General features: G+C 51.5%; 28 protein-coding genes and 3 non-coding genes across 53 annotated transcripts in view; 10 read left to right on the top strand and 21 right to left on the bottom strand.

The window, feature by feature from the left end:
- ARRDC1 (arrestin domain containing 1) overlaps nt 1-31,170 on the bottom strand; it is a 43,294-nt gene extending 12,124 nt beyond the window's left edge. The window contains exons 1-2 of the mRNA XM_058038409.1: nt 30,992-31,170; nt 11,117-11,227 (exon numbers count right to left, since the gene is read on the bottom strand). Coding sequence (XP_057894392.1) covers nt 11,117-11,227; nt 30,992-31,109 — 229 coding nt within the window. The 5' untranslated portion in view covers nt 31,110-31,170. The remainder of the gene's footprint in view (nt 1-11,116; nt 11,228-30,991) is intronic.
- A 19,008-nt stretch (nt 31,171-50,178) lies between these two features.
- LOC131091986 (glutamine synthetase) lies at nt 50,179-73,134 on the bottom strand. Of its 3 annotated transcripts, none has more exons than XM_058038406.1 (7): nt 72,915-73,134; nt 56,158-56,333; nt 55,468-55,629; nt 53,718-53,864; nt 52,775-52,902; nt 51,590-51,789; nt 50,179-50,916 (listed from the first exon to the last, which is right to left on the bottom strand). In XM_058038406.1, the coding sequence occupies exons 2-7, from the start codon at nt 56,321-56,323 to the stop codon at nt 50,595-50,597; spliced, it is 1,125 nt and encodes a 374-aa protein (XP_057894389.1). In that variant the 5' UTR covers nt 56,324-56,333; nt 72,915-73,134; the 3' UTR covers nt 50,179-50,594. The 3 variants fall into 3 exon arrangements, with proteins under 3 accessions (XP_057894389.1, XP_057894390.1, XP_057894388.1); XM_058038407.1 differs by lacking the exon at nt 72,915-73,134 and adding an exon at nt 56,484-56,540; XM_058038405.1 differs by lacking the exon at nt 72,915-73,134 and having other exon boundaries at nt 56,158-56,362.
- Nucleotides 73,135-96,760: 23,626 nt separating this feature from the next.
- Nucleotides 96,761-109,328, bottom strand: NELFB (negative elongation factor complex member B). Its single transcript, XM_058038397.1, has 13 exons — nt 109,104-109,328; nt 108,806-108,969; nt 108,583-108,682; nt 106,235-106,465; nt 105,144-105,329; nt 104,049-104,161; nt 103,162-103,264; nt 102,141-102,236; nt 100,763-100,905; nt 99,783-99,889; nt 98,745-98,886; nt 97,910-98,018; nt 96,761-97,664 (listed from the first exon to the last, which is right to left on the bottom strand). The coding sequence occupies exons 1-13, from the start codon at nt 109,203-109,205 to the stop codon at nt 97,527-97,529; spliced, it is 1,734 nt and encodes a 577-aa protein (XP_057894380.1). The 5' UTR covers nt 109,206-109,328; the 3' UTR covers nt 96,761-97,526.
- A 2,281-nt stretch (nt 109,329-111,609) lies between these two features.
- On the top strand, nt 111,610-125,941 carry LOC131091984 (ectonucleoside triphosphate diphosphohydrolase 2-like). The gene is made up of 9 exons (XM_058038403.1): nt 111,610-111,723; nt 113,737-113,854; nt 115,732-115,882; nt 116,630-116,789; nt 118,162-118,389; nt 120,820-121,080; nt 123,261-123,356; nt 124,372-124,503; nt 125,714-125,941. Exons 1-9 carry the CDS (start codon nt 111,610-111,612, stop codon nt 125,939-125,941), a joined length of 1,488 nt encoding a protein of 495 aa, XP_057894386.1.
- Nucleotides 125,942-134,854: 8,913 nt separating this feature from the next.
- TUBB4B (tubulin beta 4B class IVb) lies at nt 134,855-136,989 on the top strand. Its single transcript, XM_058038404.1, has 4 exons — nt 134,855-134,980; nt 135,067-135,175; nt 135,263-135,373; nt 135,781-136,989. Exons 1-4 carry the CDS (start codon nt 134,924-134,926, stop codon nt 136,839-136,841), a joined length of 1,338 nt encoding a protein of 445 aa, XP_057894387.1. The 5' UTR covers nt 134,855-134,923; the 3' UTR covers nt 136,842-136,989.
- Nucleotides 136,979-152,970, bottom strand: CIMIP2A (ciliary microtubule inner protein 2A). Its single transcript, XM_058038502.1, has 8 exons — nt 152,915-152,970; nt 149,206-149,375; nt 145,040-145,138; nt 144,828-144,925; nt 142,893-142,995; nt 141,425-141,519; nt 138,673-138,790; nt 136,979-137,067 (listed from the first exon to the last, which is right to left on the bottom strand). The coding sequence occupies exons 1-8, from the start codon at nt 152,968-152,970 to the stop codon at nt 136,979-136,981; spliced, it is 828 nt and encodes a 275-aa protein (XP_057894485.1).
- A 3,253-nt stretch (nt 152,971-156,223) lies between these two features.
- LOC131091978 (discoidin domain-containing receptor 2-like) lies at nt 156,224-221,956 on the bottom strand. Of its 3 annotated transcripts, XM_058038394.1 has the most exons (18): nt 221,894-221,956; nt 194,315-194,446; nt 188,180-188,282; nt 185,504-185,732; nt 180,980-181,127; nt 180,232-180,337; nt 178,502-178,688; nt 174,562-174,808; nt 173,165-173,257; nt 172,551-172,708; nt 172,117-172,312; nt 169,582-169,826; nt 166,703-166,824; nt 166,163-166,360; nt 162,872-163,106; nt 159,594-159,743; nt 158,628-158,665; nt 158,158-158,297 (listed from the first exon to the last, which is right to left on the bottom strand). In XM_058038394.1, exons 2-18 carry the CDS (start codon nt 194,376-194,378, stop codon nt 158,249-158,251), a joined length of 2,568 nt encoding a protein of 855 aa, XP_057894377.1. In that variant the 5' UTR covers nt 194,379-194,446; nt 221,894-221,956; the 3' UTR covers nt 158,158-158,248. The 3 variants fall into 3 exon arrangements, with proteins under 3 accessions (XP_057894375.1, XP_057894376.1, XP_057894377.1); XM_058038392.1 differs by lacking the exon at nt 158,628-158,665 and having other exon boundaries at nt 156,224-158,297; XM_058038393.1 differs by lacking the exons at nt 158,628-158,665; nt 221,894-221,956 and adding an exon at nt 206,295-206,342 and having other exon boundaries at nt 156,224-158,297.
- A 16,503-nt stretch (nt 221,957-238,459) lies between these two features.
- TOR4A (torsin family 4 member A) lies at nt 238,460-241,081 on the bottom strand. Its single transcript, XM_058038408.1, has one exon. The coding sequence runs from the start codon at nt 240,928-240,930 to the stop codon at nt 239,581-239,583; it is 1,350 nt and encodes a 449-aa protein (XP_057894391.1). The 5' UTR covers nt 240,931-241,081; the 3' UTR covers nt 238,460-239,580.
- A 13,699-nt stretch (nt 241,082-254,780) lies between these two features.
- Nucleotides 254,781-265,716, bottom strand: ANAPC2 (anaphase promoting complex subunit 2). Its single transcript, XM_058038396.1, has 13 exons — nt 265,585-265,716; nt 264,257-264,879; nt 263,147-263,279; nt 260,095-260,269; nt 259,859-259,978; nt 259,269-259,386; nt 259,011-259,192; nt 258,745-258,886; nt 257,795-257,870; nt 256,756-256,959; nt 256,483-256,612; nt 255,968-256,203; nt 254,781-255,261 (listed from the first exon to the last, which is right to left on the bottom strand). The coding sequence occupies exons 1-13, from the start codon at nt 265,648-265,650 to the stop codon at nt 255,049-255,051; spliced, it is 2,418 nt and encodes an 805-aa protein (XP_057894379.1). The 5' UTR covers nt 265,651-265,716; the 3' UTR covers nt 254,781-255,048.
- A 3,990-nt stretch (nt 265,717-269,706) lies between these two features.
- On the bottom strand, nt 269,707-287,786 carry TPRN (taperin). The gene is given in 5 exon segments (XM_058038395.1): nt 269,707-270,797; nt 271,587-271,714; nt 271,922-272,099; nt 285,623-286,897; nt 286,899-287,786. Coding segments are annotated over 5 exon segments (2,532 nt in total). The 3' UTR covers nt 269,707-270,734.
- Nucleotides 287,787-298,687: 10,901 nt separating this feature from the next.
- On the bottom strand, nt 298,688-344,123 carry NSMF (NMDA receptor synaptonuclear signaling and neuronal migration factor). 4 transcript variants are annotated; one of them, XM_058038400.1, is made up of 16 exons: nt 343,983-344,123; nt 335,390-335,451; nt 323,365-323,841; nt 318,282-318,357; nt 316,560-316,565; nt 315,685-315,753; nt 311,747-311,799; nt 309,773-309,862; nt 307,994-308,115; nt 306,264-306,347; nt 305,237-305,270; nt 304,630-304,700; nt 303,528-303,607; nt 301,896-301,998; nt 301,457-301,532; nt 298,688-299,636 (listed from the first exon to the last, which is right to left on the bottom strand). In XM_058038400.1, exons 1-16 carry the CDS (start codon nt 344,087-344,089, stop codon nt 299,539-299,541), a joined length of 1,608 nt encoding a protein of 535 aa, XP_057894383.1. In that variant the 5' UTR covers nt 344,090-344,123; the 3' UTR covers nt 298,688-299,538. The 4 variants fall into 4 exon arrangements, with proteins under 4 accessions (XP_057894383.1, XP_057894385.1, XP_057894381.1 ...); XM_058038402.1 differs by lacking the exon at nt 309,773-309,862; XM_058038398.1 differs by lacking the exons at nt 315,685-315,753; nt 316,560-316,565.
- A 21,931-nt stretch (nt 344,124-366,054) lies between these two features.
- Nucleotides 366,055-502,444, bottom strand: PNPLA7 (patatin like phospholipase domain containing 7). Of its 2 annotated transcripts, none has more exons than XM_058038390.1 (35): nt 502,412-502,444; nt 499,635-499,700; nt 498,876-498,963; nt 498,242-498,324; nt 496,032-496,120; nt 495,551-495,691; nt 494,106-494,265; nt 492,413-492,493; nt 485,415-485,543; nt 484,053-484,133; nt 483,155-483,293; nt 482,146-482,238; nt 477,667-477,767; nt 475,014-475,160; nt 470,094-470,171; nt 469,074-469,279; nt 462,150-462,281; nt 458,873-458,996; nt 445,409-445,522; nt 432,578-432,638; nt 429,543-429,692; nt 418,687-418,750; nt 418,080-418,248; nt 416,824-417,006; nt 415,178-415,296; nt 397,576-397,732; nt 390,497-390,613; nt 386,493-386,562; nt 384,489-384,605; nt 382,411-382,559; nt 379,947-380,099; nt 376,719-376,826; nt 372,701-372,788; nt 367,803-367,906; nt 366,055-366,802 (listed from the first exon to the last, which is right to left on the bottom strand). In XM_058038390.1, the coding sequence occupies exons 1-35, from the start codon at nt 502,442-502,444 to the stop codon at nt 366,725-366,727; spliced, it is 3,972 nt and encodes a 1,323-aa protein (XP_057894373.1). In that variant the 3' UTR covers nt 366,055-366,724. The 2 variants fall into 2 exon arrangements, with proteins under 2 accessions (XP_057894373.1, XP_057894374.1); XM_058038391.1 differs by having other exon boundaries at nt 483,155-483,290; nt 502,412-502,424.
- A 1,219-nt stretch (nt 502,445-503,663) lies between these two features.
- MRPL41 (mitochondrial ribosomal protein L41) lies at nt 503,664-505,867 on the top strand. The gene has a single exon (XM_058038312.1). The coding sequence runs from the start codon at nt 503,972-503,974 to the stop codon at nt 504,377-504,379; it is 408 nt and encodes a 135-aa protein (XP_057894295.1). The 5' UTR covers nt 503,664-503,971; the 3' UTR covers nt 504,380-505,867.
- A 342-nt stretch (nt 505,868-506,209) lies between these two features.
- On the bottom strand, nt 506,210-514,402 carry DPH7 (diphthamide biosynthesis 7). 2 transcript variants are annotated; one of them, XM_058038310.1, is made up of 9 exons: nt 514,243-514,402; nt 513,349-513,485; nt 512,830-512,917; nt 512,058-512,152; nt 510,339-510,505; nt 509,468-509,540; nt 508,609-508,674; nt 508,281-508,453; nt 506,210-507,281 (listed from the first exon to the last, which is right to left on the bottom strand). In XM_058038310.1, the coding sequence occupies exons 1-9, from the start codon at nt 514,378-514,380 to the stop codon at nt 506,671-506,673; spliced, it is 1,548 nt and encodes a 515-aa protein (XP_057894293.1). In that variant the 5' UTR covers nt 514,381-514,402; the 3' UTR covers nt 506,210-506,670. The 2 variants fall into 2 exon arrangements, with proteins under 2 accessions (XP_057894293.1, XP_057894294.1); XM_058038311.1 differs by lacking the exons at nt 513,349-513,485; nt 514,243-514,402 and adding an exon at nt 513,041-513,326.
- A 3,282-nt stretch (nt 514,403-517,684) lies between these two features.
- ZMYND19 (zinc finger MYND-type containing 19) lies at nt 517,685-529,705 on the bottom strand. The gene is made up of 6 exons (XM_058038127.1): nt 529,623-529,705; nt 529,390-529,449; nt 527,834-527,940; nt 523,067-523,207; nt 521,245-521,425; nt 517,685-519,205 (listed from the first exon to the last, which is right to left on the bottom strand). The coding sequence occupies exons 1-6, from the start codon at nt 529,671-529,673 to the stop codon at nt 519,062-519,064; spliced, it is 684 nt and encodes a 227-aa protein (XP_057894110.1). The 5' UTR covers nt 529,674-529,705; the 3' UTR covers nt 517,685-519,061.
- Nucleotides 529,706-532,546: 2,841 nt separating this feature from the next.
- On the bottom strand, nt 532,547-535,751 carry RPL12 (ribosomal protein L12). 2 transcript variants are annotated; one of them, XM_058038021.1, is made up of 7 exons: nt 535,624-535,741; nt 535,465-535,538; nt 535,060-535,158; nt 534,333-534,414; nt 533,666-533,752; nt 532,730-532,842; nt 532,547-532,641 (listed from the first exon to the last, which is right to left on the bottom strand). In XM_058038021.1, the coding sequence occupies exons 1-7, from the start codon at nt 535,658-535,660 to the stop codon at nt 532,636-532,638; spliced, it is 498 nt and encodes a 165-aa protein (XP_057894004.1). In that variant the 5' UTR covers nt 535,661-535,741; the 3' UTR covers nt 532,547-532,635. The 2 variants fall into 2 exon arrangements, with proteins under 2 accessions (XP_057894004.1, XP_057894005.1); XM_058038022.1 differs by having other exon boundaries at nt 532,547-532,842; nt 535,624-535,751.
- Nucleotides 534,552-534,679, bottom strand: LOC131092054 (small nucleolar RNA SNORA65). Its single transcript, XR_009115456.1, has one exon. It is a non-coding gene; the product is annotated as a small nucleolar RNA SNORA65 (small nucleolar RNA).
- A 569-nt stretch (nt 535,752-536,320) lies between the features above and the next one.
- LRSAM1 (leucine rich repeat and sterile alpha motif containing 1) lies at nt 536,321-565,617 on the top strand. 6 transcript variants are annotated; one of them, XM_058038364.1, is made up of 25 exons: nt 536,321-536,381; nt 541,018-541,188; nt 542,994-543,050; nt 544,566-544,610; nt 545,062-545,139; nt 545,730-545,798; nt 546,391-546,475; nt 547,669-547,790; nt 549,398-549,488; nt 551,006-551,136; nt 551,712-551,741; nt 552,330-552,452; nt 552,538-552,677; nt 553,226-553,270; nt 554,244-554,314; nt 555,078-555,177; nt 556,464-556,551; nt 557,164-557,238; nt 558,754-558,834; nt 561,298-561,393; nt 561,895-561,993; nt 563,030-563,161; nt 563,548-563,629; nt 563,792-563,940; nt 564,602-564,820. In XM_058038364.1, exons 2-25 carry the CDS (start codon nt 541,117-541,119, stop codon nt 564,725-564,727), a joined length of 2,187 nt encoding a protein of 728 aa, XP_057894347.1. In that variant the 5' UTR covers nt 536,321-536,381; nt 541,018-541,116; the 3' UTR covers nt 564,728-564,820. The 6 variants fall into 6 exon arrangements, with proteins under 6 accessions (XP_057894347.1, XP_057894344.1, XP_057894348.1 ...); XM_058038361.1 differs by lacking the exon at nt 563,792-563,940 and having other exon boundaries at nt 564,602-565,615; XM_058038365.1 differs by lacking the exon at nt 558,754-558,834.
- A 3,053-nt stretch (nt 565,618-568,670) lies between these two features.
- On the bottom strand, nt 568,671-594,377 carry FKBP15 (FKBP prolyl isomerase family member 15). 3 transcript variants are annotated; one of them, XM_058038292.1, is made up of 30 exons: nt 594,282-594,377; nt 592,945-593,054; nt 592,595-592,670; nt 592,019-592,088; nt 590,525-590,599; nt 589,379-589,477; nt 588,855-589,004; nt 588,088-588,156; nt 587,047-587,190; nt 586,479-586,624; nt 585,442-585,490; nt 584,392-584,511; nt 584,082-584,175; nt 583,308-583,411; nt 582,584-582,677; nt 581,795-581,904; nt 580,881-580,991; nt 580,179-580,273; nt 579,497-579,599; nt 577,773-577,805; nt 576,122-576,293; nt 575,210-575,346; nt 574,509-574,664; nt 573,947-574,099; nt 573,561-573,653; nt 573,035-573,145; nt 572,136-572,243; nt 571,255-571,952; nt 570,786-570,888; nt 568,671-570,144 (listed from the first exon to the last, which is right to left on the bottom strand). In XM_058038292.1, exons 1-30 carry the CDS (start codon nt 594,332-594,334, stop codon nt 569,944-569,946), a joined length of 3,837 nt encoding a protein of 1,278 aa, XP_057894275.1. In that variant the 5' UTR covers nt 594,335-594,377; the 3' UTR covers nt 568,671-569,943. The 3 variants fall into 3 exon arrangements, with proteins under 3 accessions (XP_057894275.1, XP_057894276.1, XP_057894277.1); XM_058038293.1 differs by lacking the exon at nt 577,773-577,805; XM_058038294.1 differs by lacking the exons at nt 572,136-572,243; nt 573,035-573,145.
- Nucleotides 594,378-594,624: 247 nt separating this feature from the next.
- On the top strand, nt 594,625-622,395 carry SLC31A1 (solute carrier family 31 member 1). 3 transcript variants are annotated; one of them, XM_058038437.1, is made up of 5 exons: nt 594,625-594,661; nt 615,338-615,490; nt 617,708-617,780; nt 618,119-618,287; nt 618,857-622,395. In XM_058038437.1, the coding sequence occupies exons 2-5, from the start codon at nt 615,383-615,385 to the stop codon at nt 619,056-619,058; spliced, it is 552 nt and encodes a 183-aa protein (XP_057894420.1). In that variant the 5' UTR covers nt 594,625-594,661; nt 615,338-615,382; the 3' UTR covers nt 619,059-622,395. The 3 variants fall into 3 exon arrangements, with proteins under 3 accessions (XP_057894420.1, XP_057894422.1, XP_057894421.1); XM_058038439.1 differs by lacking the exon at nt 594,625-594,661 and adding an exon at nt 601,868-601,886; XM_058038438.1 differs by lacking the exon at nt 594,625-594,661 and adding an exon at nt 610,755-610,833.
- A 2,348-nt stretch (nt 622,396-624,743) lies between these two features.
- CDC26 (cell division cycle 26) lies at nt 624,744-625,390 on the bottom strand. Its single transcript, XM_058038295.1, has 2 exons — nt 625,249-625,390; nt 624,744-625,181 (listed from the first exon to the last, which is right to left on the bottom strand). The coding sequence occupies exons 1-2, from the start codon at nt 625,327-625,329 to the stop codon at nt 625,002-625,004; spliced, it is 261 nt and encodes an 86-aa protein (XP_057894278.1). The 5' UTR covers nt 625,330-625,390; the 3' UTR covers nt 624,744-625,001.
- Nucleotides 625,391-625,922: 532 nt separating this feature from the next.
- On the top strand, nt 625,923-636,647 carry PRPF4 (pre-mRNA processing factor 4). The gene is made up of 14 exons (XM_058038078.1): nt 625,923-626,089; nt 626,604-626,781; nt 627,648-627,834; nt 628,531-628,618; nt 629,329-629,408; nt 629,651-629,744; nt 630,576-630,670; nt 630,864-630,922; nt 631,532-631,655; nt 632,771-632,860; nt 634,120-634,242; nt 635,209-635,316; nt 635,401-635,519; nt 635,656-636,647. Exons 1-14 carry the CDS (start codon nt 626,039-626,041, stop codon nt 635,847-635,849), a joined length of 1,590 nt encoding a protein of 529 aa, XP_057894061.1. The 5' UTR covers nt 625,923-626,038; the 3' UTR covers nt 635,850-636,647.
- Nucleotides 636,648-637,866: 1,219 nt separating this feature from the next.
- WDR31 (WD repeat domain 31) lies at nt 637,867-644,935 on the bottom strand. The gene is made up of 9 exons (XM_058038333.1): nt 644,889-644,935; nt 644,093-644,222; nt 643,022-643,096; nt 642,007-642,151; nt 641,824-641,924; nt 640,830-640,897; nt 640,332-640,473; nt 639,321-639,483; nt 637,867-638,027 (listed from the first exon to the last, which is right to left on the bottom strand). Exons 1-9 carry the CDS (start codon nt 644,933-644,935, stop codon nt 637,867-637,869), a joined length of 1,032 nt encoding a protein of 343 aa, XP_057894316.1.
- A 2,632-nt stretch (nt 644,936-647,567) lies between these two features.
- Nucleotides 647,568-657,081, top strand: BSPRY (B-box and SPRY domain containing). The gene is made up of 6 exons (XM_058038492.1): nt 647,568-647,591; nt 648,296-648,394; nt 649,317-649,547; nt 651,131-651,156; nt 652,228-652,352; nt 656,549-657,081. Exons 1-6 carry the CDS (start codon nt 647,568-647,570, stop codon nt 657,079-657,081), a joined length of 1,038 nt encoding a protein of 345 aa, XP_057894475.1.
- A 1,025-nt stretch (nt 657,082-658,106) lies between these two features.
- HDHD3 (haloacid dehalogenase like hydrolase domain containing 3) lies at nt 658,107-659,419 on the bottom strand. Its single transcript, XM_058038256.1, has one exon. The coding sequence runs from the start codon at nt 659,320-659,322 to the stop codon at nt 658,606-658,608; it is 717 nt and encodes a 238-aa protein (XP_057894239.1). The 5' UTR covers nt 659,323-659,419; the 3' UTR covers nt 658,107-658,605.
- Nucleotides 659,420-659,936: 517 nt separating this feature from the next.
- ALAD (aminolevulinate dehydratase) lies at nt 659,937-667,936 on the bottom strand. Its single transcript, XM_058038230.1, has 12 exons — nt 667,876-667,936; nt 664,625-664,766; nt 664,411-664,461; nt 663,625-663,721; nt 663,157-663,292; nt 662,676-662,759; nt 662,432-662,520; nt 662,083-662,138; nt 661,359-661,446; nt 660,380-660,466; nt 660,126-660,255; nt 659,937-660,046 (listed from the first exon to the last, which is right to left on the bottom strand). The coding sequence occupies exons 2-12, from the start codon at nt 664,735-664,737 to the stop codon at nt 659,973-659,975; spliced, it is 1,005 nt and encodes a 334-aa protein (XP_057894213.1). The 5' UTR covers nt 664,738-664,766; nt 667,876-667,936; the 3' UTR covers nt 659,937-659,972.
- A 1,694-nt stretch (nt 667,937-669,630) lies between these two features.
- POLE3 (DNA polymerase epsilon 3, accessory subunit) lies at nt 669,631-673,424 on the bottom strand. Its single transcript, XM_058038130.1, has 5 exons — nt 673,400-673,424; nt 673,128-673,203; nt 672,467-672,552; nt 671,680-671,798; nt 669,631-671,210 (listed from the first exon to the last, which is right to left on the bottom strand). Exons 2-5 carry the CDS (start codon nt 673,191-673,193, stop codon nt 671,050-671,052), a joined length of 432 nt encoding a protein of 143 aa, XP_057894113.1. The 5' UTR covers nt 673,194-673,203; nt 673,400-673,424; the 3' UTR covers nt 669,631-671,049.
- A 20,045-nt stretch (nt 673,425-693,469) lies between these two features.
- RGS3 (regulator of G protein signaling 3) lies at nt 693,470-775,032 on the top strand. Of its 4 annotated transcripts, XM_058038003.1 has the most exons (23): nt 693,470-693,548; nt 699,376-699,426; nt 700,980-701,038; nt 701,635-701,729; nt 702,520-702,588; nt 703,214-703,274; nt 704,865-704,955; nt 705,414-705,441; nt 711,246-711,379; nt 712,129-712,234; nt 712,843-713,176; nt 713,778-713,817; nt 717,626-717,813; nt 719,640-719,723; nt 726,477-726,588; nt 733,185-733,225; nt 747,074-747,196; nt 762,947-763,594; nt 768,154-768,227; nt 771,882-771,983; nt 772,826-772,887; nt 773,560-773,726; nt 773,816-775,032. In XM_058038003.1, exons 1-23 carry the CDS (start codon nt 693,470-693,472, stop codon nt 773,999-774,001), a joined length of 2,934 nt encoding a protein of 977 aa, XP_057893986.1. In that variant the 3' UTR covers nt 774,002-775,032. The 4 variants fall into 4 exon arrangements, with proteins under 4 accessions (XP_057893986.1, XP_057893988.1, XP_057893989.1 ...); XM_058038005.1 differs by lacking the exons at nt 693,470-693,548; nt 699,376-699,426; nt 700,980-701,038; ... (3 more) ...; nt 704,865-704,955; nt 705,414-705,441 and adding an exon at nt 707,568-707,631 and having other exon boundaries at nt 711,298-711,379; XM_058038006.1 differs by lacking the exons at nt 693,470-693,548; nt 699,376-699,426; nt 700,980-701,038; ... (14 more) ...; nt 762,947-763,594; nt 768,154-768,227 and adding an exon at nt 769,118-769,337.
- An 87,334-nt stretch (nt 775,033-862,366) lies between these two features.
- Nucleotides 862,367-862,439, bottom strand: TRNAT-AGU (transfer RNA threonine (anticodon AGU)). The gene has a single exon. It is a non-coding gene; the product is annotated as a tRNA-Thr (tRNA).
- A 109,975-nt stretch (nt 862,440-972,414) lies between these two features.
- On the top strand, nt 972,415-1,124,641 carry ZNF618 (zinc finger protein 618). Its single transcript, XM_058038491.1, has 16 exons — nt 972,415-972,591; nt 1,039,949-1,039,992; nt 1,054,638-1,054,894; nt 1,058,914-1,059,009; nt 1,061,975-1,062,052; nt 1,068,736-1,068,774; nt 1,079,191-1,079,274; nt 1,084,249-1,084,338; nt 1,086,445-1,086,522; nt 1,087,513-1,087,602; nt 1,094,673-1,094,861; nt 1,097,499-1,097,582; nt 1,098,666-1,098,722; nt 1,109,624-1,109,701; nt 1,115,077-1,115,181; nt 1,115,944-1,124,641. The coding sequence occupies exons 1-16, from the start codon at nt 972,415-972,417 to the stop codon at nt 1,117,455-1,117,457; spliced, it is 3,060 nt and encodes a 1,019-aa protein (XP_057894474.1). The 3' UTR covers nt 1,117,458-1,124,641.
- Nucleotides 999,679-999,841, top strand: LOC131092053 (U1 spliceosomal RNA). Its single transcript, XR_009115455.1, has one exon. It is a non-coding gene; the product is annotated as a U1 spliceosomal RNA (small nuclear RNA).
- Nucleotides 1,124,642-1,125,062: the final 421 nt, after the last annotated feature.

Here is a 1,125,062-nt window from a genome sequence, read left to right as displayed (position 1 = left end):
AAACCCTGGCACAGGGTGCCCAGAGCAGCTGTGGCTGCCCCTGGATCCCTGGCAGTGCCCAAGGCCAGGCTGGGCAGGGCTGGGAGCAGCCTGGGACAGTGGGAGGTGTCCCTGCCATGGCATGGAGTGGAATAAGGTGATTGATCTTTAAGGTCCCTTCCCACCCAGAGGATCCCCTGCACAGCACAGGGCTGCACCTCTGCATGGCAAAGCTGCCACATCACACCCAGGGGGGCTGAAACGACCCCATGTCTGCATTTACACTGTGAAACAAATGATCCAAGTCCAGTTCACTCCTCCAGAGCTGCTGAAAGTGTCTGAGCTCTGCACTGAGCAGTGACCCCTCCCTGGCTGGTGCTGCCAGGCCCCTGGCAGCCAAAGGAATCCCCAGCCCTCCAAAGCCATCATCCCTCCCTGCCCACACCCTGCCCTGCCTGCAGCTGCCCAAGGGCTGGGAAATGCCCTCCAGCAGCCTCTGCCTGGCACAAGAGCAGGGCTGGGGCTCAGGAGGAGCCAGCCCACAGGAACAAGGACACAGCCCTACCTGCTGTGTCCCACCCACCTGCCCTTCCCAGGGCTGGCTGGCAGCTTTCTGTGCAAACAGCCCGGTCTGACAGCCCTGTGGGGCCAGCTCTGCTGGGCTGCACCTTCCAGCCAGTGCCACTGTGGGGACACTTGCCAAATGCTCCTCCCAGGCTGCTGCCCCAGCCCCAGAGTCCCCATCTGGTGGTCACAGGTGGTGACAGCCACCCCTGCACAAGGGTCACGGCCACCATGACAAAACAGGGGAGCAGAAGGGAGTCAGGAGGTGCCTTGGTCACACAACAGACTCAGGTGAGCTCATTCCCCTCCTGTGAAGGCTCACACAGGTGTGACACACAGCAGGCTGCAGGCCAGGAATCACACATGTGGCACAGCACAGACCTCTGCCTCACCAGGCTCCACTCACAGCTACACACAGCAAAAGAGGTGAATAATGCCATTTATTCTCCCTCCAGCCCCCAAAGAGAAGGATGATATCAGCTCTGTAGCACCTCTAGGAGCCTGGAAAGTGTCCCCACACCCCAGGGGACAGAGAGTGGCTGAAATGGGGCTCCTGCCCCAAGCCCTGTCCCTCCTTGTCACAGACATCTTTTATGAAAAATCCTTTCCTTAGGATTTTTCCTCCTGAGAAGCTGAGAGGCCTCAGGAACAAAATGGAAACATTGATTATCTGCTGCTGTGGAATGCAACAGGTGCATCTGGGATTGGTCTCATGTGGTTGTTTCTAATTAATGGCCAGCCACAGTCAGCTGGCTCAGACAGAAGGCCTGAGCCACAAACCTTTGTGATCTTTCTTTTCTATTCTATTCTTAGCCAGCCTTCTGGTAAAACCTTTTCTTCTATTCTTTTAGTATAGTTTTAATATAATATATATCATAAAATAATAAATCAGCCTTCTGAAACATGGAGTCAGATCCTCATCTCTTCCCTCATCCTCAGACCCCTGTGAACACGGTCACACCTCCCCACCTGCTGCTGGGACAGGAACAGGCTGCACCTTTGGAGCACACAGATTTTTTGGTTCCTCTAGCAGAGGAACAGCAGGCCAGACCATATGGCAGCTTCTCCCTGGCTATTTAACAAGTGATGCATTGACTGTGCTGGCCAATTCAAGGAGCACAGAAAGGTACCTGGTGCCTGCTGGCCCCTGTGCCATCACTTGCAGCAATCTGTCTTTCCTCCTGCTGCCTGAAGTCAGCCCTGGGGAAGGCAAGGTGCTGAGTTAGACTGATTCTGGTGCTGCTGATGCACAGCTTGAGTATTCTCCTGTCCAGGCTCTCCAGGCAGAGAGCAGGAAAGCAGAAGGTTTGTGTTTTCCACTTTGGGGAGGAGAAATGAGCAGCCCTAGCTCTGCAGTGTGCCACAGGAGCCCCAGTCCCCAGCTACAGGCAGAGATGTCAGTGTCACTGCAGTGCCAGTCCCCAGATACAGGCAGAGATGTCAGTGTCACTGCAGTGCCAGTCCCCAGGTACAGGCAGAGATGTCAGTGTCACTGCAGTGCCAGTCCCCAGCCATGGCAGAGATGTCAGTGTCACTGCAGTGCCAGTCCCCAGGTACAGGCAGAGATGTCAGTGTCACTGCAGTGCCAGTCCCCAGCCATGGCAGAGATGTCAGTGTCACTGCAGTGCCAGTCCCCAGCCAGAGGCAGAGATGTCAGTGTCACTGCAGTGCCAGTCCCCAGCCAGAGGCAGAGATGTCAGTGTCACTGCAGTGCCAGACTCCATCCACAGGCAGAGATGTCAGTGTCACTGCAGTGCCAGTCCCCATCCACAGGCAGAGATGTCAGTGTCACTGCAGTGCCAGTCCCCAGATACAGGCAGAGGTGTCAGTGTCACTGCAGTGCCAGTCCCCAATCAGAGTGAGAGATGTCAGTGTCACTGCAGTGCCAGACCCCAGCCACAGGCAGAGATGTCAGTGTCACTGCAGTGCCAGTCCCCATCCACAGGCAGAGATGTCAGTGTCACTGCAGTGCCAGACCCCAGATACAGGCAGAGATGTCAGTGTCACTGCAGTGCCAGTCCCCAGCCATGGCAGAGATGTCAGTGTCACTGCAGTGCCAGTCCCCAGCTACAGAGATGTCAGTGTCACTGCAGTGCCAGACTCCATCCACAGGCAGAGATGTCACTGTCACTGCAGTGCCAGTCCCCAGGTACAGGCAGAGATGTCAGTGTCACTGCAGTGCCAGACCCCAGATACAGACAGAGATGTCAGTGTCACTGCAGTGCCAGACTCCATCCACAGGCAGAGATGTCAGTGTCACTGCAGTGCCAGACTCCATCCACAGGCAGAGATGTCAGTGTCACTGCAGTGCCAGACCCCAGCCACAGGCAGAGATGTCAGTGTCACTGCAGTGCCAGACCCCAGCCACAGGCAGAGATGTCAGTGTCACTGCAGTGCCAGTCCCCATCCACAGGCAGAGATGTCAGTGTCACTGCAGTGCCAGTCCCCAGATACAGGCAGAGATGTCAGTGTCACTGCAGTGCCAGTCCCCAGATACAGAGATGTCAGTGTCACTGCAGTGCCAGTCCCCAGATACAGGCAGAGATGTCAGTGTCACTGCAGTGCCAGTCCCCAGCCACAGGCAGATGTCACTGTCACTGCAGTGCCAGCACCGCCCTCACCCCTGTCCTGCCCTCTCTCCTCATCCACTTTTGCAGCCAGAACACTGAATATTAGATATAAGCAAGGGGCCAGAGCTCTGTAGCTCTCAGGAGGCTCTACCAGCATGAATTCTGTGCCAGGGCACTTGAGGTGGCGCTGAGCCACTGCAGCTTTAGCACAGGACTCAACCCAGCCTCTGGTGAGTGGAGTTAATACAGGGGATTACAAACTGCCACAAAGGAGGGAAATGCACCCATTGGCTTGTGCCACCAGCAGGCACAGGTGCCACAGAGGGAGCAGCCAAGAGCCAGAGGAACAACCTGCCAGCAAGCACAGGCAAAGCCAGGAAAGCCTCGGTGCTGAGCTCCAAGAGAGCTCTGCTGCTCTGTGTGGCAGTGATGGAGCACAGCCCCAGCAGGCTCCACACTCCCTGTCAAGGCAGCAACTCTCTGCTCCAGCTCTGCAAACACACAAACACACAGCAGGAACAACCCCCTCCATGGGTAATGCTGCTGAGATCAACCTTTCTGTACCACAGGAGGCGCAGCAAAGCACTCAGCACTGAGGTGAGGGCTCCACTGCACACAAACCCCTGTGTCAGCAGCTTCCAGAGACATTCTCAATGAATTAGCAGGATCTGGCAGTGTGGCAATGCTGCAAAAACCCCAGAGGATTAACTGCTCTACTGAGGCAAGAAATTGGGAAGTGCTGAGGCAGCTGCTGTGACCCAAGGCAACTGCAGAGCCCTGAGTGTGGCTTTCCTGAGCTGAACCTGCAGTTCCTGCTCTGAACCCAGCAGCACAGCATGGCCAGGAGCTGGCACCAGAACATCCTCAGTGCCTCAGCACTGCCCATGGACACCCTGCTGCTGTCCAGGAGCATCACCTGCTGCTCTGAGACCTCCTGCTCACAAAGAACAAGCTGCACAAGTCTCACAATTCTGTTTAGTCAGGTCACCAAGATTTTTAAATTCAGCTGGGAGCCAGGATTGTTACCCTGTGCCAACTGCTGGCCATGAAGATGTTGTGCCAGGCCGGCAGAGAACCACTCCAGGGAAGAGGTGATGCACAGCTGCCCCTTTTACAGCTCTGTGCAAGAAATGTGCCAGCAGAGGAAGCATGTGGAGCTGCCAGGAAATCCCTGCAGTGCCTTCAAGCTAACTAACAAGCTGCCAAAAGAAAGGTCAGCTGGAAATTACAGCCAGCTCCCTGCATGAGTTCAACTCAGGTACAAGGAGGGAATGAAAAAAACCCAAAAATGTACTTACAACCTACAACCCTTCCACAGGGCAAGAGCTGTGTGTGCAGCTGGAGATGCAGGCAAGGAACAGCCCCATGGGGGTACAGGCACATGATGGACCTGCTCCTGTCTGGCTGAACAAGGGCAGAGGCACAGCAGGGAGGGGGAGAGGAGCAGGAGGCTCTGCAGAGTGAATCACTCCATTATATTGGAGCAAGAGAAGCAGCTCTGTGTCCCAGAGCTGGGTACAAGCAGTGCCATTCTGTGCTCGCTGCCACTCGATCCCTGCACTGCTGACACCTACAGAAACCCCACAGCCCCCACCCCACCCCTCTTGCCTTTCTTTGTAAAAGGAAAAATCAACACCGGCGAGCAATCAAAGTCCAAGTGGGAAAAGTAAATACCCTCTTAGTCTCCCCTCCAGGAGGCAAGTAACAACCCCCCCTGTGACCTCTGTGGCACAGCAGCAAACAGAGCAGTGAGAGGCTCTGCAGCAGCTGGCACACTCCACACTTCCCAGCAGCTTTGAGTTCATTAAACCCTTGGCCTGGGTGTGATTGCCAAGGCTACAGCACAATCCCCTGCTCCTCAGGGCTGCCCGGGCACCGAGGATGCCCTGCTTGGGTGGGGACAAGCCCTGAGGGGAGCAGGGTCCTCTGCAGCAGCACTCGTCACCACCCTGCTCCAGTGGCACAGCCAGGTCCGGCACACCCTGTTCCAAGGTGGGGAGAGAAAGGAAAGCGCCTTAAATAAGTGCCAAAGTGGGCATCTGGGTTATTTCAGGGCCTGCCTCCTTTTACATGCAATGAAAAAACCCCAAAGCAGTGGGTAATACAAAAAGCAGGGTGTAATACAAAAAGCAGTGTGTAATACAAAAAGCTGTGTAATACACAAAGCAGTGTGTAATACAAAAAGCAGTGTGCAATACAAAAAGCAGTGTGTAATACAAAAAGCAGTGTGTAATACAAAAAGCAGTGTGCAATGCAAAAAGCAGGGTGTAATACAAAAAGCAGTGTGTAATACAAAAAGCAGTGTGTAATACAAAAAGCAGTGTGCAATGCAAAAAGCAGGGTGTAATACAAAAAGCAGTGTGCAATACACAAAGCAGTGTGTAATACAAAAAGCAGTGTGTAATACAAAAAGCAATGTGTAATACACAAAGCAGTGTGTAATGCAAAAAGCAGTGTGCAATACAAAAAGCAGTGTGCAATATCAAAAGCAGTGTGTAATACAAAAAGCAGTGGTAATACAAAAAGCAGTGTGCAATACAAAAAGCAGTGTGCAATACAAAAAGCAGGGTGTAATACACAAAGCAGTGGTAATACACAAAGCAGTGTGTAATACACAAAGCAGTGTGTAATGCAAAAAGCAGTGGTAATACACAAAGCAGTGTGTAATACAAAAAGCAGTGTGCAATACAAAAAGCAGTGGGTAATACAAAAAGCAGTGGTAATACAAAAAGCAGTGTGCAATACAAAAAGCAGTGTGCAATGCAAAAAGCAGTGGTAATACAAAAAGCAGTGTGCAATACAAAAAGCAGTGTGTAATACAAAAAGCAGTGTGCAATACAAAAAGCAGTGGTAATACAAAAAGCAGTGTGTAATACAAGCAGCAGCTGATGCCAGAGGACAGGCTGCCCCCTCACTTATTTCAATGCAAAGGTGTGTGGGAGGAGAAGTGTGGAGTCACTCTTGGAGGCTTACAGAGAAATCTGAGCCTCGACAGTTTTGCAAACTCCTCTCCCCTTCCCCCCACGTGTCCTCAAAGAGCACAGATCGGTGTTTTTGGAAGTTCCTGCTCAGGATGTGGGAAGGGATAGAGCAAGGCAGGCTGTTTGTCAGCTGAGCCTGCTCCCTGCACCACCTCCTGTGTGCCAGCACTGGGGCTGAGCCACTCACCAGGATGAGCAAGACAGAGCCCCATTCTCTGTGTGGCCTTGGGGACACCTGGGATCCTTCCTCAGTCCAGGCCAATGCCATCAGACTGGATGAGCCCCTTTGATGAGAGCTGGGGATGGTGTCAGAGGCCAGCCTGGAACCACCCTCTGCCCCAGGGCACAGCCTGGCTGCCAGTTTGCCCCCAGCAGGGACATGCTGCTCCTCCTTACCTTTTTTTCAAGGCACTTGTTCAAAAACAAGAAGTAACAGCATTTCTGTAGTGGGGGCAAGGCAGGAACAGAAGAATCCTCTCAGGCAGAAGCAAATTCCTCCCTTCCCCAACTCATTTTCAGCAGTGACATCCCCAGTGTGGACAAGGCCTCTGGGGGCATGGCAGGCAGGCAGCCCCTCCACCTGGCACCAGGGCCTCCCACAGTCCCACCCTCCCTTTCTGCTGTTTGCTTTGTGGTGGGAGAAGGTGGGCACAGCCAGCCCACACCTGGAGTGACAGGCAGGGATCCACCCTGGGGGGTTTGCATGGATTTTTCTTGGGTTGCTGTTGTTAATTGCTGCTGTTAAGATGTGCAGGATGTCTCTGCTTCAGCCCGTGTGTCTGAAGAATGAGTCAGAGCTCTTCCGTTTTTGGTCTGGAAGCAGTTTATTAATTCTTATCTATAAAGTTTTCTTTCTGCTCAGCAGGGCAGCCACAGGCACTCTGTGCTGTCCTTTTATACTACAAACTACCTATAACACATTTACACTGAATTCCCAATACCTATCACCTGTGTTAGACAGTGCACTTCTACTCTAAACCAATCCCAAAGTGCCAACAGCACTGCAGAAAATGGAGAACAAGAAGAAAAAAAAAGGCTGGGCACGCCCAAGTTCCTCCATCTTGTCTCCATAATCCCCATACCAAAAATCCTAAAATCTACATTTTCACCCTGTGATCATTTTGTTATTATACTATTTAAACTTATGTGACTTTCAGGTCCTCATACAAAGCTGGTAACTTGCTCCAGGGGTCATAATCAAACCCAGAGGTGTTTTGGGCTGTGTGCCAGGGTCTCTGAGTCCCCGGGGGGGTCCTCAGCAACTCTGGACACCTGGAGGGATGCACTGAGCTCTGACAGTTTTTATTCTCCTTCAGGACCACACCAGATGCCACCAGTAACCTTTGCTTGTGGTGCTGTGCCACGGGTGGCTGCTGGTGCTGTGTGCTGGCACTGTGGGCCAGCAGCTCCTGTAGGAGCCCTTGCTTGGAAATGCTTCCAACTCCCCCACCTCACCCTGGGCTCCTGCCACCACCATCAGTGACCTCCCCACCCCACTGCCCAAGAGCCTGCAGGCCAGCCTGCCTCAGTTTCCCCTCCCAGCCGGGTCAGCCCTGCAGGGAGGCACCCAGGGAACACCCACATGGGACACTCCATTTGTCTGGAGCTCCTTCATGCTTTTTCAGGAGAGGCCAGGGCAGCTGAGAGCTATTCCTGGAAAGCCTAAAAATGCCACAGCTGAGTCAGCACCGAGGCTCTGCCTGCACCAGGCCATGGAGGGCTCCCCCCAACAGCCCTGCAGGGCTGAGCTGTGCCAGGACACTGCTGCCAGCAGCCCCTCAGAGGAGGCAGACAGACAGACAGACAGGCAGACACAGAGGCAGGGACATGGAGGAGCGGCCCAGACACACATCAATGTCACAGGGAGGGCTGTGACAGCAGACAGCTCTCTCTCTGTGTCCCTGTGCTGCAGGCTGGAGCAGTGCCAGCCCCCAGGGCTTTTGTTCCACATCCCTGCAAGCCAGCACAGCAAATGCCAGGGTCAGCTTCAAAGCCATCTCTGCTGGGGGACTCGGGTCTAAAGGCAGCATGGACACTGTCTCATCTCCATCCCACTGCTCCCCTCCACCCTCCCAGGGCCCAGCTGTCCTGTCTGGGTGCAGACATGGGACAAACCTGCAAGTCCAGGGCAGTAATTCCTGAGCATGAAGGGCAAATCCCCCATGGCTGCAATCCCACACCACACAGGGACTGCCCACCCTCTCCCCCTCTGCTGGGAATCAGGCTGAGAGCTCTCAGCAGCTGGGTCCACACAACTTTATGGACACAACAAGCTGAAGAGCAGAGTCAGTGACTGTGAGTACCCAGCACACTGCTCCAGACCAGCTGCTGATACCTGGGCTGGGCTTTCCTCATGATCTCACTGCAGCTCTGCAAGGCAGGACAGGAACAGCACCACAACACCTCAGTTTCCAATCCCACAACTCCACAGGGGCAGATTTTCCCTTCAATTCCCTACACCTAAGGTAAACCAGGCACTGCTGTTTCCTCCCTCACTGCCTGCCGCTGTGGCAGCTCTGGAGACATCAGCTGCCCCTTCAGTGCCACTCCCAGCCCAGGCTCTGTGAGCAGCTCCAGGGCAGAGCCAGCAGCCCAGCCCTGCTGCCAGCCCCAGGCTCTGCTCAAGGCTGGCACAGCCTGTGATACCAGTGGGTGACAGAGAGGTGTACAGGAGTCTGGCTCCCAGAAAACCAACAGCCAAAAGATCAGGGTTTCCCAGAAACACTTCAAGAACTGGGACTACCAAATTTTGGCCACATTTGGATGTCAGGCCTTCAAAGGGCACACTTCAGCACAAGGTTTTTCTTTCCATCCTTCCCAGTTCACTCTAGTCCTAGTAATCAAGGGGATGGCTCCCAAGGGCAGCCTCACAAGAACTGACTGCCAAAGCAGCTATCAAAGTTTTCAGAGGCTGCAAGCCCCACAAACAGCACACCCACCTCTTCCCACTCCACCTTCCTGCCCAGCTCGCCCAGCACACAGATCTGACCACAAGATCACAGCTCTCCCTCCAATCATGAAATATTAGAAACAAAAGTTGGAAGGAGCATTTCTCAGTGCAGTTGCAGGTTTAAACCTCTCCACAAGTCCACACTCAGTTGCAGCCTTCATCTCCTAACTCATCTAAGCCTGCCACAGACATCTTTTCATGAAAAATCCTTTCCTTAGAATTTGTTCTCCTGAGAAGCTGGGAGGCCTCAGGAACAAAATGGAAACAATGGTTATCTGCTGCTGTGGAATGCAACAGGTGCATCTGGGATTGGTCTCATGTGGTTGTTTCTAATTAATGGCCAATCACAGCCCAGCTGTCTGGGCTGTCTCAGTCAGACACAAGCTTTTGTTATCATTCTTTCTTTTTCTATTCTTAGCTTGCTTTCTGATGAAATCCTTTCTTCTATTCTTTAGTATAGTTTTAATATAATATATATCATAAAATAATAAATCAAGCCTTCTGAAACATGGAGTCAGATCCTTGTCTCTTCCCTCATCCTGGGACCACCACCACATAAGCCCAATGGTGTGCAGCACCTTACAGACGCCTGGGACTGTGCCCCCACCTTGACACCACAGCTGGGCTCTCTGTGCTCAGCACATCCAGAATCAGGCAGGAATGGTTCCCATTGCCCTCCTAGGCAGTTTATCTCTGACTGCAGCCCCCAGGCTGTGAGCCAAGAGCCAGCCACCCAACTGTCTCCCCTGGCAGGGACCTGAGAGCCAGCAGCCCTCTCAGCAGTTGCTGCAAGAATGAGCTCAGTCTCCCCACGATGCTGAGAGCTCTGCTTGGGAAATTGCTGAGCTAGCAGAAACTGCCATTTCGGTTTTACCCGTTTCCTGTTACTTGACAAAACAGTATCAGAGGGCTGAGCTCCTGCTACCCTGGGCTTTTGCCATGTTCCTGTTACAGCAACTGCCTTCAGCAGGTGAATACTGGCACATCTTGATTTCAACAGGAGGCAGGGCACAGCATGAATTATTTGTGGTAAGGCTGACCTATTTATCAGCAGAAAGACAGCATTCATTCAGGCCCAGATCCTCCAGAGGCTCTGGTGTCACTTTACCCACAGGACAATACAACCCCATCACTATCTCTGTCCATCTCACTGGGAGCAGGGGTAACTGCCCTAGGCTGATCCTGCCACGCTCCCAGAGCTTCTCCTGGAGCACAAGTGACACATCCACACCCCCTTTCACAGCAAACCACTGGCTCTGCTGACCAGCTTTGATCAGTCTTGTGTGAGCACCATAAACACATGTGGGAAGCGGAGCAGGGTGAATGTTGCAGACATGTTTTATGAAAAATCATTTTTTTTTTAGGATTTTTCCTCCTGAGAAGCTGAGAAGCCTCAAGAACAAAATGGAAACATTGATTATCTGCTGCTGTGGAATGCAACAGGTGCATCTGTGATTGGTCCATGTTGGTTGTTTCTAATTAATGGCCAACCACAGTCAGCTGGCTCAGACAGAGAGTCCAAAGAACAAACCTTTGTTATCATTCCTTCCTATTCCATTCTTAGCCAGCCTTCTGATGAAATCCTTTCTTCTATTCTTTTAGTATAGTTTTAATGTAATATATATCATAAAATAATAAATCAAGCCTTCTGAAACATGGAGTCAGATCCTCATCTCTTCCCTCAACCTGAGACCCCTGTGAACACTGTCACAGGTGAATTCACAGAGAATTGAGACAGGGAGTCCCTGTGACAGCTCTGCTTCAAAAAGACCAGGGTGAACCCACAGAGCTTGAGACAGGGAGCAGTCCCTGTGACAGCTCTGCTTCAGGCAGACCAGGCCAGAGGATGCCAGCAGTGTTTGCAGGGTGGCTGCCAAGTTCTGCTCAGGATCCTTCCCTGCACAGCTCCTGCTAAGCTCTTGTAGTGTCTCACCCTGGCTCCCATGCTCTGTGCACAGGCCAAGGCAGCCTGTGAGGGGTTTTTCACATTGAGGGGATGCTGAAATCTTGGTGATGTGTTTCTGTAAAGCTTCTCTGAACTCAGATCTGCACCAGGCCTTTGGGGACCATACCTTTGTCTGCCAGGGACAGCGTGCTGTTGAAGTACTGCTCCTCCACAGTCCAGGCTGTGTCATTGATCTTGTTGGACACCCCACAGGATCCAATGCAGCTCACCTTGATGGCTGTGGAGAGACAGGACACACGTCAGCACTGGGAGAAAGCAAAAGCTCAGGCTCAGACCTGCCTCAGGTACTGCACTGTGCAGGAGCAGTGCTCATGAAAACACACACATGGTGGGAAATTGGAGCAGAGGAATCAGGTCATGCTTTCATTCCAAAAGTGGGTTTTCCAGCACTCCCAGCACAACTGAGCACTCCCTGCTACCCCAGTGCTATTTCTAGGTACTACCACCTTTGAAACCCTCAAGCTGGTTTCCTTGCACTGAGGAAGCCCTTAGCAGCAGTGACTGCAGCTCCCTGACAGACAAACCTCTCTCCCAAATGCAGCAGACAAACCTCTCTCCAAAACGTGCACCAGCCTTGGCACTCTGGCTGAGAGCAGAAGCCTTGGGTGTCACTGTCCAGACAGGGATGAGCAGCCAAGGACTCTGCTGCTGCTGCCACCCCACAAGGAGCCAGGCATCCCATTGAGGGTCTCACCATCCCTGGGAGGAGGGAGCCTGGCATCCCACTGAGGGTCTCACCATCCCTGGGAGGACAGACATGTTTGGCACAAGCCCATTCAGCAGCTGAACAAGGGCTTCAAAGAGCCCTGTCTGAAGCAGCAGCAGAGAGCTGAACCCCCCAGTGCAGCCTGAACAAGCTCTGCTGCTTGAATTGACAGCCCTGTCACCCTCAAAGGGCATTCCCAGCCCCTAGGAGCCTGCTCATGGGTTCAGCTTTAATGTCTTGCAGCAAAAATACTTTGCCATTAACACTTGTCCTGCATCAGGACCTCCAAAATGTCCATGCACACATCACTTCCCAGCCAGCCAGCAGTTCTAAGGGAGTGGCTTCCTCCTCTGTTGGAGACACAGGGCTCAGCAAAGCCACACAGCAAGGTCTGGAAGCACCAGAGGGGCCATCTGACCCTCCCAAAAGCAAGGACAGTCATTTGAGCTATGTTTGTGCCTTGCCTGGAGAAAGTCACCCCAAGAGCTCAGCCTGCAGCTCTCAGAGGAGCTCCCCACAGACATTTTCAGTTAGTCTTGGCCAATACTCAGCAGGTTGAAATTAGATTCTGATGTCGACACTGGACCACAGGGACAGACAAACGTGACAGACTGGCCTTGCTGCACAGCAAGAGATGATCTGCACTGCTGCCCCCACACAGGGAGGACACAGGCAGACCCATCACGGCACAAACAGAGCCCTCAGGGCTGTCCCAGTCTCAACACCTCCCACCTGAATCCCATCAGGTTTTGCAAGAGCTGGAGCCTACACAAGTCCCTTACCCCAGTGGCCAGGTGAATAGTTCTGCTGGCAGAAAGGTGACAGCATCCACCAGACAGACTCTTTGCCTGTTTGACCCATCAGCTCTCCTGTGTTCCAGCTGCATCCACAGGAAGCATCTCCCTGGGAGGCAGGTGGCCAGTTTGTCTTGGCCTGGGAGCTCTCCCCTCCTCAAATGTCCTCAGCCCTGTTGATATCAACACCTCCACCCACCAACCCAAACACTGAGGGCTGGATGTTATTGCTGCTTGCAAGCACCTCAAAAGGCTCTCCAGAGCCCCTGCCTGGCCAAAGGGACTGACCCAGGACAGGGTGAGAAGACCCCAAAACCAGCCCTCTCTGCAGGGGCAGCTCATAGCTCTTACCCCAGTCACAGCCAGGGGGTCATGCAGACAGGTGGAATGAGCTCCTCAGGGCTCAAAGTCTGTAACCCCACAAGGAAGAACAGCTTCCCCCTCAGATCTCCTGCCATACCCCCACAGCTGATGATGACTGTGAGATGAAGAGCCCCTTGCAGTCCAAGTGTTGTTCTACACTCAAGGACAAAGGATAAGCAGCTCCAAATGCCAGCTCTCATCATCCAACATCAATACAGCAGCGAGGCTGACACATCACTGCCTTGTGTCTGGGATGTGCTTCAGCATTTGCAAGGCAGGCAAAGATCAGGATGGCGTGGCCTGGGATGGGAACTCCCCCAGCACAGCACAGAGCACACCTGAGCTGATCCAGGTGCCCTCCTGAGGTGAACCATCACAATGAGCCCTCCCCACATCCCCAGGTGACATCCAATCCTCTCTGTTGGCAGGTGGCAGAGCCAAAGCCACAGAGGGGCCTCAGCATCAGGAGCAGGAAAGGCTTTAGCAGGGTGGTGTCCTGTGTGTCTACACATTGGTGCCAAGCTCGGACCTACTGCCACATCTCTGGGCTCACAACAAGCCTGTCCCACTCTGAATTAGCCCACAGAACACAGATGGATCCAGGCAAACCAAGCCCAGACTCACCCACTCCATTCCCTCATTTTCACACAGGAGATGTCAGCAAGAAAAGCCCAACCAAAAACTGGAGAACGTTCACATCCTCCAGGAGCAACAGCCCCTGAGCAGGCTCCCCCTCAGCCTCCCTGCACAGCAGGAGTTTACAGATCAGCACCATCTGTTCAATGCCCAGATAAGGGGCCCACAGGCTCTGACTGCAGCCTGATCCTGCACTGTGGTGAGGAGGCTCTGCTGCTCCAGGGAGGCAGGTGGGTGGGGATGCTCAGGAACCCAGGCTGTGGCACAGCTCCCTTCCCACAGCACACAGGCTCAGCAGGCAGGGGCAGTGGGTTTGCAGTCTGACACCCAGAGCCAGCCCTGCCTGGGGCCCTGCTGCCACGGTCAAGGGCTAAAGTCAGACCATGTCCAAAATTCCCTCTACAGCTTGCTGAGGGGTTTTCCAGCACAGGAGCTGCCAAGGCTTCCCCATCAACCACTGACATCCCAAACTGCATGGTCACAGCCAGCCCAGAGGGGAGGGACAGTCCCCAGAGGCATTGCTCTGGGGCTCTCAGGGGTTCCAGTCCCTCAGCCCCACCAAACCCTCTCCAGCCACATTCCCTGACCATCACTCACCCTGGGGTTGCCATTCCAACCCCAAGCAACAGAAAGCAGCATTTCAGGCTGAAAAGTTTGAAGGAATTTCACTCTCCCCTTCCCTCTACACCCCCAAAGTCCTCAGTGTCCCCTCACCAGGCACACCAAGTCACCACACTTGGGACAAGCCTTGGAGAAGCTCAGAGGGCAGAGATTTGTTACACAGCATCTTCTCCAACCTGCTCCAGACACATGAACTCCTCATACCTCACAGGGGAAAAATGGGGTGGACAATAGCTCTGAGCTACTGCCCCACAGCTGACAGTGTGGCTGGACACAGGGATTGCACAACCCACCTCATCCCCCAGGCCCCTGCAGGGTGGGTGATGCTGTCCAGGACAGCCACAGAGCCCCCCAGTTTCATGCCCAGAGCAGGAAAGACTGGCAGCTACAGGGCCAGGTTATCTGGGAGGTTTCAGAGCTGCCTGGTTCAACAGATCAAACCATTCATCTCACTCCTAACCAGGTTTTGGAGCAGTGGACCATAAAATCAGCCTCTCCATGAGCATCCCATGAGCAGAGGGAGATACTGGGGACTTGCCTGGCTCGCTCTTGTACAGGCTCCTGCCCACAAGCAGGAGGAGGGACAGGGATGTGTGACAAGCACAGCTCAGGAATGTGGCTCTGGGGGCAGCTGGAACCCAAAAATGGCACTGTCAGGATGGACCTGGCAAAACCAGCACCATCACAGCTGCTGCAATGGAGCCACCTGAGCACAGAGATTGTCAGGCTGCCTGTCAGGAAGCAAAATGCACAGTCTGAGCCTTTCCAAGGAAATCTTGCAAGTGCCAAGCTGCAGACAGAGGAAAAAAGAATAGTTTGTACATCAGAATAGGCCAGTTCCAGTTATTAGAGACCCATTAAAAATGCCTCTGGAATCCAGGGCTACCAGTGGCCCCAGTCACCTCCCTCCTGCTCCCTGTTTACCCAGGCTGATTTGAATAAATACAGGAAAAAAACAAAGTCCAAAAACTGTAAGGGGAGGGGAAGGGGGAGGCAAAGAGAAGAAATGAAGGATGAAGCCATGCAGAAGGCAAGAGCCCTTCACCCCAGAGTCCCTGAGGGACTGAGGGAAGCGGGCAGCTCCACATCCAGCCAGACACATCTTTAGCAACGCGCTGCAGCACGCGCCAAGCGCTGGAAATAAAAGGAGACAGCTCAGCCATATCCATCTCTGCACAAAGTAAAAATAGAGATGCCAGGAGCTGGGCACGTCTGCCTCCTTCCAAGGTGATTTAAGGAGAGCAGGCATAGATTTCAAACTGCTTTTTCTCCTCACCCAGTGAGTTGCCCTCCTCAGGGGAGCTGGTGTGGCACCTTGGGCACGAGGAAAGGACAGCACACACATCCCCTCCTCTGCCAGGGGCATGGGGTGTGTGCACATCCCCCTTCCAAAATGCAGCCATGTGCTGAGCCAGCAGAGGCTCAATGGTCACCCTGCACTCAGCCCCAGTCCCAAGTGAACTGTCAAGTGCCACCTGTGTCACACACCTGCTACAACAGGTATGGGCAGAGGGGGAGGGAAGAGGCTGCTGCATCTTGGTCAGCTTGGATTTTCTAGGTCGGGCAGGGGAAGCAGCAAAACCAGTTTGTAGAATCATTAAATATCCTGAGCTGGAAGGAACCCACAAAGATTATCCAGCCCAGCCCCTGTCCCTGCCCAGCCCCCCCAGCAGCCCCAGCCTGGGCACCCCTGGCAGCGCTGCCCAAAGGCTCCTGGAGCTCTGGCAGCCTCGGGGCCGTGCCCATTCCCTGGGCAGCCTGGGCAGTGCCAGCACCCTCTGGGGGCAGAGCCTTGCCCTGATCTGCCGTGCCCCTGACACAACCTGACACAGCTGGAAGTGGCTGTTGCAGTTGGCAGCAGCTCAGGCAGGACAAACAGACCCTCCTGTCATTCCCTTTCCTCTGCGAGGACAGATGAAGAGCTGGCAACTGAGCTCTGAAATGGCACTGAAATGCCATTTACACACAGCCTGGGGTTTTGCCAGCTGAAGCTCACCCAGGTCACCACGTGGCCTCAGCCATGTCTGCTACACCCAGAGGCTCCAGCTGTCCCTGCTGCAGGGCAGGAGGGGCCCAGCCCTGCACACGTGGGATGAGATGGATGGCAGAGCCACACAGCACAAGGGACCAGGGCACGCTTTAGTGACAGAATCAGAGGGCACCCAGGGACTCAGATACCCTCTGGAAAACTCCTGCATGCCTGGATGCAGCTAACAAGGGAGCAGAGGAGGAGAAAGTGCTGTGGGAGTTGTGGGAGTCAAGTGAGTGTGCATCAGAGAAATCTTCACTTCATGGGAACCAGCCACAGGAAGGCAGAGCCCCCCTCCCTCATCCCTCTCCATCAGAGCCATGGCAGACAGTGATCACCAGATTTTAACAGATTCTCTCAAGCTGCCAGAGACTCTCCAGAGCTGCAGGCACTCAGAGCATCCATGAGCTGGGAATGAACCATTTTCCATCCCAGGGAGCAGGAGCAGCCTTGGGAGAAGGGGGTGAAGGATCCCCCTGAGCCCCAGCCCCTCCCCAGAGCACGGCAGGAGGGACCTGGTTTTGGCAGAAGGATGGGCAGCAGGATGTCACCTCAACACAAATCCCCACTGCTCCACCTTGGAGTGACACCTCTGGGTTCACAGAGATCACAAATTTGGATTCACCCTGAGATCCTCCAACCCTGCATCTGTGTGAAGATGAGGGGTCTGAGGTTCCCCACACTATCAGCCAAGCAGGCCCAGATAGCAGTGGGAAAATGGGAAGCCTGGGAGAGAGCAAGACCCACAGGCAGAGCAAGTTACTCTCAGTTTGTAATCTGTACTATCAGACTGGGTAATTCCTAGAAAAGTTCCATGAGAAGTGGACACCAAGAGGGGCAGGATGAGGTTTTTCTACTGATGGCCTTTACACAGAAGCACACCCAAACAGCTCCAGACAGAAAGGACTGAGCAGGAAGGCTGGGAACTCACGAGATACACACAAGTCCCTCGTGCATGAATATATTGAGACACTACTAATTAAACCAACAGCTCCTAATTAAATCCCAGCTGTCCCCATCCTTCTGGGTCCATCCTGTCAGTTCTTGAGACACAAATAGTCTTGAGCATTTCACAAGCCAGTGAGGCAAGAGCAGAGCTTACAACAAGTGCTGGAGGCAGCAGCAGGTTTGGCACAAGGTTAAGGATTGTCTGGGGAGGTTTTTGTCTTCTTCCTTCACAAGAACCCAGCACAGAGCAGGAAAGGGATCTGACCCCTAACATGGAAGGAGAGGAGTTGTCTAGAAGTGTAGTCTGTGCTTTCCATCTCAAATCAAACCCAAGCCTGCAGCCAGGCCCTGGGAAGTGGCTTGTCTGGAGCTGACACACAGGGAGCAGCATCTCCCACAGCACCAGCAGCTCCTGGAGCATTGGCTGCTGCTCCCCGTGCCCCAGGGGCTCATCCCACCTCCCACAGCCATCACAAGCTCTGCTCAGAGGCTCAGACAGGCTCCCAGTGAAATTCTGAGTGGTTGCTGTGTCTGACCCCTCTCTGTCTCACAAACTTCAGCATCATTTAGCCCCCAGGAGCAAGAGCAACCTCTGCTGTTCAGCCATTCCTTCCCCAGGCTGGCACTTGCCCTCTGCACCTACAAGGTGTTGGACCAGCCAAACCCCTCACAGCAATGCATGAGAATCCATGAACGTCAAATAGAAAAACTATTTCTGACCTCTCTCTTTTAGAACTTTTTTTTTCCATTTCTGAACATGTAGAATTCACATGAACTTTGTATTTTTTGAGTTTTACACCACTTCATTCAAAAACTCTCAGACCAATTAATCCTTTAATTTCCTCGAATATATCTTTTTTCTGTCAACTCAATATTACAAGCAGTTCCTAATGCCTTTTTTGTGCCAAGAAAGTTTCTGAAAATAAATCCTTAACTGTCAAATATCCTGTTTCTTACAAGACACATTTAGACTGATGATTTCTGAAGATCTATCCTCCTTAAGTTGTTCAATTAAATTATTTTTTAGAATTATTATGCTTTATTTTGGGGTTTTTTAGAATTATTATGCTTGGGGTTTTTTTATTATTCTTTGTGCTGTATACTTTTGAGCACAGATCTGTTACTCAGCATCACAAGGTATAATTTTTCTGCTTTATACTTTGCATCTCACATTCTAAGAATCATATTTTTCCTCCCTGACCTTTCAATGTGCTGATTCTCATGGCAGCAGAGGCAGCCCTGCAAATCCAAGCTCAGTAAATGTGACCCCAAGAGCCAGCAGTGCCTGTTGCCCTGGCTGTGGCAATAGGGCACACTCTATTTTTTATTTATTTTTTAGAATTATCATGCTTCATTTATTTTTGGGTTTTTTAGAATTATTATGCTTTATTTTTTGGGGGGGGTTTTAGAATTATTATGCTTTATTTATTTGTGGGTTTTTTAGAATTATTATGCTTTATTTATTTTGGGGTTTTTTAGAAATATTATGCTTTATTTATTTTTGGGGTTTTTTTTATTCTTTGTGCTGTATACTTTTGGGCACAGATTTGTTACTCAGCATCACAAGGTATATTTTTTCTGCTTTATATTTTGCATCTCACATTCTAAGAATCACATTTTTTGCTCCCCACACTTCCCTCCCTGACCTTTCAATGTGCTGATTCTCAGGGCAGCAGAGACACCCTGCAAATCCAAGCTCAGCAGATGTGATGCCAAGCAGTGCCAGTTGCCCTGGCTATGCCCACAGGGCTGTCTGTGTGTGTCCAGTGCCAGGCTGAGGCAGGAGGACACACCTGAGTGTCCCACCCAACCTGCAGGAAGCCCAGAACCCCCTAAAGAACCCCACATTGTAGGAAGGCTGAAAGAACTCCTCAAAACAGCCTGGAAAAACCACCTGTAGCAGCTCCATGGGAGTGACAGCTCTGCCACAGGGGCAAAGTGACCCACAGCCATTATTTCTGCTGTGCATTAATCATTTCAGCCCAGCCTGAGGAGGGGCAGCAGTATGGACACACAAGGATGGCCTCATTCCAGCACTGGGCAGGTGTGGACCTGCAGAAAAGTAGAAAAAATCTTCTAAGTCCTTTCCCAGGTAGGTCAATCCTTCCCCTCATTAGGAGCATTTTCTTCCATCAGGCTGAGAGCAGCAGGAAAACCCACATTTTCCAGCTCCTCCCCAAAACCAAGGGTCAACATAAATCCTGAGACAAAAAAGCCAACTCTTGGGCTCCTGTTTAGAACAAGCTCCTGCTCAAACCAAAGGTTTTTCTCCCTTGTGGAGCAGACAGGTTTATTTATAGCATCACAGTGTTTTATCAGCACACTGGCTGCCCTCAGAGGAAGGGGGTCATCTCGAACATCTGGAATTAAATCCTCAGCTGAGCACACTTAACAAGCCTGGCTGTGCACACACTGGGCTGCAGGGGGAAAACTCAGCAGAGAACAAGGCCACGCAGGCTGTGGCAGGGGGATGAACACGTGCCACCAAGTCTGTGCCTTGGATGTGCCAGAGGCAGCTCCTTAGCAACAGGCATGAAACAGTGTTGTGGTGTGCTGTAATGTCCTGTTTTAGACTTCCAGGTCACCTCCCAGGTGTGCCTATACCTCTCTCCCTTCCCCCTTGCCCCCATGCTGAGTGAGTCCTGTCAATCAGGCTGAACATTCCAGCAAGGCGTCGTGTGCTTGGTCAAGTTCAAAGGATGCCCCTATGCCCAGAGGTCATTGGCCTGTCTGGGTGTCACCTTCCCCTGAGACCCTGCCCCTCTCACCTGGTTGGTGGCTCACCTGTCCCTCCCCTCCCCCTGTCCCTGAGCTTAAAAAGGTGATCAGACCATGCGGCCGAGGTTCTGTTGGAGCAGTTGCTCACGTTCAGACCTCTGTAACCATGGAATAAACCTCTGGACATCAAACCCTCCAGCAGAATCCTCTCCTTTTTCTCTTCACCATCGCCTGAAGCCATTCCTCCTGAGGTAAATGGGGTTCCTAACAAGCCTGGACTTGTTCAGTGCCCAGCTGCAACCACCAGCAAGCCAAGGTATCTCTGGGGTGATACACCGCAGTTGCTGCCTTTGGCCCAGCAGCGAGGGTCAGACTGGCCCAGGCACAATCTAACTGGGAATATTGGGAGCCTTATTCCAATAAAACAGCACAGCACCTGCACTCAGGGCCTGAGTGAGGGAGGGGCTTCACCCCATGCAGCCCCTCAGCCCAACCCCACCGTGCTGCTGCTACAACCCCCTCACTGCTCCCCAAACACGCTCCAGAAGGGGATGCTGGGGTAGCCCTTTCTCCAATACTGCCTCTTGCAAAACCAGGACAAATTTAGGACTTTTTCTAAGCTCCAGACTGATGTAGGCCCCAGTGCTGAGGCAGACTGGGGAACAGGAGGGGAGAAGTGGTATTGCTCTGCTTGAGAGCCCACAGTGGCAGAGGTGGTTGTACCATAAGAGCCAGGCAGGGCAGAGGCTGGACATGTCCTGGCAGTGCCTCAGACCAGTTTTGGGAGCCCAGACTTTGATCCCATCCTAAACAGGTGGCACAGTCCAGCAGAGCTGCTCCACACAGTGCCACATCCAGGGCACAGGTCAGCGATGCCATTCCTTGGGTACTCCTGCAAGGAGAGCAGCTGTGCCCCACCCCAGCATGCTGAGGGACCATCCTCTTCCTCCCAGGCCAGGCTGGCAGCCACAGGCACCCTGACAGGCTGGGAACAGCCAGATCAAACAGCAGTGAGAAACTGCTTGGCACAGAGAGGCAGATCTCACATCTCCCAGGAATATCTCCATGCCAGCCACCCACCTGAGCCACGCTGGCAGCACTCACAGCCTCCTCCTCTCCCATCCATCCCTCCAAGCACTGGAGGGGAAAAGCAGAGAGGTTGCAGAGGAGCAGAAGGCTGGAGGAGAGATGGAGGCAACATTTCATGCGGAGCTTCAACTGCTCCAGGGTGTGAAGCCAACTTTTATCTCAAAAGATTTCTTTCCTTTCTGCTAGCCTGGACAGAAATTCAGAGTGGGAAACTGTGACCTGTTTGGGGACTGCAGAGCCTGCCCTCCTCCTAGAACTGCATTTGAGGCTCACTTGTGTTCAGGCCATCCATGAGGATGCAGCCTCTGTTGCTCTCAGGGATGGACTGGGATGGGACCAAGCTCCAGGCAGCCAGCACAGGAACATCTCATATTTAGGATCTCATTAGGGCCCAGAAAAGTTTTACTCATGCTCCCCTGCACAAGACAGATTGATTTTAATAAATTTAATGTAGATTTAATTTACTCCATCTTTCCCAGGGGACCTAGGTAATAAGCTGGATTTGGTGAGCCCTGAATTTAAGTAAGCTATCCTGTTCAAAGTGAAATAAGGCTGTACATACAAAAGCAGTCAGAGCATCTTAATCTTCAGCACTTGGCCCCTAGAGCAGCCCCGTGGGAAGGGAATGCAAGTCCCACATGCCCAACGTGCAGCCAGACAAGTGGAACAGAATCAGCAGCTCAGCCTGGCTCACAGGAATGCTGATGGATGCCAGGACCTGCCAGCACTCAGCACTTCAGCCAGACAGGGACCACAGCCACCCTTCCTCAGACTGAGCAGTGCTAAAACAGAAGTGAGGAATGTCATTTTTTTATAGCTTGCCCAAAGTGAAATAGGTTTCCACCCAGCACTTAACACTACTTTAGGCCAGAGGAGTTAAGATATTCTGGTACAATTGACTTGGCTGTCTAAAAAAGGAAGAAACTCCACCACAACCTACCACAGAGCCCTGCAGGTTCTGGGGGAATGTGCTGGATGCTGATGTAAAAAAACACTCCTTTAAACTGATGAACAAACTCAATTGTTCTTTCCCAGCAAGTGCAAAGCCTGGCACCTTTTCCCACCTCACTGGCAGAACAACTCCCATGGAAAAGGAGCAGCTGAGCTCTCTGATGTGCTGGGAACACACCTCTGTCCTGGGAACACGCCTCTGTGTGACCCCACAGCCTGAGCAGGTCTGACAGCTCTTTGCCCAGACAGCCCCTCTGCCCCCACCATGGAGCATCTCCCTCCACACTGGTGCAGCAGCCACTGCAGGAGATAAACAGGCACTGATCAGGTTCCCCTGCTCACCACAAAGGGCTTGATTCACCAGAGCCTACTCCCTTTTCAGACTCTTTCTAAATAAATGCTTCAAAGACTTCTGGAAATTCATGCTTAACAGGCTTACTGTAATTCCAGAGCAGCAGGGCTCCTGTGGGCCAGGCTCTGCTGTGGGACTGAGTCACGCTCATTTTCTTCTGACACTCTCAGATACCCTTTCCTAAGAGGTAAGGCAACAAATCCCGTGGGCTGATGCTCATTTTGGAAGACCCTCATTGCCACCCACATCACAGCCAGGCACAGCTCTCCTGGCCTCAGCAGCAGACAGCCCTGCAGATGTAAGGTTCAGCAGAGATGACACTTCTCCAGCCCCTCCTGGGGCTCAGGGGATGCTCCTGGGCACAGATTCCCCATCACCCACTCTCCAGATGAGGAGAACATGCAAAGTCAGCCCAGCACCTGGTGGGCAGCAGGTCTGTCACAGGCTGGGCACCCCTGGGGCTGCAAGGACTCAGCACAGAGCACATTGTCACAACCCAGTGTCCTGAGCAGTCCCCTGCCTCCACAGCAGGGGAAGGATGAAAGCAGCACACTCAGGACTGCTCAGCCATCCTGGGAACAAGAGTTTTGGTGTGAGGGGTTTGAGCCCACTTACAGGGAGATGAGACAGGAGCAAGGAGTCAGGCAACCACATCAGGGTCTGCCCTCCTGCACTCCAGGCACTGAACTCCCAACTCAGCACACAGAACTGCTGAGACACCTCCAAATGATTTAGTGCTGCTGCAGCTCCCAACACGAGCCAGCAGCCAGCTCCCCTCCTCCTAGAAGGGGAGGTTTTTTCCTGAAGAGCCTTATTTACAAGCAGTAAAGCAAGCCTGCATTTAGTGCCTCCTCATCCTGGCTGGATACCAGCACAGGCAGGTTCTTGCTGGGGAGGCAGGAAGGCACAGCATGGGATGAGAGATCCCAGCATGGGATGAGAGATCCCAGCATGGGATGAGAGATCCCAGCTCCACCTGCTCCCTGCTGAAGATCCCAGCCCAGGATGAGAGATCCCAGCCCAGGATGACAGATCCCAGCATGGGATGAGAGATTCCAGGATGGGATGAGAGATCCCAGCATGGGATGAGAGATTCCAGGATGGGATGAGAGATCCCAGCCTTACCTGCTCCCTGCTGAAGATCCCAGCATGGGATGAGAGATCCCAGCCCAGGATGAGAGATCCCAGCCTTACCTGCTCCCTGCTGAAGATCCCAACATGGGATGAGAGATCCAAGCCCAGGATGAGAGATCCCAGCCCAGGATGAGAGATCCCAGCCCAGGATGAGAGATCCCAGCCCCATTTGCTCCCTGCTGAAGATCCCAGCATGGGATGAGAGATCCCAGCACAGGATGAGAGATCCCAGCCCCATCTGCTCCCTGCTGAAGATTCCAGCCCAGGATGAGAGACCCAAGCCCAGGATGAGAGATCCCAGCCCCATCTGCTCCCTGCTGAAGATCCCAGCCCAGGATGACAGATCCCAGCCCAGGATGAGAGATCCCAGCCCCACCTGCTCCCTGCTGAAGGTTCCCCATTGAGCTCTCCTGCACTGCTTTTGCACATCTCAGTTGTCAAGAAATCTCCCAAGCCCAGCATCTTCAGAGAAAACAGCCAGAATCCACTTCACTAAGCAGAAGAGCTGCTCCTATGATTTTCTTTGATGCCATTCAACACAAGCAGCTGGATTCTCTATTTATAGCAAGATCATCAGTTTGGAAAGACGACTTATGTTCTTGTTATCACCAGAGCACCAGATACATAACAAATCCTCGCTGTGCTGGGAGTGCTACAAGTTGGTAAGAGAGCCCTCATGGTCAGGCTGGGCTCCTCAGAGATCCAAGCAGACAGAAAAGGAACATCTGGGACCTGAGCTGCACCTCTGGCACTGACATTCAGACCCCTGCTGATAATGCCCATTGAGGAGGCTCCAATTTCTACCCATACACTGAGCATTCCTCTCCAGAGCTGTTACCTTTCAATCCAGATTTATCCCACTCTTATTGCAGGGAATATTTGGGATTCTGGAGCATGAACAGTGAATTGCTGCAGCATTGTTACCTCTGGTCTGAGCTGCCTGAGCCAGAACTACTGTCAGAGAGCAGAGTGCTGTCAGCAAGAACAAAGGAGGGGAAGTCATGAGCATTGGTGCTCCAGAAATGATTCATGCTTCTTGGAAACAGATTTTGCTACAGATATCTGACAAACTCCGGTTTTTAACAAAGATTAAGGTGCTCAGAGATCAGGGTGGTTTTAAACCATATCTCTAAATAATTCCAGGTTGGCACTAGCTTGCAACCCTCATCTTGTTGAGGGGGGCAAAAGCAGCTCAATACTTACCTTAGGACACCCCATATCCTCTCCACTGCCATCATGCAGCATCTCAAGATCCCAAATACCTGTGACAATTTACTCAAGCCATGGCCATTCCTCTGCACAGAGCAACACCCAGCCATAGGTACCCACATTGGGGTGAAAGGGCTCTACCCACAAACTTAGGGACAGCAAAACACCTCAGTCCCAGCTGACTTGTGCACCCCATCACCTACTTTAATTTGCCATAGAGAGAGTGGGGAATGGGGATTTGCTGTTTAAAAGCCATCACAAGCAGACAGAAGCCTGAACACCTTTGTGGTGTGGATGCATTTCACCTCTGGTTTGGATCCTGAGCACATGCAGGCACAACTGTAGAAATATGCTGACTGCCAACAGTCTGGTCCTTTGCTCATTTTCTCCTCTCCTAAGCACTCTGCATTTCTGCACGAGAGATTTGAAGAGTGACAGATTTTAAGAGCAGCACAAAGAGGCAATTAACTTCCCCAGCAATTCCTGTTGCCAGACTCCAGAGGTCACAGCAGTAGCCTAAAGGCTGCACATTGGATATCTCAGCAATCAGCCCTCAAGAAAAGAGGCACCAAACCAAAGCCAGCCTGTGACAGGTTTGCTAGGCCACTTCAGGAGGAGCTGCCCTGAGCAGGAGAAGGAAAAGACCTTCCCCAGTGCCTGGCAGAGCATCTTTCTCTGTGCTCTGGCACAGGTCTGCAGCACAACCATTTACCATTTAGATGGCACAATGTCATCCCACATTTTGAGAGTTTAGCCATTTTCATTCCCTATGCTTCACACAAAAGGTCTCTACACTTCTAGAGGTTACAGAACAGCTTAAAGGCAGCTTACCACAAACTGGAATTGGAGAATTCTCTAATCAATGAAACACAATATAACGCAGGCACACCTGGAAAACAGATAGACGGTGCTGCCTGCAGTTCAGGCCACCTGCTGTGGCCAGGTTGGATACCTTCATAGCACTGGGCTATGTCAGAGTGCCATGTTTTGAAGGAAGAACAGGAGTGTTTCTAATAAAGAAACATCTAAATGTATCTAAATGACCCCATTCCCTTCATCTCTTGGAAGGGCCTCTCTGGATAGTAGAGGATGATCCACATGTCCATCCTCCTCTTACTGGCCATGAGAGCCTCTAGCAAGACTTCACCAAGCCAAGTGACAGCTCTGTGTCTTCTACACACCTACTTCTTCCCTGGGCATGACTTACAGCACAAAGCATTCCACAATAGCTCCGAGTGGAGCACACCCATCCATGCACCTCCCTGTCGCTTTCTCGGCTGTTTAGGTGGCTGGAAAGGCCCAGGGTGGCCTTGGACAGCCCGCGCTTCAAAGGACGAGGAGAGACTTCAGATCTTTTCTCGGTCATCAGTGTTTATTAATTGTTTATCTAAAAGATTTTCTCTTAGCCCAACAGAGGTCTGCACAGCAGCCAGCCATGAGCACACTGAGAGCCCCCGGGGCGGTCACCTATCTTTATACTTAAAATTACGTATACAATATTTATCAATTTTCCCCAATACCTTTTACCCTTATTGACCAGTGCACTTTTAGTAATAACCAATCCCAAAGTGCCAACATCACCAGAAAAGATGGAGGCCAAGAAGAAGAAGAAGAAGAACAGGACACGCCCCAATTCCTCCATCTTACTTCTTTAGACCCCCCTGTACAGAAATCTTAAACCCTGTGTCTCACACTCTAATTAACTTATCCCTTCACCATTCACCCAGTGAGATCCTCCCATCCTCATACAGGTGTCATCTCCTGTGTAGGATCAAAGTCCAGCCACCAGACACTTCTGGCAACATTCCAGGACTCCCGAGCCCCCCAAGGGTGGTCTTGGTCACTCTGCACCTCAGTCCTGAGGTGCTGAGATCCCACACCTCCCTGGCTGCTCAGGGACAGGGAGCTGCCTTGGGATGAGAGGGATGGAAACCCACAGGCTTCCTCCTCCCAGCCAGGGAGCCTCCCTGCCGCCTACCTGACTCCAGCCCAGAAAGACAAGCTGCATCTCTGACGGCTCTGCGCCGCTCCAGGGAAAGGATAAGCACTCACACCCCGTTTGTCACACTTGGAAGCAAATCAGACAGACAGAACTCCACTCCACTTGTCCTCCCATTTTGTTAAACAAGGGATGGGAGGCCGTGGCACGTCTCCCTGCCAAGGAAAGCAGCAAGCAGTTTTTCAGCTGAGCAGGAGCGGGGAGAGCGGCTCACTGCAGCAACAGAGACACAAACCCAGCTCGTGATTAGTTATTGACTCCAGAGGAGTTGCAGCTCTAGCAGCAAGCCAGCCAGGAGAGCAAAAATCCCTCTTTTGTTCCCCAGCCTCAGACAGACTTGGCCACACAGCTCCCTGCTGTCTCACTTCACACAGTGAGAAAAGAAAATTAATCCAGCTCCCCTCCAGCAGGAGCCATCCAGCCTGGGGGAGTGATGCTGCAGAGCCATCCCTGAGCATTCCTGAGCCTCATCCTGGCACCCACCACTGCTGGTGGATACCAGACAGCTCAAGGACCTCGTGGGACATTGCCAGGATCAGCAGGGACAGTGCCCTTCAAACTCTGAGGCCTAGCTCAGCTCTCCCCACAGTGCCCCCCAAAGCAGGACCAGCCATGGGGTCCCTGCTGCCCCCATGGTGAGTAGGTGACCCAGGGATCCCTGCTGCCCACACAGGGATTTCCAACCCTCCTTTACAGGAGAGAGCCAGACCCCTGTGCAGGGACTGAATCCACCTTTTCCCAAGCCAGAGCCTTCCTGCAGGAACAATGTTTCCCACTGTACCAGAGGTCAAGTGGTAGGAGAATCATGGCCAACAAAGTCCTTTGGTGTCATCCCTTCCCCTCAGGAAGGGCACAGGTCACACACACGTCAGAACCATCAAACCCAAATTTCTCCCTGCTGCCCTTCTAGGGAACAGGAGTTACCTTAGTTTGGACACCTGACCCGGGATTTCAGAGCCCTGCTCTTCATCCCCCTTCCCCACCAGCTTTCTCTGTCCTCCATATGAGAATATTTACTACATTTAAGATCAGAGAAGAAAATTATGATTCATGGGCTCTTCTCTCTGTGGAAATGGGAATTATGTATCTGTATTTCTAGAGTATGAACAAACATGAGTACTTGTGTCTATAGCTTTGTAGATCAAGGAAGTGATTTTAAAGTCAACTCATCCCTGCATAAACCTGGACAGCCAAATAACAGAGTGGGGAATAGCAAAGTGCTGAAATCTGCCCAGGAAAGCACTTGCTGTTTCTTTGCTCTTGGTGACCTGGCAGAGAGGGCTGTTATTTTAACATTATGCTGGTTGAAGCCTCACTGAACGGCAGGCAGGACCAAAATAATCCACATGGCCCCTGGAAGCCACAGAGTTGAGAGGAAAGTGCTCCAGCATCTCCAGGCAGCACAAGCCTTTGTTCCCACATGCTCCTGCCAGCAACCAGGACTGCCTGCCCTGCTCCAAGTGAACTGGCTTCCCTCCTCCTTCCCCACAAATTAACTCCATCTCCAGCTGTCCCTGCACAAGCTTCCTGTAAGATTAATTATTCTTTGTACACACACGTTTGATGATTTACCCAGCAAACCAGGCACAATGATAAGGAATTCTCCATTTCCATCAGCGCTCTCCCCTGAGGCTCAGAAGTTTTCTGGGCAGGTCCTTCACCCTGGCACAGGCACAGGAAGAAGTGTGACTCCTCAGAAGGCCCACGTGGGTCACCAGGACCAGTCAGTGTTTGTGATGCTGCTGCAAGGTCAGTTGAAGAAGATGTGCTCCTGAAGAGCCCTCAGTGCCAGTCAGCAGGGCTGGCACTGACGCCAGTCTGAGTGGGAACATGAATGATCCCAAAAGGTGTGTCCCCAGCCACGCTGCCCCATGACCCAGGATTTCTCCCGTCTTTAGCAAGGCACAACGAGCTGTGTTTGCTTGCACTGTCACCTTTCAGAAGGTGTAATTTACAAGAGCCAGAAGTTACCGTGTGAGGAGTCACCTAGAGGCTGATTCCAGCTATGACCTCACACACCAAGCACCGAGGAGTCACCGCGCCGGGCTCAGGAAATGGAAAGCACCAAATTCAAATTGTGGGGCTGTGGGCCAGACCTACCAGGGGTGAGGACTTTGTGACTTCTCCTGGAAGCAGTTTATTAGCCTGGAAAGTCACAGTTGGCCACAGAAGGTGTGTTGGGGGGTATATGTACAATGTAAGATGAGTTGGTGCCACCCAGCTCTCCCCACAGCCCAGCAGGAAGCCAGAGCCTGTCGGGCTGTCTGAACCCTCCTGTGCTGAGCCCACAGAGCTCAACAGGGCTCACAAGTCCCTTTAAGAGCTCTTACAGCAGATAGTCACCTGCTGGAACACCAAAAGGATGTTTCAGCAGCTACATGAGCCTCTTCCTCTGAGGGTGAGACATTTCCTTCATCCAGAAAGGAGAGGGTGCCCAAGAGATCAAGTGTGGAGGGTTTAAGCACCAGAGACCATGAGATACACAGCAGGAGGGAGAACACACAACAAAGAGTCACTTTGTGCTTGGCAGAAGTTGGTTTCACATCCAAATGTGACTTAACTGGGTGAGTTCTGACACAAGTAATGGAAAGTTTCTACCCCAGCTCATGAAGCCACTGTACAGGAAACAGCCTAGAAGAGCTGCTCAGTGACCTTAGCACAACAAAAGCATCAACCACATGGAGCCCACCTCAGATTTTGGCTGGACGCTTCTGACAGCTTTCCTAGAGCTCAGCTACCCCAGCTCTTACCAAAATCCCTGCACTGACCCCAAACACCAGATCCCACAGCAAAACCCTTCATGAGTTCAGGAACTGCACTTAACAGCAGACCCTGATGCTTCTCAGAATCAAACCAATAAGGAAGCAGAAAGAATGTCTAGAACAACAACACACTTTTCTCCTTCCCTACAACACCACCAGGAAGCAGAGGAGAGCTGGTGTAGAGCAGAACCTGGCAGGTCCTCTCCAAATGGGAGTTGTAGAGGCAGCAGCGAGTAACTTTGGCCAGCACACCAAACCCTGCAAGGCCAAACTCCTGTCCCTCCCGAGAAGCACCTTCAGAAATGGGGGGAAGGCAATGGGATGGGCCGAGGAGGGAAGTCAGCCAGACTTCATTAAAACATCTTTGCTGGAAGTACATCTGGGAGTACTCTCCACTGAGATAAACGCTGGATCTGCAACTGTTTTGCTCTGACAGGAGTTAAACGGGCTACAAGTTTACACATGTCCTAGATACTTTTTTTTTCCACCAGGAGCTTCCAAAAGCTATTGCAGACAACTGGGAGAGGTGCTCTCAAAAGCAAGGCACAGGCAAGCATAGGCACCATCATGCAGGCTGACAGCTCTTGAACAGAGACTTCGCATTTTACATTACTCGGTCTTTTTTTCCCCCTCCAATAATTTGTTACAAAGGAAGCAGCATGCACACACAAGAAGCAAGCAAGACCTCAGGGAAAACAGCAAATTGGTTCACATTTCCACAGCGCTGAGCACAAAGCTGACTTGCAAATGCGAATGACTTCTCCCAGGCGGGGGAGGAAGCTCCCAGTTTGGATGATCCGAGCCCAGCCGCTCATTTCCCTGCAGCCCATCCCCATCCCTGTGCCCTGACGGACGGCACCATGGTCTGAGCCTCGCGTGGAGCAACAACAACAACCCCGCAGCCCAACACGTCCTGCTCCAGACCACTGCTGCCCAGCGGGGACTCTCAGCACCTCGTACACACCGCGGACATCTCCCACACCAGCAGAGCCACAACACCCAAGTTCGTTCGAGATGTTACAGCACGGCTGCTCGCTGCGGACGCTGCCTGCGAGCCTGGGTGGGTGCCGATCCTGCCAGGACACAGCAGCGCCCATGTCCCCTGTCCTGCCGAGGCAGGGGTGCTGCCCACCGGGACACGGCACATCGCCCACCTCCTGCCATCCCCCTGCCCTAACACATTCGGGCTCCGTCCGCCCCAGGGGCACCAAGCTCGGGGTTCGGGCGATGCCGGCAGCCCTGGGAAGCCGCAGGACTCGGGGAAAGCAGAACGAGACGGGCGAGCCCCTCCACCACCTCCCGCTGCCACCCTGGGCACCCGCCAGCTCCGGAGGCTGCTGTGGCTCAGCCCCGCGCTGGGCTGTTTTGGGAAGGGGGCTGGGAGGATGTTTCCTTATTTATGGGATAGGAGCAAAAAGTAAGAGGAGGAAGCGGAGGAGGAAATAATCCAGCAGGTTGCTCCCATCGGCCCCTCCCGGCCGCCGCATGGCAGCGGGGGCAGCAGCGATGGGGCAGCCCCGGAGCCGCCGGTTCCCAGAGCCGGGGAAGGGAGCCCGGCCGCTCCCCGGGGCTCCCGGCGGGCCAGGTCAGCCCGTGAACCCCTCCCTGGGATATCCGCCCCGCCGTGTGGCCCCGCGGGCACAGCAGGGCACGGCAGGCCGCGGGCTCACCTCGGTACTGCAGCGAGCCCGAGAGCCGCACGGTGACGGTGCCGGCCAGCGGCTCGCCGGGGCTGTAGACGACGCGGCTGTCACCCAGGCGGATCTCGAAGAGCTGCACCTTCCCCATGGCCGCGCCGGCCCGGCCGCTCTGCTCCTCTCCGCTCGCTCGTACCTGCGGCCCGCGCTGTGCCTGCCCCGGCTGGCGGGACCGCCCCGCGCCCGCCCCGCCCCGCCCCGGCCGCGCTGAGGGAGCGGGGCGGGCCCGAGGCGGCGGCGGCGGCCGGGCCGGGGGCTGCGGGTGGGTCCCTGGGTGCCGAGGGAAGGGGGCAATTGCGCGGCCAGGCTGAGGGAAAGGAGCAGGCTGTGGGGCTGGGCTGTGAGGGAAAGAGAAGCTGGTGGATCCCTGACTGCTTTGAGGGGGAAAAGCAGTTTGTGAGGGAAGGAATCACTTGTGGGGTCAGGCTGTAAGGGAAGGAGCAGGTTGTGGGGCTGGGCTGTGAGGGAAGGGGTAGCTGATGGATCCCTCACTGCTGTAGGGTCAGGCGATGAAGTAAAGGGAAAGCTGGTGTATCCCTGATTACTATAAGGGAAGGAGCTGTGGAGGAAAGGGCAGCTTCAGGGCTTGGGCAGTGCTGGGAGGGAAGGGATTGCTTGTGGGGTCAGGCTGGGAGGGAAGGAGCTGAGCTAGGAGGGAAAGAGAAGCTGGTGGATCCCTGACTGCTTTGAGGGAAGGAGCAGGTTGTGAGGGAAGGAATCACTTGTGGGGTCAGGCTGTGAGGGAAGGAACCACTTGTGGGCTCAGGTTCTGAGAGAAAGGAGCTGTTGTGGGGTGAGGCTGTGAGGGAAAGGACTGGTTGTGGGGTTGGGCTGCGAGGGAAGGAGCTGACTGCCCAGCATGGGGCCATCTTGCCTGCCAGTGATCCTTGCTCCCTCTAATCTCATTTCCTCTCTGTAATTCTCCAGGCCCAGCTGTCACCTCTCCCTGCTCCTGTTTTTATAACCCCAGTGCTTTAAGTGTCAGTAAGAGGCAAGTACAAGGGACCTGACAGCAACCTGGGACTGAGGAGTCAGTGATGACCCCACGCTCTCTGTGGATCTGTGGGTGAAGGTCAGGGTGTCCCAGGAAGCCAGCAATGACCAGCACACTTCATACCTTTGCCATGTTCCTCCCTCATCTCTGCCTGATTGAATAAAAACCATCTGTAAAACCCACACCAAAGGCAGCGCCGGGAAAAGGCACCTCCGGGCCGCTGGCGAGCAGGCTGTGTACACAGGCAGAATGAATAAGTGTAAAAGGAGCTGTTTATCTGCAGAGCACACCCAGCCCGGACCTGGCTGGACAGACAGACATCCTCCCACGGCCCCGCAGTGACACCACCCTGGGTATGTGGGGCTGTGGCAGCCTGAAATCCCTCACACGGCACCAAAGGAGTTTGTGTGCCCCGGGCGCACAGGGCTCCTGCTGGGAAACCTTTCCAGGCCCTCCCTCCTCCTGTGCTTAGGAGCTACCTCTGTTTCCAGGCTGCTGCGTGTAGTCACAGGCTACAGACACACAACAGCCTTGTGCCAAGGCTTTCTGCAGCTCCTCTCCTCCCGCAGGGCGTACCCTGGGATCTGTCCGCACGCCGCTCTCCTTGTGCTGCCCTTAGCTGCTGTTTTCCCAGGCTAAGCACGCCAATTTGCTACAGCCTTTTTATTTTGTAAGACGAGCCTGCAGCCTCTTTCATCAGTCTCCGCAGCCCCTATTTAGCTCTGCCAGCAAAACCAAACAAATTAGGAGAAGGGAGGAGGGGGGTGTGAAAACACCCCTGAGCTACAGCAGATTTTACTGAACCCTCTTCCCCCATGGAAACCAGCCAAAGGTTCGTGATTTGAGGCACAACTGGGGCCACCCCATCTCTGGGGCAGCACTGGCACCCTTGCCCCAGAGGGATACCACACATGTGACAACTCAGGGTGGAAAAACCCTTCACCAAACCCAAGCCCCTTGTGCCATGCCACAGATTCTCCTGACACGGAGATTTATGTGCCTTGTTTGCAGAGAAGTTAATTTTAAGCACAGCAAAGTTGCTCGCCCAAGGTCACAACGTGAGTAAAAAGGATTCCTGCAGCAAGAGCTGAACAAAAGCAGCCAGGCACAGCTACAGTACTGCAAGGGTTTGTGCTGAGATACACAAGGTCCCTTGTCATGTCATGGCCAGCAGTGATCCCACAGCACTGACCCATCCCCTGGATCACAGCCACACTGGGCAGAGCAGGCTGTAAAATGTAACTGCATGGATATAACTGAAGCATGGAGAAGAGAAGGCTTCAGGGAGACCCCATTACAGCCTTCTAGTACCTTAAGGAGGATTTAAAAATGGAGAGTAACTTTTTTATATGAGTAGATAGTGACAAGACAAGGGGCAGTGGTTTTAAACTGACAGAGAGAAGGGTTAGATTGGATGTTTGGAAGAAAGAGCTTTACTTAGAGGGAGGTGAGGCCCTGGCACAGAGAAACTGTGGCTGCCCCTGGATCCCTGGCAGTGTCCAAGGCCAGGCTGGACAGGGTGGGAGCATCCTAGGAGATAGTGGAAGGTGTCCCTGCCCATGGCAGGAGGTGGAATGAGATGATCTTTAAGTTCCCAAACCAGTCTGTGATTCTATAATTCAATGTATTCAATGCCTGCAGTGCCAGGGCACCCATCATTCCCCCGGTGATGCCAGATTCAGCAGGATTTTACTCATTGCAGTCAAAATGTGTATTTACATTCCTGCCTTCCTGCTCACCCCAAAGTCATTCCACTTATCTACTTGTGTGAGGAGTCACTGGAGTTAAAACTCAGAGCAGTTAAAAAAAAAAAGTAAGCTAAAGATATTTGGTAAACTGCAACAGTTTGCTTTCTGATATTTTTGACTATTGTTTTGGTTTAAAAAAAAATGGTTTGGAGAGTTTTGTTGTTGTGGTGGGAAATCTCACTTCCTCTGCATTCTGTGTGTTCTCCTTCCTCCTTTTCCCTTTATTAAAAGGGAAATTTAAAAAGAGAGAAGGAAAATGTCAAGACACGCTTTAGAATAAAATTTTCCTTTCAGATGTCACCACATTCCCCTAACTTCAAGGAACATGAAATTTTCTGACAAAGAGCATAGTAGTTATTAAAAGGAAAAAATTATCAATAAACCCCCCCTTCAGAAGCACCTGAGCCGTGCTTTGCCAGCAGCACAGGAGCTGGGAGAGCAGCTGTGAGTGGTGTCACATGTGGGAAAAATGTGCCCACGGAGGGCTCAGCTGTGCCTGCAAGTGTGAGACACACAAACCTCCACCACGGAGTCACAGGCATTGCCTTGTGATTGAATTTGTTCCCCTCTTGTCTTTCCAGGAGTTCCCAGCTGTGCCTGCTGACACGGAGGAGGCACAGCCCCACCTGACCGTGCCTCAGTTTCCCCCGCGCTGGGGCTGCTCGGGGAATGAGCAGCGGAAATGCCGGGGCATGGCTGGGCCGTGAGTGATGCTGCGCCAACCACGGGAGCGCGGCGGGGCGAGGCAGCAGCGAGTGCCGGGGGCAGTTCGTGTCTCGGGGTCACCTCCACCTGCCCTGGGCTGCAGGGGAGAGGGCCGAGCCCGGCAGGGGCTGCCCGGGGACACCCAGAGCCTCTCCTGCTCTCTCGTTACATGACCAGGCTATCTCTCCGCCCTCAATTCTCTCGCTCTTGCGTTTCCAGCCTCTCCCCCCGCCCCTACTGGGTTTGGCGAGGGCGTGACTCGCTGATCCCACCGCACCCCATCACGGCAGGCACCGAGCGGCTGGGATGGAGGGGGAAGTAAAGCAGCTGAGCTTTGTGGAAGCTGACCTTTAGGTTTCTTATTTCTTTCCCTTGAACTAAAATACACAGATGTAAACTGCCATGGAGGGCTCCCTGTGCTACCTACACCACTGACAGTATTCCTGTCTACATAAAATCCATTACCCTAATATATTTATATTACACTAAGGTTTATTACCTTTCTCAATAATTTCCCTGCTTCACTCAGTGCCTCACCGCTTCTCAGCTGATTTGCTGGAGGGTAAACTACGTCATCTGATACCAAGAGCAACAACAACAATTACTCATTTGTCTCAGGCTGTCACCTCCCAGCAGTTCAGGCAGAGGTGGTACCGTTCAGCCACACCTCCCTGCACACCGCCTCTCTCCTCGCAGGAGGCCACAGCCAAAGCCCCCTGTCCCCCTTCTGTGGCTTCATCAGGGATCCTGTCCCCTTCTGTGGGTTCATCACGGATACCGTCCCTCTTCTGTGGGTTCATCAGGAGGCCACAGCCAGAGCCCCCTGTCCCCCTTCTCTGGCTTCATCAGGGATCCTGTCCCCCTTCTCTGGGTTCATCAGGAGGCCACAGCCAAAGCCCCCTTCCCCCTTCTGTGGGTTCATCTACAAGGCAACTCCCAGGCAGATTCCCCAAGGATGAAGTTGGATGTCCCACCAGTGCTGTACAAATCTCTGGGCTCAACATGTGATAGAATTATAGACTGGTTTGGGTTGGGAGGGACCTTAAACACCATCTCATTCCTCTCCCCATTCCACATTTTCCTCCACACCAGGGTGCTCCAAACCCTGTTCAACCTGGCCATGGAACTTCCAGGGATAGGGCAGCCACAGCTTCTCTGGGCAACTCCAGCACAATGTCCTGGGACTCTGCAGCAGCTCCCCACTGCTGCTGGAACTCCACCAGCCCCTTGGTCTCACCGAGCCTCCCAGACACAAGGGCCACCAGCCCCGGGAGGATGAGAGGAGAGCAGGAGGCAACCAGAAACCACCCAGAGCACAGAGCCAGGAGGCACCACTGCTCAGGGGCTCTGCAGGGAGGCCAGGCAGCTGCTTTGGGCTCCATCCCACAGAGGCCTCACCAACTGTGCCCCAAGACTGTGCCCCGGGCCTCACCCAGAGTAAGAGACTGAAACGTGAGTGGCTCTAACAGCATAACAAATAACATTGGCTTACCCTCACACTGAGAGCCTGGTGATGCAGTAACTTGGCTGAAACACCACCAGAGGGACTGCCCTTCACCAGGTGAGACAAACCCTGCCATGCCATTCCCCAGCAGTTTGTTTCCAATGTTCATCCCCTTTGTGCCAGCATGCCCACCTGCTCTCCAGGCCAGCTTTGGCAGCTTCATCCCTTGCTTCTTGTTCTGCTGCTCTCTGATGCCAGAGAGTCCTTTGGTGCCACATCCTTTCTCCTTGTGACAGTGTTTACACACCGGAATAAACACTCCTCTCAATGTCTGTGGTAAACAGAGCAATTTGAGCTCTTCAAGCCTCTCTCTGTAGAGCATTTTCTCCAGCCCCCATGTTATTTGCTGGCTTGTGTCTGTGCAAGCCCACAGGCTGGCATTTGTGTGTCGACTGAAACGTGTGTGCAGGAGCAGCCTCCCACACACAGACACGTGCACAGACAGGAGTCAAAGCAGTAGAGCTCATTTGTGTCCCTGCACACACAGAGACACACACAGGCCCTTCAGCTCTCATCACTGGGGCCAGCTGAGCACCCCTGGCTAACACAGAGGGTGCTCCTAACCTGATCTTCTCCCCCATCCATTAACTCTCATCCCTGGGATTCTTAAAGCAGCTCCTCCTAATCTCCCCTCCAAACCATGCAGAAAGATGAGGGCAGGGAGAGCAAGTCCCCAGCTGAGGCACTGAGGTCCCATGGCCCAGCTGGCACCCATCCCCTTCACGTGGGTGCTGAGGCTTTGATCACTTAATGCCCTGCCAGCACCTGGCAAGCCTCACCAGCAAATCCTTCGAGAGAGACAAGGCATTAATTACTATTATTATAATTCTAATTGCACTGCCTGGATTTCTGATCTCCTTTGCTGGAAGAGTTCCCGTTGCTCAGCATGAGCCTGGGGTGAAGGACTGGGTGGTGGGACGCTTGTCCTCCCTTCCCTGGGGGGTTCAGTATCTGCAGGGATGGCAGATTGCTCACACAACTTACAGGGTGTGGGAATAGGAGGATTCACTTGACCTCAGTGATCCCAGTGGGACCTTGCCTGAGAAAAACTGAAACCACGGGCTGAATTCTCATACTGCAGCGCCACTCAGGATTTTGAATTTCTCCCTCACTGCAAAAAGACATTTCACAGATTCATGGAATATCCTGAATTGGAAGGCATCTACAAGGACTATCAAAGTCCAACTCCTGGCCCTGCACAGGACCACACCAAGAATGACACCATGTTTATGAGGGCCAAGGAAAGCAGCAGTTGCTTTTCCAGAACTAGGAGCAGACTGAGGTCAAAGGATCATGGAGTTTCCTCTAGGGAAATGCTGTGGGAGCAGGGCAGCCCCATCCCAAGTTGTCTGCCATCCCAAGAGATGTCCTGGGCAGGCACAGGGTCCAGCAGCATGAGATCACTGATACCACCTGAGGTGCAAGACATTTGGATGCTGTATTTGTCCTGGCTCTCATGCCTTCCTCCCCTTCACTGCCCCATTTTTCTGCTTCCCTTTTCTCCTGTAACAATATCTCAGCATGGCTGCCCAGGGCAGTGATCCACTGCAGCCCCAAAAACAGCTCTTCCCACACTCCTGATGTTTGAGCCCATCTCTCCCAGTGGGGAGCTCACTTCTCCACCACAGACTCATAATCAGGGAAGGGACACCTCAATAGCCACTCCCAGGCAAGGTCCACAATCACACTTCCTGCAGCACTTTCACCTAAATCCACTGAATTCTTCCCAGAAATGTCTGAGGAACACTCCCACATTGTTGGCTCTATCACAGAATCCTGTGACAGAGAGCCAGTGACAACAGTGGTGATGTGAGACCACCACTGCTGCCAGCCAGAGGATTGGATCTCTGTGTGGCTCAGCAGCCCCCTGCTAGGATTAATTCACTCAAGCAGCCTAGCTGTCCCAATTCTAGGTGATAAAAAGCTTTGACATGGCCCCTGACCCACATGCCAGGGACAAAAGTCACGAAGAAATCCCTCAGAAATCCCCAACTCTCCACACAACCCAGGAGGAGGTGTCTGGGGACAGGAGATGGTGCACCAAGGGTCACATCAGTGACACAGCTGGAAACCCCTGGGGTGCAGGGTCCCCACAAACATCCCTCCTCCTCTCCCACACCTATTGCCTGTGACAGCTCATAGACAACCCCACTCCCTCTCTCAGCTCACATCTCCTCACCTCACTGAGAAAAACACTTCATTTTCCTGCTCCTCCCCAGTTACTCCACGTGTCCAGAGCAAAATACAGCAATCTCCAGCATGGAGAAACATGTCCACATGTCCCAGCAGCTGCTCCTGCCGGAATGCAGAGTGCAGCCCTCTTGGCACATCCTGAGCAGGATGTCTGAACCAAAGCATGGCTTGGTGCAGGAGCAGATGCACCCAGAGGAGCAAGGCTCAGGGCTGTCATCTTATTGCAAGGGCTCCATACAGTTGTCTCCTTATCACAGAAGTTTCATATCTTCTTGGTGTTTCTCATGGGTATCTCCTCAGAGCACTGCCCCTGTCTTCCTCACAAAGCAGCCAACTGACTCCAGTTCCCTTCTCAACCAGCCACCCACTCTTTTATAGCACTCTTTTTTTCATTGCTTACAGTGTGGCCTGTTAAAGTCAGGCCTAGTCCCAATCTTTGATAATTGGCCCAGCTGCAACTCCTTAGGGGTAAGATTACTTTCCAGACTATCTTTATTTTCTGATATTCTATCCCACTACACCTGGTGACACAGATCCCCCTCCTCCTGCTGATGTGAGTGGCTCCAGTGGAGTGAACAGCCCAACCAACACCAGGTGACACAGATCCCCCTCCTCCTGCTGATGTGAGTGGCTCCAGTGGAGTGAACAGCCCAACCAGCACCTGGTGACACAGCCAAGAGTCCCCTTCCAAACAAAACCACCTCTTTGTGGCATTAGGCTACATGCAGAGCCCTCCCCATCACCAGGGCCTGGGGAGGGGACAGGATGGCACCCCAGCAGTGCTGACACGAGGACCAGAAAACCACCCCGAGCCGGGCATGCAGGGGAAGGAGTTAATGCCTCAGCCCAAGCTGCTGCTGTGGCTGTGCCCGAGGGCACCATCAGCCACAGCACATTTCTCTTTGTGCAGTAATGCTTTCCAAAGGAGTTTGCTGGCTGGCTGCATCAGGGAGGAATGTTGGGGGAAAAAGCTGGGAGAGCAGAGGTGTTCTCCACACCACACCCTGCTGCTCCTACCCCTGATCATGAGGCTGCCCTGGGATTGTCCCTCACCAGATATTTCCCTTTCCCAAGGCATTATTTGGGTTTCCATGAGCTAATAGCCAGACTCAAAGGTCACTGCTCGGGCCAGCCGGAGCCGTCACGCGGCAGGTGAGTCACACCTGGCCAACCCGCCCTGGCCAGGGCAGGAGCAGCACTGAAACACCCCCAGTGCCAGGACAGGAGCGATGCTTCCCCGTGCACAGCCTGCCACAGAGCTGCTTGCATGAGGTGAGTCCCTGCCTGTGCCAGAACCCCCAGCCTGTGCCATAGCCAGCTGAGCTGGTGGCAGGTAAAGCAGCAGAGCTCTACAGTGTGCTCTCACCCAGTGACCAGGCAGCAGTGGCACCTGTGCAGCAATGGAACCTGTGCAGCCACTTGCTCTGTGGCCCTCGTACACTGGGCCAATTGCCAAAAATCTGTCACAGACATCTTTAATGAAAAATCCTTTCCTTAGGATTTTTCCTCCTGAGAAGCTGAAAGGCCTCAGGAACAAAATGCAAACAATGGTTATCTGCTGCTGTGGAATGCAACAGGGGCATCTGGGATTGGTCTCATGTGGTTGTTTCTAATTAATGGCCAATCACTGGCTCGGACTCTCTGTCCCAGACACAAGCCTTTGTTATCATTCTTTCTTTTTCTATTCTTAGCCAGCCTTCTGATGAAATCCTTTCTTCTATTCTTTTAGTATAGTTTTAATGTAATATATCATAAAATAATAAATCAGCCTTCTAAAACATGGAGTCAGATCCTCATCTCTTCCCTCATCCTAAGACCCCTGCAAACATGGTCACAAAAATCAAACTCACTGTCCCCAGAGGATGGAGCAGCTCTGACAGGTTCTATCAGCAGCCCCTGGACACTGCTCCTGCCAGCAAGCCCCTGCTCTCTGCACAGAGGAAAACTGCTGATCCCACCTCCACAGGTCCATTGGGGCTGCAGGGTGGTGACAGTTGAAGTACAGGTGATTTTGGTGTGGCCCAGGGCTGGCCCTGGGGAGGCAGCCAGCACCTGTCACCAATGGGACAGTGATGGAAAGAGCCACCAGAGCATCCCCAGCACTCTGCCAGCCTCCACTCCTCCCACACGGGTGGGAGCAGAGCAGGGTGAGCTTCTACACATCCCTGTCCACTCCCCCAGCTCTGCCTCTCTGGGGAAACCTGCCAAGGCACCACCACCCAGTTTCCCACTGGAAAGTGGGAGTTGAAGTCACTGTGCTGCCCCAGGGACCTGTCCTGACACAAAATAGCAAAGGAGCACATCAGGGGCAACACAAGACCCCAAAGGAGCACATCAGAGAGCCTCCAGCACCCAGGGGAGGTACAAGGCTGCAGCCTGGCAGAGAAGCACCCAGTGGGTGCAGCCAGGAGGGCAGAGCCTTGCAGACCACATACAGACATCCAAGAGGTCCATCCATCAAACTGGAAGCCAAGAGCAGGTCAGTTTGTTCCAACAGCATGAGTCAGAAAGCAAAGGAGGACAGAGCAGCAGTGAGGGATGTACACGACCCTAACTGCCTCTCCCTTCCCCAGTTTTTGTGGCAGTGAGAAAACACATGCTGAGCACTGAAAGGCTGGTTAATAAACATCGGGACCTTGGTCTGAGGACAAGGAGGGGAAAGAACTTGGTATGCGTGAATTAATACAGCCAGGATCACTGTTAACAGCATGCTTCAGCTCTCTGAGAACACGTGGGTGAGGTGAAAACATCCCTGGCACAGGGTGGGTCCATCTCCATGGAGCTCTCTCCAGGACAAGACAATCACCCCAGCTACATCTCCCCAGACTGACCTCATCCCTCAGGGCTGGAGTTTCCTTATATATCAGCTATTGGAAAAAGGCTCCCAATATTCCCAGTTAGATTGTGCCTGGGCCAGTCTGACCCTCGCTGCCGGGCCAAAGGCAGCAACTGCGGTGTATCACCCCAGAGATACCTTGGCTTGCTGGAAGTTGCAGCTGGGCACTGAACAAGTCCAGGCTTGCTAGGAACCCCGTTTACCTCAGGAGAAATGGCTTCAGGCGATGGTGAAGAGAAAAAGGAGAGGATTCTGCTGGAGGGTTTAATGTCCAGAGGTTCATTCCATGGTTACAGAGGTCTGAACGTGAGCAACTGCTCCAACAGAACCTCGGCCGCATGGTCTGATCACCTTTTTAAGCTCAGGGACAGGGGGAGGGGAGGTACAGGTGAGCCACCAACCAGGTGAGAGGGGCAGGGTCTCAGGGGAAGGTGACACCCAGACAGGCCAATGACCTCTGGGCATAGGGGCATCCTTTGAACTTGACCAAGCACACGATGCCTTGCTGGAATGTTCAGCCTGATTGACAGGACTCACTCAGCATGGGGGCAAGGGGGAAGGGAGAGAGGCATAGGCACACCTGGGGAAGTGACCTGGAAGGCCAAAATGGGACATTACAGCACACCACAACAATCAGCTGCTGCCAAATCTGTCAAACTTTTACTTTCCCTGAACTACAATATCACAGTTCTATTTTCCCACCCTCCCTTCATGTTGGGAGCTGAAGATGGTTTAGAATTAAACCAGTTCTTCTATCAGCAGCTGTTTCCCAACAGCACCCACCACCTTTGCATACTCCTGTCCTGGGAAAATATCTCAATCCCAACCCTCTTACAGCTATTCTTACAGAGTCCTTCTAAAACCTGCCTTGCATTGACATTGCAGCCCCTGAAAACACCTGCCCTGATGGGAGTCAAGGCCAACAAATGCATTCAATTTCTGTTATCACAGTCACCAGGCCAGAGCAGCACCAGGAGAAATAGCTTCATCTATAAATACCAGGAGAAAGCTTCATTTGGGTTTGGATCATCTCTCCACTAGACACCTGCCTGCCTGGCTGCAGCTACAGCCCAGCTGGTGTGGAGCCTCTCCCTCCTTCTCTTGGGCAGCTCTGCTGCTAGAATTTCACTGCTGGCCTCCCTTGCAACCCAAGCACCCGCTGAAGCTGCAAAGAGCTTAAAGGAAAAAGAGAAAGGCATTATGGCACTTGCATCTCATCATCTTCTCACATTCCACCGCTGGCATTGTTCCTCAGCAGCTGCAGGAAGTAAGGATTGAGAAAGAAATTTAATTCCCCACACCCAACACTTGATTTTCTCCTGTAGGCCTTTGTACAACCCCCTCTCCCACCCATCAGGCCACAGCAAGGGCCAGTGGCTCCCAGAGGTCCAGGAAACCAGAAGAGACCCCTCAGCTCCAGGGCAGAGCTCACCAGCAAACCCTATCCCTCTGTTCCCAAGGAACCCATCCAGGAGGGTAGAACTGTTCATCCAAGAGTCCAGATCATCAGGAAAGTGCCCTACAACGAGGCAGGTCTGAAATGAAGCCAGAAGGATGAGGCCAGGTCAGGGTGAGGGCAGCCAGGGTGAGAGCCAGCCTGGGGATCTCCTGGCAGCTCTGCAGTCCATGGGTGAAGGTCTGTGGGGCCAACACAGGAGAGCCACACACCCCAGTTCAACTGGAACAGAGAGTGATGGCTCTGACAGAGCTCAAAAACATCTCAGGGCCCATGGGCTGGCATCCAGGTGAGACAGGGATCCAGGTGGGGCTGGGATCCAGGTGGGGCTGGGATCCAGGTGAGACTGGGATCCAGGTGGGGCTGGGATCACGATGGAGCTGGATCCAGGTGAGACTGGGATCCAGGTGGGGCTGGAATCCAGGTGGGACTGGGATCCAGGTGAGACTGGGATCCAGGTGGGGCTGGCATCCAGGTGAGACTGGGATCCAGGTGGGGCTGGCATCCAGGTGAGACTGGGATCCAGGTGGGGCTGGGATCCAGGTGGGGCTGGGATCCAGGAGGGACTGGGATCCAGGTGAGACTGGGATCCAGGTGGGGCTGGAATCCAGGTGGGGCTGGGATCCAGGAGGGACTGGGATCCAGGTGAGGCTGGGATCTAGGTGAGGCTGGGATCCAGGTAGGGCTGGGATCCAGGTGAGACTGGGATCCAGGAGGGGCTGGGATCCAGGTGAGACTGGGATCCAGGAGGGGCTGGGATCCAGGTGGGGCTGGATCCAGGTGGGGCTGGGATCACGATGGAGCTGGATCCAGGTGGGGCTGGGATCCAGGTGGGGCTGGGATCCAGGAGGGACTGGGATCCAGGTGGGGCTGGGATCCAGGTGAGGCTGCTCACAGCCATCAATGCCTGCTGGTCCTGGCATCCCGTGCAGCTCTCAGCCTGCAGCTGGTGGGTGCTTGTCCTGGATTTCCTGGCCCTGTTCCCCCAGCAGCAGGACTGAGGGCTCAGGAGGGTGCTGGGGTGAGCAGAGGGAGCTGCTGCAGGTCATTAAGGGCTGTAGGAGTGTCGGGGGTAGGATGGTGGGGATGGACGGAAATGAGAGATCTCTGGAGCCAGGTCTGGAACTTGGGGTTTATTGCAAAGGGCCTGGGTGCAGGGCCCTGCTGGGAGCTGCCAAACACAGCTCAGAGCAGGAATGAGAGAAGAGAGGGGAGAGAGGGTGAGAAAGTAAAAGGGGTACGAGAGTAAAAGGGATAAGAGAGTGAGGTTCCCGTTACAATGCAATAAATCTTCTTCTGTATTGAATATTCTAATTCTCACTAACCAATCTAGTACAAGATACAAATCCCATAGCATTTACATACAGCCTATAAGAATCATTACATTACCATACTGTGTTACATTTTAAACCCTACAAACTCCTCTTTGGGCCCCTTCTGCCAAGCTGTAGGGTCTGCTCTGACCCTTGGGCCTGTCTGCAAGCAGAGGCTGTTGTTCCATCAAAAGGGGATCACCTTCAGCTGGCCACACCATTGTTTTCCTGTTGTTCAGTAACTGAGGGATCTCAAAGCTTGCTTTCATTTCAATCTCACTTATAGTTTCCATATTCTCAAAATCTTTTTCCAGGCAATCATATTTATAAGGCTTTCCTGTTTCATCTTCCCCAACAAAGGGCTCCTTAGATGAGGCTGCTCTAGGAACACCTGGGGCAGCTCTGTTCTTAGCAGAACTTTCTCAAACCAACAACCAAGTGCTGCTGTGACCTCACAGGGACTCTGCCCATCCCAGAGTGACTGAGACAAGCAGGGACAGGGCCTGGTGTGCTCTGCACTGTCACAGCCTCTGCTGCCTTCTCTCCCAGGAGCAGGAGGACAGGCCTGGTGGCTCCTCTCACACCCAGGTACAAGCCCCAGCTTAACCCAGGCTGCTCACCCTGAGGCCATTTGTGCCACACAAACATCCCCCAGATGACAGTGAGTGCTGCCCCAGGGCACTGCAGTGCTCCGGATTGCTCAGTTTTGCACCATCTAGATTTATTCCTTTTGCAGCAGCAGCCAGGCCCTGCCATGGTAACAGGCTTTCCTGGAAGGTCTGATTGCTGCATCTTCCCAGCAGTGAGGAAGCAGCAGGTCTCAGGCAGCCTGACCCCTTCCTCAGAGCCCCTGGGACCGAGGGTGTGGAGAGGGATTCAGCAGAAGCAATGCAAGAAAAGCCAGTGTGCATTGCCAGGTCACTGCTGCATCTCAGCAAGACACTGCTGTCACCCGGGGTGTCCCCAAGGACTCCCCAAACAGCCCACCTGCAGCTCAGGTCGGGCTCAGGGGCTCTTTAATCCCACATTTTTGGGGATAAAACCAAGCTGAGAGCAGCTGGCTGCAAACCCAGCACCAGCCTGGGGGCCAGGCTTGGGCCAGGAGAGCCACATGGGGTTAGTGGGGTCTGGGGCCAAGGACCGCCCAGCCAAAGCTCCCCCTGGCTCTCTCTCCATGGTGTTTGTCCCCCTCCACTCACAATTCAACAGCAACAAATTGCTGCTAATGAGCCGTGTCTCTGTGTGAGCTGAGAGCCTTGGAGATCAAAGATGCTCTTACACCAAACCAAAATATCATCAGTGGCCTTTAAAGGCCAGACTGAGCTTCCCAGGAGAAAAAAATTTCAATTTTCTGTAGATCTAATTTGAAACCATTTTAATGCTCATTAAGATAGAGGGACCCAAGCAGATTGTGTGGGCTGGAAGACAGGGAGAGAAAAAAAGGAGTTATTATTGACATTTTAGTTTAGGTCTTTATTCTATCCAGAGCTCCCTGCTTCTCGGCAGCAGCTTTGAGTAATGCTATTGTTAGCACTGGAACTGTAATTCCACTGTCCTTTTTATAACTGGCTTGGAGAAAAAAAAAAATAAATCCTGAAGGCTTTCACTAAACTCAAAGTAATAGAATTTATAGTGGTAAAAAGAGACTTGAAAAGGGAGAGATGTGCAAACCCCTGCATTGTTACTCCAGTCATGGGGTGGCCATGGTGCCCACCCAGCCTGGGCAGCCTCTCTGCAACACCTTCCTGGGGTGCCTGGTGAAGGAAGGGACCCCAGGGAGGCTGGATGAGGGTATGAGGATGTGTCCCAGCTTGGTCACCCAGTAAAGCCACACCTCAGAGTCTCTTATCCACCTGCAGGGTCACAGCCCTGGGGACATCCCTTCCTGAGGGGTGACATGTCCCTCAGCAGCACCAGCTGGGTTCCTGCAGCCCAGGGCTGGCATGGGGAATGGATACAGCCCCATGGGGACTTTATTTGCCACTGTCTGCGTGGAAATAGAAGATTTGTACTTTCCCCATGAGTGAGGGTGGTCCTGGGGGCAGGTGGGCATGGTCAGAGCCCAAACCAAAGGAGCTTGATGTTTTGGTGGTGCTTTTCCCCCCTAAAAGTACTGCCAACAATTCTGCCAACAATTTCTACAATTAGATGCGGGCAAAGGTTTTGTTGCAATCTCCTCCCATCTGACTAACTTGAATTTTGCTTTACAGCAGCAAGAAATTATTTATTAGCAGATTTATTTTCCTTCCCCTCCTAGTATTTCATTGTAGTTCTGCAAGGTGTACAAAAGCCAAATCCAATCTGGGATCAGATTGTCTTTTAGTCATAGTCACTGCTCTTGGCACTGTGGCAGCTGCTGGATTTCTGGCTGTCAAATATCTTTATTAGAGTAGAAATATGTGAAGCAGAGATCCATGTTTTATACAGCGCCTTCTACAGCCTGAGAGGAAGGTCGGGCTCCTCTCCCAGATAACAAGGGTGGCAGGAAACAGCCTCAAGTCGCGACAGGAGAGGTTTAGGTTGGATATTGGGGATAATTCCCTCATCAAAAGGATTGTCCGGCCCTGCCCAGGACAGCGGTGGTGTCACCGTCCCTGGAGGGTTTTAAAGCCGTGTGGATGTGGGGACATGGGGACATGGGGACATGGGGACATGGGGACATGGGGACCTGGGACATGGGACATGGGTCAGGGGTGGCCTCGGCAGTGCTGGGGGACGCTGGGACTCGGTGATCCGGGCGGATTTTCCCAGCACGAACCGGGCGCTGCTCCCTGCCATCCCTGTCCGCGTCTGCAGAGGGCACCAGCCCCTCAAATGTCCCTGTCACCCCCGCGCCGGGCGGGGACACCGCGGGGACAGCCGGGATGCTCCGGAGAATGCTCCGGGTGACATCGCCGGGACAGCCGCGGTGCTGCGGGGAATGCTGCGGGTGACACCGACCCAGGCACCCAGGGATGCTCTGGGGAACGCTCTGGGGACAGTGACACTGACCCAGCCACCCAGGGATGATCCTGGGGAACGCTCTGGGTGACACCGACCCAGCCACCTTGGGATGATCCTGGGGAGCACTCTGGGTGACAGTGACACCGACCCAGCCACCCCGGGATGCTCTGGGGAACGCTCTGGTGACACCGACCCAGCCACCTTGGGATAATCCTGGGGAATACTCTGGTGACAAGGACTCAGTCACCTCGATATGCTCTGAGGCATGCTTCAGGTGACACCAACCCAGCCACCTTGGGATGCTGTGAGGAATGCTCTGGGTAACACCACTGGGATAGTCGACATGCTCTGGGGAATGCTCTGGTGACACTGACCCATCCATCCTGGGATGCTCCGGGGAATCCTCCAGGTGACACCAACCCAGCCACCCAGGGATGATCCTGGGGAATGCTCTGGTGACACCGATCTAGCCACCTTGGGATGTTCCTGGGGAATGCTCTGGGTGACAATAACCTCTCAGCCTCAGGATGCTGCTTCAGGAGAGCCCTGGATAACAGCGACCCATCCATCCAGGACTGTCCCTCAGGAGAGCTCTGGTTAGCAGAGACCCACCCACCCAGGACAATCCCTCAGCAGAGCCCTGGATAGCAGTGACCCATCCACCCAGGACAGACCTTCCTGGAGCCCCGGGTAACAGTGACCCATCCATCCAGGAGAGACCTTCAGGAGAGCCCTGAGGGATAACAGTGACCCATCCATCCAGGACTGTCCCTCAGGGGAGCCCTGCTTAACAGTGACCCACCCACCCAGGACAGTCCCCTGGTTAGCAGTGACCCAGCCATTCAGGACAGTCCCTCATGGAGCCCTGGTTAGCAGTGACCCACCCACCCAGGACAGTCCCCTGGTTAGCAGTGACCCAGCCATTCAGGACAGTCCCTCATGGAGCCCTGGGTAACAGTGACCCACCCACCCAGGGCTGTCCCTTAGTAGAGCCCTGCATAACAGTGACCCAGCCACCCAGGACAGACCTTCATGGAGCCCTGGGTAACAGTGACCCATCTATCCAGGACAGTCCCTCATGGAGCCCTGGGTAACAGTGACCCATCTATCCAGGACAGTCCCTTAGTAGAGCCCTGGATAGCAGTGACCCACCCACCCAGGGCTGTCCCTCAGGAGATCCCTGGATAACAGTGATCCATGCCCCCAGGACAGTCCCCTGGTTAGCAGTGACCCAGCCATTCAGGACTGTCCCTCAGGAGAGCCCTGGTTAGCAGTGACCCATGCCCCCAGGACAGTCCCCTGGTTAGCAGTGACCCAGCCTCAGCAGCCCCATTCCAGGCAGGATCCCAGCTGGGATCCCAGCACTGCTCCCATCATTGCAGTCCAGCACAGAGCACTGGTGATGTTGGCTGCATCTCCTCCCAGCATTGTCCAACCCTTGGATGGGGATGGGGACACCTTAACCCCTGCCACGGCCTCAAGGCTCAGCCCCATGGCTGGCTCCATCCCCAGCACCTCCGTGAACCCAAAAATCCACCACCAACAGTGGCAAACACAACAAAACTATTGGAAAAATTCTTGTGGGAATGTGTTGTTGTCCTTGTTTCCCCAGTGCTATGGGCCCTGTGGGTGGGAATCACTTCTGCTTTAAGAAAAACCAAAACCCTGACATGTGTTTTCTGGCCCAGTCTGACCTCAAAAAAGCACCAGTGAGAAGATCTGTGTTTTGGCAGAGGATAGCATGAATGCCTCCAAGCACACAGTGGCTCCTGGCATGTGGGGACAAGACTGAGAAAAGCCCCAGAAGTGGCTTTGGGAGAGCTCCTGGCCAGCCCTGGAGCCTCACTAGCCCACCCTGGAGAGGATGGTGCTGGCTGCAGGGGAAGGCCAGGGTGAGAGCCAGAGACACAAAAGTTTGGCTGTCCCACAGTGCTGTGTCCAGCCACAGATGTTCCCATGCTGGGAATGTGAACTCACATGATTCCCAAATTTGACACTGTCTGTACAGCAGCATGACGAAAGCTGAAGTGCTTCAGCCACTGGTACAGCCAGGGAAGCAAACAGGAATCTTCCCATTCCAAATTTAGCTCTTTATTGATTTTCCAGCTGCATCCATCAGTCATTGTCCCAGTGCTCAAATTACCCATTAGAGATACCACAGAAATGAGAGGAACACAAGACAGGCTTGTGGTTTTGATGAAAAATGATAAACATCCCAAACAACAACTTCTGGAAGGAAAATCCTTCCTTTTTAGGGCGGGGACTGGGTTGCATTTATTCTTGAACAGCTCAGAGGGCTCCTGGCTGCTTGCAATCTGGGGCTTGACCATCTCCCATGGCCCTTCTTCCCTGTGCCACTGGCAGCACTGTGCCCTGCAGGAGGGACTCAGGGGCCCCCCTCCAGCCCCGCTCGTCACCTGTGTCAGATTCAAAGACAAACATAAATCAAGTTTCAAAATCCACGTGGCTACGCTGGATGTCCTCTGTCCATGCTGCTGCTTCCTCTCACATGTAGTGACTCCCTGCTGGTGACTGCAGCTGGGTCACAGCCTGCAGGTGGCCTGAGCTGTCTGAGATGTCCCTGGGATTAGGGGGATGGCCCCTGTGCTGGTATCCATCACCCCACGGCTGCATTGCAGAGGGACCAAGGGTCTGGGACTGGAGGTTCTGTTAACATCCCATCTAGGTTTAAATGCCCTGCCTGGAGGTTTTACTGCATGAATTTCATAGGGTGTGGGTGAATGGCTTCAAACTGAAGGAGAAGAGGAGGTTTAGGTTACATATTAGGAAGAAATTCTTCCCTGTGAGAGTGGGGAAACCCTGGCACAGGGTGCCCAGAGCAGCCGTGGCTGTCCCTGGATCCCTGGCAGTGCCCAAGGCCAGGCTGGGCAGGGCTGGGAGCAGCCTGGGACAGTGGAAAGTGTCCCTGCCCAGGGCATGGAGTGGAACTGGATGGGCTTTAAGATCCCTTCCAACCCAAACCCTCCTGTGATTCTATCAATAAATCTACAGCCTCCACCTCGTGAAGAGACTCCAAGCCAAGGAGCTGCAGGTGACCCTGTGGCTCACCAAGGCAGCAGGGGGAAGTCCCCAGGGTCCCCTGCTGCACGCAGAGGTGTCCCCAGAGGGGAGGGCTGTGCTGGCTGTGCCCGGGGCAGGCTGGCTGTGCTGACTCAGCAGCACACACCCTGTGTAAACGCCCGCCAGCTGCTGCTCCGGCCGCTGTTTGCTCAGCCTGCACTGCTCTGTTTGCCTTTGGGATCACGATGGAAGGAGATGGCCTTTGGTCCAGAAAATGAGGCAAGGCAGCTCCAGGCACCTGCCTCAAGGATCCTCCAGCATCTCTGCTCCTCCTGCTCCTGTCCAGGCTGCTCAGTAGCTGCAACCCATCAGCACCACCCAAATTAAAACCTCCACGGAGCTCTAGGAGCCACAGGAAAATGCACTCACTACAGCATAACCCAGCTGCCACGCAGCCAGGAAAATTATTTATTATCATTTCCTTGCAACAGAGATATGGGAAAAAAAAAAAAAGCACCCACCCTCCTCAGGTGCAAACAGCAGCAGCTGCAGCATCCACGTTGGAATCTATGTACATCACAGTGTAAAGTCCATCGGGAAAAAAAAAAAATCCAATCCAAGCTTTTTTTAAAAAAAAAACCTCATGACCTAAAACCAGGAACCAGAACAAACAAAGTAGTTGAGAAAACAGCTTGGGCCCCTCCCTCTTGCTATAAAATACATATTTCTAAGGAGAAGTTTCACAAGACCAGAAGCGAGGTTCCTAAGAAGAGTCTGAGCTTGCAGCTGAAGACAGCGCACAGGCACAAATCCCACGTGAGAAGCTGCTGTAGGCACGAGAACCTCCACCCAACCGCGGTGCCTCAGTGCTCAGCGTAGTCCTTGGTCTCCACGCCGGTCTCGTTGAGCACCGTCGTCCTCATGATGGCCTCGGTGACGGCGTAGGGGTCGCAGTTGGCCGCCGGCCGCCGGTCCTCGAAGTAGCCGTAGCCGTCCTGGCCCACCTGGCGCGGGATGCGGATGCTGGCGCCCCGGTTGGCCACGCCGGCCGAGAACTCGAAGATGTTGGAGGTCTCGTGGTGGCCGGTGAGGCGCCGGGAGTTGTCCCTGCCGCCGCGCGGGTCGTACACGCAGATGTGGTAATCGTGCCGCTTGCTCAGCTTCTCGATGGCGGCTTCGATGTGCCTGTGGGAGAGCACGGGGGGTTCAGCAGGTCCATTCACCCCCTCCTCCTGTGCAGGGACCAGGACAGCCCAGGGGATTCCTCATGTAATCAGCTGCTCTTAAAATAACAAGCTTGGATAACCCCAACCCTGCCTGATGCAGCCACACAGGTTCCATATGGCCCATTTGCTTCCATGTGGCCCAGGACACCCCCAAGCTCCCAGGTGTCACAGACATCTTTTATGAAAAATCCTTTCCTTAGGATTTTTCCTCCTGAGAAGCTGAAAGGCCTCAGGAACAAAATGTAAACATTGATTATCTGCTGCCGTGGAATGCAACAGGTGCATCTGGGATTGGTCTCATGTGGTTGTTTCTAATTAATGGCCAATCACAGTCAGCTGGCTCAGACTCTCTGTCCAAGCCACAAACCTTTGTTATCATTCTTTTTCTATTCTTAGCCAGCCTTCTGATGAAATCTTTTCTTCTATTCTTTTAGTATAGTTTTAATATAATATATATCATAAAATAATAAATCAAGCCTTCTGAAACATGGAGTCAGATCCTCGTCTCTTCCCTCATCCTCAGACCGCTGTGAACACGGTCACACCCAGGTACATCCCAGGGAGCCCCCAAGGACTCCTTTGAGACTCCCCTTGAGACGCCCAGGACTCACTTGGGACCCCCCAGGACTCACTTGAGACCCCCCTCTCTGCGCATCTCCTCGGTGCTGTAGTTGGTGTGACACCCGGCGCCGTTCCAGTTGCCGGTCATCGGTTTGGGGTCCAGAGTGGCCACAACCCCAAAGTCCTCGCAGACACGGTGCAGGATGAACCGAGCCATCCACAGGTGATCCCCCATCTCAATGCCTTCACACGGGCCCACCTGGAATTCCCACTGGAAGGGGGAGCAGATGCACAGGTGAGGATGGGCAGGTGGGCGCCTCCCCAGCCACCACATCCCTGCCACTCTCAGCCTAGACTGCTACCCAAACAATCAGCAACAAGGATGGGGAACATTGAGGCAAGCAACAAAACAACTTTGACATGCAAAAAATTGTGAAGAAACTGCTCATTGCTATGTAGAGTAAATCAGAAGGGTTTTAAATCAAAACAGAGGTAGATAAACACATCTGACTGAGGCTGGAGCTGCTGGGAGCAGGACCCCAGCCCACACTGCAAACAGGGCAGAGGATTAACCAGGAGCCTGTTAGTCCTTCCCAGGGCTGCTCCCTGCCTGGCTGGAGCCAGGGTTGCACCACCCACGGTTACTAAGCACAGGGTGACGTCTTTGTGGCTGCTGGCATGGCAGAGCCTGAGCCCAGGATGTGGAAGGCAGCCAAGGAGGACCCTGAAGAATTTGGGGCAAACAGTGGGGTGGGTAAAAGTCCTGCCTCGGCTCCACTGCTGATAAGCCCCTGCTTATCACTGCCACATCAGCAGCAGGACAGTCAGGGATGCAGGTCCCAGTCAGTCTGGCCACCTGCCTAATGCAATCAGGGGCTCCCTGCTGCTCACTCCTAGATAAACCCAAATCCTCCCAACTGCTCCCCAAGGCCATGTCCCACCCCAGCTCCCCAGTTCCAGAACAGGGCTCAGACCCCATCACTCCCATGGTGCTCCTGCAGCCCATCCCAGCTCCCATCCCCACATCCCTGCTCTGCTCCAGCAGCCAGGGCTCAGGCTGAGCTGTGCAAGGAGCTGGGGTGAGTTAGGAGAAAATCAAATGCACATTTCCATTCCAGCAGTGCAACTGCTCCTAACTAAGCAAAACCGATGTGAGGAGTCACTGGATTCAGAGATCCAGAGGAGTTGGGAGTTGCTGGGTCATTCCAGCCCCACAATATCTGATCCATCCCTGGCCTGGGGCCATGCACACCTACCTGGGAGGGCATCACCTCGGCATTGGTGCCACAGATCTTCACCCCCGCATAGAGACAAGCCTTGTAGTGGGACTCCACGATATCACGCCCGTACACCTTATCAGCTCCAACCCCGCAGTAATAGGGGCCTGAAAGAACAGAGTCACCACCCCAGGAAAACATCAAGGAACAACAACAGCACTGTAACATAACCCCACTCTCCCAGGTACTTGCTGCTATGGGCAGGGGATTTATGGGAATTAAAATGATGTTTCTCTCCACAGGACATCAAGCCAGCGACCCCAGCTCCAGGATTAGCAATGTGAGCAGCTCATCTGTGCAACCTCAGCCTTATCTGGGCAGTTCAATAATACTTGTAACACATCAGCTGGGAGGTGGCCTCGAGATAAGCGAAGTTTGGTCTGCCCCGGGGCACCTCCCTCACCCTCCGAGCACATCAAGCTTCTGAGATTGTTCTGACAACAGCTGGCATTGTTCACAGCTAGAAAATCCAATTCGCTGGGCTTTGATATCTTCCTCATTCAGGCAGGTAAGGCAAAGATCTTCTCCCGCCTGGGGGAAGGGAGATGTTGCAAGCAGCCGCTCCACACAAAAATCAGCTTGGGAAACCTCTGGCTCTGTCCCAGGAGGCAGCAGAGGAGGGGGCTCGCTGCTGCAGGAGGGCACAACGCGCCATGCCAAGCCCTTTCCTCAACACCCAAGGGGAGGAGGCTTTTCCAGCCCGGTTCTCCAGCCCTTGCCAAACAAGTCGTGCAGCTGAGCTGTTTGTGCAAGCAGGGTCCGGCTCACGTGAGCCACGGGCACCAGGTGCTCTGGGCAAACAGCCCCTACCTGGGCCATCCCTGACAGCAGAGCTGCACTGGGCTGGGGATGGGCTCACTGCCCCCTCCTGCACCCCACAGCAGCAGGGTGGGCGATTTTGGGCTGGATTTTGGGCTCTTACCCTGCGGGCCGGGGAAGCCGTTGTCGGGCCAGCCGTAGGGGTGCCCGTTGATGCCCAGCAGGGTGTACTCCTGCTCCATCCCGAACCAGGGGTGGCTGTCCTTCACCAGGTCCATCACTTTCTTGCACGTGTGCCTCAGGTTGGTCTCTGGGGGTAGAGATGTCTGGGTTAGAGCCGTGCTGGGAGGCAGCACTCACCACACTCAGCTCCATCCCACCCTGGGACCGAGGCTCCACCACTGCCAAGGGCTTCCCACAGAAGCCTTAAGGAAATCATGATGAATCCCCCTTCCTGCTCACCAAATTCCTCCTCACAGTTACTCCATCACCAGAGCATCAGGCCACAGGTCAAGAGGGTTTAATTATCCTGTTCCCCAAACCACTGCTGATGGTCCATCCTCCTCCTCTTACTCACTGAGAGATGAGGAGCCTTACCCCAGCCCCATACTACAGGCATTCAGCAGACCTGGGAACTTCCATCACTCCTTCACCCCCATCCTCTTCTTAATTATCCTTATCTTCCTGCAGCTCCATGGTTTTGGTCAGCATCCAGACTGGCTGGCCCTGCCTCGGCCTTTCGAGGTGCTCAAGGCAACTGGGGCTTTGCCAGGAAAACACAGATAGCAGAGAACTGTCCAGACATGAACAAGCCAGGCAAGGGGAATGAGAGCTTGGACCAAGACATCAGCGAAAAAGGCTGAAAAACTGCTGTGGCAGGGACAGGCAGGCTCCAGGCTGCACATTCTGCCCTAACTTGCAATAAAAACCCAGAGCAGCAACAACAGAGCCTGCGGCTGGAGGGAAGCAGTGGAAGAAGGGGAGCAAAGCTAAGAGAATTTCTTATCCTGAGCCCACAGAGCCCTTAAAGTCCATGGAAACCATCACGGGGAGGGCTGGAGGGTGCACCCCTCTCACCATCAGCGCTCTGGGCTGAGCTCTGCGCCCCAGGATCCCAGGATCAGGGGCTGTCTTTACAAACTCCTGCAGCGGAGGAGCTGCCGGGCAGGAATCTCAACCAAGACACTTCCCCCACCCTGTCTGGAGGCTGCTGGAGGAGGAATCAGCCCACAGAGGAATCAGCCCCGTCTTTCACCATCGCTGCCCGCCGCTCTCCGGGCAGAGCTGCATCACCCGCAGATGCCCTCTCCCTCCCCCGCACACCCAGCGGGCTCAGCCCTGCTCCAGCGGCAAATATCCGGTTGTTTGCCTGCAAATAACCCCTCCGGGAGCCCCTCGGCGCGTCCCTGCAAACAGGCTCCTTTTCCTGTGTCTGGGGCTTTATCACAGGGACAAGACGGACTGCAGGCTCCTGCGAGCGCAGCCTCGGCGATAAGAGCGAGAGCCGCCCGTTCTGTTTGCTAAAGGTCACTCCGAGCGAGCAGCACACGCCGTCTCAGCATCTTGTCCTTCCTTTTCTGCAGCCTCCCACCAGCCAGAAGAGCCACCACAAGCCGGGCACGGCAGAACCCCGCACTGGCAGCTCCCGCTCCCCCCGGGGCTGGGCGAGCTCGGGCTCAAGAGCCGGGAGACGCCTTCGGTGAGCTCCACGTCTCGCTGCTGCTCTCCTCGCCCCGTGCCACTGAAACGGGTCCCTGCAAGCATCCACCGCCACCAGCGCTTGGATTTCGGAGCCTCGGGCCAAGTGCTCGGTGCTCAGCTGCGCCCCAGGGCCGGCGGTCCCGAGCAGGAGCCCTGGGGAGGTGACACCCTAAATAATAAAGGGGTGACCCTCAGGAGCTGGGGGTGCTCACCTGCGGGTTTCCTGTTGTACTTCAGCACTTCGCAGAGCACCAGCTTGTTGGGGTCCAGGCAAAAAGGGTCCCTGAACATGCAGACAGGCACCAGGAACATGTCACTGTTGGAGCCCTCTGCCTGCGCCGTGCTGGAGCCATCGAAATTCCACTCGGGGACATCTGCGGGGCAAGAGGCGGGAGTGAGCTCGGGAAAAGGCCCTCATTCGGATTGTGCCGAGGGCTGGCGGCTCAGATCCAGGATGGAGCAGCCAAGGGGTGCCGAGTTCCATGGGATGTCAGCCACAAAGGTTTTCCTGCACATCCCCAGAGCCCCTGGGTGCTTCCTGAGCATCAGCGTGCTCTCCCCACCCCAGCACCACCAGGCACGGGCAGGATCAGTCCCAGCCACTCCACCTCCCTCTGCCAAACCCCATCCAGATGCCGACACGTCTCCATGCCTGTTTGCCTGGAGGAAAGGGGCGAGGAGCTCATCCTCCCCTTCCCACCCAGCACTAATAGCAGAGATTAGCGGGTTAAGCAAACCGCAGGGACGCACAGGTTGGATATTCACCCACCAGACCTGCCACACAACCAGGGAGAGAGCCCGTCGCGGCTCCCACCGCCCGAACCACCCCACAACTTTTCCCAGGTGATGCTCAGGGCCCTTCACACACCACCCATCACCCGAGGGACGAGAAGCCGCGTTACCTTCGATGCTCTTGGGCTCCTTATCGAGGGTCCTGCTCTTGCAGCGCACACCCTCGCCGCTGCCGTCGATCCAGACGTAGGTGACCTGCACCCTCCCATCCTGGGGCAGCCTCATGTACTGCTCCCGCACCAGCTTGTTCAGCCTGGAGCTGTGCGACACCGACATGGCGACGGCCCTGCGGGGGCGCACAGGTGAGTGCCACATCACCCCCGGCCCATCATCCCCAGGGGTGTGTTACAAACCAACCCCCCAGCCCACAGCGAGCCACCTCGGCTCCCCCCTCTGCCTCCCCCGGCGGGATTCGAACCCGCGGCCCCTCGCTCACCGGCCCCGGCTCCCCCCTCTGCCTCCCCCGGCGGGACTCGAACCCGCGATCCCGCGCTCACCGGCCCCGGCTCCCCCTCCTTCCTCCCCTGGCAGGACTCGAACCTGCGGCCCTGCGCTCACCGGCCCCAGCGCTGCCCGCGCCCGCTCCGCCCGCGCTTTAAAGGCGCCCGCGGCCCGGGGGCGGCGCGGAGGCGGCTCCGCCCCGGGGCGGCAGCGCCGGGCCCCGGCCCCCACCTCCGGGACACCCACTGAGCACGTTTAGTATCGTTTTCTTTTCTTTTCTTATTAAAAACGACAGCTATCTCACGGCTAAAGCATCGCTTTATTTGTTTAAAGTTGTGAGTTATTGGCCAAATAACTTATTGTTTATTTAAAGAAACAGGTGTTGCTCATTGAAAATTTTATTCACCACCTCCGGTCCCCTCTCTGCGTGTGTCATCCGTTTTGGCCCCTTGTTTGTGCAGGGTTGCCCTCGTACACGCGTGCAGGTGTTTTTCTCCCAGCGCTGCTAAGTCGGTGCCGGGGGGGAAGCTGGGGAGGCTGCTGGATTGTGCTCCCCCAGCACCCCAAAAGCTGGCTGGAACCATGTGGATGTGTGATGGAAGGGATCTGGGTGCCTGGGTGATCCTGGGGACATCAATGGCAACGAGATCCCTGGGACAGGGACAGCCAGATTCCCGGGACAGGGACAGATAGATTCCGGGACAGGGACAGACAGATTCCCCCTACCATTACCTCTCCCCCTATCCTGCCCTGGCCATCCCAGGAACGACCCCTTCTCCCTTCCCACCCGGCTTCAGCCCCACTGTGGCTGCAGGGCTGGGTTTGCCCCGAAGGCTTTCCTTGGAGAGGAAGGGAGGAAGGGCTGAGAGCTGCTGGGAAAACACCGCAATCTCCTACTTCAGCCCTTCCCATCTATAAACCGCCGTGTTAAAGCACAATTTTAAAGCACCAGAGCGTGGTAGAGTCTCTTTAAACCCCCAAACCATCCGCGCTCAGCACAGGCTCTGCCGTGATTTACAGTCAGCTAAAAATCCTCAGCCAACAGGTGCGAATTTGAGTCGATTATTTCAATATAGCAGCAATTTCCAGCTATTGAGCCGAACGCAGATCCAATTAGGTGAATTAAACGCATCGCTGCCTTCCCGGTTTTCCATGGATCCTGCGGGAGAGGCTCCCACGTGTCGGGGCAGACAGACCCCAAACGTGCCAGGGCACAACCAGCACAGCCAGGGCACAGCCAACATGGGCACAACAGCACGGGCACAACCAGAAAGGGCACAGTTAACATGGGCACAGTTAACATGGGCACAGCCAACACGGGCACAGCCAGCATGGGCACAACAGCACAGGCACAACCAGAAAGGGTACAGTTAACATGGGCACAGTTAACATGGGCACAACAGCATGGGCACAACCAGAAAGGGCACAGTTAACATGGGCATAGCTAACGTGGGCACAGCCAACACGGGCACAACCAGAAAGGGCACAGCCAACGTGGGCACAGCCAACATGGGCACAGCTAACACGGGCACAACCAGAAAGGGCACAGCCAACGTGGGCACAGCCAACATGGGCACAGCTAACACGGGCACAGCTAACATGGGCACAGCCCGCGCTGGCGCCTCCGGGGTTATCTCAAACACTCCCGGGTTTTTTTCTGGGAGGAAGGCAAGATTCCAAACAACCCCCCCAAGCAAACCCGGCGGGGTGAGCGCGCCTCGACTCCCCAGCCTCGGGTTTCAAGCAGTTTTCCGACGTTACAAAAGGAAAAACAGGCTTTAAGGCATGACTGGGCTCTAAAGCAGTTGGGTTTTTGCTAATTCCCCCGGTTCTTAAGACAGCCTCGTGTTTGTGGCTGCCTGACTCACCGCCAGGAATGTTTTTTCTGCAAAACACCAAGGCAGCTAAAAAAAAACCTGCTTCACGGCTGGCTGCCCCCCACAGGACATCTCCTCCCCGGGCACTGACCCAAGACATCAGCGCTGTTTTTCTTCTGAAGGTGTTTTGGTCCCGCAGGCAGATAAAGAATCGTGAAGAAACCTGAAAGCCCTTGGGATTGCACAAGAACCAGGAAATGAGATTGGCAGCGGCAGAACTCAGTGAGCGATTCGGGTGACATCAGTGGCAGCGGGCTGCGGGCGGGCCGGACGTCACCCAGCCCTCGGCCCGTGGGTGCTGCCCGGGCAGAGCCCGGGCACGGCATTGGCACACGGGCAGGCGCCCAAGGTCCCGGAGCCACGCAGGCCTGCCCCGTGTCCTTGTCGCCGCCCCGGTGACATTCAGGCTCTCCTGCCACCGCAGCTGGGGGTGCAGCTCGAAAGCAGCCGCCTCCCTCTGCGGGGTATTTTAGGGACACATCCACCAGCTCAGCATTTCCTCATTCTTGTTTGGAAATCTTCCCAGGGCGGGAGGAAATGCACCCCTGGCTGTGCAGCCCTTTCCCGGAGGCGTTGCAACAGCGAGCAGCACCGAGGGGCACCGAGCCGGGGAGGCGCCAGCGGCTCCGGGTCCTCGACTCCCATTCCCATCACCATCTCCATCATCTCCATCATCTCCATCATCTCCATCATCTCCATCCCGCCCGCGGGACCGGCCTCAGGGCTGGAGAAGCAGCGGCTGATGCTGAGCAGAGAGCTCAGAGATGGATCTGCATCCCTTGGGAAGGACACGAACCCCACCGAGGAGAGCGAAGCTGCATCATGCAGAGGCAGCCGGAGCAGCAGGGGTGTGCTCAGTGTGATAGGAGGGTTCTGCCGAGACCCTGCACCTTCCTGACTCAGCTGGGTGGGGAGAGGCTCGTTTTATCCCTCTGGGTTCCCTCCTGGATGTGCCCACCTGTGCACAAACACCCCGGAGCTTGAGGGGGCTCAAACCCAGGGAGAAATGGAACAAAATCCAGGCTGAGTTAACCCAGTAACCTGGGTTGGGAAGCTCCTCTGTGAGCAGCTGGAATCACTGAGCACCAAAACACCCAAAAGGGGAAGGCAGAACAAACACCAATAATCCCTCACCTGGTCAGAGCCCGCCTGCCCCAGGAGGGCAAATATGGTGGGTTTGTGGTGTTTGGGGACAGTGGGGACAGCAACAGCCTGAGAGGGCACAGGGGTGGAATCACAGAATTCCTAAGGCTGGAAAATGTCACTGAGCCCAGCTGTTATCCCAGCACTGCCAAGGCCACCACTGCACCACGTCCCCAAGTGCCACCCCAAGGCAGCTCACCAAATATACACAATGATTTCACACCAAAAAGGATTTTGGCAAGCAGGAAAAAACATTTCTGCCATGTAAGGCTGGGCACCTGCTTAGTCAGATTTTCCTGGGATCAAGCCTCACTTCCCCAAGCCTAATTCCAGCCATTTCCATAGCAACAACCCTGTTACACCAACAACAGCAGCCCCACTCACACCTGGCTCCTGAGGCTCTGCAGTAACATTTCCCCAAACAAGCCCCGGCTCTGCAATCAGCGGGCTCCTGCCTGCTCCCCTCCTCGCCAGGTACAGTAAATATTAACCACCAGCAGCTCCCAGAACCTGCCACCGGCCCAAGGTCGGAGCCAGGGCAGGAAAGGGAGCAGGAGTGTCCTTGGAGAAGGAAAAGGTCATAGATTAAACCTCCTGAGGACTTTGTGAAGCCCGGTCAGAGCTGCAGCAGAGGGGTTTCCCCACATGGAGCACAGCAGGGAGAGGAGCTGCAAATTCTGCTGTGCTGCTCCAGCCCGGACCAAGCATCACCCATGGTGCCACCTGGGATGTCACACCTGTGCCACCTGGGATGTCGCCCCGTGCCCACAGGGATGCAGCAGGGCTGCTCCTCTTCCAGGGTCTTTTCTTGGATCAGTCTGGAGACCCAGCCTAGGGAGACCTGGCCAAGCCCTAAATTCTTCTTCCAGTTTTTTATCTCTCTGACTTCGAGAGATACTTACACTGCATTTATCAAACTGAAAAGAACCTTTCCTCAGGGGTGCGTAAAATCCTTTCTGCTCCTTGCCTTATAATAAACTAGATTTAGCCCTAACCTTCTCTCCTGTATAGCATTTTGCAGACCTACTGCATATATGTAGCTTTTAAACCAAATTTGCAAAGATCCTGCTTTCCAATTTTCTCCAGAAAGCACTCCTAATGCTTTAAGGGAGTCACTTCCTACATTTCCTTCTTTACAGCTTTATCAGCCTGAGCATTTTCCAGCCTTGCCAAAGTGCACCAGAGATATTTCTTGCTTTGATAGGATAGTAAGAAATCATTAAGAAATTTCTCAGATTGAAAATCTGAGTAACACGATATGTTTTACCATAAAGGGGTTAAACACGGAATAATTTACTTCTTGGGGTGAATTTTACACCTTCCCCTGGCGCTGCAGCAGAAGGCTGGACCCAGAGGGCTGGGCCTTGGCTATAAGATCCCTCCATACACTTGCCCAAGAAGATCCCTGGCACAAAGCAGGGATTTTGGGATGGAGAATTCGGGTTTTACTCTAAACCACCCTCCAGGGTTCAGGACGCTGCTCAGAACCGAGGGAGTCCCTCCCTGGTTGTTGAGCCCCCACAGCACCTCCCAGAGCCTCTGCAGAGAGCATTCCCCTCCCCGGGATCGGTGCGACCAACCCGGGCTGGCTTTTGTCCTGCCAAACAGCTCGGGGGAGAGATTAGAGGGAAGGCAAAGAGCAGCATGGGCAGGAGGAGCCCGGCACAAACACCATAAAGGGATTAGAGGGGCTGGGGGGGAATTGTGCTGTGTGCACAGTGCTGGGAGAGAGGGGCATTCCTGCAGCTGGGGGGGACGGTGGTGCCCCAGCAGGGCTGGGATGGGATGGGATGGGAGGGGATGGGATGGGATCCATGGGATGGGATGGGATGGGGTGGGATGGGATCCATGGGATGGGATGGGATGGGGTGGGATGGGATCCATGGGGTGGGATGGGATGGGATGGGATGGGATCCATGAAATGGGATGGGATCCATGGGGTGGGATGGGATGGGATGGGATGGGACAGGGGGTGGCCAAGGTGGGTCAGAGCCACTCTGAGGGGTCCAGCAGAGACCACCCAGTGCCAGGAGGGCTGTGCTGGCACCCCCTGTCCCCAGTACACAGCCACTTCTACACTTTCCTGCAAAACTGCTGAACTGACAGTTTTCCTGTACAATTAAACACATTTAGGCAACAGCAAATCTCCTCAGAGTCGCACCCAAAGCTTTGCCTTCATTCAGATAGTGCTGCCATACCTTTTTCTGGGCACACATATATAAATACATATATATGTGACATTAAATGCATATATATGGCGTATAAATACATATACATGGCATGTAAATACATATACATGGCATATAATTACATATATATGTATGGCATATAATCACATATATATATGAATATAAGTACACATATATATGACATAAATAAATGTAGATGTGACATATAAGGCATATAAGTTAACATATATATGACACATAAATCCATACATATATGACATTTAAATACATATATACGGCACATAAATACATATACATATGACAAATACATATATATGACCTATAAATGCATATATATATGACATTTAAATCCACATATATATGGCATATAAATATATGTACATTGCATATAATTACATATATATGTATGGCATATAATTACATATATATGTATGGCATATAATTACATATATATATGAATATAAGTACACATACATATGCCATAAATACATATATATGACATTTAAATACATATATATGGTATATAAATACATATACATATGACAAATACATATACATTGCATATAAATGCATATATATTATGTATAAATACATATATATGGCGTATAAATACACATATATATGATCTATAAATACATATATATATGCATATACACATCATTATTTATGTTATACTTGAATATGCCTGGGAAAGCCACAGTCCCAAGCCAAGCAGCGCCCAGCACCAACCCTGTAAAGCTGAAACCCTCCCACCCAGGCAGGACTGGGAGCTCTGCTCCCTGCAGGGATTGCCCTGCAGCCTCAGGTCTGTGTGAGCTCCAGAGCAGGCCAGGCTCCCTCCAGCACAGAGCTGCTTTAGGGCTGTTTGCAGAAAGCTCTTATAAATCATTTTCACAGAACCTCAGAACCAGTGAGGTTGGAAAAGGCTCTGAGCCTCCTTTTCTCCAGGCTGAATATTTTGGGGGTTATTTTCAGCTTCAGGGGTGTGTTACATTTGTAAGGGTGAGGCTTTTCTGCTTCAAGGCAGCAGAAAGGGCTCAGCAGAGCTGCCCTGAGCAGCCCACAGACAGAACAAACCCCAAACAGCTTCCCCCTGACAGGCTCCCATGTGAATTTACTCTGTAATCCTGTGACACTCACTTCAGGCTGCAGGAAAATAAACTGGGGGAAAAGCAGGGGGCACATCCCTGATCCCAGGAAACCAAAGTGCCAGGGACAATCTCCAGCCAAAGAGCTGATTGCCAGGGCAGGACGGGCAGCACAGGAGCACAAACCCACTGGGCAGGTGAGCAGGTGGGCTGAATTTCACCCAAACCCCCCCGGGGTCACCCACAGCCAGCAGGACAAGCAGGGCACAAAGCTGGGCACAAAGCTGGGCACAAAGCCGGACACAAAGCCCCAGGGCAGCAGGCAGAGGGACCAGGGCACCCCAGGGCAGCCAAAGGGACCCATTTCCCTGAGATCTCTGCAGAGGAGGCCCCAGCTGGCTCTGACCCATGGGGGAACTCCCTTCTCATCTCTTGTGACACAGAAACCACTGGAGCTCCCCACACTGGAGCAGGAGCTCTGTCCCCCCCAGCTCTGGGCTTCAGGGAGAGGACCAGTGACAGACGGAGAGGAAAGCTGCACCAGGGAAGATTGAGTGTCACAGACATTTTTTATGGAAAATCCTTTCCTCAGGATTTTTCCTCCTGAGAAGCTGGGAGGCCTCAGGAACAAAATGTAAACAATTATTATCTGCTGCTGTGGAATGCAACAGGTGCATCTGGGATTGGTCTCATGTGGTTGTTTCTAATTAATGGCCAATCACAGTCAGCTGGCTCAGAGAGCCCAAGACACAAACCTTTGTTATCATTCTTTCCTTTCTTTTCTCAGATACCCTTCTGATCAAACTTTTCCTTCTATTCTTTTAGTATAGTTTTAATGTAATCTATATCATAAAATAATAAATCAGCCTTCTGAAACATGGAGTCAGATCCTCATCTCTTCCCTCATCCTAAGACCCCAAGACCCCTGTGAACACTGTCACAATTGAAGTTGGATATTAAGGAAAAAAATTCATTTAAAAGCTTGTAAAGCACTGGCACAGGCTGCCCCAGGAGCTGATGGAGTCACCCATCCCTGGCAGTGCCCACAGAAACGTGAGAATCTGCTCTGCAGGCTCAGTGGTGAGCAGTGGTGGTGCTGGGCTCACAGTTGGACTCGATGATCTTAAAGGTCTTTTCCAGCCTGAATGATTCCATAATTCTGTGACTGCTGCCCTGTCACATCCTTCCCCAGCTCCAGCCAGAACCCTGGGGTGCAAACTTCAACCAGCAGCATTCATTTCAGCAAAACTGAATATCAAAAGTCTCAGTGCACCAAAGCTCCCACAGCAGCAGAGTGCTCAGAGCAGAGCCTAAACAAGCAATGAGCCACCAAAAAGATCAACTCCTTTTAAAGTAAATACAATTATCAGCAACTGGTGCACCCGGGCAGCCGCAGACTCCTTGCCCAGCTGGTTTCCCAGCCCGTATCCTGTTTGGCAACCCCATTTTGCAGCCTTACACAAATGCAAAAAAGCTTTTTCACTTCCCTCCCTGCCCTGGCTGCTGCCAGCAGGGCCTCCAAGGCAGCCCCACTGTGTTTGTCCCAGTCAGGAGGGGATTTTTCTGAAGAAAACAGGAGGAGGCTCCTCGCTGGTGGTTTTTGTTTTCTCAGTGCTTACCCAAATCCTGTGCTTTCCTCAGCAATGTCTTCTCCTTGCAATCACATGATTTCAGGAGCTGGGACTTTTAAATGGTCAAAAAGTGAATTAAGCACTTTTAAGGCAACTTTAGAGCTTGCAGGGTTTGGCCTTTGCTACACAGGACAAGGCTGCCCTGAAGAGGGGCCACGTCTGAGGCCTCTGGTGCAGCTGGGTGGGTGTTTTGGGGCAAAAAGGTTTGTTTTCTAGGGAAAACCCCCTTACTGCCAGCTTATTGCAGGCCTCCTCCCAAAGGAAAGGTAAATCCTGGCAGGTTCCTGCAGGGCAAAGCAGCCAGATGTGCTCCAGCACTCAGGGCTTGAACCTCAGAGGCTGTAACTCAATCCAGATCCTATAGGTAGAACCAGAAGTTCCCCTTGGGGGGGGCTCTAATGTGAATTTAAACCAAATCAGAGCCCTAGAAATTCCCTTGTTCTGGATGAAAGAGCTCTCTAAGCGCTTCATTTTGGCCTTGTTTAATTCCTTTTGCTCTCCAGCAGGGCATCCCCATCCATGCTGGTTCCCCTCCCTTTCCCAGCTGAGGTTAAGCTGACCCAGGTTTGGTGGTGTTCACAGGGGTCTCAGGTTGAGAGATGAGGATCTGACTCCATGTTTCAGAAGGCTTGATTTATTATTTTATGATATACATTACATTAAAACAGTACTAAAAGAATAGAAGAAAGGATTTCATCAGAAGGCTGGCTAAGGATAGAATAGGAAAGAATGATAACAAAGGTTTGTGTCTTGGACAGGGAGTCTGAGCCAGCTGACTGTGATTGGCCATTAATTAGAAACAACCACATGAGACCAATCCCAGATGCACCTGTTGCATTCCACAGCAGCAGATAATCAATGTTTTTATTTTGTTCCTGAGGCCTCCCAGCTTCTCAGGAGGAAAAATCCTAAGGAAAGGATTTTTCATAGAAGATGTCTGTGACAGACCCAGGTTTGCTTTCCTGCCACAGCCACTGCAGAGTTATCTCCCCCTGGATGCTCATCCTGAGCCCCCAACACAAATCCCTCTGGACAGCACCGAGCCCCAAATGCAGCTTCTGCCCCTGCCCAAAATCCTGGGGTGCTCTCCCAGCACTGGCTGGGGTGAGCTGCTGCTGCAGCCCCCCATCCTCATCCTCACCTCAGCCTCACCTGCCCCTCCTGTGCTGCCCAGCAAGAGCAGGGACATCACTGACCGTGTGCATTTACCCTGGCACAGTGGCCAGCCCATGGGCACAATGTCACTGTCACCAGCCCATGGGCACAGGTGTCACTGTCACCTCAGGGCACGTGGGGTCTCCCTGCTGGTCCCCAGCCAGTGGCACTGTGGGGACAGCCCTGCCCTGACACAGCCCCAGCTGGCACAGCTGTGTCCCTCTTGGCCTGGGGACGGCTGTGGGGGCTCCAGCATCCCTGGCTCTGGTTCTGCACATGGCAGGGGGGAGGAGAAGGACACAGCTCCTCATTTGACCAGTAAAGAATGCTCAGGGTGTCCTGGCTGCAGTGACCAGGCTGGGTGGTGGCAGTGAGGGGACAGAGGTACCCTGAACAGGGAACAGCCCCATGTGCAGCCCCAGGCCCTCCTCATCCTCCCAGGGCCAGGCAGGAGGAAGAGGAGGCTGCCCCAGGGGAGCCCCCTGGGAGGGCTTGGTCAAAATCTTGGAAGTCGGGAAATTGGCAGCAGGGGCAGCAGGTAGCCCATCACTCCCCTCTGCAGAAAGGCAAAGCAACCCCGAGTTTGGCCCTCACCAGGCAGGTCCCAGTGCTCCCAGCAAGGCTCCAGCAGCACCCTGGGGCTGCCAGGGCTGCTCCCAGCTCAGCTGGGGTCACCTCTGTGCCATGGTCCAGCAGTGGGATGGGATCAGCACCCCCAGCCCTGAGCACAGGAGAAACCCCTGGTGCATTCAGGATGGGGATGAGCTCCAGCAGAGGGCACAGGGACACCCAGGGAAGGTGCAGGAGGAGGTTTGCAGCTGTAATTTCCTGCTGGAACCCTGATCTCCGGCTCTAGGATCTGCTCCTAATTCCCCACCAGCAGTGAGAATCTGCATTAACAAAGAATGGGCTGGTCATGCTCCTTACAAGCACAAATCCATCTCATAAGGAAATCACCTTAAATCCCTGCAAGCTCAAAGCCATTTTCCTCTAAGGAATAGGGACCATATTCCCAAAAACTCCTTTAAACCAAACATGTCTGGAATGGAAGGATTTTCCTGCTCCAACTGAGGAGAAACAACAGGGTTTGGAGGGTGCTTAGGGTGGGTTTGGGGGGAAACTGAGGCACAAGGATGGGCCCTTGCCAGCTGGCTGGAGGAGGTGCAGGAGGAGATAAAGAGTGATAAAGTTCTGGAATGTTCTGCCCAGGGAGGTGGTGGAGTCCCCATCCCTGGGTGTGTTTAACAAAGCCTGGATGTGGCACTGGGTGCCAGGGTTGAGTTGAGGGGCTGGGGCTGGGCTCGATCTTTAAGGTTTGTTCCAACCCAGTGATTCTGTGGGAAAGCAGGAGTTTCTTTGACATCCCCTGGGTTCCAATCTCCCTGGTTTTCTTGGCTCATCATCTTTTAGTTGGCTGGGCTTGGAAAGGCTGGTACCCCCTTGGGGCAGGGAGGTGCTGGGCCAAATGAACGTTGTGACCTTCTGGGGGTCAACTGAGGTGCAAAGCAGCCACTGATCACCCCACTTCCAGCAGAAATGGATTTGGGATGGTTTACGCTGGTTTTGGGGGGACTGACCCCAGCAGGGCCACAAGCCAGCTCAGCATGGAGCTGAGCACAGCCCAGTGGGGCAGATTTCTATGAATATGGAAGGTTTAAACTGAAATTTGTGCCTGGGGCATCCAAGAACACCTTTTCACAGAAACCCATCTGTAAATATTTATCCTGCTCCCAGTTCCATCAGTGAGCTGCCCTGGAGGTGCTGGCAGAGTCCAGAGGCCTCGTGCCAGGACAGGAGCTTTAAGAATTGCTTTTGTTTGTGCTCAGAGCAGGAAAAGCCACCAAGGTCCTGCTTGATGGGTCACAGGGGTTGTGGCCTTTTCAGTTTCCAGCCTCTGCTCCCTGCAGGTCACCAGTGATGATTGACTGAGCTGCAGATTTCCCCATGTCAATTTTCCAGCTGGTCTGGGTGCAAAATGAACCTGAAAATGCAGCTCATCCCCTCCAACACTGCAGAACTGATTTGGTGATTTGGGGTGTGAGCTGTTGGGGCTGGAGGAGCAGGGAATGAGTGGATTGAAAACTGGGGAGTCGTTGGGTGGTGATGGGTGGCACAAAGTTTAGTTGGCAGTGGCTGATTCTGCATCCCAGGGGTCAATCCTGGGAATCACAGCTCCAATCCTAATTAACATTTAGTGGTCTGGCTGAGGGGGCAGAATGCCCCTTTGACAATTTTTGCTGTTGGCACCGAAGTGGGAGGGATGTGCAACGTGCCAGAGGGACCTGGACAGGCTGGGAGGGGGAGGCAGGAATTTTATAAAGCTCAACAGTGAGGAAATAAAAAATTCTGCTTCAGAGAGGGACCAGGAAAAGGCAGGAAAGAGCCTGGGGGCCCTGGAGGACACTGAGCTGAACATGAGCCACCAACAAAGGTGACAATGGCACCCTGAGCTGGCAGGGGCTGCCTGAGGGAGGTGATGTCCCATCCTTGGAGATGCTCAAAAGCCACCTGGATGTGACAATCCTCTCTGGCTGACCCTGCTTGAGCAGGAGTTTGCACTGGGTGGCCTCATGAGGTCCCTTCCACCTCCACAGCTCTGTGGAGCAGGAATAAAACTTTCCCAAGAGCCCCCAGGCAGGGCAGCATAATAAAACAAAACAATAAAAAAATAAAAAAGAAAAAAATAAAAATAAATTAAAAAAAGAAAAAAATTAAAAAACAAAATTAAAAAACCAAAATAATAAAAAAACAACCCAAAATAAAAAACAACCCAAAATAAAAAACAACCCAAAATAAAAAACAACCCAAAATAAAAAACAACCCAAAATAAAAAACAACCCAAAATAAAAAACAACCCAAAATAAAAAAACCAAAACAAAATTTAAATTTTTTAAAAATTGAATAAATTAAATAAGAAATAAAAATAAAAATATTTTTAAAATACAAATAAAAACAAATAAAAACAAATAAAACCAAATAAAAAACAGTCTTTCCCAAGAGCCCCCAGGCAGGGCAGCATCCCGTGTGTGCAGCCAGCCTGGTGTTATATATACATATAATACATACATTATGCTCTTTTCTGACCTAGAGATGGGGCAACTGAGAGGCATTTCTAAACCAGTATTTCTTATCTCAAAGTTTACATTTATACACACCATATAAACCTCCTGTCAAACTTTAAAAATGTTCTGCACATTCATTTCCCAGAGCCCAGGCTGGGTTTTGGGAGGGCACATCCATCCCTGGGTGAGTTCTGGGAGGGCACCTCCATCCCTGGGTGGGTTTTGCCAGGGCACATCCATCCCTGGGTGAGCTTTGGGAGGGCACATCCATCCCTGGGTGGGTTTTGCCATCCCTGGGTGGGTTTTGCCAGGGCACATCCATCCCTGGGTGGGTTTTGCCATCCCTGGGTGGGTTTTGCCATCCCTGCCCTGCTGAGCCTCTGCCAGCTCAGCAACAGGAAGCTCCTCTGCAAGTCACCAGCTAAATATGAGGGCAAAAGGGCACGGTTCCTGCTGGGCAGGAGTGTCTGGGCTGCCCACACGCCCAGGCTGGCACCGCTGGCATCCCACAGCCCGGCCCTGAGCATCCCCAGCCCCAGGGCAGCAGCCTGGAGCCTCCTCCCGCAGTGACCGCGGGTCTGACATCATGAAAGCCCTCCCAGGGCTCATTATCGGTGTTAATATGCAAATTAGCTGATGTTTCTGGGCAGGAGGGGTTGTGGGAAAGCCAGGGAATGTGCACAAGGAAGCATTTGCAGCTGTAATTTCCTGCTGGAACCCTGAACTCCGGCTCTAGGATCTGCTCTGATTCCCCACCGGCAGTGAGAATCTGGATTAACAAGGAATGGGCTGATCAGGCTCCTTACAAACACAAATCCATCTCAGAAAGCCACAAGGAAATCACCTTAAAAGCTCAAAACTATTTTCCTCTAAGGAATAGGGACCATATTCCCAAAAACTCCTTTAAACCAAACATGTCTGGAATGGAAGGATTTTCCTGGAGTTTCTGCCCCAGCTGAGGAAAACAACAGGGTTTGGAGGGTGCTTGGGGTAGGATTTGGGGTTTAAATGTAGCCTGAGCTAGCACTGCTTGCAGGACTGCAGATTTGCTTTAATTCCTTGTTCTTTGCCATGCCTGGGAGCAATTCTGGGTTTCAGAGCTGCCTGTGCCAAGGGAATCCCTAAAGAACAGTTGGTTTAGAGTCACAAGGTGACTGCTGGCCTGCAGAAGTGTTTAGTACCAAAATCATTAGAGTTATGCTCCCTGGTGGAATAAAAAGGGATTATCCAGATTCAGCTCCTCCCCATCTCTTGCTCAGCTGAATGTTGACATTTGAGGTTTCATTTGTTTGCTGCCACTTTGGCAAACGTGGCCACAGGGACGGAAACTTTCCCCACAGATAGGTACAAATGTCCTCTTATTTATTCATCAATCACTAATGCAAAAGTATTTCCTCACCTCAGAAAGGGCCCAGACCCCAGGTGCAGTTTGCTGGGGACAGGATTTATCCAACAGGAGGGTTCTGACAAGGTGCATCAGAGACACAAATTCAGCTTCACAGCAGCCCCAGTGAGGCAGGCAGGTGGGGATTAATCAAGGAATTAATTAGTACAGAGAAGCCACGTTAGAAAACAAATCTGCTATCAGTCACTTCTGCCCTGCCCTCCATAGCAGGATAATCAGGTTTTTTGTGGAGTTACATTAGAGCAGCCCCCAAACCCAAAATGGGGCACTGGTAACAAAAGCCTTGATGAAAATCCCAACATTGCCCAGCTCCTCTTGGGAGATGAGGAATTGCTTCCTCCATCCCCTCACTCACAAGAGCATCCACAGAATCCCAGAGCAAAGCCAGGGCTCTGTGCCCAGCTCTGCTGATGCAAAAAGCAAATCCCAGCTGCTCTGCCAACTGCAGGTTTTCCATTGGCAGAGGCAAGGTGGGAAGGATAATTCAGATTTCAGGGGTGGAGAGGTGAAATGTGGATCCCGTGTCATGCTCACGGGTTGAGTTTAGAGGAAATCCTAAAAATCAACCTCTACTTCCTTGCCCGGGGAGCATTTCCTCTCTCTATCTCCTGTTCTAGCCCTCATTTCATCCCTTCTCTCCCAGTTTGGGTCAGTACAGCCTCAGCTGCTCTGGGTGGCCCAGGGACAGCCAGGGATCTGAACATGGAGATTTTCCCTTGTGTGGGTGCTGGGTTCCCACCTGCACAGACCCTGATCCTGGGGGCAGAGCCTTGCCCTGAGCTCAGCCTGAGCTGCCCTGGCTCCTGTCCCTGGCCCAGAGCAGAGCTCAGTGCCTGCCCCTCCTCTTCCTCTCATGAGGAAATTCCAACTGTGCTGAGTTTCCCCTCAGCTGCTCCTCACAGAGTTCCTCCCAAAACCCTTCCAACTCTTTTGGACACTCTCTGATGTTTCAACATCTTTCTTACAATATTTAAAAAATCTTTCCTCTCCTGTGGTGCCCCAAAGCGCCCCCAGCACTGGAGGTGAGGCTGCCCCAGCCCAGAGCACAATTGTGCCCCAAAGGAAGGAGGGAGGGCAGCACAGGAGCTGCTGCCAGCACTCAGTGCTGAGGGAGGGGATCAAAGAGCTGATCTTGGCTCCAGAAGGGGCTGCACCAGCATCTGGGGGGGCTGGCTGGGGGCACAGCATCCCCCAGGCTCTCCCTGCACTGAGGGCACTCCGGCTGTGCCAGGCTGGCAGCAGGGCACGGGGTGAGGGGTGAGGAGTGAGGCTGGCACTGCCCCTCTTTGGGAGGCAGATTTTCAGCCCAGCTCTGAAACACCTCCTTGGCCTCTCCACAGCCTCAGCCTCACCTGTGGCTGGTCCTGAAATCACATTGTGGTTGTGTTTCAGGACTTGGATTTACACCCTGTGCCCACTGCTGCTCACTGTGGCACATCCCAGCACCTCCCAAAAATGCTCAGGGCCTGTGGGATTGGGACTCTCAGCTTGCCCAGGGATGAGGGACACATTCCCAGCACGGAACAGCCTCAGGGCATCTCACACTGCCCTCAGTGTATTCAGACAGAGGCACCTTTGCTCTCTCCTGGTTTGGGCAGCCAGAGATACCCAAAATGAACCTGCCCCATCCTTGTGCTCCTGGCTGTGGTGACAGAACGTGTCTGGAAGAGCCCAGGAGGTGCTGAGAGCCCCTCTGTCCCCAGCAGAAGGTGACACAAGGTGGCTGGATCAGCCCAGGATGTGCTGAGGGCTCCTCTGTCCCCAGCAGAAGGTGGCAGAACATGGCTGGGGCAGCCCAGGCAGTGCTGAGGGTCCCTCTGTCCCCAGCAGGGCTCCTGCAGCACGGTGGCATTTCCTCAGTGCAGCTTCAACCCCACTTTGGTAAATTTGGGAGCCCAGAGGCTCAGGGAATGCTGATTATTGAAAAGGACAGTGGCTCCTCACACAGGCAGCCTTTAACCCTTTGCTTGCCTCGGTCTCTCACTGCCCTTCCCAAAATGAACCTTTCTAAATCAAGGATTTTTTCACAATGTTTTGTTGCTGTTTCTGGCACCATCATCCACAAAGCTGCAGAATCCCAGCCCACAGCACAGAGCTGGCAACAAGTGGGTCCTTGCTTTTCTACCCAAAACTGTGACAGCAACCAGCTCAGGGTGACAAAAATCCCCAAATAAAGCCCCATGGGCTTTATTTCCCCCCCACAGCCATAGTCTGGCTCCAATGGCTACTCTGTACAAAACAACCTTTAATAGATGCAGTAGTTTATTAATGAAAGGGGCAGAGGATCTGTACCCTGAGTGAGAGGAAGGGTTTTGAGTAGCAAGATGAAAACACCTAGGAATTACCGCAGAATTTGAAATGGGATTTAACTTCACAAGGAAAAGCAGAAAGAAAGTTACTTTTTGTTTAACTTGGAGGGGAATCCCCAAACCATCAGCCACAAACTTGGGAAGCAGTAGCAGAAATGCCCCTGGATCCCTGGCAGTGCCCAAGGCCAGGCTGGACAGGGCTGGGAGCAGCCTGGGACAGTGGGAGGTGTCCCTGCCATGGCAGGGGTGGAACAGGAACTTTAAGGTCCCTTCCAACCCAAACCAGTCAGGAATTCTGTGATTTTATAATCAGAGAATTTATAATCAGAATTTTATAATCAGAGCTGATCTGGATGTGAAGGGCAAGAATCAGGACCCACATCCAGCCCTCCAGCTCTGAGCAGGACAGAGATTTCCCCACCCTTTATGTAAAACCCTTCCCCTATTGCAGCCCTTACAATCCCCAGCAGTGCTGGGGTGACTCCATGGAAATCTTTGCCTTTAGAAATGATTCCTGCTGAGGCAGAATGGGGATAAAGCCCACACAGAGCCCCAGGGGACACTTACCTGTCCTCCACGATGCCAGGCTGAGGCAGAGCAGCAGCAGCTCCTCAGAGTGCCCAGGCAGGAAGGGATGGGCAGGAGGAGCTCTGGGGCTGAGCAGGGGATGGCAGAGCTCAGCACTCAAACTGCAGGCAGGAAAAACAGCAGCTGCATTTTGCTCAAAATGCCCCAAAAGCAGGAGCCTCTGGGCCTGGAGACACCACGAGCTGGGGATGGAGGTGAAGGGGTTGTTTGGTTCTGCTGAGAGCAGGGTCCAGCCACAGAGGAAACATCACAGAGGAGGGAAGCAGAGCTCAGCAGGGCTGGGGTGACATCAGATGTGATATCACTTCCCCAAGTGCAGAATTGCTGCCATCTCATCACAGAGGTTCCATGCTGTTGTCTCCTTATCACAAAAGTTTCGCACTTGGTGTTTCTCATAGGCAATTCCTCAGAGCACTGACTCTTCTTCACAACGCAGCCAACTCACTCCAGCTGCCTTTTCAAGGCCACCCCACTCTTTTATAGCATCTTCTTCTCATTGCTTACAGCTGTGCCCTGTTAAAGTCAGGCCTGCTCCTAATCTCTGATAATTGGCCCAGCTGCAACTCCTTAGGGGTGAGATTTATCTTTAATTTCTTACATTCTCCCCCTACACACCATCAGGTGTGCTGGGCACTCAGGGTTGCCAGGTGCTGCAGACACCAATAAATGTGAGCAGCTGTGCCCTCCAGGGCAGAATTTGACACCCACAGGGGTTTAGAGCCCTCTGGCTCCACCTCAGCTGCAGTGGGTGCAGTTTGCTCAGAGGAAGCTGCAGTGGTGGCACCATGAGCTGTGGGTGCAGGGCTGGGTCTCCAGGTCATGCCAAATGCCCCAAACAGCCCCATGTGGTGGGTCAGAAAATAGGGATTTCTGAAAATGCCTTCCCAGGCCAAAGGAAATCCCAAGAGGGCTTTGCTGAGGTGTTCAGAAGGTGATCTCCAGTGTCTGGACTCCAGCAGATCCAAATCCAACCTGTGAAACTGCTTCACCTTCACTGAGCCCAGCTCTGCTCTGCAAGGCAGGACACATCCACAGCTGAGGGTGAGAGCCCAGAGAGGGAAATCCCAGTGCTCCATCCTGGTGAGCTCTTTGGGTCCTGATGGAAACAGTCCCTGCAGGAAGGGTAATCCATGGATGGCCCAAATTTGATGATTCAAAGCCTCCCTGAGCAGCTCCAGGGCGAGCAGGGCTTTCACTGACTCACTGTGAAAGGGCTGCAAACTGAAATTCAAGCTAAAAAGGAAGTTTCTGACAAAAGTGTGGTTTGGGGTGCGGCTCACAGAGTCTATTTTGAGCAGAGCCAACGGCCCCCACAGCCTCATGCCCCAGCTGAAGGCACAGGAGGTGACTTCCCCTGTCCCTCTCAGGGACAGCTGCACATCATGACCTGCACATCCATGGAATGCTGGCTCTTTGGGTTTTTGGGGTATTTTGGGGCATGTGTCTTCTTTTGGAGCAAATATCCAGATCAGTGCAGTGAGCTGGGGTATTTGGTGCAAAACTGTGCTGGTTTGGGGTCAGAGGCACTGCTGGTTACAGCCCGTGAGGAGGACTTTGGGAATTCCTGTCCAGAGGCATTCCTTGTGTGTTGGGACAGCACAGCACAGCCTCTCCCTGCAGAGGAGGCTCCTGCAGGGGAAATGTGTGCCCAGGGGTGCTGAGGGGTGCAGAGCCAGCCCCAGGCCCTCGGGGGGCTGAGGGGACAGACAGGAGCCCCCTGGGCACCCCTGGTGTGTCCCCTCACCCTGGACCATTGGGCAGCCCCAGTGCCAAGGGGAGGGTGAGTCCCTGCAGGGTCTGGAGCAGTTTTGGGTGTCAGCACTCCCCAGGGCTCTGGGGTCCACACCACTGCAGGCTGGGGGTCCTGAGCTCTCCATCATCACCTGCTCACACCCCAGGGTACATTCCCTGGGCAGGACTCTCTCCAACAGAGCTGCAGAGTGACCTGAATATTAAAAATCCCAAACCAAACCCACAACCACCCAAAACCAGGCTCTGGTTGGCAGTCCTGAGTTCCTCTGCATCAAGGATGAGAACATGAACGTTTGTGCTGTAAATGCAGCTTTTATCCATTCTGGATCACCCCCAGATTCCAGCCAACACCTTCCCTGGGTCCCAGCTGGGAAAGGCAAACCCAGAGAGACCCAAGGGCTGAGTGAGAACAGAGACAGGCTGAATCCTGTGTATGCAAAAGAGTTTATTGGCAGTAAAGAATTTTATATTTACAGGGATAAATCCAGCATGTGATCATCAGGGCAAGGCAGTCCTGGCCCTTCACCCTTCCTAAAGGTGCATCTCTGTCAGTCTGTCTGTCCTGCTGAGGCTGGGAGCCCAGCATGGTCCCTACCCTGCCCCACTGCAGGAATTCATCCAAACCCTTTTTCCACAGCCAGAGCTCCCAAACTCACCCGGGCTCTGGCAGAAGAGCAGGGAGAACATCCCCCAGACACACCCAGCTCCAGGGAAGCAAACTCCCCCAGCACACAGAACATTTCCTGAGCATTTTCCCTCCTGACATCTCCATCTGCTGCTGTCACTGGTACCTGCATGGGTCAGGACAGTGTCCCAGAGCTGAGGCACAATTTCAGTTTTTATGCTGAATTTCACATTTTTTAAATACAATTTCACAGAGTTTATGCTTTGAAATGTGCAGAAACTGTTCACAGCTATTTTTGCCTCCTTTTTCAAAACCATCTCAACACAAGGCATGAACTTCTAGGTGGAAACTTCATCTCCTCTAGGTGAAAGCAGAGATTTACATCCAGGTCACTGATCCAGCCTGCCTGGGGGAGAGGATTGGGAACTCCCAGCCCTGTGTGACTGAACAAACACAGCATCAGCCACCAGGAACCATTTGCAAACAACTGAGCAGCAGACAAATGTGCAAATGTGTCTGGTGGCTACTTTTGGGTAATGAATGCATAATCTATTCTTATTCCCCTTCCTATCTGCTTCTGGATAATGTGTCTGGGAGCCTGAGTCAGGCTCACAAATGGCTGGCAACGAGGAAAACAGGCTGTGTTTGAGCCAAACATTATGTTCAGCAAATAAGGAGCAGTTTTGCCATGGGCAGCTGCTGTTGGAGCCCAGTGTCAGAATCTCAGAATCCTTCCATGCTCCACAATTCCAGCTCTGTGGGCTGCTGACTTTTGCCTCTAAAATCTGATTTTATGCCTGAGCAGCAGAGTCTAAAGAGCAGGATTGTATTCCTTCCCCACCTATCTGCTCATTAGAAAGCAGCTCTCACATTTATTTGCCTCAGCTGCTGGGAAGGCTCCAAAAATGCTAATTACAAGGCCATTGCAGTAAATTGCATTTGATGACATAACTCTGAGTCACTGGCTCAGGACATTTTCCCTCCTCTTCCCTGGAGCAACCCATTTAGCAAAGGTGAGGAAAAGCAGAGAATAACTGGCAGGCTCTTGGTGCATGAGGCTAACAGGGGGCATTCCCAAAGGGCTGTGACTCCTGGGTGTCCCAGGGGAGCCAGCATTCCCAAAGTCACTTCTGGGTGTCCCAGGGGAGGCAGATCCTCCTGGGAGCGGTGACAAACTGGGCACTGAAGGTTTTCCAGCCACTTTGGGAAATGCTGCACAGTCCTGGAGATGGAGAAGAGGAGCCTGGAACCACTGGGAGCCTTCCCAGGGCTGCCCATGCAGGAGCAAATCCCACTTTTCCCCTGGGAAATCTGCTCTCCATCCACTCAGCCCTTGGGGGAGAAGACAGCAAAGTCCCTTGGTGGTGATGGGTGGCAGAACCGCTGTCCCAGCTCAGGCCATCCCCTGCTCCTGGTGGCTCCTCCGCGGGCAGGGATGATTCCCTGAGGAAGGCGCTCCTTGCCCTCAGCAGATCCCTGCAGGATGGATGGATGCTGTCCCTGTGGAGGTGCTGCAGCCCCTGGGGGGGCTGTCTGAGGCTCTGCAGCCTCCCCACGGCCCCCGGATCCCGCTCAGGCTTTGCGGATGATCCTGCCCGGCTTCCTCCAGTCGCGGCAGCGCTCCCGGCGCGCTGAGTGCACCAGGGGCCGGGAGAAACTGCACGGGGCTGTCCTGGGGCTGCTGCTGCTGCTCGGGGACACAGCAAGGAGACATGGTTACTGCTGGGGAACACAGCAACAACACACGGTTACTGCTCGGGAGCACAGCAAAGAACACAGGGTTACTGCCTGGGGCACAGCTGCACCCACTGGGGCTCCTAAAGGACAGGTGTTGGGGAAGATGAAACAGGAAAGCCTTATAAATATGATTGCCTGGCAAAAGATCTTGAGAATATAGAAACTATAAGTGAGATTGAAATGAAAGCAAGCTTTGAGATCCCTCAGTTAGTGAACAACTGGAAAACAATGGTGTGGCCAGCTGAAGGTGATCCCCTTTTGATGGAACAACACCCTCTGCTTGCAGACAGGCCCAAGGGTCAGAGCAGACCCTACAGCTTGGCAGAAGGGCCCAAAGAGGAGTTTTTAGGGTTTAAAATGTAACACAGGATGGTGATGTAATGATTCTTATAGGCTGTATGTAAATGCTATAGGATTTGTATCTTGGACTAGATTGGTTAGTGAGAATCAGAATATTCAACACAGAAGATTTATTGTATTGTAATGAAAACTTCAAGCTCTTACCCCTTTACTCTGTTACGCTTTTGCTCTCACCCTCTCTCCCCCTCTCTTCTCTCATTCCTGCTCTGAGCTGTGTTTGGCAGCTCCCAGCAGGGCCCTGCACCCAGGCCCTTTGCAATAAACCCCAAGTTCCAGACCTGGCTGCAGAGATCTCTCATCTCCATCCATCCCCACTGTCCTACCCCAATGCTCCCACAGACAGGGAATTCTGGTTCAGCACCGCTGCTGCCGAGGGATGCAGAGCTGGATCCTGCCCTGGGGCTCAGGGGGGCAGAGTTGGGGCTGAGCCTGTCCCAGGGCTGTGCCCCTGCTGGCTGAGGGGAACCTGCCCTGTCCCAGCTGCTGGAGGGCTTGGAAAGAGCTGCTGAATACAGGAGCAGCTCAGAACCCCATAAACAGAACCCCAAAAATCCCACAAACAGAATCCCCAAAAACCCCCTAAACAAAACCCCATAAACCCCACCAAACAAAACCCCATAAACCCCAGAGCCCCCAGGACTGTCCCCTCTGCCTGGGGGCCACTGAAACCAACCCCCTTCAAAGCCTGCAGTATCTTTGAGCAGCTTTCCTTAAAACCACTAAACCAAACCATGCACTCCTGGCATTTCTTTGGGATTTCTGCTGTCCCGGGTTCCCTCAGGGGTGATCCTGGGGGTGACCAGCATCCCATGAGCCAAGCACACCCCGTGCAAAGGAGACAGTGCCCCAGAGCTGGCCTGGCTGCAGGAGCAGTGGGGTTGTGTTCCCCTGGAGCCCCTCTGGGACAGCTGAACACTCAGCCCCACCTGCCCAGGACATTTCTCCTCTCCCTGGGCACCGTGTCCAGACTTTGCTCCCCCCTGGATAATTCAGGCTCATTTTCACACTGGATTTGCAAAGCTGCCAAAAGGCTGGCCCAGCAGACATGCACCTTGTGCTGCCAGGGCACAGCAGGCTCTGTAGGAATCTGGGGTGACAGTCACTCAGGGTGAAGCACAGCCCCTCCCCATCCCTGCCAGGAGGGCTGGGATGTCAGAACATGGTTGTCAGAACTCAGCACATCCCTCTGGGTGTCCAGAGTTGCTGAGGACCCCGTCGGGGGGCTCAGAGACCCTGGCACAGAGTCCAGAACACCTGGGGATTTGATTGTGACCCCTGGAGCAAGTTACCAGCTTTGTATGAGGACATGAAAGTCACACAGGTTTGAATGGTGTAATAATAAAATGATCACAGGGTGAAAATGTAGATTTTAGGATTTTTGGTATGGGGGTTATGGGGACAAGATGGAGGAATCTGGGTGTGTCCAGCCTTTCTTCTTCTTCTTCTTCTTGCTCTCCATTTTCTGCAGTGATGTTGGCACTTTGGGATTGGTTTAGAGTAGAAGTGCACTGACTAACACAGGTGATAGGTATTGGGAATTCAGTGTAAATATGTTATATGTAGTTTGTAGTATAAAAGGACAACACAGAGTGCCTGTGGCTGCCCTGCTGAGCAGATCTCAGCTGGGCAGAAAGAAAATTTTGTAGATAAGAATTAATAAACAACCTCAAGACTGAAAAGGGAAGAGTCCAGACTCGTTCCTCAGTTGCGTGGGCTGAAGCAGAGACACCCTACACATCTGGGGCAGCAATTATCAACCAAAAACCTGAGACATGGTGATCCCTGGTGAGCAGAGACCTCTCCCCTTTCTGGACCCCGCTCAGTCACTGTCCTGTGATCCCCAGTGGCTCCATCAACAAACATTGTCCAGAGGAGCCACGGAGCTGCTCCAGGGCTGGAGCCAGGCTGGGAGAGCTGGGGGTGCTCACCTGGAGAGGAGAAGCTCCAGGGAGAGCTCAGAGCCCCTGCCAGGGCCTGAAGGGGCTCCAGGAGAGCTGGGGAGGGACTGGGGACAAGGGATGGAGGGACAGGACACAAGGAATGGCTCCCACTGCCAGAGGGCAGGGCTGGATGGGATATTGGGAATTGGGAATTGTTCCCTGGCAGGGTGGGCAGGCCCTGGCACAGGGTGCCCAGAGCAGCTGCGGCTGCCCCTGGATCCCTGGCAGTGCCCAAGGCCAGGCTGGACACTGGGGCTTGGAGAAACCTGAGTGAGAGGAATGGCAGATTTGTCTTTCCAAACAAGCTGTGGGTCTGCTGGTAGATAAAACCAGCACTGGGAGATAAAAGAAACCTTGGGAAGGATTCCACTGATTGATGAATGGAAAAAGATATTTGCTTTTACAAATAAACTTTGGGTTTGCTGATAAACGAAATTAGACATTGAGAGATGAAAGAAACAATGGGGAAGAAAAACCCCTAAATTCAGTAAGAATTAAAAATTAAAAGGGAGGGTTATATATTACAGGGGAATCTTTGATATCAGGTGTGTCAGCCTGTACCTCTCAGGTACTTCAGCCAATGGGAAAAAAACCCTAAATTCCATAAGAATTAAAAGGGAGGGTTATACATTGGAGGGAAATCTTTGGTATCAGGTGTTTTGGGAAGTCTGTACCTCTCAAGTACCCCAGCCAATGGGGAAAGAGAGAAGGGAAATGTGGCTGGAAATTGAGATAAAAAGGAGGCTGTGACCTCCGAAAATGTGAGAGACCCCAGGGGAATGCCCCATGGCCTCTCCCTTTATTGGAATAAAGCAAAAGGACTCCTCAGTCTCCTTTTTGGACATAAACCTCTGGTGTTAGTGGATTAATTTTCTTAACACGAGTGACCCTGTGGGGACAGTGAAATTGTCTTTGTGGTCCCTCACAGTCCAGGGCTCTGCTGGGCTCCCCCTGCCCGCAGGGCCTGGGGAAAGGGGAGCAGGAGCTTGGGGAAAGGGGAAAGGGGAGCAGGAGCTCAGGGAAAGGGGGAAAGGGGAAAGAAAGGGGAGCAGGGGCTCAGGGAAAGGGGAGCAGGAGCTCAGGGCTCGGGGAAAGGGGAGCAGGAGCTCGGGCCCAGGGAAAGGGGAGCAGGAGCTCAGGGAAAGGGGGAAAGGGGAGCAGGGGCTCAGGGAAAGGGGAGCAGGAGCTCAGGGCTCGGGGGAAAGGGGAGCAGGAGCTCAGGGAAAGGGGAGCAGGAGCTCAGGGCTCGGGGGAAAGGGGAGCAGGAGCTCAGGGAAAGGGGAGCAGGAGCTCAGGGCCCAGGGAAAGGGGAGCAGGGGCTCAGGGAAAGGGGAGCAGGGGCTCAGGGAAAGGGGAGCAGGAGCTCAGGGCTCGGGGAAAGGGGAGCAGGAGCTCAGGGAAAGGGGAGCAGGAGCTCAGGGCCCAGGGAAAGGGGAGCAGGAGCTCAGGGAAAGGGGAGCAGGAGCTCAGGGAAAGGGGAGCAGGAGCTCAGGGAAAGGGGAGCCGGAGCTCAGGGCCCAGGGAAAGGGGAGCAGGAGCTCAGGGATAAGGGGAAAGGGGAGCAGGAGCTCAGGGAAAGGGGAGCAGGAGCTCGGGGCCCCAGGGAAAGGGGAGCCGGAGCTCAGGGCCCAGGGAAAGGGGAGCAGGAGCTCAGGGAAAGGGGAGCAGGGGCTCAGGGAAAGGGGAGCAGGAGCTCAGGGAAAGGGGAGCCGGAGCTCGGGCCCAGGGCTGTGAATGGAGCGGGGCGGGGGAGCCGCCAGCCACGCCGCCGGGAGCGGAGGAGGCCGAGCTGTGGCAAAGCTGTGAATGTGAGAAAAAGCTGCTCACAACAGAGCCTGCTACTATTCAACAGCCACCAAAGGAGGGAGAGCCCTGAAATCTGCCAGGGCTGAGGCTACACTGGAGAGAGAACACCCTCCTGTCCTAATTCCTCATTACCTCGCTGTTTATAACTGAATTTCCTAATTGGTTTGGATATTAATTACCTTTACCAGTGGCAGGAATGGAGGCTCAGCTCCCAGCGCTGGCCCAGCTCCAGGCTGTGCTGGAAGCAGAGCCCTCACACCCTGCTCATCCAGGGAGCTCTGCCCTGCTCTCACCTCAGGGTTCAGCTCCTACAGGAAGGTTTTGGGTGGCTGCATTGGCAGTGTCTGCAAATCCTTCCTAAAATCCTGTAACCCCAGAGCACAGCAACCCCTGGTTGTCCCTCTCCTGGCTGGAGATGGCACCTGCTGTGGGAACCTTTAAAATTAGAGGGTTTTAGGAAAATTGTAAAAGGTAGGCTTTAGAAATAGTAGAAATGTAGAGTTAAGCAGTAGCTATAAGATTTGGTAGTAAAATATTATATGAGAAAGTAAGGACAAATAAAATAATTATTTGTGTATTAACACTTGAGTTAACATTGAGTTCTTTGTCTGCTGCTGGGGACGTGAGCTGATGGAATCTTCCCATTGTCATACCCACGTAATGAGACTGATGCTGGAAAATAAAACAGCTTGAGACACGTCCCACAGTAGCCCCATCCTGTTGGTGATTTGCACACAGACCCCCTCAACAATACACTGCCACTGCCATCAGTCCAGAGCACCTCACATTATTGCAGCAGGAGTGAGCTGCAATGTGAGCCCAAGCTACACCAGAACCAGCAAGGACAGCCTGACACAGGACAATCTTAATTCCTCTAAAAGGATCCCAATTCCTCCTGTGACTCTGCAGTTCTCTGGGCCACAGAGCTTCACCTGCTTGTGGTGCAACCTGTGAATCATCCAGGTGATCCACACAGACCTGCTGGCTCTGCTTTCCAAGCAGAGCCTGGAAAAGCCTGGAAGAGCCTGGAAAACCCCCTCTGCTTGGGGACAGGGCTGTGACAGCAGGGTGGGCTGCACACCCAGCTGGGATGGAGAGGGCTGGGATGGCTCCAGGATGGCTCCAGGATGGGGAGCCTTGCACAGATCATCCAGCTTGGTCCCACATCCCAAAGGTGAAGTGGCAGCTCTTGGGGATTTTTGGTTTTGATAGGGCACCTAATTCTCTTTAAAAACCCCAGTCCTGATACATTATCCTGGCTGCTGGATCCAGGTTGTTTGGTGGCTCTGAGTAACCCAAATTACTCCATTAGGTTTTCTCTCTGGCATCAGGGTGTCCCCAAGCTCAGTGCAAGTTGTGTCCCAGTTCCTCCCTGCACTCTGCCTTGGAGACAGCGAGGAAATCTGCCTCTGACCTCGATCAGAACCCAGCCAGCCCCATCCCTTTCAAGCTATTTCTGTGCTGTCTCCACCCATGGCAGTGCTCCCAGTGCTGATCATTTCACTTGCACAAGGTGCAGATGAGCTCTGCTGGCCTGGAGATCCAGCCAGGGATGGTATTCCTGATCTGTGGGGATCCAGCCAGGGATGGCACTCCTGAGCTCTGGAGATCCAGCCAGGGATGGTGTTCCTGAGCTGTGGATGAAGGGGCTGGGAGCTGCTGATTTCCAGCCAGCCATGGGTGCATCCTCACCCTTTCTTTCTCACCTCATTCTTTCTCTGGGGTTTCATGGATGGAGCCACCTCTGGGGGTGTTTGTGCAGCACAGGCACAGCAGGGCTGGAACTGGGGCTGGGAATGATGCACATCACAGGATTAGGATCAGGACTGAGCTGACAGCTCTGTGCACTCGAGCTGCAGCAGCCAGACCTGGAGCAAACTGGGTCACGGGCTCATTTTTAGATCCAAAGCTCTGAGGGTTCGGTGTGCCATGGCCTGAGATCTGGCAGGAAGTGGATTTGGGGGTGTGATTCCCTAATCCCAGGGCTGAGGGAAGATAAGGAATATCTGTATCCAGATAGTCTTCCTGATAAGACCCCAATGAAGCTGATTGCAACCCCAAACGCTGTTACATGTAAATAACGTTTGCAGGAGCAGATCTGAATTTTAAAAATATGCAGCATTTTTCATTAATCGCCCTTATTTCTCCAGCTCATTTTTGTTGTTGTTGGGCAGAAAACAAGGGATTGGTGTAGTGGGCACAGCCCAGGGAGTGGGAGGAGACAGAGAGATAGTGACATGCACGGTAGTGGTTTAACATGAAATACTCTGATTGCAGTCTCTGGAGCTTTGTGCCTCATTGATGAATATCATGCATGAAGTGTAGCTCCTTGTGCTACCCACATTTTTCTCTTCCAGGTCTGGTGGTTGGGAACCTGAGTCACAGCAAATATGCTGAGTTACAGCACATTTCCAGTGAAAATCTCAAAAAAAAAAAAACAAACCCCAAAACAAAAACAAAAACAAAAAAAAAAAAAACAAAAAAAAAAAAAAAAAAAAAAAAAACCAGGGAAACAGGGAAAGGACAGGCAGGCGTGTTTATCTGTTAAATGCATGGGATGCTCAGACAATGCAGGCTCAGAGGATTAACAGACCTTAATCCCCTTCAGTGCATAATGCCCGGCAGATGAGACAGACACAGACAGACACACAGACACATCTCTCAGGACCGGTGGATGCACGCAAAAACAATCTCCCCATGCAAGCATCCCCTTTGGGGACAGCGGCTCACCTGGAGGACCACACGGGACCCGCCTGCTTCTTGGGCTTGGCCATCTGCTTCTGGTACTCCATCCAGCCGCTCACCAGCTCGTGCAGGATCATCACGTAGAGGAGGAAGATGAGAACCCTGGGATCCATGCGCGGCACCTCGGGGTCTGCTCCATTGGGCACCGGTGGCATCGGCGCGGGGGCAGCCGCTGGCGCTGCGGGGTGCGAGGGAGGCTGCGGGAGCGGCTGGGCTCGGGGCTCGGTGCGGAGCGAGGAAATCCCCGCGGATCAGAGCCCGGCGCTGGGCTGGGTCACAGCCAGCCCCCGGAGCCCCCCTGGCTGCCCGCTGGGGCCGCAGCGCTCCGCTGGAGGAGGAGCAGCAGCAACAGCAACAGCAGGAGAGGAGCAGGAGATGGAGCAGCAGCAGAGCTGGAGCAGGAGCAGCAACAGCAGCAGGAGCAGGAGAGGAGCAGGAGATGGAGCAGGAGCAGAGCTGGAGCAGGAGAATGAGCAGCAGCAGAGCTGGAGCAGGAGCAGCAACAACAGCAGGGGCAGAGCAGGAGCAGCAGGAGAAGGAGCAGAGCAGGGGCAGAGAAGGAGCAGGAGCAGAGCAGGAGAAGGAGCAGCTGCAGGATCAGAACAGGAGCAGCAACAGCAGGAGCGGGAGCTGGAGCAGGAGCTGGAGCAACAGCAGCAGCAGGAGAAGAGCAGGAGCAGCAGGAGAAGGTGAAGCGCAGGAGCAGGAGCAGAGCAGGATCAGAGCAGGGGCAGGAGCAGAGCAGGAGCAGCAGCAGAAGCAGGAGCAGCAGCAGAAGCAGGAGATGGAGCAGAAGCAGCAGCAAGAGAAGCAGCAGCAGGAGCAGGGGCAGCAGCAGAAGGAGCAGAGCAGGAGCAGCTGCCCCTTGGGGCTGCAGGGGAGCCGGGGCTGCCGTGCCCAGCAGCAGCAGGAGCAGGAGTAGGAGCAGAGCAGGAGCAGGAGCACTGTCTGCTGCCAGGAATAAATCAAACCCTGGGCACTGCCTGGGGATGCTCCGAGCTGGCTCTTCCCAGTGCCTCAGGATTTGGGGCTGCACTGAGCTGATATTCAGGAGTGTTACTGAGAATTTTGCAGCTAAGAATTTTTTCTCCTGCTGTTCTCTCACTCTCTTATTTTATTTTCCTTGCTGTTATCCCTTACCTGAACGTTCAGCTGCTGTTTCTCCGGTGTGAGGCTCCTCTGATGTGCAGGAAAGCTGTGGCCACAGCCCCCAGGCTCCCCAAAGCACAGCTCCTCTCCCAGCCCCTTGAGCTCCTTCCCTTGGAGTGGAGGATCCAGCTGAGATCACCAGATCACAGAATCCCAGACTGGTTTGGATTGGAAGAGACCATAAAACTCACCTCATTCCATCCCTCCCACTGTCCCAGGCTGCTCCCAGCCCTGCCCAGCCTGGCCTTGGGCACTGCCAGGGATCCAGGGGCAGCCACAGCTGCTCTGGGCACCCTGTGCCAGGGCCTGCCCACCCTGAGATGCCCCTCAGCATCTCCCTTTTTTCCTCAATGGACACAATGCAATACTTGTGTCATTTCTAGCAGGACAAAAGCACAAAAAAAAAAAAAGCTCTCCCAGGAATTGTTTTTAAAACCACCTTAGTCAAAATTCACCTTCTTCCAGAGCAATACTTCCATAAGTGAAACAATAAACCCTCAATAACTATTCATGGTTATCCAGAACCAGACCTGTGCCAAATGGAGCTGTGGGGCTGCAGAAAAGGGGCCTAGAGGAGGGGCAAACCAAGGGACCCCCAGGATCCCCATCCCACAGCTCCCACACAGACAGGGAGAGCTGGGCAGTGCAGTTCAGGTGTGACAAACACATCACAACCCTCCTGTGACCGTGTTCACACAGGTCTCAGGATGAGGAAGAGATGAGGATCTGACTCCATGTTTCAGAAGGCTTGATTTATTATTTTATGATATATATTACATTAAAACTACACTAAAAGAATAGAAGAAAGGATTTCATCAGAAGGCTGGCTAAGAATAGAAAAAGAATGATAACAAAGGTTTGTGGCTCGGACTCTCTGTCCAAGCCAGCTGACTGTGATTGGCCATTAATTACAAACAACCACATGAGCCCAATCCCAGATGCACCTGTTGCATTCCACAGCAGCAGATAATCATTGTTTACATTTTGTTCCTGAGGCCTTTCAGCTTCTCAGGAGGAAAAATCCTGAGGAAAGGATTTTCCATCAAAGATGTCTATGACACCCTCCCACCATAAACTCACCATGGGGAAGGTGCTGCCCACCCAGCCCAGCTCACCTCCCCCACCTGAGCCAGAGAAACTTTCACCCTTGGGTGTGTAAGCACAGACAAGTGTGCAGCAGCCAGGGCTTTGTTAATTTTCTATTAAATAGCAATTCAACACACATTAGGGAATGATAATTCCATGCTAGATCTGCACATGAAATCAACCCCAGGGTCCCCAGACCCCTCCAGGTGCTGTGGGACTTTCCCTCAGGCAGCTCGTGAGCAGCCCAGAAGTGCTGAGTAAAGGGAGGAGAGGAGCTCCGGGAGGGAGTGAGCAAGTGAATGAAAGCAGCCAGGACTGGAGGTGTTGGAGCAGCTCTGAAAATGGGAATATTTAAGGTTCTCCATGAAGGGATAGTGGAGCTGCTGCCATGGCAACAGAGAGAGCTGCCAGGCTGTGGGTGATGGGTTCCCATGTATGGCAGAGTCAGACGTGGGGAGGGGGGGACACCAAGGACAACACTGATATTTTATACATGTGCAATTTTTGATGAGTAAACCCAACGTGACTCCTTTGTTCCAGGGGAGAGAAGCTTCTCCCACAGGGAGAGACATTACCAGGGCAGGAGCAGCAGAGTAACTCCTAACAACTCACTCAGCTCTGTAAGAGATGCTCCAACAGCTGAACAGAAATAATACTTAATACTACATAAGGCAGAAAAGCCAACCATTCGTGAGCTGAGAGCACAGCAGCTGATTTCCAAACTGTGACTAGCCATGAGCAGTAAGCTCTTGGACAAATGAGTAAAAAAATATTTACATTTTAGAGAGATTAAAGCCCAGTTTGGAAGGGCAGGGTGCTGCTGAGGGACCCCTGTGGTGGCCATGGGCTACAGGGGGTACAGAACACCCCTCACATCAGTGGGGAGCCCTGGCCTGTTGGTGTTTCCTCTCTGCCTGAAGGGGGATTTAGATGAGATATTGGGAAGGAATTGTTCCCTGGCAGGGTGGGCAGGCCCTGGCACAGGTGCCCAGAGCAGCTGTGGCTGCCCCTGGATCCCTGGCAGTGCCCAAGGCCAGGCTGGGCAGGGCTGGGAGCAGCCTGGGACAGTGGGAGGTGTCTCTACCATGGCAGGGGTGGGATGGGATGAGATTAAAGGTTCCTTTTAACCCAAACCAGTCTGGGATTCTGGGATTCCACAAGTTCAGCCCAAGGGCAGAGCCTCGGTGTTCTCCTGAAGTCTGGTGGGAGCAGAAGCCCCTGTGAGGACCCTTCATGTGTCCAACACTGCCAGCAGAGCCCAGCAGGTGTCTGCAGGCTCCCTGTGGATACCTAAGGGTTGGGAGCAATTAACAGCTGGGCTCTTGCCCTGTTTGATAATCATCAGTTCCCAGAGATAAGGCAATAAAATGTATATTCAGCGTTATCACACAACACAGGCACCAAACAGAGCTCACCTGCAGAGCCTGGAGCTGCTTCCCAGCCCTGCAAAGGGCTCTGGTGGAGAGCAGCACTCCTCACCCTGTCCCTGTCCCTGCTGCTCTCACACAGCCCCTCAGCAATGACAACCCCTGGGAGAGACACTGGGACAGGAGAGAACTCCCCAGCTTGAATGAGAGGGAAGCAGGACCAGAGTGAAATAGGAGCTGCTCTGAGCCAAGTCACACAAGCTTTTGGAGGTCTATTTTACACTTCAGATAGTTCAGCTACTTTAGAAGGCATAAAATCAGCAGGATGGCTTCTGTGGCAGTGTTGGAAACACAGAGGTTTTAATAAAAGGCAAAATAACAAACTCTTTATAGGGAAAAACTGATTTAGGTGCAAGAGGCCCTCCTGATAAAACACCTCACAAAAGCCATTGGTTTCTTTGTTCTCTTCTTTTTTTTTAATAAATTGCCCAGGTGGGACTTTTTTGCTCCTGTCCAATTGGCCATCCTTACGTTTGAGGTGAAGCCCCCCAGGTCCTATAAGATGCTTTTTTCACCTAATCCAGGAGAGAAACTTCTGGGCTGTTTTCCTTTTTAAGAGGACAAAGGAAAGTTTTGTCAATCCCTCAACAAGGAGCACATTCCTACATCAGAGGGGCTGGAACTCAGGCAGGTTTGGAGAGCAGGGAATTAAATCAAACTTTGGGAAACAAAAACAAAGCATTGTGCCCCAGCTCTGGTGGGGCACAAAGCCAAGCAGAGAAGGTTGAAGCAGGCACAGCAGGGATGCAGCTGAGCCCTGAGCAATGACAACACCTCATTCCTAAGCAGCAGCAAGGACAGGTTGGAAATTCCTTTGTAAAACCAGGCTGGACAGGAGGCCAAGCTGCTTTGTCCAAGGCTCAGTCCAGCTGGTTGGGCTGGAATTAAACCCCAGAATAATTCACCAGCCCTTGCAAGCCCAGTTGCTGAGCATTCCCACTGCTTGGGCTGAGGGACAGGACTGTGTCCCTGTCTTGGTTTGGAAAGCCAGGAGTCTGCTAAGGAAGGCAGGAGCCTCCCCAGAAATGGAGAATGTAAACCCTCCCCACCCCTCTGAATTGCTATAAATTTTAAATTAAGGGTCTCTCAGGCAAAAATATGGGAGCAGGAAATAACAGTTCTTTCATAGGGAAGGAAAAAAATAAAAGGATAAAATAAACAATGCAGTACACTGAACAACACTGACAGAGTCAGAATCCAACCTGACACCCTGTGGGTCAGGGTGTTGGTGGCAGTGCCATTGGAAATGTGGCTCAGCCCTCCTGCAGTGTCAGGGGTGGTTCTGCTGGAGCAGGGATCCTGTAGAGAAGGATGGATTCTTCCTCTGAAGATCCAGTGGAAGGAGAGGCAGCTGCTGTTCCTCTGGGGAATCCAGTGCAGAAAGCCGTGCTGGTGTCTCAAACCCTCTGGATTATATCTGGGTAGCAATGCTTGGCTCCTCCCCCTGGGCTCACATCTCCCAGTGGGATGTTATAGTTCTTATCAGCCATGCAGTGACATTCAATAGCTGTTATCAGCAATGTCCCCTCCCAGGGAGGTGTGAATGTGGTCACTCAAAGAGAGAGATAAGGCAAACTGCCCCCTTGACAAAGGTAATCTGCCACACAGATGGGAATGGAAAACATCTTGCATTGCAATCTGGAACAGTCCCTCTGCTCCCCAGGGCCCATTTCCCTCAGTTTGGTATCAATCCAAGCCTCTTTACTCCTCAAGAGATTTTAACAACCAGAGGTGGAGGTGCCAGTTAATATTTATATTCACTGCAGCCCCAAGGGCACCTGCAGCACCAACAATCACATTCCTCCAGGCTCCTGGGAAGCATCCAGCATCCCATTGTTCCTCCTGGAATGTGGTGTGGCTGAGTAACAAAGGGCAAACCCACCTTCCTGAAGCTCACCATCGACCCAGAACTCTCACAGCCCCCAAGGTGCATCACAAAAAGCCAGCAACACCTGGTTTGTTACAGTAAATCAGGCTTGACCTAAACCTTGCTGCAATTTTTGGCTTTTTAGAAGGAATTCCTGAGTTTCACTGCAAAGACAATGATCTGCATTTCCCTTTTGAGGCCCAAAGGCTGCAGGATCCCTCCAGCTACCAGGGCAGACAAGATTTGGAAACACCAAACCTCCCATGCAGAGGTCAAACTGAAACATCAGGACAAGGAGCTCTTGCAAGAGACCATGAGGTCATGCCCCAAAATTCCTGTGTCATCCAAAAGGTCCAGTGACCCCCCCAGGCAGAGCCAGGCCACAAACACCAGCAAGTGCAAGTGCCTCTGCTTAGACACAGCCCTGGCCAAGGTGCACTGGGGGTCCTGGTGTCCCCTGGTGTCCCCAAATCCCCCAGCAGGGCCCTGTTGGTTGCAGGTTCTTTCCTGCACCTTCACATCCAAAGCCCATGAATGTTGTCCTGCTGGGTATAGGTGAGGTAGAAAACTGATTCCCTTCCTTGCCCTCTGGCTGCCCTTCAAGGAGCCACCTGTAAAAATCCCTCTGGAATTGTGGGATTATTCAGTGGACTCTGAGCAGAGACCTTGGTGCTGGTTTGGAGAAGGTGGGCTGGGAACAAACCTGTCTGTGACCCATTGGAGCAGATGTTTTGTTGTTTGTGGCACCCAGGCTTGGTTTCACAAGTGCCTGGTGACACCTTGACCAAGGTGTGAGCTCAGGGCAATAAAAGAATAAGGCACTGCAGCCTCAGCTCTGTCTCTGCTCTCTCAGCACACCAGGGACAGAGAGGAGAGTGGACACAACCTGCCAGAGCAGCTCTCAGCCTGCAGAGCAGAGAGGAAAATGGAGTTTCAGAGTTAAAAAGAACAAGGGGCTCTGCAGAATGTGTCAGCTCCTTCCACAGGCTCCCATGAGTCAATAATTAACAGAAGAAAGAACAGATGCTATGAGACACGTTTCTTCTGAGGGTATTTACTTGCTTCTACCTACAACTGTGCCTGAAAAAGTGGTAATATGAAACTGCATTCCTGATCACTGGGTTGTTTTGGATCAGATTGGTAATGATTCATTACCAGGGTTTGGTACACATTTCCCCACTTCTTTGTTCTGTTAACCCTCATCAGGCAAGTCAGCTTTGGCACAGCAAACTGATGCTGGCCTAAGGGGAAAAAATTAATATTAAAACTACAATAACAATTGTCTCCTGAGTCCTGAACTGGTTTTTATGACAATAGCACAAGAACCAGCACGGTTTATTCTGGCTCAAGCTGGAGGGCTGGTTACAGGAATTACAAATATTACAGAAATATCTGAGGGTGGGCAGGCCCTGGCACAGGGTGCCCAGAGCAGCTGTGGCTGCCCCTGGATCCCTGGCAGTGCCCAAGGCCAGGCTGGGCAGGGCTGGGAGCAGCTGGGACAGTGGGAGGTGTCCCTGCCATGGCAGGGGAGGGATGGGATGGGATGGGATGGGATGGGATGGGATGGGATGGGATGGGATGGGATGGGATGGGATGGGATGGGATGGGATGGGATGGGATGGGATGGGCTTTAAGGTCCCTTCCAACCCAAACCTTGCTGATTCTTTCTCCCTTTCCTGCCACAGAACGACATTCACAAAGCTGTTGAAGGACAGACCCCAGTTCTCACTCCTGGGCTGCTCTCTCCAGCACAGCAGATGTGAGGCTGTGAGATGTGAGCATCTCCCAGGGATGATTTTCCCCTTTCCTGGGCCCAGGCCCTGCTGAGGAGGAGAAGCAGAGCTCAGACTCAGCCCAAGGCAGCTCTGGCAGCCCAGCTGAGACACCTTTGCCCCTTGTGCAATTGTTTTACTAGAAAAGGAAGCAGGTTTCACTGCCTCCAGGTGTGTAGCCTCGTCCTTCTCCTCAAACTCCCCTGGCAGGTCCTGCAGGCTGAAATCCACCCACTCAGATGGTTCAGCTGCTTTGGTGAATTCTCCTTCAGCTGCACTGACCTTGTTATCTTTGCTGTGGGCTCCCTGTGCTGCTGGACTCTCCTCAATTTGCTGATGGTCATTTCTGCACCACAGAGGGCAAGAACAGGGAAGGGCTTGGGAAAGAGCAGGGAATGCAGAGGATGCCCATGGACTGTGTGATGTGTCTCAGCACTGAGTGGCCAGGGTGGAGCTGCCCTCAATCCAGGTTTTACACCCACCTGAAGCTCTGAGATGCTGATTTTCCCTTTGTTTTTAATGCTGAGCTTGGCTCTGGTGGAAGGGGAGTGCTGGCAAGGACACCCAGAGCATGCCTGGGGTTCAGAGCCACAGAGAAGGAGCTCAGTCCTTGTTAACAAAACAGCCTGGAGGGGAAATTAAGGTGAGAAAGGCAAGTGGAGAGAGCAGGAGGTCACAGAAGGATCTGCCAGAGCTGCAAGGACAGAAAGTGCAGAAATACTTCTTCCTCCTGCAAAGCTGCTCCAGCAAGATTCTCATCCACAGGCACATCTGGAGGAACAGTGGCATTTGTGTGCCAGGACAGGTCACACTGCTGTACAAAAGGGAACAGAGAGTTCTGACATCTGTGTGCCACCCATCAAAACTGGAATAAAGGCTGAAGAGCCCTGTGTGCTCTGCCTCTGCCCCCAGAGAGACTCAAACACCAGGCCCAGGTGTGGCACAGCCCTGCCCCACACAGCCCTGCTGCTGGGCACCTCCAAACACTCCTGAGACAGCCCCAGCCTGAGGAGAGCTCAAACAGCATTTAGAGCAGATAGAAACATCTGTAATGCACCTACAGGCAAAATCAGGGATGTTCTCTACCCTCAAATGGCTGAATTATACTGAAAAAGTAATTAAATAACTAAGAAACAATTACCTCTCTCCCAGCTGAAACCAGGACAGGAGTTAAGAAGATTTTTCATGTCACTTCATTTTCTGGGCTAGATGCAGTTCTGCCAAAGTTGAAGACAGACATTCATCCAAGGAGCTGGACAAGGGGAACTTCTCCTTTATGGGGGAAGTCACAAACCAAATTCCCCACCATGTACAACTCATCAGAATTAACCTCAAGGAGATTGCAAAGCCTGAATCTTGCAGCAGCACTGCCAGAAAAGTCCCTTGGAGAGAGATCACTGTTTTCACTGGTTTTGGAGCACCTGCACAGCAGAAAAGAGTGATCTCTCTCCAAGGGACTTTTCTGGCAGAGCTGCTGCAAGATTCAGGCTTTGCAGTCTCCTTTATCAGACACTCCTTTCCATGTCCATCTTCCCTCCAGCCACCCAACAAATTCATTGTTCCCAAACATTTTCCAGTGGGTGCAGTGCCCACAGCACCAGGACAGGGTGTTGTGCCCAGGAGCAGATGCTCTGGAGCATTCAGAGGTGTGAGGATACCTGACAATGGTTCAGTTGTTCACCTCTTGTTATCCTGTAAATCACAGCCCAGCTGAGCCTGAAGAGCCTCACTGAGTTCCTCTGATCCCTCAGGAAAACCCACAGATCTGAATTCTTTGTGAAAATTCTCTCTGCAGTCAGGCTCAGTGGGTTTGGAGAGAACTCATGGTTTGTTCGTGCCACAGGGATCCCACCCGTGCTGTAAGGACAAACTGTCCCCTCTGAGTGTGAGCAGGGAGCGATTCCAGCTCCGGGAGGATCTCAGGGCAGGCAAGGCTGCACCACCCTCTAGTGCACACCCACAGCAGTGCCTGTGCTCAAAGGATGGGAAAAATTCCTAATCCAGCCCGGCTGAGCCTCCCGGAGCTGGGCTGGCACCAGACGTGAAACAGCAGCTGGGAGCAAAGGGAGAGAGCTCCTCTGAGAGGGAACCCCAGGGCAGAACCAAGGGCTGGCCTGGCCTTGGCACGGGGAAAAGCCACTGCTCTGCACCCAGCACTGTGCACATGCAGCACCCTGCACCCAGAGCCCTGGCAGCCCAGATCCCTGGCACCTTACACCCTCAGATCCCTGGAATCCCAGACCCCACACCCTCAGATCCCTGGAATCCCAGACCCTGCACATCTAGCAATCTGCAACCCATGTCCCTGTATTCCTTGGAATTCCAGACCTAGCACATCCAGCACTCCATACTCCTGGAACCCTGGTAGCCCAGATCCCTGCACCCCACACCCTCAGATCCCTGGAATCCCAGGCCCTGCACATCCAGCACCTTGCATCCCACACCCCTGGACCCCTGGAACCCCAGACTTTGAATATTCAGCACCCTGCACCTCATCCCCTCTACCCCAGGAATCCCAGACCCTGCACATCTAGCACCCTGCACCCCATACTCTGTATGCTTGGAATCCCAGACTCTGCACATCCAGCAATCTGCATCCCTGGGATCCCTGTAACCTGAATCCCTGACACCCCAGCACCCTGCACCCCACACCCCTAGATGCCTGGCAGCTCAGATCCCTGGAATTCCAGACCCTGTACATCCAGCACCCTGCACCCCACATTCCTGATCCCTGTTGGCCAAGACCCTGGAATCCCAGGCCCTGGACCCCATATCACTGTATCCCCAGAATTCCAGACTCTGCACATCCAGCACCCTGCACCCCATATCCCTGTATCCCTGGGACCCCAGACCCTGCACATCCTGCACCCCAGACTCCAGGATCCCTGGCAGCCCAGATCCCTGGAATCCCAGATCCTGCACCCCATATCCCTGTATCCCCAGAATTCCAGACTCTGCACATCAAGCACCTTGCACCTCATACCTGTATCCCTGCAATTCCAGGCTCTGCACATCCAGCACCCTGCACCCCACATTCCTGGACCCATGGGATGCCAGACCCTGTACCCCACACCCCTGGATCCCTGGCAGCCCAAATCCCTGGAATCCCAGATCCTGCACCCCATATTCCTGTACCCCTGGAATTCCAGACTCTGCACATCCAGCACCCTGCACCCCATATCCCTGTATCCCCAGACCCTGCACATCCTGTACCCCACACTCTTGGACCCCTGGAATCCCAGACCATGAACATCCAGGACCCTGCACCCCATACCCCACACTCCTGGATCCCCAGCAGCCCAGATCCCTGTAATCCCAGGTCCTGCACCCACACTCCTGGATCCCTGGAATCCCAGACCCTGAACCCCATATCCCTGTATCCCTGGAATCCCAGATCCTGCACCCCATATCCCTGTATCCCTGGAATCCCAGACCCTGAACCCCATATCCCTGTATCCCTGGAATCCCAGATCCTGCACCCCATATCCCTGTATCCCTGGAATCCCAGACCCTGCACCCCATATCACTGTATCCCCAGAATTCCAGACTCTGCACATCCAGCACCCTGTACCCCATACCCCATATCCCTGGCAGCCCAGATCCCTGGAATTCCAGACTCTGCACCCCATATCCCTGTATCCCTGGAATCCCAGATCCTGCACCCCACACCCCTGTACCATTGGAATCCCAGACCCTGCACCCCATATCCCTGTATCCCCAGAATTCCAGACTCTGCACATCCAGCATCCTGAACCCCATATCCCTGTATCCCTGGAATTTCAGACCCTGCACCCCACACCCCTGAAACCCTGGAATCACAGCCCCTGCACCCCATATTCCTGTATCCCTGGAATCCAAGACCCTGCACCCTCAGATCCCTAGAATCCCAGACCCCATACCCCCTGTACCCCTGGAATCCCAGTCCCTGCATCCCATATCCCTGGAATCCCAGCCCCTGCACCCCAGATCCCTGCACCCCTGGAATCCCAGCCCCTGCACCCCAGATCCCTGTACCCCTGGAATCCCAGCCCCTGCAGCCAGCTCAGCTCCTGCCATGCAGGGTTCACCTGCACAACAGGGCTCTGTGTCATTCCTGGCACAGGAGTGAAACCTTTCTCATCTCAAAACATGGAAGAGTTTCACTACCAAAACGTGCAAGCAGGAAGAGATGTTCACTACTAACATTGTTTTCTGGAATTGTGTCTCCTTGAGCAGCAGCAGACTGGCAGCCACTCCCTCTCAGCTGCCCAGCTCTCCCCTCCTCAGCCAAACTTGCCACCAGCACTGGGAATGGCCAGTTCATATTCTGGGATTCAGTTCCTTCATGGATGTAAAAAACTGGGAAAAATCACCATTGTGTGTGATAGTTCTGCAGGTACAGGCCTTTGTACCAAGCAGGAAAAAATAATCATCCTGGATGACAAATTCCTGCTGCAGGAGAGCACCACATCAGCCTTGGGATATGGAGAACCTCAAGTGACCAAAAGAATCCCCAAAACAATCCTAAAATTACCTCCAAGTCTGAGCAGAACATGGGCCTGAGCAGGTTCATGGCCAAGGTTTGGCAGCAGTGTGGGATGTTATTTGGTCTAAGTTACCAGGACAGTTTAAACAGTTTGAAACCAAAACTCTGCAGGAAATTGTTACACCAGGTGCTCTTTCCAACAAATCCAGTATCAGAACTGCTGAGAGGCTCCCCAAAGCAGCCCTGACCTGGGAGCTGCAGTGGAAACAAGAGAACACAGGAAATGTGGGGCACAGGACAGTGCCCCTGAGTCAAACACAAACACCTCCCACCTTTCCTGTTCCTGCACCAGAGGAGAAATAAAGCACCAAGGTGGTTAAAGGAGGGTGTCACTGCCCTCACACAGCATTTGTGAGCTCAGGAGGAAGAAACCACACAGAGGGGGAGGGAGCAGCACTGGGGAGGGAGTTCCACCCCTCCACTTAACTACTGTGTTTGTTTGGGTGTTTTGGACACAGTTTCAGGAAACAGAGGAGTCTCCTGAGCGTGACTTGGCACTCAGAGCTCCAGTCCCAGGAAACAAGAGCTGATGGGGGAAAGAAGGAAGGTTTAGGTTGGGTATGAGGATAAGGTTCTTTCCTCAGAGGGTGGCTGGGCACTGAACAGGGCCCTGCACACTCCAGCTGAGGCAGAAACAAAAGCAGAAGTGGAACAGAAACAGTGACACAAGGGAGCCATGAAGGACAGGCCTGCCAGCCTGGAGGAGAGAAGCTCTGGGTGCCCCAAGTGCAACCTGCCAGGGCCTGAAGGGAGCCTTCAAGGAAAGGGGAGAGACTCTGTACAAGGGCCTGGAATGCCAGGACACAGGGAATGGCTCCCACTGCCAGAGGGCAGGGATGGATGGGATATTGGGAACTGGGAATTGTTCCCTGGCAGGGTGGGCAGGCCCTGGCACAGGGTGCCCAGAGCAGCTGTGGCTGCCCCTGGATCCCTGGCAGTGCCCAAGGCCAGGCTGGACAGGGCTGGGAGCAGCCTGGGACAGTGGGAGGTGTCCCTGCCACGGCAGGGGTGGCACTGGATGATCTGAAATGTCCCTTCCAACACAGGAAATTTCTGTGATTCTATTTTTTCACAAACTAAATATCACTGCACCTACACCCAAGCCCTGCTGTTACTGAGGAACATCCCAGCCTTGCTCTTTGTAACTGGCTCCAGGACTCACTTCAAGCTACTCCTTTGGAGAAAAGCTGGGAGGAAAGGGGAGAGACTGGTTCCATTTCTGGCTCTCTTTGTGGAAGCCCATCTGAGAAGAGGCTGCTGACTGCTGCTCAGATTGGTGGCAGCACTGGACACTTATGAGAGTGCAGCACATCTTACCATGTACCACACGAGCTGGAACCTCAGACAGGAACTGATTTCAGTGGAGCTCATCTCCTCTGAGTCTTCCTCCTCTTGAGCATCTTGTCCAGAGAGCCCAAGGGGCAGACCAAGGCCTTGATCAGCCCCAAGAGCCCACAGCACCTGCTCAGCCACACCAGGGCTCCACACTCACTGAGCAGAGCTTAAAGACACAGGATGCTAAGCTTAAAAATATGCATTTTCTTCTTTTTCTTTTAAAAATGTACAGTCAGATTTCAAGTGGATCTACAAGAAGACACTCAGCTATGTTTAAGAAAAGTAAACCTTGCAATGCACTGCATACAGTTTTCTAACCAGCCAGAGCCCGTGAGCTGGGTGAACTGCAGCGAATCCCGAAGGAGGTTCAGTGGCTTTGTTTTTGTCTCCACCCCGTGGGCAGAGCCACTCAGAAGGCAGCAGAGGCTCAGCTCCTCTCCCCTCAGGCCTGCCCTGCAGCCCAGCTCAGCGTGAGGCTGGGGTGGGCACGGTGGGCAGGGGCAGCTCCATGGAGGGAGTCTCAGTCACTTCAGCCGGGCTGGGCTTGCGCAGCTCCAGCTTCTCGCTGAGCTGGTTGTAAAGCTCCTTCACAGCTTCCCCACTCTGCAGGAAAGAAGCAGGGACAGGCAAACAGCACAGTCACACTCCATTCCAGCCAGAGCACCAAGTGTGCTTCAGCCTGTGTGTTTAACACAAACCAACACAGGAGGAGGGAGCCACAAGGTAAATAATTAGGCCACAGCTTGGTAGCCTTGGAAAGCAGAGCTTGTGTTCCATTAAACAGTGTCTGGAAAGGCAGCTGCTTTCACTTGCAATCAGAATTCCCTTTCTCCTGCTTCCCTTCCTACCTGCTTGGTGGGCTCCAAAGCTTTCTGGAGAGACTCCAGCTTGGCTGGGGCCACTTTGTGATGCAGATGCAGCAGCAGCCTGAGCACATGTCTGTGCACGTTCTCCTTCCTGCAAGAGCCAATTGAAAGCACAGTAACCAAGACAAACAAACATCCTGAGAACAAGGAAGCCACAGCAACAGAATAATTCCCCCCACCACAGGCTTTGTTATAATTATCCAAAACCCCTGAGAACTGGAGCTCCTGGAAGGGACTAACTTAGTGTAAGCACTAACACTGCCTTGGACCTTCAAGGATTCAAGGCACTGTTCATCAGTAGTGGATTACCTGCACAACCATGAGGAGGGAGGGGGAGATTTTAAGCACAGAGTGTGTGGAGGAAGCAGCAGAAGCAGCAGCAGATGCTGCTGTGCTCCAGCAGGAATTTCAGCCACTTTTAGGGAAGCTTTTTGGAGGCTGAACTTGTCTGCAGGCCACCAGCTAAACCAGAGTGAGGGACCAGAGGTAACAACAGATTTTTGTGTGCTGCTGATACTGCAAAGAGCTGAAGTTAACTCTACACAGCCAGAGCTACTGCAAAGCCTGAAGGATATTCTCCTTTGCAACTCTACCTTAGGGATAATGAATGAAATAATTCACAGTCAAGACATATCCATTTGGCTGATGAAAACTTCATCCCAAAACATTCACCTTTCCTTAAAGGAAAACAGCATCAGGCTGATATTTCCACTGCTAGTGAAGAATTGGATGAACTATTAAACTATTGCTGAGAGCAGTAAAACTCTGTCAGGCATTCTGTGAACTCCCTCTCTCCAGTGAGAACAATCTGCTTTACCTGGAGCAGGCAGTGAGGAAGAAGCCATCAAAGAGACTGGTGCAAAACTCCTCAAGTGCAAACTCATCACTGAGCAGGGTGAGGTTACCAGTGAGCAGGTGCAGGAAAATGTCACTGAAGGCCAAGTCACTGAATGTCTCAACTATCAAACATGGAAAGGAAAGAGACACAGACTAACAAGGATGTGCCAACACCTGTCCACACAGCTCCTGTTCCTGCTGAAATCCCTGCAGTGAGGTTTCATCATGGAATGGTTTGGGTTGGAAAGGACCTTAAAGCCCACCCAGTGCCACCCCTGCCATGGCAGGGACACCTCCCACTGTGCCAGGTGCTCCCAGCCCTGCCCAGCCTGGCCTTGGGCACTGCCAGGGATCCAGGGGCAGCCACAGCTGCTCTGGGCACCCTGTGCCAGGGCCTGCCCATCCTCACAGGGAACAATTCCTCCCCAATATCTAATGTAAGTCTACTTCCTTTCAGTCATTTTTTCTCATTTCCTTTGCTAACAGGCAGCCCAAGCAGGTGGCTTTGATCCTTCAGACATAAAAGATTAGGAGCAGATTGCTCCAGAGCTCTCCTGCAACTCATCCCAGAGGAGTCAGTGAACAAGATAATACTGGTGGAAAAATTAAGGCTGTGTTCAGCCCTATTTTGTTACTTATTTTGTTACCAATTTTTCCACCACACAAAGTCAAGTCCCAGCAACTTCTGGCCACCTGCAGTCACTGTGGGCAGCAGCAGAATTGGGGCACCTGCTCTGCTATTTTTCAGCTTGATTCCAAATAGCTCTCAACTGATCTCATTGTTAATGGAGGCCTTGATGTAAGGAACCACTGACCTCAGCACTGCCCCCAAACTCTCACATCAGCAGAAAATTGCAGAACCCAAACACTCCTGCAGGGACTCACAACTAAGTCACCAGAAGAGCCAAAGGAAGGCAGAAGAACACCCTGTCCCTGGTGTGACATCCCTGTCACTCCAGGTTCAGTGGCCTCCTGAGTGTCCAGTACAAGGCAAACAGAAGATGAGACAAAAACTTACCTAGTGCTGGCAGGAGCCTCAGAAAAGCATTCTTGTTCCTCTGTTTGGTGATGTGAAGGATGTAATACAGCCCAATCTCACAAGCTATCCTGTTCTCCTGCAGGAACCTGTTATGGCACAAGCAAAGTTTATTCATCAATAAAGCAATTTTTTTTTTTAATTTTTTAGAGGTTTAAAGTACTTGTGGGATGGTTATCAAGCAGGTGCAGCAGTGGCTAATTCCAAACCCACTGAAGAGCAGCTATTCAGTGAGTGAGCAGATGGACCATCCCTGTGTTCACTACCACACTCCAGAAAAACTGAACATTCAGCAAACAGCTGCATTTAACTGTCAACATTTATAATGTCTTCCTGATTAAAGTGCTGCTCAAAATGGCCTTTAGAAGAAGCCCAAATACTCAAAAATTCTACAAAATCCAATAATGTTTCAGTCTCCCAAAAGTCAAACATAACACTGTGATAGAGGAGAGCACAACTACCAGGACCCAGTATCCAGATTCTGGCACACAGACAAGAATTGTGCTAGAAATCAGAAGATCTGAACAGAAAAGAGCAGAGAGAGGTTTTCATTATCCTTCTGATGTCCCTGGAGTGACAGGTTATCAACAGACAGAGTGTGGGTGCCAAAAATGCCAACTTTATGATTTCCAATAGTGCTTTTCAACATGGGCACTCATCCAGCTGCACCCAAATATCACCCCAAACTCAGCATTCAGTGCCTGGGAAGCTGAACAGGAACACCAAAAAGTCTCATATTCAATGAGAGAATAGTCCATTATGGGACCATTATTTATGTAGATAAATTGTATTTGAGGGAGCACAAGGGAAAGCTGTTTTGTTAAAGTTGAAACTCGATGGATTAGCACTGAATCTCACCCCAGGAAGCCCTGCCTTTAGCACAGGCAGTTTTCCCTGCCAGGTCTGGCTGGCTCCTGCTGCCTTGGAGGCAGAGCCTGCAGAGGGTGGGGCCAGGCACGTACTTGGTGAAAGCCTCGGGAATGGCGCTGGGGTAGGGGATTGGTCCCTTCTCCTCCGAGGGCAGCTTCTGATCCACTGTGAAGGTGTGGTCATCCACCACAAAGGACATCAGCAGGGGCAGGAACCTGGTGATCAGCTCGGCTTCCTTGGAGGGAGGCAAGGACAGAGGGAAGAGAGCAAAGCCATTATCAGTCACTTCATGCCACCTGATGGTCCTGAAGCGCTGTGACAAAAGCAAGGCAGTGTGAGGAGCCGCATCCTACAGTGAGGAAAACCAGCTGACAGACATCCAATTCCAGTCAAAATTCCTGAATAATTCACTTCCACACATTCCATGGTAATTAGGAAAACTCTGCTTCATCTCACTACAGAAACACTCCTGCTCAAACCCTTTCTTTGGACAATTGTGTTGCATTTCTCCTGAGAGGCCCCTCCCAGCCCTGCTGCAGGCACGGGATGTGCTCAGGACGACATCAAACTGCTGATATCAACAATCACTGACTCCCAGCATGGCCCAGCTTATTTGAGGTAACAAAAGCACAAATAAATCAGATTTTAAAGACTGATTGAGAGACTCCCTTTGGAAAGAAACGGAGCATTTTCCCTTACAGGTTCATAAGAGAGCACAAATGACAGCACCACCTTCAGAATTACTTGTCCCTCTCGCTGCTAGTCCCAGTGTTATGCACATCCTCCCTGGGTGAATTTAAACATCCTAGCAGCCAGGAGTGGATGCATTTTAGAGACTTCAAATGTGCCCCCAGGTGTTTATGAAACATTTACTGCTTTATAGTTCAGAAGAGAAACAGCAAATTCCTCCAGAGGAACAGCCCTGCTGTGCAACACCAGGGTTGGCCTTCCTGCCCTCAGCTGAGCCACACCAGGGATTCCTGTAACACTGGGAAAGGATTTCCAAAGCATGGAAAGATTACAGCTCAATGGGGCACTACATTAAACTGCTGTAACAGAGAGCTGGGAGGGGAAAAAACCATTTTTCTTGTCAATGAGAAGTTTCTGAACTGCTACCAGAGTTTAAGATAGTCCTGGAAATCCTGCTTTCCTCATGCAAGATGTGTTCCACAAACACATCAGTTGTATGCAAGACTCCAGGAAAAATGAGAAAGCAATGAGAAACCAGTGGAGCATTTAACAGAGGTACAGGCTGATTTTAGAACAGTAAGGACCAGGCACCCATGGAAATAAAAAGGTAATGGAAGCTCCCAGCATGTCCAGAACAGCTGCTCTCTGACCACTGTTTTTGTCCAAGAAAGCTCTGATGAGACATTTGGAGAACAAATGTTTAATCAGGAATGCAATAAAATAATAAACAAGTCTAAATTTGATTAATTGTGTTAAATTCTTAACATCAAAAGGGCTCACCATTTTTGGTTCCTTGAAGACTTGGCTGTCAATCATGTCCCAGGCCCCCTGTCCCAAAGACAGCATCCTAAGGAGCAGCAGCAGATCCGGGCTTTCCTCCAATTTTAAGGGGAGAAGAAAAACAGCTATTTTAATTTTCACATGAGATATTTATTTGGAAGAAGTGGTTTATATTCAAAGCTGTTCTGGATTAGCAGCTTTGTCCAACACTGCTAAAGGCATTCAGTTCAAGTTAATTGAAAACTGATCCTCAAATGGGCATCAAATAACTGCCACACCTCTGGGTTTGGGGAGGGTTTGTAAATTTATAATGCACCAGGAAGTTTGCAGTCATCTGAGAACATCTTTTTAAAATGTGTCCAGCCCAATTAGTGCAATAAAATGTAATGTGTGAGAGCATAAACCAAGTCATCTCAGCAGAAGAAAGGAGGAGAAAGGGTGTGTAAGAATGGATTGTTTGTGTCCTGAAACCCAAACGACTTTCAGTCTTAAACTGTCACAAGGAAGTTGCTCCATGCAAGAACATTTAACAGCTCAGGGATAAAACAGCAAGTGGCTCCCATTGTTCAGACACCTGTCAGGATGCCCTTCTTTAACCCTTCAGCACCTCCTGCAGACTCCACCTGCAGGAGCTGTGTTTTATCTCAGCCACCAGAGCAGAGCTGTGCAAACAAACCCATGGCATTCACCATGGCAGGAGGAAGGTGCTGCTGCCAGACAGACTGATGGAGGGACAAAGCAGGGAGGCACAGATTCTACACATTATTCTGTATTTGCACAGCTGCCAGGCAGAATGAGCCATGCAAAGAATTTGTGGTCAGTCTGGAGAGTGCCAAAATGTCCAAAGAGCTCCTGCAGAGCTCTGCAGCAGGAGCTGCAAATGGACAGGAGTCATGTTTCCCTTGTTCCAACTGCCACATTTGGGAACTTAATGAGCCTTGGATGGTGCCAGTCCTTCCCTGATGGCTGTCAGTCAGCCTGGAGCACAGTCCAGGTTAGCTACACAAGCTGCAATGCTTACCCTGGGTAAGGTGTCCTGCCCAACCAGGTCCTGCAGGTGCCTTATGGTGCTCAAGGCTAAGGTGTTAATGGCAAAGGGATCACACAGGATCATTGATAAGTCCCTGAGAAGAAATAAAAACCAAACACTTATCATACATAGCCAACCACCCTATTGTACAGGTCCAAACCCAGCTGTGTGCACCTGATGAACCTTGTCCTGCCTTGTAAAAAATAACATTCATGGTGGTTTCAATATGAAAGAGCAGAAATAACAACTGCTGAAAGTCTTCTGCACTGAGATCAAGCACAAAATCCCCCACAGCCAGCTGAAGGTCTGCTGGGAGACAGCCCACAGGTACTGGGGCTCTGGTGGCCCCAGCTCTTTGAGCTGGCAGGTTTTAACCATCTCCAGAGTGCTGAGGACAGAAAGGTCTCAGAGGCTTTTGAAAAACAACAAGTAAAAGTGAATTCTTAAGTAGTTTTAAATACAAATGGACAAATCTGAAAGTACCAGCTAAATAAAATACTGAGAGGGCAACCTTCCAGAAATGTAAGTGTACCAGATCACAGCAAGGTTTTCATTTGAAGCTAATGAAATACTTCAACTGACAAACATCACCAGCCCATTTTCTCTGGGTTTAAAGCCAGACAAGTCATTCATATTAAGTCATTCTGACTCCTTAAGAAAGGCTAATGAATTTTGTTATGAGGCCACAGGGGAGACTCAAGGGTGGCAAGTGAAGCAGTGCAAGCTCTGCCACCACGACGTGCTTGGCTGTGACTCTGTGAGTGCACAGAGGGGCTGCTGGAGATTTGCTGGCTTCAGGGAAGAATTAACACCTGTCAGATGCTATGAGTGCCAGGAAGCCAATTTCAGGTTCCCAATGAACAGCCCAAGTGCCTTACCCCAACACTTGTTCTTGTCCTTTCTTCACCCCATCCAGGAATCCTTGCAATTCCCGAGCTCTCTTGTTGTCCACGAACTTCTCCCGAATGCAGGCGTCGAGGCACCAGGTGAACTGCAAAATGGAGGGAGCTTTAGGAACTCATTAAACAGCAACAGAACACATGAGGTCAGAGAAAACAGGCTCAGAAAGACCTCAAAATATCTGCAGTTGAGATGCTTCATTAGTGCACCCAGGCACAGTACCACAGTGGTGACAAACACAGAGGTCAGAAAGGCCAACAGCCCAAAAGCAGGTTGGGAATGCCCAGGGAAGTTAACCTGGGGTCACTTTCTCACTTCCCTGGCAATTAAAGAGCAGGCATTTATTAAATCCACCACTGCCCTGCACACCTGTGGATTTACACAAGGAGGAGACTGAGAAAGAAGCAGCATCACTTAGAAGCAAAAATGTGGTTTATTTTGGCCATTGCAACAGCACTCCCACTCACTAAATAAAGGACTATTCACAGTGGAGGTGTTCCTGCTTTAGAGCTGTATTACTGAACTATTTTTTAAACAGAATACATGTAAAACTTAACAACTACTTCAGAGAAAAGGCCTTGTTCCAGGTCAGAGTGATGCTACCATGAACAAGGGGCCAGTAACAAGATGCTGCTGTGACATTATCACATCTGTCACTTCCCAATATTTGAATAGTTTTTTCATGTTTTCATTCATGGTTCACGTTTTCATTCAATATTCAATGTATTTACTGTTACAAACACAGTTTACTGACAGATAGAGCAAATCCACAACTGGGAGGGAAACCTGGAGTAAGAACCTGGAGCCAGCTGATGTTTTTTAGTTTTGCAGCATCCACATAGAATAGATGTCAGATTAGACATTGCTTTTAACACTGCCAAAGTACCCTAAATTTGAATGATGATGGATTGTGAAATGAAAGCAAAGTGCTGGTTAACCAAGATGAAGTTTTCACCCAAAGGTCTGCAAGATGATGTTCAGGTTCAAGGTCTGAACTCTCTTTACAGAAAGGACTCGTTTTCTCAGGGCTTTTTCCAGCAAATTCTCCACAAATAGCCCCATGTGACAGGTACCTTGTGGCAGGGATCAACAGTGCAGATCTCACTGATCTCCAGGTCGTGCAGGGACATGAGGAGCTCAGCCCTGAGCGTGCAGTAGTGGACGTTCCTGGTGCGCAGGAAGAGCGTCCTGAGGAACTGCAGCACCATGTCATAGAGCTTCACGTTCTTGCCAATCATCTGGGTCAGCTTCTGCACCACCTGAGCTCAGGGGAAACCAGGGCTCAGCACCACGAGGTGCTCTCATTCTACACACACACAAATGTGAATTAATTATCTGGTGTGATTTACCAAGATTGAAACACCAGCAGGGACACGAGGTCCTGAAGAGGAACTGTTTACACCAAGATTTCCAGGAGCATTTGTTCGAGACATTCACCAAATCTTCAACACCCATAACCTGGCTTTGTCTCAACCACTGGTTTCTTTTTTCTATCCTTCTGATTCTCCCCCCATCCCCTCAGGGAGTGACCAAGAGGAGGTGTGGTGCTGAGTGTCCTGCTCTGCAGTGTAAACCTGGAGTAAATTACACCAGGGCACTTACACCAAATGATTTTGAAAACAAAAAAACAGGTCTAAACAACTTCTCATGTAATAAATGTGCTGCCCTCTCTGAAATTAAAGCTTTATCCTGCCTTAATTTAATACAAATTTTCTGGATGCCAATTAACTACAACTTTCTACATATTTTAAAATAAAAAAGCAACTTCAGTTAAGCTATGTCCACTAAAAAAGTTCCCAAGAAAGCAAATTTAACATATCAGCATACTCAAACTGATGTGATAAGACATGTTCAGCCTTAAGAACAGCTGAAGTGAATTAAAACCAGACTGACCAACAGAGAAAAAAATCTGCCCTTTCTTTTTTTGAAGTGCATAATCAGCTTAGAACATTCATCTTTTATTACACAACAACTAAAATAATTCCTGCTGTTTTCATCCAGATGTGTAGGAGAAAATGGCCTGGTGTTTGTTGCAAAGAGTTTGTTCAGCTAAACAACTTCAGCAGTGAAGGTGGGGAGAAGAAAGCAGCCCAGGTTATGTGATGGTTGACTGAAAGCTGATACATTCCCCTCACACACACTGTGAGGGTTTCCTTGTCCTTACCTCTCCCTGGCGTCTCGTTTTGGGAGACGGACTGAAGAAATTTTGCAAGAAGGAAATATCATTGCTGAAGAGAATGTTCTCCTTCTCCAGGATGTATTGCTTCAGCAGGGGTGACACCTCATCCCCAAAGAGAGCCTGGTTGTCCTGCCAGATCTGTCTCTTTACCTCCACAGCACAGGCCTTGTACAGGTCCTTATCAGCCATCACCAGCTTCAGCTTCTTCTCAGGGACCTGCAATGCCCAGAGCAGTTACACAGTGAGCAGCTCCTCACCTGCCTGCCACTGTAACCATCCAAATCATGGAATCACAGAATGTCCTGAGCTGGAGGGACCAGCAGGATCATCCAGTCCAGGCCCTGTCTCCCACAAACCAAAGGAAAAGGAAACTGAGGTTGTTCTGTACTTGAGAAATCCATGTGAGCTCCTTTTTATCCCCCTGGGGTTTGCAAACTGGTTGATTCTGAAAGGCTGCACAGTGAAGCACGAAATGAAAAGCCAGGAGAGCACAGTGCTTCTGATTTGAGGAAATATCCACATTTTCAGCTCAGGTTCCTAGGGAGTGGTTGCCTGCACAATTGGCCTGTGCCACAACCAGTTGCAGCATGGATGATGGATAATTCAGCTCATCCCTGGCTGATCTCATGGAATCACAGAATGTCCTGAGCTGGAACAGGGATCACCTGGAGCTCTGGCAGCCTCGGGGCCGTGCCCATTCCCTGGGCAGCCTGGGCAGTGCCAGCACCCTCTGGGGGCAGAGCCTTGCCCTGAGCTCCAGCCTGAGCTGCCCTGGCCCAGCCCCAGCCGTGCCCTGGCTCCTGTCCCTGGCCCAGAGCAGAGATGGGAGCTGTCCCTCGGGAGGAGCCGCAGCCCCGGGGAGCTCTGCCCTCACTCTGCTCCAGCTGAACAACCCCAGAGCCCTCAGCTGCTCCTCACAGCCCCTCCAGAGCCTTCCCCATCCTTTTAACATTTTCCAACAGCTTTAGATGTTTTTTATCTTGTGCCCAAGCAGCCCCAGCACAGAGCACAGCAGGACAATTCTCTCCATGCCCTGATCCCCACCTCAGGCAGTCCGGGCATACACCCACCTGGTGTAGCAGCAGAGCAGCCCTAAGAGACTTCAACAACCAAATCACAAACAGTAATTCTTTCAAGGAAGAAAAAATATCTACTTTAAATCTCCAGTGCCGACATTTAAGGTGATATTTCCAATCTCAATAAATTACTGAAGTTCCAGCAGTGTTTTGATTCTATTACCTTGAGTGCAACATGATGCTTCTAGAAAGGACACTCCTAGAGATTTTTATTTCACTGATTCTGAGATCTGATTCTCCCTCCTGCCTACTTTTAATTGCACTCTTCAAGTCTTGCCTTCCACTTGTCAGAGATTTGTAAAACAGCTGTGGAAAAACTCACCTATCAGCAAACTTGGCTTTTTAGGAAGATGCATGGATTGAAAGAAATAGGGAAATAGTCTAGTCTGATTATGAAAATGTGAAACACTTTGTGAATTAGTCCACTGAGGTATTAGCAGACACAAGAATGTACTGAATCTTCAGTCAGTCCCTGACAGTGAACTGTGGGATCTCAGCACCTCAGGACTGAGGTGCAGAGTGACCAAGACCACCCTTGGGGGGCTCGGGAGTCCTGGAATGTTGCCAGAACTGTCTGGTGGCTGGACTTTGATCCTGCACAGGAGACGACACCTGTATGAGGATGGGAGGATCTCACTGGGATGAATGGTGAAGGGATAAGTTAATTAGAGTGTAAAACACAGGGTTTAAGATTTCTGTACAGGGGGGTCTAAAGAAGTAAGATGGAGGAATTGGGGCGTGTCCTGTCCTTCTTCTTCTTCTTCTTGGCCTCCATCTTCTGTGGTGATGCTGGCACTTTGGGATTGGTTATTACTAAAAGTGCACTGGTCAATAAGGGTAAAAGGTATTGGGGAAAATAGGTAAATATTGTATACGTAATTTTGAGTATAAAGATAAGTGACCGCCCCGGGGGCTCTCAGTGTGCTCATGGCTGGCTGCTGAGCAGACCTCTGTCGGGCCGAGAGAAAATCTTTTAGATAAACAATTAATAAACACTGAAGACCGAGAAAAAACCTGAAGCTTCTTCTCGTCCTTTGGAGCGCGGGCTGCCTAAGGCCACCCCGGGCCTTTCCAGGCCATAAAACAGCCAAGAAACCAGCAGTGAACAACACACTTGCAGAAGGTGCAGAGGGAGCAGAGCCCACCTGCCAGAGGCACACCAGACATGTGACACCAGGGATATCACACCAGTGACACACCAGTGACACACCAGTGACACACCACATCACACCAGGCCAAGCAGTGCAGTGCTCCCACCTTGGGCAAGTGCTTCATGACACACATGACCACGGGCTGTATCGAGGGCATCTTGACCAGGGAAAAGCTCTTCTCTAGGAGATCCTCCAGCTTCTTGTATCTGAAATCATGGCAAAAACACCACACTAGGTACAATGCAGCAGTAAAGGAACAAAGTGGCCACCTCAAAGCCACTGGAGCTCAGTCCCTGAGGAACCTTTAAGAGAAGTCACTGCTGACAAACCTCTCCTCGACCTTCCCCTCCAAAGCGATGGCCGAGACTCTCTCCAGCAGCTTCTCCCGCAGCTCATCGAACACGGACTGGTGGAACTCGAGCCGGGGGGTGCCGTGCAGGTCCAGGAAGGGCAGGGCATACTGCAGCGAGGGCAGCAGCACCCCGTTCTCCGTCTGCAACACGGCCAGAGGGGCTGACAGCGGCACTCGGGATAACAAACAAAGCCAGGAAAAGCCCGGACAGCACTGCGGACCGTGCCGTGCTCCCTGTCCCCGCTCAGCCCGGCCCCAGACGGCCCCTAACGCACCTGGAACTGCTCGATGGCCTTCAGCGGCTCCGTGCAGTTCGTGAGGGTCTCCTTGAGATCCTCGCCGTTGGCCACTCCCAGCTCCTGCAGCCCCGCGTACATGTCGGCCTGGCCGGGCCCGCGGGGCCGCTCCCGGCTCAGCTCCCGGCTCAGATCCCGCTCCCGCTCCCGCTCCCGGTTCAGGTCCCGGTCCCGGTCCCGGTCCCGGTCCCGCCTCAGCTCCCGCCCCGGCCCCGCGAGGTCCGCCCCAGCCCGGCCCCGCCGCGCGCGGGCCCCGCGCCGCAGCACCAAGGTTCCGCCGCACCAAGGTTCCGCGGGCGCTGCCCTGGCTGTCCCGGGCTGCCCGCGGCCCGACGAGCTCGGTGCGGCTCGGCTGAGCGCCGGGCAGGGCGGACGGAGCTCAGGGAGCCTTTGGACAGCGCTGTCAGGCACATGGAATCGCAGAATGACAGCATGGTTCGGGTTGGAAGGGACCACAGAGGGTCATCCGGGCCCATCCTCCTTTCCAAGCAGGGCCATCCCAGAGCACACAGCACAGGGTCGTGTCCAGAGTGTGGCAAATGAGTGTATTTTATGATTGGCTTTTCACAAATATTGAAATAAATATTATATGTGTTGTGTTAGAAAGTAATGCTGTATTAATTCTCTTAAGTACTGTGTTAAATATAGTTTTAGGTTCTAAAAATTGTTAAAATAGAAACAATGCTATGTAGGATACATTTTTAAAGAAAGGACTTGCAGCAAGATAGCAGCCACAGGACACCTGAATCTTTTAGAGGAAAAGAATTTATTGCCCTCTTATCAGAAGAAACTAATTTCTTCCCGCCTCAAAGGCGCTGTTAGGATTTGAAGGAAGAAGTTGACGATGACCAGACAGAATCCTGTGTTTGAATGGAATATATGCATCATGTATGAAGTGTATGAATATGCAACAGGCTGTTGCTTTTAAGGGTTAATTCTTTGTTAACGTGGGTCCTTTTTTGGGCTCATGCTGCCCAGAAAAAGGTACCCGGACGTCTGTAACTCTGTTTCTATTGTCTCATATTGTCCTAATTCAAATTGTCCAAATTATTATTATTCTGATTGTATTACTATTTTTATAACCATTTTATTACTATTAAACTTTTAAAATTTTAAAAACAAATGATTGGTGTTTTTCACACAGAGGTTCTGGAATATCTCCAGTGAGGGAGACTCCACACACTCTCTGGGCTGTCTGTTCAGTGCTTGGTCACCCACACAGGAAAGAAATTGTTCCCCATGTTTGGGTGGAACTCCCTGGGTGTCAGTGCTGCCTCTTGTCCAGCAGAGGCTGGTCCATGCTCTGGCACTGCCCTTCAGACACTCATACACATCGATATGGTGAGAGATCCCCTCTGGGCTGTCTCTTCTCCAGGCTGAACAGGCCCAGCTCCCTCAGCCTTTCCTCACTAGAGAAATGTTCCAGAGCCTTGACCAACTCAGCAGCTCCCCACAGGACCTGCTCCAGGAGCTCCCACATGGTGGGACTTGTGGAGTGTCCTGTGCAGAGCCAGGGGCCAGACTCAATCCTTGTGGGTCACTTCCAACCCGAGAAATTCTGTGATTCCATGTTCCTATGCAGGGCCAGGGGTTGGACTCGATCCTTGTGGGTCACTTCCAACCCGAGAAATTCTGTGATTCCATGTTCCTCTGCAGGGCCAGGGGTTGGACTTGATCCTTGTGGGTCACTTCCAATCCAGGAGATTCTGTGATTCCATGTTCCTATGCAGCAAAATTCAGGGTTTCTGGGGGTGTCTGAGGCTTCCCTCCTGGCTGATCATGGGCAGACAGGAATGAAAAGAGGAAATGTCACCAAAATAGAGAAGTGGCCTTTTTCCATTCCTGGTTTGATTTTCAGATCCATGACCAGTCTGTGGACATGAGCAATCAGCCAAATGCCTCAGTGTGAGCAGCCACAGAGTTTTGTTCACAATTTCCATTTCGGGGATGAGACTTTGTGGCGCTGTCAGGAGAAAGCAGGCGTGTGTTTCATGAAGCCTGAGCCCTGGTTATTTTCCATAGGGAGGCTGTCAGGAAGGGGGGCTCAAGCCCTCAGAAACAAAGTAAATCCAGTGACACGCAGTTTCCCCAACTTCTAATGTGGAAGCTCACACTGCCAGACGTGGAATACCAAAGGGATGAGTTTTGGCTGCTTTCTGCTCATTACCCAGCTGAGCTAAGCCCACATTTGTGTTTACCTCAGCCCCGGTGCCTGGGGCAGTTTCGAGGTTGCAGCGGTGCCGTTGCACAGGCCGGGCACGGAGCCCTCCTGTTATTTCTGGGCAGCAGGGATGGAAGGGAAAGCAGAGCAGCCTGACACATCCCAGCCAGGCCCACGCTCCCTGCGGTCCCTGTGGCTTGGGGCTGGGCTGAACTCAGAGCCTGGCCCCGGCCACGCCTTTCTGCTCTTTTTAAAGGCTGTACAAGCAGCCGGTTTGGTGCCGCACGGCTTCCTCTGTGGGGACAGGAGAGAGCAGCTCCCTTCATGTCCTGGCGAGAGCTGCTGCCCCCCTGGCTGGTGATCGTGGCAGGGCTGACGGGCATCGTGCTGCTCTGTGTCTCCACCAAAGATGTACCCATGGCCCCACTCCGGACCAAGGTAAGGCTGTCCAGGGGGAGACAGGCAGCTAAGCTGGGCTGATTTGTTGCTTTGGGCATTATTTTATTATTGAGCTGCTTACAAACTGAGGAGGGAACTGGGACAACCGTGTCAGGACAGGTTGGCATCTTTTAACATGCTGTAGGTTTTCAAAGCAGAAACAAGCCCAGCACTTTGGTCAGGAAATACAGGCTGGATATGGTCCATGGATCAGTGGGGATGCTCAGGGCAGGCTGAGGGGAGGCAGCCCATGGCAGGATCTGCCCCAGAGCAACAAACTACCAGTGGTGTCAGTGCAGGGAAGTGCTAGGTCCCTCTCCAAAGTCAGTAGGAATGTGTCCCTGAACTGCTACTTCTGTCCTAAAAACAAATTGGCTTTCATGCCTTCTTCTCTGTGGTCCTGTCTTGATTTCAACCAAAGAGCCAGCGTGCTCCTCACAGCAGGGTCAGGTCTGGGGGGTTTAATGCCCACCTGCTCTGTCTCTTGGTGCTCCATTGCTGAGGTGAGCTCAGTGGCACACATGGTTTAACCCAACAGAAGGAGGCTATCCTGTGTGTTTAGAGATAGCACCCCTCCTCCATGTTCCTCTCAGAAACAAAACTGGGCTAAACTCCCCCTATTTCTCCTTGTTCTGTACCCTTTCCTGCTGTTGAGCTGGACATAAATGTGGTGATGGTGATCCCTCCCCTTCTCCCTTGCACTCCCAGCAGCAACCTCTAATTTTCTGAAGGAGGAAAAAAAAAAAAATCAATCCATATTTCTCCACCAATGCCATTCCTTTCTTCCTCTTCTGCAGCAGCCAACATGTCCCTGCTAGAAAGCCGAGCTGTCACTGGTGTGGGAGGGTGCCAGCAGGCTCGGGCAGGGAGCCCCAGCTCCTTCCCTTCCGCATTGCTGCTCCAGCCCAGCCCCTGCCCCTGGCCTGGGTGCCTGGACTGGTGCAACTGGGAGCTCCAGGAGGGCAGCAGGCAGCCAGCCTCACTGAGAGCCTGCAGCCAGCTCAGTCTGCTGCTGAAACCCTTCTGGTGGCATTAACATCAACCTCTCAGGAGGTTTCTCCTCCCACTCAGTCCCAGCTCTGTTTGTGGGTGAGATCCAACTTCGACCACGCACTGCCATGCAGCTCATGGGTTTCCTTCCTGCCTGGGTAGGAGATATCCCAAACTGGGGTCATGTAATAGGAGCAGAGGAGCCCCAGGCTGGCTCTGGGGCTATTTTGGGGGTGGGGACATGCAGAGGTGTGCTGCAGGGTAGTCCAGTGGCCTCCACTTGCTCATCCTCACATACCGGGAGCAGCAAGGCTGGGTCAGCAGCAAACAGACAAACATTGAGGACAATGACTGGGAGCTGTGAGGGGACAAGGAGCTGAGCTGCTCATGTCCACTGCTGCTGCCCTTCCTGCCAAGACATCATCTCTGTCTCTGAGGGCTGCTGTGCAGTACAGTGTCTGTGCTGGTTGCTGCAGCTCCCACAGCTCTGCACACATCAGGGCAAACCCAGCCTGTGTCACACCATCACTGCAGTGGGACATCGAAGAGACGCAGGGCTCCTTGGGACAAGTGAGCTGCAGCTCTCCAATCCCTGCACAAAAGCCTGAGCAAACCAATCAGCAGCAGTTTGAGTCCCAGAATCCGTGGAGAACTCGTACAGTGCCATCTCCCACTGCTTTAGGACCTGTTTTTCCTGAGCTCCAGGTGGCTCAGCTCTCAGGGGAAGCCCTCTGCCTGGTTTCAGGAGCAGCTCCAGCACATGCCACTGTAGGGCTGATGTATTTCTGGGCGTTTCTCCACTCCTGCTGTTCCTCATATATATTCAGAAATGCAGATGGTTCCCTGCAAATCTTCATCATCTTCTGGCTTTGCCTGCTCTTTGAATGTTAACAAGCAAACTCAAACACTGCAGTGCAGACCCAGGGGCCACCCAGAATACCTGTACATGCTGGGTAACCCTACAATATCAATCAGCATGCATTCAGTAGTGTTTTTCAGTAGAATGTTCTGGGGTTTTTCCAGTATGGCATTGTTCTGGATGCTGGCCCATCCCGCACCATCCTCTTCATCTACCAGTGGACAACCACCAAGGCAAACAAGACCGGCGTGATCAGAGGATGCAGTTCCTGTCCTGTGCAAGGTAAGGTGCCCATTTCCTGCTCAGTGGCCTGTGAGACTGCCATGGAATGGATGCAAAAACAGAGACCTGTGCATGGACCAGTGCCATAAATTCCTTGGCTCCTGCACCACCCAGCTGTGCACAGAAATGGTGCAGCACAAGTTGCTTCTTTTCAGCATGGCTCTCCTCCACTGGGCAGATTTAGCCACACACAGCTGGGCATCAGGCACTTGACAGTAGCAGTGTGAGGATTTGGGGGCTGCTGCAGGCAGGGAAGCATGGAGAGAGGCAGAGGGGATGTGGCTGCTCCTGATGTCCACATGGATCAGTGGTAGAGCCAAGGTTGCTGGAGCTTCTCACCCAGGAGAGGCAGTGAACAGCAATGGAGACAAATCTGACTGCAGGATGACTCCTGGTATCTTCTGCCTCCTCCTGGCTGTGCCCTGGGCAGTGAGTGGGGTAGCTCCAGGACAACAGAGCTGAAAAGACTCCAATCCCCCATATGGCACTTGACAGCACAAGCATGAATTCAGCTTGCCTCCAGGTGTCCCATTTCAGAGAATTTGGGGGTTTTCCTCACAAATTTGGATCAGTTTGGCCCTGCCAGTGCCAGCTGAGAGGGTTTCATGCATTAATGCATGGGGTTTTCCTTCTCTATCTCCTAATCTTGCTTTGATGTTAAAGCCTGGTTGTAGTGGGATGCTGGGAGGGACTGAGCCCTCAGCAGCAGTGTGCTGTGGGAGGGCAGCTGCACAGCAAGCAAGGAGCAGGGTTTGTGCCCTTGCAGGCTGTAAACAACACAAATCACCCTCAGAAGATGCAAGAAGGGCTCCCTGAAGCCTTGTTCATGTCCCTCATTCAGTGGCTGGGTTAAGCAGCAGCTCTGATTGCTGCCAGCAGCAGCACAAGAGGCCCAGGCAGGGCTGGAGCCCAGGTGTGAGTGGCCCTGCCTGCATGGCAGCACAGCCACAGAGAGCAAAGCACCTGCTGAGGGAGTCAGGAGGGTGGGGAAGGGAAACTCTCCTTCAAGACCAACATTTAAGACCCCATTGACTTGCTGGAAAAATGAGTCAAGGCTGGCACACAGTTTCCCTCTGCAGAGCCCTGGCTTCCTCTAGGGCAGGGGTGTCTTGCTTGCCAGCAGGGCTCAGTGGCTGGGGGACAGAGGTGACACATCAGCCTCTGTGTCCTTTGCTTATTTCTATAGCAACTGAAGCCACACTTCTTCTTCTGTGGGCTGAGACAGCCTCAGCTGTTGCAGCAGTCATGTGGCTGGTATAGATGTCTCAGCTGCAGAGCTAGGGTAGTCTTAGTGTAATTTGCTATTTCTATGCACATTTTGGTCTCACTTCCATATTTTAGCAGGATGGATACCTGGAAGACTGTAATGGTGTTCACAGGGGTCCAAGGATGAGGGAAGAGACGAGGATCTGACTCCATGTTTCAGAAGGCTGATTTATTTTATTATATATTTTATTATATATATACATTAAAACTATACTAAAAGAATAGAAGAAAGGATTTCCTCAGAAGGCTAGCTAAGAATAGAATAGGAAAAAATGATAACAAAGGCTCTGTCTCACACTCTCTGTCCAAGCCAGCAGAGTGTGATTGGCCATTAATTAGAAACAACCACATGAGACCAATCACAGAGGCACCTGTTGCATTCCACAGCAGCAGATAATCATTGTTTACATTTTGTTCCTGAGGCTTCTCAGGAGGAAAAATCCTGAGGAAAGGATTTTTCATAAAAGATGTCTATGACAGAAGACCTCCTTCATTCTACCTGTGACAGGTTCTGTCTTAACCATGTCCTAGGACAGCAATCTCTGGGGTAACAGCTCTCACAGTTCTCCCATAACTTCCCTTGAAATTCCATTCTGTTCCATGGTCCTCAGGTCCAGGAATCTCCAGCTACTCAGATTCTCCTCAGAAAGCTGGGAAGAGCTTGGAGCCATGTTTGAACTGGGCCCAGAACGAGATCCCAGCAGAGCAGCACAGCCAAACCCCCCTGTACCTGGGAGCCACTGCCAGCATGAGGCAGCTGAAGTGAGTGAATGTTGCAAATGCACACCCAGAGATCAGCACACATCACAGGATCATCCTGTAACAGCTGCTCTGCAGGCTGAGCCACCCCTAATGTGCTAGCCAGACAAACCTTCCTCAGGCCCTGAGGAGAGGAGCATGGCAGGGCTGTGTCTCCATGTGCTGCCCCAGGCAGCCATGAAGATGACAGTCCTGCAACTCCTGCCAGGCTGGCAGTGTCTCCTTCACAATTACACTTTCACAATTAGTGATTGGGAAAACACCCATCAGTCTGGAAGCTCACGTGGTTTCAGTTTGTGTGACAGCCCACGTGGGCTTGCAGGAGTGTTTCTTGTCAGCACACTGGAAATGGTGGTGGGAAGGTTCCCCTTATCCCACACTCTTGTGCACCCTCTTCTCAGTCACATCACTGGGACATTTATTTCCTTTTAGACACTAGGGAAAAGTGAGGTCTGGATGGGACCAGGCCACTGGGATAGGGCCAAAGGATTTCCTCAGTGACAGAGGGTACTGAGGTCCTAAATTCTTAAATGCTGGCACAATTGTTCAAACCATCCCTCTGCTGCTCTTGCCCCCAGTGCCATGTGAGGGGAGAGGGAAGCAGCAGCAGGAGTGGGATTGTCACTGTGGTTTTGGGGCTACTCCCAAAGTAGGGAACACAGCAGAAGCCCTGCAGTGTGGCCCCACTGCAGGCAGCTCCTGGCAGGGTCCTGTAACATCAAATGTGCTTTCTTTTTCTTTTGTGTTTAGCCTCACCCACCCCATCCTCTCTGCCAGTCTCCTTGCAGCTCTGACTGGCACCCTGAAGTCATCCCCCTTCAGCTTTCAAGGGGCACAAATCCTGTCCAGCCCAGAGGAAGAAGCATTCAATTGGGTTGCTGCTAACTATGTCCTGGAGAACTTCTTCAAGGTAAAGGATGATTCTCCCTGGGGCACACAGAGCTGGGCTGAGCAGAGAGAGCCACAGAGACAAGTGGTGGGATGGGTAAACCCCTGTACTTAAAACAATGCTTCAGCACAACTCCCACTGCCTTTCAGAGGAGGCAGCTTAGATCCAGCACCAGCTGGTTGAGGTGAGGCCCTGGCACAGGGTGCCCAGAGCAGCTGTGGCTGCCCCTGGATCCCTGGCAGTGCCCAAGGCCAGGCTGGACAGGGCTTGGAGCAGCCTGAGACAGTGGGAGGGTGTCCCTGCCATGGCAGGGGGTTGGAATGAGGTGGACTTTAATATTCCTCCCACCCCAAACCATTCTGTGATTCCATGATAATAACTAGGCTGAAGAACCAAATCTCTGCTCTGGCCTTCCATGAACTATCCATGATAGTTGCCCCATCAGACCTGGGGCTTTCTGGCCAGCACATCCAGGATGCTCACATGGATGACCTTACACAGCCTGGCCATGGGACATCACCAAGAATTCCACTGCAGCTGCAGCTCAGTGCCTCTGTCAAACAGGAGCTGCTGTTTGTGCTGTGGGATTCCCACTGGAGTCCAGCTGCCCCATGGGGAGTCTTGTGGATGGTGGAGAAGCAGATTCTGTTGCTGCCAAAGAAAAGCCTCTCTCAGAGTGAGACACCAAAGAGGCTTGCTCTGTATTTAGAAGGCAGTTGCTAAACAAAAAGAAAATAATTTCAGTTTTCTCGTTTCACCCATCACTTCTCAAGCCAAAGGATCTCAAAGAGAACTCAGAGGGTGAGAGAAAGGTGGGTTAGACTGAGTTATTCCTCATCAGGGATATGAAAAGCAGCTCAGGGATATGAAAAGGGATCCCTCATATCAGGGATATGAAAAGCAGCAAGCACACGCTGGTTAGGGGATGGTCAGACCTCCTCCAGCCAGGCACAGAGTGTTTACCCCATTAAACTCTCCTGCCCGTGCTGTGAACTTCAGCATTGCCAAAGTCAGCTCTGCAGGACTGCAGGAGATGATGCCACAGGGTTCCTCTGACAGAAAGATCACTTTAGTAACAGAGCAGCACTTGAAACCCATATCTGCCCTCTTGGAAACGTCCCTGTCACTCCCCACCACCCTCTCCACCTTCTCCTGCCTGCTGGGACCACTGCCAGTGCAGCCAGCCAGCCTGGGCAGCCCTGTTTGTCCCCACAGGCTGTGGGAAGGCTCTGTACACCGGCTCCTCTGTTCCCTCCAAAGCCACTGCCTCAGCATCCTTGGGCTGTGGGCACCATGGAGCTGCTTTCCCTCTGTGTGCAATCATGGTGGCACTTGGCTGTGACTGAGATGCAGGAGTCTCAAGGATTGACCTCTCTTGTTCTTTTTGGGTCAGTATGACTGGCAAGGACAGCTGGTCCCCTCTGGGAAGGGCATGGCAGGAGTCCTGGCCGTGGGAAGAACCTCAGCCCAGCTCACATCCGAGCTGCCAGAGGAGCAGCAGGAGCCAGAGGAGGCGGTGAGGCTGCGGCTGTACGGGCACACGCACAGGGTGCACAGCTGGCACTGCCCCTGCCACGGCTCCGAGCGGCTGCGCAGCGGCCTGGTGAGCGTGCTGCTGCAGGTGAGTGTGAGTGTGAGTGTGAGTGTGAGTGTGAGTGTGAGTGTGAGTGCCTGGTGAGCATGCTGCTGCAGGTGAGTGTGAGTGTGAGTGTGAGTGTGAGAGTGAGTGTGAGTGTGAGTGCCTGGTGAGCGTGCTGCTGCAGGTGAGTGTGAGTGTGAGTGTGAGTGCCTGGTGAGCGTGCTGCTGCAGGTGAGTGTGAGTGTGAGTGTGAGTGTGAGTGTCTGGTGAGCGTGCTGCTGCAGGTGAGTGTGAGTGTGAGTGTGAGTGTGAGTGTGAGTGTGAGTGTGAGTGCCTGGTGAGCGTGCTGCTGCAGGTGAGTGTGAGTGTGAGTGTGAGTGTGAGTGCCTGGTGAGCGTGCTGCTGCAGGTGAGTGTGAGTGTGAGAGTGAGTGTGAGTGTGAGTGTGAGTGTCTGATGAGCGTGCTGCTGCAGGTGAGTGTGAGTGTGAGTGTGAGTGTGAGTGTGAGTGCCTGGTGAGCGTGCTGCTGCAGGTGAGTGTGAGTGTGAGAGTGTGAGTGTGAGTGTCTGGTGAGCGTGCTGCTGCAGGTGAGTGTGAGTGTGAGTGTGAGTGTGAGTGCCTGGTGAGCGTGCTGCTGCAGGTGAGTGTGAGTGTGAGAGTGAGTGTGAGTGTGAGTGTGAGTGTGAGTGTCTGATGAGCGTGCTGCTGCAGGTGAGTGTGAGTGTGAGTGTGAGAGTGAGTGTGAGTGTGCCTGGTGAGCGTGCTGCTGCAGGTGAGTGTGAGTGTGAGAGTGAGTGTGAGTGTGAGAGTGAGTGTGAGTGTGAGAGTGAGTGTGAGTGTGAGTGTGAGTGTCTGGTGAGTGTGAGTGTGAGTGTCTGGTGACCGTGCTGCTGCAGGTGAGTGTGAGTGTGAGAGTGAGAGTGAGTGTGAGAGTGAGTGTGAGAGTGAGTGTGAGTGTGAGTGTGCCTGGTGAGCGTGCTGCTGCAGGTGAGTATGAGTGTGAGTGTGCCTGGTGAGCGTGCTGCTGCAGGTGAGTGTGAGTGTGAGTGTGAGTGTGAGTGTGAGTGCCTGGTGAGCGTGCTGCTGCAGGTGAGTGTGAGTGTGAGTGTGAGAGTGAGTGTGAGTGTGAGAGTGAGTGTGAGTGCCTGGTGAGCGTGCTGCTGCAGGTGAGTGTGAGCGTGAGTGTGAGTGTGAGAGTGAGTGTGTCTGGTGAGCGTGCTGCTGCAGGTGAGTGTGAGTGTGTGTGAGAGTGAGTGTGAGTGTGAGAGTGAGTGTGCCTGGTGAGCGTGCTGCTGCAGGTGAGTGTGAGTGTGAGTGTGAGTGTCTGGTGAGCGTGCTGCTGCAGGTGAGTGTGAGTGTGAGTGTGAGTGCCTGGTGAGCGTGCTGCTGCAGGTGAGTGTGAGTGTGAGTGTGAGAGTGAGTGTGAGTGTGTCTGGTGAGCGTGCTGCTGCAGGTGAGTGTGAGTGTGAGTGTGAGAGTGAGAGTGAGTGCCTGGTGAGCGTGCTGCTGCAGGTGAGTGTGAGTGTGAGAGTGAGTGTGAGTGTGAGTGTGAGTGTCTGGTGAGAGTGAGTGTGAGAGTGAGTGTGAGTGTGAGTGTGAGTGTCTGGTGAGAGTGAGTGTGAGAGTGAGTGTGAGTGTGAGTGTGAGTGCCTGGTGAGCATGCTGCTGCAGGTGAGTGTGAGTGTGAGTGTGAGAGTGAGTGCCTGGTGAGCGTGCTACTGCAGGTGAGTGTGAGTGTGAGTGTGAGTGCCTGGTGAGCATGCTGCTGCAGGTGAGTGTGAGTGTGAGTGTGAGAGTGAGTGCCTGGTGAGCATGCTGCTGCAGGTGAGTGTGAGTGTGAGTGTGAGTGCCTGGTGAGCGTGCTACTGCAGGTGAGTGTGAGTGTGAGTGTGAGTGCCTGGTGAGCATGCTACTGCAGGTGAGTGTGAGTGTGAGTGTGAGTGTGAGTGCCTGGTGACCGTGCTACTGCAGGTGAGTGGGAGTGGGAGTGGGAGTGTGAGACCTGAATATCACACATTGGACACCAATTTCACCACAGTTATAGGGCTAAATTACTAGAGATGAGAACCACTGATTCTTGTGGGGCTGAACCATGCTAGAGATAAGAACCACTGATTCTTGTGGGGCTGAACCATCTGGAAGGCAGATCAGAACAGCCTCCTTCTTGCAACTGGAAAGAGCACAGGATGCATGGAATTGTATTTGTGCTCTAAGGGAGGGTGGTCGGGCTGGGACTCGTCACCTCTCAGCAGCTCCAGTCACTGACCCTGAGCCCAGCTGGGACCTGCCTGGGCCTTGTGCTTGACCCAAGATTTGCCATAAGATTTGGCAAAGCTTTCACAGCCTCCCTGCTTGATCTCAGTGCTGTGGTGCTTGGGGAAGGCTGTTCCTAACCAAGTTACATTCTGTCTTCCTGTGTGAAGACCTGGATGTCAATGTCTTCTCTTGCTCCTTGTTTTATTCTGCCTCCAGGATCAGAGAGGTGCTAAAACCGTGTCCAATCCCTGCTGGCCCCTCTCCTACTCCCAGGAGGTGCAGTGGCAGTCGGTGCATGCTGGGCTTTGTGGTGCCAGTGGTGACACACAGGACATCCCTGGCCCCAAGGAGGTCTTCAACATCACGGGCTCCAGCAACCCCACAGCCTGCATCAACCTCATGCAAAGCCTGCTCAACTCTTCCTTCTCCTGCAGCTTCTTCAGCAGTGGCCTCAAGCCCCTTCACAGCAGGCTTCTGGTGAGTTCTCATTTACACTGGGGTAAGCAACTGGCATGAGGAACCCATGAAATGGGACCAGTTTGACCATTAACAAATACAGTGGGAACATCCAGACCATGACACTTCTACCCTTTCCTCCTCACTGCCACACAGTTGTTCAAACATGGACCACTGGCTTCCCACAGGGACTGGGGGGGAGCTTTTCCCATCTGTGTGTCTTCAATGTCTGCTGCTGAGACCAACTCTAGGGCTCCATGGAGCCAGCAGGGATGGGACAGCCAGGGGCTGAGTGCTGAGCAGGAACCAGCAGGGATGGGACAGCCAGGAGGTCAGGAGTGAGTGCTGAGCAGGAGCCAGCAGGGATGGGACAGTCAGGAGGTCAGGAGTGAGTGCTGAGCAGGAGCCAGCAGGGATGGGACAGTCAGGAGTGAGTGCTGAGCAGAAGCCAGCAGGGATGGGACAGCCAGGAGTGAGTGCTGAGCAGGAACCAGCAGGGATGGGACAGCCAGGAGTGAGTGCTGAGCAGGAGCCAGCAAGGATGGGACAGTCAGGAGTGAGTGCTGAGCAGGAGCCAGCAGGGATGGGACAGCCAGGAGTGAGTGCTGAGCAGGAGCCAGCAGGGATGGGACAGCCAGGAGTGAGTGCTGAGCAGGAGCCAGCAGGGATGGGACAGTCAGGAGTGAGTGCTGAGCAGGAGCCAGCAAGGATGGGACAGCCAGGAGTGAGTGCTGAGCAGGAACCAGCAGGGATGGGACAGCCAGGAGTGAGTGCTGAGCAGGAGCCAGCAGGGATGGGACAGCCAGGGGCTGAGTGCTGAGCAGGAGCCAGCAGGGATGGGACAGTCAGGAGTGAGTGCTGAGCAGGAGCCAGCAGGGATGGGACAGTCAGGAGTGAGTGCTGAGCAGGAGCCAGCAGGGATGGGACAGCCAGGGGCTGAGTGCTGAGCAGGAGCCAGCAGGGATGGGACAGCCAGGAGTGAGTGCTGAGCAGGAGCCAGCAGGGATGGGACAGTCAGGAGGTCAGGAGTGAGTGCTGAGCAGGAACCAGCAGGGATGGGACAGTCAGGAGTGAGTGCTGAGCAGGAACCAGCAGGGATGGGACAGCCAGGAGTGAGTGCTGAGCAGGAACCAGCAGGGATGGGACAGTCAGGAGGTCAGGAGTGAGTGCTGAGCAGCTCTTCCCACACCAGGTCTGTGGTAAAACTGGAGATCTTCTGCCCCTCTCTTACAAACTTCTGGTCATGCTGCACCACAAGCACCTTTCTGCCTGAGAACTTAGACTTAGTGGCCAAAGTCATTGGATTGTTAAGCCAGGAGTAGTTCAAGATCCTAGGACAAGCTGAGGGCATTTCCAGGGAGAGTAACTATGGAAATTTCCCCAGCTTCCTGCTCCTGAGTCTGCCATGGACATGGTGCCAAGGAGCATTGGGATCATCTCCCAGTCCTCAGCACTGGTGAGGTTACACCATGGATATTGTGCTCAGTTTTGGGCCCCTTGCTGCAAGAGGGACATTGAGGGGCTGGAGTGTGTCCAGGGAAAGGTCTGGAGCCCCAGGAGAGGCTGAGGGAGCTGGGAAAGGGCTCAGCCTGGAGCAAAGGAGGCTCAGGGGGCCCTTGTGGCTCTGCACAGCTCCTGACAGGAGGGGACAGCCGGGGGTCGGGCTGTGCTCCAGGGAACAGGGACAGGAGCAGAGGGAACGGCCTCAGGCTGTGCTAGAAGTTTAGATTGGATATTGGGGAAAATTCTTTCACCAAAAGGGTTGTCAAGCCCTGGCATGGACTACCCAGGGCAGTGGTGGAATCACCATCCCTGGAGGGATTTAAAAGCTGTGTAGGATGTGGGACCTGGGGACATTGTTTAGTGGTGGGTTTGGCAGTGCTGGGTTAATGGCTGAACTTGATTTTAGACATCTCCTGCAACCAATGATTTTTTGATTCTATGACCAGTCTACTTATCCAGGCAGGCCCAGGAACGCTGCTGGATGCACACTGGGAACAGAGCTGTCTCCATCTCCAGACAGCACCAGCTCTGCTCATGTCCCTTGAGCCCTTCCAAGGCACTGGAACCAACCCTGCACCCCAAGGGCACCCTGGCAATGCTCAGCCACTGCCCCTCACTTCCCTAGGGGCACTTTCTGGTGTGCAGGGCAAGGACACAGGGCACAGTCCCACTGATTATTATTTCTGCTGCTCTTGTAGGTGGTTTCTGAGGCCATGGACTTCCTGAGAGGAACTGCACCTTCTGCTGACTTGGGCCAGGCTGTCCAGAGGCTGTGTGGGATGTCTGTCAAAGAGGTAACTGTGGAGTAACTCGGTGTGCAGGGAGGGGGGGAAGCAAGGAACAGTTTGCTGCAAAAGCCCTCAGGGCTCAGACTGACAGAGCTGTAACTTACTGGCTCCCTCAGGGAAAAATTTGGATTTGTCTGGATTTTTTGTGTTTTGTTTTTTTTTTTTTTGTTTTTTTTTTTTTTTTTTGTGAAGCTTTTCTTTAGTTTTTTTGTTTGTTTGTTTGTTTTTACTTTGAAGAAACAGTCTCCACTTATTTTCCTTCCTCTCAAATCCCAGCTGCTGCTGGTAACACCTGGACCTCACAAAAGGAAAAGCCACAAATACCTTTTACAGTATTTTAAGGAGTAAACATGAAGGTTGTCTACTCACTCCTGCACATCACCTTGGTCTTTCTGTTATCCTTCTGTCCTTAAGTGCAGGGGACACATCCACTCAGATTCCAGGGTTGCTCCCATTTCACCTGGGCTCATGGAGCCCAAGCCAGAAGGAGTTTGTCACTTCTTTCCCTGAGGTGGTGGTTATGAGGTCACCCTCATTTGCATTTACACTGATGGAGCATCCACAGTAACATTCAAATGGGGCAATTTCTCCAGGGTTTGTTAATGAGCCATAAGCAATCCCCTAAAGCAGTCTCTTCTGGAAGGAGGAGTAAGATCCCAATGTTCCAGTTGGGAGAAAGGCTGCAGCATCAGCTCAGCCTAATTAGAGAGCAGGGAATCAATCCTACCAAGCAATTCACCAGCAGGGCAACCTGGCTGTCAGTCCTGCTGCTCTTGGATCTGGCTTAGTCAGATGGGAACAAAGGAACAGATGACATGGATTTCTACCCTACAGCCCAGTGAGTGCAGGAAATGTGGTTTCAGTCTGTACAGGACACAAACCCCTCCTCCAGTCCCACAGTCAGTTTTAGAACAGGAAAGGAGAGGCTGTAGCAGGCCTGAAATTCAGCTATTGAGTATTTACTTCTTTCATTTTTCTCCCCCATCTTCTTTTTTTTTTGTTGTTCTGGAAATGGCACCAGCTGATTAAGGAGTCCCAAGCAAGCCTGGATACACTTGTTGATTACTGCACTGTGTCTGCCTTCATCCTCCATCTCAGTACAAGAGGATACACACTTGACTTTGAGCATCCTGCCTGGACTGCATTCCAGAAGGTCAGTTCCCACAGCCCAGTGCTCCCAGTGACCAGGAGGCTGCTCCCAGCACAGCCAGCCTGCTCCCACACTGACAGGCCCTAACCAGCTGGGCTTCTCCAGCAGGACAGTTTTGTAAAATGGATTCACAGTTGTGGTAAACCAGTGTCAAAGAACCAGAGATGACACTTCTCCTCTCTGAAAAACACACGGGTCAAAAATCTTCTCTGGATCAGCACCATCTTTAGAAACCTCTGTTGACAGGGAAGGAAGTGTAGCTTGATCTCCACTTAATGCTAAGGACAAGCTGCTGGTAACATTTCCTGAGCCAAAAGGTGCTTCCCAACCTTTTTGCAACCACTTTCATACTCATGAGGGTTGATAAATATCTTATCATCATAGAATCCTAGACTGGTTTTGGACTGGAAGGTAACTTAAAGCTCTTCCCATTCCACCCCCTGCCATGGGCAGGGACACCTTCCACTATCCCAGGTTGCTCCAAGCCCCAATGTCCAACCTGGCCTTGGACACTTTCAGAGATCCACAGCTTCTCTGGGCACCCTGTGCCAGGGCCTCATCACTGTCCCAGAGGACAATTTCTTCCAAATAACAAATAATCTAACCTAATCTCTAATAAGGTCTGAAATTGCTCCATGATCTGGAGGCCCTAAGGACAGTGGGATTTGATTCAGATCATTCCCTTCACAAAAGAAAAGAAAGCTTGTTCCCAGACCTCTTCACAACTGACAGTCACAGCCATGGTCCCTGAGCAGGGCCAAGTAATGGCCATCAGAAAAAGCAAGGTAATGAGGTAGGTCCAGGACCCCCAGGGAGCCCAGCCTGGAAAGACAGACACAAGCAACCTAAACCTCACAGGTGTGAGGTTCAACAGGGCTAGAGAGACAACTATCCACAATGCAGACTTGAGATCCACTAGAACAACCCATCAGTAAGCAGAGAACAGCACTCCTCTACAGCAGAGCTCAGGAGAGAGGGGGCTGCCCAGAGCTGACATGGAGTGCCCCTGCCTGTGGGCAGAGGTGTGGGTGGAAGTGCCATTGAGGCCTGTGGGTGCTCTCAGGGCACTCAGAGTGGGAGAGCTCCTCAGTGCAAGCCAAATCCTTGCATCAGTCTCAGGTAATACATCCAAAGCCTTGGGGCCATGCACACAAACACAGCTGGGGTCCAGGCCACCTCCTTCTCTTCTGACCTCTCCTTTTTATTTCAATAGATGGGTGACAGATCATCTGCCTGGACTCTTGGGTACCTGCTGAGCCTGAGCAGCAGCATCCCCCAGGACAGCCCAAGCTTCCTCAAGGGCATTGAGCCAGGGGTCTGGTCCTTGCTCCTCATCCTCTTTGTGGTGCTGCTCGTGGGCTCCTTCCTGCGCATCTCGTACCGAGTGATGGCCAGGGAGAGCAGCTCCAGCCACAGGAACAGCAGCGTGTTCGATGACTGATGGCTCTCTGTGACTCAGCACTTGTCACAGCACAGTTAACAGGGTCCACACACAAATCACACTGCAGGATGCAAGTGATTTTCCTGTAGGGCTCCCAGCAACTTGCTGGTACTTGCACTGCTGTACTTTGAGACAATGGAGCCTGCTCCACAGGAAGTCTGGGATTCCTGGTGGATGGCAAGCTACTCATTCTCCAAACAAGAACAGCCTGCATGGCTCTTCCTTGGGCTACAGCTGGGATTACTCATGTCAGACCTGAAATGATGCCTCTGAGCAGGCAGGCCCTGAGCTCTTGTGAAGCTAATGCTGTATAATCCTCTCCAATCAGAAGAGGTGATGTCTGAAAAATGTGCTCTGTCCTCTTCTGTGGCCTCTTGAGAGATGATACCTGCAGTGTTGCCATTAGTGAGGACTGGAAGGGCATTAAAACACAGTCAGAATGTAAGAGCCAACTGCTTCCAGGTATTTTCTGCCTGATCTGTCTGTGCTTTCATGTCAGTGATGATGGCCATGTGTCCCTTCCAATGAACACTCCTTGCTGACCAGGAATCCTTCAAAACCAACCCTTCTTAGTCTTGGCCCCTACAAAATGTGCAGAGGATCAAAGGAGAAACAAAGGGCACAGACACAGAGCTGAGGTTTTGTCTCTCAGCTGAGTCATGGCCACACAGGGTTAAATTGCCAATTTAAACTGTTTAGCAAGGACTCAAATGAACACATTTAATTTCACGTTTGCTAAAGCTGGGCTCATGCTGGGCTGAGGCTCACCTGTTTGTTCATTTGCACTGACCTGCTTCTCTTGCTGACTCTGGAAGTGTCTCAGCTGACACTGCCCTTCAGACCAGAGCAGACTCAGGAACAGAAGCTTTCCTAATTGTCACTTTCATATTTCACCATGACCAGAGGTACTTTATGATCTAATAATCAGGATTCCCCTGGGACCTGCAGTCATTCCAGCTCCTCTGGTCTGTTCTGCACGTCTGAAAGATGAGGTGCTGTACAAATTCTGAGTTACTGTGAAGAAAAGGGATCAATTCACAAGCACTGTCCTTTGACTGAGGCGTTTAGAGCTCTCTTCTCAACTGCTTCAGAGCCTTAAAACACACAGACTGTTAAGAGCCTCAGGGATGAGTGTCTCCAAGGCTTTTCAGACCACTTTAAACAGAAATGTAAATGCTCACAGATGCAGTGGTGAGCCTTGCAGGATTTTTAAAGCTACCATGGCACCTAAATCCTTTCAAATCTGATTATTCGTCCCTTGTGCTCCCAACTGATAATATAGGACACACACACCCCATAATATTGGGGTATTCGTGCATTTTCAGACCAATTAATGAAGGTTTGGAACCTGCCAGTCAAGTTTAGAGGGCTGTGGAAACAGACTTGAGCTTCATATTCATTTCTTTGAGTTGCACGTTAGATATTTTTAATTGTATCATGTCATTAAAGATGTTTGAATAGACTGTCTGTGTTATTCTTGGCAAGAGATCAAAGCAGGGGGCTTATTGTGAACACAGAGTGTTTCAGGGAGCAGGATGGGGGTGCTGCTGCTGTTTTTACTCAAGGGCTGTTTTGCTCTGTACTTTTGGGGTACACAATGAGAACCCCTGAAGGCACTTTCCAGTGAAAGAAAAAGATTTCAGATAACCTGACTGCTGGGATTTAGTTGATGAGAGACATGCCTACACCTTTTGATGTGTTCTTTGCTCAAACCATCTGAAGAAGGTAGGAGGCATCCAGGCAAGGTGGCAGAGAAAAAATAAAGAGGTTATCATGGAGTCAGCAATATCAGGGAAATTCCTGAGACTTCATTCATCCTGCACCTGGAAATGCAATCCTTTAACAGTGACCTGACAGCACAGGGGTGAGCTCTGGGATTCCTGGCTCAGATTTGGAACATGCCAAGGAAGAATCCCAGCACTGTCAGAAATGGAAAGAAGGCAGTGAGATGCCAGGAACTCCTGGACTCCAGGTGCTCTGGCCTGTCAGTCACTGCACCTTCTTGAATTGGAAAAGATCACAGGGTCCAAGAGAAAAGGATGTCAGCCAGACCTTCCCCAAGCTCTTGTTTAGAAGCTTTGGGACTTCCACACAGATAATAAGTGAGTAATTAGGCAATGAGCTCAGCGTGGCCTCCTGACACTTCACTTTTGCCTTGCACATGCCACTGAATTAAATCCCTGCCCCTTGAGCCACCCTGACAATGAACACTGCTCTGCCATGAAGAAAACCACAACCACTTCTTTTTCTGACAGATAAAAACATTTATAAATGTTTTTACTAGACGATAAGATAGATTGAGATTTTTAAACTGGTGTTTTGGTAATAAAAAAAGGCATAAAATAACAAAATGGGGACCCATGAGAAGAAAGGAGACAAATCCTGGTAACATATTCCTTCCTCCCAGCTCTCTGTACAGCAGCTTGTTCATGTCAGCCCCACAACACCTTTGCAGAATAAATCTCCAGACTGCCTGGACAGGCAAAATCTACTTAAAAGGAGATTCTAGATGAACTCACTCACTTTGAAACAAAGATGTTTGCAGGTCTTTAGTTACAATTCAACTGTGGAAATGATAAATAATGAGGATTTTCTAACTGTCTGTAAATTCTATATTTTATATACAGGACCCTTGCTTCTCACTCAGGCTGAACCATGGCAGATAATAAAGTCTGCTCATGTGCAACTGCAGTTCTGCTGCTGTCAGCAATTACCAATAGGAAGGAAATAAAAGTATTAACAAATTGACACCAGAAAGGACTTTCTCTATTTTGGCTTCAGACACACAACAGGGTGACTGATCTGCCCCTGGCTATTAGGGCATCCCAAAGCACCATGGATTCTCACCAGTACATCCCATCTGAGTTGTCCCAATGAATTCTCATGAATATCAAGGGATATTTTTTTGTTTGCTGCCTGCAGTTCCCCTCTGCAGCACCCACAGGGCCTGAGTTGTTTCTTTCTTCCCACTCTGACATACCCAGGCTCCCTGTGGTAGGAGAGACCCAAGCTGAGGCCTTGGAATCCACAGCTCCTGTGGAGAAAACCCAGCAGAAGATGAGAGGAATGCCTTTCATGGATGGCTGGATTTAATATATTTTCATCTTTTCTTTTACCTCGCCTCTGATCCTGTATCTGAGTGTCTTTCCAGAGAAGCAGGCAGCCATATGATGTTTATATCCTACCTCATGGACTGTCACTCCTACTTCAAGAGCTAATTCTGAACACACTGAAGAAAAACAGGTCTGAAGGAATACTGGGATCAGAAACCCTGCAATTTTTACCACAGCTTTCTTAATATAAAAGTCCTCTCACAGTGCCATCAAACCCAGGCAAGTCCCAGTGTTTTGGTGTTTTCTAAGTGCAGACATCAGTGCACACTGAGGTGCCCAGGTTCCCCCCATGTGAGACACTCACAGCCCTCCTGCAGGGGGATGCTGTCAGATCCCTGTTCAGGTCACACAAGCACAGAACAGGAATTGCTGCAGTACAAGTGTGCAATGCCAGGGATCAGGCACGAGAGGGAGGCTGGCACAGCACCCCTTAAAGCCTGAGGGAATCTCTGACACAGCCAGCAGCTGCTCCCACCACAAATGACATCACTTAGCAAGGAGGCTTCTCTGGGAACACCTCATGGATGCAGAGGATAGACACTGCAGTATGAAACTCTCTGTGTGGGGTGTGAAAGCCACTCTGACCAGGGATTCAAGAAGCCATGGCACTGGGAGAAGTCCTCTATGCAGGGAGACAGGCACTAGCATGGAGTGTGGAAGAAGGCTCTTTTGGAAACAAGAGAGAGAAAGAATAATTCCTACCAGGAAGAGAAATGCCCTGGGAATGAAGAGGAGGTTTGAGAGAGACAAAAATCAACTTTTGTGTGAAGGAAAGCTTATTTTTGTTCACAGCAGGGGTGTCACCATATGTGCACCTCATGACCAAATTAGTCACCACTTCTTGGTGCAAAGTCTCAGGAGAAACAGATCCTCCACGTGGAAGAAGGTAACAGCTATCAGGCTTATCAGTGGACAAGGAACAGCAGCAGAGCCGTGGAACCTTCATGGGAACAATGTTCAAAGTTCACAGGTTTCAAACATGAAGGAGATGTAAATTGCCAATTAATGCCAAACATCACACAAAGTAAAAGCTGGTTTAGCATTACCTTGTCTCACAGTATGACAGAAAATGTGAAACAGTGCTGGAGTGAAAGTTCTGAAGGGACAGACTCAGAATGGAGTTACTCAGTGGGAATCATCAAACCAAATGGAAGGAGCTCTTCTTCCACACCAATCATAGTTAAACCACTGCACTCACCAGGACAGGAGGCTGTTTATGCCATAAGTTTATATGGCTGCAAAAGGTGATTAGATAAATTCATAATAACCCATTTGGGCTATTAAACAAAAAGTTACTTGCTTGTGGCTAAAGAATTGCCCCAACCACCTGCCACATCCATATCTGTTTGCCCTGTTCCCTTTTGGTAACTGCTGCAGAGCATAAGAGACAAGATACAGGCCTGGGTGGGTCTGTGGCTTGATCCCATTCAGTTATTCTGTTTTCCCTTAGGCACAAATCCCAGAGCTGCACCTCTCACTCACTGGTCTCTGCAAGCAGCCTCTCACCTCCATAACTTCAATAGCACAGGAGCAGTAATTTCTGGAAAACAAGACTGTTTATCCTTAGAAGTAATAATCAGAATAAGAAAACACCTGCACATACCCACGTCTCACTCCGGTGTTACCATAAACCTGGAACAACCCTAACACCAAAACCCCTCTGGTTCTGGAGGCAGTTCCCACCCACACTCATCCTCCAGAGTCCCTCCCTTAACTCAGGGCTTTGGGATTTTACCTACAGGAACAGAATCCGTGATTCCTGTCTGGGCTCCTGCCAGCCCCAGGTAGAGGCTCAGTTCAGATCCTGTTTCACACACAGGCTGCAATCTCACTGGTTAAACACCAAGGGAGGAATGACAGTTGTGTGTGCCTGCCTGCTGAGGGGAGGGATCGGCTCTGTACACACACAAACACTTGCTCAGTAAAAGGGAAGGTAACATGCAAAAGTGAAAAGAAAGTCCCTCCCCACCCTGTCCAAACCAGTTGTGTTTACAGTAAAATCTGTTTCCAAGCAAAAGGCAATACAGGTAGATACAAAACCAAAACAATTGCAATAAAAAGGTTTATTTAAACCCTAATATCTAATTCAGCAAAACAGAAATGCGATTTCCAACTTGTTTTAACTTCTCTGTGTCTCTCTTTGGGTTATACCACTGCCTTGATGTTTTCTAGGACCCCTCTTACAGCATTAATTGATGCAGCACTTACAGATGGGATCTGCCCCTGAATGAGGTGAGACCTCCCTGCTTGTCACTTGCAGCAGAGTTTGAGGAGAGCTTTCAGAGTAATCAAATACCAGCCGAGACAGATGTCTGCAATGGAAACACAACGTGGGAGCCACAAACATCCCACCTCAGTGCTGCTCCTTTCTCTGCCCTCCCAGCTGCCTCCCAGCATTCCCCACTCTGGCAAGCTGCAAACTCTCCACTAAACCAAGAAATTCACTTCAGCACTGGCTCAGGCAGGACCATGGAATTTGCTGCTTTTTTCCCAGAATTTGCCTCACACTCAGTATTCCATGCTCCCACCCTGTGAGGAATGCTCCATGTGAGGCAGGGTTCTGGCACAGACCTGCCCTGGCACTTGCCAGCTCACCCCCTGGCACACAATAATTAATGCCACAGCCTTAGAAACACCAGGGCTGGCATGGTCAGCAGCTCCAGCAGCTCTCCATGGAAATTCCTGAGTGTGCTCCTTCTCAGAGAAAAGGACTGGCATTTTACTTCAATTTAAAAATGGAAAAATATTTAAGATAGAATTGTCCTTTCCCGTGGATGTGCAGGTAGCTAAGAACAGAAATATTCACTGACTGGGCTAAAATTGGCAAAAATTAACGTTGCACAAATAATTTGAAATGCCTCCTCCTTAGATATTCAGGTGGCTGAATCTCCTGGGGAAGCTCAGAGAGCAAAGCTGAGCTGCTCCACTGGGTTCTGCAGACAGGTATGGGAGCCTTAACCGAGCAGAGCATTTCCACTCTCACACTCCCTCTGGGAATGCTGGGGGTGGCAACAATTGCTCACTGCACACATTACAGAGCAGCTTCCCAAACATGAAAGGCAGTGCAGGCTGGACTAGAGGCTGTGGGAAGCACAAAGGCTCAGGATTGCTCACACAGTGAGGACATGGATGGCACTAATGCACAGGCCTTTGCTTTCTGGCCCTGCTTGAAAAAACCCCAAAGCTGTGCCTGCATTAAATACAGCAGCATTAAATACAGCTCGGGATTGCTCACACAGTGAGGACATGGATGGCACTAATGCACAGGCCTTTGCTTTCTGGCCCTGCCTGAAAAAACCCCAAAGCTGTGCCTGCATTAAATACAGCAGCACTTGTGGCAGAACACCTCCCCCAAGCCCTGCAGAGGCTCCCCCACTCCATCTCAGGGCAGGTTTGCCAGGGTTTCCCGAGCACACGTGCCTCTGAACGCTGTGCTGAGCACACCTGAAGAGAATTGATGCTGAATGTGCCTCCCCAGACAGCACCACACAGGCAGCACGCTCCACATTCCCTGGTTTAATCAGAAAGAAGCCTGGATTCTTTTTGTACATTACTCTGAAGAGAGGCATCACATCCTGCAGGAAAAGCTGTCTTGACAGATTAGCACAGCCTTGTGTGAAATCTTGAGCAAGTCTCGTACAGATTCATCCTGGCTGCCTTTAGTACCAAAATGATGCTGCAGTTTTTGGAATTGGTCACCTCAGACACCGTCACAGACAACAGAAAGGTGATGTCAGAGGACTGCTCTGAGCTAGAGTGAGCTGAGCCATCCCTTTCCACTGATTCCAGTGTGAACACTATTTAATCAATGCCTGTAATTAGCAGGATAAATCTGGACCCTAATGGCTCTGCATTACTCAGCTGTCTCAAAGGTTGCTGCATGAACCTCCTGCATTCTGGCTGTGGATGTGAGGGATGAGCTGTGTGTGTCTCACACACACCTCAGAGGCAGACACAGGCCTGTCCCAGGACCCTCTCAGACACTCCTGATGCCCTGGGGCTGCTCCAAGTGTTCCTGGACTCCCCCCAGCACCTGTGCAGGAATATGTTGTTTATATGCCAGAAATATCAACCATCATAATCTTTGTATTAAGCCGACTACCAGAGGCCATTCAGCCTCCAGCCAAAGCCTTCACGGGGCTTCTATATCCTGCCACCTCCTCCTCACCTGACCCAGGCACAGGACTGGATTATTGTTATCCAGGCACAGATTCCAGGATGTGTTCGAGCTGTTTGTGTGTCACACAGAGCTGGCCTGTGTCAGCAGAATCGAGGTCATGGCTGCGTTTGCCTCAGCCCACCCCACAGCAAGGCAGCAGGACCAGACTCCCTGCCTTGGCAGCTCCATTAGGAGCCTCTTTCAACTTTTTGTTCCAGTATGAAACAAGAAGAGATGCTGGGACTTGTAGACCAAGCCGGCATCACAATGAATATATACACAACCATAAAAAGATTCTGCTGAAACAATAATCAAATATGCTTAATAAAACTGTGACCAATGGATGCACTGTCTGGGCAAGAATGTGCTCACAAAGCTGGGAGGTAGAATAAGGGACAAGGAAAGGCGAGGGTGGTATTTATCCAGCACGGGGTGTCTGGCTGCCTCATGACAGAGCTGCAGCACCCACACACAGCCCAGGATGGAGGTGCCCATGTGGGGAAGCCTTGATAAGTAAGCAATGTCCACCTCAGATCCCCTCACAGGCAGGAGGCCTTCTCTGGGGCCTTCCCCTCAGAGCATAGGGGCCTCTACAGAGCTGCCATTGCAGGGCTCAGAGCAGCCCTAAGCCCTCACAGCCCCTCACAGCCCCCAGAACCCCCAAACCTCCACATTCCCCTCACAGCTGCCAGGGCCCCCCTCTGCCCTCACAGCCCTCTCACTGCTCCCCATGCTCCCACAGCCCCTCAAGCCCTCACAATTCCCTCACAGTCCTTACACCGCCCCCAAGCCCTCACAGATCCTCGGGCCCCCACAGTCTTCTCACAGCTGCCAGACCCCCTGAGCCTTTAGGGTCCCCCGAGCCCTCACAGGAGCCAGGCTGAGCCCTCAGAGCCCCTCTCAGCCTCACGCTGCCCTCACACCGCCCGCCCCAGCCCCTTCCCGCCACCCGCGCGCGCTGTCGCCATGACAACGCCGCGCGCGGCCCCGCCACCCTTGGGCCGGGGCCGCGCGCCAGAAAGTGCTGGAATGTCGCTGCAGCCCGCGCGTGCGCACGCGGGGTCCTTCCCCCACCCGCGCTGCGGCGGCGGCTGGAGCGGGACGGGGGGGCGGACGGGGAAGGAAGGAGGGAGACCTGGCTGGAGGGGCGGGGGTGAAGCGCTAGGGACCCGCGGGGAACCCGCCCTGTCCCGCAGTGAGGAGGAGCCGCGCCTCCGCTGCGCAAAGCGCGCACTCGGCTCCGTGAATGAGCGGCTGCGGCGGCCACCGCCCAGAGCCCGCTGCGGAGTCACTGCGACGGTTACCAGGGCACTTCGTTCTCCGCCAATCAAACGGCGTTAGCTCATCCCCCACGGGCGGCAGCCAATCGGCTTCGACATCAATCATTCAATTGAGCCAATCAGAAACGCCGTGAGCGAGCTGAGGCGGGCACTCGCGGCTCCCGGTTGCCTAACTGTAAAGCCAACAGACAGGTGGGCGGGGCGAATAGGAGCCGTCGGTTTGAGTGACAGCGGTGCAGCCAATTAGATTCTCTCATTTGTAGAGCCTCGCTTTAGGCATCCAATCGTTGTTGCGAGTGCCCGCCTGGGCGGGGAGAAGAAGGCTGCGCGCGCATTCCGCTGCTATATAAGGGCTGGCGGTTGCCTCACGCAGCCAGAGTCGGTTGGGGAAAATCTGGGGTTGTGGTGAACGCTCGGAGCTGCCGCCATCATGAGAGAGATTGTGCACCTGCAGGCCGGGCAATGCGGAAACCAGATCGGAGCCAAGGTCCGGGCGGGGAAGGAGGGCGCGGGGGCGGGAGGGGAGCGTGCCCGGTCCGGCGTGGCCGCCGCTGACGCGCTTCTCTTCGGCAGTTCTGGGAGGTGATCAGCGACGAACATGGTATCGACCCCACCGGCACCTACCACGGGGACAGCGACCTGCAGCTGGAGCGCATCAATGTCTACTACAATGAGGCCACAGGTAGGGCCCGGACCCGCCCCACCGTGCTCCCCCCGTGCTCCCCCCGGCCCCCCCGGCGCGGCAGTCATGGCTCTCCCTGTGTTGCAGGCGGCAAGTACGTGCCCCGCGCCGTGCTGGTGGACCTGGAGCCCGGTACCATGGACTCGGTGCGCTCCGGGCCTTTCGGGCAGATATTCAGGCCAGACAACTTCGTGTTCGGTGAGTGCGCGGGGGCGGGAGGAACGGCGGGTGGGGCGGGCAGGGCACTGCGGGGCTGCCCCGCCGCACATGCTCTGAGGGACCGGCCCGGACGGGGCTAATCCTGGCGTGGAATACCGGGATTGCGGCTGGGAGCAGCTCCCAGGTGGCACCAGAGGTCGTTGCTTTTCGGTTTTTCGTTACCGCCTCCGTGCGTGCCACCGGGAGAAATGGAGTGGCTGCTGTATCATTGATAATTAATGTTTGCTTGTGTCTGGCGAGCCACTGCAGAGGTGCCTGTGTGAAACCACAGCCCTGCGCTCGATAAGATGAAAGCTTTCATCGAGCCTGATGCTCTTAGGCTTTGCTTGCAAGCAATAAGCAGGAAGCAGTGACCGTAATCTAATACGAAAATGGCTCTTTTCCAGGTCAGAGCGGAGCAGGAAACAACTGGGCAAAGGGCCATTATACGGAAGGTGCTGAATTAGTCGATTCGGTGTTAGATGTTGTAAGGAAGGAGGCAGAAAGCTGTGATTGTCTCCAGGGCTTTCAGCTTACTCACTCCCTGGGTGGTGGCACAGGCTCTGGCATGGGTACCCTTCTCATCAGCAAAATCCGTGAGGAGTACCCAGACCGAATTATGAATACTTTCAGTGTGGTGCCCTCCCCTAAAGTGTCAGATACTGTAGTAGAGCCCTACAACGCCACGCTGTCGGTGCACCAGCTGGTGGAGAACACGGATGAGACGTACTGTATCGATAACGAGGCGCTGTACGACATTTGCTTCAGAACACTGAAGTTAACGACCCCCACCTACGGTGATCTGAACCACCTCGTGTCAGCCACCATGAGCGGTGTCACCACCTGCCTGCGGTTCCCGGGCCAGCTCAACGCTGACCTGCGGAAGCTGGCGGTGAACATGGTTCCCTTCCCACGTCTGCACTTTTTCATGCCCGGTTTTGCCCCGCTCACCAGCCGTGGCAGCCAGCAGTACCGGGCTCTAACCGTGCCAGAGCTCACCCAGCAGATGTTCGATGCCAAGAACATGATGGCGGCGTGTGACCCTCGTCACGGCCGCTATCTGACGGTGGCCGCTGTCTTTAGGGGCCGCATGTCCATGAAAGAGGTGGATGAGCAGATGCTGAACGTTCAGAACAAAAATAGCAGCTATTTTGTTGAATGGATCCCTAATAACGTTAAGACAGCAGTCTGTGACATTCCACCTCGCGGCCTCAAAATGTCTGCCACCTTCATTGGCAACAGCACGGCCATCCAGGAGCTGTTCAAACGCATTTCTGAGCAGTTCACTGCGATGTTCCGCAGAAAGGCTTTCCTGCACTGGTACACGGGCGAGGGCATGGACGAGATGGAGTTCACAGAGGCTGAGAGCAACATGAACGACCTGGTGTCTGAGTACCAGCAGTACCAGGATGCCACAGCTGAGGAGGAGGGAGAGTTCGAGGAGGAGGCTGAGGAGGAGGCAGAGTAAAGCTATGCAGTTGAACACCTGTAAATTTTGTTTAAAGTTGTATGAACTCTCTCATTCAAAAAGTTCTGTTTGTGTTGTGTTATTATTGCTGTTTCCGAGTCACTCCCAATGCTGTACAGGCACCATTAAAGCAGTTTTCACAGTGCAAGTCCCCGTCTCCTCTGTTCCCAGCGGTACGACTCCCGCGTGCCGTCCCCATAGGTGAGCCCACAGATGTCCTGCAGATCTGGAACACAAAAACAATAAAACATGGGGCTTAGCACTAGCACTGTCACCCTGTCCACGTCCCCCCACTTCTGTCCCTGCCCTCAGCCAGGTGCCTCTGCTGTGTCACTGCCATGGTGTCAGTCTGGTGTGGGGACTAAAGATGTTCCCTGGTGTTCTCTTACACTCAGGTACTGCTGGAGGGGGGCACATTTAGCAGGGAGGGTGGGATTAACTCAGGCTGTGTCTAAATTTAGATACCTGCCTGTGGCCTGGTGCAGCCGGGCCTGGCAGGAGCTGAGCAGGGGTCACAGGAGCTTTGAGCTGCCTGGGCACAAAATGGTGCCCCAGAGCTGGCACCCAGCATTGGGTGTTTGGTGTTCCTGCAGCAGCTGAGCTGCTCCTCTGCAGCTCCTCAACACTGCAACCCCAGCAGGCCTGGCCCAAGGGTGCTGGGTGCACTGTCACAAGTGACACCAAAGCTGTCCTGTGCACACAGCCCTGCTGCAGTGGTTTCAGAAACCACAGCCGAGGTTTGGATAATGAGGTGTTTGTGCAGCCTCTGCTGTTTGGGTGAGCTGAACACCTGACAGGTGTCTGGGACTGTTTGTCTCATGAAAACCCTGTACTAACAGCAGGTTTTCATAATGGAATCAATTCATGTTTGGTGCCATTTCAGCTGACAAAGCTGTCACTGAGAAGCTGGACAGGAGGGAGCAGGCTTCTTCCCTGCTGAAAAAATTCTGTTCAGTGTTCTAAATTATAACTGCTTTTGTTTAAAGGTTTTCTGCCTTAATTAATTTTCTCCACCCAGAGCCGGACTGGTTGGAGCAGTTAAAACTGTGCTGACTGGTGGCTCCAGAGCAGGGCCCAGTGTCACACCTGCACTCAACATTCTCCTCTCTGGGCTCAGCCTCCCCAGCAGCCACAGCCCAGCCCTGCCTGCACAGTTGTTTTCCCACTCTGCTTTCAATCCTGCCACATTTCATATCTTCTCCCATTTTCCCCTCTGCACTGCAGCAAGGACGAGCAGTGAGTCCATTTCTTCCCAGCTGAACATGATTTCCCACCCACATTACTGAGCTGTGACCAAACACAGCAAAGCATTAATTGCTGATTTGTTGAGATTTTTTTTAACCTGGTACATTAATGCTTCCAGGTGCATGGACACACCTTCCCCTTACACACAAAATTCCTCCAGAGCTCTCCTTTCAGGCAGCCCAGGACAGAGCTCAGGCAGGGACCTGTCCTGGTGGCAAAAACCATTTCCCTGCACTTTCTGTGCTTTCTCGACCCCTTCACACCATCTACTTTTTCCTTTTTATCAGACTTCAAGGTTTTTAGAGCAAACCCCTTTCCTGGCACGTGACAGGTGGGCTGTCACTGAGCCCGGGTGGGGAATGGTGGCTGGAAATGTGAAGCCTGGGAGAGGCTGGCAGTGGGAATGCTGGGCTCTCCTGCAGCCAGGGCATGGCAGAGTTCCCAGCAGCTCAGCACAGACCGGAAAAAACCCACGTGGAACACCTCAGTGATTGTTCACTGCTATGAAACCGCAGCCAGTAACAGCACCACTTAACCCAGTAATTAGCATTAGTGACTTTTATTTTCACTCAGCTGATGAACTTACGTGGTACAAAGCCCATGTAGTTGGGGATGAGTCCAGCACGGGTGTAAATTTTGGTGTCTGGCCAGTGTGTCAGAGGGAATCTCCTGCCCAACGTGTAAGGTGGATTTCTCTCTAAAAGCTGGAAAACAAAACAAAAAAGAGCCCACAACAGCATGGAATGGTTTATTTTAAAACACACTATTTTTACCAAAGTCATGTGCTTTGACTCTGCATTATATAAAATATTTAAGCCAACATAAAGCAATTCTCCTTCCAGTCCTGCTTTTTTCTAATTAAGAGCTACATTGCATTGTCCCTTTTTCCACTCCATAAATTTTTCTCCTGGCAGGTGTTGGCAGCAGTCCCTGCCAGCTCGTCCCCCATGGCCACAGCATGGCCCAGGTGCTGTCCTTGGGATCCTGATCCTGATTTATGCCCTTGGGGATCATCCCCAAGTTCCAAAGCTCCTGCTCTGCTGTCCCTGCTGTTCCTGTGCTGTGACTGTGTTTGGGCTTCACCCCCTTTGTGTTTCCATGAGTCCCACCAACAGGAACAGCCCGGGATTCCCAGGCCAGGAGGAACAGGAAGGCTTAGGGAGCATTAACTGAAGGAAGAGTGCAAATCATCTCCCGCCCTTTGAGGCTGGCCAGCGGGATGGGTGTCACAGCTGGGTGTCACAGAAGCCCTAAAGGTGTCCCTGGAGCTGTGTTTGGGGTGTGGAGCAGGGATGTGGGTCACGGACCCAGCACACCGAGCCCTTTGTGCGGGGATGGAGCCCAGGCTGCGGCTCCTCGGGGGTTTCTGCCGTGCCCGCTGCAGGCAGTGAGCAGCGATCCATGGCACATCTGTAACCGAGGACAACGAAGATTGAGGGCAGCAGATTAGTGGCTTGAAGTCAGAAGCCATCTTAGCTGGAATTGTGGTGTGATTCTCCTCCCTTCAGCGCGTCTGCCGAGCCCCGCAGCCCGGAGCGCTGCACCCCGCACGGACGGACGGACGGACGGATGGACAGACGGACCCTCCCCGGCTGATCCAGGGCACGGCAGGCGTGTCCGAGGGCAGCGGGGCAGGAAGGGTGGCACGCAGCACACTCAGGGATAAATGCCCGGGTTTTGTTCCGTTTGCTCCATTTCAATTCCTATTCACGGCAGCAGGGAAGCAGCCAGCAGCAGCGCAGGGAATGCAGCTCATGCAGAGCTCGGCTGCTCTCCCCGCTCAGTTCTGCCCAGATGATTCCTCCGAGCTGGGAACCCTCAGCCCGGGATGCTTTTCCTACATCAGCCCCCTGTGCTCGGGGATGGAGGGGATGGAGGCACGGCCGTGGGGCCCGGGGAGCAGCAGGGGCTTGGGGGGCTCAGCCTGGGGTTAAAGCGCTGATCAGGGCACCTGAGAGGCTGCTGAACCCTGGGAATGACACTGCAGCCCAGGAATGACACTGCATCTAGGGATCCCTCTGCATCCCGGGGATCCCTCTGCACCCTGGGGATCACACTGCACCCCAGGAATGACACTGCATCTAGGGATCCCTCTGCACCCTGGGGATCACACTGCACCCCGGGGATCACACTGCACCCCAGAGATTTTACTGCACCCCAGGGATCACACTGCACCCCAGAGATTTTACTGCACCCCAGGGATCACACTGCATCCCAGAGATTTTAGTGCACCCCAGGAATCACAGTGCATCCCAGGGATCCCTCTGTACCCCGGGAATGACACTGTACCCCGGGGATCACACTGCACCCCAGAGATCCCGCTGCATCCCATAGATCTCACTGCGCCCAGGGAATCCCTCTGCACCCCAGGGATATCACTGCACCCCGGGAATTACACTGCACCACGGGGATCTCTCTGCACCCCAGGAATCTCACTGTATCCCAGGGATCCCTCTGCACCTCAGGGATATCACTGCATCCAAGGATCTCACTGCACCCTGGGAATGACGCTGCACCCTGGGGATCTCACTGCACCCCAGAGATCCTTCTGCACCCCAACAATCATCCTGCACTCCAGCAATCACACTGCATCACAGGAATCACTCTGCACCCCAGGGATCTCACTGCACCCCAGAGATCCCACTGCATCCCAGGTTCTCTCTGCATCCCGGGATGTCACACCATGATGGGGGCAGGGAGGGCTGTGCAGCTCTGAATGCAAACTCAGCTGCTGCAGGAGGGATCTCCCTTTCTGTGCCTGAGGATTGTGTGTCACTGTATGGGAGCTCTTACAGCAAGGGGACAACAGCTTTTCAGGAGGGATATTTCTGCATCCTTCCCAAAAGGAGGAGGAAGAAGGTCAAGATCCCTTTAAGACAAATTGTGCTAGGAAAGGAGAAAGCCTTACAACCAAATAAATGACATATCACAGGAAGTCACCAGCACTGCCAACCAGACAGAGGAGATGTATTTTCTATAAAGGAAGTGCACACAGTTGCATCCTGTATTTCTGCACCCAGAGCAACGTTTTTAACAGCTACTCTTGACCCAGCCCTCACTATATTTCCTTAATCCTTTTATGAACTCATTTACCATCCCTTAATGTCCCAAGGAAACAAGTTACAGAATTTAATTGCTGGTGGTTTTTTTCAATGTTAACTAACAGCATTTGATTTTGCTTGTGCTTGTACCCCAGTTCTAATCCTGCTCCTGAAAATTCAGCACCAGCATTATGCACATCCTCATTTCAATAATCTAGTCCAATAATCCAGTTCTAAAATCCTGAAAATTCAGCACCAGCATTATGCACATCCTCATTTCAATAATCCATAATTTACCTGGCGACGGTCAAATTCCTGCATGGCTTTCTTCACACCCAGCAGGTAGGTCATGCCAACATTGTCCAGGGAGCAGGGGATGTAGCCAGTGTACCCTTTGGGAGGAGGCAAAAGAGAACATTTTCTGCTTGAGAACATACAGAGCTCATTTAAAGATCAAGCACTCTGAGAGTAGAGGAGCCTGGGATGAATATAAAACCTTAAAGTATAGGAAGGAAAAATGAACCTGTTGAAATTGTAAAATTAACTCTCACATGTGAGGTATCTTCTCTGAAAGAGATTTTTTGCCTTATGATTCCCAAGGAGAACACAATGACCTGAATTCATTTTTGTTAGTCTGCACATGGTATGGAAGAAGAATTTCATTTTCTTAGTCCTTTTTTTTTTTTTTTTTTTTTTTTTTTTACATCTACAGCTCTTCCGTGTTTTCTCCCAATTTAATACACACTCAGGGGCTAACAATGGCATGTCCAACCTTTTTTCCTCATCTCCTCTGCCCATCCAACAAATTCCCACAAGAGAAACTTTATAAAGTCTAAAACTACACAAAACCCAGCGAGGTAGAACCTGAAAGCAGCCCAAACTCCCTCTTTCCAAAGGAATGCTTTGGAGAGGGAAATTTGCCTTCTGCACCCTAAAGGCTGGACAGTGTCTCATTTTAACTGGGATATTGTGATCCCTGTAGTGCAGAGTGAAGGATCCCACCTGCTGCAGTGGGATCTGTGAGGGGGATCAGCCCATCACCCATCACAGCTCTCCTGCTGCACAGGAATGTTCTCCCAGAGCAGGGGGGAAGATGTGGAACACCCTTTGTGGGACACATTTTACACCTTTATGGTGGGGCCACATCCCTGTATGTGTGGATTTGGTGGTTCAGGAAAGCATCTGATTTCTAGGAGATGGAAACCACCCCAGCAGGGTGGGGCAGAGCCCAAGGACAGCTCTCCTCACCGCCTGCAGGGAAATGAGTTGGTTCCTGAATCCCTTCCACTGCCCATGGGCAAAGGGTGACAGCATCCCAAGGGGTGACAGCATCCCAAAGGATGACAACATCCTAAAGGGTGACAGAGTATCCTAAAGGGTGACAGCATCCCCAGGGTGACAGCATCCCAAGGGGTGACAGCATCCCAAGGGGTGACAGCAACCCAAAGGGTGACCACATCTACAGAGTGACAACATCCCAAAGAGTGACAACATCCCAAGGGGTGACAGCATCCCAAGGGATGACAGAGCATCCCAAAGGGTGACAGCATCCCCAGGGTGACAGAGTATCCTAAAGGGTGACAGCATCCACAGGGTGACACCATCCCAAAGGAACACCCTTGCAGGGAGAGCAGCAGGGATATTTTTATATTTTCCATCCCAAACAAGTTGGAGCCACTGGGCAATGCCACTGAGGTTTCCCCTGGGTTTCAGAAGGGTCACACCATGTCCCCAGAGAGCTGCAGGTGCCCTGGCTGTGCTTTACCTAAGGTGGCTTTCTGTCGGATGGCATTGGGCACTGGCAGCACTGGCAGGGTGTAATCTGCTGCTGCAACCCCTCCTGGCAGTGCCACACCTCCGGTTTCCAGCTGCTCAAAACAAAGAGAGAAATCAAATCAAACACCAGTAAAACCTGCTTCTGCCCTTGGCTGCACTGCTGGAATCACTGCCAGGGCTGGGAATGGCAGCTCCCATTTCCAGTTCTTCCCAGCTTCACTCCAAGAGCCTCCCCAGCCATTTCTGGGAAAGCCAAATTACGAGAGGAGCAAGTAGCAAACCTAGAAGGGGTTTGCAAAATCCAGGGGGAGCTTTGGCACTGAGCTCCTGTGCAAATCTGTTTCTGAGGGCAAGGAGCAGGAATGCCCCTTCTTGGGATTTACATCCAAGCCAGCTTTTGACTCCATACGTCAAACCTCTAATCTCTGCCTTCAGAGGATTTGCAGAAATCCTGGGATTTCTGCAGGAACGTGACAGAGGCTGCCACTGGCTCCAGAGAAAAGAAATGGTTTATTTAAAAATAATTAATAAAATAAAAATTAAAACAAAAACAAACAAAAAACCCCACCAAAACAGAAAAACCCTCCAATCAAACAAAAAGAGCAGCATGAAACTTGTTGGTCTGGAGGGATATTTGGCTGTGCTGTGCTCAACAGCCCCCAGTTCAACAGGCAAACCCCGGTACTGGTGTTCAAAGGAGAGGCAATGATGGTGGGAAATTCAGGTGGGGGCAGAAACCCAACCAAAGGTGCTGGGACTGCTCGAGGAGGAGGAGGAGGAGGAGGAGGAGGAGGAGGGCAGCATCCAAGGACACCCTAAGGAAGCACAAGCCTGGCTGCCCAGCACAGCATAACACAAGTTTAGGGACTGAGATTAAAACCAAACCCACCCAAAGGAGAAATTAAGCCTTTTTGATTGGGAAGTGTAATTAATGATCAAAACTATTTCCTGAAGATGGAGTAGATTGGCTGCTGCTGGAAATATTTGTGTGTCTGATCTTTTCCTACACAAACTCCTAACTTTTTGTGCCCTTGCCATTTGCTGGATTAACCCATTTTCTGACCCAGAGATGTAGCAACTGAGTGGCATTTTAAAAACTTTTATTCCATTTTCAGTCTCATGTGAAGGGTGAGACAATACAGATGTTATAATGCACACCATCACAATCAGAAGCTTTAAAGCATTCACAGCATAGTGTAAAAAGCTAATTAAAGCTAATATTATTAAAGCTAATAAGCCAAAAAAACACTCATAGTGTATTGTAATTAAGGAATAGTTAGCTTCTAATTGTAATAGCATAAATCAGAAGCTTTAAAGCATTTACAGCATAGTGTGGCTAAAGCTAATAAGCCAAAAAACACTTATAGTGTTTATGTACACTTATATGTACTTTAGTTAAATATTTTAATACACATATACACCTATATGTATTGTAACAAATAGTTAGCTTCTAATTGTAACAGCATCATTTATAACAACCGTATTATCTCACCCTTCACATGAGAATGAAAATAGAATAAAAGCTTTTAAGAGACCTCTGAGTTACCCCATCTCTGGGTCAGAAAAGGGCATAATGTGGGTCAGAAAAGGGGCATAATGTGGGTCAGAAAAGGGCATAATGTGGGTCAGAAAAGAGCATTTTGTGGGTCAGAAAAGAGCATTTTGTGGGTCAGAAAAGGGCATTTTGTGGGTCAGAAAAGGGCATTTTGTGGGTCAGAAAAGAGCATTTTGTGGGTCAGAAAAGAGCATTTTGTGGGTCAGAATAGGGCTTAATCTGGGTCAGAAAAGGGCATAATGTGGGTCAGAAAAGGGCATTTTGTGGGTCAGAAAAAAGCATTATGTGGGTCAGAAAAGGGCATGATCCAACAGGCACTCCCAGCCGTGTGAAATCCCCTCCTCACCCCTCACCCCCAGCCCCACTCACCGTTTTTGTCCCTTCACATTGGCACTGGCAGGACCCTGTCCCTTTGCCCAGCAGCCGTGCCAGGGGTGCCATGGCCAGCTCCCTGTTCAGCTGCTCGACTGCAGGGTGTGGGGCCAGCCCTGGGGGCTGCCAGCCCTGCTGGGCACCCGGGGGGCTCTGCCAGCCCTGCTGGGCACCGGGCACGGCCGGGGGGCACGGCCCAGCCTGGGCACCCATGGGGGGCTGCACCGGCTCCTCCAGCACTGTGGGCACAGGCTGAGGCCCCAGGGGGATCTCGGGAGGGCTCGTGATGGTCTGGTAGGTGACATAACCTGAGGGACAGACACTGAGTTAGAGGAGGAGGCATTCCCGTTATCCCCATGCCATGGGAAGGAGCTTGGAGGTAGAACCAGAACAGATCAGCTTGGAAGAGACCACAAGGATCCACTCCATGCACATCCCAGAATAGCCACGCACTATGAACGCCATTTAAATTAAATGTAAATTACTAAAAACCAAAGGGAAGCTGCAATACATAAAGAATGTACTGCAGGAAACAATGAGATATGGAATTTCTGCTTCGTACAGGCTTCCATATTATTCCTACAATGGTTTTGGATGCATCATTATTCCTTGTAGCCATCTTGGTTCTCCAATTTCCAAATCCTGGGAGCAGTACACTTATGCCTGCTGAGTTCTTTTTTCACAAGTTTTGTTTCCATTTTTCCTCTGATCCTCATCAGCCCCATCAATAATCCAGCCTGCACAGAAATCCAGCACAAATCCCAGTTAAATAACATTTATTCCAGCTGTCACTGAAACAGTAAAATATCACCAGCCAAGCTAAAAGGGGGAAAAAGCCTCAATCCTTAACTCCACGTGGCTGTGTCAGCCCACCCCAAACAGAGCCCCCTCCAAGGAATTCTTGCTCTGGCACCGTTGCTGCTCATCGAGGAAAGGATCTGCTGTAACACTGGCTGGAAAAACATTATCTCACATCCAAATATCTCCACTGTGAACCAGGGACAGAGCCCTGTCATTTGAGATTCTGCAGGAACAGCTGAGCTGGGCAACTTTTCTCTGATTTCCCCTTAAAAATCCCCCTGACGTGGCTCCCCAGCCCCGTGTGACCTCCCTGGCTCAGGCACTTTCTCTGTACCAGCAGTGAAACTCATTTTCCCCTCCTCTGTATCTCCAGAGGAGAATCCTCCACCCCACAGCCTTCTTGGAAAACTGTTCCTGTGTCAGCCTGGTTTTTTCAAAACAAACCAAATTCCTTCCATTTTTGTGCTCACAGACCATTTTTTCCCAGATCATTACAGCCTTCCTGTGAGCTCCCCTTGGGAGCACATCTGCATCCCAGGGCTGAGCCTGGGGAGTGAATGAGGAGCTCCCTTCCAGCAGAGGCTCCATCTGCAGACAGCCCATTCCTCTGCAGGGCTGGAATGCTCTTAGAGGTTTTGTCCAAGCTGAATGATTCCATGATTTCTGAAAATCTACAGAAATCAGCAAAATCTGCCCCTTTCTGCATAAGTATAAATTTATGGTGGGCATTTAGGTGTGTAATCTGCCCACAATTATATAATAATGTGTGTATGTATGTATGTGCATATATATATTTTTATATTTATATATATTTATATTTATGTACACATATATACATTATATATATACACATATATACACATTATATATACACACATTATATATTATTATTATATGTGTAAGATATAATATATAATGTATAATGTATAATGTATAATATATAATATATAATATATAATGTATAATGTATAATATATAATATATAATATATAATATATAAAAATATATAAATATATAAATATATAAATATACATTATATATGTATATATATAAATAATATATATAATATATATTCTGTATACAACTTTATTTTTATATAACTATATTGTTATATATATAAACCAATATATATATACATAATATATTACTATATGTTATATATAACATATATTATATATATAACATATTATATAATATATATAAATATATACATATATAGAAATAATATATATTCTGTATACAACTTTGGAAAATATATATAATATGCTCTATGCAACTGAATTATCAAGTATTCAGGCTGGCACCAAAATAAGGAAAAATCCTTGATTAAAATGATTTTTCAATCTAATGGGCAAATTTTAAACCAGGTTTATTTTTTACTTCATTATTAAGAAGAATGTTGAATCTACTCTCTTTCTCCCTCAAACCAAAGGAGAAGGAAGCTTAAGACTGTTCTATACTTGAGAAATCCATGTGAGCTCCTTTTTATCCCCCTGGGGTTTGCAAACTGATTGATTCTGAAAGGCGGCACAGTGAAGCACGAAATGAAAAGCCAGGAGAGCACAGTGCTTCTGATTTGAGGAAATATCCACATTTTCAGCTCAGGTTCCAGTTGCAGCATGGATGATGGATAATTCAGCTCATCCCTGGCTGATCTTATGGAATCACAGAATGTGCTGAGCTGGAGGGACCCACAGGGATCACCTGGAGCTCTGGCAGCCTCGGGGCCGTGCCCATTCCCTGGGCAGCCTGGGCAGTGCCAGCACCCTCTGGGGGCAGAGCCTTGCCCTGAGCTCCAGCCTGAGGTGACACAGTTCCAGCCCATTCCCTGGTCACCAGAAGGAAGAGATCCCCAACAGCAGAGCCTGATTGCACTTCCAGCAAGGAAACAAATGGGATTCAACTGATAGAAACTATCAAAGTATTGGTGCCCATCAGTGAGGCTTTATCAAAGCCAGGCCTTGAGAAAAAATCTTGAGACCGAGTTTGCTAAAGGAGCCACAGGCCCCACAGTGCCATGAGCTCTTTGATCACCATCCCGTAAAACAATCACATAAAACACCCAGGAGGACACCAGGAGCACCTGGCAGGGTTGGAGGGATTGCTCAGGCCCAGCTGGGCAGCAGGGCTGGGGTGACCTTGTCAGCACAGCCAGGGCTGGTTCTTCAGGACCTCCCTGAGGAGCAGCAAACACGAGCGCCAGCACTGGCAACCAGGAGGGAACCAAAATAATGAGAGAGCAGCTCGGTCAACTGGTTAGTTGGGTCTGTCCAAGCTGTGTTTTAGACCAAGGAAATGCAAATCCAGACCTCCAGGAATGAGGCCTGTAAACCCAGCTGTGCAGTGCAGGCCTGATCCTGGAGAGCAGGGCCAGAGCAGCAGAGAGGCCCCAAGAAGCTGCACGACACAAAATCCCAGTGAGAAATGAGAGAGGAACACTTGGATGTGGCCATCCCTAGGGAAATAAAGACCCAGATCCCACAGGAACACCTTATCCCTGTGTTCAGCATGCAGGAAACTCATTCCCACTGTCCAGGCCATCCAAACAGCCATGGGATGTGGCAAATATGTCCCCAAAGGATGGCACATGTGTCCCCAAAGGGTGGCACATCCCCAGGGCAGCCCTGAGTGCCTGCCTGGGGCTGCTCAGAGGGACACAGCACCCTGCACAAAGGGCTGGCACTTGGAAGGAAATTCCTGCAAATTCCCAATGCTGGGAATCCACACAAGCCTGTCTGTGCTTGATGGAGGAGGTGGGGCCTGTTAGCAAAGTGGAAAGGGAAAAGAGGGGAAAGAGGGGGGAAAAAAGAGGGGAAAGAGGGGAAAAAAAGGGAAAAGAGGGGGGGGGGGAAGAGAAAAGAGGGGGGGAAAAGGGAAAAGAGTGAAAAGAGGGAAAAGAGGAGGGAAAAAAAGAAAAGAGGAAAAAAAAGGAAAAAGAGTGAAAAGAGGGGGAAAAAGAGAGAAAAGAAGAGGAAAAAAAGGAGAAAAAAAAATAGGGAAAAGAGGGAAAGGGAAAACACAGGAGGCTTCTGCTGAGCTGAGGAGAAGCAGTGAGAGGCAGAATCAAGGCCAAGCTGTCAGAGCTGGAGCAGAGTGAGCTGTGCACCAGGCACGTGAGTCAGAAAAGAGTCTGATTTAGGAGACCAGACCTTCCCCAGAAAGATGGATTTCAGCCTGTGGAATTGTGCTGGGTTTGACTGGGATAGAGGTAATTTTCTTTATAGAATATAAAGGCCATGGTTTGGATTTGTGAGCAGGCAGCTGTATGGGGTTTGGTTGCCAGCCAGGGTTAAACCACAGCAGGAATTCTGGAAGAATTAGGGAGTGAATTAATGATATGCCATAAAATCACTTATCTTCATTGAACTGAAGATAACCTGGGAACTGAAACTCTCCACAACACCAGAATCCCCATCCTCGTGAGCTGAGGCCAAAAGCTGCAGCACCTCACTCTGCTCCTCCCCACCTGTCAGAGCTGTGATTCCTCAAGGAAAAAATCCCATTTCATCCAAGGACAGAGCCCACCGTTGGTAATTAATTAATTAGTGCTCATTAGCGGGGCCCATTTTCTCACCTGGGTGGTCAATGTGGTAATGGTACTGGAGGAGGTTTTCCTTGGAGTCCAGTGGTGCCAGCAGGGAGCGAGGGCTCTTCCTGACACTGGGATCTGTCAGCAGCTCGTGGGTGGTCCTGCCATAGGTGTCCCCAAAGGTGAAGGTGAACTGGGGAACATAGCCCCCATAGCTGGGGAGGAAACCAGAAAGGAGCCATGAGCATGATGGCAGTGGGGGATGTGCACTGGTGGGGTTAATTGTGGAACCCAAACAGACTGGTTTGGGTTGGAAGGGACCTTAAATCCCATCCAGTGCCACCCCTGCCATGGCAGGGACACCTCCCACTGTCCCAGGTGCTCCCAGCCCTGCCCAGCTGCTGCCAGGAGCTGCCCAGGCCCCTCGGGCTGTTTGCTCAGGGACACAAAGGGAGGATCTGGCTCACACAGGGGAGGGGGGGGTCTGGATGCCCCTGGTGAGGACAGGGCAAGGTCACAGATCACCTGGATGATGGAAACCCCACAAAGAGAAATCAATGCAGAACATGCACAGAGAGTGGGAAGATGCCATAAAATGAAATCAGGGGGTGGTGGGGTAGTGGAGGATCTGAGCAGGCCCAGGGTGTTCAGAGAATCCCAGATTGGTCTGGGCTGGGAGGGACCTTAAATCCCATCCAGCGCCACCCCTGCCATGGCAGGGACACCTCCCACTGTCCCAGGTGCTCCCAGCCCTGCCCAGCCTGGCCTTGGGCACTGCCAGGGATCCAGGGGCAGCCACAGCTGCTCTGGGCACCCTGTGCCAGGGCCTGCCCACCCTCACAGGGAACAATTCCCAATATCCCACCCAGCCCTGCCCTCTGGCAGTGCAGATCTGCTGCAGGGTCTGTGCCCTGGGGAGGGAGGATGGGATGAGCACAGGGGGAGAACTGAGAGCCCAGGTGTGGTGACAGGAGCCAGCAGGGAGTGTCTGTGTTTCACATGCATGTTCTCCTCTGGCAGCACACATTGCTCATCAGCTCTCAGGCATGTACAGGCACAGGCCCCTGGTTCATGCAGAAACATGGGTGAGGTCAGGGAGCAGCACCTGTGGATGTGGATGGGAACATTCCCAGCCCAGCCTGGGCTTTGGCAGCACCAACATTCACAGTCCCCCAGTTAAAACACCATTTCCAGTTCAACGTGCCCCAGTTTAAACTTAGCAGGGTCTCTCTGCTCTGACACACTGTGAGTAACTGAGAAAATCCCGTTGTCTGTTGTTCAGTATTGAAACTCAGAAATAAGGATAATTCCTCTCTTGCACCCTCCTCTCTCTGCTCACAGCAAGGAGGGGGCCCAGGCTGATGAGCCCACCCGGGCACAGGGGGCACAGGGAAGGTTGTCAGTCCCAGGAACAAACACAGCTCAGTTTTTGGGATCTCTCCAGTGCCCAATCCCTGGGCTGGGCACTGTCACTTGTGGCCAAGGGCAGGGCAGGTGCTGGAGCTCTGAGCCACCATCAGACACTCGAGCTGCTCCAGTCTCACATTTCCTAATGCTGATGCTATTCCAGCACTGAAGGAAGGAAGAGCAGCCAGTTGCAATGGACAGAAATGTTCCATCAATGAGCCCAGCGTGGATCCAGGGCTAAAGCCAGATGATGCATGAGGATCATAAGATGATGAGTAAGTCCTTTCCCTTCCAAATAGTTTAAACAGCAGCCAGCAGAGCTGTGCATTTACTCTGGGCAAGTTTCCCCACTCTGCATGCAGGATTCCTCCTGGTGCCTCATCCCCAGGGGTTCTCAGTGATAAACTGAGCAAGGGCACAAATGACACAGCCCAAATAATTACAGGATGGCTGGAGGGATTTTGATCCTGGACAAAATAATGGCTGGGCTGAGAAAGGGCTCTGCTCCCCTGCAATTAAATAGACATCACCTGAGCCAGGGGGATCTGCCCTGAGGGAGGCACAGGTGAAATTTGGGGCAGGATCAGCCTCAGCAGGGCTGGCTGTGCCCCGTGCTGGGGCTGATGGAGGATCCCCTTTTGGGGAGCCCTGTTGGGGCTCAGGCTGTGAGCAGTGAAGCCTCTCTGGCCCGAGGCTGAGCCCTCTCACCCCCCTTGCTCAGCCCTATCTCCTCCATCACCACTCCCAAACCTGCTCTGCCTCCCTGCCAAGCACAGCCCTGGCCCTGGGCCATCCTCTCTTGTCTCCAAACCCTCCCAGCTCTGCAGAGCCAGGCTGTGCCCAGGATCCATGGACTGAGCCCTTCCCTGCCCACCCAGACCCTCCCAAGCCATCCCACTCACTGGGTTTAGGCTCCCAGTCCCTGGAGCTCTGTGGTGGCTTTCCAGACTCCTGCTGTGACCATTGCCTGGCTCTGGGGCTCTTTGGGGTGTTTGTAGCTTTGCTGGCATGGGGGGTGCAGCACATGGGACACCTGGGGACATCTGGACACAAACCCTGCTCCTGTGACAGCCCAGTGCAGGTTCTGCTGGGGATGCCCTCCAGGCAGCTCCTCCTCATCCTCAGCACCCAAAGCAGATGCAAAGCAGCATCCTCAGCACCCAGGGGTGCTGAGCACAGCACAGCACCAACACGAACAGCAGCAGGGTTTGCCTCCTCCTCCTTCTCCTCTTCTTCCTCCTCCTCCAGCTCCAGAGAGGAGCAGCCCCAGCTGCTGTGTCCATCCCAGGGCTTGGAGCTGCTCCTGAGGGAGCTGCAGGCAGGCAGGGCTGAGCAAGGGAAGGAATTGGGGATTTTGGGGCTGCCATTCCAGCCACAGCTCCCTCCTTGCTGTCCCTGGTCTGTCCCCAGCACAGCTCTGATGGCACACAGGGAATGTCACATCAGATGGGCACAGCAATGCAAAAATGAGTAAAAACCCCCCCAGGCTCAGAGCTTATGTAAGTGGGAAGGTGGAGAGATCAGAAATGGAAAATCCTGCCTGTCACTGCAAGGGGAAGGGCTGGCTGGGTCACCAGGAGCAGCAGCCCCAAGGAAAGAGCTCCATCCTCTCCCTGTGCCCAGGCTCTGCCTCCCACACCTGCCTGGCATTCCCTGTGCCAGGGCTCCCCTCAGCCTGGGCTAATCCCAGGGATTCACCTGCTTTTCCCCTGGGGCCACCCTATTTGCACATTCCAGCCCAGGTCTCACCAAGGACCCCCACACAAAGTCCTAATTCACAGCAAATCCCAAATTCCTCCCATTCACATCTTACCTCTCCCCCTGCCTCATTTCCAGGCTTTCTTCCTTCCAAGCCTATAGAGGAGAGTGTCCCAAAGAGCTTTGGGAAGAAATCCAATTTATGGAGGAGGTGACAAATGTTCCCAGTGTCTGCCCCAGCAGCAGGACAGGGCTCCAGCTCTAGCCCAGTGACCAGAGGGTGCCACATCTCTACAACCCCTTAGTCAAAGGAGACTTCCAAAAATCCATGCAGATTTTTAAGACAGTTTGGAAGCCAAGCCCTGCACAGGAGCTCTGCTGGCATTTGGCAGCTTAAAAGAAATGGGGAAAAAGAACCATGTTGGCTTTGCTGTCCATGTGCCATGTATCTGTACATGTACAAATGTGTCTGCAGTTCTACCCCTGTGTAAGGTGCTGTTTTCCCTGAAGCTCTGTCTCCTTCAGAAAATGGATACATAGAATATGGAACAGCGTCTTAAAAAAACCCCAAAACATCCTGAGCCATAAACACTCCCTGACCCCAAGCAGAGCCTTGTGCACTGGAAATGGATGTTTTGGATGGACTCACCCAGGGACGTGGTAGGGGTTTTCAGGGAAGATGCTCTTTCCCCCGGAGCCTGCCATGATGATGTTAAAGCCCGTGCTGGGCAGGGGGGAAGGAGACACAGCTCAATGCAATCACCAGGGGAGCTCTGTGATGTCAGCCCCAACAGGTTCCACCTGCAGCACAAACCCCTCAGCTCCTCCTGGACACAGCTCTGTCCTCCCCCACCTTGTTTTGGAGGAGCACAGGAGTTCTACAGCGTTTGTCAGGATTCCTGAGGGCCCCAGCCCTGGACCCAGGGCTCCCTGGGAGGGGCCCCAGCACAAACACAGGTCTGTGTTCACAAACACAGGGCCATGGTCACACTCACAGCTCCATGGTCACAAACAGGATTCATGTTCACACACCCAACTCACACTCACAGCTCCATGTTCACATTCACAGCTCCATGTTCACACTCAGCTCCATGTTCACACTCACAGCTCCATGTTCACATTCACAGCTCCATGTTCACACTCAGCTCCATGTTCACACTCACAGCTCCCTGTTCACACACACAGCTCCATGCTCACAAACACAGCTCCATGCTCACACACAGCTCCCTGTTCACACTCAGCTCCATGCTCACACACAGCTCCATGTTCACATTCACAGCTCCATGCTCACACTCACAGCTCCATGCTCACACTCACAGCTCCATGCTCACACTCACAGCTCCCTGTTCACACCCCCCCAGGGCCTGGCTGCCTCTCCCCTGTCCAGGCCATCAGGGACACCCATGCAGGGGCTCAGGGCTCCCTGGGCTGCAGTGGAGGCTCAGCCACCCCTCCTGTGCCTGCTCCCCTCTGCCCTGGCTGTTTGGGGATTCCCTGTTGGATCCTGCAGGGTGAAGGTTGTTCCCAGTCCCAGCACCTCGTGGCCCTGGTGCCTTGCTGGGTCTCTCCCTGCCCAGCTGGAGGCAGGTCCAGAACAGGGGATCCTGTTTGCTGAACAGCCCAGGGGTGGTTTGGGCTGAAAGGGACCATAACAATCACCTTGTTCCACCCCTGCCATGGCAGGGACACCCTCCCACTGTCCCAGGTGCTCCCAGCCCTGCCCAGCCTGGCCTTGGGCACTGCCAGGGATCCAGGGGCAGCCACAGCTGCTCTGGGCACCCTGTGCCAGGGCCTGCCCACCCTCACAGGGAACAATTCCCAATTCCCTATATCCCATCCAGCCCTGCCTTCCTCCATCTTGAGGCCATTCCCCTTTGTCCTGTCCCTCCATGCTCTCACACACCCGCTGTGCATTGAGTTGATCAGCTCCCAGATCTTTGGCAAGAAAACATGGAACATTTTCCATCTGATCATAGGACTGGTCACTGATGCAGTTTAAACTTCTTGTATATGAGATGTTTGAATTAAAAATTATGAACATGCTTGGCTTTTAGACATCTCACTGAGGTGAGTGTTCCTCAGCCCTTCAAAAAGTATGTAGTAACTTCTGAAGTTGAAAATCATTAACTTCTTTCTCCTTAAATTCCCCTTCCAGCTGACTGGAATTGCAATTGGAGCTGCAGCCATGCTGCTACTTGAAGTAGTTGTGTTTGTCATGTATAGGATAAATAATGGGACTATCAAGTTCAAGTACTTACCATGTAAGTTTTAAACCCAATTTTTCCATCAATCTTGAGTCTTTTTGTAATTTTCTGTGGTAGTTGTTTGCTGCAGAGGTGTGGTTCTTGCAGGACAGCAGCTTTAAAGGATGGAGAACTTGTGTGGGTTCCCTGTCCCAGGTGTGAGCCCAGAGCTGTCACAGGCAGCACCTGCAGGTTTTATTTCTCTGGGCTGTGAGCAGTTGTGAATTCTGCAGAGGAATTCAACCCTGCTGTGATTTCACTGTCACAGATGGAGCAATGATTGAATCAGAGGTTTCCTTGAGGAGATTGAAGCTGCCCAAGCCTTCAGTGTGTTTAGGGAGCCCTTTATCTGCTCTGGGGCTGAGGTGGCGCCTCAGGGCAGCCCTGCCTGGGCCTGGCTTGGCCAGGGCTGGGCAATGAGGGATCCCAGGGTGGTTAAATCCCAAACCCTGCCCACAGGAGCTGTTCTGGAGGCAGCAAAGTGCCCAGGCTGTGCTCAGGTGCTCTCCCAGCTGTGCAGGGGGTTTCTGATGTGCTGCTTCTGTTGCAGAACAACTCCAGCCCCACGTGCCTCAGTACAGGTTCCGCAAGAGGGACAAAGTGATGTTCTACGGGAGGAAGATCATGAGGAAGGTGAGGGCACCTGCTGAAATCCAGTGTAAAGCTGGGAGGTGTAAAGTTTGCAGCACTTGACTGGCTGAGCCTGGCCCAGGGCCTCAGCCTGTAAATGTCTCTGGGATGTTGTGGCTGTTCCAGCTCTCCTGCAGCACTGACTGCATTGCTGGTGCAGCAGCAGCAGCTTCTCTTTCTGGCCACACCTTTCCTCTTTGAAAAATATTTGCAGTCAGTGAAGGCAGTAATAAATCAATGACTATCTAACTCCTGTATGGAATTGATTAAATACCCCATAATCCCAGCCTGGTTTGAGTTGAAAAGGACCTTTAAGATCATCCCAGATTGCTCCAAGCCCTGTCCAACCTGGCCCTGGGGACACTTCCACAGAATCTCTGGGTCACCTGTTGAATATTTGAGGGTTGTTCTTACCTGTTAAGGTGCCTAATTTCCCTCAAACTTAGGTCTGAGAAGATCAAAATGCTGCTTTGGCTCCTGCCCTTGGTGCCTAAACTGAGAGATCTGGTATTTTCAGCCTAAAATGTATTTGACTTTGCCCAAATACCTGAGCTCTGAGCAGGGCTGCAGGGTGGGTGGCTCTGCCAGGGGCACAGTGACAGACCAAGAGGCTTTCAAAGGCACAGGATGCAAGGGAAGGGCCCACCAGGCACAAGGAAAAAGTTCTTTCTGGGCACAGAACAGCTCTGGGACAGGGTCAGGGATGGCATTTCCAACACTGGAAATTTTTAAAGCCCAGAGCACACCAAGGGAACTTTGAAATCAGCTCAGCTTTAAGTGCTCAGGTTGGTAAGGGACCTTTAAAGGCTCCTCTCAGCCTAAAGCATCAGATTTTAACACTGGGATGAAGAAGCTGTTTATTGAAATGCAGGTCCCACCAGCACAAGGGGATTTGGGCCAGCACCTTTCCAGCATTTCCAGAAACTCCCTTCCAAATTCTTCATTTAATGGTCTGTGGCTGCTCCCTCCAACCCCAGGGGTCTCATCCTCCCCAAGGAGCTGCTGAACAACCCCACCACAGTGTCAGCTCTCAGGGCACACACCTGGGTACAAAAAAAGAAGTGGAAATTCACTTTTGTCAAGGTTATCATTAGAATTTATTGATATGAGACAAACTTTGTATGTCACCATGTCAATGGAGGAACAGCATGTCCAGATGTCACAGAGCCCATGCAGGGACTGTCCCTGCCTTGGGAGCACAGGAGACCACACACACCCAGCTGGGTGGCACTGGGGACATTCCTGGGGCAGGAAATGCTCCAGAAATCCCTTGGATATCTTGGTGTTTTGGCAGAGTGCAGCACCCAGCAGGGAAGGGCAGCTCACCCCAAGAAAACCTAATACAAAGAAAACCTAATTAGGGGTGAGCTTGCAGGAATCCCTGCAGGGAGATGAGAGCTCTTGGGCCCTCTGGCTCCTCAGCTGGGTGGGGGCACATCCACCCTGGGCTGGAGCCTTGCCAAGGGGCAGCACAGCCATGCCATGCTCCAGCCTGGCATCTCCCCATTCAGAAGCCCATCTGCCCATCGGGGTTTTTCTTTTAGCACAACCATCCCTGTGTTGTAACCACTCAGACATTCCCCTCTCACAGCACAGCCAGCCTGTCATCCATGCTTGTGGCTATGATGAAAATTATCTTTAGAATCTTTACTGGAAATACATTTTATGCTGGATTCTACTTAAAAAAAAAAAAAAAAAGGCAAGTGCTGAGCTTTCATCTTCTCCCAGCTTATGAAATATTTGGTTTGGTCCTAAGTTTCTTGCTAAATGATTAGAGAGGGAATAGCAGAGTATCCCCCAGGCACCTGGTAAATCCACAATGGATTTATTGTAGAAACACACTAAACTCTCTAACTCGCTCCAAATGGGTTTCAGAGCCCAGAATGAGCTGTTTGTGACAGGACACACAAAAAGCAACCCCAAGTTCAACGAGTGACTGAGGAAAAGGACAGGGGAGGTGACAGGGCAGTGACAGCCTGGCCATGGCCCCACCTGCTGCACACCTGGCTCCAGCACACACAGCTGGGGGCTCCTCCTGGCCCTCCTGGGAGCTGTGACAAGGGACAGAGAGGGCTCTGCTCTCAGCCATCCACCCCCAGCCCATCTCAGTTCCCTCTCACACGTAACAGCATTGATCTAGAGATCTCATATTGATGGGTAATTATACAGGATTAATTGCACATCAGTCCATTGTGGCTACAAGTTCATTAGGTTAATAACTCTACATAGTGACAGTAGTACAGTATCAGCTACTTCTCAATACAAACTCCCTACCCTAACCTTAATTTGTAGGTCAGAGGAAGACCTTCTAACACAGTGACCTCCCAATAACCTTTAACATTCATTTTAAAATCATTTTTTCTAGAAAACAAAACAAAACAAAAAAAAATCCAGTGTGGGGAAAACGCACATATATAACCAAAGCAGTGCTTAACAACCACAGGAAAACAGAACATCATCTTGGACTCTTGTTTCAGCATCTTCTGTGGACCCTGGAGTGTCACTCCCAAAGGGATCCTCAATGCTCCGTCAGTTCCCAAGTCCATTAAACCATTTCCCAGCTCCAGATGTTTCTGGCCTCTCACCATTGTCTGTAGCAAGAGCACACAGAAACACTTGCTCATGTGCACAAGACTTCCATCAGATTCCATGGAAGAGCTCTGGAAGGCTGCAGCCTTTCCTTCCAGAAGCCTGTTCTCGAGTGGCAGCACTCTCACCTTCTCTTCCAGCCAGGAGAGAGCTCCAAGTCCCTCCAAGTTCTACTCATTCCTTCTGCCCAAAGCTCTGTGGGTATCCAATAAAACCCCTCTCACAGTATTCCCAGGAAATGATTCAGAAGAGGAGATGATTTTTCAAACCAAATGAGATCCTCTGGTCCTGTGTGTCAGACCATGGCCAAGAGAATGAGCAGCTGCCATGGACGTCCCAACTGCAGCAGCCAGGGAGGGGAGCCTGACTGACAGGGACAGGCAAAGAGACCCCAAAGTCACTCTGTGCTGAGCTTGCCTCTTCCTGGAGTCAAATGTTTGATTCCATTTGCTCTAGCAGGAACTGGTGGATCATGTCAAAAGTGGGACGATCTTTGATGTCCCTGCTCCAGCATTTCAGCATCAGGTCGAACACAGGGTTAGGGCACAGAGGAGTCTGGGACAGATAGATCTGAAAGGAAGAGTCACAGTGTTTCAGGGGGTTCTCACAAAAGAACTGAACCTTTATCAAGTAACACCAAAGGACAGTTTCATTCCAGGCTTACAAGACACAGCCACCATGCAGAGTTTGGAATCCCTCCAGCTCCAGGCTGGAGTCTGGACAGAGCCTCTCAAACAGCACCACGGACACTTTGCCAACTTGTCTGATGAGCTGCTCACAAAACAGGCCTTTGTCCCCCAGGAAACATGAATGCTTCTGAGGCATTTGTCCTCCAAGAGACAGCAAAACACAAACCAAAACCAAATTTACCACAATAAAATCCAAGCACTTGCAACTCACCGTAGCCAGCCCATGAGGCTTTCTAAGCATCGTGACAGCTTGGTAGCAGAGACAGAAAAAACACCTTTTAGAGCTTATCTACAGCACAGCTTGGCAGAACCATTTTATTTCTCCCTCTCATTTTTTAGACTCACTTCTTGTAGGCTCTTGGCTAATCATTAGTATTTAGGAGATGGTGAGTAAACCCCATATTTTTTGCCTTTAATTCTCTGCTTGATTCCCTTTATTTCCCTTAATTCTCTGGTGCTGAAGGTGAATTTTGGGGAGAACTGTTCTCCACAGCTTTGGGTACTGAGGAGATGGATTGTCGTGCACTATCACTGGTGCCAGTACTGAGGGCAGCAGCAGTGGGGACAAAATGACACAAAAGCCCTTCAGCAGCTAGAGATGGCCAAAGGCTTCTTGGCTTCTTGGAGATACTTCAAGGAGAATCCAATCCCTGGGAACCACCAACTGCTCCTCCCCACCACAAATCCCTCCTGCTCCCTCATCTTGCAGAGGCAATGCTGGTGGGACAGTGCTGGCAGAGGAAAGGAGCAACAGGACTGTGTGGGAGAGCCTGGAAAAGCTGAAGGCAGGGCAGGGTGAGGTGGTTTAGAACAGGAAATAAACAGGACAGGGACAAGGGATTCTTCCAGTGGGAAGAGAGGAAAACTGGTGCAGTGAGCCCAGAAAAGGGAGAGAGGAGAGGGAAGGTAAGTGAGAAGCTGAGTAGGACACAGGTGAGAAACTGAGTAGGACACAGGACACAGGTGAGAAGCTGAGTGGAACAAATACAGAGGTGAGAAGCTGAACAAAACACAGGGCACAGGTGAGAAGAAGCAGAGACTGCTGCAGCTGAGGTGAGGGCAGCAGGGAGGAACATCCAGCAGGAAGGGAGAGGCTGAGGGAAGGAAGGAAGAGCTGTTTGTGCTGTTTGATTGTGCTGTTTGTTTGTGCTGTTTGTTTGTGCTGTTTGTTGCTCACCTGCCTGCCCTGGCTGCGGAAGAACTCGCCCGTGTTCTCGATGACCTGCTCGTCTGTCAGCAGGCTGTAGGGCTGCTCCTTGCACAGCACAAACATCTCCCACAGGGTCACCCCGAAGGCCCACACGTCACTGGCTGTGGTGAACTTGCCCTGGGGACAGAATCACAGAAAAATGAGGTTAGAAGAGACCTCTAAGATCATCAAGTCCAGCCTGTGGCCTAACACCTCAACTAGACTATAGCACCAAGTGCCATGTCCAGGCTTTTTTTAAACACATGCAGGGATGGTGATTTGGTGATTCTAGCACCTCTCTGGGAAGAGCATTCCAGTGCTTTACTATTCTTTCAGTGAAAAATTCCTTCCTAACACCCAACCTGTACCTTCACTGACATAGCTGGAGACTGTGTCCTCTGGTTCTGTCAGTGCTGCCCTGTGGAAGAGACCAAACCCACCTGGCTCCAACACCCCTGCAGGAAGGTGTAGAGAGCAATAAGATCACCTCTAAACCTCCTCTTCTCCAGGCTAAACAGCCCCACTCCTTCAAATGTTCCTCATAGGGCTTGTGTTCCCATCCCCTCACCAGCCTTGTGTTTGAGCATCTCAACATCCTTCCCACACTGAGGGCCCAGAGCTGGACACAGCACTCAGGGTTTGGCCCCACCAGCACTGAGTACAGGAGCAGGATGACCTCCCTGCTCCTGCTGGCCAGAGAGGATCTGCTCAGCCCAGCAAAACCCATTTTATAAAACCCTCCCAGCCTGCACTCTCTGCAGCCCAACACCTGGGGGGATGCTCCAAGCAGAGCCAGCACAGCAGCTGAGCTGCCCCAGCCACACCACAGGGATAACAGGGCTGTTTGTAGGGCAGCAGCAGCACCTGGGGGCCCCACAAGCCCCAGGCAGGTGCAGCTTTCACAGGGGCAAAGCTCTGCAACAGGGAGCAGTCCCAGAGAAGGACAGGGACTCCTGTCCCTCCTGAGATAATCTGTTTGCAGCAGGATAAAATAACCTGAGGGAGGGGGATAGTCACTGCTACCTCCACCCAAAACAGCAGAGCTCACAGAAAAGCCTTTGAAAGGGAAGCAAAGCCCTCAGGGTGAAAGCAGAGCCAGAGCAGACTCCAGACTCTCAGAGAAAGGCCCAAGATAATTTTAATTTTTGCACATGTAAGAAGCCAGTGACAATATTCCTGCTGTCCCTGTTTTCTGTCTTCAAAAAATGTGCCCAAACTGGCTGTATTTGGAACAATGTGTTTCTGGAGAAGTAAAAAGAAGATTGCTCAGAAAATAACACAAAACACTTGAGGGGCTGGAGGGCCTGTTTGGGCAGAAAACATCCCAGCCCCACTTCAGCCTGGCTTATCTGGCAGCCCCTGCAGTCTGCTGAGTTTGGAGGATGTTCACACGGGGAGGATGGCAGTGATTTATGCTTTAGATGCAGGAAAAGAGGGTGGATTTCAGAGAGCTTGGGCCTGGCAGCCTGTAGAGCAGAGGTAATTACAATTTTTCTGGGTAGTTGTTGTAAGAAAGTAACTCACCAACTACTACAAGGAAAAAAGTTTAATATTCTCCAGACTGGATGTGTCTGAGTTGTGGAACAATCTCCTGAGGGGAGACAGCAGGACCCTTAGATGTGAAAAAAAAACAAAAAAAAAAAAAAAACAAAACCATATCCTCCAACCAGACACTTGAAACCCAGGACATTTTGTCCTTGCCCCTCTCAGCTTCCCAGCTGAGGGGACAAGCAGAGCAAGGCAACTTCCTCAAGATTCCAGCAGGAATGCCAGGCACTCATGCCCAGATGAGGCCTGAGGGGTGTGATGCCATCCAGAGGGAGCTGGACAAGGCAGTGACCCACAGGAGCCTCAGGAGGTTCCAGCAGTGCTGGAGCTGCTCCTGGGTCAGGAGAACCTCTGCGACCAACCCAGGCTGGGCTGAGCAGCTGGAGCAGCCCTGAGAGGGAGCTGGGGGTGCTGGGGGTGAGAGCTGGAGCTGCCCCAGCCCTGAGCCCCCCTGAGCCCTGGGCTGAGCCCAGCGTGGGCAGCAGGGCAGGGGGATTGTGCCCCTGTGCCTGTGCCCAGGTGAGACCCCACCTGCAGAGCTGCCCCAGCCCTGGCCCAGCACAGGGAGGAGCTGGAGCTGCTGCAGAGACCCAGAGGAGGCTCCAGGGGGATCAGGGGATGGAGCAGCTCTGCTGGGAGGAGAGGCTGGGACAGCTGGGATTGTGCACCTGGAGAGGAGAAGCTTTGGGGGGACCTCAGGGTGGCGTGACAAGAATCATGGAGAGAATTTACAGGGGCCTGGAGTGCCAGGACACAGGGAATGGCTCCCACAGCCAGAGGGCAGGGCTGGATGGGATATTGGGAATTGGGAATTGTTCCCTGTGAGGGTGGGCAGGCCCTGGCACAGGGTGCCCAGAGCAGCTGTGGCTGCCCCTGGATCCCTGGCAGTGCCCAAGGCCAGGCTGGGCAGGGCTGGGAGCAGCCTGGGACAGTGGGAGGTGTCCCTGCCATGGCAGGGGTGGGATGGGATGGGATTTAAGGTCCTTCCAGCCCAAACCATTCCATGACATTCTGTATTGCCAAGGGCAGGCTCCTTTCCCAGGATCTGAGTTATGTCCAACACAACCCCATGGATTTCTCACAATGTGCAGCACAGATACTGATATTGCCAGATATTGGTGATTGCCTGGCATGGCTGTGTCAGGGAAGGGAAAGGGAAAGGGAAAGGGAAAGGGAAAGGGAAAGGGAAAGGGAAAGGGAAAGGGAAAGGGAAAGGGAAAGGGAAAGGGAAAGGGAAAGGGAAAGGGAAAGGGGAAGGGGAAGGGGAAGGGGAAGGGAAAGGGAAGGGAAGGGAAGGGAAGGGAAGGGAAGGGAAGGGAAGGGAAGGGAAGGGAAGGGAAGGGAAGGGAAGGGAAGGGAAGGGAAGGGAAGGGAAGGGAAGGGAAGGGAAGGGAAGGGAAGGGAAGGGGAAAGGGGGGGAAGGGGTGGAAGGGGGGGGAAGGGGGGAAAAGGGGGAAAAAGAGGGTAAAAAGGGGGCAAAAAGGGAAAAAAGGGGGAAAGGGGGAAAAAGGGGGAAAAAAGGGGGGAAAAAGGGAAAAAGGGGAAAAAGGGGAAAAAAGAGGGAAAAAAGGGGGGAAAGGGAAAAAAGGGGGGAAAAGGGGGAAAAAAGGAGGAGAAAGGGGAGAAAAAGGGGGAAAAAAGAGGAGAAAAGGGGGGAGGAATGGGGAAAAAGGAGGGGAAAAAAGGGGAAAGGCAAAGAAGCTCTGCGCAGTGCCTACCAGCAGGATGCTCTCCCAGGCCATCCAACGGATGGGCAGCACAGCCCTGCCCTGGATCCTGTAGTAATCCCCACTGTAGAGGTTCCTGCTCATGCCAAAGTCTGCAATCTTGATGGTGTGGCTGTTGCCCACCAGGCAGTTGCGGGTGGCCAGGTCCCTGTGCACGAAGTTCAGCGATGCCAGGTACTTCATGCCCGAGGCAATCTGGGTGGCCATGTACAGCAGGTTGGAGTGGCTGCAGCAAAGGGAAACACAACCAAGGAAAATCACTGCAGTTCCCCCCACACTCAGGATTTCACTGTAGTTGATGTGTTGGTGACCTGTTGTTTTATTTTCTGCCATAACAGTGGAACCAAACTGTCTCATCCCTGAGTAAGCAGGAACAGACAGGCTCTCCCTGAAATTCAGGCCTTCACAACCTGACATCCTTTAGATTTTGGGGTTTTTTTTCAATATCAAACATTAATCTCAAGATTTTCAAAGAGTTTGAGCATCAAAGCACCAATTTTTTGCAGAGAGACATGAAAAATTGAGCTCAGAATCTCATATCTTAAAAACCACTTAGCCTGGTATTTCAAACAACACCACTCTTGAATGCTTATATTAACATAAGTGTGTCACTTCACATTAAAGAGAGTTGACTTGGTTTTAAATATGCTAAACATTACTGAAAATAGAAACAGATGCATTTTTCTTCTAATTTAATTTTAATTCCTCCATTAGCTAAATGAAGATAGGATTAATAAAGCTGCAGGACACACAGACAGAGTTTGGACCATCAGACTCTCAGCATTCTTCCTGCACTATTGCTCTGTGCTGCTGAGCCTGTTTCCCACTGCTGATGCTCAAATGCTTCACACAACCAAGAACACACCTGATAAACTGCTCACAATTTGTGTTTTTTTCAGTAAAGGTCAGAGAAAGAGATCTTTGCCACCAGAACACAAAGAAGAAGGAGACTGTCACAGAATCATGGAATGGTTTGAGTTGGAAGGGACTTTAAAGATCATTCTGTTCCACCCCCTCCCATGGACAGGGACACCTTCCACTATCCCAGGTTACTCCAAGACCTTCCCAGCCTGGCTTTGGACACTTCCAGGGTTGGGACAGCCACAGCTTCTCTGGGCACCCTGTGCCAGGGCCTCACCATCCTCTGAGCAAAGACTTTCCTCCTAAAATCTAATCTAACCCTGTCCTCTGGCAGTGTAAACTCATTCTCCCTACCCTGTCACTATCTGTCTGTATAAAAAGTCATTTTTCCTACATTTTATAGGCTGCAGAGCAGTAACTCTCCCACTCCCCTGATGACCTGGTTGCTGCCCTGTGCCACAGCAATGGCACAGCCTCCAAGGCCTCAGGTTTTCCCTTCCCTTTCTGTGGTTCCCTCCCTCCCTGGGGCTGCTCTCCCCATCCTCCCTGTCCCACCTGAGCCCTGGCAGGGTCCCATCAGCAGCTTCCTCCTGGCTCCTGCAGTTCCCAAAGCTCCATGAGCAGCTCCATGAGCAGAGAGCCAGGAGGGGATGGGGCTGGATGGGGCTGGATGGGACAAACCCCTCAGCAGTGTCATGGTGGCAGAGGGGCAGAGCTGCCTTTGCAAGAGCAGCAAAGCTGATGGAGAAGAACCTGGGGGGGCTCAGCCTGGAGCAAAGGAGGCTCAGGGAGCCCTTGTGGCTCTGCACAGCTCCTGACAGGAGGGGACAGCCGGGGGGGGTCGGGCTGTGCTCCAGGGAACAGGGACAGGAGCAGAGGGAACGGCCTCAGGCTGGGCCAGAGGAGGTTTGGGTTGGATTTTGGGGAAAATTTCTTCACCCAAATGTTGTCAGGTCTTAGCACAGGCCACCCAGGCAGTGCTGGACTCACCATTCACCATTTAGAAGCCATGTAGATGTGGCACTTTTGGGACATGGTGGCCTTGGCAGTGCTGGGAGAACATCAATGATCTTAGAGTGTATCTCATGATCTTAGAACATCAATGACCTTTCCAGCCTAAATGATTCTGTGCCCTGACAGCCAGGGACAGCAGGGAGATGCATTTCAAACACCAGAGAGCCATGAGGACTAGAGAATGTGTGATCCCTGTGCATGACAGGGCTGCTCCCACCTCTGATGCACCAAACCCTGGCTCTGCAGCTGGCTGGGGTGGCTGCACCTTGTCACATCCATCAGATGCCCCCAGGCACCAGCAGAGCCAAGCTCAGAAAGGGGCAGGGGCAGTACTGTCACTGCCAGGACACAACCCCTTCAGAGCTGCCTCTGTGACACTGGCAGGGACAAAAGGAGAGGCTGAAGGATCAGTGGGAGATAATGAAAAACTCGAGGCAGAGCCAGGTAATGGAAAGCAGGGAAGAGCAATGTGACAGTGCTGAAGTTAAATGAGAAGCAAAGAGGAGATAAAGAACTTTTTGAGGCTTTGACCAGGAAAAAAAGCCACAAGTGTAAAGGTGAATGAGGTTTCAGATGGGCAGAAGGGGCAGGAAACTGGAGAGAGCTGGAATCTATTTCTTCTCAGACACAAATCCTCTCTCCTCCTACAGCTCCTGCATGTCCTGCCTGCAGGACACCAGGTTAACACTCCTGACAGGACCACTGACAGGTCCTGGCAGCAAGGCTGGTGCTGTCTGGCCAGGGTAAAACCCAGCCCATGAGAGCTGGCTCTGCCTGCCTTGTGCCTGAACCTCCTTTGGGGAGGAGCACACCAAGGCTCAGCAATGCTGCAGCTCCTGCTCAGTGCAGGGCTCCTCATCAAGCAGAATATATCAGTCTGCATGACTCTCCTCTGGGGAAAGCACTTCTGCAACAGCAGAGATGCTTTTATGGCAGGTTTAATCCTTCCATTGAGGAGGGAGACAAGTGCCACTGCTGACAAAAAGTGATTTTCTTTGCCAAATATTCTCCTTCTGTTGGCTGGTGAAATCTTCTCCTTACTGAAGCTCCACACTCAGCTCTTTTCATGCAATATTTTTTGGACACCAGAAAAGATATGAACCTTCTTCAAAGCCTAAGAAAAATTCTTGATTTTCATCCTAAAATTCTTGTTGTAATGCAACTGATTTTCATATCAATGAAATATCCACTAACATAGAAATGACATCTGGTCACCTCAATAAATACATCTAAGATGGTCTCTGTGACCAGAACAGCTCTGTCAGGGGCACTTCAGGGGAACACAGACCTCCAGAGGCCTCAGGAACAACCCCACACCATGGCAAGGGCCAGGCTGCAGGAGGGTCCCTCTGGCAAGGCACAGCAGATAAAACTGATTCATCCAACAAGCCAAGCAGCTTCTCTTACGTGACACAGGGGATGTTGTTGGAAATGGCAAACTTGCTGTAGATCTCCCTGTGGGACAGGAACTGGTTGAGGTCCCCGTTCTCCATGTACTCTGTGATCATGCACAGCGGGTCCTCCCGCACGCACACGCCCAGCAGCCGGATGATGTTGGGGTTCTTCAGCCTGGACATGATCTTGATCTCCTTCAGGAAATCATTCCTTGTGAAACAGAAAACACCTCTGAATCACCTCAAAAACACCTGGAGCTGTTCCTTTGTCTGAGGACAGCACAAGGGCTGTGCTCTGAGTTCAGAGTAATTTACACTTTGCATGCACAAGTGTGAAACTGGTTCTAAGCTCCCCCAGCAAACAGAATTAATGCAGCATTTCAGGTTGACATTGCAGCTTCCCTTACCCCCACTCCCTTCTGTGTCCTGCTCCTTCCAGGAACACACAGAATACACTCCCCAGACCCACAGCAGTCCCCAGGGCTGCCCTGTGCTTGGGGGCTGTTTGTTTGTTTGTTTCCTCCCCAGCTGTTGGCACTGCAGCTGCACTCACCTGGCTGTTTTGTTGACATCTGATCTCAGCATTTTCACTGCCACAAGAACAGGCTGGTGAGTGAATTCTGAGGATGAGACTCCCAGGAATTCCAGCAGGCCATCAGCTTCACAGAGGTGCACCTGCAGGGCAGAGGCAGCTGTAAGAGCACACACAGGCAGAAATGCAGAGGAAAACCACATCACAGCCAGGTCACTGCTGGCAGAATGAAGCAGGGGATGGTGACACAGCTGTGATCAGGAATGACCCAAGGGCTGGCCCTAGAACCTGACATAGCACAGCCCATGGCCTAGGAGCACACAGGGACCAAAGCCAGGTGAGTCCCCATACACTGAATTTACTGCACTGCTGCAGCAGCCTGGGCCAGCCCAGCTCACCCAGCACCCACTGGGGATGTCCAGGAAGGCTCCTGAGCCTGGATGTGTCTGCTCTGCACTGAAGCACCTCACACAACCCCAGAAGCATCAAACCATGGCCTGGCTCAAGGCATTGCTCAGACTTCATTGAGGAGCATCCAAGAACTACAGCCAGTTATCCAAAATCCTCAAATTCCAGAGGGGGAAAAAAGGAGAAAAGTGTGTGCATATGTGTCCCTGATATGAGCACTTCATCTGTAGGTATACTCAGAGATAAATAGATAAATACTCTAATGACTACACACAATTCCAAATTTCTTCCAATATATTAAGTAATATTATATCACTGCCAGGGTTGAACAAGAAGGGGTGACAAGACACTTTCTTAAGAAGTTACCAGAATGTGCATCCAAATGGAGAGCTGGGTGGGGAAAGCAGACAGACCTGAGGGTGTGGATAGGAAAAAGGACTGGATGTGTCAGTCAGAGACTTGCAGCAGTGAGGGAATGTAATGGGAGCATGATGAATTTTGTATGAAGAGAGCAGCAAGAACTGATGTCACAAGCATGGTGAGGGGGAAAATGAGACAGCAGAGAAAATGGGACAAACCTGCAGAACAGGAATGAGGGTACAAAGATGCTGCTGCAGCCCCACAGAGAATGAATCTGCTGTGGGAAAGCACAACCATGAGAGCTGGGACAGGTCAGAGCCACAGGACTGAGCACAGGTAATTCCAAGGTGATGTGTCACCAGGGAGGGGTGCTGCTGCTTCCTTGGGAGCAGGGAAAACAAAAGACTGAGAGGAAGGAAAAGTGGAGACTGAAAGAAGCAGTGAGCCCTGTTTTAGGAGCACACAGAGCCAGAGCAGCAGAGCAGAGCAAGTGATGGCCAGTTTGGGAAAGACTACGGAGAAGGAGAGACAGGAAAATGTGGTGCAGAGACTGTGATACATGGAAAGGAAAAGGCTCTGAATCCATCCTCAAGGAAAATGGAGATGGGAGAGCCATGTCCAGTCACTACAGAGGAGGAGTTATCAGTTATTAGAAGAACAGTGTGAGTGGGAAGGAGAAACCAGAAACAAACCAATGAAAAATCCTCTCTGTCCCACTTTTGGAGCACAGAGCAGGCAACAACAGAAAAGGCTGCACTGACAGCCAGGTGAGGAGGATGAAGATGTCAGCACCTCCCCAGAAAACAGTGAGTCAGGAAGAAGTAAGGGGACAGGAAAGCGGCTGGGGTGTCAAAATGGAGGAACCACAAAGATGGGCACATCACAGAGCAGGAGGCAGTCAGAGAAGGGCTGTGCTTGCCAAAATGTAACAGAGAAGCAGAATCTAGAACGTGAGTGAACAAAAGCTGGGAAGAAAAAAGACAGTGGAAAAGTGAGAGCAGGAGAGGGAAAGACCTGGTCAGGATGGAGCTACAGATGGTGTGAAAATGAAGCAGAGAGAGAAGAAAAAGCAAGGTGAAAATGTTAACAGCTTGAAAGGAGCTCAAGGAGCCATGGGAAAGTTTGGCAGATGACAGATGTGTGCATCATCCTGCCTGAGGCTGCTGACAAACTGGGCTTGACAAGCAGCAATGCCAGAAAATATGAGGGTGCCACAGTGCTTGGGAAATGTCTGTCTCTGCTTGGGTCAGTGTGCAGAGCACCCCAGAACCTCCAATTGTGACTGGGAGAGCTGTTCTAGCAGCCAGGATCAGGGTTAGCTGGACTGTGGAGAGTTTCCAAACCCACATGTCTAAAGGTGGGTGGCAACCATCAGATGTCCACAAAAGATGTGAAAGTGTGAATTCCCAACCCTAGGTGGGAATTTAAAGGGATATAGATAGAAAACAGAAAAAGTTTGCAAGTTCCTCTATTGATGAAGACCCCAGTGGTACCAAGCAGAGCCTCACAGCTGCTCAGTGGCTTGGCCTGGGGGATATCAGCTTTCCCCAAGGGCAATTGTAATTTTAACTAAAAGGGCAAACACACATTTTAATTTTAACTAAAACACTGGAATGCAACACCCTGGGTCCCACAGAAGACTCCTCTGTGCCAGGCACCTCCTACCTGCTGGAGGGTGAGCAGCAGAGTGGCTGTGTGTAGGGGGACAGAATATAAGGAAATAAAGATAGTGCAGAAAGTAATCTCACCCCTAAGGAGTTGCAGCTGGGCCAATTATCAAAGATTAGGGACAGGCCTGACTTTAACAGAGAAGAGTGTTCTCTGTGTAACCAATGAGAAGAGTGCTATAAAAGAGTGGGGTGGCTGGGCGAGAAGGGGGCTGGAGTCAGCTGGCTGCTTTGTCAAGAAGAGTCAGTGCTCTGAGGAGATGCCCATGAGAAACACCAAGAAGGTATGAAACTTTTGCAATAAGGAGACAACAGTATAGAACCCCTACAATAAGACAACAACAGGCAAACACACATTTTAATTTTAACTCAACACCGGACTGCAGAACCCTCAGTCCCACTGAGCAAGACCTCTGTGCCAGGCACCTCCTCCCTGCAGGAGAACCAGCAGCAGCGTGGCTGTACCTCTCCAAACTGTCCTTCCCCCAGCTTCTCCTTGAGGCGCAGCTGCTGCCGGGGGAACTCCCCCACAGAGATGTCCTTCTTGGTCAGGGAGTCCACGGTGAGGGCGGGCACCGCGTACATGTTGTTGCCAGTGACGCCCTGCAGGTGCACGATGTCGGTCTCGGCATAGTGGGGCACGTTGTTCTGGAAGCCTTGGTGAGGGGTGGACTTGGTCAGGTCGGGCTCAGCGTAGTCCCCGCTGCACACTGAGGGGAGCAGAGACAGGAGAGTCACAATTCCCTCCCTCAGAACCAGTGTGGCCCAGCTCCCACTCCTCCCAGCCCCACAGCTCGGAGAATTTGCTGCCTTGTGCTCTTGTGCTGAGGGACACCTACACGGGACATGTGGGAAATAAATTTGTGGAGAATTCTCAAAGCCTCATATATATGTGTGTGTGTGTGTATATATATGTGTGTGTGCGTATATATGTGTGTATATATATGTATATATTATGTGTGTGTATATATATGTGTGTGTATATATATATATATACACACATATATATATAATACACACACACATATATATATACACACACATATATATACACATACACATATATATATACAGACATATATATACACACACACACATATATATACATATATATACACACATATATACATATATATACACACACATATATACACATATATACACACATATATATACACACACATATATATACACATATATATATACACACACATATATATACACACATATATATACATATATACTATGCATAGTATCTCACATACTATGCATCTGTATGCAAACTTTGAAATAAAAAAATACTAATTAAAAATACCATATAATAAAACAGTTATTATTAAAAGAGAAAGAGAACTAGAAACGAGTTTCAGAATATAGAAATAAATATATAATAAAAAAATAAAAAATATAATGAAGAAATATAATATAAAAAAATAAAAGAAATATAATAAAATAATAAAGAAATATATAACAAAGAAATAAAAAAAGTAATATAATAAGGAAATATAATTTAGAAAAAGAAATATAATAAAGAAAAAGAAAATAAATATAACAAAGAAATAAAAATAATAAAGAAATATATAATAAAGAAATAAAGAAATATAAAGAAATATAATACAGAAAAAGAAAAGAAATATAATAAAGAAATAAAAATAATAAAGAAATATATAATAAAGAAATAAGAAATATAGTAAAGAAATATAATATAGAAAAATAAAAGAAATATAATAAAAATAATAAAGAAATATATAATAAAGAAATAAAACTAGTTACTTAAAAAACATAAAAAAATACATTGTACTAAGACCCACCAAGAGTTATTTTACATTATTAGCTTTAAAGCATTCACAACAAAGTATAGCAAAAGCTAATAAACAAAAAACTCACTTATAATGTATTGTAATTAGGAAATAGTTAACTTCTAATTATAATTATAACCTCTATATTGTCTCACCCTTCACATAAAACTAAAAATAAAATAAGAGTTTTTAAAACACCTCTCTAGGTCCCATCTCTAGGTCAAAAAAGGCCTTAATCCAACAGGGACACACTGATCTCTTTTACCCAGAACAATACCTGTGAGCTGCCAGCAAATTCCTGCTCATCACAGCCTGTTGTAGCCAGCCATGGGAGCTACAGGTCCTGCCCAGACAGGGAGGCAAGTCTGAAGTGATTTTCTGTTTCTGATTTATCCTGAGTACAATCAGTTCCCATTACCTGGTGCAGGGATGTTGTTTGCAATGTCAAACTTGCTCTGGGTTCCCTCCTGCAACAAGAACTGATGGAGGTTTCCATTTCCCATGTCCCTGGTAGCAAACTGCCCTCCCTCTTACAGCTTATTCACACAAATATGGGGCAATGCTTTAGAATTAACTCCCTGCAGGGTCAATATTACACACAACATTTGTTCTGCTTCAAATTCACACCCTGGCTCAATCCAATCAGCCTCCCTGGGTAGAATAATGCTGGATCTTAGCAACTTGTCAGTGTGAGGAATGCAGCACTGCCCTTCCATTCACTGAGTACCAAACACTGTTGGAAACATTCCCTTCTGTGGGGGTCCAAAAGCTCCCCAAGGGCTGGAAGCCAGGACACCACAGACAATTCCCTGCTCTATTTCCTTCTGGTGTTTCTACAGGAATTTCAGAGCCCTGGCTGCCAGAAAAGGGGTTAAAGGTCTTCTCCCAAGAGTGCTGTAGGCAGCATCTCCACAAATGTGTGATTGCTCTGACTGCCCAAACCAGCTGCTCAAAGATGACCTGGGTAATAAATAAACAGTTTTCAAATAAAACAATGAAAGGCCAGACCCTCTAGTGGGACTGCTGCTCCAGCTGTCACAGCTCCATGCCAAGAAGTGCCAGTGTTCCACAACCCTGCCTGAGCTCCCTGGGTTATTGCATTGCACAGGAGCCAAATGGACACTGACAAGTGGCACATTTTACAATCTGACAGAAATATTAAAAGAAGAAACACACAGCTTCTGGAGACTGATGATGTTACCTGAATCCTCTGCACTTTGGGAGAGCTCTGGAAGCTTCTGGAGCAGTGTAGCTGGCTGGTGGTACTCCAAATCCAGTGGGAAAGCACGTTCATAGGTGGGGTTTGACTGGTGGATCTGGGTCTGGTTGTTGGCAATGGTGTAGCTGTAGAAGGAGAGGCGAACGGTGGCATCCTCCTCCAGGATTCGGCGTGGGGCCTGCAGAGGAGAGGGGAAAACCAAACCAAAACACTGAGGCAATGCTCAGCTGTTAAGTAATGCCTTGGCTGCAACCACAGCAACTTCCAGTAATATCTTGGACAGGGCTGGCATCCTCCCCTGCTGTGACAGCAGCTTTAGCCACTCCATGGAGCTGTGCTTTTCACATTGTTCTGAGCTCATTAGGGTTAATGATTAGTTCTGAGCTTGTGTCTACAAAATAGCCCCATTGTCTTACCTTTTCCAACCTTTTCTGAACATATTGCTTCCAAAGAATGATGATTATAATCATCAGGAGCAGCAGAATAATGGCCACAAGGCAGCCCACGAGGATGGAGGTGTTGGAGTCATCTGCCTTCTCCCCTATCCAGGTGCTGGTTACAGAAGATGTGGTTCCTGTAATCACAGAGAAAGAGAATCTGGGGTTAAAGCACCAGAGGTTTTCTGTGCCAGCCAACTCCCTACAGCCTGGTAGAGAAAAGATCTTGGGCAGCTCACTCAACATTAACACCAGCTGCGTTCACATTTTGCTCTTAGCAGAAATTCTCATTTTGGAGGCTGAAAGGGCTAAGAACTGTGCAGAGAATTTCTGCAATCAAAGACTGCTGTGAGCAGAACATTCCTGCAGTGGATCCATCCTAGAGCAGATAGTGCTCAGAGTTTCACTGGCTCCACACAAGTCCGCAGCCCATGTTCTGGGGCAGCCCTGGCCAGCTGAGGCTCAGGGACTGTCACATGCTGCCCTGTGCACCAGGCACTGATCAGGCCATCCCCAGACCTCCAGAAATGGATGTTCCTGTGAAATTCCCCAACACCTGAGCCCTTGGCATGGCCAAGGGGCAAAGTCCTTACCCCAGGTGCCCTCAGTAGCGTTGTGCTCTGTTTCCAGGAGCTCCGTGGTGCTTGTGGCTGCTGTGACAAAACTGGGATTCACACTCTCCATGTCTGTGGAAGGAAGGGCAGAGTGTCAGCCCAACAAACCCTCTCTGCTCCTGCCAGCATTCCCTGCAATCCCAGCCCAGGATGGGGCTGCTGTTCAGGAGCACATCAGGAACAGGAGAGGCTGCTGTCTGCAAGGTAATCAGCAAGCAGCACCCATGGAATTCCTCCCTCAGGAATGTCCTCTCACTACAGCTGATTAAAGACTTTGGAGTAGAAAGCTACAGCCACACCTTTCCCCGTCAGTCCTGGTGGTTGTACAACTGTGGGAACCCAGAAAATTCCTCTGGCTGCCCTGGAGGACTGGAGACCCTGTCAGGTCTTGGCACAGAGCCCAAGACCCCTGTGCCTTTGATTTAGCCCTTGAAAAAAACAATTACCAACCTTTATATGAAGGATTACAAGCCACAAAAGTTTAAGTAGAATGATAGTGAATAGTGATAGTGATTTATCACAGGGTGAAAAAGTAGATTTTGGGGTTTTTAGAAGGGGGGTTCAGGAGGCAAGATGGCTACAGACCCCGAGATGTCAGAACTCAGCACATCCCTTTGGATGTCCAGAGTTGCTGAGAACCTGGTCAGGGGACTCAGAGACCCTGGCACACAGCCCAGAACACCTGGGGATTTGATTATGACCCCTGGAGCAAGTTACCAGCTTTGCATGAGGACATGAAAGTCACACAGGTTTGAGTGGTGTAATAATAAAATATTCACAGGGTGAAAATGTAGATTTTAGGATTTTTGGTATGGGGGTTATGGGGACAAGATGGAGGAATCTGGGAGTGTCTAGTCCTTCTTCTTATTGTTCTCCATTTTCTGCAGTGCTGTTGGCACTTTGGGAAGGGTTTAGAGTAGAAGTGCACTGTCTAACATAGATGATAGGTATTGGGAATTCAGTGTAAATATGTTATATGTAGTTTGTAGTATAAAAGGACAACACAGAGTGCCTGTGGCTGCCCTGCTGAGCAGATCTCACTGGGCAGAAAGAAAATTTTATAGATAAGAATTAATAAACAACCTCAAGACTGAAAAGTGAAGAGTCCAGACTTGTTCTTCAGCTGCGTGGGCTGAAGCAGAGACACCCTGCACATCTGGGGCAGCAATTTTCAACAGCAACCCGAGACTGAGATACAACCTCCTCCTGCTCCTGTGCAGCCACTGTCCCATCCACCCCACACACCCTGCACTGCCACAGCAGCTCCTGTGCTCCCTGTGCAGCCACTGTCCCACCAACCCCACACACCCTGCACTGCCACAGCAGCTCCTGTGCTCCCCGTGCTCCCCAGGAGTGCCTGGCTGTGGGAGCCTCACCTGACTGGAAGGAAATCTCGCTCATCATCATCCAGGTGTCAGCGAAGTAGAAGCGGCACAGGATGGCCTTGCCCACGCGCTGCTGCAGGGGCACGGTGACAAACCTGGCACTGGGGTTTTTGTCATCCAGCACCGTGGCCACCCCCACGGGCTCGGGCTCCCAGTCTGCGATCAGCCTGGGCTTGAACAGACACTCCACCCTCTGGAAGATCTTCACCCCCTTGGAGAACATGTTGTTGCAGTGCACCTGGGGAGAGGAAAAAGGATCCATCAGAGAGGCACCTAAATCAAGCCCCCAGGGTGTTCCACTCAGGAAAATTTTCCATTCCCACTATGTCCCTGTATGAATGCAGAATGAGTGACTTCTTCCAGTGTGCAATGAGAACTCTGCTCTGAAACAGCTCTGAATTTTACCTGCAAAAGCTACATTAATGGTCAGATCCTGGCAGGCTCTTCAAAAGGCCCATATAAAAATCAATCCAGCAAACCCTCGACTGATTAATGAATGGTTAACTTTAGATTAGTACAATTAATCAATTTTGGGTACCCTTCACCCCTTAATCAAGGGTTACCCAAAGTTGATTAATCATACTAATCTAAAGCCTTGCAGACCAATTTTCTTTGAACCTTTAACATAACAAGGGAAAGAAAAAACACACCTAAACTCTTAGTGTTAAAAATTTGGTATTATTTGAATTGCTTGACATAAGTAGCTGGAATTGTTAGGCCACAAGCTGAACTTTATCTGAACTACATGGCTCTGTTCTTCAAGTCAAAGATGGATTTGAATGAGCCCTGGAGCTAATAATCTGATCATGAATAAAAGTAAAGATGGATTGTAGCGAAACTTGTATGTAACAATCTGATCATTAATAATAGTTAGAATAACAAAGCTACAGCTTAAATATCACTCAAAGATCAATAGCTGGGGTGGACAGCCCATAGATCCTGGTCTGTGAACTGGAACAAGAATGTTAAAAAATGAACTACTGAACCCACCACATCCCCCACAGAAACCAGTCTGAGAGGCTAGTGTGGAAACAATGGCACAGCAGCCATTTGGTGATGAAACAGAGAAGAGCATGGAGAATCCAGACCCTGATACTGCTCTTGGATTCTTCTTCTGTCCCTCCTGGCATGAGGGGTCCCAGGGATTTCTTTGTCTTTGGTCCCTCTTTTGAGGTACCAGCTCGAGCTATGACATCACAATTGATCTCTGCTGTTAGATGAGAATCGTGTCCCAAATTTCTCTGCATTTAGAAACTTTTAGCAGCTGCAGCCTAAGCTAATTCCTTCCAAAAGCCACAAACCAGGACAAACCCAAGCAGTGTGACAAACCCCCTGACATACCCCTGCTCTGGCTGCACACCTTGAAGACAGCCAAGGGTCTGAGTTTTAGGGAAATCATCATCTATCCCATTCTCCTAGGGGCTCAGCACCAGGTTGAGCTCTGTTATCTCAGAATCTGCAGTTCTGTTAAGCTCAGGACCACAATATCTCAGCTCTGTGGCCACTGACCAACAACCAGCAGAAATAAGGTGACTCAAAGCCTTCAGCATCCCTCAGCCTGCTCCATTCCCACAGCCACAGTGGCCCAGCCCCTCCCAGAGACCCCAGGAATGATTTCCTGGTGACTGTGGAGTATTTGTCACTGTGGCAGCAGCAGTTCCCAAATCCCCTACAGCCCTGAGCCCTATTAATTGCTTGGCCTCTGCAAGGTCCTGCAGTGAAGCACTAATGAGGACAACAGGCCTGATGAGCAGCAAAAAGACAAAAGGAGGGTATTTGCATGTAATTAAGACCAGATGAAGCTGAGACAACGTTATTCAATAAGGAGAAGCAGTCATTCATAAGCAGTCAGGAAAGCCTGATGCCTGGAATATACAATTTGTGCCTTATTTGGACAGGAGTTGGATTTGTTTCCATCCTGGACTGACACAGAGACATTTTCTATTGCAAACATCTCCTACTAAAGTCCAATTTTACAGCCTGCAAGCCTATGCAATGCAGTTGCAATGTTACTGACATTAATTTTTAATAGTTTATTGGATACTGGGAAAGCTCAGAGGACTGGGATAAAGCTATCAGATAAGAAGATGCAAAAATTATCCACAGACCACTTGGCCTGTACAAAAGAAATGCAAAGCTGAAGGAGCAACACTCAATAAATAATGAAGATTAATTTATGCTAATCAGAACAGCTTTTTAATTAGATGCTAGATGAAATAGCTCTTCTTATGATCTGATATGTTTGGTTTATCAGGATGGTTGTGTTTATGAGACAGATTTTTGGAAGGCATCTGTCTCCAATTAGCATAGTGTGGGCTTGTGTATTATATTAATTTGATTAAACATTATCAACTAGTAAGTCTTACAAAATTTAAGGCAGAAATTCTTCTCTGTTTTTCTAAGAGGAATGCATTCCTAAACCAAAATTATTTGCTGCTTTTTTCAATGGCCTGAGGGAGACAGCAGAATCACCAGCAATAAAATAAACTAAATAGGAGGGAGGGAGTTTCCTAAAATAATCTCAAGGACTGACTCATGTCAGGGCAGTGAACTCAGGGACAAAATCTAAGTGATGCTTTCCACACTGGACCTTTATCCTGGACACTAATAACTTGGAACTGATTTTTAGCACGATCCCAAAGCCTTAATGACCACTGGCTCCCTCTCTCTTGGCTTGGAGGACTAATATCATCACAAGATTCACAAACAAAGAGGAATCGTCCAAAAGCAGGAAATTGGTACCATTCTTTTATGCAATTTGATGGAAAGCCTGCATCCAGATCCAAATTCTGTACCAAAAAGAGTAATCAGCAAAGAAAGAAAGAATTGGGTGACTGCTCCAAAAATGACCCTTGGTCTCACCAGGAAGGCATTGAGAAATCTGCCAGCTTAGTTTACTGAAGCAAAGATTAAAAGAGTGGTTTAATCATGGTTTAGAAGCAGAAGGTTCCTGAGAAGGCAGGGCTCTTTTTTTGCCAGCAAAAGCAGGCAAACAGCCAAGGGTTGCAAGCTAAAAATAGACAAAATAAAACCAGAGTAAGTAACCACCAAAACAATTTACTTAAGGATGTGGTGGGTTCTCCTTCATTTGAAATCTCTACAAGAAAAGCCACCAATCCTTTTTAAAAGATCCTGCTGTTTACTACAGACTCAAAGTTCAACTCGTGCTTTTCCTGTGCCCTTAAATAATTTCCCACAGCACAAGCACAGGCTGAGGCATCCAGAGAAATGTTTGGTCAAAATGGAAGCACAGCCACGTTCCTTTACCTCAAGGGTCAGTAAATCCTACATCCTAAATCCATCTCAGCTGCCTAAAAACTGCTTCAGGTGTCTGCTTTTTATTCCTTCAAGCCAAATACTTGAGAGGAGAACCTGAGGGAGGAGAACCTACAGGGAGGAGAACCTACAGGGAGGAGAACCTGAGCTCTGAAGAAGCAAGTGCTCACCTGCTTCACCTGTCTACGCTGGAAAACTTGGGATATCTCCTGCTCAGATTCTGCATACAGGAGGCACTTGAATTGGGAAGAGTTTGTGGAACTCAAAACTCTTCCCAATTGGGAAGAGCTCTCTTGGGAGAGAACTCTGCTTTGGGAGGAGTTCTCAAGGCCAGGTTGGATGGGGCTTGGAGCAACCTGGTCTAGGGGAAGGTGTCCCTGCCTGTGGAAGAGGGCAGAGCTTCAAAGTCCTCTTCTGCTTTGGAAGAGTTCACAAGGCCAGGTTGGATGGGAAGAGTTGGGAAGAGTTTTGGGAAGAGTTCTCAAGGCCAGGTTGGATGGGGCTTGGAGCAACCTGGTCTAGTGGAAAGTGTCGCTGCCTGTGGAACAGGGTGAAGCTTCAAAGTCCCTTCCAACCCACTCAATGCTCCAAGGGGGCAAGCTGGGAGCCCCCAGCCCCACAGGCTGTCCCCTGCAGAGGGAGCAGGCTGAGTTACCTTCATGGAGGTGAAGTTCCTTGGGCGGTCAAACTGGAACTCCATCTGCACGGCGCCCGTGCTGAAGCTCTCGTTCCTCCAGCCCACATAGTCATAGCCCGGCCACACGCGGTACTGGTGGCTCTGGGTGAAGTCATCCAGCCCCAGAACTCCATCTGTGAGCTGGCCCAGCCCTCCATACAGGTGCCTGGCCAGGGAGAACCAACAGTCAGCCAGAGCTCCAGTGGGAAACCACGTGCATCTTTCAACTGGTACCAGCAAAACTTCTATTTTCCTGCTCTTAACCCATCCTGGGCAAGAACTCCCTCACTGCTCTCATGCAGCACCACCTGGATGTTGTTTGGGCTGGGATTTTAGTATCATTCCCAGCTTGGGAAAATGCAGAAGTTTTTGCACTGCTGTGAAGGACCAACAGCAAAGCTGAGCTACAGGCAGAGCCTTAGAGAACAAAAACAGAGACTGTGGAAAATGACACTGTGTGTTCTGCCAACAGAGCTGGAGCTGCAGCATCTCACCAGGCATGGCAGGAACACTGCTCCATCCTCTGCTGGGGGAACATCCTGCAGGCAGGCAGGCACAGAAAGGCAGGGAAGTGGGAAGAGAGACCATGGGCAGCTCATGAGCCACAGCCAGGCCTAACCAGGATCATTTCTGGCACTGTTCCTAAGAGAAGAGTGTTGCTGGCTCCTTCCAAGGCTGACTGGACTCTTTGCCAGGACCCTGCCTCACTCCACTCCTATGTGAGGGTGCAGAGCCCCTCAGAGTTTCCCAGCTCTGTTCCAGAGTAGAAGATGCCAGTGTGGCACAATTCTGACCCCTCTGCAAGTCCTTGGCTCTACAGTCCACCCCAGCTGAGCCCTCCTGTCACTAGAGCACAGGTACAGGTGCCTTTGAACTGCAAGCCAGGATTAACAGCTGGAAGAGGCAGATTCCTACCAGTCAGGCACATGAATAGAGGTTAAGTAGTTTCAAGGAGTCCTGGCTTAGCAGGTTGGGGTTTGTGCTTACATCTGCAGCTCCCTGACAGCCCCAGGGACCAGCAGGCCCAGGTTCCTAAGTTAGTGCTGAACATGCAACACCTATTCTGTACATAAAAACCTTTTTTTTAAAACATCCAAGCTCTACTGTGTCAGCCCAGCTTGAAACCAACAGATGTTTATACATCAAGACATTGTTACACAGCATTTTCCAATGTCCAACAAGCATGAAGAACTGTTTGGTGTTGCCATAAGGTAGGAAAATCATACAGAAAAGCTTCATTAAAATCAAACCTGCTCTCCTTGTCAGGCTAGCCCTTTCTAATTCCCTATGTGAAAGCAATCTTAGTGAGAGCAGTTCATTAGCATAACAGTTTATTCCTGGGTGAAAAACAACTAGTACCTGTATAAATTGTTTTTACACTGTTAGAAAAAATAAAACTATCTCTCACAAAGAACTTGTCCTGCATGTACACACCTAGGGTTTGAGTGACCAATCCATACAGAATAACAACTTGTTAATAACCAATAAAGTAATTGGCAAGAAAGCTCCTGACCAATGGGACTTACACGTGAGGTGTGTAAAACCATATAACAAGGAGTTCTGTGAATAAAGAATGGGCTTCTTCCACCATGAAAAAAATGGAGTCCCATGTGATTTATTCCAATATATGGGACACAAGGTACCAGTGACAGGGTGAGTAGGAGAGAATTTGCACAATGATAGAGAGAGAACAGGACAGCTTCTCCCACCTGCGTTCCTGGTAGCCATCGTAGGTCGAGTCATTCAGATAAACAATGGGGAAGCCAGGAGCTGCTATTGTCCCTCCTTCAGGGATGCTGTAGGATGCCAAACCATCTGAAAAAGAAGGCCATGCACTCAGAAATGCAGCAGCAGCAGCCTCCCATCACCTGTGTGCGTGTGACATTTCTGTATGTGACACAGACCAACAGCAGCAGTGCCAGGGGTCCCCTCTGCACACCTGGGGGGCAGGGGAGCCCCAGGCAGGGCTGCTGGGGAGGCATTGTAAATCAAAGGCAACTCTGACAAAGGGGACAGAACAATGAGGAGGACTCTATGGATATCAGAAGGCTAATTAGTTACTTTATTATACTATACTATATACATTTCATCTAAACTGAATCTGCCAAGCACTCACTCTACACACACCTGCTCACACTGCACTGAATCTCGTGGCTGTCACCCAACAGTCCAACACACACACACAGACACTCTCTCTCTTGGCCCTGACAGGCCAAGGAAACAAAGCACCCTCATTTTGGATAAACAATCACAGAATCACACACAGAATCACAGAAGTTCAAGACTGGAAGAGACCTATAAGATCATGTGCTTTGGCACAACACAGGCACAGCAAGCGATAAGAATTGTGTTTTCCCTTTCTCTGAGCTTCAGAGAACATAAATCTCAGAAATCCCTGGGAAGAAGTGTGCCTTGGTTCTCCCTGTGGAGAGGAAGGTGGCAGCAGGGAGGGCTCACCGTGCCAGACGCAGCCGTAGAGCTCCACCCTCATGCACACGGTCATGGGCGCCTTGGTGACGGGGATGAGGCGCACGAAGCGCGCGATGATGGGCGGCCGCAGGTCCTTCAGCACCACGTCGTAGGTGTCGGTGTTCCCTTCGATCACCTGCAGGACACAGAGCCTCAGCTGAACCTCTCTTCTGGCTGCCCTGGATGGCTCAAGCCCCTGTCAGGGAGCTCAGAGACCTTGGCATGGAGACAAAAACACCTGTGTCTTCAATTTTAACCCGTGGAGAAAATCACCAACTTTGTGTGAAGATTTACAAGCCATGAGAGTTTAAGTAGAATGATAGTTTGTTGTGGTGTGGTGTCATGGTTTGACGCTGGCACAATGCCAGTGCCCCCATGAAAATACATTCTCCCTGGTGTCTGCTGTGAGATGTGACCAGGAATAGAGCAAAACAGGTTCCAACTTAGGAATACAGAAGAGAAAACTTTATTAACCTACAACTATATGAAAAAAGAAAGACACAGAAAGAATGAAAACCTTCCAAAAACACTCCTCCTCCCCCCACCAAATTTCCAATACATCCATCCCTCAGATCACCAACTCTTAGTCCATCACCACCCTTTGGATAATCAGTTCATCACGGAGTGAGGAGTCCCTCTTGTGCCATAGGCTTCCCCTGGAAACACAGTTGAGACCTCTCCACTCTGCCTGCAGCTGGTGCATGGTAGGGAATATGGTACATCCACTCCATGCCATGCTCCCTAGCCCAGGTGTTGATAAAGCTGCTCTTGAAATGAGTCCCGTTGTCTGACTCAATCCTCTCAGGGGTACCATGTCTCCACAGCATCCCAAAAAACTCACTTCCTCTCAAACCATGACACTCGGGTTTCTCCCTGTAGATTTCTTCCCCAGGTGTGTCAGTCACCTGTCCTTTCCCCATCCTGACCCTTGCTGAGCACCGTCTGTCAATCCTGGCATTCCAGAAGGGCATCGAGTGATTGGCAGAATTCAAAAGATGCCTTCCACCCCTGGAGGGACATTGGGCTATCCAGGTGTCCTTTGTCCCTCCCCTCCTGTCCCTGCTTGGTGGCTCCCTGCCCCTCTCCCCGGAGTTCAAAGGAACAACAACCACGGGCTCAGGGAGTTCTGTTGGAGCTGGTGCTGGGTTCAGAGGCTTGTGGGCCAGAATAAAGCTCTGGATCCAAACCCTCCATCAGAACCGACTCCTTTCCTTCACCATCACCTTAGAGCTTCTCTGCCAGAGGGAAACCTGAGGAGCAGCCCCTGTTATGGGGGGAGGCTCCATCCCAGCACCACCAGGGCTCCTGCAGGCCTGGACTTGTCCCCATGGGCCCAGTGCAGCACCCAGCCAGCCCAAAGTGTCTGTGGGGTGAAACACCACACACCAGCCAGCCAAAAGGGTCTGTGGGGTGAAACACCACACACCCAGCCAGCCAAAAGGGTCTGTGGGGTGAAACACCACACACCCAGCCAGCCAAAAGGGTCTGTGGGGTGAAACACCACACACCCACCAGCCAAAAGGGTCTGTGGGGTGAAACGCCACAGTTGCCACTTTTTGGTGAAGCAGCAAGGGCCACACAAGCTCAGACACGTCCCATCTGGCTATATTGGTAATTATTACAATAATAGTTAGTTTGTCACAGGATGGAAAAGTAGAATTTTGGGGTTTTTAGAATGAGGGTTCAGAAGCCAAGATGGAGGGATTTGGGCGTGCCTTGTCCTTCCTCTTTCTTCTTCTTAGCCTCCATCTTCTGCTGTGATGGTGGCACTTTGGGATTGGTTTAGAGTAGAAACAGATTGTCTAACACAGGTGATAGGTATTGGAAAATTATTGTTAATAAAGTACACATAGTTCTTAGTATAAAAAGCTAACACTGCCCTGAAGGCAGTCAGTGTGCCATGGACCAACTTGCTAGACAGACCTCAGCAGGTCAGAAAAAGAGTATTTATTTTATTCTGTTTATTTCCTGTATAGATAACAGAAAATGCACAACCTTGAAAAGCACAGCCGAGGAATCCTGACTCCTCCTTCGATTGCGGGGTTGGGAAAAAGAGACTTTCCAACACCTCACGGTCATCTCAACACCAGAGACTTTGAGACCTCTCCCTTTTATTATTGAAGGGATGGCTCCACAGTCAGGCTAATAATGATTTATTGCTCAGATAAACCTCAGTCTCAGAGGCTGTGAGACTTACAAGAGCAAGCAGTTGGCCATAGCTCAATGTGGTCACAAGTTCTTCATTACAAGACAATATGTAACTTTCTAACCCAATGGACAGCTGCCACAAAGCTTATTTTGCTTTTCTAACCTATCACCTTTCCTTACTTCTACTGCACTGTGGATACTTTTATCCAGTAGGCTATTATCACACAGATAATTATCACACAGATATAATTTGATTATAACATCTAAATTCTTAGCTTGCTCTGTACAATTACATCCCTACATTATAAACCCTTCAGCATCTTATCAATACAGTTTCCTACATTATAAACCCTTCAGCATCTTATCAATACAGTTTCCTACATTATAAACCCTTCACCATCTTATCAATAGTTTCTCACTTACTTCAGGCATATTCTTACTTACTATAACTATGTAGTCATAATTTTAAAAATATAAGTTTATGATTTTTCTACTTAATGTCTGTGTACTTTATTTTTACATCAATCCAAGCTGCAGTGCAGTGACAGGCAGGGACCCTCATCCTTCCCCTCAGTGCCACCACTGTCCTGGGAACTCTCCACTGTTCATTTTGACTTCCCCTCCCACCCCACAAACAGCTTTTGTAGCATGCACCAAAATGTGAGGGATGGGCAATAAAATGGTAATGGCAAACAGCTGATCAAAGGTCTGGGTGAGCAGATAACTCATTAACAAGATAAAAGCTGTCACCAAATACAGCACTGCAGATTCTCCTGGGGCTTCCAGAGCACCCTCAGTGCAAAAAAAACATCGCATCCAGTACCTCTCTAGTCTGGCTCAGGTCTTCAGGCTTCACAAGGCAGCCTAAGGCAAAGTGACCAGGTCAGACAGCAGCAGGTGAGAGTCCCAGGGGAATTTAACAAAGGTTATGAACACAGCCCCAGCTCTGTGCAGGTGTGGAGACAGCATGAGACAACTGTGGTGAGCAGGGAAGCCTCTGAGTGGGGCTCAGCACATTTCCTACTCTCTAAATTCCTTCCTCCTCAACATCCACACACCAAACACTGCCATCAGACACCCAGAAACTCCTTAATTCCCTGCCACCCTCTCCAATTTTAAATCCCAAAGCAATCATCTGCTTGGCAGCTGCCAATTTAGAAACAAGTGTCTAAGAGAAGGACACCCATGTGATGTTTGGGACTTGCACAGACAGGTAGTGAAGAGCCACAGTTCTCCTGATTTGGGGGATCAGGTCAGGGGACATGGACAAGAAGAAAACTTCAAACACCCCCTCAGAAAAAAGCACCCTTGCACCAGCTCCACAGTAGAGGAGCTGAGAATCCTGCCCATCTTCTGAGGAGCAAAGGAGGTGATGCACCTTGAGTAGCAACTCCACATCCTGCAGCTGCTGCTCTTGAGCATGCCCTTACTCAGGGCCAGAAAACCCAAACTGTGTGAGAGACAAACCCAGCAGGAGTTTCCAGTCCTGGCCACTGCTGAGCCCAGTGCTCCCCATGTCAGGAACAATGCAGGGCTGCTGGATGAGACCAGATGATGCACAGCAAGCACAGAACTGAGCAGAGCCACTATGGAGTAGAATGCATTGATGTCTCAGGTTACAAGATGTGGCTGGGGCTCTGTATTCTATCCCCACCTGTCAGAGCTGGGGCAGCTCTCTGCTGTCCATGGAGCAGTTGTTTCTTTCTCTCTCCCACAGCCAACCCTCCCTCCAGGAGATCTCTGCTGGCCATGGCCACTGAGTGTCCCTGCAGGGCTGATCCAACCCCAGCATCCCATGGGCAGATGCTGCGCCCAGGGGAGGAGCCAAGCATTCCTGCCTGGATCCAATCTGGGCCTGGCACAGCACAGCAGCCTTTGCCCCCTGCACTGCCAGAGGAGCAGCTTTCTGCTGCCCTGCATGGCCAGAGGGAGCCCAGGCCCATCTGCAGCAGCCCTGGAGCTGCAGAGGAAAACTCCCCCCTTGTGCAGGATCCCTGCTGCAGCAGAGCCACAGCTGGCACTGCAGGAGGGCTGAGCCCCCCTGGGATGGGGCTGGGACACCGCCCTGACACACAGGGGGCAGGGACTGCTCTGACTCTGGCAGTGGGGGGTTTTCTGCTGTTTTGTATTACTACATTTGTATTTTAATTTTCCTAGTGAAGAACTGTTATTCTTACTCCCATATCTTCGCCTGAGAGCCCCTTAATTTCAAAATTATAACAAAAAATTCCAAGGGAGGCGGTTTACTTTTTCCATTTCAAATGAGGGTCTGCTTTTCTTAGCAGACACCTGGCTTTCCAAAGCAGACAATTGCAGGATGAGGAGGCTGTGCCCTGCAGCCCCAGGGGCCCCAGGCTCACTCACCCTCCCTCCCTGGCGGTTCCTCCAGGAGATCCAGCGCTCCCCGTTCCGGCTGTAGTCGATGCGGTACGCGCGCGCAAACTCCTTGCCCGTGGCGCGGGCGTGCCGGCCCTGGGTGCCCACCAGGGTGATGAAGAACAGCTTGTGCAGGTCAATCTGCAGGAACTGCACATCTTCAGGCTCCAGCAAACCAGCTGGGCACCAGGCTCCATCCCCCTCTTCCCTCTGTAACCTGAGGGGAAAATCACACGTGTTAAAAAGAGTCAGATTTACGATTATTAATTGAGGGAACACCAGGAACTTTGAGGATTGAGAAGAAGCAACAAACCAGCAATGGCTACCAAATACCCCTGCCCTTTGGGATGATGGTCAGCTGAGACTCAAATCCTACAGGTTTGCCCTATACAGAACAGCTCCTCAGTCCCAGATACCTTTCATTTACTACTTGGAGCAGTTTTTCCCCCAGACATGGATTTCCACATTGATGAGAAACAACCCTGCTGCTCAGCAGGGAGCTGCTGGCTGCTCTGTAGCACCTTGCTGCTCAAGTGCATCCTCATTGCTCCTAAACCCCACATGGTAAGGCCTGAACTTCAGCTTGACCACCTCCTGCAGCTCTACAAAGCTCAAAGATGAGCCATCTTAAAAATACATTTTAGCAATTAAAGATCTGTTTGGAATTTTTCTGGGTCATTCCAATGCATATTTCACATTTCCTGCAGTCATCGGAGCTGCTGGTCTAGGATGCTGCTAGGAGAGTGGGGGGAAGGTCTCTGCTGAACATTGTGAGAGCTGTAGTTGTGACAAATTTATCTGCACACCAAAAATGTGTGGGTTTTTTAGCAGCAGGGATTTCTTAGCCAACAGCAAGCCTCTGAAGTGCCCTTGGCTTTCAGACAGCACCCCATCTCCAGCTGATGGGATCAGTGAGGGCAGCAGGGAAGGTGGTACCCAGGAGGAGACACTGAAGGTCAAGGCTCAGGCCAGAGAAGATTTTAAACTCTGGCTGGTCAGCTGTTGGTGCAGGACTTTCTTACACTGGAATAACAAGTAAAGCTCCAAAAAAGGCAGGAAGGGTGACTGGAGTGACAGGGACAGACACCTGCATGGGACAGCTCTGACCTCTCACCACATGAGATCAGCTTCATGCCTTCACCCTGTGGACATCCAGCAAGGACAGGATGGTAACAGATGGCAAGTGATGCTCAGAGTGTCTGCAGCACTGGAAATAAGCCACACTCAGAGGAAAAATCTCCCAACTTTCAGACCCACAGGCTGCTCAAACACCATTAAAAACACAACACACAGCATCACTGCTCTACCACAGACTAAGAAAAAATAATATTTGAGCACTAGGAGAATTTTATGATTTTGGAGAGCCTGAATTTATCATAAAAATATAAGTACCATAACCAATCTGAAATTTCAGTCTGACTTGCACCAAAGCTGTAGGAATGTTTGATATCACCACTACAAGCCATTCCAAGCAAACTCACATTTACAATCCTTTTATGAAACATCAGTTAACTTTGAGAGAAATAAAATGACCAAAAAAAAAAAAGAAAAGCAAAGCTTATGACAAAAACTGTAGGCTTCCTTGACAGTGAAGAAAATAATTTAGCTGCTTGCTTAACAATTCCTTAACTCTGCATTTCCAAGGGTTTTGAGGCAGGGTGAGCACAGCCCATTTCCTCAATAGGATGCTGTTGAAAAGTTCATCCTTGTAAAGGATTTCCTATGATTTAGTTTAAAGCACTGCATGAGAATCCCAGAGGCCCTGTCCCTGGCTGACCTGTAAGTCACAAATCCTTTGGAGATTTATTCAGAGTGACTGAAAGATGGGCTCAGAGGCAAGCCTGAGCCTGCAGTCCCATCCCCTGCTCACAGCAGGGCAGTTCCTGTGTTCCTCAAGGCCTGGTACAGCCAAGTCCCCAAACTCTGAGACACCACCACCTCTCTGGGTCCCCCTCCCACCACTTCATCCTCATGGAGAAGGATTTTTTTCCCTTAATATTTAACCAGAATATTTCCTTTTATCTTTAACCAGAATTTCCTGTATCACAGCTGTGAGCACTGCCATGGCCCCCTGGCCTTTCACTGTGCACTACCCAGATTAAATACAAAAAGCAGCAAACAAGGTTTTAAGGGTGGGAGATCTTCTTCCTCCACCACATCTTGGGTATCTAGGGGAAAAAAAGTGTAAGAATGTGCTCTTTGTTGACAGAGTGACAAAACTATCTTTTGTCTTCTTAAAAAGGAAAAAAGCTCAAAAGTTTTTCTCTTTAATTAGCAAAAAAGACACCTCATAGGACTTAAGGGACTTCACTTTAAACTTCAGGATAGCTAATTAGATAGGAGCTAAAAAGTTTTGCCTGGGCAATTTACTAGAAAAAAAAAAGAGAACAATAAAACCAATCACTTTTGTGAAGTGTTTTACTAGGAGCAAAACCCTCTTGCACCTAGCTTAGTTTTTCTCTGTAAAGAGTTTTGTTATTTTGCCTTTTAATAAAACTTTTCTGTTTCAAACACTACCACAAAAACCATCCTGCTGATTTGAAGCCTTCTAAAGTAGCTGAGCTATCTTGGGTGTGATATAGATCTCCAAAAGCTTACAAGACCTGGCTTGAGGAGACCCTTATACCAACAAAGGATGAAATGAGGAGTGAGAGGTGAACCCACCGTGCATACTGGGGCCCTGTGGAGTCGTACCACTGGCTGGAAGCTGTGATGTCCTCGTCCCTGATGGTGCCCTCGTGCATCCCCAGGGGGTAACGACAGATGGCTGCAAAGGGCAACACAGGCAAGCAAACAACAAAGGTCAGCACTCATCCCTTTGAAAATCACCAGGCAAGTTAAATTAAAAGGCTGTCACATCCAGAGAATAAAGATGGTAATGCTAAAATGCAAGAAGAATGCAAAAAAAAATTGAATGCAAAAGAATGCAAAAAAAAAGGATAAAATACATCATAATTATCACAAATTGAAATTATAAAAGTGATGCATTAGACTAACAGTATCATTCAGATCCCAGCAAAGCAAAAACTATACAAAGAAACATTTTAAGAGCATGAAATCCCAAATACATTATTATTATATAATTATATTGGATACTATAATATGTCATACAATATAATATATAATTAATATCAATAATTATACGACAATATATATAATATCATATATACCATATCATATATATAATATTTAATGTTTCATATTTCATGTATCATATTTCATGTATCATATTCTAGTTACTGTTGAATGGCCCCATTTTACAATGGGAAATTATTCATCAATAATGATGTGACATAAAAAGGAAGCTTTTGTCCAAGATTCTTCTTCCCCTGGAACAAAGTGGATGCTTGACTTGTGCTCAAATGGGAACAGTTATTACCTTCAGCAGTGCAGATACAGGGGAGAAGTTAAAACATCTATTAGAGATGACAAGGCATGGAAACATCTGCTCTGCCCTGGCACTGCAGGCTGCAGTTCCCTCTGACCCTGAGTCCCTGTCCATCCATCCTGCCTCAGCTGGAGCCAGCATTTCACCCAGCCTGGGAATGCTCTCACACCTGGTGCCTCCATGGAGCACAGACACACCTGGCTCAAGCCATGGATCCCCAAAAGCTCCCCAGGTCAGAACCCTGACAAATCCCAGCTGGCCTTGAGGTTCTCTCTTTCCTGACAGTCTTTAAACATGCCCTGGAATATTAGAGATGATTGGGAAAACTCTAAATCTGAAGATTAGAGCAGTTCTGGCTGCCTCTCCCTCAGGCAGGGCTGCCCTGGGTGCCCTCCTGGGCTCCCAAAATCCCAGATGGGCTGGGTTGGAAGAGACCCTGGAGATGATCTCCTGCCACCCTCGTACCAAACCTGGACACAGCTCAACAGGAGCTGCACTTCAAGGGTCCTCCTGGGTCCCTTCCAACTCAGGAGATTCTGGCACTCCCATGAAATCCATTCAGCAGGCTCAGAAGCTACGAGACAGAGGGATGAAAACCTGAATGCTGTTATGGCTACACAGAATAAAGCACCTCAGGCTGAATCAGTGCCAGACAGATCTGACATAGAAATGTTTGCAAACAGAGGGTGGGGCTTCAACAGGGTTTGCCTGCAGTTGTTAGGCACTGGATCAGTGAATGTGTGATGTGCTAAGCATTCCTAAATTATTGGGTAAAGGAGATGGCTGGTAAGGTGACAACATTCACTAATGAACCAGGTTATTTAATATTTAAAATATTCAATATTTTAAAAATTCAATATTTAAATAGTGATAACTATTAAATATTTATTTAATAAATTTAATATTTAATATTAAATATTAAAATTAGTATATTTTAATACTTTTATATTAATTTTTTTTAAATCATGGGAATACCTATAAAACAAATTAGAATTAGCATTACAGCACTGCCTGTATCCATGGCCAGGTGCCAGGCAGATAAGGAATAGAGCTCTTGCTCTTTCCTTCCATCAAAAGGCAGAGAAGGCAGCACAGATGATGAAGGAAGGATCTGCAGCCTCATCTTTACAAAAGGGATCACTGAAATATGACAAAGATAATTTATATTGAACAATAGATATCCTGCTGTCTCCAAGAACACCAGAACCAGGATGAATCAAAAGGTCAGGTAGAAGAGTTCAAATATAGAATATAAATCCTTAACCTATTAAACACTCCAGTGCCACAGCTTCCCATGAGTTCAACAAACCAGCTGAAGAAACTCACAGCCACCACAAGCAAATAAATACCCAAGCAGTGGCTCTGGAGGCTGCAGTGAGCCGAGGGTATGCCTGGGGTAAAGCTCTGCTGAGTGCCAGCCCAGCCAGAGGGATGGGGGGCCCTGGCATCACCCACAGGGTGACAGCAGTTTCCCCTCAGGTGAACTCAGTGTGTGGTGTCTCTCTCCCTGGATTCAATCAGCCAGGCAGCAGTGGAGAGATCTCTATGTGACACATGGATGGCACCTGGACAAACCAACATTCAGCTGGGGTTGGTCAGGGGGCCTGAATTCCCTGGAGGGAATTGGTGCCTGCTGGGATCCAGAGCAATGGTGGGGTGCTGGCATCCAGAGCAATGGTGCCTGCTGGCATCCAGAGCAATGGTGGGGTGCTGGCATCCAGAGCAATGGTGTCTGCTGGCATCCAGAGCAATGGTGCCTGCTGGGACCCAAAGCAATGGTGCCTGCTGGCATCCAGAGCAATGGTGCCTGCTGGGACCCAAAGCAATGGTGCCTGCTGGCATCCAGAGCAATGGTGGGGTGCTGGCATCCAGAGCAATGGTGTCTGCTGGCATCCAGAGCAATGGTGCCTGCTGGCATCCAGAGCAATGGTGGGGTGCTGGGATCCAGAGCAATGATGCCTGCTGGCATCCAGAGCAGTGGTGTCTGCTGGGATCCAGAGCAATGATGGGGTGCTGCGATCCAGAGCAGTGGTGCCTGCTGGGATCCAGAGCAATGGTGTCTGCTGGGATCCAGAGCAATGGTGGGGTGCTGGGATCCAGAGCAATGGTGCCTGCTGGCATCCAGAGCAGTGGTGTCTGCTGGGATCCAGAGCAGTGGTGTCTGCTGGGATCCAGAGCAGTGGTGTCTGCTGGGATCCAGAGCAATGGTGCCTGCTGGCATCCAGAGCAGTGGTGTCTGCTGGGATCCAGAGCAGTGGTGCCTGCTGGGATCCAGAGCAATGGTGGGGTGCTGGCATCCAGAGCAATGGTGGGGTGCTGGGATCCAGAGCAATGGTGGGGTGCTGGCATCCAGAGCAATGGTGGGGTGCTGGGATCCAGAGCAATGGTGGGGTGCTGGCATCCAGAGCAATGGTGCCTGCTGGGATCCAGAGCAATGGTGGGGTGCTGGGATCCAGAGCAATGGTGTGGTGCTGGCATCCAGAGCAATGGTGCCTGCTGGGATCCAGAGCAGTGGTGGCTGCTGGCATCCAGAGCAATGGTGCCTGCTGGCATCCAGAGCAGTGGTGGCTGCTGGCATCCAGAGCAGTGGTGCCTGCTGGGATCCAGCCAGGAGCCCCAGTCACAGCTCCCACCCTGCACATCCAGGTTATCTGGGAGCCAAACCAGCCCTGGCTGTCTTCATCTCACCTGTCCCAGCACAGCCTGACCTGCTGCTGAGCTGTGGGTAAATGCACAGAGATGTTCCAAAAGGGTGGGGTCAGCATGTGAGAGCAGAAAGTGCTTTTTGTGCTGCTGCAGAGGCAGTCCTGTGTGCTCACACCTTGTTTAAAGGTCAGACACACACTGGCCAGCAGTGCCAGATGGAGAGCTGCTTGGGCAGGACTCTGGGGGACTGAGTCTTCGTGCAAGCCTGCACAAAACCCACTTGGTCACAAGCCCAGGGCTGGCAGCAGAACCCAGAGTGTCCTTGGCATTGAGGGATGCACTCTGAAGGTGGGCTCAGCTCTCACCAAAACCAGCAGCATGAGGCTCTCACCAAATGCACCTATCTTGAGCAAAACCATCCTTGGGTTCTGTTCAGGTGGCACCAGGACCCTTCACTGGGCACTCAGGAGAGCCTGGGGCTCACAGAGGTGGCCCAGCCCGTCTGCCAGGGAAGCAGACAAGAGACTCAGCAGGCCCCTGCTGCACAGGCCTGAAACCAGCCCCAAAGCAGCCCCTGTGGGCTATAAGGCAATGCAGGATGTGCTTCAGGCTGCTCCTGGGGCACACCAGGAGGGCAGGATAAGCCATTGAGCCTGTGGCATCAGAGCCAGGAGCAGCAGCTGGGCCAAGGTGCTGGAATCTGTGTGGGAAGAGCAGGGCCAGCCCCAGGCAGAGGCACCAGAGCAGCTGGGGGAGCCGAGGAAGCAAAGTTGCCTGAGGATGGCACAGGCAGAGCTCAGAGGTGTGGGGGGCTATTTCTGGATGGAAAATTGTGACAGTGTTCACAGGGGTTCTTGGATGAGGGAAGAGATGGACATCTGACTCCATGTTTCAGAAGGCTGATTTATTATTTTATTATATATATTACATTAAAACTATACTAAAAGAATAGAAGAAAAGGTTTCATCAGAAGGCTGGCTAAGAATAGCATAGCAAAAAATGATAACAAAAGCTTCTGTCTCGGACAGAGAGTCTGAGCCAGCTGACTGTGATTGGCCATTAATTAGAAACAACCACATGAGACCAATCACAGATGCACCTGTTGCATTCCACAGCAGCAGATAATCACAGAATCACAGAAATTCAAGGCTGGAAAAGACCTATAAGATCATCAAGTCCAACCCATGTTCTAACTATTCAGCTAGATCATGGCAGCAAGTGCCACATCCAGTCTTTTTCTGAACTCTTCAAGGGATGATGAGTCCACCACCTCACTGGGTAGATGATTCCAGTATCTGACCACTCTTTCTGTAAAATACTTCCTTCTTAATTCTAACTTGCATCTCCCTTGATGCAGCTTGAGACTGTGTCCTCTTGTTCTATCTGTCATTGTTTACATTTTGTTCCTGAGGCCTCTCAGCTTCTCAGGAGGAAAAACCCTAAGGAAAGGATTTTTCATAGAAGATGTCTGCAGCAGAAGATTCCTGCAGCAATCACAGAGCTGTGCTCAGAGCCCAGCCTCCCTGGAGCTGGCGTGGAAGAGCTGCTCCTGCAGCAACCCCCATCCAAAGGAACCTGCACAGGGCTGGCCCTGCTGCCCTCCCTCTCCTCTGTGAGGTTTGACACCAGGAGCAGATGGCAGCCCCAGTCCCAGGCTGGGAGGGTGTGTGGTGCAGGGAATGCTGTGCAGCAGGGAGCACAGGAATGCTGCTGAGCTCCCACACAACCCTCACTTCACTTCTGGCTGCTTGCAGCACAACCTCAAACCTCTGCAAACATCCACAGGCCAGAGCAGGGTCAGAGCCAGCCACAAAGGGCTCCAGACAAACAGAGCCAGCCCAGGCCCTCAGGGTAGCACTGCTGCCTCACCACACCTTCAGCCAAGCTGCAAAAGGATTAAACTCATTTGTTTCACAGACTCAAAACACCTCATTACAGGAATTTCTACAACACATTGCAGACCATTATCTCACTTATCACCATCATGGCTGTCTCCTGTCAAATGCTGTAGGATAAAATGGTCCTGCCCTCCACAGGGACTCAGGCTCATATCCCTATCTTCATCCTATCTTTGTGCCAGGCAAGGTTTAAATCTGTCCTTCCACACTCCTCTCTCCAGAATGCCCCTTGCTGGCTGGACAGCTGGGGCTGATGCTTTGCTAACTGGAAGTTTGTTTCCACAGCAAGCACAGAACCTCAGAGCCACTCTGGAGTGAGATTTGCTCTGCAGGACACACAGCCAAAGTCATGGAGGGAAATTCAGAGCCAAACACAGGCCTGGGTGGGCAGAGAAAGGACAATGTCCATGTCCCTGTGCCTTCCTGGGACTGGCAGGAGTGTCCCACCCCAGCACAGCTGCTCAGGAATATCTCAGTCCAGAGGACATTTGGGAAATACATCAGTGATTATCTCTACATGCAGCCCTCACATTCAATCCCACAAGAAGCAAAGAAAAGAGAGAAGGAGCACACAGAAGGTGGGAGAGCCAAAAGATGAGAGAGGTGGAAGGTTCAGAGCCCAACACAGGCCTGGGTGGCACAGAAAGGACAATGTCCATGTGCCTGGCCCTTCCTTGGACTGGCAGGAGTGTCCCACCCCAGCACAGCTGCACAGGAATATCTCAGCCCAGAGGACATTTGGGAACTGCATCAGTGATTATCCCTACATGCAGCCCTCACCCTCAATCCCCAGGAGAGGCACAGAAAGGAGAGAAGGAGCACACAGAAGGTGAAACAGGAGTCCCCTCCCAGCCTGGCAGCTCCTACCAGGGTTGACTTCGGCACCAGAGGGCTCAGGCAGGGAGGCCAGCAGCAGCATGCAGAAGATCATGGTAGCAACTGGAGGTGCTGCACAGGGTCAGACGAGTCCTTCAAAGGCAGCAGCTGCCATCTACATCTCTGAAAGACAAAGCAAAGAGAGAGGATGAGTCCTGCAGGGACAGGGCTGCTCTGTGTCATTGCCTCGTGATGGGCTGGGCAATCTTCCCTGCCTTCAAGAGTGCCTTTGACCTCAGCCCTGCTCTGCTCTTCACCAGACCAGAGGCTTAGAGAGGAACCAATGATCACTGACTGTCCACACCACCCCTAAAGCTCCCAGTGCAATCCACCTGCCAGGCCCTCAGCTGCCATGGCTCCTGGGTGGATGGATGCACCCTTTTAACTGCAATTAAACAAGTCCAGTGCAAAGAAATCTCTCCCTCATCAACACTTCACTTTCCTTACTAAATTAACAAATAGTGAAACTGCAGCTACAAATGAACCTGGGCAGTCCAAGCAGGCTTTATCCACCTAAACCTTGGCACCAAGCAGCCAAGCAGGCACCTTGGAGCTTGCCACACAGTTTTAAGATAAAGGTCCAAAGCAGGGTGAAAATAATCTCTCCCTGCACGTCCACACTGCTGCCAAAAGTGCATGTGCACTCACCCAGGTGAGCACACTTCATTTCCTGTTTGGAAACAAGGAAAACAGCAAAGACCTAAACAATGGCAATTTAATTGAAAAGCCATGATAACACCTAAAGGAACAGGAGGTCAGATCAGCAGTTATGTGAATTCTGTGTGCCCACACTCACTACAAAGAGCCTTGGCAGGCTCCATCCTGGAGGATAATTTTACAGAAGGCAGGTTAGAGGCTCTGTCTCATAATGGAATGCCAGGAGAAAAGAAAACAGAACGAATCAATAAATGTAAAGTTGCCAGGACCCGAAGCTGTTTGCTCAAGAATCCGTGGAGTTTTAGTAAAAAGGCAACATTGAATGTTGGGATTTGTTAGTGAAGGAGGAGAGGCTATAAAAGGTTCCACCATTGTGGCAGTGCATGCATGCATTCAGGAGCATCAGATGCCATTAGCTCAGAGACTGGTAACAAAAGGCTCTTTTTTTCCACCCAACATAATTAAACTGTACAAGTCACAGCCCTGAGCTGCCCTGGATACCCAAGGAACACAGCTCCTTAAACCCAAAGGTAAAACTTTTGGCTTGGGAAACCCCCCAGCTGCAGATTGCTGGACACCCAGAAGCTAAATCAGGGTTAGAATCACTGGAGCTTGCCCTGTTTTTATTCTCTTTCCTAAGGATATGCTACTGGCCACTGTCCCTGCTGGATTCCATCAGAAAAGATGGCTCTGAGCCTGAAAAACAACTGAGGGCCCTCTTGGGAAGGGAGCCAAACACGCAGGCAGGAGGGGGAGCTCATGCTGGGTGCCTGTGCCCAGCCAGGCAACCAAAAATCTCCTTAAAATCACCAGGTCCCTCCTGCCCCAGCCTCCTGCTGGCTCCCTGCAGGAGCACCCTGGCCAGGGCTGGGAAGGGGCTGTGATATCCCCGTGGTGAGCCTGCAAAAGCAAAGACAAGCCCAGAGCTCAGCAGGAGGGTCTGGTGACCACAGAAGAGGCTTTGACCAAGCACTCTGCAGCTGTTTGTGCATGCCAGGCCATCCTTTCCTCCTGGAATGGAAGGAGGTGAATCAAAGTGAATCACAGCATCCTCAGAAGAGGTCCAGGAACAAGCAGGAGGACTGGATGGCATCTCCTACCATTCCTAAAGGAATTCCATGGGGAAGAAGCAAAGCCAATAATTGGGGCAATATCGGATGCTTGAAAGAAATAAGAAGCTGGGAAGTGTGATTTCCATTTTTCTGGCTCCAAAACAATGGTAGAGTATTTCTCTTTGCCTCAGAGTTAATCTGAGAGACCTCAGCCCCAGCAGCCTATGAGCTCTGGTTTGGACCAAACAGAATTTAGTGATGAAAACACTTAGCAGAAAGAATTGCTGCTGAAAACACAGATTCCCACCATCCCAGGGAAGACTGCAACCCCCACAGAGAGGAGAACTTTGTGTGCTCAACTGGAGGGAGACTTTGCAGAGAAGTTTTGGGGCAGAGTTTGAAGACAGGCCTGGTGGGTGTTGATTTATGCAGGTGATTTGCTAAGGTGTGCTGGGAGCTCCCAAAGCAGCACCTGCAAAGGGAACTGCAGAGAATTCAGCCCTGGGGGAGACAGTCCTGTGGCAGGGCCTGAGAAAGGGACCTGTCACCAACACCAAGGCTTTAACTTGAGCCACCTTCCTGCAGGAGGTGATGGGAGCTCAGCAGAGACCTGTGGTGGTGCCCTGGCCATGCCCCAGATCAGCTGCACCATGGGGGTGAAGTCTGGCATAGATCCCTCCTGTGGGTGCCCAAGCTGAACCCGCCACTTGTTGGATTAAGGGGTTTTTTGGCCTAGAGAAGGGGCAACTGAGAGGTGTTTTAAAAACTTTTATTCTATTTTTAGTCTCAAGTGAAGGGTGATACAATACAGATGTTATAAGTCACGCTATAACAATCAGAAATTAATTATTTTGTAATTATATTATAAACATTTCTTAACCTATCAGATTTAATCACACTATGCTATAAATACCTTAAAGCAAATCATCTAAAATTACCCTTACGAGTGAGTCCTACTACAATACATCTTTCATAATTCTATTTCTCTAAAGTATCAGTCTTATTTACAAAGCCACCCTTTGAAACTTGTTTCTAGTTCCATTTCTCTCTCAACAGTATCTTAGCCTATAGTATTTATATTAATATTTCCTATCTCAAAGCTTACATACTATGTAAACTTTCTATCAGGTTTTAAGAATTTTCTACTAATTCATTTCCCACAGCCAGTGACCAGAGCTTGTTGAGGAGGGCCTGGAAGGAGAAGAGCAGCTTGGAGATGTGTCCCAGGTGACTTTTGTTCACCTGTTTAAAATTTTTGTTCACCTTTTGTTTAAAACTTCCCAACAAGGAGCCCTCAAATGGGCAATGACACCACACAGACTTCACACCCCAATGCTCCCTCCAGAGCCTGGCAAACTGTGTGAGCTTCAAGATTCAGGCTGGCTCCACCAAAGCACACAGGGATTTCTCTCTGACCTGCCCAGGAATAAGGGGAAGGATGGCTGGAAAGCACTGAAACAGGGACTGTGGGTAGGCTGAGGGCCCAAGCCCCACTGCTGGAACAAGAAAGAAATGAGAGCAGCCCCAGACAGCAGTAAATGTTCAAATGCCTCTGTTTCCCACCTGGTCCAAAAGCCCAGCAAAGAAGGATCAAGAGCAGGGCATCATCCACCCTCTGCATCAGCACAGCACCCACAGCCCAGGTGGGGCTCACCCTGACACTTAACATGAGCACTTTCCTTTGATAACAATAGTTGTGCTGTGCCCCCTTGTCCTCTCAAAATGACAACAGCCACCAGTGTCGCAGCAACTGAATAAACACACCACAAACAGCTCCACTATCTCATCTGAACAAGCACCATAAGGTAAGAAGCCATTTGTTTTATGGCACCTTTTGTACTGCCACAGAGCCAGTCACATCAGCACCACATTCAGGTGGTCAAATAAGGATGTAAAATATCAGGAGGAAGGAAGGGATGAGGTGTGAGGACAAGGGAAGTCACACAGAAATGCCCAAGCACCATTTCAGCTCCTGCCACCCAGCCAGCACTGGAGAAAAGGTACAAACTGGGGGGCACAGACAGGTGTAGGTGCCACCTGAGAACCAGGGGCTTCTCAGGACTTGATGGGCACATGGACCTCTGCAGGAACACAGAAATAGCATGGCTTGGGGGAACTGCAAACCAGAACTGGAATATGCAGCCATAGAGGCCAGTCTGGCCTCCAGGAGAGGAAAGGAAAGCTCCAGAGCTGATCCAGAGCTCACCTGTCAGCATCTCTGCCTACAAAGCTGGCTTTGAACAGGGCCCTTGCCTAAAGGGCATCCAAGACAAGCAGGGTGAATCCTCTCTGGATGTGTCTCCACTGCTGACAGAAGGAAAGGCTGGTCTGGACTAGCCCTGTCTCCCCCAGTTTGGTACCATGAATTCTCACCTTTGTGTGGGACAGAGGTGAACATTTCCAGCAGTGCAGCCCTGCCCAGGCACCTCAGCAGCTGGGGCAGGCTCTGCTGTGTTTGTTTTTCCCACCACATTTGGTTCCCAGTGCAGGATCACCAAAGTGCCTGTCAGTGAGCCCTGGGAGAGGTGGTGGACACAGGGAGCAAACATTGCCATTCCTCAGCTCTCTCACAGCTGCTGCAGTGCCAAGCAGGGTCAGCAAGAGTGGTTTTCACCCTCCAGAGGGTGAAACATTTTGGAGGAGGGTCAGCCCCACTCAGGAGCTGCAGAAATCACTGTTTGAAGAATTACTGATGTTGGTTGGTGCTGAGTCTCAATCTCATCCAGGACTAGACTGGATTCCCAAGCTGCACACTTCCCAGAGCTAGGACACACTAAAATTGCTACTAAATACAGCCCTCTGTACAGACTGCTTGGGAATCATCTTACTAAGGACTTGTCCTGTGTAAATGGCTCAATACTTTTCTTTCAGCTCCATTAGTCCTTTGCTGTACTCATGCCTATCTTCCCACCCCGCCCACACATACACACCAAGTGCCAAAACTACAGCACAAGCCTGAAACCAGTAAAAACAGGATTAGCAACATCCTCTGAGAGGCAAGAAAGTGTTAAACTCTGTTCCCAGGCCCGACTGGATCAAGTTGCTAATTGCTAACAGCTGGCTGCAGGAGAATAAAATCCTGGTACAATCATTGGGAGAGTGGGGAAAAAAAATCTACTTGTTGAAAAACTCACCAAGAAATGCAAAAGAGGGCACTTTTCCCCAATAAACCCAGCAGATAGCATGGCCTGAAAAGCCAGGCCATGCCTCCACAGAGGAGCAGCTGGCTGAGACCCAGGGCACAGCAAAGGCTCAGCAAGCACAGGAGGGAGCTGTTCCTCAGTGATGTGCATGAGGAAGGTGGGACTTGGAGCTCCTCCAGGCCCTGCTCTCCCTCCAGAGATCCATTACAGAGGTCTGGCATGTTTGCAAGCCTCTCTAGATCCCAACTGAAACAGGCATTTGTTTTAACTGGTTCCTTTGCAGATCATTATCCCGGAGTGGGACCTGAGGCTTTGCTGCAGGAATCCCACTCCAGATGCCCAGAGCCACACCAAGAAACTCCACAAGACACAGAGAGTATCACACACACAGCTCTGTGTACAACAGGAGAGGCTATCCTGAATCACAGCATCCTCAGAAGAGGTCCTGGAACAAGCAGGAGGACTGGATGGCATCTCCTACCATTCCTAAAGGAATTCCATGGGGAAGAAGCAAAGCCAATAATTGGGGCAGTATCGGATGCTTGAAAAAATAAGTGCCTGGGAAGTGTGATTTCCATTTTTCTGGCTCCAAAACAATGGCAGAGCATTTCTCTTTGCCTCAGAGTTAATCTGAGAGACCTCAGCCCCAGCAGCCTTCCCCAGGAGCACGTGCAGCTCTGGTTTGGACCAAACAGAATTTGGTAATGAAAACGCTCAGCAGAAAGAATTCTGTTCACTTTTTAAAATGTTCTGCTTAGTTTACAATTCAAATACTGGCACAAGAGTGACAAAACAGAGCAGGGCTGCTGGCCAGAGAACATGGCCAGCCCCTTCAGCAGAGCCTGGAGGGTGAAGGATGGACCAAGCCATGCTGCTTGTGCAGGAGCCCCATGAAAATAAGGCAACAAATTTCCCCTCAGGTGAGCTCTGAGTGTGGTGTCTCTCCCCCTGGATTCAATCAGCAGTGGGGAGGTCTCTATGTGACACGTGGATGGCACCTGGACAAACCAAGTGCCAACAGCAACACCAAAATTCACTGTGTCAGAGTGACAGGGCAGCTGGGCAGGGCCAGCAAGATCCTGGCATGAAGTGCAGGGCTGCAGCTTGGAGAGGAGATTTAGGCACCAGCAGAGGTGGTCAGAAAGAGGAGAAATCCATTACAATGTTTGGAACACATTGGGCAGACATAGTGACATTTGGGGGACATTGGGCAGAAATAGTGACACCCCTAAGTGATGTCCAGAGCAGCAACAAGGCTGGACAGATAAGAGCAAACAGATTTTAGGTGAAAGGGTTGTTGTTAATCAAGATACATGTGAGAAGTAAGTCACAGGAATTAATATAATATAATAATTCCACAGGAACAGGGAAATTGAGACAGGAAGAGGCTCCAGCATCACCTTTGAGGAGGCATTGAGAAACCTGTCACAAGAGACATGAATGTGGGACCAAAAGGACAACATTGAGGAGTGGCACTTGGGGTGGGACAGGGACACCACAGAGCTGAGTCTGAGGCAGTGGCAGAGGAATGGGAACACCAAGGACTGGGTGTACTCCATGATCACCCCCTTGAGAGGTGGGGACAGGCCTGCCCTGAGGCTGAGGAGGGTCTGAGCCTTGTTTTCTATGCTGTACCCAAGCTTCTTAATGGGGTTATGAAGCAAGTGACACCTCACTCCTAGTGAAGCTAGATTCTAGGAGAAAAGCAGCATTTCAGTCGCCCACACCACAGCATGTGACACTGGGAGGAGCTTCTGCCCATGGACTCAAACATGAGGCAGTGCCTCACCCACAGCCCAGAGAGATGCTGCTGCTTCTGCACAAGGCCAGTAAATCCTCCAGCTCTTTCCCACTGCCTGTCAGCCAGTCCTACAGGAGTGGGGTGTCCTCAGTTTGTGAAACTGCCCAGAGCACTTCTGTCACAAAACCAGACTTGGGGATAAATGAGCATGCATTAAATGTAATTTAATCCATCCAAGTAACAAGGCCAAAATTATAAACCATTAGCAAGATAAAACCAAAGATAAGGAAATGCAAATTCACTGCACCACAAGGTGGGTTTTAGCTCAGCTAAACCAAACCAAAGCTTTCCCCCCAACCCAGGGCACAGGAACTCTGTGCCCATCTCAACCAAGGAACCTGGAGGTGCTTGCCATGACCCAGCCAGACCTGCCAGGGCCCTGCTCAGGACAGGGCCATTCCCCAGCAGCAGGGGCAGGGCAGTCTCCAGTACACCCTCCAAAATACACATCCCTCAGCTGCAGAGGATCCAGTTCCCAGCTCCAGTATCACTGTTTCTGTAGGACAGAAGTGGCAGGAAAACAAGATTGTGCACAAACCAGCAGCTCCAAGTACCTCCCTTGTCCCTGCCAAGCAGCAGTGTCCCTTACTGTCCCTTTCCAGAGCTTCCTTCCCACCCTGACAGGCCCAAAGAACACTCAGCACAATGACATTTTCACTGTTCCTAAACACTGGCATCTCTCTCTAGCTTTTTTTTTTTTTAACAATCCTTAAAATACATCATCTAAAAGTCAGCAATAGTTCTCTCAAGACCTGCAATCTCCCACTGCAAAGTCTCACATAGCAACCATCCCCAGGACATGTTAACCACAGAGATGACAGATGGAGTATTAAGAGCACTCAATCTAAACCACCTTCCTCCCTCCCTGCTCTCAGGGGGCTCCACCATAACCTTTTACTTAACTGTGCTCTAACTTGCACTCAGAAGGAGATCAGGTTGCTCAGCTGCAGAATTATTTGGGCTGGAGGAGATCCCCAGGAGAGCATCTAATCCCAGCTCCTACTCCAAGCAGGGTTAGCACCAATTTCAGAGCAGCCTGCATGGGGCTTTGTCCAGCTGTGCCTTAAAATCCCCCAAGGATGGAGGCTCCCCCCACCTCTCTGGACAACCTCTCCCACTGCTCAGCTGTCTGAAGAAGGAAAACTTTATCCCTCCTTATCCCAAGGCAGAAACTCCTATTATCTCATTGACAATCACTGTCAATCCTGTTGTTATGCACCTCCTTGATAATCGGCTCTTGGGTATTCCAGAGCTGCTTCTTGTCCCAGCTGAACCCTGCTGACTCCACCAGCCTGCTCAGGGAACCAAGATTCAGCATTAATTTATTAATAGCTTCTCCCTGGTGAGACAGAGGCTCCCTCCAGTCAGATTTTGCCCTGACTCCCACTGGCTTGTTCACAGGGAAACCAGGGAATAGCTGATTTGTCCCACACTGATGTCAGAGCACAGCTCCTCACCCTCTGCTTGCAGAGTGCAGGGATCACATTCCCACTGGTGACTATTTTTGAGGGGTATCAGGTGGCACTTTCTAAATCAGCTCCTTGAACACAGCACTGAGCAGCCACAGGGACAGGGAGGCTCTGCCAGCCTGGCACAGGGCTGGGATAAGGATCAGAGCCCCCACAGTGCCCAGTGGGTGCTTCTCAGCTCAGAGCCCACCAGCAGTGCTGGGGCAAGCAGGAAGGCATGAAGGACATGCCAGGGATCAGCCAGGGGATCCAACACAGCCCTGCTCCCACGGCAAAGCCTCCTCTGCCCCCTGGGAGCAGCAGCCTTTGGTCCACAGCAGGGCTGCATCCCTCAGGATCCAGGTTTATGGTGCCAATGCAGCTAATTCTTGGCAACCAGTGCAAAAATCTCATTAAACCCACAATTTGAGGTGGTTTTTTTTGGAGATGATCTGCTTTCCATCAGAGCCCAGGGACTGCTGAGCATGCTCCTTCTTTAACGTGGCAGAGGTGGGTCTGCACTGCCCGCTGGTTACCTGCTCCCTTCTCCATCTTAAAACACTGCTACAACATTTATGTTTTCCCAAACTTCTGGAACTCCTTTGGTCTTCCCAGATTTATTACAAATTGGCAGCCAGGATTCAGAAAGCTGCTTTGGCAATTTGTTTTAAACAAACAGGTTCCAGTGTTGCTCAAGTTTCAAAATACTCTGAAATGTTATCTTGGGTTTAACACCCTCCCTGGTTACCAGTGCAATGGGAGGTATTCTGAGAGAATATCATCCAGCTTCTCCACAAAAATGGAAAAGAAATGTTTTACTTCTCTGCATTGTTATCAGCAGTCAGCTGGGTTTAACATTTCCCAACAATATAAGCACCGCTGATGAAATTTATTTTGTTTTACAGATAATAAAATATTTCTCACTGCCCCATGATATATTTGCTGTGCTTTTTCAGTCATTTTAGCTTTCCTTATCAACTGCCTACCTTCAAAAACACCAGTAACAGGTCCTTATCTACAGCCTTTGTTTTGCAAATTGCTCATAGTTGAGCCTATTTAAAAGCTAAAACATGATTACTGGGGGAAGCTCTTTGCAAAACCAGAAGAGAAGTAAACCCTTGCACAGAGCTGCACACAGTACCTGAGAACTGCTGATTTTCTGAGACAATTCAGTGAAAATCAAACCAGAAACAGGATTTTGGAACACCTACTAATTGAGCTGCCCTTCCAGTCTCCCTCAAACCACCACAAATGTTGATAATATTATCAAAAGCTACATTTTATGAGTTTTGCAATTTCTCTTCCTATTTGTAAAAACAAAACTCAGAGCACCTGTAGCTGGCAAAAAGCCCCTGCCCTTTGCCTGAGGAGTACTGTGGGCTCTGCTCCAACGGCACCAAAAAATGTTAATAAAAATGGAGAGCCATGCCCTGCAGCCACAGGAAGATACCAGACTTGCAGAAGCTTTTCCAATCTCAGAAAGAAGCATAACTTACCATCCTTCCCTGCATTCCACAGACTGCAATAACCCCAAACACCAAAATGCAGAGAGTGGGAAGGGCTCCAGGCCCCCCACAGCACCCTAGGAGCCAGAGGGGACAGTTGTGGCTGTGACCTCAGCGGGTCCCATTCCTCCAGAGGCTGAGCACAGCCTCCAGCCAAGGCAGCCCTGCCTGGGTACACACAGCTGTTGCATTTGGCCTCAGCAAACTTTGTTTACGACCCAAAGTGGTTTTAAAGTTTAATTTATGAAGTGCCTGGCAGAGATGGGAGCAGTGAGTGGCAACACTCACACAGCACCTGAAACACAGCACCAAGCCTGGAGAGTCCAGGGAGGATTTCCAGGCAGCTCCAACCACGTTGCACTGGGTTTGCTGTTCTGTTTACTGGTACAGCTCTGCAAGATAAAATTTAACTTCCCATGTACAGAGATGAAGGTACCATTAATTAAGCATTCCAGCAAAATATTTGCCATGATTAGAGACAGTTCAGAGAAGATCTTTGCTTACCACAATGTATTTCAAGCAATCAAAGCAAATGCTCTGCTTATAAACAAAGGAAAAGCCAAGAACACAGAAAAAATCTTGAGCAGTATTTCACAGCTTTGGCAAGGCAGCATGACCAATTCTGATTAAATTTTCTTGAGATGACAAAAAACAGAAGCCCACAGAGATGTAATAAGATTTAGCAATTATGCATAAGGCAGGTAGCAGCAGGAAAATCATGGTATTGTTTGAGGCAAAGGCAAGAGAAACAGGAGACATGAGAAGGGAATAAAGAAATTTGTAAAACAATGATGCCTAAAACCAAAAAAAGGTCCCCATTTACCTCTTTTCCATATTGAAAATGAACTGAAATTAAAAAACAACAAATTAAAACAGAGGAAATGAAATTCCACAGCATACCATGTGCATTGAGCCTCTGGGACATATTGCCACAGAGCAATGTGGGAGTAATTCAATAAAATATTGGAAGTAGATCTCCATAATAAGAACATCTGCAATTCCATTAAGAGAGTGAAAGAGAGCACACTGGAGATGAATTTTGCTCTAGCCAGGCATAAGCAAAGCAGTAACTGGTGTGAGCAGGGGTTATCTCCTGCACAGGCAGGGTATTCACAGCTGGCTGCACTCTGGGGCTTTCCTGGGCCTGTGATAAGATGGGTGCCTGAGTAGGTGGGCTGTGATCCCAGCCAGTTTGGCAAGCTCTGCCTCTCTGCATAGAGATCACATTTCAGTTTTCAGCAGCTTATTGTGCAGCTTCTCAAAAAGAGAAACAACACTACCCACCTTTTTTTTTTTAAGAGATTATCCGCTGTGACACAAAAAGAGCAGATGAAATTTCAGCCAAACCTATTAAAGAAATACCTGTGGAGCAGTGAGCAACCCTGAACACTCTGTGTGGAAACAAAACTATTTTGAAAGTTCTCAGCACCTGAAAAAATGGGTTTACTGAGGAAATAAATAAGATTTTATCTGGAGGGGCTGCTACCAGAGAGTCCCGTGGTTAGCCCTAACAATGAGGATTTTCAGGAGCACCTTCCTGCATATTCATACTCCCGTGTTTCAGGGTAAATGGGAGCCTGAGAAAGTTTAAAACTGCAGTAGGTGCTTCAGGAGGGGACAGGGTCTGCCTCTCTGTGGGAGAAGAGGTGAGAACACAGCAATGTTTCCCCACAGAACCTGCTGGGGCAGGAGCTGCTGGGCTCCGAGCACAGGAACACATTCCCTCACTTTCCCACTGCCCACAAGAACCCGCTGCCAGCTCCAGCTTTGTACATCTGTCCCAGCCTCAGCCCTGGCAGCTCTCAGAGCTGGCACACTGCCCACACCCCCCAGAAATGCTGCCCAGAACCCAGCCAGCAGCACTTTGTGCCCACAGAACAGCCTGGGTGCCCAGGAACACATCCCTGAGGGAATGGCCATGATTTGGGAACCCCCCCCCAAGCCCACTCCTGCCCAGAACCCAGCCAGCAGTACTTCATGCCCACAGAACAGCCTGGGTGCCCCAGGGGTGCCCAGGAACACATCCCTGAGGGAATGGCCACGATTTGGGAACCCCCCCAGAGCCCACTCCTGCCCAGAACCCAGGCAGCAGCACTTTGTGCCCACAGAACAGCCTGAGTGCCCCAGGGGTGCCCAGGAACACATCCCTGATTTGGGAACCCTGCTGGAGCTGTGGGAGGGAAAACGGGCTGCAAAGAGCCACCCTCTCCCTCCCAGGCAGAAAATCCTTCACCTCCCAGCACAAACCCCCTCCACCACTTCCAGCAAGCCTCCAAAGGCTTTATCCAAGGACAGAAACAGGAGGGGAGAGAACAGAGAGAGCTGACACCGAGCTGAGAGCCAGGTTAAGCTGCAAGGACCCTACCTGCCTCTGCCAGGGCCTGCTGAGCACAGGGAACAACTGCTATGGCTCTTTGGAGCTCCACAGGTTGAGCCAGGCTGTAGTTTCGACATTCCTTGCAACTTTCCACCAGCACACACATGATATGTTCAAACTTGAGTGACTCCTCCCTCCTCCCTCCCTCCGCACACACAGACAGGCCCAGGAGATGGCCCTGCCTCTATCATCCCAGTTCCTATAGCAACTCCTGACCCAGCAGATGGAAACAGAGCTGTTTTCTAGGCAAATCCGCCTTCTTGGATTCCTCTGCTCTTCCCTGCTGTTGGCCCCTCCTTGCTCCAGTGCTCTCCCTGGGGGCTGCTCTGCTGGCACCTGGCCCAGACTTTGCCTGGAGGAAGGCCAAGCTTTGAATTCATTTAGTAAAACCACAACATAAAGCAGCTCTCCTGCTCAGGAAGCAGGGCCCGTGTAGTCCCAGGGGCAGGCCAGGCTGCAGAGCCAGCCTGCACCTTCTGGTCGAGCACAGCTGCCCGTGCTGGGCAGGAGGATCCAGGCAGGAACATCTCTGCTCATCCTCATCCTCACCCATCCACGAGGAAAGGTAAAATGAGACAGAACTAGTCATTTATTAGCAAGTCCAGCCAACAGAATTATTGTAACCTCAGGCACTTCTTAGACATTTGGACTTCTGCTTGCAAAGCCTTTCCTGGAAGAGGGAGAGCCCAGCTGTGACAGCAGGGCTCTCTGTGTGCTCATCACAACTGCTCACCCATGCTGTCCTCAGGTCAGGGCCCCGCAGCAGTGGAGGTCACCAATGCAGCTGTCTGAGACAGCACATCACATTCAGTACCCTTCTCTAAAAATACAGAAATTGAGGGAAAATAAAGAACTCAAACCAGGCTGTGGCATTTCAGGGGAGATAATTACCAAGGGTGACAGTGGGAATGTCATGAGCAGGTGGCTCTGTGGTGACAGGGCAAGCAGGACTGCAGCTGGGAACAGGGTCAGCAGGTCTCTGTGAGACCACCCAGACCCAGCACAGGGGCTACAGAGCTGGTTTTGGGTTACAGAGCTGCTTTTGGGCTGCACAGCCCTTCCACCCCCAGCCATCCTTGCCCACAGGGGCTCTGCTGCCCTGGCCACACAGCAGGATGGGGACATGCTCAGGTGGGTGAGAAGGGCACTGGGGCTTGAGAGGAACTTCTGAGGGCACTGTGCTACAACCCCAGCAGGAGCCATGGCAGCAGAGGGAGAGCAGAGAGCAGCAGGAATGTGCTGACCCTGCCTGCTGGGAAATGCAGGTGCCAGCCTGCCTGCTGAGAGGGAGCTGCTCAGCAAGGGAAGGGCTGCAATGTCTCTCTCACACACCTGGCAGGGCCAGGACTCCTCCCAGGGCCAGCAGGGCAGGGCTGGGAAGTGATGCCAGCATTGTACAGGACTCACAGGGACTCCACAGCAGGAAGATGGGACAGCAGCCATCCAGCCCATCCTGCAGAACCCCACAGGCTAGATCAGTTTCCAGCAGGAATCCCAGCAAAGCCTCAACAGAGCAGCAGGTATTTTGGGTATCCCAAAGCAAGAAAGGAAGCAGACACAAAGCACACTGTGCCCACACTAAGTCCCAACTGGAAGATGCAGTCAGGTGCCACCATGCTCCCATTTTCCTCCCTGCCTCCCTACCCCATAACCCACCTCTGGTCTGAGAACATAAAACTCTGTATTTTTTTTCCCCATGATAATTTTTCCATGCATCAGTGAGTTAACTAGCACAGAGGGATGGGACAGTCCCTAAGGCTCCTGATGGCTGGGACATGAGCAGCAGTAGGGTGGGTGTGGGAAGACATCAGATCCCTTTCTGCCTGCTCCAAAGGGGTGTTACTCATTCTGATAATGGCACTCTCCTCCCAAAACAAGGATGCCTGCCCTGAGGACACAGTGGTACATGGGAACCAAGCTGGATACAGGCCCCTGGGGTAAACTGGGACCAAACAATTCCCTTTGCAAGACACAGGGCAGATTGTGGCAGCAGGAAACGCTGGACATGCAGGAACAGGGAGTCCAGGAGTGGCACCAATAAAAGCATCAAAGCAGATGCATATCACACAAACAACATCAAGAGGTTAGAAAAAGCTCCCGATTTCCCTGTGGTGCTGGGAAGAGCAATGGCTCAACTCACAAACAGATCTGAGGAGCTCCTTTCCCTGGGGAAGGGCATTGCTGTGGAGGCACAAAACACTGCTGGAAAACTGCTGAGCTTGCAGTCAGACTCACTTGAGCGGTTCAGCACAGAAAAAGGCTCTCTGCTGGATGCCCTCTGAGATGTAACTTGATCCCACAGTACACATCCACTAATCAATCGAGGGATAAAGCAAAGCAGAAAACAGCCTTTTTTTTTTTTTTACTGGAATGAGCCCAAATATGCACAATAACAGATCCCACTCAGAGCTATTGCAAACTCAAGTGCTTGGGAGAGTTTCGCATCTCACATCGCAGAGGGAGCATATTTCTGCAATAGCATCATTGCTCCTCAAATTGGGTATTTGAGAGACTTCCTAATGACCTCATAGCAGCACATGTGACCACTAAGTCATCTTCTCAAAGGACCAGCAATAACATCAACAGACCCTGTTTTGGTTGTGCACAGGACAGCTTTCCTCAGCACAAGCAGGTTCCTGAACAGTGAGGGAGCAGAAAGGAGCAGGACCCAGCTCAGGCCAGAGCTGGCATGGTGATTGTTTCTCCAACAGATTCTGTTTGGCCTTGGAAAAGATCCATCCAATTAACAGATGAGGAACCATTAGCACATACTAAATTCCACATACAAATTTAGACACAAAAGCTTGTTTATCCCAATGCAGGCCAAATTCGTTGGGTCTAAGGCATCTATATGATAATGTAAATCCCAGAAGAATTCCAAACACATTCCAAGAGATAAGAGGTGAACTCACAAAACATGAAATAATGACTTGAAAGGGTTTCCAATTTTTTTTTTTCCTCCCAGTGCTTAAAAATAACCCGCTATGCTGAGCAGCAAAGCAGGAATTAGGAATTTGTGGGTGATGAACTGGTGAGCTGATCACATTGGGATGGGGAAGTCATCTTTTGCTGACCCCAAGCCACCCCCAGTCAGGTGGCACTGGGAGAAATAAATGAGTGAACAACTGTAATTAAGTTAACACTGAGGTGAAGGCAACTACACAAAGAGCTCAAGCCAGACTGATGGCCTTGAACGCCTGAGGAGATCCCTCCTCTGCTCCCAGCACAAGAGGAAAAGTGACAAAATCCCACTGTGGAGATGTCAGGAGACCTGCACCAGACAACTTCCCAGTTACCAACAGTGATATGGGAACACACATCCAAGCAAGAATAAGGAACATCATCAAACAGCACCCAAGAGCTCCTTCTGGCAGGACTCTCCTGCAGCAGCAGCACAACAGGTCCACAAAACCTCCTGTCCCTGCCCAGGGGCTCTGCCCCATGGCTTTACACTCTGCCTGCCTCCCACCCAGCCCAGCTGTGGCAGGATCTCCACCTGCCTTATCCCTGGAGGGCTCCAGCAGGAGCTGGTGATCCTGTGAGCACCAACAGCTCCTGTCACACAGGACCAGGACAGCACCCAAGTGGCCTTGGGATAAACACAGACACAGCTGAGGAACACAGGACAGCCCCACTACGGAGGCTGGACCTGCACAGTGTTAAAGGTTTTTATTCTTTCAGTGTGAGGTGGTGAAAGCCAACTCTAGCCTTCACCTTTCCAGGAACTTTTGATGGAACACAGAGGCCTGCTGTGGAAGTGTCTGTTTACACCCTGCAGCCCTGTCCTGTCCTTACCCAGAGTAAGTGTGTTCACTCCCACCACCCCATGAAACATCTGCTCAGCCTAGCTCTGCTGGAATCACCCCTCGCATTGCAAAGAACCCATTCCAGCCCTAAACCTGGGAAAAGAGGGGAGTGGGGCAGAGCCTGGCATGATGAGGAGGGCAGGTCTGAGACATGACATCTTCCAAGAAATCCTGACAAACCACCTCCACACACCAGGTGCTGACTAGAGCTGCTCTGCAGGGTACCAGAAGGCTCAGAGCTGAGAAGACAGAGCTTGTGGTGACATTACAGACACCTGATGTGGGACACACCCTTCCCAAGGGGTGCAAAACAAGGGCTCCAATGGGAGTATTTACCTTCCACCACATTCCACCCACCTCGTGCCAAAGCAGATTTCCTGCTCTGAAGGGAGATGATCAGAGTCCTCAAGAGAGCAAGTACCAGAGTAGAACTTCTTTACCTCTCAGTCACTTCCCAAATCACCAGGACAGCCTCTGGCCCAGCCATGGCACAGATACCTCCTCATGTCCCCCATGTGATAAAGCTTTGCAGCTGTGCCAAGCTCTCTCTTTCTGGGCACATAGGCAGCTGCTCAAAAAAGCCCTGTCCTGAAGCAGAGGCCTCATGCCACTACAGCTCCCTCTCCCAGGAGCCAGAATGGCTGGGGAGGCAGCAACAGAGGAACAACAACTCTTCCCCAGCTCCAAAAATCTCTCTCAGAGCTTTAATTACCAGGAAAGTTCCAAACAGGAGCAGCCTCCCAATTGCCCTGTTTAAACAACAGGGTCCCCATCGAGGGCTGCCCCAAAGGTGAGGGTGAGGAGGGGAAAGCCCAGGTCAGATGCAGGGCAGTGAGCTCAGCTCAGCCTCACTTGCTGCAGTGACCAAGGCCCAGAGCACGGAGCTGCTGGCACAGAGCAGTGCTCAGCTCCTGTAAACACTCCCTGGCCATCACCGCTGATGCAACCACGGGAAAGGGGCAGAGAAAACCATTCTGTGCAAACAGACATCCCTCCCTATCCCTGGACACCAGGACCAGCCCAAGCAGGACATCTCCAGCCTTTCTCTCGTCTGCCTGTTGAGCCAAAAACCCTCTGGCGTGCTGCTGCAGATGAGGATCACTGCCACATCAAAAAGGGCTCAACTCCCATAAACCAGAAAAAAAGCTCTGGGGTTTTGACCCCTAATCCCTGGAAGCAGTTGGTATATTCAGCAGGCACATGGCCTCTTTCAAAGCTGGCCCTTCTTCTTGAAGCACTAGTATCTAACATCCTGAGTGTTATCCTTCACACATTCCTCCCCACCACAGCAGCAGGCAGCTCTTGCTGCCCATCATCCCTGTCAGGAGTTTGGAGCCAGGACATGGTGTAAGGTGTTCTGACAAGCAGAGCTACACAGGGACTGCTGGGGACAAAGTTCTGCTGTCTCTCTTACAGTTCACTTCTCCACATCTCCTCCTCTCTCCCAGAAGCTTCCCAGATAAATCTGTGTGTCACATCACATCTCAAAACTACAAGCTGTGGGGATCTGAGGAGACCAACGTCTGAGTAGTGATTCCAGATCCAGCTCAGAGAAAAGCTAATCAGCATCCTTCACCAGAGGTTTGATTGCAGACACATGGAAAACAACAGCAGAAAAACCAAAGCAAACCATAAGCACTGGTTGTAAGCTTCATCAAGGAGGAACAGCACGAGGGAAGGGAGGTTCAGCACCAGCCATGTGATTTCCCAGCAAGGGACACCAACCCAGCTGAGCCATGGAATGGGCAGAGCTCAGCTCAGGGCAGCAATGCCACTACAGCTCCTCCCGTGCAGCACAGAAAGAGAGAGCACTGCAAAAACAAGTGGTGCATGGAAAAACTGGTGGTAACAAAAGAGCTGTCAGCCTGTCACTGACCCCCCTGCAGCCCTTTACAGCTGCTGCTCCAGGACCCTCTGGCCACACAACCCCAAACCTGACCTCTGCACTTTGGACAGAGTGAGCACATGGAGAGCAGCTGACAACAGTGATCCCCACATTTCTGTGATTCCTCAGCAAGGACCCTCATCTTCAAATAACCAGAGCATGCACAAGGCCATGCTCCCAGCCCCTCTGGCTGCCCTTTCTGGCATGGAAACAAAAGGCAGGAGCAGTTCAGATGTGCAAGATACCAAAGGGCCCCATAGCAAGTGAGGATTTGTAACCCACCCAAGGACACTGCTGCTCACTCCACAACACCAGACTCATCCTACACAAGGACTGGTTTGCACACCAACACAACACAAATCTGCAGAGCAGATGGCAGTGCCAACACCAGGACCAGACCACAGGAGCTCTCCTTTTCAGTGCCCATGAAGCATTCATATAATTCCTGTTGCAAAAGGGGATGCACAGCCCAGGGATCCAGGTCTGAGCCTAGCAAAGAGGCCTTGGCTAGGGAAGCTTCCACCTCCTCAGCAGCTCTTTCCATCTCAGCCACTTCCCTTCCAAGCAAGGCTTCCTGGCCTGAGCAAGCACAAGGGGTGTTGCAATCCACAGTTCTGTCTGAGGAAATCCAGCCCAGCCACAGCAGCAGGCCTGGTCTGGCCTATGTGCCATCCCTGGACACCCACTGTGTCCAGAAGCTCATGCCACATTGGAAGGCAAGTTGCTCCTTGGATGTAGATGGCTGCTCTGCTCCCTTTAACATGCAGGACCACAAGGGGTAACTCAGATGTGCACACACTCATCTCGTGGGAGTTTTTCTGAAACAAATGCAGCAGACTCTGGGGAAAATCCTCTCCCTCCCACGGGGAGGGTGAGGAGGGTGGATTAAAGGCAACTGTGTGCCTTGTGCATGTGTGGTCTCAGTCTGGGCAGCACTGATCCCACACTCTGCCTTGGGGCAGGGGATGCTCAGGGGTGCTCATCCTGTGCCTCCTGACAGACAGAATTCCAATGGGAAAACACTCATGAGCTCATTGCAGCTACAGGAAATGTCCTACAGGCACTGTTCCACCTGCAAGTCCCCATGCAAGCACAGGAAAACCACCTGACAGCATCCCTGCCTTTTGCTCAGAAACAGCACAAGGGTCTGCTCATGTTTCCCATGTTAGCACAGAACAGGATTCAGATCCATTACACATTACATTAACCCTACTGGGACATTTCCCACAGCTCACTCAAATGTTTTCAAACCTGCAGGATGAGGTCATTCCAACCTAAATGCATAACCCACTCTCCAAGGTGGCTCACTAGGTATAACTTCCAAGCAAAAGCAAACAAAAGCTGATCTGGTGTGATACCCTGCTCCATCCCCAACATGTTCAAGACTTGGCCAGACAAAGCCATGGCTGAGCTGATCACTCACATGCTGGAGCCAGTCCCACTTCAAGCAGGAGGTCAGGCCAGAGCCCCCCAGATATCCTTTCACCCAGTGCTTCCATCATTCTGTGGCAGCAAATGAGGAGAGGCAGAGAAATCACTGCCAGCAAGGAAGGCTTGCATCGAGTTTCTCTGGAGTAATCCTTCTAGATAATATTAAAAGCTTGGTTAGCAGAGATGTCAGCACTGACACAATGAGGGCTAATTCTGTCCTGGCAGGAGCATTGAGTGCCAGGGTCTGAGCCTTGATGTACTGCACGGGTCCCAAACAGGGTCAGCCCACTGCGTCACTGCCCTTGCACAAATTAACACCCACCACAGGAGAGGCCTTTTTGGAAATGTAACTTCAGCCATGCATTCAAACATAACAGTCTGCAATAACCCAAGAATACAGATTAAAAGCCAGACAGCCAATAGCTCTCGAGACATTAGAAGCGACTAGAAAATTCATTTCCCACTATAAGTCTTTACTCTAGGGAGGTCTCAACAGTACTGCTGCTATTTGGTGTCCTTCCAGTGCTGGGAGAAGGCCAAAAATGCTGTAGCAGAGACTGAACCACACTAATGGGTGGGTTCAGTCCTTGGGAAGAAGGCAGAGTGTCTACATGGAGTAAGTCTGGAGGGTGATGGGGAAGCAGCTGCTGGCACTGAGATGAAACAGGGTTGCTGGTCAACAGAGGAACTGCCATCAGTGCTGCTCCTTCCACATGTCCACCCATGGTACCCAAACATGACACTGGCCAGCAAAGCTCATCTTCTCAGAGTAAAGCCCTGTCCAGGTTGTCCCAGAACACAAAAGAAACATAAGAATGCTGCTAGCCAAGTATGCAGACAGAAGGCATCAAACCCATGGAAAGAGAAAGGACACTTTGTGAAGTTATCAGAAAATCTCCATCACAATCCAGAGAAATGCAAAACACATACACTCAAAAACAAAAATTCCACAGGATGAATTCACAGCATTGGGTCCCTCACTCAGGGAAAGTGAGGGAGCTCTGTATGGCAGCTCTGCTGGTCTGATTTGTTCCCCTCAGCAGCACAGGGGCAGCAGCTCAGCCCAAAACAACAACAGGGCATTGGAGGCACATTCCCAGCACCCTCAGCTCATCTCCACTACAAATGCAGAAATGAAAGATAAACATTCCTGGAAGATCACATTACCCAGCATGAAGAGATGACAGCTTGTCAGGAGCAGCAGAAACAGGCTGAGCTCAGTGGAAGGAGTCATCATAGGCTGACATCTTCCTATTGGAGAATCCTGATACTCCAGCTATTTCTGCTACAGTATTTAATTATTTAATTTTGACAGGCAGAAACAAACAAGCACAAGTGAAATAACATAACAGTAATCGAGATGGACAACAAAACCTGACTCTTGGCTAGTTTAGCCTCCTCCATAGGAGGGCAACACAAACGAGGGACACTACAACCAAATGATAAATGCAACAAAAACATGCCCAGACTCCCTTTCTTCAAGGGAAAATAAGAGCTGCAAAGGCAGTGTGCTCTGCAGGCTCCATCCCTGTATTTGCTTGTTCTTGAGCAGCTCTTCGTTACTGATGGGTGGGACGTTTTAACACCTTAAATGCTATTCCCAGAGAAACTGAACTAACTCCTCATTTGCACAGCACAAATTCATCTGGTTGGAAGAAAATACCCCGCCCTATTCCTCTGGCCTCCAAAGTGCAGCTGGCAGCCTCAGGACACAGGACAGTGCTGGGGAAGGAACACAACTGTTGACTGTGTTTGTCTGTGCCTCCTCCCTCCCCGCGGGCACACGGGAGCTGATCAGCCCCGTGCCATCTCCTGACAGGAGCTGACTTGTTCCAGGTTCACTTCTCACCACAGCCCTGCTCTGCACAGCTCTGCAGACAGCTTTGGGCACAGCACCCAAACATCAAGACAGAAAAGTCACATCAGGTCAGGAGAGCATCATCCATGCTGGGAGCACATCCAAGCAAACACCCAAAGCTGCTGCATTAGGAGAAGACAGGCCCCAAATCCAAACTTTGGAATGACTCCACCCAGTTTAATTCCTTGGTCATGCATTCTGCAGGCATTAGCTCTGAGTGGGCTGGGGTTCTAACAGCTCCACACTCAAAGCTTCATGGACAAAACAAGGTTTAGGCAGCACTTTTCAGAGCATAGATCATCACCTCCCACATGTACCCTGCCAGTGATGACCATCAGCCAGGCTCCAGGAGGACAGACCCAGCAGGATCCCATCCAGGAGCAGAGTGAAGGGTGAAATGGTTGAGCTGCTACAGAAAATATACAGCCTCACTGCCATCCATCAGAGCAACAAATGCTCTACCAGTCCTTTCCATCAATAAAAGGGATTAATAGCCAGTAAGGGCATGGAACCAAAACAACTTGTGTTCACAACTATTTTACCTAAAGAATAAAATAATAGCATATAAAAAGCAGATATTTAGTGTATGTAGTACGTGCATTAGTACACACTCTCAAGGAAACCAGATGAAGCTTGATAATCTACATACAGTTTTCCACTTTCACATGCTTGACTTTCTACCTGTGTGAAATTAAATATTAGAAGAAGCTCCTGATAAACTCCCATGGGACAAACATGCTTAGGTGACAGGGAAAAAAATACCATTAAGCCTGTGCTGATCAGTAAATTCTACTTTCAATTATTTGTTTCAAAAAGAAAGCTCACAGGAGTGACTGAGAGGAGACTACAAGCAGAACATGGCTATGGAGTAGTGAGAGGTTTTAACACATCTTGCCTTATGCATTCCTATCTTCAAGTTGCATAAAACGCTGAGAGATTTAAAGTTTGGGATTTGAAGCTTTCCCCTCCCAGTCTGACTCCATGTTAATTTTTTTTTAGAGATTGGGATCAAGTGGCTCTTTGGCTCTACTTCTGCAGCCAATAAAAACTCCACCCACCCTAAATCCATTGCATAATTAATAACTTTGTGATTGGCAAGAAGTGATTTTAGGCACAAAGAGGCACTGGCATCAGAAAGGCACCTTCCTACCTTGCCTGTGAGAACAGGTTGTACTTTAAAGCTGCTGGCAACAAAAGTTCCCTATGCTGGGAACACCACCCAGCATCACCTCAGAACAGCTTTGCTTAATTTTCAACACTCTCAAATGATGGCTGTGATTATTTTGCAAGAGTAGCCCAGTTGCCATCAAGAGGAATGGAAACCAGCGTCCCTTCTGAGAGTGAGAGCAGGGATTGCTGGGATCCTCTGCAGCAGAACACCACCATCAAGTCTTCCCTGTTCAGAATGTTCTCATGCATTAACAGAAAAAACACCATCAATTCTACATAAATTCCTTTGCTGAAGCCAGCAGCAAAACGTCTGTGGAATTAAGGCAGATGAGAGCCTTCCCTCACTTGGGCTAATCCCAACCCCACACACACTAAAGAGAGAAACAGAGCTCAGGAAAGATGAAATACTTCCTTGCCATCATCTCCCGTTGCTGTCCAAGCAGCAAGCCCCAGCACTTGGAGCATCCCTGGGTATTGTGTGTGCTCAGAAAGCTCTGCTGGAGCACAAAGCCACCCTGAGGTGGCCCTGTCACAGCCCCTGGGGCTCCGTGTGTGCCATGAGGACACCGGGCATGTGACTCGCGTGTTAAAACTTTCTGGCTCACCAGTCGAAGTTCAGATTCTTTCCCTGCAAAACACACTGCATGATCTCATCTGCAAGCAATCAGCCTGAGAAATCAGCTTGTTAAAGGAAGCTTCTAGGAAAGGAGAGAAGCCTCTGGAGGATTTGGGGGCCTATATGATTTTAACCACTTTGTTAAACCCCAGCTGCTCTTCTCCCCATTGGGGTCACACAACCAAGAAACCATTTCTCCTCCCACACAACTCCAGACAGGACAGTTTGCCAACACCTAACTGCAGCATCCTATTTGCATTGTCCACAGCCTGAAAACACTCACATTTTCAAGCAAACCTCATCTCAAGCAGGCACTGAAAGAGTGCAAGGAGAAACTCAGAGCTGTGAGCTGAGCAGCATCCAGAAAAGCAATTCATTAAACATGCAACAGTGATCATCTCAATGTGTAAACCAGAATATCCTCTGAATTTCTGGATGTGTATTTCAGCATTTCCTCACAGTCCTCCCTGGGACCCAAGACATGCACCAGAAGACAGGAATAACCAGTACAGTGTGAGCTCTGCAGAAGAGTAAGGAACAAGCAATAAACTCCCTGGAATGCCAGCTTTGTCCTGAGATTGCTCAAAGTGATGTAACACAATTTTACCAGAGTGTCTGCAGATGCTGCAGGAGCCCTACATGCTCCCTGTGCTACAATATGCTCAACACCTTTTCCTGCCCAGTGAAAGCCCGGAGGAAGCAGCACTGCAGAGTGCAGGACAAAGCACAGCATCAGATTCCCAGCTGCACTCCCAGTTTGGCTCTCCAGGGCCCTGTGGTGAGCAGAGTGAGCCCTGTGCCACACATCCAGTCACATTTGCATCCCCTGAGCTCCCAGAAGCAGGACCACCATTCTCTCACACCCAGCAGGGAGGGAGGGAAGATCAGAGCAGCATCCTGCCTCCCTCACTTCCTTCCAGGCTGTCACACCCTGCTCAGCTGCTCCCAGCAGCATCTCCCAGGCAACCCCGTCCCAGCTGCTCCTCGCTGGCCATTCAAGTGCTTTCAAAGACTTTCCTTAGAATTCTTGCATAGAAATCACTGTTTAATGTTCAGCACGAACACAGGAGGCAGGGGGGAAAGGCAGGCTGTCTCTAACAAAGGAGATCTGCAGGACTGAGCCCCTGGCTCTTTGCAGCTGTGGATTATTCCAAGTGAAGGGATTATTCTGTACTTCCAGCACTCATTTTCAATTCAACTTGCAGAAGTAACTGCTCTGAAACAAACAGAAGGCAACAAAGATCAGGCAACACGTTTATTAACATGAGAGCAGAGAGAAAAGTCAATTACACTGGTTCTCCCTCACTTTGCATCCTTACAAAAGCTACTTTATATACATAAAGTAACTTCTGCAAAGAATTTACTTTATACAAGAATTAGAAACACCTCAGCCCATAGCTGTTGAAGCTGCTGTGCAAATCAGGGTGAGGCACTTAGCCCCAGACAATGCAGGATCACAGTGATGCTGCAACTTTTTTGGTCAATGGTGGCACCTTCTAGCTCCAAATGACACTGTGAAGCTCACAGCAATTTGAAATAACTGCCTTGAAAAAGCTTTGTGCTTTCTGTGTCTTTAAGAAATGCATCGCTCTGACTGCAAACATTCAGGCTAAACAAAATGTTATGAGGGAAAAAAAAAGTCTCCTTCAAGCTTTTTACTCCCCAGCCAAATTTCTAATTTTACCAAATTAAGAGCAGACAACCCCCTCACCCCAACCCCAAACTGATGCCCACTACTAAAATCAAGGTACAGGACAACTGCCCCCAATTCCTAGAAAACCACACCTCAGAAAATTCAAAGTATAAAGGGAGGGGGGTAATACTGAAGGGCTCAGCTGCTGGCTCCTCTGGTGCAGCTCTTCAACCAAATCATGAAAGAAGGAGAAAAAGGAGACTTTCCAGCTCAAGTTCCAAGTCCTTTTTAAAAATCAGTTTATAACCACTAAAATAAACACAGTAAGAACAACTGTGCAGTAACTGGGAACCTGCAAAAACAGCTGCAGTTTAAGAGCAGTTTAGGCAATGTCTGGCAAACACCAGCAGATACAACAGCCCAGGAGGATGGCAGCACACTGGGGAATGAAATAGGGAATTTCACCCACAAGCTTACTGAGGCACTGCATGAAGTTCACCCACACTGGGCAGAAGCAGCTAATCTGTGCTGTTTACTGCTATGGTGAGCTGTTAGAACTGCCCCTCTCCCAAATTCCAACCTCCTCCTCCTCCTCTCCCCCATGCCCCACCTGCCCCGTGCTGCCTCAGCCCAGCCAGGAGTTTCCCAATGCACCTGACACCTGGGCAGGGACACTGTTGTCCTGTCACCCCAAAAACCTTCTGCTAGAAACCCAAAAACCTTCTGCTAGAAACCCAAAAACCTTCTGCTGGCCACTCCAGGGCACAGATCCCCAGTGCACCCAACCTCCCCAGGAAACAGCCACCTTGAAGGGAAGGAAGGGCAAGACACCTGGAACGAGCAGACTTCTCCAAGACACCATGGCTTGGATGTTCTAAGTCACTTTAGGACATCTCCAGAACAGCAACCACAGCAGATGGTGCAGAAGGACAACACTCTGAAGGAAATCCATCCAGAGCCCTCTGACATCTCGCCTTTGAGCTCCCCAACAGAACTCCCCAGGATTTGGGCATTCTGGCTTTCTTTAGAACTGACGATCCGATTCTCCACTCGGTGTTATCCGAGGAGCCACATGCTCTGAACATCCTCCTTCGCTGCAGAGCTGACAGTTTTCAATTACAGCCAGTTGGAGTTGTTCTTGGCTCTCCACCCCTCACCACAGACCTGTGCTCTCCAGGGCCAGGCTTCTCAGTGTGCACATAAAGCAAATTCAGGAAAGATGCAGCAAATAAAAGCTTTCCTGGACACTGACTGGAATTGGAAAGGCAAGAACTCCTAGGACAGGTAAGGAGACAGCTCTGGGCAAGGAGGAGATGACCTGGGCCATTTCCAGGGGAGGAAGAGCACAGGAAGCCTCAAGTCTCGCTCTTGGAAGTTTTAAAGTTTTTAAGTTAAGAGGGATAAGGGGTAAAGCTTCTAATGTACATTAGATATGAGAAAGCAGGTTTTTTGAAATGAGGGTGGGGAGGCCCTGGCACAGGGTGCCCAGAGAAGCTGTGGCTGCCCCACCCCTGGAATTGTCCAAGGCCAGGCTGGATGGGGCTTGGAGCAACCTGGGACTGTTGAATATATTCCTACTCACTGCAGGAGGGTTGGACTAGAAAACATTCAAAGATCCTTTCCAACTCAAACTCAGTGGTTCTAAGACACTGCAAATGTCAGACTGCAGCTTGTGACCATCAGAAGGATAGAGATCATTTGCTCACAGCAAAAGAAAGCTCACACCACCTGATACCTGCCCAGGGGAGAAGCACACACCTGGATAATAGATTTAGGGCTTCTTAAAATACAATTACTTTCCTAATTATACACCAGAGGCCAGAACCCACAGGCTGAGCAAGCCACGGGCAGCACAGCAGTTAATTCACAGAGAACTCCTCTTGATTTCCACAGCCCACATTACCCAGACATCAGACTGAATGGACATCGGAGCCTTTCTAATTTTATAGTCCTCAGAGACAAGGCAGGGACGGCTGATGGAAGAGCAGCGAGGCCTCTGCCCACACACACCACTGCTGCTGGCTCCACAACTACAGAGCTGCTTCTACTTTTTTTTTAAAGATTTTTTTTTAATGGAGTCAGCTGAAGAGAAAATGAAGAGCTCGGCATTTTACACCAAAGCATTTCAAAATGCTTGTTTATCTTTCAGCCTCAAAAGAAGAGAAATAAAGTGAAACAAAATCTCAGTCATTCCCTCTTAAATTTTTCCTCTCTGCCTCCAACAAAGCAAAGTGCCCTGATGTCCACTTGGTCACTTTTTCTTTTCTTTTCCCTTTGGCTTACAACATTTCAATTAGAGAAGCTGACACAAAACAGTCCCGGATTCTCATATTTTATCTTTTCCCCATCTTACCGCTCCATTAAAGAGTATTTAGAAGGCAGAGGAGCCAAAGGAGCAGCACATCCAACACAAAAAAATGGATGGGGAAACACACCAACGAACAAGCAGTGGCATAAACCAACAAAGGCTACAATAAAATTTTTAAACCAAAGTTTTCACACAGAGGTCTGCTTAAGGAAAAGAAATATGGAAAGCTCTTTTTTTCACAGGGAGAAAAACCCCAGGCAAACGAGCCATGAGGCAGCACGAGTGCCCAACTCCCAAAGTTGCGAGGCAGAGCCAGATCGCGGGAGCCGAGCCGAACAAACCCGCCCGCACCGCGGTTCCATCGCACCGCGCACAGCCCAGCACCGCCGGCGGGGCAGCGGCACCGGCCCGGGCGGGAAGGGCCGGAGCGACCCGGGGGACCCGCACCCCGCCGGGAACCCCCGGCCGGGGCGGAGAGGCCGAACAAAGCCCAGCACTCGCTTTTCTTCGCGGGGCTCCCGGGCACATCCCCGCCCGAGCCCCGCGCGGTCCCGGGCGGCGCCCCCACAGCCTCGGGGGCTCCGCGGGGACCGAGCCCGGCGCGGCCGCCCACAGCCCGGGGCACCCCGGGAGCCCGGCCCGGCCTCTCCCGGCCCAGCGGGGACACCGCCCGGCACCCACCGAGCCCCGCAGCGGCTCCGCGGCACCCTCGGCACACCGGGAGCCCCACGGGGCGCCAGCGAGCGGCGCCCCGGGGGCGGCCCCGCGCTCCGACCGCGGCGGGACCGCAGCGGCCGCGCCGCCCCCGCTCGGTCCCGCGGGGAGCCGGGCCGGGAGCCGGGCTGGGAGCCGGGCAGGGCGGGGCGGCCCCGGCGCTTACCTGGGGCAGGGCAGGCCGGGCGGCGGCGGCGCGGGCTCGCGGCCCCTTCCGGCGGGCGGGCGGGCAGGCGGGGGCGGCCGCGGGCGCCGCGCTCTTAAAGCGGCCGCGCCGGGCCGGGGCCGCCGGGAGGCGTCGCTACGGCAACGGGACAGCGGGGCGGGAGCGTGGCGGGGCCGGGCCGGGCAGCCGCCGGTGCCTTGGGCCTTGGAGCCCTTCCGTGTCCCCCGAGCGCCGGGCTGGGCACCCGTGTGTGCCTTGTGCATCACAGTCCTTTCACCTCCCTTGTGCATCAGCGTCCCTCCATGTCCCCCGAGTGCCAGGACTGTGAACTACCAGCACTGCCACCCATGTGCCCTGTGCTGAAGGACTGAGTAACCACGTCCCCTGTGCATCAAAGTCCTTCCATGTCCCCTGTGCCTCAGGGCTGAGCACCCGTACGTCCCCTGTGCCCCAGAGTCCTTCCACGTCCCCTGTGCTCCATGGCTGAGCGCCCATGTCCCCTGTGCGTTGGAGTCCTTCCATGTCCCCTGTGTCCCAGGGCTGTGCAGCCATATCCCCTGTCCATCAGAGTCCTTTCAGGTCCCCCAAGCACTGGGGTTGTGCATCCATGGTCCTTGTGCATCGCAGTCCCTCCATGTGCCCCGTGCATCACGGCTGTGCACTCACGCCCCTGTGCACGCTGTGGGATGGCTGTCCCCCCATGTGCCTCACTGTCCCCTTGTGTGAATCACTGTCCCTCATGTGCATCACTGTCCCCCCATGCGCCTCAATGTCCCCTCATGTGCCTCACTGTCCCCTCATGTGCATCACTATCCCCCCATGTGCATCACTGTCCCCTCATATGCCTCACTGTCCCCCCATGTGCCTCACTGTCCCCTCATGTGCATCACTATCCCCCCATGTGCATCACTGTCCCCCCATGTGCCTCACTGTCCCCCCATGTGCCTCACTGTCCCCCCATGCGCCTCACTGTCCCCTCATGTGTCTCACTGTCCCCTCATATGCCTCACTGTCCCCCCATGCGCCTCACTGTCCCCTCATGTGCCTCACTGTCCTCTCATATGCCTCACTGTCCCCCCGTGTGCCTCACTGCCCCCCATGTGCCTCACGGCTCCTTCATGTCCCCCTCCATGTGCCTCACCGTCACTCTGTGTCCCCACATTTCCCAGGGCCCTGCTGCATCCCAGGTGTCTCAGGGCTGATCTGTGGCCCCTGTGTGCCTCCATGTTCCCAGGTCACCACCCCTGCCCCAGGGCTGTGCTGTGTCCCCTGTCACATTCCCAGGTTATTTCCTTTATTTTCAGCCCTGCCATGTCTCCCTCTTCCCCCTTACACCTCAGGTCACTGCCCTGTCCCTGAGTCCCCTTTGGTGCCCAGTCCCTGCCACCCAGCCCAGGTGACCACCACACCCACAAGGGTCCCATCACCAAAGCCAAGGTGGCTCTTGGTGTTGTTGGCCAGCACTGGCACATGCTGGTGGTGGCCCCTGAGGATGACCAGGGCCTCCATTACAGCAGCCTCTCATCAAATTTTGGGGTTCCATCCTCTTTCTGTGCTGCTGCCAGGGGAGATGGCCCTTCCCTGGAGCTGTCCAGACTTGTGACCAAGAACAAACCAAAGCAAGCAGAAGCAGAGGGAAATTCTCCCAAGCAGGAGAAGGGGAAGGAAGGAAATTCCAGTTACTGGGGAATAGGTGTGCTCAGAGGTTTCCAGTACACCAGGTGAAAACAGAGCCAAAGCATTAGGCCAGCAACCAGCTGGATGGAGCTACACACCCTCGGGTGTAGAGTAGGTGGACTTTTTGAAGATACTATTTGACAGCAAATAACATTAAAGAACATTGTTTTGCTCCTGGAAGCAGAAACCCTGGGTTTTCAGGTAATCTTGTGGTCATAACAACCAAACTTTCTGTCTCCCATAAAGAATTTGAACTCCTTTTTTGCAATATAAGTGTACACAAACCAGTTTTCAATACTATGGCTTTTAAGTCTGTCAAGTGGCTCTTTGCTGCTACGAGGCAAAGAGAGGCACAGACCCTGCAATGTCTTCACTGGGTTGCTCATTGATTTATTGCATTCTTATCATTTCCCCTGGCTGTTGTCTCCTCTCTAAGCCTTATTTACAGCAGCATTTTCAGCCTCCCCTTTCAGACAGCCAGCTGTGCAAGGGAGTAGAGCAGCATGTAATATCTAGGTGAGGCAAAGCAATGAAGAAACACTTTAATATGTTCTCCATGATGCTCCTGAGACATCAGCAGCGCAGCTGGGAGTGAGCCAGGGGGTGAAACACACCCCTGAAGAAAGCAGCTGTGTTTGTAATTCCCATGGGAAATTACAACACACCCACAGGGAGCAGCTCTGGTGCCCTTGTGTGGCAGGAGGGGAAGGGAACTGGCTCCTATGTTTGATGGAGAGTCAAGAAGCTGCCTCAGAGCTTCCTCTGCTAATGAGGGTGTGCAAAATCTTCTCACATCTCCCTGGGAAAAACTGCTGAGCAGCTCCAGGTCCAGTCTGGATGGGCATGGGGGCAGTCAGGGGTTCCTGTTGTAGGATTAGTGAGATATGGAGCAAGGTGCCCTTTAGGAGCAACTCTGGGCTGCTGCACAGAATCATCATCACAAACATCAAGGGTGGAAAACCCCTCCAAAATCAACCATTAACCCAGCACCACTGTGCTCACCACTAAACTATGTCCCCAAGTACCACACCTACACATTTTTTGAACAAGGATGGTGACATCAGCTCTGGGCAGCAAGTCTGAATCCCTGACCATCCTTTCAGAGAAGAACAAATTTTTCTTGATATCAAATCTAAGCCAATATTAGGATCTCCAGTGTAGGACACATCTTTAGTTCTAAATTAAGCCACTCGTGGGGACACTGCTGGGTCACAAAGGTGATCACATGTAATGGCAATCTCCCAGAATGGTCCCTGGCCTGGCTTTGGGGTATTGCTTTCCTCACCCTCGCCAGGGGTGGCTCCAGGTGGGAATGTCCCAGGGCTGCTCCCAGCACACATCTGTGTGATGCTGTTTGCTTAAAGGCCAAGGGGTTTTACCAGCAGGGACATGTGCTGGAGCCAAGGTCTCTGTGCCCAGGGCTGGGGGGCTCCGGCAGCAGGATGAGGGGTCTGAGGTGGCCTAAGGAGACCAGGAAAAAGGTTGGAGGGAGGGGATGTGTGAGGCAAGAAGGGGCTGTGGCACCGATTGGAAACGCTCTGGAGCACAGAACAGGGAACTGGGAGCTCTGGAGAGGAGGAAGGAGGGAAACAAGTTTTGAGCCCATGTGGGAGTGGAGGCCACTGGGGTACAAAGGGCTTCCTCCACAGAGAAGGGACAGGAGCCAAAGCCTTGAGCAGGGCTGGGAATGAGTCCTGGCATGTCCCTGCCACAGAGCCTGTTTGGATACAGGGCTTTGCCGTGCGGGGTGCAGCACAGGTGCCTCATCCTTCCAGGGCATCCCATGGCTCCCAAAGCCATCCTGGGGCTGCCTCAGCCCCTGTGCACTCAACTGCAGCTGGGACATGTCTCTGAATGGCCTGGGTGATGCACAGGGCTGGGAGAAGCTGCAGCAGGGCTGGGCAGGGCTGGGATGGGCTGGGATGGGATGGGATGGGATGGGATGGGATGGGATGGGATGGGATGGGATGGGATGGGATGGGATGGGATGGGATGGGATGGGCTCGCTGCCAGCACGGAGCTGTGGACAGGGATGTGAGCTCCCAGCAGTTTCTTCACTCCTGCCCTCACCCGAGCTGTCCTGGCCCTGCTGCACCCTGCCAAAAGCAAATCTTGTGGCAAACAGAAATGTAACAGCCAGGAGGAGGGGCTGGTCATGACAGGAACCACCCGAACCAGTCTATCGCATCTATTCATGCAATAGGCTGGCTGTAAATGTGCCATTTCTATCGAGCTCATCCCAGTTCCCAGGTCTGAAATATATTTTTGGAGGTTTTGTTCAGCTCTCAGTGTCTGGCAGCTGGTGAAGGCAGCCTGTGCTTTACCCCAGCTCACCATCTCACCATGTTTGAACAATAAAACCTCCCACCTATGGAACCCAGGGATGGGGGATGTTCTATTTAAGGGATCTGTGTCTATTCTGCTGAGTTATGCCCCAGCACACTCATTTATTTTGACAGATTCTGGTTTCCTCTGCAGCATCCTCAGCAATGCTTTGTACCTGGGCCATGGCAGTTCAGATTGGGTGTCTGGAGCCCTGCCGGCCCTGCCTGCGTGTCCTGCTCAGCTCTGTCTCTGCTGCCCTCTCGTGATGCTTCTGCAGGTGCTGGGCTTGGGGAAAGACCTTGCCTTTGAGAGACCTCAACACCAGCACCATTGCTAAAAGTTCTTCCTATTTCCAACATCATTTATATATTCTGAATTTTACAAAACTTCACAATCCTTCCTTGTGTTTGTGCGTTCTCCCCTCATTACACAAAGGAGATCCTCTAAAGGGCTCATCCTGAATCACCACTTGCAGAAGTTGTGTACCAGGTGCTCCTTAATCCAGATAGTGCCTTGGCTTTTATATTTTTTTTTTCCCAGTAGAATTTTTTGGGAGGTTTTCGGTTTTTTTTTTTTTTTTTTTTTTTTTGGTTGTGTTCTTTTTTTTGTTTGGTTGGTTTTTTTGGGGTGGGGTTTTGGTTGTTTTTTTTTTTGTTTGTTTGTTTGGTTTGGTTTTTTGTGGGGTTATTTTTGGAGGGATTGGAGAGTGTTTCTGTTTGTTTGTTTTTGTTTGTTTGGGGATTTTTTTTGGCAAACAGGTCTCTTTGTTCACCGTGGGCTGCAGCAGCCCCCTGCTCTCCTTGCAGTGCTGCATTCAGCTTTGCCACCCCTCCTGTGCAATCACTGCCTGTGCCACCATTTTCCTCCATCCCTGACTCACACCTGCCTGCTGTGGGGCACCACAAAACCTCTGAGTCCTGGTTTTATCCAGACCTGAGGAAATAACTGCTTGTTCCCAAGAAAACACCTGCTCTCTGGGACACTGCTCAGTGAGCAGCTGGGTGAGGCCCACCAGCTCTGTCACCATGTGGTGTGGAATCAATTGGAATTGAATCCCAGGCCAGTGTAAGAGATTGGCCAGGGAGGTGGTGAGATTCCAGGCTTGGGGATTTTAAGAGCTGGGCTGGACACAGCTCTGAGCAACCTGGCAGAGGTTTGGAGCTGTTCTGCAGAGTGGAGGGTTGGGCTGGAGAGCTGGAGGGCAAAGCTTGGGCTGCACAGACACAACCTGGTGTGTTTGGGGATGAATTTCATGGGGAAGCCCTGATACATGACAGACATGAGTCTGGCATGGCTGGGAGAAGGGGTTTCATGGGCCTTTCCCCAGGCAGCCTCTTCCCAGAGCCTGGGCTGGGGAAATGCCAGGAGGCCTCACTCAGCCTTTGCTCAGGATGCCCAAATTAAGGCAGCTGAACCCCAGCCCCAGGGGCTGTCTGATAACACAGCCCAGCTGAAATTACCATCCCCTGGAAATCCTGCCCTCTGCATTTCCTGCAAGGAGCCCCGAGGAGCAGCTCCTGAGCCAGATTGCTTCACTCCTGGCTCCCTCTCTTTTCCCAGATTTCTTCACTCCTGAGGCAGCTGCCCCAGCCTGAGCTGCCCTTGCTGTGCAGCTCCCACAGATCATCCCTGTCTCCCCAAAACCCCACACCTGCACTGCCCTGGAACTGGGACAATCCTGTGTTTTGTGCATAGAACCACCCAGAACCCCCTGCCCAACACAGGAATAAATGGTGGAACTGGGTGAGAAGGGAACCACTGGTCATTTCTAGTTCAACCACCCCTCCATCAACCCTTTTTCTCAGCACGTCCAGGGTTTTAGGGATCTCCCAGGTTTCTCCCAGTGTTGGGTTCATGTGCTGCCCCATGTCCCCAACTAGAGCCATATCATCCACCCCAGGCTGATGGATCTCTCCCAGTGCCTCAGTCCAGGCCATGCCATGGCTCCCACCCCACTGTCCTTCCTGCTTGGACAGATTGATTTCCCTAGGATGGCCAGAAAAATCTTAATTTTAAAATCTACATTGTAAAAAACACTCTGAAAATCAGAATTTAGCAGTTTATTCTTAGTGTTACCGAGGCAGAACAGTGAAGGGGAGCTTTGCTCTCTGTTTGAGAGCTCAGCTACTCTGTTTTAACTCCTGACAGCTGACACCAAATTACAACATGAAAATACAGGTCATGCAGCAGTGCCAGGCAGGTCAGCACAGCCCAAACCCCGCCAGGAGGGTAACTCTAATTCCTGCAGCTGGTGGAAACCACAGTCTCTAATCACAGTCACCACCAAATCAGCAGGAAAAACTGCCCAGCTCTTGCTGCTGGGCTTTCATCAACACCTCTGGTGGCCACTGCTGGCCTGTGGCACTGAGCAGAGTCACAGTGTCCCTGGGAGGGCTGCAGGAGCCACCAGCCCATGTGCAGGAGCCCAGAGATGATGTGCAGGAGCTCACAGATGATTTGTAGGAGCCCTCAGCCAGTGTACAGGGCCAGGGCAGCTGTGCCCAGGAGGAGCTGGCCCTGCAGGCAGCATTGGGATGGCTCCAGGCTCGCTGTGGCACAGCAGCTGTGCCTGGTGCCCTGGAGCTGCAGGGGAGATGGTTCCTGCAGGAGCTGGGTGCTCTCTGAGATGGTTCCTGCAGTAGCTGGGTGCTCTCTGAGATGGTTCCTGCAGGAGCTCAATGCTGAGATAGTTCCTGCAGAATTTGGGTGCTCTCTGAGATGGTTCCTGCAGCAGCTGAGTGCTGAGATGGTTCCTGCAGGAGCTGGGTGTTCTGCAGTATCTGGCTGCTCTCTGAGATGGTTCCTGCAGGAGCTCAGTGCTGAGATGGTTCCTGCAGGAGCTCAGTGCTCTCTGAGATGGTTCCTGAAGCAGCTGGGTGCTCTCTGAGATGGTTCTGCAGGAGCTGAGTGCTCTGCAGTAGCTCAGTCCTCTCTGAGATGGTTCTGCAGGAGCTGAGTGTTCTCTGAGATGGTTCTTACAGTAGTTCACTCCTCTCTGAGATGGTTCCTGCAGGAGCTCAGTGCTGAGATGGTTCCTGCAGAATTTGGGTGCTCTCTGAGATGGTTCCTGCAGGAGCTGGGTGTTCTGCAGTATCTGGGTGCTCTCTGAGATGGTTCCTGCAGGAGCTCAGTGCTCTCTGAGATGGTTCCTGAAGGAGCTCAGTGTTCTCTGAGATGGTTCTTGCAGTAGCTCACTCCTCTCTGAGATGGTTCTGCAGGAGCTGAGTGTTCTCTGAGATGGTTCTTACAGTAGCTCACTCCTCTCTGAGATAGTTCCTGCAGGAGCTGGGTGTTCTGCAGTATCTGGGTGCTCTCTGAGATGGTTCTGCAGGAGCTCGATGCTCTCTGAGATGGCTCCTGCAGCAGCTGGGTGTTCTGCAGTAGCTCAATGCTCTCTGAGATGGTTCTGCAGGAGCTGGGTGTTCTCTGAGATGGTTCCTGCAGGAGCTCAGTGCTCTCTGAGATGGTTCCTGCAGTACCTGGATGCTCTCTGGAGCAGTTCTGTGCCAGCCCAGCAGCTCTCTGAGGTGATGCTGCTGCTGCCCAGGGCAGTTTCTCAGCAGGGCTCTGCCCCCCAGGCGGCCTCTCCTGCTCAGGAGCCTCAATTAACACCTGGATGAGGATGATGCCAGCACAGAGGAGCAGCCACCGCTTGACCGGATCTTTCTTTTCACGTGGCAAGTATTTCCTCACGTGGGCTGGGTACAGCACCTTCCTGGCTTTCCTGCGCTTTGTGGAGATGCCTGAAGGTCTCCTGACAGCCTGGGCAGCAAAGACTGGCCCAGACAGATTTTCTGAATTGTTTTTCAGCAGATCTGTGCTGGAGAAAATGTTTTCTCTGGTGTAAGGCAGCATGTCCTTAGCAGTCTGCAGGTGTAGATCTGAGAGCTGGGAGAACTCTGTGGAAATAACTCAAAGAGTTTCTAAATGCAAAAACCAGATTGCTGAAATAATATTAAGAAATATTAATAATACCACCAGAGTTTTTATTCACTCTCATTAAAGCAAAAAATGCAGAGGCCCAGAGCTGAACTCTTGGAGTGATTTATGCATCTTTCTAGGGAGCTCCTGTTTGACTCTCCCCTGCTCTACCTGTGCTATAAATACTCACTTTGATGAGTGAAGTGTGATGGGAGGAGCTCAGCGGGCTCGGAAATCGCTCAGGAATGTGCGTACCCCAGCAGCCCCTATCAGCCCAGCATCTGCCCGGGGGCACTCTGCTCACAGCACTCGGAGGGCACATCCAAGTTTTCTCCTCCTCTATTACCACTGTCTACCACAAGGCTTTGCCTCGAGACGTTTCAGTGCTTTTGGGAGTGTGTCCTTCATTGAAATTCATGTATTTGCTGTAAAGAACAGAATCTGAGGGTGGCTGTGCTGTCCCTGCCTTCCCACCCCATCCAGCAGCAACCCCAGCCTTGAGCTGCAGGGATGGAGAGGGGAGACTGCAGCTTCTGTCCTGACCCTGTGCAATCTCAGCACTCTGCCCCAGAAAAATGAGCAACCTCAGCACTTGCTCTGGCAAGCTCCAGCTCAGATATGCCCAGAAAAGGAAAAAACCAGCACTCACATTCAGATTCTTTGTGCCTTGTAATGACTAAACAGAGCCTGAAAGGGCTGAGTGCCCACAAACCTGCTGGAAAGGGCAAAAGATCTTTTAGGTCTTTGTCATGAGTTTGGAAGATTCAGCTGCAAACTTCCTGTGTCCTGGTCATTGTGGGCCACCTTGAGAGGAGGGAATGATGGATTTCTGTAAAAAGACCCTGGGCAATCATCTCTGGATGGCTACTGCAAAATCAAACAACAGAATCATAAAATCCTGGAATGGTTTGGGTTGGAATGGGCCCTAAAGATCTGGTTCCAACCTCACTGCTGTGGGCAGAGACACCTTTCACCAGATCAGATAAATAGAGCTTGATCATTCCCAGGTCTTTTAGGCAGCCTTAAGCCATCACAGAGCAGCAAAGGGCAAAAATTCCAATTTTAAAACTATCTTTTGACAATTTAACAACTTTGACATCTCCTCTTGCCCTTTGGGCTCCCTAACATTTCTTGCTTTCTGCTTCTGGGAAGACCAAAATGATGCTGGCTTTGGGTCACAAGGCACAAACCCTGCGCTCCCTGTAAATCACCCCTGTGTCACCTGCAGCAGAACTCTCACTCTTCAGGCTTATTTCATGGAAACTCAGGCCAAAATAAAATAACTGACACTGTGACTGCAGTACATGGGACCCCTTTTGTAGGAATGTGCCACCCAGGACATTAATTCCGTGTGGCAGCACTGCTGGTGGCTTTTGCCATCACCCCCAATCCCCATCCAGTCCTGGAGCTGGAGCCTGGGGCTCCCCTCAAGGCAATTGCTGTAAAATCCTTCCTCAGGGCTCTGCCTGGTGCTGCCCAGGTGAGTGCTCAAACCTGAGGCACAGCCAGGGCTCACAGACAGCACTTTAGTGGTTTTTTTTGTAACCTTTTTCTCCCTCTCCTCTACAAAGCAAAGTCCAGAGGGCTGGGAGAAAACAACTGCTGCTTCCAAAATCCCCCACTCATGGCAAGGCAGCTCCTAAGATGTAAAGAATTGGCCCAGGCAGCCTCAGGGGTCACAGTCTGCTTGGAGAGGGGTGCAGTGGCTCATCCCATCCCTCAGCCCTGGTGACAAGCACTGCCCTCAGTGACCATGGCACTGCCCACCCCTGTCTGGACAGGTGAAGCATTGTCAGGCAGCACCAGGGCACATTAAAAGTGGTTTAAAAGGAGCTCACAATGAAGGAATAACTCATGTGCATTGCTGCTGCTGTGCCTGTGGTGTCTGAGCCCTCAGACCCAGCCTGGGCCCTGCACTGAGTGACTCAGGCTGGGGATTGGTCACATCCTCCCACCACGGGGCTTCAGGCCAGGAGAAAGTGCCACAGGCACTGCCCCAAATATCACCTGGGCGTTGGGTGGATGTTAAAGATGAAACCCAAAGATTTGCTCTTACACTCATCTCTCTTTATTTCAATCAGGATCATATCCAAGGAGGAAGACAGATCAAATCAGCTTGTTCCAGTTGTCCCATCCCCTGGGCTGTGTCACCCTGGTGCAGTCACCAGACAGCTCCTGCAGCACCCAGGTTTGGTTTGGTTTGGCACCAGTGGCATCACTGCTGATCATCACGTAGAGGTTTCCAGTGAAGTTCCACCCCTCTCTCCCTCATCCATCTCCCAGCATTGCCCAACCCCCAGCTGGAGGGAGGCAAGTACAGACCCAGCCTCAGAGGCAGCCCCAGGAAGAGGGGGGTGACCTGCAGGGACAAATCCTGTTCCTATTTCCACCCCCTGTTACCCACTCCTGCCATGCCAGTGTAACACAGGGATGTATTTATAACTCCCAGCTGAGCTTGTCCATGCAGGTCACTGCATCCTCCTCAGGTGAGGAGATGAATCAGCCCTGCAGGCAGCAGATCTGCCCACCAGGAGCAAGGAGAAACAGAAACACCTGTTGAGCTGGATGGAAAGCTTTGAATTTCATCCACCCTTTCTCACCCAGAGACCTCAGTGCTTTTCACCAAAGACAAAAACAGAGCTGTGGCTGCATTGGGAGCAGCACTCAGAGCTGGGAGTGCTGGGTGTTTGGCAGAAGGAAGCACCAAGGAGTGCTGGAAGTGACAGAGGCCACGCACAGATGGAGCTGAGGACACCAGGTCACATCAGGCCGGGGAGTTCTGCAGCGCTCAGCATCGTGTCCTGACCTCGAGGCTCCCAGGAATGCAGAGCTGTTTGTGCTGTCTGAGCTGCAGGATCTGCAGGGAGGGGCAGAAATGCTCATTCCATCATCCACAACAGCTGGAGGTCACCCAAGGCACTTCTTCACTTGGACAGAGCAGCAGCAACCTTGAAGCCAAGGAGCAGCTTAGCCTGGAAGGAGAAGCTCAGAGGTGACTTTCCAAGGCACCCAAGGCACCCAGGGAGGTGCAGGCCCTCAGAGAAGGCAGAGCAAGGCTCAGGGACTTTGATTCCACATGAAATCACCTCAGGAGGAGCTGGGCAGTTGGTTTGATGTGTGAGGAAAAGCACAGATAAAAACACCAGGTGGTGCCAGCTGAGAGGGCACAAACCCCTGCAGCCCAGCCTTGGAGAGCCTGGCAGCTGGACGTGGCTGGGTGGGAGTGCAACACAGGAGTCCCTGGTTTCAGCCTGGAAACCATGAGTTCTGGGAATGTCTTTTTGCAGGATTTGGAATTTTTTTTAACTTTTTTTTTTTTTTTTTCACTCAGAACAGGGAAGATACCACATGGGTCTGGTTTGAGGGAGAGCTTTTGGACAGTGAGGAACATTCAATAGGAGCAAGGTACAGGTGAAAACAAAAGGTTTGGCTGCAATTAATGCTTTACATTCTTTCACATATCTCTTGCTGGCCACAAAAATGTCCACTCACCTCAGGGGAGGTTTTCCAGGAGATCTTTTCCCAGGCCTGGGTTCCTGGACAGGCTTTTTGCAGCAGGCAGGGATGGGGAAATCCCAGGCAGACTTACTCAGGCTTCCTCAGGTTACCAAAATTAGAGCAGCTGAATTCCAGCCTGAGGGATCAACTGATAAGACATCACAGGAAGCACAAAACTCAAATTAGCATCCACGGGAGATCCTGGACTGTTTGTGTCCTGCAGGGAGCTGTGAGGGCTCTGCTGTGACCTCCAGAGCTGGTGTCACATCCCACCCTGCCCAGGGAGGGACCACCAGCTCCACATCTGCAACTGGAGAGCACAAACTGAGCTGGGCAGGGCTGCTCCTCCTGCAGGCACATCTGGGGGTGGCTCCAAGCCCCCTGAGGCAGCTCTGCATAAAGACCCTGAAATAACACCTAATATGCACCAATAAACTGAATTGATGAGGAGAAAGTGTCAAGGGGAAGCAAAGGACTTTCCAGATTAGCTCATGACATCATGAATCTGCACACTCAGGTTTCAGTGCTGGCTGCTTTCCCTCCCACCCATCCCACCTGGAACCAACCCATCTGAGCACTGATCTCACCACCCTGGCAGGTCTCAGATGCAGCTGCCCGAAACTTTGCACCCAATGCAGATGTTTTAGGAGCTGAGCACATCTCTTACAGAGGAATGATGTTACACTGGTGCAGCTCAGGGCTGGGCAGGGGAGAGCTCCAGCTGGAGGGGAGACACAGAACAGGCAGAGTGGGAGCTCCTGAGAGCCCTGAGCAGAGCTCTGTCTCTGCCCAAACCACCCTCAGTGCCACTGTTAAAAATAAGTTAAAAACTGTTGTAAAATAGTTGATAGATCATTAAACCTGTAGTGTTAGTTTGGTTATTATATTGTAAAAGGGGTTAAAAGGGTAGTTGTAAGTGTTAGGAAAATGAGCTGCACTTCCACAGCTGCAGCAATTTCCCCAAAGTTTTACATAAACCTCCCTCTCCAGGGCCAGCTCCACACCCTGCCCAGGGAGGGCTGGGAGAACCGAGCACCGCTGTCTCCTTTCTGTCCGTGTTTTGCATGTTTGAAAGCTTTTATCGTGCTTCACCTGTGTCCTAGGGTGGCATTATGATGCTTGTATCCCCATCCATGTGTTCTGTCTATGCTGGATATCTGTTCTGTGCCTTCAAGACTGGCTCTGAAGAGTGAAAGTTTTGTTCTGGTTTCTTATCAGCCTGGTGGGACACAGAGACAGGGCAGTGCATGGTGCTGCTTTTGCTTTTTGCTTTGCTCTTGCTTTTTGCTTCTGCTCATTAGTTAGTTTAGATTGCTTAGCTAAACTGAATTTTCCCTGGACTGTTTCTCCTTCCCTTTTTTGAAATCACTCAGACCTGCTTTGGACTGGGCCCTGGGAACACCGAGAGTTTGCACCTTGTGGCTGCAGCAGCTGCCCCAGCACAGGAGGGACTGAGAACAGAGTGGCCACCCCCAAGAGAGACTTTCTGAATTTGTCATCTTTTTCAGAGCGGTGACAGAGTGGTGTCAGCTGGTATTGTTCATTCTGTGTGCTGGGGGTGCTGTGCCTGTTCAACAAACAGCTTCTTTCCACTTCTCTCCAAGGAATCCTTCCCAAACCGTCTGGGGGGAGAAGCCATGTGGGTTTGCTTTCTGGAGGGGCCCTTTTGGAGGTTTTCTCCCAAGTTTGCCCTAGACCAGGACAACCTGGAACTTCTCCCCAACCTGCTCTCTGGTTCCCGGTAGGATGCTGGGGGGGCACAGCACCCAGCTCTCCCTCCCTCCCTCCCTCCTGCCCAGAGGTGCCCAAATATGGTGCCACACTGCTGCAGCATGGCCCGGCATTACTTCACCCCTTGCATATGCAGCACACCTATTTATACATTTGAATGGGATGTTTGCCGTTCTGGCCCGGGGTGTTATCCCTCCTGTGGAGGGTGAGTGCTGCGATGCCCCCAGGCTTGTTTTCCTTCCAGCCCTTCACCCTCCCCACCCTGGAACGTGCATTTGCTCACTCACACCCTCCTCTGCAGCACCTTCTTTCAGACCTTTCCCCCAGTTCATGATTTCCATCCCAGGCCTGTCTCCTGCAGTGTTTGGGTGCCTCTCAGCTCCCCTTCCCCTCCAAATTCCATGGGCACACAAACCATGTCTGTCTCTGTCTGACTCTGCTCTCCCACCATTTATGGAATATTTCATTTCCCCAGCTCTGGAAAACTCTTTCCAGTTCATCCCAGTAACTATTAACAGCAACTCTCTGAATATCCCGTGAGAAGAAGAAACCAAATTCTATGGTTACATCTGTTTTTGAAAAACCTTGGATGTAATTCCTCCCATCTCTCCAGGATGCTCACAGGTAATGCATTCACTCCTGCATTTCCCTGTCCCTCCTCCTCCTTCCCAAGAAGAGGCGGTGCTTGTCCTCCTTGCACCTTTCTAGGGCTCACTCCAGGCCTGCAAGGTCTCAGAAGCCACTGCAGAAATTCCCTCTGCACCCTGGCAGGAGCTGCAGCCTGACCTGCCTGGGCTGTGCTTGCTCTTGTCTCCTCTGCTGCAGCCCTGCCATCCCTGGGACCAAAATCTGCTTTCCTGGTGGCACCTCACCTGTTCAGTGACAACCATGGGAGCTGGAAAAGCAACAAACCCCTTGCAGGGACTGGCAGCAGCTTTTCCTTGCCCTAACACAGGGACAAATCACTGCTGCACGTGGAGATGGGATCCCTCTGCATCCCTCTGTCTGCAAACACGGTTCAGGTGCCCTGGGCCAACATCAGAGATGCTCAGGGATGGGCAGAGGCCTCAGGAGAGAGGACAAGGTCCTGCAGGGTGGGCACACAGCCCGGGCAGCACCCAGGGAGCTCAGGGCCAGGCAGGCCCAGCAGGGCTGGAGTGATGCTGTGTGACAGAGCTCTGCTCCTGGGCCATCACACCTTCCCAAGGGGAGGGAGATCCTGCAGGACTCAGCCTGGCAGCCAGGCTGGCCCCACCAGGTGCACCCACCTCTGGAGGCAGCCTCAGACAGGCTTTGATGAAGGGAGGCTGCTGGGGATTAGGTCCTTTTAAGGAATATTTCAATCCAAAGCTCTTTTCCCTGAGGCAGCTGAAGTTCTCCAGAGCTCCTGCAGAACGTGCACCCACCCACCTTCCTGTGGCTGGGGCTGGGCCATGTCCATGGAGAGGCACAGAGCACATCCATTCCCAGAGGAGTCCTGGTGTCGGTTTCTCGGCTGTTTAGGTGGCCTGGAAAGGCCCGGGGTGGCCTTGGGCAGCCCGCGCTCCAAAGGACGAGAAGAGACTTCAGGTTTTTTCTTGGTCTCGGTGTTTATTAATTGTTTATCTAAAAGATTTTCTCTCGGCCCAACAGAGGTCTGCACAGCAGCCAGCCATGGGCACACTGAGTGCCCCCGGGGCGGTCACCTATCTTTATACTCAAAACTACATATACAATATTTACCTATTTTCCCCAATACCTTTTACCCTTATTAACCAGTGCACTTTTAGTAATAACCAATCCCAAAGTGCCAACATCACCACAGAAGATGGAGGCCAAGAAGAAGAAGAAGAAGGACAGGACACGCCCCAATTCCTCCATCTTACTTCTTTAGACCCCCCTGTACAGAAATCCTAAACCCTGTGTTTTACACTCTAATTAACTTATCCCTTCACCATTCACCCCAGTGAAATCCTCCCATCCTCATACAGGGGTCGTCTCCTGTGCAGGATCAAAGTCCAGCCACCAGACACTTCTGGCAACATCCCAGGACTCCCGAGCCCCCCAAGGGTGGTCTCGGTCACTCTGCACATCAGTCCTGAGGTGCTGAGACCCCACATCCTGGGAACCCCAGCCCAGGTCCTGCCGGGGGAGATCAATCCATAACCACTGTATGAGATAAAACAAACCCTCCCAAACTCACACACCAGGGCACATGGAGCTCCTGCCCACAGAACCCCTGTCCTGAACCAGCCCTGGGAAAGCTGCAGCCCAGAGTGGCCAGTGGGTCACAGTCTGAGCTCTCAAAACATGAATTATTTCCTATCCCCTCCTACCCCTCTCCCTCATCCCTGCTCTCCTGGGCAGTGACAGCCCCCTCCCCACTACAGAGCTGTTGGAATCACCCTGCACCTTCCCCAGGGCAAATGCAAAAGGAAACTTGGCCAAAGCCCAGTGTGGCTCTGGGGTGCAGAGTACCTGCAGTGTCCCAGGCAGCAGTGACAGCCACCCCAGTGCTGCTGAACTGGGATCAGACACGGGGTGGGCAGCAGGGAGGGAGCAGCCTGCCCCCACCACTGCTCCAGCACCACACAGATGTGTCCTGACTCAGGGAGAGCTTTTGCCAGCTGAGGAAGCCTTTGGGACAACCTAGACAACCTTGAGCTGGGATTTGAGTCCTGCATTTTATCTTCTGGCAGGAAAAGTCCTCTCCACAGCCTGGGGACTCCTGTGCTGTCTGACCAGAGCCTGCAGAGCTGAGGGATGAGGGGTGAGGAACCTGAGCCCCAGCTCTGTGCACCGAGAGGAATTTGTGAGACACAAAGGCTCCAGCAGGGCTTCAAGGTGCTCAGAGCACCCGGGGAAACTCAGGCTCAGGGAATGGCCAGGAACCCTGATTTAGAGGGGTGGAAACAAACTCTGAGGTGCTCAGCTCCACTTAAAGCCAGCCTCCCCTTTTGCACAGGGTGATGGCTGGGGTGGAGGAACCCAGGGACTTCTGGCACGACCAAACTCCCTTTTATAAACAAAACATCGTTGAGACAATCAGAACCAACATCTGCCCCTCTCCCAGCTGGAGGAGGAGGGGAATCCTGGTCCCTGAGCTGTTTCTCATCCAGGATAAAAACATCCCAAATGCCTTAGCAGCAAGCTCAGCTTACTGCTTAAGTTAAGCTCTCTGAGCTGTGGAACCCAGCTCCCACACGCTGGTTTTTGAGGACACATGGATTTAGGAGGTGGCTTGGATGGAGGAGCTGTGCAGCTCCCAGCTTGTGGCACTGCTGCACTGTGTAAGGTTGGGATTGGGTTTACCAGGGGTACATGGCTCCAGAAAGGATATTCTGGAGGAAATCCAAATTTCAGTCAAATGAAAGAAATGTATTTTCAATTCTTTTATTCAGGATAGTTTGGTTTTATTCCTGACAATAGCTCTGGAAGCTGGAATATGTGACAGAGTCTTTGGAGACCAACAATTACAGAGAGGTGAATCAAAACCCCAGTGCAAACATCCACAGGGGTTCTTGTCTGGGAATTCACAGCAAGCTGTAGAAATCTTGTACAAAACCACAACCTGAGAAAACAATGCCATAAATACCTGCTCAGTTTTGCTCAAAACATGGCTGTGTGCTCTTCCCAAGCTGCTCCCAGGCCACAGCTCACCTGGGGCTCAATGGCAAAGCCTCTCCTTGGCCTCTCAGGACTGGGAACAAGCCCTGATCCCCACTCCATCAGCCCAAACTGTCTTTTCCAGTGTGTGTTGCTCAGTATCCATCCATTGCTGCTTTGGGCTTTCCAGACAATGCCTGCCCACAGAGTCCCCAGAGGCAAAAAGCAGAAGAGCTCTGAGGATGAGGTGTCACCAGCAGACCTGAAACAATCCAGAGTTATTTCTGCACCATCTGGCACAGCTGAGCAGCCTTTGAGGCGAGCCCAAACACACCTGCAGGGCAGAAATCTCACTGCAGGTGCCAAAGGTGAGCTCAGGGATGAGCTCAGAAGAGCAACAGCTCAGGAACAGGTCCAAGAAGTGTTCTGAGGATGTGGTCATGCAGGAGCTGGGGAGGGCAGCCTGCACATCTGGGGGCAGGAGCCACAAACTGTCCCAGGCCAGGGCTCCAGCCCTGCCCCTGCCCTGCACACCCCAGCCAGGACCAAGGGAAGCAAAGAGCTGTGAGCCTGGAAAGAGTGAGACACAGGAGGTGACAAATTCTGCAGGGGCAGTGGCCCAGGGATTGTTCCACCCTATTTATGTCCTGCAGCTTTTGATGCCACCTCAAAACTCCTTAATGACAAGAATCCCAAATGAGAATGAGGAATGAAGAGTCTTGCACTGACTGGGAGGTGGCTGCAGCTTCTTTGCCCTTCCTTTTCCACAGAACATCAGAAAAAATTGAAGCTCTGGAGGAGAACAGGGACCAGCTTGTCCAGGCTGCCACCCCTTTGCCTGGACCAGGGCTGAGGAAGGACACCTTGAGCCCAGCCTGGTGAGACAAACTCCTCATGAGCACAGAGCTCTGCAAACCCCCAGAGCAGGGCTTGGTCTCCGCAGTAAATCCCTACAGAAGGTTGACTTTGGCCACAACCTGCTTGCAGCCCATGCTGGAGTACTGCTTGTCCCCTGTAGTGTAGTAACTGAGCTGATTTGCCAAATTTTCAATGTGTTTCTGGTCGGGATAGAGCCCCTCCCTCCTCATCTGCTCCAGGAAGCAGTTTATGACGTGAGCCTTCTCCAGGAGGACGAAGGGGATGATGTCTGCAGCCTTCCACAGAGGGTGCACCCTGGCCAGCACTGGCTGGATGATGCTCAGCAGCTCTTCAGCTCCCCTTTGCTGCTGCAGGAGCTCAGTGGATGCATTCTGGGTAATGAACTTTGTGATTTCATCACCTCCCAGATTGCTGATTAAAATGTAGATGGCATTGAGGAACTCGTTGGTTTGATTGGGTTCAAAGAATCGGCTGAGAGTGTCCAGCAGGACGGGGGACATGAGCTCCACCTCATCCAGAATAAACAGTGGGGTCTTCTCCTCTATTTCAGCTCTGGTAACCATGTCAGCAATCTTCTTGGACAGGTCTATTGCACAGGTGAGGGGAGCCACCCCGCTGGGGCAGTGGTGCATCACAAAGTACTGCAGCACAAAGTCATTGTCCATGACCGAGCGGAAGTGCTTGGCCAGCACCCAGCCAACGTGGCTCTTGCCAACCCCCGTGGGGCCGTTCAGAGAGATCACCAGAGGCTTGTTGTGGACATGGGTGGCCAGGTAGTCCTTCAGTAATTCCATAATACTTTCCACAGCAACCTTCTGCCCAAACACTTCCCGGTGCATGGTTTTCTCCAAACCGTCCAGGTCGTATTTCTGGAGGTTATCATCCAGGTTCTCTATTGCATTGAGAATCTGGAAGAACATAATGGCAATGAGCAAGAGGAGGCAGCGCTTTGCCTTGCTCTTCTCCTCTGCTGGGAGGTATTTTTTTGTTTTATCTGGGTACAGAACCATCCTGGATTTCCTCCGGCTCTTTTTCCGCCTGCACTTTTTCACCGAGTAATGTTCCACAGACGTGTCAAAGGTGAAGTACTGGGAGCTCTCAAAGCCAGACTGATTAAAGAAGGCCATGGAAGGGTTGTACAGGGAAGTTCTGCTCAGGGACAGCTGCCTCTGGAGCAGCCTGGTGTGGACAAACTCTGCAGACTTTTCCCGAGGCAGCTCCAAGTGCAGCCGGCTTTTCTTCAGGCCCTGGTAGCGCCGGCGCAGGCGGACGAAGGCGCGCAGGGGAGAGGAAATGGAAGTGATTTTCTTGGGAGCAGCAGGGATCACAGCGTCTGGCACTTCCTCTGCGTCACTCTCAGAGCAAGAGGCCTCTTCTTTTGCATCACAGGGCATTTCCCCTTCCCTGTCACTATCTGTCATGGCAATGTCCCCTTCCCCATCGCTGTCCGTGACGGCAATGTCCCCTTCCCTGTCACTGCCACTGCCAGGAATCTCCTCTTCCCTGTCACTGGCACTGGCACTGCCAGGAATGTCCCCTTCCCTGTCATTGCCACTGCCAGGAATGTCCCCTTCCCTGTCACTGCTGCTTCCAGGAATGTCCCCTACCCCATCACTGGCACTGCCAGGAATGTCCCCTACCCCATCATTGCCACTGCCAGGAATCTCCTCTTCCCTGTCACTGGCACTGCCAGGAATGTCCCCTTCCCTGTCACTGCCACTGCCAGGAATGTCCCCTTCCCTGTCACTGCCACTTCCAGGAATGTCCCCTTCCCCATCATTGCCACTGCCAGGAATCTCCTCTTCCCTGTCACTGGCACTGGCGGGAATGTCCCCTTCCCTGTCACTGCCACTTCCAGGAATGTCCCCTACCCCATCACTGCCACTTCCAGGAATGTCCTCTTCCCTGGCACTGCCACTGGCACTGCCAGGAATGTCCTCTTCCCTGTCACTGGCACTGCCAGGAATGTCCCCTACCCCATCACTGGCACTGCCCTGTGTCTCTCCTTCCACGCTGCCCTCAGTGAAGACAATTCCTTCAGTTGCAGCCTCCTCTTTTGTGCTGCTCTCAGCACAGGGCACCTCTCCTGCATCCTCCTCTGCTCCAGGTGTGTCTCCTGTGGGATTGCTCTCCATGCAGGGCATCTCCACCCCCAGATCCCTCAGGACACTTTTTTCATCCACCTCAGAGCAGGGCAGCTCTTCCTCCATCTCTTCTGGTTCTTACAGCCCAATCACATCATCTTCTTTCTAAAAAGAAAAGGAATTCTGTAAAATCAACTGTCCTAATATCAGGAAGGGACCAAAAAGAGTGGAATTAGACAGATATCCCCCTTTCTAATGGGTAGAAACCTGCAGCAATCAGCAATGGCAAGGTGGCAGAGACTTTCAGACCTAAGCTGACTTTCTGGAAGATGGGACAATTGTGCAAAACTACAGATGGAATTCACAGAATTCACAGAATCACTGGGTTGGAAGAGACCTTCAGGATCATCGAGTCCAACCCAGCCCCAATCCCTCAACTCAGCCCTGGCACCCAGTGCCACATCCAGGCTTTGTTAAACACACCCAGGGATGGGGACTCCACCACCTCCCTGGGCAGCCATTCCACAACTTTATCACTCTTTCTGTGAAAAACTTCTCCCTGATATCCAGGCTGAATTTCCCTTGGCACAGCTCGAGGCTGTGTGCTCTGGCTGTGTCAGTGCTGCTGCAGACAGAGCCCAGCCCCAGCTGAGCACAGGCACCTTTCAGGAGCTGTGCAGTGATGGGGGCAGCCCTGAGTCTCCTTTTCTCCAGGCTGAGCACCCCCAGCTCCCTCAGGGGTTCCTCAGTGTCAATTAATGCAAACTGATATTAAAACACAAACCCAACCCTGCCTCAGATGCAGAAGGGAAGGTCAGAGCTGGCTGGGGCCAAAGCCAAAGGCTCTGCTGTAAGAAGGACACAGGACAGCAGGACAGACTGACCCATGCTCTGAACCACAGCTGCCCACAGCTTTCCCTACACCTGCTAAACTCAAGGAAGACACAGAGCCCCAGCTCTGTGCCAGCACATGCACCCAGGCACGTACACACCCCGTGGGAGGTCACTGTTCACCCACAGACACCTCTGGGGCTGGGGGAGTCACTTGCTGTGGTTGCCATCGTGGCTGTGGGGGCACCTCCCAGGGAGGATTTTCCTGGCTGTGCTGATGGATGTGCCTGGCAGGGAGCTGAGATGAGAGCTGCCCTGCTGGGAGGGCTCAGAGGGGCTGCACAGAGCCAGTGGGGCTGTGCCTGAGCTGCCAGCAGCGCCTGGCTGTGGGGAGAGGGACAGGGAGGAGGAGGAGGAGGAGGAGGAGGAGGAGGAGGAGGAGAAGGAGAAGGAGGAGAAGGAGGAGGAGGAGGAGAAGGAGAAGGAGAAGGAGAAGGAGAAGGAGAAGGAGAAGGAGAAGGAGAAGGAGAAGGAGAAGGAGAAGGAGAAGGAGAAGGAGAAGGAGAAGGAGAAGGAGAAGGAGAAGGAGAAGGAGAAGGAGAAGGAGAAGGAGAAGGAGAAGGAGAAGGAGAAGAAGGAGAAGAAGGAGAAAAGAAGGAGAAGAAGGAGAAGGAGGAGAAGGAGGAGAAGAAGAAGAAGGAGAAAAGAAGGAGAAGAAGGAGAAAAGAAGGAGAAGAAGAAGAAGGAGAAGGAGAAGGAGAAGGAGAAGGAGAAGGAGAAGGAGAAGGAGAAGGAGAAGGAGAAGGAGAAGGAGAAGGAGAAGGAGAAGGAGAAGGAGAAGAAGGAGAAGAAGGAGAAAAGAAGGAGAAGAAGGAGAAGGAGGAGAAGGAGGAGAAGAAGAAGAAGGAGAAAAGAAGGAGAAGAAGGAGAAAAGAAGGAGAAGAAGAAGAAGGAGAAGGAGAAGGAGAAGGAGAAGGAGAAGGAGAAGGAGAAGGAGAAGGAGAAGGAGAAGGAGAAGGAGAAGGAGAAGGAGAAGGAGAAGGAGAAGGAGAAGGAGAAGGAGGAGAAGAAGGAGAAGAAGGAGAAGCCCAGCCCTGCCACCCTCAGGGTCCTTCCATGCCCTGTGTGCCCACACACACCCCTGGACATGAAGGAGGGACCCAGGGGCTGCCACATGAGAGCCTGGCACTGCCCAGGAGAGCTCAGGGATGGTTATCCTGGGATAACCACCTGAATGGACAAACCTCAGCTGGCACACAAGAAGGAGAGGCCAGAGGGACGTGACGAGAGGCACAGAGCCAGCAGGGAACCCCTGGGAGAGCACAGCTCTGCAGGGTTGGATGCAGCCCCATGTGCTGCCCTGGCCCTGCCTGGCACCAGGCTGGAGGTGGCAGAAGCTGTGCCATGGTAGGAGGGCATTTTTCTGACACCTCTGGGCTACACAGTGCTGACACAAGGGACACTTTGCTGCTGTGGTGTGGGAGTGTCGGGGGGTAGGACAGACAGAGACAAGAGTTCTCTGCAGCCTGGGCTTGGAACTTGGGGTTCATTGCAAAGGGCCTGGGTGCAGGGCCCTGCTGGGAGCAGGCCCCAAAGATTAGTAAAGAGAGTGGTACAGAGGATGAAAGAGAGAGAGGATGAGAGGATAAGAGCATAAAAGGGTAAGAGAGCGAGGTTCCCGTTACAATACCATAAATCTTCTTCTGTGTTGAATATTCTGATTCTCACTAACCAATCTAGTACAAGACACAAATCCTACAGCATTTCCATACAGCCTATAAGAATCATTACATTACCACACTGTGTTACATTTTAAACCCTAAAAACTCCTCTTTGGGCCCCTTCTGCCAAGCTGTAGGGTCTGCTCTGACCCTTGGGCCTGTCTGCAAGCAGAGGGTGTTGTTCCATCAAAAGGGGATCACCTTCAGCTGGCCACACCATTGTTTTCCAGTTGTTCAGTAACTGAGGGATCTTAAAGCTGCTTTCATTTCAATCTCACTTATAGTTTCCATATTCTCATAATCTTTTGCCAGACAATCACATTTTAAGGCTTTCCTGCTTCATCTTCCCCAACACTGTGGCACTGCCAGCCCTGAGCACACCCAGCACAGGCAGCGTGAGGAAATGCCGCTTTCATCAGCCATCCTTAAAACATCAACACCGGGTCTTGCCAAAGGCACCGCGACTCTGGAGGGAGCAGGGAGGTCGGGAAGTTTGTTATTAACTCCCTGCAGCTCAGCAGGAAGCACCAACCTGCACAAAGTCACGCTCTGGACCAGGTTTTGCTTCCCGTGCGCAAAGCGGCTCCGTCACCCCGAGCCCAAGGGCACGCGGGGGCTGTGGGGGAGCCACGGGCCCTGGAAATGCCCCCTCTGCCCCCTTGCTAAACCCCACACCCGTCCTGGCTGCTCTGAAATGCAAAGCTTCACTCCCATCCCTGCACAAGCTGATTTCAGGACCGAGTGAGGGCAGCAAGTGAGCTCAGCCATCGTCCTGGAGCTGCCAGTGCTGGCAGCAATTAACCCCGAGTGCTAATTGCTGACCCAGTTCCTGACCCTGTGCAGGGCTTGGTGTGCAAAGCCAAACCAGCCAGACAGGATCTGGCAAGGAGGCAGCACCAGGAAGAAGGGCTGGATGCCACCATCACTGCCATGCCACCCGAAGGATGGCACCGGGAGCCCTGGGCTGTCCCCACACCCCCTGCAGTCACAGCCTTGCTCCTCTCCATCCTGCATCACCTTGCTCACACAGTGCCTGTCCCCAAAGGGACAGCTGTCCCCAAAGCCACTGGGAGCAGTCCCTGCAGCTCAGACCAGCCTGGGCTCAAGGGATCAGGGACACCAAGAGCTCAGCCAGGGATCCGAAAACCCTCCAGGCACTCACAAACATCTCCACAAGCACAGGGTGACATTTCTCAGCCCCAAGCCCTTGCAGGTGAAGAGAGGGTTGGTTAAATGCCAGGGCAGAGGCTATGGAAATGTACAGGAGAAGTTTTAGAGAACAGAAGGATCACAGAATCATGGAATAGTTATGGCTGGATGGAACCTTCAAAGCCCATCTCATTCCAAACCCCTGCCACGGGCAGGGACACCTCCCACCAGCCCAGGCTGCTCCAAGCCCCATGGGCAGCCACCCTGGGCACCCCTGCCCGGGCCTCACCACCCTCATTCTCAGAAACTTCCTTATCTCTAATCTAAAGCCACTCTCTTCTAGTTTAAAACCTCTTGTCCTGTCATAACAGGACCTGCTTAACATTTTCTCTTTTTCTTTGGCTCCCTTCAAGGCCTGGCAGGGAAACACAGGACACCCCAAGCACTCCCCATGGACACTGCCAGGTGCTGCTGCAGCTGAAACACAGAGTGATGTGGCTGCTCACAGAGCTGCTCTCCCACTGCCATGCCCATGGAGAAAGCCCCAAGCACTGTGGGGAATGGTGAGGGATGCTCATCAGCTGGGAAGTGTTCAAGATCCTCTTCCCACAAGCCCACCAGCACATCCATCCCACCAGTGTGGGATGCCCAACCCTCCAGACAAGCTGAGCAAGGCAGGGTGGAAGGACAAAACCCCATCCTGAGCAAGGAATCTGTCCAGTCATGAATATAGTAACCCTGTTAATGCCATGACTCACTCCCTAATACCTGCTGGTATTTTCACAGCACTGGAAGTTTCTAAGAGCACATTCAGGGTCGGGTCAGGGCTGGGCAGGAGGCTGTGCCAGCCAGCAATGGTGCAATTTGACAGCTTAATTTAATATCTGGTGAAAACAACAGGAAAGAGAAGGCAGGAATTCAGAGTGCAGCACCCCAGTGCTCGTGTAAACACTGCAGATCGCTGTCCTGAGCCTGGACACCGCAGGAAAACTTGCACTTGGAAGCTCTCCTGGGAAGCCTCCAGCTTTCCTGCTGTAGCTCTTGCAGTGTTTGCACTGCAGCAAGCACCACAACAGCGTTTCCACAACAGAGGAGCCTGTGTGGGCAGCTGGAGGCAGCCTGGGAGAGGGGAGCAGGATGGGGACAGCCCCGGCACAGCCCTGGGGGCAGGAGAGGCCAGCGGGAACCGCGGCCCGGGTTAAAGCATCCCCGGCTGGGCACGCTGCACCAAACCCAGCCTCTGGGGATGAGCAAAGCTGCTGGGGAAAGGAAACAGCTGGGAAATTCTACAGATTGATATCCCAGTAAAGGTGCTGGGGAAAGGGAACGGCGGGGAAATTCTACAGATTGATATCCCAGCAAAGGTGCTGGGGAAAGGGAAAGGCCCGGAAATTCTACAGATTGATATCCCAGCAAAGGTGCTGGGGAAAGGGAAAGGCCCGGAAATTCTACAGATTGATATCCCAGCAAAGGTGCTGGGGAAAGGGAACGGCCGGGAAATTCTAAAGATTGGTATCTCCCATCCCCAGCTGGAGCCAAACCCTCCATCCCAAAGGGAGCATCTCCGTGGGGAAGGTGGCACAAAGCAGCCCCTGGCTGTGGGAGCTGTAGATAAAGAGGTCAAAGGCTGGGAGGAGGATCCCGGAATGTCGGCAGAGGCCAGCACGGCCCCGGCATCCCGAACCGCAGCGGCCCCGGTTGCGAACAAGCCAAGCAGGGCGGTTCGAGTCACGGCCACCCTGCCGAGCACGGCACAGGGTGACAGCGGTGACAGCCAGCAGCTCCCCTCAGACAGCCTGTCCGCCACCAAACCCACCAGCCCAGCCCCAGGTGTTGCCAGGCCCCGAAGCCAAGTGCGAAGGGAAGGACAGCAAGCGCAGGGGAAGAGCCTGGAGCATCCCAAACCATCCCTGGAAAACCGAGGCGGCTTTTGGTGGAAAGCAGCGACTGGGGACGAGCAGAAAGCGGTGGCAGGGATGGAGCTGGAAGGAGCCCTGGGGTGCCTCGGTGGCCCCTGAGGGCTGGGGGCAGGACAGGGAGCGATGGCAGCGCAGTTACCCGCGGTGTCGGTCACGGGCTCTCCCCTCCGGCCTCGGACGGGCCGGCAGCTCCTGTGTGGCCGCTCTCATCCGTGCAGAAAGCAGCCCGGAGAGGAAATGGTGAGGAGGAGTGGCCCTGGGCGGCACTTCCTTCTCGCCTGCCATGGGATGGCCGCTGCCGGCCCGTTCCGTGTCCCCCTCCCGGGCAGGCCCTCCCCGTCACGGCGGCACCGTGCGAGCGAGCACGGGCAGCGGGCTGAGCTCACCGCCCGGACAGCCCCGAGCCCGGCACAGCATCGCCACCCCCGGCTCTGTCTGTACTGAGTCACCATCAGGAACCCTCACCCCAAAGGTCACTGCGGTGACGCTGCCAGCCCGGTTAATTGGGGCTGACGCGGTGCCTGGGTGCTCACCCTGGCTGACAGCACAAACAGGGAGTCAGACTGCGGGGAAGGAGTGAATAAAAAATAACGAGTCTGGAAAAGCAGCAAGTCCAGAGTGGCTGGTGGGACCCTGGGCAGGTCCTGGCTCTGCTGCCCCGGCCCTGCCGCAGCTCTTGGCCCCAAGCAGCTCGGGGACATGGGGACAGCCGTGGGACCAGGGTCTGCTGTGGGCTCAAAAAATCCCCGGGGAAAACCACTTCGTGCCTCCAGAGCAGGAAGCAGCAGGGTTTTCCTCTTTCCTCACCCAGCAGTGCAAAAGTTCATCACTGGGCTCCTCCTCACCTCATTCCCCTTTCTTCAATCCTGGTGAATGAACGCCCTGGCACGTCCCAGCTCTCACCTGCACTCGCACAACCTGGCCAAGGCTTTTTCCCCCAAATCAAGCCTGTTTGGTAAAGCCAGAGAAGCCCATAGTGAGCTTTTGCTGGTATTTCAAGCTCCTGTTTTTTGATGGAACCTGTACCCTGCAAGCCCAGCTGCACAGGACCAAAAATAAAGGGGAAAATCCCCCAAACCTGAGGGGTTTTGGTGCATCAGAGTGCAGATCCCACCCTGGCTGTGATGCTCCCTATTTCCCTCACTTCAGGGAAGGAGACTCTCTGAGCAAGTCTCCCCAGCTCCATGCCAGGCAGCTGCATGTGCCTCTGCTGTGGCCAGCAGGATTTGCCTAACAAATCCTTGCAAATGTGGGGATTTCTGTGGCAGGAAGGCACAAGGGCCCAGCTGGAGCTGACACTCGGCACCTGGGAGCTGCCCTCGGGGTCAGGAAGTTGTGCAGGGCTGACCTGAAGCAGAAATCCCATTAAGAGGGGCTTGGCAAGTGGTTTGGGAGCAGTCATGAAGGAAGATATTCTGGCTAATTCAGGTTTTTGAGAAGGAAGAGCTTCCCCCAGGCAGAGTGGTTGGTGACCATTAACCCCCCCCAAACACAGTGCTCCCCAAAGCTCTGACAGATGCAACATTAGAGAAGCAAGGAGCTGCCACTCCCCTCAAGGGCTGCCAGTGAACATCAACAGCCCAACAAAAACTCTTCTGCTCTAACTGGGAAGGAGTTTGAGCCATTTCAGCACTCCATGGGCTGCTGGGGATAATAGGGGGACAGAAAACCCTTGGAACAGAGCAGGAAACCCAGGGAGGGTGGAAGATGGTACAGCCTGCCCTGGAAAGGGGGATTCTAAACCCCTCCTGAGCTGGTGACAGAGGGTGACAAGATCCTGGTGACAGTGGGGACATGGCACTGACCTGCCCGGCATGCCATGGTGCTGGTGGGGCTGGATGGCACGTGGGGACGAGGATCTGGAGGGGCCACTGCCAGCCATGCAGTGACCACACAGGGGACAAGGTGATGCAGCGCTAGGGACACTGTCCTGGTGTTGCTGCCAACACCAAAATCACAGGTTGGGTCTGGAGTGGCCACCAAAAAATGCTGGGGAGCACCTGGGGAGGGCAGGGGCATCGATGGCACCAGGAGGTGTCTGTCCCATGCGGGGACAGGGAGGACAGGACAATGGAAAACCTGCTTATGTTCCCAGCCCAAACATCCCCTTGAGCTGCTCCTGGCCCTGGTGTGGGTGGGGGCTGTGTCCCCCCTCCCCACGGGGCTTTGGAGACCTCCAGCACCCCAAATTGGAGGAGACAAGCTGCTGTGTCCTGTGGGGAAGGGACACACTGGGGGGACATGCAGGCACAGAGGTAATGGGGGCGGGGGGGTTGTGGGGGGGGGGGGGTGTTTTTCATGGGGTTTTTCATGGAGGGCACTGCCATGGGGTGGGGGCTGCAGGTGAGGGGTGTGTGGGCTGTGTACTTGGGGAAGCTGTGCCTTGGGGGCCACAGGGGGCACCAGGGCACTGCAGTGGGGGGCAGTGCACAGGGAGGCCATGTGGGAGAAAATTGGGGCCAACAGCCCTGTCCCTCAGGGATTTGGGGCCCCCAGCCCTGTCCCTCAGGACCTTGGGGCCACCTGCCCTGTCCCCCGGGGCCTTGGAGCCACCAGCCCTGTCCCTCAGGACCTTGGGGCCACCTGCCCTGTCCCCCGGGGCCTTGGAGCCACCAGCCCTGTCCCTCAGGCCTTGGGGCCCCCTGCCCTGTCCCTCAGGACCTTGGGGCCACTTGCCCTGTCCCTCAGGCCCTGGGGCCCCCTGCCCTGTCCCTCAGGACCTTGGAGCCACCAGCCCTGTCCCTCAGGGATTTGGAGCCACCAGCCCTGTCCCTCAGGCCCTGGGGCCCCCTGCCCTGTCCCTCAGGGATTTGGAGCCACCAGCCCTGTCCCTCAGGCCCTGGGGCCCCCTGCCCTGTCCCCGGTGTCCCTGCGGGTTTCCGAGGCCTTGGGGCCCCCCCGGCCGGGCCCCGCGGGGAGGAAGCGGCGGCGGGGCCAGGATGGGGCCGAGAGGTGCCACAGCCCCTCCTGCGGCCGCGGATGCAAATCCTGCACAAACACAGCCTCTCCCTCACGGAGAGAGGCCACACAATGGCCCACGGAGAGGGGGACGTGCCCTGAGCTGAGATTTTGGTGCCAGACTCTCACTGGTACCAAAAGTGCTTTGGGCACCCCTGGGTTTGGCACCCATCGCCGGAGCTCGGGTGGCACCAGCTTATGTGACAGTTTTAGGGTTTTCCTTCAAGGTTTTGCGCATTGCCTGTTTAGCCAGAATATTTCTAGGGCTGAGGAGCAGCAGCTGCATCCCAAATCCCCTCTGTGTGCCCTGGGAAACCAGAATTAGGTGAATGAAGCACCCAGGGTCCCTTTGAGGAAGCTGTGAGGTTTTCAGAGCTCAGAATGGGACCAGAGTGAGACTCAGCAGCTCCAGGATGGAGTGCACCACACTTGCAGCACTGGCCTTGCCCACAGAAACTCTGCAAAAAGAGGAAAACCAGTAAAAAAGAAAATGAAAGCAGCAGAAGAGGTCACGGGCTTGGAGGCAGCAGGAAAATGGGTGTAGAGATCAGAAATATGGCCCAAGGATGTAAAACTTGCTGTGGGCAGGGAGCCCTGGAACTGAAATTGAGAGGCTGCAAGTGGAGAAGGGGAAATGGGGCTGGGGTTGGGACACAGCAGGACCCCCACTGACCCTGACCTTGGAGCCAGCCCCTCCTGCAGCCCCAGACAGGGAAGAATAACAGAATATCATAAAGTAATCTGCTCCATGGTGGGCAGGATCCCCACAGGGTGGTTCAGCAGCCCCTGGCAGGGGTGCAGAATTCAGCCCTGGAGGGTCATTCCTGGACCCAAAGATCTTTTTTCCAAGCATAGATTTGCCCTTTTGCAGTGTGATCCCCCAGCTCCATGGCCACATCTGCTCTGCATTGGGCTGGTGGGTGGATTTTTTCCCTTTTACATCGCCCACCTTGTGCTGATCTACCCTGAGTTGCTACTGCTGATCCCTGGGCTCCCCCTGAAACATCACCCCTCCTAAATCCAGTGTAAATTCCCTGCATACATTCTTGGGGCCATCAAACCAGACCCCTCACTCTTTTAAATCTCATTCTTAGCAAAACTTTCCAGCCTCTGTGAGCAGCTCCAACACATCCTGAATAACCCAAACAGTTTATGCTTGCCTGGGGAATGTCCCCCGCAGGGACGCCGCTTCCTGCCTGGGTTATCATGACCCTTCCAAACAGTTTATAAATAGACCAAGGTAAATGAGGGGAGTGCTCAGGATTTTTATCTCATTTCTTGTTTTCAAGCCATTCAAGGAGTGCTGGGTCAGATGATCACTTCTAAAATTCAAGTTGAATCTGCTGCTTCTTTCTCCTCCAGTTGAGCTCTATCTCTACCTTGCTAAAACAGTAAAAAATAAGTAAAAGCTAAGAAAAATGGGTTTGGCATTGACCAACATCATGGCCCTGCCATGAGGCATCATCCAGTGGGAGAGGGCAGGGACCAGCACTGCTGCACCTGGGAAGTTGTGGCTCACACTGCTTTGGAAAACAGAGGGGTACATCCGTGAAAAAAATGGAAAATTTGGGAAATAATGTGGAAAATATGGAGAGCAGTGAGTGCCTGCAGCACTCCTCCTGTCACCAACAGTGTCCCACCAGCAGCATCCCCCAGGGCCATCGACACCACCTCGTGTCACAAGTGGTGGCTGGAGAAATTCACTGTAACCCCTTCCCAAGATCCCCAGCAGGGTCTGTGTCACCCACCAAGGGCTCTGAAAAACACCCCCAAAGAACTGGAGCCATTCCCAAATATCCAAGAAGTGTCCAAGGCCAGGCTGGATGGGGCTTGGAGCAGCCATGGGCTGGTGGAAGGTGTCCCTGCCATGGAAGGGGGTGGAATGAGATGAGCTCTAAGGTCCTTTCCAACCCAGGCCATTCTGGAAGCCCATGGTTCTATGATTTTATGTGCATTTTTGAGCTATAAATGTGTCTTTTCTTTTCTTTTCTTTTCTTTTCTTTTCTTTTCTTTTCTTTTCTTTTCTTTTCTTTTCTTTTCTTTTCTTTTCTTTCTTTCTCTCTCTCTCTCTCTTTCTCCCTCTTTCTCTCCCTTCCTTCCTTTCTTTCTTTCTTTCTTTCTTTCTTTCTTTCTTTCTTTCTTTCTTTCTTTCTTTCTTTCTTTCTTTCTTTCTTTCTTTCTTTCTTTCTTTCTCTCTTTCTCTCTCTCTCTCTCTCTCTTTCTCTCTTTCTCTCTCTCTTTCTCTCTCTCTTTCTTTCTCTCTCTTATTTTTCTCCCCCTCTCTCTCTCTCTTTCTTTCTCTCTCTCTCCCTCTCTCTTTCTTTCTTTCTCTCTCTCTCAATCTTTCTTTCTCTTCTTTCTTTCCTTCCTTTCCTCTGGAGATGGGAGTGACAGCCCTGGTTCAGGGACAGTCCTGGCCAGCAGACACAGCTCCAGCCTGAAGCAGCAGGGCTGTTCAGCAAGTGGCACAGGAACAGCACAAAGCTCTTTTTTCTCCTCCAGCTTCCTCTGTTGTTCACTCTGAAAAAAATCACATTTCCAGCTTGTTTCAATTAACTTTAAGACTTTTGTATTCCATGAAGGCTGAGGCAGTCATTAAACCCAAATTTTTCCTGTTGTAACACTTTGAAACAACCACACCACAGCTCAGCTGGTGGCTCTGGCTCTGCCAGGCAGGACCTCCCATGGGCAGAGAGGCAACTCCAGGTCCCCTCAGTGGTGGCATTGCTCATCCTCTGCCTCAGGATGGACAAACTCATCACACCCCACAGGCCCAGCCCTTGGGGCAGCATGAGGAAAAGTCAGGATGGGAGTGATGCCCATCCCCTGCCCCTCCAGGGCACAGCCATGGCTTTGGGAAGGGCAGGGAGTGCTCTCATCCCATCCCAGAGTCTGGGGATGCTGCTGGGATGGGCTACAGGACACACTGACTGCCCCACAGCCCCTGCACTGGGGGTGAGGAACCACCACAGAGCAAGAAACCCACCTGCACAACACGTAAATAAATCAATGTTTTTGCATCCATGAGCAAAGCAGCTGCAGCCAAGGCCCTGAGTCACCCTGGGCCATGTCCCAGCAGTGGCCCTGGGGTGAGTGGGGACAGCCCTGCTTTGATCTCCCCACATCAAAAGGAGCCTTTTCCCTGCCCTGTCACAGCCACAGCACACCCAGACACTCCATGGGACACTCTGGGATGGGGCTGGCACACCCCAGACACTCTGTGGGATGGGGCTGGCACACCCTGGCCTGGCAGGCACTGACCCCACTGACCCTCCCTGCCAGCCCTTCCATGTGCTCAGTGCTCTTTCATGACAAAATAGAAAGAAAAAAATGTAGAGAGGTGAGAGTAGAAAAGAGAGAGAAGGAAAGGGAAAAGTTCCTTGGGCACTCAGGCATGGATGTCCATCCTTTCCCTGCTGATGCCATTGTGGATTTGCTGCCCTTTGGGGTTTTTTGGCTTTACCTGAAGAAATCTCAGACTGGGGTTTATTCAGTTATCACCAGATCCTCCTCAGCACAAGGAACCTTCACAACAGGATGCAGCAGGTTCCCAGAGCCACAGCCCTGCCAGCCTGGAGCACAGTGCCCCAGGGGATGAAGGAATTGTGCTTATCCACAGAGGAAACACCAACTGCCCAGGGGGACAGAACTGCTGCACCCTGCTGCCTGCAGCTGCAGGAGGAATGCCCCAGGCACTTGTGGGCTTTAGGCACTGGAAATCAAGGGTCAGTGTTAAACAGGGGGTGATTTCTGTGTTCTGTATCTCTCACACACCTGGATGCAAGGCCACACTCACAGCTGCTCCTGTGTCCTACCTGTGGCTCTGTTAAGGCTCAATTCCAGCTGCCACAGCACTCACAGGCTGGGATTGAAGTTCAGCAGAGGAGGAGAAAGACTCCTTGGGCTGAGGAAACTCATTGGGTGCTTCACAGGAAACATCTTTTTAGAAAAAGCCAGATTTCCCCAGCATATTCCTCCTGATGAGCAAAATCCATGTGAAAAACAGGACTGAGAGAGCCTGAAGACCCTGGAGGGAGGATGTGATGCAATCCTGAAACTGCTCCACAGCTGGGTGGGGGGCACAGTGTTTAACCAGGAGCTCTGGGATTATCCCATCCCATTTCCTTGGGTGCTGCCAACAATTCTGAAGCTCCCCAGGACTGACCCCAAGGGCGGCCCCATGGTGGTGGGACACAGACCTGTGCCAGGGCAAAGCAATCCCACCAGGGCCTGGAAAACCCACTGGATCTCCTCCAGCCTGCCCTGAAGAGCTGCTGCATCTCATCCCTCTCAAGCATTCTTCATCCCACAATAAAATTATTCCACACAATTTACCAGTCCCAAACAAGGGCACCCTGGAGTTGTTCCCTCCCTGTCAGAGACAGCACCAAGCCTTGGTTTTGGGCAGGGTCTCACTCATCACACCCAGCTGCAAGACACTGCTTTAGCCACACACAGAGCCCCAGACAGCAGCTGGAGCCAGCAGCCCCCTCCCAAAACCTCCTGGGGCTGGAAAGGGGGACAGAGCCTGGCAGGCTGGGGAGTTTCCTGCCTGCCCTTCCAGCATGGGGAGGGACCAAGAGGAAAGAAAAGAGATGGAACCATTGGAAAAAGGAGCCTACTGTTATTTATTAACCAGGGAGGTGGGCCCAGGCACTCATGTAGGGAGGAAGGAATGTGGGGAGCAGACCCAGACATTGTGGGTGTCCAGGCTGCTGCTGAGCTGCCTCCATGAGGAAAGTGACACCTGCTTGGGGAAGGGAGTACAGCAAAGCCCCAGGGCAGGGAACCCCCAGCAGGACACTGAGAGCTGGGGGCACTCTGGAGCAGGGCTCAGGCACAGGCAGCAGTGCCCAGGGGGCAGGGGCACTGCCAGATCAGTTGCAGTTCTTGGGCAGGCGATAGACACCCCCTGAGTAGATGAGCTGCTGGTCCCGGACCTTCTTCTGCAGGAATCCCTGCAGCTCCTGGATATCGATCTCAGTGACCACAGGGCCAGTCATCACAAACATCTTGAGCATGCTGTGGATCCTCTCCAGGGACAGGCTCTCCAGGTTGGTCAGCATGGCCTGGATGTACGTCCAGAAGAGCTGCAGAGGGACACAGGCCACAGTGAGTGAGTGACACCACAGCACACAGCAAATACCCAGAAACAAGGCAGGGATCAGCTGGCACTAAGTTAGTTCTGCTCTCAGCCATGGGGTCTCTAAACAGGGCCCATCCAGGAACAGCAGCAAAGGGCTGGGACACAGAGCTGGACAGAGGGATCTGACGTGCAGCACACTCACGACCCTCTGTGGTTGAACACAGCATGACAACGCTGTGTTGCACAACACACAGGCACAATGTGACTCACAGGCAGGAAAGGCACTGGAAATGTCCAGGAACCACAACAGAGAGAAGGCAGAGATCCAGCTGTTAGTGCTGGGTCAGTCTTTTGGGCAGTCAGAAGTGCCAAAAAAGTGTTGCTCGGGTGCATCCAAACAAGCTATGACTATTTTCAAATATGAAATCATGTCTCAGACTTTTTTATTTTTTTAAACAGAAAAAAAAGCAATTTGGAGATTCCCAAAAGGTTCCCTGACTCAGGAGCTGGGCACTTGTCTGGAGGAAAGGCTGTGATCCAGCACCAAGAGATTAACCACGAGACACCCACTTCAAAACCCAAATGTTTGTGCTGGACTCAGCCACTTGCAGTGGAAAATGTGAATCCACAGTGCAAACTGAATCCATCACCTTGATCAGATTCCCCAAACCCACAATACAGGATGTTTGCATCACCACAGGGACAGGTACCTGCAGCTCCTCCTCCTTCTGGTCAGCCTGTGAGGCCATGGCAGAGTCCCCCTCCTCGTCACTGTCAATCAGAACAACCTTCTCCACCTGGTCCTTCTGCTCCTCCTCGATGACAGTGAAGGTGCCCTCGGGCTCTTCCCGCAGCACTCCCTGCTGCAGCCACAGCGTCATCTTCCTTTTCAGTGAAGTCACAGGCACCTTGAGCACTTCACTCAGCTCTGTCAGCGTCCAGGTGCCTGCAGGGACCATGGAGATCAGAGAGGAGATGGAGAATAGGGAGGAGATGGAGAACAGGACATTTCTCACACCCAAGCTGCCAGGATTTGATGGGAAGTTGGGTAAGGCGGAGAGGCACTGCCAGCAACAAGCAGAGGGCTGCAGAGCTGTGGCCCTGCTGGGTGCTGGAGACCCTGTGGGAGATCCAAACCCATGCACCACATCTTGGTCCTCCAGCTGCCCAAGGAACGTGGCTTACCCACCCGTGGAAGCACAGACAGGGGTTGCACAGCACTCACTCTTGGTCTGGAAGTGCAGGATGATGGCAGCGTGCACAGGAGACACAGACAGGGAGAGCGTGCGATCGGCCAGCTCCACGTCCAGGCTCACCAGCCCCAGGTGGTACTTCCAGTTCAGGGTCCTCATGGCCTGGGAAAAGGGGGAGGCAGCTGCTCACACACATCTCCCAGCAGGAACCACCAAATGCTGGGTTATGGCAAACCCACTGTAACCAACCAGCAGCTGAAGGGGTCTGCATAAAGCTTTCATGAGGGGGGTTAAGGTGGCCTCACCTTTAATTTCTCATACTTCTTGGAATATGCTTCCATGGCTTCCTTGACCTGCTCTGGAAGCTCCAGCTTCTCCTCTTTGAGTGGTGGCCAGAACTCACTGGACAGGATAATGGCCACGAGGCTGAAGGGAGGCCTCTCCTCCTCAGGGAGCTTCTCCTCCTCATCCCGGATGTTGGCGTTAATGCGCCGCGAGTCGGCCATGTCCTGCAACAGCACAGAGCTGAGCTGCCTCCTTCCTCCAGAGCCAACCACCAGTGAAGGACAGCCTTAAACAAGGTGAACAGTGCTCTGTCCAAATGATGATGGAAACACTAGAAAGGACACAATTGTCACCCTGATTTTTTAAGATTTTCTAAGCCTTCTGATGTTGACATTCTTGTAGCAAACTTTCTCACACTTTCTGTAAATAACTTATTGGTTTGCATTCTTTTATGGAAGAAGAGAAATTTGACAGACTGTTGGTTTGTCCAGTGTCATTGGAGAGGTGGCACTTTCACCCTCCAATCCACTGTCACTTTTAGAAAACTATAAATGTTGCAGTCAGAAATAAACTTTCCCTTTCTTCACCTTAACAGCAGCGGTGTGTGCACTCGTGTTGCTTCGTGTCCTACAGTGACACATGATCATGTGTCTACTTGGAGGTCTGCTACCTACTCAGAAGGATTTGTGGGACTTTAGAGGAAAGAAGGAGTTACAACTGAACACTGCCTTCACTGGAGGCCCTCCACACCTGTGTTCTCCAAAAGAATCAAACTCCAGAGTCCCAAGCCCAGCTCCTCAATGCCAGGATGCTGCAGGAAGGACAGTACAGACAACAGCACCAGAGCAACCATTCCCCAGAGCTGATAATCCAACCCACAGGGCTTAAAAACAGACATGATTTAAATGCACTTGTGCCTGTCACAAATCAGCCCATCACTGGCATTCTGGAACCCCCACTTTCCTAAAAGACCTTTTTGGGGTCACTCCTCAAGTCCCTCCCCTTCCCCAATGGGCTCAAACAGCCTGCACTTAAATTAAAAAAAACAAAAGGAGTTACTTTTAACATGACTTCACAGTAGTGCATCTGAGCTTCACCAAACCTCAGCTTCAGCAGCTCCACGTTACGGATTTCCCTGGAAAGAGACACAGCAGGTCAGGGACAGGGCCCTTGGATGGACAAATCTGGCTATGCCTCCACCCCTCACCACACAGCCAAAGAAATGAAGTCCCTGGCACAAGGTGCTCTTCCTTGCAATGCACAGTATCTGCTCAGAATGGTTCCTGGTAGCCAATGGAGGAACAGCCACCTCCTCTAGGCCAGCAGCTTTCTGAAGACAGAATGGTTCAGGCTGAAAGGGACTACTGGAGCTCATCCAGTCCCACCTCCCTGCTCAAGCAGGGCCCCTTGGAGCAGACACTCAGGGTTGTGTCCAGATGGGTTTGGAATATCTCCAGGGAAGGAGACCCCACAGCCTCTCTGGGTTCCTGTTCCACTACTCAGTCACCTCACAGCAAAGAAGTTCTTCCTCATATTCAGGTGGAACTTTCTGTGTTTCAGAAACACACATCTTCCATTTGGGGGCCAATACAACATGTGGGATGGTGTCAGTGCTCCAAATTCCTACGAGCGGCTCTACAGCACAACCCAAGGGTAGAACTGAGTATGGAACTCTAGAGACAAACTCAAAGCTGCAGAGGAAATAGCCAAAGGCACTCCTGGCTCCACAAACAGCCATTGACAGGACTGAGTCTGAAGGCTCTACCCTTCACAGAATCATAGCATTTTTAAGTTGGAAGAGACCTTTAAGATCATCGAGTCCAACCCATGTTCTAACACCTCAACTAGATCATGACACCAAGTGCCACATCCAGGCTTTTTTTAAACACATCGAGGGATGGTGACTCCACCACTTCCCTGGGTAGATGATTCCAGTATTTGACCAGCAGGTAAAAGGAAACTCGGGTGATTTGGCCATGGGAGGCCTGGCTCTGGGCCCTGGGCCTCACCTCTCAGCGCTGTAGTTGAACTGGTGCAGCAGGCGGTCAGCCAGCAGCGTGCGGTACTCGTTGATGAACAGGTCCTTGCTGCCGTAGATGCTCACCAGGAGGCTGATGATGTCTGAGGAGCGACGCTTGGAGCTCGATTTCCCTGGTGGAATCCAGCAGACAGCAGGGTGAGATTAACAGGGACCTGTCCCAGCCCAGCAAATGAGCTGCTCAAGGCTACAGCCCAGCAGGGAAAGCAGCCAGGACTGCTGGGCTGGGCATCTCACCTGGATCTGCATCCACTGGGTCAGGAACCCAGTCCCCTGGCTCTGAGATGTCATCATCACTCTCCTGGCCGTTCTCCAGGGTCACTGGGTCAGCTTTGGAGAGCTCATTTGCCAGGTCCCCCGAGCCCTCAGCATCCCCCGTGAGACCGGCCACGATCTGGCGCACCGTGTCCTCCCGAGTCCTGGAGCGAGGGGGAAGAGTGAGTGAGGGAAGGGGAGGGAAAGGGGATGTGCCAGACTGCCCCACACATCTCCTACCTCAGATACTTCCTGATGGGCTCACAGGCAACCTCCAGGATCACCATGGAAGGGTCCAGCTCCCGCAGGGCCTTGATGGCCGAGATATACAGAGTGATGATGTCGGAGGTGTTGACTCCTGCAGGAGAGGAGCAGAGGGAGTCAGAGCCCTGCGAGCTGTGACTTCTATCCCCTTGGAGAGAAGGGATTTGGATGGTCTGAGCCCTCTGTTCTAGCTGTGGTGTGGGAGGAGGGGGACTTGCTGCCCTACTGCCCAAGGCAATGGGGCAGATCAGATCCATGTGTCTGAGAAACCAGTTTTGAGCATGAACAGAGGCTCAGAGCTGAGCCCTGACAGTGCAAAGAAGCCTTTGCCCACCTGGACCAAAGATAAACTTTGTGCTCCTGACCATAGTGTAAAAATGAGGCCAAAGGGGGCTGGAGTGCCATCAGCTGCTGCTGCCCTGCCCACTGGAACACAAAGAATGTGTGATGGGCACGGTGACTGCCCCTCACTCCTCAAACAGGAAACCAAACCAGCTCCAAGTAGATCCCCACTCATACCCAGGCTCCTCACAGTGTCAGGACACAGACAAGGATGTAAAACCCACCAGGGTGCAGAAGTCTTATTTCCAGAGCACTTTTCAAGGAGCTGAGCAGCTGCTGCCTCTGGTTAGTCCTTTCCAGGCAGAACTTGAGGTCCTCCACAGCAGGCTTTGACTCTGGGAAATCTGCAAACAAGGCAGTGATCAGGAGCAGTGCCAGGCTCTGAGGGGAGGCAGGGGGAGGCAGTGTGGCACACCAGAGAGCTCTGTCACCCCCCAGGCCCAGCCCAAGGGTGAGGCACCTCGGATGATGCTGAAGAGCTCCTCGATGCGCATGCTGGCGTAGATGCGGTAGAAGAACCTCTGGACGTGGCAGCGCCAGCGTTTCAGGGTGCTGCTGGCCTCTGGGGATGACTGTGCCAAGGGGCCATCCTGCAGGAACACCCTGCTGAGCCACCCAATCACCTTCTCTATCCACTGCACGAGAGGGAGAAACAGATGTGAGCACAGAGCTGGATGCACAGCCACATCCCAACCCAGCCCAGGCAGCCAGCACAGCCAGCAGAAAGGGCAGCTGGACCAGGACAGCATCACCCCCAGCTGCTCCTCAAATGTGTCCCAGCCTGGGTTACAGCTGAAAGAATTGGAATTTTAACTAAAGAGACAGGATATGGGCTGTGCAGCTGACTGTGAGAAGATAAGGGTGACCACAGACTGTGTGCAGGCACTGGGCTCCAAAAAGGACAGGGTTTGCTCCAAAACTTGCAGCCTATTTCATTCCTGCAGAGTTTCATCCTATTCTATACCTGCAAAACTGCCCCATTCATAAGAAAATAAGCAAATTGCCCATTACACCATTCTTGGCCCAAAATTTCTATGGTTCCTGAAATCAGTGAAAAACAAACAAGATATCCCAAGAAGTCACAGACACCCAACACAACTCAGGCATTTGAAATCCAAATACCAGCCACATCACTGAATCATAAAATAAAAACCTGAACAGAGAGCATAAAAAGGTTATTTTTTTATATTTGAGAAATGGGTAATTGTCAAATTTCAAACATACCCAATTACAATATCCAGATGTTCAAAATAACTGCCTTTTCCCCCCCTCATCAATTAGCAAATACATGCTGCTTCCTGGGATAGTATTTGAGTACCAATATGCTACAAGATATTCTACTACTAGATAGTAATTTTTTTAATGCATTCTCACAGCCTGAAACAAAAATGCTAAGTCAAGGTTTGGTTTGCTGATGTTTATTTTAATTACTCAACTGAGGAAACACTGAAGAAATGCACAAGTTTTGCCAGGACAAACCTGAGTACTATAAACACCTGAGCAAAACTGTGGAGAAGCTGATAAAGAATTCCCCTAAAGGACAAGAGGACAGGACTATAACTGATGCAAAGCAACATGATTTTAAGGAATTATTATCAAACCAACCCATTCTTCCCTCAGGTTTATCTTCCCTGAGTGCTCCTGGTGCAGCCTGATTGTGACCCAACACTCCAGGCAGCTGCTGCTGTGCTGGCAAAGAGGCTTTGCCCTCAGCACCTGTAATTTTCAGTGAGCTGTTTCTCACACTTCTGTATTTAACCTTTAGACTTCCAGGCCTGTTGTTCTGGTTTTTTTCCCCCATTAAAATTATCTCTTCCTAATCCTGACGCCCTCCAATATTCTATGGCCAAACAAGATGTGGAAGCAAGGGCGGCATCTGAGGAGCAGAATGCAGTTTGTGTTTTCTGAAAATATCCTTAAACAATCTCCAGGTGATCCAAAAGCATTTCACACGAGGTGCAGTGAGGAAAGTGTTGCACAACAACCAAAGGGAAGTATACACAAAAAGATTCCTGATGTTTGCAGCAACAAAAGTGGTTGGCATGGCAAAGAGTGAGGGATCCAGGGTGTCTGGATTGCATGGGAACCTGGCTGCAGGCCTGGTTCTGCACCACAGACAAATGCAAGGTCATGGGCAAAGGGCACTGAGCTCAGGATTGTGCCCTGGAGGAGCCATAACCTGGAGAAGAATTTTGTTTTAAGGTCATGGTGGGTAAGCACCTCAACACAAACTTAGTTGAAATAGCAGCAAAGCAACTGGGCAGCTGCAAAGAATGATTTTAATTCTGTATGGCCACTGGTGAGATCAATACCAGAATATCCTCTCTCATCCTTGCTTCCAGTTTTAAAGGGGAATTGGAAAGAGGACTGAAAACAGCCACAGAAATTCTAATTATGGGCTCACCCACACAGAGGGAGCACCCTCTGCAGGCCAGGTGGCACTTGTTGATCCTGTGGTTTGTAAACTGGAACCACAGAAATTCCCTCATTACTACAGACATCATGAGGTGAAATGCGACAGTGCTTCATGCCCAGGTCAGAGCAAACCTTCCCCTCCAGCATCAGCCAAAATTGGGAGTTTCAGCCACCTCTCCTGCCAGGCATGGTGAAGTCATAGCCCTGGACCTGGTGTTTTAAGTTGGAATCTGCTTTTAGCCTGAGCTGCTAAAAACGAACAACAGCTGCACACCTTTATCCCTCCCTACAGCTCCCTGAAAGGTGCCTGTGCTCAGCTGGGGCTGGGCTCTGTCTGCAGCAGCACTGACACAGCCAGAGCACACAGCCTCGAGCTGTGCCAAGGGAAATACAAGCTGGATATCAGGGAGAAGTTTTTTACAGAAAGAGTGATAAAGTTCTGGAATGGCTGCCCCGGGAGATGGTGGAGTCACCATCCTTGGATGTGTTTAACAAAGCCTGGATGTGGCACTGGGTGTGAAGGTTTAGTTGAGCTGTTGGGGCTGGGTTGGACTCGATGATGTTGTCGCTGTCCTATTTTCTAAAAAATCCCTTCACCAGGATTTCTTCTCGTTGGAAACTGAGAAGCTTCAGAGAAAAATGCAAATAAGAATTATCTGATTGCTTCTCCTGTGTTTGCTGCTTTGGAATGTGGTCTGGAGATTGTTTACCAACTGGTCATTGTTTGACTGGTTTCATGTGAATTGTTTTGACTTAATGACCAATCACTGTCCAGCTGTGTTGGGACTCTGGAAGCAGTCACGAGTTTTCATTATCATTCTTGTTAAGCCCTCTGTCGGTATCCTTTCTCTATTCTTTAGGATTGTTTTGGAATAGCATTCTTTAATATAATATAAGTACATAAAATAATAAATTAGCCTCCTAAGAACATGGAGTCAGATTCTCAATTTCTCCCGAAAACACCACAAATGGTGACCTCAGACAATGGCTGTAGCCTGAGCTGAAGAACAGACCCACACAAGGTCTCTCCCAAGCCAGTGATTCTGTGAATTGTGTGATGTCCCAAGGAGGCCCCCACTGCCCCACACCAGCCTCACCTCCTGGAAGTCGTTGAGGAAGGAGTGCTCGTACTCCCCACGGCAGCGCTGCTCCATCCTCTCCTCGATCATCCTGTGCAGGATGGAGGTCACAGCCTCAGCACTCACCCTCTCCAGCAGGTTCAGCCGGCGCCTGCGGGCACAGGGACACGTCAGGAGCGTGGGGAGCAAAGGCACCAGCAAATCAAGAAAATCTTCTACCTGAAGGCATCACCCTCCCTGTACATTCCACTGAGGCAGACCTGTCGCAGACATCTTTTTATGAAAATCCTTTCTTAGGATTTTTTCTTCCTGAGAAGCTGAGAGGCTCCAGGAAGAAAATGTAAACAATGGTTATCTGCTGCTGTGGGATGCAACAGGTGCATCTGGGATTGGTCTTGTGTGGATGTTTGGATTTAGTGACCACTCACGGCAGAGCTGGCTCTCTCTCTGTCCGAGCCAGCTGCCTTTGTTATCATTCCCTTCTATTCTATTCTTAGCTTAGCCAGCCTTCTGAGATTAAACTTTTCCTTCTGTTCTTTTAGTGTAGTTATAATGTAATATATATATCATAAAATAATAAATCAGCCTTCTGAAATATGGAGTCAGCTCTACGTCTCTTCCCTCATCCTGAAAAGCCCTGTGAACACTGTCACACAGACCCAGCTCTGACAGCACACACAGATGCACTACATATGTAACATATGGCACTACTGCTATCCCATCTTCCTTACAGACATTATTTAAAGCCATCAAAAGCCTTTTCATTTAGAAGAGTTTCACAGAATCAGAGAATGGTTTGGGTTGGAAGAGACCTTAAAGATTATCTAGTCTGAACCTCTGACATGGGCAGGGACACCTTGCACTGGTTTGCTTCTCTGTGGTCAAAGGCCTCGGAGCCAAAAGGATATTCTCATATCCAGGGAGAGGAACTTTGTGTCTAAAGATCTGCCCTTGTTCAACCACCAGTTGAAAGCAGAAAGTCTATGATGAGTTCTCTACCCACCACCACTTCACAGCCTGACCTCACACAGCTCCTGCTGTTCTCAGGGATCAATAAAACCTGCTGCTTCTCCCCATCCATACCCTTCCTCACTCCAAGTGACAGCCACCACCCCGTGAGATACCTACAGAATGTCATTGAGCTGCTGGAACTGCTCCATAGCTTCAGGGCACCAGCACTGCTCCCTCTTGCTGTTGCAGCCTGCACAGAGCTGGGCCTCTCCTCCACCCTCCTCTGGGTCACTCTCCTGCTCGGTCTCACTCATGCTGCTCTCACACTCGTTCGTTCCATCCTCTCCTTTCTTCCACTGCCGCATGTATATCCTGAACGTGCGGCTGTAGAACTGCTGGATCATCTCCTGGAAGGATTTGGTCGTGGAGAAGAAGAGGATAGCTTTGAACATGGTGTAGACCTTCTCCTGCAGCGTCTGAGCGCCTGTGCCCAGGAGCAGGCCTGCCTTGGTCCAGTTCTCCAGGAGCTCCAGGCTGTTCAGGTAGGGCTCCAGGCGGCACTTGAGCAGACTGAAGGCGTCCAGGAGCAGCGCAGCACACTGGGGCTCCTCGGCCGTGTTCTCATACTGGCCAATGCAGTTCCAGAACTCGGGGGCGATATTCGCCTGCAGGTCAGTCTGCAGCACCTCGATGAACCACTCCTCCACGACGGAGTGCAAGTCGTAGCACTGCAGCACGTCCAGGGCTGCCCGGAGCTCGGCATCCTGCAGCGGCACGGCAGCTTCGGGCCTCGGGGCTGCCTGGAAAGCGGGGGGAACATGAGTTAAGCATTTGATGGAGCACACAGGGACTCTGCTGTCAAACTGCCCTGGGGGAATGCTGCCGGGGTCTGAGCCCACCGCTGGATGCCCAGCGCTCCCTCCCAGGGCTCACACCCGCACACATTATTGCTGTCCCTGCAGACGGCTGCTGCAGGACACAGGTGCTGTGCAAATGCTGCGAGCCCCCCTAGGCTGCCCAGCTCCCTCAGACGGAGCGGGAGCAGAGCCACAGCACGGCCGGGCAAGCTGGGGCCTTTTGGTCCCGCTCCTGGTTGGGGTGACAGACAGGGCGGCTAGGCCCGCGGCCCTGCCCTGACAGCCCCCAGCGGACACCGTCCCCGCACACCCAGGAGCCCTTCCCGTCCTCCCCCAGCAGCCCCGGCCGTTTCCCCCCGGCCCCGGCAGCCCCGGCCGTTCCTCCCCCAGCCCCCACCTATCCTCCCTCAGGCCCGGCCGTTTCCCCCCGGCAGCCCCGGCCGTTCTCCCCCGGCCCCGTCAGCTCCGGCCGCTCCTCCCTCAGCCCTGGCCGTTCCCCCCGGCTCCGGGAGCCCCGGCAGCTCCCACCCCACCCCGCGGACCCAGAGCCGGAGAGGCCCGGCCGGTGAGGAGCCGAGGCCAGAGCATCCCGGGGGCGGCGGGTCGGGCCTGCCCCGCGCCCGGCGGAGCGCAGCGGTCCCCGCTCACCAGCCCCAGCGCGGCGGGCGGCACCAGCGCGGTGCTGAGCGTGTGCCAGGCGGCCGAGAGCTCCATTCGGGCCGCAGGAAGGGGCGGAGCGGTGGAGCGGCGCCGGCCGCAGCGATGAGCGGCACCGGAGCCGCGCTGCGGGGGCACCACGCGGCGCTGCAGGAGGGTGAGCGGGACCGGGGGGCGAGCGGCGCCGGGCCGGGGCAGGGGCCGGGGCAGGGGCCGGGCCCGGGCCCGTCTGACGGTGCCGCCCCGCAGGTCTGTCGGAGCTCCGCGCCCGGCGGGACGAGCTGAACGGGCGGATCCAGGCCGAGGAGGCGGAGCGGGGCCGGCTGCAGGCGCGGATCGCGACGCTCTCCCGCCGCTTGTCCGACACCAGCGAGAACCTGGCGGGGCTCCGCTCCACCCGAGCCCACATCGACCGCACCATCGCCGAGATGGACCTGGCCTCCGGGGAGGTACTGCCAGCGAGGAACATCGCCTTGTGCAGCTTCCCCGTGAGGGGAGCAGGAGGGACGGCATTGATCTCTGACCAGGGACTGGGCCTGACTGAGGGAATCACTGAGAACAACCCGAGGTGGTCAAGGATCCCCCAGCCCAGCCCCTGTCCCTGCCCAGCCCCAGCCTGGGCACCCCTGGCAGCGCTGCCCAAAGGCTCCCGGAGCTCTGGCAGCCTCGGGGCCGTGCCCATTCCCTGGGCAGCCTGGGCAGTGCCAGCACCCTCTGGGGGCAGAGCCTTGCCCTGAGCTCAGCCTAACGGTGTGCCAGGGGAGATTTGGGATATGCACACGCATATATATACATATATATATATATATATATATATATATATGTTTGTGTGTGTGTGTGTGTGTGTGAACTCAGTCTGTATTTACCTGAATGTCGGTTGGGAGCACCTCGATGATCCTCCACTCCTCCCTGGGTCGTAGCCCTGCGGCCAAAACAATTTCCCACGCCCAGGATGCAGCTCTGGCACACAGACCCCATCATGAGAGGGATGGGTTGGGGGTTGTTTTGGTGCTGCTTGGGCTTGGGCAAAGTTTATTGTCAAAATACATTAAAAATGGCTTTTGGAACAGATCCCTAAAAATTACCATCGTAGATCCATGGTTTGGGGGAAAGGAGGAAACCAGAGACATGACACTGACCCACAATCCTACTAATTCAGGCAGAGAACAATGGTGCTGATGGAGCTGTAGGCCTGCCACTCTTCCAGCCCAATATTTAGTGTATTTCTTTCATCTTTAATGGAACAATGTCATTATAAGAGTCAAATTGTTGGGGCAGTAAAGAGTGGGAAGGAGGCAAACAGCACCAGAGCTGGCACTGTCATTTTGGTTCCTGAGACAGCTCTACCCATTCACCTGTGTGTGTTACTGCCAGGCAGGGACTGCTTGATCCCCACGGACAGGGCCACATCTGAAGTCACTTCTGTATTACACACCAACAGTTTTTATTTCTTTAAAAAAGGATCTTCCCAGCCTCTTTGAAGATAAGTGACAATCTTCCTTCTCATGGTGACCAGGCAGAGTTTGTGTCAGAAACACCTTTCCCCTATTAGCTGCTGCCTAAATTCTCCTCCCATTTGCATTTTGAATGTGACCAACTACTGTGTCAGCTCCTCTTTCTCTCCCAAAGTCAGTGCTTTCCCCTGGCAATCACTTTTCAGGTGAAGCTGGAGATGTTTCCTTGACCTCCTTCAAGACCTGATGGTTTGAAGTGAAAGGGGAAACCCACATAAAAATTTAAAAGCTTAAAAACTATGTTGTAAGGTGCACAAACAGCCCCTTTAAAAAGAAAGCTTACCTGAGATCCAGGTCACACCCCCAGCCCACAGATGAATTCCTGTTTATTGAAATGAACTGACACCCACAGGAGGTATCAGGAGGTGGTGAGGAGGAGATGCTGGTGTCCTACAGACAGAAAGTAACAAGAGTTCCTTTCCTGTTTGTCACTCCTTGCCTTCTGCCAGCACCCACAGGATTTCACCTTCCTCCAGCACCTTGTGCTGTGGGGCACTCCCTCAGCTCCTCTCTGATCACTTGGTGATTTCCACAAATTCACAGGAACAGAAATTATTTTGGGACCATAACCATCCCATTTGGTTACAACTGTCCACTGTGTTAACTTTTTTAACTGGTGAGGTGGGCATTGTGTAAATATATTGTAGCTTAGAGCACAGGAAGTAGGGATGTTAGATTGTGTACACAATGAGCTAAAAATAGGAGAAAATTAATAACAGATGTAGTCTGGCATAAGGTCACTGTAGATTTGAGTTAGTCTTGAAGGCAGAAACCCAAAATGTGCAGTTTTAATAGTGGAAAAGAGTTGAAACTGACCTTAATTTAATACTGACCTAAAATTTAATAGTGACCCAATTTAATACTGACCTAAAAAGCTCAGGTACCAAATCTCCCTTAAAAAATCCCAACCAACCAACCAACACCCCCAGTCTGCTTCAGGAAGTTCTCTGCCTCATGTTCCAAAGCAGATAAATTGCTTAAGGTCTTTCATATTCAGAATATGAACACAAACCAGAGAAATTCTCCCACGGATATTCCCACATGAGACAGGACAATAAATCACCAGGAATTAGAGGCTGAAGGGCTGACAGCCCCTCTTGCTGCAAGGCAGATCAGCTGAATTGGAAGGGAATTCATAAGAGAAACAGTTTATGTAAAAATAAGCTATTTTTATTTCTTTCCCAGATACTGGACAATTCTCAGACATTGCTAGATGTCCTGAAGAAGGAAATGAGGGATCTTGGTAAAATCATTGATCCACAAAACACTTCATTAGGACAACGAATACGTCGACAAAAGCGCTCCTAAACTTCTTCAGCCTGGAATGTCCTGTTGGCCAGAGAGAGCTGCTTTGTGCTCCAAGGATGCCACACTTAATAAAAGCCCTTGTCTTGCAGAAGTGAATTTACCTTCCAGATGTGCTTTGGTATTAGTCAGAGACCCACTAAAGCAGATGCTACAGAGCAGGGTAGGCATTTACACAGAAATACCCTTCATTTAGAGCCCAGCCGTGCTGAGGCACATCCCAGGAGGTGACCCAGCAGTGATGATGCTCCTGCCCTCAGCACTGCCCTCACCCTGCTCTGCCTGCAGGCAGCTCGAGGAGCTGGGCAGGGGTTAGAGAGGAAGCTGGCAAGTGCAGAGGAGTGCAGAACCACAGCTCCAGGTGCAGCAGCATCACCGGGAGCAGGAGCAGAGTCAGCAGCAGCCCCACAGGCCTGAGCTGTGCTGCCCACAGGGTTAATTCACACAGAACCAGAGCAGTGTTGGAGCTGCAGGACACTGTTGGCTTTAGCATTCTTTAGCATTCCTCATGGATCCATAGGAGAACTAAGCCTGGGCTACTTCACACACCTTGTCCCTAACTTGAGTTGAAAGCAGCTCTGCCTTACCACCTGCAGTTGTGCAAGAAACAGAGCTGCCTTAAACTGACCTGGGCTTTTCCACAGGGGGAGATGCTCACTGGGACCTTTTTTGCTAGAAAAGCTGTGCTGAAAACTCACCCCTTAAATCTAGCAGTCACAGGCAGTCTCACACTTTCCCTCATTCTACACCAGTCTCAGCACCTTATCCTGAAGTGTTTTATTAAAGGGAGAAGCCTCAACACGTGGAGCTCCGTGGTCCTTGTGTCATGTCCCAGGCAGATGCACTGCAGACACATCCTGCTCCAGGCAAATCACACAGGCAGCACATCTCAAATTAGCTTGGAATGGATTAGGAGGTGCAAAATATTTCTTTGTGGTGGCCCCCCAGCCAACATCTAAAACTACTGAGTAGCTCTCTTTTTTTTTTTTTTCATTACCTTTCCAAAAGTATTTAGGCACCCAGGGCAGAAGGGAACAGCTACAAGTAGGGATGTCCTAACAAAATTTAATCCTGTTTTTCAGTAGAACAACCTTCCCCTGCTGCTCCAACAGACACCAAACCAAGTGCAAGGTATGCAGAGCATTTTCAGTTCACAGGGCAGTGTCACTTGAGCAGGCATTCACAATCTACAATAGACAAACCAGGAACCATCAAATTTAATCAGAGATAGCAACCTGTTCCTTTGGATCACACCCCACTCATTCCATAAAGCCCAAAGAGGCTGGATCTGTTCTCACATCTCTTTTAATCCCAAAGTACAAATCACATTAGCAGCACTGCTCCATCTGTTCCAGAGTGCAATTTTGACCCTGAGTTTACAGTAGTAGAAAACTTGAATGGAAGATTCTAGCAGATTCCTTTGCATATTGGCTGCATTAAACAATTATAATAGAACTATAAAAATCCTAGAAAAAACAAAAAATAACCCACATTCCTTGTTCAAGTTCTGCAGAAGAATGGAGTGAAACTTCCCTCCTGTGCTTTGACTAGAAGAGCAGAGCAAGTGTGGCTTGAAGGAAGCAACCAAGAGAGATCAATCAGATTTGGAACAAAGCAACAAGAGGAGCTGGCAAACTGGAGCACAACCAGCAACTCCCAGAGACTGGATGCCAGAGTTGGGAAGGACAGACCAAAGCTATGGCCAATGTTTGGGAATATTCAAGAGGCTGGAGGCAGCCTGGACAATTCTCTACTAATTGGTGCAAAAGTAACATCTAAATCTAAAGGCATTCATTGCTCTTCCCATCCCTCCCTCAGGGTGTTCAGTGAATTCCACAAGCATGTAACTGGCACATGAATTCCATGATGTTTCAGTGAAACCAGAGCTGGAAACATGCCAAGGACAAACCACGAACCTTCAGTGGTTTTCCAAACTGACACCCAATGTGTCAAATCACCGTCAGGCTGTGAACCCACCCAACTGCCCAGTGCTCCACTGGGGAGAAGGGTTGCAAAAGCTGTCCAGACCCTGCACAGTGCCTGGACTCAGACAAGCACTGAGAAAAAAATCCACATCCATCCCAGGATCACAGATGTCCTTCTCACACTTGCCTAACCGCAGCTGATCTTGAACAAGGAACATGCAAGGCCACAGGCAGAATAAATCATACGCCTCGGGAGCAGTAATTCGGTCCCAAAATCCAGTGCAAATATTGTCCGGAGATGCCCAGATGGGAGCACGTGGTCCATCCAGCCTTGGCAGCAGGATGGGGAGAGCCGCGGTTGCGGTGCGGGCTGCGCTGCCCCTCCTGCCCGGCAGCCTCAGAAATAGAGTGCGGGCTCGCTGCTGAAATCCGAGAGACCGCCCTTGTCCGCCGGGGTGAGCTGTGGGCAGAGCAAGGACACCGGGTCAGAGGAGCCCCCTGGGCCCCGCATGGTGCCTTGGGTGTGTTTGGTGAGTGCCCCCCTCCAAACGTGCCCCAGAACGTCCTGCAATGGTTTGGGTTGGAAGGGGTCTTAAACCCACCTTGTTCCAACCTCCTGCCATGGCAGGGACACCTTCCACTACCCCAGGTCACTCCAAGCCCTGTCCAGCCTTGCCTTGGACACTGCCAGGGATCCAGGGACAGCCACTCTGAGCCAAGGCTTCACCACCATCACAGGGAACAATTTCTTCCCAATACCTAATCTAAATCTCTTCTCTTTTAGTTTAAAACCGTTTCCCCTTGTTCTATCATCTGCCCATTTAACAGCAACAACAAAAAAATATTCCCAATACTCCCTGTTTTTTATAAGCCCTCTTTAGGCCCTAGAGGGGGCTCTGAGCTATCCCTGAACCTTCTCTTCTCCAGGTAAGCAGGCCCAGCTCTCCCAGCCTGGCTCCAGAGCAGAGGAGCTCCAGCCCTTGGAGCATCTCCATGGCCTCCTCTGGACTTGTTCCAGCAGATCCATGTCTTTCCTGTGCTGAGCAGAGTGTGCCAGCTGCCCGAGTCTCCACACAGCCAGGGAGGGGCAGTGGGGCAGTGTGATGGTCCCTTTGGGAGCAGTGACACAGCTCCCTGGGCAGGAACACGAACACAGGTGTGCAGGGAAAGGCACATCCTGTCCCATCCGCTGCCTGGAACAACCCCCACCCCACAGGGGAGCACAAGAATTGGTTATTTATAGGCTCACCATAACCTGGTTCCCCTGGGAATCAGCATCCTTTGGGAGGGATCCCTCTGCAGCAGGACCCTCGTACTTCTGCTCCTGCCACTCGCTGAACTTCACGGAGTGCTTTGGGGTGTAGCTGGATAAATCTGCTGGAAGGACAAAGATGAGGTAAATATTCCTCACCACCCCAAACAGAAGTGGGACAGGATCCCAGCAGGGACAGCCTGGATGCTGCCCATCTGCAGCTCCCTGTTCACCTCCACTAGCATTTCCACCCTTAAGGGCTGTGGGAAACGTGGGCAGTGTCAGACACCACAGAAACCCCACGGTGCCCACCCACACAGTGCCTCACTCACCTGAGTTAGGTGTACTGGGATGCAAAGTGCTGTTTGGGCGTGGAATATAAAAGGTCCGAGATTTTTCATCTGTTTCAGAAGTGTGTCCTTCCTCCTCCTCATCCTCTTCTGCCAGGGAGCTCTCTGAGGGGTACTCAAACATCGTCTGCAAACTTGTCTCGTTGAAAGAGATCTTCATCTGACAACAGCAAAGGAGAATTATCAGGGAGAAGCACAAGAACTGCCTGATCCCCATGCTGGCTCTGGCACAGGCCAGGGCTGCCCCCTGGTTTAAAACAGCCACTGCAGATGCCCCAATCCCTGCCCAAGTCCTTGGTGGATCTCTTGCCATGCTGAGAGAAGCCCCAAAGGCAGAGCCAAGGGGTCTGGAGCAGCTTTTTGTGCCCTCTGAGAGCCCCTCACACTGACAACCAGCACCCACATGTTGGAAAGGTGACATTGCTAATTCCTGGCAACTCCTTTGTGTATCCAAGCTCCAGGAAACAGGATCAGGACTCCAGTCTTAGGAGAACATAGCTATTTAAGCTACATTGAACAGGGCTTAAAACCAGAAGTGAGAAGCAGGAAGCAGCTGAAGGAGAGATGGTAACAGGTGGTAGCAGAATACTGGGAAAATACTGGGCAAGGGGGAGGCCTTAAAGGTTCTGGTTTGAAACCAGTTTTATCCAGTATTGTCACTAATGACCTTTCCACCGTAACTGGAGACTGAGAAATGAAAGTGACGCAAACACACGAGTTCATCAAGGGCTAACCGGAATTTATGGCCATGAAGAAACCTGGAGAGCAAAAACACTAAAAATGGAATCAGGTTTGAGAGCAACCTTAGCCCTAAGAGAAGTTCAGCACCTGTGAACAACTGAGGAAGAAACTTTGGGATTGGCTACAGGACTGTAATCAACATTAGGATGCTGCGTAAATAAACCAGGAATGAAGGAAGGCATTTCTGCTGGAAACAGGGACTGCCCAGCTCTCCTCCCTGTGCAAATGTGCTCATCCAAGCTGGAAAGGAAAAGGAGGGGTTTGCTCCCCAGCAGCCCTGCCTGTCCCACTCATTCCCTACCACTGTGCTCCTTACAGGTCACCTCAACAGCTGCACAGGAGATTCACTGACAAAAACTTCACACCAGCAAAAGTAAACGTGGAGAAAAAGCAAAACAGCTCTTTGTAAGTACACCAGAAAATACTTACTCTGTAAGTACTCCAGAAAATAACCACCCAGGAGCAGAGAACTGCTGATGCCAGCACACATCAGACAAATAAGGAGGCTAAGCTTGCCAGGAATAAGTTGATGCCAAAAGTAGGGAAGTATTTAGCCAACACAGATCAAGGTTCAGGAGCAACTGTCTAAAAGGGTGTTGTGATCCCTTTACTTCTAAATACAATTAAAATTCAGCTAATAGGGTTATGAACAGAATGGAAAGGACATGGCAACTTGTGACAGGTGGCAGGAGCCCAGTAATGGTTCTGATCTCCCCAGATGCTGTGTAATGACAGGCCAGGGGTGAGTGCAGCACATTTATCCCATGGTTCTGTCACACAGAAAATCCCCAGAGGGAAGTGGCACCTGGCTCCAGGCACCACAGTGCCCAGGTGCACCCATTCCCTGTCACAGCAGTGGTAGGAGCACTGGAGTGGCATTACCAGGGGCTGCCAAGTCACACCTGGATGTCCCCAAGGGCCAGAGCTGCCAGCAGGTCACAGTGCCACCTGTGCTGCCCATGCACAGGATCCCTGGAGCGCTGCAGGATCAGAGCAGGACAGGGAGCATTTCACTGCTGCTTTTCAGCAAAGCAGCAAGGGCAGCTTTGCTTGACTCTGGGTACCAGAGGGAGCAGCTGCAGCTCCCCCACAGTGCACAGCACAGCTGGAGCTGGAGCTGCTCTGCCCCAGGGCAGGATGGAGCTGGGACACGGGCTGGCTCCTTCCCCTGCCCCCAGGAGAAGGCAGGATGGAAACTGCATGGAGGGAAGCAGCTGCCTATCCCCATTCCCTGCCCCTGCTACCCCAAATGACACAGAGCAGAAGAGTGATTCTATTTGAGAGAAAAGGGACTGGAATGAAATGGTGCTGAAGCTGAGAGCATCCCAGTTGCTGCTCCCTGAATTTCCCATCCCTGCTGCTGACCTAGATGCTCCCTGATCCGAGCCAGGCTGTCAGTGCTCACAATGTGGTGTCTGTCCCGTGGGGATGAGCCATGCTGCCAGGGACAAAGGCCACCAGGGTGGAGGTGCCCAGGGCTCCTGGAAGCCCAGGAGCTACCCCAGAAACTGCACAGAGGCCATTAATCAGTGCTGCCAATGGCACTGAGGGGCAAGAAGTACTCAGCTAAACATGGAAAACAGGAGAGATATGCCTTGGGGTTTAGGATTTAAGCTTGGGAGATGGAACTAAATGTTCCTGGGTTTCTGCTGTCTGGAGGAAATCTCTAAGAAAAATTACTTTTAGTCCAGTTTGGACCAAAGGTGCATGCAGTGCTGGAGGAGAGAACAGCCTCAGCAGGGAGCAGAAACAGCCTGGAGACACCCACACCCCACACAGAGCCCAGAGACAGCAGCAACACCCCAAACCCAACAGCTCCCACTCCCCACAGCCAGTTCAAGCAGGAGGCAATGCTGGAGCCCCTGACACAGAGCAACCAGCCAGCCCCAGGGCACAGCTGGGGCCAGGATCACCTGCAAGGCTCACACAGGCTGCTGTGTGGCACAGGGGCACCGTGGCACAGGTTCCCCCAGAGCACCCTGAGCTGCCCTGTGGCAATGCCAGCCCCTGCTCCCAGAGCCTGCAGCAGGCAGAGCCCCAGGGTGCTGCAATAAAGCCCTGGGCACACCCAGGCAGAGCAAACACGAGGCACAGCCAGGCACTGGCACTGATGGACCCTGGGGCACCCAGCCCTGCCCATGGGGAGAGAGCCCAAAGCCCAAAGGCGGCTGTGGCAGCGCCTGAGCTCCCCTCTCTGAGCACAAAAGGCTTTCAGGGAAGCACAAAGCAGCTCTGCTTGACCCAGCACAACAGGGAGGGTGAAGCATTCAGGCAAAACCGGGGGACACAGGGGCAGAGGAAGGCTGTGAGTGGCTCCAGAGCCCAGCTGAGTGCTGTGTGCAGGAACACAGGCAGCCTCAGCCCCAGGAACCTGCCAGAAAGGAAAACCAAGAGCCCAGTCATGGCACAGACAACAGGTTTGCACAGCCAGCAGTGCCTTGCCAGACCACAGGGACTTTCATGGGAACACAAAAGGCACCAGGGGACGTTTCTGTAGAAGAAAAGCGTGTCCCAGCAGAGCCAAGCTCACTGGAGCCCAGCCAGAGGCTCTGCTCAGCCTGGCCCAGCACTGCTCCCCTGCTCCTGCCCCAGCAGCAGCTGCCAGTTGTGGCAAGGGAGAATTCTGCACCCTTCAGCTGTGGATGTTTGCAGGGATTTGTCACTCTTTGCTCAGCTGGAGGCTTCACCCACAGCTGTGTCACAAACCAACCCAAACCCATATATACATACATTTATAAATGTATATATAAATAAATTTATATATTTATAAATTTATGTATAAATACTCTGCCCAGCAATCATACTGGAAAGAATAAATCAGGCTTTTCAGGAAACATTCTGCTGTTCAATCAATAGGTTCTTGTTGCCATAGCAAAAATCATTTATTTATTTGCTAGGATTTGAACTAGTAATGAGTAATATCCAGGAAAGAGAAGGCAGGGCAAACATTGCCCAACAAAGCATAAATCTGAGTAGTCATGCAGATCTCATTTAGAAAAGGGAAGTCAACCTTGTGTCAGGCTGGCAGGACTCAGGCTGCACCCAGACCAGCCACCAAAGAGCCCCCAAATACAGAGACTGATTAAAAACAAAAATAACCAATTTATAGAACCAACCTACAACATGAGCAATGACAGTCTGCAGCCACCTCACCTCCAAAAGGAGAGGAGAAAGTCTGCAAGGCAGTATTAATGACAGAGCAAAGACACAATGGCTTCTCACACACCAGGGACTTCTCAGAAAGTCTCCAGGGGTTATTCTGCACCCTCAGCTCCAGAAGGAATCTCCTTACTGTGGCTTTTCCCTTCTCCACCCATTATTACATTTGCTGCTTGGCTCATGAGCCAAAGTAAGGTGTTTACACCTTTTAAACTGAAACCTCTTTGACAATCCAAATCCTCACCTTGTAACAGTCAGGAAAATGAATTGTTCTAGACATTAAATGAATAAAATCATCCTATAATTCTATCCCAGCAGGGAGAGTCTGAGTCAGCATTTGCTCCCCATCACAGCAGCCCAGAACAGGGGGGCTGAGAAGGACTGAGCCCCTCTCCCCTCCCTGTGAGTGGCTCCCATCTCCCAAACCTGGGGCTCCTGCTGGAGTTGCCATCCCTGCTCTGTCCTTGAGGAGCAGGATGGGATGGTGAGTGCTGAAGCACAAGCTGGGCTCCATCCCTGCCCTGTGCCACCCCACAGCACCTCCAGCAAATGCCAACCCATCAAGAGCCTCACCAGATCCAAACAGCTGAGCAGCACCAGGGAGCAACACCTGCTCTCTTCACTACTGATTCTCCTCTAATCATCCTCTGGCCTCAATAATTCCCAAGTGACAAATCCAGGGACTGCACTGACTCCCAGGACATGCAGGTGCTGCTGGGTGTGATTTAAAGCAGCTTTTCACACCTGGTCTACTACAGGATCACACAATCTCCTGAGCTGGATCCCCCCAGGATCCCCCAGCCCAGCCCCACCCTGGGCACCCCTGGCAGCGCTGCCCAAAGGCTCCTGGAGCTCTGGCAGCCTCGGGGCCGTGCCCATTCCCTGGGCAGCCTGGGCAGTGCCAGCACCCTCTGGGGGCAGAGCCTTGCCCTGAGCTCCAGCCTGAGCTGCCCTGGCCCAGCCCCAGCCGTGCCCTGGCTCCTGTCCCTGTCACCACAGACAAGAGATGTCTCTGTGTCTCTGTGTCACAAGATCAGTGTCTGTCTCTCCTCTTCCCCCACAAGGAAGCTGCCTCCTCTCAGCAGCACAGGAGGGTTTGGCTGCTATCTGCAGGATGATCCAGCATGAACACAAAGCAGGGGTTGACATCTCTGAGAGATCAAGCACAGACAAAACAAGTGCTCTGAAGAACCTTGTGCTCCTGTGGCACCTCACATCGAGGAACATTTGCTGCTGCACTGGTTGGCTAAAGATTGGGTCAAGGAGGCACAAGACACCACCTGATACCTGAAACTGCAGCCAGCTGGGAGTGTCAGCAAGGCTGTGCACACAGAGCATCCCAGGGAGGGCTGCAGAGAGCCCCTGGGCAGGGCAGGAAAGCTGCTCCAGCCCCAAACCCACGGGGTTGGTGGGTGCAGGCTCAGGACCTGTACAAAGAGGAGGTTCTGACACAGAACAACCTCCAGCTGCCACAGACTGAGAGGAAAGGTCTCTGCACAGGCAAATAACTGCTGTGAGACTGGCAACAGGGTAGAAGCAGAGATTTTATAGTGGACAAAGATCCCCAAAGGGTTTACCCTGCCCTTCCCATCTGACCAGTCCCACAGAGCAGCAGATTTAGTAAAAGGAGACAGAAAAGCAGTTCATAAACTCCAAACCTCTGCAGAGACCTTCAGTTTTTTCACAGCAGCCTGCAGTCAATGATTTAGACAAGTCCCGTGAAAAGAAACTTTTAGATAAAAGCTTTTTGGGAAAATGAGCCAATTTTTTGGAGTTAGCAACGAGCTTGTCTCTGTGTCTGTGCTTGTCCTGAAAGCACAGTCATGTGTCAGCCCAAATTGTTGAATAACTCCAGGCACAGACTGTGTGGGCAGCCTGAAATAGTACCCTGGGGACTGCAGAATCACCAGCACATCACCAAGGCATTTGCTATCATTCAGAAGATAAGGAGCTTTTGTGCCTCTGAAGCCTTTCCCTGACACAGAATAAAGGGTTTTTCCCTGACAAGTATCCCTAGGAACAGAGGGACTCGAGGCTTGGTTCCTATATCAGATTAACCCTGTACTGCTATGGCTGAAGCACTCTAAGTGTGCCCAGAAAACTGCAGATGGCAGCTCAGAAATGTACTTTTCTGTACAAGAGGAAGAGTTTTGGGGAACTAGAACTATGACACAGAATCACTTGATCATGTTTTTCCAAGAAGTGTTTCCTGAGAGTAACACTGACTTTTGCCCAGCCATTGACTGCACCCCAGTGAGTTACTGAGTAGAGCTAACAGCACTAAAGATTTACAGCAGGAGCACGTCAGGGAAGCCCTGTGTGGCTGGCAAAGGAGACATTTCCTTCAGGATCACATCCCAGCTCCCAAGCCACAAGGCAAAACAAGAAAGTCTCCATTTACAAGGCAACCCACAAAGCCAGCTCTGTGTAATCAATATGCTGAAGCACATGGCAGATAGGAGCAATGCATGGAGATTCGAAATATTAAACTCCTTGTGCAAGACACAGGCAAGTTTCAAATTCCTGATGAGAGGTGGCAGGGTAGGGACAGCCCCCAGAGCATGTGGGGCAGGTGGCTTGGTTAACTCTTCCCTTCACTGTGCAGACAAGGGGAGATTGCAGTGCCCACACAGGCACAGCTGGAGCCCCAGTGTGCCAGGGCACAGAGCAGCCATTCACCCTGGGAGCCCTTTATTCCTCCTCACATCTGCAGGCAGAGGAGCCAGAGCCTTCCCCAGCTTAACAAGCAATTCAAAAATTACTTATTTGGCCCCTAAGAACCGGACAAGTCTCCCTGCTTGTACGAAACAAATCTCATCTGAATGCACAAAGGGAGCAGGATAAGCAAGGTACAAGTAGTGTCAAGACTTGGTGTCCTTCTAAAAGCCACACAGAGCTGCCCAACAGCCCAGGATTTCACAGGCAGCTCTGAGCAGCCCATTTGTAGCTACAACGAGGTGCAGTGATGAAGCTGCCACCCATAAATGTTTCTGTGCAACCCAGACTGCCCAGAGCAGCTGACAAAAATACCTGGGTTGGTGCTGGAATGGAACCCATGGAGCATCATTCCAAGGGAAACAGAGAGAGGCTGGGAGCAGAATTACTTCCCACCCTGTCAGGGAGCTCATTCAGGACCAAAGGCTCCCATGATGTGAACAGCATCACCTGCACAACAGAGTTCATGTCTCTCTTGCCCCTGCTCTCTCTTTTAACATGCAAAAGGAACTTCCCTGATGAGCAGCAAGTGCAGCAGGTTCACCAGGAGCCTCAGGGATGTGCCCTCAGAGCTGCATTTTCAGCAGCTGCAAGCGACACAATTTCCCTACACACACAAGTCATTGTCTGAGATATTTCCTGCATTCTAATGCCCACAGAGCAGCAGCTCCATCCTGCCAGGTTCCCAAGAACATCCGAAGGGCACTTCTCAGAAAACATCAGCCCCGAGTTCCTCCGGCCCAGATTTTCCCAGGATGTTTGTGAAGTCGCTCCGTGTGATACTGACACTCCATGTGACTCTTCCTACACAAACAGGGATATCCTCCCAGCCCCACGCACTGCTGCACTCACTGGAAGAGCCTGGGTTGTAAATAGGTTTTAAATTCAGGTTTCAAATTCAGGTTTCACTTGGGAGGGGTGTGAGCACAACCCCTGAGGTGAAGGGGATGCTGCTGCAGCAGCTCTTACCCAGATTTCCTTTCCTGCCACTGCACCCAGAAACTAAATATTTTCATTTTCCCTACTGTTCCCCACACATAACACAGACTTGGGGCAGGACTCCTGCCCCAGCCACCCCAGTGTCCTTCCTCTGTTCTTCTCACAACACCATGACCACACACTGGAAAAACCAGAGTGGAAAGGAAAACCCAAACCTGAAACAAACTGAAACCTTGAGATGGAGGGAAATTATAAACCATCTCCAATCTGGTCCACAGATTAGGCAAACTGATTAAGAAAACGTTAACTGTAATCCTTGTGATTAGAGTTAGAGCACAAAGTACTTCAAATCTCCTCCTGAGCTTTGGGGCAGGCTGAGCCCTGGGCATGTCCTAACCAGCTTCAAAGCCAGGCTTGGCTCTTATTTGCGTCAGAGTTTCTATTTTAGCCCTTCTGTCCATTCCTGCAGTGCTGACAGCAGCAGGCAGGACATGGGGGCAAGAGAACCAGGGGAACTGGGACCAGCTCAGACTGTCACTGCAGCATGAGAAGCATGGGAGTGGTGAGGCCATGCAGAGCCTCAGCCACAGAAAGTTTCCCACTACAGAGATGAGATGAGATGAGATGAGATAAATCTGACTCAGACTCTGCCATGGTTTCATACAACAAAGTCTCAGCACTTCAAGGTGCTGGCATGTAGTGGGGAAACAAAAAACCACCCACTGCCCCACTGACAGCCTCGGGGGCAGCTTGTGAAGTGGTTTAAAAGCTGTAACTGCAGCTGATTTCCAGGCTTCAGCCATCAACATCACAGAAAAAACAATCAGTGGAATTAGCAAAGGGCAGGAAAATGGCCCTGGGTGAAAGAGCCTGCTGCCATCTGACAGCTAATGGAGATCATCTCTGCAGGGGAGGGGCTGCACTTCATCATCCAAGACACTTATTTCCTGAGCATGACTTATCTCTGCTGACCTCATCTCCTAAAAATGCAATACATCCATGTCAGATACTGCCATGGCCCCTCCTTAAAGGTGGCAGATGAATCTGCCCCAGCAGAGCACAGCCAGAGACAGAAAATAGAACAGGAACACGCAGTTCCCCAAGAGCTAAAGAACACAAATCTCTGTCCTGACCCCTGCAAAACACAGGGATGACATCATCAAAGGAGTTCCTGCAGAGAGATTTCTTCTTCTACTACTAAATTAATTTACTTGTGTTATGGTTAATTTACTTGTGTTATACATTGCAAAAACAAACTTCAGGCAGCCACCAGCATTTAGACTCCACACTGTGCAGACTTGCTCCAAACAGGTCTGGGCAGCAGCTGGAAATGTTGATCCCTGCCAACATCCCAAAGCTACACCTGGTTCTCACAGGAGACCATCTCCAGCAGAACTGAACAGATGGAAAACTACAGAGCAGGAAGTTCAGCAGGTTAGAGCAACAAAGCTGCTGCCCATGATCAAAACGGAGGGGTATTTAAACTAATCTTTTAACAGACTTTTAAGTGGCAATTTGGAAGCCACATTCAGGCTTTATGCAGCTCAAAAGATTAGGACATGGACCATGCTAAAGTTTGTGCAAGATGGAACTTTTTGAAGTTCAGCTGAACATCTTTGAAGACGATTTAGAAGCTTTAGACTCCAACTGTTTGGATCCCAGCAGCCTTGTTCCCGTAATCCCCGCTCGCACTGGGCTGCGACTCGCCTGCCAGCACACGGCAAGCTGCCAGCTGTGACAACCACTAAACATTAAATCCATCAACAACCTGATGTCTGCTGGCTCTCAGCTCCTGTTATTCACAGGACTTTGGCTGGCCTGGCCAGAATTCATTCACCTTCCCGGCAGGATCTGCAGGAGGTACCGGACCCTGGAGAGGAAAACACTCAGGATGCTCTGCAGGAGTGACACACCGGAGGAGCAGGGCCAGGGCAGAGTGCAGCCTCCAGCCAGAGGAGAGCCTGAATCCCAAAGCCAGTGACTGATCATGGGGAGCCCAGCTGGCCCTGCACTGCTCTGTCCTTGCCCAGCTCTCCTCCACACACCAACCACATGTTCTCCAGAAACCCAGATTTCTATCTCACCAACAACTCTATTGGACGTTATTCTGGCAGGTAACCAAACCACCACTGACTCTTGTCAGCCCAGATGAGCAAGATTTTATCCTCTGAGATCCCGAAGATCCACATCCTGCAGCAAAGCCTTCCCTTCCTCCTGGCACTGCTGACATGCCTTTACTTCAATAACAAAGAGAAGCCCTGAGCAGAGGTCACCAACAGTGTGCTGCATCCTCTGCCCCATTCCCAGTTTAGAATAAAGGTCAGCAGGTCTCCTTCCACCCCTGCACATGTATCCTGTCCTCTCTGAGAGCTCAGCCAGCTCCTCCAGCAGCTGCCCAGCAGCTCCTGGCACATCCCTTTGGAGCTGCAAACACACTTCTCAGATGGAGTCCCATCCACAGTGCTTTATCTGAACTGCTGGTGGTACTGCCTGGAGAGACCTCAAAACAGCCCCAGAGCAGATGAACAGCCCTGAAGGCACCTGGAGCTGCAGGAGCACAGCAGCTCCAGCTCATCCATCCCCCAGGGTGAGCAGGGCTGGAGCTCTGCCCTCCACCTGCAGACCCTGATGTGTCCCATCCCACACGGACCTTCACAGCCCCAGTCCCCCCACAGCAGCTCCACAACAGAGCTGGGAACGGATTTTGTATTTCCAATACATCATTCTCCTCTCCCTCAGCAAGCTCCAGCTCCAACCCCCAGAGTAACAGCTGCCTCACATATCTGAAGGTCTGGAAGGAGCAATCAAGTTGTTTATCCTGAAAGGCCTTGAAGCAGCAGCATCCCCCAGGCCACAGCAAAGTCACAAGTGCCACAGCCACTGCCAGCAGGCAGGAGCAGGGGCTGGAGCTGCCTCTGTGCAGGGCAGTGCTGGAACCCAGCCTGTCCCAGCCTCCCTCCCAAAAAGCCACGGAGGATGTGGATCAGGGCACTCAGACCACAGCAGCTCCACTTGGCTGGCACTGCTGCCACAGTCAGGCAACCAGAGGCCACACATGGGGATGGAAAAGGAAGGCTGAATTTCTACATTTGAAGAAAAACACCATTTGCATCTCACAGAACAGTGGTGTGCAACTGGCAGGGCTGACACCCTCCTTCCTGATAAATCATTACCCCTGACTGCACAGCCAGCCACTGATCCACAGCATTTCCAGACTCTGCTGACCTTTTTATCTCCCAGATTCCTGCTGGGCATCAGCAAACAGTTAAACTTTTCCAAGTTCTTGAAGTTTCACTAAGCACTACTTTCTTAAATATGGAGCATAATTAAAGATCTTTACAAAGCAAGGTTTGGAAAGGAAGATGCTTGGCACAAGAAGGGCTTGTTCACCCCAAAATACACAGGAGCTGCTCACTAAAACCAGCATCAGGTTTTGACACCCCAAAAAAGAAAGAGGATTGGTTTTAACAAACAACTGCAGGTCCCAGCTCACAAGAACAGTCTGTTTCTGCCCAATTCAGGCCAAAATCAAGTTTCTGAAAACCCCGAGACAGCTACAAAACAGAACTCTTGTTTTTGGCTGGTTGCCTTGGAGACACAGAGTGATCTCTTGGGAAGAAACCAAGGAATGCATCTTAATACGAGCTCCTTCCTTTTCAGGCATCAACACTCAGCCTTATTACCCAGAGTACAGCCACAAACATCCTCTGGGTCAAGAGTAAACAGAAATCTTTCCATTTGCCTCCCATCAGCATCTCCTAGACCCTGCTACAAAGTCATACTCTGTGCTTGACTGAGCAGGAAGGAACTCAAAGGAAAATGGGTGTTTCTCCCATACCACATTTAACTTCACCCAGAAACTCGTGTCTTGACTCCTTTCCTTCAGCTCCATCTTATTTTTCAAAGGATCCCTATTTGCTTCAGCTTCCTGAGTTCTGCAAATATAACAGGCAGTTTCTCCTTTGCCTTTTAACCTCTCTCCTCTCAGAAACCAAATGTTTGCACAAGTTCTCCTGCAGCACGACCCCACACACAGCTCTTAGGGCACAGCTCTGTGTGCACCTTGCAGTATTTGGCACCTCAGCTGCACAGCAGGGCAGATAATGCTGTTAAGCTGATAAGAACAGGGGCAGAGAAGCTCCATGACCTGCCCAATGTCACACAAATCCACCACTGACACACAAAACAGTAGTTAACCAATATCACACGATGTTTTAGGCTGGGAAAGGTCCTCTGGAGGTCTGTAGCCCAAATTCCTGACTTCAGCAAGACTGACTTGCCAGCTGCTCAAAGTTTTCCCCTGGCAAGTTTCAGACAGCTCCAAGGCTGGACATGCCATGACTTCTCTGGGTTTGACCAACCAAAAAACAATTCAGTCACTGCACTGGACTTGTGCTCATCTCCCTCCCTCCCTCCTTTTTGTACTGACAAGGATACCTTCCACTGGACACCATTTAACTCGTTTTACTTGAGGCTTTGTTCCTTGTGCCCCAACAGCATCCCCTGCTCAGAAAAATCAGCTCCTCAGCTCCATCAGAAGTAGGGCTGACCCAAATACAACCATCCCACAAGATTCTCTCTGTGCCCTCTGCTCCATCCTAAGAGCACTCACAACTGTAAATGCTGCTTTAATATTTATACCACACACCTGATTTGGTGTAAATCAAATTAACACCCCAAACTGAACCTGAACAGAGCCAAAACAGCTGCAATGAGTGCAAGCCAGCAGGTGTTCGGGCAGCAGAACAACTCCAGTCTGACCAAGCACTTCCCTGTAGGAAAACAAGGAAAAACTTCAGGAGCGCTGAGCAGGAATCAACACTCCTGCTCATTTGCTTGCTCTGTCTCTCAAGGTGCTCCAGACCTGCTCCCGGCATTAGTCACCATCAAATTACCACAGGCTGCATGTGCTTAGGGAGGAATTTGACAGCGTTGAGCCAGGGAAGCAGCACTGCCTGCCTCCCTTCAAATGAGATGCATCCTGCTCAAAGGATTGCCTCAAATTATAATGCTCAGCGCCTCAGGCACCCACGTGGATTCTGTCCCTCAGTTATCTATTTGGATTTGGGTAACGGAAATGTCCCACAACAATTCCCACTATGGAAAAACATGTCACACCACAGCCCTAAAAGTCGGGATCTGCCACCTCAGTGTGCTGCCTTCAGAGCCCAAAGCTCTCCCCACTCCTCTTGTCACGTCCAGATGCATTTCAGCAAGTTCTACAAAGATTAATTTTCAATTTAGGGCTCACAAGGATCTATGCTACTCCCCAAGCCATGAGAAAATCTGGCATTCACTGACTCCAAAGGCATTTGGAGCAATCAGCATCTCTTGGATCGTCAGAGCTGTAGCTGCACATTCAGAAGAAGCAGGTGGTATAATCCTATCAATGGGAGTTAAGTTCTTGCTGATCTCTTTCTGCCTAATCGAGACCTAATTCTTGAGCCTCTATCAATAGATCACTAATGAGGGGAAGACACCATTGCCACACTGCTGGGGGACCACGGGCAGCTCAACACGTCCTCAGACACAGCGAGCAGAGCAGAGGGAGAGGGCAAGCCCACAGCTGCTCCAAGCACGCAGCTCCCCCTGATTTCCTAAATTCCTGAAATACTTCACTTTCCATTATCGTATCTCCAAGAAGGGCTGGGGTGGGAGAGGCCCTGCAGCTGTCACAGGGCATATCCCACCCTCAGATGCTTTGTGGGACAGTCCCCAGTGTCCCCTCCCTGAGGGCAAATTCTGTTTAACACCCCAAGTCCCAACTCCCAGCTGTGGTTCCCCTTTAGGAACTCTTTAAAGTTCCAGGAGACAGTAAAAGCAAATAAGGCACTGGGCTTGCAGAGTTGCAAACTGTCCTAATATTGGATACCATGAGAAATATTAATCTCTGGTTCCTTCATCACCATTCTGAAATGTCCTTCGCATCAGTGTGGTGGGGTTACACCTTCCCTCTTCTGTTTTCCAGTCCGTTTTACCCCCAGCTTCAGCCAGGTCTGAGGGCAGCCACTGGCTCCCACAGGGGGCAAACACACTGCCCTGTTCCCAGCAGTGCCTCGTGAGCAGCCAAACCCAAAGCAGCCCAGGGACACTGGCAGCCTGGCTGCTGAGCACAGAGTGCCCAGTTACCTTCTTGCGCCGCGAGCCCGTCTTGCTCATGCAGGACCTCTCCAGGGACAGGTACCCCCCGATCACTTCGATCTCGTTCACCGTGGGGTAGTGCTTTTTATGGGGTACCCCCACTTGAGGCCCATCAGCGTTCTCCACGGCTTTGCCTCTCGCTTTGCTCTCCTCCTCCTCCTCCTCTTCATCCCGCTGCGGCCTTCCGCTGGCATCGGGGACAGCCTGCAGCCCCGGGGCCACGGGCTTCCTTTTGGGCACGACAGTGAAGGTGCTGCCTCCCTTCTGCTGGGGGGCAGAGTGCGGTCTGTAGAGGGGGACAGAGGAAAACTCCATCTCCAGGTCGGGGCCAGCTGCTCCGGGCTGATCCGCCAAGCTCCCCGTCCTCGCAGCCGGGCCAGCCCCGCTGTCCGGCTCCACAATGTCATCGATGTAAGTCACGGGTACCAGAGGATCCACAGGCGCCGCTGGGGAAGTGATGGGCTCTTCCTGCTCGGGGGCGGGAGCCCTCGGGGGCTCCGGGGGTGCCTTCTCCTCCGAGGGCGGTGGCGGCGGCCCCGGCCTGGCAATCTGCGCCGGCGGCCGAGCCGGGCTGCCCTCCCGGCGGGGCACGAACACGAAGGAATTGCGCGAATTCAGGCGCAGCTTGGCCAGAGCCTGTGCCTGCAGATCGTGGGCTGGGATGGCCGCCAGGTCGGGTTTGGGGGCCGGGAGGATTTCGAAGGAGCCCCCGGCCCGGGGGGCTGAGGCGGAGAGCGGCTGAACGGCGCCGGTGGCACTGGGGGCCGGACTGGCACTGGGCAGGGGGGACACGGCCACCTCGGCCTGCTCCGGCTTTGGCCTCCTGGCGTTGGCTCTGGCATGGGAAGGGCTGGTGGATGGCACTGGTGGCCCCTTGGGCGTTGCGGGGCGGCCGGCGGGGACAGCGCCGGGCTCGGGGACGCGGGCGCTGGGGAGCTGCCCCCGGGGTGTGACCGTGAAGGAGTTGGAGCTGATCTTGTGGACAAAGCAGTTGGCCTGAGGGGCCGCAGCCTTGGGGGCAGCTGGGGCCGCCTGTGGGGCTGCAGCCCGGGGGGGAGCCGGGGCGGGCTGGGGGGCCGCGGGCTCGGGGGTGAAAGCCCGGGGGGGAGCCGGGGCGGGCTGGGGGGACACGGGCTGAGGGGTGACAACCCGGGGCGGTGGTGCGGGCTGGGGGGTGACAGCCCGGGGAGGTGCCGTGGGTTGGGGGGTGACAGCCCGAGGGGAAACCGTGGGCGGGGGGGTGACAACCCGTGGAGGGGCCGTGGGCGGGGGGGGTGACAGCCCGGGGGGAAGCCGGCGGCAGGACTGTGGGCTGGGGGGCCGCTGGCACCGCTGGAGGAGTGGCGGCCCGGGGGGGAGCCGGGAGCGGCGGAGGGGTGGCCGGGACGGCGGGCGGAGATGCCGGTCCCGCCTTTGGCGCCGGAGCCCGGGGGAAGCCGGACCCCTTCTGGAGGGGCACGGGGGCACGGGGGGAGCCGGGTCCCGCGGGCGGAGCGGGCGGCGCGGCCCGGGCAGCGGCCGGTCCCACCTGCGGCGGAGCCGCGGCCCCGCCGGTCCCGGGCAGCGCGTCCCCAACGCGGCGACGGCGGCCCCGCGGCCGCTGCCCGAACTTCTCCAGGAGGCGGCTGACGGTGCCCGGCTCGGCCGCCTCGAGCGGCTCCGGTGGCTCGGCCGTCTCGTAGATGACGACCTGGTCGGCGCGGATCTCGGCGAGCGCGGCGCCGCGCCGGGCCAGCAGCTCCCGCAGCGGGTCGGCGCCGGCCGGGTCCCGGCGGCGGGCGGGCGGCGCATCCCCCGCGGCGAAGCAGGCGGCGGGGTCGGCGCGGGACTCGATGATGAGGATGTTGTCGGCGCGGATGGTGCGGATGCCGGGCACGGCGCTGTACAGCTCCAGCAGCTGCTGCAGCGGCCGCGCCGCGGCGCCGGGCCCGGGCCGTCCCTGCCGCAGCCGGCGCCGCTCGCTCTCCAGCCGCATGAAGGGGTTCTCGCGGAGCGGGCCCAGGCTCTCCGCCACCACCAGCCGCTCCCCGGCCGGGGGCTCGGGCTCGCCGCCCGCCCCAGCCAGCTTGGCCCGCTTGCGCTCCAGGATCTCCCGCTGCCAGGCGGGCGCTGCCCGCGGCCCGGCGCCGAGCGGCAGCTCCGCGCTGCTCATGGCGGCGGCGCTGGGGCTCTGCGGGCCGGGCCCCGCCGCACCGGGGCGGCCCCGCGGCACCGCCCCCGGGCCGGGCAGGGCCGTCCCCGCGGGGCCGGGGCGGGGCCGGAGGTGCGCCGGGGCCGCCCCGCTCCGGGCCCGGGTCAGCGCTCCGCCCCGCTGCCCGGGACAAGGGCCCCGGGGCTGCCGGACAGCGGCGGGGCCCGGGCACGGTGATGTGACCTGAGGTGGTGCCGCATCCCCGGGCTGGGAACCGGCCGGGCCCCGCCGCCCCATCGCCCTCCCCTCGGAGAGGGGACCCCCGGCCCGGGACACGAGCCATGGTGATGGACACAGAATCCCAAAAAATACAAAACAGCCATATGTGCCTATTCCCCCATCCCGAACTGGTCCGTCTGGTGCCAGCCGAGGGCAGGGTCGATAAACGCCTTTCGGGGTCACCTCCTTCGTAGGCAGAGCAGGTGCTTGTGCAGGAACAGGGAACCAGCCCCTGACTCTGGAGCACTGTCTGTGCTACCCGGACAGTCAGAGGAGTGTTTTGGGGAGAGCTCTGAGGACACAAGTGGAGTTTTCCATGGCACATGGCAGCAGAGTGGGAGAACACTTTTCCCATTTTGCTCTTTGCTGCTCATGGAGGCCGTGGAGAGTCGTCCTCCCTCTCTGGAGACATCCCAAACCCACCTGGAAGCGTTCCTGCGTCACCAAGACTCTGTCTTGGCAGGGGGCTGCACAGGACCACCTCCAGAGGTCCCGTCCAACCCCAGCTATTTCTGTGATTCAGTAATTCAGTGATTCATTGGCAGCACTTGTTGGACGCAGAAGTGCCGCCGCGGCGTTATTTCCAGTCAGCGCCTGTTATCAGCCGCCCGCAGGTGCCTTTGGGAAGTGTGCGCAATCAGGAAACCATCGCTCGGCAGCGCAGCAGCGCTTCCCACGCCTCCCGAATCCTCCCTCCCCTGGGAGACTCGGGGGACACGGCACGCGTGACATGGAATTACCTTTGGGCAGGGCTCGGGGAGGTCCCCGAGCCGCGCCCGGCCCGCACGGCCCCGCCGGGAGCCCAAAGCGCGGCTGTGTTTACGGGAGCAGCTCCGTGTCCTGCTGATAACGCTCCTACCTTTGCCCTGCGAGCCGCAACAGAGCAATCGCTCCCTCTTCAAACGAAACCCGGCAATGATATCTGTGAAAAACGCCCATCACTTGTTTCTAAAATTTTAAAAGTTTAATAGTAATAAAATGGTTATTTAAAAATAGTAATACAATTAGAGTAACAACAATTTGGACAAATTGAATTAGGACAATATGAGATAATAAATACAAAGAGTTACGGATGTCCGGGTACCTTTTTCTGGGCAGCAGGAGCCCGAAAAAGGACACTCCTTAACAAAGGATTAACCCTTAAAAGCAACAGCCTGTTGCATATTCATACACTTCATACATGACGCATAAATTCTATTCAAACACAGGATTCTGTCTGGTGATCGTCAGCTTCTTCCTCCCAATCCTAACAGCGCCTTCGAGGCGGGAAGAAGTTTGTTTCTTCTGATAAGAGGGCAACAAATTCTTTTTCTCTGAAAGATTTAAGTGTCCTGTGGCTGCTATCTTGCTGCGAGTCCTTTCTTTAAAAAAAGTATCTTACATAGCACAGTTTCTATTTTAACTTTTTTATATATATATTTAACACAGTACTTAAGAGAATTAACACAGCATCACTTTCTAACACAATACATACAATATTCATTTTAATATTTGCGAAAAGCCTATCATAAAACACACGCATTTTCCACAATGCCACTGGGAACAGCTTTTATTGCCGCGGTTCCCCCGCCCGGTGCCCGCGGGGAGGGGCAGGAGGCAGCTCCAGCCTTTCACCTCAAATAACCGCGGGTGCTGTGGGGCTCACGCGTGACCTGCTGTGCCCCTGGAGCACGGCTCCATCGCGCTCCATCTGCCTCCAGCAGGGCCGCGGGGTGCCCGGGGCTGGGGATGAAGCGGAGCCAGAGACATTTCCCCGCCTCTGGTGACTCACGGCTCAGGCACGTCCAGAGCCAACAATGTGCCTTTGTGCCCGGAGATCTCAATGGATTTCTCTTTCGTGGTCTTGTCTGGTTGGCTTTTGAGCCTGTGTAAAGCCCGTAAATCCTGAAATAATGAATCCCACACGGTTTTGCTGCACCTGGCGCAAAGAAAACGCCACCCTTTGTGGACATTGAACCTGACATCTGCTGGTTTCACCGCATGCTCGCCTGCCTTTAGAACAAAACAATAAATCCAACCATTATTCATCCCCTCCCCTGCCAGTCAGGATTTGAGAGCCTTCCATCATTTCTGTCAAGTGTTCCGAGTCAGTGGAACCGTGTCAAGGGCTGGGCAGCGGGACTTGGCCGGCGAGCAGAGCCTGGAGCTAATCCCGATGTGTTCGCACCCAGGGAACCCCGGCCCAGTGCCCGGGGCTGCTCCCGGGAATCCCGCTCCTGTTTTGGCACAGGAGGGAACGCTCGGTTACAAAAGCCAGGTGTGATGATGACAGGGCCAGCCCTGGCAGGCTGTGATGGCAAAGTGCCACGGACAGAGCCGGGCACGGACAGAGCTGGGCACGGACAGAGCCGGGCACAGACAGAGCCGGGCACGGCTGGTGCGGCTGAGGAGCCGCAGGAGGAGAGGGCAGGGACAGCACGGCAGGGGCTGGGTGTGAGGAACAGCCCCAGGGACCCCCAGGGGATGAGGGCACAGGGAGAGAGCAGGGCCCAGCATTACTATGTGTGATTTCACCTTAAACTCAGCTCCCACTGCAGTTTGCGTCCATCACCCACTGGTGCAACAGAGCACTGAGGCAGAGGCAAGAAGCGACGGAAAAGTAACCCCTTGTAACTGGGCTTCTCAGCAAATTTGACTTTGTACCTCCTGGTGCTGATTTAAAACCAGGACACATGGAAGGGTTCCAGGATAAAGGATAAAGGATAAAGAATCTGGGTGATCTTTCTGGGCACCAGGCCCTCCAGGCACCAGTGGTGCCACAAGGCTGTGCAGTGTGTGGTAAAGGATCAAAGGTGATTTCTGTCATCTGTCACACAGCTGAGGTGAATGTGGCACGTCCCACCTCACTGTGGTGGTGGCACATGGAGAATATCCCCAAATGGGGACGGTGGAGAAACAGAGGCTGTGATCCTAGGGCTGAAGAAAAATGGCCCAAATGCCAGAGCTGTCCAGCCTGTTTCTCTTTGTCCTGAGGGGCTGCAGTTACCACATCTATCAGAGGATGATCATGCAGGTGACTGTCAGCATTGGAGATAAGAGAAAAATTGCAGCTCGGAGTTGAAGCCAGTGGCAGTTCACTCAAACAGGCCCCTGGGAGAGAAAGTGCTTTATCAGAATTCATTCATTGCCTTCTGCCCTCCTGGGGACGTGCTCTTTTGGAGCCGGTCTGTTTTCCCCAGGGGATTACCAGGCCTTTAACCTCCCTTGGATTTCCCCAGGGCCCTGTTCCTGTGTCTGGGAGGGTGCTCAGGGATTAGCCTTGCTCCCAGGAAGAGGCACAATCCCTAATGCGCTCTAAATTCCTTAGCACCCCATGCTCACTAAGCTGCAGATGCTGCTGGAACCTGAATCACTCTGAGCTATCCCTGTCCTATCCCCAGGACTGGATTTGTGGCTCTCACATGGTCCCTTGTTTAATTATCAGGATTTTTTTGTTTCCTCCCCTTTTAGCTGCACCTGGCTGGGCCTCTTGTCCCTCATGAGCTCTGCTCCTTGTGTGTAGCTGCTGCCATGCAGAGGTGCCCAGTGCCTGTGGGTCCCTCACCTGCACCACGGGTTCATCACACCTCATTTCCCTCACACAGCATCTGCCAGGTGCCATTTCCTGGGTTTATAAACTCAGCCAGAGAACGACAATAACAACAACAAAAACAAGAAAAAACCAGCTTTCCCAGAAACGTTTATTTTTATTAAATTCTGTCTTTAGCCCTAGAAACATTTGTGTACTCGAGGCCTGGTTATCCCACACAAAACAGCAGAGCCCCAGAGAAAGCAGAGGTGGCAGAGGGCTCCTGAGTCAGGCAGGGCTGGCCCCAGCCCAGGGCAGCAGCAGCATCAGCAGCCAGAAACCACACTGGGGTGCTGGGGTCACTGGAACCTTTTCTCACTTTCCCCAGGAGCCTGCCTGCTGCTCCAGGCCCCACTGAGGCTGGCAGAGCAGAGTCTTTGCTTTCAAAACTCTCCATTCGCCTCGAGGCTCTTTTGGCCCAAACCAGCACGTCCCAGGGCTCTCTTGTGCCCAGCATTTCCAGCTCCTTACGGCCCTGCTGTGCCTCCAGCTTCCTGCTGGCACGGGAGAGCAAGGAGGGCTCCGGGTGCCCAGGCAGGTCTGTGAGGCTGCAGCCGCCCTGCCCTGCACTCGAGCTGGGCTTGGGAAGGAGCAGGACTCTGTCAGCTCCTCTGAACCCACAGAGAGCAGAGGCAGAATCAGCAGAGTGGTTTATCTTCACAAGGTTTGTCAGCTGATCAATTCCACCGAAGTGGTCTGGGGTCCCCCCCTTATTTTGATAACATTGCTTCTTTTTCTGTGAAAGCTGAAAGAAACTTGCTCAATCATCTCAGAGTTTAGGGGCACTACTGGACATAACCTCTCCTCCTCCACATTCACCAGACCCATCGTCACCCTTTCCTTTTCTCCTTCCTACTCAGGCATCGAGTTTTCTGTTCAGAAACTGCTGATGTCCCCTCACTCTGCAGAAGCAAAGGGAGCTGGAAATGAAAACTGGAGCCTGAACTCCAAGGGGAAAAAAAAAAATCCCAAAAGGGCCCTGGCTCCCAGCCCTTGAGAGCTAAGGTTGTGTCGTTGCTTGGCATCACAACTGAAGTCACCCAGTTCCAGGAATAGAGTTATTAAAGAACAACAGGAAATACACAGCAGAAAAGCTGCAGGCCCATCCAGCACGTTTGGGAAGGACTCCAGCCTGGTTCCCTGGGATGGGGAGCACCAAACCTGCTGGGTTCTTTCAGCCTCCCCCAGCTGAACCCCTGCAAAGCCAGGCCTGAGCACAGGGGCAGGGCAGGGAGCAGGATCCCAGCTCAGGGGCCCCCCTTGGCTGTGTTTATCTCTGGGGCTTTTAGGGCATTGCAAAGGTAAGGGCAAAGATCCCTGTCCTTGAATTCCCAGCTCTGCACCAGCTCCACCTTTACAGCACTTTGTAGGTGGGTCAGTATTGCTGCAACGGGAATTAGCACTAAAACACAAATTAGAAGCCAATTATCTCATAACCCCCCACCTTTCACTCAAGCTTTTTCAATCCTCCCAGCGTGTACCTGAGCTGGTTCTGAGCCAGGGGATGGTGGCAGTGAGCAGCCCAGGGAGCCTCAGCGGCAGCAGCTCAGTGACCCAGTGAGAAACGTTCCCCAGGGAGAGCCCAGCACATCCCTGCAGCCCAGGGGAGCAGGGCAGGGGCTGTGCCCGAGGGGGAGGCTGGACAGAGGGAAAGAGCACGGCAGGGGCCACCCAGGACACGGGACCAGCACTGGGGACACAACCAGCCCCTGGGGACACAACCAGCCCCTGGGGACAGGGGAGCAGCAATGGGGACACAGGACCATCACTTGGGACATGGGACCAGCACTGGGGACACGGGAGCAGCATTGGTGACACAGGAGCAGCATTAAGGACATGGGACCAGCACTGGGGACACAGGATCATCACTCGGGACACGGGACCAGCATTGGGGACATGGGACCAGCACCTGGGGACAAGGGAGCAACACTGGGGACACAGGACCAGCACTGGGGACACGGGAGCAGCCTCTGGGGACATGGGACCAGCACTGGGGACATGGGACCAGCATTGGGGACATGGGACCAGCACGTGGCTCCATCGGGTGCTTGGGGGTCTCTCTCAGCTCAGCAGTGCAGGTGGAGAGGCTCCTCCTGCTGAAGGTTTTCAGGACACTCGTGCTGTGATTACCATCAGGCCACAGGGATGCTGGGATAAGGAAGTTTGGAATGCCCAGAGAATTGAGTAATTACCCCGATTCTCGGAACACAGGGCAACAACCCGTGATGGGTCTTATCTGTTCTTACCTATGTAACTTTTATGGATACTCTCAAAGCAACACAATACTGTGAAAAAATTATTAGGTTGCATTAGTTCTTTAATATTTACTAAACATTTATGGAAAAAAGCAATGTACTTTCTCTTCAGATGGATTCTTTACATTTAATGTCCACAATGTTTATTCCTTTCAGTCTTTACATTTCTCACACTGACTGGCAGTAAATTGGGCTGAAGTTATTTCTCAACCAAAGCTGCTGCTGGTTCCTGGTGCTCTTTGATAGATCATGCACTGCCCCAGCAGAGGTTATCTTACCATGAACTGTGCCCATGACACAGCAGGATCACCTGGAATAACAATGATCCCAATCAGGGTCAGGGCCCTTCAAACACCCATTTACACCCTCAGCTCCCACAGAGGAGATCATTACCAGGCTGACTTGCCAGTAACAGTTTCCAGTTGACTTTGGCTTGTGTTTCCAGAATGAGGAGTAGAAAACACTTCCATGAAGATGCAGAAAGCCAGGGGTAGGCTGTAGTCAATGGGACAAAATACAGGATCACAGAGTCTTTACAGATGATGGTGGAAAATGGTATCAGCACTCAATATCCCCTGGGAGGACACTGGGATCCTCGGGAAGGGCTGTCCCCAGCTCCAGGGACTGGCACAGCAAAGCCCAGAGCACAGAGCAGCTCAGCTTGACCTGAGCTGAGCTTAACTGAGCCCAGCGGGCAGTGGGGCCCAGTTCCCTGGGAATGAGGGCACAGCCCTGGAGGGCTCTGCCAGCAGGTGCCAGCTGGAAGGGCCCTGGAAGGGTTTCCTCACTCACACAGTAACACATCCTGTGAATAACAGCTCAGTGTGACTCAAACCAGCTTGTGAGAGGCTGAATGTTTACATTTAGACCAAGAGAGCAGAGCGAGCCTGGCATTCCCCCTCCAGTGGGGTCAAGAATGGGGCTGGCATTAAGGGCAGGGTCCCAGATCCTGCCAGGCTGGCTGTTTGTATCCAGCATTCTCCATTCCTTCAGCCAACCCCAGTGGTGCTGCTGAGGGTGCAGAGCAGCCCTGTGCAGAGCTGGCAACAGGAGCTGCCAGCACAGGTCAGCAAGGCAGCAGCAGCAGGGGCTGTTTGTGGGGTGGCTCTGGGCAGTGCTGACACCAAATCCCAGCTCACACTGCCCTGGAGCATCCCCAGAGCTGGGCAGAGCCTGGAGTGTCCACGGGAGCACCACTGGGAGCAGGAACCCTGTGCTGAGCTCCAGGCAGCAAGCCCAGGCTGAGCAGTGAATAAATTCCTGCACAGAGGCCAAGCCCCTCCACTGGCTCTGGTGGCTCCAGGGCTGGGAGCAGGTGGGATCCCACAGCAGAGTCCTCACACAGGCAGGATGAGCTGGCTGGGTACCTTCTGCAGCCAGATGTTTTGCTGGAGCTACAAGGATTTTTCTGCTTTTGTTTTTGTTTAACAGAGGAAGGGATTATCTGGGAATTCGTGTTTCCCAGCCCAGGCCTGGAGGTCAGCTGCAAAGGGAAGCTGGTGGCTGCAGCATGAGCAGAGGTGCAAAAAGCTTTATGTTCCTAGCTATTTCTATATTCCATGGGTAATTTGAATTTCCTTCCCTTTCCTTCCCAGCCACACAAGAGGAAAAGAGAAAAGCCTCTCTGCAAGTGCCACATTCACGGAGCCTGTGATGCCCCAGGCCTCTCCAGCTGGGTGAACATTCCCTGCAGGCACCAGAGAACATCCTGGGGGTACTCCCAGCTCTGAGCCAGGCTGGGCAGCAGGGCTGGGACAGCTGAGACCCCTCCTGCCCCCTCCTCTCCTGGAGTGACACTGCCAGCCCGGGCCATAACACATTTATCACACTGATCAGCTAAATGTGATAACACATTTATCACACTGATCAGCTAAATGTGATAACACATTTATCACACTGATCAGGTAAATGTGATATAACACATTTATCACACTGAGCAGGTAAATGTGATAACACATTTATCACACTGATCAGCTAAATGTGATAACACATTTATCACACTGAGCAGGTAAATGTGATAACACATTTATCACACTGATCAGGTAAATGTGATATAACACATTTATCACACTGAGCAGGTAAATGTGATAACACATTTATCACACTGATCAGGTAAATGTGATATAACACATTTATCACACTGAGCAGGTAAATGTGATAACACATTTATCACATTGATCAGGTAAATGTGATATAACACATTTATCACACTGAACAGGTAAATGTGATTTTTATCACACTGAACAGGTAAATGTGATAACACATTTATCACACTGATCAGGTAAATGTGATATAACACATTTATCACACTGAACAGGTAAATGTGATTTTTATCACACTGAACAGGTAAATGTGATAACACATTTATCACATTGATCAGGTAAATGTGATAACACATTTATCACACTGATCAGGTAAATGTGATAACACATTTACCCAGGCATGGGCTGGGGGTCACATCCAGCACCACCTCCAGCAAGGGCAGCACAAACCCCACCCGTGCCTGGTGAGCAGCCAGGGCTGGCACCCAGCTCAGCCACCTGGGTTTAATCAGCTTCTCTTCAAGTGAACCAGGTGTCCCCACCCTGCTGGCCCTGCTGAAGGCAGCTCCAGGCTCAGAGCAGCAGCTCAGAGCAGCAGCAGTTCCTTGCTGGGACGGGGCAGGGGGGATGGAGCTGCTCTTTGCTCAGCCCAGGCACAGGAACTGCCGCAGGCACAGGGCAGAACTGGTTTCAGACACGCCCTGAGAGCAGAGGGTGAGAGCTGGAGTGGAACTGCAGACTGTCCCTGTGCCCAAGAGCCACAGCTGCCCCAGGCAGGGCACTGGGAGAGCCCAGAGCCTCCAGGGGATGCTGCAGGAGCACAGGGGGCCTTGGAGCTGTCCTGGCTGGGACCAGGCTGCTCTCACTGAAGAACTTCCAGGCTCCATTTTTACCTCTAAATTTTAAAATAATTACAATTTTTATTTGCCTCTGCTAAGCCCTTCCTTTCCCAGCAGCCACCTGAAAAACTCCACCAGTAGAAAAGGGGAATAAAAGTGTTTTCCTCTGTCACCAGTGGTTAACTCCAAGGATGCTGCTGCACACAGGACATCAAACATCACAACTCTATTCCAGTCACAGCTCTGAGAGAATTTCATCTCTTTAGGCATATGAATGCTACAAAGGAAAAAATATGTTCATGTCATAAACATCACAAGCTATGAGGAATATAGATCTTTGGAGGGAAATGCATTCATCAGTTGTCATATCCCATAAACTGCACCAGAACAGTCCATAGTGTCCATCCCAACACAGAAATTACTGTACAATCTACCTTCTACTTTGCACCCCAAGTACTACAAGTGGTCAGTGAGGATATACAACAATTCTACAGAGAAATCACTCAAGTGGATACATAAATGGGCCCTTTGGGGGTTAAATAAGATTTTCAATAGTTGCACAATGCTACATTCATGCTACCAAGTTCACTGAATTGGGATCTGAGAAAGGAAGAACAGTTTGCCTGTCTCCAGTTAGGAGGTGAAAGGGTCAGAAAGGGAGAGAGTTTTGTGTCAGCATTTTAATCTTCCCACAGCCATTTCCTTCTCCAGATAACATGACTTTGTGCTTTCAGTGCACCTCTGGCTCCCACCTCTCACACAGAGCTGGTGGAAGCTCCAATGTTAAACAGAATTGGCATAAATTTGGGGTTCTTTTTCTTTTATATCCGGCACAATTTTCTTCCAAAAGCTACAGACTGGTGCCTGTTCTCCCCTTCACCGTAAGTCTGGCAAACCTGACGGAGTCCAGGGATGAGATGTGGCCACCAAAGCTCCCAACAGCCCACACCTGTCTGTGAGGCTTTCAGTGACTTTAAATACCTCTCTCCACCCATTCCTCTCCTTACTGTATGTACATTATTTCTTCAAAAGTTTTGCTATAAAACTGCTCTAAATGTAAAGGGTTCAGCAGTTCTAGCCAGGGGCCTGCTCCCCAAAATCACAACCACAGGGGGGAAGGAGGACTCTACAGATCAGAACAACAAGTTCTCTTTGTAAGTAATTAAAAGAAGATTTGTACATGTATTTTCCTTCACTTCACAATCAAGAAATTTGAGATAGCAGGAAATCAGGAAAATAAAGTAATCCTTCCCTGTTCCTTCCTTTGCTTGTAAAAGAAATAACTCGTGTCACCTCCCAGAATTGTCAGTGACCTACATAGACTCTAAGTACTGTTTGTCCTCTGAAAGGACAGCAGAATGTGAAAAAAGCCCCATTCCCAAAACCAGAAAAGCACCCCCATACCCAACCAAACAAAAATAAATAGATTTCAAAAGGTACCATCAAATACCAAGTACAGACCTGGGCTCTCAGGCTGCTCTGACAGAGCTCAGGGTTTTCTCTGTCCTCCAAGGGAGGGGCTGAGCAGCTCAGACCAAGAAACAGGTCAGGGAAAAGGGGTGGGTTCTGCACAAACAACTGGCAATCAAGTGAACAAAGAGTCAAACTCATGCTCCAGGCCTGTGCTGTGTCCCTCCAGAAGCATTTCTCCCAAATGCCTCAGTGCTCAGCCCCCTCAGAGGGGTCTCCACACAGGAGAGAGCTCCTCTCCCAACACACAGCAAAACACTGGCATCAACAATTCATTACCATGGCTATTAATTTCTAATTCATTTTTATACCAAAGCGAGCCTGACAGAGGATTCCCAGCCAGGTCCCGTGCTCTAACCTAAAGTATTTCAGCAAAACTAAAGTTCCATAGTTTTGCAAGCAGCAAAGTAGAAAGTAATGAAGTTGTGGCTAACTGGAGGAGAACTACACATTGGTGAGAGCACGTACAGGTAGTGCAGCACAGCTACTCTGAAAGGAACCAAACCAATGCAGCAGACATGCAGGGTCTGCTAACTTATGTTAAAACCATGTTTGCTGGTGATTAAATATGTCTACAGAAGATATATTACCATTCTGAATATATTTTCAAGCAGACCAAAAATACCTCATCTATTGGTTATGGTGTGTTATTTTTAACTAATTAAATATCAGGAGGGATTTTACCCCCTCCCTTGCTATAAAAATTGCACTTATTTTCTATTAAACAAAACAAACAAAAAGAAGATTTCAATTCTATATCCCAGTATATATTCACATGGAAATGGGATCATCTTGCTCTAAGCTTGCAGGAGTAGGTGTAGCAGTCCTTGCTCTCCAGGACTCCCAGAAAGTCCCACCAGGACAACCCCCTGCTCCCTCTGTGCTCCGGTGACTTCTTCACTGTAGTGCATGGGTTAATTGGGTTTGTGGTTTGTTTTTTTTTTTTTTTTTTGTAAGAAAACCTGAGCTTCAAAAGTCTTTAAAAGGACCTGGAATCAAATCTGGCCCATTCTGACCCAAAACAGCTCAGTTCTGCCAGGAACTCCATCCTGTCCTCGTTTCACACAGCTCCTCCTGAGGCCCCGGGGCTCGGACTGAGGCCAGCGAGGTGTCACCGTCATTGTCACCCCCTTCCCTCCAGTCTCTCCTGGCCCAGGAGCCTTTTCCTGCTTCCGAGGGCTCCTCCTTCCCTCCCTTTAGCGCTGCTGCCTCCTGTAGGGCTGTGAAGGGCTCCCCGTGCCAATAAAAAAGTCTCTCTGCAATAAAGCATGACTTCTTGGACACTGGTGATGAGCTTCCTCTTGCAAAGGCTTCTCCAGCTCATAAAATGTCATCGTAATCCAACAGTTTGGAGTGCTGGCGGGTCTTCCAGAGGCGGTAAAGGCGGAAGTCAAAGTAAGTCTCAATCATTTGCTTACCTAGGAGTGAAACCAGGCACAGAGGGGTCACACCCTGAAAGGGGCACAGAGGGGTCACACCCTGAAAGGGGCACGAGGGAGAGGTGACAGCACACAGCAGCACAAACCCCCAGGTTTGTGACACATCCATGGCAAACGCTGACACTGGGCACGTGGAGGGGCCCGTGAGAGCCAAAGATCTTTTCAGATCTCCTCAACCATGAACAGCTCCCTGTAATCCCCTGGCAGGGTTTGTCCCTGGGGGCAGGAACTGAGCACAAAGTCTGTTTCCAGACTTGGAGCTCTCTGCTCTGAGGGCTGAGGGGAGCTGGGGGCTGGAGATGATCAGCCACAGCCTGCATGAGGCACAGGGACTTCAGGGGCTGTAAAACAAGAGCTAACTCTTGTAAAGAAACACTATAAATAATTAACACTGAAAATTCCAATTTAAAAATACATATTTTTTTAAATCACCAGGCCATCCCTGTCCTGCTGCTGTCTGTGCTGCCAGCAATGAGCTCCCTCCAGCACACACCAGTGCCAGCTGTGCCCCCCAGCCCCTCTGACTGAAGGGGATCTCTCAGGCAGCCAGGAGGTGCATTTGAAAACACAAGGGCAAACAACCCTGCACTCAGACAGGGCTCAAGGAGGGGATTTTCACTTGTGAGGCCTGATTAAGATTAGTTTTAGATGACTTTGCAAAGGATTACAAGGGTACACTCTTAGCATGTCCCAGACTGATCAAGGGGATAAATTCAGACGTATTCTTCAGCCCAGCCTCCTGAAAGCTGAGCTGCTCTAATGCCTGCACACAGAACCCACTGCCTGGCCTGCTGAGCTGCCCACAAACCCAGGAATTTCCCTGCAAGCTGCTCCTGGACACATCCCAGCCTGTTTGCTCCTGTGCAGGCACCATGGGCAGCTGAACTGATCATGCACAGGGAACTGAACATGAACAGAGCCTGGGCTGCAGGGAGGTGTCCCTGCCCATGGATGGGCTGGAACTGGGGGAGCCTGAAGGTCCCTTCCAACCCAAATCAGTCTGTGACTCTGATTCTGTGAGCTCTGTGAGCTCTGTGATTCTGTGACTCTCTGATTCTGTGATTCTGTGAGCTCTGCACAGTTGAGCACCAATGTGCTGAACTCCTGCACATTCCTGAGGGTGAAGGGAGGCAAGAAAAACCCATCAGTGCTGAGACCAGAGCTGTGGGCAGCAGAGAAGTGCCTAGAGCTGAATCCTGCATGGTTTTATTGGCCAAGAACTACAGCAAAGATAAAAGAACAAAATTCAGAATCTGTCACTTGTGAAATTGCACTGCGAATTACTGACATTGAACAGGAAAAATCCTGTAGAGCTTCTTGAAATATCTTGAGCTACAGAAAAAAAGGGAAAATGGCCAGCAGACTGAGCTGTAGAATGGCCCTGGTGGGCCACATCCCCATTGTTTACTGACATAATTCCCTTGGTGCCAGTGGTTTGAGAAGAGACTCCAGCACACCTGGCTACAGAAAAGGTTCTGCTCCATGTGCATTTCCCCCACAGACTCCTCATGCCCTAATAATGCTGGGATCTCCTACACCCAGCCTGGAAAGCTGTCTCCTCCTCTGCATTGCCAGGACCCTGGGAGAGGCCTCAGGCACAACAAACAGCATTTGAAATGTGAACAGATGCAGGAACTGCAAGGGGCAGCAGCTGAGCTACACAAGGTGGTTACAAGCAAAACAAAGACCATGGCAGGACTTAAGGGAGTCAAAACTGCTTTTTCATGGAGATGCCCCCCAAAGGAGGCAGACTGGGTAGCAAGGGGTGTGTGTGTGTCTTTGCACAGGAAATTAATTACCTTGAGCTGATAGTTCAAGTGGAGACTCAAAGGCAACCCTATAAGGATTCATTAAGTTTTTCAGATTCTGAAATAGCTGAAAGGAAAACATACCAGAGTTAAGAGCTGAAAACAGTGATGATCCTGAGCCCTCAGAATTGCCCATCTTTGTTCTGGAAAACCTTCCACCCATGTCCTTTAGAACATCTATCTCACCAGTAAATAAACAAACCAAGTGCTTTGAACTGCTCCTCTCCTCAAAGGTTTCATTATTTGTCCTGCACATCACTAATCCTTCCTCCCCTGCCCCACAATCCAGAGGGTTCTCCCACTCACAGCTCCCACAGACAGGACAGCAGCACCTTCCCAGCCAGCACAAGAGGCAGGTTTAGAGCTCCCAGTGTGACCCTGCCCTCCCTGGGCCCAGCAGACATCCCAGGGGTGACCCACAGGCTCCTACCTTCTCCCCATTGGGGTTTCCAAGAACATAGCAGCCCATGATGTGGATGATATTTGGTTCAGGATTGACTTTACTCATCAGCCTGCTCAACCTCTTCCAGAAGCTGGAAAAAACAGAACACATAATTAAAATAAAAATCTCTCCTTATAGGCATGATTAATGGCAAGCATGTGTGTACACAGCACTCAGGCAGGGCCCAAGGTTTGTACCCTGGGCAGGAAACTGCTCAGGAAGAGCCACTGGATCCCAGAGAAGGAAGAACAGGAGCAGAGGCAGGGCCTGAGGAGCAGGTCCAAGTCATGTGGCAGAGAAGGAAGAGCAGCCCACAGAGCCAAGGGAGCTCCAAGGTGAGGAGAAGGGAGCAGAGTCCCCCAAGAGTGCTCTGCAGTGACAGTTTCACCAAGCACCCCCTCCAGCTTCCTCTCTCCCGTTTCTATCAACAACTGCCCTTTCTGAACACGAGGCTTATCAGTGCACTGGTTCATTTCCAGGGCATGAAATCAGCAGGAACAGCTGCAGAGATTGTTCTGAGTGAGACAATACAGCCCAGGCAGCTCCATGTCAGCCTGTGCTTGGTGCTGCTCACAGTGCAGTGACTGTGACCAGGCACTGGGTGCCTGAGGGATGTGAAACACAACCCCTCCCCTGGGCAGAGGGTTGGAGCAACTTTGGGGGGCTCTAAAGCCCAGGAATTCCTCCCTGGGTGCTCCAAGCAGACTGCAGCCTCAGCTTTCCTCAGCACTGCCTCCCAGAACACACAAGCTGGATGCAGACATTCACTTCCAAGCTCCCCAACTTTCAGCTGTGTGTTCACAGCTCCCTGCAGATCCCTGATTTATCAGCTTGGGAGCAGCTATGCCTGGGATGTGCTCAGAATCCTGGATGTGCACACGTGTGCTGGAGAATTCCACAGCCAGTGTTTGTGCCAGGGCACGAGATTGCTGAGCAGATGTTGATTTTAATACTCAGTTCTCATGCCAACACAAAGTTGTGTAGGAACAGGTTGGTGTACATCCTCCCCCCACAGCCAGGCACTGTTAGCCAAGCAAGTTTGAGCCAGCACAAGCGAGTAGGCAGCAAAACAGGCAAAGCTTTACTCTCTGCAAGGAGCAGCAAAATTGCTCAGCACTCCCAGCTGAAGGCTGGCATGTTAGTGAAAAGCCTCCTCAGTAACAGACTGGACTTTGAGCAGGCTTTGCAGAGACAAATTCCATTTCCCCCTGGCCAGAGTCAGCTGTGGGGGAACACCCTGGATTTCTGCCACAGCTTAGCAATGGTATCACAGCACCACAGGCTCGAGGTGCATGTTCTGATTTCTGGTCAGCAAGGCTGTTTTTAGTAGAATAAATATCTTTTTTTCCCTCCTTTTTTGACAGTCTCTATGCGCAGAGACACTAAACACATTTAAGAATAAATCTCCTGGTGACAGGGCTGCAGCACTCCAGGGATGAGCTCAGCTCTGCCACCTTTGCTGTCACCCTGAATGAGCTGTGAGCTGTTGTCCAGTGCCTCCTCAGCCTCCTCATCCCCTGACCAAGCCACCCCAGCTCCCTTCACTTCTCCTCCACCACGTGCTGCAAACATTGAGCAAATCCAGCAGAGAAACACCATGAACACAGCACAGCCACTCACAGGATCAGATCTTCCTCCTTCTCCACTTTGGCAAAAGTGGCAACTTTGTTCTTTAACAAGTATAAGTGCCCGGGGCCTCCCTGCAAGAGACAGACAGACAGACAGACAGATGGAAACCCCTTTGTACAGACCCTGCATGAGTTCCTGTCCTGCCCAGGCATTCCCAGAAGTGCCACAAGGGAGCAGGGCAGCCCAGCAGTGCAGACACATCCACACACAGGCAGTGTGCTGGGGGCTGCATTCCCTGGTTTTTGCTGCTCCGTGCCCACATCACTCTAGAAAGGCACAAAAATAGGTTTAAAACGCCACTGTGGGTGGCTGGAGAGTAACAGGGAAGACAAGAAAGTCCCTGTCACTGGGGGATGCTGGGGGTGGGCAGAGGAGCAGCTGAGCACAGCAGGGGCTGCAGGCAGGGCTGGCACTGCAGAGGAACTGCCCTGGGGCAGCAGGAGCATGAACAGACTGACACAGCACCAGCAACAGTAAAGGCACAATCTCAGGTCAGTGTGCAGCAAAGCTGCTCCTCTGCAGCTCTGGGCACCTGGAGGGAGTTAAGTCAGGTCATCCTTCCCACTTCTCATGGCACAGCTGCTGGGGAAGCCACAGCTGACCACCACCAGGAACAGCAAACTTGGGAAGGAAATCCCCAGCACCCCCCAAATCCAGCAGGGCCTGGACTGTCCCAGCCACAGCTCCAGCCTGACCCTTCCCCTGCATCCTCTGGTTCCCAGCTGAGCCACCTGCCAGTCTGACCCACAACCACTGTCACACTGAAACTGGATGGAAACCATAACCATGACACTGCAAGTGCTTCTTCCTTCTCTGAAACCCTTTCTAGGTCAGTGCTGATGCTGGTTTGTCTGGGGTTCCCTGAGAGAATCAGCCCAGCTCCTGACTTGGCCTCACTAAATCAGATTTGATTTCCTGCTGTCTCAGCAACTTGGGATTGCTCCATGTCTGGGTAATGGGAAGTGAAAGCTGTGCCTTGGCAGCGACTTTAATGGAAGCTGACTTTGGAATATTGGTTCCTCTATGTCACTTTCCCCACAGAAAATGACAAATTTGTGACAAACCACCCAAGTGCTTAACAACTTTCATGTACCTGGCAAAATATCAGCATCTTCCAGATTTTGCAGCCTTTCCGATAAATGTTCAGCTTCTTCTCTATTTCCTCTGCAAAAAAAAAAAAAACCCAACCAAACAAAACATGTTGGAAAAGATGAACCATGGACAAAGGTCAAAAGTAATCTCATTCCTTTACACTTAGTCCTGAGGGCAGGAAGCTGAGCTGAGGGTGCTCAGTACATGCCAAGGATGCTGTGGGAGCAGGGAATGTCAGCAGGTGACAGAGAAAGGATGGAACAGCACCAGACACTGCTCTGTGGTGAGCACAGCTCTGGAGCAGCCCCAGCCCTCCTGGCCTCTGTCACTGCTCCCACTCCCCACCACAGGTACAATGAACAGGCAGCTGCTGCCCTGTGCCTCAGTTTACCTGCTGCAGACCATGAGTTTAGCACAGAAAACAGGTCAAAGTGAATGTTTATTGCAGCAGCACATCCAAGAGCAGCCAGCTGACTGTCAGGGGTCACTGGGGTGACAAAAACAACTCTGTGAGTGGCAGCTGAAGCACAGGGCAGCTGAGTGACTTAAATATTGATGGTTACATTTGCAATGGGCAGGAGATAGAAAAGGAGGTAAAACTCACGTACCCAGGATGTCATCAAAGGTGGCGTGTTCATGGTCCTGGAAACCAAGAGAGAAGACATGTAAAGGCTCACTGTCACTGCACCAGCTCCCTAATAACCACACAATCCCACTCCAAGGATGCTTTAAGAGCACATTTACACCAACTGATGGCTGCTGGTCACAGCAGCAGTAACCCTCACCCCAAACCACATCTCAGCACAGAAGCTGAACAGTCCATGAAGATGAAATCCACCCAAAGCTTGCAGCTGAAGCCTGCAGACACATCCAAAGCACAGACTGCCCCTCAGATGCAGTCAACATCAGCAGTGCCTGTTTGCCTGTGTTTTGCAGCCACTCTCTGGCTCTACCCCTGTCCAAGCTGGCTGACAAACAGCTGCACTCCCAGCACAGCTGCCTCTGCCACAGCAGGGTCAGCAGGAGCACTGAACAACCCTCCAAGGAGAGAGACAAGAGCAGCAAGGCTAAACCCCAGCAGCACAGCCTGCTGCACACTGGCAGTGCCCTTGCTGGGCTCCCAGTCCCACCCTCCCTTGCAAATTAAGTGATTAAAAAAGAAACCCATGACTCCTCACTGCTGTGTCAGACCCCTGCTCAGGCCAGACTCCCAGGGAAAAGCCAGAGTTAAATTAATGACTGACAGGGACACCCCACTGCCCATGGGGTGATGGGGTTGGTGTTTCACTGCTGGGCTCTGAGTGCTGCTTATCCCAAGGATGAGCATAAGGAGGAGCCCTAAGCCTGGCAATGCCTGCCCTGCCTTCCCTTGGCAATCCTCCCACACAGCCTGGCCGGGCTGCAGAGCCCAGAGCCCACAAGTGCCATTTCCACCCCACCTGGCTGTTCCACCTAGACCTGAGCCCCCACAAAGCTTCCCCAGACCCCAAAGCTGGGCTCAGCACACCCCCAGCCCCTTCCTGACAGCTTTTCCAAATCACATCAGCATTTTGGAGTCACCCTAACAGGAACTAGGGAAATAAATAAGTGTCTGCATGACTCGTGCTGTCACCACAGCAGAAGGGATTTACTCACATAGAGGATGGGGATGATGGAGGGGTCGTCCCTGCGGATGATTGTTGGGACATACTCTGCTTTGGGCACCTTGGAAGAGATGAGCTGCAAAGGGGAACAAAGGTGCAACAGCATGAGGAGAAGCCAGCAGAGTCTGGACAGAGGGACAAAGGCCATAAACCCTGTTCAGCTGTCTCTGTGTGACTCGAGGTGCAGCTAACCCAGTTTAGCCACATCCCATTGGAAAGTTTCCAGCCCAGAGCACTCCCAGGGCTGCTGAGTGCCCTGAGTGCCACATGAGCACACAGCTCTGCCCCCAGGCAGCACTGGGCCCAGAACAGGCTGGAAAGGGGACACTGGGCTGCACAGAGGATGGAGCAGCTCGTGCACCACCATGGATGGCTGTATCCTGTCACTGTGGTATTTTCTGAAAGATCCCTTCACTGGGATTTCTTATCCTGCGAAGTTGAGAAGCCTCAGAGAAAAACATAAATAATAATTATCTGATTTGTTTCTCCTGTGTTTGGCTGCTTTGGAATGTGGTCTGGACATTGTTTACCCATGTGAATTGTTTTTACTTAATGACCAATCACAGACAGCTGTGCCAGACTGTCTGAGTCAGTCGCGAGTTTTTATTATTCCCTCTTGTTAAGCCTTCTGTCTGTATCCTTCTCTTTCTATAGTACAGTTTTAGTATAGTATTCTTTAATATAATATAATATCATAAAATAATAAACCAGCCTTCTGAGAACATGGAGTCAGATTCTCATCTCTTATCTTGTCCTGGGGACCCTCACAAACACCACAGTATCCCAGTGAGGATCACTCCTGCAAAACCTGCTTTTGGCTGTAGGGAGTGTTCAGTGTCTGGTGGGACCTGCCCAGGGTCCAGCCAAGGGCTGGCCCTGCACCAGGCACAGCAGGCACAGGGCTGCAAGTGTCAGACAGTGCTGACAACTCTGGCTGAAGCCTCAGCTGGCACCAGCAGCACCAGAGCCTGAACTCTGTTGTGATTCCAGGCCCCTCAGTTCCAGTATGGCAGCAGAGCTGGCAGTGGTGCTCAGGTCTCTGTTTTCAGGGTTAACAAGCCTCAGGCTGACTTGGTTCTGTGTTGGTGTCATGTAGCATTCACATTCTCTGAAAAAATTCCTTCACCCAGGGTTTTTCTCCTGGGAAACTGAGAAGCCTCAGAGAAAAGGAAAACAATTCTTATCTCATTTGCTTCTCTTGTGTTGTGCTCATGTGGAATGTGTTTGGAGATTGTTTACCCACAGGTAATTGTTCCATTGCATTCTGCTGGGAGTTGTTTTCACTCTTTGGCCAATCAGGGCCAAGCTGTGTCAGGACTCTGGAGAGAGTCAGGAGTTTTCATTTTTATCTTTCTAGCATTCAGTAAGTATCCTTTCTGTATTCTTTAGTATAGTTAGTATAGTATTCTTTAATATAATATAGTACTATAAAGTAATAAATTAGCCTTCTGAGAACATGGAGTCAGATTAATCTTTCCTGCCTTCATTGGGGCATTCCCTGCAAATACAATGGTGTCATTCCTGCTCTGATTTGGACTACAGATCCCTCCTTCTAGTTTTATTTCAATGCACCACCTGATCTGAGCCTGTGTCAAGTCTTGGTTCATCTCTGAGTGACCCTCACAGACCCCTGAGGCTGTGCCTATACAACACACTTCCCATGAAGATCCTGAACTCAGCAGCACTGAAAGGACAGGCAGAGCATGAGCTGGAAACACTCACCATTATTTTTGGTGGAATAAAGTCTTCTCCGTCACATGCCATGGCTTCAAGTTCCTTTTCTGCTTCCCAGTTCAAGTCAAAGTCACCATCCAGAGTCCCGCAGGAATCCTGAAGGTCATGGCCTGCCAGAACACAGCAGGGACCATTACAAGGGCAGAACAGCCTTCCCCACTCCATCCTGCCTTGGCAGCTTCCTCACAAGAGGGGCCACGACACTCGTGCTCTCTTGTCACCCACAGAGTGACAGACACCACTCTGGGGCTGGTGCCTTCAAACAGACAAACATGGAACAAATGAAGAGTGCACAGAGAGCTCACGGCACGTGTCACAGAACTTCAGCACTCTCGCAGTCACCAAGCTTGGCTTTCAAATGCTAAGTCACAACAGTCACCCTGTCACTCCAGAAATGGGGAAGGAGACAGAACACAGACAGACTCTCTACACTTCAGCACTGCCAGGCTGATAAGCAGAAGTCCAAAGACTTCAAAGCTGGTCTCCTTGTAGTAATTACTGCTCTGACTACATCTTTTCAGGGATCATAAAGAAAATCTGACTTGTGGGTCAGACTGATCCTGGCAGAGAAGTCTTAGAGCGTGCGTGAGGACAGCTGCAACAAACACAGTCATATTGCAACAGTAGACTTGAACTTGCTCTCCAAATCGACCTTACCTGTTGGCCTTCAATGCCTCCTGGGGAAAAAAACATCTGGAAGGAATATAATTGACCATTAAAGGTTAAAAACAGAGATGGTTGCTGGACTGAGGAAAGAGAACCGAGGTGCCGCTGTTTGTGCCTTTGGGGATGTCCGAGTTTCGCTGGGCAGTGCCTGGAGCCTGTGTGAACCACAGCTTTCCCATGGCTTTCCACGGCTTTCCATGGCTTTCCCATGGCTTTCCATGGCTTTTCCATGGCTTTCCATGGCTTTCCCATCTGCCTCCGGGCAGCTGAGGGAGCAGGGAGGAGTCAAACTGCCAAACAACAAGGGTCATGTTGTGAAGCTGGCCTTTCACACACCTCCCCTTGCAACCTGGGTCTTCTAAAGCTAGCAGGGCCAGATCTCATGCTTACCTGGTAGATCAGGTCATTTCATTAGTGAAATTCACTTCAACATGGGCAAACTCATATCCACCAAGCTCCTGCCTACAGGCTTGCAATAAAATCTGTGTAAAACAGACACTCCCTTTATAAGAATACAGATGCTGGCATTCCTTCCTGTAAATGAACACAACAGCATCTCAGTCCCCTCAAGCAGAACATGGCAGCATTACTGGGGATTCCCAGAGGGATTCCTGGCAGCCCAAATGAAGATCAGATTGCCCCAAGCTATCACCTGTGCAGGAAATCAAAGCTCCATGTCATCAGCTGTATTCTTGAGCTATTCCAGGCTAGGAAAGAGCTCAGAAGGGGCTCCTGCATGGGAAGCCACGTTAGCCCCACTATGGTGAAGGCAGCCTTGGACTGGTGAGTTTCCAGAGAGGTTGTTTTGGTGCCAAGAGGATAAGGGATGATGGGAACAGAGTAAGAGAGTTGTACCACTGGGTACCCTTTGGCAACTGCTCAATAATCTGAGGTTGGATGAGTGGTGCTCTACAAATAAATACAGGTACACACAGATGAACAGGTACATACACCTGGAGCGTTACCTGCTCCGATCTCAGGAAACTAAAAAAGGATCACAGACAGGACAGAGGGCACAGAGGAGTTACTCCAGTGGGACTCCAGCCAACAACTGCTGGAGGGTTTGCCCACAGGAGGAAGCTCAAAGGACTCAGAACTCACTTTCTCGAGAGTCATGGAAGGAATCAGCTTTGATGGGAGTCGGGTCACTCCAGGACCTGCTGAAGCTCCTCTCACGCCGTTCGGCAAATGCTAAAGGATAAAACCAGAGCACGACATTAACAGATCCCAAAGCACCTCTGCTGCTGCCAGCAAACAAATCATCCAGCAGATTGCCACCAAAGCCACACATCACAGACTCCCTTGGGCTGCTCCTTCCATTTGCCAAACGTGAGTCCTTTCCACACAGCAGAGACAAGTGCCCACTTGTGCACAGGATGGGACATGGAACACAGAAAAAGGACAACACTTGATGGTCTCTCCTCAAATGCACACAGCGCAAACCTCACTTTAACCAAGGCCAGTCCAGTGTCCCAGTGTAAGTGCTCAGATTCCAAGGCCTCACAGAAATATGCACTGCAACACCTGCATGGCCAGAAGGCAGCTGTAGTGCTCCAGTAAGTTCTCCCTTCATGTTCTACTGGCATCCCAGTCAGAGCTGGACCAAACAGCAGGGAGGGGATGTCTCTGGAAAGCTCACGCTTTCTACAATTTGTTGCAAAAGAGGAAATCCTTTAGCCTTTGCTTGCCTGCACTCTTGTGAGCACTACTCATGGCTTTTTTTCCTCCCAAGGAGTGCTGTATTGTTTGCACTGGCATTTCCCAAGCACAAACCAGGGAGCTTGGCTCAGACGGCTGCACCGCAGGCAAATTCCTGGGAACTGGCAACCCCCGTGTCTGACTTGGCAAGCCCATGTGAGAGCCATTGTGCCAGGATTAACAGCCACTTGTGGGCACTAATACCTATTTCTGGTGGCAGACAGAGTGTGCAGCAGGGAATTGAGTAACAGCAGCACAGGAATTCACTGCAGATCAGCACCACAAGAGCAGCCTGTCCCCTGCTGAAGTGTGGCCAGGGTGGGTGTCTGGGGAGACAAATGATGGCTTCAGTTCTTCAGGTGATCTCCATCCTCAGCTTTCAGATAACCCAGGCATTTAGCTACTGTGCACAGAAAGAAAGCTTTGAAAACATGACCCAAGAGTTCCTGAGGCAGAGCCAAGCCTGAGTTTCACAGAGGTAAGCCCTGTCCACGTCAGGCAGTGCTAACTCAGATGCCAGTGAAGACTCTGGAAAGGGCAAAGCTCTTTGCTGATCACTTCCCACAGCACATGAGAAAGGAAAGAATGCAAATTGAACTCAGCAATGCTTTGCTGGGGGCACTCTGTACATGATGCCTGGCCAGGGAGGTTGGGAAGAACAAGATGCTTTCTCTTCTGGAGCAATCCTCAGCTCCCAGGAGCAGGTTACGCCACTTTCACAGCACTAAGGGAATTGCCCAATCAAGTTTTGGAGGATTATTGCCTTCACCAGGGAAAGGGAACTGCAATTTTGCAGGCCTAAGAGGTGATTTCTTCCCCAGTGAGGCATAACGTTCCCTGATTTGCCCCTTGCTCCAATCTCTTCTCTGATCCTCTTCTTTCTTCCTTCCACCATCATCTCAGTTCCCCCAGGCAACTCTCCCGCAGGGCCAGCTGTGGAGATGACAGTGGGACGGGGCAGGAGGGGACAGCCAGCAGTCTGTGTGCCACATGGAGCCACAGCTGGTCACAGCTGCAGAGAGAGGCCAGGCAGCTCTGCTCAGCTCCCAGCCCCGGTTCTCCTCACTGGCCTCCACCCCAGTGATCACCAAAATCCACACAGGGGACAAGGATGCTGCAGCTTTCCTTCCATGCCTTGCACCAGAGATGTCCCACAGCCACAGCAAGGGTCCTTGGGAACAGCCCCCAGGCTGCTGCAGGCATCCACATGTCCTGGACACTCACAACCACCTGATCTTCTTATTTGTAGGGTAAAATGGCACCAACAGGTCAATTCCTCTCTCCAGCCCAAAGCCAGGTCTTTCAACCCACATCTGCATGTGACAGAATGCCCACAGAGCCCAGCTCCTCACAGACACACTTCCAGTGCTCACTTACTTTGTGCTTTAACCCTTCGGCTCCCCACCATGCGGAGGTGCTTCCGAAAATTCCTGCAAGAAAGGCCAAACACAACCTTTGAGAAAGGAGACAAGAAGCAACACCTGGGCCCAGCAGGACTGTGACAACAGGGAGGAAGAAAAGAAAATAAAATGGGGATGATGGTCTATTTCCCTCTGGGCATTGCAAAGCTGGAGACCAGGTCCCCAGCCTGCAGTGATTGAGTGCTGGGATGGTGATGTTCATTGAGTGGGGCTGTTCAGAGCTCCCTGGGCTGCTGGTACAGGGCAAGTGGGGTCCCACAGGGCAGCCCTCTGCTCATGGCTGCTTTCCCTTTCCTCTGATTAAGCTTTACCTGTGCTGTATTTGCTGAGGACACCTGTGCTGGCAGTGTTCCCTCTTTTCCTGGTAAAGAGCAGTAACTGCTCCCCTTTCTGCAGCAGAACGTGGGGTGCCCAGGCTCTGCACACTGGGGGCTGTGCTCATTCCCAAACACAGCTCCAAAAACCCCTCCTGTGCTGTTGGTAACCATGCAGCTCATGCTGCTCTCCAGGCACAGCTGGGGAGGACCAAAGCACGTTCTCCCTCCTTGCACAGCAGAGTTCAGTGATGCTGCCTGTCCCCATGGGCCTGCTCTCCCCGTGTGCTGCCCTGGCCTGGCCTCACAGGCAGGTCCAGAGGGGCTGCAGAGCACACAGCTCCAGGGGAAAGCCCGAGGAGCAGCTACACCCCAGCAGAGCACACAGCTCCAGGGGAAAGCCCGAGGAGCAGCTACACCCCAGCAGAGCACACAACTCCAGGGGAAAGCCTGGGGAGCAGCTACACCCCAGAGCCAGCTCTGTGTGAAACAGAATGTCCTGGCCACTCCTCAGAGGCCATGGCCAAGGGACTCTGTCCAGCCCCTCCAAGTGCATGGGACCAGTTTCTCTCAGTTTCTCATCACTCACAAGGCAGGAACAGGACAGGAACAAACAGGACATCAGAAGAGACAGGGAGAAGCAGCATCAAGAGCAGTGTCACCTCTCCATGAACCCTTTTTAGTGACTGTGGCTTCACCCCACAGTGCAGCCCCATGCACTGGGCACCCTGGAGTGGGGGGAGCCTTCCTGGACTCCTTGTGGCCCCCAAAACACAGGGCAAACACCAGGCAACAGACACCACAGCTGGTGAAAGGGGTAAGTCACAGGTTGTCTGGCTCACACACAGGTTAGTGGGATGAGTAAGGACATGGTACAACCATGCAGATGCTTTAGCAAACTGACTGGAACAAAAGACACTTCCAGCACTGACAAGAAGTTGTTCAGAGGAACTCAGATCCATCTGCTCCTGTCCAGGAGATCCACACAAACACAGTCCTCATGGAGAGCACTGCACCCACGTCACCTCCTGCACTTCCCCTCTTTGGCCTGGGAGCTCTTGCTGTCATCAGGCTCCAGATCCAGCAAGAAGCAAAACCAGCAGCTGGGAGCAGCATTGTTCCATGCCAAACTTCTGTCTACACTTGGGCTATTAATGTTTCCCAAAGATTTATTTTGTCTCTACTTGGGTCCATGAAGATTCACTGCTGTGGATGAGACAAGTGCTCCTTTAGGCACATCCCTGGCCTGGCTCTTTGTACAAAGCTTTCTGGGGTGCACCATCACTTACAGTGCATTCCATTAAAATCCAAATAAATACAGCATTTTGAAGGAACCAGGGCTGTTCTTTACACAAAGAAGTCTCAGACATATGTTATATGGAAATCTTTATGGTTTGTTGTGAGCCTGAGATCATAGCAGACACTCAGCACCATTGTTAATTGCCCAAGGCCACTGTCATATCCTTTGGGCTTTTGGCATTTTGGAGTAAAACCCACTTTTCTTTTAAATGCTCAGCTGTCCTTTCCACAGAGGACTTTCTTCAGACCCTGGGGGAAGAGGGGTAAAGCAGCCTTTGCATAGAAGAAGGTTGCTCCCAGCTGCCTGGACAGCTTGGGCTCTCCCTTGAAGAGACTCTCCTAAACTCTGCTGAGAGCAGCTCTAAGGAGAATCCAGCTGTTCAAGGTTAACCACTGCACTAAACACTCACAGAATGGGACAAAGGCCTTTTGCTCCATCTATTTTCTTCTAGAAAAAACAGCCCTTTGGAAAAGAAGTGCAAGTCTGGGACTGCCTCCTAATCTGGCCATGCTGTGAACATCTAGATCCTTCTGAGGGCTTCTTGCAGCTGCCTGGCTCCTCAGGCTCCTCTGTGCCTGCATGTCAGCATGAGAGGCCTTGGGAAAGCTGCAAACAGCTCTGTCAGCAATGGGGATCCCCAAACCTGCCCAGGAACCCTGTGGCACTTGATCACTTGCAGGATCCCTTCACCCATCGTGACACAACCAGCATCCCTCAAGTTTCAGTGATGAAATCTCCTTACCACTGCCTTTTCTGAACAGCTCTGCTCCATGTGCCTCACGGTCTGCATGGCCCCATGGCACCTCCAGGTTATCCATCCCAGCCAGAGGGGCTCCAACCAGAGTCCCTCTCCACCCTGCAGCTCTGCCTGCAGTGGGGCACCCCACTCTGCCCAGAAGACTTTTCCCTGCCCAAACTCCTGACAGCACCTCTCACACTGCCCTCTCTGGCTGCTCCTGCAGTGGGCACAGCTCTGGGCATCCCTCACTCCACAGGCAGCATCCCTGTGGCCACACCACACATGCCAGCATCCCTGGACACCAGACAGCACTGAAGGGGCTGTGTGAGAACAGCTGAACCCTGAAGCACAAACCAAGGGCTGCACAGCAAACACCAAACCCGCAGTGGGGTTCTCCTCACTCCCTGCAGGACAGGGCTGAGCTCTGCCAGCAATCCCTGCACCAGAGCCCTCCTCTGCTGTCACCTCCTCTCTGGGACAGGCAGGCACAGCCAGGCTCCCTGCACTGTGCTCAGCAGGAGCAGGGACACGGCTCAGGTCAGTCCATCCTCCCTCCTGACCACACAGCCCCACCAAGGCTCACAGCTGCTCCTGTACTCACAAACCATTTCCCAACCAAGACTTGCCTCTGCCTAACAAATTCTGAGAAATCTCTCTTTTCAAAGATACACTATTTGTTTAGAGTGTCTTTAGTTTGGATTTTTATTTCTCTTTGTTATTGATGAAAACAACCTCACCACTCTGAAGTTGCTATAAAAAATATTGCCTGGCAATTTCTCAGTTAAGAAAATCTGATTTTCTCTCACTTGGTTTTAAACAGTGCTGAAGTGATCATGGTAGTTTTAAACCAATTATACAAATACTTTGCTATCCTTTTTAGTAGGCTGCCACAACTCTGGGCACATTTAAAAAACCAAACCAGTTCTGATTCCTACTGCGAATAAATGATGTGCCATAGGAAGCCTGCAGAAGGAAACCAGGCCTTTCTGTAATACCTGGACAAGGAACCAGTCCCCATCCACTTTTACTTCCCTTCTATTATTGAAAAAAAATAAGACTTAAAAATAGACTTCTGGTCACTAGAGATGTCAGTTTTGCCTAAGTCTCAGATTTTTGAGGTGCATTTGTACATGCAGTAACAGCACATACAGTATTCATCTAACCTCAAACAAATTCCTGCCTGTGGCAAGGGAGTTGGAACTAGATCATAATTTAGGTTTCTTCCAATCCAAACCATTCTGTGATGATATGAAATTCCAAGTTGGCATGGGGAAATCGCATCTTTAATTTTTTAAGTATGTATTTTTCTGCCTGAGGCACAGATCATGTGGAATGCTAAAAGCAACTTGACAGTGTTCTTTAAGAAGAGGGAGATCAGCTATCCCTGAGCATCATTCACCTGCACAGCTCCAGCAGAGGCACTGCCAGTGTCCCCAGGACAGCACAGAGACAGGGACAGCCACAGTCAATGGCACCAGGGCTCAGCAGTGACCCCAAGGGCCCATGCAACAGCAGGTCACAGCTGTGGGGACGGGCCCTACCTCTGGATAAGAGCTGCAGAATCATTCTCTCGTTTCCGTCTCTTCCTCTCTGCGTAGCCCCTGAACGCCCTGGGGAACCACGGCAAGCCATTAACCAGGTCCAGCTTGGAGGGGACAAGGGACACACAGAGGGGAGCTCTGGGCAGACAACAGAGGCTGAGCTGCCCAGGGGGTGGGCAGGACCATGTGTGGGTCAGGGCACTCACACCACAGCTCCTCACTCACTGGGCTGCTCCTCAAACATGGCCCAAGGGAGCAGCCACCATCCCTGGGCTGCTCCTCAAACATCAGAACGTGGCCCAAAGGAGCAGCCACCATCCCTGGGCTGCTCCTCAAACATGGCCCAAAGGAGCACCCACCATCCCTGGGCTGCTCCTCAAACATCAGAATGTGGCCCAAAGGAGGAACCACCATCCCTGGGCTGCCCCTCAAACATGGCCCAAAGGAGGAACCACCATCCCTGGGCTGCTCCTCAAACATCAGAACCCAAAGAAGCACCCACCATCCCTGGGCTGCTCCTCAAATATGGCCCAAAGGAGCACCCACTATCCCTGGGCTTCTCCTCAAACATCAGAACCCAAAGGAGCAGCCACCATCCCTGCTCTGCAGAAAGGACCTGGGAGCTGCAGCCACACCCTCTCTGCACACCAGCATTGAGAGGAACTCCTCTCCACTTCCAAGTGTGCCAGTGCACTCAGAGGATGAGGATGGTTTGGTGGGATCCATGTAGGCCCACCAGGTGTAGCCACCTAACCTCCAGCCAGCTGACAGAGCCCCTAGCACAGGGAAAGCACAAGTGAATGTGATGGACAGGAGAGGAGAGTTTAGCTAGGACACCAACAGACAAGGAAATAAAAAAATAAGATTATACTTACGAGATGCTAGAGATTCCAGGAGATGCAGAGAAAAAGAGAGAAAAGAGGAATTTATTAGTGCTCAGCCCCAGCCAGAGTTCTGAGGGAATTCTCACTCCAAAAGGAATATATCTTGTTAGGTGGAAGGAAATTGCTTTTTAAATTAAACATTTCTCAGTGGTGAGACTCCTCCTTGACTGAGCTTAATCCTCCCTGGGGCAGGGCTGACATGTGGCTTGGATGCAAAGTGAGCTCCACACAGACCCAGAGGATGAGCAGATGTACAAGAGCTGAGTGTGGCCTGTCAGGCTGCAGAACCATGAGCTCCTGGAGCAGGGAGAGCTGCTCCCACCATGGCAAACACTGCTGAAGCTGGCTCATGCTGCTGCTCCATGAAGGGAGCGGCACAGCGGGTTGAAAACACTGGAGCAGAAGCCAGGGGCACCTGGAGAGTGACCCCAGACCTTTGGGAACTTCTGGAGGAGTTTCTGTGTCACTTCCAGAGGCAGCACAGAAGCTCCAGAAATGTTAACCAAGAAGCCACATCTACCAAGGGAGTTGTGCTCCTCCATGGTTCCCTCAGGGCACCACTCCCCAAACCAACCCCACAATGTCCTCCAAGCCTTGTAAAACCAGCCATGGGCCATCATCCTGCAACAAATCTGCCCAGAAAATACAAATTCAGACAGCAAAGGCTGTGTCCAAATGTGCCGATTTTGCTGATGGTTTGTGGGTCAGATCAGAACTGTGAAATACCATTGATTGTTATCAGACAATATCTTTTAAATGTTTTTTTTGGGGGGATGCAGCTACCCCACTCCTCAACTCCAAATCCAGCCCTCCCTGCATGAATCCTTCCAGCTCTGGTCCAGTCTGGGTTATCCCAAGAGAAATAATCAGCCTCTTTTCAGGATTTGGGGACGGAAGAGCATAAGGGAAGGCAGAAATGTCAGAGAAACAAGAGTACAAAAAGGACACCAGATTAGACAAGAAGAAACAGAGCCAGAGGGCTGAGGGTGTCCCAGACATTGGAAGAAACACACAGGAAAAAGGTGACAAGGCTGGGGAAGGGCCTTGGAAGGCAGAACAGCATCTTGTTTTCCTCTCTGCTCGCCTTGGTTTTCCAGTCAGGTGGAAATAGTCAAAAGCAGGAAGGCAGCACTCCCTGGCAAGCTGGCACAACCTGGGGAGGAGGCTTCCCTCACTCTGCTGAGCCCTTTGAGAGCTGCCTCCTCCCAAACTCAGCACCCAGGAGCCTGCACGGAGTGTGGAGGGAGAGGCTCCTGCTAACTCACACCCCTTCACACTTTGCAGGCATTTTACTGACACTTTTTCACACACACAGAGCTGCAGGGCTTCCTTATCCCAGAGAAAGGCACTTCTGGGGAGTGAGGGATGCAGGGCAAGCCTGGAACACCCTTCCCTTGGGGAGTGAGTGCAGCAGCAGCAGCTGGTGGAGGGTCTCAGGGGTGACCCACAGGAGCCTTGCTGTGACAGGCAGCCAGGCACAGAGTCACAGACAAAATCAGGGAACAGAGGAGAGCAGGGTACCCGAGGAGTTAAAGAAGGTAAAACCAAACTAATGAGAGCAATAGGGAAGGTAAGTAAGTAGGAAAGAAAATTAACAAGAGACAAGTTTCTCTCTTATCCCTGAACAGTGATGCCAAACACACAACTCCTGCTCCAGGAGCATGTCCAGACCCTCAGGTACAGAACAAAAGCCACAGCAGAGGTTGCACTTACGCTTGCATAGTTGTGGTAGCAGTGTGAAAACTGAAGAGGTTCTCCTTTGGGAACCAGGTTCGTATGGGGACATCATCTGCAAGAGAGAGAGAGAGCCTGAGCACCCAGCAGGCACAGACACCCCTCAGACAGCCATATTTCCTCCTTCCCTCAGGACTTTTCCTTCAGCATCCTGCCCTGGCTGAACAGTTCAAGTCTCATCCTCCTCATGTAATTGCACGCTGCCTCCGAGTGTTCTGTAAATTCCTGCTAAGCCTGTCTATCAGGCTACTAAGTGAAGAATAAAAGCTCTATCTTAAGCATTGGAGATTAGAATAATCCAGGAATTACAGAACTGACATTTGAACTAGGAAAAAACCCAAGGAAATGAAATGTTTTTCATTAAAAGCATTTTCCCGTCTCTGCCTTTTCCTTTATATCATTGATTTAAACTGTCCCATTCCTCCAGTTCTTTCTGGTACAGCACTGTAGAAGATGAAAAGCATTTACCTTCCACTCAAAACAGTAAGCCTGACATATCCTCTCTTTTTCTGCCACTGAAGCTTCAATAAACCCCTCTCACACTTGCTCCTGGTGACTTGGCCTTCAGGGGTTCCCCTGGTTTGGAAGTCAAACCACCCATCAGCTCCACAACCTGCAGGTATCTGAGCTGATTTAGTCACTTCTCTTTGTAAACTGCCCTGCCCAAACCAATTGTGGGGTTTTTTCCCTATTTCCAGGGCATCAGAACACTGCATCACCTTCACTGAAAGCAAAATAAGTCACCAATTATGTGTGTGGTGACCAGGAGGAAGAACCTGCCCAAGCAGCAGCTGCTGCTGAGAACTGCTGGAGTCAGGCAGGCAGGGAATCAGAGGGGTACTGAAACCCACTGCCACAACACTTGTGAGAGCTCAGTGGACTGCATTCCTGGGGGCTATCTGATTTTTCATCTTGCTTCACACCCAATTTGTGACCCCCTTGCCTAATGCCTTGCCCCATGTTGCTCATTGTGTCTTGCCTCAGTCATTCACGTCTTCAGATCTGATAATATTTCATATTCTGGCATTGCCAAGATATTTTTAAATTCACTTTCACTGGCCCAAGCCCAGTCAAACTCCACATGCCCACTGCAGGCATAATCACTACAGACCAGCTATCTTACCAAATGTTTTGCTCAGATCATCATATCCTACAGATTATTCCCTGAAAGTACAGAAAGTGGCTGCAATTACAGATGCAAAAAATGCTAACTGCAGCTGGGGAGCCTTCCTTTGAAGTGCAGCTTCCAAGAAATCTATAGAAAGCTGTAGCAGACACGCCTTCTCAGCTCACAGTTTACGTCAAATCTTGCTTAAAGGCACTCCAAGGAAATATAGATGTTAAATGAAACTGCATTCCAGTGTGCTAAAGACTTCTGCTGCAGTCCCAAACTCTGCTCTCCTCCAAAACACAGAGGCAGAAGCAAAGCAGAACAACTCAGACTGTAAATGAGTTACTTGTTTGAAGCCTCCAACCCACAGAAGTGGCAAAGGAGAAGTTGTACAAATTCCTTTCTAGCCAACAATTCTGTATGGGCTTCTCAGGGACTGCTCATCTCAGAGGACTGACAGGCTCTTCATGTGTTTTACAGCTCTTAAGCCACAGGCTTTGGTTCAAAGCAGAGCTTATGAACAACAGCTAATATATCCTTAGGAGGCTTTGCCTGCCCCATCACTGGGAGCTCTCTCCTTTTCTCATAGACTGGAGTTTACTTGGGAAAAATACCCCTGTCCTCCACACAGCACTCAATGAGGAATAAAGGATCTGGGACCCTTCAGAGGGTAGGACATCAGCAGAGGAGCTCACAGGTGGGGACTGGGCAGCACAGCTCAGCTCCAGAGCTCACTCACCACATTAAAATTCAGACCATGGGCATGGCGGCTGCTGCCAGGAGCAGGCAGCACATCCTTTCTGGCCAGGCAGAGCAGCTTGGTCTCCTTTCCTTTCACCATCAGCTGTGAGGAAACAGTGGAGGAGCCAGGGGCCTGGTAAGACTGGAGGGACACCACCACCACATCCAGCATCTCCAGCTGCTTCCCACTGCACCCAAATCCTCTGTCCATAGTGTGTGTGTATCAGATGCTGGGAGCAGCCAGGAGATGACAGCCTGTGCTCCCCTGGAATGGTGTCAGGCATCAGAAACTCAGCATCAAAACCCACATTCAGTGATGCCAATGGGGCCTGGCTGCCATAAGGGCTGGTTTGCAGCAGCCACTTGTCATGTGGATGCAAACAGAAGCAGCACAGTCAGGTGAGCCCTGGGGAAATCAGCCTCTCCTGCCTCCACTGCTCCCTTTCCCTGCCAGCCAGGCAGGAAGGACATGCCAGGGAATTCCTGCAAGCTGTGGCACTTTGCTGTTCAGTTCTGGGGTTATCTCTGAGTGGCAGCACTTGGATAGAGAGTGCAAATAACACCAAGCTGAGGGAACTCTCCCTCCATGGTGCCAGTGCTGGGATGGAAATTGGGCTTGGAGACACAGCCCTGCCTGTGCAGCCACACATGTCAGGACCCAGAGCTTGAGATGAGCACCCAGGGGAGCTGCTGAAACATGGAATGAAACATGGGGGGAACCTCAGCTCCTGCACTGGCCACTTTGCTCCCCTTTAAGTGACTACTCTGACACATTTTCAGACAGACCAATCTCCACCCCACACTGATGACTGGCCCCAATGACAATGCCTGCCTGGCTGAAAACAAACACTGAATTCCAAGGCCCAGTAACAGCATCTCCCTGCAGGAATCACCAGCACAGGTTTTCCAGCAAACACAGCTCCAGCTATGAGGATCTAAACCCCTCCACTAATGCTGTGGAGATTTCCCTTGCTTCTGTATCAAGTAATTCCTTCAGTCCCACAGTGCAATTCTGATTTGTCCAGGTGTGCTGGTTTGGGCTGGGATAAAACTCATTTTTTTTCTCATATGGGGCACATGCAGTGTCTGATGTGAATCCCAAAAAGTCTCAGGGAACAGAGGAACAATGCTTAAAAATCATGCACAGGATTTCGGGGGCTTTTCCACACATTTCATAATCAGCTATTTTTTCATTACTATTCTTCATTTTAATCCATATATTCATGTAGCCACATGATTTCAGGTATCTAGGCATGACAACATGGTCCAGGACTCAAACCTTTGGTGATTTTACCTGTAGTAAACATCACTGCAGTATTTATCAGAAAACTCTGAACCCAGGGAAGCTGGACAGTTTGATCTGCACAGTCCTTACACACAGTTTCTTTCCAAGGAGAAAGCCCTGACCTTTCCTGGCCAGACTCTCTGCTCTAAGTGCCTTGATGTGTGTTTACAGAAAAACTCAGACAAATTGGGCCAGACTCTTTGCCAGCCACCTACAGGCAAAGATGGACTGCACATCAGCTTATAATTCAAAGCACACAGACTGTGGCATATATTTGATTAATGGTTCAGTTTTTAAAGACTTTTTTTAAAATGGAATGGAATAATTACAAGCACTCTTGTAATTGAGAGAGCATTAAGCAAGGAAGAAAGGAGGGAAAAAGTCCAACACTATGTTATTTGCCAATATTTGTAGGAAGCCCATGAGGTGGCACTACGTGAGTGGCATCCAGCCCTGCAAACAAGAATTTTGGGAACACACCAAGGTACACAACACCGTAACTTGAGGCTCCCACAGAGCAGTTCAGAAAGATTTCCCCTGCCCAGCAAGAGGCAGAGAGAGGATCCTGCCCTGAACTGCATCTGGGATAAGCATGGGTGCAGGGTTTTGACAGAGTCCTTCCTCTTCTAATCTTCTTCCACAGAAAAGGAGCCCACTGAGCTGCATGAAGTCATGAAAACCACCCAGAGCAGCCTCTGATGACCAGGAGCTAGGATGAGCTGGCCCCCAACTGAGCTCAGCTTACTGCAAACTCATCTTTTGACAATCCCTTTCCAGTGCTGCCCCACGGTACCAGAAGGGCCCAGGATCAAAACCCCTGTGCTGGGATGAGATGGGTGTCACCTTTTGTGTCACCCAGTGTGGTGGTTGACAGTCTGGTCAGATGGACAGACAGATAAATTTTCCCAAACATTCCTCAGGGAAATTTTGAGAAAGCTCAGAGAAAGAATTAAAACAATCCTGCAGCTGGTGTTTTGATTGTAAAATGTGGTGTTAATTGTAAAGTGTTTACAAGAAGGGTGCTGTTCCTAATTAACCAGTGCTGTGAGGAGTATTAATTAAAAACAAATCAAGTCCACCTTTATCATAACTGTCAATATCCTAGGGTGATATTATGATGCTTGTATCCCATCTGTGTGTTCTGTTTATGCTGGATATCATGTTCTGTGCCTTCAAGACTGGCTCTGAAGAGTGAAAGTTTTTTTTTGGTTTCTTATCAGCCGCTCCCCCACAGCTGGTGGGACACAGAGACAGGGCAGTGCATGATGCTGCTTTTGCTTTCTGCTTTTGCTCTCGCTCTTGCTTCTGCTCATTAGCTAGTTTAGTTAAACAGTCCAAATTTCTTCCTGGACTGTTTCTCCTTTCCCTTTTTTGGACCTACTCAAGCCTGCTCCAGACTGGGCCCTGGGAATACCGAGAGTTTGCACCTTGTGGCTGCAGCAGCTGCCCCAGCGCTGAGGGACTGAGAACAGAGCGACCACCCCCAAGAGAGACTTTCTGAATTTGTCATCTTTTTCAGAGCGGTGACAGAGTGGTGTCAGCTGGTATTGTTCATTCTGTGTGCTGGGGGTGCTGTGCCTGTTCAATAAACAGGTTCTGTGTGCTGGGGGTGCTGTGCCTGTTCAATAAACAGGTTCTGTGTGCTGGGGGTGCTGTGCCTGTTAAACAAACAGGTTCTTTCCACTTCTCTCCAAGGAATCCTTCGCAATTCGGTTGGGGGAAGGGGCCGTGTGGGTTTGCTTTCTGGAAGGGTCCCCCTTTGGAGATTCTCTCCCAAATTTGCCCTAAACCAGGACAGTCTACTAAAAAAAGTGCAATTTCTAATAAACTTTGCATTTTACCTTCTGAGACCTTAGAGTCTATAGATCACTTTATTCACCCATCCTCACTACAACAACAACAACAACCACCCAGCAGTCACTTACCAGACACTCGATCCACACTGTACATCCTCTCCAGCCTCTTCCTGTGCCACCCAGCCTCGCCAGGTGGGTGCTGCTCCAGCTCGATGGACTGCGGGGAAGGGGCAGCCAGCCTGGAGCAGTTGGGGCACTCCTTGGAGCCCTGGCGGCCGCCAGGCCAGGCCTTGCAGTGGCGGGCGCCGTGCGAGCCGGCGGCGCCGTGCGCGTGGTGCCCGTGGTGACACTCCTCGTGGGCAGCTCCCTTCATCACCACCAGCTCCATGCTGTCGTTCTCGTGCTCTGACAGCATGGGCCTCTCCCCAGAGATGGTGTACACCCGTGGCTTGGGGCCCTCGCTCGGCAGCTTCTCCGCCTGCTCCTCGGTGAAGCTCCTCTCGAATTTGCCGTCCGAGATGACCGAGAGCCTGCGCTTGTTCTGGGCCACCTGCTGCAGCTCAGGGGAGTCCTCCTGCCCGATGTAGGAGTCTGCTAGCAGGTGATCTGAAACAAAAGGCATGTTTTCCTTAAACAGACACCAGCAAATCCAGGAGGCTCTTTGTTACTGCTGTGTAGGGGAGACAGACACAGGAGGTCCCTGCAGGAACCGTTTCAGATGAATGTGTGCCCATCACCACCTTCTAAACCTCTAGGGCAGGCTGTGACGGTGTTCACAGGCGTTTTCAGGTGAGGGAAGAGACAAGAATGTTGACTCCACGTTCAGAAGGCTTGATTTTTTATTTTATGATATATATATTACATAATAATTACACTAAAAGAATAGAAGGAAAAGTTTAATCTCAGAAGGCTGGCTAAGCTAAGAATAGAAAGGAACAAATAATAAAGGTTTGTGTCTCAGAGTCCAAACTAACTGGGCTGTGATTGGTCATTAATTGTGAACATCCAACATGGGCCAATCACAGATGCACCTGTTGCATTCCACAGCAGCAGATAATCATTGCTTACATTTTGTTCTTGAGGCCTCTCAGTTTCTCAGGAAGAAAAATCCTAAGGAAAGGATTTTTAATGGAAAGATGTCTGCGACAGCAGGCACTGAAAGGAGAGATAAACCAGGACAGAGATAAACCTCTTCTCACAGAGAGCCCCAATATTTTACACATGTGTGGCCACCCAACAACTCTAACAAATGCAGGTCTCACTGCCCAGCCTGAAAATGCTGCCATGCAAGACAGCCCTGGTTCAGCTGCAGCCCTGCTCAGCCACACGAGGGCTACGGAGCTGGTGACAGTCTGCAGGACAAGGACCAGCACCAGCCCCTCCAAGTGCCAAACTCTGAGTGTTTGGCCCATAAAGTTCTTTCAGAACACTGGCAAAGGGGCAAACCAACAAGGTTTGTTTGGTTTTTTTCCCCTCCTGATTTTCTGCCAGGTGGTTTGACATGAAAGAGATGCAGCAAGGCTTCAGCTGGCAGCTGCAGCACAGCACCCCGCTCGCGGCACGCCCCGGTCTCACAGATGGCCACAGCTTGGAGCTGTCCTGGCAGCAAACACAGCCGCTCCCTGTGCAGGGTAGGAAGATCCAAGGGAGACAGGCCCATGAGTGCAACTATCTTTGGAGCCCACACACTGGATGAAGTGCCAGGAAATCTCAGCATTTCCATGGCAATTCCATGCATGAACCCAACAGTAGCTCCCACCCACCTGCTAATCCTTTTTCAAGTGGCTGTTAATTACCTCTTACACTTCCCTTCAGATGGGAAGCAGCTCAGGGACTGGCAAAAAGGCTCAGCAGGGAAGGCATTATTTATGTGATTGCTACCCAAAAAATGAAATCATTAGTGTCCAGCACAGACAGAAGCACTTAAAACAGAGGCAGAAAGCAAACCCAAGCCTTTACTTCAGTAAATATTTATGGAACATAACTTCTTTGGCTACCAAGCCATGACCTAGAAGAATTCATCCACAATTTGAAGGCTTGGCTACCTGGCAACTGGCCATGAAGTGAAGGAGGAAGGGGAGAATGACCTCTGGACAAGAGTGGTAGTGTATGTGTGTAACACAGATCTTTCACTGCTGCCCATGAAGTGCTCCTGTGCCCCTCTGAGAGCAGCCCTCCCAAGCTGAGGCCATACACAGTCAGCTTTTGAATCTGAAATCCATCCTGGAAAATGCTCACATTGCCCAGGGCCTCTCCCCCTGCTCTGTTTGTAACCAGAACTGAGTTAGTACTGGTACAGGGTGTCACCCTTGTCTCATTTTTCTGCTTGAGATACAACTTCCTCCAGCACCACCAGGAAATAAATCAGTGTCTGGCCACTCTGCTCAAGAAGTGACTGTCAGGGCTGCTCAGGCTGACACAAGTCAGGTTTCCTTTCACTTGTCTCCTCACAGTCTCTGGATACTGGAGCTGGCCAGGAGGAGACACTGTAGGAGTCCTGAAGAAAGAGCTGAGCCTTTTGAGCCTGCAGCTGATGTTCTGTGCAGGCTTCACATGAAGTCAAAAATCCATGTCCAGGTGTGGTGAGGGGTAGTGCCCCTCAGATACTCCCCAGAGAGTGTGAAAGGCTGGCAGGGCTCTACTGTGCCCCATGGTCAGTGTGGACATTTGCTCCTGCTCCAGGAGGAGCCTGATGGACAACAAGAGCATTTTCAGTGGAAGAAGGTGTTCCACAGGCTGTGATCCCAGAGTCTGTACCCACCTGCAGGGCACAGTGTCAGAGAACAGTGCAGAGAGTGCCCACAGGCCCCAGAGTCCCTCAAACCACGTGTCCCCCCTCAAGAGGCAGCAAGTCCCCTGTATCTGCTCTCCAGCAGCTCAGATCCTCCCCAGCTCCAGGATTAACCATGCTCTAGAGTGGGCACATCTTGGGAAAACACCACCAAAGACTCCCTGAGCTCTGCCAAGATCTGTGCTCGCTAATAGTGCCAAACAAACCATTTTTAAAATTAAAAACAAAGGCCAGCTCTAAGTACTCTTCTCAACTTGTCAAATTTACTAATCTGTGTGGGCACAGTGACGCTACAGATTTCTTAAGGCACCACAAAATCGTGGCTGACAGCTGCCCCTGCTCCTCCTGAAAGTGATACTTGCATGGGAGATGCACAGCCTCCTCAGAGGGAATACACAGGAGTGTCACCTTCACTCACACACTGACAGCTCTGGAATTCAGACATCCAGGAATTCCTGAGCCCTGAGATCTGGGGCTAAATGGAAAAATGAAGTCTCCAAAGCACAATATGCCTGAAAATGCTGATGATCACAAGAGCAAAGAGACCAATTCTAATCTCTGTTTCATAAGCAGTGAGGTCTGTTCAGCTCCATAAAATTTACAGAGATTTCAGGGGCCCATGACTGGTTTCAAGGAAGAGTAAATCTTTTACTGAAATCTTGGCAGGATTGACCAGATATATATGACGTAAACTACCTACCTGATCTAGCATGCAAAACGTGAGGATAAATCTTTCTTCCTACCTTACTTGTGCCCTCCTCAAAGTGTTTTCACTTGTACTTATGTAAGAGTTTTCATGATCTACACTACAAAGGGCTGCCAGCACACCAATGCACTTTCTTTTTGTAAAACAATTGGATAATTCTTCATTTTCATTCAATTTAGCACCTTCAGTAATTACACACTAGAGAAGCAACTTCATATGCCACGGGAATACGAAGCTTTATTCAAGAGTAGTCGTTAATAAAGAATTATCTACAGGAAAATAGTGTGGAAGGAAAAGAGATTCAAACATCCATCATAATGAATTATTGGCCTGTAGAACAGAATCCACACCATTTCAGGAGTCTGTGCATTCACATACACCAAGATGTGACCAGTTACCCTTGTCTGTGCCTGCAGTGAACAGGGTTCAGGTGCCAAAACACTGCACTTGTTGACACAAAGGCATTTGAGGCTAACAGGTTACTTCTGCTAGGAAGGAAGTCAGGCTGGTCCAGAAATCAGTGCTGGATTAGAGCTGAGCCCCACCCCAGGGATGTGGGGTGAGGAGAACCAAGGGGCACCCACAGGAGCTCAGCAGTGACTGGGGCTGCCCCTTCTGGAGTCAGCTGTAGCAGGCTGCTGTTAACACCCTCGCCTCGAGCTGCTGCTCCCTTTTTTCATTTTCACATGGCTCTTGCCACCTCTCCCACTCCCAGCTGCTCCCTCCACCTGCCATGGCAGCCCTGGCCAGTGTGACTGGGCAGCCTGGCACAGCTCCCTCCCCTCACCATGCCAGAGCTGCCCTGGGAATGACTCTGCTCCCCCCTCTGCTGCCTTCAGCAGCAACACCTGTGTCTCACACTGCTACTTAGGACCAGATAAAACAGCTTCCTCAGGTTCTCTTTTCACCTTGATTCTTGCTCTACATGGATTTATTGTGCATGAGGAACTGAGCACCAAGATGAAAGGAAGAAGACCAACGTGCTTGATCTATAGATCATGTGTCCATTGGTTCCAGAAACATCCCAGTGGTATTTCCATCACTTCCCTGCCCACCTGGGCCAAGCCCAGCAGGGCTTCACATCCAGTCCTGAGGGCCAAACCACTTCTCACCCCCCTCATGATGTACTTGAACACACAACCTTTTGTCCTTTTGGCTTCACTTGCTCCTGTCTGACATTTCTCTCTTCACCTTCCACACAGCACTGCCCAACACAGGCCACATCCACGACCAAAGACTGACAGCAGTGACATCTGTGCTGGGAAACTGGCAGTGTCTTGGGGAAAAAATAACTCACATTCTCAGTACATGTAGTTCCTGATAATTAGGCATTTGTTGTCACTATAGTGCAGGAGTTCTACTGTCATTACATTGCAAGGGTTCCATATTGCTGGAGTTTCATACCTGCTTGATGTTTCTAGTAGGCAGCTCCTCTAGGCACCAACTCTTCCCTGTCCTTGCAGCAGCCAACTGACTCCAGCTCCCACGAATCCACTCTTTTATAACACATCTCTTAATGGCTACAGCTGCAGCCTGTTAACATCAGGCCTGTTCCCAAGCTCTAATTGGCTCAGCTGCAACTCTTTAGGGGGTAAGATTACTTTCTATACTACCTTTATTTACTTATATTGTATCCCCTACATCCTTTCTCACTGAGTAACCCTAGCTTGAGCCCTCACTCTGACTTAGGGAACTGAGAAAGGCCTTGCACATTTTCCTTTCAGTGCCACCACATTTCTCCAGAGCAGGGAACACGCTGGGATCAGCCCCCACTGACTGATGCCCTTCCACAGCTGTGGAGCCAACTCCTATCTGCTGCAGACTGCCTTGTGACCCCCTGGGATGAGAAGTTTATAAATCAAGGCAGCATATAGCCACAAGGCACAGACAGAAGCTCCAAATTTATTCCTGTGTTTAGCAGCTAAACTGATGATTAAAGCACCTTAGATTTAAAGGCTCCGCTCCAGCATCAGAGGCAAAGTGGCAAAGGGGAATCCAGATAAACCCTATTAAAAGAACATCTGTCATCTCAGCAAAAAAAATATTTCAGAGAGACAGTCCTTTCTTCCCTGTTTCTACTCAGCTGGAACTCTCTGGACCTGATATTTATGACAAGTAAGTTCCAACTTTAAATCAAAGAACTGCCACGGTCACTGAAGATGAATAGAAAGTTTTTGGGTGTATGTACAGGGCCTTGCTCACAGAAGTAGGAATGAAGTTAATGATGTTTTTACCTTGCACCAGGAGGAATCCAGCTGATTCCCTCAGTGAGGGGAGCACTGGCCAGAGCTGCAAAACCCACAACAGCCATTCAAATGGCACAGCTGAGAAGTTTCTCCTGCAGTCACAACTCCAAGACCTCCCACGTGCCCATCACTGCCCCTCAGGTGTGCTGGCAGGTCCTGCTCTCCTCTGCTCCCTCTCAGAGATGTAATGCAGAGCTTTCCCCATGCCAGCTCTGTTCTCCCAACAGTGTGACCCCTGGCACAGGACAGGCAGCCCACCCTGCTGGGCTCAGGGCTGAAATGTGATCAAGAAATAGTATGGGAAAAAATGGGAATTGTGTTCAAGTTATTGAAGCATGAGGCAGGGATATCAAAACGGAAAATACAACAAGAAAAAAAAAATCACAGTGGCATTTCAGCCATGCAGCAGCTTCAAAGACAAATGAGTAGATGGAATAGCTGGGGTTGGAAGGGATCTCTGGAGACCATCCAGTCCAAGTCTCTGCCAAGGCAGGGTCACCTGGAACAGGTGACACAGGAACATGTCCAGGTGGGTTTGGAATGTCTCCAGAGAGGGAGACTCCACACCCTCCCTGGGCACCTGATCCAGAGCTCTTTTCCCTTCCTCATGTTGAGGTGGAACTCCTTGTGTTTTAGTTTATGGCCACTGCTCCCTGTCCTGTCACTGGCACCACTGAACAGAGTCTGGCACCATCCTCTGACAGCCCCTGGGGATGTTTATGTGCACTCATCAGATCCCTCTGAGACCACCCTGCTCCAGACTAACCAGACCCAGCTCCTGCAGTCTCTCCTCACATGAGAGATGCTCCAGACCCCTCATCACCTTTGGAGCCTCCCCAGCAGTTCCTTGTGTCTCTTGAGCTGTGCACAAGTACCTGCACAGGGAACAGGCAAAGGCTGCTTCTGGAAGGGAGCTGCTCTGAGAAACCAGAAGGTCACTTAACCATGACAAAATGGTTCCAATTAGTCTCCCCTGCTCAAATGGGCTTCAAAAACAAACAAACTCAAGATAGCATTGACCTGGCATCTCATAGATGAGTAACCTTTTAGTCTGGCCTGTAACATTTATGTGAACAGATGAAATTGCTACTGTGAGACAGGACCCAAAGGAGCAAGTGGCAGCTCCATCACGGGCCCAGCATCTCCATGGTAACACCCTGACCTATGTCTTTGTTCCCTCTGCAAGCCAACAACACATTCCACAGCAAGTTCCACAGACACCCACACCATCCTTGCACTGGCTCAGGCTAGGAGAGGCCTGAAGCCCTCAGAGATAAGATTTCACATCCCTGCTCTGTCCTCCATCCTACAGCTCCCTCCAGAGCACAGCTTTTCCCAAAAAGGCACCACCACCTCATCAGCACAGGGACAGACTGAGAGCAGGGCCAGCTGCACTGCTGGGTCTGTCCTGGGGACAGGACAAACATCTCTAGAGAAAAAGACCAGCCTGGTGCTTGCTCTGAACCAGGCTGGGCTGGCAGCTCCCCAGTGCAAACCCCGGAGATGGAATGTCCCTCTCAGAGCACTGCACAGCTGCAGCTTTACCTGCTGGTGGCACAGGAAGCTCAGCTCACAGGTTACTCAGCCTGAAGCAGCTATGAAGCCTCACCTGGGGTCTCTCTAACTCCCTGCCAGTTTCTGGCAGCACCAGGAAGCTCCTCTGTGCCTGGCTGCTCCCTGCACACACACACACTCAAAGATCAGTGACTGATCCAGTGGGGGCTCCACACCCAGCACAGGCACAACCTTGGTTTTGCTCCTGCCACCACTCCCCACTGCCACTTGGCTTGGGGAAGCTCACAAAGCCCTCTTCTCACATACTCACACTGATGACTGAAAAATCATGCATCATGCAAAAAAACAAAGGAAAGACACAAAGATTACTTTTTTTGAGCTTAAAAATAAGCTTTTCCAGTTTCAGCTAACTGCCTCCTTTGGTTTGTCCTGCTGCAAACCAGTAGCCATGCTGGTTTAGCAGGAGCCATGGAGAATTTGGCTCACAGCTCCTGCCCAGTGCCCATCACCCCTGCAGCACCAAGGACACTTTATATTGGATCTCTCCTTCTCTCATTTCCAAAGCCTTTCCCACACAGCTTGCCCAGAGCAGCTGGTCCAGCAGGCAGCCCATGCTGCATCCTACAGCCCCCCACTCCAGCAGCAGCAGCTGCCCTCCCAATAACCCCACTGAGCAAAACAGATTAAAACAGTAACAAGATTAAAACAGTAACAAGAAAAACCTCCCACAGCTCCCTCGCGATCCTTGTGTCTGAATCCCAGCTCACCAGGATGGATCCCTGCTGTCTGGGGAATTTCTCAAAGGCTCTGCTTGCTGTCCTCCTCAATGTCACTGCCCCATGCCCTGGTACCTTTTCTTCTCACAGTTCCAGAACATGGAGATAAAATCTAATGTGCATTATCTCAGTGTGGGGCCTCTGACACCCAAGCTGGAGAATGTCCAAAATTCCACGAGCTCTGTAAAACTGAGTGATTACTTATTCCATGCTTCATTCTCTGCAGCCTTTTTACACTTCCCTTTCACATTTTAATCCCTTTCTGTACCTTTCTTCTAAGTCTGTCCCAAGGGACGCCCACTTCTACATGAAAAGGCACCAGAAAGCTACAACAGTCAGCAAAGACTCTGGCCACAGCCTTGGAGGCAGAATGAATGCTGAACGAGGCAGAGTGCTCTTCATGGGAACCTTCCCAGACCTCCAGCCTGCATAAATAATCCAGCAATTAACAGAGGCAGGAAGAGAGCAGGAGATGCATCAGCATCCTGGCAGCAGCTCCCTCAACACATCCATATCCTGTCACCTGCAGCAGAGTCCAACCCTCCCTTTCTTTCTAATTGTTCAAAATATTTTAAAGATCAGGGGAAAGAAAATCTGAGTGATCCCAAAGGGACAATCCCTCCATCCTCTGCATTCATACCCCACCACCAGGGAACTGCCCTGTTCCAAAAGGGAAACAAAGGGAAGAAAATTCTGTATGGTCATCATCCCTGACAAAACCTCTGAGAAAGAGGAGAGGTAAATGCACCTCTGCAGTCACCTGGGAAAAACATCTTCCAGGATAAGACAGGAGAGTTGTATAGGAATAGTCACACAACATTTCTGAGCCATGAGGTTCCTGGGCCTCACATCAGCAGAATCAGAAGCTGTCACCAACAAAGGCGAGCTCCCCCTCACCTTTCTTCCCCCCAGGTACACCCTGCAACACCTGCAAGCCTCTGTACCTCGTGCAGCTCTGCAGCTCCACACCCTGCCCCAGCAAAGCAGGCAGAGCATGCACACTGCACTTTCACTGAAAACAGAAGGCAAACACAGCCTTGCACATAACTCAGCCCTGGACAAGGCAGCTGGGCTGTCCTGCTGACCTACAACCCCTCTGCAGCTCTTCATTACCACTCCCCAGTTTCTCCAAGACATTCTGCCACACACACACAAGCTCTCCAGAGGAGCCACCACAAACAGAAGTTATGACAGAAGGAGCAGCTCTTTGATCAGCTGTGGAATGTGAAGTTATGAGGGATACAAAAGCCATTATATCTTTTCCTCTCCTTGGAGTCAAGGGACTAAAAAGCTAAAAAAAAGGCAAACTGAAATGGACAAATGGACAATCCTCAGAGACAAAAGTGCAGCAGAAGTGGAGCAAGTTGGGGCAGGGTCTGCACATTTGGCATCTCCCTCCACATCTCCATGGATCTCCTGGGCTGTCAGAACTTCACCCCTCTGCTGAGGAGATGGACCAGCAGATAACTGACATCCCAAAGATTCACACCCCCCTCATTTTCTGCATGAGAACTGCCCTGCACAGGAGGAGAGAAGGGTTCTAGCTCTTGGGTCCAGAAAAGGAGGATCCTGCCCTTCCCTCCTCCATCTATGCCCTCATTGTCCCACTGCTGGCTCTACCACCTTCCTGCTCCTCAAAATCCACACCTCTTTTCCCTCACTGCATTCATCAGTGACTTTAAACATTTCTTAAACAATTTTTTTCTGGACTGAACCAAGGTTTGCCTCCTTCCAGTCATATTTAGGCCAGAGCCTTCAACCCAGCTCAGTGTGCTGGCAGTGCAGGCAGCTCCTGGTGCACAGCTGGGGTTATGACAGCAGAAACAGGCCTGTCCCACCAGGTACAACACTCAGGTGACAGCTCAGAGCTGACAGACACACCCAGGCACTGAGGACTTGATTCTTTGGGGCACTGAGCTTTCAGGACCTAAAGCACCAACACATGGAAGGGGGAATTCAACACCACAGCATCACAGGGCTTTGCTGGGCTGCACAAAGCTGGGCTTTGCACAGCTTCTCCCTGCTCACATTGCCTCTGCCTGCTCTCTGAGGAGCTGGAGCTCATTCAGGTCCCTCTGGATCTGTGCTACACCTTCAGCTTCTGCAGCAGAGCCCTTCCTTTGCTTCCCTGGAGTCACTGGGTGGCAGCTCCAGCACCTGCCCAGCCAAAGGTGAAGCCTCCAGAACTTGAACAAGTGATCCTGAGGTGGAATTCCTGCAGGAAGGAAAGATGTGACTTCCCTGGGATCAGGCTGCTGGGATGAACTAAACGGAGCCAGATTTTCTACTTGCAGTGTTTTTTATTGGATAGCAACCTTCCTACTGGGGTTATTTATAAAGAAGTGTTACAGACTGTGTTAAGTTATACATTGCAGAATTTCAGAAGATGACTTAAAAATGACGATTCCTTTTTTTCCCTCCCCTCTCCCTCAGAATTCAGAGTAATTTCTAGGGAATTTTATTCCTTTCCAAGTGAATACTTAAGGATCCCAGAAGTATTGTGGTATTTCCAAGTGTATTTCTCACTGCTTCATTCTTGCCTGTGGCAACTAAATTCTCCTGGATTCAAAAACAATCTCAAGGCTGATACACCAAGGAACAGTGGGTGAAAAGGCTTCCCTGGAGAGCTCATGGATGTCACAAGCAGAGATGGGGCTGAAATGCTGTCTGGGGAGCCTGGCTGTGACACACAAACCAGGAGTCACATCAGCTCCATTTCCATGCTCTCCTAACCCACAGTCAGAGAATCCAGGAGCACCCCAAGGATGAGTTAAACAGCAGCTTTTAAATGCACATCAGAGAGGCTCCCACTCCCTGGATCTGCCCAGGGCTGCCCAGGCCTCAGGCACCTGAACACATCTGCAATTTCCTCTTGTCTCCATCAGAGATTCTCTGCCTGGCCCCAGCATGACCCCACAGGCGGTACAAGGGCACTACAAAACAAACAGGAGCCAACACTTCTTCCTGTTGGAAACTGGGGTGGGGGGCTGCAAAAAGGACTGGCAGAGACTCCAGGAGACAGGAGCAGCTGCAGAAATGGCCACGATGGAAGGAACAACAATAAAAAAAAAGGTTTGCACCAAACCCCAGCCTTTCTCTCCCCTTCCCTTCCTACCTCCACATGCTGTTCTTAGACCAAATATTGTAAGTAAAGTGTCCCTGGAGTTCTTCATGAAAAGAATCCAAGAAAACCTCAGTACATTGTCTTAGAGCCTTTCCATTCACAACATGAGCACAATTCAGCCAAGGACAACTTGAAGGTCATTAGAAGAGATCCCAGAGAAAAGGAAAGGACTCAGCTGGCTGCAAAGACTGTGTGACTGCTCCTAGAGCAAGAGGCATCTCCTGTACAGGCTTAAACACACACAGCTTACCTAAAATGATAACATCACTCCACATTACATTCTATTTAAGAACTTTATCCCCTGCACAGCAGCTCAACAGCACTAAACAGTTTGTTGCTTTTTCACACAGACTTTCTGTGGATTACACAGGATTTTCTGTAGGTTTTGCAACTGCCTGCATAATATTTTCTTTCATCACAGAGAAGACACAGCCCTGTTAGAAGTCTGGTGAGTTTATCTGCACTCTCCTGCCCATCAAGCAGAACTCATGATAAGCTGATGGGGATAATATCTACATGGAAAATACTGACACATTAGCCAGCACATGTAGTGCCCTCATCTAGGCAAATCTCAGTTTAACCCCTGTTGAAGCAAACCCCTGGAATAAATCCAGATGTCACCTTTGCCAGCAAGGATTTACACCAGTGAACAGAAAATAACTCACCTGCTTTTTATACCCCAGTGAAAGCAAAACCTAGGAGTCACAAAGCAGTGCAGAAGCCTTGTGCAGTGCAGTCATTTCCCAGCTGCAACTTCTCCTAAGCTGCAGGGGTGAATTTATGACAGGGCACTTGTCCCCTAACTGAACTCATCCCCACAGCCCACCCAAGCCTTGGGTCACCAAACTGCCTTTTCTCCTTGGGGGCAGCTCCTCCTGCCTCTGCTGCTGAGATCTCACTGTTCATGACAGATAAAGAAATATATTTTCATTCTAAGGCAATTAACCATAGGTGCAGGCACACATGGGCATAACCAAGGCACATCAGTTCTCTTACCTGAGCCATTCCTGCCTTCAGGATGGTTTTGTGAAAGGTATTCTCCAAAAGCCCTCGCCGCTCTGTGTCCCAGCATCAGGAGGCAGCCAGGGAGAGAAAGAGAGAGATTTGAGATGCTTAAAGGCCAAGGAAAGAAGGAACAGTTCAATACCAACACACTGCTGTGCCCCTGCAGCTGCCATCCCTCAGCCTCAGGTGACACCCATGGAAATTCACTGCCAGAGCACAGAGGCTTCCTCATTACACACCAGGATTCCAGTGGTTCTGGTGGAACATCAATGTTTCCCTGGCCAAACTGGGAAACAGAGCTGGACTAGAAATCCAGGACTAGTTTAGCCTTTAGCTTCTCTGTTATAAGAATGAAAAAACAGAATTGAAATGCACCTGCATCCTGTGATGCACAGAGGAACTGACTCACTGTCTCCAGCCCCCTGAGTTAAGCCCCTCCTGGCAGCCCAGGAAGGAGCCAAACCATCATTTAGGTTCCCACAGGTCCTGAGAGCTCCCAGCTGGGAGCCATCACAGCTCAGATGTGGATGCCAATGCCCATTTTACCTACCTGAACCCTGAATTCTCAAGCCCCAGCTCTGTCAGTATTTGGAGCACTGGGCAAGCTTATTTGAGAGTCACCCACAGCCTCCCACAAAAGCAGTTCCTGCTTCTCTGATGGATTCCAGTCCTGTGGATGACTGAGATTTTACTGGAATATATTAAGAACCAAGCAAGCAGGGCAAGCTCAACCCTTATCACACATTCAGGCCCACGTAAGAGAGCAAACCTATGAATATTCCAACCAGGGAAGAGCCTTCTCCTTGCAACTCACACAGGAAAGGAACCCTTGGTCAAGGCATGGAATACAGCAACCTCCAGACTCCAACTGCCAGGGCATTTGTAATGTCCTGGTGCTGTGATTGCTCTCCTGTATCTAACAGACCTGTGACCCAAGAGAGCCAATACTAGAGCCAGGTTTTCCCCAGCCATCCCAATACTAGAGCCAGGTTTTTCCCAGCTATCCCAATACTAGAGACAGGTTTTTCCCAGCCATCCCAATACTAGAGCCAGGTTTTCCCCAGCCATCCCAACACTAGAGCCAGGTTTTTCCCCAGGTTTGTAGAACAATCTCTCCAAGGTCTGTAGCTGAGCTGCCACTGGGCAGCCCAGGGTGGAGAGTGGCAAAGAGGGAGGTGAAACAGCCACACACTTCCTTGGCAAGCCAAGCCAAGCCAAGAAACCCAGAGCTGAGCACCCTCAGCCCTTAAGCACAGCAGCATCTCCTGGGGAAGGACAAGATTTGCTGCAACAGAGAAGATCTCCACTCTAAGGCATCACATCCACTGTCCTCCTCCTTCAGAGGTGCCTCAGAACATCGTCTCCACCTCAAGCTGCTGCAAAAGGCTCATAATGGCCATTAAACATCTAAGTGGAAAATGGCTTTGACCTCCAAAACCACCTTCTGCTTTGCATGTCCCAGCTTGTGTAGGCAGGATCTTCCCCACTGCTTTTATGCACCACCTCCCAGAGGAGAAAAGGTTAACAAGGCTCCAAAGCACTTCCCAGAGTGACTTGGGCTGGAAGGAGTGGGAAGTCCATTTGTCTTCCACAGCCAGCAACACAGGATCAATATGAACAATGAAGAAAGAGTAATTTAATCTCTCCGGGACTAAATTTCAGCACAGTCAAATGCAAAATGCTTTGGAGCAGCACAGCTGGAGCTGTGCAAGAAGAAAGGTTTAAGCTTTTCTATCTTTTCATACTAACAGATAATGCTAGGTTTTCCCTATTTTTGGATTCTTACATGTCCAGCTCCAGGCTGTACCTTTAGACACTGGCTTGGGGTGGCAGCTGCCCAAACTGTCCCCCTCAGTGCCCAACACCCCCAGAGGTGGTCACAAGGAGGCTCTGTCACTTAGGGACCCCTACAACCAGCCCACAATCCCCACTATGGAGACCATCATGGTTCACCCATCCAGGAGGAGAAGCACCTCGTGGATGTTCCTGGCACCCTCAACCTTTCTGCCCAGGCAGAGTAAGGCTTGACCCTGGAGCAACACACAAATGCAAAGTTGGAAACTGGAGTGTGGCTGCTCCATGGAAATGGTTGAGTCAAAATCCCTGGAAGTGGGGATGTGGCACTTGGGGACATGGTTTAGTGGTAGATGTGGCAGGGTTTGGTTTGCAGTTGGGCTCATTGACCTTGGAGGTCTTTTCTAACCTTAACAGTTTATGATTTTAACATTAGGCTACTCAGCTGCAAGCAAATTCCTGCGCTGCTCCTGTCCTCCATCTCAGAGCTGGTTAAAGCTCAGCCAAAGCTACGGCTGATCCTGCACACCACCATGGCTTTAATAAGATGGCTGGGCATGAGATTCCAAGATCTCTTCCACCAAAACTTCTGGGACTCCAAGGCTTCCCATGGAAATGTCTGTCTTTGCAAGGCACCACCAACACCATTCACAAATGGGCACACATTCAGGCCATTGGGAAAAACCTTGAAGCTTCTCTTTTGCATCAGCAGAAAAAATAACAGCAAGCAAGTTCTCAGGTAAATTATCAGTGAGAGAACATGGTGATTTACACAAAAAATGCTGAAATATGATGATGAATCTGTAACTAGTTCAAAAGCTCCACGAGCTCCAAATTCATCTGTCATTGTCTCCATTCATCTCTTTGCCAGTGCCCGAAGCTGTTTTGTCTGTCTGAAAATCTGAACCAAGATTTCACCTTTAACTTGCAAACCACAAGCTCAAAAAAGCAGTACAAAGCATTTCCTAAGACCAAAACTGATAACCAGCTAAGACAGAGGCAGAGAAGCACTGCTGCCCTCCAGCCCATCGTGTTCCATGGTGAAAGGTGTCACTCAGTGAGAGCTCAAGCTGGAAGGTGCTGCAGAGTCTCTGACCTCACTCTCGTTTCCCCAGGCAGAGGAGGGTACAACCCCAGGTGCCAGAGCTCCTAGAGAACAGGTCACACCCAGAGATGAGGCCATACTCAGAGCTCTTGTGCAGGTCAGAAGCACAGCTGGGCACTGCTCAAAAGCATTGCTCCCTGCAGCTCTGTCCTGCCTGTTCCACCCCATGGCTCCCAGACCCTTCAGGCCAACCCAAGAGCAAACAAACATGGACACGTGGGCACAGCTCCCCAGCCCTGGTGAACACAGCACAGCCTGCACCAGGGGGTTTCCAGCCAATTACACCCGAAATTTCTCACTAATTATTGTGCCTATTATCTCAGTGGTTCCCTTCTGCACTCCTGCTTCCCATCAGCTCCTCCCTGGCTGTGCCTCAGCAGATCCCCCGCAGATGCCTGCACTGCCCTTTGCCAAGGGGACTCTGATGGCCACACCTGCTCCTAAGGCCACTGCCCCTTGCCAAGCCTTCTGTGCTCCTCCCCTGCCCTCAGAGTCCCCTCAGCTCAGCAGCACTCACCTGGATTGTCACTGTGCCATTGTCACTGTGCCATTGTCACTGTGCCATTGCTCCGCTCTCCTCGCTATCCCATCGGCGTGATCGCGGTAAAGCCAGAGCACAATTCAAACAGATGGCAGCTGTTCTATTCATCCTATTCTTTTCTCTCTCTTTTATCTGTTACCACAAGCCACACAATCAGACTTTTCCTCAGCTCAGCTCTGCCTCCACTATCACTGCCAATGGAGTTCAAGCCCCCTCACACCACTGGACAGCACCGGACATAAACCCCTTCAACTGGGCTCTGAGCAGAGACACCTTGGGATAATTTAAGAGCAAGAGATGGAAAATAAAAACTTGTTTCACATAAATGAGATGAATACAAGGTGCCTCACAGCTCTATGGGCCCGTGAGCTATAACCCTGAGTGTATGACACTGCAAAAGCTGCATACCAATGAGCAGGTAGCACTGAGAGGTGATCAGCTGATGGCAGGACAAGTTTAGCCCTGACTCATCTGGAGAGAGGTTTTCATTCTAGTGGCAGAGCAGACCTGCATGTCACACAGTCAGCACAGCTAGATTTAACAAAAGGACATCAAGCAGGGACCAGGGCTCTAGCACACTGTGCTGCTAAGCATAACCAGCACAGACAAGCCTCAGACAACAGCAGCATTTCCTTCAGAATTCCATCAGAAAGGCTCCAGGGAGGGAAGGAGGGATGGATGGGGCAGCACAACACAGGCAGCAAAGGCAGCTGCCCTTCTGGGGCATTTTCCAGTACTCACCGTGCCTCAGATGTCAGAGCTGGGATCAGGTCTGGAAGAGAACTGTGAAGAGGCACAGACAGTCTAGACAGAGATTTGCTCGAAGGAGCAAAGCCGCCAAATAACAAAGATCTCAATTACAATGTAATAAGCACAGAATGGCCTTCATGTCTCTGAAATAATCACATCAACAGGATAAAAGGGGCCTTGCTGCACACGAGCAGCTACGAGAAACTGATGCACATAAATTTATCCACCAAACTGACACTTGCAGAGTGAAGAAATGCAGATTGAAACACTCAGAGATACAGGAAAGACCTCAGATAACTCCATTTAGCAGCAAGCTAAGCAAAACCTGGACTTTCAGGAGTATTACATGGAAAAATAAAGAACACCCACCACCTTCTCATGCTCCTTCAGAAGTAATGCCCAGAGAAGTTGCAGCAGGAATCTGTTGTGACAGCATCTGACAGTGCTGCATCTCAGGCATACAGGAGAAAAGAGACCTGCATCATCAGGACCTACATCCTCCTACAGCAGCAATCCTGCTCTTGTCACCAAGCAGAGAAGGGAACACCTCCAGCACAGCCACAGTTAACAGCTCAGTCACTAAAGACTGGTGACACCTACGTTATTTAAGCCTAATAGTAACAATACCCTGACAAAAATTAGTTTTCTAAAATTTCTATGTAGAGAAATGGTAGCTGAAAAATTTTCATTTCAAAATTCTCACACTCAATAACGGGAGACTGGATGTCAGCAATGGGTCTTAGAGGCTCCACAGTACTGGAGTAATTTATGATCATGAATTTTGGACAGGAGAAGAGAGGAAGAGCAGCAGAAATTAAAAGAAAGGCAATCAAAGAGACAGCTCATATCACTCCTCAGATAATTCACAAGCAGAAAAGAAGAATCTAGACTCCATGAAGAACCCCAAGCTAAGCCAAAAATCACTCACGCAGCAAGAAGCCTGGGATAAGGTACATGGTCACTTACCTCTGCATTTCATCAATGAAAAATCCACCCTTTCACTAATGCTGTGTTCAAAGCCACTCTTCATCCCTCTCGAGGCAGGAAGAGAGGGAGTGAGACCAAATTCTTATCCCTCTGTGAGCTATCCTGGACCAGATGCCAAGGTCATGGAACTGGGCAAGACAAACCACACTCCCAATTCAAATATTTCCTGTGCTAACCACTGCAAGAAGAGATGGTTCTGGAACACCCAGCAAAAGCCTCATGTCTGTTTGCTCTCTCCATCATGCTCTTCCAAACAACAGCTGTAGGCCAGCACAATACAAAGCAGAGCTGCAGGAAAACATCCGCTTTACTGCCTCATTTGGGGTGCCAGTGTTTTCCTGCAGGTGTCAAGGGACATGGGGCAATGAAAGCCCATTTCTGAAGGGCTCTGGTTCATCTGCACCCTTGGAAAAGCTGTGAGGAAGCCAAGGAGCACAGGTCAGACGGGCACAGCGGGCCCTGGAGAGGCTGTCAGCAGAGGGGCAGCACCAAGGTCACCGCTCAAGGACAACTGCGTCAGCCCTGCCTTCAGCACTGGGGGCCAGGAGCTGCAGGGCAATAAAAGCACACACAGGGAGGGAACAAACCCTCCTGGCAGGGAGATCTCACATCCAAACCCTTCACAGGAGACCAAAGCAGCAGCAGCACCAAGCACAGCCCTCCCTGGGCGTGCAGGGCGCTGCAATTCCCCCAGGAGGAGACACCACAGAGACCGAAGTCAGCAGCACCGTGGGTGCTCTGCACAGCCTTGGCACAGAGCAATTGTGCCCTTAGTTTGTGAGGAGCTACTTAAAAGACCCAGCACACAACAAGCTGCTTAATTAATGCTCCTGGGACATAAAACTCCCCTGAGTGGCTCTGCAGAGATTTTAATTTAACAATCTAGGGAGCCTGCACCTCCTGCCTGGATCCCATTACTCACACCAGCAAACAAGCCCTGCTCCTTGCTCAGTGAAACAGCCAAGCGCGCACACACACTCCAGCCACACGTAAGAAATACACACCATGGTCACTTGGACTTGCAGCAGAATTCCAGGAGATGATTTTTCTCTAAAGAGAAGTCATGACATATATGAACAGGACAGAGCCCAGAAGATGCAGAGAAGCAATCCCAGGATCCCCCAGCTGCCTACACCCACAGGGCACATGACCATTGCAGCAGTGCTACCCACACAGGTGACCCAAGTGCCCAGCCCTTGTGGGATGGACAGAACAGTCTCTCTGTAGCCTTACCCAGTGTCCTACAGAGTCCTTGCTGTAGATGAGGATGCAGGAGATACAGGGAGCAGAACCCAGGGCAGAGCAGAGCAGCTGTGTGTGATGTGCTCCAGGAAACCTTTCAGCAGGTGGGTCATGGAATTCTGAGGAATTCTGTAGGAATTCTGAGCATGACAGAGCCCACGGGAGCAGGGACTGAGCCGTGCCTGGAGCAGCAGGATGGAGGCACATGGACAGCACCTGTCACCACCAGCACCTTCTCCATGCAAAGAGGCTCTGCAGGGAGCCCCTCTGCACATTCACCGACCTTCTCAAATGATTTTTGGACCAGGAATTTCCACCATGGCCACCAACAGGGAGACGCATAAAAGCACCTGTCCTGTGCCGTGGCCTGTGTGACCAGACACTCCTCAAGGGCATTATGTCCCCCAGCCCAAACCCACTCATAACTTTTCTGGTCAAACCACCTTACTGCACAGAGACACCACAGAGCTCCCACAAACCTGTACCTGCAGCTGTCAGCAGGTATGGAGCAAACCAGAACCCCCGAGGCACCTCCTGGACTCCACACAGCTGATAGAACCTGAGCAGCATCTGCCCACCCTGGTGTAGGCTAACAAGTCATTATGTTCAAAACACATTAGTCGCTCCCAAACACCCACACCACCATTTGAAATCCTCCCAATTACTGAGTGTGTTGTTTGTGTGACTGCCTAATCCCACTCCCAGAACCCCACCACAGCACTTATGGTGCTTTGCGTGCCATTTCTGTATACGCACCTGGCTGACATCACCACAAAGAATCCCACTTCCAAATCTCTGAATGCCATGGAAAGCATTTGTGTTTTCATTACTGGTTATGGACAGGGTGCAACAAAACGTGGGGAGAAGTTGCAGGCTCTGCCTGGAGAGGTTTCCCTCGAGATACTCCAGAGTTTGAAGGATGGATTTCTTTACAACTCAAACAGATGGCAAGGTACAAGCTTTTCATCTCTTCACTTCAAGCCTTAAGACTTCTCTTTCCTCTGAGCACAGCAGAGATGCAGTAATGTTGAGTTACAGAGAGAGGTGACTGAGATCTTTCAGCAACACGGATTGAGTTCTACACACGACTCCAGGTTATTCTAACGCAATTTTGTCTAACAACACAAAGAAGGTGTTACATAATGCAGCTGAAAAGTTTAATTTCTCCCAATTTTTCGCCAGCAGCAAAGAGCCAGTCTAGCTGAAGCAGAGACAGTGACAGACCTACTCCCTGGCAGAGCTGTGCTGAAGGAGCAGCTAAAAAGCTGCGCCAATGCCCCCAAACAGTGACCGGATGACTGCTGTGACACTTGCACTGCAGCATGGGAGAAGGGTCTTTCACCTGGGAAAGGGCACTAAGGCAGAGCTCAACTCTGACAGCTTTTTAAACCTAAGTACCACTAAGCAGCAAATATTTTCTCGGATCTCCCATGCTTGATACTGAAAAGCACTGGGATCAGGCAGTGAGTGAAATACTACACCGCAGGACAAGCAATACAAAACCAGAACAGGCACAATATAGAACCCAAACCCCCTAACTGGTCCATGTAGTGGTTTGGGACGCTGCCGGGGAGGGCAGACGCGGCGGGTGCAGATTTTCACAGAGCAGTTTTTCCATTCAAAGGAGGAGACCCCTTGAAGGAGGCTGCTGACTTTGCCCTCGGACACGCGCACGGCATTTCAGCAGAGGAGAAACCACCGGGCACGCTGACCGCGCTTCCGAATTCCCGACGATTATAAAGATCCATCCCTGACAAATCCACTTCTGACACGCTCTTTGCCGACCCAGCAAATAAAGCCCTGCGGGTGCTGTGGCCGGGCCGATGGCGGGGACGCCTCTGGACACAGTCACCCCTCCAGAGGCTGAGGGTCGGCGGGGTGCAAGGGTGGCACGGCCGCCCGCTGCCACCCGCGAGTGTGCGGCTGCTTTGGGGGCATCGATCGGGGCAGCCAGCGACAGGGACCCGCCGGGAGCTGCCACTCCCAGCCCCGGGACGGCCCTGGGACCCAAGCCCCGCGTCGTGCCCGCACCGGTACCTGGGCTCGTCCCGAGGGTCTCGGGGCTCCCTCCAGCCCGGCACGACCCCCGAGGCGGCCGGGGGCGAGCAGGGTGCCGGCACCGCGGGGCCCCCCGAGGCACCGCCCGCCGCGCCCCGGGCACCCACCTCACTTTGGCCGCCACGGACGACATGGCCTCGTTCCTGAGCGTCTTCCTTTTGGACACGGCTGTGCCCATATTCGCGCGGGGGGTCGCGGCCGGGGGAGCGCTCATCGCCGGGCCCCGCGGCTGCCCATGCCGGGGCGCGCCGCCGCCCCTCGCCGCCGCGCCGCCTCAGAGCCCCGCCATGCCGGCCCCCGGCCCGCGGCCCCGGCCCGCGCTGCGCTCCGCCGCGGCCGCTGCCGCCCCATTGACTGCGGCAGGAGGCAGGGAGGGAGGGAGGGAGAGAAGGAGGGACGAGCCCGCCCCGCCGCCCGGGAAGCGCCGCTATATTTGGCCAGCGGCACCTCCTCCGCCCGCCTGACATCATGGCCGGGGAGGGGGCGCCGGCCCCGCCTCAGGGGCCGCGGGACCCCCGCATGGGGAGTGTGTGGCTGCGGCGGGAGGAGGGAGAGGCCCAGGGACACCTCAGGGGGCTGCGGCTCCTCCCGAGGGACAGCTCCGATCTCTGCTCTGGGCCAGGGACAGGAGCCAGGGCACGGCTGGGGCTGGGCCAGGGCAGCTCAGGCTGGAGCTCAGGGCAAGGCTCTGCCCCCAGAGGGTGCTGGCACTGCCCAGGCTGCCCAGGGAATGGGCACGGCCCCGAGGCTGCCAGAGCTCCAGGAGCCTTTGGGCAGCGCTGCCAGGGGTGCCCAGGGTGGGGCTGCTGGGGTTTCTGTGCAGGGCTGGGTGATCCCGGTGGGTCCCTTCCAGCTCGGGATGCTCCGTGATTCCCTGGTTCTGCCTGAGGGGAATATCCAGCCAGCGGCCGTCAGACACGGCTGCAAGGGGAGGCCCAGGGGTATCTCCTTCCAGGCTCCTGTCAGGAAGTAGACATGCAACCTGCAAAAAAATCAGTCATTTTGACACAAAACTGCAGCCTGCCTTTGACAGATAGGCTGAAAGATTTCACACATGGTTTATTTTCCACAGCAGGGCAGCTGCATCCCTCTGCTCATGGGGTGGACACGGTCACGAAGGTCAGACTGTTGGGTTTTGGACACGACAGCTCTGAAGGATTGACACAAACACTGCTGGCTTTGTCCCCTGAGCAGGTCACTGCTCTCTGCTGTTGTCCCAGAGCAGCAGCACTGGAGGCAGCACAGCCATGAGGGGGAGATGGGTGCTCAGAAACCCCCTCATGTCCAGTGTCACCTGCCAGAGCAAACACCTGCCTTGAGATCATCGAGTGCTTGAAAACAAACCCAACAAAAGGGTTTGTCAGTCAGCCCAGCCTTAGAGGATTTTCAATTCACACAGTCTCAGAACTGCTTGGCTTGGAAGGTACCTTCATAGATCACTTACTCCATCCATGCCATGGCAGGGACACCTCCCACTGTCCCAGGTGCTCCCAGCCCTGCCCAGCCTGGCCTTGGGCACTGCCAGGGATCCAGGGGCAGCCACAGCTGCTCTGGGCACCCTGTGCCAGGGCCTGCCCACCCTGATAATAAAAATTTTCTTCCTATCACACAGTCTAAATCTATTCCTTTGCCTCTTATCCTGGCCCTGATAAAAATTCTCCCACCATCTTCCTTATAATCCTCCTTTCAATATATAAAGGCTGCAAGAAGGTCTCCCCAGAGCCTTCTGAATCTGAACATTCCCAGCTCCTCCAGCCTTTCTTCACAGCAGAGGGGTTCCAGCCTCCAGATCAATTTCAGGGGTGTAGGTTTCGATCCCTAGGGGGGTTTGGAAAAATGTTTTTCCGTGGGAAAGTATTTTATAAATCTACTTTCAGGATACCTGAGTGACCGGGGCAGCAAATTCTTGCATATTATTCAAAATACATACAGAAAAAGCAGTTGGATTGTCCCCCTGACTCTGCAGGCACGTGCAGGAAACCCAGAAACTCAGAGCCACTCATTCAATAATATTGGACAGAGGGGTAGAAGGTTTATAGATAATTAAAATTCCTACAGGTTTTGTGAAAGGAGGCAGCTGAAGGAAGGAGTGACAGGCACACCTTGTCCTGTGTGTACCTGAGGAAGGACTGTAGCACAAGCTCATGTTTCACTGTCCTTCAGCATGAAGAGACCAAAAGCTGGGGAAAAGCTTCAATCCTCTCTCTCCATAGACTCCAACATAAAACCTGCAAGAAAATATAATAGGATTTGAACAAATTAAGTCTATTTGGTCTATTAACCTACCCACTGAAAAATAATTTCTATAGAGAGGAAAAAAGATGAAGAAGGTACCCAATTCCCCTGGTTTCTGTGGACACAAGGAGCAGGATACAAATGCCTCACCAAGCAGAATTTTATCACAATCTGAACAATTCACTATGAATAACAAATTTTCAGAGCTGTATCTTTGCTGAGGCCCAAGCTGTGAGCAGAAAAAGTGACATGTGCACAATAAAGACATGGAAATACTTGACAAATAAGGTAAATCTGTGTTTCCCAACCCTTTTTTCCCCTTTATGTAAACTAGATGGGGGAAATGGTCTTTATTTCTATGTTTAAATATTTTGCCAATTGAGGCAAATGCTGTTCCTTAAAAATATAACTCACTCTCCAAACTGACAGGCAGGTCTGCTCTATCCATGACACAATTCCCACCAGATCTACCTGGAAGCACCCCAAAGTTGCTCACAGTGACATTTTTCATGTACAAAACAAAACCCAACCCAAATAAATCGGATTTTTTTTCCCCCAGAACATGACTCCAATTAAATTTCTACTCATGACTTCCCCCCACCCTATTTTTTGTTGTACAGTCATGTCACGAAAGAGTTCCTACAACAGAAAAGGATAAAAAAATCCATCTGTTTTGAATGAGCAAATTAAATAAAAAACCACTTGTAGAGAACTGGAGTCATGCAAGCAGCCCCAGTCTCCATGAAGCCGTGCCCAGTGCTATCAATTCCCAGAATTAAAAAGCATCCAGATGGATGCCTCCATCTTCATCCCATGGTCAGACTGCTCTGCCTCGCGCCCTCAAACTCTGCCTTGCCCGTTCCCCAGCAAGGTCTCCCTCTCCGAGGCTGGGGAGGCTCCAGCCCAGAGCAGGGCTCACTCTGAGCTTGGCCCAGTGCGTTTTGAGCACCTCCAAGGATGGAGATGCAAACCCTGCTCTGGTCCATGTCCCAGGGCTGCACCACTCTCACAGGGAAAGGTTCCCATAGATCCACTGGGAATTTCCCATGTTGGGCTGTGTGCCCTGGAGAAATGCCCAGCCCACGACTCCACAGCACCCCAGGAACCATCCCTGCAGATTCCCCTCTTGCTTTTGCTTCTTCCCTGCCTTCCTTTAGGGTTTCCTGCCTGGCCCTGGGTTTATCCCAGGCATTTAGGGGTGTGGGTTACCCCAGGAGAGGAGGCGGCCAGGGGGCCCCTCACAGCTGGAGCGATGCCTTTGCTTGGTGCTAGGAACAAGGCAGGCAAGGCAGGCAGGCACAGTTCCCACGGCTTCTCCATGGCAACAGGGCCTCCAGACACGCACACAGCAAACGGGCCGAGGGGGCTGGGAGCCTCACAGCCCTCCACCCCAGCCCCAAACCCCCGCCCGTGGGGCTCCCCGGGGATCTCACCCCAAAACACCTTCCACAAGAACCACAGCTGGCCAGAGGATGTTCCCTCCTTCCACCAGGGAAGGTGCAATGCCCTGATGTCCAAGCCAGGCAAAGTCCATCCCAACCAGTCATGGGTTTTGTCCAGAGAAATGCATCACACTTGAAAATCTGGTGTCTCTGCACCCTGGCAAACCAAACAGCACATCTCTGTCCCGTAAAAAACCCAGAACCTCAAACCTATTAGGTCTAGGTATCAGATTCTGACACTCAGACTTTAAGGAACCATTCTTTTTATATTTATAAATGTAATTTTTGTCTAAACGAGCAAAAACTGTGTATCCTGACAATTTAAATGCAAAAAAAAAGGAGAAATAAGGCAAGCCAAAACCAGTCACAGCAGCAACCTGCAAAAGAGAAACAATAATAAATACTTCTTCAAGCACGTCAAGCTGGAGAGTCAGAAGTTGGCTATGGTGCAAGAGAAGCATTCGTAGGAGATAAGGTCAGAACAGAAAAACAATGAATATTTTGCATCTGTAGTCAGTGAGGAAAAGCTTGGAGATGTTCCTGTGCCAAAAGTCATCTTTATATGGACGTGACATTGGATTTGGCTCATGTTCAAGTGTCAGCAGAAGAAGTTGAGGAATAAATAGCCAAACTGGAGAGTGCAAATGCACCAGGCTGAGATGGTTCACCTAAGTGCCCAGTGAGAGCTCAGAGGTGAAACAGTTTAATTACTTAGTTGTAGCATGTAATCACTGTGTGTAACAGCCTCACTGTCTGAGAGCTTCAAGGTGACAGATGCAAAGGGTTTGGGGTTAAGATGCACCCTAAAGTCTGAGGTTCCCTCCTGGGCAAAGTGAAATTGTCACTAAGAAGCTCATTAGTGCAGAGTTGGATACATTTGAAATACTGGGAAGAAAGTTGATTTTCCTGGAAAAAAAAATGAATGTTTGATAAAGGCATTACAGTTCTTTAGAGGGGTAAATAAGTGTGAGGTGTAGTCTGCTTGGGTTTCCAAAAGGTCTGTCACACGAGTTTCTTACAGGAATGCAGCTACCATGGGATTAACAGAAAATACTTGAAATAAATAAATACCTGGTTAAAAGATTCCCAAAGAGCAGCTCTCAGTAGGCAAGCTCCTGAATGGAGGGAGGACTGGAAAGAAGCCCCACAGGGACCTGGGCAGGGCTCTGCTCACTTCAGCTTTTTCAGAAATAATCTTGAAAATTAATTGGGGAAAAAAAAGGAGCGACAAAGCTTGCAGCTGATGTTAAGGCATTCAGGGTCATAAATACATGAGACACTGAAGAATTATACAAAGACCTCGTGATAGTGAATAACTAAGCAGTAGGTTCAGGACATCCAGAGGAGATAATTACAAAGATAAAGACAGCATGAAAACAATCCCAACTCCTCCAGCACTGGACTGTGCACTGATCTTTATCCTCAGAAATATCCTATTTTTCTTCCAGGTTCAGTTGAATATCATCCTGCCCAGCCCAGATCCATTTGTGCCTCATGCTGGCTCCTGGCTTTGGTGGGACTATAAACCCGGGAGAAGGGAAGGGACTCAGCAGCGTGGTAAGCATAAAACCAGGATGAAGGGGGTGTTTAATGGCCCATGTGAGATGACTGCAGTTCCTGTGCTCCAGATTGAGCCCAGGACTGTTTGTGGTGCCTGCAGAGAGCACAGTCAGTCACCCAGGGAAGGGCAGAGCACCAGGGTCGGCAGTGCCAAGGGAGTTGTGGGACCCCTCCCCACAGACACTTCCCAGGGCTCACATCACCACAGCTTAAGCCAAGCTGCAGGTGCTTCCCCAGGAACATGATGTGCTCAGGCCACAGGAGTGACGCACACAGGACAGGGCAGGGGTGTTTTGCAGCCTCTTGCCTTCTGCTCCCATTTCTCTGCACCAAAAAACTGGCCTGAGTGTGTTCCTACTGAAGGGGCAAAGCACAAAGACTGAAAAGAGAAGACAAACTGGTGTGCCCACTGTCCTTAAACACTGCTCTAGTTAAGCTCTTTTGACAAGGCACAGCAGCCCTGAGAGATGGTGATAAACCTACAACACTGAGGTGGAGGGAGCTGATGGGGTTTATTCACACAGCACTGGAAAAGGGTTTGAGGACAGTAGTTATGGCCAAGTGCCTGGGAATCTCAAGGTCTCCTGGGTGCCAGAAGGTCGCTCAAATATCACCTTTCCACCTTCCTGCTTGGCCACTTTAGTCCCTTCAAGATGTTGCTGTTAAATTAATCAAGTCTGAACTTCACTCGAATGAGGAGCTGTAAGAAAATAACTTACCCAACACTGGTATAATTAAAATGAGGCCATATATCACTGAAGCAAAATCAATAGCTAACAAGTTGGAGTTTGTCAAGAATTACGGTTTTCCTTTGAGTGGATCCATTTGCATAGAGCTGTTCTTACATGGCCAAGCATTTGGCATCAGCAAATCTTGTTCAAACCCAAGGTAGTTCAAATCCCTGGGTGAGCAGCTCTGAACCAGCTGGGATGCAGGGCACTCAGACCCCATGCTGGCCAGCTCACCCCCAGCTATTTTTAGTGAAACACCTAATCAGTGATTGCCATGGCTGGGTACAGCCTTTCAGCCCTGCCTTCTGTACGTGACATGTCCCAGCTGGGAGGGGAACTCAGCCCACTGGGACCCTGAGCACAGGGTGAGCTGTGCTCAAACATTAAACCCTCTCCTCTTTCCTCCTCAGCAACTGCATTTTCCCAAGTTCTCTAATTTTGCCAGCACTATGAAGAGGTCAGATAGTGTTTAACATCTGTCCGGTCCTGCACAAGGCAGCAAGGTCCTGGCACTGCAAGCCAGAGCAGCCTTCCCAAACTGGAGATTTGGAAGGGAGGCTCTGTGCTCAGCTGTGGGAGGAGGATAGGGAAAAGCAGAGATTTTTATCCCAAATTTGGGAAAAAACCTTGAAAAAGGTCTTGGGGGCTTACTTCCCATGCACAGCGGTAGCCTGGGGGGATTTGAGGGTGGGTACACTGTCCTGGGGTGAGAGCAGCAGCCTGTCTGGCTGGGGGGGCAGAGAGCTGCTGGGCATGAGGGCCTTTCCCAGGCACACACACCTGTGTGTTCCTCAAATCCCAGCCCAGAGTGTTGTGGTGGGCTGTAATGTCCCATTTTGGCCTTCCAGATCACCTCCCAGGTGTGCCTATACCTCTCTCCCTTCCCCCTTGCCCCCATGCTGAGTGAGTCCTGTCAATCAGGCTTAACATTCCAGCAAGGCCTCGTGTGCTTGGTCAAGTTCAAAGGATGCCCCTATGTCCAGAGGTCATTGGCCTGTCTGGGTGTCACCTTCCCCTGAGACCCTGCCCCTCTCACCTGGTTGGTGGCTCACCTGTACCTCCCCTCCCCCTGTCCCTGAGCTTAAAAAGGTGATCAGACCATGCGGCCGAGGTTCTGTTGGAGCAGTTGCTCACGTTCAGACCTCTGTAACCATGGAATAAACCTCTGGACATTAAACCCTCCAGCAGAATCCTCTCCTTTTTCTCTTCACCATCGCCTGAAGCCATTCCTCCTGAGGTAAACGGGGTTTCTAACAAGCCTGGACTTGTTCAGTGCCCAGCTGCAATCTCCAGCAAGCCAAGGTATCTCTGGGGTGATACACCGCAGTTGCTGCCTTTGGCCCAGCAGCGAGGGTCAGACTGGCCCAGGCACAATCTAACTGGGAATATTGGGAGCCTTTTTCCAATACCAGAGCTGCCTCCTCACCTGCACTGACCTCGCAGGCTGGCTCAGCAAGGACTCAGGGCATGAGCAGCTCCAAACTCGGTCAGTAGCAGCAGCCTGGCTTTCCACTGGAGACTCCCAGGGCAGCACTGGCTCTGCAAGCACAGCCTGAGCACACTTGGTGTGTTGTTTGGAAAGGTGGAAAAGTGATGAGGCTATGGGGCTGCCACTGCTTTGCGGGGCAGGAGCCTCAGCAGCTTTCTCTGAGCAGGCATTAGAGAGGGGGAGGCCAGGCTCCAGCTTGGCACCACTGTGCCACAGCTTCAGGCACTGCCTCTCCTGCTCCTGCACTGCAGCACCAGCGCTGGCACGGCACCACCCCAGTGGGAGGCATCACACTACTTAAAGAAAATTATGTTGCTGGCCTTTTCATTATGTTGCCCAGCAAATGTTCCCATGAAATACAGGCCTAATTATCTACCCACATTCAGATTACTCTTAGATGCAATTTCCTTCTACTCTGTGGAGTTTGCTCTCCTTCTGTGGATCTCATGATTGAAATACATTCAATTAGTTATTACTCTGCTGGCTGAAATCTTGAGCTGCCTTCCTGACAGGGCTGCTCCATCTGGGTCTCGCTGGCCTGACAAGAGCCAGGTGACACCAGGTCCCAGGCAAGGCCCAAGGACGTCTCAGCACTCAGCCATGCCAGTTATTTATTAGATTTGTATCTCAAATGGAAGCCTTGTCAGGACTGAGGGCTTGAAACATGAAGTACCAGCATCACAGAATCACTGAGGCTGGAAAAGGCCTCTCAGATCATGAAGTCCAAGCATTCCCCCAGCACTGCCAAGGCCACCACCACCAAACCCAGGTGCCATTTCCACAGGTGCCACATCTACACAGCTTTCAAATCCTTCCAGGGGTGGTGGCTTCACCACTGCACTGGGCACACCCCAATCAATCAAAGAAAAGACACAGCCTCAGCATGGGTGATTGCTGGGGTCAGTGTCCACCCCTTGGGTGGGACCTTTCCAAAAGCATGATCCTAAATCCCTGCCAGGGAACTCCCTCTGCCTAGGAGGGGAATACTCTGAGTGAGACCATGGTTCTGGGCTAGGAGAGCTGACAGGAGAGTGAGCATTTCAAGAGCAGCATAATATTAGATACCTCTTTTCCCTTAAAATGATCCAGCAAGTGGAGAGAAACAAAAGCAAAGGGCATCAGCTGTAGCAGGAAGGAGGATTTGAGCAGGGTGGTAATGTCATTTCGTTCCTGTTGGCCACATCAAACTGATATAAGCCAATCCCTCAGAATAAACTACAATAAATAATAAATCCAATTGCTATAACAAAGGAAGCAACACTATGGTTGTGCCATATAGGAAGAAGACTCCTTAACTCCTCCACAGAATTTTGGAAGCCCTAGTGTGGAGGCTCTCTGGAGGTCTTTGCCGGAAATCTGGCACAATAACTTCTTTAGGCCACACTGAGGCACTTGCTGGATGTGGATCCCTCCCAGAGTGACCTGCTCCCACACTTGACCACCCTCCTGGTGAAGGGAAACTCATTTTCTACCTACCAGAAACTAATTTTCTACCTACTCCCAGGGATCCAGGGACTGCTCAGCAGTGTGGAGGTGCAGGAGTTGGCCCCTACAATGGAAGTTCCTCAAGGTCAGGATTCCAGAAGCAGCTCCAGGAACAGATCAGTGCTAATTGATTGCTCAATGATTCAGTGATTACTCAGTTTTCTCTCCATCCACATCTCAGTATTTCATTGTTTGGCAAAATATCAGCCTGACTTTGTCCTGACATTGGCACCAGGCAGCACAAGAAGAGTTGAAGTTTGAAGTGACTGTGTCATATCTAAAATGGAAGAAAAAATGTTATCATTATGGGAAAATTTGTATGATTGTGTCCCTGGAAGCATCTCACTCCCAAAACTCTGCTCCAACCCTACCCTGCACCATATCCAGCCCTTGCTGTATCTAAAAGTGCAGAAATGAAACCACTGAAATGAAACATCTGCTGGTAGAAGGGCTCAGACCATCTGTAGCAGTGGACAAGGGACTACAGAAAATGGTATCTGTCTGGGCTTGTGTAAAACCTTTGAGACAGGCCCCCACAACATCCTTCTGTCCTAACTGGAGAGATGTGGATGGATGGAGGGACTGCTCAGTGCATGAGGAATTGGTTGGATGGTTGCAACCAGAGAGTGGATGTGACCATCAATGGCTCAATGTCCAGATGGAGATCAGGGACTGTGACGGTGTTCACAGGGGTTTTCAGGATCAGGGAAGAGACGTAGAGCTGACTCCACATTTCAGAAGGCTTGATTTATTATTTTATGATATATATATTACATTATAACTATAGTAAAAAGAATAAAAGGAAAGGTATCATCTCAGAAGGCTGGCTAAGCTAAGAATAGAAAGGAAAAGAATGATAACAAAGGCAGCTGGCTCAGACAGAGAGAGCCAGCTCTGCTGTGAGTGGTCACTAAATCCAGACAAGACCAATCACAGATGCACCTGTTGCATCCCACAGCAGCAGATAACCATTGTTTACATTTTCTTCCTGGAGCCTCTCAGCTTCTCAGGAAGAAAAAATCCTAAGAAAGGATTTTCATAAAGAAATGTCTGCGACAAGGGACGAGTGGTGCTTCTGCCTGCCACGAGGCTGAACAAGGGCACGTGGGGATTGATCCTGTCCAGAGCGAGGAGCAGGGAAAGAGCAGGGAGAAACATTTGGGGAGGATGAGTCAGAAAGCTCAGCTGGAGGATGAGGAGGGATGCACACACATTCAGGGCCATCAGCAGCTCCTGGCCATGGTGAGGGTGTAACAAAATAGGTGCCATCTGCTTCAGCTGGAGCATCACACAAAGGCACAGGCAGCAAACAGCCTCTAGCTTAGACCCTGTTGGCAAAGAGAACAAATTCCACAATTGCTACAAAATAGCTCAAGGCACAGAAGAGGAGTGGCCACAGCGTGCATTCAGGTTCTGCTGTCCCTGCTCCTGCCCCACTTCCAAGTTGTCCTGTGGAGAGGAGGAAGAGCAGAGCAGCCCTGAAAGGTTTGTGGTGATTCAAAGCAGTGCTGAGTGGGATTTGTCAGAGAGCTGGGGATGGGCAGCAGCTCAATCCATCACCCATTCTGCAGGAAAGGACCGGGATGCTGCTGCAAATCTTCAGTGGAACCAGAGTCAGAAATGCTGTGATTGTGCAGAACGGGTGAATGCCATGGCACGAGAAATAACAGTGCCAGAGCCCTGTGTGGGCTGGGCAGGGCTGGGCCAGCCCCAGTGAGATTCAGGGGAGGTTTGGACTCAGGGGGAGCACCAGGAGGGGTCAGATGGTGCAAGAGTGCAAAGGCTGGAAAAGGGACTGAGGCACCCCCGGAAACTGAAGCAACGCACTCTGGTTTAGTACAAGGCTGGAGGCAGGACAGGGCAAGGAGCAGCAGGGTTGTAGTGTGGTGGGGAAATTTAGGTTCCACTTGAAGAAAAACTGTGTAAGAACTGTGAAGCAGTGGAACAGAGTTCCAGGTGTGAGCAGGTGGGGCAGAGCCTCCCTTGGGCACTGGGTCAGATTGGATGGGCTCAGCTCTCTGCTCCTGCCTGGGACATGCCACAGAGCCACCTAACCCTCCATGGCCTCACAGGGCTTGCTGGGCTCTCCATCACTTATGGAGCCAGCAGCTGCACAAACCTCATGGAGATGGTGGTAACTCTGAGAATCTGTGGGGGAAAACACCTTCTGCAGTGTGGGAAAGCAGCAGTTCTTTGAGTCGAGCTTGTGACAGGGCAGAAAAGCTGATATTGCAGAGTCAAGAAAATGTAAGTTTGGCTGAAAGCCCATCCTGTAAATTGGTAGTCCTGAAAACAGCCATTGGAAGAAAAATGACACTAAATATGATGAGGAAGAAAGGAGTAGATACTGATCAATATGCAGCAACCATATCAAGCCATGGAGCAGAGCTATTGATAGAGGAGGGTAAATGGACAGAGGAAAATCCATGTCTGGCAAAGCCACAGCCAGTAAAGAGTTGTTTACTAAATACATTAGAAACAAAAGAAACATTAATGATGTTATAGACTCAGTAGATAGACTTAGAAAAAGCCTTAAAGGATTTGGCCAGGAGCAGCCCCAGGTGTCTCCAGTCTGACATCCTGCTTGGAGCAGAACTGATGTCCAAGTGACACTGCCTTGCTCAGGGGCTGCCCAGGTGAATTTTGAAGATCTCCAAGCATGGAGAGGCTCCAGCATTCCTAGATGAGGAGGTTTGCTCGTGACAAGGCCTTCAGTGGGTCCCTTCTGCATTTGGAAAGGATGGGAATGTCAGACATGAGGGTGATGAAATTGTCTGTGGTCTTGTACCAACCCAGAGCATGTTGGGTGCCGTCTGTGGGGTTTCTGAACAGCAGAGCTGAGCTGAGCTGAGCTGAGCTGGGCTGAGCTGGGCTGGGCTGGGCTGAGCTGAGCTAAACCACCTCCTCCTGCTGCTGAGGATGTGTGTGGGAGCCTGGGAGCTGCCAGGTTGGGCAGGATGCTGATGGGGTGCTCGGCTGCCCTGGTTCACAGCTGCTCAGTCCAGACTGAAAAATGGAGAGGACACAGAGGATTCAATTAATAAAGAATTCAGGGATTAAAAATACACCCCTCAGCGTGGTGCAATGGAAAGTGTCTTGTCAAATGAGCCTCAGTTCATCCTCTGAGAAAATTACAAGTTTGTAGATAAAGGTTACCATGTAGCCATTATTTGCTTAGCTTTTGGCAACGTGTTTGAGTTAATATCCTATGACACCCTAATTACAAATTTAGCGCTATACAATCCCAATAAAGCCCACATTAAATGGATGGAGAGCTGCAAATCCAACTCCCAAACAAGGACTCGTCAGTGAACAGAGATGATTTAGAGGGATTCTGCAGGAGTCAGTCCCAGCCTGACACTAATCAATGTTTTCATCATTGATTGAGAAATGAGCACAAAACACAGCTGATAAATTATACAGCTGCTGGGAGCAGAAGGACTGGCAGTGAATAATTATGACAGAGAAGTTCTACAGAGCAACTGGGATCTTTTCTGTGCACAGCCCATTTTCACTTGGCAGTGTTAAAATAGGCCAGCTTTCAAACAGGAATGGAGGAAAGGTTTCATCCAAAAGAGTTGGGAGGAAACATTTCATCCAAAAAAAGGATGGGAGGAAAGGTTTCGTCAAAAAAAAGATGGGCTACAAAAAATCTAGACATCATCAGGGGAAAGTAACTCAGAGCAGCTGGTTCTGCATCACTCCAGCAGCCACAGTGCTGGGCCCAGGTGCAGAGACTGGGGCAGAGGATGGGGAAAGCAGGACAGTGCTGCAGTGCGGGGAATGGTGGGCAGAGGACACCAGAGGCATCTCCAGGGGCAGCTGAAGTGGCAAAGGAGTCAGAGCAGGCCCCAGAGAGGACATGGACAAAGCCCTGAGCTGCAAACACCCCATGGAGTGCAAGGCGTGGGGACAGACCCCAGCTCAAACCTACTGGCACCCCCACCTTCCAGCAGCACAGGGACCCTTCCGTGCATGCCCTGCAGCACCATTGTCCTCCTCACCCTCTCAGTGCCCTCCACAAGCCATGACACTGAAAGAGAAACACTCACTCTCCCGGGAGAAAAAGAATTGCTTTGCTGAGCTCTTGCAGCAGGCTGGGGTCATATTCCTCTCCCCAACAGCACTTTCTGACAGAAATTGTTACCATGGAATGAAGGGAAGCTGAGGGGCTTTGCTGAGGGGCAGATGAGGAGGCTGAAATGAGACATCCCAGGCTGGCAGAAGGGTCTGTGCAAGGAGCAGGGGCCCTCCTGCCAGGTGACTTGCAATTGAGAGGAATAGTGGATTTGTCTTTCCAAACAAGCTGTGGGGCTGCTGGTGGATAAAACCAGCACCAGGAGATAAAAGAAACAATGGGAAGGATTCCACTGACTGATGAATGGAAAAAGATATTTACTTTTACAAATAAATTTTAGGTTTGATGAGAAATGAAATTAGACATTGAAAGAGAAAAGAAACAATGGGGAAGAAAAAACCCTAAGTTCTGTAATAATTAAAAATTAAAAGGGAGGGTTATACATTAGAGGGGAGTCTTTGGTATCAGGCACTCTGGGAAGTCTGAACCTCTCAAGTACCTCAGCCAATGGGGAAAAACCCCTAAATTCCATAACAATTAAAAATTAAAAGGGAGGGTTATGCATTGGAGGAAAATCTTTGGTATCAGGTGTTTTGGGAAGTCTGTACCTCTCAAGTACCTCAGCCAATGGGGAAAGAGAGAAGGGAAATGTGGCTGGGAAATTGGGATAAAAAGGAGGCTGCATCCTCCAAAAATGTGAGAGACCCCAGGGGAATGTCCCATGGCCTTTCCCTTTATTGGAATAAAGCAAAAGGACTCCTCAGTCTCCTTTTTGGACATAAACCTCTGGTGTTTGTGGATAAATTTTCCTAACACAACGATTTATACACCATCAGCAGAGAGACATTTTCTCCTGCGGATGCTGCATCTGCAGCCCCAGAGGGGTTTTTCCCTCCAGCTCCTCACCCAGCCTGGCCCCAGCAGCCCCAGGCAGGGATGGCCCCGCTGCTGTTTTCAGCTCTGCCCACTGTCAGAGCTCAGTGCATCCCTCCGGGTGTCCAGAGTTGCCAAGGACCCTGTTGGGGGGCTCAGAGACCCTGGCATGCAGCCCAGAGCACCTGGGGATTTGATTGTGACCCCTGGAGCAAGTTACCAACTTTGTATGAGGACATGAAAGTCACACAGGTTTGAATAGTGTAATAACAAAATGATCACAGGGTGAAAATGTAGATTTTAGAATTTTTGGTATGGGGGTTATGGGGACAAGATGGAGGAATCAGGGCGTGTCCAGCCTTTCTTCTTCTTCTTCTTCTTCTTGTTCTCCATTTTCTGCAGTGCTGTTGGCACTTTGGGATTGGTTTAGAGTAGAAGTGCACTGTCTAACACAGGTGATAGGTATTGGGAATTCAGTGTAAATGTGTTATAGGTAGTTTGTAGTATAAAAGGACAACACAGAGTGCCTGTGGCTGCCCTGCTGAGCAGATCTCGGCTGGGCAGAAATAAAATTTTATAGATAAGAATTAATAAACAACCTCAAGACTGAAAAGTGAAGAGTCCAGACTCGTTCTTCAGCTGTGTGGGCTGAAGCAGAGACATCCTGCACATCTGGGGCAGCGATTATCAACAGCAACCTGAGAGCCCACGACAGCATCATCGCTCGAGTTCAGCTGTGACCTCCTTGGGCAGGCAGAGCTCTCACCCCACTGCTTCCCCACGTGCTGGGACGATGCTGCCAGCCCAGGAACAGTCCCCAGGGCACCCTGTGCTTGGCACACGTGGTGCTTGGCTCCCCAGGGTCCGCACAGAACCCAGGGACAGATTTTGGGGAGGAGGAGGAGGAGGATGAAGGTCCCGTGGGAGCCAGGGCTGTCTGCAGCAGGGACATGTGCAGGGCTCCCAGGTGGGTGCTGCTCTGCAGGGACTCAACAGCCTTCTGGCTGGGCTCTGCATTTCCACATTTCCCTGGCCTCAGATAAAATCAGCAGCTCCAGATTGGCACGGGCACGGCCTGGATTTGGGTGCCCAAGGGAGTTTTCCTCAACAGCTCAGCTTTCCAGTGGGGCCAGCTGGGCCTTATGGAGCCCCCAGACTGACTCTGGTGATCATAAAATCACAGACTGAGTTGAGAGGTGCCTTAAAGCATCTCATTGTCCTGGGCAGGGACATCTCCTATAGGACCAGGCTGCCTCAAGCCCCCTCCAGCCTGGCCTTGGGCACTTCCAGGGATGCAGAGTGGAGCTGAAGGGATGTGTGGTTCATGCCCAGGCTCTGGTGGTCCCTGCCCACAGCTCCATCAGGGACCAGGCTCATTCCCAGGGTCACTGGGCAGCGGATGGATCTGTCCTGACCTTCCCTCCTCTTGGGAAACCTCTTTCCTGACACTTGGAGCTCATGACAAGGTTCACTGCTTGCAGAAGAGCTCCAGAAAGAGACACACCCACCCCAACAACCTGTCACAGACACATTTCATGAAAAATCCTTTCCTTAGGATTTTTCCTCCTGAGAAGCTGAGAGGCTGTAGTAGATAGGGTCAGGCGCTCGGAAAATCTCGCGATGTCACGGAAAGCGGCAGGACTCCTCTCCCCCTAACTCCTAGTGATAAGGAATCACCCAAGAATGTAGTCCCCCCTAACATTAGTAACTTTCTACTCCTTACTAACCAATTACAATAAAGTAAGACCCCCTGATGTAGGGAAAATCTTTCCCAGTATAAAACCCGACGAGACGGGACAATAGAGGTCTTGAACCGCCCACCATACTGGTGTCTGTGTGTGTTCTTGGCTCGAGTGACCCTGGGCAGTGGGTCGCCGTGCCGTTTCCTCAGAACCAGGTCGCCTCGCCTTGCATCAGAAGGCAACAAGAGGCCTCAGGAACAAAATGTAAACATTGATTATCTGTTGCTGTGGAATGCAACAGGTGCATCTGGGATTGGCCCATGTTGGTTGTTTCTAATTAATGGCCAATCACAGTCAGCTGGCTTGGATTCTGTCTGAGCCACAAGCCTTTATTATCATTCTTTCTTTTTCTATCCTTAGCTAGCTTTCTGATGAAATCCTTTCTTCTATTCTTTTAGTATAGTTTTAATGTAATATATATCATAAAATAATAAATCAAGCCTTCTGAAACATGGAGTCAGATCCTCATCTCTTCCCTCATCCTCAGACCCCTGTGAACACGGCCACAACAACCCCTGCAAAGCTCAGCTCTCTCCCCTGCTCTCCCCAGGCCAGGAACGTGTCCCAGCAGGATCTCAGGGGTGGCTGTGCCTGCCTGGGCTCTGCCCCCGTGGCTGCAGCACCGACCCACGAGGTTGGCACAGCTCCTCTTTCCTGCCTCATCACCCCCGAGATCCCAGGGGTCCATTGCTGTGCCAGCCCAGCTCTAGAAGCTTTTCTGAACTTTGCTGCGTTAAAAGCTTTCTATTTCCAGCAAGGATGCAAGTGAAGGGGGTGGATTTTACAGCCACGAGGTGACAGTGCTGGAGATGAGCCATGGGGCACTAGATTGAGGGTGAGAAGAGAAGAGAGAGGCAGAGAAGTCACCCACCCACCACTTTCAGCTACTCCAGCACCTAACTGGGGAGAGGAGCAGCAGCAACAGCCTGGTCACACACAGGGGGAGCAGAACCAGAGCAGTGAGAGAGGAAAAAGCACCTAGACAGGACAGGGGACAATGACACCAAGGACAATAGAGCTGACACGTGTCCTTCCCTGGTCCCTCCAACCACACAAGGGCCAACACCCCTCACAGGCTGGGCAAACTCTCCTTCCAAAGGCAGAAACAGCCTCTGGCAGTGGCAGAGATCAGCTGGAGCCTTCCCCCAGAGCCTGTGCTTGGGGCAGCCATTGGTCACTGCAAGGAGGGTTTGGCAGCTCAGCCCACGCAGGGCTGGACGCTCACATGCCCGGTGGGGCAAAACCTCACACTGGATCAAACACAGCCACAGGCACAGCCAGTGCCACAGGGCACCTCCCTGTGCCTCCCTGGGCCCAGCAGAGCACCCTGGCAGGCCATGCCAGGGGCAAACAGGGCATTTGGGGTCACCTGTGACCCCCAGAGGGGCCCAGGCAGCAGCAACGTGCTCAAGCACAGGCACAGCACGGAGCTCACCCAGGTCAGGGCTGCCTGAGCTGCACCAGCCCTACTCAACACATTCCCCTGGCTCTGTGCATCACATCCAATGTGCCTCATCCAAGGAAAAAACGTGTCATTTATGGTACATTTAAAATTGATGCACATTTGGTGTTCTGGCTGATCCCAAATTATCCCCTGCAGCAGGAGCTGTGCTCAGCCCCGCCAGGACAGCGGCGCTCGGAGCCTCCCTCCCTGCCAGGGACAAATTCCCAACAAACAGGATTTCCAGCAGCACTGCCAGCACTTGTACCTCACCAGCACTGGCTCCTGCCTGGTGCCAGGGGCTCTGTGCCATCCAGGGCTCAGCACAGTTCTGTCTGGAGGGCACAATGGACACAAATGTCACTCCTTAGGGATAAACCCTGGCATCTCCAGGGCTGGGGGCCCAGCTGCTTCCTGATGGGAAGCCCATTCCTGTCCATAACCCCTGAGTGCATTAGGCTTAATTAAAAGCTGTCCCTGCTGATGTTGGTGGCAGTGGTGAGTGGTGACTGTGGCTGTGCCATGTGCAAGTGCCATGTCTGAGCTAAGTGACACTCAGGCCACAGGTGCCTTCCCAGCATTTGGAATGCTGCTCCTGCTGCCTGCAAGGAACCTCCAGGCACCATCCTGGCACACACATATGGGTATTTATGGGTATTTAAAACGCAAATTAAGGCCACTGGGAAAAAGAGGATCACACCCTCTGTGACCTGAGGAGGGACAGGAACAAAGAGCACAAACACAAACCCCACCAGTCCTAGTGGGAGCAGAACCAGCCATCAGCTGGGAAGGGGTATTTATGGGAGGTGTCAGCAAAAGGGATATTTATGGCTTTGGTGCCAGCAAAACACCCCAAAATTCTGTTCCTCAAATGCCACCTTAGCAGTGCCAGTGCCTCCTGCCCTGGGTCACCACTGTCCCATGCCGAAAGCTGCCCCCCCACAGCCATATTTTGGTGGGGTCTTGGGATAGTGGCACTGGCAGGTGCCAGTTCTGCCACGTGGAGCCCTGGAGGGAGAGGAAAACATTTCCCATCTATTTCTTGTTTGCTGATTTTCTCACAGCTCTTGCAGCGACAGCGAGTGAAAGCCAGCGGCGCAGCCAAGCCCCCGCATTCCGACAGCTCAAACACAGCCCTGGGGCAGCGGGCAGGGAAAATCACACGCTGGGGGAGGTCAGGGAGCACGAGGGAATAGGAGGAGATTAATTTGGGAACAGCACGCAGGCAGAGTGACGTGCGCCAGGGAAGGAGGCACAGCCCGGCTGTCCCTGCCTGCGGAGCGGAGCCTGGAGAGGCTGCATGGACACATCGGCCCCACACGGGGACAGAAACATGAGAGGCCCCAGCAGGAGCTGTCACAACCAGCAGGGCAGGAGCCAGGGCCCCTCTGCTCAGGTCACAGCTCCCCCCAGCCTGGGCAGGCCTTCCTGGAGGGTTGGGCAGGTGCTTCAGCTGCCACGAGTTCCTCGTTTCTAAACCCCTCTGGGGATTCTCTGGGAGCTCCTGTGGCTGCTTTATGGAAGCAGCTGAGTTTGTTGCTTGCACCAAGCCCCAGGGTGCTGCTCTGGGGACAGGAGTGCCACTGCCACCAGCTCTTGGTGGGGACAAACCCAAACTCCATGGCATCCCCTCTCCAGAGGGAACCTGTCCGAGGCTGGAAATGCAAGATGCCCCTGGAGCTGTGTGTTCTATCCCCACCTGTCAGAGCTGGGGCAGCTCTCTGCTGTCCATGGGGCAGTTGTTTCTTTCTCTCTCCCACAGCCAACCCTCCCTCCAGGAGATCTCTGCTGTCCATGGCCACTGAGTGTCCCTGCAGGGCTGATCCAACCCCAGCATCCCATGGGGAGATGCTGCGCCCAGGGGAGGAGCCAAGCATTCCTGCCTGGATCCAATCTGAGCCTGGCACAGCACAGCAGCCTTTGCCCCCTGCACTGCCAGAGGAGCAGCTTTCTGCTGCCCTGCATGGCCAGAGGGAGCCCAGGCCCATCTGCAGCAGCCCTGGAGCTGCAGAGGAAAACTCCCCCCTTGTGCAGGATCCCTGCTGCAGCAGAGCCACAGCTGGCACTGCAGGAGGGCTGAGCCCCCCTGGGATGGGGCTGGGACACCGCCCTGACACACAGGGGGCAGGGCATGGTCTGACTCTGGCAGTGGGTCTTTTTTGTTGTTTTGTAGTATTGCATTTTTATTTAAATTTTCCTATTAAAGAACTGTTATTCCTGCTCCCATATCTTTGCCTGAAAGCCCCTTAATTTGAAAATTATAATAATTCAGAGGGAAGGGGTTTACATTTTCCATTTCAAGGGAGGCTCCTGCCTTCCTTAGCACACACCTGTCTGTTCAAACCCAGACAGAACCTGGTTCCCAAGTCTCTGCCTTGAGTCCCTTTGTGCAGTAGCCCTGGTCACTGCAGAGCCTGGGGGTGCTCCCCCTCTCCAGCTGCTTGCAGGGAGCTCAGGATGGGGACTCGATCTGCTGTGAATCCATCACTGGCACACGTTTCTGAAAGCTCAGTCAAGGCTTTCCTCTGCCACATGTGTCACCAAAAGGTTTTGAGGGGAACATTCCCCCTGCAGGTCCTGCTTGTGGCTGTGGCTCCTCAGGTCCTTGCTCTGACCCTGCTGCCTCAGGGCTGGCACTGGCTGGCACCAGATTTGTTGTGGGAAGGAGCTCTGTGTCCTCCTCACCCACGATGAAACCTCAGCAACTGCTTCAGCTCTTCCAGCAAAGAGAAATTCATCCAGCTTCTGGTCAGATTTCACATTTATGGGGATGTCACACACCCATAAAGAAACTGCAGGGTGGTTCCCAGGCAAAGCCTGCACCTGGCCCAGGCCAGGAGAGAGGGGCCAGGAGCCTCAGGCTCTTCCAGCCACCCTCCTCCCACTGCATTTCCAGCACAGCAGAGCCTGGGGGACAAGGGGGTGACACAGCACTGGCTCCTTGGGGCTGTCCATGTGGGCAGGGATTGATTAAAACCTCCCGAGATGGAATTGCACACATGGGCACCTCTGGGATGTGGGCAGCAGCAAAGCAGGATGGAAAAAACCAATTCTGCTTTTAGATTTGTCCCATTATGGGTTTACATTCCTCAGCATGGGAGAACAGATTGGTTTAATGTCCAGCTAGCTCGGCTGGATGTTTCGTAGCTCAGCTACAAAAGATGCAGCAGGGAGGGAAAACGTGATCAATTATTTAGGAGACACTTTCAGTCTCACATCAGAGGTTCATCTCCTGGATTCATACATCTGAACTAAGTGCTGTTTTCTCATGGTACAGGGCACAAAGCAAATAGAGAGGCTCTAATTAGCACACTCAGCAGCCCAGTATTTGTCTGTTTTCTGTGAGTCCCTCAATGAGGCCAGCAGTTCCCACCTGGGCTCCAGGAGCACGTCAGGGTGTTTGCAGGGAGCACACACAGCTTGGACATGAATTACCTGTTTGAGCAGAGGGGAAGAGCTCTCCTGCAACAAGAGCAGCTGGGTTCAGGCTGACAGAGCTCTCATTCTTGTGCACAATAACCTGTGGTGTCTGTTCTGCCCCAGCTGGGCAGAGGAACACGTGGAATCAGCTCCTGCTCCAGAGCACAGGGCTGTGACCAGCACAGTCTGTCCCTGGCCAGCAGGTTGGATCCAGCCTCTGCTGAAGGCACTTTTGGGTTTGGCTTTATCCTTTGCAGGCAGATGGCCCAGGAGGGGCTTGGGAAGGGCAGCCAGAGGACCTTGGTCATCTCTGGGGTTTGTGCTCCAGTTCTGATCCCCATTTTCCAGGGAGAGGTTCCTGGAGTGTAACCACCCATAAACACCCAGACACTGAAGGGCTCACACCTGGTTTGCCAATCCAGCACCAAAAAACCAAATATCTGAATTGTGCTGCTGCTGCTCAAACATGAGATGTTTGCCCAGAGCTGGAAGGTGGGCACTCACCTGTGCTCACCTGCTCTCAGCTGTGCTCACTTCCAGGTTTGGTCCCAGCTCAGAGCCTTTCCCACAGCCAGCACCACCCTCCTGCAACCAGCCTCAACAGGAATTCAATCTCTCCAGCTCCACAGGCAGCCTGTGCCTGCACAGAAACCCCCAGCTGTTCTACCTTCACTTCTAAAGCCATTTTCAAGTTTTCTTTGTAAGAATGAATTCTTTGCAATAGCAGGGAAAAGCCTCCAGCGACTGCAACACATTCTGAACAAGTGCATCAACCAAAATCTGCATCAAAGGTCTGCATGATCCTTGCAGGGAAGGCTTCCAACTGCTTCCACTGCTTCTGGATGGGCCATGGGCCAGGTGGAGATGCAAACAGGCTGGGTCTGGGAGCAAAACACTGACCTGAGGCTCTGACACTTGAAAATAACATTTTGTGTAAGAGGAGCAGCTCCCTGGGCACAGGCTGCACATTCATGGACGTGCCCCATCCCTGGCAGTGCCCAGGGCCAGGCTGGACAGGACTGGGGACACTCTGGGACAGTGGGAGGTGTCCCTGCCATGGCAGGGGTGGCACTGGATGGGCTTTAAGGTCCCTTCCATCCAAACCAGGCTGGGATTCTGTGACAGAGGAAAGCACAATGCAGGGCTGGTAGAGGAGAGGAAAGGAGGTTAAATGCAGAGAAGAGGTGACAATTCCCAGCTTTTACAACTCCCAGTCCTCACCAAACACGTTCCTGGCCCTTGGTGCTGCCCAGCTCTGGGGATGCCTGCAGGGCAGGAGAGCTGAGGGAAGGAGACAGCTCTGGGAGTGACCTTGGTGCTCTGGTTGATGAGAAATCCCCTCAAGGCACCAGCACCCACAGCTGGGGCTGAGCTGGGGCTGCCATAAAGCCAGAATCAGCTTGGTTATGCAGCCATTGGCAGTGACAGATGTGACACGAGCTGAGCCAGCACCAGGGGCTGTCTGGACAGATCCAACAGCTCCAGCCCTGGGGACAGAGCACTGAAGATTCTTCCCAGTGCCTGACAATACCTGGAGTGACTCCTGCTGGGCTGAGCAGCTGGAAACTGTGTGTTCCTTTGCAAGTCTGAGATAAGCAGAGGCAAGCTGGGCTCTCAGTTGTTGACAACTTTTCTCTTTGTAGGACCTGATGCAAAGAAACTGAGACATTTCCATCCAGCAAAATAACTTTATTTCAACAGGGCAAGTCCAGCCAAGTGGTGATTCCAGAGTTGCCCAGCAAGTGTCAGTTCCATGATCTGTCAGTGAATGTCCTGCTGCTGACTCGAGGATCCAGGCTCTATGGCCACCCTTCACAATGATTTCTTAGGTTCAGATTTCAAATGAAATACATTCAGATTTGCTCCTGTCAGAGCATTGCTCACCAGTACATGGTTGGAAGTCACTGAGGAGTTAATTACAGTTACCTGATTCGTGTGAAAGAAAGCAAGGCTGCAACCCACAAACCCCTCCCTCTCTCCAGTGCTGCTCTGGAGCCCTCCCAGCACCCTGCAGGGGGAGGTCCCCAGTGTTCTTTGGGCCTTGGCAGTAAAAACAGTGCCTGAAAACACAGCAGCAAGAACCCAGGCAGCTTTGAGCTGCCCATTTCCCCTCTGCCAGTCTGTGATCAGTAACTGCTGCTCCTGGCACCTCAGGAAGGAGCAGGGCCCACGGCAGCTCCAAAGGACTCGGTGCAGGTGGTGCTGAGTGCCAGCCCTGGCTGGAGAAGGATGAACTCTGCCTTCATTCATCTGGGCGTTGTTTTGGTTTGGTGAAGCATTAAATAAATAAATAGGGCTGCTCAGTCACAGTTTGGGCTGTGGCTCCCAGCTGGCAGCTCGGCCTCTCCCAGCCCTAGCCCGGCTCCCCGGTGCTGCTCTGGCCGTCCCCGCCGGGCACGTTCCTGCGCTTCCTCAGCTGCATCTCCTCATCCTGCAGGAGGAAAGGAAGCACAAATGAAACCTCAGCATCCTCTCTGAGCTGGATAAAACCTGTCCTGTTCACCTCCTCTCCCACCAGCTCGGGTAAGCCCAGCAAACAGAACCCACATCACTGCAGCTCACCCTGACACCATGGGACACCCTCCCATGGGCCCTTCCCCAGCCACCCTGTGCTCCCACTGAGGAACTGCCCATGACTGACACAGCAGCACCTTCCAAACCCTGCTGCAGTCTGCTCTAAACCCAGAGCAGCAGGGATGTGACTGAGCTGAGCTGCTCAGCCCTCCTGGTCTCACAGTTACCTCAGGGTGGGCCTGCTGTCCCACAGAACCAAACCCCTGTGCCTGGAAGGGACCTCTGGAAGTTAAATCCATTCATCTGCTCTAAGCAGGGCTGGGTCGAGTGCTGGAGCTGCTTCTTCAGGGCTTTGCTTTTCAAATATCTACAAGAGTGGAGTTTCCACTTCTCTCCACACAGCCCAGGGTGGGTGTCAGCTGTGTGAACAGGGCAGCAATTCCCACTGGCCCCGGGGAGGGTTTCCTTCAGCACAAACTGTGCCTGTCCCCTCCTGGCTTTTTGATGGGCATCTCCTCCATAACCCCCTTCTCCTCCACAACCACCTTCTCCTCCACAACCCCCTTCTCCTCCACAACCCCCTTCTCCTCCACAACCCCCTTGTCCTCCACAACCCCCTTCTCCTCCATAACCCCCTTCTCCTCACCCACCCTGCTGGCAGATCCTCCCTTCAGCTCCTCTCCCCAGGCTGGAGGCAGCAGCTCCCTCAGCCTCTCCAGCCCTGATCCACCTCATGAGCAAACCCAGAGCTGCAGGACCAGGATTTAACTGTGGCCAGGTTTTGCCACCCATGGCAGGGACTGGCCTGAGGAGGGTGAGCAGGATGCTCCTCTCAGCATCTCTCCCAACAAATCCAGCTGACACCATTCAGCCATGGCCCAACAATGACCAGCCCTGCCTGTTCAGGGGGTTCATACCGAGTCAGAGTCTTCCTCAGCCTGGTTGCTTATGAAATCAAGGTAATCATCCTTCTGGCTGCCCAGAACTTCTTCCTCATACTCAGTCTGGTAGTCTGACTCATCTGAGGAGAGAAGACACAAAGCACAGGGTTTAACTGGCAAGCAGAGAGGCAGAGGAAGCTGGGAGAGGAATGAGTGCCACAGTCAGTGAGCACAGGCAGGACAGTGCCAGCAGCTCTCTGCAGCTCAGTGAACTGGGACTGCTCACACACAGATCTCAGCTCCCCAGCACAGAAACATAAACCACTCTGTCAGCTGGTGTCCTGGAGCCCCCCAGAATCCAAGGAAGCACAGCACAGCAGCCCTGTCCCACTGCTTGGGTCACTGTGCTGGGTGCCATGCCCAGAGGGACACAGGTTTGGGGGATGCTCCCTGGGGAATGCCCTTCACAGCACAGCTCCTGTGTTCCACCCCTCAGCACAAGCAGACCTGTGGGACACCTTGAGAAGCCTCTGAGCTGCCAAGCCAAACTCCCTGTGCTCACAGGCTCTGGAACAGGGATCCCAGGCTTAGGGTGAGCTCTGCCTGCTGTGGAGCTGATAACTGAGTGCCTCACAATCTCTGCTCCACAGGGACAGAGAGATTCACATTCCCTTCCTCTCTGCAGAGGACAATCACTTGCTTTCTCCAGTAATCCAGCAGATTAACATAATTTAGGGAGTCCCAAGAGCTGTGCACAGCAGCAGGATGTGCAAGGAACAGCCCCAGCCTGTTCCCATGGAATGAGGACTCATCAGGGCAGAGCCAACACCTCTGCCAGCATCTGGAGATCCCCTGGAGGATCTGCAAAGCAGGCAGCAGGAGCAGGACCTGCCAAGGGCCTGGAGGAGCAGGACAAGGGGGAATGGCCTTAAGGAAGACAGGGCTGGATGGGATATTGGGAGTTGGGAATTGTTCCCTGTGAGGGTGGGCAGGCCCTGGCACAGGGTGCCCAGAGCAGCTGTGGCTGCCCCTGGATCCCTGGCAGTGCCCAAGGCCAGGCTGGGCAGGGCTGGGAGCAGCCTGGGACAGGGGGAGGTGTCCCTGCCATGGCAGGGGTGGCACTGGGTGGGCTTTAAGGTTCCTCCCAACTCAAACCCTTTTATGACTCCACCTGCACCAGGGCTGCTCCCCACAGCAACTCCAGGATGTGCTGGGCTGGGGGAGCCATTGCTGGTCCCCTCCAAACCCTGTCCCAGCCCCTGGTGACACCAGGGCACATGGGGCACAGCCCTTGGCAGGCAGCACCTTCCTCTGCTGGCACCCAGAGCTTCAGGATGCAGCTGAAGGTGTGAAAATGACATTTTATGGTCACCATTAAAATCACCTTTGTGTGACACCAGCTCTTCTCCCCCTCTCCTGAGCTAATCCAGTGTGCTCTGAAGGAATAGCTGGATGCAGCCCACTGGTGAGGAGAGGGGCTCCTGTTTAAACCAGACCCTTGATTAAGGATTTCTCCTGGGAGCCATCAATAGCATCTGCTCCATGCTGAAGACAACAGCACAGTCTGTTCCACAGCCTTTTCTAGCACATAACTACAACCAACTGCTAGAACATTGGAATGAAAGACATTAGGTCTTTTTTATTTTCGGGTTTGTTTTTTTCTACTGTGAATTAGAGAATAATTGTTAGTTTTTACTAAAAACACTAATGATAATCTTTGATAAAATACACCAGAGAAACTGGAAACTCATCTGAACAGTAACAGACACCACAAACAAGAGTTTGGAGTTTATACCTGCAATGAAACCAGCTGCCATCAAGACAAAATTCCTTGATTTTCCCAGCACTGTTCAGCATTTAACACAGAACACAGAACCAAGAGCCACCCTTCCCACATCCTTCACAGCTCTGGGTGCTGCAGGGGGAAGAGGAGAGCAGGAGGTGGCCCTGCTGTCCCAAAGCATCACCTTGCACCAAGGCTGAGCTCCCAGTGATGCTCTGGGCACTGCAAAACCTCCCAGGAGCACCAAGCAGGACCAGGGCCTTGCTGCTCTGTTCAGCCCAGCCAGGAGGAGATCCCACCCTGGGAAGGTCCCCAGGCCTGGCCTGAGCAGGGTGAGCACATTCCCTGCAGGAAGGGCATTTCCCACCCAGAGATTGCCTCGTGCTCCTGCAGCTGGGCTGATTCTTTGCTCTATTCCCTGATTCCTGCAGGGAACCCCAGCTGGGGACAGCTGTGCTGTGGCTGGAGGGGTCAGTCAGCACCTGGAAGCTCAGCACAGCCTCAGCTGCTCCAGAAAAGTTCTTTGTAAGCAGCAAAAATGCAGAGGTGCCTGCTAATTGTGTCCCTGGAGAGGTGCTGGGATGTCTCCTGACCCAGCTGGGTGGCAAACCCAGGCATTTGACACCACCAGGAACATTTCTCCTCCACAAATCCCTTTATCCAAATGACCACTGCTACAAGTGCTCATCTCCTGGGCTCAGCCATCCCTCCCAGGGGGAGCCTGAGCAGGGATGTGACAGAGCCACCCCCAAAAGTGGCACCTGAGCTCCCCTGGCCATAGCCACAGCTCTGTGTGCCCAAACCCCAGCTGGGCAGAGGGGTGATCCTGGCTGAGGGAACGTGGGGATGGAGAGTGGGAACAGGGCCACCAACACTGCTGTGAAATGAGACACCTGTGCCCAGAGCTCTGGCACTCAGGGCCCTCTGCTCAGCCCTGCCCGAGGCACAGGATCCCTTTAAAAAAACTGTTTAATGGCTTTGGTCACTGCTCTCTGTGTGCTCAAGAGGAGAAGGAATTCCCCTGCCCTTTCCCCACAAAGCCCACACAGCTCCTGCCTCACCCTCTGTGCTGACCCTTCCCCACCCATCAGAACTTGAGCCTTCCCCTTTGATTGCTTTAGAACAAAATTACTGCCAGGATTTCCCCAGCCAGCCCCAGACCTGCAGGATGCTGTCAGAACAGGCAGAGCCTTCTCAGCCTCTGTGATCCAAGGCCTCCCTCAGGAAGGGATTTCCAGGGACAACAAAGGTGACAGTGCAGGGTCACAGCCAGGCCACCAGGCAGCTCCCTGTCCCCTCCCCTGCCCAGGTCAGAAGCCTCAGAGCCCCCTCACCCCCAGAGCAGAGCAATGCCCTGAGGAGCCACCTGACAGGCACGAGGCCACTGCAGGGAGGTGCCACCTCCCCCTGAGCTCACCTCACCACACACCTTCCCCCACAGCTCTGCAGCAAGTGTCTCATGCACAGAGGACACCGAGGGATGTCACTGCTGTCACTGCCACCCAGGCATGGCCAGGGTCCCTTCAGCCACATGGCAGAACACAAAGGATCCTGCCCAACATGTGCAGGACTCTGCTGCAACCCCCTCCTCAGACCCTGCAGCCAAGGGATTTCAGCACCATGAGGAGCACAGGGCCCCATCCCATCCCATCCCATCCCATCCCATCCCATCCCATCCCATCCCATCCCATCCCATCCCATCCCATCCCATCCCATCCCATCCCATCCCATCCATGCCCAGCAGCTCCTGCACTGCCCCTCCTCAGCCCAGAGGGTGCCAGGTCCATTTGCCACACTCCCTCCACAGCCCTGCCCAGCAGAAAGCAGGAATGAGCCTGACAGGGAATCATCAGGAGCTCCAGAGAGGAGGAGAATCTGTCCCAGTGCTCTGGTGAAATCTCAGCAAGTCTCAGTGCCTGAGCCTTAAATAACCACATACCATGAACTCTTCACTCTTATTCACAATGGCTGCTTCAACCACATTTGATTAATATTTTCTTCATAAGGCATATGATTGTAATTAGCATTTCAAATTACCACAGGGACATCTCTGCAAACAGTCACAGATGGGAGCACTGCTAACTTTAGCTTTCCCTCTGCAGGAACAAGAATCAGGAGGAGGGGAAGAGACTGTTTAGAAAGAGCTCCAGCCCTGGTGACACACTCAGGGGTTTCAGGCCTGCAAGGCTCTGATCCTTTTGGATCTGGGAGCTCCATAACCAGGGAGCTGCTCTGCAGGGCAGGGCCAGCACGGGGCACAGAGCCCCTCAGTGTCACCATACAGGAGCTGCTACCTGCTCCTCTCCAGTTCACTGCTGCTCCCACACCAGGAGCACATAAAAAGCACTGGAGCCAGTGAGTCACTCCTGATCCTACTCACGACAGCAGGGAAAACATCCTTGGGGCAGGGCTTTAACTCAGCCTGCCCCAATCCAACACGGGGAAAACATCCTTGGGCCAGGGCTTTAACTCAGCCTGCCCCAATCCAACACGGGGAAAACATCCTTGGGCCAGGGCTTTAACTCAGCCTGCCCCAATCCAACATGGGAAAACATCCTTGGGGCAGGGCTTTAACTCAGCCTGCCCCAAATCCAACAGGAGAAAACATCCTTGGGGCAGGGCTTTAACTCAGCCTCCCCCAGTCCAACATCCTTGGGGCAGGGCTTTAACTCAGCCTGCCCCAATCCAACATGGGAAAACATCCTTGGGGCAGGGCTTTAACTCAGCCTGCCCCAATCCAACATGGGAAAACATCCTTGGGGCAGGGCTTTAACTCAGCCTGCCCCAATCCAACATCCTTGGGGCAGGGCTTTAACTCAGCCTCCTCCCTGCCCAACAGGGCTGAGGATGGAGCCAGCAGAAGGGCACAGGACAGCCTAAGGGGATGGAAGCTGAGCTGCCCCTTGTGTTATTCCCTCAGCTGAGACTCCAGCAGGGATTATTCCCCCCTGGGAGCTGCCCAGGAAGAGGCTGGCAGCAGCTGCTGAGGACACCCCGACCGATCCCACTGTCCCAGAGGAGGTGGCAGGAGGGGGACACGGAGGGCCAGGGCCCTGAGGGAGCAGGGAGTGGCTGGCAGTGCCCTCGGTGAGCACAGGGAGGGCAGGGCAGGCAGGCAGGAGCTGTCCCTTGTCCCCATCCTGCCCCTCACCGTCGGCCAGAGGAGGAGCCTTGACGGGCTCGATGCGGGACACGATCTCAGCCAGGTCTGTGAAGGACGTGGTGGGACAGGTCACGTTCTGCAACACAGAGAAGGTGAAGGTTTGTCAGCAAATGTACACAGAAATGTACACAGAAATGTACAAGAAAATCCAAACAAGTCGAGACTGTATAAAAATGATATTGAACAGACAAAGCTCCAGACGCACAAATTCTGCACAGCTGCCCCCTCATTACTCATCAGTGAGAAATCCTGCAAACAGCTCTCCTGAGGCAGGTCTGGTGGCAGAGATGGGATTCCCAACAGTGGGACTTGCTTTTAAAGGCTCTTATTCCACCCACACAACAAGGAGCCTTATTAAAAAGACCCCAGAGACAATCACAGGAGGGGCTGGCCCCTGGCATGGACAGAGCTCTCCATGTGATTTTCTCCATCAGGGTCCCTTTGTGAGGGACTGCCTGGGCCAGGCGCAGCCCCCAGGGAGCTTCTGCTTTTGGGAGAAGGTGACCAGGGGGACACACAGTGGCCATCCCTCAGCTGGAGTGATGCCACAAAGGCTGCAGGGACAGGAGGGCACTGGGGTGAGCAGGACCCCCAGGAACCCCTAAAAGCCCCAGAGCTGGAGGTGTTGCAGTGAGCCAGAGCCTGCAGAGACATCTCCCACTGCAATTCCTCTCTCCAGTAAACCCTTGCTATTTTCATCTGTCTCATCCAAGCAGTGGGCTGAGTGTTCTCTATTTTGAGGAGTTCTTGCTCCAGTGTCTCCTCTAAGAAAACCCAACTTTGGCATTTAGGAGCCCTCCCAGGCTTCCTGCAGCTTCCCCTCCCTCTCTGGGGCTGGGCACAAGGTACCCAGGTGAACACCTCAACACCTCTCATCCTTTTTTAAACCCAGGGACTTTAATGGACACAGCAACAACTCCAACCCAGAGGAAGATGGGGGAGAGCAGGCAGAGGGAACTGGGCTGCCAGGAATTGCTGTGCCAGTTGTGTTCCCAAACACCCAGACCTGCCCATGTGCTCCCAGCCAGGGCAGCTTCCTAACACGGGGTTTTCTGAACAATCCTCTGCTCCTCTGGCAGGAACACCAAGCTGTGAATCACACAGCCCCTGTGGGGGCACAGCAGCAGCCCATTGCTGCTGCAGCAAAGTGCTCTCAGTTGACCTTTCATCTGGAGCTGATTTTGATGTAATTTAGAACAGCCACAGCACAGAGCAGATCCAGGACAAGCAACGGGGGCAGAGACAGCCTGGAGGGAATGAAAAGGTACCTGTGTGAAATGAAGAGCAGCAGCTCAGGACACACACCTTAAAGCATAAAGAAGTTGGGAAGCTCATTGTGACTGTTAAGGAACTGCTGGGAAGGATGAGTCAGCCCAGGCTCACTTTGAACATCCAACCTGAACATTCCCAGTGCAGATTCTGCAGGAAGCTCCTCCCCAGGACAGGGAAGAAAAGCTCCTTGAGAGCTCCAGCCTGTGCCACTCAGCTCAGTGAGGGACACCACAGGGACACAGCCAGGTCTGAGGCTGTCCCTGCACCCCAGAACCCAGGAGGATGAGGTGGCTGCAGAGAGCACTGGGGCAGAGAGTGCCAGGCTGTCCCTGGGAGCAGGAACAGGCGTTGGGTGGGATGGAAGGGCTCTGCATAAACAGCTGAACAAAATCCTGCAGGGCCCAGCACCTCAGTGTGTCCCAGGAAAACCATCAGCAGCTCCTGGGGTGAGGATGGATGGGAATGAAGAGTGACTGCACCCTCAGAAGCATCTGTCCCCAGCTGTCCCCCAGGTCAGCCTGTCTGAGGGCACTGAGGAGGCAGCTGCACCCCAAGCCTCAGCACCAAGACTGGAAATCACTTGTGGGAAACCAGGTGCCCTCCCACACTCATTTAGTGCTTCACAAACAGGAGTTTAGTGTTTCAGTGCTTCCTCTCACTACTTTTGAGGACAAAATCACCCTCCCATCAGATAACACAAAGCAAAGAAGTGTCTCATGTCTCACATCCACCTGAAACCCACTCTCAGACTTCTCTGGTATTTTTTTTTTCCAAGGAGGAAAGTTTTCTCTTTGGCACAATCTTTATGAAATAAATTAGAGGAGAAAGACAGTTACTATTGTAGTCCACTGGTTTATATTTAGCTTTGAATATGAATAACAGCTCAGTAGACAGAACTCCAAGCAGACCCAATTAATGGTGCTGCAGCATTCCATTCTGGGGAGGAGTAAGGGCTGCTCAAAGTAAAGTTTATGTAAGGTTTCTGTTGTTTGTGTCTTCAGTATTTGCATTTTGGAGACAAGATAAACAGGGACTAAATGATCAAAGCAAAGGAGAAGCATCTAAATGATTAAATATCTGGATTTTTAAATAAAATTGCAATGCTCACGACATGGAAATGAGACAATAAGAAATGGCACTCAGCTCTCAGATGTTGAATACTCCAGAAATAGATGAAGAACTAAAACACATAAAGCATCAAAACCTTTGCTAATGAAAGGCAAGTTAAAAATATCAGCTGCTCTGCCTGGAAGATAACACAGCTAAAGGACTTAAGTGACTCTAATGGACTAAGAAAAGCAAGAAAAATACCCCAGTGGGAGCTGCAACAGTTGTAACTTCATAGAAATGAATCTCCTGCAACACAAGTCAGATGCAAAAATCTTGGTTTCAGGGGGCTCTGGAGTTTTAGGAGGGTGAGCAGATGATCCCACAGGTCCTTTGGATGCACAGAGCCCCTGGTTCCTGCTCCATAACCTGGCAGGGTGGGTGAGTCACTCTCCCAGCCCTGTTATTTCCATGCTGTGGCACCTCAGCAATCAGCACTTGGTGCCTCATTATCAAGTGAGTGCAGGGTCAGGCTGTGTCTGCAATGAGGAGGTGACAGATTTGCTCTCCAGGGCACTGAGGTGCCACAGAAGGCAGGGTAGGTGTGATAAATGCCCATCATGCTGCTGTGATAGCATGATTTAAGTGAAATATTCCCCTCCATTACTGCATCCTGTAAAAAGGGCAGTTTTAAAAGCAGTTTTCTTTAAAAGAAGTGTCTGTCACAGCACTGAAAATGTTTGAGGCTTTTTACTGGCTGGTGATAAAAGCAAGGCTGAAGTAGGACACAGCCAACTCTGAGACACACAATTCTCCCTGCCTTGACTTCTCCTTGTGATTTAACACAAGGCCTGAAGCCCAGCCCCTCATGGCTGATCAGGGGGTGCCAGAGGTGCACTGAGGGCCCATCTTGTGGAGCCACACTGAAGCACCTCCTCATCCAGGTGTGCTCCCAGGGAGGAACCCCAGGCTGAGATCTCATGGATCCCATGGATCTCCAGTGGCCTCCTCCAGGGCTCGGTCCCTGTGTGCTCCTTCCAGAGCCACTCTGGCCCTGCCAGGCAGCGTGGGCAGATCCATCTGATGCTGGGAAGCACCCCTGGAGCTGAGGGTGACATTCACCTCCTCCCAGCAGAGCCATTTCCACCCCTCAGTGACTCACAGCCTCTGCTGACACTGAGGGCACCTGGACGTGGAATCATCCACCCCTCATCCCTGGCCCAGTGTCCATCCTGCCATCCATCCTCTCCCTATCTCTGAGCCAAAGTGCTCTGCCACCCACCTCTGGATAGCTGCAAATCCTCAGTGTCATCTCTCACCTCACTTGACTTCCCTCTGAAAGGATCATGACAGCTATGATTCATTCTGGCCACCCCTTAAAAAATTACTGCTCATTTCCCTCTCTAAAAGATGATAAAAAAGAATTACTGAGTAAAACATGAAGCCTTTGTAGCACTTGGGTTTCAAATCAGAGGGATTCAAAGGAGAGGAAGGACAGTGAGCCCTTATATTATCATATATTATCCAAATTCCTCAAAAAGGTGATAAATGTTTCTTAAAACCAACTGGAACTTCCCTGCCAGGAAATGCAGAGCACTGAGCTGTGGCCCAGCCTCAGGGCAGTCACTGTCCCCTGCCCCAGCCCTGAGCAGCTCCAGGAGCACAGAGCATTTCCCTGAGCACTTACATCAGTTTTGGATTTGCAGGTCTCCTGCCTGTCCTTCAGCATCTTGTCAAGGACTCCACTCCTGCACCACACATTAAATACAGTTTTCCCATGCTGGTATCCCACTTCCTGGAAAAAAAAAATCAGGAGAAAAAAAAGTAATTAATAACTGCCATGAACATGGAAACAACTGGAAAAACCAGACCCATTGCTCCAAGGTTTACTCTTTTTCTCAGAACACAGCAGAAATGATGATGAAAAATCAAATGAGAAGGACAGAGCAACAGGTTTGGGGAGCCCTGGATCCCATCTCCAGCCCTGGTTCTGGCAGCAGCACTAAACCTCTGGTGCTGTCTCTCCTCCAGTTTCTGGATGAGGGTTCAGAGCCTTCCTTGGGGCTGGAATTCACTTCCCACCATCTATCCCAGCCCAGGGTGGGGGTGATTAAGGGGAGAAAAAGGAGCTGACAGCTCTGCCACTGGCAGGTCACGCTGACCCAAAATAATCAGGGGAAGCTGAGCTGCAGGAACAGCCACCCCTGCTCTGGGCTGAACATGAGGGGTTTGACATGAAGAGATTTCAGCTCCTTGAAAAATGCTGGTGCCCATTTCTATTTCCTGTAAAATCCAGGCACAGAGCTGAAATAAATCCCCCCAGCCCCTAAGGATAAAGGAATGCCTGGACTGTCCTTCCCTTAGGACAGCACAGTTTAAAGCTCCCTTGTGGACAGAGGTTACTGAGCTGTGCTGCAGGGAATGAGGGTCCAGGAGGTGCTGCCCCTCCATCCTGCAGTGTCTGGTGCCAAGAAGCTGCTCACAGACAGTGACACTCGTGAGGAACTGCCCTTCTCTCAGGTTTTATTGCACTGACAAAATCTGCCTGGTGCTTTTACATCTCTTTAACAGCAGCACATTAGAACAGAGCAGGGATGTGACAGCTCACGATCTGCTCCCGTGATGAACTACCACACCTGTCTGTCAAGGTTTTCACACCAGCCAGGGCTCTCCAGCTGGCAAAGAACAAAGAATTATTTATCAGCAAAGTCCTAGATCCACAAGCAGACAGCAGTGTTTGCCCAGGGGCCAAGAGGCACCAAATATCCCAGAGAAAATATTTACACTGGGGAAATCAGCTGGAGGTTTGGAGCAGCTGCTGTGTGTCCTGAGGAGTCTCTCAGATGGGAACCTGCAGGGCTCAGCTGTGCTCCTGGGGTTGGTCAGTGTTTGCTAAGCCAGGACCAGAGAGAGCAGTCTGCAGCTAAGGAACATCACAGCTTCTCACTAAAGTGTAATGGACATTGACTTCAAGGAGGAGTGGAGATTTTCCAGCCTGGGAGAGGAGCAAAGCTCTGAAGGAATATCTGGACATGGAAGATGCCTGCAGGGCTAAAACAGGCAAAGAATGGAAGGAGGCAGCAAAATCATTTTCTTGACAGGAGACACTGAGCCAGGATGGCTTTTGCTGTCCTGCCTGAGCAGGGACATTTCTGCTGTGAACACTGGATCATGTCAGCAGGACAATTCCCTGCACACCTCTCTGCCAGCTCTGCCCCTGCTGGGCTCTGACACAAACAAACACAACCCATGCCAGTGATGTGTGAACTGGCAGCACCACTTCAACACCCTGACACTGGTGCCACTTCCTAACCCTCTCAGGGCTGCAGAGGAATTGTGGATGATGTTTTATTCACAGAAGTGTTCAAACGTTCACAGAACGAGGTATTTTCACATTTCCCTCCATTTCTGGGATTCAAGGCCTCCCTGAAAGATTTCTGTAAACCTTTCATGATACAACAGGCTCCAGGAGGAGGGGAAAGTGAGGACAAACCCCAGCCCACAGCAATGCCAAACCCCAAACCTGCCCAGAGCAGCTCTCACCCAGCAGCTGAGCCCGAACTGCCACGCAACAGAGCAAGGCAACCCATCCCTTCACAGGTCATGACAGAATCAAGATTACAAACTCAATTCCTGCTGTTAATCCAATCTCCCAGCTGGGATATCATTCCACAGCATTATTGAGTGTCAGTTATTCACTCTGCCAACGCACTCCTCATGCTGCAGCACTAATTAACAGCAGCAGGGCTGTGAGGGGCAGGGCTGTGACGGGCAGTGAGGGTCAGAGCAGTGGAGGAGCAGGGCTGTGAGGGGCAGAGAAGTGAGAAGCAGGGCTGTGAGGGGCAGATCTGTGAGGGGCAGAGCAGTGAGGAGCAGGGCTGTGAGGAGCAGGGCAGCGAGGGGCAGAGCTGTGAGGAGTAGGGCAGTGAGGAGCAGGGCTGGGAGCAGGGCAGCAAGGGGCAGAGCTGTGAGGAGTAGGGCAGTGAGGAGCAGGGCAGTGAGGAGCAGGGCCGTGAGGAGCAGTGAGGGGCAGGGCAGTGAGGAGTAGGGCAGTTAAGAAAATGGCAGTGAGGAGAAGAGCAGTGAGGGGCAGAGCAGTGAGGGGCAGGAGTGTGAGGGGCTGTGAGGAGAAGGGCGGTGAGGAAAAGAGCCGTGAGGGGCAGGACACTGAGGAGCAGGGCACTGAGGGGCAGTCTCACTGGGCAGGGCTGTGAGGGGCAGGGCTGTGAGGGGCAGTGAGGAGCAGGGTTGTGAGGGGCAGGACACTGAGGAGCAGGGCACTGAGGGGCAGTCTCACTGGGCAGGGCTGTGAGGGGCAGGGCTGTGAGGAGCAGGGCTGTGAGGGGCAGTGAGGGGCAGGGTTGTGAGGAGCAGGGCTGTGAGGGGCAGAGAAGTGAGAAGCAGGGCCGTGAGGGGCAGATCTGTGAGGGGCAGAGCTGTGAGGAGCAGGGCTGTGAGGAGCAGGACAGCGAGGGGCAGAGCTGTGAGAGGCAGGGCAGTGAGGAGCAGGGCTGGGAGCAGGGCAGTGAGGGGCAGGGCCGTGAGGAGCAGTGAGGGGCAGGGCAGTGAGGAGTAGGGCAGTTAAGAAAATGGCAGTGAGGAGAAGAGCAGTGAGGGGCAGAGCAGTGAGGGGAAGGAGTGTGAGGGGCAGGAGTGTGAGGGGCAGGAGTGTGAGGAGAAGGGCGGTGAGGAAAAGAGCCGTGAGGGGCAGGACACTGAGGAGCAGGGCACTGAGGGGCAGTCTCACTGGGCAGGGCTGTGAGGAGCAGGGCTGTGAGGAGCAGTGAGGGGCAGGGCAGTGAGGAGTAGGGCAGTTAAGAAAATGGCAGTGAGGAGAAGAGCAGTGAGGGGCAGGGCTGTGAGGGGCAGGGCTGTGAGGAGCAGGGCTTCGCCCTGGGTTGTCAGGGGCACTCACACAGATCTCGTCGAACTTGCCGAAGTCCAGGGTGCCGTAGCGGTCGATGGGGGGCCGGATGTACTCGCAGTAGTCGCTGTTCTTCACCATCTCCAGCTGCCGCACACAGCACACGTAGGCCAGACGTGTCTGGATCTCGGCCATGTTCAGCACCTGCTCAGCACAATTTCACAAATTCAGCTCTTCCAGGTGGGTTTCAGAACATGCTCGGTGCGCTCAGCACAAAGAAGTGAGCTGGTGTCTCATGTTGGAAATGGAGCTGTGTGCTCTACTGCCACCTGTCAGAGCTGGGGCAGTTCTCTGCTGTCCATGGGGCAGTTGTTTCTTTCTCTCTCCCACAGCCAACCCTCCCTCCAGGAGATCTCTGCTGTCCATGGCCACTGAGTGTCCCTGCAGGGCTGATCCAACCCCAGCATCCCATGGGGAGATGCTGCGCCCAGGGCAGGAGCCAAGCATTCCTGCCTGGATCCAATCTGAGCCTGGCACAGCACAGCAGCCTTTGCCCCCTGCATTGCCAGAGGAGCAGCTTTCTGCTGCCCTGCATGGCCAGAGGGAGCCCAGGCCCATCTGCAGCAGCCCTGGAGCTGCAGAGGAAAACTCCCCCCTTGTGCAGGATCCCTGCTGCAGCAGAGCCACGGCTGGCACTGCAGGAGGGCTGAGCCCCCATGGCATGGGGCTGGGACACCCCCTGACACACAGGGGGGCAGGGCATGCTCTCACTCTGGCAGTGGGTCTTTTTTGTTGTTTTGTAGTATTGCATTTTTATTTACATTTTCCTATTAAAGAACTGCTATTCCTGCTCCCATATCTTTGCCTGAAAGCCCCTTAATTTGAAAATTATAATAATTCAGAGGGAGGGGGTTTACATTTTCCATTTCAGGGGAGGCTCCTGCCTTCCTCAGCACACACCTGTCTGTTCAAACTAAGACAGCTGGCACCTGGTGATGCCCTGGCACAGCAGCAACTCCAGCTGGGCCCCAGAGTGGGCAGGCAGGGAGTGTCCATGGTCAGCACAGGAAGGGAATTGCCTTCCAACAAGCTTGAACCAAGACTTTCATTCCAGGATACAGTGAAACATATAAAGAATTTAGAGATCTTTGCCGAGGTGAGGGGCACAGTGATCCTCCAAGGCAGAAATCAGTGATGCCCCATCCCTGCCAGTGTTCAAGGCCAGGCTGGACAGGGCTTGGAGCCTTGGGGGGGAACTGAATGAGCTTTAAGGTCCCTTCCAACCCCAGCCAGTCTGTAATTCCATGGTTCTCTGATCTGTCCAGTGCCAGGGCAGAGATTTTGCAGAATGGCTGAGGCGGACAGGGACCCCTTGAGATCATCCAGTCCATCCCTGAGATCATCCACTCCATCCCTCCTGCCCAGGCAGGGCCAGCTGAGGGACCTTGTCCAAGACCATGTCCAGCTGAGTTTTGACCATTTTCACAGATGGAAACTCTACCAGCCCTCTGTTTGGCCAGTGTTTCACCTCTACCAATAAATAAAAAGTGTTTTTTGGTGTTCAGAAGGAGTTCCATGTTTCCATGGTTGCCTACTGCCATTCAGGCAGTTGGAATATTTCACTGGGTACTACTGAGACCAATTCCAACTGGAGAATGCAATTGGGAGGAAAGAATTAAAATCAATATTCACTTGGGGGACAGCAGCAGAGCCAGGTAATTTAGGAAATGTAGAATACGGAAGAGAGTTGGCCTGAGCACATGCAACAAAAGGAAAATAATAAAATCATGCTCTGCACACCCATGTTTATCAGTTGCACTTAATTACTGCCAAGTGCTAAAATCTCCCTAAATCAGCAGTTCAAAGACACAGGATAGAAAATGAGCTGGACGGATTTATTGCTTTTATGGGTAAAATTAATAAATTCTGACTTTATCAGAATGTATGCAGATCCAAGAAAAGATTTCTTTGCTCTAAGAATTCTGCCAACCTCTTCCTACATCACTGCCTTCCCTGTGGTGTCAAGGCACTGCCCAGTTTTTTGAACAAGAATTCACAAGAATTTCAGGAGAAAAGGAGACTCAGGGCTGCCCCCATCACTCTGCACAGCTCCTGAAAGGTGCCTGTGCTCAGCTGGGGCTGGGCTCTGTCTGCAGCAGCACTGACACAACCAGAGCACACAGCCTCAAGCTGTGCCAAGGGAAATTCAGGCTGGATATCAGGAAGAATTTTTTACAGAAAGGGTGATAAAGTTGTGGAATGGCTGCCCAGGGAGGTGGTGGTGTCCCCATCCCTGGGTGTGTTTAACAAAGCCTGGATGTGGCACTGGGGGCCAGGGTTGAGTTGAGGGGTTGGGGCTGGGCTGGACTCGATGATCTTGAAGGTCTCTTCCAACCAGGTTGTTCTGTGAAATCCATCAAAACAACAAATCTGGCCCTGAGAAACAGAGGGAATCTTCCCACTTCTCCCACTCCTCCCACTGCCCTGGAAAACCATTGCAGCCCAGCCCCAGTACCTTGACTTTCTCAGCCAGGGGGTTCCACCTCTTCCAGAGCAGCCACCAGCCGCTCAGGCAGTCGCCGTAGTTGGTCAGGTCGGTCTCGTCGCGGCTGCCCACGTCGATGGCGATCACCACCTTGGCCCCCATGGACCTGGCCACGTCAGCTGGGGACAGCAGGTGTCAGAGCCCCCGTGTCACCTCCCTGCTGCCCCAGGTGCAGGTACAGACCTGCACGGCTCAGGGGTGGCACCTGAGGTCGCACCCGCCGCGAGCGAGCAGCAGGACAGAAGTGCCCATGGGTGTCCACCCCTGCAGGGATCCAAAGGTGCACGTGGCACTTGGGGACATGGGTTAGTGCTGGGGAGTGACTGGGCTCAGCCTTAGAGGGATCTGCAGCCTGAACAACTCTGTGATTCCACATGAACTCTGCAGCAGCTCTGCCCAGACCATTCCTGCTCAGGGAGGCTCTGTGGGGAGGGAGGGATCCCAAATCCTGCACCAACCAAGCCCTGAGTGACCCCAGGGTGAGTCCCCACTGCTGCACTGCTGGGGGACATCACTGACAGGGGATGCTTTGCCCAGATCAGTGAGATGACCTAACCCTCCCTGAGGTCACCAGGCAGCAGGGGACAGGGCACACAGCACCAGGGCAGTGACACCACAGTGGGTATAATGGCATAGAGCACATCAAACCCACTTTAATTCCAAAAAAAAGACCCGGGGGACCTGCAGAGAGAACAAATGGCAGTGCCTTAGAGAGAGCAGTGCCAACGCTGCAGGGAGAAGGTGACAATGGGAGGAGCAGGACAGGGCCCTGCCAGCAAGGAGAGGCTGGATGGCAGCCTGAGAACAGCTCTGGGATCCAGGAGAAGGATTCACAGCTGAAAGTGGGAAGAGAAATGAGGCAACACTTCCCACTTCAAGGTCAGTAAAAGGACGAGCTGCAGTCTTTGGATACGGGTGAGGATTTAGGGAAGCGCCAGGGGAGGGAAGAGAAGGACATGAACCTCACAGAATGGATTTCTATTTCTTTCACACCCCCAGAGTCCAAGATAGTTGCAGTTTCCAGAATAGTTTTGCGTAGGAAAACCACAGCTCCTGAAGAGCCAATTTAGAGGCTTAATTTAGACACTTCTTTAGATCAGATCTGTTCTGTGACTTGGATTTATATTCCTGGGCTTGTTCAGGCTATTGTTTCCCACCCAGTGTCACCTGTGCCTGCTCTTTGCCCTCTCCAGCTGTGGAGATGCAAGAGCTGCTATGGTTTGCAGTCCACAATTCTAGCTTACAAGCACAGAGAATGGAGATGCTGATCAGGAGGATCTGTTTTGTGCTATTTCAGTTTCTGGGTTTTAGGTAAATACAACCCTGATGGAAAAATAAAGTCAGGGTGTGACAGGAAGATGTAAATGACTCAGGTTGTTCAGGTGGGAGTCTCTGCCTGGGGTTCCTCCCTCTTTACCTGAGTCCCAAACTGCAGTGACCCTGCAGGGCTCTGCTGCCTCAGCCACCCCTGAGCCACCCATCCTCCTGACTGCAGTGAAACCTGACACAAAACACATCCCAAACACGGCCAGTTCACACCCCTGGGCCCTGCTGGGGGGTTCACACCTCATCCCACACCCCACATCCCTCCTCCATGGCCCCATGATTCCCCCACTGCCACATGCTCCAGGTGACACCAGCCTGAGCAGCAAATGCTGTGCTCTCTCAGAATTATTTCCTAATTAACTGATTGAAGAGAAACTCCAAGGTAGATTATGTGTCTGTGGTTTGATTCCTCTTCTCTCCCTTCAGCAAGCACTAAATTAGACTTAGCTGAATAGAACATACATACTTAGCTGAACAGAACTTAGGGAGTTGTATGTTCAGAATTTGGCTAACAGGAAATACTTCATTAAAAAAAAGTGTTAATAAAGCCAAGATAAAGAGAACACCCAGAAAACTGAGAGCAAGGACTCTGGGTAACCAGCACGAGGTTAAAGGTGTCTGTGAGATTTCTCTGTGTTTTAGGGAAAAACAAGAGCCCCAAGGCTTGCAGGCTGTTTGATGGGCAGGACTGGGAATTTCTCCCCCACGAGATGTGCTCCTACCTGGCAGGTTGTTGATGTAGCCCCCATCCATGAGGAGATGGCCATCCTTGGGGTCACACAGGGGTGGCATGTACCCCGAGAGGGACATGCTGGCCCGGACATACCTCCACAGGGAGCCTGCAGGGAGGGCAGCAGCATTAATTAATCAGCCAGCATTAATTACTGCCACGCAGGGGGGAGGCTGCTGCACTCATTAAGATAATCAAGAGATAGAGGCTTTCCTCAGAACACTGTGAGGAAGTTATTAAAACAGTTTGTTATTTTCTGTATCATACTACTGGCCAGGATAAAACACAGACTCTGCAGACATCAGCCAAAGCCCCAGAATCCACAGTTTTAAGCCCATTCCTCACATTTACTGCCTCCTGTGGGATCTCAGCATATTCCTACTACAGGGAGCACCAGGGTTTGGAGCTGGGGCTGAGGGGGAAGGAAAAGGTGCAGCTGCAGTCACTGTGTTCTACAGAGATCCACAAACCCCTGACTTTTAGCAGCACTAGAACCTGAAAAATACAAGCTGTAGTACCCCCAAAAATTCTCTTTTCCCTCCTCTGCAACAAGCAAACGTTTTGTCTTGTGAAACCACTGCAAATGCCTGCTGGGGATCATTATCTTCTCTTGGGCCATTTCAATTGGTGCTGTAAGGAACAGTAATAATCCTTTAAGCTGCTAGAAACAAAGTTTAGTCAAGTAGAAATTGATTGGCCGTGTTTCCTGTAAAACATTCTGCTTTAAGGCTCTTATACACTGATTTTTCTCTTAACATTTGCATCAACCAAATTGGGAGGACACTGCATTTCCACAGGCCAAGAGGCTTGTCTGGGAAGTGAATCTTTAAAATACCAAGATAAGTGAGCCTTGCAGTGCTAAATCACTGCTCAGTAATTAACTGCTTGGTGCTTCCAACAGCAACTCTTCCTAGCAAATTCCCTGGGAATTGATTTTCTTTTGGTGTTTTCTTTTTAAAACAGATAACAGCTCTGTTTTTAATTCTAACCCAGCACTCCTGCTGTTAGCACAGGTTAATGCTGGCACATTTGGGGGTTATTATTAATAGTTTTAGTGGAACTTCCACCCAAGGAAACTGCTGACGTGTGTTTCACCTCACAGACCAAACCAAGATGGGAAATGGCAGCAGCTGGGAACTTAATTTATCTCCATTCAGTGGAGACAACCGTAACCATTCTCCAGCTGATTCCTTTCCTTCCATTAAACTTCCACGGGGACAAGCAGCTGGCTGGAGTGAGTTTCCTGACCTCAACTGGCTTAACCTGCTGTGGAATGGGAATACAAAACCTCTGAGAAGGGTTAATCCTTTTTCTGCTTGTTTTAGCTGCCCTGATCAAAGCCCAGAGTCCTTCAGCAGCTCCATAACCCCCCTGGCACGGCAGGAATGGGCAGTGTGACCTGTGCCAGCCCCAGGGACAAACATCAGATGTGACAGCAAAGGCTGCAGCTCCCCCCAGGAATATCTGGGGCACCTGGAGGTCTCCCCTGCAGGCTGAGTCACTGACTGACAAAAGGCAAAGGCAGGGACACATCCCAGGCACCTCAGATCCTCCTCCCCTCTTCACTCAGTGAGAAACAGGAAGGACTGATCACAAATGAGAGCCCAACTCAGCCCCTGCTTCAGGCAGAGCCTGTTCTGGGGGAACACAGCTTCATTTAGGGGAATTTGAATTGTCAAAGGCTTTGGGTGCTTTAAGTCTGATTTATGGCTAGAATACCTGCACTTCACTTTAAGGATGCTTTAAATATACAGAAAGGTGCCAATGGAGCCATTTTCTCCCCAAACAGTGAATGCAGCATCTCATTTAATTCCCTCTCAGCAGCCCTGTCCCTTGTCACCTGTGTACAGCCACAGTTTGGTGCTCAGCAGGTAACACAGAGGGGAGAAGCAAAAGGAAAGACACATTTCAAAGGTGAGACAAGCTCCAGGAAGAAGGGGTGACCGTGAAGCTCCCATGATGACTGAAGGCCTGGAGAGGCCATGGCCACACTCACCATCCCTGTGCACCCTCATGGCCGAGGCAGTGATGTCAGTGGTGATGGTGAAGTAAGGAATCCACAGATCCTGCAACAGAGGAGTCCCAAATTCACTAAATCTGTCCCCTTGCACTTGACCACAGCCTGTGCCTGACACACAGCAGAGCAACAACCTCTGGACCTTACCAGACAGAGCTACAGACACACACCTGCATGGATGAAGGAAACCCCACAGTCCTGTGTTTAAATTAATAAATTTGTCTCTCATGCAAACAATTCATTCAGAACCAGGGCAGACAAAAATCCTCCTGTCCTTTCTGCAGTAGCAAGAGCCCCTGGTTCCAGCAGAGTGTGCAGAGGCAGCACAGAGAGCTCCTCACACAAACAGAGCCACCTTCTACAGGGGGTTTTTGTTTTAATTTCAGGTGAAGGGTGGGGTCTGATGGTCACTCCCATCCCAAGGGATCCTGAGGCTGTTTAATCCTGGAGGACATGAAGAACATGATCATCCATGGCCTCCTGACTGAGCAATGGCCAATCTGTACCTCCTGGTGATGGAGCCAGGGTCATCCCTTCAGCAGGAAATGCTGACCCAACATTTTCTGGAATCAAAGAGGACAACCCCAAACTCTGGAGCACTGGCTACAGGAACAAAGGATCCTGCAAGGTACGTCTCCAGGAAGGTTCTAGAGGTTGCCTGAGATCCTGCAGGGTAACACAACAGTGGGGATGTGGAACAGAAGGAGAGTGAGACACAAAAAGAATGGCTGAGCCAAGAGCTTTGGGAGTTTATTCAATGGGGCCAGCCCTGCCCCTGGCAGGGGAAGTTCTCCCTCTGGTTTCAGCTGTGTCTCACCTCCCACCTGCTGGAAAAAGCAAAGGGAAGGTGACCTCCCAAGTGTGCAGGGCTCTGCTGGAGAGAGGACAGTTTTGGAAAGTTTCCATGGTGCCTGCTGAAATGGTAGCTGCCAAGGGGAAGCAGGAGGACTTGTCTGAGTAAACTGAGCTTGTGTCCTGTTCCCAGGAACAGCTGATGCTGCTCTGTCAATCAGAAAACTTGAATCAAGGCTGAAGAGGAATCCCTGCCCTCCCAGGCAGCCTTTGTTCACTGGACACGGTGTCTGGGCCTTCTCCAGCACAGCTTTAATGGGCCTTAAACCCAAACCCAACACAGGTTTGGACTCCAGGACCACTGGAGCTGGAAGCCCTCCCTCCCTGGCCAGGCTGCAGCTCCTGGTGGGATTTCTGTGCTGTTCAGCCTGAAATGCTGCACTGCCAAGCAGCAGAGGTTTTTCTGCTGAATTTAATCTCCTCGGCAGCTCTGCAAAGCTGGTGGGACTGGGGAGGGCTCACAGGCACTGCACCAGGATCACAACCCCAGTGTAAATGCCAGAGCAAAGTGGATGAATAAAGAGTGATTACAAGAGAATTAGGGTGCCTCTCCATGCTGAAGATATTCTGGGGATTGCACTTCTCAGTGCATCAAGCACATATTAAGCAGAAACAGGGGAATGGGAGAAGAAGCCTCTCTGACACCTCCTTTCATGCTCCTGCAAACACCTGCACAAAGCAAACCAACCCAAGCCCTCCCACGCAGCAATAAAGCCTCACTGCTCAGGGAATGTTCCACTGATTTTGGAACTGAGCATCATTCAAGTCTGAAACAGGACTTAATAAAAGTCTTGTCTGATTCCTCACACCTGAGCCCCCAGCTGAGACGATTTATAAGGGCATTTTGGCATGGAGATAAGAATTAGAGAAATCTTATCCCCATGCCAAAATGGAGAATAAGAATTCCAGAGGCTGATGCTCTCACAGAAGGATGGGTAATTCAAGAGGAAAATAGCTCTATTTCTTGAGAAATGTCCTCCAAGCACCCTGGCCTGGGTTTGTGTGTGTCCAAGGGCCCCATCCTGGGTTTGGGTGTGCCCTGTGAGGGTCTCACGTGGATGATCCCAGCTTGGGGAGTGCCTGTGGCTGGAAGCAGTGATGGGGTTTTTGTCACCAGGGCCCCCACACAAGCAGCACTGCTGGGAATCAGGAGACACCCACATTACAAGGGTTGGCAGAGAGCAAATTTCAGAGAAAATGGAAACCTCCCTTCCAGTGTCAGAAATAACAGCTCAACGTCAGCACTCCTGCTCCTGTGGGGGAGAGGGGTGAGGGCTCTGTGGGAAGCACAGGGGTGTCACCTCACAGCCACAGCAGCAAAGAGGAGGATCTGGCCCAGAACTTCTAAATTTTAAACTTTTCTAGAGCAACAAGGGTCAGCCCCTTGGTAGGAAGCTCCCGGGTTTGCCTGGGATCACTGCAGATCCTCCCAGGAAGGAGCAGCTGTGGCCAAGCACCCAAACATAACCTCTGCTTGTAAGGCTGTAATTGATTTTTACTGATAGGAATTTCCAGGTAGAAATCATTGCTACCTAGCCATACCCACCCCAGCTAGGGAGAAAAGATGGATGTTTGTAGTTTGGATCCTTTAAATTCATTGATAAAATACTTTTTCAAGGCTTCTGGCTCAGCTCCTGTTCCTTTCTCAGTCCCTGGGGCAGCTCCCAGTTAGAGGACTGGTTACCCCACAGGGAGAGTGGGAATTGCAGTGAAGGAGAAACTCCCCCTTTCCTGCTGGGCTACACAACATTTTTCCTTATTTATCTGAGGGAATTCTTCCCACCAGAGGAAACCCTGGCCATGGACTGAGGGAAGGTGATGTTCAGCACACATGCACAGAGATGATGCTGCTAGATGCCCCAGGACTGGATTTCTCTCACACAAAACCTTCCTGAGGCTGCCAGGGAAGAGCAGAATGTGCAACTACAGCTGTTGAAATTCCTAAGGAAGGAATCTGCTGCATCTTAAAAAGGAAATACAGTGAACTGACTGCCGGAATCCAAAGCAGGGATAGATAAAAATGGCCTCAAGTTGCACCAGGAGAGGTTTAGGTTGGACAGCAGGAAAAATTTCATCATGGAAAGGGTGGTCAGGCATTGGAACAGCTGTCCAGGGCAGTGGTGGGGTCACCATCCCTGGAAATGCCCAAAAGCCATGTGGATGTGGCACCTGGGGACAGGGGTCAGTCCTGGCCTTGTCAGTGCTGGGGCAATTGTTGGACTCAGGGATCTGAGGCATTTTCCAACCTTGATGATTCCAGGAGTCTCTAAAACCTGCTTGTCTCCAGCACCATCCCCTCTGCACAGCAAACTGCTATTTTCAGCCACATGATGATTAATCACTTACTTTCATATTTGCATTTAGGTAGCGAATGTTTTGGATTATTTTTACCAAATATATTTAAAGTATATACAGTGTTAATTTGCTACATGATCTTTCATCACAAGGATGCAAACACAGGAATAATTTGGTGAAAATTGCAAATCAGGTGAAATTCCAAGGCTACCCAAACACTCTCTCAGCAGGGTAATGTAGGAAGACAAACACTGATAATGTGCTTTACAATCTGCTGCTGCTGAGGGAAGGGGGAGAGGTGCATTCTAAAGGAGGCTCTTGGCTCAGGTGGACCCCACAACACCCAGCAACAACAAAAAGGTGCAAACCAGGACACAAAGGACTCTGCCATTGTTACAGCTTTCAGTAGGCTGCTCAGAAAAACTCACTCCAGCTTCAAAACTAAAATTCAAAAAAGCCAAAGCCATCACAGCCCAATTCAAGCCCCTCTCTCTGGTGTGCCCTCAAGGTCTCTGAGACCTGATTTGCAGGAAAATAATGATGAAGCAGTCTCAGCTGTTCTTCTTCAGTGTCACAATTTTCACTTCTTCTCTCAGACAATGAGATCCCATTGTCAAACTGAAATAGCTACAAATATTCTACAGTTTGTGTTTTCTAAATCCACCAAAAAGAACAAGCTCCATCTTGCAGCCATGGATCACCACATTCACAGTTTCATCACATTTTCAGTCACCCAACAGCTCCAGACTTCCATATTAGCATTAAAAAAAGCTATTTTTGTTCCAACAGAAAACAGGGACATAATTTCCTGTCCATAAGGTGAATAAAGAACCTACCTCTATCTGCTTATCTTTGAAGATGTTGTTGATGCTCTTGTTAAAAGCTGCTCCAGAAAACATAGAGGTTATTGGGTATGTCAAGTCTAGAATAGTCTTAAACACTGAGTTCATAACCTAAAAAGAGAAAAAAAAAAAAGGCATTTCAAAGGTCAGAATGCACAGGAATGTGTGCATAAAGGCTGCAATTCCAGAGACATCAAATTCCAGAGTTCAGAGCCCACATGCTGGAAGCATCACAAGTGCAGAAAGTGTTGAGGGGACAGAAATACAACTACAAAATCTACAAGCAGGAGCTCCCTGTGTGGTAAATTTACATTTAGCAAACCCCAAAGCAGAGCAAGCCCTGCAATAAAGCTCTGCCAGAAGGAGCATTGCCCCCTGTGCCCCACACCAGCCCCAGAGCAGCGTGCCCTGCACAGCCCTCAGCCTGGGCACGAGGCCATGGGTGCTGCAGCTCCAGCCTTTACAGTTTTTCTATTAAAAAAAAAGATGTTCTGAGTTGTCTTCCTCTCCATTATCCTTCCCACAGCACCTGTGTGGTTCAGTGGTGTGGGAAGGAACCCAAAAATCCACGGCAGGAGTTGCTTCATCCATCTCCTCTCATCTGGGGGTCACAGCCAATTTTTCTCCCAGACTCAAAGCTTTTCTGTGCCTCAGTGGAAGAATTTAGAGAATCGTGTCTGGGGTTCTCTGGGACTCCAACAAGGCTCAGTCAAGCACATCTCATAGAGCTTTAAACCCTTTCTGTGGAGCAGGCTCCATTATTTGTCATTCCCAAAGTCAGGTATTGGGATGTGTTATGGACCCAGCATTTAACTGCTGCAAACTCAGCAAGGGAAACCCAACCACATCAGGTTCCTTAAAGCACTCCAGGTCCCTGCACACCAACCCTTCTAACACAGAGATCTGGAATTAAGCTTTCACAGATTCCTTTTCTCTCCATTTCAACAGCATTATTACACCTATGTACTGACCTACAAGAGAAAATGATGAAAATCCCTAAACTTTATGGCATTATGGACATAGTATTTGCCCATAACTAGGCCATCCTAATAAATCTTACCAAAATTCAATGTTTAATATATTACATCATAGTCAAAATGTAAAAGAAGACCACAAAACCCAATTAATTCCCTTCAAATTAAATAGGGTTTCACTGGATGAAATATTTCCATGAGATGAAATCTTTTCTCTCTCGACATGTTCTCTGTAATTTAACAGCTTCTCAGAGATCAGGGCATCCTTCCCAGGCAGACACATGGAACAGCCTCCAACCTGCCAGCTGTTAGAGCAGCTGTGAGCAACATCTGGCTTGGCTTTACTCTGCAGTGATTTCAGAGCAGCAGGATCAGCCTGCATTGCCATGTCCAGCTGCTTTCAAATTTCTGTCAGGGATCTGCCCAGAGAAAATGAGTGCAAGGATAAAAAAATGATCATTAAGAAGAAGGATGGGAACAGGAAGTGTGGGAGAACCCAAGGATGAAGCTTCATTCACATCCTCACTCTGGGTTTGATGTGCTGAGGACAGTGTGCCAACCTAACTATAGACTGCTACCCACAGCTTCAGAGGGAGATGGAATTAGTGCTGCACCTAAAATAGGGATCAGGTCTCTTCAGAATGATTAAATCAGGGGAAGAGGCATCTACAAAGAGCCCTTTATTTAATACTGAAGAAAAACCTCACCCACTCAGCAGCAGCCATTGGGCTTCCCTTGTTGCAAATTATATTTATGGCGCTGAGCCTCCACATTTCTCAGTGATCTTGTCCATGGACAAAATACTTCCAATTAACAGTTATTTCTTAATATTCCCATTTCTCAGAGCTGGAAGATGCCCTTTAGCTGAAGCTGATGGCCAACAGCCTCCCTCAGCCTTCCAGGAATAGCTGCAAGCACCTCCTGTTCCCCAGATAAATTCAGTTAAAGATCACCCTCTGGGGAGGCAGACAGAGCCTCCTGCCTCCTGCTCCACTTCCTACAGGAGCTCTGGGATCAGCTCCAGCAGCTCCAAGAGTTTCATCCCAACACCACCAGGATGGGAAGCCCAGCCCTGAGCCAGCTCTGCCAGTGCTCTCAGGGCTTGCAGGTCATGGAATTGTGGAATTTTTTTGGGTTGGAAGGACCTTAAAACTCATCTCATTCCACCCCTGCCATGGCAGGGACACCTCCCACTGTCCCAGGCGCTCCCAGCCCGGTCCAGCCTGGCCTTGGGCACTGCCAGGGATCCAGGGGCAGCCACAGCTGCTCTGGGCACCCTGTGCCAGGGCCTGCCCACCCTGATAATAAAAATTTTTGTCCTATCACACAGTCTAAATCTATTCCTTTGCCTCTTATCCTGGCCCTGATAAAAATTCTCCCACCATCTTCTTTATAATCCTCCTTTCAATATATAAAGGCTTCTCATGAACTTCCATTACTACAGCTCTGCTACAAGATGAGCTTTCTTTTTAAAAAGACCTTCAATCCTAAAATCTTTTTTAAGTGACCCTAGGGATAGAAAAGTTCAGCAAGGAAGGGACAAGGTTCTGCTCACAGAGCAGGACAAGAGCAAAGGCATGTGATGATGGACAAGAGGAATTGTCATCTCTGGCTCTTTTGTTCTTTGATGCAGCATTGTGGCAAACTGGTGTGAAAAGCCAGTATAATCCCAGGATTTTTCAATGTTCCTGACTATAAAAAACCCCCAAGGTTATAGGAAAACTTATGAAACAACAAAAATTTCAAACAGATCCAGTATTTTTTAAACTACTCAAAAGATCATGTAGTGCCTTCTCAGCAATCACCTAAAAAGTTTCAATAAAACAAGGAAAGGAATTCCCACAGAAAAAAAAATGTTAAATCAATACAATAAAAACATAACTCAGGGCTGGATGAGAATTGGCATGACAGGGAAAAACCAAGGACTGATTTCTGGCCAGATCTGCCCATTAAAGCACAGGATCTTCCAATGCACAAATGGAGCAGGGTCAGAGCAGAACCTCCTGACTCCCTGGGCACAACCCCCACATTTATTGGAGCTGTCAGTGCCACCAGACAGTGACAGGCAGCAAATGGTGGCAGTGTCCCACCCAGCCAGCCCCCACCCCCATCAGGAGCAGTGTTTTAGCCCCACACACATCTATAACTGTATTTCTTTCTAAGAATATTCCATCTGTGTGAAATATTTCTACTTTGAGATATTAATCCTCCAATTAAATAAAACAACAGTCTGCAAACACTAAAGCTTTGGCTTGTTCACTTTGCTGGTAAAATAGAGGTGCAGAAGACACAGAGACAATAAACAGTAACTAATCTGACTGGGAATTTTCATATTTCCCCCTGTATTTTGACAAGAGTAATTTATTTCTTCACTGCTTCATTAGGTGCAGAAAACACATCCCATTAAAAATATCCCTTCTCCCAGCACCAAGTGTACAGCTAGAGAGATGCCAATTGCTAAAAATACCAAAAAGAGAAGTAAATGCAGGACAAACAGCATTCAGCCTGATGGATTAAACAGAGAGATAAGAAAAGCTCAGAGTTAAGTAATCCATGCCAGTGAAGACATTTCCCAGGCTGCTCTCAGCAATAACCTTCCCCAGCACAGGCTCAGAGCTGCAGAGGAGCAGCAGGTCCTGGAGCAGGGAATGCTCCATCCAGCCCTTCTGCCTGGCTGCTCCTGGGGCATGTCCTGCACAGCCACCCCAGGGCTGCTCTGGGGACAGCAGGGAAGGTCCCATTTGGCAACCTGGGGGTTATCTGGGGGATATTTCAGCTCTCTCACCTTTAGTCCCTTCAAGTGGATCTCCCAAGAATTCCCTAAGGCTGTTTCCCACACACTGGGGCTCCTTTCCCCTCTCCGTGCTCAGCATTAACACCACACAAGAGTCAACACCCCAGAACAGCCACTGATAAAAGATTTCTTATGCCCTAAACTCTGCACACTGTGATATTGGAGAGGGGATTTCATGGCTCTCTTCAGTTTGCAGCCATTGTGCTGGACACTGCTGGTACCACTGGGAAGGGCCTCAAACAGAGCAGGCTTTGCTTTTGTCCTCCTCAAACCCTTAGACAATTTCTGGGCTGGACATGGACCTGCAAGAACACTCATGGAAGTCCTCATGAAAATCTATTGTTCATAAATAAGATGAAATGTTTGCTCTAGCAGAGGTCAATCACCTCTCCCATTACTTATTTGCAGCTTTCAAAGCACCAATACCTGCAACAGCCCCAGGCCAAAAATTGCCTTTTACCTTGTGAAAAGTTCTCTGAGCTTCTGCAATTTGTGCTCAAAAGTTAATCAACAGATTAAATGCCTCCATTTCATCTTCAAGTATTCCTGATAAGAGTGACTGTGATTCCAGAACGAGAACCCCATTCCTGAGAAGGCTGGGAAACATCTCCAGCTCTGCCTCATGCCCTGCACACCTGACAAACAGGAAGAGAATCCTCTGGACAAATGCACAGAAGGAAATTCCATGGCTGCAGGTTAGGCAAGAGCTGGGAGAGAGGGCAGAGATCCCCAGAGTGCTGAGGGTTGGGAAAGCTGGGAGGAATCAGCACCCATTCAGATGCTGCCCTGGAAACACAAGGTGGGAGAGAGAGAGCAAGGTTAAGGGAGTTCTGACACAATTCAGTGCATTTGGCTTTATGTCTTTAATCTTGAACCTCCCCCAGGTTTGTGATTCCAGCAAACTGCTCTGGATCATCAACAGTTTATGTTTTGGGTGCTTCCCAAGCCAGCCAGGCATAGGCAGTTCTTAAATAAAAAGCATAAAATCCATATTCTTCTGGCAAGCAGTGATGGGGAGGTGAATCAGTCCCACAGCCCCTGCCCACCAGGACAGCACAAACATCCCAGGGCCTCAATGTGCATTTCAGTCCCTCACACAATCCATCTTCACAGAGACAGCTTTGGTTGCAAAGCCATGGCAGATTAGAGGATCCTTGGGAGACATAAACAGTGCCCACATGCCAAGGACAGGATCCTGTTTCCCCCTGAAACCCAAGACCTAAGACTCTTAATCTCATTTATGAAATTCCCTATGTTGTTTCATTTTCAGTAAGAAAATCTACAGGAAAATGTGGGGTTGGTGTGAAGAATACAAACTTGCAAACACCAAACTTCAGAAGGAACCTCACCTTCAGTCAGTCTGAACCAGGGGCACCTGGGACAGTTTTCATCCAACATCTGATCAATAAATAAAACCAAGCCAGGCTGGATGGAGCTTGGAGCACCCTGGGATAGTGCAAAGTGTCCCTGCCCATGGCAGGGGTGGAATGGGGATGATCTCTAAGGTCCCTTCCAACCCAAACCAATCTTTGACTCCATGATAAATGAACTCAACCCAATGAAGTCACTATTTAAAACAACCTTCCCAAAACTTGAGTTAACTTTGAAAATAAGTTTTTGTCTGTACTAAATATTGAAAGTTAGGACCTTCTCCTGACCCAGAGTCCCAGTGCTGTGGAGTGCAAGGCAGGACCAGGAGTGACACATTTGGGAGTTATTTAGAGAAGGATTACCTCTGTCACTCAGTTCCACTGACACATGACAGCATGTGAGAAAGAGAGAGAATTACACAAAACAGAAACACATTTGTTGAGAGCTGGAAAGGAAACAGGCCCCAGCACATAGAAGATAAAACAAAGATAACCACAGGTGAGCACACTGAGACCACATCTCTGTGCCTTGACAGTGTGACCAGGATTGGTGCAGAGCTAAGCCAGGCAGCTGCCTCCTGACTCCTTGGACGTGGAGCAGCTTTTCCAGGTGATCCATCACTGCTGGGCAGGGCTTGTTCTGTGCCACATACACTGAATTTCAGGAGCCTGCACCTTCCTGGGGTGCTGCTCGTGCCCTGCTGTGCCTGGGCCTGGCTCCACTGGGGGAAGGAAGCACAGCATTCCCAGGGGAGGGAATTCAGCATTCCCAGAGGAAGGAATTCAGCACTTTCATGGAAGGGAATTCAGCATTCCCAATGGAGGGAATTCAGCATTCCTAGTGGAGGGAACATTCCCAGTGGAGGAAATTCAGCATTCCCAGTGGAGGCAATTCAGTGTTCTCATGGGAGGGAATTCAGCATTCCCAGTGGAGGGAACATTCCCAATGGAGGCAATTCAGTGTTCTCATGGGAGGGAATTCAGCATTCCCATGGGAGGCAATTCAGTGTTCTCATGAGGGAATCCAGCATTCCCAGTGGAGGGAATTCAGCACTCCCCATGGAGGGAATTCATCCTTCCCATGGGAGAGAATTCAGTATTCCCATGGGAAGGAATTCAGCATTCCCATGGGAGGGAATTCACTGTTCCCATGGGAAGGAAACATTCCCAGTGGAGGGAATTCAGCACTCCCAGGTGAGGGAACATTCCCAGGGGAAGGAATTCACATTCCCAGTGGAGGGAATTCAGCATTTCCAGTGGAGGGAACATTCCCAGTGGAGGGAATTCACATTCCCAGTGGAGGGAACATTCCCAGTGGAAGGAATTCAGCACTCCCAGGTGAGGGAACATTCCCAGGGGAAGGAATTCACATTCCCAGTGGAAGGAATTCAGCATTTCCAGTGGAGGGAACATTCCCAGTGGAGGGAATTCACATTCCCAGAGGAAGGAACATCTCCAGTGGAGGGAATTCACATTCCCAGGGGAAGGAACATTCCCAGTGGAAGGAATTCAGCATTCCCAGGTGAGGGAACATTCTCAGGGGAGGGAATTCAGTGTTCCCATGGGAGGGAATTCAGCACTCCCATGTGAGAGAACATTCCCAGGGGAAGGAATTCAGCATTCCCAGTGGAGGGAACATTCCCAGTGGAGGGAATTCACATTCCCAGTGGAGGGAACATTCCCAGTGGAGGGAATTCACATTCCCAGCGGAGGGAACATTCCCAGTGGAGGGAATTCACATTCCCAGTGGAGGGAACATTCCCAGTGGAAGGAATTCAGCATTCCCAGGTGAGGGAACATTCCCATGGGAGGGAATTCAGCACTCCCATGTGAGAGAACATTCCCAGGGGAAGGAATTCACATTCCCAGTGGAGGGAACATTCCCAGGGAAGGGAATCCACATTCCAGTGCAGGAATTCCCATGCCAGTGCTTACCATGGCCCACTGGCGAGCTTTGATCCTCATCTGGTTGTAGCTGCGCTCCTCGGCGTACAGCGCGCTCATGAAGGCGCCGATGGACGTGCCCCCGATCATGTCCACGGGAATGCCAGCCTCGATCAGCGCCCGGATCACGCCCACCTGGGAGCAGCCCCTGTGCCAGGGAGGGAGGGAGGGAAGGGAGAGAAGAGCCACTGTCAGCCAGGCAGTCATTGAGGAGTGCAAGGCTGGTGATGAATGGCGCCTTCTAAGGAAGCCGAGCCCGCGCCAGCCGAGCTGCCAATCTCTTGCTGAACAAGCCCCGGTGCCAGGAACAAACATTATGAATGCAGAAATCCTCCCAGAGACTCCCAGAGGAGCTGAGGGAACACGACCACGCAGCCTGGAGCACTGGGGAAGGCAGGGAGATGACAGCAGCCAAGAGCTGAGCTGGTGGATGGGCGAGGGGAACGTCAGCGCAGATCTGAGGGAGCAGAGTCTGCTGGGGTCCCCCCAAAGCACCCAGGAAAGGCTGGGGTTCAGAGCCTTCCCACCAGCTTCTTTCCTGGTGGTTCTCCACAGAAATTGAGCCAGCCTGGGGTACTGGGAAGGGGCACCACATGGATTAATAATGAAATTTGGAGGTGGAAACAAAAGCAAGCAGAGACAAACAGTGATGAGAGGGCAGAGGTTGAGGCTGCACACAAGCCCAGGAGAGGGGCAGATGAGGAGGCAACTTCTGAGGATAAGACAAATTCCTTCAGGAAAATAAACTTATTCCTTGATTTCAAGTGCAGAAGGAATTCTGAGCAACAATGGAGACAGGTGATAAACAAGAGATGAACCTCAGTGCTGATGGGACAAGAGGAAAACAGAAGCAGCAACGCCCCTGCAGCAACCAGCTCTTATCCAGCTCTGCTCACATGGATTTGGGAACCCCTGGGGATATCCCCTGACAAATATTAACCTACTGTGCAGTGCAAGGTCAAGAATAAAACAGAAAACATAAGAATACACATCCAGGATGGGCCAGTATTTGGAAAACCACAAGCAAGCTCAGACCTCTCACCCAAAGAAAGAGCAGAACTAAAAAAATGACAGAGAAAAGCACAAAAGGTGACCAGAATATGAGATGGACTTCACAGGAGGAGAAAGTAAACTGGAATCACCGACTGGGGGAGATCCTGACTGATGGGAAACATGCAGGGTCAGCAATGATATCACCATGCAGAGATTTTAATGGAAAGGAAAGAATTTGCAGACAGGTGTACACAGAGCACAAACTGGGGAAGCCACTGTTACCACATGCTGGAGAGGTCAAATCACAAATGGATTTAAATGTGGAAAGGATGAATCAAAGGTACCAGGCTGTCAGTGGCTACTAAACATGACAAATGGGAGGTGCAAGCTGGTGCTCAGGAGGCTCAGGAGCTGCTAATTGCTGCTCCCCACCATCAGAAATGAGAGAGCAGAGGTGGAACCTTTGATCTGATCCTGTGAACATCTGATCACATCTGATCTTTTATCCCCTAGTGGGAGAGGGATCCCTGCCTATCCCACAGAACCACAGAACACTGCACTGGAGGCAAATTGTGCTTCCAAGCAGCCCAAAGCTCCAGCCTCTGCTTTCCAATGCTCTGTCCAGTGAATAAGAAGCATTTTTGATTAGTTCATCCCACCTGGATGGATGCTTTGCAGTCTAGGCCATAAAGCAGTAAAATAAACTTCCTTTTCCCATTTCCATCCCATTTTCTGTCCCCCACAGTTTGCTCTATTTCCATCCTCCTTCCCCTTGCTGTTTACATCCTATAAATACTTGCTAACAGCTGCCAAGTCCACCGTAGGTGTCACTTGGCCAAGCTATGCTGAGCACATTCTTTCCATCCAAATAAATCCCCTCCAGCTGCTGAAATGCTTTGGGACAGGTTTGTGGTTATCCTGGGTGTAAATGACTTCAATGACAGATCTGTGCTGCTGCAATCCAAGAGCAGAAAATGGTTCATTTCACTTTCCTCTCCAAATTCCCCTTCTCCTCTTCTCCTACTGCTTCTTCCCTCAAGATGCCCTGAGTTAAAGGAATTACACTTTTTCCTGCCCATTGTTTTTAGGTTTTTAGAGTGCAGCTATTTTGGCATTCTGCTGCTCGTGCCTGGCACTTCCCACTGCCTCAGCCCTGATATTCCACAAGGAGCAGAGCTACCCCTGCACCTCCTGCCCTCTGCAGACAGCCCACACCAGGTGCCTTTCTTAGGGCACCTTAAAGTATTTCCTGCTTGGAGGGCAATTTTAAGGCTATGAGTAGCTCCAGACTGGATTCTCTCCCTTTAACTGTTTTTCCCAATTCAGACATCCATAAATACAAAGGATTTGATGTGAGCACTCTGGATTTGTTCCTATTTTGCTGCATGATGCCTTTGCATGAATAACAAAAGATCATTATTACTTTTATTGGCAAGCCATCCCCTCCTGGTGCATCCACAGAGTCCCTGCCAATACCACACTAATGTGACAGCCACAGATCTCCAACAGATTCACTGATCACAAAGCAAGATGGGAATCAAAGTCCTTTTCTTGCTTGTAAAAGAACCTCCCATAAGCTGCCTGACTAAATTATGTTTCATTTATACACAACCACAGAGCTGATTCTTCCAGCTCCAACACCCTGAGCAGGAACATTGCTGGAATTTGCAAACTAAATCCTGAAAAAAGTCAAATGTGCCTGAGCCTCCCCTTTTCTCCAGGTGGTCCTGATCTCCTGAAAGACAGAAATGGGGATTTTTCCCCCTTGTCCCTACAGCTTCAGGCCATCACAGCCCCAGCAACGTTACCACATGGGACTTCTCAACAACTCCTTGCAGTTGGTTCTGTCCTGGGCACTTCCCAGCTCCACAAACACGGGCAGGCTGCCAGGGGAAGTGTGTACCAGCACCTGCCAGGCACTGATCCCCTTTGCCAGCATCCCTGGGCTCCCTCAGAGCTGCACTGGGCAGCTGCAAACTGAAAAGGAAAAGGAATTGAGCCAGGAGCAAGATCCGTGTTCACAGCCAGAGGACTGGTGCAGAAATACCCCAGGGATTGTGCACTCCTTGTAATACCAGGCCCAATTTCACAGGGGACATGTCCTGGTTTAGGGAAATGTGGAATTACAAGTGTTGGGCAGGAGGAGAACAAAGGGAGAGGGATAACTCCTGCCAGTGCTGTACCTGCACAGCAGTGACAACGTGGGACAGGGAAACCTCCAGGTGACACAGAGCTGAGTGCCACTCACTGCAGGGGAAAGGGACAGGGGAGTGCTGCCACACGGGAGGAAGGAGCACCCCAGGGAGGGGATGGACACCCAGAGTGTCCCTGGAGCTGCACATGCAGCTCCCTTCACCCTAGAGCTGCCTGAAGGAGCAGCTGGATGGAGGCACCTCCCCTGCCAGCACCAGCACTGCCCCAGGACACTGACAAGGGGAATAGAAACAATGATCTACAAGATGACTTTCAAATAATTTCTATCAGAACCCAAAGATTTGCCCAGGAGGTGCAATCAGGATCTGAACAGAAACTCTTCTCCATTGCACTCAGTGCCTAGGACAGGCCTGATTCATTAATGCCTGTAGGAGTGACGGGGGGTCAGCACGGTGGGGATAGATGGAGAGCAGAGATCTCTGTGGCCAGGTCTGGAACTTGGGGTTTATTGCAAAGGGCCTGGGTGCAGGGCCCTGCTGGGAGCTGCCAAACACAGCTCAGAGCAGGACTGAGAGAAGAGAGGGGGAGAGAGGATGAGAGGGTGAGAGAGTAAAAGCAAGAGGGGCAAGAGCAAAGAGAGTAAGAAAGCTAAGAGAGTAAGACAGGCAAAGTTCCCGTTACAATACAATAAATCTTCTTCTGTGTTGAATATTCTGATTCTCACTAACCAATCTAGTACAAGATACAAATCCTATAGCATTTCCATACAGCCTATAAGAATCATTACATCACCATCCTGTGTTACATTTTAAACCCTAAAAACTCCTCTTTGGGCCCCTTCTGCCAAGCTGTAGGGTGTGCTCTGACCCTTGGGCCTGTCTGCAAGCAGAGGGTGTTGTTCCATCAAAAGGGGATCACCTTCAGCTGGCCACACCATTGTTTTCCAGTTGTTCAGTAACTGAGGGATCTCAAAGCTTGCTTTCATTTCAATCTCACTTACACTTTCTATATTCTCAAAATCTTTTGCCAGGCAATCATATTTATAAGGCTTTCTGTTTCATCTTCCCCAACAAATGCCCTTTGCAGAGAGAGCTGAGCCAGCATCACCCAGCTCGAGGAGGGGCTGAAGCCAGAGCCAGGCTCTGTTCCCAGCCCTGCCCCTGCCTCAGCCTGGCCTGAGCAACACAAAGCAGGGGCTGCTCTGGCCATCAGCTGCCCCAGGTGCTGCTGTCTGCACCCAGCAAATCATGATCCCCTTGCTGAATGAGCCTCCTTAGCTGTGCTGGCTAAACTCCTTCACCATTCCTTGTTTACTGCTCATGGTCACAAGGAGGTCACTTGGTCTGGTCAGCTGGACAGGAGGAGACTGAGGGGAGACCTCACTGGAGTTCCAGGCTCCTTGTGAGGGGAAGAGCAGGGACAAGAGCCAGGGCACGGCTGGGGCTGGGCCAGGGCAGCTCAGGCTGGAGCTCAGGGCAAGGCTCTGCCCCCAGAGGGTGCTGGCACTGCCCAGGCTGCCCAGGGAATGGGCACGGCCCCGAGGCTGCCAGAGCTCCAGGAGCCTTTGGGCAGCGCTGCCAGGGGTGCCCAGGGTGGGGCTGCTGGGGGAGCTGGGCAGGGACAGGGCTGGGCTGGGGGATCCTGGTGGGTCCCTCCAGCTCAGGATATTCTGTGATTCTGGAAAAGAAATGACCACAAAGCAGGGAGTGGAGGTTGGAGACCTGCTTCCCTAAATACCTCAGCACAGCACACACACAGAGCTCAGCCTTTCTGCCAGGAGGTCTTGCAGGAAAATTCCTGCTGCTGAAATGAGCCCTTGCTTTCATCCCCCGGGGAAGTGCTGCTGGCATGTGACTGCATGCACGAAGGCCAGAGCAGAACTGATAAAAGGAAAATTCCCCTGTGAGCTGTGCATGTGCCAGCCCTGCACGTGCTGCCAGAGCTGGGATGGATCTGCCTCAGGAGAAGGCAGCCAGTGCAGCAGGACACCCCAGATCTGAGTGCCAGCAGGAAGGCAGGCTGTCCTCCTGCTCAGGGGCTGAAGGAAACACAATCAATACAAAACCTGTATTTTGTGCACCACTATTTCCCCCATTAGCCACACCAGCAGGATGCTGCCTGTGTCTGAAAGAACAACCCAAACTGGGAGCAGCCAGAGGGGACACTAAGGGAACAGCCAGGCAAGGCTGCAGCTCAACCACCTCCAAAGCCCATGTCAGCTCCAAAAAGGAAGCTGGGCTCAAAGAGGAATCCAGCCTGAGCAGCCCCATGTCTCCTCCTGACTGACTCAGCAGGGTGAAGGACATCTCCCTGAATGCTCTGAAGAGATGCTGTTTCCTTGGGCTAAAGAAGGATTAAGGCCATGGCTGCTGCAGAGCTCTGCTGTGTCTCCCACCAAAGCCTCCCCAGAGTGGCACACAGCTTCCAGCCCTCCTTCCTGATGGAATAATCTGGCAAAGGAGGCAGGAAAACAGAGAAATTGTCAAGGGGAGTTTATTAAGCTCCATTAGAGCCCAACAAACCTGAATTAAGAGACCCTCAGAACCTGAAAACCCCTGAAGCAGCAAAGCCATAAAACCAGCTTTTCCCTGGAAGGGTTGTCCAGCCCTTCACAGGTTTCTCAGGGCAGTGCTGGAGTCCCCAGCCCCAGAGGGGTTGGAAAGCCACATGGATGTGGCACTTGGGGACAGGGGTCAGTGCTGGCCTGGACAGTGCTGGGGGAATGGTTGGACTCAGTGATTTTAAAGGTCTTTTCCAACCTTAACCATTCTGCAATTCTATGAATTTGTATTTACTGTGTCCATTGTGGAGGTGTGCAAAATGTGCTGCCTTGGGCAGCCACTCCCAGCCCTGCTCTGAGCACAAAACAAACTGAAGGTGCCTGAGCTTCCAACCCACAGGACAGGACAGCACACCCTGAAACCCACCATGTGCAGCACACAGGGAACCCTGGCACCTCAGGGATCCCAAAACAGCCTGGTGACTGAGCCTGCAGCTCTCAGAGCACCACAGAACCATTACCTGAGGGGTGGTGATGGTTCCAGATCCTTCTTGGAGTCACTGTGGAGCTGTTCCTTGTACTGGGGTGAGTGGACATTGGATGTTGTTTATGTTTATGAAGAGCTACATGGAGGAAAGGTGACAAGGAAAAGCCTCTTCTTTACACCAACAGCAGCATTTTTTGATGTCTTTTGTGCCTGATCCTGGCATTGAGTGGTTCAGTCACTGGCTCAGAATTGGAGCAAGTCTGCTACAAGTTACAACTGGACTATCTCCAGTTGGCACCTTTGAGCTCTTGCAGCAGCAGCAATATACCCAAACATTGCTTTGAACTCTAATTCCAGTTATATCTTTCCAATAACATTATTTCCCAGCCTTCCTGACCATAAAACTTCCCAGCATCATAAATCAGCCAGAATTATTGCAGTGATTTTCTGCCAGCTCCAAAGGAGCACAGCACCCTGATCTCTGCAGTTCTACGTGAGCCCTTACAAGGAACTTTCCAATCCTGACAACATTAATGAACTGTTAATCAACTAAGCACCATTTCTAAGCTAAATAGAGGGAATAACCCCACATTACTGGGTTCTCATGCTAACATCCAACAACCAGCAGGATCTCTCCAAGCAGCTGCCCTGGAGGAAGCTTTTTCCCTTCCACAGCCCACACATATTGATCCAGAGACCTGAATTTTTCTTGTCTTCCCCTCCATTAACAACAACCTCATTCCATTCTCCCACTTAGCTTTGCCCTCAGATTCCCAAAAAACTCCTCAAGCCAGAGCTCAGGAGCCATTTCCCTGTGGCCCTGCGATGCTGCAGAGATCACACCCCGTGCCAGGCAGGCACAAATGGCAGAAAAAGCATCTCCTACTCATCACAAGCCCAGTGAAATCCCCTTCCTGCAAGAAAATCCAAACACAATGTCCTTTTATAGCCCTGATCTTGTTTCTGCTTTATACACTAACTTTAGAACAAGCTTTAAACAAAGAGATTTGTGCCTGACAGAAATAAATGAGCAAAATGTGTTCAGCCCTTCCAGGAGATGTGTCAGGGCTCCCCAGCCCTGAGGTGTGAAGGGATACAGGAGGAAGGCATTGGAGGGGAGGAAAAGCACAAAATAGCCAAAGTAAATTATAAAATGCACCAAGGTTTTTGTTTTCTGATCCCAGCTGGCTTGGAGAGGGCCACAGGAGCAGGGAAGTGGCTGAATGACAAACTGCACCCACTTGGGGATGACACAAAATCCTGTCCCCTGCTCTGAGCCAAGAAACAATTCAGTTCTCATCTGCAAAGGAAGATAATTTCTTTGGAAAACAAATATATCCTCCTTCCCCACCCCTCTGAGACTTATTTATTAAAGCCTTGCAAGAGCCCATTCTGAGCACAACATCTGGAAGCTGCAGAAATAAGACCAAAGCATTCAGGGAATAGAACTGAGAATTTACTTTTTCTTAACAGGAAAGCTCACTGCCCAGGTAGGGCTGGACAGAGATTCTCCAAAATCACAGCAATGCAAGAACCATACTCCTGAAAGCACAGGGAGAGCCTGGAGAGCTTCACAGCTGCTCCATGGGAAGTGAACACAGCCCATGATTTTACACCAGATAAAAAAGGTGGAAAACCAGCAACAAGAGCTGACCCACAACTCCACCACCTCCCTGTTTAATTTCACCTGTTTATCAAGGCACTGCTGTGAATAAATGAGTTTGGTGGGAAAGACTGGAGATCAGGACAGGAGAGTCCAAGTAAACCACGTGCAATTAATTTTAGGGGTTTTTTAAGCAATCCCTTTGAAGTTGATTACTCCCAAGCTCCTGCTGCTTGGAGAGTTTATAGAAGCTGTTATAACCTTCAACCTCCTGGCAGATGGGAGCAAATGAGCAATTACAGAGGTGCTGCAGATGGGAAAAGGAAAAATCAGATCATTAAGCATTCCGTGGGTGCCAATCCATGTGATTTTGTGGGCACGTGATGGCCCAACTGCTCCACAGCTCTGTGAGCAATTGGCATTCAGGTCTGGGACTCTGGGAGCAGCCACAGGCTGTGCCTTTCCCCAGCTGACAGAGGCAGAGCTCTGAACCCTGCACAAACACGATTTAAGCACGATGAGCACACCCAGGACGGTCCCTCCCTGCAGGAATCCCAGCAGAGCCTCCCAGAGCAGTGAGGCTGCAGCTCTCCCCAGGCATCTGCAAACACAGAGCCCCAGGCCCCACAGGAGCTCCAGCCTTGTCCCAGGAGCTTTGCTCTACAACAGCAAATAAACTCACTGATTTATTTTTAGGGCTTGTTTTCTGTTTGTTCAAACAACCTAACTAGGGCTGACCTGGATAAGACTCAAATTAGATACCCAAACATGAATTATCATCATCTTTTCCAAGCAGGAGCCCACCTTCCTTACCTTATTCCTCTGGCCTTTCCAAAGGAGCAGCACAAGTAAAACACCAAGTCAAAGGTGCAGTTTTACCTTTAAGGATAAAGAGTTTTGCTGCTTCTCTGTTATTTTACCTCCTCAATTTCAGAATTTCTGCTGGTTAGAGTGACTTTGAGATATGTACCAGTCTCTTTTCTCAGCTTGGTGCTTGAAGAAGGAGTCAAAGCTCTTCAGTTCTCACTTTTAAGGTTGTTTATTGTATCTTATCTATAAAATATTTCTTCTTGTCTAGCTGAGGTTTGCTCAGCAAGACAGTTTAAGGCACTTTGCTTGCTTTCAGGGTGGTATTATGTATTTATACTAAAATCTACAATATACAATGTTTACAATTACTTTTAATACTCATCACTCATGTTAGACAGTGAGCTTCTACTCTAATCTAAAATTGCCAACATCACAGCAGAAAATGGAGGCTAAGAAGAAGAAGAAGGAGAAAGGCTGGACATGCTCAGATTCTTCTATTTTGTTTTTTGAGCTTCTATTCTAAAATCTTTAAAATTTATTTTTTCACTTTGTGATAAACTCACTATCATTCTACTTAAATTGTTGTGGCTTGTAATTTTTCATATAAAGGTTGGTAATTGGTTTTTTAAAGGGCTAAATCAAAGGCATAGGGATCTTGGGCTTTGTGTTAAGGTCTCTGAGCTCTTTGGGTTGGGTCTTGAGCTTTCTAGGGCAGCTAGAGGAATTTTTGGGGTTCTCACACCTGAATATTGCCCTGGAAGCAAATCTAGGTTTTGAAAGATGTTGGGAATCCAGAAGCCTGACTCTGGAATTCAGCTTTCCTTCTGGTTTATCTGCACATGGCAATGGATGCTCCACTCATGCACACACACCCAGCACAGGACACTTCCCTGAGCACCTGCAGGAGCAATCCCAAGCTCTGAAACCCCCCATGCATCAGTCTGAGCCCCAAAAAGGGATATCACACAGAGAAACTGCACCCCACTGTGCACTGAGGTACAGACATTTATCTGCACACACAAAAGCCATAACACAGGTCACCAAACAGCCTCCAGAATGCCCCCAGCCAGTCCAGGCTGGCCATGAAGTGGAAAACTGCAAAGGCCACAAGGATTAACCTCAGAGCTGCCAACTTTCTGCCTCTCCAAAGCCTAAAGACAGACTGGCCTGGTGTACAAAGGGATTACTTTGAAGAGCAGGAACTGGAGGAAGGATATTTCAAGTATTCAGAGGTTGCAGTTTTGGTTTTTTTTCCATGACACACAGCAGATTGAGCCCCTTTTGTACCATTTTGATACTTCCCTGCTGCAGAAATCCTGCTTCCTCAGCTGTTACTGGGCACTGACAGACTGCACAGCAAGCCTGATTCTTCCATTTAAACCCAGAGAAGCAGCATTTTTCAAGTTCCTTTCATATCTCTGCTTAATTTGCTGGAACTTCAGAGCAAGATGAGGATGAGGGATGGGATCCTTTTAGCAGCACATATTCTTCAGGACCTGTCTTGCTAGAGGAGAGGAAAGCACAGCCCTGATGTACCTCCAGCAAGCACTTGGAAATGGAGCAGGAATTTCAGGGATGCTGCCTGACTGCATCAGGGGGAGAGAAAGAAAAGAGAGAAAAAAACTCCTTGCTCTTGTCTCGTGTAAGTGGCAATGAGGAAATGGTGAGAAGCCAGTGCAGAAGGGCCCAGCCTGTGCCAGACAGCTCCATCCAGGGCTGCCAGACACCAGGCTGGATGGAGACAGGGATCTTGGCCAGCCACCAGCAGAGCCCAGCACCCAGAGCCCCCCTGCCAGGGGAGGCAAAGACACCCCCAAACCTCCACACAAACCCTCAGCAGCCCCTCCATGAACACTGACCATGGCACTGCACCCAGCCAGCCCAGGGGCTCACCTGGGCACCCTCTGCCTGCTGGAGTGAAGAGTCAGCCCCCTCAGAATAACTGGATGGCAGGATGGTTTCAAGCAAATTCCCCACACACATCCAACCCAGGAGGCAGCAGCAAAAATCCATTTCCATTCTGAGATAACACCATCCTGCTGGAACCCCAAACAACTCCTCCTGGTGATGGTTTGTGTTTCTCTTCCCCCTAAGTGCCCCAGAGGCATTTCAGAGCTCCAGAGGGTGACCTGCCCATGCCCACACTGTGGCTCACCAAAGCTCTGAGGCTTTCAGCCATTCCCTCAGCCCCATCAATTCCCTACCGGTCCCTTCTCTGAACCCTTCAGAGCTGCCAGAGGCTCCAGGAGCACCCTGGAGAGGCTGGAGCTGCCCTTCCAAACCTCTCCTAGCCAAGGGCACAATGAACAATGGCTTTAGCAACAGTTTTGTTCCATAATTTACTTCAGAACAAGCATTTTCTCAGGCTGTTTTCTGAGCACTTCAGGAAAAAACACAACCCTGCATCCAATTTTTCTACATCTCAAGCTGCCAGCTCCGTGTCCTATGAATTTTAAGCACCGTGAGGCAGACACTCCAAATGAAGGGGATACCTGTGCCCCATTATAAACCACTGGAAACAACATTAAACATTGCCATGAATAACCTATTTGCAAAACTGGTGCAGCTCTGAAGCTCACTGCATGATTTCAAAGCCAAGTGTGTTTCTGTTGACACACAGAGACACACCAGGATGGCAAAAATTTGCCATTTTTCACAATAGGTGAAAATCTCACCATTTGTGAGAGGACTTGAAAGCAAAGACTGAGAAAGGAACTAAAGGGCAGATGTAAAGAAGACAAGAAGGAATGAGTGTGGAGTAAAAACAGCGCAAAGAAACTGAGAAATCTCAAGGATTGGATGTGTTAGAAAGGGAAAAGAGACTTGCAGACTGGCAGACACAGCCAGGTGGGGAAAAAAAAAAAAAAAAAAAAAAAAAAAGGGAAAATATATTGTGTATTACCTAGATAGAAATGGAGGAGTGGAGAAGTTCTCAAGATATTTCTTTTATGCTCCAGCAGAAGGAACTGGTCATGACAGCACTTGGGCTCCAGAGACCCCTGATCCCTCCTGGTGCCCCTCACCAGACTCAGTCCATGTTAAGTCTTGAACCCAGCAAAGGAGCTGAAAAACATTTACTGTGTCCCAATTTATGTGAGGAACATCAGGAGCCCAGGAAACTCCCATGGGATTTTCTTTCATCCCTTCTGTAATCTCTACATTGAGTGTCTTTAGGATCCCACAGGGGAAAGCACTGCTCTGTGTTTCTGGCTGTGTTTTCCAAGTGTTCTCTGGAGCTGCCTCCTTCAGGCAGCAAATTCCTCCCCTCTCCTCCCTCACACCCTGAGTTCACATTGTCTGCCTGCCTCTGGTCAGGTTTAATACTTTAAGAAAGTAACTGCCCTCATGTTTCCAGTTCCCTCCCTGTATTTGAGGTTCAGTGATCAATCTTAGGAGCCCACCAGCTCCATCCCAAGTTCTGCAGCTCTGCAGTGGCAGTTTTAAACAACATCCATTCACACACTCCTCCTCCTGATAGGGGTAAAAAGTCTCCTATCATCAGTTACCTGTCTTAGGTGAGGAATAAGAATTAATCTTCCTTAACTGCTGGAACTGATTCCAAAGCACCTGCACCATAAAACCTCAGAGTGTCCCCAGGAGGTTCTGTTACTGCCCAAGACTGAACCCCAGGGTTTCATAACCACAGTACAGGAAAAGGAGCTGCAGCCTGGGAAGGGAGCTGTCAGCCCATGGGAGCAAATTGTCCATGTCAAGGACAGCACTTTGTCATTGGAGCAGCATTTCCACCTCAAATTTCAGCTTTTCATTCTTCAGATGTTGCATTACACACTGGAAGTTGGGCTATGAGGTGTCAATTCTCCCACTGGCCCACCAGGCAGCCCCCTCCACCCCTTGGAGCCAAACCTTGGTCCTGACCCAGGGGCCATCACCTTTATTAGGCCCTAAAACCCCCACTAAGCTTTGATATTTTCTGTGCAGTCTCCCCTGTTTTCTCTCCTGTGTTTCTCTCCGCCTTTGTGGACCATGGAGCAGAAGATGACATTGCACAAGGGATCTCAGCTCTTCTCCACAGCAGCAGTTCTGAAAACAGAAACCCGTGCTGCAAAACCTTCCCATGCTGCCACTTGACCTTGGGAGATCTAAACACAGCCCCAAAAGGCAGAGGTGCTATTTCCACCCTCCTTTCCTTGCAGCACATTCCTCAGTCATTACCACTGTTACATTACCACATTACACTGATGAGAATTTAAATGCTCATTAATTCTGTCAGCTTGTCAATTTTTCCTTAACAAATTCAAGCAAGGGAAAGAACAGTGGCTTCATGACTCCTCTCAGGAAAAAAAGTTGATGAGAATTTCACAGGAGACAAGAAAGAAATTTCTTTTACCTGCAGTGACCTTCTTGCCAAGCACCACACCTGCACCATGCAGTGCAGAAGTGAAAGTTTCTCAGAGCTAAGATGGCAAAATCCAATTAAGGAGGAGGCATTGAGCATCTAAGTAACAGGGTAAGCACCAAACCCTGTCTGTTACCAATTAGTATGAGAAAAGGACAGAATTAAGAAGCAGCTGCCCTCAACCAAGATGGGATGACAAGGGCTTTGCTTTAAGGCTCCTCTCCATGTTAGAGTAACAAACCAAACAGAAAAACAAATCAACCCCCAAAACCTGCTGGTGTTTTCATTAATCATTTCTGACTCCACACATGAGCATACTGCAGATTCAGCTTCTGCACCCTGCCAGCTCGGCCAGCACTTCACTGCTGGCTCTGGAATTAAACTGCTGTGTCACCAGCCATGGAGCAGCAGCACCAATCCCTGGGCCTGCTGAAGGCAGCCAGAGCTCCCCAGACAACCTGGGCAGGAATATCAGATCTCACAGCACAGCACTAACTTGTCTTAAAGTGTTTTACATGGGTACATCAGGCCATCAATCCCAAAGCTGATTCCTCTTTTAGCAGGCTGGAGCGGGGGAAGCAGCACAGGGTTTGTTCCCAGGCAAGAGCTCCTCACCTCCCAGCCACACTTGCAGGCTAAAAGCACCAACAGGCAGAAAAGGAACATGATCTTCTCAAGTTCTCAAAATCTGTTGCAAGTTTTTCCTTATGGTGTGTTGGGAGCTTTGCATCATTTCTTTTCTGCCCTGATTGCTCAGAACACAAAGGGGCAAAACCCTCCCAAGTAATGCTGCCACACTGAGCTCAGCTTCCAAACAGAAGCTCCTGGAGATGCATGTGAGTTTCCACCACATCCCACCTGCTCCTTGCTTGCCCCCCCTGTACCTGTGCATCCCTTCCAGGCACTGCATGCAGCTCTGCCATCCTGCCTGTGCCAGGGCTTTGGCAGGACAAACAAATTCCTTGTGCCTTCCTGCAGAACAGATCAGTGTCTGGGCAGAGACAGGAGGAAGGATTGACAGTTTTTACTCAAAGTTGCCTGAGTGAGCTGGAGCTGCAGCCAAACCTCACAGCCACAGCAAATCCTCCATGGTTTATTCTCCCTGCAATCCCAGAGTCAAACCCAGAGTGCAGAGAGCAAATGTGATCTCCTGAGAGCAGAACAATGGAGATCTGCCTCTCAGGGACTCCCCCAGCCTCTTCACCCCTGGGTAAAGGCATTGAAGAGCAAGATAAAGCCAGGCTTTAAGGAGCTCAGCAGCAGCCCATGAGTGACCAGCTGCCTGTTTTTCCCTCTCTAAGAGCCTGGAGTGTGAGCACCCTGCACGTGGCACAGGCTGCAGCAGCACAGACAGACACAGGAGACAACAGCAATGTTCATCAGACACAGAGATCCCATAACAAAAAGGGCAGAATTTGCTTCTCCTACACTGCTGCTTTTATCTTCCCTTTCCAGAGGGCCAGAGCTGGAAACAAAGGAAAGGCAGAAAGGACAAGTTGCTGAAATAAGCCACTTCACCGAAATGAAATGGTCTGAGCCATATCTGTAGAGTCAGCAAGAAAAAACTGTGTGCAAAAAAACCCAGCTACTTGACACACCAAGTGCTGAGGTGAGATAATAAGTTTGAGAAGAAAATTAAACGGAAAGAAGAGAAATTACAAGATGCCCTGATGAAATATCTAAAAATATGCTTTGACAGCAGCTCCTCAGGAGAGGTTGAAATGCTCAGGGTGGGATGTGCAGGGACAGGAGTAAAGATCCTGTGGGTCCCTTCCAGCTCAGGATACTCTGTGATTCTAAACAGCTCAACACATTCTTCTCCCAAAGCCTTAAGGATTCCCAGATAGTTCTGTAATTATTATTTACTCCCTAGAAATTTTAGTTTTCAAACATCTTTGCTGAGACAACCACAGCAAACCAGAGAAGGGGTGGGCTGTGCGTGGGAGGGCTAAAGGTCAGGACAATTATTTATGGAAGGTTTATGCCTTTGTTGCAGGGCTCGATGTGTCATTACTCTTGCAACTCCACCTCAGAGGTATTAATTTCCTAAACCCAAATCCCCTTTCCTTCCCTCAAACTCCACAAGGTTTCTATCTAAAATTAAGTTAGCATTTAACAAAAGCAAAGCACTGTAATTTTAGAACCATATCACTTCAAGTTGTTTTATTTTTATGCTGATAGGAGAAAGAAAACCTTTAGCTCCTATGAGCCTTTTGTCATGACAAACCACAACGATAATTACTGGGAAGCTGCTCTTGCTAAAACCTGTCACTGGGAAGCCAGACAAACATTCCCAAAATAACAACTAAATAATTGATATTACTGGAGTCACAGAACACAATGCCTTGAACAAATACCCACCAGCCAGCCCCTGTCACTGTCACCTCTCCCTGCCTGTGTGACCTGCATGGCTCCTGCTCTGAGAGCAAGGTAGGAGGATATTCATGTAATTATTATCCAAAGGCCATCAACAGTCTGTGCACAGACCCACAAAGACATTCTCAGTCTGACTGTGCTTTAACCACAGGATGATTTTAAGTACCTAATCTAATCTCTTGAAATTCCCTTGTTAGTAGAAATGGGCAATCTAAGAATTTATTTTGCCCTTCCAAAGGCAGAGGTTCAGAGTAATTCTGAATCTTTACATGGTTAAGAGCAATTTTGTCTTTTTCCCAGTCTTAATTATATTCTCACTTCGAAAAATCTTTATCTAACCACAATTTAGATGATTATTTAATGACCAGAACAGCATTCTGTACCTTCCCAGGGAAAACACAGTGCTCACACCATCCCTGTGCCAGCCTGGAACCCCTGAACAAGCATCTCAGTCTGTGGCACAGAAAGTGTTTCAGAGAAGGAAGAAACATCCCATTTATTTAAATATCCCATTTATCCACTCTGCCCTTAATCCTCTTCAAGTCCTCCCCAATCAGGATGCAGAAATGAGCAGAGTGATGGCTAATGGCCCATGGCTCCTTGCTGAATGGGTGATGAGCATCCAGAGACCCCAAAGCCAACACAGCAGCAGAGCAGCTTTGCAGAGAAGGACAGCACAGGACCAACACAGTGACCCTGCTCCTCCTTACCTGGGATCCTGCACCCCTGCAGGTGGGAGCTTGCAAATTAAGTAGTAGAATAAAAAGAAACAAAAAACAAACAAAAAAAAATAGTTTGGCAAAAATTACAGCAATGTTAGAGAAGGAAGGAAGGGAAGGAGCAAAATGTGCTGCCAGCAGTACAGGAGTGCACATATTTAGCATGACACAGGCTCTGGTAGAGGCAGAGATATCAGCTGGGAACAAATAACAAAGCACAAATGCTCTCTATCAGTGGATGAGAAGCCTCCTGAGATACTGAGATAAAACAGAAGCTCCCCTCTGCTGTTCTGCTTTGTGTCTCCACAGGACAGAGCTTGTCTCAGAAATGAAATCCTGAAACCAGCCCAGGTGAGGGGCTGTGAAAGGGAGCAGGATGAAGGCACCTGTGAGACACTGGAGGAACCAGCCCTGGCTGTGTCAGCCCCAGTGACTGCTCAGGAGGAGCTGGCACAAAGGAGCTCCAGCCTTCCCTGCAGCCACGGCTCCCCTGAAGCACGCGCTGGCCCAACGACAGAAATGTGATATTTCTGTGCTCTTAAACAGACAGACTGCGTGCAAATTAGGGGGTTTATTTTCCTAAGAGCTGTATTTCAAAGCACTCCTTTAAAGCAGGGTTTCAAAAACACAGGGATGGAGACAACGAAGGCGGCGCTCGCTTGAGACAAAGGGCGACTCGATTCTGTCTCAACAGAAAACTCTCCAAGTAACAAAGGATTCCAAAGAAAATGCCAGCAGTAATTTATTTCTAAAGCTCGCTGGGGTTTCAGATGGAATTCTAACAGAGTGCTCAGCACACACCCTGTCCTTGTGTCTGCAAAAACACACCCTTCCTGTAAGGTAAGGCTGTCAAAGTGTATGGGTACCTGGGGGTTTGGACGATTATAAAGATGAGAACATTCTCCATTAGAGGACATAATTCCTCTTACTGCTCAAACTTTGAAGAGCTTTGAAATACTGTGAGCCATTTCCTAATATAAGAATCCATAAGGGAAAAAAATCCAAAGTGTAGGCCAAGAGAAAGAAACGTCATCTTTGGTGGCCTGGTCACCTCCTGGTATTAAACCATTATGAGAGGCCTCAAGAGGTCACAAACACTCATGTTCCTTCTGCAGAAGTTCTGCACAAACCCCCACAGCAGGCTAAGTCTGTGTCATTCCTCAGTGTCTCCTCCCACAAATGCTGCCTGCAGAGCACTGCTGGTGTCCCAGGATCTGTTACCCTGAGGGATCTGCCCCAGCCCAGGGACAGCTCTTGGATCTGGGATGCACCAGCACAGAATCCTAGAGTGCTTTGGATTGGGAGGGACCTCAGAGCCCATCCTGTCCCATATCATGCCATGGGCAGGGGCTCCTTGCCCAGCCAGGCTGCCCAGAGGCCCTGCAGCTCTGCCAGGATACCCAGAGCCCTGTCAGGATGCCCAGAGCCCGTGCAGCCCTGCTGGGATGCCCAGAGCCCTGTGCAGCCCATCCAGGATGCCCAGGGACCTGTCAGGATGCCCAGAGCCCCTGCAGCTCTGCCAGGATGCCCAGAGCCCATGGAACCCCTCCAGGATGCCCAGAGTCCCAGGACAATGCCCAGGACAATGCCCTACCTGGCCCCTCCGCCGCCCAGCACCAGCGCGATGGCGTTGCCCGTCAGGACCCGGGCCAGGCGCGAGAAGTCGGAGTGACGGTCTGGAACCTTCTGGAACACACGTTCATACATCTCCACCTGCAGAGGAGAGCCAGGCACGGTCACTGCATGGAGAAGACAATGCTGAGAGGGGACCTCAGCCCTGTGTGTCCCTGTGTGCAGGGACCAGGCTCTGCTCTGTGGAGCCCAGCAACGGCACCAGAGGAAGAGGCAGGAGGTGATGCCCAGGAGTTCCACCAGCACAGCAGTAAGAATTTCTTTCCTGTGCAGTCACCAAGCACTGGACAGAGACCAGAGAGGCTCTGAGATCTCCCTCACTAGAGATTCTCCAAGCCTGTCTGGACACCATCCCAGTGACTGCTCCAGGGACCCTGTTGAGCAGGGAGGTGGGACTGAAGGAGCTCCAGTGATCCTTTCCAGCCTGAAGCTGTCAGTGATTCTGTTACAGCTCTTCTTCAAAGGAACAGAGGGCTGTGAAACACCCAAACAGTTCTCGTGGCCTCTCTGAGTCTTCTACAGCTGCTGGGGGTACTACAGAATTTCCTATAGAGCTTCTTTGTTACAGACATGTTTTATGAAAAATCCTTTCCTTAGGATTTTTCCTCCTGAGAAGCTGACAGGCCTCAGGAACAAAATGTAAACAATGATTATCTGCTGCTGTGGAATGCAACAGGTGCATCTGGGATTGGTCTCATGTGGATGTTTCTAATTAATGGCTAATCACAGTCAGCTGGCTCACACTTGCTGGTCAGTCACAGGATTTTGTTATCATTCCATTCTTCTTCTTAGCCAGCCTTCTGATGAAATCCTTCCTTCTATTATTTTAGTGTAGTTTTAATATATAGTTTACTTTTAATATAATATATATATATCATAAAATAACAAATCAAGCCTTCTGAAACATGGAGTCACATTCTTGTCTCTTCCCTGGGACCCTGTGAACACCATCACATTTCATCTCTTCCTTGACAAGGATTTAAAGTTCTTGGGAAGCATCCCAGACTGCCCCTGCCTCATGTTTAGCACAGCTTTGGGAAGCACAAGGATGCTCTCAACAAGAAGGACTCTCCTATGGCCTGTACACACCTTTCACTGGGACTCTGAAACAGTGATTACTCTTTCAGAATATCAAAAAGCCAAATCTGCATCCATAAAGAAAACCTGCCCCCCTTATCTCTGTTCCCTAAATCCAACTGAGGCCAAACAGATTTAAAGAGTGTGGTCTCATATTTCAGTGGGACTCCTCTAAGAAAGATCCTTTGATAATAATAGAATGGGTTTGTTAATAACAGAATGGGGTTTCCTTCCTTACAGGTCTCCAAAATCAGTTTTTACAATTATGGAGATGATAGCTCAAATTATAACGAGAGCCAGAATGAGACTGCTGACTATGGCAGGCCAAGACTTTGTAATTATCTTTGTAATTACCTTAGAAAAAAGATTACCTTGATTGGGCTTTGCAAAATTCAGAGGATTTGCAGAATGCATTGTTAAATCTGTGTGTGTAAGAACATGGTGGACTATGATTATCCCAGATGCCCTTTGACACACAGATTACAGGTGAGAGACAGCAGGGGACCAGGCACCAAAGCAGGAATGTCTTACCAGCTTGGGCAGGCTCCTTTTGGAGAAGACTCTGCGTGGGCAGTGGATGTGCAGGTGGGCAGAGCACCAGCTCCTCATGTTGAGCCACTCGACGGTGCGGGACGGGAGGGGCCCGTCCTCCTTGTGCAGCAGCACCAGCTGCTTCTGGGCCCTCACTGCCGTGTTCTCCAGCATCCTCTCCAGCTGCAGGGACACCCAAGGAAAGGACAGTGAGTCCTGGCTGCTCCATTCTCAGGGTGAAATACATCCACACACACCCCACACCCCTATTCCCGCCTGAATCCCGCTCTGCAGTCACGGCCCCCAGACATGACTGATTTACACAACAACACTGTTAACCCTGGCCTTACACAGCACACAGAGGCCTAAAATCAGCCCAGGATTCAAACCTGAACGTTTTTCACTTAAACCAGGCCATTAAAAGCACAGCATAGGCAGGAGCTGTTCCTGCAATGGGAGATGCTGCCCGAGTCAGACTCGAGCCCACAAATATTCAGTGGTTTTTTCTTTCCCTTCCCATCAGTCCACTTTCTTTCCTCTTTGCATTTCTGATTTTGATTTTTTTGTTGTTGTTGTTTTAGGCAACTGCTGGCAGCTTGTTCTGTCTGTGCTTCCTGCCTCCCACATCCATGCAAGAAGAGCCCACACAACAGGACACACACGAAAGCTGCACGTGGGACCAGCCCAGGCTCTCTGCAGGTCAGACTCAGCTCTTCACCATCCTAAAAAAACCCACCTGTGATCCCTTTTTACAATTTCTTGAAGAATTTTTGTCTGGTCAGAAGACTTTGGTAAGAAAATATAAAATCATAAAAATAGATAGTAAGGGGAAAAAAATTACAGCTTAAGATCTGTAATAAAATATAATAAATAATTCATGCACTGCGATTTAGATCTACTTTTTCCTAAGCACACACCATGAATTTCATCCAGGCAGAAAAGAATTTCTCCCTCTGTGTGGAAGCCCAAAGAAATTCTGGGCAGAAACACAGAGCTTCAAAGCAATTTTTGATTTACCATTGGCCAAAATTACTCTTTTGAGGAAAAGAACTTTGCTGGAAGTACTCCCACATAAAACGTGCCATCTCAGAGGATTCTCATGCAATTCTTTTGCTATTCCTAACAGGAATGTCTCAAGAATATTTCATTATTTATGCCTCACTGGGTGTTAAACCCAGGAAGATCCATGATTGTGAATCAAGCTGCTTTGAGCTGGGTTGCTCCCAGTGCCAGGAGGGGAAGGAGCAGCTCCCAACCTCTCCCACAGTGGGCTCCTGGTCCCCCAGCCCCACGATGAGGATGCAGTCAGCCTGGCGGATGCAGCGCTGGGTCCAGGGGGTCAGGGTGCTGTCAGCCTGGTACAGCACAATCCTGTGGATGTCCTCTTGCTGGCCCAGCCAGCTGGTCAGTCTGTACTCGTGGATGCTGGGGACACACAAGGAAAATAGAGGATTCAATATCACAGCTCCCAAGAGAAGAGAGGGAATCTTGCACAGGGAGAGAGCGACATTTCCTGCTCAGCCAGGATCTGCTCCCAGCTCCTGCTGGCTCTGTTTGTCCAGGATTTACACCATTAGACAAAGACCAAGGCAGGAGGATACAGTAATGTCTCACTTCCACAGCATCCCTAAGCAGGAACACACTCAGAGAAATTCAGCTTTTCCAATTTCACAAGCGAGAAACTAACTGTGGGAAAAACCCAGCCACACCTGCACAAATACTCCTGAAACATTATTGTCTCCAACACCAGGAGCAGAAGGCCCGGTGTATGTTAGAAGACAGGATTTTGTTCCCAAGCTCTGTGCATTTCTAAGAAAAGCCCAGTGTCTCTGCATTTCCCTGAGCAGTGCTGAGGGCAGGTACCTGTCGAGAGCAGCAGAGCCCAGGCGCTGTTTGATGTTGTCACTGGTGAGCAGCAGGGCAGGACCTGGGGGAACAAGGAAATTCACCTGTAAACACCTCAACCTGAGCTCCTGGAGAAAACTGCCCAGAGCAGCTGTGGCTGCCCCATCCCTGGAAGTGTCCAAGACCAGGCTGGACAGGGCTTGGAGCAACCTGGGATAGTGGAACGTGTCCCTGCCCATGGCAGGGGGTGGAATGGGATGGAATTTAATGTCCCTTCCAACCCAAACCATTCTTTGACTCCAAGAACTCAATTCCAAAAGTTTGCTTTGAAGGTAGTGATGGATCAGTGCATTGATCAGAGCTGGCACAAAGTCTTCACAAAAATTCTCACACTTTTCTAGGAATACATCTTCCAATTCTCCCTATTCCCAGAGCTCTGTTACTGCATTAGTCACAACCTGCAAGCTCTGTTATCCCATTCCTCAGGGTCACATAGGATCACATGGAATGGTTTGAGTTGGAAAGGACCTTAAAGTTCATTCCATTCCTTGTGCAGGACACTTTTCAGAGGCCCAGGCTGCTCCAAGCCCTGTCCAACCTGGTTCTGGTGACAGCTCCTACTGCAGCTGCATCTTCACCAGCTCAGCATTCAGAACAGCACAGACCTTTCCAGCCACAGGAAGGCCAGGATCCTGCTTCCAAAGAGAAAAGCTGTTCCTCCACCTTTCAAAATACAGAACTTGTTCATCCTGCATTGAACCATCTCCCCTGGTGAATGCTCAAGCTCTCTGCAGCATTACTACTCCTTATCCAACATGCCAACAGGAACCCCAAAAACATTCCCAAATCTGAAGGGCACAGTCAGACTCCAATACAGACACAGACACATCTGGCAACAGCCTTAGATCTGAGATGAATTTGGTGTACATAAAGCTTCTTGCAGGCACTTTAGTTTAATTTTCTTATTAGCAATTCTAATGCAGCAGCAATTCGTGCCATATGTGGTAGAAGTTGCAGAGTGACTGCAGCTAAATTAAAAAAATGCAAAGAAAAGAAAACTTAAGGGAATAACTGCACACCTAGAGAAAATATTACCTGTCTCTTGCTGAGAGAGAAATTCACATTTACAAAACACGACAGAGCAGTTGCTTTTATTCATGTTTTCATTGGGCAATCCCTCACTGTTTCATTAACAACAAAACTGAAATTTATGTACTAAATAACAAAACACTTCATTATGTGAGGAGTCTCAAGGCAAGGTTATAATGTGTTCAGTAAAAATCAAGGAACTTTGAACAACCAACATGGGAGAAGGTCACAAATTCACATCTCTGTGTTCAAAAAGCAAAACCCCCAGGTACAGATCTGGAACTGGGTGTCCTGACCTTCAGGGCCAACTCATCTCCCCTGTCCAAGGTTACAAATGTAAGATGTGGCTGGAGCTGTGTGTTCTATCCCCATCTGTCAGAGCTGGGGCAGTTCTCTGCTGTCCATGGGGCAGTTGTTTCTTTATCTCTCCCACAGCCAACCCTCCCTCCAGGAGATCTCTGCTGTCCATGGCCACTGAGTGTCCCTGCAGGGCTGATCCAACCCCAGCATCCCATGGGGAGATGCTGCGCCCAGGGGAGGAGCCAAGCATTCCTGCCTGGATCCAATCTGAGCCTGGCACAGCACAGCAGCCTTTGCCCCCTGCATTGCCAGAGGAGCAGCTTTCTGCTGCCCTGCATGGCCAGAGGGAGCCCAGGCCCATCTGCAGCAGCCCTGGAGCTGCAGAGGAAAACTCCCCCCTTGTGCAGGATCCCTGCTGCAGCAGAGCCACAGCTGGGGCTGCAGGAGGGCTGAGCCCCCCTGGGATGGGGCTGGGACACCGCCCTGACACACAGGGGACAGGGCATGGTCTGACTCAGTGGATTTTTTTTTTGTTGTTTTGTATTACTGCATTTGTATTTAAATTTTCCTATTAAAGAACTGTTATTCCTACTCCCATATCTTTGTCTGAGAGCTCCTTAATTTCAAAATTATAACAATTCAGAGGGAGGGGGTTTACATTTTCCATTTCAAGGGAGGCTCCTGCCTTCCTTAGCAGACACCTGGCTTTTCAAACCAAGACATCCCCCTTAGTCCTCAAATCCTGCTGCAAAGGCTTCACTCTGCTTTAATTGACTTTACTCTTAGAGTTGAAGAAGTTCCCAGGTGCCATTTTCCATCTTGTACTTTCCAATACCCAAATAACATTTGCTCTTCGCTACACTGATTATCAAAGAAGAGCAAACAAAAATGGACAAAAATATCCCATAAGCAGACACCAAAAGATAAAGCTGGTGAGAAAGCAGAGAGAGAGGACGATGATTCAAGAATAGAATTTGACTTCCCCATCCTCCCATGAAAGTTCTGGAAGTTGGTTCCTATGAAAGCAAGAAGTCCCAGAGCAGATCTGGGCTTAGCCTGCCCTTCCCTCCTCCCTCTGGAGCTCCTTGAGCCATCCCATAGCAGGGAACAGCCCCAGTGCTGGGGGAAGGGGTTGTCACCACATCTTAAACCCTGGCAGATTCTTTTATCTGACTCACTGTTCACCTGGTGTCAGCTTTGAAATGGCACAAGAGATAAGAGAGGTGTCCCAGAGGGAATACTGATGGCACTGCACAGGACAGAACTGCAAGGGTTCTGTCTGTTCTCCCATTCCCAAAGTGTCACTGTTCACCTGGTGTCAGCTTTGAAATGGCACAAGGGATAAGAGAGGTGTCCCAGAGGGAATACTGATGGCACTGCCCAGGACAGAACTGCAAGGGACAGAGTGCAGGGCAATTTGCAAGCATTCAGCAGCACAGTGATCATCAGCGTTCATTAATGTGTCAGAGTTCTCAGTTAAATGGAAAAGACAGGTGGATTAAAATTGTATTCCAGGACATGTGGCTTACAAAGCTTTCTGGCACTCGTGGAAGTTTAGCAGGCAAAGACAAACAGCCTGGGATGCCAAGTGAGCTGAGGAATGCAATAAAAATGCCAAGTAAGAGAGCCAACACCAAGGGAACAGCGTGGGCACCTCTGCCTGTTGCCCCCCTGCCCTGGGCACTGAGATCCAACAGCACCAGTCCCCGGTGATGCTCTGGGACCCAGGCTCCAGGGGGACACCACTGAATCCAGGGACACCATCAAAGCCAGAAACCTGCAGCCAGAACAGCTTTCATCCTCAGGGAGAGGCAGAGTTTGTAGAGCTGGGCTGGATCTTTGTGCTCCTTCAGCCAGAGGCACCTTGGCTGTGGACATCATCAGAATGAGCCTTGGAGAGACTTAAAAATCATATCCAGACCTTGCTTGTGATGTGGAAAGCAGCAGTTCACAGAACAGGACACAAACAAGGATGCCCAGACAGAGCCTGGCTGTGCCAGCTCAGGAGGAGCCTGCCCAGCACCCCATCCCTCCACGTGCCAGGGACACGGGACAGAGATTCCCAGACCTTCACTCATCCCCAGCACGGAACACGGTGATGCTTCCAACAGAACCAACTTGTTTTGTCTCAGAAATACCAACCATCTGCTCTGCACTCCCAGTCTCTAGCAGGCTCCCAATTAATCAGCCATTAAAACCCCTCCATTAATGATACCAAGAACACCAACATATGTGAGCTCAGAAAACAGAACCAACAAAAAGTGTTATCTCAACTAAACTGCTGCGAGCATCCAAGTAATGAAAAAATATCACCCCATGCTGGAGGTTCAAGGCCAGGTTGGACAGGGCTTGGAACAAGCTGGGATAGTGGAAGGTGCCCATGGCAGTGGGTGAGATGGGCTTTAGGTCCCTTCCAACATAAACCATTCCATGATTCTGTGATGATTCAAATCCACAGCCCTTGAACACCTGCAGGCAGGAGTGACCAGCCCAACGTGTCAGTGCATCCTCAAAGGGCTCTGTCACAGTCACACACCTCTAAGCATCCCCTCTCCAAACCTGGCACCAGCCTCATGGGCAGCTTCCAGCTGGAGCTGGCATCAGGGACACATCCCTGCACTCCTCAGTGTTCTATTAATGGGATCAGAACAGCTCAAAGTGAAGAACAGGAGAGGTGATGTGAGGTAACATGAAATATTCCTCCAAGCCCTGTGTGTGTCTCTGACAGCAGCCAGCAGCAGATTGCTGGGGAGGAGAATCAGAGCAGGAAAAGCTGAGTGCCATTCCCTGAGCCTCCAGCTATCCACAGCCTTCTCAGCCTTTTGGATTTCTCAAGCCTGAGGTGGTGACTTTCAGTAGCCTGGGGGATTTTTCAGTCAGCCAAGAGCTCACAGGGATCCTGAAGCCCAGGTTTTCTGTGCTTCAGGTGAGAGAACTGCCTCACCCCAGGCCCAGGGATTGTGGTTTCTGGGAAAACTTCCTGGAGCATCTAAAGCTGTACTCCAGGGCCATCTGTTTTTCAGTACAAAACTAAGAGTTACATGAAACAGGAGGGAAGGGAAGGACAAGCTGGCAGATGCCAGAGGTCTGGTTCATTTTATCTGCTAACAAAGAAGGGCACTGAAGAGCAGGGCTGCAGCAAAGCTTCCAACCTCCTGCCCCAGAGAGAGGGGAAAAAAACCATCACACAAGACATAAAACCTCTCTTTCTTGCCAGTGAGCAGGAGACTCACTTTGGTCATTTTTCCACAAAACACCAAGGGATGCAGAAGCAGGAGTACAGGTGTCCTAGCTCTAAGTCTAATAAAACATGGACCAAGAGTGGCCTGGAGAAATGAGTGGCCCAGAGGGCAGAGTGATTTCTGAGGCTCAGAAATGGTTTCAAATCCACCTCACCAGAAAAACACACCCACATCAAAAGACAAGGCCAGTACAATACACACTGTGGAAAAATTTCAGCAGAGCAAATTTACTTGCTTGGACTCCATTAAAAGAAAATTTACTTTTGGCCTAATAAAAGTCTACAAAATTATGTGGCAAAGTCACATAACTGATAAATGAGTTGGATGTCAGAGGATCTTGTCCAGCAAAAAAATACTAAGTGGTGCCAGGGTTCAGGCACCACAGTGAACATTTCACATTTAAATCTAATCTGTGTGTAAAGACAGACAGAACTGTAATTAAAAACTCCAATAAATTATTAGCAAAGATTTTTCAGTGAGCTGTCCAATACATTATACATTTTTAGAACTGAAAAGAAGGAAAATTTAAAGGGCAGAAAGGAATGAGAGAGACACACATGTTGGATTTGAATCCCTCCCTGCTTTAGTTTGAAATTCTATGAGATCAGAGGGCTCCCACATAGAACCAGAATTTGCACAGCCATGTGGTGTCTTTTAGCTGGTCTCAGGAAAGGAACAAAAAATAGTCAGGCAAATACTTTTGAAAAATCTGAATACTGCAGAAGAACTTCTTATCAAAAGATGCTCTCAGCTCTACCAAGATTAAGAGGAAAATAATAAAAATAGACATCATGAACACTGACCAGAATTCATCAGCATGATGAACTGCACAGCATCAAAACCTGCCCCCCTTCTTGGCACTCCAGTTCAGAGCTGGAAAATTCTGCTCCTGCTTTCTGCAAGTTGGATATTGCACAGCCTCCCTTCTTGGAGACCCAGAGCCCCAGATGGGCTGGCACACTGGAGCCAGGGACAGCAGGGCTGCAGCTCCAGGGTAACTGTGCCCAGCAGGACATTGGGGTCTCTGTGCCCTGCAGGACCCTGGGATCACTGTGCCCTGCAGGACCTGGGGGTCTCTGTGCCCTGCAGGACTTTGGGGTGTCTGTGCCCTGCAGGACATTGGGGTCACTGTGCCCTGCAGGACATTGGGGTCTCTGTGCCCTGCAGGACATTGGGGTCACTGTGCCCTGCAGGACCTGAGGGTCTTCGAGCCTTGCAGGACCTCGAGGTCTCTGTGCCCTGCAGGACATTGGGGTCTCTGTGCCCTGCAGGACCCTGGGATCACTGTGCCCTGCAGGACATTGGGGTCTCTGTGCCCTGCAGGACCCTGGGATCACTGTGCCCTGCAGGACTTTGGGGTCTCTGAGCCCTGCAGGACATTGGGGTCTCTGTGCCCTGCAGGACCCTGGGATCACTGTGCCCTGCAGGACCTCAGGGTCTCTGTGCCCTGCAGGACCTGGGGGTCTCTGTGCCCTGCAGGACCTTTTGCTCCGCCCACAGAGCCCAGAGCATTTTTCTTTCTATCTCTTTCTCAAGGTGAAGGCAGGTCCAGCTGCCACAGCCAGGTCCCAAATAAACCTTCCATCCCACAGCTTGTGCCATCAGCAGAGCTGCCCCAGCCCTGGCCCAGCACAGGGAGGAGCTGGAGCTGCTGCAGAGATCCAGAGGAGGCTCCAGGGGGATCAGAGGATGGAGCAGCTCTGCTGGGAGGAGAGGCTGGGACAGCTGGGATTGTGCACCTGGAGAGGAGAAACTTTGGGGGGGCCTCAGTGTGGCCTTGCAGGGCCTGAAGGTACAGGAAAGATGGAGAGAGACTGTCCAAGGGCTGGAGGGACAGGACCCAGGGAATGGCTCCCACTGCCAGAGGGCAGGGATGGATGGGACATTGGGAATTGGGAATTGTTCCCTGTGAGGGTGGGCAGGCCCTGGCACAGGGTGCCCAGAGCAGCTGTGGCTGCCCCTGGATCCCTGGCAGTGCCCAAGGCCAGGCTGGGCAGAGCTGGGAGCACCTGGGACAGTGGGAGGTGTCCCTGCCATGGCAGGGGTGGCACTGGGTGGGATTTAAGGTCTCTTCCAACCTGGACCATTCTGTGATTGGAAGCTCCATGGAAGCACAAACATCCCTTAGCATTTAACTGGGACACAATCCCACTGTCTGGAAACAATATGTGAATTATCATAAATCACAGAAACACCAAATGTCAAAGGAACCAGCACAAATTGTCTGGGGAAAGCTGTAGGTGGTCCCACACACTGGTGCTCCCTGGGTGCAGAATGAACCCCTGAGGGAGAGCAGGCTGCTCCCCTGAGCTGGTCCCATTACAAATCAAATCATTAAAAAAAAAGAAATTTGAAAAAAAAAATTAAACCCAAAAAAGGAATTAAGCACTGAAACCACTTAGTCCTGTCTCATTACAGGCAAAAATAGATTTTTTTTTTCTGGAGGAAGAAAGATTCTGAGTACATTTTCAGTTTTTGTGGACAGTAAATATTCACTATCAAACTGAGATTTTCTAGTTGTCATTACTTTTATATCTCTTTAATAATACAGAAGTAGCTAAAAATTATCAAGACAAACTCCAAAATCCTGTTGAACAGATTCATCTGCAACCAGCTCCAACTCCAAGCACTGTCCACAGCCTTCTCATGCCAATTCCAGGAAAAGGAAAACCATTTCTTAAATGTTATACTGTGTTACAACCCAGCCTGCATTCCCAGCAGGACTGGGGTCAGGTTCCTGCAGCTGATGACTCTTGCAATGGTCTCAGTGCTGCTCCCTGCATCCTCCTCATTCCTTCTATCCTCCTCTCCAACCTGCAGCAGGGGAATTCAAGGCATCACTGCAATATCCTACTAAATTCATATTAACAGGAAGGGGAAGGAATTTTCTGTAATCAATATATTAATTTGCAAAAGAAAGCTAAAACCAGCTGTTCTCCCCACATATTAAGGCTGCTCTCCACTGCTCTGGAACAGATTTGAAGCCCAGAGCAATGAAATTATACAGATCAAATGTTAAGTATGGATTAAATGTTAAGTCAAGTATTGTAATCAGATGCTGCCATTTAATTTACAATTAGAAAAAAGGTTGGTTCAAGGAAAAAAAAAAAAAAACCAAACAAAAAAAAAAAAAAAAACCCAAAAAAACCCACAAAAAACGTGAATAGCAGCAAATGTTCAAAGCAATTTTCCAAACTGAGAGTTCCTTTCAGAGAAGATTTTCAATTAACCTTTGTCAAGCACATTAACAGCTGTCATTTCCATAAAGCCAGGGCAGGTCTGATCCCAGCTTACACACAAACCCCAGGAGAGCCCAGCTGGGAGCTCAGGGAAGGGCCCAGGGAAGGGCTCAGGGAAGGGCTCAGGTGGCAGCAGCTGCTCAGCAAGGCCCCAGTGCAAACCCTTCCACATGCAATCATGGAATGTTTGGGCTGGAAAGGACCTTAAAACTCATCCCATCGCATCCTTTCCATGGCAGGGACACCTTCCACCATCCCAGGCTGCTCCAAGCCCTGTCCAGCCTGGCCTTGGGCACTGCCAGGGATCCAGGGGCAGCCACAGCTGCTCTGGGCAACAGTTTCCTCATGCCAAATATGCAGGTGAATAAAAAAACAACCTGAAAACAAATCAAAATTTCACTCCACTACTCAGTTCATTTTCTGTTATAGGAAATCAGAAGAAAAAAAAATCATTCCAAAACCCATCCCCTCCCCTGAAAGCCAAGCAACACCTGCGCGTGGCTCCCAGCACTTTGTGAGGAACACCCAAACAACCCCAGCCAGAGGGCAGAGGGGAAATACAAAGTTAATACATACATGGAAATACAAGTTTAAAAAAAAAAAGAGGAAAAAAAAGAAAACCTTGCTTTTGCTAAATAAAGAAGGAAAACCTGCAGGCTGCCCCCAGCCCAGGCCAGGCCTGCAGAGCCTGAGGGGGCTCGGGCCGGGTGCAGGGCCTGGTGCAGGGCCCGGGCGCTCCTGTGCCAGCGGTGTTTGGGACCAGATGGCTCCTGTGTTTGCCCACAACACTTTCCTCTTCCCACTGCAGCCGTCTGCTCCCTTTTGGCAACAACTTCAGGTGCCAAGGGTGTACAGAACCATCTCGAGCTGCCAAGCACGGCACAGGCGTCAGCACAGGGGAGGAATTCAAAAGGGTGAAGGAGGAAAGGCCAAGTGACCCCCCCAAACCCCCCTTGGGCACCTGCCTGCTGCTTTCTGCCCAAATGGGTGTTTTTATTCTGAACAGTCCATCTACCTACTTAAGTTTCTGTTTGTTTTATTTATAGGCTCTTAGTGTTGTCACACATCAAAACAAGCTGGCAGTGATCCCTAAGGAGTCCCCATTAGCAATACAGTTCCATTATGGATTTAACATTTTTCTGCCATCTCCAAAATAAGAGGAATCTTCAAACACCCACAAATTAGTTCTCACTGTAACAAGGCTCCACCATAAGTTGCACATAAATTCAGACTTAAGAGGTTAAAGAGCTCATGCACCACTGGCATCTTCCTCTGCCTGTTCACCCAGAAGATTTTTAAGCACCAACAGGAGTGTCAGCTCCAGACACTAAAAGTCAGAAAGAAAATTACCAATAAATGTAAGTGGTTCCACCTCAAGCACCACATAACCTGTACTTTTAAATAAGCCATGAGAGAGCAGACTAATAATTTCTCAAAGGACTACAGGAGATTCACTCAAGAGATATGTAACAGCATTTGAGGATGAAAAGAGGATGTTCAGAAAATGTCAAACACCACTAATGAACACAAAATGAATTCTGAATTAAATGCATGAGTTTTGTGAGGAACTGGAATGTGCATAAGCAACTTCACCCATGGATAAAGCAATTAATGACTCAGCCATGAGCTGAACACATGGTTTTGTGGGCATGAGACAGACAAACAAGCTGGCAACAAATGGGACAATGATTTCAGACTAAACTTCAGATTTCCAGTGCCAATCTGGATCTCCCTCACGAGCCTCTTCCACCAAATCTTATCGTTACCACTGATGTACAACCACAATGCAAGAATACTGCTTAAGAAACTCTTTGCTGGATGAAGTTTTTCAGCTGAGGAGGTCTGGAACACTCTCACCCGTGAGCTGGACAGAACCAGACCCTCAGGTGCCATGGGAACAGTGCCCTGGTGTGGGATGTGTCTCCTGGAGTGACTGTGGGCAGCTGAGGGCAGCCAAGACAAGGGCAGAGAGGCTGGTGAGTATTTCCAAGTCATTAAGACAAAAAAGTTTTCCACTATAATTAAGGATGGGAATAGAGAAGCAAGAAGCATGGAAAAGGCTGATCCTGACCACTGCTGCAGATTCACAGAATGGTTTGGGCTGGAAATTACTTTAAAGATTACCTTTAAAGACACCTTCCACTGTCCCAGGCTGTTCTGGCCTGGCCTTGGACACTTCCAGGGATCCAGGAGCAGTCCCAGCTTCTCTGGGCAACCTGTGCCAGGGCCTCCCCACCCTCACAAGAATTTCTCCCTAATCTGACTGTGTCTGTGTTCACAGGGGTCCCAGGATGAGGGAAGAGACGAGGATCTGACTCCATGTTTCAGAAGGCTGATTTATTATTTTATGATATATATTATATTAAAACTATACTAAAAGAATAGAAGAAAGGATTTCATCAGAAAGCTTGCTAAGAATAGAAAAATAATGAATAACAAAGGCTCTGTCTCGGACAGAGAGTCCGAGCCAGCTGACTGTCATTGGCCATTAATTACAAACAACCACATGAGACCAATCACAGATGCACCTGTTGCATTCCACAGCAGCAGATAATCATTGTTTACATTTTGTTCCTGAGGCCTCTCAGCTTCTCAGGAGAAAAAATCCTAAGGAAAGGATTTTTCAGAAAATATCATGGCTACATCTGGCCTAATCCTGCCTCGAGTTTATAACCATTCCCCACCGTCCTGTGGGGACCTGGCCATATAAAAATTCCCTTTCCCTCCTTTTTATAAGGCCACAGGATTCTCTCCAGAACCTCCTCCCCAGCCCTGTGACCATCTCCAGGTGCTGCTACCCCTTAAAACAGCACGGACACCCCTGTGACAGGTGCCAGCAGTTCTCACTGTAACAAGCCTCCACCATAAATCGCACATAAATCCAGACTTCAGAAGGTTAAAGAGCTCATGCACCACTGGCTTCTTCCTTGCCACTGTGACCCCTCATGGCACTCTGAAGTGGCCAGCAGGGTTTGTTTGCTGTGATGGCACCATGAACACTCACCCACAGCACTGAGGGCGTGCTTGAGCTCCAGGGTGAAGGCTGTGAGCGGCACCTCCTCGGACACCGGCATGATCGCCACCGTGGACAGGTTGCTGGCAGGATTCCCTGCATCCCACTTGCTGCTGGAGCTGTGCAGTCCCAGAGGATGACCTGTTCACAGAGAAAACACCTGCCATCAGTCAGCCAGGCTGCTAAACGTGGAATTGTAATTTTTCCTAACTCCATGCAGGCAGGAGGGAAAGTGTCACTGTGTCACCAAGCTGCTCAGTGTCACAGAAATGGAACACAAACCTCCACAGCATGTGAGAGCAGAGTTCCCACATATTTCATTTCAAGAGGATGAAGATCAGTTTCCATCATTTTTGGTTGCTGGTACAGCATGTGTGGGTTGAAGTCAGGCAATTTAAAAATATGCCTGGAATATGTTAAATGAAGCATGGATCTACCTGACCCAGGAAGACAAAGATAAAAAAGCACTTAAAATCCCTTTACCACAACTTTGGAACTGATTCCATGTGACAGTGTTCACAGGGATCCAAGGATGAGGGAAGAGATGAGGATCTGACTCCATGTTTCAGAAGGCTGATTTATTATTTTATGATATATATTATATTAAAACTATACTAAAAGAATAGAAGAAAGGATTTCATCAGAAGGCTGGCTAAGAATAGAAAAAGAATTAATGAATAACAAAGGCTTGTATCTCAGACAGAGAGTCCAAGCCAGCTGACTGTGATTGGCCATTAATTAGAAACAACCACATGAGACCAATCCCAGATGCACCCGTTGCATTCCACAGCAGCAGATAACCATTGTTTACATTTTGTTCCTGAGGCCTCTCAGCTTCTCAGGAGGATTTTTCATAAAAGATGTCTGTGACAATTCCACAAGAGGAATTAGCTTAACTAACAAAACCTCCAAACCTGTTGTGTCAGTGTTAAAATATTCCAAAATTTTTGAAAACTTAACAATCCTTTTCTTATGGCATTCCTAAGCAAGGAAGGAAATAGCTGTTTTCAAAGCTGTTTTCAACAGCTCCTATAGAAAATGTGCATTTCTACCTGTTTTCCCTTCTCTGCAAAATGCAGTTTTACAGATATGGGCTTAGGAGTATTAAAATATGGAACCTCTGAAGTACCTGGGAACCATCTTTAATATAATTTGGTGAGTAAAGGCAGAGGAAAAGCAGTTTTTGAGAGAAATCTGCAGTGCATGTGAGGAAGATCAAGATCTTCCCAGACAGCTTAAGCTGGTAAAGGTCAATGTTCTACAAACTGTTCTTGTTCTGATACTCTTTTTTTTCTCTTTAACTGAGCCTTCTCAGAAAATCCCACTCTGCTGCTAATGCCTGTCAACTCAGCTCTGAGAACACAAAAACATTTTGAATTCAAGTTGGGATTTCACATCCTGCTTATCTCATTTCACCCAGCAAAGGCCTAAGGTGTACCATCAAGGTGAATTCTTGAGCTGAGCATGTGGAAATACCCGATATCCCCTGTGCAAACCCATTCAAAGGCTCAATGCCAGAGTGACAGACCACTGCAGGACACAAAGAAATATCAGATAAACTTTTTCTAAAAAGAAATATATTCAGCAATTGAGTTATTCATTTCAAATCTTCTAAAACAGCTCTGCACAGAACATTAAATAGTTTTCCCCCACCTTCTGGTGATCTTCAAGAAGATATCTGTAGGTTTAAACAGGTTCCACATCACAGCTCAAGCCCTTCATCTTCACAGGCCCTTCCCTCCTCAGAACTTCAATGGTGATTCTCTGATTGAACTCCTGTTTTTCTCACTAATTTCCCTCCCATTTTATGTTTCCCCCATTTTGCCCAGTTTCCCAGGCAGTGCAGCCTCTGCCCTGGGCCACAGAGGCATTTCAGCAGGTACAGAAGTTTAAGTACAATTGCCACCAGGCATTTGTGCACAAGGGGCTGTGCCCAGAAAGCTGAGCAGGTGAAGAAAGAGCAGATTCCCTTCCCCACACTGCTCTGAAACAGCAAAGTGGGTGACCTTCATTTCCAGTCTCCTTGGAATTTGGCAAAACCAGCAACTGAAGGAATTAAAACCCCCCCAACCAAACAAAACCCAAACAATCCTCAGCATCAGAGAGCCCCACAACACCCCCAGCAGTCAACAGGCATCTGTTTGCTTTCAAATGCTGCTCAAGGAAATTGGGAGAATTCCCTCCCACTCCCTTCAGTCAGTAAAGAGACTTTGTGTTGGTGCTGCCACAAACAGAGAGCTGCAGAAGCAACCCATGGCAGGCCATTTCCTCCCAGACAATTCATTAAAATACTGCAAATCCAGGCTTTGAAATCAGTCTGTGCTGCTGCTGCTCAGCACAGTGCTCTCATTCCAGCCCATTATACAGCTGCTGTTTCCAATGCTCCCTTCACATTGCTCTTGCAAGAAATTCCAGGGAAATTTCACTGCACACAGTGAAATTTCACAGGCAGCAACACTTCTGGATCTCAGTTGCAAATTATTTCATTCCCACACCCAGTTAGCCATGCTCTGCCAAAACCATCATGTGTACACAGACACAATGAAATCACCATCCACGTGCACCTGCAGCTGTAACAGACCACAGAATCTCAGACTGATCTGGGCTGGAAAGGATCTTAAATCCCATCCAGTGCCACCTCTGCCATGGCAGGGACACCTCCCACTGTCCCAGGCTGCTCCCAGCCCTGCCCAGCCTGGCCTTGGGCACTGCCAGGGATCCAGGGGCAGCCACAGCTGCTCTGGGCACCCTGTGCCAGGGCCTGCCCACCCTCACAGGGAACAATTCCCAATTCCCAATATCCCATCCATCCCTGCCCTCTGGCACTGGGAGCCATTCCCTGTGTCCTGTCCCTCCATCCCTTGTCCCCAGTCCCTCTCCAGCTCTCCTGGAGCCCCTTCAGGCCCTGGCAGGGGCTCTAGCATTTCCTTTCCAAGCCTGCACTGCCTGTTTCCAAATTTAAGGATGCAAGTGTGGCTCCAAGGAAGCCCCAGCATCAATGGGAATAGTCCAGGAATGAGTCTCACCTCCCTGCTGCAGACTGCCAAGGATCTTCTCGCCCAGCAAGTGAATAAGTCTGGTCACAACCTGGGAGAGAAAAGGAAAAAAAAAAGAAACATTCAGGCAGAATGTACTGAAAGTAGAGCATCCACATGGAGACTTCCAAACTTTTTTAAGATGTTCCCTCGAGTTGAGCCACACAAAGTCAAGGGTTTGCAGCTGCAGCTTCTTTCCTGGCTGTAATGTGTGGTGATTGGTCATTTGTCTTGGTTTCTCCTACCTTGTTTTACTTTAATTTGGAAAAACAAGAAAACAAAACAACCCTGGAACAGGCAGGATTTAACTTGCTTTGGGGAAAAAAAAAAGATTATTTGGGGAAACATGTCAAATTGCATTTCCAGCTCTCCTCATTTCTCTCTGCAGTGCACCTGCCCCACTAAGTACCCTCAGTGCTCAGTGGGTGCTGCACCTTTTGTAGGTGCTAAAAGCTCAAAAAGATCCAGACCCTTCCCCAATCCTGGTGAATGGTTTACAACAGCAAATTTAAAATATTTGGGGGGAAAAAAGGGGAATAAATATACCCCCTAAACACCTGCAGAATCAAAACAAACTCCCTAAAAAATTGCCTTCCCCTCAAATCATGTTTGCCTGGTAATTCATGTTTGAAGACACAGATGTGGTCCCAGCTGTTTTTCCAGCAGGACTCACATAAATATAAACTAATATTCCAATAGTCAAATGTATCTCCAAAGTGACAAGCCTCTCCCCAACATGACCAATCAATAATTCCTGACAAGTGGGATAGCAGAAGACTAATCCTTGCAATATCAAGAAGTGACAGACACAGAAAATGCAGCATTTATTCTGAAAGCTCTACACAGATGTTTTACCAAATAAGGAAAAGACTTATTTAAATGCATTAAGGATTAATAGAGCAATCATTAAATATTCCCCCTAGACAAATAACTCTAGGTCAAAATAGCTCAGGAGGACATGAAAAAAACCCCAAACAACTGCCACAACAGAAGTTCTCCAAGGTCAACAAGCAAAACAAGCAGCAGCCAGGTTAGCTGGGATCCTGGATAAACACACCCTGCTCCCACAGAACAGGCACTTTGGGATGCAGCTTTCACATCAAGGGCCAGGTAGGCATCAACACAGGTCAGGATGCTCACCTGAGTCATTTACACATCCTGCCTTACAAACTAAACCTAATGTATCAAACTCCCCTGCACTGTGAAATGCTGAGGATAAAACACCGATGTATTTGGGAAATGAGGGAAGAGCAAACAGAGGCTCCCAGCACAAGGGTGACTTGCAGTGGAACACAGAAAAAGAGTTACCAAGGTTATTTCAGGGATTTCATGGCATGGCTTGGGGTGGAAAAAAACTTTAAAGCCCATCCAGTGCCACCCCAGCCATGGCAGGGACAGCTCCCACTGTCCCAGGTGCTCCCAGCCCTGTCCAGCCTGGCCTTGGGCACTGCCAGGGATCCAGGGGCAGCCACAGCTGCTCTGGGCACCCTGTGCCACTTCTGCCCCATAGAGATGACTGCAGGTTGGTGAAGAAGCCACATGAACAACAAGTGACCAGGACAAACCCTTGGAAGTGCTTCTTCCTTGCCCCAGGAGCAGGCACAGTGCCCATGCCCACTGCCACCCATGTGGGGAGGACAGCAGGAAAGCTCCAGCATCCTGCCTTGTCCTGGAATCTCAGACAGCAGCTAAAATGCTTCCCCTTGTTCAAAACACAACAGAATCTGATGGTCACCCAACCACACAACTCAACCAAGCTCCAAGGCTCTGGGATTCCCCAAAGGCACCACATGTGGCTACAGAACTAACCCATCCATGGGGAGAATTCAGGGAAACAAGGAATTCTTCACAAAAATACAGACTGATGGCCCTTGCTAAAGGAGATCATCTGCCCCCAGAGCACATTTGCTATACCCAGCTCACAGGCTCCACCTAAACCTGCAGCAGCACAGCAGGACTTTCCTTCAGCAGTTTTGGGAGGTGTCATGAACATCTTACACTTCTGAAGCACTTAACCATCAGAATTTTAATTACTTACTAAAACCATCTCCTGTATTTATAACTTTTTCTGCTTTACAGGCAGCTAAGGAGAGCTCCAGCTAAGTTACAAAATATGTCCAAGGTTAATGATGGAACTAAGAATAGAACCCATTGGTCTCATTTTCCACTTGGCTGCTCCTATTACCAGGAAATATTATTTGTCTTGTTTGCTGGAGCAAACCTTACAGCCTTGGTATGTATAGATAGGGAAAATTATTTCCCTGGTGACTTTGTACAACAAGCAAAGCTGCTCCCCAGAACGGGATGAGTCACTCTGTCGCAGTCATGGCAACGTCCAAGGAACATCAATTTGGGATCCGAGCTCAGAACTGAAATTTCCACAGAGTTTTATATTACATACACCAGATATCCTCTCACAAAAAGGCAATGTTTTCCTCTAAAAGGGATTTGTCCATCCTTCTGAGGGAGAAGTCAATACAAATCACATCCCTCCATTGACAGCAGACCTGACCTGATCGACCCTCAGTGTGCAAGGCAGCAGGAGCAGCTCTCCCAAATTCAGGGCAGCTGGGGAGAGCTGAAAAGCAGCAGGAAAAATTCATCCTTCAGGTTTCCAAGCCCCTTTATTCTCACTCCCACGCAGCAGCAGGGCATGAAGGAGCAGCACAGCTCAGTGCAGCCCAAAAGACAACAAGGAAGCCAAGGGATCTGGGAGGGGACAGGGATGGCTTGGGCAGGGATAAGCAGGAATCAGCCCTTGGGCTGGGAGCAGGATGACAGAGATTGAAGGGAAACAATTACTCCAAGTAATTGTCTGGAGGAGATGGAGGCAAAGGGCAGGTATAGGGTGGTACCTCGGTGCAGAATCTGGGCTGTGACTCAGCAGTCCCAAATCCCTCCTGTTCAGCTGCACTTTGTAGGAAACTCAAGGTGAGGCTGGGTCTCTTCTCCCAGGTAAGAAGTGGTAGGACATGAGGGAACAGCCTCAAGCTGTGCCAGGGGAAGTTTAGGTTGGATATTAGGAAAATCTTCACTGCAAGGGAGGTGAAGCACTGGCACAGGCTGCCCAGGGCAGTGGTGGAGTCACCATCCCTGGAAGGGTGGATGTGGCACATGGGGACATGAGTTAGTGGTGATCATGGTGGCACTGGAGGAATGGTTGGACTTGATGATCTTGGGGACTCTTCCAACCTTAACAATTCAAGGAAAGCTCTGGGAATTGGCAGTGGGGCAGGGCAGGAACTGGACTGACCTGGAGAGCTCAGTGAGTTTCCCTCCTCTGGGGGTGCAGCCCCAGCCCTGCCCCACACTCCTGAGCCAGGGACAGCCTGGGCACTGCTCCTCCCAGAGCCTTCTGCCCCCTTCCCCAGCCAGCCTTTCTCAAGCCCAGTGCCAGAAGAGCCCAGAACACTTCCCAGACATCTGCACAAGCAGAATTCTCTCATTTTCACCATCACCCAGGGCTAGACAGCCTTCCTGGTCGGAAGCGTCTGCTGTGCTCACTCTACAGCACATCCTGGATTTTACAGCCTCTCCAGCACCCAGCCCTGCAAACACCCCTCCTGCTGGCACAGCATCAGGCAGCTTCAATTTAAGGCTTGAAGAAAAATCTGCAAGAAGGCAACGAGTCAGAGCCCAGACAGATCAAACACCACCAGCAGGTTCCTAAATGAGGCGAGGATCATTAATTGCCTGTAGTAAAGCAAACGCAGCTTTTGGACCCCTCATGCTGGGGATGGAGCTGAGCTTGGTTCAGTTGCTGAGGAAGGGGAATTAATCCTTGCTCCTGATGAGGAACAGCAGTAGCAGTGAGTGCAGCCAGCTCAGTTAATCACAGTTAATCACAGTAACGAGCAGCAGAGCTGTGGATTGGACACTTGGCTGCCAGGACAGGTCTGCTCAGAGCTCCCCAAACTGCCAGGGAACACAGCTTCCCACCCCTGCTCCCTGCCCAGGCTGGGAGGTGACTCAGGAAGGTCACAGAGCACCTGAAGAGGCACTACAGAGGCTCATGGAGTGAGTCTGGAGCCATGGGGTCTGCCCAGGTCAGGGAGGTGACTGAGTTCACCATCAAAAATATCCCCAAAGCACACAAAACCTCTCTCTCCTGAGCTTATGCAAGAGTTTTCAGGCCAGAAGGACAAAATCTGACCTTACAGGTCTAAAAAACTGAGTAAATCTCCATTTCAAAAGCTCCTTGGGGCTGCAGGTGCATCAGTGCTGCTCTCCAGAAGCCCCAACCTTCTCCAGCTCCCACAGACACCACTGCAGCTGTCACCTCATCACCCTGGCCCAGGGCAGGATGTTCAGGTAAAACTCTTTCCAAGGGAAATGGCCATTTCTCCTCCTCCTCCTGCCACCCACTCCCCTTTCCAGATGAACTCCCAAGACATTTTTGTGCAGGGCAAAACAGGACAAAGAGTTTCTGTTTCTCCAGTGCTGTTGGAGAGCACTTCCCTCAGCACAATTCCACCTCTCCCACCCAGCTCATCACTCACCACCTCACCCACCTACAAACATCTCACCTTCCTGGCTGCTTCTGATCAACTCCATCCCAGTGAGACCCACTGAGGCTCTCCCAGCACCCCAAACCTCTCCTGTCTGCTGTGACAGTCTGTTCCACCACCTGCTAGAGAAGCTTCTGGGAAACCATTAATGTTCCCTCTGCTTAATTAATGTCCAATTACTCCACAGACCTGCAGCCTCTGCATTCATGGCAGGGCAAGGCCCAAACACCACATCCCAAGGGGTTGCATTTCCTTTCTTTAGGAAGATTAATTCCTGTTTCAAGAGCAGGATGTGGCCAGGCAGGATTTCAGCTCTGCTCTTGCTGGTGCAGCACAGAGCTGAGTGCTCCATCCATCCATCCTGGGGCTGAGGTGTTACCAGAGCACCACTGGCTCCACAGCCACTACAATTCCCACAGCAAGAGGTTGCAGTCACTCTGCAGTGCTGTATTTCCTAAAATCCCTCTAAATATTTCCAACTACTACCTACCCCTGCTAATGTTCCAAGGCTGGGCTCTGGATAAAGCTTTTGTTCCTTTTCAACTGTGAAACTCAAGAGTTCATTTACAAAAAGCTCTTTTGAAAAAGACTTCCATGAGAATTCAGTCTGAAAATATTTTCCTGTGGATATTTATTTCACTCTGAATACTAAGGGACGGCCTGGTAAATTGAATTATCTGCTGATAGACAAACACTAATCCAAACAAAGCTTCCTCCATCATAGGTAACTCTTGATTCAGAGAAAACTACACATGAAGGGGGCCTACAAGAAACGTGGAGAAAGATTATTTATAAGGGCCTGGAGGGACAGGGCACAGGGAATGGCTCCCACTGCCAGAGGGCAGGGCTGAATGGGATATTGGGAATTGGGAATTGTTCCCTGTGAGGGTGGGCAGGCCCTGGCACAGGGTGCCCAGAGCAGCTGTGGCTGCCCCTGGATCCCTGGCAGTGCCCAAGGCCAGGCTGGACAGGGCTGGGAGCAGCCTGGGACAGTGGGAGGTGTCCCTGCCATGGCAGGGGTGGCACTGGGTGGGCTTTAAGGTTTCCTCCAACCCCAACCAGTCTGGGATTCTAAACCAGGGGAAAATTTCACAAAACCAACACCAATATCCAAATTCACAGCCACAAATAACTGATGTGAGGTCTTGTGTACTACAAATCCCTTTTAGTTACAACAGAAGAAATACATAAAAGCACATGTAAGAAGAAAACATACAAACCCCAAACCATTCACCACCTGAGCCCTACCCTGCCCCAGGGTTCAGCTTTCACTGTCTGTGATGTTAAATCAAAGCTCCTATGCACAGAAGCCAAGGGCCAGGCCCAGGAAGCCTCCTCAGCCCTGGCAGGTTCCTGGCAGGACCCTCCCATTGTCTCCTGCAGGTTCCTGGGCCAGGACAGCAGCCTTGGCTGGAGTAATGAACCTGCCATGGCTGTGTCAGCCCTGCACAGCCAAGGGGGGTGTGCAGCCCTACAAACTGAATGGGGTTTCCCTCTCTGGGTCCTCCACCCCCATCCAGACCCAACAGAGCAGGATGCTGCAGGGGACAGGAGCCTTGGAGGGCAGCTGTGGACTCTCCAATGCCTTTCAAGTCTAACAATAAGGTGCTTCCCTAGTTCATCTTTTAAAACTTCAGTCACCCCCAAACTGCAATCACAGAATACTCTGAGAACCTCCTGAGCTGGAGAGACCCCCAGGATCCCCCAGCCCAGCCCCTGTCCCTGCCCAGCCCCAGCCTGGGCACCCCTGGCAGCGCTGCCCAAAGGCTCCTGGAGCTCTGGCAGCCTCGAGGCCGTGCCCATTCCCTGGGCAGCCTGGGCAGTGCCAGCACCCTCTGGGAAGAACATTTTCCTCATTTTAACCTAGACCTCCCCTGACACAGATCATTGGTCACCAGAGAGAAATTAAATATGTTAAATAACAATCTACTGGTGCCTCCATAGCAGAGCTTCACGTCCAGGTGTGATTTAGTTAAAAAATCTGTAAAAGGGTTTTGTGCCACACATAGGCTCTATGGATGAGCTGCCATGAGAAACAGGTCTGCCAAGGGTTGGCTGTTCTACAAATAAGAACAATGGGAATCAAATAGTGCAAACAGCCATTTTTACCCACACAAATCCACAGAACAGCTTTTGGGAAGCTCTTTCCAGGGGCTGAGATTATCCTTGACCAGCTTTCTTAAGGGCTTTTTTTAAGGGACAAGGGAGGAGGAGAGGTAAATTAGATCCTCAGCTTGAATAAAACCAGGGTGTTATTGAAGTTTCACATGGCCCCAGATCAGACAAACACTGGCTTGTCCTGGAATCAGGGAGCTTAGCAAGGGGTCTCTGATTGAAACTTTGACGTTTGATCAGCCTGTGACAAAGCAAATCCTCAATGCTTCCTCACAACAATTCCTGGCACCTTTTCAAATGCTGCTGAAGCCCACAGAGGAACTGAAGCTTTATCCTGGCGTTGTTTGAGCTTCTAATGCTTGGGATCAATCGTGTCTTGAAGAAAAATGTCATTCTGGCACTGGTGCTGATTAAATCCCCCCTCCTGCCAGCCTCACTCAATGACCACAGTGCTCCCACTGAATTCCTTCTCACCTTTTCACATCTACTCCTCTTACAATCAAGGAACACTTACTGGAATGGGCCAGGACAACAAATACAGAAAAATGCAGAAGCACAGCCTCTCCTGACCTATCCCCAGTGCCACATCAAGCCCAAGCCATGACGCAGAATGTGCCCAGTTCTTGTGGGCAGCACTTTGAAAGGAGGGCACATTACAGAGCTCACTTTGTAAGGCAGATAACCCTGGGGAGGGCTCCAGCCACTTCACAGAGGCTCTGGCTCAAATACTCCTATGAAGATAGCAGAACTCCACTTGGAGATGGATGACAGGTTCTGAATATATTTAAAGCCCAAGGGCAGACTCAGAGAATTAAAAGAAAGATGCAGAAAAACTCTTTCTATTTCTCAGCACGCGTTTCCAGCACGCCAAAGGTTGTCTCACAGTTCAGCCCCCACAGCTCCCAAGCAGATTCTCAGCAACCAGCAGGTCTAAATTCCAAGTTAGAATTCTAAAAACTAACTCAGCTCAAAAGAGTCAAAGCTAATCTAGGAAATGTGATCCCAGCTCTGCAGCAGTGCTGGAACATCTCTGTGATCTGCTCACAGATTTTTGTGCTCTCGCTGCTGCCTCGACGCTGCTTTGTGGTGCCAGGAATCGTGAGCTGGTTCCCTGTCCTACTTTCCAGAACTGAAGGCAGGGATGAAAATAGAAAGAATCAATTCCTTTCCACTCCTGCAAGGCTGGAGAGCTTTGAACAGCACCAGAAATGAGCACAGAGGCTGTCAGGGAGCAAATGCTCTGGCTGGCAGAGAACCCTGAGGGCTGTGCTGGAGAGCTGGGGGCACCAGGGTGCACAGAAACATTAATTTTGGCACAGAAGCATTGATTTTGGCACCATGGGCCACTTTCCATTGGGAATGTCTAGGATGCCATATCCAGAGTGAATCAAGGTTGAGATGCTTTCCTGAGAAGCCACACGATGTAAGCTTGACTTCTGCAGACTGAGCAGGATCTAGAAATCAACATCTGTCATTTCTGGGCACATAATCTGGAGTTTTGGCTGTTATTTATAACTGAGGTCAGGCTCCCCACATTCACCCATCTGTTTCAGCCCTCAGAATAACCTGAGCTATGGTGGGTCACTTGGAAGATCCCAGCAGAACAGCTCTTGTCCCTCCCAGGACCAAAGCAGCTCTCAGGAGACAAACCAGAAGGCAGTCACATGGATCTCCCCAAGGATCAGCCATTCCACTTCTCCAGATTGTAGATCTGAGCTCAAGGAACTGGAATGACTGCCTGGACTAACAGAGCACGATTTCCCTCATTTCACACAGTTCTCACTGCAAGCACCACCCACGCCCTACAATTTTCTTACGCACCAGGTAATGTTTTCTTACAATGCATTCCAGAGTTGGAACCCTTCCTGCATCACCTACAAACACAGCATGGCTGGGGAAGAGTCTGCAGGATGGAGTCCTCCCACTAATTCCTAAAATAAAGGGGTTTTCAGCCTCCATAGGAACTGTCTGGAGCCTGATGAGGGGGCAGCTCCCATCTCTGCTCCCTGTGACAGGGACAGGAGCCAGGGCACGGCTGGGGCTGGGCCAGGGCAGCTCAGGCTGGAGCTCAGGGCAAGGCTCTGCCCCCAGAGGGTGCTGGCACTGCCCAGGCTGCCCAGGGAATGGGCACGGCCCCGAGGCTGCCAGAGCTCCAGGAGCCTTTGGGCAGCGCTGCCAGGGGTGCCCAGGGTGGGGCTGCTGGGGGGGCTGGGCAGGGACAGGAGGGGGATTTGATGATCCTGGGGGGTCCCTCCAGCTCAGGATATTCTGTGGTTCCTTGGTTCTGTAAAGCTCAAGGGTAATAAACAGAGGGAAACCCAAGCTCAGGAGCTGCCCAGCTTTTGGCTGTTAACACACACACATACACGCCATTCAGGCTCTGCAGAAGCTGCCAAGCACACCAAAAAAGTCCAGTTCTCCCTTGAATTAAGAGAGGATTTCACCTGACTTGGGGAGCAGCACCTCTCTTTGATCATTGTCCACCAAGTGAGACTCATGCCAACTCACCCTCAGCAGGCAGGGCAGGAGCATGGAGCTGACAGAGGCAGAGCTGCTTCCTGCCCTGTGTTTTTCTGCTTTGCAGAGGGAAATCCTCCACCACTGCTGAATCACCAGCCAGCTCTTGCTACCCAGTCAATTTTTTCAGAGCTATTGCACCTGCTATCCCTTCATTACTTTATTACTTCTGCTTGAATGGGGAAAACAACATCATAAACCCTGTGTATAAATCACTCTCCTAGAATAACAGCCAAGGAAATAGGACAGAATTCATTTGGTCCATCCCTCTGCTCAGCACTAAGCATTACTCCACTGATCGTTTTAGAGGAGGTTATAAAAACAACTAACAATCTTTTAGTCTTTCTGGAGAGTAGAATGAGCTTTTTCTCACTGCAACTGCTGCCATTTCAGCTCAGTCCCAGTTGCTCTGTTCCAGCATGGTGAGCAGCATCTGCCCTTCCCAGCACAAGATAATTTTATACATCTGAAAATAGCTACCATGTCTTCCCTTAACCTTCTATGGGCTTTTTGTCTTTATAGGTCAGTATTTCTAACCAGCACTCAGCTGCCTCCTTGTGCTCCAGACTCTCCTCCTTTGGTCTGCCTCAGCCTTCAGATGTGCTGCCAAAGGCTGCTGCTGAAGCTTTTCCAGCATCAAGAAATATCAGACTTTCTTCACTCCAAAAAGCATTCTGCTAGCATAGTTATGGGGGTTTTTGCAACTCTGTGACACTGCCCAGGCATGGACAGCTTTTGATCCTCTCATGCCTGGATTCTTTTTCTAATAAAATGAACCAGCCCTTGTCCTCTGCACAACATTTATCAGTTTCCAGCTCAAGCATTTCTCTCCAGTAAAATCCTTTCAAGTTTACTTTGGCTGTTCTGGTTGTCTCTCAAATTTCTACCCTATAGCTTTGCTCCATCACTTCAATTCTCTCTCACTTCTGTCCTTCCTCTCTTACCTGCATCCAAGGCAGGGTGGGCAGCAGGGCAGGGGGGATTGTGCCCCTGTGCCTGTGCCCAGGTGAGACCCCACCTGCAGAGCTGCCCCAGGCCTGGCCCAGGACAGGGAGGAGCTGGAGCTGCTGCAGAGATCCAGAGGAGGCTCCAGGGGGATCAGGGGATGGAGCAGCTCTGCTGGGAGGAGAGGCTGGGACAGCTGGGATTGTGCACCTGGACAGGAGAAGCTTTGGGGGGACCTCAGGGTGACCTTGCAGGGTCTGGAGGGGCTCCAGGAGAGCTGGAGAGGGACTGGGGACAAGGGATGGAGGGACAGGACACAGGGAATGGCTCCCACTGCCAGAGGGCAGGGCTGAATGGGATATTGGGAATTGGGAATTGTTCCCTGTGAGGGTGGGCAGGCCCTGGCACAGGGTGCCCAGAGCAGCTGTGGCTGCCCCTGGATCCCTGGCAGTGCCCAAGGCCAGGCTGGGCAGGGCTGGGAGCAGCCTGGGATGGTGGGAGCTGTCCCTGCCCATGGCACTGGATGAGATTTGAAGTTCCTTCCAACCCAAAACATTTCCTGATGGACTTAACAGACAAAAAAGAAAACACACAAGGACAATGAAATCTTATTAAAATATTTTACCTTAAGTTTTTAAGACAGACTGAAGGCATTAACTGCATAAATCACCTTCAGAAATTCAATCTTATGTTCCTCTTTCTATTTCTAGTGGGGTTCTAAAACAAACCCATAGAAAAAATCCAAGCTCTCACATTTTCTACCAGCTTAACATCTACTTAGAATTTCGAGACCTCAAACAGCAGCACGAATGTGTCTTTCTAACAACCTGTGTTGCAACACATTTCCTTAAAATATCTATTTTAGCATTTTGTTTCATTGCAACTAATTAGCCAGACCATAGGCAAGTCTAGAGAAAACTGATTCCATACTGAAAAAGGTCAGGAATTTGAGGCTGATGGGCTTTACTCTTTATACATGGGAAGACATTTGAATTCTATTACAAATAAATGTTTTGAATTGTGCTATAATTGTAACACTCAAGCTCAATTTTAACTGCAAAGCAAAGAGATTCACAGCTCCACAGAGATCACTGTTCAGGGGAAAACAGCTCTGCCAGCTGGCAGAAAGGGAAGAGAGACACTGAAATAAATTCCTGCCCCAGATAAAGAGGCAGAATTAGAACCCAGCCTTAGTGCAGAGCAGTGCTCAAGGCATTGCTCAGTGTTCAGGCCAGGCTGGATGGGCTTGGAGCAACCACAGCAGGGAACAGGATAAATTTTAAGGTCCCTTCCAACCCAAACCAGTCTGTGACACTGGAATTTTACAGTCTGTATGTTTAGCAGTTGCATTTAAAATCATCCACTACACAAGCAGAAAGGTGGGTTTGAATCCTCCCTGGGTCATTCCCTCCCTCCTGGGTCAGTCCCAAGGACAGGGATGGGTGACAGCAGCTCCAGAGTGGATGGCACATGTCTGGGATGTCCCCAGTTTGTGGGGAGCTCTGTACTGAGCTCCCAGTTCATGAACCTGGGCAGGGAATCACATTAAATAGAGAGGAATAAACTCACAGGTCTGTTCAAATGAGCTCCAGGGACCAGAAGTTCCTTAATAAGCCCCAACAGAAATTCAGAAACACTTGAGCAAAAATAATCCTTACAGGGAAACCAGAAAGATTATTTGTCACTGACATAACTTCTGAACACTTATTGTCATAATTAAATTCTCCTGGCAATAACACAGATAAAACTCCACCATTTTGGTACCATGAAAATGCCTGAATTGAGGCTTTATATTGCACAGTTTAAAAAAAATATTATAGGTGCTAGGAAAGCAAGAGAATAAAGTATTTAAATCAGGTTTATTATTTTTGCAGGATTTTTTAAAGAAATCTGTTTTTTAAAAAGCCTAGGTCTTCAAGACAGCAAAATGACAAATCAGAAATAATGTGAAGTAACAGCATTAAAGAATTGCCTGTGAGGCCAATGCAATGATTTAGTGCTTAGTATAATGTCCCTGATGCACTTAGGGACAAAAGAATTAAATTTCAAGTCCGTCAGTCTCCAAATTTGCAGGAGAGAGATATAATGTCAAGTGAATTAAAGAAGATGGATGAGCTGATGGATTCAAAGGGAGCAATCAGAGTCACAGACAGATTTGGCAGCTGCAGGAGGAGGATTCACAACCTAAAATGGCAGGAAGAGGGAAACCACCTCCCAAATATCAAAGCTGTGGAAATAAAGGTACAGAGAACCTTGGAGATAACTGGGATGGAGATGATAACTGGGATGGAGATAACTGAGTTGGAGATAACTGTGAGAGGGATAACTGAGATGGGGATAACTGGGATGGAGATAACTGGAATGGAGATAACTTCTCTTCCTCTGAGCCCCAGGAGGAATGAATGACATTATTAAGGGATTTTAGAAGCCAAACTTGCATTTCCCATCAGTAGCACTAAGTGATTTCCACTTTGCTAACATCCTGCATTTAAGCAGAACTCCTCCCAGATCCACAAAGCAGCCCTGCAATAAAAACCTGCTACAGCTGATGGGAGGACAGAGCAAGGAAAGCTGCTGGAAGTCTGGGATGGATCCGCTCAGGCAGACCAGGAGCACGCAGTGTTTCCTCAGAATTCATCAATCACTCAGCAAACCCAGAGGATGTGGTGCTAACAGGCAGCCCGAGCCTCCCAGACATCCTTGGAGAGAGCCAGGAAAATGCTTTTAATTGCCTTACCTGGGGGAATTTGCGTTTGATGGAGATCAGGGCCCCCTCCGGGAGCTTGGCCAGCTCCGAGTCGCGCACGGCGTGCACCGTGGTGGCTCTGGGCTGGTGGGTCAGGGCCTCCACCTGCAACACAGGGACACAGTCAGGGACAGGGACAGGATCAGGGACAGGGACAGAGCACAGGGACAGCTTCAGAGGCAGAGTATCAGGGACAGAGCTTCAGGGACAGAGAGAGCACCAGGGACAGAGCATCAGGGACAGCATGAGGGACAGAGCATGAGGGGCAGAGCACCAGGGACAGAGAGAGCATCAAGGACAGAGAGAGCATCAAGGACAGAGAGAGTATCAGAGACAGAGTTTCAGGGACAGAGGGAGCACCAGGGACAGAGAGAGTACCAGGGACAGCATGAGGGACAGAGCACAGGGACAGCATCAGGGACCAGAACACCAAGGACAGAGCTTCAGGGACAGAGAGAGTACCAGGGACAGAGCATGAGGGACAACACCAGGGACAGAATGAGGGACAGAGCACCAGGGACAGAGAGAGCACCAGGGACAGAATGAGGGACAGAGCACCAGAGACAGTTCCCAGCCTGTACCAAACACCAAACAGGAGCACCAAGGAGCTGAGCCCTTCCCAAGGACCCCTGTGCTGCTCCCTCACAGCTGGAGCAGAGCCCTGCCTGTCCCAGGGGTGTCACCCAGGGCACCACAGCTGCCACAACCAAACCCCTGTGCCATGGGACAGCTGCAGTTCCTCACAGAATCAGAACCCACAGCTCCAGGGAGTCTCCAGAGTGGACTCAGCACCACAGCAGCCCTGAGAGATTTCCACCCCTCGGTGCTAATGGTGACAAAGCCATCCAAGAGCCAGGAAAACCCTATTTCTCTACTGCTCCCTCTTTCCTCAATGCCACCCTGAAACATTTCCATTTTATTCTAGAAGCTGAATACCAATGACCTTGAAATAATTGAGATTTCCTAAAAACTAAAAAAAAAGTGGTGAGAGCAGGCTGGGTGAGCTTTGAGCAACCTGGGGTGGTGAAAAGTGTCCTTGCCCATGACAGGGGGTGGCAACAAGATGAGCTTGCAGGTCCCTTCCAACCCAAACCAGCCTGGGATTCTAGGGGCAAATCAGCACATTTGGCCCAAAACCAAGCATTGCTTTTCTATTATTTTCTTTTTTTTTTTTTTTTTACATATTTATGTTTGCCTGTGCTGTGTAAAGAGGAATGCCAGAATGGTTCAGGCTGATCCAGTCCCACCTCCCTGCTCAAGCAGTCACTCAGGGCTGTGTCCAGACAAGGAAAATCCACACCAGAACACACCTCCCTGACCAGTGGCCAATTATTCCACCTAGAAACGTCTATTTTATTGACAGTAGAAGTATAAAGAAGATGGTGACACAAAGAGAGTTATACAAAGATTTGCTCCTTTAGGGAGATTCTGCCACCACATAAAACAACCTGGGGTAAAAAACCCAAAATGCAGCTGCTGCCCAAATCCCCACCTGCCCCAGAGCTGCCACTGCCTCTTGTGCTGTGTGGAAATGCAGAAATGCAATTTCATGCTGGAGTCTCTTCTCATGGCCAGTGCCTTATCCTGCAGCATCCCCAGAGCCAGCAGCAACAGCCTGGTGCTCCATCCTGGGAGTTCCAGCAGCACACAGCTTTTATTGGGCTTAAAATCCATAGATCAGCCATTTCCAAAAGAATGGTTGTTGCTGTAGCAGCTGTAATTACTGAGGTTAAAACACAAACAGAAAAATCCCTCCCTAACTGCAATTTACTCACATTTCAAATCAAAGTGAACATGACTTTGCATTATTAATTTTCCACTAGAAAAAGAAATAAATAATATATCAGCTTAGAGCTGTTTGAGTTGTTTGGAGGTTGGGGGGTTGATGGTTTTATTTGTTTGATTAATTTTTGGGGCTTTCTTTCACGATTTTTTTCAAAACTTATATTGACAGTAAATTCCAACAGAAGCAATTAATTCCTCACACTACTGTGGGTTCAGACACACAAAATGAGTACCAGATATGAAAATATTATTATTATTGCTACTATTATTACTATTATATGCCTTATGCAAAAGACACAGCTCAGTGATCCCACTTTCACCAAGATCCCTCCCTGGAAGGCTCCATGCTCACAAAATGGATAATCCAGCTAACCAGAATATCTTGAGCTCAAAAACTTGCCATTAGTGCAGAAAAGTGAGATCAACTTGCCAATATTAACTTGAATTTCACCAGCACACACTGCTCTGCATGCAAAACTGCACAGGGAAATTTAAAGCACCTTCATTTTGCAAACCCCAGCTTTTGTTTTTTGCTCAGGTTCCAGGGATGTTTTGCTCTGTCATCACATTTTAAACTAATTATATAGAAGGGCAAAAAAAAATCATCTTTGTACATACATTTATGGAGAAACAAACCTTCTAAAGGCTCCCCAAAGGGCTGTATAAGATGTTCTGGTTTATCTCCCTCCCTTATTACCTGCTTTTTATCACAGGTTCTTGGCTCTGTAATTCACCTTCCTCCTCCTGAAAGCAGGTTAAGAGTTTCAGCTGTTAAAATCAAACCTTTCCTCTCAGCTCCTGACTGAGTTTAATTTGTATCAAGAAGAAAAACGCTCAAACTGTCCGAGATCCTTTACCACAATTTCTGTGATATATGAGAGCATAAAACCAACTGTGCTCCAAGGGGCTCCTGAGCCTTTCAGAAAAGATGAAATTTGTAAATTTGTAGAAAAGGCAATTAAATTTTAACTTTAAACACAGCCACAGGGAGGGTTTTGGAGCTCCCAAGTGGAACTTTATCTTTTTGACAGAGCAGAGGGCACAGGGAGACCTTTTCCAAACCTCCTTCCCAAGGAGCCATTGAAATATCCAAATTTGCACCACCACCAGTCCCAGAGACCCCTGCAAGTGCTGACTGCAATTCCCAAGTGATTACAGAAATTGCACCTTGGACTGCTCTTACATACAGGTACTATGGAAATCTTTGATATTTTCATTTAAATACACCCCAGTATTCCAGCACGGAAAATATCTGTGTCCCAGACACTGCACACAAGGAAATTCACACTGTGCTCTCCCCTTGGGTACAATCACCTGAGTTCCCAATCTCTGTATTTATTAACAGTCACCATTATTCACTTATTAATTATCCCAGAGCAGCTGGGGCTGCCCCTGGATCCCTGGCAGTGCCCAAGGCCAGGCTGGGCAGGGCTGGGAGCAGCCTGGGACAGTGGGAGGTGTCCCTGCCATGGCAGGGGTGGCACTGGGTGGGCTTTAGGGTCCCTTCTCACCTAAATAATTCTAGGATTCAATAATTAATTAAATACTTCCTCTTCACTAAGGAGGGCTCTCATTTGGTGAGGGCTCTCATTTGGATCATCTGCAGGATGATTCTCAACTTTCACCACACTCTCCCCTCTTCACACCCTGTGGTTTCAGAGCCTTTTTTGCACTGGTTCTACATTTCCTGCACATGGAAATCTGCCAAACCCATTTGGTTTTGGCCATTCCCATCTCCTTTGGAGATCAAAAACATTCTAACATTGAATTGCAGCTCTCCCTTGAAAATAACACCTTTTTACTTTGTATTTTTAAATTTTTTTTTGTCTTTTTAAAATTTAATATTTTGTATTTTTAATTAATATTTGATATATCAACTAATTAATATATTATTTTAATATATTAATTTTAGTTTTTTTAAAATATATTTAATATATATTAAATATATTAAACTATTAATTTTAATTAATATTTGAGATTAGGATATTTTTCTTCTTGCTTAGGAAAAACCAGAAGTCTCATGCCATATCAGTATTTAAAATAATTTCAATCTTAAACCACATTCAAGTCTTCTGCCCAGTGAACCTTTGGAACAGGTTTTCTTGTTTTTCCAGGTTTGTAAAAGTACAAGACTCAGAGATCCAGCTTGAACTTCAAAATGATCAAAATCCACTTGTGATCAGAAGACTGTAGCATTATTTCCTTGGTCACAAAAAGGGAAATTTAACATTCTGATCAGCCACCACAGCTGCAGCAAACAACACAAAACCACCTCCACAGTATCATTAATAACCAAATGTTTCAAGAAATACCATTATTATCTTTCAGATCTTATTGAACCTGACTGGAGAGAATGTTTATTTACATATTTGGTTTCATAACCACCCAAGGTTCTCTCTTGAGCTCCTTCCCAGACTTCCATTAGCATCACTCATCCTCACCAGCACGGGCACAGCATTTGCTCCAGTGGAATCTTTCCCACTTCATCTCAGGCCAGCACAATCCTTCTCTTGCTCGAGGCAATTGTACCTCTCTGCTCTCCTCATGTCACATCCACTCCTCCTCCTCCTTCCTCACAAGCCTCTAAGGAAGTTCCACCTCACTGCCCATTTCTGGGCTTCTCTCTCAGAGAGTTTCCTGCATTTGCCATGGTTGTTGTTGTTGTTCCTCTCTCCCTCCAAGAATTCTCTGCTTTTCCTGGAGTTCCCTCACTGCTGAGCCCATCGCTGCTCTTCTCTTTGCCTCCTCATTATCTGGTGTTGTTTGGTTTTCTCTCATGCAATAAACTCAGCAGGCCCACACTGCAGGGCTAATTTCACTTGGAACTCCATCTCTCTGAAATCCTGCTGTGCTTTGTTTGAGCAGCCCTGCAAAAATGCTCAGTGTTCCCTTCACCACTCCTCTGTCTCCAAGGTCAACCCTTGGCTCCCCATCCTCAAAATCCCTCTGGATCTCCAGCCCACCCTCAGAAATCTGCCATCCATCACTGCCTTCACTTCCACTGCCTCTATTTTGGGGGAATTGCACAGGAACAGTGTCTCAAATGCTGGAATAATTCAAATGACAGAGCACAGAACCATTTCCAGTGTTACACACCCCGTGGTTCTGGATAACTGATCATGATATGGCCATGGGTGAGAGCCCTCCTGCATTGCTGTGATTCTGTTGTTCCTATAACAAAACAAATAAAAACACCACAGCTCCCATTAAAAAAAACCCTAAAATCAGACCTGTGCTCTTTGTGCTGTTCCAGTGAATTCTGACAGGGAGGAGGTTTGAGCAATCAGGTGGAAGGGGCAGAAGGATGGAACTGGATGAGTTTTAAGGTCCTTTTAAAGCCAAACCAGTCTGGAATACCATGATTCCCACACCTTCTCTTAGCTCAGTATCAAACAGTGACAAAACCAGGTTTTGCTGCCTCCGTCCCATACGATGCACATGATTCACAACCCTGCCTTACAAGTTCTTCCTGAAAAAAAAGTGTTGCTGTAAATCTTTTACAGGGAGGGGAGAAGCAATTTATACTCTCATGACCTCTTTTGACTTCATTTCCAACAGTCATTCCTAACAGTTCTTTACAGCTTTCCAAATGACACAGTTGGGAAGTGAAAACCAGCAAGTGGCATCTTCTGCCAGTTGCTCTAAGTACAAATTCCTTTCTGAGCTGCATTCAAGAAATCACTTTATTTGCTTAATTTTTGGTGTGTGATGAGCACAGTTCTGCTGCTCAGGCTTCAGCATCTCTGAGACTTCCTGGAGCAAACTGGGGCTGCTGTAGGGCAGGTAATTTGCTGGCAGGAAAATGTTGCTTCTCCAGAATTTAACAAAGTGTTGGGTGACTTTTCTCACAGTCAGCAGCCACTAAAAATGCAGATTGTTTCCAAGTAGTTTCTTGTGGAGATTATTTCTTCTCAAGTGAGAGTTCAAGCAGATCTAGTGCATGAGGAGACATGTCCAGTGCAAATGTTCAGAGCCACAGGCCTGCTCTCCCCAGCCTCCAGCCAGGAGCACGTTTACACCCCTGGCTCTTCCTTCCCATCCATTTTGTAATGCACTTCTTCAGTTCCTCTTCATTATGGCCACCACTCCAACCAAGAATCTGTCATTCTCTCACACATCATATTTCTTCTTTTCCCATTGATTTTTCCTTGCTGCCAGCTCACAAAAAGCAGCAATCTCTCCTCACCAAGGGAAGCCTCCTTCAGACCCTTGTGCAAGAGCACACAGGGGAAAGCACCAGGTACAAGGAGATCCTGGGAAGCAGGTCAGGACCCCAAGGATTATTAAATTATGCAGCTTAAACTGGGTCCAGCTCAGCTTGGGAAGGACATTGAGATGAGAGCATCCAGAGGGGGCAACGAGGCTGGAGAGGGGCTGGGAACACAAACCCTGTGAGGAACCCCTGAGGGAGCTGGGGGTGCTCAGCCTGGAGAAAAGGAGACTCAGGGCTGCCCCCATCACTGCACAGCTCCTGAAAGGTGCCTGTGCTCAGCTGGGGCTGGGCTCTGTCTGCAGCAGCACTGACACACCCAGAGCACACAGCCTCGAGCTGTGCCAAGGGAAATTCAGGCTGGATATCAGGGAGAATTTTTTACAGAAAGGGTGATAAAGTTGTGGAATGGCTGCCCAGGGAGGTGGTGGAGTCCCCATCCCTGGGTGAGTTTAACAAAGCCTGGATGTGGCACTGGGTGCCAGGGCTGAGTTGAGGGGTTGGGGCTGGGTTGGACTCCATGATCTTGAAGGTCTCTTCTAACCCAGTGATTCTGTGAATTCTGTGCAACTTCATTTTCCAAATTCTCCTCCAAGACAGCCACAATCAGTGTCTGGTAATTAGCCTGACACTTGTATTGTCTTGTCTCCAGCACAGGCTTGGCTCCCACCGGGAGCACCAAGGACAGGCAGGGCCTGCCCTCACAGGGACACAACTGTGTGACACTGGGGGTGCACAGACACCCACCCCCCTCTGGAGAGACCCTCGGCCAGAGCTGCTCCCCCATCCTGAAACACCCACCCCACTCATCCACAGCCCAGCACAGGCTCTCCACAGAGCCACCAGCTCAGCTGGGGCAGGGCCAGCACAGGGGGGACACAGAGGACAGGGATGGAAGGGCACACACCCAGGGAGGGATATGGAGCAGAAACACAACACTGACATCATCTGCTGCCAGTTCAGGGGGCTCTGGAGCAGGGACAGAGGCAGCTGGCAGGTAGCACACCTGTATGTCACAGCCAACACCAGCACTGGAAGAGCCACCTGTGCATTGTCACAGCAGTGCCTTTGTCCAGAGCAGGGCAGGAGCTGCTGCTGCAACTGAATCCAGTGAGGCAACATCACCAACGTTACACAGAGGCCAACCCAACACCACATGGAACATTGACTGTTTTTGGCTTGAACACGCTGCCCTCACACCCTTCTCCAGCTCATTTGCACCTGGAGCACCAGAGGATGCTCATCCCAACAGTGTTTGCTCCAGCCCCAGCTCAGAAAGACCTGAAATATCAACTTGTTTGTATCAGAAAAGGACAAAGGAGGAGACACTGCTGGAAGCAGTGAATGAGTGGGAAGAGCAACCAGACAAACTGCAAATCGATGCTATTTGTGGGAGCAGTGCCAGTGGATGAACTCAGAACACCATGTACTCTCCAAAGTTGTTCTAACAACCACCTTCTGCATCTCCTGTGTGCCAAGCTCACCCCGTGACTGAGGACAGCCAGCCCTTCTGCTGTGTGCAAAGAGGAATCCAAACCTCCCTCCCTCAATTTTTAATAGAAAAATGTATTAAAAAGCCATGAAAGGCTTACACACACTCGTGCATGGAAGTCTTGTGTATCTGTACATGGCTATATGCAAGAGCAGATCTAAAATACAGGTGAAAATGAAACAAGGCTGAGCTTGCTGTGCTTTGTAATTAGGGCAGATGGAGTCATCCCACAGGCTCTCCCCAAAGGACTGAGCCTGCACTTTGTAGCAGTGCAATGACAGTCCTGTTGCAGCTGAGAACATCATTAAGGGACAAAGAAGAGGAAGATTTAAGCTAGGAAGGGAGTTGGTAAAAGCTCAGCCTCCTGTATTTCAGTTTTACTCCTTGTATACGTGTGGCTGTAGGAGAGATTTGAAGTTCCATGCATGTTGTGCTGCCCTAAACCCAACATTACAGTCCAACCACCACCAAAAACCCTGTCAGAAGCCACCTGAGACACCCACACCAAACACCCAACAAAACCATCACATTCACCAGGCTGATGGAAGAGGATCTGCAAGGGCAGTGCCCTGGGCAGGCTGCTCCTCTTTGGGTGAATGATTCCTGAACTTCCAGAACAGAAAAAGAGAGAACAACCCATGATGAGCTGCTCAGGTACCTCCTAGAAGGGAGAGATCCAATTCCTTTCAACTCAGCTTCACACAGAGTCCCAAAGCTGGCTGGAGCTTTATCAGGGACCCTTCCCACCCTGCACTGCTGGCTCTTCCCCCAAAAATCCTTCCTGCCACCTCCACTCCACTCTGCTCCCACCACTCAGAGCCATCCAAGCATTCTGGTGGTGATAACGAGGATCACTTTTATCTCTGTCTCTCTATCTCAGTGGTTTTTATTTAATGATGCTTGCCAAAAAAAAAAAAAAAAAAGAATGTTCTACCAAGGAAAACAAAAATTTTCAACGGCCTTGTGCATTTCCCAGGGTTCAAGGGGATGGATGCAATTTTAGCCTTTGCTGTTCCCAGCCCAGTTCCATGTGGCATCCCTCAAAATGGAAGAGAGAAAGGAGAAGGAGGCAAGGGGTATAAAAAGCTGTCCTGCAGGGGATCAGGGTGTGTATCAAGAGTGAGCTGATAGCTGGAATTATCACAAGAGATTTCAGCTGGAATCAGAAGGAGACACCCAATATCCCAAGGAATGACAGTCCAACACATAAAATCACCTGTCTGGAACCCAGCAGGTCACAATTTCCATCACTGTCTGTCACCAGAGCTCCCCATACTCTCAAAAAATAACGTGGTCCAGCACATCAAGCACAGAAAGCCCTGTGCCATTTGGGTTTAACAAAAACACTCTCAAGATGGGCTTGGAAATCAGGACACAGCTTCTCATTTCATTCTGACACTAATTCAGTGGTGCAAATGTGAACTCATTCCTCAGGCTCCCTCTGCCTCCCTTTGGGGCTGGCAAATACTGGGGGGGGTTTGCTGTTTGTGGGTTTCAATGGATGGTTTGGAGTTTTTGGCTTTGCTTTTGTTGGTTGTTTAAAATATGAGTTCACACCTAAGATGCTGCTAGGAAAATAATCATTTTTAGTAATAAATTACCAAGAGAGAGAGGGGAAAAGATGAAAAGAGAACAATCCCTTCCAGGACCATTCTTCCAGCTCTGTTCCTGAACCTCACCCACCACCAATTCCCTCAAGTGCAGCCTGTGCACAGTGTGCCTGAGGTGCCAATAATCTGAATCCACCTAAAACAGCTTTGTAGTATCCTACAGCTTCAGCAAATGCAGTAGTCATGGTTTGACAAAACCACAAAACCACAAGGAATTGGTAAAAAAAATCCGCATGTTTAAAAAGGCAGAGCAAAGCAGCCTTAATGTGGAGGGTGCAGTGACATTCAGTTGGCTTTGGAGCTGCCTGATAACATTAATACTGATAAAGAACAAAAGCCTGACAAGTGTAATCCTGATAGTTCCCTTTGTGTGATTCCTTTGAGGATTACACAGCAATTAAAGATTTCTAACAGTGCTACATTTCCAAAGGACAATGCAAAAAAAGCCATGGCCATTTAGCTGTCTTAATTAGATAAACAGCTTAACATCTGAAAATATTTAAAATGTCTTATTTCTAAGAATGTAAAAGATGATTTCCTGCCCAGCAGGATCAGTGTGCTGCAGCACTGGCAGCTGAGGGTTCTTTTCTGCAGTTTCTCCCTGTGTTCCAAGAGTCAGTGCACATAAATGCCTTTCTGCACTTGTTCAGCACTTTCTGCACTCAGAAGTCATGGTGTGCAGCCCTCCTGACAAGAGGAACTTTCTGGTTGCTGAAGAGAAGCAGAAAAGGTGCTGAATTAATCAAAACATGGCTGCAGCTTCCCCCCTCAGCAGGTATTTTGGAAAGGTGACTGGTTTTGGGTCAGACCCTGCACACAACATGTCCTGGGAGGGGTTATCAGTGAACCCAGCTTACACCACCTAAAAACCCAGCTCTGGAAAATATCTGGAGTTAACTCTGAGATTTGTCTGACATTCAGGCATCTCCCCAGCACCACAATCATCCTTCAGAACTCAATGAAGACAAAGGTGGCCTTGCATAAAAACCTCATTGCATTGAAGGTTCCATCCCCTGCAGATGTTTGAAGTGCACAAACAACTTCAATCCAGCAGCAGATTACTCTGAGGAATGGCTCTGATGGGTTTGTTGCCTTCTCCTCACCCACTGCTGTCCTCCCAAGAGTGCAAAAAGCAAAGGACAGCCACCTCAACACAGGCCTGGAGTTGTGACCCTGTGCTCTGAGAACCTGCCCTGCAGTTTCGAACAAACCAGGGGAGAACTGCCCCAGCCTCAGCAGCACTGCCAGGAACAGCAGAACCTCAGAGCCCGGGCCAACATCTGCTATTGATAGGCACAAAAATCAATTTAAAAGGAATCCTCTCTCACACACAACAAAGGGCTAATGAGATCGAGAAAACAAGAGTAAAAACTACAATTTCCAGAGGTTAATCAAGATCAAAACCAAAGCAGCAACATCAAGAAAAGAACTGAGAGACTAAGATAAGCATTTTAAACAAGTAGCTGGTGAAGAGAAGCCCTTCCACTCCATCAACACACAAATGTCTCCTCTGACCTCCTCTGGGATCACCCAGGGCATGGCAGAAATGATAATAAAATAAGAAACATGACCCTTTAGCTGGTAGATAAAATTCACATTCCAACATTTTTCCCTATGTGCATCTACAGCAATGGACCACCAAATTAAAAGATTTCTCCTAAATGAGTCAAATCTTAGTCTCTTGAAAGCAAGACTTATGTCAACTGTATTTCAGCAGGGAGGGAATTATTTAACAGATCCATCATTGTCCTTTAAAAATTCCTTGGAAGTTTCTAAACTGAGCTGTGACCAGATACAGTGATTGGAGCTGCCCATCAACAGGGCCAGCAGCAGCCAGTGTCCCTCCACAATGTCTCCCTGAGAGTCAGGATCCTTCTCCCCTGACAGAACTGTCCTTGTCAGCTCCTCAAGCAACTCCCCAGGGAAGGAAACTTCAGTTTCTAGTCTGCTCTTCTCCCTTGCACTGCCAGACCTCAGGAACAGATGCCATTGAGTCAGTGCAGGGAACAAAACATTTTGAGGCACAAGTTGAGCCCCGGGAGCGCAGGCACACGCTTGGAAATGAACATCCTGTCTGGAAGGCTTCATCCTGCACTGCTGGGCTCCTGCAAGCAGCAATGGCACAGCCTCATCTCCTATGCAAATGACACATGGCATTTTAAAGTTCTGACACAGAGACACTAAACAAAAAGCCATGGACTACAAGGCTCTCTGTTTGCTTGGTGCTCACAATTAGGGGTGACACAGGAGGTGTTCAGGGAGGATCAAAGCCACCAGTTCACCAAAAAAACCAATTATCAGCACCAACTGCTGCTTTCATTCCCTGCAAGCACCCAAAACCCCAATTATGTTAATGTCAGGGAAAAAAAAACCCAACCCTTCAGCAGGTTTTTAAAGGTTTATAACAGATTCTGCAGAAGGGGATAAACAAAACTTTTAAAAAGCAAAAATATCGCTTTGCTAATGCCCTCTGAAATAATGCTGGCATTCTTCACAGATCCTCCCCCATGTTTGCAAAAGGCAGCCAGAGCATGGAGACACTTCCAACAAATGGCAGAGGGAGTCAGTGGGGCTGGGAGCTGTGGGCAGGAAGGAGATGACAACGTCCACAGAGCCACAGAAGTCTCCAACGTGATTCATGTCACAACGTGGATCCAAAACAGGGACTTGTGAGCTTTAGGCACAAACTGCAGGGGTATTTCTGTATCCCTGCCTGGGCACTCACAGCAAACAAGGCCCTGCTGCAGCAAACACAGCTCAGTCCTTCCACCAACCCACCTCCTCCTTCCTGCCCAGAGAAACAGCTGGGCCAGCCTGGAAAAACCTGCACAGAGAGGTGAGGTTTAGGCCATTTCCTAGAAACACTGAATTGTAAAAAAGCTTGGGTGGGAAAGGACCTTAAAGCCCATCCAGTGCCACCCCTGCCATGGCAGGGACACCTCCCACTGTCCCAGGCTGCTCCCAGCCCTGTCCAGCCTGGCCTTGGGCACTGCCAGGGATCCAGGGGCAGCCACAGCTGCTCTGGGCACCCTGTGCCAGGGCCTGCCCACCCTCTGAGCACCATCTGCTGCCCTGCCACTCAAAACTGCTCTCAGAAAGTAGAACAGGTCTGTTTTTAACCTGGGAACTCTGCAAAACTCCAGGAGCTTGACAGTGAAAAGCTGCAGAACACCACAGGCAGAGGAAAGCAGGAAAATGCCTGGATGTGACACTGACAATCCCTTCTTCACACCCCAAAAGGCTTCACACCATTGTGATTAGTCACAGAAGATGTCAGCTTTAGTTCCTGTCAAACCATGTCATTTTACCTTTAATGAAGTATCCCAAAGAAATTTAAAAAAACAAATAAAAATTGTGTTAGAAGCACATGCCAGCAGTGACCTGCTTCTCCAAACACAATCCCAAGCCAACACAATCCCACTGAGTGTGGGAACAGATTTCTAAATCCTGTGGAAATATCAAATATGGGGCAAGCAGCAGCCCAGCCCAGCCCTGTCTCTGCTGGGAGCAGCACCAAAACTGCCTCATGGACCCCACAGACAAAATTTTGGATCAGCTCTCTAAGGGGAGCCTCAGGATCCTTCCCCTTCATTCCCATAAAAAGGAATTTCTTCCCATAGAACTAATCCCAATTCACACGGCTTCAGAGCTATGCTAATTCTGCCTATAAACAGATACATTTTCAGTGCTTAGTTTTCAGCTCAGAAAGCAGAAAAGGGCCTGAACAACAAGCTCAGAACTTCAGAAATCTTCTGATTTTAAATATAAAAATCAAACAAGCCACGCATATTTATGACTCCTATTTCTGCTGTTAGGTCTGAGAAACAAAACTAGGTCTGAGAAACAAAAAACGAACATAAGAGAGAAATTAAATATGGATAAATACAACAATTCTGAAATGAACAGTTGCTTTAATAGCTATAATAATTACACACTCCCTGAAAAACCTGACAAAGCTTCGAAGTCAGCTCTGCTAACTCTGAGGAGGTTAGACCACTCATTTCCAGGGTGAGGCTCATCCAAACTGGCTCCTTCTGTGGCACTGAATTTATTCAAATCCCCAGTTAGGGCACATTCCTGCAATTATTCCAGCCCAAATTTAACAGGCTGGAATAGGAAAGGGGAGGAAAGTAACCCATGGCACAGAAGAGCACTGGGCAGGAATGAAAACACAACCTTTTTTGGGTTTGTCTTTCTTTTCAACCCCATTCGCCAAACGCTACAAAAACTTCCCCGTCTGAAAGAAGCCTCCCATATTTTCAACTCTGGAAGCCCTAAAGCTGCCTGAGGGATGGGAGCAGCACTGAGTGTGTCTGGCAGGGAGCAAACCCCATTTCCCAGGGCCAGGCCCCTCTCACCACTCCGATGAGGTCCCCCCGGCCGTACTCCCCGGTCAGGTGCTTCTTGCCGTCGTCCATGCGCAGCACGGAGCGCAGGCGGCCGTTCAGCACGATGTACGTGCAGTCTGACTTGTCCCCCTGCCTGCAGGGACAACAACAACAGCATCAAGGGATGGCACAGGCTGAACAACAACAGCATCAAGGGATGGCACAGGCTGAACAACAGCAGCATCAAGGGATGGCACAGGCTGACTTGTCTCCCTGTAGGAGCGTCAGGGGGTAGGATGGTGGGGATGGATGGAGAGCAGAGATCTCTGGAGTCAGGTCTGGAACTTGGGGTTTATTGCACAGGGCCTGGGTGCAGGGCCCTGCTGGGAGCTGCCAAACACAGCTCAGAGCAGGACTGAGAGAAGAGAGGGGGAGAGAGGATGAGAGGGTGAGAGAGTAAAAGCGTAAGAGAGTGAGGTTCTCGTTACAATACAATAAATCTTCTTCTGTGTTGAATATTCTGATTCTCACTAACCAATCCAGTACAAGATACAAATCCTATAGCATTTACATACACCCTATAAGAATCATTACATCACCACACTGTGTTACATTTTAAACCCTAAAAACTCCTCTTTGGGCCCCTTCTGCCAAGCTGTAGGGTCTGCTCTGACCCTTGGGCCTGTCTGCAAGCAGAGGGTGTTGTTCCATCAAAAGGGGATCACCTTCAGCTGGCCACACCATTGTTTTCCATTGTTCAGTAATTAAGGTATCTTAAAGCTGCTCTCATTTCAATCTCGCTTATAGTTTCCATATTCTCAAAATCTTTAGCCAGGCAATCATATTTATAAGGCTTTCCTGTTTCATCTTCTCCAACATCTCCCTGCCTGCAGGGACAACCAACCAGCATCAAGGAATGGCGTCACATTTCTCTTCACAAAGAAAATCACAATTCTTCCCAAGAATATTTCTGGGTTTCACATTCTCTGAACTTCAGAGAAATGGAAAACAATTCTTATCTCATTTGCTGTGCCTGTGTTGTGTCAAAGTAGAATGCAATGTGGAGATTGTTTACCCAGAGTGATGGTGTTTTGTTTCCTTGGCCAATCAGGGCTGTCCTAGGGTGACGTTGTGATGTTTATATCCCCATTCCTGTGTTCTGTTTATGCTGGATATCTGTTCTGTGCCTTCAAGACTGGCTCTGAAGAGTGAAAGTTTTGTTTTGGTTTTGTTATCAGCTGCTCCCCCACGGCTGGTGGGACACAGAGACAGGGCAGTGCATGGTGCTGCTTTTGCTTTTTGCTTTGCTCTTGCTTCTGCTCATTAGTTAGTTTAGCTAAGCAATCTGAATTTTCCCTGGACTGTTTTTCCTTTCCCTCTTTTGGACCTACTCAAACCTGCTCCAGACTGGGCCCTGGGAATACCGAGAGTTTGCACCTTGTGGCTGCAGCAGCTGCCCCAGCACAGGAGGGACTGAGAACAGAGTGACCACCCCCAAGAAAGACTTTGTGAATTTGTCATCTTTGTCAGAGCAGTGACAGAGTGGTGTCAGCTGGTATTGTTCATTCTGTGTGCTGGGGGTGCTGTGCCTGTTAAACAAACAGGTACTTTCCACTTCTCTCTGAGGAATTCTTCCCAAACCAGTTGCGGGGAGAAGCCGTGTGGGTTTGCTTTCTGGAGGGGCCCTTTTGGAGGTTTTCTCCCAAATTTGCCCTAAACCAGGACAAGGGCCAAGTGTGTGTGTGTGTGTTGGGACTGTTGGCTGCCACTCACAGGACTCTGTGCAATGGTGTGCAGTGGAGTGCTTGGCAGATTCAGTTTAGATGTAATGTTATATAGTACAATATAATATAGAATAATATAGTATAATAAAGTAATTCATTAGCTTTCTGGTAAGATGGAGTCAAGTGCATAATTTCTCCCTGCACAGGGGTCATCCTTTTGATAGAGTCCCTGTTCAGCAAATACATGTGGAGGTTTTGGATAAGTTGGTGGTTTTTCTTTGCCTGGCGTGGAAGATGCAGGGAAGTGTTTAATTGATATCTAATGAGCAAATGAGAAATGAAGCAAGAACTTGTTAAAAGGTGACTGGAAATGGGTTTAATGTGTAAATGCACAGGCTGTGCACAGGGAGCTGAGATAAGGAGTGACAGGATGAGGGGGAATGGTTTCACACTGCCAGAGGGCAGGGCTGGATGGGATATTGGGAATTAGGAATTGTTCCCTGTGAGGGTGGGCAGGCCCTGGCACAGGGTGCCCAGAGCAGCTGTGGCTGCCCCTGGATCCCTGGCAGTGCCCAAGGCCAGGCTGGGCAGGGCTGGGAGCAGCCTGGGACAGTGGGAGGTGTCCCTGGATGGGCTTTAAGGTCCTTTCCAAGCCAGGGCAGTGTGGGGTTCCATGGCAGGGCATGACCAGGGTGTGAGCAGGCCCCAGGGGACAGCACAGGCTCATTGCTGCTACTCAGGAGCTCATTCCCACTGCAAGCTCAACGTGGATGAGCAGAGGAAATTCTGCAGGTCAAAGAGCAAGACCCCCAAGTGGCTCCAGATTTGGTGCACACACCTTTCTCCACCAAGAACTTTTTTGCTGGCACAATTAGGAGTGCTGCTGGGAATGTCACACTTCTGGTGGTGGAGTTAAACAAGGCATTCCAGAAGATTTTAACAAGATATTGACAGCTAGGAGTGTTTTGATGCACAGAGTAATCCAAAACTTCCATTGGCATTGGTGCTGCTGGTATGGTTATGAAAATTACAATTATACAGATCATGTTCTAATTAAACTGTTACTCTCCCACCACTGCAGCAACCACATAACAGCTCAATTGCATCCTAGTACATATCCATAAAAATAAGTTTTCCCAAGGTAACTTTTGCCCCTTAAACACAAAATTCCTATTTTCAATTTACTGCTGAATAAGCCTAACTGAATTACCTTTGAGTTTGGCTGTTTGTTTCAGAAAGGCTGAAAACCTCTGAGCAATAGATCTTTGAACCCTCAACAATGCAGAAACTACCACCAGAACATGGAACTGTGTCTTAATCAATTGTATCACTTAAAAAGCTTGCCAAAACAACAGAAAATATGAGGAATAGTATAAAATAATTTAGCAACATGTAGAGACAAGAGATTGAAGCAATGTTGAAGGGACTGCAGAAAGAAAATAATCTCAAAATAGGCAAACAAATAAAACAAATGGAATGGTTGATAAATACAGCCTGAGGTTCTCAATTTACACATCCCCAAGGGAGCACAGCTCATGAAGCAGGAAAATTTCAACAAACACACAATTTTGTCTACATCTCACCTGTAAACAGCTCGTCCAGCCTCCACCTCCATCCAGTCCAGGGCGAAGTCAATCTGCCTGACAAAGGGGGACATTCTCTTCACAACACTGTGGGCCACCCCCAGCACCACACTGGGCTGCTCCCTCATGATCCTGAGGAAAAAACAAAGAGTTACTGAGCCTCCCCAACGGGAACAGCAGCCCACATGTCAGAGCTCAGTGCATCCCTCCGGGTGTCCAGAGTTGCTGAGGACCCCATCAGGGGGCTCAGAGACCCTGGCACAGAGCCCAGAACACCTGGGGATTTGATCTTGACCCTTGGAGCAAGTTACCAGCTTTGTATGAGGACATGAAAGTCACACAGGTTTGAATGGTCTAATAACAAAATGATCACAGGGTGAAAATGTAGATTTTAGGATTTTTGGTATGGGGTTTATGGGGACAAGATGGAGGAATCTGGGCGTGTCCAGCCTTTCTTCTTCTTGTTCTCCATTTTCTGCAGTGCTGTTGGCACTTTGGGATTGGTTTAGAGTAGAAGTGCACTGTCTAACACAGGTGATAGGTATTGGGAATTCAGTGTAAATACGGTATAGGTAGTTTGTAGTATAAAAGGACAACACAGAGTGCCTGTGGCTGCCCTGCTGAGCAGATCTCAGCTGGGCAGAAAGAAAATTTTATAGATAAGAATTAATAAACAACCTCAAGACCGAAAAGTGAAGAGTCCAGACTCGTTCTTCAGCTGCATGGGCTGGAGCAGAGACATCCTGCACATCTGGGGCAGCAATTAACAACCAAAACCTGAGACCCACGGGCACCACATCCCAGAGCAGCTGGGCAGGAATTGCCAGCCCTGCCACCACCACTCTCACCAGGCACTCTGACCAAACAGGGGCTGCCCAGCTTCAACCCAGCCCAAATAAATGGCACTGAGAGCTGGCACTGTCCTAGAGCAGGATGCCAGTCCTGCTGTCTGCCCCAATTCCCTCTCCCAGTGCAGCAGGATGGGCAGGAGCCATGTGAGCTCCTGTGTGACCGTGCTCACAGGGGTCACAGGATGAGGGAAGAGATGAGGATCTGACTCCATGTTTCAGAAGGCTTGATTTATTATTTTATTATATATATTATATTAAAGCTATACTAAAAGAATAGAAGAAAGGATTTCATCAGAAGGCTGGCTAAGGATAGAACAAGAAGGAATGATAACAAAGGTTTGTGGCTTGGACTCTCTGTCCGAGCCAGCGGACTGTGATTGGCCATTAATTAGAAACAACCACATGAGACCAATCCCAGATGCACCTGTTGCATTCCACAGCAACAGATAATCATTGTTTACATTTTGTTCCTGAGGCCTCTCAGCTTCTCAGGAGGAAAAATACTAAGGAAAGGATTTTTCATAAAAGATGTCTGTTGTGTATGAACCACTCTCCTCATTTCCCCTCGCACAGGTCCCTCCTGACTCAGGAAAATGTTCATCCTGTCCTCAGCATCTTCCCTCCCTGCTGCTCTGCCCATCTCAGTCCTTTGCTCGTGCTCAGTTTCCCCCACATATCACATCAGAATCTTTTTATATGTAAAGTCTGAGGTGCTTAAAAATAAAACACCTGCTCTGCATTTCAAATATTCCCTTTTCCCTCTTGCAAAGACCACAAAGAGCTGAAATATCTTCTATTAAAGCTCCCCATCTTCACACTGAATGTTTTTAGTCATGCTTAAAAGTCTCTAATAATAAAGACACCATATAATTCAGTATGTTCCTCAAACTGAAAAACTGAGAAGGTTGTGCCAGGACAACCTCAAACTCCACAGTGACTGTGAGGCCTAGCAAAAATCTCACAGACACCTGGGAATTGCTCAGGAATGTCTAATTTCTCCTTCTTTTTAGACTGAAGCTTGCTTCACCCTGTCAGTGTGGGAGTGAGCACTCAAATACCTCCTGAAGCACTCCCAGGGGTGAATGGATCACACACATGTCAGGCTGTTCTGCCTGTTAGGGCAGCTTGTCTTCCCTGTGCAGCACCAAGGGCAGACTATTAAAAAATAGTTATTTCACAAAAGAAGTCAATTTGAGTCTGCAGCCCCAGCATGAGAAATGCACACAGAAAGGTGAGGGAGCTGCAGGAAACCTGCTCATGGACAAGCAGGGTCCTCCAAGCCCCAGTGTCCAGCCTGGCCTTGGGCACTGCCAGGGATCCAGGGCCAGCCCCAGCTGCTCTGGGCACCCTGTGCCAGGGCCTGCCCACCCTGCCAGGGAACAATTCCCAATTCCCAATATCCCATCCATCCCTGCCATCTGGCACTGGGAGCCATTCCCTGTGTCCTGTCCCTCCATCCCTTGTCCCCAGTCCCTCTACAGCTCTCCTGGAGCCCCTTCAGGCCCTGCCAGGCCACCCTGAGGTCCCCCCAAAGCTTCTCCTCTCCAGGTGCACAATCCCAGCTGTCCCAGCCTCTCCTCCCAGCAGAGCTGCTCCATCCCCTGATCCCCCTGGAGCCTCCTCTGGATCTCTGCAGCAGCTCCAGCTCCTCCCTGTGCTGGGCCAGGGCTGGGGCAGCTCTGCAGGTGGGGTCTCACCTGGGCACAGGCACAGGGGCACAATCCCCCTGCCCTGCTGCCCACGCTGGGCTCAGCCCAGGGCTCAGGGGGGCTCAGGGCTGGGGCAGCTCCAGCTCTCACCCCCAGCACCCCCAGCTCCCTCTCAGGGCTGCTCCAGGGGCAGGAATGCCAGGAATATCCAATTTCTCCTTCTTTTTAGACTGAAGATTACTTCATCCTTCACCTGAAACCTCCTGAGGATCGTTGTTCAGTTTTTTACATCCAGGTTCCCTTCACAAGGAAGGTGCCAGATTGGTAAGAAAATCTCCTTTTTGTGTTCTCTCTGAGCACAAATCATGTCAACTGTGGATCTAATCTCACCCTAAATAGCTGAGGAAGAGAGAAAGGTGTGGAAGGAGCACTGCCACTCCTTGTTCCCTAACTGGATTACAGCTCTTGTGGACCACTGCAACCCTGCAGAATCACAGAAAGCCCAAGCAGAGATCCACAGTCCATGACTGACAACACAAGCAGACTCCCCAGGAGCTCTGCAGTGCCTGGGTGGGGCACAGAACCTGCCCTGGAGTCTCTCCAACACCAGAACTGTCCCTCCTTGGGGCCACTGCTGCAGCCAGAGCCCCAGAGCTGCAGGGACTGTGGGGCAGTAATGCTCTCCTCACCCAGAGCTCCAATTCATGCTTCTGCAATAATGGAGCCTAAAACTTCAGTCAAAAGCCCTGGAATTGAAAGAGCAGAGATCCACAGGCACATATCCCTATTTCATGTTGAACTCACCCTACTCACACACCCGCACTTGAATGTCTCCATGGTAAATTAAACTGAACACTTGCTCTTACATTTACAACACATAAAGATCCAGCAACAAACACCATTACCAAAAAGCAGGACAGCTTTTCTCTCCTGACCCTCTTCTCTGGCCCTGATTTTTCTATGCCATCCCAGCCAAGATACCAACAGACACATAGAAAACACCCAGCCCTATCCTTCTCAGCAGATTCAAAAGTTAAATAAAGCCCCTAAAAACTCCTGGATGGTTTAGCTCATTGGTTTTACTCCACATGCTTATTTAGCCCTCAAAGTCTCTTCCCACACAGGCTGTCTGCTGTCATCAATAAAAGCCATTTACTCTTTTCCTCCCTCATAATATGTATCTTAATACTTAATGCATCCAAATACAAACTAACAGCTTCATTATTTCCACCTGGAGATCTCTCATGTCCCTCAGCTCCATGCAGCTTCCACAAGAGAATTAACACAGAAGGTGAGACCCACCCTTATGCAGGAGAAGAGAAAAGAGGTTTTTTTCCCCCATTATCAGCCCAGTTTCCTTCCTCTCACGTGGGCATTTACATCCCTGATCTTCTGTTTGGCACAGGTACTGGGAAAATTAAAATCCAAAGCTCTGCACTACAGAGGTTTCTGAAGGGACTTTGAGGATTCTTTACTAGAAAGCTCACCAAGTGTAACAATAAGGGCTAAGCAGGTTCTGTGAAAGTCTGGAGCTTCTGCAGATATTCTTGGGGATGTGGCTGCAATGGGATTTTCAGCTTAGCTGGCAAGACCAAATAAAAATCAAAGCTTTCCTGCTTCTCTGGCAAGTGCATATGATGAAACCTCTGAAGTGTGAAATTTACGGAAGCAGAAAATGTGAGAGAGCCACTGGTAGCACAGATCCTGAATTTATTCCGCCAGGAGATCCTGGTGACAACTTGATTCCTGATTCCAGGAGCTGCCCACTGAGAGCACTGCAGGCACATTCCATGGAATCAGCCCTGGATTCAGCATCACCAGCTTGAGCCACCCCTGGGCCTGCACTCTGCATCTACAGCCAGCAGCACAAAAAAAGGAGAAATTCCACTGCCCTGGAGTTTCATGGGAAAGATTTAATCCAAAACTCAACTCTCCACCCCAAGATCCTTCCATTGCTGTGCTCTTTGCCTCATGACAACCACTGAGCCCTTTCTGCTTCACCCTCTCATTAATTATTGAGAAAAAACACAGAGTGTTCCACAGAGGAAAAGAGGAAACACATGTGACAGGAAAAGAAGAATGAAATTTTGGAGAATAACAGGAGTTTTTGTCAAATTTCACCTAGTCTGTAAGTTAAGAGAAAAAATGAACAAATTAAGATAAAAATAATTCCTCTGAGATTCCAGGCAAAGGAGAAAGCTGAACATTGTGGAACTATGAACATAGAATTTACATTAAAATGACAAAAAGAACTACATCCTATTTTATTAACAAGTTTTTCTTTCTCATAGAATTCAAAGCAAAAATGAAGCACCAGAAGAAACCTGATGCTTTTCAAAGCCCTTCTCCAATGTCACTTTTAAATATGGGCCCAGAAGTGCCATAAAGCCTGGGCTTCAGGACAAATTGTGAAGATGAAATGCTGGAATATCACAGAGCTTGTAAAATTGAGAGAACAGATAATAGACTTTAAAGGAGAAAAAGAAAGATTTGGAAAGGACCCAAAAATAATGATGAGGTGATAGATTTATGGGTCTTGATCCCTGACTGGTAAGGGGTTAATGGGAGCAGAAAGGTAATCTGGAATTAACAGGAGGTAATTCAATTCTTGAGAGAGAAGAGAAATCTCAGGAAAATGAGCTTCAGTAAAAGAGAAAGAATCCAGTCCTGAGTAGCAAAAAAACAAGGGGAAAAAAAAAAAAGAGGAATAGGTGGAATCTGCCAGGCTGGCTGAGACAACAAAATGAAATTTGAAGCCAGAAACAAGCAGGAAAACAACAGCAGGAAAAGACAGAGAGAAAAAGTGGCTGTTTAGGAGAAATAGCCTGGAACCACATGGAATGGCACAAGTGGGAAGCATCTCTCAAAAATTAGGCCAAAGAATTGACAAGCACCTCAGAGCCTGGGAAGAACACAGCTCATCAAGCAGCACCTGCTGAGCACAGCAGGTTCAGCTCCACAGCCTCTGCCTGGGTGGGAAAACCAAAATCCCACAGAAATCCCACAGTGAGGATGCTGGGACAGAGCTGGTCAGGAACACAAATAGCAACAATTGCTTAGAAAGGAGGAGGTTGTGCAGAGATGGACATCACAGTGGCCAACAAAACACAACAAACCCCCAGAAGTGCTCTGTGTAACTCAGGACTCATGGAACATTCCAGAAGCTGGAAAAGGAGATTGTGCATTAGACACAAATGATGTCTGTGAACTAATTCTAACTCTAAATGACAAGATCACAGAATAAATCAAGGGCATTAATCATTATTATTGGCAACAAGGCTAACCACAGCCATTATATTGCATTTTTAATTACCTGTATTTCCTTTTAAACATTAAATCCCAAATCAGGTGCTACTTCCAAGGTCCAGGAAGGAACCTGTCTTGTAGGGGAATTATTCTCTAACCTGTTCTATAAGTGAGCATTAAAACCCCACAGTTACACCCACAACAATCACTCATAACACACTCAACTCCCTGGCTCTGTCTGGGAACAGAACTGGGGAGGTTTTCCAGCAAAAAGGAATAATTAATCCAAGACAAAGGGCTTGGCCAAAGCAGCAATTAACCAAGCAAAGTGCAGGCTCTGGGCAGATTTTTTCATTTGAATTATGAAGTATATGAGAAACTTGGGCCATAATTCCCACCCCACTGGGTTAAGTGCTCTATAGGCCTTGAACAAAGATTTTTCTCTAAGCCATTTAATATTGTCACGTTCCCTGAATTGCTCCTTGCTGGAGTTAAACCACCTGAGAGAGGGACCACACTCCTATACCCACCCCATAAAAACATGGTTTGCTGTGGGATGCACCTGCAGCAGCACAAACATCCAACACTGGGATTAAATCCATGGCCTCACTACTATTGGAAAAGACCTCCAAGGTCATCAGGTCCAAGCTTTAACTGAATGCCTCCAGGCCCACTAAACCTTATCACAAAGTGCCACATCTTGGGTGTTCACACGTTTTTTGGAGCACCTCCAAGGATAGTGACTCCACACTGCCAGAGCAGCCTCTTGAGATGTCCAACTGTTCTTCCAGTGAATAAATTATTCCAAAAATCCAACTTGAACCTCCCCTGGCTGTTCCCTCTGCTTCTGTCCCTGTTCCTGGGAGCAGAGCCTGACCTGTCCCACTGTCCCCTCCTGTCAGGAGCTGTGCAGAGCCACAAGGGCCCCCTGAGCCTCCTTTGCTCCAGGCTGAGCCCCTGCCCAGCTCCCTCAGCCCCTCCTGGGGCTCCAGACCCTCCATGTCCTTCTTGCACTGAGTGGCCCAAAATTAACCCCAGGATTTGATGAGTGGCCCCTCACCAGCACCCAGCACAGGGGGACAGTCACTCCCCTGCTCCTTTGTTCAATACAGTAATAAAAATTCTTAAAAATACTTTAAAAATCCCAGATCTACGTATGTTTGAATGGCAGAACTCACTCATAGAAATGGGACTTGGAGATGGAGAGGAAGCTGCAGTCTCTGTTGGCCTTGATGGTGAAGATGAGGGGCTCCCCAGTGAGCACAGCCAGCTGCCCCACCAGCTCCCCAGGGTGGGTGATGAAGAGGCAGGTGTCCTCCTCAGAGTCAATCTTCCTCTGGTACACATGGAGCATCCCAGAGACCACAAAGCAGACATTGACATCCTGGAGCAAATGGGAGGGAAAAATAAAACAAAATAAAAAAATACCTCAATTAAAATCCCCCCCCCCCAGATTTTCAAAGCAATTATCCCAGTGACAGAGCTATCATGACCAATCTGTTTCCCAGAAAGCTCCCCTATAGCTTTTGAACAATTAGGTGGTAAAATAAGATACAATAGTGAATTATTAAAAGCAGGGTATGAATATTTAAAACTAAGCAGGCACAATATTGAAAAATGCATTTCTCTTTGGGTGGTTGTGAAAAATGAAGGCTGCATCCTGAGATATCAAGGAATAACAACAGAACTGGGAGAGGAGGAGATAATGGGGAATCACAGCTGCAGGATGAGGGGCATGGCAGGTCAGCAGGGCAGAGTCAGCAGGGCAACTGCAGCTGCCCATCATCTGCTTTGCTTAAGCTCCTCTATTTACACAGGATTATTATAAATGAAGCTTGTTAGATCCTAAACACACTTTGCTATCAACAAATAATGCTGGATTGGTTTTCTATGAGGGCTTTACTGCCACTGATGGCATCATAAAAGCCCAAAGTGCAGGGTTGAGAGGCTTCCCAGTCCCCAGAGCTCCTGAGGAAGATGAAGGATGACCCCACACCTTCCCACGAGGTCCATCAGAGCTGACAACACCCAGAGCCCCACCCTGGCTGTGCTGCAGCCCTGTCCTGTCAGCAGGAGGGCCCAGAGCTGGGGGGCTTCACCTCCAGAAGGGGTGGCTTGGGAAGGGACAGGTGGGAATGTTTTATTTCCATAAATGTGTATAAACACCTCCTGGAGGGGCACAGACTGAGCAGACTCACCTGATCTCCCTGCCTGGACAGCACAGTGCCAGCAGTGACCTGGTGCAGTGTCACTTTGCCATTCAGCAGGGCAGGATTCTGGAGAAGAAAAGGGTGGAGGTAAAATTTACTGCTCTGTGAACAGGTAAAGGTGCCAGAATGTGAGGAACCACCCAAATAAAGTAAGAACAACAGTTAAGACTATTTTACAAGTACTTGTATCTCTTTAAAATATGGCACCTATTTTTATAATTCTCTACCCACCCAATATTTCTTCCAGAAGAGGAAAAAAGGTGTGATTTAATTGATTCATTAAGGTGTGATTTAATTGATTCATTAAGGTGTGATTTAATTGATCTATTTGAATTGATCACATTTGGATTCTTAAGGATTTTCCATTCATCAATTTCCCCCCCAGACTCTTTAAAGGATCTTTAATGAAAAAAGATTTGTATCAGCTGGCATGAAAACCATCAAACATAAAGTTACTTTCAAAGGAAGGTGAAACTAGAGGAGATTCTCTGTATTAGGGAGTACCAGGACAGGATAATCCAGCACTGGCTGTGTCCCAGCCCAGCCCTGGGCACACAGCTCAGAGCTCATTTTCACACACACTGTCCAACAAAAGTTTCCCCAAGCTCATCAGCTCCTGTGCTCAGGCACACAACAGTGGGAATTTCACTCCCAACTGAAAAGCACAGGGGAGGAAAGATCTTCCCAAAAGCCACCCTCAGTTTAGACCCCAATCCCTTGCAATGCCAAGGAGATGAGCTGGCTGAGCCTAAAATTTCCTTTGATCCAAACATTGCTTTTATCACCACAATCCTGAGTGCACAACAGACACCCAAACAGGCACAGAGAGACTTTTCCTTCCATCTCAAAGAACTGCCCACACAATCTGGGGTCATGTGTGCAGCCAGGATCAAACCCTAATGCTTCAGGCCACCTTTGCTTTGGCATAACCTTCACTCAACCCAACAAATCACACAGTCACAGACTGGCTTGGTTTCAAAGGGACCTTAAAGCTCATCCAGTCATGGCAGGGACATTTACCACTGTCCCAGGTGCCCCAAACCCCAATGTCCAGCCTGGCCTTGGGCACTGCCAGGGATCCAGGGGCAGCCACAGCTGCTCTGGGCACCCTGTGCCAGGGTCTCACCATGCTTCAAATAAAGAATTTCTTCCTAATATTCAATGTCAGCCTGCCCTCCTTCAGCTTAAAGCCATTCCTCCTTGCCCTGTCACTCCATGCCCTCAGTCCCTCTCCAGCCTTCTTATAAACCACTCAGAAATTCAGCATTTTATCAGCACCCTGAAGGGGCTGGGGCACAAAGCAAGGCTCAGTTATGAGTGCACAGGTCAGGCTGAAGCAGTTCTGGCTCTCACAGCCTCCCTGGGTGCTTGGCTGTGCCTCAGAGGCAGAAGCACTAAAGCTGCACTCACAGGAGAACCAATTGAGCACAAGAGCAGAGCACAATGTGACCCCAGCCATCAAGTCCATTCCAGCAGGAAACCAGCACAGCAGAGATGTAAACACTCCACCAGTGTAATTGTTCTGCCAGGCTGGAATTGTTCTATTTTGGGGTGAAAAGAAATAGTGCAAGTGAAATAATCACAATTATTCTTTACACCTACTGCTGATAAAAAGAACATATTTTCATCAAAAATAGTTTTATTAAAGCCAATCTGTTTCATGGGAACATATCCAATGCAGAGAACCTGACAAGCACCTGTCAAAATATTTCAGTTCAGCAACAGCAACTCAACTAATTTCTATAATGTTTTTTCTATATTTAGACATTTATGGTTGTATAGTATTATCTATTCTCAAAGCCAAAGTTGTATCTCTGAAAGTGCCTCTCAGCAGGGGAATTCAGGCTCCTCCATGAGCTCTGCTTATCAAGAGCATTTTCAGGCTGCATCAGCTCAAAAAATAAAAAATTGCTGCCAAGATTTTCTTCATGTCTAAGACTACTTAAGTACTGGGATAGATTGTACTCAGGGCTGTGAGAGCCTCAGCATTGGAGATCTTTAAAGCAGCTCAGCCAAAAACCTGCCAGAAATGACTTGGCAGCATCTGACTGTGCCTCGGGCATGGCAGGGACTGAGTGACCTCAGGCAGAGCTTGGACTCCTCCTCTGCTGGGCAATCTCTGCCCCACGAACCAAGGAAAGAAATGACAAATGAAATCCATCCCGTCTCTCTCACATGGCTGAGACCAGCAAACCCCAATTCAGCACTGCACAGCCACAGGGTTTAGGGTAAAATCTACACTGAGCCCCCCAAGGAGGGAAAATAACAAAATAATTACCCCAAAAAGCTCCATTTCCCAGCAATGTGATACATGACTGCCATACATGATTGCAGCAGGAAACTCAACAAAGTTGCTCACAATAGCAAATTTAAGAAGCAACAAAGGTTATTTCTAGGTAACAAATTAGCTGGAGTTTATGGTAGGAAGTGAAAACACAAACCAGTTATAAACAAGTTAAATACAGCAATAATTAACTGGGACAAATAATATTTTTGCCAAAGGAAATTCCCTTGTAACTCACAAAGAAGAGATGCCAGCAACACTGCTTAACCCTCCTCATCATAGATAAAGCTGAAAACACACAAAAACTGTAGGAGATTGAAAACCATTCATGACAGAGATCCAAGGAATTCAAGTTACTTAAAACAAAAGAAAAAAAAAAGAAAATTTTAATTCTGATGTCAGATACCTAAAGGCTATTTGAAATAATGCCTCTCTTTCTAGAGACATTTATCCTCTCTCTCTGTCACATAAAAAAACCTCAACTAAACAATCAAAAAACCCCAAAGCTACCATCTGTCATCAAAACATCTCAATTTTATTCACTCTGATTGGCTGCTCTGAAAAATGACAATTTAAAATGCTTCCATCTTATTTTTTAAGAGAAGACCTTACAAGAATTCATTTCCTTTCATGTAAGCAGAGCAGCATTGAACACAAATACTTTGTACACAGTAAGATTATTCTTGCATTTCTTGTAGAAGAATCAACTTTTGTATTACTACATGGGAAAAAAATTGAGATTTCAATTTTTGACATTTAGCCACATCCCAACAGAATTTCATTTGCTTGTGAAAAACTACAGTGCTTGAAAATCCTACTTTATTTCAGCAGTATTTAGATCTTTATGTTATAAATTCTGCCTATTAGGAGCTGCATTTTAAGGATACTGTTGAAATCAACTTTATCTCTGAACTGCTACTTGGTAATTACTGAGAAATTTATTCTAGACTAAAAGAAAAGTGCTGTAATAAGGAGCTTCAGTAATCTTGGCATTTTGCTTATGATCTGATAGTTGGCTCAAGAACAGAACAGATGAAGTCTTACTCCTTCTGCAACAATAATTTATTCTAAAATAATCTGCAGCCTTTCATGAGGATATGAATGCCTGAAAAACCCTGAAAATGAACATAATGAGGCAGGTAAGGCTCCTGCAGCCTGAGAGACCTCAGATCAGTGAGGATGGGGAACAGGCACCTCCAGCCTCACAACTGGGAGCTGAAAGGCCCTGACAGGGATTTTGAAGCTGCAAGGGGAATAATTTTGGAAGTCAGGAAGGAATGCTAAAATCTAGAAGTAAAATCTTTTCAATTCTAGCTGGTGTTGTTTGCTGACAGCTCTGAAGGCAGGAGGAGGTGCAGCAGCTGTGCCCAGCCCCTGGCAGCAGCAGCAGACAGGAATTATTGCAGAACAGGCTGGAACAAACCAGGGCTGTCTGTGGCTGACTGAGACAGATGCTGAGCTTTCCCAAACTGTCTGAGCATCCACATGAACAGACACACCTCTGTAATGAAATGCAGCTGGAATGATGAGAACAATTTTCAATCCTTCTTACATCACCAAGTGTCTGGGCCTCTAGCTTGTCAGAGTGACCCCAAGAAGAGCTGGAAAGTCTCTTTTCCCAGCCTGGCACTTGAAGAAGGAGTCAGGGCTCTTCATTTCTCAGTCTCGAGGTTGTTTATTGCTCCTTATCTGTAAATTCTTTCTCCTGTCTAGCTGAGGTCTGCTCAGCAAGACAGTTCAGGCACTCTGCCTGCCCCCAGAGTGGTGTTATTTTTTTATACTAAAAACTACATGTGCAATATTTACAATTATTTTCCAATACTTATCACCTATGTCAGACAGTGAGCTTCTACTCTAAACCAATCTAAAAGTGCCAACATCACAGCAGAAGATGGAGGCCAAGAAGAAGAAGGAGAAAGGCTGGGCACACCCAGATCCTTCCATCTTGCCTCCTGAACCCCCATTCTAAAAACCCCAAAATCTTTTTCACTTTGTGATAAATTCACTATCATTCTGCTTAATTTGTCATGGCTTGCAGATCTTCATCTAAGGTTGGTAACTTGCTCCACGGGTCATAAGCAAAACCACACAGGGGCATTTTGGGCTCTGAGCCAGGGTCTCTGAGCCCCCTGGCAGGGTCCTGGCTGCTCAGGACAGACTGAGGGATGTTCTGGGTCCTGACAACCAAGGGGCTGAGCTCAGCAGGGATCAGGCACTGCCCCTGCCATGGGCACAGGATCCAGCTGGGAGATGCTGCCAGTGCCCCCAGGAAAGCACAGGGACAATTCCAAACCCAAACACCTCCCTAGGATGCAGTGCCACCATGATTCATGGGTTCAGCAATCACCTGGACCTTTAGATAACTTCCCACACTCGTGAGGGGGCAGGAATTGCACAACTGCTGCTTGCACATAGAGGGGAGATTCATGCTCTGCATTCCAGTCTGATCTCTTGAAATGGCAGAATAATTCAAATTTATTTCAACCCCTCTAATGACCTAAACAGGCTGTTGAGTAAAACATCCAGCCCATCTCCAGCACACTGAGGAGACAAATCCACTTTTCAGTTCCAGGCAGAATGAAATGAAAAGCAAAGCAAAGGCAGTTCCCCTTGCAATAACTCACATCAAGTTTCATCAGGGCTGAGAGGTCTCTCTTTGCTGTTTCCACAATGGCATCAATGTGTTTGCTGTTACAGGAGTCCTGCACAGCACTGTAATGGAAAACTGCTGAAGGAGTTTCTGTCACTGTCACTGTCTTCTTCAATATCGACTGCGAAGAGAAGGAACACATCAAGGATCAGGTTAAACATCAAAACTGGCACCTACCAAAACTGGCCTTTATCCTCTGCATTCTCTACCCACCACAACTGGTGGTCTGAAAAAAAAGAAATCTAGGTTTCCAAAAAAGCAACAGCTTCCTAACTTCATTATCCCTGCATTTTTCTGCACAGCCTGACACTTGAATCAAACAAAGTTACTCATCACAGCTTGTGGAAGGGAAGGAATGAGAGACTTCACAAACTGGGCTGCTGCCAGCTTGATGAAACTAAAACTTTACCAACCCTCTACACAAAGATGGAGGAAAAGATAAAATGCCTGTCAAGGTCACAGTGAGCAACATTTTCATTCCACATTTTAAGGTGCAGGTTTATAAATCAAGAGGGGTTTTGTGCTCTTGACTTCCTGGTCAGTATTTGTAAAAAGCAGACCACAAAAATAAAAACAGATTGATAAATAATGACTGGGAACCTACAGCTGATACAAGGTTTTCATTCCTTGTTGTAAAGGACCTCTCACAAATAGAGCATGGTCTGACAAATCCAAATAATCCATTTCATGAGTCAGGGGAAGAAAATACATAAAAAGCTGCAGCAGTGGCTTCCCATTGCTCACCAAGGGAATCTCAAAATGTGCAATAAAATGACTTGATGGCCACTAACATCTACTGAAACACCTGTAAGTTAAAAAACAATGACACAAAAACATTCAAGGCCAGGTTGGGTGGTGCAGAGAAGGTGTCCCTGGCCACGGTAGGAGGACTGGATCAGCTGGGCTTCAGAGGTGCCTTCCAACCCAAACCATTCTGTAAATCCAAATATCCCAACTCACAGAGAGCCACAAGGGCAGTGTTTTGCAGGCAGGAAGAAAACCTTTACATGACTGCAGGCAGAATGAGGTGAGGGAGGGCAGGAAGGGCAGGAAGTATCACCAGCTGGGGGTTATGTTCAAATCACCAACAGGACAGGACTGCTGGGGAACGTGCCTTGAGCTATTTTATTTTCCAGCACCACTCTCATTACATGGTTATGACAATGGGAAGATGCCAGCAGCTCACATCCCAGGCAGCAGACCAAGAACTTAATGTTACAACTTGTTGTAGCGTGTTTTTATGTTTTATAATGGTTTTGTCTTTGGATCTCCTTATTTTCCCTGGATGGTTTACCCCAAATTGTGTCCCCTCCCTCTACCTGTGTAATCCCTTTCCTTTGCTGAGATCATCCCCAAACCCCCACCCTCAGTCACTCAGCATCCCATCCCCTCCATCTAGAACGTTCTGTCCAGGACATGGAGTGATTAGCCAGAGGCCAGGGGTCAACCCTCCAAGTGTTTCTCCTTACCTTCTCCTAAATGTCCACTCGCCCGTATCCATCCCTTAATTTTTGTTATTGGTCAGTAAAATCTACTTGAGGTTTCCACCTCCCTTTAAATGTAACCTTGGCACCTCTCCCGGGGCTCTCAGCAGGAGGCCCCCTGAGATTGTAGAGGCTCCCTGGAACTCCTGAAATAAACCTTGGATTAACCCCTGCTAAGAGTCCATCCCTTCATCTTCCACCGTTGTTCCAGCATCTCCTCTGCTGCAGGTGATCAGCCTGGCTGCCCTCTGTCCCTCTGTACCCCTGGGGATCAGCCTGGCTGCCCTCTGTACCCACAGTGTAGCCATGATATTTTCTGAAAAATCCTTTCCTTAGGATTTTTCCTCCTGAGAAGCTGGGAGGCCTCAGGAACAAAATGTAAACAATGGTTATCTGCTGCTGTGGAATGCAACAGGTGCAGCTGTGATTGGTCTCATAGAGTTGTTTCTAATTAATGGCCAGTCACAGCTGGCTTGGACTCTCTGTCCAAGACACAAGCTTTTGTTATCATTCTTGCTTTTCTATTCTTAGCCAGCCTTCTGATGAAACCTTTTCTTCTATTCCTTTAGTACAGTTTTAATATAATATATATAATAAAATAATAAATCAAGCCTTCTGAAACATGGAGTCAGATCCTCATCTCTTCCCTCACCCTAAGGTCCCTGTGAACTCTGTCACATCCCCAGGGATCAGCCTGGCTGCCCCCTGTCCTTCTGTACCCCCAGGGATCAGCCTGGCCACCTTTGGTACCCCCCCAGGGATGGGGATCAGCCTGGCTGCCTTTGGTGCCCCCAGGGATGGGGACCAGCCTGGCTGCCTTTGGTGCCCCCAGGGATCAGCCTGGCTGCCTTTGGTGCCCCCAGGGATCAGCCTGGCTGCCTTTGGTACCCCCCCAGGGATGGGGATCAGCCTGGCTGCCTTTGGTGCCCCCAGGGATCAGCCTGGCTGCTCTGGTGCCCCCAGGGCAAAGGAGAGTGCCCCCTCCCCGTCCCCGCTGTTCACTGCGTCAGGGCAGGCCGGGGTTCCCTCAGTGGCTCCCCAGAGGAACCAGAACACCAACTCACTTTAGAAGTTTTTTGACCAATCCCACAAAGCAGATCCTGCCCCAGGATTCAGGCTGGGCCCTGGGAAGGGCAGACCCACCTTGGCCACGCCGGGGCTGCCGGCGGCGTCCTCGGGGGCCAGGTGCACCCGGGCCCTCTCGTAGGCCATGTCCATGTCAGACTTGGCACTGCTGGAATTGTCTGCAACACAAAGCAACACAGAAATCCTGCTGTGAGCACCTCCTGCACTGCAGCTCCTCACAAACAGCAGCTAGCACACCAAGGGAGCAACTTGGCACCTCCACGTTCTGGTTATTTCCCAGCTCCTTCTGACCTGGAGCTTGAAATCCTCCCATGGAACTCAGGTGTACAACACATCCCAGAACTCCCACACCCACTTTGTACAGGGTACAGTCATTATTTGGAGGTTTGGTGTGGGGCTTTTTGTCCACTGAGAATTGGCAGAGCACTGGAGAGAGGGAACTCTGATAACTTCAAACTTTGAGGTGTTTTTTATGCCTTTCTGCAAAACTGCCTGAGGTGCTGCTGCTGATGGTTCATTTCAGCTGCTGCATCTTATTTTCAATACTCCACAAATCCTTGAAATCCTTCATAGGGTTGACATTAAGTTTCAGGGGCCAATTCCTCATTGGTGAGAGCAGCTCACCCTCTGAGCTCATCTGTTGCCCACCTAGATGTTGATGGGTTTGTACAAAAGGTGGGATCTGCTGAAGAAATCTTATTTATTTTAAAAGCCTTTCTGGAAAAATTAAACATATTTTCTATTCAGTTCCACATCCTTGGAAGTCACAGTGCCAGGATGTAGCTGTCCTTCCTTTATCAATCCAGGTCACCTTTTATGCCCTAAAACCAGGCTCTGCTCAAGGGGAGGGACACAGGAAGAATATAAGACAGTTACTAAAACAACAGCTACAACAACCACAACAACAACAATAATAACAGTAGCAGTAAATCCACCAAATAATAATAACAATAACAACAATAATAATAATAACAGCAAATCCACCAAGTTTTCCTCACTGTTTTCAGGAAATTATTCTTAGTAATATTTTCACCAAACTAAAGAATTTTTTTGCACCCTATAAATTGCCATTTCATAGGGAGAAAATTATGATCAGCAACTTCTAAATGTCTTTCTACACAAAGCATTTTGCCCCTAAAAATTTCAAATCTTTTCTACAACTTGTCCAAATTGTGGTGCTGAAAGTCACATAAGAAATTCCCTTACAGTTCTCACTTAATTAATGAATTTGAAGTCAATGCTACTTCCATTCCTTACATCCCAATTTTAATACATCTTAATTACATTAAGACCTTGGCTGTCCCATGCACCTTCCAGGAACTTCTCTGAGTTAATCAATAATGAAAACATAACTGGGAAACTCCTCCTGTTTGAAAACCTTGAACAGGATTCCCACAGCCTAAAGATTTACAGATGAGTTTAAGAATCATGCAGAAATTGCAATTTCCCCTAACAAATAAAGCTATAATAATTTCAACCTTATTTCTATGCCTAATATACCTCCAAAGTAGACTATTCAGAAAAGTTTACATTTTCTTCCTTACACCTTTTACCTTCAGTCACTACATTGTTCTTACACTTTTGCTTTTTTAAGCAAATTGCTTTTATTAAAATTTTAAATTTTATTAAAATTTAAGCAATTTTTTACAAATTGCTGCTCAGGAATAAGCTGGACCCTTTGGAACAGCAATTGTCCCTCCCGAGTGGTAAATTCTGTCACCTAAAAAATTCAAAATTTTAATTCTGAATTCTTGCCCCACCTGTCCCTCTCAAGAGGCAAACACTTGAATTTGCCCAGGATTGCCACAAGCTTTGGGAATTTGGCTTTTGGAACCAGAATTTACCATTGTGAGCTGTGACCATGTGACAATACCACCCTACCATGAAGGGTGAATTCCATAAACTGAATTTCAAAAGCACAGTTTTTATTTCTGAAGGGTTTGACTCCTATCTCCCACCCCAGCCAGGCCAAGGGAAGAAGCTCACTGCCACAAATATTCACATCTACCTCAGAGTACCCTTTCCATGTCATCTTGAGGAAATGGCCTTGAGTTCTGCCAGGGGAGGCTTAGAATAGATATTAGACAAATCTTTTCATGGAAAGGGTTGTAAAATACTGGCACAGGCTGCCCAGGGCAGGGGTGGAGCCACCAGCCCTGGAAGTGTACAAAGGACACGAGGGTGTGACACCTGGGGACAGGGTTTAGTGCTGAACACAGGGTGGTGCTGCCTGGCAGTTGGACTTCAAGATCTTAAATCAAAAGATGTGCAATAAAATGACTTGACAGCCATAGCATCTACTGAAACACCCATAAGTTAAAAAACAATAACACAAAAACATTCAGGGCCAGGTTGGGTGGTGCAGAGAAGGTGCCTTCCCTGCCAGTGCCACACATCAGGGCTCTGGGAGAACAGCTCCAACTCTTAGGGAAAAAACACCAGAACAATAAAAAACAACTTCTATTTAAATTAAAAATAGAGTTAGGAAGACTTACTTCCAGGGACAATGAAGGGGTGAGGTTGTTACATCCAAAAGGCCCTGCTGTTTTATTTCTGCTTTCTAATTCCTCAGTCCCCCAGCCCAGATGCCTCCATGAATTAATTCTCTCTTTCTCCACCCAAAGTTACTACACTTATAAAGCAGAATAGCCTGAGCTGACAGAATTTATTCCCTCATCTGCTATGCTTCAAGCTAGATAACTACACAAAAAACCAAACAGATTACAGCCAGCCCCAGGAGCAACTGAGGCAGAAGTGTTTTCTCCCAAAGCAATTTTTAGCAGTGTTTATTAATTCTAACAACAAGCAAATCAAGGAGATGTTGAGATAACAGCACTTCTATGACTCTAACAATTTTCTCCTCTCTGAATTAATAACAAACATGATCAATATTCCATGGAGTCTGAACACACAGTAAGCAGTGGAATAGAATCTGAAGCACTATCTTGATCTTTTCATTGCAGACATCAAGACACTTTCTGTGCAAGCTAAACAGTGAGAAAAAAATCAGCTCTGTTAACTGAGGCAAATCATAATTACCCAATTAGATATGCTGCTTCTGTCAGTAAAAATTAGCTCTCCCTATCTGCTAAGCTCTGTGTACCTTGGCATAACTTCTATGACACATAAAAGGAGAAAGGAAGGACAAATGGACATACCCACTGAGAGGTTTGCAGGGATCCTTCCATATTAAAGCTCCTAAGAACACACAGGGACTGTTACTGAAATGTGTCAGGGCTGCACAGGCAGAGCTCACTGAACTGCCTCATTTACCTGGGGAAGGGGCTGTGTTCAGGGCAAGGATTAATTAATTTATCACTGAATCAAGTCTGCTGGTGCATTTTGTAATTCCCAGTGTAAAACAACCTCACACACGTGAAGATCAAGCTAAGTCAGTATTTTCTCTTAATTTGTCTCCCTGGTTTAGAAAGATGATCTGCTCACCCCAGCCAAAATCCTATTTCTGCATCACATCCACCCCCTCTGGACAGCAACATGGAAACCATGAAGAATCTAAGTGGGACCCTTTACACTTGCCCAGAAGGACTGAAGAGGAAACAAATGAGCCCTCCAGTGTCAAAACTGCAGGAACTCCCCACTGCTCTCCTCTGTGCACAGCAGCAGCTTTGTGTGGCAGCAACAAGTGACACAAACCTCACCCTGGGGAAAGCTCTCAGTGCTCAGGGCTCCCTCCTTCCTCCTTGTCTCCAAACCCTTCAACACTCACAGTATGTCCCTTTCTCCTAAGTCACTCAATAGCCAAGGTGAGCAATAAAAGCATCTTCTGAAGTAGCCAGGGCACCTTTACTCCACTGATTAAACATTTCTCTATTAGCAGTACCTGAGCATGAGCTTGGATTCCCTGGCAGAGGTTAATTTATTACTCAACTAACAGAGACAGATGCTTGTGCTCTGTGACTCCCACAAGAACTCCAGTTTTTCCACCTTGAAGCACAAAGCTGCCCTAAACACCAGGCCCAGAGGAAAATGCCTACAGTGGAGTAACTGAAGTTGCCTAAAATGACACTGCAGCATCAAAGCAGCTCAGCCTCATAAATGTCTCCTCAGAGCATCCCATGATCCATCACCTTTATTATCCTCTCTGAAGAACATTCCTCTAAAAGCAGCAAAGCAGTGTAATGTGCTTTTTGGGACAATCAGCCAAGCAAGAAACGTGTGTCATCTTTTATGTGAAAGATGATGGCCTATCATCATAATTCAGTTTGTTTCAGTAATATCAATTAATAAAGCTCCTCATTTGCAGGTCTTGGTAGCCAAATGATGTTCCCCATTGCTGATAATGACAGCAAGGGAATGCTCTCTAGGATAATAGTCCATTTGTTACTAAATAATTTTTTGACCAATGAGTTAGGAAGCAGCACACTGCAAGATGATTACGTACCATGAACAGGGCTGAAAGATGATTATCCACCATAAACAGGAACATTATCTAACCCAGCACTCCAGAGATCATGTGGCTTCCCCCATGATTAGATAAATTACATATTCCCCACAATTTTGCCAAGCACTACTTACTAGAAGCCTCTGTAGAGCCTGCATAGGGAGGGGATGAAAGGCTTCTTCTGAAAACATGCTCAGAGTTTTCTGCACCAGAAATCCTCAACATGTCTGAAATTTAAAAGCAAATGTTATAACCACAAGGTATCCCCTAATAAAGCAAGTTTCACTAACAATAAGAACCTTTAACTACCCACTACTAAAGGCTGACTTAAAGATTCTGAAACATGGACATTAAATTTAATATTAAATTAAACATTTTTCCTGGTTTTGATTTAATTAATTTTTTTCCATCTGCAAAGGCAAAATTCAACTCCATCTATTTTCCTGGCTTTACCTTCAGTACTGAGTCTTTGGGCTGCAAGGACACATATCCAGCAATTCTTCTGCTGGTGTCTAGAGTGTTGAATTTTCCCAATTCCCTCTCTGCATTCAAAATGAGGAGTCACTAATTTTTCCCCCCTTCCTTCATACCTCAGTATCATTGAGAGTAATATTTCCCCATTGAAGCCAAGGACTATCCAAAGGCTTCAAACTTGGAATGAATCTAAGACAATCCTTAACTACTCTGATAAAATAAAAATTCTCTGATCAATAGCAGTGATATCAACAGTGGATCAAGTGTAGTGAAAGGACACAGGAGAATGGTTTCAAGCTGAAGGAGGGCAGGGTTAGACTGGATTTGGGGAAGAAATTATTTACTGTTAAGGGAGTGAGGCCCTGGCACAGGGTGCCCAGAGCAGCTGTGGCTGCCCCTGGATCCCTGGCAGTGCCCAAGGCCAGGCTGGGCAGAGCTGGGAGCAGCCTGGGACAGTGGGAGGTGTCCCTGCCATGGCAGGGGTGGCACTGGATGGGCTTTAAGGTCCTTTCCAACCCAAGCCAGTGTGGGGCTCCATGCCAGGACAGGCAGGGCATGACCAGGGTGTGAGCAGACCCCAGGGGACAGCACAGGCTGGGATTCTGTGAGTAGTACAAAAATTACAGAAGATGCCAGAGGACAGCTCCTCCATGTTTCCAGAAGCATTACCCATTTCCAGGGCTTCCCCAGACTTCTCAAGCTTCTCTCCACGCTCCTCCTCCAAAGCACTGGGTGTTTGTCTCTTCCCTGCCTTGCTGCCTCCAGCGCTGACGCTGCTCACGGAGATCAGAGGGGTGCCCTGGCCCTGCTGGGAGCAGGAGGGACAAGCAAACATCAACCAGCCCTCCCTGACACGTGTGTTCCACACCCTGGAGCCTGCACAGACCCCCAGGAACTGCTCAGCTTGTGCTCATCAGCCCCAGATCCCCAAGGGGGGCTTGCCCTGGAATCTGCAGTGTTGTCATCTTATTGCAAAAGTTCCACACCTTCTTGGTGATTTCTCATGGGCTCTCTCCTCACCCAGCTAACCCACTCTTGTATAGCATTCATCCTTATTAGACACAGCTCTGGCCTCTTAAGGGCAGGCCTGCTCCTAATCTTTGATAATCAGTGCAGCTCCCACTCCTCAGGGGTGAGATTACCTTCTGCACTCTTTATTTTCTTACATTCTATCCCCCCACACTGCAGCTCCCTCAGGGCATCCCAGCAGGGCCGGGGGACTCCCAGCTTGACACCCTGAGCATTCCCTGTCCCTCTGCCACCACGGGGGCAGCATTTTCCCCACTGCTCAGGCAGAGGTGACATCAGCAGCAAACATCAGAAGTGCTGAAGCACCAGCAGAGCACACTCATCAGCATGGAATGATGCACTTGGGAAGTTGCAGCCTCCCCACCAATTCCCCAGGCACCAGTGTAGGCTGGCTTTTATGGGCTGGTTATACAAGTGCCTCAGTGCTCAAGCACTGTCATTATGAAATTAGTATGTAGCATTTGCTTTATGACCTTCTGGAAGAAGGAAAAGCTCTGTGTGCCCTGCCAGGAGAGCAGAGCCTGCCTCCCAAACTCACACAGCTGAAGAGCTCCGTGGTCAGCCCCAGGTAGTTGTGCAGGGCCAGGAATGTCACCCTCTGCAGCCTCACCATGATGATCTGCAAGCAGGGAACAAAGGCAGCAGCAATGGGTTTAGCATTCTCCCACACTCGTTCTGGCATTTAGACACAATCATGCACCAGGGTACCTCAAAGCACTCTATAAAATACAGACTGTACCCTAAGCTGAAATTCCTTTTTAGCAGCTGATAAACTGAGACAGCGACAGATTCAAATGATTTACCAATGACTTCACAATCATTTGATGCACGAGAATCCAAAGTCTTACTCCCAAACACCAAATGCTTTGTGTTTCCTATAAACATCAATAGTAAAAGTGCCTTGAAATAGAAGTACTTGTGTCCAATTTTCCTCTTCATTAAAAAAATTATTCCAGCTCTCCCCATAGAGAACCTGTCCCACTGCTCCACAAGCACTCAAAGCTAACACTGGGATCAGTGGCACCTTCCTCTGCCCTGCCAGCTAATTCCCACTCCTGAGCCATCCCCTCTTTTTTATCAGCTCTCACAGAGCAAATTAATTTGCTGCTAATGATCTGTTCTCCTTCAACCAGCAGTATGAGGAGGTTCATGTGTTGCTCATAAATCATCCAGAGACCAGAACAGTTTGCAAGGACAAACAGATTCAGAAGTGATGGCAAAGCAAAAGGACAGCCCAGAGTGACTTCTGGGGTCACCCTGTGGCTGCTACACCTGTGGGACAAGGCACCAGCCCTGGAAATCCTGAACCTGATCCCTGCACACCTCCCACCTGCAGGAGATGCTCCTTGGAGAGCTGTCTGAGCCCCTGCAAAGGTAAACACAACTGACACAAAGCACAGCTCTTCCCTCAGGAGCTGACAGAGGCTTCTAAAGCGAAAATTCACATGTCAGTCTGAATTTCGTGACTCTTCCAAAGCACCAGCCCTCACCAAACAGCTCCTGAGGGTCCAGCAGTCCTGTTTCAGGACATGTGGCAGTCTGTCCATGACTCTCAGCCATTCTGGAGCACCCCAAGCTGCAGAGCCCACACCAGCACCTTTCTACTCCCCAAGAGACTCACACTGCAGGTCTGGCTGATTGATGAGGGTACCACAGGCAGAAACTCAATCAATGGAGATATACAGATACATAAATTATGTTTTCCTGTTTGGGATAATACTGGATTATTAACTCTAGGGCTCAACAGCCAGGAGAACAGCAGAACAATCCAAATCTCAATAAGATGTGCTGAGCAGTTCTGTATCTAGCAAAGGATGGATGATGAGCTTGCTGAGCCTCTAAACACCCTCCTGTAACCTGGAAATGAGAGTGGCTCCCCTTCCCCCTCAGCTCTACATACCTGCACCACCCTGACAAGGGTTTCAGGGTATTTCTGGAACACATCCTGGAAGGCACTGGCTGGGAGCCTCAGAATTGTGGATGGAGAGGCTGCTCGGGCTGAGACGGTTTTATAGGGAGCAGGGTGACCCTAAGAGAAAGTTCCAGAAACAGGGGGTTAATCCATCAATGATCCAATCCAATTCTCCCAAATCCCTGCTTTGCTGCTGTGTCTGACAGACACCTCTGACCACAAAGAGCCTTGAGCAGGTGCTCCAGGACCATGGGGTGCAATGAGGGTGAATTCACACCTGCACCAGAGACAGGGCAGGGAAATGAGAGCTCCAGGGATCAGGGTGAGAAAAATGCCAGGATCTGTGACACAGCTGAATTACACAGCCAGCCCCTGAAATCCCAGCTAGTCAAGGCTGCAGAGAAAAGAGGGTTTGTTGATTTTATTATCTGTGCTGACAACCAAGTTATTTGCTGCATAAACAACCCCAGACTCACAAAACCAGTGAAAAACACAACAAAATTGTACAGCAATTACAGACATAATGGAGGAAGACAAAGGCAGGCAGACTTCTTGTGTTTCAAGATGTATATATACATTTTTTCATATATACACACACTTTAAATATTCCATGTGACAAAGCCAAACAGCTTCTCTTTACTGGAGACAAAGTGGGTCTAGACCATCCTGCTCAAAGAACAGATGGGGAACTAACAAACAAATGAAAAGTGGGTAGAATACAGAGATTTTTTCACACTGGAAGGCAAGCCTCTGGGTTTGGATCTTCCTCCTTAAATGAGAATAGATTTAAAAAAAAAATCTACTGCCAAACACTTGGATAAAAAGATAGACAATGCCCCTTTCACCCACTCAATAAATGCTGGAAACAACATCTCTAATTCATAAATTAATTTACTAATCCATCAAATATTGATTTACACAGTATTGATAAGATAAAATGAGCCTTTTTGCAGCACAGAGCAGGAGCAGGGGAAGAAATGGAGTTTCTATTTTAACAGCACCTCACAGCTCCAGCAGCTTTTCCCCTCCAGAGCAACACAAGGCACCTTTTTCCCAACACTGACACACAAATGTTAAATGCTGATTACAAACCAAACTGCCTGCAAGACTTGCAGAGCATCACACAACTCAACACAGGCACTCTGAAGGAATTCCTGCCTAAAGAACCCAGCAGAACCAAATAAGAGACTTTCTCTAATCACTCTGGAAAATAAAGCTGCAGCTCTGTCTGCCTGCTGGCCTGCAAGGCTCTGTGAAGCAGATTCTAAAATTAAATTAAATTAATTGGAACCAATTTCTTAATTACACCAACTTCAGCTGACCTTTTTATAAAATCTGGGGATGATATTAATAGCCTTGATTTTCAAGCTCCTGAGGGATCTGAAATTTTAAACATCCCTTTGACCTACAGTGCAAAACTCCCAGTGTCCTCAGTTTTCCCAAGTTTCTTTTAATTAAGTAAAGAAATTAACAAATAACATTTCTGTGCTTGGGCTGCAATCAAAAATAAATGCAGCAATCCTCTTTTACAGGCCAGTTTGAAGTCTGGCTTTACATGAAGAATTAATTTGGACTACCCATACTTACATGTAAAAGAAAATGTATACAGTCTGCTTTTAAGCACTGCATTTGCCATCATCTGTATTTTCTACCAATCTCTACAGCAAAAATATAGTAGAAAACCAAGTAAATTAAAATTTTAGTTGCTGGACAATGATAAGTATCAAGTTTAATGGTGTTTCATGAGTTATTCCAAAGAGCAAACTGAGCCCTGGGTATCCCAAAACTCAGGTCCCCATTCTACCCAGTAAAGTATTTGGGTTTTTTCTGGAAATGTTCAGTGCTGACAACCTCAGAAAAACAGCTTTGGGATAATAACAGATAACAATGCAGAAGCCTTTTTCTCCAAAGAACAGCCCATTCCTCTGAGTTTTCAGCATATAATTTTGCCTCTCTGAAATCCCTGCATGAGAGCAGCTCTTCTGAAAGGGCCAACACCATGGCTAATGGGGCTGGGACATGCAAGAGCTGTCAGGGGAGTGTGAGGAGCAAATCTTCCATAATTGTCACTTCTCTCAGCTCAAATGTTATCAGCAGCACAGGGAGAATACCACGTTCAAATTATACTATTTTGCAATCACACACTGAGATGACAAGAACAGTTAAGTTATAATCAGTTATGAAACAGGGTTTTTTTCAACAGAGAACTTTTTGTTCTCAGGGCAGGTAATTATTTACTTTTGTCTCATTCCAGAGCTGAGGCATCACCTCCAAGCAGCAGCTGAACACAGGTGACAGCTTATGGCCAAATCCAACCAAGTTTGGTCAAAAAATCTGCTGCAAGAGACTTGAATGTTTCACATTCTCCCTGTGAATGTACCCTGCAGTGGTAGCTCCTTTTTGGACCCAAAAATCTGAGATGTTCTCCCCATTTCCATGGCTGGATTTTGTCTTCCTTCACTCCTTCCTGACCTCCTCTACATCAACACTGCTGCACCCAAAGCTCTTGCAGCCATCAATCACTTCTTTATAACCTCATCCATCTTGTCAGCCCTGCAGGCTCACCTTTATCCAAGTGTTTTTCCAGCTTCTTTTAATCCTGACTTTCATTTTTCCCCCCCTCAATCACTGCCATTTGATCAATATCCCTCACAGCCTCTTCTTTCTCCAACTTTCTTATTCCAACCATGCCAGCAGGCCCCTGTTTTCCTAAGAGCATCTCCACATGGAGGACAAGAGCAGAGTGAACCCCAAATCTGCAGCAATCAGCACCACATCTCTGCTGGAGTTCACTCTGGATGAACATTGACTGTTCTGGGAAAAGCTCTGGCTCACACACAAGCTCTCAGCAAGAGCTGCTGAAAACAGAGACATCAACAAGGCTCAGCTCAGAGATTTCTTTGGTATTTGAGGCAGTATCAAGTCAAAGTCATTAACTGCACCTCAGAAATGTTCCAGAATACCAGGAAAAGGGGCTGCAGCTACTTGGATTCCAGTTTCTCCTCAGAGTTTGGAGAAAGCAGCATCAATCTGTTCTCAGAATAAGGGAAGGCTCATGTCACAGCTGCTAACTTTGTGCTCAGCAGAACTGAATGGACTTTTCATTTTAAAAGCTGAAAGATTCAATTAGAAAAGTTCCTCTGGTGTGACCTCTCTTTTAGGTCCACCAACCAGATCCTGGCACTTCTTGCAGCACCCTCAACCTTCCTGCACAACTCTCAACTAAGTGAGGGACCAGCCTGACATCAGGTGCTGCAAAATCAGCCAAAAGAATCACAAACCCAGCTCAGACAACTGAAATCCTCTCTGAATGCCCCCTTTCCTCACAGCACAGCCATGTGCTTGGTGGTGCACTGAAATCTAATTCAGGTTCTGCTATCTGCAGGATGTTCTAAGACTCACTCACTGTTTTGGGATGACACTGAGGGGTCTCCTCTATTTTGATCCAGTGCTACTTCCTCTCTCCTTGCCTATTTTCATGCTACTCCTCTACCTAAAGTCTGCAAGGAACATAAGGAAGAGGGAAAACAGCAATGAAACAAGCAGCTCACGAAGCTGGGAAGTGAGGAACAAAAGAGTTGTAAAAATAAATGAGAACAAGTTTAGCAAAAAATGTTTCAAGTTTTTTTCATTACAGATTCTTCTGCAGACTGCTAACTCTGTTCAGCACACTTTCAATCATTTCTATTTTTTTTACTTACCACTGGTATAACTAATGAGAAACAGAAAAAAAAATGACAGAATGAGAATTAAAAAAGAAAAAAACCCAACTGGATAAAAAATGAATGGCAACCACTTTTTTAAAAACAAAGCCATAAAGCACTGCTACACAAGGATTTCTTTTCTTATTTTCATTTTAAATGAGCAAGAACATGACTGGTATTCATGTTCCTTTATGATGGCCCTGTTATTTAGAATATTGTCATGAAGAAAATTTAGTGGTAGAAGTAACTAATATGAATTTACAAAGAAATTATTAATTTGACAGCAAGAACTAGACTTGTTACAGTCCAAATTATTCCCTTTCTACAGAGAAAACTGTGACCATGCTTAAAAAATGTTATCACTGTTGACAGGTTTTATGGGAACTGCAGATATACATAATATAGATGTACAGATAATGTGGATAATGTGTGACTGCTTTTGGAAATGACAAAGAACACCTCAGAGAATCCTTTAACTCACAGAATTCACAGAATCACTGGGTTGGGAGAGACCTTCAAGATCATCGAGTCCAGCCCAGCCCCAACCCCTCAACTCAACCCTGGCACCCAGTGCCACATCCAGGCTTTGTTACACACACCCAGGGATGGGGACTCCACCACCTCCCTGGGCAGCCATTCCACAACTTTATCACCCTTTCTGTAAAAAATTCTCCCTGATATCCAACCTGAATTTCCCTTGGCACAGCTTGAGGCTGTGTGCTCTGGCTGTGTCAGTGCTGCTGCAGACAGAGCCCAGCCCCAGCTGAGCACAGGCACCTTTCAGGAGCTGTGCAGTGATGGGGGCAGCCCTGAGTCTCCTTTTCTCCAGGCTGAGCACCCCCAGCTCCCTCAGGGGTTCCTCACAGGGTTTGTGTTCCCAGCCCCTCTCCAGCCTCGTTGTCCCCTCTGGATGCTCTCATCTCAATGTCCTTCCCAAGCTGAGGGGCCAGAGCTGGGCACAGCACTCAGGGTGTGCCCTCACCAGTGCTGAGCACAGGGGCACAATGCCCTCCCTGCTCCTGCTGGCCACCCCATCCCTGACCCAGGCAGGAGCCATTGGCCTCCTTGGCCCCCAGGGCACTCTGCTGGCTCATGGTCAGTCACTGCTGACCAGCACCCCCAGGTCCCTTTGTGCATGGGCACTGTCCAGCCACACCATCCCCAGCCCAGAGCATTGCAGGGGTTATTGTGGCCAAAATGCAGGACTGGGAACTTGCAGTTATTAAACTTCATCCTATTGGACTCTGCCCGTTCCTCCAACCATTCCAAGTCTCCCTGCAGAGTCCTCCTACCCTCCCACAGATGGACACAGCTCCCAGCTCAGTGTCACCTGCAGATTTCCTAATGAAAGACTCAAACCCCTCACCCATGTCATCAATGAAGACATTGAACAGAGCTGGCCCCAGCACAGAGCCCTGGGGACAGCACTGCTGACTGGCTGCCAGCTGGATGCAGCACCATTCATTCCCCAGCACTCTCTGGGCTGGCCATGCAGCTCCTCACACACAGCAATGGCAACTCTTGATGAACAGCAACACCCAAGCATGCAGAAACATGGCACAAAAGGGAAACGTGAACTGTCGCAGACATCTTTTATGAAAAATCCTTTCCTTAGGATTTTTCCTCCTGAGAAGCTGGGAGGCCTCAGGAACAAAATGTAAACAATGGTTATCTGCTGCTGTGGAATGCAACAGGTGCATCTGGGATTGGTCTCATGTGGTTGTTTCTAATTAATGACCAATCACAGTCAGTTGGCTTGGATTCTCTGTCCAAGACAGAAGCCTTTGTTATCATTCCTTCTTTTCTATTCTTAGCCAGCCTTCTGATGAGAACCTTTTCTTCTATTCTTTTAGTATAGTTTTAATGTAATATATATCATAAAATAATAAATCAGCCTTCTGAAACATGAAGTCAGATCCTCATCTCTTCCTTCATCCAAGAACCCCTGTGAACACCATCACAGTGAACAACTTATTGACTAGATTTATCTTCATCCTCTGAAATCCCATCCTACCAAAATCCTTCAGGAAAACACCTTCAGGGTTTGGGTATTATCAAAGATGTTGAATTCATCACCTTCCATTTAGGCATTCCTAAAGTGATTTCAGAAAACTATCATTTTAATTCCAACTGAAACAAAATCCACCAATTTTGCACTGAACAGGATCAGCACTCAGCTCATCCTGGCCCCTGCCAAAGAGCACAGCCCTCAGCTGGCCACCAGCACCACTGATGTCACAAAACAAAATAAATCCATCAACTGGTTTCACAGTCTAATTACAGTACTAACAACTGTCAGATTTATTTTCATTAGACTAAATAAAACCAAATTCATTAAGCAACTAAACAAACATGGAAAAGCCTGGACTGCTGCGCCCCAACCTGGTCCTGCTCCTGCCTGAGAGGAATAGCTTGTCTTTCCAAACAAGCTGTGGGTCTGCTGGTAGATAAATAGCACTGAGAGATAAAAGAAACAATGGGAAGGATTCCACTGATTGATAAATGGAAAAAGATATTTGCTTTTACAAATAAACTTTAGGTTTGCTGATAAATAAAATTAGACATTGAAAGATGAAAGAAACAATGGGGAAGAAAAATCCCTAAATTCTGTAAGAATTAAAAATGAAAAGAGAGGGTTATACATTAGAGGGAAATCTTTGGTATCAGGTCTTCTGGGAAGTCTGAACCTCTCAAGTACCTCAGTCAATGGGGAAAACCCCTTGAATTCCATAAGAATTAAAAATGAAAAGGGAGGGTTATACATTGGAGGGAAATCTTTGGTATCAGGTGTTTTGGGAAGTCTGTACCTCTCAAGTACCCCAGCCAATGGGGAAAGAGAGAAGGGAAATGTGGCTGGAAATTGGGACAAAAAGGAGGCTGCGACCTCCAAAAATGTGAGAGACCCCAGGGGAATGCCCCATGGCCTCTCCCTTTATTGGAATAAAGTAAAAGGACTCCTCTGTCTCCTTTTTGAACTTAAACCTCTGGTGTTTGTGGATTAATTTTCCTGACATGCCTGAGCTGTGATTTGAGCAAATCAAACTGTAATCTCAGTTTTCCAGACACAAAGGGATCACTCAGATCCTCCTGCCAACCAGGAGCAGCCAGTCAAGCACACATTTCACGAGCACCCTCCACACCACCAAGCTCAGCTTACACCTGTGAAGGTCAGGGAGGAGGAGAATTATCAAAAAACCATTTTACATCCTGATTCTTCCCTAGGAATGCCCACTCCCCCAGCCAGGCTGAGTGGGACAGCAGGGATGTCCCTGCCAGACTCACCGTGATGACATCCAGGATGCTCAGCAGGCTGTGCACACTGTCCCCTGCCAGCACCTCCTTCACCACCACCTCTGTTCCATCCTGCAAGCACACACACAGCATTACTGCAGCCTCACAGCTGCATTTGAACAAGCTTGCAGCGTTTCAGAAAGCTCAGGTGCTTCTTTTCTCTCTGCTCTGATGGAAATGTGCAAATTCCAACATGGAGTTTTAAATCATCTCTCTAAAAGTGATGAATTAAAAGAAACTATAAGCCAGCTTTTTCCAGGGATGTTGTGACCTGCTTGTCTTTGCTATGTAACACCAACAAAACACAGAGGCACAATGAGCTCCCTTTACTGAGGGGTTACCTGTCAAGAGGCTGTACAAAACAGGAGAAGCAAAATGTAAAAATAGACAGAAACCAGCAAATTTGATAAGAACTCCAAACACAAACCCACTAACTTTCAGGCACTGGAAAACTGCTCACATCCAAAAGTTAAACTCAAAGCTCAGTCAGGAAGAAGGTAAAAATTAAAAATTTAACTTGGCAGAAGAGATGACATGGACTGGTGCTCAACATTTTCAGACCCACATGGAAAACAAATCATCATCTTTTTTCTCATCTACCCAAAAGTGAATCTTATTCTTCATCTCCCAGACAAACCCACTGACTCCTGCTGGACTATTTTGAGGTGAGCTTGGGCTCTCCTGCTCTCTGTGCCCAAATCCTTTCTGTAATGACCTTAAAGGGTGAATGTTTCCAAGCCCATCTTGCACCCTGTCTTCCCTCAGTAACTTCTGCATCTCCTGTGTGAGGAGAATTCCAGCTGCCTCATCAGCTTTGTGTACTGCTCTCTCATCTGAGACACGAGGGACTGCTGCAAACCTTGATCTTTACAAATACCACAGCCCCAAAGAGCTGGGATTAATCCCTCCTAAAGCACTGTGATTCACATGTCTAAGTTTAATCAATGCTTAATGATTCATGCCAGCCTATCTGCTGTGCCAACAGATTTCTCTCAGGAAGTGCAGAGCAGTGGGTTCTTGCTGGAACTCTGGATGCTGAGAATTTTAGACTTTCTGTGCTGACAGGCACTGACCCCCAAGAGAACACTATATTTGACCTAAGGCCATGGAGAAGGCTTCCAAAACTGAATGACAGAACTAGGATTATGAGTGTGGAGTTTGATAGAAGTGTGTAATATCAACGTGGTGGAAAACTTAGAGTTTAAGGTTTTAGAATACAGTAATATAGTAATGTTAGAATATAGTAATATTTTGGAAGTGGCAAAGAACACTTCAGAGAATCCTTTAACTCAGAGAATTCACAGAATCACTGGATTGGAAGAGACCTTCAAGATCATCGAGTCCAACCCAGACCCAACCCCTCAGAATATAGTCATATACGTAAGGCAAGATGGAGGTTTTGGGGCAGGGGCTGGTTCTTCTTCTTCTTCATGGGTTTAGGTGGTTTTGTGTAATTGGATAAAAATTCCCCATTGCAAGGTAGGGTGGTTGGTTATTGGGTTAAAAATAAAAATAATTTAGGTGTCATTTCTTAATTGGACAGTTTATCCTTAAAAGACCTTGTGGAGAGAGAGCTACGTCTCCATTTTTACCTTGTTAGAGTAAAGTACTGCAGAACACACAGCTTGTGAGACTGCAACACAGCTAAGAACTAACAAACATCTGAGTCTGAACAGGTTCTTACACTTTCTTGGATGCAAACTTCCAGCTTTCCATCCTGCACCACGTAGATGCTGTCGTCCAGCTGCCCGGGGCGGAAGATGTACTCGCCCTCGTGCAGCTGCACAAAGAACATGTGCTTGCACAGCTCCAGGAACAGGGGCTTCTCAAAGTGCCCAAGGACCCTGCAGCACAGAAAATGCAAAGGGAAAACCTGAAATCACCACAGCCTTTGGAAAATCATTCCTAAATTAGCAAAGCCCCAGCCACTTGAGGAGCAGCTGCAGGGAAGGAGCCCCAAAGAGCTCCCCAGAATAAGGTGGAGGAGCAGCAGGAAACAGAGCTGGAAATGCTGGGGCTCCTTTGGAGGAGCTCTCCAAGGAATGCAGGCTCAGAAGGAAGGACAGCCAAACTTCCTCCAGCAAACACCAGCATGGCCTGTGGAGAGGAATAAAAATAAAAAACTTGCCAGATACACACACTCTGTGAGAAAAGTTACCCCAGGAACTTCCCCTTTTAGTGCAGCTGCCCTGCCCATGGAAGCAGGACACAGGAGAAATAAAGAAAAAGAGGGAAAAGCTCCTGTCATCTGCATGAATTGCAAGTTTGGAATATTCCATCTCCTGCTGCTAACATGCACCTGGACTCCAGTCAGTCACTGCCAGGCAGAGAGAAATATGGGTTTCACACCTGATCACTCTGTACAGAGCTCCACCAGCTCCCATTTATCAGGATCAATCCATCAAATCCTACTGGAACATCAATTAGTCATAGGAGACGATAATTTCACAGCAGCAAGTCCAGATGACTGAAATAGCATTTTTATTTGAGAATGACTGACCTTCAGGACTATATTCTATCACAACTGGGAGGAAAAATGAACATCCACAAGCAAAATCAAAATTACAGATTGGAAGATCTCCCCTTTGCTGTGTCAGCAATTTAACCCCTTGCTGAAGGGGCACAAACACCAACCCTTCTTCTCAGTCTGCCAAAGAGCTGTGGGGATTAAGTTGACTTTGATTTATTTGCAACCTTTTCAGGCAGAGAGGTAAAAGATCCTGCAGCCCAGGGAGCTGTCAATATGGTATCCAATTAACATTTACCAATTATGATGCTTTTCTGTACAAAAAAAATTGCCTGATACAGCCTAAACAGAAGTTTTAAGATGCACTAAATCTGTTCCATGTTAAAACACATTCATTAGCACTATTCCCAAGCTGACACAACTAAACTACTTCCTTTTTCTCCCCATCTTTTTAATTTTTAAAACAAAATCAGCTATTTTCTTAATGTTTCTAGAAAAGTCATTCATTTTGTCCTTATGCTCAGATGAATTTCAGTCAACTCCCTCAAGATTCTGACCATGCAGTTGTGAAATCTGAGATTTGACACAAACTGTCAAATATTTACATCACTTGAACATCCATCAAAACCAAACTCTAAATTTCTCTTTCCATTTAACATTACCTGACATTCTTAAGCATGTACAGGACTTCTGATGGCAAGTGGGAATTCTTGACATCAAATTCAGTCAGATCTGCCTCTAGCAAAGAAGGAGGAGGTTCTTTCCTCTGCAGAGTTGGACATTCCTTCTTAATACGCAGAATCCTACAAAGGAAAAAGGAAGTTCAGGATGTTCCCTCTTTTGTACTAATACGAAATGTCAAATTTGTACTATTGGAAATGTTAAATAAGCATATAGTAAGTATTAAAATTCATCATTCCAAGTTACACATTATCAATTAGCTAAAATTGCTAATTTTGGTGCCTTTCCTCACCAAAACCATCCCAGTCCAGAAAATCTCCCAGCTGATCCACAGATGACAGGACTAGGAAAAACCAACAGCTACAGAAAAGGGCTCTGCAAGGGGTAGGTTCCACATCACAAACAGAAACCCCAAAGCAGCCCCCATGACATGAATTTTCCCCTCCCCAAAGTCCCAGGTACCTTTTAGCCAGAGATAAAACCTTTGCCCGTTTCCGCATCCGTTGGCGAGGGACGGTGTTCCCAACCAGGGAGTTGGGAAGAGTTGTAACCTAGGGGGGGAATAATGGACATAAAAACAGTCACAAAACCCCAAAACCAAAAAAACAACCTGCTAATTCCAACCCTGCTGAGGCATCAACACATTTACCAGCTATTAGAGTGTGAGCAGAGTGAAGAGCTCGTGTAAGACCTTGGAGGATTGGAATATCTACTTCAGGATCACTTCCGTTCTATAAAGCAAGGAGAGTATATTTGGATTTTACCAATCAACTACTACAGTGCTAATGGATGGTAGAGGGGAAGAATTCCTAGCTGTGGTTCTCATTCAGGAACACTCTGCATCAGGAAGAGGAGTAAGGCACTGATCTCTGCTCTGGGACAGGGACAGGAGCCAGGGAAGGGCTGGGGCTGGGCCAGGGCAGGTCAGGCTGGAGAACAAGAGGACACAGCCTCAAGCTGCACCAAGTGAAAGTCAGGTTGGATATCAGGAAAAAGTTTTTCACAGAAAGAGTGATAAAGTTGTGGAATGGCTGCCCAGGGAGGTGGTGGAGTCCCCATCTCTGGGTGTGTTTAACAAAGCCTGGATGTGGCACTGGGTGCCAGGGTTGAGTTGAGGGGTTGGGGCTGGGTTGGACTCGATGATCTTGAAGGTCTCTTCCAACCCAGTGATTCTGTGAATCCTGTGAGCTCAGGGCAAGGCTCTGCCCCCAGAGGGTGCTGGCACTGCCCAGGCTGCCCAGGGAATGGGCACGGCCCCGAGGCTGCCAGAGCTCCAGGAGCCTTTGGGCAGCGCTGCCAGGGGTGCCCAGGGTGGGGCTGCTGGGGGGGCTGGGCAGGGACAGGGATGGATTTGATGATCCTGATGGGTCCCTTCCCATGAGGATATTCCAGGATTCTATGTGGCTGTAATTCCATGTGGCTGTGATGGTGACAAACCAAGGCTTTTCCTTGCATTTCCTAGTTCCCAGGTGCCACCCTCTGGAGAAACACCACAACTGCTACACCAAGCAAGCCCCTCATCAAGTATTTTAAAAACGTTACCCAAAGAGTTCAATCTCCGTAAAAAGTTTCTCTCCCAAAAAGAATCTTTAATTAGTTTGGAGAGATTTTTTTTCTTTTAAATAAAATCTTGGTATGTTATAAAAAACCCAGGAAGTGCAACCCACAGCAGTTTGGGTGTAATGTTCTCTGCCTTACTCAGGAAAGGCAAAAAGTAAGGTCTAAAACTCAAACAAAAAACTACCTGAAAGTATTTTCCCATGTGGAATTCTAAGCATTCTTTACTTATGTGAATTCCATATAAACAGCCTGGTTAAAAATTATTCAAATTATGAAGTTGCACATGAAAATCATCAAGAATATTAAAATTATGAAGTTGAACACACAAAATTTCCTCTCATTGAAGGCCTTTTTGGCCAGGTTCTGCTTAAAGGCTGACCTGCCATGCAAGATTCAGGGAGCATCCACCTCCTCTACGATGAAACAGCTCCAGAACTGAATATTAAACCCACCACTGTCTAATTATGTCAAAGTGTTTGAATTCACCTCAATGAAGTGTGGGAGGCAGAGGCTGGGGCAGCTCACAGGAGGAAGTGCTCCTCTACACAGGCTGACTAAGGCTGGTAACTTCCCTGTACCTTATTTTTCTGCAGATGTTGGTTTGCAGTGGACACCTGGACTTGGCAGCACAGGGAACAGCCAGGACCCTGTGAGGGTGGGCAGGCCCTGGCACAGGGTGCCCAGAGCAGCTGTGGCTGCCCCTGGATCCCTGGCAGTGTCCCAGGACAGGGCTGGGAGCAGCCTGGGACAGTGGGAGGTGTCTCTGCCATGGCAGGGGTGGAATTGGATGAGCTTTAAGGTTCTTTCCGACCCAAACCAGTCCGGGATTCTGAAATATTTAAACAATCATTAACTCCCTACAGGAGTTAGATACTCATTGATTTCTTGCTACCTTCATGGACTGCAAATATTTTTCAAAGAGGAAAGGTGTGGCCAGAAAGAGAAGCTGCTGCTGCTGCACCAGCAATGCAGTCAGTGCTGCAGGAGAGCTGGAACAGCCACAACATCCCAGTGACATTTACAGGCTGAGGCCCTGGGCCAGGCTCAGCCAGTCAAGTGCTGCAAACTTTACACCTCTCAGCTTTACACTGGATTTCAGCAGGTGCCCTCACCTTCCTCATGATCTTCCTCCCGTAGAACATCACTTTGTCCCTCTTGCGGAACCTGTACTGAGGCACGTGGGGCTGGAGTTGTTCTGCAACAGAAGCAGCACATCAGAAACCCCCTGCACAGCTGGGAGAGCACCTGAGCACAGCCTGGGCACTCTGCTGCCTCCAGAACAGCTCCTGTGGGCAGGCTTTGGGATTTAACCACCCTGGGATCCCTCATTGCCCAGCCCTGGCCAAGCCAGGCCCAGGCAGGGCTGCCCTGAGGCGCCACCTCAGCCCCAGAGCAGATAAAGGGCTCCCTAAGCACACTGAAGGCTTGGGCAGCTTCAATCTCCTCAAGGAAACCTCTGATTCAATCATTGCTCCATCTGTGACAGTGAAATCACAGCAGGGTTGAATTCCTCTGCAGAATTCACAACTGCTCACAGCCCAGAGAAATAAAACCTGCAGGTGCTGCCTGTGACAGCTCTGGGCTCACACCTGGGACAGGGAACCCACACAAGTTCTCCATCCTTTAAAGCTGCTGTCCTGCAAGAACCACACCTCTGCAGCAAACAACCACCACAGAAAATTACAAAAAGACTCAAGATTGATGGAAACATTGGGTTTAAAACTTACATGGTTATCAAGTACTTACTGGACTGTCTCACTCTTCTGTACACCACAAACACAACAACTGCTATAAGCAACAGTGCAACTGCAGCTCCAATTGCAATTCCAGTCAGCTGGAAGGGGAATTTAAGGAGAAAGAAGTTAATGATTTTCAACTTCAGAAGTTACTACATACTTTTTGAAAGGCTGAAGAACACTCAGCTCAGGGAGATGTCTAAAAGCCAAGCACACTCATAAATACTGAATTTATAATTCAAACATCTCATATACAAGAAGTTTAAACTGCATCAGTGACCAGTCCTATGATCAGATGGAAAATATTCCATGTTTTCTTCCCAAAGATCTGGGAGCTGATCAACTCAATGCACAGGGGGTGTGCGAGAGCATGGAGGGACAGGACAAAGGGGAATGGCCTCAAGATGGAGGAGGACAGGGATGGATGGGATGTTGGGAAATAGGATTGGTGCCCAGAGCAGCTGTGGCTGCCCCTGGATCCCTGGCAGTGCCCAAGGCCAGGCTGGACAGGGCTGGGAGCACCTGGGACAGGGGGAGGTGTCCCTACCATGGCAGGGGTGGCACTGGATGGGCTTTAGGGTCCCTTTCAGCCCAAACCCTGCTGTGATTCTAAATAACAGCAATTAATTCCTGCCTCGTGCACAGTGACAGCAAAGAAACCAACACTCAGAGTTTGGCAGTGGCTCAGCAGAGCTTGTAGAGCTCAGGAGAAGCTGCTGTGGATGCACCCCCAGCCCTCAGCCAGCTGCTGACTGCAGCTCCACTTTACCATGGTGGTCTGGATCCTGTCCTCCACAAACTGCAGGATGGGGGTCCCAGCTCCTGTCACCACAGCCTGGCAAGAAAAAGGCAAGTGAAATTAGTTTTGTGTTGCTAAACCAGGGTCAAACACAGATGAACACTTTTTTAAATCCCTCTATGTTATTCAGAACAACAAGGATGAGAATGGAATGCAAAGGACTTTATGAGACTGAAAAGAACAAGTCACAAACCAGCATATTAAAGTCACATAAAAAGCAGATGAAGCACATGAGCTCAGCTGTGCTGTCCTGGGACCTGTGCCCATCATTGTCACTCAGGAATAAAACCTAGCACTTAAAACTGTCTCAGAAATGACAACCCAAAACTTGAGAGAAAGGGGGGAAAGGTAAAACAATTCTTAGGAACAAGTGAAAACAATGTGAGTACAAGGACAAATACACCCCCCTCTAAGTCTTGAACCTTAAAAGCACTTGAATTAAGCACTACACACAGCTCAGGTCCCATTCCTGCCCCTGTTTCCAGACCTGGATCACAGCTGAACTCAGCTGTGCCACCAAGAGAAAAATGAAGAGCACACCCAGTCACCAAACTGGTCTCTCTAATGGAATTCATTCCAGTTTTACAGCACAAAGGAAACTCCTGCCAGACCAGTCATCCTCACACAGATCCCTGTGCTCACTTTGCCTTCTCAGGTCTCTTCAGCACTTTAATGTTTATCTTCCCAATATGAGTCAAACTAACTCTGTCACTATTGTTATCAGACTATTACTCATGGGATTGCAGTGAAAAGTCACAAGATTTTGAAAAAAAATAAAAGCTGAAGATGTGTCAGCAACAGGTAGAACACCTGGTGACACAGAGTTCCTGGTGAAGTCTGCTCTGGTCACTTAATGCATTTATTTCCCCTTGACAGTGTCAGGGACACTGGGACAGGGACAGTTCTGCTGCTCCCCAGGCCTGTATGATCTCAAATAACACCAAAAATAGTAATTGCCAACTGACACTCACATTGCTGCTGCAAGGGGAGAAACAAATCCACGGGGAAAAGAATAAAACACAAACATGCCCAGGCTGGGGCTTCAGTGCAGAAAAGCAACAAGGGGAAGATGAAATTCAGAACTCCAAGAACCCCTGAGAGGTTTTTGCAGAGTTTTCATGAGTGACAGTGTGATATTGCCCTGCTCAGACCCAGGGGGATCTGTCCCAGCCTGGACAATCCCTGTGGACAAGCAGAGGAAGCAAAGCAGCCAGGCTGAGCTGAGCTGACACCTGAGATGTGTCAGTGAGGGCAGTGACAGCTCCGGGGCAGGAATGAGGTCACAGCCGAGTCACCAGGGCAGCTCCTCTCTGAGGAGGGCTGTGCTCAGCACCCCAACCCAGGAAACCCTCAACATTTCCTCTCATTTAGGGCAACACCTGTGGGACCACCTGCAGGGCCTCCCTGCATGTGAACATGAGCCCAGAGCATGGACTGGCACAAAGAGCTTTGCTGCTTTGTACCTCAGATCTGACCCTTCCAAGGCTGGTTTGCATTTCACAATGGATCTGTCAGGCCCCTTCCCCTCCTCCCTCACAAACCAGACTTGTTTGTGCTGCTGTGCAGACCCAGTAAGTGATCAGCAGGGTTCCTGAATGGCTCAGAAAAGCCCCTGGGCAGAGGCTGGGCTGTGTGATGGAGGAGAGCTCAGGCAGGCCAGATGCAGGGCAGTGTGCTCACAGTGATGTTTAACAGACAAGCTGTGGTTCAGAAGGAAGTGCAGACTCTGTGTGATGGGAGGTGCTGGGGGATCCTCCTTGGGAGGGTCCTGGTGCTTCTCCATCATTTTCCATCACTCATCACCTGCCTGCAGATTCCTTCATCATTCCCTGAGCACAGAAAGGCAAGGGGGCCATTCCCCCTTGTCCTGTCCCTCTGCTTCCTGCTGTCCAGGTTTCCTTAACTCAAGGAAACTCGGGGCTGAGCAGCAACCAGTGCAAACATGCAGCAGCCCCACAAGGGCAGCTCACACCCATCCAGGGTCCAGCACCCAGCACTGCTGAGAGTCCAGCCACTCCTCACTGCAGTCCAAGGCAAACACTGACACATTCCCTGGGCAGGCAGGGGAGGGAAAGGCTTATCAGCCCTGAAAACAAGGACTGAAAATTGGGATTAGCCCAAACACAAGGCTTCCTCACAGCTCAGAGACACCCGTGCCTTGTTTTGACTACAGAACCTGGATTTTCACAAAACGTGTTAGCTGTTACAAGTACATTGTGTGTGTTTTTCAGTTGAGAACTATTTCCTCTCATGGGGTTTGTTTTTCACAACTAGGGAAAGCATCATGTGCCTTTTTGGCCTGTGAGTTCCACATGTGTGATTAAAAACAAAAGTAAGAAGTGCAGTTTGCCAGAATTCTGCAATTCCTCCTTCTTTAGGATAAAAATGTATTTAAATGAAGTATTGTATACTAATGTATAAAATACTATATACAATATTGTATATAAATGAAGAAATATATATTAATGAAGTATTTAGATCATAGTATTATTAAAACAGTTTAGAATTTGAAGCAGAGCATGAATGGTCTGCAAGAAATAAAACACACACAACACACTCAATAAAATGGGACCAGTCCTCAAAAGTTTGAAAGGATAAAACTCCCAGCAGGAAAGGCTCTTTCAAAGTAAAAGCACCTAAAGGCATGGTCCCAAAATGCTATCAAATTAGGCACAGCTGCTTTCAGCTTCTGGAAACACTCACAGGGAAATAAATAAGTCCAAAAATAAGAGCAAAGCATATTGTACCTGAAGGCTGGTGTTATTGTCTCCTTCATCCATGTCTGGAGGAGCGGCAGGAGCAAAGACAAAAACAAAGAGAAGACTGAGTTAAGAGATGACCGCAGCTTCCCATGCAAACTCTTGAACAACGCAAGAGGAGCAATAACTTTTTAACTTTATCCTCCCTGTGTGCTGAGCAATAAAACCCAGCAGTGAAGCGCTGGGGGCCGGGACTCTCCCGAAGAACCTTCCCAGCACGGGGATCCCGGCAGGAGCGCCCCGGGAGCCGCTGCACACCGAGAGAGCTGCGGGAGAGCCCCGTGCCCGGCGGCACGGCCGGAGCCAGCGCCGGTCCCTACGGAGAGCGAACACCGGGACGGCCCCGCGGGACGGGACAGAGCGGGGACAGCTCGGGGACAGCACCGACCCTGCCTGGGGACAGCCCCGGGGACAGCTCGGGGACAGCACTGACCCTGCCTGGTCACGGCCCCGACCCTGCCCGGGGACAACCCTGACCCTGCCCGGGGACAGCCCGGAGACAGCTCGGGGACAGCCCGGTGACAGCACCGACCCTGCCCGGTCACAGCCCCGACCCTGCCCGGGGACAGCCCGGTGACAGCACCGACCCTGCCCGGGGACAGCCCGGGGACAACAGCCCCGATCCGGCCCGGGCAGGGACCGGCACGGACCGCGGGTCACCCTCATGGGCACCCCCGGCTGGACCTGGGTGCTCTCCCGGCTGGACCTGGGTGCTCTCCCGGCCAGCCCCGGCTCGCTGTCCCGGCTGGACCGGGGTCACTCTCTCGGCCCGGCTCCGCCGGGCTGGAGCTTGGCACAAGGGCTCCGAACAAGACAACAACAACAACAGCAACTCCTTCCGCCGGGCCTGGGGCACCGGCACCGCCGGGGGCACCGCGCGGCTGCACCAGCCCGCCAGGCCCGCGCCCGCCGCCGCGCTCCGGCGATCCCCGGCACCCTCTCACCTGCTCCTTCCGCTGCCATCGCCCCGGAGCCGGCCGCGGTGCCGGTCGCGGTGCCGGTGCCAGCCCCGGTCTCTGTCCCTGTCCCCGTCGTTCCCGGTCCCCGGGCCGGGGGCGAAGGGCGCCGAGCGCAGACCCCGCCCGCTGCCGCCAGGGGGCGCGGCCGCGCCAGGCCCCGCCCACCCTCGGGCCGCTCGCTGCTGATTGGCGGGAAAAACCGCCCTGGAGCCGTTCGGCGCGCGGGCAGCACCGGCACTGCTGATTGGCTGGCGCGGCCCGGCCAATGGGAGCGGGCGGTGTTGGGGTGTGCGGAGGCGGGAGCGCCGCGGGGCCGCTCTGGGCCGTGAGGGGAGCCCGGACCCGGCTCCGTTCGGGGAGCTCCCGGTGCTCGCAGGGACCGGCTCCGCCTCCGCTGGGCCGCCCGGGTGCTCTCCGGGACTCGCTAATTCCGCAGGGACCACTCCGGTCTCTCTGAGCTGCCGGCTGCCCTCAGGGACCGGCCCGGCTCACTGAGCCCCCGGTGCCCTCAGGGCCCGGTTCCAGCCCCGCTGAGCCCTCGGTGCCCTCAGGGCCCGGTTCCAGTCCCGCGGAGCCCTCGGTACCCGGCATGGGGCTGCTGACCCAGCTGGTCCGCGGGCTGGTGCGCGGTGCCGACCGCCTGTCGCCGTTCACCAGCAAGCGCGGCCCGCGGAGCCACAACAAGGGCCGCGGTGCCAAGAAGCTGGGCGTGCTCACCCGCAACAAGAAGTTCCTCCTCGTCAAGGAGATGGTGCCCGAGTTCGTCGTGCCCGACCTGACGGGCTTCAAGCTGCGGCCCTACGTGTCGTACCGCGCCCCCGAGGGCTCCGAGCCGCCCATGACGGCCAAGCAGCTCTTTGACCAGCTGGTGGCTCCGCGCATCGAGAAGGACGTGAAGGACGGCACGTTCGACCCCAACAACCTGGAGAAGTACGGCTTCGAGCCCACGCAGGAGGGCAAGCTCTTCCAGCTCTTCCCCAAGAACTACGTGCGGTAGGGAGCGGGCGGAGATAGCGCCGGGCAACGCGGGACAGGATCCCTCGCTGAACAGCAAAGCAAATCCTTCTGCCGTGTTCTTCTGTGATACCTGATTGAAATCTGCGGTGTGACTGGTGATGCTCTGCGAGACAGCTGTGCCTGGTGAACAGAGCCCTCCCTGGGGTTCCGAGGATGAGGAATCCATGGCGTTTCTAAATAAAAAGTACTGCAAAGTTGAAGAATTAAACTTTACAAATTAAATTAAGACTGAAACGTTCGCTCTGGGAGAAAGGAAGATGAGTGGATGGTCTGTGAGGGCTGTAATAAGGGCTGACAGATGAGTCCTTAGGGTGGTGTGGGGGGTTCAAACCCCACATTTTGGGGCTGGGCAGGGCTGTGATGGAGTGGGGGTGCTGCAGCCCCAGTGACACAAGGATGAGCCACAGTGGGCTGGCTGGGGATGGGGAAGGCTTTCTAACAGCTTTTCTAACTGAGCTCTGCTTTGTTCCCCTCCTGCGGAGCTGATCAGAACCAGTCCCACACACGTGGCTGTTACTGCCTCCGTGGCCTTTCAGCCCTTCCCTTGGGAGCCTTGGCAGGTGCCTGGAGGGGGATGCAGGGCTGGAGAGCAGGAAATCCTCTGCCCTTCGCTGCCATTTCCAGCGTGCTCTGCACCCCCTCATTTCCCTCACAGCCCATGGAAGGAGCTCGCAGCTGGATCCTCATTGCTCTGAGCAAAGCCAGGCCTGGCCCAAAGCCCAAACCGGGCTGGTCCCAGTGGGTGTCACCCTCCAGCCTCGCTGCCCTGGGGCTGTTCCTGCTCTGCCAGGGCAATAAAAGCCATTACAACCTTTCAGACAGACACAGGGACACACCCTCGGCTTTCCCAGGAAACTGGCTGGTCCGCTCTGCCTCCCAAAGAATATCCACCCCTGGAGCCCCAGGTGGCCCAGGCCAGGGCAGGAGCTCCTCACAAGGACTGCCAAGTAACTTGATTTTTAAAACTCAACCAAAACAAGATCAATTGCTTATATCGGCTTTATTTTAGAAACATCCAAAAATAGCATGTTTGTTTTTTTCTTTAGCAAAAGCTCTTGTTTTCATTACTAATATGAATCTTCATGTAGCAGTGCTCCAGAATGTTTGCTAAAATACACATTCACCCTTGAGAAGGGGGTTACAAAGCAGCAATGTTCTCATCTGCTGCAGCACTGTTACACAGAGACCTGTTGCTGGTGTTTCTTTCCCTCCACACAACTCATTCTTTAGGACCCTCAAAGACAAACCGTGCAAGCTAAAGGTTACTGATCTAGTTTAAGCTGGTCTTTTGTTTCTAGGAGTAGAGAAATGTTCCAGAAAGGGTTTTGCTGATGTTTCACAGTGAAAAAAGAGAGCTGATGGAGCAACCATGAGAAATCCTGCAGCCATTCCTGGAGGTAGTTAGGGCAATGCTGTTAAGATTTTGGTTTCTGTACTTACTTTAAATTTAAAAAGATGTCAAGAAACACCACTTATACTTTTTGGAGGTTTTGATCTTAAAGCTGTTCACCTTTTAAAAACTGAGCTTGACTTTGGACCTAAAGGTGGCTCTGTGGAGAGCAGAAAGAATGAGCTGAATACAGAGAGGCCATGGGGGTGGGTGAGTGGCACTAAAACGTGGTGGGGTCACTACAGGATTTACCTGAGCCAGGGTGTGCTCAGGGAATGATGAAGGAATCTGCAGGCAGGTGATGAGTGATGGAAAATGGTGGAGAAGCACCAGGACCCTGACAAGGAGGATCCCCCAGCACCTCCCATCACACAGAGTCTGCACTTCCTTCTGAACCACAGCTTGTGAGCACACTGAGCACACTGCCCTGCATCTGGCCTGCCTGAGCTCTCCTCCATCACACAGCCCAGCCTCTGCTCAGGGGCTTTTCTGAGCCATTCAGGAACCCTGCTGATCACTTACTGGGTCTGCACAGCAGCACAAGCAAGTCTGGTTTGTGAGGGAGGAGGGGAAGGGGCCTGACAGATCCATTGTGAAATGCAAACCAGCCTTGGAAGGGTCAGATCTGAGGTACAAAGCAGCAGCCTGTGAGAGGAACTGGGACATGAAGGGAAAAACTAAATAAACCTGTCTGGCCATGCCCACAGGCCTCTGAGCAAAGCCTTCCCTCTGTGCTCAAATTGAACATCAGGAATCCCATCAGTGTTGGCCCTGAAGGACTCCCAGGCTCAGCAGCAAGATGGGAAAGCCCAGCAGAAGTCAGGGCACTGAGTTCAGCTCTCACTCTCAGTTCAGTTTTCCCCCTCTTCCATTGGGACTGGTCAATGCAGACTTCCAGCTGTTCCTTTGGATGGAGATCTGGGACTTGGCACATCTGGAGGGGTCACCAGGCTCATCTCCCACTTCCAGACATGGAGGATGTTGTCATAGAAAGAACAAGTGGCCACAATGCTCATTTCTTTGGGGCTGTCTGGAGACCTGGCTGGCTCACAGCCTCTGTCCAGCCCCATTCCATTGGCTCTCCTGGCTCCTGAGTCAGAGCCACTGGCTGGCCCAGGATCTGCCCCTTGGGCAGCCAAATCTAAACCTCCCTTTAAACCAGAGCCCCTGAGCAGTCCAGCATCCCCAGCCAGCTTTGGCCCTGCCCCTGTGGGTGCCACAGCAGGGCTTTCACTCTCCTCATCCAGGATTACATCAAAAGTAGCTGTGGGAGACTCATAAATTATCTTCAGGTTCTGGACCTGCAAATTGAGCCTCTCATCTCCTTGCCCTGATGCTGCCACGAGCTCCTCCTGAGGCTGGCACGCAGCAGCAAGGTCCTGGCTGGCAGGCAAGGAATCCCTTGGACACAGCCTTGACCAGTCAGCCCCATAGGCCAAGGAATTGTGCAGGACATAGGATGACAGGATGATACACTCCTCTGTGTTTTCAGCTTGAAAAAAAAAGAAAAAAGATAAGTGAAATTACTTAGAAATCAAGTTGTGGGTTGTGGCAGAGTGCTCAGCAGCCACTCCAGCACTGGCTGTGTCTCATGGGAAGAGTTCTCTGGTTATTCCCTTTTTCACCACCGAGTGAAGCAGGAGGAATGAGGTACTGAACATTTTTCAGCCATCTCTTAATGGTTCCTCCTGGGTCAGTAGCAGAGGAGAAGAGGGTTTAACATGCATGAGATTAAAGAGCATCACTATGCAAAGTGCCTACAAAAGCTCAAGACAGACCAGACTGGTCACACCACAACCTCCACTGAGCCATGAACACACCTGGGGGATTGCCAGGTTCTGGTTATTAACACACTGCAGATGTTCTTCCTGTCAGCTTGCAGCATCTGACCCTCACAGTGAGTTCCTTCCTCCCCCACACAGAAATGCCATCCTCATTTCCTAAGCTGTTGATCTGTCCAAGGTCTGGAGATCCCAGGAACCCAACCATCCTCTGTCAGACTGCATTTGTGATGTGAATGCAAACAGCTTTTCCACCATGAAGTACCTCATCATTCACATGAAGGGCTTGTTGATGTTATTCTGGATTAACCAGGCTGCAGAGCACTTCCTTCCTGAGGCAATAACTGACTCCCCTGCAGGTCACTGACTCCTGCTAACAGGCAAGCACCACCTGACAGTCAGAACCTCTCTGAACCATCACAATGCACACAAACCCAGAGTGGCTGTGCCCTCACACCAAACACAAAGCCTTTCCTCCATGAAAAAAAAAGTTACAAGACATTTAGACACAAACAGACATTGACAGGGCCTTGGCACAACCAAGCAGGCCAAGAGAGTGCCCAGATGTGGAAAAGCTGGAAGTTCCCTCAAACTGGAACAGAACCTATGGCTGTTACCACCATCTCAGACATTCCAGCAGGAGCTGGAGCTCCCCATGACCCTGGGGGCAGCAAAGGAGCACAGCAGCACCTCTGTCCCCAGACACTCACCCAGGCTCCCACGGCAGTCCAGGATCTTGAAGCCACTCTGCATGCAGGCTGCCAGGAGCACAAAGTCACACGTGGGGTGCCACTTCAGCCTCCACACCCCCCCTTCCACGTGGGTGTCAGCCAGAGGCTGCCTCATGTTCCTGGTGTCCCACAGCAGCACGTGCTCATCATAGCTGGGGACACAACACCAACAGGCAGAAAAGCACAGCCAGGTCAGGGCACAGAACAGAGGCAGGAAAGGCCACATGCTCTGCACCACATGGAACTTCTGCAGAGGCAGCAGCACAACCAGGGCTGGCACACCAGGGGAGAGCTGGAAGGGACTCACCTGCCTGTGGCCAGGAGATTCTCCCGGTGGGGACTGCACTGAATGCTGCACACACCCATGGAATGTCTGCAGGGGGAAGAGACAGCATTTTGAGAAGGGCTTCTTCCTTGAATTTAAAGGATTTTCAGTCCACATTATTTCATCAAGGTGTCTCAGGAGAGGTAAGCTCTAAATTTCAGTCCAGTGACCTGCCCAAGCAGAGTTTCATCTACAGAGTCCATCAGCCCTCCCAGGGACAAAACTCCTACTCACACCATCTCTCAGCACAAGTATTTTCTAGTAATATTTACCCCATAAACTGCTGCTCAAAGGCCCTAAGAATTCCAGCAGAACAACTCCATTCCCAGGAATCTTTACTCCCAAAATCAGTATTTCCATAACGATAGTCCCCAGTGTAATTTAAGTTTACATACAGAATTCCACTGGAGAGCTGTGTATATTGTTTTAACCATTTTTTTAAAATAAGATAGAAAAGAGATCACTTCAAACAACTAAACAGTGGAGAAAAAAAATTTTCTAATACACATTCCATTATAATATATCCAAATTTAACACACACAAAAATTGCCAAAATAAAAGTGTACATCAGGATCATCCTTTTTTAGAAAGAAACTACCACCTTCTTCACATGTGGACGTCAGCACTTGGTTTAATGTGTTAAAGGACAAAGAGAAGAAAGTTTCTTTCATCAGAACAACTTAAGGTTGAAACGAATAGATGCCTCCCTTTCCCAAGGGAGGCAGAAGCAGGACCCACTATCACTGCACATGCCCGAATTCAGTGGCTTGGCCAGGGGCAGGGCAGCAGCGAGTGTTCCCACCCACTGCTGGAGGGCTGGGCAGGGACAGGTCTCACTCACCTCCTGCTGGTGAAGACTGGAGCCTCTGGACTGCACCTGGTGTCCCAGCCCTTGAGCAGGCTGTCATCCCCTCCTGCCCAGGGACAAAACACTGTCACCCTCAGCACCAGCCCTGAGCACAGGGCAAAGCAGTGCCAGGGGGCTGCAGCTCCTCCCGAGGGGCAGCTCCCATCTCTGCTCTGGGCCAGGGACAGGAGCCAGGGCATGGCTGGGGCTGGGCCAGGGCAGCTCAGGCTGAGCTCAGGGCAAGGCTCTGCCCTCAGAGGGTGCTGGCACTGCCCAGGCTGCCCAGGGAATGGGCACGGCCCCGAGGCTGCCAGAGCTCCAGGAGCCTTTGGGCAGCGCTGCCAGGAGTGCCCAGGGTGGGGCTGCTGGGGGGGCTGGGTTGGATTGATGATCCTGATGGGTCCCTTCCTGCTCAGGGCAGTCTGTGACACAGAGCTGATGCTTTCCAGCCCTGGGATATCTCAGAATTTAACAGACACACAAAAAAATCACATCAGACTCCCAATGCTCATCACCTCAGAAAACACAAGTGGTGGCAATATGGTGGTAGCCTCCTCTTTGGTAAGAAAAATAACAGAAGTCATAAAGACTGGACTCAAAAAGCTCTCTGGCTCTTAGCATACTGCAGGAGGATATAATCTTTTTCACCAATAGTCACCCAAAATACAGTTTTCAGGGTACAGCTTCCAACCCCTTTCCACCATCAAGAAAAGAAGCCTTTCACCCCTAATCAGAGGACCCAGCTCTGCCAAGGGGTGATGCAAGCAGCTCACCCAACCCTGGCAAGTAAAACCCAAAGGAACACATCCCCAAACAAGGGGCCCCTCCCCAACAGCCCCCAAGGGGACTCCCAGCCCATACAGACCTGAATACACAATATCAATGTCCCAGTAATTAAAAGCAGCAATCCAGGCCTCAAATTTGTGAGCTTCCCACTGGTTCAGGACATGCACAGAAGGAGCAGATTCATCTATGGAGAAAAGATTCAGCTTCCCCTCTGAATCACTGCTGATCACTCTTAAAGGACATCCACTACAGCAGGGTACACAAAAAACATTGGGAATTACTGCCACAATCAAATATTTCAATTCAAATAAACACTGGCAGAGACTGGCAGCATGGTGCCAGCAATGACACATTCATACAATTCTTTCCAGCTTCATCTTAAAATCACCTGCCCTAGTGTCTGCCACTCCCTGCTCTCACAGGGAGCAACCACTCACACCCAGGTCAGGGAAAGAACCACTACTGGCTCTCATCTTTCTCAGAGATGCAGACATGGTTCACAGTACATCAATAAACAAATTCCATGTGAAGAGGGTTCTTTTTTTTTTTTTTTTTTCCTCCAAGTCAGACTGACAATGCCCTTTCAGAGCCTCTTCCCTCTTCTGGAGTACAAAGAGATGTTTTATTTCTTTGCTATCACTGAAAGCCAAAGCTGATCCTGACCTTTCCTGCTCTCTTCCTGTGCCACAGTACAGTTACAGTTTCTAGACACAGTGACCTTGGAGCACTGGCAAATGTTTTGCAATTCCCAGAGCACAGATTTTCTGCCATTCCCTGACATGAGCTAGGTCCTTTCTGTTTGGTTACCTGCAACTGCAGGCACTGCTTTGGTGGCCTGGGGCTTCTTTCCAGTTCTGTATCAAATTATTCAACCACACTCCCAAAATCTGAATCTCCCAAATTGCCACATAAGAGATACAGGGCCACCCCCTTCCTGCAGAGATGTGAACAATGGACATTTGGCTTCTAGAAGAAGTTACTGTTCTCTCAAGTGACAACAATGACAGGTTTAAAGGGGCATTTCATCATGGCAACAATCATTTATCATGAAGGACAGAGACAAAATAGAGGAGGAATGTAAGAAGGAAGTCTAACTGGCAATTCTACTTACTCATTAACACATTAGCACACACAGAAATGGCTTTAATTAGCAAATTTGCCCTACAGCATTAAGCAATGACTGCCTGATCCCCCCGGTTTCCAGCCTCACACCCAAGGCACCACTCTGCACCTATAGAATACATGAACCCCTCCCCCCCTTCAAGGTACAGCTAATTCAGCTTATTTCACACAGCAATGCCATTTCTGAACTCTCATGTATGAGCAGTTGAGAGAAGAAGGAGCCACTTCCACACCAATTCTCTCCTGTTTCTCACTAACCCATGATTAAACTTCCTACATGTGCTATTATTAGCAGTTCTTAAGGAGAACTCCACACTAAAATTTCAGCTGTTCTTACAGCAGAGTTGGTACCAGCAGCTCCATTTGCATCCCATTCTGGTCCTTCCTTTTAACAAAGGCAGCAGAGGACACATCCCTGGCTCACCTGCTGCCATTCCCCAAAGCACAACCTCCCATTTGTTGTTGGATTAGTCTCTGCTCCTGTTCCAGTGGCCACACTGTTTGTGTTCCTGTTACCCTTACTCTGGAAAGAGCAACTTCTAGAGCAGGGCCAGGGAGCCAGCTGGGATCAAGAAAGTCAAAACCACTAAAGACTGCTTCATCCAAGGCCTCAACTTCTCCTGAAGCTGTCCCCCACACCCTGGGTGCAGCCCCAGCCTCCCTCTCCCATCCTCACCACTGCTCTCGTCCAGTGGACCAGTCCAAGGACAGGGCCAGGCGCTGTGCCCCCAGATCCACCCTGAAGCGTGGCTCCAACATGCAGCTGTTCTTCTACTGGAAACAAAAGCACTGCATTAGGACAGCAGGCACATAATGACAAGTGCACTGCTTCCCAGAGCAGGTTTTCCATGGACTGATGAGCAAATGAGGGTCCCACAGCAAAGAAGCAATGAAATGTGCCACAGCACTGTACAATCATCCAGTGCTGGCTGAGGGGCAAACGTGCACACACAGGATCCCACCCTTCTGCTGCTCATCTCCCACCAAACCCCCCTTAAACTCTGCTGCTTCTCAGGAAGCAATGAAGTGCAGCAGGAGTGGTGACCTGACTGCTGAATTCCCTTACACTCTGTGAGAGTGGCTCTGATCACCCTCTTCTCTCACCCCACTCCAAAAATCCTCCCTGCTTTTACCAGCTTTGCACTTTCTGATGTTTCCCAGTCAGGCCATACTTATTTCCAGGGTTTGCTTGTTCCCTCTTCCTGCCTCCCCTCCCCAATTTGCAGATGGGTAGAGCCCAGCCCAGCTCTCTGGTATCATGAACAAGTTCATAAAATTTATGACAAACATTATCAGAGGACAAAAGAAGTATTTCAAAAGCTAAGCATGCTGAGGAAGCCATGGAAACCAGCTTTCCTGCAAGCCTATACACACTACCAGTAAATGCAGAGATGTAGCAAACATGGCTTAAAACAGCTTCAGCAGCAGCAGGCACTGCATCCACCCACCTCACTTCCAGTCAGGTGGAAAAATTCCACAGCACCTGTGGAGTTTGCAATGCCAGCCATGGGATGTTCTGCAACAGGAATGTGGCACCTAAAAGATCAAGTTAAACAAGTCTCCAATGTCCATCTTTCTTGTATTTTAGGAATAGAGCAAAGCCATAACTTTCATTCCAACATGCACAAGGAGAAGGTATGTAACTAAAAAAAATCTTACATTAAGAAAATCTAAGGCTCCTCAAGTTCCCACACACCTGCAAGGAGAGGATTCTGTACAAGGGAGATCTACTATATGTTATTATATAAATAAATGAGGTACAAAGTCATGACCAGTCCAGTAAGCAGAAAGTATAAAAGAGAAACAAGGCAGTCTTTGCTCATTGGAACAAACTGGAAAGTATTTCCTTCTGAGAAGTCAGGAACTGTTCCATTAGTAACTATTGCTGTTGCTGCCATGCCAAAAAAGGATCCCGGGAGGAGCAGAGCGTGCTGCGGTGGCACCGAGCCTGGCCGGGCCAGAGTTACCATTTGATGTCCAGGATGGCGGCCGTGTCGATGCGCTGGATCTCGGTCAGAGGGATGTAGGGCTGCTCCTCGTTGTAGTGGTACAGGTAGAGCCGCCCCGTCCGGTCACAGGCCCCGCTGCTCCCCCGGGAATCGCTCTGTGGCAAAAACACGGGAAAGAACGGGGCAAGCTCAGCCGCGCTTCTGCCTCCTTCCTGGAGATCCTGCTCGGAGCGAAGGCAGGGCTGAGGCTGCCTCTTGTGCAGTCCCAGCCTCGGGGGATGAAAGGAGAGAAGGGATGAAGGGAGGCAGCCACGCTCACCGGAGAGGCCCCTCTGACCCCCTCGAGCCGCCCCAGCTGGGACAAGGCACGGCCCCGCGGCGGGGAAGGGCAGAACCGGGCACGGGGATGCGGCTCGCCCGGAGCGGGGCCGGGCGGGGACCTGGGCTCGCCCTGCTGCGGTGTCGGTCAGCGATGGGGCCGGGGCTCTTCCCAGAGCGGTACCGGGCAGAGGCGGGGATGGGGCCGGGGCTCGCCTCGGAGTGGTACCGGGCAGAGGCGGGGATGGGGCCGGGGCTCGCCTCGGAGTGGTACCGGGCAGAGGCGGGGATGGAGCCGGGGCTCTCCCCGGAGCGGTACCGGGCAGAGACGGGGATGGGGCCGGGGCTCTCCCCGGAGCGGTACCGGGCAGAGGCGGGGATGGGGCCGGGGCTCTCCCCGGAGCGGTACCGGGCAGAGGCGGGGATGGGGCCGGGGCTCGCCTCGGAGTGGTACCGGGCAGAGACGGGGATGGGGCCGGGGCTCTCCCCGGAGCGGTACCGGGCAGAGGCGGGGATGGGAGCTCGCCCTGGAACGGCACCGGGCGGGGATGGGGACGCGGGCTCGCCCCGGAGCGGGGCCGGGGCCGGGCTCACCTGCTCGGGCGGGCGCAGGTGGTAGGTGCCGCAGGCCAGGATGCTGTGCCAGCCCTCCACCGGGCACCACTCCACGGCGTCCGCGCTGAACTCCGTGTCCACCACCTGCAGCGTGCGCGTCCTGCACGGCGCGGCCATCGCGGCCGGGCCCTGCTGCGCCGCCGGGGCGGCTCCCGGGAGGCTCCGGGGAGGCGGGGCCGGGCCCGTCTGCTTCCCGGTCAGGGCGGGCCCGGGGCGGAGCTGCCCCTGGAGCCGCCTCTTCCCCCGCCGGGCTGTTCTCACACGCGGGGCTCCGGCTGGGGTGCGGGCGTTCTTCTCGCCTGCCCGAGCTCTGTCCTTGCCGAGGGAAGGGGCTGCGGCTCCAGCGCCCCCCGGGAGGGATCCCTGCCCTGAACCCGGCAGCCGCTCACGAGGGAAATCCGGGATCAGCCCGACTCTTCCCGAGCACACCCGGGCTGGTGCCGCTGTTCCGGGGCTCGGAGCGCTCCTGGGCGCTGCCCTGAGCCTTTCCCTGTCCCCTCGGTCCTTCCCCTCTCCCCTCGGTCCTTTCCCTCTCCCCTCGGTCCTGTCGCCGGCTCAGCACGGGTCCCGCGGCTCGGGATGCGCCCGCAGCCGTTCTTCCCATCGCGGTGCCGCTCCCTGCGCTCTCCCGGAGCCTGCATTGCCGCTGCTCCCTGGCGGAAGCCCTGCAGACCCAAAGGTCTCGTTCCTGAGTGAAATCAGCCCAGGCCGGGCCGTTTGCTGCTTTCCCATAACCAACCCTACATTTATTGACACTGAATTTCATCTCCCACTGTCTCACAGCATCCTTCTGCAGTTCGCTCAGCCTTTCTTATCATTACACTGAATAATATCATCAGTGGATTTGTCAGTTTCATTATACATTACCTTTTTGCTATTTTTTTAATATACTGGACATCCAGCTGTTTACTTCCCACCACCATAAAAACCCTCCCTTCTACTCTTTCCTGTCTTTTAAACAGTTGTCTTTGTGACATTTCCCTTTTTGACCGGCAGCTTTTCTTCCTTAAGTGCCTTGAGCAAAGTCATCATTAAATGCAGTTCAAACTGCCCCAACCAAATCCCTGCTTGTTTGATGCCTGGAATTGAAGCAATCCCAGTAAAGTTTTGAAGCTGATTTCCCTGTACAGAACCCACAGTGACTCCTCCTCGGTATTCAGCCATTGGTGCTGCATCACAGCATCCATGAATTCACCAAGTGCCGGTGTCTGTAGTTTGAAATTCCTTCCAGAAGCTGCTGTGCCATTTGCTGTGCCATTGTACCGAGGGAGAGGTCGCCATCCCAGCTGGGAGCTCGGCTTGTTGGTCCCTGAGCTCCCTCGGAGCCGTAGGTGGCACCGTCTGCTCCTGGCCGCTTGTTGCTGCTCATTTCAGCTGAACTTCCACCTCTCCTGACAGCACTCCTGCTCTGAGCAGATTCCCCGTGGAGCTCTCCATATGGAGTATTCCTGTGTGAACTCCACCAGCTCTTTCACAGGGAACACACATGCAAACAAGTCACTGGATTTTCTTCTGCTAAAGCTTTCATCCTCAGGTCAGCCCTTCCCTTTGCTGTGCATCCCTCTCTGCTGACTCCAGCAGTCCCCCTGCTCCTGATTTTTTCAAAACCACTCATGCAAGTTTTATGACTTGAACATTCCTCATATTCATTTTTCTTTGCATTATTTTGCTGGGTTGGTTTGCTTCTTTGCTTGTTCTACATTTCACTTGCCAAATGTTATTCTTTCCATCTCTTACATTTGGACACAAGTTCAGTTTACCAAGGATTTCTTCTTACTCTGAAGAAGAAATACATCCCACATGCTGCTGTTTAATCACACCAGCCTCCTTTTGCTCTCAGTGCTCTTTTGCTGGGTGGTGAAGCTTTGCTCCTGGCCCATGTGGTGTCTTGCACCATTTCCATGCCTCCATAAGCATTTTCAGCCTTTCAGCTGCTCCTTTTACCACGAGTTTCATTTAAAATTAAGTCACAAAGGAAAACTAAGACCATAACCAGATGGTGTCTTCAAGGTCCCAGTATCAGAACACCAAGCCCTGCAATCCACCGTATTTCATATTTGGTGTTCCTTAGCCCAGCCAGGATTTCCAGTTGTGTTTTCTGCATGTAGGGATTGGTGATACCATCCTACTTGGATAGGGAGGAGCACTGGAAGGTGCCTGTACCAACATTTCAGTGTTTACAGGGGATGTGCAGCCCTCTGTTACAGCCAGGAACGCTGCAGCCTCCTGCCCTGAGCTGGATTTACTACATTTCCCTGCAGGAAACAACCTGGATGAAGATCATCTCCATCAGGGGGAAGCCCTTGGAAAATCAGGTCTTGATCAGAACTGTCCAGGTCTGCTCCCAGATAAATGACTCCAATCCTGGGGTTTTAAATATAGAGCTATCCCTGGCCAGCAGGGTTCTCTGTGGGTCAGGAGGGCCCTTACAAGAGCTCCATGCTCTGGGCTGCCTTGGGGAGCTGCCACCTTCAAGCTCCCTTCTGGCCCTCCTCACTGAGAGGGAAGATCTGTGCATGCCAAGAGCTGCCAGAATCACTGATCACTGATCCAGCAGGCAGGGATGTGTTCACTGCAGCCCCCAAGATTCAGAATCCCCATGGCCACTTCTCTCCTGGGGCACAGGGACAGTCTGGGGGCACAGATCACACACCCAGGTGTTGTTATCGCCCTCTCATCTCCCTGAGCCTCTGCACGATGTCTGGGCAGTTTCTTTCCACTTGGGTTGGTCCCTTTAACCCTGTGGGCATCTCCCCTCCTGCTGTAGCCCACCCTCCCACATCCCCTGGGATCAGGAATTCCCCAAGCACCTCCATCCTGGCTTTATCCCACCCATCCCTGATTCCCTCAGAGGAATTTCCCCATTGCCCCACCACCCTTGGGTGCAGCCTGTCCTTGTGCTCACAGCAGCAGCATTGAAACATCTGCACCAACTTCTCCCTGCTTGGTGCTGTTCAAGTGTTTAAGGGCTCTAAGCCTGCACTTTGTTTTGGTAAACATGATTTCTGTTAATAAAATGGAAAACTGGCAGGGCAGATAGCAGCTTTTAAACAGGCACCCAATACTTCTGCCCTATTCAGTGGATTACCTCAATAAACAAAATATCACTTATGTTCCATTTTATATTAATCAAAAACTGCATTTCACTTCAAGGAAAGAATTAATGTTTCCTTTAAATAAAAAAGATTACTCATTATAGGAAAATTTGACTGAGTCCTGCTTGGTTTTGTCATACTAAAGGGCATTTTGGGCTGCCTGAACAGAAAAGTTACAGTACAAATGTGGTTTAAGAGTGCAACTCAACCAAGTGCCTTCAAGTGAACTTCCAGCAGGAAGTTTCAGAAGTTTTTTGCTATTTCCCACAATGCTTAAAGCCAAAGGATGAAAACCCACCCAAATGTTAATAATTCAGAACTTCCTGTGCAGATATTAGAAACAGAATATAATATTGGAAGTCCACAGCAGATCAATTTTCTAACAAATTGAATACAAGCAAGACCAACATTGCAACATGAAGTGGCAAAGTGAATCCTGATTGAAAAAATCAAAATTCTAAATGGCTTTTACAAAAAAATTTTCACTAAGCACTCCAAGAAAGGCTCTGCATTAAGCACTCAGCAGCTCACATTCTTCTACTGTGAAGCAAGACTAACACCTGGCACTAAATTATCCATTTAGCTCTTCAGGAAACTCAGCTGATGTTCCTTACACTTCTAAGGCAAAAATGGAATAGAAAATAGTTATTCATGAAAAGAAAAATAGGCATGTGCTCTGCAAGGGAAATCCTCCTCCCATACTACTGTTACTCATTACTACATTAAAAAAAATCAAAAACTGATTCTTGGACTGATGACAACTCTTAGAAAAAGTGAATAAATAATTCAAATCACCCAATATTAGATATTTAAACATCTCTGCACACGACTGGAGTGTTTCCTATGCTACGGGGAAGCCACGAGGGCGACCACATCCACACACAGCTGCTCCCTGAGCTCCCCTGGCACTGCCCTCTGTGCCAGGCTGTGGAACAGAGAGCTGACCCAGCTCCCTGGGAATCCTGGCTGCTCCAAGGCCCATCTCCAGCAGCCCCAGATCCCAGAGGGTTCCTCTGCCCCACGCAGCTCCTGGGCCCTGCTCCTGCCTGCAGGGACTGCCAGCAGCCAGGGGGGCTGAGCTCCCAAGGCAGCTGGAAGGGAAGGGGAAAAAGCCAGAGAGCAGACATGGATTCATTCCAACCTTTACTTTGTTTGCTCTTTTTTTTTGTTTGTATTTTTTTTTGAAATAGAGCTTCCATGCAGAGTTCTCCAGAGTAAGTGCTGATGCCAGAGCCTGCCCCGCCGGCCTTGGCACTGCCACAGACACTTCTGCCACATGGGAGGAAAAGCTTTTGCTACATGACTTTTTTTCTTTTTTTTTTCCTTTTTTTTTTTTTTTTTAACTTTTAGGCCAACAACATGTTCTCATCTGAACATTACAGTTAATGAGTGCTATCAAGAATTCCTAACAAAAACTGTACATGAGTTTACAAACGTATTAACATATAAATAATGAGAAGCTTCCTGCCTGGAGCTCCACAGTAGTCTTTTTGCTTGAGAATATAATACTGGAAGGGCAGACCCAATCCCTTTCCACAGCACCAGTCAGAGCTGGCTTAGTCCAGTCAGCCATTCTGCTCAAGCATCACAGGGTTTTTTCTTCAGTGCCTCTGGCTTTGACAAGCAGTCTGTCATACTGTGCAAAAGCAAGAGTCCAATGCCTTTGGGAAGGAATCCTGCTGCTGAGAGGCCTCTGCACCCGGTCACCGCTCGGGGCCGAGCTCCTGCTGGAAGGTTCTCTTCTTCTCCCGACAGTGCTTCTTGTGGGCAGGCCAGTCCTTCTGCTGGCACTGCGAGCCGCAGTACCGCGCCACCTGGCAGCGCCCACAGATGTTGAACTCGCGCAGCTGCGAACAAGAGCTGGGGTTAGAGGGGCTGCTCAGTGCCAGGGGAGCCTCAGCATCCCCCAGGGACACCCCTGTGACAGACATCTTCTGTGGAAAATCCTCCCTGCTCAGTGCCAGGGCAGCCTCAGCATGCCCCAGGGACACCCCTGTGACAGACATCTTCTGTGGAAAATCCTCCCTGTTCAGTGCCAGAGAGCCTCAGCATCCCCCAGGGACACCCCTGTGACAGACATCTTCTATGGAAAATCCTCCCTGTTCATTCCAGGGGAACCTCAGCATCCCCCCATGTCACAGACATCTTCTATGGAAAATCCTCCCTGCTCAGTGCCAGGGGAGCCTCAGCATCCCCCCAGGGATGCTGTCACAGACATCTTTTATGGAAAATCCTTTCCTAAGGGTTTTTCCTCCTGAGAAGCTGAAAGGCCTCAGGAACAAAATGCAAACAATGGTTATCTGCTGCTGTGGAATGCAACAGGTGCATCTGTGATTGGTCTCATGGGGTTGTTTCTAATTAATGGCCAATCACAGTCAGCTGGATCAGACAGAGAGCTGAGCCACAAACCTTTGTTATCATTCTTTCTTATTCTATTCTTAGCCAGCCTTCTGATGAAACCTTTTCTTCTATTCTTTTAGTATAGTTTTAATGTAATATATATCATAAAATAATAAATCAAGCCTTCTGAACCATGGAGTCAGATCCTCATCTCCTCCCTCATCCAAGCACCCCTGTGAACACCATCACACACCCCAGCAGCTTTCTCAAGAGGAACTAGCAGCATTCCCAAGGAGCTGCACCATCAGGCAGCTGCCCATGGTCACTGAGTTCAGGTGCAGCCCTGAGAGCCAGGAGCAATCTGTGCCTCTGTCCATGCCTGTCACAAACAGCTGACAGGACAAGGCTGAACAGCCTCACAGAGCAGGGTGAGAGGGATATTGGGAGGAAATCCTTCCTGGCAGGCCCTGGCACAGCTGTGGCTGCCCCTGGATCCCTGGCAGTGCCCAAGGCCAGGCTGGACAGGGCTGGGAGCTCCTGGGACAGTGGGAGGTGTCCCTGCCATGGAATGAGATGAATTGTGAAGTCCCAACCCAAACCAGTCTGGGATTCTATAAAACACAAACACTCCATCATGAGTTTCAGAGAACCAGAAGGGTTTGAAGCAATCCTCTTTGCTTGTTTAAAATGAGCCTAATTTATAGACAAAATATTGGAGCATTACACATTTTTTGTCACAATGCTCCTGTTTTGTCAACTCAAGTTCTGTTTTCAACTACAAACAAACACCTGAAATTCGGAAATTAGCAGGAGGGCTGCACAAGCTCAGCCATTGCCAAATTAATGTTATCCAGGAGCTTTTGGGCACAGACCCAAATAAAAGGCAGAGCTGCCTCTGTTTCAAATCCAGGGAATTTAAGATCATTTTTGCAAATGTTCCCTTGCCCACAGCAGAAAGTGGAACACAATGGGTTTAGCCTAGTCAGCATCTGCTATCACAAGAAAAGCCCTTGTTTCTAGATAAGGCATCTGTGTGGCAGAGGCACAGCCCTTGCACAGCTCATTCTCTCTCTCCTGATGTTGCTTTATCTTCCCCCAGCAGAACTTTCCCTCCCAGCTCTCCCCTGGATGAATTGCAATTCACCTTCACCTCAGGAAATGGCAACCAGGTTATTTTTTGATTCCATGGCCATGCAAGCCCTCCTAGAATGCTGCCTGCTGCCTCACACAGCTGCTCACTCATCCCAGCTCTGCTCCCTGCAGGAAAGCTCCCACCTGGCTTTCTGTGCACTCTGCAGAAATCCCCCTCCTCCAGCAGCCCCTAACTCCCACTGCTCCAGCTCAAAGCCACATTCCCTCCCGTGAGAAAACTGAAAATTATCACAGGCTCTGGAGGTTCAGGCCAAAGAAAACCTGAGTGCAAGAAAATCATTGCTTTAACCACTGAATGGCTCATGTAAAGCTCTACATTTTAAATAACAAATAAATCCCCAGACACACCACTATGCCAAGGATTCCATGCTCACTGCCAGCTCTCTGAACCCACCTGTTTTTCAATCATTGTGCAGGGAGGGTAGTGACATTCATAGTAAGTGCAGGAGTTCTCCTCCTCCTCCACAACATCCCCATTAGCATTGTAATATCTGGTTACATTCAGGACAGGAAACTGCTCCTCTATGGGGTCTGTAGGAAGTTGTTGGATTGCCAGCCAGTACAGACTTTGTTCCCTGGAAAAAAAACAAGTACAAGTTTGGTACATCAATTCATAATAATCATACAGAGACACTGATTACAAATTTATTACTAAATAAGGTTAACATTGAATTTAGCCTCAGACTGCACATCCTGCCCATATATTGGGTGTTTTTAAGGCTATTTTAGCCTAAGTGCAAACCCCAGAAGTTTAAAGGTATCAATCAAGAAACATTTACATAGAGCAAAGTTAATTCTGTGCAAAACTATTCACACCAAGTCAAAATTAATTTTTGGCATGAAATCTGTTTCTTGTTCTTGAACCCCCAAAACCATGTAGAGCATTTGTAATTCACTACAGCTTCTCAAAATCAGTTTAATCAGCTCTAAACACCCCAATGTTAAAGGTGCCACCTCTAATGCAGGTGTTCCAGGATTAGAGTGATGTGAAGTCTGTGGGTCTGGACAGTCATTGATTACCCAGATCCATCCTGGCACAGAGTGTGATGTGCTGAGTGAAACCCAGCCTGAGGGGAGCTCCCCAAGCTGCTGCTGAGAGGTGCTGGAAGCTGAGCCCAGAATCCACCCTGAGGGAATCCAACCCCAGCTCACAGATCCCACCAGGAGCATCCATCCTACAGATCCCACCAGGAGCATCCCACAGATCCCACCAGGAGCATCCATCCTACAGATCTCACCAGGAGCATCCACCCTGCAGATCCCACCAGGAGCATCCTACAGATCCCACCAGGAGCATCCACCCTGCAGATCCCACCAGGAGCATCCCACAGATCCCACCAGGAGCATCCCACAGATCCCACCAGGAGCATCCACCCTGCAGATCCCACCAGGAGCATCCTACAGATCCCACAAGGAGCATCCACCCTGCAGCTCCCACCAGGAGCATCCACCCTGCAGCTCCCACCAGGAGCATCCACCCTGCAGATCCCACCAGGAGCACCCACCCTGCAGCTCCCACCAGGAGCATCCACCCTGCAGCTCCCACCAGGAGCATCCACCCTGCAGCTCCCACCAGGAGCATCCATCCTACAGATCACACCAAGAGCATCCCTCCTGCAGCTCCCACCAGGAGTATCCTACAGATCCCACCAGGAGCATCCTACAGCTCCCACCAGGAGCATCCATCCTACAGCTCCCACCAGGAGCATCCACCCTGCAGCTCCCACCAGGAGCATCCACCCTGCAGCTCCCACCAGGAGCATCCTACAGATCCCACCAGGAGCATCCACCCTACAGATATCACCAGGAGCATCCACCCTGCAGCTCCCACCAGGAGCATCCACCCTGCAGCTCCCACCAGGAGCATCCTACAGATCCCACCAGGAGCATCCACCCTGCAGATCCCACCAGGAGCATCCACCCTGCAGCTCCCAGCTCCCATTGGGGTTTCTGAGGGACAGAAGGCAGTGAGATGTGCAATTTCCCTGAGCCTCTGCCCCGCTGGGAGGGCACAGAGGTTCCTGCTGCAGCTGGCACAGCCCTGAGGGTGAGATGGGTGGGATGGTCCCTGCACAGCAGGACACGAGCACAGGCCGAGCCCCAGCTGAGTGATGTGTAAAGCACCCAAAGCTTCATCAAAAAAGCTCTGCCAAGGCAAAAAACACCGAAGAATGGAGAGAACACCTGCCATTGGTTCCCCTGCAGGTGCTCCATACCTTTGTTTGCTGGAGATGTCCTCAGCCTTGGGCTTCCAGCCCCAGGGCACGAGGCGCAGGTTGTCCAGGCGGTTGTCCACGGTCACCGAGTTCAGGTGCACCACCTGGAAGCCAGGAGCAATCCCTCCCCTGTGCCTCTCCCTGCAGGACACAAAACCAACCTCAGGGTCAGTGCTGCACAGGAGCAGCGAAAAACAACAAAGGATCACAGCAATTCCAGAGGCAGAGTGAGCTGGGAGCTGCTGGCACTGGGCTGCAAACAGGCTCCAGGGGCTGCTCCCAGGAGAAAGTGCCCTTTTCCAGCAGGTGGTTTCAATTATAAATTAGTTGAATCAAATATAGAGTGATTTTAAGTATATTGTTTAGTTCCAGAGTCTACTCCTCCAGTTACTGCTGAAGATCCATGGAATTATTGGAAGGTGCCAATACTGGCTTATTATTCCCATAGGAAATTCTATCAGACACATTTGTGCAAGTCTGGCACTGGTGTGCTTATTATTTATGAAGAAACATCTCTGAACAGCAGCAGGACAGAGGTTTCACCAAGCATGCAAATCTTTTCAGACTGTAATTGTGTGTCACACACTGAAAGTCTGAAATTACCCCACAATTGACCAAGAGACACCTGAAACTTGCCCAAAACCCAAAGCAGGGCTAAGCCAGGATGGCTGCAGGGAGAAATGTTCCCTACTGCCTTCTAGGAGTTTCCATTTGCCTTTCCCTCTCCTTTTCACCTCTCCTCTCTCTGTTTCATGGAGTTCACTGTCAAATACCCTCAAGCCTGGGCAAGTTTTGGAATCACTTCTTGCAGGAATCCCCATGCCAGCTGAAATGCAAGGCTTGGACAGAGGGCTGTGTCCCTGTGACTGTTGTGCCATGAGGAGAACAAGGACAAGCAGAGCTGAGAGCACTCACTGAGGGGAACCCAGCACCTCCTCATGGACACCTCCCAGCAGCTTCATCCAAGCCCAGCCTGGACACTGAGCCCTGCTCAGCCTTCACTGAACATGTCAGCTCAAATAATTATTTTAATTTTGAAGAGAGATTTGCCTGAGTTTAAAAATATCATGCTTTTTTTTTAACCTTTATAAAGCTCAGCAGAACGGGAAGCTCATTTTAACATGACTTACAATGAAAAATGCAAGATTTTGTATTCTTGGTCTAAATCCACCTAGACAGGTCTAAGTTATGTACCCTGGGGGTAAGAAAAACTCTTGCACTTCACATATGCCCCAAAACTTGGTACAATTTAATGAGGAAAATCCCCCTGGAGAGGCTGCAAGCAGCACCTCACACAGACTGTGCTGCAGCTCCCACCAGGTAATTCCTGGGAGAATTCCCTGCAAGGGAACAGAGCCTGGAGCCCCCTGCCAGGGAATCTGCTGGCCCTCCATGGAACAGGGAGAAGTTCTTCCCTTTGAAGGTAAAACCAATAAAATCCTTCTTTTGGGGGAAAAGAAACCAAACCACACACATTAAAGCAAACAAACTATGGCAGAGAGTCAGCTGAAGTGCCCTAAAGGAGGAACTCCAGCTTGATTTGGGTTGGAAGGGAATTTAAAACTCAGGGACACCTTCCACTATTGCAGGGTGCTCCAAGCCCCATCCAGGCTGGCCCTGGACACTGCCAGGGGTTCCCCACCCTGCCAGGGAACAATTCCTGATTCCCAACATCCCATCCCTCCCTGCCCTCTGGCACTGGGAGCCATTACAGCAACAGCTGTAAATGCACTTCTGAGTTGCTGAGGGCCAGCAGAAGGTCTGGCAAAGGGAATCAGGAGTCCCAAGAAGTGCAGAAGTGCTGGAGGAGAGCATCAGACAGACACTGGGACAGGGAAGGAGTTAAGGTTCTTAGAATGAGCCTGGGACCAAGTGCCAGCTGCAGAGATGGGACAGATAGGGACAGGAATCTGGGAGGAGACAGAGGTTCAGAGCAAGAACAGACTGTGCAGGGGGGAAAGGGAAGGGGATTCCAACACCAAGTTCAGAAATATTTTTGATTTTATTAGATGAGTTTAGAACTGCTGGAGCTGGGGAAGGAGAGGGGATTATGAGATTGTCCCTGGCACTGGGGTGGCACAGCAGTGGCACACAGCCACCCCTGCTCCTGCACAGCACAGATGTGCACCCAGCACCCCAAAAAGCAAATTCTGACCAAATCCCCTCCCACACTGAGCCAGTCTTTACCTCCTTGTGTAAAACCACATTTATCTACATCACTGCCAGCTTTTCTGTGGCCTCAAGTGACAAAAGCCCAAGCAAAGCTGGAAGCTGGGCCTGGCTGGTGAGCAGCCTGTTTTAAACTCCACTGCATGGAGGTGCCACATCTGGTAATGCCAAACTCAGGGTGGATCCTTCTCTCCAAGCTCTGAACACAGGAGCATTCCCCTCCCCAGGCCTCTGTGAGCATCCCAGCCCAGCCAAAGGAGCAGCAAGGACAGACAGACAGAGAGACAGACCCTGCCTTGGGAACAGCCTCAGGATGCAGCCAGAACTGCAGGGCTGGAGCTCCTGCCTCCCCCTGCACTCCTGAGCTCCTGCAAGATGCCAGGCAAACCCTTCTCCCAGGGATCATCTGGGTTCTGTTCTTTGGGTATTTCAGCAGCTCAGAGCCCAGGGCTGGAACACAAGTGCAGACACAGCAATTCCAAGCACCAGGAACCAGAACTGAGCCTGTTATAGGCAGCAAGATGGCAAGTGCTCTTAAAAAAAAAACCTTAAAAACCCCCAGAAACCAGGTCCTGGATGTCTCTTTGAACATGCAGTTGGTGCTACTTATGACTAATCCCCTTCTGCTGCTGCTGCTGCTCCCCAGGGAACATCTCCACACCAGAACAGAGCTGGGATTGCTCACAGGGAGCTTCTGCAGAGACCCCAAACCCTGCCTGGGGGAGCCAGGACTCCATGTGGAAATCACAGCAAGCACATGAGAGGCTGAGAACCAGCAGCAAGTTCTCCCTGTAAGAATTTCTGCAGCTCATATGAGGGGAATTTCCAGCTCTTGGATGCCTTTGGATCCCACAGTGCCTCTGCACAGGGCTCTGGGAGAAGGTTCCTGTCACTGCTGCAGCTCCAGCAGAGCCAGGATTTCCATCCCAAGGGCCCCATGATATGAGCAAAGATACCTGCTGAACTAGGAAAGAAAAAAAAATTCAAAAAATCTCTTTTCATTACATCCACCACATGCTACTCACTGTCTCTATAATCCAGAGGCACACAGCTGGGTTGGGTTTTTGATGTTTTTGGGGGTTCATATGCAGAGAATAACTGAATTCCACACCTACACCTGCAGCAATCCATGACCTTTGGCTTTCACTCACCCAAGGAGTCAGGCAGGCACTGGTAAATGCAATCAGTGCCAGCTCTCCTGGCTCCAAACCCCCAGCACTGCCCCTGCTCACAAGGGAAGGACCTGACACTGCTCCCAGCCCTGCTCTGTGCTCACAGCAGCCCAAAATTGCTGTTTAGGAGGGGCAGAGACTTCACAGCCCTGCAGAGACTCAGCCTCTGACCTGCAGTGTTTGAGCTGCAGCTGAGCATCAGCACCACCACCACCACCTTCAGGACCAGGCTGAATTCACAGAACAGCACAGATATTTTATACCTTCTATTTCAAAAACCTGACTGCAAATTCAGAAGTGCAGCTCTGCTTGCCTGGCAGCTGCCACCCCCCTCTGCGCCTCTCCAAAATCCCCATTACACACAATCTCTTATTTTTAACCACAGCCCCATGCTCGAGTGACACAATTTGAATTTCCTAACTGAATATGCTCAAATGACTTCCTAATTTGAGTGAAACAAGGCAGGAGAGGCAATGGCTGGGCTGTGTCATAAACAAATAGCTGGGATGGCATCATTTGCACAGCCCTCAAGAACTGACCTGAATAATTTTCAGGTGCTGTTTAATGCTCCTTACAGATAATAATTATGACTGTCTGAGGTTCACAGTTAGCAGCAGCTGTCAGTGATTTGCTCCACATATTGCAGCCAATTTCATAATTTCAACAAAGTTCTATGTGCAATAAGATTAAATATTAACAGATGCAGGTTAAAATCCATATTTAAAAAGCAGGCTGGAAATATTAATCTGATATTCCTCCTGTCTCCTTCCTCCTATGCAAAGCCTGGTTCTAGGGGATAAAAGGTAACCTGGAATGATGAAGGGCATCCTGGGCACTGTGACTTCCAAGGATGTAGAACTGAATAGAAAATATGCTTAATTTTTCCAAAAAAGCTTTTAAAATAAGATTTTTTCAGCAGATCCCAGCTTTTGTACAAACCCACAAACATCGAGAAGGAGCAACAGATGAGCTCAGAGGGTGAGCTGCTCTCAAATGAGGAAATTGATCCTGAAACTTAACGAAACTATGAAGGATTTCAAGGATTTGTAGAGCATGGAAAAGAACCATCAGCAGCATCACCTCAGGCAGTTCTGCAGAAAGCCATAAAAACACCTCAAAGTTTGAAGTTATCAGAATTCCCTCTCTCCAGCGCTCTGCCAATTCTCAGCAGACAAAAAAAAACCTCACAAACCTTCAAATGTTTGTCTTCCCCTGTCAACGGGGCAGGTCCTGGGGCAGCATCCCCAGGTGTGAACAGGGTGTCCATGACCCTGGCCTGGAACGTTCCACGGGCTGTGCCATGTAAGCATATCCTGCACCCCAAACCAGGGTATGCTGGGTTTGCCCCTTTCCTGAGGGCATTTGGGCACAGGGACCCCCCTGCCAGGCCGGGGCAGCCCAGGTTTGTGCTGCCTGCAGTACCCACCAGAGCAGCTCGTGCAGGAGGCGCCCCGAGCCCCGGCCCCGGTTCTTGTCGAAGGCGTAGGCGAAGATTTTAGCACCATTCCCATCAGCATCCACCTCCATGCGAGCCTAGAGGGGAGGGAAAGGCTGTGAGAGCAGCACACGGGGCACCCAGCACCCCTCATCTGGGGCCTGCACCCCTCATCTGGGGTCTGCACCCCTCATCTGGGGCCTGCACCCCTCATCTGGGGTCTGCACCCCTCATCTGGGGCATGCACCCCTCATGTGGGGCCTGCACCCCTCATCTGGGGCACGCATCCCTCATTTGGGGCCTGCACCCCTCATCTGGGGCCTGCACCCCTCATCTGGGGCCTGCACCCCTCATCTGGGGCCTGCACCCCTCATTTCACACTCGTCCCTGCAGGGCCCTGGAGCTCGATGGGGTCTGGGCTGTGCCAAAGCTCAGGGAGACCCAGCCAGCCCAGCCTGGGGACATCCCCAGCACTCTGGGGACACCCTCTGGGGACACCCCCAGCCCTGCTGTGCTCCCTGGGCTGGCTGTTGGCACCTCTGGGTGCTGGAAGCCAAAGGGCACCTCCATCCCCCCCCAGAATGGGGTACTGGGGGCTGTGGGGTGGCATGGAGCCTGTGGAGCCCAGGGAAAGGGCAGGGGGAGCTGGGGCTGCCCGGATGGAGAACAGCAGGAAGGCAGCTCTGGGGCTGGGATTCATGGCAGGATCCTCACTCTGCCCCATCACCCACCTCGCTGAGAGTGAGGGCCTGCCATTTGTCCTGCATTTCACTGTCATTTTTCCTGCATTTCCATTTTTTTCCTGCCCTCTACAATGGTGTTCAAAGCTCACAAGGCACAGCAGAAACGTGCTGCATTTGGGACAGTCAGGGTGTGTTACCACACAGTGGCTGCCAGAGGGGAGGAATGGGCAAACAGGGAGAGTCCTGGCAGCAGCACCCACAAAACTCCTAAAATCCCCAAGAGCAGCCCCAAAGCATCCACTGCACTGCAGAAATTCAGCAGATGATGGTCTCTCCTGCAAAAAAATCCCTTATTTGTTGAAGATTTTGTTGAAGATTATCTTTCACTTTCAAAGCCTTGGTAGAACCCATTTAGCAGTGGATGTGAAGAGGAAACACTTTTTTCTTGTCCCATAATCAGTTACATTAATAACAGTTTTCCTCATCCCAGACTAAGTGCAGAGTGAACATTTTTAATGTTTGCCAAACCATTGCCAATTATCAGTTCTCCAAAAGCACACAGATAACATTGAAAAAAAACAAACTAGAAAATAGATTAGTAAATAGATGTTTTAAAATAACGTTCGTCTAATTGGGGAAAAAAATGAAACCCCAGAACTTTTCCTGCCTGGAATCCCCCACGCTGGGACTCCAATAAGTTCAAAGTGATTTTTTTTCCGCCGATCGGGGGAGTTGCAGGCACGGCTCCTCCAGGGCGGCTCGGCCGGAGCCGGAGCTCCGGCGGGGCCGGGGCAGCCGCGGGCGGGGAGGGACTCACGGAACCGGGCCAGCACCGGGAAGGAAGGCGGGCAGCGGCGGGCTCACCTCGAACGAGTAGCTCTCCACCAGCGGGATGTCCTGCTCGTCGATCAGCGTGTACTTGGTCTGCAACACACCGAGACAGCGAGCGCCGTCAGCGCGGCTGGGCAAGGCCCGGGAGTGCACGGTGCGGCCGCGGCTCCGCACGGCCCCGCCACGGCCCCAGCGTGGCCCCGGCAATGCACAGCCCGGCCCGGCCCCGCCGCCCCCCGGCCCGGTCCCGCCGTGCCCGCGCTCACCTTGCCGGCCACGCGGCCCAGCCGGACGATGCCCAGTTTGAAGTCGGTCATGGCGGGGCCGGGCCGGGGCCGCCGCTCGCCCCGCGCCGCTGCCACGCGCCGCCGCCTCGCGCACACCCGGGGGGCGGGGCCGCCGCGCCACCGCCCCCCCGCCGCCCCTCGGCCAATGGCGGCCCGCGCCACCGCCCACCCGCGCCCGGCGGACCAATGGGAGCCCGCGCCGCCCTCGCGTCACTCCCGCGAACGCCGCCGCCGCGGCCAATGTGCGCGCGGCGCGCCGCGGCCCGGGTCACGTGGGACGGGGCCCCGCGCGCGGGCGCGGGCGGCGCGGACGCGGGAGGCGCGGGCGGTGACGTCACGTTCGCGGGAAGCTCCGTGCCGGCCGCGCTTAAAGGGACCGCACCCCCCCCCACGGGGCCGAACGGGGACAGCGGGAACGGGAGCAGGGCCGGGGACACCCCCGGGACCCCAGGGAGGGAACGGGGACACCCCCAGGGCCGAGGAGCCCCGGCTGGCGTGCCTGTAGCACATGGCGGCGGCGGCCCCGCCGCGTGGCTGCGCCGGCTCTGCCCGGGCCGGCCACCCCGCGCTGCCCCGGCGGGCCCTGCGGGGGGAGCCGTGCGGCGAAATCGGGCAGGGATCGGGGGGTCCGGAGCTGGGGACGCCCACCGGGATCACGGGGTGCAGCTCCCGGCCCTGCCCAGGACAGCGCGGCCCAGGACAGCGCGGCATTCCCGAGCTGCCGGTGCCGCCCCGAGAGCCGCGATGCGCTGCGAGAGCCCCGTTCCGTGCTGTGCCCTGCCCGGGGACAGCGGCACAACACCCCTGAGCTGTTGTGGGGTCGCCCCAAGAGCCTCCCACCAGCGCCGTTACTGCCAGAACTTCCAGCCATTCCAGCACTGGGGGTTACTTCGGCACCTCTGAGGGTGTCATAGCAATTTTTTTGTTCCGATTTCGGCCCAAAGTATCCTCCACATCTTCATTTCTTCAAAACACCCGCAAGATTTGTGGAATCCTTCTCCCAGGGCTGCTCCATCTGGTTATCCCCAGCCTGGATTCATCCCAGAGTTGCCCAGACCCAGGTGCAGTTCCAGCACAGGGCCTGGTCAAACCTCATGAGGTTCCCATGAGGTTGTGGAGCTTCCTTGAGCTTTTCCAAGTCCCTCTGGATGGCATCACATCCCTCAAATTTGTCTCTTCACCCTCAGCTTGGTGTCACCTGCCAGCCTGCTGAGGTTGCACTTGATCCCTTCATCTATGTAATTAATAAAGGTACTAAATTAAATTATTAATTAGGAAGATGGGTTTAAATGTGATGTTAATGTAGGTTGTTATCTTTGGAACCCTCTGCCTCCTTTTGAAGAGCATGATTTGGAAAAAATCAATTGGCAGGGCAAACCCTCCTTCCAAGCCCTGCTCTGCTCCTACCATAGCACATGCCCTCAGGCAGCAGGGTACAGGAAAGGCAACAGGTCCTGTCCCAGGAGAACACCCTGAAGGAAAAGGAATCATTTTTCCAACTGTTTGCAGCACTGCCAAGTGGAGGGAACCCCACACAGGACACCCCAAACAGGAGGCTGAGCAGCTCCTGAGGCTCTCAGGGCTCACTCCAGAGTGGGTTTCCACACCAGGGCCACAAAGATTTTAACAGAGTTTAAGGCAGAGCTGCTGCTGAAGGGGCTGCAGCCTCTGCCTGCCCTGCTCAGGCACCCCAGGGGTTTGTGAGGATTTGTGGGGAACCCCTGCAAGGAAGGGACCCAACCCTCCCCGGGCAGGGCAGCCAGGCTGGGCCGGGTGAGGATGGGATCCCCCAACCTCTGCACTCCCTCAGCCTGTGGCCACTCCACACAAAGGTTTTCTGCCCCTGTACCTTATCAGAATTTGTGCCACACAAACCCTTGGAGAGATGGGACTGGTTACAGAGCACCAGGAGCCACACCTGACCTATTCTGACAGCATACAAATTATTCCCTGCTTGAAACATGGTAACATGGTCAGTTCCAACAAAGGAAACCAGATGGAACCACAGAATGCCCTGATCTGGAGGGACCCACCAGGATCCCCCAGCCCAGCCCCTGTCCCTGCCCAGCCCAGCCTGGGCACCCCTGGCAGCGCTGCCCAAAGGCTCCTGGAGCTCTGGCAGCCTCGGGGCCGTGCCCATTCCCTGGGCAGCCTGGGCAGTGCCAGCACCCTCTGGGGGCAGAGCCTTGCCCTGAGCTCCAGCCATTCCCTCAGCATCGCAAATCCCTGGAATTTCAGCTGTATTATTTTTCCTGCCTGCTTCAGAGCAAGGCCCTACAATCAGCTAGGAGAAAACGGATAAAGCCTCAAACTCTGCTGGTTTTGGCTCCACCAGCTGCATGTGGAGCTGGGGACAGGGAGAGAGGGCCCAGCACAGGCCTGGAGCCCGGGCAGAGCTGTCCAAGGCACAGCCACACCAGGCAGGGACAGACACAGCCCTGAGCTCTGGGGCTTTTCCCATGGCTGGGGACACCCAGGTCAGGCTTCGCTCAGTTTTGCTTTAGGAGGGTGCAGCTCCCCTCCCCTCCACACTGACAGGGACTCCACAGCATGTCCTGGACAATTGGTGTCTGCCCAGGCTCATGGATTTGATAAAAATGGGGGTTTTCAATCACCTTTCCCTCTGTCACTACAGCCCCACTTCAGGTTCTGCAGCCTTTAAGTCACCAGGGCAGTGACCCAAATATCAGGGAGCAAAGGGCTCAAATGGATCTCGTTTTGAATAAGCAAGGCTAAACCTTCTGCTCTCATTCCTCACCCCATTTTCTAACAGCCACACTTCCATCCCTGCCCCAATCCATCCAGAATGGGCATGGACACATCCCACCAAAGGTGCTGTATTTCAGAGTTTACACAAAGGAAAATTCCCAGCATGGGACAGGGACAAATCACACCAAGAAATGTTTGCAGACAACTGGGTCTTTATTTTAATATTTAAAGTGCTACAAAAAACTGAAGGAGCCTTCATGTGGCAACTTCCTTTTCTGCAGTCTTAGCTCTGTTGGAAGAAGCAAACACAGCTCATTAGTGGAGTTTTTCAGTAATTAGATGTTGTACATCATTTTTGGTCAGAGCTGGGTACTCACAGCTGGGCACTCGATGGCACCACTGTTGATGTCATCGATGATGTCGTGGGGGTGTCTCCCATCAATGCTGCAGCCCACGGACTGGGCAGTGCCAAGGATCTCCTTGATGGTCCCTGCAGCAGCAGACACAGCCTGTCAGTGCTTCACCTCTGAGGAGCTTACCTGGGGCAGCCTGGGCTAGGGGAAGGTGTCCCTGCCCATGGCAAGGAGTGGAACTCAATGAGCTTTAAGGTCCCTTCCAACACAAACGTGGATTCTGACAGCTCACAGCTCTCAGCTGTCCCTGTTTCCTCAGGGGTTTGCAGGCTGAGCCTCAGGGCTCACCAGGGATCTTCAATTCTCTTATCCAGATCTCACACCCTGGCCTCCTCCAGGAACACACTGCAAACTCCCTGTGCCCCTCCCTCCCCAGGTGTTGGGGCTGCCTGTTCCCAGGGAGCACAGCTCAGCTGGGAGCCCTCTCTGCCAGGCCACGGGGCATTCCCTGTGCCCCCCAGGCCATGGAGCACTCCCTGCACAGGCCATGGGGCATTCATCCCCTGTGCCTGCCAGGCCATGGGCCACTCCCTGCACGCCCCCCAGGCCATGGAGCATTCCTTGTGCCCCCCAGGCCATGGAGCACTCCCTGTGCCCCCCAGGCCATGGGGCATTCATTCCCTGTGCCCCCCAGGCCATGGGGCACTCCCTGCACGCCCCCCAGGCCATGGGGCACTCCCTGTGCCCCCCAGGCCATGGAGCACTCCCTGTGCCCCCCAGGCCATGGAGCACTCCCTGTGCCCCCCAGGCCATGGAGCATTCCCTGCACACACCCCAGGCCATGGAGCATTCCCTGTGCCCCCCCAGGCCATGGGGCATTCCCTGTGCCCCCCCAGGCCATGGGGCATTCCCTGTGCCCCCCAAGCCATGGATTATTCATCCCCTGTGCCCCAGACTCACCGGAGAGCTCCCGGGCCAGCGAGCGGTGCCGCATCTGCCGCGCGATGTTGACGATCTCGTCGAAGGTGATGCTGCCGCTGTGCTTAACTGGGAGGGAAGAGCAGCACTGAGGGCACCTGGGCACTGCCAGCCCCTGTTCCCTCTGGGAGAGCCATTCCCAGGCCACAGAGAGCTGGGGGTTTGCAGCTCCAGCAGGGCTGCTGCTCCCAGATTATCCCCAACTCCTCTTTCCAAGCTGGCATTTGTGTCAGCTCCCCGGGCTGTGCCAGGCCCTGTGCCAACAGTGTGATACAGGGCAGGGGCTGCTCTACCCCAGCTGTGCCCAGAGCAGCTGTGGCTGCCCCTGCATCCCTGGCAGTGCCCAAGGCCAGGCTGGGCAGGGCTGGGAGCAGCCTGGGACAGTGGGAGGTGTCCCTGCCATGGCAGGGGTGGCACTGATGAACTTTTAAGCCCCTCCCAAACCAAACCAGTCCATGACTCCATAATTTCCTCAAACACAGAGCTCTGCTGATGTGCATCTGTTTGGCACCTTGGCACTTCAGGGACACCCAAAACCAGCCTTGTGTCCCATTTACCAGTTTGTGCCGAATAACCCCAGAGGAAGGTACAGGTATTTCCCCTCTTTTAGCCCCAAAATATAGAGAACCAAGTCCAGGGGAACACTTACTGTTCTTCTGCTTCTTCCTGTCACGAGGTGGCTCCTTCAGAGCTTTGATAATCAGAGCAGAGGCAGAAGGAACAACCTCTATCTAAATACAAAGAAATTAATTTCCCCCCCCATTCGAAGATACCCAATTAACCTATTAATTATTTCAGCAGAGGTAATTGCCAGAGCAGCGTGGGATTGATCAGCTCCCTCATGCTCCGGGTTTATTGCACTGCAGAGATCTGTTCCCAGGTTTTCGGCACAGGCCTCCCCACCAGCAGGAGAGGACTGCTTCCTGCCTGGGGCTTCCTCTCAGCTCACCACTGGAATGTACCAGCCACGGACAGCAGAACAGGTACAGTGGCGGGTGGCTACAGGAGTTGGCAAGATTTTAAATTATTTACTTCTATGCTGCTTTAAGTAAGGCTTTTTTGCCGGTTCCAAGTTCTGTAGAAAGAACAATTTATCTGCAACGGGATGAGAGTTGCATCTTGGCAGATGAGGATCTCTTCTCGGGATCCTCCAGCCTGGCAGGTCCCAAGCTCCACATGCACCCCCCCCACCCACGCTTTAAGGTCTTCCCAGAAGACCCCCACACACCCCTTGTGTGGCACTCATTTTATCCACCTCGGAAGGATGAAGGGCTGAGTGGACCCTGCCGGGATCCGGGCCGGTGCCTGGAGCAGGCGGAGCCCGCTTGGGCTCCACGCCTGCAGCACGGGGGGCCGGTCCCTGCGGCGTGCGGTACCTGCGCTTGCCTGTTCTGGATCGTCAGCTTCACCGTGATCCGCAGCCCCTTCCAGTCGCCCGTGGCCTTGGCGATGTCATCGCCCACCTTCTTGGGGGACTGAGGGACGAACGTGGAGGTCACACGGGCTCGGGTCAGAGCCGAGAGCCCCTGAGGGCCCCGGCTGCTGCTCCGAGTGCGGCCCTGCTGCGCGCAGCGCTCCGGGACGGAGCAGCACCGCCAGCGGCCCCCCAGCGCCTGCGGAACGCGCTGGATCCCACCCGCTTAAATTTAAATGGAATTTAATTGAAATTTACCCTTAAATTCCCCCCGGGACTCTCTTGTTCCCTAGCAAGGCACGCTTCCCACAGCGCCCGGCACATGTCTCACCCCTCCCTCCCCGCTACCCCGGTCCCCGGTACGTACCAGCCCCAGGGGTCCGATCTTGGGGGCCAGCGCGGACGTGGCTCCGACCTCGCCGCCGGTGCAGCGCAGGTAAACTGCGGGGACAGCGCCGCGTTAACCGTGCCCGCCGGGCCCCGCGGTCCCCACCCGCCTCCTCCTGCCCCGCTGCCCGCCACCTACCGACTTTGATCTCGTTGGGATCGAACTTGGGCGGCATTGCGGCGGCGGATGGCCGGGATGGAGGCGGATGGAGGCGGATGGAAGCGGAGAGCCGACCGAGGCCTTCCGGGCGCTGCGAAAAGACAGCGTGGGCGGCGCGGGCCTGAAATATACCCGCAGAGATCTCGCGAGATGACAGGGAACTTAGTCGAGATCTCGCGAGAGGCGAAGATAGGACCGTGGCGGAATCTCTATAGATGTGTATTTGTATTTCGATATAATACATATATAGAGGTATAGAGATAGATAGATAGATAGATAGATAGATAGATAGATAGATAGATAGATAGATAGATAGATAGATAGATAGATAGATAGATAGATAGATCGCTGTGTTGCAAAACGTGGATTGTGTGGAAGGGTGGTGAGGCACTGGCAGGGGCTGCCCAGGGCACCGGTGGAGTCCCCGCCCTGGAGGTGTCCAAGGAAGGCCTGGCCATGGCGCTCAGCGCTCTGCGCTGGGGACGAGGCGGGGATCAGTCCCGGGCTGCACTCGATGATCCCGGGGGATCGTTCCCGTCCCGGACAACTGCGGGATCCCGCGGCCGGGCGGGGCGGTCCTCCGGCCGCCAGGGGGCGCAGGGGCGCTGCGGGCAGGGCGCTCTGGGCAGGGCGGGGCGCTCCGGACGGGGCGGGGCGCTCAGGGAGGGGCGGAGCGCTATGGGCGGTGCCGCTGATCGCCTGAGCCGGCGCTGAGGCGGCGATGGCGGCGCCGAGCGGTGAGTGGGGTTGGGCGGGTGGGACCCGGCTGAGGGACCCGCTGTGGGACACTGGGGTTGCGCCGGCCGGCACCGGGCGCCGCGCCTCGGGGGGACCCTCGGAAGGGTCCGGAGCTGCGCGGTGCCCGGAGCTGCGCGGTGTCCGCCTCGCTCACTGCCCTGCTCTCCTCAGGTGTCGGTGCCCGAGGGCTGCGAGCCGCAATCCCGGCTCGGTCCTTCATCCTTCCGAGGCTCTGGGCCCTCGGGCACAGAACGGCGCTGTTCTAGATGAGGGAAGGGTAAAGAAGGCGAGGAGCTTGGAAGCTGTGTGAGCCTGGAAGGGGGAGCCGCAGAGAGAAGAATAGTGATGGTGAGGGAAAGGAAGGGCTGAGAGAGCGGAGAAGACGAGCGGAGATTTGTTCCAGGGCAGGCTCAGGCTGTGGCAGCTCCAGCACAGAGAGCAAATGATGCAGGACAGCGAGCGCCTGAGCTGCACTTCGGCTGCTGCCTCCTCTGGGCCTGTTCCAGGGCCTGCAGGGCTGGCTGGTGATACCCTGAGACAGCCAGGGCAGCCTGTGCCTGCTGGTGACACCCTGAGACAGCCAGAGCAGCCTGTGCCTGCTGGTGACACCTCTGTCAGACAGCCAGGGCAGCCTGTGCCTGCCTGGTGACATCTCTGTGACAGCCAGAGCAGCCTGTGCCTGCTGGTGACACCCTGAGACAGCCAGGGCAGCCTGTGCCTGCCTGGTGACACCTGTCAGACAGCCAGGGCAGCCTGTGCCTGCTGGTGACACCCTGAGACAGCCAGAGCAGCCTGTGCCTGCTGGTGACACCCTGAGACAGCCAGGGCAGCCTGTGCCTGCCTGGTGACACCTGTCAGACAGCCAGGGCAGCCTGTGCCTGCTGGTGACACCCTGAGACAGCCAGAGCAGCCTGTGCCTGCTGGTGACACCCTGAGACAGCCAGGGCAGCCTGTGCCTGCTGGTGACACCCTGAGACAGCCAGAGCAGCCTGTGCCTGCTGGTGACACCCTGAGACAGCCAGGGCAGCCTGTGCCTGCTGGTGACACCTCTGTGACAGCCAGAGCAGCCTGTGCCTGCTGGTGACACCCTGAGACAGCCAGGGCAGCCTGTGCCTGCTGGTGACACCCTGAGACAGCCAGAGCAGCCTGTGCCTGCTGGTGATACCTGTCAGACAGCCAGAGCAGCCTGTGCCTGCTGGTGACACCCTGAGACAGCCAGAGCAGCCTGTGCCTGCTGGTGACACCCTGAGACAGCCAGAGCAGCCTGTGCCTGCTGGTGACACCTCTGTCAGACAGCCAGAGCAGCCTGTGCCTGCTGGTGATACCCTGTCAGACAGCCAGGGCAGCCTGTGCCTTCTGGTGACACCTCTGTGACAGCCAGGGCAGCCTGTGCCTGCTGGTGATACCCTGTCAGACAGCCAGAGCAGCCTGTGCCTGCTGGTGACACCCTGAGACAGCCAGAGCAGCCTGTGCCTGCTGGTGACACCTCTGTGACAGCCAGAGCAGCCTGTGCCTGCTGGTGACATCTCTGTCCCCCAGGGCCAGCAGCATCTCCAGGAGCCCACCCAGACCCTGGCTCACTGCTGCCTCACTCCTGAGTGTGTTTTCCCAGAGTAAATAAAACATCTTTTCTTTCCACACCCTCACCATGTCTCACTACAGTCCCCAGATGGGTTTATTGTGTCCAGAAGTTTTTGAAAACTGGGGCTTCTCCCAGAGCTGTGCTGCTGTGTTTGATTTACAGTTGTTAGTAAAATGAAATGTTTGGTTTTATTTTGCTGTCATCATCCAAACAGCTACAGACTGGGAAACACCCAGAAAACATTCTGTGCCCTTCCTGAGCGTGTGGCTGCTCCTCAGGCAGAGCAGGGATCAGTGAGATCAGGGTTTGGTGTCTGTGGGTGCTCAGTGCCTGCAGGGATCAGGGTTTGGTGTCTGTGGGTGCTCCCTGCCTGCAGGGATCAGGGTTTGGTGTCCCTGGGTGCTCAGTGCCTGCAGGGATCAGGGTTTGGTGTCTGTGGGTGCTCAGTGCCTGCAGGGATCAGGGTTTGGTGTCTGTGGGTGCTCAGTGCCTGCAGGGATCAGGGTTTGGTGTCTGTGGGTGCTCCCTGCCTGCAGGGATCAGGGTTTGGTGTCCCTGGGTGCTGACTGCCTGCAGGGATCAGGGTTTGGTGTCTGTGGGTGCTCAGTGCCTGCAGGGATCAGGGTTTGGTGTCCCTGGGTGCTCAGTGCCTGCAGGGATCAGGGTTTGGTGTCTGTGGGTGCTCCCTGCCTGCAGGGATCAGGGTTTGGTGTCCCTGGGTGCTCAGTGCCTGCAGGGATCAGGGTTTGGTGTCTGTGGGTGCTCAGTGCCTGCAGGGATCAGGGTTTGGTGTCTGTGGGTGCTCAGTGCCTGCAGGGATCAGGGTTTGGTGTCTGTGGGTGCTCAGTGCCTGCAGGGATCAGGGTTTGGTGTCTGTGGGTGCTCAGTGCCTGCAGGGATCAGGGTTTGGTGTCCCTGGGTGCTCAGTGCCTGCAGGGATCAGGATTTGGTGTCCCTGGGTGCTCAGTGCCTGCAGGGATCAGGGTTTGGTGTCTGTGGGTGCTCAGTGCTTGCAGGGATCAGGGTTTGGTGTCTGTGGGTGCTCAGTGCCTGCAGGGATCAGGGTTTGGTGTCTGTGGGTGCTCAGTGCCTGCAGGGATCAGGGTTTGGTGTCCCTGGGTGCTCAGTGCCTGCAGGGATCAGGGTTTGGTGTCTGTGGGTGCTCACTGCCTGCATTGATCAGGGTTTGGTGTCTGTGGGTGCTCACTGCCTGCAGGGATCAGGGTTTGGTGTCTGTGGGTGCTCAGTGCCTGCAGGGATCAGGGTTTGGTGTCTGTGGGTGCTCAGTGCTTGCAGGGTGGGTGCTGGCCTGGGCACTTACAGGCAGTTCTTTCAGTAATTTAATAAATAAAAATGACATCATTAAATGGTCACATGCCCAGGGCTTTTTTCACTCCTGGCTGCTGGGTTTGATGTGTCTTCACTAAAGCAAATTTCCACTTTTGAGAGCTGTTCAATCTATGTAACAAATCTCTGATCCTTCATCTTGCGAGCCCTGCTATGATTCTTTTCCTGTTCCCTGTCTGCCCTTCATGCCTTGATCCATTTTCTTGGGTGAAAACTGAAGATTTCCCACTGTCCCCATGAGCAGTGAGGTCTGGCTGGAATGGGGAAGGGTGAGGTGGGACAGGGACATGCAGAAATGCTCAGCAGGATTGAATATGGTCACCAATTCAAGGGTATCCTGTTGCAGGCACCTTTGCCTTCTGCTTTCTCATCTTGAAATCATTTTGTTTGTGCCTCTTATGTCTTGCCCTTGGCTCTGCCCTGCATTTCCCTGCCAGCCAGCTTCCCTTCCTGCTCAGTGCTCTGAGTTCTCCTGGGAGCTGGCTCTGAGCAGCATTTCAGTCATCTGAGCTGGTTAGAGAGGCAGAAATTGGGGTGGCAGGGAAGGAGCCACAGAACTGCTGGAAATGAGTTTGCTGTGGCAGCAGGACAGTGACTCGGGGGGTCTCTGCCTCCTTGCTCCTGCACTGAAAGGAAGAGGGATCAATTACACTGAATTATTTTACTTTTACAGCGAGGATTTATCTCTGTAAAGATTTGACAGAGGTTTTGGCAGAGCTCTCCCTGCTCAGGGCACCTCCCTGGCTGGGTGCTGTGAGGAGCTGCTCCCCAGGAGCCCTTGGGGGCAGCTGGCAGACCCAGAGCTGGCAGAGATCAGCACTTGGTGTGCAGCACTGACTCCACTGAGCCCTGAGCTGAGCAGCTGTGCCCCACTGGTGAAGCAGTGCCTCTTCTGTGCTGGGTTTTCATTGTTTAGGAATTTTAAGTGTTTAAAAAGTCACTGAAAGTGTTTAAAGTGTTCAGGGCTCACTCCCAGCCTTAGCTCCCTGCCAGGTCCCTCTGGGAGCCCCTTTCAGCTGCAGCCCCAGCTCAGGCTCTTTGTGCTTTGCCCATTTGTGCCCCCTGGTCCTGTGCAGCCACAATAAATAGAAAATAAAACTCCTTTTCTCCTTGATTTCATTGCCCCATCTCTTTCCTTCATCTCCACTGGTGCCACCTCCTTCCCAGCTGCTCTCCCCATTCCCTGTGCAGCCACAGCTTTCTGCCTTTCCCTCAAACTCTGCCAGCAGCTCCTTTTCCCCACTGCTGGGTCAGAGCCTGTCCCAGAGCTGCCTGGTGTCTGTGCCCCTCAGCCACCTGCACCCCTGATTCCACCTTTTGGCATCTTCCTGCACCTTTCCTCTCTCAGGTTCAACTTCTCTTCCCTGGAATCCTTGCTCTCAGTCCTTTGTGCCAGAATTGACACAAAGTCAATTTGAGTTTAAATAATTGGGTTTAAATAATTTGGGTTTCATCCCTGGTACTTGATTTCTTGATACAGCTTTTTAATTTTTAATTCCTGGAGTGGACCCTGCATTTCTCTGATCCCTCAGCAACCTTTCTGTGCCTGTCCCAGGGCTGACCCAGACAACCAACCCCTCTCAGACCTCAGCAGGGCTTGAGTGCCTCATGTTTGTACTTCCCTGTGCTGGAACTGCCTGTCCAGCTAAACAAAGACCTTCACTGACACAATTGTTTTCTTTTTCATTTTCCCCCCAACTCATTAGGTCCCAGTTGTGCAGCCCAGGCTCCCCAGCAAGCACAGAGGCCAGGATCCCTCAGCCTTTCTCTGCAGTGACCACGTGTGCCCCTGGGCAGGGCTGAAGATGCCTCTGTTCTCCAGGAAGAAGAAACCCAGCGAAGATGCTCGGAAACGCCTCGAGTACCAAATGTGCCTGGTAAGCACTGCCAGGGTCATTTCTGTCCTCTGTGCCTGCTCAGCACTGCCAGGGTCATTTCTGTCCCCTGTGCCTGGCACTTGGGTGCCAAATGTGCCTGGTAAGCACTGCCAGGGTCATTTCTGTCCTCTGTGCCTGGTCCTTGGGTGCCAAATGTGCCTGCTCAGCACTGCCAGGGTCATTTCTGTCCCCTGTGCCTGCTCAGCACTGCCAGGGTCATTTCTGTCCCCTGTGCCTGCTCAGCACTGCCAGGGTCTGTGATGGTGTTCAGGGGGATTCTTGGATGAGGGAAGAGATGAGGATCTGACTCCATGTTTCAGAAGGCTGATTTATTATTTTATGATATATATTATATTAAAACTATACTAAAATAATAGAAGAAAGGATTTCATCAGAAGGCTGGCTAAGGATAGAATAGGAAGGAATGATAACAAAGGCAGCTGTGTCAGACTCTCTGCCCAAGCCAGCTGACTGTGATTGGCCATTAATTACAAACAACCACATGAGACCAATCCCAGATGCACCTGTTGCATTCCACAGCAGCAGATAATCATTGTTTACATTTTGTTCCTGAGGCCTCACAGCTTCTCAGGAGGAAAAATCCTAAGGAAAGGATATTTCATAAAAGATGTCTGTGACAAGGGTCATTTCTGTCCTCTGTGCCTGTTCCTTGGCTACCAGATGTGCCTGCCAGGGTCATTTCTGTTCTCCATGCCTGGCCCTGGCTCTGGGTGATTTGGTGCATCCCTGCATGACCAGTGACCATGTTCCATGAGCAGTAATTGTGTTGCTGATCCCACTAAGGTAGCAGGTTTTCTTCCTAATGCACCTCAGGGAATTTCTGCCTTTGCCCTCCCGCCCTCACATCCCCTTGGTGCCCCTTCCACCCCTCTCTGTGTGGTTTCATGGAGTGTCCCCCACCCCACCCCATCTCCTGCCAGCCTGCAGGTGGGACCCCAGCTCCCCTTTCTCCTCCATGCCCCTTTGCCCTCACAGATCTCCCAGTTTGCTTTTCATTAAAGGGAACCTGTGACTTCCCATCACATCTGCCTTGCCTTGTGCCTCTCTTTTGCTTCCCATTATTCTGATCTTCTGTCACTCTGAGGATTAACTCATTGGATGTTGCTGTTTGTTTTCTTGCAGTAGGATTTCACCAGGGTGCTCTGGCCCAGGGAATCTCCTGGGGAAGGGATGAGGAGAGGCTGAGGGAGCTGGGCAGGGGCTCAGCCTGGAGCAAAGGAGGCTCAGGGGGCCCTTGTGGCTCTGCACAGCTCCTGACAGGAGGGGACAGCCCAGGGGTCGGGCTGTGCTCCAGGGAACAGGGACAGGAGCAGAGGGAACGGCCTCAGGGTGGGCCAGGGAAGGCTCAGGGTGGATATTGGGACATTTTTTTCCTGAATAAAGCATTTTCAGACATTGCAACAGACTGCCCAGGACAGTGGTGGGGTCACCATCCCTGGCAGTGACCCAGAGGTGTGTAGATGTGGCTTTGGGGACATGGGTGAGTGGTGTCTGCCCAGGTCCATTGCTGTTAGCAGCTGCATTGCATGGACTTGATTTGAACATGGAAAATACTTTGGAACAGAACCAGAGAATCCCAGACTGCTTTGGATTAAGGGACCTTAAAGCCCATCCAGTGCCACCCCTGCCATGGCAGGGACACCTCCCACTGTCCCAGGCTGCTCCCAGCCCTGCCCAGCCTGGCCTTGGGCACTGCCAGGGATGGGAACCCACAAACTCTCTGGGCAAGAGGTGCTGGATTTGTGCATGGTCTGACTCCCTGGATGTGTTTGTTCCCTCTCCAGGCAAAAGAAGCTGGTGCTGATGACACCCTTGACATATCCAGATGTGAGCTCTCAGAGGTATGGCCTCTACACCTTCCAGCCTTCACTCACAGCTCTGATTCTCTGTCTGCTTCTTGCAAACAACTGTCAGACTTACTCTCATGCCTCTGAGCCTTGAGACAGAAATTGTTGCTGGTCCACCTTTTCCTTTATCTCCTGAGTTCTGGGGGACTTTTTTCCTGGTTTTTTTTTTTTTTTTTTTTTTTTTGTTTGTTTGTTTTTGGTTTTTTTTTTTTTTGTTGTTTGTTCTGTTTTGGTTTGGTGTTTTTGTTTTGTTTTGTTTTGGTGGGAATTTGCCTGTTCTGTCTCATGCTTCAACACCATTTCCTGGGAATCCTTTAGAAGGGCAGAGTGGTCTCATACCCTCCACCTTGTTTGACCCTAGTTTGGGACCTCATGGCTTAATTTTGCTGCTCCTGAGGGAATTGGTTTGCCAGAGGTTGAGTATTTCTGATCTTAGAGCTACACATTCTGCCACCCATGGTTGTTTTCCTGTGTAAGTGAAAATCCCAATCCTGCTTCCAAGTTGCTGGGTAAGGATTTAAAGGATGGAAGTCTCACCCCAGCTTGGCTTCTTTTATTGTAATCAACTAAATGAGAAACAATTTTCTGGTGTGTGGGCAGGCAGTGACAGAGTGCCAGGCACAGCTTTTCCTCAGGCAGAAACTCATTTCTATCTCGCTTTTCATTTTTATTCCTTGTCTCATGCTTCCAAAATGTTGATCCTGAACACAGGATGCCCTTGCCAAGCAAAGTGTGGAGATGTGACACCATCCTGGAGGGGAGAGCTGCCTGCTGTGCAGTGTGAGATGGCTTTGCTGAGCCTTTGGGATGTTTTGTTCCAAGCTCAGGAGCCACCAGCAGCTCTGTGTGGGTTTGCAGGTGTGTGGGACAGCCTGGGGGTGGCAGACAGAGGATCCACCCATCCAGCCCCACTCAGGGCCACAGCTAATCTGGTAAAACTGTCTTGCTGTTCATTTTCATTGTTGTTTCAATAAATGGAATGAGACATCACTTTGGTTTTACAATTAACCATGGACAGGGGTCTGCCTGCTGCTGGTTCTGTGCTGCAGGGAAGGTCACAGTGCCCAGCTGTGCCTGGCAGGGGCTGAACTGGCACCTCCTTGGTCTGCTGTCCCTGTCCTGGCACACCAGGGTCACCCTGTCCTGCCTGGTGCTCCCCTCTCTCTCTCAGCACACTGCAGAGGGGTTGTGAGGTTGCCAAAGCACAGAATGCATTTCTGTGATGAGAAAGCTGAACCTTTGCCTGACTCATCTGCACAATGAATATGAAATCACACAAAGCTTGAACTCCTGCCTGAGCCTCAGCCTGTTCTGTGCCACTGCTGTGTCTTGGAGAGCCCCTGGGAGCTGTTTAAATGGAAACTCCCTGGGAAATACTGGGCCCAAATCACAGGGCAGTGATTTTAGGCATCACTTTTATTTCCAGTCAAGCTGTTCACACCTTACAGGTGGACAATGTAGAACTGCTTAAAAGAGAAGTCTGACATGACTATTTTTTATTGTTTTTAGGTTCCTTATGGGGCTTTTGCAACTTGCAAGGTCTTGCAAAAAAAGGTAATGTTTTAATCAGAAATAATTAAATGATTATTAAATAATTCTATTAATATGCTTAACTATTGTTGTCATGTTTGATATGACTGTGTGGGGTTGTTTTATGGTGGCCCAGAAGGAATTTTCTTGTCAGGAATTTGTCCACCTGTGTGAAACTACAATAGAGAGCAGTTTGAGTCAGATCAATCCTGTTTGTGTTTTTTACAGTTAATTTCTGCCAGGAAAGAGCAAGTGGTTATTCCTGTCTTAGCCCATCTAAGGATATTTCTCATGTGAGGAACTGGGCTCTGGTTTAGATCTCATGTGAAATGTTTGACCTTCTCTGACAATCCATTTCCTACTGCAATGTTTTATATGAAACTGAGTTCTTGTACAGCCTCCCCAGTTCAATCCCAACAAAATTGCTTGTTCTGGTGTCTCATGTTTATGTGACAATGAGGTTTTTCCTTCCCAGGTGCTGATTATTCATACCAATAATCTGACATCCTTAGTTCCAAAGTCCTGCAGCCTCCTGAGTCTTATAACTGTGAAGGTAATTGTGATTCTTTTCCTATTTTCCTTGATTTGAGCTGCACTAAAGCACACCAGCCCAAGTAAATCCCTTCTGGCTGGCTGGCTGGCTCAGGGATCAGTACCAGGCTGACTCCTGCCTTTTCTGGGTTCAGCTCCAGGCTGGCAGACAGCACTCACTGAGGGGTTAGTGGCACATCACCACCAGTCCCACAACTCATTTATCCCCTTCAGAATCCCACAGTTTCCCCCTCAGGAGGGAGGGAGGGCTCCAGGTCTTGTCCCACCCTCTCCCTGCACTGCTGTTGCAGCAGTTCAGCTCATTGATCCTGCAGAAATTCCTGCTGCCAGCCTGGTTCCAAGGGGATGATTTATCCAGGTGGCTCCTCCAGTTCTGTGGGACAGCTCCCTCAGTGTCACTGCTCTCCCTTGTCCCTTGTTTGTTACTGATGCCTGAATTTCCAAAAGACCTCCAAGAATGAAGTATCCATGTCCCCTGCAAAACTTGAGCTGCTTTTCAAAGTCCCCATTGGAAGCAAAGTAATTTTCATTGTGAGATAATTCATGACTTTTGTTCCCAACCCTGTTTGGTGACATCATCTGCTTTTCCAGGTTCTGGATCTGCATGACAACCAGCTGGCATCACTTCCTGCTGATATTGGTCAGCTGACAGCTCTTCAGGTAAAAGATTTGAGGCTGCATCCCAGGTGTCTGTACAGGGCATGGAAAAAGGGAGAAGGGAGCAGGAGAAGAGCAGGAGAAGCCAGGCTTGGTTGTGTTCTCCAGCTTGGTGCAGCCCAGGTGGCTCCCATGGCCAGGCAGATGCTCTGAGCAAGCAGAGTCCTGCTGATCTCCCCAGACATTCAGGTTTTGCTGTTCTCCTTGGGGTGGTTATGTTGAGAACCCAGAGCAGTGTCTGAGGGCACACTCAGGATCTCTCTGCTCAGGGAGAGCTTTAGGTGAGAGCTGGAGTTGGGGAGGGCTGCCCTGGACACTCCAATTCCCAGTTCCTGCATCTGGATCCTGCACCAGATGCTGGTGGTGAGCAGAGTTTCTCACTGCCCCTGGTAGCTTGGCATGCCCTTTATCCAGGGGATATCCATACTTATCCATGGGATATCCATATTTATTTATATGGAAAATACATTTTTTTAACCCTGAAAGTGCTATCTGCAACCAATTTCAAGTTGTCTGAAAGCCCCAGCAGCACAGATGTGTAGAAGACATGAGACTTGGATGAATATTTTGAATATCTCTTCTGTTAATACCTTAGGTCCTAAACCTTGAAAGGAATCTTTTAAAAAGCCTTCCACAATCTATAGGAGACCTTGCACAGCTCCAGGTCCTCAATGTGAAAGGTATGGAATGGGATTGCTCTGGACAAAGCACATTTATTATCTGGTCATGGTGAGCTGCATTAGCAATTATTCCTTTCAATCAAGGCAAACAGCACATGGTTTACACTCAGAGTGCTGAGAAGGAGCACAAGGAAGGTTTGAATTCAAATAGTTGGCAAGGCAGGAGAAACGATCTAAGCAGAAAATGTGTCAGCCTCAAGCCCTCCAGTAAAGCAAGCAGAGCACTCAGCCAGGTAAACTGGATTACAGTTGGGTCCCCCAAGCCCCAGAGCTGGCTCCTGTGTGTCTCCATAGGTTTGCACAGCCCAGGCACAAAAGTCACACCTCTTTTCCAGACTCCTGGACATTCTCCAGCTATGCAGTGCCATAAATCTGGGAGAAAAAGGAGATTTAGTTATGTGGAGCTGTTGCTGAAACAGGGAAGGCGGTGGAGGGTGAGGAGCTTGGAAGGGCAGCTCAGATCATTGCCTGTCTGTCTGTCTGTCTGCAGCACCTGGGCTCTGAGCCTGGGGTGTGCAATCTCACACTCAGTCCCCTTCCTCCCATCCCTGGGGCTTAAGCCAAGGGAAGAACATCCCATGTTACAAATATTCACCTGATAAAGAGCACAGATCCAGCCTGCAGCAGTGACCTCAGCTGAGGAGGAGATCTGGATCCCAAATTGCCCTTGGTGGGCAGTGCCATCCTTTGAGTCCCTGTGTGACCTGGCACAGCCTCATGTGTGTGGTTATGGATTGGTGCTGGAACAGATGAGCTTGGCCCCTGGTTTGGGAAGGCTGGAAAAGGAGACTCATGGCTGCCCCCATCACTGCACAGCTCCTGAAAGGTGCCTGTGCTCAGCTGGGGCTGGGCTCTGTCTGCAGCAGCACTGACACAGCCAGAGCACACAGCCTCAAGCTGTGCCAAGGGAAATTCAGGCTGGATATTAGGGAGAAGTTTTTTACAGAAAGAGTGATAAAGTTGTGGAATGGCTGCCCAGGGAGGTGGTATCCCCATCCCTGGGTGTGTTTAACAAAGCCTGGATGTGGCACTGGGTGCCAGGGTTGAGTTGAGGTGTTGGGGCTGGGTTGGACTCAATGGTCTTGAAGGTCTCTTCCAACCCAGTGATTCTGTGAATTCTGTGAGTGGTGTGGATTCTGCGATTCTGTGAATCCTGTGGTTCCATGGTTCCAGCTGCCTTTCTGTCCCTGCAGGGAACCAGCTGAGGGCGCTGCCCGGGAGCGTGAGCGGCCTGCGGAGCCTGCGGGCTCTGGATGTCAGCGGGAACGAGCTGCAGGAGCTGCCCCGGGGGCTGGCCCACGCCCGCAGCCTGCAGGTACCGCCCTGGGGCCCTGCCTTCCCTGCCTGCCTCCCTCAGCTGGGAATTAATCCAGCCCACGAGGGGATGTTTAGGGTCTGGGCAGGATTGTAACAGGGCTGTTCACACTGTCCAAAATAGCTTTTATGTACCTGCTCTGGTCTTTTCTGATCATTTTTACCATTTTATCTGATCATTTTGTCATTTAATCATGACCAAAGCGATCCCCAGAGAGTGAAGCCCTGGATTTTACCTGCCAGGGCTGTCTTTAGGAGCACAAACCGTGCTTCTGTCACCCTGGCAGATCTCCAACTTGTTATCAGCTTTGATATGTTTATGGCTCTCTGAAGTGCACATTCAGAATGGGAAAAGCAGCAGGATTTTTATGGATCTGTTCCTTCTGGCTGCCAAACCTGTCAGTGCTAAATGCTGCAAGTGTGAGGCAGCAGGGCTGCCTCAGACACCAGCAGGAAGGTGTGAATAAATGCTCTCCTGTCTCACACAACATTTTGCTTCACTTCTCATGAGCACAGCCTGAGTTGAGGCATCTGTGCAGATTTGCCCCCTGTGCTTGATAAAGTGGTTCCTTTCCTGCTGTGCCCTTCCCTGCACAAGGCACCATTGGGTCCTTTGGTGGCCACAGTAGGACAAAAGAAGTGGCTCTTCCCCTCTTTCTTTATGGGACCCCTCTCCATGCCCTGGTATCACCCCATTTCCATGCTGAACTCCTGACATGGATAGGGAATGTCTGAGCTGAGAAGTGCTCTGACCTCTGGTACCTAAATGAAATGCCAGTGCCTGCATGAGGGGAATGTTCAGTGGATGGCCAGCTCAGAAACTTCCAAATAAGGGGCAGTGGAGTCACCTCTGAAAGGTGCCAGACACCCAGCAGGGATTCTGTGGGAACCCAGAGCACAGGGAATATTTCTCTGTCTGTTCTGGGTTGCCCTGACCCCCAGGGGAGCACTGACCTTGACCCTCATTCATGGAGAAAGTTTCCTAGACTTCAAGATAGACTGGAACCCACAAAAGTGTGAAATAGATTATATAGAGCAGTGTAGGTGTATCACTTGGCGAGAAATTTGGATTTTTTTATTTTTGTTATGTTGTGGATGGGAGCAAGATGGAGGGCACAGGGTGTCATCCTTGGTTTCTCCTTCTTACTTCTTCTTCCTCCTTCTCCATGGGTTTGGGTGGCATTTTGTAATTAGGCAGGAAAGTCTGCACTGGGGGCTCTTTGGGATCAGTTATTGGGTTAAAAGGGGAAATAATCCAGGTGTCAGCTCTTAATTGAGTAGTTTAGTCTTAAAATACCTTGTAACCAGAGATTGTTGGCCATTTTGTGCCTTCTAATGAAAAGCTGCCCAACTCACAGCAGTGAGACAGTTTAACTGATCAGAAATAATAAACACTTGAGTCCCAACATGAATTCCTGTCTCAAGTGCCTTCAATCCAGAGCCAGAAAAACCAGAGACTGGTACTGCCACAGGATTCAATACAGCCTCACATTTATGTTAGGATTTAGGGTAACATGAAGTAAGATTTTGGGGACCTGCAAGGAGAACTGCAGCTGGCCTCTGTCTGGACTCAGAATAACCTGGAGCTCTGTGTGTTCTGTTTTGGAGACTCTGACCCTGGATGCCTCTGCCATGACCTACCCACCCCCTGAGATCTGCAGTGCAGGCACAGAGGCCATCCAGCAGTTCCTCTGCACAGGTAAGCCAGGAGCAGCTGGGCTGTGCCCAGAGATGGCATTTCTGGGGGACAGACATGGTGTGAGCCTGCTTGGGGTGGTTGGTGATGCCCTGCACATCTGGTTACCTGTCTGTGATGGCAAACAGCACAACAGAATCCTTCCCTGAGCCCTGAGTCCTTCCCTGAGCCCTGCCACACTGCAGAGTGGTTTGTTAACAATCACAGTGGCTGGCTCAGGCTGTCCCAGTGGCCATAAGAGGTCAGTGCACCTCCCGTGGTTATTTGGGTTTTCTGCTGTGGGAGGATTGGCCATTGTCAGCTGTCACTGCCTTGGGACAAGGAGAGACACTCAGGAGTCACTCAAAGTCCCTACTGCTCTCATTTTCTCTGAGGAAGGACCTGGGCCCTGCAGGTTGTTTGGAGAGAGGTGAAAACAGATGGAGAACTCAAACTCATAGATAATATACTGGGAGTTTGCAGCCACTGTGTTTAATACAGACAGGGAGTTTTGGTGAAGGTTTTATGCAGGGAAATGCCTTGCCAGCCATTGGGATATTTCCTGAAAAAACAGGACAGTCAGAACTTATTTTGGTCTTCAGCCCTGCAGAAGTCACCAAGCTGCACCTGTGTGCAGAGTGTGTTTCTGTCTGAGCAGATGCTTGTCCTGGTGGGGATGGAGTGGCCCCAGCTCCCCCCAGAGCTCCCTGTCCATCCTGCCTGAGCTGAGTCCTGGTGGGAATGAAGTGGCCCCACAGCTCCATCATTTTTTTGCCATCATTAAAGGCAAAATGAGCCCAAGCTGGAGGAGCTCTGCCAGGCACTCCCTGATGTGTGGGCACAGCTGGAAGCAGCCCCACACAGCAGCCAGCTCACAGCCATGGTGCCAAGGTGGTCTTTGAGCCTCTATTGGAAAAAGGCTCCCAATATTCCCAGTTAGATTGTGCCTGGGCCAGTCTGACCCTCGCTGCTGGGCCAAAGGCAGCAACTGTGGTGTATCACCCCAGAGATACCTTAGCTTGCTGGAGATTGCAGCTGGGCACTGAACAAGTCCAGGCTTGTTAGGAACCCCGTTTACCTCAGGAGGAATGGCTTCAGGCGATGGTGAAGAGAAAAAGGAGAGGATTCTGCTGGAGGGTTTAATGTCCAGAGGTTTATTCCATGGTTACAGAGGTCTGAACGTGAGCAACTGCTCCAACAGAACCTCGGCTGCATGGTCTGATCACCTTTTTAAGCTCAGGGACAGGGGAGGGGAGGTACAGGTGAGCCACCAACCAGGTGAGAGGGGCAGGGTCTCAGGGGAAGGTGACACCCAGACAGGCCAATGACCCCTGGGCATAGGGGCATCCTTTGAACTTGACCAAGCACACGATGCCTTGCTGGAATGTTCAGCCTGATTGACAGGACTCACTCAGCATGGGGGCAAGGGGGAAGGGAGAGAGGTACAGGCACACCTGGGGGAATGACCTGGAAGGCCAAAATGGGACATTACAGCACACCACAACAAGCCTCAAATGTTATTTTGTGTTTGGTGCTTGCAGAGTGTGGAATTGCATACTCCCCTCCCTCACAGCACCTGCCCCCCACGCTGGAGAGCCATGGAGGAGGAACTTCAGTGGATGGGGTGGACAGGACAGTGGAGAAGTACCTGGAGGAGGAGAGTGAGTGGCAGGTGAGGCTCTCCTGTACCAGAGGGTTTGGGATTTGTCTCTGTGCTCCCCCAAAGCTTCTCACAGCACTTGGCTCATCATCCCTCATCACCTTCTCCTCCATGGGTTGTGTCTTTTGGGATTGAGGGAGTAGCAAGGGTGGCTCATCCTTCCTCAGCTGGGCTGGTGTCACCACACTTATTCCTAAGACACCTCCCAAGGAACTGTCCCCATCCTTGAAAGCAGTGATGGAGCCAAGGGACAGGGGTGACAGGGGGACATGGAGTGTGCAGTGTGTTTTTGGGAGGACAGAAAACTGCAGAACCTTGTGCTTCCCAGCCAAGTGCTAGACATGTTCAGCCCTACCTGGGAAAGGGGAGGCTGGGCCAATAATTGTGGTAATTCCTGTGCTCTTTGGCAAGTGCAGAGTCACTGCCTGTGCCCCTGGAGAAGCTTGAGGGACTGGACTTGGGGTTTGTGTTGCTGTGCCTTTGGTTGATGTCTTCACTCAGTATGGGGAGACTGTACTTTGGAATAATAATATCTACACACAAGTACTTCTGGGAATAAATGTCTGCTGGTATTGCTTATTTTTCAGAACAAATTCTTGGATTATGAGAAGAGGAAGGTAAGGATCAACTCCTGCAACTGCTTTGTCTGCAGCATGGGTCTGCTTCTGCTTTTTGTTTTCCATCTTTTTATTTTGTTTCTCATTCCCCTCACCTGGCTGCACTTTTAGTTTGTTCTTTTTGTTTCCCTGGTCTCTGTCTCTTCCCCTGTGCATGGCTCACTTTGAAATAGCCAGAAGCTCCTGCCTTGCAGTCCCCAGTGATTTTTGCTTGAGTTGCTCAGAGCTGGCTGCTCCCTTCAGACTGGGGGGTCCTGTGCCATGGGGAGCTGAGCCCAACCTGCATTTTGGGCTTCCCTGCACGTGTTTATATTGGCTGGTTTGGTATCAGTCAATGCCCAGGGAATTCAGCTCCATGACATGAAACAGTTTAGAGATCATTGTGAAGGGAGCAGCAGCTTCTGCTTTCCAGTCTTTGGGTTCCTAAGGAGAGAACGTTCCCCTCCCCTAGACAAGCCTCCTGTTTGCCATTTAGCTTCCCTTCTCCTCTTCAAGGGGCTTCTATCCCTTGCTTTACCTTTCTGGCTGGTTATGTTCTTGCTGGGGAAGGAGATTCCTGTCCTTCATCTTTCTTCTGATTCCTCTCAGGAAAGAAAAACTCAGGAGAAGCTGGAGTTTGAGCGGCGCCTGAATGTGGGGCAGCGAGAGCAGGCCCTGCTGGTGCAGCAGCTCAACAGCCACAAGGATGAGATCCTGCAGACAGTGAGAGAGGTGGGTGTGCTGGGCAGGCCCTTCCAGGGCACCCAGTGCCTTCCCCAAGCCCAGCACCTGCTCCTGGTTTCCCTGCTCTGGGCAGGAGCAGCAGAGGCTGGAGCAGGGGCTGTCGAGGCACCAGCGCTGTTTGGAGGAGGAGAGGCTGAAGCTGCTGCAGCAGCTGAAGGACACAGAGCAGGGCATTGCCAGCCGGATCCAGAAGCTGCTGGAGGACAACCAGAGGTGGGTCTTACTCTGATTTTGTTTTGTCATGTTGTTTTGGGCAGTTGATTTCATCTCTGAGTGTTTTGGACCTGGTCAGGATCGATGTCTGGAGGAGCTGCCTTAGCTCATTTCAAGCACATGGAATCTCATTTCAAGACCCATTTCAAGCACATGGAATCTGCAGCTTACAAAAACTGTTTAACAGATGTGTGATGTTGGGATTTTTCAGTGCTATGGAAGAAATTTGAATTCCTCATGGAAAGTGCAAATTTGAAGTGTTAAGTTGCCCCTGCCTGTGTCTGCTGGGTGTCCATGTGAGCTGGTGCTGATGGGAGGTGCCCAGCCTGCTGAAAGCTGCTCTGCTGTGCATGACAGCAAAGTTGTTTTCTCTCAGGCACATGGGGGGATTGTTGGGGTTGTCCTGTGCAGGGCCTGGAGTTGGATGATCCTTGTGGGTTCCTTCTGAGTCAGGATTCTGTGACTCTGATTCTGCCCTCTGGGCAGAATGTTCTACTCAGGATGTTCTACTCAGCTTGATGAAAACCTTTTGTTTTATCTTTTTTAAGGCAAAAACGAAGTTCAGACATTTTGAAGTCCTTGGAGAATGAGAGGTGAGTCTCTGAAACAAACTTGTCTGGAAAAGGGGTTAGAAGCTGGGAAGAGAGCTGGGAGCTTCCTGTCAGAGTCACAGTCTGAATCCACCCTAAGCCAGGTGAGGTTCCTCTCACACCTACAGCTGGCTCTGGTTACTGTTGGAGGCAAGAACACTGGACTCAGAGTGGCTGGTCCTACCCAGTCTGGCACACCCAGTCACAGAGTGATTTTACCTCTTTTTCATCTCTGGATGGTCCTAAATAATGAGTTTGGGAACAAAACTCTATTCCAATATCAGAGACCAGCAGAGATCCTCCATCTGCTGGCAAGCAAGGCAGGTATGAGTGTGTCCAGCAATGTATTCAGGTGGGGAGGAGCAGGTGGGAAGCAAATCTGCCATTGAGCCAACACTGTGAGCTAACTCTGCACCAAAAGTGACTGTCCCCAGCTCTGCCCTGCCTGTGAGCTGCCCCCTCCCTTCAGCCAGCTGGGCTGTGGACCAGTAAACTGGGTGAACATCATCCAGTTGTTTGTCAGGCTGTTCCCCAGCCACACCAGCTCCTGACCTGGTCAATGGTGGGGGGAATGTGCTGGAACAAGGGCAGGGGTGGTGGGGAGGGAGGCCGGGCTGCTGCCTGCAGTGGCACTGCTCACTTGGGCCAGCTCTGCAGGGCTCATCCAGCTCAGCAGAAAGGAGAGCCAGGGAAGGGCCTGGCACTGTTTGGGGAGAGCATGTGCACGTTGTGTGGATGTTCTGTCTCCAGAAAAATCAATTTCCCTGTCTAAAGCTACTGTCTCTGTGCTTTTGAGCAAATGTTGTCTCCCATAAAACTTAGAGGGTCTTCACCAAAAAATCACTGAGCTTTGGTGTCTCTGATAAGCCCAACTTTCCTGAGCAGGGTGAACCTGCCCAGCCTTGAGGCTCTGAGCTGGGTGGGTAAAGGAAAAGGGATCTTTTGCAGGAGTGGCTGAAGTGTTGTTTGTTGGCAGAATCAGGATGGAGCAGCTGATGGCAATAACCCAGGAGGAGACGGAGCAGCTGCGCAGGAGGGAAGTGGCCTGTGAGTCCAGCCAGGGCTTTGGGAGAGGGGTGAAGGGGCACCAGGAGCAGCTGAGGGGGCTCAGCCTCGAGAGGAAGAGGCTCTGGGGAGACTTTCTCACTCTCTACAACTCCCTGAATGAAACAAGGGTGAATCCAAATGGGGGTCAAGCTCTGCTCCTAGGGAACAAGGGACAAGAGAAGAGGAAACAGCCTCAAGTGCCCCCAGGACTGGCAGAGCCCAACCCCTGCTCTGGGCCAGGGACAGGAGCCAGGGCACGGCTGGGGCTGGGCCAGGGCAGCTCAGGCTGGAGCTCAGGGCAAGGCTCTGCCCCCAGAGGGTGCTGGCACTGCCCAGGCTGCCCAGGGAATGGGCACGGCCCCGAGGCTGCCAGAGCTCCAGGAGCCTTTGGGCAGCGCTGCCAGGGGTGCCCAGGCTGGGGCTGCTGGGGGGGCTGGGCAGGGACAGGGGCTGGGCTGGGGGATCCTTGGGGTCCCTTCCTACTTCCCAGCAGATTCTGTGATCTCAGGGTTGGTAGGCAGGGACTGGGCTTCTCTTAGCACTGCAGAGGTGCAGGCAGAGGCAGGGTGGAGTTTGCTGAGCTCTTTTCCCAATAAAGAGCCACAGGTGGGTGGGTGTGCTCTGGAATTAGAGAGGTGGGAAGGGCAATGAGAAAGGAGCCACTGTTGGTTGCAGTGACTGCAGCAGCAGTGGTGGGTGAGTCCTGCTCTGCACACCCAGGCCAGGCAAGCACTGACAGCCCCTCTGTCCCCTCTGTCCCCAGCTGCCATGCAGCAGATGCTGGCTGAGACCTACAAGAACAAACTCCTCCAAACGACCTCGGAGTCTCGCCGGCAGGACCTCGTCAGCCAGGCCTGCTCCAGGTGCAGGGGCTCTCTGGGGCTGGTGGTGCTGTGAAATCCCTTTCTTTCAGGAATGTAATTTGTTGTGGTGTGCTGTAATGTCCCATTTTGGCCTTCCAGGTCACTTTCCCAGGTGTGCCTATACCTCTCTCCCTTGCCCCCATGCTGAGTGAGTCCTGTCAATCAGGCTGAACATTCCAGCAAGGCGTCTGTGTGGTTGGTCAAGTTCAAAGGATGCCCCTATGCCCAGAGGTCATTGGCCTGTCTGGGTGTCACCTTCCCCTGAGACCCTGCCCCTCTCACCTGGTTGGTGCTCACCTGTACCTCCCCTCCCCCTGTCCCTGAGCTTAAAAAGGTGATCAGACCATGCGGCCGAGGTTCTGTTGGAGCAGTTGCTCACGTTCAGACCTCTGTAACCATGGAATAAACCTCTGGACATTAAACCCTCCAGCAGAATCCTCTCCTTTTTCTCTTTACCATCGCCTGAAGCCATTCCTCCTGAGGTAAACGGGGTTCCTAACAAGCCTGGACTTGTTCAGTGCCCAGCTGCAATCTCCAGCAAGCCAAGGTATCTCTGGGGTGACACACCGCAGTTGCTGCCTTTGGCCCAGCAGCGAGGGTCAGACTGGCCCAGGCACAATCTAACTGGGAATATTGGGAGCCTTATTCCAATAGTAATTCCCATAAGTACACCAGGAACTCCTGGAGCTGCTGGAATGCAGCAGGACAGCTGTAACAGCCCAGGACAGTACAAATTAAACTGTCAGACTGCCTTAAATGAACCACCTTCTAACCACCCAGTTTGCATCTTGTTAATCACACTTCGGGGGAGCTGTCACTTTTTTGCACTGTTTATTTTGCCTTATACATTCTGCTAAATATGGAGGGTGCAGTTAGACCAGTTGTATTCCTGTTTTCTGAGGCACTTCAGTGCCAAACTGTGGCCCAGAGCTGCTCCCCTCAGCTCCCAGGCTGCCTCAGGGGTGCTGTGTCAGCATAAGGAGTACATGAGTGTTGCTGAGCATCCTGGCTCACTGTTTACAAGATGAGAAATTTTAATCTGGCAACATCTGGCACTGACCAAAACCAGCCTTGTGAGCCTGTGACCTGCTCAGCAGGGCCACAGGAGCCTGTGGTGCAGGTTTGGTTTGGGTGTAGGGAAGGAGATGTTAAATTTGTGGCCTTCAGCTGTGCAGTGCCACTTCCCCTGTTCATTAAGAAATTCCTCCTCCTGCTTTCCCCACTGCCTGCTTTCCTCTGAGTCCCAGCCCCAGCATTAACCCCATGGCACATCCATCTCCTTGCAGCCTGGCTGAGATGGATCAGAAGTTCCAGCAGATCCTGGCTTGGCAGCAGCTGGACCAGAGCAAAGCTGTCAGTGAGATCTTGCAGCAGGTAGGCAAGGGAGCAAACTGCTCATGGGGGATGGAGGAGGGCAGGATCCAGAGTGGGTCACAGGAGCAGCAGGGGCTGGGCTGCATGCAGAAGTGATTTTATTTAACACTACATGCTAAACTTTGAAAATATCTGCTATTCAGCCAAACTAACTTGGGTGGTTGAAATAAAAATTATTTTTTATCTAGCCAGCAAATTTGCAGAAAGGACAGAAGCACAACTGACACAATGATTAAGAGGGGATTTTGAGACAGAAGTGCTGTCTTTTGGCAGGTTTCCTGTGGGACTTGGGACAAGCATTTTCAAAGTTTGTTCTCAGAAGAGCTGGGCAGCTGTGCCCTGCAGCACAGCCTGGCTGCTCAGTGCTGCTGAAAAGGAGAGCTGGGCTCACACAGAGCATTCTAGATGAATGTTTGAATGACATTAATATTTCTCTGTGTGTCTCCAGGCTGGGCTTTACCTGTTGGGCTCTCAGCTGTGTTTCAGGACGTTGTTGCTCAGAGCAAGCACCACTCAGGGACTTGTTCCTGAATCCCTGCCAGGCAGCAGCTTCTGAACCCATCAGCAGCTGCACCAACCACCTCACTAAGCAGGGTTTTGCCTGTCCCTCAGGTTGAGATGCAGAAAACTGCCTTTGAAGCTCTCCAGGTGAAGAAGGATCTTATGCACAGGCAGATCAGGAACCAGGTGAGTCAGCAACAGAGGAAAGAGCAACCAGCCCCTCAGCTCATGCTGCTGTTTGCTGAGACCCTGGGAGGAAGAACAAAGTGCTGTGAGCACAGAGCAGGGTCTGAGGACATGGAGAGCTCTTGGACAGTGATGGTTGCACTCCAGCTCTGAGGGAGGCAGTGTCAAAGCAGGTTTTGGCTTCTGGAGGTGGTGGTGTTGCACCTCAGATTTCCTTCAGGCTGTGTACTTGGCAGGGCTGCTGCTTCCACATGAGCCCACTGCATCTCCATCCAGCACATCAGAGCTGCACCTTGAGCCATCAGTTCACCTTTTCTTTCCCATTCTCAGCTCCATGCCTTTCTGAGCTCCATTCCACAGGAGGTGCAGTGATGTAGGTGGGGGGAAGAGCAAGAGCTGATGGAGAAAGTAGGGGTGGATGATGCAGGAAGGTGGAAAAGTGGCAGGGCATGATGCAGGATGATGGAAAAGAGGCAGGGGATGATGCAGGATGATGGAAAAGTGGCAGGGGATGATGCAGGATGATGGAAATGTGGCAGGGATGTTGCAGGATGATGGAAGAGTGGCAGAGGATGATGCAGGATGATGGAAAAGTGGCAGGGGAGGATGCAGGAAGGTGGAAAAGTGGCAGAGGATGATGCAGGAAGGTTGGAAGGCAGCAGTGGTGGATGCAGGAAGGAGGGTTGCTGGTTTCTGACACTGCTCCAGAATCTTCCCTCTCCTGACTGGACACAGAGTAAAAGTCTCAGTTCAGGATTTGGTGGATAGACTTGAGGACTTGGATATTTTGAGTGCCCCAGTGACCAATCTCTGCTGGAAGCGTGTGCCCTGTCTGACAGCTCCCATCATTGCCTGGCTTCACCATAAGGGCCCTGCATTTTACTCCCTCTTGCTCTGTGAACAAAGGGGGTTTGTTCCTTGATGCCAAGGCTGGACCTTTCACCCTTGGGACCCCTCCCACCCTGTGCTGCAGGGGCAGAGCCCTGGGGTCAGCAGGAGCAGCGTGGCCTGGGGACAGTTGGTGGCCTGGCAGAGGGGTGAGCTGGGCTCTCATCTTGGCTTTGCTGTGGGACCCTGGACCTTCATCTTGGGCTTTACTGTGGGACCCTGGACCTTCACCTCTCTGTGTCTCAGTTGTCCCACCTGAAAGAGCAGGTGTTGTTCTGGGCTTGCTGGAGCACCTGGAAAGCAGAGGACTGCCCCAGGAGTCTGAGCTGGGAGGGCCTTGGCTCTGCATTCCAGGGTGGCTGCCAAAGGTTTGGGTGCACAAACTGATGGCAGTGTGAGCTCCAGACCTGAGCAGAAGTGTTCAGAGTAGAGAGACAGCTGGAGTGGGGGGACACAGCTCCTCACAGGTAAAAGAAGAGGCACCCTCAGCACACACATCACCAAAGGGCACAAGCAGCACCTCTGGGTGCTCTGCAGTGCTGCCCTTGCCAGTGAGACCTCATTTAAAAAGAGCATAAATCAAAGTCATTTTAAATGTCAGTAAAAAATGTTTCATCTTCTGTTTAGATTAAATTAATAGAAACAGAGTTATTGCAGCTGACACAGCTGGAGGTAAAGAGGCAAGAACTGGACACAGAGACACTGCAGGTACGTGGGGCTCTGGGGCTGCCCCCCACCCTCCCTGCTCTGGGGTTGCTCCACCTGCTTCCCTTGCTCCTGGCACTTTCCAGATGGGTTTATGCTCTGTCAGGAGGTTCTTCTGCACAGGACACCAACCCCTGTGTGTCCTGGCAATGTGGGACACCAACCCCTGTGTGTCCTGGGGATGTGGGACACCAACCCCTGTGTGTCCTGGCAACATGGGACACCAACCCCTGTGTGTCCTGAGGATGTGGGACACCAACCCCTGTGTGTCCTGGCAATGTGGGACACCAACCCCTGTGTGTCCTGGCAACGTGGGACACCAACCCCTGTGTGTCCTGGCAACATGGGACACCAACCCCTGTGTGTCCTGGCAATGTGGGACACCAACCCCTGTGTGTCCTGAGGATGTGGGACACCAACCCCTGTGTGTCCTGGCAACATGGGACACCAACCCCTGTGTGTCCTGGCAATGTGGGACATCACTGCTGCTCCCAAACACCCCCAGGCATTCTCAGCAGAGAGACAGAGGAGCCCTGATAGGGATGGGCAGTTCCAGGTGTGCTGGGTGGGGAAGGGCTTTGCAATCCAGTTGTTGGCTGTCCCAATAAAAGACTGGATGTGGCACTTGCTGCCATGACCTAGTTGAATTGTTAGAACATGGGTTGGACTTGATGATCTTACAGGTCTCTTCCAGCCTTGAATTTCTGTGATTCTGTGAAAACCACCTGCCTGCTGTGCATTGCATGTCCTCTTGCATTGTGTTGTGTTTTGGTTTTGGCATCATCAGCAGTCACACATTGAGGAATGCCAGGTTTAGCCTCAGCAGCTTGGCTTTAAATTTTGTTTTGTGATGATTTGCATCAGTTCTTTTCTTCTGTGTGCCATGTGCCAGGTCAGGTCACCTGTTTATTCAGCCCACAATCAGTGACAAACAGACCAGTGGGAAGTGCTGGCTCCAGACAGCAGTGCCTGTCCTGGATCCTTCAGGTGCCAGGTTTGGGCTGTGCTGCCTGGACTCACTCAGCTCCTCTGTGTCACTCTGTGCTGTTGGAGGGACCACCCAGAGTTCCTGCAGGTGTGAGCACAGGAGCTGCAGGGCAGTGCAGGGAGCAGAGCTCTGCACCAGGGGCTGAGGAACGAGCCCTGAACACCTGGGTCTGCCTGATCCCCCTGCCCTTGGTGCTGTGCCCCCCACAGGGTCCCTGCTGGGCTGGGGCAGCTCCTCCTGTCATCTGTTGTCCCTGTCCCTCCCTGGAGGTGCTGGTGCTGCTGCCTCTGTGGTCTCCTGGAGGTGGGGCTGGCCTGGGAGGGGCAGCTGCTCCTCTGCTTGTCCCTGTGCAGGCTCCAGGTGCTGATCCCAGGCTGGACAGGCCTGGCAGCCCCCTGGGACAGTGGACAATGTCCCTGCCTGTGGTAGGGGGTGGGACAAGATGGGTTTTAAGGTCTCTTCCAACCAAACTAGTCTGGAGTTCTGTGATCAATGAAGGTGTCCCCAAAGTTCAGGGTGTAACAGAATCCTTGTCCCTGATGGCCTCTGCTCAGAGATGGGTGAGGTGGGACTGAAGCTGCAGAGGGGCCATGATGGGACATTCCTGAGCCAATTAACTCTGCACTGCCAGGGAGTGGCTGCAGGGATGCCTGGCCTTGCCCTGGTGTGCTTGGGGTGAGACCCCAGGGCAAGGAAGCATCCCAAGGGCAAGGGGACCTCACTGTCCTGGTAACCTGCAGGACTCCAGACCTGCTTTCAGGTGGTCTTTTCTCAGCTGGACAGGGCTTGGAGCAACCTGGGACAGTGGGAGGTGTCCCTGCCCATGGCAGGGGTGGCACTGGATGGGCTTTAAGGTCCCTTCCAACCCAAACCAGGCTGGGGTTCCATGATTCTGAGGAGGGGTACCAGGGGTACCTTTGGCTGAGCTCCTGATGGAGCGAGAAGGAGCAGCTGCAGCCAGGGTGGGCTGGGGCTGACACAGCAGTGCAGGGCTGAGGGAGCAGCTTCAGCTGGAGAGGATCTGAGCTGTGGGGCACAGGGATTGCACAGCCACAGGGGCTGCTGTGGGGCTGGCAGGGGCTTTGCTGGGAGCAGTGGAGGCAGCAGTGTGGGGCTGGGGCTGCAGTGAGGGGCTGGGGCTGCAGTGAGGGGCTGGGGCTGCAGTGTGGGGCTGGGGCTGGGGCTGCAGTGTGGGGCTGGGGCTGCAGTGTGGGGCTGGGGCTGGGGCTGCAGTGTGGGGCTGGGGCTGGGGCTGCAGTGTGGGGCTGGGGCTGCAGTGTGGGGCTGGGGCTGGGGCTGCAGTGTGGGGCTGGGGCTGCAGAGTGGGGCTGGGGCTGGGGCTGCAGAGTGGGACTGCAGAATGGGGCTGGGGCTGCAGTGTGGGGCTGGAGCTGCAGAGTGGGACTGCAGAATGGGGCTGGGGCTGCAGAGTGGGGCTGCAGTGTGGGGCTGGGGCTGCCAGAGCTCTCCCCTTGCAGGAGGCAATCACGGAGCAGCGCCGGGCACTCGGCTCCCTCCTGCAGCAGCTGCTCAAGGAGAAGAAGCAAAGGGAGGAGGAACTGCAGCAAATCCTGGTAATGAAGCCCCTCATGCAGAGCTGTGGGTGAGGAAGGATCTGGGTTGGCTGCAGGGAGAGCCCCTGGCTCGGTGTGGGAGTGAAGGGGAGCAGGGCAGGGCTGTGTCCAGGTCCAGAAGCCAGTTTAGTGCCAGGGAGTTGTAACACGAACCTGGGGGGCACAGCAGCACTGCGTGGGGCAGCGTGGGCACCATCATCACCCCCAGTGACCCTGCTGGGAAGGGAGGGGGCAGCAGGATGAGCACAAGGGATGGGAGTTGTGCTCTGAGCCTCAGGAGATCAGGCCACAGGGCTGGGGCAAAGGGAGCAGTGAAATGCACAGCCCCGTGTGGGGTCAAAGTGGGGCCAGCCTGCAGGAGGCAGAAATTCTGTCTGACCCCATCACAGGGCTCTGGCTGGGCCCTGCAGTGCCCAGGCTGGGGGTTCCCTCCTCACACTCATCCCTGAACCCCCCTGGCCGTGTTCCCTTGGGTGCTGAATGAATGGAGTTTTTTTCCAGCTGGAAATGGAGGCAAAGAGCGAAACCAAGCAGGAGAACTATTGGCTGATCCAGTACCAGCGCCTGCTGAACCAGAAGCCCCTGTCCCTGAAGCTCCAGGTGCTGCTGCTGTTCCTGCTGCCACTGTGGCTCTGCTTTGCTCTGGGGGGAGCAAGGAGCCCCCTGAGCTGAGGCTGGGAGCAGGTCACAGAGCCCTCACACAGATCCAGTGCTGCCCATGGTGCTCTGAGCTCCCTCATTCCTGCCTGGGGAGGGGAGGGGTGGAGCTGCCCAGGTCCCTGTGGTGCCAACACCTCAGCTGTTCCCAGCAGGAGCTGCTGTCCCAGCCCCAGACTGCTGGTCAGGAACAGCAAACTCTTGAGTACCATCCAGGCAGGGCTTCTTGTTCCGGCTGAGCACCCAAAGGGCTCTGCTTGGCTCCCCAAATTCCCTTCAAACACGACTGAGTGCAGCAACTCCTGCCCATTCCTGCCCCTCATGGCCTGAGCCAGGACTTTATGCTGGTCAAGTCCCCTCAGGGTGGGCACAAGGAGCTGATCTGAGCTCTGCCTGTGCTGTAGATTGGCCTGAGCTGGCAAAGCAGGGGCTGCTGCAGACATGCACTGCCAAGGGTGGTGTTTCATGTGTGAGGGCAGAGCTCCCCGGGGCTGCGGCTCCTCCCGAGGGGCAGCTCTGATCTCTGCTCTGGGCCAGGGACAGGAGCCAGGGCACGGCTGGGGCTGGGCCAGGGCAGCTCAGGCTGGAGCTCAGGGCAAGGCTCTGCCCCCAGAGGGTGCTGGCACTGCCCAGGCTGCCCAGGGAATGGGCACGGCCCCGAGGCTGCCAGAGCTCCAGGAGCCTTTGGGCAGCGCTGCCAGGGGTGCCCAGGCTGGGGCTGGGCAGGGACAGGGGCTGGGCTGGGGGATCCTGGGGGTCCCTCCAGCTCAGGATATTCTGTGATTTCCAGACCTCAACAATTTGAACTGTGCCCATAAAACCCCTGGGGCCAGAGCTGCTCCAGCTGTTGGGTTTCCAGGCTTTGCTGTGTTTGGATGCAGCAGAGCTGGAGCAGGGCAGGCCAGGGATGGGCACAGCCCCAGCCCTGCTGCTGCCTGGCCCCAGGGGCACATCTGGGAGCTCATTCCATGTTTTGCAGGAGAAGGGTTTGGAGCAGCAGCTGGTGGCCCTGCTGCTGGAGCTCTCTGCTGAGCAGTACGTGCCCATCTTCGCTCACCACCGAATATCCCTGGACACGCTGGGCACCATGAGTGCCAGTGACCTGGAGAAGGTACGAGACAGAGAGCCACAGTGTGGGGCAGCACCAGCTGGGATTGTCCCTGTCCCTGCTCAGAATCCAGCTGTGCCTGGCTGCATGCTCTGCTGTGTCACCTCCCCACAGGGACAGGTGCCTGTGCTGCTCTGTCTGTCCCTGTGGGCAGTGGCTCTCCCAGAGCCCTGCATGGTGAGCTGCAGCCTGGCTCCCTCTTCCACCATCCTCCAGGTGCTCTCTCTGTCATAGAAATAGCACCAGGGAATTCCTGGTGCCTGGCAGAGGGGGCTTTCCTTGGCATGGCCACGTCTTGCCAGTAATGCCCAGGAGTTTTCAGTGTTCCCTTGGGGACATCAGCCTGCTGTCTGTCCCTCTGGAGCCAACACGCTCCTCTTTCCCCACAGCTCGGTGTGACAGAGGCTGGGCTGCAGCATGCCATCCTCAGGCGGGCTCGGGAGATCCTGGCTGTGGCCACGACCATCCCAGGTACTCCCAGCTGTTCTCTGCCACATTTTACTCTCCCAGCAGGTCCCTGAGCCCGGAGCAGGGAGCTCTGTGGGTCAGACACCGCTGTGGGTGTGTGAGGAGGGCAGGAGGGCTGCGGGGGCGATGGCAGCGCTCAGGGCACTCAGCTGGCTGTGCTTGCAGAGCTGCGGAGGGCAGAGGACAGCGAGGCCCCTGCGGGCCCCGAGCCCAGCGCTCCCCTGGAGGAGCCCCCGGGCCCCGCGGCCCCCACGGCCCCGGCGCTGCCGGGGGAAGAGCGGCAGTCGGAGTGCGTTGTGTGCATGGAGCGGGAGGTGAGAGCCGCCACCGCCCGGGAGGGAGGGCGGGATCCAGCGCTGCCCCAGCTCTGCCCGGCCCTGGCAGTGCCCGGGTGCTGATCCCGCCAGATCCGGGCACGGCCGGGCTGGGCACGGCAGCGGGACGGGGGAGAGAAGGGCAGGGCAGGGATGGACAGGGCCGGGCAGGGACGGACCGGGCTCCGTGCGGGCTTGGGCAGGAGCTCGCTGAGCTCCGCCGCCGGGCCTGGGCAGCGCTCACGGGGCTGCTCTGCTCAGCTCAGCCCCGCCGTGTCCCGCCCCGTGTCCCATTGCATCCTACCCTGTGTCACATGGTGTCTGTCCTTCCTCGTATCCCATTGTGTCCTGCCCCGTGTCCCATGGTGTCCACCCTGTGTCCCATCGCGTCCTACCCTATGTCCTACGGTGTCCTTCCCCATGTCTCATCGCGTCCTGCCCCGTGTCCCGTGGTGTCTGTCCTTCCTCGTGTCCCATCGTGTCCTTCCCCCTATCCCATCGTGTCCTGCTGGGTGCAGCCCTGCCCCGCACACCCAGGGGGGACAGACATCGGGGTGTGGGGCTCTGTCCCCACGCTGAGCCCCCGCGGGTGCTCCCCGTGCCGGGAGCGGTGTTCAGGGCCAGCAGCACTCTCCGTGTCCCCTCTGTGTCTCTCCCGCAGCCCCAGATGATTTTCCTGCCCTGTGGTCACGTCTGCTGCTGCCAGGGCTGCTGCGAGCGGCTGCTGTCGTGCCCGCTGTGCCGCCAGGACATCGCGCAGCGCGTCCGCATCTTCCACAGCGCCTAGGGCAGCCCGGACGCCCCGGCCCCGCTCGGGCTGTTCCCGCTGCCGCTCCTGTCCCCGGAACAGCCCGCGGCTGGCACTGCCCTCCCCACGCTGGGAGCCCCTGCATCCCCCTCGCAGCTCCCCGGGGCTCCTGCAGTGAATCCCTTCGCCCTTGGTCCCCGTGCCTGGGTGACAAACCGGGCGCAGCTGCGGCTCCTCCTCTCTGGCAGAGGTGTTTGCTGTCAGAAAGGCCCCGGGGGCTCGCAGGGACACGGGGAGCGCTTCCAGCAGTGCTGCACGGAGGGAGGGGAATTTCCCGTGGGATCATTCGGTCAGGACATGCTGTTCTTAGTGTGCTCACAGTGCCGTGCACCTCTGTCATGCCAGAGGTCTGGGGCTTTGGCTCTGGAAGCTGTCTGGGTCTGAGCCTTAGGAACTCCCCAGCCCCCGGTTCCTGCAACACCCCCGGGACTGGAGGGACCTGCCCTGGCCAGGGGAGCCCGTGGGGGTCCCTCATCCACAAACCAGGTGGGCAGAAAGTGCTGCTGCCACTGGGGCAGGGCTGGGGCTGTGCCCAGCTCAGGACCATGGTGTCTCTGCACTGGGGGGTGGGGGCTGCGCCGTTGTCATTGATCAGTAACAATTCCTGTCTGCCCTCAGCTCTTGACCCTGAAATATAAAAATGCTGCACGAGCCTTGTCCCACCACAGCCTTCCCCAGGAGCAGCCATTAAATGCAGCTGGTTTCTGCTGGGAGTGTTTGCTCACTCTTTCCTTCTGCAGGGGGGTGGCTGGAGCAGGGACAGGGCCACCACCCCATGCCCAGCTGTCCCAGTGTCACCTTCTCCTTCTCGTCTCCTTGTCAGAGAAGAATTTGAGCCTCTGGGCCTCCTCCCAGGGTGTTGCTCATCGTGGAGCTGCCCCAGGGATGTCCAGGCAGGGGAGACCTTGGACCCTGCGCTTCGCTTGCCTCACGAGCTGCCCCATGCAGAACATCCCTGTGGGACACGTGTGTGGCCTCGTGGAGGTGTCCTGGGGACGTGCCACAGCACCAGGGCCGGCGCCTTGGGAACACCCTGGGGATGTTTTTCCAGCCTCTGTTTTCACGTTTTGCTGCCGCTGCTGCCCATCAGAGCAGGCAGGTCCTTGGGGAGGGACAAGGGCTGCACCAGGAGCGGCTGGGGCTGGGATGGAGGAGGGGAGCCCTGGGCGGTGCCCGAATGAGGGCAGGGAGGCTCATGGAGCACCCTCACCCCTCCAGGCTCCCCCTCCCTCGGCATTCCCTGGGGTCGGGGAGGAGGAGAGAGTCACCAGCCCTGGCCTGAGGGAGAGGCAGGGAGAGAGGATCCAGCCCCCGCTGCGCCCCCTCCCCAGGGGCAGCCAGAGACCACACGGGGATCCCACAGGTCCGGCCGGAGGGGAGGGAGAGTCCCGAGGGCTGCCCCGACACCCGGCCGGCAGCAGCGAGGCTGCAGCACCCCCTCCATCCCTCCCGGGGGCCGCCGGGCCGTGCCGGGGGTGGCGGGGCCTGACAGGAGCTCAAGGTCCGCTCGGGGACAGTGAAGAGGAGCCAGCGCTTCCCGAGCCGGGCTGCGCTTCATGGGCAGGGCCAGCACGGCCCCACTGCAGGGACAGCCCCGCTCAGCCACGGGGCTCACAAACATCTGGAGCATCACGGGGCACTTTCTGAGACTGCGGGGGAAAGTAAAATAATAATTAAAAAAGCTCCCTTCGGCCCCAGCCAGCCCCAGCAGTGCCGGGCAGTCGGGTGCTGCAGCCCCGTCTATCCCTGGAGCCCTGAGGTGGCGGTGCCGGTGGCCGGGGCCGCCTCCTACACCGGGTGACAAACAGACCCCAGGGCTGGTGGGAAATGGGTGCTAAAGCTGCTGCACCCAAGGCTCAGTTGGTCCTGATGTTCATTAACAGCGATAGAATCTGTGCTTGGGAAGTGGTAATAACATAATGGATTTGGAACGGGAAAAGGGAAAGAGCAGCAGGTGTTTAGGGGCAGCAGCAGCTCTGCGGTGGAGGAGGAGCGTTCCCTGTTCCCGGTGCCGCTCCAGCGCCCGCCGAGCACCCTGGGGCCAGGCTGAAGTTCAGGGGGGGGCAGTGGCCCCGGCCCCCTCAGCCCTCCCAGGGCTCGGCCATCGCCGCCCCCCGCCTTCAAAAGCGGCGGGGCCGGGCCGTGCCCGCGGAGCGCGATGGCAGCGGGGCCCGAGGCCGAGCCCGGCCGGGAGTGCGGCATCTGCTACGAGGCGTACTGGGGGCCCGGGGGGGGCCCGCAGCAGCTGCCGTGCCGCCACTCGCTGTGCCAGCGCTGCCTCCGCAGGCTCGTGTGCCGCGCCGCCAGCGTGGCCTTCGTCAGCTGCCCCTTCTGCAGGATGGTGACGCTGCTGCCCGAGCCGGCCCCGGCGGAGCCGGGAGAGCGGCAGCCGGAGAGCGGCGGTGCCCCCCCGGAGCCCGGCCAGGGCTCGCCGCGCTCGGTGGCCGCGCTGTGCTCGTCCCACGCCCCCGTGTTCGCCGTGAGCAGCTCGGTGTCCCCCTGCGGCCTCCGCCGCGGCTCCGAGGCCCCTCACGCCTTCGTGCTGGGGCTGCTGGGCCGGGGGCTGCTGCTGGACACGCAGCCCCCGCTGGCCTCCATGGAGAACCTGCGCCTGGGCTTCGCCGCCGGCATCCTCGTGCTCATCGTCTCCACCTTCTTCCTGCTCGTCTTCCTCAAGTAGGTCCGCATGGCGCAGCGGGGCTCCCAGCCCGGTGGATGGAGCCGGTGATGGGTCAGGGACTGCTCGGGCCGCGGCCACGGCTCAGCACCCGCCTGGATCCAGCCCTGGGGCCCGCAGGACGCTCGGCTGCCCCGCACGAGAGCCCCCGGCCGTCAGACTCTTTAAAAATTAACTTAACACAGCGCTTTCCTGCCCCGGGGCCCGGCCGTGCTCTCGCTCCGTCCCGAAGGCTCCGGGCCCGCTCGGCGGGAGGCGCCGTGAGGGGCGGGAGGGTCCCGCGGGCAGCGCTGCCCGGGGCCGAAGCTGTTCCAAGGCCACTCCAAGGCCTTTGCAGGGAGGAGAGAGCCCGGAGCGTGTCCGCAGAGCGAGGAGGCAGCCGGGGACGGGCTCCAGGATGAAACAGCCGGGATCGGGCTCGGCCCCTCAGACACACCAGACATTAAAGCCAGCCATGGGTCCAGCGCCGCGTCCGCAGCTTCTCTGTGAGTCCTTGAGCCTCGGCAGGCAGGGCAGGGGCTGAGCACCAGGATGGAGCGGGGGGGTCCTCTCCTTCCCGGTCCTCAGCAAAGTTCTCTGCGGTTCAGCCACCTCAGGCCGGAACTCAGCTGGGACCAGGGTCAGCCCCAGCACAGCCCCTCAGACAGCATCGTCCTCCTGGGCCCTGGCACATCCCTCCTTCCCCGGGGCTGCTCTGCCTCTGGAAACCCAGAGCTGCCCCCTGCACCCCAGGCAGGTGCTCCCGCAGGCACAGACAGGGTTAATTTCGATCCCGAGTCCAGGCCGGGGTGGGGAAGGGGGTGTGGTACCTGCTGGGCGCCAGTGGGGTGTGGGGGAAACGAGTTTCAATCCCAACTCTGGCACCCCGATCCCTGCTCAGAGCTCCCAGGCACAGAGGAGCTGAACCCTTCTGCAGCCCCAGCGCAGCTCAGCAGGGACTGGGCTCTGCAAAGCCCCGGAGATGCCCAAGATCCCCTCCCCTAAAATGTGAGGGGAACCAGGCAAGTGCCCTCTGTGACCATCAAAGTTCTTTGTGCTCCAGCTTCTCACCCCAACCCAATCCAATGTGAGAGCACAAGGAGCCACAACAGAAAGGGACCTTCTCTCCTTTCCCAGGAGAGGGCTTCAACAACAAGAACAGAGAACAGCTTCTAAATAAAATTATGCCAAATTTAAGTCAGAGCAAAGTCAGTTTTCAGGTGGTAGATGAAGCCAGACTAAAGTAAAGCCACCACAAGCAAAAAATCAGGTTTAATTGCACTTTATTGTCCAAGAAGTGAAATGCAAATCCCTCAGGGTGTCTATCTGTAATGGGGAATGAGAAGTGGAAGTTGTTATTATGAGCAATAATCACCCCTGGGACCCTGCATGGATGGGTCCAGAGGCCACATGAGGGGCACTGACACTCAGAGCAGCACAAGCACCCCCAAATCCAGTTCCAAACACCCTCACATTGAGCACTGAGTGATGCCCAGGAAGGCCCAGCTCAGGTCACCCTGCACAGCAGCAGGGTGGCTGTCACAGGCTTTGGTCTCTGCCCCAGTTTCAGCTGCATTTGGCAATTTGTGGTACTGAGGATGGGGCACAGGGACCTGCCACACCCCAACAGCAACAGCCAGTGTTCTTTTGGGTGTTTTCCTCCCAAGAAATATCTTTAGGGGGACAGATATCTGATTCCAGTCAGAGACTTTAAAGGCAGGTGTAGAAATGAAACCATAGAATTAGTAGAGTTAGTTTAAGTCCTTTGATTTTATGCAGGGGTTTATTGTAAAGACTTCTGGGATGAAGTTGTGTTAGTGCCCATGAATGGAGAATCAAAGTGCTGTGAGAGCCCCAGGCTGTTTGCCCAGCTCTGTCCTCACTCCTTTCCCCTCAGAGTGCAGGGAGACCCCAGCCTGGCCAGCCCAGCCCCTCTGTACAGCCTGACTGCTGCTGGGATGGTCACACCTGAACAGCAGCACAGCCAAAGGCACGGGAGAGGGGCTGGGCTGTGGGGAAGGACTTCCCAACCACACAGCCCAGCCCAGAGCTGGGGGGCTGCTCCCACAGGGAAACACAGCCAGCAAAAGCCTCCTCAGCTCTGGGCTCAGGAGGAGCTGAGCTGTGTCTGACACACAGCAGGGACTGAGCTCCTTGTACCATCACAGCTCCTGTGCCACAGCTGAGGCAGAGCCCCCCTGAACCACCTCAGCCCCCAGGGGCTCACAGGAACACCTGACTGGGATTCCTGGGGGAACCTCCAGTGGCACATGGCTCAGACAGTGGGGAGAGGGTGCAGAGTCCCTGAGAGCCACCTGGGGACTGAGAAACATCCAAAGACTTCATCACTGGGGAAGGAGATTTTAGTCTGATTTTTGAACAGGATGTTGCCACTGCAGGCTCCTGCCAGACTTGCTCTGCTGAAGCTCTTCACCAAGTTCCTATTTGCAAAAGGTTTGAGATTAATGAATCCAGGGCTCAGGGGAGGGGGACAGGGGGTGGCTCCTGCACTCAGCCCAAGCCCAGAGTGTTCGGCAGCTCAGCGTGACACGTCTGAGCACGCACTGGTGGAGGAAGAGCCCTCTGCTGCCAGGTCCCCTGCACAACCACGAGTGGCAGAGGAGCCCCCTGCTGCCAGGTCACCTGCACACCCACGAGTGGCCGAAGAGCCCCCTGCTGCCAGGTCATCTTCATCATCATCACCGAAGAGCGGCAGGGGAGGGGGACGCCCCTTCATGCTCTGCAAGGCACACCAGAGGGAAACTGCTCAGCCCCAGCAGCTTCCTGGCATCTCCTTATCACCACACAAACTGCTCTGCAATCTCGGCCAGCTCTGAGGAGAGCTGGGAACAAGAAGCCTCATTACCCGAGTTTTTATTTCTCATGTGATGGTTTGCTGTTCAGATTAGGTTTAGATTAGATAGCAGGAAAAAAATTCTTGATGGGAAGGAATGTAAAGCATTGGCACAGGCTGCTCAGGGCAGTATGGAGTCACCAGCCCTGGCAGTGTTCAAAAAGTGGGTTGATGTGGTACTTGAGGACATGGTTCAATGGTGAATGGTGCTACATGGATGGCTGGACTTGATGATCTTAAAGGTCTTTTGCAACCTTGAGGATTCTGTGGTTTTATGATTCCAGGCTAAAAAGGACTGGAGAGGGGCCAAACACTAAAAGCCTTCAATTAACCTGGCAAGTCCCACAGATTTCATGCCAGCAGAGTCTGTCACCACTGCCTCAGCCAAGCCAGCCCCTCCCAGCTCAGTCACCCACCCCAGATACTCCTGATTTACACAGGGAATGCATGGGGAACCCTGGGCTCAGCCAGGCCCCCCCTGCCACAGGGAGGATGTTACAGGTCAGAGCAAACACCCAAATACATACCACCACCATATCAATATCCTCCTCTTCCTCCTCCTCCTCCTCAGCAACCAGACGCTCCAGTGGTTCAGGAGATGCTGTTTCAAAGTTGTCATCCTCAAAGAGGCTGCAAGGAGATAAAGAATGAGCAGCTGGCTCTCAGAGGATGGCATTTGCTTTTACAAGTTCTGTTGCTGAGAGATGGCAAAGCTTTGGCACGGAGGGAAGCCTTTGTGGCAGGTACTGCTCAGCAGTGCAAGGCAACTCTGGGCCCTGACAGGCACCAGGATCACTGCAGAGGAACTGCACAACCCCTGGGAATGTTCTCCACTGCCTCCAGCAGACAGCAGGCTGCTCTGGGGCTGCTCCCAGTGCAGTGTGCCCTGGGCAGCCTGGTCTGTGCCACCCAGTGCCAGCCCCATGAGGGGGCTGCAGCCCCAGCCTGTGCTGTCCCAGCCCCAGCTGACCCTGGCACCCAGCACCCCCCCCTCACCTGGAATTTGTGTGCCTGGGATTGGAGCCCAGTTCCTGAGATCCTGCAGCTTTTCCCAGGACAGCTGAGCCTGGCTCTGCTCTGCTGGACACTGAGGCAGGTTCCTGCTCAGAGTCAGCTCCATCCCATGGGTCTGTGCCATTCTCCTCCTCCCCATTAAAGGGAGGAGGTTCTAAACCTCCCCCAGCCTCCTCTGCCTTCTGCTCCACAGTTGGAGGTGCTGCCTCATCCCCCTCTCCTGGCTTGGCTCCTGGAACAGAAGGCACAGCAGAGGGATCCTGTTCTGGGCCAGCCCTCCTGATGGGAACACTGTCCAGCCCCTGCTCCAGCCCAGGAACAGGCTGTCCTGCAAGCACAGGCTCCTTCTCAGCATCCAGGCTGGAACCAGCTGTGGGAGGCAGATGCTCCTCCTGAACCTTCTCCTCCTCTGCCACCCCACTGCTGAGTGTCTCCTCAGGAGCTGTGGGCCCAGCAGGGTGAGGAGCAGCCTGGCCTGGCTGCAGGGAGCCTCTGGTCACTCCCCCAGGGTCAGCTGGGGCTGCAGGGCTCTGGGCTGGGCTGTGCTGCAGGGCCTCTCTGTGCTCAGTCCTTGCTCCAGGTGATCCCTCCTGTCTCCCTGCTCCTGTGCCACATTCCTCATTTTCACTGCCATGCTCTGGTTTCTCCTGCTGCCTGTTGAGCAGCTGCAGTGTCACAGTCTGGAAAAGGGAGTAGAGAGAACACAATTACACCCTAAATACAAACCATGCCAGATCCCTGAATCACCTCCTCCTACCAGGCTGCTCTGCCACCCACAACAAATCCTCCTTCAGTTATTTCAGTCTCACAGCACAGATGGGAGGTTTCAGCCCAAGGCTCTCTCTCCTCTCACACTGCCATACCTTGATAGTGTTCATGACCACCCCCAGGACTGTCCTGCCACTGTACATCTCATCCAGCTCAAATTCACCCCGAAGAGACTGAAACACACCATTCATGATCTTCTTTACCTGCAAAACAGCATGACAGGAAACAGAGATACAACTCATTAGCACGTGAAGCACTCAACACCAGGCACTTCTCCAAGGGAAGGAACAATAAATCCAAACACACACAGGTAGTTTTTCAAATAATTGACTTTCCAAACCAGAAATTCCTCACCACATCAGGCCACCTTAACCCAGACCACTCTATGTGACCCAAACTTATCCCCCCAAACTGAGGCAGGCTGCACAAAGCCAAGGCAGACTTGCACTTCTTTCTTATTTAAATTTTTAAATCTAAGCCTCAAATGTAGAGTTTTAATAAGAAATATAATCTAGGCAACAAAGTGGGCTGCAGGAAGATGGAGTAAGGCTTTACAAGGGATGGAGAGACAGGACTCAGGGAATGGCTCCCACTGCCAGAGGGCAGGGCTGGATGGGACATTGGGAATTGTTCCCTGTGAGGGTGGGCAGGCCCTGGCACAGGGTGCCCAGAGCAGCTGTGGCTGCCCCTGGATCCCTGGCAGTGCCCAAGGCCAGGCTGGGCAGGGCTGGGAGCAGCCTGGGACAGTGGGAGGTGTCCCTGCCATGGCAGGGGATGGAATTGATGAGCATTAAGGTCTCCTCCAACCCAAACCATTCTGTGTGCCCATGACTCTAGGATAATATCCCACCCCTTCTTCCTCTGTGGACTGTTACTACAAGCCCAGTGCTCTGTGGAGAAAATGAAGTTTTTCCTTCTTATGTCAGTTCAAAGAGAAATAATTCAAGGTAAATGCATTTGCTGAGGAAGGAGAAGTCCTGAGGGCCCAGCTCACTTGCTCAGTGTAGTCTGCAGGGGAGGATCCATCCTGATCCTGGTGCAGCTCTCGGAGCCGTTCCTCGTAGCGAGCCCTCAGTGCCCCCATGTCTGCCTGCAGGGCTGAGAACTGCCAGGGGAGAGGGAGAGAGGCACCCTCAGAGCTGCCCCCACAGCACAGCCCCACCCAGGCTCACCTGGCAAGGGCTGCAGTGAGGCACTAACTCTGAGAGGGGCTTTAAGCATGGCACAAAAGATTTGGCTGAAAGCAACAGCACCAAAAATAAGGACAGCCAAGCCAGCCCTGGAGAGTCACAGTTGTGTCATCAGCTCCTCAAATGCCACCAAGAATAGGTGGGTGCAGCATCACTGAGATCCCAGTGAGATAAAGGCTGGGCCTGTTCTTATTCAAAATTATTCCTTCCCCACAAAATTATTCCTTCCCCACCATATTCTGGAACTCCCATCCTCATTATTCTGGACTATCCTGAGGCTGCTGTTCCCTGCACTCCAGTTCCCATCCAGCTGCTGTGTTATTCCTTTACCTTCTCTTGGATAGGCTCCAGCTCCTCCAAACGTTGCTGAGCCTCAGACAATTTTTGCTCCTCTGCTTTTTTCGAGTGTTTGAGAGCTGTGAGCTGAAACACAAGAAGCAGAGCAGGTCCAGCCCCTGGCAGTGTCACCCACTCCAAGCAGCCACTCAGGACAGTGCAAGGAAGTGGAAGTTGTAGCTGTTGCTGCAGTTCAGCACTATCAGCACCTTGGCTCTCCCTCCACTATAATAAACCCAACCCAAGCCCTGCACATGGCCAAGATCAAGCTCCACAACAGGCAGGGAGTTAAAGTCAAGCCCCAGTTTGGTGGGAGAAGACTGCTGGTTCCAGCTGCTGGTGTTTAGTGCCCATTACAGCAATGAAGAACAGATCTTTACCTTCTCTTCCAGCTGGGCCAGCTGGTGCTGCAGGGAGTCCCTCTGCTCACACAGCTCCTGGCACTGCCGGGTGTGCTGCTCCTTGGCTGAGGCCAGGGCACGCTCCCACTTGGCCTCACACTGGGACTCCAGCTCTGCCTGGATCACTGACAGCTGCCCAGGGTACAAGAGACCATCAGGAACACACACACACAGATCTGTGTTTGCACAGGAGGTGAGAGCCAGGGCTGGACACCCACAGACAGAGTGCAGCCACCAGCTCACACCCACACCTCCCACTTCAGCTCCAGCCACAACCCCCCAGGCAGGCCAGATGATCTGGCTCAGATCTCAGACCTCTTGGCACAATTCTAAACAACTTTCACTCCTCACAAGTCCCACATTCTTCTCTCTACTACAATCTCAATTTGGTGCCTCTCCTTTCCCCAGTTTGACACTAACCCAAGAATTCAAGCAGGCAATCCTTTCATTCTTCCCCTAGCTGAGCACTTTCACATTATTTCCTACCTGAAGGCTCCCACAAGCCCTCCAGACCTGGAGCAGCAGCTCCCTGGGTCCCCACCTGCTCTGCTGCTGCCTGGTCAGTCGAGGTCCTGGCCTTTTTCAGGAGCTGCCTGAGCTTGTCCAGCTCCTGCTGGTACGACCTGCGAATCTCCTCCATCTCCTCCTCTGCCTGGGCTCTCTCTGACAGTGATTTCTTCTTCCTCTCTGCAAGATTCTGCAGCACAGAACATGACACACAACAGGCCAGACTGCACCAAAGCAGCTTTTCTCCCTCAGGCAGAAGGAGAATTCTGCCTGAGGGAGAAAAGGGAGAATTCTGTCCAATTCCCTTTGGACAGGGAACTTCATCATTTGAAATCAAGCTGAGGCTATCTCAGAGGTAAGGAAGGTTGACACATTACTGGGTAAGACATTAAATAAATAAATAAATAATTAAAAAAAAAGTAAATAAATTAAATAATGACTAATAAAATAAACAATAAGCAATAAGTAAATAATAAATCAAAAAGTAATAATAAAAATAGCAATATAAAAATCAATAGGTAAATAATTATTCGATTTAAATAAATAATAATTACTAATAAAAATAATAATCAATAAAAGAATTTTTAAAAAATGAATTAACATAACCACAAAGGCTCCACCAACCTGCAGATGAGTTAAGATTTACTTAACATACATATTTAATAGCAAGAACCTTTGGGTTTTGGGTTAACCTTCAGTAAACAACTGAAACTGTGTTGCTGGCACTGGCCATACCCTTTCCAGAGTCTCCTTTTCCACCCTCAGGTCTGCCAGCTCTTCCTCCAGTGCTGCAATTTTCATATCCAGCTGTTTGCGGCTCTGCTTCTCAGCCTTGAACCTGCTCTGAGTGTCCTGAGAGGCTTCCTGCAGCTCTGCAAACAAACCCCCATTTCCCTGTGAGCTTGGTGCAAACCCCACTGCAGGGGAGCACATTTTGGGGGCTGATGGGGAGGAACAGAGTCTCCTGCACAGTGCACTCAGCAACTCCACTTGTGCCTGCAGTGGGGACTGGGGTTTATCAAGAGCAGCCTGTTCCAGTGCTTTGCAACCATTTCTGTGAAGACATTTTTCCCAATATGCAACCTAAATTCCCACTTGCACAGCCTGAGCTGTTCCCTCTCCTTCTCCTCTGTTCCCTGGGAGCAGAACCTGACCCTCCCAGCTGTGCCCTCCTGTCAGGAGCTGTGCAGAGCCACAAGAGCCCCCCTGAGCCTCCTTTGCTCCAGGCTGAGCCCCTGCCCAGCTCCCTCAGCCTCTCCTGGGGCTCCAGCCCCTCAAGGTCCTTCTCATCATGTGGGGTCCAGAAGTGACCCCAAGGTTCAGGGTGGGGCCACAGCAGTGCCCAGCACAGAGGAATGAATGAACACCTCATGTTTATCTCAGCATCTCTGGCTGCTCTACAGGATGTTGGACAGAAAAACCAAGAGATTGTTCTACAAAAGGCATCCCTGGAACAGGATGATTTTGTTTGTTGAGTCATCCCACTTTGCCTTCAGTGTTGACAAGGTTGCACATCCCTCAGATATTTCAATGCAACCATATCCTTCCATCCCCTGTGCCTGATCCTAGGGAAAGCAGGAATATACCCCAGAAGACAGGAAAAAACTACAACTTATCAAAGAAAAGAGACATGAAGGAGGCTCCCACCTGCCACCTGTGCCTGCAGCTTGTTGAGCTGTGCCTCCTGTCTCTCTGCATCCTGCACAGCACAGGACAGCTGCTTCCTCAGGTCCATCTCCTTCTTCTGGTGGGCAGTGAGCTCCAGCTGCAGCTGGGAAACCTGGGCTGTGGCAGCTGCCAGCTCCTCTGCAACTTTGGCCTGGAGCACAAAATGGAGCAGGAAAAGGGAGGAGGGAAGAAAAGGGATGTGTGAGGAAGCAGCAGAATTGTTCTCTCAGGAAGAGCTGGATATCAAGGACATCTCCAGAGTGAGGAGGCAACAGTGACTCTTCTGCCATGGCAGTTTTGTCCAGGCTGACTAGAAATCTGCACGAGGCCACCAACAACCTCACCACCACATCAGCTAAACCCAGTGAGTTTTTCTGAAAAGGTTAAATAGGTTTAAGCCTGGTACCAGTGCCTAGTGGCTCTGCTCAGTTTTCAGGCTATGAAAACATCTATTTGAGTAAAAAGTCTGGGCTCCCACATATAATTGTCTTCCATAAGCTTACAAATCACTGAAGAGCCACTTAAACACAGGCTGGTCCCAGCCAGGAGAGCAGCCTGTCCCCAGAGCACACAGCACGAGGTCACCTTGGCTGCCCATGGGCAAGGCTGGCATTTCCCAGCACAGCTCTCAGTCATTTGGGGACCTGTTTAGGTTTAGGATTGCTGAGAGTCAGTGATTCACCCAAAACCAGGCACTAGCACAGCTTGTTAGACAACTTGTAAACAATGTTAGCAGGGGCTCAAGGCATCAAGACAGACACAAAGTCCCATTCCCAATCCTGCTGAGTGACACACAAACTTCAGAGGATGCTTGCAAAGACAGAATTTGCACAGGGAATCCCTAAACACCTTCCACACCTCTGCCTATTTTGAGATTCCCAACAGATTTTTCATATTCTTGAAACAGGTAAGGTCAGGAGAACTGGATTTTCTCTCTGCTTTATTCCCCTCAGAGAATTCCCTCCACATGAGGACCAACACCTTCTGGCACAGAAGAACTGTGAGCAAATTGTTCCAGCAATGGTGATGATGAGGATGTGCTGACCTGGAGGGCTGGGATACCACAGCACTCATTCTACAGAGGAGGCAGCATTTCAGAGAGTGGCCAAAACCAGATCTGCTTTCCTCCTGTGCTTCCATAAATGTTCCCCTGCTACACTGACTCCTGGCTAAAACCAAACCCCATGGCACAGCTAAGGACACCTGAAGGTTATTTTAACCCTGGCCTCTGTCTTTAATGGCAAATAAAGAAAACAAAATGAGGAGACCCTGTGGCAGGAAGTGTTACTAGACAGAAGTTTCTACAGGGGATGCTTCATGTCCACAGCTCAGCTCCAGCTTTCAGGAATCCTGGGTGGCCTGTACCTGCTCTGCCAGTGATCCTGCTCTCCATGGGGAGGGAACAAGCAGCAATGTGAGAGAACTCTTGGAAAAGGCTCCCTGAGAAAGAGGGGGCCAGTGGGGAGACACTGCCACTTCTAAAGCCCTTTTCCAGTCAGGGATCTGTGCTCACTCGAGCTCTGAGACAATTCTTTCCGTGCCAATCAGTTTCTAGCTCAAGAGGAAGCTGGGCTGGCACTGCCCAGGGCACACCCATGTAGCAGCTACACAGTCACAGACACTGCCTCACCTGGTCCCAGCCCCGATCCACTGGCAGCATGTGCTGGGAAGAGAAAGCAGCAACAGGAAACAGGAAGGGTTAACAACACAGCTGGAAAGGCAGAGGCATTCATCAGCAGAAAAGCAAAATGCTTCATAACAGGAGCCTAAGGCATGCCAGAGAAGCCTTTAAATTACTCCAAGGACTGTAAAAGCTTAGACAGGAAAAGGAGTGAAGCCTGATGTAAAAAGAGAGACACTAAAGGTGACCTTAGGGTATGTCACACTGCAGAGCTGGGAGCAGTCCTGGCTGTGACCTGCACTGGAGAGCTGGGGAATTATTTATGGGTCACAAACCCTCACCTAAACTTGTGACTTGCTCTGCCAGGGCCAAAGATCCACAACCTAAAGCAGTGAGTAACCAACACCTCAGTGACCCTGGGTACAACCAAATAAATGGTGAGTAAATCAGTGTGTAAACAATGGGCAAACAGCTTCCAATCAATCCTCTTCCCATGGGAATCAGGGACTGCAGGCCCAGGGTAAGCTGGGTTAGACAAAGGGAAGAGGAAGGAACACCAGCCTTCATATTTCCAGTCAGTACTCCCACAGAAGCAGGGGCAATCTCCCAGTGCAGGGCAGGGCTTTCCTGGCCTGAAGCCTGTCCATGGAACATCATCCCTGGGCACTGGCTGCTCAGCCAGGGGGGTCCTGCTCAAGATGAGGCCCAAAAGATTCCTGAGGATCTTGTACTTCCAAAAGATGACTCCTCCCCAGGTTTCATTGTACCAGCAGGATGCTGTCCTCACTGAGGAGGGAATTCAATTTATTATTTCAGTCTGACTTATTCCTGGTTAGAATCTCTGACACTCCTACATATTGTGGGTCTGGGGTGGAAAAGCAGCTCCTTCCCTGCCTGCTCTCAGCACTGTCAGCCCTTCCCTGCTCTACTCTTGACCACCCTTTGGAAAGCTGCAGTTCTGCTCAGCTTTAGGTGCACCAAGCTGTGGTTCTCACACAGAGGAAGCATTTGTCACCTCACATTTCAACTGGAGAGAGCCAGCTCAGCAGCAGAGCACAGAGCAAGACTGGACTTGGTGCAATTTAAGAAACCAATGCTTGAGGAAGCAGAGCAGGCACCATGCAATGGCAGAGCCAGAGCAGCACTCCTGGCCTAGGCTGGCCTGCAGGGATGGTTCAGGGTATGCAGCCATGCAGAAATGCATTTCACTGCTTTAAAAGCTATTTCCCAACAGCTCTTGTCATAAAAGCACAGAGTGTTACTGGGAGAAACAAACAGCTTCTGATTAGCATTAAAAAAAAAAAATCACAAAAGTGCAATGAAGAAACTCCAGTAGGAAATACATTTTTTGTTGTATCCATATTCACTCTGTGTTATATAAAAGGAATAAAACTCTTCTGCATCTATCAGTGCAACTAAATAACTGAAGTATTTCCAACTCAAAAGCCCTGAAAAGCCCTGTGATACAAAATTCCACAACACACTGGCCACATGTCTACACAGTTAACAATAAATCAGACACTCTCCTACAAAGTAACAACATTAAAGTTATGACAGCATAAAATGGTTACATCTCTGTGATGCTTTGGTCATGAAAGCCATCAAAACATCCATTTTTTTTTCCCTCAAAACAAAATTCAGAACTGCAGCTGCCTTCTAAGAAAACTGCCTTGACTAACAAGGCCTCAGCTTGTTTTAATGCAGAACCCTGGCTTTGTTCATGGCACTGTTACCTTCTCCTGCTCTGCATGCAACACTCTTGCCTGTGTGCTCTCGTTTGTGGTCTGCAGGGAGTGGTTCCTCTGCTCCATCAGCAGGTTACTCTGCTCCACATACCTGTGAACAGGGAGACTCTGTGGGATTGCTGCAAGCACAGGGCCAGGAGCCAAGGGCTCACACAGCAAAGGAGACATCCCAAAGCACAGGAGGTCTGTGCTGAATTCATGACAAGTCCCAGACAATCTGAAGTGCTGATCCCAGAGGGGTGGGAGGGCTGATCTACTTATCAGCTGGGATAAGTGCTTCACCTCTCTGAAAATGTTTCATGTTCCAAGAGTTTTGGTAACTTGGTAGCACCTGAACTTCACAAAGGGCACCACAACCCCTACAATTTCTTCACCTCACTAAAAAGCCAGCAAAAATAAAGTAACTCCCAGAAGCAGGGCAAGTGTGCTCACAGACACTTGAGGGAAAAGAAAAAGGGATTTTGTTCCCCTTTTACACATTCATGTTTACTATAAACCAAAATTTTGGGGATAAGCCCTGCAGAGAAGGTGGGAGGAATACCACACTTTAAATACATTAGGAAAAAAAAATCAAAATATCAGAATATGGCTGTCTCCTAACAAATCCCCCTCAGTTATGCCCAAGTGTCAGCTGCAGAGTCTGGAATGCAATGAGGCTCCCAGCCCTTACCTCTGGTTACGTTCAATCAACTCACTGATCTTCTCATTCTGCTCCTCAATCCGACTGCTCTTCTCAAAGATCTCCTGCTTCAGTCTCTCATTCTCCTAAAGCACAGCTCAGCATCAATATTCAGCTCACTCAGATTTCCTTGCAGCAGCTCCTAGACCTTTATTTGCACAGAGGCAGGACAGTGGTGAGGCTCATCCCTTCTGTGGGAGCAGCCCAGGGAGGCACCTGCCACATTCAGCAGAATCCTGGCACAGGACAGTGGCTGCCAAATCACATTCTGGAAAATATTGTGTCTGGTTGACTTCTTTACCCACAAACCTCAAGTTTTTGAGGCTGCTGCTTAGGAAGGCTTCAAAGCATAAAATTAAATGGTGAATAGCAGAAGCAGGTGGTTTCTACAATGTGAACTTCAGCTGAAGGCTGGGGGCTAAATCCATAGTGGCTTGAGAAGCTGAACTTCTCCTACACAAACCTTTTGTCAAAGCCCATTAAATACCCACAACTCTGACTCAGAAAACACCCAAACCCCAAAATGCTGAGAGGAGCTTTTTGGAGGGGGAAAGAGGGATGGAAATCATTCTAAGTCTCATCCTCATTGTGACCACACAAAACCAGAAGCCATGGGAGGCTGGACATTTGCTCTCCTTAGGGATAATGAGAGCCCCAGGTGCTGTGGCAGTGACAGCAGCTGCCCATGCTCACCTGGATGATGCGCTGGATGTTGCTCATGATCATGGAGGCCTCCATGGTGACAGAGGAGATGCCAGGCAGCAGGGAGCTGCTAGCACTGCTTTGCTTCTTCAGCTCCTCCACCTGCAGGGAGAAACCATTCTTAAGCCATTTGAAATCAATTTATGGGTGTAGGTGAGAGTCAGACATGTGCAAAGAGGCATTTCACTCTTCCTTCTGCTCAGCTGTAGGGAACAGGCACTGAATCAAGCGTGACACCTCCCAGAGGGCAGGGAATCCCCCAAGCTATGCACCACATGATATTCAAGACATTAAGGCAGCACTTTTCCCCAAGCCTAAGCTTTGTTTTTACACAGCAGCTGAATTGCTGCCACTTGAAGGTGTGATAATATTGGAATTTTACTCATTTACTGTATGCAGGCATTTAAATAGAGCCAACTGCTCTCAGCACACCTGGAGAGTAGAAATGTCCTGGGCAGCCAGGTGATCCATTTGATCCATCCCTGGGCAGCCAGGTGATCCATTTTGCCCAGCTGATCCATTTTACCCATCCCTGGGCAGCCAGGTGATCCATTTTACCCATCTGATCCATTTGATCCATACCTGGGCAGCCAGGTGATCCATTTTACCCATCTGATCCATTTGATCCATACCTGGGTAGCCAGGTGATCCATTTTACCCATCTGATCCAGTTTATCCATACCTGGGCAGCCAGGTGATCCATTTTACCCATCTGATCCATACCTGGGCAGCCAGGTGATGCATTTTACCCAGGTGATCCATTTGATCCATACCTGGGCAGCCAGGTGATCCATTTTATCCATCTGACCCATTTTATCCATACCTGGGCAGCCAGGTGATCCATTTTACCCATACCTGGGCAGCCAGGTGATCCATTTTACCCAGGTGATCCATCTGATCCATACCTGGGCAGCCAGGTGATCCATTTTATCCACGACTTTGCTCACAGCCAGTCGGATTTCAGTGTTGTGCTGCCGAGCTTCTGTCATCAAAAAGGAAGTGACATCTCCAGGGGCTTGAAGGGAAAGGAGAGAATTTACAGTGACAAGGGGAAATACCTGCAGGGACACAGCAGAAGCTGGCTAGCATGAAGCCTGCCACCAGCAAAGCCCAGAAATTAAAAGGACATGGTATCTGGAAAATGAATAATGTAGGTATTTCCCAAATAAACTCAGGCAGGTTTGAGTACAGGAAATTCTTGAGCCATGTGACAGCTCAGCTCAACAGCAAAGCCCCCAGACACACCAGAGCAGCAGAGGGACAATCAAACCACAGCAGTGAGGGTCAGCTTCTGCAAAAACAGGCTCCAAGGAAGGCTCAGTTCACTCAAGACTTCACCAACTGGGATGACTCAATGGTTCTTTCAATGCCTTTGGTCCTTCCTAGGTTTTGCCTTTTCCAGTTCAATTCTCTCCCTGGCTGGTAGTTTTAATTATAACTGGAAGCACCATCTACCATTCCTTTAGTAATACCCAGCCTTAGGAAGACACAAATTCCAGCCCCTTTCACACTGCACAAAGCTCTTCAAGGTAAGAAAGAGATGAGTGTTTATTGGGAAGTGCTTGCCCCTATTTGATATTAAAAAATAAGTATTTGTGAAACAGCAGAGTGGTACCACAACCATAAATCATCATCACCAGCTGTTTATGCAGGAGCTGCAGCCCTCTGAGAAGCAGATACCCTTTAAAACATACCTTGGTAAGGAGCAGGATACATCTGACCCACAGGCTGCAGTTGAGAGGCAGATGCAGCAGTTTGGGGGTAAGCAAATGCCACTCCTGGATATGCCTGGCAGGACAAGTTCAAGAGGTTAGAGTGTTTTGCTGTTTCCCCATGTCCTCACAGTTTCATATTTTTTGAAGCCCAAGAGCAAGGATGATGTTTGGAAAGAAAAAAATCCAAGAATTAAGGAGTGGGAAAGTCAAAATACACAGGAGTCATTGTGAAAGGAAAATAACACTTCTTTTGAGGGTTAGTTAGCTCCCACCTTGACTCAAATTTCAGCAAAACTGTCATCCTACATTTGTGAGAGTCAGATCAGCATGTGAACAGCTCCCTCTGATGTTAATTTGAACACAAGGTTATTTCCTTAAAAGGGCTCAAAAAGCACAGCACAATTTGAGTGCAACTTTACTGCTCATTGCTGAGGAACTTGAAAGTTTTATTTGTATCCACTACAAAACCAGGTATTAACAAAGCCTGGTTCATCCTTAGTTTAAGAACCCATCACAAACAGAAAGTAAGCCCTTTTGGAATAAATTTCAAGAGGCATATGGTGAAAACCTGAGAATGCCCAAGAGTCACAGGAAACAGCCTGGAATTCTCACCCTTATTTTGAAGTCCTTGCTCCCAGCAATGGAGAAGACTCAGGAGAAAGGACAGAAGTGCCAATATTCTCCTTGATTTCATTTTTAGTACCTGAAAGCCTTGTGCTCCTCCAGGCAGAGCTGAATGGGGCTGGATCGTTGCAGGAATTAAAGCAGCAGAAGATACTGAAGGTGCAGCACCAGATGCTTGAGGTACTGAAAGGGAAGAAATAAATTCAGCAATGCTCAATAAAACAGCTCAAAAGAATTTAATTCACACAGTGTGAAATGGCAAAAAAAACCCCATCAACAACCAAACCACTGAATAGGCAAAAGTTTAACAAAAGCCTGTCTGCAACCTTGTGAAAATTAAATCCAGTCAAGCAAATGATAATGGGTCAAGAAAAGAGTAACTTTCACAGAAATCCCACTTCTGGCTCCACTTAAACAACCTCTTTTCATTCAAACAGAGAGAGCTCTGAAGTTCACTGACACAAGGTGTGACTCAGACTGACTCTGAGGGCTGCTCAGCTGACCAGCAGCTGATGTGACCATTCCATCATGGGAAGGCACATCCAGCCCCATGCTGCCCTTCCTCCACTTGGATTTCCATCATTCCTACAAGTACTGTTCACTGGGAGAGGATTTGTAACATTCCATTTACAATCCCACAGCCAATCTCAGTGCCCAGTGACAGGACAGCTCAGGCTCTTCCTCAAGCACAGGACCACAAGGAAGAAACACTCCAAGGATTCTCTTGTGCTCCAGTGGCTCAGCAAGCCTTATCAGAAGCTTCCAGCTGATATTTCAGCTCCTGGAAGGAATCCTGTGTTCCCCCAGCCCCCCTGGAGTGGAAAGGGAGTGCAGCAGCTCCCCAGCACGTTACCTTGTGTGGACACTGTGGGCAGCACTGCCTGGGCTGGCTGGGAGGGTCTGGTTGAAGCCACTGGTTGTGTTGTCCCTCTCAGAGTATTGGGATCCTAAAAACATTTCTGCATGTTACAAGAAACACCAAAGAACAAGGCCCAAGGTCACTTGAGACAAGGTGCTACCCCAGGAACCCAAGTGGGACCTTTCTGTCACAGAACCAGAGCACATTTCCCTGGACAAGGGCAGAGCCACTGCTCCAGATCCCACTTCAAGCAACCCCCAGTGCAGGAAAAGGAGTGAAGGAGTCACCCTGCTGTGGCTGATACCTCTATTTCTGAGTCACTGGAGTCCAGCTGGCTCCCTGCTGTCCCAGCAAGGAAAGGCAGCATGGGCTGTCCCATTCTGGCCATCCGAGAAATCAGCTTTGCCTTTGCCACATCTGGGTTCTACAAGAAACATTTAGTTACTCTCCCTTTGTCTCAGCCCAGGCTTTTGGGGTATTACAAACACTTCTAAATCTCAGACTGAATTTCGACTCAATTTTTCAATGGTTGTGTGAAAATCTGGTCTTCAAGGACCAGGATTGTTAATCTGGCTTGTTTTATACATCCTCTTTCTGGGATGACAGTGCTGTCACTACAGAGGAAAATCTATCCCTGCACAAAACACCAACAAGAAAATGTGTGAGCTCAGGAAGCTGCTCAGCAGCTTTTTCTGTCTGGAGGCACAAAGTCTTCTCATGCAGCTCTATAAACTGTCTGGACAGAGGGAGGGACTGGCTGGTTAGGGGCTGGGAGCATGAAAGGAGGACAGGCAATGGTCTGAGGTGGGAGATGGTCTCAAATGATCACTTAAAGCAACTCAGATGACTGTATGCAGCTCTGGGAAAGATGATTGTCCATGACTGCTGTTGCAGAATGACCAGAAACTAAAGGAAAAGCATCAGCACAGGGAGCAAAGTGAAAAAAGTTGTTTGTTAGACTTGTACTCGACACAGGGTCGAGTATCCCAATGCCTTTGGGATGAATATCCTAATGAATATCCCAATGCCTTTGTTATCTATTTTAAATTTATCCATTTATCTTGAAAGACAACCAGCCTTGTGAGCATCCACATGGTCAAAGTCACTTTCATTTAAGAGTAGGAACTGGGGCTGGGGGTCCTCAGGTCCTGGTAATCACAGGTAAGGTTGGAAAAGATCTTTAAGGTCATGGAGTCCAACCATTAATTCCTACAAAATCAAGGCCCTAAGCTGCTGTAAGGTGAACATTCCAGTGTCTTGCATGATGCTCACTTTATCTTCAGCAGTACCCAATGCTTAAAGTGCAAATAAACTTCTCTAGTCAGGCTTCAAGTCAGGAGAAGGCAGCACTTACTGCAAGCTGCTCACTGATGGAGTTGGACTTGGCCCGGACAGCTGGCTCCCTGCAAAGCCAACAGGAGGGGAGATCAGCCAGGAGCAATTCAGGAGCCAACACTCTGGATTTATAAACACTGTTAAATACACCTCTCCCTAGGGAAGTTGCTTTCTCACACCATGAGCATTTCCTTTAGCCCACACTTCTGGAACAGTCTTTGCAGTGTTATCTGTAGATAAGCTCAGGACACCACTGTGGCCCCTTGGAACAGCTGATTATAGCAAGATAATTTTGTTGATTGCTTTAACAACCATGTTCTGGTATAAATAATTTTAACCAAGTCCAATGAACTGCTTATGGCAACAAGAGCAGCACTTGGACTCCCTAAAAAGGGTGATGACCCCTTTAATTTCAGGAACAGAACTATTAGGAATAGAATTATTAAGGTTGGAAAATACATCTAAGGTTGAGTCACCAACCACTAACCCAGCCCCAGCATGTTCAGCACTAAACCCCATCCCCAAGTGCCACATTTGCATTCTTTGAACACCTCCAGGGATGTTAGCTCCACCCTGGGCAACCTGTGCCAATGCCTGACCATTCTATCAGTGGAGGTTTTCCTAATATCCACCATAAACCTCTCCTGGAGTAACTTAAGATATGATTTCCTTTCCCCAGTAAATTACCTGAGAAAAGAACCCAACCCCACCTGGCTACACCCTCTTTTCAGGGAGTTGTGCAGACTGAGAAGGTCCAAACTGATGCCAATGATATCAGCTGAGACAGCTGCTAGAGCAGCACCCACACAGCTCAATCCCACTGGATCTCAGGAATGCTGGAATGATTTCCTTCACTGGAGCCCATCCCAACTACTTTAATTTGGAAGTCAGCACTCAGGCAGAAAATTCCAGCAAGTCCTGTTGGCAAGCTCTGCTCTGCCACATGGAGGGCACTGAGCTGGCACAGGGACCCCACATTTGCCAAATGATGTATCAGTGCTGGTGGGCACCACCAGCACTAACACAGAAAGCTGTTCAGGCCATGCTGCCTCTTACCCAGGCTTTGGAGGGATGGTGGAGGGAGGCACTAAAGCAGAGTCTGAGGAGAAGCCATCTGAGCTGGGAACTGGAGAAGGTGCAGGAGAATCCCTTGAACTGACACTCAGCCCATCTGAACCAGAGCTCTCCTTTGCCAGCTTCACCTTAAAAAGCATGAAGTTAAAAAAATATTTTTGTTTTCTGGGTTCCTGTAAAAATTGCCATCAATTTATTTGTGATGCCACCGCCTGTGGAGCTCCTGCACTTCAAGGAAAAGCAGCCAATTGATTCAGAGCTGGGGAAGCTGAGTCTTTACATCCTCTCATTCCTCCCACAATATTCTGTTTTCCCAAGTGACTCACAAATAAGACAGCTAAAAGATCCCAAGACAGTTACAACAGACAAACAGCCTTGAGGGATTTTCTGGGTTTAGGGCTCTTTTTTGGGTTTGTTTGTTTGAATTAAAGATACACATCTTGCTGAGGTTTCTAACAGCTTCTGAGCTGGAGTTCTCACACCACCAGCAGGCTGCCCCCTTGCAGACACAAAGCAGATGGAAACCAAACATGTGGCAGGAAACACTCACCCTCCTGAGCTCCACCTCAAACACCAGAGTGGAGTCTGGGGGCACTCGAGCAGCCACGCCCTGAGCCCCATAGGCCCAGGCTGGAGGAATGATGAGGAACCTTCGCCCTCCTTTCTTCATGCCCAGCATTCCTTCTTCCCAGCCCTTTGGTGTGCACAGGAAACAGAAGAGAGAGCCACATTTAAATCAGTGACATTATTTACCCCACAGGTTCGAAAGCATATAGAGATTCTTGCAAAATCCTGTTTATTTTCAATGTGCAGCACTAAACCTTTGTCTTGCCACAAATCCTGGCAGCCAGTTGTAAATCCCAGTGTTAACTTGAGAGTAAAGATGCAGCTGCAGCACACAGTGGCAAACTCACTCAGTATTCTGGGGAAGAACTGGACTCCAAAGAGATCTGAATTGCTCTGGTTAGACTTACAAGGCAACCAAAGAATATAGTTGTAATGAGGGACATGAAGTCAGAGCAATGCAAACTGCCCAAGGGATGCCAGCACTGAACAGGATGGCTCAAACAGCCAGGCAAAATTAGTAAGAACAGGATAAAACAAAGTAGACAAATAGCACACCTTCAATAAAAGACAACTTGTAACAGGTCATACTTGAATTATACAGGTCATACATGAATTACTCAGGTCATGGAAGTGACCTGAACAAAAGCATCTCTGACTCAAACCCTGATTTTATGGGATAACATAAGGGAGTATCACAACACCTGGATGAAAAATTGTTTCCTTTAGAAATAGGGTTCCCCAAGAACAAGGGAGTGGATGAAATGACTTCTAGGAAAAACAAAGACAATAAAACCCCAGCTCCTGGAAACAGAAGTTTCCTTTTTACTAAAGAGAGCAACTCCTGTCCAACACTGATGTTGAAAAGGAGACTGGGCTCTATTGTGCAAAGCTTGAGTGAGTCACTGTCACAGAGTGTTTGCCAATAAATGAAACAGAAACAGCAAGTATGAATCCTGAACAAGATCTGCAGTAACACAAAGCTCTGAGGCTTGAATTATTGTGATGAAAGTGCCAGAAGTTGTACCTTGATGACCTTTCCAGAGCCCAGCTTCAGCCGCAGCAGCTTGTCTTTGTTAACATTAGAGTCAAACACCTGAGAGTTGAACAAGAACACAAAACACATGGATTTCCCAACTGCTTCAAGATTCTGAATGCTGCTTTACACATTCCATAAACTCCTAGAACCTCTGGCTAAATGCTATTTCCCATCCCACTGCTATCAAAATTAATTCCCAGCCATAAGAGTGAGCTTTAGTTCATTTCTTGAAGTACAATTTCATGAAGTGAATGATAACTGGAGACTCAGATTTGCTTTAGGACAGGGCTGGGTCAAGCAAAGCACAGCATTAAATATTCATGTGTGAGAGAGCCCACAGAAGCTTAAAAGCATTTCAAACACTTTCCCCTGAACATAACAGAATAATAGAAATGTTAAGGTTGGAAAAGCCCTCTAAGATTACCAAGGCCAACCATTCCCTCAGTGCTGCCCTGTTCACCACCACACCATGTCTCAAGCACCACATGCAGATGGACTTTGAACATTTCCAGGGATGTGACTCCACTGCTGCCCTGGGCAGCCTGTGCCAATGCTCAACAACCCTTTCAGTGAGGAATATTTTTTGTAATAGACCAGAATCCCTTGATATTCTATAGGCAGTACAGATGACCCCACTTACAGTGCCCCAAATGCCCAGAGTACACTTTAACATCAACCCCAGTACTATGGTGGATGAGCAGGCTCCTGCCAGGACTGTCCCACTCAGCAGTGGGAGGTGGCAGAGGTGTCCTTACCTGTCCAAGGCCGTTGTTCTGGAACAGCCATCCTGTATAGGCAACCTCCAGGGAGTCTCCTCCTTCCACCCCCTGCCCTTCTCCCAGGAGGAGATCCTGGCAGAGGACTGAGTCCAGGGCTGGAGAGCTGTTGCACTTGGCAATGCACACCTGCAGAGGGAAAGCCTGGCAGTGTCTCTGGCCTTTCATGACAAGTCCCACTCATCAATCTGATGCATTCCTTGCTGTGCTGATCCAGCCCACATTAGAAATGCACTCCCAGAAACACACAAATCTCCTTGTGCTGAATGAACACCCTCTGCTCTACAGAACCATTGATGTGCAGCACTTGGGAATCCTGAGAAGCAACAGGCTCCCAGCCTCACAGAGATTTGCTTTAATGAACAAAATTCAGGGCAGGCTGCTCTCAGATCTGTCTCCATCACAGTTATGCACTCAAAGCTGAACTCCAGTGAAAACAAAGCTTGATTTACCCCTGCTGTAAAGCACCATCAGAACTGGCTGGCCCAGAGGGGAGCAGTTACCTGCTTACTGAAATCCACTGCTGCCTTTTCTGACTCAAACATGATGGACCAGTTCTGCCTCTGATCATCATAGAACGTGCTGTAATTGTTGGGCTGAACCTGTGGGAGAGCAAATCAGTTCCATCTTAGCCATTAAATGAACTCAAAACCCACATCCAAAAGAAGCTTAAAAATAAGAGCTACTGAAATAAGGCAGGAAGAACACTGCTGTTTACTGCCCAAGTTCAAAATTAGCCTTTATTTATGTGCTCTTTATCATGGAAGAATTATTATAACTCAAATATGTGAGCAAATATTAAGTGCTGCCTACATGCTGCAGTTCACACATGAAGGTGAAAGATTTCAGAACCTCCCTTGAAGCCTGGTTCTTTGATATGTACTGAGAATTTTTAAGTGAGAGTAATTTGCATGTCATAGTTTATTGTATTTAGGCTTCCAGAATCAGCTGGAGAAATCACTTCTTCCTCACTTCTAAACCCATGTATCAGAAGTGACTATAAAACCCATTAATTTTTCAAGAATGTGCTTATAAAAAACTAGAGAGCAAGGTCTAAGCTGGGACAGAAATTGCATTGTTTTAGAGTGAAATTTCTATCTCTCATACAAAGAAATTTGATGCCATCTGATGACAAGCTAAGAACAGTAAACCATCACATCAATTTTCTGTAAAACTGGCAGAAACCAACTTCCTGAGAGATTCCATTTTAGAGCTCACAATCTCCAGATTGTTCTCAACAGCAGGAAAATGCTGAGTGCAAATTTTCTGAGAGAAAACATTTCCTTGCTGTCATTTCCTTCTGCTTACTCACTTGTATTCTCTCAGACACTTAACTCCAAATTCTCAGCAAAACGAATTTTGCTGGTTTTATCCAGGGCTGCAACCCCCAAACATCTCTGTGAGCACAGGTAATAATTTACCTCCTACAGGAGCCTTGGTTTGGAAATCTCCTGAGGAGGTGTCAGCCAAAGGGAGCTGTCACAGCCTCTTGTGCAATCCATGAGGGGAACAGTCACACTGGGACACCTCCTGCTCTGTCACTCACATGTTTGATCTCAAAGGTTACAAGCCAAAGCTTAAGGAAGAATTTTAGAGCCAAACTTGTGTTTGGTGTGATCAAAAAAGGCTTTTCCAAGCCAGAGTCTCACCGTGAGCACAAAGCCTGGGTGGATCCTTGCAGAGGTGATCTGCTGCTGCTGGCTGATGTAAAGGAGGATCCTGTACTGGATTCCACAAGGAAAAAGAAGAAAAACAGGAGCTCAAAACCTCTCCAATTCTAAGGTGCTTTGTCACACACAGAGCCTAAGGCTCAGTATTTATTTGTCAAGTATATCACAGCAAAAATACTTCATACAGTTCTGTGACACTTATTAAAACTGATTTATTCTCAAGGGCTTTATTCAGCTGCAGCAACCAAGCAAGCAAACTCGTTGTTTTATAATAAACAACGTGCTTTAACTAATTCCACATTTTTCACAGTTACAGTGGAAAAAGAGGGTGCACTAATCCTTCCAGACACAGAACTCACCACACATGGCATCAAACCACCAGAGTCATTTAAGTTGGAAGAGACTGAATGATCCAAGATTACCCCCCCAGCCCTGCCAAGGTCACCACTGACCCATGTCCCCCAGTGCCACATCCACAGGGCTTTTAAACCCCTCCAGGGATGGGGACCCCACCACTGCCCTGGGCAGCTGTGCCAGGCCCTGACCACCCTTTTGGGAAAGGCATTTTCCCTCAAGAGGTTTGTGTGTGAAATCTTTTATCTTTGCATCAACCTATTGACACAACACACTGAGTTGGAAGGAGTTTTCCAAGTACTAAACAACACAGATATGAGCTTTATTGACATATTTGGCTCTACTAAACATAATTATTATGGAAATGTGTTTCCCTTTGTGCACCTGCACTGCACACAGCTCAGTGGTGAGCTGGGAGTGACCCAGTGACTGCTCCCAGCTGGATGTGAGACCCCACAGGCAGCCTGAGGAAAGCTGGTTCAGCTTTCTCCTGCCTGTCCCCCCCAGAACAACAGCTCAGCACTTCCCACATCACTGACTCAGGAATTCAGTTACCAAACTAAGATTTATTTTGTTCTTGCCGAAGAAGCAACTTAGTGAGACATGAATGGGGACTTGGGGGATATGAAACATCCCAAATACCAACACCAGGGAGGGGTGAGAGTTTTCAAAGTAGGTTTCAAACACACCAAGTTACTGGGCACCTCAGTTCTCTGTTCTTCAAGGAACACTTGGGAAAGAAAGATGCTTTTGATACTAAATAAACAGAACTTAAGCAAAGCATCTCTGTACTGCTGGACAGAACTTTCCTTTATATCCATTTCCATGTGTACAAATGCATGATCCATCTGTAAAAGACATTCTGAATAAATACCAAAATGACTGCCAGAAACACTGCAAACTATTTCAGGCACGAGTTGTAAGAGATCTTACAAACTCTCAGACTGCAGGAAAGGAAGATGTCACCATGGTGGGTGGCTGAGCCCCAGGAAAACCCAGGGGGCAGAAAGGCAGCAGGAGAACAACACCAAAAGCAAAACACCTGAGAGCTCACCAAAACACCATCTCACAGCAGTGAGCCCTCAGCAGGGCAGAGCCAGGGAAGGAAGTGTCTCTCACCTCTCTGGTGGTGTGGTTCCCCACTACAGCTGCTCCATACTTGCCTTGCTTCAAGTATTGCCCATTTGTACTGGAAGATAAGGGAGACATTCAGTGGCACAACTGCCCCTAAATCAGAATTCTTTAGAGTTCAGATCCCTTTTCCCAGGTATAAAATGTCAGGCAGTCTTGCTTAGCTTAGGGACATTCCTGCTTGCCCTCAGGCAAGAGCACACATCGTGGAGTGAGCTCAAAACTCCTCTCACAGATCCTGGGCTGAAACATTTCCCCATCACACAGTTTTAGTGCTCTCACTCTGCTCATGCCTCAATTCTCAAGTGCATGAACCACAGGCATCTGACAGAGCAGGATCCCAGCCCAGCAGCCAGGACAGAGCTCCCAGGCCCAGCCAGACCCAGAGCTCGCTCTTTATCTCAGAACTGCGCCACCAGAGCTGCAGCACAGCAACTGAAACTGCTCTTGAGCAGCAACTTCAGTGCCTTGCAGCATTCCCACCATGCAGACAGGGCTGAAAACCAGAGTCTCTTCCCATTTATGCAGGAACACTCCCCTCTGGGACCAGCAGCAGTCACTTACTATCGATAGGCGAGCACGGCCGTGGCCGCCAGCACCGAGGGGGCTCCCGAGGCTGCCGGCGCCTTCTGGGGCTGCCCTGTGGGGACACAGACCAGGGACAGCTCTCAGAGGCACAGCACGGGCTGGGGACACCAGCACAGCATGCCCCTGCCCACAGGGAGAAACAACCCCAGTGGGGAGTACAGAGAAATAAAAACTTGAGTTGCAAATCACCCAGGTGCAGGAGGAAAACACCCCTGAAGGAAGCTCAGGGAATTGTTTGCTCTGCTGCTCCTCACAAGGGTTCTCCCCACACACACACACACACGTGCTGCTGAGTGTGCTCCCCATGCTCAAGCCCAGTTACTCACCAGCTGCTGTCTGACCCTTCTTGGGCTGCTTTGGTGCAGTGAACTGGAAGAAATCATTTCCCTGGCTTGAGACTGTTTGATCCAGGCCAAAGAGAGAGGCTAATCTGGCTCTAGAAAGGGAAATAAAACCATTAAACCTTATTTAACAGGGCATTATACATAATGCACACCCTTAACTAGAAGTTTGATCAAATACAAAGTGTTTGCCATCACTTTGGGGCTGCAGGTTAAGTTGCTTTATGCTAATTAACCATTTAATTTTGAATAGGCAGAACTTGTATATGAAGATGCTGGGAAAGTAGCTAAGTTATGTTCCATTTCCTCAAAAATCAACTGAAGGCGTAAGAACTGAAACTACACAAAAAAATAGAAGTTACATTGAAGCAATGACTAGAACTAGCTTGACATAAAATAGCTGATTCTTACAATAGCCAAAATAATGAGTGACAGAGAAACCACCATTCACCTCCTGGAGTTTTTTTGTCTTTAAACGTCCAGGAAACAGATTCTCCCATTAAGTTTTAAAATGGCAGAAGCTCTCCCAGCTACGGGCAGAGGGTTTAATGCTGGAGGTTCCGTCAGGACACGTTGTTTGCAATTTCACTGCTTCAAGGCCAGTTCTACTCAATCTATTGCTCATATCACGGGGCAAGGGAATAAAAAACCAAAAGATGACACCACTGCCAGTGAATGTCCTTTAAAAAAATAACTAAACTTCCTATAGAGAGGATTAGTTTATAAGAGAAGCTCCTGGAAGGGGGTGTGGAGTGGAACTGCAGCTCTTGGAGCAGGAACAAGTCAGCGATCCAAACCCGGGATGTGCCGCACACAGCCCCGACCCGGGGGGGTCCCGGGAGCGGCCTGGGAGGAGCCAGCCCCGGGCATGGCCCCGGAGCGGCACCGCCAGCACTGCCCGCCGCTGCTCGCTGAACTGCGAACACCGAGCGCTCTGCCCCGGGACCCCGGAGCGGCTCCGCCAGCACTGCCCGCCGCTGCTCGCTGAACTGCGAACACCGAGCGCTCTGCCCCGGGACCCCGGAGCGGCTCCGCCTCCCCCTGCGGGAGGGTCCCCGAGCCCAGCGGGGTTTCAACCCCCAGAGCCCGCCCCGGGCACAGCCGGACCCGTCCTGGGCTGCCCGTACGGCGCTCCCGCAGCGGGTCAGGAGCGGGGCACAGCCTCGGTCACAGGAGGGCAGCCCCGGCCCGGCTGCACAGAGGACGGCCTGCCCGCCCTCACGGCCGCGGGCCTTCACCGGGGCCACGGCCCCGCGGCCTGTCCGAGCCGCCGCGCCCACCTGGCGGCGGGGAGGGAGTCCCGCCGCGCCCCCGGCGCTCACCCGCTGGCCGGGGACAGGAAATCGGCGTCGTCCTCCTCGGCCGCCGCGAACATGGCCAGCGAGCGCCGGGGCGGGGACGGGCGGGCGGCGGCGGCGCTTTACGGCCGGCGGCACCGGCACGGGCGGGGCGGGGCTTGGGCGGGACGTCACAGGGGGCGGGGCCTCATCAACGCAGCGCGGGGCGGAGGCGTGGCTTAACATCACCGAGGGGCGTGGCTTGTATTAACGTCATCGGCGGAGTTTTGATGGACACTCGGAAAGGGGCGGGGCTCCGTGGGCACGGCCGAGGGCGGGAACTTGGGGGGGGTTTATGGGTCCGCGGAGGGGGCGGGGTTTAGCGGCGGGGGCGGAGCAAGGCCGCGGCTCGTGGCGCTCGCGCGGTGAGTGACGGGCGGGCTCGGGCAGGTCTCGTGCCCCCCGCGCCCCCCACCCCATCCCGGCTGAGGGGCTCCATGGCCGCCCCCCCTCCCTCTCCTCAGGCCGGGACCGGGGAGCTCGGGCCGGGGCCGCCGGGGGTCCGAGGGGATGGGCAGCTCTGGGACGTGAGGGTGGAGGTGCGCGGTGAGCTCGGTGTGGGTGCCGGCAGCGCTCCCCGCGCTCCGGGGGAGGCGCTCAGGCCGGCCCTGCGGTTCCCAAGGTGACAGCGGGCCCGGGCTGCCCTTGCCGTGAGGGAGCCGTGAGGGAGCCGTGACCCGCCGGGCTCCGGGCTGAGCCGCAGGGCCCGCACGGCTCCGCTCAGGGCCCGGTGGGTCCGCGGGGCTCGGCCGGGAGGGCTGGGGACGCCCGGGCGCTGCTGTGCTCTGGTTCTGTCTCTGGGTACCCAAGGGCACCAGCCATGCGCTGCGTTCTTTACATCCCAATAGTTCCTTGCCTCTGAGCCGCCCCTCTGAAGCAGTTTCCCACGTTTCTCTCGCACCTTGATAAATACACCTTATTGTTGGTTTGCTTAATGAATTTTTTGTAGTCTGGTGTGGTTTTCCCCCTCTTGGAGAGCTGATATCTCTATGTGCTTTGTGAGACCGGCTGGCTTTAATTTCACCTTAGACACAAATGATGTTGAAATGCAGAAGAACAATGTGCAGGAGGTCAGAATGGCAATAAGGGCTGATATTTCCTGGCTTTGGGTGTTTGCTGGCACTGGTTGGAAGTTTGTGCTGTCAGTTACTGACTGGATGTTTGAGTCTTAGCAGGAAGTTGCCAGGTCTGTTGTGGAGCTGAGTTTGCAGTAATTCAGGAGTTTATTGCAATGATTGAGATATCAATGATTCCACTTCTAAATGAAGACGATAAAGGATATTGTTAAGCAGAGTATTGTTATCTCCTTTTATATTGCAGAATGTGTGATGAATTTAGAATGAAACCTTAAAAGGGTCAGCATCTTATTTCTGTTAAAGAAAACCAAAAGCCAAACCCGCAATAATTTGGTGTAAATTCCCAGTGGGAGTAGATTGTTCTCAGGCAGGTGGGCATGAATTTCCTTCCAATGCGAAATGTGCTCCCTTGGATGAAGGCAGTTTGTTGCTTTGGCTCCTGTATTTCTATCTGGATGGTTGTTAATGTAGTTTTGTTTTTTAAGTGCTGAAGACCCACGTGGCTCAGTCCCGGTGTGGTACTTCAATTTACATTTTTTTAGGTACAGGAATCACAGAATATCCTGAGCTGGAGGGACCCACCAGGATCATCCCTGTCCCTGCCCAGCCCCCCCAGCAGCCCCAGCCTGGGCACCCCTGGCAGCGCTGCCCAAAGGCTCCTGGAGCTCTGGCAGCCTCGGGGCCGTGCCCATTCCCTGGGCAGCCTGGGCAGTGCCAGCACCCTCTGGGGGCAGAGCCTTGCCCTGAGCTCAGCCTGAGCTGCCCTGGGTTAACTGAGGCCATTCCCTCAGGACAGAGCAGAGCCTGGAGCTGCCCCTGAGTGGGAGCTGCAGCCCCTGCTGATTTCTGCCCTCAGTTTCCCCTTCAGGATGAACAATCCCAGTGCCCTCAGCTGCTCCTGGTGTGGCCCTTTCAGACTCTTCACCACCTTCCTAGCCCAGTGTTATACCTCTGTATATTTCCATTTTTTTTTCTACTAGGATTCAGCACTGGCCAGTTTTAATGCCATTGTGGGAAAGAGGCTGTAGCAGCAAAACCTGCAACACTCAGCAAGCATCACATCTCAGCCACTTGCCCTTTTTTAATGTATGCTTTGTTTATAGTCCTCATTTGTATTTAAGTGTGCAGTGGGCTTGTGGTTCCACTCAGTTCCCAGGCAGAGGCCAATTCTTCCTGTTGGTGCTCAAACTCCAAGCTCCATAATGCTTACTAGTCCTGCTTTTTGTGCCCAGCTGGATGAAACGCTCCTCACAAGTGTTTATTAAGTTGATTTTTCAGTCTGTTTGATCTTAACTTGCCTCTGCTTGAGCCTGAGGTCAGCAAAGCTTTTGCAGGATTTTTCATGAGTAACAATATGGGATCTTACAGGGTAAGTTAACATTCAAATTAATAATCCCAATTCCTGTCATTTATGATGTAATGTTTCCTGAGGCTTTCACCAGCCTTTGGACTCTGCATTAATTTTTCCCATCCTTCATTAAAAAGGGGGCCCTGGGAATAATGTGTGAATGTTGCTGTTTAAATGAAGATTGGTTTTGTATCTCAGGATTTATTGGTGACTGCTCTGCTGTACATTACAAAATTAAAGTGATGCTTTTTGCTGCAAACACAAAAATTGTTGCAATAAGCAGGATTTTGCTCCTTTTGTTCTCCTCCCCCCCAAAAAAACAAGGTACTGAAAATATAAGAACTGGCAGGAGTTGCAGGCTCCCACACAACTTTGGGTTGAGAATGGAGGAATTTTTTACAACCACTTCCTACTCAGATTTGGCTGCTTTTCATATCAGATTTCTCATCTAGGCCAGGTTGGTAACCAAGCTGAGAATTAGGATAATTTCTGCCAGTAGAGAGGAGGAGTTAAATCACCTCTCCAGGCACTTTTGCATGTTTGCTTTTTTATTTTAAAGCTATCATCCCTGACACTGACTCTGACTTGCAATGGTACAAGGACAAAGTTTGTGGGGTTTTTTTTGGTTTTTTGTTTTGGAAAGAGGTTTGGGAGGATTTTTCACTTCACTTTTCCCTTCTCAATGTAACTTCAAGATTTGGATTAGTGAGACCCTGTATCCCTGAACCAAAGCTTAATGCCTGAGAAGGGAGGACATTGAGAATAATCTTTGCCAGTTTTACATTAGAAATAAATGACAAAATCTGCCATGTTCACAGGGTGAGTTTTGAGCAGGGCCATGAGGAGTTTCCTTTCAGCTGGCTTGTTTTCCAGTCAGCCATTAGGCCCAAGAGAAGACAGAACTTTTTATTCTTTGAACTAAATGAACTATTTTCTGCTTTCCTCCTTGGTTTCTCTGTTTGCTGTGCAGACCCCTCTACCCAAGAGAAAGCTCCATGGCTCTGCAGAGCTGCCTTCCCTGCTCTGGCCTGAAGGTCACCTCAAAGTTAGCAGGAGCCTGCAGCAGAATTTTGGGAAGTTGGGCTGAAGGACATTGCCAGCATGAACTTCTTTCTCCACAGCTCTGCCAGGAAATCACTGGGAGTCTTGGCAATTTTGCCTTAGGGAAGGATGAAAAAGACTCAATCTAGTTTATCTTGTTTTTCTCTGGAAAATCCAATCTTAGTTAATCCACTCCATTGCCTTTTGTTTCAATCTAATTTTCTGGAAATGTTCCCAATCAGGTCCTGGAGAACACGATGCCAGTGGTTTTTTCATTAACCTTTTTTTCATCTGAAAGCTGGAATCTGCTAATGCAGAGAATAATGGGACTAGTTATTGTAAACAAATTAAACTCCTATTTTGTGTACTTTCTAAAGCCTTTCATTTGTTGGTCCTGGAATTAGATTTTCCTGGTTTAGAAACCAATCTAGAAGTGGGAGGTTGTGATGAAATAGCTCCTTTTCAGTTTTCCTTTTTTATTTCCAAGTTTTTAATGTCATTTCCCATTCTCTTTTCTTCCCTGTGCTAGCAGTTCATATCTACAAGGGTCTCCAGCTGATTTCCAGTGGCACTTCAACAATGTGACTGCAGCCAGAACAATGGCTTTGCTTCCTGCTCTTTTCCTCTCTGTGGGTATAACCTTAGAAAAATCTCACATTTGCTGTATCACAGATGTAAACAGCATTTATCAACTGCTAAAAAAGTTGTACAAGATTACAAAAGTTGTGATCTTTTCCTTTTATCTAAGTGACTAGAGCAGTCCATGGTGGCTCTGGAGCACAGGCCAAATGCTCTGAGTGGTTGAGGCTCTTCTGTTCTCAATGCTTGCTGTGAATCCTGATTCACAAAAATCTCTCTCAGAAAACTGGGAGAAGACTGGGAGCAGAGTGGAGGTGTTCAGGCTGGAGCTCACAGTGAGTGCCCCAAGCTCTCCTGAGACTCTGGAAGAGCCACTTCACTCCCATAAAGCTTCTTTTCCCACACTTACTCATTAGTTATCATGGGTTCAGATCTCTTTCTCTGATGAGAGCTTGGAATATGAGCTTTGTGATATATTTAGCTGATCTTCTGGCTAACCAGGATAAGGAGAACCCTGGCAGTCTTGGCTGGTTTTTGTGCCTAAGCACTGCATCTCTTGGGGGAAGGAGTGCCTGGCAGATGCACTTTCAGACTTGTTTCACATTAGACAGAATATAATTGGCCCTGGCTCTGTAGGATTAAGAAGTGCTTTGAGGCCACCTGTGAAGTGCAGTGCTCATCCTGAGCTAATGGTGTGAGCAGACTGGCTGGCCTGCTCCAGAGAGCTGGGAAAAAGCTCCTGGAGAGGGAAACAGCTCCAGCCTCCTCAGGGAGAGACTGAGCCCTGGGACCCAGCTGCTCCTTGTCTGCTGTCTCTGATGGGTGGCTGCACTGTGCTGGGACAGTGACAGCAGCTCTTGGCACCCTGGCTGGGCTGGGAGCAGAGACCCCACCACTCACTGGCTTCCCCATTAACCTTCCCTGCTCCAAAAGCCTCCCACTAAAGAGGCTCAGGCAGCTCACTGGCACAGCTGCTCTGCATTTTTAGCTTTTACTTGGGAAGGAGAAGCACAAACGTGGAGCAGAGTCAGAGCTCCCATTGGAGCCATCCCAGCTCACTCTCCTGCAGCCTGGGGAGGTCACTGCAGGGCTGCCATTAGTGTGGCTCCATGGGAGGGCATCTCCAGTGGGTAAATCAACCCTTGGACATCAGTGATAAGGGAAGGGGGAGCGCAAGCTCCAGAGGAACACACCCAGCCTCGGGGTGCAGTGCAGGTGAAATGCAGTCAGTGTTGCAGTCTGGTTTTCTTGGATCCCGTGTTTGTCTGAGCTCCTGAGGACTAATGGATTTGACAAGAGACTGAGTCATGATTTCTGGGTTCACTGCCAGGTGAGTTTTATACAAATCAAATTACCACTGGCTTTGGTGCCCTTCATTAACTTGGGATAAGACATTATCTCAAGAGGATACTGAACTTTAGTGTTTCAGGTGGTGTCACGTGAGGCTGACCTGTGCTGGAGGAGCATGTTACAGATCCTGTGAGGCTGAAACCTGAACAGCTGCAAACAAAGTTAGCTGGGAGTTTCACAGCTGCCCTCATCTTCCTGTTATAGGCTTGGTTATACTTGTACAGCCATTTTTGTGCTCTTTTCATAAAAGGCACAGAGATATCCTTCTGTAGGGGTGGTAAAGCCTAATACACTTAATTCTGATTATTTTGCTTCTAGTTTAAAAACCTTTTGGCAGCAGCCTGACTTTCCTTAATTTTCTGAATTGCTCAAGTAAAACCCTCCAGGACATCACAGCAGGATCATGTGCCCTGCTTGTCAGTTGATTCCATTTTGTGTAACTCTTGCTTGAAACCACAGCCCCCACCACGAGGCCCCTTGTGTTGCAGCCCACAGCACAGCTGCTCTTCTTGCACTTTTTCTGCTTTGCCCTTTTTATTTTCCATAGCTGTTGTTGGCTCCAGCTTTCCAAGCAGAGGGGTCCCAGAGCCAGGACACTGCCAAGGTTTGTCCTGTACAAAAAGTGTTGAAGAATTTCTGCACAATTGGTTATTTATTTGCCTTGGGTTTTTTTTTCTCACTTCCCAATGCTCCTAAAATCTGTCTGATAGCTTTGAAAACATTTCTTCATGATGGGGCAAATGGAGTCACAGGGTGATTTGGGGTGGAAGGGACCCTAAAGCTCATCTTGTTCCCTCCCTTGCCATGGGACACCTCCCACTGTCCCAGGTGCTCCCAGCCCTGCCCAGCCTGGCCTTGGGCACTGCCAGGGATCCAGGGGCAGCCACAGCTGCTCTGGGCACCCTGTGCCAGGGCCTGCCCACCCTGCCAGGGAATAATTTCTTCCTAATTTCTTATGTAAACCTGCTCTCTCTTAGTTTGACTACTACAATACTTAAATACTAAAATAAACTAAGCTTGGTTTGTTGCAATATCCAGAAGGAAGCAAACCACTAATTTATCTGATAGAGACTTGAATGTTTGAAATGTGTTTTGATTAATGTGTTGGAAAGTAATCTCTGCAATGCACTTAATCAGAGAGTTCTAAAATCTCTTTGCATTTGTGCAAAGATCTCTTGAGGGAGACTCAGGAGCTGCTTCTGCTGCTTTGTGGATCTCTGTGTGAGCATCCAAGTGCTTGGTCTGGTCCTAAGCTAATGTGAGCAGTAGTTAATGATTAGCCTTTGATAGAGATAATGATGTGCTTGTCAGCATTATGTGAGGGTTGAGAAACTTTGATCACTGTCAGACTTGTTGCTTCTCTGGAGAAAAAAGCTCTGCTGGAGTTGGTAGATGGAAAACCTGTCTCTGGAAGAGTAAGTACTCAGCATTTTTTAGCTCTGAATCATTTCTGCTTTGGATTAGCAGCTTTGTGGCTGTCCAGGGGTTTGAAAATAATGAAAAAGCCAGCATTCAAAGCTCTTTCCCAGAGTGTTTTGTCACTCATAGAAAAATTGTTGATGGCTTTTGTTCTGGCTTGCCATGCCTACAGTCATGGCTCTTCCTGTCAGAAGAGTGTCACGAGGCCAAGGCTCTTTCAGAGATAAGTTCCTTTCCAGAGAATTGAGTTGATTGCTCTTTTCCTCTTCTTGATACTGGAGATCTACCTTGCTGAGATTGTATTTTCAGTGACTCAGTAATTTTAATAAAACCTCCAATAGTTCAGTTGCATTTTCAAAGGGAGAATGCTCTGTTCTATGGATTGGGGCTATGAATCTTTTCTCTGAACCCTTACAAGTATTTGCATTATTGCCTGGAAGCTGTTTATATATCACTGTGCCATCCACTTGCTGTTTGCCAAGATCATGGATCAAGAGTAGGAAGGTGCCTCTGGTGATGGATATTTGCCCTTAACCATCTTCCAAAACAGAGGTTGACTTCCTGGCCTTAATTAAAAACCCACTGGAATGGATTTTGCTGCTTGTGACCTGAGTTCTACCTTGCATTTTGCCCAGGAACAGCTTGAGGCTTCTCAAAACAACTGTTGGAGGCACAGAGAATTTGATTCTTGGCTGTGGTAGAACAGGTTCTTGTGTCAGGGACACTCATGGATGGTGCTGCAATGAACACACATCCATTTTTCCTCTGCAAGAAAAGGTATTTTTCTAAAAGTCAGTCTTGGGAGCTCTTAGGTCTTTAGTCAAAGCCTGCATTTCAGAGGTGACCCTGACAGGAGCTGGAAATCCCAGGGTGTCCCAGCAGGAGCTGACATCAACAGTGGCTGTTGAGGAAAGGTTTGACACAGGCTGGAACGTGGCAGCTCCAGGGAAGGGAATAGTTGAGTGGCCACCTTAAAATGCTGTGTGTGCACATGGACATGTTTCTGAGGGTAATTACAGACCAGCACCTGCCTCAATGTGAAAAGAAAGGAGTGAAAGGGAATTGCTCTGCAAGGACACTTTCCCATGTGTGTGGCTGTACTGGACATGGAGAAACGTGTGTGGATTGCTTAAACCAGTATGTGTCATGTCATATGTGTGGAATGGCCTCCTAAAAAATAACCAGGAGTTTTGGAGTGTGGTTTGCTTGTTATTCACATTCTCAAAACACCTAAAAGTCGCTTCAGAACTTGTACAAGTGTTGTCTTTTCTGAGCTAAGTCAGATTATAATGTTGAAAAGCAGCCAGAGAGGGGAAAATGAACTGTGTGAACATGGCAAGTAGGGTAAGATCTGGGAATCTCCAGTGAATCACCTGTGCTGGACTCCCTTTTATGAGGCCTCTAATAAACCAGTGCCGTCCATTTATGACTCTCAGGTTTATTTTACCTGCATGGGACAAAGGTATTTATGCTGTTGCAAGATAACATCTGTAAAGAGGCAATAACAGATAACATCTGTAATTACCTGACCTGGGGGTGCTGGTCAGCAGTGACTGACCATGAGCCAGCAGAGTGCCCTGGGGGCCCAGGAGGCCAATGGCTCCTGCCTGGGTCAGGGATGGGGTGGCCAGCAGGAGCAGGGAGGTCATTGTGCCCCTGTGCTGGGCACACCCTTGTCACGGACATCTTTTCATAAAAATCCTTTCTTTAGGAGTTTTCCTGTCTGAGAAGCTGTAGCTTCAGCAACAAAATGTAAACAATGGTTATCTGCTGCTGTGGAATGCAACAGGTGCATCTGTGATTGGTCTTGAGTGAATGTTTAAATTTACTGACCACTCCCAGCAGAGCTGTTCTTGCTTTCTGCCTGGACACAGAACTTTGTAATTACTTCCTTTTCTATTCTTAGCTTAGTAAGCTTCTAAGAACTTTTCTCTTTATTCCTATTAGCATAGTAATAATGTAATATATAGCATAAAATAATAAATCAAGCCTTCTAAACATGAAGTCAACATTCTTGCCTCTCTCTTCACCCTGAAAAACCCTTGGAAGCCCTGTGACACACCCTGAGTGCTGTGCCCAGCTCTGGCCCCTCAGCTTGGGAAGGACATTGAGATGAGAGCATCCAGAGGGGACAACGAGGCTGGAGAGGGGCTGGGAACACAAACCCTGTGAGGAACCCCTGAGGGAGCTGGGGGTGCTCAGCCTGGAGAAAAGGAGACTCAGGGCTGCCCCCATCACTGCACAGCTCCTGAAAGGTGCCTGTGCTCAGCTGGGGCTGGGCTCTGTCTGCAGCAGCACTGACACAGCCAGAGCACACAGCCTCGAGCTGTGCCAAGGGAAATACAGGCTGGATATCAGGAAGAATTTTTTACAGAAAGAGTGATAAAGTTGTAGAATGGCTGCCCAGGGAGGTGGTGGAGTCCCCATCCCTGGGTGTGTTTAACAAAGCCTGGATGTGGCACTGGGGGCCAGGGTTGAGTTGAGGGGTTGGGGCTGGGTTGGACTCGATGATCTTTAAGGTCTCTTCCAACCCAGTGATTCTGTGAATTCTGTGAGTTAAAGGATTCTCTGAAGTGTTCTTTGTCATTTCCAAAAGCAGTCACACATTATCCACATTATCTGTACATCTATATTATGTATATCTGTAGTTCCCATAAAACCTGTCAACAGTGATAACATTTTTTAAGCATGGTCACAGTTTTCTCTGTAGAAAGGGAATAATTTGGACTGTAACAAGTCTAGTTCTTGCTGTCAAAGTAATAATTTCTTTGTAAATTCATATTAGTTACTTCTACCACTAAATTTTCTTCATGACAATATTCTAAATAACAGGGCCATCATAAAGGAACATGAATACCAGTCATGTTCTTGCTCATTTAAAATGAAAATAAGAAAAGAAATCCTTGTGTAGCAGTGCTTTATGGCTTTGTTTTTAAAAAAGTGGCTGCCATTCATTTTTTATCCAGTTGGGTTTTTTTCATTTTTAATTCTCATTCTGTCATTTTTTTTCTCTTTCTCTTTCTCATTAGTTAGATCTTGAAGGTCTCTTCCAACCCAGTGATTCTGTGTGTGATTTCTGTGTGTGATCCTTCCCCTGTATTAAAGGCCCACTAATGCACTTCTAGGACACATTGAATTATTTTGGCTCTGAGGAAACTTGTGCTTCCTTTCTTGGGAGTGCACTTTTTGGCTCTGATTTAATTTTGTGTCTCCTGAGATTATTTCACAGTTTCACAGGGTTTAAGGCTCAAAGACACCATGAAATCAATCTGACCAGAGCTGTTTATGCTCTGTAACCTGGTGTGTTCTCACTCCAGCCAAGCATGGAGCAATGGTTTGTCAGGATCAACTTACAAGTAGTTCTCTGTCTTGCATCCTGACATATCTGTCATTCCTTGGAGGTGGAGTGAAGAGCCTGAAGAGCCACAAACAACAATTTGTGTCTTCATCCTGTGGACAGACACGTTTTTGTGGGAGACAGGTTCCTTTCCATGGGTACAAATGGTGCAGGAGGTGTTGAATGTGCAGGAATCTGGATGCTGAATTAGTGGGCATGATAAAGAACCTTGTATGCAAATGGTGAGGGGTTTTGTTTTTGTTTCATTTGGAGAGAAAACTTCTCCCTTCATTTAACAAGTGCCTGTTGTAGGTAGAGGAATACAAGCTAGAAGCTGTTCTTGATTAGGGCACATGAAATAGGAAGTGAAATTCTCTGCTAGGCCTGGTTTTTCTAAGGAAGCAGAAGTTGTCTAATCTTACAGAACACACATCTTGCAAGGGGTTCCAAATATTAATATATTTTTATATTAAAGAGTTTTTGAAGAGTATCACAAGGCTCAGGACTGTCCCATTTGTTCTCAGCAGGATGGTTCCTGCTCTCTGGCCATATGGATCACATCTCCCTGGTCACCATTCCTGTGTTTGGTTGTGTAACATCTGAGCAAAAACCACCACTGAGGATAAGGGAGTATCTGTTTATTCAGGAATTATGTAATCTTGGAAAAAATTGGTCACATGGCCCTCTTTTCTCTCTCCACTTCCTGCTGCTGTCCTGTGTCTCCTCCCTGCTCAGGATCCTTGGTTGTCCTCAGCTGAGGAGTGAGTGCTGAGAGTTTTCAGCAGGAGCTTCCCAGGTGGCTCCTGACTGAGCCTCACCCACCCTCCTGCTCCTCCATCTCAGCACAGCTCTCACTCCCCTGGCCTTTGAGCCATTCTGCCTTATCTCTGCCTAAACTCCCTCCCTTCCTGCCAGATTTCTGCTCCCTGGGTGCTCAATCCTGGGGATTTGTGACCTGGATTTGTGTTGCTGTGCCCCTGATGATGTGAGGGAGGGAGGTGAAGATCTGCTGGTGTGGCCTGCTGCTCTGCAGACCTGGGCTGGCAGCTTCAGAAGGCTCTGAAGTGCTCCTGGAGATGCTCCTGAGGATTGCCTTTGATGGAAACCTGTCAGTCCTAGCTCTGAATTCATGCTGGCCTTGGCTGTGAGGAATTTTGGTGTTTGCCATGCCTTCTATCCTGGGTGTTTAATAAAGAAATTTTGTAATGTGGTGTAGCAGTTGGTCTGGGCTAAAATGTAACACCACAGTGTGGCATCCTGTGCCAGTTTTGGTGTCTCTGGATTCTGTGCTGTGCACAGAATCACTGTGGTACAGCATCTCTGCTTTGGCAGCTGTGGGACTGGCACCTCAGCTCTTGCATGTCCTGAGGTGCCTCAATTCTGCCCAGAAATGTCTGAGCTCTTGTGTGCCAGAAAGGGGACAGGTGCCTCATCCACCCAGACAGAAAGGGGAACAAAGGACAGCATGGGGCAAATAAGGGATCCAAAAGGCTGATGGAGGAAATGAAAATGGGATGGAAAACCACTGTCCATGTACAGAATGGAGGAAATTGTGCTCTTGGTGGGCTTGAGCAGGACAAGGCACTCCTGAGTGCAGAGTGGATGTGCTCTGGCTTTGACATCCCACTGACATTGCTGTCCTTGCTGGTTTTGCCCAGAGGGCAGAGCTGGCTGGGGCTGTTCTCTTGGAGAAGTGACATGGAAAAGGGGGAAGTTTTGTGGCAGATGAACAGGGAAACTGAAGTGTGTGAGAGATCCAATCACCTTTTAATTGGCACCTTGTCACTATTCCTCTTCAGAGCCTGCTGATACAGCAGTTCCCTTTATGAATACAATCCTGGTTGGCATTTATTGGCAATAAAAGCAACCTGTGGTTGACATGTCTGTTCCTGGCCAGTGCACAGGTGACCCCAGGCCAAGTGAGCTCTGCTTTCTTCCCTGAGCTCCACTTTGGGTTTGCTTGGTTTGTTACAGTCCCTGGCTGGGGTTCTTCAACACAGCCAAGGCTGGAATGTGCTCTGACCCTTGGGAAGTGTCCCACTGGGGACTTGAGGTTAATTTGGGCTCATGCAGGTTGAAAGTATTTGTGTTTTACCAGAATGGGAGCAGGTTGTTGCTGAAAACTCCAGGTCAGGGCATTCTTGATGTTAACTTCTCCAAAATGATTTTGCTGTGCTCTGCCTGGTTGTCCTTTGTGCGGAGAAGTGTCCCTTGTGTGGAGAAGTGTCCCTTGTGTGGGTAAGTGTCCTCAGCCCTGTGACAGCCCCCAGCATCTGTCTGGCACCCAGAGCTCCCTCCCTTGAGCCAGGCTTCTGTGACAGATGTGCCCTGAGCAACATCTGCCAAACAGACTGTTTTGTAATCCTGCACCCCGTGGCATTCACAGCAGCTGCCAGACCCAATCCCAGTGGAATTCCTGGTGTCATGTCCTTCCTTCTGCTGTGCACTGGGCAGGGCAAGGAGTGTGCTGCATTTGCAGAGGCATGGCAATGATCCAGTCACATGTACCCAGTGCTGGACTCTGAGCCCCAAAGCCTGAGCTCCAGACCACTGTCACCACAGCAGAGGGCAGGCAGCTGTGCTGCTGCTGCTGTCCCATGTCCTGCCAAGAGTGGGGTGCCCTGGGGAGCACCTGCACATGGGGACCCCAAGATTTGGCCCAACAGTTGGGGGCACAGATCAGTTTGAGATTGCAGTGCTTCTTTCAAAGGAAAACATTCACTGGGGTGTGTGGGATTCCTGTGAAGATGAGGGGAGTTTCTGCCCCCTCCATTGCTGGATTTGTGAGGGACAGACTGAGGTGTGACAGTGCTGGTTCTGTCACCTGTTGCTAAAGATCCCTTATCTGTGCTGCCAAGGCAGGGGTTGAGAGGTGGCCAGCACAAGCAGAGGGGTGTTGGAGGGTAGAGTAGGATGGAAGAGGAGTAGGAATGTTAAGTTGGAAGGTGCCTTCAGTAATCATCTGGTGGAACTGCCTGGTCTCAGCTCGATGGAGGCAGCAGAGGATCACTGTTGGATCTCCATGCAGAGCTCTGGGTGCATTCCAGGTGTTTGCTCCTGGGCTGGGTCAGACTTCTCTGCAGAAATGAGTCCACAGCCAGGAGGGGTTGGCAAGGACTCCTCAGTTTTGCTTCTCACAAGGATCCTTTGAGTGCTCTGCTGTCTCCTGCAGTTTCTGTATGGCTGAGGAGAATGCTTGACCACAGGGAAGGCTCAGCCTGACTCCCCATTATTTTGTCACCTTTACACAGCTCTTGCCAGCATTTCTCAGCCTTTCCTGTGATGTTACCATGCTTAGAGTCTGAGGTTTTGTGCTCTGCAGGGTTGTTTTCAGCTGCCTTTCACTCCACTGGGCCTGTGGTTAACAACATGGTGTGTGCTTCACTTAATGAAGTTCAGTATATTGTCCTGTAAAGAACAATCTGTCCTGGGTTATTTTTACTTCTTGTTCAAAGATTACAGATTTCCTGAGGCGTCTGCAGAAGCTGGGAAATTAGGAATGACCATCCCCTTCTAGCAAAGCCTCTAACAGAGGGTGATCAGACAGGTTTGCTATGAAAACAAACTCCATCAAAGGGCCATTATTGTAGCCATGCTGAGAGGAAAAGCTCTGGCCCCTCCTCAAGTAATGGGGGCTGTGCTGAGTGCCTGTGACCAGCTTTGCTGGAGTTGTACAGCTGAGGAATGCTTTGATTCAAAGCAGAGGACAGGACTTTAAGGATTGAACATATGCTGATACTTCATCATCTTGTTTTAATCTTCATTTTAATTAAACATTAATTAATACATAGAACTGCATCAAGCTGCCAAATGATGTGGTGCAGAGTCAGGAAGCTTGTGTGAGCCAGCATCCCAGCTGGAATCCATGGTGTGGAGCTGGGGCACTGTTTGGGGTGTTTGCCATGTCTGTGGGTGCTGTGTGGTGTGACCGTGCTCACAGGGGTCTCAGATGAGGATCTGACTCCATGGTTCAGAAGGCTGATTTATTATTTTATTATATATATTACATTAAAACTGTACTAACAGAATAGAAGAAAAGGTTTTATCAGAAGGCTGGCTAAGAATGGAAAAGGAAAGAATGATAACAAAGGCTCTGTCTCACACTCTCTGCCTGAGCCAGCTGACTGTGATTGGCCATTAATTAGAAACAACCACATGAGACCAATCCCAGATGCACCTGTTGCATTCCACAGCAGCAGATAATCAATGTTTACATTTTGTTCCTGAGGCTTCTCAGCTTCTCAGGAGGAAAAATCCCAAGGAAAGGATTTTTCATAAAAAGATGTCTGTGACAGTGATGGCTCCATATGGAAGGGGCAGGCTGAGCCTTGGGGACACAGCAACATGGTAAAGAGAGGGACAAACACATTGGTACAAGAAACACAAGGATTTGGTAATAATAAAATAAGCAACTGATGGCAGCAGGAGGCCTGGGGATGGGTGTTTGGAGGAGCAGGAACTGCAGGGAGTGATTCTGCCTGTGCTGCAGAGAAGCTGAGCTCAACTCTGCCTTAAAGCATCACCCCCAAAGCTCCCTGGGTGGCTGATGTGGGTTTGCTTCATTCTCCTCCCACATCCTGCCTGTGGGGTTTGTCAGGATCTCCTTAATAAGGGTGTGTCTCATCCTGGGCAAATCCCATCAGCTGTGGGCACGGCTCATGGACTGCAGAGTGGTTTTGAGGTGCCAAAACTTTGTCATTGTCTCCAGCATGCACAGCAGTGCTGTCATGGTTCCAGCTGGGATCCTCAGTGGAGGTGAAGGATCTGTGTGGGTTTCTTCCCTCCCAGAACATGGAAGCCCTGCACATCATTTCAAAGCCCATTCTCTGCCTGTGCTGGGAGAGCTGGGCTCTGGCTGCTCCCAGCTTGGCTGCCTGTCCCTGCTCACTGCTCCCATCCTGGCATTCCTTCCTCAGAGGCTGCCCAGCCATTGTCTCCTTTTGAACCTGAACACAAGATGTTGTCTGCAGCCCTGCTCAGCTCTTTCTTTGCCCATTATTCTCCACTCCCTGCACTGCAGCCTCTGGCATCTCTGGCTGGACATTCTCCAGAGTGCCTGTCATCCTTCAGAACTCCTGAAACCTGTGGGTGGGGATGGCTCAGCCTGCTCTCAGGCAGACAGGGAGAATCACAGTGTCACACTGTGGGCTCTGCTGATCCAGTTTGAATCCAGCAACCTTCCATGATCAGGGACAAGCCCCAGGAAATCCAAATTTGTCCAGCCTCACCCTCAGTGTGTATTGGAGCTCTGGAGCTGTGCCCTCTCTTTCCCTTTATTCTATAAAGGGAATAAAAATTATCTATTCTATACATTATATTGCACATTATATTGCACATTATATTGCACATTATATTGCACATGATATTGCACATATTGTACATTATATTGTACATTATATTGCACATTATATTGTACATTACATTATATTGTACATGATATTGTACATGATATTGTACATCATATTACACATCATATTGTACATCATATTATACATTATTTATTATATTAATTATATTCTATTTATAATATATATAATAATATATTATTCTATTGATTTATTCTATTTATTATATAAACCCCTTCTGGTGTGTTGAGCTTTTGTGAAGCCTTAAACTTCTGGAAGAAGCTTTAGGATGAGACTCCAAGGTGGTGAGGCAGTACCAGGGCAAGCCACAGTTCTGCTGTGAGCTCACAAACATTCCTTGAGTTCTTAAAATAGCTCTAAGAGCTCCTTCTTCAGGAATTGTGCAAGGGAAACCAGAGGTGTGCAATTAAATGTGCTGGGCACAGCACAGTCCCTCCCTGTGTCTCAGTGCCAGCCTGGGGTTGCTGGAGCTGCCTGGGAGGGTTCCAGGGAGAATTTTCACACTGGGAAAACAGCAGAGTATATCTGTAACACGTGTTGTGCTGCACTACTGAGGAATGTGGTGTTTGTTCCCTGGCTCTTTAAAGTGTGTCTTTGCAGCCTGGTGGCATTGCTGTGTCCCTCAGCTGTGCCTTTAAGCAGCCCTTCAGCTCTGCCTGGCATCCTGCAAGAATCACAAGTCCACCCATTTGGAAAGGAAGCAGTTAAAGTGGAAAAGTTTGCCAGGAAATTGAATAAACTAAAAGCAGTGCTGAGGTCTCCTGATGAGGAGCTCAGTGGAGCCCAGAGCAGTGAACAGAGCTGCAGTGTCTGCAGGCTGCTGCTGCCCTCCCACTCCATTGACAGCACTGCTGAACAAAAAAGGGACTGGGCTGGGGACCACGAGCTGGGAGCCAGAGGAGCTGGGGCTGCCAGCAGCACTGCTGTAAGTAGAGCAACTCCTGGGTGCCTTTTCCATTCCTTCTCTGCTTTTTCTGTAGCATTCCTTTGTGTCATGCAGCACTGAGCCATATGGGATAATGTAAGCAACAGGTCTTTGCTTTTCCAGCTTGCTATTTTTAATAATTTTCCCTTGGCTTTCTCTCAGGAACTTTGATTTTAATTCTTAGTAAATATTGCCAAGTGTTTCTCACTTGTTCAGAAGAGAGGGAGCTCCTGACCTGTTCTTGCTATCAGAAATGTTGGTGGAGAGACTTTGGGTATGAATTATTCCAGCTGTTCTGAGAGGAGTCAGGAGGGTTCTGAGCAGGAGCCAGTCCTGTGCTGGCCACTGCAGCAGCACCCTCTCTGTGGGACAACAACTGCTCCAAAGGACACTGCAGACAGGGGTTTTTAGGCTCTGGTCCTTTTGGGCAGAGCCAGTGGAATTTTGTTTCTTGGGTTTTCTGATCTGGTTTAGGAAAGCTGAGGCAGTATTCAGAAGGGAAGAGTTGATGCTGTAATGGGCATTGATTTAGGGCTCCAGTGTAAATCCTGTTGGATTTCTGATTTGGAAAGGGGCTTCATTCCGTTTGGGACTTCAAGGAAGATCTGTTTGACACTGAGCTGATTGTAAAGTACTTCCTGGGAGCTTACTGGATCCTTCCCATAGTGTGTCCTGTTTCTGCATGTCCTGTGTTCCTGCATTGGAAGGTGTATTTTCCTTGGGATTTGCACAGGAGAAACTGTGATTTGCTGTGAATTTTGTGGGACTCTGGATGAACACAGCAGAAGGAATAGATTGGGAAGCTGTGGAGGGGGTTATGTGAATGGCAGTGATCTTTGGCTGAGACCTGCCTGAAAGGACTCTGCTCTGGCTTTGACATCTCATCTGATCCACGCCTTTACCTGCACTCGTGTGTACCCTGGCACCTCCTGCCTGTCCTCCCCTTCTCTGTGGCTCCTGGTGTGTGTGAGGTGAGGTGAGGTGAGGTGAGGCAGCACTGCCTTGGTGTTGGCTGGGGTGAGGGTGAGTCCTGGTGCTGACATTTTGCTGCTGCCAGATCCTGCTGCACCTGTGCTGAGCCAGCCTGGTGTGCAGAGCTGCCACGGTGGCAGGGCTGGCACAGAAACCTCAGAGGGAGCTGGGCCTGCCTGAGCTCCTGCTTAAAGACAGAGAAGTGTCCTGTGTGCAGCTCTGAGTCTTGCAGTTTTCCCTCAAAATCTGAGGGGTTGTGAAATGGAGGCTGTGGCTTCTCTCACCTGGGGTGACAGCACTGAGAGGGAAAGAAAGAAGCCCTGCAGGAGAATTTCCTCATTCCTCTCTCCTGTTCCACCCTGTTTGTTTTCTTAGGCAGTGGGTTACTGCAGAGCACAGAAATCACTGTGTGTGTGTGTGTGTGTGTGTGTGTCCCTTGTGGTAGGCACACCCTGGGGTCTGTCCCCTTCAGGTGTTCAGGGTACCTGAGCCTGAGGCAGCTCCCTCTCCAGGGCTCCATGCTCAGGAATCTGCTCCAGTGCCTCTCCCTCTCAGGGCAAACATATGGAGCAGGCAGCAGCCACAGATCAGTCACCCATTCAGACAGAAATACCTGCTGAAAGGCTGCCTTTGTCCAAGGCTAAGCCTATTTAAAGAATTTACAATAATAGAAGCTTGTGGGGGGTGGATTTTTTTCATTCAGGTATGGAGTCAGCCTTGTTAAAGCACCACTTTCTTGTGACACACAGAGCTCCACATCTGTCAGCTTATTTCTTAGGAGCTGTGCAAACCAACCAGGGATTTGCAGCTTGGAATATCACACACCCATTAACCTGCTGCTGCTGCTGCCCTATATATTGTTTCTTACCTTGAGACTTAGGTAGGGATCTCCCAGGTTGTAAATCAGAGCCTGATTGTCCACTGGAAAGGATTTATTTTTAAACAGAAATTTATCCATTTACCTTCAGTGACACAAAACACAGCTGAAATGGCTCAGGTGAGGTTATTTACTCTTAAGCTACTTAATACCCCATCCTTTCAGGGTCTCATAAAATGTCCTTCAGCATTGGGTGACTGCAGCAAGGGCTTGGATTTGGTGTTGGAGCCCTGGGATGGCAGAGTGGGAAGGAGATACCTGGGTGAGGGTCAGGTTTGCCCTTTGTAACTGTACCAAGGCACAGGCAGCCACTCCTGAACACCTGAGCATGTTCTTTGTTCCTCCAGAGTAAATATCCTGAAACACATCCACTGTTTCTCCCTTTCTGCAGACAAATGATGATTAGTGAGAGGGAAAGGAGTGGAAAGCTGGACACAGCCCAGCCATGAGGGCAGTTTTACCTGGTAACCAGCCAGGGCTTCTGTGGAGCATTTTGGAACCTGCTGAGCTTGGCAGGAATGTGAAATCCTAAAAGGAATAAATAATCATTGGACAGAAGCTGGTGAGGATGTTGTATTCAAAGGAAAAGCAATGGATCAGTCAATTGAGAGAAGAGGGAGGAGACAGGGACAGCTCCCATCTCTGCTCTGGGCCAGGGACAGGAGCCAGGGCACGGCTGGGGCTGGGCCAGGGCAGCTCAGGCTGAGCTCAGGGCAAGGCTCTGCCCCCAGAGGGTGCTGGCACTGCCCAGGCTGCCCAGGGAATGGGCACGGCCCCAAGGCTGCCAGAGCTCCAGGAGCCTTTGGGCAGCGCTGCCAGGGGTGCCCAGGGTGGGGCTGCTGGGGGGGCTGGGCAGGGACAGGGGCTGGGCTGGGGGATCCTTGGGGTCCCTCCAGCTCAGGATATTCTCAGGATATTCTGTGGGCTCTGTGATTCCAGGAGATTTTGGCTGCAGGAGAGGGGAAGTTCTTGTGTTACGTCTTTCCTCTCCCAGCACATTTACCTTTGATCCTCAGGGTAAAGCACTTGGGCCATTCTTCTTCCTTCCCTGATGCAAAAGACAATTTGAAGTTTGTGTGTTTTGGCAGAGGATTCTTTTCCCAAGTGTTTTGGGACTGCAGTTCTAGAGCCTGAACATTTCAGCTCTTGAACAGGATAATCTTCCAAGCTGTGCCATGTGGAAATCACACTGGGCATTCTGCATTGGTGTTCCATGGGCATTCCATTCCCTTGGTGAAGTTTTTCTGTGTCAGCCATTTTTCTGGTCTCAATATTAAATCAGGGACAAAGTGAGCTAAAAAATATTAGCAGAAATATGGGCAGGGAATTCATTCTGCTTTAGCCAGTGCCATTGGATTCCATGATTCCAAGTTACTGTCCAGGGGAGTATTGTGAGGTTGTCTGATGAAATAAGAGATGGGCTGCAAACTTCTGCACAGAGATGGAGAACACACCTGAGCTGTGGGTACCTGGTGTCCCTTCTTGGTGCTTCCCTGCATTATTTAATTTCTGTATTTGCAGGGTATTACTTCTGTCTTTCTCCACTTCCTCCCTGTCACTGCTGACTTTGTTTCCTTACCTTCCCCAAATCTTTAATTTCTCTCATTGCTCACTCCAAAGTCCTTGGATGTCCCTGTCATGGGGCTGCCCTGGCCCTGCTGCTCTGGGCCACCAGTGGCCCCTGCACAGTGTCACTGTCACACACTGAGCCAGCTCCACCACCAGGTGCCTTTCAGGGCTTTATTTGCTACTTCCAGTTCAGAAAGCTCTTCTAGAGTCTCATTTCCTCTCTTCAGTCTAAATATAGCCATGCCTACCTGTTCAAACACAATGCTCATTTTAGCTTAAAAAACTGAAAAACCACACTTGTATACTCTCCTGATGGTTTATGTGGAAAGAAGTCTGTATCTCATTTCTTTTTAAACTTTAATTTGATGAAGTGTCCAAGCTTTGTTTTTTATTTCCCTTGGTTTTACTCCAGTAGGACAGATGCTGTGCTTTCAGGACTGACTGGTATTCCCAGGTTATTTTCTCTCCTGTTGCTGTTTGAACCTGATGATTTTCATTTCCCACCAGCAATTGCCAGCCCAGGCAGTGCTGGGCCAGGCTGCAGCAGCCATGCCCACAGGTGACCAGAGAGAATATTTTTATTTATTTATTTTTAGTGTGTCCAGACATCCCTGATTTGTGGTAACCAGATTAAGGATTGGGACTGGCAGGCTCTTGAGTGTTTCTCTCACTGTGGGTAATGTGATTGCAGGGGAGATGTGGCAGTGTGAAGCTCATGGAAATGAAATTGGATTGCCTGTAGCTGTTGCAGACCTTTGCCTGACAGTAGGTCTTGTTCCAACTAACACAATTTCTGTGTTAAACATGTTCCCAATAAAATGCTTAACTGTCAATTAAGAGAAATCCTGTAATCTGCTCCTTTAGTAGATGCAATTTAAAGTGGTGCTTGTGATGTTTTTGCCTCTTGCAACACTGCTCTTGGGAAGGGGCTCTGGTTTTTTCCTCATGTAGATAAGAAATGTTCCTTTATGCTGATCTCAATCAAATGAGGCTGCAGAGGAACAAACCTCCTCTGAAGTGTGCTGCTGTGTGCTCTCTGTAGCCAGAGCAGGACCATGAGGGAGCTCCAGGAGTTGTCCAGAGGCAGCAGCTCTCAGTGCCTTGGAATATTTTCTCATGCAGCAGCAGTAGAGAAACCTCATTCTGTTCAGAAAAGGGCTTCATTGTTTGTTTGTTTTTCAGGGTCCCACTTTTCTATGTGCCTTTGTGAATCTCTGTGTGCTCAAGATGTCTCACCACATGAACAGCTCCACACTGCCAACCTCACATCCTCCTGAGCACCAGCACCCCACCAGCACAGCCTCAGGCCATGGGGGCCACGACATGATGATGATGGTGAGTGTGGAATTCACCAGAGAGCTTCTCCTTGTCTGTGTACAGAGTAACCTGTCCTCTTTAACACTGTGCTCTGGAGAGCTGCAAATGAAGCTGAGCTTTGGAAGGCAGGAATTCATCCAGGTTAAACCCAGATCCCATTGTGGGTCTTCTGGATGAAGGATACAGAGCAGGAATGGATTTCAGAGCTGGAGATCCTTTGGCAAAATTATCTTTTCTTGGAAAAAACCTTTCCAGCAGCCAGCCTGGTGTCTGCTCTGCAGCCAGCTAAGGGCAGAAATGCAAAGCAAGATTTTTTCCTGCAGGAAACAGATGGATGGAGTTCTCCAGGCTGGCAGGGGGAGCCCCAGGCAGCCCTGAGGGGGCTGCCCAGCAGTGTGAGGGGCTGTGCTGAGCTGTGCTCTTCCCTCCTGAACCCTCAGAGCACACTGCTGGGAGCACAGCAGTGCCAGGGCATGTGCCATGTTGGCATGAAGGCTGCATTGGTCCTGACTCCTGCTGCTCCAGCTGGCTTTGATTGCAGCAGGTTCAGACTTGTGCATTCTGGCATCACTGAGGCTTTCAGAGATCCTGGCAGAGTTTCCATGGAGGTGGCTGGAGGGTCAGTGTTTGTGTGGAGCCAGTTCTAGGAACTTTTTCAGCTTTTTCTCCTTTTCCTAAATACTTCTGGAGTGAGTTTCAGATTATTAAAACATGCCTGTTTATGATGAAATTTCAAAAGGAGGGGAGAGAGGGCACATTTCTATTTCATGTGAGTGTTCTCAGGAGTGGATTTTGCAAACCATCAGTTGGGGTTTGTTTGCCAGCTCTGTGCCTGAGGAGAGAACCAAGAATCTCTGCTTCTATTTCTATTGCAACCAGTGTCAGAGCAGGAGAGGAGAGCACCAGAACAGCCTTGGTGGGCATGGCCCACGTGGGGCTCTCAGTCCAGCACTGCCACTGCTCTCCTTGTGAGCTCTTCCCATCATCTCAGCTCAGTTTTGGCATCCCTGGGCCATTACTTTCCATGTAAATGTCATTTCTTTACAAATGTCAAGTGTTCACTGGATAGTTACAGGACCCTGCCCTGCCCTGCAGCTGAAAACTGTGAGTAATTGCACCAGATTTTGAATTCATATTGCAAATAAATCTGTCAGGCAAGGCAGTACATAGGTGGAGCATCTTAGATAACAGACTGAGCACATTTAATGTGTGTTTTCCCAATCCTCACTGGTACCAGGTAACAGGCTCAGGTTCACCTGAAGTTCTTTGCTTTATGTGGGTTTTGTTTTAAATGTAAATATGTTAAATTCATTGAAGAGATGAAAGTACTCTCTAAAAGGTGTTTTACAGTAAATTCTGCTCTGGGGAAAATGAGCTGATTCTTATAGATGCTGAAATGAATCATAATTCTGAGCTTCAGCAAATAACCTTAATTAAGCAACGAGGGAAGTTCAAAGAGAAGTTCCTCTTGCTTGGTCAGGACTTCCCATGTGAAAACCCTGTGTGCAGCTGTGCCCAAGACATGCCAAGCTGTTTTTACCTAGTTTGTATCACCTCCAGCTGCTCTGGGGATCTTTGCTCTTTCCCCTTCCCACAGCATTCACTGTGCAGGCTCAGGAGCCCTTGTTTTCACCCAGGGTAGCTGTGAAGTGGCTTTAGCTCCCTGTGTAGCTGCTTAGGCCTCTGTTTGCCTCAGGATATTGGGAATTCCATGGGGAGACAACAACTGGCACAGTGCAGGAGGGGACCAGAGGACTCACCTGTGCAACCTCACCTGTATCATCCAGACAAGGTCCAAGTGGGGAGGGAAAAGTGCCCTGTACCCAGTTCCTGAGGGGATGGGGAGCCAAGGAGGAGCTCCATGGGGACATCCCCAGTCCCTGAGCCCTGCTGATGCTGTGGGAAAAGGGGCTCCAAAGGCAAGGAGAAGGCACTTCCCTGGAGTCCTGTGAAGGACAGGGCCTCCTGCCCAGGGCTGCCTGAGGAGCTGGAACTGGGGCCTGGAGCATCTCATCCCTGCCTCACTTGTGTGTGTTACACCAGATCTGCTGCAGAGTTCCTTGGAGTTTAGGTGTGATACACCAGATCTGCTGCAGAGTTCCTTGGAGTTTAGGTGCTGACCAAACAAACAAATCTGAGTTGTTGTTCTGATACAAACCCCATTGCCACACCTTGCTTGAGCTCCTTGGGATGAGCTCTTCAGGCTCATCTTGGTGTTCTTTGTGTTTTGGGCAGGCCATGACTTTCCACTTCAGCTGTGAGAATGTGCCATTGCTGTTCTCTGGACTTACAATCAATTCTCCTGGAGGTTAGTAACACTGTCTTGTGCAGTCCAAACAGAAGGTTTGCAGGATCCATGTTTCAGGAATTTGTTACTCCTGCTAAAAGTCTGTGGACATGCTGTGTTGAATCTGGTCTAAATGACATCTGTGGGGTGAAAGAAAAATTTTTAGAGTTCAAGAATTTGGTTTTATTAGCAAAAGTGATTGCTGCTTTTGCAGTGAGAGTGTGGATGAAATTCCCATTTCCCTCCTGTCTGTGCATGCACACGGGGCCTGGCCGTGGCCTGTGCAGCACAGTTCAATCACACAGTGGCTCTGCTGCCATTCTCCTGCCCAGAGACAATGGTGTTTCCTCTCTTGTCAGAAATGGCTGGTGCTTTTGTGGCTGTCTTCTTCCTGGCCATGTTTTATGAAGGGCTGAAGATCGCCCGGGAGTGTCTGCTCCGGAAATCCCAAGTCAGCATCCGCTACAACTCCATGCCAGTGCCCGGCCCCAATGGCACCATCCTGATGGAGACACACAAAACTGTGGGGTAAGGGCTGCACTTCATCCTAAAGCAGGGCTCTGCAGCTGGAACTGGCACAGAAGGAACTTTGTGCAGCCAGTTTTGATCTCTGGAGAGCATCCTGGCTCCACACTGGGGTGCTGCGTGGCTCTGGAGGATGGGGGACACCTGGGCACCCTCAAGGATGGGGGAAAAAGGAGGAAAGCAGCAAGGAGCCAGATGGGCTTGGGGTTTTTGTAATGAACACATCTGGGGGTGTTCTGAGGAAGTTTGGATGTTACATCCAGTGACTCTGACAGAAAACACTCAGAGTCCTTTTGTTGACAGGTAGTTGTGTGCAGCACAGGAGCCAGTCAGCTGTTGAATGGGGTGGGGGAGTAAAAGAAGCTTGGCAAACTCTGTTTCTCAGCTAAAAGTGTGTCCTCCCAGCAAGCTGCATGCAAAACCACAGCTCCAGGTGCCAGGAGTCCCTGCCCAGGCTGGTGTCACCTTCTGTGCCACCCCACACCCTCCTTGCTGCCCTGGCCGCTTTCTCTTTGGGGATGAGCATTTCCCACCTGTTCCTTTTGCTGACTTGTTTGGGTTTGTGTTCCCAGGCAGCAGATGCTGAGCTTGCCCCACCTGCTGCAGACTGTGCTGCACATCATCCAGGTGGTGGTCAGCTACTTCCTCATGCTCATCTTCATGACCTACAACGGGTACCTGTGCATCGCCGTGGCCGCCGGAGCGGGCACCGGGTACTTCTTCTTCAGCTGGAAGAAGGCAGTGGTGGTGGACATCACAGAGCACTGCCACTAGCACTGGGGGTGCCTCTCCACCCCTCTGCTCCCTGCCAGTGCAGCCACACGAGGACTGGAGCATTCCTAAGCTGCCAAGAGAATCATGATAAAGAAAATCAACTGGAGTTCACTACAGGTTCCTGGAGGGGTGCAGGGATGTGAGGAGCTGGGACACGCTGCTCCCCTTGACTCCTGAGAGTCCATGGCAGCCATTCCTGGCCAGGATTTGCTTTATTCTTAGATTATGCTGTGATTGAAATTAGTTGGCTGACAGAACTGTAGAAATTATTTTAAAAGGAAAACAAAACCATTTTATTTTTAAATTGTAAATGCTCATCAGTGAGGGTTTAATGAACAGTAGGAAAAGATCAGTTGCCAATAATGTGTGAATGGCTGTTTTAATTTCGATTTTTTTTTTTTCAATGTGTACATAATGCCAGGGGAGGAGATTGCCCTGGCATTGTGGCTTTTGGGGCCAATGACACCTTTTGCTGTAGGACTCAGCCTCTGAGGAAGATTTGGTGCTGCACATCAGACACATTCAGGTGTGTCCTGGCAAGGGAGGACTTTGACCCAAGGATGTGAGCTGTGTGCTTCAGGGATTGGATGAAATTGCCCTCCAAGCCCACCAGAGATGATGAGTGTTGTTAATCTGGTGTATCCAGCAGCTTTACTCAGCCCCCAGGGAGAACACTTGAGTTGGGCTGCTTTCCCTTGAATGGTTCTGTATTTACAGGGCAGAAAGATTCCCAATAAAGCATTGAAGCCACAGGTACTTCATGTGGAGCTGCACCTGGATGGAACTAGGGCCAAGCTTTGGGTTACTAGAACTGGTTCTGTGAATGAGGCAAGAGCTAAATAATGATTTCATGACACTAAAGTGAAAATGGCTGGAGGGTATTCCTGGCTGGAGGTGAAGAGGGAAAACAACCACATTCCTGTAAAGGAGAGATCTGGGGAAGAGGAGAAGGAAAATACAGGACTACAACAGCTTTCAGCGTCTTCTCAGGTGAAATTTGGAGCAGTGTGGGCCAATCAAAAACTATTCCTGACCCAGATGGCTCCTCTTTGTCTGGGTAATCACAGTGTGCCCATGCTGGATGTGCAGGATCTCAGTGCAGTGAGGGAACTCAGTCAGTGCTGTGGGCTGTGCCCAGGCTGTGAGGGGGCAGAACCACGCTCCTGCCAGGCCAGGCTTGGGGAGCAGCCCTGCTTTAGCACCTGGATGTTAAAAAGCTTGTGCAGAGCTGGAGGTGGTGGTGAAAGCTGGAGTCTTCCCTCTGCCCAGATTGCCCAGTTTGTGCCTGGAACTGGCTGGAAGGGAAGACAGTGGGAATTTGGGAAGGACACTGAGAACAGGCAGTGCTGTCAGGCTGGGACTGGTGTCTGGGAAAGGCCATGAGAACAGGGAACCCTGCTGGATAAAGCCTCTGGGCACACACAGGAAGGGTTTTTTCCCCTGAAGATGCTGCTGGTGACTTGTGGCAGCAGCTGTGTGAGGAAAACTGATCTTGGAATGATTTTTTAGCCCCTGAGCCTTAGAGGGTGAGGCCATCATCCCTGTGTACCTGGTGCTCCGTGGTGCTGGTGCTGCTGTCCCTGCCCAGAGCCCACACTCTGTAAGGAAATCACAACTGCTGCTACCAGGGCTTGAGCTGCACCTCCTGAGAGCCCTCCTGGGCTGATGCCAAGTGTTTATTTGGACATCTTGTTTGCTCTGGACAGTGCAACTAGAGAATAAAAGGAACTGAGTTAAAAGCAGGCTTAGGTTCCTATGTAGCTGCTTTCTGTAGCAAATTCACATCTGGGTGAGAGAGGCAAAGTTCTTTTCATGGAAAAGTTCTAGCCACCTCCTGCTGAGGGACAGGAAAAGTGCTAAAGTGCTTCCTTCCCCAGTCTGGTCTTTGAAGGGATTCTGTCTGTGACAGAGCCTCCTGTGCCCTCTCTGCACCTGTCACAAAGGTAAAACTTTGCTGTGCCCTCCAGGCTACCATGGAGGGGAAACCTCACCCTCCCCATCCCTGGAGAGCTGGGAGGAATGTTAGTGTTGGACAGAGAAAATGGACAATCCCTTCCCACTGCTGCTGGAACTGAGAGGAAATCTGAGTGTTGGTCAGAGAGAACTGGAGCTGTTAAAAGCTGGAGGTGGTGGTTGATGGGGGAGGTTGCACCCTTGGAGGAGCTCAGGGTGACACTGCCACTGCTGCCGTTGGTTTTTCTGGAAGGGGCTGGAACTGTTACCATCACAAGGACAGGCTGGAGTGAGGAGTGGCTGTGTGGTGGCACTGGTCACCTCATATACCTCTTGCTGTGTCTTTCTTTGGAACAGAAGCTGCTTGGCCTGATCTTGCTGTCACCTTTTAGCCACTTTTCTGTGTATCCAAGTGGCCAGACTTGAATTCTCTGAGGGATGATTTGGAGATCAGGCTGTGGCTCTTCAGTGTCAGTCTGGTTCTTGTTAAGCTTTTCTGTTTGTACCACCTGTGCCCTGGAATTGTTTCCCCCAGAATGAGCTTCTCTCTGCCCGTGCTGTCCCCAGAGGGGGCACAGAGCTTTCTGCAGCATGCCCAGGGAGGGGACACTGCCCTGGCAGGGCACGAGGGGAGGTTTGGGAAGGTGAGAGGGGAGGTGGCTGAGGAGGGCAGGTGAGGCTGTGTCCCTTGTGCTGAGGCTGTGTCCCCTGTGCTGTGTCCCCTGTGCTGAGGCTGTGTCCCCTGTGCTGTGTCCCCTCTGCTCTCAGCTCCTGGGGCTCAGCTGGGGAAGGGCTGCTCCTCCTGCCGTGGCTGTGCTTTCCCAGTTCAGTGTGACAATCCAGAGCAGCCATCGGCCTCCCTGTCCCAGCCTCCCCTGCCACCATGGCAGCACGGTGTGTCCTCAGCCGGGCTGCTGCGTGCTGTGGCACAGCCTGAGCAAAGCCTGAGCAAAGCCTGAGCAAAGCCTGAGCAAAGCCTGAGCTCCCTCTGGCGGGATCGGCAGCTCTGGGACAGCCCCAGCCCCTCGGCTGAGTTCAGCTTTGTCCTGGCAGCACGGGGAGGGCTCCAAGGATGCCCCCCGTGTCCTGCTCGGGGGTGACGCCCTGTGCCCGTCTCTGTGCCCTGCACACGCAGTGTCACCGAGGAGGGAGCTCACAGCAGCTGGCCCTGTCCCTCAGAGGGCTTTTGTTGCTTTTCTTTGAGTGCCTTTTGAGTTTGTCTGGAGCCAGTCCCACCCAATCCAGCAGGATTTCTAGTTTTGTTTACAGTGGACTGTCAGGTTTGTTTTTATTCTTGCTCTTTGTGGCGGTAACTTGTCTGATGTTACTGTGAATATCAAAAATCTCCTGTACATAATTAACCAATAAAATAGATTGCATTTTACTCTGGTGGGGCTGTGTTTTGGGAACAGTCCTTGGTGCAACCCTGGGAGGGAGCAGCAGGGCCCAGGGTTCCTGTTCAGGTGCTGGGGGTGGGTGAGGAGCATCCCCTGGGCCTCCCCAGCTCCCTGGAGCTGCTGCAATGGGGATTCACTGAGAAATCTTTGTTCCAGCTCAGTCACACTTTGTGGGGAGGGATGGGAAGAGGAATTGGTGCCTCCCAGATCTGCCTGCCCTGCAGAGGAGTTTTATGGAGCTGTAACAACCTCTGAGGTGTCCTCTGAGAGCTGGAATGGCAGCCCAGCAGAGCAGCCCCTGATCAGTGTATTGGTGTTAGACAGAATGCAGCTTTTTGCTAGGCCAGCCTGGGGCTCCTTCCAGTTGGAAAAGTTTGGAGTTCTGTACATTTCCCCAGCCTGAGCTGGAATTTGATGCACCTACAACACAGGAAGCCTGAATTTAACTGAAGTCTGCTTTGGAGGAATGCTGAAAAACCAGCCCTGGTCATTGTGCTGGAGATGGTTGGAAACAGCCCTGGCCAGGGGCAGGGGAGCCTCCAGCTCCTGAATTGAGGCCCAGGGCTGTGGCAGCCTGCCCTGCTCCTGGCCCAGGCTGCAGGGAGCAGATTCCTGAGCACCCAGAAACTGCTCAGGATTTTAAGTTGCTTCCTTCAACTCGCCCCAGTGTGTGCCAGACCCCTCCTGAGTGGGCTCTGCCCCAAAACTCACCTAAATCAAATCAGAACCTAAATCAAATCCGACCTCACCCTGCTCAGCACCTCGGGAGGGTAAATCCAAGGACCTGCTGAAGAAATCCAAGTGCCCTTGGCGTTTCCAGGTGCCACCAGCCACAAGGAACTGTTTGGTGGCCTTTGCTCCAAGCAGCAAAGAGCCCTGAGCTCCACTCCAGGGGTGCCAAACCAGGGCAGAGCTGGATGGAGCTGGAGCAGGGAAGTGTAAAGGAAAAGCTGCTCAGTCAGAGGATCTGGGCTCTCAGACCCCATCCATGAGGCCAGCCCATGATCCAGGCCTGCAGGCACTCCCTGCCCAGGTGACACTGACTGAATGGAGCAGCTCTGGGATGTATTTGGGATCTGGCACCCAGAGCTGTGGCACCTTTATCCCAAAACACTCACCAGACACTTCCAGAACCTTCTCCTCAGTGGGTCCACCACGGTAGGGTGTCTGTTGTGTCTATTTCCCTTGTGATTTGACTGAAATAAAGCTTGCTGGTTATGGGCAAATAACTATTTCAACCCCAGTGTAGCCATGGTATTTTCTGAAAAATCCTTTCCTTAGGATTTTTCCTCCTGAGAAGCTGGGAGGCCTCAGGAACAAAATGTAAGCAATGATTATCTGCTGCTGTGGAATGCAACAGGTGCATCTGTGATTGGTCTCATGTGGTTGTTTCTAATTAATGGCCAATCACAGTCAGCTGGCTTGGATTCTGTCTGAGCCACAAGCCTTTGTTATCATTCTTTCTTTTTCCATCCTTAGCCAGCCTTCTGATGAAATCCTTTCTTCTATTCTTTTAGTATAGTTTTAATATAATATATATAATAAAATAATAAATCAGCCTTCTGAAACATGGAGTCAGATCCTCATCTCTTCCCTCATCCTGGGACCCCTGTGAACACAGCCACAGCCCAGTACTTTTGATGTTACAGCAAAAGGATTTTTCCCAAAGGTAGTAAAAAAAATACAAATAGCAACAGCCAGATTGCCATGTAAATACAAACAACTTTGAGCTAAAACAGATTTGACAAACTTCCCAAAATGACAGAGGATTGAGAGAGGATTCAAAAGATTAAAAATTATTGATGGGAATTTTGTGTATGTGTGTGCTATCCACATGAGCCTAATGTGAGCAGACATGAGGATGAAACTGAAAGCAACTTGAAAAGCTGGTGTTTGTTATCATTTAAAGATTGCATTTTCAAGAGTTCTTTACATTTTTCTGATGCATTTAGCAGAATAGAGAGGAAAGAACACAAGGAAAGGAAAAGGAGAAGAAATGAGTTCTAAAACCGAGATCTCCTTTCAGACACTCCCAAATGCTGTTGCAAACAATTCTGTGACCCAGCTCATAGGTGAGCTCTGTGAAATACAAATTACTAGAAAATGGAGGGGGAGAAAGAAAAGCAAGAGAAACCTGTGGGTTTGCTAGATCTAACATTAAATAATACGATTGATTCTCTCGGGAGGTTCAGGGGGCCACTCCAGTCTGCTTTAAGATCACCAGATCACTTTCCCAGAGGATCCTCCCGGGGTGTTTCATCCCCCTGCTCACAGCACGGAACGGGGGGTCCGGGTGTTTCCACCGCCACCGGTCACTGCAGCCGTTTACAGCAGCTCGTGGGATTATCATCACTTTATTATAAAAAAATAAGTGTTTATTTAAAACAAAACACTCGGCAAAGGGGCCTTCACGGCCGTGTTAACCAAACTTAAAAAACAAAAATGTAACAGCTCGGAGAGGAGACAGCGAGGCCCGCCCGGCGCGGCCCGCCCGGCTGAGAGGGCCGGGGCTGCCGGGGGTACCGGGGCTGCCGGGGGTTCCCAGGGCTGCCAGGGGTACCGGGGCTGCCAGGGGGTCCCGAGGCTGCCCCGCTCAGAACTCGAAGGTGCCGAAGTGCGCGGTGCGGCCGCCGGCCTTGGGCTGCGGTTTGTACCCGATGCGTTCATGGATGAGCTGCTCGCGGCTCTTGTGCTCCGTGCCCAGCGCTCCGATCGCCGCCGCCTCCTCTCCGCCCGCCGCCGCCTCGGCCTCGTCGCGCTGCTTCCTGCGGCTCTGCGGGCGAACGGGCCGGTCAGGGCCGGGGGCGGGCCGAGCCCCCCGCGCCCGGCCCCGCGCGCACCTCCAGCTCCTTCCGGACGCTCTCGAACTCCTCGATGTCGTCCAGCTTCAGCTCCAGCCGCGTCGGCTTCCGACGGAGCATCGCGACCGGCGGCACTGCGACCGGCGGCACGACCGAGCGCTCCCGCCCTCAGCGGGCCCCGCCCGGCCCGCCACAACTCCCGGCGTGCCTCGCGCGAACCGCCCTCAGCGGGCACTACATCTCCCGGCGTGCCCCGCGCGTCCTGCCCTCAGCGGGCACTGCATCTCCCGGCGTGCCCCGCGCGTACCGCCCTTAGCGGGCACTACATCTCCCGGCGTGCCCCGCGCGTACCGCCCTTATCGGGCACTGCATCTCCCGGCGTGCCCTGCGCGTACCGCCCTTATCGGTCACTGCATCTCCCGCCGTGCCCTGCGCGTACCGCCCTTATCGGGCACTGCATCTCCCGGCGTGCCCCGCGCGTACCGCCCTCAGCGGGCACTACATCTCCCGGCGTGCCCCGCGCGTACCGCCCTCAGCGGGCACTACATCTCCCGGCGTGCCTCGCGCGTACTACCATTAGCGGGCACTGCAACTCCCGCCGTGCCCTGCGCGTACTACCATTAGCGGGCACTACATCTCCCGGCGTGCCTCGCGTGTTCCTCCCTTAAAGGGCGATGCAGTTCCCGGCATGCCCTGCGTGACCCGGAAGTGGCCGTGAGGCGCCGGAGCGCGAGCGCCGCGAGTCTCGCCCCGTTCCCGCTCTCTGGTTCCCGTTCCCCTTCCCGGCTTCTTATCCGTTCCTGGGCTTGTTCCCGGTCCCGCTCCCGCCATGGCCACCGCGCGGGCACCGGCGGCTCGCGGCGGGGCCCGGCCCCCTGAGGTGAGTGTCCGGGAGATGGGGGCGGCTCCGGGCCCGCAGGAGCGGGAGAGGCCGCGGGAATCGCGGCTGCTGATGCTGTGCGGGGTTTACGGTGCCCCGGTGACAGCGGAGCTCTAAAGGAGCCCGCAGGCTCCCGTGTTTCCCGCACTTGTGCCCAGTCCTGGTTGCTCGCTCGGGCGGTTCGTGTGAGGCCTCTCCGGGGGGACGGAGCCGGGCACCGCGCACTCCTCAGCATTCCGGGGAGGGAGCTGGAGCTGGGGCATGGAGGAGGAAAAGCTCCGTGTTCTAAAGCTTGCTCCAAAAATACCTCTCCAGATAATAAATAAAAGGGGCCCAACATTGCCTGATTCCAGCAATGGGCTTCAGTGCCCTTCCACCCAAACCAAGCTGGGGTTCTGAGAGGTCTTTGCCCAGCCCTGTTGTCCTGGCCCAGGCAGGCTGTTTGCTGTGTGTCTGTCCCCACGCTCTGTGTGTCTGTCCCCCCACGCTCTGTGCCCCCTGTGTCTCCCCCCAGCCCCCCAAGGCCAAGGCAGCCGAGGAGGCCGAGGCTCCCCCGGCCAAGCGGGCGCCCATCTTCTACGGGAGCCTGGAGGAGAAGGAGCGCGAGCGCCTGGCCAAGGGCGAGGCCGGGCTGCTGGGCAAGGAGGGCATGAAGGCAGCCATGGAGGCTGGCAACATCAACATCAGCACTGGTGAGCACGTGCAAACACCCTTTGTTGTCCCCTCCCTGCGGATGTGACAACTTCCAAATGTCTCTGTGGGCATCACCTCAAAGCACTCCGGGGTGGGCGGCTCCGTGCTTGGATCTTCCAATTCCAGAGGCATCCAGGGCAGGGGGGATCTGGGACAGCTGAGGGAGGGATCCAGGAACTGAGGGAGAGGGATCCAGGGGCTCTGGGGGAGGGATCCAGGTGCTGAGAGGCTCTGGGAGAGCTGAGGGAGGGATCCAGAACTCTGAGAGAGCTGAGGGAGGGGTCCAGGGGCTCTGGGACAGTTGAGTGAGGGATCCAAGGGCAGAGGGGCTCTGGGACCACTGAGGGAGGGATCCTGGGGTTGAGGAGCTCTGGGAGAGCTAAGGGTGGGATCCAGGGCCACTGGGAGAGCTGAGGGAGGCTCTGGGGTGCAGGGCTCTGGGACAGCTGAGAGAGGCATCCAGGGGATGAGGGACAGCTGAGGGAAGGGTTCAGGGGCTCTGGGAGAGCTGAGGGAGGGATCCAGGGGCTGAGGGAGGGATCCAGGGGCTGAGGGAGGGAGCCAGGGGCTGAGGGAGGGAGCCAGGCCCTCTGGGAGAGCTGAGGGAGGGATCTAGGGGCTCTGGGACCACTGAGGGAGGGATCCAGGGGCTGAGGGAGGGATCCAGGGGCTGAGGAGCTCTGGGAGAGCTGAGGCAGCTGTGCCGTGTCCCTCCCTGCTCACATCCCAAACCCTCCCGTGTCCCTGCTGGGGGTGGCCCTGCCGGGGCCGGGCGCACTCTGGCTGCCCTGCAGAGAGCCCTGGCAGCCCCAGCCGTGCCCCGGGCCGTGCTGGCTGCCCGTGCTGAGGCTGTGTGTGTGCCCAGGGGAGGTGTTTGACCTCGAGGACCACATGAGCGAGCGGCAGGCCGAGGTGCTGGCGGAGTTCGAGCGGCGCAAGCGCGCGCGGCAGATCAACGTGTCCACGGACGACTGCGAGGTCAAGGCGTGCCTGAGGGCCCTGGGGGAGCCCATCACGCTCTTCGGAGAGGGCCCTGCGGAGCGCAGGGAGAGGTGCTGGGCCTGCACGGGGAGGGGACAGCTGGCGCAGCACAGGGCTCCTCCTGGCGGCTGGGCTGCACAGAGCCCTGTGCCACAGCGCAGCTGCGAGAGCTGGGCGGGCTCACCTGGGAGAGCTGAGAGTCCCTGCCAGGGCCTGAAGGGATGGAGGGACAGGACACAGGGAATGGCTCCCACTGCCAGAGGGCAGGGCTGGATAGGATATTGGGAATTGTTCCCTGTGAGGGTGGGCAGGCCCTTGGCACGGGGTGCCCAGAGCAGCTGTGGCTGCCCCTGGATCCCTGGCAGTGCCCAGGAAAAGCTCTGGGTTCCAGATCTTTTTTAAAATATACCCCTCCCTTTTATTTATATATAAATAAAAGGGACCCAACATTGCCTGATTTCAGCAATTTCATGTGGCATTTTACTTTTGTGCTTTGGCCTTCAGGCAAAATCCTCAATGTCCAGGGGCTGCTCCATCCCTGGCAGTGCCCAGGGCCAGGCTGGACAGGGCTGGGAGCAGCCTGGGACAGTGGGAGGTGTCCCTGCCATGGCAGGGGTGGCACTGGATGGGCTTTAAAGTCCCTCCCACTCCAAACCAGTCTGGGATTTCTGTTCTAAGGACCCCAAGGCAGAGGGAATCTCACAGTGATATTGTTAGGACAGCTGAGAATTTCCTGACTAAATGCAGCTTCATGATTTCCCTCCCAGGTTAAGGAACATCCTCTCAGTAGTTGGCACAGATGCATTAAAGAAGACCAGGAAAGACGATGACAGGTCCAAGAAGTCCAAAGAAGAGGTGAGGGTGTCCCCTGTCCCTCAGTGGTGTATCCAGCTCTGATATAATCAGGACTCTGCCTTTGGCCAGCCTCTGGATTCTCATGCCATCCCTTCAGACTTTTTCTGTGTTGCCCATTTCAGCAAACCTGTGGCAATGTTTGGTCACAGTGAGGAGCACCAAGTGTGGTTTTTACTCACAGACCCTGCTCTGTGCTGCTCTCACTGTGCAGACCAGGAGAGCAGGTGTGTGGGCTCTTACCTACTGCAGCAAGTCCCTTACTTTCCTTCACACTTGGGAAGAAAAAAATATGTTCCTGCTGCTGCATCTGTCTCTGCCTTTGATTACTCCTTCTGTTTCTGTATCTCTTCTGAGTCTCTTTTGCCTTACTATTTTTGAGCTGTACTGTAAGAAATAATTTCTGCAGCTCTCTCTCTTTACTGAGTAATGTGTAAACAAGGAGGGAGTTACATATCAGTAAGTGCAGATGAGTCAGGGTTCAACTGGAATGTTGTGTGAAGTGGCAGCATGTCAGGATTGGATCTGTAGGGCAGAGAATTTGATTTATCTCCCCAAATCCTTTTCCTGGGGCTTAATTGTGCAGAAAGCCTTTAAAAAGAGGCCAGAGCACAGCAGGGTTTGGGGCAGGTGCTGCTGGGAGGAGCTGACGGGAATGAACACAGGGGCAGCAGCACCAGGGCTTTTCCATCACTTTTATTCCTTTTTTACAGTATCAGCAAACCTGGTACCACGAGGGCCCACGCAGTCTGAAAACAGCCAGGCTGTGGCTGGCCAACTACTCCCTCCCCAGGTGAGAGAAAACACAAAACATTGGGCAAATCCTGCTGGGGGGAGCATGGGAAATGCAGGGAGTGGGGGGCAGGTCCAGTGAGCCCAGAGCTGGAGCTCTCAGGGACTGATCCAGGGAAGAGCAGGGAAAAGGCATTTCCAGGGGCAGGAGGGGATGTCTGGGGGAAGAGCAGAGCAAAGGCATTTCCAGGGGCAGGGAAGGGACAGTTCTGGGGGCTCCCACCCCACCTTTGCTCTCCCCAGGGCAGCAAAGAGGCTGGAGGAGGCTCGGCTGCTCAAGGAGATCCCTGAGGCCACCAGGACATCCCAGAGGCAGGAGCTGCACAAATCCCTGAGGGTAGGTTTGGCTTTGGCAGCTGCTCCACTGCTGTGCTCACGAGGTTTGGCTGATCCTCTGAGAGCCCAGCAGGAATTGAGCTGCCTGAGGTGCTGTCCACATGCACATCAGTCTGTGCAGTCTTGGGAAGTTCTGCTTTTCCTCTTTCCCTGTGTCTCTGAAGCCTTTTCTGACTCCTTCAGAGAAGGAAGGAGGAGATGTAATTTCTCTCCAGGGAGATGTAATTTGTCCCTGGCATGGCAGAGGGTGCAGAGACATCCCTGTCCTGCCTTGCCACTCACCTGTGAGGCTGAAGGAATGTATTCCTCCCTCTGCCTGGGGAGCCCAGGAATGCCAGGGAAATACCAACTCTGGGTGCTGAGCATGGTTGGGATGACTCTGAGATGCCCTTTGTGAGCATGCTAAGCCAGATTCCCAGCTTAACCAAACAGAGAGGCTCAGGCAGAGTGTGCTGCCCCCCTAATCCTGTTTACTCCAGAGGATTTGTTCTCCCCTCTGCCCTGTCTGTCTGGTTGGATTCTTTGGATGATCTGTGGGCAGATGCCAAACTCCAGCCAGCTCTGTGTCAGAGCTGCAGCTGCAGAGCTCTGGGGCTGGGGGCACACACCATGGGTGTTCCTGGGGGGCTGTGCTGGGCCAGGCTTGTCCTGGCCCTCCTGCCTGGAGCTGCAGTGGCTCTGAGGCAGCATCTCCCTTTGAAAGTGACTTCCCAAGGGCCTCTGCCTCCTCCTGTGCACGTTTGCCTCCCTCACCTCAAGCTTTGGCTGGGGATAGCTCTGGGCTGGCTGTGCTTCAGTCATTTATTGATGATTTTCTTTGTGTTTCTTACAGTCCTTGAATAACTTCTGCAGCCAGATCGGGGACGATCGCCCGCTGTCCTACTGCCACTTCAGCCCCAACTCCAAACTGCTGGCCACAGCCTGCTGGTGAGCCTGCCTTGGCAGCACCTGCCCTGGGGGCTGGGGGAGCACAGGAATGGTTTTGGAGCCTTGGGAACTGTGAGAGGCTGCTCTGAGCTCTCATCACCTCATTTAGAGCTGAGCAGAGATTGATTGATCAAGAACACTGATGTGTTCCTTGCTGTCCTTCTCCACTGACATCCATTCCTTGTGTTCACAGGAGTGGGCTGTGCAAGCTCTGGTCTGTGCCTGACTGCAACCTGGTTCACACCTTACGAGGTACTCAGGGGCTCTCACTGAGGCTTCTGCTTCTTTTGTTTCTCTCTGTGCTGAGCTCCCACATCTGAATTGCTTTGTGGTTTAAAATGTTGTGTTCAGGCAGGTTTCTGTCTTATTGAGAGCATCCCTTGGCTTGGGAGCATGGGAATGTGTCATATAATGAGAAGGGAGACCTGGCCTTCAGCTCAAACCTCAGACCTGGCCTTCAGCTCAAACCTCAGACCTGGCCTTCAGCTCAAACCTCAGCTCCAAGTTTGCTGTTTCTGAACAATTTGGTTTGGTTTCCAAATCTGGTTTGAGTTACTTGAGTAACAAACAGCTGCAGTTTTGGGCAGCTCACTTGACAACAGTGAGGTTCTTTGAGTAGTGGTCACAACTTGGACTAAATACAGATGTGAGGACAAATCCTTTGATTCACGTGTTGAATTTTTGAGAGTTCCAAACCTTCATTTTGGATGCTCTGCCTTGGGTGCTCCTGGAAGTGCAGTTTGGCTGGGGGTGACAGGGCAATGCCACCTCCCTCCCCAGTGCCAAGGAAATGCTGCTTTTCTGAAGAACTGGCCAGGATCCTGTGGCAGATTTCTGAATTTTGCTTTTCTTTCCCTTCAGGACACAGCACCAACGTGGGGGCCATCGTGTTCCACCCCAAGGCCACGGTGTCCCTGGACAAGAAGGACGTGAGCCTGGCCTCGTGTGCAGCTGATGGCTCTGTCAAACTCTGGAACCTGGAAAGGTCAGAACTGTTCCAGATGTGCACAGCTGCAGCCTTGCTGTGCTGGGGTTCATATTCCATGTTCCTGCAGACATTCCTGCCAATGGGACCTTTCCTTGTAGCTGCCCCAGTGCCCTCCCTGGCCTCAGTATGTGCCACCCTGTTCAGCAGGAGGAGAGATCACCCTGATTAGGGAGCCCAGGTGAGGGAGGTGGTCTGAGAGGGGCTGAGGCAGAATTGCTGCTGGGCATTGCTCAGCTGCTGGGGGTGATGGATGGAAAGTCTGGGGACTGTTTCATTCTAACAGCTCACTAAGGAGAAAATTGCCCCTCTTGGATATTAAGAAATGAATTTTTGAGTGGTTGGAAAGCACCAGGATTTGGAGAGGGATTGACCAAATAAATGCACAAACAGACACAAAAAGTTCTGCCTGTGCTGCAAACAAATGACTGTCAGTGCACAGAGGAGCTCTGGCAGATGGGCAGCACCTCCCTCAGGCCTGGGAGAGGAGAAGGGTTCAGGTACTGAGCCTCAGCATCACCTGCTTGAGAACTGGAGCCTCAGGGCTCCTGGGAAGGGCAGGCAGCTCCAGAGGCACAGCTGTTTATCCTCAGCTGAAATCACAGTTTGTAACAGCAAAAGTGCCCCTGGGCAAAGGGACAGGGGGTTGTTAGGCTCATGTGACCACATCTCTTAATTAACCTGTTGGAAAGAAGCTTCAGTGCTGTTCAGAGGGTGTGTGAGTGCTCCTGACCTGCTGCCTGTCATTCTGGGAGAATAAATGTTCCCTGCCTCCTGCAGAACAGCAGGAGCTGCTGCAGTTCAGGATGTTGTGTTCTCAGAACTTCCTGCAGTTCAGGTTTGTTTCTGTACTTCCAAAAGTGCTAATGACAAGGGCCTTGTTAATTTTCATTAATAATCATCATCATCCCAGGAGAGCTTTACAGTCAACAGGAGGTGTGGAGAAAGGGTTTCACTCAGAGCTTGGAGCGTGGCAGAGTTCAGAGTCATTGGCAACAGCTCTGCTGTTGCTGCCTGGTTTGATTTCCTCAGCAGAGCTGCTGCTGCCATCACAGTGTGTGAGCAAGGCCTGGCTCGAGCCAGAGCCCAGGCCAATGGTTTGTTCTGTGTTTCAGTGATGAGCCCGTGGCAGACATCGAGGGACACAGCATGAGAGTGGCCCGAGTGATGTGGCACCCCTCAGGGAGGTTCCTGGGCACCACCTGGTACGGACACCGGGGCACTGGCATCCAGAGGTGACCATGGGCTGGTCACCATGGGCTGGTCACCATGGCTTCCAGTGACCATGGCTTCCAGAAGTGACCACGGGCTGGTGACCATGGCTTCCAGTGACCATGGGCTGGTGACCATGGCTTCCAGAGGTGACCATAGCTTCCAGTGACAATGGCTTCCAGAGGTGACCATGGGCTGGTGACCATGGCTTCCAGAAGTGACCATGGGCTGGTGACCATGGCTTCCAGAAGTGACCGTGGCTTCCAGAGGTGACCATGGGCTGGTGACCGTGGCTTCCAAAGGTGACCATGGGCTGGTGACCATGGCTTCCAGAAGTGACCGTGGCTTCCAGAAGTGACCATGGGCTGGTGACCGTGGCTTCCAAAGGTGACCATGGGCTGGTGACCATGGCTTCCAGTGACCATGGCTTCCAAAGGTGACCATGGGCTGGTGACCATGGCTTCCAAAGGTGACCATGGGCTGGTGACCATGGCTTCCAGAGGTTGACCACGGGCTGGTGACCATGGGCTGGTGACCATGGCTTCCAGAAGTGACCATGGGCTGGTGACCATGGCTTCCAGAGGTGACCATGGGCTGGTGACCATGGCTTCCAGAAGTGACCATGGCTTCCAAAGGTGACCATGGGCTGGTGACCATGGCTTTCAGTGTCCATGGCTTCCAGAAGTGACCATGGGCTGGTGACCATGGCTTCCAGAGGTGACCATGGGCTGGTGACCATGGCTTCCAGTGACCATGGCTTCCAGAAGTGACCATGGGCTGCCCAGCTGGTGGCCCTGGTGTCAAGGCTTGTCCACAGCAGCTGGGCAGGGCTTGGCCATTGTGAGCACAGCTGGGCTGCTGCAGTGTCATGGACAGCAGGTCATTGGGATTCCTTTCCCTGCCCCTGTGTGAGACACTGGGAATAAAATGCTCCCAGGGTTGGTGAAATATCCTGTTGTTCTCCCTGGAGTTACATGGAGACCAGGGGAAATAACCTCAAGTTACACCAGGGAAGGTTTAGGTTGGATACTGGGGGAAAAACATCCTCACACAAAGGGTGGCCTGGCACTGGCACAGGCTGCCCAGGGGTGGAGTCACCATCCTGGGAGTGGTCACAAAACACCCAGAGGTGGCACCTGGGGATGTTGGTTCATGGTGAATGTGGTGGTGCTGGGTTAACAGCTGGACTCCATGGTCCTGGAGGGCTTTTGCAGCCTCAGTGACTGTGACTAAGGAGAGCTTTGTTCCTCAGCTACGACCACTCGTGGCGCCTGTGGGACCTGGAGGCGCAGGAGGAGATCCTGCACCAGGAGGGGCACAGCAAGGGCGTCTACGACATCGCCTTCCACACCGACGGCTCCCTGGCTGGCACCGGGTGAGTGCCCCCTGCACCAGGGCCTTTCCTGGCACCAGGGACAGTGCTGGGGAGTGGCTCCCACTGCCAGAGGGCAGGCATGGAGGGGATAGTGGCAATTAGGAATTGTTCCCTGGGAGGAGGGAAGGCCCAGAGCAGCTGTGGCTGCCCCTGGATCCCTGGCAGTGCCCAAGGCCAGGCTGGGCAGGGCTGGGAGCACCTGGGACAGTGGGAGGTGTCCCTGCCATGGCAGGGGTGGCACTGGGTGGGATTTAAGGTCCCTCCCAACCCAGACCAATCTGGGATTCTCTGAACACCCTGGGCCTGCTCAGATCCTCCATTACCCCAGCAGCCCCTGATTTCATTTTATGGCATCTTCCCACTCTCTGTGCATGTTCTGCATTGATTTCTCTTTGTGGGGTTTCCATCATCCAGGTGATCTGTCACCTTGTCCTGTCCTCACCAGGGGCATCCAGACCCCCCCTCCCCTGTGTGAGCCAGATCCTCCCTTTGTGTCCCTGAGCAAACAGCCCGAGGGGCCTGGGCAGCTCCTGGCAGCAGCTGGGCAGGGCTGGGAGCACCTGGGACAGTGGGAGATGTCCCTGCCATGGCCAGGGTGATCTGTAGGGTCCCGCCCAGCCCAGCCCAGTGTGTGATGCTGTGTGGGGGCCTGAATATATATGTATTGTTATGGAGAGAGTCCCTGTTAAGATCTATGTATTAAATAAGTGGGTCCTTATGGAGAGAGTCCCTGTAAGGTCTGTGTGGGTCCCGGTTACTCCAAACGAGCCACAGCTGTGAAGTCCTCAGTTGGGCAGCAGCTGTAGCTCGTGAAGGTAACTGGAATAAATAGGGGTGGGTAGAGAGCCCAGGAGGAGCCCCTGAGAAGACATATGAAGAACTGTGCTGCAGAGAAGAACAGCTTGGTACAGTATGGGACTTGAGAAATATGAACACAACAAGAATCCAACAATGCTGTGCTTGCAGAGGCCTGGATGCCTTTGGCCGGGTGTGGGACCTGCGCACAGGCCGCTGTATCATGTTCCTGGAAGGGCACCTGAAGGAGATTTACGGAATCAACTTCTCCCCAAACGGGTAAGGAAGGAGCTGGCACTGATGTGGGGGCTCTGAGTGTAAACTGCACTCCCTGAACACTGCTCTGCCTCCCCTCCTTGGCAGGTACCACGTGGCCACGGGCAGTGGGGACAACACCTGCAAGGTGTGGGACCTGCGGCAGAGGAAATGCATCTACACCATCCCTGCCCACCAGAACCTGGTCACCGGCGTCAGGTTTGAACGTGAGTCCCTGCTGCTCCCCGTCCCTCCCCTCTGGCAGCTCCCATGCACACCTGCAGCTCAGCAAGGCCTGTTTGTGAGCAGGGGTGTCATGTGTTCATTGCAAGCCTCACTTCTCCCCTTTCTCCTCCTGTGCAGCCAACCACGGGAATTTCCTGCTCACGGGCGCCTACGACAACACGGCCAAGATCTGGACCCACCCTGGCTGGTCCCCCCTGAAGACACTGGCGGGGCACGAGGGGAAGGTGATGGGCCTGGACATCTCCCTGGATGGGCAGCTCATTGCCACCTGCTCCTACGACAGAACCTTCAAGCTCTGGACAGCTGAGTAGCTCAGGGGGACAGGTTATGGACTGGGACAGGGACATTCAGGACTTTTGCCTGCTTTTTTATATTAAAAAAACAAAACAGGGATGCAGTGTGTTACAGCAGCTGCAGTCATGGCTGCTCTGGAGTTTGGGTGTGTTTGAAGCACCACTGTTGGCCTGGGCTTGGTTGTTGTCAAGTCTTGGGAGTTTTCCCACATTTTGGACTGGTTTTATACTGCAGGTACCACTTTCTGCTGTATTTTTGATCCATGTACTTCTACCCTCCCTTCCAAGTTCGTCTCCCAGGTGTCCTCCAAACATTTGCAGTAACCACAGAGCATCTCAGGTCTGGGGTGTGTTTCAGCTTCTGTTACTGCCCTTCTCACCTTCCTTTTTGGTAGGAGTGTGACTTCAGACTTGATCTGCATTTAGGGAGAGAGCCCAGAGGGAGAGGCATGTGGTGCTCTCCTTCCCCTGCCTCCACATTGGATGGAGATCTGCATCCCCCTGGATTCACTTACAGTAGATGTCCAAGGCCAGGGAATCTCTTCTTTTCCAGGTACCACCTTGTGTCCTCCTCCATGAGTTGTCCCATGGACTGAGTGTTGCAAATCCATTTCAGCATCTCCTGTTTGGGGTTTGCTGTGTGAGGTCACTCAGTGTAGGATTGTCTTGTTCTGCCCTGCCCTGGGGAGAGCTTTTGTACTTATTTGTTGTTTAAATTGAGGTTTTGCAAATAATGTGCCCTGGAAGATCTAAAGAGGTTTTGAATGTGTATCCTGGGTCTCACAAGGAATGGAGAAATTACAGGAATTTCACAATGCACAGTTTGATTTCTGATGGTGTAAGAAGGAGGGGTGAGGGTATTGGGTTTGTTCAGTCTGGAGCAGGGGAGGCTGAGGGGAGGCTCAGGGTCTGCAGCTTCCTCTGAGGGGCAGCTCCCATCTCTGCTCTGGGCCAGGGACAGGAGCCAGGGCACGGCTGGGGCTGGGCCAGGGCAGCTCAGGCTGGAGCTCAGGGCAAGGCTCTGCCCCCAGAGGGTGCTGGCACTGCCCAGGCTGCCCAGGGAATGGGCACGGCCCCGAGGCTGCCAGAGCTCCAGGAGCCTTTGGGCAGCGCTGCCAGGGGTGCCCAGGGTGGGGGGGCTGGGGGGGCTGGGCAGGGACAGGGGCTGGGCTGGGGGATCCTGGGGGGTCCTTCCAGCTCAGATGGAAACCTTCAGGAGTAAAGAGAAGACAGATTCACCTCCCTGCTGTCAGCTGGAGAGCAGCTCTCTGTTCCTTGGGAATGTGAGCACAGTTCCTTCCAGGGAAAATACACTGGAATGAGAGGCCAGCAACTAACAGAGAATTATTTCATTGCAGTCTCCTCTGGTCCAAGCCCAGGTCCAGCTGTGTGTGCTCAGCCTGGTGCTCAAGTATCTGTCCCTTGGTCCTGGTGTCTCATCTCCTCCCTCTGCCCATCCTGTGCCTCTCTCTGGCTGCAGGGAGGCTTTGTAAGGAAAGTGCAGGAGGCTCACTCAGGAGCAAGGGCTTGGCCTGAAGGCTCCCAGGGTTTGGCTTTTCTCCTGGACAGCTCTGAATGCTTCCCTGTCACCCACAAACCAACCAGCAACTCCCCAGCCCTGCTGCCGTGCCCCACAGGCACAGAGTCCCTGCTGCCCACTGTCAGGGCAGCTCTTGGGGGTCACATCCCCTCCTGGGACAATCTGGGACAATCTGGGGGTTCCAGTGCTCAGAACGCTGCCACCTCCTCCAGGGACAGTGTTTGACGGGGTCCCGGTGCTCAGAACGCCGCCACCTCCTCCAGGGACAGTGTTTGACGGGGTTTCAGTGCTCAGAACGCTGCCACCTCCTCCAGGGACAGTGTCTGACAGGGTTTCAGTGCTCAGAACGCTGCCACCTCCTCCAGGGACAGTGTCTGACAGGGGTTCCAGTGCTCAGAACGCCGCCACCTCCTCCAGGGACAGTGTCTGACGGGGTCCCGGTGCTCAGAACGCTGCCACCTCCTCCAGGGACAGTGTTTGACGGGGTTTCAGTGCTCAGAACGCCGCCACCTCCTCCAGGCTGGGCTCCGCTCCGCCCCTCACTCGCAGCACGTGGATGCCGGAGTTGGAGCTGGCGCAGAGCAGGGTGCGGCTGTCGCAGGCAGCCAGCGAGGCCAGCGGGCCCGAGCCCTCGAGGCACAGCGTGGCCAGGCAGGCTGCAAGGGAAGGGCAAGGGAGGGAGGCTGGGCTGGCTGGGATGGGGCAGGGCCGGGCCACACCAACCTCCAGGCTCTGCTCGCCTCAGGTGGGTGAGTGCTGCCTGGATCCACATTGAACACCCTGGGGTGTGCCCCTGGCACAGAGAATCACCCCTGTGCTCTGCCCAGGCTGACAGGGATCCACACCGGGCTCAGGCTCTGCCCCTTCCTGGGAGGGGAAGCAGGGCTGGATGGACCTACAGCCCCCACTGGGCAGAGCTGCAGGATGTGCCTGGAGCCATTTCCAACATCCCTTTTTCTCCCAAATTTCTCACAGTTCTCCTAAGGACTGTGCTACACTCACCACACAGTTTTGATGAATCTCCAAGAGGGAAAGAGAAATAAGATTTACACAGGAGCCTTTCTGTTTGTTATTAAACTCCCTGAGACAGTTTGTGCAGAGACCCCAGGGCCAGGCTGAGCTGCAAACAGAGCTGCCCTTGGCCTGGAGCCTCTCCTGGGACCCTTCCAGAGCACCTGGATCATGGCTCACCCAGCTGGGAAGGCAAGAGGATCAAAGCTGCTGCCAGCCCACAGCCAACCTGGGTGCACAGGAAAGGAACAGGTAAGGGAACAGAAGGTCCTTCTCTGCAGGAGAGCCTCAGGTTTCTATTTTCATCCCATCTTAAATGAGTTCCCTTGGAGAGGGGCTTAGCCCTGGGGAGTGTCTAATGCTGTGAAGCTGAACAGCTCCCAAGAGGTCTGCCTGCAGCACAAGGGTTTCTGAGAACCTGCTGCCATGGCAGGGCTTGGCAGGCAAACAAACCCCTTTGTGTCCAGCTCGGGAGGGACTCAGCCTCACCACCAGGTTTAACCCCAAAATGCCCACGATTCCTCCTCAGGAGGACAACCAAAATGAGGGTGTTGGCTGACCAGCCCTCTGTCCCCCAGTACAAATTCTGTTCCTTACACCTTTCTACTTGTACCTGCAGAAATCTCTGGAGTTCCCCTGCTCTTTTTTTCTTTTTATAATTTGTCTTTTCATGGCTTAACTCTGATGTACCTTTAAAAGTTCCCTGGTAATTCTTCCTTTCAGCTGAGAGCAGATCCCTGTAACCTGAGACATGCAGCTCCTTCATCTTTGTCGAGCCCTGGGTTTGCTCCGGGCATTTCTCCACCCTGCCCTGCAGGCTCGGAGTGAACTCCAGAGATTGCAGAGTCACCCTGCCCAGCACCACGAGGAGACAGACCTGGGGAAGGTGGGTTTGTTATCCAGGAGAAAGGAGCAGAGTGGGCAGGAGCCTCCCCTACCTGCAGTGCCTTGGTCCCAGAGCTTCACTGTGCTGTCGCTGGAGGATGTGGCAATGCTGGGGGCGAGCGTGGGGCCCCGGGGCAGGAAGACACACGAGGTGGTGGTCTGGAAATGCCCTTTGTACTCACACACCCGGGCCCTGGTCTGCCTCAGGTCCCAGAGCTGCAGAAACAGGCAGTGGTAGAGCCCCAGGGAGGTGTTTTACCCAGACAGGAAGGTGGGTTGGGATAAAAGGCTACTGCCCTTCATGCTCACAGTCTGAGAACATCAAAGCCCAAAGGATTTTCAACAGGTGACTGAGGACATGGCCACACCCATTACAGCCAACAAGCTAAGACTGTGCAGGCAGGTAAGAAGTGTCCAGCCTGCTCCCATCCTCAGCCCTGCCCACCCTGGGATGGGATAGTTTCATCCTCTTGATCCTCACACAAAGGGCTGAAAATCTGCAGGGCTGAATCCCTGGTTTGGAAACACCTGAAGCAAAGGATCCCTTACAAGATTTCTGCAAGAACCTTGTGTTCCTTAATGGCATCCATTGTTTTTTTCCCTGTGAGTTTTACTGAAATGAAATGAAATTCCAGACTGGTTTGGGGTGGAAGGAACCTTAAGCTTCAAGAGTTTCAACTCACAGATGCCACTCACTAGATCAGGATGCTCCAAGCCCCATCCAACCTGGCCTTGGACACTTCCAGGGATGGGGCAAATCCCAGAGGTTTAATCAGGAGGATCAACTGCTGCTATTCCCCAAGCAAAACGGGACAGGCAGGAGGACACCAAGGCCAAGGCAGTGGGAGCACTCAGACCCTTGTGCAGCTCTCCCTGTGTGCCATGGATGCGGGAGGGAAGGGAGCAGAGCCCAGGGCTGGCTGCCTTGAGCAGTGCTGTGCTGCTCTCCCTGTCTGGGAGGGAGCAGAGCCCAGGGCTGGCTCCCTAGAGCAGTGCTGTGCTCCCTGTGTGCCACGGGGTGGGAGGGGATGGAGGAGGAGCCCGGGGCTGCCCGGGGCACTCACGGTGGCCTCGGCGCCGTGGCCGCCGGAGCCGCTGCTGCTGCTGAGGCAGTACCGCCCGTCCTGGCTCACGTCACAGCACGTCTGGATGTGCTGCTTGGCTGGGAACGTGTGGGCCACCTGCAGCTCCCGGCTGTCCCACACCCTGCAGGGAACAGCAGGGGGACCCTGAGGCATCATCACCGCCGTGGCTTCCCTCTGAGCCCTCCTGCACACCCTGGCCGTGCCCACAGCTGCTCCCAAGCTCTCCTGCATTTATCCGTGCTGCATTGCTCTCCAGCTCTCTCTCACAAATTCTCCTTTTCACCTGCAGTCACCACCCAGTGCTGCTCCCAGCCCGTGTCCCTGGCTGCAGGTCACACTCCAAGGCCCAGGTGAGCTGGCAGGTGACTTTTAGCCACACCAGCAGGGGTCACGACAACCAACCCCCACAACAGCCTCGGGCTGTACCTCCCTGCTCTCTGGCCACAGGGAGAATTTACCTGGTAGTTTTAAATTTACCTGGTGGTTTTATCCTCTGAGGTCTGGATGACATAAGGCTCCCCAGGAACCCAGCACAGGTGTGTGACCTGTGGAAAGGGAAGGATGAGCAGGAGCCACCTCTGTGTGCAGCCCAGGCTGCACCTGCCTGAGGATGGAACCACTGAGCTCCCATCCTGTCCCTCCTCCTGCTGGGTTGGAAGCTGGAAGTGTTGGATGAGGACATTTTCTGCTCCTCTGCCAGGTCTAGTCCCAGTGGTGATGGAGGCTGGGAGGTGGCAGCAGCAGGACACAGAGCCATGGGAGCAGGGACAGCACAGGCACCAGGGCTGGCACCCACCCCAGCTCTGGGCTGGTACAGGAGGGAATGCAGCCCCACTGCACAGGCCTTGTTCAGCCAGGAGGAGACCCAGGGGGATCTTCTGGCCCTCCACAACTCCCTGACAGGGGGTGCAGACAGGTAGGGGTCAGGTTTTGCTCCCAGGGAACAAGCAATAAGAAGAAATTGCCTCAGGTTATGCCAAAGGAGATTTAGATTGGATACTGGGGAAAATTTCTTTGCTGAAAGGGTGGTTAGGCATTGGCACAGGCTGCCCAGGGCAGTGGTGGAGTGACCATCCCTGGAGGGATTTAAAAGCCATGCTGATGTGGCACTTGGGGACATGAGTTAGTGGTGGCTGTGGCAGTGCTGGGGGAATGGCTGAACTCTGTCTCAGAGGTCTTTTCCAACCTCAGTGATTCCATGACTCTGTGTGCTTCCAAACAGCTCTGAGTTAGAGCATTGATAAATTGCCACAAGTCCCTTGGTACCTTTGTGCTCCTGGGTTTGTTGTTACCTGGAGAAGAATAACCAGCCTCCAGCTGAGCCTGCCCAGGTGCGCAGTGTCCCAAGGGCTCCCTTTGGCACCAAGCTCCCAGAAAATCCTCTCTGCACAGCCCCACATGTGAAATAACAATGTAGGCAGGGAGGGGAGATGGATGATGGGATGGGATGGGAGGAACCAGCAGATCCTACCAGGTTCCTGGAGATTGCAGCTCTGCCCAGACACTCCCCGGTCTCAGTGTCCCACTTGCACACGGTGTTGTCCCGGGAGCCCGTGCACAGCTGGGAGGCATCTGCAACCACAATTAACATCCAAACCAGGGCAGGAAACACTGTCAGTCAGTCCCTGGGGACTGGGAGTGCAATGTCCCTCACCTGGGCTCACAGCCAGCCCAGTAACAACCAGGTCATGTCCTGGGAAGTGCTGCCTTGGCCCCTCAGTCCCGTGCAGCTCCCACATCAGCACTGTCTTGTCCCGGGACGCGCTGAAGACTCTGCTGGAGTCGAGGGCTGAGGTGACCTGCCAAGGACAGAAGGAGAAGCTGCTCATCCTCACACCCAGCTCACAGGGAGAGGAAAACTCTGCTGCTGTCCTGCCACAGCTCAACACAGGCAGGAACATGACTCCCAAAGTCTGGCCTCCCAACTCTGTCCCGTATCCCCTCAGAGCCAGGGATGGTGCATGGGTGCTCTCAGGTCTTGTTCTTAGGAACCATTCCTTTTATAGGAAAAATGTCCTTGCAAACCCACATGAGCCCAGTGCACAGCTGTTTTGAGCACTGAGGTGAACAAAAAGCCCCCTTTGTCTTTGCAGTACCCACTGGGGCTGTCCCCTGTGGAGGTGCACTGGCCACACCACACACAGCTACAGCCCCTCTGCTCTCCAGAAACCTGCTTGGCTTTATCATCCCAATTCCAGAAAGGAAATGAAAGCCCTGCTATTCCCAGAATATTCCAGCTATGGCACATGGAATGGGTATTCCCAGCATGTCTCAGCCAGGCATGGCTGATTTGTGGAATAATATCAGGTCTAGCAGAATGAGGCCTGAAAAAAAGTGAATGGCATCTCTGCATCAAAAGCTTGACCTCATAATTTATCCTGACCTTCTGCTATACAATCTCTTGGAGGGGAAGACAAGCTCCCATCCAGACCTCCTGCAGCCCTGTTTATTCTGAATGCAACACTCCATGCTGCTTCCAAAAGTACCTGTTGGGACCTCGGGAAAAACCTAACGCGTTCTGATCACAGAATCATGAATCATTAAGTTTGGAAAAGACCTTTAAGGTCATCCAGCTCAACCATCCCCAGCTGGACACCAGGAATACCCTGATCCCACCTTTACTGGAGCACAAACCAGTGCTCCATCACCCCTGGCTCCCCAGCTCTCACCTTGGTGACCTCGCGCTCGTGGCCGGTGAAGCGGCGCAGGGCAGCCCCAGACCTCCAGCTGGACACAGCCACACTCTGCAGGGACAGGGACAGGGACAGGGGTCAGCACAGAGCAGGGCAGGCAGGATGTCACACCAAGGCTTGTGCACAGTCCACAGCACAGGGAACAGGCTCCTCTGGTTTTCAGCTCCTACAGTGTTGTGGTGTGCTGTAATGTCCCATTTTGGCCTTCCAGGTCATTCCCCCAGGTGTGCCTATGCCTCTCTCCCTTCCCCCTTGCCCCCATGCTGAGTGAGTCCTGTCAATCAGGCTGAACATTCCAGCAAGGCCTCGTGTGCTTGGTCAAGTTCAAAGGATGCCCCTATGCCCAGATGTCATTGGCCTGTCTGGGTGTCACCTTCCCCTGAGACCCTGCCCCTCTCACCTGGTTGGTGGCTCACCTGTACCTCCCCTCCCCCTGTCCCTGAGCTTAAAAAGGTGATCAGACCATGCGGCCGAGGTTCTGTTGGAGCAGTTGCTCACGTTCAGACCTCTGTAACCATGGAATAAACCTCTGGACATTAAACCCTCCAGCAGAATCCTCTCCTTTTTCTCTTCACCATCGCCTGAAGCCATTCCTCCTGAGGTAAACGGGGTTCCTAACAAGCCTGGCCTTGTTCAGTGCCCAGCTGCAACCTCCAGCAAGCCAAGGTATCTCTGGGGTGATACACCGCAGTTGCTGCCTTTGGCCCAGCAGCGAGGGTCAGACTGGCCCAGGCACAATCTAACTGGGAATATTGGAACCAGTTTTTACCAATACTACAGCATGTACAGCTGTCCTTAAAGGCAGGTGATGTCAGAGTCAGTTGGCGATCCCAAGCCTGGGTGGGAGGATTTGATGTGATATGAGCTCTGGAGAGGTTACAAAATTTGATTCCATGTGCTTCAGGGTGTGCCCTCACCCTAAGCTCATTTTTCCTTTCTAAATCCAGGCACCAGCACAGCCACCATCCACGGAAATGTTCAAAGCTCACATTCCAACCTTACTTGTGAAGCTGTTGATGTATTATCCTGTCCCAGGGGATACCTCACCTTATCCCTTCCTCCTGACACGCACAGGTCTGGTTTGAGGGCAGCCACAGAGGTGACAGCATCAGTGTGAGCAGGGCTGTGCTGCCAGGAGGCACCAGCAGGTCCCGTCTGTCCCACGGAGCCCTCGGCCCTGCAGAGGGACAGGGACAGCAGTGGGAGTGCAGGGGCTGGAGGAGAGGCCAGGTGCCATCCCCTGGCACCTCTGGCATCTCCTGACACAACAACATCTGTCTTGGAAAGCCAGACAGAGGCTGTGAGTGAGATGGAGCAGACCTATCCCAGCTCCAGAGCTGCTGAATAATTAATTGTCCCTCACTCTGTGCTGGTGCAAAGAAAAGAGATTTTGACCTCACCAGCCTCCACAGTCCTCACATGGGTCAGGCTCTGCTGCTCTTTGCTGTGACACCTCCCAGGCCATGAGTCCCCCCATGCCACCCTGTGCTGCTCTCCAGGCACAGAACCCTCTCCCTGCTGTCAGAGACTGAATTATTTCATCTTGGCCATGAGGGCTGGTGACAGGCTCTGAGGACACAACAAAACTGTTTGGATATTTGGAGCTGCTCCCCTTCAGAGCTCTGCCTCAGCCATCACAGAGCACAACCACTGCCATGGTTTGTGCTTTGCCATTCCTGTGAGTGACACTTGGGATTTCAGCCCCCCAAAGAAGCTGAGCAGACTTCAAAAGTGAGGATTAGAAATGAAAATCTGGTTCAAACATCCAATAATGAAACTTTGTGCTCTCTTCCCTCTCACACCTGGTTTATTAACAAGACCTGATCTCCCAGCGTTGCTTTACCTGTATTTGGTGGTGTTGAAGCTGATTTTACTCTGCAGTTTCCCCATTGTTCTGGCAACCAGTGGTGGGTGTCACATCAGCACCTCGGGCACCTGCTGTGGGGACAGGACCTGTGGGTGAGGGGACACGGCACCACCAGGGATCCAGAGGGGTTTCTGTTTGTCACACATACAGGATAAGGTGCTGGTAATGTATTATCTACATCCTAACTCCATTCAGATTAAGGAGAAAACCTCAAAGAAGGGACATCTGGAGGTCCTGAGTGGAACCTTTAGCTTAGAGCAGAGCCAGCAGCACGGTGAGCTCACTGGGACCTCACACTGAGCTTAGAAATGCCCAAGCTCGGTGAGGCTACAACAGACATGGAGCTGCTGCCTGGCACTCTTCACACCTCCTGTTGCTCCTGGATCTGGTCTGGACTTCCACACATCCTGGAGATCCCAGTGTTTGGCTTGGAGAAGGCAAACACCTTCAGACTGAAGCTGTGCAGCAACGGGTGGGACCAAGTGCAGGCACAGGCAGCCCCAGCTCAAGTGAGGCAGCCTGGCAATGCTTGAAGTGATCTTTCCATGAGCTGAGGAACACTTTAGGAAGAGTTTCCACGTCCATACACCAGTTCCAGGCATGGCAAGAGCACGTGGATAACCCAGATGCACTCAGCAAACAGCTGCTGGCCAGGCTGGGGCCAGGCTGGTCCCTGTGCAGAGGGGACAGCACAGGCAGAGCTGCAGAGCCAGCCAGGTGAGGAGCAGCACCTGCCCCAGGTCCCCACAGAGCCAGCAGAAAGCAGTCTCAGTGACAGTGAATTGTCACAGACAATAACTGCCTGCAGCTTAGCTCAAGGCACACTAATTGGATTTAGTCTGCTGGTATGCCCATCTTCCACGGCTGCAGCATTTTGCTAATCAAAATCAGGGACACAAAACCCAATCTGCTTTTTTCAGCAAAAAACTGCTTGAAGGTTCTGCCCACAACAAAAAAAAAAAGTGAAAACCAAATCCTGGAAGCACTGAGCAAAAGGTTTCTACAAAATTCCCTTTCTAATTTTACCCTGACATCCTTTGTGATTAGCAATTAGTAATACCCAGTTAATCTCCTGCTGTTCTGTCCATGAGTTTGCATGTTCCAAAGATGTGAGGAATGATCAATCTCACAGCTGAGGGGCTGTGTTAATTTGGCAATTTATTCTTTCAATCCGACTGAGTGCCCCAATCATTTCAGTCCATCAGGAATGTGATTTTTCTCTGACAGTGGGAGAAGTCTGGAAGTTGGAAAACAAGACTCTAGGAAAAGCTGAGGGGGGAATTCTGAGTTTTTAATGATGGTTACTGTTTCCAACCAGCAGCTAGTTCATGTTGATCCCTACCTGCACATCCACTCACAGGGAGCTGCCCAAGGCCAGGGGAGGCTGCAGGGAAGGTGGGAGCCTTGTCCTGTGTCTCACTGTTCTCCTGCCTCTTCCTCACTGCAAGAAAGAGCAGATTTCTCTGCATCCTGGATGAGAACAGAGCTCAGGCAGGATGTTAATCCAAGGTTTTGCTGTCTGTATCCCAACACACGTTTATCCATCAGCTGCTCCACCACAAAGCTCTAAAAACTCAGAGATCCTACAACAACTGATCCACACCAAGCTTCACCTCCAGCAGCCTGAGTTTCATGCTGGAGGATGCCCTTATCCTCCCTTCCCCCCAGATCCATCACTTGACACAAATCAAATGCATTTTTTGCTGAATTGCTTTAGAAAAACAAGCCATGCTGCTGCCTCCACCTGTCCAGGCTCTGCAGTGAAACCTGTGCCCTGGGATAAGGAATGTCAACAACCACAGCAGCAGCACAGGGACCCCAGAGGAGCTGCCCCATCCTCATGGGGGAATAAGCATTCCTTCGATGAGAGTGTTTGGCTTTGGGGAGAACGGGGGTGTCGGTCTGACTGAACCCAGGATGTTCCTGGGTTCCTGGGGCTGGGTGTGACCCCACAGTGGTGCTGGCAGGTCTCTGTGGATGGGGGTGACCCTGTGGGGTTAAATGGGAACATCCTGGGTCTCTATGGATGGGGGTGGCCTTGTCAGGGTCAGTGGGAGCATCCTGGGTCCTCTGTGATGGGGGTGTTTCTGTGGGGTTAAATGGGAGCATTCTGGGTCCCTGTGGTGGGGGTATCCCTGTGATGGAGGTGTGCCTCTGGGGTTCGATGGAAGCATTCTGGATCCCTATGATGGGGGTGTCCCTGTGGGATTAAATAGGAGCATTCTGCGTTTCTATAGATGGGGGTGTCCCTGTGGGGTTCGATGGGAGCATTCTGGATCCCTATGATGGAGGTGTCCCTGTGATGGGGGTGACCCTGAGGGGTTCAATGGGAGCATTCCGAGGGAGCCCCTCAAGTGCCATGTGCCGCTGGCAGGGGCGAGGCGGGGCAGCCCTCGGGAAAGGGTTGTGAGGAAAGGTTTGTGAGGAAAGGGTTGTGAAGAGCCGCGTCCCTGCGCTGGGGCAGCCCCGCGGCCCGGCCCGGCCCGGCCCCGGCGCGCACTCACCCTCACTCACCCTCAGCAGCCCCGGCGCCGTCCCGCCCGTGCCGCCGCCCGCTGCCGGCTCCCGGCGGGGCCGGGCCGGGGCGGAGCCGAGCCGGGAGCGCCGAGCGCGGCCGGGCGGGGCCGCCGCCCCCGCGGCAGGTGCGGGCACAGCATGGCCCGGGCCGAGCGGCTGCGGGTGAGCGCCGGGACCCCGGGCCGGGCCGGGCCGGCTGAGGGGAGCGCGGGGCTGGGCTGGGCTGGGCGGGGCAGAGGGGCCGTGCGGCGCTGGGGAGTTCCGGCGGGACGGGGGGTCCGGGCGGGCGTGCGGGGAGTGTAAGGGCTCCTGGGGGGATATGGGGCTCGCTGGGTGTGTATGGGGGTCCCAGTGCGGGTATGGGGCCACAGGGATCCCTGACGGGGTGGGAGGTGCCGGACGGGATGTGGGGTTCCTGGGCTGTGTGGGGCCGCGGGTGTCCCAGACCGGGTGTGGCGTCCCTGGCAAGGTGTGTGGGGCCGCGGGGGAGCCTGGCAGGGTGTGGGGTCTCTGGGGCTGTGTGGGGCCGCGGGGGTCCCTGGCAGGGTGTGAGGCCGCGGGGGTCCCTGGGGCTGTGTAGGGTCCCTGGCAGGGCGTGGGGCCATGCCGGTGGTTCCCGTGGGGAGCTGGGTGCTCTGAAGGAGCCCCTGGCGGGTGTGGAATCACCCAGGGATGGGGACGGGCGCTCTGCGAGGGGCTCCCGGCAGTGTGGGAGCTGTGGGGCCCTGGCGGGTGTGGGGCGGTTCGGGGTCCCCCGTGGCGATGGGGGCTCTCTGTGGGGCGGTGCGGGGCACCGGGCGGGTGTGGGTGTGGGCTCGGGGCCCCGTCCAGCCCCGCAGCCATCCCCGCGCTGCTCCGCGCCCCAGAACAAGCTCGTGGAGCGCTGCGAGCGGATCCAGCTGCAGAGCGCGGCCATCGCCCGGCACGTGGACGAGGTGCTGCCAGCCAAAGACCAGGACGTCCAGGTGAGTCCCGGGGCTGGCCCTGCCTGCTCCCTGCTCGCCGTTCCCGGAAGGGATGCTCAGCTCCCGGGGGAATGTGGCTGTGGAATGGAATGCCAGGGTGTGCCTGGAATTCCTGCTTCATTTGCCTAGAAAATGTGCGCAGACAGTGGTGTGAGGGTACAACAATCAAGCATCCTACTAGGATCAGTGTCTTAGAATTCCTAGGTTTATTTTATTTGTTCCTTGTTGTCATTGAGGATGAGGACAAAGGACAGTGATAAAATCATAGAATCCCAGACTGGTTTGAGTTGGAAGGAACCTTAAAAACTACTGTTTCAACCCTCAACTATAGGCAGGGACACATCCCAGTAAGCCAGGTTGCTCCAAGTTCCATCCAGCCTGGCCTTGGACGCTTGCAGGGGCAGCCACAGCTTCTCTGGGCACCCTGTGCACCTCACCACCCTTGCAAGGAAAATTGCTTCCCAATATCCTCTGGCTGTGGGAAGCCAATCCCTCTTAGTCCTGTCTCTCCAGGCTCTTGTCCCAAGTCCCTCTCCAGCTGTCCTGGAGCCCCTTTAGGCACTGGAAGGGGCTGTAAATTCTCCCTGGCATCCTTCCTTCAGGCTGAGCACCCCAGCTGTCTCAGCCTGTTCTGTTTCTCACCCAGAGTGAATCTCTGGAGATTTGCTGAGGACAGAACTCTGTGCCTGTTGTCACTTGGGTACCGGGGCTGGCTGAGGAGGCAGTGGGCAGGTTTGGGCTGATGTGGTGCTGTGGGCTCAGTTTACAGAGTAGCACCAATGGCTGAGCCCCAGGGGCACAGGCAGAGCTGCTGGGGCTGCTCCCGGGGCTGGGGCAGGGCTGATGCCCCCGGGGCTGGGGCAGGGCTGATGCCCCCGGGGCTGGGGCAGGGCTGATGCCCTGCTGTGTCCTTGCCCGGCAGAGCGCGGCCAGCGCGGCGCGGGAGCTGGTGGTGCAGAGGCTGCTCCTGGTGGGCAAGGCCTGCGAGAACGAGGAGCAGCGGCTGCTGGAGAGGGTGCATGCCGAGGAGGAGAGGGCACACCAGAGCATCCTCACCCAGCAGGTGCACTGGACAGAGGCTCTGCACAAGCTGGGTGCCCTCCGCACCTACCTGGTGGACATGATCACCAGCCTGGATGACCAGGGCCTGCTGGTGAGTGCTGTGAGTCAGGCAGCCCAGAGCTGACCTGCACGTCGTGTTCTGGGACTTGAATGCAGAGTTCAGCAGCTGCTGTGCTGCCAGCAGGGAGGCAGAGGTGGGCAGGACATCAAGAATTCACAGAATTCACAGGTGAGGGATCACACACAGAAATCACAAAGAATCACTGGGTTGGAAGAGACCTTAAAGATCATCGAGTCCAACCCTAACACCTCAACTAAACCCTGGCACCCAGTGCCACATCCAGGCTTTGTTAAACACACCCAGGGATGGGGACTCCACCACGTCCCCAGGCTGGCCATTTGCAGACATTTTTCAGGTCTGGCTCATGGAACCTCCTTGACCTGATCCTGATAAGCCCCTGTGGTTTCTGGTGGTTCCTAGAGCATCTGCTCTGCCTGATCCTGCTCTTGCTTGCAGTGAGGTCCAGAACCACCCACGTTCAGGTCTCCAAGCTCTGGGCTTGTAGTTGCCCTTAGGCTGGACAGCCAGGACAGCTCTGGGTTGTGAGCTACTCTTACAACAGTTGTGCCATCAGTTTTCTAGTGTCTGGTTTAATCAAAACTGACCCTTGGGAACACCTGCAGCTCTTCTGGGAAGTCCCCTGTGTTGCCTGGCTTAGCCCTGTTAGGGAGATTTGTCATGCAGAGCAGCCTGTGCTTCCCCTTGCTCAGTTCCTTCCCTGGTTATTGAATCATCTGGGCTCACCCAAGTGATTCCTCTCATTTTAGATGTGATCAGGACCTCTGCCTTGCCACCACCATGCTCAGCCTCTGCTTCCCACGTGTAAATTTGTCAGGAGAGGAGCAGCAGTTTGGCTTGGAAAACAGACCCAATCCCATGGAAAGAGGGCAGATGCTCCTTTGGTGGGAAAGGCAGTTCCTATCCTGTAGCTGCACCATAAAGAGGAGAGGTTGGAGACCTGGATCCATCACTGCCTGTGGCAGAGAGCAGCCACACCCTCAGTTTCTCCTTTGGAAGGGAATTAGGGGTTCATGTGTTCTCCACCCTGGGCTGTCAGTGTTGGTACTCGTGCCTCTCTGGAATCAGCACATGGCATGCCACAGGAAAGCTGAAGGCATGCAGAATGCAGGGCTTGGATTTGAGCAGGGATCAGGTATTTCCTTATCACTCTGCTGTACCTTGAGAGTGCCTCATGGCCAGCAGGCACAGAAACAAGTGAGACTGACCATGAGGTCACCTGACTCTTGGCTTTGTCCCTCTGCAGCCTCCCTCCTTTGCTGGAAGCCCTAGGGTTGTTTCCTGGGAGCAGAGGCTGTTCCTGCAGCCTGCCCTGGTGGGGTGGGGACAGAGAGGGAACAGCAGGCAGTGTCCCAGCCACACGTGCAGTGTGTTGCCTTCAGCCATTCCCACTCATTTTCAGAGTTGGGAATGCTGCAAGTGAAGAAAATGGATGTTGGATGCTCCTGCTGCTGCCCAGAGCTGGGGTTGGGGTGAGGGGTGGCTTCTCTGGGTCAGGAAGGGGAGCACTGCTCCCCAGGTCCTGGGCTTGCTGTGTTTGGGGTGTCTTCTGTGGGGGTTTAAGCTCTGATGACTCTTTCTCTCCTTGTCCCCAGCGTGCAGAACAGGAGATCTTCGAGAGGTCAGTACCTGGCTGCTCTGCTCCTTTCCCTGCTCCTGCTCCACACCTGCATCCCCACAGCTCCTGTGCTGTGTGCCATGACTCAGACACCCCATGACACCTCTTTTATCCCTCGTGCTGCTTTTGTTGTGGAAAAAAGCACTGAGATGTCAGTGTGGCCTCTTATCTCTGCTCCTTGTGCTGTGCTGCACCTGGACATGCTCCATGTGCTCTCCCAGATCAGCAGTGCTTGCTTATGGGAGAACTTCTGCAGCTCCTCAGGAAAGCCCAGGGCTTGCTGGGGGATGGAGCAGGCCTGTGCCAGGCTGTTGGCAGCAGCTGGGATGGTCTCTGCTCCATGTAGGGGGTGGCTGGCACAGCATCTGCCCAGCTCTGCATGGGCAGGGAGAGCCAGCTGCAGGTCCCAGTGTCCCCAACAGCCCTATCAGTGACACTGGGCTGCCCTTCCTGAGGAAGCACCTTGGTGGTGGTGGTTTTTATTAATCTATTTCATTTTATTTGAGTCATTTATTTCTGTGGCTGCTGTGAGGATGCTGCCCAGAGCACCTGTTGGGGGTATTTGTGCCTGTGGAGAGTATGGAATGTGCCCCAGCACATCCCCAGCAGCTGTGCCCCAGCCTGTCCTCACAACCAGGAGTTCTGCAGGCCACAGGAGCCAGCAAAGCCCTGGCTCTGTGCTGGGTGGAACCTGCTGTCCTGGCTTGCTCTGTGCCCAGACTGTGGGGCTGTGGCAATGGAGGGAAATCTGATTCTCTGCCTGTTCATTGTGCTCCCCTGTACCCTGATGGCTGCTCACAGACACATTTATTTACCCTGTGTCTGCTGAGTGAGGAGCTGTTGGCTCAGGCTGCTGGGATGTGTTTTACAACACTGCAGCCCTTTCACCAGGAACTGTGGGCAGAGCCAACCCAAAGTATCACTGGGGGTGAGAGCTGGCCCAGACACCCCTGCTGTGGTCTCTGCAGCCAGAGCTCCTCTTTAACCTCTGCCATACCTCCTTGTAATCTTTTAAACACCTTCCAGCACAATAAATCATTGTATTTTGAAACAGCTCCTCTTTTCCTTTGCTAGGACAGAGCTGGCAGAGGGAATCTTGGAGCCCCAGGAGTCCCTGAAGTTAAACTTTAATCAGAGCTGTGTTCAGAGTCCACTGTTGCATCGACTGTGGGCCTGTGCTGTGCTCTGCTGCCTCACAGGTCAGTGCCTTGCTCAGATCTCTCATGCTCCAGGGATTCCTGCATCCTCTCTTGTGTTGTGCCCACAGAAACTCCCTGGTGCTGTGTCCAAACTTCCTCACCCTGTGTCCAGACTTCCTCACCCTGTGTCCAGACTTCCTCACCCTGTGTCCAGACTTCCTCACCCTGTGTCCAGACTTCTCACCCTGTGTCCAAACTTCCTCACCCTGTGTCCTGCCCCTCTGCTCTCCTAGCCCTTGTTTCTTGGAGCCCATTCAGGGAGGCAGCAGCAGCTGTGGCAGATGTAGGGGGTGGCTCCAAGCACTTGTGGCTCCAGGAAGAACTGGAGTTTGAAAAGATTGTGTGTACTACCAGCTCTGTGGCTTTAACATTGTGTGGTTTCTTTTGCTGTTTCCTGAGTCTCTGGGTGACAGCAGTGAAGCTGATGCTGCTGTGGGAATCTCTGGCACAGAAATCTCTGCTCACAACGTTTAGCACTGGGCTGCTGGGGACTTTGAGAGGGTGATTTCATCTGGGGGGTGTCTGTGATGCTGCCCAGTGTAGGGGCAGTGAGTAGATGGAGCAGTGTTCTGATCACAGGCTGAGGTGGTGGCTGTGCATGAGCTGCTGGTTCTGGAGGTGTTTGTGCTCTGGCTCAGCCCCTGTGTGCAGCTGAGGCTGCACTGGAGGCATTGGCCAGGCCACTGACAGGCTCTGGGACTGGTTTACCTGGTTGGTCCTGGCTGTGTTAAGCAGGGAAAGACTTTTTTCCTCTGGCTGTGATGTGCTTGAATGGCTGGTTGTGAAATGTTTGCTTTTACTCTGGTTTCAGTCTGTTGTTAGAGTATTTCAAATGCACTTTTTGTTTCTCAGAGATGGCAGTATCCTTCATAATTTGCCTTGTGAACAATCCCTAGCATGTTTTTCCAAAGCTGCTGTACAAACTTCTGATTTCTGCTCATCTTGGTGTGATTTTGATGAGCTGTTTTCAGTTTTTCCCTGTTTCCAGGCCCATCTCCAAACTCTGCACTTCAGGCTTTTATTGCTGTCATGGTTTGAAGTATTAGCTTGAGAGTCTGTGCCTATCAAGCACTACCATCATGTGTTTATCTGCTGCAAACTCTGGTGTTGCTTTCCCTTTGTGATTAATTTCCCTCTTTGGGATCTGTGAGTGCTGGCAGTTGAGGAAAGTGTCCCTGCAGGGGTTGGCACTAGGTGATCTTTAGGGTCCCTTCCAGCCCAAATCACTCTGTGATTCTGTGCCAGTCCCTGCAGTTGTGAATTGACAGTGTCACAGAATCCTGTGCCAGCCCCTGCAGTTGTGAATTGACAGTGTCACAGAATCCTGTGCCAGCCCCTGCAGTGGTGCCTTGACAGTGTCACAGAATCCCAGAATTGTTCAGGCTGGAAAAGACCTCTAAGACCATCCAGTCCAACCTGTGATCACCATCTTGTCCCCCAGCCCAGAGCACTGACTGCCAGGTCCAGCTGTGCCTTGGCCATCTCCAGGGATGGTCATTCCACCACCTCCCTGGGCAGTCCCTTCCAGTATTTAACAGCCCATTCAGTGAAGAAATTCTTCCTGAAAGAATCAGTCAAGCAGCTTCTCAATGTTCAGAGCTGTGGAGTCAAGCAGGAAGCCTTTCCCTAATTTCCTTTGCTGGGACAGAATTTTTGTAAGGATTCCTCTCCCAACAGTATCCTTGTGAAATGTAATGACTTTAGGGCATTTGATTCTTGTGGTGGGTGTGCTGATGCACTTATTACACAGGAATTTCATTCTCTTTGGGGTTTTTTTGAGTGTGTGGTTACATTTCACATGTCATTACTGCATGCTGAGGATGCCTGGTGTATCCTTGTGGATCTCATCAGTCACCAGGCCACTCTGGACTAAGCCTTAGAGATTTAATATTAAACAGCAGTGGTCTGAGCTTGTCTTAAGACTCAGTAATGTGAAGTGTCACTCTGTGGTCCTTTCTCCCAAAAGCAAGTGAGCAGGTGGCTGTCTTGTGTATTTGCTTGAAAACAGAAAATTCCAAGCCTTGATGGCTCACTCCATAACCTCTAAAGTACTTGGAAAGCAGCTGCAAAAGGGCCTCTATGTTACTCTCAAAAATAAACATCATTCCTTTGATGCCTTCACCTGGCATCCAGCCTTCTGCATCACTTCTGTTTGGGGTTGGCAGCTTCTTCCTTGCACCACAGGGTGATGTAAATCTCCTGGCACCGTTTTGGGAGGGATCTCAGTTCATGGGAACTTGGATTTTTAACAGCAGCCAGATGTGCTGCAGCTCACACAAATGTGCTCCCCAGAGCTGTTAACCATGGGAATTTATTGTCCCAGTGTCCCTCATGTCCCAAGGCCACCCTGATGGATACAGGACACAGAGAAAATAGACTTGGGGGCAAGATGAATTCCCAGTGGAGTCATTCATCAGAATTATATGTGAAAATCCAGATTTAATCAAGACAAAACACTTGTGTGAGGGGCAGAATTTACTGATCTGAATTCCTGTGCTGTTACTTTGCCAGCACTTCCCCTCCCTCAGATGCTCCCCTGGAACTGCAGCTCCACAGCAGAGCAGGGTGGGTGTCACTGTCACTGGGGTGGTGTTTCCCCACATGGACCACCAGGATGCAGCCTGTGTCAGCTGTGTGTGACACAAGGAGGTTTGGTGCCCTCCTTCTGCCAGAGGAAGCTAAAGTCTGGTGCTGCTGTGTTTTCTATGAATTCAGAGCAGCTCTGGCTTCCTGGAAAGCCACCCTGCACAGCAGCAGCAGCAGCGTGGGCAGCCCAGAGCCCTGTGGAGAGCTCAGCCTTGGCTGCTGTGTGGGGAAATAAATCATCAGATGAATGAGGCTGGCAGCTCCTGCTGAAGGAAGTGCTGGCTTCAGCTCCTCTTTGGGCTCACTCTTGCTTGCAATACCTCCTGCCTAACGTGCACAGGTGCATGGCACTGATTTGCAAAGGGATAATTCAGCCTCTGTTCATCTGCCAGGGAGCACCTGGGCAGGTGCAGCCTGAGGGAACCCTGGAGCATTGCTGGTGGTGTTTGCTACTGGGGGGATTCTGACCTGGGTCCTGGAGCAGGCTGGGCTCTGGGATGACCCTGTTGAGGTCATCCTTTGGTTCTTTAAGGTTCTCGTCATGCTGTGCTCTGGATGCTGAGCAGAGGGTGTTGGGCAATGGCTGGCACTGCCATGATGGGGTAGAGCTGCTGGCAGGGATGGCAGAGCCACTGAGTCACCCCTCCAGCCCTCTTTCCATGGTGGTTTAAGACCTAAAATGAATAAAGTGAGGGTGGGGGAAGGCAGGGCAAGGAAGGGCACCTGCTGGAAGGACCTGGGTCTCCTCAAGAGCAGGTGAGTCTGCTGAGCATCAGCCTCACCTCTGCTTCACCAATTTAGAGACTGAGGGACACACTTCTGCAGTTCCACAGCTGCACACCCACACAGGGGGCTCAGGGGGAGCATGCAGCCATGGCAGGGCACCATGATCTCAGAGATCTTTTCCAATCTCTACAGTCCTGTGCTTCCATGACTTGGAAGTGGTGCAGACCCACAGTGGGTGCTGTGTCCTCTGGCCAGCCTGGGCTGCTTCTGGCTGGGTTTGTGCAGCTGGGCACCTCTTCTTTCACAGCTAAGCCAGACCCAGTCACAGCCATGCTCAGCTCTAAGCCTGGTGCCAGCTCCCAGCACCTCAGGGCGGGTTGATCAACACCTGGGGCTTTGTAGCAGGAAAGAGATTTCCCTGCCAGGCCCTCTCCAGTCCTGTTTTTCCAGCTTTGCAGGTTTTCTGCACACAGCCCTCCCAGGCTTGCCAGGCTCTCGGCTTTCCTGGCTGGGGGAGGAGCAGCCAGGTCCTGCTCACCCACCGTGGGGGTGGGAAAGGACAGGAGCTAGGTTTGGATCTCTCCCAAAAGTGGGGTGAGCCAAAGCTGCTGAGTTCTGTTCTGTGGGAGTCAGGCCAGGGTCAGAGGAAGATGAGCAAGCTGGAGAGGTGTCTGGTGAGTCTGGGCTTTGGCGAGTCTCTGCCTTGTCCTGGCCCTGGCTGAGAGGAGAAGCTGTGGCACCCAGCCTGAGCCCAGCACTGTCACCCCCAGGAGCAGTGTGTGAGGAGAGGCTGCTTGTGCTTGTGTTTCTCACAGCCATGACCACCTCAGGTGCTTCAGGTGGTGGCCACTGCATCAGTGCTCATCACGTGGCTTCTCTTGCAGGCTCACAGGAGATTCACATCGATGAGAAAACCCTGAGCCCCCACCTCAGCCTGTCAGAGGACAAGAGAACCCTGACCTTCAGCCCCAAGAAAGCAAAGGTGGACTCGGGCTGCCCCGAGCGCTTTGACCACTGGCCCAACGCTTTGGCCACTGCCCCTTTCCACTCGGGGGTGTGTGCCTGGAAGGTCAGCGTGGAGCAGAGCTGTGCCTACAAGCTGGGAGTGTGCTACAGCTCCGTGCCCAGGAAGGGCTCTGCCAACGAGGGCCGCCTGGGCTTCAACGCCGCCTCCTGGGTGTTCTCACGCTACGACAAAGAATTCCGGTTCCTGCACGCGGGGCAGCCCCAGCCCGTGGAGCTGATCAAGGCCCCCGCAGAGATCGGGGTCCTGCTGGACTTTGCAGGGGGGGAGCTGCTCTTCTACGACCCTGACTCCTGCGCCATCCTCTTCTCCCACCGGCAGCCCTTCCTGGAGCCCGTGTTCCCCGTCTTTGCCGTGGCACACCAGAGCATCTCGCTGGGCCCCCGTGCGTGACTGTGTGTGCAGTGCCCGGGGCAAGGGAGCTGGGGCAGGGCTGGGGGCTGTGTGCAGGGCCCTTCAGACAACACCTGCCTTCACACTACACCTGTCCTCCTGTGTTCTCTGCAGCTTTCCTCTCGTCCCACAGCCTACACCCTGTGCTGGGGTGAGGGGTCTGGCAATGCCTGCCTGGCCAGCTGCTCCTAGGTGAATTGTGTGCTTTCTGCCCCACCAAAGGCAGCTTTCCAGTCTGCTGGTGGGCTGGAAAAAAGAGGAGAAATAGTGAGAGATATTTGTGGAGAAGTGGCAGGGAAGAGGCCCATGGAAAGGGACACAGTGTGCTCTACAACTCCTTGGCAGAGGGAGGAGCCAGGGAGGGTCAGGCTCTGCTCCCAAGCAACACAAGAGGAAATGGCTTCAAGGTGTGCCAGGAGAGGTTCAGGTTGGATTGTGGAGAAAATTCCTTCTCTGGAACGGTGGTCAGGCCCTGGCACAGGCTGCCCAAGGCAGTGATGAAGTCACCAACCCTGGAGGGGTTTAAAAGGCATTATGGATGTGGCACTTGATGACATGGTTTAATGGTGGCCTAGGCAGTGTTGGGAGAACAGCTGGACTCCATCCTCGAGGTGTTTTCCAACCTAAATTAATCTATGATTCCCTGACTGGGACACAGCTGGAGACACTTTTGGGAGGAGCTACCCCACTGCAGAGCAGGGACAGCACAGGGGGCTGTCCCCTGTGGGGGAACCATGCTGGCACAGGGGCACTGCTCAGGGGCTGTGGCCATGTCCAGGCAGAGGAATGAGCAAAGACCAGCAGAAAGAAGCCAAAACTGAGTGTCCCAAGGCAGTGGGGTTTGAGTGTAACGTGGTGTAAACATGGGGAGCTGATGGCAGCAGGTAGGGAGGAAGGAGAGGTGTAGGCCTGGAGTTGAGCCAGAGAAAGGGGTTTAAAATAATCTTTAAAGGGTCGTCTTTATTTCATTACCTGAATCAGTAAAGTTTGTTAATTAGCAATTCAATAAGTGAAATTGCCCAGCTCCAGGCTGTTTTGCCCACAGCAGGAGACCTGCAGGCACCTCCTGGCTGCCTACCGCTGTTGGGAAGGGGAGGATGTTGGTGAGATGGCAAAGCTGGGGTACACTGAGGGTGCAGAGCCTGGGCAGGGGTGCCCTGGGTGTTCTGTGTGGGCAAAGCTTCCCTGGGACAGGGCCACCACTTGCACTGGGGGATGTTTAGGCCTGTCCCTGGGGTGAGTGAGAAGGGATAAACCTCAGTATCTGCCAGAATGAACCTCTGCAGTGACCCAGTCACAGCCCTGTTAGGGGGAGACACCACAGCTGACCTTCTGTGGTGGTGTTAGAGCCATGAAACACATTTGCTCTGCTGCTGGGCATCAGAAATGTTTTATTGCATGGACACTCCTCCTGCTCCATAGGCAGCTCAGACTTGCTGCTCTTCCCTGCCCACCTGGCAGAAAGAAATCTCCTGTCAGGACAGTTCAGCACTGGCAGCAGCACCGGACCCCTCGGAACCGCAGCTACTCCTTCTCGATGCGAGCCAGGAGGTGGCTGAGCGTGGGCAGGACGTGCTCGGGGGGCACCTCGGGCCCCTCGGCGTGCCCGGCCGCCCGCAGCAGGAAGCTGTGCATGCCCGCGGCCCGGGCCGCCCGGTAATCGCGGCTGTAGTCATCGCCGATGTGAGCCGCCTGCTCGGGCCGCGCCCCGCCGAGCCGCAGCGCCTGCTCGAAGATCCTCCCGTCCGGCTTGGCGAAGCCCGCGGCCTCGGAGGTGAGCACGAACTCGAAGTGGTGCCGCAGGTTGCAGTTCGAGAGGATGGCTTCCAGCCGCCCGTCGAAGTTGGACACCACTCCCATGCGGAAGCCGAGCTGGCGGCACCGGCTCAGGGTCTCGGCCGCTCCCGGCAGCAGCTCCCAGTTGTTGGAGCTGCAGTAGTCGCGGTAGAGCTTCTCTGCCAGCTTCGTCACGGCTGCCTCGTCCTGCACGCCCGAGAGCTTGAAGCTCTGTTTGACAACGTCCAGCCACCACTGCCGGGAGCTGAGCCCCTGGCCGTGGCCGTAGTTGGGGAAGCGCCGGCTCTGGGCTCCGTACACCTCGCGGAAGGCGCGTCCCAGAGCCTCGGGCTGCACCTGCAGCCCCTGGGCCCGGGCCTCGGCCGCGTAGCTCTGGCCCACGGGCTGCCGCAGCCGCAGCAGCGTGTCCTTCACGTCCCAGGTCAGCAGGCGCAGTCTGAGCATGGCCTCGGCAGCGCCCGGCGACACCGCCGAGCCCGCGGTGCCACTCGCATCCGAGGGCTGCGGGCACACCGGCCTTCTGTCTGCCCCAGGACGAGCGTCGGTGTCCCTCCGGCCGGGCTCAGGGGCACTCTGGGATCAGCACGGAGACACGGCAGGGAGGGCAAACCCTGCTCCGAGTGCCAGGGGCAAATTCTCCCAGGCCGGGACAGCGACACTCGCCACGTGAGTGCCGCAGACGGGGCGAACTGGGGCACCGGGGCCGGACAGGGGCTGGGGGTCAGGGGCACGGCCGGGCTGTCTGGGGAGGGTGTGCGGGGCACAGCCGGGGTGTCGGGGGCGGGAGCACCGCTGGGACGCAGGTGCGGGCTCACGGTGTCCCCGCGGGTCCCGGAGGTGCGGGGCGGTGCCGGCGCTCACCGGGCCGAGCTCCCGGTGCACGGGGGCTGCGGGCTGGGGGGGCGCGCAGTGCCGGGACCCACCTGCGCCGCTGCCCGGAAGGGCCGCCCCTAGCGGAGAACCGGCCCCTAGCGGAGAACCGGCCCCTAGCGGAACTCCCTCCCATCCCGGAATTCCCTCCCATCCCGGAGAACCCGCCCCTCCCGGAATTCCCGCCCCTCCCGGAGAACCCGCCCCGGCCGCAATGGCCGCGCTCAGTGCCGGCCCGCCGCCTCCCGCAGCCAGCGCAGAAGCTGCGGTGTGAAGTAGGTGATGATGATGTCGGCCCCTGCGGAGAGACGAGACGCTGGAGCCAGCCCGGGGGCACACGGGGGATAGAGAGGGAGCCACGGGTGTTGCAGCCTCACCTGCGCGCCTGAAGGCCGTGATCGCCTCCTGCACCGCCGCCTCCAGGCTGAAGGCGCCGGCCTGCGCCCCGTGCCACAGCATGGCGAACTCCCCCGAGACGTGGTACACGGCCAGCGGGTGCGTGGGGTGCTGCGGGAGCGGGTCAGTGCCGGGGACAGCCCGAACTGCCCTCCGCACACCCCGGGGCTCCAGCGCCCTCTCCGCACAGAACCCACAGCCCCAGCCAGAGCCCTCCCTGCCCCGCAGGCCTCACCCGAGCCTTGACGTCCCTCACGAGGTCCAGGTAGGGCATCCCCGGCTTCACCATCAGCGTGTCCGCGCCCTCCCGCACGTCCCGGTCCTGCCACGGCAGCGCGGGGACAAGAACAGCTTGGTTTTGCCCAGGAGTTTGGAGCCGTGGTGGTTTTCCCCAGGAGGGATCACAGGAGGCTGTGAGCCCCTCATGGCCAAGGTGGCTGGAGCTCCCCTCACCACACCCGTGGTGCCTGGGGAGAGCTGGTGGCTTTGTGTGCCTGCACCTGACACCCCCAGCCAAGGAGGGCATGGGGACAGCAACTCAGCCCTTGGGCACACAGTGGGACCAGCTCTGCCAGGCTGGTGGGCCTCGTGTTTCTTTGGCTCATGGAAGGGGAACACCATTCACCATTTGCCTCCCAACCTCTTGCTCGCCCCAAGCCCTGCGGGTGCGATCACCCAGGCCCTATGTGAGAGTGTCCCACCCCACAGGCATAACCCCACAGCCTACACTCACCCCACTGAGGGTGTCCCACCCCACCGCCTACACTCACCCCACTGAGGGTGTCCCACCTCACAGCCCATATTCGCCCCACTGAGGGTGTCCCACCCCACAGCCCATATTCACCCCACTGAGGGTGTCCCACCTCACAGCCTACACTCACCCCACTGAGGGTGTCCCACCTCACAGCCCATATTCACCCCACTGAGGGTGTCCCACCTCACAGCCTACACTCACCCCACTGAGGGTGTCCCACCTCACAGCCTACACTCACCCCACTGAGGGTGTCCCACCTCACAGCCCATATTCACCCCACTGAGGGTGTCCCACCTCACAGCCTACACTCACCCCACTGAGGGTGTCCCACCTCACAGCCTACACTCACCCCACTGAGGGTGTCCCACCTCACAGCCCATATTCACCCCACTGAGGGGGTCCCACCCCACAGCCATAACCCCACACTCACCCCACTGAGGGTGTCTCACCCCACACTCACCACAGCGCGCAGGGCCAGCCCGCGGGCGCCCGGGGGCAGTTGGTAACAGCGCCGGTCCCCAAAGGCCGGTTTGGACAGCGCCGCGTCCCTGCAGAGGGGCAGAGGGTGAGGAACCCCTGGCTCCCACAGCTCCAGAACCACCAGGACAGGCTGGGACAAGCTCTGAGCCACTGAGCCAGAGCAAGGGGCACTTCCAACACAGCTCAGCACCCAGGGATTGCTCTGGGAGGTCCTACAGGCCCAGGCTGGCCCTGGGAGCTGTTTCAACACCCACTGCCCCCCTCATGCACAGAATCTGGGTAAAATTATGCCAGGCTCTTTTCCAAGGTAGATTCCTTGGAAATACCCAGCCAGGGTCAGGCTGTTCTTGGGACAAGGTCTAACAGCTGACTCAGCTGAGGCTTGTCCCTAAAGTCACCCTGTGGGGCAGCACTGACTGCTGACTCCTGACTCTCCTGGAAGCTGCAGGCAGCTCCCTCTGCCTGCCTTGCCACCAGCACCCAAGCAGGTGAAGGGTTAGGATGGAAGATCACCCTTCAGTGACCTTGCTGCCAGCCAGCCTCTTCTGGGCAAGTCCTTTTGCATGGAGAAGTAGGAGTAGGGTGCTGCAAAGTGACCAGTGTGCCCCAAGTACAGCCCAGGCTCTTGGCAAGCCCCTTTCCCAAATAACTGCCTGGGAATGCACTCCCAGCCAGCCTGGCCCCAGCTGGACACACAGACCCACCTGAAGGGGCCGTAGAAGCACGAAGCAAACTTGGCACTGTAGCTCATCACCGAGACCTGCAGGGCAGAGAGGGGCTGTGAGGGCAGGGAGCTCAGGGCCACATCCCAGTGCTGGGACAGGAGACATTCCCTCCCACAGCTTCACCCTCCCCCTGCCACACGTCTGGCACCTCACCATGCCTGGGCACTCCCCCCCAGCCAAGGACATTCCTGTTCTGTGCGTGCCAGGGCAGGGCAGTGCCCGTGGCACCAAGGGGGGTTTGTCCCTCCTGCCCCTTGCCCTGTCCCGCTGTGCTGCAGCCTCCATGGGGGTGGTTTGTGCCTGTGGCACACACAGAACCCTGGCTCACCTTGTTGCCCAGGTCGTTGGAGATCAGTGCCTGCTTTATGGCTGCAATGCGCCCGTCCATCATGTCCGAGGGGGCCACGATGTGGCAGCCTGCAGGGACAGACAGCACAGGGCTGTTGGAGGCTCACACCCTGCAGGGGAGCACTCCCAGCTGGAGCCAGGCCCAGGCTGCTTTTGGGTCTGCCCAAAGCAGAGAGGGCCAGCTCTGAGAGCCACTCTGGGGTGTCACCGCCAGGGCTCCCCACCTGCTTTGGCATAAGCCAGTGCCACCTCGGCCAGGCGCTGGCAGCTGAGCTCGTTCTGGATGGTGCCATCCTCACGCAGGATGCCTGGGAGACAAACCTGGGTTACACAGTGCAGGGACAGCTCACTCCCCAGGGGAGTGGGGCTCTGGGGACAAGCTGAGGAGATGCTCAGAGCAGCAGTGGGGAACCTGCTGTGTTCAGAGAGGTGGATAAGGACCAGGAGCCTGCTGGGGACTGGACACAGCATGTGGATGCTTCAGGGAAGGGAAGGCAGAGATGGGGCACATGGAGGGGTGCTCAGACTCATGGGCCTAAGGGAGGGTCTGAACCACCCATGCCTCCCATGCTGTGGTCAAAACCCAGGAGAGGTCACCCAGACTCAACTCCAGCAGTACAGGGAAGCCAAGTCTTGGAGCAGGAGCTGGCCAGATCCTCAGCAGAAAATGGCAAATCCCAGAGGCTCCCACAGGCCCCTGCTCACCACAGTGCCCATGTGAAGTGTAAGGGCACAGGCAGACATCACAGGCAATCAGCAGCTCTGGGAAGGTGGAGTGGATCTTCCTGATGGCCTGGATGGCAGGAGTGCCCTCGGCATCAGCAGCAGAGCCTCTCTCATCCTGTGAGGACACAAACACCTCAGCATGCACAGCTGACACTTCCCACTGGCTCCTCCATGGCAGAAGCTCTGCCCAGGAAGCATTTCCTGAACTGTGGGACCCTGTAAGGCTGGATGGTGGGACTCCACTGAGGGAGAAGGGTGATGGGCAGCTAGGGCAGGTTTTGGGGTCACCTGCAGAGCTCTGGGGACTTTCTGGGTGTGATAATATCCTATCATATCACAGCCAGAGACCCTGAACTGCTCCTGTTTGATCAGGAGACCACTCCCACCCAGCCCCCATTGCTCTGACAGCCCTGTGGCTCTCCCAGCACCCCCACACCATGCACTGACCTTGTGCACCTTGCTGGGCACCCCAAAGATGAGCACACACTTGAGGCCATCTTCGACCAGGGGCCGCAGCATCCCCTCCAGCTTGTTCACTCCATACCTGCAGGGCAGAGGGCAGCAGCTGCCAGGCACCCAGAGCTGCCCCGTGGGGACAGCTGCCCTGGCACTGGGATGCTGCTGCCCTGGGAGCAATCCAGCATCTCCAGGCAGTGCCTGCAGCTACAGGGGAGGTGTTGCCTGAACACTGGGAGGAACAATCTGAGCCCTTATCTGGGGCTCCAGGAATGCTATCAGCCCGGCAGGGACACTGCTCTGGAGGGATGGGCATACCCTGCCCTTGGATCCCTTATCTTGGTGGCCCTGGTGCAGCTCCAGGCCCCTTTCCCATCCCAGCTCCCCTGCCCACAGCCCTGCCATGTTCAGCAGATGCAGAGGGAGCTGCCAGTCCAGTGGGATCCAGTGCAGGACCAGACCCCACATCCTTGCAGAGGTTTTCTGGCTGCTGCTGGAAAACCCTTCCAGCCTCCCTGTGTGCCCAGCCCACACAGCCTGGGAGTGCTCTGGGACACAGCCAGCCCCTGGTGCTGTCCCTCCCAGCACTGACACTGCCAGCATTCCCTGCATGATCCCCTGCACTCCCTCAGTGGATGAACATTCCCACCTTGCCTGATGTGGGGATCTCCAAAGCAGGAACCAGAGGGTTGGGAGCCTCCCCCTGGCTCATGCTCAGGGCATAAATGTACCCTCCCCAGACACAGCACAGCAGTGACTGGGGGGCTGGATTCATACCTGGCTTGTCCAGGAAGGCTGGGAATTTGCTCCACGGCATCAGGGCTGTCACTGTGGGAGGTGGATGGGACAGAGATGTGAGAAGGAAGCCTCTCCCCCAGACTTGTCCACAGCAGCTCTGCACCTGTTTAGGAGCTCAGGGGGTGCAGGGATGGGCCCAGCCAGACCCTCTGAGCCAGGTCCATCCCTGCCCCCAGAGCTGGGGCTCACTCACGTGACAAAGATGGGGTAGATGAGGTTGGAGGCATCGAAGGTGGTGGCTGTGCACTGCCAGGAGCGCAGCACGGGGTGGAAGTAGCCACTGTGGAGAACAGAGTCTGCCTGCATGGTGGGCTCTGCTGTCAGGGAGGGAGACTCTGAAACACCAAAACAAACAGAGGGGCCCTGGTGAGCTGCTGCTCTTGGCACACGTGAGGAGGGGCTGGGATGCAGGCAGCCCTGCAGGACTGGCCCTGTCCCATGCCAGGCCATGAGCTGCAGCCCAGGCAGCCCCACCTAGCCCGGGCACTCTGGGTGCTGCAGGACCCCCACCAGCAGTCACAGCCCTTCCCATTAACAGGGGTGTCACTGACTCCTCCCCACAAACCTCCCAGTTCTGTGTATGAAACCCCCATTTCCAGCCACTGACAACCCCCCTAGCAGAACCACGTTCACCCTCTGCAGGTTCCTTTCCTTGAGCCCCAAGAGGGTCATTCTTCATTCATTTCACTTTTCCTTAGTGCTGAGAAATTGTGGTTTTGTATGGAAAGGATACAGAGCTGCTCTGGGTCATCTTTAAGGTCCCTTCCAACCCAAAGCATTCCATGATTCTGTGCAGCACCACGTATTTATGGCTGCAGTGTGAAGGGGCAGTTCCAGAAGAGCAGGGGCACTGCAGGCACGGGACCATCCAGGGCTCTAAAGCTCTCACACAACTCTCACAGTTAAACAACTCCAATGGCCACTTACTGCTGGATAAAGAAAACCATGGAGTTAGGCAAAACTGATTTCAGAGATAACAAAAAACTCACACATAAATCAATCATTAGTTATCTCATGGCTGAAGCTTCTTTTGTAGCAATGTTTTACTCTCCAGCAGATCTAGTAATAATTCTGTGATCAGCCCATTAAGAATTACATTTCCATGAGGGCTCAATTCCCCCCACCAGGCTGCTGGTGGATGTGATGGGAGGGCCGTGGGAAGGGAGCTCTCCTGGGACGAGGTGTTTGGCTGCAGTGCAGAGCAGCAGCTGCACGACCCCAGCAAGGGATTGTTTGTGCAGAGCAGCTCCAGGGACTGCTGGCTGCTCACACAGGGCCACATCCCCTGAATGCCCCGTGCAGAGGAGCTGGGGTGCCCTGGGAGACAAAGCAAAGTGCCTGCTGGACAGTGTGGGGTTTGGGGAGCTGAGCCTGAGGGAGCTGAGATGGGATTCTGAAAGAGCAGGTGGGTTCCTGTGAGGGTCCTGGGCAGGGCAGGGCCTCCCTAGGGAGATGGAGCAGCCTTGGTCCATCCCAGGAGGGGTCATTAAACCTCTCTGACCCCCAGCCTGTGTCCAAACTGTCCCTGGAGAACAGAGTGGGATCAGAGTGCCCCTGGAGGCACAGCTCCAGCTCCCAGCACAGAATCCAGGACACAAAGTTTTACACCAGCACTCACGACACCAGCCAGTAACAGAGCTGGGAGATGGCTCAGTTCTTGTGGAAAACCATTAATATGAAGTGTTTCACCTATTTTACACACTCAAGACCCTTAAGATGTTCTAATGTGGAGCCAAACTCTGTCAGAGCAGCCCAGTGCACAGGACACTTGGAACAAAGGGGAATTGTGTTCAGTCCAGGGCTGGAATCGAGCCTCTCATACCCCAGGGAATCACTTCTGCTTGGGGATGAGGAAAGGCCCCTCTTGGTTAGAGGCTTACACGTATAAAAACCCCAATAAAAACATCAGGTGGTGCTCATGGGGGATACAGAGCAGCTGACAGGAACCTGGCAGCGTCATGGCATCCCTTGGCAAGCCATTTTTAGCCCTTGGAACGCTGCTTGCTCCAGGGAAGGGGACAGCCCTCGGGTGAACCGGAGCTGGCAGCTCCAGCAGGCGCCTGGCTCCAGGCAGGGCTCCCGGCAATGGCAAACAAAGGGCTCAGTGAACAAAACCCACCTCGAGAATCCAAAAAATGCTTTAAACAGTTAATCCCAGCCGAGGGAGGGGAGGGGGCCGGGTGGGACCAGCGGCACCTGACTGCATGGGACAGATAGAGGCCACAGCGCCCGAAACCGCGCTCGGGAGGAGGAGGAGACGGCGCCGGCCGGGATTGCAGGGCCGAGATAAGAGCGGCACGGGCGGGTCCCGGGTCCTCCTTCCCAGCCCCACGGCCAGGACGAGCTGCTGCCCACCCAGGGCACCCGGCGGGACCAGGGGGCACAGCGGGGAAGGAGGGCACGGCCACGGGGACATTGCGCCACCCTGGGCCCCTCCCGAGATCCCGGCAGAGCAAATTAACCTTTCCCCAACACCCAGGGCCCAAACCGGACTTTCTAAAGCTCTTTGCTCCGCGCACACCGGAGGAGTTCAGGGCCAGGTCGGCAGCAGAGCGGCTTCACCTTTGCTCCTTCCACTGGGGCCGGTCCAAAGCCGCAGCAGCCGAACCCGCAGCGGTGCCCAGCCCGTGCCCAGCCCGTGCCCGCGGCACTGCCCCGGTTCCTCGCTGCTCTCCAGGGACGGGAAGCGCCTTCCCAACGGGAGAAGCCGGCACACGCCGGCCCTCGGACGGGCTGGAGACAGAGCCGGCGCTGCTCCGGCTCCCAGGAGCTGGCAGGGTTCGTCCCCTCCTCTCCCCTCATCCTGGCAGCAAGAGGTGTCCCAGCATTTCAGGACACACAAGCACACGTGGCCTCAGACGTGAGCACAGTTATTTAGCTAAATCCCACGGACATGCAGGATCCCAAAATCCCAGCTGGGCTGGGGACGGACTGGAGTGTTCTAGGAAAGTGGAGCTCCCCAGGCACAAAACGGAGCCGTGGGTTAATTAACAGCCACTAATGAAGGCTAAGCTGTTACAGGGTTAATTAAGAGCTACCTACGAAGGTGAAGCTGTTAGGGCAGGTTTCTCGCTCCAGGACGGGAACGGGGATGCTCCGGGGTCTGGAATTACACCCCAGGACAAGAGGGATCCCCGGACCGACGCCAGCTCGCAGCATCACACGCTGCTCGGTGCGTGCCCCGCCGTTGCCACGGTTACGGAGCAAAAACGGAGCAAAAACGGAGCAAAACTGAGCAAAACCCGGGCTGTCCTTACTGCGTTACCCGGGGCTGCGCTTCCTGCCTGCACCCAAGCACGGCCGGGCCCCGTCCCTGCAGTCATTTTCCGGCAGCCCTGCAAGGGGCCGAGCTCGGGGAGCGGAGGAGGCGCGGACGCCGCGGCCCCAGCTCCGGTGCCCACTCCCAGCCCCGCTCCCGGTCCGGTTCCCGGTCCCGGCACTCACCGATCAGCGCGTCCTCTGCGGCCGTGCGACAGTGCCCGTGATTTGCATAACCACGCCCACAATCAGCATAGCCCCGCCCCCGCCGAGGGGCTGGCGGGAAGTCTCGCGGCGGAGCGCGGGAAAGGCGGGGCGGGGGGACGGGGGCGGCGGCGGAGCCGGGATTTGGGGGTCTGGGGCCGGGATTTGGGGTCTGGGGGTGGGATTTGGGGGTCTGCGGCCGGGATTTGGGGTCTGGGGCTGGGATTTGGGGTCTGGGGCCGGGATTTGGGGTCTGGGGCTGGGATTTGGGGGTCTGCGGCCGGGATTTGGGGTCTGGGGCCGGGATTTGGGGTCTGGGGCCGGGATTTGGGGTCTGCGGCCGGGATTTGGGGGTCTGCGGCCGGGATTTGGGGGTCTGCAGCCGGGATTTGGGGTCTGGGGCCGGGATTTGGGGGTCTGCGGCCGGGATTTGGGGTCTGGGGCTGGGATTTGGGGGTCTGCGGCCGGGATTTGGGGTCTGGGGCTGGGATTTGGGGGTCTGCGGCCGGGATTTGGGGTCTGGGGCCGGGATTTGGGGTCTGGGGCTGGGATTTGGGGTCTGCGGCCGGGATTTGGGGGTCTGCGGCCGGGATTTGGGGGTCTGCAGCCGGGATTTGGGGTCTGGGGCCGGGATTTGGGGTCTGGGGCTGGGATTTGGGGTCTGGGGCCGGGATTTGGGGTCTGGGGCTGGGATTTGGGGGGTCTGCGGCCGGGATTTGGGGTCTGGGGCCGGGATTTGGGGTCTGCGGCTGGGATTTGGGGTCTGGGGCTGGGATTTGGGGTCTGGGGCCGGGATTTGGGGTCTAGGGCAGGGATGGGCACGGGGCACGGCCTCGGGGTGCTGTGGGGGCAGCTCTGGGTGCTGGGGCCAAGCAATCCAGTCCCGGGGTGCTGTAGGGGCACCTGGAGCCAGGTTTGGGGGTGCTGCAGGGGGACTCACAGCCAGGTTTTGGTGTTCTGGAGGACACGGAACAGGGCTTTTGGGATGATGGGGGGGGGGGGGGGGAAGAAGGCAGGGTTTGGGGGTTCATGGAGGCTGGAGCAAAGTTCTGGGGTGCTGCAGGACCCAGAGGTAGGTTTTGAGTGCTGAGGGGGACATGGAGCAGGGTTTTGGGGTGCTGGAGGGCTATGCAGTCCAGTTCTAGGGTGCTGTGGGAGGACCTGGAGCCAGGTTTTAGGATTCTGGAGTGGCTGGGACAGGGCATTGGGCTGCTGTGAGGGTTTGGAGTGCTGCAGTGTTTGGTTTAAGGAGCATGGCTGAGAGGCTGTGGTGGCGTGGAGCAGGGTTTGGGGTGCTGCAGAGGCACCTGGAGCAGGGTTTGGGGTGCTGGGGGAAACCCAGAGCCCTGCCTTGGTCTCTCAGAGCAGGGGAGATGCCAGGATCAGGTTTAGTGCAGGAATTCTGCAGCTCCCCCACCAAAGCACCATTCCCTGGCTCACTCCGGTGCAGAAACCCTGGATCCAGATCCTGGATGGTCCCCCCAGCCTGGAGCCTCTCCCTGGAGCTGACAGCTCCTTCCCCCAGCAAACATCAGCGACCTGGAAATCCCCTCCTCCTTTCCACAGTCCCTCCTCTCACACAGGCCAGGCTGCAGCAGCCTTCATCATCCCCTCATCCTCCTCCACGTCGGCTGCTCCAGAAACCAGAGCATTTCCTGCTCCCATCCCACTGATGCAACCACAACCTGCTCATTTTATAACTGACCAAAATATGAGACACCCATTTCTGTAAAAAAAAAAAAAAAGCTGGTTTTATTTAGATCTCATTCCCTTCCAGAATATGCACCCCAGATATGTGCTGAAGAGAAAAACAAAAAAAAAAAAAAGAGAGGAAAAGAGCTGGAAGGTGGGTGTTTATCAGAAATGTGGGGAACACATCATCAGCTCAGGCTTTGAACAGCCTGACTGGATGCCAGCAGAAACTAGACAGCAGAAAATCTGTGTTGGTTCAGTTCTTTTCAGAAGCTGGGCTTGTGTGCGTGTCAAAATCCAGCAAGCCAGAAAAGCAGGAGGGCAGGGTGGTTCTTGTGGGCAGCTGCCACCACTTTTTGGTGGAAAGGATCCAGGATTCCTCACAAGTGCTATTTCAAAACTGCACATCATCAAAACCTGGGGGTTTTAAATGTATCTAAAACTTCCTGAGGGAGAAAAGGCATCAGAACTAAGAGTTCAAGTGGAAAAGCACAAACCTACACCAGCACAAGGGACACCAAGAGCTTCTCTCAACCCTTCCTTCCTGCAGGGGCCTTTTGTGAAGCCACAAGGGCCCCTGGGTGGGCACACAGCCCCTGCCCTGCTGCCCTCCCTGAGGCACCCCTGGGATGGAATTAGCCCATCCCAGCTGGGAAAAGGGGAAAAGACAACCACAATTCCCCACTCTGCTCTAGCACATCTCAGCTTGCTGCAGGTGAGACCACCAGACCCCAGTGTGGCACTGAGCTGTCACACCCCCAGCATGGCACAAAGCCACCTGTTTTCAGCCCTGCTCCTCATCTGAGCCCTCCTTGTGCTCCACATTTTGAATCATCTCCTCTTTGTCTCTCAATGCACTGTCACTGCACAGTTTACCCCGTGTTTTTCAGATTTGGGTTCGTTTGGGTGAGTCAGTGAGTGAACTCGTGGTCCCTGTGCAGCCACCCTGAGGCTGGAGGACACAGTGTCACTGTCACAGCACAGCAGGCAGAGGAGGCACAGCCAGGATGCAAGGAAACAAAGGGAAACAACTCAACTGGATCAAAAGCTTCAATGTGCAGCTCCCAAGCCTCTGGACATCATCACCTACATTCTACACCCCAGAAGTGATCTGTGAATGGATTCAGCCCCTCATCTTCAAGATTCTCATGTTCTCCTGGCCAGTTTCTGCACTGAGCACCCACCAGTGCTTTTTTCCTCTCTTTCAGAGCCAGCCCAGCATCAAAAGCCCAGGAAGTGCCTGCCCATAGCCTGGGGAGAGCCAAAGCCCAGCAGGCACAGGGAGGAGCCACCGTGCCAGGGAAAAGCTTCAGCACAGTCCTTTATGTACAAATTCCAGCCAAAAGGGACAGGCCACAGAGGGGCAGTGCAAAGCTCTAAAGGACACTCCAGGGGATGCAGCAAGGTCGATTTACAGCCTTTACATCCCTCTGAGCACACCCCAGCCCCTGCCCACGAGCCAGCTCAGTTGTCCACCTCTTCCTCATCATTTGGTTCTTCCTCCTCCATCCTTTCATCATCATCATCATTGTCCTCCTCTCGGCTCTTATCTTGCTCCTCCGAGTCTGCCTTCTTGTCTTTATCTTTCCTGGCCTCTTTCTTCCCTTTCTGCTCCCGCCTGTAAACTGAGGAGAGGGAACAGTGAGGGCTTGGCACAGCACAGACAGGTCAGTGGCTGAGATCCAACATCCCCTTGCTCTCCTGGCTTTGGAGGGGAGCAGGGGACTCAGAGCACAACTCACCCTACGAGCTGAGCTGTGCTGAGCAGCTCCATAGGAAATCAGGTTAAATTTCAGCAGAAAAATGCTGAAAAGGATGCAGGAGGTCACATTTACAGGCAGCACCTACGGCTTTCCTTAGATAACATAATAGGGGAGTGAGAGCAGATGAGACTTTCTCAATCCTCATCAGTTGTGCAATAATGTTATCCCAGTCCCGTTAAGGTGCACATTAGTTACTCCCCAGGCAAACTGCAGTGTAGGATGCTGGGCAAAGAGAAGAGAAACAAGACAGGCAATAAGTGTTGCTTGTCCAGCGTTGGAGGAAACAGGACTCAGTGCCTCAGAGTCCCTGGGCACCCATGGAGCACGGTACCTTCCAGGGATTCCTTCAGAGGGGCCACGAATCTCTGGAACTCCATCTCCTCCATGGCAGAGAGCACGTCCCCAGCATTCAGGGTTTTCCTCTTCCCCTTCATGGCAAAGTTATTTGCACTAGGGAGAACCAAAAAAGAGAGGTAATAGGGAACTGTTAGCAATTCCATCTTGACTTTAATAATCAAGTCATAAGCAATTTAAAGAAGCCATCCACAAAACATTTAGGGTTTTTTTATCATTTACTAAAGAAGGTTTGAGACATTTTTGTTTACACTGGCTGTCTGTGCTTTCTCACAGTGTTAGTTTCTGCTTGCACAGACCTTTTCTATGAGCAGGAGAAGGAGAAAGCCTGAACCTTGACTGTGACAGTTCCACACAGCCCTAGAAGCACCTGCCACGAGAGAAGTGACTGCCTGCAGAGATTATGCCAAACCACCCCAAAATGTGACTGTGCCCTCTGTGGCAGCTCTTGCCCTAACACAGCTTCATGATGAAGAGCCTGACAGTGAGTCAAGTGCCCCTGCCTTTGCCAGGAAGGCTGTGCAGCCACGTTCTAAGGCTAATGGCAGTTTGGGACCCCTCTTTTTGGGACATGGCTGTGTTCAGAGCCCAGCTACCTTCCCACGGGCTGCTCTGAGCAGTCCACCCCACCTGCTGCAGCCTGGCAGACTGGTTTATTTATATAAACAGAAAATACAGAAAAACAACACTGGGAAAGAGTCCTCAGGCCAGCAGAGATGAATTATCAATCAAGTGCCCCAGTGATTGCTGCACCAAGTCCTTACCATGATGTTGCATAGAGCACAAACACGCTCGCTGCTCGGGAGATCGCGCTCCGGGCTTCTTTGGAAATATTGACTCCATCAGGAAGCTGAAAAACAAATACAACTTTTATCAGCAGCTGCTAAAAACAAACTCCAAAACTGAAGTGCCAGTGTGTTAAGGCACTCAGAGGGCTCAGAAGAACTGGGAACTGCTCTGGGGTGCTGTCACAGGAGCTCTGCTCCCAGTGGAAGCCCAGGGAATGTGTCCCCCAAAGGTACAGAGCTGAGCAGAAGCCAGTGACTCTGGCATTTGGGGTCTGGCCACTGTCTGCAGGTAACTCATCCTGTGACTGCCCAGCTCCTGACATGCCTGCCAGGCCCAGACCCACCCAGCAACACCTCACAGCTCCAGACCAAACCAAGTAAACTAACTACTGGGAATTATTCTGGATTTTTATATAGACACGGACTTGTGTGCTGAAGTTTCAGGGGGCCTGGTTCTCACAGTGCCACTGCGGGAGCTGCACCGGTACAGCTGCAGTGAGGGGGCCGCAGCCCCGGTACCCCAGGGGGACAGCCCAGGGCAGAGCCCCGCGGGCGGGGACACAGCACGGGCCGGGGCCGGGGCCTCCAGGGCCGGGATCTCCCGGGGCTCCGCTGGGCCGCGGGGCCCGGCACCCACCGCCTCCTTGATGATGCGGGTGATGACGGCGTTGGGCAGGTTCAGGTCCTCCGGTCTCTCCGCCATCCTGGGCCTCCTGCAAGGCAAACGCGGCGTCAGGGGCGCGGGGATGGGCGGGATCGCGGTGGGACAGGCGGGATCCCCTCAGGACAGGGGGATCGCGGTGGGACAGGCGGGATCCCCTCAGGACAGGGGGATCGCGGTGGGACAGGCACTTTCCCCTCAGGACAGGGGGATCCCCTCGGGACTCGGCGCTCTCGGCCCGGCCGTACCCAGCCCGCGCTCCGCCGCCGCCCCGCCCGCTCCCGGCGCGCACCGCGGCCCTGCCCACACGGCGGGAAATGGCGGCGGCGCCTGAGGGGCGGGCAGCGGGAAGGGAAAGGGAAAGGAAAGGGAAAAGAAGGAGAGGGAGAAGGACAAGGAGGAGAAGCAGGAATAGGAACAAGATAAGGGCAGGGATAGGGACAGGCATAGCTATAGGTGTAGGTACAAGTGTAGGTGTAAGGCCAGGTGATGGTGAGGGGACAGGTTCAGGTGCGGGACAAGTTCAGGTGAAGGAACAAGGACAGATTCAGGTGTAGGTACAGGACAGGTGCAGGGGCAGGTTCAGCTGTAGGTGAAGGGACAGGTTCAGGTGCAGGGACAGGACAGGTTCAGTGCAGGGACAGGCTCAGGTGGTCACACCGCTGTCCCTGAGGGGCTGTCAGAGCTCGGAGCAGGGCCAGGCACAGGCACAGCCTGGGGCAGAGCTGGGGCAGAGCTGGTGCAGCCCTGGGGCAGAGCTGGTGCCTCTGGGATTGTTCCCAAGGTGCCCAAGGCTCACTCCAAGGCTGTGTGACACTGTTAGTGACTAAGGCATTACTGTATCCTTGTGTGTGGCTGACAAAGCTCCAGCCTCTGCACCAACACTAATACAAAACTTTTCAATTTATTTATACATTTTTAGCAAACAAATTAGTGTTCATTGGCTCTAGGTTACATAATTCTCTTCATTAGTTACCGTTTTCTCTGCTCTTGGTTGTTAATTTCTCACACTTCACGCTAATCTGGTCCCCATACTTTATTACTTTTATAATCTTTTTCTCAGTCAGGGAATCTCCAGCTTTCCACTCCTTAATCTCCTCTGCATTTTCTGCTTGCTTCAACACCCTTGAAGGGTCATAAATTTAAGATCCCAGATGTCCAATCTCCAACTCCCTTTGGCTTTGTTTATTGAAGCTTGGCAGGGTTACTTTTAGCAAACTTGAGGTTTTGGTTATTTAGTGATCAAAGAAATTGTAAGAGCCTGTGAAGAAACTTAAATAGTGCTAGCTGAAAGTGGGCACTGGTTGCAATTAATTAAAACAATTAGTTAGGAAAGTTGCATCATTTCCAATGGGAAATAACAGCTGTTTTACCCCACACTGGTGTCTGGCCTCTTCCCTTGTTGCTGTGTGAGGGCACAGGGCTGTGAGCTCCTCCATCCCTGCCCCACTGACCCCATGCCTGGCCTAAACCCTGTAATTCCACGAGACTTTATCCCTGTTGATAACCTGACCAGGTAATTAAATAGGCTCAGAGTGCAAGAAAGCAGATTAATGCTGTGTTGGGGTGATACTTGAAATTGTGAGCAGTGATTGATCTTTTCCATGGGAAATGGGAATTCCCTGTTATCAAGGGCAGCGTTTCTGTTGCAGGGAGAGTTGGCAGAAGTTTGTGAGCCCAGGTGAAGGCAACAGTGGTGGACATAACGCTGTGCTGGGGGAAGCACACACTGAGCACAACTGTTCCAGTTCCACTGGATTAATAAACTCCATCCCTGCTGTACAAATGGTGTGTAAATTTTGGTTTTAGCTCCTTTCCATGTGCTCTGTTGCTCCCCACCTGTTTGGTGTGGCAGTGCTGGCACTGGGGAGGGACATTCACAGACTGAGCTGCTGTGACAGTGGCACACTGAGGCTGTGACCATGGCACACTGGGCTGCTGTGACAGTGACTGTCACCCTGTTCTGAAGTTCTTCTAAGCCTTCTGATGTTTACATTTTTAAAATAGAGAGTTTCTCACTGACTTTTCATGTAAATAATGATTGTTTTGCATTCCTTTCTGGAGGAGGAGAGAATTGGACTGTTGGTTTGACCAGTGTGGTCGGAGAGGTGGTGATCTCATCCTCCAATCCATGGTCACTTTTGGAATTCTATAAATAGTGAGGTCTGGAAATAAATGCACCTTTTTTGCCTTGGACATCTCAGAATGTGAGTGTTCATTTTGTGTCCTATTGTGACAGTGACCATGGCAGACTCAGATCCTGGACAGGGGTTTTGTATTTGTTGGGAATGCCCCAATGAAGGCAGGAATGATGCATCTGACTCCATGTTCTCAGAAGGCTAATTTATTACTTTATAGTACTATATTACATTAAAGAATATATTTAATATATTTTAAATATAATATATTGATACAATTATATATTAATTATATATAATACTATATTCTATTGAAGAATATACTATATTCTATTAAAGAATACTATACTAAAGAATACAGAAAGAATACTTACAGAATGCTAAGAAGATAATAATGAAAACTCCTGACTCTTTTCAGAGTCCTAGCACAGTTTGGCCCTGATTGGCCAAAGAGTGAAAACAACTCCCAGCAGAATGCAATGGAACAATCACCTGTGGGTGAACAATCTCCAAACACATTCCACATGAGCACAACACAGGAGAAGCAAATGAGATCAGAATTGTTTTCCTTTTCTCTGAGGCTTCTCAGTTTCCCAAGAGAAAAATCTTGGGCCAAGGGATTTTATCAGAGGATGTGAATGCCACACAGGGAGGGTGGCTCAGAGCTGTTGGAGCCCTTGGGAGCCACTGCTGCTCATTTTGGTTTCTTAGAAAAAGCAGCTTTTTTAGAGCATGAGGTGTTTTTGTCCATGAAGTGAGAACCAAGCGAGGTGGTGGTGTGGGAATGCCTGGAGAAGGGGCGGGATGGAGCAGAGCCAGGAATGGGGGCTGCTCAAATCCAGGGATTCAACACAAAGCTGCCCCATTCATCCAGCTCTGTGAGTCCTCTGGACACAGCAGGCTCTCCTCCTGGCCCCTGGTGTGAGTCTGTATTTGTTTTTAAGGACAATGTCTGTAGGTTGGTACATTGAGTCCCAGGAAGGGACATTGAAGACCATTCCATGGCAGGGACACCTCCCACTGTCCCAGGCTGCTCCCAGCCCTGTCCAGCCTGGCCTGGGACACTTCCAGGGGCATTTCCAGGGATCCAGGGGCAGCCATCCATCCTGGCCTTATATCCTGTAGGTCCAGAGCCTTTATATTAAATCAGTTTTCTAGTCTTGTTTCACTGTCCTGTGTAAAACACAGAGGATGTTGAGCATGCAGTGCTCAAATTTACTGCTGTGAGTCACATTTTACACTGGAACAAAAATGTTGTTGCACGTAGCACAGGTATAAATACAGTGACAGAGGAGCAGCAGCTCAGCCCAGCCTGAGAGGGAAAGCAAAACCATGGGACAATCAATATTGTCCTTCTGTACCTCAGGGAAAGGCTATAACAGATTTAGATTTAAATGCTTTGAGTTAGATATTAAGAAAACAACCTGTGAGGGTGGGCAGGCCCTGGCACAGGGTGCCCAGAGCAGCTGTGGCTGCCCCTGGATCCCTGGCAGTGCCCAAGGCCAGGCTGGGCAGGGCTGGGAGCACCTGGGACAGTGGGAGGTGTCCCTGCCATGGCAGGGGTGGAATGAGAGGATCTTCAAGGTCTCTTCCACGTTCTGTGATTCTGTTCAATGACTCTGCACTGGTGTCAGTAGATGAACACTGTGAGATTTAAGCCTGCAGTGACGGTGGGCACTCCTTTAACCTCCTTGTTTTTCACAAAATTGCACCAAAATGTGACATTTATGGTTTAGCTGCAGGCAAAGAGCTGACCCAGCAGTGTTTGTACTCCTCAGAACCCACTGTTAGCACAGAGGGGCTTGAATCTCACTTGACTTCTGTGAAAATGACACTTCAGTATCATCATGGCCAAAGGAAAAAAATATTACTACAAAAAGACGGATTATTCCAATGTAGAACAGTCATTGTGGAGCAGCTGAATTGTTTCCAGCACTCCTGAAGCCCTGTTTGGATGGGAGCCATCCAAGCCCTGTAAATAAGAGGCTGCTGATGCAGTAACAGATAACTCTTCCTCTTGTAGAATCAGGGATGAGGTGTGCCAGGACATGGTGCACAGAAAAGTTCTGAAGAGCAAACCCTTCCCTCTGGGCTCTCCCTGCTCTGCTCAGAATGTTTTGGGGCTGCAGGATTCACTGTGAGGGCCTGAGAAGCGTTCAGTGCCTTCCTGTGCCCTGAGTCACTTCACACCTCTGCCCTCGTTAGTGCTGAACGGAGCCGGGGCTCGGGTGACTCAGGGGGACAGGACAGCCCTTAGGAGGCACAGCCAACAGCAGGGGACACAGGGGACACACGGCAGGGACACAGGGACACATCCCAGACTGGTGTTGGATAAAGGCAGGGATACAGGGACACATCCCAAACTGGTGTTGGATAATGCAGGGACACATCCCAGACTGGTGTTGGATGATGCAGGGACACATCCCAAACTGGTGTTGGATGAAGGCAGGGACTCATCCCAAACTGGTGTTGGATAACCCAGGGACACAGGGACTCGTCCCAGACTGGTGTTGGATGAAGGAAGAGACACAGGGACTCATCCCAAACTGGTGTTGGATAACCCAGGGACACAGGGACATGTCCCAAACTGGTGTTGGATGACTCAGGGACACGGGGACACATCCCAAACTGGTGTTGGATAATGCAGGGACACAGGGATTCATCCCAAATTGGTGTTGGGTGATGCAGGGACACATCCCAAACTGTTGGATGTGTTGGATGACTCAGGGACACAGGAACCTGTCCCAAACTGGGATTGGACAATGCAGGGACACAGGGACTCATCCCAAAAGTGGTGTGGATGAAGGAAGAGACACAAGGACTCATCCCAAACTGCTGTTGGATGATGCAGGGACACGGGGACACATCCCAAACTGGTGTTGGAGGATGCAGGGACACAGGGACTCATCCCAAACTGGTGTTAGATAACTCAGGGACACAGGGACACATCCCAAACTGGTGTTGGAGGATGCAGGGACACAGGGACTCATTCCAAACTGGTGTTGGAGGATGCAGGGACACAGGGATTCATCCCAAATTGGTGTTGGATGAAGGAAGAGACACAGGGACACATCCCAGACTGATGTTGGATAACTCAGGGACACATCCCAAACTGATGTTGGTTAACTCAGGGACACATCCCAAACTGCTGTTGGATAACTCAGAGACACAAGGACTCATCCCAAACTGCTGTTGGATGGTTTGCACTTCCCAATTTAAATTTCCTTGGGAGACTGTCTACGACTGCTCCGTTTTTAAAATTCATTTTCCTTTTGGCTATGGAAGAAGAATGAATGTGAAACACTTGGCAGTATCCTTTTTAAAAGGAAACAAGGTTTTGCTTGGTCATTACAATCTCTAAATGTTTAAGTGCATCAGGGCTCTAACAGAGCTGGTGCCTGGAATGATCCCATTTTTCCTTCCCCTCAGGACAGGCCGGGCACTGCAGGCAGGAGCCCGGTCCCCAGAGGATGGAGCTGTCCCTCAGAGGTGTCACTCACACTCTTCTCTTCCTGCCTCAGCCCCTCTAAGTTTAGCTCACCTCTGATGAAGGCCTCCGAGTGCAGCACTTTTCAAAATATCTTCCTGGCATTCTTTTTTTAGCCATAAACTAATTCAGCAGTTTCAGCTGTCAAAAAAGTGCCAGCCTGAAATTCTGCTGATTGAGTGGACCTTCCTATGTGACCTAAGCCAGAGACTTGGACAAATCCTGTGTTCCAGGTCAGGAGCTATTTTCAGCTGCGTGGATGGACTATTGCATTAACTGTAACTTTGTTACTCCCTTTGGAAAGTGCTTTGGGAAGGGAAGCTGTAGGGTGACCTCTGTGTCACCTCTGGTGGTGTTCACTCGGGTTTGTGGCACCATGAATCTTGCTCTGTTTGTGCCCTGCTCCAGCCAGGGCTCTGCAGCAGGGTCAGACATCTGTGCTCTCACCTGCACCGACCATCCTGGTGCTCTGCAGTAACACAAGCACAGTGAGTGCTCCCAGCTCCCAGGGTGTCAGAGCTCAGCACATCCCTCCGGGTGTCCAGAGTTGCTGAGGACCCCGTCAGGGGGCTCAGAGACCCTGGCACACAGCCCAGAGCACCTGGGGATTTGATTGTGACCCCTGGAGCAAGTTACCAGCTTTGTATGAGGACCTGAAAGTCACACAGGTTTGAATGGTGTAATAACAAAATGATCACAGGGTGAAAATGTAGATTTTAGGATTTTTGGTGTGGGGGTTATGGGGACAAGATGGAGGAACTTGGACATGTCCAACCTTTCTTCTTCTTCTTCTTCTTCTTCTTCTTCTCCTTCTTCTCCTCCTTCTCCTCCTTCTCCTACTTCTCCTCCTTCTCCTTCTCCTTCTCCTTCTCCTTCTCCTTCTCCTTCTCCTTCTCCTTCTCCTTCTCCTTCTCCTTCTCCTTCTCCTTCTCCTTCTCCTTCTCCTTCTCCTTTCTCCTCCTCACTTTTGGATTGGTTTAGAGTAGAAGCTCACTGTCTAACACAGGTGATAGGTATTGGGAATTCAGTGTAAATATGTTATATGTAGTTTGCAGTATAAAAGGACAGCACAGAGTGCCTGTGGCTGTCCTGCTGAGCAGATCTCACTGGGCAGAAAGAAAATTTTATAGATAAGAATTAATAAACAACCTCAAGACTGAAAAGTGAAGAGTCCAGACTCGTTCTTCAGCTGTGCGGGCTGAAGCAGAGACATCCTGCACATCTGGGGCAGCAATTATCAACAGCAACCTGAGAGCAGGGAAGGGAATGCCTTCCTGATTCTGGGTAGTGGGATCACACTCAAACAATATGGGCAATAATCAGGTTGTGCTCAGCTAATTGATCCAGCAAAACAATTAATCCACAGAGTGGCTTAAAGGTGCCCCAGTAAGGTGGGCTAATGGTGTAGTGTGCCACTACAAAATGGGATCCAGCTCCTCCTATGTCTGCCAAATGCACATTAAAGTTGACCCTACAGGAGTGGAAAGTCCTTGAATTGAAAGTGGTTTAGGGCTGGGCAGCTATTTTGGAAAATGTCTTGTGCCTGCTCTGTTGTGTTCTCCCCTGGGCATCACCTTCTGTCATGAAACAGGAGCTTTGTCTGACCCTGCTTTTATTTTCTTTAATATTCTTGAATATCCTTTCTCCTTAAATATTCTTGTAAAGACTCCTCACTGGGAGGGTGGTGGTCACTGGCACGGGCTCCCTGGGGAAGTGGTCGTGGCACCAAGGCTGCCAGAGCTCCTAGGACACCTGGAGGATGTGATTAGTGACAGGCTTTCATTCTAGTCCTGCAAGGGAGTGGGGCTATGATCCCTTGCAGCTGGAGAGACTCTGTGTGCCTGTTCCCATGCCTGGGCTGAAGGGGGGAGTCAGGATCAGAGTTCTGGGGGAGAAATGAGGCAGCTGCCCTTGGAGCAGCAGCTTCACTCTAACACCAGCTTAACTGAACAGAAAAATGTCAGAGACCCTTGGTTTACTCTGTCCAGCCTGGCAATGGGGAAGATAATGATGATCCAGATGACAAAGGAGATCTCTGTCAAGAGAAAGGGCAACTTTCCCCTTCTGTTGTGCCCCAGGACAAAGGACAATGGCTTTAAACTGAAGGAGGATACACTTAGTTAGATATTGGGGAGGAATTGTTCCCTGGCAGGGTGGGCAGGCCCTGGCACAGGGTGCCCAGAGCAGCTGTGGCTGCCCCTGGATCCCTGGCAGTGCCCAAGGCCAGGCTGGGCAGGGCTGGGAGCAGCCTGGGACAGTGGGAGGTGTCCCTGCCATGGCAGGGGTGGCAACGGATGGGCTTTAAGGTCTCTCCCATCCCAAACCAGTCTAAGCGTTCTGGCAATTGATCTGTCTCTCCCCATCACATGCCAAATCTGTTTGGGTGCCAAATGCCAGAAATATTTGATTTTCTGTGAAATCAGTGAGCTAACCTGGCTCACTGGGAGGCAGAGCAGTGTCAGAGCTGGGGAGCAGAGGTACCTGAGAGGAGAGCTCAGCGATTTCCTGCAGCTCCAGACTGCAGTTCAGCTCAGGTGACAGGCAATAACTTCCTAAGCTGTTTTAACTTCATTACTTTGATCCATTTGACCATTCTAAGGCCAAAAGCATAATTCCCAAGAGACCTTTTGCTATATTGAAACTGATCTCTTTTATGAGAAGGGTCACTAAAGACCCAGCTTGGTTATTACATTGTTTTTATTGCATTAAAATAAATCAACAATGGATTAATACTCAGCATTTGTCAAAATGCGGCAGCAGGACTGGATGCTCAGATCAGACATCCTCTAAGAGACCTGGAATGTCTCATGGTGCTGCTCTTGTGTGTCACTGAGGGTTCAGAGTGCAGGAGAATGGTGCTGTGAGCTGTTGTGCTGCTGTAATTCACTGGGTTTTTAATCAGGTTAAGGTGCAAGACATGTGTGTGTTAAAGAACTGGCCTGAGGAATTCCCACTGCCCCAGGGAAATGCAAAAGCAAGGACAAAGCCTTGAGCTGGGAAAATTGTCAGGTGTGGGCCCAACCCACTGTTATTCTGCAGGCTAGGCATGGCAAAAGGGGAAAAGGATGAAAAAGGATGAAAAAGGGGAAAAAGGATGAAAAAAAAGAACAAAAGAACAAAAGTATAGTTTATGATGCCCCATTAGTGAGAGCAGCCTCTCAGCCTGCAATCAGACTGAGCTGTGTGCCTTTAATGGGGAGAGAATCATGGAACCCCAGCCTGGTTTGGGGTGGAAGGGACCCTAAAGCCCATCCAGTGCCACCCCTGCCATGGCAGGGACACCTCCCCCTGTCCCAGGGGCTCCCAGCCCTGCCCAGCCTGGCCAAGGATGGGAACCCACCCCACACAGGCAGCCTGTGGTGCTCTGGTGGCTGCTGCTCGCTGTGATTGCTGCTCCTCGCTGTGGAGGCTCCTCCAGCCCAGAGGAGATGCTCTGTACAGGATGTGTCTGGAGGGATCAGGGAGCATCCCTGTGCTCAAAGGGATCCCTCTCCTGAATTCAGCCTGGATATCTCCCTAACCAGCCCCAGGGCAGCAGGGGAAGAAGCCAGGCAGTTTCTGCAGGTGTACAGTGTTCAGATGGGTGAAAATCTGAACTGAAATAAAACAAGAGTTTCTTGCTCTCCCATCTTTTCCCTGCTGCTCTCCTCCTGGACAGGAGCTGGTTTATGGAGCAGCTCTTACACAAACCATGCTGTGCTCACAGCTGCCTTGGTTTCAGCCAGTTTGGCAATGGCAAAGGGACAAGATGAACTGTTTCCAGCAAGCCTGGCCCTGTTGGAGGATGGGCACAGCACAAGTGGTTGTGCATGGAGACTGTTCTGTGCTCTGCATCCCTGGGGAGGCACCAGGGGCTGTGCCAGCTCCTGCTCACGTGGGGTTTGTCACAGACTGCCCTAGAAATGCTCTGTGCTCCCATCCTGAGCTCCTGCAGACACCCCTCAGAGCCCAGGCAGAGCTGTGGCTGCTCCCTTTGCATGTGCAGAGTCTGCATTTCATAGGGAAGGGGCACAGAGGGAGGTTTAGAAAAGAGATCAGCCAAAGCATAAATTTGTTACCCTAAATGATGGGTGCAAAAGGCCAAACACATGAAGTGCTGTGGAGAGGCAGGGACACAGTTTGTGTCAGACTCTGGATGTTGCCAGGACTCTGATATTTTGCAGCAGCTGAGCTGAGTGCTGTGCTGGGATCCTGTCTGGCTGTGGGGACCCTGTGGAAGGGGATGGATGGTTTTGTGAGCAGGAGCAGCCCATGAGGCTGGGGCAGTGCTGGTTTGACACCCAGGGCTCTGTCCTCTCCCAGCTCCATTTTCCAGGAGTGTGGAGTCCTGAGTGCATCAGCCTGGAAAGGAGGAGACAAGGGAGCTGCAGGACAGCAAAGGCAGCAGCAGAGACCACGCTGGGGATGTTGCTGCTGCTCTGGCTCAGATCTGGGCTCCAACAGGATGCTCACACTCTGGGATGTGGGCAGAGAAGGGGTGGTGTACCTAAAATACCCTGGAAGGAGGAGAAACCTTTTTTGTGCCTCAGATTGGAAAAGGATTTGCAATGTGCCAGTCTGCCTCTTTGTTGGGCTCCTAACTGGAGTTTTCCAGGGAGAAGCTGAGCTGTGCCTGTGCAGAGGTGGTGCCAGGGACAGCAGCACCTCAGCTGGGCCCTGGGGAAGAGGGGCTGCACTGTTCCCACTGCTGGAATGGTTTCTGTGCCTGCCCTATCTGCCAGGCTCTGCTAATCCCAGAAATCTGCCCTCAGGATTGCCCCGAAATAGCCCAAACCCTCCTTCCTGCAATCCTCTTACCATCTGGGCAGCCAGATAATTTTTCCCAGCCTGATTGAGTTTCTCTAGTTCCAAAGTCAGCCCCAAGCCTGTGGGTTTTCTGTGTGCATATGTTGCCCTTTTGCCTGGAATAACTGTCTAAGCACGTGTTTGGATTTGAATATCCAGCCAAAGGCAGACCCTGGTGCTGGCAGGCTGGAATCTGTGATGGAGAATGGTGTTAAACTTTAAAAGAAAGTCATTAACTCCCAGGCCAACCAGCTGAATGGGCAGTTTGCTGGGGACTCCAAGAGAACTGCAGGTTAAGGTCAGTCCCAGGCTGGAATGTGAGGGGGGAAGTCAGGAGGAGTTGATTTTTGCTGTTGGGAGCCAGGAGAGAACAGAGCTGTTGCAGGACCACCATCTCCCCCAGCTCACAGTTTAATTTGTACCTCCCCAGCTGGATCTCTGCTCCCTTGGGACATTTTTATGCTGGTTTGGATTGGGATTTCCCCCTTTCCCTGCAGTGGTACCACGAGCAGAGGCTCTGGGAGCTGAATCTCCTCAGCTGGAGAGGATCTGACCTGCGAGGGAGCCATGGAGCAGCCCCGTGAGTGCTGGGGGTTCCTCTGCCTTTGAGCACTGCTCATTCCCTGGGGAGCAGGGGGATGGGTGGGTGTGCAGACATCTCTTATGAAAAACCCTTTCCTTAGGAGTTTTCCTCCCGAGAAGCTGAGAGGCCTCAGGAACAAAATGTAAACATTTATTATCTGCTGCTGTGGAATGCAACAGGTGCATCTGGGATTGGTCTCATATGGTTGTTTCTAATTAATGGCCATTAATCAGAAACACAGTCAACTGGCTTGGACAGAGAGTCTGAGACACAAACCTTTGTTATCATTCTTTCTTTTTCTATTCTTAGCCAGCCTTCTGATGAAATTCTTTCTTCTATTCTTTTAGTATAGTTTTAATGTAATGTATATCATAAAATAATAAATCAGCCTTCTGAAGCATGGAGTCAGATCCTCATCTCTTCCCTCATCCTCAGACCCCTGTGAGCACGGTCACAGATGGGTGGTGGCTCTGTGGGTGGCTGCTCATGGCAGCCAGATCTGGAGCCTGGAGGAGATGAGGGTCTGTGTCTGCCCTGTTCCTGTTGTGGGGGGCTGGAGATGCCCAGCTCCCCGTGCGATCGTGTTTGATCTCAGGGCTCTCTGTGCTGCAGGACAGAGGGGATTTGAATCCACTGGGTTTGTGTGTTAGGAGTGATTTCTGCAGCCAGAGAGCCTCAAACCCTCTGGGAGCAGGGCAGGGAGAGCTCCGGGCCTGGGAGCCCCACAGAGACCCTTTACTATAATTTATTTATTATTAGTTTGAAAGCCCTGTCCCCTGGGACTCTTTCACCCCAAGCTGTGCTTCAGCTGGACAGACAGAGCTTTTATTACTGCCCTGTTTGCCTCTTAAAAGCCTTTTGCAATGAGAGAGAGAGAGAGGAGGCTTTGTGTGAGCCTGCGGAGCTCCTGGGAGACAGGGGAGTGAGTGTAAATAAACAGCTCTGAGTGCTGGGAGAGCTGCTGAGAGGAGCCACACAAACCACGGTGCTGGGGCTGGGACAGGGACCAGGACACTCAGGGCTGGGCAGGTACAAACCCTGCCCCATCCCAGAGGTTCAGGATGCCTGGGATTGTGGAGGGAATTGTTTGATGCTTGCTCAGGAAGCTGCTTGGTGATGCCTGTCCTGTGGGCTGAGCTGTGCAGTGAAAAATCCGTATTGGTTTGGTTTGGTTGGGTTTTCTCCCAGGTGCAATCCCAGGTTGGTTTGGTTTGGTTTTCCCAGGTGCAATCCCAGGTTGGTTTGGTTTGGTTTTTCCCAGGTGCAATCCTAGATTGGGTTTGGTTTGGTTTGGTTTGGTTTGGTTTGGTTTTCTCCCAGGTGCAATCCCAGATTGGTTTGGTTTGGTTTGGTTTCTCCCAGGTGCAATCCCAGATTGGTTTGGTTTGGTTTGGTTTCTCCCAGGTGCAATCCCAGATTGGTTTGGTTTGGTTTGGTTTTTCCCAGGTGCAATCCCAGATTGGATTGGTTTGGTTTGATTTGGTTTGGTTTTTCCCAGGTGCAATCCCCGATTGGGTTTGGTTTGGTTTGGTTTGGTTTGGTTTGGTTTGGTTTGGTTTGATTTGGTTTGGTTTTTCCCAGGTGCAATCCCAGATTGGTTTGGTTTGATTTGGTTTGGTTTTTCCCAGGTGCAATCCCAGATTGGGTTTGGTTTGGTTTGGTTTGGTTTCTCCCAGGTGCAATCCCAGATTGGTTTGGTTTGGTTTGGTTTCTCCCAGGTGCAATCCCAGATTGGTTTGGTTTGGTTTCTCCCAGGTGCAATCCCAGACTGGTTTGGTTTTTCCCAGGTGCAAATAAAGTTGCTGGGAAAAAGCTTTAACTTTGCTGGGTGGCAGATGGAGATCACTGGGAATGTTAGCAAATGGATTCAGCTGAGCAAATGAAGAGTTTTGATTATCCTGAAAGGAGGAACACTCAGAAGTGCCTTAGGAATGACCTGGATCCCTGAGCAGGGCCCCCCCAGCTGTTTGCTGGCTCCTGCCTGTCCAGGTCAGAGCTTTGGTGCCATGTGTGTGGGGCTCTGGCATCAGCACAGGGACAGAGGGGGCTGTGGCAGGGCTGTCCTTCAGCCCTCCTGTGCAGGAGGTGACAGCAGCACTGACTGTGACCCCAGGCAGCCCAGGGCCTCTCCTCTGCATTACAAACACACCCATGAGAGAGGGAGTTTGAGCCTTTGTGGGGTTTCTCTGCAGACCCCAGGGCTGGGATGATGAGGGGCCCCCAGACCCTCCCCGTGGGCAGGACAGGAGAGCTCTTGGAACATTCTGTAACATAAACACACTTCAGTTCCTCCCCAGCACTGCCTGTTGAGGGTGGGACGAAAATGAAGGTGGGATTAAAGGGTCCATCCCCACCCCAGCTCTGTATCCTGGGCTCTCTTGCCTTTCAGCAAGATGTGCAGAGGATGTGACACCCCCGGTGCCAGCCTGTGATATTTGGGAGCAGCTCTGATGTTGGAGCTGTGCTGGAGCTCAGGGTTTGCTCCTGGGAGAGCCAGAGCTGCTCCCCTGGCTGTGCCCGTCTGCAGGGAGAGCCTGGAGCAGCCATGGGATGTGTTTGGGAATGCCAGGGTGCAAATATCAACCTGGGCAGCTGGGACATCCCTGGGGGATGCTGTGGCACTGGCTGTGTGCCTGGCCAGGTTGGCTCCTGGCTGGAGAGCTGCCTGGGATGCAGGATTGCTCCTGCCCGCTGGAAAAGGGCCCCTTCCCTCTCTGTGCTCCCCTCCTTGAGCTTCTGGGTTTTGATGACTCTTGGGTTGGCTGTCTGTTCTCTGCCCTGAGATGTGTGGGATGGTGGTTCTGTGGCAGCATGTGCTTTTAAGAACGAGTCTGGACTCTTCACTTTTCGGTCTTGAGGTTGTTTATTAATTCTTATCTATAAAATTTTCTTTCTGCCCAGCTGAGATCTGCTCAGCAGGGCAGCCACAGGCACTCTGTGTTGTCCTTTTATACTACAAACTACCTATAACATATTTACACTGAATTCCCAATACCCATCACCTGTGTTAGACAGTGCACTTCTACTGTAAACCAATCCCAAAGTGCCAACAGCACTGCAGAAAATGGAGAACAAGAAGAAGAAAGAAGAAGGACTAGACACGCCCAGATTCCTCCATCTTGTCCCCATAACCCTTATACCAAAAATCCTAAAATCTACATTTGCACCCTGTGAATACTTTATTACAACACCATTCAAACTTGTGTGGCTTTCACATCCCCATGCCAAGCTGGCAATTTTTTAGAAGGATCAAAATCAAATCCCCAGGTGTTCTGAGCAGCATGCCAGGGTCTCTGAGCCCCCCAATGGGGTCCTCAGCAACTCAGGACATCCGGAGGGATGCACTGAGTTCCCACAGATGACTGCATGAATCCCTTCCTCAGGGACCTGCAAAGCAGCTGTGCCAGATGTGGGGAGCAGGTTTTGTTCTGGCAGAGCAGCTGGAGCAGCCTCTCCCCTCCTGTGTCCCCACATTCCACCAGAGCTCACCCTGGGCTTGCTGCTGGGGAGGCAGCAGCTGTGGCTGCCCTGGGGGTTCCTGGCTCCTGAAGGATTCCAGGGGCTGCAGGGCACCTCTGGGGGCTTTGGGGATGCCAGGCAGACAGGAGAATTTAGGTGGTGGCCCAGACTTGCAGGGATCAGTGTGACCAGGCTGCACCTTCTGCTCACCTCCCACACCTCTGGCACTGCCAGCTGGGAAAGGGGATCCAGCTTCTCCTGGGTCCAGCCAGATGTGCTGTGAGGGCAGCCAGATGTGCTGTGGGGGCAGCCAGATGTGCTGTGGGAGCAGCCAGACGTGCTGGGGCTGCTGAGGAGCTCCTGGTGCTGTCTCACAGCTGCTCCTGCTCCCTGCCCTGCCTGTGCACCCCCTGCCCTGTGATGAGGGCAGCAAAGGCCCTGCTGTGCTGCACAGACACTCAGCAATTACAGAATAAATCACATTTATAAATCAGCAATTACAGAATAAATCACATTTCTGTTCCTCAGCCCTCCCTGAGCCCTGGATCCTGAGGCTGGGGGCACAGGAGGGGATGGGGAGCTGAGGAGTGCTGAGCAGCCCAGCTGTGCCCCCAGATGTGCCTCTGCCCTGGGCTGTGTGTGCAGGGGCTCCAGCAGCACAGCAGCCATGGCCATGGTTCTGTGTAGGAGTGTTGGGGGTAGGATGGTGGGGACGGACAGACACCAAAGATCTCTGGAGCCAGGTCTGGAACTTGGGGTTTATTGCAAAGGGCCTGGGTGCAGGGCCCTGCTGGGAGCTGCCAAACACAGCTCAGAGCAGGAATGAGAGAAGAGAGGGGGAGAGAGGATGAGAGGGTGAGAGAGTAAAAGGCAAGAGAGCACGGTTCCCATTACAATACCATAAATCTTCTTCTGTGCTGAATATTCTGATTCTCACAAACCAATCTAGTACAAGATACAAATCCTACAGCATTTACACACAGCCTATAAGAATCATTACATCACCATACTGTGTTACATTTTAAACCCTAAAAACTCCTCTTTGGGCCCCTTCTGCCAAGCTGTAGGGTCTGCTCTGACCCTTGGGCCTGTCCTTCAGCTGGCCACACCATTGTTTTCCAGTTGTTCAGTAACTGAGGGATCTCAAAGCTTGCTTTCATTTCAATCTCGCTTATAGTTTCAATATTCTCAAAATCTTTTGCCAGGCAATCATATTGATAAGGCTTTCCTGTTTCATCTTCCCCACCAGTTCTGGGTGCTTCCCAGGGCTGCAGAGGGACTCTCACAGCCCAAGGGGACCCAGCTCTGGGCCTTTCCCACCCCACTGGTTCCTGAGCTGCACATTGCCCTGCTCCCATCCTGGCTGGTGCCTCTTTGCTGTACTGTGGGGAGGAGGGAAGAGGAGGCTCCTGCCCTGTTGTGGTGTGCTGTAACAGGGTCCTAACAAGCCTGGCCTTGTTCAGTGCCCAGCTGCAATCTCCAGCAAGCCAAGGTATCTCTGGGGTGATACACCGCAGTTGCTGCCTTTGGCCCAGCAGCGAGGGTCAGACTGGCCCAGGCACAATCTAACTGGGAATATTGGGAGCCTTTTTTCCAATATTGCCCCTCTCCAGCAGGAAAGCAGGAGCTTGGTGTGGGAGCTGGAGCAGAATCCCTGCCAGGCCCTCAGCAGGAGTTTGGGGTTGGAGCAGGAGCAGAATCCCTGCCAGGCCCTCAGCAGGAGCTTGGGGTGGGAGCTGGAGCAGAATCCCTGCCAGGCCCTCCCCAGCTGTGAGCACCCCCAGGCCTGGGCAGTGCTGGCTGCTCTGGGCTCCTGCAGGGTGCCAGGGCCAGGCTGGCACTGCGGGCACAGGCAGAACTCTGCTCTTTGTCTGGAGGCTTTGGAAGCTGCTGGGGTGGGTTTTGTCCCCAGCAGTGCCCAAAGGGGCCTGGATTTAGGGCAGTGGTACAATAGGTGTCCATGGCAGTGATGGATTGGGCTGTGCAGAGCATTCCTCCCTCCTTCCCTCCCTTGTTTGCTCTGTGTCCCTCCTGCTGCTTTTCCTTCAGTTTGAGGCAGTTTTGCTGGTGGAAGTTCAGCTGAATCAAATCAGTGCCCCTGGCAGCCTTTGGGAGAAAAATCAGCTTTTCCAGTGAGCAAAGAGCCTCTCCAAGCTGCTGCCTCTGCCCAGGGGCTGTGGGGATGGATCTATTTTTTATAGATATTTTGGGGTACTGGAGGCACTGGGCAGGGTGTGGTGGGTGCTGTCCATCTGTCCATCCTGGTGCACACTGGCACAGGGCTGAGGGACACTAAAATCCCATCTGAGGCTCTTTTGCCTTTACAGCTGCTGTGAGAGTGGCTCCACCAGGGCTGAGGGACTGCTCTGCCCCTCTGCCCTTCCAGGGAGTTCTGGGGTTCAGAACTGGGGACCCCCCATCTGGGGCTCCACAGCTACCCTGTGTTCAGGGCAGTGTAAAACAGCTCAGCCTCACCAGTGCCACCCTGCTCGTCCCTGTGGACAAGCCTGGGCAGATGTTCCTGGTCCTGGGCAGATGTTCCTGGGCTGTGCTGGGCTGGGAGATCTCTCCTCCAAGGCCCCCAGTTCTGGGTCTGAGCACTTTTGTCTGTCTCAGCATCAGATCCTGTGCCAGGTTGGGATGGCTGTGAGTGAGGAGGGCCAGGCTGGGGCTGCTGGGGCTTTGTCAGGGCGCTGGACATTAGGAAAGCATCCAATTCCCCCGTGTGGAGCCTCCTCTGAGCCCCAGCACATCAGCAGGGCTGGGCTGGAGCTGGCTCTGAGCCAGAGTCCTGCAGGAGTGTCCAGCTCTGGGGCCACCCACAGCAGGACCTGGAGCTGCTGGATGAGTCCAAGGAGGCCACGGAGCTGCTCCAGGGCTGGAGCCAGGCTGGGAGAGCTGGGGGTGCTCACCTGGAGAGGAGAAGCTCCAGGTAGAGCTCAGAGCCCCTGCCAGGGCCTGAAGGGGCTCCAGGAGAGCTGGGGAGGGACTGGGGACAAGGGATGGAGGGACAGGACCCAGGGAATGGCTCCCACTGCCAGAGGGCAGGGCTGGATGGGACATTGGGAATTGGGAATTGTTCCCTGTGAGGGTGGGCAGGCCCTGGCACAGGGTGCCCAGAGCAGCTGTGGCTGCCCCTGGCTCCCTGGCAGTGCCCAAGGCCAGGCTGGGCAGGGCTGGGAGCACCTGGGATAGCTGAAGCAGACATGGAACTGGATGGTCTTTAAGTTCTCTTCCAACCCAGACCACTCTGTGATTCTCAGCCTGTCCTGAACACCCAGTTCAGGGCAGCATCTCCAGTGTCCTGGACAGCTGCTTACACATTAATAAAGATCTGACAGGGCTGGTCATCTGTTCTAAATAAAATGAAACTGTGCTGAGCAGAGCCTTGGGATGCACTTGGAGTGTGGGACGGGAAGGGCCACGGCCAAGGCTGCAGCTGGGGCTCCTGCTGGGGTGAGTCCCTCTGAAGATGGCTCTGTCCCCTCTGTGCCACTGCATCGAGTGCACTGCCATCGCTCCTCTCCTCTGTGCTCACAGGGAAGGCTGGGCCAAGGTGGGCACAAACCCCCGGGGCAGAGAAAGCTGAGGCTGCAGCAGAGCCTGTGAGCTCCCTGCTGTCCCTGCTCCCTTCGCTGCTCTCATCTCCTCTCTCCCGGCAGGTCCAGGGCAGAGCCCCGCGGTGCTGGAGCCTCTCCCATCATCCAGGGGGCCACAGCGGGCCGGGCAGCCGGGAGCCCCGGGCAGCAGGAGGAGGATCAGCCGTGCCCGAGTGAGAGGGAAAGGTGAGTGAGGGGTGTCAGGGTGTTGTGGGAGATGAGACAGGAAAGCCTTATCAATATGATTGTCTGGCAAGAGATTCTGAGAATATGGAAACTAAGGGAGATTGAAATGAAAGCAAGCTTTGAGATACCTCAGTTACTGAACAACTGGAAAACAATGGTGTGGCCAGCTGAAGGTGATCCCCTTTGGATGGAACAACACCCTCTGCTTGCAGACAGGCCCAAGGGTCAGAGCAGACCCTACAGCTTGGCAGAAGGGGCCCAAAGAGGAGTTTTTAGGGTTTAAAATGTAACACAGTGTGGTAATGTAATGATTCTTATAGGCTGTGTGTAAATGCTGCAGGATTTGTATCTTGTACTAGATTGGTTAGTGAGAATCAGAATATTCAACACAGAAGAAGATTTATGGTATTGTAACAAGAACCTCGCTCTCTCTCATCCTCTTTACTGCACTCTTGCCTTCTTTCTCTTCATCACTCTGCCTCCCTCTCTCAGGCCTGCTCCCAGCAGGGCCCTGCCCCCAGGCCCTTTGCAATAGGCCGCAGTTCCAAACCCAGACTTCAGAAATCTCTCATCTCTGTCCATCCCAACCATCCTACCCCCTTCACTCCTGCAGGGGGGCTCTGGGCTCATCCCTGGCCAGGGCTCTGTGGAGGGGTCACTGTGGGCAGGATTGGGGTGTGTGTGTGCTCGGCAGCCTGGGCTGCATGAAGATCTCGTTCTTTTCCATCCCAGAGAGATCTGGCCCAGCCCAGCCCTTAGGGAGGGTTTTTTCTCCCAGGAACCATCTCCACCATTCCTCCACACCCTCTGGAGCTGGAGCTGAGCCCTGGTACCCCCACTGAGCTGTGCTGCAGCACCCAGAGCTGATGGGTGCACCCAGCTCCCGGGTGATGGGATGGGCTGCTCTGGGCTCTTGCAGGGTGACCCCGTAAACATGGGGTGCTCTGAGGCTCTTCCCCTGCCACATGAGAGCCAAGCATGTCACCCCTGCCCTGCCATCCCCTGCTTCAGCTCATTGTCCCAGAGCAGTTCTGCTGCAGCAATGTCCCCAGGGCGCTGTGCTGGCTCCCGCCCCGTGCTGAGCAGCTGAGATGTGCCAGCACAGGCAGGCCGAGGGGCTGCTGACACCAGCGAGGGTCTTCTCTTTGCCCTGCAGCCCATTCCTGGGGCACCATTGGCAGGGTGGCTCCGGGGTCCACGGGGGCGGGCAGGGCACTGTCCCCAGTATGGCGCTGTCCCCATCGTGGCACTGTCCCTGTCCTGGCACTGTCCCACCCTGGCACTGTCCCCGCACTGCCACAGGTAGGGAAGGGCACTGTCCCCACTTTGGCACTGTCCCCATCGTGGCATTGTCCCCACCCCGGCACTGTCCCCACTGTGGCGCTGTCCCCATCCAGGCACTGTCCCCGCCCTGGCATTGTCCCCACCGTCGCACTGTCCCCACCCAGGCACTCTCCCCATGCTGCCACAGGTGGGGAAGGGCACTGTCTCCACCCCAGCACTCTCCCCATCCAGGCACTGTCCCCAACCTGGCACTGGCACTTTCCCCGCCCTGGCACTGTCCCGATCCAGGCACTGTCCCCTTCCTGGCATTGTCCCCACCGTCGCACTGTCCCCATCCAGGCACTACCCCCGCACTGCCACAGGTGGGGAAGGACACTGTCCCGATCCAGGCACTGTCCCCGCCTTGGCACTGGCACTGTCCCCACCGTAGCAATATCCCCATCCAGGACTGTCCCCAACCAGGCATTATCCTACCCTGCCACTGTCCCCGCCCCGGCACTGTCCCGCCCTGTCCCTGGCACTGTCCCCATCCAGGCACTATCCTACCCCGGCACTGTCCCGATCCCGGCACTGTCCCGCCCTGCCCATGGCACTGTCCCGATCCAGGCACTATCCTACCCTGGCACTGTCCCGCCCTGGCACGCGTCCCAGGTGCGCTCCCGTTCCACCCCGGGGCCGATGGGAGCCGCTCCGTTCAAACCGCGGCGGTTGTTCCGCGTCCCGTGGCAAGGCCGGCTCCAATCACCGCGGCTCCGATTAGCGCTGCCGTGCCGTGCCGTGCCGTGTTGTCCCATGCCATGGATGCCAGCGGGGTCTCGCTCTGCTCCCGCCGGGCCGCTCCCGTCCCGGGCTCGTCCTTCTGCCTCAGCACGTTCGGTAAGCGCGGAGCCCCAAGCCGGGGGTGCCAGCCCGGCCGGGGAGCGGCTCGGGAGCTGCTTGGGACGGTGTTCACAGGGGTTCTTGGATGAGGGAAGAGACGAGGATGTTGGTTCCATGTTTCAGAACGCTCGATTTATTATTTTATGATATATATTACATTAAAACTATACTAAAAGAGTAGAAAAAAAGGTTTCATCAGAAGGCTAGGCCTAAGTATAGAAAGGAAGGAACGATATCAAAGGTTTGTGTCTCAGACTCTTTGTCCGAGCCAGGTGACTGTGATTGGCTATTAATTAGAAACAACCCCATGAGACCAATCACAGATGCACCTGTTGCATTCCACAGCAGCAGATAATCATTGTTTACATTTTGTTCCCGAGGCCTTTCAGCTTCTCAGGAGGAAAAATCCTAAGGAAAGGATCTTTCATGAAAAGATGCCTGCGACAGCTGCTCCTCGCAGGAGCCGGGGCCGGGCAGCAGCTCCTGCCCCGCTGAGCGGCGGCAATGCCGGAGCTGGAGCGCTGCCGGTGTCCCAAAGCCAGCCCGATCTGCCTGCATGGACACGGGCTGGGGCAGGGCTGCCTGGAGCTGTGCCCCGTCCGGACAGAGCCCTGCTTTCCTTTCCTCTCCTCGGGGTCTCTCTGTGGCTGCCTCAGGTGTGCAGGGTGGGTTTGGTGCCCCGGGCAGCGCTGGCTCTGCGGGCGGAGCTGGCCCGGCCCTCGCTCAGCTGCGGGCCCCAGGGGAATCTGGATGTCTTGTGGACGTCCTGGAATTTGTGGATGTCTTGTGGATGTCCTGGCCGCTGTGTTGTCACAGACATCTTTTATGAAAAAACCTTTCCTTAGGATTTTTCCTCCTGAGAAGCTGAAAGGCCTCAAGAACAAAATGTAAGCATTGATTATCTGCTGCTGTGGAATGCAACAGGTGCATCTGGGATTGGTCTCATGTGGTTGTTTCTAATTAATGGCCAATCACAGTCAGCTGGCTCAGACTCTCTGTCCGAATCACAAACCTTTGTTATCATTCTTTCCTTTTCTATACTTAGCCAGCCTTCTGATGAAATCCTTTTTTCTATTCTTTTAGTGTAATTTTAATGTAATAGATATAATCAAATAATAAATCAAGCCTTCTGAAACATGGAGTCAGATCCTCATCTCTTCCCCCATCCTCAGACCCCTGTGAACACTGTCACACTGTGTCAGGACTGTCCTGGCAGCAGTGTCACACACAGGCAGCTGGGTGCCCCTTCTGGGTGCTGCTTTCAAAGCTCCTCTTGCTCTCGTGAGCAGAGCAGGTGAGCATGCACTGAGCTCCTCCCTAGGGATGTTGTCCCTTCCCAGGGATGCTGCACCTTCCCCTTTTGGCCTTCTGAGTACCAAAGTGCCTGGAAGCTGAAATCCTCCTGTCTCTGTCTGTAGGATAAAGGGCAAATGATGTGTGTTCTGTGGTGCCTCCTGGCTCTGGTACCAAGTGCAGGCCAAACATCATCTCTGCAGCCACAGTTCCCCTCATGGGCTGAGCATCACTGCTGAGATGTGGAGCTCTGTTCTGGGCTGCAGAGCCTGGCAGGGCAGGGCCAGCACTGCCCTCTCACTGAGGGTGACCAGGAGTCTCCCAAAGGGCTGTGCCAGGGCAGAGACTGCAGTTGGTTATTTTGGGGTGCCTTGTGCCCATGGGGACCTCCCACCCAGGCAGGATCTGGCACTGTGTCCTCTGGCAGGATCCCCTCTGGCATTTGATAGATGCTCTTGGCTGTCCCAGCCAGGCCCAACGCTGTGTTTTTCCCACAGTAAAGCAGAAAAGCATTTAAGAAGAACCCCAAATTTTCCATTTGTCAGAGACCATCAGTAAGGAACAGGTTTCCCTGCTTTTCTGCTCCCATAGAAGGTTGCCCTGTCCCCTCCCTTAGCCTAGCAAACTTCTCTCCTGGGTGGGAACCTGTTTGATTACCATCTTGTGCTTGTTCATGCCCATTTTCATGCCCTGTTCTCCTTGTGCCAGCTTTGTTCCTTGGCAGGCATTGCCTCTCCTGGCCCTGTGGGTGCAGGTGGATGGGGCTGGGAGCTCTCTGTGCTCTGCAAGCCTGGCTGAGCTCTGTGATGGGATGCTCACCCAGGAGCTGCATGTGGCTTCTCCCTCTGCCCTTCTTCTGCACTTATTTTAATTTGTATTAACCTTTATTTCACAGAGAGGGCCTGGGCGAGCTGTGTCAGGGCCTCTCTGCTGGGGCTTGTTTCCCTCAGTTCTTGTTGGGGATGTATCAGGAGATAAACCAGGGGGAAAGGTTTTCCTGACCCACTGCATCGGATTGAGGTGGGAATGCAGCCCATGGACCTGCCTTGGCAGGGTTTGTGCTCCTGCCCACCCAGGTGTGGCACCAGGTCCCTGCTCTGCTCCTCTGGCAGAGTGCCCAGCTCTGTCTGAGCACAGGCCCTGGCACAGCACATCCCTGACACCAGCTTTGGCTGGATCATTGCTCCCAGAGCAGCTTCCCTCTCTGATCCTGAGTGCCTGGGGCCAGGCAGGGGCTGGGGTGTGCTGGGGGCTCTGATTTGTCCCTTCATGTGCTTGGGAGGCACTCAGGAGCAAATGGATTAAGAGAGAAACATCCTCTGTTCCTCACAGAGGGGAGAGCACCTAAAATCCCGAACCCTACCATGGCCAATTTGTGTTTCTCCCCAAAAAGGCAGAGCTGCCCCTCTTCTCCCTGCTCTCCTGTCCTTGTGCCAGGGACTCTGTCCCCACAGCAGTGACACACACAGGGGGCAGGGTGACCCCATCCCTCTCTGTGCCAACCCTTGGCCCCTGAGCTCCCCAGGAGCAGCCCCAGCCACCCCAGGGCAGGACAGGACAGGACAGGACAGTCCCCAAACTGGCACACCCCAGATTAACCAGCACAAAAACTTCCCTTCTCCTTCCCCTCTCCCTTCATCCCCCTGACTCCTCCTCACTGGGCTGCACTGGGGCAGTTTCCTTTGTGCTGTGACATCTGTGGTGTGCTGACAGCAGAGCAGCAGGGCTGTGGGGCTGGGGCAGGGCTTTGGTGTGAAGTCCCTCCTATCCCTGGAGAAGGAACCTCCGTGTCCCAGTGCAGGCTGTGGGGCTGGAGCAGGGCTCCCTGGGCTCCCTGGGCTCTCTGGGTGGATGAAAAGGCTTTTCCCATGGTGGGAGAGGGTTCCTAGGGAGGTCCCTGCTCCCATTCCCAGTGTGCATGGGTATTGGAATAAGGCTCCCAATATTCCCAGTTAGATTGTGCCTGGGCCAGTCTGACCCTCGCTGCTGGGCCAAAGGCAGCAACTGCGGTGTGTCACCCCAGAGATACCTTGGCTTGCTGGTGGTTGCAGCTGGGCACTGAACAAGTCCAGGCTTGTTAGGAATCCCGTTTACCTCAGGAGGAATGGCTTCAGGCGATGGTGAAGAGAAAAAGGAGAGGATTCTGCTGGAGGGTTTAATGTCCAGAGGTTTATTCCATGGTTACAGAGGTCTGAACGTGAGCAACTGCTCCAACAGAACCTCGGCCACATGGTCTGATCACCTTTTAAGCTCAGGAACAGGGGGAGGGGAGGTACAGGTGAGCACCAACCAGGTGAGAGGGGCAGGGTCTCAGGGGAAGGTGACACCCAGACAGGCCAATGACCCCTGGGCACAGGGGCATCCTTTGAACTTGACCAAGCACACGAGGCCTTGCTGGAATGTTCAGCCTGATTGACAGGACTCACTCAGCATGGGGGTAAGGGGGAAGGGAGAGAGGTATAGGCACACCTGGGGGAACGACCTGGAAGGCCAAAATGGGACATTACAGCACACCACAACAGATGGGCAGTGTGAGGCTGGGGCTGGTGTGGGTGCCGGGGTGGTGGGGAGGCTGTCACAGGAGGGATCCTGGCACAGGGACACAGAGTGGCAGTGATTGGGGCTGCACTGAGCTGTCCCCAGAGGGTTCCACAGCCCCAGAGGTCTGCAGGAGGCAGAGGGGTTCCACTCCTCCCTTTGCTCCCTCACCTTTCCCTTGTGCAAATGCACACAGACACCATTTCCACGTGTCCATGCACACGTGCACTGCTCAGAGCTTGGACCTTTTTTTTTATTTTGAGTGAAAAATGTGTTCTCTGAATTGTTTCAGGTTAAACAATCCCATCAGATATCCCCTCCCAAGCAAGCCCAAGCCCTTGGGTGTGTCTTTGACAAAATGAAATGTTGGGTTTTAACTTGCAAGGTGTTTATATGTCTGTACGTTATGTTTACTCGCCTGTAAATGATGTTTACTCACTTGTTTGCTGTGTCTTGTAAACTGGGGAAGAGACAAAAATGGGATCTTTGCTTTGGACTAAGGGAAACATTGTGGCAGTGATGTTTTCAGTCCTTGGATTCTCCAGGGGTGTTGGGAAATGTTTAATTTTGGGTCGATCTAGAACAGTTACATGACTAGAGACCTTTCAGTGCCATTAAAATCTGCACATCCTGTTGAGACTGGCAGGCCCAGCTCCCAGGGAGCCTTCAGGGAGGACACCCAGAGGGGAGCAGCTCACCCTGCACCCTGTAACCATCACACCCTGTAACCATCACACCCCGTAACCATCACACCCTGTAACCATCACACCCCATAGCCATCACACCCCATAACCATCACACCCAGAGGGGAGCAGCTCACCCTGCACCCCATAACCATCACACCCTGTAACCATCACACCCAGAGGGGAGCAGCTCACCCTGCACCCTGTAACCATCACACCCTGCAACCATCACACCCAGAGGGGAGCAGCTTATCCTGCACCCTGTAACCATCACACCCCATAGCCATCACACCCCATAGCCATCACACCCCATAACCATCACACCCCATAACCATCACACCCAGAGGGGAAGCAGCTCACCCTGCACCCTGTAACCATCACACCCCGACCCTGAAGTCACCCTGGGCTGAGCCCTCTGTCAGTCTGGGCCTTTGGGGGGATTTCAGGGCTGATGCAGAGCTGCCAGTGCACGGAAAAGCGAGGGGATGGGTGTGAGCAGGCTGGCAGAGCAGTGCCCTGGGTGCTGTGCCCTCGCCCAGCAGGGCACACTCTGCTCTCCTGCCCAGGGCTGGCACCAGGGCTGGCAGTGCTGATCTCCAGCCTGAGCCTCTGTGAGCTGGGGGAGGGCAGGATGTGCCTGGCCCTGTGTGAGCCCTGCAGCTGAGGGGTGGCTGGGTCCCTCAGCGTGCCCCTCAGCCTGTCCCCTGTGTCCCCTGTGTCCCCTGTGTCCCCTGTGTCCCCAGGCCAGCTGAAGCTGTCCACCCCTCAGCCTGTCCCCTGTGTCCCCTGTGTCCCCTGTGTCCCCTGTGTCCCCTGTGTCCCCTGTGTCCCCTGTGTCCCCAGGCCAGCTGAAGCTGTCCATCCCTCAGCCTGTCCCCTGTGTCCCCTGTGTCCCCAGGCCAGCTGAAGCTGTCCATCCCTCAGCCTGTCCCCTGTGTCCCCTGTGTCCCCAGGCCAGCTGAAGCTGTCCACCCCTCAGCCTGTCCCCTGTGTCCCCTGTGTCCCCAGGCCAGCTGAAGCTGTCCACCCCTCAGCCTGTCCCCTGTGTCCCCCGTGTCCCCAGGCCAGCTGAAGCTGTCCACCCCTCAGCCTGTCCCTTGTGTCCCCAGGCCAGCTGAAGCTGTCCACCCCTCAGCCTGTCCCTTGTGTCCCCTGTGTCCCTTGTGTCCCCTGTGTCCCCTGTGTCCCCTGTGTCCCCAGGCCAGCTGAAGCTGTCCATCCCTCAGCCTGTCCCCTGTGTCCCCTGTGTCCCCAGGCCAGCTGAAGCTGTCCATCCCTCAGCCTGTCCCCTGTGTCCCCTGTGTCCCCAGGCCAGCTGAAGCTGTCCATCGAGGCGCGGGGCCGGGCGCTGGCGCTGCACGGTGAGTGTGCCCTGGGCATCCCTGGGCTGGGGTGGGACAGCACTGCACGCTCCTCCTTCTTGGTCCTGGTGGGAACAGCCCTGTGGTGCAGTGGCACAACTGGGAGATCTCTGATTAAGAGACCAAACTGAAATTTCTTCCATGTGTTTCCACCTATGTGTATAAATTACTTTTATTCCACATGAAGAGAAAAAAGGCAAATACAAAGGAAAGGAAAGTCTGGAATGCTTCGTCTCTGCCAGAACTCTTTTGCCATATTTGCCAGGATTTCCAAACTCTTCTGTTGCCTCCAAATGCTGCATTTTTAACATCAGCAGTATTTCTTCAATAAAGGTGTTTTGATGGTGATTGTCAGAGAGGCCAATGGGAGTGTCAGAATTATCTCTTTTTTTTTTTTGGGAAACCTGTCTGGGGGTCTGGCACAGGCTTTACCCCAAATCCCTCCATCTGGAGGAGCCCCAGTGTGAGCTGGGTGTGAGTGGTGGGGTCTTGTCCTGGCACATCCCAACACATTCCAACACACCCTTGGCACATCCCTGGTACATCCCGACATCCCTGGCACATCCCTGACACAGCCCTAACACATCCCTGGCACATCCCGGGCATGCCCCTGGCACATCTTGGGCACAGGCCTGGCACATCCCATACACATCCCTGGCACGCCCCTGGCACATCCCAACACATCCCTGCCATATCCCGACACATCCCTGGCACACCCCTGGCACACCCCTGGCACATCCCGACACATCCCTGGTACATCCCTGACACAGCCCTAACACATCCCTGGCACATCCCGGGCATGCCCCTGGCACATCCTGGGCACAGGCCTGGCACATCCCATATACATCCCTGGCACGCCCCTGGCACATCCCAACACATCCCTGCCATATCCCGACACATCCCTGGCACACCCCTGGCACATCCCTGGGACACCCCTGGCACATCCCTGGTACATCCCTTGCACATCTCTTGCATATCCTGGCACATCCCAACACATCCCTGCCATATCCCGACACATCCCTGGCACACCCCTGGCACATCCCTTGCACATCCTGGCACATCCTAGCCCATCCCTGGCACATCCCATGCACATCCCTGGCATGCCCCTGGCACATCCTGGCACATCCCTGGCACATGCCTTGCCCCAGGCAGCCTCAGGGTCCCAGCAGTGGGGCTGAGGCAGCGGGGCCAAGCAGTGTGGGGCAGTGCCAAGGCAGTGGCAGTGCAGTGCCAAGGCAGTGTCAGCGCCAGGGCAGTGTCACAGCCGTGCCAGGGTAGTGCCAGGGCAGTGCCAGGAAGGGCCATTGGTGTTTAACTGGAGGATGTGTTTGGTTCCAGGGGAGGTCGGGCACGGGGAATTGCAGTTTGTGCCACCCGGATGCTGAAGTGCTCTGCCCCAGCTCAGCCCGGGTGCATTTATAGCACGGGTGGGTTAGAGGGAAACCATCAACCCCTGCCCCTGTGTGAGGGACCAGCCTGGGCAGCAGAGGGCTGTGGGGCAGGAGATGCCTCCCCTGCTGCTCTGGGATGTGAACATTTCATTTCCTTTCCAGTCATGGAAGCCAAAGCTCTGATGGGAGCAGAGTGCCGTGTGTGCAACTCCTATGTGAAGGTGGGTGCTCCTGGGGCTTTGCTCAGGGACCTTTGTGCTTTTTGGGGGACAATTTTGGGGTTGGTTCCTCCAAGCTTGCTCTGCACTGTTCTTCCCTTCCCCTCCTTTCTCCATCCTGCTCTGGAAGAGCATCCCCAGTATGCAGGGACAGCTCATGGGTTTTGTTGGCAGTGTCTGGGTGAAGCAGAAAAGGGGAGGGCAGGACCCTGCTGAGGGCTGTGCCAACCATTCCTTGCAAGAACCCCCCAGAGGGTGCCCCAGGCCTGCTGGGGGTGTCTGCTGGCACAGGGTGGGTGATGCTGGGATGGGCACAGTGCAGGAGGCAGCTCCTGACAGGGCTGTGGGTCAGACCCAGCCAGCCACACTCGTGTGCATCACTCCTGATTGTTCTGCTCTGTTCCCTCCCTCCCCTGCCCCGAGGGGTTTGAAATGCAATTACCTGGCAGGAGAAGGGTGGGGTGATCCCAGCCAGCCTTAGCATGGGCTCAGCAGGATCTTTGAGCTCAGCCATCCATCCCAGTGCCTGTGCCAGTGTCCTGCCAGGGCAGCTGGGGTGTGCTCTGGGAATGTTAACCCTGCTTGTTTTCCTCCCAAAGATGTCCATTGTGCCAGATGCTGGCTGCAAGTGCAGGCAGAAGACGAAGACAGTGCCAGACAGCAAAAACCCTGTGTTCCATGAGCACTTTGTGTTGTGAGTATGGCAGGGCAGGGGCAGCTCTGGGCCATCCCCGTGTCACACAGAGCCCGTGCCACTGTCCCAGGGCTCCCTCCCCACGCCACAGCCCTGTGTTTGCTTCTGCTTTGTGATCTCTAATAAACACTGAGCACGCCTGAGCAGCCCTGCTGCTGAGATGAGGAGTGACAGACATTATTCTGCTGCTTTTTGTGGCTGGAGTGCCTTGAACTTTTGGGCAGAGCTCTCAGCACACCCAGCATGGCACTGCTGCTCCTGCATGCTCAGACCTTCTTGCTGTGCAGGAGTTGGACAAACACTCTGCATTTCCCAACCTGGCACCTGCAGTGGTGTGACTGAGGAAGGTAAAAGGGTTTCCTACAGCTCCAGCACGTCTCTGCATGGGGAAGAGTGCATGGCTTAGTGTTTGAGTAGAGCTTGTCCCTGCTGGTGACAGGGGCTGTGCCAGCCCTCTGACCCATGCAGGGCTGGGTTTGGCACAGGGTGCTGCTCTCACTGCATGAATTGGGGCTTGTTCCTTGCATTTATTTACCCTTTGGTGCTGGATGTGTCTTCCTGCAAGATTATTTCCCCCTGAAGCCACGTGAGTGGTGTCCCCACACCTGCCCAGGAGGGGTCCCATCCCCTTGCAGCTGTCAGGGTGAGCAGATTGCTCCTTGGGGAGGTGCTGCAGGGCTCTGTGCAGGGGCTGGGGGAGAACACCTGGCTGTGAGGAGGCTGTGGCTGTGAGGGCAGCCCTTGCTGGGTGCTCCTGGGGGGGCTGATGGGCTGTGCCCTCCTGTTACAGCCCCGTGAAGGAGGAGGATGAGCAGAAGCGGCTCCTGGTCACAGTCTGGAACAGAGAGAGCAATTCCAGGTAAGGGGTTGCCAGCTGTCAGAGGATCCTTTTCAGGTGGGGCTGCTGTGGCAGAGACCCTGTCCCCTGCCCTGGTCACCCCGTGTGAGCTCCTCCAGGGCCTGAGGGCTGGCCCTGACCTCAGGGCTGCTCTGCTCAAGGCCTTGGGCCAGGGATGTCCCAGCTGGTCACACTCGTGGGCAGCCAGTGCTGGGGAGCATCACGGGCAGCAAACCCTGCCCTTGCCACTCTGCTGGTGCTGCCTGGTGGCCTCCAGCATTTAAACCCCTGAGGCCACTCGTGCCTGCACTGTTGGCCAAAGCCAGGTGGGGCTGGGATGGGCTGGGACCTGCCCTCCCTGTGGGGACAGTGCAGGGGGGGCACAGGGGGCTGGCACCTTGCAGGCTGTGCTGCCAGCCCAGCAATGCCACCTTGGCCAAGCTCCTGCCAGCACCAGGTGAGCTGGAGGTGACCAGGGGGCTCCAGCCCAGCTCCTCCTTGCCCTGCAGGTGTGCTCACACCAGGGGCATGTCCTGGGCACTGCCTGGCACCAGCATGGGCAGGGATGGTTGGGATGAAACCAGGGGGGATCTGTTGCTCCAACAGGCGTTTGCTGACAGTCCCTGAACTCTGGTTTGTCCTGCAGGCAGAGTGAACTCATTGGCTGCATGAGCTTTGGTGTGAAGTCCCTCCTGTCCCTGGAGAAGGTACCTCTGTGTCCCAGCGCAGGCTGTGGGGCTGGGGCAGGGCTGTGGGGCTGGGCCAGGGCTCTCGGGGCTCTCGGGGCTCTCTGGGTGGATGAAAAGGCTTTTCCCATGGTGGGAGAAGGTGCCTGGGGAGTTCCCTGCTCCCATTCCCAGTGTGGATGGGCAGTGTGAGGCTGGGGCTGGTGTGGGTGCCGGGGTGGTGGGGAGGCTGTTCAAGCAGGGATCCTGGCACAGGGGGTGTCAATCCCTTTGGCAGGGGCACAGAGTGGCAGCGATTGGGGGTGCACAGAGCTGTCCCTCCCCCCCAGTTTGCAGCGGGGGGGGGACACAGGACATGGGGCCAGGCTGGCACGGGTCACATCTGACCCGTGGGACACACTCAGGAGTCTGCCCGATTCCCAGCAGTGTGCTGATGGGCACAGGGCAGCCACAGAGGTTTTTTTGGCTGTTCCTGCAGGAGCTCTGTGCCAGAATCCCGGGCCCTGCTGCCGAGGGTTTGGTCACAGTGCTGCTGCCCCAGCCTGGCTGCTGCTGGTCAGTACAGCCGGCTCTGCTGCCCGGGCAGGGCTCACAGCGAGCGCCGCAGCCTGGGAACGCTCCATCCCGGGGGAATGCTCCATCCTAAGGGAACTCTTCATCCTAGAGGAATGCTCCATCCCGGGGGAATGCTCCATCCTAAGGGAGCTCTTCATCCTAGAGGAATGCTCCATCCCATGGGAATGCTCCATCCCAGGGGAACCCTTCATCCCAAGGGAACCCTTCATGCCATGGGAGTGCTCCATGTTAAGGGAACTCTTCATCCTATGGGAGCTCTTCATCCCAAGGAAATGCTCCATCCCATGGGAATGCTCCATCCCAGTGCCCAGTTCTGTCCCTGGGCAGCAGAATGTCTCAGCAGGCTGCAGGGGTTTCATGGAAGCATTAATACATCCCCTGAGCTCAGAGAGTCACAGATTATCTCCACAGGGAGCATTAAGCCCAGCTCCTGCACAGACAATCCCACCCAGTGCCTGACGGCGTTGTCCAAAAGCTCCCTGATTTTTTAAAGTTTCACAGCTGAGGTGTGGATGTTTTCTGCATAGCAGGACACAAAAAGGAGCTGGTGGTGGTCTCCTGAGAGGTGGGTGAAGCATGGCCTCCTCTGAAATTTGGACAAATGAGGGGCAGCTTTTTAAAAACAGTTTGGTGCTCACAGGGTCTCAGCAAGGCTGAGATGAGGTCCTGTGCCCTGGCTGCTGCATGATCCTGCTGGATATCCCTCTGAAAACCTGGAATCTGCTGGATATCCCTCTAAAAACCTGGAATCTGCTGGATATCCCTCTAAAAACCTGAAATCTTGGTGCTTCAGTAAAATCCTGGAGTCTTGGTGCTTCAGTGTTGCTCATTCCCCCTTTCAGGGAGGATGGAATTTTAGCAGTGGCTGAGCAGGACTGTGGGCTCTGTGTGTGTGAGCAAATCTGGGCACCTCTGGGGCTGTAGCTGGGGCAGCTCCTGCCCTGGATGGGTGCAGGGGGCAGAGCAGCTGCCCTGCATGCACGGCTACCCTGCATGCACATCTGCCCTGATGCACAGCTGCTTCCCTCCCCACAGGAGATCAGTGGCTGGTATTATCTCCTCGGGGAGGACCTGGGCAGGACCAAGCACCTGAAGGTGGCCATGAGGAGGCTGAAGCAGAGCTCAGGTGTGTCCCAGCACAGGAATGTCCCAGGGGTGTTGGCAAGGCTTGCAGGAGCAGTCACTGCTGTGTCTGAGCCCGTGTGTGGAGCAGCCCCAGCCCCATTCACCCTGTGGGCACTGCTCTGCCCTGTGGGCACTGCTCTGCCCTGTGGTGCTCAGTGGGCCCTGGCATCCCAAAATCTTTGTGGGGTGGGGATTTTGGCTGGTTCAGCAGTCCCTGCTCTCCCCTTCAGCCTCGCTTCTGGAGCTCTTTGGGGACCCCAGCCCTGCAGCCATGTCCCTCTCTCTCTTGCTTGGCTTGTCCTCATGCTGCCTCCTGCCTCTCAGACTTGGGGCTCATTGCTGTGGCCACTCTCTCTTTGTCCCTGGGGTCTGGGCTGGATGTTTGGGGGCTTTTTCTGCTGCCTTGGTCTTGCCAGGGATGGAGGAGCAGAGGCTGGCACAGGTCAGGGTGGGCAGCAGTGCCTGTCCCAGGTGTGCCTGGGGGCATGTGCCCATGCCATGTAAAGGTCCATGTGCAGTGTGGGCTTGTCAGATGTGCTGTCACACTCATGGGGACTTTTCCTTTTTAAAAAAATGTTTTAAAAATCATTTCAGAAGTCAAGCCAGGAAGTCAAGGTGCAGCCCAGGAGAGGCAGGACGCTGTGAGCCTGCAGCAGCTGAAGGTGGGTGTGACAGGGCTGTGACCCACAGCACGGGGAACATGTGGGGTCAGTGCCTGCCTGAGGGGTTTTCAGGGAACCAAGGTGTGGTGGTGTGCACAGGGGTCCCAGGCTGAGGGAAGAGATGAGAATGTTGACTCCATGTTTCAGAAGGCTTGATTTATTATTTTATGATATATATTATATCAAAACTATACTAAAAGAATAGAAGAAAGGATTTAATCAGAAGGCTGGCTAAGAATAGAAAAAGAATGATAACAAAGGCTTGTGGCTCGGGCTTTGTGTCTGAGCCAGCTGAACTGTGATTGGCCATTAATTAGAAACAACCACATGAGATCAATCACAGATGCACCTGTTGCATTCCACAGCAGCAGATAATCATTGTTTACATTTTGTTCCTGAGGCCTTTCAGCTTCTCAGGAGAAAAAATGCTAAGGAAAAGATTTTTCAGAAAACATCATGGCTACACCAAGGGACAGTGTTTTAGTGGGGTTGATGCTGGAATGAGGGAGCTCTGTCACCTCCCTGTCACACCATGGCTGTCACAGGCAATTTGTTACCCCTGCCAGGCCCCAGCTGGTGATTTGGGTGCTGACCCCCATTGCCCCAGGGATCTCCTGTTTTCCAGAGTATTCCCACTCCAGCCAAAGCCCCAGCAGTGCCTGGGCTGGCAGGGCTGGGCTGGCAGGCTCCTGCCCCACCCCACGGGCCCTGCCCGGTTCTGTGGCTCCTTGGACACGTCTGCTCCTCTCCTCCTTCCAGGACCGTGTGCTCTGGGAAGGGAAAGGCCCACGGTGGAGCCTGGGTGATTTATAGGAGAGGCAAGGATGGGAAATGGGAACACAAACACATGGTTTGCATCGGAAACGGGGCTCGGGCGGCCCCGTGATTTATCTGTGCCGAATTCCGCCCTTCCCCGCGCTTCCCTCAGCTGCATTTGCAGTTATTTGTTTTACAGCACAGGGCTGAGCAAGACAAACAAAGCCAGCGCCCCTCTCCTCCCTTCCTCTCCGGCAGTCGCCTCTGGCTTGAGCAGAGCTGGCTGGGAAGGAAAGCTGCTCCTCCTCCTCCAGCCCCAGCCTGGCACTGTGGCTGCCCTGACAATGCTCTGATGGCTCTGCCACCATGGCTCTCCTGGCAGTGCTGAGGCTCCTCAGCTCCCTGCCTGGCCCTGCCACCTGGTTACTGTGCAGGAGAACCGGGATTTTGGGTTCCCTCCAGCCTTCCCTCCTTTAACATCCCCCTGTAGGAGTGTGGAGGGTGTTCTCTCCTGTTGGAACCCCATCTCCCAACTCTGGCAGAGGGGCAGCTGAGCCCTGCTGCTGCCTGTGCTCAGAGCTCCTCTTGGCCTTTAATTCCAAATTCCACCATGGATGCAGCTCAGTTGACCTCGGTGCTTCCCCCTCGGTGACTTTGTGAGCACAAAGCACAGGGACGTGCATATCCTCTGGGTCTGTGCTTTCAAAAACAAACTTTTTCTTGGGTTTTTTTTTTTTTTGCTTCTACAAACCCAAACCTCTGATTTTTTTATGAGTGTGGAGTCATGTCCTTCATGGAGCGAGGCTCTCACAGCCAGTCCTGTGAAACGCCGCTCAAACATCCTCCAAGTGTTTGTGAGAACGTCGCAATAACAAAGCGCTCCGTGCGCCCCAAGAATGCCACGGGAACAAAAGCCACATCAACAGAGCTGGGACTGGGGAATACTAAAGAGTTGACAGGAATTTTAATATAAAACTCTCTCCCTTCCTCGTCAGTGAGGGCTTTCAGGAAGCCTCTGGCTTATCGTGGAGCGGCATACAGCGCTCGCAGGGGCCGGGGAGGTGAAAGGTGGCTTCCTGCCATTCTTCTCGGGAGCTGGGTTCCCATGGGCGGTCATGCCAGCGTGACTGGGGCTCCTTCCAGAGCCAGCAGTCCGGGAGAGCCGCGGGAGCTGCGGGGTTTTCATGGGCTCGGGGGGCACAGCCATGAACCGCTTCCATGGGCTCTGCAAGGTGTGCTCGGAGCCGCGGTACCGGCAGGTCTGTATCCCTGCACCCACCCTGGGGCTGATCCCTGAGAGCCTGGCAGATCCCTGAGAGCCTGGCAGGTCCCTGAGAGCCTGGGAGATCCCTGAGAGCCTGGCAGCTCTCTTGCCATGGCTGGATGTGAGCAGTGGATTTGTAGGGTCGGATATAGGGAATGGATTTGTAGGGCTGGATGTGGGGAATGGATTTGTATGGTTGGATATAGGGAGTGGATTTCTATGGCTGGATGTGGGCAATGGAATTGTAGGGCTGGATATAGGGAATGGATTTGTAGCGCTGGATGTGGCAAATGGATTTCTATGGCTGGATGTGGGGAATGGATTTGTAGGGCTGGATGTGGGGAATGGATTTGTAGGGCTGGATGTGAGGAGTGAATCTGTAGGGCTGGATGTAGCCAATGGGTTTGTAGGGCTGGATGTGGGGAGTGGATTTGTAGGACTGGGTATGGGGAATGGATTTGTAGGGCTGGATGTGGGGAATGGATTTGTAGAGCTGGATATAGGGAATGGATTTGTAGGGCTGGATGTGGTGAATGGATTTGTAGGGCTGGATATAGGGAATGGATTTGTAGGGCTGGATGTGGCCAATGCATTTGTAGGGCTGGATGTGGGGAATGGATTTCTATGGCTGGATGTGAGGAATGGATTTATAGGGCTGGATATAGGGAATGGAATTGTAGGGCTGGATATAGGGAGTGGATTTGTAGTGCTGGATGTGGCAAATGGATTTCTATGGCTGGATGTGGGGAATGGATTTCTATGGCTGGATGTGGGGAATGGATTTGTAGGGCTGGATGTGAGGAGTGAATCTGTAGGGCTGGATGTAGCCAATGGATTTGTAGGGCTGGATGTGGGGAGTGGATTTGTAGGACTGCATGTGGGGAATGGATTTCTATGGCTGGATGTGGGGAATGGGTCTGTAGGGCTGGATATGGTGAATGCATTTGTAGGGCTGGATATAGGGAATGGATTATGTAGGGCTGGATGTGGGGAATGGATTTGTAGGGCTGGATATGGAGAATGGATTATGTAGGGCTGCATGTGGCAAATGGATTTGTTGGGCTGCATGTGGTGAATGGATTTGTAGGGCTGGATGTGGGCAATGGATTTGTAGGGCTGCATGTGGGGAATGCATTTCTATGGCTGGATATGGGGAATGGATTTGTAGAGGATTCTTAAAGCTTGACAGAAAGCTCACATAGTATATAAACTTTGAGATAAGAAATGCTGGTGTAGAAATGTCATGGAATAGGACAGACGTTGTGAGAGGAATGGAGCTAGAAATAAGTTTCAAAGCATGGCCTTGTAAATAAGACTGGATACTTTGGAGAAATAGAACTATGAAAGATGCATTGTAGTGGGGCCCATGAAGGATAATTTTAGATAATTGGCTTTGAGGCATTTACAGCATGGTGTGGCAAAAAGTTGATAGGCCAAGAAACACTTATAATGTATTGTAATTAGGAAATAATTAGCTTCTGTTTGTGATGGTGTGTATTATAACATCTCTATTGTCTCACCCTTCACATGAGACTGAAAATGGAATAAAAGTTTTTAAAATGCCTCTCAATTGCCCCATCTCTGGGTCAGAAAAGGGCATAACCTGACAAATGGACTCTGTGGGTGCTGTTTGTGAGGCGTTGACTTGATATTGTTACAATTTGTAAATTACAGTGAGGGTAGAAGGAAAGCATCTTCACATGGGTGCCTGTGGCTCATCTCTGCTTGTTGCTGCAGTGGAGAAATGGGCAGGGAGGGGTGCTTTTTAAATATATATAAATTATTAAAATATAGAAATACATGCAAATATAAAAATAAATTTATTGTACAACTTGCAGGTAGCATGCTGACGGTAACAGTGGTGAGCTGCAAGGTGTTGTCTTAATTTCCCCCTTATTAGAGAAGAAGCAGAAGCTCTTTTAAAATTATTTTAGTGTTTTTGGGAGCCCCCAGCACTTGTTTCCTGTGAGTAGCTCACTGTGCTGGTTCCAGTTCTCCCAGTGCACAATGCCAGCTGCTGCTTTTCCATGTGCAGGTCCCATTCTCCTGCATTTCAAATAAATATTCTCTCTGTGGTCTGGACTGGGATTCCCAGCTCAGGGTCAGCTTCTCCCTGTGCTCCTGAGCTCATGGTTCAGGTTATTCCAAAGCTGCTGTGGGGGACAGCAGACACTGGGAATTACAAAAGCTGCAGAATTCCAAACCCAACTGCCCCCTCCTTGCCAGGGCTGTGGTGACCACCTCGTGCAGGAAAGCTGCTCTGCCTTGGCTGGATAACAACTGACTCTGCCTTGTCTCTTAGAGCTCCTTAAGTCTTTATTTTGAAAATTTCCTCTGCGTTTTTTGGCAAAGTTTGGGTACATCAAGCCTCCCCACCCACCTCCCAGCTCGTGGCAGATGCTCATAGTTCTTTAGTTTCTGTGCATGGCAGCAAAAATGGGCAAAAATGGGCAAAAAATGGGCAAAAAATGAGCAATGACTGCCTGTGATAGGCATGGTGGTGGGAGGTGAGGAGCATCAGCAGGGAGAAGTGGCACAGGGCAGGTGGGGGGCAAGGTCAGCCAGCTCAGGGAGGAGTGGGAGACCTGACACAGGGAAAACCTTGGGCTGGGAAGTGCCTGTGGAGTCTCTGTGGTGGGAGAGATGCTGGGCTGGCTCCTGAGGTGTTGGAGATGAAATTGTAGGATCTGGAATATCCTGAGCTGGAAGGGACTCACAGGGACCATGGAGTCCTGGTTCATTCAAAGGTGCAGTGCCACCTCTTTGAGGAACCAGCAAACTCCAGAGAGAAAAATAGTGCAATGGGACTGGATCTGTGTTTGGTCCTGCCAGGGCAAGCCAGTTTCTCTTTTGAAGCCTGATTTTGTGCTGAGCAATCACACAGGGACAAGGTGCAGGGAAATGAAAGGAGTGAGGAACAATATCACCCCCTTGGCAACTTCTGCTGAATTCCTCATCTTCCTTCTGCCTGTTTGTTCTCAAAATAATACAGGTCAGATGTAGGATTTGTAATTTTCTTTGCTCTGTCAGTAAAACAAGCATCTTGACTGATGTCTTGGGGGCTAATCAGGTATTTAGAGGATCTGTCACGCTGAGCTGCTGCTGGAAGCCAACATCAAAAAATAAGGATAATTTTATTAATAAGCTCAATGCTCCTCGAATCAGGAGGAGAAATGAGCCTAAATCAACCCAGCATCCATCCTCTCCAAACTCAGTGAGGGAAAACACTCTCAGCCCAGGGAAGGGGTGATGCACACAGATGTCTGGAGGACAGGAGCATGCTGAGCTCCCTCCGGAGCAGGGGAGTGCTGCTATTTCTGTATTCTCCAACAGGAAATGAAATGTTTAAGTGATTTGCTTAGAGAAGTCAGTGTCAGGGCCAGACTGCCAGGTTTTCCTTTCCAATGGCTCCTCAGACCTTTCCTTACACTTGGGAGGGCTGGGAGCAGAGTGTGTGCTAAACAAACACTCCTGTGGTGTTCCAGAGAGCCTTGGCTCCATCTGGCACTGCCTTTAGCCCCCATTCCACCCTGGGGGTGTCAGGGACAGCCCTTCCCCGTCTCCAATGCCATGTGCCAGCATTGCCAGGGCTGTGGGGCAGTGTGGGAGGGATGATCACAGCCAGTGGCTGCTCTCCCACCTGACAGGTGTCTCCCTGCAGATCACCATCCCTCGGGGCACTGACGGCTTTGGCTTCACCATCTGCTGCGATGCCCCAGTCCGTGTGCAGGCTGTGGACTCTGGTAAGAGACTGGATCCTTTCCATCCCTCTTGATCTGAATCAATTCTTGCTCCTTTTTTGCTTCCCAGGCTGTGGACTCTGGTAAGAGACTGGATCCTTTCCATCCCTCTTGATTTGAATGAGTTCTTGCTCCTTTTTTGCTTCCCAGAGCTGGTTGTGATTCTGGAGCTCCCACGCCTCGCAGGACTCTGGGTACCTCCAAGAAACTTCATTAGATGAATTCTCTGTTGCCTCTAATGAGGTCAGAGGCCCCTGGGTTAGCAGTGTGCCACTATTTTGGCAATGTTTTGCAGTAATTTGCAGAGATTTTGTTCCCTTCCCTCTCCAACCTGAGAACTGTCTGGGTGGGTGACCTTCAGAAATCATTTGAGGGGAAAACAGGTCAGAGGGGATCAGGACTGTGGGAATCCTCAGTTCCCTGAATAGAACCTCTTGCTGTGGATCTGTGGGATGGACTGGTGTCTCCAGTGTGCTCTGCTGCTCCCCATTGCACCCCAGGAAACATGGGGATTGCATGCAGTAGCTCTGAGGGAGCACTGCTGGCTCTGTCCTGGTGCTCTGTGTGTGTGGATGTGCTCCAAGGTGGAGCTCCAGGTTGGCTGACCCCATTTCATTTTCGGGTGTGGGTGTCAGATGGGGTTTGGGGCAGTGAGGGCTGCAAGCTGTAGGGCTCTCTGGGGGTCTCCAGGGCTTCTCCTTCCCCTCCCATCACCCTCCTGCCTGGCAGTGACTGGAATTTGTCCCTCTCAGGTGGCCCAGCAGAGAAGGCAGGGCTGCAGCAGCTGGACACGGTGCTGCAGCTGAACGAGCAGCCTGTGGAGCACTGGAAATGTGTGGAGCTGGCACATGAAATCCGGTGAGTGCTCCCCAAAAACCCCAGGGCAGGGAGAGCACTGAGGGACTGAGGGAAGGGGAAAGATCTGAGGGATGCAGGACACTGGGAAAGGATTCCCTGGAGGAGAAGGAAGGATACAGGAAAGGATTCATTGGAAAGGAAGGATGCAGTAAAGGATTCCCTGGAGAAGGAAGGATGCAGGAAAGGATTTCTTGGAGGGGAAGGAAGGATGCAGGAAAAGATTCCCTGGAGAAGGAAGGATGCAGGAAAGGATTCCCTGGAGAAGGAAGGATACAGGAAAGGATTTCTTGGAGGGGAAGGAAGGATGCAGGAAAAGATTCCCTGGAGAAGGAAGGATGCAGGAAAGGATTCCCTGGAGGAAAAAGAAGGACGCAGGAAAGGATTCCCTGGAGGGGGAAGGATGCAGGAAAGGATTCCCTGGAGGGGAAGGAAGGATGCAGGAAAGGATTCCCTGGAGAAGGAAGGATGCAGGAAAGGATTCCCTGGAAAGGAAGGAAGGAGAGGCTGGGGAGCACGGGAGAGGGGCAGAGGCTTTGGAGGGAGGAAGCTGCAGGGCTGGGTGCAGCACACGGGGCTCCAGCCCTGATTTCCCCACCCATCTGTGGCAGGAACTGTCCCTCGGAGATCATCCTGCTGGTGTGGAGGCTGGTGCCGCAGGTGAAGCCGGCCCACGAGGCCATGCCCCGCCGCTCCTCCTGCAAATCCGCCTACGACCTGCAGTCCCCGCCGCAGAAGCGGGAGAAGAGCGGCCCCGCGCAGGCCGAGCAGCGCCGCAGCTGCCACATCCTGTACGATGGCACCGAGGGGCTGGGGCTGCACACCTGGGACAGGTACACGGAGCTGGGCAAGCGGGGCCCGAACACCCTGCCCGCCCTGTCCCGGGTGCCCTCGGCTGCCGACCAGAACTACATCATCCTGGCGCCGCTGAACCCCGGCAGCCAGGTACGGTTCGGGCTGTGCAAGGCCCGGGGTTGCAGCCTCTGCTGGGCTTGCTTCAGCCTTAGCCAGTATCAGCTCTAAATGCTTGCCCGTTTTACAAGCCACACCTCTGTCCCCTTTCACTGTTTTCCTAAAGCATTTTCCTGCTGCCTCCCCTCAGGGCTCACCCAGGGGCGTGGGGAGTGTTCCAGAGAGCCTTGGCTCCATCTGGCGCTGCCTTTAGCACCCCTTCCATCCATTACCTGTGGGGCTCACAGTCACAGCCCACTGTTTTGTTCCCACTTCACAAGACCGCACTGTCAGTCATTGCTCTCATTTTCTGCTGCAAAAATGATTTTCCCCCCTCTCTGAATTGCTTTGGCTTGGCTGGGTTTGGCATTTACCTCTGTTCTGGCTGTGTCACTGTCCCTGAGGCCTGCTGCAGGTGACCGTGTTCCCACTGCATAAGACCATACTGTCCTTCACTGCTCTCATTTTCTGCTGCAAAAATTATTTTTTCCCCTTTCTGAAGTGCTTTGGCTGGCTGAGTTTGGCACGTTACCCTCTGTAGCTGTTGTGTCACTGTCCCTGGGGCCTGACCGTGTCCCCGTCTCTGTCCCCACAGCTGCTGAGGCCCGTGTACCAGGAGGACAGCACCGCTGTGGGTGAGTGTGCCTGGGCTGGGACAGCTGCTCAGGGCACCCAGCTGGGCCTCCTGGCACCACCAGCTCCCTGTGCCAGCCCTGCAGAGCTGGGGTTGAGGGCAGGAGCAGCCCAGGGGCTTTGGGATCACTGAACCCAGAATCAGAGGGGAGCTGGGCCCGGGGTGAGCCTCACATGAGGGGTTGGGGGAGCTCTCAGAGGGTTCTGATGGTGGGGATCTCCCAGGGCAGGGTGAGAGCTCTGAACATCCTGCTTCCCACGTGTTCTTCTCATCCATGAGGCCTTGCTGGGAGAGCTGATCCCCTGCTCTGAGGCTCCTGCAGTGCCCCAGGAGTGAGGGTGGCTGTGCCTCACATCAGTGCCAGCAGCTGTGCCACATTTGGGGAATATTCAAGCCCAGGGCTGCTGCAAAGTCTCTGGGCCAGCTCTCCTCAAAAAACCTTTGAAACATAAGCTCATAACACAAACCACAGCTGTGAGAGGTGTGTGTGGGAGCTCCCTGGGGATGGTTGGACTGTGGGAAGAGTGGCCTGAGGTGGTGGCAGGGCTGGGCACTGCAGGAATCCAGGTCCATGTGGAAATCCCCCCTGTCTGCTGATGGATTTGGGAGCTTTGGGAGGCTGTGCTTGCCCTGGCCTGGCTGGGTGCCCTCAGGATGAGCTGAGCTCCTGGAGGATGTGAACCCCTCAGCATTCCCTGTCTGGCAAACTTGGTGCTGTCTCTGAGGTGGGGCTGTGTCCAGAGACAGCCCAGAGTGGGGCTGGCAGAGCCATGGGGCAGTGCTATGGGGCAGGAGGGAGCACTGAGAGCCAGGCCCCCCTGCCTTGGGAGCTCCCAGCCCTGGAGCTCTGCACCAGGAGAATTTTCCACTCTCAGCTGCAGGGGATGTTTTGTTCTGTGGATAATTGCAGCTCTTTCCTGCTGTTTGTGGGTCCTGTGAAAAGATGAGCTGGACCACGGGGACTTGTTCTTACAGTGGGGTGGGATTTGAAAGGCTTGGGCTTCTTCCTGTAGCAAATTTTGGATTTTTATGGATTTGTTTTTAATTATTTAATGTTAAGTTCAGAGGGAGGGAGGTATCAGTTAGCCTGAGCAGGGATGAAGTGTGGCAGCACAGAGCTGACATTTGGGTGTGTTTCTGTGCCAGGACCTGTGCAGGTGATTGTTTCCTCTGATAGAACGAGGTGATTTAGGGATAAGAGCAAAAGCAAATCCTGAACAGCCCAGACAGATCTTATCTGGCCTGTGCTGAGCTGTCTCTTGAGCTTTGATGTTATCTGCCAGTGCAACCAGGAAAAAGGGAAAAGGGAAAATGTCAGGGTTAATGCACTTAGAGGTGGAAACAAGCTCTGAGGTCATGAGGGTGCCCCCAGCAGAGGCAGCTGCTCCAGCCAGCAGTAAACAGCCAAGCTGGCTTCCCAGCCCAGGCTGGCTGCTCTGCTGCCTTTATCTGGGAGTAAATGTGCTATTTCCTAATGCTTAATGGAATATGTAATGCTGGGCAGCTTTGTGTGTTTGCTTTGGACCAGACCTTATCTGCCCTGGGCCACAGTCAGGAGTGTTTTGGCTCATTTCTGCCTGGGAAGGTGCTGGGCATCCCTCACTGTGCCAGGGTAAAGGCTCTGTGGTGGGAGCAGGAGCTCCAAAAAGCTCTGGGTGGGAGCAGGAGCTCCAAAAAGCTCTGTGGTGGTAAAAGGAGCCCCAGAAGCTCTGGGGTGGGAGCAGGAGCTCTAAAAAGCTCTGTGGTGGGATCAGGAGCTCCAAAAAGCTCTGTGGTGGTAAAAGGAGCTCCAGAAGCTCTGTGGTGGGAGCAGGAGCTCCAAAAAGCTCTGTGGTGGGAGCAGGAGCTCCAAAAAGCTCTGTGGTGGTAAAAGGAGCTCCAGAAGCTCTGGGGTGGGAGCAGGAGGTCCATAAGCTCTGTGGTGGGAACAGAAGCTCCAAAGGATCTGTGGTGGTAGCAGGAGCTCCAGGAGCTCTGGGGTGGGAGCAGGAGCTCCAGAAGCTCTGTGGTGGGAGCAGGAGCTCTGTGGTGGGAGCAGGAGGTCCATAAGCTCTGTGGTGGGAGCAGGAGCTCTGGGGTGGCTGCAGGGAGGGAAGGAGAGGTGCTGGGGTCCCCAGGGAGCTGCAGGGGAGATGCTCATTCCTGTTCCTGGGACATCCCTGTGGGGGAGAAGGAGAATGCTCCAGCTCCTCACCTGGATGTGTTCAATCCCAGGGGAGAGCTCTGCCTGCAGCCCCAGGCTGGCTCAGTTCATCAGCTACAGGAGGAGGGAGGAAGGAAATATTGGTTGATTTTTCAGTGGGGCTTCTTCTGAAGGTGTGAATTTTGGTTAGAGAGCCATGCAGCTCCTGTTGGATCTGTTGCCTGTGAGTTTTAGGGCAGTTTTAGGTTGCTGGGGTCCAGCAGGACGTGGTCTGGGGTGGGAGGGTGCAGGAGGAAGGCTCCTGTAATCCTCCTTTGGGTGAGGATAACTCTCCTCAGGGAAGAGGGACAGACTGAAAGCCAGTCAGGCTGCTTGGGCCTTTTCCAGCCCAGAATGTAATGCTGACAAACAGAGGATGATGTGATGCCAGCCTCATGAACAGTGAGCTCATCCTTTATAAATACACCCAATGTCTGAGGAGCCACTGCTGGCAGCAGCAGGGATTGATCCAGCCATGAGTGTTTGTGACTCCTGCCTCTTTCTCTGGCACCTCCAATCCCAGCATCTCCTGAGAGCTGTCATTAACCCACTGCCCCATGGCATGGCATTCCTGCACTTTGCTAATTCCATGCCCACAATGCAGAGCAGCCAGGGCTTGTGTGGATAAAAATGATGAAGTTCCTCTCTTGGAGCCCCTTTAGGCCCTGGCAGGGGCTCTGAGCTCTCCCTGGAGCTTCTCCTCTCCAGGTGAGCACCCCCAGCTCTGCCAGCCTGGCTCCAGAGCAGAGGCTCCAGCCCTTGGAGCGTCTCAGATGTCTCCTCTGGACTCATCCAGCAGCTCCAGGTCCTTGCTGGGCTGGGACCCCAGGGTGGGACAGAGCCCTGCAGGGGCAGACTCGGAGGGCAGAGCCCTGGTGGGATGTGGTGGCCTGAAGCAGAGCTTGCTGTGCCCTCCCTGGGGTCTGTTTGTACCTTCCCAGCTGTGTCTGTGCTGCTGGTGGCACCCACTGGAGTCCTCAAGCCACCAAGCAAACAGCCCTGGACAAACCCACCCAGGGGCCTCTTGTTTGCTGTGACAGTGTTCTCAGGGGTTCTTGGATGAGGAAGAGATGAGGATCTGACTCCATGTTTCAGAAGGCTGATTTATTATTTTATGATATATATTACCTTAAAACTATAGTAAAAGAATAGAAGAAAGGATTTCATCAGAAGGCTGGCTAAGAATAGAAAAGAATGATAACAAAAGTTTGTGGCTCGGGCTCTGTGTCCAAGCCAGCTGACTGTGATTGGCCATTAATTAGAAACAACCACATGAGACCAATCCCAGATGCACCTGTTGCATTCCACAGCAGCAGATAACCATTGTTTACATTTTGTTCCTGAGGGTTCTCAGCTTCTCAGGAGGAAAAATCTTAAGGAAAGGATTTTTTATAAAAGTTGTCTGCGACAGTTTGCCATTAGAAACAATGGATCAGTGCTGTTATTCCTTGAATCCCTGGGACTCCTGGGTAGCTGAGTGCTGCCTGTCCCTGCAGCTCCTGGCCCCAGCAGCTCCCCAGGGTTCCCAAGCCCTGCTCCAGCCTGGGAGAGCAGGACTGAGCTGGAGTGACAGAGCTGGAGCTCCCTCCTCATCCTGTGTTTCCTTCTGCCTCCTGTGTCCGTCCAGGGAATGGCTCCAAAGGGAAATCCCACACGGGCTCTGGGAGGAAATCCAGGCTGATGAAGACTGTGCAGAGCATGAAGAGCTCTGGGAACTACCAGAACTGCACCATCGTGAGGCCTCACATCCCCCATTCCTACGGCACCTACGTGACCCTGGCCCCCAAAGTGCTGGTGTTCCCCATCTTTGTGCAGGTCAGTGGGTGTGCTCAGTGCCCAATCTCACCCCAAAGTTCTGGTGTTCCCCATCTTTGTGCAGGTCAGTGGGTGTGCTCAGTGCCCAATCTCACCCCAAAGTGCTGGTGTTCCCCATCTTTGTGCAGGTCAGTGGGTGTGCTCAGTGCCCAATCTCACCCCAAAGTGCTGGTGTTCCCCATCTTTGTGCAGGTCAGTGCAGCCTCAGTGCCCAATCCCAGCTCCAGGGAGTGCCCAGCTGGGCATCCATGCCAGGATCTCCCTCCTAGCAGAACCCCTGCCATGCTCAGCTCTCCTCTGGAGCTGGCTGCACTTGGCACAGTGCTGGGCTGACCAGACTGGACAGTGCTGGGGGCTGTCTCAAAGGGAATTATGTCCTGCCCAAGCAATTCTCTGTTGGATTTTTGTTTCTCCTTTTCAGCTTTCAAATGTGGCCCTTGGTAATTGTTTGGGTCAAGAGGAGGTGTCCCAGCTTTTGGGTTTCAGAGATAACTTTGGAATTGCAGATCAGTGTGGTTCTTCTTGATGGTTCTTTGTGCTGTCAGTGTGTGCAAAGGGGTTTTAATTTAGCTGTGGTCACATTAAAATTTGGGCAGCCAGGGCCTCACCATCGTCACAGGGAAGAGTTTCTCCCCAGTATCCCATCCATCCCTGCCCTCTGGCAGTGGGAGCCATTCTCTGTGTCCTGTCCCTCCATCCCTTGTCCCCAGTCCCTCCCCAGCTCTCCTGGAGCCCCTTCAGGCCCTGGCAGGGGCTCTGAGCTCTCCCTGGAGCTTCTCCTCTGCAGGTGAGCACCCCCAGCTCTGCCAGCCTGGCTCCAGAGCAGAGGACAAGGATTCAGAGCAGTAATGGCTCCACAGGGGATATTCTGCCTCTGCAGGTCCATGAGCTGTTTTAAAAGAACAGCCTTGAATTTGGTGGTGGTAGCTCTAACTCCCTCCGTGTCCTTCATGTGGCCAGAACCCCAAAAATCTCATCTGCTCCATGTATTTTAGCACATTGCTGATGAATCCCTTCCTTTCTGAGCCTGTGGGGAGCCCTTTGTCCTCCTTTGTCCACCTCAGCCCAGCCTGAAGCCATGGTCCCCATTCCCTGTCCCTCCTGCCTGAGGGCAGTGTGGGCTGGGCTGGAGCTGGGGCTGGTGTCTGATCCCCCCCTCCTCCCTATGGCCCCTGGCTGAGCCCTCAGCTTGTGTTGGCAGGAACACAACTGGAACTTTCTGCCTCCTTACTCCCAAAGCTCATCCTGGGTTGTGCCTGGGATTCTGCCCCTTCAGGAGCTGCTTTGTCCCTCTGCAGTGTCACCCTGCAGGGCCTTGTGCAGATCCCTCCTGTTCCCACTCTGCTGCTGCTGCAGGGTTTGTTGTGCACTCAGGACACCTGAACCTGTCCCATTCTCCAGCACTGAGCTGGGTGTGGCACGGGAAGGGACAGGAATTCCTAAAAGTTGCTTTAGGAGTGATGCACACCATCAGGTACAGCGCTGGTGCCTGAGGGACGTGGGAACCTGCCTGCCAGCTCTGTGGTTGTGCTTCCTGCTGACAAACACCCATCACCCCCCTGAGAGCAGCCCCTGTCAGCTGCTGCTCTTTTCACAGCTGGAGGTGTGAGAGCAAGGCTCTGTTTTCTCCCCTCACTGGACTGCAGACTCTGTGTCCTTCTGAGCGCAGCGAGGGGTGGCGTCTCCCCGTGTGAGTTACAGCTCAAAGTGAGACAAAGAGGGTTTGGTGGGTGGAAAGTGTATCTCACTAACCACACTGTCACTGGAAGGTGTGACTGTTTCTTTTGTTTCCTTTTTTTTTTTATTATTTTCCCATCCAAATGTAGCCCCTGGATCTTTGCAACCCAGCCCGGACTCTGCTGCTGTCGGAGGAGCTGCTCCTTCTCGAGAGCAGGAACAGAACCACACAGGTAAAACTCTTCACTTTGTCTGGGGTCTCCAAACCTGCTGCTCTGCTGTCTTATATAGAGGATTGAATTGTAGAATCACCTGCTTTGGGTTGGAAGGGACCTTAATGCTCATCCTGTCCCATTCCACGGGCAGGGACACCTCCCACTGTCCTAGGTGTTCCCAGCTCTGTCCAGCCTGGCCTTGGGCACTGCCAGGGATCCAGGGGCAGCCACAGCTGCTCTGGGCACCCTGTGCCAGGGCCTGCCCACCCTACCAGGGAACAATTCCTAACTCCCAATATCCCATCCAGCCCTGCCCTCTGGCAGTGGGAGCCATTCCCTCTGTCCTGGCATTCCACAGCCTTATTCTTGTCTCCAGCTCTCCTGGAGCCCCTTTAGGCACTGGAGGGACTGGAACGGATTCCTCATTACATTGAGAAGGGAAATGTTTCATTGTGCAGTGATTATATTGATATGATATTTGGAAAGAATTCTGGACAGTTTATTGTGGGAAAAACTAAATATCAAAACTCTTTTGTGCTAGAAATCAACTGTTGTTCCTGTTGCCTTTGGGCTCAGAGAGGAAACTGTGGGTGGCAAATGCACATCAGTGACAGCCCTGAGGCTCAGGAGGAGGGGGTTTGAGATGTTTTGTGCCAGTTTAGAGAAGCACAGAGTGGTTCAGGCTGAAAGGCATCAGGGAAGGTCATCCAGGCCCATCCCCTTGTTCAGGATCCCCTGAAGTCACTCAGGGTTGTGTCCAAATGGCTTTGCAGCATCTCTAGGGAAGGAGAATCCACTAGAACTAGAAACAGACAGAGAACTTGCTGCAGATGTTCTCAGAATTTCAGTTCCTGAAACAGCTCACGTGTCCTGCCCAAATTCCTCTCGTTCTTCTTACTTCAACTTTCCCGCCATGTTGTTGGAGAGCTGGTGGAACTCTGGGGCACAACAGGACTTTGGCACCCTGGGGATGAGACAACTCTTACCAAACTGGCAGGGTTTGGATGTGTTGATCATGTCTGCTGCTGGCTTCACTTGCATCCAACTGCAAAGTCTGCAAAGCCTTGGAATGTGGGAGGGAGGCAGAGCCCACTCGTGCACTGCTAACCAGAAACATTTCTTCTGGGGCAATTTCAGAGGATCTCACAGAGTAATCTGGGGTTGAATTCAGTAGGAGCGAACAATGTGTCATCTCCACAGATCTTAGAGAAAATTCTGCTTCACTGGTTTGAGTTTCTGGGTGGCCAACAGCAGAAGGCCTGAGCCAAGTCCCACCACTGGCCAGTACAAACCAGCAGAGGGTTGTGCTAAGTGACTCCTCTCTCTTTCTGGTTTTCATTGTGTAATTCATCCTTTGCTTTGACTTAAACAACTTTTCCTTTTTTTCTGCCCAAAAGTACATGAAAATACATCAAAGCACATCAAAATTTCCATGATTGATTGGAAAACATGGTACTAACTTTTAACTAAACCCCTTTCCCTGTCTGCCCTGCTGTCCTGTGCTGCTCAGGGTCTTGTGGGCACCTGCAGGACTGAAACCCAGGAAAACTGCTGGTTGTGTGGCACAGCTGTGCTGGGTGGCTTGGGGGTGCAGCTGAAGGCAGGGAGCTCCTCCTGGCTGGGTTGGTTGACCTGCCTTCAGGCCAGACACAGATATTTGGAGCAGCAGCCACATCTGGAATATTTATGGATAATTAATGCTGTTTGCAGTCTGGGTGGGGTATTTGTGCATGTGGGGGGGATGAAGAACCCCAGGGCAGGGGTGTTTGGAGGAGCAGAAACCCCACTGTGGGCAGGGTGAGGAGGAAAATGTCTCAGGGAAAGGACTCTGCTTATGATGCTCTTGGGATGAGCTGGAGCTGGGAGAGTCTCAGGTTGCTGTTGATAATTGCTGCCCCAGATGTGCAGGGTGTCTCTGCTTCAGCCTGCACAGCTGAAGAACAAGTCTGGACTCTTCACTTTTCGGTCTTGAGGTTGTTTATTAATTCTTATCTGTAAAATTTTCTTTCTGCCCAGCTGAGATCTGCTCAGCAGGGCAGCCACAGGCACTCTGTGTTGTCCTTTTATACTACAAACTACATATAACATATTTACACTGAATTCCCAATACCTATCACCTGTGTTAGACAGTGCACTTCTACTCTAAACCAATCCCAAAGTGCCACCATCACTGCAGAAAATGGAGAACAAGAAGAAGAAGGAGAAAGGCTGGACACGCCCAGATTCCTCCATCTTGTCCCCATAACCCCCATACCAAAAATCCTAAAATCTACATTTTCACCCTGTGATCATTTTATTATTACACCATTCAAACCTGTGTGACTTTCATGTCCTCATACAAAGCTGGTAACTTGCTCCAGGGGTCAAAATCAAATCCCCAGGTGTTCTGGGCTCTGTGCCAGGGTCTCTGAGCCCCCTGACGGGGTCCTCAGCAACTCTGGACACCCAGAGGGATGCACTGAGCTCTGACAGGAGAGGATTTCCCAGCTGGAGCTGGTGCCAGGGTAGGGCAGGGTGCAGGCCAGGGGTGTGAGGCAGTGTTTGGGAATGCTGCTGCCCTGTGGCTGTGCTGTCTGGGTGAGCTGGCACAGGGGCAGGGCTGAGTCAGTGGGTGAGGAATGAGCAGTGCTGAAGGGAACAGCCCGTGGTGCTGAGCCCAGGCTGACAGGGACAGTGGAGAGAGCAGGGCTGGGATGTCACCTGTGGCCCTTGGAAGGGCTCTGTCCTGTCCCAGTGTGTGGCACAGCCATGGAAGGCTTTGTGGAGCTTGTGCAGGTCTCTCTGGAGTGCCAGGCTCTGCTTTGGTCCTGCTGGGCTGTGAGGGGAGAGAACCTGAACCTCTGCAGCCAGCAAGGCCTAAAACAGCCTGGACACCACAGGTGGCTCCTCTCTTTGCTGGACTTGAGTTCTTTCCCTCTCTGATGCCTGGGCAGAGGCTGCCTTGTGTCCAACCAGTCCTCCCTTCCTTGCTCCATGAGGTTTTCTGTTTTCCCACTGCTCTTCCCACACAGCCTCTCTCCAGCTGGGCTCCTGTGCTTTGCAGGATTGTTCTCTGTGTGTTATTAATCTGTTTTACCTGAGAGGCTCAAGACAGGAGGGCCTGGGTGCAAGGACCAGAGCTGCAGCTCCTGCTCCTTTCTTTCTTTCCCAAACCCCCAGAATCTTTTCCTGTGGCAGTTTCCACATCAGGCACTGCATCCTTGTCCCTGAGCAAACTCTCTCCCATCTCCTGAAGGAGTCAACCTATCTCTCTGGAGGCTTGCCAGGGTCTGTCCTTTCCCTGACCTTACCTCTGGGGCAATCCTCATTCAGGCCTTAATCACATCCTGTCTAGACTTTGCTGCAATTCCCATTTTCTGGCCTCCTGAAATCCCTCCAGCCCCTGGAGTGCCAGAGGAGCCAGCGGGGGATGGCCCACGGGGTGTCCAAGGTGGCCTCTGGCCTTGTCCATCCATCTCCGGTGGACCTGGAGTTCTCCCAAAGCCCTGAGGTGTCTGCTCAGTGTGGGCCATGCTCCTGCCCTCCTCATCCCTCCTTTCTGCCACTCTGGCAGGGTCTGCAGGTCAGGATGGATGGATTAACTGTCTAGAAGCCTTTTCTTCTGAGTCCTGCAGCCTCGTGGATGGGCTTGGCTGGGTTAATTCTCCTCTCTAGAGCAGGAGGCTTTCTCCTCTTTCTCCTCTTTCTCCTCTTTCTCCTCTTTCTCCTCTTTCTCCTCTTTCTCCTCTTTCTCCTCTTTCTCTCTCCAAGGCTGCATTTCTGGGCACCTTTTCACAGTGATTTTGTTGCCACCTTTTTCTTCCCAAGGTGTGATATTGGCTCCCTTCTGCCCCGGGCAGGGCTCAGTGGCAGTCCCAGGGTTATCCCCCTTTGGCAGCACACTGACCCAGGGTCCTGCCTTCCCTCTTGGCTTTCGGTTTCTCCTCATTTCCCTCTTTAAATGTGTCCCTGTCTCCTGTGCCAGTGCTTTGCCAATCATGTCCTGTAGCTGCTCAGGTCCCTCAGCAGAAGAGCTTTGCTGTTTGTGGTGCAGAGCGCACCCAGATGAGCAGTGTGGGGACATCAGGGTCAGCTCTATGAACCTTTCCCCCCTGTAAAATCTGTTCAGACCCCCCTAAAAGTCCATGTGACAATGGCCATTGGCCTCAGTCACTGCAGCAATGACCCAGGGTGCCCATCCCTGTCTTCAGAGAGTCCTTCTGTCCTGGCAGCTCCTGGAATTCTGACTCTGGGCTAGGAAATTCTGCTAAATACCCAAAGCTACTTTGACCCTGCAGGGAGCAACTCTGGTGAATTCTGTGACTTGCCTGGGTGAGCCCAGACGTTGTGTTTGTTGTTTGTTTGCTCTTGGCTTTTAGGAGCCCTGTGGTTTCTCAGGGTAGATGTGTTTGCCAAGGGCTGTTACAGACAGGTCACAGCCTGTGAGAGTGGGATGGCTGCCCAGGGCAGAGCTCCATGTTACTCCTCCAGTCTGCCCTCACTCCTGCTGCCCTGGGCTCATCCCTGAGGCCCCTCCTCAGCTCTCAGGTGTCCAGGTCTAATCTCTGGGTCTGCCAGAGCCCCAGGCCCACAGTGCTGGGCTGTCCCTGCCTCTGTCTCTGTCCCTGTTCCTGCCTCTGCCCCGTCCCTGTCTCTGCCTCTGCAGATGGAAGGGGCACTTTTATTTTTCCTCCCAACAGCCTGGAGGAGCAGAGGCACCTCTATCAACTGCTCTCAGATCAATTGTCTTCCTGGAAGCAGCCTCTGACAGAGACTCTCCTACAGAACCTGCACTTTTGTGCTTTTACCTTCTACATCCTGAATACAATCTGTCCAATTTTCCTGTAAAAGTTCAATACCTGTAAATCCTTAGCCATGTAATTCCATTTCCAAGATTCCCTATTGAAACTTGCTTGGCTTTGAAGTGATTTTCTTGCTGCTCCCACTCTTTTTTCTACCCTTTAAACTTCCAGAGGCAGTAGGTTTTCAGTTTCTTTCCTCCATTTCTGTGTGACTGTTAGCTGATCATGCTTTTATCTCCTTCACTTTGGGTTGCTGTTCCCAAAATCCCTTCAGCATCTCTTCTTTGTGGTTGAGGGGCCTGAGATGGCACCAGACATGTCCCAGAAAATGGCACAGCTTTGGCACAAGGTGGGCATGGGCTGAGGGTTGTAGTGCAGTTTCTGCCAGGTTATTCCTTGTGCTACCAACAAGATCAGAAGGAATGAAGAGGGTGGATGTGGGCACAAGGCCAGCAGAGTGTTGAGAGCAGAGGAAGGGATTTTCCAAATAACACAGACAAGAACATCCCCTCCCTGGTTTCACTGTCAATTAAAGCTCCACCAGCAGCTTTGTACTTACTGAGAATGCCACAAAAATGAACTTGCACTGCAAGGAGAATTCTTGTGGCAAGGGCTTGGTTTTGGATTTGGAGCCAGATGCTCTTCCCTGAGGTGAGACTCCCCAGCATGTGACAACTGTTACCCAGCTTGTCCTCCTCAGGATGTGTCCATCAGCCACAGACACAAACTGTGCTGTCAGCTGAGCAGAGTCACCTCTCTGTGCCCCCTCCCACCTCTCTGGGGCTCTGGGTGTTGTCTCCTTTTGCTAAAAGACCACAAACCCTTCCTTGCTGTGGCTCAGTGTTGCAAAACTTTCCCTTTGTTGTGGGAGGTTTGGGGGGCACTGCAAGTGCCTCACCCTGAGCAGGTCTGGCACCCACTGTGCCACTATGCCAGTGCCACCTTGCAGCTGCTCCCTGGCTTCTCTGGTGACCAGGGCACAGCTGGGGCTGGGCCAGGGCAGCTCAGGCTGAGCTCAGGGCAAGGCTCTGCCCCCAGAGGGTGCTGGCACTGCCCAGGCTGCCCAGGGAATGGGCACGGCCCCGAGGCTACCAGAGCTCCAGGAGCCTTTGGGCAGCGCTGCCAGGGGTGCCCAGGCTGGGGTTGGCAGGGACAGGGGCTGGGCTGGGGGATCCTTGGGGTCCCTCCAGCTGAGGACATTCTGTGATTCCATGATTCTGTGATCTTTGAGGCTCTCTGCGTGCCCCAGCTCCTGGAGGCCAGAACAGGCTCACACCAAGCTTCTCATCCCTGGGGGGGTTCTGGGTCCAGGATCTCCAGTGCAGTGGAGAAACCCATTCTTATTTTCAAGGTCCATTAATCTGAACTGATTCACTGGGGACCTCAGGCAAGTAAATGCAGGGACAGCATTTACTGTCCCTGGCCTGGAGGAGCCCCCAGCCCCTGGGACACCCAAGGCTCTGCTGGGGCACAGCTCTGGGAGACTCTTGGGTGGTGTTTCCTGTCCACCCCCACAGTGGTTTGAGGCGTCAGGTTTGTCCCCTGCAGCTGCTCTCTGTGGTCCTGCTCTTGTAAAAACCAAACTTTACTTTCTCACTGAGAGCAGCGAGGGTGATCAGAGGGATCAGATTTGCTTTCAGGCTGCAACTTCTGCAGAGTGCTGGGATTAGTCGGCAACTTCTTCCCTCCTCCTGCTGTGATTTGTGACTGGTGTAAGTGGGAAGTGACAGGAGGGAGCAGAGAGGGTGTGTTTGTGTGGTGTGGAACTGCCAGGCAGGTTTATCCCTCCTGTCACAGCACTCACCAGCCTCAGGAAGCGGCTGCCAAGTCAGGGGAGCCTCATCCAAAGCTCGCTGGGTGCAGCAGCCCCTTGGGAAGGGCTCTCTGGGCTCCCTGGTGCCTCTCCCCGGGGCAGGGGACATTTCCAGGACACTCAGTGCCAAGAGATGAGCTCCCTATAGCTCCTCCTGTGCTGCTCCTGTGCTTCCAGGTGACTCTCTTTGTCTACTCCGACCTGCTGCTCTTCACCAAGGAGGACGAGCCCGGGCGCTGCAACGTGCTGAGGAACCCTCTGTACCTGCACAGTGTCAAGCTCCAGGAGGGTGAGTGTTTGCAGCAGCAGCTGGAAGCATTTTGGGGTTTTTCTGGCTGCTGGCTGCAGAGGTTTCTGGCCAGCAGCACCCTGCTGTCCTGGTGCTTCCAGGTGATCCTTGCTGGGGTGCCAGCAGCACCCCTGCTGTCCCTGCATTTACCTGGGAGCTCCATCTCCTGGGACACCTCAGGAGCACCCAGGCCCTTTCCAGCCTTTCTGGGTGCATGGCTCAGGATCTGGGCTGGCATTCCCCAGTTGGTGTCACACTGTCACAGCAGGGACTGGCCAAGGCTGGGAAAGGGAACTGAAGCCTTGAGGTTTGCCCCATGATGCCTCGAGGGAGTTCAGAGATTGGCTCCAAGCGTGGCTGGCCAAGCTCTGATGACCTTGACTTTGCTACTTCTCTCTTAAGCTGCCCACGGTTTCCCTGTTGCTCACATCCATCCCCCTGCTTACCCCTCAGGGGAGGAAAGAGCAAACCCTCAGAGCAGGGCTGGGGACCTTGCCCTCACCCTGCACTTTGGCTGACACCTTTTGTGTCCAGCTGAGGGCTCAGAGAGGGCTGGGATGACTGGAAATGGGTTAATTCAGGCTGTACAAAAGACTGCCTTTAGCTCCTCGTGGTCTAAAGAGGAATAAGGGAATTGCTTTACCACATCCTATTTGCTATGGTGGAGCCACTTGTTGGCCCTGGGCCCAGTTTCACCTTATTCCTTGTGTGCTGTGGTTGCTTTTGGGTATGGGCTTGTTTTATGTGCAGTTACCTGAGTGTGCCACAGCTCCTCCTGCAGCCCAGGCAGCTGCCCTGGGACCCCACAGGGAGAATCAGGATGAGATTGAAGGAGAAACTTTCCTGTCATGAGGTTGGTCAGATGTTGAGTGGCCCAGAGAAGTTTTGTGATCTCCAGTCCTGGAGGCATTCAGGACTCCTGAGTGCCCTGCTCTGGGTGCTTGGTCAGGGATTGGACTCCAGAGCCACCAGAGAGGCCCCTTAGAACCCAAATTACCCTGGAAGTGATGAGCAATGTTTTATGCAGTCCTGTGGCCTGACCAAAAGGAATGAATCCAGATCTGGGCTGCTTCTCCAAAGGGATCCTTTTCTGGGTGAATTTTGCTGCTTGCCATGACTTTCCCCAGCTGAGCCACGAGCCCTGTGGATGGGCTGTGTCTCTCCACATGCATCACGTTGCTCTGAGCTCAGTGCTGGACACCACAGGCTGCCTGTCACTTGTTATTTCCCATTTCCAGCAACGTTTCTGTTTCCAGATGAATTCCCTGACCTATTTGGTGGGAGCAGAAGCACGGGGGAGGGAGATGGGGCACCACAGCCACGAGCCACTGAGAAAAGCCATTGAAGCCTCCCTGGGCTTTGCTGAGTGTGTTCTCAGCACTGCTTATTTCTAAGAAAGGGACAAAAGAAATTGTTCCATGTTAAAGTGCTTTTGGTCAGCTCCTGGGCTGTGTGTGTGCTGCCTCTGGCTGCTCCCAAAGGCTGGGGAATAGCTCTGCTTGGAGAAATCAGCATCCCTGCTGCTGCTCCTGGCTCTGCCCAGGATTGTGCCTCCTCACCTCGGGCATGGGGGATTTATGGGCAGTTTTCTGCCACTTATTTCCTTGTTGCCATAATAACTCGGCTGGATCCTGTCTGGAACAGCTTCCCAAGGCTGTCCAAAGGAGATGGGGTCCCTGCAGCCCTGAGCCACCCCCCGTGCACTGGGAATCCAGCCCAGCTGCTGTTCAGGCAGCTCAGACCCTCCTGCTTGGGGCAGGGCTGCTTCAAAGGCGGCTGGAGGGAGCTGGGAGCTGTCTGTCCCTCTTGGCAGGGGTTTGCTGCTGCTCTCCTGAATGACTGAGAGGCCCATGAATAGGAACAGGCGTGTGGCTGCCTCCAACAATTGAGACATCTCCGGTGCGCTCAGGGCCATTGTGCTGTTTCCTGTTCCTGCTCTGTGCGAAAGCAAATCAGTCTGATCTGCCTCACAATGCTGCCTCTTCCTGCTTTACAGCTCAGCACGGGCTGATGAGCTGGCTGCAGTGACACAGGGCTGGCTTCCTCAGCAGCCCACTGTGGGAATTTCCACACACCGGGATCCTGGTTCCCCCCCAGTGGCTGTGCTCAGCTTTGGGACAGAGAGGAGTTTTCCTTTATCCCCACTCTGGGAGCCCATCCCCAGCTGGGATCCTGCAAACAGGGGCTTCTTGACATCCCAGCTGCTGTGTTGTGCAGCCCCAAGATGCTCAAGGGGCCAAAGTGGGATTTAAGGGCCTGCTGTTCTTCCTTGGGATGCTGGGGAGCACCCAGGGCTTGCACCCTGCCACACTCCCCAGTGGATGAGCTTGTCCCCTCCTGCAGCTGGGTTTGGATGTGCTCAGCAGCATATCCCACACACCAGGGCCTGGCAGCACCTTGTCCTGGCTGCTGGGGGCAGTCCCAGCCTGGCTGAGCAGAGCTGAGGGTTTGGGCTCGGGGTGCCTGCCCTCAGCAGGGCACTGCCACAGCAGCAGCACCAGCTTCCCTCTTTGCCCCTCTTTCTGACCCAACACCAGCCATGCACCCCCAGATCCTGAGAGCAGCAGGTGCTGTCCATGGGCTGCTCAGGGAAGTGGCAGAGGCAGAGAGGAGCTGCTGTGCAGTGTGGGTGTGCAGGACAGGGCTTTGCTGGACAGGGAATGTGTCCCTGCAGAGCTCCCACTGATTCTCGTGCCCAGCCTGGCACAGGCTCAGCTCACGTCACTCTGGAAGGCAAACCAGCCCCAGCTCAGCACATCAGGAAGAGAAGGAAATACCTCCAAGTGAGCTTTTTCCTCCTGCTTATTTCTTCTTAGCATTTCCCTGACTTTGGCTGAGGGAATGTGCTGTGCTGCTGTCACGAGAGCAGAGCTGGGGATCATCCCAGGTGTCTGCCACCTCTTCAGTGCCAGCTTGTGCTTCTCCTGTGTATTTCTGGGCTCTGGGCACATCAGGCTCTGCTGCTCCACCCTGACCCTCCAGAGACATGGAAAGAATCCTGGCAAACCTGGTTTGTGGTGAAATCTGCACCCAGGTCAGCCCTGCCTGGCTCTGCCATTGCCCTCCAGCCTCCCCCTGTGCCCTGCCAGGGATCAGCCCTGCCTCAGCCCAGCTGCTGGGATGGGCAGCCAGTGCATTACTGAAGTTCTCCCTAAAGGCTGGAAAAAATGGGATTTGAGCCATTCCTTAGCCCAGACTGGCCCCCTGCTTTGTGTGTCCTGCTGGGCTGTGTGTGGCAGTGAGTCCTGGAGGGACAGGAACAGCAGCTGCTGGCTCTGGAGGCTGCTGGTGCCAGGATTCACAGCTCAGGGGAGAGGAATTTGAAAGGGAACTTAATTCTGGTGGGTTTGCACCTTGTCAGGATCACTTGTTACTGCAGAAAGAATCCCCCGAGGCCCAAGGGGAGCAGGGTCATTCCCTGGGCTGGCACCCTCCAACAGGACATTTCTTTATGAGGATCCTCACACTATGAAAAGCACGTTCATTCTCCTGTGAAAACGTAAAAAGTTTAATAAAGGACAATAGGAGACAAGGACCATGGAGCAAAGGTTATTAAGGCTGGGTGCATCTTGGCATCTAAGTGTTATCTTTGGGAATACCCCTTAAATACCTTTTAATTACATCAGCCTATTGCATATTCACAGACTCTTATGCATAGTAAACTTTTCCTTAAATTAGTTTACATATTCTAAGAATTGTTTAGCATATCTGCTCCTCGAGTCTGTTTTTTAAGAGTATGTGTATTTTTTGGTCCTGGTTTTAGTCTATTTTTATTATTTCTAGGTTTTGGGCCTTGGTCCACACTGTGACACTCTATGGTGAGTGCTGATAGTTGGCACATCTGTAGGAGGTGTCTTCTTCATATGTTTATTGAATGTTATCTCATCTAAGAAGGCAGTTTAATGCAAGTATAGCTATTTCACTAGTATGTCTAAGCTTAATTAACAACAGAAATAAAAACTGTATATTTATAACAAAGTTACTTTAACACTACTGATATAAAATCCATTTTAATATTTGCAAAAACCCAATATTTTAATATGTATTTATGGCAACATCATCAGGGAAAACCTGGCTAAAGCTCCTGAAGAAACACAGCTGGGATGTGCTGTGACCTGCTGTGCCAGTCAGCCTGGAGGGGTCCTGGGGCAGGGCAGAGCAGGGCCCAGCTCAGGAGAAGCAGGAGAGGATGGTGGGCTCGTGGTGTGCCAGCAACAGGCACAGATCCTGCTTCCAAACTCTGCCTTTCCCAAGGGGAAAAGCACAGGGTGAGGGGCTCCAAAGGGCTCCATAGGGAAATGCTGCTGGGAGTGATGGGAGAGGGGCTGGGAGCACTCAGGCACTGCCATGGGGGCAGTGGGTGTGTGTCTGTGTGCAGGGGTGAGGGATGGGCTCCCAGCCAGGCCCAGCTGCTCCTGCTGCCAGGATCCAGCACCCTCCCCTCCTGGGAATGAGGATTTGGAGGGGCAGCCCTGGGGGAGCACAGGGGAGATTTTGGGAGCACCTGAGAGGGCCACAGCAGCACTCCCAGTGGTGCTGCCTCCAGCAGCCACTGTCACACAGTGTCCTGGTGTCCCTGTAGGGATTTTCCAGCCCAAATCCTGCAAAATGCATTAAAACTGAAGCTGGCAGTGGAGGCAGAGCTGTGACCCCACAAAGGACAGCTGGAATGGACACCCAGCAAAGGGCTCCAGGCCAGTTCTTCCTGGGTTTCACGTGGCCCAGGGAGTGACTCAAGAGGCACACGAGTCCCTCAGTGGGTCACAGCTCTTATCTGGACATTTGGGCTGCTGCCTGCAGCAGGAGAATTGTTTTCCTCCAGGGAACAGGGTGTTTCCAGCCCTGTGCAGAGCCTGTTCCCATCCAGCAGCTCAGGCTGCTGAAATGAAGCAGAGCTTGTGCTGACACCACTGGCAGTGGGATCTGCAGCCATGCCCAGGCTGCAGCCCTGAGCTCCTGGCACAGATAATGGCATTAGGAGGGTCAGGGAAGCAGCAGCCCCACGGTGCTGCCAAGGGCAGAGCCGCTGGGGAGGGACCAGCCAGCTCCTGGAGAAGGGATGTCCTGCCCTGGAGATGGGATGTCCTGCCCTGGAGATGGGATGTCCTGCCCTGGAGATGGGATGGGATGTTCTGCTCTGGAGATGGGATGGGATGTCCTGCTCTGGACATGGGATGTCCTGCCCTGGAGATGGGATGTTCTGCTCTGGAGATGGGATGTTCTGCTCTGGAGATGGGATGGGATGTTCTGCTCTGGAGATGGGATGTCCTGCCCTGGAGATGGGATGTTCTGCTCTGGAGATGGGATGTCCTGCCCTGGAGATGGGATGGGATGTCCTGGAGATGGGATGTTCTGCTCTGGAGATGGGATGTCCTGCCCTGGAGATGGGATGTTCTGCTCTGGAGATGGGCTGTCCTGCTCTGGAGAAGGGATGTTCTGCTCTAGAGATGGGATGTCCTGCCCTGGAGATGGGATGGGATGTCCTGGAGGAGGGATATCCTGCCCTGGAGATGGGATGTCCTGCCCTGGAGATGGGCTGTCCTGCTCTGGAGATGGGATGTCCTGCTCTAGAAATGGGATGTCCTGCCCTGGAGATGGGATGGGCTGTCCTGCTCTGGAGATGGGATGTCCTGCTCTGGAGATGGGATGTCCTGCCCTGGAGATGGGATGGGATGTTCTGCTCTGGAGATGGGCTGTCCTGCTCTGGAGATGGGATGGGCTGTCCTGCTCTGGAGATGGGATGTCCTGCTCTGGAGACGGGCTGTCCTGCTCTGGAGACGGGCTGTCCTGCCCAGAGCTGAGGTGACCCTGTCCTGGGCAGTTCCATGTCCTCCTGTGGGTTGGTGTGTGCCTGGAGCTGGCTTCCCTCGAGGCTGGGGACACACCAGGGCCAGGTAAATCCTCAGTAATGCCTTTTGGTTGGGTGCAGGGAAGGCTGGACCTCCAGGGTCCCTTGGCTGGGTCTCCTTGGTGTCCCCATGCTGGGCAGTTTGTCCTCAGCCCAAAGGAGCAGGATGAGCTCCTGCCCCATCCTGCTGCTTCCCATTGCTCTGGGATTTGGCTCCATGCCCTTGCAGAGGCAGTGCCCCAGCTGCTGGCACTGGGAGAGGCTGGGACAGACAGCAGGACCACCAGGACCCCCAGGACCACCAGGACTTGGGGCAAGAAGCTGGGAATGAGATGCAGGAACAGGAGTTTCTCTGTGAGTCCTCCTGGGAGCAAAGTGCCCCCAGGGATAGGATGGAGACACCCATCCCTGATTCCCAGGGTGGCTGTGTGGGTGCTGCAGGACGCTCCCACAGGCTGCAGGTGCCAAGGCAGGCTGGGCACAGGGCCTGCAGTGCCTCTGAATGCAGCAAACCCTTTCCAAAGGAGGAACCCCGGGAGGATCCCTGCCAGGGCACTGAGTCCCTGCAGGGCGCCGCCGTGCCCGGCCCTGGCAGATGCCACATACATCACCCAGCTCACAGCCTGGTACTGGGGACAACAACAAGCACTCATTCAGGGCTGTCTCTCAGCCAGTTCCTCTGCCAGTGGTTCCTCTTGCAGAAATGCAGCTGCAGCTTCGCCCTGATCCTGGTTTTTCTTCCCTGCAGGTTCAGAAGATCGCAAGTTCTGCATCCTTTACCTGGCAGAGGTGAGTGCTGCTGATTTCCACTTTAACCTTCCAGTGAGAGCTGGGCAGGTACTGACAGCTCTGATCCTTTTTCTTGGGCAAGGAGCACTGAAAAAATTGATTTTAACTTCTCTTTAAATGAATTTGCCAGAAACCTGGAAAAGAAATGTAATGGCTGTAGAATATGTGAATAAGAAGCTGCTAAAAGGAGCTTGGGCAGCACTAGGACAGGTTTCTTTTTCCCTTCTCCCTGTGGATCTTCCTTGAGACACCTCACTTTTGTTTTCTCTTAGGATTCTTACCCCTGGGGGCAGATTTCTTTGCCAAGTGTTTTGTCATTATTTTTAGGCACCTTGCTTTTCTTGTCTTCAAACATCCAGGTTTGGAGCCCTCAAAAAAAAAAAAATAAGGAAGCCCAGTGTGAAAGCAAAATGACAGCTGTAAACCCACATGTAGCTGAGTGCTCTAAGCAGCCTTGGAGTCACCAAGGCTTTGGCACAGTCCCTTTTGTCAAATCAAGGACTGTGCAGAGTTGGTTCTCACTGCACCTCCCTAACCACTGAAGGCCATGGGTTTTTTTTTTTTACTTTTGACTTTGCTGTGTTCCTGCTTTCAAGGCCTTGCACTCTCTGAGGTGGGAAGGTGGGTCTGGGAAAGCTCCCCAGGGCACAGAGGAGAAAGGCAAACACTGCTGAGTGCAATAATGAGCCATTGTGAGGGCTGGGTGCAAATGCTCAGGGTGGAAGTTGTTCACCTTGAGAGGCTGGAGCTGGGCCAGGGCACGACTCACTGCAGAATCCTGCACTCCTCTCCTGTTCCTTCCTTCCTTGTCTGCTCTGTGCTCTGTGGCAGGGGCTGAGCCTCCCCTGGCTTTGCTCAGTGTGTGTCCCAGGCAATGTCACCCTGGGCTGGGGACAGCTGGGCTGTGACTCAGCCAGGCTGGGCTGGGTGCTTGGATGAGCCTCTCCTGCATTTCTCTGGCACTTGGAAAAATGCACTCAGAGCCTGATGTTTGGTTTAGAAGCTTAGTGCCCCTAAGTAGAAGTGACCAAAACAGAGCTGGCTGTGTTTCATGAGATCCTGAGATGTGAAAAGTGTCTTTGTCAGGCTGTAATGAAGGGCTGGGCTCTCTTCTGAGGGCCCAATTGGCTGTGAGAGCTCTGGTGATGGAGATCCCTGGCATTGCTGTGGCTGGAGTGGAGCACTTGGATAGAAAATGTGAGGTTTTTGCTTTCCCACCTCCTGTTCCCCCACAGATTTCAACAGTTCTGGAGTGGCCATGCTGTGGGACTCTGCAAACCCTGGCTGCTGCTCCTGGGCTGCTTTGGGGCACTCACAAGGGCAGTGGAGCTTCCCAGCAGCTCTGCCACGTGCTGGACCCCAGGGCTGGGTGATCTCCCCTGCACTGCCAGCCCAGCTCTGAGGTGACACTGGGCAGCCCTGGCTTGGGGACAGCACCTGGCCAAGCAGGGTGTGCCCTGTGCCACCCTTCCCTCCCAGCCCCATGGCTGTAAGAGCTGAAATGAGGGATGTGGAACTCCAGGGGCTCTCCAAAATGCACTTTATTGTATACAAAATGCAGTTTATTGTATACAAAATGCAGTGTATTCCATCCAGGAGGTTACAGCAGCCCAGGGTGGTGGGTGACAGAGCTGTGCCCACAGCTGTCAGCTCCAGCTGCAGGCAGGCCTGGAGACCCTTTGGGTTTGCTTACAATTTTTCTTTGCTGAGCATCTTCATACAGCAGAACCAATCTATACCTTAACCATTACCTATAGCCTATCATAACTACTGTAATTACCATGTTCATGTTACTGTTCTCCAATCACTAAAAGTCAGTACATTACAGTTTAAGCTAGAAGTTGTTTTTCAGTTTTCTTGCAGTGGAAAATTCTGAGACCTTTTTTCTACTTGCTACATCAGCAGGCTTGTTTGCCTGTGCTCTCTTTCTGCTTGGTAAAAACATCTTGTTTGGGGTGGGTTTATCCTTTGCTCTAAGCCATAAAAACCCCTTCTAACTCACACACCCTTTGCCTCCTTGGTTATCCAGTGAGACTGGCTCAGCAATTCTTTTCTTCTATATCAAAACTTGCTTCCATCTCTATTCCTTCTTCAGATTCTACATTTAAAAATCTTTCTGCCAAGCACACAAATCTGTGAGACTTTCTTGTCAAACTTTCATCCTTCCTAACACGAGGCTGCTGCTGTGTCCTGGCCAGAGGGAGCAGCTGGCTCCAAGGTGGAGGGGACAGGAACCTGCCAGCTGTGGGTGCCCTGGGGCTCTCCAGCAATGAGAAATTGGGGTTTGAAAGGGGAACAAGGTGGGGATGTGTCTGTGAGTCAGCAGTGAGCCTGGGCAGCATGGGGCTCTCCCAGCACACTTCTCTCAGATGTGTCTGCTGGGAAGCAGTGACCTGTGAGCTGCAGGTCACCTCCCCAGGAGCCACAGGGAGGGGGGACAGGGCTGCAGGGCTGGGGATGGGGCAGGAGAGCAGGAACCCCCCAGATGTGCAGCACAGGGGCTGTGCCCTTGGCCCCAGGTGGAGAGTGAAAGGATGGGAACATTCCAGCATCTGATTGCTGCAGGGAAGCCAGGAAGAGCATTTCCTTCAGGTTATCTCTCTTTTCTTTTTGGCATTCACATTTTGGGAGCAGATCTTTGCTTACAGGCCTGTGGGGTGTCACCAGCAGGCTTGGGAGGGGACAGTCCCCTCAGAGGCGTCCCTGCAGGCTGGCTCTCACAGAAACACTGCAGGGGTCAGTGGGGAGGCTGTGGGTCCCTCTCTGGCCTGGTGGGAGGCTGGATTTGTGTGATAAGGTGATTTTTGCAGTGGGCCTGCTCTCAGATGAGGGCTGGGGCTGGGGCTGGAAAGTGGCACTTGCAGCAGTCCTTGGGCCATCCCAGTGCAGCTCTCCCCAGCACCTGGCAGCTCTGGTATCCAGTGGGTGCCACACTCTGCTTGTGGCACCTTCTTCTGCCCTGCTGAAAAGCTCAGCCTCCTTCCTGGCTGTGGGAACAGCCTCTGCAAGGATGGGCTCCCCTGAGGGTCTGGCTGTGCCCTGGGGACAGGGATTGCCCCAGAGAGTGGGCTGGCTGTGCCCTGGGGACAGGGATTGCCCTGAGAGGGGCTGGCTGTGCTCTGGGGACAGGGATTGCCCCAGAGAGTGGGCTAATTATGCTCTGGGGACAGGGATTGCCCTGCAGAGGGGCTGGCTGTGCTCTGGGGACAGGGATTGCCCTGCAGAGGGTCTGGCTGTGCCCTGGGGACAGGGATTGCCCTGAGGGGCTGGCTGTGCCCTGGGGACAGGGATTCCCTTTGAGAGGGGCTGGCTGTGCTCTGGGGACAGGGATTGCCTCAGAGAGTGGGCTAACTGTGCTCTGGGGACAGGGATTGCCCTGAGAGGGTCTGGCTGTGCCCTGGGGACAGGGATTGCCCTGAGAGGGGCTGGCTGTGCTCTGGGGACAGGGATTGCCTCAGAGAGTGGGCTAACTGTGCTCTGGGGACAGGGATTGCCCTGAGAGGGTCTGGCTGTGCCCTGGGGACAGGGATTCCCTTTGAGAGGGGCTGGCTGTGCCCTGGGGACAGGGATTGCCCTGCAGAGGGGCTGGCTGTGCTCTGGGGACAGGGATTGCCCTGAGAGGGTCTGGCTGTGCTCTGGGGACAGGGATTGCCCTGAGAGGGGCTGGCTGTGCTCTGGGGACAGGGATTCCCTTTGAGAGGGGCTGGCTGTGCCCTGGGGACAGGGATTGCCCTGCAGAGGGGCTGGCTGTGCCCTGGGGACAGGGATTCCCTTTGAGAGGGTCTGGCTGTGCTCTGGGGACAGGGATTGCCTTTGAGAGGGGCTGGCTGTGCCCTGGGGACAGGGATTGCCCTGCAGAGGGGCTGGCTGTGCCCTGGGGACAGGGATTGCCCCAGAGAGGGGCTGGCTGTGCTCTGGGGACAGGGATTGCCTTTGAGAGGGGCTGGCTGTGCCCTGGGGACAGGGATTGCCCTGAGGGGCTGGCTGTGCCCTGGGGACAGGGATTGCCCTGCAGAGGGGCTGGCTGTGCTCTGGGGACAGGGATTGCCCTGAGGGGCTGGCTGTGCCCTGGGGACATGTTCAGGTTCCTGAGGGGGGGTCAGGACATCCTGGCTGCCCAGCCCGTGGCAGCTGGAAGGGATGAGGATGGATAGGGGCAGGATGTGTGAGCTCTCATGGCATTTTGGCGCCGTGTCACCCTCAGGGATCTCTCCCCATCGTGACCTGCTCCATCCCTGGCTCTGTGTGCCCTGAGCCTCTCCTGGCTCTGTCCCTGCTGCTGGCGGCCCAGCGGGGTTTGTGGCCGCTCTCAGCTGGGCTCCTGTCGCCCTGGGCTGGGCAGACACATCCATTGTGCTGCTGTGATGGGCTGGGAGGTCGGAGGAAGCTCTTGAGCTGCTGTTTGTTGCCCACAAATCATCTGCAATGAGCACTAATGGGTTTAGTGATGCTGAGAGCTGAGAGGAGCCCACGGGGCAGGGCTGCCACTGCCTTTGCTGCAGGAAGAGCTCTCTGCTGAAGCCTTGAGCTGCAGCCTCCTGCTATTGCTCATCTTGAGGGTTTCTGAGTAATATTCTGACCCATAAGGTCACAGATTTGCATTTGGATCTGACACATTACAAAACGAAAGTATGTTCTAATACCTGTGAGTTCCTTAATTTATTATAAACAAGAGAGAAAATTCCAACCTTCAGGAAGTGTCACAATAAAAGCTTCTGCTGCTCATCCTGTCTAATTGTGTGTAATAAATCACTGCACAGAGTTGGAACCCTGGGCAGTGTGGCTGTTTGCAGGCAGAGCTAGCAGGAGCTGCAGAGCCTGCTGTGGGTTCCAGCATGAAGGGTGTTTGTTTTACAGCCTCTGCAAGGTGAGAACTGCAGGGTTTGGAGATCCTGAGTGAACATGGACCTGGTTCTGGAGGGGCACTTGGCATGCTGGAAAGGCTGAATGTAGAATGGGATTGGAAAGGATGTGAGAGCAGAGGGAGGCTCTGCACTCAGCTGTCCCCTGTGGGGTTTGGTTCCTTCTGGTGGCTGTGATGGCCTCAGCACAGACATGAGCCAGGATTTTGGAGGTGGAGGTGGCACCTTTACATCTCAGGAATGCCTGAGTGTGTACCTGGGATCACAGAGTCCCAGAAGAGCCAAGGCAGGGGCACCTGGAGCAGGTGGCACAGGAAGGTGTCCAGGTGGGTTTGGGATGTCTCCAGAGAGGGACACCCGACACCCCACACCCTCCCTGGGCAGCTGTTCCAGAGCTCTGCCACCCTCATGGAGAATTGCTCTTCCTCATGTTGGGTGGAATTCCTGGTGTTTCAGTTTATGGCCATTACAGCTCCTCTAATTTTCTATTTGCCAGCTGAAATGTTAAAAACTCCTGGCAGAGCACTGAGGCCTGCCCTGGGCCATCTTTCTTTTCAGGATTTCAAATCCAAAGAGCACAGTCTGAAGCTGAACAGCCCCTGCCTGTGACAGCCTCTGGCTGATTTGGGCACTGCAAGACCTGGCACAGGGGTGCCCAGAGCAGCTGTGGCTGCCCCTGCTTCCCTGGCAGTGCCCAAGTGTTGGATGGGGCTTGGAACAACCTGGGACAGTGGGAGGTGTCCCTGCCATGGCAGGGGGTGGAATAGGATGAGCTTTAAGGTCCTTTCCAACCCAAACCAGTCTGGGTTTCTGGGATTCAGTGTGGACCCACATTTCTGCACCCCTCAGGATTTGGGATGTGGGAGTTTGTCTGCATTTTCCCCATTCCCTGCAGGACACACACCCCTCATGGGACGTGTACAAGCTGTCAGCAGGGAATGTTTGCTGCCTGCTGGGAATGGGCAGCCTCAGAGGGAGCTGTGTGGAGCTGTGAGTGTGCTCCAGGGCTGCATTCACACCCTTCCCTGCTCCGGAAATATCCTGCTGAGAGGAAACTGCAGGTCAGGGGTTTAATGCATTGTTACAAGTGTTTGATTCCAGACCAACATGTTCAGACCAAATCGACTTAAAACCAAACAGCTCAGTAAGTTTTTCCTTTGAAAAGCACTGGCAATTTTGATCTTTTTCTTTTTTTTTTTTTCCTCTGGAAGTTTTCATCTGCAGACACAGGAGTTTGTCTTGGGAAACAGAAAATCCTTCCAGCAGCAACTCCTTGTGCTGCTGTGGTGAGCACTGGTCCAGAGCTGAGCAAATTGATGCTGTGACTCTGTGCCTGAGCTGGCTTTGCCTTGGACATGCCCATCCTGCATGGGAGAGCCTCTGGACAAGTGCCAGTGAAATGCCACCGTCCCCCACCTTGGCCATCAGAGAATCCCACACTGGTTTGGCTTGGGAGGGACTTTAAAGATCATCTTGTCCCAGCCCTGCCATGGCCATGGATGGCACTCACTGGGCAGGGCTTGGACACTGCCAGGGATCCACAGCTGCTCAGCAGCCTGGCTCTGTGTGGGCACATCCCTGCTCCTGTTCCCACCCTCAGCTGTACCCAGGGGATGCTTTGGACAAATGGATCACAGAATGCTGTAGCCTGTGTACTGTGCCTCTCTCCATCCATGGCCCAGCTGATTCCACAGCAGCTTTCATTTCCCAAGGTGTTCTCTGCTCTCTGGGTGCCCTTTGGGATGTGGCATTGTCCCAAAGGGAGGAGTCAGGGAGAGCCCAGGTTCTGTCCCCAAACAGCAAATCTGAATGCTGGGAAAAGCAATTTACTGATGGCACCGAGGACGAGTCTCAGGGACACTCTGGCAGATTTTAAACACCTGGGTAATTTGGAGCTGGCTGTTCTGGACACATCATCAGCAGAGTTTGCAAGGAGCATTTTGGGCACTGTCTGGGCAGACCTAGAGGGCACTTGGGCAGATGGTTTGGTGATAGGCAGAGGGCAAAAGGGCAGGGCTGGGGTGACATCAAAGCTAGGAGCCCAAGCTGAGGGGAATTTGGATGGGTTGGACTTGATGATCTTATAGGTCTCTTCCAGCCTTGAATTTCTGTGATTTTGTGATTCTGTGAATTTGTTCAGTGAGAAGGGAGTGGAGGTGAGCCTTTGTGTGGGAAATGGGCTGTGTGCTCTGCTGGAATTGTATCTCGGTTTCCTCTCACTCACAAGAGGACAGGAGAGGATGCTTGTCAGGTTTGTGGCTGTAATCTGTGTGATCAGCTTGTCCTGCACAGGGGAAGGATCCCCTGGGCTGTGGGGGAGGCACTGCAGGCAGGGCTGGGATCACTCAGGCAGGGCTGCAGGGGCTGGGATCATTCCCAGGCCAGAGACAGCCTGGAGACTCCTTGCTCTCACCACTTCTGTGACATGAATATTGTGAGAGAACAGAATTGTTCACCTCTGTTCCCATCCTGTTCAGGGGAAGGGGGACTCCCTGTGCTCCATTCTGCTGCTGGTGGCCAGGAGATGTCACCCAATGAAAAATCCTTTCCTGCTCTCTGGCATTGCCTTTGTTTCCTCCATGGCTCCTTTCCGGGATGCTGGAGAGGTTCCCCAAGCCTTGAGCCACCCCTGAGAGCTGGACACTGAGTCCCTCTGCCATGTCACACTCACAGCAGCAGCTGAACTCATTCCTGAACTGAGCTTTTCCCCCTCCAAAGGCCCTCAGGTCCCAGCCCCTGCATTTGTCTGGGTGGTGCTGAGCAGTCCCAGCTGCAGCTGCAGGGAGGCAAGGTCAGAGCAGTTCCAGCCTGTGGAGAAGCCCCTCTGGGGATGCTGTGACATGAGCCCACGTGCAGATTGCCCCAGATGCTGAGGTGTTCCACTCTGCCCAACCCAGCATCCCACGGCAGCCCCAGGTTCCAGTGCAATGTCCCCCTGGCCCTGCTGTCTCCTGGGATGTCCCTGGAACTGGGACACCATGGCAGTGGCTGTGGAGCTGGGACATGGCAGTGGCTCTGGAGCTGGGACATGGCAGTGGCTCTGGAGCTGGGACATGGCAGTGGCTCTGGAGCTGGGACACCATGGCAGTGGCTCTGGAGCTGGGACATGGCAGTGGCTCTGGAGCTGGGACACCACGGCAGTGGCTCTGGAGCTGGGACATGGCAGTGGCACTGGAGCTGGGACACCCATGGCAGTGGCTCTGGAGCTGGGACACCCATGGCAGTGGCTCTGGAACTGGGACACCATGGCAGTGGCTCTGGAGCTGGGACATGGCAGTGGCTCTGCAGCTGGGACACCATGGCAGTGGCTCTGGAGCTGGGGCACCCATGGCAGTGGCTCTGGAGCTGGGACATGGCAGTGGCTCTGGAGCTGGGGCACCCATGGCAGTGGCTCTGGAGCTGGGACACCATGGCAGTGGCTCTGGAGCTGGGACATGGCAGTGGCTCTGCAGCTGGGACACCCATGGCAGTGGCTCTGGAGCTGGGACACCCATGGCAGTGGCTGTGGAGCTGGGACATGGCAGTGGCTCTGGAGCTGGGACACCATGGCAGTGGCTCTGGAGCTGGGGCCAGGCTGCTGCTCTGTGCAGACAGACCCTGGGCTTCCCCTCTTGGCCTGGGGGCTTTCCTTGGCTCAGATGTTGGGTGATACCATGGCAGAAACCCCAGGCTGGCACAACCCAGAGCCTGGGCACTGCCAGCTCCTGGGCACTGCCAGCTCCCAGCTCAGGGCTCCTCAGCAGAGCAGGGAGTGCTGGTGTCCCAGCTGGAGGAGCAGATAAACAGGGACACTCTGCTCTCCTGGTTTTGTGCATCTTCACACAGCTCAGCCTGACCCTGAGTGTTGAGATAACAAAAAAAACCCAGGAGTTTTTCCCCCCCAACTTTAATTTTGGGGTAATTTCCCAGGTATTGGCAAAAAGAAGAGTTAATATGGTGCAGTTAGAGTGCTAGAGAGATTTTTAAAAGACCCAGACAGCACGGGGTGAGGATTCCAGAGGGCCCTGGTGCTGTTTGCACAGGCTGGAGCTCTCTGCCCATGGGGCTGTGCCAGGGAAGAGGCAGGGAAAGCTCTGGGGGAGCTCTGGGGCTGTGCTGGCCCTGGGTGGGTGAGGTTGGTGCTGCTGGGGCCACTCAGCTCTGAGAGGAAAGGATGTCTGCAGAGCAGGAAGGTGCTGGCCCTGCTCTCTGTTTGCTGTGTTTGAAGCGGGAGCTCTGTGCCTGGCTCCTCTCAGGGTTCCTGGGAAGGCTTTTACCTGATGAGCCACGTGAAGACAACTGCCTGGCCAGGAAAACAGCCCTGTGTCCTCACTGGCTGCTCCACAGGGGGTGGAAAAGGTTCTTCAGGCTGATTTTCCTCTTGGAGGTTTAACAGAGAACCCCAGAGTAACAGAATGGTTTGGGCTGGACCTCAGAGCTCATCTTGTTCCAGCCCTGCCATGGCCAGGATGCCTCTCCCTGGGTCAGGTTGTTCAGGGTCCTGTCCAGCCTGGCCTTGGACACTTCCAGGGATGTGGCATCCACACCCCCAGGCTGTGCCACCATCTGTGTTCCCAAAAACAAGACCCAGAGCAGAGCCATGCAGGGACTGTTGTGTCCTGCCAGTGTTACCTCCATGCACATCCTCTCCTGCAGCACCCCTGGCACCTTTTGGGCATCCTAGCTCTAGCAGGGCCCCTGCTGTTAGTGCCAGGGTTTGTTTTTTGGGCCTCACCAGTGTGCCCAGCAGTCCAAAATGCACAGGAAGAGCCCTGGTCCCCCCCACTCCCCCAGCAGGGAGCAAACAGAACTTTCTCAGCAGCCCTTGGTTGGTGGAGCATGAAGTCAGCAGGCAGCAGTGCCCTGTTTTGTGCACAGGATATTCCCAGGGCTGGCTGTTTCTCCCTGGGAAGGTTTGCTCTGTGATTTGGAGCCATTGTAGTCTGGAGCAGTTTCCGAGGTACTTCCCCTCTGGGATCTCTGCTGCCCTTGGCCAGGACCCAACCCTGAGCCTTGGAGGGCAGGGCTGGGCTGGGAGCCTGTCCCCAAAGCACCCTGCCACCAGCCTGGGGACAGAGCCCGGGGAAGGAGCACCAGAGCATCCCTGCATCTGTGAGCAGCTGGGGCTGCCCCTGGACCCCTGGCAGTGCCCAAGGCCAGGCTGGGCAGGGCTGGGAGCAGCCTGGGACAGTGGGAGGTGTCCCTGCCATGGCAGGGGTGGCACTGGATGGGCTTTAGGGCCCCTTGCACCTCAAACCAGTCTGTGATTGTGTGACATCACCCCTCCCTCCCAGCCTGGGAATGTGTCCCTCACTCAGCCAGGACAGACAGTGGTGTGAGAACAGCCCTGGGCTCTGCTGGGCACTGAGCTCAGGGCACCAGAGGTGTCAGACTGAGTCTGGCTCCTCATCCCTGTGGTGTCTCAGCTTTGCAGTGTCACACAGAGCCCCAGTGTGTGCTGGGCCCTGCACAGAGGGGTGTCTGCAGTCAGGGGCTCGGGGTGTGGGGTCTGGGGGCTCCTGCCATTCTCTGGGGCTCCTCTCATGATTTATGGGCTGCAGAGTGCACAGCCCCTCCTTGTGTGCTGTCTGCTGGGGTAGGCAGGAGCTCTGCATGGCCAGACCTGTCCCTGGCTGCTGTGGGGTTGGGTCCCAGCCTGGGGGAGCTGTTCCCATGGAGCAGGAGGAACTTCTCCTTGGCTGTGGCAGGGCCTGGCTGGGGCTGGTGCTGGCTTGGGCCATTCTCTGCAGTACCTGCTGTGTTCTGCTGCTCTCCCTCGGGCAGTGTGGGGAGCTGGGACTGCCCTGAGCACACAGCACCTGCAATAACATGTTTGTCACTGTGGGAAGGCAGGCAGAAAGCCACTGGCAGCCACTCCAGTCGCTGCCTTTATCTGGTGGCAAAGGCCCCCTTCACACCATCTGCATCCTCCTTTCCCAGCCCTGGAGATCAAACCCTGTTTTCTCTCTGTAAATATTGGCAGGCCAGCAGCAGCCTCCCTGAAGGAAAACAATCAGGGGAGACTGTTCCCAGCTCCCAGGGCAGCGTGTGCAGGCACAGCTCCCTGAGCCCTCCCCAGCCTCCCCTGGGTGGGCAGCTCAGCACCCAGCCTGGACCAGGCTCCAGGGACACGAGTTTTATCCCAAATAACACCCAACCCTTCATCTGGCTGCATCCCAAAGGGCTTTGCCTGGGTTTGGAAGCAGCTGTGGGTGCTCAGCCCCTGCAGGCTGGGCTTTCCCCAGTCCAGGTGAAGCTTTTGGGCAAGCAGGTTGATGGGAGAGGGAAAACCAGAGCTCTTTCCTTGGGAAATGCACATTGGAGAGGTTAAATGTCACTGTGGTGCATTTACGTTGGACAAATGCAATTTTGGCTGTTCATGTGCCCCCTCAGCCTTGCCCACAGTACCTGGCACACACTTTGGGCTGGTTGCCTTTCCCTGAGCTCTGGAGCAGAGGGAATTGTGCTCTCCTGGCTGTGCCACTCCTGGGTGGCCGAGGCTGGGGAGCCTGCAGCAGCTCAGGGGGAGCAGGGGGAGCAGGGGACACTTTGCTCCCAGCAGCCAGCAGGAGCTGAGCCTGGCTGAGTGCTAAATTCAATCAAAGAGATGGGCTGTAATTGAATCAGGGAGGGGCTCAGGGCTGGGCTAGGTGAGCTCTGTGTCTGTCACAGCCAGGGCACAGAGATGTCCTTGGAGCTGCTTTGAGCCTGGCTGCAGGGGAGCCACGGGAGCTTGGCAGGGCTGGGGGTGTGCAGCAATTCCAGCACCAGGGTGGGCTCCTCACAGCTCCCCAGGGCTTTGGGGCTCTGCTGAGCTCCTGCTTTGTTCTCTTCTGACCACAGGTGTGGGGCAGGGGAGTGCCAGCCTGGATTCCATCCCAGCAAAGGGTGCCCATCCTCCCCTCTAAAGTGGGAATGATTCCTAGGGATGAGTGGGTGTCACAGTGGTGCAGCCTGGCGACCTGCTGGTGTGGGACTGGGACAGACTGGGACATCCAGGATGGGGAAAACTCACTGTGACACTCCAGGGATGCTCTGAGCATCACTGCCACCCAGGATCTGGGGGCAAGGGGGAGCCCCACCACTTCCTGTCCCTGAATCCCAAACCTCTGCTCATTCCCATTGTGCTCAGGAAGCCTGAGAAGGAATTTTCAGTGTTAAAACCTGTAGGAATAAGTGTGGGGATGTCCAGGCATAAGAAAGCTCAAACTTTCTCCTTCATGGAAGTCTCCTTGCAGGGGCAAGGACTGAGCCAGAGCCCTCTTTCCCAGGAGGTGATGTGGGAGCTTGGTTTATTTACCACTTCAGGGGATTTTGGATGGAACATGAATGAATTCCCATCCAATGCAAACACTGATTTAAATGGTGTGACTAAAGAGCATTTCCCCTTCTGGCTGTGTTATGTCTCTGGAGTCACAAAGCTGCAGGTTCTCTCTGACCTTTCTGGGAAAAACCAGCTACTGGGGACCTGCCCTTCTGGAAGGAAATTCTGGGGGGAAAGGAAAGGTCTTTTTTATGGCCCTTAGTGAACGATTCTTTTTCCTTTCTTTGCAGTCTGTCCTAAAGTTGTGCTTTGATTTTTTTTTTCTTTTCCCCCTCTGGCCACTTAAGGAGATGATCCAACCTTGGGCATTTCTGGACCCTTTATAAAGTGAAACGTGCAAAATCCCAGCAGGCAGCAGATGTTATAATGCTTAATTTTTAGCATGAGAGATAAGCAGTTGAAGGGCTGGGAGACAGCTGCTGAAGGGACTTGGTCAAAAAGTTCCTTAAGTGAGTGAGATTTGGCCCAAAGAAAACCTGTCCAAGAGGAACAGAAGGTGTGTGCAGGGAAGGGCACAAGAGGAGGTGGGCTCAGCTGGGATGACTTCTCATCATTTCTCTTAATTCCTTCCTTGTTGCATGTTGCTAACAGACAGTGTGTGACCAGAGCTGGAGCTTCATCCCCACATTCATCCTGGTGAGGAGCAGGACAGGGAGGCTGAAGTTTATCCCCAGGTTCATCCTGGTGTTCAGTGAGGAGCAGGATGGGGAGGCTGCTGTGAAGTTTATCCCTAAATCGTGGTCCTGGTGTTCAGTGAGGAGCAGGATGGGGAAGATGCTGTGAAGTTTATCCTTAAATCGTGGTCCTGGTGTTCAGTGAGGAGCAGGATGGGGAAGATGCTGTGAAGTTTATCCTTAAATCGTGATCCTGGTGTTCAGTGAGGAGCAGGATGGGGAAGATGCTGTGAAGTTTATTCCCAAATTCATCCTGTTCAGTGAGGAGCAGGATGGGGAAGATGCTGTGAAGTTTATTCCCAAATTCATCCTGTTCAGTGAGGAGCAGGATGGGGAGGCTGCTCTGGAGTTTATCCCCAAATTCTGATCCTGGTGTTCATGAGGAGTAGGATGGGGAGGCTGCTCTGGAGTTTATCCCCAAATTCATCCTGGTGTTTAGTGAGGAGCAGGATGGGGAGGATGCGGTGAAGCGTACCCCCAAATTGATCCTGGTGTTCAGTGAGGAGCAGGACAGCAAGGCTGCTCTGGATTTTATCCCCAAATTCATCCTGATGTTAAACAAGGAATAGGATGGGGGCTGCTCTGAAGTTTACCCCCAGATTCATCCTGGTGTTCAGTGAGCAGCAGGACAGTGAGGCTGCTCTGGAGCTTCCCTGAGCTCTTCCTCCCAGCCCCACCCAGCCCAAAGGCTCTCGTTCTCACCAGTTCATGCTCTGGTGCCTCATTAATGTTTGCATATGGCAAAGAGCAATTTCCACCCTCGGTTTCCCCTGCAGTGGCACAGGGTGCAGGACTGCCTGTGCTCTGCCCATGGAAGCTCCCCTGCAGCACTCTCCCTGTCCCTGGAGGGAGCTGATCTCCAGTGCCTTTGCCTCTCCTGTGCCCAGGGCGCAGGACAGGGCTCAGAGCTGTCCCCTGCTCTGCCGTGCTGTGTGGGGACAGAGGAGTTTGCAGGGCCTGTGACACACAGCTAATGACCTTCTCCCTGCCTGTGTTTCCTTTACGTCAGAAGTCGGAGTGCTTATTAAGTTTGGAGGCTTACTCCCAGGAGCAGAAGAAGAGGATCTGCTGGTGTCTGGCTGAGAACATCACCAAGCAGCAACATCCGGCAGCGGCTCCTACGGAGAGCAAGGTAAGAGAGCCACGGGAGCTGGGGATTCCTGCCTGGAGCACGGCAGGCTCTGCCTCTGGGGGGCTTTGTCAGGGATGCTCCTGCCAGGAGGGTGTGCAGGAGGCTCTTTGTTTGCCAGGTGAGCAGGGAGTTTGTGTTCAGGCACTGCTGTGTCTGCAGCTTCCTGCCCTGCCTGGGGAGCAGTGGCTGCAATTGCATCTGCTGGCTGGAGCTGAGGCAGGCTGGGCTGACACCTCCCAGCATCTGCATTTGGATATTTGGACAGCTGAGGCTCCAGCCTGCTCTGAGAGCTCGCCTCTGGGGCAGGATGGAGAACAGAGGGAGAGGTTCAAGCTGGGATCTCTGGGTGCTGATGTAAAGGCTGTGGTGATGGGGGCACTGGGGCAGAGATTTGCCCCTTCTGTGCCCTTGGGTGGGCTCAGGTGTTTGATTCTGACCCCACAGATGTGCTCCATGCACAGAGGGCTTGTTTGGGCAGTGCTGTTTTTCATGCCCAGCAAGGCAGCCCCAGCACTTTTCCCACACTGAGGAGCTTCAGCCTGGCCCGGGAGCGCTGTCTCAGCAGCTCTGGCACAGAAATGTGTGTGAGCAGGGCTCTGAGGCTCTGCCTGCCCTCTGTGGGTGCAGTGAACACCCTAAACCACTTCCTCTGGGGCCAGGGCTGCCCCACACACAGAGCTGTGTGGGACAGTGGCACTCTCTGCTGGGTCCTGTTGTGTCCTGGGGGCTGGGTTTGGATTGCTGGAGAGCAACACTGCTGTGGGAGAGGAGAAACCCCTGGAGGGTGGCACTGCTCTGGGAGAGGAGAAACCCCTGGAGGGTGACACTGCTGTGGGAGAGGAGAAACCCCTGGAGGGTGGCACTGCTCTGGGAGAGGAGAAACCCCTGGAGGGTGACACTGCTGTGGGAGAGGAGAAACCCCTGTGTGGGATGTTTGAGGAGCTTTAAGTGCTGCAGATGAAGATTTTGGGGGTAAAATGCCCGGATCCCTCCCTTGGCTGGTGTAGGGTGGTGGAGCAGCTTCTGGCCCATGTTCCTGCCCCGTGTGGGTGCCTGTCCCCATGTGGGTGGGTGCCTGTCCCTGTGTGGGTGCCTGTCCCCATGTGAGTGCCTGTCCCTGTGTAAGTCCCTGTCCCCGTGTGGTGGCTGTCCCTTGCTGGCCCAGGGCGGGTGGCTGTCCCCGTGTGGGTCTCTGTCCCCGTGTTGGTGGCTGTCTCTGTGTGGTTCTCTGTCCCTGTGTGGGTCCCTGTGTTGGTGGCTGTCCCCTGCCGGCCCAGGCCGGTGGCTGTCCCCCTCTGGGTCCCTGTCCCCGTGTTGGTGCTGTCCCCGTGTGGGTTCCTGTCCCCTGCCGGTCCAGGCCGGGTCCCTGTCCCCGTGTGAGTCCCTGTCCCCTGCTGGCCCAGGCTAGGTGGCTGACCCCGTGTGGGTGGGTGCCTGTCCCCTCCCCGTGTTGGTGTCTGTCCCCTGCCGGCCCAGGCCGGGTCCCCGTCCCTGTGTGAGTCCCTGTCCCCTGCCGGCCCAGGCCAGGTGGCTGTCCCCGTGTGGGTCCCTGTCCCCATGTTGGTGGCTGTCCCCTGCTGGCCCAGGCCGGGTGGCTGTCCCCGTGTGGGTCCCTGTCCCCATGTTGGTGGCTGTCCCCTGCTGTCCCCGTGTGGGTGGCTGTCCCCTCCCGGTGTGGGTGGCTGTCCCCTGCCGGCCCAGGCCGGTGGCTCCTCCCGCCGCCGCGGCCCGGCCCGGCCCGGCCGGCGCTGCCCGGCCCCGCTCCCGGCGCTGTGGCTGCGGCTCCGCAGCTCCCAAAGTGGGTCAGCACAAACAGCTCCGCAGGAGACACAGCCTCCGGATTCCTTTTCCTGCACGTTTCAGGCAGACTAAAATAGCAACAGCAGCGCGCAAAGCCTGAGAACCTCGTTACCAGGCCGAGCTCCCGCTCTGCGGGTGCCCCGGGCCGCTGGTGCACACAGGTGACAGCTCGGCCACTTCTGCTGGCCCTGGGGCACCCGGCTGGCACTGGGCCCTGCTGGAACCCACTGATTCCAGCTCTGTGCTGGGCTGGCTGTGATCCTGCCTCGGGCTGGGGATCAGCCAGGGTGGAGCTGTGCAGGGACATTTCCAATCTGAGCATCTCAAAGGGGCATCTTGGGGCTCCGTCCTGGCAGGAGCTCTGGGCTCTGGGGCTTTCAGGGCATGGGGCTGTTTGCCCTGCCCAGCCCATGGCAGGGTGTGGGGCTCTGCTCCCTGAGCTCTGGAAGGAGCCTGGCCACTGGGCAGGTGAAAAAGTGCTCCGGAGGACATCACATCTCTTTCAAAAGCTTTTCTGTGCCTCAGTAGCCAGGAGGGTGTTCTTTGGGTGCTGTGGAGAGCCATCATGGGCCCTCCAAAGTCGTGACAAAGGGGGTTTGTCTTGGCTTGCCAAAGCTGATGGAAATCCCACTGCTGGGGTGTGGGGCCAGGAGGGAGAAAAGGAGTGTGACAGCAACTACCAGGCACTGTAAATTGAGTTTAAAGCATCATTTCTGTCCCAGCAAGGTGTAAAGAGCCCAGGATGCAATTTTAAAGCAAACCTGGTGTAAAATGCAAGAAGGAGCAGTGAAGTGCAGGAAGGAGATCCTGAGGGGACAGGGAGGGTGCTTGGGGCAGGGTGGGCACACAGGGCTGGGCAGGAGCCTGAGCTGGGAGAGCTGCAGCTGGGGCTGTGTCCAGGCTGGTTTCTCAGGATAGACCTCTCTGGGGATGCCAGAGCAGTGGGAGACAGGAGCTGGGAAAATCAGCTGCTTCTTGCAAGGGAGAACTGATCCATTAGCTTGGCGTACCGGTCATTTGATACTAGGGCTATTCAGGGAAAAAGCCCAGTGTCTGTGCTCTGTGAACAGACAAATTAAGCTGGAAATATCAGCCTGGCCAGGAATCTGATTTGCAAAGCCTTCAAAACTGCTGCAGCTCAGCAAGAGGCAGCTCATTTTGCTGTGGCCACAGTCTGGCCAAGGGGATGTGGGCTTTGCTGTGGGGTGGGGATGAAGGGCCAGCACAGCCCATGTGCCATGTGCCAGCTGTGTGCTGGAGGCAGGAAAAGGGACACTGTCCGAGCACAGAGCAGCTCCTCAGGAGCCTCCATGGCTGCAACCTTCAAGCTGTGCAGATATCAGACAGATTTGGGGCTTTGGGGTGGTGCCTCCTGTTTTTCAAGGCCCCCCTGAGCTCTCCTGGGCAGGGCAGCACTAAGGGCAGGGAGGTGGCTCAGGGCCAGGCTCTGCAGAGCTGGCAGTGCCTCTGGCAGTGCCCCTGGCAGTGTCCCCAGGGAGGATGGTGTCAGGCCAGGAGGATGAGCCCTGCAGGGGCTGTGTTGGCAGTGCTGCTGTCAGAGCTGGGTTTGGAGCAAAGCTGTTGATTTCTGGGGGACTTGAGCAAATGCAGCATCTGCTTCTGGAGATGGAGGAAGGGACATCCATGAGGGATGCAGCTGTGATGGTCCAGCCCTGCTCCCAGTGGGCTTTTCCTGCCAGAGTCAGGGCAGGTGGAGCTCTGGGGACAGCGTGGCTGTTGTGGTCCAGCTGTCTGTCCCTGGTGTCCGATGTCAGTGTCAGGGATGTGCTGCAAATGGGGCTCTGCTTTCACTGTAAGACTTGGCTGGACTCCCCTGAGCTGCAAACCCACCCAGGTGGCTGCGGCAGCTCAGGAATTGCCCTGTGGGGATTTTCTGCACCTGCAGAGCCTTCCCCCTGTCATACTTGTGCCCAGGTCTGCTCTGGATGCTGCCCCTGCCCTGTGACTGTGCTGAGTCCCTCTAAAACACATCCCCATCTTGGAGCAAACCTTCCCCTCTGGGGCTGTGAGGAGCCTGGAGGCTGTCTGGGGCTGCCAGGAACCACAGCCTCGGCAATGAGATTACAGAGGAGCAGCTTTGTGCTTTAACTGCGTTAACCCTGGCTCGGGTGCTGACCATCAGCGCTGGGCTCCCCTCACATTGCTGCACCAGCTGGGGAGATTCAGCCTGGCTGAAGGGAGAGAGGGCAAATGCAGAGAGCAGGGGCAGGGCAGGCACTGGGCTGGGGCTGCTCCAGCTGCTGTGGCTGCCAGGGAAAAGCTCCACACACAGCAAACACCCCCTATGTGTGATGGAAAAGCTCCACACACAGCAAACCCCTGTGTGTGATAGTAAAGCTCCACACACACCAAACCCCTGTGTGTGATAGTAAACCTCCATACACAGCAAACCCCTGTGTGTGATGGAAAAGCTCCACACACAGCAAACCCCCCCTGTGTGTGACGGACCTGCTGCCACCGTCTGATTCTCACTGCTTGTTTCTTTGTGTCTTCCACACTCAGAACGGCTGATTACTCTTCCCTTCTGGCTCCGTGACCTGAGATTACCTCGGAGATGATGGCTGGCTGTATCTGAGAGATGCAGATTATCCTTAAGCTAAATAATTACGGACACTCGGTGGCGTGGACTTTGGGAGTCCAGGACGGGTGCTCCCCTTGTTTCCCGAGGGCGGTGGTGGATGCTCAGCGCTTTCCCAGCCCTGCTGGGAGCAGCGTGGATGACCCGGCCCCTCCTGGCAGCGCTGGCTCCGGTGCTGGGAATGAGCGGCGGGGGGACCGGCCCCTTCCTGGCCGTGCCTTGCTCAGGAAGGGCAGGGCTGTTTCTCTCACTTATTTACAACGTGCTTGACAAGTGCGAGTAAATGAGCTGTCGGCAAAAGCAAACAGTGTGTGATGGAGGGCTGATTGAAACCAGGGCTGGGAGGGCACCTGCGGCTGCTTCAGTGGGGGTCACCCCTCTCCTGTCCCACCCCCTGCCTCCTCTTCCTCACCCCGAGCACCCCACCCTGCTCTCCCCCCACAATCCCTGCTCCTGGGCACCCCCTGTCCCAGTAAATCCCTTCTCCTTGCACTGGGGCATCTCCTGGCCCTCAGTGCACAGTCCAGCACCAGGTTCTGGGGTGTGACAAATACTTGGGGACAAGTGTGGACAGCCCCGTTCCTCCCTGTGTCTCTGAGCAGTTTAGCTAGAGTGTGATCAGCTCTTTCATGGGGAAGGAGGGGAGGATTTTGTATCTTCTGATTTTGTTTCTGGCCAAAGTCTTCTCATTTTGGACTGGGAACCTGCTGCCCCATGGGTGCCAGCTGCTCCAGGGGGTTCTGCTCATCTGCTGCTGTGGGGCAGGACATGGCCAAGGGTGCAGGAAAACTGGAGCTTCACCAGAGCCTTTCCTGCCACACACCAACACGAGAGGCTGGCCAAGGCTGAGCACAGCACAGCAGGACCTGGAGGGCCAACCTGAACCTGGCCATACCCTCTGAGCACCTAACTGTGCTGTCAGGGGGCTCAAAGAGGGGAGAAACCTTGAGGGTGATTCTGCCCCAGTGAGGGACAAAGGATCAGCTGGCAGCACGTGCAGCCAGGTCACAAAAACAAAGTCTTCTTCCACTGTTCCACCAGCAGCTCTCATCCTGGACTGGGGAAACTCATTGCTAAGGACAGCCAAAGGCTCCATGGATCTGTGAGGATGTGGGACCAGAGATGCTCTTCCTCTCTGAGTCAGGCTCCAGTGCACTTAAAATCTGGAGGAAGCTGTCCCTCCTTAAACAGTCATGGAGCTACAGACTGGTTTGGGTTGGAAGGAATCTTTAAAATCGTCTGCCGTGGACAGAGACACCTTCCACTATCCCAAGTTACTCCAGCCCCATACAGCCTGGCCTGGGACACTTCCAGGGATCCAGGGGCAGCCACAGCTGCTCTGGGCACCGTGTGCCAGGGCCTGCCCACCTCTATAGTAAAGAATTTTTTCCTAATATCTGACCTAACCCTGCCATCCTTCATCTTAAGGCCATTCCCTTTGTCCTGTCACTTCAGGCCCTTGTCCAAAGTCCCTCTCCAGCTCTCCTGGAACCCCTTTAAACACAGGAAGGGGTTCTAAGTTCTCCCCAGAACCTTCTCTACTCCAGGCTGAGCAGCTGCACATCAGTTGGCTTCTAGCCTCCATAGCAAGGACACGTCCCAAGGCCCCAGGGAGCTGGGCTGTGCCTGTGGGCTGGATGGGATGCTGGGCTGGGTGCTGATCTGTTTATCACCTCCCTGAGCCCTGGGTCACTGAACCCTGGCCCCCTTGGCCTCGCTGCCAGCCCTGGTGCCGTTCCTGGTGGCACTGAGTGGCCCCAGTGCCCGAGGCAGGGGCAGGAGGAAGGGAGCAGAGGGGCCCAGAGCCACAGCTCCCCTGGGATTGTTCCTTTGCTTGGCTGTGCTCCTGAGCCATGAGCAGAGCAGGGCTGTCCCCTCTCCCAGAGGTTCCTGGGGCAGATCTCTCCTGGCCAGCCCACACCCCTCACCCCCAGCAGCAGCACAAGGCTCAGGGCAGCTGGGCAGGAGCAGCTGCCAGCGCTTCCATCATGGCCAGAGGCAGTGTCAAACCCTGAAGGGCTGCTCCTGGCCATCCCCAGAAGGGCTGGGAAGGGGAAAGTGCTGGCAGCAGCGGCGCCTGAGCAGGGTGAGATCATCTGCAAGGGTGGGCAGAGCTGAGTGCTCTGAGCCAGAGCTGCTGTGATTTAATGGAGGTGCTGCAAGTGCATCTTGCAGCCTGCCAGCCTGGAGCCCTGTTCTTCTGTGCCCAAACCCCTCCTGCCTGTGCCCAAACCCCTCCTGCCTCGGGTGGCTGCTCCTTCTCTTCCCCCCGGGCATGGCAGAGTACTGTGAGCGTGTGACTGGGCAGACTCTGAAGCCAGGTTGAAATAACTTCATGCAAAAGTTATCCAAACCCTGATATCTCTGCAGAGTTAAAGGATTTATTCAAAATTTCAGGGGGCTTTGGGTGGTGATGCCCAGAGTGGTGTGGGACTGGTAGGCACAGCTTCATCCTGTCCCTGTGGCACCCTGGCCCTCCACCAGGCTTGGTGTCCTGCCCTGAACGAGCACCTTCCTATGCAGCAGCAGGGCAAGGCCTGCCAGCAGCACTGCATGAGGGTTGTGTGTGCCTTTGGAGCCACCAGAGCTGGGTTTGGGACCATTTGGGATTCCTCCCTGCTGTGTGTGGCTCTGGCCATGGTCCTGTTGGAGGCAGTCACAGCACAGCTGCTCTGCCAGGTCCTCTCCTCCCGGTGGATGTTTCCTTCCAGGGGTCTCTGCTAGCACAGGAACAGCTTCCAGCACAAGCCTCTGGTCCTGTGTAAGTGGTGTTGGGATGAGTCCTTCCCAGTGGATCTGCAGTGCCTGAATGCATCAGGCTGTGGTTGTCACCCCCCTCACCCTGCCCAGGGGACAGAGCTCTGCCCTGCCCACAGAGCTGCAGGTTCTCCTGCTGAGCAGCACTGAAGGGAAAGGGTTCTGTGGGCTGATGGCAGTGAGAGGATCTGCTCCTTCCTCCCCCTTTCCCACCACTCTGGATTTTTACTGCCAGGGATATTTATGACCCAGACATCATCTCACAGCTCTGGGTCCCCCGGCACCTGCCCTGCAGTGATGAGGCTGCAGGCAGCAGCTGGAGCCTGCTCAGGAGCTGTATCCCCCACAGTGGGGACAGAGCAGTGGGTGTGGGCAGGCTGGGCTGGTGGCTGGGTCATTCCTCATTGAGAGGCCCCGGGGACTGGGGTGCTCAAAGTCTCAGGGACATCCAGGCCCCCCCAGTGTGGTGACATCCTGTGTCCCACACTCCTGCAGCCAGCCAGGTGGCCTCAGAGGGGGAACAGGCACAAACCCCCCAGGCCCATCTCCCTTCAGCAGTGCAGGCAGGATGGGAGCTGGGCACAGCTGTGGGGGTGGCTGTGCCAAGTCACTGCTGTCCATGGTGACCACGTGTAGCTGAGCTCAGCTCTGTGTCCAGTGACACCAGGGAGCTTCCACATTTCCTGTGCCACTGCAAAGCTGTGGCTGCCTGTGAGGCAGAACAGGCAGCACAGTCCTGCTCATCCCAGGAGCATTCAGGTGGCTGCAGCTGGCTGAGCAGGGGACGTGTGTGTGCCCAAAGTCTGTGCTGGGGCAGAGCTGAGCTCAGGCTGTCACTGGAGCAGTGAGGGGTGGCTGTGGGGCAGATAAAACCAGCACGTGTCTGGGAGTGGCTGTGCACACACACCTATCTCACTGTGCTCTCTCTGGAACCATCAGGACACTTTCCTGTCTCTGTCAGTGAGGTGGAATGCCCAGCCTGGGGTCAGGTCCCCAGCCCCATGTGCATGGGGGTGCCATGAGAGGGACTGGCCTTGTAGGAGCAGAGGGAGGGGGCAGATGGTCACACATGGGCTGTCCCCTGGATGGACTCCATCCACCATCCTGCATGGACACCATCCACCATCCACCATCCACCATCCACCATCCACCATCCACCATCCACCATCCACCATCCTGCCTGTTTATTCTCCCTGTCCCTGCCCGTTGGGGTCGAGCTGCTCACAGAGGTTGGGATGCCAAGGGCAGAGCTCCCCATTGCAGAGCATCCCCCACTCCAGAGCTGTCACTTCACCACAGAAAACAGTCTGGGGAAAAAAACCCGTGAACAGCGAACTTGCAGCAGAATTTCCTTAAGCAGGAAGCGGTGAGGACCCGCCAGTGAGGGGTGGCTGTGGGGCAGATAAAACCAGCACGTGTCTGGGAGTGGCTGTGCACACAACCCTCACTCTGCTGTCTCTCTGGAACCATTAGAACACTTGACTGTCTCTGTCAGTGAAGTGGAATCCCAGCAGGAGAAATGCCCAGACTGGGGTCGGGTCCCCAGCCCGGTGTGCATGGGGGTGCCATGAGAGGCCCTGGCCTTGCAGGAGCAGAGGGAGGGGGCAGATGGTTACCGTGGGCTGTCCCCTGGATGGACACCATCCACCATCCACCATCCACCATCCACCATCCACCATCCACCATCCACCATCCACCATCCACCATCCTGCCTGTTTATTCTCCCTGTCCCTGCCCGTTGGGGTTGAGCTGCTCACAGAGGTTGGGATGCCAAGGGCAGAGCTCCCCATTGCAGAGCATCCCCCACTCCAGAGCTGTCACTTCACCACAGAAAACGGTCTGGGAAAAAAACCCCGTGAACAGCGAACTTGCAGCAGAATTTCCTTAAGCAGGAAGCACCGGGATATCTGCTCGGTGTCGCCGGGGGCAGAACAGGGCAGGAGGAGCAGAGGGTGATGCATGGCCCTTCCTCAGGGCACAGCGGCCGTGCGCTGCTGTCAGCAGGTACCAGCACCTCCGGGGACAGCCGCCAGAGCCAGAAATAGCACGGGGGGCACGAGTGAGCCGCGTCTGGGGGAGGCTGGGGCGGTTTCAGCCGCCGCTTGACACGGCCATTAATAACAGCGGGGCAGAGCCGGAGCCAGCAGCAGCAGCAGCAGCCGAGCGCCGCCGCGGGCACATGGGGGCTGCAGCCGGCGGAGGAGCCGCTCGCCCGGCCCGGGGGATGCAGCTCGGGGGCCGCGGTTGGTAGGTGCTACAAGCCCAGGATGCAGCTCAGGGGCCGCGGTTGGTAGGTGCTACAAGCCCAGGATGCAGCTCAGGGGCCGCGGTTGGTAGGGGCTACAAGCCCAGGAGGCAGCTCAGGGGCCGCGGTTGGTAGGTGCTACAAGCCCAGGATGCAGCTGAGGGCCGGAGCCGGGGCTGGGCAGGATCCGGCTCGGGCTGAGGGAGCCTCACGGGGCGCCAGGAGCGCTGGTGTCCTTGGGGATCCAAGCTCCGCTCCCTGCCCTGCTCTCTCCTGGGAAACTGTGGCTCCTGCACGGCTCATCTGCCACCAGGCTGGGCTTGAGGGAGAGCAAACGGGCATTTGTACTGCGGGGATGTTTTGAGGTTCCCCCTCAAATCCGGGCTGTGCTCGGCTGTGCCGTCGGCCCCAGCTGGCTCTTACTGTGGGATCAGCATTGCAATGTGCCCACAATGTGGATTTTCTGCTCCGGGACTTTTGAAGCCTTTAGATACCGTCTCTGGACTGGCACTAGGGACCAACCAGCAGGTTCAGGCTGGAATTGCAGCCGTGGCATGCTCGGAGTCTCGCTGGGGATGGATGGGCTGCGATGCGGAGCTGGGGCTGCGGGTCGGGGCTGGCGGCTCGGGGCGGTGTCGAGCCCCTGGTGGCGGCGTGGGGAGGGTCGGTCCCGATTTGGGGCTGGCACCGTGAGCTGACACCGAGATGCGGGGTGGGAGCCGAGCCTGCAGCCGAGCTCCTCTCCCCGGGCACGGGGCTGCTGCCGTCGGGTGGGCTCCACGGAGCGGCCCCGGGGCCGCAGGGCTGGGGCTGGGCAGAGCCCTGTGAGCAGCGACCACCGGGAATGCAGGGATGGGGATCGGGATTTGGGCAGGTGTTGGGGAAGATGAAACAGGAAAGCCTTATAAATATGATTGCCTAGCAAAAGATTTTGAGAATATGGAAACTATAAGCGAAACTATGAACTGACAGCAAGCTTTGAGATACCTTAATACTGAACAACTGGAAAACAATGGTGTGGCCAGCTGAAGGTAATCCCCTTTTGATGGAACAACACCCTCTACTTGCAGACAGGCCCAAGGGTCAGAGCAGACCCTACAGCTTGGCAGAAGGGGCCCAAAGAGCAGTTTTTAGGGTTTAAAATGTAACACAGTGTGGTGATGTAATGATTCTTATAGGCTGTATGTAAATGCTAGAGGATTGTACTAGATAGGTTAGTGAGAATTAGAATATTCAACACAAAAGAAGATTTATTGTATTGTAACAGGAAACTTGCTCTATTAAGCTTTTGCTCTCTTGCCCTCTCACTCTCTCACCCTCTCACCCTCTCTCCCCCTCTCTTCTCTCATTCCTGCTCTGATCTGTGTTTGGCAGCTCCCAGCAGGGCCCTGCACCCAGGCCCTTTGCAATAAACCCCAAGTTCCATGATCTGGCTCCAGAGATCTCTGGTCTCCGTCTGTCCCGATGCTCCTACAGGCAGGGATCCCCCCGTGCTTCCCCCCGAGGGCTTCTCCTGCCCGGCTTCGCGGTACAAACACCCCCCCCATCTCCCATCTGCACCTCCACCCTCCCTGCCCTGCCCTGCCCTGCCCTGCCCCGGGCACTGCCAGCTCTGCTGCTCGGCTCAGACACCCGCGCCCTTTTGCTGTTCTGCTAATTGCCCGGGATCAATTATTCATTGTGCAGTAATGAAGCAGGGCGAGGGTAGAGAACCCGGCTGAGCAGCGAGCCCTGGGCTCCGGCCGGCCTCGCTGGGTGAGGAGCAGAGCTCGGGCAATGTTCCTTGTGAGCACTTTCACAATGACTCCCACCAAGATTTTCTCAAGTTTTGGTAGTTCTGCTTTGCATTTCTGGCTCTGCTTTCTTCCCCTCAGCCCCGTGCTGTGCTTTAGATGCTGTTCCCTGTAGCTGGGAGCTTCCTGGGTTCTTAGAAGTCACTTTGAAATCCTGAGGTGCTCAACAGCCTTTCACAGAAGTTTCCAATCTGGTGGATCTGGGCACAGTTTGTCCCATGCTAAGAACCCAAACTGAAAAATATTTTCCTTCTGCTTTAGGAGAGATCTACTTTGGAAAGATTGGTTTTCCTGGATGATGTGGGTACTCTTTTTTGCATCAGCTGCAATCCAGCTGGGGTGGGGTGGGATGTTGCCTCCAGCACAGGGAACCCACTGCTGTCTGCAGCTCTCCCTAGATAACCTTGGTCTCATTCCCATGCAGTTAAATGCTTTTGGGGACAGGTGAGGCCTCTCAGAGCAAAGGTCCTTGAAGGGCAACAGGAGCCACAGAGGGACACAGGGAGGATGGAGTTGCCATGGTTGGGGACAGCCACAAGATTGGCTCCTCCTGCAGAGTCCCTGGAGGTCCATCCACCCTCCTGGGTGAGAGCACATCCCATGCTCTCCTGCTACATCCATGTCCAACAGCTGCAGGGACTTCCCTGTTTTTCCCAACCCCTGGTTTTAGCTGAGGAGGTACCTGGGTGCAGGGCAGCTCTCTGAGCTGAGTTTTGCCTCCACAAAAGAAAGAGAAAACCTGAGCATCCCCATCAGGAGCCAGGAAAGGCTCAATTAAGTATTAAAATTATTAAATATTAAAAATAATAAATTAAATATCCCCATGGCCAGGTATTTCTTGAGCCACAGTGGCTCCATGACTGAGAGGAGCAGAGGCTTTGAAATGAGAAGCTGAAAGCCTCAAACCCCAAAAATCCCTGACCTCCCCTTGCTGGGGATTCCAGGCAATGCCACCTGTGCCAGCACTTCTGGCAGCACCAGGGCAAGGGCAGGGCAGGCTCCAGCTCTCAGTGTGCTGTCTCCATGGCTGGGGTTTCCCCAGCAGCAAGGCCACATTATTAAAAGAAATGCTGGAGAAGTCAAGGTTGTGATGGCACGTATTGAAATTTTCTCTGCTGGTGAGCTGGAACTGTCCTGGATGTGAGCAGCAGCTCAGAAAAACCTGAGTTTGAAGTACAGACCAAGGAGCAGAGGGTTTGCAGTTCTTCTGCCTTGCCTTGGTTTCAATAAAACTTTAAAAACTTGAAAGAAACCCTAATTTTTGGGATAGTGAGTGATCCTTGATGGCAAAGAGAACCCAGAGAGTGGGTAACAGGTGCAAGGTTTGAGGATGTTGAAGCAGGCAGGGCAGTGTTGGCTTTTTTTGGAGTGTGTTGATATTTGCTCAATGGGGAGATAATTCTCAGGAACTCTATTGCTGTTGCTCTGCTCTCAGACCTATCATCCTCCTTCCCTAAAATGACCCCAGAGAGCCATCCTGGGCTTTGGAGGCAGCTCTTGCTTCTGCTTTCTCTTCCCCTTCTCAGGAAATGCTGCCTTGGCCTCTGAGTCTGAGACAGAAACTGGAGGAGTGAAGTGTGAGACCCTCCAGGGAGGATGGAGTAAATCCCCTCAGCCCTGCCCCGATCCAGACAGGGAAACCCAGAGGCTGGGAATGGCAAAACCACTTTGTTGGGTGCAGGGGAGGATGCAGGTGGTGAAAAAAGGGAAATCTGCACGTGGACCTCAGGGACAGCCAGATGCTGAGAGCAGTGAGACCAAGGCATTGGGAATGGAGAAGTCCAGATGTTGGCTGCTGGCTCCTGAGCTGCTGCAGGGAGAGCAGGGGATGTTTGGGTGAGTCTGTGAGGGGGAAGGACAGCAGCTCCCTCAGACAGCACCAGCTCTGCCTCCACTGCTGCTCCTCCAGCAGCCCCTTGGCCACATGAAGGGGTGAGAAGGTGTCAGCCCCCCTCAGGTACTGGAGAAGCTGCTCAGTGGCTCCAGGGCCTGAAGGGGCTCCAGGAGAGCTGGGGAGGGAATTTGGGCAAGGGCCTGGAGTTCCAGGACACAGGGAATGGCTCCCACTGCCAGAGGGCAGGGCTGGATGGGAGATTGGGAATTGGGAATTGTTCCCTGTGAGGGTGGGCAGGCCCTGGCACAGGGTGCCCAGAGCAGCTGTGGCTGCCCCTGGATCCCTGGCAGTGCCCAAGGCCAGGCTGGGCAGGGCTGGGAGCAGCCTGGGACAGTGAACCCCATGGAAGGAGGTGGGATAAGATGGGCTTTAGGTCCCTTCCAGCCCAAACCATCCTGTGAGCCTGTGAAACCTGGTCACATCCCCATCCTTGAGGTCCCAATCAGCTTTGGGCAGCAAGGTGGCCTTGGCTGATGAAGAGCTGATGAAATCCCTGGTGCTGATGCAGTCCCAGCCAGGAGCAGCTCTGTGGGCTGGCAGTGATGGCATTGCTGCCTCTCCCCAGCCCAGGTGATGCTGAGCAGAGCTCAGCCCTGTGCAGACAGCATTTCACAGCCCTAGTGATGCTCTCAGCCCAACATGGAACCGACCCTGGCTCATGGTGAGGCTGCTGCTTTTCCCCTCCATGCCAGAGAAGAGCAGCAGAGGCTCTGATTGAATTAGTGCAAGGATTTAATTTAATCCCCAAATGTCTCTCATTTTAAAGGAGCCTGTTCATTTCCTTCTAGGACCTTATCAGATGCAGGCACCCAGCACTGTGAGCAGGACTGGGCAGAGAGGCAGGGTTGGGGGAGGGCTTTGTGGGCACTGACTCCAGGGCTGTGTGGGTTTTTCCTCTAATTATTTCATGAGATAATGATGACAGTGATTGCAAGACAAATAAAACATCAGCAGCATCATTGAGGCAGCTCTGGTGCAAATGGGCAGCCTGGCAGGGCAGAGCTGGAACATTCCCTTCTTACAGGGAATTAATGTGCAATTTCACCCCAAGGGTGGGTGAGGGGGCATTTGCTTTGTGCCTGACACCAAATCCAGCTGTTTCATGGGCAGAGCGGTGCCATGGATGCACCAAGCACAACGTGGTCTCTGAATTTGTGTTCTGACTCTCTGGGGGAGTTCAGGTGATGCTGAATCTCTGCTGGGTGAGCCAGGCTGGGTGGGACAGAGCTGCTGCTCTCTGTGCTACAGGTGACACAGGGACCCTTTGGGTGTGATAAACCAGGACAGGGCACAGCTGGACACGTGTGGGCTGTGGCACTGAGCTCCAGCATCTTCCTGGAAACCCACCCAGCTCTTTGCCCCCTGAGCCCAGGCTGGGGGGTGTCTGTGCTGTCCCCTCTGTGTACAGGGGGCTCACACCCCCCACCCCTGGTGTTTCCTGGAGGTGACAGCAGTTCTGCAGCCCAACATCTGCACACAGCTGCTGGGGATGTCCAGGGTGGTTATCCCTCCTTTTTGTGCTTGGGGGAATGAGGGGTGTCCCCTGCAGGGTGGCTCTCCCTGGGGTGCTGTCACAGGCTGGGATCTCCACGGGGATGGAACCTCTGTCCACTCTGTGTGTGACTCTTCCCAATGGGATGTGTGGCTGGATGGGCTGACTCCTGGGGCTGCTGTCCCTTTTGAAGCTGAAGTCAGGGGTGTTTTTGTTAACTCCAGCTTTCTGGTGTCACTGGTTTGTGAAAATGCTTGGATCTCAGCTGGGGATACAGTGACTTCTTTTCTGGGTGGTTTGTTAGCTGGGGGTGGTGCTGTGGAATAGTCCCTGCCCCAGGACCTGTGAAGGAGGGAATTGCTTCTTAAAGAGAGGATTTTCTCTCCTTTGGTCTTTTTTCCCCTGCTGGGCTGGTTTTGCCCCTTTGGCTTAGACACAAAAATCACACAGGACCCTGCCCTGGCAAGAGAGGGCTCATCAGAGGCTCCCCCTGCTCACAAAAACAACCTTGGAGGTTCTTCCCCTTGGATTTTTCCCTTTGAAAGGACAGAGCTTGCTCAGGCCTTCCCCAAAAGGCAAAGAGACCTGGAAACCCCATCCCCAAAGGCACAAACCCCGGCAGGGGCTGGCAGGAGCGGCTGTGGTTTTGTGGGGCTTGCCCAGAGCTCGGGCCGAGCTGGGGCAATGCAGGGATGGGCAGAGCCCGGCGCTTCCCCTCGGCCTTTGATGATAACGCGGTGCAGGAGGGGCCAGAGCTGCCGAGGAGCTGCTGGGTTTCTCTGCAGCCCTGGGGGATCCCGGCAGGGCAGCAGCTCCAGCAGACATCGGGGTGAGGATGCTGCCATGGCTCTGCCTCTGTGGCTGCAGCCCAGCTGGTGCCCTGGGATTCCTCAGAATGCCCCTCAGTGGGAGCTGAGTGCCACCATCCCGCTCCTGCCAGCCGGGGCACCTGGTGTTCCAGGGCTCGGGAGCAGCGCTGGCTGCTGGCAGCAGTGGGTGACTTGGGGACAATGCCATCCCACCCCGCAGGGCACTGCTAGCGTTGTACAAATCGGTGCCAGCCTCGTAGGTGGGGTGTGAGGAGGTGAAAGGCTCCCCAGGAAGGTGCCAGAGAGATCTGGGGATTTGGGGTGCTTCTGGTTTCATCTTCTCTATCTTCTCCTGTGGCAGATGCTGGAGACGGACGCCGAGAAGCCGGGGCAGATGCCCTCGGAGGATGGGAAGGCAGCAGTGGGTGATGCCCCTCTGGCCGCCAAGGCAGCGGCTCTGGCCGAGCCCTGGGACGCTCTGGGCGCCCCCCAGGCTCCTCTCCCGGCGGAGAAGCAGCCGGTGGCCACGGCAAAGGGAGAGGAGCAGCCCGGCCCCCTGCCCGCCTTTGTGATCCCCGAGCTGCGGCTGGACAGCACCTTCAGCCAGAGCGCCGCGGGCACGGGCGGCGCCACGGACGGCGAGGACGAGGAGGAGGATGAGGAGGAAGATGAGGACGAGGAGGACGACGAGGAGGAGGAGGAGGACAGCGACGAGCAGTACCTGGAGAGGAACGAGCTGAAGCGCAGCAGCATGATCGAGACGGGCGGGCAGGCCGGCTACACCCTGAGCGTGCAGGGCTCGCTGCGGCGCCGCACGCACAGCGAGGGCAGCCTCCTGCAGGAGAGCAAGGGCCACTGCTTCACCTCCGACACCACCCTGCACTGCCCCGACAGCCAGGGCACCGCCGCTCGCTGGGCCCTGCCCTCCCCCAGGACCCTCAAGAAGGAGCTGGTCAAGAACGGCGGCTCCATCCACCAGCTGACCATGCTCTTCTCGGGCCACAGGAAGGTACGGACGTGGTGCAGGGACAGCTCCTGGGCTGGAGAAGTCCTGCCATGTGGGCCCTGTCTCCATTGCCATGGCAAAGCTCCCTTCTGAGGGTCCCTGCCCCTGGCAGCAGCTCTGGAGGTGCCAGCACTCGGGCATGGCACACGCAGCAGCGTGCTGGGGCCGTGGGTGGCACTGCCGCTGCTGCACCCATGGCCTGGGCAGCGCTGTCTGCTGGGATGCTGGTGGCTGAGTGCCCCTGGGGATCTGGGAATGCACAGGGGAGAGTCCCTGGTGACAGTCCCCAGCGTGCAGGAGCAGTGGGACCCTCTGCCCCAGCAGCCTTCTGCAGGGCTTTGGCCACTGTGGGTCCATCTCATGCAGAAGCTGTGCTCAGCAGGGATGTGTGACCCCCTGTGCTGCAGGAGGAGCAGCAGAGGCTGTGCTGAGGCAGCTCTGCCCAGGACTGGCCAGTGCAGGGTCTGGGGTGCTCCTGAGCCCCCAGAGCAGAGCTGGCCCTGGCTGCATGGTGCAGAGATCATTCATGGCAGTGCTGCTGTCCCCATCCTCCCCAGGTGGCACTGGCAGGGTGCTGAGAGTGGCCCCAAACCCTGCTCTGTGCCATCCCCAGCTCTGGGTGCTGCTCAGGGCTCTGGTGCTCAGCACAGGGCTGCAGTTCAGTGCTCAGGGTGTGCTCCCAGCCCAGGACCATCCCTGCTACTTGGGAGCTCCTTGCAGAGGCACATTCTGCTCCAGAGCCATGGCTCCTTGGCAGGAGAGGCTGCTGCAGACCCTGGGGTTAAACCCAGGCTGGGTTAACCCTTTTCCTGCCACGCTGCTTGAAAAGCCACCCTGATGCTGTTTCCTGGAGGAATTTTTGGGCTCAGTTGGTGAGAGCCCTTCCCAGGGTTACAGACTGCTGGGATGGGGCTGCTGTCTGCAGGGGAGCCCAAACTCTCCTGGAGACTGAGGCCAACAATTAATTGTGTGCGGGAGGCGATGGAGGGTTCAGACCCGCCCTATCCCCGATAAAGAAAAGCCACCCTTGTGTCAGGGACGCGGTCGCTGCCTGTCACACTTGCGGGGGAGGCGGTGACAGCGACAGCGCCAGCGCCGGCTGGGAGCGTCCCGTGAGCGGTGCCCTGAAGGAGAGCTCACAGTGCCGCTGTGTGTGCAGCCCCGAGCCTGCAGCCCTGAAACCCTGCATCCCTGCAGCCCTGCATCCCTGAAACCCTGCAGCGCTGCCCGGGCCGGGTGGGCTCTGTGTCCCTGCCGGGCACCCCGGCTGTGCTCCCCCTGCCCCGGGGAGCGCCCTCTGCTCTTCCTGCTCTCACCTGGGGAGACATTTTCCCGAGAGGTGAACGCAGCTCCTCCTGCGTTAAACTGTTCTGAAGGTGCACGTTAGACTGGGATTTTTGGGGCAGGGATTGGCAGCCTGTGCCGGTGGAGAGGGCAGTGTGGTGGCTGCACCTCCTGCAGTTCCCAATTCCAAGCCTGCAGGAGCTCTGGCTGCCTGGAGCCTAAATCCCTGCCCATGTGTTCTGCTGGGCATCCCTGCCTGTTCCTGCTGCCTGCTCCCTGCTCACATCACCCTGCTCCCACTGCCCCATTTCCTCTGCTCTGCTCCCACTGCTCTGCTCCCTCTGCTCTGCTCCCACTGCCCCATTTCCTCTGCTCTGCTCCCACCACCCCATTCCCATTGCCCTATTCCCACTGCCCCATTCCCACTGCTCTGCTCCCATTGCCTGCTCCCATCATCCCATTCCCATTCCCTTGTTCCCACTGCCCCACTCCCATTGCCCTGTTCCTATTCCCGTGTTCCCACCACCCCGTCCCCACTGCCCCGTCCCCACTGCCCCATCCCCACTGCCCCATTCCCACTGCCCTTTTCCCATTCCCCTGTTCCCATTCCCCTGTTCCTATTCCCCATTCCCATTGCCCTGTCCCCACTGCCCCATTCCCATTCCCACTGTCCCATTCCCCTTGCCCTATTCCCACTGCCCCATTCCCCATTCCCACTGCCCTATTCCCACTGCCCCATTCCCTATTCCCACTGTCCCATTCCCCATTCCCACTGCCCTATTCCCACTGCCCCATTCCCATTCCCACTGCCCCATTCCCCTTGCCCTATTCCCACTGCCCCATTCCCCATTCCCACTGCCCCATTCCCACTGCCCCATTCCCATTCCCACTGCCCCATTCCCCATTCCCACTGCCCCATTCCCCATTCCCACTGCCCCATTCCCGCCATGCTCCCACTGCCCCATTCCCATTCCCCATTCCCATTCCCCATTCCCACTGCCCCATTCCCCATTCCCACTGCCCCATTCCCACCGTGCTCCCACTGTCCCCTTCCCCTTGCCCTGCCTCTCCAGCTGCCTGTGGAGGGAGTGCAGCAGTCAGGGAAGGCAGACACGGGGCTGAGCCGCTGTGGGATTGCAGCCCCTGCCTACACTTCTGGAACACTTTCATTGCTCTGTGCCCTTGAATAGTTCAATGAAAACCTCCCAGCTTTTTGGAGCAGGCCACTGATGCACAATTCCCACAGGGAATTCCCCACCAAGGATCAAGCACTGGCAACACCTGCACCCAGCTGCAGGGCCTTGCTGCAGGGCCATCACATCCCTCAGCCTTGGTTATTTTCCCATCTGGGAGTGTTCCAGAGGGGCTCATCCCACAGCCTCCTTTAACCCCATCGTGCCCGGTGTCCCTCCCCATCCTCCTTCCCGCGGTGGGGTTTGGAGCTGGATGTTCTATGGGCACGGTGGGGAGCCTGGGGCTCCTCGGGAGAGCTCTGCCGCTGCCTTTTGTCCCCGAGGCCGGAGCCTGTGCGGACAATGGCAGGAAGGCGCGGCCAGCCCGTCTGCCGGGGCTGCAGCGGCCGGGGCCGCATTGTTCGGGCCGATAAACTCCGGAAAGCGGGGCCAGAATGGAAGGAAATGTCCGGAACCCCGGGCCCGGGGCTGCGGGGCTGAGCGCTGGGTTCCCACGGCCCGGCCGCGGGGGATGAGCCTGGAAAGCGCCCGGCAGGGACACACAGCCCCCGGGGCTCTGAAACACCCCACGGCCAGGGCGGGCCCCGAGTGTCACCGTGTCCCCTTGGTTCCATCAGGCCCTGCAGTGTCACAGTGCTCCCTGCGCTCCCTGAGGCCCCACAGCACCCAGCCCAGGCCATTGCCCTGGTTCCAGTCACTCCCAGTATGACCCCAGTGACCCCCAGTCTCACTCAGTATATCCCAGTTGCCCCCAGCATGCTCCCAGTCACTCCCACTTCCTCCCAGTTGCTTCCAGCATGATTCCAGTTGCCTGCAGCTACTCAGAGTCACCATCAGTGCAGTTCCAGTTGCTCCCAGTATATCCCAGTTTTCCCCAGCATGGTCCAAACTGCCCTCAGCATGCTCCTGGTCACTCCCTGTATGATCCCAGTCCCCCTAGTGTCATCCCAGTTCCACTCAGTATGATCCCAGTTGCACCCAGTCACCCCTAGTACAGTCCCTCTCACTGCCAGTATGATCTCAGTGGCCCCCAGTATAGACACAGTCACTCCCAGTTGCTCCAGGTTGCCCCCAATATGGTCCCAGCTGTTCCCAGTGTTGTCCCCTCCAGTATGGTTACAGACACTCCCAGTACATCCCAGTTGCCCCCAGCATGCTCATTCCCAATCACCCCAGTTTCCCCAGTATGGTTGCAGTTGCCCCCAGGAAGACCTCACTCATTCCCAGTATATCCCAGTTGCCCCCAGGAGGACCTCACTCATTCCCAGTATATCCCAGTTGCCCCCAGGAGGACCTCACTCATTCCCAGTCACCCCAGTTGCCCCAGCATGGTTCCTCCCAGGGATCAGGATGCTGGCCATGAGCATCTGCAGCGTGCAGGGATGGATGGAATGCTAAATCCCCTGGGCCACGGTGATCCCGTGGGTCTCCCTGCCTGGTGCCAGCCTTTGTGGCTGTGCTGGTGCTGCCCTGAGCTCTTGGCACATCCCAGATCCCCTTGGTTTGTCCAGGCTGCCCTGGAGCAGTGGTCAGAGAGGACAATTGTAAACTGCAATGATATGATTCAATTATAGTTGACCTGCTCTGATTTCTCCTGCCTGGGGACTGCTGGGAACTCCTGATTGATTTTAGGTGCCCATCCTGGTTCTGGGGGGCTCTGTGGGCAGAGGCAGGATCCCTGTGCCCCCTCAGGAGTAGGAGCACCAGGAATGGGGATTGAATGCTCTCCCTGTAGGAGGTTCCACTGTCAGCACCTTGAGCCTGGAGGGTACCTGGGCTGTGGCCCTGGGGTCTCCTTGGATGCTCCAGGAGCACCATGGGCTGAATTGGCAGAGGATGAATGAGGGCAGGGAGGTTTCTGTGTCAGGAGCTTGTCCTGTGTCACTGCCATCCTGGGGAAGGGGCCCTGTGGGTGCTGTGGGTGCTGTGGGTCTGGGCTGGGTGCTGTGGGTGCTGTGGGTGCTGTGGGTCTGGGCTGGGCGCTGTGGGTGCTGTGGGGATGCTGGCCCTGCTGGCTGGTGACACAGAGTGACACTGTGGACACGTCCTGGTGTGATGACAGACACTGTTGTTCTGTTCCCCCAGCTGAGTGGAGCAGACCCCGAGTGCAGCTGTGACGAAGGGGACGAGACCTCCCGCAAGAAGCGCAGCAAGAGCCTGTAAGTGTCACACTGGGGGTGGCGCCAGGGGGTGCCAGGGCTGTCTGTGGGGTCAGACACCTCGGCCTGTCCCTGCTGGAGCCCTCAGGATCCCTGTCTTCCCCGTGACTTTTTCCAGCAGCAAAGCCACGCTCTGGGGTCCCAGTTCAGAGGGAATTGTTTCCAGGGAGGGTGCGGGGTGTGCTGGGGGCACTGCCCAGCCCAGCTGGGAGCCCCCATCCCACCGAGCCCGGGCAGGGCAAGGACACGGGCTCTGGGGAGAAACAGCGTGCCCGGGTTCAGGGAGAGGACATGGAAGCGCTGAAATCTGAGCTGGGGCCTCCTTCCCGCTGGCCCCATGCCGGGAGGGGAATGGGGAGCTGGGATGGGGAGGGTCAGGCTCAGCCCTCGCCACTCATCCGCGGCAGCGCGGTGGGAGCGGGGACCGCGGGGACCCCCGGGGACACCGGCAGCTCTCTGCTGCCCCCGGTAAGGCTTCGGGGTGCCAAAAAGTGGGTGCGAGCAAGGACAAGGCAGCCGTGGCCTTTGCTGCCCTCAAACACAGCTGCAGCTGAGGGGGGCAGAGGCACGGGTGAGGATGTGCGGGAGCGAACTCTGCAGAGCGAGGATCCGGCCGGGGGTGCCCGGGCCGTGTGCCACGTGTGCCCGCTGCCCTGCTCGCTGCCCAACCACCCTGCGCCCTGTGCGGGCAAACGGAGCCGCCACACGTGCTCGGAGCGGCCCGGGCTGCGAGGGGGCTGCGCACGCCGCGGTGCCAGCGAGCGGCACTGTGGGCCCGCGCTGCCGCAGCGCTGCCGCCTATTTTTGGCTCTTTTATTATTTCCACCCCCCCCAACAGTGGAAATGAAAGCAAAGCCCTTGGAGCAGGGACGTCCCCGCGGCCGCGGGGGGAGGCTGGGCCCCCCCGGTCAGGAGAGGGCTCCGCTCACCTTGAGCGGCGGGGGATGCTCGGGGGATGCTCCGGGGAGCGCTGGCAGCGCCATTGGCTGCGCCGCCCGTCCCCGCCGGCCCCGGCACTATTTATGGGGCGGGGGCCGCGCTCCGCGCTGCTCCTCTCCCGGCCTCCATGTGCCACGCCATGGTGGACTTTTCCGAAAAATACCTGGAAAGGTAGGACAGCCAGCGTCCTGTGAGGAACGGGGATGTGCTGCCCCGGGGATGGTTTGGAAACAGCGCAGGGTGATGGTGCTGGGCCTCGTGGTCATGCTGGGGTGCTGGGGCAGATCGATTTATAGAGGCAACTCCGCGGTGAAATCAGCAATTATTTTGTGGAATTACTTTTGCTGGGGCATTTATTGGGCAGTGTGGCCGCAGCTGGAGGCTGTGCTGCCCATGGCTGTCACAGCCTGGGTCGGTGCCACTCCTTCTGTGCAAGGGTGGGCAAGAGGAGCAGCATGTGGAAGTTGGGGAGCTTCCTTAGGAGGTGTTTGCCTGGTGTGTTCCAGCTGGGAAATCCACCCAGGGGCCAGGATCACCTGCCTGGTGTGTTCCAGCTGGGAAATCCACCCAGGGGCCAGGATCACCTGCCTGGTGTGTTCCAGCTGGCCCAGTGCCGAGGGTTGTGCTGTGAGGGTGACCCTCCTGTGTCACACAAGGGGTGTTCAAAGCTCTGCCAGCCCGAATGCTGCCCTGCTGAACTGGCACTGCTGGGAACAGCTGGGAGCTGCAGTCCTGTTAAACTGGGAGCACTGCTGAGAACAGCTGGGAGCTGCTGCCCTGCTGAACGGGGAGCCCTGCTGGCATCGCTGCTCGGGGCTGTGCATGGCTGCTCCCGTGTGCTGGCGGGTTCCCGGCTGCCGGCGGCGCTGGCGGCGCAGCGATGGGAGGCAGATGGGGTTTGGAGCGTGAGGCTCCGTGTTTGGATCTGCTTTTCCCACATTAGCCGGTGCCTGACGTGCGTCCTGCTGGGATCACAGCCCAGGGGGTGTGAAGGCAGTGAAACTGTCCTTGAGGGTATGGATGGCACCGGGGACTGGGGGAGTGATTGCCCTCTACAATCGTTCTGTGGCTCATTGGACTGAGCCCTGGGGTTGTTGCACCTTTTATTTTACCCTCCTGGGACTGGAGAACATCACCTGGGGTGGGGTGGTGCATCCGTGCCCTGAACCCCTCCTGTCCCCCTTGTGTCCCTGGGCATGGCTTGGCCAGGTAGAGGTGGCTTCTCTGTGCATCCTTGCTGTGCGACCTGTGGCAGATCCTGTAACGTTAAATCTGCAGAATCAGAAAGAGCAGGAAGTGGAAACTGAAGCCGCTTGTCTAATGAGATGTCAGATAAGGAGCTTCAGATTTAGGGGGCAGAGTCCACCTGTGTTGAGAAAAGAGTGATGCTCTTAAGTTTTGATAAATAAATTACACCCACAAGCAGTGAAACACTGTCTATGTGCACTTTATGATGAGATCGAGGAGAGGTATTTTAAATGGAAGAAATTAAAAACACAGATGGAAGCTGTAATTCTTTCCAGCTATAAGCGTTCCAGCCACATGTAATTAAGATAGCAATATACTTGCTTTTTAATGAGTGACAGATCAGTGCCATTGGGAGAAGACTGCCAGAAAAGGGAGTGAGAAGCAAGGCCCAAGCGCTAGAATTGTCCTTGCTGCATTTTTGGGGTTTTTGGGGCTTGGGTGGTTTTTGGGGGTGTTTGTTCGCCGTCCCCGCCGTGTCCGGGTGCAGTGACCGCGCGATGCCACGCGGGGGCAGCACCGCCCGTCCCATCCCTGCTCCTGAATGGGGGGGTGGGGGGGCTCCTTTTCCCACGGCGCTTCCCAAAAATCCGAAATCCGCACGGATTTGTGTGCCTGCAGCTCCCGGGGGTAACCGCGACCCCCGCGGCCGTGTGTCCCTCAGTCTGTCTGTCCAGGGATGCCGGAGCTGCGCGGGTGACAAAGTGGGGCGTCTTTGCCCAATGCCCTGCGCTGCCAATCCCGGCCACCCCTTAGGGAAATGTCCCCAGGCCGTGTCCCGCCCGGGCTGGCACCGCACCGTGTGTGGGTGCCCACGCAGGGGGGACACGGGGCAGCGAGGTCCCCAGTGCTCTCAGCCCGCTCCGCCCCGCCGCCGGCCCCGCTGCCTTCCCCGCGCTCTATAAATAACCCTCGTAAATCCTCGCCGTGATTATTTTTCCCCGCCGTCTCTTGAAAGGCCCCACTATCCGCCTCGGCGCTGATTTTTCCACCTTTCCTCAAGTTTCCCCAGCAACGGCAGAGCCGTCCGAGCCAGCGGCGGGGCTGACACAGCCTTTACTCACTCACTCTCTCACTCACTCTCTCACACTCCCGGGCCGCCCCACGGCGCATTTAAAGCTCCCCGTGCTGCGCCCTCCCACTTCCCGTTCGCGCTGGAGCGCGGCAGGAGCGCGGCTGGGCCGGCACAGTGTCCCCGCTGCCGTCCCCGCCGCCGTCCCCGCTGCCGTCCCCGCTGCCATCCCCGCTGCCGTCCCCGCTGCCGTCCCCGCTGCCATGCCTTTCTTCCGCGACCTGTCCAAGCCGCAGCCGCTGGAGTTCCACGCCGAGATGCTGCTGGCGGTGCAGCGGCCGCACACGGGCAGCCTGCAGCGGCGGCACACCATGAAGGAGTAGGTGCTGGTGGGCGAGGGGCCGCAGGGAGCCGCGGGTCCCCTCGCCCGCCCCGCTCACACTCGCTCTTGTCCCTAGAGCCAAGGACATGAAGAACCGCCTGGGGATTTTTCGGCGGCGGAACGAGTCCCCCGGAGCCAACCCCTCCGGCAAGCTGGACAAAGTGCTCAAATCGCTCAAGTAGGTGCTGCGAGCGGGCGGTGCGGGCTCGGGGACCGCGGGGGTTTGGGGACCGCGGGGATGGGGATGGGGACCGTGGGGGTTTGGGGACCTTGCGGACAAGCTGTGCTCTGGAGCTCCTCACCTCCAGGGAAGCTGTGCTCAGCCCGTTTAGGGAAGCTGTGGACAAAGTGTTTGTGTCTAGAGGAGCATTTTTAAAAATGTTTTTTGGATGAAAGTCTCCTGCTGGAGGGTGAGAGGTGCTGCCTGCACAGTGGCACCGCAGCAGCTCGGGCTGGAAATTTACCTGACAGCAGCGTTCTCCCAGTGCCTGCCTATGGAACTTTAACTGTCCAGAGGATGGTTTGAAAAACCACTTTGCTCTGGAGATGCTCCAGCAGCTGGAGACAAGCCCTCCCTGCTCTGGCTCCTGGCAGCTTCTCTGGCTGCTTGAATGGGGCAGCTGAAATCCCACTTTTCCACAGCTCTGCATCACCCAGGGCTTCTTCAATTCTTCCTCAGACACTCCCAAGTGCCACAGCTGGTGGCACAGACCCCCGGGGTTGGAGTTTCTTCCTGCCAGCCTAAAGGCAGGGGTTTCCTTTCAGTGTTGCTGCCTGTGCAGAGCCTGGCTCTGCCTTCAGCTGCTCTGCCAGTCCACTACCAAGGTGGGAGCCAGGGCCAGCCCCTCGGGCACACAGCGTGGCTTTATCCTCTGGAAACATTTAGCAGGAGCTGATTTGGGAGCTGGGAGCAGCTGTGCTGGGCTCACAGCCTGGCTTTTAATCCACTGGAAATGTTTAGCAGGCAACACAAGCAGCTTTTGCTGCTGAGCTTTGCCAACGTCCGTCCTTTCTCCACAGGCCCACTCCCGAGGAAGCACTCAAATGGGGGGATTCCCTGGAGAAGCTGCTGCTGCACAAATGTGAGTGTGTGTCCATCCCTTCCCTTGTGTTTGCTGCCAGGGGAATATCCAGACACGTGCCTGGATAAAGCTGGGATTTCCTCTTTAATCCCTTCCGGAGTTTGGGGATGCACAAAGCCAAATTGGCCTCTCCCTCGTGTGCCCCCCTCCTGCTCCTGCCAGGCCCAGGGGGGATCTTGGGGACAGGGGCAGGGAGAGCTCCAGGTCAGGGCTGCAGCCCCAGCTTGGGGAGGAGGGGGCAGGGATCCATGGCCGTGCCCAGTCTGGGGCTGTGCAGAGGGACATGGAGCTGCTTTAGAACATCCTGAGCATGGGAGGACAGCCCTTCTCAGGCACCCTATCATACACCCAGCCCAGGGGGTGGCATGGGGGCCCTGTCCCCACTCCAGCCCAGCCTCCCTTCTGGCTCTGGGTGCTGCAGCCAGGCTTGGGATGTGGATTCAGCTCCTGGATGGGCTGTGCTGCCCTGGCAGTGCCATCGCTGCCTGTTTGCACAAGGGGCTTTTTTGGGCAGTGCAGGGAGGGGGTTTGGGCTGCAGCTGTGCCGTGCCAGAGCTGAGGCTCCTGTGGGGCTGAGGCTCCTGTGGGGCTGAGGCTCCTGTGGGGCTGAGGCTCCTGTGGGGCTGCTCCCTGGCTGTGAGCAGGGGTGGAACTGTGTCCCTTCTCCCACAGACGGGCTCGCTGCCTTCAGGGCCTTCCTGCGCACCGAGTTCAGCGAGGAGAACCTGGAGTTCTGGCTGGCCTGTGAGGAGTTCAAGAAGATCAAATCCCAGTCCAAGATGGTGTCCAAGGCCAAGAAGATCTTTGCTGAGTACATTGCCATCCAGTCCTGCAAGGAGGTGAGGGCTGGCTCCCACGCTGGCGTGCGGCTCCTGGCACAGTGCCTGCCTGGGGAGCTGCTCACCAACCCTGGTTCCTCTGCCCACAGGTCAACCTGGACTCCTACACACGGGAGCACACCAAGGAGAACCTGCAGAACATCACCCGCAGCTGCTTCGACCTGGCACAGAAGAGGATTTACGGGCTCATGGAGAAGGACTCGTACCCCCGCTTCCTCCGCTCCGACCTCTACTTGGACATAATCAACCAGAAGAAGGGCAGCTCCCCGCTGTAGGCCCAAGGACTGTCTGGGGCAAGCTGGGAGCTGTGTGTTTACATGGAATTGGGCAGTGGAGGCCTTCCCAGGAGCTGGTGGGAGCTCGCTGTGCTGCTCGTGCCCCAGGCCGTACGGACAGGGGGCAGCTGAAGGAACTGAGCCGGGCAGGCTGGCACTGCTGCAGCCCCACCATCGCTGGTACGACGCCTTCGGGGTGGCCCCGGCGTGGATTTAGCCTGGAGGGAAGCTCCCACAAGATACTGTGAAGCACCTGCCCCAGCCAGGAGCGTTGCTGGAAGGTGGAGAGCGAGCCCAGCTCGGCAAGGAGGGGATCTCGTGCAGGGCTCTGGCGAGGGGACAGCAGCACCGACACAGATGTGGTCCTGGATTAAAGCCTTGTGAACTGGAGCAGCCCCAGGATGCTGCTGTGCTTCCCTGTGGGCCTCCTCCTTCCCTCCTGGGGCCTCTGGCAGGAGCCCGGCGCTTCCTTGGCTCGTAGTGGGTCCCCCTGGAGCAGCGAGAGCCGGGCCCTTGCCCTGTGCTGGAGGGTGCCAAGCACCCCCTCCTGCCCTCACCCCTGGTTTATTTATTGCCCTCCTGTAGCTGGACACGTTGCTGTGTGCTAGGAAAGCCCCGTGTCCTCCCCGTCCCCACGTTACAAGTGCAATATTTGTTTGTGTCGCGGCCGAGTCTCCGGCGGAGTGGATGCCTTTTTCTTTTTGCAGGTGTGTAGATTTTGTAAGGTAGCAGGTTGTGTGTGCCAGACCCATTCCCTGGCAGCGGGCCGCTGGGGGAGCCTGGTGTAAATATCAATTACTGATGCCCTGACGACGGAGGGTTTGGTGGTGGAGAAAAGCAGAAAAGCAGCTCTGAGCAGCAGCCGCTCTCCTGACTCTGGATAACAATGCTGTGTTGGGAAGCAGGGGTTCCTGCTGGCCCTGGCAGGGCAGGGTGCACTGCCTGCCTCCCAGTTTACAGTGCAAAGCATCTCTGCAGCTAGAAACAAACCTACATTGTCATGGTCATAGGTAAATAAAAGGAGAATATCATTTCTTGTAGCTGGCTTTTGTTCGTGCCGTGTTTGTCAGCACTGGTGGAACCGTGCAGCCCTCGCCTTGCTGAGGAGTGTAAAATCCTGTTACTGTGTGCCTAAAGAAGGGAAAATCTGATTCCATGAATTTCTGAGCTGTTTTTTATGATGGAGCAGCTGCCAGAGGTCAGGTCTGGGTGTAGGAGCAGAGTTTTGCCCAAAGTGAGACTGTTCCCAAGGCCAGCAGTCGCTGTTGAACACAGCAGGGCACAAAGCTCTGAGCAGGGAAATGCCCAAACACACCAGTGATCTCCTGCAGCTCCAGCTCCCTCTGGGACACACCAAAAGCAGCAAGAAAAGGCTGTCCCAGGTCTGTGCACAGCTTGGCAGGGCTGCTCCTCCCCAGCAAGGGCAGGATGGTGTGGGATGCAAATACTTTGTAAAGGCTGTTCAGGGTGTGTTTGGTACCTGAAGTGCCAGCTGGTTGTGGTGGGCCTTGGATGGCTCAGGGGAGTGACTGTGGTGTCCCAGGGCTGTGGTGTGGCTGCCCAGAGCTGCTGGTGATGCCTAGGGCTGTGTGGCTGCCCCACCTGAGCACAGCTGTCCCGAGCAGGTACCATCTCTGGGGAGCTGCCTGTTTTCCCTCTCCAAACCACCAGCAGGTGCTGCCAGGTGAGGCAGAGCTGAGGGCTCTGCTCAGGGCTTGGCTGGGCCAGCAGGGTTGGTGATGTGCCTCTCCTGGTGCCTCTCCTGGTGCCTCTCCTGGTGGCTCTCCTGGAGATGCTGCTGGCAGCCCAGGGTCCATGGATGGGGTCCCAGTGGTGCCCCAGGAGCTGCTGGCACCCGGTGGGTGGGGGCACCCTCCCAGCTGCTCCTCCAGGCCAGCCCCTCCTCTTTCTCCTGGCATTGCCCAGAGCTTTCATCTCCTCTCCTTCCCGGCTGGGAGGGTTTCCCTGTGTGTCTGGACTCAACAGAGATTTTCTTGCACCTCCTCCTCTCTCCATCTGCACCCTCCTGAGCTCCTCTCTCCATCCCAAACTGTCAGTGTTGGAAACTCACAGCAGGGTCCCTTCACTGTCCCATTTTCCCATGTCCCCAGGCTCACTGGGGCAGAGGCTCTGGGCTCGGGGGCTCTGTGGGCAGCTCAGTCCCTGCTGTCCCCTTCTCCCTGCCCTGAGCACAGCCCCAGCAGCCCTGGTGCATCCCGTGGTGCTGCTGATGCCCAGGAGCATCCCAACCCCATAACAATGCTGGATTTTGAGCCTAAAACCTCCTTCCCTCCAGGAATTATCCCAGCCCAGAGAGGCAGGGAGGGCTGGGGCTGCCATGGGGTGTGTGGGGTGGGAATCTGGTGTTTGGCTTTGATCCCTGCAGGGTACAAAGGAGGGGGAATGAGGACCTGGGCTGACTCCCTGGGAAGATGAAATAGCCCTGGGTGAGTGGCAGGAGCTGGGTTATTGTTGTAAGAGAATTTATTGCTGGTTCCAGGCTGGCCTGAGTCACTTGGCACACGCCATCCCCACGTGCCTGGGGACACAATTCCCTGGAAGGACAGGTTGGGGCAAAGCTGGAAGGGCCACGTGCTTTTCCCTTGTTTTCCTGGGATGGCCAGTGCCCCTGCACAGGACAGGTCTCAACATGAACCCAGGTCTCCTCTTGGACTCTGTGGTGACACTGAAGCCACAGCTTTGTCCTCTCTGTGCTGAGGGAGAGGGGCTGTGACAGCTTCTCCAAGACTTTGTGCTGCAGAGCAGAAAGTGTGAGCAGCTTGGAGCATCTGCATGGGAACTGCTGAGGGAAGTGAGCCCAGGGAGGGGGTTTGTGCTGGGGACATTGGTTGGGGTGGAGATCCAGCCCAGGTTTGTTGGGGGATGTTGGTTGGGGTGGAGATCCAGCCCAGGTTTGTTCTGGGGACATTGGGAAGGAGATCCAGCCCAGGTTTGTTAGGATGGAGATCCAGCCCAGGTTTGTTGGGGGACATTGATTGGGAAGGAGATCCAGCCCAGGTTTGTTCTGGGGACATTGGGATGGATATCCAGCCCAGGTTTGTTCTGGGGATGTTGGTTGGGGTGGAGATCCAGCCCAGTTTGTTGGGATGGAGATCCAGCCCAGGTTTGTGCTTGGGACATTGATTGGGAAGGAGATCCAGCCCAGGTTTGTTAGGATGGAGATCCAGCCCAGGTTTGTTGGGGGACATTGGTTGGGAAGGAGATCCAGCCCAGGTTTGTTGGGGGACATTGTCTGGGATGGAGATCCAGCCCCACTGCCCTGAGAGGACACAGGAGCTCTTTCAGGGACACTGAGCCTACAGCACAGAAGGGGGAGAGAAATGTCCTTCTGTAGCACAAAATCAAACATCCAGGACAAAATCCAGTCATGCCAATAGAAGAAATTCCTGACTCATGGATGCCAATGCCACAAGCCTGTGTGAAGGGAATGGGAATTAGGTATATCCCTAATTCCTAATTTGAGCCACAACCCAAGTGCCACTGCTGCAGGGACATTCCCAAGGCAGCAATGCTGGGATCAGGGGGTCACCTGGCTGGGGGTGGCCCTGGGGGACGAGAGGGGACATTTCCTGCACTGAAGCCACCCAAGAATGGTGACACAGGAGCTGCTGCCTGTCCTGGGCTCATGCCGAGGCTCAGGGATGTGGGGAAGAGCTGCCTGTGGACATCACTGGTGCTGCAGCCAAAGGGAATTTCCTCTGTGTGGAAACTGGTGCCTTCCAAAACAGGGAGCAGCTTATCTCAGCAGATAACGAGGATTTATCTCTGGGCTAAAAATTAGTGGTTGCTGAGTTGCAAATAGCAGCAGCTCAGCCGTGTTTGTTGTGTGCAAACAGGGCAAAGTCCAGCCAGGTGCTCCTTGCTCATCCATGGCACACAGCTCACCCAGCTGAAGGCAAAGCTCCCAGGGAAGGGATTTATGTGGGAAAATGGCAATTAGCACCAGACAGAGCTGAAAGCTTCAAAATCTGATGTTTTTGAAGAAGGTAAAATGTCCTAAGATCCTGGATTTAATGTGATGGTTCCCTCACATCCTCAGGGATGAGGAGGTTGGGATGAACAAAAAGCACTTGGAGAGGTGGGAAAATGTGTCACCTGTCCCAGGTGATGGCCTTGACCCTGCAGGTGCCCCTCAGGTCAGTGTTGCATCAGCTGTCTGACGAGGCTGGCAGCCAGGGATGGGTGCTGGGGTCACCTGTGAGTCACAAAAGCAAAGGAAGCTCTGAATGTGGCAGCTGCAAATGCAGCTCAAGCTGCTGAGCACCTCTGGCATGAAGATTTATTGGGAGAAGGGAATGAGGAGGGAGAGAAGGGAATGTAGCCATGCAGGTGAGCACCTGGGCTGCAAGGATTCTCATTCCAGAGCTGGCTGAGCCAGGAGCACAAAGCTTTTCTCTTATTTCTACAGAAACACAACTTTGCCTTTTTTTTGCAGGCATGTCCTGTGCCCCAAGACACTCCAGCACTGCCCAGCCTTTACTTTTCCAGGGCACCATCCTGGAGGACAAACCCACCCAAATAAACAGAACTTTCTACTGAGTAAAATCATTCCTTGGACCCCTGATTAGACAAATGTTCTCAGAATAGAAGCAAGGCTGCTTTCCAGCCACAGACTAAACACAGCTCAGCAGTTTGATACTGAAACCACTGACACAAGAATTCCCTGCCTGGAGTAAACAGCTGAGCTGCTGTGACAGTCCCTTCAGGCTTATCAGGAGCAGCCTGAGCTCTAATTTGGGTGCTGAGGTGCCCAGGATCTGTCTGGAGCCCCACCACAGGAGCCCCCAGCTGTCTGCAGGGTGGGGATGGAGGCCAGCCCTGCTCTGGCTTTGTCTGGGGCCTTTGGCATGCCCTGGGTGTGATAAGGGTGCAGAGTCTGTTTGTCCTTCCTGCTGGGGCTGGGCTGGGCTGGGGAGGGGGTGCTCAGCTCACTGTCCTGCCCAGGGTGCCACAGGTGCCCTCCCAGAGCATCCCTGCACTGGGGCTGGCAGAACCAGTGCCACCAACCCCACCAATGCAGGTGGCATCAACGATGTCACCCCCAAACAATGCAAGGGAGCAAATACAGAGAAAGTAAAAGGATTCTGAGGTAAGAATAAAACCAGACTCAGAGGTTTCTGTGCAGGAAACAAACCCAGCTTGGCTGGGCCGGGGCCAGGGCAGGAAATGCAGCGGTGCTGGAGTCCCCTGGGTGCCTCCAGCTCAGTGGGGAAGCATTGTTGTGGCCCTCTCATGGCTCATTTTCTGATTCTTCCCTGCATGAGGTCATTTTTACTCAGCCCATGCAGCTCACACATGTCCTGGAGCTGGGGAGGAAAGCAGAGAATGCTGAGTGCAGCCAGCCCTGAGCCAGGGGAGGATGGAGCAAAGGATGGTGGAAAATGCTTTTATTTGTGGCTGAGCAGGGGTGGGACACAGGGAGGGGACAAGGGGCACCTGCTCCTCAGGGTGACCCCTGCCAGCACCTGCGTCCTCTTTGTGTGGTGAGAATCCCAAAATCAGCAAGGTGAACATACCAAAATCTCCATCTCCCACAGGCAAGGATGAAGCTGATTTTGGGATTCCCACCTTGGGGAAATCTGGGATCCCCCATTTCCCTGCCCCCCTCCCTTGGCAGGGAGGAAGAAGAGCCAAGCAGGAGCAGGAGGGGGCTGTGGATGCAGCGTTTGCACAGGAGCCATTTGCAAGTAATTTCTTGTCCCTTCCTGAACTAATGGGACAATTACTTGGGGCCACACGTGTTTCTCATGGAAAGTTCCACACGGGCCCTGCGTCATCTCCTCGGGGGAGCAGCCCTGCTGGCCCTGACGTGATTTTCTAGACAAAGAAAAGCAGGTGAAACTGCTGCTCCTGGGCCTGGGGACAGCTGGGATGGGTCACAGAGCACCAAACAAAGCTCCCAGGGCAGAAGGGGCTGAAAGCTGATCCCAGGGCCAAACAAGCTCTGGGATGGAGCTGCTGGCCTTGGCATGGAGCTTTTGGATGTTTCCCTCTCACTGTGGGTTCTGTGCCCTCCAGCCAGCTCAGGAGAGGGGGGGGGAAACCAGGGGGAATCTTGGAGAGGCTGCTGAGGTGCAGGGAGGAGAGGGGTGGGATGCAGCAGCATCACAGCTTTGGGAAGGACAGCAGGAAAGGTTCAGAGCAGGGCCAAAGTTGTCAGGGTAGCACCAGGTGACACAATAAGGGACAGCAGCACAGCGTGTGACAGCTCACAGAGCTGGGGACTGTCGCAGACATCTTTTAGGAAAATCATTTCCTTAGGATTTTTTCTCCTGAGAAGCTGAAAGGCCTCAGGAACAAAATGTAAACATTGATTATCTGCTGCTGTGGAATGCAACAGGTGCATCTGGGATTGGTCTCATGGGGTTGTTTGTAATTAATGGCCAATCACAGTCAGCTGGCTTGGACAGAGAGTCTGAGACAGAGCCTTCTATTCTTAGTTTAGCCAGCCTTCTGATGAAATCCTTTCTTCTATTCTTTTAGTATCGTTTTAATATAATATATATCATAAAATAATAAATCAAGCCTTCTGAACCATGGAGTCAGATCCTCATCTCTTCCCTCATCCCAGAACCCCTGAGAACACCATCACAAGGGACAGCAGGACAGCAGGACAGCAGGACAGCAGGACAGGTGCTCTCATGGCACAGCAAGAAACAGCCCCAGAGAAGGAGGGATCCCATTGCTGGAAGGGGACCAGACCTGACCCCAGTCCCAGCTGTGCTGGGGACATTCCTGGCTTGTGGCAGGGTGGGGACAGAGCCCAGGGATGCAGCCCAGAGCTTGGCATGGCCATGGGCAATGTCCCCCAGCACACAGGAGATGCAGGGCAGAGCTGCAGGAGGCCAAAGGCCTCGTGTGAAGACAAATCCTGTGTTTTTCTACAAGGCAAAAATTAAATTCCTTAGCTTGAGGATGGGTGCACTGAGTTAATGCTGGAGCTGAGGGAAGAATCCTTCTCTTTGCCCTCTGAGCACTCACAATCTGTTTGGTTGTGGGGAAAAAATGGGAGCTGAGAGCCAGATTTTGGGCTGTGGGATGTCCCTGTGGAGCTCAGGGTGACATCTCTGCTCTGCTCATCTCCCTGACTGGTCATTCTGATCTCCACATTGCTGTGCTTTCTACAGATCATTCCCAAAATCTCTTTTTTTGGCCTCCCCAGGCCTGAGCAGCAGTGAGAGCTGTGCAGGCTGGGCTGTGGATGGGGATCCTGGATGCCTCCTGCAGCTATTGCCCCACGTATTTTATTTAATTTGTCATTTGTATGCAAACAATCCAGTTAATTAACTGGATGATCTTTCAGGGAGCGCAAGTGTTGCCAGAGGTAGGAAGTCTGATAAGTTGATCCAGCCAATCTTTCCCTTCCTAAAATAAACAATGAGGAAGGAAGTAGGATGGGAGCCCCTGAAAATCACATTTTAAATAGTGTCAGCTTTTATGGCCGAGCCATAAACCCGCAGTTCCTGAAGCCCTGGCACGGCATTAATGAGATGATAATTATGGCCACACTCGTTACTGCAGCTCCATCACAGCCCAGGAATGGCTGTGGCAGGGAGCAGGGTGGGCTCTGCTGTGCCCAGGGGCCAGGGGAGGGATTCCAGGGCAGCTCCCACTGCTCTGCCACAGCCTGGCTGCCCTCAGCACCCAGGGCAAGGCTCTGCCTCCCTCAGACTCCCTTGGAGTCCCCAAACCCCGTGGGGAATCTGCTGGAGTCCCAGCCTGGTGGCTGTTGTTATAGGACATGAAAGAACACAAGCTCACACTGCTGTTTTTAAGGTGAAGAAAAAGGGAAGTTTATTTCTGACTCCAACATTTATAGGTTTCTAAGAGGGGCAGTGGATTGGAGGGTGACAGTGCCACCTCTCCAATGACACTGGACAAACCAACAGTCTGTCAACTTTCTCCTCTTCCAAAATGAAATGCAAAACAATGAGTTATTTAGGGAAAGTGTGTGAGAAAGCTCACTACAAGAATGTCATCATCAAAAGGCTTAGAAAATCTTAAAAAACCAGAGTGACAGGTGGCAGAGTGACCTCCCAAGGGACATTCCCCCCCTGTCCCTGCTCTCCTGCACAGGGAGGAGCCTCGGGAGCAGCTTCAGGGCCAGAGGGGGCTCAGCTTGGTCCTCCTGGTCCATCCTGGTGTCTGAAAAGGCTGCAGGGGCACTGCCCCCTCCCACAGGGATGTTTTAGAGGGATGGAAGTTTGCTGGGAAATGGGTCTGCCCTTGCTGGCTCCTCATCCATGTCTCTGGTTGCTGTTGATAATTGCTGCCCCAGATGTGCAGGGTGTCTCTGCTTCAGCCCACACAGCTGAAGAACGAGTCTGGACTCTTCACTTTTTGGTCTTGAGGTTGTTTATTAATTCTTATCTATAAAATTTTCTTTCTGCCCAGCTGAGATCTGCTCAGCAGGGCAGCCACAGGCACTCTTTGTTGTCCTTTTATACTACAAACTACCTATAACACATTTACACTGAATTCCCAATACCTATCACCTGTGTTAGACAGTGCACTTCTACTCTAAACCAATCCCAAAGTGCCAACATCACTGCAGAAAATTGAGAACAAGAAGAAGAAGGAAGGCCAGACATGCTTAAGTTCCTCCATCTTGTCCCCGTAACCCCCACACCAAAAATCCTAAAATCTACATTTTCACCTTGTGATCATTTTGTTATTACACCATCCAAACATGTGTGACTTTCATGTCCTCATACAAAGCTGGCAACTTGCTCCAAGGGTCACAATCAAATCCCCAGGTGCTCTGGGCTGTGTGCCAGGGTCTCTGAGCCCCCTGACGGGGTCCTTGGCAACTCTGGACACCCGAAGGGATGCACTGAGCTCTGACATGCAGGCACCTTCCATCACCCAGAGCATGCTGGGCTCCAGCTGAGCTGTCAGCAGAGCCCTCTGGGAGCTGCAGGGACACCTCTGTGACACACAGACCCCACCAGGGGTTACTGACTTGCCCCCGTGGAGGAAGAGGAGACCCCTGATATGCCACTTTGTCCCCACAGACCTGGACAAAACTTGATTTCTCCTGGCTCTGGAGAGGCAAAGCCTCCTGAGGAGGGTGGGAAGATGAGTTCCTGCTTGTGTTTGTGGCTGCACAGGTTTGTGGGGTCGGGGGTGGCACCCCCAGCCAGCCTGAGCCCTGTTGGGGTGGGTCAGACACTGGAGGTGTTTTCCAGGCTCTGGTTTTAAAGACCACTGGTGCTTGGGTTTTCTGGTTCCACCCTCTTGTCCTGCTCATCTCTCCTGTTTCTGGGGGTGGCTAGAGCTCCTGCTTGCTGGATAAGGACAGGCTTGGGGAATCCTGCTGTTTTTTTAACCCTGGGGGTCCTGTCTCCCCAGTGCTCCATTCTTGGGTGGGATTTTGAAACCCATTAAATATGTGATTTACTCCATGGCCTTCCATCCTCTCTGTTCTCTGCTGTTTCTCTGGCTGAGGGGGTTTGGATGGGCACCCTCACATGAGGGCTCAGCTGAAGTTGGGCTCAGCTTAAATGGGGCTCAGCTGAAGTTGGGCTCAGCTTAAATGGGGCTCAGCTGAAGCTGGGCTCAGCTGGAACTGGGCTCAGCCTGGGCAGTGGGCAGAGGCACCACCCAACCCTCTGTGCAGTGATGCTGCAGGAGCAGTGAGACCCAGCAGGGAGGTTCCATGGCTTTTCTGCTCCTCTTCCTCCCCCTGGACCTCCCCACCCTGCCCAGCTCACTCCACTGGCCCTGCCCACCCCTCCTGAGCTCTGCTCCTGCACCTGGTATAGAAGAGCTGGTGAATCCAGGACTTCCTGTGAGAGATGGGGGAATTCTCACCCTGGCAGTGCTGCAGAGCCCTCCCAGTGGGGCTTTGCATCTGGGGGACACAGCTGGGCTGGCTGGGGACACTGCTGGGCCACTGCCACAGGCTCTGTGCTCAGAGCATCACAGCCAGGCCTCAGGTGGGACTCAGGAGGAACAACAAACACCTGGGTCTGCTCCCCACAGGGTGACAGGACAAGGGGAATGGCTCCCGACTGAAGGAGCAGGTTTAGGATGTTGTTTAGGAAGGAATTGTTCCCTGTGAGGGTGGGCAGGCCCTGGCACAGGGTGCCCAGAGCAGCTGTGGCTGCCCCTGGATCCCTGGCAGTGCCCAAGGCCAGGCTGGACAGGGCTGGGAGCAGCCTGGGACAGTGGGAGGTGTCCTTGCCCATGGAAAGGACCCTTCCAACCCAAACCACTCTGGATTCCATGATTCCACCCCCAGGCACCACAAACTCAAAGTCTCTGCTGCTGAGCCCCCTCTGTTTGCTCTGCTCTGAGCCCATCCTGCTCCTGTTCCTCACTTTTCCATGGCTGCAGAGTCACCAGGAAATGCCAAACTCCTCCAAGATGAGGAGCCAGGGATGGAAAGCCCCTGGGCTGGAGCAGGGCTGTGTGGAGCCCCACTGGCTGCCCTGGGCTCTCCTGTGGTGCTGTGCTCAGTTATTTCCAGCTGTGGCTTCTGGAAACCTTCAGTGCTTTTGCCTCTTTTAGCCCTGGTGGCTCAGAAACTGCTCCTGGCAGGGCTGGGGCTGCTCCTCATTCTCTGGAAAAACCTTAAAATCCTGCAGAGAGTCAGAGGAACGCCAACTAAGGGAAAAAATAACAACCAGAAAAACAAAACCTGGTCTTTTTCCAATCAGGCTGCAATGCTGTTGTATTTTTCTTAAAGAAAAACACATCTCCTTTTTTTCCTGGATCCAGCTGGCCCCTGCACTCTCCATTGTGCCAAGCTCCCAAAATAACTGCAGCTGTCAATGGAAATAAAGCTCTGGGAGAATCTCCCATGGCTGTCTCACCCTCCTGAGCTCCTGGCGTGCCCCACACTCTGCTGGTGACAAATCTCTGCTGTGGCAGCTCCTGGGTGTCCCAGTCCCAGGGCTGTGTGAGCAGCCCCCAGAGGTGGCACAAACCAAGGGCAGCACGAGGTTGGCAGCTCTGGGTTGTTGGTGGATCCCTGCAGGTTTAACCCTTTGTCTCTGGGGTTGGCAGTGCCCCACTCGTGGCCAGAGCAGGGTTTGGGGTGTTCTGGGCTCCATCCCAGCACATCCACCCTTGGTCCAGCCAGTGATTCCCACATGAATTGTTTTGGACTTGGGAGTGTTGAAGATCTGCATGTTCCAGGTCAGGAAAAGGAACAGGCACAGCGCTCGCTCCTCTGGGTGAAATCCCTCAAATTGTTTGGCTTTTTTTTTTTTTTTTTTAATTCCTGTACACAAATGTTTTCCTGGCCTCCTGCTGCTCCCCTCAGAGGGGCCTGGGGGCTCTCCTTGGGGGTGGCTGCTCTCCCACGGGCACAGGTGTGTTCACAGGGCCCACAGAGGCTCCTTTTCCCATAAACTACAGAAATGCCCTGGAAAAGGAGGGTCAGGCCCAGCCTCTGGCCAGGATGGCCTGAACTGGAGCCTCAGGGCTTCAGTGATGGTTTCCTGTGGAAGGACTGAGCTCTGCTGGGGCTTTTGGAACCAGAGCTGGCTCTGTGAGCAGGGCTGGGAGCTGGAGCTCAGGCTGGCATCATCCAAGGGTGACGGTGCTGTGGTTTCACCCCATTGTTCCCTCCTGCCCTCCCAGCTTTCCCCATCCTCTGCTGGGCACACCCCATTTCTGCAGCCCAGGATCTCTCCTGCTCCATGGGGCAGCACCAGGGGCTGTGGGAAGAGCAGGGATGGGGCAGCAGGTGGAGGGTGAAGGGCTGGGCTGGGGAGTGCCTCCACTCTGACCCAGGTGATGATGAGGCTCCTCTGGATACCATGGAGGCGACTCCACCCTGAACGTCACAGCCCTTCCTGTGCCCTGACCTCCTCACAGCCCTTCCTGTGCCCTGGCCTTGTCACAACCCCTCCTGTCCCTGATAGCCAGCCCTGCAGAGGGCTCCTCCAAAGCTGCAACAGCCAGGTCAGGAGGAGCTGGAGCTGTTATCAGCCAGGGCTGGGAGTGCCAGCCTGGCCAGGCCCTGCTGGGCCGCCGTGGGATGAGTCACAAGGGTCACAGCTGAGTAATAAAATGGCTGGATCTCACCATGAGGAGACAGATGTGATGTGGATGTACAGTGATATGTCCCCCAAAGTCCTTTTTCTTTTCCCTTATAACAGCCTCAGGGCATTCAGAGAGGGCTGGTTTGTTACCAGGAGAGGTGGCACAACAACACCTGACCTCCAACCAGGATGTGGGAAGGGAATCTCCACCAAGGGATGGCAGAGAAGGAGTTTGTGGGAAATGGATTTGTACAAAATGCCATGGAATAGGACAGACATTGTTGAGAGAGCAATGGAACTAGAAACAAGTTTCACAGGATGGCCTTGAAAAAAATACTGGATACTTTGGAGAAATAGAACTGTGAAAGATGCATTGTAGTGGGACCCAGGAGGGGTAATTTTAGATAATTGACTTTAAGGCATTTACAGCATGGTGTGGCAAAGCTGATAGACCAAGAAACACTTAGAGTGTATTGTAATTAGGAAATAGTTAACTTCTGATTGTGATGGTGTGAATTATAACATCTGTATTGTCTCACCCTTCACATGAGACTGAAAAGGCCTCTCAGTTGCCCCATCTCTGGGTCAGAAAAGGGCTTAATCCAACAGAGTTGACTGACAAAACCTTGGGAGGGGCTGAGGGTATAAAAGGCAGAGCATTCATCTTGTAGAGGAGCATGTGCCTGGTAGTCATGGGGGCTCCCAGCACTGCAATTTTTCCTTATTCAGTCCTTTTGTTGTATTTTTTTTTTTTTTTTTTTTTTTTTTTTTTTGTTAAGGTTTAATAAACCTTTGACACTTTAGAAGTGAGCAGTCATTACTCACACAAGGGTCACGGGGTGATTCAGTGCCCAGCCTGTGCCACATGGGCAGGGCTGGCACAGGGCACACGAGTGTCCCTTGTCCTGCAGGTGCTCAGCAAACCATGGCCAGAGCAGCATGGTGGGCACTGGCAGCTCCCAGTGAGCCCAAGGCCAGCTCCTGACCACCCTTGGATTGGGGGCTGATTCTCCTTAAAACAATGGGCTGTAAACTGGGGAGGAGCCTGGCAGAGGGGGAGTGCAGGGGCTGAGGCCAAGGCCAGGGTTGTGTGTGATTCCAGCTCCTGGACCTGCAGGGAAGGACACAGGACAGAGCGTCCTGGTGGGCCCAGCCTGAACCTGAGGGGTTCTGGTGCCACAGCACAGGGTGGGGTTTGGCAGAGCAGGCCCTGGGCTGATGGAGGAGGTGGAGAAAAGGGGCTGGGGCTGAAACCACCGAGGCAGCCCTGTGGGTGCAGCAGGGGTGGGAGAATCCTGGTCCCTGCTCCAAGGACTTCCAGCCCCTCGTGGGCAGCTCCACGGGAAGGGCTGTGTAGTGTGCTGGCCCAGCTGATGGCAGGGGATGTCCCCTGTGTCCCCTCCATGGCCCTGTGCTCTGGGAGGAGCTGCTGGAAGGGGCCACTCCACACAGGAATGAGTCCCAAACAGGAATGAGTCCCAAACAGGAATGAGTCCCAAACAGGGGTGACAGCCCTGGAGCCCTGGTGGGGCTGGGGGCAACCCTGGGGCTGCAGGAGACCCCTCGTGTGGGACTGCACTGATCTGATGGGTCTGGGAATCAGCTGCTCTGGGGGGATCCCAGAGGTCTCTCCAGACACATTCCCTGGGACTGCAGCAGGACATGGCAGAGCTGGCTCTGCAGCTCCAGAGCAATTCCCAATGAGCCCAGTGCCCCCAGTGGGAGCAGAGCCCACCTCTGGTCACCCCCTGCTCCTGCCACCCCTCTGCTCTCTCCTCCACCTTCCTCTTGCTGCTGGGATGCTGCTGCCTCTGTCCTCTCCCCTGTCCCTGCTGCACTGCATGGATTTGTCCCAGGGCTGTTCCCACTGCCTGGTCCCTGCTCAGTTTCTTGGCATTTTTTCCCTGTAAATCTGAGCCAGGCTGGTGCTTCCAGGGGGTTTCTGCAGGGTGGAGATTTCATCACTTTGTTGTCTCCTGTTGTGCTGCTGGCAAGGCTGGAGGCCTTTGGAGGTGAGTTTGTGTTTGGGTGTTACCGGAGCAACCCTGGCAGGCTGAGAGCCTTTGCCTGCCTGCAGCACATCTGTCCAGCAGCTGTTTCCAGGCTGTACCTGTGGGCTTGGGGCCTGCCAGGGGGGCTCTGCTCTGCTGGGACCCTTCAGGGGATGGAACCTGTTGGAGAGCCAACAATTGGCCCTTGGATGTGATCCCTGTGTGCCCCAAGGATTGCAGCAGGCTCTGGAAAGAGGATTTACAGTAAAGGCTGAACTCAGTGTAACCACCCAGGTACAGGAGGGGGAGTGGGACAGGGTTGGATGTCTGAAGGGTGTAGGGGGTAAATCCCAGGGGAAAGGGGCTCAGCCTGGAGCAAAGGAGGCTCAGGGGGGCCCTTGTGGCTCTGCACAGCTCCTGACAGGAGGGGACAGCCGGGGGGGTCAGGGAACAGGGACAGGAGGAGAGAGAAAGGCTCAGGGTGGGCCAGGGCAGGCTCAGGGTGGGCACAGCAGGAATTTCCCCATGGAAAGAGGCTCAGGCCTTGGCACTGCCCAGGGGGGTTGACTTGGCACTCAGTGCCCTGTGCTGGGGACAATGTGAGGGTTGGGCACAGCTGGGGCTCCGTGGCTAGGAAGGATTTTCCAACCCAAACAATTCTGGGGTTCTGTGTGCCCCAGTTCAGACACTGCCAGAACATAAAGGACCTGCTGTCCACTCAGTGCCCCTCACCAGGCTCTTGGGTTTCCTTTGCAATCTTTTGGGCTCTTGAAGCTCCCTCTGCAGCACTTTCCAAAAGGAATAACCTCCAGCTCTGCAGGCAGGCTCAGTCAGGCTTGGGCCAGAGGACAAAGCTCCCCAGCATCCTGTGATGCTCACCCAGCTCAGGCAGGAGAGAGGGCTGGAAATAGCCCTGGAGTTTGGGTGTCTTTGTGGCTGGGACCTTGTGGGAAAATTCCCTGTGGTCGCCTGACTGCCAGCAGTGTCCCAAGGCTGTTTGCAAGCAGCAAATGCCTGTGTGAAATGCAGGGAGCAAATGCAGGCTGGCCTGTGTCTGCAGGGCAGGAGCAGCCCCCAGCAGCACAGGAGGGATGGAGAACACTTGTCCCCAGCTGCTGGGGCTGTGGGATGGGGCTGGCCCTGCTCCTGCACCAGGCAGGGCTGGCTGTGCCCCTAGGGTGCCCCTGGGAGGTACAGGTAACTACAGGTACCCCTGTACCCCATGGCATTGCCCAAAGAGGGACAGGGACCCCTGTGCCCCATGGCATTGCCCTGGCAGGGACAGGGACCCCTGTGCCCCATGGCATTGCCCTGGCAGGGACAGGGACCCTTGTACCCCATGGCATTGCCCTGGCAGGGACAGGGACCCCTGTGCCCCATGGCATTGCCCAAAGAGGGACAGAGACCCCTGTACCCCATGGCATTGCCCAAAGAGGGACAGGTACCCCTGTACCCCATGGCATTGCCCAAAGAGGCACAGGGACGGCTGTGCCCCATGGCATTGCCCTGGCAGGGACAGGGACCCTTGTGCCCCATGGCATTGCCCAAAGAGGGACAGGGACGGCTGTGCCCCCATGGTGCCCCTGGGAAGGACAGGGACCCCTGTGCCCCATGGCATTGCCCTGAGAGGGACAGGGACCCCTGTGCCCCCATGGTGCCCCTGGGAAGGACAGGGACCGCTGTGCCCCATGGCATTGCCCAAAGAGGGACAGAGACCCCTGTGCCCCATGGGATTGCCCAAAGAGGGACAGGGACCGCTGTGCCCCATGGCATTGCCCAGGGAGGGACAGAGACCCCTGTGCTCCATGGCATTGCTCTGGCAGGGACAGGGACCCCTGTGCCCCATGGCATTGCCCTGGCAGGGATAGGGACCCCTGTGCCCCATGGCATTGCCCTGGCAGGGACAGGGACCCCTGTGCCCCATGGCATTGCCCTGGCAGGGATAGGGACCCTTGTGCCCCATGGGATTGCCCAAAGAGGGACAGGGACCGCTGTGCCCCATGGCATTGCCCTGGCAGGGACAGGGACCCCTGTGCCCCATGGCATTGCCCTGGCAGGGACAGGGACCCCTGTGCCCCCATGGTGCCCCTGGGAAGGACAGGGACCCTTGTGCCCCCATGGCATTGCCCTGGCAGGGACAGGGACCCCTGTACCCCATGGCATTGCCCAAAGAGGGACAGGTACCCCTGTGCCCCATGGCATTGCCCAAAGAGGGACAGGGACCACTGTGCCCCATGGCATTGCCCAAAGAGGGACAGGGACCCCTGTGCCCCCATGGTGCCCCTGGGAAGGACAGGGACCCCTGTGCCCCATGGCATTGCCCTGGCAGGGACAGGGACCCCTGTGTCCCATGGCACTGCCCTGGGCTGGCTCTCCCTGAGGGCAGGAGCAGGAGGGATCCATCCTGCCTGCCCTGCCCCACCTCGCTGGGATTGCTCCAGGGAGATGGAGCTTGGCCAGGTTGGTTCCCTGGGATAAGGAGACCAATTGGAAATGCAACATTTTGGTGGCAAACTGGTCTTTGGCCATGTCAGCGTGCCCTGGACTGGAAATGGGATTGCTGTGAGGGGGGAGGGTGTCCCTTGCTCCCCTCAGGTGAGACCCCACCTGCAGAGCTGCCTCCAGTTTGGGGGACCCAAAGAGCAGCAGGACCTGGAGCTGCTGGGCCAGAGGAGACACCTGAGATGCTCCAAGGGCTGGAGCCAGGCTGGGAGAGCTGGGGGTGCTCACCTGGAGAGGAGAAGCTCCAGGGAGAGCTCAGAGCCCCTGCCAGGGCCTGAAGGTGCTCCAGGAGAGCTGCAGAGGGACTGGGGACAGGGGATGGAGGGACAGGACACAGGGAATGGCTCCCACTGCCAGAGGGCAGGGCTGGGTGGGATATTGGGAATTGGGAATTGTTCCCTGGCAGGGTGGGCAGGCCCTGGCACAGGTGCCCAGAGCAGCTGTGGCTGCCCCTGGATCCCTGGCAGTGCCCAAGGCCAGGCTGGGCAGGGCTGGGAGCAGCCTGGGACAGTGGGAGGTGTCCCAGGGTGGGATGGGATGGGCTTTAAGATCCCTTCCAACCCAAACCACTCTGGGATCTGGGATTCTATCAAATGGATTTCCTGGGGGTCCTGGGGAGGAATGGACACATTCAGGAGCGTTGTTCACAGTCACTTTCAGAGGATGATCCCTCAGATTTCTTTCACCTTCCTTCCCAAGGTGCAAATTTTTAATAATTGTATTTCAAAGAGCTGCTTGTGTTTGTTGTGAAGCTGTATTTGAACCAGAGCAGAACAACTGCAAAGGAACAATGAGACATTTGGAACATCACAAACTCAGAGGATGGAAAAAAAAATTACCCTCAATTTCTTTGGGCTCCATCCCAGCTCCAGGACAATTAATTCTGTGTGTCCCTCGAACACACTGGATGTTCCCTTTACTGCAGCAACTGCAGAAGATAAGAGCCATGACCTGGCACCAACTCTGGGTGCTGAGGAATTTCTAAGCTCATTTTCTGATAAGAGCCTTCCCAGGGTGGTTGGAAACAGTTTGTTTTCATGGGTACTGTGCAAGGTCAAGTTGTTCAGCCAGGGCCACCCCCCAATAATGCAGAGCAGACTGAAATTAGGGTGGGAAATTAGGGAAACTGTGGCACTGCAGACCCTGCAGCTCACAACAGTTCAGGCACAAGGCAGGTCCAGGAAAAGCAGAGGGAAGGAAGGGAATTCAAAGTGTAAAACTGCAGAATGAAACATTCACACTGTCCTTCTGCAAGGGGAAGGGGTTTCTGCTCCAGGGGTTGGGGTCACCCAACCTGCCCAGCAAAGGCTGCCTGGCTGTGTTTGAATTAGAGCAACATTTGCTGCCTTTGGGCTGGATGAGAGCCTGGAAACTGCACCCTAACACCTTCTCCCCACTGCATTTTGTGGACAAATCCAATCTTTGCATGTCCAGGAGGGGAACAATCCTGCTTCCCTGAGCAGGGGAGGAATGGGGAGCTGCTGGTTCCCCACCAGGTGCTGCAGGTCCATAACTCTATTCCATAACTCCATTCCCAGCTCCAGCCCCACGGGTGCTGGCTCAGTCCAGGACTCAGTCCCTTGTCCCCCACAGCAGCACCCTCAGGGTGCCCTGCCTGTCCCAGCTGAGCCCTCCCTGCCCTCCCAGCTCATCCCATGGAGCTGACAGCTCCTGCTGGGCAGGGCACTGACCCCATGGCTGGGCACTCGTGCCAGGGCTGGGGGTCTGTGAGGAGCAGAAGGGAGAAGGCAGAAGGCAGCAGGGTGCACCAGGGCCCTGCATCACCCACGGGGCTGTGGTACCACTGAAAGGGGCTGGAAAAACACCACTGTGTTGGGGAAGATGAAACAGGAAAGCCTTATAAATATGATTGCCTGGCAAAAGATTTTGAGAATATGAAAACTATAAGTGAGATTGAAATGAAAGCAAGCTTTGAGATCCCTCAGTTACTGAACAACTGGAAAACAATGGTGTGGCCAGCTGAAGGTGATCCCCTTTTGATGGAACAACACCCTCTGCTTGCAGACAGGCCCAAGGCTCAGAGCAGACCCTACAGCTTGGCAGAAGAGGCCCAAAGAGGAGTTTTTAGGGTTTAAAATGTAACACAGTATGGTGATGTAATGATTCTTATAGGCTGTATGGAAATGCTATAGGATTTGTATCTTGTATTAGATTGGTTAGTGAGAATGAGAATATTTAACACAGAAGAAGATTTATGGTATTGTAACGGGAACTTCACCCTCTTACCCCTTTTACTCTCTTATGCTTTTGCTCTCTCACCCTCTCATCCTCTCTCCCCCTCTCTTCTCTCAGTCCTGCTCTGAGCTGTGTTTGGCAGCTCCCAGCAGGGCCCTGCACCCAGGCCTTGTGCAATGAATCCCAAATTCCAGACCTGGCTCCAGAGATCTTTGGTGTCTGTCTGTCCTGACCGTCCTACCCCCTGACGCTCCTACAAGATTTGCTCTCACAATTAAAAGATATCTCTTGTGTGAATATTAAGAGAAGCTTTAGTGGTGTACAGTTATGTTATTGTAGTTCAGGTGTCCTCTGTTCTCCCCACAGTTCCCTTTCCCCCTGTATTGTTGCCATCAGACAGCCTGGGCTGTCCAGGACAGGTACAAAGAAGCTGCACAGGTGTCCCTTACCTGGGGCAGGTGGGAATGGAAAAGCTTGGGGTGCTCAGGGGGTGAGGCATGGCAACACCTGACCTCCAATCCAGTTACAAAGCAGTTTCCACTGATAAATGGCAAAGAAGAGCTGACTGACAGACTTTGGGAAGGACCAGGGCTGGCTGATGCAAGCCTAGGGGTATAAAAGCCTGAGCATCCATCTTGAAGATGAACTGGCCTCATGGTGTGCACAAGGGGCAGCTCCCAGTGCTGCAGCTTTTTCCTTGTGTAGTCCTTTGTTATGTTTTTGTTAAGGTTTAATAAACCTCTTTAAATTTTCAAAGTGAGCAGTTGTCTCTCACCACTGGCTGAGAAGTGCCCACCAGCTGGGCCCAGTGCAGGATCCCCCCAGTCCCAGCTCCCATCCAGCTGGAATGGGAGCTTTTTCCAGAGCAGTGGCCATTTGCTGGGAATTCATGCAGACGAGGACAGGGGGTCACCCCACGTCCCAAGGCCTTGTTCAAGGGGCACAAAGGAGAACAGATGTGCCTTGGCCTGTGGACAAACAGCCCCCAGAGGCTGCCCAGCCTGGGGTCACCCTGCTGGGGCTGGCTGGGGCTGCTGTGAGGAGAAGAGGCAGCAGAACACCTGGGAGCCCAGGAGCAGCACTGCAAGGGGCTTTGGCACTGCCAGGGCTCTCTGCTGCACACACACAGGCTGCTTGTGTGGAGCAAACCCTGGAGCACAGAGGTGTCATTGACTTCACAGGGCCTGGGCACCTCCTTGAAGGAGGCACTTGTGTGCTTGAGGCTCTGGAGCAGGGTGAGTTTGCTGGATGGGCTGGGGTGGAACTGCAGGACACTGAAATGCTTCAGGGCTGAGATCACTCTTGGCCCCGTGGAACGACTGCAGAAGATTTATTGACGTTTATCTCCATTGCTGCAGAAAAATGAGTGGTGTGTTTGAGCCAGAAAGGCAAAATCAGGCTCTTGGAAAAGCAGCAGGGAGAGTTTCCAGTTTCCAAAGCTGCTGGGTGTTTCAGGGAAGGTTCTCCCACCCCAAGCCTTGAGGTGTTCCTGCAGTAAAAGCCCAGCTGGGAGGGAGCAGGAGCATGGAGCTGTGTCTGGAGTCAGGGATGGCCACAGGGGCTCTGATGTGCTGCTCCCATGAGGAAAGGACACCTTCCCTGCCAGAGTAGACCACAGAAGCCTGGGAAGATGGGGGGGATCGCTCTTCTTGGCCCAGATTGCTCTGAAGAGTTCACGTCTTGCCCTTCTGGGGAGTGCACCTGGGCAGAGCATCACCAGCACTGTGTCCTGGGCAAGCTCTGCCCTCCAGGGCTCAGAGCAGCCCAGGGGCTTTTGGCCTTACATTAAATCAGTTAAATAATGTCAGGGAACAGCTGGGAAAATGGGGAGGGGGGTTCACAGGGAGCTGATGGGAGGTCACTGCTGTGTGCAGCGTTTGTAGGATCTCCCTGGGCTTGGACAGGGGGTGAAGGGCACCTCTGGACCTGCTTGGATCTGCTGCTCACCTGGCTCCTGCTGTCCCTGCTGCCAGGATGGAGCAGGGCTGGAGCACAGCTCCTCCCCACCACTGGTGCCAGCAGGGTGAGGGCTGGGGGTGGGGTTGGGCTGCTGCTCAGGAAACGCTGGACCCCGTGCCAAGAGACTCTCTGGGAAGCAAAAAGATTCCCTGGGCTGGGTGGGTGGAAGAGGTGGCACAAGGAAGGCTCTGTGTGTGCATCCTCCAGTGCCCACCCTCCGTCCCAGCAGCAGGAAGAGCCTCTGGGCTGGCTGGAAGACACAAACATTTCTGCTGAGGGCTCTGGGAGAGCCAAGCAGAGCCGTGGTGGGTGCAGCCTGCTTGGCTGGGTGTCCCAGCTGTGGGGCTCAGACCCCTTGGGCTGTGCTGCCCATCTGCAGGGAGCCCTGAGCATCCCCAAGAGCAGAGAGCAGGAAATGCTGGGCTCAGGGCACACCCTGTGCTGACCCCAGCCCCTCTGGAGGCTCCCTGCCGATGGATTTCTGCCCTCTGCTCCCTTCCCTCAGCAGTTCTCCCAAAGGAAATCTCCAGGGAGCACCTCAGGGGGGCTGAGCTGGGCTGTGCGTCCCCCAGAGCCAAGGGATGGCCAGCCCATTGGGAAAAACACTTGTGAAAATGTAAAAAGATAATAAAGGACAATAGGAGACAAGGAGCATAGAGCAAAGGTTATTATGGCTGGGTGCATCTTGGCATTCAGCTAAGACTACACTGGCATTTTCGGGGATTCTCTTGAAATGTTTTTTTAATTACATCAGCCCTTTGCGTATTTTTAGACTTTTATATGTATCTATAAACTAGTTTACATATTCCAGGAACTATTTTACATGGTTCTTCTTTGGATCTGCTTTTTTAGACTACGTGTGTTTCCTGGCTATGGTTTTGGTTCTTTTTTTTTTTTTTTAATACTTCTAGTTTGGCTTTGGTTTAAATTTTCTTCAGACAGTGAGTGCTGATAGTTGGCATATCTATAGTAGGGGTCTTCATTGGATGTTATCTCATCTAAGTAGGTATTTTAATACAAGTATAGCTATTTCACTACTATGTCTAAGCTTAATTAACAACAGAAATAAAAACTGTATCTTCATAACATAGTGTCCTGGGTTGACAAGGAAGTGAGTTTTAGTTACTTTAACATCACACATATAAAATCTATTTAAATATTTGCCAAAAGCCAATATTATATATCTATAACAGCATACCTGGCTGTTATAGATAGATGTATATATATGATATATATAGATGGCTGTGCCATCCTGGCACCCTCTGCAAACATCTGGAGCCGTCTCGGTGTCTGAGGGCTCTGCTCCTGCCCTGGCAGCCCTGCTGGAGTCCCCTGCTCCTCTCTCCAGGGTATTTTTAGCAGGAGCTGCATCTGCTCGGGCTGTGGCTGTGCCCGCCGCTCCTCCGGAGCCGATAAGGGAGCAGCTAGCAAACAATGGCAGCCTCAGTTATTTTTGGCTCTGAGGAACTCCTCACCAGCAGCATGACTTTTTAATAAACAAAATCCCCTTCATGGAGGGCTCGGGGGAACAATGGCCCCATTGATCCCCCGCACTGCCGAGGCTGCAGCAGAGGAGTCACTGAGGGCCGGGCTGGGGCGGCCAAGGGGCTGCACAACAACGGGGCTGTTCTGGGAAGGGCAGGAAAGGCTCCAGGGACAGGAGGCTGAGCTTCCTCTGTGTCCCTGGGTCTGCTCCTTCCACTGCTGCAGCCTCCCTGGCAGCTGGGAGAGCACAGAGCCTGGGATGGGAGCCCACCCAACCTGGGGATTTGGCACTGAGGGTTGGGGGATGTCCCCAGATGGGATCTGGGGGGTTTGGACCCAGATGGATCTGGGGAGGTTTGGGCCCAGATGGGATTTGGGAAGGTTTGGCCCTGGATGGGATCTGGGGAGGTTTGGGCCCAGATGGATTTGGAGAGGTTTGGGCCCAGATGGATTTTGGAAGGCTTGAGCTCAGATGGGATCTGGGGAGGTTTGGGCTCAGATGGATTTGGGGAGGTTTGGGCCCAGATGTGATCTAGGGAGGTTTGGCCCCAGAGGAAATGTGAGGACATTTGTGTCCATACGGGATCTGGGAAGGTTTGGGCCCAGATGAGATTTGGGGAGGTTTAGGCCCAGATGGATTTGGGGAGGTTTGGGCCCAGATGGATCTGGGGAGGTTTGGGCCCAGGGTGGACCAGGAGAGGTTTGGGCCCAGATGGGATCTGGAGAGGTTCAGGCCCAGATGGATCTGGGGAGGTTTGGGCCCAAATGGGATTTGGGAAGGTTTGGGCTCAGATGGATTTGGGGGAATTTGGGCCCAAATGGGATCTGGGGAGGTTTGAGCTCTGCAGGAAGAGGAGCCAGAGGAGGCTGGGTGGCTGCTGTGGGTGGCACAGGGACAAATGCCCAGGAAAGGGCTGATGGAGGCCGGGACCTCCTACCTCACTGTCCTCCTGTCCCACTGTCCCTCCTGCCCCACTGCCCATCTGTCCCACTGTCCCTCCTGTCCCACTGCCCATCTGCCCCACTGTCCCTCCAGCCCCACTGCTCCCACTGTGCCTGCTCTGCTCCCACATTTCCTTACCCTGAGCTGGGAGGGATCCCCAGCGATCATCAGGTCCAACTCTTGAGGGATCAAAGCCCCAGCTTGGTGCCATCAGCAGTGTCCTGAGCACTGAAGAGGATTTTGGGACACTTCTGTTGAAGCAGAATGGGCTTTGGGAATGAGAGAGCAGCTGTGCTCAGGGCAGGTAACATCTCAGTGTCTGTGCTGGCTTGCCTGGCTTATCTGGAGATTTTGGGAGAGCTGTGGGTTCCTTCCCTGGGCCTCCCAAGGGAGGTTTGCTCACTGGGAACGGCTCAGGAAGCAACACAAGATGAAGACATCTGATAAAAGGGCTTAGTGGTGAGGAACATCAGTTCTGGGGGCTTGTTAGAGTCCTCTGGAGATGTCCTTTTTGTCAGCCCTGGGTCTGCCATCAAGATGTGAGGATTTGGCTCGTTGCCCTAGGAGAGGGGTCTCTGCTCCCAGCATCAAGCTCAGATCTCTGCTGAGTTGCTCAGCTCTTCCCCGTGCACTTGGCCAATGTTAAAAGGGGAATAAAGTCTCCTCTGGAGAGACATGGGCTTATTTATAAACATTATCAAATGTTCTGAGCTGGGCAGATGAAAGGGGCTGGTAAAGTGCAAACCAAAGTCTTCTCATCAATCCTTAACTGTGTGATAACAGCTCAATTTACCCTGCTACAGGAGCTTCCCAGCTCCTTTTGATTGCTCTGACAGCTGATTGCTGCAGTTGGAGGGATGCTCAAATGTCTGTAGCACTGAGCACTTTCTGCAGCACCCAGCCTCCTCCTCAGCTCTGTTCCTGGGTGTTTCCTGGGAAAGAATGCACCTTGGAACAAGCAAGGCAGCCAGACAGGATGATAAAATCAGGTTTTTCATTTATTTACATGCCAGAAATGTGGTTTTTTGGGCTGCAGAGGATCATGGTCAAGTTGTCTGATTTATCATGGGCTTGGCATCCACCTGGAGGAAAAGGCAGACCCCAGACTCACTGGTGAGACTCAAGGCCAGCTCTCGGGGCATTCCCCATTGGTGCCATCCAACTTCTCCAGGCTTTTCCCATGTTCTGGTGGAGCTGCCCCTGCCAGGAGCTGTTTGGGTCTGTGACTGTTCTTCTACACAATGTCTGTGTGGAAACTCCAGGGAAAGCTGGGCTGGAGGAACAGGACAGAGCACCAGGGATTCAGGCAGGGCCTGACTTGTTATCTGCTGGCATCTGCTCAGCGCTGAGCTCCTCTGGGAGCCTCAGATGTGGTCAGGGCTCTGAGGAGGTGGGGAGAGCTGGCAGGCAGACGAGCACGGCTAGGGCTCTGAGGATGTGATTCCCAATCAAGTGATGCCCCACAAGCATCCTCAGATGGGGATCATCCTTTGATGGGGCAGACAAAGAGCTGCTGTCCCTGGGCTCTGCTGGATCTGCAGGTCCCAGCAGCACCACACTCTGCCTCCAGCCCAACCCAAACCCACCCTCCAGTGCAACCACAGGAATGACCCTGCTGGGCCAGAGCTGCCAGGCTGGCTCCAGAGGGAGGTGAAGTTCTTGTTTTCCTCCCAAAGGGACCATGACTGTCAGGAAAATGGCTGGAGGAGTGAGGGGGCTGAGCCCAAGGGATGAGACCTCAGCCCCTGTGGCCACCCAGCCCTGGGAGAGGAGCTGGTTCCCATCAGAGAGCTGGGGTGGGGACTCAGGTGCTCCAATGCTATTCCAGGACCCTTTTTTCCTCAGTCCTGGCTCCAGGGTCCCCTGTCCAGAGCATCTCAGGGGGCTGTGTGGGAGTGGGGAGAGCCTGATCTGTCCCTCTCTCTGCAGATTCTGTCCCTCTCTCTGCCGCTCAGATTTTGACTCTCTGAGCCCTTGCCTGGAGGTTCCTGTGTCAGCCCTGGTGTCATCCTGCCCAGAGCCCCCTCCTGGCTGCTGCAGGGTGACCCACAGCCCTGAGGACAAGGACACAGTGCATTTCCTGTGCTGCCTTCAGTGGGGATGTGGGTGCTGGAGGTGCCCTTGTGGCAGTCTGTCTCACCCTGAGATGTTTCTGTTCCGTCTCTCTCAGCTCCTGCTGTCTTGGCTGACCTTCATCCCCAGCTGAGGAGGAAGCTGTGCAGAGAAATGCCAAATACCAGGTGGGAAATAGGAGCAGGATAGGAAAATTACCACTGCTGAGTCCTTGGGGGAGCAGAGTAACAAATCCTTCCAGGGAGAGCCTGGCACAAGGCCACCTCTGAAGACAGGAAAATGCTCTGCACTTCCATGGCCAGGGAGAGGGCTGGGGGATGACATGGACACCAAACATCTGCAGGGAGGGCTGACAGCTTGGGCATCACTCCCCATGTGCAGGGAACACCCAGACCTGACAGGATCTTGCCTGGGATCCAAAGGACCCACCAGCTGCCCCTCCTGCAGCTTCCAGGCTTGAGCAGTCCAGTGGCCTGGGCTGGTGGCCCCAGTGCTGGGCCTTAGCACAGGGCTAAGGCACAGAAACATTGGACCCTATCTTGGTTTGGAAAGCCAGGAGTCTGCTAAGGAAGGCAGGAGCCTCCCCTGAAATGGAGAATGTAAACCCTCCCCACCCATCTGAATCGCTATAAATTTTAAATTAAGGGGCTCTCAGGCAAAAATATGGGAGCAGGAAATAACAGTTCCTTAACAGGGAAGGAAAAAAACCAGATGAAATAAACAATGCAGTGCACTGAACAACACTGACAGAGTCAGAACCCAACCTGACACCCTGTGGGTCAGGGTGTTGGTGGCAGTGCCATTGGAATTGTGGCTCAGCCCTCCTGCAGTGTCAGGGGTGGTTCTGTTGGAGCAGGGATCCTGTAGAGAAGGATGTATTCTTCCTCTGAAGATCCAGTGGAAGGAGAGGCAGCTGCTGTTCCTCTGGGGAATCCAGTGCAGAAAGCCGTGCTGGTGTCTCAAACCCTCTGGATTATATCTGGGTAGCAATGCTTGGCTCCTCCCTCTGGGCAGAGCATCTCACCATGGGATGTTACAGTTCTTATCAGCCATGCAGTGACATTCAATAGCTGTTATCAGCAGATGACTCCTCCTGAGGGAGGTGTGAATGTGGTCACTCAAAGAGAGAGATAAAACTAACTGCCCACTGACAAAGGTAATCTGCCATACAGACGGGAATGGAAAACATCTTGCATTGCAATTTGGAACAAACACCCCCTGCGTGGTCCTACCCAACTTTATCCTTCTGGCCAGGTCTGCAGGAGCTCTAAATGGGTCCTGGCTGCTTCAGCTGCCCTGAGGAGTCTGGAACAGCAATGGAGCCATGGCCAAGCACCTGGCTTCCACCCCAGGCTGCTGCTCCAGGTGTTCTCCAGGTAAAGAGGCTGTGGTTTGATACAGGGAAAGCTGGAGAGGTTCTAATCCAGGTGGGTCAGTACAGCAACATTGCCTGGTCCCTCTGGTTCACACAGGAGAGCAAGGGAATAATTGGGAAAAAAACTTAACAAGAAAGGAGGGGAAATTTTTCACTGAGCAGAGGCACAGCCTGAGGAGTTCACACAGAGGGGGATGGTGTTGGGTGCATGTCACAGACATCTTTTATGAAAAATCCTTTCCTTAGGATTTTTCCTCCTGAGAAGCTGCAAGGCCTCAGGAACAAAATGCAAACAATGATTATCTGCTGCTGTGGAATGCAACAGGTGCATCTGGGATTGGCCCAGGTTGGATGTTTGTAATTAATGGCCAATCACAGTCAGCTGGCTTGGACACAGGGCCTGAGCCACAAGCCTTTGTTATTTGTTCCTTCCTATTCTATTCTTAGCCAGCCTTCTGAGATGAAACCTTTTCTTCTATTCTTTTAGTACAGTTTTAATTAATATATTAATATAATAAAATAATAAATCAAGCCTTCTGAAAAATGGAGTCAGATCCTCGTCTCTTCCCTCAACATAAGACCCCTGTGAACACGGTCACAGGTGCTCCTCTGGGCTAGGAAGGAGCTTGGAGCCTCTCACACTGCACTTCTGGCCCCACAGGCTCCCAGAGGGGTAAAGTGTCCCCTGGCCAAAGCTGGGGACAAGGCTGTCCCTGGCAGCTGCACAGCCCCCAGTGATGGGTGGGCAGTGCTGGGGCATACCAGCCGTGCCACTGCAGCTCTCCCAGGGTCATAGGCTGTGCCCACAGTGTCCCCAGGGAGGGTGATGGCTGTCACAGCACTCTAGGAGCCAGCTGGGTCAGTCTTGCAGAGCTCACTGAGCATGGCTGCCAAGCTAAGGGGGTTTCCAGAAGGTGGGGAAGTGTCTGTGGTGGAGCAGCAGGAATGTGGTGGCTCAGGAGGAGGGGACATCTCCAGTGTGTCTGTGCAGTGATGGAGTCCCCAGCCAGGTGTGTGGGGATGGAGAACAATGCTGGGATCATCTGCTAATTAATCCAGAAGTGTGGTACCCCTTGGAGAAGGGGGTAAATGTTCCTGGGTGTTCCTTCAGACCCATCTCCAAGAAGGGGAGATATCCAAGGTGATCTCTACCCTGTGGCAGTGAGTTTCAGAGCAGAGAGCCTGCCCAGGACCCTTGGCCAGGGGATAGAGGGGAATGAGAGAAGCTTTTGGCTCATCTTGGCAGGCCCAGGTCTGGTTTGCTTTTGTTTCTGTCTCTTTATAGCACTTGTGAATGTGTTGCTCCTGTTTGTCTCTTGGGAATAGATATTTGCTTGCACCATCAGCCTGGCTTATGTTCATGGGAACTTCCCAGCTGGCTGCCAGACTGTGAGTCACTGCATCCCTCTGGGCACAGCCATGCCCACAATCAGGGACTGGGCTCTCCTGCAGCCCTGGCAGGCCTGGCTGTGGACAGGGAGGCAGAGCTGTGCCCAGCTGGGAGCCCAGAGCTGGGCTGGGACAGGACCTGGAGGAGCAGCCAGGCCCAGGGAGCTCTGCCCTCTCTCAGGAGCTTGGATTCCTGTGTGGAAGCCTTCTGGAAGAATTGTAGCTCAGGTGTGAGCCCGTGGGTGCATCCCTGCAGCACACAGAATTGTTGCTTTGCTGACCCTGCCTGGCACCAGGAGCAGCTCCAGGGGCTGCCCAGGGCTGCAGGAATGAGCAGGAGCAAAGCCCAGCACTCTCTAGAGGAGCTGGAGCTCTGGCAGCTGTGGGGAAACTGAGGCAGAGCTGAGCCAGGGGTGGCTCTGGGGCTGGGGGCACAGGAGGGGTGGGTGAGGAGGGGCAGTGCCCCTGGTTTGTCACACCCAGGAGTGTCACCCTTGTCACCACATCCAGCTGAGGCAATGCAGGGATGGGGATGAGCAGGGACCTCCCCAGCCCTGGGAGCCTGGGGATGTCCCAGCAGCAGGCAGAGGGTGTGACAAAGCCCCAGGCAGGTCCCCACAGCCCTGCTTCCCAACATGGGCCAGAGCCCTGCAAGGCCACCAGGACCTGGCTGGGACCCTGGCTATAAACATTTGGTGTCACTGCAGCATGAGCACAGGTGTGGGAAATGAATTTGTGGAAAATTTTAAAAACTTGATAGAAGGTTTATATAGCGTGGAAGGTTTATATAGTGTGTATTTGTATATAAATTTTAAGATAAGAAATGTTGACTTAGAAATATTATAGAGTAGGACTTAGATCTATTATAGAATATTGTTGAGAGAGAAATTGAACTAGAAGTAAGTTTTAAAGGATGGTTTTGTAAATAAAGATTAGATATTTTAGAGAAATAGAATCCAACACACAGGGAAAGAGAAAATGCAAACTTTCCAATGCTTTTGGTAATTTTCATTTCTATTTTGGGAGCAGGGAGACAATTCCAGCACTGATACACTTCTGTCCACTGATGTTTTCTCTATGGATCCAGAGGTGTGAGGACAGGCTTTTCTGTGCTATCACAAGCCAAATAACCCCACTGTGCTGAGAGGTCCAGCTGTGAGTGCCATGCACTGGCCTGTCCTCACTCTGTTGCAGTAAATCCATGAATGCCAAGGATTCCCCCATAAAACATCAGCACTGTAATCCCCAGGAAAGGGTGTGAATGTTGGGTATCACAAGGCACCAATTGTGGGTGTTGTGATGACAAACAGCCCTTTTTTTCTGGAGTTTCTGGAGTTAATAAGCCAAAATTAGAAAAGCATAAAGATAAAAGCACCCCAGCTGTGCTGCAGCAGGGGAGCAGAGCCAGCTGAGCTCAGAGGAAGGGGCTTCACTGGGTCCCTGTGCTGGGCCAGAGCTTTGGGAAAGGTTCTGTAGATGAAACCCCTGTGCCTCTTCCCACAGAGCTCAGGGATGTCCCTTCCTTTTGTCAGCTGCTTTGTCAGCTTGTGCTGCAGTCATGGGATTTTGGGCTGCCACAGAATGGAATCACAGAACAGAATCACAGACTTGTGTTGGAAGGGACCTTAAATCCCATCCAGTGCCACCCCTGCCATGGCAGGGACACCTCCCACTGTCCCAGGCTGCTCCAAGCCCTGTCCAACCTGGCCTGGGACACTTCCAGGGCTCAGGCAGCCACAGCTTCTCTTGGAAATCCATTCCAGGGCCTGCCCACCCTGCCAGGGAACAATTCCCAATTCCCAATATCCCATCCAGCCCTGCCCTCTGGCAGTGGGAGCCATTCCCTGTGTCCTGTCCCTCCATCCCTTGTCCCCAGTCCCTCTCCAGCTCTCCTGGAGCCCCTTCAGGCCCTGGCAGGGGCTCTGAGCTCTGCCTGGAGCTTCTCCTCTCCAGGTGAGCACCTCCAGCTCTGCCAGCCTGGCTCCATAGGACAGAAACCCTCCTTCCCTGCTAGGGTACTTTGGATCCAGGCTTTCTCAGTGCCAATTGTCTCTGGACAATGTTCTGAGCTGAGTTTCCAGGAATGCAACTTTTAACACACAGCAAAACCATGTTTGGTACATCTCCTTTCATTTCCTGCTTCCAATTAAACCAACATGAAAGACATAATGCCATAAAATATGGGAAACATCTAGAATAGGAATCATGAAATAATTTCCTCTTGATGTAAGTAAGTATTCCATCCCTCTCAGTGAAACTACTTGTAATTTTTGTCTAATTACACAGCTTTTTATGGTGCTAACGAGTGATCCACAGTCAATATCCTACCAGGGCCCTGCCTTGTTACTGCTTTTGAAGTGGGAATCTTCTCTCTCTCTTTTGAAAATGAGTAAATGTAATTCCATGGTTGGGTTGATGCACAGATTCTAAATGTTTATGTATTTCAGCAACAGCACTCTGTGTTTCCTCAACTTTAAATCATTGCCAATATGAACAAGGCCAGGTTGGACAGGGCTTGGGACAGTGGGAGGTGTCCCTGCCCATGGCAGGGGTAGAACTGGAGGGGCTTTAAGGTCCCTTCCAGCCCAAACCATTCCACTGTTCTGTGATTCTATGATTTGCCTCACACAGAGCCCCTGACTGTGATTTTACACAGACATGGGCACCTCTGGCTGATTCCTTCCCTGGTGACTGGCCCAGAACTGGTTTTGTCTAGAGTGGAGAGAAGCTGCACCAAGGAGCTTCACACTTGATATGAGGGAACATTTCTTTGGTGAGAAAGTGATAAAACACTGGAACAGCATCCCCAGAGAGGTGCTTGATGCTTCAGGTCTGACAGTGCTCAAGAAACATCTGGACAATGCCCTTAACAACAGCCTTTAAATCTGGGTCAGTCCTGCTCAGGCAGATGATCCCGGCAGGTTCTATTCTATTCTATTCTATTCTATTCTATTCTATTCTATTCTATTCTATTCTATTCTATTCTATTCTATTCTATTCCATTCCATTCCATTCCATTCCATTCCACTCTATTATATTCATCTTTCTCTGACTGAAATCCTAACTCTGAAGGAAAACCCCAAATGCTGGTATTTACCCCAGGACAGATGATAACAGATTTGCACTCAGTAACACCAGGTTATTTCGTTCTGTTAACATCCAAACATAAACATTAATGCAATCCTAAGTCTATTTAACCTCCACCCTGAGCATCACATTTAATTTGCTGTACTGCTGTGGAGTTAGGACATGATTATCATCATCCAACCATTCATTTAAAACACTGCAATGCACAGCCCATAAGCTCAAAATGAAGCTGCTCTGCCACAAAGGAGAAATTAGCAATCACTCATTCAGTTTTGGCCAGCTCTTGAGAAAAGTTTTGGTTCCAGTATGACCACACTCTCTGACAGGAAACTTTCTCCCAGAACAGCTTGGCTGCCCCGTGGTGTGGTTTGATCCTGAAATCCACTTTCCCACACCCTCCCTCCCTCACACTGTGGCTCCACCTGAGCCTTGGGAGATCTCAGGAGGGGTTGGTTCATCTCTGGTCCTGCAGAGCAGGTGGGCAGGCCAGGGCTGGTTTCACTGCCCTTGAAGCACTTTGTGTATCTCCAGCACTTGGCTGCACACCCCAAACCCCCTCTGCAGGGCTGAGATGGCCCCAAGGTGTCACCAAGGCAGTGTCACCTGTCACTGCCCTTGCTTTGCCAGGGTACAACTGAGAAATGAAGTTTTTCCATGAGGCTGTGGCCTGTGGAGGAACAACCTTTGCTGTGAAGCTGTTGCCAGGCCTGTCAGGTACCATCATTGCAGGAGGGGTTGATTTTTATTCCTATGTAGGAAGCAGCCAGTTCTTCTGGCAGCCCAGGAGCACCTCCCCATGCTTTTAGCACCATCCCACCACTTTGGGGCCAGGATGTGGCAGCTGAGAAGCGTGGCCTGGAGCAGGAGCATTGCTCCAGGACATGGGGCGGGCACAGGAGAGGGCAGAGCTGTGGGAAGGGTCCTGGAGGTCCTGGTTGATGGCCAGTAGGACATGAGCCAGCAGTGCCCTGGGACCAGGAGGGACATCCCTGTCCTGGGGGCATCAGGCCTAGCATTGCTGGCCAGGCCAGGGAGGGATTGTCCAGCTCTGCTCTGGGCTGGGGCAGCCTCACCTCGAGCCATGGGGGCAGTTTGGGCACCATGATAAAAGAAAGATATTAAGGCATGAGAGAGTGTCCAAAGGAGGGACACAGGGATGGGGAAGGGCCTGGAGGGGCTGTGAGGAGCAGCTGAGGGCTCTGGGGTTGTTCAGCTGGGGCAGAGTGAGGGCAGAGCTCCCCGGGGCTGCAGCTCCTCCCGAGGGGCAGCTCCCATCTCTGCTCTGGGCCAGGGACAGGAGCCAGGGCACGGCTGGGGCTGGGCCAGGGCAGCTCAGGCTGGAGCTCAGGGCAAGGCTCTGCCCCCAGAGGGTGCTGGCACTGCCCAGGCTGCCCAGGGAATGGGCACGGCCCCGAGGCTGCCAGAGCTCCAGGAGCCTTTGGGCAGCACTGCCAGGGGTGCCCAGGCTGGGGCTGGGCAGGGACAGGAGGGGGATTTGATGATCCTGGCGGGTCCCTCCAGCTCAGGATATTCTGTGATTCTGAGTTCACCACAGAGCAGCCCAAGCAAGTGTGGCCACTGCCTCTTCTCTGCTCTGCAAGGGTGGGTGAAGGCCGAGTCCCAGGCAAGACAGGGCTTGAAGAAAATGCTTTTGTAGAAGTGCTGGCCATGGGGAGGAAGATCCTGACCTCAGCACTGGCCTTTGGCATTGGCACCCAGCAGCTGCTGTGCCAGAGGGCTTGGCTGGCTTGCTGTAAATAACTCCTGGAGCCTGTGAGCTGTGTCCGGGCCTGTGACGGCAGGAGCTGGAGCTGAATCCCCAGCACATGATCCCACTGGCTCCTGGCCATGGCAAAAATACCTCAGGAGGGATCAAGAACTGCCCTGCAGTCAGGACAGCTACCATCTCTTACAAGAACAGCCAGGCATTATCTGCCCACAAAACACTGCTGCTGAGGGATGTCTGAGCCCAGCAGATCCCACATGACCGGGGAAATTGAGGGCTGAGCCTGGAAGTCTGTCTGCTGCCTCAGCCCTGAGGAGCAGCCCAAGCACACAGCTTTCAGAGCCTCATGCCTTCCAGACAGCTCTGACCAAGGCCTGGCTACCCCTGCCCTCTCTGCCTCCAGATCTTTTCCATCTTTTTTGGTCCTTCCTGCCAAGAGGACCCTGATTCCCGCCTCTCCCCATGGGGCTCTCACAGCTGTTGGCAGCAGCACTCCTGACTCTGCTCTGTGGGACTGGGGATGAAGGGAGGTTCTCTGGTCACTGCTTATGCTGCTCTTCCCCTCCCTGATCATCCCCATTCTCTGCTATCCAGAGGATGCTCTCTGGAAAGGAGCTGCTGGACAGGCTGGACAGCCACTGCCAAGCCACCAAGCTGGGCAGGAAACCTCCTCTCCTTTCTTCCTTGTAGCAGAAATACATCAAAACATTCTTCTGAACCCACATTAAACTCACTTTAGGAAAGGTGTGCCCTATTCCTAAGTAAAGGGGGGATAAAAAGTAGAGAAAGAACCTTTGTCCTGAATTAACCTTGCCTTATATCTCATCTCAATCTCTTAATGGATTGATGGGAGGATCCTTCCTCTGCTTTTGTCAGTCTAGAGAGAGAAGAAATTCTTGGACATGATCTCAGGAGTGCCTGTAGGAAGGGGCAGCCAGATGAGGAGGAACAGGAAAAATGTCCTGTTCTCCTCTGCCCTTGGGCTGCTGAACTTCACAAATTGCACCAAAGTCAACTTGACTACTAGAAGAACTTAAAAAAGTTCTGGACCTTAAAAAAGTCTCTGGAAGTCCAACACATCAGAGATAATGGGCTGGGGGTCTGGAGGAGGAGGACTGATGTGCACTGATGGAGAAGAGGCTGCAGGGGAGGAAGGCAGGATGAAAATGTGAGATGGTGCCCAGGGCAGGGTTAAAAGCTGCTGAGGACTGAGGGAAGAGGGAATTTCCATGGCTCAGTCTTGCTCTGCACATTGCCTGCCCCCAGCCTGTGAGATTAATCACTGCCTTTCACCAGCACCAGAACAAAAAGATCCCTCCCCCCTCACTATGATATAATAATCTGAAAATTCCACAGCTCCAGTTTAGCCAGAGCCAAAAACCTCATTCTGGAGATCCTGCTCCATTTTTCAAAGTCCCTGTGCCTTTGAAGCTCCTGATTTCAGTGGATGACGCTCCCTTCCCAAGGAGCGATCCAGCGCAGGCTCCAAACCCTGTGAATCACTCTGGCCTCGGGGAATTGCCACAAGTCACTTGAGTGGCTAAAAATATCTCTGAGGAAGCAGCACAGAAATACCCATATCCGCTGACGCCGGGCTGGGAGGGCATTCCAAATTAACCTGGTGCCGTTTCTGCTCCTCCTGCCCTGCAGGGCTGTTCCTCAGTGGGAGCAGATCCCAGCAAACACAGAGGTTTGTAGGACACTTGGTTGCTCTCTAGGGGGAGAGGGGTGGTGGAAAGAACATTTGTGTGGCTTAAAGGTGGCCCTCAGCTCTGATTTCCAGGGGGTTCTGAAGTCCAAGGGGTTGTTTCAGAGCCAGGAGTGCTAAGCAAGGGGGCTGATGGCACTCTTAGAATCATGGAATTAAGCTTGGAAAAGGCCTCTAAGATCAGGAGTCCAACCATTCCCCCTGGAGTGCACTGCCAAGGCCACCACTAACCATGTCCCCAAGTGCCACATTTACACATCTTTCTTTTACATCCCTCAAGGATGGCACTTGGGGACATGGCAGTGGTGCCCCATTGCTGCCCTGAGCAGTTCCAATTCCTTACCACCCTTTCCATTACGAATTTTTCCCTAATATGCAAACTAAACCTACCCTGGAGCAACCTGAGGCTGTTTCATCTTGTCCTGATGGAGTCCAGGGCTGGGTGTGATTCACCTCCCCTGGAGCTGCTTCCAGCTGTGTCTGTGCGTTTATCTGAACCAATCTTGCCGGGAAGATTTCATCCCAACAGCTTCTCAGTGGGAAGCTACAGGTGGCAGAGGGACACAAGGGTGGGACACAGCCTGGATGTGGTGCCCAGCTGCCCATGGGCCCTGCAAGGAGCTGCTCCCTGAGATGGTTCAGCACAGAGCAGCAGATGTGCTCATTCCCCAGGCTGCCCCAGGCAGTGTGGCTGGGATGGGAGTTCAGTGTCTCACACACTTCCACAGGTCCCATCCAGGCAGGAATAAATCAGTCCATCTCAAAAATACACTCTTCTTTTCCTGTGATAATAAAGGCTCTTCCCCAGCCTGGACTCCAGCAGATCCAGCACCATCCAGTCCTGGAGCAGGAGCTCCCTGGAGCTGTGAGCACTTGGGGTTTTCAGGAGCATCACATTCATCATCACAGAGGGGATTCTCCCACCCAGTGCCTCTGGCTGAGGGCAGATTTCTCCTGCAATCACTTCTAGTTCCTCTCAGACCTTGGGTTCACAGCACAGTGCTGGTTTGCTGCCCACTGCTTTCCAAGGAGGCTGATGGTCAGATGGGGATGTCCCCATGGGTCTGTCCCATGTCCTCAAGGACATCAAAGCTGTCCAAAGACAGTTCCTTGTCACTCCCACGTCAGCACTGGGAGGCTGCCAAGACAATGAAATTCAGTCCATTGAGTCAAACTGTCCCATCTGGAGGACAAATGTCACCTAAGCAGTGAGAGGTGACCCAGACTCCCAAGTCTGATGTCCAGTGTTTGCAGGGCATGGATAATTGTGGCAGTGGCCATAATGCCAAAAACAACACAAGCTCTCCATGCTGGTCCTGTGTATGGAACACACACTTTGACTTCATGACAGCTTGGAACGATGTCACGTCCCAAATGGAAACTGGTTCCAGTGAAGGAGTTTGGCTGTTCCCCAAATTCTGGAGCAAGATCTGCTGAAATGAAAGGGGGAAGTCATTTGGGTTGGGAAAAGTGTATATATCTAAAAAAATTGAGTTTGACTGCAAACAAAGCAAAGAATGAAAAAAAAAAATTGGAAAGAATCAAGTAAACATCCTCCATGATGATATTTCCAGACAGTAGAACTATGGTGCAAAGCTGGCCTGGATTTGTTTATGCTGGAGACAGTCATATCCGTGGAAGATTATTGCATTCACTTCCAGAAATAGCTGGAGAATACAACCACCAAACATCAGCCTTGTACAAAGGTTACATCTGCTGGAGGCACAGCACAGATCGCAGACAGCCAAAGCCCAGGGATTGATGTCATGGACAGCAGCAGAAACATTTCTCTGAGAACAGGGTACCTGGGATCTCCTTAACTTACAAGAATTTGGGCAAATGATTAAAACAAAGATTATTTCCCTGTGGTTTTTACTGATTCCACACACCCTCCCTCTAAGCCACTGAAGTTATTTCTGTCCCCCATCTCTGTCAAGGTGAGGTCTGAGCACAAAGCATCTGCTGCAGCCTTGCTTTGTCCACTGAAAGAAAATGCCACCACAATAGAAAGGAGAGCAAAATAACAAAAAATAACCAATTTAAGCCCTTTTTACCCACTAACATTTGCTTTATTTAGGTGGCCCTTGATCCCCCCTCCACAAAGGCAGGTGGGAGAGGGGCTGGAGCTGCACATCCTGAGGGTGAGCTTGGAGCCAGCTGCTGCCCACTGGCACAAGGCCAAGCAGCCCAGGCATCAAAGCCAAAACAGAAATGCAGCCCCAATCTGTTTGCCCCATACTGGCCCATGGAGGGAAGGGTTTTTCCTTGGGAAGGGCTCTTTGGGATCAAGAAACTCGTTAATAACCGAGAGGAGCCTGTCTCGCTCCTGGAGCCGCCTGGCTGCCAGCCCGGGCTGGGATTGAATTACCGAGGAGAGAGGAGGAGAGAGGAGGAGAGAGGAGGGAAGAGCCCCTCACGGTGCTCTCCAGCAGGGTTTGGGGCTGCTTTGTGCCAGTCAGCCCTGCAGCAAGGGCCAGGCAATGGGGGACATCAGGGGCAGGAAATGGGGGAAACCAGGGCCAGGCAATGGGGGACACCAGAGCCAGGAAATGGGGGACACCAGGGGCAGGCAATGAGGGACACCAGGGGCAGGAAATGGGAGATACCAGGGGCAGGCAGTGAGGGACACCAGGGGCAGGAAATGGGAGATACCAGGGGCAGGCAGTGAGGGACACCAGGGGCAGGAAATGGGGGAAACCAGGGGCAGGCAATGGGGGACACCAGGGGCAGGCAATGAGGGACACCAGGGCTAGGAAATGAGGACACCAGGGCCAGGAAATGGGGGACACCAAGGTCAGGCAATGGGGGACACCAGGGCCAGGAAATGGGGACACCAGGGCCAGAAAATGGGGGACACCAACGCCAGGCAATGCGGACATCAGAGCCAGGAAATGGGGGACACCAGGGGCAGTAAATGGGGGACACCAGGGGCAGGCAGTGAGGGACACCAGAGCCAGGCAATGGGGGACACCAGGGCCAGGAAATGGGGGACACCAGGGGCAGGAAATGGGGACACTAAGGGCAAGCATTGGGGGACACCAGGGCCAGGAAATGGGGGACACCAACTCCAGGCAGTGCAGACATCAGAGCCAGGAAATGGGGACACCATGGCCAGGAAATGGGGACACCAGGGGCAGGAAATGGGGGACACCAGAGCTATGCAATGGGGGACACCAGGGCCAGGAAATGGGGACACCCTGTGATGTCCCATGTGGGGATCTCACGGGCCCCACCCAGCGCAGGTGGCAGCCCAGCCTGGCTCAGTGTCCCAGGTGCCACTGGCACTGCCAGAGCTGTGAGCCCAGGAGCACAGAGGGGATGATTTGGTGCCAGTGGGAGCAGGGTGCTGCAGTTTCTTGAATCCAGGTTAATTCTCTGCAGGGCAGCCAATGTCCCCTTGTCTGTGCTGGTGACAGCTGCTCCAAGGGCTCTGAGGTCCCCTCACCCCACTGGGCTTGCTGCTGGGCTCTCTTGCTCCAGAATTTGGGGAGCAGCCAAACTCCTTCACTGGAACCAGTTTCTATTTGGGACATGACATCATTCCAAGCTGTCATAAAGTCAAAGTGTGTGTTCTATATCCAGCACCAGCATGGAGAGCTTGTGTTGGTTTTGGCATTATGGCCACTGCCACAATCATCCAGGGTTCTTTCTCTGGGCATCTTGAGAGCCCTCATCCCATAATGGAATCATGGATATCCTGAGCTGGAGGGACCACCAGGATCATTCAGTCTAAGCCCTGTCCCTGCCCAGACCCCCAAATAATCCCACCCTGGGCATCCCTGGAAGCTCCTGGAGCTCTGGGGCTGTGCCCATTCCCTGGGGAGCCTGGGCAGTGCCAGCACCTTCTGGGGGAGGAATCTGATGCCTCACTTAAAAATTAATGGCAGGATGACAATGAGGCTTCCATTCCTCTTGTATTTTTTATATTTTTATCAAGCCATAAAACACTTTCTGTGGATAAATGGTGTCAATTTGAGACTTGTCCTTAGGCAGAATCAGTGTTTATCAGGAGCTTGCAGCCTGTCCAGATCTCCTTCCACCTGGCACACATGGACACATCCCTGACAGCTGCAGGAGATCCAGGGGGATCCTGGGATTCAGAATCAGAGCCTTCCATAACTCACCCCCCTAAAACCTGTGCATGCTCAGTCTGATACACAACCAGCCTGCTCTAGAAACTCCCCACTTCTCTGATGTTTGTGATGAGAAGTCAGCACGGATTTCAGAGAAAATGATTGATTCAGGTTAAGTGAGTGTCACGTGCTGAGATCCCTGTGAAGTCAGGTGTCTGCAAGACAACAAACCCAGCAAACAAAACCCTTTCCTGCTGATTCTGCTCTGCACTGTTGGGGTTTTTCTTTCAGAGAATTTTGGTGTTTAGGGCCAAGGAATTTGTTGTCAGTCCTTGGCTGTAATTTACACTTGACTGGATGCATGTTATACATTTTGGCATACAAAGATTAATGCAGGCTCATTTTTAAAGTATTCTTATGTGTTTTAAAATGAACACTGAAGGCCTTCAGCACTTGCATACCAAGCACTTTCCATCCCTCTTGCCATCTGTGTTGGATTAAAGAACATAAAAACTTCAGCTGGGCTATTCCTGCTGAATTCCCTGGGATAACTCTCAGGAAGAGAGGGCCATTTTATGATGGACTGCCTCAACATTTCTTTGTATTTAATAGAGAAAAGATCCCAAATCCTCTACAATTCTTCAGCCCTTTGCTAGGGGAAGGAATTCATAAACTTCTGTCCTCAACACAATGCATTTACACCATACTCTGCTGTTTAACACATGTGGGCTGAGAACTTGGGAGTAAATATTCAGCCTTTCCCTCCCTTTAAAGTCTGACTTTGAAAATTAAAATTTTAGTGGCAAGTGATGAATCATCATCAGAATTCAAACCATATGGTGGAAGCACTTCTCACATTTTCAACTCTTCTCGCTGCTGCTTCTTCCTTGAAAATAACTCGACAATAGATTATTTCCCTCTTAGCTCAGCTGTAATGAGCCACATGAAATGCTTTGAAATCCTCATGGTTTCAGACTTCAGAAACCACAAATATAAGTATGAATATTTTAGCCAAATCTTCCATTATTCTCTTCAAAGAGTAGTTAATACATTATTGGTGATACATGGAGCTTTTGTCCCACAAAAGGATCATTTTAGACATGGAAAACAACTGTATTTAGCTGGCTGTCAGGAGTGTGTCCATGGATGATGAACTGTGCTGCACATCTGTGCCTTCTGCAGCTCTCCTTTGCTTATCCTCATGTTTTGCTATTTCTTAGCAACAAAAGGAAGTTTGGAGAGCTTCTTTTCCCCCCTAAAAATTGCACTAGAAGTGTCTTTATGTTCCACTTTTACACTTGACAGCGCACCCTGAGCATTTGAGGCATTTCCTTTGCTCATCCTGCTCAGCCTTTGGAGTGCTACCACTGTCTGTGCTCAGTGCTGTATCCACAGCCATGGAAAAGGCAGCTGCACTTCCAACACCCTCATTTGTGAACTGAAAACTGCTCCTGGAGCCAGTCACAGGCCAAATGGTGACATAAAAACAAAATTCTCATTGGCCACGGGAGTGCTCAGTGCAGCTCTGGTCCTGCCCTGCCCCAGGGGCTGCTTTCCCCCTCCTCTGCTGGGGCAGGGTCTGGGGCAGGGCTGGGACAGCTTCAGGTTCTGCTCAGATTTGGGGTGTCCTGGAGCCCAGAGAAATTCCTCTGCTCTGGAGCCAGGCTGGGAGAGCTGGGGGTGCTCACCTGGAGAGGAGAAGCTCCAGGGAGAGCTCAGAGCCCCTGCCAGGGCCTGAAGGGGCTCCAGGAGAGCTGGAGAGGGACTGGGGACAAGGGATGGAGGGACAGGACACAGGGAATGGCTCCCACTGCCAGAGGGCAGGGCTGGATGGGATATTGGGAATTGGGAATTGTTCCCTGGCAGGGTGGGCAGGCCTTGGCACAGGGTGCCCAGAGCAGCTGTGGCTGCCCCTGGATCCCTGGCAGTGCCCAAGGCCAGGCTGGGCAGGGCTGGGAGCAGCCTGGGACAGTGGGAGGTGTCCCTGCCATGGCAGGGGTGGCACTGGATAATTAAGATCCCTTCCAAGCAAACCTTTCTATAATTCTGTGATTCATTAATCTCTGTTGGGGCCCTGAGTAGCCCAAGTGCATCTGCTGGGTGTTTCCACTTCCCTGAGGTTTGACTCAGTATAAGAAATATTTAGAATTTTTTTTTTTTTATGGCAAACTCCCTAAATTTTGATTCAGAAACTGAATTTTGATTTGCTGTCCTTGGGCTGTCCCCTGGCTCAGAGCCTGAAGAGGACAGTGAGATGAGGGACACCATCCATCTCCTCCCTGGGCTCTGATGGGCTTTGCTCTTGACACGATCCTCTTTTCAAATAAAAACATTTTCAGTTTGGGGACGGTTAGTTTTTAAATCAGGCCCTTTTCAAGGTAATGTCAGAATGGAAAAAAAAAATTCTGTGTAAAAAAGCCATTCTGAGAGTTTCTATGCCCCTGTCTGCAGGGACCCTCTCAGCACGTGCCTGTTGCTTTGAGCAGGTGTGATAAAAGCAGCTCTTCTGAGAGATAACTGTCAGTGAAATATGGCAGCTCCTGCTGGCAGGCTGAGCACAACCTCTGCCATGTCCTGAGAGGGTTTTGTTCCTCAGGGGCAGCTGGTGAGGCTCAGCTGAGACCCCACCTGCAGCGCTGCCCCAGCCCTGGGGCCCAGCAAGGACAGGGAGCTGTGGGAGCAAGGCCAGAGGAGGCACCAAGATGGGCAGGGGGATGGAGCAGCTCTGCTGGGAGGGAAGGCTGAGAGAATTTGGCTTTGTCAGCCTGGAGAAGAGAAACTGCAGAGTGACCTCATTGTGGCCTTTTAGTACCTGAAGGGAACCTGGTACAAAGATGGAGAGAAATTATTGACAAGGGCCTGGAATGAGAGGACAAGGGTGTAAGAGCCTAAATGAGGGATGTGGGACTCCAAGGAGCTCTCCAAAATGCAGTTTATTGTATACAAAATGCAGTTTATTCCATCCAGGAGGTCACAGCAGCCCAGGGTGGTGGGTGACAGAGCTGTGCCCACAGCTGTCAGCTCCAGCTGCAGGCAGGCCTGGAGACCCTTTGGGTTTGGTTACAATGCATTAGAGACTTTTCTTTTGGTTACAAATACATTATTTACTTTTCTTTGCTGAACATCTTAATACAGAACCAATATAGAACCAATCTATACCTTAACTTTTACCTATAGCCTATCATAACTACTGTAATTACCATATTCATGTTACTGTTCTCCAACCACTAAAAGTCAGTACATTACAGTTTAAGCTAGAAGTTGTTTTTCAGTTTTCTTGCAGTGGAAAATTCTGAGAACTTTTTTCTACTTGCAACTTTGCTGACTTGTTTGCCTGTGCTCTCTTTCTGCTTGGTAAAAACATCTTCTTGTTTGGGGTGGGTTTATCCTTTGCTCTAAGCCATAAAAACCCCTTCTAACTAACACACCCTTTGCCTCCTTGGTTAGCCAGTGAGACAGGCTCAGCAATTCTTTTCTTCTATATCAAAACTTGCTTCCATTTCTATTCCTTCTTCAGACTCTACATTCAAAAATCTTTCTGCTAAGCACACACACCTGTGAGACTTTCTTGTCAAACTTTCACCTTCTCAACACAAGGGGAATGGCTTCACACTGACAGACAGCAGGCTTGGATTGGCTGTGAGGAAGAAAATCTTCCCTGGTAGGGTGGGCAGGCCCTGGCACAGGGTGCCCAGAGCAGCTGTGGCTGCCCCTGGATCCCTGGCAGTGCCCAAGGCCAGGCTGGGCAGGGCTGGGAGCAGCCTGGGAGATGCTTCCAGAAATGTGGAGAAGCTGCTCTGGGGGTTCCAGGCCTGTTTGCCCCATAAATCCCCCTGTTCTCCTCGGGAAGGTGACCCCAGGCTGTTCCCAGGGTTTGGGGCTCCGTGCCCACCCCATGGCCCATCCTGACCCACACTCCCCAGCCCTGGCCACAGCTGGGCTCCTGGGGTGGCTCCTGCTGAGGTTTTGGGGCACAGGGGCTCCACTGCGCCGTGTCAGCCCCGTGTTTCCATCCTGACTCCTCCCTTCCTGCCTTTCCTGGCTGAGTGTTCCCAAAATATCCCCTGTTCCTAATCAGAGAGACACAAGGTAGCCTTGCTCCTGATCTGTTTTGCAGACAGTGGCTGCTCCTCCCCATGGCCTCAAAAAGTCTCCATCAGCAGCTGTTCAAATCAAAGAAATCATACCAGGACGAAGATTTTACACATTTCTTATATTATAATTAATTTTTTTTTCTTTTCCCTAAGAGGAGTGTTGAGATTTCCTCTGCTGAGTTGATTTAAATATTTCTTGTATTAACATTATTATTTTTGTTCCCCTAAGAGGAGGATTGTGATTTCCTCTGCTGGGTTTGCATCCAGTGTTAGAAGGATCCTGACCATGCCTTGCTTCCCACTGGATTCAACCCCACACAAGCCCTGAGCAGGGGCCACACTGCACAAAGAGCTCCTGTAAATCAGCCTGGCAGCAGCAACAAAGCCTGACAGCACCAAGAGAGCCCCTGGTTGGCTCTGCACACTGGAAAGGTCTGGCCCCATGGCAGGGTTTGTGTTCAGAAATGCTCCTTGCTGATTTGTCCATAGCCTGGTTTATATATTTATTTCTGTATTCTGAGTGGAGCTGTTTGCTTTGGCCACCCTGAGGGGCTCTCTCAGTGTTTGGTTTCCAAAGCACACCCCTGGAAAGGGAAGGAGCAGAGTTCCCCATTTGTCAGCACAGCCTCCAGGATTATTTTTCCAGGTGGATTCTGTAAGAGGCACAGGGCAGGAGAGGATTTTATGCAACCAAGTCAGTCTTGGCCCATCCCTGAGGGGGATCTTCTCTAACCTGAGAGCAGCACAAATGCAGCGGCCAGGTGGAAAATGCACCTCTGCTTTGTTCCCTGCATGGGAGGGAGGTTCAGGGTTTCAGGAGTTCAGGATTTCAGGGTTTCAGGGTTTCAGGAGTTCAGGGTTTTAGGGTTTCAAGATTTCAGGGTTTCAGGATTTCAGAGTTTCAGGATTTCAAGATTTCAGGAATTCAGGCTTTCAGGGTTTCAGCAATTCAAGATTTCAGCGTTTCAGGATTTCAGGATTTCAGGATTTCAGGGTTTCAGGGCTTCAGGATTTCAGGGTTTTAGGGTTTCAAGAGTTCAGGGTTTTAGGGTTTCAAGATTTCAGGAGTTCAGGATTTCAGGGTTTCATGGGTTCAGGAGTTCAGGATTTCAGCAGTTCAAGGTTTCAGGATTTCAGCGTTTCAGGATTTCAGGGTTTCAGGAGTTCGGGATTTCAGGGTTTCAGGGTTTCAGGAGTTCAGGGTTTTAGGGGTTCAAGATTTCAGGGTTTCAGGATTTCAGAGTTTCAGGATTTCAAGATTTCAGGAATTCAGGCTTTCAGGGTTTCAGCAATTCAAGGTTTCAGGATTTCAGGATTTCAGGATTTCAGGGTTTCAGGGTTTCAGGATTTCAGGGTTTTAGGGTTTCAAGATTTCAGGGTTTCAGGAGTTCAGGGTTTTAGGGTTTCAAGATTTCAGGAGTTCAGTATTTCAGGGTTTCAGCAATTCAGGATTTCAGCAGTTCAAGGTTTCAGGATTTCAGGGTTTCAGGATTTCAGGATTTCAGGGTTTCAGAGCTTCAGGAGTTCAGGATTTCAGGAGTTCAGGAGTTCAGCAGTTCAGGATTTCAGGATTTCAGGGTTTCAGCCTCTCCCTGAGGGTGGCCTGAGCAGGCTCTGACAGCAGCCATCCAAGAGTCTCTGCAGAGCCCATCTGGTGGCTGCTGGTTCTGAACTGGTGGTAGAGGGCACTGAACTGGGGCACTCACCTGCAGGTGATGGTGCTCCAGGGAACCTGCAGCATCTGCAGGGCTGGAGGGTCCAGCACAGACCCCAGGATCTGCTTTAGGATACCCCAAACACCAAACCAGGCTTGTGGGGCAGCTGTCCCTTCCTGGGTGTCCCTGGCAAAGCTTTGCCCCCACCCTGGGGACATTGCCCAGTGCCCAGCACAGACCCCCAGCTCTGCCCTGAACCCCCCCCCAGCATCACCCAGAACTGGGCTTAGGCCAGCCCAAAGCAGAGGCTGAAATTCCATGGGTGCGGAGATGCTCATGCTCCTCTTTGGCTTTCCCTTCATCCTTTCCTTCCTTTCCCTCCTATGGGAAGAAGTAGGGACTCAAAAACCCTCCCTTCACTTTTCAAGCCTGTTTGTCTTTGTTCAGCCTCATGTTCAGCCCTCTGGAAGGCACCTGGGGCCTGTCCAGCTGGGGGACAGGCAGAGGGGCTGACCAAGGTGGAGTTGTGCCAGCCTGAATGGAACATTGCCAAAATCCATGGATCCACAAGGATGGTACCCAGTCCTGTCCTTGTCACCAGGCTCCAGGACCTCACCCAAAGCAGGGCACTGTGCTGGGGTTCACGATTTTAAACATGAGAGGGAGGGAGGCACTGCAAGGCTGAGGAGTCCTTGAGCCAAATCCAGCACTGATAATTCCTACCAGACAAGCACAAACCACTTCTTATACACAGGGACAAAAATAATGGGAATAACAAACACAGTGGGTAGAACATTTTGACTTCAGGTGAAGCACTGGGCACTGGAATTTTTTTAGCATCCTTTGGCTGCCCAGTGGCTTGGACAGCCCCAAAGTCCTGGTGAATGTTCAGCAACCACAGCTCTGGGTGGGCTCTGCAAGACTGACCCTCCTAAAAGGCACCAGCCCAAGGAGAGCCAAGCTCTGTCCCCAAGTTCCACCAGGTAAATGAACCCAGATTTGTTCTGAAGTGGCCCTGGGAGCTGCTTTATTTCTTTCCTAAACCTCCCAAATGAGGGATGTCCTTAATCTCACAGCCCCTGTGTCACCTGCGTGCTTTGGTGTCTCCCACACAGCTCTGGGCCAGGTGGGAACAGCCCCAGGAGCAGCTCCTGCCTGGACCAGGTGCTCACAGGGCAGGGAGGAGCTTGCAGGCAGTGCCTGGGCTGGCCAGGGTGGGACTGTTCCCTCCCAGGGCAGGAAAAGGGAGAGGAGGCCAGAGAACCCAGCCCACAGCCATTGCTGCCCCGCTGCCTCCATGCTGGGCATGGGACATGATCATGGCTCAGGGATGGAGCTTGGACAGGGCAGAGATGTTCCCTCAGAGCAGGGATCCTCCCCCAGGGCAGGGATGTTCCCCATAGCAGGGATGATCTCCAGGGCAGAGATGTTCCCTCAGAACAGGGATGATCTCCAGGGCAGGGATGTTCCTCCAGGGTGTGACCGTGTTCACAGGGGTCTTGGATGAGGGAAGAGATGAGGATCTGACTCCATGTTTCAGAAAGCTTGATTTATTATTTTATGATATATATTACATTAAAACGATACTAAAAGAATAGAAGAAAGGAATTCATCAGAAGGCTGGCTAAAAATAGAATAGGAAAGAATGATAACAAAGACTTGTGGCTCGGCTCTCTGTCTAAGCCAGCTGAGTGTGATTGGCCATTAATTAGAAACAACCACATGAGACCAATCCCAGATGCACCTGTTGCATTCCACAGCAGCAGATAATCAATGTTTACATTTTGTTCCTGAGGTCTCTCAGCTTCTCAAGAGGAAAAAATCCTAAAGAAAGGATTTTTCATAAAATGTGTCTGTGACACAGGGTAGGGATGATCCCCAAGACAGGCATGGTCCCCCAGGGCAGGGATGTTCCTCCAGGACACTTTGCCTGGGGGCAGCTCCTGGCCCTGCACCTCCAGAGGCTCTGGGTGTGCTCTCTCCACTCTCCTGCTCTGGCCAATTCCTCCACTCTCCTTCTGGACCTCAGCTGTGCCTCAGGGTGGCCAAGGACCTGCTCTGCAGGAGATTCAACTCAAGCACACCCATGACTTTCTCAGTAAAGTCAGCCCAGAGTCCTTGACAGGACAGCAAATCTCTCCTTGCCCAGTGATCCAACATGGATTTTCCAAAGGAGCTCAGTTTCTCCTCTGCAGATGGTCTCAGCTGAGGGCACAAATCCCTCTCTGATGCTATTCTGGGGTTTCCTGCTGCTCTATACATTACCGGGGGATACTTGCATAATTTTAAACTCAGTCCTATGTAGGGCACTTCTTATTTTTAAAAAGGAAGTTCAAAGTCAAATCCTCCCCAAAACTCCTTGAGAAGTCTATTAAAGTGTCCTACTTTCTCACAAGCCCTTGAACCAGAACATTCCCCCCTCAGCATCCTCCTGCAGCCATCCCTCCTCAGCAGCACCATGGTACCACAGCAGTGTCCCCATCCCCGTGGGGACCTCCTCCACCCCTCCCAGTGCCACCAGGGGACCCCATGGTCACTGTGTGGTGAGCAGGGGGTGCTGTGATGGTCACCCAAAATCAGCACGTGGATGTGCCAAGGCCTTGCTGGTGTCCCTTGTCCCCCGTGTCACTCTGAGTGACCCTGGCAGAGCTGTGTCCTGCTGCTCACTTTGGGGTGTTTGAGATTGAGATCAGCAGGATCTCAAATGAAACTCCCCTCTGGCTGAACAGCCTTGCCCTGAGCTCTGCTGTGCTGTGCAGGTGTTGCTGGATCCTGCTGAGCAATTTCATCCTCCTGAGCCTCCAAGAGGGCAAAGCCCTTGGGAGAGTGGAGCCGGCGCTCCAAAGTCACCCCTCTGGCTCTGCTTCCACACTCAGGATGACACCTCTGTGTTGGGAAGGGTGAAAGTTTGACAAGGAACTCTCACAGATATCTGTGCTTGGCAGAAAGATTTTTGAATGTAGAGTCTGAAGAAGGAATAGAGATGGAAACAAGTTTTGATATAGAAGAAAAGAATTGCTGAGCCAGTCCCACTGGATAACCAAGGAGGCAAAGGGTGTGTGAGTTAGAAGGGGTTTTTATGGCTTAGAGCAAAGTATAAACCCACCCCAAACAAGAAGATGTTTTTACCAAGCCATAAAGAGAGCACAGGCAAACAAGCCTGCTGATGTAGCAAGTAGAAAAAAGTTCTCAGAATTTTCCACTGCAAGAAAACTGAAAAACAACTTCTAGCTTAAACTGTAATGTACAGACTTTTAGTGGTTGGAGAACAGTGACATGAATATGGTAATTACAGTAGTTATGATGGGCTATAGATAATAGTTCAGGTATAGATTGGTTCTGGTGTATTCAGATGTTCAGCAAAAAAAAGTCTCTAATGCATTGTAACCAAACCCAAAGGGTCTCCAGGCCTGCCTGCAGCTGGAGCTGACAGCTGTGGGCACAGCTCTGTCACCCACCCTGGGCTGCTGTAACCTCCTGGATGGAACAAACTGCATTTTGTATACAATAAAGTGCATTTTGTATACAATAAAGTGCATTTTGTATACAATAAACTGCATTTTGGAGAGCCCCTGGAGTCCTGCATCCCTCATTCATGCTCTTACACCTCTGGTGCAGCTCCAGTGAAGGAAAGCACCAGGAGCTGCCACTGAAGGTCACCTGCAGCCCTGGGGTTGTTTTTGGGGTCAGATCCCTGTTTCATTTCCAGGTGCTGCAGGCTGGGGTGGCCCTGCCTGCACTCCCAATCCTCCTCTCCCTGTCCCTGCTGGGTGCTCTGTGCTGCCAGACCTCTGCAGGGCAGGAAACTGAGAGCTCAGCACAGCTCCAGCAGCAGCAGGAGGAGGAAGGGGAAGAACGAGCGTGAGATGAAACAAGTGAGGTGAAAACTGGGTGCTCCTCAAAGGAGATCATTGGCCTCCAAGGGTCTGGGTTTCACTCAGCCTTGACAAATCAAAGGAAGAGACTCCCTGGAGGATGGGAATTAACACCTAAAACCATTATTAAAAGCTTTATCATCACCAAGTTTATTTTAATAACTCCAGCTGCAGAGATGTGTTAATGATGACAACACAAACCACAGTGCTTGGGCTGACTCATAGGAAACTGAGCATTTTCCCTCTCCCCAGTCATGGGCCTGGTCCTGGAGAGCCACTTGCTGCAAGCCAGGATCCCAAAATCGGAGTGAAAGCTGCTCATGAGGGCTGGGAGAGCCAGGCTGTGAGTCATGGTGTCTTTGGACACCTACAAGATTTTCCTGAATGACACTGGGTGCTAGAAATAGAAAACACAGTTAGGAGAGACTGAAATAGAGATAAATCACCCCAAACCCTGATTCATCACATTTTTGGCCATGAGCTATGTGGGAAAAAAGCCCTTTGGCTGCACATGAGCAGCCCTGTGTCACTGGCAGTGGTGCAGCTGAGGGGAAAGGCTCCAGCAGCACAGGAACACAGCCCGGGCCAGCCTGGAGCTGCCTCCACAGCACTGGGGACCTTTAGAAATGGCAGGAATATTATCTGGCCACTTCAGAAACCTCTCCTGGTGCTTGCCCTGCCTGGTGCAGCTGCAGCAGCACTTGGAGAAGCCTCACGGACACCTCAGTGGGAAAAGGAAAGTTTTGTGATGAGGGTTTGCTTGCATAACATCCAGGAAGCTTCCCAACGGAGCAGGTTCCCAATAAGGAAAATCAGAGTTTCCAGTATGCTCTCTTAGAAAGCAGCATGGAAAGTCCTTTCCCCTGTCCCTGCAGTCCCTGTATTGCTGATGATGACTTCAGGAGAGTTTCAGCTTCTCCTTCCCTCCCTTGAAGCCAGTTTTGTTTTCTTTTCTTTTATCATTAAATCAGCCAATCCTTATTGGATATAGAACAGCAGTTTTACAGAGAATCATGGAATCAGAAACTGGATTGGGTTGGAAAGGAACTTAAGGACTTTTCCACCCCTGCCATGGCAGGGACACCTCCCACTGTCCCAGGCTGCTCCCAGCCCTGCCCAGCCTGGCCTTGGGCACTGCCAGGGATCCAGGGGCAGCCACAGCTGCTCTGGGCACCCTGTGCCAGGGCCTGCCCACCCTCACAGGGAACAATTCCCAATTCCCAATATCCCATCCAGCCCTGCCCTCTGGCAGTGGGAGCCATTCCCTGTGTCCCGTCCCTCCATCCCCTGTCCCCAGTCCCTCTCAGCTCTCCTGGAGCCCCTTCAGGCCCTGGCAGGGGCTCTGAGCTCTCCCTGGAGCTTCTCCTCTCCAGGTGAGCACCCCCAGCTCTCCCAGCCTGGCTCCAGCCCTGGAGTAGCTCAGGTGTCTCCTCTGGACTCATCCAGCAGCTCCAGGTCTTGTGCTGAAGACCCCAGAGCTGGAGGCAGAACCATCCTGTGATTCTATGAGAAAATGCCATAGCAAGAAGCATGGGGCTGGGGCTCAGCCCAGGGCAGGGGGTTTGGGATCCCAGCTCACTCTGAGAGCCCATCCCTGGGAGCCCAGAACCCGGCCCAGAGTGAGCTCACAGTCATTTATCAGTTATTTATCAATTATTTATCAGTTATTTATCAGCATCCCCCTCGTGGAGCCCCAAGGGGCTCTCAGGAACCCCCAGCTGCAGGCACAGAGTGGCAGCAATTTGCTCTTGTTGAAGGCCCAACCTCTGCCTTTATTATTAGCTTGATAATTACTCTGTTGTAAAAACTCGTCACCCTTGGAAGTAATTAATTCCTTGGAACCAAGCACAGCAGATGGGCTTCTAATTTATTGGAAATCACGTCGGAAGCAGGGGAGTCTCTCGCTCAGTTTGATAAACACGGCATTTTAACCTGGCACTTCATTCCCTTTCAGACTTCCCAGGAAATCTCCCTTTGGGGGATGGATGCTGACTCACGGCGGGGCTGAAAGGCTCAGGATGGGATCAATTTGTGAAGCGTGGCCTTGCTTTAATCCTTTCTGGGCACATTTCCTGTGGGCAGGATGTGCAAACAGCCCGGCAGGAGCTGCCCTGCTGTGCTGGCAGCCGGTGCCTGCGAGCCTGGGACAGATTTGTGGGGCTGGCCAGGTGCAGGGGCTCCCTGCAAACAGCTGGAGCTCAGCTCCTGCCCCCGACAAGGAGGATTTCCCATATGCCAGCCTTGCTCCAGCCCCTGCTGCCCTGAGGGCTCTGGGCTGGCATTGCAGCTCCTCAATGGCAAAGGTTTCCATTCATGCTCCAATCTGCCCATCTGTTCTCTGGCTCCTGAGCCCGTAATTCTCCTTCCTGCAGCTTGAAAGGACAGCTGAACTCAGGATATTGGGCTGGGAATAAGCAGGCAGCTGACAGAAAGAGACAGCAAAGCTCCCAGCAGGGAAAATGAGGGTGAAACAAGAGCAGGAGAGCTTGGGCTGCACTGGAGCTCACGGAGACACTTTGGGCTCTTCAGTTTAGGCCCAAATCTGTGTGGGAATGAGGCAGTGAGGGAACAATGCCAATGCCTGGGGAAAGGTCTGGCATGCAGGGATCACCTGTCTTGATGGAGATGGAACTCCTCTCTCTGCCTGGTTTGGGTTGGAAAGGCTCTCAATGATCAATTCATCCACCCCTGCCATGGCAGGGACACCTCCCACTGTCCCAGGCTGCTCCCAGCCCTGCCCAGCCTGGCCTTGGGCACTGCCAGGGATCCAGGGGCAGCCACAGCTGCTCTGGGCACCCTGCAGCCTCACAGGGAACAATTCCTTCCCAATATCCCACCTAAATTTCCTCTCTTCCATAGATTGCTGTAGGTTGGAAAGGACCACCAGCACTGTGAGGTGGCTCCTCCAGCCAGGCTGATCTTGGATTTTTCAAACAATCCATTAATGGTTTGGGTTGGGATGGACCTTAAATATCATCCAGTGCCACCCCTGCCATGGCAGGGACACCTCCCACTGTCCCAGGCTGCTCCCAGCCCCAATGTCCAACCTGGTCTTGGGCACTGCCAGGGATGCAGAGGCAGCCACAGCTGCTCTGTGCCACCTGTGCCAGAGCCAATTTTTGCTCTTCAAGGCCACTGGAGCTGGAGAAACTGTGACCCCGTAACCCACAGGGCCCAGAAAATGTTTTTTGAATAATTCCAGCAATAGCTGCAGAAATTTCTAAAGGAAATTACCTACATTTTTTTCTCTTAGCTCACTAGAAAAATAACTTCCCCTCCCCATTTTTCAACATTTCTGCAGAAATCAAAGCTCTTCCTGGAACTGGGTTTTTAAAATTTTGTGGAAATCCTTGGCAAAGGCTTCGTGTGGGAGGCTTCTGGACAGTTGGTGTCTGTCTGTCAGCCCAAGAGCCTAAATCCTGGAGGGAGTGCTGGGGGCAGATGACAACCAGGGGCTACTGGAAGTGTGCAGCCACTTAATGTGCAGCAATTAAATGTGGGATCATTCATGGAAGGACGAAGGCTCCCAAGGGCCCCCAGAAGTTCCCTCCCAGCAGGGACAGGCAGAGCTGCACCTCCCAGACCATCTTTGTGCCCCTTCCCATGGATGTGTCTCCTCCTGGAGGGGCCATCCAGCCCCAAAGCCCCTCTGTGACCCAGGGATGGTGTTGGGGCTCTCATTTCCCCCCAGTTCATTTCCTGAGAGCTTGGTCCTCATTTGCTCACAACAGGAGAGGAAACCAAGGGCCAGAGCACCCAAATCCCTGACATTTTCTCCCTGTTCTTGCAGGGAATGACCTAATCCATGCTATTGTTTCCTAATCCACTTGAATTTCCACTTAGCCACATTTCCATTCTTTCTGCAGTTCTTAAAATATTTTTTGACCTTTTTTACCAGGAAAGAGCAGAGACCTGACCATGCCTTTCTTGTTCACTTTGGGGAAAGGTCATTTGTCCACAACATATTTTTGTTCTGTTTATACAGAACTTAGCAAAGAGGAGAAAAATGTGGAATTTATTTCTGCTGGGGAAAATGTGGAGTTTATTTCCGCTGGGGAAGGAGCAGATTTGCATTTTCCAGCCCTGGCTTGAGCAGCTTTTAGCCCTCACTGTTGGTTGGGCTGCTCTGCCCTCTCTGCTGCCCTTAATCTGGGGGATTAGGAGCAATACAGATCTGCCCACCCTGCTTGTGAATTTATTCCTAAAATAGTAAACAGCCTTGAAAAAAGGAACAAATCACAGCTGTATCCTCACCTCATTGATATCTTTGCTGAGTTTTCTTTTCTCCTGTTTGCAACTGCAAAAATCAAAATATTCTCTTTTTTTGGGGACTTGCTTAAATCCTTTTTATACACCCCACTGCTGGGAACTCTTCCTTCAGTGCAGCTCATCCTTTCACCCAATCCACCCCAATTTATGGAGGTGTTTTTTCATAGCAGCTCAGAAGCCTTGAAGAACATATCCAAGATCAACATTTCCAGGTGGCCTCAAGTTCTCTCCATGTCCCTCTCCTTCCAGCCACCAAACAGGGTATGAGGGACCCACTTCAAGGACTTTATGGAGCTTCTTAGGGCTGAGGGAGAAAATTGAGTTTGTAGGACTGATTCTCCTTCTCCTTCTCCTTCTCCTTCTCCTTCTCCTTCTCCTTCTCCTTCTCCTTCTCCTTCTCCTTCTCCCTCTCCCTCTCCCTCTCCCTCTCCCTCTCCCTCTCCCTCTCCCTCTCCCTCTCCCTCTCCCTCTCCCTCTCCCTCTCCCTCTCCCTCTCCCTCTCCCTCTCCCTCTCCCTCTCCCTCTCCCTCTCCCTCTCCCTCTCCCTCTCCCTCTCCTCTCCTCTCCTCTCCTCTCCTCTCCTCTCCTCTCCTCTCCTCTCCTCTCCTCTCCTCTCCTCTCCTCTCCTTCATTTTCTGATTCTCCCCATCTGAGGGTGCAGTGACCAGAAACCCCACACAGAAAGGAGCACAAGGGATAATTCTTGTGGAATTGTGCATCTCATTTTTCCTGCTCTGAGTTCCTGTAGCGGCTTCCAAACCTCCTCATCCTTTGGTGTGCTGGAGTTAAAGCATTTGGCTGAAAAGGAATCACAGCATGGCTACAGTAAAAACCCAGACACGGGATATAAAAAGCCTGCTTCTAAATTTAAACCTCTGTTAACAGCTAATTTAAGCAGCTAATTATACTAAAAATGCGTGAGCTCCAAATTCGCCAATTAAAAGTTAATTAAATGAAAACTCAGTGAGCTTCAATTTGTCAGTTAAATCCATCTGCTTCCTGAAGCTTCCTGCGATCCCACAGCTTCAAAGCTGTGCCTGCAGTGGGAACCGTTCAGAGCCATCACAGCCACACAGATGTCCAGAATGTCAGGAAAAGCCCGGAGCTCCGTAAAGCCCAGCAGCAATTAGCACCGGGAGCAATTAGCACCGGGAGCAATTAGCGGCTCGGCCCTTGGGAGCGTGCCCAGCCATCTCCCGTGGTGTGGCCCGTGGGGACAGGGGCTGAGCAGGGGACAGCGGGCAGGGCAGCACAATTAATGGCAGCACTCATTAAACCCACTGGGTTCCAGCAGGGATCGGCTCCTTGCTCTGCCTGCAGACAGAGGAACATCCCCTGTGCACCCTCCCTGCCCTGCCCATGGATGGATGGAGGATGGATGGATGGATGGATGGATGGAGGATGGATGGATGGATGGATGGATGGATGGATGGATGGATGGATGGATGGATGGATGGAGGATGGATGGAGGATGGATGGATGGATGGATGGATGGATGGATGGATGGATGGATGGATGGATGGATGGAGGATGGATGGGTGGATGGATGGATGGAGGATGGATGGATGGATGGATGGATGGATGGATGGATGGATGATGGATGGATGATGGATGGATGGATGGATGGATGGATGGATGGATGGATGGATGGATGGAGGATGGATGGATGGAGGATGGATGGATGGATGGATGGATGGATGGATGATGGATGGATGAATGGATGGATGGATGGATGGATGGATGGATGGATGGATGGATGGATGGATGATGGATGGATGGATGGATGGATGGATGATGGATGGAGGGATGGAGGATGGATGGATGATGGAGGGATGGATGGATGGATGGATGGAGGGATGGAGGATGGATGGATGATGGATGGATGGATGGATGGATGGATGGATGGATGGATGGAGGATGGATGGATGGAGGATGGATGGATGGATGGATGATGGATGGATGGAGGATGGATGGATGGATGGATGGATGGATGGATGGATGGATGGAGGATGGATGGATGGAGGATGGATGGATGGATGGATGGATGATGGATGGATGAATGGATGGATGGATGGATGGATGGATGGATGATGGATGGATGGATGGATGGATGATGGATGGAGGGATGGAGGATGGATGGATGATGGATGGATGAATGGATGGATGGATGGATGGATGGATGGATGGATGGATGGATGATGGATGGATGGATGGATGGATGATGGATGGAGGGATGGAGGATGGATGGATGATGGATGGATGGATGGATGGATGATGGATGGATGGATGGATGGATGGATGGATGGATGGATGATGGATGGATGATGGATGGATGGATGGATGGATGGATGGATGGATGATGGATGGATGGATGGATGGATGATGGATGGATGGATGGATGGATGGATGGATGATGGATGGACGATGGATGGATGGATGGATGGATGGATGGATGGAGGGATGGAGGATGGATGGATGATGGATGGATGGATGGATGGATGGATGGATGGATGGAGGGTGGTGGATGGATTGATGGAGGATGGATGATGGGGGATGGAGGATGATGGAGGATGATGGAGGATGGAGGATGGAGGATGGAAGATGGATGATGAATGGAGGATGGAGGATGCAGCTGCTGGCACTGGGACCAGCCTCAGCACGGGACAGTGTTCTGGGGCTTTCGGGCTGTCCCTGGCAGCTGATGGTGCTTTTCATCAGCCACATTTGCTGTCGGCTCTCATTGTGTTGGCTGAATAGAGCAGGCTGCAAACAGAGCAGGGGATATTGGGATCAGCATTTTCCCTCGGGGCAGGGAGGTGAGGAAGGGGGAGCTGCCAGGGCTGGGGCTGCTGGGCTCCTGTCCTGCCCACTGGGTGCTGAACACAGCAGGAACACAGCAGGACACCCGGGCTCTTTGCTGCTGGTCCCAGGGGGTTACCCTGATCCATGAGTTTGGCATGCTCAACTGGACATCAAAGGAATTCACTTCCAAAATAAATAACAACCCCACCAAGGTTTCTGTACCTCCCTCTCCAACTCTTGCTGCCCACATGCTTCAGAGCAGAAGAAGGATTTTCACTGATGTTGCCTGAGCTGGGATTTCAATTCCCAATAGAGGCAACTTCAGGTTCCAGAGTCCAGATTCTGCTGTGGTACCCGGCAGTGAAGCCACCACCTCCTGCACACCAGCAACCAACCTGACACAGGTGCCAAGCCAATGAGAGACAGCAGCTCTGCAGTTCTGGATTTGCACCGACCCCGTAGCAGGGAGGAATGATAAATCTCACTCCATGTTCTCAGAAGGCTAATTTATTACTTTATAATATTATATTATATTAAAGAATACTATACTAACTAAAGAATAGAGAAAGGATACTTACTGAATGCTAAAAAGATAATAATGAAAACTTGTGACTCTGGAAAGAGTCTCGACACAGCTTGGCCCTGATTGGCCAAAGAGTGAAAACAACTCCCAGCAGAATGAAATTAAAAAATCACCTGTGGGTAAACAATCTCCAAACACATTCCACATGAGCACAACAACACAGGAGAAGCAAATGAGATAAGAATTGTTTCCCTTTTCTCTGAGGCTTCTCAGCTCCCCAGGAGAAAAACCCTGGGCGAAGGGATTTTTTCAGAGAATGTGAATGCCGCAGTTCTGGGCTGTTCAGTGACTGCAGGGGCTCCTCTGGAGGCAGGCAGGGCTCCCCTCCCTGCAGCCACCCCGCGGGATGGGCTGGGATGTGGCTCCCTGATTTTCAGCACCTGCATTTCTGCCACCCCCAGGGCCTTGCTTTGATCTCTGTGTGCCTCAGCTCTCCCATGTTCTCCATGTGCTCTCCAGCTGGGAATCTTTGTGACTTTTCCCCTCTCACTTTCCCTCTGTCTCACTGGGTGAGGACTTTTCCCGCTCCCAGCTGCGTTTATCTCTCATGGCACTGATTTTGTCCTTTGTTTTCACACAGCACAGGCCTGGCTCTTGCCTCCAGGGCGATCTGGGACGTGCTGTGGTGCTGGTGGCAGGGAAGCAGCTCCTGGAGATGCTACAGGAACGAGCAACAAGTCCTGGCAGTGGTCCTGGAGTGTCAGAGCAAACTTGCCCTGCCAGGCAGAGCCAGGGCTCTGCTCCCTGTGGATTTTGTAAGGTTTCAGTCACTGCACACCCAGAAACCTCGTGTGCAGCCCTGGATGGATGGAGGATGGATGGATGGATGATGGATGGATGGATGGATGGATGGATGGATGGATGGATGGATGGATGGATGGAGGAAGGATGGATGGATGATGGATGGATGGATGATGGATGGATGGATGGATGGATGGATGGATGGATGGATGGATGGATGGATGGATGGAGGAAGGATGGATGGATGGATGGATGATGGATGGATGGATGGATGGATGGATGGATGGATGGAGGGAGGATGGATGGATGGAGCCCAGGAGGGTCCCAGAGCCCCTGTGCTCATCACAGCTCAGAGCAGGAGCCCAGAGCCATGTTCTGAACTGGGAGCACAATGGGGATGTTTGTGCCCATCCTTGCTCCAGCCGGTGGGGAGCTGGGGCTGGGAATGACACCCAGGGAACAGCAGGAACCCTTTCTGTCTCCTCCATGGCTCTTGTGTGGCTGCAGGACAGGAATCCCACCCCTCCATCCATCAGCACCCCACAGGACAGCAGCAGGGCAGAGCTGAAATGTCCTGATGGGGATTTCTATTTCTCCTGGGTTGTTCCTGCCCTGGCTGCAGCCAAGCTGGAGACCCCAAAGAGCAGGAGGGCAGCAACCCCCCAACCTCAGGGTCCTGTGGAGGGGGGGGGATGAAGGTCTGGCCCAAATCCCAAATGCCATTTTGAAATAAAGCGCCTAAAAAGACAACATCAAGGGGATGTCTGCAAAATGCTGCACCAATGTCCAGATTTGTGCCAAGACCTTCAGAGGAATTGGCCCAAACCCCGGGGGTCTGAGCCCCCAATCCCACACAGAAGGGCTGCTGGGAGACAGTTCTCCCAGAGCACCGGGAGGGGAGAGGAGGAGAGAAAATAATCACAAAAAAGGAAAGAAATTGGGAGCAGGTGTGGTGTGGTGGGTTCAGTGGTGACCCAGACACAAGGCCTTGGGCCAAGCAGGTCCCTGGACCCAGAGCAAAGTGCAGTCCAGCCAAAACCACAGGCTTGGACAGGAAACAGCTTCAGCTTCACACTGAGAGGGAAGAATTCATCCCACTGCCTTTGTCCCTTCCCCGAAGGAGCAAAGCAGCAGGATATTCCATTTTCCCAGTTTTTTTTGTGCAGTTGAAGCTGTAATTCCCCAAATTTGACTGCACCTCAGGTTGTTGCTTCTCAAGAGTGCTCAGAGCTCCTCTCCTTGTGAGCTGAACAGCCCTGGATGCTTTCCCAAGAGCCATCCCTGCTCCCAGGGGAGCAAATAAAGTCATTAGTGAAGCTCTCCAGTCCTCTGGTACTGGCACCAATCCAGCTCCTGTCTCTGTGTGCTGCTCTCTGTGCTCTGCTCCTCACAAGAATGGATTAAATACCCCAATAATGCAGTTGGAGGCTGCAGCCTCTGCTTCAGCCTCTAACAAACCTCCTTAAAGTAATTGACACAGCCAGGGCTGGTTTGATTTACAAGGCTTCAGCACAGGGTTTATAAATGAGGTTTGGAATCAAATTCCTGCTGGCTCCTGAAGGATCCATTGGAAAAGCAGCTGCCCTTTGTTTATGTAAGGAATCCTCTGGCCCGTGGAGGTGTCCTGGAGGCAGAGCTGATGCTGAATTTGGGGTTTTGCAGCAGCAATCAGGGAGGCAGTGCTGGGCTGGGACAGCTCTCAGGGGGTGTTTGGGTCTGCTCTGGGACACCTGTGACACCTGGGACACTGCAGCAGGGGCCCAGGGCTGCTGCACCTGCTGGGAGCAGGGATTAAACTCTCACCTCTCCAGGAGCAGCTCTGGGTTGCAGAATTGTCTCCCAGCAGCCCTTCTGTGTGGGATTGGGAGCTCAGACCCCCGGGGTTTGGGCCAATTCCTCTGAAGGTGTTGGCACAAATCTGGACATTGGTGCAGCATTTTGCAGACACCCCCTTGATGTTGTCCTTTTAGGCACCTCATGTCTGTAAGCTGTTGCTAGAGCCCAGAATTAAGGACACACCATGGCAGAAGTGTAACCTGCAGAGCACAGGGGCTGCTTGGCCTCTCCCAAAGCCTGGGTGAGGTGGTCAGGAATGGAGGAATGGAGGGGTGGGAGCAGCTCCTGGGTGGGATTGGCTCCCGGGGGGATGTGGCAGCAGGTGGCACTGCCATGGGACAGGAAAGGGACCATGCACAGCTGGAGCAGCTCCCCAGGGTGGGCTGAGCCCTCCTGGAGCCCTGAGCTCCTGGACAGCATCTCTGGGGCAGCTGCTGGTGCTCAGAGAGGGATGAAAAAGGGAGATGAAACCATCAGATCCCACCCACCATGGGCAGGACAAGGCACAGGAGACACCGTGCCCTGAGCCACAGTGTGGTCCTGGGCAGGGTGATGCCCTCACAGGGGACAAAGGACACTTTCACCTTTCTCAGCTCAGCCTGGCAAGGTCCAGAGGAACATTCCCCACTTCACAACTCATCTTCCAGCGCTGACAAAGCTGCTGGAGTTTTGCTCACCTGTGTTTGAAGCTCTGTGTGTTTTTTGGAGAGTCTCCTCTCCAGCCAGCCCAGATGTTGCTGCACGGGCTGTTGTGCCTCCTGCTCCTGTGGACACCTGTTTGGGAGGAGAATCCTTGTTGTTCCAACAAGTGCAGGCTTCTGCTCAATGAACATCAGGCTTTATTGACAGAAAAAGTAAATATTGACCAGTGGAAAGTTAAAGCCAATATTTACTCTGAGTTTCCCTAAATCCATGTGTCTACAGAAAGTGAAATTCAAAGTGCTGACCCACAAATTCCCATTTGTGACACTGCCTGCCCTCATCCACCCCAGGGATTGTCCAAACTGTTTGTTCCCTGATTCCCAGACATTTCCAAAGAAGGTGCTCAGGCCTTGAGCAAGGGGCTGACCCATCCCTTAAACAGATTTCTTCCCAGAGGGAATTACAGGTGCAGAAACTTGGGATTTGGTAATCTCCAGTGTCAGAGCCAGGAATTCGATCAATACATGAGATAATTTCTTGGCAAATAAACTTATAAGGGAGAACAAACAGAAATTCATTCCCCCTGCATGGCTGGAAAGGAAATGTTGAAATCTCAGTGAATCACAGAAAGGTTTGGGTTGGAATTTAAAGGCCACCAAATCCAACGCCCCTGCAGTGAGCAGGGACATCTTTAACTGGATCAGGTTGCTCCATCCACCCTGGCCTTAAATATTTCCATCAGTGGCCTCACCCCAGCCCCAGGAATTGTCCCAGCAAGAGCCAGGAATGACAAGGAGGTCACAGCTTCCTTCCACTCCAATTGAAATATTTTATCTGCTCTAATTCTACCTGACCCTTGAGAGGTGGCATCTCCACCCTTTCAAAGTGCCCAACCTTAACCCATCCTGATCCTTCACCTTTCCATTAAATCCCTTTGGCTCCCAATATTTTCCCAATATTTTCCTCACAGTCTCACCAGTCTCCCAAGCCTCCCCTGCTGCTGCTGTTTGCCATGTTTGGATTTCCATGTGGCAGATGTTCTTTTTAAACAGATATTTCCAGCCCAAAGGAGTGGGAGTCCAGCTGTGCTGATGGGCACAAACAGAGCCACATTATCACTGCTGCAGCCAGGCATGAAATGTAACCAAACCTGCAGAGGAATAAATGTTTTGAAGGCAAGGCAAGGCAGCCTGTTCAGTGCTGAGCTCAGGATTTATTATGAGGACAAACATTCATGTTTAGGGCCCTCATTCAGGTTTTTTTTTTTTTTTGGGAGTATGAAAATAGCAAATTATCAGTAAAATGTTTTGGAGTAAGAATATTGCTCTGGGGGGAGAAATTCTCCCTTGGTAGTTTAATTACCCACTTTTCTAGGGAGTGATTACAATTTAACTAAACTACAATTTCTAGACCAGGGAAATATAAGGAAATATTTGGAGCTCTCCTGGAGTAACCAGGACCTTACACCCCTCCGTGGGATTGCAGCCAGGCTCCAGCCCTGTTTGGGTTGGAAGGGGCCTCAAAACCCATCCAGTGCCATGGCAGGGACACCTTCCTCTGTCCCAGGCTGCTCCAAGCCCTGTCCCACCTGACCTGGGACACTCCTCTCAGAGGTGCTGGAAGGTTGGGTCACAGAACAATTTTAATCCATGTTTTATCTTTTCTCCAAAAAAATTGGCTAATTTTTTTTGCCATTTGAGGGCTCAGCCACAAAGTAAAGTTCAGTGACTTTGGGGAGATGGCACAAATCCCTCTGGGGGCTCAGGGTGTTCTGTCTGGTTCCTGCTCCCCTTTGGAGAACATGAGGAGCACGGGACACCCAGAAGGAGCTGCCAGAGCTGCTCCCAGCCTGGGAAGTGACCTCAGCTCTGGGCTGTGGGGCTCTTCCAGCAGCACGGTGTGCAAGGGACTCCTCACAGCTGAGCTCAGGTTGAAAGATTTAGCCAGGTGTGTGTTCTATCCTCACCTGTCAGAGCTGGGGCAGCTCTCTGCTGTCCATGGGGCAGTTGTTTCTTTCTCTCTCCCACAGCCAACCCTCCCTCCAGGAGATCTCTGCTGTCCATGGCCACTGAGTGTCCCTGCAGGGCTGATCCAACCCCAGCATCCCATGGGGAGATGCTGTGCCCAGGGGAGGAGCCAAGCATTCCTGCCTGGATCCAATCTGAGCCTGGCACAGCACAGCAGCCTTTGCCCCCTGCATTGCCAGAGGAGCAGCTTTCTGCTGCCCTGCATGGCCAGAGGGAGCCCAGGCCCATCTGCAGCAGCCCTGGAGCTGCAGAGGAAAACTCCCCCCTTGTGCAGGATCCCTGCTGCAGCAGAGCCACAGCTGGCACTGCAGGAGGGCTGAGCCCCCGTGGGATGGGGCTGGGACACCCCCTGACACACAGGGGACAGGGCAGGGTCTGGCTGTGGTTTTTTTGTACTGTTGCATTTGTATTTTTAATTTTCTTAGTAAAGAGCTGTTATTCCTATTCCCATATCTTTGTCTGAGAGCCCCTTAATTTAAAATTTTTAATAATTCAGAGGGAAGGGGTTTACATTTTCCATTTCAGGGGAGGCTCCTGCCTTCCTTAGCAGACACCTGTCTGTTCAAACCAGGACAAGCTGTCAGCAGCTGCTGGTGCTCAAGGCTGGGAGAGCTTTCCCAGGGCTGGCACAGAACAGGAGCCTGGCCCTGTGCAGGGCTGGGCCCACCAGGGAACCCCTGTGCTACTAGCAGGAGGCACCTGGGCCCTGTCAGTGCAGGGGATCAGGGACACCAGGGTGACACCAGGGACACCAGGGCCCACAGTGCCCAGGCTGAGGCTTTTCTGAGCAGCAGCTCTGTGTGTGCACAGCAAATCTGGCACTGAGGAGCTCCCTGGGCCTTGCTGGGGGCCAGGCAGCCTCACCTGCTGTGTTCAGGTCTGGGGTTTTGTAACACACACAGGGAGTTTCCACCTGTGGCTGCTGAGGGGTTTTTCAGTGCTCCTTCCCGGTCCCTGCCCCAAAGCAGGGCTGAGCCTTTCACTGTGTGATGGAAAATCCCCCAACAGACTCGAGTCAAAGCAAAAGCAGACAGTTCCTTATCCAGAACTGTCTCTGCCCACAATGGCCAATGACCTCAGGAAAGTCTCAGAAAACACCAAAAAGAGAAGAAAAATCAAGGTCAGATTGAATAGTTTTTGGTTCAGCCGCTTTCTGGCCAAAATAAATCAGAGACATCCTGACTCGGAAGCTGAAATAAAAAAAAATATTCACTTTATTCAGCTTGGCTGACCCTGGAGGCCTCACACTGTTACCCCTTCCTTCCGCCCACTTCCCCACTCCCACCCTGGCAGAATTCCTGTGGGCATCCACGCTGCTCTTGGTCCTCCAGAGGTGATGGGAAACATCTCCAATGCTGCTCAGGAGTTCAGGACAGGGCTGCACCTGACACGTGCAGAATGTAGGTTTACATGGGATACTGGGAATTAGGAATTGTTTCCTGGCACAGGGTGCCCAGAGCAGCTGTGGCTGCCCCTGGATCCCTGGCAGTGCCCAAGGCCAGGCTGGGCAGGGCTGGGAGCAGCCTGGGACAGTGGGAGGTGTCCCTGCCATGGCAGGGGTGGCACTGGATGAGCTTTAAGGTCTCTTCCAAGCCAAACCAGTCTGGGATTTTGGGATTATTGGACTCTGGGATTCTCTGTCATAGGAGGTGACACCTGTGGGTTTCTGCTTTGTCCTACCTCCCTCGGCCAGGTGTCCCCATAAGGAACAAGCATCAAGACCTGTGCCAGGTCTGCAAGGACACTGTGGGGTTATTGCACTAAAGGGTCACCCTGGGCTTTCCTGCTCTGGGCATTTTTATCCAGGAGTCCTCACAAGTGGCCAGTGCATTTCTGATGCTGGCAGAGCTCCCTGGGTCAGTGCTGGACAGATTCCAGCCCTTGTCTCCTCCTGTGGGAGCAGCAGCAGCCCCACACTCATTCCCACGCAGGTCACCTCTATTTCAGGAGTGCCTCCTTCCCCTGTGGAGGAGCCTGGGGAAAATGTCCTCTAAAAATTTCCAGGAGCCCTCTGAGACTGGTGAGAATAAAATCAGTTAGAGGAGACAGGGAGAGACCAGAGGACAGAGTTTGGGACAGCTCTGCTGGGACGAGAAGCCCTGGCTGGCTGAAACAGAGCCAAAGAGCCCATTCCCCATCTCCAGGTTATTTTCACCTTCACTGAACTCTGCACAAGTCCTTGTTGCACCACAAGGGCAGAGAAGCCCTAAAATTTATGTAAAAATATTCACTGACTGTATGAAAAGCAGGTTTCCTCCCCAAAGAGCTGCTGGGCAGTGATGTGTGAGTTCTCAAAAAGCATTTGGGGGGCTTGGAGAAAGAAAACAGGGCTGGGGATTCCCTTGTGCTCCTGGGCAGGTGGCTCATCCCTGATGGCTTTTCACTGTGGATCTGAGCTCTGGCAGGAGCTGACAGCAGGATCAGGCCACAGGGTAAAACCCACCTCAGTGTCCCTGTCCCTCAGTCCTGCTCTGTGAAGGCACTGGGGCAAATATTAAACAGTACCAAGAAAAAATGTCAGAAATGACCCCATCCTGTTCCAGAGGGCTGTTTTTGTAAAGTAAAAAAAGATTGCTTTTTTGCATAAGATAAACACAACCTTGCCTTTCCCCCACCTCAGGAATGGATTGCACTTGGAGTAAAGAACAGAAATAGAACCAGGAAAAACTTTGTGTGGCAACAAACCAGCCTGATGTTTGTGATGCTCCCCCTGGGGCTGCTCTGGAAATTCTCCCCCGGCTGCATCACTGAGTTAAGAAAAGCTTGCGTTAACTCAGTATTTTTCTTTTGGAAAACTATTTCTGGAATGTCTCTTGTTCCAACAGATTACATCAAGTGACTCCAGTGATCTTGTGGAGTCTCAAAGGCTCAGCTGGAAAAGACCCTTGAGATCATTCAGGCCAGAGTGAAGCTCCTCCTGAAGGGCTTTGGGGCAGGCTCAGCTCTGCCCACCTTTGTTTTCTACTTGGCTCAGTTTTACACAACACATTTCCTGCCTTTCCCGCCATTTCTGGGATTTTTATGCTTTTCATCCATTCCTTACCAGAAGTTTCTGGCCCATCCCATCCCATCCCATCCCATCCCATCCCATCCCATCCCATCCCATCCCATCCCATCCCATCCCATCCCATCCCACTTACTTGGCATCCATGTCACTGCTTAGCTGCTGCTTTATCTTCTTTTATACATGCATAAAAAAAATATATATTTACTTAAAATATATAATATATAATATATAATATATAATATATAATATATAATATATAATATATTGTATATAATATATTGTATATAATATATTGTATATAATACATTATATAGTATATATAATATATTGTATATTATATATAATATACAATATACAATATAAAAATATGCATAATATATAATATGCATAATATAGAATAATATGGAATAATATCTAGAATAGATATATATTTATAAAAAATATAAAAATATAAAAATATAAGAATATTTTTATATAAATATATAAATATATAAATATATAAATACATAAAAGTTAACCCAAATGCACAAACAAACAAATACACGTAGAATTTACAGTTCAGAATCTGTAAAACCAGGAGCTGAGAAGGAAACAAACAGCCATGGTGCCAGTGGCAGTTTCCTGGGGGACAGTGGAGGAACATCACATTGGTGTTTTTGGTCAGCCCAGAAGCTTTTTGGAGTAAATCCCCAGCACCAGTGGTCAAAGCTGATAAAGAAAAGCGCAGCTATTTGTGAATTTTACTGATGTTGGACATTTTCTAATGTCAAAATGGCCTTGACACAATGCACTGGAGATCTAGAGTAAAGACAAAGAAAAAACCCTGGGGATGAAAGACAAAGAAAAACCCTGGGGGTGATTTCCAAGCACCTCCCCACCCTCCTGCCTCCTCCATCCCACTCCTGTGAGCCATCAGGAGATGCCAAGGCAGAAATCAGGGCAAGGCCCACCAAGAAATTGGGTTCCTCATGGGTGTTTCAGACTGGGGATGCTGAAAATCCCAATACAAGTATAGTCCCATGGGAGGACCTAAGTTCTACCCTTGAGTAGCTAAAGCAATGGAAATTTGGATGTTTTTGGACTAAAGAGCTGCTCCTGACACACAGAGTGGAGGATCTGATGAAGTGCAGCTATTCTGTGCAAGATCAAAACTCACAAATGAAGAGGCAGCAGCTCCAGCTGGGTGAAAATGGTCTGAATTAGAAAGAAAAAATGCAGCCATTGTTTTGGTACAACGTTCTGCCAGAATTTCCTGAAGACCATGTAAATACATCATTAGACCACAAATATTTTTAATCTATAAAAAGCATCTGTCAGACAAGCTCCAGCTTTCAATGCACCCAAATATGGTCTGTGACGTCAATCCCAATCTATTTCTTTCTGAAAAATGTTAAATGGAGCAGTTGTTGAGGCTCTTTTAGCAAATATCAAAGGGAGAATTCATGGAGGTCTTTACAACTTTAATGAAGAAGTGTTCCTTTCTATGCTAGACAGGAAACCCCTGCAGAAGCAGAAACATAACAAATATTCCCAAATTCAATATAATGCAGAGGTGCCTTCAGCACTCAGCAAAGGTTTGGAAATCCTCCCAAAAATTAGAATGTTGGATGGGATTTGCTATAACAACCTCACATTCCTAGGGAAAAAAAAAATCAAAATGTATAAAATATTTAATGGCAAAAACGGCTGAGTGGAAAAGACCGGAATCTTGGTCATGGGAACAGGGGTTGCAAAACTCTTCTGTCATGGGACTGCAGCTCCCAAGGCTCGTCCTGGGCTCAGTGGGCCTCATGTCATGCCTGCTGTGTCCAGAACAGGAGAGAAGGATCCAGACTGCCTGAGGAGGATCCAGCCTTCCCAACTGGAGTCCCGTCAGCCCCAGTGCCCAGCTGGGCTGTGCTGGGTTGCAAGGGAAGGGTCTGTTCTATCCCCATCTGCCAGAGCTGGGGCAGTGTTGCCACGTTTCTCTTCACAGAGAAAAGCAAAGCACAGTTCTTCCCAAGGACTTCTGAGATTCACATTCTCTGAACCTCAAGAAAGGGAAAACACAATTCTTATCGCTTGCTGTGCCTGTGTTGTGCCAAAGGAGAATGAAATATGGAGATTGTTTATCCAAAGTGATGGTGTTTTGTATCCTTGGCCTATCAGGGCCAACTGTGTGTGTGTGTATGTGTGTGTGTCGGGAGATTCAGTGCAGTGTGAGCAGAGTGAGTGCTTGGCAGATTGAGTTTTAGATGTAGAGAATAATATAGTATAATAAAGTAATTAATTAGACTTTTGATATCCATGGAGTCAGATACATCATTCTCTCCCCTTCATTGGAGTCGTCTTTGATTTACAATAGGGCAGCTCTCTGCTGTCCATGGGGCAGTTGTTTCTTTATCTCTCCCACAGCCAACCCTCCCTCCAGGAGATCTCTGCTGCCCATGGCCACTGAGTGTCCCTGCAGGGCTGATCCAACCCCAGCATCCCATGGGGAGATACTGCGCCCAGGGGAGGAGCCAAGCATTCCTGCCTGGATCCAATCTGAGCCTGGCACAGCACAGCAGCCTTTGCCCCCTGCACTGCCAGAGGAGCAGCTTTCTGCTGCCCTGCATGGCCAGAGGGAGCCCAGGCCCATCTGCAGCAGCCCTGGAGCTGCAGAGGAAAACTCCCCCCTTGTGCAGGATCCCTGCTGCAGCAGAGCCACAGCTGGGGCTGCAGGAGGGCTGAGCCCCCATGGGATGGGGCTGGGACACCGCCCTGGCACACAGGGGGCAGGGACTGCTCTGACTCGGGCTGTGGTTTGTTTTGTATTACTGCATTGTTTATTTTAATTTTCTTCCCCAATAAAGAACTGTTATTCCTGATCCCATGCCTTCGCTTGAGAGCCCCTTAATTTCAAAATATAATAATTCTGAGGGAGGGGGTTTATATTTTCCATTTCAGGTGATGCTCCTGCCTTCCTTAGCACACACCTGTCTGTTCAAACCAGGACACTGCCCTGGGGTCACAGGGGAGTGACCAGGTGGCTGTGGGAGCCCTGCCTCTGCTCCCTGGTGGAAACCACACCATTGTATATTTTAATCTCCAAAGGAACTCATTCGTAATTAAAGCTCAGTCCCAAACTCATCGTTGTCCTACCCATGGTGGCCTTCCCCGGGCCTCCTAGGATGAGCAGTCTGGGAGAATATGAGTGTCACATTCACATTCTCTGAAAAATCCCTTGGCCCAGGATTTTTCTCCTGGGAAGCTGAGATGCCTCAGAGAAAAGGGAAACAATTCTTATCTCATTTGCTTCTCCTGTGTTGTGCTCATGTGCAATGTGTTTGGAGATTGTTTACCCACAGGTGATTGTTCCATTGGACTCTGCTGGGAGTTGTTTTCACTCTTTGGCCAATCCAGGGCCAAGCTGTGTCAGGACTCTGGAAAGAGTCAGGAGTTTTCATTATTATCTTTTTAGCATTCTGTATGTATCCTTTCTGTGTTCTTTAATACAGTATAGTTTAGTATTCCTAAATATAATATAGTATTATAAAATAATAAATTATCCTTCTGAGAACATGGAATCAGATTCATCATTCCTTCCTTCATTGGAACACCCCACAAAGACAATATATGGGAACCAAAATCCCCCTTCCCTCGTGCTGCAGGATTTCCAGTGTCTGGGGTAAAGCTGCAGGCAGGCAGGGTTTGAACATTCCCCACTCAGTGCAGCTCTTCCCTCCGAGCACACGCCTTGTCACTCTAATGGCAGCGGCGTGTATTTTGATTTCTACTGGCTAATTGCTTCTTAACATTGTTATTCACAGAGAGTTTCTCTGCTTTGTTCTCATTTCAATGAAACCGAGACAATAAAATGTCAAGAAATACCAAAACAAAAGCAAACCTCCTGTAAATGAAGCATTTAGGTGGCATAGCTGACAGAAAAAAGATGGGGAATGTGCCATTATGGATTTAGTGTTGCTGTGAAATCACCTTCATTTCAAGTTGTAGTTTCTGTACTGTTTTCTGTTTGTTTGATTAATATTTTACAAATTCTGACAGAAAATGCATCCTGTAAAGTACAAAAAATAACATCCCTGGTAATAAACAGCCAACTGAGGCTTCTCTTCCCTGCTTTTACTGCAACTGAATAAAACAGCACTGACTAAACATCAAGAGGGTTTTTTTTTTTTACACAGAAAAGTTAGATTTATATATGGAAGAGTCTTATTCTAAAAACAATCTTTGGTTTTATTCATAAAGGCTTAGGCAGAGAATGGAAAATAGATTTAAATGATCAGATCTTTCCCCTGCCTTGCTATGAATGGCTGGAAACCTGGGAAAGTGTCAGCGTGCTATAAACAAAACCATGCTCTGTTTGTCCTTCCTGTGCTCATAAAACAGAAATAGGGATTGCAAACAAAGCAATCTCACAGCCAGCACTGCTCCAAGCTTCTCTTGGTGGCATCAGGGATTTGGGGTTTCCTGGGTCACAGAGATTTCTGCTTTGTCCCCTCATGGGGAGTCCCAAATCAGGGGCATCAAGTGGAAATGCAGCTGCAGAGAGCCCCTGATGCAAATTCTCATCTCTCCCCTGATCAGGAATTGCAGTGTCTATGCCAAATAATAGCCCTAATTATAATTAGATTCAAACTGAACTCCTAAATCAGCCTGAGATTCTATTTAACAGTAATCTACTATAATGCAATGGTTAATCATATCTAACCTTAATACCAGTCTAATCCTTCAAATTATTTCAAATTTAATTCCAGCCCAAAGGCAATTATCTCTTGAAATTTAAAATCTAAGTCCTTGAGTTTAATCATCCCCATAGATATAACCCTACAACTTATCTAAACCTACAGACACAAAGAAAAACCTAATTGTATATTTTAACCTCCAAAGTAACCCATTTCTAATTAAAGCTCAGTCCTAAACTCATCGTTATCCTAACCAAGATTAACTCCAACTGTAATCCCCCATCCTGATCTGCAATTCTCTAAATAAAAGGAAAATAGCAAACGAGAAATCCTTTTTATTTCCAGCTGGATGTTGCACACAGACAAGGGAAAGATGTGGAGAGCTCCACGTTGGCTTTGGGGCCCGAAATGCTGGTGCCCCCCTCGTGCCAGGGAGGGAGGCGGATGGAGGGGGCTCCCCATGGGCTGTGGGACCCAGGCCAGGGCTGGGGCTGCAGAAATATCTGCAGTTGGCAGAATGGGTCTGTTTTTGGAGCTTTTTACAGCTCCTGTGCTGGTGGCTCCCTGGCCAAGGCTGGGGTTCAGAGCCACCAGCAGGGCTCTGCCCTGCCCGGGGTCCCTGCGTGCCCCCCTGCCCTGGCACAGCCCAGCAGGGAGGGCACAGCCAGGGCACTGCCCAGGCAGCAGCACTGTGTGACAAACCAGCCTCGCTCTCTTGTGAAAATATGAAAGTTTCATAAAGGGCAATAGGAGACAAAGGCAATAAAGCAAAGATTTTATGGCTGGGTGCTTGGTATTCTCCTAAGAGCATACCTGCTATTATGGAAACACTCTTTATATACTATTTCTATTGTATTATCTGTGACATATTCACAAACAATTATGTATATTTAAAATTTCCCCCAAACTAGTTTGTATGTTCTAAGAACTGTTCAGTATGGTTTTTCCCCAGCCTGCTTTTTTAGAGCGTGTGTATTCCTTAGCTGTGGTTTTAGTCCATTTTTATCATTACCTCTAGTTTTGTATTTTCTACTGATGGTGAGTGTTGATAGCTGGTATTTCAGTAGCAGGGTCTTCATCATTTGTTCATTCAATGTTATTGTAACTAAGCAGGCATTCTAACCTATATCAGCTATTTCACTACTATGTCTAAGTTTAGTAACAACAGAAATAAAATAAAAACCCCCTATATCTTTACTATAAAGTTTATTTTACCATTAAATAAAGTTACTTTACATATATATATATTATTATATTATGTTATATATAACATATATAAACATGTATGTTTATATGTATGTTATATATAAACATATATACATATATGTTATATACATATAACATCTATTTTAATATTTGCAAAATGCCAACATTATAATATGTATTTATAACAACTGGAAAGCAGTGAAATTCCCTTTTGGATGTTGATTTTCTGTCACTTTTGAAGGAGATAAATTCCTGACTGGCTCTCACTTTCCTGAACTACAAACCACAAGATCCAAATGTTGGGTTCATCACCCTCAGCACCTCATTGGGGTCATACCTGGGGCCTTTTCTGTGCATGATAAAACTCCATAAAATCCCTTTTCCCTCTCTCTGCCTCCCCAGCAGCCTGGGCACGTGGATGGTCCAGGGAAGCCCCAGGAGCTGGGCTGGGTTAGGTGGGTCCTGCTGCTCTTCATCCCCCCCAGAGCTGCTGGGGATGTGACTACAAAGAGAAAAACTGGAGCTGTCACTTGCTGGTGACCTGATTTTTTTTTTGAGAGGGGAAGAAAAAAGATGTCATTCTACAATTAGTTGAAATCATTTTTTTAGCTGCAGGTATAATTTATTTGGCTCACTCTCATTTCTCATAAAGAAAGGAGGATATAGAATATTCCCCCGCAGGCATTCTGGGGTTTTATTTAATCCAGTGATTATAAAATTATAGAATCACAGACTGGTTTGGGTTGGAAGGGAAATTAAAGCTCATCCAGTGCCATGGACAGGGCCACCTTCCCCTCAACCATGCTGCCCTGAGCCCTGGCCTTGGACACTTTTGAAGATTCAAAAAAGAGAAGAAATGGAGCAAAAATTTGTTTGTTTCACAGACTGAACTTCCAGATTAAAGTGTGGAGCTGCCAGGGCTGCTGGTATCCCCTGTGCCAACCATGATGTGATTGAAACCCATGACACATTCACCCAGATCACAAATTTGGCTTTAACAGGGTTGTGTCTCTTCAGGGAACAGACCCTGGGCTTTTCTTTCCTTTCCCATTTCCGTGTTTTCAGGACCTTGCTTATGTTTTATTATTCTGTGAAAGGCTCTTTCTCCATTATGACAATATTTTTATTTAGCAAAAATGAGGGATCTTATGTAATTCTGTGACTTCTGGAGCTAAAGGTCAAACATTGCAGGGAAACATAAACCTTGGCAGCACCTTTTGCTTGTTGAAGCTTTCCAGCTTCCAGCATTTCAGATACTTCCATAACAAATGAGTCTAAATAGGAAAAGCTGCTCCAAGTCCATTTGCTCTTTTTTGGGCTTCTGTCCCTCCTCTGGAATTGCTCAAAGCTCTTTCTCACAGTTCCTGGGGTGCTGTGTCCAGCTCCTGAGGGTCCCCAGCACAGGAAGGACATGGAGCTGTTGGAACAAGTCCAGAGGAGATCATGGAGATGATCAGAGCAGAGGGAAGGAGCATCTCTTCCAGGAGGAAAGACTGAGGGAGTTGGGATTGTTCAGCCTGGAGAAGAGAGAGTTTGGGGAAAGCCTAAAGTCCCTTCTGAGACCTGAAGGGGCTCCAGGAGAGCTGGAGAGGGACTGGGGACAAGGGATGGAGGGACAGGACACAGGGAAAGGCTCCCACTGCCAGAGGGCAGGGCTGGATGGGATATTGGGAATTGGGAATTGTTCCCTGTGAGGGTGGGCAGGCCCTGGCACAGGGTGCCCAGAGCAGCTGTGGCTGCCCCTGGATCCCTGGCAGTGCCCAAGGCCAGGCTGGACAGGGCTGGGAGCACCTGGGACAGTGGGAGGTGTCCCTGACATGGCAGGGGTGGCACTGGATGGGATTTAAGGTGCCTTCCAACCCAACCCAGTCTCTGAGCCCATGATTCCAAAGCTGCCCTTGCAGCAGCACTGGACAAACCTACACAGTTCTTCCCTGACAGCACTCTCTGAAGAGGCACCAAAATCCCATTTATTCTCAGAGGAGGATCTGTGCACTTGGCCAATCTCTCTCTCCCTGTCACTCCTCTTTCCCAGCTGAACAGGACTGGCAGAACAGGACCTGGGGGTCCAGGGGAACACAACCCTGAGCAGAGGCTGGCACTGTGTCACTGCCCCAGGAAGAGCAGGGGCACCTCGTGCTGCATTAGACAGAGCACTGCCAGTAGTGAATCCCCAGGGGGGGACACGCTGGGGTCTGGGCTCCTTCTTGTGCTGGGCTCCCTGGGAACCTTCTTTCCATGCCAGGGGCCATCACAGTCACATCCCCACTGCCATCAGCTTCCAGCTGAAGGGGGAAAGGGGATATTCAGTGCCATGATTTCCCTGGATGTGTTGGGATCTCTAGCTGCTCACAGTGACCCCGAGAAGAGCTGTAAAGTCTCTTTTCCCAGCCTGGTACTTGAAGAAGGAGTCAGGGCTCTTCATTTCTCAGTGTCAAGGTTGTTTATTGTTCCTTATCTATAAAATTTTTTCTTCTGCCCTGTTGAGGTCCATCCAGCAGGACAGTTCCAGGCACTCTGCCTGCCCCTGGGGCGGTGTTATGTCTTTATACTAAAAACTATTACTTTAAACTAAAAACTATTACTATTATTTACAATTATTTTCCAATACCTATCACCTATGTCAGACAGTGAGCTTCTACTCTAAACCAATCTGTAAGTGCCACCATCACAGCAGAAGGTGGAGGCCAAGAAGAAGAAGGAGAAAGGCTGGACACACCCAGTTCTCTATATCTTGCCCCCTGAACCCTCATACCAAAAACCCCAAAATCTACTTTTCCACCCTGTGGTAACTTCACTATTATTCTACGTAAACTGTTGTGGCTTGCTGATCTTCATATAAGGTTGGTAATTTGCTCCATGGGTCATAATCAAACCCACAGGGGCATCTTGGGCTCTGTGCCAGGGCTTCTGAGCCCCCTGGCAGGGTCCTGACCATCCTGAACAGCCAGAGGGATGTTCTGGGTTCCCACAGGATGTATTCTGCAGTTTCTTCCTCCTGTCTCCCTCCTCAGCACCCCTCAGGGACCCTTCCCACCCTCCATGCCATGCAGATGGCAACGCTTTCCTGCAAAGCATCACAGGAGAAATCCCCTCCCAGTGACATCCAGAGGGATCCCAACTGCCCCAAGGCTTTCCAGGGAGATGGAAACACCTTCCCAGAGCAGCCAGGTGTGCCCAGGCATGGCCAGGAGATGTGGCCCTGCAAGGGAGGCTGAGCTCTAGGGGATGGACACACTGATCCATGTCCCCTCCTGCCTTGTTCCATCTCCTGCCTGGACAGGGGCTGTTCCTGTGCTGGACTGATGGGACAGGGATGGCCCCAGTGCTCAGAGAGGTACAGGGATGGCCCCAGTGCCCAGGGAGGGACAGGGATGGCCCCAGTGCTCAGGGAAGGACAGGGCTGGCCCCAGGGCTCAGGGAGGGACAGGGATGGCCCCAGGGCTCAGACAGGGACAGGGATGGCCCCAGTGCTCAGGGAGGGACAGGGATGGCCCCAGGGCTGCAGGGAGGGACAGGGATGGCCCCAGTGCTCAGAGAGGGACAGGGATGGCCCCAGTGCTCAGAGAGGGACAGGGCTGGCCCCAGGGCTGCAGGGAGGGACAGGGATGGCCCCAGTGCTCAGAGAAGGACAGGGATGGCCCCAGTGCCCAGGGAGGGACAGGGATGGCCCCAGGGCTCAGAGAAGGACAGGGATGGCCCCAGTGCCCAGGGAGGGACAGGGATGGCCCCAGGGCTGCAGGGAGGGACAGGGATGGCCCCAGGGCTGCAGGCAGGGACAGGGATGGCCCCAGTGCCCAGGGAGGGACAGGGATGGCCCCAGTGCCCAGGGAGGGACAGGGATGGCCCCAGTGCTCAGGGAGGGACAGGGCTGGCCCCAGGGCTCAGAGAAGGACAGGGATGGCCCCAGGGCTGCAGGGAGGGACAGGGCTGGCCCCAGGGCTCAGAGAAGGACAGGGATGGCCCCAGGGCTGCAGGGAGGGACAGGGATGGCCCCAGTGCTCAGAGAGGGACAGGGATGGCCCCAGGGCTGCAGGGAGGGACAGGGATGGCCCCAGTGCCCAGGGAGGGACAGGGATGGCCCCAGTGCTCAGAGAGGGACAGGGATGGCCCCAGTGCCCAGGGAGGGACAGGGCTGGCCCCAGTGCTCAGGGAGGGACAGGGATGGCCCCAGTGCCCAGGGAGGGACAGGGATGGCCCCAGTGCCCAGGGAGGGGCAGGGATGGCCCCAGTGCCCAGGGAGGGGCAGGGATGGCCCCAGTGCAGGGAACAAGGCTGTTTTTGTGGGTGCCCAAAAGCAGCAGCTGAAATGTCACCTGACACTAATCCTGCTGGTCACTGACTGTGCTGGGCTGTCCCAGAGCCCCGAGGTGCCCTCCCAGTGACCTGTCTGCAGCTGCTGGGTGCATTCCCTGCTGCCTGGATGGGATCCCTCCAGCCATGGATATGGGGAAGGATCTGCTGGTGGAGCTGGAGCAGGGCCCCACTGCTCCTGTCAGAGCTGATGGAAAGCTGCTGCCTTCTCCACTTCCACAGCAGCTGCTCCCTCAGCTGCAGGGAGGGAGAGGGGAAGAAAAATGACAAAAATAAAAGAGGTGAAGGGGACAGGACTGGGTTCAGCCAAACCCCAGGAGCAGGAGCTGCTGAAGATGCTGTGGGGACCCAGGAGTGGGAGTCAGAGGAGGATGGGTGTGGAAGTGACCTGGTTCTGAAATGAAAGAGAAAATGAAATGGGACACGTGGGTGGTCTGTAAGGTGATTTAGTAATAACCCAGAGTGTGTCCACCACATGTGGACAGTGGGTCACTGTCACAGCACTGCAAGCACAGCCTTGGGCAGATGCTCAGCCCAGGGACTCACAGCACTCTGAAGGACAGACACAGCCTCTGCAGCCTCAGGAATCCCAACCCTGAGGCCTCACACAGACCTTTCCCTGGCCAAGCCCCAAGAGCAGCCACCTCTGAGCTGCCATTGGGCTCCTGCTCCTGCTGAGCTCCCTCCAGAGGTGCCTCACACCCGTGGGACCAGGTCTGGCCTGGCTCTGCACTTCCTTGGCCTGCAGGATACACCTGCCAAATCCTTTCCCACACATTATTTTGCCTTTGCCACTGCCCAGCAGCCTGGAAAGGGGCTGAAGGCCTCCTGGCATTTCTTGCTAAGGAATTCTTGGCCAGTGACATCCTCCCCCTGCTGCCAGCACAATGTGGGGAAGGGAGGCAGGTGCTGCTTCAGCCTGCAGGGCTGAGCAACAGGAAACTCCCACAGGGCTTTCCAGGATGCAGTGCCAGGAAATGGGGCTGCCAGGCACCTGGCTCCTGCCTCCAGCACTCACATCACCCAAAGCCAGCTCTCCCTCACTGCCACAGGCTCCTGCAGCCCCTTCTCACTCACCTCCCACTTCCCCAATGAGGTTCCTGTGAGCTGCTCTGTGTGGCCACAGATTTCTAGGATTTCTGATTGCTTCATTCCCCCATGCTCAGGGGAAGGGGTCAACAATGCCCACGAATAAAAGATATGGGGAGTATTTGAAATAATAATGGGGATAAAAAAATTGGAAGGATATGGGGGTTTTGGAAAAGATGTGGGGCTGCTTTTCCCTGCTCCCACCCGCACAGCCTCAGGCAGGATCCTCACTTGGATGCCTCTCACAGCCACCTGCAGATCAGGTGGATCTTCCTCTGAAGACAATTGAGCTTCATGGAGCACCCCACTTTTGTCATGGCAGGAATTGGGGATTTCTGAAAGGCTGAATTGATCAGTGAATTTTGACCTCAGTGTGGTCACTTGTGCTGCACATTTGTCACAGACATCTTTTCATTAAAATCCTCTCGTTGGGATTTTTCCTGCTGAAGCTGAGAAGTTTCAGCAACAAAGTGTGAACAATGGTTATCTGCTGCTGTGGAATGCAACAGGTGGATCAGTGATTGGTCTCCTGTGGATGTTTGGATTTACTGACCACTCACGGCAGAGCTGCTCTCGCTCTCTGCTGAGACACAGATCTTTGTTATCATTCTTTTCTATTTTTAGCTTAGCTAGCTTCTGAGAACTTTCCTTCTATTTCTTTTTAGTATAGTCATAATGTAATATATATATATATATATATATATATCATAAAATAATAAATCAAGCCTTCTGAACATGAGGTCAACATTCTCGCCTCTCTCTTCACCTGCAAAACCCTTGTGACCACAGTCACACACATTCTGTGTTTTGTGCTGCCTCAGGTACCTGCTGCAGCTCCCACACCCCTCCTGCCACACACAGGTGCTCTTCACTGGGAAAGCTTTGGGTTAGTTCAGTGGAACACTTTTCCTTTTGGTTTTCTTGCTCCGCGTTGCTGAGTTCTGGCCCATGCTGTGTTGTGCAAGCCCAGCCCCTGCTGTGTTTGTTTTCCCTGTGATGCTCTCGCCCCCAGCATCCCAGCACTGCCCAGGGAGCTGTGGGGAGGTGCAGGTGCACAGCCCACTCCTTCCAGCCTGGAAACCTCGGATGTTTTTAGCTCAGCCTTAGCTGTGAGTCAGGACTGTGGGGCAAGAGGTGAACTGCAGGGGAGGGAATGAAATCCCAAACCCCTGAGCTCACTGTGGTCTGCAGAGAAAGGCGAGACCTTTCCAGCTGAACTGGTTCTGTGAGGACACTGCTCAGGAGTCACAGACCGAGAGAATGAAGAGGAAAAACCCTGCAGGCACTGCAGGGCTCTTTGGCAGCTCTTTTCTCATGTAGTGCTCACAAATCTTTCCCCTTCTCCAGTTGCTGCTCAAGCTGAGTCAGTCCCAAAGCTGCACTTGCTGTTTGGTGCAGATCCATCTCCCCACATGTGCTGTGGAGGGTCTTGGGCATGACTCAGTGACCCCTGCAGGATTTTACAGCCTCAGGCATTTTACAAACCTCTGAATCAGAGCCTCAATTCCTAAATGCTTCTGGGAACTCAATTCTCAGTGTTACCTTAATTCCCCCTCAAAGCACAGCTCAGGGAGGCAGAAATGTGGCCATGGTGCTCCTGGCTGGCAGTGCTCTGTCACAGCTGCTGAGACCTGTCCTTGGTCCTCACCTGGACCATTCCCTGCCTTTCCTTCCCAGTTTCCCCCTGGATCACTCCCTGCCTCACCTTCCCTCAGCTCAGGCTCTTTCCTACCAAGCTGCCCATCTGGGTCTGTCCAGGTGAGAAATTCCTGGGTTCTCCTGTGTTGGGGAAGATGAAACAGGAAAGCCTTATCAATGTGATTTCCTGGCAAAAGATTTTGAGAATATGGAAACTATAAGTGAGATTGAAATGAAAGCAAGCTTTGAGATACCTCAGATACTGAACAACTGGAAAACAATGGTGTGGCCAGCTGAAGGTGATCCCCTTTTGATGGAACAACACCCTCTGCTTGCAGACAGGCCCAAGGGTCAGAGCAGACCCTACAGCTTGGCAGGAGGGGCCCAAAGAGGAGTTTGTAGGGTTTAAAATGTAACACAGTGTGTTAATGTAATGATTCTTATAGGCTGTGTGGAAATGCTATAGGATTTGTATCTTGTACTAAATTGGTTCGTGAGAATCAGAATATTCAACACAGAAGAAGATTTATTGCATTGTAATGGGAACCTCGCTCTCTTACGCTTTTACTCTCTCACCCTCTCATCCTCTCTCCCCCTCTCTTCTCTCAGTCCTGCTCTGAGCTGTGTTTGGCAGCTCCCAGCAGGGCCCTGCACTCAGGCCCTTTGCAATGAACCCCAAGTTCCAGACCTGGCTCCAGAGATCTCTTGTCTCCATCCATCCCCACCTTCCTATCCCCTGATGCTCTTACACTCCCTGCCCTAAATCTCCAGCCTATGGGGCAGTGGTGGGTGCCAGCTGAGTGCCATTTGCCCCTCCATCCCCTTGTGCACCCAAATCTGGCCCTTGCCTTTCATTTCCAGACACTTGGATGAGTCTTTCTGCTGAAGTTTAATGTAGTAAACGCTCCTGATCTTTGCATTCAAAACCAAAGCCTTCCCCTGTGAAATCTCAAGGAGATCCTATTTGTGCTCCAGGTGGGGAATGTGTAAAAGCAGCTCTTGCTGGTGTGACTACCTCAGTGTTTGATTAATTTTCTATTTCTGAAGCTCTGATGACACCAATGGTTGGAAGCCCCAGAGGAGAGCTGTGGTACAGGAGAAAATAGAAGCTGCAGAACAGAGTGTAGCTTAAATTAGTGAGATCAGAGGGAAAGGACTAAAAATCAGGGTTTGTCATCAGAATATATCAATGCTCTCTCACCTTGCAGGAAGGACATGGCCTTGTCTCAAAGTCAAAAGGCAAAAGAGGAAGAATTGTGCCTGAACCCCCCAGCAACACTTCCATGGGAACATCTTTGCACAAATTCAGAGGCCCAACAACATCAAATCCAACAGTGCATGGCACAGCTGGGCCTATGGACCCTGACAGAAAAAATTGAAAAGTGTTTCTGGAATCAGGAATGGCTCCAGTGCAGAAGAGATTCTGGACAGCATCCAGGGGCTGGACGAGGTTCAGGCTGGGCTCAGGGCTATGCTGAGGATAAAATTCACCTTGGGCAGAGGCTCAGGATGCACAATGTGTGGACTCAGCAGAGCCCAGCCCAGGGAAAGGGCTGCAGTGCTGGTGGGTGCCAGCTGAGCCCCAGCCCCGGGGTTGCAAAAGGGTGAAATGGAGCCAAGGCTGCATTTTGGCATCTGCTCCTGGGGCCAGGGGCTGAATTTGCCATTAATGTTCCATGAAATATAAAACAAGAGTTGAGGTCGTCTCTGGACCTCATTAACACTTGGGAAAGCCAAGGGGAATATCACATTTGGCTGTGGGGCCAGCACAAGTCAGCAGAGAATCTAACATTTCAGCTCCCACTCCAAAAAGCCCAACAGCTTTGTTTCAGTTCTGACTGCCCATTCCAAAATCAACGGAGACAACCAGTTACTGGGGGAAAAAGGGCATTGCCAATGGAACCAGCTGAAAAGGTTCATTCTGTTCTCTTTGGGGATATTCACTCTCTTTTGTTTATGCTCAGTCTATGAATTTCATGGCAGAAAAGGAACTCCTTGAAACTGATCCTTTAACTTCTCAATGCTGCACATTCACATGTGGTCTCAGCCTTGGGGAGGACATGGGATGGATCCTGAGCTGATGTGGCCACGTGAGTGTTAATAACAAAATAATTCCACTGCTTTCCCCCAGCAGCTGCACACTCACAGCCAATTGTGTCTGAATCAGGAAGTTCCTGAATGGTTCCCAGGAAAACTCCCTGTGCAAACACGACCAGACTCACTCCTAGAATGTGCTTTTCTTCCCCTGGCAGCACTGGGAGCACTGGGATGGACACTGGGTGTCCTGCAAAGCCCCAGGCACAGAGAGCAGAGAAGCCTTCCCTGCACTAAGCTGGGCTGGGCTGTGTCCCTGCACTTCTGCTCCTGCTGCTCCCACTGCTGGGCAGGGGAAGGAGAGAAACAAGGGAAAATAAAAGCAAACATACCCCTCAAGCAGCTCTGCCCTCCTGAGAGAGGAAACACAAGGCTCATTGAGAGAGGAAGGCAATTTCAGGCTCCTTAATCATCCTCTGGTTCATTGTTCAGGTGTGGTGCTGGTGATGAGCTGGGGAATTACAGCTGTGGGTGTGCTGGAAACCCAACTGGGGACTGGGACTCATAACTCCCCTCCAGTCCCCACAAACTCTTGAAACACTTTGGTTACAGCAGCTGAGCAAACAAAACAAAACAAAACAAAATTCACTTCACCTCCGTCCTGGGCGGAAGCAGCAGAATTCCCTGGCACTGGGAGATCCTTTTGTGAACCCGGCTCTACAGAGAAGCAAACAGCCCGAATGGGAAGGAAAGCTGTGGGAAGGTTTGGTTTGGACCCGTCATCAGCCTGACTCTTGGACTGGAAGCAGAAGGATTCTCTGTGGGTTTGCTGGATGATTTCCAGGGAGCCCGGGGCAGCTCTGATGGAGCTCTGCTCTTCCAGCGGATCCAGGTGCTGCCCTCTCATAGCCCCGGGGCTGGTGCAGGGCAGGGAGAGCACTGCAGCCTCCCCCAAACAGCTCTGATGCTGGGCAGAGCAGGGAGAGCACTGCACACTTCCACAAACAGCTCTGATGCTGGGCAGAGCAGGGAGAGCACTGCAGCCTCCCCCAAACAGCTCTGATGCTGGGCAGAGCAGGGAGAGCACTGCAGCCTCCCCCAAACAGCTCTGATGCTGGGCAGAGCAGGGAGAGCACTGCAGCCTCCCCCAAACAGCTCTGATACTGGGCAGAGCAGGGAGAGCACTGCAGCCTCCCCCAAACAGCTCTGATACTGGGGCTGATGCAGAGCAGGGAGGACACTGCACACTTCCACAAACAGCTCTGATGCTGGGGCTGATGCAGAGCAGGGAGAGCACTGCACACTTCCCCAAACAGCTCTGATGCTGGGGCTGATGCAGAGCAGGGAGAGCACTGCACACTTCCACAAACAGCTCTGATGCAGAGCAGGGAGAACACTGCACACTTCCACAAACAGCTCTGATGCTGATGCAGGGGAGCAGCCTCCCCACAAGCAGCTGTGGTGCTGATGCAGGGCAGGGAGAGCACTGCAGCCTCCCCAAAAACAGCTCTGATGCTGGGGCTGATGCAGAGCAGGGAGCACATTCAGCCTCCCCACAAACAGGGAGGTGCTGGGGCTGATGCAGAGCAGGGAAAAGCACAGCAGCCTCCCCACAAGCAGCTCTGGTGCTGATTCAGGGCAGGGAGCACACTCAGCCTCCCCATAAACAGCTCTGGTGCTGGGGCTGCTGCTCTGGTCTCTGGCACTGTGGATAGCCTGGGAGGGGCTGCCCAGAGGGGACAAGACTCCTGGAGCTCCTGTCCCTGCACCTGCCTGCCCTGGGAGGAGAACTGGGGGAGGACTGCAGCTGAGTGATGTAGGGCTATGTCCCAGGTTGACTGCATGATGCTTTTATCCCCAATCATCTTGTTCTGTTAATGCAGAATAAAAAGTTTTGCACCTTTAAGACTTGTTCCAGAGAGTGAAGAAGCGTGCAGAACAAGACAACTGGGGATAAAAGCATCATCTAGACAACCTAGGACAGACTAACAGGGGACTGATGCCTCCTGGTGGTCCCAGGCAACCCCACCGGCAGTGTGGGGATGGTCTGTGCGCTGCCACAGCCAGCATGGGCTTCTGGTGCTGGGATGGCTGGGGAGATCCCACTGGGGACCTGGGACATGCACGGGTCACCAACTGGGAGTGCTCAGAAAGGGGAGTCCAAGCAAAGGGGCAGAAGGGAAAGGCTGGGAAATGTAAAAAGGCAGGGGTGGTTCAGGCCTGTGGAGCGCCCAGACAGGAACAACAGGAGTGGTGGGGCAGCTTTGGGCACCACAGTGTGAGAACTAAAGCTGGTAGAGAGTGCTCAGAGCACGGACATGGAGATAGGGAAGGATCTCGAGGGGAAGCCAGTGAGGAGCTGCTGAGGGCTCTGGGATTGTCCAGCTGGAGCAGAGTGAGGGCAGAGCTCACCAGGGCTGCAGCTCTGATCTCTGATCCCTGCTCTGTGACAGGGACAGGAGCCAGGGCATGGCTGGGGCTGGGCCAGGGCAGCTCAGGCTGGAGCTCAGGGCAAGGCTCTGCCCCCAGAGGGTGCTGGCACTGCCCAGGCTGCCCAGGGAATGGGCACGGCCCCGAGGCTGCCAGAGCTCCAGGAGCCTTTGGGCAGCGCTGCCAGGGGTGCCCAGGGTGGGGCTGCTGGGGGGGCTGGGCTGGGGGATCCTGGGGGGTCCCTCCCAGCTCAGGAGATTCCTTGATTCTCTTGGTTAACAAAACTGGAGCCCACTGGAGCATTGTTGAAAGCCTCAACTCTGAAAAGACTCCAGACACAGCTGGGACCAAGTGAGAAGGGAAGAACCAAACCAGTGTGAACCTGACCCCTGATTAATGAAAACCCCAGCCCAGGACTTGGTGAGGCCCTGCTGGGTTTGGCAGAGGGCAGGGCTGGGGCTGTGCTCTCCCCATCGTGTTTCCCCCCAGAAAGGTGTGGAGGGACTGATAACTGAGCCTCGACACAGAGACAGTCCAGACAAGGACGTGTCCCTCTGCTTTGCCATCCCCCAGCAGCAGTGCAGGTAGGACAGGCCACCAGCACTGTCACCTGGAGCTGCATGGGGACAAAAACTGTTCTCTGGGTTAAAAATGCTGTAGGAAATGGGGAAATCTGGAGATGGTCCTGTGAGTGCACATGATGCTGTAGTGTACTGCAGTCTGTGATGGTGACAGAGGTGTGGCTGTGGCTGGGATGGTGCAGAGATATTTCAGCAGGGCAGTTGTACCAATGCCAGGATCCACAACAGCTGGCCCTAGAAATAATTGTCATTTCTGGTGTGAGACAGTTGTGGAATGAGCAAATTATTCACAGCCAGGGCCATCTCTGGACTTTGCCCTTTTGCTTTCTGCAAAGTGTCACCCCAGGGCCTCTGGGCTGAGCTGCTGTGCTGGCACTGGGCAGCAGCACTGAGGGCATTGTGCTCTGGGCCTCCTCTGCTCCTGCAAGGCTTGGGCTAAGCCAGGCCCATCTGACACAGGAGATTGAAAAGAATTGAAGGGAAACAAAGAGAAATTCTAAGCTTTCCTCAGAAACCTATTAAAGTCCCTGTCATTTGCTCAGAACACATGGAATAGCCTTTATTACAGGCATTTTGCTGAGCACAAAAGCTACTTTCAATAACACAGGAAGGGAAAAATCATTACAAACTTGCAAGAATCATCAAGGACCATCTTGCAGAATCTCTTTGTCATGAAACAAATTATGAAAGGCTATAAATAGATGACCATTATTAGAACAAGGAGCTCTCTAACTGGGCTCTGTGCACAGGGAATGAACTGCTCCCCTCCCAGCCAGGGGGGAGCTGAGGCAATCAGCAGGTACGTCACAGGCTCTCCAGGGTGCAGCAGAAAGCAGAATTAAAGTCCTTGCCTCCTGCTTCTGAAACTGGGAGAGGCATTTGGAGACACAAGTTACTTAAAAGGCTGTTAAAAATACACAAAATACACACAGGTACTCACCCACCACAGGATGGGGCTGAGCTTGGTCAAGGTCACACCCTGGGGGTGTACCAGGCCAGGCTGGATGGGCTTGGAGCAACCTGGGATAGTGGAAGCTGTCCCTGCCCATGGCAGGGGTGGAATGAGATAAAATTTAAGGTCCCTCCCTGTAGGAGCGTTGGGGGTAGGATGGTGGGGATGGATGGAGAGCAGAGATCTCTGGAGCCAGGTCTGGAGCTTGGGGTTCATTGCAAAGGGCCTGGGTGCAGGGCCCTGCTGGGAGCTGCCAGGCACAGCTCAGAGCAGGAATGAGAGAAGAGAGGGGAGAGAGGGTGAGAGGGTGAGAGAGCAAAAGGGAAAGGGAGTAAAAGGGGGTAAGAGCGTAAAAGGCAAGAGCTAAGAGACAAGAGGTAAGAGTGCGATGTTCCCATTACAATACAATAAATCTTCTTCTGTGTTGAATATTCTGATTCTCACTAACCAATTTAGTACAAGGTACAAATCCTATAGCACTTCCATACAGCCTATAAGAATCATTACATTACCATACTGTGTTACATTTTAAACCCTAAAAACTCCTCTTTGGCCCCTTCTGCCAAGCTGTAGGGTCTGCTCTGAGCCTTGGGCCTGTCTGCAAGCAGAGGGTGTTGTTCCATCAAAAGGGGATCACCTTCAGCTGGCCACACCATCGTTTTCCAGTTGTTCAGTAACTAAAGTATCTGAAAGTTTGCTTTCATTTCAATCTCACTTATAGTTTCTATATTCTCAAAATCTTTTGCCAGACAACCATATTTATAAGGCTTTCCTGTTTCATCTTCCCCAACACCTCCCAACCCAAGCCATCCCAGGGCTGTGTGACTCCATGGTGTCCCTCCTGAACAGAGCACGGGACAGGAGCTCTGTGCTCACAGAGCCTGGCTGTCCTATCCAGCTCCTCCAGGGCCTCCTGGTTCCCTTTCTCACCTCTCGGGTGTTTTCCTCCTCCTTGACTGCTTGAAAAAAAAATGACTCCTCTGAATTTTATTTTTTTGTTAAATTCCAGCCTAACATATTCATTCCTGCTCATTAAAATAGTTACTTCTCCTTCTGGCTGTTTACTCCTGTGGTATTTCTATGAGTTACTCATGTCTACTTTTAGCCTTCCTGTGGACAGACTAAACACAATAAACTCCTTCCATCCCCCCTAAGGCAGACCTGCCATTCCTGTGCCATTCCTGTGCCATTCCTGAGCCATTCCTGTGCCATTCCTCCTGGCAGATTCCTGCATTTGCCTGGCAGGGTGCCCAGGTGAAACTGGGCATGGCTGGCTTTCTAAAGCTGGGCTCAATTGGCACTAACTGCTTTTCATAGTTTGGTTACATTTGGTTACAGTAACTACAACAATCCCATGCTCTTTCCCAGGTTTTTCATGGAGTTGTGGCCTGAAGGAATGAGAATGTTTACTAGTATTCCAACTGTCCTGAGCAGGTCAGTGGGATCTCCCTGGCTGAGTCCAGGAGAATCAGAATGCCAGCATTAAACCCTGAGGGCCCTGCTGTGGAAAAGAGAAGATATGGAAATTTTTCCAAGATATGGAAATTTTTCCAAGATATGGAAATTTTAAGGATGAGCAGCACAGTCAGGGAGAGGCTGGGAGCTGCACGATTTGTGCAAAGGAAGAGTCTTGAAAAGCTGCCCCAATGGCTCTGAGACATTTTTGCCAGCACTGTTACCTGTCCATGGGATCTCCTATCCCCACAGGAACTGCTGGTTTGGGGTTTTCTCCTTGAAAAAGCCATAATCCTTTCCAGACACTCATGGAGCAGTGTTGGGATGTGGTGATAATTGATAATTTCCATTCTGAGCTGCTGTGTCCAGCACAGAGCTGGGCTGTGCTGGCTGCCAGGACTGCTGTGCTTGTAAGAGGCTCCCACATTCCAAAGGAATGGACAGTCACATGGGTCACCAGGATTTTCTGTGCTTCTGGGAAGGTGCCATGGAAGCCTTGGGGAGCAGCAGGACCATGTTCACATCAGGTTTAGTTCTGCATCCAGCCTCTGGGGCAGCCAGCAGCTCTCCTGGAGCTCTCAGTGCTGTGTTTGATGCTCTCTGTGGGCCTTGGGGCTCAGGAGGAGCAGGTGGTGACCTCACAGGCTCCAGGAGATCCCAGAAACATTCCAGAGGCTGGAAAAGACCTCCAAGATCAACTCCAACCTTTGGCCAAACACCCCTGTGCCCACTAAACCATATTTCAAAGTACCGTATCTCAAAGTGCCACATCTCCCTGGTTTTTGAACATTTCCAGGGATGGTGACTCCAGCACTTCACTGGAGAATCTGTTCCAATGTTCAAAAGGCAGGGAGATAACAATGTCCCTGGGCAAAACTTTGCACCAAGGCTTTGGAGAAATCCTCTTGGATGTGAGTGGAAGGTGGGCACAGATGTCCCTGTGGATGCTGTGCAGCTCCCTGGTCCTGGCACACTGGAACATGGAGCTGGTATTTCATATTTTTTCATATTATTTCAAAAACATTTCCTATTTGGTTTTTTAAACATTGTTGTTAAACCCACAATATCTTGTTTGGAATAATGGATTGAGTGTATTCATTATGGGAGAGCTGGAAAATTGATAAATTTGGGTGATTTTTCCCCACTCTGAATTCTGCAGTCCTATCAACTTTATTAATTATTTTTTTTTCCTGTGGCTGAGGCTACAAAGCTGCCCTTTGATCCCTGTGTATGTTAGATTTTAACATTAGTGTCAATTGTATTTCTAAGCCCAAAAGTTCTTTAAACCTAGCAGCATTTTCACTGGCTCTGGCTCAAGGCTTCCCTCCCTGGATTAAACTATTTATTGTTTCCCACGTGTATTAAGAAATGGATTAGTTGAGGCATTTGTGGCCTTTCCTAGGACTGACATGGAGGCAGAAATGCAGCTCTGTAACACAGTCCTTGTATTGGGGCACCTTGATGCTGCAGGGCTGCTGGGCCTCAATATTCACTGTTGTTTATAAGAAATGATTTCTCTGTCCAGCTTGATGGAACCCTTGGAAGGAGACCCAGGAATGAAAAGTATTCCAGAGAAATGCACAGAGTCCAGGATGGCTTTAAAAATATAAATTATATTCTGAAGTTGTGAGGAGAATATTAAAAGCAAGTTTTCATGGATAGACAGGAAGACACCTTTAAATCTCCCTAAAGAAAGCAAGAAAAGCCTGTGACGGTGGGCACAGGGGATTTAGGATGAGGGAAGAGATGAGGATCTGATTCCATGTTTCAGAAGGCTGATTTATTACTTTATTATATAGATTACATTAAAACTACACTAAAAGAATAGAAGAAAAGTTTTCAGCTCAGAAGGCTGGCTAAGAATAGAATAGAAAGGAAAAGAAAGATCACAAAGGTTTGTGTCTCGGACTCTCTGTCTGAGCCAGCTGACTGTGATTGGCCATTAATTAGAAACAACCACATGAGACCAATCCCAGATGCACCTGTTGCATTCCACAGCAGCAGATAACCATTCTTCACATTTTGTTCCTGAGGTCTCTCAGCTTCTCAGGAGGAAAAATCCTCAGGAAAGGATTTTTCATGAAAAGATATCTGTGACAAAAGCCTGTCTGGGATTGGACTGGGCAGGTCACAACCCTGACCCTGAACAAACCCCCAGGGCACCAGCCTGGCCCCATCCTGGGGCAGAGCTGCACCACCTCCCCTGACCTCTGGACATCTCTGCAGCATTTCCATCCCATGGGGAACACAGACCATGGAATCACAGAATCCTGCAATGTCCTGAGCTGAGATGCACCCACCAGGATCATCCAGCCTCTGTCCACACCCAGATCCCCCAACAACCCCACCCTGGGCATCCCTGGCAGCCTCAGGGCCGTGCCCATTCCCTGGGGGCAAGGAAGACGTGCCCTCCTGCCTCCCACATTTACCTGGGCTTCAGGATCAGGATATAAACACTTCACCCTCTTTCTCCCTTTAGTCAAGCTCTGTCTTTGAAAGAGAAGGAGATGATGGGTGATGGGTATAAAAAGATTCCAGCTCCCCTGGTAAAATCATCCTTGCCCAGGCTGATGCTCAACAAGCAGCATCACAGAGTTTGGGCTCTGCATTGCAGCAGGGTCACTGGGAGAGGAGCTCTGGCATTAATATCAGCTTCTGCAGAGATTAAGAATTCAGCAAAACACATCCTGAACATTTGTCCTCTTTGCACAGAAAGGAAAGACATTAATTTTTCAGAGGATCATTTCCATCCCCACCAGGCTCAGTTAAGCTGAACCCACAGCCTGATTGCAAAAGTGAACTTGAACCACAAAGATATTTTTGGGTCTTGCTCTGCAGTCTCCTCTGAAAGCCAAATAAAGAGATAAAGCTGGAATGAGGGACAGGGGGAATCCAGGTAGAGCCACAACAGTCTGGAGATAAATTCCCTTTTAGTAAAACCCATCTGCCCATTTTCCAGGACCTGGGGTTACAATAACAGTAACTTGTGCTCATTTATTAATTGCAGATTAATGGGAACCCTGCTGGCTTCTGTTTCTTTGTCCTTACTGGGATATATTCAGAGGAAAGCAGGGAAATTCCTGCAGGTCAGTGGGGGAGGAAACACATCAACCCTCCAAAGCTCACTTTTTTGGGACAACAGAGCTGGAAGGAACCAGCCTGGGGAGAGGCAAACAAAGTCCCATGTCCCTCATGCCACCCTGTGTCCCCCTCCACAAGAAAAAAATCTTTCAGGCTTTTGAGTCTTCTTTCCCTCAGATGGAAAAGGCCTTTTTGAAATTCAGAAATTACCTTTTCCATCACTGGTTTGGCTCATTTGGACTCAATATAGGGAGTCTACTTGAAAATGAATAGGGAAAAGAGATGTGCAAAGGCAGAGGGGGAAATCTCATAAATCTGGACAGCAATTCATGGAATTCAAGATGCAAAATAGGTTAATTCTTACCTATTACTTCATTCTTAGAAATGATCCCTTTCCTGTACCCCCAGCAAGGCTCTGCAGATGACTGATGTTTCTGATTCTCCACAAACCATATTTATAATGTTTTCAGCCAGCTCTGCAATTACTGAGCTCTGGAGCCATAATTTGATCCTCCTGCTGCTGTCTGAAGAGATGAAGCAGCTCTGACTGTAAATACCTGGCAGCCCTTCCAGCTTTGTCCATCAGTGACCCCCACAAAGTCTGCAGGGTCCAGAGGGCTCCAAACCCCATTACTGGATGTTCCCCTTCTCTGATTGCTGTGCATTAAATGTATTTCAAGGGTACAACACTGACCACTGCTGGTTTCTCTGCTTCTCTGTGCCTGTTGTTTGGTGTAGGTGCTGAGGGATGTTTGTATTTCACTCAGGCTGGGGGTGGATGCTCCAAAAAGCAGCATCAGGAACACCTGCTTGGGAATAAAGAGGAAGATAAAGCAGTGAGGTCCTTGCAGGAGATGCAGACTCTGCCCAGGCTCCAGTGAGATTTGAACTCACGACCCCTGGTTTACTAGACCAGTGCTCTAACCCCTGAGCTATGGAGCCTCTAAAATTTGGTTGCTTTTGCCTCTGCAAACATTTCATATCAGAATTTTCTCATAATTCTGGTGGGAAATGGCCACAGCACTACTGGACTGTGCTCCAAAAATTTTCAATTCTCTTTCCAAACTGCACCAAAACCCATCAGAGACACAAAACCACCACCACAAGGTGAATCCAAACCTGGAATTTACTCTCCTTCAGCTCATCCCTGTCAGGACATCAGGATGGATGATTCCCTTTTCCTCAGCCAACTTGTAAACTTCTCAAGTTTCTTTGTAAACTTGAGAAGGTTACAAAGAAATGTTGATATTGGGGCTCTTCATAGTTATGGCACTAAATTAGGCAAAAAATGAAAGAAATGAGGGCCAGGAAGATGCTCCAAAAGCTGGAGCCCCTCTCATATGAGGAAATGCTGGGAGAATTGGGATTATTCAGAGAAGAGAGAAGAGGGAAGGGAAGGGAAGGAAGGGAAGGGAAGGGAAGGGAAGGGAAGGGAAGGGAAGGGAAGGGAAGGGAAGGGAAGGGAAGGGAAGGGAAGGGAAGGGAAGGGAAGGGAAGGGAAGGGAAGGGAAGGGAAGGGAAGGGAAGGGAAGGGAAGGGAAGGGAAGGGAAGGGAAGGGAAGGGAAGGGAAGGGAAAGCTCCAAGGTGACTTTATTGTAGCCTTTCAGTACCTGAAGAGCCTCCAAGAGAACTGGAAAGGGACTTTTCATAAGGACATGGAGGGACAGGACACAGGGAATGGCTCCCAGTGCCAGAGGGCAGGGCTGGGTGGGATATTGGGAATTGTTCCCTGGCAGGGTGGGCAGGCCCTGGCACAGGGTGCCCAGAGCAGCTGTGGCTGCCCCTGGATCCCTGGCAGTGCCCAAGGCCAGGCTGGGCAGGGCTGGGAGCACCTGGGACAGTGGGAGGTGTCCCTGCCATGGCAGGGGTGGCACTGGGTGTCCATTAGTGTCCATTCCACCCCAAACCAGTCTGGCATTCTCTTGTACCCCACTGCTCCCACTGGAAATCAGCTGTGTATTTATTTCTCCCTCTCAGCCCTTCACATTTCTCACTCCCTCCTTAGGAGTCCATGTTTTGTTCCCTCCCTGCTGCTTCATCCTCCCTTTGAGAGCCCTTTGGGTGCCACCTCCAGGCTGAGTCTGATGGATGGGGCTGAGCACTCCCCAGCTGGGGCTGAAAGTGTCACAGAAGTGGGGTGAACGTGGAGGAAGCAAGAATCACAGAGAACAGAGCTTTGGATTTAGCATTTGGCCAATGAGAACCCCTGTGGTGCCCACGAATATTGGTGCAGAATTGTTCAGTGTGGGCAATGCCAGAGTGAACGGGAGACTCCTCCTGCAGATCCCCCCTTGGTGCCCTTGGGGGATTTGTGCACAGAAGGAGGAGCTCTGGCCCTTGTGCACCAAATCTCAGCTTCCTCACATCCAACAGGCACCTCCTGCAGAACTGCAATAGAAAATCCCTGTCTGGAACACCTCAGATTTGAGGGAAGGGTTTGTGGAGCCTGTCAGCAAGGCCAGGAGAGGATGCTGGCTGTGCATTAAACCCTCAGGCACAGAAATGTCTCATGGCAAGGGAAAATGTACAGCAGCAGCTGAAGAGGACTCAGAGTTTCAGGGTAGATGCACAAAGAGAAAATATAAGTACAAATGGTTAAAGGGTGACTCAGAATAAGCCACATTGTGTCTATTATTCCTGGTCTTTTTTGTGGAAGAAAATTGCTCTCTTTGAAAGAAACCAGAAATTAAGACCATCCATCCTCCCAAGCGTAGAAAAACACAAACCCTCATTAGGTGGGCTGAAAGGCAATTCTCAGGCCTTTATCTGACAAGCTAAGAGCAGGATTCTGTCTATAGCATTTAAGGAGAAATGATGAATTACCTGGCATGGGTTCAGTGCCTGAGCTTGGCATTGGATAAACTCACAAAGAAGCCTGAAGCCAATCAAACAACTTTGTACAAACGCTGCTGAAAGCAGCCCTTTGGGGCACACAGGGAGGACGTGCACCAATAAAATAAAGCTGAAAATAATAATGAACATCCCATGCAGGAACATGTGCTTGGAGCATGGTTTCCAGAGCAGCTGGGCTTGGAGCCTGGGAACACATGGCTGAGCCATGAGAGACTGCCTGGCAGAAGGCAGTAATGGAGCAGTTTGATACAGGCTGTGTTCAGATCTGGTTTGAAAACTAATATGGTTTTAAATGTGTGCTGGTGCTGGGAGCACTTTGGGGAGAAATGAATGCTCCTGGTAATGAGAAGTGATGGAGTGGTGAATGTGGAAGGCTGCCTGGTGCTGGAAAGGTTGTGTCCTTGCTTTCCTGGCTGAAACTCTGCCATGGTTCCCAATGTCTGTGTGTTCTGGAGTACTTGGATGTTTCAACCTCAGTGCAGACCCTCGCAGTGCTGAGAGCTGGCCTGGAGTGGAGCTGGAGCTGCTGCAGAGGCCTCTGGCACCAGTGAGCACCAGGAGAGGCTGTGCTGAGCCCTGGCAGCCCTGTGCCCTCATGGCACTGCCCCCACAGCCTGAGCATGTCCCAGATTTCAGTTTCTGTTTGATCCCATCCCAGAATCTCTCCTGTTTTTCTCTCCCTTCTCATGGTGACTGCTGAGGTGTGACCCAGGCTCTCTGTCCCCAGGCAGGGCTGCACCTGCACCCTCAGATGAAGGGCCCGGTTCCTGCAAGGCTGCCCTTGTTCTATTTTTACCCCTGAAACTCCTGCAATGACTTTCTTCCCACTGCCAAGAGGGAAATCTTTCTCCTGCACGTTTGCAGTGAGATCTGGCCTGGCTGGACAAGGACTGGGAGCCCATCCCAGGATTTCTGGGCTAATCCTCTGCCAGCTGCCCTGTGGCCATGCAGGGTGAGCAGTGAAGCCCCCCCCAAACCCCTGTGTCCCCACACAGACCTGAACCCAAGCACAGCTGTCTCCTGCACTGCTGGGGGCTCTTCTGAGAGAAGAATGAAAGAATTGGGATTATTCTGCCAAGAGAGAGAAGAGAAGAGAAGAGAAGAGAAGAGAAGAGAAGAGAAGAGAAGAGAAGAGAAGAGAAGAGAAGAGAAGAGAAGAGAAGAGAAGAGAAGAGAAGAGAAGAGAAGAGAAGAGAAGAGAAGAGAAGAGAGGAGAGGAGAGGAGAGGAGAGGAGAGGAGAGGAGAGGAGAGGAGAGGAGAGGAGAGGAGAGGAGAGGAGAGGAGAGGAGAGGAGAGGAGAGGAGAGGAGAGGAGAGGAGAGGAGAGGAGAGGAGAGGAGAGGAGAGGAGAGGAGAGGAAGGAGAGGAGAGGAGAGGAGAGGAGAGGAGAGGAGAGGAGAGGAGAGGAGGGAGGAGAGGAGAGGAGAGGAGAGGAGAGGAGAGGAGAGGAGAGGAGAGGAGAGGAGAGGAGAGGAGAGGAGAGGAGAGAAGAGAAGAGAAGAGAAGAGAAGAAGAGAAGAGAAGGCTCCAAGGTGGCTTTGTTATATCCTTTCAGTACCTGAAGGGCCTCCAAGAGACCTGAGGGAAAGCTGCTGTGAAAATGAAGAAAATTGGAAGGAATAATAGTTGCTGGATGAGATGGGAATGGCCATCTCTTTGCTAGGTCCTGGCAGGGCAGCCTCAGCTACCAATGGGCTGGACAGTAAAGGAACTTTCTCCTGATGAAGTCTGAAGGAACTGGAACATTTTGCCTTTCCATACAGTGCCTTGGCCAAGTCCTGGTGCAAAGTTTGTCCAGGGCCATTATGAAATGACTGCTAAAGAAGACATAATGAATTTTCTTGTTCAGTAGGCTCTGGGCTAATGAGAAATGAGATTTTGATTTGTTTTTCATGTTTGGATCTGTGCTTATAGCCAGGTACTATGATTTGGCTTTTACTCTGAGAACATTTGATTATCAGGAAGGTGGTAAACTCTGCCCCAGAATTTCTACATGAGTTACTTCTTGAGTTCAAACCCAGCCCCAATACATTGTCTGCCAGCACAAAGCTTCCCTGGGCTGCTGACACAGTTCTGCTTTTCTTCTGGAACACACCTTTCATCTTCTTCCCATGGAGAGAAGTAGGAGTCCTGTTGCTGTTCAGGAGGGTTCAGGAGCAGTCCTGGTGAATTTGGCTGCTTGGGCTCTGACACAGAGCCCACCTTGCCCAGGTTTAGTGACTGAATTGGGATAATGAGACTCTAGTGAGAGATGGTGATGACTGCGAGGGCTGAAGAATTCAAAGTTCATGAGATTGCACAATTTGGAGATAAAATGTGCAATTCTTGCTCTCTTTATCTCATCAAGCCCCATCTTACAGAGATGTTTATCCACTACAGTTTCCACCACTGACTTCTGCCCTGGTCAAACCCATATCCTGGATGCTCTCTGCTTGTAGAGCACAATATTTTTCACTTGCCATATTGGTAAACTTTACCAATAGTATTTAGCAATAGTAAATTCACTTATTTAGTTAAAATTTACCAGTTTAGCTGCAAAAAAATTACATATCATCTGTCCACTTAGACAACAGCTATCATTGCAGAGTCCAATCACTCTTTTAGATTTTATCTCCTATCAGATGCTTCCTGGTTGCTTTTTGGATCCAGACTCCCTGAAAACACTGTGAGATGGGGAGTCTGAAAAGCGGAACTCGACAGTTCCAATGCCTCTGGTTTTCATGGAAAATCAGAGTTTCCACTGTGTTCTTTCATCCAGAGATGAGGGAAATTGCTACAAAGTGGAAATGTTTGTGTGCAGCAAATTAGGCATTATGGGCATGATTCATGGCAAATCTTTGCAATCTTCAAGAGTATTTTCTGAACAAAAGTCATATAAAGGGAGTCCCTGGACAGTGACCTCCCGCTGCTCTGTAAAGGCAAAAGGCAGCAATGGGCAGCAATAAAGCAACAAACCAAAGCCCAGATGTTTGTTTTCCATGGATGGAAACATCCCTCCTGAAGGAACAGTGAGCTTTTCTGGCATTATTTACTGGGTATTTATCTCCAGCAAATGAAATTGTTACATCATGTTGGATTTCTGACAAGCCCAGAGTCCCTGGAGCCCAGCTCGGATCTGAACTGGGGATAGAGGCCACCTCAGCTCACACATAAAGGCTGGACAATGGGATGGACTCTGCAAAACTCTGCATGAATAAACCCTGGTGATGATTCTACCAAGAGCTCACAAGCTGCATCCTCTTAATTATAAGAAAGCCACAAAATCTCAGCAGCATTTCTGATCTGATTCATGGAGAAGAAAAAACTCATTTCATTCTTGTAGCCATACTTGATACTATTTTATATCCTTTTAGAAGTGAAAAGATGAAATTAGAAGAGAAAATTGACATAATTAATGCACTATTACAGGGCAGGGGCTTCCTTCTGCCTTGAAATGAACCTGGAGGTTTGGACTGGCTCCCCCAGGCTCTCCCGGCCTGCTGGTGCTTGGGACAGCCCAGGGGCCACCACTGCCTCAAAGTTCCAGCCTTCCTTTAAAGTACCCTTGTAAAGTTTTCTTGGAAGCCAGGAGGAGTTTCCTCAAGTCCTGGGAAAAACCCTAAAACTGTTGTGTTGTTTATTTGGAACAAACCCGCTGCTCTGAGGGTGCCCGGTTTGTTCCTGTGCTCAGGGAACAGGAGTTATTTCTGGAATGCAGCTGCCTCTCTTTAAGCTGCTGCAACATCTCCCTGGAGCCCTCCTCAGATACAAAATTGGTCTAAATTACCCTTGACCCGTTTCAGATTAGCAAAGAGCAAAATCCAGCTTGTTGTGCAGAGCACGTGGAGCTGCTGGTGCTGTGCAGGCCCGAGGAGCTCTGTGGGCTGTTCAAGCTCAAGCTGCCTTTCCAGGAATCCTCAGGAACACTTGTGACACATGAAGAAATTGGTATTTCTGAGTATCCCAGTGCCCAGAAGCAGAGGGATTGTGCACAGCTGGAAACCTGCATGGCACAGGCCCCCATGGGCACCACGGCCCTGCCATGGGCATCAGGGCCCTGCCACCAGCCCAGGGCCACCATTCTGGGGAGGCTCTGAGGTCCCCTGTGCCCAGGAGGGACTGGCAGAGCCCTTGGAGTTCCTTGGGAATAAACCCCAGCTCGAGGCAGCCCTTAGTACCTGTCAGCCCTGAGAGAGGAATGTTTTATTGACAGATGCCCTTAATTACAAAGGAGCTGCTGAGCTGCAGGAGCTTAACCATTTGTGAGCCAGGCCAGACCCTGGGGGCTGCAGGAGAAAAATCACTTACTGAAAAAAGAAAAAGAAAAAAAGACTTATTGAGGCTCAATGTTGATGTAATGGCAATAATGAGAGAGGGCAAAAAAAGTCCTTCTCCATCTTTAGGAAAAGGGGTGCAGTATATCAGAGGTAATTAGTGGAAGTGCATAAAAATAGGCATTTACACCCCTGTTCTTGTGTGACTGCTCCAGCAGCAGCCTCTCAGCTGTGCCACTTCAGCCCTGTAAAACACGAGATTTCAGGGAGCAAAGAACAAACATTGCCATGGTCATTTTGCTGGGGCACAAATGAGGTCCAGCAGGGGGAATCACCCAAAGCAGAGCCTGGTGAAACTCCCATGCTGGTCCCTGGCACTATCACTGTCTCTCCTCTGCTAAATTCTCCAAAAACTCAGCTTGTTGGGCTCAGATGGAAGGTTTGGGGATGCACAGCATTCAAATACTCCTCGCAGCTCAAATACTCGTCACAGTCCTGTAGGGAATAAATACATAAATACCAGGAATGCAACAAATGCAATTAAGTAATGCAGGAAGGCAGACCTTGTGCTAGAACCTCGTCTGGCACCTGGCAATGTGCCTGCTTTCCTGCACATCCAAATCAGCAAGAAATGAGAGCCAGAGGGGGTGAAGAGCTCAGCAATCCTTGGGCACTGCAGAAAATTCTTGGCCCTGGGGCTGGAAATCTGTAAAATCCACAGAGGTGAAGCTGAAGGCAGTGACAAAATCTCCCACTTGCACTGGTGATCTTGGTGTTGCTGCTCCAGAGTTCCCGAGGGGGAACAGCACAGATGGTCCAGCACAGAGCTGTGGATTGTTATCAGCGGTGGGGCTTGCAGTGGGTTTATCAGGAGTGATGCTGAACGTGTCCAGCTGCTGCAGATGAGGATCTCTACTACCATTTAACTTTCAAGAGTTAACTTCAGACTGTCCCTGCTGTAGCTGCAACAGCACCACACACACTCAGTTTGCAAAATTAATGCAATTTCAAGGGGAGATTTAAACTTGTCTGTTGCAAAAATCTAATTGGAATGTCAATATTATAATCTTGTGTGCTCAGATCGAGCTCATGGTGGGCAGCAGGAGCACAAATTCAGGGACAAAATAGGTGGAATGTGACAATAGGAGGTTGTTTGGCCCAAACTGCATCATGAGACCACCAGACCAAGCTGCATTTTCTGCCGTGCCCTGGGGAAGATGCATTCATGCTGCACGTTGCAGTGCCAAAGCTGATCAGAAGGGGAGGAGACAACACAGGAAACCTAAATGAGCTGAACAGGTTGAGCTTGACTTGATTTTGGGTCTGCCAGAGCTGAATAATAAAGACAGGGTCCATAATCCTGTGCTGTGACTGAAGGGATAGTTCACTGGGCCCTGGGTACTTATGGGACACCAAGCAGACACAGAACCATGGATTCTGGAACAAATATTTCCAGTCTGGCTTACAGCAGCTGCTGGAGAAACCATCTTTCCTAACTCCTCTCAGGCCAGCAGCAGGAACTTCTGTAGGAGTAAGCAAGCTGTTGTTTAGCCCAAATGTCCAGGGTTGGGAGGAGGACTCTCCTCTGGGTGCCCTCAGGAAGCTCTCCCTGAAATCTGTATCTCTCTAATATCACACAGCCTCATTCAGGCTCTCAGAATGAACAGGACTCCCTCAGGGTCTCCTGGAAAAGCTGCTGTTCATTTTATTTCAGGGCACTGCAGAGAACCACATGGATTTTGCTCCTCTTCTTGGCTTGTGCTGCCTTAAAAGGTTCTTCCCCCAGAGGGTGCTGGCACTGCCCAGGCTGCCCAGGGAATGGGCACGGCCCTGAGGCTGCCAGAGCTCCAGGAGCCTTTGGGCAGCGCTGCCAGGGGTGCGCAGGGTGGGGCTGCTGGGGGGGCTGGGCAGGGCAGGGGCTGGGCTGGGGGATCCCTGTGGGTCCCTCCAGCTCAGGAGATTCCATGATTCCAGGATTCTATTAAATAAAAACCCACACAAGAAACTTCAGCACACTTGGTAGGAATGAAAAAGCCAAAGGGGGCTTTGGTTTGTCTCCATTTGTTCAGTTGGTTGCTCAGAGTTCCGTGGTTTCCAACTGAATCCATTGTTAATCCCATAATTTAGAAGGTCTCACAGTGCCAGAATCCCCCCAGAGTTTCCATGGCTTGCTCTGTGCTGTTCACACAACTTAATCTGTGCTTCAGGGGCATTTGGACAAGCAACATCTGGGGACAATAAAATAACACAAAAATAACACAAAAATCTGCCCCCAGGTTTGAGGAAATGTCCCTCTGAGGGACTCATCTGCTGCTTTGCCCAGAGCTTATGCAACGTGCTGGCAGCACCCAAAATCCAGGGATTTCACTGGGATTTCACTGCCACTCTCAGGCTGTGGTTTGGGGGATTGTCAGCAGGGATCCACTGCAGCTGTTTTTTCTCTTCTGCTATCCATTGTAAATAAATAAATTTAGTTAAGTAATCAAGTAATTTAGAAGAAGCATGTTAGTAAATAAAGTAATTCAGTGGAATTAATGAGCAAACAAGGACAGCAAATTAAATGGGCCTTGCTCATCGTCAGCAGGCTTAAATTATGGGGAAAAACCAGTGCAGTTTCCATGTGAGAAGGCAAAGAGAAGACATTGCCCTGCAGGGCTTCTGGTGGGAGTTGGGCTATCCAGTGTGGGCTAAGAGTGAGGTTTTCCTCTAAATCTGGGATTCTGGGCTCCCTGTGGGTGCAGCTCTCAGCTTTGGAGTGAATGACTGAGCTCACAAATCATCTACAAAATAAACACTCCTGGCTGTGCCCTGAAATCGATGGCTCTTCACACGAGCAAAGGAACAGATGGTGCTGGGATCAATGACAGAGTGCCTGGAGGGGTTTGCCCAGCGGGGTGAGGGTGGAGTGATGGGACTGCAGGGATTCCACTGTCACTGCTCAGCTGACTCTGGGCATGGAGCAGCTGAGGGTCAGTGGGGAGATCATCATGGAATCTCCTCAGCTGGAAGGGACCCACCAGGATCACCCAGCCCAGCCCCTGTCCCTGCCAACCCCACCCTGGGCACCCCTGGCAGCGCTGCCCAAAGGCTCCTGGAGCTCTGGCAGCCTCGGGGCCGTGCCCATTCCCTGGGCAGCCTGGGCAGTGCCAGCACCCTCTGGGGGCAGAGCCTTGCCCTGAGCTCCAGCCTGAGCTGCCCTGGCCCAGCCCCAGCCGTGCCCTGGCTCCTGTCCCTGGCCCAGGGAGCAGAGATGAGAGCTGCCCCTCGGGAGGAGCTGCAGATCCCAAAGAGCCTCCCCTCAGTGTCCTCCAGCAGAGAGAGGAGACAATGAAGTGTCCTCAGCCACTCCTCACACAGTTCCCCTCTAAATCCTTCACCATCTTCATGTTCCTCCTTGGACACTCTTTAACAGCTTTAGATCCTTGGGGTCATCCTTGGATCATCTTGTGGTGCCCAAAACTGCCCCAGCAGTGGAGGTGAAGATGCCCCAGCCCAGAGCAGAGCTGGACAATCCCTCCCTGGCCTGACCAGCAATGCTGGGCCAGATGCCCCCAGGACAGGCATGTCCCTCCTGGCCCCAGGGCACTGCTGGCTCATGTCCAACTGGCCATCAACCAGGACCTCCAGGACCCTTTCCCAGTCTGCACATCCAGGGCTGCCCCATCCCAGGTGCAGAATTGGGCATCCCATTCTAGAGACCAGAACCAGCAGCTCCTTGGCTGGGGGGAGGTCCTTGGAGCTCTTCTCCAGAGGCCTGAAAGGATGAGAAAGCCCAGAAATCACTGGTTTGGGGAAGCAGCTACTGGGAAGAAGGTAACAGGACATGGGGGCTGGGGCAGAAGAACCTGACCTCTCCTAACCTGAGCTTCCAGTGAGGAAAAATTCTGATTGGAAGGGCAGAACTGGAAAAACCCTGATTGGAAGGGCAGAACTGGAGAAATCCTGATTGGAAGGGCAGAACTGGAGAAATCCTGATCAGAGGGGCAGAACTGTCACATCAGACAGAAGCAGTGCCTGTGCACAGCCCCGGGCTCCAGCTCTTGGGAATATCAACTGACACAATCTCACTCCTCTCCTCTCTGAACAGCCTTTCATATTAAATTCCTTATCAGCCAGTTTTGCCAGCACAGCACAATCTGTGTCTGCACAGCCTGAGCGGGCTGAGCTCCTCAGGAGAAAAGAGCTTCCAAATATCCAAGGGCAGAAATCAGCCATGGGAAGTGAGGTCTGGAGGTGGGGTTATTGAAAGGAACTTTTGCAGAAGCCCTGAAATCAGGTTTGCAGCCCCACCAGAGGTGGTGATACCTGAACTCCTTCAGACTCAGGCTTAGAGGGGCAGGGGAACAATGGATCAAGCATAAAATTCCCTGCAGTGAGAAACTTGGGAAAGTAAAATGTGATCCTCTTTCCTTCTTTGTTAAGGCAGCACAAGGGTTTATTATTGTGTCCCTAAAGAAGGGCAGGCAGGGTGGCTGGGGCTGTGTTTTCAGGCAGCAGCAGCAGATCCCAGCCGGATCGGCCGCCTCCATAAATAAACCGGCTGCAGACAGGGAATTGTTGTCTGAGGCCCAGCAGCTCCGCACAGGAGATGTGATGTGGGGAGTGGATTTGCCACACATATTTCACATCCTCTGAGCTCAAGCCCGAGAGCAAAATCAAAATAACGCCGAGGAAGCTGATCCCTGTGGGATTTTGGCAGCAAATGCGAGCTCAGGCCCCACGTGTGTGGCAAGAGCTGCTGCTGTGGGGGTTCCTGCTCCACAGGCTGATGGTGTCAGCTCCTGCTGCAGACAGCGTGGGAACTTCTGCTTCAGTGGCAGAAGCACTCACATTCTTTTGTGGAATTGCCTCATTCCCAAGGGTGCTGGTGAGCCCGGGCCCCCGGCTTTGTCAGCAGCTGGCCCACTGTAAACTTATCAACACCAGATCTGCTCTCCCATTTCATGGCCTGCTCACACAGATTGGTGACATCCCCCTGCAGCCTGGCATAGTTTGCTCTTCTCCTTTGTGCTTTGAGTAACTTTTGATCACCAGAGAACGCTGGGTGTGCTCCTCAGGGCTGCTCCCAGTCCATGAACGTGTGGAGCTGTCCAGGCCCCAGCACAGAGCCTACAGGGGCTGCTGGAGATCTCCCCCCATCAGAGCTGACCACTGACCTCTGTCAGAGCCCAGTACATCCCTCTGGGTGTCCAGAGGTGCCAGGACCCCTGCCAGGGGGCTCAGAGACCCTGACACACAGCCCAGAACACCTGTGGATTTGATTATAACCCGTGGAGCAAATTACCAGCTTTGTATGAAGACCTGAAAGTCACAGAAGTTTAAGTAGTGCAATAATAAAATTATCACTCGGTGAAAAAGTAGACTTTAGGTTTTTAGTAGGTTTTTAGAATAGGGGTTTTGGGGACAAGACGGAGGGACTTGGGTGTGTCCAGCCTTTCTCCTTCTTCTTCCCTACCTCCATCTTCTGCTGTGATGTTGGCACTTTTGGATTGGTTTAGAGTAGAAACTCACTGTTTAACACAGGTGATAGGTATTGGAAAGTAATTGTAAACATGTTATATGCAGTTTGTAGTATAAAGAGATAACATCACCCCAGGGGCAGGCAGGGTGCCTGGAATTGTCCTGCTGGACAGACCTTGGCAGGGCAGGAGAAAAATTTTTATAGATAAGATACAATAAACAACTCTGAGACCAAGAACTGAAGAACTCCAACTCATTCTTAGAACATGTGGGCCAAAACAGAGACTGTTCACGTGTCTCTGCAATAAACTGCAACCTTCCAAGAGACCTCCACCTCTTCTCAACCACCAGCCCATGCCAGAACCTTTGTCCTCTGTTTTCTCAATTTCCTTAAATTTTGATAAAGATTCTGTGAAAAGCCTTTAGGAATCCAAGTAGGCTTTATCAGCTGGCTCGCCCTCCATCCATGTGGTGCCTGGTGGCTTTTTCCAAGGTCTCCAGAGGGCTGGCTAGGAACCATTTTCATTTGGGGCAGCCACACAAGTTCTCCTGGAGCAGCTCATGGCACCTGGTGCCTGTTAGAACCCTGGATACTGAGAATTTGGAACTTTCTGTGCTGAAAGGCACAGACCCTCAAGAGAACACCCCATTTGGAAGCCACAAAGAAGGCTTCCAAATCCAAAATTGAATAATAGAACTAAGATTATGGGTGTATAGTTTAAATAGAAGTGTGTAATATCACATAGTAGAAAACTTAGAGTTTTAGAGTGTACCTTTATCTATAAAACTAAGAAAGAAGTTTTAGGATGGTAGCTAGTCCTGCTTCTTCACCTTCTTCATAAGTTTAAGTATTGTTTTGTAATTAAACAGGAAAGTCTACATTGCAAGACACAAAAGATTAGTTATTGAGTTAAAAGTGAAAATAATTTAGGTGTCATTTCTTAATTGGATAGTTTAGCCTTTAAAGACCCTATAGAGAAAAATAGTTAGCCATTTTGTAGCTTATTAGCAAAATGCTGTAAGACTCACAACTTATAAGACTGTAATATAGAAATGCAGTAATAAACATCTGAGTCTGAACACAAAATACTGTCTTGAGTGCTTTAATCCCAGCCTTAACAGAAGCAAAAAAAGAAGTTAAAGAATCTATATTTAGTGGTGTGAGGATTGAACTCATGAGATTCCCGCTCCCCTCCACCTGAGCAGTGCTTTGGCCCATCCTGTTTGGCCACTCCACAGTCCCTGGCAGACCTGGCAGTTTGGTCACCCAGGAAATCCCAAATCCCTGCCCCTGTTTGAAGCCCCACCTGAGGCCAGGGCTGGCCCTTCATGGACAAACCCTTCAGGGACGGTGACCCCTGCATTCCATAACCCCCTGCAGACCCCAGGAGGAGATTTTGGCAGAGGTGGAGGATGCTGGGGGGGTTTCTCCCTTCAGCAAGGAGCAGAGATCTCTGCAGCGTGCCCTGCAGCCTTGGGAGGATGCTGCAGCCTGTGCAGGTTCTGCATGGCAGGAGTGCCCTCTAGTGCGGACCCGGAGCTCTCCTCACCCCGGCCTCTGCAAAAGGGACCCCAAACCCGACCCCAGACCCCGCACAAAGTCCCCTCCCCATGGACCATCTGCACTGACCGAGCTGGGGATGCCTTTGGGGATAGAAGAAGAAAGAGGGACAGGGAGTTGTTGTTTTAAAAGTTGTCCTTTGCTTTGAAAAAAATCCTGTTATTTTAATAGTTTTCCAATAGGTGTGAAATTTCAGCATTACTTTGGAGAATTCCTTCCTTTGAGTTGTTTCAGATTTTGCACACTTGGTGTCTGGAGGAAAACAAGGTGGAAAATGTCTCCCATCCAGTATCACTCAAAGGTCACAAGGTGCACAAACACGTCACACACCCAGGATGTCACAGCAGACACCCAGATCATCTCCTGAAGGAGAATTTCCCAGTGAGAAGAGCCCAGCTGATGTGGGAAAGCTCCCTGGAAGGGAATGGATGGCTGTGAGCCCTGGGTGGCTGCAGGGAGGGTGGAGGTGTTTTCCTGTGTGCCCAGAGCCTGACCTCAGAGCTGTACCAGCACAGGAGCTCAGACAGAAGAAGGCAAAAGCAGCCTTTCCCCACAGAATGTGGATGATTTGTCTACACTGATTTTTTGACAATTTCTTCAAGCTTAGTTGGTTTTTAGAGCAAAGGTTAATTTTATTTCTCAGGTTTTTTCCTTTTCCCCCCACCCCCTCTTAAATCAGGGCAAATCCTACTCTGCTTCCTGTTTTTCTGAGCTGTTTCTCTGTGGGTATTTATCATTCCTGTCTTTATCCAGCTGGGACAGAGCAGAAGTTTGGTGCTGTAGCAGCAGAGGTTGTGCCTGTACCTGGCAGGTGCTGCCTTGGTCCCAGCCTAGGATGAGGGATGCTGCTCCATCCCTGGGTGAGTCAAATTCTCTCTGCCTCATTTACAAAGTGGGAGAATGGCCCAGTCCCAAAATGGCCCAAGAGTGATTCTCTGCAGCACAAATCCAAGGGCTTTAGCTAAATTCTCTTCAAAAATCCCTAAATGAAGCTGTCCTAAATTATACCACTTAGACTAATATGACAGCGTCCATGAAAATTGCATTTTCCCAGTTGTTGGCTCCTCCTGAATTTGGAAGCATGTTAATTTTCTAGAGCAGCTAAATAGTTTCCTCTGATGATTAAAAATGAATAATAATAGCAGTGCCCGCCTTCCCGAGGCTCATGTAGGACTTAGCAGCAAGAAATTAAACACAGTAGGAAATTCCTTGAAAGAGTTGGAAAACAAATGATTGATACAATCTCGCCCTCCCTCCCGGCTCTGTGATCTGCTTTTAGAATGATTATTAAACACAGGGAAATTCATTTGGTGCTGTAACATGAACAAGACAAATTACAGTCTCTGGAGCTCAGTTAATTGCTAAAGAACACTCTGACCCTCCGTGGGTTCATCAGTTCTGGGAGGTAATGAGGGGAGCACTCGCCAGCCTGGGGGGGCTGCAGGACCAGACAGGGCCCCCTCCCTGGAGCTCTGGGGGAAATGATGGAAAACTCAGCACCCACTGCCCCCTCAGGGGGGCAAAATCCAAGGGTGGCAATGCCCAGGAGCCACGTAAGGGATGAGAGGCTGGTGGTCAGATCCTACTTTGGTGGTCAGATCCCACCTTGGTGGTCACATCCCACCCTTGGTGGTCAGATCCCTCCTTGGTGGTCAGATCCCACCTTGGTGGTCACATCCCACCCTTGGTGGTCAGATCCTACTTTGGTGGTCAGATCCCTCCTTGGTGGTCATTATCCCACCCCTGGTGGTCATTATCCCACGTTGGTGGTCAGATCCCACCTTGGTGGTCAGATCCCTCTTTGGTGGTCATTTCCCACCTTGTTTGTCAGATCCCATTCTCTGTGGTCAGATCCCACCCCTGGTGGTCAAATCCCATCTTGGTGGTCAGATCCCTCCTTGGTGGTCAAATCCCATCTTGGTGGTCAGATCCCACCCTCTGTGGTCAGATCCCACCTTGGTTTGCTGCGGCTGCTCTGAAGGCTCTTGGTGAGATGTTGAGTTTTCCAAGGTGGGATTCATCTCCCCACATTCAGATCTCTGGGGATAACCCAACCTGCCCAATCCAACACCAGCAAACCCTGAGGGCATTTTCTATTTTCTGAGGGCAGCAGGTGCTCTGGCAGCCCCTCACCTTCTCCAGGGTTTGTCAGTGGGATCCCAAATCTCATGGCAAGTGGGCTTGGAAAGGTCCTGAGACTGCCCCACAAACCCCTGGGTACTGTGAGGTGGTTTTTGGGACAAATTCAGGTGATTGGATTATTTTTGTGTTATTCCAGAGGTGGAAGTTGGAGATTTGCCTGTGGCCTTGGAATGCTCAGCACAGGCCCCATGCAGCACAGGAGTCATGATAAATTCATGAGCTCTGGCAGTGCTGTGTGTGGTGTCACAAACAGAGCCATCCCTCTCTTTTCATCCAAACATGCCAAATTTATTTCTTTCTCTTCTTCTTGTTCCCCATTCTATTGTATTAGACTGAGATGTAAAATTATTAATAGAATAGTCCATTAATTTTATGATATTTCATTATTCAATTATTTCCTCCATTATTCTTCCACATTAAATCTGAATAATTTATTCAGTGAATTTTGCAAGCAAAATGTTCAATGCATAATTTTCTCCTTTGTTAATATTCTCCCAGTTCTAATTGTCCATGAGAATTTGATCTAATGCTCTCCAGAAGAGCAACCCTGAGACAAAAGGCCCAGCACAGAGCAGTGGTGGTGTTGTTCCCCTCTGGGGCTCTCAGTGCTCCAGGTGTGTTGGGAAGGCAGGGGGGAGCAGGCTGTACCTGGCACAGGAGCCAGCACAGCTCCCACTCTGAGTGAGCAGCTCCATCCTGTAGGAGTGTCAGGGGTAGGACGGTTGGGACAGATGGAGACGACAGATCTCTGGAGCCAGGTCATGAATTTGGGGTTTATTGCAAAGGGCCTGGGTGCAGGGCCCTGCTGGGAGCTGCCAAACACAGCTCAGAGCAGGACTGAGAGAAGAGAGGGGGAGAGAGGATGAGAGGGTGAGAGCATAAAAGCAAGAGGGGCAAGAAGGGCAAGAGCTAAGAGAGTAAAAAAGGTAAGAGAGTAAGAGAGGCAAAGTTCCCATTACAATACAATAAATTTTCTTCTGTGTTGCATATTCTGATTCTCACTAACCAATTTAGTACAAGATACAAATCCTATAGCAGTTCCATACAGCCTATAAGAATCATTACATTACCACACTGTGTTACATTTTAAACCCTAAAATCTCCTCTTTGGGCCCTTCTGCCAAGCTGTAGGGTCTGCCCTGACCCTTGGGCCTGTCTGCAAGCAGAGGGTGTTGTTCCATCCAAAGGGGATCACCTTCAGCTGGCCACACCATCGTTTTCCAGTTGTTCAGTAACTGAGGTATCTCAAAGCTTGCTTTCATTTCAATCTCACTTATAGTTTCTATATTCTCAAAATCTTTTGCCAGACAATCATATTTATAAGGCTTTCCTGTTTCATCATCCCCAACACCATCCCACTTGGGAAGGGAGTGCAGAGCCTTGGGAACAGTGAATAGGGAAGTGTCCATGTGCCCAATTCCCTTCTCCCAGCAAAGAGTTCTCAGCCCCTTGGGGGGACATCAGAATGGGACAGAAGGAGCTGCAGTGCCACATTGTGCCAGTCTGTGCTGGGCTCCACTGCAGAGCCCATCAGGAGGGGGCACTGGGACACATTCCCCACATGGGGTCCAACCCCACTCCGGTCACTGAGCTCACATGGGGCCTTTGGGATGTGCTGGTGTTTCCCCTTGCAGGACGTTGGACTTGCTGAGTGCAACCTGGCCAGCCCCACCTGTCCCTGCTGAAATCTGCACCTTGGGCTGTCCTGTGGAACAGGAGATCATCACAGAATATCCCCTCAGCTGGAAGGGACCCACCAGGATCATCCCTGTCCCTGCCCAGCCCCCCCAGCAGCCCCACCCTGGGCACTCCTGGCAGCGCTGCCCAAAGGCTCCTGGAGCTCTGGCAGCCTCGGGGCCGTGCCCATTCCCTGGGCAGCCTGGGCAGTGCCAGCACCCTCTGGGGGCAGAGCCTTGCCCTGAGCTCCAGCCTGAGCTGCCCTGAGGAGGCACAGGCTCAGAAGGTGATGGAATGTTCAGGAGCAGTTCAAGGTGTGCTGGGCCACCTCACCTCCTGCAGTGTGACCACAGGCTGTGCCCACATCCCACCCCAGCCCTTTCCTGGGGAAGAGGAGATCCCAGCACTGGGCAGTGCTGATGGTAAAAGCAGGATTAAAACTCTCTGGATGTGGCTCCTGACAGCCTGGGGCTGCCCAGGGACACCTTGAGCCAGGAGAGAGCAGCTCCTTGTGTTGGACATTCAGCCTCTTTGGCTTGGACAACACTCCTAGGCACATGGTGGGATTTTGGGGTGTCTGTGCAGGGCCAGGGCTTGAAGTGAATGGCACTGGCAGATCCCTTTCAGTCAGGATACTCTGTGCCAGGCTCAGATTGGATCCAGGCAGGAATGCTTGGCTCCTGCCCTGGGCGCAGCATCTCCCCATGGGATGCTGGGGTTGGATCAGCCCTGCAGGGACACTCAGTGGCCATGGACAGCAGAGATCTCCTGGAGGGAGGGCTGGCTGTGGGAGAGAGAAAGAAACAACTGCCCCATGGACAGCAGAGAGCTGCCCCAGCTCTGACAGGTGGGGATAGAACACACACCTGGCCAAATCTTTCACCCTGAGACACAACTCATCTGGGAGAAGTCCCTTGCACACCCTGGTGCTGGAAGAGCCCCACAGCCCAGAGCTGAGGTCACTCCCCAGGCTGGGAGCAGCTCTGGCATCTCCTTCTGGGTGTCCCGTGCTCCTCATGTTCTCCAAAGGGGAGCAGGAACCAGGCAAGAACACCCTGAGCCCCCAGAGGGCTTTGTGCAGATCCCTTGCAGTCAGGATACTCTGTGGTTCTGTGGCTCTGGTGAGGATGGACTCACAGCCCTCAGCTGCCTTTCCTACACAAGGAGCCCGTGCAGGTGACAGGAGGCCACACCAGCAGGGCAGAACAGAGCTGATCCATCCCCTGCTCCATCATGAACAATATAAACAACTCCTTTGCTAAAAACCTTAGCTTCAGCTAGGGTGCTAGGGTTTGTTTCCAGTTTTCTGCTGTGCATTTTCCAAAACCCCCTCATTTTGCCTGGCATCTGGCACATCTGGCATTTGCTGGGAGAATTTCCAGTCTGGGAAGCAGGGGCTGAGCTGAGGAGCGTGGGAGACTGGCAGCACTCAGGCTCTCCCTGACACCAGTGAATGAAATGTAGGAAATAGTAAATAAGGAGCTTTTAAGTCAGAATTAACTCTCAGGCCAAAATTTTGGGGAACTTCAGGAATTCACTGTCCTTTCTATGAAAGCCACAGGCATTGCTGGGATGTTTTTAGCAAATATGAGTAACTCTCACAGTTTCCCAAATGAAAATTCAGGCAAACTGAGCTCTTTTATTTTCACTGAAAACCATTGACCAGCCAGTCACCTTCCCTGTTCCCTCACCTCAGCTGCCTGTGCTGTTTTATAGCTGAAATCCAGCTAAAATGGGACACAGCAACTCCATATTTAGAGTTGTAGCCAGCATGAACTCAGTGTTGGCATCACAACAGCTCCAATTCAGGGAACATTTTCCCTACCCATGTCAATAAATCAGTGGTAGGAACAGTGATAAGAGTGGTAAAAATAGAGTCCCCAAACGTAAGTTTTCTGTGGTTAAAGCTAATAGCTGCTGTTTTCTGAAATAACATCTTGGTGCCACCAGCTCAGCAGAAACATAAGGGCTGTATCAGCCATTGCAGCGTTCCCAGCAGCCCACATGGAGATTTTCTGATTCATTTGGAAAAAAATCTACACAAGCAGACCTGCTTTGAGTCCCCTCGAGGTGGAGGCACTCGAGACACAAAAATGCTGGGGCTGCAGTGAGAACCCAAGGGCAGAGTCCCCAGCTCAAACCTCTCTGCCAGGCTCAGACCCTGCTCTGCAGGGAGGGGGATGTCCCCTGGAGCCTGCACTGAGCCACAGCCACCTTGTCCTTGGGGGCTGGCCTTTTGGAGATGTTGAAGATTGCAATGCAAGATGTTTTCCATTACCATCTGTATGGCAGATTACCTTTGTCAAGTGGGCAGTTTGCCTTATCTCTCTCTTTGAGTGACCACATTCACTCCTTCCTCAGGAGGGGACATTGCTGATAACAGCTACTGAATCTCACTGCATGGCTGATAAGAACTATAACATCCCATGGTGAGATGCCCCGCCCAGAGGGAGGAGCCAAGCATTGCTACCCGGATATAATCCAGAGGTTTTGAGACACCAGCACGGCTTTCTGCACTGGATTCCCCAGAGGAACAGCAGCTGCCTCTCCTTCCACTGGATCTTCAGAGGAAGAATACATCCTTCTCTGCAGATCCCCCTTGCTCCAGCAGAACCACCCCTGACACTGCAGGAGGGCTGCAGCCACATTTCCAATGGCACTGCCACCAACACCCTGACCCACAGGGTGTCAGGTTGGGTTCTGACTCTGTCAGTGTTGTTTTGGTTTACTTCATTGCTTATTTTATCTTTTTATTTTCTTCCCTAATAAAGAACTGTTATTTCCTGCTCCCTTTTTTTTTTTTTTTTTTTTTTTTTTTTTTTTTTTTTTTTTGCCTGAGAGCCCCTTAATTTAAAATTCATAGCAATTGGGAGGGGTGGGGAGGGTTTACATTCTCCATTTCAGGGGAGGCTCCTGCCTTCCTTAGCAGACTCCTGGCTTTCCAAACCAAGACAGGAGGGGACAAAGCCAGCCCTGTGTCCCACAGGGAGCTCTGCTTTCTGCCCAGGGTGTCTGAGCTATGGCTGCTGCCCTTGGCTTGGTGCCCATGGGGGCTTCTCTCAGCAGACCTGAGCTCTGCAGGGCACAGAAACTCATTCACAAAGTGCTCAGGAGGGAGAATGTTCCCTGCACTGCAGATCCTGGGCTGGGGAAGCACAGGGCAGGAGCACCAAGGGAAGAGTTTCACACCCCTAAAGGACCTCAGCCCCTTGGGTTTGCCAGAGCTGCAGGGCAGCATTAAAGGTGTTGTCAGGTGCTTGGGCTTCCCCTTCCCCTGCCTTGTCCAAACAGATGCAAAAAATCAGCCAAGGAGAGAATGTTCATTTAAAGGCTTCACACATTGTCCCTGCCAAAAGCAAAGTGTGAGGATTGCAACCAAATTTAGCCCATATGCTACAGGCAGCAGAGATTTGGAGCTAAATTCCCTCAGTAGGAAGCCCCCTGTTTTTAGGAACTGTGAAGAAAACACAATGTGTAGATGAAAAATTATATTTTCCATGCAACACAGAAACCACCTGAATCCTGCCCTGGCTGCAGGGTGAGAGCAAAGGGTTTGGAGAGGGCTTTGGGTGGGCATCTCACCTGCATTTATCTAAAAAGTCTATCTAAAACTATCTAACAATAGTTTTCTTCCTCAGGTTTAGGTATGGAGCTCATAACAGAGAAAAAAAGCCATAAAATAAATGAAGAAGACATTAATTTATTTTGTTAGTATAATTTCATAAGAGGAACAAACAAGATGTTGCTGGAATAGTGGTGTCTGCTGAGCACTGACTGCAGACACAAGGACACTAAAAGGGAACATGAGCTTTTTTAATTGAAATTGAAAAGCAGAAAACAGCCCTGCTACTTATTGAGCAGTGCAGAGAACTTGGGAATCCACCTCGTACTTTGGAGCCATTAATTATTGCTTAATTAGAGCAAGGAGCATTTGCAGGATATGTGATAGCAGATAATGGCTGATTCTCCAGAGGGGTTTGGGTCTGGGTACAGAAATAACAATTATTGCACAAAGGGCAGCTGATTTTATTGGGAAAGGAGAAGTGTCTGATCAGGTTCATGGACAAGGAATATCTTCATGTGGTTGGGCCAACACCCGTCCCAGGGAATCTGGAGGAATGAAGGGGGAAAGGAGGGGAGGTACAGGAGGAGGTCTGGGGACAGGAGGTGACCTGCAGGAGGAGGTTTTGGGGACAGGAGGTGACCTGCAGGTCTGGCACTCCCTGAGGGGGATGGAGGAACCTCCCTTCTCATGAACACCATCCTTTAAAGAAGCACCCAGATTTCTCTGTGCTCACCTTGGTCTGGGGCTGGCCCTGGGCTGTGAGGGGTGGGATGGAGCAAATCAAACACAAGCAGCAGGTTTGGTTTCAGATTCAACAACACAGCAAGGGCAAACCCCTCCCAAAGTGTCATTTTGGGTACAGTGCTGTCTCCAGGTGGGTATTGGATATGGGACAGGAAAATGAGACCCTTTGATTGCGGCCTCCTTAAGGAGACAAAGAAAATTTCTTGATACTCATCAGGAAACATCCCTCTAAAACTGGGTATTGAGTCAGATATGAGTTGCAAAATAACCTTGATTTTCTTCTTTGCCTATATTTTCCATAGTGTGTTTTAAAAGAAGGCGCAGCTCACTTTGTCCCACCTCTCCTGTCTCCAACTACCCCTTTAACAGAGATCAAGTGTTTCAAGGTGTATGAAAACCATCCTATCCCCACAGCTCCCCTGACAGATTGGGGTGTTTCCCTCCTGCTAATTAGGACCCTGTCCCAAACCCCCTTGTCTTGGTTTGAACAGACAGGTGTCTGCTAAGGAAGGCAGGAGCCTCCCTTGAAATGGAAAATGTAAACCCCCTCCCTCTGAATTGTTATAATTTTGAAATTAAAGGGGTTCTCAGGCAAAGATATGGGAATAGGAATAACAGTTCTTTACAAGGGAAATTAAAAATACAAATGCAGTAATACAAACAAACAAAACCCCCTGCCAGAGTCAGACCATGCCCTGTCCCCTGTGTGTCAGGGCGGTGTCCCAGCCCCACCCCATGGGGGCTCAGCCCTCCTGCAGTGCCAGCTGTGGCTCTGCTGCAGCAGGGATCCTGCACAAGGGGGGAGTTTTCCTCTGCAGCTCCAGGGCTGCTGCAGATGGGCCTGGGCTCCCTCTGGCCATGCAGGGCAGCAGAAAGCTGCTCCTCTGGCAGTGCAGGGGGCAAAGGCTGCTGTGCTGTGCCAGGCTCAGATTGGATCCAGGCAGGAATGCTTGGCTCCTCCCCTGGGCGCAGCATCTCCCCATGGGATGCTGGGGTTGGATCAGCCCTGCAGGGACACTCAGTGGCCATGGACAGCAGAGATCTCCTGGAGGGAGGGTTGGCTGTGGGAGAGATAAAGAAACAACTGCCCCATGGACAGCAGAGAGCTGCCCCAGCTCTGACAGATGGGGATAGAACACACACTTACCTTGCAATCCAGGACAACCCCAAAACTGCCTGCGGAGCTCTGTGTCTGAGCCATCATTGCTCTTGGGACGTCCCTTCCTCCCCTAAAGTTTGCCCTGCTTTTTAATTTGAAAAGATCAGCCCCTCCTCTCCCAGCCTGGTTCCACAGCCCAGGTTTTCTGTCCCCTGCAGCAGCACAGTCTCTCTGTGCAGCCTCATTGCCCTCCCTGCAGTTTCTGTTCCCCTTTTCAAACCACAGCTCTTTCACTTGAGGTTTGAGCAGCACTTTGTGTGAACATGTGAAACCTCTGTGGAAACACTTGATCAGTTGTTGCCTTAAACCTTTCACAGTTCTCAATTTCATCACAAAGGTGGCAACACCATGGTTGCATTTCAGGATTTCTCCACCTCCCAGCTGGAAGCAAAATCCTGGCCCTCAAATGCAGGACCCAAAGCCTTACTTGGGACTTTCTTCACATTTCTCTTACTCCAGTCCTCAAAACCCCCAGAATTTTCAGATTCTCCACTGAACCACACTCACCTGCCAGTTTTGTGGCAGCAGTAATTCCACGAGCTCATTCCAAGTCACAGAGTAGAAGATCAGTGTGATCTGCTCCAAGGTTGAGTCCTGAACCCCCCTGTGCCCTCCCCAGGCCCCACAGACCCCTCTCAGCACAGGGTGTGCCTGATTTTCCTGGCTCAGTCTTTAGCTCCTTGCAATTCTTGCATTAATCCCCATCTTTTCCAGCTTAAATAATAATTTCCCAGGAGGAACTGAATCAGATCCTCTGCTGAAGTCCATGCAGAGGGATCTGCATTGCCTTTGCCTGCAGGATCTGGTATGTAATTGAAGGAGGGGACTGGGTGAGCCTGTCTTGATCTGCCCAGGGTAAATCCCTGTCCCATTCCCTCTTACTCTCTACCTTCACTTCTCTCATCTTTGGAAATTTTAAACTCCCACAGGTTCAAATGCTGTTCCTGCTGTTTGCACACCACCTTTGCAGATCACACAGAATTTCACTGTATTAAATGCACTGACTCAGGCTTTTGCCTCGAGCATGGCACTGTCCAGTGCCAAACCCTCCTCCATCAGCCTTTTCTAAAGCTGCTCTGTTGTTGTGGAGCTGCTGCACCTCATCACTTTAAGCCTTGATCCCAGCTGCGTCTCTGGTAGTCCCACATCCATCCTCATCCCTCTTCTCCATAAACCCAACTCCACCTTTTCCTGTAGGATCCCACAGCATGACAGGATCCTCCTCTGCTCTCCTCACCTGTCCCACAGAGCCCCCTTTGTAGCTGAGCCCTTTGCTCCTGCCCTCAGACCTCACCATCACTGCTCTGATCCTTCCTGAGCTTGTTATTTGTGGAGCCACATGGGAATTTCCTCCACTACTCTTCCCTTCACCTTGCACTGAGTTGCAAATTCCATGGTTTTGCCCCTTTGGCTTAAAAAATCCCACACCTCCACGTTCAGCTCCCTGGGCTTTTGTGGCCAGCTGACTTCACTAAAATAATTTTATTCAATTTCTCCTTACTTGCCCTTTGCGAAACCAACCCCCACTTACAGGCTTCGTTGGTTGGGATTTTTTTTCCCTTACTGAATCAACCCCTGGTCACACAATCCAAGGTTATTTTCTATAGCCACCTCCTCTATAGACTCTTCACCCCTTGCCAAAACCGTGGCTAAAATAGCATCCACCTTTGACTGCTTCCATGACTAATTGATGCAGAAAGTGGTCATTTCCACCCAGAATTACCTGGCTCCCTCTATTAATAGGATCATTGATCTCCAGTCTTTACTCTGTAAGACGATGCTTCACTGCCATGTTCTGGTCACCAGAGCTTCCAGGCTGAGCTCTGGAATTGTCTTTACAGAGAGTCCTGAATGGATTTTGTGCTGACTCTGACCGCTGCCACATGGATTTAGGGAGAGCTACAAGGAGATCTACAATTCACTGCTCAGGGAGTCACAGCTGGGTTTGGTTTGGGAGGAACAGTAAACCCCATCCCATCCCATCCCATCCCATCCCATCCCATCCCATCCCATCCCACCCAGTGCCACCCCTGCCATGGCAGGGACACCTCCCACCGTCCCAGGCTGCTCCCAGCCCTGCCCAGCCTGGCCTGGGGCACTGCCAGGGATCCAGGGGCAGCCACAGCTGCTCTGGGCACCCTGTGCCAGGGCCTGCCCACCCTGCCAGGGAACAATTCCCAATTCCCAATATCCCATCCAGCCCTGCCCTCTGGCACTGGGAGCCATTCCCTGAGTCCTATCCCTCCAGGCCTTGTCCCCAGTCCCTCTCCAGCCTGCTTCTAATCCCTCTTTAGGCACTGGAAAGTTTCATATTAGAAAAGTACCAAAAACCTGTCCAAATTCCCCAAATCCCCCTAATGCAGCTTTGCCATGGGATGGGTGGTTACAGATGAGATTATCTGTGAACAAAACTCACCCAGGGATATCTTTGACAAACCCATCAGACCCTGAATGAGCAGTGATTTCCAAGTACAGAGTTTAAATCAACCATTCCTGTGTTTCAGTCCCTCACCCACCTTGTCCTGTGCTGGACAGACCCTCAGGAGCAGGCACAGCACATTGGCAGAGGCAGGGCAGGAATCAGCCACTGCTTTTTGCTCTTCTTGTCCCTAAATATGACATTTATTAGCAGCAATACCAGAGGAAGATAAAGTCCAGATACAGAGACCATGGCTGTGTCATTTTAACAGACTCTTAACTTCAATTTTCCCAGCTTAGCAGTATTTAAATCACTCTTTAACTACACAGTCAAGTGAGTGCAAAGCAGAATGAGATTATTCCATGTGTACTGAGCCTTGTGCTCCCAGAACTGCAAAAGGGACACAATTTGGCTTCAACATGGGACATCTCCTGCCTACTTCCAGATTCCCCAGGTGACATTTGAGGCAGACAAGCTGTGGCAGTGTCCCCACCAAGGTCTCAGCATCCAGAAGGATGGAGCTTCATCTCCCTGCCATCATCTCTGCCTGTGGGACCCAGGTGGACTCTCAGGCCCTGAAAAATCTCAGATTTTTGCAGAGCTCCTTCTGCTTGCCTCTGGACCACTAGAGGGGGGTGCCTGTGCTGCTGAGAGCCCAGCGCTGCCACTTTCAAGCGTTTGGAGATAACATGCAAACATCAAACGGGGACTCGAAGCCGTGTTCCCCGGCTGACAAATGGCAAATGAAATATAAAATAAAAGCTGTCAACTAACAAATGCACTGCTGCTGAGGGGATGGGGAGCTGGGGAAGGAGTGACATGGAGGGGAAGGCTCTGGGTGATGCTGAGGAAGGAGCTGGGGGTGATGCGGCACAGAAGGGAGGTGGAATTGAAGCAGAAAAGGTGCCAAATCCTCAGAAATTCCCTGAAAATTCCCAGAAAATTCCCTGAAATGCCCTGAAAATTCCACACTGTCACCTATCTTGTCCTGAGCATCATGAGTCCTCCAAAGCCAGGCTTTTCCCTGCCTGCATCCCCTAGGCCAGCTCAGCAAAGCTGTCCCCAGGTCTCAGGGTGGGGACAAGGGGGGCTGCAAGGTGGCCACAGGGCTGTGTCTGCCGTGTGGCTCCCACAGGGATCTCATCACTGTCCTTTGCTCTTATCAGTGGCTGCCCTGTGAGCAGGGAGGGGTCAGGCAGGGACCAGGCTCTGCTCCAGCAGTGGCAGCACAGGAATGGGCATTCCCTGGCAAATCCCAGCAATTCCCCCTGCACAGGAGGCAGAACTTCTGCCCTGGGGAGTGCCCAGCCCTGAGCAGAGCCCAGGAGGGGCTGCAGTCTCCTCCTGGGAATACCCAAACCATCTGGACACAATCCTGAGGGTGCTCCAGGGGACCCTGCTCCAGGGTGAGCTGCAGAGATTCCCCCCAGCGTGAGCACTCTGAGATCCTGTCTGTGGTGGCCCAGACCTGGGTTATTCTCCTCTGGGACAGAGGAGGAACCCCCAGCAGCAGGTGAGGCTGGGAGAGAGCAGGGAGAGGAAACAGGGATGGAGTGAAGGGCAGGGAGGACCTGCCTGTGTGGAGTACAAGTCCCAAATTACAGAAAGGAATGAAATTTCCTGTTGTGTCACCTTGTCCCCAGTTTTATCAAACTGAATCCACCTGTGGATGTGCTTTGCCCTCTGTGGCATGGAGCAGTGTCACTGTCACCATTCCCACGTGCAGGGAGCTGCTGTCAGGTGTTCCCTGCCACATCCATCCACCCTTCCCTGCCTGTGTTGTGGGGGATGTACAGCAATTAACGCCTCACAATTGTGACTGTTTCCTGGTTCTTGCTTTTTCTTTCATATATTATTCATTTTTCCTACTTGTAGTCGATGTTTGCAAGTCTCCCTGCTTTGAGCTGTGAAGAGAGCACTGGGCTTGAAATGCTTGATGGTGGTGACGTGTGGGCTCCTTTGTGTTTGCCTGAGCACTTTTGAGGGAAGGTGAATTGATGAGGCAGGAGGAGAGGGGTGGGAGCTGGGATCCAAAGGGCATCCCTGCCCCTTGTCTTGGTTTGAACAGACAGGTGTCTGCTAAGGAAGGCAGGAGCCTCCCTTGAAATGGAAAATGCAAACCCCCTCCCTCTGAATTGTTATAAATTTGAAATTAAGGGGGCTCTCAGGGAAAGATATGGGAATGGGAATAACAGTTCTTTACTAGGAAAACTGAAAAAAAACCCCAAACAAATCCTTCAAGAGTCAGACCATGCCCTGTCCCCTGTGTGTCAGGGCGGTGTCCCAGCCCCATCCCACGGGGGCTCAGCCCTCCTGCAGTGCCAGCTGTGGCTCTGCTGCAGCAGGGATCCTGCACAAGGGGGGAGTTTTCCTCTGCAGCTCCAGGGCTGCTGCAGATGGGCCTGGGCTCCCTCTGGCCATGCAGGGCAGCAGAAAGCTGCTCCTCTGGCAATGCAGGGGGCAAAGGCTGCTGTGCTGTGCCAGGCTCAGATTGGATCCAGGCAGGAATGCTTGGCTCCTCCCCTGGGCGCAGCATCTCCCCATGGGATGCTGGGGTTGGATCAGCCCTGCAGGGACACTCAGTGGCCATGGACAGCAGAGATCTCCTGGAGGGAGGGTTGGCTGTGGGAGAGAGAAAGAAACAACTGCCCCATGGACAGCAGAGAGCTGCCCCAGCTCTGACAGGTGGGGATAGAACACACAGCCCCATTTCCAACATGAGACACCCCTGGATCAATCACCTGCTCCCATCCCACTCCTGCCCACTCCATCTCTTCCTCAGAGATGCTGAGGAAGGGTGAGACTTAAATGCTTTTAGATAATGGATTTTGTTTTTATACTTTCTGCAATTATCTGTCCTAAAAGGCCCCTTGTAGTGCAAAATACCCAAATTTTGTTCAGCCAAAATACAAAAATCTGATCTCTGTGTCAGAGAATCACAGAATATCCTGAATTGGAAGGAACTCACCAAGATCATGGAGTCCAACTCCTGGCCCTGCTCAGGACACCCCAACAATCCCACCCTGTATCCTGTGGCATTGATTTGGTGTCTTAATTCAATTTGCTTCTCACTTCTGCAATTTTTATAAAAATCTGTTTTTGTAGGATCTTCTAACCAAAACAGAGACATTATTTTCCAAATATTTATTTCCCAAAAGCTCCATGTGAATGCACACTTCCATCAGCACCCAGAACGAGCCTGGAGGTGCTAGGATTTCCTGGAGAAGATGGACCAGACTCCATTTCCAGCCAAAGTGAAACTGATATCAGAAGGAATATTAATGGCACAGACTCCAATATAACTTTTATTTGGAATCTGCCAGGCAGTGATTTAAAAATGCAACATCTGAGAAGACATTTTCCTTTCAGCATTTAAACAAGGGTTTGAAATTCCGTTCACACATCACCGACGTCACTGGAACACAGGACCTGACATTTATTTCACCTGGAGCTGCTGAGCCCTGGTGAAAGCAGGGACTGGAGAGCAGAGCTGGCCACAATTGCATTTAAAAAAATTCTGCTTTTAAATTTCTGAAACACATGACATGAGATTTGAAGGGTCTGCCTTCAGTGCTAGACACACTCAATATTCAATAAAATCTGATTATGGCTCAAGCATCAACATCCTGTTCTTTCAAACAGATTGCCAGAGAACAGAAGGTTTGTCTGAAGATTTTTGAGGCAGGAACGTGTTCAAGGGTAATTCTTGCTTTTGCCAGAAGAATGAAACTCTGGATTTCAGCAGATTTTGGACAGTGGGAAGTCAGAGCTGAAAAATGTCTCTGATTTTTGCACCAAAATGCTGCAAATCACCTTTGTTAATTTGCCCACAACAGAAGAAAATACACCCTCACCAATTATTTTCCTTCAGCAACACTCCCTGTGTGCTCTTCCCTTTTTCAGCCATCCCTGGGCAGCACTGGAAGTGCTGATATTCCTATTTATGATTTCTGTGGTATTATCACCTCAGAGGAGGGGGTTTTCCCATTCTTCCTGAGATTTTGGTCAGTGTGTTCAGGGCTGGGGGATTCTGTTTTCATGTCCCCAAAAGCTCCTCCAGGAAGAGCTGAATGCCACAAGTCAGATCCCACCCCCCTGGGGCATTGCTTTGGTCAGTTCTGTCCTGAAGGAATAATTCTGTCCCAGTGGATCAAATCGCACCCCAGGGAATGGGTTGGGATTAATTTTGCCATTTCACCTATGAGGGCCAGACTGCAGTGGGCAGCTGGTGCCACCAGGCAGGTCTGGCAGCAGCAAAATCAGGTTTTTTTGAAGGATATCAGTTTTATATCTGCATTTTACTCTCGTGATTTTGCAGCTGGGGAGGAATTTTAAGCAGGATGGAGACTGGAAGGACCTGGAAATGATAATTAATGTGGGAGCTGGGACTTGTCTGTGAGAGAAAACAATAACAAATTTAAAACAATAACATATTTAAAGCATTTGGGCTCTGTCTGGAGCAATCTGTAGGTTTGGGATAATTCTGTTAAAAGACCTAAAATTCCTGAGCAGGAGATGCTCAGTGTGGTTGGATCCACAGAAAATCCAAGGAGAAGGAAAAGCTGTCTTGAACAAAACACAAAATCCCCCCCAAAAATGAAAAACTTTTGTTTTTCTGACGGAAAATTGTAATGAGACCAAGAAATGTGGGGAGGTTTAAAAGGATCCTGGGGTGGAGCAACCAGGATTTCTCTGAATGTTTTACAGCTCTGTGATGCCACAGGTTTGGGCTTTGCTCTTCATGACCAAACTGGAGATGGTTCCTGTCTTGTTTTACACAGGACCTGACCTTGGCTTCACACTGGAGCTCCTGCACCTAATTCACCTAATTCCCATCACCTCCATCACCTGCAGGGCAAAATCCAGTGGGATGGAGGAGGCACTTGATGACTCTGACCCTAAAAGTCCTCAAAATGCAGCAGCAGCTCAGCACTGGAACCATTTAAAGGCCACTTTGCCACTGTTGGGAGAAGCCTAAAGGGGCAAAATCAGCTTTTAACAGAAGCTTGGCTTGGTGTGAGGCATTGCCCAGACCCTCAGGCACCACCAAGGAAGGTGTGATGGCAGAAATGGGTTCTCCTCTACTGGGGGAGCCAAATCATTTCATATTAATGATCACCAGGGTTTTGTGCTCGGTGCAGACGTGCCTGGAACTACAGAAACAGCTCCAGGGAGTTGCAAGGTGTACAAAAAAATTACATTAGAAACTGTCCAAATTGGAATAATTTAAAGAGAGTTAAAAAAGGGCATTCAAGAATAGACTTGTTCTAAATGTCTCCATGCTGATTTCTCTGCCTCCAAATGTGAGGTACAGGTATTTGTGGAGTTAGAAGTAGGTCAGTTATTTTTGTCACTCATTATTACTTGTGAAAAATGTGTGTAGCAAACGTACCAACATTCTGTAGCAGCTGAATTTGGGACGCTGGCATTTCTCTTACACGAGTTTGGGGTAGAAATGACACCATTTCCTCATTGCAGTGTGAAAGGCAGTGATTTCCAGAGTGCAGCCCTGTGAAACCCCACTCTGCTCTCATGGAAATGCTATGAGAGAATCTCTGGGTCAATTTGCAGTCTCAGGGGAGCTAGGGGCACCTTCCTGGAGTTCTGTGGGGTTTGGGTCCCACCTGGGTCACAGGACTGGGTTTTTTGTTGGTGTTTGCAGAATGAGTTTGGCCACAGGAAGCACACAGGGGACTCATGGGAGAGCAGGGAGTGTCCTGGGGACACCTCCTGGTGCTGCAGGGGAGCTCTGCCTGCCTCTGGCGTCAGCAGAGACTCCACAGGGAATGTCCTGAAGGGATGTGCTTGGGAAGGACCCACAGGGATCCCCCAGCCCAGCCCCTGTCCCTGCCCAGCCCCACCCTGGGCACCCCTGGCAGCGCTGCCCAAAGGCTCCTGGAGCTCTGGCAGCCTCGGGGCCGTGCCCATTCCCTGGGCAGCCTGGGCAGTGCCAGCACCCTCTGGGGGCAGAGCCTTGCCCTGAGCTCCAGCCTGAGCTGCCCTGGCCCAGCCCCAGCCGTGCCCTGGCTCCTGTCCCTGGCCCAGAGATGGGAGCTGCCCCTCCTCTGTCCCTCGGGAGGAGCTGCAGATCACAGTGAGGGCTCCCCTCACAATCCCAGAGCCCTCAGCTGCTCCTCACGGGCCCCTCCAGACCCTTCCCCATCCCTGTGTCCCTCCTTTGGACACTCTCTCATGGCCTTAATATCTTCATTTTATCATGGTGCCCAAACTGCCCCCATGGCTCCAGAGCAGAGCTGGACAATCCCTCCCTGGCCTGGCTGCTGGAGCTTGGCCTGGTGCTCCCAGGACAAGGATGGACCCCTCAAAGGGGACACAGCTGCTCTGGAGATGGGGAAGAAGCTGCTCCAGGCTGGTTTCTGTCTCTGGACTCGAGCTACACATGGATATTTCCATGTTATTGAGAGGGACATGGACTCTCCAGCAGCACCAGCAGGTTCAACACCAGCAGGGTGTTCCAGCTCCCCTGGGTGCAGGCAGGGCTCCAGCCCCACCGAGCAGTGCCCAGCAGTGATTCCTGAATGCCACCCACTGCAGGGACTCTGGCTGGAGAATCCCTGGCACTTCCTTTCATGAGGGGCTCAGCACAGGGTGGGAAGAGCTCTTGGAGGAGGTGCTGCCCCCTGAACTTCTGCAGAGCACTCAGAGGCCTGTCCTGAGGACACACAGAATTCCAGGCCTTGTGTGGTGGGATGAGCTGGGAGCCCAGAGAGGTGGAACTGAAACAGAATCTGGGCAGGGGTCTCTGGGCAAGGAACTCTTTTGGGCCAGGGGTCAGGATAAAGGAACTCTTTTGGGACAGGGTTCAGGAAAAAGGAACTCTTTTGGAACAGGGTTCAGGATAAAGGAACTCTTTTGGGACAGGGTTCAGGATAAAGGAACTCTTTTGGGACAGGGGTCAGGATAAAGGAACTCTTTTGGGACAGCGGTCGGGATAAAGGAACTCTTTTGGGACAGGGGTCGGGATAAAGGAACTCTTTTGGGACAGGGGTCAGGATAAAGGAACTCTTTTGGGACAGGGATCAGGATAAAGGAACTCTTTTGGGACAGGGGTCGGGATAAAGGAACTCTTTTGGGACAGGGGTCGGGATAAAGGAACTCTTTTGGGACAGGGGCTCTTTGCTCCTGCTTTTTTTTCCAAATGTTGGGTTCATCTTCTGCATGCCTGCCTTGGAGGGGAAGCTGCTTCTCTATGTTCACAAAGGAAAAGAGAAAATTTTCTCAGGGAAGAAAATGTTTTTCTCAGGAAAAAGAAATTTTTGCTCCCTTTTTTACTTTAAAATACAACAGAAGCCAACCCTTTGTTAGGAATATCCTGATGGAGAACCCCCTCTTGCTCTCTGGCTGCTTTTGCTTCCAGCACTGCAAACTCTGGTGGATCCACGGAATAGTTCAGCAAGAACAGGGGCACTTTGGGTGCAGAATATTCACAGAACTCCAGAAAATGCCCATGGGAGGGTGAAGTGACCCCCAGGGCATCATTGGGATTTCCCTGAGGCTCTTTGGGGTGTGCAGGGATGGGGGGGAGGGTATTTTCCTGCCTTCAAGTCTCATTTTCCAGTAGCAAAGTGGATCTTCCATCACTCTTTCTGTGCTGACTACGAGAACTTCACCACTCTTCAAAAGAAAATTTTAGCTATTTTTCACATTAGATGAAGAATTTCTCTTCACTTCCTCATTTCAAATAATTTCTTGGGACTTTGCTTCTTCCTTGGAGAAAAAGACAAAAAGGAAAAAAACCCAAAATAAAAGCGTTTTCTGCATCTTGCACTGCAGCCTGTGAAAATCCTGGCCCCGAGGCTAAATTGTGACGCTGAGTCTCTCTGAGTGATCATTTACTGCATTTTCTTTCGGGAGTTTTAAATTTTATGTCATTCAACTTCAGAGAATATTCTTTTGCTGTTCCAAATATGAAAATAATGAATCAGAAAATTATTTCTGTCCTCCAGACCATTCATTATTTCCCATTCCCTTCCCTGGTCCCGCTTCTTTTTTCTCTCCTTCAACACTTAATACCCCCCATCTTTGAAGTCCCTTCACAAGAGCCCCTTCTCTCTGTAATACCTGTTTTCAGAGGGAGTTCTGCTATTCAGAGGTGCCTAAGGCTGATCCTCAAAGAGGTTTAAACATCTAAATTCCACCGAAATTGAGGCGAATGAGCTTTCTAAATGCTTTTGAAAAGCCGGGGCTTGCACTGCTCCATTAGGTGCATTTGAAAGCCCAGAGCTGAATGCAGCCGTGGGGATGTCACGCAGACAATCTGGGCAATGGTTTTAGGATGTCCTTTGGATTTATTTTATTTTTTTCCCCCCCACTTTTTCCAAAAAAATATCACTCAAAAGGCATTTAGAGAAAATTATCGAGTCCATTTGGACACGCTCTCAAAGTGAATCTGTAATTTCCCTCCAACAGCTGTGTGTGAAAAATTCTTTGAAATATTCCCTCCCTTAAAAAGCAGAAAAGTTGTCCAAAACCCGAGAAATTGCAGACAAAATGTGAGATTTTTCTCACCAGGCAAAGGCAGCATTTGCTGTTGCGAGCTTGTGAGCTCTTGTGAGCCCTGGTGCTCAGAGCCTTTGGCAACCCCTGGGCTCGATTTTCCCTCTGGAATCTCCCATTCCTAAATATTTTCCATCTCTCCAATTTCCCCTTTCCTGTTTAGACCATTCCACTCATCTGATTTGATATTAATGTACCTGAGAAGGAGAAGTTGAACTTATTTCTAAGACTTGGGCTTTGTCACCATCAGTGGTTGTACAACTCCAGCAAGAACTAAATTTGGCTGAGTATAAAATATATATTTTTTAAATTTATTGCCAAGCTCAAGGAAAATCCTGGCTGTTCCAATCAATGGTAACCAAACCCCAATTAAACCAACACAGCCAGAAAGAGAGGAAAAAACAAAAGATTTTCAGTGCTGCAGTAAGAAAATATTCTGAGAAAGCCAGAGGGGCAGGATTGAGGAGGGAACATCACCTGCATGAGAAAGGAAACCCGGAGTTCCTTTATCTGAGCAGGAAAGCAGCACTCCTCTTAATTATGTAGGAATTGGAGGAATCCTGCTTCCCTTGTGGCTCGGTCCTAGGAAACCTATACAAAAGGTGCAACCTTCCAAAAGCTTTGGCAAATCCCTGTTTACACAGGCTTAAAGCTGGAAATTGCAGCTTGGAAAAAAAAAACCAAAAAAACAAACAAAAAACAAATAAGGAGGGTGAGGAGGTGCAGAGGAATAGAGGAAAATTAGAGGAATAAAACCCTGTTGTAGCATTTTTTTGCCTATGGTTTTTGCTTTGCTGGCAAGCAATAAAATCTGCCCCTAGCAGGACTCAGGATTTTGGGTGGGTTATCACCCCCATTTCCAGCCCTGTGTGGGTTGTAACATGTCACATCCTTCTCTTGGGCTTGCAGGGAGGCAAAAGCTGGCTGGAATCTGTATTTCTGCTGTGGGTTTTAAAAGTAAAACCAGAGCAGTCTAATTCCAGCCATCAGTCCTCGTTTTCAGGCTGGGCTTTCCTCTGCTGCAGCCCCACAAAGCATTTTTAATAACCGAGATGAAACTTCAGACTGTGACCTATCACATCATATTGCATCAGTCAAATTGTGTTACATTCAATAATAAACTCCTGCCACTGATGTTCCCCAACGTGACAAGCCAAATAGAAACCTAGAGCTGGAGAATTCAAAGAAAAGTGCAGTTTTGATAAGCCAAGATCTTAAAAATATCTGAGCTGCTTTTGATGGGGATTCGTAGATTTATTCTGAAGTCTAAAACCCTTGGAGAAATTGGCCTGGCTGTGAGCAGGAATATTTTTCTAGACAGTTTGGAGGATATGTGTCCTATAATTGCTTTTAAAATAAACTTCAGCTACTGTTTCTACAAAAACAGCAATTCCTGGCATGAAGTGGGTTGTGAAAAAACAAGAAAAGCAGGACCTAAAACTGTCTCCTGAAATTTAGACTGACATTATCTGGATTAATAATCAACCAATAATTAATCCAAATATCTGATTTCAGAGTGCTCCAGAGTCAATTCTGTCAAAATAAGAATGGGTGAAAATGGATGGAAAGATCAGAGCATTTCTGATTTTTCACTGTCATGTGGTTCAGTGACAAAATTACTTGCAGGGGAGTTTTTAGTAAAGGGAAGAAAAATCTCATCAATCAAACCAAACCAGCTCATTTTGGGAAGAACATTTTGGTAGTTTTGCATTTGGAGATCTTCCCTGTGTTGGGACATAGAGTCAGCTTTCAAGGGAGTGCAATGAAAATATCAAATCCTTCAACTTGGAGCTGAAATAAAAACTCAGGTATTTGCAAAGTCATCATTCCTTCACCAGGCCTGGCTTCATTTTATTTAGAATCTTGGAATGGTTTGGGTTGGAAGTGACCTGAAACCTCTTCCAGTGCCACCCCTGCCATGGGCAGGGACACCTCCCACTGTCCCAGGCTGCTCCCAGCCCTGCCCAGCCTGGCCTTGGGCACTGCCAGGGATCCAGGGGCAGCCGCAGCTGCTCTGGGCATCCTCCCAGGGAAGGTTTTTTTCCCACCTATTTACCCCAAATTTCCCCTCTTTTAATTTGAACCCTTTACTCCTTTCCCTATTGTTGTTTTCCTACACCCCCTGTATTTTAAGGATGTGCACAGGATGAATTTCAGGGCTGTGTGGGCTGAGCAGAGTCTGGGCTAAATGGTTACAAAATGTGGTAGAATCGTGTGGCTTCAAATAATTCCATATCTTGTACGCATCAGGCAGAACAGTTCCCAAATCCCTACATTTATAAACTATTTTGCACCTGCATTTGAGAGATGTTTGTGCATTCAGGTTGCAGATATTTACTCAGAAATCCCTGCTAAAAGCTCCTAAGAGAATAAATCTCTTTCTGACCAGGAGGCCCATCCAAATCACAAAATCATCAATATTTTAATCTGGGAAAAATTCTTGTTGCCAGTTATTTTGGGAAGTGCTTGGGGTCAAAACCACTTGGCAGCAGCTGCTTCCCTGGAAATGCATCCAGAGCTCTGTTCCCCTGTTCTGGGGTCCACATTCCCCTCAGTGTTAAAGTGAACTGGTTTCCCACAGTTTTAAGACAGGGGGATGAGGTCATAAATCACAAATCCTGAGTCATTCAAAGGAAAAAATAGTGTTTAAGCTCCAAATTTTTACTGCAAAAATGAAGGAAAAAAACCTGAAAACAACCAAAGTTTGAAATTTTTATTTACTGGATGCTATTTACTGGATGCTTTGGCATCTACTCTGAGTATTTCTGTGTTAATGAGGGGAAAAAATCACACATAGTGTATCCATTGTTTTGTGCTCCTTTTCCTTTATTTCATATAAAAAAGAGAAAAGAGATTGATTGAGCTGAAATTTCAAGCCAATCTCAGGGGATTAGTTTCATATTCACTTAGTTTCCTGTAAAGCTTCTGCATTTATAGTTATTTTTAAAGAAAAACTAAACTGAAGGTTGAAAGCCATTAGCAATAACTCACTTGGATTTTAACTCATTCTGATGTTTACTTATTTTGATTTTAATGCACTCTGATATTCTTCTGCCATTTGCTGGCACATTTCCATGTATTCAAGGAGCTGAACTGTTCTGATTTGCCAGTCTGGAGCAGGAAGGAGCTCAGAGCACCAGACCCACTGAGGACCCAAATTCCTTAAGATTGAATTGAATTTGGTATCTATTGATAAAGGTTTGGTTTAACCCCTTCAGGAGGGTTGCCTTCATCCAACCTGACAAAAATGCCTCCAAACCCACCCCAGAGTTTCTTGATGGCCATAAAATCTGAGGCATAAGGAGCAGGGATATTTTTAATAGCCTGGAGGTGCAGAGCAGGTTGCACCCCACAGGTGCTGATGCCCTGGGTGATGGGGGCTGTGTGTGACCAACTCTGCCCTTCCTCTGTCCAGGAGCTGCTTTTAGAGCCTGCACATCCATTTGGAGAGCAAAGTCTCCAGAGCTGCTGTCTCCAGCAGGGATGCTCAGCAAGGGATAATTATAATAATAATAATAATAATAAAAATAATAAGAGTGTGGCTAATTCAGGCTGTGGGGGCCCAGCAGCTCCAGCAGGAGCAGGGAGGGTGGGTTTTGTCCAGCATCTCCGTTCCAGAGCACACAGAGCCAGAGGGGATTCCTGGAAATGCAAACCCTGAGCACTGGGAGGCTGTGGGGATGAGGGGACAGCCATGGGCTCTTCCCTCCTGTCCTAGGGTGACATTATGACGCTTGTATCCCCATTCATGTGTTCTGTTTATGCTGGATATCATGTTCTGTGCCTTCAAGACTGGCTCTGAAGAGTGAAAGTTTTGTTTGGGTTTTCTTATCAGCCTGGTGGGACACAGAGACAGGGCAGTGCATGGTGCTGCTTTTGCTTTTTTACTTTTGCTTTTTGCTTTGCTCTCGCTCTTGCTCATTAGTTAGTTCAGCTAAACAGTCCAAATTTCTTCCTGGACTGTTTCTCCCTTCCTTTTTGGAAAGGACTTGAACCTTCTCTGGATGGGACCTGGGAACACTGAGAGTTTGTGGCTGCAGCAGCTGCCCCAGCACAGGAGGGACTGAGAACAGAGCGACCACCCCCGAGAGAGACTTCCTGAATTTGTCATCTTTTTCAGAGCGGTGACAGAGTGGTGTCAGCTGGTATTGTTCATTCTGTGTGCTGGGGGTGCTGTGCCTGTTCAATAAACAGGTTCTGTGTGCTGGGGATGCTGTGCCTGTTAAATAAACAGGTTCTTTCCACTTCTCTCCAAGGAATCCTTCCCAATCCAGTTGGAGGGAGGGATCATGTGGGTTTGCTTTCTGGAGGGGCCCCCCACTTTGGAGATTCTCTACCAAATTTGCCCTAAACCAGGACACCTCCCCTGCACAAAATGCACCAGGAAGCTCCTGGAGGATCCCACTCCAGAATCCCCTGACTGTCCTGACAGGGAGGGTTAAACTCAAGCCCTAAAGGCAGCCAGGCTTCCCTGGGCAGATCCTCATTTTCTCCTTGCAATGTCCTTTAATCTTCATGCCTGTGGAGGTTACTCTTCTCCTTCAACCAAATAAAAACCTCTCATCAGAAGCTCTGAGTGCACTTCTTGCAGGTCAGGGCTTCCTCCAGGCTGGGTTTCCTCTCCCAGGGATGGCACTGGCAGCAGAGTTCCCAGGAGAATGGCCAGGTTTGACCCTCAGCACCATTTCCCTCAGAGCTCACAGGGTGGCACTGGGGTGTTCTGTGACATCCCCTCTGTGCAGTGTGAGCACTTGGTGAGTCACAGATCCTGAGGTGTCAGGGGAGGAGTGGCAGCATCTGAGAGAACCCAGGGAAGAACAGCAAAAGTGATGAGAGGTTGGAAATCATGACATCTGAAGAGATGTTAATAGAATGGGGTTCCTGTAGTCTAAAAAAGTAGAAATCAGCTGTTTCTCATGGCTGCTGTGGAATGATTTTTAGGAAAAAATCACTGTTCTGTCTTTAGAATATCAGGATGATTTGGGGTTGGGCTGGATCCTGTGGAGGAGTTGTAAAACCTTTTTTACTGAAATATCAGGGCTTGGGGGAGCAGTGCACAGCAATTCACAGGGCACAGCAATTCTCAGGGCACAGCAGGGCAACCTCAGCAAAACTTGCTGAGAGGAGACCAGAATGCAACACCCAACACCAATCAGGAAGGAACAGCAGGGCTGTTAAAACACAAATTGTGCCAATCTAACTTGATGGGTTTTATTCTGCTATGTGGCTGAATTATTTCAGTTCTGTGGCTTTTTGCTGGGAAAATGAATATTTTCCAAGTATTTTATAGTGAAGGCCAGAACACAAAATGTTCAAGGTTTCTCTGTTGTGGAATTACCTGGATAAACTGAGGAAGAGCAACAAACCCCAGCTTTGGAGGGATCTGCTCCTGCAGGAGGAGTGAAAGCACTAATTGCAGTGGAGCACTTTAATGAATGCAGCATTTCCACAGGGCAGGTTCTGCCCTCAAATGTGACTCCAAGCACGAGCAGTGACATCAGCTGCACAATCAGAGTTTTGCAGCTCTGCATCATCAGCCTCCCACAGACAGGAGAGAATGGGAGCGAGAACTGCTCTCCTAAAATGTTGTTTAAATGATCTGCTGTGCAATTCTGCTCTCAGGCTTTGGCAGCAGACCTGGACCTGGATGTGGCACTGGTGACAACACCACCAGTGGGGACATTCCAGTGGAAAAGACAGTCAGGGTCTGTGGGGTGCAAGATTCACAAGAGATATCAGACATTGCAGGCAGGAGATGCTTGAAATGTTTAATTTGCTTTTGAAATGTTTAATTTTCCTTCCTGCCCCTTGCAGGGTCAGGATGTCACATCCACTGTCACACCTGGTGGTTTTGCAAAACTGCATCCAAGAGCTGTGTTGGACTGCGCTGACTGAACATAAACCACAAACTTTCAACCAGCCTGCAGATTTTCCAGCCTTGCTCAATTGAATTGAGTCTGTTCCTGTCTAAAAAGGGATTTAAGTTCTCCACCTCCAGGCAGCAGCAGCTCAGGACACACAGGAGCCCTCTGGAGCTATGGGGGTATCTCCCAGGCTTTGGTCTGAGATAATTTCTGCAGTCAGAGGCTCCAGCAGGTGAAACTTGAAAGGTTTGCACTTTGTGTGGACATCATCCTCAATTTCACCTTGCCCTGTCTCTTTGGCACGAGGAACAGATGTTCAGATTGCTGTGAGGGAGGCTGAAGCTCATTTGAGAGTCTGTACAAATTCCATCAACTGAACTAAAACCATAAAAATGGTGCCTTTTGAGGCAAGGTCAAGTCAGGATACAACAGAGCCCACTGAGAGCAGGGGTTATTAACCTGTGCTGGGGCACAGACAAGGAGCTTCACCTCGGACATGGGAGCCTCATTCACCTGGAACAGCACCAGGACTGCTCTGCTGCAGCCTCCTGATGGGACAAACCCTGCCTGGCTGTGTCTCAGAGCATCCTGCTCCTGTATAAACACAAAACACTGACATTACCACTTCACAGGAGAAACCTGAGCAATCTGGAACAGTTCCAGTTCACAGCATGAACATCCAACCTCAAACCAGCTGGGAGTTGTGGCCATCTGGGAGGGGGAGCTCCTGAGGGTTCTGTTCAGCCTGAGAGCAGAAGCACGGAGGTGGTGCCAAGGAAAAGACACAATGACTGAGAGCAATTCCTCTTTTGGGGACACTGAGGGTGTTGTCCCCTCCTGCTGGGGAGGGCACAGCCATCAGATATCACAGCTGGGTGCCAGGGTCTGGCTGCAAGGCTGAGCAGGTCAGAAAGGGAAATTCCTGCCCTGCCCCATGCCCAGCCCTGCCTGTCACCCTTTAATTCAGGGCACTTTTATCCTTCAGTCCCTGTCCTGCTGTGGGGAGAGCCTGGAACTGTTATTCCCATAGGTAACCAATCCAAAGAGCTGAATCCAACCTTCCCTTTCCTAATCCAGAGCCATGGGAAGGAGCAGTGAGGAATTTACTGCTCCTGGGAGCTCCTGGTGTTCCTTTAAGATCCATGGAAAATGTGCAGTGGTTAATGATGAGGAATTGCTCCAATGCAGCGTTTGTGCCATGGATTTGTGTCAATTGCTTAAAGAACTGCACCTGTGCCTAGCACCTGCTGAGCTGGGAACTTCAGGTGGGTATTTTGGATGGACCTTGGTCTAATCCATTCATGTTGGAAATTATCCATCCATTTAATCCATTCATGTTGGAAATTATCCATTCTTACCTTTTCCCTGCTGCCATCCCATTTTCTGCCTGTGATGGGCCCTCAGCCCATAAGATTCCTCTCAGGGCTGAAGATGAAGAATTATCAGCACATATTTTGCTCTTTCTGTCTAAAAATTCCCTTTTAGAGATGATCACCTTCATCATAATTGCAGCAGGGCCTCATGCCAAACACAATGAAATGGAGTTGGAAGCACCTCTGGTGCCTCTGACCTGCATGAGGTGTGGAAAGCAAGGTCACAGTGGCCTTGAGGTGGAGCAGAGGCACCAGAAGGGCCTTTTGGAGCATCTCCAGCCCATCTGAGCAATCCCTGTGTTTGAGCCCAGCAAAGCTCAGGTCTGCCCTGGCTGAGCCTCCTTGAGGAGGAGTTGGAGCACCTGGAGATGGTAAATCCTCTGCCCTTCCACCAAAATGCTCAGCAGCAGCCCCTGAAGCCCCCTGGGCTGGCACAGGACTCAGAGATGGCTCAGATTTTCCTCAGCCTTGCTGGGAGCTGTGCCCCAGCAGGATCCTTGTCACAGGGCCTGGATAATCCAGCAGGAATGTGGGCAGAGCTCAGGCCTGATGCCAGCCTGAGCTGGCACTGCCCAGGTGGCACTGCCCACACTGCCCAGGGAATGCTGCTCACCCGGACACTCACTGGGAGCAAAGCTCTTCTTCCACTGAATTGGCAACCTTAGGGAAAAACCCCAAATATTTCATTAACCCTCCACCTTAGGGGAAAACCCCAAATATTTCATTAACCCTCATGGCAATAACAAAGATTAAGCCATAAATATCCTGCAGCTGCACCCCATTACCCTCAACCCCCTTCACTCTGGGCCCTGGTCCTGAGCAGGGTCAGGTTTGGTCACTTCATGGACACTGTGGCTCATCCTTATCAGTATCACAAACCCCCTCTTATCACTGATGCTGTGTGAGCAGCCCCTGCCCTGCCCCTGCACATCCCACAGGGCCCCTCTAGCACAGCCAGATTTGTTCCCAACCCAAAGAACTGAAATGTGCAGAATAAACTGCAAAGTGCAGAGCACTGGTGGCTGCAAGGGTGGCTGAGTGCTCTGCTTCTCCTGTGAAATGCTGTCAGTTCAAATCCAGGCTGGAATCTCAAATAAAACAAACAAAGTTTTCCTGCCTGGAAACTTCCCAGGGCTTCCAAGTGATCTGGTGTCACATTGCCCGCAGAACTGGGCAAATGATTTATCCCACAATTTTTGTTTCTTCTTTTTTTTCCCCTCTTGCAACATCTGTGGATACCTCAGGATATTGCTTGATCAGATTTCTTTGATGAGATGATGGCAGGGCTTTTTTCCACTTCATGATCACTCCACCAGGAAAATCAGACTTTTCCTCACTGGGAGCTGTGGTGCAGTTTCTGTTCCTGTGCAGTTTCTGTTCCTGTGCAGTTTTCTGTCACCCTTCCAGGCTTGTCAACCTTCCAGAAGCTCCCCCAGGTGCACCTGTGCAGTGAAAGATGTGCAGAACTGCAGGTGCTCAAAGCAAAAGGAGCAAGTGCTTGGCTGAGCCAGCTCCATCCCATTTTCCCTGCAGGATGCACAGATGGTGTGTCCCTGAGCCAAAGGAGGGGCTGGTGGATGTGTGTGAGCTCCAGGGCTGGGGTGATGTCCCAGAGAAGGGATATTTGGCTGAATCCACAGCTCAAGGTGCCCCAGGAGCCACCCCCAGTGTGAAAAACCAGGGCTGAAATCTCCTCATGCTCCAGATTTGTAGAGTCCTACTGAAATATCTCTCAGAGTCCCAGAAAGATTCATGCCTTGAATTAGGAGAGATCTTAAAGATCATCCAGCTCCAAATTCATCCAGGTTCAAAAGAAGGTTTGAGGAACTGAGATCAGCTTGGTGGCCTTGGAATGGGTATTCCAGAGACCTGGGAGTGGCCACAACTCCAGAAGTGCTGATGTATGGAATCAAAGACCCCTGAGGAGTTTTAGTGCACATGAACATCAAATTCACCTACAAGGAGGGGGCAAACAGTGGAGCAGCTTGAGCTCAGAAAGGGTCAGGCTTTAGAACAAACCAGAGAGAAAGAAATGTTAAAGGTGTGGTGGCATTCTGTGCAATAAAGAAGTTGCCTTACAAATAATTCAATCTGCTCTTTAAATGCTCAGTGTATCAGGCAGCAAGATGCAGCAGAATGTTTGAGAAATAGATTGCATTGAGGAAAAAAATTCTATAGAGCTGATAAGTGGCAGACAGCTCAAGAAAATTCACTAAACAAAGCCAGGCAAGTGGGCCAGCAATAAATGTAATCCAGGTGAGCAGGCTGGAGGTAGAAAGCAACAATAACTGCAGGCAGCCATGCCTAAATGTGCTGACAGTTCCCATTATGAGGCTCAGTTCTCACTTTTTGATAACTTTGCTACTTTAATTCACTTGGGCTGCAGCTCTCCCAGCCAAGGTCTGCTCCAGACTGGGTTTGAAAAATTGCTGCTGTGGATCAGTGCTGGGGGTAAAGTCTCTGGGAATTTATTAGACAAGAATGAGTCCACATCCTTTTTCTCCACGATGCTTTAAAAATCAGGAAATCCATCCAAACACTATGTTAAAAGGGAAGCGAGGCTCTGAAGGGAAGCACCAGAGGATGTGGAAGTGGCAGCAGGGAGGTTCTCCTGCTCTTTGGTGCTTTGGCTGGAGAACCCCAGCCCTGCTGTGGTGTCACTGCCACGAGTGGAGACTTCACAATGCCACACAACACCAGATTTTCCATTTTAGCCTGGGAGACAGAAGATCTGTACAAACGTGCCTCTCCCATTACAGCCCCATTTGCAATATTTATTGCTGTTTGTGCAAAGACTCGGCAGTGGGGGCAATCTCCTGTTTCGGGTTTGCCATGGCTGCTTCAGCTGCATCCACAAATGGGTTTTGGTGCCTGGATATCTCTTGAGTTGTTTAAATCAAACCCACAGGTTCTCCTGACATTTCTTAATGCTCCATTTGGAGTCATCTTCTCCTGGAGGGACCTGGACCTTCTGTGCTTTATGGGCTGACCCTTCCCAAGTCCTTACAGGGCTCTTCCTCTCTCTGCTCCCAGCCCTGACTGGGATCTGCTGCTGCCCTAAACCCGAGTTCAACTCTCTGGGTCTCATCCAGAGGCTCAGACCTTTCCCAGCTCTGCCAAGAGCTGACCAGGAGCCCCTGGACCCAAGAGGAGAGAGAAACAGAGTTTTCTGTGCCTGGAAGGTGCCCTGGTGAGGACAGGCCAGTGTGGACTGCACAGGACACTCACTGGGCAGCAAGAAAAGATCCTGAGGTGCTTTTGCTCCAGCTCCACAGCTTTGGCCCCTGCCAGGGATCAGGGACAGCCCAGGCAGGAGGGGGAGGCTCCTTCCTGCTCTAGCAGGGCTGGGTGATCTGCAGGGCTCCTTGCAGCCTCGGGGACTGAGGCACCTCAATTCTCTCATGCTCTTGTTCTCTGGAGACCCCTTGTTCTCTGCCCCCCACCCAGGAGTGAAGGATGAGATCCTGTATTTCACACAGACTCCATGGATCCTCCAAACCTGACTTGCTATGAAAAGTGCATGCTGGTGTCAGATGATAGGATTCTGGGCTAATATGAGCCAGATTTGATTTTGGGTGAGTCCTTGGAGCAGAACTCTGTGATGCTCAGAAAGACTCAAACCCCAGGCTCCCCTTGATGGGATTTTCAGCTTCTCCTTTTCACACAGTCCCACAGTGCAGGGCTGGGTAACGGCGAACACTTTTATTTCCCTCGGTTTGCTCAATATTTGGCCATTGTTTGGGGCAGGATGTGACCCTTTAGAACCCTGTTGAGCTGCCTGCCAGTGCTCTCAGCTGCAGAAAAGCTCCAGCCCTGCTGCTCCACAGAGATCCCCTTCACCTGGTGTGTATCCTCAGCTGAAGTTTCAGTGCACATCCTACTTCTCTCAAACATGTTCAATCTGCTTTTCTGAAGGCTCCTGACCTCCAAAGGCAGCTGAGACACTTCCCAAGCAGTGATGTCCACTAGAAAGGACAAATTGCCCTGCTGGAATTAAGATGCTGATTTCCCCCTGCAAGCAGGCCAAAGCCATGTGCCTACCTCCACGTGTGACCCTGAATTCCTGGGGATTTGCAGCAGCAGAGCTGAGGTTCCTTCTGACTTGGTGGTGCAGCTGAGACACTTCCCAAGCAGTGATGTCCATTAGAAAAGCACAAACTGGTCCCTGGAGCTGGAGCTGGGCTCCAGAGCAGCTCCCCAGTAACACCAGTAATGCTGAGAGCTGCTTCTCCCTCTGAGGGTGCTTTCAGCACCACCTCAGAAGGAACCTCAGCTCTGCTGCTGCAAATCCCCAGCAATTCAGGGACACACGTGGATGTAGGCACATGGCTTTGGCCTGCTTGCAGGGGGAAATCAGCATCTTGATTCCAGCAGGGCAATTTGTCCTTTCTAATGGACATCACTGCTTGGGAAGTGTCTCAGCTGCACCACCAAGTCAGAAGGAACCTCAGCACTGCTCCTGCAAATCCCCAGCAATTCAGGGACACACGTGGATGTAGGCACATGGCTTTGGCCTGCTTGCAGGGGGAAATCAGCATCTTAATTCCAGCAGGGCAATTATCCTCCCACAGGCTCCACTCCTCACACTTGTTTGCAGCACAGTTTCTGTTTTATCTCCCGTTGCATTTCTGGAAAAGCAGGGACACTAAAAAGCTTCTGTAGGCAGGGATGTGAGTGGGAGCTGTACTGGTAAAATTATACCGGTGGTGTAATTATCCTGATCAATTTTCCATATAAAAGAGACTTCAGAAGAACTCATTTGTTTAACTATGTAAGCCTCAGCCTTTACTCCAGTGGCATCTCTGTTCACCAATCAACATAATGAACATAGGCAATTAAGGTGCACCAGAAACCTGGTTACATTTCCTAAAGGCATTTCCCAATGTCCAAATGCTTGATTTGCAAAATTAATGAGCTGCTGAAGTCCCTTGGTATAAATCAGCACATCTCGGCTGACTTCAGATGAGATCCCCCCATCCAGCTGAAGGTTGGGTCCTTTGTTAGCCATGGGCTGCTCTGGGAAGCACAATGATGGTTATTTTCAATATTTGCAGTTTGATCCTGGAAGTTAATTTGGACAGTGTACCCAGTGATTGAATTAAACAGAGCACTCATGCAAAGGGGAAAAAAAGGCTTTTTCCTGTGGGCTTTGTGCCTGGTGAGGTGCCCCACTGTGATGGGCAGACTTGCAGCCCCTCATTTCAGCCAAGCAAATTTATTCCCAGCAAACTGGGTACAAAGTGCAGGAGATGTGGCCCCCAAGACTGAGAAGCAGCAGAGCCCTGTCAGCAGTGGGATTCTGTGGTGTGGCACATTTGCCATTTGCTGGGTGAGTCCCATGGAAATGCAGCAAGGATTGTGCTTCTGGATTGCTCAGCAGCAGAAAGAGAAGGGATGTCAGGTCCTCTGCTCAGGCTGTGTTGGCTGATGCTGCCCTCAGGGGGTGAGACTCTCCTCAAACCTCTCAAGTGTTTGTGGCTGATTTGAGTGGAAGTGATTTGCTCTGAACCCTCCCTGTATTTAGTGGGTTCTGCAGTAAAGGACCAGCCCTGCTCCTGCAAGGGACCCGATTTCCATTCTCTTAGCAGCCTTTGGGGCCAGAAAAGTGTCAGGAGGAGAAGCAGTGCAAGGGCAGTGCCAGGGACATCCTGAGTGCCCACAGCTCCATCTCTGCCCTCAGGGATCCGTCCTGACCCCACACTCAGACCTGGGGGCAGCAGGAGTTTGTAGGGAAAGGAGGGGTCTGGGATCTGAACCTGGTGCTCAGCTGCTGGATGCATCCTCCCCCAGGACTGTGGCATCCCTCACACTCCTGTCAGGGCCAGGAGAGGTTCATGTGGGATATTAGGAAATATAGAATGGTCAGGCTGCCCAGGGAACGGTGGGGTCACCATCCCTGGAGGGATTAAAAAGAGATGGATGTGGCACTTGGGGACATGTGCTGAGGGAATGGTTGGACCTTTGAGACCTTCTCCAGCCTGAATGATTCCACAATTCTGTGATTTTTGGGCTGCCTTCCCTTTTCTTACTTGCTTATCCTCATGGACAAGGCTCCAGGTGACCCTGCACTGATCAAACATGAAAAGCAGGGCCTGAGACAAAACTTCCTGAATTTTGAGGCAGGAGTTTGGGCCAATTAAAGCAACTGTACAGAAATCCTAAAGGAGTTGTGTCATTTTAAATGGATGGGGAATTCTGGTCTTGCCATGGCCCTGACCCTGGGTAACTGCTGAGGTGTTTGGCTTGGCCTTATCACAAAGGGGATCCCAGCTCTGCACCTGAGCTCCTGCCATGGAATGGAATGGAATGGCATGGGATGGAATGGAATGGAATGGAATAGAATAGAATAGAATAGAATAGAATAGAATAGAATAGAATAGAATAGAATAGAATAGAATAGAATAGAATAGAATAGAATAGAATAGAATAGAATAGATCAGCTGCTGAAGGTGGACCAACAAGCCTGAGGTTCTTGCTAGAGCTGGATCCATCCAGCCTTGGGCTCTGCACTTCAGGAAAAACACAGGACAGCTGGCAGTGAGTGCTGGAGGGGAGTGCAAGCCAAGAGAGCTGTGGGTTGTTTAAGATACAATAGAGAAGTTGGTGCTGAGAGCATCTTCAGAGAGGTCTTGTGCAGCCTCTGGGGCAGGCAGGGTGAGAAATGGGGCTGGGTTTGCCTCAGGTGTTTGGATTGGGTGCTGGGAAAGCCTCCCTAGGGATCACCAAGCACAGCAGCTGTGGGAGGCTGATCAGCACCTCTGTCCTGCAGAAATAAAAATACTTGCATTTCACCCAGACCTGGCCAGAGGAGGGAGATGGACAAGGTGGGTTTGGGAGGACACCAGTGACCTGCTGGCTGGAACTGGGAAGCTCTTGGTTGTTTGCCAGAGCACTTTGACACGAAATCTGTCTTCCCTCTCTGTGCAGAATCACTGCCACATTTTCATGTCTTGACATGAGGAGAGTAAATGGCCTCAAGTCATGCCAGGGGAGATTTAGATTGGATTTTAGGAAAAATTTCTTCATGGAAAGAGTTGGCACAGGCTGCCAGGGCAGTGGAGGAGTCACCATCCCTGCAAGTGGTCAAAGAACGTGGGGATGTGGCACTTGGGGATGTGGTTAGTGGTGAACTTGGTGGTGCTGATGGTTGCACTTGATCATCCTGAAAGTCTTTTCCAACCTTAATGATTCTGTGTGGCTCAAGTTCAGCTCTCTGTGGTCTCCACCAGCAGAAAACTCTGGGACATCAGCTCAGAGCTCTGTCCAGCAGCAGAAAATGAAATGAAAGCTCAGAAAATTGGCAGCACTTTCACAGCAGGGACTGAAGAAGGGCAGGGATAGTGCAAGGAGCAAGGGCAGAGCTGTTGGCCCACAGTGAAAATGCACCTGAGGAAACACTGAGCTACAGCTTGGCAGAAACAGAGATTATTGTAGAATTCTACACATTTCCAGAGAAAGTTGCATCTTTTGCAGAGCACAGGCAGGCCAAGCAGAACATCTTTCACAGCACAAGGACACAGGAGTATTTCAGATGCAGAATCTGAAGCATTTTTGATGACCCATTCTTTACTCACATTCATTATTTAGGTCTGACTGCTTCAGAAACCTGATGGTTTTGCCTTATTCTTAAAGACAGTTGCTGATGCTGAGCTGGAAGTTTTTAATCTGCTCTTTACATTGGGCTGACCTCTGTCTGTCCTCCTAAAGGGAGCTCTGAAATCCAGTGAGACAAATGCAGAGCCCTGTTCTGGTTCTGTTTGAGGGCTGCAGAAGCAAAAGGGCTTCATCCCTGATGAACTGGTGCTTGAGTCTTGTCTTTATCTCACCTGACATCTGAACCAGCCTTATCTTTGTATCACCAGTGCTCTGAGGAACAAGATCTGCTGGAAGGATCCATCCCAGCACTGGATAACCCAAAAACCGAGCTGGTGCTGCCCTGCTGGAGGGATCACCCCCATCTCGGGGGGTTCCAGGCGCTGCTGCTGCCCCTGTGTCCCCATCTGTGCAGGGCAGGCTGGAAACAGCTCTGAGAGCCCCTCCCTCTGCCCCTGCCCCATCCTCTCCCCTCACACTGCATCACCAAATGTGAAATGCCATCGTGCCTGACATTGCACATTCCTCACATTCCTGGCTTCCCCTTGCTCGAATTTCCCTTTGTGGCTCTGATACCCATACAAAACACACTGGGAGTAATGCTGGTTCTAATTCACTTTTAAATACTTCCAACCCATCCCATCCATCTCTGTCCCTGAATCCTTGAATCCTACTTGCACTGCTTGCTCTGGGCTGCCAAAATGCCCTTTTATAGCACAAAGGCAGAGGGAAAAGAGGGACATTGGATTTTGGGGGCACTTCCTCACCAGTTCCAGCAAGTCAGAATAAATGAGAGGAGCAGAGCAGCCACTGAAGACAAAAGCCTTTGATCTAATTTTATCAGAAATACTTGAGCCAATGAGGAGAGGAAGGAGCAGAAACTTCAAGGTGAGTGTCAGCATCAGCAGGGGCTGAATTTCCTTTGAGCCCTTTCCATTTGCCACATGAAAGCTTCTCCCTCTCCCTGTCTCCCTTCCTGGGCTCCCTGGAACATTTCAGGCTGGCTGCAGGTGATGGGCTCAGAGCAAAGTTTCACTTTCTGCAGAGGCTGCTGTTGAAATCTCCTGAACTCCCTCCTCTGCCCACTCAGTGCCCTTCAATTCAGCTTCAAAAGTCATTTCCCTCCCCGGCGTTTTTCCTTATATATAGAAATGTTTACCCAAAGGTTAAAAATCCATTTACTGTGGCTCAGGAGATGTGCCTGGCACTGAGGGCTCTCTGGACAAAGACACTGTAATGAGGACCTAATTAAGTGAAAGCTGCCACAGGAAATCAGGGTGGACAGGAATTTTCTGCTGGATGTCAGACTCCAGTAGCTCTGAGTGAACTGGGCAGGAGGGCAGAGCAGGAGGAAAAAGTGGCACTCCAGAAATGAAGGGATTTATTTGTGATCACCCATAACCAGAAATTCTGAGAAACCTGCAGAGCAGGGGGTGTTGTAGAGCACTCCTCTCCTGGTGTGAGGCAAACACAACCAAGAAATCCTAAAGCTGGAGCCACAACCACCTCACCAAACCTGCCCCAGGGCTGTGGAGCTTTCCCAGATTTGTTGTTTCTGTGTGTGGCACTTTGTGCTTGGATTCCACATCTGCTCCTTCCCTGGGAGTGGGGATCTCTGATCTGTGGAGGGTAGGAGATTGTTGGACTTCACCAAAAGAGGTCCCAGACCCAGAGAGGCCCAGCCCAGGTTCCTGTGGTGGAGGTGGCTCCACTGCAGGTCTCACATAGCTCAGGGACATTGTCCTGCCCTTTCCCACACCTTTCATCTCCCAAAGCCTGAATGGGCTCCAGGAGAGCTGGAGAGGGACTGGGGACAGGGATGGAGGGACAGGACACAGGGAATGGCTCCCACTGCCAGAGGGCAGGGCTGGATGGGATATTGGGAATTGGGAATTGTTCCCTGTGAGGGTGGGCAGGCCCTGGCACAGGGTGCCCAGAGCAGCTGTGGCTGCCCCTGGATCCCTGGCAGTGCCCAAGGCCAGGCTGGGCAGGGCTGGGAGCAGCCTGGGACAGTGGGAGGTGTCCCTGCCATGGCAGGGGTGGCACTGGGTGGGATTTAAGGTCCCTTCCAGCCCAAGCCAGTCAGGGATTCCATAACTGAGAAGGAGCAGAGTGCAATGATTTGTTTATTATTTGAAGATATTTCAGTATAGGAATTCTGTCTTCTATTTTCCGCTTTATTTTTGGTGTATTTCTTCAGGACAAATCATTACAGATTTTTTTCCCCCCCTTTATCGTATGACAGGAGAGCCTGCAATGGTTTTGAGTGAAGCAGCTTCAGCCAGGTTGGGCTCAGATTTGAAACAGGGCTGTCAGGTCCTTCCCCCAGGGTCACAGAGGCTCAGGGCTGTGGGTTTAGTGGGGGAATTAAATGAAGAAATGACAGAGGTGGCTGTGTCTTGTTCTGAACTCCACTTCTGGAGACTTCAGTCTTGTTTAAAGGTTTCTGTTATCAGGGAGGTCCTGGGGTCCTTGATCCTGCAATTTGGAATTTGGGGAGCACACAGAGGAACCACCTGGCCCTCTGTGCCCTCACACCTGCACAGAGCCTGGCCCCTGTGCTCCCAGCACAAACTGCCTCCCTTTGCCATGAATGCATGAATGCTTCTCCACCTTTTAATCCTCGAGAACCATCCAGACTGAGAAAAAACAATAAATTATCCACGGAGAATTTTCTGGAGCGTCTCCACGTGATTTTCATTTTCAACCAAACCAATGTGAAGTGTTTAATGCTCACTTCCAGTTTTTATTTTCTTGTAGGGCTTTTCTCCTTCATTTACCAACTCTGGGATTCACATGGCTTTTCCCCACACCCTTTTTACAAGGACTTTGCAGAATATTGTCCATAAATTCTCAGAGCTGTGAAATTTTCAAAGCCTGAAAGAAATAGCATTGGCCACTTTGACCCACATAAAAAGAAATATTTAGTAACAGAGAGATGGGCTGGGGGGAAAGAAGAGCTGATTTTTTTTCTTTTTACAAAAATAACATTTCCTCTTGTTCCATTTGAAGGTTTAGTGCCCAGCTGAGTTTATTTGTACACACAGAACAACATTTTCAGCATTGCTCTCTCTTTGTGAGCACTCCCCTTCCATTCCCTGGCTGTCTCACCTATTGAGCTGCTTCCAAACGCCCCAGAGGATGTTTGTGGTTACACAGGACTTGACTTTTTAATATAAAATTGAAATAGAGGCAGCAGAAGAAGCAAAACCGAAGCACCACCAAAAAAATTCAACAAATTTATTTCAGCAGATTTATTTCCCTTTGCACCTTTGAATGGCCAAGGAGTTGTTGTGTGAATGCCACCCTACAGGATAAATCCCTATTTTCTGTTGGGGTTTTCAGGAATACAACTACAGAAATACCCCTGGAGCTAGATTGTGCCTCAGAAACAGGATTTTTTTTTTTATATATATTTTTTCCTGACTGAGTAACAGCAATTCTGAACATTTTGAATTGAAGTGAGGCAGAGCCTGTCAGCTTCCCAAAAGGAACACGAGTATTTCTAAAGAGCCTCTAAAGGAGGTTGCAGGATGTTAATTGCCTATGGATACTGTAAAATGAGAACTAAAATACCAAAGGTTGCCAGGTCCCCTTCAGTCATTTTTTCCCCCAGAATTCAGGCTGCAGCTCAGACTTGTTCTAAAGGTAAAAGGCTTTTTCTTCCATACCTGCAGATGCAGGATGAGACTTGTCCCTGTCTTTTGCTCGCAGACAGGTCAGCAAACACCATCTCCATCTCCAGAGTCTGGCTGGGACTGACATTCTCCTGCACTCATTTCTGACGTGCAACCTTTACAGGCTTCAGCAGGGCAAGAAATTAGAATGAACACATTCAAACCTGTAAAAGAAGAAGCATGAACTAAACCAGTGGAAATCTCAGCATTCCCTTCTATCTGCCTACTCCAGCCAGCATCTCAGAGACCAAGTGCTGCCCCACTGGAACCATTCCAGCCCCCTGGAAGCAGAGTTGTAATTCAGCCCTGCCTCTTGAGCCTTTGCTGCAGGAAATGGGGAGGTTGATGATGACGATTTGCTGTCAGCACTGGGATGGTCACACTTAACCACAGCACAACCCAGCTGGGCTGGGTCCCTCCATCCATCCCTCACCATGAACTGTTGTGGTGTGCTGTAATGTCCCATTTTGGCCTTCCAGGTCATTCCCCCAGGTGTGCCTGTACCTCTCTCCCTTCCCCCTTGCCCCCATGCTGAGTGAGTCCTGTCAATCAGGCTGAACATTCCAGCAAGGTGTCGTGTGGTTGGTCAAGTTCAAAGATGCCCCTATGCCCAGGGGTCATTGGCCTGTCTGGGTGTCACCTTCCCCTGAGACCCTGCCCCTCTCACCTGGTTGGTGCTCACCTGTACCTCCCCTCCCCCTGTCCCTGAGCTTAAAAAGGTGATCAGACCATGCGGCCGAGGTTCTGTTGGAGCAGTTGCTCACGTTCAGACCTCTGTAACCATGGAATAAACCTCTGGACATTAAACCCTCCAGCAGAATCCTCTCCTTTTCTCTTCACCATTGCCTGAAGCCATTCCTCCTGAGCTAAACGGGGTTCCTAACAAGCCTGGACTTGTTCAGTGCCCAGCTGCAACCTCCAGCAAGCCAAGGTATCTCTGGGGTGATACACCGCAGTTGCTGCCTTTGGCCCAGCAGCGAGGGTCAGACTGGCCCAGGCACAATCTAACTGGGAATATTGGGAGCCTTTTTCCAATAATGAACTACCTTGGAGAGCCCAAACCACCACCTTGGAGAGCCCAAACCATCAAACCATCACCTCTGCTGGCCCTGAGCTGTGCCCACACTGCCAGGTGTGCACGAGCTGCTCCCAGCCCCTCTGCCCATTCTGCACTTGGTCCCTCCAGAGCTTTGCTGTGCCCTGAACTCCTCCGAGAGCTGGGGCCGTGTGTGATGCTGGGGTGCTCACTGAGGAGCAGCACAGCATTACTTAGAGCTGATCTTGCTGTATCAGAAGCAGCTGGGTGTGAGGTGAGCTCTAAGGATGCCACAGGGCAGGCTCTGAGGGGTGGGATGACACTGAAGGTCCCCCCACCCAAACCAGTGAGGAATTCTGTGAACCCCCAAACCAGGGGCTGTCTCCCCATGGCCACCTTCCCTCTGCTGCTGGCATGGCTGAGGATGCCCAAAGCACCCAGATTTGTGGTTAATTGTTGCCCCACAGGAATCAGCTGTGGCTGGCCTGTCCTGCAAACCCCAAATGCTCTTTGCCCTCCCGTTTGCCTCTTTCCCACTGGAGTCCTCAGCAGCTGTGCTGTCTAATTCTTCCCACTCTTAGAAAATAGATTAATACACAAAATAACATCATGAGCAGCAGGGATCTGATAAACTCAATTGGTTCAATGACTGCTGGCAGTGTTTTCCCTCAATCAGAAATCATTCTGGGAGGGCCAGGATGAAAGGAAGAGTGCAGCTCAGTGTGTGAGGCCTGTGTGTGTGCAAATGTGTGTGTGTGTGTGTGTAGAAGCACTTGCGGGTGTTTTTTTAAATCAGCTCAGCATGCAAATATATATTTCTGCTGAAATGATGTTCAAACAGTCAAAGCAGAAACAGATGTATTGAAAATATAAATACAGGGCTTAATAAATATTTTATCATCAAATATTTCAAAAATGTCATCTTTAAAAACATGAAAATTCAGCCTCAGGAGGACCAAAATATTTAATCACTCTCAAGAAATTCTTAAAAGGGAATCTCTTTCCATCAGATTCCATCTAAAGAGAAGAATGAATTTCCAGGTGCTGTGAGCTATATTTATTTTAATCAAAATCACTCACTGAGTTAAAGGAGATAAAATAATCAGTGAGGTCATTATTAAGTGAGATAACAACTTCTGAATGAATGCTCTCATTAATCTAATTATAAAATGGAATGGTATCTCGCTAATCAGGCTGTTAACTGCACCCCTGGAAGTGTGAGGCTGTAATCACAGTTGTGAGAGTCAGGACAGGGCTGTGGGGAATGAGAGGGAATCGCAGCCCAGACCCTGCTGGCACAGCTGGGGCAGAGACTTGACAGGGAATGGGAGCTGCAGCTCATCCCCACGGAGCTGAGGGGCAGAAAAACCTGAATGGTCCCTCTGGTTTACCTGTGCTGTTCCCTGGCCTTGGACACTGTCTCAGGTTGGAAATGGGGCTGTGTGTTCTATCCCCACCTGTCAGAGCTGGGGCAGCTCTCTGCTGTCCATGGGGCAGTTGTTTCTTTCTCTCTCCCACAGCCAACCCTCCCTCCAGGAGATCTCTGCTGTCCATGGCCACTGAGTGTCCCTGCAGGGCTGATCCAACCCCAGCATCCCATGGGGAGATGCTGCGCCCAGGGGAGGAGCCAAGCATTCCTGCCTGGATCCAATCTGAGCCTGGCACAGCACAGCAGCCTTTGCCCCCTGCATTGCCAGAGGAGCAGCTTTCTGCTGCCCTGCATGGCCAGAGGGAGCCCAGGCCCATCTGCAGCAGCCCTGGAGCTGCAGAGGAAAACTCCCCCCTTGTGCAGGATCCCTGCTGCAGCAGAGCCACAGCTGGGGCTGCAGGAGGGCTGAGCCCCCCTGGGATGGGGCTGGGACACCCCCTGACACACAGGGGACAGGGACTGCTCTGACTCTGGCAGTGTTTTTTTGTACTATTGCATTTGTATTTTAATTTTCCTGGTAAAGAACTGTTATTCTTAATCCCATATCTTTACCTGAGAGCCCCTTAATTTCAAAATTATAATAATAATTTGGAGGGAGGGGATTTACATTTTCAATGTCAGAGGAGGCTCCTGCCTTCCTTAGCAGACACCTGTCTGTTCAAACCAAGACAGACACAAAGCAAGACTCCCTGAGCATTCCCAAACAGCTCCAGTGAGGCTCATTCTGCTCTGCAGTGAGGGGTTTAGGGCTGGGGGTGTTGGGAAAGGCACCGAGTTTTGGAGGAAGGATGCTCAGCTGGGCACAGGGCTGAGGAGGATCTGAGAGGACTCTTGGGCTGCATTTTTCAAAACCTGCTGTGGGATTCACAGCCAGGGATCCTGTCAGCCCAACTGAACCTGGACACACCTATAAGGTCAGAAATACCTGGACTGATGTAATGAATTCAAAGACACATCTGGAGAGAGTCCAGAGGAGGCCACGGAGCTGCTCCAGGGCTGGAGCTTCTGCTCTGGAGCCAGGCTGGGAGAGCTGGGGGTGCTCACCTGGAGAGGAGAAGCTCCAGGAGAGCTGGAGAGGGACTGGGGACAAGGGATGGAGGGACAGGACACAGGGAATGGCTCCCACTGCCACAGGGCAGGGATGGATGGGATATTGGGAATTGGGAATTGTTCCCTGTGAGGGTGGGCAGGCCCTGGCACAGGGTGCCCAGAGCAGCTGTGGCTGCCCCTGGATCCCTGGCAGTGCCCAAGGCCAGGCTGGGCAGGGCTGGGAGCACCTGGGACAGTGGGAGGTGTCCCTGCCATGGCAGGGGTGGCACTGGGTGGGATTTAAGGTCCCTCCCAACCCAAACCAGTCTGGCATTCTCTGAACACCCTGGGCCTGCTCAGATCCTCCATTACCCCAGCACCCCCTGATTTCATTTTATGGCATCTTCCCACTCTCTGTGCATGTTCTGCATTGATTTCTCTTTGTGGGGGTTTCCATCATCCAGGTGATCTGTCACCTTGCCCTGTCCTCACCAGGGGCATCCAGACCCCCCCTCCCCTGTGTGAGCCAGATCCTCCCTTTGTGTCCCTGAGCAAACAGCCCGAGGGGCCTGGGCAGCTCCTGGCAGCAGCAGCAGCTTCCTCAGCCGCTCTGAGCTGTGTCCTGCAGGTCTCACCCCATTTCCTGCACCATTCTCTTCCCTCAGCTGGTGGTTGCTGGTGATTTACCACTGTCAGTGTTCGTGCTCCGTGGAACAGCAGCAAGGATGGGTCCTGAGCTGTGCTGCCTCCGAGGCTGCTCTGAGGGAGAGGAAAGAATTCTCCCTCTCTAAGTGATGCCAGGTGAACGAGGAATGCTTGCCTGGTTAAAAATGTGTACTAACAAAGCCATGCATGGCAGCTTGATGAAAAGCTAAAATGACACATCCCTGAGTGAGCTTTCCAAACGGCGTCACGGGATTTTAAATATTTGAGAAGAAAGATAACGTTGTACAAATTGTATAAAATGTGGCTGTACCACTGCACCAGCTCTTCAAGGGGGAGCCAAGGTTTATTTCACACTCAGGTGTTTTCCTAAACCCCACCCAGACCTTTCTGCATTTTTAGTTCCTAAATTCCTCTACATTCTGACATAGTAATTTATTTCCTTGGAGGGGAAAAAAAAAGAGAGAAAAGATTTTTCTCCTACTTATTAACACCTGGTAAGAATTTTCACAGCTATTAATAAACCCAGAGTACTTTATTTCACTTGAGCAGATCCAGGAGCTGTGATGTCCTACCAGACATGTTTTGAAATTTCCAGTAAATGCACTAAAAATATTTTGCCACAAACAATAAGGAAAGTGCAGTTCATTGCAACACTCAATTTCCTGTTGTCTGTATAAATGTTCTACAGGCAGGAGCATTCAGATTTTGAAATATGGAATAAATTTAAGTTTAAATGAGGTAAGAAATGTTACTATTGCAGAAAAAGCCCTCCTTCCACAAAATTTCAGGCCAGCTCCCCTGAATTATGGAAGGACATTGCCCAGAAAAGTGAAGTGTGCTTTGGTGTTTATTTTAAAGCCAACTTCTCTAAAGGGTGGTTCAATGAAGGATGGATGTGCTGAGTGACCTGGAGAATTCTCCTGAGCATTTGGAGGTCCCATGGCTGAGTTAACAGAGCCAGCAGCCAGTGCTACCCTCAGTGGCACTGCCCTGGTGCCCACCCCTCTTTGATACTGGAGTCACTGTCCAGCAGGTACAGAGGCATCAAAGCTGCAGTTCAGGAACACTGGGTGCATTTGGGACCATGGAAATTCAAGATATCACACCCTGGAATGGGAGCAGTGGCCAAAGTATGAACCTGATTGCCCAAATCAGTGCTGATACAGAGAGAATGCTAAGTGCAGGCTTGTCTCACCAAAATGTGCCCCAGACCTTGCTGAAAGCTCTAATGGAAGTCCAAAATCCACCTGGTTTCATCTGGCCTGTTGAGGGAATGGACTTGCAGGTGGTGCTGGATTCTTATTTAGAACATCTGCAGACGGTTTTACTTTCACTGCAGTCACGTGCTCCAGGGGAACTGGGTTTGTTTGGGGCTTAGTGCAGAACACAACATCCAAGGGGGGAATTGTCCTCACCTTGAACCAGCTGGGCCATCCCACTCAAAGCAACCTGACACAAATTACCCCAAGGGGCCACACAAATGTGATGGTGAGGCTGAGCAGGTCACACACAAGTCCAAGAGGCCTCAGAAGGAGTTGCTGAGGCTTGGTGGGCTCCTCATCATCCTTTAGCCAGTGTTTGTGTGGAGTCACCCAAGAGCACCTGCAGTGTCACAGCAGTGTCACAGGTTCCCCTCCCTGACACAAACAGAATGGTTTTGGTGTATTTTTCATCACATCCCTCGAGTTCCTCTACATTGCAGCACTTGACCCTGAACTGGATTATCCAGGGGCAGGGAGTGTTCCCAGCGAAACCCCATCCTCCAGCCTGCCTTATCCCCTTCACCACACCCCTGTCCTGCCCCAAAACCCCTGCTCTGATGGATCCCAGCCCTCTCTGTGCTCCTGGACTCCCCTGCCCCACATCTCCAGTGCTCTCCTGTCATTGTCACATTTTCTGAAAAATTCCTTCGCCAGGATTTCCTCCTGGGAAGCTGAGAAGCCTCAGAGAAAAATGAAAACAATAATTATCTGATTGCTTCTCCTGTGTTTTGCTGCTTTGGAATGCGGCTGGAGATTGTTTATCCAACACGTGAATTTGTTTTACTTAATCATGGTCAGGCTGTGTCAGGACCCTGGAGAGTCACAGATTTTTTATTAGTATGTTGTTAAGCCTTCTGTAAGTATCCTCTCAATATTATAATAATATAATATAATGTAATGTAATGTAATGTAATATAATATAATATAATATAATGTAATGTAATGTAATGTAATGTAATGTAATATAATATAATATAATATAATATAATATAATATAATATAATATAATATAAAATAATATAATAATATATAATATAATTAATATAAATAATTATAAAATAATATAATAATATATTTATATATATTAAGATCTAAAATATATATATAATATAGAAATAATATTATAAAAATTATTATAAAAATATAATATAATATAATAATAATAAATTCGCCTTCTAAGAACATGGAGTCAGATTCATTATTTCCTTCCTTCATCCTGGGAACCCCAAAAATACCACAGAGCCCCCTTGCCCCAGGCCACAGGAGATGTGCTCTGCCTGTTTTCCCACCCAGAGCACTGGCAGCAGGCCCTGGGGCCAGGATCATCCTCACCCCACCCCATCCCTGCCCTGGCCCCTGCTAGAACTGGGCTACACTGCAGGGATTGGGGACCCTGGAGTGGGGCTGGGGGCAATGATGCTCCATCTGCAATGGGCAGGCAGGAATTCTGCCCTGGAAAGGCACCAAGGGCAAATTCTGGGGTGTGTGCTGCCCTCTGCCTCGCTGCATGAGGGTGTGTGTGCTATGTGAAGGAGGAAGCACTTAAGATAAAGAAGCAAATCCACCATTATTAAACATTCCCTTCCACGCTTTACCAAATCACACAATACTGATACTCCCCTATTTCGCCTCGGGAAAGGCACGGTGGGTTAAAATTAACAGCAATTCTATATTCATTGCAAGCTCCTAATTAACCAGGCTGGGCCATGCTGCTGCAGCCAGATAATTCCCCAATATTTAGCCATTAGTTCTCTCCAATTTGGCCTGCTGCTGCTGCTGCTGCTGCTGCTGGCAAGCTGTGTCTCATAAACAATTATGCTGAATGCCAGCTGTCCCCACAGAGCACGGCCTCGTCAGGCCGCTCAGGGAGCTGGGCAGACAGTTTGACATTTGACATCCCGGTGTGGATGGAGGGGAGGGTCAGCCACAATCCCTCTGAGGAGTTCTAATTGCAGCAGCCTCGTGGGCTGAGCCCCAGCACGGCTTTTCCCTGACAAGTGGCTGTTTGCTGCTCCCATCCAGGCCCTGCCGGCCTCTGCTTCCTCTGGGTTTGCACAGGAGGAGCCTTGGGGGGCTGTGGCCTGACAGGATCAGTATAAAGTTGGTATTTTCCTCTGTAGAGGAAAGAAATAAAATGAAAATGCTGAAAGCAGGGCCTGAGAGGCCTTCCAGCCATCCTGTGTGCCAGAGCCCTGGAGGAGCTGCTGGGGTTTGTCCTGCAGGCCCCAGCAGGACCATCAGAGGGGCATTTCTGGGCAGGATATGCACCCTAGGGTGGGCTGTCCCCATCCAGCTATGGGCACTGGGGCTGGAAGCAGAGTCTGGAGCCCTCTGTGTGGGGCTGCCAGGGATGATGATCCCTGTCCAATTCCATGGCAGCACCAGACAGGTGCATTGTGCTGGGAGCCTGGGGCTTGTCCCACAGCCAGCTCAGCCCAGGGAGGATGCAAAGTGCTGGGGTGGGTGGGATCCTCCCCTGTGCCCTCCCTCCTCTGGGACTGGGGATCTCCATTGCTCAGGATGCTGTGCTCAGCCACATTGCCCTGGCCCTGCCCGGGTGTGTGCAGCTGCAGCTTGTGGGTGAGGTGGCCCAAGGAACTGCTTTACTGTTTATTTTAAGGCAAACTTCACACAAGGGTTGTGTATTACCAGAAGAAACTTTTATAGTTGAAAAGGTTTGATTCACATTAATGCAGAAGAAAGCAGCTGCCAGCTGAAATTCCCTGGAAGAGAGTCTCTTGGGATTCAGAAAAGAAGCAAAGAAATGTGCATGTTAATATAATATTCTTTCAGATTCCCACATAAAGCCTTGAATGTTTTTATGCTCGGTGCGGCAGCTTACTTTTATTTTAAAATAAACAAGTGCAGGTTTAATGGAAGAGCACTTGTTGACAGACACATTAATTTCTCATCGGAGAAACAGAGGAAAAGCACAGGTAAATTTCTGAGACAGGTGGGTTTCCAGATAAAAAGCTAATGCTGCTCTGTGCTCCTCAGCTGCTGGTGTAAAGAGCTGAGAGGCAGCAGTGAGGGGGTTCAAGCAATTGAGGTGGCACCAATGGGTTCCAGCTGTGGGGACACTGGGGGGGGGCACACAGGAAAACCAGCTCTGCCAGCTGGGGTTTGGCTGGGGCACTTTGCTGGGATTTTTAAGCAAGTTGAGAAGCAGAGGGACTTTTCTGCTCTGTTGGCACTGCTGAAATACTCCCCCAGTGTCCACCCCTGCACCAGATCATCCTCCCAGCAAACACAAGTCAGGAACACTTGTCCCTAATCATCTCACAATTTAGAGTCACTGTCCTCAGGAAAAGTTGATCAAATTATGTATTGTAGGATCTCCATGTGAAATATCCCATTGCTGCAGAGGTTGGAGCTGAGGAGTCACCTGAGATGGAAAAGAGAACCCCCCAAAAAATTCTATTTCCAAATCTGTCAGGTTCAGCCTCTGGGTATCAGTGTTGCAAATATTTTGACATCTAAATATCTCTTTGGATAGCTGGGCTGGCTGCAGGGCAGCTCCACAACCTCCTTGACAAAATCTGGGGGTTTTGGGTTTTCAAGCTGGGCAGAATCTCCCGAGGGTTTACTGACCATCACTTGGTGCCCGGCCCTGAGGTCCTGCTGGTGGAATTCCTGGGGAACATCTCACCCAAAATGCTGCTCTGGACCATTAATTTCTGCAAAGGATTGAGCTAATAGAACCCCTAGACAACCTCATGCCCAATATTTTCAACATTTTCACCAGGAGCCCTGAGTGCTCGCAAGATTTTGAAAAACAGTCAGAAAAAAAACCCCAAAATGTTATTTTTTTACCCTGGGATTGTTTTCTCCCAAGCTTTCTGTCAGTGCTGGCCCTCTGACACCCCTTACCCAATTCAGGGGCACTCTCATAGCTCAGAAGCAATTCCTTCAGGCAGCAGAGGATCAAGGAGAAGGAACCTGGAGAAAAGGCTCAGATTCCAAGGGCTCAGGAGCCCAGGGCAGCTCCTGGCAATGAGGAGCAGCACTGCAGTGAACCAGCCACAGGATCTATCTGTGCCCCTGTTTGTCTCTGTGAATATTATCTCCTTATTAAAAGAGGGAAAAATAATTAATTAACCAATTAATTAAACTTTCCTTACTTTTTATTCCGGTCCAGCTTGCAATTTAAAACTGGCCTAGCAGTGAAGATAACAGTAATTAGGAAGGCAGCCAGGTGTACACTGGGATTTCCACATGAACTTGGTGACTTGGAGAGGGAAAACATTAAACCAGAGACCCTGGGCTGCTTTATCTGAGCCATTCCATTCTCCTTAGGGCTCAAGCAGCTTTAAAGTACCTGGGTCACTGCAGGAGGAGAGCAGAGAGGGGCCCACATCTGCAGGGACACAGCAGAGCAGGAAACTCAGCAAGTTTCCACAAACTCACAAGTTTCCACTTGTGCTGCTTCCAAACAGCCTTTCCCAAGGATGTTGGATTAGGGACACCAATCTCCAGTCCCTGGTATCAGCAGGGCTCTGATCCAGGCAGAAAACAGAGGCTGAAGGTCTCTCTGCTCACTGCAGGGGGGTAGGACCAGATGCCCTTTAAAGGTCCCTCCCAACCCAAACTCTCCCGTGATTCTGTGATTTCTGTTGGGAGCTGCTGGTTCTGCTGCTGAAGCTTTATCTGAGCCATTCCATTCTCCTCAGGGCTCAGGCAGCTTTAAAATACCTGTGTCACTGCAGGAGGAGAGCAGAGAGGGGCCCACATCTGCAGGGACTCAGCAGAGAGGAAACTCAGCAGGACAATCCCCAGGTTCCAGGTGTGTCCCTCAATCCAGGTGAGGGGATCCCCAGGAGATTTGTGCATCACCTGCACCCTCTTGGCCATAACTGATGTTCCCCCTCAGCTGCACAAGGGTGAATTTGACCCAGAAAACTTTTCTTCTACACCTTGACCTTGGTCTGTAGATGGAAAATGAAGGATCCCTCTCCCCTCTCCCTCCCTGCCCGACAGTTCCACTGCAGGTGATAGCTCCAGCCATGTCTGGTGATAATGATCCTGTGTGTGTCACAGCTCTGCTGTGCTCAGAGCCTCCTGACTGATTAATGTCAAAATAACAATTTCTGGGCTTTTTGCATGCTTGGGAACTTTTCAGCATCACGCTACCATCAGGAGTTATTTTTTTACCCTTATATTTATGCACCATATTGCAGTGACTTCAAAAATTAAATGAAGATGGAGTTTAGGACATTGGACATTGCATAATATATTCACTCATCTGCACATTAGAGTTCAGAAAGCAACAAATGGTCATTTATTTTTATTACAGGAAGAGTTGACAGAACTGCTTTACGCTTCAGGTTCCTGACAGCTCCGTTTTAAAACATTGCTCTGAATCACTTAAAACCTTGCCAAGCCTTGAGCATTTTGTCAGAAACTTTCTGAGTTGAGTTGCTGCTTCAGATGGATGCTTTAATATCCACTTTTTGGGAAACTGACTCTCAAATAGGCCTATCATTCCTTTGGATGCAGTTAAGGGAGATATATTGCTAAGCTAATGTTGAAAAGCTCTTGAAGTTGTTTTTGTTGAGTAGCTCTGATCCCTTCCCAGCTGGGAGCAGCACTGGAAGGTTGGGAGGGCTGGCAGTGTATGTGGAATATTGCTCCTGTGGACAACAGCCAGGTTTAAATGTCCTAAGGACCACAGGAAAGACCAACTCTGATTTATTTTGGAAGTTCATGAAGATGCAGCTGAAGTGTTTGAAAGCCCAGCTGTGCTGCAGGTGCTGTCACAGGGCTGGACTGGGGTCTTGTCCCTGTCCCCAAGGGCAGGGAATGCTGTGGGGTTGAGGATGGGCATCATTTCCCCACAGCCCATCAGAGGGTGGCACCAGCAGGACCAGGGCAGCAGGGACACAGCTGGGCTGGGATTTTCAGGGAGGATCAGTGTGGGGCTCTGCCATGCAGGCTCAGGGTTCCAGGCACACCCAGGGCAGGAAAGGCAGAAGTTTCCACTTGTGCTGCTTCCAAGGATGTTGGAATAGGGACACCAATCTCCCATGCCTGGTATCAGCAGGGTTCTGATCCAAGCAGAAAACAGAGGCTGAAGGTGTCTCTGCTCACTGCAGGGGGGTTGGATCAGATGCCTTTAAGGTCCCCCCATCATTCAGTGATTTCTGCTGTGAGATGCTGGTTCTGCTGCTGAAGCTCCATCCCATTCTTTTCCAGCTCTCATCAGGCAGCACCTGAGTCTTCCCTGGGGGGTTTGAGTTGGGCTGGGCCATCCACTGTTCTTCCTCCAGCATTGGGAATGAAGAAGGAGAAGCAAACCCAAGCGGGGGGGTGCAGCTGGTGGCTTGTCACCCATTTCTGTCCTGCTGTCACCTCCCAAGATGGGCTGGATCCCTCCAGACCCCTGGGCTCCAAAGGAAAACGTTCCCATGCAATGGCAAGGGGATGGAAGCAGCAAAGAGCTCCCTCAGAGTGAGGGGGCTCCAGAGGGGATGGCCTGGCTGGGTTGTGGGGAGTGTGGGCATCACTGGGATCACTGCTGGAAGGAGATTTCCTCCTGCCAGGGTCTCAGGGAATCAGGGAGCTGCAGGCAGGGCAGGGATGGGGACAGTGCTGGGATGGTGGTGGATACTGTGCCTGCATGGCTCTGCTGAGGATGCTCTGCCACTGTTTCCTGCAGCCACGTACCTTTTTATTTAAAAATGACAAAACCATTAATTAGAATTTTCTCTCTGAATTTGGCTCTGGAAAAAAAAAATTAAAAATGTATAAGGCCCTGTGTAGTGCGTATGTATATTTTATTGCTGCATAATTGGGATCTTCATTAGTTCCCTGGGTGGTGGAGTGACAGGCTTTTCATGTGCTGCAGACACTAATGCAGGGTGATACGGCTCTCTTTTCCTTTTTTTCCGAGATGCTCCTTGCCAAGCACACTCGAGGCTCCCTGGGAAGGACTCGTGTGCCTTTTTGGGGAGCACTCTGGGCTGCAGCGTCACCGACAGCCGGGCTCTGATTGCAGCCGGAGCCGTTTGGAGATGGAGAAAGTATTAATTATGTTAATCCCAAACCCCAGGGTATAATTGCTGCTGCTCTCAAACAAAATGTTACTTTTATCTAAATGACTAAAGTGGGAAAAGCACAATCCGGTTTAATTTAGCGCTGGAGCAGCCGAGCGGGGCCGGGCGGGGCCGGGCAGGCCGCAGCTCCCTGGCTCTGGGATCGGGGATTTTCCCCTTCCCGGGGCGCCTCACCCAGCTCAGCAGAGGGAAAAAGGAGGATGGAGGAACATTGGAAACCCCACCCAGGCAGTCCTTTCCCCCTTTGCTGCCAGAGCTCTCACCCCCCTTCCCCGAGGAGCTGCAGAAGGGTTTCCCTGCAAGCTGCTGAGAGCTCTCAGCCCAGCAGGTTTCACATTGCTCCTGGGCCCTCTTGACTTCCAGAGGTTGGCCACTGATGATTTCCGTGTTCCTAGGCAAAGAAAAATTGTCTTTGTGGCCCAGAAGTGCAGAGGATGGTGAATCATAGACTCACAGAAGGGTTTGTAGGGAGGGGACATTAAAACTCATCTTATCCCACCCCCTGCCATGGGCAGGGACACCTTCTACTATCCCAGGTTGTCCCAAGCCCATCCAGCCTGGCCCTGACAAAGCCAACTTCCTAAGGCTGTCCAGCCTGGACTTTGAGCATCCAATGCATGTGTGTAGCAGCGTCTCCCTGCTTATCTAAGAGTTTCCAGCTCCTCCTTCTCCCTTCTCATCAGTCTGTCTTGCCTCTGGCCCAGGCTCTGAACAGCTCAAATCTCCACAGAGCTCAGTTCTCACCTCCAAGCACAAAAATCACGATGGGTTTTGCAGCTGGAGAGGCCCAGGTGGGACATTCAGTGGGGTCAGGGGATTGTGAGAGGGTCTGGGCAGAGCCAGGGCAGGTGCAGGGCACAGCTCTGCTCCTGTGCCACTGGGTCACGCCTGCAGCTGAGGAGCTTCACCAGCCCAGGCCAACAGGCAGCTGAGACCCTCACAGACAGCTCTCTGGGACAGGTTTAGTTGCCTCCAAGAGCCACAGATCACTAAACTGCCATGCGAGACTCGGACCCTTTATTATTTCAAGTGGGTTTGGTGGGTTCTGTGTCCCAACACATCACAATTTTTCAATTTTTTGTGACAAACTCTTAAAATTAAAGCTACATTGGGCTTATGCAAGACAAAGTGTTCTCCTGAGCAGCCCTGACTCAAACAGCCTGGTAGGAGGAACTTCTGATGCAACAAACAGAGGGAGAAATGAGGGACAAAGCCAAGGGACTGCAGGACTGTCAGGGGCTGCTCCTGTCCTCAGAGCATGTGGCAGTGATGCTTGATCAGTGACTCCTGATCAGCTCATGAGAACGTGGAGTTACTGGGAAAAAACCCCCTCCATCCCATGGAATACATTCATGCCACTGCTGAATCAGAGGTGGCACCAGCATGCATTTTAAAAGGTGCATTTTTTAATGCTAAAAAATTGTTGACAAATACGTGTCCCAGTTTTTTTAAAAGGCTGATCATATTTTTAGTTCTTTGAACAGAATAAAGATGAGCTTTTCCCTTTGCTGTCAGAACTCCTAATCCACAACTGTCCACTGCTGCAACTGGTGCTTCTGTGAAACTTCCAGCTGAGAATCCCTGCCCTGCAGCAGTCACCAAACTCTCCTCAGGATGGGATAAGAATAGAAGAAGGGACCTCCTGAGCCAGATCCATCCCCTCATCCCCTGTTCCTGCCAATGGTCACTGTGGGATGCCCAGAAGAAACAGGATAACACTGGAGTGACTTTTCCCTGAGGAGTCTCCCAGCCTCCAACAGAGTCTGGCTCCAGGATATTTTGCTCCTCTACATCACTGTTTCAAAATCATTCTCTTTCATAAACTGGATTTCCTGCTTTTTGTTTGTCCCTTTGGGCTCCATGACCTGCTCAGCCCCTGTGTTATGAAGGGTAATTGTGCATTCTCAGGGATCATCCCTTTGCTGGCTTCAAACTTCTTGCCTTTTGATTTGAGGTGTTCATTGCAGTGGTTTGTGTTTGGGAAAACAGGGAATAACTGCTCTCAACTCACTCCTCCTCTGTCACTCATGATTTTGTAGCTCTCTGTCCACCACAATCTTTCTGCTCCCTATGCAACCATCCAAGCTGAGGTGTAAAAGTTATTCCAAAGTTGTTCTAAATCTTTGGTTAGCCTTCCTGCCCATCTCTAAAGCTCTTCTAGTTTGCAATTTTTTTTGGTGGCAGTTTCAATAGGAATATATGTCAGGAATGTGCATAACACTCAAAATATGGTCATTTCATGGAGATGTAGATGCAGAAAGTTATCTCCTGTTTGCTCCTGTTGTGGCCATTACACCATACAAGGGCCTTTCTAGTTATCTCATGACTGGGAAAACTTTATTTGAAAGCTTTTTTGGAAATCTAAATACACAAAGCTACATCTTTTTTTTCCTCCAGGATGTAGAATTGCTCTTTTGGTCAATTTTTTATGAGATAACACCTTGTTCTGCCTTAGCCCTGTTGATTTTGTTCTTTATTATGGTGCCTCCCAGCTTTCCTTCTAAAAACCCAGGATTCCCACTTCACAGTTTTCTGTATTTCTCCTTCAAGTCCTTTTAATAAATTGGCAAGAAATTCTCAACCTTCTAATTTCTCATGCATAGGTGAAGTGACAGATTTCCCAGTACAGTTAATAGACTGGAATTTCATTTTTTCATTCCTTTGCTGCTCTTTGGAAAGTACCATCTGGTCTTGATGAATTTTTATTATTCAATTTTTAATTTCAAGCCTAAAATATAAAACAGTTCCTCATACTTATCCCTGGTAATGAAAATTCCCCATGTGGGAACATGACTAAATTCCTGTGTTTATTTAAATTTCCTGCTGTGGCCTTTCACAGTTCTCCCACTGAATCCTGATATTCCATGAGCTGTACCATGGCAGAGTTACCTTCTACTGCTTGAAAAAAAAAAAAAGGTTATCATTACTTTTAATGTCTTGAGCAAGTTCTTTCTCAAGCACAATTTTGGCCCTTTTTAATATGGGGTTACATTAACTTGCCAGAGTTATCCTTTGAGTTCGAGTTGCTTCTTTTATGCTACTTTATAGCCATGGCCAGAATGACTTTTGCCCATTTAAAGTTTTCTAATAATGTTCCAGAGCTTCTAATACAGTTTATTTCAAAAGTATCCCAACCACTTTCAATCATTTTACCCTTCTAGCCATTCCCTTTCAATTCTCTTTTAACTAGTCTCCTCTTTTTTTTTCTTTTTTTTTTGTAGTTTCCCTTTAAACTTTATCACAGTGGTTTCTGCTTTTTCCCCCCTCTCCTGTTGAGTATTGAACTTCAGTCTATTATGGTCACTCTTGTGTGGGGATGGGTTTTGATGGTTCCCCTTCAACCAGGATTCCTGGACTGCTGCACACTAAATCAAAAGTCTCTTCTCCTCCTCCCTGCCCTGGAAGCAGCAGCACTTTTTGTCTGAAAATGGAGTCCCAGCCCCTCAGCCCTCTGTAGCAGTCACCAATCACCACGGGGGGAATCAGAGTCTACTTTTGTTGTTGTGTTTTCAGCCCAGGGACCAGCTAACACTGCTCTGTCACCATGCTGGCGTTGTCCCTACCTTGGGCCATGGCACAGCCACCAGGCCTTTCCTTCCACCCATCCATGAGGTTTCCATGCACAGAACTGATCTCACTGGCACTGTGACCTTCTTCACCTCCTGGCCTTTGGGGTCTCTGAGTTCTCATCTCAGCTGCTGCAGCTGCTCTGCTGTCACTGCTGAATTCCACCCTGGTGTGGGTGAGGGAGCCTGGGGAGCAGCCCCAGCTGAGAGGGACCCTCAGCCCTCTGTGTCCCTGGGTGTCCCTGAGTGTCCCTGAGTGTCCCTGTGTTTCCCTGGGTGTCCCTGAGTGTGCCCATCTGTCCCTGTCTGTCCCTGGGTGCCCCTTGGTGTCTGTGGCTGTCCCTGGACGTCCCTGACTGTTCCTCAGTGTCCCTGTCTGTCCCAGTCTGTCCCTGGATGTCTGTGGGTGTCCCTGTCTGTCCCTGAGTGTCCCTGGGTGTCCCTGTCTGTCTGTACCTGCACATCCATGTCTGTCCCTGGGTGTCCCTGTCTCTCTATCCCTGTCTGTCCCTGTCTGTCTGTCCCTGGGTGTCCCTGTCTGTCTGTCCCTGCGCATCCATGTCTGTCCCTGGGTGTCCCTGTCTCTCTATCCCTGTCTGTCCCTGTCTGTCTGTCCCTGGGTGTCCCTGTTCATCCCTGTCTGTCCCTGAGTGTCCCTGAGTGCCCTTGCGTTTCCCTGTGTGTCCCTGTCTGTCTGTCCCTATCTATCCCTGTCTGTCCCTGTCTGTCTGTCCCTATCTATCTCTGTCTGTCCCTGTCTGTGTGTCCCTGTGTGTCCCTGTGTGTCCCTGTCCATCCCTGTGTGTCCCTGTGTGTCCCTGTCTGGCTGACCCAGTCTGTCCCTATCTGTCCCTGTGTGCAGGCTCTGCCCCAGGCCCAGGCTCTGCCCCAGGCCCAGCGATGGCCCCAGAGCCACGGGCAGGGCCTGAGCCCAGCAATTCCCCTGCCCAGGAGGCAGAACTGCTGCCCTGGGCAGTGCCAGCCCTGAGCAGAGCCAGAGAGGCTCTGGGGGCTCCTCCCTGGGGATGTTCCAGAGCTGTGAGCACACCATGCTGTGCCCTGAGCTTGGGATGGCCCTGCTGGAGCAGGGAGGTGACACCAGGGACCCACTGTGGGCCCTTCCAGCACAAACCCTCCTGTGGCTCTGTGATTCTGTGACTGATTCTTTGACTGTTCTGTGATTGATTCTGTGACTGGTTCTGTGATTCTGTGACAAATTCTGTGATTCTGTGACTGATTCTGTGACAAATTCTGTGATTCTGTGACTGGTTCTGAAATTCTGCAACTCTGTAACTCTGTGACTGTGATTTTCTGATTCTATGACTGCAATTCTGTGACTCTGCAACTCTGTGATTCTGGGTCTGTGATTCTGTGATTCTGTGACTGATTCTGTGACTGATTCTATGATTCTGTGACACTGATTCTGTGATTCTGTGATTGATTCTGTGACTGTTCTGTGATTCTGTGACAAATTCTGTGACTGATTATGTGACTGGTTCTGCGATTCTGTGACAAATTCTGTGATTCTGTGACTGATTCTGCAACTCTGCAACTCTGTGACTGGTTTTCTGATTCTGTGACTGCGATTCTGTGACTCTGCAACTCTGTGATTCTGGGTCTGTGATTCTGTGATTCTGTGACTGCAACTCTGATCCTCTCATCATGTCCCACTGATTCCTGTCTCACTGCCAACAAAACCAGTTCAGTCAATACTTTTTGTTAGAGTTGAGTCTACAGTTCAACTGTCTTAATTTTAAAAATTATAAATTCCAACAGCGACATGAAGTATTTGGTGTTGGTTCAGCTATTTGGGGTTTTTTAGGATATTCTTAAACACCAAAGGTCTGTTTTGGCCCTGTAGGAAACTCTCATGGCCGTGTTCCACCAATTCCAAACATTTACTCCATTCAGGTCCAGATCCTGATCCCACACACAGTTTTCTCAGATAAGTGCCTGGAGACTTCCCCTGCATCAGTGTGGAAGTAGTATTTTTGAGATCTCACTACATCCCACCCTCATTAGCAAATTAAGCTGTGTGTAAAACTCCTCTCCTGGTCTTCATTGGGTCCTTGGTGCTCTCTCAGACCATCCCCACTGACTTCACTCAGCACCAGGAGCCACTTTCTGAGTGTGAGAACAAAGCAGAAATCCAAATCTTACTGGAAAACAAAAAATTATTCTGCTTGGGTTGGATTTGTTAAAAACTCTTAGGAAAGAATGTGACAAATCAGAAATAATCCCCCCAAGTAAATGGTGCTGCTTTCTCAAAAGATTGCTTGAGAATTTGGGTGGCTTGCCAATGTTTTTTTCCCAGCAAAAGAAAATTTAAAAATTGAGTCAAACCACTATAAAAAATGCTGCAGTGAACTATTTCTAACAGTTTTGTGAGGATCAGAACCCTAACCAGCTTCACCAGAGAGAACTATTCTAGCACCTCTACTTTTATATTTTTAACATTAGGAAATGAAATTTTGGACTACCTGTATCAAATTCCTGAGGAGTAGAAGGGATTAACCCTGGAGGCCAAGTACAAGACATTAGTCTGTTCACAGGTGGTCTATCCCTGATGCTGGAAGCTCAGGGGAATCAGATGCAGTGGAGAGGATAGAGAAACAGTATTCCCAGGGAAGTGGAGAATCTGGAAATAATGCCCTTGAAGTGATAAAGCAATAAGATTGTCCCAGATTGGAAGGCAAGATGTATTCTATTTGCCATCTGTATGGCAGCTGTCTTCTGTTAAGTGTGCAGTTTTCCTTATCTGTTCCACAACCAATCCTCTCTCAGGGAGACATCTGTTGATAACAGCTATTGAATGTCCTTGCATGGCTGATAAGAACTACAGCATCCCACTGGAAGATGTGAGCCCAGAGGGAGGAGCCAAGCATTCCCACCTGGATATAATCTGGAGATTCTGGAACACCAGCACAGCTTCTCCACAGGATTTCCCAGAGGAACAGCAGCTGCCTCTTCTCCCACTGGATCTCCAGAGGAAGAATACATCCTTCTCTGCAGGATCCCTGCTCCAGCAGAACCACCCCTGACACTGCAGGAGGGCTGCAGCCACAATTCCAATGGCACTGCCACCAACACCCTGACCCACAGGGTGTCAGGTTGTGCTCTGACTCTGTCAGTGTTGTTTTGGTTTACTGCATTGTTTACTTTATATTTTTATTTTCTTCCCTAGTAAAGAACTGTTATTCCTGCTCCTATATTTTTGCCTGAGAGCCCCTTAATTTAAAATTTATAGCGATTCAGAGGGAGGAGGTTTACATTTTCCATTTCAGGGGAGGCTCCTGCCTTCCTTAGCAGACACCTGGCTTTCCAAACCAAGACAAAGATGTAAATGGGATATTTTTGTCAGTGAAGATATATACAACAAAAAAATGGTTTTAAATTTCTGAAGGGCAGCCTTAGATGGGATATTGGGGAGAAATTCTTCCCTGTGAGAGGGTGGGGAGGCCCTGACACAGGTTGCCCAGAGAAGCTGTGGGAGGGGATGCATTTGTTCATCTTGTGGAGTTCAGGGAGAGATTTCAGGTGAGAGGATCACCAAACATTGCTGGGTGGGAGAGCAGGAACCTCCCTGTGAGCCCTGACAGTAACATCTGCTAGTGCAGGGGGACGCTCTGAGCTGGAGAAGGGGTGAAAAATGAGGTACCAAGGGCATGGGAGAGCCCCTGTGCTCAGTGAGGGTGAACTGCATCACTCCAACTGAGGCCCTGGGCTGGCAGCTCCTCAGCCTCTCCAGAAGCCCTAATGTGGTAATAAAATATCTTTAATTGGAAGAAAGGTATTCACCTTGACCCTTGGAACACTCAGGTGGGAAGGCAATTCTCCAGGGCAGTTTTCATCCAGGAGGAGCCATCAGCCTGTTGAGACCTGTTCCTCACTCTGAGAAAGGCCTTTACCCCTGCAAAAAGGCAAATCCTGGATGTTTGGTGTCCTCCAAAAGAGAAACCTGGCCTGAACAGAAGCTCTCAGGAGACAGGGGACACTCAATTCCCTCAGGACTTTGGTGCCAGGGTTTCATCACCTCCATTGTTAAAGTCTTGGGGGTCATTTAGTCTGAATTTCTCCAGCTTCAGCTCCCAGCCATTAGTTCTTATTATGTCTTTCTCCATTACATCAAAGAGCCCTTTAGTACCTGGTATTTTCTCCCTGTGCAGGTACTTACAGCCTACTCAAGCCACCTCTCCCTCTTCCTTTCCACAATCTAAACAGATTGTGCTTTTCAAAATCATTCACTTTAGGGCAATTTCTCCTGACCTCAAATTATTTTTGTGACTCTTTTCTGAACCCTCTCCTGTTCCTGTTCCCTTTCACAAGCACAAACATCAGGCTGGCATCTCCTAATCCAGGACTGATGTGAGCATTTCCATGTGGAGGGAGGAAATCTTCCCCTGCCTGTCCCTGTGTTAACAGAGCATTAACTCTTGGTGCACTGGCAGCTCACATTTGTTCACTTGCCCACAGTGGGCTTTAATCCATTTTAGCCCCACTGTTTTGTAGGAGGTCCTTTTTACCTTTGGATGGATCAGCTTCACTTGGCTTCACACTCATACCTGTGATCCCAGGCACTCAATTTGCTGCCTGGTCAGGGGCATTGCAAACATCTGCTGCTTCCCAAAGCCACTGCCAGCTCCAGCACAAAGGGAAATCTGAATTCTTGGACAGCATCTAACTGCTATGGAACCACATGGACCAACATTTTTAGGTGATTTTTTAGGTGTTCAGTCTGTGGTGGAACCATTACTTTCCACAGGACTACACCAGGCTCAGTCAGAAATAACTGATGTTAGCCCAGTACCCCAGCCTGAACACCAACAAGGATTGAAAGTTCACATCAGAGTAGAAGAAATCTCCTCAGCCTTGTTTGAAGAGGCTGAAATATGATGTTAAAATATTTGGATCTCGTAGATATTGCTTAATATTATCCTGCCATAACAAAGGACAGGAAAAAAAAGTATCTGCATGCCTTGAAAAGCATTGGCACTGAGGGGCTCAGTGCCCCCTCGTGCTCTCCAAGTGCCATTTTGCCATTCAAATGAACATTTGCTTTGGGTGTCTGCAAAGGAGAGCAGCCAACTGGAGACTTTCTGTGTGTATTTTATTAATTCCTTATTTATAAACCATGGCTGACTCAGCTGAGTGTGTGACAGAGTAAGGTCAGACGGGCAGGTGGTGGGGCTGAAACTATGAAATGTTTTGCTGGTTTTATTCAATATTATAACAAATAGACCAGATGGATGGGGCTTGGAGCAGCCTGGGACAGTGGAAGGTGTCCCTGCCCGATGCAGGGGTGGGACAGGATGGACTTTAAGGTCCCTTCCCACCCAAACCAGTCTGGGATCCCTGATTCTCAGGCCCTGGAGCAGAAGGTTTTCATGCAGTGCTGCCAGCTCAGAGTCTGTTCAGGATTCTCTCTCTCTCTCTTTCTCTCTTAAAAAAAGAAGTGTCTGTATGAAAAGCATTTGTAATTATCATAGAGTGCAGAGCATTAGCACAGCTACAGCTACAGCTGTGTCACTTTGTAGTGCTAATGGTGCATGGTTGGGGCTGTGTTTGCCTACAGTGACAGCACTAAGGAGCTCTGATACCTGCCAGCCCAGGTGCCAAGATCCAGCAGTATTTTACTACAAATATGGGGGAAATGTAAAGATTTGTGGCATGTAAATGTGCAGTGGTGGATTGGAGCACAACAAACTCCTTCCTCCTCAGGCCAGGAGTTGGGCTGTGGGAGGAAATGCTGATTCCACATAGAACAGATCCAAATCACTGCAGAGCAACACAGCAGAGTGAGGGGTGTATTGACCATGCTTACAAAATAAGTGTGAGCTATGCAGCAACACTGACATGAAAAACCCATGGAAGTGGCTGAAGAAGAGGAGAAGTATTGTCAGGAGGGCACTTGGACTGAAGAAGGAGAACAAACCCAGACTGACAATATCTTAGCCCCAGGTGCCAAGCAATCCCAGCAGCTCTGTGCTCCCCTTGGGTCAGGAGGGTGTGGGGACACCCCAATTCCCTTTTCCTTTTATTCTGCCTTCCCTGCACTTCTTCTCCTTCTTTGTCCTCCCCCAGTGCTGTGTTGGGTGATCAGTCAGATCGTGGAGAGGAGCCCACTGCTCACCTGGACACTTCCCTGAGCTGGGCTCTGGAAGGTTCCTCAGGGACCTTCCATGGCAGCCAAGGGATGCTGAGCTCCCATCCCAGTGCTGGAAAGCTCTTAAAGAGAGTGGGATCTCCACTGGATGGTGGCAGCACCCTCTGCCTCACTCCTGCTCTCCTGACACAGCCTCTGGGAAGGAGGAGAGGCCCAAGGAGCTCTGTGTAAGCTGCAGTAACTCAGCCTTTCCTGCTGTGCCCAGGGATTTATGCAGCAGCCAGTGCTGGGATTCCCCTTTCTGTGTGCACCAGGCACCCTCAGGACTGACAGTTATGGTCTGAAGTAGAAAATTCAAACGTTGCCCCAAGTGGGAGAGAGGCCAGCAGCAAACAGGAGCTGTGGGACAGAGCTGGGGTGAATCTGCAGCTCCAGGCTGGGCAAACTCCCCCCTGGAGCAGCTCAGGAGGCAGAAACCCCATGAGAACAGCCTGCAAGGGAACCTTGCCTGCATTTTTTGAGATTTCCTTTGCTTCTTTTAGCAACAAGGTAAAATCCTGGCAGCCCTGAGGGAGCTCCTCACACCCACCCCCATCCAGGCTGTGGCTGCTCTGCCCCATCCACCCACCCTGCCAATAACTGAGAAGCATCAGCCATGTGTTTTACAACACATTGGAGAGACTTGCTGGGACTTCAGCTGGATCTGACTCAAATTTTCCACAACTTACAGACCTTCAGCCCAGCATTCAACTTTTTGCCACTTCCAGCCCATTTCTCCAGTCCCAGCTGTGTGAGGGGCAGGGAGTCACTATTTTCTCTGACACCCAATGCCACCCACCCTGTTTTTGTGATACTTTCTGAAAAAAAACACCTGAAAGCAGGGACAGAGCCCAGGAAAGATCAATCCTAAAGATTCCAGCCATGTGCAGGTACAAGGCTTGGAAAGAGGTGTTGGAAAGGTCAGGGGTGGGAGCCCCATTGCACTCATGGGTGGTCCTTCTTTTCCTGTTCTTTATGGACTCCAGTATCAATATTTTGCTGATTTAGGGTGATAAAAAGCCATAATGTGTCTAAAATCAACAGAGAAAGGTGAAGAAAGCACCTGCTCTGGTCTGCTTTTTACTCAGTCTTTGGTGTCTGTAAGAAAACTCCCAAAAGCACCACTGGGCCTTTCCTCTGCACATTTCCCTTCCCTCCATCTCCCTGACAACCCCCTGGGCCATTGGCTGTGGCAAAGGAAGGGAGCACAGGACATTTGCCAATTATTTGGCTCTTTGATTTGAGGTGGTTCTGTCCCCTCCTGCCCTCTGAGCCAGGCCCATCTCCCTGCACCTCACCTGCAAGGGCACCTCTTGGGTTTTGGTTGTTCATTGCTGCCCAAGATGTGCAGGATGTCTCTGCTCCAGCCCATGCAACTGAAGAACGAGTCTGGACTCTTCACTTTTTGGTCTTGAGGTTGTTTATTAATTCTTATCTATAAAATTTTCTTTCTGCCCAGCTGAGATCTGCTCAGCAGGGCAGCCACAGGCACTCTGTGTTGTCCTTTTATACTACAAACTACATATAACATATTTACACTTAATTCCCAATACCCATCACCTCTGTTAGACAGTGCACTTCTACTCTGAACCAATCCCAAAGTGCCAACAGCACTGCAGAAAATGGAGAACAAGAAGAAGAAGAAGAAATGCTGGACACGCCCAAGTTCCTCCATCTTGTCCCCAAAACCCCCACACCAAAAATCCTAAAATCTACATTTTCACCCTGTGATCATTTTGTTATTACACCATTCAAACCTGTGTGACTTTCATGTCCTCATACAAAGCTGGTAACTTGCTCCAGGGGTCACAATCAAATCCCCAGGTGCTCTGGGCTGTGTGCCAGGGTCTCAGCCCCCCATAGGGGTCCTCAGCAACTCTGGACACCCAGAGGGATGTGCCGAGTTCCCACAGGCACCCTGAGCTCCTCTGCATCCCTGCTCCTCATGAGTTTTCCCTCCTTGAGCACAGGAAGGTGCTGATTGGAGATCCAGGTGAAAAGAGGTGCCCTGGCACCCTCTGCATCCTGCTGGAAAGGTTGTATTTTCAGTAGCAAATTAAGGAGACTGATTGATCTAATTCTTGTGGCATTTTCCAGCTGCTTTGTCACACAAGGTCATTTCTTTGGCACCCTCATGCTAAGCTTTTCTGAGACACTGCTGCCAGGAAATTCATTATTTAATAAGGGAGTTTCAAAGCAAGGGCCAGCGTTCTCTGTGCCATGGCCTCTGGAGGGTTTTCCAGCCAGCTGGTGACATTTTCCTCCTGCAGCTCCTGGGAAGAGCTGGAAAGGGAAGAACACCAGGCAGCTCTGCCTGAATTGCCACAGCCTGCTCTGGGTTCCCAGGTCTGGGGAGGAGTGAAGGGCTGGAGGTGCCCATGGCAGCCTGGCACATCCTCATCCTCATGCTGGCACAGACCAGCAGCTCCTTGGAGCCCTCAGCTGGAGCCGGGTGGCCTCTGAATATGTTAAAGACAAACATCAAGCCCAGAAGGCTCAAATGTATCTTCTGAGGGGTCTAGAGAGGCTTGACCCTGCTCCAGGTACCAGGCCAGGAGGAGGGGGATGTGACACCACCCACACAATTTCCACTGCTGGGCGTGGGCTCCTTGTCACATCTGAGGGGTGTCCCAGGTTCCCCAGTGTCCCCCCTTGCTGATGGATTGTTTCAGGGGCCCCACTGACTCCTTTTTCCTGTCTGTGGTCACACAAGTGACACCGGTGTCGCAGACATCTTTTATGAAAAATCCTTGTTTTAGGATTTTTTCCTCCTGAGAAGCTGAGAGGCCTCAGGAACAAAATGTAAACAATATGAGCCAGCAGTGTGCCCAGGTGGCCAAGAGGGCCAATGGCATCCTGGCCAGTATCAGGAATGGTGTGGCCAGCAGGAGCAGGGAGGTCATTCTTCCCCTGTACTCGGCACTGGTGAGGCCTCACTTGGAGTATTGCATCCAGTTCTGGGCCCCTCACTTTAGGAGGGACGTTGAGTTGCTTGAGCGTGTCCAGAGGAGAGCAACGAGGCTGGTGAGGGGCTTGGAGCACAAGCCATACGAAGAGTGACTGAGGGAGCTGGGGTTGTTCAGCCTGGAGAAAAGGAGACTCAGGGGTGACCTTATCACTCTCTACAACTTCCTGAAGGGTGGCTGTGCTGAGCTGGGGGTCGGCCTCTTTCTCCGGGCGACAACAGATAGAACAAGAGGACACAGTCTCAAGCTGTGTCAAGGGAGATGCAAGTTAGAATTAAGAAGGAAGTATTTTACAGAAAGAGTGGTCAGATACTGGAATCATCTACCCAGTGAGGTGGTGGAGTCATCATCCCTCGAAGAGTTCAAAAAAAGACTGGATGTGGCACTTGCTGCCATGATCTAGCTGAATAGTTAGAACATGGGTTGGACTTGATGATCTTATAGGTCTCTTCCAGCCTTGAATTTCTGTGATTCTGTGATTATCTGCTGCTGTGGAATGCAACAGGTGCATCTGGGATTGGCCCATGTTGGATGTTTCTAATCAATGGCTGATCACAGTGAGCTGGCTCGGACAGAGAGCCGAGCCACAAACCTTTGTTATCATTCTTTCCTTTCTATTCTTAGCCAGCCTTCTGATGAAACCTTTTCTTCTATTCTTTTAGTATAGTTTTAATGTAATATATATCATAAAATAATAAATCAAGCCTTCTGAAACATGGAGTCAGATCCTCGTCTCTTCCCTCATCCTGAGATCCCTGTGAGCACGGTCACACCCAGGTACATCCTGTGGGAGCTCCAAGCTCCTCTGGCACCCCCTGACCCACAGCCTGGTGCTGTCCCTGCAGGTTCTCTGAGCTTGCTGACCCCCATGTTCCATGGCTCCCACATCTTTTCCAGGGCACAGTGCAGCTGGGCCAACAACCCCCTCTCCTTTCTCCCTGAGCAGCCACAGCAGTTCTGAGGGGCTCAGAAGGCCTTGTCCCCATTGAACATCTGGATCCCAACAACAGCTGTTCTATGCTGCCCACCAGGTCTCCTTGTCATCCTCCTAAAGAGAGGAGGCTCTGGGAGCTGAGCTGTTCCAGGCTGCTCTCCGTGGCCCTGCACTCTCTGGGTGTCACTGGAGCCACACAATGTCCCAGTGTTGTGTTATTGTGGGGGTGGTTGGGGGGGCACACCCCAACCCGAGGTGAGGCCCTCACCCCCAAGTCCCCTGTGGAATTTGGGGAGACAGAACACTGAAATCTGTGGAATGCTGTCTTGGTTTGGAAAGCCAGGAGTCTGCTAAGGAAGGCAGGAGCCTCCCCTGAAATGGAGAATGTAAACCCTCCCCACCCCTCTGAATTGTTATGAATTTTAAATTTAGGGGCTCTCAGGGAAAAAAAAAATATATATGGGAGCAGGAAATAACAGTTCTTTATTAGGGAAGAAAATAAAAAGATAAAATAAACAATGAAGTAAACCAAAACAACACTGACAGAGTCAGAGCCTAGCCTGACACCCTGTGGGTCAGGGTCTTGGTGGCAGTGCCATTGGAAATGTGGCTGCAGCCCTCCTGCAGTGTCAGGGCTGGTTCTGTTGTAGCAAGGGGAATCTGTAGAGAAGGATGGATTCTTCCTCTGAAGATCCAGTGGAAGGAGAGGCAGCTGCTGTTCCTCTGGGGAATCCAGTGGAGAAGCTGTGCTGGTGTCTCAAACCCTCTGGATTATATCTGGGTAGCAATGCTTGGCTCCTCCCTCTGGGCGGGGCATCTCCCAATGGGATGTTCTAGTTCTTATCAGCCATGCACTGATATTCAATAGCTGTTATCAGCAGATGACCCCTCCTGAGGGAAGTGTGATTGTGGTCACTCAAAGACAGAGATAAGGCAAACTGACCACTTGACAAAGGTAATCTGCCATACAGATGGTAATGGAAAACATCTTGCATTGCAATCTGGAACAAATGCATCTCCTCCCGCCACAGACCTGGGCTCCAGCAGGAAGAAGCTAAAGCCCATTTGAAACAGGTGACTATGACCACACTAAAAATGCCTTGGCCCAATGGATTCAACTGCACCAGTGATGGCACCCACCTGAATCCTCCTATGTGGGAATTTCTATTCCTACAAATCCCAAAATCCCAGACTGGTTTGTGTTGGAAGGGGCCTCAAAGCCCATCCAGTGCCACCCCTGCCATGGCAGGGACACCTCTCACTGTCCCAGGCCGCTCCCAGCCCTGCCCAGCCTGGCCTTGGGCACTGCCAGGGATGCCCAGTGCTCCAGGGCAGAGGGCAATAAGGAAGGGCACACCCTGAGTGACCTTGAGGCAGCTGAGTATCCTGTAAGTGCTCTGCAATGAAGACACTTCACCCTGAGCTGCAGAATGCTGGTGTCACACGTTGTGCTCTATAATTACAGTGTTTCCATTGCAGACTCAATTTTTAGGGGTTTATAACTTTTCTTATGACAGTGAGCAGCAATGACCTGTTTCTGCATTCGAAGCAGGTTTTAAGGTCATTATGTGAGTGTTAACTTTCTGCTACATTGTGTTGTAATGGAATGAGTCTTTCAGAGGAAAAGCATTCCACAGGATTGGCAAAAATGAGCATATTCATCTTAATTTTTGCATCTACTTAATTTCAGGAACTTTTATAATTAAATGTTTGGTTGCACTGGCAAATAGAAGAAGCAAATCCTTGCCATCATGAAAACAATTCCATTCCATCTGTGTGCTGTGCTGTGGAAGAATCAAAATAGCTTTACATGGAACTTGTCCTTAAAACGCCAATTTTTCCATGCTGGAAGAGCAGATGGGTGTTATTTTCTCCATGTTCCTTCTCACAGGCATTGGATCCTGCTCTCCAGCTGGTGTCCAGGGATTGCCTGCTTGGGAACGTGCCCTTCCCCAGGGAATTGCACATTTTCCTGCACTGCTGGATTGGGTTTGTGGCAGCATCAGGAGTGGGATCTGCCACCCTGGGTTCCAGCAGAGCTGTGGGAGGTGTGGCTGTGGACAGTCGTGGCCATGGGGACAAAGCAATGCCCTGCTCTCCACAGGGACACACGAAATCTTCTGCTTCCCACAACTAAAGGACATGAGCCACCCAATGCATGACCCTTCCCCAGGCAACAAAACTGCCCAGGAGACCACAAACTGCACTGAGAGGAGTCTGGGTTTTGCCTTTTTCCTAGAAGGGACCATCATGTTTTGTAGGATTCCCACTGGGATCATTGCTCAGGTGCTGGGCTGCAGAGTAAACCAGGGCAGCTGAGCTGAACTTGAGTTTCTCTCAGATGTGTGATTCCACCTTGACTCACAGCCAGAAATTCTGATTTTCCTTTAGGGAACCGCCACTCTGGAGTGGGAAAAATGGATTGTTCCCAGAGCTATGGATCTTGCAACCTGCCTGTAATTGGTGACCCCACAACTGGAAATCATTTCCTATTGGGAACATTTCCTATTCCTGTAGCAAAAATCTGCCAGCATGTTGGACAGATGGGAGAGAAAGAGAATCATTCAGAGGCTGGGAAACAGCATTATAATCCAAAACAGGCACTCAGCCTTTTTTATCAGTCCAAAAGACATAACTCATGGATTTCAAGTTCTTCCATGGGCAGGGGAGCTGGAATGGCAGGTGAGTGTTGGAAAGGTGCCTGTGTGCACTGAGGTCACAGTGGGGATTTGTAGGATGAGGGTTAGAGAGTGGCTGGTGACAATTAGGATTTTTTCCATGGAAAGTTAAAGCAAAGGTATTTGTGAGCCCTTCAACCCACTGTCTCCAGGCTTCATCCCCTGAGCACCTCTGCCTGTAGCAGTGGGACCTTGGGGTGTTACTGAACCAGGATAGAAGTGATCTCCCCCCTGGAGGAGAGATCTCCTCACTCCTTGGGCAAATGGGAAAGGAGCAAAGAAATGACTTCAGGGGGCAGGGGCTGTCTCAGGGTGTCCTTTTGTAGAAGCTCCCTGGGAGCAGAGCTGAGCACAGCCCCTCTTCAGACCTTTATCAGAGTTCACAGAGTTAACTGAAATATTCCTGCTCCTACAGCTTTAATTCATTCAGAGTCGCTCACAAGCTTCTGATAATAAGACCTAATTTATAATTAGGCTTTATCAGTAATCAGTTAATTTATAGAACCCTAATTCTCATGAAGGTATTTCAGAGGCTTTGCTTATTACAATGTGGAGTTAATGCCCATACACAACCAAATCACAGTGATAGGAGGGAAACAAATTTCAAGGTAATCCTACTCTGTGACTTCTTGGGTTATTTACTTGGGATTTCATGGAACAGGCAGGAACATTTCAGCCAGGGACAGGGGACCTCCATCCCTCAGAGGTGTCAGGGTGGGCTGTCAGTGACAGGTGACCTCCCCTGTGCACTGAGCCAGCTGCAATCTGCCAGGGATTCCCAGAGCTGGAGATGTGCTGGGAAATGAGTCCCACACAGTTGGGAGATGCTGATGGGGAGGGAGCCAGGGCTGAATGTGAGACTTCACCTCCAAGGCTGAATCAACAGCCACAGAAAGCCACAGAACACTCAGCAGCCTCAGGTCTGATGGTTCCAGCACTGCCAGTAAAACTCCCAGACATGGGATATTTCTAGTGGAACTGAGTCCCTAAATGGATGGGCACTGTGCTCTTGTGCCTCTTTGGGATGCAAGGATGCAAGCCCAAATTTTTCCCCCTTTCCTGCAACCATGTCACCCTGCAAAGCCATCTCCACCTTCCCATCGCCTCTCCCTGCTTTCAGAGCATTCCACAGCTCTGACTCCTGGTTTCTCACCCAGGCAGAACTTTGCTCTCCCACTCTTCCCTCCAAAGCACAGAGGAAAAATCCAGACAACTCCTCTCTCTCCTTCCTTTCAAATCTTGTTACTTACAAGCAAGGCTGACTTGTAAGTAAAGGTTTACTTGTAGCATGGCTCTGGCCTGTTACTTGGGCTGAGGAGAGGGGATCTGTGGGAGAGTGACTCAGCTGGAGCAGGGGTACAGAGACCCCTGTGAGAGATGTGAGACACCTGAGACACGTGCTGTGCCTGCTGCATGGGCACATCCTGGTGTGTGGCACTTGGGCTTGTTGTGCCTTAGAACCATGTGAACAGAAACCCAGCTAACTGCTGAAAAAAGCAGGGTTTTGGCAATGAAGAGCTCTCCTCTGCTCTGCCTGGGGTCCCTGCATTGCTCGTTATTGCACCAAAATCCCATCACTGCCCATTGCTTGTGCTCTTCCCAAAGAAGCACAGTCCACAAACACCCTTGCCATGCCTGCTTTCAGAGAATTGGTGACTATTTTAAGCCTGAGCCCAAGCCCTGGTGAGCCTGGGCTGCTGCCTTGCAGTGCAGAGCTCTCCTCAGTGGACTGTCATTCCTCCAGTCCTTAAGCCCTCAGAGAACTCCCAGTCAACCAGTTTCAATTAAATTTCAATTAACAGATCTGAGCAAAGCGTTCTCTGCCACAGCATCACCAGGAGGGCTGGATTAAAGCACAGAGATGAGCAGCTCACCCCAAGGTCCTTCACGGTGGGACTGTGAGGCCATTGCAAACCTCCAAAAGGGGCTGTTGTGGTGGTGGCTGGGTCTGTGTGTGGCTCTGGCAGGGTTGTGGGGACAGGAAGGAGTCCCCATGCCAGCAGGGACCCCTGGCCTGCAGGAGTCTGTGGAGGGACAGAATGTAAGGAAATAGTGCAGAAGGTAATCTCTCACCTGAGGAGTTGCAGCTGTGCTAATCACCAAAGATTAGGAACAGGCCTGCCCTTAATAGGCCACAGCTGTGTCCAATAAGAAAATGAGTGCTACAAAAGATTGGGGTAGCTGGTTGAGGAGAGAGGGAGTTTGTTGGCTGTGCTGTGAGGTTATGCCCATGAGAAATCACCCAGAAGGTATGGAAGATTTACAATAAGATGACGACAGGAGTCCTGGGCCAGCGGTTGGGTGATGCTGCCCACGGGGCACAGCTGCACCACGGCCCTGCCCCAGCCTGGGGCATGCAGAGCCATGGCCACACGTTCCACTCCATCCCTTCAGCTCCTGACTTCCCTTTGCTGTTGGACTGGGAGTGTCTCATTCACCATTTGTATTTGTTTTACCAAAGCCTTGTGAAGGGAGCTTTGTTAAGTCCTTCCAGGTCCCAGCTGTAGCAGCTGTGTCATCTCCCATTTCACCTCCCTTCCAAAGGCACCACTTTCCCCAATGCTCTCCCACCCCACCATCCCAAGGGATGTTCTGTTCTCTACACGTGCAGCAGCAGCTCAGCTCTGTTCCCCAGCCCCTGCCTTCCCCTTGGAATTCCACCTCTCCTCACTCAGATCCCTCCCACTCCCCAGTCCACTCCTAGGACAAGTTTTCTTTGGTCCCCAAGCTCTGAGCCGCCTTCTCCTGGTGCCACATCAGCCAATTCTCCTTGCCTGTTGTTCCAGATTGCAATGCAAGATGTTTTCCATTACCATCTGTGTGGCAGATTACCTTTGCCAAGTGGGCAGTTTGCCTTATCTCTCTCTTTGAGTGACCACATTCACTCCTCCCTTGGGAGGGGACATTGCTGATAACAGCTATTGAATGTCACTGCATGGCTGATAAGAACTGTAACATGCCATTGGGAGATGCCCCGCCCAGAGGGAGGAGCCAAGCATTGCTACCCAGATATAATCCAGAGGGTTTGAGACACCAGCACGGCTTTCTGCACTGGACTCCCCAGAGGAACAGCAGCTGCCTCTCCTTCCACTGGATCTTCAGAGGAAGAATCCATCCTTCTCTACAGGATCCCTGCTCCAACAGAACCAGCCCTGACACTGCAGGAGGGCTGAGCCACAATTCCAATGGCACTGCCACCAACACCCTGACCCACAGGGTGTCAGGTTGGGTTCTGACTCTGTCACTCTGTCAGTGTTGTTCTACTGTACTGCATTGTTTATTTTATTCTTTTATTTTCCTTTCCCTAGAGTAAAGATCTGTTATTTCCTGCTCCTTTTTTTTTTTTTTTTTTTTTTTTTTTGCCTGAGAGCCCCTTAATTTAAAATTCATAGCAATTGGGAGGGGTGGGGAGGGTTTACATTCTCCATTTCAGGGGAGGCTCCTGCCTTCCTTAGCAGACTCCTGGCTTTCCAAACCAAGACACCTGTGATTGCAGAGGAGCTGCAGCCTGTTGTGCTTTAATTAAGGTGTATTAGCAGTGGTTTGTTATTGATTTACTGTACATTTGCATTAGCTGAGTACCTCATGCTCTTATCTGATGGGCAGAGCAGGGATACAGAGCACAGGGCCTCTCTGCTGGAACTGGAGCAGGAGAAGGAGCAGGCCCACCTGGGTGGATCTGCAGAGCTCTGGCTGCTTGGCAGTGGCTCCTGGAATTGCCAGATGCAAATCCAGATGATAAAGCATGAAACCTGAAAAGCAGTTTTATTCAGACTGGCAGAAATTCCCAATCCAAGTCTTTCACATTTTGTGTTTCTGTCTGTGTTTCCTGGCTCACAGCTCAGAAAGTGCTGTGGCCTGTGCCCCTTCTTGCAGGATGGGAACCACCCAGCTCAGTAAAACACCCAGAAAATTGTGAGTCCATCCTGTCAGGGCAGGCTCCTGGTGTGGGAGGTCAGACCTGGTGCCCCTGTGAGCAGGGGAACACCCTGGAGGTGTGCAGGGAAAGCTGGGGCTGTCCCCACCGAGCCAAAAGGGCAGCTCCTGTGCTCCAGGGGGTCCCTCCCGCAGCTCAGTGAGACCAGTCCTGGTACCACACCATCAAACAGAGCTCAGCACTTCCCCTCCCACCCCACAGGCTTTGCAGGAGGGGAACTCTCAGGCAGTGTCTCCTCTTGCCTGGTAAAGTCTCCTGCACTCAGCAGGATTCTATGGTTATGGGGCAAGGAGAGGATGGGAACAGGGCACACCTCAGGGAGCTCAGTGAAACACCAGCAGAGGGGAGACAGGCTGGGCCAGAGAAAGTGGGGAAATGGCTCAATCTGCTGCAGCTGCTGGTCACAGACAGGCAAGGGTGTGGAATCACAGAATCAGAATCGTGGAATAACGGAATTATAGAATCACAGTTATGGAATTATAGAGTCACAGAGTCATAAAATCATAGAGACACAGAATCATCAACCACAGAATCAGAATCATAGAATCTTGGAATCACAGAGTCATAGAGTTATGGAATTGTAGAATCACAGAATCATGGAATCACAGTCATGGAATCATAGAATCACAGAATCAAGGAATTACAGAGTCACAGAGTACTAGAACCATATGATCATAGACATAGAGTCATGAAATCACAGAATCAGAATCATGGAATCATGGAGCCATGGAATAATGGAATCACAGAATCATGGAATTGTAGAATCACAGTCATAGACCCATATAATCATAGAGACACAGAATCATGGCGTCACAGAGTTATGGAATTATAGAATCACAGGATCATAGAACCATAGAGGCATAGAATCACAGAATCATAGTGTCATTAAGGTTGTAACAGACCTCCCAGACCATTAAGTCTGAGCAAACACCCCCATCCCCAAGGGGATCAGGGACCAGGAGACTGTGAAGGATCCCAGCTGACCAGATCCCAATACCTACACCAAGCTGCACCTCACAGCTTTTGCTTGGTGTTGTGACATCTGTCACACGAAGCCAGGCACAAAGTCCTGACCCACACAGGATGTGTGGCTGTGTCTGCAATGACTGCACAGCTGTGGGAGTGTGTGCTGGGAATGTGGCTGTTGGCCCAGCCCTGGGTGTTTGCATTGGCTGCCCCACAGTGGCCGTGGCTCTGCTCTCCAGGGGTGGCTGGCCTGGACTCTCCTCCCTGGGCTCCATGCTGGGTTTCCAGTCCCATATGCCCTGAGGAGCTGCAGGGCTGAGCCACACTGACCCCACTCTGCTCAGCAGGGTCTCCTTGAGAGCCTTTCCCACCACAGCATCAGCTCCTGTGGGCCAGGTTCTCTGGCTGGTACTGATGCAGCACCTGCACACTGAATTCTTTGAACTCTCCATCAGACCTGGTGCATCCCTGGTGTCTTTTGGGCACCTTGAGGATGGATGTGCCACCCCCAGGGGCTGAGGCACACACAGGGCTGCTGGTGCCACTTCCCCCCAGCCCTGGGCCAGTGTTCCAGCCCAGACTGCAACCCCATTTCACCATGGCACAGCTGAACAGAATCAGAGCTGGTGGTGCCCATTGCACTTCTACCAACAATACTTCACTGCCCATCAGTAGGTCAGGGAGAGCTTTAGCTCAAAATGCATCCCAGAAAGAGCTGAGCCACCCCCAGGACACAGCCCCACCTCCAGCAGGGCTGAACAAGACTTTTTGTGTAGCAGGAGGGTTTGCATCTCCCAGCCCAGTGCCAGGGATGGACTCCTGGGGAAGGACCAGGCTCGTGGGCTGCAGCTTGAACAGCTCCTGAGGCTCTCCTGGAAGGGGAGCCAAACCCAGCCCATGTCTGCAGGACTGCACAGCCCAGGGGCAGGGCTGTGCCCCATGGCAGCTGAATGGTGTCCTGTGCTCTGGTGCCATCATTCTGACTTTGATAGTGAGGACAATGACTCTCCATTAGACTCCTTACCCATGGCCATGATCCACGTGTGCCTCAGCACAGGGAACTGCAGCTCAGACTTGAGGAGGGCTCCCAAAATCAGCCTGAGAACAGCCTCAGCCTGGCCCTACTGAAGGCAGGGAGGATTTATGGCAGACAGAGCCCAGGCAGATCCTTCAGTGCACAGGGAGAGCCCAAGATTTGGGCCAGCTTGGGCTGAGCACATCATGGGAGAACTTGAGTGTCTGATAGCCTGAGATCTCCAGGGTTCCACACGCACCCTCTGCCTTGGGGGAACAATTTAGCAGCAGGAGTGAACCCCACCCTGCTGGAAAACCCCAGCACGCATTGGGAAGTCCCATCAAGCAGGTTACCTGCAGCAAACCTGGTGGATCTGCCCCTGCAATGGCACCGAGGAGAGTCTGCTCTGCTCCTGCCCACACACAGCCAGGGGCACACCCACGGGGGGCTCCAGCAGCATCCTGAGCTGCTGAGGGCTCCTGGAGACGTGGTTGAGGTCTGGACAGCCCCGTGCTCCCAGCAGGAGGAGATGGGAGGTGGTGTTCAGCAAATCCTGCTCCTCAGGGTGCCCAGAGCAGCTGGGGCTGCCCCTGGATCCCTAGCAGGGTGCCAGGCCAGGCTGGATGGGGCTCTGAGCAGCCTGGGATGGTGGAAGGGGATGGAGCTGGATGAGATTGAAGGTCCCTGTAAGGTCCTTCCAGCCTCCCACACAAACTCTGGGGCTCAACAAGCAGCAATCATCACCTCCCTGACACTCTGCTGCCCTTAGGCAGAGCTGTGGAAACTGTAAAATCTCCTGTGCTCCCAGCCAGGGCTTCCTCAGAGCTTGGCCATCCCATGCCTGTGATCCCCTGATTGGTTTCTCCTCAAGCCAGGTCTTATGAGCTCTCAGAGAACATATCACACTTGAGATGCTCCCAATGGCACAAAATTAGCAGGATGGCTTCTGAGGCAGTGTTGGAAACAGAAAAAGGTTTAATAAAAGACAAAAATAACAAAGCTCTTACAGAGAAAAACCCAAGCCAGGGGCAAGAGGTTCCTGCTCCTGCTAAAACACCCCACAAAAGCAATTATTTCCTTTGTTCTGTTCCCTTTCTAGTGAATTACCTAGGTGGGACCTCTTGGCCTCTGTCCAATGGACAGCCCCAGGTCTGAGGTGAAGTCCCAAAGGTCCTATGAGGTGTCTCTGTACCAAATTGGGAGAGAAACTTCTGGGCTTTTTGCCTTTTTAAGCAAAGAATAATTTAGTCACTCCATCAACAGGGGCACATTGCTACAGTCCCCTCTCAGTTTTTGGTCTGTCCATGCAGTGTCCAGCCCTGTGGTGTTTGCAGAGACACCAAGGGACTGCACTCAAATACTCAGACAGCTGTAAACAAACAGATCTTCAGGAAAATTCAAAAGAAAACTGAAACAAGACAGAGCTGGCCTATATTAATCTCAACAAGTTCTCAGCAAAAAGAGCACATTTCCATATGGGGGCAGTTTCATCAGCTGACAGAGATGAGCTGAGTAACTCAGTCTGTTCTTCACTGTGGATGTGGCAGCTATTTTAAATATTTGGGAGTTCAGAGTTATCTGCTCCTGCACCATTGTTTACATTGATTTGCAATGGTTCTTCATTGACCTTGCTGCAGAAAGCTCAAAGCAAATAAAACTGTCAGGCCCTCATTAGAAGATCTGGAGCAACATCGGCCAATCCTGAGCATCTTCACCCCAGCAGCTGGAGCAAAGCTGGGTCTGCATCTACCTGAGATTGTCACTGCTCCTGTGTTCATTACTGGGGCTGTGGGGACATCTCCACTCCCACTCCACACTGCACCTCCTTGGCCTGCAGTGGACACAAACCCAGCATAAACAGCCAATGTGGAATTCTGCTGGGACCCTGGCTCTCCCCCTCAGCCCACACTCATCATTCTGTGTCTCACTGAGCTCTGAGAGCTCCACCCTGGCTGCTCCATCCAGGGCTGATCTGAATCCCGTGAATCCCTGCCTCAGCTGCCACCCTCCTTGCTCTGGGATTCCATCCAGAGATATTCCCTACCCCAGTTTTACACCCTGCCTTTGTGGCCATGTGACACAAATGTTCCAGCTGAAGTGACTGTTTCAGCCTCCACGAGAACACTCTGTCTTCACAAACTTGTACCTTTTCCCAAAATTCTCCTCTTGGAATGAATCTGCTGGAAAGTTGGAGGGAAATCAATCTGGCCACATTTGCATTAAGAGAGAAGAGGAAAATTGTACTATTTTCCTACCTTGGAAAAGCCCCCAAACCCCTACATTAGAGATCCTTTCCAACCTCAGTGCCTCTGCTTCTGTGGCTCTCCACCCAATGCAAGGAGCTCCTCAATCCTGACCCTACATCCCACCCAGCCCACGCAGAGGAGCAGCAAAGGGGCAGGGATGGAGAGGAGGCAGAGCAGAGAGGGCTGAGCCTTGTGACAGCGTTTGGTGGCCACCAAGATCCATCAAGATCCATCAAGAGAAGAAAAGAAACTGTTGAGCAGACAAACCAACCTTCCCAGGCCCAGGTGGAGCAGGTTCCTTCCAGTGCACATTCCCACAGCTGGGCCATCAGTGAGCTCACCTGCTGATCCTGGAGTTGTCCAGAGGGTTTCAGGATTGGAGGCTGTGCCTGGATCCGCGCTGAGCATTCTCCCAGCAAATCAGATACAAACACAGCAACCCCAAAGGTCAGAGGGGAGGAGCAGGGAGGGGTTCAGAGCAGCTCCCAGGGATGGGCTGTGGTGTGGGGAGGTGGAAAAGGATTCAGAGGAACCCCCAAGGGAACACAGCTCCAGCTGTCCCCCCTCATGGGTGACTTGGGATATAAACTGTCACTGGTGTGCCCACACAGCAGAGCTCGTCTCTGAGAGTCACAACAAGGTACAGCTTTGCCTCAGCCATAACCATTTCTAGCTGGCTAAAACCAAAGGAAACTTAGTCCCCTGTTTAATGAAAGGATCTGTTCAGAGGCTTTCACCACTCACAGGGTTTTGAGCCACGCAATGGTTTACGTGACTGGGTTTCATCAGCTCAACACAGCTCAAAACCTTCTGGGATGGAAAAAAATGGTTCACAAAATGTGATGCTCCAGCAGAAGTAAACACAGACCTGCCAAATTACTGCAGCTTAATGAGTTCCCTCTCGTCAGCTGAGCTGGTCTTGTGCATACCCTCTTTGAAGTCAAATGTACTCATGTAAGCACCCTGAGAGGCTTTAGGAAGGGATTCCTGCTTGGGCAGAGGTTCACAATGGCTGGTGCTGCCATTGTCAAGAATTAGGTGGTTGCTTTGCTAATATTTTCCTCCTGTCCTTTCCTCCAGTTGAGTCTCTGCTTCACAGCCTGGCTCCAAACAACATCCCTGAGCTTTTATCTGCAGGTGACAAACAGAGGCATACAAACTGGATTGGCAGGAACACAAAGAAAGCTTTCATCTCATCACTGCACGAGGCACTTACAGGAACTTCTCAAGGAAAAAAGAGATTATGCATCAACATTGTGAGCATAAAGACAATTTAAAAGGGATGTTAAGAAACTTCATGTCAGGAAAATATAGAACATCTGCAAACAGATGAGTATTCAGTAATAAGCTACGTCAATGATCTGGGAGGAAAGAGGCTGTTTTCTTGCAGTGACAAGCCCAGAGAACATCCCAAAGGGGATTTGAACAAGCTAAAGTGCTCCTTGTGGTCAGAAAGCTCAGCTGGCTGTGTGCTGCACTTGGGGTTGTTGGGCTGGGCCTGTTTCACCTGCTCCAAGCTCTTTGCTCCTCTGCCACATCTCACACCTGAGGCAGGTCTGACCCAAGGCTGGAACAGGGAACTGTCCTGCAAGATTTCTGGACTTCACACACATACACCCTCCCCCAACACTCAGTTTCATGGCAGTTTATGATATTTTACCCCCAGCTTTGGCAGGGGGTGACAGAAGCAGCTGGACAGTTGCATGCTGTCCTATGGTCCCTTCTGGGTGAGTGACCCTGCAGGAACACACAGAGTGACTGTGATTATTATAATAATCCAGAAGGACAGGAAATACTCACCTGCTAAAGAACAAGCTGGTTTAGCAGGTTATTAGTCCACTAATTAGTGGATAACTAATGGCAATGCATGTTTGCTCCCAGCTGTCAGCAAACACCGCCTGCACTGGGGCACTGAAGCCTGGGAGGTGCTGCAGCCACTGGGAAGCACTGAGTGAATCCATGTGCCAGCACAAACACTGCCAGAGCTGCCAGGGTGACAGGGGCTCTGGGCTTCCCTGGCTGGCATCACCTTTGCAGGGCTCTGTGCCTCTGCCAGCTGGATGCAGCCTGGGAGCCAGCTGGATGCAGCACGGTGCCAGCTGGTGGGGCTGCCGCCTTCTCCCACTGAGTTTGCTGCCTTTGGCACGAGCACTTGGCAAGGAGATGGCCCAGAGGGTCACTGTGGTCCAGGGTGTCATCCCCTGGGACATCCTGACAGAGCCATCCCTACTGCCCAAGGCATTTTGCTGATATCTTCACTGAGCAAGTCCAAAAAAGCCTCCCTGGGGGATTCAGCCAGCTGGCTGCTGCTTCTGCCATAGAATTTGTGATACACTTGTTCAAACACCTCCCTGCTCCTGCCCTGTGCCTGGACAGGCTGTCCTGAGCTTCTCCAGCTGCTGTCTCAACTCAGGACAGATCAGTGTCCTGGGAAATGGGGACCTGGGCAGGCTGGTGGATCTGCACCTGTGCTGCGTGCAGTGTTCCACCCCTCGAGCTCAGTGCCAGCAGGTTGGCACTGGCACTGCTCCTCTGGGTTTAAGATGAAATCATTGAAGCCTCAGCACAGTCTGGAGCCTGTCCCACCAAATGTCCCTCTGCACTCCCAAGGAGGGCACTGAAGTCCAAGGAATGTGCTGCTCTCTGAGTCCTGTTGCAAGTGGCAGCCCAGGGCTCAGTCAGGGACTCCTGCCAGGCACAGCCCCAGAGCTCTGCAGGGTGGGCATCCACCACAGCACCCCAAAATCCACTCTCAAACCCAGGTTCCACATTTCAAGCACTGGCTGTCATCACAAGAGCTCTTGAGCAGTGCCTGCCCTGTTTCTGCAGTGACTCTGAGAGGAGGCCCTGCCACCTCCAGCCCTGTTTGTCCCTTCCACCGTGGCACAGAGGGAAATGTGTGAGCTGGCTTTCCCTGCAGTGCCTTTGGGGTGATCCCTGCATCCAGCAGGCCTGGCTGATAAGCAGGAGCAAATAGCTGGGGAAGTGGCCACATGTTTTGCTTCTTTGTCCGTTTGAAAGTGGCTCCCACTGTGCCAGGAGGAGGGGAGAGCTGCAGGGGCAGTGGGAGGGGGCCCAGCAATATTGTACTCAGCAGAGTGCAATATTTCCACTGAAAGGATTCAAACTTCACTGGGCACGCAGGGTGTGAATTACCTGACTTGCAGCAGGTGCCTGGTGCTGCTTTGAGCACCTGCATGTTTGGCAGGGGTTCCTCCCCAGCAGCCCAAGAGCAGCCAGGCTCCTGTGAGGGCTGCATTGGCACAGCCCCTGCAGGGACACGGGTAAGGGTTAGGGTTGGGTTAGGGTTAGAGTTAGGGTAAGGGTTAGGGTAAGGGTCAGGGTTAGGGTTAGGGTGAGGGTTAGGGTTGGGTTAGGGTTAGGGTGAGGGTTAGGGTTAGGGTTGGGTTAGGGTAAGGGTGAGGGTTAGGGTGAGGGTCAGGGTTAGGGTGAGAGTCAGGGTTAGGGTTAGGGTGAGGGTTAGGGTTAGGGTGAGGGTTAGGGTAAGGGTTAGGGTAAGGGTCAGGGTTAGGGTTAGGGTGAGGGTTAGGGTAAGGGTTAGGGTTAGGGTAAGGGTGAGGGTTAGGGTGAGGGTTAGGGTTAGGGTAAGGGTGAGGGTTAGGGTGAGGGTTAGGGTTAGGGGTTAGGGGTTAGGGTTAGGGTTAGGGTTAGGGTCAGGGTGAGGATGAGGGTTAGGGGTTAGGGTTAGGGTTAGGGTGAGGGTTAGGGTAAGGGTGAGGGTTAGGGTTAGGGTTAGGGTTAGGGTGAGGGTTAGGGTGAGGGTTAGGGTTAGGGTGAGGGTGAGGGTTAGGGGTTAGGGTTAGGGTTAGGGTTAGGGTTAGGGTGAGGGTGAGGGTGAGGGTTAGGGATAGGGTTAGGGTTATGGTTAGGGGTTAGGGTTGGGTTAGGGTTAGGGTTAGGGTGAGGGTGAGGGTTAGGGTGAGGGTTAGGGTTAGGGTGAGGGTGAGGGTTAGGGTGAGGGTTAGGGTTATGGTTAGGGGTGAGGGTGAGGGTGAGGGTTAGGGTTAGGGTGAGGGTGAGGGTTAGGGTCAGGGTTATGTTTAGGGTTAGGGTCAGGGTTATGGTTAGGGTTAGGGTTAGGGCTAGGGTTAGGGTTAGGTTTAGGATTAGGTTTAGGGTTAGGTTTTGAGATAGGTTTAGGGTTAGTTTTAGGGTTAGGGTTAGGATTTGGTTTAGGTTTAGGGTTCGGTTTAGGGATAGGGTTAGGGTTAGTGTCTTCCCCGGGCTCAGAGTCCCCTTCTCAGGCTGTCCCCAGGCCCTACTGGGGCTCCACCTTCCCACCAGTGCTTGTCAAACCCAGCCATTCCCCCCAGATCTAATTTTTATCTCAAGGGATGCCTTCCAACGAGCTCAGGCTGCACAAAACCAATCTGCTCTGGGGCCAGGCTGGTTTGTGCCTTCCCAAGGTAGGCAGGAGCTGTCTGTGTGTCCTTCCAGGGTGTGGCACCAGACACCTGTCCCCATCCAGCTGAGAAGGAGCTGGGCTGCAGGGCGGGAGGGAAGGGGGCTCAGCAGTGATGGGGAAGCTGCACCTCTCCCCTCTCATGGCCTTGGGCTGCGCCCTGGCACACAGCAAGGCTTCTCTGGGGACCTAGGGCAGGGAAAGGAGGAGGAGGAGGCTATACAGAGCACAGGAACACATCTGTGCTGGGTCTGTGAAGGGCTTTACTGACTCCTGCTCACCTGAGGAGCACCTTCTACCTGCAAATATCCCCTTGAAGCAAACTATTTGTCTGTATGGGAACCCAGACAGCTGGAAAGACTTTCATGGACCTGCTGGTCACTACCTCTGAACCAGAGGTAGCCAGTTTGGAAAAGCCATCTCTCTGCTTGGAGAAATTCCCCCCAGGATGGTCACACACATGAAGCATTGAATGGACACAGATCTTTCCCAGTGTTTATTCTTTGGGCTGTTCCTGTGTAGCCTGAATGAGACAGGTAAATCACAGAATCATTTAGGTTAGAAAGGAGCTTTAAGGTCACAGAATCCAACTGTCAACCCAGCACTGCCACAGTCATCCCTAACCCATGTCCCCAGGCGTCACATCCACACATTTTCCAAACACCTCCAGGGATGCTGAGTCCAGCACTGCCCTGAGCAGCCTGGGCCAACACCTGAGCACCCATTAGTGAAGAAATTGTCCCTGATTTCCAACCTAAGCCTCCCCTGGTGCAACCTGAGGCCGTTTCCCCCTGTCCCGTCACTGGTTACTTGGGAGAAGAGCCTGACTTCCCCTGGCTGCCCCCTCCTGTCAGAGAGTTAGGAGGGGTGAGAAAGTTCCCCTTTTCTCCAGGCTGAGCCCCCTCAGCTCCCTCAGCTGTTCCTCATCAGTCTTAAGTACGTGGTCCTTCCTGCCATCAACTCCCTTGGCCAAGTTTTGACTGAATTTCTCCTTAATGACTCCAGCTTTGTCATTTTGAGGATGTTCCAGCAATAAGATATGACAAGGTGTGAATTATAGGACAATAATTCATGCCTGGAGCAGTGTCAGGCACAAGGCTGGGAGCTGAGGGCTGTCCATGCAGCTCAGTGTGAATTATTGCACCATAACTCACGCCGTGAGGACACGCTGAGGGACTAACCAGAGACCATCTACACAAAAAAATGGGTTAAAACTCTTCATTTGATTCAGCTTGCTGGATTAGAGGGGACATTATGCTCCCTGCAACATTCCTTTTGGTCCATCCCCGTGTTTTCTCTGCTGGAATTAAATGAAAAAGAGAAGGATGTGAAAGGATGAGGAGTGTGAGGGGCTCCTTGCACTTGCAGAGCAGCTGGCACCATCCTGCTCCTCCTGCCCCTTCCCTGCTTTAATACCCCACCCCTGATCCTGAAGCACCCAGGAGCTCAGCACAGAGCAGGAATCCCTTCCCTGCAGGGTGTCACCCCTGGAGCTGTCCCATGGGCTGTGGGGAGCTTTGTCTGCAGCTGCACCTGAGCACAGGGCAGGAGCACCCGAGGGACTGAGCAAAGGGACAAAGGAGTTTCAGCAGTACAATGGACAGCCCAAAACTGCCCCGGCTAGTCAGATCCAGGGGAGAGCTCTGGACAGGGCTTTGCTGAACATCTTAAAGGCTGGGGTTGAAGTTTTCACACAGTCAGTTCACAGAAAGTCACACTTGTGAAATCTTTAATTATTTTTTTTTTTTTAATCTGAGAAAACAGCCCCCAGTAATAGTCATCCCTTCCTAGAAAGCTGCTACAGTTCAAAAATAAACCAGATGATTCTCCAGGGCTCTGTGGGATGCAATCTGCCTCCAGGAGCCCCCCAAACAACTCTGCTTTGCAGTAAACATGATCCAGCCTGCCCCTGTTTTGAGGCTTCAAAGACAGATGCCCTACAATCTCTTTCCAGGGTTTTTTTCTGTTGAACAAGGAGGCAAATCCTCACCCTGCATTAAGAACTTCTCTCCATGCAGGGGTGTCTCCAGTGCCTTGTGTGCAGGGACAGGCCTGGGAGAGCCCTGAGGAAGAGGAAGCTCCCTTCATCCCAGAGCTGGCCACCTCAGGGACAGGGCTGGGGGTGATCAGGGGTGGCTGTGACTGCAGTGGACCTAAGGCAAAAGATAATTTAAGGCTATCCAGAGCAAATTCCAAGTCATTATTCGGGCTTCAGTTGCCCAGTCAGTATAGATCTCATTTTGAAATGTCTTCAGGTTAATTGATTGCTGTTTCAGACAGCTATTGATTTTCAAATAATTATTCTAATTATTGCAATCCAGCTAGCTTTCCTTCCCTCACCTCAGGCAGTCTGAAAGCATTTCCTTGCAGAGTCCCACACAAGAGGCTGATTATTAGTGTTTCCATTGGAAGACGAGGAACTGAGGCAGCACAAGGCTGGAGAGGACCCTGGGAGGGACAGGGAACCCTCCAGGATGTCCAGCCCTGCCCCAGGGCTGCCAGGGCACTCTGCAGATTGTCAGCAATGCCAGAGCTCATGGCAGCTCTGCAGGTTGGTCTCCACCAGCCTTGGGAGGAACCTTCTGGAATCTGGAGAGCCCAAAAGGGCTCAGCAGCTCCTCAGGGTTCCTGTGTCCTTGTCCACTGGCCCAGAGAGCTCTGGATGAATCCCAGCCCTCAGGAGGCACCAACTCTGCCCCAGCCCTGCTGCTGACACCCAAGGGCTCCCTGTGGAACTGAGTGTTACAGATTTATTCACCATCTCCCTTGCAATGCCATTGAAATGTGCCAAGCAGGACCAGGAGTTCTTTCCCAGGATCTGCACAGATAGAAGATGCCATCTGAAAAACTGAATTCAGTCTATTTTCAGCCTAAAACCAACCAAGAGGAAATAAAATGGGACAGAAATATAATGACAACGTTGATTTAAGAGTCAGTCATATTCAATAAACTTGACTTCTTAAATCACCAGTTTTCATTACACTCCTCAAAATTTTGAATTACTCTAATTGACCAAAAATATTTCAAATATCTTTATAACTTTAAAAAATTGCATATGGGCTGGATGGGATTCCCTATATTATTCCAGTGGGGACACAGTATCTGCTCCCCTGGAATTGCACAGGCAGGGGGATGGATGAGCTGGACAGCCTTAGGAGGGGCTGGAGGATCTTCTTTGTAAAAAAAAATTCAGGAGCTCAGGAGTGTGTGAAGCAAGACAGGGAGAGACATAAAGTGAAGGAATAGCTGGGATATCTCCTCTGGCCATAAAGGACAGAAGGACAGAAGCTGAGATGGAGGGCAGGCTGAGCAGGCTGGCAGGTGGCACCGAGCTGAGGGTGCAGTGACACTCCTGAAGGAGGGGACACCACACAGAGGGACCTGCACAAGATCAAGAGGTTGCCCATGGGAAAATGATGAGGTGTGATAGGACCAAGGGCTGCACCTGGGTCAGGGCAACCCCAGCCATGAGCACAGCCAGAACTCCCTGGGAGCAGCTCTGGAGCAGCACCTGGGCGTTCCTGGGGGGGGAAGCTGGACCTGCCCTGGCCGTGTGTGCTGGCACCCAGAATGCCAAACACGTGCTGGGCTGACCCCCAGATTCTGCCCCTGTGCTCAGGTGAGATCCCACTGCAGAGCTGGGTCCCAGAGCAGCAGGACCTGGAGCTGCTGGAGACATCCAGAGGAGACACCTGAGATGCTCCAGGGCTGGAGCCAGGCTGGGAGAGCTGGGGATGCTCACCTGGAGAGGAGAAGCTCCAGAGAGAGCTCAGAGCCCCTGCCAGGGCTAAAGGGGGTTTGTGAAAAGGAGAGGGACTGATTACATGAGCACATAGAAAAAGGGGTGGCAGTTCTAAACTAAAAGAGGAGAAACTTAGATGTCAGGAGGAAACTTGTCCCTGTGAGGGTGGGCAGGCCCTGGCACAGGGTGCCCAGAGCAGCTGTGGCTGCCCCTGGATCCCTGGCAGTGCCCAAGGCCAGGCTGGACAAGGCTGGGAGCAGCCTGGGACAGTGGGAGGTGTCCCTGCCATGGCAGGGGTGGGAAGGGAAGGGAAGGGAAGGGAAGGGAAGGGAAGGGAAGGGAAGGGAAGGGAAGGGAAGGGAAGGGAAGGGAAGGGAAGGGAAGGGAAGGGAAGGGAAGGGAAGGGAAGGGAAGGGAAGGGAAGGGAAGGGAAGGGAAGGGAAGGGAAGGGAAGGGAAGGGAAGGGAAGGGAAGGGAAGGGAAGGGAAGGGAAGGGAAGGGAAGGGAAGGGAAGGGAAGGGAAGGGAGCTTTCAGGTCCCTTCCATCACAGAAGTGGCAATTCTCTCTATTTCCTGCATTTGTGCCACCACACCCCATGCTGGGGGCACTACCCATGGGGTGCCCAAAGAAATTCCTTTTCTGCAGGACATTGCTGTGGGAGGTGAATGCTGGAGACCTCCTGCAGGCAGTAATAAAACATCAGTGGCATCTCTAAAAATTATCTATGATAATTTTCTAACACAAAAGAGATGGCACCTAACGTGAGGTAATTCTATTTTAGATCTTATTATGATGGATAAAGATGAATTGATCACTGAACTAGAAATCGGTGGTTGCCTGGAGACCGGTGATCATGACCTGATTGCATTAATTATGGGATAATAAAAGACAGTCCCAACCAGTAACATATACCTGGTGCTTCTCCCTGGATCTGGGAGGCTGAATAAAGAGTGAGGGAAACTCGCTGGGAAGAAAAATAAACATGAACGTAAATGAGTGAAAAATAAAAAGTTCCCACTAAGAATTCTCAGCCTGGCGAAAAAGTTCTATTTGTGACATAATCTTGGAAGAATGGTGTTTGATTTTGAGATCTCTCTAGGTGAAAATGAAAGCAGCAATTAGAAAAAGAAGCAGTGCATAAAGAATAGGTGGGGGGGAAAGAGAAAAACTAGTAATCAGGATAATTTAACATTTCTGAGTGGTGGGAAATTGATAAGGGAAGCCAAATGCATTAAAGAAAAATCTGGCTGATGAGTTATAGGAAATAAGAGCTGTTATTATCAACAAGAAAAAGAACCCTAATTGTGGTCCCTGCTTCTACATGAAAAAGATGATAAAAATGATAAAATTAGATAGTAAAATTAATAACAGTGTCACCGAGAGGATCCAAAAATGTCAGAGTGTCATTATCTTGGTCAAGCAGCTCATAAACTCCTCGGGGCATTGGAGGAAGCTTAAATTTAGAGAATCTGCAAGACACTTTTTCCTCTGAGGGCTTTGGGGCACTGCAGCAAATTGTCCATTGCATCCTGCAAGGGCTTGCTGAAACCCAGCATTTCCCCCCTTTGGGCACAGGGCTGACCCAGGCCACAAACTGCCCTTGTTCTGAGCCTCTCCTCTGTCACTGCTCTCACAGTGTTCAAAAATAATGTCCTTAAAAATGATGGCCAATTGCCCTCCCTTACTCTGTAGATCTTATCTGGGGACAGCTGCTGGCTCTTGGCCTGCTGCTGCAAACACTGGGGGAAAGCCATCAAAACCATGATTATTTTGAATGGAAACCTGAGATTATTTGTATAAGCAGCATTATGAGAAGAGCTGGAGCCCTGGCAGCCTGTGACACACTCATCCTTGCAGGCAGCGATGAAGGAGAGAACAGGATCAGCTCACGTGGGTGGGATGCAGGCTTTGTCTCCAAGCAGGATGGTCCCACTCCCAATGATGCCACAGCTGTGTCACCAGCACCTCTCTGGCCATGTCCAAGTGTCACCTGAGCTTGGGAGAGGTTTTCCACCCTGTGCTCACCTTCAGGAGGGAGGCAGGCATGGGCAGTGGCCTTGTCCCTGAGATCCAGGCCCCAGGAGAGGACAGGTCAGCACCAGGTGTGACAGTGACAGGGCTCAGAGCCAGGTGGGACAGTGACAGGGCTCAGAGCCAGGTGGGACAGTGACAGGGTTCAGAGCCCCTCCAGGTGATGGAATGCTGTTCCCACACACACCTGGCACAACAGCCCCTGGAGCTTGCAAAGGCTGGGAATTGTATTTAAGCCCACAGCTGTCCCACCACGGTGCTGCAAAATGGGTGAAGGTGGATCCTGCACCCACAGCCAGCCACAAAATCCCCTTTGAGTCAAAACTTTACTTATCTTACTCATTCATTTGCATTTCTACAGTATCAGGAGGTTCCCTTGGGGACCTTGGCACAAATTAGATGCTCTGGGTCTCAAAGAGCTTCCAGGGTCTCCAGCAAGTGGAAAAGGTGGAAAGGCCCCTCTGCCCCAGCCTGGAGCCCTGCACTGGCGTTGCTGTGATCCAAAAAGTGCAGAATCTGGCATTTTGCTTTGTTGAACAAGCTAGAATTGGTCTCATCCCATCCATCCAGCCTGTCCCCATCCCTCCCAGCCGGGAAGGGAAGGGAAGGGAAGGGAAGGGAAGGGAAGGGAAGGGAAGGGAAGGGAAGGGAAGGGAAGGGAAGGGAAGGGAAGGGAAGGGAAGGGAAGGGAAGGGAAGGGAAGGGAAGGGAAGGGAAGGGAAGGGAAGGGAAGGGAAGGGAAAGGCCCCATCCCTCAGGTGCCCTGGGCCCAGAGCCAAGGGGGGCCAAACTCAGCATTCACAGGGTGACTGAACAACAGAATCATGGAATGGTTCGGGTGACAAGGGACCTGAAAGACAACTTGTTCTATGGCAGGGACACCTTGCACTGTCCCAGGCTGCTCCCAGCCCTGCCCAGCCTGGCCTTGGGCACTGCCAGGGATCCAGGGGCAGCCACAGCTGCTCTGGGCACCCTGTGCCAGGGCCTGCCCACCCTCACAGGGAACAATTCCCAATTCCCAATATCCCATCCATCCCTGCCCTCTGGCAGTGGGAGCCATTCCCTGTGTCCTGTCCCTCCATCCCCTGTCCCCAGTCCCTCTCCAGCTCTCCCGGAGCCCCTGCAGGCCCGGCAGGGCTCTGGGCTCTCCGGGAGCCCCTGCAGGCCCCGGCAGGGCTCTGGGCTCTCCCGAAGTCTCTCCAGGCTCCAGCAGGGCTCTGGGCTCTCCGGGGTCCCAGCAGGCCCGGCGGGGCTCTGGGCTCTCCGGGGTCCCTCCAGGCCCCGGCAGGGCTCTGGGCTCTGGGCTCTCCCGGAGCCCCTGCAGGCCCCGGCAGGGCTCTGGGCTCTCCCGAAGCCCCTCCAGGCCCGGCGGGGCTCTGGGCTCTCCGGGAGCCCCTGCAGGCCCCGGCAGGGCTCTGGGCTCTCTCGGAGCCCCTCCAGGCCCGGCGGGGCTCTGGGCTCTCCCGGAGCCCCTGCAGGCCCCGGCAGGGCTCTGGGCTCTCCCGGAGCGGTCTCCCCCGGGCACGGTGAGCTCCGGGCTCCCTTCGGCCTGCAGCCCCTAGAGGGGGCCGGAGCCGCTCCGCGCTCGGGGTTTGCGGGGCCGGGGATCCGCGCTCCGCTCCGGGCAGGGCTCGCCTTGCTCTGGAATGCAAAATGCAGCTTTCCAGAATGCCAGAAAGGTAATTTAAATGTTAAAACATTTGTGATTGCATAAATTGCACGTATTATTCCAATTGAATTGTAGTGGGATTAATCTGACCTTAATAGAATACTACTAATAATTTATATTATTATCTTTAATAATATTAATTCTACTTAATTTTTTTTCCATTTACTTTGTTCATTTAAGGGCAGCTCCACTGAGCTCTGGAGCATTTAGCTCGTGGTGTGCAGCAGTCACTTATCATTTGCACAAGTGGGGATTCCACCAGGCAATTTTCAGAGAAATAAAGATCATCTTTCAGCGAAAAGAACTTTAAAAAAATTACAGTATTAAATGAGTAGATATTAATGTGTCATATTTAGAATATAAAACAACCCATAATCTGTTCTGAAGTCTCTTCCACCTAAACATATACTTCTCTTTTTTTTTCCTTCTAGAGGGAACTTTTATTCTGCTGTTTAACTTATTAGGCACTACCATTCCAACTGTTACAATAAAATTGTTAAGATCATAATGTCAGGGAAATAAAAACCTTGGCAGTATGATAGTGCCTTGTGAGCAGAGCATCACAGTTTGTTGGGGATGAATTGGAATTGCGCATTTCATTAGAATTTATATCACAAGCCAAGGGATGAAGCATTATTTCATTAAGTATCTTGAAATTTCACCAACCTAATGAAGCTGTCAAAATTCTATTAATAAAGCACTGGAAATATTTATTTGTTTGTTTGTGAGGATGCATTTGCTATTATTTAATGTTGTATTTGCAGTTTGTTAATTTACGAGCGGAGGCGCGGCAGGAGGGGCTGGCAGCCAGGGGCTCCGGGTGCCCAAGGGGCTGCTCTGTCCTGGGGCCACCAGATCTGCTCGTGGGGAGGGAGTGGGACACTACCAGAGCTCAGCACAGCCACACGCTGCCACCTCCGTTTTAAAATGCATTTTTAAACGTGCCCTTTCCTGCTTACTCAATTTTACCTTGTTTTAATTCTCAGTCCGTCTCTGAGGGGGTGCAGAGCTCAGTGCTCTGCTGATGTTGAGTGAGAGCTGTGTCAGCCACTGTTTGTAATTACCAGTGCCAGAGAAATGCCCAGTTTTAGTTTTCCTGAGTGCCCTCCGTGAGGATCCACGGTTTCCTTGCACAACTGGATTGGGCACGACTCAGACTAACCCGAGGTGGGTCAGCAGCTGTGGCAGGATTACAAATGACAGCACTTTACATTCTGGTCAGGCTCTTTGTCTTGCCTGAGCCCAGGGAAGTTTGTGGGGTGGTTTTGGGGTGATGCTGTCTGCGGTGGGGCGGCTCAAAGGGCTCTCCTGGCGTGTGTCTGGCAGGGACACATTACTCACACACAGGGAAGCTGGGAGTGCATGGTTTGAGAGTGCAAATAAAATTAATCACACCACTCAGTCATGTATTATTTAGTATATTCTGTTTGTGATGCTGACAAACAGCCAGGAAATTTTCCTCGTCTTCATCCTCCCGCCCCATGGCCCACAAGAGATGAACTAAAGGGGTTATAATGAATTTAAAAGACAAGTTTATGCTTGTTAGTCAGCCCATGGCTTGTGGACCAACTCTCCCATGTGTGTGGCTGCTTCCTGTTGGTACAACCCTCCCAAGCTCTCTGCTTCACCCCAGCAGAGCAGTGTGAGAGCCCCAGTGACACCGGACCACAAGGGCTGGAAGGGAGGCAAATCCTTATAGGAAACTGAAGGAAAACCCTGCAAATGAGCCTTGCTTAATAAACTTCCAGTTATGAAGTGTAATCTCGTAAGAGACCATTGTCAAATAAATTCTGCCAGTGAAATTCATACGTAAGATTTCCGTGAGTATTAATTACACAGGAAGGTTGCAGGGTCTGCATTACTCCGCTAATAGGATCTTCAGGAAAAAAAAAGACAGGTCTGCCACAATGTATTAGATTTGTTAAAGAACCAATTTTTAATTAGTTTGAACTGATAAGTTAATTAATGAAATTGCAAATACATACCCAGGACATGTGTTGCACACTCCACGCTGGATGCTGGGATTTTGCAGGGAGCACTCTTTAACGAGGGGATTGTGTGCCTGCCTCAAGTGCAGAATTCAGCATGGATCCCTAAATAGTGATTTCCATAATTACACAATTAAAGCAGAAAGACTCAATTTAAGGCATGCAAATATTCTTAATTCTGCTCTGCCATGCCACTGTAAAGAAGAGACAGATGAATCTGATTATGGGTCCAGAAAGCTACAATTCCTCTCTAATACTGAGCTGACAGTTGCCTGTTAAGGCAGAGCCGAGTCAGGATTTCCTCAGCAAACTGCCAGCACTTCTCCTAAGTACAACTTTAACTTCCCATTTCTTCCCTTTATACTGCTTAGCATGGGGATAACTGCAAATCACTTTAATCTAATTTACCCCAAAATAGTGATGATACATCTCTCAGTATAAACTACTTCTTAACATAACATCTCTCTAGGAGTATCAAAACCACATATGATTTTTCAATTAAAGCAGAAATTCAACCTTTTCTGTCTGAGGAATGCTTTGTTATCTTTTTCTAAGCTTACAGCACCTGATGTGTGGATAAAAAATCCGTCTTCTGGGGATTTTCAGCTAAATCTATTATTTAAATCCCATTTATTAAGGTTCTTTGCTTCCATGTCGGAATTTTCTTGGACACCTTTTTCCTGGCAAACACAGCTGTGGGCTGAGCTGTGCCCAAGCACACAGCCCTGCCTCATGTGCCAGCCCAGAATGTCCCTGAGGCTTCTCAGCCAGGCTGGGGCAGCTCTCAGGGGCTTCTTCCTCCCAATGTTCTCCCTCAGTCCAGCATGTATTTCTCAGACACAGGAAAGCAGAGCTGCACAAGCTCTGCCAGCAGCTCCAGCACCCCAACATCACCTCCAGTGTGGCCCCTGGGAGGGCAGGGGAGCTCTGAGCATCCTCCTGCCATAAGGGCAGGTGGCCAAACAATTGCAGCTGCAACCCCCCCTGGTGAACCCACAAGTGGGGATCTGCTGTCCTGCACCTCCAGGCAGAGTCCCAGGCTGGTTTGGGCTCCAAGGGCCTTAAAGCCCACCCAGTGCCACCCCTGCCATGGCAGGGACACCTCCCACTGTCCCAGGCTGCTCCCAGCCCTGTCCAGCCTGGCCTTGGGCACTGCCAGGGATCCAGGGGCAGCCACAGCTGCTCTGGGCACCCTGTGCCAGGGCCTGCCCACCCTCACAGGGAACAATTCCCAATTCCCAATATCCCATCCAGCCCTGCCCTCTGGCAGTGGGAGCCATTCCCTGTGTCCTGTCCCTCTATCCCTTGTCCCCAGTCCCTCTCCAGCTCTCCTGGAGCCCCTTCAGACACTGGAAGATGCTCCAAGGTAAAAGCAGGGTAAATTCCAACACTAGGAGGTGACCATTTCATTATTTGCTGGAGGTAGAAGGAAGCTCTTTGTTGTTGCAATAAACCTCTCCCTGTCAGCAGAAATGTGTTGTGTGGTCATTAAATAGTGGGGAACAGGTGTCCCATGGTTTGGGATTTTATTGCTTTGTAGTTTGCTCTGGAGAGTGTCATGTTTATACAACCCTAATGCTTTTAAAACCAAAGGTTTCTTGTTTTATATAGGTAAAATACACGCTCACTTGCTTGTAAATGCTCCCACACCCTGGCATTTGCTCCTGAAATTCAGCTGCGTACTGAGCCCTGCACAGCTCCAGCCTCTTTGCTCAGGAGGAGCAAAGCCCCACCTGCATCCCAGCTCTCACCATCAGCTCCACAATCAGAGGCAGGGGCTCTCCCTGGAGTTTCCCCAGGACATGGCTTTATTGGCATCATCCAAACAGAGCCCATCCCAACCACTCAGCCGATTTCTGACAAGGCTTTGATGCACTTGAAGGACTTATTAATTGTTGAGGGAAAGATTTTGTACCTGAATCTGAATGCTTTTGGAGCTCCTGTTGCCCACAGTTGGTTTTCAGTGCATTCAGCCCATTGCAGAGATCCCCAGTCTGTGCTGCAGCTCACACTGGTGCAGATCTTTCGAGTGCTCAGGGTGCACATGGTCCTGGCAAAGGAGGGGATGAGAGTGACCACAGCTGGAAAAGGAAGGAGCAGCCCAGTGCTGACAAGAACAAATACAATCCAACACTTCCTTTCTGTACAACCATTGGCAAACACTTCTGATGAGCTTTAATGCCTCAGAGCGAAGCAAACAGACGGCGACGGGGTCAGGAAGAGTGAAGTGGGGATTTATTTTTTTCTGCTGGTCTCACAAATATCTTTGCAGATAGCAGTGATTATAAATAGTCCTTTGGCCATTTCCTGACTGTGGTTTGCCGACTCTTCCTTATTTATAGCAGTGATGAGGAGTGTTCAGCGTTTTGCCCCAGCACGGGGTTCAACCTCAGCGTTTTGGGCACAGATTCCAAACTTCAGAGTGGGCATTGGATCAGAGGGAACCCCACATCCCTCAGGGATAACCTTTGGCCCAGATGTCTGAATGCTGTGATGGATGAAGGGGATTGTGAGCTCTAGATTTACTTAGGAAGACTGCTACCAATAATTTCCTCCTCCAGACTACTGAGCACACATCCCACAGAGAGGCTCCTTGCTGGAATCAGCACGAGTACCTTAGGCAGGATCCCCATCACCTCGCTGGGCTTTGTCTCCACTGTGTTGTATCTTTGTTCTCAGGTGAGCTTTCATAGAATCACAGAATATCCTAAGATGGAAAGGGATCAAGAATCATCAATACAGCCCCTGTCCCTGCCCAGCCACCCCAGCAGCCCCACCCTGGGCACCCCTGGCAGCGCTGCCCAAAGGCTCCTGGAGCTCTGGCAGCCTCGGGGCCGTGCCCATTCCCTGGGCAGCCTGGGCAGTGCCAGCACCCTCTGGGGGAAGAACCTTTTCCTAATACCCAACCTAAACCTCCCAACTTTTCCAAAATGGAGTTAGCTGTGTGTTGTGGTGTGCTGTGATGTCCCATTTTGACCTTCCAGGTCACTTTCCCAGGTGTGCCTGTACGTCTATCCCTTCCCCCTTGCCCCCATGCTGAGTGAGTCCTGTCAATCAGGCTAAACGTTCCAGCAAGGCGTCGTGTGGTTGGTCAAGTTCAAAGGATGCCCCTATGCCCAGAGGTCATTGGCCTGTCTGGGTGCCATCTTCCCCTGAGACCCTGCCCCTCTCACCTGGTTGGTGGCTCACCTGTACCTCCCCTCCCCCTGTCCCTGAGCTTAAAAAGGTGATCAGACCATGCGGCCGAGGTTCTGTTGGAGCAGCTCCTCACGTTCACACCTCTGTAACCATGGAATAAACCTCTGGACATTAAACCCTCCAGCAGAATCCTCTCCTTTTTCTCTTCACCATCGCCTGAAGCTATCCTCCTGAGGTAACGGGGTCCCTTACAAGCCTGGACTTGTTCAGTGCCCAGCTGCAACCACCAGCAAGCCGAGGTATCTCTGCGGTGATACACCGCAGTTGCTGCCTTTGGCCCAGCAGCGAGGGTCAGACCGGCCCAGGCACAATCTTACTGGTAATATTGGGAGCCTTTTTTTCCAATAGCTGTGGACTGCAATGACCTTCCAGGGGCTGACATCTGCCCCTGACTCGTTTGCCCAGCAGTTGTCCCTGCTACCACCATCCCTGACCCCACAGCTCAAGCAGAAGTCCAGGCTGCAGAGAGCAAACTCCAGGACACTCCATCACCTTGGGATGGATGCTGTGCAGGCTCTGACACTCACACAGAGTAGCAACTGTTAGTGCTGCCTGCCTTACAAACAGCCTGTGGGGAATACAGGAGAATACAGCACAGTAAAAGATTCTCAAGCCTGCAAAACCAGCCCTTGCATGTATGTGCATTGTCATAATCTTTGATCATATTATCACTTGGGATTATTGCAGCCAGGACACCCTTACCAGTTCAAGGGAGGTGGGTGTTCTACCAGGATGGCATTCCCAGTTTGAGATGACTACAGAGCTTCCCTGGAAAGGTGAAAGCATTGCTGCTGCTTCATCTTAAGGGTAAGAAAAGAGGGAGAAGTCACTGAGTTACCTCTGGCAAGCCCAGTGCCACACAGATGTCCCAGGAGGAATTCAACCTTTCTGGGCTGGGAATCCCACAGAGGTGTGAGCACCACTGTCCTCTCTGCCTGCAGACACCTGAAACTGGAGTAAGAAAAGTGATTGACCTTTCTTGGAAAGCGTGTTCTGAAATGTGGTCTGGAGAGCTCCTGGCTGCAATGAGCCTGTCAGTTGCTGTTACCCAGGAAAGATCTGAGGGCACTTCAAAATAAGGATGTGGGTTTTCAGGCTTTGGTCACCGATCATGAGGAAGTTCTGAGAGACAAAGGCAAAATTTGGTACCAGTCAGTACAGAGGAGCCCATTGGATGCTATTGGAGTGGCAAGACTAAAAAATCTGTCCCAAACAGGTCACCTCATCAGAAGGGACTTCAGCGTGAGTGATCTCACTCTGCCAGGAATAAAACACGCTTGGAATTTCCCAGACCTAATCCATAGAAATTTCCTAATCAAGAATTTCTTGACTTGCAGAATTTCTGCATCGGACCTCACCCCATCAGAGGAGAAGGGGCTGTCCCTCAGGCAGGAGAGGTCACCAGTTATGGTGTTTGTTGTGTCTAAACAGCACGAGATTGGCAGCAGGAACACAGGAGGATTCTGAGGTGGTTTCACAAAGCCAGGACCAACCAGCAGCCAAATCCCTCAGGAGGGAGGCTTTGAACTCAGATCTGACCAGAACTGGGAACTCTCCCCTTGGACCCTCAACTCCTCCACCCAGAGTGACATCTGTGTTTGCTGAGCAGTCAAAGCAGACTGCAAAGCCATTGCGAAAACACACATGGCAGAGAAGATCTGCTTGGGGTCTCTGTGAGTTTCACAGCTGGCACTCCTTTTCTGCATCTATTCTGTCTCCAATGCCAGAAGAAATGCAAGGTTTGGCCTGAGGAAGCTTGGACAGCTCAAACCTTGTCCTTCCAGAGGGAAGAGGGTCCCCAAGGAAGGTGAAGGTTTGATTTATCGTGGACATGGGAGGCAGGAGGCTTTTCCATGTTAAAAATGGATCAAATGGAAGCAAAACAGGGTCAGGCTCAAAGTGAGAAGGTGACGAATGGTTGGCCAAGTCACCATGAGCTGTGATGGGTTCTCCAGTGCTGAAGATGCTCCAAAGCACCCAGGGATGGCTTGAAATGTGCCCTCAGCCACCAGGGACACAGCGGGGCAGGCATCTTTTACCTCCAGGCTTTTGGAGGTCAGTGACAGGTTTCCAAAGACACAGTGATGTTGAGGATATCTCCAAGCTTCTCCCCATCCTGCAAACTCCGTGTCAAAACAGCATTTTCCCCCAAACCCTCCTCAAACATTTGTTAAACACCAAATTTTGCTTTAGTCTGCTCCACGGGGGATTCCTTCTGGCCGTGCTTCATGCCAGCTCTGGGGCTGAAACCTCGTGAGTGGTTTCTGCTCTTGAATTCCCACATCCCTTCTAAGCTCATTCAGAAAACATCTTCCCTTGCCCAACGTCTCCACCAATTCCCCTGCCCCTTTGTTTTTATTTAGCTCTGTAATTACATTATCTGACCGTACAGCGATTTGGAATGAAATCTGCATAAAAGATATTAAGAAAAATAAATCTGAGTTTTGCAATATCTTTGAAGATATCTTTAGGCTGGGCAACAAGAGCAAAATCAGCATTTGGCTTTCTACAAATCCTTGGTTTTGTGGAGCTCTTGGGAAAGACGGTTTCATGGGCTGGGACAGGAAAATTCACAAGTTCAGATTATTTTATTAATACTATTAATAACTATTTTTGGCACTGCTTCACAAGGAAGAAAACACCAGGTATGTATGAGATGTAATTATGTTTATAGTTAATGCTGTGTGCTTTCCAGGGGAAGAAAAGCACTGATTTTTTTGCCTTTCTTTTTGGAGGAAATTAACAAAGTTTGCTGACGAAATTAAGAAAGTTTGCTGAGCAGAAATGAGTGTTGTGAGCACGTGGTGAGGAGAAGCTCTTTGTGGAGGGTGTCGGGATGAGTTTTGTGTGAGGGTAGAGAAAGGCTTTCCACTGTTTTGTGTTGTGGCAAAAGAACTCTCAAACATGAGAGGACCAAGAGCTGGGAACTTCAAGGCTAGAAGGGCAGGGGGTGATTTCAGCCCTGGGTGTGCTGTGGGGGAAAGAAAGAGTTGGGGGACAGGAGGCAGGGGTGATGCTGCCCAAGCCATTCGGATAATCATGGAATCACAGACTTTCCTGAGATGGAAGAAACCAACAAGGATCATCGAGTGCAGCTCCTGTCCCAGCCCAGCCACCCCAGCAGCCCCACCCTGGGCACCCCTGGCAGCGCTGCCCAAAGGCTCCTGGAGCTCTGGCAGCCTCGGGGCCGTGCCCATTCCCTGGGCAGCCTGGGCAGTGCCAGCACCCTCTGGGGGAAGAACCTTGCCCTGTTCTCCAACCTGACCCTCCCTGACCCAGCTCCAGCGGTCCTCTCGTGTCCCTTCTGGCGGGCCCTCTGTCCCCTCTCACCCCGCATCCCCTCGGATGCCGCTTCGTCCCTGGACCCTTCCCCACGTGCTCAGTGAGGTGTATGAGGGGTGCGAGGCCTGGGGAAGCCGTGAGGGACCCGGGCTGTGCCCGCAGCTCCCACCGGCCGGGCTCTCGCCCCCTGCCCAGCCCGGGTTGGGGCCGGGTTCCGCGGGGCCCGGGTCCGCAGCCCGCATCCCGCCGCACACCCACCCACCGCGGGACACCTCCCGGGGGGCGCCGCAGCGCGGAGCGGCCCCACGGCGCCGAGCGGCCCCGCGCCCGCCGGGCGGCGGCCGGGCCGGGCCGGGCCGGGCTGCGCGGTGCCCGGCGCGGGGGCGGAGGGCAGCGCGGGGCCGGCCGGGCGGGCGGCGGGGCTCCCGCGCCGGGCCAGACTCAGCCCCTTTCTCCCGGCGCCGCCGGCTGCGAGCGCGCTGCGGCTGGAGCTGCCCCCAGAGCGGCTCGTGATGGCGGCGGCGCGGGCTCGGCAGCGGGAGGCGCCCGCCCAGCCCTGCGCGCCGCGCCGCTAGCGGCAGCGCCCGTGCCCGCGGCGGCCGCCCCGGCCCATGCCCCGGGGGGAAGGGGGGCTGCAGCAGCCCGGCGAGCCGCCCACCCGCGCAGCGGGGGCATCGCCCCCACTCGCCGCTCCTGGGAGGGCGGAAAGGAGGCAGCGGCGGCGGCGGCGGCGGCTTTGTGCGCGGCGGGCGGATCGCAGGCCGCGGCGGCGCGGGGCTCGCCTGCTCCCGCCCCAGCCCCATGAACCAGCCGGACGGCTCCGCTCCGGCGGCGGCAGCGCAGGTACGCGGCGGCCGGGCGGCGTGTCCCCGGGGGGAGGCGGAGGGAGCGGGGAGGAAGGGAACGGAAGGGAAGGGAAGGAGGGAGGGCGGCAGCCGCAGCCGCCCCGTCGCGGAGCCCCGGCGGCGCTTTGGCGCAGTGCGCGGGGGCAGCGCCGGCAGCGGCTCCTCGGACCCCGCCGTGCCGGAGCCCGCGGCCGCTCGGACCGGCGGAAAACAAAGCGGAGCTCAGCAGCCATGTCGGGGACGAGCCGCCCCTCGGCCCGGCCCGGCCCCGCAGCCCGGCCCGGCCCGGCCCGGCCCCGCCGCGCTCCGCACCCCGCGCCCCTTCCCGGCCCTTTTTCTTTTTCTTTTCCTTCTTTCTTTTTTTTTTTTCTTTTTTTTTTGTTTTAAATTTTTTTTTCCTCCTTCTCTTAATTTTTCCTCCGGAACGTTTTGGGTTTTTTTTTCCCCCCCATTTTTTTTTCCATTAAAACGACGCCACCTAGAGGAGACTATTTCGTAAATAAAAAAAAAAAAATTAAAATTGAAAAAAAAAAAAAAGGAAATATTCTGCTATTTCTAAATTTTTTTCCCAGAAAGTTGGGGCTGGATCCCCTATGTTGGGGTTCCTCCGGCAGCTTCCGCAGCCCCCCGTAAATTTCGTGTTTGTCCTTTTGGAGCCAAAGCCCAGCTCATGGAAATGAAAATTAAACAGGAATTTGAATGAATTCAGGTTTTTCTCCCTCCACCCCCATTTTCTGGAGAAAAACGGAGCCTGGGAGCAGCAGAGTGCTGGGAAAGGAAAGTGAGTCAAGTTTTTGGTGGGCCCCCCCGGGTGAGCTGCAGGGAGGGATTAGTTTGGGAAAGTGGGAGAATTGCTGTTCCGGAGCAATTAGGAATTGGGCTTCATTGTAATTTTGAACTTGTGCAGCAAGCTCTGCCAAAACTCAGGGTTCATTTTTTTTTTTCCTTTTTGCTGCAGTGCTTATAAAGTTATTTTGTTTGAAATGAGGAGTTTTGCAGGAAAATGAAGAACCCAGAAAATTTGCTGTGGACACACCCAAAATTTTTTTTTTTTTTTTGTGATTTTGGATTTCATGCAAAACTGCTGTTAAACAATGAGGTTCTAAACACAGTCCAAGAAAACACGAGGACAAGCAAAATTAAGAGTCGAATGTCAGTTTTATTTTAGAATTTCTTGGCTTTTTGGATGGTTTCTCCTGGCATAATTAAAACAGTTTCCAGCATTTAATTTCCTACTTCTTTTGTAGAGAAGAAAATTTCCATACTATGGTTTTTAGGGGTTTTTTTCCCCTTCTTTTTTTAAACACACTGTAATAACTCCATGTCCTATGGCTCACATAAATCTAATATTTACACAGGTTTATTATAAGGTCCGCCATGATATTATGAATATGCATAATTAACAATATTGTGAAAATATAATTGCAGATTTTGTGATTTTCATTTTTTTTCAAATTGAAGTGCCTTTAAAGGGCTCAGCCATGATATTTTTCACAATTTCAAAATCCTTTTTCTCCTTGACTGTTAAAGCCTTGCTGGAGTTTGAATTGAAAATTTTTTTTTTTCATTATTATTTTTGGTGGGGTTTTTCTTAATTGTTTTGTTTGTTTGTTTGTTTTAAATGCTGTCCTATCCCTATTATTTTGCTGTTACAGAGTGCCTGCGAGTTCTGGACTGTGCACACACTGGTTTATTATTGTAGGGTTGCCCTTGAATACTGGGGTCTTGGTATTGATCTTTTTAAAAATAAATAACAAAAGAGCACTGAAACATGCATTGTTTCAAGAAAAAAGCAATCTAGGAGAGCTACATGGCCTTTCCACCCAAAAGTGGGGGAGGGAGAGGAAAGGAAAGATTAGGTCAACATTGAGTTTTACCAACCTTGACACAGTATCCTCTCTAAAATGGGGACAAAATAGCAAGATGGCTGGCTCCACAGCTGCAGCAGTTTGGATTTTTTTTTTTTTTTTCTTTTTCAAAAAAAGCATTTTTAAATTTTTAAACTCCAAAGTGAATTTCTGGAGCTGCCAGGCACCCACTAGTAAAGGCTGAAATCTGGGTGCTGCACAAAATAAAATTAAATTTCAAACCAGAATGAATTTTTAATTTTGAATCTCAAAACCCTGAAAAGTTTTTTTTTTTTAATTTTGGTTTTTTGTTTGGTTTTGATTTTCTCTTCCGTGTAATTTGATATTTGATGGAAATCAGAAAGGAATGGCTGGTGAATTCAGGGCTTGGGGGCTGTTTTCACTTTTCTCCCCTTTATTTGTTTCATGTTTTGAGTTTTTCAAAGGGGGGGGGAAATGGAAAAAATTTGCAAAGCAGGATAACTCTTGGGTGGAGGAAGAAATACTCTGAAATGTCAACTCGATATTTTTATTTTTGCATTTATTTGCCCCCAGCCCCCCCGAAGGGGACCCACCCTCTTCCTGAATCCCTTTTTTAGCAAATAATGGAAATGCAATGGAGCGGGAGGCCGGTGCCAGCCCGGCAGTGGAGCACTTAGAGCCGGGTGCCACATCTGGGTAAAAATTACACACAATGCTCCAAATTGGATTAAACAATCCCAGAGAATATTTTATTCATGGTTTCATCCAGGAAGCTGTAGCCTGGTGGCTTTTCCATATTCTTACCCTCCAAGATTTCCCTTCCTTGAGCTGCACCCCAGAACTTTTACTACAATATCATTGTACCCCAACAAACTGTTTAGCTGTAAATTTTTATTTTTTTTTTTTTAATTTTAAGATTTCATACATTTTTTTTCTCATGTGAACCAGACCTTTTGATGCTGCTTTCCCTTAGCCCTGCCACACTCCTGGAGATTGTGGGGAGCATCCCCGTGGGTTTGGGATTTGGGGGGGATGCACCGATGGGTGCTGCGTTTTAATTAAATTAATGAGCAAGCCTCATTTCTGGGCTCACGGTGCCCAGTGTGGCAGTGATGCCTTTTGAGTTTCTGGTGCAGCAGAGCAGGGCAGGCCTGGCTGGAGGATTCCCAGCTGTGCTGGGGGTGCTGTGTGAGCTCTGCGGCGCTGGGGGCGAGCCCGTGTGCTCTGCTCGGGGATGCTCTGGGAGCTGCAACCCTTCCCATCCTCAACTCCCTGGGGAGCTGCAGCTTTCCAGCACCAGCTCCTTCTAATGGGTCTGAATCTCACCTTTCTGCCTCTCCTTCCAGCACAAACCTGCTCCTGCCTGGAAAAGATTTCATAATTTTTCATTGCAGTCTGCCTTCAGGGGGATTTTTTTTCCCCCTTTTTTTTTTTTTTTTTTTTTTTCTTCTGGAAAGTTGATCAATATTTTATCCTTTTCAAAATTGCTGTTGGCAGCCTGGAAGGGGAAGGGGAGGGAGGGAGCTCAGCTGAGTGATACCAACAGATTTCTTGTGACATAACTGAAATGTATTTTTTAAAAAAGAAAAATTTCCAGGACCTCATTTTCAGTGACATATTTTCATCCCAGAATGAAAACAGACATAATATTATTAAAGTAGTAGATAATATTTATACAAATGCCATATAAAACCTTGGGAGGTTATTGCATGACTCCAGGATAATTTAAATATATATCACTGCCATAATGCAACGCTGGGAATAGTTCAGTTCACGGGTGCAGTCACGTGGCACAGTCAAGTTTGCAATTATGCAAGTGCAGGAGTGAAATTAGAGTGGAATTAGTGTTCTAAAAATTAAATTAATTTAATTTTAATTTTATTTTGCAGGGGGGAGGGTTGAAACCTGCTCTAAGAGTCATGCTGATACAGAGTCAGGATTTGTGCCTACTGTGCCAGGGCAGCTCAGGCTGGAGCTCAGGGCAAGGCTCTGCCCCCAGAGGGTGCTGGCACTGCCCAGGCTGCCCAGGCAATGGGCACGGCCCCGAGGCTGCCAGAGCTCCAGGAGCCTTTGGGCAGCGCTGCCAGGGGTGCCCAGGGTGGGGCTGGGCAGGGACAGGGGCTGGGCTGGGGGATCCTGGGGGGTCTCTCCAGCTCAGGATATTCTGTGGGTCAATAATTCTTTGGATGCTGTGCCCATTCAAGGATTTCGACTTTCCCACCATGGCATGGCAGGACTTGGTACGAGGTCCTGGATGCTGCTCCTGGATGTGGTGCCCATGGCACAGCCCCCATGGACAGGTCCTCATGGCACAGCCCCCCATGGCACAGCCCCCATGGCACAGCCCCCCCCCTGGCACAGCCCCATGGACAGGTCCCCCTGGCACAGCCCCCTGGCACAGCCCCATGGCACACCCCCCCATGGCACAGCCCCCATGGACAGGCACTGCCCCCATGGCACAGCCCCCCTGGCACAGCCCCCTGGTACAGCCCCCATGGACAGGTCTCCATGGCACAGCCCCCCCCTGGCACAGCCCCATGGACAGGCACAGCCCCCTGGTACAGCCCCCATGGACAGGTCCCCATGGCACAGCCCCTCCCTGGCACAGCCCCATGGACAGGCACAGCCCCCTGGCACAGCCCCCATGGCACAGCCCCCATGTGCAGGTCCTGCAGGGCCCCGCTGGCTCCGGGTGTGTGGCACTGTTGGGTCCCTGGCACTGCCCATGGAGTCCCTGGTGGGCTCTACTTGAGCATCCTCAGCTTGAGCGTGGCTCAGATTTGAGATTGGCACAGGGGAGTGTGCCAGCCTGCCCGGGGTGCTGTGGGGTGAGGGTGTGCACAAGGGTGGCACATCCCCAGCGTTTGCTGCATCCCCCATTCCCTGGGGGTGCTACTCTGGGCTTGCTCCAGTCCACGCTTGGGTCCCTGCAGGTGCTTGTTTGTGTGCTGGGAGCTGTCAAACAGACACGGGTGCTCCTGCAGGTGTGGGGAGCCACCCCAAAATGTGAGTTTTGTCAGAGGTTTGCCAGGTCAGGCACTGTTTGTACATCATGTACCAAGGGGGGTGAGGGGAAGAGGTGCCTGGGCAGGGGCTGCCAGTGCTGCTGGAGGCCGTGTGTGTTCTTGGTAAGGGATGTGGGGAAATGGCCCCAGGAGATATTTATTTATTGCAATTTCCACGTTTCTGTGCATCCAGCATTGTGCATATTTGGAATTTCACATTTACGGATTCCATTTGGCCATACCGTGTTTTCTGGGGAAGAAGTTTCTAATTTTTAAAGGTCTTTTATGGATTAATTGCTAGTCATCTGCCTCCTTTTTGCTTTTGTTTGGTTCCTTGAATGTCTCTTGATTATTTTGTACTATGTGATGCCAATTTAGTGGTTAACTAGTATGCAAACTACATCTGGACGTGTTGACTTTGCATTAACAATCATTGATTTGTCTGGAGCAAGGGAATAGAAATGAATGCTGCTGTTTACCATGGATAGTATATGAAAAATAACCATTTGCAATGTGCCTTTCATCAGGGGCACAGGGCTCTGGTGCAGCTTGTCACAGTGGCTCTGCCTCATCACGTGAGAGCTGAATTTTGAAACCATGGCACCAGGAAAAGGGATGGGGAAGGCAGGGGCTCCTGCTGTGTGGGGAAGGTGCCCTGTGTAGGAGCAGCTGCTGGTGGCTTTGGTTAGCTCTGGTGACAGTGGGGTAAAGTTGGAACAGAGAGGGAGTGGAAAAACACGAGTCTGTGTAGTACACAATGTGTGATATATAATATACACCACATGTATAGAGCTTGTAGCATGGGAACAGAACCAAGAGGATGCAGAATTTAATAATCAAAAATAATAAGCAGAAGGTTGAGTTGATGGTGGCTTCAGCAGCAGCTGTTTCTCCCCAAACCCATGGTTGCAGCTGTGTGGAGGGCTCTGGGTGGAGCAGGGTTTGGTGCCTGCTGTCCCTGCTGGGTGTAGGGAAGCTGGGATGTGGCTGTGGCTGTTCAGGTGACCCTGGGATGTGGCAGGCCTTGCTGCTCACTTGTGTCTCCTCTGGAGGAGGGGAAAGGCTGGGCAGATGCTCTCTCTGCACAGGAGGTCTCTTCCCAAGATGTGCCAAAGACATCAAAGCTGCCTTGCACTCTCTCCTTGGTGTTCCAGGGTACAGTCACAGTGGTCCCTTGGTTGAGCTTTGATGGTCAGACCTTGAGTCCATTGGATCCTCTCATCCCTGGACCTTTCTGTCCCCTGCTGCTGGTGGGGCAGGATGCTCAGTGTCAGTGTTGGTCATCCCTTGGGCTGGGATCAGCAGTAAATTTCTTTCCACACTGAAATTGCTTTGCTCATGCTGGAACATGCGTGTCAGAGCCCAAATGATGGACACAGGTCATCTCCTGAAATGTGGGGTTTGTACTCCAGCACTGCTGAGAGTGGAAATGCACAGGGAGGTGCTGGCCAAGCTGCTTGGTGGCTGAGCTGCTTGGGTTTCACTTGTTGGATTGTCCCAAAGTGAGCAGTGGCAGAAAAAAGAGATTAAATCAAGCAAATTCTCCCCTGTGCTCATTGAAAGTGCAGAGAAGCTTTGTGTTCTGAGTGGTGCATTTGGGCAAGGAGGCAGCACAGAGGGCACGAGCAGCATGGCAGTGACACAGGTAGATTAGAATCCATCCCCTTAATTAACCCCCCTCTGTACCCATGGAGAAGAGTTCTTGTGCTGTGTGTTTTCCAGATTTTTGGCGCTTGAGTGGCAGTTAGCTCTGGTTCACTGACCGGGCTGCGAGGGCTTGTGCCAGCACGCTGGGAGCTCCTGCTCCAGCTGGGATCCTGCCTGGGGCAGCCTGAGGGGCACAGGGCGTGTTCTGCCTGCCCTGGATGGGCTCAGAGCAGCTGCACCCCTGCCTGTGCCTCCCTGGCTGTGCCCAGGTGACTCTTGGCCCAGGCCAGGGCAGAGTCCCACCCTGGCAGGTGATGGCCCTTACGGAGCTGTGCTGCCTCTGGAGAAGCTGGAGACCATGTGGCTCTTCTGGGGTGAAACTGCAGAGCCCTGACATGGGGCTGTCCCCATGGCAAGGGCCAAGGGTGGCCAAGCTTTGTGCTTTTTGGTGGTGGGAGCAGTGTCACCACACCAGTTCCTCTGCTAGAGCAGCTTTCCTAGGGAGTCCCTCCCTTTATTTCCCTCACCTGTATTTCCAAGGCACTCCAGTGTCCCTCCCTTTATTTCCCTCACCTGTATTTCCAAGGCTCTCCAGTGTCCCTCCCTTGATTTCCCTCACCTGTATTTCCAAAGCACCCCAGTGTCCCTCCCTTGATTTCCCTCACCTGTATTTCCAAGGCACTCCAGTGTCCCTCCCTTGATTTCCCTCACCTGTATTTCCAAGGCTCTCCAGTGTCCCTCCCTTGATCTCCCTCACCTGTATTTCCAAGGCACTCCAGTGTGTGCTTAGAAAGGTTTCTCTGCTGTACTGTACCTGCAAAGATTTAATTATATAGGCAAGGCTTTCCTTGCTTGTGATTCCCAGCACTCCTGCTTGTTTCATGTCTATATTTGGCTGGTGAAATGTGGAAAATAAGGCTGGAAGTGGAGAAGTAGAGACTGGAGAATTTGCCTGCACTGATAAGGGGCTGACAAAGGGAACCATGAATGTCAGAGTGTGGAGCAGAGAGGAGCTGCTGGAGCCTGGAGGAGCTGCCATAGGTATTTGAGGGATCAGAATGCTGTGTTGGTGCATGTGGATGTGCCTTGGACACTCCTGGATGCAAGGAGGCTCTTGGGTGGGTCTGGGATGCTGTGAGGGATGTTGGGTCCATGCTGTGCCTAGGCCAGGAACACAGGAGCTCTGTGGTGTTTCCTGCCCTGGTTTAGAAATCAGGGCTGTTATCACACAAGGTTTGATATCTCAGCAACTGACAGAAGTGAGAGCAGCCAGGTATGTCAGACCTTCCCACTGGCAGTGAGCTGAGCCAGGCTGGGTGGCCAAATGTGCTCACACGCCAGTGCTGGTGTCCCGATGGCACCACTGTGTCTCCAGGCTCTTCAGGATTTAATATTTGTTGTGATTTCATTTTACTAGATACACACAGGCAGCAGTAATCTTATGGAAGTTGATTTTTTGCTCTGTGTGGGTGTAGGTATCCTTTCCTGCCTGAAAATAGCAGCACAAGTCAGTTTGCAGGAGTTGGGTGTGTTTGCGTTGAAGGGCCGTCATTTACTGCTTCCAGTATGTTGAGAACAATTTTAGTGCAAGTATTTAATTGCTTCAGACCTATTTTTAGAAATATTAAACCTCAGTTTTCAGAACTGCATCCAAAGCCAGCAGCTCTGCTGGTGTGGGAGAGCCAGGAGGGGAACCTGGAGGAGAACCTGGAGCGACGTGGGCTGGGAGCAGGGCAGGGTGTGGGTGCTGCACCCTGGAAATCGAGTTGTCTCTGTTTTGGTGAGATTTTTTTTTTTTTTTACTACTATTCTATTTACTTGGTTACACGAGGAGAGGATGAATGAATGAAACCAGTTTCCAGCAGATTTGTACAATTTCTTGATTAAGTCTGCAGGCTGGTGGATGGAGCTGGGAGCATCCAGAGAACAGCATGCAGGCAGCCCCAGTAGGGCTCTGGCTCCAAACCCAAGAATAGCTCCTGCTTTTCTGGGTGTAAATCTGTCACTTGAGGTCTGATGTGCCTTACTCTGTGGGCTGCAAATCCTGAGCTTTCACTGGCATTTGTGAGATATTTGTGATTTTGAGGGTGGGAAGAGAGTTGTAAGAAGGCAGGATAATTATTGGCTGGGAATAAAACACCTTTTTGAATTTGTGCATGCATTTTGGAAACCTCTGTAGGGAGGGAGGGCTGGATTTGGATCAGGCTGGTGGCAGGGGGTTCTGAAAATCCCCTTGGGAGTCACTGGGATTTCTCTTTGCAGTCAGGGGATGCTGTTGAAGATGCTGGGGGGCAATGGCAGTGGCAGTGACACTAGGGAACAGGCTGGGGCCTGGCCTGGGGTTGGACTGGCAGGGCTGGAGTTGGACTTCACCAGGGAAGGAATTAATGAATGACCACCAGGAAGGTGCCCTGGGGTGTGTTTTGACTTGGCTTCAGGGCATCTCTCTGTTTATGGTTAGTACTGCTGGGGTTACTGCACATTAACTCCAAGGGAGGCATACTTTTACTTTCTTACATGCCTTTATTTTAGAGGCCTTTAAATTTGCCTGGTTGGTGATAACAGCAGTTGGAATTGGCATTTCTGCTCCATGGGGTTTGTTAGGACGTGCCAGAGACTCAGCCTGGCAGGGGAACCACTGTGCCTGGAGCTGGGGAGGGCACTGGGTGAGAAATAAAAAATGTAAATGTAAAAGAGAGATTAAAAAATGTAAATGTACCCAGAGAGCCACAGTGCATCCCCAGGGGCCTGGGAGCCCTGCTGTGTGCTGCTCCTGGGGCTGCTGGCAGATGCCAGGGGATGTGGGAGTCCCCTGGAACATTTATTGGAGAACAGCACCCCAGAGGGTGCTGGCACTGCCCAGGCTGCCCAGGGAATGGGCACGGCCCCGAGGCTGCCAGAGCTCCAGGAGCCTTTGGGCAGCGCTGCCAGGGGTGCCCAGGCTGGGGCTGCTGGGGGATCCTGGTGGATTTCTTCCATCTGTGGATATTCTGTGATCCACATGGAGGGAACAGCAGTGACCTTCATAAATGAGAAAAAACCTCAAAATTCAGTGAGGTCCCTTTTCTTGAAATCTTGCGCATATTTAAATTTTTGGTGTTTTTTTCCCTTGTTTGTTTGGTTTTTTGTTGTTGTTTTTTCTTTTTTTTTTTCCCCCCCCATGTAATCTGATTTGGTTTAGTTGCCAGCAAGTAGATTTGCTTAGAGTGCTGCTGCGTTTGCTTTTGGTTCCTGATAAGGTGGAGGAGATAAGTCCCACGTTGTGGCTGTTTGTTTGTGTGAGTGGGAAATGTTTGTGCTTCCCTCCTTTGACAGGGAGCTCCTGGCCGTCCTCCTGCAGCATAAACACTGCTTGTGATTGGAGTTCATTATGTGAGATTTAAAATGTATAAAATGAAATGTTCCTGTCTGCTTTAAGCAGACATATGTCTACGGTTTGCAAATTAACCTAATTAAATATATATGTAGAAATTTATGATATTCAGCTCTTAGCACAAGGTATGCAATTAGCATCCTTGCCAGCAAGGAATTTTCCATTTCTGTCTTGACTTTTCCTCATAGGAGATGTGGTTTGGGGTTTTTGAAAAAATTTTTTTTTATTTTTAATCTTCAATCTCTAATTTTTGTTCTGCTTTGGAATTCACTTAGGGACGAGTCCTGTGGGGATTTAGGCTTGTGGTTGAATTTCCCTACAAGCAGCTCTGACTGAAGTCAGTGAAACATTCCCTAATTCCTGGGCTCCAGCCTGTCCCTTTGCCTCTGCAGGACAGGAGGAGTTTGTTTTGTTAGGAGAATATCATGAGCAAAACAGCATTCTGGAGGAAAAAATTGCATTTGAATATTTACATTTTTCAAGGCTCTTCCTTCCTTCCACCCAAAAATAGAAAAAAAAAAAATCTGTCTTTGCTTGATTTATGGAATTTTCAAGTGTTTGGCCAATGTTGTTTCCAAAACACCCCATCCCTCTACCTGAGCTGTCTCTATGGCAGGAGAGCCTCACACAAGGAGTACAAATCCATTATTACAACCTCTCATTAAGCAATACTCTGGCACCAGCAATACTACTTTTAGTTCCTTTTCTGCCAAAGTGTTGGGTTAGTTTTTTGTTTTTAATATTTAAAGTTTGATCACGTTAGGATAGTTTCCTATATAAATAATAATTTGGACTATTTTGCATATCAATAGTTGACTCCATTTTCTTCACAAAAAGCCTTTTTTTCCCCATAAACATCCCCACTGTTCCAGCCCAGAAGGTACTCTTTATTAGCCAAACCAACCAAGTCATGACGTTCCCAGCTCAGCTATTTTAATGATCCCACAAACCCAAAAGAGCAGTAGGAAATTTTTCAGAAGCAGAAACTTTTTTTTTCTTTTCTTTTTGGGACACCAGAAGTTTTCAACTTTTTGTCCAATTATTTTTGTTACATTTTTCCAAGCTTCAGGCTGTAAACTCAAAGAATTTGGAACCGTTCTTTCTTCCTGGAGATTATTTAGGGGTGTCAGAGGTGGCCCAGTGCTGGGTGGAAGAGCTGAGGGCTCAGCAAGCATGCTGCCTTCATTCCTAATTTCTGTGCAAGATCTGTTGATAATTCTGTGAAAGATCTGTTGGTAATTCTGCATGGGCAAGGTGAGATGTTGGATCATAACCATTTTCCCCCCTTGGACACCTCCACAAGTCTCTCCTCCTGTATTTTCCTTTGACTTTGCTGCTCTGCTGTGTTTCCCATCTCTGTTTCAGGGCACAGGGAGTTTTGCTCTCAGCTCTGTCCCTTTGCAGGAGCTCTCTGCTCTCCCAGCTTGAGCTCCTTGGTGTCTCCTGCCCTCCCTGGGTGTTTCTGTGCCCTCTCCATCACGGGGATGCCTTTTCAAAGGCCGTCAGCAACTCTCATTCCCAATTCTCCATCACCAGGTGTTGTGGGGTGACCAACCCCATAAATCAGAAGAAGAAAAGGCTGATGCAGGATGGTTTTGGGGTTTCCTTGTGAGCCTACAGCCTTGCCAGCTGTCCCATACTCAGGTCTTTTGTAACTCCAGCTATGGGACACATGATTTACTGTCAGAGCTGTATTTTCCACTGCTTCAGGTGAGTTTCTTGGTCACCTCAGTGCTGTGCCCACTTTGGAGGCTCCTCAGAGCTTGTCCCAGGATGTGCTGCAGCCCCTTGGGATGTGGATTTTCCATAGCCTGGCATTACCCACCACCAAGGCAATCATTTGGATAATTGCAGCATCTGCAATTTATTTAGGCAAATAGGGGACTGAAAAATATTTGCTTTCGCTTGCTTGTGGGATTTATTTTTAGGGCTTAGCTTTGTGCTTTGGGAAGCAAAGCTGAGCCATCCTGGTGTCCCTTTTCCCTGAGGTGCTCTTTGGGGCTGTTCTGGCCACCTTGTCCATGGCACAGGAGAGTTTGCCTGGCTGGATCACCCTTCTTGCCCTTGTCTGCTCCCTGGTTTTGTTTTGCAGTCTCTGTGCAGGTGGATCACCGGGGCTGTGGGTGAGGCTGTATGCACGGGCACATTTCTGTCCCCAGGCCCAAAATGAGTTGCTGGTTCCATCAGAGGGTCCCAGCTGCTGCAGAGGTGCCCCTGTGGTGCCCCTGAGCCTCCTGCCTTGCCTTGGTGGGTGCTGGTGGCTCATTTGGGCACCTTGGTGTGCTCCAGGAGCTGCTTTCCCTGCTCTGCTCCCTCCCAAGGTTCCATCAGAGGCTCTCAGCTGCTGCAGAGGTGCCCATGAGCCCCTGCCTTGCCTTGATGGGTGCTGGTGGCTCATTTGGGCACCTTGGTGGGTGCTGGTGGCTCATTTGGGCACCTCTGTGTGCTCCAGGGCTGCTTTCCCTGATCTGTTCCCTCCCCAACCTCACCCGGCACTCGGAGCAGATGGCTGTGGGACCCCACTGTGATAATGAACTGTTCCTGCCCTTTATTTTCCCTCTCTTAATCAGTGGTTAATCAATGAGGTGACTTCTTACTTCATCCTGTGCATGTGAAAGTGCTGTGAGTGCACTTGCCACGAGAGCCTTTGCAGAGCAAACTTTTTTGGAAGTCTGGGTGCACCACGCCCTGTTCTACCTGCAGCTGCCTCTGATGGCTGCAGGAACCAGAGTGACTCCTGGTGTTCCTTTCTAATCCATGGGAACACTTTGAATTATTCTGTTTTGGGTTTTTTTTTTTTTTCCTTGTTTTTTTTTTTTTTTTTTTTTTTTAGTTACTGTTTATAGTAATTTTTCTGCCACGAATATGAAGTTCTGCAGTTCCTTGGAGCCTTTTGAAACAGTGGGGTCACATTCAGTGCTGGCTGGGTCATAGGTGGACAGCCGTGATTTTGGGGGTGCTGGGTGATTTTCATAGCTTAATGCCTTTCAGACTTTTGGCTAGATGCTGTTGGGCCCTGGAGATTTTTAAGTTTTTGCTGTTAATTTTGCTAGGCAGGTCTGGAGCTTTTCCTGCAGTTTGAGGCAGATGCTCCCCTCATTCCTCATGAAGGAAGAGTCTGGGAATCCTATCACAAATGAGCTCTGGTGCAAAGAAGTTGAATTTTTATCCTGTGGTTTTATCTTTCTTCAGTACTTGATTTATATCAGAATCTGGCAGATTTCTGCTGCTTGTGTGTTTGATTATTAGTTTCTTTTTTTTCTTCAGTGACCTGTTTCTCAAAATCTTTTTCTGGATTGACTTTTTTATGGCTTAAAGTGTAGCTTCCTTGAGTTTATATTCTCCTAATTTGGATTTCTTTCTGAGGGCGACTTTTTATTTCTAATGGCCTTTTCCCCTCTGCTGTTAAAGTATGATTTTTGTTTAACAAACCCCCTTTGGAAGGTGATAATCATCTCCAAGTTTTCCACCTCACCTGCAAGGCCTTTTAGCTGCTCCATTGACACTCTTAACAAATTTTCCTGTTTATAGAATCACAGAATGGTTCCTCCTGTGAGGAAAAGCTGAGAGAATTGGAATTGTTCAGAGAAGGCTTTGGGGTGACCTCACTGTGGGAGCCTGCAAGAAACATGGAGAGAGATTCTTCACAAGGGATGGAGGGACAGGACACAGGGAATGGCTCCCACTGCCAGAGGGCAGGGATGGATGGGATATTGGGAATTGGGAATTGTTCCCTGTGAGGGTGGGCAGGCCCTGGCACAGGGTGCCCAGAGCAGCTGTGGCTGCCCCTGGATCCCTGGCAGTGCCCAAGGCCAGGCTGGGCAGGGCTGGGAGCACCTGGGACAGTGGGAGGTGTCCCTGCCATGGCAGGGGTGGCACTGGGTGGGATTTAAGGTCCTTCCCAACTCAATCTAGCCTGGGATTCCCTGATGTGCCATGTCTGGGGACAGAAGTGCTGTGTGTGGGACCTTGAGCACCATTTTGCATCAAACTGCCTTTCACATTTGCAAGTCTCTATAGAATTGTCTGAATTCTCCTCTGACTGAAATTGTGTTTCCTGCCTTGGCAGAGAGCTGCAGCCTCTCTGGTGTTCCTTGGCATTTTGAGCATCCCTCTGTGCTCTGCTTTTCTGGGATGGGCTCCCAGTCCTTCAGGGTTCTCTGCTACCTTCTGTCATAATAATCTTGTTTCATTTCTTGGGCTGCACTTTGCTTCTCTGTCAACACAGCTCCATCATTCCCATGTAATTTGGATCTGGATTGCAATGCCTTGAGTCTTTGTCTCCTACCTGAAATTTTATGAAGCTCTTCAGGGATACAGAACATTTATGACCTCATCAATAGAAAATGCTTCACTTACACTGGATGTTCCTGTAACTTTGATTTTCTCAGGCTTTAGTTTAAATAGGTTTTATATGCTGGCATCTGTTTTCACTTTGGTTTTGATGGTGTCTGGCTTACTCAGAGGGGCTCCCTTTGGCTCAGGCCCTCCTCAGCTCCCACCCTGCAGCCTGGTTACAGGTGGGATTTTACAGGAAGATCCTGAGTTTCATTTTTTGGGTCTCTGCTGTCCTCTGTGCCATTTGCAGGCATTTTTACCAAAGTGAGGTCACTGCCCCATTGTCTGGGCTTAAAATTGGTCTCCATGTAGGGTCCAGCTGGTGTGGGGCAGGACCTGAGCCCCCTCCCCTGCTTCCCCTCCCTTCCTTGCAGCCTGAGCTCCTGTGAGCAGGGTAGAAATAAAACAGAATAAAAGGGAAAAAAAGGAATATTAAGAGGAAGAGATGACAGTTATCCTTGAGTTAGAAGTTATCAAGTGCAGAAAATGGATAAAGGAAGTTAAAAACACAAGGGGAAAAAAATCTGTGACTGTCAGTGCAAGGAACAGTAAGAAAGTATTTGTATTAGGAACAAAAGAAATTCTAATAATGGTTTGTGTAGACTTATCACGGCTGAGGAGAGGTAAAATGCATAATAAAGCAGAAAAACTAGACATGTTTAATAAATATTGCTGTTCCCTATTTGTAAGGAGGAGGAATGATCCACTCTCAGCCCATGTGCACAGGGGCTGAGCAGGGCAGGGCTTTCCCCCTGCTCCTTGGGGTGATGTTCCCTGGGCACTCCTGCTGGCTCTGCCCTTGGGCTCCTGTAGGGTCTGGATATTGAGATATTGGGCTCCTGTAGGGTTTGGGTACAGTGAGAATATTGGGCTTCTGTAGGCTTTGGCTATTGAGATATTGGGCTCCTGTAGGGTCTGGATATTGAGATATTGGGCTCCTGTAGGATTTGGATACAGTGAGAATATTGGGCTCCTGTAGGATTTGGCTATTGAGATATTGGGCTCCTGTAGGGTCTGGATATTGAGATATTGGGCTCCTGTAGGATTTGGATACAGTGAGAATATTGGGCTCCTGTAGGATTTGGATAGGGAGATATTGGGTTCCTGTAGGGTTTGGATATAGTGAGAATATTGGGCTTCTGTAGGCTTTGGATATTGAGATATTGGGCTCCTATTTGGATATTGAGATATTGGGCTCCTGTAGGGTTTGGATATTGAGATATTGGGCTCCTGTAGGATTTGGATATTGAGATATTGGGCTCCTGTAGGATTTGGATATTGAGGTATTGGGCTCCTGTAGGATTTGGATATAGAGATATTGGGCTCCTGTAGGGTTTGGATATTGAGATATTGGGCTCCTGTTTGGATATTGAGATATTGGGCTCCTGTAGGGTTTGGATATTGAGATATTGGGCTCCTGTAGGATTTGGATACAGTGAGATATTGGGCTCCTGTAGGGTTTGGATATTGAGATATTGGGCTCCTGTTTGGATATTGAGATACTGTGCTCCTGGTAGGATTTGGATACAGTGAGAATATTGGGCATATTGGGCTCCTGTAGGATTTGGATACAGTGAGGATATTGGGCTCCTGGAGGGTTTGGATATTGAGATATTGGGCTCCTGTTTGGATATTAAGATATTGGGCTCCTATAGCATTTGGATATTGAGATATTTGGCTCCTGTAAGGTTTGGATACAGTGAGGATATTGGGCTGTAGGATTTGGATATTGAGATATTGGGCTCCTATAGGGTCTGGATATTGAGATATTGGGCTCCTGTAGGATTTGGATACAGTGAGAATATTGGGCTCCTGTAGGATTTGGATAGGGAGATATTGGGTTCCTGTAGGGTTTATATATAGTGAGAATATTGGGCTTCTGTAGGCTTTGGATATTGAGATATTGGGCTCCTGTTTGGATACTGAGATACTGGGCTCCTGGTAGGATTTGGATACAGTGAGAATATTGGGCACATTGGGCTCCTGTAGGGTTTGGATACAGTGAGAATATTGGGCTCCTGGAGGGTTTGGATATTAAGATATTGGGCTCCTATAGCATTTGGATATTGAGATATTTGGCTCCTGTAAGGTTTGGATACAGTGAGAATATTGGGCTCCTGTAGGATTTGGATATTGAGATATTGGGCTCCTGTAGGATTTGGATACAGTGAGATATTGGGCTCCTGTAGGATTTGGATACAGTGAGATATTGGGCTCCTGTAGGATTTGGATATTGAGATATTGGGCTCCTGTAAGGTTTGGATATTGAGATATTGGGCTCCTGCAGGGTCTGGATATTGAGATATTGGGCTCCTGTAGGCTTTGGATGCAGTGAGGATATTGCAGAAGGTTTGGTGGTGCTGCTGTTGTGCTGCCTTGGCCTGGTCACGGTGGGGAGGGAGCACAGGGGAGGAGCTGGTGGCAATGTCAGCCTGGGTTTGTTCTCCAGCAGAAGAAATGGAGGGAGTGTGTCCTGAGCTGGCCAAAGGGCTGGTTTTGTGTCATTCCCCAAAATGAGAACTGGTGAGAAGCAGGCTGCAAACAAGGTCAGGCATGGCCACAGGCATTGATAGTGGTGGTGAGGAAGAGAGGGAGAGAGGAAGGAGGGACTGCAGCTGCCCACAGGGATTTGGGTGATGGACTCATCTCCATCAAGTGAATTTTGATTTGGATCTTGGGATTAGGCACCTGGAGGGATGGGGCTGCATCTGCTTTGGGTGTGGGGAGGGCAGAGAGGAGCAGAGGTGCCAAACCAGGCTGTGGGCTGGGAAAGGGACAATTGCTGCAGGGTGAGCAGTGGCACTGAGTGTGGGAGTGGGGGATGCCAACCATGGTGTGCAGAGTGAGGGAGCTGTGTGTGAACAGCTCCTGTGCTTTAATACAGCATCTCCATTTTCAGCTCCCTCATTTCCTTCAGAGATGTTGAAAAGTTGGAGAAGACACAGAACATGTGAGTGGAGTGAAGCAGTTTGAGGAGTCAAATACTCCTTAGTGTTTGTTGTTAAACATTTGGGGACGTGCACTGTATTTTGGGAAACTCTCTGCCAAAAAAAAACTCACTTGTTGATTTTTATCTTCATGGAGCCAGTTCTCCATGGGTTTAAAAAGCAGAAAATTAAAAAAGCAGGTAGCAGAGCCCTTGGTTTTAGCAAAGTGCATAGCAAGAAACAATACCTGGAAGCAGGATCCAAACACTGAGATGACAAAATGAAGACGCAAAAAACGTTTCTAAAAGTAGGAGGTGGAAGTTTTGAGCAGCAGGGCAGATTGGCTGTCAGAACAAGCTGCCAAGGGGAGCTGTGGGTGCAGCATGCTGGGTGCTGGTGCTTGTTCTCTGTCTGTGGAATAGGGCTCAGAGCAGAGAGCCAGGGCAGAGCTGTGCTGTGGTGTACAGAATGGCCATTCTGTGCCTCACAAAAGATGCCAGTTTCTGCCTCTGCCTTGGTGTCCTGTTTCCCAGTGTCTGAAAGCAGATGGTTGGGGAAGGATTGTAAGGAACAGAGGAAATATTGAGTCAGCTTCCCTTTAATTTACTCTCTAGGTTCCACCAAATGGACTCTAAATTATTCTCACTTCCAAACCCTACAGGATGCTTCAAACCCTCCAGACCATCACCCACACACTGGTGCAGGCCCTTGCATGAAGTAAAGTATTTCCAGGTGGCTTTTTTCTCCCTAGAAGAGATATAACTTAAGAAATTCGTATGTAATCTCCTGTAACACTGAGCACAAAAGGATATTTGTTTACTTTTTGAGGCAGGAAATGATAATGAATAAGGTAGTTAGGGAACACATGGGGCTCAGTCATTAAACAATCTGCTTTATATTCCTAATGCAAAAGCAATGGGCTGAGAGCAGAGAGAAGAGTGCTTAGAGCAATATAGAAGAATACAGATTTTTATGGAAGCACTTGTGGTCTAGAGGAGACTCCATTCCCTCTCCCAAGAGGAAACCTGTTGTTGAAAAGAGAACCTATTGTAGAAAAGCTCTTGTAGACAAAATGGGAGATATTTACAAACTGCTGCAGAGATCAGAGAGGAAATTTCCCCTGGTTGACTCTGAAATCAGGCAAAAAAAGCAGCAACTGAGCTGAGGTGGCTGAGTGAAGATGTAAACAGTATTAGGAGCAGTAAGCAGTAGGCTTTTAAAAAGTATAAACAGTCTGGTAAGGAGGAGGATAGGAAGATCTATTAAAATAAGCAGAAGGCAGTTAAAAGGATAATTAGGAAGGCAAAAAGAAGTAGAGAAGATCTAATTGCTAAGAATATTTTGACTTCAAAGAGTTCTTTAGATATATTCAGAGCAGACAGAAGCTAGCAGAGGAAACTTGTCCATTGAAGAGATGCCAGGGATTGGAGCAGGAGATGTGAGAAGAGTGTTTGTGAATGAGCTGTGGGGTGCCCCTGGCTGGGGCTGTGCCCACAGGGGGTGCCTGGCACACCTGTGTCAGACCCAGCTTGTGTCCTGTGCTGAGAGCCCTGAGGAGCACAGGGAGCTGCAGAACCCTTGGGCACCTTCACCTTGTGGGGATGCTGTTTTTAAACAAAGTCTTGAGGTCTTTGGCTGCACAGCTAAAAACCTGTGAATGTGGGGGTGACCCTGTGCCACAGCCAGGCCTGAAGATTTCTCTGAGGACCTTCATGACTATCAGGTTGGAGAAGACCTCTCAGTTGAAGATACCTTTTCCAGAAGAAGATCATTGACCAGTCACTGATTTCAGCCAGAGCAGAGCGCTGAGTGCCATGCCCAGTCATTTCTTGAATATCTCCAGGGATGGGGACTCTACCACTTGCCTGGGCTGCCTGTCCCTATGCTTGACCACCCTTTCCCTGAGGACATTCGTCCTGATGTCCATGCTGAGCCCCCCCTGGCCCAGCCTGAGGCCGTTCCGTCTGCTCCTGTCCCTGTTCCCTGGAGCACAGCCCGACCCCCCTGGCTGTGCCCTCCTGTCAGGAGCTGTGCAGAGCCACAAGGGCCCCCTGAGCCTCCTTTGCTCCAGGCTGAGCCCCTGCCCAGCTCCCTCAGCCTCTCCTGGGGCTCCATCCCCTTCCCCAGCTCCGTTCCCTGCCCTGGACACACACCAGCCCCTCAAAGTCCTTCTTGATGTGAGGAACCCAGAACAGGACACAGGACTCGTGCTGTGGCCTCACGAGTGCAGAACACAGAGGGACAAATCCCTCTCTATGTTCAGCAGGCACTAAATCAGAAGGAAAGATAATGCCACAACTGAAACACATTCTGGCTGGAAGTCCATGAGTCTTGTGCGTAAAAACCTGGGGACAATTTATGCAGTTTCTTGCTAAGCTCACCCGATTTAGATTTTCCTGCTTTGATCAGAGTTGCTTTTCTCAGCAAGCTGCCCTTGTGGAGAGCTGGAGTGTTAGGGACTCCTTTGTATATGTAATTAAAAGCAGTCTTGTATCTTGATATCCCACTGTGGTTAATGTTTCCTTTAGAAAAATGGGTTGATTTTAACAGGCTGGGAAAACTGGGGATTCTTCTGGTGGCTGATGCAGGGGCAGATGGGCTCCTCTCCACCTGCTTACCCTGGTTTAGAGGGGAGGATCGGCAATGCCAGGAGATCTTGTTTGGTTCTGGATTTTGTGTTTGTAAGGTTGGATTCTGTGTGTTCCCACACCAGATCAGCTGTCACAGCCTGGAGCAGGGAGGCTTTCCCAGCAGTGGGCACTTCCTCCTGGTTCCACCAACGCCTCATCGCTGTCTGCTCACAGACATTTCTGGAGCTTGGATCCCTCCCTGCTCTTCACCCAGCCACCACCACAGTGAGGATTTCAACAAGTTTGGGAGGGAATGAGCAGTGACCCGGGGGCTGCAGTGTGGCTGTGCAGGCTGCTCCCGGGGAGCTGTGGTTGCACGGGCAGTGCCGCGCCAAGGGCCGGTTCTGTGTCAGCGAGCGCCGCGTGCCTGGTGTCACATCCTCACTGCAGGCTGGAATTCGCCTGCTGGGAATGCCACCAGAGCCATTGTTCCTGGATTAGGACTTGTCCCTTGAAGCATCACACCAGTTGCACAGAGTGTTTCAGACCCACAGCCCTGCCTGTGTGCTCAGCTGGGGGCTGCCAACTCCATCAGCTTGAATGAGGTGCCCAGCTGTGCCCAGCGTTGGTGCCACTCTCTGCACAGCCCCACAGACTGTGTCCTTATCTTAGGGAGGGCCTCCTGGTTGTTGTTGTTGCACAGCCCTTCCTTTCTTTGCAGGCACTGAGGTAGCAAGACCCTTCCTTGGCATAAATGAGATCAAAGGGTGGGAGAGCAGCAGCCCCTGGATTCACGCCTTGGGGCTCAGGTGGAAGCAGCAGACCTGGTTAGCTTGGTTCCATGATGGCAGCAGGATGGTCTTTGAGCTGTTATGTTTCTGATGGAGTGGAGAAATGTCTTAATTATTGAATAGTTAAGTTTTCTCTTTTTCAAATGGGATTTGAGAGGTTTCATACTAAATGTTATTAGCCCACATAAGGAGTTACAGTCGTAGGAGTGAAAAAGCTCCTTGTATAGAGAAGGAGCTTGGGAGTGATATTGGGCAAGTTCCAACAGGTCCAGGTGGATGTTTTTCCATGTGCCCATGCTGTTTGAACAGTAAACCTCTTTATTTTCACCTGCATTAAGTGCTAATGAGAGCAGGGTGTCTGTGGGGCTGAATGGGAAATAGATAAAGCAAGACGAGCACAGCCCGTCTGTGTTGTGCTCTGCTTTCCTCTTCCCTCAAATCTGATATTCTCCTACTTTGTATCTCATCCAACCAAATTATGATCAGAGGAAAATGGTAATTTGATTCAAGGGGAGAAAAGTTTAATTAAAGTCCAAAACCAATGTGTGGGAGATATTTGTGCAGAAGTTGCATAGATCTTGAGAAGCTTTTGTCCATCAGCAAATTTAATTGGCAGCAAAAGAAGTTTCATCTTGTACTGGAAAAGAAAAAGAGGTTTATGGAGTCCTGGAGCCACCATCCCAGAGAAAGAGGAGATAGAATCAGGAAATGCTGGTGGAGGGAAGGGTTTGCTGCTGAGATGTTACTGCACTGAGCTGTGCTGGTGCTGGAGCTGCTCTCAAATCCCAGCTTCTCTGTCCCCCCATGCTGTGGTTGGGTGGCATCAGCTCAAATGTCAGTGAAGGGGGAAGGAAAGGGGTGGCTGAATGGTGTCTCTTAATGACCCTTTGGGAGCATGGCAGGTGGGAATGGGATGCAGGACACTGTTGGGACTCACTGCGCTGAGGAGCCCTTGCTCTGGGACGACGTGTCCCTGGAGCTCAGGTCCTGGCAGAGAGGTAGTTGTGTGGACCTGCTGCCTGTAGGAGCAGTGGTGGATGAGACCAAGTTATTCCCTAACGTACCCTCCATGAATTGTTGTGTCACTCCTCTGGTTTGTTGGAGAGAGATTTTCCAACAGTCCTGTCCTTCAGATTTAGTTTGTGGTGTTGCTGGTTTTGATTTGTCTCAGTTGCAGGATTTGTAGTGAAACGTTATTTTCAAAAATAAATTCTGTCCTTTGAACTTTAAAAAATTAATCCTTTTTCTTCACTTCCTTGAAAGGATCATTTGGAGTCTTTAAAGGCTGAGTAATGCAATTTTCAGTAAAATTCTCCCTCCAGTGAGCCTTCACTGGATGACCTGGTTGCATCAACTCTGATGAAGCAAGCGCAGGAGCCACACCTGCACTCAGGTGCGCTGCTGGACATGCTGTGAGCGGGGTGTAAATGCAGCCAGCGCCATGCTGGGCCTGGCAGGGAGCACTGACCACCACCAGCAGCTGCTGCATCCCCCAAGATCCTCCTGCCATGCTCCTGGCTCACTCTTGTGTCTCTTGGCACCCAGGGCAGCGCCGTGGCTTTGGCCGGCGCTGCAGCCTCGCTCCCTGCTTGGCCGCGCTGCAGATGTGGTGTCAGACTGCAGCCCCAGCCCAGAGACTCCTTGGCTTGTTGTACCTCTGTGGCTGCTGCTGCCTGCACGTTCAGAGGCATCCAGGATTTCCTTTAAAAATAGCTCTGTGCTTTTTATGAGGAGGATTTTCCGAGCGCAGGCTGGAGGCAGAGCGGCACGTTACAGTGTCGGGTTTGCCGGCGGCGTTACTAAATAACTGGAGGTGTGAACTCCCTCAGCCCTCGTTTGTTGGATGTTAACGACACTGAGAGTCATCCTGGGGAAGGGAGGAGTGGGTGGCAAGCAGAGCCTAAGAGATGGGAAAGGGAGCCTGGCCAAGAACACGCTGTTGCCAAAAGACCAAAGTGCTGGTCCTCTGCCTTCTGTCTGTGGTCATCTGCTGCCGATCTCACGGGCTCGTGTTAGCTGGAGCCTTCTGGGGGTTGATTTATGTCCCTAACCTTGGAAAAGAACATGAAAAAAGTAAAAAAAAGCAGGGCTTTGTGCCAGGTTGGTGAGTAACTTGGCTTGTGGAGGGGAGCAGTGAGTGGGGAGCAGGGAACAGAAAGAGGAGCTGGATGGCTGTGAGGAGGAAGGCAGCACACGGTGCCATCAGACCACTGCAGCCACTCAGGGGCTCACCTCTCTGGTGGTGTAAGGGGATGGGGACTGTGGCACTAAAACCAGAGCACTGGAGTTCAGCAATGGTGTGGGTGTGAAGGGAGAAGTTCCCTTCAGCAGCTCTCCCTGCAGTGTGGTCAGCAGCTCACAGGGACGTGGCTGAACTGCAGTGGGTTTGCTGTGACCTGGGTGGGGATGTCGCTGCAGCATCAGCTCCGTTCAGGGCTCAGCTCTGCTCCCCTCATGCTTTAAGGCATGGTGTGATTCCAGCTCAGCACCAAATCTGGAGCTGTCATCCCTCTGTGCTCACTCTGGGGTCTGACTGGGCTTTCTTGCATGCCTTGATAGCAGTGGCTCTGGCTTGTGTGGCATCAGCTCTTCAGCACTGCTGGCTGAGGTCAGCCCTGGTGGAGCTGGGCACTCTGAGTCAATGTCTAGCCTGGTTATGAGTAGTTGAAGAATAAACCATTCCCAGGGTTGGCAGAGCCATGGACAGGAGCAGGAGCTGGGTTTGAGCCCTGGAGCAGAGCCATGTCCCCCTGCCATGCCCTGTCTCCACTGGGCTGGGACCAGACCCCACACCAGCTCCCACCGTGGCTCTGAGCCCTGGAACAAAAACACCCCTGAGCAGTGCTCTCACCCTTCCAGCTGCTGCCAGGCCTCCCCTGCATTTTTATCTCAATAATTGTATTTAATGCCTGAAGACTTAGGGAGCTTCTGCCTTGCAGCTGGAGCCATGCAGTGGCCATGGGAGCCCTTCCTTTCCAAGAAGCAGGTGGACCTTCCTCTTAAGATGAAGCCAAGTGGAGAATTCTGTTTTAGGACACGCTATATAAAAATACTTGTGTCCCATCTTAGTGCTTCCCCCTGCAGTGTGTGCAGGGCTCTTGTGCCAGTCTCAGCTCCAGGGCAGTCCTAGAATGTTCCTGAGAAGACACCTGGAAGCCCTCAGGCTCCCTCCCTTAGCCCTTTCCAGCCTTCTGCCCTCTCCAGGGGCCTTGCAGCCCTGCTGCACCCCTTGGATGTTGGCTTTGAGTGATTGTTTGCTCACAGGTGTGGTTCCTGAGCAGCTCCCTGAGTGCCTGGCCAGCGTGGCTCACACAGAGCTCTGGGGTCCAGCAGGGCTCCTGTTGGGCAGCCTGACCCCACAGGCAGGAGGTCCTGCAGTGCCAGCAGGAATCCAGAGCTGTGGCATGAGGGGGCACTGATGTCCTGTGGTCTGACCTGTCCTGTCCCAGGGGGCTGGAACAAGGGATGCACTTGTTCCACAGGACATCAGTGGGGGATGCTCCCCCTCTCGTGCTCCATTTCTTCCAAAATTTGCAGAGGTTTCCCAAGGTGCAGCTCACCATGGGGTACAAAGGGTTGGTGACAGGAAATTGGTCAGCGCACCACCTCAGGAAAAAGGGTAAAATCCCAGAATTAGGCAAATGTGCAGCTTCCCTGTGATTGTTTTTCTTTATGTGAAACTCCTTGATCATCAGAGTGGCAATGGAGGGCAGCACCTAATTCCACCAGGGACCACAGTCATTTGTGAGCAAACTGTGCTCTGTTTGCCGTGGGGATGGCTGTGAATGAACCAGATGGGTTTTCTGTTACAGTGAGAATTTATGGCAGTGTGTTCTCAGCCTGGCAGAGTCTGCTCTGCCTTTCCTTCTCCCTGGTCCATGGAACAGGGACTGCTGGTCCTGAGCACTGGATGTGGAGGTAAAGGACCTTTGGTCTCCTTGAATTCTGAAATAAAGCACACTCAACTTTCATATCTTAGGGGTTTTTCCTCATAAAATGATGGTGCCTGGAGTTACATGTGGCTGCTCCATTGCTATTATGTCTGATGGTTTATCGACACAATTTGGGCAATTTAAATTTCCATGAGGAGTTTACCCTGTTACTGGGATTCTTTGGAGCTCAACTGAAAAATAAGTAAGTTGATATTAGTGGCTTAAAGTGCTACTGTGTAAAGATTGCATTTTTGAAAGTTAAATAATTTTTTTAAAAGTTAAATAATAAAAAAGTTAAATAAACAATATGAATATTTAAGAAAACACATTTGGTACCTCTGTACCCCATTTCCCAAGTTACTTTAAGCTTCTGCCTGAAATGCCACTGCCATGTGCTTCCCTGCCTCTGCCCCAGTCCTGGCACAAATCTTGGCACCACATCTGGTGCTGCTGGAATGAAGGAGTAGTGAAATGAAACTTGTGGATTTCCATTCCTTCCTCACTACTCCCAGAGTAGTTTTGGGACAGGATGGCCAAGCCTGCAGGCTGTGGTCGGGATGGGTTCATGGCACAGTTGTGATTTCTGTTTATTTTGCCTTTTTAAACAATTCCTTCCCTTCCCTTTCTTCTCCTGCTGGTAACTTGCACTGAGCTGATGTTTTCCCTGCATGTAAAGGGCAGCTGAGATCAGGTTCAACCCCTTCCTTACACAGAGCATGGATCTATTGGATCTTTTTTATAATTCTACTCTGATTTGAGTGGTTTCCTTGATTTTAGTGGTTTCTACCCCTTCTCCCCCTCGGTGCTGCACATCTCCCCATGCAGAGCTGTGAGAGGCTCCTTGGGAGGGGTTGCACCCCCAGCCCCTCCTCAGAGCATGGGATATCCTCACTCATTTCAGCTTTGCTTTCTCTGGGAGGTTTTCTTCAGTCCCATTTGCTCTTGGCAGGTTTTTACTGCTCAGTTTATCCAAGTCCCCCTGAAGCTCGGCTGTGTTGCAGAGATCTGTGGTGATGTTTTCGTGGTTGATGTGTGTGGGTGTGAGGGGGCAGAGCAGGGATGAGCCAGGGGAGCACCAGTCCCAAAGAGCCCCGGACCATCACTGCCCAGGGAGCTCTGGAGCCTGCTTTAGTTCTGCCAAGGAGAGGTTTGGCTCCCAGCCCCTGGAGATGGCCAAGAGTGTGTGGGAAGGAAGCGTTTCACACCTTTTAATGCAGTAATTGAAATGCCTTTGGGGGGCTGAGGTGTCCATGCACAGTGTCAGGGCACAGCTCGGTGCCCACTGGGTGCCCCACGCCCCTGCCAGCTGGGAGAGCACCAGCTCTGAGCCTGTCCAGGGTGCTGCTGGAGCTCCTGCTGCTCCTGCAGCCCTGGCTGGGTCAGGGAACATCAGCTGAGGAGTTGGAACCCATCCCATCACTGAGCTCTTGGTTCTGGGCTGGCCATGACCAGGTCAGGCAGCACGTGTGGCTGCACATGCTGGCAGGTACTTCAGCAGCTAAAGCAGTTTTTGGGGACATTATTGTGACTGTGGTCACAGGGGTTTTCAGGTGAAGCAAGAGATGAGAATGTTGACTATGATTAGAAGGCTTGATTTATTATTTTATGATATATACATTACATTATAACTACACTAAAAGGAATAGAAAGTTCTCAGAAGGCTAGCTATGCTAAGAATAGAATAGCAAGAATGATAACAAAGGAGCTTTCTCAGACTGTCTGAGATAGCTCAGTCCTTGATTGGCCATTAATTATACACATCCAAGATGGGCCAATCACAGGTGCACTTGTTGCATTCCACAGCAGCAGATAACCATTGTTTACATTTGTTGCTGAAACTTCTCAGCTTCAGCAGGAAAATCTTAAAGAAAAGATTTTTACAAAAAGATGTCTGAGACACAAGAGCAGCTGAGACAAATAACAGGTCCTCCAGAGTGACAAGAGTGTGAGAAACTCTGAGAAAGTCTGCATTAAAGCATTTTTGGGGACATTGCAGGTCCTCCTGCAGTGACAAGAGTTTGAGAAACCCCCTGCCTGTATTTGCTCCTGCATACACAGCAAGCTGGAGCTGGCTTTCCCAGCTGGCCACTCTGCTTTGGGGTGAGGATCCTGTATGATCCCATCAGGCCTGAGGGAACCTGGTGAGATTTTCTCTGGACAAAAGGACCATCAGCTTGTTGAACACAGTGTGGGGCCTGGAGTTCTTGTTTGGGTTTTTTAATAAGTGTTTCTCTCTGGGCAAGCAGGAGGTGGTGTTGGTGTCCTGCTACCTGAGCACCCATCCCATGGGTTTCCTGCTTGGCTGTTTCCACTTTTGGCACCACTTGAGGGATTTTGGGCTGTGTCTCCCATAGGGTGGGGAATGCAAGCTGCCTTTGGCTGCTGCCTTTGCTGCTGGAGCCATGCAGATTGTGGATGAACATGTCTTTGGAAGCAGCACTGCTGGTGGAGGAACTTCCTTCATTTCATTTGTGCCAAGTCCCCCAGGTCAGCGTTGGTGTTCACTTGCTGTGTCAGCAGTTGCACTCGGTTTCCCTGGAGCAGTGTGTGTGCTGCTGTGCTCAGGGCAGTGTGACAGGCCCCCTGTGCTGGGTGTGCCTTTGGAAGGCCCTCCTGGAGGGGGACACCGTGTGTGTGTCATGTAGGGCTGAGCTGGCAGGGTCGGTGCTGGTGCTGTGGGAGCAGGAGCTGCGGGATTCTCCTGTGTGAAAGGGGAGGAGTATCCAGAGAGAGAGAGCTTCCCCCAGGCCGTCAAACTGCTCCCCCAGAAACCCATGGGCCTCCTCCCTGCTGGGGGAAGGCAGCCCCATTCTTACCTGGCAGGGAGACACCACAATCAGGCAGGTGAGTTTCCCAGGGCCAGGCTCATCCCTGGCACTCTGGGTGTGCTGACCCCTGTGATTTCCCCAAATGTGGGAAACTCAACTGCATCATTTGTGCTACTGGGGGACTGTGTTTGTGCTCTCACCTCCTTTTTTTATGCTCTTCCCAGGGAGGTGGTAGAGTCACCATCTTGGTGTTTAAAAAAGGACTGGACATGGCACTTAGTGCTATAGTCTAATTAAGATGTTAGGGCATAGGTTGAACTTGATGATCTTAGAGGTCTTTTCCAAGCTCACGATTCTGTGATTCTGTGTGATTCTGTGATCCCTGTGGTGCACCAGCACGGTCCCTCTGCAGCCAGGGCTGCTGGCAGCCTCCAGCCCTGCTGGCCCAGGCTGCCTGTGACTCTCCTGCCCATTAAGCATTAACAGCCTTGCCCACAGCTGTGTGGGTGATGGCTGAGGCTGTGCCCATGTTCCTGGAGCCTGTGCCTGCTCCTGCACTGCTGTGCTCGTGCTTGCTCTGTTTGCCAGAGCTGGGCTGCACCTCGTGCTTGTTGCAGCTAATCCACCTCTGGCTGTGCTCCTCTGCTCTCCCACAGGGGGAAAGGGGCCCTTCTGAGCTCAGACAGCCCCAGCAAGGGGAATGATGCTCTCCTGTAGGCCAGCACTGGATGTCTTACTCCATCCAGGAGCACAGCTCACTGTGTGAGCCACACAGAACCCTCATTTGAGGCCCTGGAGTCTCAGCTCTGGGCCTGCAGAGGCTGTGGGGATGGTGGTGGCACTTTCCTGGTGGGAACCAGGCTCTCATCCTCAATTAGAGCACACACTTTGTGTGCATCTTTAGCCATGAACATGTAGAGGGATTTTCCCCATCTCCTCCTTGTGCTCAGGGCTGATAAGTGAGAAGCTGGAAAAAGAAGTTGGTTTGGTTGATGAGGTGGGCATCAATCAAAGGCTGGACTTGATCTTGGAGATCTTTTCCAACCTAAAGGATTCTGTGATCCTGCACAGGGTGCAGGGTGTGGTGGCTGTCCATGGGAACTGGCCTGGACAGGAGCTGAACAGTGCCCTGTGGGGCAGGGGATGCAGGCAGGGAATATGATGCAGGCAGGGAATGCAGGCACGACAGGAGGCATCCAGCTCTGAGCAGCTGCTGTTTATTTGGGAAAGGAAATCCTCCAGCTCGGGTCGTGCTCTTTAGGAGCGTGTCCTGTATGGCTGGAGCAAACTGATGGAGAGGTTGGGCTTTTGTGGACTGTGCTGTGAGTGGTTTGAAGCTGCACTTGAAGTTTTATTTGACTGGAAAGCATTTAGGAAGTGATTTTGAATCCATTTGGTTGATTCACTGCTATTCCTGCAGTAGGATGCAGAGCAGTGATTCTGTAATTAATTTAATTACATGCTTATTCAATCTTTCCTAAACTAGTAAAATTTCAGAATGCTTTTGAATTCAATGAAATGTGATTTTTCAGGGCCAGGAGGAAGGGAAGACGGGGAAATTTCAAGTTTTGTTTTCTCCCTTGGTTGGTCTTCCAGCACTCCCTCCCCACCACTGTGGCGTTGGCGTTGGGCACCCCCAGCCTGATTTTGGTTATTTACCAAATTCCTGCCTCTGCTTGGTGCTTCCCTGCTGAAATGGAACCTTTGAAAGAAGCTTCACGAATAAAATCATAAAAAGCCTTTTCTTGTTCTTTCCCCCACCTCCTCCATCTTTGCTGGTACCTAATGTTCATTTCTCTCTGCTTTTATTGCCTTTGAATTTGGCCAAAACAATCTATTATGTAATTGGGCTAATGAGTTCCAACCCACTCCATCTTTCCCTCACAGCACAGCGAGCAGCTAATCTCCTTCCAGTTTACCTTTCTCCCCTTTTCAGTTGTTAATTTAAAAGTGTCATTTCCAAATATGCCACTCCTCCTCGCTAAGGCTCATTTTTATTTATTTTTAAACTCTGTGGAAGGCCTTGAATGAGTAACCGAATATCTCCTGGGCTCTGGAATTTAACAGTCTTTGCCCTTTGTTCAGCTGGGTCAATGCATGAATTCACAAGTTACTAAATTAAAAAGGATGGAAAAAAAAGGAAAATGTCTGATTGTGGATTAGATTTAGATTTTTTTTTCCCTGAAGAAATGAAACACAAAGAGGAACTAGTGTTTGCAAATAGTTTAGAAAGTAGCGATTTATTTTAAAATCTTGTACCAAGGCCAATTTTTAAAACAGAATCAAGCACTGAACTGTTTTTTTTTTCCAAAGGGAAAGTGGTCAAATCCAACTTTCTGTGTTTAAGAAGCTCGAAAAGGTAAATCCCCTTACAGCATAAACATGGGTAGAGTGAACAAAAGCTTGATGGGCAGAGGTTATAGCTGGAGCACAAAATTACCTCAATGCCAAGATGGTTCCCTTAATTTTTCGTGTCTGAAGAAGAAGGTCCTGTCAGGCTGCTGCATAGACAGTCAGTGTGGAGTGGCAGAGCCTGAGTGCACACAGGTCCTGTTTGTGACAGTAGGAGCACCCTCCTGCCTGGACAGACCTCGAAGAATTGTTAAAAAGAGTGACATTTCCATGAAAAAAAGAATGGAGGGCAGCAGTGCTGGCTGGTTTAGAGCAGCTGAGGGTTCAGCCCTGCCTTGGGAGCCATTCCCTGGTGCTGAGGGAAGGGCTGGGCTGGTCAGGGCAGGAAAGCAGGCATTGTGATTGCTCTGTCTCCTTGCTGCTCCTCACAAACCTTGGGATGCTTTTCCATGCCCTGGGATGCAGAGCTGCTGAGCAGGACTTCCCTGGGAGGCAGGGAAGGAGCCTGAGCCCTGCCATTGCACAGGGCTGGGGGTCTCCCCAGTGACTTATTTCCCAATAACAGCACTCCTGGAGCTCAGCAAGGGGCTCACAGCATTCAGGGTTTTGAGCAGGGGTCTCTTGACTGTGGCTCTTCTCTGGTTCTGCCGTGGCAGAGCTCTGTGCAGGGGCTTCCTGAGGGCTGGGGAGCCCCAGCAGGGCCCTCCCAGGCTGGGTCCTGCTCTGCAGCTCAGCAACATTTTCCAAATTTGTGGGAGACCCCTCCCACCCTCCTCCCCATGACCTTTGAGTCAGTTGTGAAGCATTCCTTCCTCTGCTCCAGCCGCTCCAGGAGATGACTTCCATGCTGCCTCCTCCTCCTCCTCCTCCTCCTCTCTCGGTGTTTCCAAGCTCTCAGAGGAGGATTTCCAGGATGTGAGCAGGCTGCTGGTGGCAAGGGACCCTGCTGGCCTTAGTGCTGGTGATGGTGTGAGCCCAGATGAGTCCAGTGTGGCTTGAGGACAGATGGGTTTGCCATGAGAGATGGTTCCACCCCAAATTTTAGCTTCTTTCTTTCCTGTGAAGCAATGGCAGCTGGTGTCTGGCAGTATGTGGCAAGAAGAGACTTAAAATCTTTTAAATTTCTTTTTAATATTCTTCTTTGAAATGCATTTTAGTGTTTTCAAATTGGCAGCTGTTCCAAATTTGGGTGACTTTGGCCATTGCCTCCCTCAGCTTTGCCTTTGATAACTTTTTTTGCATTCTAAATGATAAATGCAACTGGAGACCTTAAATGACCTTAATTTCCCCAAATTGGATGCTTCGTGCCCAGTGTGACAGACTCAGAGTTAAAATTAATATAAATTTTGTAAATCAGTAGACTGACCTTTTGGTGAACTGGAAAGAAATGTCAAATTTCTGTTTCCTTCCCCCCCTCCTGTAATCAGCAGTCTGTAATGAATGAATTATTCCTAATTTCAAGATTGTAGCTCAAAAGGGCACTCAAATGGCTGAAATCCCATAAGAAAGACTGACCTTTTGGTTGTCTCTGATGAAAATTCAAGATTTTTCCTGAATTTAGCAGTCTGTAATGGACTGCATGAGATGTTACTGCAGCTTGCAGGAGCAGCTCCTCATTTATTTCCTTAATATATTTATATTAACACTGCATGATCCCCCAGAGCACCTTCAGTGCCTCAAAGGAGCATTCAAGGTGTAGTTAAGATGCTGTGCCAAGACTTCTCTACAGGTACAAAGCAGCTGTGAAATAAATGATTTCCCTCCTGCTCCAGGGGGAATTGATTATTTGTCATCTCCTACATTTCCTTGGCTGCTCTGAGGCCCTGCTGCAGTTTTGGTGATGTTGGGACGTGCAGGAAGGTCCACAGGACTTGGAGGTGTACAAGGAGCAATAAATCTGTGTTCCCCACAAGATACTGCCAATGATGTGGATGTGATTTTGCTCAGGAGCTGCTGGACAGAGGTCTGGGATTGGAAAAGGTGTTTATCTGATGTGGATTAGCACAGGGTCAGCACGTGAGGGTTTAATTGCTTCTTGTTATGGGATTTTTTCATAGAATCATAGAATGATTCTGCCTCTAGCTCTGGGGTCCTCAGCACAAGATCTGTTGCTTTTGGAGTGAGGCCATGGAACTGCTCCAGGGCTGGAGCCTCTGCTCTGGAGCCAGGCTGGGAGAGCTGGAGGTGCTCACCTGGAGAGGAGAAGCTCCAGGAGAGCTCAGAGCCCCTGCCAGGGCCTGAAGGGGTTTGTAAAAAGGAGGGAGAGGGACTTTTCATATGGGCAGACAGTGACAGAACAAGGGGGAATATTTTTAAGCTGCCAGAGGGCAGGGCTGGATGGGATATTGGGAATTGGGAATTGTTCCCTGTGAGGGTGGGCAGGCCCTGGCACAGGGTGCCCAGAGCAGCTGTGGCTGCCCCGGGATCCCTGGCAGTGCCCAAGGCCAGGCTGGGCAGGGCTGGGAGCAGCCTGGGACAGTGGGAGGTGTCCCTGCCATGGCAGAGGTGGCACTGGATGGGATTTAAGGTCCCTCCCAACCCAAACCAGTCTGGGATTCTCTGAACACCCTGGGCCTGCTCAGATCCTCCATTACCCCAGCACCCCCTGATTTCATTTTATGGCATCTTCCCACTCTCTGTGCATGTTCTGCATTGATTTCTCTTTGTGGGGTTTCCATCATCCAGGTGATCTGTCACCTTGCCCTGTCCTCACCAGGGGCATCCAGACCCCCCCTCCCCTGTGTGAGCCAGATCCTCCCTTTGTGTCCCTGAGCAAACAGCCCGAGGGGCCTGGGCAGCTCCTGGCAGCAGCTGGGCAGGGCTGGGAGCACCTGGGACAGTGGGAGGTGTCCCTGCCATGGCAGGGGTGGCACTGGATGGGCTTGGATGTCCCTCCCAGCCAGTCCAGCCTGGGCTTCCATGGTGAACAGACAAGGAATCACACATGCTTGGCCTCCATAGCTTGTTCCTCTGTCTGTGCCCCTAAAGGGGGGTTCCCTTTAGCTACAGGAACATATTTTGTAATAGATAATGAGTGGACAAATTCTGGAGAGAAGTTTCATGAAAGTCCCTGCTGTTGTGAAAGGCCCAGCCCTGCTGGCACCGGGCCCTGCATTTCAGCACCAGTGGCCACCAAACCCTGCAGGGCCGGGCGGGGCTGGGCAACGCTGGGGCCCTGGGCCCTTCCTGGCACCCTGAGCCCTTCCTGGGCACCCCAAACCCTCCAGGCCCTTCCTGGGCACCCCAAGCCCTCCAGGCCCTTCCCGGGCACCCCAAGCCCTCCAGGCCATGGGGAGCAGCTGGAACATGGGACAGGGACATGTTTGGCCATCACTGTCATGGTTGGCCATCACTGACCCTTTCAGAGATGCAGATTTATTTGAAGAAAAGCCAACTCTCAAGTGCTCTGGGCTCCTTCCTTACCTTGCTGGCAGAGACAGAGGTTCCTAAAACCAAATGATACAACACATCCATCCTATAAACATCTCACTTGTGGCTCTTTCACAAATGAAACCAGGGTGAGATCACTTCTCCTTTTCATTGTCTGGTTCTCCTCCACACCGCAGCACAGTAAAATTTTGGAGGCTGCAATGTGAAAGCAATACTTAAACTTATACCCAGTTTTCCTTTTAATTTTATTAAATTATGAAAATATTTCTAGGAGAAATAGATTTTGAAATAGATTTTGCAAATTGCACCGCCAGCTACTCTAAAATAATAAATGTGCAGTGTTAAATTCTTTGGCACTGTTTCTGAAATGCCCAAATGCTGGATAGTGGGTTAAACCCTGCTCTCCTGTTGTGTTTTCAGCCCTTCTGTCAGACAATCAGACCATGAGATGTTTTGCTCAGTGCAGTGCTATCACACTGAGCCTTAAAAAATAATAGTAAATAAAGAAAGGGCAGAAAGTTTACTGTCTTGAAGTTTGTATTGTTAATTTAAAACTCAAAAAAATTTAAAATTTCTAATTTTTGGCTTTTAGAGCCTACTGTAGTTGTGGTGCTTAACAGCACACTCCAGGGCTGAGGCTGCTCCACGCCTTGGCTTGTGCTGGTGGCTCCCATCCAGCTGAGAATGGTCTCTGGAAGCTGAACCTTTGCTTCAGAAACATTGCTCAGCACACTTCCCACACGTCTCCAGGATCTGGGAACAGTCGAGGGTGCCACAAAGTTTTGGGTTTGTGTTTCAAAATCCACGCCCCTCACACAGTGGGGCACACTGAGGAATCCCCAGCTGTGCAGGGAGGTGGCAGAGCAGTGTGGCTTGGGAGCAGTGCAGAAGGCAGGGGGAAGATGTGCCTGGCTGTGGGCTGAGGGTGACTTTAGCAGGCAGGGAAGGGCTGCACATCATCCCTGCAGCAGCACTGCCCAGGGCTGCTCACCCACAGCCACCCAAGGGCCTCCTCATAGAGCTGCTCCTGGAGAATCAGTTCATGCTCCTGATGATGCCCCCAGCCAGGGGCCTGGGGGTTGGATGTGGGCAGGATTTATCATTTATGTGCTCAGAAATGTGTTGTGTGGGCTCTGCTCTGAGATCCACTTTGTGGTAGGGTTTAGTAGGAATGGTGGTGTATCTTGGTTTGAACACAGGTGTCTGCTAAGGACGGCAGGAGCCTCCACTGAAATGGAAAATGTAAACCTTCTCCCTCCCAATTATTAGAATTTTGAAATTAAGGGGCTCTCAGGCAAAGATATGGGAGTAGGAATAACAGTTCTTTACAAGGGAAATTAAAAATACAAATGCAAGAGTACAAATAAAGAAAACAAACCACTGCCAGAGTCAGACCCTGCCCTGTCCTCTGTGTGTCAGGCGGTGTCCCAGCCCCATCCCAGGGGGGCTCAGCCCTCCTGCAGTGCCAGCTGTGGCTCTGCTGCAGCAGGGATCCTGCACAAGGGGGGAGTTTTCCTCTGCAGCTCCAGGGCTGCTGCAGATGGGCCTGGGCTCCCTCTGGCCATGCAGGGCAGCAGAAAGCTGCTCCTCTGGCAGTGCAGGGGGCAAAGGCTGCTGTGCTGTGCCAGGCTCAGGTTGGATCCAGGCAGGAATGCTTGGCTCCTGCCCTGGGCGCAGCATCTCCCCATGGGATGCTGGGGTTGGATCAGCCCTGCAGGGACACTCAGTGGCCATGGACAGCAGAGATCTCCTGGAGGGAGGGTTGGCTGTGGGAGAGATAAAGAAACAACTGCCCCATGGACAGCAGAGAACTGCCCCAGCTCTGACAGGTGGGGATAGAACACACACCCAGCTGCACCTTGCAGCCTGAGACCTGGTGTTTCATTGAAGGTTGGACTTGATGTTCTTGGAGGTCTTTCCCAACCTTAATGATTCTGTGACTCTGAATCTGGTTCTGTGCTCCCTCCAAGTTGCCTTCCAGTAGCTGCTCTGTTTGTTTTTGTGTGTGATGTGAGACACTTCAGCATTTGGCTTGGGTTTGGTAGGAATGCTTGGTGTCTTCCATCCTGGCTGGTGTGAGAGCCTGGTCTTATCTTTTACATTTATAGAATAGTAAAAAAACAGCAACTGGATAAATTATTGAAAGAACTTTCTGCCAAGAGCAACCAAGCAAAAAGACAACTCCTCTCTCCTGTGAAGCCCCTCAGTGGCTCAGTGAAGGATGGGGGATGATTCTGGAGGTGTTGCACTTAGGATGATGATGTTGCACTTAGGCTTTTCCTGGTTTTGTACACTTTTCTAACCCTTCTATGGACCCATGGTCTGAGCCTGCTCAGCTTTCCTCATGCAGGCCCTCTCAGACAGGAGTGGACCAGCTGCTTTCCATTTTTGCAAGGGCTTGATCCTGCATGAAGCTGAGTGATAAACACAGGATGCAGGAGCCAGAGCGTTTCACACTCAGTGGGTGAGGACTGATGGGTCTGGAGCCAGGTCAGGACTGCTGCCAGACAGCCTGAACCAGCCTTCTACCCGTGCCATGGAGCAGTGATGGTGCTCCTTGTTCTGAGAAGGGCTCTTTTCTTCTAAGGACTGCTGGAACAGCCAGGGAGGTGTTTGCCATTCCACTGTGCTGGGCTGTGCAGCTCCTCATGCCTTCCCTTGCTCTGCTCACAGCCCCTGGAGAGCATTGCTGGGGTCAGGTGAAGAGCCCAAGCCTCCCTCTGTGTCCAGGAGGAGTAACAGGGGCTGATGTTGAGTCCACAGCTGGACCCAGCAATGTCTCCAATCACCTCAGTCAGGAGAGAAAGGTTGATTATGGATTCAGTCATAGAATCCTAGATGGGTTTGAGTTGGAAGAGACCTTAAAGCTCATCCCATTCCTCTGCCAGGGGCAGGGACACCTTTCATTATCCCAGGTGATCTTACAGGTCCAACCTTGCTGACGGTGTTCTGTATTCTGATTTAAATACATAAAAATGCAGCATGGAGTAAGTGCTTGACTCTGAAAATCAGTGTGTGGGTAAGATGTTGAAGAGTGAAGGTCTTGGGACATTTTTAGTTGCTTTTTGAATGAGTTTATTCTGTTTGGTGTGTTCTACACTTCATTAAAACCAATTAATGCTCATCCAGACTGACCTTAACAAGTGACTCCCAGAGTTGTAGCCCCTCAAAATTGTATTTAGCCATAGAGAATGGGAACTGTTAGAGCCTTCAGCAGTGTCCATCTAGCTCAGAGCTGTGGAAGATGGTTGGAGAAAAGCAAATCTTGTATCCACCAAGCACAGGTGGGGTTGAGACTTCAGCTGAGCCCAGGTTTTATTGCTGGAGGGGGGCAGTAGTTGCACTGGCTTTGCAAGGACATAGCTTAGAAGCAGATCTGGCAGTTCAGAGGCCAGACTGTGTGTGGTGGCCAGCACTGGTGCCTGGCACGTGCTGGGTTGCCCAGCCACCTCTGCAAGTGCCACTGCCTGCTGGCACTGTGGCCACAAGGGCTCAGAGCTGCTCTGTGTGGCTGGGCTGGAGCTGGGGAATCCCTCACAGGGAGTGCCTGCACAGCAAAGGCACCTGAGTGATGCTGGAGTGGGGTGGGCAGTGTCCCTGCGTCCCCAGAGGCTGCTGTGCCAGGGCTGGCAGTGCCCTGGAGCCTGGTCTGGGGCTGTTGGCAGAGCAGAGCTCAGTGGGAGCACAGGGGCTGGGCTGGGGGACAGGGCCAGCTCTGGGCTCTGCATCCTTGGCAGAGAGAGGCCATAAGAGGCTGCTGGGTCTTGGGTGGATTTTCACCAGATCCCCTTTGGCAGGAGCAGGCAGCTGTGGCAGCTTTCTGATGGAGGGTTTGCTGTTGGGTTTGTGTTTCTGCTCACAGATCCGTGTCCCAGAGTGTCCCCTGCCCATGGGAGCTGCAGCGTTTTCAGGGACACCACTGAACACACCCCAGAGAGCAGTCCCTGGTTATTGCTGCAGTCCCTGGTTATTTGTGTGTCAGTCTGTATAAACACTCCCTGGATAGTGGGAGCTCACTGCCTGCGTCCCTCCATGCTGGAATAACCTTCTTAGCTTTGAAAAGCAATCAAATGACCCTGCTTTCCTTTAATCATAAGTGCACTGGCACTAAGTGGTCTGAAGAGCCCTTAACATTGTTCCTTTCACTGGCCAGGTTGTCTCTATCTGCTTTTTTATGTTTTGACTATCCAGAAGAGTCTGGGGATGACCCTTGGCACTTGGATATCCTCTCCAAAACAAAGGAATGATTTTCTGAATAAAAAACAAGACTGAAATTCAATACATAAGTGCCTGGTTCTCACAAAATCTTCTCCTGTGGCTCTGGGCAGGTTATATGATCTGTCTCAGATTTTCCAGCTCAAGAAATGAACAGAAATTACTTATCAGCTCACATGAAAATTGTCAATGCTAACTGGTGTTTGGGACACAGCATGATGTTTTAGACATTTTGGATGGTGTTTCTCATAGCTTTGAGTATTTACAGTGACTGAGGGTGGTTTACTTGAGCCTTTGGAGCTGTCTTGCCATAGAAGCTCTCATCCTTTGCCTTGTCCTTCTCCTCTTTAGAGACAGAAATACATCACCATGTCAGCTCCAGGATGGCTTTGTCCTGGCAGACCTGAGTGGGGTTTTGTGTGCTGGAGATAAGCAGTGGAGCATCAGGCAGTGCCCTTAGCAGAGTGCCAGGGGTTTGGTGTGCCTGGAGATCAGTTGCTGTGCCATTATAAAGGTGCCCATTTGCAGGTCAGAGCTCAGGTACCCTACATAAACTCTAAACCCTTGAGTATTTTATCCTCAGTCTGTGGGTGAACTCCTGTAGTGCTGCCAGGCTGCCATCTATCACAGATGGTGAATTCTCTTCCAAACTAGCAATAAATAATACTAACAGTAATAATAAAAAGTTGCTTCTGTTTAATGTTTTGAGCCCTGACAATAGCCTTTGGAAAGTGGGGTGTTCCTTGCCGAGGGGGTCGCCATGGCTACTGTCCATGCTGGCTTTAACAGCCCTGCTGGCTAATGCAGCACAAACACATTTGGCTTTTCCTTCTGCCTGTAATGAATAGCAAACTGCTGTGTATTCATTAAGGGAAGCAACTTGCAGAGGTTAAGTGTTTGATTTCTGGAGCTGCCATCGAGGGCAGTCATCAAAAATAAATTGGGCAGCCAAGGAGGAAAAGGGGTTTATAAGACGTAAAGTGGGAAGAAAATAATTGCTGCCTCATTGCTTGTTTCTTTCTTTGGGTTTTGCAGCTGTAAGTCAGGATCTCTGGGTCCAAGCTATGCAGATTTTTGTTAGATGTGATCAGATTTGCTGGAGAGTGAGCTTTGTTTTTGACAGGAACCCATCTGACTAATTCAGCAAAAATAAACAGAGGCTCTTGGTGCAGTCACCCAGGCCAGGCTGGCAGGAAATTGGGGCTGATTTCAGAGCCTGAGCAGCACCAGGGAGTCCTGACCATGCTCTGTCCACCTGTCCAGCCTGGAAGGGCTCCTCATCGCCCAGGTCTGTCACAGCCTGTGAGGAGGGATGGGCACATCTCACATTCCTGCTGTGGGACGTGAGGAGCCTCTTCCTTCAGCATCCTGGGTGCATTTGTTGCACATAAAATGGAACCAGCACAAAATGAAGATGTCACTGCTGGTGTCAGCACACTGAGCAGCCTCCTCATCCTCAGGGAACCCCCCTGGCCTCCTCTGTGGCCCCTCAGGTGCAGCAGAAGTGCTCCTCCTCAGTGGCACAAGTGTTTTCCAGTCCTTTCTCCAGGATAATGTCCTTCTGCTGCTCGTTAGTTTGGGGTTTGGTTATTTCCTACTTGCACAGTTTGGCTGCTTACAAATGCATCTTGTTTAAATGACTGCAGCACACCCATCGATCCAGATGGCATTGTATTAGTGACCTGTCCTCTTTAATTATGTGCAACTAATTTTTAATTTTATGTTCTCTACAAACATGACTGCAAATGATTTTCTAGCTGCTTGTAAATCAGTGATAGATATTGAATCCTTTCAGAGACTGCTTTCTCTTGGAAGAAATGAGGATTCTCTCATTACAGCTGGTTTTCAAAATTTATCAGATAGCTGTTTTTTAATCCACTTAGTATGTGTTTACATTGATTTCTTTTTTAGGGCTGTTTTTTTTTTTTAATTTATTTTTTTGACTCAACATCTTGTGCAATAGTAAGCCGTGCAGAAATCTAAGTCTCTTATGCTAAAGCAGTTATCTTTCCCAACCAAACCCATACATCTTATCAGGAAGTAACTCAAAGTCTGTTTGACAAGGCCGGTTTTCTTTCTTCTTTCCCATATAAAGACATCCAGGCTGAATTTCTTGCCACACACCATTTTCATCCAGGTTTGCTGAGGTGTTCCCACCTGCAGGAAAATTCATTTGAAACTTTTCCCCGTGTTTCTGTGTGTGAGGTGAGTGGTTGTGTCTGCCATGAGCATGGGAGCGTCCCTGTTTTGTCTGGCAGTGTCACCCAGTCAGTGCCATCTCCTCATGGCTGTGTTTGTTGTTAGGGAGGACAATGTCACAGGGTGCTGGCACAGAGAGGCTGGGCTGGGAGGTGTTGGAAGCTCTGTTCAAATCCATCCTGCTGTTCCCTGTGGCCTGGCCTGCTGGCCCCTGGTGGGGCAGGACACGGCAGGGATTTATCCGGAGGCCAGTCCTGGTGTGGGGGTGTCACAGGGCCTTGGGCTGGGAATGCTTCAGGGGCAGGGGTGGGGTGCCCCAGGTGCTCCAGGCTGGGCCTGTGCCACAGAGGGATTGGCTCCATGGCCATGGGATGGGCGCGTGTGATGGTGGCACTGTGGTGGCACTACAATGTCACTGTGGTGTCATTGTGATGTCACTGCAATGGTGTCACTGTGATGGCACCGTGGCGTCACTGTGCTGTCACCATGGTGCCACCATCGTGTCACTGCGATGTCACTGCGATGTCACTGTGATGGCACTGTGGTGTCACTGCGATGTCACTGTGATGTCACTGTGGTGTCACTGTGGTGTCACTGCAATGTCACTGTGGTGGCACTGCGCTGTCACCGTGGTGTCACTGTGGTGTCACTGTGATGTCACTACGATGTCACTGTGGGGTCATTGCAATGTCACTGTGATGTCATTGTGTTGTCACTGCAATGTCGCTGCGATGTCACTGCAGTGTCACTGCGCTGTCACCGTGGTGTCACTGTGGTGTCACTAAGATGTCACTGCTGTTTCATTGCGAGTCACAGTGATATCACTGCGACGTCACTGTGAGTCACTATAAGGTCGCTGTGGTGTCATTGCGATGTCACTGCGAGTCATTGAGTTGTCACTGCGATGTCACTGTGATGTCACTACGATGTTACTATGATGTCACTGCGGTGTCATTGCAATGTCACTGCGCTGTCAGCGTGGTGTCACTCTGATGTCACTGTGGTGTCACTGTGATGTCACTACGCTGTCACTGTGGTGTCATTGCAATGTCACTGTGATGTCATTGTGGTGTCTCTGCAATGTCGCTGCGATGTCACTGTGGTGTCACTGTGGTGTCACTATGATGGCACTGTGATATCACTATGGTATCATCGCACTGTCACCACGGAGTCACTGTGGTGTCACTGTGGTGTCACCGTTGTGTCACTGCAATGTCACTGTGGCATCACTGCAGCATCACTGTGATGGTGTCACTGTGATGGTGTCACTGCGGTGTCACTGTGATGTCACCATGATGTCACTGAGGTGTCGCTGCAATGTCACTGCAATGTCACCGTGGTGTCACTGCGATGTCGCCATGTTGTCACTGTGGTGTCACTACGGTGTCACTGTGATGTCACTGTGCTGTCATTGCAATGTCACTGCGATGTCACTGTGTTGTCACTGCGATGTCACTGCGCTGTCACCATGGTGTCACTGTGGTGTCAGTGCGATGTCACTGTGGTGTCATTGCAATGTCACTGTGATGTCATTGTGTTGTCACTGCAATGTCGCAGCGATGTCATCGCGGTGTCACTGCGATGTCACTGTGGTGTCACTGCAATGTCACTGTGGTGTCACTGTGATGTCACTGCAAGTCATTGCGAGTCACTGTGATGTCACTACGACGTCACTGTGAGTCACTATAATATCGCTGTGGTGTCATTACGATGTCACTGTGATGTCATTGTGTTGTCACTATGATGTCACTGTGGTGTCACTCTGATGTCACTACGATGTCACTGTGGTGTCATTGCAATGTCACTGTGATGTCACTGTGTTGTCACTGCAATGTCGCTGCGATGTCACTGTGGTGTCACTGTGCTGTCACCGTGGTGTCACTGTGGTGTCACTGTGATGTCACTGTGGTGTCACTGTGGTGTCACTGCAATGTCACTGCGCTGTCACTGTGGCGTCACTGTGGTGTCACTGTGATGTCACTGTGGTGTCACCGTGGTGTCACTGCAGTGTCACTGTGGTGTCACTGTGGTGTCACTGTGGTGTCACTGTGGTGTCACCGTGGTGTCACTGCAGTGTCACTGTGGTGTCACTGTGATGTCGCTGTGATGTCATTGTGGTGTCACTTTGATGTCACTGTGGTGTCACTGTGGTGTCACTGCAGTGTCACTGTGGTGTCTCAGGTGTCTCAGGTTGGGGTGCCCAGGAATGAGGCCCCCCTGCAGCCGTGCTGGCAGCGCCCATCAGTGGGTGCCTGGCAGTCATGGATCATCCCTCCTCAGTGGATTTCCCCTCTGGCTCTGGCATTCAGGAGTCAGGGGCCTCTCTTGCAGCCCTTGCAGTGCTTTCCTGGGGAGCTGCTGGCTGACGTCTGACCCACAGGGACAGTCCCACATCCCCTGAGTGTCACTGGTCCCAGGGCATGCTGTGGTCACACCAGCAGATGCTACAAAAGGCTGTGTTAGCCCAAAGCTGCCTCTGCCTTGGAGCATCCTTAAGGGGCCCAGGAGCCTTTTCCAAAGACCACTGAAGTCAAATGGCAAACTTGATAAACTGAAAAGCCTCAAGATGAGATTTAGAGGGGAATAGGAGACTCAGAGTGTGTCTGAATGGGTTTGGGGGTCAGGGAGTGCTGGGGGCAGAGACACCTGTGTGTGCCCTGAGCTCTGGGCCAGGAGGAGGAGCGGGTGCCAGGGGAGACCCCGTGGCTGTGGTTGGGAGGAAGATGAGAAGCTGGAGAGTGGAGGGGCCATATCTCATCAGGCTTCTCCTTTAGCCTGTTTAGTGTTGCCCTGAGGGTGTTTTGGGTGTGTCCTTTCCGTGTTTGCTGCCCCTGGCAAATCCAGAGCTGTGGAGGGGCCGGAGGGCTGGGTGTGCTGGGGGCTGCAGAGTGAGGTGTGACGGTTCCTGTGCTGGGGTCCAGGTCCTGCAGGGGTGTGTGTGTCCTTGTAGGTCCCTGGTGAGCAGCTGCCCCTAAGCCAGGCTGGGAATGTGCCAGGAGTCAGTCCAGGGCCTGATTCTAGATTTAAATCAGACCCAAGCTACCAAAGAGCTTGCAGTGGGGGGCCAGGCTGAAGTACAAGCCACTGTGTGTGAGGGTCTGTGAATAAGCATTGGTTTTCCCTGCATTGGGCTGAAATCTTTTGTTGCCTTTATGGGTAAGATGAAACTTGGTGAATCAGCCCCTTTAAAATCACATACAGTGCTGTAGATCTGGAGCCTGCTGCTCAAGATCAGTGATGCTAAGAGCATCAGAAATTTAGAACATCTTTATTGGGATGCTGAAAGCCTCTGTGGTTAATAGAGCTTGGGTAGAAGGTTTTTATTAGAGAGAAACCCCTGTAGTTTAGGGGAAAAGCCAGGCCCCAGCTGATCAAATTAAGCAGAAGCATCCTCACACACGGGATGGGCTGTAATCCCTCACTTCAGAATTTCTCTGCCTCCCTCTGCCTTTCAGGACAGCACTGCCACAGTCAGGGCATTATGTCTGCTGCTGCCAGGTGTCCCCACTGTCCCTCTGTGCCCAGGGGACAAAGTGTCACCAGTGGATTCTGGTGATGCTGTAAAGGAGGAGATGGTTGGCTCGTGGGCTGGAGAGGCAGAACGAAAGGGGGATGTTTGGGGCTGCAGAGGAGCAGCAGTGCTTGGTTTGAGAAGAGGCACATCAGGCACCCAGAGTGAGCAAACACAAAATCCTCATGGGCAGAACTTGGGTGTGGCTCTCCAGGAACAGCAGGTCAGAGCTCAGATCTGTGTCCAGCAGCTCAGCCTGTGTGGGAGTTTCTGTCAGGCTCCTTGGGGGACACTGCCAGCAAGATGGGATAGGTGATGAGGAGCTTGGAGAAGGCTTCAAAACCAGGCTTTGAGCGTTTTGGGGATGAATCAGAGGGAGAAATGCAGAAGAATTCAGGAAAAGGAGAGTTGCAACATCAGTGTGGTGTGGAGTGACGCAGGAGAGCGGCGGGGGCCTCCCATGGGAGCTCTCAGGAAGGTGCTGCTGCTCTGGCATTCCCAGGCTCTGAAGGAGCTCAACACCAAGGATGGAGGAGCCCAGGAGGGATCTGAGCTGCCCCATCCCCTGCAGTGCTGCTGGAGATCAGCACAGATGCTGGGACTGGTGCTCTTACCTGAGTCGTGAACAATACTTTGCCCTATTCAATTTTTACTTTACTAAAATGAATATCATGGACTTCTTAATAGTCATAGGAGCATAAAAATCTCAGTGTATCACAATTCATCATCCTTTAAAAATTGAATTTCTGTTGAATTATGCCTTGCTGCTGTAGTGCTGGGGAAAAGCTCTTATTATTCATAACTATAAATACAGCGATGTCGAGATTTAACTGGTGCCTGAAGGCTTTATGCTGCACTTTCATACTGACAAAGCAAACACTCTTATGGATTGCTTTGAGTTTATGGGGGCAGCTGAGCCCTTCCCCACTGCTGGGAGCAGAATCCAGCCATGCCCCTCTCCAAAAGTGACCCCAAGTCCTCTCAGCAGGCAGGAGGACTTGGGGTCACTTTTACTCTTCAGGATGGAGACAAAAGACCACCAAAAAAAAGGAAATGAAAGAAAGACCTGAATACCCAGTTGGGTGGGTGAGGAAAACCCAGCTGGTTTGGTCAGGGTGCTGGAGGACACGTTTCAAAGAGCAACACCAGCTTGGAGGGAGTGCTTGGGTTTGCAGAGCAGCTTCCATGGAGTGAAGGACAAGGCACGAGAGGTGGGAATGAGATGAATCCTCCAGAAAGTGCCTGAACAGCCTGGGCTGCAATTGGGACTAAATTAAAGAGACTATTTGCTTTTTGGAGTAAGGTTCTCACAGCCTCCTCTTTGTGAGCATCAATGAACACTTGAATGTTCTTCCTTGTCCCAGCTGAACATTTAAACAGACTTTGGCTCCATTGTGCAGTGGCTGATGGGGACAGCCCTGCCTGGGTAGGAGTTTGCTCAAGGTTATGTTTTGCTTTTTGAGCCTCTGTTTTGGGCCTGAAACATGGAAAAGTCCCATAATTTGGTGCTCAGCTGAGGCTGAACTTGAGGCCTCCATACAGATTTAACACAAAAGAGAAAGGAGTTAATCTTTTACAGGAAATAATTAACATATGGAAACAATTCTTAAAAACTGGATTGGGTAAATCTGGTCTCTAGGGACAAGGTGGGAAAGATTCTGACTGGATTTGGAAGGAATTTTTTTGTGTGTGGTTATAATTAGAAATTTACACATAGCAAAAGAAGTCTTGCTGTTGGATGTTGGTTATCATGGCCCTTAGGTTGTTTGGAGTTTTGTTTGGTTTATGAACTCTTTTCTTTAAATAGCACTTGAGCCTTGCAGCAGTTTGGCAGTGGCATGTTTAACTTTTGACTTAGTTTGGATGTTCAATATTTTCATTACAAAATAACTCTGATACATTTTTATTTTTAATAACAAAAATTAAAAATCTCTTGGGAACTGAAATTCTGTATTTGAGAAATTGCAAAGCCTCCATTTTGGGCGTTGTTCCACTGAAAGCAAGGCAACAAAATTGGTGATTTCATGGTGGTTGTATTTTCCACTGCATTTCAAAACTGGTTTCTGTGCAGGCATGCAGAGTGATGATGAAAAGCTCTAAAAGTGAAGTACCTGATTGCAGGGCTGGAGCCAGGCTGGGAGAGCTGGGGGTGCTCACCTGGAGAGGAGAAGCTCCAGGGAGAGCTCAGAGCCCCTGCCAGTGCCTGAAGGGGCTCCAGGAGAGCTGGAGAGGGACTGGGGACAGGGGATGGAGGGACAGACACAGGGAATGGCTCCCACTGCCAGAGGGCAGGGCTGGATGGGATATTGGGAATTGGGAATTGTTCCCTGTGAGGGTGGGCAGGCCCTGGCACAGGGTGCCCAGAGCAGCTCTGGCTGCCCCTGGATCCCTGGCAGTGCCCAAGGCCAGGCTGGGCAGGGCTGGGAGCACCTGGGACAGTGGGAGGTGTCCCTGCCATGGCAGGGCTGGCACTGGATGATGTTTAATGCCCCTTCCAAACCAAAGCAGTCTGTGATTCCAGTCTTGGAGCTGTGGGGTGCAAATACCAGTGCAGAGCAAGGATGAGTTGATGAAAGGGGAGGTGCCCAGGAACCCGTGGCTGGGGAATGCTCTGCTCCCTGTGGGTGAGCCATGGCACAGGGACATTCACCAGGGCAGGCTGGCACAGGGACAGTCAGGGCAGGGGTGGCACAGGGACAGTCACCATGGCAGGGGTGGCACAGGGACATTCACCAGGGCAGGCTGGCACAGGGACAGTCACTGTGGCAGGGTGGCACAGGGACAGTCCCCATGGCAGGGTGGCACAGGGACAGTCAGGGCAGGGTGGCACAGGGACAATCACCATGGCAGCAATCCCAGCTATGGCAGCTCTCACCTCTTGCCTCCAGCACATCTTTTAAATTCAGGAGCAGGCAATGTTTGTGCTTGGGTTTTTCCATGGGAATGGGCCCTTTATCAGTAAATCAGAGCCTCTCTGGGCTGGTGCAGGCTCCTCAAGGGTGTTTTTTCCCCTGATTTTGGCGAGGCAGGTGGATGCTGGTTAATGATTGCCTGGGACTGCTCCTGGCTGGGCTCAGTGGATGCCTGAGTGAGCACAGAGCTGAACCTGGGCAAGGGACCCTGTCCTGGAGCTCATCCCTCATCCCAGCACAGGGAGCAGCCCTGGGGCAGCTCCAGGCCTTGGGCTGACCCACCTTGCTCCCCAAAGCAGCAGGGTGGGCCCTGGTCCTCTGTGCAGATTCACAGAGTCTGACTGGGACAGCAACTGGAGGAACTGGGAGCTGAGCCCACGTGGTGGCACCTGGGGTGGCACAGCAGCAGGTGGATGGAGGGCAAGGCCCGGGTGCCTCCACTTGTAGGATTTTATTTAAAGCCAGGCTTTGCTCCTTGCATGTCTGCTTTTCACAAGGGAGAGAAACCTCAGCTCAGAGGCCCAGGCCTCCAAGCAGATGTTTTTTATTTATTAAATAAATTGATTGTTGCTAAAAGATGCTTATAAGTATTTATTTCTTCTCAATGCTCTTGGAGGCTGCAGGACCCTGAGGTGGGGACCCAGGGCAGCTCAGCCACCTTCCCATGCAGGAGCCAGCCCTGGGGCACCCACCCAGCAGCACCTTCAGCTGACACCCCAAAGGCCCTTTATTTGTGTGGATTTGCCAAGAATTCAGTTATTGCAGCACTGCCTGGCTGCTGCTCTGGCCCTTCCTGCTGCCCAGCCAGCTCCGTGTCGTGGTTTAATGATTGCAGACTTCAGTGCTGGTTAAATAGTGCTCAACAAGGAAACGGGCAAAACCACACTGGGATAATCTAAGAAAAACAAGGATTATAAAAATGGCTCCAAGGTGCTGGCTGCTGGAAGCAAAACCTATTTTGTGGGTTTGTTGCTGCACCTTTGCTTGGGAAAAAAAAAAAAAAAAAAAATTGGAGCAGTTGTTGCAGTCGTTTTCTCAGCAGATGGGCTGCTCCATCGGAGGCAGCTCACCCGTCTGGAAAGCAATTATGTTGCTTGGCCCAGTCTTGATTTGCACTTCTATTAGCACGGGCTTAACTATTGCTGCCTTGGGAGGGAGGCTTCATGGATTAGTTCCTCTTGAAAACAAAAAAAATAACCAAAACAAAATCAGGCCCATGATGCACCACGAAAATGTTTTGTGAAAAATAAAAAAAAAAGGAAAATAATTTTGATGCCATTTCTGTGCCATTTTGATTCAAAAACTGCTGGAAGGTCACCTTAATGTTCAGGTTATTGGTGGCAATGCAAGAGGAAATTTAAAATAATATAAGGATGAGTGGTGCTGGCTCCATAGAATTTTTAACAGCATTTTCTGCCATGGGGAGTTCTCCTTGTGTAGGTCAAGAAATTCACTGTTAAATTTTTATGTTTAATTCTTTTATTATAAGGAAGGGCACGATTCATGACATTGGCATTCCTGTGGTACTGGCAAGAGCTGCTGGAAAATGATCCACTCTTGGCATGCTCAGGGGTCCCCAAAGCTGGCCTGGACAGGATGGGGCGTGCAGGGCCCTGGGCAGGGACAGGGCTCTCCCCTCTCCATCAGGCAGGGCAGGAGCTCTCCTCAAGCAGCCCTGCACTCCTGCTCAGGTGTCAGTCAGGGAATGCACACATCCCTGCATCCATGCATGGAGATTCCACAGAGCTGAAGCTCCCAGGTCACCTATTTTAGTGTATTTGCTAAAATATTAATAGGAGCTACCCAAAAAAGCCCTAGAAGAGCTCCTAAGTGTTTTCTTTAGCTTTTTTTAGTGCAAGTCTTTATGAGCATGAGGTATTGATGGCTTTCCCAAAATTCAGATGTGCTGGCTTTGGGATGGGATTTGGCAGCACTGTGTGGTGGCTGCCTGGGGCTGGAGCTTGCTGGGACATGGGTTTGACTGGGGCTGGTTGTTAAAATTGTTCCAAACTTCCTCATTGTCCCAAAGCCTTTGCTTTGTGTCCTGCTGACAGCAGCGTTGAGGAGGACATGGCTCAGTGCTGCTTTATATTTATTTCCTAGTTCTGTTTGAAAAGAAATGAGTGGGAGTTGCTGCGACTCCACAAGGCCACCAGGCTCGTGATATGGGCAGGATTCATTGATGTTATTTCTTCTTCATTTCATCAAAAAAGGATGAAACTTCCTATGAACAGCAGGATAAAGGCCCATTTGGAGTTGGTTTGTGCCATCTGTGCCAGCAGCACTGGCTGTGCCATCCTCAGCACCTCAGCTGGGATTAACCCCTCACCTGTGCAGCCCCTTTGGCTGAGGGCATGGCAGGGGCAGGACAGGGGGGCAGGGGTCTGACCCAGTGCTGGGTGCTGCTGCACTGCTGGGTGCCCCCTCTGTGCTGGGCACCTGCTCCAGGGCTCAGGGGTGTGCCAGCCCTGGGCTCCTGTGCCAGCCCTGGGCTCCTGTGCGAGCCCTGGGCTCCTGTGCCAGTTCTGGGGTCCTGTTCCAGCCTTGGGTGCCCTCTCCAGCCCTGGGTGCCCTCTCCAGCCCTGGATCCCCTCTCCATCCCTGGGTTCTTGTTCCATTCCTGGGTTCCTGTTCCATCCCTGGATCTCCTCTCCATCCCTGGGTGCCCTCTCCAGCCCTGGATCCCCTCTCCAGCCCTGGGTGCCCTCTCCTGCCCTGGGTGCCCTCTCCTGCCCTGGGTGCCCTCTCCAGCCCTGTGTCCTGCTCAGTGAGGCTGCAGAGAGCCCTGGGCTGGCTCTGGTGGGAGGCCCTGCTCTATTTTTGTGGATAATAAAGCTCCTGGTGTGTTCCCACCCCAAGCAGGAGCTGACAGCCATTTTACTTGTCATTAATAGCACAACTTAATCTCCCAACAAGACTTTTCCTGTGATATTGCTGTAAAACAAAGCAAAACAAAACAACCTTTCTTCCTTCAGTATCTCCATTGCACCACCCCCTCCCAAACAAACACAAAAAATCCCAATTCCTCCTCTCCTCTGACGAACAATGACTCATTCAGATGGGGTTTTTTCCTTTTTTTTTTTTTTTTTTTTTTTTTTTTTTTTTTACTGTTTTTTAAATTTATTTTCATTTTGGCCTGTGCCTCAGTGGGGTGGTGCTGGCAGCAGTGAGGATTGCCCAGCTCCAACCAGCCCCTGCCTCTGACTCTTTCTAACTCTGCCAAAACTTTTTAAAGTGTTTGGACTGAAATTTTCCAAACCAGGTGTCTGCCCATGGAAGAAATTTGTTTGGAGAAGCTGCACAAAACCTCTCACTGGTCTGGCTGCTGAATGGGCTCAGAGGAAGGAGGGTTTGCCCACGGTGAGCCCAAAAATTGATGGGGATGGGAAGGAACCCAGCTTTTGTGAGCCCTTAGAGGGGATTTCCTGCATTTTCCTGATCTTTAGGAATTGTTGTGGGTTTGAGTCCTTCCCTCCTAAATGTGGTTAAGTGTCCCAGGGGTTTGGGGCTGGCACCATCACCGAGCTCTTTGCTTTAGGGATGGAGGAGAACCACAGTTGGTGTCAAGTGGGAAACTGGGGGAACTTTTTATATTTCAGGGATGTGGCACTGAGGAAAAACACCCTGATCCAGCTGAGGTATTCACCTGGGGAAGTGCCTGTGGTGTGAATGCTCACTGAGCCCCAGGAGGTGTTGGCTGAGGTGTTGAGCATCCCTGCCCAAACACAGGGAGCAAGGAAAGTACAAATATGGGAGGGGAAGAAACCCAACCAGGAAAAAAAAAAAAAAAAAGAGAAAATAATAATAATTTCTAGAAAATATTCTAAAAATTCTAACTCTAAGGAAAAAAAAATGGGGGCCTGACAGAGCCCAGCCAAGTCAGTCTGGCTGCTAGAAATTTTATTTTTTCCCTCCTTATTTTAATTTTTATCTAAATCAGATGGAATGCTTGACACATTGAGGGTCCCATGGAAGGAGTGATGTGTGTTCACCACACTGGGTCAGAGCATGGGGCAGGCTGCTGGCACCTCAGGGCTGCTGGCACCTCAGGGCTGCTGGCATGTCACACAGGGAACATTCCACACAAATTTTTTTGCAGTTTCTGACTTTCTGATTTTGCAATAGTGTTATTTTTTTCAGTGTTGGTTTTAATGTAACCCCTGCATAAGGTTCTGTTTCCAAGATGGGTTTTAATCCTGGCATCACCTGATGGTGCTGACCATGGTCTGTCAGACTGCCCGGGATTTATGAGCTGTGGGCTGATGCCTTCTCTTGTTTACTTTCTCTCACTTTATCTGCTAATTTCCAGATTCTTTCACGTTTTTCCTTTCAACCTAATGCCTTAATTCTGGTGCTTTATTAATCTATCTAATTATGTTGAGTTCAAGTTGTTTGAAATCCACTTATGTTGGTATAGGAAGTACTTACTGTATTAATCAAACGATCCAAGGTGGCTTCTCCTCTGAAGTCCTTAATTTGTGCCATACATATTCCTGCTAATAACATCCAACTTTGTAACAATGCACGTTTCCTCTGGGTTTCCAAGGAGACCCTGAAATACATTAATTCTCTGATTTTTTTCAAGTACACCAATAATTTATCAGGGATTGTGAGATGTTCCCTTGTGTGGACACATCAAACACCAGCAGCCTCCGAAATCCCAGCCATGGTCTTTGTGCAGGGCTGGCAGAAGGGCTGGAGGCAAACAGCTGCTTTTCACAGGAACTAGTTCTCTTAAAGATTTCAAATACATACATTTTATAGAAATATTTTTATTGTATGTGTTATGCATTATATAATACAATATATAATATAGTTGAAATAGCACACTGGATATTTAATATTTGGATAATATAATAAATACAGAAAAAAATTCTTAGAGATTTAAAATTTTATTTAAATCAGGTTTTAGGATGCAGGTAAGGGAGAGGAGCCTGGGAGGGCTCTTGTTTTGGGTGGGAAGCATCTCTTTTGTGATCACCATTTTGTTTCTCCTCCTGGAGTAATGAGACCTTGGTGGTGCTGGGTTTTGCTGCATGGGTGTATTGGAGCAAACACTGTGGATGAAGCTTTGCTCCATCTCTGCAGGAACAGAGAAGTGTTTCCCACCTGTATTTATTCGATTTTTGTGTCTGTTTTCCCTTGCTGGGTCATACAGGCAGTGAAACCTTGGAAAGGGGTGATAATGGGGGTTTCCCCCAAATTTTGTGTTCCCTGTACACCTCAGTTCTGTGGTGAACACTGGACAGGGGGAAGGTCATCAAAAACCTGCAGAAAGCAAATTTGTGAGTCAAACCGGAGGTTTTAGGTGTGGGATGTAGCTCTGGTTGGATCTGTACATGATTCAGAGCAGCAGAACCAGGGACAGGAGGGTGGCACTGAGTTAATTCCAGGTCTGACAAACCCTGTTTCTGCTGAGGATAAATCTCTGGGGTTTGGTTAGAGGAGACCAAAGGATGCTGGGACACCAGAGACAGCACCAGCCACGGTGACTCTGTGGGAATACAAGAGAAGCTGTGGAAATTGGAGGCATTTAGGGCACCAAACAGACTTTGGCTGATGCCTCCAGTCTCTCCACATGCAGAGCCATGTGGTGCCATTGGGAACAGTGGGGAAGTGGTGGCACCACTGACAAACATGGGATGGTGCTGCAGCCTCTGAGAGTGCCCTGCACTCCTCTGCTCTGCTCTGCAGGCTTTGCCCTGTGCTTGTTTCTGGCATACAAGCTGTGGTTTCTGCACAGATCCAAAAGCAGGGGTGTGCAGGAGCCGTGGCTCATAGGGACAATGAGCATCCCTACGGACACCCATGGCTTTTCCAGACAGCAGTTACCTCAGCAAGGCTTGGGCACTAATTGTTTTCTCCCATCTGTGCTCCTCTGCCTGTGGGAGTGGTTGTTTTTCTGCTGGGTGATTTGGGAGCAAGAGTTTTCCCAGCTGGACTGGTCCTTCAGCGTGGGGCATGTTCCAGATGCCAACCCCTGTCCTGGCCTTAAGTGTGTCACTCCAGGAATAGCATTAAGGTTTCAAACTGAAGGAGGGATACTTTTTTTGTGTGTGGTGGTTAATGATTAATTAGGTCAAATTCTCCAAAATTAGACTGCTGGAGAAGGAATGAGCCAGCACTTTGCATTTTGACAAAACCTTGTGGCAGAAACTGATGGGGCCTGATTCCACCTCCTCCCTCCTCACACTTTGTCCCATGTCCCAAACTCACTTTTCCCCAGAAGAGGTTCCTTTTAAAAATTGTATCCATTAATATCCCAATTTCCTTTTCTCCCCCTTTTCAAATCTTGCATTAAACCCCTGTAGATTCTGCTTTAAGTAGGCAATTAAGCTAACAACATAATTATATCCCTTAATGCTCATTTTAACCGGTTTAGAGAAGAAACAAAAGGGGAAAGCAGCTTCAAATATAGGGAAATAAAAGCTCTGTTGTAAAGATATTTTTGATACTCGTGATAATTTGTGCAGAGTGCAGAGTTGGCCCATTAGAGGCTGTGGGGAAGCCTGGAGGTCACATTTAAGAGCCTCACAGGCACTATGGGCTTTTACCTTCTGAATGTCCTTTTTCTGAACCCTACAAATTTTGGGGCATCCCAGGAGACTCCAGAGTGTGTCCACTTCATTTTTGACTGTGTAGCTGTGGCCTGACAGGGTTTTCTCTTTTTTATTCCCTCTGCAATTACTCACAGAGGCCGAGCGTGAGGCTGCACGGCGCCACTCACCGCGAGCGCTGGGAATTATTGCTGTGGGGCTGTGCCAAGGCTGCCAGGCTCCTCCAGGAGCTCAAGGGTGGCTGTGCCCTCGTGGCAGCGAGCAGGAGAACTGCTGTAAAGCAGGGAAACTGCTGTGGGGCTGGGTAACTGCTGTGGGGCTGGATAACTGCTGTGGGGCTGGGTAACTGCTGTGGGGCTGGGTAACTGCTGTGGGGCTGGGTGACTGCGGCGGTTTTGTGCAGAGCACACAACATCCACAAAAATCTGTCTGCAAGTCACAAAGTTTTGTGAAGCCCCTCAGAACTTGGAGTCAAGGAGCTGCTTTGGCATCTTGCTGGGGCAGGCAAGTGCTTGGCTGGAGCCTGGCATTCTGAGGTGAGCTGGTGAAAGGCTGAGGATGCAGCACGGGCCCAGAAACTGTGGACTCTGCTGTCCTTTGTGGAATGGAGTGGAGTGGAGTGGAGTGGAGTGGAGTGGAGTGGAGTGGAGTGGAGTGGAATGGAATGGAGTGGAATAGAATAGAATAGAATAGAATAGAATAGAATAGAATAGAATAGAATAGAATAGAATAGAATAGAATAGAATAGAATAGAATAGAATAGGTTTGGGAAGGAGCCTTTAAAGCCCATCTCATTCCAATGTCCCTGCATTGAGCAGGGACGTTCCACTATCCCAGGGTGCTTCAAGCTCTGTCCAGCCTGGCTTTGGACACTTCCAAGGATCCAGGGTCAGCCACAGCTTCTCTGGGCAGCCTCTGCCAGTGTTTTACCACCCACGTTGTAAAAAACATCTCCCTTATATCTAATCTAAATCTCCACTCTTTTAGTTTTAAACCACCTCCTCTTGTCCTATCACTACTGCACTGCTAAAAACTCTGTCCCCATTTTTCCTTATGAACCCCCATGAAGTACTGAAAAGCCACAGTAAGATGTCCCTGGAGCCTCCTCCTCTCCAGGTGGGCACCCCCAGCTCCCCCAGTGTGGCTCCAGAGCAGAGGGGCTCCAGCTCTTGGAGCAGCTCCTCTGGATCTCTGCAGCAGCTCCAGCTCCTCCCTGTGCTGGGCCAGGCCTGGGGCAGCTCTGCAGGTGGGGTCTCACCTGAGCACAGGGCGCAGGGGCAGAACCCCCCCTGCCCTGCTGCCCACAGTGCTGGGGGATCAGCCCAGGGTGTGTTTTGCTTCTGGGCTGGGTGTTCACATTCCGTGTCCTTCGTTCCCTCGCAGTGCAGGAGCCTCCAGGCAGCCTGGCCTGAGTTTGGGGCTCCTGGGACAGGGGGCTCAGAGCTGGGGGCTCCTGTCCCCTGTGACAGAACCCACCTGGCTCTGGTGAGGAGCAGCAGCTTCATCATGGTCCCTCCCAGGAATGGGCTTGGAGGGTTGCAGTTGGCAGAAGTGTCCCCTGTGATTCATTGGCTACTGGCCTTTTATCTGTGGAATAACTGCTAGATAAGGAAATGGATGGATGGATGGATGGATGGATGGATGGATGGATGGATGGATGATGGATGGATGGATGGATGGATGGATGATGGATGGATGGATGGATGGATGGATGATGGATGGATGGATGATGGATGGATGATGGATGGATGGATGGACTGATGGATGGATGGATGGATGGATGGATGGATGGATGGATGGATGGATGGATGGATGATGATAGATGCATGGACGGATGGATGATGGATGGATGGATGGATGATGATGGATGCATGGATGGATGCATGGATGGATGCATGGATAGATGCATGGATGTTGCTCTTGTTTGAGCAGCATCTATTGCATGTCTGTTAATCACCACAGAACCATGGAATAATTTTGGTTGGAAAAGCCCCCTAAGATCTTCAGGTCCAGCTATGGAGCCCGCACTGCCCAGCCAACACTGCCCCATGGTGGGAGAGCCAGGACTGTTTCCAGTGTCACACTCTGAGTTATCCCCAGTCCCAGCTCAGTCAGGGTCCTGGAGGTGTTCAGTGTGTCCTGGCAGGGTAAAGCTTGTCCATGGGACACTGCTGGGCTCTTGAGCCTGTGCCCAAACAGGCTGGAGCAATCTGACCTGTGCAGCTTGGTCATAGGTTTCCTGGTTCTTCTCTCTCCACCAAAGCCCTGTACTGTGGTGCATTGCCAGGACCTCAGAGCAGCTCTAAACGCTGTCCTGGCTCCAGCCTGGCCCCAGCTCACCCCCCAGAGGTGTGCACAGTGGGTGAGGTGATGTATGGCATTTGTGAGGAGCTGGAGATGCCCCAGTTCAGTTTTTATTTCAACACAAGCAGATGCTTTGGAGGTTTGCAATGGTGCAGCTCTCCCAGGCTCCCCATCCTCCCTGGGCCTGGGGCTGTGCTTCAGGCTCCCTCCAAGGCTTTCCCCATAACTCAAGAACATCCTGTGCCCTCCTTTGTGTTGTGGAGGCAAAGTGCATCAAAGCAGAGGTCCCTTACCCAGGGTGGAATTTGGGGATTGGAGTATTCCCAGTATTCCCCTGTTTTATACAGATGCTTTGAACTGTCACAGCTTCCCACAATTCTTAGGTGAAATTCTCACACGTTTGAGTAATTCAGTGGAGATGCTCTCAGCCAGTCCCACAGTCAGTGACACACCATGGTCCTTGGGTACAAACATGCATCTAGAAAATATCCATGGCTGCTGAGGTTATCCATGAGCTGGGTGGCAGATAAAGCACCAAGGTGTCTGCAATGAAGTCTAGGTGAGCATCAGTTTTTCTTTTCTGAGAAGAGCCTGTGGAATGTGGCACACATTTATCTTTTGCCAGCCCTGCTGCAGGTGGTGCTCCCCGGGCACTGGGGCAGGCTGGTGCCCAGAGGCTCTCTGGGGGCATCTGAAGGATGGAACAGCCCTTGGCCTGATATTTGTTCATCCAAAGGGTCACAGATCCATGAGTTCATTGCTCCTTTCTCAGCTTGGAGACCCAACCAGCCCTGCCCAGCTCTGGCAGCACCAGCCTCTGCTGCCTAACCCCAGATTCCATTTGAGAGTTGGGCATTAATGGTGGCCTTGGGGATTTCTCTCTCATTCTTTGACCTGACCTTGGGCTGCACCAGAATTCTGGAGAGCCAATTTCACTTTCTGGTTTTCTTCCTCAGGGTTTGCAGCAGCTGCTGGCCCACAGATGGGCAGAGGGCTCATGGTGCTGCCTGCAAAATTCAGCCCCAAAAGGGATCCTGTAGAAATATTTGTACCTTTTTTTGCATCTCATTGGAGGTTTTCCAAGACAAATCTGTCCACTCTGCAGGGCTGTGCAAATAATTGATATTCTTGGTTTTCCTGAAGCTCTGAAAAATTGAAAAATTCTTTTTCAGACTGAGCCGGAAGAAAAATAGATTGATTTGAATTTTTTTTTATTGCCCAGGAAATAAGGAATATCTATTTGGGTTTCATAGGCTCGAGTCAAACAGAATCTGGGGCTTGTAAGTGCTTCATTTAGATTTTGAGCACATCTTACAGTTCTTGCTTTAAAAATACATATAGGATGTATTTTGCCTGTATGAATCAGAAAATTTTAAATGTCAGGGACTGTGTCACTTCCAGTTTTTTTAAATCAGTGTCTTACTCTGCTGTGTGAATGGTGCAGCAGAAATTCTACCAACCCATGCCATGATCTCACTGCAGCTCCACTTTGGGCTGGAAATAATTTCCCAGCAGCTCTGTGCCCTCATTTGTTTCAGCTCCAGGAGTGATGGAGAGTGGAAGGTCACCCTGGTTGGTCCCACTGATGTTTGTCCCCCACAAACTGCTTGAAAATCCCTTTACTTAGCCCAAACAATTGCTCAGAGGTGGAGATTTGGGAGTGAGAAAGTGCAGCTAGATGGTCCCTGGTGACCTCCTGCTCTTCCCAGTGCCATGCCTGGGTGGAGGGTCCTGGGGGAGGGCTGAGGGTCCCATCCCTGTGCCTGGGGCAGTGTTTGGGGTGTCTGGGCAGTGGAGATGATGCTGCAGCTTTCACACCTCAAATGGACCAGGAAATGTTGTTTTCCTTCTTTACTTTCCAAACCACCATCATTCTTGGGAAGCCAGCAAAGCCACCCTCCCCTGGAGACACCAGCTTGGCCTTACTGGGGTTTTTGGTAGTTTTTATTTAGATTTCTTTTTTTTTTTTTCCAAACTTTTTTTAAATCTTGGAGGTTTGTTTGTTTATTTGTTGATTTAGATCTGCTTGGGAAGTGGATCTGGTGATATTTATAGGATTTGTGGTTGGCTGATGGGAGTTATTTTGCAAGCAGAATTTCTAAGAATTCTACTTTCAGCCTGCTTTTTCTCCAACTTCATTTCCTCCCCTTCCATCTCCTTTTTCTCTTTTTACTATTTTTTACTTGTTTTTTTTCTTATTTCTTTGGTTTTTGAGGGAGCCAGGCAGACTAAACCCTTTCTGAATTTCCCCCCTGTAATTACTGCTCTTTTTTAAGTTTGAAGAAATTACCCAGCTTTGTGTGCCTTCCCCCTTTTTTACTTTTAGACCAATGTGGTTTGACTTTTTTTTTTCCCTTTCCAAAGTAAAATTACCACCATTTCATGCTATTTGAACAAACCAGTCATACAAAACTGGGAGAGAAGGTGAAGTCCCACAGTTACCCATCCAATGGAGAATGTTTTAGTTACAACCTCACAGCTGTCTATAAATGCTACATAGGAATTTTTTTTTAATTAGGATAAAATTTATATTTTACAAGGTTAAAATTGATGTTTTGCAAATGCAAAGCCTTTCCCACAAGCATTGGAAGGAGATCTGTGCCAGCCCTGGAGGGGATCCTTGGCTGAAGCTGGACCTCCTCATGGTGCTGTTCCTGACACCTTCTCACTGCAATATTTATCAAATTATGCATTTCTTTTTCTATTCTAGATCAGATTTTCTGCCTTGAATTGTAATTTTCAAGTGTTTAAATTTTCATTGCTTACCTCAGACTGAAGCTGAACATTTGCAGCACGTTGCATCTCTGCAGTGCTGTTTGCTACAGAGGGACCTAAAGCATTCTTCAAAATTGACCAAAAAAAGAGATAAAACCAACCTCAAAAGGTGTAATTCTGCCCAGGGGTGCCCAGGGGCGCATGGCTCCCACTGACACCCAAATGGCTGAGCTGGGAGCTGGAGCAGCTCCGTGGGGGACACTCCACAGCCTCTGCAGGTTTGAGGGGCAGAGTCTCAACCTCATCAGAGCTTCTTCCCCAGCAGCCCCTCGTGGCTCTGAGATCCACCATGGGCATGTCCCCAGTGCCTGCCCTCTGAGCATGAGCTGGGCACCACCTGGGGCTGGGTCTCAGTTTTCCTCCTGTGCTGGATCTGTTCCCAGAGACCCATCCCTGTGTCTGTGTCTGTGCTGCTGGGAGCACCCAGGGCACTTCCCTGAGCAGAGGGGAGGTGCCTCTGCATTTTCTACACACAGGCTTGCCTGGCTTTATCCCAGGATCCTTTGTAAGGCTCAGGGAGAGGGATTGGAGCCTCTGCAGGAGCTCAAGGTCCAGCTGGGCCTGGCTGTGCTGGGCCCGGCTCTGCTGGGCCATGCTGCTGGCAGACCTTGTCCAGCTCCCAGGTGTGTCAGCTGCTGAGGGCATGGCTGCTCTGGGTTGTGTCCTCCTTGCCTGTGCTGGGCTTTGGCCACCCCTCTGTGGGAGCTGCAGGCTCTCCTGGCTGGGCTGCACCTCAGGCAAAGCTCCCGAGTTCCAGGGCTGCCACCTCCCTTCCCCCAGCCCTGCCTGAGGGGGCTCTGCCCATCCCCAGCCCTCCCTGAGGGCTCTGCCCATCTCCAGCCCTGCCTGAGGACTCTGCCCGTCCCAGCCCTGCTTGAGGGCCCTGCCTGTCCCCAGCCCTGCCTGAGGGCTCTGCCTGTCCCCAGCCCTGCCTGAGGGCTCTGCCCGTCCCCAGCCCTGCCTGAGGGCTCTGCCCGTCCCAGCCCTGCTTGAGGGCCCTGCCTGTCCCCAGCCCTGCCTGAGGGCTCTGCCCGTCCCCAGCCCTGCCTGAGGGGGCCCTGCCTGAGGGGGCTCTGCCTGGGGGGGCCCTGCCCGTCCCCAGCCCTGCCCTGCACAGACTCACTCTGGGTACATGGAACTGGTCATGAAGAGAAGGGGGCTCCTTGGCCTGCCTCCCCTCACCTGAGGGAATAAATGAATCCCAGAGTGCTTTGGATTGGGAGGGACCTTAAGGATCACCTCCTTCCAACCTCATGTGGGGACACCCTCACTATCCAGCACAGCTGCTCTGGGCACCCTGTACCAGGGCCTGCCCACCCTGCCAGGGAACAATTCCCAATTCCCAATATCCCATCCAGCCCTGCCCTCTGGCAGTGGGAGCCATTCCCTGTGTCCTGTCCCTCCATCCCTTGTCCCCAGTCCCTCTCCAGCTCTCCTGGAGCCCCTTCAGGCCCTGGCAGGGGCCCTGACCTCTCCCTGGAGCTTCTCCTCTGCAGGTGAGCACCCCCAGCTCTCCCAGCCTGGCTCCAGCCCTGGAGCAGCTCCATGGCCTCCTCTGGACTGGATTCAGGACTTCCCTGTGGCCCGGACCCCAGAGATGGGCACAGAGCTCCAGGTGGGGTCTCAGGAGGGTAGGAGGAATGAGGAGAATTTAATCCCTGCCTTGGCCACATTGCTGGGATGAGCCCAGGACAGCAGAGCCTGTGCCTGTGCTCCCAGCCCACTCTGCTGGGGATGTGACTCCCCCAAACCCAATTTCCAGCCCTTTCCCACCCATCCCTCCATCCTGGAGCTGGGAAGGGCTGGAGCTGCCAGGGGAAGGTTCCTGGCAGTCCCTGTGTGCAGTGGAGCCCTCACAGCCCTGTCAGATGTTCCACGGCAGAGGCCGGAGGTGCAGAACTCCCGAACAGAATGTGTTGAACAAGACTGGGATTCCCTGGATAAATAAGTCCTATTTTAATTTTTTCCCCCCGTGTGCATTCATAGCTTGCTAGATATGTTTGTTTTATCAACTTGGAAAAGTGCCCAGGATTTTTTAAAAAATTGATTTCCTGAGAGTTTCCTGTGAAATTGGAAGCCTGGAAAAACGGGTGGATTTCTGAAATGCTATCTCATGGCTCTTTTGCCTCTTTTTTCTCCCCCCAAGTAAAAAACAACAATACCTTCCTCCCCCCCAAGGTTTCATTCCATATACATTTATTCTTTAAAAATATTTCCAGCTGTTTCTTTTGCTGGGAAACTCATACCATCTGTAAACAACTGCTCAATGCACATAATTCTGTTGTTTTGCCCGGTCACTCTTATTTTCCAGCTTTTATAATATGAGAGTTCAGAGTAATCAGTAATGCCTTTTCTCCTCTTCACCCTCAATTTGATTATTTTTCTCATAAAGAACAGAGTAAGGAGAGCACTGAGCAACAGGAGATGGAAAAAATATTTTGATTACTTTTCAGTTGCTTATAATCAAGGAGTAACTCTTTAAATCCAGACCAATTTGCTGCATTGATTTATTCATAATTTTAATTTCATGACTGTTTCAGGGAAAAACAAAAGTACACGAGGTTGAAGCTTTTTAATACTGGTTTAAACATTTGTAGTTTTAGGTTAAAATTTATTTAATGTTCTCTTTCTTCGGTTACTTCTGCTGGCATGTGCTGCTTAAATCTCCCCAGGCTGCCAGGGGAGAAAAACTGAAATTCAAAGCACAAATTCTGCCAGTACTTTCAACAAGTTCATAAAATTACTCATAAATATTCCCTTTACTCAGGGGTGACTGCTCACAGTCCTTAAACCTTTCTGGGGCTCTCTGGAGTGTGGGAGTGTGTGACAGGGACACCTGGGTGTTTTGGGGTGGGACTGTGCCATTCACTGGGGCTCAGCACCCACCCAGGCCAGGCCATCATGCTGGGATTCCCTACCTTGCTGATTTTGCTGTTCCACCCAAGTTCCAGCCCCATGTGTGCCTTTTCCAGCAGAAATTCGACCTTTTCTGTTAAAAACTCTCCAGAAGAACTTTTAATTCTGGGTTACAGAGGCAGCTCAGAAATGAGGTGGATGCAGGCAGCACACCCAGGGTAGGAAATGAAGGTTATAAAATGGGGAGATAATAAACAGTAGACAAGAAGCAAATCCAGTGAAGCTGAATGAGAAGAATTTCTAGACTTTGTGATTTTTTATTAGTATTGTTTGCCTACCTATAGTTTTAACATCCACGGTACAACTTGTTCTGTCCCGGAGCAGAATGTGGGGAGAAGCCTGAGGGAACCCAGTTTGCAAGACCAAACAAAAAAAACCCAACCAAAACCGAAACAAAACAAAACCCAAAACAAAAACAGAAAACCAAACAAAACAAAAAGAAACATTTAAAAGAAAAATAATTCTCCTGCCAATGCAAAGAGAATTGAAATCAGCAGAGCAAGGGCCCCTGGGCTGGGTCTGAAGTGTCACAGCCAGAGCAGAGGGGATCATTCCCATCCTGGCTTCCCCAGTGGGACCCAGTGCTCACAGCTGACCTTTGTGTTGGGCTGATCCACCCCCTCACTGGCTTTGTCATTAGTGTTTCCTTTTAATTAGTAATTGGGGGCACCTTGTGGCTTCAGGGACAGCTGTTAATGATCCCCAGAGATAATTACCACGGGGATGGCACTGCAGCAGGGGCACTGCACAGCCCAGCTGGGACTGGGGCCAGCCCTGCCGACCCTGGGGTGGCTGGACAGGTGCTGGGTGGCCCTGCCCAGTGCTGATCCTGCAGTGCCACAGCTCTGTGGTGTTCCCTGGCTTTGGGTCCCCCTGGACAGGTGTCCCCCTCGGGGTGGTGGCCACCCACAGGAGGAGGATGTGGCCAGGGCCCTGCCAGGCTGGGCTGAGCTGTGCTCCCAGCCAGAACCTGCTCTGATTTGTTTCAGGCTCAGCCACCACCTCCAGCAGCTGTTTATTTGCATGTGGTGGAGGTGCTCATAGGGGTGAGGTGGATGCTCAGTAACCTCAATCCAAACCTGGATTTTGGTCTGCTCAGACACTCCCCAGACACAAAATGTCAGAGGCACCACGTGGGACGTGCTGGGCTCCCTGTGTCCCCAGGCTCCAGCACTGGGATGCTCTGTGTCACCACCAGGGTGCTGGGGACAGACTGTGCCCCTGTAGGTCACAGTCACCTTGGTGCCTTCCATGGATGGACTTGCCTGGAGGTCTCACAGCAACTCTTCTGTAGCATCCCCTGGAATTTTTACTCTTCCTGAAGCTTAGTCTAAGTGATGGGCATGGCCAGGAGTAATGAGCACCTTCCTCTGGCACTGCAGACCCTCCTGGAGCTGTTCTGGGGCCCAGGTGTGGGCACCAGTCACACAGGGATGGTCCCTGGAGCCCAGGTGTGGGCACCGTGTGGGCACCAGTCACACAGGGATGTCCCTGGAGCTGTTCTACAGCCCAGGTGTGGGCACCAGTCACACAGGGATGTCCCTGGAGCTGTTCTACAGCCCAGGTGTGGGCACCAGTCACACAGGGATGTCCCTGGAGCTGTTCTACAGCCCAGGTGTGGGCACCAGTCACACAGGGATGGTTCCTGGAGCTGTTCTGGGGCCCAGGTGTGGGCACCAGTCACACAGGGATGGTTCCTGGAGCTGTTCTGGGGCCCAGGTGTGGGCACCAGTCACACAAGGATGGTCCCTGGAGCCCAGGTGTGGGCACCAGTCACACAGGGATGTCCCTGGCTGTTTGGGACCATCCTGTCCCAGATGTCCCCTGGCTCTGGCAGCAGAGCCTCTGTGTCTGCCATGGGAGTCTCAGCCTTTGCCTTCTGCTGCCCTCAAGCAGCAAACCCTCCATGGGCTCATCTCAGAGGGGTCAGACCTCTCAGGTGTTGCTGTTTCCTGCTGGGCTCTCATGTTGGAACAGGGAACAAGCGCTGGCTTTTCCCAGGACAAGGCTGCAGCTGAGCACAAGGGTGAGATTCCTCTGGCTGCTCCCAAGGAATTGTGAATCTGAGGCTGCCACCAGCGTCCCCACCCCAGGTGTTGCCCCATGGCCAGCATGGGGGGTTGCAGACCCCACAGAGGATTCTGGGGGTTGGGGAACCCTCACTCAGGGCTTGGCTCAGCTGTGGGACCAGGCAAATGCCTCAGGGAGAGCTCCCATTTCCTCCTTGCAGATATTTTTTTATTATTATTATTTTGGTTGTTTCTTGAGGGGAAGCTGCAGCTGAGGAAATAGGCAGCACATTCCTCCAGCCCCAAGAACTGTCTTGTTCCTGAGTGGAAAATTCATCCCTTTTGGAGGCTGCCCTGATGGATTGGCAAAGGCAAAGGATGAGGAGGGGATGAGCCACAGCAGCCTAAGGCTGAGGAGATCTTTGTCCTTCAGGCAGGGACTGCCCTGGCTCTGGGAACCAGAAGAAACAGCCTTAAATTGCTCCAGGGAAGGTTTGATATTAGGAAGAATTTCCTCATGAAGAAGGTGGTCAGGCATGGGAACAGCTGTGTGGGGCAGTGGTGGAGTCACCTTCCCTGGAAAGGTTCCAGTGTGGATGTGGCACATGGGGACAGGGAAATGTCCCACTGTGGATGTGGCACATGGGGACAGGGAAGGTTCCAGTGTGAATGTGGCACTTGGGGACAGGGAAGGTTCCAGTGTGGATGTGGCACTTGGTTGGGGACAGGGAAGGTTCCAGTGTGGATGTGGCACATGGGGACAGGGAAGGTTCCAGTGTGGATGTGGCACTTGGGGACAGGGAAAGGTCCCAGTGTGGATGTGGCACATGGGCACAGGGAAAGGTTCCAGTGTGGATGTGGCACATGGGCACAGGGAAAGGTTCCAGTGTGGATGTGGCACTTGGTTGGGGACAGGGAGATGTTCCAGTGTGGATGTGGCATGTGGGGACAGGGAAGGTTCCAGTGTGGATGTGGCACGTGGGGACAGAGAAAGGTTCCAGTGTGGATGTGGCACTTGGTTGGGGACAGGGAAGGTCCCAGTGTGGATGTGGGGTTAGTGCTGCCCTTGGCAGTGCTGGGGAATTGCTGCACTCTGATCTCAGAGGGCTTTTCCAGCCTCAAGGATCCCGTGGTTCTGGGAGCACAGCTCAGCCTGGACCAGCCCTGGCTCAGCCTTGTTTCCCTCTTTGGGGTTCCTCAGCATCCTCTGTGCTGCAGGAGGGAGCAGAAATCCACATTAAAAAGGGGCACGGGCACATTTATGAGTCCTTGTGCTCTGCAGATGTTTTGGTGTGATGTGGAGCTGCTCTGCTGTTTTTCCCCCTCCTATTTAATAAAAATTAAATGGGAAACTGCCGGTGTCTTGCCCTTTGTTTAAAGAAGAGAAAAAAGGGAAAAAAAAAAAAGCACTTCCTGCATTTTCTGTGGCTCTGAAGTTAATAACCCCAGACAGCACAGGTAGCAGGCCTGCAGTTATTTTTATGGCACATTCCTGTGTCAGACCAGTTTTCAGTTGCTTCTCCTTTGCCAAATTTTAATTATTTGGTGTGACATTTTCCATGCTGGGTGCTGCTGGCTCCTTCCAAAATTGAATCTGTGGTTTGTGTTTGGACAAAAATTACTCAGCTGTCCCTGGGAAGGCGTTTGGGGGAAGCAGAGTGGGGGTTTTGGTTTTTTTCCCTTTTTTTTTCCTCAGGTAAACAAACAACTCTGCCCTTTTCCCTCTGCAGAGGGAAGGTGCTGTGGGAGAGGGGTGAGTGGGGTCTGCTCTTCCTGCAACCCCCAGGCAGAATCAGAGACCTCTCCCTTTGGGATGGGGTTCAGAGGCAAATCACAGGGGGTGGCTGTGTCTGAATAAATAAATAAATACATGGATTGAGCCCCTTTTCCCCCTGGAAGGGCTGTGGCAGTGCTTGGGAGTGTCCCAGTGCCCCCATCCCATCCATGGCAGCTGATCCAAGCATGGATTCAAATCCAAGTGATTGGAATAATTGTTTCTAATCAGAATTTAAGTGATCAGGCAAAAAGCCTGTGCTTAAATTGTCTGAAATCTCATCTCGCATTTTTATTGCTTTAAGTTATTTTTTAGTTTTGCTGTAACTGTTAAAATGTTGGGGTTTTTTCCCAATATAGTGTAGCCCTGTCGATAAACATGGATTTCTCAGGTCAGTTTTACATCTGCTTGGACTCCTATTTTTTTACATGTTATCCTGTTAGGAGATGTTGACTGATACATTTCTTAATTATCACATGATTTACTTTTTGCTTACAACTCGAGCTGAGGAGCATATGGCCTGAAACCACATTCTGCTTGTGTGCATTTTCATTTAAAGGATATTTATTAGCATTAGTTAAACAAAACTCCCCTAAAATCACCCAATATGTAGAAAAGCAACTTCAGGGAGTAACACTTTGAATTGTAAATGATTTTATGGGGCAGATTGTGTGACATTCTCCAGCCTGTTCCAGCACCCCATATCCGGCCTCCCTGGCATCAGCAGATGAAAATTCTGCTCCTCTCCTTTTTTAATCAGAAATTAGGAAATCACCAAAATCAATTCTTTGGGTAAATGGGAGTGCAGGAGATTCTAAAGGAGCACAGGAGATTTCTGTTCCCTTCCACAAAGGTGTTACTTTGTTGGGGCTGCTCTGACCCATTTTGGCACATTCTGGTTAAACAGTGATTTCCAGCCTTTCACTCTTCCAATTCCTCTGGTATTTTAGTCCTCAAATGCCACTTCTTAGAATTTAGGTGGAATATTTTAGTTTAAATGGATTTTATTTTTGAAGGAACAGGCTGGGAGAGCTGGGCGTGCTCACCTGGAGAGGAGAAGCTCCAGGCAGAGCTCAGAGCCCCTGCCAGGGCCTGAAGGGGCTCCAGGAGAGCTGGGGAGGGACTGGGGACAAGGGATGGAGGGACAGACACAGGGAATGGCACCCACTGCCAGAGGGCAGGGCTGGATGGGACATTGGGAATTGGGAATTGTTCCCTGGGAGGGTGGGCAGGCCCTGGCACAGGGTGCCCAGAGCAGCTGTGGCTGCCCCTGGATCCCTGGCAGTGCCCAAGGCCAGGCTGGGCAGGGCTGGGAGCACCTGGGACAGTGGGAGGTGTCCCTGCCATGGCAGGGGTGGCACTGGGTGGGATTTAAGGTCCCTCGCATCCCAAAGCAATCTGGGATTCTGTGGATTTGTTTGTTTCAGCATCCAGAAACATTTAAGGCAGCTTGATCTGAGCTCATTCAGGCTTAGCTTGGTGGTTTTGTCTAATGGATCATCTCCAGCAGCACCCTGCCTGGGTGAAGCCATTGAGATGTGGTTACCTGCTGTGGTTCCCTTTTTCCTCATTTTTTTCTTTCAAAATAAGGAAACTCCCCAGCACTGGGGATTGTTGGGGTGTCTGCAGGGCCAGGGCTGGGTTCCATCATCCTCGTGGCTCAGAATATCCTTCCAGCTCTGGATATTCCATGGTTCCATGATTCAGCAGGTGCTTTTCCCATGGAATTCTCATGGCAGGAGCCTCAAAAGTTCCCTGTGATCCAAGATGTGGCTCTTGGCGTGTGTGATCTTGGGTTGTGCACAAACCCCTTTGTACAGGCAGGAATTATGAGATTCCCATCTCTGGGATCCCCAGCACCCCAACAAGGTTTCTGCCCTGGTTCTATATTAATCTCCTTTTTCCCCTTTTCCCCCCTTTTCCTTGTACACAGATCTAATCTTCTAGAAAATGCCCCAAAGGTTTGAGCAATCTACCAGTTGCAGGAACCCATAAAGCTTTTTTTTTTTTCCTTTTTTTCCCATTGTGTAACCATGACAAATCATTAATTTTTGATTGATTGCTTTGAATTATGGGTGCTCTGACATCCTTTCTGTAGCTGAACAGCTGTATAACAAATGAACATATCAGTGCTCACAAAAGATTGGAGATCTAACAGAAGCAATTACATTGTCAGCTCCTCCCTTCTGGCTTTTCCCAGGCAATGGAGAGAAGAAATTTTTTAACAGAAATTCCTCAAGTGGCTCACAATAATAATAATAATCATCATCATCATAATCATAATAAAAAAATACCTTTTTGTAATTGAATTAGATTTTTATCTCTTCATTTCCAGTGGATTTTATATCCCTTCAGAAACCAGGTTGTGTTTCTGCTTTGTGTAACTTGGACAATCCCTTTGAAGAAAATTTTACATGAAGAATTAAAAAAAATAAAATCAAATTGCAATTTTTTTGGTTGCTATTCCTTTAAGATTTCAGAATTGCACCAGTGCACTAAATGTGACCTCCATAACTTTTAAATTAAGAATTTATGCTGGCTTGAAATTTATGAAATATTTCAGCATGAAAGAAAGCCTTTTTCCCTCAGGAAAATTGAGCAATAAATCACAGCACTCTCGATTTACTGCCCTACAGCCAGCCAAAGATAGGATTTTTTTCCTTCCCCCCTTCGTTCTGAAAAAAAAAAAAAAAAAAAATGTAATCATATAAGACAGCTTAGCTGCTATCCTCCCACTCTCTAGAATTTTTAATTTCAGCTGTTTCTGCTTGGATTTATTTCCAATATTCCTGCTCGGCTTTTCAATTTCCTCAGTTATTAAATTTTAATTCAGTGCATTAGCATTTAAATTAAAAAAGGGTTTATTTTATCGAAATCGTTGGCTGGCCCCCATCCTGCTGCACATGAATTGCCTGTTTCTGCCATTTGCACAAAATGTGAAATGCAGCTAATATCTTTTAACTTGTATTTGCACAAATTCAGAAATAAAATTTCTGGGATTGGAATAATATTGTCTTTCCAAGGAAGGCTCTCATCAGTGAGCTGGGGAAGGAGCAAGAGGAGACCCTGGGCCCTCCCTGCTCAGCCCTGCCAGGGCCTGCAGGGGCTAATTAGGGCACAGGGCTAATGAGGGGAGCTGTTGGGCTTGGAGGGGCCATTCCTGCGTGGGCATTGGGACAATTTGGCCATTCCTGATTTCCCACCTGGCTCTGCATGCCAGGGATCACTGCTTGAGACTTGGTGGGGATGGGCTGGGGAGGCTCAGAGCCTGCTCAGAGCTGGGCCTGGGGCGTGTGTGCAGCTCTGGGGTAGCCCAGAGCTGGGCTGGAGAGGTTTGGGCTGGAGAGCAGCCTCATCCTTCTGAGCCTAACCAGCTCTTCTGTTTTCATCTCCTAGGCCGAGGAGAGCAACAGCAGCGGGCGGAGGAGCTCTTCCAGCAGGTAGGGCTGGGGTGTGCTGGGAGGGTCACTTGTGCTCTCCACCTTGGAGATGGGGTCCAAAGGTGGGATGGGTGTCAGAGCTGTGTCCATGCAGCCCTCTCTGGATATGGCTGGAAGGATGATGTGGGAGGCTGGCCTCATCCTGGCACTGGGGACTGAAAGCAGAGGTGGTTTGTGTGGGGAGTTCCAGCTGAATGCCCCCAGGGTGAGGCTCTTGGATGGAGACCTTGGGCTGTGCAGTCCCTTGTGTCCTTCAGAAGGAGAGGACAGAGGTGTCCCACCACCCCCTTCCCCTGTGATCCCACTGGGAGGTGTCTCTGCTGCTCCCACTCTGGAGAGGGACACGCTGAGGTGGGTCTGCCTGGGCTGTGGCCTCACAGAACCCCTGGGTTGGAAGAGACCTTCAGGATGATCGAGTCCATCCCAGCCCAAACACCTCAACTCAACCCTGGCACCCAGTGCCACATCCAGGCTTTGTTAAACACACCCAGGGATGGGGACTCCTCCTGTCCCTCCAGGGCCCTGAAAGCCCTGTGAAAGTTTCATTCCTTAGATGAAACTCATCCTGTTGTGTAAAAGCACATCCAGAGAGATCTGGGAACCGCTGTGGTGCTGATGCCCTCCCTGCCTCCCCCTGCTGACCGTGCAGCTCCTGCTGGGTCTGATGGTCCCACTGGGCTGGCTGGTCCCTGCCCAGTGCCCCAGCTCTGCCAATGGCATTTCAGGACCAAATCCCCTCATTCCTGGCAGCTTTTTGTCCAGTTGGCACTGCTTGGCATTGAACATATCTGGAGTGCCCCTGAGCTGGGAGAGGAACACTGGGTGTCTGTCACAGGAGACTTCTCTGTCTCACTTTGGGGGTGGCTCACCTGTGGCCCAGCAGTGCTGGCTCACTGAGAGTCAGCCTGAAGGAAGTCTTGGAAAGAGAGCACAAGCTGAGGAGCAAGGGGAGAGGAGCCTGGCATCACTTCCTTCCCCTGGATTCTTTATTCCAACCTTTAATTCAGTTCTGCAGCTCTCACTGGAGGGTTTCCCACAGCAGGTGGGCAAGTGCATCCTCCATGTGGGAGCTGGCCTTTGGAGTGTCCATGTCACCTTTGGAGTGTCCATGTCACCTTTGGGGTGTCCATGTCACCTTTGGGACATCCATCTCATCTTTGGAGTGTCCATGTCACCTTTGGGGCATCCATCTCATATTTGGGGTGTCCATGTCACCTTTGGGGCATCCATCTCATCTTTGGGGTGTCCATGTCACCTTTGGGGCATCCATCTCACCTTTGGAGTGTCCATCTCACCTTTGGGGTATCCATGTCACCTTTAGGGCATCCATCTCATCTTTAGGGTGTCCATGTCACCTTTGGGGCATCCATCTCATCTTTGGGGTGTCCATGTCACCTTTAGGGCATCCATCTCATCTTTGGGGTGTCCATGTCACCTTTGGGGCATCCATCTCATCTTTGGGGTGTCCATCTCATCTTTGGGGCATCCATCTCATCTTTGGGGTGTCCATGTCACCTTTGGGGCATCCATCTCACCTTTGGGGTGTCCATCTCATCTTTGGGGCATCCATCTCATCTTTGCGGTGTCCATGTCACCTTTGGAGTGTCCATGTCACCTTTGGGGTGTCCATCTCATCTTTGGGGTGTCCATCTCATCTTTGGGGTGTCCACGTCACCTCTGAAGCATCCATCTCACCTTTGGGGTGTTCATATCACCTTTGGAGTGTCCATTTCACCTTTGAGGTGTCCGTGTCACCTCTGAGTGTCAATCTCACCTTTGAAGTGTCCATCTCACCTTTGGGATGTTCATGTCACCTCTGGAGTTTCCATGTCACCTTTGGGGTGTCCATCTCACCTTTGGGGTGTCCATCCCACCTGCCTGGGCTGCCCTTGGGGCTGAACATCCTCCCAGGAGTGAGCAATGGCCCTTTCCAGGGCAGGGATGGAGCTCCAGGTGAGGTGGGAGACCTTCCCTCCCTGTTCCTTTGTGTGTCCAGAGGAGTGTGAGGCTGGCTGTTGCTTTTTCCTTGTAGAAAAGGTGAAACAAAACCCACTTTTATCATCTACCTGACTGAATAAAACGTGGTCAAAGAATGGAGAATAACCAAGTCCATTTAAAAATAATAAAACAGAATCAAAATGTAGTATTTCAAGAAAGCTCTGTTATGATTGAAGGTGGAAATGTGGCTCTGACTGAATCTGTGAGGTCATCAGTGGATGGAGACACAAGATGAATGTTTCTCAAAGTCATTGCTGCTGGAAACCCTCACTAATTGCAAACTATTGAGGAAGCTTTTAACAATTAATTTGTATCAGTAAAAATACAAGCAAAAATAATATTGTATAATAGAATATACTATAATATAATATAGTATAATGTAATTAATATAATATGATATAAATTTCCTGGATTTTATCTTCCTGCAATATTTTTTTCTCACAGTAGCAGGCTTGCTCTAAGGTGATGACTATGATATTGGGTCAATCCTATTTTTCTTTTTTACTGCAGTGAATTGATTTTATTCTGTTTCAAGCAAAGCCTGGAAGCTCTGGGGGCCCAGGGGTTTGTGCTCCCCCCACCCCCAGCCCCAGGCCTGTTGCTGCCTTTGGAAGAACAGGGGCCAGGGTGTGCAGCTGGCAGCTCCTGGTGGCAGAGAGCACTCCCTGTTCTCCTCCCCCATTGACTCCTGTGTGCTTGCTGCCCCTCAGTGAGTGCTCAGCAATGGGAGATTTTAAAAGGTGAAGAGAATTCTTAGGAGCACAAAAAGCCCTCTTCCTTGAAGGCAGCCAGAAGAAAGATGGCTGCTTGCCTTGGGGAAGATGACAACTAAGAGACAACCTGACAAAGCTGTGCGTGTTTTTGAACACTCCAGAAAAGGTAGATCAGAGGCTTCTTTCTTCCTTTTGCAAGGAAAAAAGAGACAGTCAACAAAATTAAAAAGCAGCAAATTAAAAGCCAGTAAAAGGCAGGATGTTTTCCTGCATGATGGGCAGCAATGTGATGGGAGTGTGACGGCAGGAGCTGCTCAGAGGGGCTGGGAGGGGACTCAGCAGGAACACGGTGACAGGGGTGACAGGGGCTGGATTCACAGGATCCCACACTGCCTTGGCTTAGGAGGGACCTTAAATCCCACCCAGTGCCACCCCTGCCATGGCAGGGACACCTCCCACTGTCCCAGGTGCTCCCAGCCCTGCCCAGCCTGGCCTTGGGCACTGCCAGGGATCCAGGGGCAGCCACAGCTGCTCTGGGCACTCTGTGCCAGCGCCTGCCCACCCTGCCAGGGAACAATTCCCAATTCCCAATATCCCACCCATCCCTGCCCTCTGGCAGTGGGAGACATTCTCTGTGTCCTGTCCCTCCATCCCCTGTCCCCAGTCCCTCCCCAGCTCTCCTGGAGCCCCTTCAGGCCCTGGCAGGGGCTCTGAGCTCTGCCTGGAGCTTCTCCTCTCCAGGTGAGCACCCCCAGCTCTCCCAGCCTGGCTCAAGAGCAGAGGGGTCCAGCCCCTAGAGCAGTTCCATGGCCTCCTCTGGACTCTGCCCAGCAGCTCCAGGTCTTGTGTTGGAGGCCCCAGTGCTGGACATGATCTGGTCCCATCCTATGGGTGAGCACATGGCAGGGATCAGTTCCTTGCTGATGTCCACTGGAGACTTGCTTTAAGGTCCTTCCGAAGCCCCGTGTGCACAGGCTGGGTGTCCTGTGTGGTGTGTGACAGTCCCAGGGTTGGTGGGACAGGAGGGCCGTGTGGGAGCAGCACTGGCAGCTCTGGGCTCAGGGTGAGCACTGGGAGTCTCCATGGGACTATTGGAGCACTAACAACTTCCCAATAATTAATGTCAGCGTTCAGATGGTGGGCTCTGGATCCTGACAAGAAATAATTGAAAAACCAAATGTGCAATTATGTCTGACAAGCAGCGTGTGCTTTTCTTGGTCACCAGAGCCTTGTGTAGTCATGTGTTAGACACGGTTTTATATAATTATTATTGTTTATATGGCGGGTGTCAGAGGAAGGAGGAATTTCAGTTTGGAGTCCTCTGTTGGCTATTTATTTTAAAGTCATTAGATTTGTTTTCAGACTTAACTACACTTAATGTGCGAGACTCCTGCTGAATAAATCAGGCCCTGCTCTAGGAGCTGCATCTGTTTGGAGGGAACGGAGCCAGCTGGGAGCTCAGCCCGGGGCTCTCGGCAGCACAGATGTAGCTGTGGAGGAGCTCAGAGCTCTGCTCCTGGAGCTGGGGCAGTCCAGGCCTGCAGCTGCACCCAGGGCAGGGCTGCCTCTGCTTTAGGGCAGTGGTGCTGGGCTGCAGCTCCCACAAAGGGCTCGGAGCTGCAGGTCCAGAGCAGGCTCTGGGTGCTGGCCCAGCTGGAGCAGGGCAGGAGTTCCCAGGGGGTGATTTGGGCTAGGCCTGGGGGTTCCCAGCTCTGCCATGGTGCAGTTTTCCCAGGTACTTCAGACCAAGCCATGGTGCCTCAGGGGTCTCAGTGCTTCAGTCTGTGCCATAGAAGATGTGACTTCCATGGAATCACACAATCCCTGAGCTGAAAGGATCCACCAGGATCACTGAGCCTGTCCCTGCACAGACACCCCAGCATCCCACCCTGGGCATTCCTGGGAGCAGTGTCCAAATGCTCCTGGAGCTCTTGGGGCTGGGACCATTCCCTGGGGAGCCCTGGGAGGAGAAGCTATTGAGAAAGGGTTGCACCCACTTTGCTCCTTCTCAGTTCAGCTTTCTCCAGCCTCCCTGGTGGCACCTTCCCTCTCTTCCCTGCATTCCTTGCTCTGTCCTTTGTGAACACATCCTCCCCAGCAGCTCCTGTCACCCAAGGGAGTGCCCTGGGATGGCAACAACTCTTCTTCAGGCTCCTCTTCCAGCTCACCAGGCTCCCAGCACTGGGGAAGGACAATTTCTGAGGCTGTGGTCCTCTGAAGCTTGAGAGAAGACTCTACACCCTGTGGAGCGACAGGCCTGGGACTGGGTATTTCCAGGAATTTTTTCCAAAGAAAATTATTTGAATTGTCTCCCCTTTCTTTAAGAGGCAACCTGTGGGATTTTCAGTCCGACAGCACCAAGGAGCTTCCAACTCATCCTGCATCAGAAAAAAGAGAAAACTCTTACTAATTAGGCAAGGAATTTAATAAGCCTCGGTGCTTGCTGAAGGACTCTCTCCAGCCATCTTCAAAAAGAAACAAACCAACCAACCAGCACAAAACCCCTCAGAAGTGCCCTCTGGCCAGTTCTAGAGGCATGGATAGTTCAGTTCTATACAACAACCAGGACAGAAGCTGTGGGGAACCCGGGCAGGCTTCCCTGAAACCCAAAAGAAGATCAAATGTCCACATACAAGGAGATGTCAGCGCTCAGACACATCCCAGCTCCGAGGGACAGGAGTGTTTTCTGTGTAAACCACACCAGTTTGCCCAGTACCCAAGTCCTGGAGACCTTTTGGTGGTGTGAGGCGGAGAAATGTCTCTTTCTGGAGCCATAAAGTACCAGATGTGGCAGTTCTAAAGCCTTCAGGAGAGCTGAGCCACCAGGAGATCCCTGGGTCACCCCCTCACTCCTCATGGCATGTTGGAGACCTGTGGCCATTTCAGTTCTCACCCCCTCAGTTATTTCTTAGTCAAGGAACACAGAGCTCTTTCACTGATATAAATAAATCCTTAATCTATTCTCTTTGTTTTTCCCTGAATTTCTTTGTCTCTGTTGACATTTCCACGCTTGAAAATTTAAAGACGCTGGCAGCTATTCCATTATCATCTTAAATTCAGTTTTTAACCTGCATCATTTGTGTGTCGCCGTTTTTATCTGACTGAATTCTTTTGCTTTTGGCAAAGAGCGCGCGGTTGTTTTTTGTTGGATAAGCCAAATTTTTTTTATATTTGGTTAGACTTTCCTCTTCAAACCATCCTCAAGATATTCCTAATAAGGACTGAAGGGAATTTGTTTTGCTAATACCTTAGGAATTCTTTGTGGCTCTTGACTATTGTTCTGGTTTGTATTTGAATGTTTAATTTCCAGAGGAGAGGCAGGCTGATTGGTCCTGGAGTTTACCTTCTCTGAAGGATTCGGGGCTGCCGAGCGTCCCTGGAGGAATGAACGCACGATTAAATTCCGCTTGGACTTCCTGAAGCAGAGTTTGCTGTCAGGAAAGGTTGTGTGTTTTACTAGACCCAGATAGCTGCAAAAATTAAGTATTCTGCTTTGTTTGTTTGTTTTCCCTAGATTTGAGCACTGACACCACACACACCACCAAGTGCTGCATTATGTATTTTGGGGTTTTTGAAGGCTGTTACCTCTGTTTTCAAGTGCTGGCTGCCCTCAGAGGCAGGGGGTGAACTTCCCTGAGGCATCTCTCTTCTACAAAACCTTCATGTCCTTTAAATGTATGAACTCCTAAATAATATTGGTATTTATTGGGCAAATTTCTCCCAGGAAAGCCTGAATGGCAGCTACTGTCACATTTCTGCCTGCAGAAGGACGTGGCCTCATGTTCTGATTTCAGTTTATTTTGGAGGGAGAAAGCAGAGGATGTAAATATGTCCCAGATAGGGGCAGGGTTTGGGCTGCTTCTCCTGCCTCAGGGATTTCCTTGGTGTGCCGAGTTAGTTTGATGTCCCCAGGTCCAACTGATTTTGAGTGAGGGCCTCAGAGCCTCCAGGAGCAGCATGTTCAGGGCTGTGGATGCCAATAGGGGACCCAGCAGCCTTGTGAAGGAACCCAGCCAAGCACAAGGATGCAGCTCCTGGCCATGGGCAGAGCCAGCACAGAGATCACAGGAGCACGTGTGACCTTGCAGGGACCTTGGAGCCTGTGAATCCTGAGGTTCTCAAGAGCAGGTTGCATGTGGAAAATACCCAGAAGCTCTGACCAGCTTTTGCTTTTTTTCTGTTCTTCAGCAAGTCTTCTGTACTGCTGATGGGGGAAGGACTTCCCATCCCCTGAAATAACACCAGCACAGGAGAGAGCAGGTTTTCCTGGGACCTTTCGGAATTAAAGTGCACACTTTGGGAATTCACAGTGGCGTTGGGGAAGATTGTGGAGAGAACTGAAACCTCCTGGTGGAACATGGATGACCATGAAGCCTTCTGTGACCAAGTGAAAATTTGGGTTTCGGGAATTTGAACCAGCACATGGCTGTGTGTGTCACCCAGAGTGCTGGTGGCACCCTTGGGTGTCCTGCTTGGGTATCCATGCTCTGGAATATGGACAGACTCCCAGATGGAAAGAGTCAAGGATCAGAAGGGCTATTTTTGGTGTGCACACGGTGTACATTAAGGAAGTGTTTGCTTCAGAGACAGCAGAGAAGGTTTTCTCCTGTGGAGGGGAGATTGCCAGTAAGAGAATCTCCTTTCCAGCAAATCCCAATGACCAGAGGCAGCAATCCACACTGGAAGTACAGTGCCTGTTCCAGAAAATAATCCCTCAGAGGAGGAATCCAGGATGGGGTGGTTGTTCCAGCACTTCACACATCAGCAGCAGGACATCCCCTCTGAAGGATGCAGGCTCAGGCTGCAGAGGGGCTTTGGCAGAGGCTCTGGGAGCTGTGGCAGGGAGGAGAGATTGAGTCCCTTGGAGAGGAGCAGTTCTGGACGCTGTGACACAGGAGCTTGGGGTGGTGTCTTTGCCTTTCAGGGTGTGAGGGAACATCTGAAGCTGGGGCTGGAGCCTGGAGCCAGGAGCTCAGTTGTAATGCTGGGAAAACAGCTCCTGCTTTCCTCTCTTCTAACCCTGCACTTGAAAATCTTGTTGTCTGGTGCTGTCTGCAGGAGATGTCCCCAGTGAAGGACACCAGGCAGTTCCTCTGCTTCCTGGTCTTCTCCACCTCTTCCTGGTGTCAGGCACAGGGCCCAACCCCTGGGCTGCCCCAGGAAGTAGATGGGAGCCATGGAGAGGAGTGGGAAGGCCACCACTGCTAATTTACCAGACAAGCAGATTTTCAACTTCATCCTTCTTTTTCTTGTCTCTTCTTTCATCATCTCCATGTAAAATGAGAGTTCATTTACATCTGTTCTGTCTATTCCACTTCCCATAGCTCCACTCATGACAGGAACCTTCTGGTTCTTGTAAAACCATGGCAGACATCTGTAAATTGAGCCCAGTTTCAGCTTCCCCCATTTTTTGCTTCCTTTACTTTCTGACAGCTGAGGCCTTTTGATTTAGCCTTGGATGAGCCACGTTGGTTTCCAGAAGACAAGTTGGGACATCCCACTGGTGCTGGTGTCCTGCTGGCCTCTGCAGAGGTGCCCATTGCTTGGTCCCCATGAGTGGTTTGGGGTCCTGACTGAACCTCTTTGGTGCTGCAGACCATAAGAGCCTTCAAGGAGTGCCCAAATTGTGTTTCAGTTTACCTGGGCACACCCTGTCCTCTGCCAAAGGTGTCACCATGGAATCACAGAATGGGTTGGGCTGGGGGGACCCTGAGGACCCATCCTGTTCCACCAGAGCAACGTGTTCAGAGCCTTGTGCAGCCTGGCCATCATTGATATCATCATAATGATCATTGATATCATCATAATGATCTTTGGGTTTTCCAGCCTGAGTGTTGTTTAGAAAAAACCAAAAGATGCTCCACATTCGCTGCTGGGGCAGGAGAGCTGTTTGTAGGTGTTGGTTCAGAGTGGTGCATCCTCCTCCACATGTGTTTCCTTTTCCTCTCCTTTTGAGGAGCTGATGTTGAAGACTGATACTTCACTGATCTCACTCTGCCCCTCCCCAAAATCTCAGCAGGATGTGTGCTGTAAAAATAGCCTCATTAGAAGCCATCTGAGTACATGTGCAATCACAGATGACTCAAAGGGAGCACGGAGCATGCATGTTTCTGTTGCTGTCTTCAGAGAATTACATGACAAATTATTCCTAGCTGGAAGAAATGTCCTTTTATAATTGGGGTTTTTTTTCTCATTCTTTCAGAAGGGAGGAGTGTGTGTTTTTTAAGTAGCTTTTAGTCACTTTCATTATTTATGAGGATGCTACTCCAGATCAGAAACAGCAAACTGCAAGCGCGAGTTCCTTGTGGCTGCAGCAGCTGACGGGCCCTGTTTGCTTTCACTCATTGCAGTTCTGCTCATCACAGCCAGGGAGACCCTGCAGGGACCAGCACAGCCCCATGCTGCAGCCTTCACCCCTTCTCCCCCTCCTGCCGCAGGAGATCAGCTGGAAGGGGCTGCTGGATCTGTGGCTGGTGTCACCGTGCAGAGGGGACTGGTGTCAGCACCCAGCCTTTGCTTTCTGTGCTTCCCTTGGGAGGAGCTCTTGGCATTACCCTCCTGGCATTGCCCTCCTGGCATTGCCCATGTTGCTCCCTGCATTGATGCTGGTGAGCCTTCACACCCAGAGCTGCTCTGGCCCACGTTGTCGTGCTGCATCATCGAGCTCTGCTAAAGCCTGAGGCCTTCAGGAGCTGCCACAGTGTAGGGCCAAGGAAGCTGTACCAAAATGGGTCCAGGAACCCACTTTTACCCCTGCCTTTCCAGTTCCTCATGCTGAGGCTTCATTAAGGCCTTCTGAAATCTCTCCTGCCTTCACACACTTGTGTCTGACATGAAAGTGGCCGTAACGTCATCGGAAGATGAAAGTCTGATGATCAAAGCAGGCAGCAATGTTGAAATGAGCATTGTGAGATGGCAGAGCTGGTATTACAGTAATTGGCTGTGTGGCCTACTTAGTGAGAGCAGTGATACATGCAAGTGCAATGTCTGTTTGCCTCTTTCATGTTGGAAATCACAGAGTCTGTTCTGGGAAGTGGAACAGGACCTCACCTGTAGGAGCAGCCAGGCACAGAGTGAGCACTGTGGGATCCCAAGGCTTCTGCCTCCTCTCCTCAGCATGGAAGAGCCTCTTGGATTGCCAGGGCCCACAGTTCAGTAAAAACAGGGCATGGAACAGTGAAGGAGGTTGGTATTTCCCAGGAAGGGGCACAGCCCTGGAGAAGAAGTTAGATCCCCCCTGTGGAAGGAGATGGGGTTTAAGCCAGCTCTGCCTGGGCACTCTGCTCCTCTGATGGCTCCAAGCAGTTTTTGTGCTGTGTTTGGAGAACAGGAATATCCTCTTCCCAGGGAACAGCAGCCCATGGATGTTTGAATGCAGGCTGGACCTGCAGAGAGAGGTGGAAGGCCACACTGAACACTAAACCTGCATTGTTTCCTGCAGAAGGGTGGTGGCATGAGGCTGGGGACGGAGCTCAGAGCCACCAGGAGAGGGTGGCCTGGGGACCTGGCAGTGGGAGGTGACTCTGGCAGGTTCTCCCTTGGCTCCTGTGCGCTGCTGTCTCCACCAAGTGGAGGCTCTGGCTATCACTGGTCCCAGTGTGGCCCCAGCAGTGCCCTGCAGGGATCTGGGACAGTCTCTGTGTGGGCACAGGGACATGGGCACTGCCTGGGTCACACTGGGGAGTCCTTCTGCCCCCAGGACTGACACTGAACTTACCTGACACTCTGAAAGCTTTGAGTCCTTTTCTCTCCGTGCCCTCACCCAAACCTGTGACACCTGCTTGGAGCCTTGGGAGCTGCAGAACTGAAAATTCACTCCTGGTGTTGCTCATCCCCTTTCTGAGCCTTCCCAGCAGTTGTGCCTCCCTCCAGAAGAGCTGCCATGGCACAGGAGTGGCAGAACCAGGCCTGATGTCTTCCCTCCCCCAGGCAGGATGTTCCCTGTCCCTCCCTGTGTCTCTTGGGGAATTTCTGGAGAACAAGCATGTCCCAGATCTCCTGCTGCTTTATCCTCATCTCCAAGTGGAGGTTCTTTGTGCTGCTCAGTAGCAGGGGAGGTAAAATTCAGCACAACACCAAGTAAATGCAGCATCATGGGCTTGCAAGGGCTGATGCAAGGACCAAAGGAGTGGGAATGAAATGAAGCTTGAAGCTTCCCTGGATGACCTGCCCTGGCTCAGTGCATGTGTGGGTTGATGCTGTGTGTGGTGGAGGCTGTGATGACTCCTCTCTTCCAAGGAAAACTGGTTCTGCAGGGGCTGTGCATGTCCCCCTTTCCACCCTGCCTGAAGCTTTCCAGTGTCAGTGGCTTCCTTTTCCTTCCTGCTTTGCTCTGGGATCTTGGTACTCTTTCCTCAGCCTAACCAGGAGGCTTCAGACTCAACCTGCTGTGCCATGAGGATCATTCCCTGAACCCAGCTCTCCTCTGGACCCTTGGGAACAGCTGACTGGTCCTGGTTCTGCTCTAGCCACAGAAGCACGACCTGGATTTCACAGGGACCACAAGAAAGTGATGCTTGCTCCTGCTGGGAGAACTGGATTCCACCACTGCTGCCTCCTCCTCCTCCTCTGCAAAGCTGTGCAGCCCCAGCTAAGGCACCAAGTAGCTTTTGGAGAGCTCAGCCCTTCTCCCAGGAGTGTCAGTGCTGCTGTTTTTATGATTTCACTTGTGTTTGAGGGGAACAGCAGGCTCCTCTCAGGGCTTGTGAGCCACAGAATCATGTAGAAGAAAGGTGCTGAAGTATTTGGCGCTGTGTCCTTCTGCACACATCAGGTATCTGCTCAGAGTTAGCACATATGGGGCAATGAATTGCTGTCAGTTAATATTTGCAGGGTTAGGTCCCACCCAGGAGCAGACATTCCAGCTGGGAAGTTCCTTTCTTGGCAGAGCTGGATCCACAAAATCAGCATGCATGAGGGGAAAAGGTTCTGAGGGTCCATTGGTCTGGTCTGATAATTAATATATTCCTCAGCTCCAGACCAAGTGTGGCCAGTGCACATCTGTACTGAGCCCAGGGACCTCATTTCAGCTGGTTCCAGCTTCCAGCAATGAGCTTGCACTCAGCTCTTCCCTGCCAAGACAAGACAGTATTTTCTCCCCATGAAGATGATGATCAATGCAATCACATCATCTTCTGCTCTTCCTTTTGGTATGAGAAATAGACTGGAGTACTTTGGTCTCACAGAGTCATAAAGTGTCCTTTCCCAGTCTTGAACCAGTTCAGTGCTGCATTTTGGAACTTCTTCAGCTTTCCTGATCACCTCTGAAACCTGAAGCTGCTCACTGTGTCTGCAGCACATGGGGAGTGTCTTCACCACAGCTTCAGACAGGGAGAAAATTATCTCCTCCTTCCATCTTGGGCACCTGAACTGAAAATTTGGTCATTCCTTCAGCTCAGAGCATGGCTCTCTGTGGCTGCAGTACCATGTGGGTGCATCCCCAGTCCTGGACTTGTCTGTGCTGCAGCCTCTGGTCTTGGGCACAGCCAGCTGTGGAGAGAGGGATCCACAGGTGGAGTGTCCTGTTCACAGCTTTGTTCTCCACCCCTCCATGGCTCCACCCATCATTTTAGCAACAGTGGTGTTTAATTTAATTCCTGAGCATGAATAAATCTGTCCCACATCAGCCATTCCAGGAGTCCTGTGGAAATGCCTCTCTGTTCAGGAGCAGTGCACATGGAGAACAGCTTTGCCTCGTAGCACGGGGCCTGTTGCTGATGATTTGGTTTGTGTTTGAATGTGACCCATGCAAAGCTGGCATCATCAGAAAGTCCTTGTGTTCTTGCCCCTTTTATAATCTCCTCAGAAGGCTGTAGCCTCAGTCTCACTGGTATCAGCTCTAATCCCAGATCACTTGGCTCGTGCCTGGATTTTCCTGTTGCTTTGCCCAGGACTGGCAGGTCCCTGGCTGTGCCATGGATAACTGAGCTCTCACTGCCTCTCCCACCTCCAGCCTCCCAGGGAACTGCCCTGGCTGCCTTTGATCTTCCTCCGCAGCCCTCAAGGAGGAAGGAAACATTTTCCTATCTACCTTACTGTTGCCTTTATCAGTGTTTTGCATTTCACAGCCTCTGGGTTTGATTGATCTGCAATCAATCCCACTCTTTGCTGATCCCTGAGTATTCTGTGCTCACTGCCTTCCCTTGGAAGAGTGCTGAGCCATGCCCTGGTGGCTGAGATGGATGGGCCTGTGGCACACCCAATAATATTACCATAAAGCCTGTCTGGATCTCAACCACATCTTCTCTGTCTCAATCCATCTTTCTCACTTGTAAGAGCCCTGTATGATTTTGGGAGCATGGCAGGGGGGAGTATATGTGAGAAGGCAGGAAATGAGTGGGAAGGCAGGTCAAGGCTAATTCTCTCTGTTTGGGGCTATTAATTGTACATTTCATTCCATAATGAGAATGAAGGGATGAATAATAAAATCTCTGGCAATAGGATGTGCCTGACCCAGTTTGAAACAGTGACTCCATGTCCCTGTGGGAGGTTGGGCAGTCATTACTGGAGGATTGTTCTCTCTGTTCCTCTGCTCCCCTCATCCCTGACCTCCCAGGAGCTCCACACTTTCACCTCCAGTTGCACCATCCTGGTTCCTCTGCAAGCTCCATGACCTGTGTCAGAACTCACTGACAGTTGTGTAATTTTCTAACACTGCAGTTCATATTTTGTCCTGACAAACTTTATGATGTTCCAAGCAATGGGATTTTTTCTCTGTCACTGTTGCACAATCTAATGATCATCCATAAGTTCATTTTATTTTTCATTTTATTTTGTTACTTCTGCTTAAAACATTTTCAAATGCCTTTGGCTCTTCCCTCTGTTTACATGACTCTAAATATGTCACAGTGGTTTCTGTTTCTGGCTAGTCTGAGCCATTATATATTTAGTTCTGATTTATGCACAAACTGAACCAGCAATTATTTTATCTTTGTATTGCATGGTGGAGTGTATTAATAACCAGTATAAAAAATAGAGGGTCCATAATGAGTGCTGCTAAAGGAGCTCCACAGGCTTATTCCCACATCCTTCTCTGGTGGGCTCACACCCCCTTTGCCTTTTCCCACCACAGCATCTGATAATGTTGTTTTACAGCTTTGAGGTGTCCAGTTTCCTTTTCTTAAAGAGTTTGGAATGTTTTAGAATGTTTTAGATTGTTTTCTCCCAGAAATTCCTAGCTCTTCTTTCCCAGATGAAAACACATGCTGTTTAACCTGGTCTGAGCACAGTGGAGCCCCTTTGCCTTTCCCCTCTATCAGGCTCTCTCTGTCATCCCAAACAGTTGTATCTGTCCATAATGTGGTAGTTTCCCTAAATATCCTCATCTCATCCTCTAGATGATCCCCTTTGATCAGTACTGTGTATGCTCAGTAAAGCCTCTGAATACCAGGGCATGTCAGGTTGCTTGAAGGGATAAAAGAGAGGATGCGATGGAGGGTGGAGATTGCTCCAAATTAAAAATGTCAGGGAATCATAGACTCGTTTTGGTTGGAAAAGATCTTGAAGATCATCAAGTCAAACTGAATTCAGCAGTGCCATGGGTCCAGCAGTGACCCATGTCCCCAAGTGCCACAGAGAATATGGCTTTGTGTGTATGGACTAGTGTTGGCAAAACACCTGCAGGCAGAGCTGCTGGAGCTGTGCCCATGACCTGCTGGCAACCAGGGCAAGTTCTGTGCTGTTCTTTAGGGATCCAGTGTGTTTATGAGCACTATTGTTGTTTGTCATGATTAAGGTTATTTTCATTACTAGCAAATAATTTTACCTCTTTTGTCCAGTTAAATTTTAATTACTTATCATGTATGGCAGACATACATTAATATTCTTCTTTTAAATAACCTGCATAAACCAGAGCACCTTGAATTAGGTCCTGGTGATGACAAAAAGAGCACTTGCCATTGAGGATTCACATTGTCTCCTCTCTTTCCCCCTCAGGGAGTGTTTGAAGAGGAGCCCGCAGAGCCCCAAAGCCGAGGGCTCCGACTCGGTGACATCTCAGTCCTCCCCCAGTGAAGAGGCTGGAATGATGACTGAGGTGAAAGTGAAGACAGAGGTACCAGATGACTACATCGAGGAGGTGATCTGGCAGGATGACACCAAAGATTCCAAGAAGAACATCAAGGATGGGCCGGGGGACGTGCCTGCGGAGATCTGCGTGGTCATCGGCGGCGTGCGCAACCAGCAGACGCTCGGTGAGGCACGGCCACCATCCCTCAGGGGCTCTGGGGACAGGGGGAGGCTCTGGACACCCAGCTCCAGGGTGAACATCAGTCTTGGGTCCTGGCTCAGGATTATTGACCTTCTGTGTCTGTTTGCATCTGGCTGCCCCCAAAGGCTCAGCCAAGATCTGAAACAAAAAGCTCCCTCTCTTCTTTTGGCATGTTCAGGGACTTGCCCATCAGTCACCTGCAGCACCAGGTGAGCCCAGGGCTGGGGGTGTGTTTGACACAGATGAGGAACTTGGAAAGGAAAGCCTGAGAACCTGATGGCATGTTTTGAGGAAAGTTGCTCTGAGGAATGTGGATGCTTTCAGTAAGTGAGTCTGAGCTCAAGAGCAGGTTTTACAGGTTGCTGTTTGTTTGTTTTCCTGATCACTTCTCAGTTGTGGGAATACTTTTGACTCTGGGCTGAATGTGGTGTGCCCAGTTCAAAACAGTGCTTCCTGTCCCCACCTCACCTCCTGCTGTGATGAGAAGAAGCTTTTTCTTTTTTCTGTGAACATCAAACTGTCCTCTCCTCCTGCTCCAGGGAAGGGGCTTCCTGTGGGAACCTGGCAAGGCACCACTCTTGCACTGTCTCTGTTGTCCCTGGCCTGGAGCAGGTCCCTGCAGTGTCTCTGAGATCCAAAGACACTTGCTAAATAAAAAGAAGGAAAAGCAGTTGGACCAGGTTTCCTTTAAGGGACTCAGGAGAAGGCTGATTTGAGCTGCCCAGCATTGCACTTGGGGTTGGTTTGTCCTGCAGGAGGAGAGAAAAGAGGAATTGATGTTGGATTTCCTCCTGGGTTTTGTTGATCATTATCAACATTATCATTAGGAAACCCAGGAAATGTCCTTAGCTGGTGATTGTCTCAGAAGCATCGTTGTTCTTCCTGTCCTCCTTTCCACCACAGGACAGCCACTAAGAACAGCAGGGCAGGAGGTCAGTGCTGTCTATGCAGGTCGAGCTAGGGAAAGCCTAAGAAGTCCAGAACTATTTCTGACATGAAGACTTTACAATTTGGAAGAAATACTCTGTGTATTTTCAGAGTTTTTGTGCCTCTGCAACTCTTGATCCTTACATGGGCAAAGCTTGATCCCTGCTGCCCTGGGAGGGAGAGGTGGAGCTATGACTGATGGGCAGCAATGGGAGCTTCTCCTCCAGCCAAGGCCACCAGCCCTTGGAGAAAGCATCTGCAGCTTGGGTGTCTGTCCCACAGGACCCTCTTCTCCCCACAGCTCCTGGCTGGGCAGCAGCAGCTGCTGTGCAGTCGGTGTCCCCTGGCAGTGCTGATTTCCAGCTCAGCTTGGCTGTGCAGTGGGGAGGGGGCTTTGGCTCTGACTGACTTGGGTGGACTGGAGGGGAAGCCAGTGAGGAGCTGCTGAAGGCACTGGGATTGTTCAGCTGCAGCAGAGCAGAGAGGGCAGAGCTCAGCAGGGATTGCAGCTCCTTGCAAGGGGCAGCTCTGATCTCTGCTCTGGGACAGGAGCCAGGGCACGGCTGGGGCTGGGCCAGGGCAGCTCAGGCTGAGCTCAGGGCAAGGCTCTGCCCCCAGAGGGTGCTGGCACTGCCCAGGCTGCCCAGGGAATGGGCACGGCCCCGAGGCTGCCAGAGCTCCAGGAGCCTTTGGGCAGCGCTGCCAGGGGTGCCCAGGGTGGGGCTGCTGGGGGCGCTGGGCAGGGCAGGGGCTGGGCTGGGGGATCCTGGGGGGTCCCTTTAGTTCAGACTGTTCCATGGTTCTGTGATTCTGTGTTTTCCCTGTGGAGTGTTGGGGACAGACTGGTGTTAAGGAACACTCACAAGGTATGGACACTGTGGGGAGAGGGACAGATTCACTGACCAGTCACAAGTGGTGGTTGAAAGCCAGATAAACTGGAGAGCTTCTGTCTGGAAGGGCATTTTCTAGTGGAACACACATTGTATTGGTCATTGTAAAGCCTGGGCTTCCTTAAAGGCAGTTTAGTGTGGAGGTGATGGGGTTGGTGCAATTCCTTTGTGAACAGAGCCCTGGAGGTGCCCCTGTCTGCCATTGACATGGCCCTCGTTTTTGGGGAGGTGGCTCTGAGTAACTTCTGTCTGGCCACTGGGTCCTGTGCTGTGTGCACAGCCCGTGGTGCCCAGCTCCTTGTGTTTGCTGAGCTCTGTCCCCATGGGATCACACACAGGCACTGTGCCCATCTCTGCACACACCAGGGGACCTCACACCAGGAATGTGCCTCATGTGCCACTGCCCACTGGCCATTCCAGCTGCCCCACGGGCCATTCCAGCTCTTCACTGGCCATTCCAGCTGCCCCACTGGCCATTCCAGCTCTTCACTGGCCATTCCAGCTGCTGCACTGGAGCAGCCCAGAAGTGTGACCTGCTGATACTGCTGGTGCCTCCTGCCTCTGGAGCAAAGGCTTTGTGACTCTGCTGCTGCTCCCAGCACTTCCAGGAGCTGTCCTTGCCCTGGATCTGAATCCCCTCCTCCATGCAGACAGGCAAGGCTTTTGGTAGGATTTTATTCACCTTCATGGGGGCAGCTGAGACTGGAGGTGTTGAAAAGGGTTGTTTTAATAGCAAATCCTGATGAAGTGGTGACTCAGGAGTGAATGAACCCCTCTCCTGTGTGGAATTGCCAACCCCCAGCCTGTGTCCCTTCAGGGGGTGCTGGGGACAGTTGGTTAAATGGGGGATGTGTCTGAGCTGGGACCAGGGTGCTGAGGGGCACATGTGGCTCCAAGTGACAGTTTTCCTGCAGGGCTCAGCCTTGGGACATGGCTGAAATGCACATTACAAGATTTACGTCTCTTTTCTGAGTCACACATCTGCTCTATTTATATTTTAGTTGTTACTTGGAGCAATTTATAAAAGGGATTCCCAGCTCAGTTGCTGCTATTCCCTTGCAGTGTTTACATCAAACCAGGCCTTGTGTTTTTTGCCTCCTGTTTGCACCAGCTCCTGTCTCTCCCAGCACTCCAGACTCTGCCTCCATCCGTGTGGAGATCCCAAACCCTGTGGGGGCTGGAAGGGGCTGTACTGGGTGGGATGGTTGGGGACAGTGGCCACAGTCCCCAGCCAAAGAGCTGTTGGTGGGTTTGGGCCATTTTCCTTTCAGCTGCTTTTCCACAGAAGTCTTTCAGTCCTGTGGGGTCCCTCTCTGGCATCCCAAGAGGAGAGGTTGGCTCTCAGCTGGCTCCTGTCAGCTGCAGCTGCTGTGGATCCCGTGCACCCCCAGGGTACCCCAGGTGTTCCTGCCCTGGGGTGGGGGTTCCTGCCCTGCACAGCTCAAGGGTGCCACATTCCCTGTTCTTCACTTCTTTCTTCTGGCAAGATTCACGTGCTGACCTCAGGCCAGGGGCACTTGAAGAGCCACAGCACATGGATCCTTCTCAGGGCAGGGAAGTCAGGGCAGACAGGCACAGAAGTCCCATGGAGCTGTCTGGAGAGGAGAGGAAAAGCAAAGGCACCTCTGTTGTAACTGGGGAGAAAGAGGGAGAGACTGTTTATGAGATGTGGATCTTTTCCTCCTGTTGGGAATAGCATCAGATCAGTATTTGTGTCCTGGAAGGCTGAGTTATCTGTGAGCTGATCAGGAGAAGTTTGATACAAGACTCCTTAAGCTCTCAATCTGCTCTCCCAATCTGGTGCTTTACAAGGAACATTTTGGAGAGGACTTTTTCAGTAATGCATTAAATCAGAAATGTTTCTGAGACAGAGTGAAGAGAGAATCCTTCTGCTCTGAGCTCTCTGTCCACCTCCCATGCACACATTGGGTTCATGCCATGGTGCTGATATTTCACTTGCTGAGCTGCTCAGCATATGAAATTCAAGAGCACTTTGGATTCTCCCTGGTGAGGTAAAATAGTACTGCAGAAGCCTTAAGAAATTCTGTGAGACCTCTGACATCTTGTCAGGAAGCCACAGGGACAGATGGGTCTTGGAAATTTTTAATAGGCTTCAGCCATCATTGTTCCTTGGAAATGCATCCACTTTAAGGGCTTTTTTCTGATTTCTTTTTGCACAATTTAGATGGAAAAGCAGTGGAACGTGACTCTTCCGTTGGATATACACGAAATCGATATTCAGGGACCTGGATTTTTGACCATGCATTGAGATACACGTCCGGTATGTGATGGAAGGGTGTGAAAGTCTAACCAGGGCTCAGGGAGCAAAGGAAGCTCTGGAAGCAATGGGTGCATTGCCCAGATTCCAGCTGCAAGGCTCAGGAAAAGCCTGGCCCACCCGAGTGCACCAACTAACCCCAAACCTTCCCCACCTGCATGACACACCCTGAGTGACAAGGACCTCACTGTTGGTGTCCAAGGCCACCTGGGCGTGTTCTCTGCAAGGCCTTAACACACAGTGATGTCCTTCTTCCTCCTCTTCACCTTTCCTCCCCTCTAACAACCCATTTTTTTGGCAAGTCACCCCTCCTTTCTCTAACATAAGGGCCTGTGGTGAGCTGAGCACACAGCTGTGGCTGCTGAGCCGCGTCTCTGCCTCAGGTCTGTAACACAGCTCCCTCACACCCTCCCCAAGTCCCTGTGCTCCTGGGCCACTGCTCTACCACCTGTGGGCAGAGGGTGAGTGCAGGTGTCCCCCTCAAAGTTGAATCCAACCTTCCCTGGGTTCTACTTGACACCTGGCAGCTCCAGGACACCTGCACAGAAGCCCTGGCCTGGCACACATGGTCCCTCAGCTCCTGCCCCTGGTGTCCAGCACAGCTCCTGCATGAGGGCTGCAGCCCCTGCTTGGGTTCACAGTGCAGAGGGAAGGCACTGCACAGTTACTGCACAGCTGACCTTCTTGGAGAGCTGCACAGTGCATTTATGTGCCATAGACTGTCTCCAGAGGAAGTAGGAAATACAATAAAAATGGGGAAGAAAATTCAGCCTAGAGCCCCTCACTGTGTTTGACCTGTTTGCACCAACTCACAGAATCACAGAATGCTTTGGGCTGGAAGGGACCTGCCATGGCAGGGACACCTCCCACTGTCCCAGGCTGCTCCCAGCCCTGCCCAGCCTGGCCTTGGGCACTGCCAGGGATCCAGGGGCAGCCCCAGCTGCTCTGGGCACCCTGTGCCAGGGCCTGCCCACCCTGCCAGGGAACAATTCTCAATTCCCAATATCCCATCCAGCCCTGCCCTCTGGCAGTGGGAGCCATTCCCTGTGTCCTGTCCCTCCATCCCTTGTCCCCAGTCCCTCTCCACCTCTCCTGGAGCCCCTTTAGGCCCTGGCAGGGGCTCTGAGGGCTCCAGCCCTGTGATTAACTCAGTGGCCTCCTCTGGAGCCATTCCCACTCTTCCCAGTGCTCCGTGTGCAGCCAGCACTGCTGGGATGTGGGTGGGCATCAGTGACATCTTGCTGTTGGTTCAGCTGAGCCTCAGCTGTGCTCAGGGCTCCTGTTTGCAGGGCCCAGGGCATGGTGAGTGCTCTCATCTGCTGCTTTGGGGCTCCAGCTCCAAGAGTTTTCATAAGAGAATTGTGGAGGTTGGTGGTGAAAAGAATCAGTCCTTGAGCATGGGAGTGAGGGCTGGCAGACGCTGCTGACCTGCTGACAGCCCAGGTTTCACCAGGCAGCCTGTGAGGAGTGACCACAGGTGGTGACTGTCCCACAGCTGATGTCTCTATTAAATACAGTGAGCTGTGATAATAAAAATGCTCTGGAGCAGATCAGATGCAGCCAAGTGCTATCTGTGCTATCAGAGTATGGGAGCATTTTTTCAGCTGGGTACTCTGGTGTATCGGACTGTGGCGAGTGGCCTCTTTCAGCATCAGTGACAAAGGAGCCTCCCCAGCCCAGGACACAGCCCCAGGTGGTGCTATCAGTGATGGGCAGGGAGTTCAGGGCTCTGACACTCTCAGGGGGGTGATTTCTTCCCAAGCTGTAAGAATGGGACATGGGAAGGGTAAAAGGACTGTGGGCATAGTGTGTTCAGACTGCATCCTGGCTGGTTCCTGGCTAGAGCTCACTTTGAGTAGCTCCAGGTGAGTATTGCTGTGAAATGCATTTGGGAATGTTTATCTGGGTGTGTGTCAATGGTTTTGTTCTTGTTTGTGGCTCCTCCCTGAGTTTTGCTGTTTGGCATGGTCAGGAAAAGATTGTTTCAAGGTCGTGTGAGGAAATGTGCATGGAAATGAAATTCTGCATTCATACCAAATTTATTCAGCCCTTTTTTCTCCCACCTCCTCTTCAGTCAAGTGATGCTCTCACCCTCTCCAAAGAGCACCAAGGGGATCCCAGTTCCACAGCTCTGGTGGACAGTTAAGAAATGCAGTGCATTCTGCAAATAAGAGCCTGGAAAGTGAATTTATAGACTGTGCAGCAAAGTAGGAAAAAGAGATTGAATCAACTCAAGTAACAAATCTAAGGAAATTTCTGTCTGCCTGTTCAATAACAAAAGAGTCTAAATTCATGGCATAATTTCATCATTACAAATGGTTCTCCCAGCTCTTTTCCTCTGGTTTCATTTCAAATGACTGTTTGCAGATGTGTGTTTTCTGGAATTAGAGACACAAATTGAGAAGAGGGACTACTGTGGTCATGTGCTTTTTCTTAAAAAGGGCAAAAGTTCTATTTGTATCTATTTGGTTTCCTCTGGGTGGATATTTACCAAATCTCTGTGGGTTTCTTGGGAAATTTGTACATTGTGCATTTCTTGAGAAATTTTGAAAACTCCAGGCCTCAAGATAACATATTGCCTTCTTTTTTCAGTTGAAAAGTATTTTTTCCCAGCTACTAGGAACTTACTGAAAAGTAATTCAAGGTTATTTCTGTCCATAGGAAACATTAGTCATTATTATAAAATTATAAGTCAGGCTATTTTGAGAGTGGCCCTTTCACGTTAGCAAAGTTAAAAAGATACACTGAAAATGTAAGTTCAGGGTAATATGCCAAGGAATCTTAAATAAGGCTGACAGACAGAATAGTGTCTGGGATAGTGATTTCCTGCATTTATCTCCATGAACAGTCCAAAAATGACTTTGCTGTCAAGTGCACCCTTTTGCTCGCAGTGTATGGACCAGTGTGCAGGGAGGCTGTTTTCCCTGAACTCTCATGGTGATGTGTGCTTCTCTCTCTTGTTTTTCAGGGTCTTACGAGTGTGGAATTTGTGGGAAGAAGTACAAGTATTACAACTGTTTCCAGACCCACGTGCGAGCACACAGAGGTATCTCAGTCCTGCTGCAATCTCGGGAATCCTGGATAATGCAGGTTCAGGGGATGGTCAGGCAGGTGCTCGGGGCAAGGCTCTGCCCCCAGAGGGTGCTGGCACTGCCCAGGCTGCCCAGGGAATGGGCACGGTCCCGAGGCTGCCAGAGCTCCAGGAGCCTTTGGGCAGTGCTGCCAGGGGTGCCCAGGCTGGGGAGTCTGGGCAGGGACAGGAGTTGGACACCTGGATGATCCTGGAGGGTCCCCTCCAGGATATTCTGCGATTTTAGGTCTATTTTCAGGAAGGTCTTGAAGGTTGCTCTGCTGCTTCCCTGGTCACCAGTAATTCTTCTCTGGGCTTCCCACTGAGAGGGGCCCAGTGATAAACGTTGGGGCTGTCTCAGCTTTGTGGCTCTTAACTCCAGCAATATTTCTCCCCAGGTCAGGAGCAGCTCCTGTGTTCAGGGCAGTATTTACTGCCCAGGGCTGTTGAGGGGCATCCCTGTGTGCTCAGATCACAGAGTTTTGCTTGGCAGGTCCCAGTGCCAGCAGTGTGGTGGCATCTCCCTGAGGGGCTCTGTGCTCCTGCCCAGCTGGGAGTTCCATCCACCCCTGAGAAGTCAGCCTGGGAGGATATAAATCAGATATGGGCATTGTGACTGCTGTATTTTTATGTTCAAATCAAAATGCTCCTCGAGCTGCCCCTGTGCCCCTGCTGTCAGCTGAGTCACTTCCCAAATGCACTGTGTGTGTGAAAGGTCTCGTGCTTGGTCAGGAGTGGCTTGATCTGGGATTTCTGTAAGACTGAGCAATCCAATGTTGCTTAATTGCAGAAATGTGAAAGTTTGAGGTGGTTTATTCAATCAAAGTGTAGTTTGCAGGATTTGGAGCTCTGAAATACCAAAACAGCAGGGACTGCAAACCAGCTCCCCCTGAGCCTTTCTCTGGGTTTGTCTCCTGTCCCTGAGGTGAGCACTGGAGTCACTGTGCCAGGCTGGCAGGAGCATCTGCTTTAGCTCCTCAGGTGTAACCAGTGGTTGAAAATCCAGGAATAATGAAGGCTAATATCAAGTTTTAAATGCTCAAACTCTCAAAAGTCAGCACATGCACAGCTGAGAAGTGTTCAGAGTTTGTCACAGTCTCATAACACATCCTTAATTGCATGGTTGCATATTCCTTGTGTGCTGTTTAATATCACAGAGCTGCTTCTGTACTTCTGGATACACAGAATTGTTTTTCCATGCTGGTATTTCTTTTCTAAATACCAACAAAATTCCTTAAAGTCCTTTAAATATAGCTTCAAGTAGCTTCACTCTGTGGCTTAAGGAAAAAAAAATCCTAAAATAACAGGGATATGCTTCACCATTACATCACAGCATTGCAACAATTTTGCAATAATAATTGTAGTATTTAAATGTGGGACAAGGATTGCTTTTATTTTACTTCTCTTCCCCAAGCACCATGGGACCTTTAATTCAGCTGGAATTTTAGGAGCTCTGTTAGTATGATGTCACCTCCTAGTGTGTGATCTAATTAATTTGTATTCATTTATATTTTGATAATAAAATTAAGCAATATATTAAATTATATGGGTGCATCAACATAGACCTGTACATTTGATGTCCATAGTTTTGACATGAACTCAGTGGAGACATGACTTTACCTTTTGCTTCCAAGGTCTTTGTCATGTGTAGTTGCAGAAGATGAAAATTTTCAAAATTCAGAATGTGGAAATTTATCACTAATTCTCACATCAGTGATGGAGAAGCAGAATTTATATCCGTGATACTTAGAAAGTGTTGGTTTATGTTACTGTAAGTGGATTCATGTAGTAGTTACATTTAAAGTGCATTCAAATTGCTTTAAGACAATAAAAATACAAATGAGTTATTTGTTCATCTACACTCTTCAGCAAGGAATGAAACTGCAAACATGATGCAGCTCTGGCAGTGGGGAGCTGAGGCACTGGGCAGAGTGTGCCTGGCTACAGAGGAATAACCTGCAGGTTATTATATATATATAATATATATATATAAAATATTTTTTATATATATATATATATATATATATATATATATATATATATATATATATATAATTATTATTACATATAACCTGAAAGGTTAAGGATGGGTAGCAAAAAAGAAGGAAGGATTTTTTGGAGGGAAGGCCTGTGTGGTATTATCCAGTGTGAGCTGTGCATGGACTGGACCAGGAATGGTGCTGGGATGGCAGAAGACTGCATGAGTGAAGGGGATTTTTGTGAAAGATGCTTTTATTGCCCCAAGGCTTCACAGAGGAGAAGAGGCTGGTGCTGCCCCAGGGGACAAACAGGATAACATGGTGGGATGGCTGCACGTTGCTGTTCTCCAGTGATCTCCAGTCTGTGTCTCAGATCCAGTGCCAGGGCACTGGCAGCCAGCTCTCCCAGGGCTGCTTTCCTCGAAGCACTGCAATGTGAGCTCCCTTGGCCCAGCCCGTGCAGTTCTCAGCTGCCAGAAACTCCAGTCCTGAATCTTTCAGTCGTTTCTTTCTGGCTGGGCAGAAAGGGGGGAGCTGGACTGCAGTGGCAGAACCTGGATTCCCTTTTGGCAGGATGGTGCCAGCCATGATGTTCCCAAGGTCTGGCCACCCATCAGTCACGTAACATCTGCCTTTCCCAATCCTAGGAGACTCCCCAGCTCAGCATCACAGGAGCTAGAACAAACTGAGGCTCCTTTCTTCTCTTTAGGTTTTTTGGCCATTCCAGCAGTAATAGCTGCTGTTTGTGATTTGCTGAAGGATACACCCCAACCCCTCTGCTCTCTGTTTGTCTGTGTGGTTCCTGTGTCACTAATGGGCCCTGGGGTGGTGCTGCAGGTGACAGAGCAGGAGACAGAAAAGGCTCAGGCCAGGAGAGAGCAGAGAAACTGGTGTTGGTCTGCTTTGGACCTTTGTGGCAGAACAAAACGTTTTTGTCATCAGCCTGTCTGTCACCACTCAGTGACACAAAATGCAACATTTGGGGGCCTCTAGTTGTCCTTGCTTTGATCTGGGTTATTTCTGAGCTGGTTTTTGTGTCCAGGGCCCACCTGAGCCTTACAGCAGGGGGAAGGTCTGTCACCCTCTCTGCTCGTGCAGTCAATCTGTCCTTATCCACTGCTTGTTTTGTCCTGTGCAGAACTTGCTGTCTTCTCATCCTTTCAGCTGTTCAGTTCCACATGAAGAGTTTCGCCCTGGCAACATCACATTTTTCTTTGCAATGAGCATTTTTTTGAGAAATTTTCTGGATTTTTTTATAGCTGCACCTGCCTCCACTCCAGCTCCCTGTGGCAGACAAGCTGCGTTGGAGGTGACCCGTGTTCTTGAGGCTGATTTCTTTTCTTGTCTGCCTTCAGAAGCAGGGGAGTTTATGTTATAAAACAGAGTATTTTCTTTGTTTATTGAGCCTTCCCTGTGGTGCTGAGCATTGGCTGGAGAATTCAGGCAGCGAGTGCTCTGGCAGTTTGCAGAATTCTGAGGCAGCTCTGCTTCAGGACGTGCTGCCCTGCAGGAACAAGTTCCCATTCTGCTTTCCCCCAAAAGCTGAGATCCAGGCATGGAAATCCCCATCTAAGGGTTCTGCAAAGAACCAGAAATGTAGGTAAGAAACTTTCCCACTATGTTTCATCGAGGAACAAAGGAAAAGGTTGTGTTCCTTCCCCTTTGCCTCCCCAAAACTCACAAATAAAATAAAGAAGAAACCCAACAAAAAAGTTATGTTGTGGAGCTGAAAGGCTCCTTTGTGAGCTGCTGTGCAGCCCTGCAGGATCCCGGCTCCTTCTCCTGCTGGAGTTCAGCTGGAGCGGAGGGGCTGCGCGTTCCCGGTGCCGACGGAAGGCTCTGTCCCAAATGTTACTGCTTCGCCTACACGCAACCCAGGGCTTCAAAATGTTTTGCTTACGGTGCTTTTATTTTAGCTGTGTGGGGTTTTTCAGGTCATTAAAAGGTTTGGATTGCCTTCAGGAGTTAGTCAGCTAGAAAGTTCTGCTTTGTACAGTTGGGTGGTGTTTAAGCAACATGAGCAGCAAAGCATCTGCATGTTTTGAGTCAGGAAAATTATTTCACTTTTAGATAACTACCAAAAAAAAAAAAAAGGGCTGAAATTGCTTTATTAGACTTTCAAACAGCAAATTTATAAACCTCTGGGCTGAGGCCAAGCAAGGGAGATTTGTACCCAAAGGAGAATTCTTCCAAAAGCAAAGAAAGAAAAGAGCAAGGCTCGAGTTTAACCCTCGCAGGATATATCGCCTCTAACCCAAGAATTGGTGGAAGTTCTCTGTTTCCAGATAAGCTTTTCTGGGCTGACTGATGATTTTGCTCAAGTTGTTTTCCATTATTATTTATTTACATTATAAGTTGTTGCATTGCCTCCCTCCAAGCCCCTCAGCTCTCCGTGTCCTCCCCACAGGGCTGTGCCAGCTGAGGGCTGAGCCCCCCTCACCAGAACAGATCCTGGATGCTCTGAGCAGGGCTGGATTCTTCAGGCCAAGTTTTGAGTTTCACCAGTTAAAAACTTCGCAAAGCTTTTCAAGTTTCAGATTAATGTTTTCCAAGAATGGGTTCTGCTCAATTCAAAAAATATGAAAAGGAAGATGACTCATTCAAATGGTGAATATGGAAAAATGCTTTTTTCCAAAGCGCACATTTTTTGGAGTCTGAGTTAAAGTGGTTCTGTCACTGAAAGGATTTTGAGGTGAGGAGGAGAAAACTAGAGGAGATATGGTGTTCCTGAGCCATGGAAAGTTGAGATTCATTTGTTTATTTGTTGCTGAGAATATCAGATTATTTTGGGGAGGTTTTTTGCCCTCTGCCCTGCATCCCAAGATCCATTTTCCTGTGCACATTTCCCAGTCTGCAGCAGATACTCAAGTGAAATGAAGAAAGCTTCTTGGGACAGAGGAGTTAACTGGCCCATTTTCCAGCTTCCCTGCCCACCTCCCTATTCTTACTGACTTTTGCAACTTTCTCAGAAATTTGTCTTTTGTTTCACAACTGGAATTACTTGGTCTGACCTCAAAGGTGATATAGAGGGGGCTGTAAGGGGATTTTTAGTTGGTAATTTTTTAATTCATGAATACTTTAGTCTGTCTGTGACTAACAACATTTCTTGACACAGTTCAGAAATAGCTGTTCCTCAAATTTTGTGTGTTGCCTGATTCTTGTTAAATTTGACTAAAGTACTTTTTAAAGCTATTTAAATAGTGCATTATCTTTTATGATTTGTTCATGCTGTTGCTTGTGAACACCAGGACAGCATTTTGCATAAATCTATTGTGCCTTAGCTGCTTTTCCTTGAATGGTGGGTGAGAATTCAAACAAGTAGCAGCTGTGGAAAAATCCTGGGCTTTGCTGTCGAGGTTGCAGTATCACCGAGGGTTTCTGATCTGGCCCCTGAGTTTATGAAGTCGTGCCAAATTAATACCATTGCCTAGAAGAATGATCTAATCAGGCAGGTTAATCAAGTAGAAATGTACAAATTCACAAACTCACAATCATTTGTTTTTATTATTTTGAAGAAATAAGGAAATTAAATGCAAACAGTGTTCATTACTTAAGGTTGAAAATATTAAATTCAAAAATGCTGTGCCATTCTGCAGCTGTGGTTTCCAGTGCAGTGCAAGCATCATTCCAACAGACATATGGAATATTTTGCAACACAGTTACATTATTAGGTAATGTGACATACAGTATATGTAATTTAGGATGAATATGAAACACTTCAAACTGGCTTGGAAATCCTAATTGTTTATGATACTTGACTTGTAACTTTGGGGTTTGTTTTCCAGCTCGCAGCTTTGCCTGTTGCATTCATTTAGGGTTTGAACACAATCTCTGCTGTGGGCTTCTTGCAGTCCCACGCACGACAGTGGAGGGAGCTTTCTCTCCCTTCTTTTCCCATCTGCCTTCAGCAATAGAATCTTCAGGACAGAATCACCCTGCCTTCAGGATAGAATTACCCTGGGGGAATTCTTGTGGCCCATGTCTGGTGGAGGCTTTGCCATCACTGCCTGGGGAGGGCAGGCACGGTGGTGGAGCCGGCTGTGCCAAATCCCACGGGAGCCGAGCCGGGTGCACTGTCCACCATTTGCTTTCCTGGGTTCACAGCACTTGCCTGTTAAATAATTGTGTCCAGAGGAGGCCACGGAGCTGCTCCAGGGCTGGAGCCAGGCTGGCAGAGCTGGAGGTGCTCACCTGCAGAGGAGAAGCTCCAGGCAGAGCTCAGAGCCCCTGCCAGGGCCTGAAGGGGCTCCAGGAGAGCTGCAGAGGGACTGGGGACAAGGGATGGAGGGACAGGACACATGGAATGGCTCCCACTGCCAGAGGGCAGGGATGGATGGGATATTAGGAAGGAATTGTTCCCTGGGAGGTGGGAAACAGGGTGCCCAGAGCAGCTGTGGCTGCCCCTGGATCCCTGGCAGTGCCCAAGGCCAGGCTGGACACTGGGGCTTGGAGCAGCCTGGGACAGTGGAAGGTGGCCCTGCCCACGGCAGGGGTGGAACGAGATGGGCTTTAATGTCCCTTCCAGCCCAGAGCATTATATGACCACAAGCCCTTGTTGGCCATGTCTGCCCTCGCACTCCGGGCAGAGCGGCGGAGAGGAGAACGAGGGAGCGAGCGGGGCGGCGGTGGGGGCCGGGCAGCGCGGCCGGCGGATCTAAGCGCTGCTTTTTCTCTTTGCAGACACCGAAGCTGCCTCAGGGGAAGGAGCCTCACAAGGCAGTAAGTACAGCGGGGCGCGGGTGTGCCGGGCCGGGCCGGGCCGGGGGGGGTCCCGCTCCCCGAGGGCCCCGCGGGGCCGGGGCTGCGGCGGGGCCGTACCGCAGGCGGCCAGCAGGGGGCGGCCCCGCCGCGGAGATGGCGGCGGCGGCGGCGGCGGGAGGCGGCGGGGCGGAGCGGGTGGGCACGGCGGGGCTGCGGGCACGGCTCGGGGTCTCTCACGGCACGGCGGGGCCGCTCCTCACGGCCTGGGGGTCTGTCAGGCACGGGGGTGCTCCTCACGGCCCGGCAGCTCAGACGGTTGTCGCTGTCCCGCCCGCGATGGGGGCGCGGTGCCCCGGGAGCTGCCCGCTGAGCGGTGTGAGGGGACCATGAGCGGAGCTCCCCCTGCCTCCTTTGCCGGGGAGGACAGGGCACCGCCAGCCTCTAGCGGCGTCCAGCCCTGTATGGTTCTTAAACCCTAAACCTGCAGTTCGGGGTGTGTGCCCCAGCCCTGGGGAGGGAGAGCCAGAGCCGGCCCAGGGCTGAGAGGGCCGGGGCAGAGGTGGCACCAGAGGGAGCTGGGGACACGCTCATGGCCGCTGTGAGGGGTGGGGGGGAAGGTGGAACCGGGCAGATCCCGGTGACAGGAGAAGAACTGAGAGATAGTGGGCATGAAGTGGAGAGAAGAGAGGTTGGGGCTGTTTGGGTAAAGTCCCAAGTAACCAGGACTGAGCTTGGAGCAGACTCAGCTTTGAGCAGGAGGTCACACCAGAGATCTCCCGAGGCCTCTGCCCACCTGGGTTTTGCTATGTGTTAGGTGAGAGCCATGATTCCCACTGGAAAGGTAAGTTCCCAACATTGGTAGTTGCAGACAGCAGCTTAGAAGCACCAAACTTACCTTGGGTGGGTATAGAAATGTTAGATAAATAGTAAAGAAAAATAAAAAGTACAACCAGACTACCTTTTCTGAACTCTTTCTTCACTGTGTTCGGTGATAGGTGAACAATTGGCATTAGCATAGGGGGGTCTTGGCTTTCTGTCTGCAAAAGGAAGCAGGACTGACTTCACTGCAGGTGGGGAATGGAGGTCCTCAGCCCTGAGCTGAAACATCTCAGTAGTAAGCAGCCATCCCACATCAGTGTGTACACACAGTGTACTGCTCACAGGGGAGGCTGGGCTCTGCAGCTGAGCCTGTCCCTTGACAGAGTCCAGCTCTGTGCACGGAAACTCCTTCCCAGGCTCCTGTCACCTCCTTTGTTGTCTCTCTTGCAGTCATTGCTCAGCTGCCTGTTGGTGTTTTACTTACTTTGAGGCTTTCCAGGCTCATCTCCTGGCTCCCTTGCTCTGAATTTTGCTGGCAGGCATGGCTGTGTTCTGGGCTAGGCTGTGTGCATCCTGGGCTTGCTGATTGAGTGTTGGGTGGTTTTGACAGAGCTTGGGAACCACCTTGTGCAAAGACAGATTTGGTTTTTTTCTGTAAGTCAGCTTCTCCCCTTCCCACCTGTTGTGGGAACTTTTTTGGCTGGAAAAGATAGGGCAGAGTGAGGCATGAAGAGAGAAAAAGACATGAGGGCTCACACCTTTGCTGTGTGGGCAGACTCGATGTTGTTGGAGCTATAGAAGGATTTCTGTGGATGTAAATGCCTCTTCTGTGGTGTCTGGGTCCTGGAGAGAGGGGGAGAAGGGAACATCATGGACAGAAGTCTGGGAGAGAAAATCAAGAAGCAGCTGCTCCCTACTCCTGGCTCCCAAGAAGATGCTGTGGTGGCACTGGAGATGGAGCAGTAGGAGGGGCAGGAAATGCTTCCATCTTTGTGCAGGAATTACTTTTTACCTGCCACACTCATATCCCAAAATAGTCTCATCTAGCTGAAAGAGATGGAGGCAAAACCCAGGCAGCAGAATTGGGAGCTGGCGAATGGTGGGGTAGGGAAAGGGGAAGAAGGATCCACCATGGCCATGCCCTGCTGGAGGGACAGCCTGGACATGTCCCCTGTCCTGCAGAGTGGATGTGGGACTGCTGGGCCAGTGCTGCTGTGCCTAAGTCACATGGTTGTAATTTCCTGACAGAGCCATCTTCCCTCCTCATGCTGCAGTGAAACAACTCAGCTCTCTTCTCTTCTCCCTGTGCCTTCCCTTCTGAGGCTGGGTTAAATCCCTGGCCTACCCTCATTGCTTCTGCATGTCTCTTCTCATTTTTCCACTCAATGGCTCTCTTGTTTCCTTGTCAGTCTGTTTGCTCCTCATTATATTTTAGGAATTTCTTATTTATCTTTCCTTTCCTGCTATTTTTGCTTTGCCCACTGCTGCACTGCTGATTCTCTGTGACCCAGTCTGGCTGTTTACACCCTCTCTCTTACAGATGTCTGCATTGTTCCAATCTTCCTCTGCTATTTCTGTCTCATTGGGAACCTCTATGTTCATGGTCTCTGCAGGCATGGTTTGCTGCCCTCTCCCAAATTTTCTCAGTATTTAAGGGATACAGGAAGGTGTTGTTTTCTCTCCTGTGCTTCTCTGTGGGGCATGGATTACATCCATCCTGAACCTGTGAGTGAGGAGTCCCTTGCCCAGCAGTGGGGCCCTGGATTAGTTCACATAATAACCACATTACATGACATTACAGCACATGACACATTGGTGATGTGTGTGCACATCACAAACTGCAGGGTTGGAAAAGCTGATCAGATTTTCTCCATGGTCACTTGCTGGAGCCAGCTGTTGCTCACAGCCACCAGTGGTGACCCAAGAAGTGTTGGTGAAGGCAGCCCTGAGTGCCAGGTGACATCTCAGCTGCTGCCTGTGCAGAGCACCTGGGCTGTGGCTCAGTGGCTGTGCTGGGCTGCCCTGGAGCAGCCAGTCTGTGCATGTGAGTGAGCCTGGGCTGCAGGAGGATGAGGGACTGACAGGGGGTGAGGCTGTGCTGGAATGTGCCCTGGCCTTCAGCTCTGAGGGGCTCCTGGGGAGGGCCCATCCTGCCCTTTTTCTTCCTGGGAGGAAGGGAGCTGTGGGGCCAGCTGGGACTCAGCTGAGAGCTGTTGTTTGTTCACTGCCTGCCTAAAGAGGAGACAGTGGTATTTGTACTTTCCAGCTGGGAAAGCACTTTGAAAACTCACTTGAGGAAAAACTGCTTCATTTAGTTGGTTATTTTCAGTCTTTGGGGTTTATAGTCAATAGATGGTGTCTCTGGGATTCCCTTTATTTTTTTGGATGCATTCTTGAAGAGCCACAGCTCTGTGGTGGTGAGGAGGGGATGTGCTCACAGGGACATGGCTGCATGGCTTTGGGAGCTCCTTTTTGAGCCTTGGCTCATGGTCCAAGACCACAATTCCCACATGAGAGAGAAGAAAACAATGCAACGCACAGTGCTAATGTGTTAAAGAGACTTGTCTGACTGCTACCAACTTTAACTGGCAGGGACAAGGAAGAGAGGAGGGTGATTTTGAAAAAAAATTGTCAATTTAATATCTTTTCCTATACAGGTGTGGCTAGTTTGACACCTGGTCACTGACTGTTTCCATAAAAGAGTCTGGAAATCTTTTCTGAGATGCTCATATGCCTGTGTGGTTTGCTCTGGGCTCTGGGAAGTGCTCAGGGAAGGTGTTTGGGCTGGGTCTGCGCTCTCATTCTCCATGGGAATTCCAGTCATGTTTAGGGGAGTTACAAACTGGAACAAACAGTCTCCCTCCTGCTGCTCACATTCCATGGGACATTCTTGGCACCAGGACAGGTCCTGAATAAACCCAGGGCAAGAGGGGGGCCAGGGCCCTGTGGGGGCAGGGACAGGGCTGAGGCAGCAGCTCCTCTCACCTGATCAGGTGTTTGCACTGTGCCAGGCTCTGGGGTGGGCTGTGTTCAGTGGCTTGTGTTCAGTGACATGTCCCAGGTTGGGGACACAGATACAGAATCACAGAATCACAGAGGGCAGGGCTGGATAGGATCTTGGGAATTAGGAATTGTTCCCTGTGAGGGTGGGCAGGCCCTGGCACAGGGTGCCCATAGCAGCTGTGGCTGCCCCTGGATCCCTGGCAGTGCCCAAGGCCAGGCTGGGCAGGGCTGGGAGCAGCCTGGGACAGTGGAAGATGTCCCTGCCCATGGCAAGGTGATCTTTAGAGGTCCCTTCCAACCCTAACCCATCTGGGACTCTGATTCTGTGGCTGGAGTATTCAGCCTGTTGGAGTGTGCTACCTTCCTTTTCTGTAGGAAAGAGGAGTTTATGTACAGGAGCATCTTCAGAGTAACCATAACTGGCTTGCAGAGCTTGAAGGGGAGCTGAGTTTTAGGGCTGCCCATCAAGTTCACCTGAGTGTGTGTAGGTACTAGAGCTTTGCTCTGCCTGCTCACTGCTGCTCTTCCTTACAGTGCTCTGCCTCCTCAGACCAGCCCAGGGCAGAACTCAGGTTGCTCTGACAAATGTTAATATGACACTTGCCTCATTTCACCTCAGCAAAGGCCTTTCAATACCAAAATACCAAATGTTAACAGAGACAGCAGGTAGTGCTCCCAGTCCATGGTAGTTCTAAGCCCTTTGCCTGCGGAGTCTGGGGTCACTTCCCAGAGGAGTTTGGAATTCTGTAGGCAGGCAGGAAGCAGAAGGACAGAAAAAAAGTGACTTGCCATAGGTGACAAATAGGTGAGTGTCAGTGGAATAAAGTGCAGGTCCCTGGGCTGGCAGCCCAGTTAGTGCTGGGCACAACGCTTGGATTGCAGTTCTGTGCCCTGGGAAAGAAACCAGAAAATGCACAGGGAAGTGGGCAGGGAAGGATTGCTAAAAGCTGAAAGTATCTCAAAATACAGCTGATGCATTAATTCAGGTATGTCTGGTTAGTGGTCTGCAACTTCATGAGTGTTCTTCTTCCGGGGAGAATTCCAGAGTCTCGGGGAGCAGTGCTGATTGATATTCTAGGGGAGAGCCCTGCCATTCCTGGGTTCTTTAAATAAAGCACTGTTAAAAGTGGGAAGAATCAGGATGTGGTGCTTTCAGGAGCCTTGATCTCCAGCATGTCAGTCAGGCTGGCTGAATCAGGACAGCTTGCTGACAGTGGGGGTTGAGTGTGATCTTTCCCTGGTGACACCTTTTTTGAGGACCATCACAAGCAAGCTGCAGTTTAAAGCAGGCTGTGCTCCCAGGCTGTACTGTGACACCATGCAGGGGATGGGCAGGAAAACAGCCTGGAAAAAGAGCTCCACTGCAAAAAGAGCTCCACTACAAAAAGAGCTCCACTGCAAAAAGAGCTCCACTACAAAAAGAGCTCCACTACAATCAGTTCTACTGCCCTGCTTGCTTCCATGCCTGGGCTGCTGCAGTTCTTCCTTAGACAATCCAGGTGCATTTGCTGGAGGCTGGAATTCCACTCATGGTGGTTTGCTGGAATTCCACTCATGGTGGTTTGCTGGAATTCCATTCATGGTGGTTTGCTGGTAGATCCCAGCCCTTCTGTCTCCATTTCCTGCTCCTGTGTACCTGCAGCTCTGTTCGAGAGGCACAGCTGGATTTTGTGCTGTCCCTCAAAAGCAGATCCCTGGCAGCAGGTTAATCCTGCACAGCTCTCCAGTGACCTCCCCATTTTGGGAGATGCCTCAGAGCCCAGCCTACAGACCCTGTGTGTAAGCCCAGAGCATCCCTGGGCTCCTCCTTCCCTTGTGCCTGAAATCCTGGCATAAACAGGAGCAGCTGTCAGAGAACATTAATGCTCACTAAGACCAGCCCCACAGACTGCAAACTCCTGGGCCACGTCCCACAAAATCCCCACTGATCCCAAATAATACAGCCTGTTTTTTCTTTGTGTCTCTTGGCTTTTCTGTTGTTTTAAGCCCCTTTTCCTTGCTTGGAATTTTTGAAAATCACAAATACCATCTCACAGATGAGGATATATCTGGGTGTTTCAGACCACCCTCAGGCTGCAGGAGAAGCAAAATGTGGTCATTGGAATTTGTCACACAATGCCACCACACAGCCTGATGAGCAGCTCAGGAGCAAATCCCAAGGAAGGCAGGGATGCACAGCACCTGCTGCAGTGTCACAGGGTTAAAAAGAACTGATTTTAAGGATAAATAGGATGGCAAGAGGTGCCAAAGTGATCTTCAGAAGAAGTACTTTTGAAAATTTGATAATATATATATTTAATGTAAATACATCCTGAATTTACTTTCTTCTTCCCCATTTGTAGCTGCTCATACTTATTGTGTGTACCTGGGTGCTGGGCTAAGACAGGACAGCTGGTGGGAGGGGGTCACTAATGTTCACTGGGTCTGAGGATGTTGTAGGCAGCAAACAGAACATTTTCCTTTCCAGTTTCTCAGCCAGATGCCCTCAAACTCACCAGCTGGGCACAGATGTACATCCATGCTCATCTGTGTTTCCACTGCAGTTACAGTGGGGAAAAAAAAAGGAAGTGGCATTATTTTTTTTTCCAAGATGAAATACAGAGTAAATATTTCAGAACCCCATAAATAAAAAAAGATTGATCTGATCTTTTACAAACATATTCCCCTTTGGGCTCTGACTAAGTGTGAGAAAGTTCAGCCTGAGAAGAAATTTATTTGGAAAAGCAGTGAAAGGTTAGAAGCAGGGATGTGGGCTGGAATATGCCTTGCAAATGTTAACTGTGGAGGCACAGTGCTAACACCTTGCATGTGCAAAAACATTTGGAGGGTTGTGAATTTAAACCATGAAATTAATATAGTCAAAATTAAGGTTTTCTTGCCCACACCTTACTCATACAGGATATGGTGTTTGTAAAGTTCTGACAGGGATGGGAAGATGTGGAGGTGGTTTGCTGGTGTTAATTTATGGTTGAGGAAGAACCTTTAGTATCTCTGCTTCTTGATTAATTTGCAACATAAATGTTTCCTTAAAGTAAATTAACTTTTGAATTCTTTTACTTTTCTGGGGGTAGCAGAGCAAAGCCCAGGAAGTTGCTTTGTTGTGCTCACTGTCACTTCCCCAGAGAAAAGTGTGATACAGTGAGTGCTGTGTGTGCACACCCACGTGCAGCCACCATGGTGACCTGTGAATCATTTACAACTGCCTGATTCATTTTCCCAGGGCTCTTATTTAATAATTCTCCTGCTCCTTGGGGAAAACTGTAAAAATGGATTTTATTTTCCTAATGTGTTTGCATTTTAAGTAGGCAAAGTCTCTTTAGATTCCCATTTGCCAAACAAGATCTGCACATGTAAGTGACCAATGAGCTGAGACCAAGGATGATAAATTTCAGTGGAGGAGGAAGAATTAAGAAAATAATAAGAAACTTAGTTCAGGAATTTGCAGTTGTGGACAAATTTTGAGTTTAAAACCCAAGGTATTGGAGGTAGTTATCCCAAGATAGGATGGTCAGGCTGGAGCTCAGGGCAAGGCTCTGTCCCCAGAGGGTGCTGGCACTGCCCAGGCTGCCCAGGGAATGGGCACGGCCCTGAGGCTGCCAGAGCTGCAGGAGCCTTTGGGCAGCGCTGCCAGGGGTGCCCAGGGTGGGGTCTGGGCAGGGACAAGGGCTGGGATGGGGGATCCCTGTGGGTCCCTTGTAACCCAGAATATTTTGTAATTCTGTGACCTGTCCTCTGTCTGAGGTGGGTGAAATTGGGAACAGTTCCTGGATATCCAGTGTGTTTCCATCCAAGTCCTAAAGATACACTCAGGAACAGGACACACACTGGGGGGTTTGATGTGCTGCAAGCCCTGCAGTTCCATAGCTCTGCAGAGGAGCAGACTCTCTCTGGGTAGTTTTAATCAGAGATTTTAAAAGAGGAAGCTTTCATATTGTCTAAAATTCTGTGATCTTCAGATGATCTTATGTAGAAAATTGCTAATATTTCTTTCTCAGTTCTTTCTCAGATGCTGCCCAAATAGACCATCCTTACAGAAATCTGGATGTTAATATTTGGAAACAAATCTCTTAGAGTTCCTAGGCAGGAAAATTATAGAAAAATATATTTATTTCAGTAAAAAGAGGATAAGAATTTTAGTAATCCCAGACTGTTCTGGTCATCCCCTCAGTTTGTCCTCAAGATGCCAGGAGAGTTTTAGTGAAGGCAGAAATACATCCCTGGTATATCCAGTGAGTGATGTACTTTGCATCTTCCAATGTGGTTTGGAATTCAGCAACAGAAGAGGTGAACAACAGCCATACCAGAGATTATTCCAAATTCTTCTTTCAGCCTTACCTTTTTCTGTTCAGCTGCTTGTTGGCATCTCAGCCATGTTGAACCTGAATAGCAAGCAAACCCATCCACCTTCAGTATTTTAATTCTCAGTAGCTTCCCTCCTGAGAATCTTCCTAACCAGGAAGGCAGAGGAATCCAGGGATCACCTTCCTGACACCTTCTCCTTTCAGCCCAAGCAGGGTTGGTCTTCTTGATTGCCTCAGGTGATTGTGGGGAGCAGGGTGCTGCATCCCCCTGGCTTAATTTAATTTCATTTTGTTCATTAAGAGGTTTTATGGAGTCAAGATCTCTTCTTTAATGCTGCTCAGTCATTTAAGTAGCACTTCTTCTTTTCACTTTGGAAACCAGGCAGTGATAATCCATCTGAATTCCCATCTGGAAATCACAGTAAGAACAGAATTTCTAGTCCTGGACAAATGAGTAGGAAAAAGCCAGGAGAGGTTTGCTTTTCTTTTGTGAAACTCTCAGTGCTACATCATTTAATCCAAGCAGTTGTGAGACAGATGAATGGTGTGTTCCCAGCCAAGCCATTTTTACTCCAGAAGGGGCTTTAAAATAAAATTGTCTTTATTGTGTGCTATGCAGAACTCCACAGTGTGAGCTAAATGGACTTTTTCACTTGAGATGGAACTTCAGATCCTTATTGATAGAAAGATAAATCTTTTCTCATTTACAGGTTATGTAGGTTCAAGTAGACCTATTTTTTTAATTGTGCAAATTGAGGTAGTTCATTGCCAGATTGCTGGGAGTAACACCTTTAGACACTGATTAGACCATTCTTTATCTTACCCTTATTTACACTTTGAATTTACAAGAAAAGAACCCTGCCCTGCCCTGAAGTGACACAAGAATGAGGCAGGATGAGACAGGATCTGCTCATGTTGTTACCTTGTCTCATGTGTCTGAATTCTACCAGGGAGCCTCAATATCCTAATGATGCTGATTTGGGGGATAATTATAAAATATTAATATTTTTCCTTTAAATGGCTGATACTTGCTGTCTGTTTGGATTCAACCTGAGCATACTTTTAACTGAGGGAGAAGGAAATTCTTTGATGTGTAACATCCTGAGAATGTCTCTCAGCATGCAGTAAGTAGTGTCCAAAACACCTTTTCCCAAAAACATTTTAAAAATTAATAATAGAGTTTGTGACCGTCAGACTATTCTGAGCCAGAGTTCATTCTCTCAGAAATTAAACCAGGATATTCCCCTCTGCAGGGAAATTCCTGGTAGTCTGGCATCAAGTTGCCAAACCTGGTAGGATTACATCCAGGCCTGGATGGTGTGCATTGAAATCTCCTTTGTGATCCATTCAGCTGACACATGGTTTCAATAAAGATCACAGAATTTATAGATTCCTCTGGCCACCCACTTGAAAGCTTAAAAATTACTGTAATTCAGCCCTGTAGCTGCTGACTGCACCTGCAGCAGCTTTTCTCAGGAGCTGGAATGGCCCTGGAATCCTTCCTGGAGAAGGCAAGCACGAGCCTGTGGCTCCATGCCCTTCACCTGGCATTGGGCCCCTTGCCAGCTGGAAGGTGAGCCAGCACAGCACCTTGCACCAATTTTTGGGTCATTTCAGGGGATTTGACCCCTCCCTGTGAGGGTTTGGGATTATTCCTGGCTTGGCAGCTTGCATCCCAAGGAAGCCCTTGTGTGAAGCATGGCAAGCACAGTGTTAACCCAGTGTGTTCCTCAGTGTCTCCTGTGTTCCTGACAGAGGCCAAATGTTTGTGGGAAGGAAGTAAATTATTGTGAACTGAGTGATCTTGGAATAGGTTGCCCTCAGGGAGTTTTTTTCTTACCCCCATTTAGGATCTGGCTTGTGCCTTTGTGTGAGAGGGTTTCTGTCCTTTCCAGAATTCTGGATTTTATTATTATTTAATCCTTACTAATGTAACTCTGGGTACTTTAATCCTCTTAAGGGTTTGCTGCTGACTTTGGGCTCAGTCCTGCTCCCTTTTCAAGGAATTTTGCCATTAGACACCTTTAAGTAGAGTTCTGATGTAAATTGAAGCTGATTTTACTGGCAGCTCTGTCCCTGGCTGTGAAACGCCTCTGTAAAGCTGTAACCTGTGTGCAAGGCACAGTTCCAGTGGGGAGGAGAGGGGTGTCTGTGCTCCTGCCTGCAGCCCTGACCCTGCCTCTCCTCACTGCCAGTCTGGAAGGAATCCTCAAAAGATGCCAAAGGCTCAGGGCAAAGGAATTGTCTGTGAGCCTGCGCGGGGAATGTTCTGCCAGCTTAGGAAGCCATAAATGTGTTCCTTTCCATCTAGGTGCCCCTCTGGCTGCGGAAAGGGAGAAGAAGCCTCTCTCCAGAGCTGTCTTTGTGCTGCCCTGGGTGGAATCCACAGAAACAAGTGAGGGTCCCAGATGTTTTGTTTTTTCCCTGATGTGTTGTAAGGAAGCATTAGCTGCGCTCTGGGTCTTCCAGGGAGGCTGCTCAGGTGGAGTGTGCCCTGGACACAGCTTGGAGAGGTGTTTCCCCGTGGGGAGCATGCAGCATGGTCCTCAGAAAATGCCATCCTTTCCTGTTTCTGTGCATCAGGTGGATTAGTCATGGGGACTGGCTCTTCCTGAAGAGTGCTGGTGTTGCTCATGGTTCCTTCCAGTGAGGCAGATATCCCAGGAAAGGTGATGTTTTCTCCAGGTACTGCCACAGAGCCATTCCCCAGCTCCAGCCCTCTGGGTTTGTTATCAGCAGGACTTGAGCATCTGCCAGCAGATTTTCAGGAAACAAGGAACGTGAAACCAAGGATCAGAGCAAGTCATTGACTTGTGATCCACTGGCCAAAGCTGGAGGGATGATGCTGATCCTTTGTGGTCACTTAAACCCCACTCAGAAAGCCTTTTTGGGGCCAGAAACATCACAGCCTCAAATAGAGAAGCTGTGACATAAATGTAATGCAGCTGTAAGAAATCCAGCCCCTCCCCTTTAAGAGCTGCTCTTGGACTTTATGTTTGGGAAACCTTGTTTGTCAAGGTGAATGAGTTATGTGGAATTGTCACAGAATGTAGGATTTAGAATAGAATTCCTTATGGATTTAGATTTAGAATCCTTAGGATTCCTTTAGGATTTAGAATAGAATTCCTTGGGTGCTTCCTTTGCCATTCCCAAACCTGCTGGTGCAAAGGAGACACCCTGCTCATGGAGCAGGACAAGCAGTGCTGTCCACACTGCCCTCTTCTAATCTTCCTGCTTTTATCCTGACTGGGACCTGCAGCATTTCTGGATATTAGGAAGAATTCAGCAGGCTGATCTATTTACATTCAGCAGTTTTGCCCTTCCACATGTGGAGACTGTCCCTGCTAGACTGCTGCTCCTGTAGTGCCAGAGGAGATCAATAGGATTCAGGGTGCCAGTTGCTGAGAGCTCCTCTATCAAGTACCTTTTGTGATTTCTGCCGTGTGAAAGCTCAGGGTGAATTCTGGGCCAGGTGGAAATTGTTCTTCACCTTGGACAGGTCCTTGAGGAGCTCCTGCAGGTGCTGTGGGGAGAGCCCATTGTTTGGGACCCTTCATGGGCTGTGCTGGCAGGGATGTCAGCTGGATGGGTGTTTCCATTGTGGGTTCCTGGGATGCTGTGCAGAGCTCTTGGAGCCCAGTGGGCTCAGTGTGTACCCAGCTTTTGTGGTAGTCCTGCACTTAGGAGGGTGATCTGTATTTCTAGCTGTATTCTTAGTGATACACAGCTCCACATTTCTGATTGCTCTTATTCCCTTCCTGGATTTCTAAAGCAAAATACACTGAGGCCAAGTGTCCTAAAGAAAGAAGTGTCTTGTTTTGGCTGTCACTGCTGGGCATGTGTTCTCTGCCTTCTCTTCCCTGCCAAAATGAAATATGTGCTTCCTTCTCTGGGGAATATGTGAATCAAACCAACAAAAATTCTTCAAATCTTGAATGCAGGATCTGCTGGGAAGAGAGCTGAGCTCAGCCTTGGGGCAGGGAGTTCAGCCAGTCCCAGTGAGTGCTGGACACACCACCAGAGCCAGCTGGCAGCAGCTCCTGGAGATGGGACAGAAGAGCAGCTCATTCTCTCTTCTATTGGGATCCACTTGCAAGCAGAGTGGTCAAAACTTCTTTCAGTCCCTGTGGAGTTATTTCTTGGGGTACTTGAAAAACCTGCTCATTTGCCATCTGAGTGTGCCAGTCCTTCACAGCTGAGGAGCTGCCTTGTAACGAGGCTGTGCCTTGCCTTTTCTACTGCCAGCAAGATAAGGTGCTCTATTTTGGCCTGTGTGTTAAAGATGAATTGTGAGCTGACTAAATAAGTACAGCTGATACTCACTAGACCTCTCTCTGGAATCCCTGCAGCTGTTGGAAAGGCTCCTGAGCATGAAGGAGAATGACACTTGAGTCTGGGGTTTGAGCAGATGTCTTTGGAGCATTTTGAAGGTCTGTGTTTGCAGCAGGGTCATTGCTCAGCTGGCAGCAAGGATTTGAACAGCAGTAAGGGCCAGCATGTTCTGGGGGCTGAGGAGTGTCCTTCCCTGCCCTGATAGTGCCTGCAGCTGTGGCTGTGCCTTGGGTGGAGCCTTAAGGTGCAGCCCCTGATGACAGCAGCGACTTTGGATCTGAGCAAACTTGCCTAGGTAGCATTGGCTGTCTGGATCCAGCTCTGCAGAGGTTTAGGGATGGTTTCAGTGTGGGTTTGCAGCCACACCTGAGCCCCTGGAGCCCCTTGCAGCTCTTCCCATGGCAAGCTGTGTTATAGGTGGATATTGTGCCCCAGCTGGACACCTTGGGGTAGGATTTAGGAAATCTGCCCTGGAACAGCTTCCCTGTGAGCACAGCCTGGCAGAGCTCAAGAAGCATTTGGACAATGCTCTGAGGTTGTTGGGGTGTCTGATCCTTGTGGGTCCCTTCCAGCCCAGGACTGTGTGATTCTAACTGGGGCTGCAGGGAGTTCTGCCCAGGGAGGTTCTGGCTAAGAAGCAATGTCTGCTGGGTCAGTGCTGGGTGTGCTGCAAGGCTGTCAGCAGAGATGGCTGTACTGGTAAGGAGGAGGGGGCCTGGCTCTGGGGAGCAGCCTCAGCAGGGACTGCTGTTCAGAGAGGTAAAACTTGGCTGCACATGGGCAGCCCTTTGTGAATTCTCTGTAAAGCTCCTGTCTCTGGGCACTGCTTGCTGGGTGTTCTCTCCTACAGAGCCCAGGAGATCAGTGCCAAGCTGGACCAGCTGGAGCAAATTCTTACTTCTCTGTAATCCCTGGAGATCCTTCTGCTGTGGGGACAGTCCCCCTAACACCAGCAGACCCCTCTGCTCTGGGCTGTGCTGGTGGCATTTGTTACATGTTCCCTGTTCCCTGCACTGCCAAGGGGAGAAGTGCCCACAGCCAGCATGGGCTCTGCTGGGGACAGCAAGATCCCTGTGTGTGACAGGGACCACAGGTAGCCATGCCTGGCCCTGTGAAATGGTGTGTTAGTTAGTTTTCTTCTGTTCTAACAAGTCTTATTATTTACTGAGCTCCTTTCTTCCAAAGTAAGGTCATGATAGTTTTTGTTCTCTGAACATGAAAGTGCCTGGTCTTTGGGACTGCTTTGGAGAGTTAATCTTCACTTGGTCCTGTAGAGCTCATTGCACTTCAAAAAGGAGGTTGGTTCCTTGGTTTGGGGACACCCATTGAGGTGGGACTGATGCCAAGTTAGGAGTTTCTCTACTGCTTGACTGTGCTAATTGACTGTGCTAATTGTCTGGGGGGTTTTTGCAGCAGCTACACAGATACTCAGCAGCAATCATTGATCCTCTTCGTTGTGGGAGAGGGCCCAGGGAAGAGGGAGGCCCTCAGCCCTGTTTTGTGGCCACACAAGGAGCCTGCACAAGATCACATAATGGAACAGACACAGTTAAATGTGCCTTGCCAGTGCCTTTTCCATTGGAATGTCATTCTCACAGGTGTGTTCTGCTGCTCCTCCTCCTCTCCCTCAAGCCATGCTGTGTGTGCAGAGTCCCTTTCTCCTTGCTTGTCCAGCCTAGACTTCTAAAAACCCCTTAACTCTAGTTTAGCCCTGCTGTGCTCTGATTAAGATACAAATAGTTTTTAGTCACAGGGGTAAAGTTCCAGTGCCCAGGTGTTTAACAACATTTAGATTTGGCAGTTTTCTCTGCTAGATCATCATAGCTTCTCCAGTCACTCTGAATAAAGACTGACAGTGATCCTTTATTTAGTGCTGAACCCCAAGTGCTGCTGGACTGAGCAGTGAGCCCAAGTGAGTGATTACACTGTACCAATATATCATAGCTTAAAATAGGGAGTGGTTTTAAAAGTAATGTGATGGAGAAGTAAAATGAGAGCTTACTTAATGTGCAGAGTCTGGTGTGTTGGAACACAGGATGGACGAGGTAAAAACAAGGCTTTAACTTTGCTGATAGTGGGAATACATGGACACAACTGCACTGCTGCAGGGGAGCTCCCTGAATGGCAGGTCCTCTGTGGAGCCCTGGGAGCTGCTGCCTGCACTCCCTGCTGGGAAGGGAACACACAGGTTTCAGGGTCCTTTGTGGTGGCTGTACAAATGATGTGTTTCACTGGGTTTGCCATGGACTTTACAATGTTTGCCACTTTGCTGTGGGCTCATAGCCTGGGGTTGTCTGACACGTGGGGTGACTGCTCAGGAAAGGCACCCCAGGGTGTGTCAGGCAGCAGAGAGGGGAAACACCCCACCAAGCTGGCCAGGAAATCCTCCTTATGCACTGATGTGATAGCTGAGCTAAGGACACTGATCCCATTCAGAGCAAACCAGATCCATAAACACTTGGAGCTGTTTTACATCTGTGTGCCCCACACAGCTGTGGTGAGGGGTTGGTTGATGCTGGGATGAAGTGATGGGGTGTAGGGAACAAATGGATATGAAACCAAGCTGCACCAAGCCCTCCTTACTGTCCTGCCTGCCTTGGGCTGTTGGGTCTCCTGGGTTTGTTGGTTCTGACAGATCCTGGGAATCAGTAAACAGTGAGGAGCAGGTGTGTGCTCATACATTGCTCTGTGCTTAGTTCTGTCCCTTTGTCCCCATCCTGACCAACAGCTGATTCTCCCTGAACTTCCAAAGGAGATGCCAGCAGGGCCTGCTGCCCTGCATCCTCATTGCTGTGAGGGCTGTGGGGTCTTCCCTGGAGAGCAGAGCTGTCTGAAGAGGAAATAAATCAGAATGTGCCCCAAGCCATATAGTGTGGGGCAGGGGGAACAGTGTGAGGCAGTGCCTGTGTGCCTTAGAGACCTGACAGAGCACGTGGGATGTGTCAGTGCATGGGGGTGTCTGATTGACCAGTGTGCTTGCAGTGCTTGCCTTTCACCTCAGAGTTTCTAAACTTGGTCTGTTTTCTTCTTCCTACAGACAATTTTAGGTACACGTGTGACATTTGTGGGAAAAAATACAAATACTACAGCTGCTTCCAAGAGCACAGAGACCTACATGCCGTGGATGGTGAGTAATGTTTTGACACTCAGACACCTGAACTAGGCTGAGAAGTGTTTGGGGAAGCAAAGTGTGGCTCTGCAGGAGCATGTGGCCTGTGCTGTGCAGGACATGGCACTGCAGGGGTCACCTCTCTGTACCATGGAGGCTCAGTCTAGAGGCACTGCAGGGAGGAGTTTGCTGTGCCTGACTCTCTCTGTGTGCATGACAACAACACCTGTGCTGGGACCAGGGACCTTGCAGTGTGTCTGCAGGGAGGTTCATGGTTAGGATGGAGAGCCTGGGACTGAGTACCTCAAGGTAAATGGTCAGCCTGATTATTTGCTGGGAAGAAGTTGGTTGCTTTTTGGTTTCTGAATTTACAGGTTTGTTCCCAACATACTTCTTTGTGAAGCATTTCAGATTTCAGAGTTAGGAACTTGCATTCTTGTTAATGACTGTGGTAGTGAGCTGGTGAAGTTGTCAGTGGCCCTTAAAGGGTGACTGTAGATGTGGCTTAGGCTGGTGACACCTGGACAGAAGCAGACACCCAATGTCAGAAGCAGTGTTTCTTTATTCTGCATTGGGGAAAATGAAGTATCAACATGCTGGCTTGCCCCCTGCTTACTGAATATCTAAAGCTTCTCACTTGTGGGGAGCCCACAGATATTCCAGACCTTCCCTGTGTGTGCTGCAAGCCTGGCAGTACTGCTCCTCACCTGGCCAAGGAGAGTTCTAGAAAGAGGCTGCTGGAGAGCAGCAGGTTTTGAATGGCTGGACTGTCTCAGAAAAGCAAGTGTTTTTCACAATATGTGGTTGTCCAAAAAATTGGTGGTGTTTACCTGGAAAGTGTGGACATCTGAATGTGCTCTAAGGACAGCCAGTGTTCTCCTGCAGGGCACCACTGCCAGCTCCCTTCCTCCTGTGGGGAGCCAGAAGAAAATCAGTGGCACTGACAGTCAGTGTGAGGGGCATGTGGCTGCCTCGGTCAGAAATGTCTCAGGGAGCTCTGCCAGGGGCCACAAGAGAGCTTGGGAAGGGCTCCATGAGTGTGCAAGGACTGTCCCAGCTCCTCCCTGGGGCTGCTGTGCACCTGAACTCCACCTGGGGCCGTGTCAGGATCAGAACAAAGGCCTTGAGCATCTGTGTGAATTAGGGCTGGGCATGCTCAACCAGGTCCTGTGAGGATGCTGCTGGGAACAGGAGGGACTGGGGCACAAAGCCTGGTTTGTTCAGTGGGGCTCAAATGTGCTGCAGCAGTGTGTGAAATGCAGGAGGAAAACAAGACCATTTAAGAGGATTTAATTTCTGTTTTGTTTCTTCCCCTCCTTCTTCTATTCTGTGTTAGTTTTTAGTGTGGAAGGGGCCCCAGAAAACCGGGCAGGTAAGCCGAGCTCCTTTGTGTGCTTTATTTCACAAACCTTTTCAAGCATTCAGTAGTTCAGACACAGCAGGTTGATTCTGAACTGGTTAGAGTCAAAGGAGTTTTGTCAGGGATTGCAGTGGGACAGGGAGCATCCTCTCTCCCTCCCCAGTGTCTACAGCCAGTAGGTTGATGCCCAGCCCTAGCAGATACCAGGCTTTTGTTGCACATTCACTTGGTCAGGTTTCAGACAATCAAAGAAGCAGGTGTTTCATGTCTGTGGTGATCTTGTAAATTGTTCAAGGCTTACACCAAATTCTTCTCTAAAGTGGGTTGGGTTGTGATTTGTTGCTAGCTGTGCTGTTAGCTGGTAGAAGTCCCAGGTTGGTGTTTGATAGTTGATGTGCCTGCAGACTGCATTGCTGTGCCTGCTGTCAGCCAGTTCAGCAGCATTAGAGGGGAGATTCCCTGGAAGACAATCAGGAAATATGGATCAGACTTTGCAATGTGTTCATTCAGTTTTTCTCTGCATTTTTTAAGCATTAATTCCTACAAGGCCTGTTAGTGGGCTGGGAGCAGGGGTAATCCTGGGGCACCTGAGCCAGAGGAGGAGGGACAAGTCAGACAGAGGGTCACTGGTTTATCATTCCTGTTTTCCAGTCCTGTTACAGATGGAAATGTGATTACAGGTGCAGGAGCATTCAGTGCCCATGCAGCTGTAGCAGGCAAAGCTGAGGTGTTGTCAGCTGTCCTGTGGCTCTGTTCTCTTGCAGACCCCTACGACCAGGCTGTCATCGCCGCTGACGAGGTGAAGGAGGAGGAGCCCGAACCCTTCCAGAAGATTGGGCCAAGTAAGAGTTATTATTGTGTCAAATGAAAAGGAGAGCTCAGGGGTTCACTGCCTTTGGCTGCAGCACCTCTAGAGAAAGCAGGAAGCACTGTCACACAGCAGGGTTGGGGTCTGGGTGCTCACAGGTATGCTCAGGCTCAAAGGAGCATCAAACACCAACAGCCCTGGCCCAAAGAACTGCAGCTGTGTGATGTGCTCTGCTCAAGAGCTCTGCAAAGAGAAGGAGAGGGGAGTTCAGGGGGAAGCAATCTGGCAGGGATGAGAGAGGGCTTGAAGGTGGACTGAGAGCTGGCAGGTGATTCATTCACACTGCCTTTGTGGTGGGTCCTCAAACAGAGTAGAGAGAAATGGAGAGAACACCAGGTTTTGCCAAAGCATTTCCCTGAATTTTCCATTTTGGAAACATTTGATTATCCATGGATTTTCCTTCATCTTGCAGCTTGCTGCCAGTTCTGTACTCCCAGCACTGGCAAGAGGAGGAGGTGTCAGTGTGTGGTTACACTCCATTATTTCCAGTATCCCCTAAGTAGGAATGAGCACAGTTACTCCAGAAAAGCCCCTTCTCCTGCAAGAGAACTCCATAATCCCAAATAAAAGTTCTCTAATACTTGAACCTGTTTGTTTCCTGGTTTGACTGTTCCTGTTGTCCACACATCCCAGACCTTCTGTAACCAGAGGGACAGAACTGTGTCACCTGTAATACAGACTTTAGAATTGAATTCTCTCCCTTGTTTTGCACACTTACTTGTTGTAATTTTGGGGTAATCTTCTGAAGCTTTTTCAGTTCTACTGGACTTTTTATGCATGGTCCATCCCTCTGTTTTGAACTGTTTCCTTTCTTGAGAAGAGGATGTGTGGATTACAGGGCAGGCAAGTTCCACATGCAGGAGGAATGTTTGTGTGACCTGACCAATTTCTCTGTAAAAAGAAACTGGGAGTTGTGTAAGAGGCCTGGCCTCCTTCCTGACCTTTGTCCTTGTTCCTTTCACAGAAACTGGCAATTACACCTGTGAGTTCTGTGGCAAGCAGTACAAGTACTACACTCCCTACCAAGAGCACGTGGCTCTGCACGCCCCCATCAGTGAGTATTGCTGCAGGGCTGCCCCTCTGCAGGCTGGCACCTCAGGGCTCTGGGCATCACCAGGCTGCCAGGATAGACCTCACTCCTGGGGATCCTTCCCCTGGAGCTGTGGGATTGCAGTGGGCAGGGCACAGATCATGTGCTCAGCACTGTAAAGCAGAGCTGGGATCTCCTCTCACAGGGACACTGTTAGGTCTGGAATGTCTCTGGGCTCCTACCCCAGCCCATGGAATTTTACACATGTTCCTTGTGGGGTTGATGGTTTAGGCTGTTTTTTAACTGAAGAGATGCACATCATTTTTATACTCCCCTAAATAATAACTGAACATACATGTTAGAGAAGAAGCATCTTTCTGTGAGCTTCTGGGGAATTATTTCAAGCAGTGAGATAAAACTGGTTTCAAAATCACTTAAATGACCTCAGCAGCTTGCTACTGAATCATACTCAATAAATGATTTATTTCAGGGAGCTCAGGACAAGGCAGTTGTCAGCAAACTGCACAGCACTGTGGTCTGCACTCCCCACACAGAGGGGAGGAGGCTTTAACAAACAGTTCCGTGTAATTCAGTGCAAAATTTGACTAAACATGTTGAGAGAAATTTTTGCTACCTGCTGGATTGGAATACTTTCAAAGTCTGCAGAGAAGTTCTTTACAGCTGAATTTCCTGCTCCCTTCCCAGCGCTGCCCTGAGCTTTGCTGGGTGCCCGGGCTGTGCTGCTCCAGGGGTGATGGAGAGGAGGATGAGGGATGGGATGAGGGACGAGCCGAGCTCAGCAGCCGCAGCTGCAGCCGGCAGGGGGCGCGTCCGCCCCAAAATCCCCGGGATTCGGGTTTTTAAGGGATTCTAGAGAGACACCCTTGGGTTTGTGGGAGCATGCTCCACCACACTGTCGCTTTTAAGCTTTGGTGGCTCCTGACAGGTGCCAAGCAGGTTCTCGTGGATATGGACCACGGTAGAAGGTGCAGGGCATCAAATACATATCCAACATCAGCATCACAAAGCTAATCTTGTTATCTGCCAGCTGCTGAAGGACCTGCCCCAGTGCTTCTGATTGCACACATTGCAGTTATTCCTGTGTTGCCTGCCCATGCAAGCTCCACCTCTTCACTGAGGTGTTGTCAGCCCTCAGGCTGCAAACATTGCTGACCAGCAATGGGTCCATCTCCTGCCACAGCAGGGCTCTGGGGTCTCTGTGCCCTGCAGAGAGCTCAGGAGCAGTGTGCAGTGAGCACTGAGCTTTGCTCAGCTCTAGCTAATCCTTACCTTCCCAGTGCTTCCCATTTCAAGGTGATTTATTGCCACTGATGTCTTCACCTTCCCAACCAGCCACAGTAATAGCTGGGTTGCTGGTTCCAGTCCAGGCCTCCAGCAGAAAATAAACCCCAGCTCTGTTTCCCTGGGGGCTCTACAGTTCCAGTGGCCCCCCAAGGCTCTGCCCCAGTTCTGGAGGAGGAGGCATGTTCTGAGTGCTGGGCTTGAGGCCATTCTTGCACCATCATTTCTGCAGCAAAAGAAAAGAAACTGCCCCTGCTGCAGGCTAGATCAGCAGGCCCTGAGCTGTGCAGGTGGGTTTCCAGTCCTTTCAAGGATCTTTAGCTATGAGGACACTCAAGATCAGTATTTTCATAAGGTTTAACCCCCTCCCCATAAACTTTTCTTTTTCCTTTTTTTTTTTAACCTCTTTTTTCCTCTCCTAGTTCCCATGACCAGTAATATTTATGATTTACAGTGACAAGCCACTAACCCTGATGAGGATATAGGAGAGGGCATGATGAGCTCCCAAGGCCAGTACATCTCACACCTTTCTGCTGCCCAGACTGTTCCTCCCAAAATCCAAGGTCCTGGAGGCAGCTGTTAACACCTGACTTTTGGAAAGCACAGCTGGCTCTTCTTGAGTTCTTGCAGTCAGATTAACTAAGGCTGAGACTGTGTCTTTACCCTGGTCTCATTCTTCTGCTTATAAGGCAAATGCTGAAAATTCAGTCATAGTGAAATGGGTAACAAAGCCCTTCAGCATCACCAGTTCAGCTGTCTGGGTCTCTGCTGGAGTGCAAGCTTCCCTTCCAGAGCCTGTGTTTCTGGTTTTCTGTCATAATGGATGAAAAGCCATTGAAAATAGGTAAAACAAAGAAATATATCCTGCAGCTTCAATAGCATCTTGCAGGATAATTTCTGGTCACAGCTGCTGGATAGCTGCTGTCTGGAAAAGAGCTCTGCTGTGGGCTTCCCTGGAATTGTTAATGCCAAATGTCTCCTTCCAAAGTTCCCTTTTCTGAGTGAGAAGTAGGGACTTTTTCATAAGATTAGAACTGGGCTGTGACTCTTTAAAAATAATATTCTTATGCTCTTTCTGTCAACATATTCACTCTTTCGAAGAAGGCTGTCAGAGGCTGTTTCCAAAAAATAAAAGTGGATTTTAGGCGCATTCATTGTCCCAGTTTTAGAAACATTTCTGAATGGAGATTCATGAGGGAGGGTTCAGAGATGTTCCTGTCCTCCTTCAGGCTCTGGCTGCTCTGTTAGATTGAGCTGATGGAACCATGTTTGCTGGGGCTGGGCTGTTGGGATTGTTTAGAAGGATGGAGAGAGACTGTTCAGGGCATGAAGTGGCAGAACAAGGGAAGTGGCTTCACACTGTTAGAGGATGGGGTTGGATGGGATTTTGGGAAGAAATTCTGAGTATCCAGTTAGGAATTGGGTGGGCAGGCCCTGGCACAGGGTGCCCAGAGCAGCTGTGGCTGCCCCTGGATCCCTGGCAGTGCCCAAGGCCAGGCTGGGCAGGGCTGGGAGCAGCCTGGGACAGTGGGAGGTGTCCCTGCCCATGGCAGGGGGGTTTACAAGGTGATCTTCAGGTCCATTCCAACCCAAAACAATCTGGCATTCTGTGACTCTGTGATGAGTTTGCAGTGCAGAGGGAACCTGGGGCACCTGGGATGTGAACTGGCTGTGAATGCACCAGGAGTGGGATTGAGCTTGGTGAGTCGGGCTCAGGAGTGTGCACTCACCTCTGCCTGGAACCTGCAGATGGAGCCTCACACTCCTGGGTCATGGAAGTGTGGGGAGAGAGCCTGAAACCCAGCACAGCCCTGCATGGCTCTGCTTCCAGGATGGAAATCTGAAGTGATGTCAAGGCCCTGAGAGTACTCAGAGCTCTGCAAGGCCCTGAGCAGCCCACAGCCACACTCCTGCTCCAGCCCAGCTCTGAGCCACACACCCTCCTGAGCTGCTCTGTAGAAGTTGGTCTCAGCTCAGCTGTGGACGTGCCCATGCCTGGCTGTGGGTCCCATGGGTTTGTACCCAACCCACAACTGCATTCCCACCTTGATGTCAACCCTGTCTGGGCACCCTGGACCTCGCTGGGATCACTGGTCCTGCTTAACCTCAGCAGAGCTGATCCTGCTGCTGACCTGTGGATTGACTTGCCAGCCTGGCCACACACCTGTCTCATTGCCATGAGCTCCCCTGTGACCTTCCTGATGGAAGCTGGCTGTCACCTCTGGGCCTTGCTCCCTCCTCTCAGGGTCTGTGGGATGGCCCTTTCCATGCCTGGGATCATGCTTGGCTCTCCAGGGGACAGACAGACAGACCTACACCCACCCTGACACCTGAGATGCTCAAGGAAGTTCACCAAGGCTTGCTGCTCAGCTCCTTTCTGTATTGGATGCACACTGGATGCAATTTATTCCTCCAAAGTGCTTTAAAGCAGTGTTTCATTGAGGCAGCTGCCATTTTGGTAGCACAGCTGCTTTCCACACAGACCCTGCCTAGCCAGGGAAAAAACAGCTCCAGATTCCAGTTGGATGGTGTGTCTTTGCTTCCACCAGTTCAGTGAGGGAAATCTGTGAGTTCAGGTCCTTTTCCCACAGTGTTTTAGCAACAGGCTCCACCCGTTCACGTGTATAAAGACACACATTAAATATTTGATAGGTTTGAGCAGAGGGGTTTTCCTGTGGAAAGACCTGTTTACCATAGCCAAGGTGTTTGCTCAGAGTATGGAATTTCAGGCCATTGTTAAGGAATCATTTTCCAACACGTTCAGTGAAGTCAGTTTTTTCTCCATAGGTGATGATATAATTCCACCTGAACCTTCAAAATGGTTCCCTACCCATCCTGGCTAGATCTTTCTAAACAAACACCATACACAAATTATTAACCAGAATTTTTACCTGGAAAAAGTAATGTTGCTGAGACAATCTGGTCCCTGTTGTGGTGATGCATCATGGTAGTGTGTGGATTTGTGTGCCAGATTTTCTCCTTGCTGCCACAGCTTGTCAGTCACAGAACTTTAAGGTCTTCCCAAAACCAGAAAAGCCAGGAAGGACCACTGTGATCTCTGGACTGCCTGGAGAAGCACATTCTGCAGAACTGCCATGATTGAATTGCACAAAGATATGCTTTAGAGAGACATCTAATCTTGCTTTTGAGTGACAGAAAATGCAGCAATCACATAAGGTAATTATTTTGATGAATTATTGCCTCCACTAAATTAAGACTAAAATTAGCCAGCTGTAGCTTTGAGCACTGTCCTATTTATAACCTTGTGTGCTCAGTGAAGGAGGACTAAGTTACTGAGTTTCTGTCCTTTCCAGACCTGGCCTAGCCTGCTCTCCAGGCCCTGGTTAAATCACAGGAGTGACTTGTGTTTCCACTGTAAGCTCTGCTGTTCTTGGCCCTTGGTCATCCTCTTGTCTCCTCCTCTGAGTGCTCTCCAGTCTGTTCTCCACCCTTGGGCAGGGCAGGCACCAGCCCTGGGTCAGGAAGGATCTGAGAGCCTGCACTGCCTTCCTGATCCCCTTGGAGATTCCTGATTGCTCCCCAAGGAGCACCTCAGCCTCTTCAGCATCCCCCTGGGAGCTCCTCTGCAGCTGAGCACAGCAGTGACCAAGCTTTTCCTGCTGCCAGGCTGGAGCCTCCACTGTCCTCAGCACCTCCTGCACCAGCTGTGTCCTTCAGCACAGCCTGGGCCATGCTGCAGGGCTGCAGCACAAAGCCCTGAGCTGGCTGACTGCAGACCCTGCAGTGGGAATCAGCCTCCACATCTCTGCAGCTTCCACTGGGGCTGGTCTCTGCTGCCTTCTGAGAGGGTTTGAAAAGCTCCACAGCAGCAGTTATGAGGTCAGCTCCCATGGTGCTGTCTCCAGTCTTGCTGCAGATTTTGAGGCAGGAGGTTTTTGTGGCCATTCAGCAACTCAGGATTTTCATTTTTAGAAACATCTTGGCCTTTTCATCAGCCCGAGGCTGTGAGTTCCACAGTGAAGGTGACTTTTCCAGAGCAGAGCAGAGCAGAGGAGCCATGTGATGCTCTCTACCTGTGCTGCTCAGCCTTCAGAAGGAATTTGGCATCTGATGAACTACAGACTGAGCATTTTATTCCCAATGAACTGTGAGCTTCCTCCAGACTGCTAGAACTGATATTCCCTTGTCTTGCATTGCTGCTCAAAACTCTCTGTCAGCTGGAGCAGCCTTCTCTGTAGGGTCTCAGTTTGAAGACATACTGTTTGTTTCATTTGGGAGGAAGAAGAAGAAGACATTTTGGAGGTCATCATAGCATTGAGACTTTTGTTGCCACATCCCAGAGCAGTATCTGGGCTGCAGAGGATGTGCAGTGATGCTCTCTGTGTCTGGCACTGAAGAGTTGCTGATGGCTGTTTCTCATGGCATGGATGGGCAATAAAGCAGACATTGGTGAGAATGATCCTCATGGAAAGCAGACAATCCACAAGCTGGAAATTCTCATATCTGGCTACATTTTTGCTGGCAATTTGGCAGCAGCTGGAGGAGGATTTTCCATGGAGAGTGAAGGGAAGCATAGAGAGCAAAACAAGCCTTCTGCCTATTTATCTGGCTGGAGACCAAGCAGAGAAGTATCCTGACTAAACTGAGAAAACCAGTGCATAATTTCCTGCAGAACTACACTGACATGTGAGGAAATGTCAGCTTGGGGCTGTGTGTCAGAGCAAGTGAATCAAAACCCCTGGAATTGCAATGCCCTGTGAATGTACACACTCCCAGTCCCCAGTGCTGCTGCTGGAGGTGAGAGCCAGGCACAGCCAAGGTCTGTGAAGTTCCTGGGATTTTGGAAATGAGTGTCCCATCCCAGCCTAGGGGACTTCTCCCCTGTTTCAGAGTTAGGCTGTGGTGCTGCCATGGCATTTCCCTGAGAGCTGCTCAGTGTGGTTGAGTATTTCTCACTCACACTGGGTAGGATGTGCAGGTGCTGCTGTTGTCCCTCCATCTTTAGGCATCCCACAGTATCACTGTAGAAATCACTGGCAGGGAGCTGGGACTGTGGGTTGGTTGCACCTTCTTTGTTAGTGGTTTTTCATGACAGGTGGTTGGAGTGGGGCTGGTGCTTCAGGACCCATATCCAAATTTCCATAGAAGAGGCCCCTTATGAGTGAAGGGGGTTCTTAGACAGTTTCTCCATTTTTGTGATGGTTTATTTAATCCATGTGGCCCAAAGGGCTGTCCTCCTGAAGGTGTTTCAGATGACTTCTGGCATTGACAATTCCTGGTGATCCTCACTGTGTGCTGCAGAGACCAAAATATAGATGCATTCAAAGAGCATATCCCTGTAATGTTCAGAATTTCTCCACATGTCACCAGTCTGGAGATGGGACCAAAAGCCTTTACTCACTCTGCCTCCTAATTCCATTCCATCCCATTCCATTCCCATCAGTGCCCTTTCCTTTGTATTTGGTCAAAGAGACGAAGAATGTAGCTGGAGATCACTAGGATTTATTCAAGGCTCAAGAAACAAAGCTTGTCCCTACTCAGAGATCTGAGTACTTTAGAAACCTGTTCCCAAAATTCAGTCCATAGATGTGGAGGCCAGAGCTGCAGGTGCCCCCAGCCAGGCCATGGCAATCACACAGTGCTCCAGGGTGATTCCTGCAGGAGCAGGAATGGGTTGGTCCGTGGCAGTTAGAGCTGTGCAGGGGAACTAAGGAGCTTCCCCAGGGGGAGCCCAGCTCTGCCCAGGGGCTCGGTGCCTCAGCAGCTCCAGCAGGCCCCGCTCTGGGAGCTCCCTGGCTGTGCAGGCACTAGTTCTGAGTGTTCATATCCAGAGTTCTCTCGATCTCCACTCTTCGTGGCAGTGAAGACACAGACGAGCCAGTCCAGCAAAAAGTCGCCGGCGTCCATAAACCGCTGCTCCAGCCTCCTGCACCGCGCGCCCTCCGGCGTCCCGCCCGCCTCCCAGGCCCAGATGTTCCGCGCTCCCAACTCCGCATCCCCAGGAAGCAAGGCCATCACAGGTACCACCTGCCCTTCAGCCTGCTCAGCTGCTCAGGGCCCTGCCATTTCACCCTTCCTGGCCTCAGTTCCCTCCATCCATGGCTGTCCCACAGAAGCTGCTCCCAGGAGCAGTTGATGCTGTATAATCCCTTCCCAGTGACAAGTTGTTTTGTTAAACATCATGGTAACCACAAGGTGCAAAAGACCCTGTTTCAAATCCTGGTGTCACAAACTCAGAAGAGCTTCCTGACAGGAATCCTTCAAGGATTCATGTAATGGCTTGTCAGGAATGGGGATTTTTGCTTGGTTTTCAGCACTGTTTGGCATTTAGTGTTTGTTTTCCTCAAGGTGATGTTCTCATGGCTAGGCCTGTGCCTTTGGAAGTGCAATGGAGTACCGGTGTTTTCACAGTGCTCCATTCCCCTCAGGAACCTCTGAGAGATAAACAGAAAAATCAGTATTACAGAACCATTACTGAGCAGTTAGAAAATGCAAGTTAGGGTTGATCCTCTCATTGTCTCAGTTTCCTCCTTCCAAACAAGGCCAAGCCTAAAAAACAAAAATAAGAAGAAAGAAAGCAAAGACTACTGAAAAATAACAGTTAATTAATAGGGTGTGAAACAGTGTGTGCCGTGTGCAGTCCACTGTGGGATTGATGGATAGAGATCCCATCTGGGTGCAGAAGAAGGGCTGGTCAGTCAGTTGGTGTTTAAACACCCCTAGAATGTCTGGCATGGACAGATGCTGAGTATGAGAGGTAGCTGTGGTGAGAAAGGCCATGGATGCTGAACAAGGATGGGTTTTGTTGGTAACACATACCCACAGCTGCCAAGGACTTGGTCCATACAGAGGATTTTACTTCACTTTCAAAAGGTTCCAATACAAGGAGAGATAACAGAGTGAGCTGCCCTCTCAGTGTGGGAAGGGCACAGTAGGACCAAGCAGGTGCATTAAACCAGATTTTTCTTACTGCCAGACCTGGGGGAGGTTTTGGGGGGAAGCCTACGGGATGAAGGCAAAACCACCATGCCAATTCTTTACAAAGGTCTTTGGAGACCTCCATCTCACTTCACTTGTGACATAAGCCAGGACTTGAACCTGGGTCTCTTGGGAGGGGTGAGTTGACCCAAACCATTTTGTCACTGTCTGATTTTCCTGTTATTTAAGGCCTCTTGTTTCTGTTATTTATCTGTCAAGTGGCCTCGGTAGATAATGTTTCCAGTTCCTTTTCAGCCCTGTTTGATGCGTTTCTGTTTCAGTTGATTTGGTTACCAAGTTTGCTTGTTCTCCTGAATTTTAGGAGTCAGGAGTGTAGTTGATTGAGAGTTTGAGAAGCCTGCTCAGGACTTGGAAGGGTCCACTGAGGACTGGCTGGGCCAAAATCCATGGGCTGGGCTCTTCCTTCAGTTCAGGTCTCTGGTAGCCCCAAGGCCCACGTGTGTGAGCCACACTGCAGCCCTGGGAGCTGGAGGGACCTGGGGCCTCTGACGAGTCCTGACAGCAGTTCTGACCACTCCAGTGGTCTGCAGGAATAAAATAATGGTGTGGCAGCACTTTTCAGGAGTCCCCATCACTCCTGAATGAAAGGCTTGTGTCCCCAGCCCTGCCCAGTCTGCCAGCTGTGCCCAGCAGAGCCAGGCCAGGCCGTGTCCCTGTGAAGCCCTCAGGTGACAGTGGGCTCCAGAATGAGAGTGCAGGGAGAGGGGCTGTCCAGCACAGGCCACACACATTGCTCTGGCCAGTTCATTTTTGTTTAATCTCTAGTTTATCCTTTGAGCCACCACAGTAAATCCATGTGCCTGGGTATTGCAGACCCAGTGAAGTGAGACAGGATCTCCTTGCACTGTTGAGCTGGTGCTGAGGGACAGCAGCTTGAGCAGGGTGGGAACCCCGGGCTGTGCTGTGCAGGGATGCTCCAGGGGTAATTCATGGATGCTCCTGGGCTGCTCCAGGGATAATTCAGGGATGCTCCAGGGCTTGTGGCCACTGCCAGGGGCAGGAAGTACCTGGGTGCCCTGGAGGAGCCTCCCAGTGCAGTCACTGGGACCTGCCCTGTGCTGTGGCTGGAGAGGGCCCTGACAGGAGCTCAGGGGGGCTCAGGGAACAAGGGCACTGCTGGGAAGCCCAGAGCCAGAGGATCTTCCACAGCTTTTCCAGACATGGTGGGCAGGCTCTGGGACAACCCTTCCGGCCTCTGCTTCAACATTTCCAGGAGGGTGTTTAGGAAGGGAGTGCAGGTGGCTGGGAAGCACAAGAAAAGCTGGCACAGCACTTCTGTAAGTGACACTTTGGTGTGGTGTGAGGCCCTGAGCTCAGTCTCAGACTGCTCACAGGAGTTAAGGGCTGCTTGTTGCCTTAAGGAAGATTAAGATAAGGGTTGGGGTTTTTTTCAGGACCTTTCTGGTTCAGTCAGGACTGGTGTTCATGGGCTCCCTAAGAGCCAATCCAGGCCCCTCAGCCAGAAGGCATTCAAGAAAAATCCCCACCTGTTATCCCTTCACTGAATCTGGCCCATTTGCCTCCAAAATGAGGTATTTGACCTTTCTGCTGTACTCAGGGTCTGTGATTATGTGGCACAGGAGCATGTCTTGCCTCCTGTCTGCCTGGTTCTGCATCAGTGTTGACCAGTCACCATTCCTGCTTTGTTCTCCACCCAGCAGAAAGTGCTTTCAGCAGAAGAGTGGAAGGCAAAGTGCAAAACAACTTTGAAGAAACAAACAGCAATTCCCAGAACTCCAGTGGTAAGTGTGGTCACCCTTTCCTGCTGCTTCCATGTTCCTCTCCAAGCAGGACCCAGCTGTGTCAGTAGATGTGGGTGTATTGTGGGGTACCTTGTTTAGGCTCACAGGCAGCCAGCCCTCCTGGTAGGGCCTTATCCTCCCTCCTCCCCAGGCTCCTGGCACCCCAGCCCTGGCACACAGGCCATGGGGGATTCCTGCTGCCAAGGACCAGGCACTTGAACATTGATTTTCAGAGGGGAGCCAAGATGTGGAAAAAGGATGGATGGAGACCAGATCAAGCAGCACTTGTGCTGTGTCTGTGTATCAGTGCAGTGCTGCTGGAGCAAAGCCATTTGCAAGCAGCAGAAATTTGAGGACTGTGGGTAGAAGAGCAGTTTGCAGGTTACAGTGATGCTGAGCATGACAGTTTATTTAAATGTCACTGCAACCAATGCCCAGCTGTTTCTGCAGTCATTGTGTGAATCTCACAGTGAATCAGATGTGTGTATGTGAGACCAAAATATGTGTGCTAGAAGAAATGAAATTCCCCTCCACTTGTGCAGTCCATGTGGTAGTAACTGAACATAACCAGTGGCCTAGACAATTTTGTTCAGGTCCAACACCTACAGAGTTTTCTGTGCAAGGTTTTTATCCTGCCTGTGTATTGCCCAGCCTTCCAGTGGGCCACTACCATTCTCCTAATTGGAGCAAAAGTGACAAACCAGATGAAACATCAATTTAGCATCTTGCTGCAGAGATAAATAACATGGCAGCAGAAAAGCCTGGCCTCTCTCCATTCCCCATCCAAGAGAAGCAGAATATGTGGGGCTGGCAATGCCTCTGGCTGGAATGGGCAGGTGAGGGCTGGGATATCTCCCTGGAGCAGGTCACACAGTGTCTGTTGGGGGTTAGACCTGCCTCAGAAGCAAGTCAGGGCCTTTCTGGAACCATGTTGAAAAGCAGGGCTGTGGTGTTGGAAAACCAATGTGTGGTAGCAGAGTGGGTGATGGGAAATGGGGAAGAAGGTTGTTTGTTGCTAAAATACTGTGTTGTTGTGTTTTGGGGGAAAATCCTGTACTAATCCATCATTCACCACAATTGCAGCTGGTCATTCGGGGACAGAGAAACCTAAAGAAAAGAGGTGTAAGCAGAACCCATCAGGTGAGCTTGTCTCTGTTTCAGGCCCTTAGTCCTGGTCCTGCTGGACACTCAGAGTCCTTGGGGCTGCCCAGGCCCTGGTCAGTAAGCCCAGCCTGGCTGGCAGACATGACTCAGGGCAGTGCAGGCTCTGAGTTGCAGAGTTCCCAGCCTGGCTGCAGCTCTGGACGTGGCCCTGGCCTCTCAGCAGCTCCTGTCTTGTCTTCTGGGGGTGCTGTCAGTGTTTGAAGGGTTTCAAAGCCTTTACGTGCACATCTGTAAATGCCAACACACCACTTGGGGCCCTGACTCCTCTGGAGCCATTGGAAAGTAGCAGCCTGAGATTGTACCTATTTTATTCCTGTCAAACCTTGTACAGCCAACAAAGGAAGGGCAGAAATACCTTCCTTCCTATCAGACAGCTCATTCCTGAAGCCAAGAAAGCTGCATTGGAAACCTGCTGGCTGTTCTTGTCAAGTTTTGCAGGAGGGGGGATGAACCTGCCCAGGAGGCTCTGATGAGAAACACAAACAGTGGCTGTGCTGGACAGTGCCAGCCTTCAGTTCTTGCTGAACTATTAAATACTGACCCACTGTTGCTGTGACACATCTCCCAAACTCTCTCTGCCATCTCCTTGTACCAGCTCACATCACACTCATCCTCCTCAATCTGTTTCTTTCTGGACTGCAACATTTAAAGCACATGAGTGAAAGTTCACAGCAAAAATCAAAACAAAACCAGAAATTCTTACAAGCTGAGTAGAAAGTTTCATGTGATTTGCTCATCTTGTTTCCCTGTAAGGAGTGTTTCTGTCTGCACCATGTGTAGTGTCAGTTTATTTTAGTGGCTCAGCCAAGGGCCTGGCAGGCTGCAGAGGGGTTGCAAGGCACTCACCCAGACCTTTGATTGAGCAGGAAACCAGAGGAACTCTAGTGAGCTGCCCAGGACTGGTCTGAGGGCAGCTGGGCTCTGGTGGAAGTGGTTGCTTTCTGCATTAAGGAGTTGACATGCTCCTGAAAGCCAGGCTGGTGCATGGGGATGTATAAACTTTTCCCTTTTTCCTCCCTTTATCTGTCCTGCATCCTCTTTTCTTCCCCAGCCGTGTTGTCCCCCTTTGGCTCAGTTTTTGTGCTGCTTCCCATTCAGTGCTCTTTTCCAGCCCTTGCACCACCAAGCCATTTCCCTCTTATTCCTTCCAGTTCTCAGGAGTCCCAATGGCCTCACTGACAGCAGCCTGGGTGAGCATCACCAGTCACCATGTGTGTCCCTGGTGGTCAGAGAGGCCTGGAGGGCTCTGTGTGCTCAGCTGTCCAGGCAGAGCTCCCTGCAGCTGCCTTTTGGAAGAGCTGACATGTCCTTGCCTCCTCCTTTTCCTTCTTCCCATGGCTGTGTCTCAGTGGGGTGACAAACCCCGTGTGGCTCAGTGTCACATGTGGGATGGGAGCTCTGGGGTGATTCTGCCACCATTGGCTTGTCCTCTCTTTGCTTCAGCCAGCAGATTCCTCCCAGGCAGGGAAGCAGGTGGTGGCAATGTGGTGGGCAATGACAGAAGGATGGACACTTCTGTCCTCCCACTCCCATCTGCTGTTTGCTTGTCACCAAACTGCTGCTGTAAGGAACAGTCACCAGGTTTGGGAGGTAAATGTAGGTCCCAGCTGAGCAGCCAAGAGCTGTGGGGCTTGGCCTTGTTAAATGCCTGATGGCTCCTGTTCTCTGTGGGTGTGAGTTTGTGTCACAGGCTTGGATACAGAGATACCAGAGAGATTTTTAGGCCACCCATCTGGGGACATTCTGCTTTTTCCCTGTGCCACCATCCTGGCTGCAGTGGCACAGATCCCTTGGTGTGTGGAGTGAGGGGCAGGACAAGCAGAACAGGGAGGTCAGTAACTAAAACCACCTAAAATACCCAGGGGTGCAATGCTATAGGGAGTCCTGGGTGGGAATAGGAATGGAAAATGTTGGATTTCAGATGTCACTTCCCTGTGCACACAACCCTAGTCCTTGTCACAGTGAGTGCAGGCACCTGGCACCCTCACAGTGTGAGCTGGCATTGGCTGCCCATAGAGCAGAGCTCTGAGCTGGTGCCAAGCTCTGCTTTGGGCCTGAGGTGAGTCCCAGCTCTGTCCCCCAGCAGGGTGGGCTGGAGGCAGGGACTGGGTGAAGGTCTCGAGCTGTCATCCATGTTATGATTGGAGAGTGCTCTTTGTGCTCGTGGAAAGGGGCCTCCACAGCCACTTGAACTTGCTTTTTGCTGAAACCTGAATGATCCACAGTGCTTCAAAAATAGCATCCTGCTAAAGTGTTCCAATTGCTCCCTTTGCAGCCTGGGGAGAAGCAGAGTCCCAAGTCACACAGGGAGCTTCTGTTCATCCACTGCTGAGCTGAGGGAGGCCAGAAAGCAGTGCCATGACCTGATCCTGAAGCATGGAATTGGCTCACTGGCTTCTGCTGTTATTCCTTAGGGTGCCATAAAGCTGCTTTCAAGGGAACCCTCCCTGGTGGGGGCCGTTCTGCCAACTCCTGACACATGCTGGGGTTTCAAATCCTCAAGAGGCCAAACAATATTTCAAGGCCAGCTTGTGCAATGTAAAAGGCAGTGATGATCAGCCTGGGCATGGGCAGGGAAAGCCCCAGGAAGGGGCTGAGCTGAGTGTGGTGTCCATAGTGAAGGTCACTGCCTTCCTTTCCATCCATGTGTGGTTGAGAGGAGCCTTGGCTGGGGCTGGGCCCTGCTCTGGTGCCCTCTGTCACCTCAGGGCAGGGACAGGGACCTTCCTCAGGGACAGGAACCATCCCTAACTCCAGTGTTCACAGCCTCGTGCAGCTTGAGCCCTTGTTTTGGGCATGTGGATGACTCCTTTGTGAAATAAAGGCCGAGAGGGATTAAGGGAATTGTGAGAATCCAAGAAATAAAAGAAAAGCAAAAAAGGAGAAAAAAAGCTCTTTAGTTTCAACACCTTCAAATACAGCTATCAAAGGGGAAATCTAATTGAAATTGTCAGTGTTTGTTGAAGTCTGAATTTGCTCAGTGTTGCAGGTGTGAAAGAGAACAGTTAAAATTATGTAGGGAATTGGGAAATATTTTGAACTTTCAAGGTTGATTTAAGCTGTATAAATATGTCTTAATTTCATCTGCTGCTTTAGGGAACTACTACCATAAGAACTTCCAGTGCAACAAATTTTAGCATTTAGAGTTTTTAAAATGTCAACACTTTTCATTCCTATTTGCACAGGGAAGCTTTGCTTTCCAACACTGTTTATTCCAAACTGGGGAGAGGGTCAATGGAAATGTCTTCTTTTTTTGAAGCAGTTTGTGCCAAGCTGAGATCAAGATTGAGACCAGAAAGATATGATTTTCTATATTTGATATAGAGTTAAAATTCTTGGAAGAGCCTGAAAATCTCCTGTTGTCAGAATTTAAAGGACACAGGACTAGATTTTAAACATGGATTTCAGAAATCACTTTCTTCCCTGGTGTGGCCATAAATCCCCTTCTGCTCAGCCCCTGTGGTCCAGCCATTGCACAGCCTATCCCTGGGGGTTTTTGCTGCAAAGACAGCACTTCTAGGATGGCATTTTTGGTGGGTGAGTGCAGCTTTAGTGTTTGGGGCATAATAATTCTTGATTACTGATTGCAGTGTGACATGAGCACAGCCAGCCCTCGTGCCTCTGCCTCCTGAGGTGCACCCAGCTGCCTCTAGGCTCTGTCAGCACAAACACAACTTCCATTAACATTCATCTGGCAATTCTCTTCCTCATCTGTGGTTGGTTTGTGACTGCTGCATGTCTCCATGGAGCTGGGAGAGACAAATCTGAGGAGTGAGGAAAGGGGAAGGGGGAGCTGTTCTGTGAGCTTCACTCTGTGCACAGCACAGGCAGTGCTGGTGATGGGGGCCACAATTGCACAAACAGCCAGAGCTGCATTCTCACAGCAGCCTGAGGTGCTGTGCCCAGAAGGAGGGGCAGGAGCTGAGTGCAGTTCCCAGCAGGAGAATGAGAGTCACACAGGGAGGGTTCAGTTGAGAAAGTGTCACTTTGCTTGGTTGCATAAATAAGTCACTGTGTCCACTGGGCATTTGTGTGGAATTGAGGTTTCTAGGAATGAACTGTTTATTTCTGGTGCCACGTTCATTTAAGCTGTTCCAGACTTCTCATGTTCAACAGGCAGCTTGCAGACAGGAAGAAATATATCTGGGTTAAAAGAACCACTCAGCAGCCAGTCTCTATGGGTGACATCCTGCCAATTGCTCCAGAGCCCTGGGACGTGGGGAGGGGCTGAGGCAATGCCTGTGAAAGCATTGAGGCCAGGAGCACTCAGCAGAACTGGGACCCAGCCAGGGCCAGGGCTGAGGATTGCAGTCTGCAATCACAGGTACTGGGCTGGGGCTGGGCATGGCAGGGCCTGGGAGAGCAAAGTGTGGGCAGGAAATCCTGAACCCTCATTTGGCCTGGAGAATCTGTGCAGGGAAAGGTTACAAAGCCCCAGTGCAGGTGATTTATCATTAATCAGTCACACTCTGGCATTTCTATGGCTGTTACCTGGATAGGTAGCTTTAGTGGAAGTGATTGTGCTGTAACAGGGGCCTGGCAATGCATGGATAAAAAAACTGTCCAATTATAAATATTAAGACCAGAAAAATCCTAAGAGTCTTCCTTCACATACACCAGTGTTGTATTGAGTACCTGAGGTGCTGTTCCATACTGACAGTGCTCTCCATGTGAGTAGGAAGCCAAGCAGAACGAGGACACTGTGTCAGCACTTGTGCCTGGAGAGCAGCCAGAGGTGGTGCTGAGAATTCCTTGGGCTGCTTTGAGTGCTGTGTGCCACTGCTGGGCTCTGTTCCAGATTCTCCTCTGGGGCACAGGGAAGTTGGGGTTTGTCCCTCAAAGGCTGAGGGGCTGCTGCAGGAGCCCTGCAGTGCCTGGGGCCCTGGGCAGTGCCATGGGCACAGTGTGTGCCCTGAGGGAGCAGGGCACCTCCAGGGCAGGGAGCCAGCACAGAGAGGAGGGTGCCTGGGGGAGCCTGCCCTGCTCAGCTGCTCAGCAGGACCAGGTCTGGGACTTGTTTCAGTGAAAATCTTGCCCCAGGTCCTGAGCTCAGCAGCTGCAGGAGCAGCTGGAGCCCTGCAGGCTGATCACAGAGTGTGCAGTGATCATTCCCTGTGAGCTGGTGTCCCCCATGCATCCCAGCCTTGTCTTTGCCCAGCACCATCCATGCCTTCATCTCCATTCCTTGGGGCTGGCCCTGCTACCTGGAGCCCTTTCCAGCAGCTCAGGTGATGTTTAGGTGATGTTTAGGTGATCCCCTCAGCATCAGGGGATGTTTAGCAGGAAGGCTCACTGTGCTTGGCCCTTGCAGTTCCTGAGGGTGGTGTTCCTTCCAAGGAAACCAGGCCAGGTGTGTCAGAGAGCCCTGAGAGCCTCAGTCGGGAATGTGCCAGCCCACAGCCTTGGACTGGAACCCTTCTGGAAGTGCTCTGGGTCTGTGACTGAATATTTAACATTAATAATTAATGATTTCTGCCCCTTTGCAGGGGTCTGACCCTAAAGGACCTCACCTGGGGACTGTAGAAAACCACACATGGTCTGAGGTGCTGAGATCACAGCTTCTGCTCAGGGCACTGGGGCTGGATGCAGACAACCCTGCTTGCTCAGGGGCAGCCAGCACACAGCTTTCAGTCACACTTCACAGAAAGGCAGCCTGCAAGGTGTGCTGCATAGGAAATGTGCATTCTCAGCCTGAAGTAACTGCACTGCTTAGGAACTCTCCTTTGGCATCCAGTGAGAGTGAAACACCTTGGTTTTCCCTGCCAGCTTTAGTTTAAAGAAGCTGCGTGTTGAAACTGGGAATTTGCATCTGGAGCATCAAAGAAAGCCTTTGTAAAGGGTTTCTTGCCCCATGGCTTTTCTTTGCTGGCCTCTCTCCTTGTTTCCATTGCTGTAGCATTGGGTGTGTGTTAAAATCTCTGGACATTTTAAATTGGACAGGAAAGATGCAGAACCCTGGCCATGAGAAATTGGGCAAAGGAGAGAAAATGGACATGTTGGACTTGTTGGATTTTGTGTTGAATGGAGCTCCCATCCTGCCCTGCCCTGGATAACTCTGGAAGTGTGCAGTAGGGATAAGGAGCAGGGAGCAGATGGGCAGAGCTGTGTAGAATGCAGCAAGGTCTCTGCCAGTCTCAATATTTAAATCTCTTTCTTTTTTGCAGAAACTGCAAGTCCCCTGATTTCAAATCCTTTCCCGCTTTTACAAAGTAAGTGTGATGGATGTCTGTGGTGCAAAAGGCAGGGACTGCCCTCCTGCAGCCCTGCTGCCCTGCCCTCTGAGCAATTTTCATCAATAAATGCTTTTTTATTATGAGTCCAGGTGTCAGAGAATAAAATGCCTCACTTCTGTGGCTCTGGTGTCAGATTTAAATGCAACAGAAATCCTCCAGGGTGTTTCTGTGCAGTCTGGGCTGCCAAATCACTTCATATTCAGTCTTCAGGGAGTTTTTTGTGAGTGTGTTTTGAGACCAAGATTTGAAAATGACCCCATATTTGAGTTACATTTGCACACAGAAAAACTTGTGATGAGGGCTCAGCTCAGTAAAGTTCCTGTGGCCTGGCATTGGACACTGGGAGTGAGCAGGGCTGGGATGGTGGACAGGGGGTCTCTGCTGCAGATTCTGCACTGTGGCCTTGATGTTTCAGCAGGTGGAGCTTCTTCCCTTGCCTTGCAGTGTGTTTGGTTGCTGGCTCTGGCTTTGGGGTGATTTGTGCCAGCCTGGTGGTGTGAGCCAGCCCTGAGTGCCACACCCTGAGCGTGCCCATGGTGAGGAGGAGGATGCTGTTCTTCCTCCTCTTACAAACCTGAGAGAGAAGCAAGGGCTTTATTGAGAACATGAGTTCATGCAGGAAGAGAAATCCAATTAATGCCCAGATATTTGACAAGGGTGGTGAATTTGGGACTCCTCTTTTGCAAGCATACTCCAGAGCACCTTGTTACCTCTTGCTGTTTGAGCTGGCTGGAAATGACAGAAGGTCTGTTTTCAAGAAGCTTCCACTGATTTTGGGGTGTGCTGGTGTTTTTGTAGGAGCCTGCTGCTGGTTCTCCTGCTTTGTCTCGTGGGTTTGTGTCAAAGGGAAGGTGCAATTCACTGCTAGTGAAGCTAAAGCCAATGGAAACATTGGGTGGAAATGCTGACAAGTTTTCCTCCCAGTTGTTCTGCATTTGTTTTTCACCAAGATGTGGACAGAAGTGTTGAAATGTGGGTTTTCAGTGCTGAGGAAGGAGCAGCCATGGTGACACCCTGCTGGGTGTCTGTCACTGCACAAGCACCTCAGGGCACTTGCTGAAACTTTCTGTTAAAGCTCTCAACTCCTGTTCCCTCCTGGCTTCAGACCAGGCTCTGCTGTTTTCCCTGGCTCAGATGTGGCAATGAGAGTTAACATGGCAATTAGAGTGATTTATTTAACCCAAGCACTGGCACTGCTTTTGCTCTGCCTTGCCTCACACAGCTGGGGCCTTGCTCACTGGGTAAAGCACTGCTAAAAGGGTCTAATTACAGCCTTGGGGAAAGATGTTTTAAATTGTGCAACCAGATGTCAGTGTTAGTTCTGTGGGGCTCAGGACACTGAAGAGGTTTAACAGCTGCTGCTTGAAACTGCTCTCAGAAAACACCTCCACAAGCACAGGGGGCTTCCCTTGTCCCACCAGCAGCTGGGAGCAGAAGGACAGAGAGCAAAAGGGGAGAGCTGGGGCCCTTTGCTGAGCTCAGCCCACCTGAAGGAGAGCAGATCCTAAGGTTGAGTAAGGAAGAGCTGAAATTCCCAGGGGAAGGACAAGCAGTGGTGGGAGAGAAGGAGAATGGGGCACAGCTGTGGCTCAGATGGGTGTGCAAAGCAGTTTTGACAACTTTTCCAGTTCGTGGTCAAGAGAAATCAAAGGGAGGAGGATTGACTGGATTACCAGCCCAGGTGAACAGACTTTTCCCTGGTTTGGGATACAGATTGCCTCTTTCTTCTCTCCACCTTCCAGATCCCTCTTGCTCTTGTAGCCCTGGCACATCCCACCCTCCCTGCAGCCAGCCTGACTGTTCCCAGCTCTGCATCTGGAGCATGAGGGGCCCAGAGAGCTCTGGGAAGTGAAGTGAGTTCATTCATTCCCATGAGGATTCTGCACATCCTCCTAAGTATCCCTTCCCCTGCTCCCAGGAAATATTGGGGAATTGTTGGGTGAATTTAAATTTTATGCTTATTTTTAATGTGGCTCAGTTTTATTTGTGGTAAACTTACACTTCTGTATGTCTTTGTGTCAGAATTATTTAGAAAATGCTTTGGCATTTTCAGAATATGACATTAGCTTTTGATATAGGTGGTGATTTTGTTTCCAAATTTGGACATTTCTGGAGTAGAACAGAAGGGGTATCTTTTGGAATTGAGATGAAAATCAACACAATTTTTCTGAGAAGAATCACAAATGAGAGATTTTACCAGTTCACTGGGTGCACTGAGTAGCAGAGATTTGTGGTGCCAAAGGGAGGAGTTTGAGATGAAGAGCTGTGGAGACCTTGGTGGTCACAGCCTGCTGGATTGTGGTGGTTTGACAGGAAATATGTTTTCTGAGATGCTGTAGTTAGGCTAATGAGTGCTCAGATTTTAATACTGGCACTTGGTTTTGCAGATGGGAGAACCCAGAAGAGACTGGACAGAGGTGAGGGGGAGCCAGGCAAGGAGAGAGCTAGAAAAATATCTCAGGTTTGTGCTGATAAAATAGCTGAGAATACAGCAGGAGGGAGGTGAAGCTGCTCAGGGAGACAAAGTGAGCTGAGAAGGAAATGTGAGTGCAACAGGAGAGCAAAACGAGTGTGGGAGAAGTGCAGCTTGGAGAGTGCTGGTTGATGGGGGTTTGCCTGCTGCTGGGGCTGTGACTGAGCTGTGCTGTGCTGGAACCTGCTGCCAGGGCTGCTGCCAGGGCAGCTGGGGCTGTGTGGGCACAGAAGGGCCCTGGCCCTGCCCTGCTGAGTGGGGCACTGCAGGCAGGGGGGCAGCAGGGAGAGCAGTGAGTGCTGAGGTGTCCATGGCACAGGAGAGCTGCCAGTGCCCAGGGCACCGTGGGGTGACACCCGGGCTGGCAGCACTGACGGGTACAGCAGGGCCTGCTCTGCCCTCTGCTGAGGGGCAGGGGCTCCAGAGAGGGGCACACAGCCAGGGGCTGTCAGCAGCAGGCAGCAGGCTCTCACGAGTGTGGCTGCTTTCATTCATTAGAACATTCATAGGTTAATTTTGACCCTTGCAGGGGCAGTCAGGCCCCCTGGGTTTGAGGCATTCCCATCTGAGCAGTGTGGGCTCCATGAGCAGCACAGGCACAGGTGTGTCTGTAACACAGCTCTTTGGCATTGAAATACAAGCCCAAGAGGGATGGTTTGCACCCACAGGGAGCCTTCTCCTCTCTGACAATTAAAAACAAGTGGAAACAATTAGATTGCATTGTACCTCTTGTGGCATTGTACCACAACCACCTCACTGCTGATGATTTCAGCAGACACAGCCAGTCACTGCTAATTCCCAAGGACTGAAATCCCCATGTGCCACTCAGTTGTTCAAATCTTCTCTTTTTTCCACAAGCAGTTACTTAAGTACCAAATTTCCAAACTTCCATGCTGCAGCAAGCCCAGGAGCAGCATCACAAGCAGACACAGTGAGTTCAGGCATTGAGCACAACTCCAGGCAGAGCTGGCTCCATCATTCCAGAGGCTCTGGGTTCTCACACCATAAAAGTACAGGCTTGTTCATGTTCTCTTTTATGTTTTTCCTCATGGATTCCTCTGACCTTGAGGTGGATTCTGGGGTTTTCTCTCTGAGATAGACTTCTCACAAGGTATAGGCAGCCTTGTGCTTCCCTGGGCTTTGGTTCTTCTGTCCTGGGTGCTGGTACTTCTGCTTATTCATTGATACAGAATCTGTTTTTCTCCTCAAACTCAGCTCTAGACTTCTGAAATATTGTAGCAATAGACTCTGCTCCGTGTGTGTGCCAGGCATTTGTATCCACAATTGTTCATATGCCACATGTTTGTGCATTCTGCTGCTCTGGGACAAAATGCCCCAGTGAGAGCTGGCAGTGCTGCTGTGTTCCCAAATTGCAGCACTGTAGTTTGGGATCACATCTGTCATCCAATGCACTCTACTGATGCTGTTTAGACAGGCAACTGCAAACATTTGCTTTTAGGTTAATTCAGTGGAAGAGATGCACTTTCAACATAGAACAGGGCTAAATGTATCTTCCAGCTGACCAGGGAGCTCTGCACCCAGCTCTTTCCTCACTCCAGCTCATCCATATTGCTCTGGCACATGGCTCTCCTGCTCTGCTCTCAGTCTTTGGGCACGGGCCTGGTTCCTGTGCTCCTGCCCTCCCCCTCTGCTTCCCTGGCATCCTGCTGCCACCCAGTCCCTGGTGTCACTGCACTTGGTGACAGCCACAGAGCCCCAGCTGAGTTCCCCCATGGCACTGCTCCACCCCCAGCCTCTGACTACAGCATTTGTCACAACCCAGTGCTCCTTGTCTCACTCAGGAGAGGCAGCAGACACTGGAGAGGACAGAACTGGATGGAAGATGAGCCCAGCAGGCTTTACTCCCAGCACAGACCTGCAGGGACACGCTCAAGGCAGGCTGCAGCAGCCTGGGCCAGCACACCCTGGCCAGTGGGCAGCCTCCAGGAGAAACCTGTGCAGGACCCTGAGATGGCCACCATGGCACCAGGGGCTTGCTGTAGTGCCCTGCCCGTGCCCTGGCAGTGAAGTGCAGCAGGAGGAGCTGCCCAGCCCAGCCCAGCCCAGCCCAGCCCCGCTCGCTGTGCCCACAGCTTACACACTGAGGTATGCACCTGTGCTGCTTCCTGCAGACTCTGTGTAATTCTTCTGAACTGATTTCTCCCAAACAGAGCCTTACACCTGTGGAGCTTGTGGAATCCAGTTCCAGTTTTATAACAATCTCCTGGAGCACATGCAGTCCCACGCAGGTAAGCTGGGCACTTGGACTCGCTGCAAGCAGAGAATAAATTCTGTGCTGCTGCCTGGTGCTGACCCCAATGTGTGTCTGTAGGGCTCTCAGTGCTCCCCATTCCCACAGCCCCATCATTTCACTGCAACAAACACAGTCATCCCTCAAAGGCTGGAGCAGAGGCTCAGGGTCTGTTGTACAGTTTGCTCCTTTCCATAGGGACAGAGGGAGTGTGCCACACTAGCTCAGAGTCCATCACTGCTCATTGCCTTTATCCAGAGCCAGCAGAGAATCCTCACTGTGTAACCTCCTCCAGCAGGTTGAATACCCCCTCCTGCTCTCATGGAGCAGGGCAGCAGAGCCTTTGCCCACACAAGTCCTGTGCCTGTGTCTCCTGGAGTTCTGCAAAGGACTGAAATGTGTTCTCAGAAGAAGAATTTGCCATTTCAGCAGCTGTGTTCAGTTCCCTCTCAGCTACCTACAAATGAGAATTCTTAAGAGTCGTTCCAGTGCTTTGTTTCTAAGTCACTGCTTTTGTTTCCTGTCTTGATACATAAGAGATGATTTTAAAATTTCAAAGCCAAACCTGTTTCAAAGACAGCACTCAGCATATTCAAAAATGTAGAAACCGAATTCATTTTATATTGGCAGATTTTTTTGCTTTTTTTTCCCTCTTGAATTCAATTGAACTAACATGGTTATAAGAACAATTAAATCCTTTGACAGACCTGTGTTCTCCAACAGACAGCTGCTCTGTTGAGATGCAGATGCAGGCCCTGAGGAAAGTGGCATGGGAGGACAAGAGGCTTGAGGAAAAGCATATTTTCCTTTCTGTAATAATGTTAATCAAAGTTCTTATCTTGCTCTTTATTTTAGTTTTAGTCCTAATTTTCATAGTGTCACTTGAGTTCTTCATCCATGAGGGTCCTCTATTCCATCTTAGTTCCTGCTGGCAAATCTTAGTGCAGGCTTTGTGTGTTGTTCAGCAGCTACTTTATTTGTCATCTGTGTGATTTACACGAGGCTTTGAGAGCTGTTTGTGAGCAGAAGGTGTGAGTTTGTGTTTCTGGTAGGGCACTGGGGTTCTGTGCAGTACTGGGACTCTGTGTTCCCCAGGGAGCAGTGGGCTCTGCTCAGGGCAGGGCTGCCCTCACTCCTGGCTGTGGCTCTGTCCTTGCTGTCCATGGCAGTTCTGCTGCCTCCACACTGTTCTGACCATCCTGTTCTTGCTCTGGGCTCTGGCACTGAAATGGAGCATGTGGAGTCACAGCTCTGGGTGACACCGAGCACAGGAGGGGACAGGGGCAGCTCACTGAGGGCTCAGCTGTTGCACATTTTAAGCTGGTGCTACCTGCAGCTTCCTCACTTGTTTCTTCTTTACAAGTGACTCATGGGGGTGGTGCTGAGGGCTCCCTGTGAGGGTGGGCAGGCCCTGGCACAGGTGCCCAGAGCAGCTGTGGCTGCCCCTGGATCCCTGGCAGTGCCCAAGGCCAGGCTGGGCAGGGCTGGGAGCAGCCTGGGACAGTGGGAGGTGTCCCTGCCATGGCAGGGGTGGCCCTGGATGAGCTTTGAGGTCCCTTCCCACCCAAACCAGCCTGGGATCCTGTGGTTGTTCACCTGGGTTACTTTGGCCACACAACAGGGTGGAGGGAGCAGTATCTGTGATAGTCTCCTGTCACATCACAGCTCTGAATGGGTAAATCCCCTCTGCCCAGCTCAGGATTCTCTTGGTAAGCTGTGTTTTCTCCTTGCTCCCTGCTCTGTTTGCAAGTCCCCTCCTGTGCCTGGCTCCTCCTGCTGAAGTCTCACTGGTGCAGTGACAGGGAGGTGTCCCAGGTGTCCGTGTCTCCTTCAGCTGCTTCCTGCAGGGCCCCTGAGGCTGTGCCCATGTCAGGCACTGTCCCCTCTGAGCCTCACAGTGCCTCACACTGTCCCCTCTGAGCCTCACAGTGCCTCTCACTGTCCCCTGTCCCCTCTGAGCCTCACAGTGCCTCACACTGTCCCCTCTGTGCCTCACAGTGCCTCTCACTGTCCCCTCTGAGCCTCACAGTGCCTCTCACTGTCCCCTCTGAGCCTCACAGTGCCTCACACTGTCCCCTCTGAGCCTCACAGTGCCTCACACTGTCCCCTGTCCCCTCTGTGCCTCACAGTGCCTCTCACTGTCCCCTCCCTGGCCTCGGGGGTGGTGCCTGGCAGCCCTGTGCTCACAGCTCTGGTTGAGGGCAGAGCCAAGCAGAGACAGGAGCCCCGTGGGCAGCGCTGGTGGGTGCCCAGCTCGGGGTGAGCTGTGTCTGCAGACAGCACTGAGGGCACACAGGGCCTGCAGGTGCCCTGGCAGCACTTTGTGCCCTCAGGCTGACAGGAGGCTGTGTTAGGTGAGGGTCGGTCTCTTTTCCCCGGGAACAGCTGACAAGGGCAAGAGGAAATGGCCTCGGGTTGTTCCAGGGGAGGTTTAGATTGGAAGGGTTCTCAAGCACCCTGAGGCCAGGGCAGGGGTGGGGTCACCATCCCTGGAGTGCTCAGAGAACACCTGGATGTGGCATCAGTGGTGAATGTGCTGCTGGGCTGGGCTGATGGTTGCACTAGATGATCTTAGAGGTCTTTTCCAGCCTAAACAAGTCTGGGATTCTGGGGTCTCCATATCCAAGAGGCAGCATTGCCCCAACATCTCTGAAGTGTGGGAGTGCAGGGACCTTGCAGTGGTCAGCAGAGCTGGTGGCACAAGGCAGGATGCAGGGGCTGGGGACTCAGGCGTGGCAGTGGTTTGTCCCTGCTCAGGGAATGTTTCATTTCAAGATGCAGAAAGCCAAGAGGCCACCATGGGTCAAATGCTCCCTCAGTTCACGTGTTCAGCAGCCCAGTTTGCTCTGTCCTGTCTAATACAAAGGGCTGACCTCTTCCAGTGGCTGTGCTGCCTCCCCTGGACCCTTCTCACGAGGGACAGAAGCCAGGGAATGTGCTGCTGGCCTCCAGAAGCAAAATCAGGCACATTCTGCCTCTTGAGTCATTCAGAGGGCTGAGCCCGGAGGCTGGAAGGTAATAAGGAGAGATTATAGCTTCATAAAGCAGCTACACAGTGAGGAGAAGCAATTAGAATGTAAATTGGGCGCTGAAAGGCAGAAATAGAACAGCAGAACACCAGGCAGAGGAATTTGTTCTGTAATTACACTGAACAATATACAGCTTTGACTCCCTTTAGAGTACTTTGTTCAGGTCGAGTGCTGCCATATAATGCCCTTCCTACAATCTAGGCCTAAAAAAACAAAAGGAGGACTAGGCTGAACCTGGATTAAAGGATTGGAGGCATGAAGAAAAATTAAGAACCATGATCTGTGTAGTTCACAGACTGCCTGATAAGGAAGATGAGGGTGAAATGTACAAATCTCATTAATGCCACTCTGAATGCCAGCAGATATTTGTATATAATAAATCCCCTATTATTAGGAAATAGATAAAAGAGTTATGGTGAGGAAATACAGAGGGTTTCTCCCCTACCCATCCCTCACCAAGACATGGAGGGCCTGAACCATGAGCAAAGTTAGCAGGCAAAGTTATCCAGCATTTTCCTTTGCCCACGCACAGATGTTTGGAGTTGAGGACAATGGTGACATTGGCTCAAGAGCAATTAGTGTGGCAGATGCTGGGGGAAAGGTGATGTGTCCCACGTGGTCACTGGTGCCCTCTGAGTGCTCTTCACATCTCTGCACACCTGCAAAGTTCAGCCTGTGGCTGCAGCTGGGCCTGGCAGCACTCCCTGGGTGCCCAGCCTGGCCAGGGAGCTCCCCGGGCACACACAGGCCCAGGCAGGGCCAGAGGCTGTCCTGGGCCATGGCCTGTCACTGGGGGACTGCCCAGCCTGTGCCAGTGCAGTGCCCACTGAGCAGCCTGTGCCAGGTGCTGGGCACTCTGCAGTGCCTGCACTGAAGGGCAGAGCTGCTCACCTGGAGAGGAGCCCAGCCCTGGAGCTCCATCACAGCCCTGCTGCTGTCCCTGCTGGCACACATGGAGGAGAGCAAGGGCAGCTCTGCCCTGTCCTGTGTGTCCTGCTGCCCCAGAGCAGCCTGGCAGAGCTGTGGGTGCCTCAAGGCACTGCTCCAGCTCGTGTTTCTCTGCCCAGGGCACAGGGCAGGGTCACTGCACTCTGTGCTGCTGTCACCAGGCTGCAGGGGCTGCCACCTGAGCTGGCAGTCTGCACTCCCTGTAAAATCACTGGAGACTCAGTGACTCCAGGTGAGTTCAGGTGGTTCTCACCATGGTGGTTCTCACTCCAGGAGAGGATCCAGTTCAGCCTGGGTGAATGAGTGGCACCCTGAGTGTAAAAGGAGCCCTAATGGGCCACCTCAAGGAGAGGTGTGTCTGACAGGTGTCCAGAATTAGTGTGATGAGTCCGGCTGTGATGAGCAAATGGCCTGTTCTCTTTTCCTTGGTTTTATTTCCATCCTTCTGCTCAGCCTGGTCATCAGTCTCTCCATCTTTCTGCTTCCTCTTCCAGCCCATTTCACTGTGCACTGTTCCTTCACAGCCTGTTTCACAGCACCATTTCATACTGAAGCACACTAAGAACTAGAGAATTTCCTCTGGAGGGTGGGGAGAAATTCTTGGGGCACCGGAGAGGAAAACACGGATACAATACAGACTTTACTGATCTTGCTTGCATTTTCTTGTAAGATCCCATCAGAGTGGCAGCCAGAATGTTTAGCCCACTTACACACACAGAAATGGGAGCACAAACACAAAGACTTTGGGGCCACTTGATGTCTGCAGCCTCAGGGGGGGATGGCCTTTGGCCCACACTCCAGAGACTTTGGCTTTGTGTTTGCAGCAGGGAGAGCCCCAGAGGAGATGGGCCCTTGCTCTTCACGGGGAAGAAACCAGACCTGAGGTTTACAGTGAGACCCTTGGATCCAGAGGAGCTGAGCACAGCTTGCAAACCAAAGTGCTTCCCAGAGAGAACAGGGCAGCCACCTGCAGTGCAGGAAGGGGCAGGGAGGGGACAGAAGGGTCAGTGTCTGTTCCACCTCATTTCAGAAGCAAATGAATGGCCCAAGTCAGGCTGAGCTTCCATTGCTCCTGGTGTGCAGCTTCAGCTCCTGAGGAGACATTCCCCAGGGTGTGCTGATGGCATCAACATCCCTGGTGCACTGAAGAGATGTGGCACATTTCAGCCACGTTTTGGGGAGTGGTAGGTTGTGAGTCCAAAGACAGTTTCAGGGTGCCTGAGGGGGCTGTGTGAGCTCACTGAAAGCTGCCTAAAAGCCAAGAGAGTGTGGTGGGTTGTTGTCCCCTTAGTTAGAGGAGCCCTACATAAATGCTGAGCAGTTGAGTAGTTTCCTCTTCTTTGTGCTTTAAGCATTATTTTGTGCTTTGAACCCCTCCCTGTCTCTTGCCTCACAGCTGACAATGAGAACAACATTGCCTCCAGCCAGCAGCCCAGGTCACCTCTCCCCGTGGTTGAAGAGAAGTGGAAGCCACAGCTCCAAAGAAATAATGCCAACAACAGTACGTAGCAGCTTCTCACTTTGTCCCTGTCCAACAGGAGCCTCAGGAGAGCAGCAGTGATGGACACTGCACAAGGCCCTTGTCCTCACCAAACTATATTTGATTTCACCTTAAATCATGTCCTGCTTGGCAGAGCAGAGTACCCCTTCCCACTACAGGAGTGCAACAAAGAACCCTGGGGTGGTTGGAAAGGTTTGTGAGGAAGATGCATTTGGTAGCTCCTGCAAGAAGGTAACTTCTGATCCAAAGTCAGACTTTCTGGCCTGGAGTTAAAAAATTAATCCAGTCATCATGGTGTGACATAGGCACAGGTGCCCAGAGCAGCTGTGCTGCCCCTGCATCCCTGGCAGTGCCCAAGGCCAGGCTGGGCAGGGCTTGGAGCACCTTGGGACAGTGGGAGGTGTCCCTGCCATGGCAGGGGTGGGACTGGATGGGTTTTAATGCCCCTTTCCAACCCAAACCAGTCTGGGATTCTGTGATTTAATGTCCGTCTTTCCATCTGGGCTGAGTTGTGACCATCCCCACACCAAGGACAGGATGCAAATCTCCTCCCTGCTGCTGTGACAGGAGCAGGGCCTGTCTCTGGAGGTTCCTCAGTCCAGAAACCCTGGGGGAACAAACCCAAGGTTGGAGTTGTCTCTTCCATCATCTGGGCACGTCCCACCTCTCTGGGGGCCCTGAGAATTGTTCTGTGCCTTGTGCTCTCTCCTGCCGTGGTGTTGCTGACCTGGCCCTTTGTGTGCCCGCTGTGTCTCCCTGCAGCGCCGGCGAGCGGCTCTCTGGGGAACAGCGCCATCCCGGAGAAGGAGCGGCAGAACATCGCCGAGCGCCTGCTGCGGGTCATGTGCACCGACCTGGGCGCGCTCAGCGTGCTCAGCGGCAAGGAGTTCATCAAGCTGGCGCAGACGCTGGTGGACAGCGGGGCTCGCTACGGTGCCTTCTCCGTCACCGAGATCCTGGGCAACTTCAACACCCTGGCTCTGAAGCACCTGCCTCGGATGTACAACCAGGTGAAGGTGAAAGTCACCTGCGCCCTGGGCAGCAACGCCTGCCTCGGCATCGGGGTCACCTGCCACTCGCAGAGCGTCGGCCCCGACTCCTGCTACATCCTCACCGCCTACCAGGTGGAGGGCAACCACATCAAGAGCTACGTCCTGGGCATTAAGGGCGTGGACCTTCGAGACAACGGTGATTTCATCCACCACTGGGTGCAGAACGTGCTGTCGGAGTTTGTGATGTCGGAGATCAGGACGGTGTACGTGACCGACTGCAAGGTCAACTCCTCGGCGTTCTCCAAGGCGGGCATGTGCCTGCGCTGCTCGGCCTGTGCCTTGAACTCGGTGGTGCAGAGCGTGCTCAACAAGAGAACGCTACAGGCTCGCAACATGCACGAGGTGATCGAGCTCCTGAATGTCTGTGAAGACCTGGCGGGGTCCACGGGCCTCTCAAAGGAGACCTTTGGCTCCCTGGAAGAGACCTCCCCGCCGCCCTGCTGGAACTCGGTCACCGACTCCCTGCTGCTCGTCCACGAGCGCTACGAGCAGATCTGCGAGTTCTACAGCAGGGCCAAGAAGATGAACCTCATCCAAAACCTGAACAAACACCTGCTCAGCAACCTGGCAGCCATCCTGGCGCCGGTGAAACAGGCCGTGATCGAGCTGAGCAACGAGAGCCGGCCCACGCTGCAGCTGGTGCTGCCCACCTACGTCAAACTGGAGAAACTGTTCACTTCCAAAGCCAACGACGCTGGCGTGGTCAGCAAACTCTGTCACCTCTTCTTGGAGGCGCTGAAGGAGAACTTCAAAGTTCACTCGGCACACAAGGTAGCCATGATCTTGGACCCTCAGCAGAAGCTGCGGCCCGTCCCGCCCTACCAGCACGAAGAGATCATTGGCAAGGTCTGCGAGCTCATCAATGAGGTGAAAGAGTCCTGGGCAGAAGAAGCAGAATTTGAACCTTCAACCAAGAAGCCTCGTGCAGCAGGGGAGGCCACAGCAGCTCAGGAAGAAGATTGGTTTGGGAAAAGTGAAGTCTATGATTATTTGCAAGAACCTCTCTTCCAGGCCACCCCTGACCTGTTTCAGTACTGGTCGTGTGTTACCCAAAAGCATACGAAACTAGCCAAGCTGGCCTTTTGGCTCTTAGCAGTGCCTGCTGTGGGTGCCAGGAGCGAATGTGTAAATATGTGTGAGCAGGCACTCTTGATCAAAAGGAGGCGGCTACTCAGTCCAGAAGACATGAACAAACTCATGTTTTTGAAGTCCAACATGCTTTAAGACTTTAATTAACAAAACTTTAAAACACTGTTCCAAACAAAGAAAAAGAAATTTAAGTTCTAAACACTGTGGACCTCATTATGAATGCCCCTGGAAACCAAGTGCTTTTTTATATATATATAAAAATATAAATATATATAAAATTAAGTTTGAAAGGAAAGCTGAGCACAGGAGAGAGACAGCCCTCTGCCAGGAATGTGCTCCTTTCCATAGATAGTGTGTGGACTTGACAGACTTTCTAATGTTTTCAAGTGGGCAGACGAATGGGAGGCTGATGTTCTAAAGTCTTCAGGCAGCTGAGATCTAAAGTGACTTGAAGTTTCTTTTGTTTCTCCTCCACCCCACCTTTCCTCTTGTCCCCTGGGCCATCTTGCCATGGATAATCAGACTCCATTGACCAGACCAGTTCTGCACTGGACTTTGCTCCTTTGAATAACTGTACACCTTGAGGGCACTTGGCTGCAGCCTTCTTGGCATGGTGCGTGAATCAGGGCAGCTGTGTTCCACCAACACCGGCATCTTTAGAAATCAGGAAGGGAGGCTTTAAGGTTTTTGATTCTTAATTTTATTTTTAACCTTTCCATATCCTTTTTTTTTTTTCCCAAAAAACAAAAGTTACTCCTCTGTCTCTGCTCCCAGTTTTGAGTTTAAAATGGCAGCAAGTGATTATAAGTTTGATTTCAAACTAAGAGAAATGGTTCATGGCAGAAACTGTCAGAAGTTGTTACGTTTCTTGGCTTTATATTTTTTTACAGCAGAACTTCTTTTCTGAACTCCCGGTGTTAATTATCTTTTCTGTGAATTTTGTACGTCAAGTGTTCTCAGACTTGTTCTAGAGTAGTCCATTTGCAATTAAATGATGTTCTTATGGGAACCTCAGCAGTTGTTTATGTGGCAAAGCCTAGAAACCAAGAAAAGCAAATGGTGACAGCACAGGTGGCTGTGGGCCACCAGTAAGCTTGCCAGGTCTGCCAGAGAACCCTTGTACCTAAAGATTTTTGTTTAGAAGTGTCTCAGTGACACACAAACCACCCTTCCCAAGGCCAAGGACAAACCAAGGTGTATGATTTTTCAGGGGAACAAAGCTCACCAGTTTTGTCAAACTGGGGTTTGAAGGAAGCTTAGAGAAGTGCATGGGCTCAAAGATCCTTCTGAATGTAAGTGCTCCTGATTGAGTGCAAAGAATATCTTCCCCTTTTTGTTTGGAATGGTTTCCTCTAGTGGCACGAATGTCTTTTTGATACCTACAGTGCATTACACTACTTGTTCTGTTGCTGACCTGTTCTGGCCAGGAAGGCCACGGGCCCCGAAACTTTCACACGTAACTGGCTCACCCCAAATGCAATTAGAGATCCCCATAACCCCAAACCATCTGGTCACTCTGCTGTCCCCAAGGCCAGAGCTCCTGCAGGCACAGCTCCTGGGCTGCTGGAGAGGCTCTGCCAGCTTTGGTGCCTCTTGGACAATTCCCAACCTCTGGTGCCAAACTGTGCATTTTTCACTGCTGGGACTTGTCTCCTGGAGGAAAACTGAAGCAAATTCTTCTTTTTTCAGCAGTCTCCTGGGCTTCCAGGAGCTCTGGAGCTGCGGTCCCAGTGGTGTGGGAGGGTCAGGAGGAGGGACTGGCCCTGCTGAGAGCAGGCTGGAGCCCTTCAGCAGCACAGGGAGTTTGCTGCTGGCTGGCAATGCAGGGGGAAACTGGAGACCCTCTCTGCAGTGCTGCTGTTGAGCAGATGTTAAACCAGGATCCCACCTGCCCAGCTCTGGCTGTAAGAGAAGTTGCAAGTTGCAAGACGTGAGAAATAGCAAACCCAATCTCTCAGGCTTTGTGTGCAGATGCCTTGAACCTCACAGGCACTCCCTGACACTGCACTGCCACAGGACTCAGGGGCACAGTTTGCACACTGGACCCTTCCCCATGCCAGGCTCACGAGGACAGACCTTGGCACCAGCTGTCTTGCCCTTTCCAGCCCTTTCAACCTTCCATTGCCTTGAGGCTGGTGTTTGGGTTGACCTCTCAGCACTGTTACTGCCATCAGACCAAAACCATTGTCTCCTGAAGTGTTAATTTTTGCCTAAAGCACACGGCCTGCCACATGAACAGGAGCTGCCAAGGCAGAGGCTCCTGGACTCCTGATTTCCCTGTCAGTGGCTGATGGAGGGGTTGCTGTAGGGCCAGCTTTCCTTCTTGCTGCTTTTGTTTTCTCCTGTACAAATCCTGCATGCCCAGCCACCAGGGCAGGAGAAACCTGTGGCAGACAGAAATGAACCCTGAGTGAGTGAGATGTGTGCCAGGCCCACTGGTACCTGACAGCAGGAAAACTTGGCTGGTGCATGTCCCAGAGAGGATTAGCTGTGGGCACAGAGGTACCACACAGCTCAGCTGATGGCACAGGGATCAGGATTGGCAGCTCCTTCTCCTAATGGCACGTTACACCTTTTTGTGTGGCTCACCTGAGACCCTGAGAGCTCTTTGGTGCTCAGGGGAACATGCAGAGCCCTTGGATTCCTTTGGAAAGACAGCTCCAGCCCCAGCCCTCCTTTGCTAAGGGACATGTAGATGATTTCTGTGGAATTTGTGAACTCGGGCTCACGTTGTCTGGTGAGAAGTGGGCAGAGTTAGCACAGCTGTAAATCCCTGGAGCTGAGTTGGGCAAAGTGCAGGGATTTGTGCCCAGCAGTGGTGCAGACTGAGGGCCTGCATGCAGGAAGGCCACAGCCACCCCTACCTCCCATCCCACCTCCCCTTTCCCTTCTCACACTGTGGGTTTGGCACCAGAGCTGGCGTTTGCTGGTGGTGCTGACCAAAGAGAGGGATGGACTGGCCCTCTCCCCCATCCCAAAAACTGCCCCTCTGAGGCAACTTCACTTGGAGTTGCACTAATGATGGGTGTTAAGCAGTGAAGTCAGGCAGATGAGATTCTCCCAAAGACTTAAAAACTCAGCAGCTGCAAAAGCAAGAGAAAAACCTAAGGGCCTAAAGTGGAGCCTTCTCAGAGGTGGTGAGGAGAGGGGCTGCTTGGCCCCTTCTCCAGAGACTCAGTGCAGGAAGGTGCAGCTTTTCCTGACTTGCACATGGCTGCAGGGTGCCCAGCTCAGAGGAGCTGCTTGTGCTGGGCTGCTCCAGGCTCTCTCTGGGTCACTTGGGCCTCAGTAAAAGCAGAGAAGCACATCTGGAGCACATGCAATTACCTTAAATGCCAAGTTTTTGCTCTTCTTCCTTCTTCCAGGCTTGAATTCACATTCTGAGGAGCAAAAGTACTTTTCCAAGGTCTGAAATTTGGAAACTCTTTGTTCCCGCTCTTTGGTGCCCCAGAGGTGTTGTAGGGAGCAGCCAGGGTGTTGTAGGGAGCTCTGCTGGTCCTGGGCTGGGACACTGCTCAGGAGAGGCTCTGAGTTTGGCCAGGGCTGTTGTGAGGTTCTGCTCCCTTGGAGCTGGGAGGAGAAATCCTCAGAACTGGGATCATCCTCTGGTGGGTCATGTTGAGAACTTGCCTTCTGCTTGTTGGTTTTCTTTAATCTCCCTTGTGAAATGTGTCAGGGTGCAGGAATGGTGTGTGGCCTTCAGGCATCCACCTGTTCTGCTGCTGACTGTGCCTGACCTTGCAGACTCTTCCTGGCTTCACAGTTTGCTTTGGGAGCATTCTGACCTTCAGATGGGGAGCAAGCAGCACCAGGTGAACCCCAAGAGGGAAGGGCCTGTCTGAACACTCTTGTTAGTGAAGAGGGTGGGACAGAGGCAGAGCTCTTGAGGAGGTTGTTTCTGTGTGGAGCAGCAGCCAGGAGGTCAGGAAGGAGCTCTCCTGCCTCTCAGTAGGCAGTGGTTGTGTTTGGCTTGCAGGATGGACTTGCTGTCCTGCACCTGGGTTGAGTTGAGATGGAGGTGAGCTTCCCTTTCTGTCCAAGCTCTCTGTCTGTGCTGAGGAAACTGCTGTGGGTGGGTTTGAACTGGTGCAATCTGTAAAACTTTCTGTGACAGCTGACTGTGGGCTCAGGTTTTGTCTAACTCAGTTGTTCCTTCATTGCTGGTTAAGCCAGTTTAACTTGAGCTGAACTGGTTTAAGTGTCCACACAAAGCACCTGCACTGGTTTATCTGTGCTTGCTGGGCAGACAGGATGTCCAGCAGCAGCTCAGGGAGTCATGACCCTTATGTGACTTTTGCAAATGAATTTGCAGCAGATGCTCTCAGAACCTGGCAATGACTGAAAATAGAGGGGAGACACTTCTGGAAATGACTTGAGCTCTAAATGGTGGCATTGGAGTGTCCAGTGAGATGGCTCAGGTGGGTTGGGTGGTTTTTCTCCAACTGTCTGCAATAACCCAGAAGGTTTAGCATGGGAAGGAATTACCAAAAATGTTTGTGTTGGTGGCTAAGTCTGCTCAGAGGAACCAGTTCCATTCTGGCCATGGTGAGCACAGGACAGGGGACTGGAACCTCCTGCTGCTCCCACAGTGCCCTGGGCATTTCTAGGCAGCACCATGTTACTGGTGAATCAAAATGCATTAAAAGAGCAGCCAGGAAGGTTCTCCAAGGCTGTGAGTGCTGCTCTGTGCTGAGGAGAGGCTTGGATTGGATTGCTGATGGCACCTCTTGGCTGAGGGAGAGGCAGAGGCTCCTGTGAGCATTCACACAGGAAGGGACAAGCTGTTCCCTATGGAGTAATTAGGAGTAATGGGAAAAAAAAAAAAAAGATACTAAAGGCAGATTCTGGGAAATCTCTTCAGGGAGGAGAGCTCTGTTCCTCTGGGAGGGGTCTGAGGGGAAGGTTTTGAGCCCTGTTGCTGAAGACAAGGCTGCAGAGTGAAGCTCACTCCATAAACCCTTGGCTGGACCTTGCCAAGAGAAAAGGAACTGGGTGTAGGGGTGGGAAGTGCCAGGTTCCTGCCCAGAGCCCTCCAGGAGGGTTCACAGAGCCTTTTCCTCCTCATCACCAGCAGCAAGGCCTTGCCAGCTCTCAGTGCATCCCTCAGCCAGTTCCTGCAGGGAGGGAGGCGGCAGAGGGGAAGCTGCCAGTGGAGGAGCAAATGTCCTGTAGGATCAGTGTGGGGAGGGTGTTCAGTGTCTGCTGCTCCTGCTGAGCTTTCCTCTGCTGCTCCACGGCCTGGGATCCCCTGGGAATGCCCAGAGCCTCCAGCTGAGCCCCGTGCCCTGTCAGACCTGACGCTGTCGCTCTGTAGCAATAAGAACTCCCTGTGTGTGTGGGACCTGTCCCCTCACTGCTCTGTCACCTCCTGGCGCTTCTGGAAGTGTCCCTGAGCAAACCCTGAGGCTCAGCTGAGCTCCTGGGACAGTCTGCTTACGCTAGGCCAGAAATGGTGAACCAATGACAGTGGGTTGCCCTGAAATTTAATTGTATCTATTGAATGTTTGTGGGATTTCTGTTTAATTTCAGGTTTAGTTTGGCTGCTTAGTTGAGGTTTTTTTCCTGTTCTGAGTCCTTTGTAACTCGACAGGAGAGTTTTGCTCACATAGACAACGGTGTATCCATAGACCCTGAGGGGTTCCTTATCCATAGGCAGCTGAGTTGGAATTTTTGGCTCCTGAAACAAGGAATGATGACTGGCAGGATTTTATGTAGCATCCCTGACAGTGGGACCCAGATGAGCAACTCAGGCTTAATGATGGGAATATTGTAGGAATATTGTTGATGACACGTCCAACCCTTGCTTTTTACAACCAAAGCTCCTTATAAAGGCACTTCCAGCCTCACTGGCCTCAAGTCCTTGTTCTCACCTCCCAGGGGTGGCAGTCTCTGCAGTGTCTGTGGATAGGCTGGGATTGTTTCTTCAGTGGGCTGGGGGTGTGGGAGAAGGGACAACTTTTCCCCTTGCTGTGTAGGACCTTCCCCCTCAAGGAAGGAGATGTGTTCTGGAAGGAGCAGCAGATTTAGGAGCTGTTTTCCATGGTCCCTTGAAGCTTGCTGGTACTTTAATACTCCTTTTTCTGAATTGTTTGAAGGAAAGCTGGTAGTGGATGACCTGCCCAGTGGTGGCAGGTGGCAGCCCAGGCTGTCAGTGGGGGGACACTCTGCCCAGGCCGTGAGGATTGTGGTCCACGCCGTAGCCAGACAGTGTCATGGTGACAGCCAACCATCAGGAGATCCTTGTTTGCAGCCAGTCTGAAAAGAGAAGCTGTTCCTCACTCGTGAGTTCCATTTCCCAAACCTCCTCCTGGGAGCTGAACTCGTTTCATCAAGCAAAGGATTTAATGTTCTCCTGCCCCTCCTGGCCCTCCCTGCCCTCAGTAACTCGTGTGCATTTCCTTCCTTTCTGTAGATGCAGATGTTCTAGGCAATACCACAGAGCACCCGCGCTGCGAGTGCGACCATGTCATCTTAAAAAATACAAAAAAAAAATATACAAAAAATATACAAAAAATATCTTTTTTAGGCCAGAGTTTTCTACAGGTATTAATGAATATTTTTCTTAATCCTTATAAGTTTTATGTGTTTAATATTTCTTAATACCGGTAGCATTAATTTATACTTTTGTAGCAACACAATATTTTTATAAACCGCCACCGCTGGCTTTGTCTTCATAACGGGAAACGTGCGGGCAGCTGGCCCCGCGCTGTACCATGTACTGTATTTAAAAGGTTATCTAATGTCACACTTGCTGTGTTAATAAACAAAACAAAACCTGTTTGAAGTCTCATGTATTGTTGGTGTGGATCAAATGACTCACTAGACAGCAATATTGCACGGGGTTGAGTTGCTGATTTTCATTGTGATATGCGAACACTTGAGGCCAACTCAAGTTCTGAGGTTTTTTTTTTTTCTTTTTAGGATTTTGTTTTGTTTTTGTTTTGTTTTGGGTTTTTTTTCAGCTAAATAAATTCAGTGCTGTTTGAAACTTAGACTGACGTCAAATGAAAAGGATTATTAAAGAAAAAAAATATCGAGGTGTTTAAATGTTGCTGTTTTTACAAGTCTGTTGCTGTCTGAATGGAAATATTCCACGAGAGGAGGAATAGTTCCACTTAGCTTCCAAAGGGGCCGAGCTCCAGGCCAGAGTTCGGTTATTTGGAAATACCTTAGAGACATGTTTCTGCAACATTCTTTTCAGAATTGATGCCAAGGCAGAAGACAAACTGTAACTGTAAGAAAGCATCCGTTGCTTGAGGATTTTCATGTCAGTGTTGTATTTATGGTTTTACAATAAAACAACCTTTAGGGGAAAAAAAGTGTCTGGGTTTTTTTGTATTTTCTGTGTTTCAAGCTTGTGACTGGGACATCCCCAGTGCCATTGTGAGGGGGGAAACGTCCATGGAAGTGACCTGGCTTCCAGCAGGGGTGTCTGACAGATCCCACAGAATCATGGAATGGTTTGGGTTGGAAGGGACATCCAGTTCCACCCCTGCCATGGCAGGGACACCTCCCACTGTCCCAGGTGCTCCCAGCCCCAGTGTCCAGCCTGGCCTTGGGCACTGCCAGGGATTCAGGGGCAGCCACGGCCTCCCAGGGAACAATTCCTAATTCCCAACATCCCATCCATCCCTGCCCTCAGCCATATGAACTGAGCAGCAGGACAGCTCCACACCCCACATCCCTGGGGCACTCAGAGCCCCCCAGAGCATTTCCCAGAGTATCCTGTGTCCCACACTC

Source organism: Melospiza georgiana, chromosome 20 (assembly GCF_028018845.1).
Source record: "Melospiza georgiana isolate bMelGeo1 chromosome 20, bMelGeo1.pri, whole genome shotgun sequence".
Taxonomy (NCBI): Eukaryota; Metazoa; Chordata; class Aves; order Passeriformes; family Passerellidae; genus Melospiza; species Melospiza georgiana.
This window is presented reverse-complemented; position numbering and strand designations above follow the sequence as displayed.

Excerpts from the sequence above, each read along its gene's own strand:
- PNPLA7 (XM_058038390.1), bottom strand. The coding sequence starts at position 502,444 with ATGGATGAAGGAGACAATAACACCAGCCTTCAG. Across the intron at positions 498,964-499,634 it reads ACAGGATCCAGACCACCATG|CTGACTGGAATTGCAATTGG; the intron begins GTAAAGTGGAGC and ends TTCCCCTTCCAG. Across the intron at positions 429,693-432,577 it reads TGGCAGTCTGCAGCAGGGAG|GTCATCCTCTGGGACTGCAC; the intron begins GTGAGACTCATT and ends CTCTGTGAACAG.
- NELFB (XM_058038397.1), bottom strand. The coding sequence starts at position 109,205 with ATGTACGCGGGGCTGCAGGAGCTGGGAGTGGCCAACGGCGAGGATCTC. Across the intron at positions 108,970-109,103 it reads AGGCCATCGAGCAGTTCCAG|ACGGAGAACGGGGTGCTGCT; the intron begins GTGCGTTAGGGG and ends GCCGTGTTGCAG. Across the intron at positions 98,019-98,744 it reads TTCCTCACTGCCTGCTCCAG|GAAGGAGAACGTGCACAGAC; the intron begins GTAAAGCAGATT and ends TGGCTCTTGCAG.
- FKBP15 (XM_058038292.1), bottom strand. The coding sequence starts at position 594,334 with ATGTTCGCGGCGGCCGAGGAGGACGACGCCGATTTCCTGTCCCCGGCC. Across the intron at positions 583,412-584,081 it reads GCCCACAGTGTCCACACAAG|TACCTCAAGCATCTGGTGCT; the intron begins GTAACGTGCTGG and ends CTTCCCTTTCAG. Across the intron at positions 576,294-577,772 it reads TGGATCGGGGCTGGGACCAG|GCCAAAGTTGCAGAGGAGCT; the intron begins GTGAGGCAGTGT and ends TTTGTGCTCCAG.
- MRPL41 (XM_058038312.1), top strand. The coding sequence starts at position 503,972 with ATGGGGCTGCTGACCCAGCTGGTCCGCGGGCTGGTGCGCGGTGCCGAC.
- NSMF (XM_058038400.1), bottom strand. The coding sequence starts at position 344,089 with ATGAGCGCTCCCCCGGCCGCGACCCCCCGCGCGAATATGGGCACAGCC. Across the intron at positions 305,271-306,263 it reads CCATCATCCCCATCCTCTAT|GACCATGAACACGCCACCTT; the intron begins GTGAGTAAATCC and ends CTTGGTTTCCAG. Across the intron at positions 303,608-304,629 it reads AGATGCTGATATTTTGCCAG|GGAGGCCCCGGGCACTTATA; the intron begins GTACATGAAAGT and ends TGTCTCTTGCAG.
- LOC131091986 (XM_058038405.1), bottom strand. The coding sequence starts at position 56,362 with ATGTGGCACTCACCTGTGCGCCCCCGCAGGGCCGTCGCCATGTCGGTG. Across the intron at positions 51,790-52,774 it reads CCGAGGTGATGCCCTCCCAG|TGGGAATTCCAGGTGGGCCC; the intron begins GTAGGTGTGCAT and ends TCCCCCTTCCAG. Across the intron at positions 50,917-51,589 it reads CGCAGAGAGGGGGGTCTCAA|GCACATCGAAGCCGCCATCG; the intron begins GTGAGTCCTGGG and ends GCTCTCCCACAG.
- ALAD (XM_058038230.1), bottom strand. The coding sequence starts at position 664,737 with ATGCAGGCAGACTCTGTTCTCCACAGTGGCTACTTCCACCCCGTGCTG. Across the intron at positions 664,462-664,624 it reads ATCTACCCCATCTTTGTCAC|TGACAGCCCTGATGCCGTGG; the intron begins GTGAGTGAGCCC and ends CACCTCCCACAG. Across the intron at positions 662,760-663,156 it reads CACTTCACATGGGCACTGTG|GCATCCTGCGTGAGGATGGC; the intron begins GTGAGCAGGGGC and ends TTTGTCTCCCAG.
- RGS3 (XM_058038003.1), top strand. The coding sequence starts at position 693,470 with ATGGATGCCAGCGGGGTCTCGCTCTGCTCCCGCCGGGCCGCTCCCGTC. Across the intron at positions 717,814-719,639 it reads TGTTCCCCATCTTTGTGCAG|CCCCTGGATCTTTGCAACCC; the intron begins GTCAGTGGGTGT and ends ATCCAAATGTAG. Across the intron at positions 763,595-768,153 it reads TCTTCTCGGGCCACAGGAAG|CTGAGTGGAGCAGACCCCGA; the intron begins GTACGGACGTGG and ends CTGTTCCCCCAG.
- LOC131091984 (XM_058038403.1), top strand. The coding sequence starts at position 111,610 with ATGTCCTGGCGAGAGCTGCTGCCCCCCTGGCTGGTGATCGTGGCAGGG. Across the intron at positions 111,724-113,736 it reads TGGCCCCACTCCGGACCAAG|TATGGCATTGTTCTGGATGC; the intron begins GTAAGGCTGTCC and ends GGGTTTTTCCAG. Across the intron at positions 123,357-124,371 it reads GTGGGATGTCTGTCAAAGAG|CTGATTAAGGAGTCCCAAGC; the intron begins GTAACTGTGGAG and ends AAATGGCACCAG.
- CDC26 (XM_058038295.1), bottom strand. The coding sequence starts at position 625,329 with ATGCTCCGTCGGAAGCCGACGCGGCTGGAGCTGAAGCTGGACGACATC. Across the intron at positions 625,182-625,248 it reads GCGTCCGGAAGGAGCTGGAG|AGCCGCAGGAAGCAGCGCGA; the intron begins GTGCGCGCGGGG and ends GTTCGCCCGCAG.
- ZNF618 (XM_058038491.1), top strand. The coding sequence starts at position 972,415 with ATGAACCAGCCGGACGGCTCCGCTCCGGCGGCGGCAGCGCAGGTACGC. Across the intron at positions 1,094,862-1,097,498 it reads AGGAAGCAAGGCCATCACAG|CAGAAAGTGCTTTCAGCAGA; the intron begins GTACCACCTGCC and ends TTCTCCACCCAG. Across the intron at positions 1,109,702-1,115,076 it reads GCACATGCAGTCCCACGCAG|CTGACAATGAGAACAACATT; the intron begins GTAAGCTGGGCA and ends CTTGCCTCACAG.
- LOC131091978 (XM_058038392.1), bottom strand. The coding sequence starts at position 194,378 with ATGATCTTCTGCATGCTGCTGCTGGCCTCCCTGCCTGAGCCCTCTGGT. Across the intron at positions 178,689-180,231 it reads GATGGCTACCAGGAACGCAG|GCACCTGTATGGAGGGCTGG; the intron begins GTGGGAGAAGCT and ends CTCCCTGGCCAG. Across the intron at positions 158,298-159,593 it reads TCCGCAGCCAGGGCAGGCAG|ATCTATCTGTCCCAGACTCC; the intron begins GTGAGCAACAAA and ends TCTTCCTTTCAG.
- TUBB4B (XM_058038404.1), top strand. The coding sequence starts at position 134,924 with ATGAGAGAGATTGTGCACCTGCAGGCCGGGCAATGCGGAAACCAGATC. Across the intron at positions 134,981-135,066 it reads GAAACCAGATCGGAGCCAAG|TTCTGGGAGGTGATCAGCGA; the intron begins GTCCGGGCGGGG and ends TCTCTTCGGCAG. Across the intron at positions 135,374-135,780 it reads GCCAGACAACTTCGTGTTCG|GTCAGAGCGGAGCAGGAAAC; the intron begins GTGAGTGCGCGG and ends GCTCTTTTCCAG.
- BSPRY (XM_058038492.1), top strand. The coding sequence starts at position 647,568 with ATGGCCCGGGCCGAGCGGCTGCGG. Across the intron at positions 651,157-652,227 it reads GAACAGGAGATCTTCGAGAG|GACAGAGCTGGCAGAGGGAA; the intron begins GTCAGTACCTGG and ends TTCCTTTGCTAG. Across the intron at positions 652,353-656,548 it reads TGTGCTCTGCTGCCTCACAG|GCTCACAGGAGATTCACATC; the intron begins GTCAGTGCCTTG and ends CTTCTCTTGCAG.
- RPL12 (XM_058038022.1), bottom strand. The coding sequence starts at position 535,660 with ATGCCGCCCAAGTTCGATCCCAACGAGATCAAAGTCG. Across the intron at positions 535,539-535,623 it reads TCCCAACGAGATCAAAGTCG|TTTACCTGCGCTGCACCGGC; the intron begins GTAGGTGGCGGG and ends CTGTCCCCGCAG. Across the intron at positions 535,159-535,464 it reads AGATCGGACCCCTGGGGCTG|TCCCCCAAGAAGGTGGGCGA; the intron begins GTACGTACCGGG and ends TTCGTCCCTCAG.
- SLC31A1 (XM_058038437.1), top strand. The coding sequence starts at position 615,383 with ATGTCTCACCACATGAACAGCTCCACACTGCCAACCTCACATCCTCCT. Across the intron at positions 615,491-617,707 it reads GCCACGACATGATGATGATG|GCCATGACTTTCCACTTCAG; the intron begins GTGAGTGTGGAA and ends TGTTTTGGGCAG. Across the intron at positions 617,781-618,118 it reads TACAATCAATTCTCCTGGAG|AAATGGCTGGTGCTTTTGTG; the intron begins GTTAGTAACACT and ends CTCTCTTGTCAG.
- PRPF4 (XM_058038078.1), top strand. The coding sequence starts at position 626,039 with ATGGCCACCGCGCGGGCACCGGCGGCTCGCGGCGGGGCCCGGCCCCCT. Across the intron at positions 628,619-629,328 it reads CCAAGAAGTCCAAAGAAGAG|TATCAGCAAACCTGGTACCA; the intron begins GTGAGGGTGTCC and ends CCTTTTTTACAG. Across the intron at positions 630,671-630,863 it reads CTGCTGGCCACAGCCTGCTG|GAGTGGGCTGTGCAAGCTCT; the intron begins GTGAGCCTGCCT and ends TTGTGTTCACAG.
- POLE3 (XM_058038130.1), bottom strand. The coding sequence starts at position 673,193 with ATGGCGGAGAGACCGGAGGACCTGAACCTGCCCAACGCCGTCATCACC. Across the intron at positions 672,553-673,127 it reads CCCGCATCATCAAGGAGGCG|CTTCCTGATGGAGTCAATAT; the intron begins GTGGGTGCCGGG and ends TTTGTTTTTCAG. Across the intron at positions 671,211-671,679 it reads TCTGAAGGAATCCCTGGAAG|TTTACAGGCGGGAGCAGAAA; the intron begins GTACCGTGCTCC and ends CCCTCTCCTCAG.
- ZMYND19 (XM_058038127.1), bottom strand. The coding sequence starts at position 529,673 with ATGACCGACTTCAAACTGGGCATCGTCCGGCTGGGCCGCGTGGCCGGC. Across the intron at positions 527,941-529,389 it reads TGGAGAGCTACTCGTTCGAG|GCTCGCATGGAGGTGGATGC; the intron begins GTGAGCCCGCCG and ends CCTCCCCTCTAG. Across the intron at positions 521,426-523,066 it reads GACATCTCCAGCAAACAAAG|GGAACAAAGTCTGTACTGGC; the intron begins GTATGGAGCACC and ends TTTTTTTTCCAG.
- WDR31 (XM_058038333.1), bottom strand. The coding sequence starts at position 644,935 with ATGGGGAAACTGCAGAGTAAAATCAGCTTCAACACCACCAAATACAG. Across the intron at positions 641,925-642,006 it reads TGGGCTGGCTGTGAGCCCAG|ATGCCTCCCAGCTGTGCACG; the intron begins GTGAGGGACATT and ends TTGTGGTTGCAG. Across the intron at positions 640,898-641,823 it reads CTGCAATCTCCAGGAACCTG|GTCACACACCTGTGCTGGGT; the intron begins GTAGGATCTGCT and ends CCCTTTCCACAG.
- CIMIP2A (XM_058038502.1), bottom strand. The coding sequence starts at position 152,970 with ATGGCAGGCTCCGGGGGAAAGAGCATCTTCCCTGAAAACCCCTACCAC. Across the intron at positions 142,996-144,827 it reads AATGTGAAGGGACAAAAACG|CTGGAAACCGGAGGTGTGGC; the intron begins GTGAGTGGGGCT and ends TGTTTTGAGCAG. Across the intron at positions 138,791-141,424 it reads AGGAATTTGACCGTCGCCAG|CTTTTAGAGAGAAATCCACC; the intron begins GTAAATTATGGA and ends TTTGTTTTCCAG.
- DPH7 (XM_058038310.1), bottom strand. The coding sequence starts at position 514,380 with ATGGCCGCGCCGTGCAGGACGCGCACGCTGCAGGTGGTGGACACGGAG. Across the intron at positions 513,486-514,242 it reads ACCTGCGCCCGCCCGAGCAG|AGCGATTCCCGGGGGAGCAG; the intron begins GTGAGCCCGGCC and ends TTTTTGCCACAG. Across the intron at positions 512,153-512,829 it reads TCCACCTGACTGGAAGTGAG|AAGAACAGCTGCATGTTGGA; the intron begins GTGGGTGGATGC and ends TGTTTCCAGTAG.
- TOR4A (XM_058038408.1), bottom strand. The coding sequence starts at position 240,930 with ATGACAGATAGTGACAGGGAAGGGGAAATGCCCTGTGATGCAAAAGAA.
- HDHD3 (XM_058038256.1), bottom strand. The coding sequence starts at position 659,322 with ATGCTCAGACTGCGCCTGCTGACCTGGGACGTGAAGGACACGCTGCTG.
- ANAPC2 (XM_058038396.1), bottom strand. The coding sequence starts at position 265,650 with ATGGAGCTCTCGGCCGCCTGGCACACGCTCAGCACCGCGCTGGTGCCG. Across the intron at positions 259,193-259,268 it reads CCCATCAGGAAGTATCTGAG|GACTCGGGAGGACACGGTGC; the intron begins GTAGGAGATGTG and ends CCCTCGCTCCAG. Across the intron at positions 256,960-257,794 it reads ACTGTGAAGTCATGTTAAAA|GACATGGCCGACTCGCGGCG; the intron begins GTAACTCCTTTT and ends GTGCTGTTGCAG.
- LRSAM1 (XM_058038361.1), top strand. The coding sequence starts at position 541,117 with ATGCCTCTGTTCTCCAGGAAGAAGAAACCCAGCGAAGATGCTCGGAAA. Across the intron at positions 561,994-563,029 it reads CCCTGTCCCTGAAGCTCCAG|GAGAAGGGTTTGGAGCAGCA; the intron begins GTGCTGCTGCTG and ends CATGTTTTGCAG. Across the intron at positions 563,630-564,601 it reads TGTGGCCACGACCATCCCAG|CCCCAGATGATTTTCCTGCC; the intron begins GTACTCCCAGCT and ends TCTCTCCCGCAG.